Source organism: Camelus bactrianus, chromosome 5 (assembly GCF_048773025.1).
Source record: "Camelus bactrianus isolate YW-2024 breed Bactrian camel chromosome 5, ASM4877302v1, whole genome shotgun sequence".
Lineage (NCBI taxonomy): Eukaryota > Metazoa > Chordata > Mammalia > Artiodactyla > Camelidae > Camelus > Camelus bactrianus.
In genome coordinates, this window is record NC_133543.1 from 38,013,977 (window position 1) to 39,137,886 (window position 1,123,910).

The following is a 1,123,910-nucleotide window of genomic DNA, read 5'->3' on the forward strand; positions in this document are numbered from 1 at the left end:
GACCCTATGGAGGCTTTAGAAAAATGCATGCATTGTGGACTTTTAGAAATGAGAGTCTTTTCCCACAGACATTTGTGCATTGTATAAAAGGGTCAATTTCAATAATTTCTTGGATCATAGGGAATCTAAGGCTTTCTTGATCATATAAGACATAAGGTCACTGATTCTATAATTATAGCCTCTGGAGAGACTGTGAGACGTCTAGGGAAAGAGGAGTGTTCATTAGAAATAAGGCAGTTCAATCTTCAAATTCTTTATAATCCTCTGCAATAAAAATGTTAGAATTTTAGTGAACAAATCGATTCCGAATCTATGAGTTTACTTTTTTACTGCAAGCTTTTAAATTCATCATCTGTTGTCACAACTTTTCGATGAATCATTGTGTAGAAATACAGCTTTCAATATCAAAATTCAGTGTGTCTGTGTAAAACAAAAAATCCTTGATAATCATAGCATGATTACAGAGAATTTGGTGAAGGGCTAGAACATTCAGATATTCAAAGACAGAGACTGAGGGAAGCAATGGAAAGAGATTCAGTTGTGCTGGTGGGTAACACTGACCCCGTGTTTGTGGTAAGTGGGGTGGATGCAATCCCACCTGGAGATGTTCAGCCTCACACTCAGGAGGACCTGTGCCCATCCTCACCGCCTGACTGCAGATTCCTGGATGTATGTAGTTGTGCTCAGATTGATTAAAGGGGAAACAACACCCCATTTTCCATCTCACATAACCAGCTGTGATTGGGCCTCTCTTTAATATTCTCTCTCACTGCTAAAGAAATTGAGTTGTTTTTTGGTGTTTTTTTTTGCCAACTTCAAACAAGCTAACAGTTATGACTAAACAAAAAGCAAAACACTTTGAATACAACAGCTGTGCCAGGAAAGAAAGAAAAATATTAAAATCTGAGGAGACGGTATAATTTCTGCATTAATTTGAGATTTTTTGGCACTATCAATACATTTGGTAAGTTTGAAAAGCCATTGTGGCAACGTTAACATATATTAAAATGTTTATACATTCCAACTTTAAGTGTAAATTTAACTTCCAGCAAATAAATATCATAGCTGGTTTTGGCTTCTGTTGGTATTTTGATTTTCTTATTAATTGGTTTCTTTTTTTTTCTGATTTTTTAGTTGATTGCAACATGCTCAAGTAGACTTTCTAGTCGATTGCCCAAATTCCAACAGGAATTGGTTTATAAATTGGTTCCAACTGGAACTGGTCATTTGGAATTTCCAGCACGGGAAATTATTTTATATGTGCCTTGATAAGTACCCTAAATTACAAATTGATGTGTCTAAATCTAATGAAGAAAACAAAAGGTACTGTTATGTAAATGTTGCACTTAAAAATATCTATATGATTGGGCATCTAATATCCATCTAGACTTAAGGGCATAATGTACATTTTTTTTTTTGCCCCTTTTTGGCATCAATAACAGCAGCCCATAAACACAGTGAATACTGTGCTGTACTTGCCAAGTTAAGATGACTGGTTGTATCCTAGCAGTGCTATGGCAAATTATCAACAGATGAATTTTTTGTTTGTTTCTGTAGACTCAAAGCCTATGTCGAGAGTCATGGCTATATCCCCCAGGCGATCCTCGGTTCCTGTGAGGTTTGTAAGTGTCCTGGTAGGAGTCAGGATAATCTTCTTCCACAAGAGGGTAATGATCTCGGCTATGCTGGGAACTGGAAGACAAGCGGTTCCTACTCTTCCGAGCCCTTTCATTGTGGTAATTTTCATCAGAGGTCATTAGACTTCGTCTTTCAATTGGAGAGTTCTCTGTGGAGTGGTTGCTGTGCCTCATACGCTGACTCTAAAAATATCAGATGGTTCACTGGTTAAATCACATCAGCTTCCTTCAACTAGAACATGTACATGTATGCACAACATGTAGACTCTGTACCATAAGATGCTTTACATCCGACTTAATAAACAGTTTGATACACAAACAGTCTGCTCGAAATATCTGGTCTTATGTATTTGGGATACAACATGCAAAGATGCCAAAGTGCTGATAGTTTATGAATTTAATTACATAATGCTGCATAATTATGCTTCTTATTAAACATATAGAATTAAGAGTTAACTGCTGAATGGAACTTAGTGTATTTAGGAAGGCTTAATAATTCCACTTCTATTGCAAAAATGAGGATTATTTTACCACTGGGAAACAAGTTAAAGTTCAGAATAGCATCTGTTATTTTATTCCTCTCTTGAACTGATAAAATCTTTCTCCTCCTAAAGTCACACACTTCATCTTTATCTAGCTGAACGTTCCTTGTATCTTTTAAAAATATTATAATGAAACGATGATTTGTGCTGCCCATAAAATAATGTGTTTCTGCATCCTACATAAATGTAAGACTCAGCAAAGTTCTCTCCAAAGAAGTACACAGTAATTATGGAGCCAGCCAATTGATACATTTCCAATTCTTGCCTCCTCAACTGAAATGTGCTGCAAAAATAATCCTCAGATAGAAACTAAATTCCCCTATAACCATTAATTGAAATTAGTATCTTCAGACACTTAGCTGAGCACTCAGGAAACGCTATCAACATTTTTCTTCAAATGATGGGAAAACACGTGTCACAGCTGTGTCTGCTTAGGTAGGTCTCCGCAGTTCAGAAACAGGATCCTGATGACACCACAGACCCAGATACATTTCCTGTCAAGGACACTCCCCTTCACGCAGCAGGAAATTCAGTCAACAGCCATAGCTTGAGTCTTTAACTCCCACCAGGAGTCTAACAACTAAATGCCCATGGTTACCAGGAGAATTAGGCCGCAGGATAAAGGGTACCAAATTAACTCAAGTGACACGGGGAGAACAAGTCGAGGTGGATGTCTTAGAGGTGATCAGTCAAGAGTGTTATTTTCATAAACAGATTGGAACATTTCATTCCCACCTACATTACAGAAGCATATTGCTAAATCCATTTCTCATTCCACAGTGTACAATTTGGAGCCAACCCGAACTAGTCAGTGGAAAAGCCACACTCAGATCAGCATGCAGCCTGTGAAGCCAGATGAGTCCTGGTGACCACACATGTATTGCGTATTACAATAGCAAGTTCAATTCCAGACTCAAAAGCCATTCACTTATATGGCAGTTTTTTACTCACCAAGATGCAATTTTGTAAAAGAGTAATATAATTGTAATCACATTTCACAGTGCTATTTATTGCAGAGCGAACGCGACATGATCTACAATCATGACTATCATTATCACTCATTAATACAAAACTAGGCGCGATGCAAGAGGGCTCGAATGACTACGCGTTACTCAGTCAGCTGGGGGTTTGGCCACATTCCAGCAGCTGCTTGGTAAATGGTAATTATAATTGATGGAGGAAGGCGAGATTCACGTGGTATCGTAGTGCCTCTGGCTCCCCACATCCAGCTCTGAGGGCAGCACTAGCACAGCAGGAGAGAGGGCCTCAGCCTCCTGCACTCACCTCAGCTTCCCTAGAGCACACCTGAAGTAGCCGCTGACCAAGGTGGGCCCCCACCCAGCCCTGAAAACTCAGGGATCTGAACACAGTTTCCAAACAGGGTGACTCAACTCGTGTGCACATTCTGTTTGGGAAAGCTAGGGGGCCGGCCCAGCAGCCTGTGGGGCAGGATGAGGTAAGGCAGCCAGTGGGTCATCTGTCCCACCTGTCTTACGTAGCTGGCCATGCGCCTGACAGTGCCACCGTTGTGTAATCCTTAAGAAGTGATGTGAGCGGTAACAGATAATTGCATAGTAGGTAGTAAATTTCTTAGCAGGGTTTAAACATAGGAGGGATAGATTTATCTAAGTAAAAGCCATTATAAATTAACAGAGAGCAAAGTTCTAAGGAAAAGGCCACTCTCTGGGTCACCTCGTCTAGGGTAGATCACAATTAGGTAATACTTCAGATTTTTAGTAATGCACATGTTTCTGTCTTCAGATTAAGGACAATCCCAGTCTCCATCTCAGTCAAGTCTCCTATACAATCATACATGTAACGTTGTAAAAGCATGAGTGAAAAGTGACGCTACCTGTAACCCAGAAATCGCTGTGGGGTACGGTGAGAGTGCTGTGGAGCCCAGGTTCCTTCCAAGCAGCGGGGTCATGGGGGTGCTGCTGGTCGTGTGGGTGGCACGCCAGTACGCCTCCAGGTACTCCCCCAGATGCTCACACGCATCCTCCAGCTGATTTTCATCCAAGATAACATCAAACATTTCCTGCAGATGACAAGAAAAACCCATGTCATTCATACATTACGTTTTAGGCAATGAAACCTAAAATTCCACTTCATGCAGATAATATCGTTTCTAATTTCTAGTAGCAAATATTAAATTTGAGGGGCTGTAATGGCAGTTCCTAAAGTTAAAGTCAAGTGAAGAGCTGCACAGTTAACCATGTACAAATCTGGACATTGACATAAAAATGGGAAAGCTCATTAAATATTTGGATTTTTAGAAAAGAAAGATGAGGTACATGTGAAAGTGTCCTAAGCAGAATATAGTGAAAATATACATGTATTCATATCTTTACCCATATATTCCTATGGAATAACACTTACTGAATACACCCTTTTATATATTATATAAAAGTTCTGAATTATACTTACTTCAGAATATGAGAGAAGCAAGTTAATGGCACTGAAAGAGGAGTTACAAAAATGTTTTGGGCAATGACTGTATCATTGGAATAAATATTTCATTTCCCAAAGTAACTGTGTTAGAAGAAATAACATTTACTTAGATAATTTTTAGAATGTTTGTGAAAATGATGTTATCTGTCTCATGATAAAACAATACAGAAAGTTTAGGATTAGTAGTAGAAAACCAAATTACAGAGATTTCTGCTACCAGAAGATCATCGTGTGAAATGGTTAAAAAAGAACAAGGACTAGGAGTATTTGATAGCACTTGTGGTGGGAGGTGGGGGTGGAGGGTTCACACAAGAAGTATCTGGTGTCCATGTTTCTGTCAGTAAGAACTTTCTCCAACACCTATCCTATAATCAGGAGTTGTTCTTTTGCCCCAAAGGAGCAGAGTGGCCCCTCTGTCAATGCAGTGTGGTCGGGAACACAGACAGAATAATATACCTGGGACACAGATTCCCTGGAGGGACAGTCAGAAGATTGTGGCACCTCATAAAGAGAAAAGCCATTTCACAGGTAAGTGAAAGCACACCCCCGACTTCCAGCAGCTGAATCCACATCTTCCCTCTTGCACCACTTCTGCTGTCACCCACCTGCTCTTACAAGCTCACTTTACCAAAATAAGGAGCTTCCACTAATGAATCAAATACAGGGTTACCGCCATCAGCACTGATGCTGCAGGTGGATTGTAGGTTTATAGCAACTAGATGACTCCGAGTCGGTGGAGGGTCAGCTGACTCACTCTCATCAGTGTGAGGGCTCCCTGAAGCAGGAGTCACCATGGAAACCATCTCTCTCCCAACGTTTAGTTTTTGAATGTTTTCATTACATTGATCTTTACTGAACATTTTGACCCTAATTTGCGAAGCAGTTTGCAAGTCCCTGAAGCAGTGAGAAATGTTTAGGAACTAGGAAAAGAATAAGGTGGTTTCAGTCTAAACCGACTGGTGCTTGAGAAGACTCAGCCAGTTCCACTCACGGGGAAACCTTTCCCCAACAGGAACATTTATTCATAGATTTCAGATGGGTTTTTGCATATTTTATTCATTCATAAAATATTTACTTGGTATCTATTCTGTGCTGGGCGTTGCAGGTATACTGTGGCAAAGAAAACGGACATGATCCCTATGCTCAAGAAGCATGCAGTCCGGTGGGAGAGACGAGTATTACAATCCATAACACTCTATGTCACACCGGCACTTGAATTCAGAACAACAGAGACTGAGCCAGTTAACATTCAGAGCTGCAGCTTAAAGTTCTGGATTTAGAAGGAGGCCCAGAGAGACATGTGAAAGTTGAACTTAGGAGTGAGGGGAAATTATGAGTAAGTCAAACAATTCTATCTGTAGAGGGAAGAGAATGAAACAGAAAAAGAGAAGCACAGAGACCACATGGCCCAGGAGAGAATGGGAAAACAGCTAGTTCCTACATATATCCTTACAATAAAATCCTCTTTTCCACTAACGCAAATCAAGGGAGTGTCTGTCTCTGGCAATCAAAAGCCCCTGCCCCCATCAATGTAAACCACTGATGGTTATAAATATAGAATCTGAGAAATGTCCCTAGTGCTCTGATGTAAACATTGTATTCTCTGATTTCTCAAGTTAACATTGCAGTACTAACATGAGCAGAACAAGAACAGCCCCATCCCAAAGTGCGCACACAACTCAGACAGAGGACACTGAAAGAAGAAAGAGAAAACTGGGTAACAAAGGATCACTCTGTGTCACTCCAGGCTAAACTCGTTCATAAACCCTAGGCTCTATTTGACCTAGAGTCTGCTGTTTACATAATGCTGTTTATGTTAACTATGTTATTCAGTCACATGGGTCTCATTCTATAATGTGGGATCTCAACAATGTATAGTCTCAACAAGTCATTTTCTTGCTTTCGTGAAGCCTCAAGTTAATGAACCCTCCGGGGGAACTTGGAGTGAGAGTTCTGGCTATCACAGCCAGGACTGTAAAGCCCAGAGAGGGCAAAACCAGGTAAGCAGCCCCCATTGCAAAATGTTATTTGAATGAGATTTCTATCTATGTGGCTGTTCCAAATGTCACATTGTCACGGCTGCAGGCACAAACATATACTTGATTACAAGTAAGGTTAATAAAGTACTTCTTTTTGTCAATGAATAGAATTTGTATATATCGGTACATGGCTGTTTGCTAAAGCCCCAATCATTTCTAGAAAACTATGCTTCTGTGTTGCAAAAAAGACAGCTATATGATGGAAGATGATTTGAAATTGCTTTTAGGCTTTCAAAAGCACAGAGCAAAGCAAATTTCAGCTTCTGAATGAATACTGACATATGCGGCTTATTTCCAAGTAAGAAGAATCTAACAGCCTAGATATCTGTGACAATTTTTCTTTTCAACTGTTCAGGAAATAACACCGCTGATTAGACCACAGTGTTAGAAAGTGAGAATAGGGAGGAAAAATAATTTTTTTTAATTATACAAAAAGAAATTAAAAGAAAAGCAGGACGATGAATTATGCAAGCCAGATTTGCCAATTTTTCATAAATTTAAAGGTTCAAGCACAGTTAGCTGCTTACTGTGCAATACATGAGGTCTACAGCGTGGGATATGAGATTCAAAGAGCTATCTAATCAGCAGAAGAGGGTGTGGGTAATGGGACAGTCACAGGCGGTGAGCAGTTACCCACTCAAAGATACCATGCCCTTGGGACAGCCGGAGGTAAGGGTAACACTGAGCTGTTTCCAAAGCACCAACACTGCACACGCCTCTGACATTCTGCAGTGCGATATTTTCTTCATCCGAGGTGGGCAGAAATAATGTGGCTGCCAAAGTAAATAAGTAGTGAACAGAGGAGTCAAAACAAACCACCAGAAAGCCAGGCACTGTAGGTCCCCTTTCTGGATAAGCTCTTGCAGGAGAATGTAAAACTAAAGTGTTAGAAATAACAAGAGTGAAAAACATGCGTCTAGCTTATCCCGTGGTGCAGAGAATGAAAATGACAGAGAAGAAAGGAAAAGATTGAAGCTGAATAAAATGGTAATGAAGAAAATCTGCAAAAGCTTTTTAAAAAATTTTAACTGTTTAAAGACCTCTCTGTTTCTTAATTTGTAGAATATCACAAACTTTCCAAAGGAAGGCACTTGAATCAGAGCAACCAACCATTCTGGTCCACCCGGGACTGAGTGGTTCTGGGTACCTGGGACTATGCGTGCCAAAATCTGGGTAACTGGGGAGAATGGGAGCGTTTGGTCACGCTGGTTTTTAGAAAGATGGAGCACTTTTCAGTTCCTACATTGACAATTGGAATGGGTCCCATTTACTTCTTTTACAGTCTTTTGGAAGGGAAGATAGAGAGAGGAAGTGGGTAAGTCTTTTTTCTTTATGACTGTGCAATACATACTTTCTAGCATAGAAGGAGAATCTCATTAAACAAACATGATTTCTAATATGTTTTATCTAGAATTGGCTATTGAACATTCAGAAAAAACTTTTTGATTAGTTTTTTTTGGGGGTAATTAAGTTTGTTTGTTTGTTTGGTTAAATGGAGGTACTGGGGACTGAACCCAGGACCTCATGCATGCTAAGCATGTACTCTGCCACTGAGCTTTACCCTCCCCTCCTTTTTTCAATTAGTTTTTTTTTTTGCTATTGAAAATTTTTAACAAAAAGTTGATAAAACTTAGAAATTAATTTAGCAGTTTAATCTTAACTTTTTTTTTTTAAGTTGGTGCATTACTGAGTATTAGCTAGCCAGGAGATTAAATATATACAACTCTCCCATGGTATATGCATTACTTTACATTTATTCATTGTGCAGAGATAAAACCTTATGTAGTTCATCTTTCTTATTTCTAAGTGGAAAAAAGAGAATCGGGTTGGACATACTTTTACTTCTTTGTTAACAGAATAAAGAGATCCTAAATCTGCCACCATCAAAAAAAATGACTGGCAAGTACCGTTCAGTAAAATAAAATGGCTGAATGGCAAATACACAATGCTAATTATACAATGACCAGCCAATGTTTCTTTCATATCAGAATTGCATTCTTTATATTATTAAAGCTTTTGAATTCCTGAGTACTCAACTTACTGGTCAACTAGTGATAGGAAAGTCTAAGTTAAAGGGATTCTGAAAGATGTATGAGGTCTTACGAGGCTAAAGGAAAGCCTACCAATAACACGGGGCTCTAGCAGTTAGTCTCAGGCACAGTTTCCACTTTAATGAGCCCAAAGGGGAAGACAATCAGAATTCCTGCCACTGATCGGTGGGGAAAACATGAAGGCAAAGAATACAGTGATTGTGATCCCTTCTAGTTCCTCTTCTTTAATGATCTGTGACTCTCATCATGAACCCAACCACATTTTCCTCCCCACACTCATCCATCAGGTCCATTCTTATTCTTCAAAGAGTATAAAAACATCTACCAGTGTTACTGTCTGTAGAAAAGGCATCCAGTGTTTTCGTTAAGTCCAAATTAATCCAATGCTTTACACCATAGTATTGGAGAGAGAACTATCCCTGACTCCGTACATCCAAGTTGGGTGGCTGAAATTCCTGCAACAAGAGTAGTCTCCTTGGGACTGAGAGAAACTAGATCCCATATGGCCTCGTTTCATGAAGGAATCATCTGAAATTGATCAGTATCTTTTTCAAAAGTAATGTTATGAATTAAACCACGAACATCCAGAGTCTCTGTAATAATGAATGCACCAGTAGGGATGGCACTTCAGAAAGGTGGGTGAATCCACATGATTCTAAATAATTTAAATAAAATTACTGGAAAGGGGCAGTGGAAAATTACTACTGTGACAGTAGTACTACTGTGATAGGACATTGGGCACGATCTTTCACTTCAGAGTTCCTGTGTTTAATAGAATAAATCTGAGCCCATTCAGCAACAGAAAATGAAGACAAATCATAGAAGAGATAGAAGAGAAGGATTACGGTTACTGTAATGTTAGAGGTTTGCAAGACTCTGGAGGAGATGTGTTCCCCTCTTGCCGAGAGAGTGATCAATGTCGTTTTACACGCACAGAAAAATTACAAAGAGCCAGGGTTAGCTTTTGGTAACACAAGTCAGCTTGTAACTAAGTAGGATTAAAGGATTACATTTCATTTATACATTCAATTGTCTTCCTATCTGCTCTTCTCGCCATGCATTATGTAGCTCTCATTGCTTTAGAACTGGGGCAATTTGAACTTTGTGCTTCTTAAAATGTACTATTTTCAACTTCTCTGAAAAGGAAAAGGGTACCAATACCTGGTAGAAGCAAAATGAAATCCAATTCTATAGTGTACAGATGTATATTCCAAATGCAAATTCAGGCAATTCATATAAAAATACATATATGAAATGAGCTTGTGGGTCCTAGTCTCACAGGCCCCTTTTCTGTCTGCATCCCACCTTTTCTTCTGTGAATCCAGAGCAGGCCCAATGCCCAATGAAGGAAAGCCCTCCCTCTTCCAGAGTAGAACTGTTCCATAGCCCATCCTCCCAGCTCATCCTTCTGTCTGTAGCTGATTAAAAATGGCCACAGGTTCTTTACCACTCCCTGCATCCATACAGATGGAGGGTTTATGTCCCCTCTCCTTGAATCTGAGCCTCTGTGACTCCTCTGACTAGCAGAATGCTATGGAAGTGCTGTTGTGCCAATATCTAAGCCCAGTTTAAGGGATTGAAATACTTGCTCTTGGAGCTCTGGGTGCTGCCATGTAGGAAACCTGTATTCCTTTTGGAGAGATCGTGTGGAAAGGCCCTGAGACCACGAGGAGAGGGAGAGAAATTGGCTGAGCCAAGGTTTCTGGCCATCCCTGCTAAGGAACCAGTTCAGCCACCAGCTGAATACCACCAAGTGCTGGTTGCTTAAAGTCACTAGTTTGGGGTAGTCTGTTGCGCAGGAATAGATAACCGGAAATTTGTCCTAGAACAAAGATGACAACTTCGGTGAGCTGGCTACATTGGGACTGCCCCCTGCTTCTATAAACAAAGTCTGGCTGGAACGCTTGCATTCATTTACATACTGCGTACGGCTGCTTTCCTGCTACCAAGGCAGAGTTGAGTAGTTTTGTGAGTAAGAACACATGGCCCACAAAGCCTAAAATATTTACTGTCTCGCCCTTCACTGAAAAAGTTTGCCGACCCCAATCTTAGAAGAAGCCTTACCCATGAACCCATGATTCTCTCTACAGGAGGAAACAGAATAACCTGTCTGTTGCCATTCACTCTCTAAAGTCTTGCTAGACAAGAAGACAGAGATCTTTGTCTGACTCCGGCGAAGGCGTATGATTGTTGGAAAGCCAGTTCACCTCTCTTGGTCTCAGTTCCCTCATTTGTAAAATGATCAGTCTTTCCTTAGAATTGTTCCATGGAACACTAGATCCATAGGATGCTCTGTGGAAAATGGTTCTATAGTCAAAATACAGGGGAAGCACTGTACACTACCCATCCTAATGGAGATATAAAATGCTCATTAGCATACTAAGGCCTTTGTGGTCAAGAAACCAGTCTACATATGTTTACTTAGGTGTTTTCTCAAACATTTGTGGTATCAGAGTGCATTCCCCATAACACTTGCTGATGTCACATACTGGGAAGAATACATAGGGTGGTATTTGAGGTCCCTTTTTGCTTCAACAGTCCCTGAGTTCATTTTTTCGCCTACAGAGAGTTTACTTTTTTCAATACTCTTTTAGACTTCCCTTTCTAAAGACTGCTGCCTTTAATTTCTTAGCAACGTGAGACTCCGCCAGTGTAATTTGCTGACTTTTCAGATTGGAGATGCGGTGGCTAATTAAGCAGGTTGCCAACTCTCCTAGAGGAGCTAGGAGTGATCACCTATCTTTGGATGACAAAGATAATTATGGTCTTGAAGTAAAAGTAGGGACAAATGCAGATACATTTGGAGATTACTACTAGTTTGTATAATTCGAAGATTTTTTCATGTATGCCAAAATAGAGTGCACAATTCCTCCTTAGCATTACAAATGATATTCAAGTAATATCAGATGAACATGTTGAATAATGTAAAGACCGTCTACAAAATACTAAATACAAGGTAACCTTACTTATCCAGACAGCTTGTTTAGAATTCCAAGTTTTCGGACCAATTACACAAAACCAGGGAGTGTTTATCCTGCTGAAATAATGACAGGGCAAGGCTGCCTTCCCCGTATATGAGGCTGTTGGAGATTCCTGACCTGAGGACACATCCTAAGGCAGCTCATAGTATTATCTGTATTTAAGTAGGCACATATTTTTCTTGGCTCCAGCTATTTCAGATGTAACATGTTGTACTATACATATAACTACTCAATTATCAACCATCTCAGCAGCTAAAATATATCCATTTTAGTAAGACACAAGTCATTTTCTCTAGTAATTATTAGGAATAAATGTTAATAAACTCATTCTTATAAAAAGATCAAATTAAAAAGAAACAAATTCAACTCACCTGAAACACATCTCAAGGAATTACTTACTGAGACTCCTTATAACATTATTAACCAAAACTTGTGAAGATATTAATCTAAACCAGTGGTTCTCAACCGGGAGTAATGTCTTTCCCTAAGGGACATCTGGCAATGTCTGGAGACATTTTTGATTGCTACAACTTGGGGGTTGTTACTGGCAAGGGAAACTGCTAAACATCCCACAATGCACAGGGCTGGTGCCTAAAACAAAAAATTTACCAACCTGCAATGTCAATTGTGGAGAATCCCTGACCTAAAACACTCTTACCTAAACAAGATTTACCAAGTAGTATCTGTAAGGACATTTATAATCTAACAAATTGTTTGCCAAGAGTTGACTTAAGCAACTAGAATCTTATTAGACTAAGCACTCCTTGAAGACAGGACAGTGCCTTTGTCTCCCCAGCACCTAGCAAGATAACAGGCCTAATGTTTAAATATTTGCTGAATGTATTTTAGTTCTCACCAAGAGATCTGATTGCAAATGAGCTACACAGAATTGAGATAACTAAATATTTGAGTTTGTCTGATTTAACCATGCATATCACATCCTCAGACATGCCCACATGTCATTCTGTAGAAGTATTTGATTTTAATGATGTCTTGAAACCATAAGGCTATTAGGTGACTTGATATATCTTCTGCTAATTTGGGGGGAAGTAATTAGGTTTGTTTATTTATTTATTTATTTTTGGATAGACTATTTTTTAGAGCAGTTTCAGGTTTACAGCAGAATTAAGCAGAAAATACAGAGTTCCCACATAGCCCTCCCCACCCACACATATATACTCCCCTATCCTCAACATCCCTTATCAGTGTGGCATATTTGGTACAATCGATGAAACAACAGGGGCACATTATTATCAACCAAAGTCCATAGTTTACATTAGAGTTCACCCTTGATGTTGTACATTCTATGGGTTTTGACAAATACATAATGACATGTAGCCATCTCTATAGTATATAGTACAGAATAATTTCATTGCCCTAAAAATGCCTTGTGCTCCATCTGTTCATTCCTCCCTCCCACCCTCTCCCCAAACCCCTGGAAATCACAATATTTTTATTGTTTCTGTAGCTGTGCCTTTTCCAAAAAGTCATTTGGTTGGAATCGTACAGTTTGTAGCCTTTTCAGACTGGCTTCTTTCACTTAGTAATATGTCTTTTTAAGTTTCTTCTATGTCTTTCATGGCTTGATAGATCATTTTTTTTACTGCACATATATTTTTTAATTTACATATATGTACTGTTCATTGTTTCTAAGAATGTTTAGAGCTTTAGCTTTTTAAACTTACATAGTTATCAAAGAAATAAAGCCAAACACAAAATAAGAGCTCAAAAAGATACATACACTCTGCTATTTACAGCAGCATTATTTATAATTGCCAAGATATGGAAGCATCCTAAGTGCACATCAATAGTTGAATAGACAATGGAGATGCAGCATATATATATATTAGACATAATATATATATGTAGTAGAATACAACTCACCCATTAAAAAGAAGGCTATTTTGCCCTTGGTGGCCCTTCATTCACTTTTTTTTTTCACTTCAAAAACCAGAATTTTATAACTGGCAGAGACATTTCCATTACATCAAAAACAACAAAATACCTAGAAATAAACTTAACCAAGGAGGTTACCTATACTCTGAAAACTGAAATGACACAAAGAAACGGAAAGATTTCTTCTGCTCTTGGATTGGAAGAATCAAAACTATCAAAATGGCCACACTACCCAAAGCAATCCACAGATCCAATGCAACCCCTGTCAAAATACTCGAGACATTCCTCACAGAACTAGAACAATTCCAAAATTTATAAGGAACCACAAAAGACCCCGAACAGCCAAAGCAATCTTTTGTAGGTCTCTTTTTTTTTCTCTCTCTCTCTTCTTTTTGTTCTCTTTTCTTTTGCTTTGATGACTAGAGACGGTCCTTTAACATTTGTTGTAAGCTGGTTTGGTGATGCTGAGATCTTTTAGCTTTTGTTTATCTGTGAAGCTTTTGATTTCTCCATCAAGTCTGAATGAGAGTCTTGCTGGATAGAGTATTCTTGGTTGTAAGTTTCCCCCTTGCATCACTTTAAATATATCGTGCCACTCCCTTCTGGCCTGTAGAGTTTCTGCTAAAAAATCAGCTGATAACCTGATGGGAGTTCCCTTGTTATGTTATTTGTTGCTTTTCTCTTGCTAATTTTAATATTTTCTCCTTATCCTTAATTGTTGTTAATTTGATGACTGTGTGCCTTGGTGTGTTCCTCTTTGGGTTGATTCTGTGCGGAACTCTCTGCGCTTCGAGGACTTGGGTGACTGTTTCCTTTCCCAAGTTGGGGACGTTTTCAGTTATTATCTCTCCAAAAATTTTCTCAGGTCCTTTCTCTCTCTCTTCTCTTTCTGGGACCCCTATAATGTGAATATTAGAGTGCTTCATGTTGTCCCAGAGTTCTCTTAAACTATCCTCATTCCTTTTTATTTTTTTTTTTTTTTTCTGTTCTGAAGTAGTGATTTCCACTAATTTGTTTTTTAGCTCACTGATCTGTTCTTCTGCCTCATTTAGTCTATTCTTGGTTCCTTCTAGTGTATTGTTCATTTCAGTGATTTTATTCTTCAACTCTGTTTGGGTAGTCTTTATATTTTCCAACTCTTTGCTAAAAACTTCACTCTGTGCATCTGTACTCCTCTTGAGTTCTCTGAACATCTTGGCCATCATTACTTTAAACTCTTTTTCAGATAAATTACCTATCTCCTCATCACTTATTTCTTCTTCTGGGATTTTATCTTGTGCCTTGGCCTGGGAGATATTCCTTTGCCACCTCATATTGTCTATCTTTCTATGTGTTTGTGGATTCCTTCCACAGGCTTTGGGATCATTGTTCTCTTATTTCTAGTATCTGCTCCTGGTGGATGAGACTGGACTAGAGGCTTATGCAGGTTTCCTGGCAGGAGGAGCCAATGCCTGCCCACTGCTGGGTGAAGCTAGATCCTGGACCTCTGGTGGGTAGGGCTGTGTCTAGAGGCCTTTGTGGCTTAGGAAGTCTGCTAATGGGTGGGGCTGTGTTCCCACCCTGTACGATGTTAGGCCTGAGGCTTCCCTACAGGCTGCTGGGTGGGGCTAGGTCTTGGTGCTATGATCCAATCAAGTTGTCAGCCTCCAGGAAAGCTCATGTAGATGAACACTCCCAGAATGTCCTCCACCAGCTTTTATGTCCCCTGGGTGAGCCACAGCCACCCCCCACATCCCCAGGAGACCCTCGAAATCCAGCAGGCAGGTCTGGCCCAGGTTCCTATGAAATCACTGCCTCTGCCCTTGGACCTGGTGCACATGAATTTCTGTGTATGCTTCCCAAGCAAATGGAGTCTCCATTTCCCCCAGTCCCGTGGGGCTGCCAGAGCCAAGCCCCCCTGCCCTTCAAAACCAGATGTTCTGGGGTCTCCTTCTCTTCCCAATACCAGGACCCGAGCTGGGGAGCCTGACATGGGGCTTAGAGCTCTCACTCCTGTGGGAGGGCCCCTGCAACTTAACAAATCTTCAGCTTGTGGGTCGCCCACCTGGGGGGTATGGGTCCCAATTATATCATGAACACGCCCCTCCTACCATCCTGCTGTGGTTCCCTCTTTATGTTTCCAGTTGCAGAAGATCTTTTTGCTAGGTTCCAGTCTTTTTTTGATGGTTATTTAGCATTCAGTTATGGTTTCGTTGTAGTCACAAGGAGAGGTAAGCTCCGCCATCTTGACCAGAACTCCTCTATTTTTATTTTTTAATGGAGGTACTGGGGATTGAACCCAAGACGTTGTGCATGCTGGGCATGCACTCTACCAGAGTTACACCCTCCCTGTCTTCTGCTTATTTTTATACTCTCCTCTTCCCTGGGCTCTACCACACTCATGATTTCAATAACATCTCTAAGCTGATCACTTCCAAAATCTAGATAGAATCAGAGTGTTGGAGCTGAGAAGGGATGTTAGATACCACATCCTTTAACCTTCACCAGAGGAGATTCCTTCCACAACACTGCGGACGTTGGCTCATGGAGCCCACTCCTCCCCCGCCGCTGCCTCCAGCTGAAGGCAGTCAGAGACAAGCTCTTTACTTGGAAAGCCCTTCCATTCTTGTCAACATGTGCCTTTGAGCAAACTTGTGAAACGCCTTAACCCTGGTGGGTGAGTCTGATCATTGTGTCAAATGAAATTAGATGGGCCTAACTGCTCTCAAGTCCACCCAGATCTGCTCCCAGAACTCCCGCAGATCTTAGTGCCATGCCTGGGACCTCACAGTGCCGGTGCTGCCCTCCCAGTGCATGTCTCTACATTGAACTCAGACCTGGCCAGTGAAACCTGAGATAATAATCCGTGCCTTTTCTTTTTGTCTTTTCCCTCTTTATTTTTCCACCACTCAAGCAGGTGGCAGCGTCCGTGCTTCCTTGTCTGGTTGGGGAGGGAGGTGTCTGTGGCAGGAAATTGCCAGCTCTCCATTTCCCCTTCTGAATTTTGTGTTCCCAAAGCCTAAATTGGTTGGAAACATTTTGTGCTAATTGCTTCTGGAAACAAAAGAAGGTGGGGATGCTTTTAGGTACAACAAAAGCAGAGAGGAAGTCCCTTTAATAGCAACAAGAGGGGATAAAAGGGAGATACCTCCCTTCCCTCAGACAGAGAAGAGAAGGGAGCTCTCTTGCCAAAGCCCCAGAGAGCAGGGGCTATGTGTCTCCCTGCCTTGCCAAAGACCCCTGTTGCGGATGAGGTCTGACGCAGCCGAGCATCCATCCTTAGGGACTACGTGGATTTGGTCAATGGTTGTCTGAATTGGAACTCTTCCCCTCACTCCCTCAACTTCCTCGACAACACCACCCTTACCACTTGGAGTCTTTGTTCTGTCCTGGGTTAGAGTAAAGGCAGCTGCAAGCATGGCTAAACCTCCTGCCTGCCCCCTGGGCTAGGGGTCAAAGTAGAAAATGAGCTATTTCTTGTACAGCAAAGCTGGGGACCAGAGATCCATCTACACTACATGGCGATGTGGAGACGTGGAGACTGGGAGCGGTACAGTGGACAGAGCTTTGTTGGAGTCAAAGCTCTAGGGCTGACTCTTGGGGCTCACTTATTCAGTCACCTCCAACACATTTCTTAGCAGGGACTTAGATTTCTCCTGGAGAAAGTAAGGATAGGGTTATCTACTCTGGGGGTCACAGAGGTGCGTGCAGATTTCCCCTGGACTGAGAGCTGGCTGTGACCAGTGCAATCAGCAGCCTCGCGCCGCTGCGCCCTCAGGATCCACTGTGGCATTCAAGCAAAGCCATGCTCTCTCCGGGCTGCTCCCTGCCACCGCCTGAACACAGCACAGGACTAGAGCCCGAACATTTCTGCCTGACACGAGGCTCTCCATGGGGCAACCTTTGCTTTGGGGATCCCCAGCTCCATGTTGGAGATTTTCTCCAGGCTGCATCGCAGTCTGAAGCTCCTCCCACCCATTTCTCCTCCTGTCCCCCTTTCCTTTCACAGGGTCAGAAGTGCATCAGGTCTGAAGGCTCTCCCTGTGGTTCTGTCCCTTTTCCCTTTCCCTCTCATAGGCATTTCCTCTCATAAGTCTGCACCTCGAATTCCAGGTGTCTACTTCCCAGAAGATCCAAACTGATATAACTACCCTTGTAAGACTGCTCTAAAAAATGGGAAACAATAGCATAGTTCCTGGCTTTTGGGAGCTACTCAATAAAGGTTAGCCTCCTTCAATTGGGACACGTTACAGAGTCAGGGAGTGGGAAATAAATTCTTCTACATTTGCTCAGTGCTTTAATCATACATTCCATCGTGTAAGTGGGCTTCATTAGTCGGCAATGTGCAGTTAGACTTCTTAACATAGCACTCCAGACTCTGAGCTATCCAAATCATCTGCAGGTAGGCAACCACTAGGGGTGTGTGTGTGAATAGGTGAGTTGGATTGTGAGGGGAGGAAATTGGCTTTGCAACCAGATAGATCTAAATCTAATCATAATTTGCTGTGTGACCTTACAAAAATCCTTTAACATCTTGGTCTTCAGTTACCTCAACTATATGATGGGGATAATACTACCCAGCTTACTAAATGACTGTGAGGATTAGAGAGAATCTATGTAAAGGATCTAGCACAGCGTCTGGCCCATTGTAAGCATCTAATGAGAGGATGCACTGCCTGTACATCCTTATTCTTACCTGGTCCTCTTCCTGCCTGTACATCCTTTCATTCATTCAATATTTCTCATGGACCTGATATGACAGGAACTTGAGATACAACAGTGAACCAGACCAGCTCAGATCTTTACAGAACCTGACAGATAGGCATGGCATAGTGCAAAGTACATCCAGTAATTACAACAGAAACACTTAGGTGCTTATTGTGTGCTGGGCACTGTTCCAAGAGCTTTACCACACAGTCACTCAACCAGTCTTTACACCAATCCAGTGAGGGAGGTATTTGCTCAAGACTACATAACTCGGGATGTAATCCCTAGTGTGGATGCGTGGAGGATGTGAACCCAGGCAGTCTGGCTCCAGAGTCTACACGTTTAACAGCTGTGCTATGTTGCCTCTCTAAATATCTGGATTGGATTTTATGCTTCCACAGAGCATTAATGATCCTTACACACACATATGACAAAACCTAGTGAATCGAATCAGTTGGAAAAGCAGTTATTTCCTTTAGAGAAACACAGGCACAGAAATAGTAAGTCAGCCGAGCAGGTGTAGACAGTGATCAGCCTCTGCGGACCCACATGACAGCAGTCACCTCCCTGCCCCCACCTCCTCGCCATTTCCTTGGCTTCCTGCTCAGCAGCTGTTTGCTGGCAACGGCACTAGAAGAAAAGTTGCTATAATATGGTTTGTCACCTGACTTAACCCTGACCTTTTTACCTGCTATAACCACAGTGCTCTTCTAGTGCTAAGAAGTTCTTAACTTTCAGTGTCATAATCTTCTACACCTAGCGGAACTTTCTGGCAGAAAAGTTAAAGGAAAATCAAATCAGTATGTTTTATTGGTTCTTTCCTTTTCATAAAAGTGTCCACAGGACTGGGTTAAGTAGTTTGCTGAGTGTTTGCAGGGCAATCAAGGTAGCAGTAAGGACATTGGACCCTGGACACTAAGTTCATGTCTTGTGACGTGGCAGACGCCACCCAGTCCTGGATGCCTGAGCAGCCAACACGAGAGCAGCAGTTTGCTTCAAGAAACCCTCTAGGTTTATGACAACATACCATCACCACGACATACCATCTATAATAAGAATGACAATGTTAATATATGTTCAAACAAAACAAAACCACCAACCTCTCCTAACCAGTCAAGAATGAGCATGACAAAAAAATGATTGTACTTACTGGGGGGCATTGTGCAAGTTTATCAGCTGCCACCAGTTGAACATTTAAGTGTTTACTTTGGGACTTTCCTCTAGATTTAATCAACCGCTGTAAAACCTGATAGAAGAAGACATGAATCTGTGATACTTTCAACGAGTTGAAAGAAAATCAAATAAACTAAGACCTTTTTTCATAGTCTGTGTAGCCCTGAGTATTAAAAGAAAGAAAACATAATGTGACAAGTCATATATATATTTATATATAAATATATATATATATATAAATTCTGTAATGACATCATCCATTTATACTGGCTTTCAGTTATAGTGGATTTGATATGTTCATCCTATTCTCACTCCATGGGAGGTCTTGGGATCTTGTGTTCTCGCCCTACATTTTACCCAGAGATTTCAAAGAAAGCCAGCTCGTAAAAGTGGAGGAACTGATCTGTACCAGGTCGTTTATGTCCAAATTCAGTTGAGTTCTATTTTGGTTCACTATCTCAATGTCAGATAAATATCAGAGTCATTTATATATTTGACCCTTTTTGTCATTGATAATTATTAAGGCATTCCAGTCTAATCTTACATGAACAGAACGACGTCATAATAGAAATCTAAGCAAAACATTTGCACTGGCGTACTGCTACATATAAACCAGTGATACACCTATGCCTTTTGGGCACTGCTGTAACTGCATTTTTCCATATACTCCCTTTGCTCTTTTTTTTTTTTTTTTTTTTTTTTTTTAGCTGAAATAGGACCCTTCCCCCAAAACAGTACTAATCTATGAGGCTTTATGCTACCTTAGCACATATGTCCCCAGGAGTCCCAATTCCTGTACTTATGGACCCCATGGTGACAGGGACAGGGGTGAGAGGGGTTGAAATCTATTCCACTGCAGGGAAGGGAGCCTGAATCCCCTTCAGTTCTGGGTGAAAGAGACTCCAAGTAATTAAGACAACTTCAATCCATTCTAATGATTCCCAAAAGCCCTGGTTTGGTCAGGATTCCCAAGCTCATCCTGCACAGAACCAGTGTGTGGAGAGATGGAAGGCTAAGGAGGTCAGAAGGGTTGGGAGGGGCACATTCTCCACCTGGGAGAGGAAACCACTGTTCTGGATGGAAGTCGAATTGGCATTGAAGCATGAAAATGCACTCTTGGAGGCATTGGAAAGAAACTGATTGTTAAGGTAGTACCTCCCAGGGGTATCCATTTCATATTAACTTTTTAGGACATCATCATATTTTAAAGTTAAATAACAACCAAGTCTAAAGAGACCAATATGAGGCTGTCCACTTTTATTTTTATCTCCCCTGTTAGCAGAAAGATACACGGCAGATATCCCATTGTGCTCAATCACAGAATACCTCTATTCCTTGAAGAACCCAACCTAAGCGCAAATGTAAGGATCTATAATGTTTCCATAAGAGATTTTATATGGTGATATTTGACTTTATATATGATAAATATAGCTCTTTCTTGAACTATGTACCCTCTCAACTGAGGAGAGAATATAGGTGATAAAAGAATCAATACTACCCAAGAAATTTACCAAGATAGACCCTAAAGTCTCTGAAAAGCCAGGCTTGACTTTTCCTCACCTTTCTTAGTTTTTTGTTTCTACTATACTCTTGCATAACCACCTGGTTTGGGAACTGCAATAGACAGTGAGCTTCTTGATGGAATAGGCTACTATTTATTTGCTGTCTCAAAATTTCTAGAACCTGTACAGAATAGGTGAATTAAAAACTGTGCTCATCAAAAAGGGTCTCAACATGACATCCTCCTTGCCCACTAACAAAAATGCACAGAGCAAAGAAAATTTCAAAAGAAGCAAGCTTCTCATTCTTAAGACAGAAATGAACTCATTACCTTTGGAGATGAGACTTTCACATGAACAATAATTGGTGCTAAAGAAGTCTTTATAAGTTGTGCTGGGTGATTGATGGTGTCTGCATCAAGAACAACCAGTTGCAAAGATCTTGCCAACTCAAAGATTCTTTCAATTTCACTTTGCACTTCCGCTAAAAGGAGAAACAATAAATAATAGGTCATGGTTATTTTTTTATTAAATAGTTCCTATATTTAAAAAGCAGTACCCCCTTTCAGATGTTTGTCTATGTTGCAAAACAAAACACATTGAATTTTCATAGTCCTATCTAACTTAAGGTCTTTTCTAAAGAGAGATGGGCTGAGCGTGGCATAAAACCAAACGGTGGGAAAAATTGAGATGGCTCTCTTGATTTGCATCTTACACTCATTCTAGTATTTAGCTATTTATATAGCTATGTTGTTTTGGACTCTGGTTTTGTTCTAAAGAACTTTTATTTTAGCTATAGAAGTTGAAACCACATTTTAGGAAACAACCGAAATACATGTGCAGAGCAACATCACATGAGAAGAAAGTTACACTGAAATATGTCTTCTGATCAACAACTTATATATTCATATTTCATGAATATGTTTTTAAAAGCCTCACAACTCATCGGTTTGGACCAATATGCACATTTCTGTATCCCTGTTAAATGTTCTGGATCTTCTCTTATAACTAGCATATTGCTAAGTCTTCATTCAGCTGTTAGAGCCAATGGACTTGTTCTAAGGCATAATTATTTTCAATATTAAAAAAAAAAACTATAGGCAATTATATTAAAGTGCCACAGTGCACTTAGATGCAAATCTTTTTAGCCAGCTGTAATAGTCAACTGACCTGAATCTGTGTGTGAACCTGGTCAAATGAAAAATCTAGTTATATTCACCGTCCAAAGCAATTCAGATTTTTTAAAGCAAATGTTTAAGCTAATTATCTACAAAAACATAATATGGCTTTCTGAAATATAAAAAGCTTTTAATATATACTTTATAAATCACCTGATTTATTGGTCAAGTCCAAAGACTGAGTTAGAATATTTAATTTTCAGAGGGATGATCTTGTTTTGTTTTTTCACTTATTTTTATTTTTATACAAAGCTACCTAATTTAAATGATTTCAAAGATGACCTAGGAAAAAAGCTGATGTTGCTCTAAATGTCCTCATTGAAAAGAGTTTGTACCAGAATCCCATGATTTGTTTTGCTTATCCAGGATAAATTCAAGTTAATGTCACCCACCAAAACGTTCTCCTTCCATAACCAAACAGATTGACAGGGTGTGTGGGATCACAAATACTCAAGACTATCCTGTAACTCCACTTTCTAGGGCTTTGCATAATAGCATAAAATTCTTCCCACAAAATCACCGATGTTTAATGCATGATCTATACTAGAAGTATGAATTTAAAGAGTCAACATATTGCTCAGCAGAACCCAGTAGAGGCTGCTCAATTCAACTTCTGACTCACAACATGTTCTATGATTTCCCTCCTGTTATAGGTTGAATTGTATTTCCCCAAATTCATATGTTGAAGTCTTAACCCCTAGTCCTCAGAATGTAACCTTATTTTTGAGATAGGGTCTTTACAGAGATAATCAGGTCAAAATGAGGTCATTAGGGTGGGTGTTAATCCAATATGACTGGTGTCTTTATAAAAAGGGGAAATGTGGAGACAGGCACGCACACAGGAGAATGCCATGTGAAGATGGAGGCAGAGCCTGGGGTGACACTTCTACAAGACAGGAAAGCCAAAGATGGCCAGCAAACCACCAGAAGCTAGGGGAGAGGTGTGAAACAGATTCTCCCTCGCATCCTTTAGAAGGAAGCGACCCTGCAGATCCCTTGATCTTGGACTTCTAGCCTCCAGAAATGCAAGACAATAGATTTCTGTTGTTCAAGCCAACAACAACAACAACAAAAAGGCAACATATCTATCATTTTGCATCATATCCAATACCAATGGCTGAAAGATTTCCTGGTGCTCTGAAAGATGACTAGATTTCAGAATATCACTGTAAAGGATCTGGACAATTTGGCTTATTTGCAAAATTCTGAAATTATAGTCTACATTTGTTAGTAATAACAACATACTTGTCCCTTTTCTCTCGAATGTCAGAGCAGTTAAAAAAGAATTTTTTTATGAGAGAAGTTTGGAAAATAAAGTTTATTTTTATTCTAGCTTCAGTCTCAGGATGTTGGGGTACGTTTTTCTTTCTTTTTTTTTCCATTAAACTGCTGTGGTTTAATATAACTCCTGCCTAGGACTGCACTAGAATAAGTTTATATTGCTTTAAGCTTCAAATCTGAATATAGTATTTTCTGAAGTAGCAAAAAGGCAGTGAAGGAAAGAGACTGCCCTGGTACAAAGAACCCTTGAGGCACTTTGAGTCTCTGTGTCAGTAATACAGAAATACCTGGGCCTTATTTACTTTACACCAGCAATGAGGTGAGTGTGGTGTTTGACCAGCACAGAGGGCAGGCACACCTACTGCTTAACCAACACAAAACTTAGGCAGTGGGCATAAGAAAAGAGGTGCTCAGGCAGAGCAGGCCAGGAGGCTGCAGAGGGCTACACTATATACTGGAGTCATACCAGTATTTGGACTATGTATATGGACTGCAATAAATAAATTACATGTGTGAGGAAGAGATAGACATATTTATCTACACAGCTCATTTTCTTAAACCCAGCAATCTTGATGATCCTGGCTGATTCATCATGATCTTATTCCAGGCAAACAGAGCTCTGAGAAATCATAGACTGTGGTCCTGCAGGGACTTCAATGACCACTGCTATAACCTGACCACAACTGGTCTGGACCAACCTCGCTCCGGTATCTCTGTCACCTGTGATCTTTCTTATATCCAAATGCTTAAACTATTTCAGTGGCTCTCTATAGCCCAAAGTAATATTTCCCAACATGAGTAGCCTGGAACACTAATCCCATAAGATATCCTATGGGAAGAAGGGAGTTTTCTGCAAGAGAAATATCACATACCATAATGGTTTGTCTTAGAATTTCAAATGTGCATTACCCTTTGTATCTTAATGCCTCCAACATGTCTTGCAGTGAAGAAACCTGAAACTAATCCATAATTTCCAAATTTATTCAAAAATGGAAAACATACTATCAGTATTTTTTTAAATTAACATTTCATGAAATCTATTTTGGAGGTCTCTTTAGCAAGGCACACTAGAGCCCTAACATACTGGCCTCAGTCTACTTTTTCAGTCTTTCCCGTTGCTCTCAAATCATGCCCCCCACTTCCTTTTTTCTAAGCGTGCTCTTCACAAAACTACTGGCTTCTCAACCACACAATGTTTCTCTCTCAATGCCTGTGTACATTCTTGACTTCCCTGAAGAATCAGCTCAGAGACAGCTTCTGTGACATCTTCTGAGATACCTCCTACTCCCTACCTTTCTTTACACCTTTAGTACTTTGCTCATAATTCCATTATCACAGAATATTTTAACCCACTCTCCCTTCTTTCTGTTTGCCGATGGGTAAGATACTTTGTCCTGGTTATGCTTATACTTCCTAAGTGACAAGTGTTTGACAAACATTTGACAAACATTTGATGAAAGAATCTACAAACGTGCACTAACAAACAGACAAATGGGTGTAAGGGGCTCACACAGTGGTGATCATAATAGGTTACCATTCAATTAACTCCAGTGATGGGTATATGACTTCACTGAGTAAAAAAGGAAACCTGTGAACGGATTATCTTGTTTCTTCCTCAATATTTAAACTAACCCCACCCCAACCACTCCACTGACTCTGGAAACATAGATTATATGGAATGACTTCAAAGGAAAATCCATGAAACCTTAGGCTGGTGCAAGATGTTGAAAAAGTTGGGCAACCTCGCTTATTCTTTGAAGTGTCCTCTAACCCCTCATTATACATCAGAGGAAGGACTGGTTAAAAGTCAAAGGCACCGAGAGGAATGGAAAGGAGGGTGGAAAACAGGAGAGCAGAGAACAGATGCTTATTTGAGAAGTCTTCGATCTGATTTGGCATCCTTGTCACCTGTGATATATTACTTTAGTCAGTTACCTAATTTGATTCATCATCATCAACTCTGCCATGATTACTCCTGAAATTCAAAATACTGTGCCTTTAAGATGGTTTCACTCTGTACATGGAAGGCTCTAAATACAGGACTAAAGAAGGAACCACCGGTGCCTGGGATCTTGCCCTCACAAACGCTAGCAACTGCCCCACTTGGTATGTTTAGCATTCTTTCACAAAGCAACCATCTAACGAACATTTATTGAGCAATAACCGTGTGCCAATCCCGGGCCAGGAATAGAGACAACACTAGTCTCTTTCCATCTGCACAATTCTTGGCTCAGGGTCAAGGCAGAACCTTCAGTGGACTCTTGATGTGGTATTTGGCGTGCAATCTATCTTGGAAATCCTAACTGAAAAAAAAAAAAAGTTTTCTATCATCTATAGAACTCCTTTCAGCAGTTTTAAAAAAATACAGTGGCATAGACGAACCCTGTCTTTCCTACTCTGCCCATGAGGAAAAGGGCAGTAAAACAAGTTGCTCTCAGAATGTGAATGCAAAAGAAAGTTATGAGTGGACTATACCACTCTGGGCAATCTCAGAAGCCACCAACAGGCTTCTGAGATGAGTGTTGTGATTCTCTGCAGCATGGACTCACTTTTGTGGACGGTGAATCCATCTGCCACAGCCCTGCTCATACATGTTTGTTGGGGCTAATCAGAGTGTTCTTTTCTTCTCCATCATGGTGAATTTCAGGATGCCTTCTGACTGGGGTTCCAGGAAAGATACGCTTAAACTCCCTGAATGGCATGAATGGTGGCTGCTACTTCCACTTACAGATGTGACTATATACTGGGTACTACCAGCTAGCAGCAGAATCAACACTAAAAACACCATCATCCGACTTTCTTCTAAGAATCTGAGAAAGCCGAACATCTCATTTCCTTTCATGTCAGCTGTGACTCAGTTATGACAGATATGACAGAGAAGCTTGGGTGAGTGGAGATGAGTGGTTTCACGGGATTAGGCAGTAACAGACCAGGAGAGCCTAAGAGGATTCTCCCTACCTGACTACTAATTAGCTAATTAATCAGAGCTGAGAGAAAGGAGGCCCAGGCTCCTGCAGGACTCTGCTCCCTAACTGTGGCTGGCCTTCTTGTCAGTTAACCAGTCCTTCCCCATTCAGAATGGGGAGCAAGTTGGAAAAGACATTCACAAGTGCAATGTGTGTCATCCCTGTCTGAAAGCACAGCTTGAAGAAGTACCACATTTGAGCATCTTACCTAAGCTGGACCGAGTGTTCGAACGTTCAATTATTGCTCTCTTGCTGGGATTATTTAGGACAGACCTCTTAGCAAGAGAAATGTCAGCCGTCACTCTTGTTATTGATATCCTATGATAGGAACACAGAACAGAACAAGCCAGTGAAAATGTTATGGGGCTCTCCAAGTGATTTATAACCGCAGTACTTAATAGCCCCTTTACACACTACGGTGCAACCACAGTATAATAAACATTGGCCACAAGTATTTTAAACAGGCTTTGGCTAGTATTAAATTACAAGCAAAGCAGAACGGAGGAAAGTTTTTGGCTGTTTAACAACAACAAAAAAAGACTCCAGGAAAAACGCATTCTTTCTCCAGCACTGTCTGCCTTGCCGTTCTCTTTATAATGAGCACCATGCCAGGAGGGAATCGAAACATATGAATAAACCACTCTCTTTCCAGGAAGCAGCAATACAATTTCCCCACAATTCACAGTTGATTTGCTCTTGAACAAGACCTTCAGGAACTACAAACGATCTGCCCTGTTGTGTCCGTGCTGCTGGTCAAAGGGGGAAATACTGTTCATTTTGATCATCAAAGACAATCAACCAGTTGATAGCTATGTTGCATTCCTAGTGCTCAACAGTTAACTCACGACACATGAAAGTGTTCTGCCACAGGCCCAAAGGAATGTTTCATTTCTAATAATATGAAAAATATGACTTCTTTTCTGCAGGCACAAGTTTTTTCAGCATATTTGCATATTGCTTTGAATGCATATGGTGGGCAGTAATGACGCTAATTGCTGAGGGCAATGTAAGGATTGTGCCAGGATTTCCACGAGTTACAAAGTACCCTGCAGTCACGCAAGACAAGAATAAATCAGAGACAATGCAAATGAATGGAGAGAGGAGTCTATTTGTATATGATTTAGCAAACGAGAATCTCTGGGACTTAATAGCTTTTAAATTCTTTATCTTAAGCTGGGATTGCTCCACCTCAGATAATGATCTACTTGCAGAATGCAAAGAATGCCTTTTTAAGCCAACTATTACCATCGTGGGCCTTTCTCTGTTCCTCAGAGCTTGGCAGAGTTCCAGGAGTAGACAAGGAGGATACTGCCCCTTCCCTTTTACACTCCCGGCACTCAATCCCCACACTTTCAAACTCCTTTCGAGGCTGGAGCAGGGAAGAGGGCAGAGTCATTAACAATTACTGAGTCATATGTTGTCTCACACCTATTTGGGGACAACACTGTCAGCACGCTCTGGAGACTCTTCACTTGACTTCAGTGACCTGAATCCTTGGGGAGAATTTAAAATAGTCCTTTTCATAAGTGGTTGTAAATCATTTCTTTAAAGCAAAAGGCTGTGCAAAAGTTCTGGTGCCATTTTAAAGCAAAACACTCCTTTTTTGTGTCGTATTTATTACTAAGCTATAGATGGTCCAGAAGTTTAAAATTTTTTAATTCTTTAGAATTTTTTAGGCCCTAATCAATTATTTGAGGCATCTTCAAATTGTCTTCGGCAGAAACCAAGAATTTTGCAAAATACCCCTGGGGCCAGTGAGAACATCAAATGGAGGCTGAGCCAGCCGGCAGGGCTCCAGCTTTCCCACCCTCCATGCCAGGCAAAGCTCAGCATCTCTGTTTTCTACATTGGGGCCTTATCTGATTTCTTTGTAAGAACTTGTTCAACTGCTTATAGACATTGGGAAACACTGGTCTAGTACAACTTCTTCATTTTATCAGGAAGAAAAGTGAGATGCAGAGAGGAAGTTCCACATGGTTAGTTTGAGTCGTTAAAAGCACAGGCCCCCAAGCATCAGGCCAGTGCTTCATGAACTGACTCAAAATTCTCTTCAGTTTTCTTCTCCAGCAGTCTTGAATCTCCAGATACAAGCCAAATCATCAAGCGCAGATCTTGACCACACACTGATTTGGTCAGGACTTAAATCAGGTTAAAGTCAGCGAGCCCACATCTGAGTCTCCATCACTCAGATGGCTGCCGCACTTGAGACATGAAATCTCATAGGTGGTCTGTGTGGTCATAGCTCCTATCACCTACAGAATAGGATGTGCTTGTTTATTTTTGTGTTTCTGGTTTTATTGTTTGTTGTTTAAAGAATGGAGTTGCTGGTTAGAAACAGTCAAGTGCCAGAGCAATTCAAATATATGACTGGAAACAAGTGACTTGGTTGACGGACAGAATTCCACCTTCTAGAACAATGATTTTGGGAGAGTTCAGAGATTCTATTCTGCTTACATGAAAATCAAATTTTCTAGTTCTATACTAGCCAAATAGTAACTCTTGGTTCTTAAAACTTGAAAGGATTATCAACAGATGTGTACTCTTATTTTTTCCGGGTTATAAACATGCTTTTATCAAGTCATTTTCAAACACATCCAAAGTTTTACCAGAAAACAAAACATACATACACAAAAAAAGAAAAAAAAACCTGCTTCATATATTCCAAAAATAGAAAAAGGTATGGACAATAAAGAGTTCTTTTTCTTCTATTTGTCAGTAAAATACCAGCTAATTTGGTAATACAAGTTGTTTCTTAATAAAAATACACATGTATGAAAGAGCTCAGGGGAAGACAGAAAGCTCCAGAAACACAGCTTCAGTAGACAAAACAGGAGTTTTTATCTTCTATGCAAAAATGCTTACTATCATCAAAATCAGACACCAATTCCAAACTTCTTTTTTTGGTTTAAAAGGCTCCCGAGCAATGTAATTACATTCATCATCGATGCTATCTAGTTTCTATACTTTTTTTTTTTACTTAAAGTGATATCCTTTCTATGTCTGTTCTTGCTATATTCAGATCTTCTACTGTCTTTCAGCACTTCTGTGTATCTTGTTTGATATTCGTCTCTGAGAAGTTCCCTTGGAAACTTTTATGTGACATAGTGTCAGTAATTACTAGCCAGGGGATAAAAGACTAACAGAAATTCAGTTTCCCTGCAGACTGAGTATGTATCTCTAGATCTAGTAAATCTGAACCCTCATTGTTGCTTATTTTTGGTTTGGAATGCATCATAATTTCTGCAATCCATCATGTGCTATGAGTATTAGTTTTCTGTGATTTTTCTAGTACTCTCAGTTGAGATGCATTCATTAAAAAATAATTAGTATTTCCATGATGGTAATGGAACAGCTAAAGATCCTTCTACACTCCATCCTTACTACATCTAATATGCAACCCTGGTAGTATATTGTTTGTTTGTTTGTTTGTTTGTTTGTTTGTTTGTTTGTTTCAACTCAGTATTCACAAAGGAAAAACATTCCAAAGAACAGAACAGCACACTGTCAGGAGAAAAGGAATGAAAGGTATATGTAGATCTGAGTACTCTTCCTGGATCTTCCTCTTGCTGTCTGAGTGACCATGGACAGGTCATGCCATCTTCTGAGCATCCGTATCATAATCAACTATCTCACAGGATTGTCATTAGGAGCAAACCAGGTAATATATAAAAGTGCTTTCTTAAATAATCATTCATAGAATCCTATGTTGATAGGCACATATATAATGTATACAAGGCAATTATTGGAGATTTGAGACTTGAAGGAGACAGCTTCTTTATACCCTATTCTCAAAAGTTAGCAGTCTACCATGAACTCTCCCATTCCCAGAGTCCATGAAATGTATATGTATTTCGGGGCTGGGAGAATAAGGTCAGATAAGTTGTAATCAAAACCTGTTAATATAAATATTCATGTTTGGCATTAACATGCTCAGTTAATCATCTCTAGTGCTTGAGTGTCCCCAGTGAGATTGCATTTAAATAGAGAGCAGCAGGAAGAGATGATAAGAGGATGATACTGGTTACGAAACAGAAGGCATGTCTTGTTCTTGTCCATTTGTTGACTGCAATTACAAGTTGTTTACATTCTTCCACTTCTTGGCTGCTTTGTGACAGCATCAACTGTTGCTATTTCCTTTTATAGATAAATACTACTTCTTTGAGTCTCCTGAAATTATATTCTTAGTCTTCTTTCTTCAAATTCTTTCTCAAACCCTTTTTCTTTTTCTTTTTCTTTTCTTTTTTAAAGTGTTCCTTGGCTAATAGCTCAGATCCCATTTGTATGTTCATTGAGGATCTGGGGCCATGATCACATCACTTACAAAGTGTCCTATAAGTGCCAGAGAGCTGATCTGATCCAGTTGTCAAAAAGCCTAAAATTACAACTTTATCAGGATTTGAAATGATTAGCATAGGTCAACAAACTGCAATTGGTTTGACTGCTTGCTGTTCAGCCTATGAATGGTAGATTCAACCAGCTGAACAAACCTCATCTGAAAGGATGATCCCCGATGAATGTTTGTGGCGTGAAATGAAGAGAGAAAAGCTCCACGTCATTGTGCATCCACTGTGTCTCTGCCCGGCTGGTACCACTGTGGCAGCTTGTGAGGCTCACTAAGCTTATGATCTGTGCACGGGACCTGTCACTACGTGTGGCTATCCACGTGTACAGGGGTTCCCTTGGGAAGCATTTGGTATTCTGCTTTTCATTTTTCTTACACAGATTCTTGTTAGGCCTTACAATTAATAATAATAAAATTGTAAAAGTAAGTAGCTTTAAACTGACTCAAATCATTTCTTTTTCTTTTTCTTTTTTTTAATGGAGGTACTGGGGATTGAACCCAGGACCTCGTGCATGCTAAGCATGTGCTCTACCACTGAGCTATATCCCTCCCCCCTGACTCAAATTATTTCCAAAGTATCATTAAAAGGTATGCATATGATTCTGTAATAGTCAATGCTGGAGTTTTAATCCAATTTGTTAAATTATTTTTTAATCAAGATCTGAAAAACAGTATTGAAGAAGAAAGCATTTTAGCCAATTTTTTTCTGGCATTTTTTGCTCTTTCTGAAAAAGAGGAGACTTTATCCTGACTATTTTGTCTAACCTACTGCATTCATAGCCAATGAAACATTGAGTAGGTTTCCTTTAGAACATATTGTTTATGCTGTTTTGCTGTGCAAAAGCCTGCTGTGTAATTGTTCTCTTGGCTGGTTTCAATTAAAGACTATGTGTTGTTTTCTCTCCTTTTATTAATTGTTAAAACACAGCACAGCAGACAGTCATGGCTCAAAATGTAAGAATATTCCCCACACCACAGACATGTCAGAGTCAATGTAAAGCTACAAGTAAATTTCTTCTTCCTTATCAAAGTCTCCATTTATGCTCAACCAATGAATTCATTATTGTTTTTCTGCTGCACTGGCCTCTTATAATTTGAAAGCAGGTCCACTCTCCTTCCACCTTTAATGTCTAGCTTTCTCCAACTCTGCCACACGTCAGATCTCTCTGGGGCTGAGTCTCTTTCTCCAGCTATTTCTTTGGCAGCTGCTGTATTCTTCCACACATCTCCAGCCCCTCTGCTGTGCCATCAGACCCCAAGGGACACTTGGCACTGAAATTTTAATTCTACTTCTATTAAAACCATCTTCTATAGTGTATATAAGTGCTTGGTGAATCAGGTAATTGTACCTGATTCAAGAAAATCTCTGCTGTTACAATGAAAAGCATTTCCCCTTTCTGGGTCTAAGATTGAGGAAGAATCTCAGATTCCTCATACTTGAAGGCACTAATTAAGTTACTCACTTTCTCTTTGCTAAATTATAATAATTCCTTTCTTCTTTTCCATAGGTCCTACCTTCCAAACCTTAAATAACACTGTGGCTTTATAAGGAAGTTATGTTACAATCTAACACAAACTTAAGACGTGTATGGAGTGGCATCTGTTTGGCTCAAGGGCTGTTAAGGAGCCACAGAATAAGGCACTGCTCAGAACTTCCTCAAATAAAGGCACCACAGGTTAAAACCATGTGACTCCAAGCATAACTGAAGGAAGTGTGCGTGACTGAGCCAGGCACATTAGCTGCCGCCAACCCAGGGAGAGCGGCATGAGGGTAGGGGTTATAGCCCATGTCATCAGGAGGAAGGACCAAGACCAATATTATCAAGTTAGAGTCAGAGTTCAGCTGTTTCTTTGTAATGTTTTTTTTTAAGAACTGAATTCCCAAGAGCCAAAATTTTTCAAAGAGTAGTAGTAGTAGTAAGAGATTAGAATAAAAGGACTTTTATATTTCCTGCCAACTCCAACATTCTAGTCTTCAGTGCTTTTCACTTGTTTTCTTTGAAATCACTTCATTCTCTGACTAGCTTTTTTTTTTTTTTTAAGAATAGGATACAGGTATGGCTTTCTTATTAAGCCCTTTGTGTCTACTAGATCAATGGAGTAGACTGTTATTTGTTCAACAAAAATCTGTTTCCTCTTTCTCCTGGGCACATAGCTAGACTGTGCTTCCCAGCCTCTTCTGCAATTAGGTATGGCCACGGGACCACGTTCTAACCAATGAAATGTGAGGATCACTGTGAGTCACTTCCTGGCCCCTACCTACCAGTTCATTGGAGAGACCACCCCCAGGCCAAGGGTCCCAAGTGATGGCAGAACAAACTCTGCCCAGTCCTTCCTTCCCCTGCACTACCCACTCCCAGCTGAGGAACGTCTGCCTTACACTGTCATGTGAGCAATAATAAGCATCCATCACATTTGATTCATTACACATTTTGGGCTCTATTTATGAAGGCAGCCTGGCCTGTATTAAGCTATGTAGCAATTCACATAATGGCAGGGAAGCATTCTGATTTCTTAAACTAACATCTCAATTACTGGAGCTAAAAAATCTCAGTTTATTTTCTTTGTATACAGTTCCAGAAACTAACAAATATTTTTAACATAATTATCCAGACAGTTTTCCTTTTTTTTTTTTTTTTTTTTTGGTGGGGGGAGGAGGTAGTTAGGTTTATTTATTTATTTTTAGAGGAGGTACTGGGGATTGAACCCAGGACCTTGTGCTTGCCAGGCATGCACTCTACCACTTGAGCTGTACCCTTCCCCCCAGACAGCTTTCCTTTTGACACGTATATACAACTTGTACTTAAAGCATTATCATGTTTGCTTTTTTCTTAAAATACCATATTTAAAAAAATCTATTTGTGGATGCTTTTAAAATATCTTCAAATACTTAAATATTTGGTAAGCTGGATGCATTTATCCATACTTCTCAGCACACACTATTTAAGTTTTCTTCATTTCTCATGCATCTTCAGGTATCTGCATGTGGCTATTTTTACATGGAGTGCTGAGCTTAGTACTTAGTATTGACTCAACATGGACTTTTTACCACTTCTCTGCAAAATACAGAAACTCTTTCTAGATATCTTTAAATGTCTTAAAACAATGTCTTAACAAAACTTAAATGACAAAATTATCTGATAGTTAAAGACTGAGCCATGTTGATAAAGACTGAACCATGTTGATAATGGTTAAAGATTGAGCCATAGTAGGATACATACAAAATAAACCAATAAAATAACAAGGTAATTTCTAATAAAACAAGCCCCAAACTAATCATCCAAAGAATTCTGAATTCCCTACAAAATAGCCATTTTGGGAGGTTTATGGTGAAAACAGTCCCTGCACTCCTCTTTCAAGGACATTCCGCACTTCACACCTTCACACGATACACATGCATTCACGCACGCGCACGCACGAGTCCCAAGTGACACTCCCCAGCTTGACCAGCGAGCCACCATGTTTGTCAGAAATGCTCTATATGTTCATTTTTTTTTCATAAAAATAAGTTTGATATGAATTCACTAAGAAGTGAGAAAATAAAGACTAGCACATATATGTAAATAAAACAAATGGATTAATTTCCTTCTCAAGGTCCTTTTTCTTTAAGGGGTTGAATGCTATTCATCATAACTTCACATTTTTCAGAATGCTTTCATTGAATTCTCCTCTGAATACTGACTTAACTTGTAATTAGAAAACATCTGCAATCACTGGAAACATAGATCCACAAACCATCACACATGTTTGGTTAAAGGCAAATAAAAAGTACAAAAACATCTGTATGTCTCACCTCCCATCAAACCTGTGCTTCAGGAAATCAAACAGGGCTTTCTGCATCATGTCTGTTACCTTTGCAGAGGTGAGGGAAAAAAAAGAATGAGGCAAACACAGAGAGAGAGAGAGATAAGCCAAAAGTGAGAGAGCCGGAAGGGAAGGACACCCTGACTGAGCAAAGACCTTATCACAGCCTGTCCTCTGGTGGGGGCAGGACATGGCAGGTGACCATGGGAAGGGTTTGTCAAATTTAACCATTTGCACTTCCTAAATTCCCCTCTCCTCGGTTCTTCTCCAGGGTGTTGAGGAATGAACCAGCAGTGTCCACTAGACCCAAGGCAACTAGACCCTCATCTCTTTTTATGGCATAGAGCTGCCATCAGGAGACCATGGTGGGCTGGTTTTGTGTGCAGGTGCAAGCTGTCCTTGGCCTGCCTGAGTGGTGCCTGCCTCCAGTGGGGAGTAGCTAGAGCTCCTCAGGCCATCCCTGGGCTCTGCCTCCTGCTGGTCTGTGCACGCTGGTGGAAATTCTCCATGTTCAGGGCTGGATTTCTATGGCCCACTCTCCTGTTCTTCCTCTGACAGTCCCCACTGAGAGGGGGAGGGGAGGAGAGGTGGAGAAAGGAGGGGGGAGGAGATGGATTCTTAAATCAGCCCCGAAGACATTCATTAATTCACCCAACAAATGTGCAGTGAATGCCTCCTATGTGCCAGCCATCTTGCTCACCCAGTGGGAATGGGGCCTTGGAGGCTGCCCACCTTCAGATTTTAATGTCCAACCCCACTCACTCTTATCCATGCTGGCATCAAGTCAAAATGGCAACATCTGAAATGCAGTACATCTAAGCCTTTACTCTTTTCCTTCTTACCTGGTATTGCTCTATTAATCTCTGAAGGAGTTCATTAATGTCTTTAGTGGAGTGTTTTTTTTCCTTTAAAATAAATAAGCAGAGAAATGTTTGGTGGAACACGCCATCGTCCTGAGCACCTAGTAAGGTGAGATATGTTGCTGCTTTGAGGGTTTAGGTTTGCTGGCATGTTCCCTGGTACTGTTCATACTCTTGTTTTTAATAGCAATGGGAACATTAAGACAGATAAAGTCTTTTTCTTTTAATTTAATGCAGAGCAAACCTTTGACCAGAGCCTCCCACTATAAATATTTTGAGGGAGCTATTTTTTTATTTTATTTATTTTTAGGGGGTTACTTATTTATTTTAATGGAGGTACTGGGGATTGAACCCAAGACCTCGTACATGCTAAGCACACACTCTGCCACTGAGCTATATCCTCCCCCTTGAGGGAGCTATTTTTAAACAATGTAATAAGTGAAAGAAGTGTGCAGAGAGGGAAGAAAGAGCAAAGGGCCACGTAAGCCCCGCACTGCACCCCCGTCCTCACATGCTGAGGGTTGCCTTCCGTTGGGACCCATGTGTAAGCAGACCCCGGGGAAGCACATGCCAACCGGCTGTCCCCTACGTTCTTGATCAAGACCTGAAGTGGAACAGACTCGTCTTTGTACCTCATAACCCTTCAGTGACGGCCCCACTAACACCACCGGACGCATGGATGGCACCACGTCGTAGGGAGGAATATGCTCCGTCTGAAAAAAACGATCGGACGCGCGTGACATGGTGACGAGAAACACACCTCCTCCACAGCCACAACACTCACAATCCTCAGGTCAAACAAGACATGATGACCGTAGGTCCCGCTAGGGAGACTCCTCCCTTATTTTATAGCCATATGGGTCACTGAAATGGAGCATCGCAGGCATGTGTGGATAGAAACCTTAGCAGTAGACATAGAAAGGAAACGCCACTTACCACTTTTTGCTTCTGTTTTGCTAAAAGACAACAACGAGAACCGCATCAACATATGCAATCTGTCAATGGTAGCACACGAATTTAAAAGATGGGAGAATGTACTGATTTGTCCCCAGAATTCTCGTCATCTCACTATCACCCACTCTGCAGAGCACTCCTTTCCTATTTCATTCTGGACAGGCCAATTTTGAAGACAAATGCAAAAACAGACAACTTCCTCCCCATACGAATGACCTTAGATCCTGATTTCATGTTGGGTGGGGAGGGTGGACTTCATAACAACACTGGCTGGGTCATGGGTTGTTCCCCTGCTGGACACAGCATGCAGTGTGGCTGAGAGCAACTTGGACAAATAAAGTCTGACAAAAAGAAACTTGGAATAACAATTTGGGTGATCATGATCATTGCCTCATTCACCAGTTATTTTTAGATTTGTAATTTTGGTGAGGCAAAAGGAAACTTTGCAGTTCTTTATGTGTTCTTAAGTATTTCTGCCCACTTTCCGGAATACTGACACATTTTTTTCCTACCATGTTGCTCTTAACTTTAAGTTTATAATCAGTTATTCCTTTTCTTTCTTGTTTGTAATAGTGAAAAGCAGCAATGATCTAGATGTCCAACAAATGGGGATGAGTCAAAATATACTCAATATCTGATTAAGGGTGGTTTGTGGTCATCCATGCAGGTCCAGTCCAGCTGGGGGCAACCCAGAGACCTAGTCTGGTTCAGAACCTTGGAAATCAGGATTCACATGAACAAGAACCTGGATACTCAGATCTGTTCTGGCACCAATCCAGTTTCCTGCAGTTACAGTAGGCCAGGATAGATCTCGGACTTATCATTCTGAATGGGTAATTCTAGATGCCCTAATGTGGCATCAACTCTGGCCAGAATAAAATTATCCTATAGGAGTCAGGGAATGTGGTGGAAGAAAAAAAAGCCTGCTTGAATACCTCCACACTTTCTAAATGCACAACAACTCCTGACTGGGCCCCCACTGTCCCTTCATTACCATTAATTCCACGGCTCAGTTGTCTGCTGTCCAAACAGAAATGAGATCAACTGGCCCCACCCTCATTCTCTGCTTCAACCCTCCCAATCTCCACAGCCCAGGCTGTACCAATATATCATAAAGTTTCACATGGAGACTGGAACAGAGCACTTTCTTAAGCGTTTACAACTGTTTTTTTTTTTTAACTTTTTAATTGGCCTTTGCCATCTTAAAGTCTGCTGGGTTCTTGGGTGGCATAATGAACCTGCTGCAGAATGATTTATACAATAGAGGGCAAGAAGATTTTACAGAATTATATTACAATGATCTGAATTTTTAGCATCACAAGTACCCTTAAAATCCAGTCAAATTACTATGGAAAGCAATTGTGCCGTGAAATGTTAAGTAGAAGAATCCTTAAATCAAGCCTTAGATTGTTCCCAAATTAGTAAAAATACCTGTATGTATGTTCAAATATTAAGAAAAGAATACATTCCATTAAAAAAAAAAAGTCCAACTAAAACCCTCACCTGTTGATGTGGGGGTTGCTCGAAATGTCCCTGATACCATTTCTCCAAGACTTGAGGAAGAATTTCCACTGGATTTCCTAAGATACAGAAAAGGAACTTAAGACTCATTCCCCAGATTCCTTGAAAATAGAACTTGTGAGTACAAAGCTTTCTTTGGCCTTAATCCTGCTAAATAATTCAAAACACACCAAGTCCTGCTATAGAGAAGAACTTCAAGGATCTGTCCAAATGTTTTCTTTGACCTCATTTCTCAGAGAAAGTGGGAAACTAACTAGGACCTGGAAATATTTTGCAAAAGTATCTCTCCTAATTATTCAAGGCATAAATTCGGCAAAGGAATCACTAACAGGAATGTTCTTGTGAACTGCTTGCTTAACCAACACTGGTCACCAATGCACTAGCTGGATGTCGGACACAGCTCAATATGAGCCACAAGACCTGGAAGAAGCACTTCTTAAAAGTAATTATAAGGGCATCAGAATTAAGAAGTGGCAAAGATTTAGTCACAAAGAATATTACGGATCAGAAGGGAAATTCATTGGCAGTGGTTTCCTTACATGGCTTTGGAAGCTTCCCTGGAGCCCACCCCGGCCGTTGGGAGCCCCCCCTCTACTTCTCCAGTGTCCCTCCCTTTTGATGCTTAAGTAGGTCCCCAGAGTCAAGACCATCAGATTTCTCATCTGGGCTTTGCCAATTACTAGTTGTGGGACCTTGGGCTTTCTGTGGCCTCTGCCATCTCCTGGGTGGAGATGGTACTCCTAGTCCCGGGATGGTATCGCATGTACCATGCTGTTCCACGCCCACTTGAAAGAGAGTTTCTGAAAGTTAACCAAGAAGAGCCCTAATGCCGGGGCAGGCCAGGCTCCCACTAATGTACTGAGAAAGGATACCCTCCGTGACTCTCATGGAAGGAAACTTGGGTTCCCAGGAGGGTTTGTTGAGGCCACAGAACAGTCTCCACTGCGGAATTCGTGTTGATTCCCAGGGTGTCAGGCTTCTGTACACACTGGGGAGAGTGAACCATCTGAAACCCCTTTGTGTCAATTTCAGAAATACTCTGCACACAGAAAAGTATCTTCTACTTTAAAAGCATACATTTTTAACCTAATAGGCAAACTTGAAAAAAATCACCTAATTTTCTTACTCTTCATCCCCCAAAAAATTTAGAGAAGGGAAGGAACCTTACCCTCCGTGAAAACGTCCTCTTTTTTGCTCTTGCTGAATCCGTATGTTCTCCAATCTAAGTGGACTTGGGATGAAGCCAATCTCACAGCCTTCCTTCACGAGCCTTCCTATCCACCAATCATTGTTATATTTCTGGAATGCAGAAATAAAACTGCTATCAACAGTGATTCACTTACCTTCACATTTATTAATTAATTTCAGGGGACCAGAAGAATGAAACCCTATTTATATTGTATAATATTACATTCTATTGTATACACAAGCACTGTTTATAGCCTATTAAACTATAGTAGATACATCTGGGGGGTCCACAGAACAAAATGTACTTTTTATCTAAAGTCCCAGGTAGCAAATAATTTAGGGTTTGCAGGTCATATGGCTTCTGTTGTAGCTATTACAATCTGCTATCGTAGCATGGAAGGCACCACTGACAATAAGTAAACAAGTAAGCATGGCTGTACTTCAATAAACCTTTTTTTTTTTTTAAATGCAGCAGACTGGATTCGGCCTGTGGGCCACAGTTTGCCAATGCCTGGGCTAAAGTCAGGTCCTAACCTTTGGATTCCTTTGGTCCTTGTCAAGACACCCTAGTCAATTCTTATGAAATACATTTTACAAGGATAAATATGCATCCATGTACTTAGAACTCTGGAAGACAAGATAGACAAGTCTGAGATGAAATACACTGAATAGTCTGATATTTGTCAAAAGCTTTGAGGTAAAAATTCCACCAGACTATCTGTAGTCTACTGTCTCTGGGGAAGAATTATAATCTTCCAATTAAAAATGTGCAAATCAAGGTCCATCTTACTACCTGAGGAAACAAAGCCTACTCTTAAAAACGCTATTATACATATCTGGAATTTTGGAAATAACCTCCAAATGGCCTGAAGTCCAACAGGAATGTGTGGATTTCCACTTAAATAAAATTCCATGACATGTAATCGTTGGAAACAAACCCACGCAAAGGCTTCAGCCAATATGGGGTGAACATGGTCCTATTTGATGGGCCAGCAAAACTGCATTTGCAATTTTGGATTTCCTGAATCCTAAGGCAAAAGGCATATTTAATCCAAGCTGCCTGCCTCAAGGGAAGTTTTCAGGTAGGTAATTGCTAGAAAGCAGATATTCATCCTACTGTTTACATCCTCCAGAGTTAATTCCAAAAATTTCCTTTATTGTCTTTATCAGTGTTGGGCAAGGTAACTCCCTCTCTTTGATCCAGAAAGTATCTATTGTTTTCAAAATGTAACTATACATGTATACTGTGCTTAGCTCAGAGAAAAGTAGAATTTATATGTATATGACATTGACACATTGTGAAGGAGGAATGGGTGATTTCGTTGAATCATTGCAGCATGTAATTCCACGTAACCTTGAGTAATTCTGAGTAACAGCCTCATACTCAAAAGCAAAAAGATGAGATTTAGGGATTTGGCCTTTGTTACGCACACAGCTCCTACACAAGGCACATACGGCAAGCAGTCTGAGCTTGCACTGAAGAAACATGAGTTGACTTAATATAAAATCATCACCTATCTAGGTCTTTGTTTCTCTCATCGTCCCACCTTTTATTTCAGGATACCAAATCTGTGTATTTTGGAATTAACAAAAGGCAACGGGACCCTTTTAGAATCTTTGGTGCATAGATCTGGAATTTAAATTTTACTGCAGTGGGGACAAAGCAGACAATGAGTCATAGTTTCCTATGGCTTAAGTTATTCCTGAAATCAAGTCAGCCCACTGGAACACTAATTTACTAAGTGGTACCCGGAAGACCTTAAAGGGGTTCCTGAAATAGTTAATGCAACTTCCCAAGATGTTTTACCTTACTTCTAGGAAACGGCCAAAGCACAGTGAGAATGTGACTCATCACGAATGAAAGTTCTTTGAGCTACTTGAGGGAAAGCTGCGATGTCCCTCCAAGAGCTTAAACGGTCCGTCATTTAGTGTACGTTATAAGGAGAACTGCAGCTTTTCTCTGCGGTTAAGCTTTTCATTACTGAGAAAAAGGCTTAAAACAGAGCACACGAGATGGCCTTCTAGGTGATGGATGAGAGGAAAGACTGCAACTCGATTACAGAAATATGTTCATTTGTGTTGCTGTTCTGGGAGCATGTGCCAGCTTTCTGGCAAGGTCACCTTATGTTGTTTCAATCCTTCTCATTCTGAGTTCCCCCAAATGATTAGCATTTTCTCTTTCTAAAATGTTTCCTTATCTGATATTCCAAGATCTGACAACAAGTAACTCTAATCCACATGGGATTATCGGCTCAATACCATAACTCAAACTGCCAGACAGGAGAAAGTCACTGATCAAGGAGCACATAGATCAAAAAGCAACCAACAGGACAAATGGAGAACACTGATGGAATGGAGGAAAGCGATACAACACAGCAAGCTGGGGATGCTGGTGTGAGTAGTGCACACGGAACACATGAGAACTTCTTGTACCTTTTAAGTGCTGTTTCTCCTTGGAAACAATGGGTATGAGCAACTAATGAATATGGTTTGGTCATTTTTTTTCTTTTTTCTTTTTTGTATTTAGGTACTGGGGATTGAACCCAGGACCTCATGCATGCTAAGCACATACTAAGTTATACTCTCACCCCCTGTTTGTTCATTTTTGATGGGAATGGTGAGACCAAGTCAACTTAACCAATCAGATGCCAGGGCACATGTCTGAGGTTGAGTCCTTGTCTTCTAGGCAAATATGGGTATCCCCACTTCACACAAAGTGGACAAAGCAGAAGTCATCAATTCGATGCTGCCTCAGCTTCTAGTAACCAAGGCTCTGAGCTGTCTGTGCCTGCACTCACCTTTTTCCTGCATAAATGAATAAATGTTCCGCTTCCTATCAAAGGTCTGTCCCCTCCACTTGGGGTCTAGATCCCACGCTTCCTGACTATCAAAAGCTTCACTCCTGTGCCTCTCTGTCCTTTCATATCAATCTCTCTCTCTCTCTCTCTCTCTCTCTCTCTCTCTCTCTCTCTCTCTCTCTCTCTCTCTCCTGTCCCTGACTTCCAGAAAGAGAGATTCTGGGTTAATATCAGCATGAACAGATAGGTGCTCTGATAGCTCCCATCTTGAAAGAAAACCTCTTTTGACTTCATATCCTCCTTGGTCTACTGCCTGGTCAGTGTCAACTCCCTTGAAAGCATGGTCTATGCTTGCTAAATATACTTCCTAACGCCCCTTCTCTCCTCATCACACTTCATTTGGCTTCCATTGCCACAATTCCAGACAATGATCCCAGTGACTTCCATGCTGCTGACCACCATGTTTCCAACTCAACGTCCACTGCTTACTCCTCATCTTAGGTGACATGTCACAACATTGGCCACAGCTGGCTGCTTCCTCCTTTTGGGCACTCTTCCCTGTTGATGTCCATGCACTGCTCTGTCCTAGCTTTCTCCTATATCTTGGGCTTCTCCTTTTCCTTGTCTGTTGAATCTTTTCACGTACCCCACTTTAGCAGGATAGAATCCTTTGGGTTTAATCCAGAACTGTCTTCTCTCCTTCCTCTACTCTTTCTTTAGGTGACTTCATTCATTACCACAGCTTTAAATGCCACCCAGATAAACTAATGATCCAAATTTATGTCTTTGGCCCAACCCCTTCCTTTGAGCTCCAAATTCTTATATCTAACTTCCTACCTCCTATCTCCTTTGAGATGTCCACTTCCCAACCTCCTTTCCCACCTGTCCTCACCCAGTCCTAGTCATCTCTCTCCTAGTTGCTCAATTCATAAACCTTGATTTCCTTGATCATCTTTGATTTCTTCTTCAATCTTAGCTCCTACAAGTGGTCCATCTAGCACCCTTCACTGAATTTCCACAACATACCTCAAATCTGTCTGCTTCTCTCCATTTCACTGACACCAGGCTGGCTCAATTCCATTAGCTCACCTAGAATGGTTCTAATGGTCTCCTTGATTTCATACGTATCCCACTCCAATCCACTGTCTCTACAACAATCAGAGTAGCCTTAAAAAAAAATTCAGTCCACTCCTCTACTTTTAAAGCCTTTAGTGGCTTCTCATTATATTTATAATAAAGGCTGAAGTCTCACCATCATCTTAAGGTCCTGCTTGACCTGTGCCCTGCTTACTTCCACAACTCTGTTTCCTGTTACTAGATCCGTGGCTCACTGCATTCCAGCCATGACATTCTTTCAGTTAATTGATTGTGCCAAGCAATTCTCCTACCTCAAGGCCTTTGCACATGCTGTTTCCTCTCTCTAGAAGTCTTCTTGCTCATTTTAAAGTTAGCTCTTCTTCATCCTGCAGGTCTCTGCTTAAAGCTCACATTCTCAGAAGGGCCTTTTCTGATCACCCCTATATTTAAAAGTATATAGCCCCCGCCATCCCTATCTTTTAAGATTCCCAGCACCTGGTTCATTTTTTGCCCACAAAGCATTCACAATTTGAAATGATTTATTTATTCATTATCCCACTGGAATTTAAGCCCATGAGGGAAGGGATTCTGTCTGCTTTGTTTATAGCTGTCAGACAACATCAGTCAGCCAGTATCTGCCAACATTAGCACATACTAAACGCTCAAGAACTATATCTTGAATGAGTGACTAAATAAAGGAACAAATTGTAGGACTCATCTGGGTCACACAGGCACAGTGCAAAGACACTGAGATATCTGTAGGCATCCCAATATTTGACCTACTTGCTATCAAAGAGGTAAAATGTTAAAAATGTATATGTCTTGGTGTCACTAATGCAATTGTAGAATGCAGAGGTTTAAAAGTCAATGATTTTCAAATTGTTCTATATTTCTGTGCACATCTCGTTTGGGACCAGAGGGTATGTGCAGGTATCTTAGTGACATTAAGTGAGATGTTTCTATTGCTCACATTCCTCAGGCTCCTCCATTCTCTCTTTTCATTTTATTGTTCCACCTTTGCACTCTCCTTTTTCTAAGATCCAATTTCCAACAGCTCCTTCCTAGCAGAGCTAATGGAGACTACCAAGTAGGAATGTTCTCCAATATATGCCTCCAATCCCCTTGGAAAATCCTGTGCAGAACAGGGAAGTTCAAGGAAGGCAAGACTTTCCTCCTGCCTCAGCTAAATTCTTGGGCACATCTTCCCGATGCCATCTCCTCCCCTCTACTCCAGACCCTCACTATCAGCTATGTCTTTTCCTTTCAATATATTTCACTAGCTCCAGCATCTCAGCATGAGGAACATGCTTAAATTTTTCCCATCCTAAGAAAACAAAAAAAGCAAAAACAAAGGTAAAAATGCTCCCACAATTCTATGCTACCTTCTCCTGGCTAAAACCTGTTCTCCTTTTCACCTCAAAGCATTTTGGAAGAGCAAATTGCAATTCCTCTCATCTGGCCTCCAGATTGTGTGGAGAAAGGCCTACTGAGTATCTTCATGGGAAGTTCACAGCGCCCCAGACACCATGTACCTAAAAGCAAATTTGTAACCACATCACCCCTGTCACAAATCTTCCCCACTCTCTGACTTTTTAATTTTGATAGCTAACACCACCCTCTGCCCTTTCAAGTAAGCTAGAAAAACTGTCCTCCAGCCTTCATTTCTCTTTCTCTCGTTTTCTCCACTATCTCCCTCCCCCATGTGAAATTTCCCAATCTGGTCTATTTACCTCTTAACTCTCCCTCCAAGCTGCACCCCCTCTTTTTATCCTCTCTGCTTCAGCCACTGTCCAGCCTTATCATGTCTCCCAACCTCTGCAATACTGCCTCAACCATCAGATTTTTCATGCTAAGATATAAAGCTGGTCACAGCTGTCCTTTGTTTAAAATTCCTCTCCAGCCCACTCCCTGGTGATAAAGTTCAGCCTCCTTGCCACACCCTAAGAGGTCCTTTCTCATGCGGCCCCTGCCTGTCTGACATGGTCCATCCCCGGTCCCACTCCCCACTTCCCGCCCTCCAGCCATGCTGCATTCCTTTCTCCTTGCTATCCTTCCACCTGATGCCACCGCCACCCCTCACCCCAGCCTGAACTCACTCGGGCTTCACCACTTTCGAAGAGCTTTCCAGCCCCAGGTCCTACTCCTCCCCAGCTGGATGGTCCCTCCGGCTCTTTCTCTGGTCTCCTACAACACCCATTCAATGAGACTGTAACAGAACTTCTCAACCTGTGCAGAAATTATGCATTTGTCTGTCTCCTCCAGACTCAGAGCTCCCTGGATGCGTGGACAATGGGCCTTCATCTCTGGTCCCCGAATGTCCAGCACAATGTCTGACATGAAGCAGGGTTTCAATATACCTAGGCTGAGTAAGTGAAAGTTTTTGATGTCATGGCTCCAGATCTTTCAAGGTGCAAGGCCTCAAGTCCTTAATCCCTCATGCTTTCTGTTTCCCAAAGTCCCCCTCCCTTCTCTTAGTTTTAACACTAATTATCATACTCTCTAGTGTTGGTTCCAAGGTCAAGGTCCACAGGACTACAACCCAGATGTTTACAATCACAACATCCCTTGTAAATGGTCCCTCCTGGGTAGGAGTCAGACCACCAAACTCATGTTTCCCTAAGTTGGATCCACTGACCTCTGCTCTGCGGTCATGGGAGGTAGTTAAAAGGTGACTAGAGAGAGGACCACAGGTCTATCCTAAATCCATCCTATGATGACTGTGATTCAATGTTTTCAGTGTGTGAGAATGCAAGTGATGATCTCAGGCTTCAAAATCTTGGTGAGAAGGCATGGATTTGGGAGGCCCAGCAAATTAAATGAGGTAAGACATTGGCAGTTCCTCAGGGCTCCTCTCCATTAGTTTGGCTCAGAGCGGATTCCGGGCCTTGGCTTTGTAGCAAGTTAAGGGAGGCAGAATGTCCTACATTTACCTCTTTAATGTGTAGAAAGTCCTTGGCGTCGAAGGAGATGGCTGTGCTTGGAACTGGCACATCCTCATCCAAGGCACCACAGTAGCTCACATTTGTCTTCACAGCAAATGCTACAGGTTTGGACTGGGAACAGAACCATGGAGTAAGGATGGAGGAGGAAGACAGAGGAAGATTTTTCACATTGAAGTGAAGACTAAGATAATGGATAGGACCAGGTAGTAAGGGAAATCACTTTCCAAAGAGGGATCTCAACTGGGTTTCACATTCCTGGCAGCAATGAAAAATCAGCAGAAACAACTCTGAAAGCATCAGTCCTACCAGACCCACCATGCACACCCTCCTGCTGTACTTTTCAACATCCCAAATGAAGAATCGTGCCCTAATGTCTCGGAGAGGGATGGAAAAGCAGGCAACCTTCTTTGTCCTCTAGTCGTAACTCTGCTACTTTAAATGATAAGAGCCTCCCCCACCTTGGGATATAGGAAATGTATGCTTGGTCTTAAATAAAAAGGTGGTGGAGGGGTAAAATAAATATTATTGAAATAGCCTTGGATCTGAAAACCTGTGGGATCCCACTGGGTGGAATACCTTGTGCTGCCAGGGAAAAGAAAGGCTGGACAGGGAAGGGTGGAGCTGCTCAGACATCATCTCTCCCTCGCCAACAAAAGCTGGGTCCGAAACCCTCTTCAGACGAATTCCTCCACAGCAACGTGCTCCTGGGCTAGCACAGCCTGGCAGAGGCTAAGCACAGCGCCAGCCTAAGTCAGCAGTGCTGCTGCTGACTTCTGGGTGACCACGAAGGCCACAAAACAAACTGTGAGAAAAAAACTAAAACAAAAATTCGCCACAAATGAGAGCACGAGGCTCCGGTAGTCCCAGACTGCTCTGTTACTGGCTCGGTTATTTGTGCTGGGAACACAACTGGGGAGCAGGAGCTGAGTTAGAGTCTCCCCGTAGTCCTTGCCTAGTCACTGTCCCAAAACCCCTTCCACCAACTGAGCACAGACATCATAGGCATCGAAGCGAAGGAACCTGAATCATTCTCCTCTCCCACTCTTTAAAATATTTTAGTGTAAAAACAGAAAAGGAAAGCAGCTCACTTTATTTGAGCTTCCATTTTTTTTTCCTCCTAAAAATTAGAATATGCCTTAGGAGTCTGTTGTGAAAGTGAAGGAGGAGAGGCTGACCATGAACCTGTTGTACCCGCTACTGTGCATAAAACTTCATTTGACAAAAGGGATCTGTGCTAAAAAAAAAGAAGTTTGAAAGACACAGCATGGGAGATCTCTAGTAACTCATCCGGTTCTAACATTCAAAAATGCAATTTGTTCTTTTTTGCCTCCTGTCAGGGCAGGGATTCCTACGGGGGCCCTCCCTGGAGAATATCTGAAGGTCTTTTTCAGCCAAGCTTTTTATTGCTCATCTTTGCTGAAATGCTAATAGTTGTTCAAAGTTCTGAACTTCATGGTGAACTGGAGGTGGGAGGCTGAAGCCAAGAGGGAGGAACAGAGACACCAACAGGGAGACCTAGACTAGTTGTGCACGTGTGGCCTGTGATGCAGGCTGGTGTCATGGAGAGCAGGTCGGCATGCTGGTTCCTTGGGTAAGGCTCTCTGCCAACACTGGTAGTGGCAAGCTGGATACTGGCTATAATCGCTAAGTTGGAAGATGACCAACAATTTTCACCACCAAATCAAACACAAAAAGAAGTTGAAAAGGTCTGTGTCTACAGATAGGTTACTATCAGAGGCGAACGAATCAGGGAGCCTTGCCATTTGGTGCCTGATCAGGACAATCACAAAATAATTATTGTGGAGAAATCTGAGGCAGGGGAAAAGCAGCTGATACCTGCTGAACAACATGCCACTTTGGAAACCAAGAGGGGCAAGAATGTCACCTTTGCTCTCTCAAGCTGGATGGCCGCCTGCTGCTCTCTCTCCTGCCGAATTGCTTCCCGATCCTCTTCCAAAGAGACATCGGAGTCAGACGGCCTGCTTGTGTAGGAATCCGCTGAACCCTGGAAAGGAAAACCCGGAGTAGCTTGAATGAGGTGATGTGGAGCTTCTTAAGAGTGTCACATCCACAACAACATCCTGGGGTGAGTTCTCCTCCTCTGCACAGAATCTGATGCATTACATTCTGTGCCTTATCGCGGGCATAAATTTAGACGGCATAATATAGTTAAGCATCTGAGTAATTTGGGAGTAGCAATGTTGCAGAGGGAAATATTTTGACTCGATTAAGTGCTGGAAGGTAAGCTGCAATGAAAGTCATGTGATATTCAGCCCCAGTTGTTCTTGTTTTGCGCTATCTTAAAATTAAGCCCATACTGACTAATGCAACTGAAGTTTCATTCCATTGTCTCTCTTAGATATACACTTAAAGGAAAAAGAGACTCAGCCAAATCCTTCCCATATCCTGGGTTATAGATTACAGATGATCAATTTGTCTAAGATTTCAAAACAACAAAGCAGGAACCTGCATTAGTAAAATGACTTTCCAGTTCCAAAGTCAACGCCATTGAACAAGAATGCCCTCAACTGAAGCCCATGCCCAGACAGGCTATTTGAACAGCACTGAGATCCAGCCTGACTGATGTGGCCAAGGAACTGGGGGGACCAGACATCACTTGGTGCTCGTGCCATAAGAAGAGACAAAAACCACAGCAGCTAAAACTTAGAAATAAACAAACAAAACACCCCAGAAGTTTGCCTTCTCTTTGCTAAAAGAACATCATTCTTACAATTTCCTTAGGCTGGCATTAGAAGCTGATACTTGCATAGATGACAACATTTACACAGCGGAGGTATTGATAGGACTGGTGTATTTGGCATGTTACATGATTTTGAAAAGTGTATGCTTATCCACCTAGCTGAGAATTTGCTACCCACTGCAAAAAAAAAAAAAAAAAAAAAAAAAAAAAAAAAGAACCCTAGGAATAGCTGAATGCTGAAATGGGCCATTTGAAAGTTTTTTTCTAAACTTAGAAATGTTAAGGCTTGTTTGTTTATACATTGTGAATTTGCTGCTTTGTAAGGGCAGCTTTGTCTCAGTAGAGGGTGTCATTTTAGCTGGGGTTGTCTTTCCCACCACACAGAATCCCAGCACAGATTTTCCTGGCAGCCTAGAACAGTAACTCCTGGTTAGAGGTTTTCTCATAGTGCCCAGTAGAACCCTGGCTCTAAAATCTAACTCTGCAACCCACTTCCGAAAACTTTATGCAACTTACTAGACCACTCCAAGACTCAGTCTCCTCGTCTGTCAAATGCGGATGTTGCCTGCTTCGCAGGAAAAAATGGAATAAGATACAACAAACACCTGACCATTGAGCCCTAGCTCTCACACCAGTGTGAGCTGGTGGGGGGCTAGATGCTTTGCACACCTTATCTCCCTGAATCCCTACAGCAGTGGGGAAGCTGGGACTCAAACTTGGGTAGTCTCACCATAGAGCCAGAAGTTTCTAACCCTACACTGATCTGGAATTGATATTAAAATACTTACTCCAGGACCTGACACATAGTAGGCACACAATAAATAGACATTCTCATTCCTTTTTCCTAGTGCTGATATTTCTACTTGATTTAAAAAAAAATTATGAGATTCTAATTATTTTTCAACTGACTTATAATACATATACACAATAGACCATCTTGAAATGCATCCATTTTTAGTGTATTTACTGCATAGAAAACACTGCAGGGTTTTTTTTTTTTTTTCCGGCTTTACTGAAATAAAATTGACATGTAACATTGTGTAAGTTTTAAGGTGTACAGTGTTGATTTGATACATTTATATATTGCAAAATGATTACACTGTAAGTTTGATAACTTCAGTGTGTCCAAATCCATGCACTTTATGCAGTGTTTTTGAAAGTGCCCTTTACAGAGGAAATGTATTTGCTAACCAATTCCAACCAAATTCCCCTGTGAAAATCTACTGGGGGAAAATTTGGATTTACAAAATAAATAAATACAGGGTGACTATTTCATAGATACATTCATTGCTTAAAAAAGAGCTACCTTGAAATCCTTTAAAACAAGAGAGTTCCATCAGAACAAATCTTTCGTCCAAATTTAGGTATACCAGCATAAAATCCAGAGTAAGAGAGAAAGGAAACCATATTTCTAAAAAAACATATGAAAACAGTTTGTGTTAGTTCCAGGCAAGGCTTTGCTGAAGTGTGATGTGTGCAGTTGATCATTTTAACGTGCTAGGTGTCTGTGAAGGTGTCTGGCCTATAAAGTGATTACGACGCAGGAAGTCAGGAAGGAAGCACTTGCCTTGTTTTGAAAACATGTGCTGGGGAAGGCAAATGACGACAGTTCACAAGAAAGCAGGCTGCCCACTGAAGCAGGGAGTCAAACAGCTAAAATACACAGTCTACTGTCGACACTAGGAGATGGCTAATTTCCTGAAACCACTTCAACGACTTTTCAAATCCCGGCATTTAATCATCTCTGCACACACAAGAAGTGACTCAAGGACTCCTGCAAATGAACTCTATTTGGAAATGTGACCAAGAGTGTTAAGAACTTCAAAATTACTTAACAAGTTCTACCATTGCCAAATATGTAAAAGCACACAATACTCTAAGAATATTGGTAGAGGGAAAAATAAAGCACTATGGTATATATTTTCATAATTACAGTATTATATCATCACAGTATTTATTCTGCTTTTTTAAAAAATGACATCTGCATTTCTTTGAATATGAAAATCATTGCTGCTGTCTCTCAAGGTCCTAGGGATAGCAGAGGTCCAATATCAGGAGCCTGTATTTGGTCCATGGATATGTTCTGCTGGTGAGGCACAGAACTGGTTTCTTGTTTTTACCTACTTTTATTTTGTTTTGTTTCACCTGGTTGATAGAGAGTATAGACAGTAGGAAGAAAGGAAAAGAAAAAGGACCAAGGTTGTTTACAAAGGCACAGAGAGAAGAAGAGAGCCACCAAGAGGCAAGGGAGACGGCCTGGGACAGACTAGAGGAGGGATGGGGAGAGAAGGGGGCTCCGGCAGGCTCTCAGGACTGGTGGGTTAGAGGCAGACTGCCCAGGGGGCTGGTTAAACCTTTATGATTAGGAGCAGGGAAACTGCAAAAAGGAAATAATGCTACATGCTAAGTGGACAGAACTAAAGTTACAAAGGTTACTAGCTCTGGCCAAAGCTAGAAATCGCAGTCCCATCAGGTTTTCATTTTTCAGAACGCCACTTCACAAAATGGATGAAGAGCAAGCTACCCAACTTATCAAGTGACGCCATTGTAGGTCACATCTTGATCTCCAAGTCTCCAAAGAACCAATTAAATTGGTGGGGAAGAATGGAAACAACTGTTGCAAGTCTCTTCATGTATGTAACATTTCATATATATATGTATACATATATATATACACACACATATATATATAATAGTAATACATGTATACTTCGATATCGAAAACAGATCCCAGTCTCATATCTTTCATAAATCTTGAGTACAAAATACAAACATTCATAAAAACATTGAAAAATCAGTTTACTGTTGTCTTGGAAGAAAGAAAGTGATCTCAAGTCAAACAATGGAAGGGCTCCTTTTCCTGCCCGGAGACAATGGACTTTGGGTCCAGGCAGATATCGGGTTTGACACCATTGCCAGTTCTTATTGGCTGTGGGTCTCAGGCAACTTATTTTAACTTTCTGAATCTCAATTTCCTCTCCTGTGAAATGAGGATAATAACACATACCTTGTAGAGTTTCTGGTATTTGATTTGCACTGGAACATCATTTCTTTTACCATAATGAGGAAAATTCAGGAAATGCTAGCAAATAATATCTGACTCACTAATTAAAGTTTTTGGCAGCTTTTCAACATTCAATTTTTGGCTGCCCTAGAGTTTCAGCATTCATAGCTTGTTCTTTTTTTTTTTTTTAAACAGCTTTACTGAAGTATAATTTACATATCATAAAACTGACATGGTTTAAATGTATGATTCAATACATTTTTAATAAATTCACAGGACACATTTCACATGACAATCTAATATTAGAATATTTCTGGGGGGAGGGAACTAGCTCAGTGGTAGAGTGCATGCTTACCATACTGGGCTGTGCACTCGTAGATACTCCAGATGTCAGTTTCCCTTCCAGATCAGACACGGGGATGTTAAACTTGATATAAATTTGACATTTTAATAGTTGCATTAAGTGGACTAAGTGACAGTGGAATATCCAGACAAACATATCACTTCCAGTGGATTTGAGCTTGTTTCTTTCCACTGAGTTTGCAATGACACAGTGATGCACTTTTCCACACTGCAGAAGGAACAAAGCTCTTCCTTGATTACTTTCTCAGATGTCCCACAGTGGATATGTAAGGAACCCCCTTACAAGGCTGCTGCCCTAAGCAAAAAGGTCATTTAGGCAATCTTTGTCTTTACAGGCCAGTCTCTCACTTTCTTGCTTTCATACGGAAAGCTGGACAGCCGCATGTCAATCAATGAAGTTAAAACACAACCTCACACCATACAAAAAATAAATCCAAAATGGCTTGAAGACTTAAATACAAGACATGAGACCATAAAACTCCTAGAAGAGAACAGAGGCAAAACATTCTCTGACATAAACAGTACCAATGTTTTCTTAGATGGGTCTCCCAAGGCAATAGAAATAAAAGCAACAATAAACAAATTAGACTTAATCAAACTTACATACTTTTGCACACCAAAGGAAACCATAAACAAAACAAAAAGACAACCTACTGAATGCGAGAAAATACTTAAAAACAATGCAGCTGACAAGGGCTTGATTCCCAAAATATATAAACAGGTGACACAACTCAGTAACAAAAGAACAAACAACCCCATCCAAAAAATGGACAGAAGACCTAAATAGTTATTTTTCCAAAGAAGATATACAGATAGCCAATAGGCACATGAAAAAATGCTCAATACCACTAATTATTAGAGGAACGCAAATCAAAATTACAATGAGGTATCATTTCACTCCAATCAGAATGGCCATCATTTAAAAAAAATCTACAAATAAAATGTTGGAGAGGGTTTGGAAAAAAGGGAATCTTCCTACACTGTTGGTGGGAATGTAAATTGATGCAGTCACTGTGGAAAACAGTATGGAGGTCCCTCAAAAAACTAAAAATAGAGTTATCATATGATTCAGCAATCCCACTCCAGGGCATATATCTGGAGGAAACTAATTCAAAAAGATACATGCAACCCAACATTCATAGCAGCACTATTTACAATAGCCAAGATAAGGAAGCAACCTAAATGTCCATCAACAGATGACTGGAGATAGACACACACACACACACACACACACACACACTGGAATACTACTCGGCCATAAAAAAGAATAAAATAATGAGGTTTGCCAGCAACATGGATGCAGATTATCATACTGAGTGAAGTAAAGTGAAAGACAAATATGATACCACTTATACATGGAATATAAAATATGACACAAATGAACTCATTTTCAAAACAGAAACAGACTCACAGACATAGAAAACAAACTATGGTTAGCAAAGGGGAAGGAGGAGAGGGATAAATTAGGAGTTTGGGATTAACAGATACAAACTAATATATATAGAATAGATAAACAACAAGGTCCTACTGTACAGCACAGGGAACTATATTTAATTTCTTGTAATAACATATAATGGACAGGAATCTGAAAATAAATGTATGTATGTATATGTATAACTGAATCACTTTGCTGTACTCCTGAAACTAACATTGTAAATCAACTATACCTCAATTTAAAAAAAATAAATAAAAAAAAAAAACACTATTTACTGAATGAAAAAGTGAATGAGGAGGTTTCAGGGAGAGGGAGAGAAATGTAAATGGAGCACCCAGTAATGCCCAGACTTCACCCAAAGGGAGCACACACGTCCTGCCTCCAGATATTGCTGGAAACCACGTTGGAAAGAAGAGTGGAAAACACTAACGTTAACTTGACAAAACAATATGAAAGTTGATTTGGAAAAACTGATATTCAAAAATCTCTCAGAAAAAAATGTTTAAAAAAATAAATGAGAATTAACCTTTTTGATAGATATTAAACATTATAAAGCTGCGGAAATTAAAAGTGTTTGGCACTGGCACAGATTAAATAAATAACAGAGTCCACAGATCAATCTCTATATATTGATAATTAATATATGATACAGAAAGCATTTCAAATCAGCGGGAAAAGTGATTATTCAAAAAACAATGTTGGAAATCTTAGCTGGCTAAGTGGGAAAAAAATGTAGATCTCTTTTGATTTCCTTTACAAAAATAAATTGCAGATGAAGAGATTTAAAGTCAAAATTATATATATAATTATATATTTGTTACATATATACATATATGTATACTAGCACTAGCAGAAACCATGGCTAAAGTTTTAACATAGCATGCCAAAAGGTTCAGAAGCCATTAGGAAAAAAGATTGATTAATTTGACAACATAAAAAGTTTAGATATTTATCTGGGAAAAAAATACATAAATCAGTCAAAACACAAACAACAAAAAAAGGAAAAACTGTCACATCAATGTCCTGGGCTTTTTTTGCTTGTTTGTTTTTTAACTTTTGTTGAGATATAAAGGATGGGTTGTGAAATATCTATGCAAGTTCTGCCCCACCATGGAAACGTCTGGGTGTAATGTCTTAATGTTCAAAGAGCTCTAACAAAGTAATAAGAAACAGATGAACATCCTACCTCTTCATCCACCAACATGGCAAAGTAATAAAAATAGTTAGGAAACAGAAAAAGGAACAAGAATGTACACTGAATATATGAAAAGGGGGTCAGCCTCTTTCCTATGTGAAGAAATAAAAACTAAAACATGATCCTACTTGTGATCCTAAACAGGATTAGATCAAAACATTTGATAATACCCAGCATTAGTGAGGGTGCAGTAAAACTAACACATATGTTGGTAAGAATGTAAATTGGTATAATACATTTGGAGGTAACTAGGCAAAACAATCAAAATTAAAATAGATACAAATTTTAGCTAAACCATTCTACCTGAATAAATATACCACATATCAGAGATGTATGTATAAAAGTATATACAAGAGTATTCACTGCAATATTGCATATGATGGCAAAAAAATTAGGAAGAACCTAAATGTTAGCCATAGAAGACATGTTTTTTTTTAAAGTATGGTGCAGTCACAAAATAGAATAGTATGTAGACATTTAAAAGCATGATACAGACCTCTAAGTAATTATACGTAAAATTGTTAAGTCACAAGATCAAATTGTAAAACAATATAGCACACTGTTTTAAAACTGTGTTAAAATAAATACACTGGGAGTCTATTATGTGTTCCTATATGCATATATACTGGAGGAGGAAAAGAAATTTACATTTATTTGACTTTATACCTTTCTGTATAGTTCGAACTTTTACCTTGAGAAATTTTTCTAAAAACTAGTATTTTCTATATAGATATTCCCATTTGTATATTTAATATAAATAAATACATACTTTTTTTACGAAGAGTTCTGTAGCTTGAAATTATCCGATGATATTAACCTCAAATGATGATTTTGATAGGCAACATTAAATACTAATAATCATTATAATATCAAAACCAATAATAACCATTATTTATTGAGCACTTAGTATGTCCTATGGTTAGTGTTAAGTGCTTTTACTAATTGTGATCTTTAGAAAAGAATATCTCTGGTGAAAGGGCTGGGGGCCCCAACAAAGGCTAGGTTAGTGTGAGTTTCTCTTTGGTCACCAGTCTTCTAAACTTGTGAGCCTGTGGCTCTTAAGTTAAAAACAAGATGGTGTAACTTAGAGTGGTAGTTTAAATTTAGGTACAAATGCTATTTTTGAATTATGAGACATGACTGATTTGAGAGTATCTGAGGTGTGCTGGGTCCATTATGCACATGGAGAAGACTTGCTGCTCCACATAAGAGCCACGCCTACCCCTAGTGACCTCCACAGAAGAAGGTATCCTTGGCATCTTAACGTCACAGGACCTGTACGTACTCCAGGCTGCTGTATTCCCTTACACACTTGCTACCTACTCTTTGCTCTTTGGGGCCTTGACAGAGACTGCACAGTGTCCAGCCTTCCCCATCAGCATCCATCAACTTCATTTGGAGTCTGGAGTGGTGAGAGCCATAACCTTCCCTTGGGTCGTGCCCTTCCTCTCCAGTGGGTTCAGAAGTGGGGTGGTGAAAGCAAGGCTTGTTTTTTGACTCTCATCTGATAATTCTGTATTAGGGCTCATTAGGTTGGAGGAAATTCTTAGTTCAACCTTTGGAACTTGGAAATGAGGCTTTCATCAGAATAAAACAGCACTTTACAGACGTTATCTAATTAGTCACCATAAAAACTTTAAGATATGGAGCTCATTATCCACATTCAAGTAATCAAGATTTAGGAGAAACTAGTAATATAGCCAAGATCGTGCAGCTGGCGAGCTGTAGTGAACTCTGACCTGACTGACTCAAAAGCCCTTGCTAATATTTAAGCCCAGTAGCAGGCAGTGCTGGATGAGCAAATCACCAAGGCTGGAGGTTTAAAAAAAAAAAAAAGTAGAATCTCTCTCTCTCTCCCTCTCTGCTTATAGAATAACTAACAATTACTAAGTATGCTATGTTCTCTCCTGCACATGATTTTGATTTTTCTCCAAAGCTCTTTGAGCCCTCACACACAGACAGGTCAAGCTGCATGCCCTATTGTCACCCAACCATCAGCCTGTGAAGCCAAGAATTGCATTTCAGGTCAGAGCAGCTCTTGAGTGACCTCTGAGATTCCTCTGAGATCTGTTCTTAAAGATGTCTTCAGAGAGCCAGGAATTAGGTCTTCAAGTACTTGGTGCTAGAGCATTCACTTGAATTGATGTCAAATTACATGCAATCAACTATTTCTAAGGACGGGACTATCAAATTTTCAGGTTTTCTCTCCCCTTCCTTCAGGCTTTTCCATTAGCTCATTATTATATCCAAAGTAGTCTGAGAGGAAATCCAGACCTGCTCATTTGTTGTTGTTGTTAGAAACCTTTGGACCAAACCAAAAAAAAAAAAAAAAAAATTGAGATAAAATTATTGATTACAATGAGTCTGGAAGAGATACTATGATTTAGTTTACTCAGATCACCTTTATTTTTCTTAGGAAATATAAGGAGAGGAGTGATTATTTGGAGGGGAGCGGGAATAGACTACACAGTTGAGAGCTGGGCTTTGAAAGAGGACTTAGGTTGGAATCCTAAGACTGCCATTTACTAGGTATTTGCTTTTGCACAAGATACTTAATCTTTCTATGCCCAGTCTCTTTTCTGAAGAGGAGCATATTAACGTAACTCATGGAACTGCAGTGAAGATTATGCAGTCAGAACAGGGTGACAGGCACTCAGCAGAGGAATCCCTCGGTACTAGCTAGCAAGTACACTTCCGTTGATGGGTTTTTCCAGGCCCTTTGTTTCTTGGAGGAGTTCAAATTTGCTATTTTTAACCCCCCTCTAAAAAAATGGTAAAGATGTAAAGTTCAAATTAATCAAGGTGAGGAAGAATTAAATGCTCTAATAAGAACTTTGGGACAATTAAAGGTATTGGCTAAAATGAAATTTAGGCCTCAGGTTGGCTTTATCCCTCCATATTTTTTCTGCCTGCAAAAACTTTGTTCACTCAGGAGGCATCCCCTCTTCAAGAATAACTGGAGGACGATCAGTTTTGGTTTTTGGTCAGAGAACAGCATGAGTAAGACTGCTGTCCTTTGCATGTGGGGATAATGGCCATGACCCACTCTCCACTCTGAACTTCCTGGCATGCCCATTAGCCAAGACTCATGTGGTACCCTCCTCTTTAAGATTCCAGCACCTCCAGCAAGACGGCCAAGGCTAGGGACAGTCACAGAGCACAGGCACATCCTCTACTAAGCCACCCACACACTCAGGGTTTCACAGCCAGCCCTGTCAACAAAACGAGCCAACCCATCAGAAACTTTTAGAATCCTAAACAGGTTCCAAGAGACAAGACACTCTTTTCCCTTCCAAGAGCAGAATATGGGCTCTCTGGTCAGAGTGTGCCCTTCTGTCATTTCAGTGAGGAAAATAAGGCAGAAGTTGCTTTATTTAGCTATATTTGGGTTTTCCCCCCTATTTTCTCACTTTTTTTGCTTCTTCGAAATACATTGCTTAAAAATCAAAATATTCCCATTTTAAAGCTCAGGTGAATTTATTAAAAATAGGTCTTCTGTTTTCACTTTCACTCTGCATCTTGACAGAGGAATAAAAAAATTCATGAACCGTATACATATATAATTCAAATGGCTGGGTTTGAAATAAACAAATATTTGAGTACCATAAGTCCCAGAGTCTCTGTTGGAAGGTGTGATGATGGTGACAAAGCAAAACCCCAGTCCACGTGAAGGTGAGAGCCTGCAAAGCGGGGGGTTCACATCAGAACACAAGAGACACGATGTCCACGCAGAGGGAAAGCTTTTTCCTCATCGGGTGCATCCTGAAAGCTCTTTCTCCCCCAATATTTCAGGGCATATAGAAATCCTTCCATTCTGCCACAGCAAAGCTCAGAGAGACCCACAGCACAGAAGAGGCCCACCCTGAGAACCACAGGCACACCGGGCAGGCTGACGAGGAGGAGAGAGGAGCTCCCGTCTTCCCGGGGCTGTGTGACCCTGTGCACTAGGCAAGAAATTCAGTTCAGGGAGACTCGGTGCTTCAACAGAGAACCTAGGACAAGTGCAGGCACAACACTAAGAATGCGCTGCCTAAAAACAGGAAGGGAACAAAAAGGCTTTGGATGAGGAAGGAACATTCCAGTGGAGGTGGCCTGAGAAACAGAACAGTACCAGGCCAATGAACAGAGCTGCACGAAGGCCCTGGAAAGAAGGGGGTCAGAGACATTTTACTGATGCTCCCCAGGGGGAGGGCACTACCAGCACCCGTGACAAGGGACCAGAGTCAGTACTCAACAGCCTTGCAGAGTCTGTGTGGCTTGCTGCATGCACAGTAGTGAAATTATGCCCAACCGCTTGGTTCTAACCCCACAGTTTAGTTTTAGTCATTCACACTAAGCATTTTACTGTCTTTACTAAATTCCAAATAAAAGAATCCCTTCAAGTGTTTAAATATATATATATGTAATTTTATTTAAGTATATATTTATATATACTTTTAATTTAAATACATATTTATATATACTTTTTATTTAAATATATGTATATATAATTTTTATTTAAATATATACATTTGAACACTTGAAAAGATAGAGATGTATTTATTTGAACCAGGTGACTCTAACTGATAACTGTTCTCAGGGTCCAGGTATCCCAAGCAGACGGAGCAGGTCAGTGGCTCTCCACATGCAAACCACACTTGTCAGTGCCTAACAACAAACACTAGTTCATGTTTGGTTGTCTACCATTCAGTATGGGATTCAAACATTTGTTGAAAAATTAGCATGTATGAGACTGTGCTAAGTGCAATGGTAACACGAAGATGAATGAGAAGTGGTCCTTGCATAACAGGGGCTCACACTCTGATAGGGCAGACAGCCCTGCAAACAACCACATTACGACGGAGAGCATGAGAAGTGCCGTCACAGAAATACACGAACAGGACAGAACAGATGAATTCTGTCTGGGGCAACAGAAGACCTTTGGGAGGAGGTGAGGGGTGTTAGATTAGCAGGGCTGTCGGGAACAGGCTGTACGGCAAGTCATCAGGACAGGGCATTCCAGACAGGGAGGAGAGCAAAGCCAAAGGGCAGGAAAACAAAGGGAATGCTTGGAGAATGATAAATTTTGACAAGTCTGTGGTCAGTATGGGGGTGGGAGTTGTGGTGGATACTAAAGATGTAAAAGGCATGTTTCATGTTTTTAAACAGTTTACAATCAAGTTGAGGAGATGTGTCCGTGAAACAAAGCAATTCAGTGCTAGAACGACATCATTTTAAAAAAGCAGTGAAAAGGCTACTGGCTTTGGGGTTGCAAGGAGGCAGAGGTCAGTCTGAGGTGGCCCAGCCAGGTAAGCTGAGTGGAGAAAGCAGCGCTTCAGCTGCATCTTAAGGACCAGTGCAGCTTTGAAAAACGTAGCCGTGGCATTTCAAAGAAAGGCAAAGGCAGTGTAAATAAAGGCACAGAAGCAGTGCCTTGAGGAGGTCATGTTGAGGAGTGGCTGGAAATAAAACTGTAGAGTGGAGTAAATGCAGAGTGTGGCAAACCAGGAAGCCAGGAGGCGGGGCTGGCAGGGGGGTCAATGGCTGACGCTGCACCTGAGTAGGAGAGTTTCTGATGGAGAGGATGCCCAGGGAGGCTGGGTCTGGAAGAGGGAGAGTGTCTCAGAGAGATGGATAGGGAGAGTGATAGGAAAACAGCAGCAGGAAGGGGGAGGAGGCAAAGGTAAACCCCAAACACATTTCAAGGAACATATGCTAAAAATGGTTGACAGAATATAGGGGATATATACACTTCACCGACTGTTTAGTGTCTGCTCAGCACTGAATGGGATGTGTTGGCTAGAGGTGATCAGAGGTGGGGAAAAAAACCCCACATCTTTTAATTTAGTCATTTCAGTTTGAAGGCCAGTAGTTTTCATGGTTGGTTTGGTTTCTTAAAAAGCTGTGCTAAATCCATCAACAAACTATCAGCATTTACTCTGTCTTCTGTTTAGCAGAGACAAGGAGAAACAAAAATCAGAACTGATAAGAGAGAAAATGGTGGGAATGTTTTAAAATATGTCCTTTATCTCACAAATCCAATAAATCCTCATTATTTACTTTGTATTTTGTGAAAACACTCTTCACCCACTTAAGCTACAGGTTCAAGGCAATACTGTCTACAATACTACAAAATTAAAATTAGTATATAATCCTTCCTCCAAGAAAAGATCACAGAGGATTTAAAAAGGAATGTGGATTGAGTTTTGAACATTGTTATTGAAATGTAGTCTGGTACTTGTTCCAGAAGTTATTTATAACCAAAGAGAGCATAAAAACTGGCAACGAAGGACAAGCAAAATGGGTGGAGGCTGAGGTTTATACTGATTTTGAGAATAAGAATTTGAGAAACAAGCCTTTCTCATTTTAAGCTATCACTGCTTTACTGACCGAATTCCAGGGCAACTTGGGTTTACTGCAGATTCTATGACCCCCTTACACAACGGGAACTGCAACAGAACCTATCAGCATGTAGCATGAAACGCTGTAGACATGCTGAATATGAAGGAAAAGTGAAGCTCACACTGGCAGAGCACCCCAACTTTACCAGAAGATACATCACTATGCATATTGTCAAAGGCAGTCCTCGTGCAGCTGAAGTTGGCAACGTTCTTCTGAGTGGATAACACTACCCTCTGTCTGTTAACGAAATGCCATTTTACATTCACATGAAAACTCTGTTGGAAGCTGGCTGGCATTCTCTGGAGTCCTAAACCCCCCAGCCCTGGGTGTTCCATGTGCCTGGAGATTACTGACACCTTACTCCCACTCCTCACTGCAGGACCCTTCACATAACAGCATTTCTGTAGAATAAAAACATCTCCTGTTGTGTGTTTACCTTAACAAAGTTAAACCGCCCCAAGAAATAGCCCATCTCAACAATACCCTAGGGGACCTTATCAAAGTCATGAAACCTACTGCTCAGAGAGTCCATGGCAGATCTTACAACCAATCAGGTACCTGTGCACAAACTGATTATGCAGCCCCTACTCCTTGTGTGCACAGCCCCCTCCCCACAATAAAAGACCCTGCATGCTGCTCGCGCAGGCACCTCTTGCCTGTATGGCCCACTGTTGCCCGTAGCAGTGTAGCTATTAAACCCTCCTAAACTATTTTCAGTTTCTGGTAATTCTTTACCAGGCTGCGCGTCACCGTGACCGTGCTGTGAGCCCACAAAACTGCAGCAAAAATGCCCCCTGAGTGCCCTGGCAGAGTCCCCCCATGAAAACACTCCTCAAAACAGGGAAGGCTGCCTACAGTCGCCTCCGACCTGAGATGACTAAATGAAGAAGGGCTCTTCACAAATATTAGAACGTTGTGCTCTAGATAATAAAAAAAGAAGTCCTCATCTGCCTCAAGATATGCTCTCCACAGGCAATGAGAAGCCAATAATTGAGTGTATTTTGGGTTTTGCTTCTGCCACCAGGAAGCTCAACACAAAAATTCTAACTTTCCTTTTGGGGTACGTCTCCTGTCTTAATTTATATTTTCCGTGACCCTAATCGTTTGCTTGTTAATAATTTGGGGGGCTTTATAAAGCCTTTTAAGTCACCTCAAAATCTCTGCTAGATGAGGTGCAACTAGAAATTTTTTAAAAACAACAACAATTTTTACTGAATTTTAAACTTCTGCGGTGACTGAAACTTTCTTCCCTTTATAGAAGTATACAGACGGTGCTTTTGAGCTCTTGTTACTGCTATCCACTGACGACGACTAAAGTTAAGTGTTAATAGTCTCTCTTTCCAGGCAGGGTTTTCAGTCCCTCTCTTGCAGTCTCTCCAGGTTCCTGCTCACCATTTAAAAGTTTCCAAATAAGAAATGTTTACTGTGCCATGGGGCTTGGCTCTGCTCTTGGATGCTGAGTTTGTGCTTCATTCATTATGTTTCTGTGTATATTTACTAAGATTGGATATACCCATGTACTGAGCGAACTCAAAATCTTTGTCCCACTATTATTTCATCATCAACAAGCTACAACAAAAATAAGAAAATGTCTGTCCATTTACTTTGAAGAGAAGAACAAAATTAGGAGCATCATTATTAAAATGACATATTAAATCAACCCTGCCAATATCCAGGCTCACCTCTCGTCTTTCTCCTCCGACACCCTGGCCATCATATGCTTCTTGTGTTTCTACCAAACCTGCTTCCTTCACAGCATGTGGCCCACAGAAGGCATTCAAAAAGTACTTGTTGAATAAGGAGGGGGCATGCTCTGATGCCTTCCCGTCCTTGTACAGGCTGTTAACTCTTATTTGAAAAGCTCCTTTTCCCCTTGTCCATCTGGCAAACTCCATTTCATCCATCCACTGAGTTATAACTGTTTGTATGTGTAGCTGTTTTTCTCTCTGACAGTAACTACTCAAGGCAGGTACTGCATTTTTCTCACGTCTGTGCCTCCACCATGGGCTTGGCACGTAGTAGGTACATAATATTTGTAGGAAGGAAGGGAGGGAGGGAGAAACATTTCTTTGCACTGCTCTTAAAAAAAACAGAATACATGGCATACTACTAGACACTCAGAGTTGCACTGAATGGAAAAAAAACGCTTGCCTCCAATTTTTCAAAACCACCCCTGCAAAAGCAGATTGAATTTTGTGTTTCACTGAATCCATCCATTCATGATTAATTGGGTCATTAAGCACTTCCAGTTACATGTGCAGCTGGGAATTCCTACAGCTGTCATTAATTTTACTAAAGCTTCAAATCCTCAGTATTTATCTGCTGAAATGGAGCCACTGTTGCTTCTCAGCCAATCAAAATCGAGTAACAAACTATCTGTTATTGACAAACAACTGAGTCATTTACAAAAGCGGTTAAGTATGCAAACTCCCGTTGCTCCTTTGGTTATTGTCATAATAAATGTGATCCCATTCAATCTCCCATTTTCTTCTGCTAACGAGGTAAAAAAAAATCCAAATATAGCCCATCCATCAGTGAACCCTGAGACATTCCACATAAAGACAGTAACAATGAGCAACAGCTTAATGACTAAAATTGAAGTAAATATCTCTCTTTGGTTTCCAGGTTTACTAGCTGGGTGGAAGAGAGGAACTACACTTGAAATCTGTGCAGTATCTGGCCATGGAACATTCTGAAAGGTAGTGCAGACTTTTAGAAAAAGAAGAACTAGAATGCTCTCATTTCCCCTCAGAGCCTGCAATCAAATAATGAAGTACGAACATGATCTGGCTCATCTTGGCTGTCAGCCTCTCAGCATGGTTCGAGCGCGTGCAGGATACTATGCAATTAAATGTAACAGAGGCTTGCAGATGAACCTAAAATATCCGACCCATCCTCCAAAGGAAGACACGAAATGCTCAGCCTCCATGCCTCGTCTGTCCTTCTCCCAAACAGGAGTTCTTGCCAGCCAGTGGTTTGTCACCCATTGTCACTCCATTTGCTAAAATAGTGTGTTATCAATTTACAGTTTCTCACATGCTGCAGATAATTCAAAACGCATCTGACTCCCACCTAAAACACACCTTCCACATGTGCACTTGTCTTTCAACCTAATTGGGAGTTCAAGATTTGCAGATACTGACTGGTATATATAAAACAGATAAACAAGTTTATACCGTATAGGACAGGAAACTATAGTCAATATCTTGTAGTAGCTTACAGCAAAAAAGAATATGAAAACAAATATATGTATATTCATGTATGACTGAAGCATTGTGTCATACACCAGAAATTGCAAACTGACTATACTTCAATTAAAAAAAAAAGATTAAAAAAAAAAGTCCAACTTTAAGAAGTGAGTAATTTGATTGTGAAGGCCAAGTGTCTTGGGTAGATCTTGGGTAGATGACCTGCTCTCTTGAATTCAGGGCCCTAAAGAAAGTGATAATCTGACAGATCGGCCACAAATATGTATGCTATACCTTGTAATATAGAGTGGGGATCAGACTCAGCTCACTCCTTCAAGCATCAGTTGCCTTACATCAGGGAAGGATCTTTAGCTGAAGAATGATTGTTCTTCACATCTCAGGGGAACATCACTGACAGAAGTCTCGCCAAGGGAAAGAGGACCAAGGGGACTGGGATCTGAAGAAGCTAACCAGAAACGCCGGTGCAGCCGGGGCTAGGCATCAAGCATTCACTGATCAGAAATGGGAATAGATCACTTACTGTCTGAAGTAATTTCCTAATGAAACTGTTCACAAATGAAAGAATACTCAACTTCTTACACCAAGTTCATATTGAGCGCAATGGGAGTAAACCCTGATATCCCACATCCCCTTTAAGTGAAAAGGGTGTTTAGTCAAAACCCTACCTTGGTTTCTTTCTGGCTTTGCATAAGCACCTACCTCATTCTGTCATTCTGTCACACACCTACACCACACACCATGCTATCATCTACCTCCCTACTCAATAGCCTTCTAGGAATTGCAGCAGATCCAGAATATAAAAACTGGCTTTTTTTTCTTAGCAGATAGTTTAGGGACATTGTATTTAAAAAGAGGTACTCAGCTGCCTTAAGCAACTTATCTGCCTCTTTAAGAACTTCTATTTCATCACATGAGTTTTTTTTATATAAGTTTTTAAAACTTTTTTGGGGGGGAGGTAATTAGGTTTACTTATTTGTTTATTTTTAGAGGAGGTGCTGGGGATTGAACCCACGACCTTGTGTGTGCTAAGCATACACTCTACACTCGAACTATATCCTCTGCCACATGAGTTCTTTTAATTCACCCTTTTATTTTATCTTTTATAACCATTTTTTATTGAAGCATAGTTAATTTACAATGCTGTGTTAGTTTCAGGTGTACAGCAAAGTGATTTAGTATACATAAATATTCTCTTTCAAATTCTTTTCCATTATAGATTATTATAAGATATTAAATATAGTTCCCTGTGCTATACAGTAGGTTCTTGCTTTTTATCTATTTTATATATAGTAGTATGTATCTGTTAATTCCAAACTCCTAATTTATCCCTCCCTCTCCACTGCTTTCCCTTTGGCAACCGTTAAGTTTGTTTTCTATATCTGCATCACATGTGTTCTTAAAATGAGAAGTAACTGAAGACACTGAGTGAAATATGAATCAAACCATGAATAAAAGCAAAAGATTTACTTTCACTCTTTTGCAGGGGTAAAAATAATCGATACACTATTGTTTGTTTAAGTAGCAATCATTATTGAACATTAGTGTCTATATAAACATTACAAATAAACCACTGTTTCTAGCTACTAGGGCAGAGGGTAAGAGTCCAAGAGTAATCACTGCACCTATAAAACCACCAACTGCTTTCACAGAAAGAACGGCTCCTTCAGGTAAGCCTTACTTTCAGGAAATACCTGAGCCATTGTCATGGATGGGGAATAAAGGGAAGAAGAAATTCTCTGGTCTCTATCTTTTGCTGTCTTACGATTTTCATCTGATTATTATTTAAAGGGTCAAAACTGCAGTCTCGTCCAGCAACAGAAGGACCACTCAGTGTTGACAGCCCTAAGACAGGTTCCAGTGTACTTCCCCAGATTCATCTCTCACTATTCCCTGTGATCTTCCTCGTGCTATGCTGAAACCTTGAAGCTCCCTAGTTCCCTGAATGCATCATGTAGACTCCTACCTTGATGTGTCTCTTCAACACTTTCATCCTCATTGTGCTCATCCTGGAAGAAGAGGTGTGTGCCCTTCAGGATGCTTTTGGGGATAACCTTGTTTAGTTCCCATTAAAACTGCTGTATACGTTTGTTATTACTGCACTTACATTAATCCTTATCCCTCTGCATGTTTCTTTCCCACCAGCTTGTGCATTCCTTATAGGTGGGAACCATGCCTCATTCATCTCTTTTTCCCCCCCATCAGGGTTAAATTCAGTATCTGGTTTTACAAATGTTTATTGAATGAGGGAACATGGAAATAAGTAAATAATTTATAAATAAGCACAGAACAGAAGGTAGGAAAAACAGCACAAGCAAGGGCATTAATATGTGATCAGGTATTTTCATTACAAATACGGATGCACTATAGGCTTAACAATTCTTTACTGCATGCTAAATCTGCACTGTATGTTAATATTTTTTCCTTAAATCGGGTCCTTAATATACTGACCATCAAAGACACAGAGGTAAGCAACCCAAATTATCCTAGAGAAAAATATGCTATCTTTTAAAGTAAACTTTTTATACTCATCCTCCATTTCTTTATTTTCAATTTATGGGGAGCCTCAAAAAATAGAAGTGGCCTTGGCAAGGAAGGACTGCCCAGAGGCCCAGGGAAACTGTTGAGATTCCAAGCACAGTGTGCAGATTCTCCTGCCTGGTTTACCCAACTCCATCCAGTGAGTATGAAACTGTCTATGTGGCTGTGAAGGGGTCTTGGGTTGAGCTGTGGCCCTCTAAAATGAATTTTTTATTTTGGAATAATTCTAGGTTCACAGAAAAGTTACAAAGATGGTACAGAGAGTTCCCACAAAACCTTCAAGTTTCCCCTAATGTTAACATCTTACACAGCGCTGGTCATTTGTCAAAACTAAGAAACTAGCATTGGTACATTACCATTTATGAAACTCCAGATATGATCAGATTTTACCAGTTTCCCATGAATGTCCTTTTTTTTTTTTCCTGTTTCAGCATTCAAGTCAGGTTATCATATTGCATGCAGTATATGCTTTCCTAAGTCAAATATTGACTTGATTTCGAATAAGAAAAACTGAAACATGGATTAAATGTCTCAACCACTCTTGCCATCTCCTCTCTCTCATGTGTGATGGACAGGCCAGCAGCCTCCTTTCCTGGTCTCAGCCAGGATGGGCACAGCAGGTGCTGTCCTGCTTCAATTGCCAGGCCCAGCTGTTTGCTCATCTGGGCTAAGGATGTTTCAATTAGGTCAGCACACGGTTTCTATATAAAAGAAACTGAGGTAGAGTAGAGACGACAGCAAGGAAGACAGCCGGTAATACAGAGCATCCTGAGTTGGTTTTTCAAAGGGATCACATGTGGATCAAAAGTTCCCAAATATTCTTCAAGAGGCTTTTGTCCGGAAGCTTAGCTTGGCACGGTGGGTTAGAAAAAAGAGCTGTGGGAGGAGAATATGTGGATGGGATGGGCCTTTGCTGCTGCCAGAACCCAGGCAGGGAGGCTGGAGAGGAAGGGCACAGTGGGAGAAGGAACAAAGGCACGAGAGAGAGGCTGTTTCAGCAAAGGGGCCTTTCAAGATGCATAGAGCATTAACAGCAGACAATCAGGAGCTCATTTGCTGCTAATTTCCATGTTCCCAGGCCTTATAAGCTAGAGAGCAGTATATTTAGATAGAGGTGGTGAACCTGAGCACTTTGGAAAGTTTGAAAGCAGACACCATGCAGGGACTATTTTTAAGGTAAAAGGAAGCTGAACTTTTGCTTGATGACAAAGAATTGAGGATTCTATTCTAGTTAGAACAGTAGCATGAGGCCAGTCAGGATACCTGAACAGGCCCTCCATGGTACCCTCCTGACATTCTCAGTCCTGTCTGATTTCAGAGATCTGCAGGCAAAGGAAAGTGAAGATCCTGAAAAAAAGCAGGTAGAGGGTCGCAGGTGATGATGACAGATCATGGCAAAGAAATCTGGATCAACCAATCTGGAGTCGGAAAGCCAAGGGAAGATTTTAAGTTAACATGCTTTGAGAATCTGAATGGTTCAACTCAAGGGCTGCAGGAAGAAAGTGTTTTTTGCAGGGATGGCAGAGTAAAAGTAACATGCCTCCTTGCAGCATGAGAGATGTAAGTCAGGCATAATACACTTTTTTGACAAAGACAGGAAGAATTATTAGGTACAACAGGACTAGGTTTCTGATACAGATTATGAAATCTCATGCCCTATTTTCTCAAGTTCCCTTATAATTCTGAAAGATTACTTAAATAAGTTGGTGTTTTACCTAAAAGAGTACAAATTAGTTAGTAAACCTACAAGTTCATACTAAGTTGGTTAGTGTAAGTCAGTGTTAAGATATTTTCCCATTTTCAGTAAAAAGCAAAAATGCCACCATAAATAAATTATGAATTTTGTTAAGTATAATTTTTTAAGAAGGGAACACGTACCATCCCTGAAAAATGATAACTGGATAAATTTGTGAAGAAAGAAAACTTTAGGTAAGTTTCCACCCTTGACTTATTTATTCCTGGGTCCTTTTTTAAGGTTTTTCAGTCTCTTACTATGATTATGTTTTCTTATCTACTTTTTAAAGCAGAGAAAGCCCCCTTCTAAATGATTTCCTGATATAACCCCTATCTATTTGTTACAGAGAAAAACAAATAGTTAGAAAAACATAAGAGATCAAGATAGGTATAAATTGAACCATTTTATTCTATATTTATATGAACACTTGGAAGAACAAAAGCACTTTAAGCATAAAATTATTCACACCTATTTTAAAAGCTTTCCACTTATTAAAAAAAAGACGTATTGTGGAATAAAACATTCAACATGAGAATCAATCATTGGTTTAAAATAGTCAATTAAGACATCTTAAATTTTACCTTGATTATACATTGTCAAAGGGAAGGAATTATTTAAGGACTATAAAGTACTTAATGGTTGTTCATACCTAAGAAAGCCAAAATATTGAAACTGCACACAACTTGCCTGCAGAGCCACAAGATGAAACAGCAGATTTCTATTCTGGTGCAAAGTCAAGCTTTTTAAACTATGGGCTTAGAATAATGGTTCCCAACTGGGTAATTTTGCCACCCCAGAGGACGAATAGCAATGTCCAGAGATAACCTTGATTGTCACATTGATGGGGGAAGGGAACGCTACTGACATCTAGTGGGTGGAGGCCAAGGATGCTGGAAAACATCTTAGGATGCATAGGACAAGCTCCCACAAAAAGAATTATCTGGCCCCAAATGTCGATAGTGCTGAGGTTCAGAAACTCTATGGAAACCAGTATGACTCTTCCTCAAAAAATTAAAACTAGAACTCCTATATCATTTAACAATCCCACGTATGAGTATACATCCAAAAGAATTAAAATTGGGATCTCAAACAGATAGCCCATGTTCATTAAAGCACTATTCATAATAGTCAAATATGGAAACAACTCCAAAAGCAGCAGAACACATTCTTTTCAAGTGCACATGGAACATTATCCTAGATCACACACTAGGCCACAAAACAAGCTTCAAATCATATCAAGCATCTTTTTCAGTCTCAATACTATGAGGCTAAAAATCAACTAGATGAAAAATAAAAATAAAACAAACTAACAAACATGCAGAGAATATACAATATATTACTGAACAACCAATCCTGAAGGAATCAAAGAGGAAATCAAAAATTACCTGGAGATAAAAATGAAAACACAATGATCCAAAATCTATGGGATGCAGCAAAAGCAGTATTAAGGAGGAAGTTTACAGCAATATAGCTTACTTCAGGAAACAAGAAAAATCTCAAACAAACAAGCTAAACTTACACCTAAAGGAGCTAGAAAAAGAAGAACAACAAAATCCAAAGTTGGTAGAAGGAAAGAAATCATAAAGATCAGAGCAGAAATAAATGAAATAGAGACTCAAAAAACAATGGAAAAGACCAATGAAACTAAGAGCTGGTTCTTTGAAAAGACGAACAAAATTTATAAACCTTTAGCCAAACTCATCAAGAAAAAAAAGAGAAAGGACCCAAATCAATAAAATTAGAAATGAAAAAAAAGGACTTATAATTGACACCACAGAAATACAAAGAATCATAAGAGACTAGTATGAATAACTATACGACAATAAAATGGACAACCTAGAAGAAAGGGACAAATTACTAGAAATGTACTATCTCTCAAGATTGAACCAGGAAGAAATAGAAAATATGAACAGACCAATTATCAGTAATGAATTGAATCAGTAATTTAAAAAAGCTCCCAACAAATAAAAGTCCAGATGGCTTCATAGGTAATTTCTACCAAACATTTATAGAAGAGTTAACACCTATCCTTCTCAAACTTCTCCAAAAAACTGCAGAGGAGGGAATGCTTCCAAACTCATTACATAAGGCCAGCATCATCCTGATACCAAAACCAAAGATATCACACACAAAAAAAGAAAATTATTGGCCAGTATCATTGATGAACATAGATACCAAAATCCTCAATGAAATACTAGCAAACCAAATCCAACAAAACATCAGAAAGATCATACACTGTGATCAAGTGGGATTTATCCTAAGGATGCAAGGATTTTTCAATATCCTCAAATCAATCAATGTGATACATCACATGAACAAAAGAAAGGACAAAAATCACATGATCATCTCAATCGATGCAGAAAAAGCATTTGATAAAATTCAACACCCATTTATGATAAAAACTCTTACCAAAATGGGTATAGAGGGAACATATCCTTACATAATAAAGTTATTTATGACAAATCCACAGCCAACATAATACTCAACAGTGGAAAGTTGAAAGCTTTCCCACTAAAATCTGGAACATGAAAAGGATGCTCACTCTTACCACTTCTATTCAACATAGTATTGGAAGTCCTAGCCATAGCAATCAGGCAAGAAAAAATAAGAGGAATCCAAAATGAAAGAGAAGAGGTAAAACAGTCATTATATGCAGGTGACATGATATGATATATAGAAAACTTTAAAGACTCCACATAAAAACTGCTAGAGCTAATAACAAATTCAGCAAGGTAGCAGGATACAAGATTAACATATAGAAATCAGTTGCATTTCTTTGCACTAACAATGAAATATCAGAAAAGGAAAGTAAAAAAAAAAAAATTCCTTTTAAAATCACATCAAAAAAAAAAAAAAAAAACTTAGGAATAAACTTGACCAAGGAGGTGAAAGATTTATATGTGGAGAATTATAAAACATTGATTAAGGAAATTAAAGATGATTTAAAGAAACAGAAAGATATCCCATGCTCTTGAATTGGAAGAATATTGTTAAAATGGCCATACTACTCAAAGCAATCTACAGATTTAATGTGATCTCTATCAAATTACCCAGAACACTTTTCACAGAACTAGAATAAATAATCCTAAAACTTATACGGAATCACAGAAGACCCAGAATTGCTAAAACAATACTGAATAAAAAGAACAAAGCTGGAGGAATAACCCTCCCAGACTTCAGACAATACTACAGACCTACAATAATCAAAACAGTGTGGTATTAGCATAAAAACAGACATGGATCAATGGAACAGAATAGAGGGCCCAGAAATAAACCCACAGACTTACAGTCAGTTAATCTTTGACAAAAGAGGCAAGAATATACAATGGAGAAAAGACAGTCTCTTCAGTAAATGGTGTTGGGAAAACTGGGCAGCCACATGTAAACCAGAGAAATTAGAACACTCACACTACACACAAAAATAAATTCAAATTTCAAAAATGGCTTAAAGACTTAAACATAAGACAAGACACTATAAACCTCCTAAGAGAAAACATAGGCAAAACATTCTCTAACATAGATCTCAGCAATGTTCTCCTAGGGTAGTCTATCAAGGCAATAGAAATAAAAGCAAAAAAACCCAAATGGGACCTAATTAAACTTACAAGCTTTTGCACAGCAAATGAAATCATCAAAAAAACAAAAACAAAAACAAAACACAAAAAGACAACCTACTGAACATAGGAGAAGATATCTGTGGATGATATGACTGATAAGGAGTTAATATCCAAAGTATATAAAAAGCTCATACAACTCAACATCAAAAAAGCAAACTCAATTGAAAAATGGGTAGAAGACCTGAACAGACATTTTTCCAAAGAAGACATATGGCAAACAGCATATGAAAAGATACTCAACATAGCTAATCACCAGATATATGCAAATTAAAACCACAATGAGATACCACCTCACACCTGTCAGAATGGATATCATCAAAAAGACCACAAATAACAAATGTTGGTGAGGAAGTGGAGAAAAGAGAACCTTCATACATTGTTGATGAGAATGTAAATTGGTGCAGCCACTGGGGAAAACATTATGAGCTTCTCAAAAAACTAAAAACAGAACTACCATATAACCTGGCAATGACACTCCTGAGTGTATAGCTGAAAGAAAACGCTAATTTGAAAAAATACATGTACCTCAATGTTCATAGAAGCATTCTTTATAATTTCTAAGATATGTAAGCAACCTAAGTGTCCATCAACAGATGATGAATAAAGAAGATACACACAATAGAATGAAATACTACTCAGCCATAAAACAGAAATTTTGGATTTCATTCTGGATGGACAACATGGATGGACTTGGAGGGTATTATGCTTAGTGAAATAGGTCAAACAGAAAGACAGATACCGTATGATATCACTTATATGTGGAATCTAAAAAAATAAAATGAACTAATGAATATAACAAAAAGAAACAGACTCACAGACATAGAAAACAAACTAGTGGTTACCAGTTGGGAGAGGGGAGAAGGGAGGGCCAAGGTAGGGGTAGGGGATTAATAGGTACAAATTACTATGTATAAAACAAATAAGCTACAAGGATATATTGTACAACACAGAAATTTAGCCAATATTTTATAATAAATATAAATGGAATATAACCTTTAAAAACTGAATTACTATGTTGGACACTTGAAACATATAATATTGTACATCAACTATACCTCAATTGAAAAAAAAAAAGATATAAAACAACCCCAAGTGTCTACCAACAGATTAACGGATAAAGAAAATGTGGTGTATGCATATAGTGCAATATTATTCCTTTAAAAAGAAGGAAATTCTGCTATTTGCAACAACATGGATAAACCCAGAGGACATTTGCTAAGTGACATAAGCTAGTCACAGAAGGGCAAATGCTACATGATTCCACTTATATGTGGTATCTAAAATAAGCTCACAGAAGTAGGGTGTTGGGGCTCGTGAGGAGGGGTTAACGGGAGTTGTTCAGTTATGTGAGAAGAATAAGTTATAAAGATCTGCTGAATTACACAGTGCCTATAATTAAAAATAATACTTTACTGTGCACTTAAAAATTTGTTAGCAAGGTAGATCTTGTGTTGAGTGTTTTTACCACGGGGCGGGGAGGGGAACTACGAAGGGACACAGGAAACTTTTGGAGGTGATGGACATGTCTATTGCCTTGATTGTGGAAATTGTCTCATGGGTATATGCTGATGTCCAAACTCCACAAACTGCATACATTAGGGGAGAAAAAGAAAGAAAAAAGAAACTCTGACTTAGAATCATCAGCTTTTTTAAATGACCAGTATATATTTTTTAATTAAGTGATATATTTAGAAATATGTTTGGTTATTTTCCATGATTAACAGGAAAACTACCAGTCAAGCATAGCTTCACTTTAAATATTTCAGTAAGAAGATAGCTAGGATGTAGGGGCACTAATACAATGTCACCAATATTTATTAAGCTGGAGTTTTGATCACACATCCCTTAAATAACCAGAATAGGTTGTAGCTCTCTGCTGGAAAACCATCAGGGATGAAAAGACAACTGCCAACTTGGAAGGCTTTGGGAAGACCCAGCAAAACCTGCTTGCCTGGATCTCAGTGGGCTCCCCATCTATGACAGCTGCTGGTGTATGAGGAATGTAGCTGTAAAACAAACACCTGGAAGGACTCCCAGGTGAACTCAGGTCTGGGAACAGGCTGGTAACGTGTTTAATAAAGCGTGACTGCCACACAGGGTTGAGGACTATGTGGCTTAATGAGCTCAGTGCACTGCAGGGCACAGAGCAAATGTTCAAAATGACATAAGCTAGAAACAGGAGAATGAGGATGACTGTCATTCTTATTATGAACACCAAGTCTACAAAAATAAGCACTATTGTTTACCCAAACTTCTCCCCTCCATATAATTTGTCTGTGCACGACTTGAAAGGCATTAAAGAGAAAGCTGGCTAGAAACCTCCGTGCACGGACAACTAAAGGACGTCTTTTGTCGTAACTCTTCCTCTCAATAGGACAGAGACAGATGTTTTGAAACAGAAGTGAAAAGCACTGGGGGAGAAAGGGCACTACCAATTTCCACAGTGAGAACATACAACAGCCACCCTCAACCACATGCACCAGTCTGTTTCCTGCCAAAATGTGTGGTTTGCCATTACAGAGGCATAGCCCCTGTTTTCAAGTTGCCACAAAAAGTATATACTTATTTTGTTTAATACAGCATTCATTCAGCATCAATTGAAGGCTATGATTTCATTCATTCAATCAACAAGTCTGTATTAAGCACTCAACCACAGGCAGGGCACCACAGGAGGTGCAAAGATCCATGTGATTTTGTCTTTCTTCTCCCACAGCTCCCAATCAGACAAAAACAGTAAACCGGTGGTTAGCAAGACACACTATGGGCGGCTCCGGATACTCATCTCCTTCCCTCTTTTGCCAGCTGAGTAGAAAGCTGGCTCAGCTCAACGGAAAATAAGCTCATACCAACCACTGGGCTCTGGAGGCTTTCCCTTTCTAATAAGGCCACTTCCCCGACCAAGGAGCTTCCACAATCACATAGACATGCCCTGGCCACTGACCCTACAAATGCATCAAGCATTCTCTACCGGAGCTGTGGCTATAGTGCACGCAGAACTCTAAGGCTGGCCTAAGTTGTGGGAGGAGAGTTCAAAGGATTGTTGCATGCTGCTACGTGCCTGCTTACTAATTGTTCTCCTAACAAAACCCATTTTATAACTGCACTGTGTAGCACTGGCATTCCATGCAAGTGATCCCTTGCATAAAAGGCAGATTTGGCAATGAGAGCATGTCCAGAGATGGAAATATTCTGTTAACTACATCCATTGTTTACCATTCCAACTTTGTACAGATGTTATAAAATTTTTAATGTTTCTATTTGTACAAAATAGATTCAAATAATCATTGACTAAAAGGAGTTTCATGAGATCAAAAGGCATATAGGAGTTGCATGAATCCGTTCCCTGAAGTTGGGTAACACATGGAAGGTGTGTTCTAGACCAGAGCCACCTGTGGGGTCAAGTTCTCTCGAGGGGTGAGTGTTGAACCTTGACAAGGGTAGCCTCAGGAGGTATGGTTCAAAGGAGGGACTGTGCTCAATTCTGGACTGATCTGGGCCCGTACTAAGATAGGTCTTCTGTGAATTCTCCTTATTGGTACAGGGTTTGCCAAAGAGGGTGGTCTGGAAAGCATGAGGATTCCCAGGACAAAATCTGACTTCTAAGCTAGAGACAGGCTTAATATCTATCATTACAGCCATCATCAACCATGCCCTCACCATTAGAGCAAGACTACTGAGCAAGTTAGGTGCCTTGGGTGCAAAATGCAAGAAGATACCAGTCAGGATGGTGGTAAGGATCTCCACACCTGCATGACCCTGAGAGTGAGTGCCTCCTTATGTCGGTACCCGGGCACCTCTCTCTTAAGGAGGCACCACCCTCAGGGTCATGCAAGTGCAGACTGGCATGTGCATATTCCAGAGACTGAGCGCCTCCTTAAATTTTGTGCTCTAGGCTCCTCACTCGCTCACCTGTCCCAATCTTCCTTCCTCTCATTTAGTGCCCGTTACTCTGTACGTCAGTCCTCTACACACGCTTTGAAGAACCAGGATCTAGCAATGCCTAAAGAAAACATTAAGACCAGAGCCACCATCAAAGAGGCACACCTTAAGTGAAAGTTTAAAAAACAGAACAAACACCCAAGTTGAATTTTTTTCCTCATACAACTAAAAACCAGGATATACATTGGGAAGTTCAGACAAGACAGGACTGAATTACTAACTGACTCATTTTTCCTCCTGCCATGACAAACACCCAAAAAATCAAGCTAGAAAGCCATTTTGCAATGGTTGTGATTTCCAAATTAATTGCCTCAAAATTAGCCCCTCCCAAATGTTTGGTAATCCTATTATGCAACCCACTAAGCATCATACCAATTTAGAAATTATTAGGTGTCAGAATGTATCTTTCCTTTGAGAATATTAATTAATAGAAATAGAACAATTGTAAAGAGACTTTGTTTTATATTCCTTTTTGACTTTATCAGTCTAGAGTTTCAGTAGTAACCTCATTTATTGGTCTAATGTGATTTATAATTTGGTTCTCAACTTACCAAAAAAGAATTTCCATCTAAACATGCAACTATATTTTATGATCACAACTGAACAAGTGAAACAGCGCTAAGTGGCTAGTTATAATGGGTCTTCAAGATTTTTGAGAGCTGGGCTTAGAATCCTTAGCTTTTGCCATTTAAAACTCACTTGATTGGTTTAGGAAGTTCAAAGAGCTTCACAAATACCCTTTGGGAACAAGTCACAGTTTCATCATAAAAAAATGATTGTTGTTTCAAATGCCGAATTATAAATATCAGATGGTGAATCTTGGTTTAAAACAACATGAATGATAGTAGAGGAGCCACACTGATCTAGCCATGCCTCAGTCACACTTTCCTCATCTCGGAGTGTACTAGTTTCATAATCCTGCTGTAACAAATGACTACAGACGCAGTGGCTGAAGCCAACACAAACTGATTGTCTTACAGATGTAGAGGTCAGAATTACAAAATGGATCTTACTGGTCTAAAACCAAGGTACTGGCAGGGGTGCATTCTTTCTGGAGGCGCTAGGGGAGAATCTATTTCCTCCCCTTTTCCAGCTTCTATAGACCACCTGTATTCCTTGGCTCACAGACTCCCTCCATATTCAAAGCAAGCAATGTCTGGTTGAGTCCTTACACTGTCAACTCTGGTTTTCTTTCTTCTGCCTCCCTCTTCCACTTATAAGGACCTTAGTGATTACACTGAGCCTGCATGGATAATCCAGGATAATCTCATCTCCAAGTTAGCTGATAAGCACCCTTAATTCTTCTTTGCTATGTACCCTAACATATTCACGTTTTCTGGGGATTAGACTGTGGGCATCTTTGGGAGGCCATTATTCTGCCTACCATAAGGAGTTTATATAAAACTGTGTGAGGCAGGGGTTTATAAGATTCATGACATTTCAAGTGTTAGATCTTTGGCATGTACAATCTGGAGTTTCCTGATAACCAAAACTTTCAAAGAAAGATATTTTACAAGGAAGTTGTAAATCACAAATGCTATTTTCATGCCATTGTTGTAAAACTTATAAGCTTCATAAGTGAGTTTCACAAAATATTAAGTTGATTCCTAAGGACCAGGTCTAGTCAATACCTAAGATTTGTTGAGTTTGCCTACTGTGAAATAAGTCCCGGTGGGAATTCATCCACATTCATATTTGTGAGCCTCTGAGGGTTGTCAGATTGTTAAGGAATGGGGCTTGCCTCCCAATCAGCTGTGCAACACCTGGAACCCTAAAGGAACAGCTGGAGCTCATTAAGTACCTGTCTGAGTGGGTGTGAGACAACAGATGAGACTGGTGAAATGGAGAGCATGTGACCTGCCTAAAGTATTTAAAGTCAATTTAAAAATTGACAACTGTTCTCAATCAAACACAACTGCAGGTCAGTTTGGCCCTCAGGCCGTAAGTCGGCTACCCCTGCCAGATAGAGGCTGTTTCCATTCCGAACCTTGATCCAACTCTTCGAGCTCCGGAGGACCCGCTATTCCTACCCTGTCGTTAGAGCTTCACCTCACTTTGCCCTCTCCATTCCTTTCTGGCCTTACAGACTCTGACATCCGCATCTTGCTCTTCTGTTTAGATACCAGATCTCTCACCCACTATCCTGGTTTTCAACGCGTTGCTGCCCAGACCCTGAACCTCTCCTGTGCTTTGCTCCCACACTGGCATCAGGCCCATGAATCAGGGTAGCCCCTTGCTTGTGGGCGGCTACAGCTAGTCAGGCGGCTTTCTGTTGCAGCCACTAGGTGAGAGGGAGCCTGGTCAGAGGCCAATGGATGGCATCTAGCTAATATTCCATTCTTAGAGTAGAATTTATTTATTCTTGCCTAAATAAGCTCAGCTTGGCCTACAGAATCCTGATGGGGAAAGTTTCTGTGTGCCAGCCAGTGAAATCACAGAAAGAAAGTGGAAGGAGCAGCACAGGACAGAGGCAGGAAACTTGGGTTCTGTTCCCAATGCTCTTACAGATCAGAGGAAATTTCCTCATCCCCAAATCGGTTTCAGCTTTCTCTTAAATATTATGAAAAGAACTGGGAGATTACTTCCTGGCTCCATGCACCCTATTATGAGGAAAGTAAGATGGGAACATTGATACTTTAACATACTCAAGCAGTCTCTCATAATCCTGAAATTTCTAATAATTTTCCATGGGTTTCCATCTCATCTCCCCACAAGAGGGCTGGCTTTTAAATATGATTCTCTGATATACTTATATATATTTATATGAATATATTTAAAATATATTACATAGAGATCTCTTTATATACGTGTGTATATTTTATATGTATATATTTATATGAACATATATATATAAATATATATATATATATATATATATATATATATATATATATATATATATATATAAATCTTTTCTAAAGCCTTCTAAAGTATGTGTATTCTGGAAAATGTTTTAGAAGGTTTCAGAACAGATCCCACTTTCTCAAACATTTCAGACTGGCATTTTTCCAACTTAAGAGTGTTTACAATACCTACAATATTTGTTTTCCATCCTTCAGAATTCCAAGCCCTGGAACAGAGTTGAGATATGGTAGGGACAGGGACGCTTTATACATGATGACCGAGACCATATCATTTTTCAAGGAATCCCAGACATCGCCTCAGGGTTGAAACGTCCAAATTAATTTAGACAGAGCTGAGAATTCCATCCTTTGTGCTACTGTTGTATTTCATACGTACCACTTCTAGTACATGCCAGACTGCACTGTATGTAACTGTTTACTCCTCTGCTTCCCCCATTTGTCTGTGATCTCTTTGAGGATATTCACTGGATTGTATTCATCTTTGTATCCCCAGCACCTAGTCGAGTGCCTGGCACATAAAAGCCTTTCAAAGTGTTTACTGAATGAATGACTTAATTAATTGCTAAGAAAGGTTAACAGCCCTCTAAGCTACTTGAGGTATTTCTGTTCTTTTCTGATTCCATAGCAGAGAATGAACAGTAGCAGAATGCGGCTATTAGCTTTTTTTTAAATTTGTCAGTCACACGACAGTAATAACAATATTTTAGGTACCTAGGTCATAATTTCACTTGAACATTTGAAACAATTTCTGAGCATCCTTTAAAAATAAGCTCTTAAAGTCGAGGTACCAAGCTTTTCAAACTGTCGTAATATGGGTATCAAACCTGCAGAGCTACATTTAAAATCCTATCAGGTTAATGATGTTGCTGCTGAATGAATTCACTCATGGGAAAATATCCATCATTTTGGAACTGTGTAGAGTAGCAATAAATATCGGCACTTAGAAGAATTTGAATGTAGTTAGGCAACTGCTTATATTTCTTCTGAATTCAGAGGAGCAGAGTGGATGGGTTGCTTATATTTATGAACTTCCAAATTTAAGGACAGAAAGAAGGAGTGGGGGAGTGAGGAGGAGGCTACAGTATTCCAAGGGAAAGACCTGGGAGGCTTGTGTCAGGGTGGCAACAGTAAGGTGGTGGAAAATGGTAACACCAGGATACTTTGAAGCTAGACCTGACAGGATTGGCTGATGGACTGGATGCTGGATGTGGGAGAAAGAAGTTAAACCTGGCTGCAAGGTGTTTGACTGAAGCAACAGGAATATTTATACAATGTAATACTACTCAGCCATAAAAAAGAATAAAATAATGCCATTTGCAGCAACATGGATAGCCCTAGAGATCATCATTCTAAGTGAAGTAGCCAGAAAGAGAAAGAAAAATACCATATGATACCACTCGTATGTGGAATTTAAATAAGAAAAAAGAAGACACTAATGAACTCGTCTACAAAACAGAAACAGACTCACAGACGTAGTAAACAATCTTATGGTTACTGGGGAAAGGAGGTGGGAAAGGATAAATTTGGGAGTTCAAGATTTGTAAATATTAACTACTATATATAAAAATAGATAAAAACAAATGTCTTCCGTAGAGCACAGTAAACTATAGTCAATATCTTGTAATAACCTTTAATGAAAAAGAATATGAAAACGAATATATGTATGTATATGCATGACTGGTAAACTGTGCTGTACAACAGAAATTGACACATTGTAACTGACTGTACAAAAAAAAAAAAGAACAGAACTGCCACTTGCTGAGATGAGAAAGACAGCAAGAAAAGCAGGTTTGGGGAGAACATCAGGACCTTGGATTTGGACACAATGAATTTGTTTGCCTATTAGGCAACCAGGTGGAGATACTAAGTTGGCAGCTGTATACAGTAGGGTGGAATTCAGCCAATACGTCACAACTGGAGTTCTAATTATCAGGTGGGAACATCAGACTACAATGAGCATTTAAGTCCTCAAGGCTGGACAAGATGAATAAGAGAATGCACAGACAGAAATAAAAGATGCCTAAGGATGAATGTCCTGGGTCACTGCAAGATTTAGCCCACAGGAGAAGAGGTTTAGGAACTAGTGGCCAGAAAGGCAGGAGGAAAACCAAGAGAGTATATTTACTTGAAGCCAAGGGAAGAAAAGTACATCAAGAAGAAAGAATAATCAAATATCAAATACTGCTGATAAGGCAAGCAAAGTCATCAGCTATAACAATATGGAAGTCATTGGTGACCTTAATCAAAACAATCTCAGTAGATTATGGGGGCAAAACCTTGACTGGAGTGGACTCTAACAGAGAAAGGGAAAGAGAAGTAGAAAGCAAAGGCTGTAACAACTCCCAAAAGGAATTTTGCTATCAAAACCACAGCCTCTTAAATTAGGGTCCCCAGAGAATCTGTGGATAGAATTCAGAGAGCTCATGAGTTTAGATGGGAAAAGGATTACAAAACTCTAACTTATCTAGCATTTTCTTCAATTATTAATGTAAAATCAGCAGTGTCTGTTTCTGTTGCCAAATTAAGAAATTGTGGATATTTTCACATCACATTATAGTTGTTAGAGGTATCTCATAACATCATGACCATCGCTATTCAAATGTATAGTAACTACTGGATCCATCACTAGATCTCATGGGGCTGGGATCTGCTGTACAAGTCCTGGTACAAACATGGCGGCCAACTCTCGGCAAATGTGCCCAGAAGTCATTCAGCTCCTTGGCAGTGACAGTACATATTCTCATGTTGGTAACCCAGACATCTTTGTTGCTCTTCAGTATTCCCTTTCAATCCACAATTGCTTGTTGGTCAATATGTGAAAGGAGATAAGTGATTTTCATTGCTTTCATTGCTTCACTGGTTAAATTTTACAAAACTTGACAGATCAAATGAGAATTCTTAACTCTCATAGGACAGCACAACCTTTTGTAACACAGGTACAAGACAAAAGAGCTATGACTGGAGGGAAACTTTGCAGGACTACATATTTAAACAATAAAATCTAACTTTAGCTTGCCTATATATAAATGAATTATCTAACATGTTAATGATGAATAACATGTTACCACATCACAGCAGTTGAAAGTGATTTTGATAACTATATTCCAATATAATTTGTTTCTTTTGCAATCCTTTATTTTATTTTCAGTACTTGAAAATATTCTGAGGAATCCATAGACTTCACCAGACCATTAAAGGTATCCATTATACAAAGAAGTTATTAAGAGTGCCTGCTGAAAATGGAATGCAGAAACGGATCCTAGGAGGAGGAGGAAGCATCAACAGAGGATGCTCTAATGTGGGAGAAATAAAAAGATATTTGTACTGCAGGTGAAAATGATTTACTACAGAGGGAGGAAATGATGATGTAGGAGTAGGGAGAATTGCTAAAGCAATGCTCTTGAGCAAGCGAGAGGTGAGGAAGCCTTAGATCCTTCTAATGGATGGACAAGTGGAGGGGTTGGCCTAAGATCAGAACATGGGTCATTTGTGCACTTACATAAGAAAAGGCAGAGAGTATGGACAGTAGCAGGTGGCGGGGAAGAGATGCTGATGAGACCCTATGGGAGGTCTCTTCTGATTGCTCCTATCTTCTCATAAAATTTAGAAGCAAAGTCATCAGTGGAGAGGGAGGATGGGGGGGCAGGTGCTAGAGGTCTAAGGAGAGAGCAGAAGGTATGAATGAAAAGGTCGTCCAGAAGAGCAGGAGAGTGAAGGGAATAGTGAAATGCAGAGTGACTGGAGAACAGTACTGGGGGACTCACTTGAGGTTCACAATCACAAATTTCAAGTGAGTCAGTATGACTGTGTATTTTACTCTAGTCTCATCCAGCTGCAGTTCTGAGTAGGTGGAGAGTTGGATGCAACCAGGGTTGTGCAAGTGAAAACAAAGCAAGAGAATGGCAAGATTGCTGAGAGTGGCCAGCAGCTGGAAAATAAAGAGCATAGAGACCGAAGAGGTGAGTGTGACCAATCAGATTCATTTTCTCTGTCTTTCCCTGTCTCTTGCTTTCCTGGGAGTCAAACACAAGAATATAGGAAAACCATTAGGCTGGTAGCAGCAGGAAAAGGCTGTAATGTGGAGAGGCACAGGCGGGCTGTGAGTAAGCATCAGTCCTAAGTAAGCAGAAACTGGAGCTGAGTATGAGGTAGCAGAAGACTTGGTCAGGTGAATGGTTGACCATCGAAGTAAAGATCTATCAGCTTCTGCTGCTCAAGGCATTACCTGCTCAGAACTGGTCTCTGGAGCTGCTCTGGACTTTGAGTACATACAGCTATCTGAATCAAAGGGTATAAAAGCAAATGAGAGCCATTTATTGCCTAATTAAAAAAAATCTTTCTATTATTGAATGACTTTCAATTTACAAATGACCAGCTTAATGCCCCCTTTTACAGTGCTTTCTACATTTTGTGTTGAATTGCAGGTATACAAATGTCAGTATTTGAGTAACTATATAATGTAACAGAACCACAAGCAGCCTTGTGAAGACTAGGACCACACGTGGTCCATTCCTGTGTCTCTTAGGACATCCCGTTGCACTTGGGAGGCAGTCCACAAATATGTAGGCGTGATGACTCTTAAGGGATTATGCCCTGATTATATCTCTCCAATTTCTGCCTCCTTGAGAAATTGAGTTGCCTATTGAGAAAGGTAGCTGAAAAATCAAGTGTCTATTTGCAATCCCTATCTTTATTTGGCAAATAATTCAAAATTAAGCAAAAAAGATAACACAGATGGATTCACTATTCTACCTAAATTCAACAAATAGTGCCTTCACGTTTTGCCTTTTTAAAAGAAAAAAAAAGCAACCTGGCACATCTCCATCTCCTGGATATTCTGCTGAAGGTATCACCTTCCAACCCAGAGCTTCTGAACCCACTATCATTCCACCGAGAGGCTGTCAAGTCACCCTAGTGCTCATGTAATTCCACTCAGTGCTCCTGATGGGGAGGCAAGGGGAGGTGGAGTCAAGGGAATCCTCTAAGTGCCAGAGGAAAAGGAATAGTATTTGTAAGTTCCAGAAATGAGATCACTTATGTGAGCATATGTAAAGATTTTCTTTACCACAGCCTACAGGAAGACACTAATTTTACCTTGTGACCCAGTAAACACTCACACACACACACACACACACACACACACAACTGAAACCTCAGATTCATACCTTTTACTATATGAAATGCTTTCTGATAGTTTACTATTCTATTTATATTCTAATTTTTTTCAGGTTTTTAAATGCTGGTCATAATTTACTAAATGGATTTAATAACTCACAAATGGGTTGTGACCTACAGTTTGAAAATATTAACCTATGTGAATTAGAAAACAAAAGATACAACTTTTGATACAACTGAGAAGAATGGGGTGGATCTAGAATTCCTGACAAGGAAACACGTTGAAGGTATATTATTTAGTGAAAGGGAAAGTTCCAGAACATTCTATACATATATACATATACCATAAACACACATATACACACTTGTGTCTTTACATATAGTATATGTTATTATTTACATTACAGTTTACTGTGTAACATGTGTAGAAAAATATTATATACAATATTCTGTAATTTGCCTTTTTCACTTACTAATACATCTTATAAACATACATATTATATAAGAAAATATTAGCAGCTACTTCAAGAGATTAGAACTTTGGGACCCCAGATTTTTTTTAATGGAGGTACTGGGGATTGAACCCAGGACCTCGTGCATGCTAAGCATGCATTCTACCATGGAGCTATTTCCCACCCCTCCAGGACCCCAGAATTTTTACTTGGCATTTTATACCCCTCTGTACTATTTGAAGTTTGTTTTATCATGAGCTTTTAAAAAGTAGAAAATGAAAACATGCCAGTACGACATCCAAATGTGCCACACACCTCCCCACCCCACCCCCATTTTATCCATGCTCTGCTCCTCTTCTGTTGAAATATATAAACCTATAAACTCAGTTCCTGCAGTGAACTCTCAGGTTATCCCAGGTCACCGCAGTATGCTAGTTGGCTACTGACCAGAAATTGCTAAGGAACCTGTATACCGTGCTTGGTTTGAAAACAGAACCAGTTTATGACTGATGCTAGCTACTCACTATAACTTCATGCCTGGGAGCCTGTTACTGATATTTTTATGAACAAACTAAGCCTTGAAATGGCCCTAAAGTGAAGGATGATATCAGCTTAAGCTCACCTATAAAATCCTGGTTATGTTTAGTGTGTTCTCATTTTTTCCGCTGAAGAGCCTGCTGGTCCAGTCTAGCTGGCAATGACATACATAGTACATATGAAGGCTTATGAAGGCTTATTTTCAGGCTCACAAAAGCAATATGGCAACAGCAAATTAGAGAAACAGGCATCATTAAATGATGAAGCTTAAAGATGCTTCCAAACCACGCTTCACACTCCCCCTTGGCCCCAGGCACTCCCTTTGTCATTTTCCCAAATGAAGGCATAGGGTAACAAAGCGGCAAGGGCTTCATCCCTCTGTGAAACACTTCTGGACATTCCTACATTGATTAGATCTGAGATTTGGAGGGTTTTCTTTTAAAATAATCAATTCAAGTTGCACAGTAGGAAGACAAATGGATGATTTCCACCCCTCCTCAACACTTCCTACAGCTCAAATGGGAAAATGGAAATCTAAAGGTCCATCTGTAAGTTTTAATAATGAATAGAAAAAAATTGTAGTACACCCACATATCATGCGACTATTAAAAAGTGATAGCTCTCTACCTATGGCATAGATGCAAGCAAAATAATGAGTATGGCACAATCCCATTTTCTGTAAAAATAAGTAAACCAGAAAAATGACAAGGTTCACTTGCACATGATTGAACATCAATAAATAATGGAAAGACAAACAATAGGCTTACTAATACTGACTTTCCTATTGGAGAATATGAAAATGAAAGACAGCTAGTGAGAGATGGCTAACTGTTGCTTTTATATGTCATTGAGTTGTTACAATAAGTGTATTTGCTTTTATTTATTTATTTTTAAACTTTAGAACTTTTTAAAATTGAAGTATAGTCAGTTTACAATGTTGTGTCAATTTCTTGAGTACAGCATAATATTTCAGTCATACAGATACATACATATATTTGTTTTCATATTCTCTTTCATTATAGGTTGCTACCAGATATTGAATATAGTTCCCTGTGCTATACAGAAGAAACCTGTTCAGTAGTTGGCATTTGCAAATCTCGAATTCCCAATTTATCCCTTTCCACCCTTCTTTCCCCGTTAACTATAGTTTATTTTCTATGTCTGAGTCTGTTTCTGTTTTGTAAATAAGTTCATTTGTGTCTTTTTTAAGACACATATATTGCTTTTATAATTTTAAAATTATAATGGGGAAAAACATTTTAAAACAAAGTACAATAGGTCACTGACCAAGTATACCTCCTGAAAAAATCTATGCAAGAATGACAGATTTCTACCATACCTAAGGCTGCAGATGAGATGAAACAGCCACTGCATGGCAGTCGATAAACACAAGTGAGGGACCGTTGCCAGTGGAGTTCAGGGTTATGGACAACACTAGAGAATACATATCTGATCTGGGTTGAATTGTGCCCTTCCAAAGAGAAATGTCAAGCTCCCTTACTCCCTGCAGATCAGAATGTGATCTTTTTCAGCAATATGGTCTTTACAGAGGTAATCAAGTTAAACTGAGGTCATTTTGTAAGAGAAAAAATATACACCTTGTCTTTTTCTGGTGGCTACTAGGACCTAGATATTACAAATCTCGCAAATGTTGGCACAAAAGTTCCACCGATTTCAGACTACAAATATAATAGAATTCTGTTGTTCTAAGCCATCCAGGTTGTGGTACTTTGCTATGGCGGCCCCAGGAAACTAATATCGTATCCAACAAGGTTAAGTGAAAGTGTCAGTATCTCAGTGCTAGCCCTGGCATGTAGTTCACACAATTCAGTAAGCTGTCAACAGGATTATGTTCTCTAGTGGCTCCGTGGACACATGCCGTCTCTTGAACAAGACAGGAAAGTACCTTGACCATATCTTACAGTGATCCTAGTACTCTTAGTTACTTTTTAAATATTAAGTGTCATGCTTTGCATACATTATTTTATATAAACCCCACCACAACCCTTGAGGTTGTTAGTTGTATTGTTACTACCATTCCCTTTTTTACAGATAAGGAAACCAGCCCAAAAAGGCTGTGTAAGCAAGATCACAAAGTCAGAAGCCGGGCCTCACATCTGGGTCTGAGCACCTCCAAATCCATTCTTTGAACTGCTAAACCTCTCTGCCTCCACTCAGACTCCCCAACAGTGCATGGTACTGTGCTGAGTAAAGGACAGGCTTGTAACATCTGGGCTCTTTAATTAAGTTGCAGTGACACCTAAAATCCAATTCTACGTATTTTGATTTTTTTTTTTTTAAAAACTATAGGGTTACCATTAAAATAACTATACTGAGGATTTTTTTTTTTAATTTATGGAGAAGATCACTTAAGATAGTTAACCCTAATAGGAATATGTACCAAAATATGAAATTTCAGTTATTAGGCTTGATAAAGTAGGAACTGATTTGGAATATGAGACCCACAGGCTCAGGGCTACAGAATGCGATGCCAGGCCCTGTACCCTGAGGAGGGCAATATTCTGTGCAGATTTTCCCAGCCCCACTCTAAATAGGGGTATAAGGTGACTGAGAAGGAAGGGACAGCTAAACTATGTGAATTCTGTAAGATGCAGAGAGAGAAAAAAGTGTTCTCCCCTTTAGGGAAAGAGAAAGAGCAGCTGTTCTGTGGGTTGAACAACTGGAACTTGTGGTCATTGTCCCCAGCCAGTGCATTCATAGGGACACAAGGACAAATAATGTTTTCCACGTGGAACCAGCATCCATCTGCTCTCTTCCTCTGTCATGTCAACTTTGTAAATTTGAGAAACGTAAAAGTGGCCAAGAAAGTGAGTGTGGCCACTTGGTTAGATTTGGAGGCCAGACAGAGTTCAGGAGAGGCCATGTGTAAGCCCAGATACACACGCACTTGGATGCACAGGTTTTTGGAAGGGTGACGTGAGAAAAGTGTGGCAGAGTGCTTTATTTTTCAGTCAACCACGTACCAGATACTGTGCTAGGTGCTTAACAGCCATTGTCTCAATTCACATGATATGCAGGGATTACCACTCCCACTTTACAAAGGTTCAAAGACATAAGTAACTTAGAATGGTAGATCTCTCAATCGAAACCTATTTACTCTTTCTAAGATACTACATTACATATAGCTATTTGATAATATTCCCCGATTGAGTGTTGAATAAAATATGCTACAACTAAACATACACATCCACTATGAATATACCAAACATACCCATATTTGCTCCGTGTTTTCAAAGTAAAGATACTAGTGATCCTCTCCTTTGTGTAGTTAATAGCCATCTCTGTACCTTCCCAGAACTCACCTGGAACATCGTAGGTGGGTGAAAAATAAATATTTGTTGGTTGGCTGATTAATTAAGATAGAACTCTCAGAACCACTATTCGAACTTCAAAATATTGTCTTCATTTGCAGAGTATTGTACAGTTTGAAACAAGACTTTCTTGTGGAAGGAAAGCTCTTAAACCACAGGTTGAGAGTTTTTAGAATCAGAGATCCTGATTTAAATCTTGGGCTCTGCTACTTACGCTGTGCCTTTGGAGGGGTGACTAATTTTCTAAGCCTCCATTTCTTCATTTGCAATGAGGCAACTACTATTACATATACCACAAAGGGGTTCTGGAGTAAAAGTGAGACAAGGTACCAAAGCACTTAGCCTGGGGCTGAATCAGTGGAAACTATCACATGGTCGAAAGCAACAACTCTGAACATCTGAAACTTATGCTTTGGTTTTAGTTTGTGCAGACTTTCCTATTTTAACATCAGAATGCCTTAAGAAAGAGCTGGTTATCAGAACCTAGTGAAGCAAGCTGTGCTTGTATTAATAAACTTTTGGAAACAACCATGATAGTAGTTGTAGCACATCCCCACAGACGAATCCATCTGTGGATATACATCCACTTTAATTGAATGCCGATGCTGAACTCAAGAAAATTCAAATTATTTTGCATTCATTGCATTTCATTACAAATTACAAAAATATGTGATGTCAATATGGACATGAAAATTGTTACAAGAGTTGAAGTAGTATTAGGCTATTAGACAGGTTTTTATTCAACTAAAATAACAACTTTTCAGAAAGGTTTCCCTTAAAAGAATATGAAGTGTCTAGAAAAGGGAGATCTGGATTGCTTTCTGAAAGATGACTAGCCTTCATTATAGTTTTTTGTATAAGTGAATCTACTCATTTTTCAAATTCCCAAACTTTTATTGGGTCAACTTTACAGGTATAAATGCATGGAGGAACTCAAGCCAACTCTGAAAAGAAAAACAAACAAAACTATATTAATCTTATTTTAAGATTCCCAAGACTTGGTCAATTAAATAATCTGGTCCCTAACAAACTGAAGTTGTGGAGAAAAGTGCAGTTCATGAATTTGTGCTATTTGAAACAGAAACGTAAACAGCTTTTGCTGAGTGCCAGAAAGCCCACATGAATTTTCAAAGGAGTAGAAGTTCAGACAGCATGTGGTTAGTAATCCTTGACTAAAGCATTCTGGGGAGTAGCCAACTCTATTACACAGAGGACTGTGGCTTTCTTACAATGAAAAGCCACATTTTGGTTCTAATGGACAGTTATTGACCATAATGTGCTTTGGTCCTGCCCACTTCTTCCAGGAATCTTAGCCAAAGACCTCAGCCAAAGAAGCATGAAATGGTAGTCAGAACTCCAAAGAAATGCCGTGGAAATAACTTTGCCTAAGTGGTTCCCATTCTACAAAGAATAGTAAAAGGCTCTGGGTCCTGTTGTGAAAATGAATCACGTTGTTTCAGATCTGTGAATTCAAGTGTTTCATGCCTGCTGTGTCCTATGGTATTTGATCCCTTGGTCATTCGTGTATCAACTGCCTCCTTCAGGGATGAAGAGCAGCCTTCCTGGGAGCAGATCTGACACTTGAAAGTGGAAGCCTCCACCCCTTTTCATCTTTCTCTCCCAGTTATACATAGTTGGGAAAACCCTGGAGCCTGGACCACCTCTCATGAGGGAAACAAGGTGTCTATTACATCATTAGGTATAAACTCAATTCTCTTCCTGCAGACTAATATGCCTTCGTCTAATATGCACCAGAAGAACTCCCACTAAAAACCTCTAAAGCCTTTCTATGTTCAAGATTATAAATGTTCTCTGGCCTCTCAAAGCATAAATCACGGGAGATGCTTCAGTTGATTTATGGAGGTCATTTCATGAGAGTGCATTTGGTGTCTTTATATGTCTCATTGAATAAGGTTTTCTTTTGGGGGATCAGAGAAGGCCTTGTCAGAGGAGACATGTGGCAATCATGGAAAAGGCACAAATTACCTTTCAACCCAGTTTCAGCAAGGAATAAATTCTATTCTACTTCATAGAGTTTCCTATTTGGAAACCACGAAGACTAACACTTCACAGTGAGTTCCTATCAGAGCAGGCCTTGTAAGTGAGCAGGTTGGATAAGGATCCAAACGCCAGGAAGGCCCTTCTTCCTTCCAGTCCTCCAACCCAGAAATCTCTTTCTGCCAGTCCCAGAATCAATTTCTACCGTTAGTGAGTTATTCTTTTAAGGGCTAGAGTTTTGCTTCATTTTGCCTTTATCATCCAGAACTCCCTGTGAAAAGGAACAGACCTCTTGAGGGGGCTACATTAAGTCTTTTTCTGCTCTCAACTCACTTTCCAGCTACCCAAGAGTTAGTTAAGAGCCTAGAGGTGAAAGAGGAGAATAAAGAGAACCATCTGAGATGCCAGGGCCCCTCAAAAGGAAGGAAAACTTTCTTAGCTGATTTCTATTTGCGATGTGCTTTTGTATACTATGGAGAAGATAAACAGAATATTCTGGAATGGTACTAGCTTAGAAATCAGAGAAAAAGCTTGAAGGTCTTTGAAGGACCAAGGGAGCGTTATGCCTGGGTCATTCATGGTCCCCTTTGCTGTAGACAATGGATATATGGTGACTCGCAGAATTTGCAATGAACAATGGAATCTTATGTCATGGTGCCCTATTTGATGGCTGCAAAATGGTCACTGATGCAATGGTCAAAGCCGGCATCTAACTTCTGACTGACACACAGGATCACCTCATTTCAAAGCTGGAGGACATCTTTCAAGAGCATCTAGTTCATTTCCCCATTTAAGGGTCAAATTCCATCTAAACCACGACGAAAGGAAAATGGGTGGGCCCGGACAAGGGTAAAACTCACCCTGCTATGATGAGAAGTTTTTTTAGAAAAGCAAAAATATACTACACAAATGTAAGGACTTATGAAGCGAAGAAGGAAAAAAATCATTTCATTCATATCATTTCTTAAAGTAAAAAAGCCTAGCCTCTTAGATAAGATTGGCTGTGAATTTTATCAAATTTTATCAAATAATCTGTCCTACTCCTAAATTATACTCTTGTTAGTTCGAAAATCAATCCAGAAAAAAATTGTTCCAGCCTAATAAAATTTGCCCAAATAACAATTCCTAGCTTATCTACATGATTAGCAGTGTTAACATGTATATATATGCCCAAGAAAAAGGCAAATCAGTAAGCAGTGGAATCCAGTTTTTTTTTCCCTAAGAGAATGTCTCTCTCTAGTTAACATGATATTTATAAACAGTGTTCTGAGTCCTTACTGTACACACTGGAGAAGCGATGCACACAGTGCTGACCTAGAACCACACAGCACAACACAAGGCCTTCTAGAACCTCAACAATGTTCCTACAGAGAAGCCTCTGAATTTGAGGAGGATTTAGACAGAAAATGTATAAGTGGTACCAGAAGAGAGAAAAGGAAAGAACCATGGTAAAAAAGCAGGAAACGGATAAATGTTGAGGGAATGGAAATCTTCAGCTAAACTGCTTCTCCAAGACAGGATTCTAGAGTGGAAGGCCAGATTTCCGACCACTGACTCCTTGTAACCTGGGGCAAATCCGAGTGCTGCATGTGTCCTGGGGGCCTCCAAAGGCTTGGGAGGTACAGGCTGGAATTTAAGTCTCAGGTTCAGCATTTACTAACTGTTGGGCTTTGGGCAAGATATTGGTCATATCTGAGCTTCAATTTCTCTTTTTTTTTTTCTCTTTTCTTTCAATTTCTTCATCTATAAATGGGCACAATCCTACCACCACCAGGCTCACTGGCTCCTGAAGACCGAAACCCTTTGCCAACTACCAAGCATCAAAGAAGACAAGGGAGAGTTACGTGGTATGAACTGTTTAAAGTGGGATAAAATGCCTTTGCCAGATGCTGTGTTTCTAACAGCGGTGTGATTCTAAAGGATCTTAGGAGATGTGTGGAGGTATGGTTTCATCGTGGTCCCCATAGCTGTGGCATTCTTCTTCTGGCCCAGAACCATACAGAAATCCTAAAATAGGCATTTGCTAACAATAACCTGGTGTAATAATCTATCGGTTTCCTCCATCAGCGTGCTGTGACTAATGACTAATTACCCAGATCCTTTGAAATGAATCTATAAGCATAGCCAGTGTTTTATTTTTGGAAACTCTAAGTTGTGGACTAAAGGAAGCCTTTTTCTGCAAGTATTAGACTCTCCCATGCTATTATTTCAGAGACAAAGAATTCTGGATAAGCAAGGAGCACTTAGACAGTAGATTTCCATTCACTACCTCCATAGAAAGAGATCAAATGAACCAAGCCAGACCAGGACTCATTAGGGAAGAAGGACTCCTTCAGCTGCCTCTCTACTGCATTTTGACTGCCCCAAAGAAACACTGAATTGTTTGCTTTAAAATGATTACTTTCATGTTACGTGAATTTCTCCAGAGTAATATAAAAATAGAAAAAAATTGTTAAGACTAGCACCTCCCATCAAGAGTTTATGGTTATGGTCTTAGCAAGATGACAAGACCAACCTTTGTTCATCCAACAAATATTTCCTGAATGTATGTTTCATTCTGGGCATAAATGTAATACCAAACAATGTAAATACAATGCACAGCCCTTAAGAGCAAGGGCTAAACTGTAGCAAAATTGAATACCTGGAATTAATGGGGAGGAGATGAGTGCTGGCTTCTTGGCCATTAAAGAGAGTATTATGAATATAAATAAAAGGTGGGAAAGGGGAGCTTTTAAGCAGAAAGAGTTGGGGGGAAAAGGCCCCAAAGTGACAGTGAACATGGCGTGGATGTTGGATAACAAGGAAGTCATCCTGATTTCCATGCTCTTCTTTTCTGATATGGCTATAAGAAATGCTATTTGGAATTCATCAAGCCACAGAACGGAGTCAATCGGATGATGGAGAAATACAGATTGTGGGCTAGATGGATGTGCAGGTGCCTGAACACAGGATGCCCATCATGTGTCAAGCTGTGCTGCTGGTTCCAAACTGTGTCCTGCCCAAAATGTCATTATCAGAAACTTGGCTGAAGATACAAATAGCATTGATGATCAAATTCATGGTTGACCATAACATTGGGAGAGAACATTCATACACAGGGTGACAGATAGAAAATTCAAAAAGAATTCTTCTGGCTGAAGTGATGGCCAGACTGGACAAGATGAAATTTAATACAGATAAAGGTATTTATTTCTGGGAGGAAAAAAATCTACCCACGTACAGTTATGAGAGGCCTGACTTAAAAGTAGTACAAATAATAATTAGAAGGGTGTGTGGTTTTAGTTGACTATAAAGTTAATATTATCCATGTTAGCCTCTCCCTCCACCAAAGCTAATATAGGTTCAGTGTGAGGTGTCTCATGTTCGGATAAACAGTGTCAACCAGGAGAGCCTCCAGAAGAGGACCAGAAGGGTAAGGGATTTTTGAGGATCATCTGAAGACACTGGTTGCACATCCTTTGGGGAAGACAACACATGGTAACTGTGTATAAATACCAGCAGATGGGAAAAGGGCAGAACTAAGGCCAACAGACAATTATTAGAGAGACTTCGAATCTACCTGTATTGGAGAAAGACTTTTCTGACAATTACAGTGTGTGAGGGAATGTGCTTCCCTACGTCACCTGTGACTAGAGCTGTAGGAGCTGCTCGTGAGTCATAGTCTGTGAGGGTAATGGATCACCACACAGATACAGGATTAGACTGGTAAGGTCCCTTTCAGCACTGAGCTCCTATGATTCAAAGAGATGAGGAATGCAGTAGACATCAAAATTAGAGTTCCTCGGGTCTCATCTGGAGGATAAAAGAGAGTAAAGTATTAAGCAGGGGAGAAACATGATAAAAACTGTATCTGAAGACAGTTCTGCAGGAGCATATGGGATGGAAAGGAGAGAGACTGGGAGCCAGGAGGCCAGAAATGGAGCTGTGGCAGTGGTCCAGTTAGGAGGGAGCAGGGTCTGCACCCAGTCAATATTCAAAGGAGTGAGAAGGAAATGACATAAAAAAAGAAAAGCCATCAGGATTTAGTCATTAGCAACTTATGGGAGATGGGGTAAAGGCATCAGCTTATCTGAGGCACTGGAACTGAAGTGATGACAAGATACTCAAGTGGAAGTGGCTGGTAGGCAATCGGAGTTATGGTCTTAGAGACAGGATGATACATCAGAGATGAAGACTCAAGATTTACTGCAATAAAGATGATGGCTAAAGCAGAGAAACAGAGGAGCTCTTCAAGGAAGAAACTAAGAAAAGAGAAAAAGATCAAGGTCTAAATTAAATCTTAGGAAAGAGCAAGTATAAGGGACTACAAGGTGGAAGAGATGACCGTAAAGGTGATACAGGAGGAGTCAGAGGAGTACAAGACCCTGAACAATATGTGTCTGAAAACCAGTAAAGGAAAGATACCATGAAGGGGGAGCCGCTGTGCCAAACACAGCTGTCCTCAGGTCCAAGGTCTGGTGCTCCAAGATCACCAAGAGTGGAAGAAACAGTTTATGGTGGAAGAGGCACCCATTCAGTCACTCTACATTAGCTCTGCTCCCCAGGGAATTTTCCTCTGCTATAATCACTTTATGTTATACAGCTATAAGTTCCAGTTAGATACACACACACACACACACAACAGCCCATAGTCTTGAGCTATGGACTTGGGAAACCCAAGCATAAGCAAGCTGTGCCCAAGTGAGACTATACCACATTTTCCATGGAATGGAACCACTGTCTCAGGCTCCTGTACAGAACTACTAATTTAAGAAGGTTTAGAAGCACTCATGAGGCAAACCAGCGAGCGACAGAACCAAGCCCTGAAGTCAGAAGCTCTGCCTTCCAGATTGTTACGGACTGAATTGTGTCCCTCAGAATTCATACATTGAAGCCCTAACCCCTAATGTAGTTGGTTAATAATGAGGCAATTAAGGTTAACCGAGGTCATAAGGAGTCCTAATGCCATAGGACTGGTGTCCTTAGAAGAAGAGAAAGAGACACCAGGGATGCACAGAGGAAGTCATGTAAAGACACAGTGAGACGGTGCCACATACAACCCAGGAGGAGAGGCCTACCCAGAAACCAGTCCTGCTGGCAGCGGGATCCTGGACTTTCCGCCTATGGAACTTTCTTTTATTTAAGTGGTATTTTGCTATTGCAGGCCAGGCAGACGAACACAGAGATCATAGGCCAGCTGTAGATCTTTTCCTGCTCCATGATCAATAACCTGGGCAGTGTTTAATACCTTCACCTGGTGTCTCACTCACTCACTGGGACTAAGTTTAGTATTTACTGGGGGTTCTAGTAACAGAGAAGCCCAGACTGAGAGTACCAAGTAAGTTTCTGCAGGTGTCTCAATGAATATGTTGGTTAAAACAATTTCTCACCTTTTCCACGAAACTGAAAGTTCATCGAAAGGAAAGCCACATGGCATGAGGAAAAACATTCAGGTTTTTAAGACTATTTTATCCCAGGACTACCTCTTGCAGGGTGGCCTTACACAGAAAACAGGCATACATGTGGCTGATAACTTAAGAAATTTCAGGAAGCCTCTTTTCCCCATGAACTTGGGCACATGTGTCTGTACCTCAGTTTCCCCATTCACAAGATGGGGATAATGACAGTACAAAGCCATAGGGTTGCTGAGAGGAATAAATGAGTTAATATGTGTAAAGAAGTTGGAACAGTGCCTGGCACAAAGCACCATACAAATATTAGTTGTCAAGGCCATTGTTATTATTATCAAATAGCTCCTCAATGAGACATTAGAGACCAATCGTCCTCATTTGCCTGGGATGGAGGTGTTTCCCAAGTTGGCAAACGGGGATGGGGTCGCCCTAAGGAGCCTCAAATTCCTCTATTGCTCATTTCACTGAGGTTGTTACTGAGATGCAAATGTTGTCAGAGAGTAGTTGGGTTGTTTTGAACAACTAGCATTCCTTAATACTTTACAATTAGATCATCAACGTAGGTAGCAAACTTCAGATAACACGAGCCACATGACAAATCAGTTCTGATGGGTAATCAGCAGTCAGAGGAGATCAGAGCTTCAGGGTGTGTCCTGACCAGCCAAGTGCTCCTGCTGAGCATTTGGCATCCGGCAGAATGAGGTGGAAAGAGGGCAACTTGCCCAATAAGGAGGAGGGAAAAAGGAAGGAAACAACAGTCCCTGAGAGATGTTGCTTCTCCCTCTTCATGTTAGCGGAAACCATCCTCAGGTGGAGGGTTCTTTACTACAGTTGTGAAGGTCTCTTCTATAGATCCTTATAGAAGTAAGATGAGGACTCTGAAGGACTGTGGTGATTCTCAGTCCTTTAGAAAACAAAATCTGAGTAAATCCTGGTGCCCGGTGCCACCGATCCTGGTGTGACATGTGCTCACAGCCTGAGATTTGATTTCAGTCCAATCCCCCAAGGAGAGATACCGGATGAAAAACATTCTGTATGTGGCCAATGAGAAGAAAAGAGCAGTCATCAGAAAAAGCAACCCAGCTGAAAAGAATGGATTAAATCAGATTTCCAAAAGTGCCCTCTACAGCCAGCAGTAGGTGTACAGCCAGCAGCAGGTGCTGTGCGTTTGGTCACATCATTCTGAACCAGGGGGGTCATCCAGGCGAGATACAGGGAAGGAACTCCACAGGTGTGTAAACAGGCGACGCCTGGGGCTTGCCTTTCAAATTTGCTGCTCTGTAAACCTGTGGTTCTGGCATCCAGCATGCAAAGAATCACTTGCGGTGCTTTTATTTTTTGTTATTATTTTTTAATCATTTCACTTTTTGGGTTTTTGTGGGTTTTTTTTTTTTTTTTGGTTCTTTTCTTTGGGAGGGAGGAGGTAATTAGGTTTATTAATTTAATGGAATTACTGGGGATTGAACCCAGGACCTCATGTACGCTAAGCCTTCTACCACTAGGCTATACCCTCCTTGCTCCTGAGATGCTTTTAAAGGTGGTGCTCCTCGCTGTCCCTAGTGGATCCTGAAGGGGGTCCCAGAAACTGCCTTCCTAATCAGCTTCCCCGGGGATTCTACTGCAGTGCGGGTCTGTGGACCACGCTTTGAGAATCGCTGCTGCAAGGGCTCTGGATCACACAGAGACTAAACAACTTTAGAAACAGCTCCTGAGTGGCCTGAAAATGTCTACGCACTTCCCAGAGGTGCTTCAGGAAACATTGACTTCACGGCTCCCTTTGTAAGGAGAAGGTTCTTTGATCTACAGAAAGCCATGAGGTCTTTGGCTTCTGCCAGCAGAAGATTCTAATTGGGAGTGAGTGCTGCCAACTGCCCCCTCCATCCCTGAGCACACCCAGCCCTTTCTGCAGGCACCTGTCCCAACACAGAGCCCAGCAGAGAGACCCACGGGATCAGATTTTAATCACTGTGATGAGAATGTCAATTTGCTGGCTGACTAGTCCTTGGTTTACAGAAACAAGTAGCAGTAGCCTTAAAACAGGGGAGTAAAAGGCCAGCGAAAGAGTGCAGAAGTGGTATACTGAGGAGTCTCCTGGGCCGGGGCTGCAGGAGGGAGGTGAGGGCATTTTCGTGCTCCATGTAGCTCGGGCCCCTAGGAGACCAGTGACTGGCTCAGGCCTTCTTGGGCCTCCCCTCTTTGGCATGCATAAAGCAATATGGATAGGGATGCGAGTGTCACCAGCACATTTATCGCATTTGGATTAGCTGCTTAAAAATCCCTTACGAGAAACTAAGAAGGAACCTGGTGTTATTTTCTCTGTAGAGACCAGAATTTAAAAAGCCATCCTAACCCCATGCCAGCATTTCCTAAGTGAGCTTCTCCTGTTTAGCTGCAGAGCCAGAAGGTAGCGGCATCACCTAGCAGCTGCTGGCAAAGTGCAGATTATATAACGTTTGCTGTGTAAGCAGTGCAGGAGACAGCCTCTCCTGCTTTGATCTCGAATGCCTCTTTATGTGCTCTAACCCAGAGGTCCCCAAAACAGACTAAAAAGATGATGAGACTAAAGGAAGCAGCTATTCCTGTCAAGTGTCTTAGACCCTCAGAGATTTGGAAAATACGAGTTCTCCCAGCCCTGGTCACGTGCAGAATGGACATGGAATGGGGTGAGATCAGAGTGGGGTGGGGGGGCATTCATTCCCAGACTTGAAGCACCCTATCCCTCTAATACGCAAGCATGTGCTTTAATGTAACAAGTTTGAAATTTGTAGAATAAACGGATACATTTTTTGGAAGCTTGGCATTGTTGGCCAATCTACTCCCTGCCTTCCCTAGTTTCATTCATTCCACCATTTTTATCCTCTCTCTTTTTTATCTTTTTGTCTTCTCTTTGCCTCTCCTGCCTTCTTCTTCCCTCTTTTCCTTCTCTCTCTTCCCTCTGTCTTCCTCCCTCCCACCCTTGCTCACCCCTTCCTCTCCCCTCCACCCTGTCTTTCATTCAACTAACATTGATTTGATACCTACGACCTATCAGAGAGTGAGAAAACAAAATGAAAAATGCCATCTTGACCTCATTCAGTCAGTAGCTATTTTGAGAGCTCCTTTGTGCCAGGCACTGTTGCAGGTGTCTGAGATACACAACGAACCAGACAAAGTCACGGTCCCTACTCTCATGGATCCTAGTAAAAGATTTAAAGAAGCCATGGAAATACAGTGGGGAGTACCAAAGTTCAGACCAGGCAGCCATGAGAATCTTCTGGCAGGATGTGGTGTTTGAGTGGAGCCTGGAAGGAGATGAAAGCGTTAGCCCAATGGGCAGAGGAGGGAACATGTGCAGAGGCAAGAAGATGTAAGAGCATGAGCCGCTGGGGATCTACAGGTAGGTGGTGTGGTCCAGGTGTGATGATGCCTGTGGAAGAGGCAGACGCTGAAGCTAAAGACTCCAGCAAGGACCAAGGTGTAAAGGTCCCGATGTGCGGAGGAGAGGGATCTGCAATGTAGTCTGAAGGCCGTGGGGAACCAGTTAAGGATTTTATATAGGTGAGTAACAAGATGAGATTTGTGTTTCAAAAAGATAATTCTGAGTGCAAACCACTCCAAGGGAAGGATTGGAAAGGGACAATGGCAGAGAGAGAGAGTGACCAGCAAAGAGGTTATCTCAATAATCCCAGTGGATGATGGACTGGGGGAGACATAAGAAAATCTCTGCTCCCATGCATACATATATAGCTATATATATTTTATTGCTCAGTATTGGTCTCTAGAAGACATCCTACTGTACATTTTTGGTCTTATTCCAAGATGTGTAGACTTTCTGTAAAGACAGTCACATGTCCTTTCTTGTCCCCAAAGTTCTCTAACAAAACTAATGATCCACACATCAGCCCCTGTGGAAAACAGTTTGGCAGTTCCTCAAAAAGTTAAACACAGAATAACCATATTACCCAGCAATTCCACTCCTAGGTATATACCCACAAAGAACTGAAAACAGGTACTTAAACAAATACTTATATAAAAATGTTTTTAGCAGCAAAAGGCTGAAAACAGCCCAAATGTCCATCAATGGATGAAGATGGCATATTCATGTAATGGAATATTCTTCAGCCATAAAAACAAATGAAGTCCTCATATATACAATAGGGATGAAACATTCTGCTAAGTGAGAGAAGCCAGACACAAAAGGCCACATGTTGTATGACTCCATTTGTATGAAATATCCAAAAAAGTAAATCCACAGAGACAGAAAGCAGGATTGGTGGATGCCCAGAGTGGGAAGAAGGTGGGGGGAGTGCTGAGTAACTGTTTCATGGGTACCGGGTTTTATTTTGGAGTGATGAAATGCTTTGAACTAGATGGAGGTGGGGGTCACACAACATTATGAATGTACTATGGTGAATTTTTATGGTACATAAATTTTGCCACAATAAAAAATTTTTTTAAAAAACTTAATGATGCAATTTTACTCTCCTCATTCTCCAAGTCTCTTCCAGGACGTAATGTCCTGATCACTGAAGTGTTACAAGGATAGAGCTGACCAGAGAGAGCCCTCCAGAGGTAGCACACAGCCATTGATGACCACACTCTCCAACTTCCCTTAAGGAAGCTGAGAGTTTGGAGGAGCCAGCAGAGCCAGGGAGATTAGCGAGAACAGGCTTCAGTTTGCTCCTCTCAGTGGTGGAACCTGAGAGTTTAGGAGAATACGACAGAACAGCAATCAGGGCAACAAGATGAAGTCCATGCATAGGAAGAAAGCTCAGGGCCCATTGCAGAAACACGCACAGCAGGGAAAGTAGCTCGAGGGATGCTTGCAGACTGCAGTGTCTGGCTTCTGCTGTGGCTGCACCTCTGTTTCTTCCTAATAGAAAAGACTAATGAGGAGGCTGGAGTGCTGAGCACAAGGAAGCTAACTAAACCTCCCTCCTCCAGTCTCTGAAAAGGCGGCATTCTGAAAGCCTGCATCTAGTAAACAAAGCAGCAAGACCCTACTTAGGTGCACTAAGAACTGAAAAGGGGCTTTCTAGGGCTTGGAAAGTAGCATTGAACACCAGAAAGGCCTGGAGGCTCTGGATACCCCCTCGGGCTAACTGTGTGGCTACGGGAAATTACCTACCCTCTCTAGACTTCAGTTTTCTCATCTGTAAAATAGGGATAATTACACCTACCTTGTACCTCATCTGCTCACGTGAGAATTAAATGATACATGTCATGCAGAGTATCCAGAAAGTGCAGAGCAATATTCAGGTTGTTGGATAACTTGTGTGATACCCATACCCACTAATCACAATAAACACGAAAATAAGCAATGCAATCAAGATGGACACCAGCCATGTCCTGCCTGTGTGCTGCACCAGTAACATACAGATCAGCCCCCAAATAATCCATGGTTCATAGTAGGTCTTCAATGGAGAGTAACTATTATTTGAAAGAGGCAGCTAGAATTAGGACTCGGAGGGGTGGGAGTATTGTTTCTATAAAACATAGAAATTCTGGATAGCTCTGTGTGTAACACAGACCATCAAGCACAGGCTGGAAAAGCTCTCTGAGAGTCCCCCTTGCCCAGGAGCCTCCCTCTTTCTCCTGTCCCCTCACCACACCCCGCTTCTGTAGACAGATGATCTCCAGGGAGGGTGGCAAAGTGGATCCTGTACCCCAGACACTTAAAAAGAAAGCACACAGGAAGTGTAAATAGGCAGAGGGTACATTTAAAACTGGATAATAACTTGCCATAGGAGTCTAGAGGCCCCGAACAAAAGGACCGCAGAAGGAGCTGGTCCAGGACCTAAAGGGCCGCTCACCCCACCCCTCCCTCCAAAGAGAGGGGCATCACCAGAATGCAGATCAGTGCCCTGATTCCTTCAACAGAAAAGACTGCTTATAGGGGAGGTGGAGGGTTGGAGGGTAGGGACATCAGCAAAGCTAACAGCATGTCGATTCACATTCTGGCATTGTTCTCAAAAATATTTCAAACATTTATATTCCCAGGAATAGGGGTTACATTTCAGAGAACTGTGTGAGAAGGATGAAAAACAGTTCCTGGCTTTGCTCATCACTTTGCCAGCACAGTCTTCAAGTGTTCAGACCTGGCTGAATGAATAGATGGATGAGTGCACAAATGGCTGGTAGAGAAGAGAGAACAGGGTGTGTTCTGAGAAGAAACTGCATAGCAGGTGGGGTACTGGAATGCAATTCCTGCCCTAAACTTAAGAAAATTAAGGAACAACTCAGAAGAGATGAAAGATTCTGTCCTGACACAGGAAATGTACAATGAAGTGGCTCAGTCATTATCAGTAGAACTCACAAATGGAGCAGATGTGGTCAGGTGAGACCACCACCTTCTCAGGATTCCTCCACATGCAAAGAAGTGGCTCCCTTGTGTCTACAAACCCATCCAAACACTTGGGTCCCACAGCCAGGCCTCATCACCAACCAGCATGTCTCCACCTTTATTGGTTGGCCAATACCTTGCCTTGCCTTTCTCCAGTTGTTCTGTTTCTTCATTTGATCTGCCATCTCCGCCTTTCTAGCCACCTTAACCCCTCGCTTCCCTGTTGTAGGAAGCGACTCTGAGTCAGACACTTGGATTCAAACTCTGGACCCATCATTTACCAGCTGTGTGACCTTGGACAAATCATTTAACCTTTTCTATGCCTAGGAAATTGATGATAAAAGTATCTCCATCATAAGATAACTGAAAATTAAGGGGAAGAAATTCACATAGAGAACTTAATAATTTTGGCCCATAACACAGAGTGACTACTACCATAGTTACAGTGGTCTGGCTTAGATATTATCACTTTTATGAAATTATAATGTTTATAAATATAATTTTTATATATAATTTATATTTTTATAAATTATATATAATAAATTTATATATAAATTTTTATAAATTTTATAAAATTTCAGACTAATTTCATGCCTCCAAAATCTTTTTATGATTCCCAATTTCTTTTGTGCCTATGTTTACACTCTATACCAAACCTCCAGAACCTGACTTCAGTCACCCTAAGCTGTCTTCCAATTCATCATAGTATCCAAATTTTATTAAACTACTATGTGCCAGGAACTTTATTTAGCTCTTTATGTGTGCTATCTAAATTGATTTCATCACCACAATAACACTTAAAGGCTATTATTATCCTCACTTTACTGATTAGAAAACAGAGTCAGGGAGGCAAATAACTTGTCCAAAATACAAACAGTTAGTAAATGGCAAGCACTATGGTGAATCCAATTCTTTTGGCAAAAATAAAGCCCATTCTGCTATTCTGTGGTCCCTCCTGGTTGTTTCATGTGCATGGTTCCGGTCTACTTGACTTTAAGCATTTTCATATTGGGAGCATCTACTTCTACTGCTCTTATAAGAACTACAACCCCTAGTACAGTGTTAGCCATGCCATTGGTAACTCACTAACTGTCCGTTTGGATGCTCAGGAAAAAAAAAAAAAAAACACATCTGTCAACAATTCTTTGGTAACGTTCTGATTTAATAACTGGCCCTGTACAAAAGCCACCAATAAATAGGTCTAGGATTAATTTATAAAGCTCAAGCCTTCACAACAAATTCCATCTGTTTGTTGAACAAACATGTCAACGTATTTGTAAAGCGGGAACTCAAGGAAGTCACCCAAATGACCCCTGTCTTTACATGAATGACGCCAGGGATCCAAAGACACATTCCTTCTGAAGGGACCTACCATTGTTCTGCCTATCACAGCTGTGACCAAGCGAATTAGAGTGGCCCTGACCTAATAAGAAACAGCCACAGCATCACTATAATGTACAGTCTGCCTCCACAATTCTCAGCCAGCCCCTCGCTCTAAACCAGGGTGGCAGTGACCAACAGCTACTGTCCTAGACCATAGTTCTTCTCAATACCACACAAGAATTAAGGCTATGCAATAGTCATTTTATTTAGGCAGAATTACTTCCTCAAAACTTTTCATAACGAGCTCGTAAAGAAAGAACTGGGATGGCTTGTTTAATACTCTCATCCACAGAGAAATATCTGAAGAGAAGGTTTTATAGGAAAATGGCTGAAATTTTCATTGCCGTGTGCCACAAAAACTAAAATGTCTTTGTTTCATTTCAAATTACACTTTTCTAATTTTTTAACAATTTTTTTTTCCTTTTTGGTTTCCATTTGGCTCTGGAGATTAACATGAGAAAGTCCGTTTACGTGGGGCTCATTCAAAGAACTGACCTTGTTTGCGAAGTCACGGAAATGACGGTCTATGGCCATCGCAGACATAATGTCTCTGATAATGATAGAGCTGCTAAATTATGATCTGAGCCGGGAAATAAAAGAGAGGAAGTTGCAAGAATCCTATTTTCAAGACAATGTCCCTGAACATGTCCTTGCAAATGAGAACAAGTAAGAAGAAATGAAGAGAATATACGATGTTCAGACAAGATTTTTTCTAAACAGAACGCCTTTCAGCATTTTCTGTGACAAGTCAGCAACTCTTTAAATGAGCCTCTCGCAATTTCGAAGCTGCACCTGGTTTAATTGATGACTCTCATCTTTCCTCACTAGTTGGTGCAAACCAGTTTCATTTGACTATGCACAGAGAACACTGATATTATAGAAGCTGTGAGCTATAGCATCCATTCACTCTCTCATATTAATTTCTCTTTTATGCAGTTGAGGTTGGGGGAAGGGAGGCACGAAAGAGTGACAGAATTTGATCCTTGCCCTCCACATCTTGTATCTGCAGAGAGATGACACAGACACAAGAAACAGTGACAAAGCCATATGAGGCTGCAGGTGGTCAACCCCCAGGTGAATGGGGTAGAAGCTGCCACGGGAATTCAAAAGAGTTTGGAAATGCTGGCAATAGCCTCACAGAAGGAGTGGAGTAAGAGTTGAACCTTGTGCGACATGAAAGCTGTAAAAGTGGGTGGAACTTCTCCCATGAAATGAACAGTGTCCACAACTTTGTACTTAAGATTGAGCACCGTCTACACATGCAACTGTGAGGGGACCACACTGCCTAGAGCAGGGTTGCTTGGAAATAGCTGAGAAAGGGGCCACAGAGATCAGTGGAGCAGGAGTCAAAAATATCTTGAATCTTCAACATATCTTTAGTATATCTCAAATTATTAAAAATGGCTTACATTTCATAATGACTGGTCAAGAAACTGTTAAGTTCCATATACACACACAAATTTGTTCAACAACATTATTCTTAACAGCCAAAAAGTGAAAGAACTCAAATGTCCACCCACGGATAAACAGATAAATAAAATGTTTATAGCCACACAAGGGAATATTATTTGGCAATAAAAAGAAATGAAATGCTGATATACACCATGGATAAAGCCTGAAAACATTATGTTCAGTGAAAGAAGCCAGTCACAAAAGGCTACATATTGCATGATTGATTCTATACACATGAATGTCCAGAAAAGGCAAATCCACAGAGACAGCCTAAAGCTGGGGAAGTTGTGGGGGAGTGGGGAGTGACTGCTAATGGGTATGAGTTTCTTTCTAGGGGGATGTGATGGTTTACACAAATCTGAGAATACTAAAACCACTGAACTATATACTTTAAATGGGTACATTGTATTGACATATCTCAATAAAGCTGCTATTAAAAAACAACCTGTTAGGAGAGTGGGGCTCCAGGGAGTAGGGTCTAGGAGTCTAGCCTGGGAGGGAAACTTAAATTGTCACCCATTGGTTTACAATCAATACAGCCCAGTTGGAAATACGAGGAAAGAAGATTGAGTTTCCCTTATCACACTCTAGCTCTTTTAATTTCCTAGACCTGCTAACCTCTATTTTAAAATTTACTTCGATTTTTTTCAAAGAAAAAAATAACTGCATGGCTGGTCAAGGATATATGTATACATGTCCCTTGGCAATCCCTGACACATACATCATGTTCAGTCATTTCCGACCATTCCCGAGGTCCCTCCTGATTTCTGGAGGAATTAGGGTTACTGAAATTCAATTCATTCCAGCAACCATTTATTGAGTGTCTGTCTTGGGGCAAGCACACAGACAAGCAAGGCTAGGGGGAGGAATAAGAAAGACACTCCTACTTCAAAGGGCCTACCACCCAGAGGGAGATAGTACACATTTCTTTTAGGACAAAGACCTAAAAAAAGGGAAACTCGAAGTACTGTGCCCTGTCACAAACACTGGCTGATCAGGACAATGATTTAACCCAGTACTTCTCAAGTACTTACATCACAATCACCTTGTGTATGTTGCGGGTAGTCAACAATGCAAATCCTAAGCCCTGCCCCAAACTAGGGAACCAAAGTCTGAGGGGAAGGCCCAGGAATATATACATCTATCTAATGTTAGCTGCATCCCACCCTGCAAAATGCTGAGACTGTTCCCAGCAAATATGAGACGTGGTGTAAATGATTAGACAAGCCGTTCCCCAGCAGCATTCTGCAGAATACCAGTTCTTTAAGTAGTTAACAGGCATTTCTCGGGTGAAAAATGGGTTCTGAGGTCAAATAACAATAGGATATCTTTGAGTTAGATAAAATTTAACTGGTTTACTGATTACAGAATGCTAAGAGACTTTACTGGCCTACTGTGTGCTGCAAATCTTTAAGAAAGGGACACTGAATGTGGTCATTACCCAACTTACTTGACTGGGGACCCTTTTTTTTTTTTTTTTTTTTTTTGACATTTGTCGATGGACATACTAAGTTGACAGCTAGAAACGCCTAACAAAATTAAGAGATAGGAGATATTCTGGGAAAATATTAAGATCTACTTCTTAATAGAAAAAGAAGCATATATAAGGGAATATTTTTTAAAATAGTTTTTCCTTCTGGTTACTCTCTAAGCAATATCTCAAATGTCCTTTTTTGGTAGTCTGGTTGTCACTTGGAATAATACTCATTTATGAAGGAGGGAGATATTTAAAAATTAATTTGAAGATTTCTTTGCTGAGAAGTTCCTCAAGACGGAGGTTAGGGGGAACATAGCATGTTTCCTCTCTGGTTTCCAGATATAACATAAAAGGGTGTACCAGGAAGAGTACAGGGTCCAGAATGGAGAGAGCTAGAACATAATTATTCTGCAGCCAGCTCTGGGTCACTGGGGGTCCTCACTCTCCAGAACAAAACTATTTCACAACCTTGGGATGAAGCCAGAAATTTTCTGAGCCAGGAACCAAGATCAACAGCTAGAAGACTGAAGCCTTCAAAACATGGACACAGCTTCTAACCAGAGCTCCCCTGGGTTAACTCAAAAGGCATCAGAAGCAATGGCCTAGTTTCCCAATCTCAGCAGCACACAACCAGTCACCCAAGCTGAGTGGAGGGGTTCATACCAGACTCCTCTCCCTTCCTAAGCTAATTAGGTATTAAACCTGCTGCATTTATGACTTAAATATTTCTCAGTTCGCTTCCTCCTCTATTCCCACTGCTACTGCCCTAGTTGGGGCCTCCATCATCTCACACCTGTACTATTTCGAGAGCTTTCTAATTGGACTCCCTGCCTGAATCCTCCCTCTCCTCAAATCCACCCTCCACCCTGACCAATGCACACCTGATCATACCACTTTCTGTTTTAAAAATCCTTCAATAGCTCCCAGTTACCTCCTGCAAATAAATTTCCCCAAAACATGTTCTGCAGAACAGTCAGACAATGCTTGATCCACAATAAGGGCTCCTTTGAAACCAGAGGCCGAGTGTTACTATGTCGGTACAATAAAGAGGACAACCCGTCAGTGTCTCATCTGTCCCCCAGTGTTGCAGAAAGATCCAGTAATTTTTTGGAGAGCCATGACTCAGAGGAAGCCCCGGTCAGTAAATTGGGAAACACTTGCAGAGTCTATCAATATCCTTGGCTGGGGGATCCTGGAAGTTATTTTAACATAAATGATTACGGGATAAAGAGTGCTTTTTACACTTCTAAAGAAAGGGTATAGTTTACAGCCAGAGCCTGATGAATATCCCCAAGTTTTCTCCAGGAAGTCAGTCTCAAACTTCAAAATTATCCATTTTCAATTAAGTATGTGGAGTTGAGGTTTTATGTCCACAACATCTTTGCAAGTCCTAAAATAAGACGTGAAAATCAAATACCCTAAGAATCAGATAGATCACATCTGACACAATTCTGGCTGAGTTTCCAGAGTAAGGTATCTGATGTGTGCTCTCCCCACAAAGTCCTCAAGATATCTTTCTACTAAACTAGTCACTGAGTTAGACAAATCTTCAGTATCCAAGTTGGCTGCCGGCTAGCATTTTGAAAGCCAGCTTCTGTAAATGCAATGTAAATGCAATGTAAATGCAACACTCAAATGAAAAGTCTAACAGCTAGTTGCACATCTTACAGTCAGAACATATTTTACTTAAAAGGGATATGAATCAAAACATTCACAGAAACTAGGTTATGCATTTCCTTGTTATTTTTCTATCTTTTTTTGTATTCTCTCATTTCCTTTCTCTTGAAATTTTTTTTGGGAAATTCACCCCCACTAAGTTTGGAATGTGGCATGAAGAACTCTTTTTTTTTTAAGCTATCTTTATACCAGTGTATGTTTCAAAACCAGGGCAAAATTCATATTTATCAACATACCACTCAGTCCTAATAAAATCCTAATAGTTATAATATCTTGCATAGTTTGCATAGTTCTTTATATTATAGCTTTGCTCCAAGGAGTTTAATACACACACACACACACACACACACACACACACACACACACACACAGAGCATTCGAAATACCACAGCTGATGAAAACATCTAAATAACAAATGGTAACAGTGTACTTCAATTATAAAATCTACCTCACCATTCCTACAAACTGCACTCTGCACTAGCAATAATTAAAGACTTAAAGCTATAAAAATAATATAAGGAAAAAATATCTAAAAATAATGTATGTTATTTTATAAGTACATAAATTTTGAAAATGAAAACACTCAAGCAGTGTTCCCATAATATGTATGCCAGCTTAGCTTTAAGGCAGCTCCTTACACAAATTAAAAGACTTAGGCAGCACCTTTCTGCTGAGTATGACCAGGTACCAAGCACACACCCTTCCAAGAGTAAACATCTGAACCTTAGAACTTAATTCAAGCAAACTTCAACATAAACTCATGGCAATCATCATTTTATTGTTTATCACCTGAACTGGCTCTCTGCTGATGCACTGGCACAATCCTGTAAGCATAAGGACCAGCTCTCACCACTGAAAACAGCCTGGCTCTGACCCTGCAGACAATACAGGAGGCAGAGAGAAAGTCTACTCCCCAGAGTCCTCCTTACCTTAAGAATCGTCATTTTCAGAGAGGCGAGGCATCTGCTGTAAATGGCACGTAACCACCACTATAATAATCTGTCCTAGGGAGGGCGATGAAGCAAAAGGCCAAGATGAGCGTCAACCAATGAGAGAACCTTCTGCTCCAGACCCTGTAAGGGCATGGTCTTCCCATCTCCCAGTGACGAATCATGTGTCCCATCCTTGGCCAAGGCATCAGTCGAGGCTTAGTGCTTTTCTGAACTCAGGACCTCCAGCACAGTCATGTGAGAATCTACCCCCTCTCCATTTCACAAGCTGTAACAGTGGGAAGCAAGGGTCTTCATTACGTCCATCCTAATCCAAAACCCTATTCCAGGTTCCAGATTCTTAATAGTTTTACTTATTTCCCCCCAAAAGACTTCCAAAACTTCTAACTGAAGTATAATGTACATAGAGAAACATGCCATATATACGTGCAACTCAATGTATTTTCACAAATTTTACACTGCATAACCAGCAAGCAGTCAAGTTGACTTTTCCATGGAGACACACAAGGTCTGTTAGTTTTACTAAAAGTGGCAAAGCCTGGCCTCCATGCTAGTCTTTTCTATGTGCTTCCTATAACCTTGCAAAACAAGCTCTGCTTTAACACTGTAAAGGACATGCTCCTCTTAGCATTCCTGCCCCCACCCAGTCAATACATTTCTTAATAAGGAGTCTGTCATCAGAACTGTAAAAATCTCACAATGCTAATCCTTATTCCCACCAACCCTCTCACCGTTTTATGTGCTGGGAATCACAAAGTAATGACATTAAAAGGGTTCCTAAGAATTATTCAGGTCTGGCCATAACAGCGGAGCAGAACTGAGCCACAAGTTGGTCTCATTCGTGCTTTTCTGTATCTGCTTATTATCTGCAGAGATCTTAGTGTATCATCGTGGAAGCATGCACAGCTTAGCTTCTCAAGCTTTCTCCACAAAAGTAGTACTTTTTTTGGTTTGCTTTCTCCCAATGACAGACCTTGTCGAAATACTCCAAATCTTAATAAAAAAACAAAAACAGTATTAAAATCCAGGTCACCATTTTCAGTAGAACTATTCTCATACACGAAAGCCAGCACACATCTCCAATGGAAAATGACTGACAGCAGCACCTTTAGAGTTTCACTAGCATCTTCAGAGTAGTGTTTTAGGAATATCTCAGATTGCATGCTTTATCTATTGACATGAATATACTCAGACAAGGCCTATGAGTACTGTGGATGAAACCAGCGTCAGGTGGTTCCAGGTCAGCCTCTGCTCCTCCCCACTCTGCTCTTGCACTGCAGGGCTGACCTGTAAGCTCTACTCTTCGGCTTCTGCTTGGGTTTGGCCAATCGGAGCCCCGGGGAAGATCAGAATGAGGGAGGAGAATGAGACTAGGGTATTTATCCCCTAGCTTCCTCCCCACGAGATGCCCTCAGGCTGGCTATACCCCCAACAGGGAAAGCTGCATCCCTCTCGAGGTAGCCTTCTTGCCAGGACTCAGCCTTCCTAGGTTCCCATAACAATGCTCTTTTCTGGTCCCACTGGGCCTAAGGGTGGTAACAGCTCTGCAGTTAGTTACCAGCCCTGGGGGGATTATACTCTCCCCTGTGGTTTCCTTACATTCCACCAACACCTTTTTGGATTACTAAACCCTCTCAAATTGTCCTAGTTCGAGAACACTATGTTTTTTGTAGAGATTCTGAATGATACACAAAACATCCCCCCTACTCAGAACATGTCATCTCCTTTTTACCTTTTATAAATATTGCTGCCCTTTTTACCTTTTAAAAATATCACTACTGAACATCATCAAGCAAATGTTTTCCTGGGTTGGAAGCTCATAGAGTTGAACTGAACATGAGAAAGAATAAAAATGGAACTTTGGTTCTTGGCTAGGGCCAGATGTAGCATCAACAGGCCAGTGTCGTCAAGACCTGTATACAAATGCTGAGAACTCTGACGTTTTCCTAAAACACAAAATCTCTTCCTGACATTCTCTAGCACTGAGTTTTTAATGTTCGTCTATGTTTTATGGATGCATTATCATTTTAATCCATCAATGACTGGGGATTTCAAACCATAGTGGAAAGCAATAGCAAACAAAAAAGCTTGAAAGAAACTGAGACTTTACCCTGGACTCCAAATTAGACAAAGGTCTCACCCTTTTGGTCAGTGAGTGATCTGTTCTGTTTTGGAGATTCTCCCAACTCCCAACTGCTCTGTTAACTGTCCAGAGAGCACCGTACAAAATGCTATGCTCATAGTAACTTCCGTGGTTTATTCCAGTTTTTTTTACATTATTAACCTCAGGATTTGGCATTGTAAAAAGAACACTGCTCCAGAAAGAGATCTGAGGAGGTTCTAGGGCCAATTCCACCACAAACTGTCTGGGTCATTATGCACAAGTTGCCTAACCGATTTGAACCTCAGTTTTTCATGTATGAAATGAAGCGGGGTGGGGGAGGGGGTGGATGCAACTCCACAAGGTTTTGTGGGTTTTTAAAAACCAAATTATTACAACAGAGAGCAAATAATTTCTTCTTATGGAACTTGGAGGCCACAGCCTAAAGCTGCTTTCCTTGATCACGAAAGTTCTTTGAAAGTCTTACACTTCACATTAAAACTCTGAGCTAATTTGGTTTATTCTCAATTAAAGAAGAATGTTTATATTTATTTGAATATAAAAATGGTTTACAATACTCACCAAAATCTATAAATCTTGCAAAGTACTCATGTGAACTAGGAAGCTATTTTGGGGAAATGCTCCATGCAAACCCAAAGATTCATGTGTAAGAATATTAACTCTAACATTGATCTGCAGTATTAAAAGATGGGAAATATTCTAAATCTATCAGTGGGGTAAACTCAGTACAGTAATTCCACATTATCCAGTCATTATGTCATTCAGTCATTTAAAAGAATAAATTGATCAGGAAAAACATCCATGTATAGTTTTAGGTGAAGAAAGCAAGTCACAGAATAAGATTTATTATAACCTCATTTATGTTTTTTAAAATTACAAATAGGATATGTATGCTTATATGTTTTTCTAAATATTCATGTTTGTCAATATATAGGAAAAAGGTGTGAATGGATTCCCATTGAATTGTTCAGAACAGCTACCTTTGGGGAGGATACTAGGTCGGGGGATGGTCAAGGAAGACAAATTTTTCACACTCTATGGTTTTGTATTGTTTAAATATTTTTTTCTAAATGTTTCCTAAATCTTCATTTCACTGAATTTAGGACACCAATGAATTCAAGACTCAACATTAGATTATGTATCACTCAGGGAGAAAACTGCTGATAAAATTATGAGATACCATTAATTTTAAGATGTAGCCCCACTTCAGATGTATCAAAACGTGGGGGGTGGGGGAGTATGCCTTATAATCAATAAAATACAGTATATGACTTTAGAAATTTTTATAGTATAGAAGAAAACTAACATTGGTACTCTAGGAAGATACATCATGTTTCAAGTACCAAATTTTTGGCTTTCGGTTAACCAATAATTAAATGTGACCATTCAGTGATCTTTTCTTTTTAAAATCAAGTACCCCCTAGTCTTTTGTGACCCGTGTGGTTCTACTTCTTACTTTACTCCACAGGATTCTCATACTTCACAACGGGCCCTGCACATCATGATAATTAAGAAACGTTCTGTGCTTCCCTACTTTACCAATTTCACCCATAATAATATAAATATATAATCCCACCCCTATATTCTAAGCAACAACAATACAGTCAAATATGAGATGATTTGAAAATCTAATAAATAAGTCCTTAATCCCACCCCTTTGATCAACAGAGCCATTGAATCAAATAAATCCAAGACATTCATCTCTGGGATAGCATTTGAAATTAGACTCTTTGGAAATGAACTAATTTATTTACTCATTAACTATTTGAGCATGATAGTCACCATATTTTTCTAGCCTGATGATGAACATTTGCCTCCAACTCTTACTTCATTCAAACAATATTTAAGGGGATATTTGATTTGGGGCTAAAGTAAATATTCTTGACTCTTTCATCTTTGTAGCCTTTTACTTTATCTTAGAGGAAAATTAAACAGATCAGGCATGGTCGCCTCTCTTAAAAGTAACGAATGACTTTTTAAAAAATCATGAATATCTCCTAGAATGTATTCTATTCCTGCAGTTTTCCTATTGACTAATCGTTGTTTTTAGCACACCCCCAAATAATGATGAGCCGGAGAAAAGTTTATAAAGCAAGAAAACATCTAACAATCAACATTAATGATGATTAAACATCACAACAATCACCAAACAATTACTTAAAGATTTTTTTGTCAACACTGTCCTAGTGTACAACTAAGGAAAGGTAGAGATAAATTAAAGAAAAATTCTCTCTCCTGGATCATCAGTCAGAGTTAGGAGAAGCTTACGTCTCAGAAAGCTTCTGCCTTTGATTTTTTTTTTTTTTTTTTTTTTTTGCTTAGAGATGAGACTCAAGTATTTCACTATGGGCTAGAAGTACACCATGGGTACTGGCAAGCAAATGAGCAATAGAAAAAGCACCCATTTTTGGCTTCTAGAGTTAGAAATCTAAAATTTTAAAAATCTCCCTTTTCAAACATCTAGTCCTTTCAAAGTCCACTCAAAGGTGCCACACACACCTTCCTCCTTCAAAGATTCTGAAAAGGCTAGACATCGAGACTCAAGGTCCAGATCCTGACCCATTAGTCAGTATGCACAAAACACCCCAGTAACTGATCATGTCAAAAAGCAAATGGCATACAGTGGCATCTGTATCCCAAAGAAAGAAACTGCCTATCAGAAAATGCAACAGAATTTTGCATGTGAATAAACCTTTAGAAATTATCTAGTCAAACCTCTTTGCTTTGCAAGAAAGAAAATTGAGGATTAGGATGATTAAATGACTTGCCCAAGGTCACTGCTAAAAAGTAGCAAAGAATCTCCAACTTACAGCGTTTTTTCAGTTATACTCTACCATCCCCTCTTCTGAATCAAAATACAACAAACTAGTCATAAGGCCCTAGGAGATGAGTGCATTCTTTTATTCGTCAACCACTATATTTTTGGAAATCACTATCAAAAACCATGAGAGTACTCCGAAAATAAACCACAGGATTTGGTGGGAATATCAAAACCTGCAGAGGAAGGGATACATTTAGCTCCCAAAAGTATAAGCATATTCATTATACGTATTATAACAATAATAACAGCAGAAAACACTTACATGCTTTAAGAGCTTTACACCTGTTAACTAATTTAGTCTTCAAAACCACCCAGGACGCAGGTTCCATTATTATTGATGCTTCAGGGATGCGGAAACTGAGGCCCAGAAAATTTAAGAGATGTACCCAGGGCCACAAGATAGGAAGTGGGGAGCCAAGACTTAATCCTTGATGATCTTGACTGAGTGTTTGTTCTCAAATCACAACACTAGTACACCACAGATACATGTTTCAGAATACAAAGTACAAAAAATAAACTCAACATTTTCCTGGCTCAGAGACATGCTCAGTAGAAGATAAAGTTTTTTTCCGTTTTATGGAGGCTAAAAAAGATTGAGATACACTTTTAACTATAACCTTATCACTCACTGACCTTTTCAACAAATCTGCTAATAGAGTCATAACATTGAAAGTCAGAATCTTTCCTATATGATGCTCAAGCTAAAAAGAAGAGAGGGATTCCAGAATAATAGGGAAAAAAGGCAAAATAAGAGAACTAGTTATTCACAAACTACACAATCAAGCTCCTGAATAATTGACAGCTGCCAAATACTCATGTTAAGATGTCTTATCTTAGATCAATTTCCTTGAATGAAAAGGGAATGAAAGCAAATTCAAAACATCCTGTTTTAAATGTAAGACTTTTCAATATTTCTAAGAATAGATGCAAAAGGAAAAAACATAGGATAGGCTACTGTGGCATCATTTAAGAGAGAAAAATATTTATTACTAAAACCACACATTTGTGCTATAAAAGAATATACAAATGCAGAGCAAGAACAAGGATGGGTCTATTTAGATCTCAAAAATTGCCCTGTGAGCTATCTGGGCCACCTTCCTTCTGTCTGGGCCACACGGTTTTATCTTTGACTCTTCAAAGTCCTGAAAATTTCAAAGTCCAACGTATAAAACTCTACAGCTCCCAACCCCCTTGCCATTATTTTATATGAACTGTAAACTCCCTTGAGTTTACACACTCCAAGTGCCCCGTCCTCAGTAAGGGGGCTCCCATGCACCTGCTCCATGTGGCCTTGCCTTGTGCAGCTGCTTTTACAGTCCTCCTGGCCTGATGCAAACACATCACAGGCACCTAAGTCAGCCTGATATAGATCAGCATATAGAGTCCATATCTACACAGCTTTCTTGGTATAATTTTAAACTGAGCTTTATGGAAATTGGAGCTCATGACTTGATTATTGTAGTGGGAAAAGGAAAAACAAAAAAACAAAAAATGACAAGTTCAGTTCTGTTTTCTTGTCCTCCCTGGGTAGCTTAGTTTACCTGGGCAAGAGATGTGTAAGGGAGATGGTGAACTGAATGAGAACAGTCCACACAGAACGAAGACTCAGGCTGAACTCTGATGGAAAGGGAAGAGCTAAGGCAATGTGATGCCGCTCCACCTTCACCCTAAAAGCATGCTTTCTTCATCATTATTGCAGACCTCCCTACGGAGCACCTTGCACTGCAGAATAATGTCATGTTCACTATGCACACATGGAGTCACAAGACCATATTGTAAAGTCCTGACTGACTCATCACAATCTAACAGGAAGTAGAACACCAGCAGGAAAGCAGACACAGAAGCCCCTGAGGAGGGGAAGGGATAGATCCTAACGCTTCCCAATGTCACCAGAAAATGGAAACTACCAAGAAAGTGGCAAGACTGACCCTGGAGAGGTAAACTCACGGGTTCATATCAGGTTTAAGGAACTTCTCTCTTTAGCTCCATGACAATTACAACTAGAAATTGTTTCAATATATATTTTAGAAAGCCATCATTGCTAAGGATTGATTGATTGATTGAAGAGAAGGTTCTGGTCATCATTTACACCAAACACCAAAATCGCTCAGCTGAATAAAACAAGTTGATTTTCTTAGTCAAATTTATTACACAGACCCTAAGCAGCATTTGGTTTTCCTCTCTGGCCAGTGGTGGATTCTTTTATAGAACAGGCCTCATTCTCTACAAATAGGCCAGAAAAATTTTCTGACCCCAGAAAGGATCTCCTGATCTATCAAACCATAAAGACTTCTGGTTTAAACATTTCCAAAAGCAATCTAATCCTTAGTATCCCTGGAGTGTTTTTCCAAAGGTCCCTAAACACACGAAGCCTTCTGCGTGAAGTTCATCCTCCTCTCTAACAAGCACAAGGACATATCTTCATATTTAATAACTTTATTATATCTTTGAAAGTGGCAATCCTTTATTCTCTCAGGGTTGTGTTGCCTTTCACCCTTCTTGGGTATCTTTATGTCAAAAGCAGTCAATTTGCCTTCTCCAAAAGCTCTATGGCAGAAATCTCCCACTTAGCATTAACCATCAATTGGCAAAGCATGGAGCATCTATATATGACTGTATGTGAATGGACAAGGGTGTACAGTGTGTGTACACCTGAGGGTATGCAGACATTTAGACAAACATACATAGGTATACAGCTTATAGAAAATGAATAGTTTAAATAATTAACATCTAGTTCTCCTTATAATATAGAGGTACATATAATTTACAAATGCACTTTAATATATACACACAGATATTACATACACACTAGATTTTGTGAAAATCTATCTACCTTCACTTTAAGATTTCTAATAGTATTAATGAGTATACTATGGCTTCTTTCTATGATTGCAAACACTTAAAAGAATGTATTTTCCTCCCTAGCAAATGCCCTGAATTATGATCTGATCATCTTTTTTATTGAAAAAGATCAGGTCTCTCCCTCTACATACTTTCAGATTTAAGCATTTGGAAATGGAACAAATTATGTCAGAGAATCAGCTATTAATTTTATGAGCAGTTAAGTCTTGCTTCACTTTACAAAATACTCTTAACAATCTGTATTTCATTTAAAATGCTCAAAATTCCAGAAGGTCCACGTAGGAGCTTTAAATTTCGCAAAGCATCTCCTGCACAGGCCAGTCTAGTCCTAGTGCACTCAATATTCTATTGAGTGAGAACACGATTTCACAGAATACAATACACAGTAGCAGGTTTAGAAGGACATACTTACATACATACACAACAACAGTCTGAAAGGAGACACAGTAGCATGTTAACAGCAATTACCTCTGGGTGGATTTTAGGCAACTTTTCCTACTTATCCACTCCTTCCATTTATCCCTACAAGAATATCCCTCCTATTGTTTGTCTCTGCTGAATGAAAAAAATCTTCTCTTTTAAAAAAAAAAATTGGGGGGAGGGAGGAGATAATTAGGTTTATTTATTTATTTATTTTTAGAGGAGGTACTGGGGATTGAACCCAGCACTTTGTGCATGCTAAGCATGCACCCTACCACTTGAGCTATATCCTCCCCGCTTAAAAAAAATTGCTCTTATAATGATTTCACAAACATCAAAAGACACAATGAATCTATTTACAAAAACATGTATACCAAAGAGCAGATCTACCAAAATCAATTGTGCATCAGATAAAAAATACATAGTCTATACTGGGGGCCCAGCCAGTGAAAAGTATCTTAGCCACCAAGACCTGAATGAAGACCCAGTGGGAGCGGGAAGGGGGGGAGGGAGCACCCCTCCCATAGAAGACAGCTTTGTGAGAGTCTGTGCGTGATTGATGCAACTGATCTGGGCTGGGTATGGACCCGTTCAGGAGTCACACACTCCATCATCCATGTCAAGGCAACAAAAGGAGTGATGTGACATTCTGCGAGGAGCCTTGCTGTGGGGCACCGAAAGGTCTTTTGCACTTCCTTTAATCCTAAATGATGCTGACACTTAACTACCCTCCCAGAAACCAGAGCAGAAGTTAACAGATTTGTCCAAAAAGGCTCCAAAGGAATCAAGAATCTAAAATGCCCAGACTTAAGTGTGTTCCAGCGCGACCCCTGTTCCTCTCTCTTTATATACGCGGTACCTGAAATACACAGGTTAGGCAAAAATCTAGGGTACCAGCAGTATACTATCTACCGCTGGACCAGGTTCTTAAGAAAAATCTCACATCACAGTACCAGAATCTCTCCCACACTGCGGGGAGGTGAGGTGCTTCCAGTGTACAATAACGCTTTATTCTTATTCAGAATAAAATATCAGTCCCCAGGCAAGATGATTTTATGACAGGCTGACTGTGTGAACGCACTCAGGATAATCACTTATCAGGGGTTAAACCCCGCAGTCCCCACAAAGACATTTCCAACCGCACAGAGTGGTGGGACATATGTGGGTGGCTTCCCCAACCCCCGCCCCCGCCCCAAGGAAATGCCGTACTCAGCTTTTAGTGCCTGTGTACTCTCGGACTACAGCTGGCCGTCTGGGAAAAGCCTCGCCACACCTATCCACCAGACCTGCTCCGAGAGCTCTGCTTCGATCTGGGCAGACCCCACACTTACAGCCATAAATGCATTGGCATTGGGAAAGACGGCTGAGGATGTGGCTCTCCAGGTGTGGCTTTATGTTTCACTTCACCAGGTCAGCTATTTAGGCCTAGTCTTCTCCACTGGCTTGAAGCTTTGTTCACACCATCTTGGGTAATACATCACATTATTCTTCCTTATAAAAACAAATAAACTCAAATGAGCATTCAGAGACAGTTCACCCCTCGGAACACCTCTGCCTTCCCCCTCTGATTTATGGGATACGTCTCCGAGCCCACCCATTAGAAAGCCTCCCCTACTTGCAACTGAGGGTGGGCCAGGTGCCTTTCCTCCTTCCTCGGGTTTCCCACCTTCCTTGATTCTGCAGATGTGCTAAGTCTCTCAGCCTGCCGGCCACCACTGAGTCACCAAGAGCACAGCACTGCAGTACCTAGCACTACCCACCATCCACCACCACCACTGGCTCAAATCACTGCCCTCGGCACCTCCCCCCGAAAAGCTTGGCCGTCCTGTTAGGCTGGACTGAAAGGGGGAAAAAAAACTGTTTTCATACTTATAATGGCTCCCCTCTGAACCAGTGCATCCAAAATTTACACAGTTCTGGAGAACCAGGTGCTGGCTACATCAGTTCCTAGCCGACTCTGGTCAGAGCAGCCGGTTTCTCACATACCCTGTTTATGCTGCAATTAGTCCAATCCACTTTAGTTGAAAACCAATGGTCGAAAATAAAAGTTACAATTCAATAAGGCATCACATGTTTCATAACTGAGTGTGGAGCAAAGGGGCCAGAGAAATCATCAGCTCCCCTGAAGGACCCAGCCAGGGAGGTCTAGTTTACTCAATTCCCATAGTTGCAGTCTCCATCCTCCCATCCCACCAGTCAATGTGGACCTCCTCTATTTCAGCCACCGATGTCTCAGACTACAGTCTCTTGCAGTGCACTGACAGTCTGATCATTTAGGAGCAGCACGTTGGGCAACACAGAGACTTTGCGGAAACAGAGTTGGAGTTAGAAGCTGACACACAGACAGGAAGGAAAAATGGAATGCCTTATCAGAACAGAGGTTTCTATCTTTCACAGACAGCACATCATTTGATACATACGTCTGCACTGACGTACAGCATAGGTTTTTTTCTTTCCTGTTATAATCTGTTTATTTGGTGGTTTAGCCAGAGAACCTTATATAACACATTCCCGTTTCAAGTGTAGCAACATGTATGGCAGTGCATCCATATAAAATTCAGGCTCTGCACAGCAGGTCCCATTAGGCACCCCAAATCATTCTTCCATGCAAGGATTCTGTATAATTGATGAAAAATCAAGAACTACCACTAGCACTAATAAAAGAAAGATTCAGTAATCAGCTTTACCCTGTATTCAAAAGCTAGCAATCAGATGATTTTAGGGATTTCTGAAAACCGTTTTCATCCTGATTTTCATAGATTACACGAGCCTGACCTATGGAGGGAAAGGAGTCCAGTTTTGTAAGCCAAAACACACGTGAGCCTACTCCGGTGCTCCAGGGTAGAGTACAGGGACATACTCTCTGCCTCTGCACTGGGGTGTTATATGACCACAACCTTCACATCTGATTTCCTTAACAAAGAAGCAGGAGATCTGCACCACTTGTCTGGCCAGAAAGCACATAATACAGCTACAGCTGAGGAACTTCCATTCATGCTAGCTCAATAAACAATGTGTATTACATAATGAATGAGCCTCTTCTGTGAACCCTGCTACTGGAAAACATAGGCACTTTCTGCATAGTTTAAGCCAGTCTACAAGGAGCAGTTCACCCCGTGAGCTCAAATGTGAACCAAGTAATGTATAAATCCAGACAGCTTACACTCTCAGATGCCTCTGTTATCATCCTAATTTCTTCTTCCCTTGACGAGAAATTATATAATAAAGAATTATTTCAGTTAACTCTAAACTACACAGAGAACATTCATACAGCAGCCAGCAAGTACCCGAATGATGCTGGCTTTCAGCTCCATGTTCCCTGCGTTGCCTAAGAAATAAGGGTGGGGGGGGGTAGTGGGAGGAGGAAGAGGAGGGGAGAGGGAATCAGCTATCTATGAAAATACTTACAGCCTCCGAGTCTTCAATTCCATGCAGGTACAAATTGTCATACATGGAGGTCTGATAATCCAGAGCACCTCTTTCAAGGCAAAAACAAAATTGCTACAGAAGCCACAGCTAGAGGTAAAGATAGAAAAGGCCTATTTGGGAGGACTGCACCTGCCTTATCAATTCCTGTGGATTTACCAGGCAAGATGCTATTCATTCACATCACACAGGGTGAGGTTATCCCCAGAGGCAGTCCAGACCTGGCATTTTATCTGCCTTCCCAATACAGAGCATAAAAAAAGCAAAACCCTTCCTCGACCACAGACTGGTGACTGAGCGAGGAAAGCGGCCTCTGATTGGCTCAGCTCCCCTGATTCAGTCAGCTGAAGATCGCTCCCTCGGAGAGCGGAGGGCCACTCGGAGCACCCTACCAGGCAAAGAGCTGCTTCCTATTTCGCCTGTATCGTAGAGTTCAGCAATAAACACTTATCAGTCTCTAAAAGGCTGCTTGGTATGTAGGGAAAGGCAGGCTAGTGAATACGCTAAACACAACTGCTCATCTCTTAATTAAATTCACAATTGGAGGGGGATGCAGGAGCAGCAGAGAGATTTTATTTTCAGAGAATATCATGTAAAGACAGGTGAACAGATACTAATCTCTAGCCAACATCTGTACTTAACAGATTGCAATTTAAGTCAAGCAGGCAATAAGTCATTTAAAAAAATTTTTTTAAACCAAGATAAAAGAAAAATAAAATAAACAGATGGTAGAACTTCTTGTGCGAATTTCTACTGTAAAAGTTTTCAGTATTCTCACTGAAATCTCTCTGCCTCACTGGCAAGAAAGAACCTCTGTGACCCAACTAGTGAAGTTTGAAAATGAAGCCAAAAGCTCTCAGAAGCCTTTATTTAGATGCAAAATGTTTAATGTCTTTTTGGTTTGATTTTTTTTAATCGCCTTTAAGCTACAGCCAGTGGTTTAGCTTAAATCCTTTCCCCTCCAATGCTTAGACCTTTAATATTCCTAAAACAGCACTGATCTTTCCCCAAAAACCCAAACAGAAATTTCGGACTCCCTCCTCTGTTCCCACCACACCACAACTCAATTTGACCTAGGACAGGTCCCACACTAGAGATTACCTAGGTACTTTCAGCTTTCTGGTCAACCAAGGAGGTACTGCAGCTTTGAAACATGAGAGCTCTATAGCTCACTGTAAAAGAAGCCAGCTAAATTTGGAAAAAAGAAGTTGGTGAGGGGGCAAAGAACATAATCCAGAGAAGCTGCATGACTCACGGGGGTGAAGCAATGACCCAGAAACTCACAGGCTGTGTCCCGCATCAGCTTCCCCACTAATTGGTTGGATGACTCTGGACCAGTCACCGCTTCTATGGGCTTTAGTTTCTTCACCTGTCAAACTGGGGTAAGAAAGAACTCAGAGAAAGAACTCTGCAAATCTAAAGTGCAACATAAACACTTACCAATGACAACCCTGCTTTGTCAGCTGGAAGGCATTGGCTACAGTTCATGGGAACTCAGCACAGGAGTAACTGGCTGGCCCTGGACCTAGGAAATGAGGCCTGTCCTTCCAGCCAGTATCTCTGAAAAGAGTAACTCTTAAAGGAACAAACCTGACTCACAAAGAGCAACACAAGAGCTGCAACTGCTGAACAAAGCACAGGTCTTCCAGGTCTGCACTGACCCACTAAGTTCTTTGAATCACAGCTGCATACCTGTGGAACAGCAGCAATCCTTTCAAAGATAAAAGATGCCAAGGGGGCTCACCTGTCCTTCAGAACCCGAAAATGGTAGGGTTCATACAGAATGTCATCTGGGCCTGCACCAGGGGAGAATGGCAGAAGAGGATGGGTACAATTGGCAGGATTCCATAGGAGACCCAGTGCCAACCCTACATGTTGACAACTGTGTGTCCTGGAGCAAGTCACCTCCGAGGCAAGACTCAGCTCTCCCTTCCATCAAGCAAGAGGACTGGGTCCAAGGATTTGTAAGCTCAAATTTACTTTAATTTATAATTATAGCCATGTGATACTTCAGCCAGAATCGAGGCAAGAGGGTCTTTTTTTCTCCTTAGATTTTCCAGATTATTTCCTTATTTTACCATTTCAATTGAGAGTATAGATATTTCCTGAATATCTTTAAAAAGGAAACTAAATTAGGGGGGCAGGGAGATGGGGGGAGAAGCAGTTCACTTCCATAATTCACCAAGATGCGAGAAACTGCTCCCTGCTGGCAAAACTGTGCATGGCTCAATTCCTCTCCTGCATTTCCCTACAGCCAATGGAAGGGTCTAAAGAAAGTCTTTAAAGAACAGGCTCATTTTGTGATATACCAACGTATGCAGTAAGGAAGTCTGACACAGGGTGAGAGGTCAGGAGGGAGCCCCAGACCAAGCAAAGCAGCCTGTGGTTACTCCCAGCAACCCTACACCCAAACCCTCAAGGACTAAGAACAGATGCCTGCTTACCAAGCGGTTAGAAAAATACTGAACAAACTATGAGAGGTGGGAGAACCCCAAAGGTCACCTAATCCAGCCCTCATTTTAATGCCCAGAAAGGTTAAATTGTTATATTCAAAGCCATCATTTTCTATACTTAAGTGTTCCTTTCCCACTCACATCTTGAGGGTGTTTGCAAGATAAGGAAGGAGGAGCAGTGGGTGTGTTCCCAGGAGGAATTTGGCAAAAATAAGAAGAGGCCACTTTGATAGGAGAACCCTATTTTTCCCACTCTTCTCATTTTAAAAATTCTCTAAACACAAGTCATTTGGTCATCCACAAGCTGACAACTGAAAAATCAATTAATAGAATGGGGAGTCTGCCCCTAGCATTTGGATCTACATAGAATAAGCAGTGCACCTACAAGTCACTAAAGGTTTCAACCCAATATGCAGGCTGATTCCAGAGGAAGCCGGCAGGAGACTCAGCCTGGACTTCCCCAAAGGAACTCTGAGAAGCTCCCAGAAAAGTGAACTTGGAACTCCAAGAGGATCTTGGAACTGACTATTTCTGTCCCAAGATTCTCTGAAGTGAGAGTGGGCTGAGAAGTAGCGAGAGGTCCCTGGGAGCTTCCTAGGCCTGTTCCAGACCATCTCAAGCCCCTAGCTTTGGGTGAAAGGGCCTGGGGATTCCATCAGGTCTCTGTTCTGAGGGCCAGATCTCAAGGGTGTCATATTTCACTGCAGCAAGAAGGATAGTCACCCTTTTGGTCTTGATATGAAGAGTCCTCCAGTCCAGTCATTGGTTGAGAGGATGAAAGAGAAACCATCCCTTCCCCGAGTCTACTTCTCTCCCACTCCAGGCTACAGTGAGGACCAGTCTGCAAAGCTAGAGACTTATCTTGTGTCAGTGTTTCCCAGTAACTCACCTACTTCTCATTCCTTTGGAGTAGCCTCCAAAACTATACAGCCCCCAAAAGGCTGCCTCCCATTTTGAGGTTGCTCTGCTGACTGTGTTTCTGACCCATTTCCTTTCAACTCATCTCTCATTACGATCAACAGTTCAAAGTTCAAAGACCTTATGAAAAGGCATTGCCTGTGTGATTCTATTTTCTAAATTCCACATGATTTATTCCACCCTCCAATTCCAACCTCTTGGTGCAGAGGTTGTTCTTGCAATTTGACAAATGTCTCAACTGAGCTCAGTTCAGTGGAGGAAATGGTATGGTCCTCAACAAATCAGGGAAGCTCTTTTGCATCTCAAGGCAACATTCAGTTAGTTTTTATTGGCTTCAGACTTAGGGACATGGAGTTGCTTTTCCTTACCTGGGCTGGGCTTTGTGGTACAGCAAACCTAACGAATTGACCATGGAACACAAAGTACAAGCATTTTGGAAAGGGAGGAGAAGAGGGAGGGAAAAGCCAAGAACCAGATGATTAGCTCTGAGTTTTAGATAGCCACGGTCAAGACAACTGGTACAGATTTGGAAACAAACGGAAATTTTGCCATCCAATTTTCCACCCAGATTTCTCCAGAATTTAACTTTCCTAAGCCAGTGTAGTTATGTGTTCTGCAGCAGGACTCTGTGAGGTCAGGGAAAAGACAAAGGACCAGTATTTGGACTCTCATTGGCTCCATGGGCTAGAACAGAAGCCCAAGGCCTTTGCCTGCCAGTTCAGCCTTGGGGATTATTTTGCTCTTCGTCTTTAAGTTTTGCTAAGTGGCCATAGCGACCTAGATGATTTTCTCCCTCTTCTACTCTGCAAGTGCGTATCCACTCGTTTGCGTCTGGAAACCTGTATGGTATTGTGAGCGTTAATATTGTAACCCCCATTTCCTCCCTGATGTGCTTCAGACAGGTGGTTTCAGCAGGGCAGACAAAGGAGTGAAAGCAAAACCAAACCAAACAGTGTGATCAATTCCCTTTTCAGTAGTCCCCCGAGTTTCAAGTTAGACCTTTCTACCTAGGCGCGCATGTTCTTAAGTCTCTCTGGGCCTCATTGGTAACATGGAGATAATAAGAGTTCTGAAATAATGCCACTTCCAGCAACATGGATGGACCTAGAGATTATCATACTGAGTGAAGTAAGTCCGACAGAGAAAGATAAATATCATAGGATATCACTTACAAGTGGAATCTTAAAAAAATGATACAAATTCTATTTACAAACCAAAATCAGACTCATGGACATAGAAAATAAACTATGGTTACCAAAGGAGAAATGGTGGGGAAGGATAAATTAGAGAGTAGGGGATTTCAAAAAAAAGTAATGTAAAACAGACATGGAACATTTGGACATTTTATTAAAGCATAAAAACATTTAAACTAGTGTACCAGAAACTGACTCAACATTGTAAACTGATTGTACTACCATTAAAAAAAACCAATTTAAACTACTGTAAAAAAAAAATCAGGGGGTGGGGATTCACAGACACACATTACTATATCTAAACATACATAGTATATATATAAAATAGATAAACAAGGACCTACTGTATCACACAAGGAACTATATTCAATTTCTTGTAATAACATATAATGGATCTGAAAAGAAAAAAACATGTATGTATGTATGTACATGTATAATTGAATCACTTTGCTGTACACCTGAAAGTAACATGGTAACTCAACTACACTTCAATGAAAAAAATTAAAAATTAATTGATTAATTAAATTTTTTAAAAAATAGAGTTTTGGACTGAAGGAGTTAATGTATGAAAGGAACAGAGAAAGTGCCTGGCACATGAGAAGGCAGAGGGAAGAATCAATCCTTTTTGTAAGGAAGTAGTATGGAATCAGGGCCGCCTACGTCGCCCAGCTCCAAGCCGCTCCGCCCTGCCCTGCCACACACACACACACACACACACACACACACACACACAAAGGAAGCAGTATGGATTCAGGGCCGCCTACATCGCCCAGCTCCAAGCCCCACCCCTGCCCCACCACACACACACACACACACACACACACACACACGCAAGGAAGCAGTATGGGATCAGGGCCGCCTACATCGCCCAACTCCCAGGGCACCCCTCTCCCAGCACTCCCCTCTCCGCCCCACACACACACTGCAATTTGTGAGAATGGTACTCCCAGGCATGGTGTGACAGGGATACCTTGGAGCGGGGCAGTTACCAGGAGGGGCTCTGGGGCCAGGCAGCCCACATATCCAGTGCCTCTTCCCAGCTAGATGACACACAGTGAGCTACTCTGACTTTCTGTGCCTCCACCTCCTCATTTGTAAAATGAGGATTACCCCAAGATTATTGTGCAGGTTAAAAGCCTTGATAGAACAAAGTGCTCAACCAATGTCTGTACAAACTCAATGCTGTACAAGCATCAGCTGCTTCTTCTCGTCTCTGGGTTCTGGCCTGAAGCCCTGGTGCCCTTTGCCTCTAGGGTGGGATTCCTCATCCCTGCCCCTTATGCTGGCCTGGTCCTCTCAGTCCCCACCTGGGTCCCTTGGCTCAGCCAGCAGAGCAGAGACCAGCATCCTGCCTCCTGTTGCCCTATTTAACTTCCTGCCAGCCTCCTCCCAGCTGCCTACCTGCTTCATCTGGCCGGGCTGACTGCTCCTTATGCTGAAGCTGGCATGTCCTCCCAGGTCTCCTCAGCCTGACAACACATCCACCCTTCAGCCCCCTCGCTGAGCTCTGCATCTTTCCTGTGTGTCCTGGGATACTCAGCACTTGCCCATCGACCTCCCCAGGGGCCTGGCCCCTCACCAAACTAGAGTTCTGACCTCCATCACCCCCACCAGCCACTCCTAGACTGCCCCAGCCCATCACAAACCATTGCAAAGAGAGCACCCCGGTGAAAATCCTATAGCACATGCTACAAAGGGTTCTTATCAAGCAGCTAGGAGGAGAGTGAGGAAGACAGAAACAGAGAGAGACAGGGATAAAAAGGCAGAGACCGAAAACCCTAGAGACACTCAAAGGAAGAATGAATATATGGACGAGTTTCCTCCTCCCTGCCATTCTTGATGGCTCCAGGAAAAAATAATACTTCATAATTCATAAAAGAGTGAGTGTAGGCAAGGTAAAAAATTCCCATGGCCTATTCACTTGCCAGAAAATGACAGATCCCTCCCTGTGATTGACATATTACTCAGAAATCTCTCGCTTTCTGAAATTTCTGTTAAAAAAACTGCCAATCTCTTGGCAAAAACATTCCCCATAGCCACAAGTTTCATTAACACTACACAACTTCAGTTTCCACTCTTCTTCTGCCAAAACGAGCTGAGGAGACTCGTCCAGCTGGTCTCCTCCCTGTTGCCGATACATAGTCTAGCTAATATTATCAGTGCTAATTTAATCATCGCACTTGCCATTGCTGACGGCTCTGCACTATTTTAAAGGCTGGGAACTCGAAGATCAGCAAGACCTGACTGCGTCCTCCTGGAATGGGCTGGAGATCCTTAAGACAGAAGCTGTACCAAGGAGATGGCTGCAATCGAAGCTCTCACACTTCGAGAAGCTCTAATGAGAGCTGAAGAGTAATTTGATTCCTTTATCTGCAAAGCTTCAGCAGGGGAAGCAGGAAAGGGGTAAGGAAGAAATCAATTTCACTCATGGAACGGGGCAGTAGTGAATCAGCCACCAAATTACTATATGGCCTCGGGCAAACCACTTCTCAATGACTCCTAATTTGCTATAAAGAGTAAACAGTTTTATTTTTTGAAATGTAAAATTTATGAAATGTTGTTTTCTACTTTCTGACTGCTTTTAGGTAGAAATTTATGTTCTTCCCTCCCAGGGGGAGTTTTTCTCTGATTTTAATAACACGGTGTTTTTACAGATCCATTCGGTCATCCAACAAACATACATGAATTCTTATCAACTACCTAATATGTCCCCCAAACAAAAATCCCATCTTGTCAGCTCCTATTTGAAATCTTTTGAGGTTTCCTGTTGCCGTTCAGGTGAAGGCTCAAGTCTTTAATATGGTCTAGCATGCCCCAAGCATTTCTCTCCTCACAGCCCTAACTTTGTACCTCTGACTCCAGTCTCTCTTCTACAGCCAGCCTTCTTGAACATATCACACCCACTCCCATGGCTGGGTTTTGTCTATTCTGAGCCCTTTGCCTAAACCCCACCCCTCCTCCACCCCACCCACATGAACACGCATTAGCAAAGTTGATGAGTTAATATCCGTCTCCAGAATGTGAGTTCTGTGGGAAAAAGAATGAGGCAGCTTCTCACCATCATATGCCCACTGCCTAGCACAGTGCCTTGCACACACGCAGCTTTAAATAAAGATGTGAATAATTCACAATGGCCCTGAACTCTTGACTACTTCTGCACTTTGGCCGCCAAAACAGTGCAGGGACTAACAACAAAAAAAAGTTCACAAAATGAAAGTGAATTTTTTTTAACATTTTTTGTTGATTTATAATCATTTTACAATGTTGTATCAAATTCCAGAAAGTGGATATTTTTTACAGCTAAGAATACCCAGAACACAAACATCCCTAGAGGGTTCTCAAGAAATTGTCTTCATGCCCTGACTGGTCCTGTTCAGATTTTGATTCTTACAAAATGCTGACAAAACCAAGATGGTGGTGGGTTAGAGCAAAATCCCTCCTCACTCCCTCCACCCACATTAAAAACGGAACACTGTTATGTAAATGTTTAGCCACAATAAGTCTGTTTATTTTCTAAAACTAAAGATTAGGAACAGAAACAAAATGTTGGTAAGCTAAAAACACTTATAAATTGCCAACTTTATACTGCTTTTTCAGAGCCCAAATGAATTCAAAGAAAATCTTCAACGCTACTGGCTTTTTAAATTGAAGTAGACCACTACAAAGAGAAAAATATTCACCATCTTTTAGCGAAGTCCATAAGGATTTCCTCATGAAGATTTTCAATATAACTTCTCTTAGTTCCTAATCTGTTTGGTCATTTCCTTTGCAGTACTAGATGGAAAATTAGTTGGAGCACTAAGTCCAAAGCCTTTCCCCAAGAGGCACAAATGGAAACAAGCTGAGTTACTTGATCTAAATTCCAATTTTCAGAAGTGATTCCTGCATTAAATATTCAAGGAAAATAACAATCATCTCTACAGAAAATAGTGTAAATCTGGGGACAAATAATAAAAATAACATAATTTATATTGATAGAAAACAGACTGAAAAAATTATCAATCATCCTCTATATCTGTAGGCATGTTTCATAAACCCAAAAGGATTATTAACAAACTAAGCAAAAATAGACTGGTCACACACACACGCAGACACGAAAGAACACTGGGCTTTGCAAAGTTGTTTAGCAATGCATTTTTCTTAATAACAGGAAGTGATTTCTCAAATGTTCAAGAAAGATAGGTTGAAAATTAAAAATTGCAATATCCAAATAAATATTTAGGTGCCATGTATCTTACAGCAGCTCCAAACTCACTGCATTTCTGAATCTTGTGTGGTAAGTTAAGCCATAAAAACTACATGACCTTCTGGTCTTGTATATCTTAGAAATCTATTTTCTTTTAAACTGGGAAAGGCAATAATATCACAATTTTCAAAAACAGTAGTCCAAAATAAATTATTTCTCATAGTCCATCTAAATTAATCTTTCAACCAGCAAGTTAAATAAATATAAAACACTACAAGATAGTAAACAACTAGTTAGTTTGGAAACAATATCAAATCACAATATTCCATAGGTTTCCTGGACTCTACTAACCACCCATTTAAACCTACAGATCACATGAGCATGGACCAGCTGTTTTAATACAATTTGAATATTCAGACATGCAGTGAAAGAGATCCTAACAGACACTAATATTTCACTCCAGAAGGCAAGGGGGGAATTCATAAACACGTTGTTATGGATCTCAGAATACTATCAGCCAGCATTAGGAAAAGAACATTATTAGTAGGTGTTCAGATTTACCTAGTTTAAGGAAGAAATTAAGAACTTTTCCCTGCCAGGTAACTTGAAAGCTTTCCATTAAAGAACTGAACTAAAAGACAGGAAAATGACCTATGGGCCTCAACTAATGCAGGCTCACTTTTGATAAAGGAAGAAATTAAGAACTTTTCCCTGCCAGGTAACTTGAAAGCTTTCCATTAAAGAACTGAACTAAAAGACAGGAAAATGACCTATGGGCCTCAACTAATGCAGGCTCACTTTTGATAAAGATATCTACTGAAATAGTAAGATGTTAACCAAAATGGCAACTTTGGAAATCATCATCCTACCTTCAACCCAGCAAAACTACTAAAACTTAGGGGAAAAGAATAAAAGGTCCAGGAAGAGGAGGGATGACCAAGCTAGATCATAGCGAGTCCAGTCCTTGTCATTTCCTTTCACATTTAGCTGTTGGTGGTTGTGTTTATTTCATTTAACCTTATACTTGATGAACATAAAACAGAGAGAGTTGAAGGCTTAAAAATCATGGGAAAGTTTCTTAACATCACACAACTCTGAAACCACAAAAGAAGAGAATAAAATATATTTTTCATTGTATTTGTCCTTCTGCCACCTCTGCTTTACAGCATCTTTCTCACTATATTCTTATTTCATCCACTCGTTACACTTTCCCCCAAACACGTGCTTATGATCCAGCTTCCTGCTGCTTCTGATGCTTGAAAACAACCTAAGCATTTTTATAGTCTACTGAAAGTTTCCACAAATCTTCCCTTCGAAAAATCAACTCTCTACGAGATCTTCCACTGCCAATTCTTCCACAAAATTTTTGTTTTTTAAAGCATTTCCTATACTTACTTTTCTGATGACAAAAGTAAAATAAGTTTTTTTTTAAAAAAAATGGTATTGTAGAAAACTTGCAAAATTCGGAAAAGTATAAAGACTACAATAAAAATCTGGAGTCTTAGTACTGAAACATGATTACTATTAATACTTTGGTATCTTTCCCTGTATGCATTTTGTTTCACATTTAGAACATGCTATATGTCGACCTTTGTATTTCTTAACAGTAACAGTGCAGGCATTTTCTTACATTACTAAAAACTTCTCATAAACATAATTTATTACAATTGTATAATATTGTATCATATGAATATACTACATAGTTCCCACTATTTTGCTCTTATAAATGATGCTCAAATTATATTAGTCTATAATTCAGATTATTTTCTTGGGCTAGAATGTAGATATTCTTAGGTCAAAGCGTAGGAATGTTGTAAGTCTCTTGATCACACTGCCAAATGCTGTAGAGAGAGATTGTACCAATATACATACTCACTAGTTCACTGTGAACTGCTAACTCTTAGCCCAATCATCAGCAATGGGGCAATGGGGCAATGGGAGACCTCAGGGTCCAATTTTTTTTTTAATCTGTTAATTTGATTTGCAAAAAGTGGCATTTCACTACTGCTTTAATTTGCACTTTTGGCCAATAGACATACATATGTGAATATATATAATACTGCACTTTTTCATAAGCATGTCAAATTTACTGTCTCTGAGTGAGGAACTTTCATATCTAAGTAACAGAGATTGTGATGCTCTTGTCTACAGTCTGTTTTTGGAAAGTCTTATGAAAATGGCATCTGAGGCAATGGCTCTCAACAATGGCAGAAACCAGAATCACTTGTGGAGTTTTTTACAATCCATCTACTCCCTAGAAATTTAGACTCAATAGAGGTTCTGTCATCTATCTTTTCTGAAACTTCCACTGCCATCTTAGTAGGCAACTGAATGAGAAGAGCACCGGGTGAGACTGAAACAGTCAGGTGAATGAGCTACTGAATGCGATTCCTTAGGCATATGATGAGGAACATTATGCCCTAGACTATCATTTTATTCCATGGTGCTGACCTTACATCCATAAAGCAACTTATGACCCTGGGAGATCTACTTTTATCAAGTGACATAACGTTGCCCATATCTCTTAGTCTCATTTCTAAGGATGACCTCATTTCACATGAAAAGGAAGTATTCTAAATACTGGTCTACCTTTTGTTGATACACCCAGTACTTAGCAGAGGTATTTACACAGTAGACAGGATAAGCATCTGGTGTGAATTTCCAAAATGGCACCTCTTCCAACTCAAGGAGAGCCTCTCCCTGTATTCTGTGGGCCAGGGATAGGGTTGATATTATTTACTGGTTATGTTGATGTTTAACAAAACATGAAATCCAGCTAACCCTTGGACACACCTACAGTCCCACTTCCATCTCTAAACAACTAACTACTCCCCTTCACACTAGGAAGCATCAGTCTATGGCTGTTGACACTGGTGTCACATGGCTTAGCATACTTGTTAACTTGACATAACCTGGGCTTAGGAAGTGCCTTCTTCTCATTCTCAGAGCTAGGTTAGCTAACATAATAATGGGGGGAAATACGAGGGGGGAAAAAAGAAGTTCTGATGTTAGAGAGAAAACTTTCCTCCATATCAACTCTGGTAAACCCTAGTTGGCTGAAATATACGAGCAGTAGAAGCTGGGGCCCAATCAGACTCTCCTCGCATTGCTTGGATCCTAGGGCCACTGAGAGCCTAGTCCCCTACTGGGGGTCACAAACTGAACAGCACAAGAATCTCTGCAAGAGTTGTTCCAGAGATTTCCTTCCCTCTCAGGTGCTAAAGGTGGTCATCCCCCCTCCCCACCACCATAGAGAGACCATTCTGGAAAGGAGATGGCAGGACAGTACCAAGTTAAGTGCCGAGAACCAGTGACTTACACTGTTGGGTCAGGATGGAGGAGTAAACTCGAGTCCTTGACAAATGCATAAGTGGAAAAGTCACTTCAATTTCCCAACAAGAAAAGTAAGGGACAGATTTTCAAAACTAGATAAAATATGAGTCCAAATGAATTATTTTCTCTATTCTGCAGATAAAGTCCCCAAAGTATCGGTAATATCATGCCAACCACCTTGGGCTCTTGGTACAAATTAATTGACAATGATGAATAGGTTATTTGAACTTCAAAAATTAAGTCTTTATGCGGCCATGAATTTTCTTTATGGTTTACAACTGCAGCTCAAGGGGGTGCTTCAGTCTCTGGGCACGGCTAAGTTCAGAGAAGCAAAGTGAACACTCTGTTTCGTTCTGTTCATCTCTCTCCAGGGGCCACTTTGCCTGCCTTTGGATTGTTTCTGCCCTGGACATCATCCCCAAAAAAGCCTCAGGACAGAAAAGCTTGGAGGCCACCGGGGATAATAAACTGTGATGATGCATCCAAAAGAAAGGGACTTTACTGATGTTCTGAACTAAGTAAAGAAAAAAAGTATTAACAAGTGCACCAAACTGGAATTAGCAAACCAGGACCTGTTGATGTAAGTGTAACCACAAGGTCACACGCTCACACCTAGGCACTCAGCTGTGTGTCCCTGTAAATCACCCACCAGCACTTTCCCTTCCCTTCATTTTTTTTTCTAAATTTAGTGCCATTACAAATGCTGTTAACTCATATAACTTATAGTACCTATGTACAAGGAGAATGAATCACAGTTTCGATGAGATCCACCAATTTAAATGTCTTCCTTTTTGTACACTTCCATTTCCAATGACAATGTCTCAGTACTACGCATCATTTTCTGGTGTTCATTCTTGAGGATTTATACATCTGTGTAAATCTGCATGAAAAATGTCTTCACATACATTCATTAAAGATTGTACCCCTCCTTTTGAAAATCTGACTCCATGAACTAATTTCTACATTTTCTTTTAACTACCAAATGAAACACAATTTTGTTTTTTTTTTAAAGATCTTCAGTTTGAGATTAAGATCCCCTGTTCGAATAATCTAGAAATCAAACTAAAGTAAAATCTTACTGGGAAGTTGTTACAGTGATCAGCTGTAAATTAATGTTACTATTTTTTCCCAAAAAGTCAACGTGGACAACAATAGCAGAAGGATGGACAAACCAGTCTCCCTCCCTAACACAAGTTCCCCGATTTATTCCTCTAAACGTGTCTCTTAAATACTCACATTCACTTGTTCTCTGGCCCTGCTGAACTCTCCAGACCCTAAACACCTCTAATTTTATCTAATAAAATAAATGTTCCTTTCCTACACTCACTTCACGCACACCCTGGTGGAATCTAAAAACCCCTACACTATACCAGAGTAGGTTAACAGATTGATTTTTTTTAAAAAACCAAAATTATGCAGATGCAGCCTCATGACCTCCACTGGTCTCTCATTACTACTGTTTTAGTCAGCTCAGGCTGCTATAACGAAATACCACACACTGGGTAGCTTAAATAGCAAACATTCATTTCTCTTAGTTCTGGAGGTTGAGACGTCCAAGATCGGGGTGCCAGCAGATCTGGTGTCTGGTGGGAGCCCTCCTTCTGGTTCACATACAGCTGCCCTCCTGCCGCGTCCTCATGTGGCAGGCTCCACCCTCATGGTCTCATCTAAATCTAATTACCTCCCAAAGGCCTTACCTCCAAATACTGTCACATTGGGAATTAGGGCTTCAACGTACGAACTTGGGGTGGGGGTGGGGTAGACACTGAATTCAGCCCATAACAACTGCCCAGCACCCTTTCTGTATCTATCATCAGTTTTCTCTTCATTCCACACAAATCTTCATCAGTCTGGAACTCCTACCTCATCCCTCTTCTCTTACCATGAGCAGATTCTCTCACGCCCCTGCTCCCCAGGAGGCAAACAAATCAACATCTCCTGAATTTCCTGTTCCATCCCACAAATTAGACCTCCTTCCATTCCATTTCAGTAGAAGAGGTATCCCTGCTCCTCCTAAGGTTGATTTCTTCACCTGAGTTCAAAAATCCCAGTTTCTGTGGCCTTTGTATGAACCTGATCCCATTTGCTCCCTTGACTATAACTTCAACCCGTACCTCTCTGCTGGTTGTTACCCTTAACACATACACATGCGAAGTCACCCTCACTTTCAAGAACAACAGCCCTGGAGTTCCAGAACTACCTATTCAACTGCCTACCGGATATCTCAACTCAGACAAACCACAGGCCAAACATGTTTGACTCAACATATCCAACAATGAGCTCATCTTCCTCTCCTAGGAAGCCAAGTCTCTGTACCACACAACAGAATGGAACTTCCACCCAGCTGTCCGATTTGGAAATGCAGGGACCATCCTTGATGCTTCCCTCCCCTCTCTCCACTGAATCCCATGTTATGTTATTGTTCCCCCAACTGCTTTTGAACTTTTTCTCTTCTCTTAATCCCTAGGTATCTAGGCTCTCCTCACTTTTTCCCTGCATCATTGCAATGGCCTCCTTATTGTTCTTTCTGCCTCCACCTGTGCCTGTCTTTCAAGTCCCACAAATCTTTCCATCTTAATACCAAAATATTCTTCAAGTTTTATGACTCTCTGCTTAAACGACATCAGAGGCACCTTCCTTCCTTTGGGATAAAATTCAAATTCTTTTATGGATAAAGGACAACCACTTCCTGATGTGACCAGCCTCTCCCTCACACGACTTCCTCAGACCCTATGCTCCAGCCATACCACATTGTAGTTCCTCCAGTACTTGTACTCACTGGCCTGTGTTTCTGAACACTGGCCCCTCTTCCTCAAAAAAGGTTTTGCTATCACATTCCCTTTACCTTAGTTTCTCTATTAGTCATTCAAAAGTCACCCTTCGCATCTCTTCACTTGGAAGACTTGCGAAAAGCACACCCCTCTCTGGTCAAATGTTGCGTGTCCCTGTCACAGGGTCTCCCAGGCCCAGGTGCCACCACATCATAGCACTTAACGCAATGTGCCCTCCGCACTCAGGTGAGAATGGGAGCTCCAGGAGGGACAGGGTCTAGACCTTGCTACACAGTTGATTCCTTAACAACCACTGCAGTGCCTGTTACATAGAAGGTGCTCCTCAATATTTTTAATACATGAAAGAGTTCTACAAATTCTGGAACTAACCTCATCATTGGTAAAGGAGTTTCCACGAAACACGCTTTCACTCTCTGATTACACCTAACACATCAATGTCACGACATTGATGCCAATGAAGCTACAATTTCAACTGAGCAAGCAAAGAGAACAAGGAAGTGGTCAGTCATCTACATCAGAAAGAGATTACCATGTATAGAGACACGTTAACAAGATATGTGAGGAGAATGTTCAAAAATCAGTTTAATAAAAAAAATCTATTTACAATCTTGCTAATACTTGTTTAAAGTGTCATTTTAGAATATTATTTTCCAATTGGTGAACTGTGTAGCGATAGAGAATGGCATCGTGTGGGGCAGTACATTTGCAATGAATCGTATATGGAACGCAAATGATACTAAAGTTCTACCCAAAACTGCATATCTAAGTCCTATTTATCTTTAGATTTTTAGTTACATCAGAAAATATCTGAAAGAAGCCTGTTCATGATGAAACTCAAATTATCTCGAACATGCTCCCATCGAAGTAACATTTACTGCATCTCTTTAGAAAGAGGGCTTGGATGTTGTCCTGAGCAATGGAGTGAATTACCATTACCTTGCAACTAACTCAGGGTTCCGCTCCAGAGTAGCTCTAAGACTCTGAGCACAGAAGTTCCATTTTGGAGACCCAAGTTGACTTTTACTCAATAATGTTTAAGATCAAAATTCCAGACTGGATGGAGCCCAACCTAGGGAACTATCTTCCCAGAAGGTGGTCTTCATAGTTGTCAAGCTCACCGTGGAACATCTTTTCATGTTGCTACAAGACAACTGGGTATAACTCCTGTCCTTGAAGGCTGGGAGGTAGACCAGATGACTTTTCCTTGTCTCACCTTATAATTCTACCTGTGTGGTTCTGAGTTGAAAGTAGCCATTAGGTGCCAAACTCTGAACATGTGCCAAGTGGCATGCCAATAATTGAAAATGGGGTGTGAAGAATGTACTTCCAACTTTCTGAAGCCATAACCATCTGAAACCAGGGCTTCAGACAATCCTTTTTGACTTGACCACAAGAAACAAATAACCCTTTTCTTCATCTTTCCATTTTTTTCTTTAATCTGGAAATACTATCTTTAGCTACAGGAAGCTAAAAGGAGATGCTGAAAGAGCTGCTTTGAATGATTTCTTTATCATTCCATGATGGCAGTTGTTTTAACTTGGATTCCCCCAAGGCAGAACCTAAGACAGAGGACATTAAAAGGTGACCTCAGGAAGTGGGAATGAGGGAGACAGGAGAGTGAATTAGGGAATAAGGAAAAGCCAGTGAAGACTGCATTACTGACTTGCCTTTTTGGGTAACTGGGGCTCAATTCCACTGAGGAATTCTGAGCAACAGAGTGAAATGTTCTTTGAATTGCCCCCTTTGAAGGATGACAGGTTAGGGTATGTGATCATTAACTCTCCTGACCCACCGGCTGAGACGGCATTAACTCCCCTGCATTTGAGGAGAGGCTTCAGCAAGGACTGAGTAAACTCCAGAGGGTTGGGGGTTGGGGGGGAACGCAGGCAAAGAAAGCAAGCAAGCAAGTTTCAAGACCAGTAACTGTCCACTACGCTGCAACTGAAATCCAAGGCGGGCTGGCGAGATGTGGCCTGGGGCCCCAAAAGTGCCAGCGAGAGCACTTTGAGGGTATAAGATTCTCTATGCAGTGTGGCAAGCTACACTTAACTATTTTTAAAAAGCATTTTTCCATTTGTCCCCTTTCCTGGGGATCTTAATTAATAACAGTGTGCATTTACTTCCTGCATTATTAGTTTATCTTTCAAGTAATTAAGAATAAAATGTAAGGGCAACAATGGCTTAAACTACAAAGAGAAAGACATGTGATAATCACTGGCAGGAACCACTAAGTGGATCCCTACTCTGGAGGGTTTTCACTTACCAACACAAAGTTCTAGCTTTTTCTGTAAGCGGCATGGCTGTTTCATGTGTCAACATGACAGTTCCTGACAGATGTGAATGCAAGCCGGCACCTTGGGGAGTATATTTAAGTTTCCAGGAAAGCTGCAATCAGACCCTCGCTACTGTGTCAATCAAGGATGCAACTTTTGGGCGCATTTCTTCCCTTATTCCAAGTGGGTCTCATTCTGTCACCCCTAGAAAAAGGTGATTATGAGCACGAGGCAAGCTGAGCATTTTGCACCCTTTAACTGACTTTCACTCCTCCAAAATCAAGGTCAAGCCATGTCACTAAAGAGGCTTTGGAAAGATTCCACTTTCTAAATTGCAAACAGTTTTGCAAGCAATGCAAACAGAAAACCTCAGTTCTCGGTACTGTCAAAATGACACCTCATAGGTTTCCAAATTCAGTGATTATTGTTTTCCTCACACCCACTGACAGGCCCGAAATTGAGGCCTGCTCTCACAAGGTTCTCAACTCTGGTACCTTTTCTTGGTAGGTGTGAGAAGAAAGGACAAGAAAACATCTTGGGTCAGCTCAGGGTCAGAGACGTTGAATCATGTTTTCTTAGCATTTTTTTTTTTAACTATTGAGGCTTTATCTGTAAGTTTTCCTCTTGTTAGGAAAGACAATTTTGATCACTCACTATATCTAGAAACACTCTTTGAGAAAAAGCAATTTACAGATACCATTTTTGTTTGACCCAGGAAGCCCAGACCTACTTTTAGAGACAGTAACTAGGAGCCTGGGGCCCAGGAGAGATGATGTTCACAGGAACCAATGAAAGTTGAGTCAGACCAGAAGGAGCATAGGGCAGAAGTGGGGAAGCAAGGGTGAAACAACACAGCAGCAAAACATCTGCAGGCCATGGGGGGCAAACAAACTGCATGGGCTGCCAGGTAAGTAATTAGAAAAGTAGGCTAGTTCCAGATGATACGTCTCTGAGCAAAGGGGCATGGGCCAGGGACCACTTGTAAAGTTGAAATGGATAAACCCGAAGAAACGTATTTAGAGAAAATGAGTCTCATGTGCCAAACATCCTCATCCTGAGGTTTAAATTTTACTGTCTACAACTGGAAGAGTCTCTTTGCTATAGGATGTCCCGTGGCCTCTTGAAGCAAGCGATACCGCATGCCCAGCCTTCATTAGTGGGTACATCATTTAAGCCAGGTCCCTTTTAAAGCCCTCTGACTTTTACTAGCCTTGCAAATTCTTGCAAAGACTTCTGTGCCCAAGCAAAGATAGAAAACACACTTAGCCTTGAGGTCCATGTGCTGATCAAAGCAGGAATGAGATAAATTTGCAAAAACCTTGACTTTCAGGTTTTCCAGAAGTTTATACTCAATAAGACATATTCCAAATTATTACTGGCCCGCTGAGTAACTCAAAAAGGTTGGCAAGCACAAATGCTAACAAAACTACCTACATGACTAGGCCCTCAAATACACACTGGGAGCGTTCTTGTCCTTTAGATGACGTGAGACAAAAGGGACCTTGAAAACTACCGCAGGCATAACAGTAAAAGGTCAAATGAAGAAACCTCACATGTGAACTTTTTGAGTGTAAGATTTGTGGCTTGTGGTTGTTCAGTCACATGTTTACCACACACACAAAAAAAGGTACTTTAGATTCGATAAGCATTAGCACACACACACAAACAAACAAGCACTAAATTTATAGTGATTCAAAGTATAATACCCCTAACAGAGATGCTTCATTAAAGTCTGTTTGTCACTCAGAAGACTGCAGAGCCCAGCAATCCTGCCTGGCACTCAGGCCTCATGTTGGAACACGGCCCACCAGTACCTGTTAGAACTATCAGTTGCTCCCAAGATGAAGCAACGTTTTCCTTGGCCCTGTTTACTTAAACATTTACTCCAGCTCCCCAAATAGCTTTCGTTCTACTGGATCATTTGAACATGAAAACAAGTTCAAAGCACTTCAAAGCCTGCAAAGGAAAAATCTACTTTTAGATGAATGTTTGGAGCAATTCTGTGATGAGAAGAAAGGCTGTCTTCTGTTTCGTTGTTTTTCTCAGGTGACCATGCAAACAGTGACTCCAGCCGTAATCACCCTACAATTTATTCGGATTCAAGGAAGGCATTGCCAATGGTAGTTATTAGGATGGAATTTTTGAAAATCCATGTGCCTGCAGACGCCATACCACTAGCCAGTGTACAGAGAGCCTGAACAGTACAGAGCATTTGTTTTTTCACTTGTTTGTTGAATGGGGCTCAAACACAACAAATTCAAGGCTTAACTTCCCCTGTGTGTCGGTTTGACTGTGAGTGTCAAGACCCTCATCTACCGCCCAGACAACCCAAGGTTAATGGAGTAAGGACTCCTCGAGACATAATACTATTTGGGGGACTAGAGTAGAGGACTGCAAAGCTCCTAATGTTGACGCTAGGGCAGCCTACAACTTGCCAAGTGACCTTATATAATCCTTCTGGCTTTCAGTTTTTTCCATCTGCAAACTAAAGAATGTGAGCAACTCAGAAATAAAGAGCCCAGTAACCACACCCTTCCCAAGGATTTTACCTTTCTTTCCAACCAGAAGCTGAATAAACCTGCCATTCCTCTCCACTACTAAAGAATACAGAAACCACAGGACAGTTTCTTATTTTCTTTTGTTTGATTGCCTCTCTTCTGAATAGCAGTTTCCAAGACTGAAAATCCAAATATCTTGCCCAGGAAGCTAAAGAAAAGGAGGGAGTGATGAAGTGACAGGAAATGTCATCACACACAGGCATGGGAAAGGCTCAAGAAAAGCTCTGATTTCCAAACTGGCAGCTGTTACCTGTTGGTGTTTAAGGAAAAAGGACAAGGATCTAGTTCCTAGAGATGAGGTGTGCTGATGGCTGTATCAACATACATCACACGGTATAAGGGCCAAGGGATGTTTTAATTTCACTATGAAAAAAATAAAATATTTACACTCTGTAGTGGGTTGAATAGTGTCCCCCTCAAAGATATGTCCACATCCAAATTTCTATGCCTTCCAATTGAGACCTCACTTGGAACAAGGGTCTTGGCAAATGCAATTAAGTTAAGGATGTGGATGTGAGATCACCCTGGATTATCGAGGCAGGCCCTAAATCCAATGACCAGAGTCCTTATAAGAGACAGACCAGGGAAGACACAGAGACACAGATGAGAAGGTGATGTGAAGATGGAGGCAGAGATGGGAGTGATTTGGTCACAAATCAAGAAGTCAAGGAATGCCAACAGCCACCAGAAGCTGGAAGAGGCAAGGAATGAAATCTCCCCTAGAGCTTTTAGAGGGAGGTGACCCTGCTGACAGCTGACGTGGGACTTCTGGCCTCCAGAACTGTGAGAAAATAAGTCTGCTGGTTTATGTCACCGAGTCTGTGGTAATTTGTTACAGTGGCTTCAAGAAACTAATACACATTCCATCCACCTACAATGAAGTCCATAAACTAATGCCTTATTAACATATTAAGCTGTCCTTTTCACTACTGCCAATTGGCTAACATAGGAGAACACTTCTCCATATTTTGCAACTATTACATTGGCACACATAACAAATGCTACCTGAAGATCCCCAAGTCCATTCCAGAAATGAATGTTAATCAAGTCACTGAAATTAAGTAAATTGGAACCTATGTGACAAGTGGAAGGAGAACATAACCCGATATCCCCAAACCTAGTTTTGTATCCTAACGCTGTCACTATTATCCATATGAATTTTAACAAGTCTCTTGTTTTCTCTAACCCTCAGCTGTCTTATTTGTAAAATGGGAATAAAAGTACCAATGCCTCACAGAGTTACTATAAGGCTCAGATGTGAAAATGACTGGGGGCTGTACAGAAATCAACAGTGCTTCTTATCCTTACTCTCACGGTTTCATCTCCCCTCTGCAAACAGGCCCATAGGCCCTGGGGAATCCGCCTAGGAGAACCAACCATGGCTATGGCTAAAAGCTGGCCACTCATGCCAAATCTGGACCAGAATGTTGTTTTATTCAGCATGCACCCCAGAAGGTCTATTTGTACAGCTGGCCTCTCCCCTGAATTCCAGTGCCATCTAGTCAAGTTGTGAGAATCGGCTTGTAAGTGGGCAGACAGGCCCTCAGCCAGGCTTCACACTGGTGCATGAGCAGGGCAGCAAGCAAGTGACCAGCCCCTCTACCAAGTGGGACAAGCATGGGAGGTCTCACGCCTCCCAGAGTCCAGTCACCTCTGCTTCTTTGTCGCCTCAATGCCAATGCTCTCACCCCAAGACAGAGCCCAAATTTTACTTAGAGAACTGTTGTCACAGCCCCAGCCTGGGGACACATGCTGCCACCAGCTGTTGAGCCTGAGGAAGCAGGTGGAAACAGGGTGTCTTTTAATTAATTACCCTGATAATCAATCACTCCGAGGTCTACTCCCAACCTCCACTAGATGGCGCCATGGCGTCCCTTCCCAGCTGCAGGGCCAAAAACAGCACTCATCTCAAGCAGCTGGTTATGTCAGATGCTTCTGAGTTTTCTACTCCGTTATCTTTTAAAATCCAATCTCATCTGCTGGTATCTTCTCGAAAAGCCTCAAATTTTCTAATCAGGTGATTTTACCCTTTCCTGTTTGCCAGCTCTGTTATGGTTTTTTTTTCTTTTAAATTTTAGGGGGAAATGATTTCAATGAGATTGTGGGTAAAAAGAAAACAAATTCTGTATTATTCCATCATCTTGACAAAAGTACACCTATTTTAAAAATGCATTAGTCAAAAAAAAAAAAAAAAAAGCACTCGTCTGCCCATCTACTCCCTCCCTAATTTACTGAACCAAAACTCGCAGGGGTGGAGCCTAAGTGTGCAGTTCCTTATAGCTCCTCTGGTGAATGTGATTCTGATGCACAGCCAGAGCTGTGAGCATTAACCTCTTGGTACAATTAAGGCAGTGTGCACAGTACAAAATAAATCATTAGCAACCACTTCATTTTGTTTAGGTACCAGGCTACACCACCCTAAAAGTTAATTGAAAATTACTAACCCAACTCCAGGACACAACTAATACTTTGCAACCTAAACCCTCTTTGCGGTAGGTGCTTTGTTCAATAAAATGCTTGGCAGGACTGTCTAGCTAGAATTCTGTTCCCATATTCATTTCTTCCTAGGTGCCCTCAATAATAACACTTACCACCTACTTACCTCTAAAAAGCGTTAATTTATGGAATTTAAAAGTAATTTAAACAAACCTTGCTGACTGAAATGGGTGACTCGGTGTTGTATCAGATCACTGTGTCATCAAGCCTGTAACCTCTTCTTGGAGATTTAAGAAGAGTATTGTCTTAGTCTACTCGGGTTGCTGTAACAAAATAACAGACTGGTGGCTTAAACAGCAAACATTTATTTCTCAGAGTTCTGGCAGCGGGGAGTCCGAGATCAACAGTCCAGCACGGTCGGGTTCTGGTGATGCCCTCCTCCTGGCTTGCACACAGCCGCCACATGGTGGGGAGATGGGGGGAGCTTTCTCTCTCACATCTCTTCTCCTAAAGGCACTTATCCCATCATTAGGGCTCCATCCTCATGACCTAATTACCTGCCAAAGGTTCCACCTCCAATTGCCTTCACATTGGGGGTTAGGGCTTCAGTACAGATTTTCAGGGGACAAAAACATTCAGTTCACAGCAAATATTATCCTCTTCTTTGACCTTTCCTCCTGGTCATAAGTTATATTGAACCTGTATCTTTCACGATGATATTCATGATGCCAGCAAATGGGTTTCTTTCAGCCATTACCCACCCGACTCTGCAGTCTCCCCTTGAGCAGTATCATCACTACCATGGCTACATCATGTCCACATGCCTGGACCTGCTTCCCTCTGAAACCACAGATACAGACGCTGTGTAGAGTGGTGGCTAAACCTGGGAGCTCTCAATACATCTGCCATCCCTTATTAGCAGTGTGACTTAACTTCTCTGCACCTAGTTTTCTCATCTGTAAAATGGGAATAACAATGAGTATCTCCTTCACAGGGTGGCTGTGAGACTAAGTGGATTAGTACCAGTGAAGGACTTGGGACAGTGACTGAAACAAGACATTCTTCCATACACGTTATCTGTTGTTACTGCTGCTACTGGGTGGCCCCAAAAGGAAGCATCCCAGACATGGCAAACTCCACACGTCAATAGCTGAACTCATTACTCTCCCCAGAGCCTGTTCCACTCTTGGAGCCCTCTCTCAGTTAACAGCATCACTGGTGACCTCGTCGTCCAAGCTGGAAGATACCCTTAACTCCCTATGCACTTCCCCGCAGCCACTCCCGCAGGACCAGCTCCTGTCCACTCTACCTGAGCCTTCTCGCTCTGCGACAGCACCCTGCTCCGCTCTCCACTGCTGGCCACATGCACCTCCAACAGATGCAGGGGCCTAAGTGGGCCTGGGGATTGGTGCCTGTGGCCTGGCAGGGAGTGGGGAAGGTGCACAGGGCCCTGATTCAGCTCTTCCACTCTCTCCTGTCTCTCACCTGCAGATTCTTACTGTAGCTAAGGCTTCTGGATTGACTGTGCACCAGGTACTGTTTTAAGTACTTTGCACACCATATCTCACTGAATCTTCATAACAACCCTATGAGGTAGGGACCATTATGATTTCCACTTGACAGATTAAGAGGCTGAGTTGCTCATGGAAGCAACCTAAATGTCTATCAACAGATGACTGGATAAAAATATATGTATATATACACAATGGAATACTACTCAGCCATAAAAAAGGATGAAATAATGCCATTTGCAGGAACATAGATGGACCTAGAGACTGTCATACTAAGTGAAGTAAGCCAGGAAGAGAAAGAAAAATACCAAATGATATCACTTATACCTGGAATCTTAAAAATGATACAAACTTACTTACAAAACCAAGAGATTCACAGACGTAAAAAAAAAATTATGGTTACCAAAGGGGAAAGTTGAGGGGAGGGATAAATTAGGAGTTTGAGATTTCCAGATACACACTACTGTACATAATACAGATAAATTATAAGGTCCTACTATATAACACAGGGAGCTACATTCAATATCTTGTAATAACCCGTAATGAAAAACAACCTGACAAAGAACATATGTATGTGTAACTGAATCACTATGCTGTACACCTGAAACTAACACAACATTGTAAATCAACTATACTTCAATTTTAAAAAAAAAAAAGAAGCTGAGTTGCCAAAGGTCACAGTCAGTAAATAGCAGTTAGGATTCAAATCCTGGAAATCAGGCCCAGAGTCCACAGCCTTGATCACCACAGCCTCTGCCTCTGAGCTCCCTGGGCCCGGCCCCTGGCTGAGTGCCGAGGGGAGATGGAAGGATGGGTAGCAAGAACGGGGCCTAGACCCACTTCCTGCCCTCCTGAAGTTTTTGTTTTTTTAAAAAAAAAAAATTTACTTTTATACAATTTGTAAAAGTTACTTTGCATTTACAGTTATTACAAAATACTGTACAATACATCCTTGAGCCTATCTTACACCCAACAGTTTGAACCTCTGACTCCCCAGACCCGATTTTACCCATCCCCCTCCCCATTGGTCACCACTAGCTTCTCTATATCTGTGAGTCTGCTTCTTTTAGGTTATATTCACTAGTTTGCTGTATTTTTTGGATTCCACATATAAGCAATATGATACACTATTTATCTTTCTCTATCTGATTTATTTCACCAAGCACAATGCCCTCCAAGTCCATCCACGTTGCAGCAAGTCCTGCCCTCCGGAAGTTTACATAAGTCACGAAGATGCAAGATGTACGTTCCTGAATGAAACCACCATCAGGTAAGACAGTGTCTGCTCAGCAAAAAAAAGAAAAAAAGAAAGAGCCCTTCTGGTGTAAACGCGTTTGGAGGATGAAGTTTACATCAGGCCAAGATTTCAGAGGAGTGTGGAGAATGTGGTTCCACCGGGTTTTCGAGTAGAAGGTAAGTCGACATGAAGGGTCAGTGGCAGCTCTTCAAATCAGGCGGAAGACAATGCAAAAGATATCAGGGAGATGTGTGACAGGTGGTTTTTGAAAATCGGCTTCTGCCATCCTGCCTGGCAGAGACCTAAAGATGCAGACGATGACCAGATCTCCGGGGAGTGGTCCACGGCACAGCAAAGCCTTCACAGACCACGCACCACTGCAGGAGGGCTGCCGCCACCTTCCTTTATGTGCTTCCGACATGGTTACAGATGTGCCTGCATCTTCACTACCTACAAGTACCAAGAATCTCTTTCAACAAAACTGTTTCAAAGTCTCACAAGTGGTTGACTTGCAATGCAGTAGTATTTTTAAAGTGAAGAGTTTTTTGGTTTCTCCCTCCCTGCCCCTCCTCTTTGCTTAAACAAAGAAACAAACATGATGGCACTTCTTAATTCAACAAATTAGGACTATGATTTTTTTTAGGAAGATAATTTTTTAAATACCAAATAAGGCGGAGCTAGTAGAAATCAAAGCTGCATTTGCTCGGCTTTTTCTCTGCACATTTATACAGCAAATACTACCAAGGTGACACAGTGACTATGGTCTAAATACACATCTGCAGTGGAAGATTTTGCAGATGCTTCCCCAAAGCAAAATGTTTATTAACGGGATCTATTCATTTTAATAAGAACTCTTCGCGATCAACAGATACAGTAATTAGTTGTGGCCTTGGGCAAGTTAATTAACCTCTCTGAGCCTTGGTGTATCTGTCATCTATCAAATATAATTAACAATGTCCACCTTACACCACACTGGGCTGACAGAAGGATTAAATGTAATCACACAATAAAGGGGGCTTCCAGTGTGTGGTAGGGCCATTATTCTTCTTACCAAATAAATACAGCAGCCTCAGAACGAGGTTGCTGCCGTTCTATGTGGAGCTGGTGATGACTCAGGACTCAAATGGAGGAAACGTTTGCAGTTACACACAGTAAAAAGGGAAGGTTAATGACGACGACAGTATTCCTCTTTGAAATAAATCAGCATTTGTATTTTACGTGTTTAGCAGAAAAGTCTCCATTTGAATTCATAAAAGTGGGAAGTTTCTTGAGAGTGCCAGTTACTATGTTCCACGTTTTTAAAACACATCCCATCAATGAACATAACACAAAGCATGCTTTCCACTTCTGGCAAATGAATTTCCATCTCCAGGGCCCACGTGAAATATGAAGTTCTGCCCGACACCGAGATTTTCCTCCTATAATTTAAAGACATTCAGCTGGACTAGTTTGCTTTATTACCTGGATTTTTAAAAAAGAGCTCTGCAGCTGTTCTCATAATTTAGCCCCATTTTTCAAAACAGTGCCTGATGTGTCTATTATATTTTGACCCAAAAGAAAGGAGACACGTTTCAGTAAAAAACTTTACATTTTTTTCCCAGCGGTTCTTCCCCCTTCTCTGCTCCACTTCTGTATGATCGCCATGTTTTAAGAGAAGCATCTCTTCATATTCCTGCCTCAAGTGAACTGGGATAAAAATGTCATTCACCAATCTATTGGCTGTATTTAGATATAAATACAGAAGTCTTGAGAAGGTTACAGTAGAGAAGGAAGGTTTCAAAGTTAGTTGGAGGATGATGCTGGGATCAAGGAAGGATTTTTTTTAAAAAAAGATACCTTTGATTTGCTCATTCTTGGCACATCTTTGTATGCACTTGTAGGAGAACATGTATGTTCGTTGCTATATCCTAAGTCAGTGGTGGTCGGTACCATGTGAGGAAGCACAGTGCCCTTGCTCCGTCCCTTTACTTCCCTCCCAATGAGCCCCTGGTACATTCCCACATGTCCTCCATCACCCACTGCCCCTGAGAGGCCCCGGACCCTCCCCATGCCCCTTCCAGATCCTCCTCTCATTCACTGGTGCCCTGAGCATAAGCCCCACTCCTGCCCATCTGGGCGATATCACAGTAGATGTTAGTCGCACGTCTACCCTGGGCAAGCACCATGCTGGAAGAGATTGTGGTTTAAGGCACCAGTGCAATTTGCAAGAACATATACCAGGTTATTCAAAACTGGAAAAAACAAAGTTCAGACTGCCACTGTCTCTCCGTCTGCCTGTCTCTCTCTCTCTCAAACACACACACACCAACAACAATCACCAACCCCCGACCCCAGCCAATCCTGCCCCTCTGCCATCGGTGGAGCCAGCAGTCAATGCAGGAGGAAACCCACTTACGAAATGACAGTAACCTGTTTCCTATCATTACAAAGCAGAGTGGGTGGGTCTGACACCACCCCACTAGCGGGCTGGACCAAGGGCGGGAAGGAGGGATACAGGGGTGCTGTGGCCACCAGGTCGTGTCATCACTCTCCAACAGGAAGACATAAATACCAGTGAGTGTGGTTTATTTTTTTCTTTGAGGTGGACTCACGGGGTTCCCAGCTCTTTTTTAGGGAGCACGGACGACCGACATCTAGTGGCCCCTATTTAAATTACTCTTGGGTTATGGTGCCATGAAAAAAGAAATGACATGTGGCTTTCAGGAAACTCAAGAGTTAATTATAAATGCAGCAGAGGCAACCATCACATCCTCCATTTCTGCCACAATCACCTGGGGTATGTGACTTCCCCTCTCCACACCTCCATCTCCTCATCTGTAAATAGGGGTAATATTGGTAATAAGCACTGGGCTGTGAGGAGGGCTGGAGGAGAGAATATATGCAATGTGCTCAGAATAACACCAAAAAGAAAAAAGAAAAGAAAAAGAATAATGCCTGACACATAGTGAGTGTTCAATTAGTATTAGCTTTGCATTACTTTAATTGATAGAACGTATTTTAAAATTTTGTAAGGTAATAATTGGTGCTCATAATTGGTTAGCTTCATTAGCATTCTACTCCATTTGTCTCTGTCATAACATAAAAATACTACTTTTAAGCACTTAGTGAAACTGCATTAACATTTACCCACAGTCTTCTAGTACTGTTGACACAGCCGAGAAGATCTGCCTCATGTATCATGTGGTCTGACACGCCTTCGACATCACTCTGTGTACCTTCAGGGATGCGGGGACCTCACCTTGAGAAGTCCAGTATTATCTAATGCCTGCCTGAAAACCCAAAAGCGGCCCACACTGCTCCGGGTTTATGTACGAGATTGGAATGTCTTAGGTAGGATGTGCTCTATTCACTTTGTCACAGTCCACACCACTCCCTGTCGCTCTGCACTAAGCCACATCTCCATTTCTCCCATTCATGTTGCCTGCTGACTCTGAAAACACTTGAGTTTGATACTTCTTGTTTAGATGCTAAAATATAAAGTCCATATCTCTTATTCTGGAACTGAAGGTTTTTCATGGTCTGCCCTTTTGGTCATGCTTTATTCACATTAACCCTGCATGCTGGGCACAATCATGCCAGCTGACCAGCTGTTCCCTTCCAGTCTCTGTATCTTTCCTTTGCCAGTTCCTGCTTTCTGTCTAGAACACCTCTCAATGTCTTTCCACTGAAATTCCATCCCTTCTCCACGACCACCCTTAAATTCCACTGACACCTTGGCTGCTTCCCCCTGACTGTTACAGCCTGCGTAATCTTTCCCCTTTCTTGGCTTTGTCATCAATTAACAGGGCTAGTAAGCTCCACAGGGCAGTGGTTGGAGGCTAAGTGAGTTCATAAGCACTTTGTGCCTGACATGTCACGCGTGGTCCATAAACGAGGCTTTACTATTACCATCTTATCCGTCTCACCTGACAACTCTAACACCTATTGTAATTTTTGAGCATGTGTATTTTTAACCAGTTTTAAATTATAGTAAAATAGTCGGAAGATTTATTATTTTAACCATTTTTAAGTGTATGGTTCAATGGCATTAATTACATTCACACTGTTGTGCAATCATGACCACCATCCATCTCCAGAAATTCACCTTCCAAAACGGAGACTCTATCCCCCCCCATTCAACACTAGCTCCCTATCCCCTCCTCCCCGCAGGCCTTGGCCACCACCCTCTTACTTTGTCTCTGAATTTGACTACTCCAGGTACCTCATGTGAATAGAATCATACAATATTCATCCATTTGTGATTGGCTTATTTCACTTAGCCTAATGTTCTCTAGGTTGTAGCATGTGTCAGAATGTATAAGGCTGAATAGTATTCCATTTTAGGTAAAGAGCACATTTTGTTTATCCATTCATCCATTGATGAACACTTGAGTTGCTTCCAACTTTTGCAAATAATGTGGATGTGAATTGTGAATAATGCTGCAATGAATTTGGGTGTGTAAATATCTGTTCAAGTCCTTGCTTTCAGTTCTTTTGGGTATATGCCCAGAAGTGGAGTTGCTGGATCATATGATAATTCTATGTTTAATTTCTGGAAGACCCACTCTATCATTTTCCACAGAAGATGCATCACTGTCCATTCCCCCCAGCAATGTGCAAACCTTCCAATTTCTCCACATCATCTCCAGTACTTGTTATTTTCTGCTTTAAAATAAAAAAAAAAAAAGCCATCTTAACAGTGTGAAGTGTCTGCCTTCTACTGTCTTCATCTCCATTTTGCACTTTACTTTTTACCCCTTTCTGTTCAGTATTTTTTCTTTCTAATAGACTCATAAACTCCTTGATGACAGAAATAATCATGGACAATTTATGTATCTTTCCCTCACCCTCCATCCTAGACCTTCAGCTCCCACTGGCACCTAATACAGAGCTCTTACAAGTTTGGGGTCTCAATCCCAAAGTGTGGGCACATCTGAGAGCTTGTTAAAAACGCAGACTCTCAGGCCCTGCCCTGGAACTAGTGAACCAGAATTTGCCTTTTAACAAGCTCTCCAGGGTGTCTGCAAGCACATTACAGGTTGAGTGACACCAGGATGTGGAAAGGCAACCTACCTGCCTTCTGTCAATAGGTCCCATTACCTCATGTTGTAGGTGCTCTATAGTGTTTGCTGAATGAAGGCTTAATAAGGAAAATTAACAGCCCTGTTAACACCCACCATATCAGGCATTTATCAAAAATGTGAAAAAGCATCTCTTGAAAAGCAGCTCAAAGCAGGTTGAAAAAATAGGGCACAGAAAACTGCCACAGCCAAGAGGCGCCTAAGGAGATGTAACTAAATGGCATGTGGTGTCCTGGATGGGACCCAGGGACAGAGAAATGGCATTCGAAACACTAAAAAATCTGGACAAAGTATGGACTTTTGTTTATAACCATGTATGAACACTGGCTCATTAATTGTGACAAATGTACCCTACTAATGCAAGATGCTAATAACAGAGGAAGGTGGGAACTCTCTGCACTACCTTCACAATTTTTCTGTAAATCTAAAACTCCTCCAATACAAAAAGTTTATTTAAAAAGAGGAGGCAGAGAATAGGCAGAACGTCAAAATGACAATCAGCTGCAGATGTGTGGGAAGTCACATTTTTGTCTTCAATTTCCTGCTGCGGAATAGGCTGGTACCTCTGGGACCTTGCATAATCACAAGGGCACCTCTGCAGCCCTGGGGAAAGATGGCCAGCAGCTGGTTGGCCCTGAACCTGACACCAGTTCAGCCTCCCTCTGCTGGGCCTGGGACAGGCCCCTGCTACCTATGTAGTCACTGGGTTCCACTATCAGAAATTAAAATGTTTAATTTAATTTAATTACCCAAAGTAACATTAATCAAAAGGACAAAAACAAATGGAAGAGAAAGCACTTTAACCCAAGGCTGGATGCTCTGCTATCCTGTACAAAGAGCTCATTTGTCAAAACCATAAGACCAAGTCTCCTAATTCTAGAGAGAATAGAAGGCTAGATGTGCCGATGGCTACAGGGATTTTAGTTAGTCATAAACCTTCATGGACCATTTCACCAAGCTCAAAAATTCTGTAACTTTACCATTACTCCCCACCACCAACATCCTCCCCCACCCCCAAAAATCTGTCATCTCCAAACTCTGCTGTCCTTGCTGTGGTAGACCTTATTACCACAAGGAGGATCCTGTTAAGTGCTTTGCAGAGGGATTATACCCACCAACCTGTGGATTCAAGCCCAGAAATGAGATTTGCTATGAACGATGCATTGGGAGCAGAAATGTGTGTCACTTCTGTATAGAAGTTTTAATGTCAGTAATCGCTTCACCACAATCTCTGCTGGCTCTACCACAGGACCAGGAATGTTCCAGATAAGACCCGTCCTGTCAACCCAGGTCCCCAGACGAAAGTGGTGGGGAGAGGAGCTATAGCAAACCTGCAATGGGCAGGAAGCACAACTGAGGAATGGACTTTTGTTGTCATGAGACACTGAGACTTTGGGGTGTTTGTTACCATAGAAAGCCTAGCCTATCCTCACCACTAAACTTGCCATCACCAAATCAGTTAGTCAGTATCTGCAAAAGATTTGGTCTTCGTGACCACAAGCTCCAAATTTGGAATTTTTTCAGACAGATATGTGCTAAAATGAGTCTTTTCCAAAAATTAGGCACTTACTCAAATGCTTTTCCTTAAAGCTGCCACTAGAAATAGGTTGACTTGCTAACCTGGGAATTCTGCAGCAGTTTCTCTGCCTCTTTAACTAATTACTACAGTATTAGTCAGAAAAGTCAAAAATATATAGTGCATCTGTTATGAGCAACAAAGTGAAACATTAGCTATTCATAGCAAAATGAGCACTTCAGGAGGCTTGAGATTCTCATTCAGAGATACAGGAAAAAATGTAGGAATGTAGTACTACAACAACATTAAAATTATTAATGGCAAGATAAGTAAAAAGACAAAAGTTCCATTTAGAAAATGCTTTGCATAAACTATATATTCCATAATAGAGGCGGAATGAAACTTGCTTTTCCTACTCCAAAGAGGCTTCTAAGAGCTTATTTTGAATTCAGGTTGCCATAGAAACCAGTAGAGTTCTGGATGGGATTCCATCATAATTGCTGCATAAATCAAACACACGGAAGAACCCCAGCTCACTGTCTCAACTTGAAACAAAGCCACGACTCCAGTTTGAAACACTGATGAGTCTTCGAATTGAAGGCTTAAACATCTATATTAAAAAAAATTAAGGCTCTTGACAGTGATACTGCTTCAAACTTAGATCTTTTGCTTTCAAAGAGGTAGAAGTAACTGTAGGCATGACCAGGACCTACAGTGGTGCCATCTGAAGCCAGGTCATGCTCTGTCATTCATGGTACCAGGCATGCATGTCTGTGTAGGTGTGCTCAGGCACAAGGGTGGACGGGGAAGATATTTTTATCATATTGCAGCAATCACAGTGCTTTGGGTAAAACACAAGAGCCACTACACAAAAATATGATTGCGTGGTGGGGGTGGGTTGCTCAATGGTAGAATGCATGCTTAGCATGCACAAGTTCCTGAGTTCAATCCCCAGTACCTCTGTTAAAAGTTTGTTTAAATGATTGCAATAATAGCCAGAATTTATTGCATGCTTACTGTTTTTAATTGTTTCTGTATTAATGTAACAACCTTATGAGGTAGGTACTATTATCATCTCCATTTTATAGACAGGGAGATGAGTTTACACAAGTTGCCCAATATCATACAGTAGTTAAAGGCAGAACCTGGATTTGAACCCAGTAAGTCTGACTCCAGAGTCTGCACTTTTAACCACTAGGCTTTTCTGCCTCCTTGAGCAGAAATTTGCAGCTACTAATATAAGACAAATTTAGCTTAGATTAAGAACACAGGTGTAGCACCCACCCCAACAGTCCTCAAGCTCTAGGGCATACAAGCAGCTGGGGCTGCTTAGTGAAAAATGCATATTCTTAGGCCGTCCACCCAGAAATTCCAATTCAACATGTTGGGAGTGACATCCATGCACTTGCATCTTCCCAGCATCCCGAGGGATTCTGAAGCAGCTATTCTGCACGCCATACTTTGAAATATACTGACCTATCCAAATTCAGCTGATGAACAGTTGCAGACAGATGAAGCAACTTCCCCTATGCAGAGGAAAGCTGAGAAACAGAGAGTAGCCTTTACAAAAAGCTCTGAGGACAGAAAAGCAGAAAATAAAAGCCTTAAAACAATAAAACTCTTATAGTTTATTCTTTAGAACTCTCCTCAGATCTTTGATCAGAGTCTATTCTCCTAATTTTGCACACAACTCTAAGGAATACAGTTATCCAGTTTTCAAGATCACAGAAGAGTAGAAGCAAAAATAAAAGAGGAAAGAAGGCAGAAATATTGACAGCAACAGATGAAGGCTGATAGAAAGTGAGGAAGAAGGGAGGAGAAAGGAGAATTTAAAAATACAGACATTCAGCAAAGCACTGTGGCCTGGGAGCATCAGCGCTGAGACCCTGAGCTCCCCATGCATCTGGAGGAAGGACAAGGTGAAAAATAAGATTCCTCTTTCTCTTCCAGTCCCGGGTGATTATGGATCTCCCAGCTCCGGTGCAGACACGGCCAAGTTGAAGAACCACACCATACACAACCAGTCCCGAAAATGGCACAGAAACGGCATCAAAAAACCCCGATCGCAACGATACAAATCTCTGAAGGGGGTGGACCCCAAGTTCCTGAGGAACACGCACTTTGCCAAGAAGCACAACAAGAAGGGCCTGAAGAAGATGCAGGCCAACAGCACCAAGGCCACGAGTGCACGTGCCGAGGCTGCCAGTGCTCTCGGAAAGCCCAAGGAGGTCAAGCCCAAGATCCCAGAGGGCAGCAGCCACGAGTTCAGTCGACTTGCCTAAATCGCTCGCCCCAAGCTCAGGAAACGTGCTCATGTCCGCGTCGCCAAGGGTCTCAGGCTCTGCCAGCCAAAGGACAAGGACAAGGCTCAACCAAGGCCGCAGCTGCAGCTGCAGCTCTGGCTCCGGCTCCCAAAGGCGCCCAGGCCCCAACAAAGGCTCCAGAGTAGAGGCCTTCATCTATTGATGTGAGGATAGAAGGACTGGTGTGACCCCTGGGCTGCTGTCTGCATGGGGCTAATGTCCTCCTGTGCTGTTTGTACAAATAATCCTGAGGCACGAAAATACATAAATAAATAAGATTCCTGATGTTGGGCCACCAAAAACAAAAAGGAGGAGGAGTGAATGATTTATTATATTTTGTCCACTATTTTCAAATGACAATGATGTCAAATATTTGTGGAGACTTTCCATTTCAAACAGTTGAAACTATTAATACGTGGGTACTTAAAAGCCCGTGTGTGACCATTCTCTCTCAGGCTCAAGAGGTGAAGGCAATTTACTGGTGGAAGTGGGTGAAGTCAAGGGGGAAACGGGGAATTAGTGGTTAGGACCCAGGTTTTGGGGAGGAGAATACACACACCATAATGTGTTTTGTCTTCTGCTGCCAGAAAAATGTATGTTGCACTGACAACAACAAAATGACAGAATTTTATACTGAACAAAGTGCTTGCCCTCGGAGTATTTCTCACTAGAATGCAGGCTTTTCAGAACACTTACCCAGATGGTAATTTTTCAGCCAGACTCCTTTTCCTTCAGTAAAACTGGGTGATGAAGTTATTTCAGGTCATTTCTGGTTACCTCTTTGCCTTGGGAATACCTTTACATACAAGCTTCTTTTCAATCCCACTTTTACTCCTGATGGTCAATTAGAATTGATTCAAAAAGTTAGATGTATATGTGTATAAGACAAAAGAGATGGTAAAATGGAAAGAAATTCTTATTCTCAGATTTTGAGTTTCCTGTATTTAATGGTAATGGTGCAACACAGCCCCTCAGTCTGTGTTTAATGGGTGAATGGATGGATAGGTAAATGAGTAGGTGGGTAACTGGAGGGATAAATGGATGACTAGACAAATTAATTAAAAGTTCTTCTGATAACACAGAAGATGGTATCTCCCTAGCAAAAGAATATCAGGAATAACACTTAAAAGAAGTCAAAATGACAAGCAGACTGCATGTAGTCAGATGACCACCAAATACATATCTGTGTGCACCGGCATATGTACCTGTGCAAAGGACCAAGAATAGTGGTGATAGTGTTCAATAGTGTTAGTTTTCTCCTCTTTTCTCTCACGATTCCGGCATGCCACACAGCTCCCGCAGCTGCGGTTAGACAGGCAGGAGGACCCTGCCACAGAAATACAGGCCAAGGCAGCAGTACATGTGACTGGTCAACAGAGCAAGAGGGATCTCCAGACTGAGAGGCAGTCAGGATGGGAGCTGAGAGGGCAAAGAGGTGTATGAAGCCCTTAAAAACTCAGAAAAAAATTCACTATGCTTCTATTGTTTCCAACTCAAGGTTTTTAATCCTGGAGCCTATTGTGCTGACTCATGTCCAACCCCAGACAAAGTGTCTAGAGCTTAGAGGTCCTGGCCCTGTTTATCATGAGCCTTACATGTCTGAGAAAAGAAGAGCCTCCTCCGACCGAGAGGTTCCCACGTGAGATGCCAGGGCCATGACACTTTACCTGACAGAGAAAGTCAGGAATTTCTATGTCCACTTGGGTTCTGGGGGGATGAAGATGGTAGGTGGCATTCTCCTTACCGTCCTAGGGGATCTCCTATTTGGGGCTCCCAGGTAAGATTTGGTCAGGACACACTAGCTTCCTACTTCTTCAACAAGTTAATAGAAGTAGAAGCTACAAATGGCCCCAGAAACGGTCCTTGTGACTGCAACCTTCCAACATCACACGTATTCTGGTTGCCTCTGGTGGATGTTCCTTTCAGTTCCAACAGCAAGGAGAAAACAGAGTGCCTTCTTTTATATAGAACTGTGAAGAAAAGGTTAAGCTGCAATACTCACACTGTACTACAGAAAACAGAGGCTTGTACAACAGGTCTAACCAAGTAGCAATTATGAAACAGCTATTAAAGAAGTCATTATGCAAATGGGATTCCAATCTCCATCTAGAAATAAGTAAAGGAAAATAAGCATATCAGTTAAACTTTAAAAAAATATTTGGACGTGACACGAAAAAAGAAGCAAGGGAAAAAGGTGAACTCTGGTGAATGAAGCATCCTAGCTACACCCAGGGATGTCTACCATATACTGAGAAAATTTCAACATCATACATTGCCACCTATTGAACAAGAACCTTTTCTTTTCTTTTCTTTTTGAACAAGAATCTTTTCAAAGAGGGGAATGGTCTTGTTTAGAAGGCATTTTGAAGTGAGCACTGAACTATGCGTACTTGGGTGGTGGAATCAACAGACCATTTTGTCTTTGGCCTCTCAAAAACAGTCTGGGGAAAGTAAAATTATTTGGGAGTATTCAGCATATAAATGGATAAGTTCGTCCAAAGAAATGAAGGATGAAAATGTGATCAGGTCAGAACTCTGGAGAGCTCTAACCGTTAACAGTCAAGTAGTTACAGAAGAGCCAGCTAAGGAAAGAGAACATGCAGATGCAATCCAGTCAAGACAGAGGAATGCCTCCCAAGTCAGGGGTGAGGACAGTGTCCAGGAAGACGAAATGCTCCAAAGGGAATAAGAAGCATTCTATGAAGGCTTAGAAATTGGCAGTGAATTCATGATGACTTTTCAGAGAGCATTTCAGTACAGGGTGATGGAGGCAAGAAGCCAAATGCTCCTGTCTGAGAAGTAAGTTGGACATGAGGAAATAAAGGCCACGAATAGAAGACTGCTCTTCCAAGACTGTGAAGAAAGGAGAGAGATTCAGTGGGGGCTTGGGGAAGCTGCAGGAAGGTGTACTTTTGACTCTTGCTTTTATTTCAGAATTGAGTCTGCTTAAGTACAACTGCAGCCAAAGGAGAAGTTCTCAGGGGGAAGGGGGAGACTGAAGTTCCAGAGCAAAACTGACAGTTATAATGAGCCGACGACACAGGCAATGGGGTTAGAGGGTCAAGAACGCACCTGGAGGAAGAAGCCCAGGAAAGGAAGTCACAAGGCATTTCCCCCACTGAAACAATGCTGGAAGGAGGCGAAACTGGGCACCTAAACTGGCACCTAAAATGTGTTCTATATAAATGCATATATTTAATCTGCCACCTGCATCTGTGGCTTGCCCTCAAAATGCACAAAATAACTCTGAGACATTAAAACAATTTTTTTTCAAAGTATGTTCAGTACCTTCTATTGGAGTATGTGGAAAAAACATGTAATCCATTCTAGAATGATTTTATGTTAAATAAAGTGTAGCGTGGCACTTAGAGGCTTAAAACTTCAAGTGAGGAAAAAAATATTACCCTTCAGACAACCAAAGTCTCACTTAATGAAAACAGGGGTATTCATTGCAGCAACCCATTCTCTCTTAAGATTTGATTCACCCAGAAATGTCAGCAGACTATCAGTAAAATCGAGGTGAAAAGTCTCTTAACTGGAAAATGTTTTCTTTTTGAAAATATTGTCAAAACCTAGGAGAATATCTGACATCCTTTCTAAATATTAAGACAGGGCCTGTGTTCCCTTCTTGTACGTTTATTTGTGAGCTGGTGATGTTTTATCAAGTGTAAAATATCAAGTGTAAAAAGGAGATGTTTTATCCTCTTACTACCTGAACTCTCCTTGATATTTGAAATGAGGAGTCCAATAAATCTTCATAGGAAGGAAATCCATGTAGGTGAATGTTACATTTTTCCCTCAGTCTTCAATCTCAATATTTTATTCTAAATGTTTTGTACTTCATTATTAATAAACTTCATAAAGTATTTTAAGTATATGTTTTATCAAGTATAACAATATCAATCAATTTGAAGCCTTCACAGAATTTGAGGCAATGCCCATGGATCCAGGCTCTGAGCCTTGAAAGGAAGAAAACTAAAAACCTGAAAGTAACCTGAGGTTTCTCTTTCACTTTTTCTCTTCAGTTCTCACTTCTTACTCTTAAGAAGGGATATGGCTTAGTCTCTTATCTGATGGAACACTGGCTTTTTACAACGTGTCCTCTTTCTAAAAAGATCTTCTGTAGTAGGATGTGTATGTAAAGGCAAGGCTATGGACATTCCAAAAGTGTCAGCCCCTCATCTTCACACATGTCCTCTCGACCCAGAGTCACAGACAAGTTCCCTCATAACCGTAGTGTCTGCAATGAGCCCATCACATGAACTCGAGGGAGACAAAAGGGCTCCTCTCTGCAGCAATCGGCTTATTACTCGCACCTCTCCCCTCCAACCACCTCTGCATCACCTCTATCCAGACAGATGCCACTCAAACCACTACTCTCATTTTAACTCCTACAAATAAGCCCAGTTTGTTTTGTTTTCACCATTTATTACACTGAGTGAAGGGCAGAGATGAATCACACGGTCTATAGCTGTTAAAGAAAAGCAGTGGAGGAAATGTGAAACTAGTAAGTATTCTACAAAGGACACAATCAACGGCTCAGGTCGTACAAAAGCACGGTGCTTCAGAGAGCTCTGCAAGAAGTAGTTGATTCAGTCCAAGCACAATATAAAAACATGAAGAGCGATCCAGAATTATATCCATTGCTACAATTTTTCTGAAACCTCCCGGTTTTACTAAGTTGGACAAGAGTGCAATGTTTCTTTCTAAAGAAAGGCCAGCATGTCATAGATCTCCGTTTCTTTAATATGATTGATTTGTGTGTACGGAAGCATGGACTTTGATGATCTTCAATCTCTACATTTGTTTCAGCCCTTCTTGCAGAATCATATAATAAGATGTTTGGTATGATTCTTCCTTAATGAAATAATATGAAACCAAAGAATTATAGAAAGCTTACTATTCTTCTGGAATCCACAGCACCCCGTGACCCACAATATCTTTGCCACGACTCACCTGTTAGATCAGGTACAGGCCTCACAACTGTCATCATTTGGACCCAGGTGATGAGGGCAAAGGAATTTAGGGCTGTTTTGAGGTTGCCTGAATTTTTATTTCCTGATAATGTCTGCACTTGGAAAAGTTGAGGAGGTCCAAGAAAAGCGGAACTGAAATAATTTGGGACAAAAGAAAATGAAAAGAGAAGAAACTCTGGGTAAAGGTCACTATGGGGATGGGGTGGGTACTGACATTCAATATGAACTCCTGGGATTAGCTTTTAAACAGCTTTCCCCCACCAAAGTAACTGGCTGTCTGTTTTGGAAAACAACTTAAGTGTACAACTCAGAGAATTAAAAGCATCTCTGTGATCACAGAGCCAAAAAGACAACTTCTAAAGGCACAGGTAGGTTAGAACTGTGCCCGAGAGACACATACACCTGTTTACCATGGTGACAACTGATATTTAAGATGAGGAAGCACAATGAATGGGTCATGAAAGGAGGACATGAAACCTCAGGAACACCCTAACATGTCTGTGGACCAACTGTTTACCAGTTCAAGTTGAACTGATAAAAACTCAAAGCAGCTAAAAACGAGGATTTGTAGACACCGGTTTTGTAATTATTTAGTTATGATAGCTACTCTTCACCATTTTTGCTTGTCTCTTTTACATTTAAGCAGCTTCCATAAGGTCTTTACATATGGGACACTGTAATTTTCCTATTGGATAGTACTAAAAGTGGCATTAAAAGATTATACGGTATTTTAGCTTTGCACTGTGAAACAAAGAGGTGAGGAATACTTGCCTCAATCAGTGCTCATTAATTTAGCACCAAAACTTTTACTTTCTAGAAGATAAAGTAAAAGATAAGTCCAAACCCATGCTTCAAATATGCCAGTAAATGTTTTTACTTTCTATAGTATTTCATAATGATAGAAATATTCTTAGAATGCATTTTCTTTGCTCATATAATTGTACCTTCCTTGGTGTAAATGTCCCAGATGAATGTCTATTATTCTATAGAACCAGTTCAATCCTAAGAAATAAGGATGTTTATATGAAGAAAAGAATAATTTATTAAGGTTACATTAACTTCATATCACAATACATATCTTCACCAGAAATTACTAACAGGTATATGAAGAAGCCAAAATTTTGCAAACACAACTCCTTAGAGGGAGTCATGCAGACAGTGTGAGTTTATATAAGTATATGTTTAGTGGCTACCATGTTTCAGCCCAGGTTTAGGGGATACAGCAGTGAACAAAGCAAATCTAACGTGACAGTTAAAAGGAGCTTTTGATGCTAATAGTAGAGCATAGACATAATAGTGGCTGCAACAGAGCAATCTTAGTTTCAAAATAAATTTGTGAAATATGAAAAAAATACTTTAGCATCAAAAACCTTTACTTTCACTTGTATAAATTAGGCAATGATGACTTTACTGAAGACAGGAAGTGGCTCAAAAGAATTTTCTTTTTCATATCATAAAAAGTGCAAGCTTTAGAGCTGAGAGCCTGGGGAACCCAGGTGGCAACCAAGAAAGACAAGGACATTTTCTCCAAAGTTTCCCAAATTGTCTCCTTCAGTCTGTCATATTCCAGATAGGAGTGCCAACTAGATTCATTGCTAGCCCTCAGCCTGTATCGTAAGCAAATAAAAAAAGTAGAAATGAGAAAAATATGCACTGGGCCTTAAGTACAAAGGAAGTGGCTGTAAAAGGATGATTGCTTGAGGGCTAGATGAAATAAAAATCCAGGTCTCTAGAACACTTCAAATGCTCTAGAAGGTGCAGAAGATATTTTGTTATTATGACAGAGGAGCTGCTCATGTCATAGGAAAATAAACTTCAGGAAATTGAACTTCAAAGAAGCTGTTGCTTCAGTCGTCACAATGGGATTCTGCAGATTTAAAGGAATGGTGCCCCCGTGTGGTTTTTTAAAATAAGGTTTCAGAAATTGTTCAGCGTTGTCTCACAAGTCACACTTGTTATACCATGAAACCGTGCATTTTTCTGGTGTGCATCTTTTGTTTACATTTGTTTTCAAATGTGACTATAGTTGTGCCCAGGGCATTGTAAAAAAAAATGTAAGTACACGCAATGAGCTGTTTACAGCAGGAAGTGTTGCTCCATCCATCTCCATGGTCAGTGAAGCGGACAGCACAGGGGAACAGGCGCTGACACAGATGCAGTTGGCGCCCCGGGAGGGCGCAGGGCCAGGGCTGCCATGGTTCTCTGCTCTAGCGCCCAGGGAGACTCCTGGGAACTCTCAGAAGCCAACTTCCACATCTACCCTCCTCCCTGCAATGGATCCAAGAGCTCTGCCTTTTCTCCTGCTGTTGTGAGCAAACTGCCCAACCTCCCTGTGAGACCATCCGCTCAGTGATGCACTGGGTGTGACTCAAGGACTGGGTTCAGCAATTCTCTCTTATTTCGTACTTTTCCCCATTCCACTTTTTCCTTTCCTGTTTCCCCACCAGCATCAACATATAAATATGCTATCATTAAAAAAAACCCCTTTCTTGGCCCCACTTCTTCCTCCAGTTAGCTCCCCATTTCTCCACTCCCTCCTTGAAAGGGTTGCCGGCATTAACTGACTCCAATTTCGATCTTCCCATTCACTCTTGAACCTATTCCAATAGAACTTCTTCTGCCCACTGCTCCGCCAGAACTGGTCATACTGAGGTCATCAGTGTCTCCATAGTTAAATCCATCGGTGAATCTCAGATACCTCTAACTTGACCGTTGACAGCATTAGACCGAATCATCATTTCTTTTTCCTTGGACCCCTTTCTTTCATTGGCTTTCAGGCATCTTCTTCTACTTTTCTGGCCACTCCTTAGTCTCTTCTGTTGATCCTCATCTCCCCAACCTCTAAACCAGTGGCCCTCAACCCTAGCTTCACCCTGGAAGTTTTTTTTTTAAAGGGACAGGTGCCAGAGCATATTTCAGTGACTGATTTAACTCAGTCAGGGAGGATCCCTGGCAAGGGTGGGCTATTAGATGGCCCCAAGTGAGTCTGATGTTTATCCAGGATTGAGAATCCCTGCTCTAAATGCTGGAACGCCCCATGGCTCAGTTCCCAGCCCTCTTCTCTTTCTGTCTAACTCTCTCAGAGATGTCATCATCCAGTCTTGTGGCTTTAAAAACCTCTTACAAGATGATGTCTTAGTTTGTGTTTATCTGACAGCAGAGCCTGAATCAAGGACTTGGGTGCAAGGAGTTATTTTGAAAGTGATTTCATTAAATAGAGGGAAGGGACTGGAGAGAATAAGAGAGAGGATGAAGAAAAACAGTGAAATGTGTGTTTTCAGGGTCACCGTTATGGGCAACAGGGGCTTGATTCTGCTGGCTCTCCTGAGAAGGGTACAGAACCTTCCTCCCCAGGATACCAAAGCATTTACCTGCTTGCTTCACTTCCCATTGGTGGAGGACTTCCCTAGAGGCATTAACTCCCTTGCACTTCTGAGCTGCAGTGAGCTTCAGAGATGGCCAGGCACAGAAAGGGAAAGACACAGTTTGTACTTGAGGTGAGTCTGAGCTCACAGCCCCCTGCCTAGTGCAGCTGTGGTAGATATCAAAAGTGGACCAACTGATACCACCCAAGGCAGGTGTTACAGCTGATGCCTCCAAACTGTATATATCTGGCCCTAACCTTCCTGCTAAACTCCAGACTCACATACTGACTTGGATTTTTAATAGATATCTCAAAGTAACATGTCCAAAACAAAGTCCCTGATCTGCTCCCTTCCCACACCATTCTTCCAGCAGCTCAGGCCCAAGACCTTCAGTCATCCTTGGCAACGTTTTTACACTCCTTACATTCAATCCGTCAGCAAATTCTATTGACTCTACCTTCAAAACATAGTGGAAAGGAGAATCACTACCTTGGTACAAGCCATCATCATCTCTTGCCCAAGTTTTTTGCTATAACCTCCTGACTGTGTCTCTGCTTCCAGCCTCTCTTTTCCTTTAAACCTACTCTCAGCTCAGCAGCCAAAATGTAAGAAAGACTATATAACTCCCCTGCTCCAAACCACCCAATGGCTTCCCTTCTCACTTGGAGTAAAAGTCAAGGCATGACATGACTTGGCCCCCTATGACCTCTTAGATCACATCTACTGCTGATCCTTTTTGCTCCTCAAACATTCCAGGCATGATTCTGCCTCAGGAACTTTGCACTTGCTGTAGGAACACTCTTTTCCCACTTAGCCACTAGCCTCCCTCTCTCATCCCCTTCAGGTCTCTACTTAAATGTCATCTTCTTACTGAGGTCTTTTCCTGTCAACCCTATTTAAAATTGCAACTCTTTTCTGATCTTACTTCATTTTTTTCTTCTTGACACATATCATATTCTAACATAGTATGTGTTTTTCTTATTTATCTTGTTTGTTTTCAGTCTCTCCTATTAGAACTTAAACTCCATGAGGACAGGAATTTTGCTCCATTTTGCTCACTCACTGCTGGTCTCCAGTAGGTACTCAATAAACAGAAGTTCAATGCATGAATGAGAAGACTGATCATTATAATTATTAATGTTTATTGTGCATTTTCCATATGCCAGGCACTCTAATGCACTTTCATGCATTACCTCATTTAAGCCTCACACCCTAAGAGCTACGTTCTGTTATTACCTCCATGTATGCAGACTGTTGATTAAATTGCCAACGTTATACAATTACTAAACAGCTCAGATATAAACCCACATATATCTCTTCCCAAAATGTAGACTCTTAACCACTAGAAAATACTGAGGCTAACTGCTAATCTCCAAGATTAACCACTTCTCCAGAACTTTAGGGGGACAAATGCCACTCTGGCTATGATGCCAGGGTAGATGAACTCACAGCAGGAAAGGAGAGTCTAATCAGTGACTTGGGAGCCACAGAAGGAATAGAGTAGACTATCACAAGGGGGAGGGCAGAGATGAGGCCAGTCCTCAGGAAGGCGACTCCATCCATGCCCCAGCATTCTTTCGGCAAATATCCACTAAGAGCCTCCCGCTGCTCGGCACAGTTCCTGACCTGGAAATTGGGTGGTGAACAAATTAGACCTTATCATGTAGTCGGGGGAACTGCAATGTGATGAATACATTTTAATACAAAATCTGGTACCACCACGTGGTGGTCAGAGAGAAGGGCTGCAATAAAGGGCTGTCTCCATCTCTCTTTAATTTTTATTAATTCTGAGCTCAGATCAAGCATAGAAACCTTTATAGTATAAAGGTCAGTTCCATCATTGCTCAACACTGATTAGCCTTTCATACACACACACCCCAGCCCACTCTCATTCACCCACCAACAGGTCCTGTTATCCACTGTCACCTTTACACACACACGCACACAGGCACACACCTTTGCCCCAGACACAACCCCTTATTATTTTAAGTCAGTCTGCTTCTCAGACTACAGAGATCATGCATCAGGGAAACTAGAAGGTCATCTGATGTTCAGACCTGGCTATTTTCATCAATAATCCACTTCAGGAGGAGCAGATCTCAGAGAATGCCTCCTTTTTTGATGCTGGACCCCAGACAGGTCTCAAGCCCTACCCCTCCCTCCCCCACTCCTGACTCACGTCAGGTAAGGCTGGGAGGAAAGCTGTGTGCTACCTCCTTCGGCTCTGGTAGGTCCTTCTTCAACTCTGGTAGGAAGCTCAAATGATGCACAGCCTAGCCCAGCCCAAACCCCTCCCCACCATAGAACCAGCTGCCTCTCCTGCTCTTGAAGGCGCTTCAGCCCTGCTTGGGATCCTGTCCTAATCTTGCAGACAGCCTCAATTCATGGGTAATAAATCTCCTCACACTTTCTTCCTGCACATGTGGCTACATCCATCTCAACATCAGAACTAAATTTTAGATCCTCCCTGCCCAACAGGCGCAACCACAAGACCTGGGTCATCTGAGCCAGGACCTCAATGAGGTGACAGAATGAGGGAAGCACAGAGGAAGGTGTCACCTGTAACCCCCTCCAAATGGAAAAAAATCATTCAGGACCCGGAATTCCAGGGATTCCAAAGGTGGATGTTAAACCAGAGGGTTACTGATTTGTTGGCTATTATTGTAACCTCCAGACCAGCAAAGGGTACAATGGAGAAAAGCTGTGTTACAAAGGTAAAGCTACCCAAGACACAAATGCAACACGAACAAGCATTTCACTGTGGCCCAGACTCCCAGGGGCCCTGCACGAGTCAGTGCACATTCTCCTGACACCCAGTGACACCTCCTGCTTTACAACACAGACCAGCCCAGATCTCATCACTGCTCTCAGTCACCTAACTAGTTCTAGTGCAGCCCTCAGACAAACCACTCTTGAACCACACCTTTGAATAGTTAACTATGCAATTTCCAGATAATGATGCGATCTTTTCATCATCATTATGCAATATGTATAACCATATCATTTTTATCTGTCTTTCTGAGAAAGAAGCAGAAGAGAGTATTATTTGAATGTGTTCTCCTTGGCATCTGATCAAGCCTGAGACCAAACGAGCAATCTGTTGGTCAAAAATATTTCATGTGTAACCACGTGGTGAACAGCTTGCAGTGAGCATTGGGGGAGTCACAGGAAAAGCAGCAGTAGACATGTATTTGGTGCTTAAAATCTAATAAGCAACAGGAAACTCATACAAATGGATATCAGTAAGAAGAGGACAAATATATCAACAAACATCAAGTGCTAGGGATGGAAAACAAAGGAGAGGTTTGTTCCAGAAGACTTCGTAGAGGATGGCACAACGCAGCTTTGAGAAGAAGAACCCATGTCGTTTGGGACAGGGCATCCCATCCAGGAAAAACAGACCAGGGCTGAGAAGATGGACTGTACTGGTCACATGGACACCAAAGCAAGTATCGTGATGATGAGTAAAGAGGAAATCACAGAAAAGGGCTCACTAAGTAGAGAACCTTGAAGCCCAAGTTCAAGATGCCTCATTTTCATCAGTGTCCTCTTTTTTTCTTTTTTTTTAGACACAGTACACAATCTTACGGTTACTGGGGGAAAGGGGGTGGGAAGGGATAAATTTGGGAGTTTGAGATTCGCAAATGTTAGACATTATATATAAAAATAGATTTAAAAAATTTCTTCTGTATAGCACAGGGAACTATATTCAATATTTTGTAATAATGAAAAAGAATATGAAAACGAATATATGTATGTATATGCATGACTGAGACACTGTGCTGTACACCAGAAATTGACACATTGTAACTGACTGTACGTCAATTGAAAAAAAAAAACAAACCTCATTTTCTTTCAGCGGCGACTCTGAGAACTCTCACCTCCTGAGACTGAAGCTGCCTGCCATCAAATGAGGTCAAGAGGAAGGTTTACTCATGGTGCAGCCTCAGGTCTGGGAGGAAAACAAGGGAGCAACAAGGGCAGATAGAGTGACGCAGTCCCAGGGAAAGGGCGTAGAGGGGGATGAACAAAAGTTACCACCATGAACTAACGGGATATTTAAAGATGAAGAAGTAACAATTTATTGAGAAACTCCCCAGCAGACAGAGAGGACCATAATGAAGGGAGACTGTCTGGAACTGTCTTGGTTTTAGCACCTAATATGCTACCCTCGTCCTGGGACACCCCTCAGCCCCCAGGGTGACTGCTGGTCAGCCCACAAAGGACACTTCACTTTACTGGATCTGAGTGAGGATAAGGTATTACGATAATGAAGGGAGGACAGAGTAAGAGTTTGAGAGTGAATCATGACTTAACTTGCAGTCAGTCACGTGTTACACAGGATGTGCAGCTTGAGTCCGGAGGAGGACATCCCAGAAACTGGAAACACAGGACGCTGAGGCTTCGAGACAGCATGCAGGAGACTGATTTCTTTTCCTCTGGAGCTCCTGCTGTTGACAGGTGCTGTCATCTGTACTGCAGACCCCACAGCGGCCTCCCAACCTGGGTTTGCCCATGGCCGTGGGACTGGCCAGGGGATGTTTCAGACGCCCAGGTCTGCTCATCTTTATCTTGCTTTCTTACCTCCCTGTCTGCCCCTCCCGGTGGCTCTTCATCCTCAGGTTTGAGTACTGAGAGCGTCCAGGATGTGGGAAGAGAGTCAGTGGAGACTCTGGGTAACCTTGAAGGGAGGCCTGGGGTTGATGACAGAGAACTAGGTCACAGGCAAAAAAAAAAAAAAAAAGGAAAATGCTTTCATAACCATCCACCTTTGAAAATGGGTATTTCCCTTGATTACTAAAAGTCTGCCCTTCTCTGTCAGCATCCAGCTCCTTAAAATGTAAACATCATGAAGATGATCTTGCAAAACCCAGGGGATTAAAGCTTTGCTTTAACTAAGGTTCAAAATTAGGGGAAAGTAAACTTTCATATTCAGGCAAGAACAGAGTGCACCCTAGCCTAGATGACTCAAGTGTCTGACATTCAAGGTGGGGGAAGTGTGGCACAGAAGGGAGAAGAAAAAAAGGAACGAAGGCACACAACCAAGTCTGATTTCTGACCTTCTGTTAAAACTGCCCAGCAGATGGTTTCAAAATATAGATCCAAAGACTGATAAAGCCAGAAGGAATCCTCTTCTCACTGGTCCAGTACCTTTGTTCCACAGATAAAAATGGGCTGAGGGAGGGAGAGGACATCCCAGGCCCCACAGCCAGCAAGGGGCAGAAGTCAGATCTCACATCTTCAGTTTAACCTTCTTCCCCTTAAAGCACATTGGACCAAATATATTTTGCAGCCCACAAAAGTCAACAACTGACTTGATAACTTGCAACTAATTTAATCCATCAACTATTGAAGGTGGCACATCTAACTAGTGGGTATGATTTTTAAGGATGCTGCTATGAATTACAAATTCCTTAAGCACAGCAAATAAACACTATGGTTTAACCATATATTACTGAGATGCTTTAATAAAACTTAGTTATTACTAGGGAATTCAAAAATCTAAATGCTTTTTCACTTAATGCATTTCCTCTTGCCAAAGATCTCAGCTTACTTTTTATCTTGCTTTATATCTTTCTACCTTAAAAAAGTTTTTGGTATTTCTGCTGAGAGGTTAATAAGCAGGTAAAATAACAGTACTGGACTCATTGGCTTACCTGTATTAACTTGTTTAATCCCCATAACACTGTGAGCAGGGCCACTATTACCCCCCTTTACAGATGAAAAAACTGAAGCAACAAAATGTGGACAAGGCACACAGCTAGTTGGCAGCACCAAAATATGAACACCAGCAGTGTAATTCCAGAGTGTTACACTGGACAACTTCTCTAAGTCCCATTACAACAAGCTCTAAGGGCCTGGTCTACCCTTTTGGTCATACTGGAATCTTCCCAAATAAACCACTCTTTGGACAAAATAAGTTTAGACATCTTCTAGGTATCTGTCAATTTTTCTTCCCTGGAATCAGTCCTATAGTCTCATTTCTTACGTGAAGTGAGAGCACTGACTACTGTGAGTAAATACCAGTGTTGCTAAAACGAGTTGCATGACCTTTGTTAATATAATCTCCCTAGAAAAATAAATAAATATAATGTAGTTTTTTAATAGTCCCTTTGCATACACAGACTTAATTTATATCCACATATATATTAATTTAATCTCTAAATGGCCTCAAGTCTTTCCCACATATTATCTAACACAGCTCTGGATTGCTTGAAGGAAGGGCTGTGTCTCCAGTTTATTTTATGTTTGACCTTCTTCATCCCTCCTTCTTCTCACTTACCCCTCTCTCCCCGCTCACCATAGCACAGTCTACAGTTCAATAAATGCTACAGACCAAAACTGTAGCCACATAAATCCCTATAACTCCTGCTAAATATCAAGAGGAGTTTTGAGCCAAAAAGCATTTTAAAATAAGGATTGATTCAATGCATTTAGTAAATAGTCCAATTGCCACTGCCATTAAGTAAATGATACCAAGAGACATTCAAAAGACTAAAAAACCAATGATCCTCCAAAAATATGTAATCTGGCTAATTTTAAAGGAAGAAAGGGCATGGAATTCTACACTGCATGATACATTTATTAGGTTGTAAAATGTACTTTGAAACTGACTGATTTCAGTTTTAAAAGAGATATATTCAGTAAGTTTATTAACATTAGGAAATATTACATTCCCTCAGAAAGAATTATGCTCCTAGTGTTATAAGCAACCTTGTATTTCTTAACAGATGGATTTATGTTAAGACTCAAAGAGAAATGTCCAGCTAAAAGCATACCTTTAGCTTTATTTTATTTTTTTCCAGGTTCGCAGGCAAAGTCTGCCTAAATAAAAAAGGTTGATTAATATCTTGAAAAACTTAGGTAATTTGGGAAACATTTTTTACTAAACCGAAAACTAGCAAACTTAAAACTCATCAGGCTGATAAAACTAGAGTTTATTTAAAGAGGTTTCAAATTATTCTCATGTTTTACATATGATTGAATCTATTAAAATTCATTCAACAATCAATCAATAACTGATTTTGAACTTTTGATAATATAAAACCTGACACATGCAATGAATGTTTGTTGATCTGAACTTTATTATGGAATAGTATTTTCTGGTTGTCTGACAGCAAGTTTTAAAAATGAAGGATAGACACATAGATAGAGAAACAGAGAGAAGTAAATAAATAAGGTGCCTCTATGGAGCAGGCATTGTTCTATAAGATGGAGTCCCTACCCCCAGGGAACATGCATTCTAATAGAGACAAAGTTAGCAAGACATGGGTCAAAACCACACAATAATAATTATATTTGTATGACTGTATAATCACAATTAAAACTGCAATAACAATAATAATTAAAAGAGCAAATGCTTACATAGTACTTACTGTGTGCCAGGCACCTTGCGAAGTAAGCATTTCTCATGTATTAACTCATTAATCCTATGTCAACTCTATGAAGCGTGTTCTAGTATAATGTGCACTTCACAGATGCGGCAACTGAGGCACAAAGAGGTTAATTAACTACCTCAGGTTCAAACAGCTAGTAAGTTACACGCCTCTGGGAAAATAAAGAGCAGTCTCAAACCGAGTGATCTGAGGAGAGTTTAATAAATGTTCTTTTTTTACAGTGTTCAGGGAAACCAACAAGGGGTAGGGCAGAGCGCCAGGCACGAACAGAGAGGGCCGTGTCCACTGCAGCGCGAAGAAGCGGGTGCAGAAACCGGAGAGGGTGGTTCAGCGGGCCCAGAGGTGTGGCCGCCCCTCAAGGGGTGCAGGTGCCTGGACGGGCAGAAGCCCGGGATCTGCACCGACCTCCGCGCTCCCCCCCGCCCCTCCCCGCGCGCCTCTCCCCACTGGCTGAGCCCAACCGGAAGCAGTAAGGAAAGCGAGAAGTAAGATGACCAAAGCTGTGGTCCCTCCAGCACAGAACAAGAGAGGACCCGGCTGTGGAGCAGCGAACAGAAGACATCCAGCACCTAGGCAGTGGAGCTGAGATACACGTAAGGGATCGCCCACCACAGCCTGTTCCTTTAACGGACATCTAAGGCCATTTCTGGAATTGAAAATGCTATGAAGATAGAAAACAGAAAAATGACTGACTAGATGGTGGGGAAGGCCCCCTCGCCCCCCCTGCAATGGTCATATTTCAGTTAAGGCCTGAATGAGGAGGCGGGAGCCGGACAAAGACCTAGAGATTCCCCAGCCTAGATGGGGATGAGCTCGGCATATCTGAGGGCCAGAAAGAAGGCTCTTGTGGCTGGTAAAATAACCATCCAGAATGGAGGGAAATGAGGATGAAGAGCCTTGCTGACAAGTGTTCTGGCAAGAGGGGAGATTTCTACTTGCCAATGCAAATTAAACTCTTTGGTTAAGTCCTCCCCTGAGTGTTGTGAATGGGCTGCCACCCCGTTAAAGTTACTATAGACAACACAGAGGAAACTGAGGGGTTAAGCTCAGCATCCTGGAAGAGCAGCGGTCTGTCTCTCTGCAGTTGCTTGGATACCCCTGTTCAGGTCACCTGAGGTCTCAGCACTGTCTCCAGCTGCCTTTCTAGCACGTGAAGATTTCACCCTATCAGCGTCTGCCATTTAGGAAGAGAGGCAGATTTCGTGTGGTCTGGGTAAATACCATTTCCAAAAGTAATAGGAACCCAAACCTCCCATCTCTTTATAAATTCTCCTTCACAGATGGTATCTTCTCAAAAGACAGTGGAGCCAAACTTGGAAGAGGTTTTTGTTTTGTTTTCTCCCCTATATAGAAAGTTCTAAATAATCCAACGTAACATTTAGCAGGGTGGGAGGAAGTGGGGAAGAGGGCAAAAGTCACATGAAATAGAGAAAAATGATAAATGTTAAGATTCTGCTCTTTTTCAGGAACTCCTCTAATTCCTCCTGTATTTCAGATTTCTCTGAATAGAATTACTTACTCCTTCGGTTTTTTGGGAACAGACCTTTCTCTTCCTTATTAACAAGATTCACATAATCGGCAACATGATAAAAGCAAGAACTTCTTATTGCAGTGTGTCTAGGTCACATACTATTTTTAATTCCTGCTTCCTAACACCTGGTGGAAAAAATAAAGTGCAACAGATCTTCAGGCAGGGGGAAAAAAGCATTTCTTCCTCACTAACAGGCAACTCTTCCAAATAAAACCTGTCAGGCTTAAGAGCAAGCTGGACTCAGAGCAACTTTCTCCTCATTACTTGTCTTCCAACAGGGCTGTTAAATTATCAGAATGCATTTAAGTTTCACTTCAAATTAACATCCCAACAGAAGTCATGTCTTGCAAAGTATGTGTGAATACTTTGTGCCCAGCAGAGTTCTGCAGGGGAAGTGAAAGCAGAGATTGAGATGCAGACGGCAACCCTTTACGGACTGAATGCTCCTGAAGTCTCCATTAGGATGGTCACTCAGGGCTCCAGTGATGGGCAATGACAGTGAAGGGGCGAGGCCACACTGCAGGGGAATTAAGAGCGAGGACAGCGCGTACCATGCAAGGAGAGTAAGCTGACCTCGCTGCCTGCTCTGGCCTTCCCTCTTCTTTATTTTAAGTTCTGTTACCACAAAATGGAAATAAAAAGCATCGTGTAAATGTCAATTTTTATGTAATGCTTCGCATATGAATTAGGAGGATGTGGCTTTTTTGCTCTCTAGGTGTTTGCCATCTGGCTTTAAAAGACCAGAGGCTGGCATCATATACAGAATTGCTGCTTTCTGCAATGGCACCCCTCACAAAAATACCCTTCTAAACACAGCTCACCTTTGTGATAAGACAAGGAAGTTGCCCTGGCCCTTTATCCTTTCCCAAGCACTGAGTGGTGCTGCTCAAATGGAACTACAGGTTTTTCTATTCTCACTGGGCTCAATGCAGGGTTGAGGCAAGGAAGTTAACAAAAGGAGCCACTCAGGCAGCTGGAAGTCCAGGGAATGCAGTGGCAAAAGCATGGTCAGTGGTTGATAAGTGGCACCTACTGTTAAATGAACACATTTCCAATGTCCTGTCTTGACCATCAGTTGGCTAGGCTACTTTATAAACCCATGCCCTTCAAAAGTCCCAGAGGTCTGGGAAGGAGAAGAAAAGTCTGACATTCCTACGAGAGAGAAACATCTGACATCGTCTCAACCACATTACAAGCAATGTCCAAACGCCTCACAGGAGGCAAGAACTTTCTTAAGTGGACTTTTTCATTTTGTATATTTATTCCCTTCCTTGCTCCAAAAATTACATAAGACAGTTTTCAAAAATATTAAAATGCACCCAATATGGATTAAGACTGTCTTTGCTGACAAACCACAAGATTACTTTAATCTCTACAAGCAAAGTTTCCAGTGCATGGGAAGTGATACTGTTCAGACTAGATTTAGAGTATTCTGTCTTACTATGCACCCAGGGGCCTATGGGCTACGGCTGAAAGACATAATATCAAAGTCTTGGCGATGCCTTCCAGTATAACATACAACAGGTGTCTTCTGCCACAACGTGACATCTGTTCATTTGACAAATATTAACAGAGTATGCCAGGAACTACACTAGACCCTAGAAAGCAGCTACCATGAACTCCAGCTTCAAAAAGGCAATGAACCTGGGCAAAGTCCTTGTTTGGGTGTTTCTATCGCAAAACATTCGAAGGCCTTGGCCACAAGATGGCGCTCGTGGACCAGGCTGCACACCTCTGACCCTGCCACAGTTTCTTTGGGGGGCAAGTAGGTTCCCAAGTGCTTACTTAAAGTCTTCTCCCCCAGGCTTCTGTTTTGTTACCTTTTGAATGAGTCATATCTGAGAATCTTGGTTTGGGCAGAAATAGTAATACTCCACTCATCCCCTTTGAAGAGTGCTCTAATAGGGTAGATACTATAAAAACCCACGATACCAATAATGTAACGAGGCTCTCTCCTTTGAGTATGAATCTGAGAAGGCACTTGTGTAGCATTCTGAATCCCACTGATTTACAACATGAGTCATTCCAAGAAAAATAAGTCCTGCTTGGACCCAAAGCTCAATCTTTGCCAAAGAAATATATCTACAGACATTACAGAGGAATCGCGCTGTTCTCCAGTCTACATAAACCCTACCACCACAGATGCTTACATATTTGACTTCTTGTTTTAGGCATTTCAAAGCAAAAAAAAAAAAAAAAGGAAGGAAGAAAAAGTAGAAGAAAGAAAACCGTGCTAAGGCAAGAAACACATGCTAACACATTTTGAAGTATTCTGTGACTCCTGGTGGATCTACATTTTTCTCACTCTCCTTGCTTTGACCAAAAGCACCTGAACCCTCTCAGGGCACAGCGTTTAGGATGACACTCTTCTGTTTCTAGGAGTGCGGGGGAGAGAAGGAATTGCTGTAGGGCAGCCAGAGCTTCCCTCTGAAACCTGAAAGGAGGAGGTGCTTTGCCAGAGAGATTTTACTTTTCCCAGTTGGTTGGAAGTGAGCCAGGGCGACCATCCTGCAGCCAAAGCCATCAGCAGGCCTGTGGTCCCGCTGCAGGCCCCTCAGCCTCGGCACCGCCTGCCAAATGCTACAGCTGGCGGCACCCCAGCCCACAGGACAGATGGAGCCTGGCTTCAGCAGCTGGATGCAACGGCCCCCAAAGAGGGGGTGACAAAATGCAGGGCCCAGGGAACTTGCTCAGTGTTCGGGCTGGTACGGGAGATCGGGGAGGATCAGAGGAGTCCGCAAAGAAATGTGTGTCAAGAGCCTACTGTGATTTACCACGCTGTGTTTGGGGACGGGAGGTAGCGGTGTTGGTTGCTTTCATAAATCCTGCTGATGGCAAAGTTTCTGAATTCTTTAAAGCATCGAGGATGCTCGCCTGCAATGAAAACACATAGAACAAATAGCCCTGTGAGGCAAGAGGGTGGTGAGCTTGTAATTCTAGGGTTTGCTAATTCTCATGCCAGATCCTGTGCACGTTGCTGGGTGGGAACATCAGGACAGCCCTCTTGAGGCCCTTTTCAGTTCTGCTGTCTGCCTTTGGCCTAATGGGCCGAATTCAGACCATGTAGCCCTGTTCCAGCTTCTACTGAAGACAACAGGGGTTTGGCTGATGGCTGGGCACAGCCGGAGGGTAGCCTGATTGCAGATAATAAGCGTGCTCAGCACAGGTGATGAGCACTTAGGACCGCCACCGCAGGCCCTACATCCGACACAGAGATGTACGCAGATGGTGTGAGGGACAGCTGGGGGCTCAGAAGAGGACAGGGTGTCCTTGCCTCAGACCAGCTCTTTGTTGTAGCCCGGCCTCTCCTCCAGCTCTTTAACAGCAGAGACTGAGGATTCCATTTCTTATTGAATCTCTCTCCACAAAAGATGCGGGGAATAAAAGGAAAGAGCAGCTGCAAACTCAGCCATTTTCAAAGACTCAGAGAATGTTCTGTTAGGGGGGAGGGAGAGGCTGCTGCCACACAGATGGGCACAGAGGCCCTGATAGGTGCTGTGACTTAGCTGAGGTCACACAGCATGTTAGCGGTGGGGAGGGAGCCCAGGCCTCCTGCTTCCCGGCCCAGGACTCTCTCTGGACAGAGAAAAAATTCCCACTCTCCTTCCAGGCCTGTACATGCCCACCACAAGATCCATGATCCAGGCTCGGCTGAATTCATGGATGCAGAACTGCAGATATGGAGGAACCGTGGGTAAGGAGAGGGCGGACTATAAATTACACACAGATTTTCAACTGCAGGGAGGGTTGGCAGTGCCACTAACCCCAGCATCCTTCAAGAGTCAACTGTAATGTAGAACTCAGGTCCCTTGTTTAGTTTATATAGCAGAAATTAAATGGCAGATGTTAAAGATTTAGCTCTATAAGCTGTTTCCTTGTATTAAAAAACAAATCAAGACATATACCTTTCCCATCTCTACCTATCTAAAAGTCTTATTATCCCCCAATGTTGAACCCAGACCTTTCCTTGACCAGCTGTTTGCAGAAAGCCTACACTTGCCTACTCTATTCACATGCCAACAGCATGTGGAGCCCTGGAACATTCTTCACTATTTTCACATAGCCTCTGCCTTACCCTTCCAACTATGTTGTTTGCTCTTTGAGGATAGAGCCTTGTATGCTTCTTTCTAACTGAAAACATCTGATGGAGCCAGGGCAGGCACACAGGGCAAGGGAGCAGTGTGGGACCAGTGCTGCTCACAGAAATGCAGAACGAACGTCTCTCCTGATCCTGGACAAGCAGAGCAAAGCTCTGCAAAAACAAAGTAAGTCCTCAGAAGCATAGTTGTGTACGTGAAGGAAGCACTGCACCTGAACACAGATAGGACAACGCCTGTTTTTCAACAGAATCTAAACTAAAGTCTAGGGAACAAAATTAAGATATTCATGACAACACGTATCTTGTGCACACTGGGCATAATTTGTTGGCAAAGATTAAAGCCCCTTTATTGTAAGAGGGAAATGAATGTACTTATATGTAGGCAGAATATGAATTCTAATTCCACATTCTATTTCTACAAAAATTACACTGGCTGATAAATGATGGCCCCTGTTTTCAGATAAATGGAAATGTCTCATTTACGGGTATGCTGAATAAATTAGCCAGGAGATTTTTTTAAGTATCAAAAATACCAAGAGGTCTAGCCCATATACTAGTTAAAAAGCAGAATTTTATGTATCTGGTATATCAGAAAGTTCATGATTCTCCTATTTCATGGTATTTAACTCTTGCACTTAAAGAAGAATTTTTTTAAAAAGAACTCAATAAATTTAGAACCTTCAAATTTATAAATTCCTATTATCAAACCTGGCTCAGATCAGAAATGAACCATGTCTAGCCAAGGTTTCATTGTTCACTGATACTATATTTCCTTCAGTGAATTCATTTCAGTAATAATTTTTCAAGATTAGAGAAATATTTATTAGACCTTTCCGAAAAATCTGGCCCTTTGTTCACACCCAAATGTGCATGTTGCCAGTGCCAAATGATGGTAATTAACCCCCAGTTGATATTTTCTATGAAACAAAGTGGTATTTTCAGGACAATTTCCTAGTGAGAAAATGTCCAGACATGCAGAGCTGCATTATTATCAAATCTCCATGTTGGTCATCTCTGCAAAGCCCTAAACGCCCATGGCTGAGGGGCAACGGTTGTGACCACCCCCAGCTCAGCCTCTCAGGACAGCCACTCTCTGCACAGCCAGAGCAGAAACTGTGAACTCCAGGGAAGAAACATGACATGGATTTCGACCTCAGATAAAGCCCTTCTTTACCTCTCAACAAACTTGGCCTTTAATATAATGATTAATCATTAATATATAATATAATAATCACGACTATATAACGTTATGTATTATATATAATTATATATTAATATATTAATATAGTATAATGATATATTAATACATTGTATATAATATATATTATGTATAACATAATTATTATATATTATATTTACATATTTATATAATATAATGATTGATGATTACTCATTTAATATAAGGATTCTGAGACATGAAAGATAGGTGACTTTTCCCATTCCCATTAACTAGTCCCAAAGTACTATTTTTTCCCTCTGGAATTTTTCACTGCAGAATCCTTTGTGCATGATAAGTCTGTGTTTTGAGGCTCAAGAATCTGTTTAATAAACCATGAATTTACAAGGCATCATCATTTTTTAGTTGCATAAACTGAGTACTCACGAGAAACATTTCTGGAATAAGGTAAAGGGCAGTCTGTAATGGGGACTATACATTTCTGTTTAAATTTGCCACCAAGTAACTAAATCCAGTAAAAAGAAAAATTAATATAATAGTGGGAAGAAACACAGGAAGCAGGCAATTGTTTGGAGAAACATGGTTGCCAGTTGTGAAAGAGTGTACTAAAATCACCACCATGAAAGGTCTGAGTTTTGACAGGAGGCCAGAGCATGGAGACTTTGCAGGAAGAAAGAATAATCTGGATAAATCAGCCCATGACCAAGAGACTTGGAGATTACATCGCTGGAAACACTTTCCTTCAATAATCCTCTGATTTTCTGAAAAAGACTAAATCTTTCCAGAAACAGCTGTGGTTATGACTTCTCTCTGTTCCTCCAAAACTATCAAAACGGGAGATATTTTCCAAGTAATTAAAAGATAGTGTTTTGCCCAGCACTACTAGAAGGATACTCACCTGGGAGTCAAGACCAAACTTTAGCACTAAATTCTATTAATTCCATCAGAAAGATGAGTAAGTTCTGGGGATCTAAAATACAGCATGGTGACTATAATTAACAATACAATATTATATGCTAAAAGTTACTAAAAGAATAAATCTAAAATGTTCTCACCACAAAAAAAAAAAAAAAGTTGTAAGTATGTGAAGTGATGGATGTGTTGACTAACCTTATTGTGGTAATCATTTCACAATAGGTATGTGTATCAAATTTTAAAAATCCATCAGAACATAAACTCCATGCAGGGCCTTTGTCTTGCTGATCCCACCAGTGCTGACACTTGGAAAAATGCCTGGCACATAGTAGGTGCTCAATAAATGTTAGCTGAATGTGTGAATAAACGAATAAATAAACTGTGTGATCTTCTAGCCTAACTGCACCCCAGATGCAGGGCTGGAACAGACTAACTCATGCTTCAGATGCAACAGTCTGTCTCCCCACCATCCACAGCCAGGGCAGGTCAATCAATGATTCTGTGATGGACAAGCTCCCAGAAGCTACCAAACCACTTGCTACTAGGACGGTGAGAAGGCTAGGATGCTTTTTTGGGTCCCCTAGTACCTAATCTGGGATCACCGGCAGATCTCAAGCAGCATCCTGCTCCTGGTGCTTCCTTCTAACCCTGGGCATGCTGTCCAGTTCCACTCCCATCCCTCCATCTGTCCCCTCCCCGGGCCCGGTTCTCATATCCTTGTTTCTCAGGGCATTGGACTGCCTTTTTCAGGCTCCTGCTGAAGAAAAATCCCGGCCCTCTCAGGCCTCTGAGATTTCCTGAGTGCTACAGACCAGGAGACTCAGTCTTTGAAGCCAGGCTGAGGTCCAAGGAGCTAGACTGGCAGTACTATTGACCAGAAACACCAGCTAAATTTACTACAGCATTTACTACTCATACTGTGTGGCCATCTGCTGAAAGCAGATAATTATTAGAAGATGATCAAGAGGAAGGAAAATGGTATTCTACATCTTAAGGCATTCCTTCTGGCTGAAAGTATTGCTGATTTTTTTACCTTCACACTTAGAATTAAAAGTGTGTGTATGTGTGCGTGTATGTGTGCATATATACATATATATACATACATTCATACAGATACATAGATATATAGATATACACACACATACTTGGGGGTTTTTTACGTATTTTTGAGGAAACATCTAGAATTCGGTTGTTTCTTTTGTAAGACAAATCAATAGAAATGTCTTCATTCTTCAAATATTAAACTGTTCAATTGAGAAGTCTTTTTTTAACCAGGCTTCGCTAACATTTTGATTCAATCAGATTTATTTAATTTTTTAAAAACTGATAGAATTATACGAAAAAATCAAAATAAATTACTGGTGTAAAATATATTAAGGAAAAAAAACCTAGCTCCTCTCTTTGAACCATGGAGAACGTCTGTTGAGATTACCTCAAACAAAAACGCACCTCTTTTAAAACAAATTCTTAAAGAGAAATGTCCTATGTAAAATCTGCGCTACAGGGCTTAGAAAGAAATCACTATTGCACATCATAATCATGGAAAACATTTAAAAGCCACCTTCAAATAAAATCAACTTGAAATGACACATCCCCAACATTTCCCATCCCACATTCTTTGCTCTGGCGGTTTTCTCTGGCTGAAACCCATTCACCCTCATCCCTACCATCCCTTGGAAAGCCTGGCTGCCACCGCAGATACTAGCCTGGCACACACAACTAGTGTCAGGTCTTGTGTCCAACAAGAGGTCATGAACAGCCTAAGGACAGTGTCATTCTTCAAAATTCCCAGAGCACCTTGGACCCAAAAGTGTCTCTGTAAAGAGTTTGCTAAATTGAGCTAAACTAGGAGAAACAAGAGATGGGAAAGACATGACGGTGGAGGGAGAAAGATGGAGGGAGAGAGACTGATACAGTACAGAGAAGGTGGGATATGAAACAAGTGTATGAAAATAATATTGTTCTGGCTTAGGATTTCAGGCCAGAAAAATTATTTTCCACCATGTAACTATCCCCAGAGCACATAACTAGATAAGTACAGAAATATATGTACATAGGCATGGATATGGGAAAGTATCACTTGTAACTTCTTTTTGGTGCTTTAAAAAAGCAGGTGAGGTTTTTAATATGCTTTAAAAGAAAAAGATCAAGAGTACACCAATGTTCACAGCAGCATTATTCACAACAGCCAAAAGGTGGAAACAACCCAAATGTCCACCCACAGATGAATGGATAAACAGCATATGGTATATACATACAATGGAATATTACTCAGCCTTGAAAAGGAGTGAAATTTGATAGCTGCTACAACGTAGATGAAGCTTGAAAACATTATGCTAAGTAACAGAAGCCAGACACAAAAGGACAAATACTGTATGATTTCACTTATATCAAGTACCCAGTAGTTAAATTCACAAAAGTGGATAATAAATCTGTCTCAGTCTGGCACGGTTTCAGTTTGGGATGATGGAAGAGTTCTGGAGATGGACAGTCGTGACGGCTGTGCAACAGCTTGACTGTACTTAATGCCACTTTACTGTACACTTAAAAATGGTTAAGATGGTAAATTTTATCACAATAAAGAGATAAGGATTAGGAAAGAGGGTCCAGAGTACAGCTTCACAGACTTATGAGTAACCTCACGTCCCCGCTTCACACATCCCACTTCAAACACAGAGTACAGGGAACTCACAGTCCTGTGAATTCCCTCTCCTGGTTCCGAGAGAGTTAAGATGGTGCCTTATCCATGACTGTAGACCCCGCAGCTCTAAATACAGTGACTTGCCACTAGCAGGGATCATTAAACATTTGCAGATTCACTGAAAAGGTAAAAAGCACAGGTAATGAACAGTTAGAAGGATTTTTTTTTCTTTTTTAGAACAGAAAAAAGGGGGGTAAAACGTTCTGATGAATTAACTAGACGGTAGGTAGATGAGAAATCAACAAGTCTTGCTCTTCAGAGTAACTGAGAATCAATGAACGGATGGGAAACTTTTCTTTAATAACAACTTCTATGATAATAGGGGGGAAAGAATCAAGTCATTTAAATAAGATCAATTTGAGTTAGCACCTTTAATAAAGTAGAAAGGAAAATAAGTGACCAGGAGGGAAATGGCAACAGTTTACCTGGACACTCTGATTACATAAGGGTGTATTTTTATATCTCATGGACTTTGCATTCAGGGGAGACAAGAACTTCCAGAACACAAGCACCCATTTTCTCAGATGTGACCACAGGCAGAAACAACTGCACTCAGTGGCTCAACAAAGTAAAAAGGGGTTAAATTATAAAAATGTTAAAGCAAACACCTCTGGCCTAGAGCAATTTTATAACATAACTTCTAAGAAGATTATCTTCCGTCCATAATTTCCTCCCTACATCTGTGGCCGGTTTCAACTTGACTGCGGCAAACAGAACAATCTATTTTGCCCTTTAAAATATCTACCTGTCACCCCTCAGTCTCATACTCACTTCTTTCCTGTTTAATTCTCCATAACTGGCAATGAAATCTATTCAGCACCACATGTTGACTGCTGGAAGCCTACATCATAGAGAGCCCTTATTTCTGCCTTTTAAAGATGTCACCCTGGGCAGAGGCCCCTGATGAGAAGGGTTAAGATACGCCTGCTGGGCTGCAGGCATCTCAAAAGGAGATGAGAATTCTGCCTGCTTTTCATCAAACTTCCACTTTTTTAATTAAGTTAATTAACCCAGAAATTCTAGTCAGCTCATCATCTCAGGCAGCGTGCCCCAGCCCCGGGTATCTGGACTAAACTGTCCCCAGGTGCTTCTACCCTGTTAGGAAAAAGGATCCCTGTCTGTCCTGGGCCTCGGGTACTGGTCAGTCGGGGTTTCTCAACCTCAGCACGAATGACACATTGTGGGCCAGATAACTCTTTGTTGTGGGGGCTGTCTGTGCCACGGAGAATATTTAGCAACACTCCTGGCCTCTCCCCACTAGATGCCAGTAGCACTGCTTAACATCCTCATGGGGGCAAAATCGCCCCGGCTGGGAGCCACTGGGCAAAAATGAGATTCCCACTCCGCTGCTCACCACCATCAGCAACTTCAGCCTGGATGCTCCTCCCCCACTCAGCCCCACCCCCATTTGCCACTCCTGAGAAGGTGTGTTAGATCCAGGAGGGCCCATCAGCAAGCAGCCAAGCAGAACCCAGGTGGGAGAGGGTGAGAATTTATCCAACTGGCCTCCACTTCAGTCTCTAAGCTAAATGAAGAAAAGGAGAGAATAAGAAGTACCTAAAACTCCCCCATCTCCCAGCTATGAAGGAAGTGGACAAAGCTAGCACTCCACAGGCCGACCTTCTCTTCCACCCTCCCTTTTGCCAATGAGGAGATCTATCCAAGGACCGGAGCAGCAGGGAGACAGCTCTTTACTGGCAGAGCCGGGCCCATCTGGATTCCATGTGCGCACTGGACAGGGGCTTTGCATTCTGGTCCAGCTGTGCAAACCGCTGGCCACAGGACCTTGGGCAAGTCATTTAATTTTGCCGGCTATCTTTTTCTTCAGTGTGAAGTGAAAGCAGAATCTCTTACCTCTTCTCTGAGGTTACTATTTTAGGAGCCAAGTGCTTGGGGGACCTTGCAGGAAAGGAGCAGGGAGAAGATGGAGGTAGAGGAACCAAGGAAACCACCGAATAGTCTCAGGTGACTTCATGGCACACACGGGACAGGGCATGAGCTAGGTTTTTAAGAAAAGTCAGGGACGCTTAAGGCCAACAACAATCAAGCACCATGTCTAGGACATAAAGAAGGAAGAATTAATAAGAAGTAGCTGTTCATATTGTTCAGCATTCCCTGCATCTCTGCCCATCCTAACTTGTCCTGTCCAGACCCAGACACTGACATTCCTCTCCAATTGCATTCTCTTTCCTTCTTATTTTACAAGCCTGTTTCCTCTTCTTTCTCCCTGTTCTGTACTCGGATCCCGTCACTGCTTCTCGTTCTCTATGAGGATTCCTTCTCTGTGGCTCTCTCTCTGGAGCATGCTCTCTCGTTCCCTCTTTCTCCCTCTCTCTCCCTGACCTTCTTCATCATCGGAGGAAGTAGGTTACCAGCCACAGCCCTAGATTCTATCTCCTCAAGAGTCAAATCTGTAGAAAGAAAGTCAGACTCTGTCCTGAAGGATGATGCTCCAACACACTAATTCCTGCTTTATCACATGAATGGATGATGCCTTTTATAGGACTCGAGTCATGACTATGTTTGCAAATGACCATCATTAACCTCAGGGGAACAGCTCCCCAAAGGCCAAACGTACTGACTGGTTTGCAAGGCAATGGTGTCTGAAGCAACCAGGCCACAGTACAGAGGTGGGGTGCCCAGGGGCCTTAATGTTGCCTGCAGAACCTCAGTGTCAGCCTGCCCATGCTGTGGGGATGTGTCTGGACCAAGGCGGTGCTGTTCTAGGACACAGCAGACTGGGTGAGGGCCATGGGTTCCTTGGTGAAATACAGCTGATCACCGCTGAGCCAAGAGAATGACTTCCCTGTGCTGAGCCTTCTGCCTGTCATTTAGAGCCCAGGAAAGAAAGCTGCAGGGCTCTCCCACACTCAGTTCCAACCCTCACCTTCTCCTTAGTTTTCATTGCACCCTGACTGATCAGAAGGACCACTTGCTATTTATGAAGAGAACACATTTCTAAAGGAGAGCTGTTCAGAATGCTGCCTGTTGGGAGGAGGGCAAATCACCAACTAGATTTACTCTAAGTGAGCCAAATCAGCACAAATGGAACATGAACAAAACCTCTAATCAGTCACAATCAAATAAAAAGAGACTTCCTGGAGAGTAACAGACAGATGGGAAGTTAATATAGTTCAGACCATTAACATTCCACCAATGCTCACAGTTTTTTTTAACAAGCAAACAGGGCCAGGTCTAGCAGAGCAAGAAAAGAAAAATGTAGGCATATCCATTTTTTCTAAAAACAACACAGGACGACATGATGTAAAGACAGGTGACCACTGAGGAAGTTTACCTAATAAAGTCCTTTTCCCTGACCATCCCCCATCTGGCTTCCTGCTAGCAACTTCTTTTTTTTTTTTTTAAAGAACAGCTTTATTGAGATATAATTCACATAACCATCCAAGTCACCCATTTCAAGTGTACAATTCAGTGGTTTTAGTACAATCATGGAGTTGTGCTACCATCACCACAATTTTACAATACTTCCATCACCCCAAAAGGAAACCCTGTCCCTATAGCAGTCACTCCCCAAGTCCCCCACCCTTCCTACCCTTGGACAACCACTAATCTGCTTTCTGTCTCTGCAGATTTGCCTGTTGTGGACTTCTCATGTACATGGAATCATATCATATATGGGAAGTGTCTGGTTTCTTTCACTTACAATAATGTTTTCAAGGTTCACTTACATGGTTGCATGTATCAATACTTAATTCCTTCTTATTTCCAAATAATATTCCACTGTATATATAGAGATACCACCTTTTGTTTATCCATTCATCATGGATCATGTCATATCAGTTGGTGGACATTTCGGGTTGTTTCCCTTTTTTGGCTATTACAAATAATGCTGCAATAAACATCCCTGTATACATAGATTTTTAGGTGAATGTATGCTTTCATTTCTCTTGGGTATACATGTAGGAATGGAATTGCTAGGTTATGAGGTAACTATATTTAACCTTTTGAAGAATTACCAAACTATTTTCTGAGATGGCTGCGTCATTTAACATTCCTACCACAGTCTCCACATTACCTTATTCTCCGCATTACATTTTCCACATTCTTGCCAAATATTATCTTTTTATTATAGTCATCCTAGTGGGTACAAAGTGGTATCTCATTGTGGTTTTGATTTGTGTTTCCCTGATGACTAATAATGTTGAGCATCTTTTCATGTGATTATCGGCCAACGGTATATCTTCTTTACATAAATGTCTATTCAGATCCTTTGCCCATTTTTCACTTGGGTTATTTGTCTTTTTATTATTGAGTTGTAAGAGTTATTTACATATTCCAGATACAAGTCTCTTATCAGATGTATGATTTGCAAATGTTTCCCCCCATTTTGTGAGCTGTCTTCTCACCTTCTTGATAGTGTCCTTTGAAACACAAAAGGTTTTAACTTTGATGAAGTTCAAATTATCTGTTTTTCCTTTAGTTACTTGTGCTCTTTTGCCATATCTTAACAGCAACTTCTTCTTAAAACAAGATTTTTTTAGCTTGTGTTTCTCAGCATCAGGCATGGATTCTTTTCCATTTTAGCAGCAGGGCCTCTCCTTGGCCTGACTCACTCATACGTGCACAGCAGACCACACAGCCCAAAGGGAATGCGGGACATGAATGGATTTCCACCCCACACTGAGTCCCGCTCCTCTCTGATTATGACTGTGATGATTACTGGACACTCACACAGCTATATAAGGCTTTTAAGCTTCTGGAGGCTTTCAGAATTATTAATTAATGCTTAAAATAGCTGTGAAGGATAGGAAGGAAGGTGATTCCCCTACCACCACCCCATTCTGAGATAAGAAGACAATTAGGAAGTTGTTACAAAAACAAATAACTTTCATCAGAGGAACTCTAGCCTCTGAAATTCTCTAACTTTGACTAGGAAAAAGGAAAGAAATGGAAATTGGGCAAAGCAAGACACGGAGAAGGCAATACACTCAGGAAGTTAGGGGCAACTGAAGCTTAATATTCTCATTTCATTACTCACTCTAATCACCACCCCCTCTGACTGCCCACCACACCACAGCCAGAGGGGACCTAGTCAAAAATCTGGTTATATCAACTAGCTCATTAACACATGAAAGATGTTCCAGAAGTCAGAAATATTCAGAAATCAGAAATTTCAGGTCCCCAAATGCTTCTCCAATTCATTTGCTACAATTATCTCCCATGTTTCCTACACTCAGGCATTACCAAATCCCTCTCAGTTTACCAAAACCACTGAACCCCTAAAACTTCCTTTGCTCTCAAATGTAATTTGCTTCTTCTCCACAGAGCAGACTCCTACTCATGCGTGAAGACCCAGACAGTGCTGCCTCCCTGGTGAAGTCTTCCCAACTTTGCCAGGCAATTAATAGAGTCTACTTTGGTGATATCCTCAGCATTTTCTTCACAGTTCTATCATTATTATAACCCAGATGGCAACTGGAATCACCCTGCCCTCTATGCTACAGTCACTATTGGCTCACAACACAATTCCACCCTGTGGAAAATTCAATACTCATCAAAAATTTCTAAAATTCCTAGAGGATGAAGAGAGAGTAGTGTTCCATCCTTGTGGATACCATTATGTCTGACTTTCTACCTCTGCTGAGCTCCTATTCTCTGCTCTGTGTCTTTGCTTCCACAAATATAGACCTCAATTCATTATGCTGACTTCCATGGAAAACTGGAACAAGCAGCCCCTAAGGTGGCCCTGAATGACCCCCACCTCCTGGTATTCCTGCCTGGTCTTGTACAATCCCCTCCCCATGAGTACCTTGCTTCTAACCAACAGAATCTGGCAACGTTGAGGGATGTTACTTTTGTGATCAGACAAAAGATAATGACTTTTGACTTGCTAACAGACTCTCTTTCACTGACTGGGGAGGTCTACGTGGCAAGGAACTGAGGGTAGTCTCCAGTCAACAGCCAGCAAAGCACTGAAATCCTCAGCCCAATAAATCTTAAGGAACTGAATCCTGCCACCATCCATGTAAGTGAGCTTAGAAACAGATCCTTTCCCACACAAGTCCTCAGATGAGACCCCCACCTGGGCTGACACCTTGACTGCAGCCTTGTGATTGCAGGTGAAGCAAAAGCCCCAGCTAAGCTATGCTCAGATTCCACAGAAATCATGAGATAATAAATGTGTGCTGTTCATGCAGCAATAGATAACTAATACAAAACCTAACAAATAAACAAGCAGCCCCATTCACTTGGGATGATTGTGTATAGAGAAGGCTTTACTTATGGTTTAGGAGACAGGGAGGCTGCATCACAGAAACCCTAAAAGCGTAAAGCTGCACCTTGGACATTTAGTTTGTAAGAATCCTTTGTGTTATTTAGCCTCTCTCTCCCTTCTCTCTCCCTCTTCTTCTATGACATCTTCTATCTCAGGCTAAACAAAATTATTTTAATATATAGAGAGACACACACAAAGACAGAGACAGACAGAGAGATTGATTTTGAAATTATCAACCCTTGATAAGTTCTAACAAGGTACACTGACAAAGCACTATCTTTCTGCCTAATCTCTGCCTAGGGCAGGCAGTGGGGAGAGGGATTTTATTTTTCCAAGGACATAGTATAATATAATAAACGTAATACAATTTACCCTGATGTTTTATAATTATTTGCTCACATGTCTTTTTCCCCCAGTAGTCTGAGTTTTTCAAGAAAAGTGACAGATTTTATTCATCTTTATATCCCCAACGCATGGTACAAAGTTGATTAAACAGTCAGGACTCAGTAAATGTTTGCTGAATGTGTATTCATTAAATATCATTACATTTAAAGATCTACATTCAAAATTAATTATTAATGCTTATTAATGCACAGGAAAACCACTGTGCTGGGCTACTAGTAAAACTACATGATAATAAGGTCTTCAGATATTCCAAATAACTTTAACTCCCTTCAATTTCAAGAAAAGCTATTGCTCTGATAAACCCAGTAATATAGCATGCTGTGAGGTTCAAAATATATTAATTAAATACTCTTTTAAAAAGCATATGTTCTACATTACTAGATATTCTATAACACATGATGGGAATATGTTAGATTTTCCGCTTAGAAAACAATTGTTCAGGAATGCCAGTTCTAGGAATTTACCGTAAGAGAATAAAATATCAGCATTATTTTTAAAAGTAAAAAATTGAGGAAGCCAATACAAAGCAACAGGGGCAAGTAAATCATGGTATATCCACATATTGGGTTAAAAGTAAGGAATTAGATCTTACTTATTAACAGAGAAAGATGTCTGCAATAGAGCCTTACAAGAAAAAACCAAGTAATAAAATGATATACAAATGTTTGTAAAAATGTATTTCCCAATATCTCTATACATATGCATAGAAAAGAATGAAAGGATATACACCAAAATATTAATAGATAGCAGTTATCACATTATAGGTGATCTTTATACTTTTCTATATTTCTCAGATGTTTTGCAATGAGTATGTACTTCTTTTTAATCAAAAACTTTTAATACTGTTTAAAAACAGAGAAAAGAATAAATGGCTTATCCTAATTAGGCAAACATGGACTACCAGTTGAATATTTACTAAATTAATATTCTAAAGTGTAAAAACAGTTAATATAACTGATCATATTTTCAATTTAAAAGGCAACTTTAAATAAGTATATTCAAGACTCCCAAAACTTTATGAAGTATGAAAAGCTTATTAAGTGCATTTTACAGATATTAAATGACTTGCTCAAGTCATACACCGAGCAAATAAAGCCAGATGTAGAAGCTATGGTATCTGAGTCCCCGAGCAGGGAAGAAAAATACTATGAACGATTCCAGATGCAGCTGGCCATCTCAAATAGCAAAATAAGGAACGATCGCAAAAATAACGATTAAGACTATTTCATGGGTATTCTGATATCCTGAGTAATTCTTTTTCAACAAATACCAAAGACTACTAGATAAATTCATTTTCCATGTCATCTTATTTGAAAATTTCAATTAACTATTCTTTTCATTGGTCCTACAAATTAAGCACAGGCCAATATGTGGAACTCATAATGTATCAAGACACGTAGAAAGAAAAAACTAGGCAGAGAGTTTAAGAGAAACAGGATTCAGGCAGCTGAGATGCTGTGAAGAGCATACAATGGCCCCACCCCCCGAGCCAGAGGTCCTGACAACAACGCAGAGTTGAGTCCCATCCTGACCAACATGTCACTGACCACTCTTCCAAGTCATCTTACTTTCACTTTGATCCAGTCCCTTTACGTCTGTGTCAATCATATAGGGGACCTTGCTTTAAACCACCACAACAAAGAAATACTCAGAAAGACAGCATTTCTGCCAGATGCATGCATCCTAAAGCAGGCAAAGGTGGTACCCACCCAGAATGGGCATGACATTTAAAGGGTAAGACCCGTCGTGGCCCAGCCAGTCTGGAAATGCTGTAGAATCAGTCATTTCCTCGTCTCTGAGCAGTAAAGGACGCTCTTCAGGAAGCCCTGAGGCTGAAGCAGTATGGGGAGGCAAACCGTGGGCCTGAGGCTGAGGACACAGGGGAGGGGAGGGAAATTCCTTAAAGTCTGGCTTTGCTCAGACCTGTGTAACGACAATTAGGAAGGGAACAGAGCAGAAGGCAGGAAGTGATGTGTGAACTGAGAGCAATTTTAGATAGAAAGGCTGGCACATTTCTGAAATTAGCATATCTGCTTTGGGACCAGGAAGTGCCCCTTTGGGCTCAGATCAGCATTAGCCTGCCATGCAGGGGAGGATCAGCAGGTGAGTTGAGAAGCGTCCAGATGGACCAGGACAGAGACAGTGCCCGAAGCTGCTCCACACTAAGGAATTCACTCATCTTTCCGTGAAAAGGGATTGGATTTAACATCAGGTACACCAGAATGCTACTGGGAATTCATTGCACACATACTTATGATTAGTTAACTGTTCAGTAAACTGTGTATAGATCATTGCACACTGTGGGTCCAATTATTCTCAACCAGTTTAAATATAGTCAGTTACAAACCTCTTCGTTGTCATTATCAAATACTTAATTAAAGGAATTCGTAAACTAAAGATAATACAACAGCCAACACATACTTACTACATGCTAAATTAAGCCATGTTATTAGCCAGGTACTTTAAATCCATTCATTGGTTATTATCTTCATTTTACAGATGAGGAAACTAAGGCAAGAAATGGTTAAGTAAAGTGCCTGAGGTCCCAGTTAGGAAACGGCAGAACCTGCACCCAAACCCAGGCAATCTCATTCCAGAGACGTGCTGTAATCACTAGACTATAAACTACACTGTGCCAAGCCAACTCTAACCAGTGCACCTAATCGAGATTATTCCTGGACTCTGAGTGAATAAGCCAGATAAACAGCACTCATTGCAGAATGAGCCTTGTATAGGTTTTCTGCACGTTATATAATTTCAAGAAATCTTCTTTGTTAACATTAACCATTCACAAAATCTAGATCAAAGGAAACAACTTAAATTCCACAGAAGACACACAGGTAGAATCCCTAGGTGAAGCATGCAGGGTGTGAGACAATGGGAGTGGGGGGATGGGAGTTGGTGAGCACCAAGAAAGTAAATGCCCACCTAAAGGAGTCTCTCCAGACAACTGCCCCGTAGAAGACAGCAGAACTAGTTTTGCCAGTTCTCACATTTTTTAAAAGGTTGAAAGTTCAGATTCTTGCACAAAATCCCCATGATTTGAAAATCTTGGCACTCATTCAAGATTATTCTCTGAATGATGAGCCAAACAAAACCTATCTGCAAACACAGGCTGCCCCTCTGTTCTAGATGCATCACAGTTCTCGGCAGGAAGTGCAATAATGGCCTTCTAAATGGCAGAGTACTGGAAAGTAGTGGAAATTCTTAAATGTTAAGACGACCGTCATCAATATACAACCACAGAGCGTCCCTGACTTAACGATGCTTACAATTTATGATGGTGAGAAAGCAATATACATCCAATAGAAACTGTACTTTGAATTTTGATCTTTTCCTCGGCTAACAACATGCAGTACAATATTCTACAGCAGCCGCGGCTCCCAGTTGGCCACGCAATCACTAGGGTAAACGTAGACTTACAATCACTCTGCAGCCACATGACCATTCTGTTCTCCACTTTTAGTACAGTATTCAATAATTACATGAGATAATCAACACTTCACTAGAAAGCAGGCTTTGTGTCAGATGATTTTGCCCAACTGTAGGCAACATCAAGAGTTCTGAGCTAGTTTCAGGTAGGCTGGGCTCAGCTATAAAGTTCAGTAGGTTAGGTGTATTTTCGGCTTACAATTATTTTCAACTTATGACAGGTTTATCCAGTCGTAACCCCACTGTAAGTCGAAGAACAGCTATATACAAAGAGGTTGGTTTTGGTCTGGTTATATCTGGCAAGTACACGAATCCACACTTCTCTCAAAGAAGAGAAGAATATGAATGCAGCCAGGGACGTCTGAGTCAAGGGTCTCCAAAGCAGACTTCAGGCACTCCAAGTGGTATGAAGAATTCCACTGGGGTGCAGAAAGAAAATATTCCAATTTCTATTTCTATTTTTTTATTCTTTTAAAATTTCATTTTTTACCTTTGCATAATGTTCATATTATATTTTAAAGTAGTACTTACATATATTTTTCAAATAATAGATACATATTAAAAATAGACTTCATGGGAGGAGGGTATAGTTCAAGTGGTAGAGTGCATGCTTTAGCATGCATGAGCTCCTGAGTTCAATCCCCAGTACCTCCTCCAAGAATAAATAAATAAACCTAATTACCTCCCCCGACAAAAAAGAGCTAAATTTAATTTAAAAAAAAAACAGACTTCATAATAATGGCTATGACAGTTACACCAACACCAATGTAATATACTCAGGCAAAGAAACCAGACCATAAAACCTAAAAAATTCTATCTATAGAGTCAGGAAATTGAAGAAATCCTCACAAGTGGGAATTCACCAACAAACTCAATATTAAATCAAAAAGCCTGACCCTTCAGTCCCCCATCAACTGCTACATGGCTGTTCTCCTATGAAATCAGGATCAGCAGAAGGAACTGCCCTTGAGGGCAAGGGCTGATCTTTATTTACCTTTCTCCTTTCTGTGCCAGATGTCTAGCACAGAGTAGGCACTTAATGTGTACTTTTGCTTGAGTAGTAAATTTCCTTTACTTGCATATCTGTCCTCCTACCCTGATCCACAAAACAGTGCCAATATACTTTCTTTCCATGGAATTTCACTTCTGACAAGTTCCACTTTGAAAGCTTGGTTAGATCAGTTAAAACACACGGACAATACTTCTAAGCACGAAGGAAGGGAAGAGTATTAGAAAGAGGAGTTCTTAGCAATGAGCTGTTCTGACCAGGTCTTCAAGGACTTCACACAGTGCAAACTCCGACTCTTTGCTATAAGGTTGAGCTTCCCTACTTTCCACTTGGAAAGTGACAGCAAGCAACAATTTAATTACACAATTTATTCTCTTTTCTGTGCTCTCCACTTGTCCTTTACCTCCCAGGCAGTCCTACATATCTTCACTTTAAGACTACAGTATTTATTTTTTTAATAAAGGGAGTAGTATTTTTAATAACATTATTCTTGATTATAAAAGTTAAATATATTCATATTAGAAAAAATAGAAAATAAAGAGAAAATGGGTACTGCTAATGAGCATAAAAATTGAATCAATTTAATCAATGGATCAGTGGGCTGAAACCTGTATCAGAGATCCCTTGCTCACCAGTTCACAACCTCTCAGCCCCATATCTTACTCCAGCCCCTGCTGAGGTGACCGGGTCCACACAAGCTTCAACCAGATTCAAGCTCCAAAGCTTTCCAACGCCAACCAAGGCTTCAGGGGCCATGGATATCCACACCACACTCATTCATTTGCAACCCAGAAGACAGGGGAGTCATCACCTATGGTCTATTCTTGATCAATAGGGTCAAGAGTCAATGGATACATGCTTCTTCATTTCAACCCCCAGGCAGGCAGTTCTGAGATGCATTTTATAAGGCTCCTAAAAAGTGATGGGGAATCAAGATCCACTGCAGTGGTCAATTTGATAATAAAAACTTATTTTGGCTTTCCCTCCTTCCTTCTTCTCTTCCTAGGTCCTATACCCCAATGGGGGTCACATCCCAAATAAACTACCTGCATGCAAGCATCTACCTCAGGCTCTGCTTTCTTGGGGATCCACGCTAAGCATGGTGGCCAGAAAGTGGACGTGGAAATCAGACCCTCTGGATTAGGGAGCTGGACTGCTCACTCCACGGCTGGTGGGAAGCAGGATATGACAATCCCTGGCACACGGTAGCATCCCATTTACTGATGTTCTTATCTGTGCTGGATTAGGATGAGATGAAGATGGAATGAATGGAATTAGCTGGCAGCTATGGTACTTGAATGATACAGGGTCAGTGGTAATGATAAGAATCAGAGAGTGGTCTGGTTCGTGTTAACTTCTCTGGAAGCCTTGAAGAGGTAAAATTAAAATTCCATATCCAGGTCAGTCAACCATTGACACCAGGCACACTGTGAAATGCTTCTTTGACAGCATTAGGTTGGCCCGCATTCATCTCCTGCAGTCACAAGGCAGACATGGCTGGAAATCTGGCTCGCAAAGGAGACCGAATGCAGTCTTGGTATATCTCCCATGTCAACCTCTGGGTCCTGATTGGAAAATTGGTGACCCGGTGACCAGGAATCTGGACCTTTGGGTGGATGAGCCTAAGAATCTTAAATCCCTGACACCTCTAGGCCATTAATAGTAGCTCACTCCTTCTTGCTAAAGGAGAGCAGCCTCCCCGTCCTAGAGACCTCACAGGCAGGTAGGTGCCTAACAAGGTAACTGTTGGCCTTTTTAAGATCTGCTCCCACCTCATCTCATTGCCTCTGAACCAATAACTAGTGTCAAATCTCAGCACGGCCCAAACAGGGAAATAGAGTTCCTGCTGAAGAAATCAACTGCTTATTCATCAAAAGAATATGTTTCAGCAGGAACCAGAGGAAGATTATTTAGAGTAGATCTGAAGGGCTTTAGACTAGGGGGTGCAAAATATAAAGCTGGACAAACAATAACTTATTAAGATGGGTGCACTCTTCTGTGACTCTGGTTTTGAAGTCCTGGCAGAGATGCCTGAAACTGGTCCTAACACCCAGCTGCAATGGTTCCCTTAAGTTTGGACTGGATGATGGAGTCACCTTCAATGAGGTGGAGAGTGCCAGACTGAAGACCAGAGGGTCAGGCAGGTGAGACTGTAAGTATGAATTTATCCTATGAGACTGATGAACCCACCACCACACCTAGGTTTCCTGGAAGGGTGCAGAGAAGAATCCTCCCTTCACCAAGGCGATAAGAAATGCACCAATAAGGGAGGCAGTGGGGTCTTTGCGATGCATGCTTGTAACCTTTAGGGACCACTTCACATCGTGAGGCCCCACCCCTCACTCCCCGTCACTGCTGCAGCTATCAGCTCCACAAGGCCTCGAGCAGCTTCGCACTAGTGTGATCTGACAGTGCCTGACCTCGCCCCTTCCATGGGCCTTTGGCTTCCTGGCCCTGGGCTTCCCTGACAGGGTGGTGCAGGACACCTGGCACTCATGCATGTGCAACCTGGTAGTGTGAGGAAACCAACCCCAAGGGGGCCACGCTTGGTCAGAGTGGGACAGAGCCCAATAGAAAAATGCTTGCTACTTTTGTTGTCCAGGGTGGACAGTTCTGCATGCCTCTCATGCGGCTCCTCAGGAAGGTCTGGTATCGTCAGCAGTCACTAGTCGCTCCCAGCACTGGCCGGCCTGGTAACACATGCTGGTATTGGCTTTCACTCTCCCCATTCCCTCTGCCTAAATAAACCATCTGCACAAAAGCTTTCAGAGGAACTTTTTAAAACAAAGCCCAACAGTTTAAGGGAAATAGGGGAGAAAGTGCTTTAATATGGATCAAGACCTCAGCCTCCTAGGAAATTGGTCCCACAGCAGATGTTACAGTGATGACTAGGGCCTCATCAGATACCCGCCCCTAACCACCCTCCCACGAAATCTCTATCCCAAGCATAGAAGCAACCATCTTCTTTTCTTTTCCAGTAAAATCAGATGCTGCTCTCCCATATACCCTCCACACTGGGTCTTTTACAGCTCAACCTGGTCAGCTAACAGCACTGAAAGTAAACACAGGAACACAACACTGGAAAGCAAGGAGGCAGAAGATTTAGTAGATATTTAAATGAAACTCTCAGACAATCTCGTAATAGGATTTTAGCACCAATGACACAAAGAGCCCGTCACAGGGCCAGGCACTCTAGTTATGCTTAATAAATGTCTGTGTTTTAGAGAAAAATTTATCCTTTATTCTAAATCTTTTAACAGAATAACAATCTATGTCAATATTTACAGCTAAACAAGCAAGAATATGTCATGACTTCCCCAAAATGAACATTTATTAGTAGACCCAACAATAAGGATCAGTTTTTCTATGTGAGGCTCAACCATGCTGTATCAAAAATAAGGCAGTTCTTAGGGAAAAAGCCAGAATTTCAGCAAGCCAAATACACCCCTCTTTTAAAAATAGCTTTCCATGCTTTGCTAGTGTACTAGCTCTAGAGAAGAATTTATGCACGAGCTGGGTTTGGGGCTGAAGTACTTTATAATGTGTCAATCAAAGATTCCAGAACCCAATCAAGTTAACATGGGCCGCAAGAAATCATCCATGCTTTTTCTACATTTAGCACGAACACCACACTCATGTTTAATAAAAAAATCGGTGTCCACAGAAACTACACAGCCATAAAAGAGCCTTGGTTTTGTCTTCCACAAAGATGTTAAAATAATGTAATGCAGTATTACTTTGCTGTTGAATCCTAAGTGGAGGACAGTACATAATCTGATTTGGCTAGCAAAAAGGAAGTTGGGAAGTAGGGGCTAATTTAAACTGGTTGTCCAACAGTTAATCATTTCAGCAAACCAACTGCCACAACCTAATCTGTATGAATATTAAAATTTATTCATATATGCTTAATCACAATTGCTATACATCATGAATGATTCTGAATCAAGAAACAAGTAATCAAAACCTGCATATTTAAAAACTGTTGTTCACACTGAAATTTCTTATGCTATTAATATCTAACTTCCCTTCTGTGACTTTAGGCTATTTTAAAAAGGGGGGAAAAATACAGAAACCTTGTTACCATGGAGACTGTAAGCCGGTCAGCCCATCTGCTGAAGAGGATATAACATTTTGTAAGTAGAATTTTAAAAACCTTACTATGAGAAAGACTTCCTCAAACACAGTAGGGGGGAGAGAGCTACAGAAAGTCTGGCAAATGGCCATTTGCAAAAATGTGGGCTATCATTATTTCCATACTAACCATAAATTTGCAATAATTCTTACTAAGAGGAAACTATTAATATCTATACATTAGGATACTAAAGATGTAAAACATATTTTGGTATGTTCTATGCTAATGATGTTTATAACATCTTTTAGGGAAAAAATTAAGGGAGGTTTTATATTAAAAAACTGTCCAGAGAAACCTATGATTTGGTTTGTTCGGTTTAAAAACTGCTCCAGATGTTGATCATGGGTTTGTACTAAAATAGCAAGTGGGCCTATGGTAACCTAAAAAGAAAATAAAAAGCATGCATTTTAAGTGATTACAGTGCAGAGTACAAAGACATTGTTAAGACCTTATAATATTTAGCCTTTCTTGTCTGTTTCTTTAGATCTGCAAGTCCTAAATCCAGAAATTTATTCATTCAACAAACATGTAAACTTAATAGGTGCCAAGCCCTGACCAAGATGAAGGCACAAGAAACATCAGTCAATAGAAACCAGTTCACACCCTTAAGAAATTGAAGGAGGTGACTTCTCTTCATTCACTGCCCATTCATTCATTCAGTAAAGGTTCACTGGGCACCCACTATGTGCCAGGCCCGTCCCTAGGCCCTGAGCACCCCTGCCCTCCTGGAGCTTACATTCACTGGTACTTACAATTAGATGATAAGAACCGAGAGGAGCAGTTTGGAGAAAGGAACAAGGAGCTGTACAAGGACAGAAATGACTCCTTCTGCCGGGAGGAATTAAACATTCCAGAAGAGGACTTTGGAGCTGGGGCCCCAGAGGTGAGCAGGAGCACACCAGGCAGGAGGGAGGACAGTCACTGCAGACCCAGAGTGCACAGTGTGCAGGCAGAGATCTGGAGAATGTCTGTCACTGAGCTGGCTTTTACTCCCCAGCTCCAAGACAACTTGAGAAACTCAACTAGAGTGGCTTCATGAATATTACATTTTAGGGAAATTTTTGCATGGAAAGTGACTTAGAAGTATAATTATTTTTGCAAATACCTGTGATATTTGTATTAGTCTTTCTAAACAGCAAAATTCCTAGTTAAACAGCATTCGTGCTCAGGGTATCATAAGTCCAATATAAAAATAGCAATAGAAATTTTTTTAATGTTCTAAACCTTTTTCACAGATAATCTCTCAGTCAAGGCTTACAAAAACCTTATGATGAGGCACAGCAGTTACCTCTGCTTTACAGAGGTGGAAACTAAAAGTCAAAGAAATTCAGTGACTTATGTACTCCAGGTCTACTAAATGGCTAAGCTAGACTCTGAGCTTGGGCTTTTGCTGTAAATACTGTCCTCTTTCTACTAGATCCGAATTTAGTGCCAATTTAAGGGTTGTTTTTTTTAAATAAAATAACAGGGCAGTGTTCTCACAGAACAATTTATCATAAATGCTATTGGTCTTTGGAAGAAATCTATACACATCTACTTTGTGCACTTGGCAGAGAAAGAGTAAGACCCAGGAGAACTGAGGATAGTCAGCTATCAGCAAACACAAATGTCACGTCAGCATCATGATTTCCTTAACAAAGTGACCTCCTTCTTTGTCATCAAAGGTCCAAAAAATTCATCCATCCCACCCGCCACCCCTGCACCAAATTCAACATACCTGGAAGTGTCCTCCCCACTGAGGTGGCTGTGCGAGCTCAATGCTGTTTCCCCTGTGTAGTAAGCTGGCAATCCTGCTTTCACTATGTTTACCCAAAAATTTAGCCACCACCCCCAGATTCTAGTGCCATCATCATGTCTGGCATAAATTAGCAGAAGAATGGAATTATTATGAATTTTGAACAAGCGGAGACAGAAATGTAAACAAATGAATTGCTAAATATTACAGGCTAAATAATGTTAAGAGACTGGAACACAGGGCAGGATAATAAAAACTGTGAAAATAAAGATACATTTTGAGAACAGAATAAAAGAGAAAACTGAGGGCAGATTTGTCAATCTGCTGTCATTGCTTAAAAGAAAGTCCATTCTCCACTGTCAAGTGTGTTCTTCAGGAGGGGGGCTCTCAGAACTTGGGGCATTCCCTTTACTAAGAAATGTGTTCCTCCAGCATTAAAATCTCTCACTTAACGAGCAATTCGAAGGACTAGTGTTTTAGGGGCCATGTCCCTGGCTCCAGGATAAAGGGCAGGGATCTAAGACCAGAAGAGGCAAGACTATATAGGGCAGAGGATGGGGCAAGCAGGACAGGATGCTATGCTTGATCCAGGAATCAGCCACCAAAGCTAGTGTCCGAAAAGTCAAGGGCTGGAACCAGGTGAAGAGCCCCAGGTAAGCCCATGCTGAGGGGACTGAGTTCAGAATAAGGGAGGTGGGCAGGCAAAGGACAACAGAAAATAGAGCTGTGTGCTTATCACTCTAGGAGCTGGAGGCCACAAATCCCAACTAGCAGGCTGAGCAACAGAGGTGAGGAACCCAGAGTAAGTACCAGAAATTAGCTTGTTCCCAAAACCTTCAGAGTCACCAATACTACCTTCATCAGCTCCACCACAACTGTCATCACCAACCTCCATCCTTACCATCACCATCGCCATTACCAACACCGCTACCACCACCACCAATCCCTCCATCACTACCATCATCTCCAACCCCACCCAACCCTTACCTCCAACACCATCACCACCCTACAATCATCACCATCACCACCCCAACCCTTACCCCCACTCCCACTGTCACCAACCCCACCATCATTACCACTAATACCCACCACCCCCACCATCACCACCACCACCATTACCATCAGCCATATCACCAGTATGACCATCATCCCATGGCCATCATCCCTTTAGGACATCCCCCTCGCAAGCCCAGAGGAACTGGCATAGGCTTTGAAACCTCAGGCTTCCACACCTGTCTCTAAAAATGGAAGGCACTCGTACTGAAAAAAAATGATGGCTACAAAACAGAAGAGAGACAGTAGGTTGTGGTTTTAAATAAAATAATTTTCACCCAGGATACACATATTATCTCACTTCTCAAGATTCTCACAACACCCTATGAGGTAGGCATAGCTCTCCCCATTTTTGGAGTGAGGAAAATGAACTCAGGGACAGAATTACTCACCCAAGTTCACACAGGCAGAAAGTGATGGAGGTGGCCTCACGCTCCAGCCCATCTGACTCCACAGCTGATTTTATGAACAGCTCCGCTGTGTGGCCTCTCTATAGAAGACTAAGACACAGCCAAGTCCTTGAGGGGTTCACTGGCAGTGGGAGAGGCCTGTAAACGTATCATTTCAAAACAATCTGAGAAGTGCTCTGACTGTCCTAAGGGAGAGAAAAACTAATTCTGCCCAGAGAAGACTTTACAGTAGATGTGACATTCATGCCGTCAGGGGGAAAAGGAGTAGGAGTTCACCAGGAAAGCAGCAGAAGGGAGACTGTTAACCAGGGGGAGCCCCAGCAGACATGAAGGTCACATGCTGCTGCTGTTGTCCCTCTGGCTCTGCTGATTTCCCCACATTTGACCTCTGGCCTGACTGAGAGCCTCCTCTCAGGTCTGGTCAAACTGCCAGCTGGTCTCTCTACACCCACTGAGCCATACACACAGACATCTGTCTCAGCCCTTCCCAACTCTGGCTAAGAATCCAGCATCCAGTACATCCTGCTGCCCCCGAGGACGTCTGGGACGGAAGGATCAGGTCTGCAGGAACTCAGGCACCCAAAACAGGCACCAGACCAATTCATCAGCCACAAGGAGATTAAGGGCTGAGGCCCAGTGCTGGTCTGTCCGTACTGACCAAGAGGCTTCTTTAGATGCCCTCTATTCAGCAGAAACAGTCCTGAAGCAAATCCAGGATGCAGTGCCCAAATGAAACAAGTAAGACAGAAAAGCAACTGCTCACCTGCATGTCACCAAACTGCAGCTAACATCCCTGACACCAAACCACACAATTCAGTGTTTGGGGTACACACTCTGTCATGAGATCTTTTGGGAAAGCAGATTAGGAAGGGAATTGCTCAAAGCTAGGTGCGCCCTGGTAGGGGCCGAGGTAGCATGTGACCACAACTGCTTTAACTTTTCCTAGCCAAAAACACTGCGACTATGTCTTTGGGCTTGGAACTGTGCATCCATAAACATCCACTGGCGTGTGCTTGAGTAGATTCCAAACTACTCTCTAAGAAGACCCTCGGCCCGTGGACCACCTCTACGCCTTCTTTTCAGGAACATGTTCTTCTTAGAGACCTCAATTCTGAAAAAGAAAGCATCAAATCCATCCTCAGCACAATTTCTCTCTTAACTGACAATGAAGACTAGGTCCTACCCAGATCCTTACCCAATCTCAAAGTCACTGTCATTCTAATTCACTTACCAATCAATATGTGTTAACACTTATTATGTGCTTGATCCTGTCCTGTTCAGGGGAACAGGCGGGTGACAAGGACATGCCAGTTCCTGCATTTCTGAAGCTCACATTCCAGTGAGGAGTGATAGGAACAAAAAAGGAAAAAGAAAACTGCATAAATAAGGTGATTTCTGAAAGTAAAGGGATAGGGCAGCAAGTCAGAGTGGAAGGAGGGGTGGGGGTCGGCCTCAGATGGGCATCTGGATGGGGTCTGTCTAAGAAGGTGCTGTTCGGGCTGAGCCGAGAAGAAGGGGAGGAAGCTAGTCATAGAAAGAGCTGGAGAAAGAGCTCGAGGACAAGACAGCAGAAGGGCAAAGGCCCAGAGACAGGATTCATCTTGGCTTTTTCCGAGTACACAAAGCAGGCCAGGGACGGGCAAAAGAGGCGGGAGGGGCAGAGCAGCAAGCAGGAGTGGTGAAGATGAAATAATGATCTCAGGAGTGAGATCATTACAGAGCCTTGCATACCACAGTTAGAATTCAGATTATATTTTAACAATTGAAATCCACTGGAGGGTTCACAATGGGAATGGCATGATCTGATTTCCTTTTTTAAATGTTAACTCCAGAAGTTGTGTGGAGAATGGATCTGGTGATGAGTGGAAGCGGGGAGGTTCAATAAACCCGGGAAGAGGTGATGGTGGCTTAAACTAGGAACTAGAGTGGTGGCAGGTGAGATGCAACAAAGTAGGTGGATTTGTGAGGGCTTCTGAGACAGAACTGACTGGAAGAATTATGCAGGTCTGTTATTTCTGTATCACTCCAGCATTCTTCTTTGAAGAATATTTGGGAAGGATGGTCTATAGCACATGCTTCGGTTCATCTACGTCAGTGATTTTTATGGATCCTCTTAGGTGCTTCTAGAATTGCTGCAGAGAACATGAGGAGTATAACGGGAAAGTGGTCCAGATATAGCAACCCTCCATCAATCAAAGCATCTCTAAATATGTTGACTGCCAAGAATGACATCTGCAGTTTCACTTGGAGAAAGGGTATTTATGGTAAAAACCAAATTTGAAAAACCACTACTGTGATAAGGCAGAGTCTCCCTAACTGGCCCCAATATCCTTCCTCTCTATCCTTCCAGATATAGAGCTGTTGCAATTTTTAGCCCTCACATGGCTACTCAGCTGGAGATCATACTTTTCAGCCTCCTTTGAAGCTAGATGTAGCCTCTAGGCAAGGTTCAGGCCAATGGGTTGTGAGCAGAAGAAATAAGTTTAACTTCTGGGTCATTCCCTTAAAAATGAAGCTACTCATCCCCTTCTTTCCTGTTTGAGCTGCCTAGGAAATGGTGACAAACTGTAGCAGCTACATTGGACCCAAAGACAGAATCTACATGTTGAGAATGGCAGAGCCGACCCACCAGCCTGGGTCCTCGGACCACCGATCTCTTAGAATAGAGCCAGCCACCCATTCTGAACTGCCCACTGACCTCTGGACTGTTAAGTGACAGAGAAATCTACATTACATCTTTTGTCTTCAGTGTTACAGCAGCTTAGCGTACACCCAGGCAAAGCTTCAACAGCCAATGTACAATCCACCATGTGTCTCATTTCCTCTTCTGCAGCAAAAAGAAATGTTCCAGATAGTGGCTGATCAACTGGAGTGAGAAAACAGTGAGCAAACCCTCAGCTAACCCAGAAGATACATGGAGTGTGAGTGCAGAGTAAGCCCTTGTTGCTATAGATGTTGTTGTTTGGGGGAAGTTTTATTACTGCAGCATTACCTAACCTATCCTGACTAATACACCTTGAAAACAGCTTCTTTAAAATCATATCCTGGATTACCTGAGACCAGAGAACCACATCCATCACCTGGGGAGACCTGAAAAATACTGATGCCTGAGTCCCACCCTCAAAAATTCTGATCTAATGAGGCTGGAGTGTGGGTTGGCGTGGGTATTTTTAGATACTTCCCTGGTGATTCTAATATGCAGCCAAGGTTGAGAATCACAGACATCCGTGGATGATACAGCAATGGCTCCTACATAATTGGTTTTATTGAACCGTACTCCAGCACAGTGAGGGACATTATCTATATACTGAAGAATGTTATTAAAAAAAAAATCCAGAATCATGATAAAGTGTCACATCAGTGTTTAATTTACTGTTTTACACAGTTTCAAAGAGAACACAAGAGAAATTTCTCTCTAGTCTCAGAGTGGGAAGTATTTGTGCTTCATCTAAACAACAAGTTTCATTTACCCTTGGACATCATAAATCCTGTTAAGTAACCTTGCTGTCCTTTCTGGGTCAGTCCTAGGAAGTTCAGGGTCAAACTGGAGGCCCCCAACTAGCAAGTGACTCGGATTTCATCAGCACACATTGTGTGTACTCAGCACGCCGTCTTAGCCTTATGAACTCCTTAGTTCATTTCCTTCAACTTGCGATATTACACAAGCTAATTTAAGTCATTTTCAGAACGAGCCAGGATAGAAATATATTTTTTAAATAAGAAATAAGGAGCATGTGCTACTGACTGGAAGAGGGATGAAAAGGAAAGTAATCAAGTCCACCAGTGTAACCAGGCAACATGAACACATGAAGTTCTATAAAACTATCACCAGAGCCTACTTATTAAATAGTTAATGCCACTTAAAAACAGAAATTCCTGACTCGTTTATTGGAATACGGGGAGCCATGCTGGGCTGCAAATGCTAAGTATCATGCCCCTGAGAAACTAGGGTTAAATAGGAAAGTCAGCATTGAAAGCGCCTAATGCAGTGTTTTCAAATAAGAATCGATCTTGCGGTTCCACTCACCTTCAGCAAAGTTTCGATATGGTAACTTTTGTCATTCTTTATTATAGATTTAAAGCCCCATTAGCTACCTGCTCTTCCTGGTGACTGTAACGATAACGGCGGAGCTACACTACTCCTTGACCGACTTCCTCTTAATAGCCTCCAGGATGCACATCCGAGAACCATCTCGCATTTCACAAATACTTCATTCTTGACAACTCACTCTATTCTTTGTCTGTCCTTTCAGGCTGTATGCCTATGCCTGAAAGAGTTATAAATTCCAGCTCCGACCAAAATTATCTCTTCTCTTGTAAAGCTTTCTACATCATCTCTTTGCTATATTCTAAAAAGAATGTCTTCATCTAATCCTTCCAATAATATTTGATATTGAATGACCCTGTGTTTTATGAGTCCATCTCAGCAGTTAAGCATCATAGACTTGAGCAAAAACTATAGAATACAGTGTTTTCTACCAAGATGTATGAATTGACCACATACATCCATAACACAAGAGCATGAAGGAACCTCAGAGTGACCTAGTCCACCCTACTCAAACCCCCATTTTGCTGACAGGAGAACAGAGGCCTTGAGAAATACTAATTCAGGTAGATATTAGTATCTGGGTGGTGTACCATAAATCCATTGTTTAGTCAGTTATTTGAAATTCAGTACATATATTCTCATTAAGAAACAGTGTTACAACAGAACCTTCGACTTCCTACGAAATGATAATGATGGTGGTGATGATAGCAACACAATGTGAATGGATTTAACATCACTGAAATGTAAAATGCACTGTTTGCTGAAAAGTGGTTACAAAGGTAAATTTTGTTATGTATATTTAGCACAATTTTTTAAAAATTCTTAATAACCCATGAAGTGGATGAAACATGTGGTAGAACAAGAAGGAAGACATTCCCACCATCTTTCCTGAGGCTCCTTCCTTGAGTAAACATCTGACTCATTGCTTCTGCCACATTCATTTTCCCCTCCATCTACCACTAGCTCTCAAATTCCCTTAGGTAACTGGTCTTCCCCATTCCTAGCCATAGTGGGGCTGACCCAAACCTCATCTTTAGGTGTGGCCAACCACTGGCTTCAGGCAGTCCCCTGGCCATAGTTCATGAACCATTTCAAGCCAATAAAATTCAAGAAATGTGTGTGTGTGTGTTGTGTTGTGTTGTTTCAGAGGGACGGTGGTACTTCTGAAAACAAACAAACAAACAAAACCTCCTTTTCCTTTCTGCTGGAGCTACCATAAGAGAGGCCAGCTCTTCCTCTAAACAGGGCATGGGTGAATGGGAGACCCTGAACCACTGCCACCACCATGACAGATGTCAAACTGAGGCCACAGCCCGCACACAGAACTGAGCACAGAAGAACCTGCAGTGTTGCCAGAACTACAGAGAAAGGAAGCAGAAGCCCTGATGAAGTCATTAACTTCTGGAACAAACCATACCTGAAGCCAGCCAGACCTACCCCTAGAGTTTTCACTGGCATAAGCCAATAATTCTGTATTTTGCCTTAGCCAATTTATGTTGAGTTTCTGTTTATTTACAACTCAAAGATTCCTAGCAGATGCAGTTCCAGAACAAAGTTTGAAACTGACCAAGTGTGATCCTTGTTCACTTCCCTTTCTGAAACCATCTTCCACCCCAGCCACTGTCTTTTCTCTCCAGGCACCCAGTGCCTTCCTTCTGTACCGAGATCTCTGTTCTGACACCCCACCAAGGCCTGCACTAACTTCCAAAGTGCTTCAGGCCCCAATATTACCTTTTTCATTCCTCTTATTTTTTCTATCCCATGCCCCTATTCAAATTAATAAAACAAAAATAGAGAAAAATACATAAATTATCATGAGTGTATTACAGATAAGACTAATAGGGGATTCAAAATTTGTCTGTGTCTACCTTGGTTTGTGCAGGTCAACATGCCTGCACGGATGGGAGAGTCGCTGCTAGAAGCAAGTTGTGTGCACAGTTCTGGGGCAGAGGCAGAATGATGTGTGTTTCCCAGTGCAACCTGACAGAGATGCAGGCCAAAAGCACAGAAGCTGGCTTTACAAGGGACTGTGAGATGCTGGGCACAGGAAGTGCCACTCAAGGGCCCAGGATTCAGAATGTGACCGAGAGTTGAGGAAGTCTGTAACACAGCCTGTCCAGAGAGGCTAAAGAGTATAGTGCTGTTTGCTATCTTCAAGATTTTGCCTGAGATGCAGCATCTTACTTAGAAGGAAGCAGTGTCCTCACAGATGAAGGCACTCCTTCAAAGGCTGGTGGCAGCAGATGTCAATAAGAGGGCAGTGAGAACCCCCTGGACTCAGAAATAATGAGCAAGCTATAAAGAAGCGAGGTGTTGTGGTCCTGTGTCTACAGGTAAGAAAGGTAAACAAGCAAAATGGAAATTATTAATGTCTCTACAACCTCCTATCCGAGCTGCTCCTCCTTCCTCTTGTCCCATGTGGTACGTCAGTGACAATGTCCAGATAGACCCACAGGCTGTGGGGCCCGGGAACCTCCAGGTTACACGAAGGAGAATTGAATAGGTTAACAGTCAAAACAGAATGTCAGGGAGTGCCGGACAAGGAGACATATCACAGAGCTTCATGGAGGAGAGGATTCTGGAGGTGTTTGACAGATGGAAGGATCATCATCAAGTGGAAAGGGTAAGACCTTCAAGGAGAAGGAACAGAAAAGGGGTTGGGGGAGAAAACAGGGGGTGAGTCCACGTCTGGGTATGGGCACCTGCAGCAGGGGAGAGGCGGGAAAATAAGGGGGGACACAGGTGTGAAAGGACAAACAGACACGGGGAGACTGGGGTCTCTCTTGGGAGCACATCTGCTCTGTCGAGGTGGGTGCGTGTGGGTAAGAGGTGATGAGTTTATCTGCAAGCAGTAAGTGAAACCACCATCACGTATGAATGACCAGGTCCCTTAAGACTCCTGGGAATGTTCATGGTTTTAAAATAGGCTGCTCATTAACCCAAATCACCTGGAAACTGTTGGGCTCTCAGACAGTGGAGGAAGAAAACAGGTCTTCTGGGGCAGGGCCCCATCCTTGTCCGGCCCCAACTTCCCACGCCCAGCCTGGGGGTCTGCTGAGTTTCGACAGCATGTCCTGGTTCACACGGCTGGTTACACAACCCAGGGTCTGTTTCCTGTTGCTGTTGTTGCTTTAAACAAGGCCACAGTTGTGTTTGGAGGCCTGGATAATGGTGGATGTTTTTAGCGCATTTCTAAGAAGGATATATTTAAGTTTTGCCTGGTCTGCATTTTTTAAATAACTTGCCACACTCATTTTAAAAATGACACAAGTGGATGACTGGATAAAGAAACTGTGGTATATTTATAGGATGGAGTACTACTCAGCCATTAAAAAGAATAAAACAGTGCCATTTGTAGCAACATGGATGGACCTGAATATGGTCATTCTAAGTAAAGCCAGAAAGAGAAAGAAAAATATGATATCACTTATACATGGAATCTTAAAAAAAGACAAATGAACTTATTTACGAAACAGAAACAGACTCACAGACATAGAAAACAAACTTATGGTTACCAAGGGGGAAGGGGGTGGGAAGGGATAAACTAGGGGTTTGAGATTTGCAGATACTAACCACTATATATAAAACAGATAAGCAAGTTTATACTGTACAGCACAGGGAACTATATTCAGTATCTTATAGTAACCTATAATCAAAAAGAATATGAAAATGAATATATGTATGTATATAAAAGACTGAACTATTATGCTGTATACCAGAAATTGACACAATCTTGTAAACTGACTATACTTCAATAAAAAAGACACCAGTGAATGTATTTAATGTCACTGAATTATGCATTTAAAAATGGTTAAAATAGTAAAGTTTATGTTATGTATACTTTTCTACAATAAAAAAAATTTTTTTTAAAAACACCAATGTCCTTTTTTGTTTTTAACAATGAACACTTTTTACTCTTCCTCTGTAGAAATATTAAACAAAATACTTGGAAATATGAAATGTGCAATTTACCAGGTAAATTTAAACCCTGAGCATCTTTACTAATGTAGCAGAAATAGTAACATTAATAGTAATAATACCCAGAGTACACATTACTCTTACAATGTAGACTTGACATAGTTTTTAAAAAGATATTATTTGGTTTAATTTTCATTTTACATGATCAAGAGAAATATTTTATAGTAAAGTAACTGAATAAGACAACCAAATGAGAAACTGAGCCCTCGCTATCAGAAGGTCTCCCTACAACACTGAGACCAAAAGAATAAAAGAAAAATCCCCCAAACTAAATCACCCCTCAAGCTTTCTGAAATTAGCAGAGAATGTTTGCAGCTGACCTATTTCTCTCCCACACGACTGTGTTGATAATTGACTTTTGTCCCCCAGGGAAGTGCTCAAATATAATTGAGCAGCACCTGCCACACAGAAAGTACAGTTTTATAAACCCAATAATTCCCATAATATTGTACTTAGTTTGGGACTCGAGCACTCTGCCTTCTCCTTAACTGTATCTCCCAAGGAAGAAATATAATTATCAAAGCTGAGTTATTATGAACATCTAGATAAAATAAAAGAAGTATTTTGAATGGTAAGTATCCAAGACATTTCTATTACTAAAAACTATTACTAAAAATTATTGAAAATGATGGCAAGGACCACTTATATTGCTCACTTCTCCTTAATCCTGTCGCTCTCATCCTAGTACATACATCCCTTCTATAGATGAGAGTCACTCAGTTTTATTCAATCCTGATGACAAGGAGGCCAAGGTCAGGGATTTAATTTCCATGCAGGGCAAACAGTTATGCCCCTCCCCGCAAAATTCAGCTTTATGACCTGAGGGTGCAGCTCCAAAGTGAAGACAAATATGGTCCATCCCATTCAACCACAGCTTGCAATGCTGTCCAAGACTAGGCTTAAGAAAAGGCAAGTCCCTTTCCACGCCCAGGCCCAAGTTTACACATTTAGACCAGGAGCAACAATTGGAAACCTTCAGGCTGGTGCAGGGAATATGTTAAAGAAAAAATATGAAACCAGTCACAAAAGATCACATATTATTGTATGATTCCAGTTCCATGAATGTAATCTGGAATGAAATGTCCAGAATAGGCCAATCTATAGACAAAGACAGTAGGTTAGTGGTTGCCTAGGGCTGGGGGTGGGATGGAGGATGGGGAATGACAGCTAATGGGTACAAGGTCTCTTTCTGGGGTGATGAAAATGTTCTAAAATTAGATTATACTGATAACAGAATACAGCCTCTGAATTCCTGAAAGAATGACTCCCTCCTCCCTGCTCCACACACACACACACACACAACGAGGCCAAATGAGAAAGCCATGACTATAAAACAGCCCAACCTTAACAAGTGAAGATTTTACCCACCTGTTTGATTTGGAAACATAACCTTTGAGTTGTTAACCCTAGTACTGGGCCTTTGAAGAAGGAAGTGGGAGAGTACGATAAATTGATCTACACGAGTTACTATGCATTTCCATTACTGCTGGTCTTCCTTCCCTTAAAAAAGAAATTGCAGAAAACAATTTTTTTCCTAAGGAGTTAAAAAATAATATAAATTCAGACACAGTGAACACTACAAAAGTTTACCGTTGTTTGTGATTCTGACAACCTGAGAAAAAATGCAGATCCTTTTCAAGTTTGTTTATAAAATATTTTCTCTCAAAACAAAGACTACTGCTCCAGCATTTTTTAAAAATTTGTTTATTTATTTTTAACAGAGGTACTAGGGATTGAACTCAGGACCTCATGCATGTTAAGCATGCACTGTACCACTGAGCTATACCCTCTTCCCTCCTTTTTTTTTTTTAATTTTATGCTCCAGCATTTAAATTGCAACCCCGGAGAAAGATACCTCCACCAAAAGAAAAGAACATAAAATGAGAAATAAAATAGGCACAGTTTCTCATCCAAAGATTACAGTGAAATGATCAGAAAGATTCAGTAGACGTCTCTCATGTTTCACAGCCCCTAACTCACACTGTCAGTACATAAAATACAATGCTGAATGCCATCCCTTCAGAGTCAAGTAATTATCTCGGCTCTGTTTATGTGTATAATAAGAAAGGATATAGGAAAGTGTACAGAGGGGCATATTCTTCTAGTTAAAATAAGAACCATCGTCAAGGAATTTCAAAGCTCTGTGTAGATTTAAGCCAGGTGTGGGTAATTCATCAGCCTTCTCCATTTCTGAACGCAGGCTGCTGGAGCACACAGCTACTCATTACCGTTACTTGAAAGCAATAAAACTATTCCCTTAAAATTGAATCTGTAATTTAGCCTCTTCATTAATTCAGGCATCTAGTTCTAGTGCTACCCCATCTCCCTACCCCAGCTCACATGGTTAAATCGGTGTAAAACTTCTGACGTGTTGCTCTATAGTCAGGTTCATCACTTACACTGTTCTGGAAGGAAGGGTGCTATATTCTCTATCTCCACGTTTTCCTGGCTCAGGAAGGACGAGGGCATGTAACTGTGTGAAGGTGGGACCCAATCAGTTGCTTCAATCAGAATGTGGTTTTATGGGGGTTCTTTGGGGATAATAGCCTACCTCCTCTGAGAATTATCAATTTGATGGATTCTCATCTGGAGAGATAATATACCAAGAGGCTGCGTGACTGGGGGCAGTCAAGGAGGTGCTCTCCACCCCACATAGGGGAATACTGGTGCAACAGCCTGGGCTCAAAGGAAGTGAACAGCGTCTGGTGCTCTGTCTACACAGGGCACGGGCTCAGAAGATCGATGTGTCTCACATACACACTCCTGCTGGGAGCAAGCAGACGGAGTAGCCCTATTCTAGAAGGCACCCCTCTCCAAAGTGTTGCAGAGGCCAAATATGGCATGAGGCCTGCACGCCCCGCTCCCCACAATCTGTGGATATTTCCTGGGGTCTTCAGTGAATCCAAGCGAGAAGTAAGGACACTCAGCCTGCTTTAAGGCTACTGCTTTCTTCTGAGTCTGAGACTGAGAAAGAGTCAAACTCAGGGGACAATGATGAGCTTGGGCGATGCCACAACCTCAGCCAGAAGAGATGGGTCAGAACGAGATTTGCTGGGCCCAGCTGACCCCACTGAGTTAGCAGACTCTCCAGGAGTGAAGGGACTGGTTTCTGCAACTAGCTATGCCACACAGTTTGATGACACCCCATTCTCTTTAGCTCGGCCCTTGCTTTTTCCCGTGATGGAGAAACAGTCTCTACTCAGGGACGACACTGTCTGGAGCAGCATGTGGAGTAATTAAAGGGAGAGGGCCACAGCATCGTCAAGGTCATTTGCAGCTTAAGTTTCCATGCAGTGTCCTATAAGTTTCTAAGAGGATTAAAATTGGAATCAGAATCTATGTAAGCTTCAATAAAATCTTATCAACCTAAACTGAAGGATAAATAGTGCTTTATCCTATACCAATGAGATTTAGGGAACTCTGTGGGCCAAGAACAGAAACTCAACGAAAAGCAAAACTGACTGGTTAACTGGTTAGCTGCCCAGTAATTAGACTCTCAGTCGGAAGCTTCATAAATTCAATTCCATTTATTCAAGCCCGAGAGCAAGAAACACAGTTTGCCACAAGAGGCAGAGTTCTTTTCAGCTCTAGCAGATCTCGATTTGGGAAGATGCATTCCGGATAAAATTCACAAGGGAAATAGGTGTAAACTTTTCCTTAAAGTTCACTGTAACTGGATTTTACCAGTTAGCAAGGACGTTCTACTTAGCAGGTAAAAACTTCCAGTTTTGCTGATGAAAAGGATCCATTATTATCTTCAATGCAGCTAAAATATAAAAATGGTTGTGCCAGTCCTGGCCTGTTTTCCTCAGATCCATCTTCTCCTTTCTCTGCTCTACTTTCTGTCTCAGGGGCCAAGGCCTGCAGGCCATTTCCCAGGCTCCCGTGTCAGCAGGCGTCCAGCTCAGCCAGCGGAGACTGGGTAGGGGTGGGGGTGGGGAGCCGGAGGAAGGAAGAAGCCAGAGTTTTTCTCCTCATTCTCTCCACCCCAATTGGCTTCTTGAGCAGAGGCTGCATCTCCTCCATGTCCCTTGCTTCTACAAACAGTTTCCCAGTGGTTCCAGCATCTTCCTGGTGATTCTGGTCGCTGGACTCCAGCAGCACTGTCCTCCCCTTGTCCTTCTAGCCTAGGGCGATGGCGGCTTCCTGCTGTTGCTGACCTCTAGGTTGAGCTTCTAAGCTCTCCCATCACCTGTGTAATCGAGGCTCTCCATTCAAGTCCCTCAACTATAAAAATTCAAGCAGTTCTGTTTACCAGTTAGACTGTTCAACACAATCACTAGTACATTAGTAAGTAAACAAACAAACCTCCATGAATCATGAAACATGCAAACAAAAATTCCATCCCAAGATAAAACTGGGAAACAAATAGTCTCCAGATTCTCCAGCGGTGGCTTTGCTCTTCACAGTAACCATATAAATAAGGAATATTTCTAGCATTTAAGAGGAATAAATTCCACATGTCCTTTTGTGTCCATATCTCTGTATGTCTGTGTGCCCATCGGGATTATTCAGGGATGAAGTGTGTAGTGGTGGAAAAACTGTAGAATCTGAGTTGGGGTCTCCTGTTCCAGTTCTACACTCTGTATTGGTGTGACGTTGGTAAGGCCTCTCTGTCCTTGGGTCTGTGTTTCATTCATCTGAAAATAGGGAATTAAAGTACTTTCCCTCCACAAACTCTTCCTGTTCTAAAATTCTGTGATTCTAAGCTTATGGGTAAATTTTGCATATATGCATGACTCTAAGTGAATGATTATTCTTAGAGCTATGCACAAGGCATATACCTTCTGTTGATGAATCTGCATTTCATCAGAGAAATGTGTCTATAACCAGTGCTCAAATTAGAACCTGAAGAATATTTTTACCAACTTGTTTTATTATAGTATCAACTTAGTATCTGAATGTGTTTTAGATCTCTAAATATAGTGTGGGTTCACTGAATTATTGTAATGATCTTGTGATTAGCATACCTTAAAAAAATGAGGAACCTTGCTCTAAGGGAGCTGATTCCAAAGATGGCTGCAACAACATCTTCCATTCTACATGCTCTTTTGTAAGGTGACCTTGTTGCATCCATCAAAAGAGTCTATTTCCCCACCCTTTGAAACTGGGCTGTCCCTTTGATTCTGTTTTAAATGAGAAACTGCAACAGAAGTGACGTCATGTAGTTTTTGACACCAGGTCTTATTAAATCAGTAGCTTTAGCCTTTACCTCCTGGGATGCTCCTGCTTGGAACCTAGCCACCATGTTGTGAGGAAGCTCAAGCAACCATGCCGAGAGGCCCAGGTGGAGGAAACGTAAGCCCCCTGCCAAAAACCCTACTGGAGTTCTCACCCACCAGCCAGCACCAACTGCCAACCACATGTGTGAGGCTATTTTAGACCTTTAAGCCATCCCAGTACGCAGATAACATCACACAAAGACCTGTGTCTGGTCAGTACACAGAAAAAAAAAAAAAACTGTTGTTACTTTAATTCACTAAATTTTGGGGAGGTTTGTTAGGAGGCACTTTCTTCCCATTAAACAAAGAGCATAATATTGGAGCAAAACCTCATGCCTAAAATGTATCAAGCTGGTCCTCCACCCATCTGCTCTTCATTCATTCAAACGAATATTTATAGAACATCTACCATGCTAAATGCTGAGGACAAAAGGGAGACCAAATGCAGACATATCCTTTCCCTAGTGGAACTTATTATTTGGATGGAGAGACAGACATTAACAAAAAAATATAATTACATGTTAAATAGTTAATACTTAAATGTCAGTGTTAAATAAATTGTAATGATGCGATTGAGAACTAGCACAATGTGCTCTGGGATGAGGTGCATGGTTAAGGAACTGACCTTATCAGGGAAGTTAGAAAAAGGAGTGAAGACTAAATTTAGGTCTCAAGAAAGATTAAAAAGTCTGCAAGGCAGAGAAGAGAGCAAGAGCCCTCCACACAGAGAACTCAGCATGTGCAAAGGGCCAGTGGCAGGAGGCACAGTGGCATGTTCAGATCTGTGTCCAAGGCTAAGAAACCATGGCTTAAGATGAGGCTGGAAGCTGGCAGGAGCCAGGCCTTGTAAGATTCTGCAGCCCTCCCAAGGGCCGACTTAACAAGGAAAGGTCAACAAACTTATACTACTCTGATCAGATTTTCTTTTGAACCTCAGTGGTGAGAAAACTGGGAGTAACCCCAGTAAGAGTAACCAAGAGCATTCCACCACACAAGCTGTATGTGCAGTGACATCCATGGTATTTCAAATACTCGGCACACGTGGGCATTCTGCAATGCACATACCCTCCATCTTTGCTCTGTTTCACTGTATGATTTATGCACATCTATATCTCCATAACTAGATCATAAAATCCTTTGGGTACTAGATCATAAAATCCTTTGAGCTATGTCTCATTTATCTTTTCATTCCTCTTCCATGGTACCTAGTGCAGTGGTTGGCACATAGCAAATGTTCAATAAGTGTTTCCTAAAAATTTTAAATATGAATATATAATCCAGTCATAAATAGCCTGTCAAAAGTGACCTCCTGGGAGAAAATTCTACAGCCTTACTTGGAAAGCCATTTGAAGGGTATCAACACCCTTATAAAAATGTCTTGCTGTAAAGCATCATTCCTTTCTGATTGTAACCAGTTCCTGAGTTCTATCCTCAATGAAGACTGAGAACAGTCCACCATGTTTCCAAAGAACACCTTCTTTGTGTACATTTTGAAGATCATTACTGTGTACTGTGTCACTCCGAGCTCTCTCTCCTTTCAGGGCAAAATACTTGATCTTTTCACCTTTCCTCAAAGAAATCATTTAGTTGCTCCCTGGATTAATTTCAAAACCTCCATAACTCCTAAATGGTGGAGGGCAGCAATCTAGCAGACCAGGAAACAAGGTCAAAGATGCCTCAGGGATTTTACAAGCAGTTCTCAGGGGAGAGGCAGGCTCTCTGTATCAGTCTGTTCGTTTTCAGGCCAACTCACACATGTGCATGGGTATGTGTGTGCACACACTTACATGCGTGCATGTACACACATAGACACTAAAATTTTTACCAGCTCAAAGAATAAACACTGTTTTATTAGATGAGTTTGCCAACTGTCCTCTGTTTTTCACCACTAGCCCTGAACTACCCCACCCATCTGATTCAACATTCAACATATCTTTTTTTTTGGTGAAACTTTTCCTTCAGTATTTTTGTAAATGATATGGCAAAGAAATGAGCAGTACTATTTTTATTGGTATCCCCACTATTTTCTTCATGAGCAAAGGCATCACAAGATTGTGAAATGTATCAAGAATTCAAAAACAGTAAATCACAGGTCATTCTACAAAAAATGAGTCTCTAGTAACATAAACAGCTGTTGTGCTTTTTAAAAAATATTTTGTTAGCATTTGGATGAAAACTGTTCAATTTAATTTCAAAACATATCTGTTAAAATTCCATTTGGAATAATTTTTCATCTCTTGTCAAAGAAATAAAAATTCCTGTTATTTTACTGTAGCCATTATAGAAGTCTGTATTATGCCATTTAAACAAGATCATATATATAGTACACTTACTGAACTGTAACTGCTCACGAAAAATTATGTATTACTTTTGTGCAGAAAAATTAGGAAGATTGTGCATATAATATAATTAAAACTCACTTCTTAATTTAAATTAGACCATCTTATTAAACCAACAAATCCTAGTTCCAAAAAGACTTACGAAATACATGTTCTAAAAATCTGCATCAGTTTAAATTATTTCCCAAATTATTCAGTGTGCAGTCCTTTTTACATTTTTAAGCCAACACATAGCACCACACTTAACAAGAACTTACACATGCATCATCTCACTTAATCATTTAAACTGAGAAAAGAATAGAAATATTAGACTATTGATTGCTTTGTTTGTGCTTGGAAGAACAAAACATTAATGAAGTGATGGTGTAGATGAACTCAAAAGTTTTTGTCAAACAGCTCATGAAATACACTGCTATATAGCTAGTATTTGTAAGAATTTGCAATAATAAAATACTACCAAAAATAGGCACCTACAGAATAAACATAAACAAGATCTCAGTCAAATAACTCAATTTTTTGAAGATGAAGAATATGTTTACTTCATCAAATACATAAATAACCTTAGCACTTCAAAAAGGATAGAATACATTTTTAGAATGAACTCAGAATCCAAAATGTATTTAGTTTAATAATGTACATGCTTAGTATTCACCAAATTGAACAGTAGCACTAATTTCTGTTTCTGCAGAAAATATCTGCATAATAAATATTATGTAAATACGCTTTATAGACTTTTGGGGAGAGGTCTGAGTCCAATTTTGAGTCTAATGTCCATTTGTCATGGATAATCTGTTTAGATTGAGGATAATCACTGAAGAAACACTGTAGCTGCCATCATAGGTTAAAACACATTACACAATGCTCTGAGTGACCTAAAGGGAAAAGAACTTCCCAAGGTCACTCCAGGAGCCTTCAGCAGAGACCTGCGATAAAAGCGTCTTGGTGCGATGACCAAAGTCATCCCAGGTCACCCCAAATTCACAAACCTCGACAGTTTCTGTTCCAAAGAGAGATCAAGGTGATTCCCTTTTGCATGATCTCTCTAGTACCCAGCAGCTACGTAGGAGTGGTTTCTTTGCAGTACATGGACGGTAAGAAAATAATGGACCAATTTCCTGTGTCAAGGTGAAAGGCACCTCAGCATTCAGCAAAACCGGCGATCTTTAGCGCATTAACGGCGTACTAGAACCACGCAGATGAAAACCACCACTAAGAAAACAAACACTTAAGTTTAGTACCACCCGGACCCCAGAAAGGGAGTACCGGCCTTAGCTTATTTCGATTTAAACCAGATCCAGCTGTCTCTCCCTAAGAGAACCAAAGAATAGGTCCCAAAGTGAGACCAAACTTTCTGTTCAAAGTGTCTTTCTTTTGACCACAACTTGGAGATTTCTCTCAAAATCTAGACAAGTAAGAGTATTCAAACAGGGCAAAACATGAGACCCCTAACTCTCAGCCGAATCCAATACAGGTGTCCGGCCCCATTGGCTCTGGTCACTCAAGTTACACGACTTAAAGGCGTTTTCCCCACGCATCGAAGGTGCAGAGAGAAATACTTCCAGTCTTAAATTCAACGTCCCCGACCTAAACCAGGACCTCACCTACTTGTGTCCACTGCACAAACCAACTTTCCAGGACCCGAAGACTTGGGAGCGGGGGGCGGAGGAAGAAAGACCGCCTGTGCGGGCTGGAAAGAGGTGCGCGGAGACGCGACCGGCCGCTGCCGCACGTGGGGACGACGCTCGGCTCCCCGACCCTGCGCCGCGCGCTCGGCCTTCGGCCCAACCTGCTCCGCGCCCGCCTCCTACCTGTCTAAGGATGAAGCTGGTCGAAGTAGTGCTGCCATCGGATCTTTTCAACCTGCTCCTCCGGGTCGTGGTGCCTCGGGCCACCTGGACTCGACACACGGGGCCAGAGAGAAGCCGGTAAGGACGGTAGCGTGGAGTCGGACGACCACCCCTGACTAGAGTCCGCTTCCGGACCAGCTCCCCGAGGTTCCCCAGAGCCCGCACCCAAGTCTCCTCAGCGCTCCCCAGATACAGCCCCTACACCCACCCACCCACTCCAAGCCTCGACGGCTGAAAAGATGCCTGAGGAGAGCAGCCCACGAGCACCCACCACATCCATTAACAAAGACTCTCAGGGTGCGGGGTCCGAGTCCCCGGCATGGGCTGGGGAAGGCTGCGGGCTCTGGAGCGGGAGCTCAGAGACTGGACGAGGTGAGGAGGAGGAGGAAGAGGAGGAGCGGGAGGAGAAACGAACGCGGAGGAGGGTGGGGGAGCCGGGCCGCGGACTCCCAGGACTGGGGGCCCGGCGCGCCGGGCCCGAAGGCGGGGCGCGCTCGGGCAGCGGGGGGGGAGGCGGGGGCGGTACCTGCGAGGTGGGAGAGTGCGGCCCGTCAGCCGTCCCGTTCTTGGCGTAGGAGGACATGGTTCACCGCCGCATGGCTCGCCCGTGCGCGGTGGGCGGAGGGCGGCCGGGCCCCCGGAGGGTCGGAAGCGGGAAGAAGGGCGGGCGGCAGGACTTCCCCACCCGCTCCGGGACCCGCGCCGGCTCCCGGGCTCCCTGCCCGCACTTCTGAGTGCGCGACACCTTAAAGGGACCGAGGCGCTCCCCCCGCGGCCGCAGAGGGGTCCCGGGCAGCGGCCCCGGAGGGCGGAGGTCTGGCGAAGGGGGCTTTTTGGGATCTCGCCTACCCGAGCGGATCGAGCGAAGCGCTCTTCCACCCAGCAAGCGCCTTACATCAGAGCTTTCCAGAGGAGGACGGGAGGGGGAAAATCTGGGATGGGGGTGGGAGGATTAAAATAGTCTGCACAGTTTAAAATGAGACAAAGGTGGCACGGTTCACGAATCAGGACTTGGGAAGGGACGCTGGTGCAGTGTGGCAGGGAGTGGGAAGAGCCGACCCGGGTGTGTGTGAGTGTGTGTGTGTGCGCGCGTGTGTGCATTTGCTGCACTGGAATTTTAAAAGGGCAAGAGCCAAGTCTTCCTTCCGCGACTTAACTCATCAGACCACTGTGGTAAGCCATGGGGTTTTGTGGTTTGCTCTTCGTCGATGTTTTTGTATTGTTTTGTCAACTCGAGCTTCAGAACCCCGAGCCATATACATCCAGGCAGCCATATACATCCAGGCAGCCGCGGGAGACTGCCAGCCTGAGTCTGACGGAAGATGCAGCCCCGTAGGAGACCAGCATGTCCTAAGGAGTTTTGAAGGTCATGTTAGATCTGCTAAAAAGCAAGAATTGGCCACGTGCCTCCTATTTCTGCGCGGATAGCTGTTTTCAAGGGAGGAAACTCATCTTTGAAATCATACACAATCTTGGCTGTTGCAACCCTTGGTTTCCTCCTGCAAATACATACTGGAGATTGAGATCAAATTAAAAGTGAACTGTGGAGAGGAGGAATTTGAAGTAATAAAAAGAAGGAAGAGAAATATATGCAAATTCAAAAATAAAGAGACCCCATTTAATTATAGTTACTGCAGGAGAAATCCATCAAAATTGCTAAGTCAGCCCATGTCACCTTACATTCTAGTATTTTTTTGACGGAAATTGTTGTAACAATTGGTTGGCCTTATTGAGGGCTTGGTTATGTTTTACCATCCACCAGAGATTTCCGTTCCATTCCTATCCCCTTCACTTAATACAGAGCTTCATTTGTTTGTAACACTCTAATAACTAGCCTTGCCTCCAGGCTGCTGACTCTGCGTGCATGCACAAACACACACAAACACACACACACACACACACACACACACACACACACACACACACTCCATTCTGTCTACATACTACAGACAAACTATTTTTCTCAAATGTCTTTGCCCAAGTCACTCTATGCTAAAAAGCAATCATTGCTCTCAGCAGCCCACAACACAGAGTCCAAATTCCATGGCCCAACAACTAAGCCCCTCTTCTCTCCCCTGCTTTTCTGGTCACCACCTCATTTCTCCAACTTGATCTCTCTAACCAGATCTTCCAGCAAGCAGGCAGGTCTACTCATTATTGCATAAACATACCAAATGCAGTCCCACTTCAGACTTCTGCCTTGGAATGTGCCCAGTCCACACACCCTGCTGAATCTTAACCTTCCTCCAAGCCTGGCTCAGTGTACTCTCCCTCCATGGAAATCCTCCCTGACCACTCCAAGTCTGGGGAGTTTCTTGTGCCCCTGAAAAACTGGAACATTGATTCTCTGGGCACTTAGTACAGGCTGACTTGGCTTCTTTGTTCTCTGTGAAAATCTCCTAATTTCTAAAATAGGTTTTTAGCTTTCTATCATCTATTCTTATACCTCACCTACAGTAGATATTCCATAAAGGATGTGGGTGATGGTATGTCTGCCACTGCAGTAAAGGTAACTGTTTTAGTTACCTTTACAGTCAACTCAACCTGTTTTTAGCTCTCAGCCATTTTCCTAGCTGATATTTAATCAATACTGATAGAATGAATTATTATATGGGCCCTGGGATTTGAGTTTTCTGGCTTTCCACTGCCCACAGTCTTACTAACTTTGAATCATCAAAAAAGAATCTACAGCAGCATGACAGTGAGGAGTTCTCTGCACCTACCTCACAGCAAAACTGGTGAAAATTGTTTTTAAAAAATTCTTTAATCTATGGAAATGGTTCTAAGGGTACTCAGCAAATGGAGAAACGTTTATTCACGAAAATTTTTCAAAACTCAGTAAGAAAAGTTAGAGTCTGTGGTATTTGAACCAAGACCTGCTCATCCCCTCCCTCCTTCTATCCAGTTCATCACTGGTGCAGCTGAGAACACAGGGCTACCTCTCTCCTCAGCTCCCAGCTAGAGGGTCATCTTCCTGTGAGGGACAGGACACAAGCATTTATCATCCTGCGGCAGCTATCTGTTGCTGAGGCTAAGTTCCTATCAAATACAGCAGAGAGGTGGGGGCTCCCTTCTTTAGCCCAGCCCCCATTTGTGGGATGGGGGCATTGATCATAGTGCTACTGAGAATACTGGGACCCTGACTGCACATGGAGAGACAAGCCAGGGAACCTGGGATGGCTGCCTCTACCTATGAAGCACTCAGCTCCTACAGTGGTGATGTCACTCAGAGATACACCATTGTCCCTCCTCCCAGAACCAAAGCTGAAAGAATGAAGTTGGACCCCTGCCTCACACCACATACAAAAATTAACTCAAAATGGACCAAAGATCTAAATGAATGAGTTTTATATAAAAATGTAAAACTATTAGAAGAAAACGTAAATTTTCATAACCTTGGATTTGGCAATGGATCCTTAGCTATGACACCAAAAGCACAAGCAACAAAAGAAAAAAATTAATTGGACTTCACTTAATCCTTATCCAAAAGAAATGAAAATGCAGACTTATACATGAATGGTCATAGCAGGTTCTCTCATAATAGTCCCAAATCAGAAATAATCCAATGTTCAGCAACACTTGAATGAATAAACAAATAGTAGACTATTAATCAGTAATAAAAAGGAATGAACTACTAATACACACAACAATATGAATAAATCTCAAAAGCTATTATGCTGAGTGAAGCCAGACACACCCGAGTACGTACAGTATACTTCCATTTATATGAAATTCTAGGAAATACAGACTCACCTACAGTGATAGAAAACCTATCAGTGGTTGCTTGGGAGCCAAAGTAGGGGAAGAGATTGACTGCAAGTCAGAGGGAGGAAACTGTTGGAGGGTTTTGAAATGTTCTCTATCATTAACTGTGGTGGTGGTTTCACAGGTGTGCACATCTGTCAAAACACATCAAATTTCAACTATAAATGGGTGCAAATTATTGTACGTAAGTTACACCTCAATAAAGTTGATTAAAAAAGAGAAGGAAAAAAACCTGATCTAAGCAAGTAAAAATTGATATGTTTGGCTTTATTATGTGGGCACTGTTTGGCTTTATTAAAATTAAAAATATCTGCTCTGTGAAAGACAAGAGAATAAATGACAAGCACAGACTAGGAGAATATATTTGCAATACAGAAAGCTGATAAAGAACTTGTCAATAAAATGTACAAACAACTCTCAAAACTCAACTCTAAGAAAACAACCCAATTAATAAATGGACAAAAGATTTGAACACCTTGCCAAAGACGTATGAATTGCAAATAAGCGTATGAAAAGACGTCCAACATCATTTGTCGTTAGGGAAATGTAGATTGAAATGGCTATACAATACCAGTACATATCTATCAGATTGGCTAAAAATTTTTTTAAACTGACAATACCAATTGTTAGTGAAGATTAGGAGCAAAAGGAATTCTCATTGATTGACAATGGGTATGCTAAATGGCACAGCCACTTTGGAAGACAGTTTGTCCTTTTCTTAATAAGCTAAACATAATCTTAGCATACAATCCAGCAGTTGTGCTCCTGTGTATTTACACAATTGATTTGAAAACTTAAATCCACACAAAAACCAGCATGCAAATGTCTATGGCAGTTTTACTCATGATTGCCACAAACGGGAAGCAACCAAAATGTCCTTCAATAGGTGAATGGATTAAAAAAAGGAAAAAAAAAACATGGTAAATCATACAATGGACTACTACTCAGTTTTTAAAAAAAGAAGAATGAACTAACAAGCCATAAAAAGACATGGATAAACCCTAAATGCATTTTGCTAAATAAAAGAAGCCAGCCTGAGGCCACATTGGTAGCCTCATAAATGATTACATTTATATGAAATTCTAGAAAAAGTCAAGCTGTAAAGGTCAGTGGTTCAAGAGGGGGAAGGTTGACGAGATGAAGGAGGAGGTTTCCTAGGGTTATGAATATACTCTGTATGATAATGTAATGGTGGATATTTGACACTATTCATCTGTCAAAACCTATAGAACTTTATAGCACAAAGAGTGAAACTTATTGTGTCCAAATTTTAAAAAATCACTTAGGAAGTTGGAAGATTCCAAGATGGAATGCACAATGTGACAAAAGGATATTATTATTAATTATTATTATTATTATTACAAATATGTGAAACAACCTGACTGAAGGGCATGAGGGAAAAGGCTGCTGGCCCAAGTACCTCCAGAAATGAGTAGAGTCCATAAGACTGAAGGGAAAGGAACTGTGCGTAAGCAAGATGAAGTTGTTTCCAGAGCGGGGTAGGTTAACAACTCTGAAATCACTCCATCACATACATACTGGAATTAAACAATTAGGTAAATGGATGGCAGATGTCAGGAGGCAGGTTTTCTATGGTTGGAATGGAAGGTTACATATGAGCAGGGGAAGGTTTGGATGATCTGTGTGGTAATGGATTAGAGTCAGAGACATTGGTATAAACTCAAGTGTAGTTTGATACAGATTCAGATGGCTATATATAGAAATATTTATAGACAGGTATATATACACAGGTTAGTATACACACACGTATTTTCTTGCCCTCAACCGAGAGCCTAGAAATAACTACATCTCAGTAGCAACAAATGCATCTAGGATCCAGGTCTCGTTTCTAATACTGTCCTCTGATAAAAGGGCACCTTGAAGAAACGGCTGGTTCTAGGAGTGGGGCAGGAAATACATAAGCCTTGAGCATCTTAAAGTGCCAGGAAGTAAAGCAGCGCTTTAAAAAAAAAGATTGAAGGTATGTCAAAGGGATGCAGGAGCAAACAAAGAGCTCCCAATGGGCAAACTTGGAAAAATTTGAGCAATAAAATTAATTAGTATTAGAGTATATCCTAGAGTATAAAATAAATATCCATTAGCTCATAGTGATGAAAATAAATGATTGAATAAATAAGCAAAAGAGAAGAGAAAAACCTCCCATGCAGAAGAACTCCAAATATTCTATTAGATACTTCAGCCTTCAAGGAGGGAAGCACAGTTCCCTCTCCTTAAGTGTAGGCTTCACATAGTGACTTCCTTCCAAAGAGTGTAGCTTGGGAAGGGGAAGTGGAGAAACCTGACAACACCGCAGACGAAAAGTGTTCCAGACCAACACTGACAGCGATCAGGCTGATAGGTTATACCCTAGATACGACATGAGGAGGCAGGCACTTCACCTTGGGGGCCTTTTTTCCCCAGACCCATAACCCTTTTCTAATCATGAGGAAAACATCATTCAAATCCCGACTGAAGGACAGTCTACCTAATATATAGACTGGCACGCCTTAAAACTCTCAAGGTCATCAGAAACAAGGAAAGTCCAAGAGCCTGTCACAGCCAAAAAAAAGCGTACAGGGACATGATGACTAAACAGCCTGTGGGATCCTGGAACAGAAAAAGAACATTAGGTAAAAGCTAAGGAAATCTGAATCAAGCACGGACTTTGGTTAATAATAAGGTGTCAATTTGGGTTCATTAGTTCTAACAAATGGACCACAGTAATGTATGGTATTAATAACAGGGGAAACTAGGTGTAGAACTCTCTCTGTACTATCTTCACAATATTTCTGCACATCTAAAATGATCCCCAAATAACTTTTTTTTTAATTCTAAAATTTTATAGCTGGAGGGGTACTTAATAACCATCTAGAACAAACTCCACATTTAGCAAATTAGGACTCTGATCTCAAGAGAATGACTTGCTTAAGATCAGGTGCCATGATTAAACTCTGCTTTCCTTCCTAAAACACTGAACGCTGCCGAATCACTTTGTCAGCTGCAAATACTCTTAATAAACCTTATTCTGTCCCTTAATAAATACATCTTGCAAAGTGCTCCTATAGTCAAAATCTTGTCTGAGATGTTAAAAAAAATAACATGATTTGCAGAACTCACAGAGCTCAGAATCATGACAGTGGTTTCATATTTAAAAATCAAATCACAATACACTTTGTGTAGGGTCCACACATCCAGGAGAACATTTTGTATTTTTAAGCTAGGAGCATGCAAAATCACCATAGTGGCACATGGGCTCAATTGCATTTATATATAGGTTTGTATAATTAACCTTTTACACTTATTTCATAACAACCCCAGTGGAAATTTTCTGAGTTTTTATCTCAGAAATATCTACTTTGCCTTGTTGTAAAGAATTTCTCCAGAATTACCTCTTCTCTTTCCCCTCTGCCTCAATGCTCTGCTTCAGACATTGAAAATCTGTTCAAAAGACACATAAGCCATGGACCTTCAGTATATTAAAGATTATTATATTCTCAGAATTTGGAAAAAAAAGTCCATTTTCTTAACCCTAATAAAACGTATATACTACAAAACCCAGTGAAAATGCTTTTCTCTGGGTACAAATGATTCAGATGGTAATGGAAGTAAATTTTTAAAATTTAAGTTTGAAATCTAATTACTGTGAAGATGACTCACACATATCTTGCAAGTGGGGAATTATATTGAGATGCTACCAATTAGCTAATTTAAATTTTTTACTCTGTATTTCTTTTACCAGGTGTATTTGTCATCTTTGCTTTGATAACAAACAACCCTAAAATCTTAGTGGATTATAACCCCATGGAGCCCGTGGTTCTGGTCCAGGCAGGGGTTCTCTTGCTCTTATCTTCCTATTCCCAGGCCCAGGCTGAAGAAGCAACCCCAGTCTGAGACATACTACCTCTGAAGAGGGTAGAAACCAGGGAGCTACAGGAATTTCATGATGCCTCTTTAAGCTTCTGCTTAGATGTGGGCATTTTTTGCATCTGCTCAAATCCATCTGGCCAATGTATGACATGCAACCAATACCAGAATCACTGAATGGAGACACACTACTCCAGAAGTCAAGTGCTTCGCAGATATGTACAATCCTCTCCCAGGAAAGGGGGAGAGTGTAAAACTACAAACAATACAACCCCCCATCTGAAGGATAACTTACTGAACTGGAGAGTTATAAAATCTGGTCACCTCTATCCTTCATCATCCTCATCCTGCCATTTTTGAGTGGTTGCCATAAATTACACTAATTCGTTCTGTAACATTAAAGGAAGTAGTCTTCTGAAAGTTCAAATTAAGGTACTGAATGATTTAATTAACTTCCAAATAATATTCAAATACTAGTTTCCCTACTTTTCTGTCTCCAGTGAAGAACATAGGCTTAGAGATTCAAAGTTGGAAGAGAACTTGAATGAATCTATACCAGTGCTTCACATCCAGTATAAACATGTAAGTGTGGGACATGGAAGTGGAGATATCTAGTAATGTCAGGACCATTTCGTAGAATTTGCTTTTTCCTTAATCCTCATATCCTCTTGCACTGTCTCTTGGTAATGTCACCTGCCAAAATTATCTCACTGTGACCTTTCAACCTTCTAGTTGACTCCTTTACTGAGTGGTTTTCATAACCACTCACTCCTCCTCCAGCCCATAGCAAGGGTCTGTGATGTGCCATTTCCTGCCATGAGTCAGAAAGAAATGTTCACTGTGCTTCTGCCTCTGCTGCAATCCCTAGGCTTGGCGTGGAGAAATGAGCATACTGGTCTGGAAAGCACCCTTGACTATTATTTGATAAGCACTGGAGACATTTAAGATTTTTTTTTTAAGAGCTATTGGCCTTCTTGCCAATTAGACAGGAACCCAGCCCTCTTTGTCTCTTGATAGTTAAAATAATGCGATATTCCCTGGATCCTAAACGACTTGGAGTTTAAGATGCATCACTGATTAAACAGCTTTAAGAGAATAAAATGAAATTCTGAAATACTGGCTCAGTCACTGTAAAATATATCCTGATTTCAAATGTGCTCTAATGGAATGATGATGATAAACAACAAGCACAAGGGTAAGAAAAGCTCAAAGAAAACTCAAAGTGATTGGATGCCAGGCACTCTGAGGGGCTGTGCAGCTCTCTGCTAAATCGATTTGTATTCTTCATTCCACAAATATTTCATGTGCCTATGCTAGGCCCTGGGAATACACCAATGCTCTAAGTTCATAGCTCCAAGTTCTGAAGGATTTTACAGACCTAGTGTGGGTAGGAATGCTTTCAGAGACAAACAGCAGAAACCCTATCAGTGGGAGTCTAGACAAATAGGGGTAACAACAGATAAAGTTTTTTTTTTTTCCCTTCACATACAAAGAAGTCCAGAGGAAGACAATTTAGAACTGGTACAGTTCTCAAAAGTGTCATCAAAGAGCCAGTTACCTTTAATCTTCCAGAGCCATCGTAACTTTCTTCTTCATGGTCACAATATGATTGCTTTATTTCCTGACATTACACTTGTCTTCTAAGCCAGAAGGGGAAAGAGCCAAAAGCCTATTCTTTCAAAGTTGTTTCTTTCATGGTAGAAAGCCCTCCCCAGGAACTCTGACCTATGTCTCATTGACTAAAACCGTGCCATTGGGTCACCTGTGGCTGCCATGGAGTCTGCGAAGGCAAGCACAATTATCTTGTTCACTGATTTCCATATAGAAGAGTATTATTAATAAGACGGTTGGAAGTGCATGTTGAATGAGTCAAACTATAGTATATGACAGAGACAGATCCAGATAACCTACAGATCATTCCAGTGCAACATGGCAACTACTATAGCAGTTCAAGATGCTACTTACAGAGTGCAGCAAGGTCTGCGAGCCAGATCAGTGAAATCTGGGCTGACACTTAAAAAAAGACAATTTATTAGATGATTGAAAACATTTCAGGCAGAGAAAAACAACAGGGCCAAACATAGGCACAAGAAAAGCAAAATTAGCACGTGAGGAATTTAGGGCTTGGGAGTTGGAACCCAGCATGTGAGAAAAGTGGGAGAGGTCAGAAAGGCTACCAAGGGTGAGATTATGAAGATCCTACCTAATATGTGACTCAGAAGACACAATTCTGATCAAGAACATGTAGATGAAAACCTCTGGCGGGGGGAGGGTGGTTTCCCAGGAAAGAAATAACAATAAAGATTATTTCTGTATGGGGTTCTGTGTCCCATTTTTTAAATTTAGACAATGCACTTTCCACAACACCTGTAATGAAGTTACTTGGAGGGAAAAAAATCTATGTGACAGCTAAAAGCCATCTGTACACGGACACCCAACATATCTATTCATGGGCTACCTATTCACCACTGGGACCTATATCCTGACAAGATAGCACTGACTCCCCTTTAGGTATGTGACAGAGGTGATCAGATGAGGACAAGGCTGTCGCCTCTTAGAATGGCATTCGGCTATGGGGTTGATGCATCACAGCTGGAGGACTTAAGAATATGTTCTAGCAGTGTCAACAAATAGCTGGTGAAAGAACAGTCTCTTCAACAAATGGTGCTGGGACAATTGAATATCCATACACAAAAGAATGAGGTTGGAATCCTACCTCACACCACGTACAAAAATTAAATGAGAATGGATCAATGACTTAATTATAAGCACTAAAGCCATAAAACTCTCAGAAGAAAACAGGAGAAAATCTTCCTGACCTTGGATTTGGCAATGGACTCTTAGATATGACACCAAAAGTACAAGCAACGAAAGAAATAACATAAAATGAACTTCATCAAAATTAAAAACTTCTGTGCATCAAAGAACATCCCCAAGAAAGTGAAGATACTGTACAGCACAGGGAACTATATTCAATAGCTTGTAATAACCTATAATGAAAAAGAATATGAAAAACTTTATATATAAATAACTGAATTACTATGCACACCAGAAACACAACATTGTAAATCAACTATACTTCAATTTAAAAAAAAGGGAAAAGACAACCTACAAAATGGAAGAAAATATATGTGTCATGTATCTAGTAAGAGTCTAGTTTCCAGAATATATACAGAACTCTTGCAATTCAGTAACAAACAAAAAAGACAAACAACCCAACTTAAAAATGGGCATAGGGCTTACATAGACATTTTTTCCAAACAAGATATACATGAAAAGATGCTCAACATCATTAGTCATGAGGGAAACACAAACAGAAACTACAATGAAGTATGACTTCACATCCACCAGGATAGCTGTAATTTTTGAAAATAGGAGATAACTGTTGGTGAGAACTTGGAACCCTCATGCATTGTTAGTGGGGATCTGGAAGTTTGGCAGTTCCTCGAAAAATTAAACATAGAATTACCACATGACCCAATAGTTCCACTCTTAGGTATAGGTCCAAAAGAATTGAAAATTGGTACTCAAATAACATGTGCATAAATGTCCATAGCAACACTATTCACAATGGCAAAAAGGTGGAGCCCAAGTATCCATCAACAGATGAATGGATAAACAAACTGGTATATGAACCTCATATACTGTATGAGGAGATGCACCTCAAAAATTGTATGCTAAGTGGAAGTAGACAGACGCAAAAGGTCTAATTTTGGGAGATGGTTGCACAACATTGTGAACATACTACATGCCACTGTTCATTTTAAAACAGCAAATTTTATGTTACATGATTTCACCTCAATTTTTTAAAAAAGGTAGTGAGCTCCCTAGACCAAATGTAATCAGTAGAGGTGAACTGACTTGCTATAAAGATATTGGAAAGTCTTTATTTTCCTCATTAGTGTATTAAATGGTGTAAAATAAGAACAAAACAAAACTATTCTTCAGGAGCCTCTGTGGGGACCATCCATCCAGTTTTGTAGCTGCTTCTTCTGTTCCTCTGCTTGCCTTCGAACATTTCTCCTTTCTTTCAGTACCCACTACTCAAGATGGGGAGAAGAGTGAATAGTAAGTGCACACACTATAATCCTGTTAACACCTCTGGCATAAAGAAATCAATCATTGAAACGTAGATGTAATGTTTTTAAAAATTGCTAAGAAGATTTTGTGAATGTGATAATGATATATATGTTCATGTATAACTGAAAAATTGTGCTGTACACTGGAATTTGACACAACATTGTAAAATTATTATAAATCAATAAAAAATGTTTAAAAAAAATAAAGAACCCCCCCAAAAAAAGAAGATTTTGTGTGGGATTATCAGGGGTCATAGCTTCATTTATCCAAGCAATTCCATCATAGTTTAAAAAAAATAATAGAAGACTGCTACTGGACTACAAACATTTGTCTCAGAACTCTCATGACAATTTTAACCAATCCTGTAAAAGTTCAGAGTGCTTGGTACTTAGACTTCACTGCACATCACAAAGTACCTCAGACAGAGTGGCTTAAAGCATTAATTCCTTCTGCATTTCAGAGGCTAGAAACTTGAAATCAAGGTGTTTGCAGGGCCATGTTCCCTCTGAAGTCTCTAGAGAAGAATCCTTCCTTGTTTCCTCCAGTTTCTGGTGGCCCCAGACAGTCCTTGACTTATGACAGAATAATTCCAATTGATTTCTGCCTCCATCTTCACATGCCTCGTGCGCTTGTCTGTCTGTGTGTCTTCTCTTCTTATAAGGACACTAGTCACTGGATTTAGAGCCCATCCTAAATTTAGAGCCCATCCAGATCACCTCTGGATCCTTAACTAACTACACCTGTGAAGACTCTTTTCCAAATAAGGTCACATTCTGACATTCTGGGTAAACATGAATTTTGGGAGTATACTATTTATCACACTACACTGTATAAATAGCAACATAACTTCTGTTTTTGACACAGTAAGTTTTTTAAAAACACATTCAAATTTGGTATGGTAAAAGTAGAATAATTCCTCTAGGGAAAACTTTATTAAAAAATAAATCTTTAATCTTCAAAAGAAACTAAATCAAATTAACAACAAAAAATCAAATCCCTAGAATTGAGTCCTCCCTTTACTTACTGACTAAAACTGATTTAAGTAAATAAAAATGCCTTTTGATGGAAACAAAGCATGATAGATTGGTGCCATATTATTTATAATTTATTACTTACAAAATAACTTCAGCTTTCTCATCATAATGACAATTCAATAAATCCTCTCCTAGAAGTCAGGGGCCTTGACACATACTTTTTACTAAGAAAAACTTTCTTTTTAAACCCCTAAGCCATAATTTTTTTTAACATCTAAAATCAATTTTTTAAAAATCTGGATGGTGAAACTTTATAACTATCTTCAAAATACACAGTGAAATTTTTTAGGTCATCAAGTATCAACTCCTAATTGATAAATATTATAATTACTTAATATTCAGGTAATTTTATAAACAAATTACCGAATTATGAGACAATGTTGGTAAACCATACATTTTCCAAATTGTAAGAACATATCCCACTTCGTATATTTTAACACCGAGGGGAAATTTGTCCCACATTAATGAAAATTAATTTTATTATAAATTTTTAGAAATTCTTTCTAATGTACCAAGATTTCATATGAAAAAGCAGAAGTTATTTTATTTTTTATATAAAACAGTATGTATGAACCTAATGTAGAAATCTGATGTTAGACCATTCCTTTGGCAGAAAACATTTAATTATAAACAGGTCTTAAAATAAATAAATCCATTAAGATCATGAAAAAGAAAGAAAAATAACAACCCTGTGTTTCTTATTAACAGCAAAAATATCTCAGTACACAGATTTAATAACACTTTTATACTATCAACCTGCAACACAAAATTCCTTACAGTATGGCAAAAATAAAATTACTTTTAATTTAAAAGGGAGAAGAAACTTCTGGATGTATAAAATTTCACAGATAAATGCCAATATACACTATATACATGTTGCATGTTATATCATTCCAAAACTACATTAGGTGAACTTAATTGGCTGATCCCAATTCAGTGGGTGTGCAGTATTTATTCTAGTTCAAAGACTTATGCAGAATGAAGTTTTTACAACTCAGATCACAATTATACATTAACTACTTACACAAACATTAAAATAATTGTTTAGTAAATATTATTTGGGGAAAATATAAGATTTTCCATATGTATGCAAACTTAACTATTATTAAGAGCAGCTTTGTGAATTTTTTTATGTTTTGTTTTCTTTAGAGAATGGAAGCTTCATTTCCAAAAAAGCAAGGTGCCAGTTTAGAATTTTTTATAAGTATATAATTGAATTCACGTGGAAGGAAAATACTGGATGAAAAACAGAACAGAGGCATGAAAGGTTAAAACTTTCCTGTTACTTGTATCTGAAATAAGACAATGACAGAAATTGGGCTTTCAAATACTGCTTGTTTTTCCCTTTGAATGTAGACCAAGTAGCATATATAAGACTATTTTGTTCTAGAATACAGTTTCTTTGAAAAAGGTACATACTTATAATCAAATTTCTGTAAATAGATAAGTGACAAAAATTTCCAGAGCATTCTCTTCAAATATATTTGTAGTAGAAAGATGAAGGGCTTTCTTTAAAAAACAATAAAGAAATCTTGCTTCCATGCAAGTTAACTTTTAAAAAACTAAACTTATATCCATTGTCTTTCCCAATCTAAATATCATGTTATCTGTAAGCAATGTATTTGCATTCTGTGTTAACCTAAAAGTCGGTAGATGATGCAGTAGTGTGCAAATTTTGAGGAGACAAAACAATCCCTATTGGTTTACTAACTCCTACAGTATATGGACTCTATTAGCATTATAAACTAATTTAAAATATAGGCTTCAGGAAAACTGTCTCCATGGCTTCCCTATAAATCCATTGCCTGCTATTATTCCTCAGGCTTAGGATTTCTTCTTAAAGGAATGGCCAGAATTTTCAACAACCTGGCTTAGCAATGGTACTCAAATCACCTCTTTAAAAGAACACTTCAATAAAAACGCACACCACCCATGCTTGATATACATCACATCAAATTACTGGGAATGTCTCATAGCTCAAATTCACATATAAGCTCAAATTCACATATAATCCTTAAAAAAGAAACACAGCATCTCTGCACACCACACTATAGGAGAAAAGTAAATAGGATCATATCTTCATTAGAGAATGGCCAAAATCACTTGAAAAGGCCATTAGTGGCAATTCTAAATGTGAGGGGCCCTTGTAGGAAAAGAAATGTGTTTTTCCAGGAAATGGTAATGTTTTGTGGGGAATTCCTCAGCCCACCGTTGGCATGACTGGGGGACTAGCTAAACACTTGATCACACACCTGCATTTACATAGTCTTCACTGATAATAACAGAAAACATTTCTGTTCCTTCCAAAGTGCTCTTGCTTCTGTAGATAATTAATTATATGCTAATTATTACTCAACACATCACCAAGAACAAAACTGACCAGTACTGCAAACACAATTGCAATTTAAGGAGCCAAAGGAAATGCACTAGGAAGCTAAATGCTTGCACAAAACCATGTTCGCCTTTTAAAAGAGTGGTGTGTGGGAAACTCTGAAAAAATGCAGATAAAAATGTATAAAAGTTTCAACACGCTCCCAATTATCACAACATTTTAGGGATAAACAGTGGTTTCTTTATAATGCTCCTATCTCATGTTGTTTAGTGTCATAAGGCTATTTATTGGGTGCCCAGATTCATGAAGAGATTTGAAAGTAAGATAAAACTAACTGGAAGCAACTTGTAGCTGCCTGTGATCAAAAGTTTGACTTCAGACAAGTTGGACTGAAAAAACCCTTTATGGCCTATTAGGGCAAGATAAGTTTTTGTGCTTTATTTATTCATGGGCCTTTTGAGTTGAGAAAAAACATTTTTCTTCTTTTAATATTTTCAGATTAGAACCACAACAGTCGAGTCATACACTTACGAAGGCTTTCAAGAAAATGCCTGGTTTGTTCTTAAAGGAGAGGCTGCTGCTGATGGTAATTTGTTTGCTGCTGTGCAACGGAATGAGCAGGAGCTGCCACTGGAAAGCCTGCCAGTTGTGGCAAACTGGAAGTAGTGTTCTGGTAAGATGACACATCCACCGACAGCCCCATCTGCTGTGTGTACGCAGTGGGACCAGGAGCTGACTGAAGGCTAGAGTTCTGGTTCATATAAGCAGGGTTGGAAACAGTGTCTTGTCCAGTGCTGCAAACAAAATTTTAAAGAGAAAACCATACTTACATTGCATTATCAAGGTTGTGGTCAGAGATCAAGCATCATTAGAAAATAAAAACGCATTTTCCAGAAATTTTCTCAGTTTATACAGCTCTACTATTCCAATTATGATTTAACCACTCCAGCTATCCAAAACTGCTAATGAGATTTTTATACTTGGGGAGAAGAAAGTACTCAAAAAGAAAATATAAGATTATAAGGCCTATCTCATTTTGTTTTCTCCAAAATATCTCACAGAAAACATTTTAAAATCTTTTGAGGAGATGCAGATTGTTTCTGGCAGTGGGGTCCCTGGCCAGCTGCAGTGCAAACAGAATCCAAGCTCCAGTGCACCCTCGGCCCATTTCCTTCCCTCCCCCTTCTCTCACTCAGCACAGAGGAGACCACTCTTCCTCACACACTCTGTACACTTTCCTTTGGCAGGGCACTTTCAAAGCTGCCCTGATAGCTTAACGAATCCCTACATAAAAATAATAAAGGCAGGGAGAACTGTGTAATCTGAATAGGGCCCTAAATCTACCCTCAAGATAGCCCTGACCTATAGTTTACTATTAACACTACACACACACACACACACACACAACGTTGAAAAATCACACCAAATTGCAGGACTTCTGTTTGTTTCTGTAATTAGTATAGCATATCTTTTAAAATATATATAACTTAAAAAAATTTTTTTAATATATTTACTATTATATTATTTAATTATTTTATTTTGGCAGGGGGGAGGTAATTAGGTTTATTTATTTTCAGAGGAGGTACTGGGGATGAAACCCAGGACTTCATGCATGCTAAGCACGCACTCTACCACTTGCACTATACTCTCCCCCTAAAAGATACATAATTTCTAATTGCACCAATTACACTACTTCAACATAGGAGGATTATTGTCCTCCAGTTTTTTCTCTGTAATTCCTAGTGTCACCCAGGATAACAACATTTTTACATTTCAGTTGAACTAAACATCAATACAAACAGATTTATTTAATTTCCAGATAATATCTAAAATTTACACTCATGGAATTTAAGAGTGGGAAGAGACCGTACAGATCGTTACACATGACAATAGTGAATAAACATTTTGTGTGGTTAAGCAAAGTTAATTGGCAAGATTTAAACATGTTTTTCAGAATCAAAGTGTTAGTATAAAAAAATTAGACTACAGATTCCACAGCTCAAACACCCTTCTTTTTAAGAGTCAAAGTAACAAAAGTTTTCTGATTTTCAGGAGTGCATGCTCTTAAAAATATGTCTGGGACTGCTTTACTAGGCTGATTACAGCTCTGTGCTAACTATATCACTGGCTTGGTTCCTAGGGGACAGTTAGCTTTACTTTGTCCCAGGGACCCAGACTGTACGTAAGCCAGGTCTGAGCACCATCTCAGTATACACAGCAAAGCTAAGAGCAGCACCATTCCAATTTCATGGGATCATGAATGGGCAGTTCTTTAAGTTCACCTCAATAGCAAAAGAGGACACTACTTTATAAAGAGGAGGATCTAATTATTCTCATTTGGAAAGTCTGTGAAAATTTAATGTATATAATTACAAAATTAAGACAGCTTCCAAAAACGTACCTTAAATACGGAGTCTGAGCAGGCTGTGTTGTCACTGAGGAATTCACGTTTGGTGGCAGAGATCTCAGTGGACCGATTTGATCTAGTCCTAGGCTGTAGCTTGGGGCAACAGTGACTTGGTGAATACTTTGACCCATATAGTTTCCACCATGTGGTTGAACTGGATATGTCTATTAACCAAAGAGAAAAAACTCACTCACTGATCTCCCAAACAGCTGCCTAGCAATACATTTAAAACTTTAAAAGAATTAGATGAAATGAAATGTTATAGTTCTTTGGGGGAGCAATCTGATCCCACCAATCTATCCACCCTAGTATAAAAAGTGGAGAGCTTCCAAATCACAATGCCAAATCAACAGAAATGTATGATTCACTTGCTTGTTCTTTTATTTTGCAAGGGATTAAAAGGAAGGGAGGTGGTGGGTTTTTAAGTAGAGGGTTGGAATCTAAGTAACACATCTTGCTGTAGAAAATTATATTATACTCCCTTGAAGGGCAGCCCAATATCACTTCAAATCACCATCAGAGAGATGACCTTCTTCACCCCCATCCCAGGATGACATTCTTTTAAGTTTCTTTCTTAAGAAGGAATTGAATAAGTTGAAGAATAAATGGGAGCAAGGCAAGGTGAAGCCCTCTCTGGCAATGCCTCCTTTATCCTGCCTGCAGGACAGACAGGACAAAAATAAAGAACTGTGGGTAAAGGAGATGTATCCTCAGGAAATAGCAAAATGGTCTAAGTCTCTTCAGATATTTATACGTGCCCTACCTAATTTTCAGAGTAACATCTCCTTAAGGACAAGATGGACCATCTGACTACCAAATATAGCATTCAAAACAATGCACATTTAATGCACATATGGTAACTATCATCACTCCAGTTTTAAACCGTTTTTATAGGAAACACCAATGACATGAAAATTTAGAATGCCAGAAATGCCAAATCAACTACTACATTAATAAGCACAATCATATCACCTCCTTAGCAGGCATGTAACAGCCCACTGACAACAGGCTGAGACCATGGGCGTAGACCTCTTCTGCAGTTTAGGGTTCCTGAGTGGCCTTCACAGATACAACTAATGGTGTATTACTCCAACTTTTTCTCGTACAAGCTTTTTTTTTTTCAGATTAGAATAGAAACTTTGACTATTTCAAATACTATTATGCATGAACAGTGTAGACAGAGGTTGTATAAAGAATCAAACTAGACAGAAAGCTAATTTTTAAAAAAATGAGTTGTGCTTAGCGAAATACAGATTGTAACTCGTATGCAACTGAACACAAAAATCTGACATAGGAATGACAACCTTTTACAGACACACAAGGAAGTAAATACAACATACAGTCCTGTATGTAGCACAATGGCACAGACATTTCTATTTTGTTCATTTTCACAGCAACAGCAAATAACTCTTCTGAAAACAGTAACTGAATAAACTCCAGCTGTCTTATGCACCCAGAAATCCTTTCTACCCTCCTATGTAATGACTCTTTCATCATTTTCAAAAGTTCAGAGCATGGCATATTTGATAAATGCATCTTGTCTGATGTGACAGTTACCATAGTAACCATTCTTTTTTAACTTAACAATTATGTTGTGTGAAGTCATCTAGATTGTGCACCCACATTCTATCTTTTCTCATTGGTGTCTCCTTCACACACTCTTACATACCAGTTTTCATATAATTAACATGGAATTTGTTCATCTAAGCTCATTCTGAACTCAACTGCTAACTGGCTGAAATATAAAAAAGGCTTCAGAATACTAGATTCTGATAAAATGTAAATATTCACTTCAGCTGGGAAGCAGATAAAAAGTGAAAGTCCTGGAAAAGATGCTGTTCATGAATGCTCATGGGGCCTGCACCATATCCTCATCACGCATGGATTTTTAACAAGTCACACATCTAAGAAAACATAAAGCAGGATCTGAGAGCAAAATAAGTCCATTAACTAAGCCTTTTAATAATCACGTTAAGTTAAAGAAATTGTTTTTAAGTGTTAAATTTTGTTGGCTGAGCAACAGGAACAGCATCAGTTCCTCATCTGGAGGACTTCCGACACACCAGGCACTGTCCTAAATCACAGGATTCATACTTTATACTTACAAAAGGATTTATACTTACATAAAGGATTTATGCTTTGTATTTACAAAAATTTATGAAGAACAGAACTCTTCTCATATATTTAATGGTCTCTTCATTATGTTAAAAATGAATTAAAATATATTTGTGAAACATCAGTATCTAATTGTCCCAGTGAACACTAATTATTGAGCCAACTTTTTTTCTTAACAAAAATGAATTGTATGATTTTGTTCATGGACCACAGAAATTTTAATACTATGCTTTAAAGCATTTTTTAAAATTTACAACTTTTTTTAAATTTTGAAAAATTTTCTCAAAAAACATGCTCACCTGCATTGGAACCCCAGCTGAGGAAGGTGGGTAATGTGCTGGATGATGGAGCTTTGAGTAGACTGAATATACTGGTGCTTCATTCACCAACTTGTTGTATAGTTCCAGAGCTTCTAGGACTTTTACATTCAATTCAGACAATTCAGAATGCTTCCTGATATAGAAGAAAAGCACTTTAATACTCTTGAAAGTTTTTAAGCATGTATTTAGCAACATAAATTATTATTTTTTTAATTTGGCACATTTTCTATTCATATTTTAAAAGGTTCTTTATATACTATGAAAGAGCATTCAAAAAGGGAAAATGGGAGGAGGAATTATTGAATTCATGTAATGGCTAGGCTGATACAACATCATAATATTAGGGAAAGTCCTTTCCACACCTCATAAAAAATGCAATCAAATCATAATTTTGGTGCTAGGAGAATTTTGTTTCTTATGTCATAGGTTTCTGTTGAAAATTCAGTTACAAAGATAAGTAATTTCTAAATTAGGAAGAGTTCAAGCCTTAATTAAAATCTTAGTAGAAGAAAGTACTCAGGCAAGGCCCAGAGCCTGCTATGACGTACAACATTATTGAAATAAAAGTACATTCACAAGTACATCACACATATTTTCATTTGCTTATATTCATGAAAGGATCAACTAAAAAAAATACATAATTATTCCTTGAAAATGCAAAGGAAAACAATGTATGTATTAATAAGTCTCTACTGCTTGTTCATTGGTTTCTTTTGAAAAAGTGAGTGAAGCCAGGTCCAAATAAGAACATTTTCAAATCTGCATCTTCAAATCTGCCCAAGGAACTTCAACGCAAATCCTTTTGACTTGGTACAGTTTTGCCTGTTCCCTTAGGAGTAATAAAGAACTCCCTTTGTAACTGACAAGTTCATAAAAGTTAAATGGCCACTTTATCTGGCCTAAGCACTCATAAGTTATTTACTGAATGTAGTTCTTTTTATATAAACACAGAGAGACTCAAGAGGTAAGAGACAACAGCAGGCATCCAGACACAGGGTTACCAAATGTATGACCTGGACTGAGTCCTATCAGGACTTGTCACCTTTCCTCTATCAGTCTGTTAGGTCTGAGACAAACAAAAAGTGCTGTTGCCGCTTTCCCATGTGTGACTGTATAAAGGAGGTCAAACTGTTTTCAGACATATCAGCTGTAAATCACATAGGAAGCTTCAGAAATGAGTGTGCATGCTAACAAATGTGTGACTAAGAATTAACTGGCCCACATAACCCAGTATACTGAGGAAACGCCAGGATAACACAAAAGGGCAGGACCACTGCACACATTTGAGATCACTTTCAAGAATTTGACACATAATCCCAAAGCAATAACAAATTTTTACTGAACTATGCCCAACACTATCCTGGGACAGAGTAATTAGGCAGAAGGTATGGTTCACTCCTTCAGAAAGACTGAAATCTATTAAGAAGACAAAGCTAAGAACTTGAAAAGTAACAAATGATAACTGAATGCAAAATGAAATAGGCAAGAACAGAAGACTTTAGAAGAGATTAATTTGACCAAGAGGTTTTATAGAGAAGCTGGGACTTAAACTGGCAGCTGAGGAAGGATGGATAGGCCAAGTGTAAAATTAAGCCTATGTCAGGTTAGTGGGACAGTGTGAATTAAGGCAGGCAAAAAGGAACAAGAAGGGTATATGAGGGAAGAACGAAAAGGGCAATCTGATCAAGGCAGCAGAAAATGATGTTAAGAAGGTGGTAGGAAAGAAGGTTGGAACAGCCTGGAACATAGTTAACTTCAGACTATGAGTCTCTCTTCAATAACTCTATCTACACTTTTTGGGAGTCAACACACATGTTTACCAATTATAATTTCCTAGTGTGATAAATGCTACCAAATTTCATTGTATACAATGACAGACAGAAATGAAATGTAAAATTTAATACTCTGGCAGTAAAGTTGTTTTTCTTATTAGATAGAAAAACAAACTGATGATGAACCATTCAAGGGAAGAAATACTATTTTATTCATCTCTGAATGGTTGATAAGGGTAAATAGTCAATAAACACTTTATGAAGAACAGCAAGCATTTTCTGGAACAGGAGCTGCATCTGCAGTCAGTGACCATGGAACAGAAAATGCCGGATGCCCTATTCAGAAACTGAAATTGAAGAGAGAACTGGTTACTCACTCAAAAAATTAACTCAAGCAGAAATAATCCCTCTGATTTTTAATTGTTCTAGACCTTTTCCTCTGAAGATACTCATTTTTATCAACAAACATAAAATTAATTGTCATATCTTCTGCTTTTTTACCATATAGCGTAACATCTTTCAGGTCAATAGAGATTTATCAATGACAATACTTTTTATTGTAGAATGTCAGAATGTTTGGATGTGTAATTTTTTAAAAACCAATCCCACGCTGAAAGACATTTTACTCTCGTTTGTTTTTATAAGTAACACTGTGAAGAATAATCTAAGAGCTAAATCTTTGCATGTATCCCTGTGTATTTAGTATGGGTCTGAAATCGCTGGGTTAAATGATATGGAATATTTTTAGGTTCATGCACCCCTAGCCACACTTAAGATAATATTGACCATTTTTCTTTTTAATCTTTTTCCATTTGATTGTACACTAGCCATTAACATGCCTGCACTGAAACCAAAGTAATAGATGTACAAAAGGATAGTCAATGCTCTCCAAAATAAGACCCAAAAAACAGGATGAAACTACCACCATCATTTCATTTGTTGTGACAGGGATTTATTTTCATCTCTGTAGAAAATGTCCTATGAAACAAAGATTATAATCTTCAATGCCCAGAAAAAAATCTTACAGCTACTACTCCTGTATGCTAAAAGCAGATAAGTAAAGTAGTTTCTGTTCTTCTTGTGCTCTTCTGTACAGAAGCTCAATGAACAGAATCTAGAAGGGGATGATGATGGAACACTAAAGCCGTATCCCTTGACGGCTATTCACTATGGCTGCTCCCTCTGACCTCATACAGAAAGCTCTGAGGAATAAGAAAAGGGGGCAAAACTAAGTTAAAAGCTCAAAACCCTAGACAATCTATTCCTCAGTGCTGCTATTTCTAAGGAAGAGTAGGATAGATGAGATAATAAAATTAAAAGGATAACAGAAATACAAGGAAGAAAAATGAGAAGAGAAGGTGTGTACACTGGATTTAGCTCCATTTGAAAGTTTTACAAATACTAAGGGGTAGAGTATAGTTCAGAGGCAGAGCACATGCTTAGCATGCACGAGGTCCTGGGTTCAGTCCCCACCCAGTACATTTATCAATCAATAAACCTAATTATCCCCCCCCAAAAATCCAAAATACCGTTAAGAAAAAAAAGTTTTACAAATACTACTTCTTATTATGTAACAAGACAATGCTTGCCTAAGATCCCTAATCTCATTTTGTGCTCTATTCAACTTTATTCTTCATTACTCATTATTCCTCAGCTCTAGGCCAAGTAAGAAAATGAAGACTGGCACCATAAGCACATGGGTCCAGCATTCTACTGTACTGCCATAAAAAAAAATTGCCACCGAAACTGAAAGTACCATTCTGCTATTAGTTTGTAAGATTTTTAGAAAGTGGGAAACAATTTCAAAAGAGTGAACAGTTCCACAAAAACTCCCTAGCTTAAAGTTCTGACAAAAACAAGTAAACAAAAGAAAACTATACTTGTTATTTCCTGCACAAAGAATCTCACCTATCAATCTCTTCAAGTTTTTCATCTATCATTGGACCCATCTGTTGGCAGATATCTGTAAACACAAAAATATTTTAAAATCTTGAAACAAAAAATCATTTGAAGTCAGTTTCAAACATTTTTAACAATAGAGCACCAATATGTAACACCATGCAAAATACAAAGAAAATTAAGCTAATGCTAAAGAAAGGACTATAAAAGACCTAACTTTAATACTATTCAGCACCAATATTAATACCATGTGACCAAGGCAAAGTCAAAATCAGAACAGAAATCTCACCATGTTCTCTGGGAGTACTAAGCTAACAGACTGTGAAATTTGGAGTTATCTCAAAAATCTTAAAAATACCTAGAAAACTATTATTAGCTAAAGTAAAATGAACTTGAGTCACAGTATATAAAATATGTAATTATGTATAGATTGAATATGAACACTTTTCATTTATTTAAGCCATTTCAAAATTAAACATTTTGTATTTCTCCAAATGTAAACAATGATACAATGAATAGCACAATATTCTGTATCCTTTCTTCTATAAAAAAAAATTTAACAGCATTTATTCATTTATCACAGAGATTTTTCTTCCAATGGATTTTTTAAAAATCATAAAAACATTTGCCTTAATTCCTTCAAATTTCTTGAAGACTAAAAAGACACATCAGCTTGCATCAAATGCCTACATTACAAAGTTAACAAAGATCATGTATAATTCTGACCTTTAAAATTATGATACAAGAGAATTAATAGAGGAATAAGAATTCCTAACATTTTGACTCAATTAATTTAATATGCTGTTATTTCTTATTTTGTCCTTTTGGGGACTGCAAATTTCTCTAGTGTGCTTACACTAAAAAGCAAAGACTTCCTCGGTGAACAGGATAGGCAGATTTAATAGCAACACCTTCCAAGTAATATGTTTACTATTTTACTGTACTAGTCTATTCCCACCAGAGATTCTAATCTCTGTAAGCAACCCAAGGTGGAAGAAATTTAAGACATTATAAAATAGCTAAAACATTGAATGACATTAAAGTAATCCCTGATATTCACTTAGTACCTTCTAAGTCCAAGAGGTCTTGGGAGTCTGGTTTTGAATCTGTTGGATCTATACTCTGCAGTACCTGCAGAGCTCTATCCATCTTATCCTAAAAAAGTAACAGGACACTTTACAAAGAGTTTTCATTTCAGTGAATATAAAAATTACTCTTTCCAAACATTCTCAAGAATAATACATTTTAAAAGTCTTGACAGTGTAACTATTAAACAAAAGAAGGACTCTACCTCATCTATATAAACAGCCTCAGGCTCTGATTTCTTAATTTCCTCCTCCTCCTCCTCCTCGTCAATTATATTCAATTTGTCCACAGCTGCTATGGAAACAAAGTAAACTTTTAAGTTCCTCAGCATTTACTTTGGTATTTTAGTCATTAATTTATAAGTAGTCTGTGATTATACATAAGAAAAAAATGGAAATCCTTTAAATAATTATCACATTTCATAAGCAGTATATATTATTACATGTGTTCATTTATTCACGCCACAACTATCTATTTAGCCCTTACTTGCGCCAGGCATTGTTTCAGGCATTGGAAATACACCAGTGAATAAAACGAACAAGAATCTTCACCCTGATGGAACTTACATTCTAGTGGAACAAGTAAGCAATATTAATGGGAACTGTCATTACAGGCACTTTCCTGAAAACCGAGTTATCCACTAGGATGAATAAATATATAAGAGAGTAGACAGCGTATTATCTAGTTAGCTAATTTCAGAGTTTAATCTATGAACTCCTTCTACACTCTTTCCTTACAATATAAAAATTATTTTCTATATGTACAAAAAAAGAAAAAAAAACCACTTGATTTCAACCCAACTTTGGTAACAGTTAACCAAACACAAAATAAAAAAGCTTTTCATAAAGAGAAGGCTGAAAAATAACTTACAAACATACATATCCAGAAAACTATTTAAATGCTCACTGGAGCACTACTATAATGTACTATATTTTAATAAAGTAAGTTTTAATACAAATCAAATTATAATAAAAATCTATACAACCAAATAATTTTTAAGTCCCAACAGTGAGCCACTTATTTCAAATATTTGGCTAACTCTCAAATATGCCCTAAAGAACAGAGCTCAGCATAACATGTGGATTTACTGAAAACCCAGAATATTTTTCACTTTTAAAACTGCAGTTCAGTCTTTCCAGCCTATGCCAAGGGGAAACTGCTATAGAATAGGATTCCCTGAGCATGGTCTATCATGTTACTAAAACTAGTGTCTCCAATTTTCATACCTACTTAAAGAGTCAGACTAGAGGAATAAAAAGTATACACAGTGGCAGAGTACTCAGTATTCATCTCTCTCAACTTCATTTTAACTGAATGCATCACTCTACCCAAATGAAGATGATGTTACACACAATGCATAGAGCTATCAGTTGAAGTTCTTTCTCTAGAACAGTAAGGGTTATTAGCAGCAATGTCCAGCAGTGAGTCAGTACAAGTACATTCTAATGGCAGACTGGCTAACTTTAGAATCCTGGCTCTGTCACCTACTAGCCACATAACCTCAGCCTCAATTTCCTTATCTGTAAAATGGGGTAACTAAAGTACCTATTTCATACACTTGTGAGGCTTAAATGACATAGTGCAAGCAAAGGATTTTGCACAACATCTGATAAATGAGTGCTTAAACACCACTGAGTTTTTTTATCCTCACCATAATTAGTATTATTATCAGTTGTTCTTTACACTCAGCTTGCCTCACCTCCCCACCTGCCTAGCAAATGGAAGCTTTCTCTGTATGGCTGGCAGCTGCTGAGGGGAACTGTTTATGGCTGCAAAACTGAGTGAAGTTCAGAAGATCTGAACTAGGAACCTAGTGTCTTGATTACATTATTTTGTTATTGTCCCAAGTTCCATAGAATCGAATCAAGGTGAGGAAAAGTCTAAAATTTAGGAGTACTCTTAATCTCTGTAATCACACTCAGCACTTGTCAACAGGCCCCCCCAACCCTCATTCTGCCATCTATCCACTTTAATACTATGCTTCAGTGACAAATAAAACAAATATTATTTGTACTGAACAGACATAAACTGCCCCTTAAACCATAATTAAGTTGATTTAAATATTTACATGGTCATCACAGCTTATTTTATACTGTATATATATGTATGTGCATTAACTCAAAGAATTTAAAATATAATGATGAGAAAATAACTCTTCGAATTGACCTGGCATAAATTAATCCCTTAATTTGGTAAGAGGTAGGCTAAATTGTATTTACCTACAAATAAATGATTTAAAACAAGACTTAAATGCCAATCTACTTTATACTCCAAACTGAACCATAATATTCAAGTTTAACATATTTTAATAGATTTAACCTTCCCTAAGATTTAACTTACCTGCCTCAGATTCCATGTTTAAATTAGTTGTTACAAAATTAGATGGGAAGAGTCCTACTCCTCTGTGATTTTCTCCTTTCCACCAATTGGCATCACTGAAAATACAGTACAAAAATGTCATTCATTACTCTACATTTCAGTACATTAGTGTCAAGAGTAATTAAGATAAAAATTTAATTTAGCTTACTTTGAAAATACTAGTTCAAATCCCACGGTATTTAAAAGAAGCTCTTCTTAAACTTAGTAAGAGATATAAAAAAGCACAAATAAAACAAACATCCATACTTAAATTTCAAACCAATCAGCAACTGGTCAATTTGATTCTGGGATTTAAAAAATAGTTATAGATAACACTGAAGTTTCCTTTACCAACATCCCCAAGTCCCAGACTCACATCCATCCTTCATACCACCACAACCGAGTACGTATGTTGCTGTCCTTCAAGTGTATTTTTTATTTGTTTACATACATCTACAGCCAACTCTATAGATATGAATGTTAATCATTATAGATCTTTAAATTTCGTGTGTTAATACTTTCAGATCATTTACTCCTTTTAATTAAAGACCCATCACACTAACATGGCGTATTTGATTTATCCATCCCCATACAGGTAGACATTTAGGTTATTTCCAGTCCTACAAAGATTGGGGTAATAATCATTCTAAATTTTAGGGCATACATGACAACAATTCTTCTAGGCTTAGTCACAGATATGGACTTCCTGGGCTATAGAACAAGCATTTTCCATTTTATTAGTATTGCCAAATATTCCCTAAAGTGGTTGTGGCAATTTACCATCCTCCTTTCCCTCACCAGCATGTCAGAATGTCATCTTTGCTCACACATGTGAACTGTCCAAGCAACACCTGGTATCACACAGGAGAAATCATCTCTCACTGCTGTGCTTATTTGCAATTCCGAGCACCCACATTGTTTGCTGGCCACCCAGATTGCCTCTTCTGTAAACTTCTTCATATAGTCTGTCCATTTTTCTTTTTCCACTGGGCCATTTGTCTCTTTTCATGGAAAAGTAGGAGTTCTTTACATATTCTGAACAGCATTTGTCTACATTATGCAAATACCTTCTCTAGAACTGTCACTGTCTTTTAACATGTGTTTATGATTTCTTTTACTGTATGTTGTTTTCTGTTCCTGTAATTAAATTTAGCAACCTTTTATGGTTTACACTTAAAAAAAAATTCTCCATCCTTTAACTCCTAAATCTATTCTCCAATATATCTGTTTAATAGTTTCAAGTTTTCTTTTTTATCCCTCTCCCATGTTTAGCTCCTTAATTTATTTGGAATGAAATTTCATGTACTGTGTGAAACCGAATCAAATTTTACTTATACTGCTAAAAAAGTCACTTATCCCAGAAAATTTATTTAACAGAACAACATTTTTCTACTGATTCCTGATAGCCTGTCTTTCTAACAGCAAGCTGCTATCTGTTCATGAGCTTATTTCTGGATTCCATCCTGCTGCAATAGTCTATATATTTATTTACTACAGCTTGTTAATATGCCTTGATAATCTGGCAGGGAAAGTACCCTCTCTATGTTATCGTATACCTTCACATTTCCATATTAATATTAAAATTAAAATATTTTCAAGTTCTCTGAAAAAAAAGTCCTATTGGGCTTTTAATTGGAAATACACTGAATTTATGCATTATTAATGGAAAAATTAAATCTTTACAATGTAAAGTTCCTTCACCATAAACCTGGTATCTCTCTCCACTTATATTTGTATAAATATGTATTATAACCCTTTATATCTTTCAAAGAATTTATTATTTTTTCCATACTCCTTATATATCTTTGTTAGGTTTATTTATTCCTAGATTATTTTTAATTTTTGTAACTATTAAAAATGACTTTTCTATTACACTTTCTAAATAGTTGTGATTAAAGCATACCACTTATTTTTGTATACTGAGCTTGTATCCAACAACCTTGATCGACTCTTACCATTTTTAATAGTTTGATCATTGATTTTCTTGGACTTTGTAAATGGACAATCATAGAATCTGGAAATAATTTTGCCCATTCCTTTCTAAGAATATGACTTATTGAGCAGACATTCTTTTTTTAACTTTATTTTTTATACAATTTTAAAAGGTTACACTCTATTTACAGTTATCACAAAATATTGGCTCTGTTCTCTGTGTGGTACATCCCTGCAGCCTATCTTATACCCAATAGTTAGTACTTTCCACTCCCCCATCCCGATGTTGCCCCTGTCTCCTTCCCTGACGGTAACCACTAGTCTGTTCTCTTTATCTGTGAGTCTGAGTAGGCATTCTTTTTTTTGTTTAACTGAAGTATAGTTGATTCACAATGTTGTGTTAATTTCTGGTGTACGACAAAGTGATTCAGTTATACACACGTATACATATTCTTTTTCAGATTTTTTTCCATTATAGTTTATTACAAGATATTGAATATAGTTCGCTGTGCTATATAGTATGACCTAATTGTTTATCTGTTTTATATAAAGTAGTGTGTATGTGTCAATCCCAAACTCCTAATTTATCCCTCTCCCACCCCTCTGGTAATCATAAATTTGTTTTCTGTGTCTATGAGTCGTTTCTATTTTGTAAATGAGTTTATTCCTATCGTTCAAAAAAATTTTACATATAAGTGATATACATTTGCCTTTCTCTTTCTGACCTGTTTCACTTAGTATGATAATCTCTAGGTCCATCCATGTTGTTGTAAATGACATTATTTCATTCTTTCTTATGGCTGAGTAGTATTCCAGTGTGTGTGTGTGTGTATACACACACATACATACCACACTTTCTTTATTCAATCATCTGTCAACGGGGAACCCTCCTACACTGCTGGTGGGAATGCAGTTTGGTGCAGCCACTATGGAAAACAGTGTGGAGATTCCTCAAAAGACTAGGAATAGATTTACCGTATGACCCAGGAATCCCACTCCTGGGCTTGTATCCAGAAGGAACCCTACTTCAGGATGACACCTGCACCCCAATGTTCATAGCAGCACTATTTACAATAGCCAAAACACGGAAACAGCCTAAATGTCCGTCAACAGGTGACTGGATAAAGAAGATGTGGTATATTTATACAATGGAATACTACTCAGCCATAAAAACCGACAACATAATGCCATTTGCAGCAACATGGATGCTCCTGGAGAATGTCATTCTAAGTGAAGTAAGCCAGAAAGAGAAAGAAAAATACCATATGAGATCGCTCATATGTGGAATCTAAACAAACAAAAACAAAAACAAACAAACAAAAACAAAGCATAAATACAGGACAGAAATAGACTCATAGACAGAGAATACAGACTTGTGGTTGCCGGGGGGCAGAGGGTGGGAAGGGACAGACTGGGATTTCAAAATTGTAGAATAGATAAACAAGATTATACTGTATAGCACAGGGAAATATACACAAAATGTTATGGTAGCTCACAGAGAAAAAAATGTGACAATGAGTGTGTATATGTCCATGTATGACTGAAAAATTGTGCTGAACACTGGAATTTGACACCACATTGTAAAATGACTGTAAATCAATTAAAAAATGTTAAAAAAAAAAAAGAATCATCTGTCAATGAAAATTTCGGTTGCTTTCATGCCTTGGCTACTGTAAATAGTGCTGCTATGAACACTGGAGTGTATGTATCTTTTTGAATTAGAGTCTTCTCTTGATATAGGCCCAGGAGTAGAACTGCTGGATCATATGGTAAGTCTATTTTTAGTTTTTTAAGGAACGTCTATACTGTTCTCCATAGTGGCTGCACCAATTCACATTTCCATCAACAGTGTAGGAGGGTTCCTTTTTCCCCATGCTCTCTCTAGCATTTATTATTTGTAGACTTGTTGATGATGGCCAGTCTGACCAGTGTGAGGTGATACCTCACTGTATTTTTAATTTGCATGTCTCTAATGATTAGGGATGTTGAGCATCTTTTCATGTGCCTGTTGGCCATCTGTGTATCTTCTTTGGAGAAATGTCTGTTTAGGTTTTCTGCCCATTTTTTGATTGGGCTGTTTGCTGTTTTGATATTGAGGTGTATGAGGTGCCTGTGTATTTTGGAAATTAAGCCCTTGTCAGTTGCATCATGTACAAATATTTTCTCCCATTCCGTAAGTTGTCTTTTCATTTTGTTTATGGTTTCCTTCGCTGTGCAAAGCTCTTAAGTCTAATTAGGTCCCATTTGTTTATTTTTTGCTTTTATTTCCATTATTCTAGGAGACAGATCTAAAAAAAATCACTGTGATTCATTTCAAAGACTGTTCTGTCTATGCTTTCCTCTAGGAATTTTATAGTATTTGATTTCACATTTAGGTCTTTAATCTGTTTGGAGTTTATTCTTCTACATGGTGTTAGAGAATGTTTTAATTTCATTCTTTTATATGTAGCTGTCAGGTTCTCCCATGAGCAGGCATTCTTTAAAGATGAAACTTCAGGATGATTTAACTTCTATGAATCCGAACCATCATTTCATTTAAAAAGTACTAAAAAGAAATAAAAGAGCTAAATAGCACCCAAATTCTTAAAATGAGAAAATAACTGATGTATTGACATGGCATGTTTTAAGTTGAACTTTCTATTTTAAAAAGGAAAATTGAACTTTAAGGAATTTTTTTAGGGTAACATTTAATTAATGTATTTTTTTTATTTATTTATTTTCTTTTGTTGATGTAAAATATTATACAAGTTTCTGGTGTTCAATAGTGATTCATAGTTTTAAAGGTTATATTCCATTTATAGTTATAAAATATTGGCTATATTCCATGTTGTACTATATATCCTTTATTTTATACATAGTAGCTTGTACCTATTAATCCTCTGCCCCTATTTTGCCCCTCCCCCACTCCCTCTCCTCACTGGTAACCACTAGTTTGTTCGGAGGTTAGAGGAATTTTTATATAAAGGCAGAGAACCCAAGTCTGTGAAATGGTGAAACGGATACATAGATTTTATTTGAATCTATCAATAATTTTATGCATAGCTTTCCTTAGTGGTCCCACTAATTAATGTAGGATAATCTCTCTCCCAACCACTACTGCAAACTCTTTGATGAAGCATAAAAGTAGGCAAAACCACCAAATGCCATGTTGAAGCACGATGACTCCTTCTCAGCCCTAACCCAGCTTTAACATTCTCCACTGACAACCAGTTGATTCCACGGAATGTTAATGGCACAAAATATTGTTCAATTTAAAATTCCTAAATTAAGGTAATTCAGCATTGTAATTTTACATAAACTGATAATTAAGGAAAAAATTAAATGCTACCTTTATATGTAGAGCTTTTTCTATTAAAAGAATAAATAACGGCTGAATGAAAAATGATGTAAGTGCAAGAGACATAAACTTTACCTTCAACAAATTGATTATTTAGCTAACATTTATGAAAGCCAACCAAAGAGAGGACAGGGACAACAGGCTAAGCACTGAAGTTACAATTAAGATAATTAAGACACAGATTCTTCCTTCAAGAAATTTAAAATCTAGTGCACTATTTTTCAATCCTCCCCTAGCACCTAAGAACACGCTACGTTGCATTACCTTCTAAGATTTGTTTTCTCCTACCACCCAGGGATGTGCTGACCCCCTTCAGAATCAACTCATCTAACAGGAGAGTTATGTAAAGAAGTACTTAGGATCCAGTATAAGAACCACTATCCCTTATGTTCAGGGAGAGATAGCAACATAGAGAAGGAAACTCTTTACTCTATGGGGAACTAAAGGCAGAGGAGGGTTGAAAGGCTTCTCAGAGGATAGAAAATCTGCCATGGGTTTTCATGGTTAAGTAGACACTTGCCAGGAGGGAAAGGAAATTTGAGCTGTGGAAATAAAGATTACATTTGCCCTGCTGCCATTACGGACAAGCAAGAAAATGAAAGTACCAAGAAACAAAAAACTTTACACATTCAGATAACAAAAACACAAAGCTATCCTGTCTCATTTTAAGTCTCAAAATAAATGAAAACCAGAACCTCTTCTTTAAGCTACTGACTTAACTAAAACAACTTATTTGCTGACTTTTGCAATGACAATGGCTAAGGATAACTGATGCCCTTTATAGACATGATAATGTGAGCAAAGTACTATTTCTACCACACACATATAGATAGTAAACCTGAAAACCTTGGTAATCTTGTGGGGATCTTTTCCTCAAAATACCTGTTTTATTTTTAAATTTAGGAAGCTAATCCTCTTAAAGCCTGGACTCCCTTGCAAACTTTCCTGCAAGTCAAGTTCCTTTTCTTTTCTAAATGTGTTTGCCTCTTTTGACAGGGCTTTCTGGGCAGAAAGAACCAAATGTACAATGCCACAGAGGAATGGCATTCTGGAACTTCAAGAATTTCACTTGATTATTCTAAATAGTACATACAGGAACAAACAAGAAGTGGTGAAATAAAGCTAAAAACGTAGAAAGTGAAAAAAATTTTTGGTATACTCTGTTAATAAGAAATATGTGCCTTTTCTATCAGCTCTGTGTTTCTTAAATTGAAGAACTTCAAGTTCCATATGTCAAATTTTAAATTTTGTACTTTCATTGCCACAACAATATAAAAACAATGGATACAGTCATGTTCTGGATCATTTAGATGACTTTCTTTTAACCTAAGACTGCCATTTAAATTTAGTACGCACGTTTGCATTTGTGTTTAAAATCTTGCCAGTGATAACCAATCACCTGCAATGACAACCTTTAACCTATATGTGTTGATGAGCACATTTATGGCAATTTTAAGACCAGGGTCTCCTAACATCAAAATGACAGCAATCAACCTACATATTCCATCATATTCATGTTAGATTCTCTTAGCAGTTACACAGAAAAAAAGTTCTCTTTTGCAGTGGTAAATCTCAGCTGAAAATAAGTTTTGTATGAGTAAGTTATTTAATGAATTTGTGCTTTAAATAGACATCAGTGAAAAAGACACGTGCACCCTTTACTCACTACAAGCCTACAGACCATAACAGACATATAATAACACATGAACACCAAATGACATCAAGGTATATGGTTATGTATGAAGAATTTACAACAATCACAAAAGAAAAAAATCAGAGAACTGAGTTACCACAGCACCAAGTAGTACAGACCTGCTGAAGATAAACGATGAAGTACCTGCACCATTGGTCAGGGCAGTATTGACCCTGAGAGCAGCAATTTACTTTGGAAAATTTTCTTATTATATAAAAGTAACACTCAAAATTTGACTCTTAGAACAAAAACTACTCATTTTGTAGTTTGTTTCTATTTATTTTATAAAAATCCTTAATTTTATAGTTATACAAGAGTTATCAGAAGTGTAAACCTAAGTTCTTTTATAAATATTCTAACTAAAACTGCACTCAGAAGCCTGACATTTCAGACAGTCAGTGTTCAGACCTCACACTACCTCTTCATCTTCCTATCTATTTACTCTCCTTCAGGAATTATGTATCCCACACCAAATGATTATTTAAAGAAAAAAATCTCTTAAAGAAAAAAATGATCATTTTCTAAGTGAACATAGTGTTACTGTGTTATCTTGACTGTGTTAGAGACCTTCAATTTCTTGCTCTCAATTTCTTGCAAAAATGTTCCTGGTTCTGTCAAAATCAATCAAAGTTCACCTGAAATGGACCCCCTGGATAAGTCTTCTTTCCTAGATGCCTGTACCAGGTGTCACTGCTCTCTTCTGGACCCCCAACATTGCCTCTTTCATGGCATTCACAATCTGCATCCCACATAATTACCTGTAAAGTAATTTTAACTTCCTTACTTTATTCTAAGTTTTATGAAGAAAACTGTATCCTCATTCATTTTTTTATTATAAACATAGCATATTACATAACATTTTCTCAATAAATACTTACTGTAGCGAAGTAAAATCATTTTGTGTATCTACCCATTTAAAAATATGCTAGGCTAATGTATCCTTACTAAGTTATTTATCATGGATACCAAATACACTTGCAATCTCTGTCCATAGCAACAAGCTGTTAGGTCTCACTCTTTCTAAATTTCATCGATTTCTTTTAAAAGCAAAGTAAAATAGAATTAGGCCCAATATAGACAGATCTATTCTTTATTACAACTTTAAATGATAGAGAATTTGTGAGGGAGAGGCGTTAGCAGATTAAGGATTGGGGAGGAGCCGAGCATAGTTTCTGGTTGCTTTGATCAAAGGTAATACAGTTATATCTCTTCCTAAAGTTTTTTTTTGCCAGTAATTTTGGTAAATACAACTCCCAATGTAAATGCATTCAGAAGACTGAATATTTCTGTATTTCCCAATTGTGATAATAAATCATATTATTTAATACATTTTTAATCCAAGGTATAGAGAATATTTTACTACCAAATTTAACAAAAGAATAAGAAACTCACATTACCCAGTCTAACAAATTTTAGAAAAAAATAACTAAGGCAGAAAAAGTTCTATTATGATGTAAATACACCAAAGTCAAAAACTGAATATCCAGCATTCTAAATTAAGGATATTATACTTAATAAATTAAAAATATTCCAGAAATAAAGATTTAAAACATACCTGTCATCCAAAACAATAATAATTTCACCATGTTTAAAGGTGAGTTCATTGTCCTCCACGGCTTCAAAATCATATAAAGCTCTCACTTTCCTTGCAACTTTATTATTTAACTGAATTTCTGAAGATGGATATAAGGATTTTGTTTCTGTGTGCTGCTGCTTCTGCTCTTGTAATGATAATTCAATAGCTAGTTTGAAAAGTTAAAATGCAAAAAAACAAGACAGCCAGAATTAATGCTGATTTTTTAAAAAGTTAAAAAGAAATGTTATATAATGTAATATTTAATAAGAATAAATCAAGTGAATATTTTATTTTTCCAGGTAAATTCTAAACAGCTTTCTTGGGGGGGAAGAAGGGGCAGGGCAGAGAATCATTTCATTTTTTAAAATAAAGTTTTTGCTCATTCCCTATTATCACAGTCTGTCATATACAGCAGCTATTATTTTTATAGCAAACAGATTGTGACATTATAATATGGGTAGCTTTCCATATAGGACAAGCCATGAACATATTTCTGTGCTTGACTCATAACTCTGGCATTAAAGAAAAGTGAAATGTAATCTCTCTAAAGGTAGGGCATTAAATACATATTACTGACAAGGATTATGCACTCAATTAATCTTATGTCAACTGTTTCCCTTACTTTTCAGACCCTACTAGTTTTTAGATTTATGGTAAAATACTATAAGTAAACCCAGTTTTATTATAATTTTTATTTCAATAAATTGTTCTGGCAAGGATGTTTTAAGCAACACTAAATTACCCATGCTTGATCCTTTCTTTACCTTTAGCTATGTCCTCATCTTCTTTGTTTTTGTTTGATGATGTACCATTCTTGGCAGCAGCTGAGACAGTCTGTAAATGTATGAATAAAGTGAACACAACTACCCTTTCAAAGCAAACACAAGCTTTGTAATTAATTGCACATGCTAATTAAAAAGAAATTGATATAACTAATGAGTTTCACTTAAAAGTAAAGGTCTTTATGATAATTTTAAGTAACTGTTTTCAAATACTAAAATAAAACATCAGAATTTTCAAGAAAACATTATAAACTCACAAAGGGCACAAACTGGCTTACATTTTGCATAAATCTTAGTATCTGACATAGAACTTAGCATACAGAAAGTACTTAAATATGAATCTTTCCTGACTGCACTTCCTGATCTCAGTGGTCCAAGGTTTCTTATTCAGTGAGAGGTGCTATACTGCTTCGGGTGGAGACTCCCCAAGAAATAGCAGCAAGAAGCCATGATAATTACTGAAGAGAAGAGGAGGGAGGACGCAGACAACGGGTGCAGCTCTAGGAATACACATTAAGCCCCCTTCTGCTACTCTTTGTGTCTGAATGGTGGTGGCTCTTCAGGCACAGCAGAGGACTAAGGAAGGTCATGTTTAAATTTAAAGGCATGGAAGACAGAGGTGTCCAGGATTCTGAACCATCAACCATTTCTTTAACACAGATTTTTGAGAATGACCTGCAGAAAGGACAGAGCAGGAAAATGCTAGCTTTTTATTACTTATAAGATTTTCATCTCAAAATTCTACTTTGAACCCTGAGGCCTAGTAAGCTATAAAGGTTCTTTTTGTTTCTTCAGTCTATAGTCTAAATAAATAAATATATATATATATATATATATATATATATATATATATATACACACACACACACACACACACATATATACACATGTAGTATTCCTCTTAGTCTCTTCCCTTAGTCCATATCCTAACGTTAATTGGAAAACATGAGGCACTGAGAGCAAAACCCAAGACACAGTGTTTTTCTCCCACAGACTTAAACAACTTACTCTGTGACTCATTATCCCTGCCTCCACACTGTCCTACTAAAGCAATCCCCTCTGTCCCCAAAGAAATTTTATGTCTTATAGTTTCACTGTAAGTGGAATTGGTTCATGTCATTCTTCCCTTGATGACCTCTTACTCCTCTCTACGTACTGAAACACATTCCAGTCTAAAACTTCTACTCTTCATCATCCTGGTCTGTAGTTACCTCTCCCTCCTGGTTTCTAGGCTTTGTACCCCTCATCCATATTTGTCACTTATAATTTAGTTATTTTCACACATATTTAGCTACCTTTCAAATTGACTATAAATTTCTTGAACATAAGGGCTCTCTCACACATCTATGCCTTTTGCATGACTCTAGACTTACAGTAACATTAAACAGAGTATTTATGGCTGATTCACTTTTCAAAGTTCTCATTTGTAGAAGTAATTCACTCAACAATTACAATGTCTCCTAAATATAAGGCACTATGCTAGACAGACACTTGTAGAGTAGAGGTAGGTAATGATTATTAAGATAGACCATGCCCAACTTTTGCATAAGGTATATACCTTCAAAATACTATAAGGTCAACCATGAGTCTGAATGAATCTCTCACCTGAGAACTTGATGAAGGAAAAGTAATTCCTTCTTCTTTCATAGATTTAATAGTTGCAGATATTAGACTAAACTGAGGGTCCTTCTGAAATTCTTCTGACCACTCCACCATTAAAGATTTCAGTTTTTCACATACTTTAGGATGAGCCTTTTACAGAAAAGGCAAAGAAAAAAAAATGGTCAAAATAAGTACCTGAATTATTTAACAAAGAGAATTATCACCAAAATTCTCTTTAATTATATGAACATCAACAAAAGTCCACCAATCCTTAGCCTAGATGAGCAGTTGATAAATGCCTATTTACATTTTAAAATATAGTTGTTTCTTGGAAAATTATCTCTTTTAAACATCAATTTTTACATCTTATGTAATGATAAATCTTTTACATTCAGAGGTTATTTCTTTTATGTTTTCTTAATATTCTCAATATTAGATTAAGCTTGTTATATCAACCAAACTAAAATTCCGAGATTTTGCCACTAATAGCATAAGAATAGTGCTTCAGAGCTTCTATCACAAACAAATCAATAACCACAACCCTATCATGAAGACCCTCCCCACCCTGCTCTAAAATAAAGGCCCTCTTTGCTCATCATCTCTAATGGGAGTCAGGACAGAATGGTGGTCAGTTTGGACTCTGGAGTCACAGAAATCTGGATCTGAACCTCAGCTATGCCACTTGTAGTAGCTGTGTAACCTTGGACAAGTTATGTAACTTCTCTCTAAGCCTCAGTTTCTGCATCTATAAAATAGGAATGACAAGTCGATCTACTTCTAAGGGTTGTTAAGAGCATTAGACAAGATAGCATATATAAAATGCTTAAAGCAGTGACTGCTTATTAACCCTCAGTAAAGATTAGCTATTATCACTTATATATGCTATGTATAATTAAAATAACACAGTATATGTATTTTTTAATGACTTAAATTTCTTCTCTTTTAAAAATTTACCTTATTTTTTATCACAGCACGTACTTCTGTTGCAAAATCACGGGAACATACTTCTAAATGAAATACCTTTCCACAGTTTGCCACACAAGCTCCAAGAAGCTATTAATTAAAATAAAAATCAATATACAAATGTTGAGATATTATCTTACTTTACTGAAACAAATACACATTTAAAATTTGAACCAAATAATAATGGGACTTTCACTTACAGTTAACGCCTGTAGAGCAACATGAGGAACCTTATGATTTACCCTTTTCATTATGGCTTTAAGGCAATCTTTTGCTCTAAAGAAAAAAATGAAGAAGGTTAAATATTTATTCAGAATTTCAAGTCAAGCCTTAAAAAGATAAGGTATTCTACTACTGAATACTTTAAATTTAAGAGTAAAATCCTGCAAACTTCACTTCATTAGGGGAATAAATCTATAAAATGATCTTACACAGTCTTTTGCTCACAGACATGTAGAACTTTAAAAAAGCAAACAAAATAACAACAACAGCAACAAAAAAAAAACTTGTTGTAAAGGTTGTAAATTCCCAAATCAAGAGCCAAACAATTTCAAAAAAGATCAGTCAACCCAAGAGAACAGTATCATATAAATTACCTTTTCATTTCTTCAAGCTAGACTTAGCTTTCAGACAGCAAATTCTTATCTTGGGGAAAAAGAAACTAGCAAGATATATACTCTTAAAACATTTAAGTATAAAAATGCATGAATGCACTTTGAAAGGCTGTTATGTTAAAACAAATGCTTTCATCAGCCTTCTAAACTTCTGGAGTATAATTAATTTAGCTTGATTGTCCCATTCTATCCCCAAAGCACCCTATTTATATTCACTTTCTTCGTTATGATGTTATTACATTTACCTATTCATTATTGAAAGGTCTTTTCAGTATATTATGTATTATATTATTATATTTATCTACTTCATTATTAAACATGTCTAAGTCATAAGGGAATTCCCTAAATAATTAAGTCTATTCATTGTTAACACATGTCCCTATTATAGCAAAGCTTTAAGTATGCATGTTAACATTTCAAGTTTTCAGTTAATTTTTTTCCATTTGTTTTTTAGGATAGGGTTATTTACATAAATCTAGCCACCAGCATATCTTCACTCCAAAAGGAAATAGTAAAAATCCCATTTTTCTTTCAAAGTTACATCAGGAAAAGAGCCACAGATTATTAGGCTCCTAGACATTCACTGGGCATGACTGGGCATCTTACCCATTAGGAGTGCTTCCAACTTTGTCACATATGTCCATAATGAGACTCCAGTCTTCTGTAGTGTTGTACTCATTTGTGGCCTTTTCTGTAAGAGACAATCATACACAAAAATTAGCATGTCTTACATAAGAATAAATACCAAGAAAGACATAAAACCAGCAAAAGAAATGCAACCAGTTACACACAGGAGAACTCCTATAAGACTTAGCTGACTTCTTGGCAGAAACTCTGCAGGCCAGAAGAATGTGGTACAATATTTTCAAAGTGATGAAAGGAAAAAAACCTGCAAACAAGAATAATCTACCCAGCAAAGGTATCACTCAGATTTGAAGGAAAAAATACTTTCACAAACAAGCAAAAATAAAAGAGCTCTGCACCACTAAAGTAGCTTTATAAGAAATGTTAAAGGGACTTCTCTAAGCAGAAAAGGCCACAACTAGAAATATGAAAATTATGAAAGGAGAAACCTTACTGGTAAAGGCAGACATACAAAATAGATAGAAGATTAACTACTTATAAAGGCAGTAGGAAGGTTAAAAGACAAAAGTAGTAAATTCATCTATACCTACAAGAGTAACTAAGGGATACAAAAAAAAAACCATTGTAAAATATGACATAAAAAATTAAACGTGTGTAGGGAAGTGCAGAGTGGTTAGAATGTTTTCGAACTTGAGAAATCATCAGCTTAAAATAACCGTGTGTGTGTGTGTGTGTGTGTGTGTATATATATATGTGCTGTTTTTTATAAACCTCATTCTAACCACAAACCAGAAACCTACAATAGATACACATACCAAAAAGAGAAAGGAATCCAAATATAACACTAAAGATGGTCATCAAATCATAAAGGAAGAGAGCAAGAGAAAAAGGAACAAAAAACTACAGTAACAACCAGAAACAATTCACAAAATAGCAGTAAGTACATACCTATCAATAATTAAACATAAAGGGACTAAATGCCCCAATCAAAAGACATAGGGTGGCAGAATAAAAAAATAAGACTCATTTATATGCTGCATACAAGCAACTCACTTCAGGTCCAAAGAGACACACAGACTGAAAGTGAGGGGTGGAAAAAGGTATTCCGTGCAAATAGAGACAAAAAGAAAACTAGGATAGTGATACTCAGACAAAATAGACTTTAAAACAAAGACTGTAACGAGACAAAAAAGGACATTGCTTAATGATAGAGGGATCAATCCAACAAGAAGATACAACAATTGTTAAAGTATACACACAACATACAAGCACTTAAATACATAAAGCAAATATTAACAAACACAAAGGGAGAAACTGACAGTAATATAATAATAGTAAAGAACTTTATCACCCCACTTACATCAATGGACAGATCATCCAGACAGAAAATCAATAAAGGAACTGGCCTAAATGACATAGTAGAGCAGATGGAATAGATATATAGAGAACATTTCATCCAAAAACAGCAGAATACACATTCTTTTCAAGTGCACATGGAACATTCTCCAGGAGAGATCACATGCTAGGGCATCGAACAACTCTCAGTCAGTTTAAGAAGAATGAAATCATACAAGTATCTTCTGTGACCACAATGGCATGAGACTAAAAATTAAGTACAAGACAAAAAAAAAAAAAAAAGCAAAGAACACAAATTCAAAATCCATTTGCAATAAAAAGGCTCAATAAAGTGGGTATAGAGGAGACATACCTCAATGTAATAAAGGCCATATGTGACAAACCCAGAGCAAACATTATACTCAAAGATGCCCACTCTTGTCACTTTCATTGAACACAGTACTGGAAGTCCTACCCACAGCAATCAGACAAGAAAAAGAAATAAAAGGAATCCAAACTGGAAAGGAAGAAGTAAGACTGTCACTTTTTGCACACAGCATATTATTTGTTATATTTCTATACACTAACAGCAAACTATCAGGAAGAGAAATTAAGAAAAGAATGCCATTTACAACTGCATCAAAAGGAATAAAAATCCTAGGAATAAATTAGGCCAAGGAGGTAGAAGATTTGTATTGAGAAAATTGTAAGACACTGATGAGAGAAACTGAAGATAACACAAATAGAAAGATATCCCATGCTCTTGGGTTAGAAAAATTAATATTGTTAATTTAAAAATTTAAAAGGTAAATTTTTAAAAAGCATGATCAAACTATAATGACTTAATTATGTAACATTCTTACTCTAACTTTTACAATTTCAGTATCAAGAGAGAAAATACAATTTTTCTTTACTAGTATAGATGGGTAACGATATAAAAATGATTACTTTAAAAACATTTTATGTCTTTTCCCCTTTTAATAAATATATCCTATAATTTCAAATACAGCCGAACCTAAGTACTAAATACATATAAGCTTATCACTGTGATACACAGGAAGAATGGTAGGAATCTAAAGTAGTGTTTGTTTGTTTTTTTAAGGCAAGGAATAATAAAAAGCCAAAAAATAAACAGGCTTTTGCAAACATACTTTGCAAGTAGAAAAAGAAAAATACCAAATCTAGTTGACCTCAATTAAATGCTGTAATACACTTTCAAAAACCATGCAAATTGCCTAACACAATTTAAAGATAAAAGGCAATTATTATGAAATGTGTGATGAAATGACAAGTCAGAGTTTTTAGAAAAGTAATGTATTTTTGCCTATCATAAGTTCTAAACTCAAGCACTAAGCTATGTAGGTGGAAACATATCCACTCAGTCCAGCTTCTTCCCTTGTACAAAAATGACTAATTCTTCTATAGGGAAACTCAGACTAGGCTGTATTTTTCAGAGATTTAAAATGTATAACTATTTCTCAATTACATAGCTAATAATTCCAGTGAATTCAAAAGTACAGAAATAAAAAAAAAAGAGAAAAAAATCTTCTAATTCTACAAACCTCTTGGAAAACTATGATGCATATTTTTCCAGACTTTCTTCTATACATGTATATGAAAAAAAACCTTGTTTTATTTAGTTTTAAACATATTTTTATTAAGATTATAAGTATGAGGTGTCCAAAGAAAGCACCGCAAAAATGATAACCACTTCCCTGCCAAGTTATGAACAAGTTGAGAATACAAAGAGTAAAATATACTGTCTTTACTAATAGAAGCTCTAGATGTGCTGGACAAATGGGCTTGCAAATAGTTAACCCCAGAGGTGGACCTGCATTAGCATTAAGACCTCTCCCTGCAGGGGCTCACCCCTGCACAACGTATTCCATGGAGAAGTAGATAAGAAATCACTCAATGGTGTGGAAAGACTAGCTAGCTCCTACATTGACAAAAGGCATCAGTAGGGCCAATTACTTCCAAATTTATCAATCAGATAAGTCCTTACACCAGGGATAGAATGAATAAAGATGCAGGCACAGACTTGGGTGACACTAATAGAACTCCCTGCTCAGGAAAGAAATCTCAGAGGTAGAGAAAAAGTACTTTCCAATAATACTATGATCATACTAAGTGTATTCTTTCCTAACCTGTATTTCCATTTATCCTAATGTGGAAATAAATATATGCTCCAGGTTCATAAATATGTATCTATACCAACTTTTTAAGTAGTTGCATGATATACCACTATATACAGAGTGGCCACAAAGTGCCTATATGAGCTCGTGAGATGTTATCAGCAAATTGTAGTTTTACATCCATCAAGTACTCAGCCTCTCTTCTTTGTTACACTTACTGGTATCATTCATATTGACGTCCCACAAAGAATAAATACAAAATAATTAGAAGAGGTCAGGATTTCATGCATAGGCCTTTCTGTTAGATGTGTCACAGTATAAGCACTTAATTTTGTCTATTCTCTGTCTCTGCCAATGCTACCCTCCTTTCCCCCAACCCTCAGAAGGAACTTAGGCTCCTTATGGCAGAAATTTGGGGGGGGGGGGTTATTTTGTTCACTATTATTTCCAGTATAGAAGTCAGTTTTAGGTATACATAACAGATGCTGAGTAAATATTTGTTCAATGAATGAATGAATGATGTTGGTTGCTACTTCATACCCTGTTACCCTAGTACAATGGCTGTAAGATGGGAAACAATAGCAGAGCTTCTGAGTATTAGAACTCTAACAGCTTTTATGATGCTTAATATGGCCCTAAGAAGTCTGTGCAAACTTTTGGAGCAGCCAAAAACTTCACCGCTGAGCGGATGAATATCCAAGGGGCTGCAGAGGATCAAACTTCAATAGCAACACCATGTGGCAACAAAAGGCAATAGCACTCAGGAGCTTAAGAGGGAGGTTCTAGTTCTCTGCTTGTTTACTAAAGAGGAATGACAATACCTCTGGGAGTCTCAACAGTGAGGCAGGGTAAGTGGGGAAGGGACTGCCTCAAGAGGGAAGCAAAGGTCTTCCTGTACAGTGATACGTAGATGACTAACTTTATACCTTGAGTCTGAAGAGCAAATCACACATATTACATATGACTTGCCAGTTTCATGCTCAACTTTTCTCTCTGCTTATGATGGGGTTTTGTTTTTGTTGTATAGGCTGATCACTCTTTTTTTAATATCATTTTGCACTGTTTTAACTACCTGAGATTAAATATTCACCCATATATTTTTCTACATATAGTTTTTATTTTATAGGTATATCTTTAGTGTTTTTGGAATTTCATTTGGCACATGGTGTGAGTGAGGGATAGAAAAGTATTTTTACAGATTATCTGCAGTAGTTCCAATATCTAAGAATCTATCCTTTCCTCTTTGATCTGAGAAGCCAGTATCATCAATTACCAAATTTTGTCAGTACACATGTGTATGAGTACGAACACATACACCCAAAATCACTCACCTCTGCCCCTGTAAGGTGCAACTGAGTCTGATTTTGGACCATCTGATAACCTACCTATTCCTACTAGAACTCAACTTTTAACGGTTATTTTTTCAATTTTGGCCATGTGTTACATAATTAAATGTGAAGCCTATTCAATATTCCTGAAAACCCTTCCAACCATTTCAAAAGTATCTAGACAGAATTTTTTTACCTGATCTAATTTTCACAGAAAATGGAAAAGTCCTGATTTAAGTACTCTATCCAGCATAGTTTACTTTCTACAAATAAAGCACTCACAATTACTCTTTTTAAAAAGTGTAAAATCTAAAGACTTTATAATGGCCTGCCAAAAAGGATTTCATTTTTCAGGAGAACTATATAACAGTTAAATTATGTACTTGAGTGTTTTAAACTCCTGGAAAATTTTTAAATATTATAATTAAGGAACTACTCTTTTATAGCATGTCACTTTGCCCAGTGTTGGGGCCATATCTCACATTATCCTGTGTCAAATGCATAGAGGGGGAGAGAGTTAAAAGAGCCACCTGGGGCCTAAGTGCTAAATTTCCAGGGTTTTGGTGGGTGTAAGTCATAACATTTCATCACCAGGTTTTGATTACTGTATATAGAGACCCTCAAATATACAATGAAATACTTCAGAAAGATTCTAACAATATCATAAAGAATCAGTCCATAAATACCTATAAGGAACAAAAAGACTCACCCTCTACATAGTCCATTATGTTCAACACATAGCACTAAAAAGAATTCAAGTCTACCCATAAAACTTTTAATAAAATAGGCTCCATCAGTAATTTTTAAAAATTATATAAAACAAGAATGCCAAAAAGAGATCTTTAAAGTTCCTCCTACTCCATTTGGAAATAAAAACTCATGACTGGTCAGTTTTCAACCATGACAGAGTATCTGGTACCAAATTTGCTAACCTATCAAAAACAAGTATAAAACAAGCCAAAATATACAAGGCAACTGTGATCAGGAAATAACAAGCAGTGCACACTTCATGATGCCCCAGTATTCTGCCTGGAAAATTTCCTGTCCCAACACAAGGGGGACTAGCCCAAATAAAGAAGCTGGGCAACAGAGATCAGATTTCTGAGCACAAGGATTTACCGTGGGTCCTTGCTGGTCAAGGGCTGTGCTATACACACCCCTCACCTCCACCTACAAACATATATACACAGAGGGTGAAGCTCTATGAGGTCTAACAGATCACCTAGGATGATAAGGACAGAGCCCTGATCCAATAGGATTAGCTTCCTTATAAGCAGAGACATCTGAGAGCTTGCTATCTTTCCTCACACGCACAAAAATGAAGTCATGTGAGGACACAGTAAGAAGGCAGCCATCCGCAACCCAAGGGGAGAGCCCTCACCAGACACCAACACTGCTAGGACCTTTATCTTGGACTTCCAGTCGCCAGATCTGTGCAAAAACAAATTTCTGCTGCTTAGCTACCTAATCTATGGTATTGTTCTACAGCAGACCAGGCAGACTAATACTCCACCCAACTAGAGTGAAGAGAACATTTAGACATTCAGTTGAAACCCCACAAAAGGCTACTACACATAGGAGTAAAGGCACTGTACAACTTAGTACAATATTAAAATAGGCCTACCTCACAAAGAAAATTAACACTGACAAAAAACTAAAAGATCCTCCAATAATAAAATTACCTGACAGGACAAAACCAAACACTCTTTAAAGGAAGACAACATAATCTAGCCTCTAAAAATAATAACTACAATGACCAGTATTATATAAAAAAATCACTAACTGTGCAAAAAAGTGTCCCACATTCAAGATAAAAGTAATCAATAAAAGACAGCATAATCCAAATATGAGAATTAGCCAAAAAAAAAAGTACTTGAAAGCAGGTATCAGATATTTTTCAAGAACTTAAAGCAAAAGATGGTCATAATAAGTAAGTAGATGGTGAGTCCTCAGCAGAGAAATGGAAACCATAAAAATGGAATATCCAGAACTGAAACATACAACATCTCAACTAAAGCACTTCACTAGATGGGATTAAAGGAGATTGAAGATTACAGTAAAAGAATTAGTGAACATAACAAAAAGTCAATAAAAGTTATCAACTTTGAAGAAAGGAGGAAAAAAGATTTAAGAAAACTGAACAGAGTCTCAATATATTAGTTTTTTAAAACTTGCTATGAAACAAATTACTGCAAACTGGTGGTTCAAAACACCATCCATTATTAGCTTACAGTTCTACAGTTCAAAATCTAAGCATGCTTAAAAAAAAATTTAAGCATGCTTGGCTGGGTTCTATGCTCAGGGTATCACAGGCTTGTTCGGGGGGAACTGGTGTTATTTAACACATGGTAACTAAATTCATGCATACTGGAATTATGTAAAGTGAATACTGTACGTTAAAGTAGAGTTTAAATATTTCCTCAGATGTGTACAAAACTACCAAAAACTAGAAATAATTTAGGACACTATACTCAGAGTGCTCTCTGAATACAATGTATTTGTATTAGACCAAATGTAATGCCTAATCACATGGAAATAACAATCACAATACATATATAATTAGGACTATAACAGAAGGCAATATAAAATATTATTATATTTAGGATACTATATAATCTCTTGGGACATGACTAAAGTAATGCTTAGATCTTAAAATAAAAACTGCTTTCTATGTATTAATTTAAAAAAAACAATTACTTATATACCTTAAAATTATAGAGGAAAACTGGCAAAAAAAATTTTTAAAGCAGAAATAAACTAGAAAATGGAAAGCAAATAAGTAAGAAGAATTCATTTTGATATCTAACAGAAAATCACAGGTGACAGCTTTTACTGAAGTTATAAAAATGTTGTTTCTTTGTACCGGTTCATTATAAACTAAATAATTATTTGAAAACACAGAACAACAATTTTTCTAGTTTATAAATCATACATGTTTACACTATTAAAATAATAGATATTTGCTATTAAATTCTAGACCACAGAATTCTTGTGTAATTAAATTTAGATTAAAATATTTAAATGCCCAATACCTCAAATTGCTTCTCTGACTCCAATGACAACAACCATACTTAACATTTTAGAGTACTTGGGTTTAACATACATTTTCTTTTAATCCTCCTCCTCATTTAATTTTTCAATTTGTTTGGGTAAAATTCTTATTGATGTAAATCTTCAGTTTACTCTGGGGAAAGCAGTAATATGAATTCTACTTTAATATACTGCTTGTTATCTCCTAAAATGAAAAGCTACTTAGAGCTCTCAGTAATGAATGATGGATAATAATTCAATTAAAAAAGACAATAATAAGAGTCTCAAAGCATTTTATATATGCTAAACTACCTCCACTGAATCCAATGAAGATTCCTTATTTTATAGATGAAGTAACTGAGACACAGAAAAGTGAAGAGCACAAGATCATATAGCTAGGAAGTAGTAAAATCCTAGGGATTTCAATTTAGGCAGTCTGGCTCAGGGTGTATTTTCTATTAAATTGTCTCTTGATGCAATTTTTGTTCAAAACTGCTAAGTTAACTCTTCCCAACAAATGAGTTTTCAGTTTCTCTATGTATGAACATTTTTAAACATACTGAATAGGACAAATGCAAGATCAACTCTTGTTTGTTTATAAGGTAAGAATCAGAAAGAAAGCGATGTTTAACTCCATTTACTACATCATCTAATAATGCAATACACATATTTAAGAGTTTTTTGCTCTGGTGGAATACAGAAGAGTGACTGCCACTTTTTTTTCATTTCACATGTCTCCACTAACATTTGTGGGGGGACTAGGAAGAGCTGAGAGTTGGGCAGATAGGAAGAAGGAAAAACAAACAAATCAAAGAATCAAAGTCATCTTTTGCTGCCTTTTAGTATTGTAAATCATCCATTAAAAAGGTAAAAGGTCTAAGGCCAGCCTTCAAACTCCCAGAAGTTCATTTTCTTCTTGGCTTAAGATGCCCTCTATATTCCTGTTAGTTGAGAGCCACATCCGCTCCCAACTTCAAAAAAAAGGGCATGCTCATTTCTACAAACATCCTTACATTAATGAACAGGGCAGAAGTATAAACGTAGTAAGTAGTTTCTATTTTAATATCCCTACCTGGAAGCTTCACGGGCAAGACACTTACTAATACTGGGGAAAAGGAAAAGGAAAAATGAGTCTCCAAAGTAGCCACTAACATGCCAAAATATCACAGATGAAGAATCAAAATCAGTCAGGTTGGGCAGGTGATCACACGACCCCTGCAGACTGAGGAAATCATTATGCACATGTGGAGTACACCCATCACCCATTAAACACTGAAGAACCACCTTCTCTACTCTCAACTCTGAAATGTACATACTAGCTTAAGGTCGCTAGGTAGCCCACTTCAGCTCTGACTCAAATCTGAATCCATGTTCTTTTTCTCATCTGTAAAATGGAGATTAAAATGGCTGTCATACTTGAGTGAGGAGTTGTGAAAATTAATATGAAAGAAAAGAAATCAAGCTAATACAAAAGAAAATTATCAAGCCACAAAAAAGGAAAAATGAAAAAGGAACAAAGGAGAAATACAAGATCAACTGGAAAACAAAGTTTAAGATGGCAATAAATCCACATCTCTCAATAATTACAATAAATGTCAATGGACTGAATGCTCCAATCAAAAGACACAGAGTGGCAGACTGGACAGTAAAACAAGAGCCTACAATGTGATGCCTACAAGAGACCTACTTTAGGGTGAAGGCCATACATAGACTGAAAGTAAGAGGATGGAAAAACTGCCATCTATCAGTAAAGTTTTGGGCAAGTCAAAAGTTATATGTGGATTTTCAACCGCGCAGGGGGTGGGCACTTCAACCCCCAAGTTGTTCAAGAATCAACTATATAACCTAAGTAAGCTTAGAGCTAAATGTTATTATGAGGAAATAAAAAAGTCTATTATTATCTATCAACATCATGTTTATATGAAGAAAAAATATAAACTATGTCTTTTCTCAAATCCTAAAAGAAATTCCCTTTTATGATTTTACTAATCTGATAATAAACCTACATGAAAGAACAAAGACCCAAAACAGCTAAAACTATCAAAATGGAGAAAAACAAGACAGGGGAGCTCGCCCTACCGCCTATAAGATAGGCCACTGACGTCAAGAGTGTGGTGTGCAGGACAGATGAAGAGAACAGGGCAGAAGAACAGAAAACACAGACACAGGCCTTGTACAAGGAAAGGTATTTACCACATGAAGGAGAAAGTGCTGCAAACTAGTGGCGGAAGGATAGACAATTCAATAAATGGTGATTAGACAATTGACTATCCAATCAAATCCCTCCTTAGACCCACACAAAGACCAGAGCCAGGTGGATTAAAGACCTAACTGTGAAAATCAACACTTTAATAAAACTTTCAGAAGACATGACAAGATCCTTATCGACTCAGAGTAGAGAGAAGGCTTTTCTTGAACAAGAAAAATAAAATCAAGGGAGAAAGACAATATTACTAAATCAAACTTCAATTTTCTTAACAATAAAAGGCATCAGAAACAAAAAGAAGCAATGAACTGGCATATATTTTGCAATTCACATAAGCCATGAAAGATTAGTAGAGAATGTATATGGAACTCTAAAAGTCAATAAGAAAATAAAATCCAACAGAACAGCAGTAAGTACATAAGCGTAATGAGCAGGCAATTTATAGAAACAGAAGCCAAACTGATCAAAAGAACATGAAAAAATGCTCAACTGCAATGAAGCTGAAATGAAATGAAAACAATGTTCTATTTTACACCCATCAAATTGGCATACATTTTAAAATCTAACAATACCCAGTGTTAGAATGTGGAATAATAGGGATTTCACTTCCACTGCTGGTAGGAGTAAAATCTCCCACAAACGCGTGGAAGGACAATTATGTATTATCTAGTATTCTGCAACGCTGTACTGCTATACACTTTTAATAAAGAATTCCTCTTCAAGATAAAATCCCTGGAAAATCTCCTGCTCTTGTGAACAAGAAAATATAGATAAGAATTTTCGCTGCAATGTTGTCTGTAACAGCAAAAAAACTGGAAAAAACTTAATGTCCATTAATAGGAGAATGGATTTTTTTTAAGTGGGGTATATTCATACAGTGGAATACCACATAGCTCTTAAAATTAATAAACTAGAGCTACAAACATCAATATGAATAACTCTCACAGAAAATGCTGAGTACAAGTTGCAAATGACTGCAAAGAATGATATTATTTTTATGAAGTTAAAAAACATTCAAGACAAGGTGGGAGGGTATAGCTCAGTGGTAGAGCACATGGTTAGCATGCATCAGGTCCTGGATTCAATCCCCAGTACCTCCATTTAAAAATAAATAAATAAATATAAATAAATAAACCTAACTCCCCTCCCCAATTTTTTTAAAACATGCAAGACAATACATATATTTGTATGTACAGTATATATTACAAGATTTTATATCTTTTTAGATATAAAATAGATATACTTAAGAGTTTATATTTTTTTAGAGAGTATTTAACTCTTGAGAAGAGGGGGAAAAGAACAATATGAGGTAGCCACCAAATACAGGTAATAATTTCAACTGTATCTTGAATGTTTTCTTAAAAAAAAGAAAGTGTGGCAAAATGTTAGGACTTGACAGAGCTGACAGGAAATGAGTATGTCATATTCTGTACTTTATGCTAAAAATATTTCATAGTTTAAAAAATTATGAAGTAATTAAAATTTGTAACTATTTTAATTAGGACTAGGTATTAGTATTCTGTAAACAAAAGAAAAGTATAGGAAAAAACTGACAGTCATTTTCATCTATAACCAAATTTTTTTTAATTTTAATTTTTTTGAAAAGATTATAACAACCTCATATGTTCAGGAATTGCCTTAATAAGTACGTACATGTTATAAATTTAAGTGCATAAAGTAAATTTTTATTATCAAAGTGCTATCAATATCTATTTTTATATTAGGGTTTCTTGTAAAATTTCACTGGAGAAAAGATTCCATGACCAAAACCCCCGCACATGACAAGGCAAAGACTCAGCAATACATGTATTCAAATTTCACTTGGAAAAGACTCCTTCTAAGATAAAAGTTCATACTTCAATCCACTTTGTCAGAAAAGTTTTGTAGAGGTAGAACCTGAGCTCAGCTTTGTAGGACACAAGCATGTTTATTTTTAGAGAAGCAGATACCAAGGGTTGTTGAAAAAAGCAAAAATCTATCAGTGAATAGTAAATGGCACAGAGGCAGAAACTGGAAGAAAGACTGCCTAGCTTGAGTAAGGAGGAAAAAGATATGCAAGTAAGAACTGGAGTTAGAGAGCAGAACAAACATGTCATGACTTGGGAACCAATGTCATGAGACTGGAAAAACTGATACAGAATATAAGGAAATGACTTGCCCTTTTAATACTATCACTAAATCTTCCTATTGGGTTCTGCCCCCATGTTTCACTTTCTCCTTGGAATCTCCTTTAAAAAGGTTGCCCCAACCAGGCTCCACCTCATGAAACTCACACTTAAAAGATAAGACTCAGGACTGGGGTGAGGAGGGGTGTGTGTGGATTTTTTTTTTTTTTCTCAGCACAGCTTCAAAGGAATTTTATTCAACAAAGCAAACAATGAACCCAGATTAGAAGAAATCCACTAAATATTTAAAGAGCTCTAAGGCTCCCATACCTAGCATACACTTCAGGATTTGTAGGTTCTGACTCCGAGAAAAAAAAGGAACTTGCCAGAGTTCCTTACCTCCTAGCCTTTGGCCCGCTTCCATCTAACAAGTCATACACCATTATCAAATCACGAGGGCCTTCCCAGACATCCTGACTCACTACAGCCTTTTCTCAAGGTCTCAGGGTCCAAGACAAGGATTTCTTCCCCACATGAATGATGTCAGGAAGACTGTTCACCCTCTGGTGAGACCCTGTACTGACCAATGAATGTAGTTTCAACTTTAAAGTTAATTATGAAATGACCATACCATACATACAGTAAGAGGTGATTACTTCCTGCAGGTAAAAATGCCCTCAAGAAAGTGGAGAGGGAGGGAGAGAGGGAGAGAGGGGGAGAGAGAGAGAGGAAGAGAGGGAGAGAGAGAGGATCATGTCAACACCTTTACAGATAAAGTGTCTGCCTGAAGGTCCTTGTCTTCTCATTATGGAAGATATTTTAAATAAAGGAGAATAAAAAGTATCTCATGTATTTCTAGTCTTGTATTAATCACCCTATATTACAGTTATCTTTTTATGCGTTATGTGTCCTTCAGGGAACTCGGTCTACTTACTAAATTTGGGTTCCCAGAATTTAACACGATGTCTGATGCACAGTAATCACTCAATGCCTGTTTGCTGAGTGAACGGTAAACAAAGCTATGATCAAAAAAAAAAAAACAAGGTAATAAAAATCTGACTGAATCAAAGAGTAGGTGAAAGGGGCAGTGACATCGCACAGGAACATTCCTGCAGACATCTCAAGTTAAATAATGACTTGCTTGTCATATTACTTAACTACTGTATTTCAAATTAAAAGAGGCTTTAGGTTTTGAAAAATGCAATATATAATTTTTCTTCTATGATAGAAGTTTAAGGCCAATCTGAACTCCTTAGGATTTCACACGACTTTTTCTATTAATTCTAACCACTTGTCTAAAAGAAGTTATAATCAAACTCTGTTTCACCTTTAAACTGCCTTTTGGATACTGATTTGTGATACCTGAATTAACAAATAAGCACTTGAAGTTTTGGTTGGTGGCACTGCCCATGAAATAACCTATACACAGTTGGTTTTTTGTTTTGCTTTGCTTTTTGTCTGAACAGCAGTGCCTCTTTTCCTACAGTGGTATCAGACTGTGCTCCACTAAACCATGCAGGGACCTCAGGATCCACTGAGGGTGAGGTTTAGAAAAGCAAAACAGGCAGAGCAACTTGGCTTTTCTACCGGGAAAGTTTTCAATAAGAAAACAATGGGCTTGCAGGCAAGATCTCCCTTGAAGAGTCCCACAGTTTTTAAGTTTGAAAATCATTTGTCTTACTCTATTTTCTCTTTTGCTTTTTTCCCCCCACTATGACAAACTGAAAGTCTTCACAACAGCAAAGAAAGGTGCAAGTCTCACTGCAACAAAAGAAGACATCATTATGTGTTCCAAAAGCGGAGGCTGTGAGCCTCATCGTGATGCTTCCCAGATTTACACTAGTCACCTATGTTAAATTACCAAGAGAAAAGTTGAATGAAATTACAGACACACATATTTGAAGGCTATCTTTAAGATATAAAACTTTTTACATTTTGGGGGTGGAAGGGACTTATACATCATATTAGACTTTTGAACACACTCTTGGGATCACATAATATACCAAAACAGGGCGCTTCCAGACTTTCCTCATAATTAGAAAACTGTAACTATGAAACAGGTGGCTCACCGCTATGATGTGCAGTATTCTGTATGACTCTGGCAATTTTCAGCCATGTGTTTTTTCATTCTACTAAAATCCTAAAACTCTAACTACCTAGTAAGGTACTTACCGCTATAAAAATGTTTATTAAACCAGCTCGTTTTCACTGTTTTTCTAATGCCCCAAACCATAGTCACTGAGGCATCAGCAGTCTTAAACGACTCCCAGCAAATAAAATATCAGTTGTTCTGTACTGTTTTGAGACTCTAGGGTTTTCCTTTCATTGCCTAAGATCACCTCGTAGCATCTGCGCCATCCTTGGATAGACCAACACTTCCAACTACCGTAAATAAATCTTGAAGCCGTGCTATCGGGGCTTGGATGCATTTGTATTTAAGCGAGGTGAAATGGGTTCTTCCTATTGAATTGGGGGAGGGGGAGTCAAGGTGAAGTCTTGAGTTGCCTTAGACAGCAGGGTCTCCACTGCTGCATCATCTCCTAAGCGCCGGTGGGGAAGGACGATGGAAGGGGAGGGGACACAAGAATAGCCCAGCTCTAGAGGAAGGTAGAAGTTTGTGTCATCTACTCCGCAATTGCTTAATTAGTGCAGTCTCCAGTGAGCCCCAGGCTCCTCCCTATTCCTGAGCCTGGCGAGGGTAACGGCCCTCTTCCGGGGTCCCCAACCTCAGGTGGGCTGGAGCCACCCCCTTCGCTGCTAGCGACGCGCAGAGATTGCCCCCTAAAAACTCCCGGCTGCCAGGCAGCGGCGCCGCCCCCTTCTCTATCTTTGCTAGTCTTTCCAGTCCCCGGAATCGCCACCGCCCACTTTCTAGCACGACAAACAGCAGTCTGTGGCCTGGGCCCAGGACCCAGCACTTACCCACGTCTTGCTCGAAGGGGTTGGCAGTGAACAGAGGCATCTCGCCGGCGCCCGAGCCCTAGTCGCCGCGGTCAGGCTGAGGCTCGGCAGTTGCTCGGGGATGGTGAACCCGCGACAGAGGCTTCCTAGACGGCTCAGCTCCGATCGCGTCCCCGCACTTCCGCCACCGCACCTGCCCCACTCCCGCCTGACGGACCAGCTCCGGGTCCGCGCTCCGCCCCCAATTCCTGTCCCCGGGCGAGATCCCGCCAGCCGCGGGCATCTTCTCAGCGTCCCTGTCGCCTCCGCCTGCCTGAAGGAGGCGGTAGCCCTGGTCTGAAAACTTCTGTAGAGGTCAGGCGGCCGCCGCGGCCACCTTCCCATCGCTAGGACCCCGGCAAGCCTTGGAGCGGGGGACCTTCAGGGCCGGAAGTCGTCGCGCCTAGAACCAGGCGACGGAAGGCCCGGAAGCTGCTGTACAGGCGGCCGCTCGGCAGAGGGAGCGGTTGTCTGGGATTCTCTCCTTAGGGCTGCGGGTTCCGACTACCAAATTATCGCTCATTTAGTTCGTTCCTAAACTGTGGGCTAGTCCCTGGCGGCCGTGGGGTCGCGGCTGCGTTCGCGTCACAGTCCCATTGCCCTGGAAACGGATGGAGCCTCAGTGGCTTTGAGAGGCCGAGAAGGCTTTGGCTCGACTCTTGGAGTTTAGGGGGTTGCACTCTCTTCGGAGCCTATACCCGATGGAAATAACCGCCCGGAAAACGGTGGTCGAAGTAACTGAGGACTCCTCACTTTTCGCTTTTCGTCGTGCTCTCGCCCTGAAAACACTGCTCCACCCTGGGAATCCAAAGATGAACCGGGCACACTCCTTGCCTTCAAGTTGCTGACAGTTTTATGGGGACAGTGTATGGCATATAAGTGACAGTACGTGACGATCCGCTATACAATTTGGGTCACAAATTCAAATTCCCATAGGATGGCTCCAGGTATTTAAATGAATGTGAAAGTGCAAGCACCCTTCCCACCTACACACTCCCAAACCCTCTTAACTGATTTTTCTATAGCATTTATCACTTCCTAGTATATAATTTACTTATGTTTTCTGTCTCCTCTCTTTAGAATATAAACTCCATGATCATTTTTGTTCCCTACCGTATCCCCAGCATCTAAAACTGGCCAGCAAGTAATAGGTACTCCACAGATACCTTTCAAACCCAACCGAACAGCGCGTATCTAATGATGGCACCTACCAGTCAACTTAAACCATTTGTCGAAGTGTGGGCCCTCCTAGAGCTTCCAGTGTTTCAATAATTTACTAGTAAAAATTACTTAACAATGGGCCAAACAAAACCATTTTACAATCTCTGGTATAAAGACTTGACCTATAAAAGAGAGAACCCTTACACGCGGAATAGTTCAGAAAGGTGGTTTACCGTAAAGATAGGTACACAAGACGGAAACACTTGTAAGGGGAGGGAGCTGATTTTTTTTTTTTTTTTGAACCTAGGATGTTCAATAAGTGTTTGGAGACTTTCTGGATGGATTTGTCTAGGATTAAGGTTTAGCGTTGGAATGGAAAACAAGGCTAGACAGAGAAAAGAGAAAACAGATTGGGAAGAACGTTAAAGAGCAAGGTAAGAAATTTTAATTTTAGCATATAAGGCATTAGACAATCATTCAAAGATTTTGACCAGCAGAGTAGTACATGAAGAAGAGTGTCCCAGATACTAATCCGACATCAGTGTGCATGATATAAAGAAGCAGACCAGGCAGCAGAATACTTTAGGAGGCTATTGCAGTACTTGAAAGCTATAAGAAGAGATTTTGCAGAGAAGATTGTATTGAGATATGAGTAAAGGGCTGAGGATTCACCTTTGGATTTATTCACATTTTAAACAGACTTCCTTTAGCTCCTCCCCATCTTTGATAGCAAGCATACTCTAGAATCTATAGGTATTTCCTTTTCTGTGTGTGTCCTCAGTTTCTTGGTGAGTTCCTCCAATTAACAAAAAATTTAATAGTCACTAAGAGCCAGACCCTGTGTTAGAAACAAGAGGATACAAAGATTGTTCATTGCTACTTCACCTAATGAAGTTATTGAAGAATTAAAATATGTCAGTGGCAGCACACAAATTCTGGTGTGCAAAAAATGCAACTTTTTCTTTTTAAACATTTCTTTTTCTTTTTAAACACCATTCAACTCCATCTCAAAAGAAATTTTTTTTTAATTTACTTATTTTTTAATTGAAGTGTAGTTGCTTTACAATGTTAGTTTCAGGTGTACAGCAAAGCAATTCAGATATACATATACATACATACATATATATATATAAATTTTCAGATTCTTTTCCAGTACAACTCATTACAAGAAATTGAATATAGATCCCTGTGCTATACAGTAAGTCCTTGTTGTTTATCTGTTTTATATGTAGTAATGTCTATCTGTTAACGAGTTTGGGGTTTGGGGGAACAAGCCACCTGTTCTCTTTGGTTGGCCCTGCAGTAAACCTTTCTCTGCTCCAGACTCCAATATTTCAGTTTGTTTGGCTTCACTGTGTGACGGGCATATGAACTTGTGTTCAGTAGCAATGACCCCGTAAGTCTTTATTTCTCCCAGTAAGGGAGCCTTTTTTCTCTAAAGACATCATATGGGCTACCCTAGCCCTGCACACAAAAGCAACCTAGTTATCCTGAAATACCACCTTTCTGGGTTTTTTTCCCTCACTTGAGAACCTACTGGATTTTGCCTGCCACAAAAAGTTCAATCTGGGCTGTCATTGTCTCTGGTAAATAACTTATTTTTGCCTACCCAGTAACCTTATTTTCCATGGCTTAAAGCATCAGTTTTTGAAGTCAGATGAAATTTCAAATCATGGGCCTGCCACTGACTATGTGACTTTGGGAAAATACTTAAGTTCTAGGAACTTCAGTTTTCTTATAAGTATATACTTCATAAGTTTGCTATGAAGATTAAATGGGATCATGAGAGAGTTTATATAGTAAGTGCTCAGTCGCACTTATTATAGCTTTTACAAAAGAACTTTTTGCAATTATAGATGTGTTTCATATTTGCACGGTTCAGTATGGTAGCCACCGGCCATCTTTGGATGTCAATCACGGGAAAAGTAGCTAGTGCAACTGAAGAACTGAATTTTAAATTTCATTTCATTTTAATTCATTTAAACTTTAATAGCCACACATAGCTAGTGACTGGCAGTTAAGAAAAAGTAGCACTAGTCAATATTGTGAAAATCAGTTGAAGGAAATAGAAGTCTCTTTTGTCTGTATTACTTGTGCCTCATGAAAGTTCACTTTCCAAAAATGCATGCTTTCTTCTTTCACCTATCTTCGTCTTTTGCCTCTTTTCATTTTTCATATCAGGAAATTTAAGATCCAATTCAAGACCCATCTTCTACAGAAGGATTCCTCAGTTGGTCCCAATTCACATCTTCCTCTTCTCTAAGACTTTTATTGAACAGATGGGTCACCATTGCACTACTCAGCACTTAATACTCATCTAACCTATCTTGTATGACAGTTTTAACTCCCCAGGAGCACAATATCTATGTGGTTTTTAATTCTGTGCCCCTCCAAAGCAATTAGCCCATTATTTGTAAACACTGCATTATGGACCAAATGTTTGTGGCCTCCCCCTAAATTCATACGTTGAACTCTAGCCCCTAATGTGATGAGATTTGGAGGTGGGGACATTGGGAAATAATTAGGTCATGAGAGTGCAGCCCTCACTAATGAGATTAGTGCCCTTATAAGAAGAGGCTAGAGAGTCTAAACCACTCTCTTTCTGCCACTTGAGGATATAGTGAAAAGTTAGCAATCTGTAATCCAGAAGACCCTCTTCAGAACCTGACCATGCTATACTGGCTCTCTGATTCCAGACTTCCAGCCTCCAGAACTGTGAGAGATATGCTTCTGTGATTTGTAAGCCTGGACCCAGTCTCTGGTACTTTGTAATAGCAACCTGAACTAAGACGCACTATGTTTGATGATCTTTTGTCCTTTATCTCTGTGATTCACTCCTCTCACTTTCCAATCCTCACCACCAAGTTGGCTGAAAGAACAAAGAAGTACCCAAATATCCAATAAAACACCCTTTTTTCCACCTTTGTGTTACTTTATCTTCCCCACTTCTACACAATTAAAGCATTTTTCAGGTACATTACACTTTTCCCATTTCGTTTAGTAAACATTGGGTGCCTACTAGTTGCAAAATACTAGTGGTAGGGGCAAGAGTTGATGATGGGGACCATGAAAATTATATAACTGCCCTCAAATGAGTTATATTTGGAAGAGGAGAGTAATTTTTGAAAATGATTGATTAATGGAAGAGAATACATAAAAAAAAAAAAGGGAAATACCAAGTATTGTCAGAATATAGACCCATGATATTTTGGTATGTAGCTATTTAAAATGTTTTAGTTGACTAATTGATGGTAATTAGCCCAACAAATTTGGTGTTTGGAGTGCTTCTGAGTATAACTGAGAAATTTTATCTTGAACTAAGCTCCACAAATTGGATAGATTGAATCCTTAGCAAAATAAAAAGAGAACCTATGTCTGGACAATATAGAAAAAAATCATTTTGGAAATCAGCTTATAAAAAAATAACATGGATCAACTGTACTTCAATATAAATAAGTAAATAATAAGCAAACAAATAAATTTTAAAAATGAAAATGTGTCACTAGAAAAAAAATTTAAGCCAAGAAAAGAAAAAGATAATATGGAAAAGTAAAGGATAAACAAATGATAATGACATTAGAAGATAATTTTAAAAGGATTGGAGAAGAAAAAGTTGTACAAATTCAGGAAATTATATGCACACGTGTGTATGTTTTTTAAAGAAAAATACTGAGAGCAGGTTTATCCTAAAAGCCCATGGTTACAAAGGCTTAGCTTCAAGGACTCCTAGCAGAATTGGTTGATTCTATTCAGCAACACTGTTTACTCAAAATACAACTGAAGAGTGTTACAATGTTGCTACACCGAAAATTAGTTTAATTTTTACTTCATAATTCACTTAAAACTGGAAAATTATATATTTTTCCCTTTATCAGCTTCATTACTACGCTCTGCACAGTAGGTGGCGGCATTGCTTCATGCCCTTAACTACAAAATATATAGGCAAACGAAACAAACTTCAGGGACCCAATTTGGCCAAATTTAAAGAATCACCCTTTCTATCTACCTTAAAAAGTCATATGAATAATACTTCATTATAATATACCAAATTTTTATATGTTATACATTAATAATATAAAAAATTTATTTGTTGGCTAATTCATTCTGCCAGTAAATGTCAATAAACCAGAATGTGCTGTTTTAAAAATTAATACTTACTCCTCATCTAAAGAATGTAATTAATTATCTCCTTTTTCAGTTTTAATGTAAAAATAATATTTATTTATACTTAATTTCACGTGTGCTGGTCATTTGACAACGTTCAGCATGCCTACAATGACAGAACTCCATGAATCTCTGCAGAGGTACAGTCAGAAGGCAGTTATCTGGGCTGGGCACTAAAGACAGGTAAAACCTCAACACACATTTGAGATTTAAAACACCACTTTTAGCAAAAATAAACAAGTGGGTCCTAATCAAACTTATAAGCTTTTGCAGAGCAAAGGAAACCATAAACAAAATGAAAAGACAACCTACAGACTGGGAGAAAATATTTGCAAATAATGTGACAGACAAGGGCTTAATTTCCAAAACTTACAAACAGCTCACACTGTTCAATATCAAAAACAACAACAACAACAACAACAACAACAACCTCAATCAAAAAATGGGCAGAAGATTTAAATAGACATTTCTCCAAAGAAGACATACAGATGACCAACAGGCACATGAAAATATGCTCAACTTCACTAATTATTAGAGACATGCAGATCAAAACTACAATGTGGTATCACCTCTCAGCAGTCAAACTAGCCATCAAGAAGTCTACAAATAATAAATGCTGGAGAGGATGTGGAGAAAAGAGAACCCTCCTACACTGTTGGTGGGAATGTAATTTGGTGCAGCCACTATGGAAAACAGTATAGAAGTTCCTTAAAACACTAAAAATAGACTTACCATATGATCTAGCAATTCTGCTCCTGAGCATATGTCCAGAGAAACATCTAATTCAAAAAGATACATGCACCCCAATATTCATAGTAGCACTTTTTACAATAGCCAAGACATGGAAGCAACCTAAATGTTCATCAACAGATGAATGGATAAAGAAGATGTGGTATATATATAGAAATACTACTCAGCCATAAGAAAGAATGAAATAATGTCATATGCAGCAACATGGATGGACCTAGAGATTATCATACTAAGTAAGTCATTAAGAGAAAGACAAATATATGACATCACTTATATATGAATTCTAAAATATGATACAAATGAACTTATTTAGAAAATAGAAACAGACTCACAGACAGAAAACAAATTTAAAGTTACCAATGGGGAGGGATAAATTAGTTTAGGATTAGCAGATGAAAGCTATTTTATAGAAAATATCTATAAAACAACAAAGTCTTACTTTATAGCACAGGGAACTATATTCAATATCGTGTAATAAACCATAATGGAAAAGAGTATGAGAAAGTATATATATATATATGTGCACACATACATATATGTATATATGTGTGTATATATATATCTGAATCACTGTGCTGTACACCAGAAACTAACACAACATTGTAAATCAGCTGTACTTCAATTTTTAAAAATTTAGAAAATAAATAAATAAAATATCACTTTCAGGCAATATACAACCACAATTTACATATATGGAGTACTTGTTTTTATTCTAAAATTTACCTTTTTTAGCTTTAAAGGGTGCAGCCTAATTTTAGTATTCAAAGTTTATTCAGTATTTGTACTCAGCTTTATCTTACTGAGATCCTATATTTTTAAATTTTTATTTTTCTAAAATATATATATTTTTTAAAAAAACTGTCTTTGTCTCCTGTCCAGTTTGGGTTCCCTTTTTTGATCCTTTCCATAATCACTCTAGTCTTACTTGAAGTGAAACATTCCAAGAAGAGATGTACCAGGTAGGATTATATTTTCATTTTTGGTTTCCAATAATTTCTTGAGGATATTGAGCATGAACCAATAGCTTTAGGAAACCAACTTCAAAATTCTAAGATCCCTTGCTTGGGCATAATTAATACTTGCCTTCTAACCTAGCATGTTTGTAGCTTAGGTTACTTTTCCAAATGTCTTATCTTGTTCTCACCTGAGTTGAAGTTTGTTCTTTCTAGTCAAGGGCAATTGTCAATTCAAGGACATTTCAAAGATTTATATAAAGAACAAGAAACCACATTTATTGCAAGGACTTACTGTATTTTCCAAAAGTATATTCACATTTTTAATAAGATATTTTATAGATTTCAGATTAAGCGTAGAGACAAGATGTCCAAAAACTTTTGTTTTGTTTGCACAAAAAAGTTATATGTAGTATCATATAATACCTCTCTAATGTGCCAAGAGCTACAACTTAGTATTCATTGTATTACCTGCACCTGGCTCAGCAGAGGTGCAAGCCACTGTTAGCTGAACAAATGCATCTGAACAGTCTCAGTGTCCTGAACCATTCCACATGCAGGCAGGGCCTCCGATGCCCTACTGGCAGCCCTGTGGTTATCCTCAAGCCCTGTGAGGAGTCTTTCTTGGTGTCTCCCTTTTGTTTCCTCTGTGAACCTGCTTGTTGCTCTCAGTGTCTTTTTCTTTAGCTAGTCTCTAAATGTCTTCCAAATTTTTTTGGTTTATTGACTACATACAGTTTATTAGTAAGTGTAAATCAGGTTGTGATATTGAGTCAGAGCTAAAGAAAGGAAAATATAGTTCCTAAATACTCCACCATAACTTTGTAGTTGACATTGTTTATAGTTATCTGACACCCATGAGGTGTTAATATTTGTTTCATAATACTCATTCTAATTAGAGTCATTTAGCCAAATAAAAGGTTGAAATGGCTTTCCAGCTGCATATACAAGATCATGAAAACAAAGTGTTTAGATATTTTTCATGAATTATCTTTAAGTTCTTAAGACACAAGAAGGGGAACACAGAAGAGGCTCTTTAAATTGTTGTTTTGATGACACAAATCATGTATAAAAGATTTCAAATCACTGAAAACAGTATGAATCTAAAGGCTTCAAAGTCATAATCCCACGCACATCTGTACAAGGTCTACAGTAAGCCAAGCCTTGTGTTTCTTTCACCCTTTCTACAATTCAAAGAAAAGTTGAAGGAAAATCCCAGGAGATGTAGAGAACCAGTATGACTACAAGCAAATGTGATCTGAGAAACAAGTGCAGACTAGCTGAGAGGTAGAGGCAAGGGCAGTACCAAAGGAGCAATACAGACATCCAACCAGTCCAAAGGGAAGGACCGTGGAAAGGAGACTGGCCAAGAAGTCAGGGGCAGAGAAGATGAGGAGACGCTGGCAAGCCAGTATGAGATGGGACAGAGCAAGGATGCTAGAGGCTCATTTCTGGATGGTGGCTGCAGAAAGTAAAGGTAGACACTCTGTAAGATATGAACAATATTAAAGAGTATAAAAAGAGATAGCTAATCTCAGGAAATTGACAATCTAGGTGGAGATATTGAGTTTATAGGTATGGAAAGTTAAATAACAAAATAGGACAATTTTTCAAGTGGTGCAGCAAAGGAATGTACGATTGAGTAAATACTGAATTATGAGTCAGGGAAGCCTTCAAAGTGGGGAGGAGCTTTGAGCTCAGTCTTAATGGATGAGAAGAGTATAAACAGGTTAAAAAAATGGGGATTAACAGAATAAAAAAGATGCGATCAGAAATATATCTAGTGTATTATGGGAAAGTAAGTAAACCAAACTGAGGGGTGTATTAATCTTTTTTATTTTATTTTTTATATTTCATGATGCTTTGACATCTTGGGACCTTACCGATCCAAGGAGGGACTGCCCCTCTAAGGGGTAGCAAATTCCTAGAGTTAGCAAACAACTTGCCTGCGAGCACAAGCACAACATCGATATTCAAACCAATCCATCCCTATCCCATACCCCCTTAAGCCTCCTTTTATCAGATTCCTGCAGGACAGGACACCATCCCCCAACCCTAAATCATCCGAGGGCCGGGTACTGGGTACCAGACAACAAGAGACTACACCTGCAGAGCAGAGCCCACAGACATTATTCAAAATATCCAATCGTAAATTTGCTCAGCTCCTTACTCTGTCTTATCCATTCGTCCCCATGAAAACCACAATGAAGACTTTTGCCCATGCTTTCCCATCACTGACTGACCCTGGTGCTTCCTGAGGCCCTGCATGGCACAGCGGCTTGTCCCCTCCTCTTGGGAACTGTAAGTAACAAACCATCTTTTCAATGGCAGTTGTCTCCTGACCTGTTGGCTTCATTATACCAGAATAAATACAAAATCTTAGGTACATTTTAAAAACAAGAGATGCAGATGCAAAGAGTTTTATTTAGATGTTGGTTTTGGAGTGCAGTCAGGAATTCTGGGGTGTCTGAGACCCTTCAGGGAGTCTTAGAGATCAAAATCATATGCAAGTAAAAGATTTCTCCCAGTGCACGAGCCCAGTGGATTGTAATGTAAGGGAGTATGAGAAGACCATTGGTCTGGTTTCAGGTTCCTCATTGTAGCTAATCTTTGAGAAGCTACGACTGGTTGAGTATTAGTACTGTGTCACAGAAGAATATCTACGGTTATCTGTAAAGCTTCTAAAATACTTCTCCCTTAACTGTATATCTGCATGAGGCCAAATTTTGTTCATATACTTGAACCAAAGCAACATATTGAATGCAGAAACATACCAGAATACAGCTGTCTTCTGTTAAATCAGATTTTAGAGATTTGCAGCAATGAAAAAGTGATATTCTTTTCACTAAATCTGTTTAATTTGTAAAATACGTTTATTTTTCATAAAACTGTTATTAGTAACATGTAATGTGCTTATTATTGTTATTTTTTAATGAATCATTCAATAAATCTTTTCAACATTCCTCAGTTTTAATATCAAATGTGACAAATATAGATAGATGTAACCTACTGTTAAGAAGGAAAAGGGGTCATGAGATCAAAATTTTGAGAACTGCGGTGTAATACTGGATAACACTGGAAAAGCAATGAGAAGCCAAGCTGTGAAACAGTTTGAATTGCAGGCTAACATGGGGATTTTTACCATGGAGGGAATGGAGTTTTGAGCAGAGAGATAATATGATGAAAGGAACTTTTCAAGAAGAGAACATATGTGCTTATGTGTGTGTGTAGGACAGTTCGGAAAAGGTATATGTCTGTTTCATGTTTTTTGGTGGAGGGGGAGGCAGTATCTGAGGCAGAGATATCCAGCAGGAAGCTGAAGGAAAATCCTAGACACAAGGTAATCAAGTTCTTAAGGAGGCATATAAGGAGGGAATGAAAATAATAGCTAGTATTGCTAATAGGTATCGAGAGTTTACCATATGCCAGAAACTGTGCGAAATACTTGGTGCAGGTTACCTCGTTATCTCCTCACAGGCTTCTAACAGTTAACTATAAACTACATTGTAAAGAATAGAACACTGAGGTACAAAGAGGCTAATGTAAGATGGCAAGTAAGAGATGAAGCTGAGGTCTGAACCCAGGCAGTCTGATGGCAGAACCTGAATAGTCAATGCAGCATAAAGGAAGAGTCATTTCAGGCATTGGGTGAGTGTGACAGACGTCTTCAGTGTCCTCCCTGACCCCTTACTGGGCAGCATCCCCATCCCCAGCCATTGCGATTAGTGGCCGCTCCTGGCTCACATTTGCACCCTTTAGGGGTGGGTGATTGCTCTTGGCTGACAGGAGGTGATTAGGAGGCCTGCGAGGCTGTGGGCAGTGCTCATGGCCAATCAGTCGCTGTGCAGGTATGCAGGAAGGCTTCTGGCACATGCTCCACTCTCACACAAGTGCTTTGTGTTGGGTCTGGCAAGACTGAGACTAGACCATTCCTGAAAGTACGGATTTGTCTGACTTCTTCCCCTGCCCTCTCTTGCTACCATCACTCCCTTCTAGTGTCTCAGGAAAGCATTCTTTCAATAAACCAACTGAGTAAATCTGTCTCAGCCTCTGCTTCTAGGAACCTGGCTGAGACACTGGAGAAATTTGTTTCGAAACTATAATGGAAAATAAGATGAAAAAAAATGTCTAAACCTTTAAAAAATAAATAGCCTAGGTTTTTAAAATTTTATTTTTATTTATTTATTTTTGGGGGTGGTACTTAGGTTTATTTATTTAACGAAGGGACTGGGGATTGAACCGAGGACCTTGTGCATGCTAAGTTGCACTCTACCCACTGAACTATACCCTTCCCCATAAACCAGCTTTTGAATTTAAAAAAATACCTTTTGGAATTCCATTCTTTTTGTGGGCCTCAGACTTTATAGCAGTCTCTGTGATGGATCTATAATGTGGTCCCTCATTAACTTGACTTTTTAAAAATATATATCTGGACAACTTGAGAAACTCATTAAAACCTGAGACACATGCATTCCAAATCACAACTCCAATGAGAATGTTCAGTGCTTTTTTCTAATCAAGCTATTCTGGGTGCCCTGCTCTTCCCTCAGCAGAACAGGAACCTCCATGCTCTATTCATCTTTATATCCCACCAGCACCTAGCATAGTGTTTTATGCTTAGGAGATACACAGTAAATGTATTAAATGAAAAGGAAAAATCTCAGAGTTTATTTAATCATCTTACTGGCATCTTTATGCTGAAGGATATCCTTCTGAGAACCTAATGTATTTGTTCTCTCACATGCGTGAGACTCACCTAGGGGCACTTGACAAAAATGCCATTTGAAGGGTCTCATCTCTCCTACACTCTCTACTTGTGATTTTGATTCTCTATGGCTAAAATAAAGTTAGGAATTTGCATTTTTAGCAATGCCACATTATTGGATCACATTTGGAGAAACACTGCTTTAAAATACTTCAACATGACATGAAGCTACCTATTAAAAAAAACAAGAAGATTTGAGATCTAAAGGGCATGAACTTCTCTTACAATCATGAACATTATCTCTCACCCATAACTATCATTACAAGATGTACAGGCCAATTTGAAGATCTTAGAACATTTTCAGACTTGCCAAGTTTTACTGCGATGATTTCGTTAGTAAACATGGGAACAATGAAAAAATGTATCTGACAAGTTTGGTATTTAAATGTATGTCCAATGTATGTTAGATGCCTTCTAATGTGCTATTAGTACTCCTGGGTCCTTGGTTGTCCCACCACACATTAACTACAGTGCTTTGTACAGCCTTCAGGCAATTCGCCCTTCCATCCTTCAAAACAAAAAAAAATAAATGAATACTTTTGAAGCATCTCTGAGGTAAGCGACCTCTGCCACCTAGAAAGGGCAATTCAAGTGATGTCTGCTCTGGGAAATTGTACTGCAAAATGATAAATCTGTCAGTGACAGTGATGACCATGAAAAAGTCAGAGTTTCTGGGCTGTCTCAGAGGAGTTCATTGTCCATACTGAAAGTCAGTGATTTACAATAAACCATGCTGGGAGGGACAGCTGAAAGGCTTGTGACAGAATCATTCTCAGTTTATTCACAGTCATTCTTGTCTTTAGGAGAGACTCTAAAAAACTGTGAGTAGGTTGGCTAGCCATGGCATTGCTACAATGGAGGGCAAAAACACTTTTACCCTCTCATCAATGAACACGTCATGGTGTGCCAGGGCATATTTCAGTTCTGTCAATTATCAATAAATTTTGTGTCTATTTAGCTAACATTTCTTAAAACATGATGTCATAACTTAAGGTATGGAAAAATTCCTCTCCCAGCACAGAAGAGTAAACTGCTAAGGGACTGAAACCCCAACCAAATAACAAAATACAAAAATGAACTGCCTGAGAGGCAGTAAATTCTGGAGAGAAATTAAAATTTGGAAAACGTGACCAGCATGGGGTGAATTTGCTGCTTTTTTATAGCTTGGCTTCAGGGGTAGACCGCATATGAAGCATATGAGCAGCTGGAACTCTCATAGAAAGTCAGTTATCCTTCTGTCCTGAGCAGCCAGGGGACAGAGCCTGGGGTTAACAGGGCTTCCAGAAAGTGAGACAAAACCCAGGAAAGAGAGAGCCTAAGAAGGGGAACCCCAAATACCTAAGTATAAACTCTGCCCAAGGCTGACCTCTGAACAGCACATACATATATGGCCAACTGCAAGCAGTTCCCTGAAAATTAAAGATCTGAAGTGAAATTTGAGCTTCCATCCACTACAGACAAGAAAGTAATAGGTTAGACTTAAACTGCAAACTCTTCCTTGCAGTTTAAGTCTTACCCATTAGTATTCTGCTAAAACAAGACCTCAGTACTCTTTGGAGAATTATGAAAGAATTCAGAGTCCAGAATCCTACAAAATAATAACATTGACAATATCTAGGATAGAATCCAAATTTTCTTGACATTCCAAGAATTAAAGAAATGTAAAAGATAATCAGCAGAGGATAATGCTAGATGACTTAGATGTTGGAACATCAAAGATGTTGGAAATATCAGTAGTTGAAGCAGCTATTGTAACTCTGCTCCATGAGGTAAAGGGAAATATTGTTGGAATGAAATGATTGGAAATCTCACAGAGAAATAGAAACTATAAAAATAAAGTGGAAATTCTAGAACTGAAGAATTCAGTATGTGAAGTAAAAATTTCACTGGATCAACTTAATAGCAAAGTGGAGATGACAGAGAGGAAAGAGTTAGAGAACTTGGAGATAGATCAATGGAAATTATTCAGTCTGAAGAACAGAGAGAAAAAGGGGTGAAAAATAAAAAGAACAAAATGACAGAGATCTGTGGAATAATACCTAGTGGTCTAACATAAGTATAATTCATAAATAAAAGTTGAAAAAATTAAAGGGAGAAATAGACGATTCCACAGTTGTAGTTGGAGATTTTATCACAATTACAGTTAGAGAGATCTCTAGAAACTGAGAAAACAACTGGGAAAAAAATCAACAAAGACAAACTGATTATGAACATTGTTAACCACTTTGACCTGATTGATAGTGTTGGATACTTATATTTGAAAAGAAGAAAAGTCTGAAATCAATGACCTAAGTTTTACCTCAGAAGCTAGGGGAAAAAGAGCAAATTAAGCAGAAGGAAAGGAAAACTTAAAAGACAATGTGAGAAAGAAAATTTACAGTTTAATATCATTCATGAATTGAAATATAAAAACCCTAAGCAAACTATTAAATCAAATCCAGCTTTAAAAAAATGCATCCTCACAAAGTTGGTTTTAACTTCAGAAATACAAAGTTTAATTGCCCACTTTAATAATTTAAAGAAGAAAAACCATATGATTATCTTCATAAATGCAGAAAATGCATTTGATAAAACATCATTTTTTGTGATAAAAATATTAAAAAACTAGAAATAAAACTTTCTAAATTTGACAGATTTTTATTTGTGAAACAATGAAAGCTTACTCTTGATATCAGGCAAATGGCATGGATAGCCACAATAACTATGTCTATTCAGTAGTGTACTGGATATCCTAGGCAACACAGAAAGGCATAAAGAAAAAGAATAGAAATGAAAAGGAAGAAACAAAAAGTTCATTATTTTGCAGGTAATATGATTGTCCCAAAGTATTAAACCCGTAGTAACCTATGGATTAATTATTAGAATTAATTTAAAAAATTTAGCATGTTGCTAGATACATCAATAACAATACATGGCATTTCTATAAACCATCATTTTAAAAATGAAAATTTTAAGATAATATTTATAACAGCATGTCAAATATTAAATACCTAGCAATAAATATTAAAGTTATAAAATCTGTAAGATAAGTTTATAAAATTTTTTAAAGACATTTTTTAAAAACCTAAACTGTTAGATATTCATTGAGTACAGACCCAATATTGTAATGATGCCATGTCTATGAAAACTACTCTGTAGGTTTAATGAAATTCCCATCAGTATCTCAAGGTACTTTAGTTTTTGAGCAAACTAATCTAAAATTTAAATGAAAGAGCAAAGATCAGTAATAGCCAAGATCCTCTTGAAGAAGATGAATAAAGTGGAACAATTTGACCTTCCAGTTATAAAATTAATTTATAAAGTTACAATATTTTAAATGGTGTGGTATATACCCAGTAATAGGCAAAAAGACCAGTGGGCAGAATTGAGCGTCCAAATATGGATATTTGATACTTGACTGAGATGATCAAATCTCGCAATTGAAGAAAATTTGGCCTTGCAATAAATGGTGCTGGGACATTTGAATAACTATAGAGGGAGAGGGAGTGAAATTATACCCCCTGTCTCCCACTATACACACAAAAAGGACAGATTACAGACCTCATGGAAAAGCAATGCAATCAAACTTTTAGAAGACAGTGTTGGATAATAGTATCTTTATAGTTTTATAGTGAGGAAAGATTTCTTAAAATGGAAGTATAGAAAATAATGAACCAACTACGTTCAAATTTAGAAATTTTGTTCCTCAAAAGATACGACTAGCAGAGTGAAAGACAAACCGTAAACTGGGAGAAGATAATTACAACACATATAACCAACAAAAGGTTAGTCCAAAATGTTTAAAGAATTCCTGTGACTAAGAAAAACACAAATGCTCCAACAGAAAGATGGCCAAAAGAAATAACCAGAAATTTCACCAAGATGGATAAAAAATGGCTCATAAGCATAGGAAAAGATGTTCAAACTTTTTTGGTAATCACAAACATTCAAAATAAAACCAGAGTGTGAAACCATTTCACACACCAGATTGGAAAACAACAGGTCACTAACCTAATTTATTTTCTCCCTGTATCCATTCCTTGTGATTCAACTTATTTGATTTTCATGAAAAATTCAACATTGTCTTCAATTCCCTACCTAATAAGTAAGTGAAAAGAAACTCACTTCACATCATGCTACTTTCCCTTTTATAAAACCTTGTTCTTGATGGCTAAGTGGAAAATGTTGGCAATGTACCACGATCACTTTTTTCTTTCTACTTTAGCCATATCACTGTGCTATCTTTATTTCTAGGCTGACAGTATTTTATTTAATCATTTAACAGCTATATCAAAATAAACATTTAATAGCTAGATTTATTGCTTAGTTGTGATTCTTTTACTATGTTGAGTGATGGACTAATAAATTTCTTAAGTAGAACTTAAATGCTGAGTTTTTACCTGAAATATATTTCCCATCTAAGTCTGAAGTTACATATTTTTTTTCCTATAGAAGGAGACTGCCCTTTTTAAAATACAAAGATTTCTGGACAGACAACTTCAGGTCACTGGCCTCTTTGTTGATACATTTATCGGAAGTTCTCCTCCCGAACAGAGAGCATGAGGTCTAAAATGGATGTGGGGTAAAGGAGGCACAGGAAATAGGAGGGAAAAGGAGTCAGAAAGTAAGTGTAGGAACTACTGCAGATCATGAAGCTAACAATTTGCTTAGCCCTACTGTCAAATTCTACTTTTAGGTGCCACTTTGTCTCTCCTAACAATTGCCATAAAAATATTCCAGATGAAATCAGTTAAAAGACATTTAAATGGTAACTTTACTTGGGAAAATAGAGGTGCGTTGTCAGGATTTAGGGATTTCCAGGCATTATTGTTTTGCAAAATTTTGGATAATATTTTATGTTTAATCATGTAGCACACCAGTGTTCTCAATGAAAACAATTCCTGGTCTTCATTAGCCAAAAATTATCCGAATTCTATTCTATGGAGAAACCTCTTCCTGATATAAAGTACTCAATATGAGACAGTAAACAATTATGAACACTGGATAATGATTGTAATGACATGTGCACATGATGATACACTAAGACCTTAAAAAAAAAAAACCTTCAGGTTCAGGTCCCTCAAAAGAGACTGGTCCCTGCTAAATCACGGAGTCTGGATTATAGACTCCAAGTTCCTGCACAGCCTGGTCTTCTGATTCCTAAAGAAAGTTACTTTCTTCAAGTATACTTATACTCCCCAGGTGATAGGTGAATTGATTTTCATTTTACAATTTTACTTAAAAATAACAAACCTGCATCACACAGCTGGATGTGAAAAAATCAGACCAGGATCTTACATTATAAAAAGTACTCCTGAAGTTCCATATTTATTTTATAATATAAACCAATGAATCGAAGTTAAACCGCCTATCATTTTCAAAGAAGCATTCAAGTCTATTTTTACATTGCATTCAAAACAAAAAATACAAGGCTTATGATTGCAATTGACTTTTTTATATTGATCTTGTATGTCACAACCTTGCTAAACTTACTACATCAGATGTAGGTTTTTTAGTGGATTATTTAGGACTTAAAATATCTTGTTATCTGCAAATAGAATTTGTTTTACTTCTTTTCTAATCTTCCCTGACTAGAACCTTTAGTACAGTGTTAAATACAAGTAGCAAAAAGTAAATATCCTTGTCTTGTTGCTGATCATATGTGGAAAGCATCTAGTCTTTCTCCATTAAATATGTCATTGCTGTGGGGTTTTTTGTAGATGCTCTTTGTGAGGTTAAGGAAGTACTCTTCTAATCCTAGTTTGTTGGTTTTCTTTTTTTATCTAAAGCTGTTCTGGATTTTGTCCAATGCTTTTTCTGTGTTTATTGAAGTGATCATATTTCTTCCTTTATTCTATTCCTATGATGTATTGCATTGATTAATTTTCATATGTTTAACCAATTTTGCACTCCTGGGATAAATTCTAATTGGTCATGGTATACAATCTTTTTTATATGCTGCTGGATTCAGTTTTATAGTATTTCACTGAGGAGAATCTTTACTCAGTATTCGTAAGGTATGTTGGCAAATATTTCTATACATTATAGGTATATGTATATGCACATGCAATTATATGTAATATTTGTATGTCATTATTATATATAATTATATAATATTTAAAAGCAATGATGTATTTTTTTAATTGAAGTAAGTTGATTTACAGTATTGCATTAGTTTCAGGTTTTTGTGGGGGTTTTTGCAGATTATATTCCATTATAGGTTATTACAAGACATTGGGTATAATTCCTATGCTATACAGTAAATCCTTATTGCTAATCTATTTAATGTAGTTTGTATCTGTTAATCTCATACTCCTAATTTGTCCTTCCCTTCTCCCTTTCCCCTTTGGTAACTGTAAGTTTGTTTTCTATGTCTGTGAGTCTGTTTCTGTTTTGTGTATAGATTCATTTGGATTATTTGTTAGATTCCACATATAACTGATATAGTATTTGTCTTTCTCTGATTTATTTCACTAAGCATAATATTCTCTACATTCATCCATGTTGTTTCAAATGGCACTATTTCAGTCTTTTTATGGCTGAATAATATTCCATAGTGTATATATATCACATCTTCTTAAGCCAGTCATCTGCTGATGATCACTTGGGTTGTTTCCATGTACATAGTGCTGCTGTGAACATTGGGGTGCGTGTATCTTTTTGAATTAGAGTTTACATTTTTTCTGGATATATACCCAGAAGTAGGATTGCTGGATCATATGATAGCTCTATTTGTTGTTTTTTTTTTTTTAACAAATCTCCATTCTGTTTTCCATAATGGCTGCACCAATTTACATTCTCACTATAGTGTAAGAGAGTTCCTTTTTCACCACACCCTCTCCAGCATTTGTAATTTGTAGGCTTTTTGATGATAGCCATTCTGACTGGTGTGAGGTGATACCTCATTATGGTTTTGATTCGCATTTCTCTAGTAATTAACAGTGTTGAGCACCTTTTTGTATGCCTGTTGACCACCTGTATGTCTTCTTTGGGAAAATGTCCATTTAGTTCTTCTGCCCATTTTTTGATTGGGTTGTTTGTTTTTACATTATTGAGTTGTATGGTAATGATATATTTTATATGTGTGTGTGTGTGTGTGTATGTATGTATGTATGTATTTTAAAGAAGAAAGAAGAAAATACATTTAATGGTATTTTCTTTGAATTTCCTATTAAGAGTTTAGGAAAATATTTAGACCAATTTTCTTTTAGAATATTGTGATTTATTTACAGTATTATTCTGAATAGTCCTCAGAATTCATTTTGGTGTTTGGTCAGAAGCAATGACATTGTTTTTTCAATTTACTCAGCAATAATCCCAGATAATTCATTGTATAATTCTTCCTTTCCCCACTTTCATTGTATAATAAAGTATTACATGAAAAAAATCCCATTTCTTTACCATATTATTTATGTTTGTGTGCTGTTCTCTTTCTTTTTTTTTTTTTTTTTTTTTTCTTTTATTTTCAGAAACTGCTCCTCCACTTTCCAAGTTCTGGTATAGCTGCCAAACAGTCACTGGCTGTAGAGGTGCACATGTGACAGTCAGTCACCAATTATAGTACTTCAATCCTTTGCTCCAATAAGTTGGTCCAAGTGGTAGATATAAAACTCAAGCATGGCCAGAACACCTCCCTGAAATTAAATATATGATTTTTCAGAGAAGGAAGTTCTCTCTGAAATTGCTAACTTGGAGAGTGTCTTTTGTATTTACTGTAAATCAGTAGTTTGGTCTGGAGGCTTGATCAGACTCAGGTTCAATTTTTCTTTTCAATCTAGGCTTCTTCATGGGTGGCATTGTATTCTTCTAATCAGGAGACAACCAATGACCAATGTCTGATTGATTCTCCTTTTGTGATATAAGCAGTCATTGGTACTCAGTGCCTAGATCTGTTAGTTCATGAGGAATGTTGATGGTGATATACTAATTGTGTCATTCTTTTGTCATATATTACCTTGAATATTTCTTTAAAGAAAAACTTACCTTCATCTGTCATTAATAATTACACTTATTTTCAAGCCATAATTAATTGTATGAGACCTATACAGGAGCAAGACAAGGATGCCTACTCTCACCACTTCTTAGTCTTAGCCACAGCAAGCAGAAAAAAAAAAGAAAAAAAAGAAAACTAAATTAGAAAGGAGGAAGTACAACTGTCATTGTTAGAAATGACATGGTACTATATAGAGAAAATTCTAAAGATGCTGTCAAAAAACTATTAGATTTTAAAAATAAATTCAGTGAAGTGGCAGTATACAAAATTAACACACAGAAATCTGTTGTGTTTCTATTCACTAACAATTAACTGTCAGGAAGAGAATAAGAAAGGAATGCCATTCACTACTGCACCAAAAAGAGTAAAGTACCTAAGAATAAATCTAACTAAGGAGGTAAAAGACTTGTACTCAGAAACTATAAGACATTGATGAAAGAAATTGAAGAAGACACAAGCAAATGAAAAGACATTGTGCTCATGATTTGAAAGAATTAATTTTGTTAAAATGATCATACCCCATAAGACAATCTACAGATTCAATACAATTCCTATAAAAATATCAATGGTATTTTTTTTTACAGAAGTAGAACAAATAATTCTAAAATTTGTATGAAAACACAAAAGATCCCAAATAGCCAAAACAATCTTGAGAAAGAAGAACAAAGCTGATGTCATCACATTCCCTGATTTAAAACTATTCTTAAAGCTAGAGTAATCAAAATTGTACGGTACTGGCACAAATATACACATGATTCAATGGAACAGAATTGAGAGCCCAGAAATAAACTCACACTTATATGGTCAATTAAGCTATGACAAATGAGATAAGAATATACAATGGAAAAAAGACAGCCTCTTCAATAAAATGTATTGGGAAAACCGGACAGCTACATGGAAAAGAATCAAACTAGACTATATATTTCTCATACCATATACTAGAATAAACTCAAAATGGATTAAAAACTTAAATGTAAGATCTGAAATCATAAAACTCCTAGTAGAAAATACAGGCAGTATACTCTAACATCAATTGTAGCAATATATTTTTGGATATGTCTCTTCAGACAAGGGAAACAAAAGCAAAAATAAACAAATGGGACTTTGTCAAACTAAAACATTTTTGCGCGGTGAAGGAAATTATCAACAAAATGGAAAAGCAGCCTACTTGAGGGAGAAGATATTTGCAAATGATATATCTGACAAGGGGTTAGTATCTAAAATATAGAAAGAACACATATAACCCAAATTTTTAAAAAATAACCAACTTAAACAGTGGGCAGAGGACATGACAGACATTTTTCCAAAGAATATATACAGATGACCAACAGACACCTGAAAAGATGCTCAACATCACTAATCATCAGGAAAATGCAAATCAAAACTAAAATGATATGCCACCTCACATCTGTCAAAAGACAACAAATGACAAGTTTTGTTGAGGATGTGGAAAAAGGAAAAACTTGTGCACTGTCAATGGGGTTGTAAACTAGCGCAACTTCTACGGAAAACAGTATGGAGTTCCTCAAAAAGTTAAAAATAGAACTGCCATATAACCCAGCCATTTCACTTATGGGTATTTAGCAAAAGAAACCAAAAACACTAATTAGCAAAGATACATACACTCTAGTCTTTATTGCAGCATTATTTACAATAGCCTTGATACGGAGGCAAATGTAAGAGTCCAGTGACAGATGAATGGATAAAGGAGATGAAAAATTAAAAATTAAATGAAAACAGTGCTAACTTTGGCAGCACATATACTAAAATTGGGACGATACAGAGAAGATTAGCATGGCCCCTGCGCAAGGATGACATGCAAACTGGTGAAGCATTCCATATTTAAAATAATAATAATAAGAAGAAGAAGAATAAAACTTCATAAAACTAAAAAAAAAAATTAAATGAAAACAGTCTCATTGATACACAGAACAAATGGGTGGTTGTCAGAAGGGAGGAGGGCTGGGGGGTGAGAAAAACACGTGTAGGAATTAAGATACATATCTCCAATTTTATAATAAGTCATAGGAATGTAATATACAGCATAAGAAATATGATCAATAATATTGTAATAACTTTCTATGAGGACAGATAATTACTAGACTTACTGTGGTGATCATTTCAAAATGTTTGTGAATATCAAATCATTACATAGTACACTTGAAACTAACAAAATATTATACCTCAACTATATTTCCATTAAAAAATATAGAGGGAATGATTTTATAAAACATTTGAAAATTTTTTTGAAAATATGATAGATGTTACTATATTAGAAAAAAAAATGATCTGAGAGGATATGGCCCAAACTGTTACAGTAATTCTCTCTTCATCTTGGTTATTTAAGGTGGAGGGAAGGGGGAATGTTTGGAATACAAGGAACTTTCACTTTAAAAATTTACCCTCTTGTTTATTATCATCTAATATATTTTCATTGTTATCAGAGAATATGATTGCCATGATAAATATTCTTTGGTATCTGTTATTTAGTTTAGTTTGCAGGTTAATGATCAATCTTTAAACATATATATACTTGAAAAGACTGTATATTATGTGTTTGATGGATATAATGGTATATATACATCCAGTAGAGAAAGACTATTAATTGTGCTTTCATATCTTTATATTTTACTAACTTCTTGTCTGTATAATATCTCAAATATGAAGAGAAATATGTTAATATCTCTTCTATTTTAATGTATTTATCTTTCTCTCCTTGTAATTGTCTCCATTTTTGCTTTTTTATAATAATATAATTAGATACACACAGGTTAATAATGTTTATACCTTTTTAATGGGTTGTTCCTTTCATCAAGATGTAGTGATCATATGATGCCTAATAATTTTTTTATCTTATAGTTCATTTTGCCTGGTCTTAATGTTGTGGCACCAGTTTTCTTTGGGTTGTATTTCTTGGGCATCTTTTTTTCTGTCTTTTTACTTTCAAAATTTCTGTGTCTTTATATTTCTGGTGTATTTCTAATATATAGCATATAGCTGGATTTTTTAAAATACAATTTGCCAATATGAAAATAAATTCACCATGCAATATGATAATAATATTGTAGGCATCAAATTATTTCAACAAGAATTTTCTTTTTTAATAGAGATTTAGTTGATTTACAATATTATGTTAGTTTCAGTGTATAACAGTGATTCAGTATTTTTATAAATTATACTTCATTTAAAGTTATAATAAAATATTGGCTATATTTCTTGTGCTGTAAAATCCTTGTAGCTTATTTATTTTATACTTAGTAATTTGTATCTCTTAATCAACACTTCCCCTATCTTGCCTCTCCCCTCTTCCGTCTCCCCATTGGCAACCACTAGTCCATTCTCTTTGTGAATCTGCTTCTGTTTTGTTATATTTATTCTATTATACTTTAGATTCCACGTGTAAATGATGACACAGAGTATTTGTCTTCCTCTGACTGACTTATTTCACTAGACATAATGCCCTCCAGGTTTATCTATGTTGTTGCAAATGGCAAAATTCCTTTTGAGGGGACCTGAGTAATATTCCATTTTATTTATATATATATATATATGTAATATATATATATATTTATATAATACATACACACACACACACACACATATATATATATACCACTCTTTTTATCCACTTGTTTGTTGATGGACCCTTAGTTTGCTTTCATGTATCTTGGCTATTGTAAATATTGCTGCTATGAGCATTGGAGTGAACATGTCTTTTCAAATTTGTGTTTTCTTTTTCTTCATATATATACCCAGGAATAGAATTGCTGGGTCATATGGTAGTTTTATTTTTAATTTTTTGAGGAATCTCTGTGCTGTTTTCCCTAGTGGATGCACATATTTACATTCCCATCAACAGTGTAGTAGGTTTCCCTTTTCTCCAGATCCTTCCAACATTTGTTACTTGTGGTCTTTTTGATGATAGCCATTCTGACAGGTGTGGAGTGATACCTCGTTGTGGTTTTGATTTGCATTTCTGTGATGATTAGAAAGCATCTTTTCATCTACCTGTTGGCTATTAGTATGTCTTCTTTGGAAAATGTCTATTCAGATCTTTTGCGTATTTTTGAATCAGGTTTTTTTTTTTTTTTTTTTGGTGTTGGGTTGTGTGAACTGTTTATATATTTTGGATATTAACTCCTTATCAGTCATATCATTTGCAAATATTTTCTTCCATTCACTGTCTTTTTATTTTGTCGGTTTCCTCTGCTGTGCAAAAGCCTTTAAGTTTAATTAGATCCCATTTGCTTATTTTTGCTTTTGTTTCCCTTGCCTTAGGAGATAGATCAAAAAAAAATATTCCTGCAATTTATGTCAAAGAGTGTTCTGCCTATGTTTTCTTCTAAGAGTTTTATACTATCCAGTCTTACATTTAGGTCTTTAATCCATTTAGAGTTTATTTTTGTATATGGTGTGAGGAGATGTTCTAATTTCATTCTTTTACAGGTAGCTGTCCAGTTTTCCTAGCACCACCTATTGAAGAGACTGTATTTCCCCAATTGTATAGTCTTGTCTCCTTTGTCATAGACTAACTGACCATAGATGCATGGATTTATTTCTGGGCTCTCTACTCTGTTCCATTGGTCTACTTGTCTGTTTTTTCTGCAATACCATAGTGTTTTGATTACTGTAGCTTTATAGTATGGTCTGGAGTCAGGACGCATGATACCTTCAGCTTTGTTCTTTCTTCTCAAGATTGGTTTGGCTGTTCAGGGTCTTTTGTGGTTCCATATAAATTTTAGGATTATTTGTGCTAGTCCTGTGAAAAATGTCATGGGTATTTTGATAGAGATTGCATTAAATCTGTAGATTGCTTTGGGTCCTTTGGACATTTTAACAATATTAATTATTCCAATTTATAAATAGGGGATATCTTTCCATTTCTTTGTATCATCTTCAGTTTCCTTTATCAATGTCTTATCATTTTCAGAGTATACATAATTCACCTCCTTGGTTAAATTTATTCCTAGTTATTCTTTTTGATACAATTTAAAACAGAATTGTTTTCTTGCTTTCCCTGTCTAATAGTTTGTCATTAATGTATAGAAAAGCAAAAGATTTCTGTATATTAATTTTATATCCTGCAACTTTACTAAATTCACTTATTTTAATAGTTTTTGTTGGAGGCTTTGGGGCTTCCTATCTATAGTATCATGTCATCTGCAAACATTGTCGCCTGTTTAAACACCAGTAATGGCCACCCTTCCTGGTTCAAATGCCATTGTTCAGAGTCTGAGCAAACTCTGTCCCTGCCAACTGTGCACTCTCCTTGGCAACAGCAACCTTCTTCCTATTGTGGAGCTGCTCTGGAATTAGAGGTGCTGGAGGGGGTGTTGTAGAGCCTAGGACATTTGTTGGGGCAGTCATGGGGAAACTGCACAAGTCCCAGGCTGTTTCAATCTGCTTCATTCACCTTGCTGCTGGGAGTAAGCATGTGTGTGTGGACTCTTCATGAGGAGAGCCTGGGTTTCTTATAGCTCTCCTGTTAAACCTACTGGTTTTCAAACCAGTTAAGGGGACTCATCTTCCTAGTGTAACATCCTAGGGCTGGGGTGCCCAATATGTAGTTCAAACTGCTCATTCCCCAGGGAGGATCTTTGAACCTGTATAATCTTCCTCCTCTTTGTGTCCCCTTCCAGGGGCATAGGTCCCAGCCTGATTCCTTCTCTTTCCTTCCTACCCAGCTCTGTGGATCTTTCCTACAGCCTTGGTTGTTTCAGTCTTTATACAAGCCTCCAGTTTGTTTTCAGTGAGAATTGCTTCACATAGATGTATTTTTGATGTGTTCATAGGGACAGGTGAGCTCAACATTCTCCTATTCTGCCATTTCAGTCACCACCCCTCTATAACATTGTCAAGTACAATGTCTAGTACACAATAAAAAATAACTAGGTACCCAAGGAAACATGACAACATAATTGAAAACCAGCAGAAACAACAGAGAACAGAAACATCCCATAGGGTCCAGTAGAGTTATCAGAAATAGACTCTAAAATAAGTATGTTTACCATGCTCAAGAAGGTAAAAGACAATACCAAAATTTTTGGAGATACAGAATAAAAAATACTTGAAATGTTACCAAATAGAAATGAAAAACGAATAGTTGGAATTAAAACTCAGAATAGACACATTTGAAGAAAAGAGAATATTGAGAATAAAGCACAGAGTTAAAAGGATGAAAATTGTGGGGGAAAGGGTAAGAATCATAAAGGTTGAAGTGTGAAAAAACCCTATATATATAATTGAATCCCAAGAAGAGATACATTGGAAGAGGTAATAGCTGAGAATTATCCAAAAACTGATGAAAGATAAGTTAAAAATGCAAAAATTCCTACAAACTGTAAGCAGAATAAACCAAAAGAAATGCTCATCGAGGTCCATCATAGAAAACTTTATAAAAAGGAAAAAAAAAAGAGAAAAAAAATAAAAAATCACTCAATGGTGGGGGAAGCATTGAGAGGAAAAGAAGATTGATTGCTCTCAAAGGAGCAGTAACTAGACTAAGAGCCAACATTTAACTTCTAAACAGAAACAATGGAAGGCAGAAGACAATGGTATAATAACTTCAAGGCACTGAAAGAAAATAGCAACCAATTAAAATTTCATATTCAGTGAATGCATTCTTTAATAATGAAGGGGAAATAAAGACATTTTTAAAGAAACAAATTGAGAGAATTCATCACAAGGACATCTACACTAAAGGGAAGACTATAGGATATTCTTTGGGTAGGAAAAAAATGATCCCAATTAGAGATGTAGATAGCAGTGAAAGCAAGGAGATTTAATCATTTGAGTAAATCTAAATGAGTATTTACTGCATAAACAGTAATAATAAAGACTTTGGTCTTTATAATATGGAGAAAGATACACAACAATAGTATACTAGAAGAGATAAAATGTTGTTAAAGTGTTCTAAGATTCTAGCATTCTGGAAAAGATAAAAGTAACAATAAACATCAGATTTTGATAAATCACAAATGCAATAATTATGGTAACCTCCAAAAGTCTAATAAAATAGTAAATAATTTCCCAGTGAATCATGGGTCAAGGATAGTGATTGTGTTCATCTATTAATTAGAAATTTGACTAAGCAAGATAAATTTAATGAAATATATACTTCAGAAGACATGGCTCATTTTAGATAATCAATATTTAAATAACTGGAACTTGTTTAGGGTTTTATCTTTCATTTATGGCCATTTTACCTTCTCATTATAATTTTTAAGATTCCAATTTTTTCCCAAAGGATTGGTTTAAAATGTTAAATTTCATGCATTTTAGTCTTAACCAAAAATAAAATGAAATTAAGCATATGCAAGATAACTGAATGTCAAGTAATCAGTTTTACAGCCAGCTCATTTACACTGAATTAGTAATTTGCTCAGTCTGCTATTTATGTTAATTAAAGATTATCTTATGTTATACATTTACATAGTGACATAAATGTCCCATTTTCTTCTCTGTAAATGTTATTATTATCTTAAATTTCAGTTCTTTCCCGCTACTAGCCTCTTAGAGTAATTTCATGTAACGTCATTTTTATTATACTTTTGCTGGCACTGTCATTGAGAGAATATTTAGCCTAAAAGTTAAATAATTATTAAAAACACATATTTTGGAGCACATACTGGCAAACTATGGCACATGGGCCAAAACTGGCCTGCTGTCTGTTTTTTATATATCCTGCAGCTAAGAATGGTTTCTGCATTTTTAAATAGTTGGGGAAAGAAATCAAAGACCAGTATTTTACGGCATGTGGAAATCATGTGAAATTCAAATATCAGTATCCATAAATAAAGCTTTATTAGAACACAGCTGTACTCATCTGTTTACATATTATTTATGGCTGCTTTGAGTGTTTGCAACAAAGATTGTAAGGCCTGTAGAGCCTAAAATATTTACTACCTGGTACTTTTCAGAAGAAGTTTGCCAACCGTTGCTTTAGAACGTGGGAAAATTTGAAGGTCTTCAGAGATTCTTGAGTTAGTATATCTAACTGAAATGGGAACTTTATGTTTTGGCTTTGGTATTGGTTTGTAATGTTGACTTAATAAAGTTATAGATCATAGTATAGATTATTTAAAAAAAAGACATAGGATTCTGTTGGCTTCAACAAACTATAATACTCTGCATAAAATGATATGACAAGCACTCTGATATATTTATTTTTTAAGTATCAATAGACTATTATGCTTTATAAACTTTTATATCTTTTAAATGTATTATGCTTTTATGAAATCTTTAATAAAATCTTAATAGCAAAATATTTGTGAAATATGTTAGATTCTTTTTTCCATATTGTAGAGATTAAACAGTAGCTTGGTTGAGTGTATTTGTTCTGAATCTCTGTCTAGCCAACTAATTTTATATGTATAGTTTAAGGTCCCAATCACTGGTCAGGATGATCTGGGAGAAAGGGGACATTTTAGTGGTGCCTACACTTTATATTCACCAGATAATTGTCAAATCTCTGAAATAAGTAAAGACCTAACTTTTAGTTCCATCTTGGCCACTGACTTGCTTTGTCAACTCTATGTACTTCTCTAGCTCCTCAGTTTTCCTCTTAGTAACCTGTCCTTGTCTGTAATGTCTAGTAGAGTATTTTGATCTCTTGGTAGAAAAGAGTTTCTGCAAATCCAGAGTGTTTTGGTTATCCTTCATTGGAATACTCACATCTAAAGTATTCAATTTTAAAAAATTCAGGAGTTTTTCTGAGCATATTGACAGCCTCACTACAAATCTAGGCTAAGCACAGAGCATGTGCAGAACCCAGCAGCCTCTGTAAGCACAGTGAGTCTGTGGTGTTTGCTATCTTATTGTTCATTGTTTCCTGAACTTGTTGCCTATAAGAGGCTGCTTTTCCAGTATTCCCCACTAACATTTGTTTCTGCTGTCATGGCATCTTTCTACCCAACATTTTCTTGTTTTTTTGTAAGTCTCAAAAGTATCTGCAAAAGAGAACTTAGCTTTATCCCACTAGAGATTTCAGACTCAGCTGAAGTACCAAGGAAATTCTAGAGCAAAATCTAGACATGAATAGCTGCTAAGAGAGATCAAGGCCCAAAGTCTTAGGTGACTGCTTCCTGAGCAATGAGAAGGTCTGGCTCTGGGAAAGAACTGAATTTGCAGAAATAGGAGGTAAACTAAATGTTAAAAATCGATCAGTTCATATCATATCACTAAATTGAGTAAATGTAAATCATTAAAATGTGAGTTTTACAGCACTCAAAAGAATCTTTAACAGTAAAAACTGAATTTTTCTCAATAAAGAGAGAGGATGTTGGAGGGTCAGATCAATAAAGAAAGTGATAGAAACAGGACTATAAATGATGCAAATAAAGAAAAAACAAGCATAGGCATTAGACCTAGGAAAAGGTCAGATTTGTGCTCAGTGAGTATTTATGACATGAAAAAAAAATCCTGAAAATGAGATTTTAACTTTGATCTTGATATTTAAGGTCAGAAAATGGCAGGATAAGAAATACCATATGTACAGTTAAGGGATTGGGCCTGGAAAAGTATTCTAATAATGAGAATAGAGAGGAAAAGAGGGCTTGGGGAACAGAAAATGGAATCAATGGACCTTATTTTAAAAAAGAGAAATAAAGATATCAAAAGAGGAAAGAATAAAGACAGAGAATTAAGAGAATTAAACATACATAAGTATACTGACAAGAAATTGTGCATTCATCTTAGTGATTATGCAGTGTTATTGCTGCTGTGATTTACAAGATGCTTTGAACAAGGATCAAGTCATAGAATTTCACCTTCTGTAATGTCTGTTTATGGAAGGAGTTTGCAGAGTTGGCTTGCAGCAAACTACGAAAGATATCATGATTTTTCCAAGTTAAGAGTCCTCACAAGATTAAGCCATAGCCCGGAGACACTTCTGTCTGAGAGAAACAAAGCTGATGGGTTTCGCTGCTGGGGTTTCTATCCTAATGATCAGAGAACCATTGTTTCTTTCTGCTCCTGGGCATCAAGTATGCTGACTGCCTCAACTTCAAATAACCTCCCACCAGCACTGAGAGCATTCTCTGGTTCGTGCTCGCCTTCTGTAAAACCAAAGGCACTTGGCTGTGAGCCAGTTGTTAATATTACAGTCCTGGGCACATTTCCATCTGCAGTGAACTTTATCAGACAGACACACGCGCGCACACACACATACACAGACACATCTTAACACAATTTACAAGCTCGGTTCACCTTTTTTTAAGCATCTTTTTAAAAAAAAAAGAAAATTTCTAGTATTCCTTTTGTTTATTGATGTTTTGTTCCACTCTTGCTGAATTAGTTTAGTAGCTAGAATAGTTTTTAGTTGATCTTCTTTCTTTCTTTTTTGCAGGGGGTAGGTAATTAGGTTTATTTATTTATTTGATTTTTCAGTGGAGGTACTAGGGACTGAACCCAGTACTTCAGGCATGCCAGGCATGTGCTCTACCACTTGAGCTATACCCTCCCCCCTAGTATTCCTTTTAATGATAACTTCCACCTCTTGTTACTGAACTATCTTATAGGAAAAGCCTTCTTACACTGACTTTCAAAAAATTCTTTAAGGATAAGGAATCAAAAAAGAACTCACCATCAAGCAAATTGCATTATTACAAAATATGAGAGTATAAATACTAATCTTAGCCAGATTTCCCTGAAATAGACCTTTATCTTAAATTCTATCAAATTTCAAATTATTTTATAAATCTGTTATAAGGTATACATGTATTTTTTTTCCTTGGTTTTTGAGTGGGACCTACCTCCATCTTTCTCCTTTCAAGCAATATTAACCTCTGTTATGAAAAAGAAATACAATTCTAGGTATTTGCCTCCTGGGAATAGAATTGCATCCACCATTGGGATATTTGCATTTTATAGTTTTGATAATTTATTTACCACCCACTTTGTTTTTCCTCTTCTTAGTACAGCTGTGTTCCCTCCACACTCAAATATGGCCTGAGTCCTGATCCACAGAGTAAACTAACTTCATCACAACTGTTGTCTGGCCAACTCTGTCCTCCTCCACCAGGCTCCACCCTTCTCAGGGATCTTGGGTCATGGCTAAAGCAGTGAGGAGTAGCAAAGTGAGAACTAGAAGTTTGGAGCCTCAGATACTAGTCATGAGACTAACTGGTGTGCTATCTAATTAAAGCCAGTCACATCTGTAGACCCCAGAAAGTAACCAGGTTAGACTATCTATCATCTAATATTTCTTCTTCTAAATTCTATGATTTTAATGCGATTTTCTGGTTCCACTATTTCTAGAAGGGAGGAAAAATCTAAAAATCTGAAAGATGTCATTCTGAAAACAGACCATGCAGCAAGAGAATTACAATCTTTCTACTCATTCGTTGCTCAGTGAATGTTTATGGAACACCTACTATTGGCCAGGCTTTCTGCCCAACTAGGCATTGAGTGTTAATTACACTTAACTTTTGTTCATTCTCAAACTGTTTTTATAGAGGTGAAAGTCACATAACATAAAATTAACCACTTTAGAGTGAACAATTTAGTGTACTTAGTGTATTCACAATGTTGTACAACCACTGCCTCTTAGTTATAAAATATTCTCACCACTCCAGAAAGAAACCCCATACTTGTTAAGCCATCAGTCCGAATTGTCTCCTCTCCCTACACCTATTAACCACTAATCTGCTTTCTGTGTCTATGGATTTACCTATTTCATATCATTTCATATTTCATTCACATTTCATATCAATGGAATCATATAATAGGTGACTTTTTTTGTCTAGCTTCTTTCACTTATGATACTTGTGAGGCTTATCCACATTGTAGCATGTATCATTATATCACTCCTTTTTCTGACAGAATAATATTCCACTGTATGTATATACCACAATTTGTTTATTCATTCAGCTATTGATGGACATTTGGGCTGTTTCTGCCTTTTGGCTATTGTGAATAGTGCTGCTATTCACTGAACATGCTTGCACATCAGACAGTTTTTAATATCTAGTAAATATGGCTCAAATACATAGTTTATGGCCAGGACTCTTAAATACTTTTGGAATCAGTTAACTGTCTTCCTGAACTGAATTCAGTCAAAGTCGCTACATTGTCATCTAATCTCTGACTTCTCTCATTTCTTTGTTCCTGGCTTCACTACCCAATAAATTGAGAAAATATATAGACTATCTCCTAATCTTTGCTGTGTTCCTATAAATGTGTAAATATAAAACTAGAATCCAACAAATGTCTTTATAATCAATGCCACATACAGTCATATAAACAAGGAGCTGTTAACATCAGAAAAAGAAAAGACCATGTTTTACAAAATGTATCCAACTGATCAGTTACTTACTGGGAGGAGGAGATGAAAGCCAGGCTATTGCTATTCAGATCAGTTGGGGCAGCAAAGATGTACTGTATACATTTTTCTTCTTTGAATTATAACTTGTGAGAATCCTTTTTTTTTTTTACACAGTAATTTAATAAGACTGGGTTTATTTTTTACTTTTATTTTTGTTTTTCTGTCCAGAGGCCAAATTGCAAAATCACTCAAAATGTTTTAATTTTTAAACATAGCTTAATAAATACTTCATGCCAACTCCTGGTCCTTGATATCCAAGACGTCTGTGGTTTTATTCCAGTTTCTCTGCTTACCAGTCTTAGTGACCCATGTACTGTTTCTACTGATTTATTGGTTCAATGTAAGTTTGTAAGAACTGCAGTGGTTGGCAAAAGCCATTCCTCACATTAACACAAACACACATCCAGTGCTCTCTTTCTTATTTTCTTTATCACCCTGGATTTTGGCTTTATATGAGTCACCAATTTTGAACTGTCTGTTTTTAATATCTCACCATAAGTCTGGCTTGAACTCAGTATAGGCTTAAAAACAATATAAAGAAATTTTGCAAACTAACACAGATATTGCCTTGGCCAGTCATTAAAATCTTTCTATTTTTCTAAAATAGAAGTTATTATTTATTCCTAGTGTGGTACATTAACTGCTCTGGCCAGTGTTAATTCTTTGAGTCCAATAATAAATGCATACTCTCTTTACATACACCAAATGCTGCAGCTGCTATTCATTCCCTCGGGAATGAACAGTCGGGAAAACACAGTCAAATTAGTTCTTTGAACTGGGTTCTATTAAGACCTTAGATCAAATGGACAGAAAATTGAATGATCATCTAGGTATTGAATAGAATCTGACTGGAGATATCACTTAAGTTTATGGTAAGTTATTGGCATACAGCTTTATGAAATATTTGTGCTCATGAGAAGCCATGAATTAAATGTAATTTTAAAATTTTGAATCGCCTTAAATACATTAGTGGACTCAATAACTCAGAAAATATCATCTTGACATTGCTTCTAACGCAAAGAATCATTAAGAAAAGTAAATTATTTCTTGATTATTGATCCATTTTGCAGTTAGATTTTCAAATTGGGTGTGTTATAAAAGCAAGGTGCTAATATCTTAAGTAATAAAACTTCCCATTTACTTGGTTCTTCACTTTCCAAACACTTTCCCACCTATTATTTCACTCATGCAGTTGTACTGTGTAATAAGTAGAACTACATTTATCTACACACCTGAATTAGGTACCTTAAGGCCTTGCTGCTCTAAGTGTGGTTTGAGAACTAACATCATCATCAAATGAGTTTGTTATAAATGCAGAATCACAGGCCCCACCCTAGACCTACTGAATTAGAATCTGATTAAGAAATATCTGGTGGTTTGCCCTGGGATTTTTTTTTCTTAATTGTAAATTTGGGGCTGGAACTCAGATATTCCACTGATCTGCAGCTCAGAAGTCTGTCATCTGACTACCCAGAGTTATAATGAACAAGTAACATGAGTGTAAGAGAATACCTCTCCAGTAACAATCAACCTGATATTTCTATTGTGTCCAAGATATAAATTGTCAGTTACATCAAACAATAAAACATGTAGGATACAGGAAACAAGACTGGGCTGTAGGCAGAGAGGTCTGATGGGTCTTTGGAGGACCATCTGTTTTCTTTGTCAGATTTTCACCATCAGTTTTATTAGCACTGAGAGTGATATAACCAACTTTCTTTAATGTACAAATGAAAGTAACAGGAATTAACAATAAAACATAATTTAAAAAGGAAAAAAATGCACTCCAAGTTTAACAAGCTGCTCTCAGTATACACAACATATTAGAATTTTCCATGGACAGATTAATGCTTTTTACAAAGATAAGGCTTTCTTTCCTTAGTTTCTCATTGCCATGAGTAAAATATTAATGAGACCCACCTTTCTGAACAAAAATCATCTTCCACTTTGGCTTACCAAGTGCTTTTATGATAAGATCTTATCTCAAGAAAGTGGTTTTTTTTAATTGCAGATGTAAGAGTGGGATATATCAATATGATAATAAATGGTAATTGACTTTGCTAGGGTTTGTCCATCCTATTGAGATAGAACTAAGACTCTCTACAAGTAGTCCAGTTTGTGAATGTATATCAGGTAGTTGCCATAGGGAGGAAAAGTGAAAGGTCGGGGCTATACCTGGGGATAGTACAAACAAGACATTAAAATTCTGTAATGCTTTACACTTGCAGGGTGTTTTATTTTCTTTCTTTCTTTTTTATGGTAATGAGATTTCTGGGTTCATAGTGAAGAGAGGGCAGACCAAAAGAGACAGGAAAAGCCTGACAGGGCAGGTACTTGAGCCCAGCCAAGGAAGACGCTGCAAATTTGGGATTCTGGCTAGTAAAGCTCTTTGGGATGACTGCCTGGTTCTTGGACACCTGTGAGACCAAGTTTGCATTCAACAAATCGAATTACCTCCCCACTACCAAAATAAAATAATAAAATAATACAATTACAAATAAATTTAAAAAAAAATAGAGGAATTAATATTTTAAAGTTCTTTTAGTCCTCTTTTACTGTTTCCTCCTAATTTACCATAGAGAAAGGCTTTCTGAGAAAAAAAAAACCCTTTAATTAAAGGAGTGGATTACAGGGGAGGTTGTAAAATCATCATGACTGAGACATTTAAAAATAAAATAGCATTGGGATAATTAGCTTGATACTGCCTAAAGGCAAGACTATGGATGAGAAATTTCTTTAGTATTTCAACTCAGCAACTCACAGACATATGCAAGGCTTATGTCTAAAATTAGGTTTTAGTGTTAACTTTCTAAACATTTCAGAATTTCACAAATGTTTGAGATTTTATGCTTGAAATAGTAGTTTGACTTGCAAGGACTACAGTGTAAGGATATCTAACAAAACAGTTATATTTATGTATTCAAGATGATTCTTAGGTATTACATGTTATCAGAAATCAATATTTTCTTTTGTGTCTTTCTAAAAAATCTGTTACTCTTTGTGTGTGTTTCTGTGGTGCTTCATACATTATAAATTATATTTATATTCAAAGTATAAACATCATATGATAAAGGATGGAGTCTTAAGAATTACACAGGAATGAGAAAAAGAAAATTTTTTAACTTCTCTGTCATTGAGGTCCTTTCTTACTTCCTTTTTGTTTCATGTGGTAGCTGCTTTAACTACAGAGTGTGACTCAAGTTAGTAAGTTACTCTTAAATTACAAGTATGTAAATTTATCAGACTTTAGTCAAGGCTGTTAAAACATTTTGTAAATGATCCATTTATGATAATAAACGTAGCTTATGGAAAATATTTTTTATGTATTTAGAATGCCTTTCTAGCATTTTAAGAATGTTCTTTAATTCATTCACCCTGATTTTTGAATTATATTAATTAAAACAGTAAATAACAATATACCATTAGTGACTTATTCCTTTTTATCAAAATTAAGGTGTTTAAATGTTTAAAGAAACCCCTTAAAATATCTTGTATGTCATATCTGCCTAAATGTTGTAATACGTATTTGATATATTTGGAAAATGGTATGAATTTTAGTGACTAAAAAATTAAAATGGATGAGATGATTCCATTTTTATATGAATAAGTAAATATTGAGAATTCTGTTTGGGAATAATGTATGAACGAATCAATTATAGTTCCATATACAACTATGTAGATGTATGTATGTAAAGATTTTTTAAAAACAGTCACAGTTTGCATATGATATCTGCATACTGTAGCCCCCAATAGGGAAGAATAAACATTATTTTTATAGTACTGTAGTATGCATTTATTGAAAAAAATTCACGTGTAAGTAGACTTGTGCAGTTCTAACTCATGTTGTTCAAGGGTCAACTTTATATACACAATATAAATAGATATATAATGTACATTTGTATGTGTATTCATCCCCCCAAAACACACAGAGATACACACACCATACACATGATAAAGAAAAGGAAAATGAATAAGACCATGAATCTTGGACTATTCTTCATCATTACTTCCTTTAAAATAGAATCTATTCATTAATTTTAAAAGTAAACTGAACAAAACTATTTAATCCAGGGAAGTGCTTCCTGAGCATAGATCTCTGATAAGTTTGTACAAAATATGTGAATCCACATTAGATAAAGAAGCATTTATTAAGAAAGGCTACCACTAGCATTTGACTTAAAATCATGAAATAATTGTTTTCTACTTCAAAAGAGGTTCCAGTTAGTGAATGTGGCAGTTGAACTTTCTTGGCCTAGGAGACATTAACCATTTGCCTGACATCCTTCTGGAAACAGTTTTATAGATTCAGCTTTCGTATTGGTTTAAGTCTTTATAAAATATCTTATATATACTTATCACAAAGTATAAGGGAGATTTAGCACATGATCAATTTTTAAAAAAAATTTGAGATACACAAAAAAGTATCTATTATCCCACCCTTTAAGTTTCATGCCATCCTTACCCTTCTGCTCCCACCGTTTATTAGCCCTCCAAGAAGAGCCCACTGTTTACAGTTTGGTGCTACAAATTCTTTTCAGCTTTCCCTCTCATATAGCTATATTAATCAATCTATCTACACAGATTTTACAAGAATGGATCAAGCTAGCCATACTGATCTGTAACTTGGGTTTTCCCCTTACTTATACATCTGGACGTCTTCCCATATCATCATACCTAGATCTCCTGACTTTCGATAACTTTGTATCACAATCTAGGTAGGTATTTTCTATTGACATATAAATTGTTTTTAGGTAGATGTTTTTCTTTCATGCTACTGAAAACACTATTTCAGGGAGTATCAGGTAGCTTTATGTGGTTATATAGCATGTGTGTAAGATAGATTTCTCCATAGACTAGTTCTTGCTAGGGTCACAACAACCATGGTGTTAGAGTTAATGAGACATTTCTTTTCCTTACTACACTCTTGACCATCATCTCTGTTCCTTGGAAGGTTCTCTGCTTTTTCTCCTACCTCTGTTTTTGCTCCTTCTCAGTCTACTTCACCACCGCCTCTTCCTCAGTGCAACCTCCTCAAGCTCAGTCTAGGCACTCTGCTCTTTACATATTATATTTTACCTCTAGACAACCTCATCAATGACCAAGAATTTAATTACATATATGTATTTGTGTATGTATACAGGAATGGCATGTCTACAGGAATGACACCTATATTTATATCTTTACCCTTGATCTCTCTGGATTCCAGAACCATGTATATTACAACATGTTTATTACTTTTTAAGTTACTTTTGATTTATTTTTCTACTACATATCTCTCCTCATGACCCTAGAGCCATGAATCCTACTGCCACAAACTCATTTTATCTAAAACCAAACTCATAATGCTGTCAAACCCAGTCCTCCCCAGTAATTTCTATCTTATTGAATGGTACTGCCATCCAAAAAGTTGCACAATAGAAGTAACTACCCATATATAATTCATCATTATGGTTTTACTTGTAAGTATTTCTTCAATCCATCCATTTCTCCTTATCGCCACTGCTACTCAACTAATTCATGCTACTACCATCTCTTGCCATTATAATATCTTTCTAATTGAATTTTATCACCTACTTGTGCTCCACTCTAGTCAAGTTTCCATCTATAGCCAGATTGACCTTCCCTCCTCACTTTCTGCCTTTCAGCCACACTAGCCTACTTTCAGTTCCTCCAGTGTTCTCCCAGGTCCCCTCCATCTGTGAAACATCTTCACTTGTTTACTTCAAGACAGGCAAGATTTCTGCTTCTCATCAAGGTTACCTTCTAGAGGGGTAGAGTGGGAAAAGATACACCAAAAAAAAAATATATATATATATATATGCACAAGACAATTTATCAGATAGCAATATTTCTATGCTGAATAATTGAAGCTGATATAAGAGAGAACGACTAACTGGATCCTCCTTACTGGGTAGGCAAGGAAAGCCTCTCTAAAGAGGTCTCTCTTAAGGTTGGGATTTGAATTAAAAGATAGCCAACCATGCAGAGATTATGGGGAAGAACATTCCAGGTGAAAGGAACAGAGACTGAAAGATCCTAACACAGAATGAGCTTGGCTTGTTGCATCAGGGTGGTAGCGGTGGCATGGTGAAAAAATAACAGATTGAAGAAATTATTCTACATGCTGTTCTGTCTAGAATATTTTCCCTCCTTTTTACCTAGTTAACTCCCACTGTCCTCTCTTTTACCGCGTGTACTCCTACTCATTCTTTGATCTCACTCTCTCAGGGATGTGATCAGTTCCCCCATACACATGCATCATGTGCCCTTCCTTCAAAACATACATCACAGTTGTGGTTCAGTAACATTAATCTGCTTGGTGATGTGATTAATTTGTCTCCTTTGTGAATATGAGAGTCAGGACTTCTCTGTTTTGCTCAATATGGTTTTCCTTTTTCCTAACACAGATGAGACACTCAATGAATATTTGTTAAGGTAAGATTGTTGAGTCAAAGGTATGTACCTTTTAGATTTTAATAGATATTGCCAAATTGCTTTCCCCCAAATGCATACTGCTTCACATTTCCATAAATCATACACAGAAGCACTCATTTCCCCTCATCCTCATCAGTCCTGCATGTTAGCATTCTGCTGAATTTCATTACTCTAATAAATAGCCATTTGTGTTTGTCTTCTTGAGCATCTACATTTGAGACAAATTTAATTATACTAAGCTCAGATTAGACTTTTTAGGCTGAAATTAATTTTTTTTGAGGATACCTTCCTCCCATCTAGTTCTCCAGTATACATGTGACACACTTATGTCTCAGACTCTTGTTTGGAAATTTCAGCACTTATATCTGCTATTTTAAGTCACACTCTACACAGCCAGGAGAGATTGGGTGCCAGTGAAAGACAGTTGGGTTCTGGGCCTCCAAATGAGAAAGAGATAACAAATTAAGAGGAGAATCAGAGAAATGGATGAGTCAGAGTTAGAATAGAGCAGAGTCTTATAAGAAGACTGGAGACAAGGTAGGATCTGAAGGGGTAAAATATCATGGGTAAAGTGTACCCAAGGTCTTGATGGGACCTTAAGAACTTGGTAAACCACTATTTCTTCAGTGGTCAGGTAAGCAAAAACATAAAGTGAACTTAGGAGAAGAAGACAGATTTTTTGGGTAGTAAAGCAGAACAGGGCCTAAATGGGTAAAGGCTTGGGCAAATACATCTAAAACCAAGGATCACTAAGAACCACATTGTAGGGTTAGACCTAGATGTTTGTAATTGTACTCTACCTTGTAGTAAGATGATGTTCTTGAAAAGAAATGTTACATTGTCTTTTAAGAAGGGCCCTTGGGGACACTGGAGGAAGGGCTTAGCACCTTAGCCCATAAGTTCAGGGCCCTGGGGCCCTGGATAATGACAGCAGGAAGTGCCAGCAAAAGTAGCTGTTGTCATTTGGGACTTGGGCAAAAGGCATGTATGATCATGGTTGTCCACTCATGGTGATAAGGAATAGTGAGCAAGAATGCAAGATTGTGGACCCTGAAGCCCCAGGTGCAGCAGAAGTCACTGAGTCTCTAGAGCCCTAGCATAACAATGCACTTAATGTTAAGTCCCATCAGGCTGGGGGCAGGGGGAGGAGTGAGAGGACAGGATGTTTGAATTAGCCTAGGGACTGAGACAAGGCTGAGAGGAAATGTGGGCCAAGCTACAGCAAGCTGGGGAAGAAGACCGATGGAAGTGAAGTGGAGTCTAACAGTGGCAAAGCCCAGTGATTCACTATGGGCTACCTACTGAGCCTAAATTACTTAGGTGTTTCTGTCACCTCCACCTTCATTATGTACCCTAGCAATTTTACAATTAGTTTCTGAAGATTTTGAATTAAGTGTTTTCCTGTGCTGTTGTGTGAATGGGAAGAAATGATTTCTTTAGAACATTATGTCCTGAAATGCTGAAATGGGGTAAATGTGATGGAGCACTGAGGGTTAGTCCATATATTTTCCCTTTGGGAAGACTTCACTCTACATTTTCTAGTGCATTTACCAGGCTTTTTTTTTTTTTAATTGAAATATAGTTGACTTATTTACAATGTTGTGTTAGTTTCTGTACAGCGTAGGGATTCAGTTATACATATGTATGTATATTCTTTTTCATATTCTTTTTCATTATAGGTTATTAAAAGATACTGACTGTAGTTCCCTGTGCTATACAGTAGGACCTTGTTGTTTATTTTAGATATGGTAGTTTGTATCTGCTAATCCCAAACTCCTAATTTATCCCTCCCCAACCTTTCCCCTTTGGTAACCATAAATTTGTTTTCTGTGTCTGTGAGTCTGTTTCCATTTTGTAAATAAGTTCATTTGCATCATATTTTAGATTTCACATATAAGTGATGTCATGTGATATTTGTCTTTCTCTGTCTGACGTACTTCACTTAGTATGATAATCTCTAGGTCTATCCATGTTGCTGCAACTGACATTATTTCATTCTTTCCAGGCTGGTTTTTAATGCTTCATTTGACATGGATTCTTTTTTTCCTAAGCAGAACATACCTCCCTATTGAATAAGTCTCACTGCTAGGAAGTCAGATAGACTCCCTACCTTTCCCCTTTTGTTTCACCTCATTATTTGTAACTCGTGGTAGTAAATCATTCCTCTCCCAGCATGGCACTTTGAAGCAAACACCACTGTGTTTTCACAAAGCTCTGTAAGATCTTCTACCTCATTCCAGTCCAATATTTTACCTGCAAGCTCTCCTGGTTCCAATTACTGTGACCAATTTGAGTCAGCACAAGGCACTTGAGTGCTCCCTGTCTGTTCCACCTGGATGAATGTTTGTAAATGGAGCACCTTTAGAATAGGATAAAAAGCCTTTTGAATATCTTTGGAGTTATTGGTGCTGTAAACGAGGAGAAACATCTGCATTTCATGAGATAGCTCCAGGGAATTTTGATCCTTTAAAAATGCTAGCAACAACAACAACAGACCTTAACAATAATAAATCACCAACAGCATCATTGTCCTGCTCTTATTCATGAAGACAAATATAATCTTTTTATCCTATCTTCTACTGAAATGAAGCCAGTGTAATTTTCAGAGTATTTTGGTAGCAACAAAACTATTTCACATATAACAACTAATTTTTAAAGAAGCAATTAAGAGACGGTATCTTCCTATGGGGGGAAAAGTCAGATTCTTAAAAAAAGATAATTCTTTGTTGAGGCACAAAAACTGGCCAATTGCTGAACAAAAGCTTGCTGCTGTCTAGGCAATGTAGCTGGCAAGGCAATGTAGCCGGCAATCCTATCACTACCTGCTGTGTGTGTTTGTGTCCAGATGGCAAAAATGCTGAGCAAATCCTTGAATCACAGGTGGTGCTGAGATGCTGATTCTGCATGGGAAGTTGTGGGTGGGCACCCACCTGCCCTAGCATGTAGTCTAAGTGAGCTCTGGCAAGCCATGGAATCCTTGCCATTCATGTATAGGTGGTGATTGATGATGCTGATTTAGGGGAGTCCCAGATATGGAACAAGGCAGCTGAGTGAATGGGTGTTTTCTTTCCTTGATCTGAGATGATGTTTCTCAGGGTGTGGTTTGAGGACAACCTGAACTGGGATCATTTGGGTATTTGTTAAAAATGCTTAACACATCCCACTCCTGGCTTATTCAATAAATCTCTGGAGATAGAATTCAGGAGTCTGAATTTTTTAACAAGATACTTTTTTTATTTTAATTTTTTAAATTGAAGTGTAGTTGATTTACAATGTTAGTTTCAGGTGTACAGCAAAGCAATTCAGTTATATGTATACATATATACATAATGTTTGTATATACGAAAATATATACACATATATTTTCAGATTCTCTTCCATTATAGCTTATTACAAGAAATTGAATATAGTTCCCTGTGCTATACAGTAGGTCCTTCTTGTTATCTATTTTATATATAATAGTGTGTATCTGTTAATTCCGAATTCCTAATTTATCCCCTCCCCACTTTCCCCTTTGGTAATCATAGTTTGTTTTCTGTGTCTGTGAGTTTATTTCTGATTTGTAAATAAATTTTTTTTTTAGATTCCACATATAAGTGATATCATATGATATTTGTCTTTCTCTGTCTGACTTACTTCACTTAATATGATAATCTCTAGGTCCATCCATGTTGCTGCAAATGTTAGCATTTCATTCTTTTTTGTGGCTGAATAATATCCCATTGTGTGTGTGTGTGTGTGTGTGTGTGTGTGTGTGTGTGTGTGTGTGTATCACATCACATCTTCTTTATCCATTCATCTAAATGTCGATGGACATTTAGGTTGTTTCCATGTCTTGGCTATTGTAAATAGTGTTGCTATGAATATTGGGGTGCATGTGTCTTTTCAAATTAGAATTTTCTTTGGATATATGCCCAGGAGTGAGATTGCTGGATCATATGTAACTCTATTTTTAGTGTTTTAAGAAACTTCCATACTGTTCTCCATAGTGTCTGCACCAATTTACATTCCCATCAATAGTGTAGGAGGATTCCCTTTTCTCCACATCTTCTCCAGCTTTTATTATTTGTAGGATTTTTAATGATGGCCATTCTGACTGCTGTGAGGTGATACCTCATTGTAGTTTTGATTTACATTTCTCTAATAATTAGCAATATTGAGCATCTCTTCATGTGCCTGTTGGCCATCAAACAAGATACATTCTAAAATAAGCTTTCTGTGTATAACTGAATCACTATGCTGTATACCAGAAATTAACATAACATAGTAAACTGCCTATACTTCAGTAAATAAATTAAATAAGTAAATAAATAAATATGCAAAAAATAAGCTCTCTGGGTGATTTTTCTGAGCACTAAATTTGAGAACTATTGATTCAGTCAGTATTAGTGAGATGACACTTAACATATGCAAATGCATTGTTTCATGGAATTTAAAGAGACCATAAAGTCCCATCTGTCCACTGGCACAGCTACAAGCTGGTGGTAACCAAGTGGCTAACCACACAGCTTTCCCTGACCCCTGGTGGTCTTTCCCAAACAAACAGTGAATTCCCTCAATATTCACATATGGACAATGAAACTTATGGCAACCATGCAATTGCTATTTTCCAGGACAATTCCAACAGTATGGATAGTTCCATACTATGTCATTCTTTTTAAATAAATGTCGCCTATCTAAATGAATTAATCTTTTGTGATTTTGCAATAGAAGAATATTTTGATATTAAATCACCTATTTAAACCAAAAAAAAAACCTCTCATTTACCCCTGCCCTTTCCCCATAATTCAAGCAACACCAAGAACATTCTATATTCATTCTCCTCCAGATGGGGGTGACACACAGAGAGAGGAATTAGTGAAATTCCCGCCGTTAAGCTTTTAAGAAGACTTTAAAAACTTGGAACAGAGGTAATAGTCTGAAATTAAAGCACTTTTGAGTTGTGTGAAACAGAATCAGATAGAAGTGTTGTCTTTCTGGGCTGTTTCTAGTTCTAAAAACTTGACTTTGAAGATCAGGAGGCAGGTTTGAGAGAGAATATTCTATACGAAAAACCAGAGTGGCGAAGAAGGCATTATGATGGCAAGAATAACCTCTTCACAGATGGAACAGGAAGTACTTTTTTTTCCTTCTTGTGATGGGAAAACAGCTGAGTGAACATGACTAAGGCTTGCCATGGATTGTCTTTGAGAAAGGGCTTAAAGCCCTGGGCCAAGTTCTGAAGTGTGGAGTGGGGGTGGTTGGCTGAAGAGAGAAACTCTGAATAAATTGACAAGAGTTGAAACTTGGAGCAGAAGGATTATTGCATGGCTTCCTGGGATATAGCCTGGGAATTTGCAAACCTCACAGCAAAACTCCCTGTGCCACATGAATGGCAGAATAACTACCTAAGTAGGGGGGTGTCAACTGACTTGGAGAGGCTTGGTCTTGGGAGGAGGACACAGAGTGACCTTGCTGGACTGAGAAACCAAGAGAAAAGGGGCACTAGAGCCCTTTAGCCACTGAGGCCAATGAACAGACATGTGAAATGAACAACTCAAGGAAGGCCCACAAAGACAAGCACATCCCCCTCCTCCATGCCAAGATATTACAGATGTGATATGTATCTTGAGGTTTTAGGTCACCCTCAAGGAGATGGAAATGGAATGAAAGAATCTCAAATTTGCCTGAGTGTTTTCAGACCAAAGATATGAAGTTTTAAACTGGAAGTCACTGCATCATGTGGTCAGTGAAACGTCAAACTCAATACACCTTCATGAGACCTCGTATGAACAAATCCACAAATTAAGAAAAAAAAATTTGTTAGATCATGAGTTCTAATTTTTTTCAGCCTAGAATATATATGGCCATCCTATTTATACCAGGCTATTCCATCTTATATTTTCCTAGAATTGTTCTCCGGATACTCTAGGCTACGTAACTTTCAGCTCTCCAACTTATTCAAGAGCAACATGTTCTCTATTCTCTTTCTTATACCTTCTATACTTCTGAACATAGGAAGGTATGGAATGAATGAATAAATGAATGAATGATGGTCGACTCAAATATGTATGAAGTCCCAATTCTAATAAACTAGTTGCTGAGGGGACATGCTAATGAATAAAATAAGAAGAAAAATATACTTGGGATTTTTTCCCTTAAAAACTTAGGTCGCCCTTCCATTTTGATAGTACTGATTCTTTCAGTCCAAGAGCACAAGAAATCTTTCCATTTCTTTGTGTCATTTTGGTTTTCAGAGTATAGGTAGCCTCCTTGGTTAAATTTATTTCTAGGTATTTTGTTGCTTTTGATGTACTGAAAATGTCTCTGCCAGTTATAAAATTCTGGGTTTTGAAGTGAAAAAAAAAAGTGAATGAAGGGCTACAAATGGCAAAATATCCTTCTTTTTTATGAATGAGTTGTATTCCATTATATATATATATATATATATATATATATATATATATATATACACACACACATACTGCATCTCCGTTATCTATTCAACGATTGATGTGCACTTAGGATGCTTCCATATCTTGACAATTATAAATAATGTTGCTGTTAATAGCAGGGTGTATGTATCTTTTTGAGTTAATTCTTATTTTGTGGTTGGCTTTATTCCTTTGATAACTATGTAAGTTTAAAAAGCTAAAGCTCTAAACATTCTTAGAAACAACGAACAGTACATGTATGTGAAGTAAAGAATATATGTGCAGTAAAAAAAAGATCTATCAAGCCATGAAAGACATAGAAGAAACTTAAAAGATACTACTAAATGAAGGAAACCAGTCTGAAAAGGCTACAAACTGTATGATTCGAAACAAATGACATTCTGGAAAAGGCAAAGCTGTAGAAACAATAAAACGATCATGGTTTCCAGGGGTTTGGGGAGAGGGTGGGAGGGAGGAATGAACAGATGGAGCACAAGGCATTTTTAGGGTAATGAAATTATTCGGTAACGATACTGTAGTGGTGGCTACATATCATTATGCATTTGTCAAAGCCCATAGAATGTACAACATCAAGCGTGAACCCTAATGTAAACTATGGACTTTGGTTGATAATAATGTGCCCATGTTGGTTCATCAATTGTACCAAATATGTCACACTGGTAAGGGATGTTGAGGGTGGGGAGTAAATATGTGTGGGAGGGGAGGGCTATGTGGGAACTCTGTATTTTCTGCTCAATTCTGTTGTGAACCTGAAACTGCTCTAAAAGAATAGTCTATTAAAAAAAATTTGGTGGCCCTTAACTTGGGTATTTATACAATGTATTAGGACACCTGTACAGATATAAATCTTGTTAAAACAACTATCTGTTAAAAGTGTCCCTTGTCCCTTTTTTCCTCCTCTGGCCACCAGAATCTTGATAATGATAGTCAGCTCAGGACTACAAATATAAATTTTGATCTAGAGGGTTATTTACATTGGAAATAAAAAGATTGGGTTTAGTAGAAAGTGGTTGAACACCCACCAGGGGATAAATATATATATATATACATTTTGCCATAGAATGTGTTTTCCTTTTTTTGTTGTTCATATCAGCTATTTGTCATTTTGGTTCTTTACTTTATGAGACAGAGACTGCTATCTAATTACCAAATGTTCTGGGTTCTCTGCTTACCTTCTATTCCAGTGTGGTCTATACTAGGATATTTTTTTCGTTAAGTCAGAGCCTTACTACTTTTTACAAGTTTTTTTTTTTTTTTTTCGGTTTCCATCTGCAATTGTGCCAAATTCATTTTATGTATTGGATTTAAACATTTATATTTCTTTTTTTTTTAAAGTTTAAACTGTCAGAGATTCCATGCAAATACCTCCCACAAGTCACATGCTTTCCTAGAAATTGCTCTATTTGCTGGTCTGTAATGAAAACCCTTTGTTTTCTGATGGGAAGAGTGGGTTTTTTGGTTTGTTTGTTTTTGCTCCTTTTGGAGGAAAGAGTAACCTCATGCTTGGAACCCAGACTGAAAGTAAAAATGTGGATGCCACTTTATTACAATCCCATCTGGCTGTAGGAGCTCAGGAATGTTACTACACACAATTTCATACCCCATGTTATGAAGGCTATTCCAGTTATCTGTCTGCTGCTGTAGATGACTGCCCAAACAATTGATGATTTTTAAAATAACTTATTCTTATCCCTCCTAATTCTGTGGGTTTACTGGGCTCAGCTGGGTGATTTGAATTTTGGGTCTCTATATTGAAGTTAGATATTGGCTGGAACTGAGGACTCAACAGGATGTCCAAGGGAATTTTTCCCTCACATCTGGGCTGAGATGGCTTGAATAGCTGAGTGCTTCCTGAGAATATCAATCCATGTGGCCCCTCCCCTAGCTTGGGCTTCATGATAATATAAAGTCTCAGGGAAGATGATAACTATCTTTCCCTAGAGTGAACCTTCCAAGAGACTCTAGTGAAAGTTGCAAGGCTTCTTCTGACCCAGCTTTGGAAGCCATGCAGCATCATTTTTTTTTTTTTTGCTCTATAAAATTTTTTTTTAACATTTTTTATTGATTTATATCATTTTACAATGTTGTGTCAAATTCCAGTGTAGAGCACAATTTTTCAGTTATACATGAACATATATATATTCATTGTCACATTTTTTTCTCTGTGAGCTGCCATAAGATCTTGTATATTATTTCCCTGTGCTATACAGTATATATATATATATATATATATATATATATATATATATATATATAATCTTGTTTATCTATTCTACAGTTTTGAAATCCCAGTTTATCTCTTCCCACCCCCCACCCCCTTGGTAACCACAAGTTTATATTCTATGTCTGTGAGTCTATTTCTGTTTTGTATTTATGCTTTGTTTGTTTTTTTAGATTCCACATATGAGTGATCTCATATGGTATTTTTCTTTCTCTTTCTGGCTTACTTCACTTAGAATGACATTCTCCAGGAGCATCCATGTTGCTGCAAATGGTGTTATGTTGTCGGTTTTTATGGCTGAGTAGTATTCCATTGTATAAATAAACCACATCTTCTTTATCCAGTCATCTGTTGATGGACATTTAGGCTGTTTCCATGTCTTGGCTATTGTAAAAAATGCATGCAGCATCATTTTTAGCATCTGTTGATTCTGTGATAACTGGTAGAAATCAATAGTAGGAAGTACACCCAGGCATGAGTACTGGGAGGCATAGTTCATTGGGAGATCTCTGATTTATTTGGGATAGTCTGTCTGTTCGTCTTTCTCTTTCTTTCTTTCTTTCTTTCCTTCTTTCTTTCCTCCTTCCTTCCTTCCTTCCTTCCTTCCTTCCTTCCTTCCTTTCTGTAGTATGGTTTTTGATTAGATCCCCCAAAGTGTAGTTTAGTTCCCTCAAAATCCTTCAAATCCTTCCATCTCTGTATTTTGGTCAATTTCCTCCAGGTCAAAGGGAATTTGGGTGACATTATTCAGAGACACACTAAAAAATATCTCTAATCCACACCATGAATCAGGGGCCTTCTGTTTCCTGGGATTCCTCTATTGGTTCTATGTTCCCTTTACTGCTTAACCCAACAGCTCTTTGATCAGAGGTGCTATGTGATGAAATTATTGGGGGGAGGTGTGAAGGAGGCAGCAAATATACAACTTTCATGATCCTAACTCATCATTTGGCAGTGGTGGGCCTTTTAGGGGTCCAAGCTGAGATGGCTAAGTTCAAACTACGTGAGAACGAAGACACAGAGATAAACAGATGAAGATGAAAATGTCAGCTTTATAACTAAATGTCAACTTTATTACTGATTTGCAGCTCTGCTTTAGATCTGTAGCCAAAGCAATTGCCAACAGTCCCACGCCCTACCTTCCCTAGAGATTGAACTTTCCCTCTGCAGAAACCTGCCTGTTAAGGTTATCACATCATGGAGAACATACTGGAATGCGAGAGTCACGGGGCCAGGCTGGCTCCTCAAGAAATCCCAAAAGTCCAGTCCAGCCAAAAGTTACCAATCAGACAAGTCATTTCTCTTAGAAAGTAGAGTTGGTAAGGAAGTGGGCAGAGGCTGAAAGTCTCCCCTTCTACTCATCTCTTTGTAGGAAACATGAGAACAGGGCATGTGTGTTTTCCCTTATTGGGTCCTTGGACACATTCTGTCCCCCAGGGATGTGGGGAAGCAAGCACAGAGCCCTTGGAAATTCCCAACATTCACACCTCTCATTGCAAGGAGGGCTGTCAGTAGCCTGCAGGGGCATGCCAGACTTCCTGAATTAGACACGTATATAAGTGCCACACCCACCTCCAAACCTTTTATACCGCCTCAAAAATACCATTGTAATTACCAAACAAAACCACATGTGCACAAGTGAGGTAGGAAGATAAGGATACACACATGGTAGAATTTAGGTTTATGATCCAGTATCTGATTATTCTCTTCAACTATAACCTAGTAATTCCACAACTTTTTCTGTGCTGTTTCATTTGAAGGACTATTTGTCATTGTCTGGTATGAATGAAGCAGAAGTAAGTATCAGATGCTTCATATGTAGATATATGAATATGTGTGTGTGTGAATGTATGTGTAAATTGCCTGTTCGTGATAGAATATACAGATGTAAATGTGATGTCTCTGCCTTCCTAATATAACTATTTCATTGGTTTCTGTTAGGAGCTTTGAAACTGGAGGTTTGGACCCTTGTGTGTTGCCTTGAACTCCCTCTCATGTCTAATTTACCCATTAAACATGTATGTGGGCTTCTTTATAGCTCTATAATTGTCACATCTACATAATATACATGCTAAGTAGACAGAGGGCTTATTTGCCTTTTAAATTAAAATTTCAAAAATACGAATCCATCTTTAGAAGGAAGAGGCTGATCAAAGGACGCAATGATGCTCATTAACACCAGGCGATGAAAGTCTGTCGTAATTATGGTGAGCTATGGGTTCTGGCGGTGGGCACAGGGAACTATGCAGTGGGATTTACAAGTCACAGCTCCACCACAGCGCTGCCCGACAAGCAGCCAGACCCTACCCTGGGTCTGCAGTCGTTACCCAACATCCCATGAATGTTGTGCAAATTTGTTTCTAAGAAATATTTTTTTAAGATCATGTAAGTAGATGAGCAAAACAGAGGGTCTTTACCGTCCCATTGCATTTTATGTTTAATAAATATGTACACAGCACATACAAATATTGTTCTGGGTACTTGACACACATTAGCTCATCCAGTACTCATAGCAAACCTCTAAGTGAGAAACTCCAGTTAGCACTGTTTTAGAAGAAATGGAGGCATAGAGAAGTTAAGCAGATTGCCTAAGGTCAGCCAGCTGAGACTTGAGCCCAGGCAAGGCTGTTATGAAAACTCATGTACTCAGTTACTCCACTTTGCTCTCTCTGGCCTGAGCACAGAGTGCTCAATAGTTTTCTATTCCGAGCCATCTTACTGCTCAACTGCCCTAAAATAAATTACATCATCTTTCGGGGCCTTAAAGTCACCTTCCTTAAAAGATGATTGATTTATACCTATTCTTTATTTAACATCCTATTGAAAATAAATGAAACAAACTGAGCTTATCAAAGTTTTTACCTGATTCAATATAGAATTTTAAATGTCTGTAAGTCTTTTTGAGTATTTTAAACTTACCAATTGTAGAAAATTTGTAAACAAATGTCTGGCCTTGTTATACTATTCTAATTGTAACAAATAAGATTTGAGGCAAATTGAATGAGTTAATCGATGTAACAATGAAGAGGGACTTTGATAAAGAAAGTTTCCAAACTTGAAGCTCTAACTCTTCCAGGCTATTTCTGAGCTTTGTAAATTGCTCCCTCCATGTTCTATCAGTTGCCTCTTAGTGGTCTAGCTCCTGAAATGAATCCATCTACTCAGTTGTGTTCCCCATGTCCAGACCTTAGACTCTGGCCATGATTATTAACACTAATTGGTAGGCTCAGCAGAGAGGCTGAGGGCTGAATGAGCACAGGAAACAAAAGTAGGTTCTCTCCTTAGAACTGTATGAATGAAAAGGGTGGGAAAGATCAGCTTGCGGCTGCTTGCCCTGAATCCACTGTGGAGGAAAGGACTTCATCTGGCGTACCTCCCAGCAAAAACAATTTAAAAGAAATCCCATGAGGCAAAATTGCCTCTGGATTTTATCAGATTATATAGATCCTGGTTATAGAGAAACATGCAAAAAAGAAACCAATCTGTTCCATACCCTCTGGGTCAAAATGAAATTATGTTTAGACAATGGCTTTATAAGCTATGAACTTTGCCTGTGGAGCCCTGGCCTCGTGGCTTAGCTCTGCTCAGAGCTTCCATTACTGTTGAACTCAGCCAGTGACTCACTCCAGGATCCTAGGGAGGTCTGGCGGTCCCGGTTTTGTACCCATGGTGCCAAAGGACAAGAAGGACAGAAGCAGGAGGACCTCCAGATTTGAATAAACAGAGGAGAGACTCTCAGCAGCTGCAATGGGATAAAACATCGGACACAAGTTTACTTTTATTGTGGCAATGAAATTGTGAGGTGGATAGGTTTTTATTGCAGCACAAAGATGGGAGAAATTTCTCTGGGGATTTCTGCTCAAGTTTTTGGCTAATAGGAACGCATGCTTTGAATTTAGGTAGAAGTAGAAAAGTAAATACCTAATGGATTCCAAGACTATTCCTTTAGCTGGTCATCATTAGCTTCAAAATCTAGATAATCTGATTTCTGAAATTTTTCTTTTTTCTTTTTGAAGTATACTTAGTTTACAATGTTGTGTTAGTTTCTGGTGTACAGTGTAGTGATTCAGTTATACATATGTATCTATTCCTTTATATTCTTTTTCATTATAGGAAAGGTATATTATATATACGGTATTGAATATAGTTCCCTGTGATATATAGTAGGACCTTGTTTTTTATCTAGTTTATATATAGTAATTTGTATCTGTTAATCCCAAGTTCCCAGTTTATCCCTCCATCCCTTCCCCATTCCCCTCTGGTAACCATAAGTTTGTTTCCTATGTCTGTGAACCTGTTTCTGTTTTGTAAATAAGTTCATTTGTATAGCACAGGGAACTATATTCAATTTCTTGTAATAACGTATAATAGAAAAGAATCTGAAAAGAAAAAATATATACATATGCATATGTATAACTGAATCACTTTGCTATACACCTGAAACTAACACTGTAAATCAACTACACTTTAATAAAAAAAAGTTTTTTTAAACTTCATTTGTGTCATTTTTTTAGATTCCACATATAAATGATACCATATGGTATTTTTCTTTCTCTTTCTGGCTTATTTCACTTAGTCTGGTAATTTCTAGGTCCATTCACGTTTCTGCAAATGGCATTATTTTATACTTTTTATCCCTGAGTAGTATTCCTATATATATATACACCATATCTTCTGTATCTATTCATGGACATTTAGGTTGTTTCCATGTCTTGGTTATTGTAAATAGTGATGCTATGAACATTGGGGTGCATGTATGTTTTGAAATTAGAGTGTCCTCCGGATATATGCCCAGGAGTGGAATTGCTGGATCATATGTTAAGTCTATTTTTAGTTTTTTAAGGAATCTCTATACTGTTTTTCATAATGGCTGCACCAAACTACATTCCCACCAGTAGTATAGGAGGGTTTCCTTTTCTCCACAATCTCTCCAGCATTAATTGTTTGTGGACTTTTTAATGATGGCCATTCCGACTGGTGTGAAATGATACCTTAATTGTAGTTTTGATTTGTATTTCTCTGATAATTAGTGATACTGAGCATTTTTTCATATGCCTATTGGCCATTTGTATATCTTCATTACAGAAATGTTTGCTTAGATCTTCTACCCATTTTTGGATTGGGTTGTTTGCTTTTTTGTGAGTTGTATGAGCTGTTTGTATATTCTAGAAATTAAGCCTTTGTCAGTCACATCATTTGCAAATATTTTCTCCCATTTTGTAGGTTGTCTTTTCATTTTGTTTATAGTTTCCTTTGCTGTGCAAAAGCTTATAAGTTTGATTAGGTCCCATTTGTTTATTTTTGCTTCTGTTTCTATTGCCTTGGTAGACTGACCTAGGAGAACATTACTAAGATTTATGTCAGAGAATGTTTTGCCTATGTTTTCTTCTAGGAGGTTCATAGTGTTTTGTTTTATGTTTAAGTCTTTAAGCCATTTTGAGTTATTTTTGTATAAGGTGTGAGGGAGTATTCTAACTTCACTGACTTACATGGGGCTGTCCAGCTTTCCCAACACCACTTGCTGAAGAGACTGTTTTTTCTCCATTGTATATTCTTGCCTACTTTGTCAAAGATTAATTGACTGTAGGTGTGTGGGTTTATTTCTGGGCTTTCTATTCTGTTCCATTGATCCATATGTCTGTTGCAGATTTTCAAATGAAAGCCATAAATGGTTCTTCCCTCTGCCCAGAAGAGATCTAGGTGTAAGAATTTGGATAATATGTAGCTCATGGCACAATACGTTAATACATTCCAAAACCTTTCATTAAATGACCTGATCATATTTAGTACAGGGTCATTTAACTCAATCATAATGTTTAAATACACAGAAAACACTTTGAAGACACATCTCATATCAATGATCAAAAACTCTCCAGTTTGCAAGTTTTAAAAATTTTTAAAATCAAGCTCATCAAACTCTTGCAAAGATAAACTTGTTTTAAAGGCTCTTTATGTGTTGAAGCAAACTTGAATAACACCCTAAACTCAATGAACCATTTTTTGATGATGAAAATGGAATTCTTCAGAGCTAATGATATAAACACCAATTTTTTTTTCTGAACCTAGATTCCCATATTCTAAACCTTTTCTCCTATTCCTTTATAATTTACTTAGCTAATCATTCTTGATGCTTGGATGAGTTTATCAGCCCCTTCTCCATGCAGATTTCCTCCACCCCTACAACCACTGAGAAACTCAAGAAAGAGTTGTGCCTTGATTTACAGCTTCTAATGCCCTGACAGGTTGACTCACTGCTGCTGATGAACATAGAAAGACTCAGGCAAACTAAGATCTGTGTGAATGTTACAGCTTTGGGATTATTTTAAAACATCTTTGTGCCATGTTGTATAAGAATCATTTAATTAACCTATGTGAATATATGTAAAGGGTGACATAATTACAATACAAGGGATATACTTTTTTACTTTAGCCTCTCCTTTAGTTCCTGGATAAAAATGTTACGAATATACAGCACAATGGGGTTTTCTGGAAGTTTTGGCAGCTATGCAGCCAGACCAGTGTTTTTTGCCTCCAGAACTACCTTGTCATAGAAGAATTTCATAGCATGTCATAGGCATTGCCAGAAACTTTGTTCAGCAAACTGACATCAGAACTCTAATAAATTAATTTAATGTTAAAGACACAAGATGTACTTGTAAAGAACATGTGTGGTGAAACTAACTTCCTAAAGAATTGTTGATTGTAACAGATGTGCTTCACCTGTCAAAATGATAAAATCTAGAAAGCTTTAACTTTTCCTGAAGATCACAACAATTTGCTTTTCTGACATATCATGGAGAGTGTATTCACTAAAGGCGCAAAAATCAACATTAACCTCATAAGTGCTGGTAGCTTTTTTTAAGGTATACCAGCAGTGCTTTCCTTTTCTAGGGGAACAGCCTGAACCACTTACTTGTTCCTACTATCTCAGTGGAACTCTTGCTTCTCCTAAGGTCCTGATGTAATAACTTTTTAATCGTTATCCGAGACTCCTTACTACACTACAATAGTACTGGCTGGGACAACAGAGAAGACAAATGAGCAGGAGTCCTGGCCACCTGACTACATTTGTGCTGTCGCAAGTCCCACCAATGTTTCATCCTTTCTGTAGATGAGCACATCAAGAATAACAACAGAGAGGATGGATGACTCCAAGGGCCGCTATGTGAGATTCATTCCTCAGAGACATTCCACCCTGCTGACCTTGCTGAGGACTGACTCAAACATTAGGCCCTGTACAAGCCCCCAGAGTGGGTTCACAAGTACTGATAGGAATCCGTTATTGCAGTCAGCAGGGTAACTAGGAGGCTGCTCAGAGTGCATGACCCCGAGTACCAGGAGGACATTAAAGATCTAGATCCGTATTGATCAATAGAAATATAATAGGAACCATATATGTAATTTAAATTTTTCTAGTAATCACATTAAAAAAGTAAAAAGAAACAGGTAAAACTAATTTTAATAACAAACTTTAATTCAGCATATCCAAGATCATCTATAGATCTTATTCAAACTTTGTCCCATTAAATGAAGCTTTTCTGGCCCAAGATTCAGTCTAGAGTCTCCTTTAATCTAAAAAAGCTCCATAATCTTTGGCTTTCCTGATTTTGACATTTATTTTGCAGATATCCTTTAATTTTGGTCTGCATGATGTTTTCTTACAATTAGATTTAGGTTATGTATTTTGGACCAAGTGCTACAGAAGTGGTGTGGTGTCCCTGGTGCATCATGTCAGAGGCACATGATGTTGATTTGCCCCATTACTGGTGATTTTAGTTTTTTTAAAAAATTGAGGTACAGTTGACAGATAACATTATATAGTTTCAGGTGTACAATGTAATGACTTTATATATGTATATATTGTGACATGGTCACCACAACAAGCCTAGTTAACATCCATCACCACGCATGTTTATAATTTTTTTTCTTGTGATGAGAACTTTCAACATCTACTCTCTTAGCAACTGTCAAATATACAATACAGTGCTGTTAACTATAGTCACCATGCTGCATGTTACAGCCCTAGGACTTATCAGTGGAAATTTTAATTTTTTGACCCTTTTACTCATTTAACTTACCACCACCCCCATTTTCTGCCTTGATAATTTTAACTTTATTTAATTTGGGTGGTATCTGCTAGGTTTCTCCACTCTAAAGTTATTTATATATACTGAATTAATAACTTTTGGGGAGATAGATATTTTGAAACAATGTAAGCAAAAGGTTTTATTATAGTTTTGTCCTTTAATTTTAGCATTGATGATTCTAGCCTAAAACCATTATTACTGTAGTGTTTGCCAAATGGTGATTTTCTATTTTCACCATTCCTTCTACATTGATTAGTTGGAATTCTGCTATTTGTTTCTTTTCTTCTTCCTTTCTTTATTCATATTAGTATGCCCTCGATTTCTTTCTTTATTCAATGGGCTATAATTCATTGCTAAAGTTATTTATTTTGTTGCTCAAATTGTCACCGATTGGCCATTTGGTACACCTTAATGTTGGTTCTTATGTCTCTTCAGGATGCTCTCACCCATTTTTTGAGTGCTTCTTTACTTTGGGGTACTACAGGACACCCCAGGCTCATCTTGTACTTTGCTTGCCTAGGCTCATAATCTGCTATCAGTAAGGAACCCTGGTTCCTCTTAGTGGAGAAGTATTTGGAAGATAACATCTAAGCATTAGATTTGTTCTTTGCCATGTGGTATTACTGTTCCCAGGCCCCTCCATGAAGAGTTAGGCTCTATCTGTGTGTGTACACACACACACACACACACACACACATTTCATCTATATTTATATCTGTATATAAATTGAAAAACATGAATTCATAATAATACCTCCAATTCCAATCCAAATACCATTGGGTTCACTAGTTTTCTCATTTTCTGTAATTCCCTTCTCTGACAGTGAGAAACCTGACCCTAATTATTTGTAATATATTACTTCTTTGATCAATTCCTCTGAATGTAACCAACCTCCCATAAGTTATCACCACCTATCCTTACATGGATGCCACCCTTACTTCACTTGGTCTGTGACAAACTGTCAGTGTTGTTCTGTGAACAGGATGCCTTCCTCATTCTACTTAGACTCTGACACTGTGTGCCTCTTCAGCCTCTCAACTCTTTGCCCCTTACCTGAACCCACATCCATATGAAGGGGAGTAAATACCTAAACATAATGAATGGGTTCAGTTAGCAGGAAAGACAGGGAAAGTGGATTTTAGATAGGCAACCAATACTACCTGCTATAGCACCCATTCCCATCTTGGTATTAGTAACCCAATTTTCCCTTGGGGAACCATGCATCTTCTCAAACTATCTTTGTGATTTGAATTGGGTGGGACTCACTCTTGGCTCCAGTGAGAGCAGGTTAAACACTTTGCAAGCCCTTGACCAATGTGATTGGTTCAAGAATGGGCATGTGACCTAAGTCAGGCCAATGAGAGCCTTGCCTAAAATTGCTGAAAGAATTATATAGAAATAGAATATCTTTCTACTGGTGTTGCTAAGCCTTGGACTGCTAATATCTTGCCACTGTGTCTGAAAATGAAGCCAACATAAAGAAAAGCAGATTTATGACTTGGAGAAAGACAAAGATTCCAAATGTCGTTGTTTAAGCATCAGGATCCAGCCATGCCTGAAGCTAGTATGCTCCTAGGCTTATCAGTTAAATGAGCCAATAAATTCTTCTTTTTGCTTAAGTCAAAATTATGAATTATGAAGGTTTCTGTCACTTGCAACCAAAAGTGTTGTAACCGATACAGCTGGATATTAGATGATGTTTATATTCTCCCAACAGCTGAGAAAGGCTTAAGTACCATAATTCTTAGCATAATATGGTGGGATAAAGCAAAGACAATAACTTAAGACTTTAAGTGAAAATTCTATGGAAGAATTGAAGGGTCAACAATCGTTTAAAAATTTTTTCTGTGGTCCCTAACATGTATTTTAATTTCATGCCAGACTTACTTAACCAGTCTGTTTCCTTTTGACATGTGAAAAATGGTGACAACAATACTAAGACTTTCAAATCACTCCTCCTAAAGACCAGGCAAGGAATTATAAGCACACATTTTAAAACAGCTTTAATTCCTTAAGAGATGCAGCTAAGTGTGTTCTTTATCTTCTTTTCCTATCCTGGACTTTTATTTAGCCTCCAGAAGCAGCCCATAACAAGGACTGTTATTAGACTCTCAAACACAGTACTTATATCACTTTTTAAGAAAATAAACCCATACAAGGAAACTTTGAAGGCCACATCTGGGCATCCCAAGAGCGTGGTTCCAAAAGAAACTTGGAATCCTGAAATGAACCAAATGGGTGTTTCAGTCCAAAGACAGCGATTTGGTTTTCCATGTTTATTTTGGTCATCCGCTTGCAATTGGGACCGAGGTCACTTTCCCAGTCACGCTGCAGCATATCGCCTGGGGTTTGCAGAGAAAAGTCAGACAAGGAGAAGCCGAGTCGGCAGGACTCAACTAGCAACTGTGACCAGAAACGTGTGACAGGAAGCAGCTCTTCTCACAGCTGTACATCTCACGTTGTCTCTCTTGAAACTTGAAAGTTGGAATTGAGCAAGTTTTCATTCTTTTTTTCTTTAAGATGACAGATTTCTCTTTTCCTTCCTCTTGCCTGTGATTCCTGGCCCCTGGCTGCGTCAGCTCCACCCTGGGGTTGAGGCAGTGGTGGTGTGACTCGGCCAACCACGTGGTCACTACCAAACTGCCACTCAGTTTCCCCTGCGGAAAAGTCTTCACAGCTCTAATCCTGTAATCTCTTCTTCAAACAATGACTCCATTGCACTTGGAGAGGTTGAAATAAATGGCTCTTGTCACTTGGAATCTGAGCACATATGGATGAATTTTTAGTTAAAAAAAAAATCAAACCATACTAATGTCAACAACATTCTGAGGACAAATGTGATTTCATCATATCAAACATGTATGAGAAAGCTCTGCTCACTCTTACTTTTTCATCCTGCTGAAGCTGACAAAGATAGCTAAACTGTTACTCTGCCTACTGTTCATCAGATAAAGAAGGTAGTAGGGTGTTCAGATATGGGTGGGCTCACTCTGGCCACAGAATTTTAAAGATCTGACAAACAGAAGGCAAACAAAGCTAGGAAGGATGGCTGGCAATTTATTTTTTAATTATCAAAAATAGAACAACTTTAACAAATACATTTAGACTTTTTTTAAAAGACAGTCTGCCTAAACTTTCCTCCAGAGACTACTAACCCAAAGCCCAGACCCAGGGAAACACACCCTTCCCTGGATAAAAAAGAAGCTTTGGGACCTAACTTTTTACTTGAATCTCACAATTCTAGAGGGAGATGTCTAAAGAACAAATGGGGCTTTGTACTCCAGTGAGATTATTGGAAGACAGAAGACATCACTTAGTACCTTTTCTCCATTGGTTCTTATATAATCATCACTAAGCCTAATGGACTTTCCTTCCTAAACGATTGTCGTATTGATTTGCTCCTCTCCATCCCCATTGATTCAAGGCCCTATCGTTTCTCACCTGAAGGACTGCACAAGTCTCGCAAAGAATTTCCTTGCCCCAATCTTCTACCTTGCCACAAGAATGGGCTTTCTACCTTATATTCTATAATGTCCTTCCTTTGCTTAAATTTGATCAATGGCTCCAAGCTGCCTCCACTGCAGAACACATGTGGTCTTTTAAACCTGGTCCTGCTAATCTCTCCTGCTTCCATTCCCTCTCAGTCCCCTACTTGATGCACCAAGATACTAAATGACTCAGGAGCTCTCCTAACTCCTTTACTTGACCCTATGCATTTGGAACTTCCTCCACTAGGAACCTACTCAACTGCTTTGTAGCTGCTTAAATAATTGCCACTGAAATTTTTAAACTTAGTTCAGATGCCAGTGCTTCTCAGACATCTTTCCTGCCTTCCTATCTGCTTCCAGGTATGGGAGCTTTTCCTATTTGCTCCTGTATTCACCACCATCATAGCCCTTATTAATTTCTTTTTACTTGCTTATCTTACCCACTAGCCTGGGAAGGGCTGTTTCTTAATCCTACATCCCCATAACCTACCATGCTTCTCGGCTTATAGTTGGTGCTCAGATGTTGAGTGAATAAATGAATGATGTGGAACATAGGGAATTGGTTTTGTTATAAACAATTTAATCATTTGTGTTTGGTTGTTTGTAATTGGCAATGGCAATCACCACCATCTCTAGGTCACTGTGTAAATCTATTCAGTTGGACATTTTTGGTAAAGTTTTTAGAAGCTTTGAAATATATACTGAATCTCTGCTTCAGTCAACTGCAGCTACACTAAATTATTCAGCACAGAACACTGTAAGGGAAACACAAAAAATCACCATATGGAGCCAATAAAAGGTGTTAAAAACGGGAAGAAAAGTTACTGATAAAATGTGATAAAGTTTTCAAACAGAGGCAATGTTGTCCATTTAAATTGCAAAGATGTGATTCACACTCACTGCAAACAAAGGAATAAAGCCTACAGACTTGTTTTAGAATATCTGGAAGATGGAAATAGTCCTTGTACTCCCTGTACCTGAGTCATTATCTTGCAATGCTTATTATCAAAATTTATGCCCTACCAACTCTCCAGTCTAAACTTCATATCCTAGTAAAGCTGGTTTCCTGACTATTTCCTAAAGCTGTTATCCTTTTTAGCTCAAGCTTTGCGCCTTTGCTCAGATATGCCCCTTAATTTGAAATATGCTACTTCTACCCTTTGTCTAATCAACCTGAGTTCTTCTTTGTCCTTTATTCTCAGTCTGAATCCTACCACCTTCAAAGAACCCCTTAACTATTCTGGCCCATATGAATTGTACCTTTTCGGATATTCCATAACACTTGTGTCTGCAGGCCTCGTGTTGCCCCTCTCATACCTGGATTCCAGCGATCCCCTTGGCCACTGGAATCTACAAACCATTGACACCTTTTCACTGTCCTCACATCTCTCATGTCTTCCCTCTATATCCGGTATTAAGTGACCTCCATGATCAATCATTATAATCATTCCCTTGAATATATTTCAGCTCTTACTTAAGATACTTGCTGAGCAAAATTCCAAGCCAGGTAGAATTCTAACTCTCTGTCTGTGGAGCAGATACACTCACATCACATAGCTGGGCATGGCTAGAAAATGTCACCTTGCTGACTGGTCTCATTTTGAATAGATATGCACTGAACTTGAATGAGTTCTTAGTGCTGCCTGGCAATTTTTTAATATTTCCCTACTCCACTCACTCTCCCATTCTCCTAGACAACTATATCATATTGTCCCTCAATTGGTTTGTTCTCCAGTTATTTGAGGAAACCTGTGTTTGCAAGGTTGCATATAACTTGAGGGCAGGAGCCCACTGTCCCAGGCCCCTTTTATAGCCTCATACTGCAAAGCACATGAGCGGTGCCCTGTGAATGGGCCAAGGTCCCATCCTCAGGCTGTGGCAAGGAGTTCTGAGAGGCTAGGGATTTCACCTAAGTGTAGAAGGCCCAAAGCCACTTGAAATTGCCTCTTACAGAGAATATTAACAGTGAGGGTGACAGGAGAAAGAAAAATCAGAGTCCTTTATCTTCACTGAAGGCAGCCCATCAAGGAGGCAAAAAAGCCAATGTTCAGGAGGACCCACCATAGAGACAGAATGCCTGGGTTTGAATCTCAGTTCCATTACTAACCAGCTGAAGGCATGCGAATATTCATTGATCGTCACATGTATTTCCTCTTAGCCAATGAGACTAAAAGTGGTACCTAACACATAGTTTAGAGAGTGTCAATGATGTATGTCAAGTACTAGCCCATATATCTAAATGTCCAATAACTACTAGCTATTATTTTCAGGAATCAGGGTGAGGTTAAACAGGTTTGCTTGAGCTTCTCCAGCTTAAAAGGCAGCATCAGTCCTCTAATTCTGGTTAAAATATCTTTAGAATATTATATAGCATTAAGTTTTTGATCCTGAGACCCTAAATGCTTTGTTAACCTCTCCAATGCCAGCTTTCTCACCCTCACCCTATTTATGGACCTTTCAATTAAAAAGGTTGCTGGGCTGTATTTGAGCTGACTTCACTCTTCATGCCCTGGGTCTTTCAGTTGATACCACTGGCAATTGGCCCAGGTGATATTAAAATCTGTTGAAAAGAATCAGATTCTGAAAAAGAATATAGGCAGTTGGCCCTACTCTGGCAGTAATGGAAATTTATAGAATTACCTTCACTTTACACTATGGTAATTTGTGTTACAAATATAAATACAGCATATGAGGAGCAGGGAGATTTCTCCAATGGGCCAGTCAAAACCCTGCAAAGGCGATGTAGGTGGTAACCTGAGCCAAGCAGGACTTTGGTGTTGTCTGGATTCAGCATAAGACACTCACCTCTGTGCATTTGATATGTCCCCACTAGCACCTAGCAATCTCTTGTTGAGGTTTCTGCTAGGCACAAAAGAGGATATAAATCAAGTGTAAGATGTGGTCCTGCCTTCCAAATGCTTATGATCTGGGTACACAAGAGACCCATAAGCACATGCACTCAAAGTTGGGGTTACAGTGCATAGTCAGGTGTTAGGCTATGGGATAGTAAGGGCTCAGAGAAGAAATTAGTCAGAAGAGGCAGGAGAAGCCCAGAAAGCTGGCCTGGATTGTTGATAGGACCATTCCACCATTCGGTTTTCTGTGTTCTCTGAGTACTGCCAGAGAGCCCACGAGTTAACGCTTGTGTGTGCCCGTAAGTGTGGCAGGGTGCATTATGGGCAGAGCCTACTCTGTGACGTTGCTGTGCCTCTCTTTTGAAGTTTAGGTGTGAAAGTCTGCAAAATTTAATCTAAGTATTGGATCTAGAGATCTAATCTTCTGATAAACGCTTGCTAAAATATCTTCCTGCTTTAAAAAAGTAACACAGGATCTCAAGGATCCATCAGTTTCACATGTATACAAAGTTCTTACCATTTTCCTCAATGCCAGACACAAATACAAAGTCTCAACTATATCCCATTACATGCCCCAGGGATAGCATATGTGGATAATGTTGTCATACCTTTAAAGATGAACCCTAGCTCAGACTCTATGAGAAGGTGTACAGAAAGCACATTTGACTGTCCTTTATGATTGGATTACCACATTCTGTTGATTCTTATTTTGTGGTTGGCTTTATGCCTTATGTAAGTTTAAAAAGCTAAAGCTCTAAAGTGTCCTTAGAAACAATGGTCAATACATATATGTAAACTAAAAAAAAAAATGCAGTATATTCTAAGTATGTATTTACATGCAATATATTGTATATGTGCAGTCAAATTATAACAATTTTACCATATAAAAGTGAAAAATTAAAATAAGTGTACAGAGAACTATTGAGTAAGATGAGAAAAAAGTCAGGTGAGATTGCTGACCCAGGACACACCTTCCAACATACATATTTCCTTTGACGGCTATTCTGCTATGGACCTTAGGGTTGGCTTGAATGGAGGTGAATAGTATTCCAATATGGCAGAGTCCCCAAAATCCTGCCCCTGAGGAAAGTGATGGACTAAGTTGTAGCTCAGGGGATAACCAGGTTTAGAAATCTATTTATTTAACTCATTCATTTTTTCTTCTATTGAGTCAATGACTCGTTAGCCTCTGTAACATTTAAATGTTGTATTTGTTTGTGCAGAGAGGAAAGGAAAGAATGACATCAGTAATTAAAAATGGACTATAGGGAGAGGCAGTAATGTGACACATTGTCCTTATAACAGCATTCTTACGAAAACATGCTTGGGCTGTAGCTTCTAACTGAAGTCACTTATTTCAGGAGGTTTTTTTCCCGCCCTATTAACTCTGCCGGGATCTGATATAAACCAGTCCACACTAGATTTTATGAGATTTCCTTAAAAAAACAAAAAAGCCTTCCTGTGTTCGATCAATGCTTTCCTAGACTTTAATAGTGGAGGAGGGAAAAAGTCAATGACCTAATTATCATCATTATATTTTGGCAAGAATCTGAGATCTGCATCCGGTTTGAATTAATTTGGGGTGATTAATAATTATCATTTGACACTCATGTGTCAAAAGTCAAATCCCAGCACTTATTAGTCCTAGTTTACATCATACGCAGATAGTAATAATACTTGCTGATGTTTTGAGTTCTTATTATATGTCACACACTTGCTGAGCAAGGAACTCTAATTTGCATTGCTGTTGATCTAAGTGAATGGCAGCTTTCGACTACAGTTAAGTTGGAACTGGTTGTGAATCAACTAATCAAAGAGAGTTGAGGAAAGTGGAGAATCACCAAAATAGATGCATATATACCTTAAAACCTTTTGTTTTAACTTACAACATAGAAAAATGTATATTCATTGGCCAATCTTTTGATATTTAGTCAATATCTTTTCTTTTAGTATAGGTCTGCTGAATGAAGTTTGGTGGGGAAGGGTTTGTTTTTTTGTGTCTTTTTTGGTTTGCCTTTCATAAACACCACTCATAATTAATGATCTACAATTTCCATGTTATTTTCTTTAGAGAGCAGCAGGAACTTCAATTCACTTGGGAACCATCTTAAATGCAGAACCTCCCTAGATTTTCAAGATAATCCCCCCAATCTTTTATAGTCATTGAATATAAAGGTATTCATAAAGATATTTGTTTTTGATTATTATCATGACAGGGACAAGATGTGGCTAAGATGTCCTCTTACTGCTTCCAAGTAAACCAGGAGTTTGACTTTGCTTTCAGTTTTAGTATTGCCAAATTTAGTAGTGTTCTGGCCCACAAATTAGTTGAGCAGGAAAGAATTTCCAAAAGCAATCCAAGAGCCATCATGTGTCAAACATCCTTGTGTTTAATTCCAAGGGACATCTGGATGTATGAATCAGGATTGTTCCCCCTAGAAGTTCTTCATTCAGCCAACATGTACTTAAGTATCTTCTATGTGACAGGCACATACGGAGCCCACAAGATTTGTAAAATGCTTCTTAGGTGAATTTATGGAATTTCAAATTTTGCACATCAGAACCAAAGATACAGATGGGTACCATTAATGACGCTTGGTTGGCAGAGTGTGCTTAAATAACCAAGTTCCCAAGTTAATTGCCACAGGGAGAATATGAATTTGTCCCACAGTCATCTTGGTTTAGTGTTTTGTAAACATAATCCTTAGACTTTTTATTATTTTCTAAAACTAGCTTCAGTACCTGGGCTGTTCACGAAGCTAGAAACTGACTTTCTAAAATACCCTCTGAAAAGCAGTGTTGGGTATCAGGTCTACAAAACAACATTGAATTGTTTCCTAAACAATTACTGAAATATTGTGGGTTTTATGTTCTTTGGATCTTATGAGTTAGACTAGTGCTGCCCTAAAACATTCAGCACTTATGGGAATGTTTATTCTGAGCTGTCTGTACAATAGCCACTAGCTACTATTAAGCACTTGAAATATGGCTAGAGTGACTAAGGAAGTTAATTTTAATTTTTATTTAAATTTAATTGTTTTTACTTTAATTTTAAATAGCCACATATGACTAGTGACTACCATATTGGATAGCACAGCCCAGGGTGTTAGTAATTATCCATCTCAGGAGTCCCCAGCCATCTTACCAACAACACAGCTCAGTGTTGAGTAAATATTTTGGGCAGAGAATGCTGAGCTTTTGTATTAACTGTTTTGCTGAAGTTTCTCAAGAACTTGGTGTGAGTAATAAGAACTTCTGTGGAGTTAATTTGATTGGACTCCACAGCATGCTAGTAAAATTGTCTTGTTTTGAGTAAGCCTACAGACTAACTTGAGAGAAACAAATAAGCAGGTAATGTCAGTTCAATGTGGAGAATAGTAGAGGGAGAAGAGGGGAAGAGCACTTCATCAGGGACTTCCTAGTTAATCCTGAACTTGAAGGCTTGGCATGAGTAAGTAAGGCAAAGGGGTAAGGGGTAAAGATGGAAGAAGAAGGATATTGAAAGCAAGGTTTGCAGCATGAACAAAGCCAAAGGGCTGAGAACTACACATTTTGTTGCTTGAAGGAAAAGTAGAAGGGAAGGAATGGCAAGAGATGAGGCTGGAAATGTAGGTGAGTGCCCAGATCAAAATGGCTGATTCAACAAATATTCATGGAGGACCTACTATGTATCAGACACTATTTGACACAAAGTTCTGAGAACATAGAGATGAACACATGACTTGTCCTTATGGAGTTTAATATCCATTGAGGAATACAAAAACATGAACAGACAACTCCATGAAATTGTGATAGAAAGCTATGAGAGTAAGAACAAGATGCTTTGGGAACACATAAAAGGGATATGTATTCAACGTTGGTGTCGGGAAAACCTTACCTAAGCATTTCCAACAGTTAAAAAGAAGACAGAGGTTGTAACTCTCATTTGGAAGAGAATTGGGCAGCTGTTCTCAATGGCCAGATTGTGCAGTACAGAACAGACAGGTACACCCCATACAGCTCCTCACTTAATATTCACTCAGATATATGATGTATGAAAATTGTACTGCCCACTTATTCTTCTGGAATTTTGAATATCTCTGTGATAGACCCTGGAAGTAGAATGGGGTCTGGCAACTCATAGGCAATTGGGACTTTTGAAATAAGTTTCCTTTTAGAAATTCTCTCTATTTTCCCCCAAAAATGCTCTGTGACTAAGATTATGTTTAAACCACTAGGTGCTCTTTCATTTGCATGTTGCTTCAACTAGCATTCATGGAGGGTTCCTTTTGAATGTGAGATCCGTGAGGGCAGAAACCACATGTTTCATCTCTTTCCCCCCAAGCATGGACTCCAGCATACAAAGGGGTTCAAATAATATTTGTTGAAAAAATAAATGACTGAGGGAAAGAATGCCAGGCAGGTGATGGATGTTACAAATATGAGTTCAGTATGGTGGCTTCCATTGACAAGCTTATAGTCCAAGTAGAGAATCAGACACAGTCTGTCTACCTAATAGAAAGTTGCATTTCCCAGAGTGTGTTCCATGGAACTCTGGTCTTGAGATCTTATTAAAGATAAGTCCATGGTCAAATAAGTATGTGGAAAGTCATGTATGACATATCCCTTCTCTTATAAATTTGCAATTCGCTCTAGGATATTAAAACCCCTGAGAAGCCTGGCAGTAAAGAAATGTATTTAGCTTTTCATTTGCCAAACTAATGTGATCTGTTCTTTTTGCATGACTTCCATTAACATGCCACAGAACTAATGTTCTGAAAAGCACATTTTGGACATTTCAGATACAACATGATAAACACTTTTCTACCTTAGAGATATCATAAATGTATTATGATTATAATAAATAATTATTAAAATTACGAATGCAATTCATATTTAACATTCAAAATACAATCAGTGTTATTTACTGTAGTAACAAACCAAAAAAGTAAAACCATATGATCATCTCATATGTACAGAATGAGCATTTGATGGGGACATTCACACTCAGGCATGGTAGACACAAACTGCTGAAAACTAAAGAGAAAACAAAAACCAAAATCTTATCCCAGATAAGATAAAATGTTATCTGATGGGGTATAGGACTACAAGAGAATTTTCATATTCTTCTAACCTGGAACAAAAAATATAAAAGCACAATGCTTTGGGAATCTTTACATAAATTTCCATATTTTATTTCCAAGTTTTTGCTATGGTATCCAGGCATGTAATAAACATTGATCAGTGTTTATCATGACAAGCAGAACTGTTCATCATGGGTGAACATTTGTTTAGAAGTAGAAGGCTGTCTAAATGGAGCAAATTCTCAGTCTCTTTTAATAGTCTGTGCTTACCAGGGAAGGGATCAAAGATTATACCACATCTTCTGTATCTATTCATCTGTTCATAGACATTTAGGTTGCTTCTGTGTCTTGGTTATTGTAAACAGTGCTGCTATGAACATTGGGGTGCATGTATGTTTTGAAATTAGAGTGTCCTCCGGATATATGCCCAGGAGTAGGATTGCTGGATCATACAATAAGTCTATTTTTAGTTTTTTAAGGAATCTCCATAGTATTTTCTATAATGGTTGCACCAAATTACATTCCTACCAGTAGTGTAGGAGGGTTCCCTTTTCTCCACACCCTCTCCAGCATTTATCGTTTGTGGACTTCTGAGTGATGGCCATTCTGACTGGTGTGAGGTGATACCTCACTGTAGTTTTGGTTTGCATTTCTCTGATAATTAGCAATGTTGAGCATCCTTTCATGTGCCTGTTGGCGATCTGTATGTCTTCAGTGGAGAAATGTCTGTTTAGATCTTCTGCCCATTTTTTGACTGTTTTTTTTTTTGTTGTTGTTGTTATTGAGTTCTATGAGCTATTTGTATATTCTGGAAATTAAGCCCTTGTCAGTTGCATCGTCTGCAAATATTTTTTCCCATTCTGTAGGTTGTCTTTTCATTTTGTTTATAGTTTCCTTTGCTGTGCAAAAGCTTATACGTTTGATTAGGTCTCACCTGTTTATTTTTGCTTTTATTTCTATTGCTTTGGTAGACTGACCTAGGAGAACATTGCTCTGATTTATGTCAAAGAATGTTTTGCCTATGTTCTCTTCTTGGAGATTTATGGTGTCATGTCTTATGTTTAAGTCTTCAAGCCATTTTGAGTTTGTTTTAGTGTATGGTGTAAGAGAGTATTCTAACTTCACTGATTTACATGTGGCTGTCCAGGTTTCCCAATACCACTTGCCAAAGTTTGGGTTTTTATTGTCCAATTTTTCCATCTTCATCATAAATGCCTAACACTTGGGAGAATACTCAACACACAGCAAAAACCAATACCAATTCTGTTTACTTCTGCCAGTGTTTCTCAAACTGTAGCCACTCCTATGCAACTTTCACATTTTTGGCATATTTATATACTATCAGAACTACTATTTATTTCAGAGTTTTCTTTAAATCACTTCACTTTTTGATTTAAATAAAGTTTATTTAAATGGTAAATTGTATATACCTACCATAAATAGAACCTTTTAAATCAACTGTTATAAATAGAAAGTAACCATAAAACATAATGCCCTGAAGTAAATGTTTGTGTCCCCTGCCCCCTAAATATTTTTCAAAGCCCTAATCCTCAATGTGATGATACTTAGAGGTAGGGCCTTTGATGAGGTCATGAAGGTGGAGCCCCGATGATAAAAGATCGGTGTTCTTATAAAAAGAGGAAGAGACCAGAGCTTGTACTCTCTTGCTCTCTCTTTTTCTTCCTCTCTCTGTCTCTCTCCCTCCCTCCTTGCCATGTGAGGATACATCTAGAAGAAGGTACCCATCTGCAAGCCAGGAAGAAGGCTCTCACCAAGAACTAAATCTGCTGGCAGCTTGATCTTGGACTTCCCAGCCTCCTGAACTGTGAGAAATAAATCCTTGTTGTTTAAGCCACTCCATCTATGATATTTTGTTATAGAAGTCTGATCAGATTAAAACACATATGTATAACTAAAAACAAGTCATTAATTAAGTACTAGCTTGATATATACCTGATAAATGCCTTGAGTGTGATGCCTGTTCTTTTTCTTAAAAAAAAAAAAAGGATTAAAAATGTAGATTAGAAAGTGTTTGAAAAGTTTTTAAAACTATGAAAGATTTTTCTCCTGACCTAATCAGAAAAATTAAAGTAGTATTCAAAAGGGAGTGACTTCTTCACTATGGTTGTCTATGCTTTTTAAAGTTGTATCTGTATACTCCCCCAAATCATCTGCATATATGTCATAGACTTTGGGAAACACTGACATACATTCTTGCTGTCCATAGGGTAGGCATTTGAGAAGCCACTGCTTAGTTTTTATGTGTTGGGGCTCATTTGCAAGAGAACTTCCGACTTTAGGTTTCATTCTCCCGTTTCCCTTAATGTCTGTGACCTATTGTTTGATTATCTGTTTGAGGGTTGGAGAGGTCCTTTGGTAAACCACAAAGAGTACAGGGATAGGAGGAGGTTCCTGGCTTTCCTTCAGGCTGCATAAATTGGGCAGAGCCCTGAATATTCCTAGGTTTAGTTGCTTTGTCTATAAATGAGGTGTCACAATCTGTGGGAGAAAATGAGGTGAAATGACAGGTAGTAGATGTAGATATTGGAGCCTAACTCATGTCTTGCCTGGCCTTTGTCAAAGCCTTTAAAATCACTACTTATAACCGTGGGAAAGTGCTATGTTATAGACACCATCTATCAGTAGTATTGCAGCAGAAAAACTGCGAGGAATGCTGAATGAACTAAATCATTATTCTCAAACAGTGACAGGCATACTTCCATGGATTGATTTGAAGTGGTAGACATGTATAGACTTCTTTTTTTTTTAATTGAAGTATAATCAGTTACAATGTGTCAATTTCTGGTATACAGCACAATCAGACTTATTCTTAATTGCAATAGTTCTGCAACAATTTTTGAAATTGCCTTCCTAATTATGAAATAGAGTTTCTATTTAAAATGAATGTATTTCTTCTTAGAAAATAATTTTAAAATTCTTATAATACAATAGATTTTGATTTCCTGAATCACACTAATATTGCTTTTCTCCTGTTCTCCAAGGAAGTTAGATTACATTTTCAAGAAAAAGTTGTTAATAGGTGAGAACTAAAACATAGAATTCCCTGAAAAATACATTGAAGGGTTAAAAACTAACAAGTCACTACTAATTAATAACTTAACTCCAATAATATAATTTTGAAAGAAGATAATTTGGAATTTTAGCTTCTCTCTTTAGTTGCATTTATTGTGTTATGATTTATGTGCAGTAAACTGTACATATTTAAAGTATATAATTCATAAGATGGGAATATGAGATTTGCAGATACTAACTACTATATATAAAATAGATAAACAACAGATTTATACTGTATAGCACAGGGAACTATATTCAATATCTTGTAGTAACCTATAATGAAAAAGAATATGAAAATGAATATATGTATGTGTATGTATGACTGAAACATTATGCAGAAATTGATGCAACATTTATAAACTGACTATACTTCAATTAAAAATAAAAATTTAAAAAATTTTTAAATTTAAAATAAAATTAAAAAAATTTAAAGTGTATAACTTGATGAGTTTTCTTAATGAATGCATTTCAGTTAAAAAGTGAGTAGGCTTAAAGAAAAACACTATACTGATAAAGTAGGCATGAAATGTGAGTATCACTGAATCTGTGAGATGGAACTTGAATGGCTGAGGCTAAGAAACACCAACTTGATCTTTAAAATACCTTAGTCTAAAGCAGTAAAATTCATTGCCATGATTTCTCAAAAAATGGTATACAGATTAAGAGGCTCATCGATTTTCTAAGGATGCTATGAAAAATAATTTAAAAAGAATAGCATGTGTTGGGGCAAGGGATATATGAGAACTCTGTGCTTTCTGCTCAATTTTTCTATAAACCTAACACTACTCTAAAAAATAAAGTTTATTTACATAGAAGACAAACTTATGGTCACAAAGGAGAAAGGGGAGATAAATAAGGAGCTTGGGATTAGCAGATACAAACTACTATAAACAAAGTAAGTGAACAACACGGACTGTATAGCACAGGGAACTATATTCAATACTTTATAATAAGCTATAATAAAAAAGAATCTGAAAAAGAAAAAAGAATATATGTGTACATATACAACTGAATCACTTTGCTATACACCAGAAACTAATACAACCTTGTAAATCAACTATACTTCAATAAAATAAAAAATTTTTTAAAAGTCTATTTAAAAAGAAACCAAGGGAGGAAGGTATAGCTCAGTGGTAGAGCACGTGCTTAGCATGCATGAAGTCCTGGGTTCAATCCCCAGCACCTCCATTAAAAAAAATTTTTTTTTTAAACACACCTAATTACCCTCTGAAATTTTTTTTTAAAAAAAGGAACCAAAAAAGCAAACCAAAGCAAAAAAACAAAAAATGAATAGTAAAGCATTTCATGTTACAGATACAGAAAATGTACAACACTCTCTACTGCAGATACACGAATAACCCTTCGTGTGTAAACAAGATATGTGTTTGACCTCTAAATAATGCAATCTTAATGACTTGTTCTTGACTGTACAATTGAACATTTATCCCTCTGAGACTACATAAAGTAAGTAATTTATTAATGAGGGATTTTGTTCAGTCCACTGTTCCTTCACACCCCATTTGCCTCTGGCATTCCCAATGCCCCAGGAGCACAGAATTCTGGTGAACTCACAGCAAGACTCAAAATAAGCAAGAGTACGTGTAACATCCTCGACTGAGTAATTGGATGTGCCAGCAGCCCATGAGGCCATGGTTCCCATTCAAACCTGAATTTCTTTCAAATGCATGAAAACCAAGGAGCCCTATCACATTCTTTCTCACTCATGTTACATTCCTACACTGAAAATGATGGCATTGAAGGAAAGGGAGGGCCAAGGCAACCCATAGATCCTTTTCCTTTCTATCTTCCTAACCCACCAGTAAGCCAAAGTGGAGTGTTGGGAGAACATGGACATATTATGAAGTGAAACAAAAACAGTTGAGTTCATCTTGAGTAGATTTTCTAGTGTTCTGGTAAGAATGAAATGCATTTGCATGTCTGCACTATGAAATAAAAATTATGTGATTTCAGAGATCCCACATACGAGTTAATGCTCTCATTTTTGAAACTGGCATTGAAAACCATAAAGATGAGTTGCAAAATTCATGCTAATAATTTAAAAAACTTTTTTTTTTACTTAGAAAGATATTAAATAGCGAATAAAAAATATCACAAGCCAAGAGAGAGATCTGAGAAGAAAGGAAAAATCTTTCTATTTTAGTGCCTTTAAAACCATTTTTTTTTGAACAAGGGGTTCCACACATTGTGTAGCCTTCTCTGTTTGCAGAGAATGGTTTATAAATACAGTCTCAACTAAATGTAGAAAGGTAGACTAGTGTGGTTTCTAAAGATCCTTTTCAGCCCCAGTATTCTCTGATTCCATGTACCTTAAATAAATCTCATACATCCTTGGAAGATCTCGTAGGCCTGCACTCCTGAGTGAGAGATCAGACACCTTCCCTGCACATCTCTGCCCCAAGAGGAAGATCATCACTGTTTCTCTGTGCTACTACTATGCCCTCTGTCAATTTTCCTGTTAAATGTGCTTTGAACAAGATGTTATACTCTGTTTGTTTATAGGTGTGTCTCCCTTTTTAGGCTGTGGGTTTCCTAGAGGAGAGAGACTTAATTACTTAACTTTATAGTCCCAGAAATCTGGCTTAGAGTAGCTAGTCAATCAATGTTTGTTAATAAATCATTCAAATTATTTTTTAATTACTTGTGTATAGAACAGATTCAACAATGTCTCTAGAACAGATTATTCTCCCCTGAATTATCTGTCCATTTGGGTCAGAAGGCTCTGGACAGGCACAATACCAAAAGAAGTGTTAAAGTTTGGATTTTGGTGGTGTTTCTGAAACCTGTACTCTTCTCACTGTATGGTGCTGTTTGCAATCTGAGGAGAGTGGAGTTGAAAAGCAGGAGCTTGTGGATCATGGTTCTACACAACTGCAAGGAGCTTTAGATGTGGCTCAGGGGCTCATAGGTAAAGGAGAGCCTAGGGCCCGGCAGCCTCACCTGTTTTAAAAGTTACACTTCATTAAAAACAGAGGGTCAATTAGAGATCTTGAAACTTCATGCAATATTGAATTGAGAGCCAAACATATTTCAACCAAATGCTTTGCATTTGGAATAGATGGTCACTTATCAAAGATTCATTTACTACCAAAGACTTGAGTGGATCATGCACATAGTAGCTCTTCCATCTCTCTTTCCTTTTCTTGTTCCCTTCCATCTCACACTCTTAGCCTGAATATCTTTGGATAGATGTTATAACCCAGGTTCATGTTTGTGAAGCAGTTGTATATATTCCTTTAAGGACAAAATATCTGGTTTTGACCATCATAAAAAGGAACGTCATTGGACTTGGTAAATAATAAAACATCCATTGCACCAACAGTAGTTTTGATTCTCTTTTATGCTCCTTTCAAGGTAACAGCCTTGGGCATACTAATAGGCGCAAGTCAAGCAAAGCCAAGAAAGTTCCATCGATGCAGCAGATAATTATCCTCCTGGCAAAATCCCAGACCTGAGACCAGTGTTGACTTGGCAAATCAGCCTGTATTTTTCAAGTGCTCATTAACTGTAATTTAAAAAAAAAAATTGCTTGCCTCATGTATTTCAGCTCATAAACTCCAGGTATAGGTTTAAAGGTAAAGCAAGAAAGATGGTGGCCATCATTAATGATAACAGTTGGATCATCTTAATACCCAAGGTGTGTGTTGGTGGAGGAGGGAGGAAGACTGTAGGAGGGGGAAGAGAGAGGCAGTCAACATTCCATTGTTCACAAAGGGACCAGCTGCCCTCCCAGCAGCAGTGCCACAAGGAGAAAACACCAGACTTGCTCTCAGGAGACTAGGGCTCTAGTTCTATCTCTGCCACAAGATGTCAGTGACCCTGTTAAGTCCTACCACCTCTCTGGAACTCTGTCTGATGTAATGAAGAGTTTGAATATAATGGGGTTTGAGTTTCTGCCGGCATATAATATCCTAATATCTAATTCAAGGAGTATCAAAGTGACTTAGAATTTCTTTCTTTCTTTCCCTGGTTCATCCCACTCCAATAGGAGGTTCAGATTTGCAAAAGATTTCCCCTTCATCATTATTCCTCCTGCCTGTGTGAGCTCCTGCATCTCAAACTGGATCTTTTAATTTCTTATATAGGCAGACTGTGCATAATCTGGTTAATTTCTGAGCCAAGAAGCACGTTTCTAAGACTGCTCTTCTCCTATTCAGCCAATCTTAGTGTAGTATGAAGTTCTTCTAGGAACCAGGATGTGGTGTCCCCGTGCTACCCCCTGGGTGCTTTCACTGTACTCCGAGTTCCAAGTCCCCTAGCATTCTCAGGATCTGATAATAGACCCCTGAGTTCCTTCTTCTAACTCCTCCTTTCTACCCTGGCCCATGCCACTGGGTTTCAGGATTTTCCTTGCTTATTGTTCCAATTTCTTATTATAAAAGTTCTATGTGATTACCAAAAGAAATTTGAAAAATTAGAGGAGAATTAGAGGAGAAACCATAAACTATAATCCCACTACCCAGACAACCACCCTCAACTTATTGGCATACATCTGTAGTAAATTGTTGCAACAGGGACCTCAAATTTATTCATACCTTCCTGTAGCCACACCCTTGGATATTCCTCTCTCCCACTGACTCTGGGCTTGGCCAATAGGAAAATAGCAAATGGATCACAAGTGGAGACTTGGAAAATGCTTATGATTGTGCTTGCCCCCTTTTGCTACTCTTGGAATGTACTGCCACCTTGTAAACAAGCCTATGCTAGCCTTCTGAATGACAACAGATGCGTGCCCAGTAGCCCCTGTCATGTCAAACAACGCTCAGTAAATCCCCAGAAGTAGAGCTGCCCAGCTGGGTGGCAGCCAAACACAGACGTGTTAGTGCATCCAACTGTGGCCAGTGGAAGAACCACCAGCTAAGCCCAGCCCAGAGTGCAAACCCACTGAATCCCCAGCTAAATGGTTGCTGTTTACAGCAAAACACTAAGTTTCATAGTCTGTTATGCAGCCAAAGCTAACCAATAAAATAATCCTTACATCTTTTTATATATAACAAAGTTGAGATTATGCCATGTATACTATTTCCATAAACAGCTTTTTTTGCATGATATTTTCCCAAGTCATTAATATCATTTCCCTCCTCATTATAAATTCCACCAGGGTAAGGGTTTATAGCTATTTTGTTCAGTGTTATATTTTCAGCAAATATTACACTGCTGTAAACATAGTTGGATCTCAAGAAACATTTGTTGAATGAGTGATTGGAGGACATGATTTTTTCTTTTTTGGATGGCTGAACAGTTCTATATCATGTGAAGTTACTATCTTTGCCCCTTTCTGAGTTCTTGTTTATCTAACAGGTTTGGTATCTCAGCTTCCCACTAGAATTAGATTTCAGGTGAGCTTCTCCCACTACCTGGGAACTAGATCTCTAACCCTTAGTTTTAACCAGGAGAAGAGCTCTGCTAAGCAGCTTTCAAAATTCAGTTCAAATAGCATGTCCTGTGGGGGTATGCTTGTCCCTTGTCAGGGTTTGTGTACTGTGTTATATAGACCTCTGTCATGGCAAGTACACAATGCTGTAGTACTTAACTTACAAGTTTATTTCTTCTACTGCTTTGTGAATTTCTGAGAATAAGGGTTCAGCTCCCAGAGTGCCTGGGACATAGTAAGCGATCAATCAGTGCCTGTGGAATAAAGGAAGAAATTAACTGACACTGCAAAGGACTCCCCTGACAGCAGCACATATATGATCTTACTCTTTTATTTTTTTTAAAGAAATTCACTCATTACAAACAATAAAAACATTAGTGATTTCAAAAAATAAATAAATAACTTTGTGAGAAAGCGTATTTATTACCACCAACCCAAAAATCTTAATTAGGAAATACCACCGAAGAGACTATTTCTTGAATGGATTTAATTCCCTTTGGATCTTTTTAATGCATGAGGAAATGAAGAAACTAGGAAAGTGGAAAACAGAAGTGGGACACAGGGAGACAGCATAATTCTCTAGTTTATAGTTTTCAATGGTCCATTATCCAACTTGGATAAGATGGAGACAAGATTGGTTTACATGTTGGTTTAAACATATTTAAAACTTAGAGGTTAAAGCCTGAACTTAGGCTAGAGTTGAATAAAGAGGGGATATTAGGTCTGCCATTGATTAAAGTTCTCTTTGGGATTCTTTGCTGAAGAGAAAACAAGGTGCTATTGTGAAAACTGCCATTTTGTGAAAGTGCTCCCTACAAAGAGGACTTTGCTAAGGAATGTCAAGATGTGCATTATTCGTGCACACATATACACATGAAATTCCAACACATTACTCTGATTGCTGTAATAAACTTAAAAGATTTTGGTTTAAACAAGCAGCCAGGCTTTGTTATAATAAAGGTACAAACATAAACTCTAATTAATTAATGTGTAACAGTTCTTTCCTTTTAAAGGAGATTGGTTTAAGTTCTGACTTCAGCTGAACATAATTCACACACACAAACATTTCAATATAATCACCTCTGTAAGTGTATTCCAACAACATGGCTGGCTGTTCTCTAACTATCAGAGGGCAGAGATAACATCCTTTTTAACTCTCTCAGGCCATGGGGGCAGCATTTAAAAGTCAGCTCTGCCTCCCCTCGCCCCACCGCCCGAAATGAAAAGTCAGCTCTGGTGGGCCATTGGTGCCAGCCAGGGGTTTTAACTGTTCTAGAAGAGTTTAGGGGAGTTACACCATCCCTCATTCTAGGTTCAGGCAAGCAGCTCTGATGGTATCTGATTAATTCAAACAAAGATTAAAAACAGGTTTTTATGCCCCAGTGATATGAAGAACAAAATCTTCTGTTGAATTCCCTGACCCACAACTCTGATCATGGCTGCTGTCCCACAATCACAGGCTGCAATTGGAATCCTCGCTGTCCATCTTGTAAACAAGAGTTTAGCAGACTTGACTCACACAAGAGTGAAGCAGAGAGGGAATGGTCAAGTAGGTGGCAGGGAGCCCAGGTGGAGTCCCTGGCTCTCCTTTCAGTACCAGGATTGGGAATCATGGGGAGGCACCTGATTGGTAGACACTGTTAGTTCCATAACACACATCCAGTTAATACAACAGGGATTACAATGACATTGTAAGGAAGCATATTTATATCTGGAAAAGTAATCTCAACTGGGAATACTGTCAAGGAGGAAATTTTTTCACTTCTTCCTTACTAAGAAATCTTCAATTTAATTCAGGGCATCAGTGTTCCCAGTCCCAGGCAAATAATAATAATTGGTCTAAGCCAATAATGATAATCCTATTTCCTCCTTCCTCTGCCTTAAAAAAAAAAGTTTTGTTTTTAAAGACAGTTTTAGATTCATAGCAAAATTGAGCAGAAGGTACAGAGACTTGACATGCACCCCTTGTCCCCCACACCCGTAGCCTCTCCAGCTGTTGACATCCTGTTTCATTTGTTACAATTCAGAACCTTCGTTGATACACCATTATCACTCAATTCCACAGTTTACAATAGGGTTCGGGAGGGTATGGCTCAAATGGTAGAGTGCATGCATGCACAAGGTCCTGGGTTCAATCCCCAGTACCTCCATTAAAAAAAGTCTAATAATAAATAAATAGACCTAATGACCTCCCCCCAAAATAAAATAAAATAAAATTAAGCTGAAATTCACATAACATAAAATCAAGCATTTGGGGAGAGGGTATATAGCTTAGTAGTAGAGCACATGCTCAGCATGCATGAGGTGCTGGGTTCAATCCCCAGTACCTCCATTAAAAACTAAATAAATAAACTAACCTCATTACCCCCCCCAAATAGATAAATAAAAATAAATTATACAATAGGGTTCATACTTGGTGTGATACATTCTATGAGTCCTGACAAATGTATGACATGTATTCACCACTGTAGTATCAGACAGAGTGGTTTCACTACTCTAAAAATCCTCTGTGCTCTGCCTATTCATCTCTCTTCCCCCACCCTCATCCCTGGCAACCACTGACCATTGTTACTGTCTCCATAGTTTCACCTTTTCTGGAATAGTTAGAATCATACAGTATGTATGATTATATATCATACAGTTAGAATCATACAATATGTAACCTTTTCAGATAAGCTTATTTCACTTAATAATATGCATTTAAATTTCTTCCATGTCTTTTCATGGCTTGATAGTTCATTTCTTTTGATTGCTGAATAATATTCCATTGCCTGGATGTACCACAGTTTGCTCACACATTCACTTACTGACATCTTGATTGCTTCTAAGTTTTGGCAGTTATTAATAAAGCTATTGTAAATATTTGTTCGGTTTTTGTGTGAATATAATTTTTCAATTCATTTTGGGTAGATACCAAGGAGCATAATTGCTGGATTGCATGGTAAGATTAAGTTTAGTTTTGTAGGAAATTGCCAACTGTCTTCTAAAGTGGTTGGACCATTTTGCCTTCCCAACAGCAGTGAATGAAAGTTCCTGTTGTTCCACATCCTTGTCAGCACTTGGGGTTGTCAGTGTTCTGGGTTTTGACCATTCTAATAGGTTATAGTAGTATCTCAATGTTGTTTTAATTTGTAATTCTCTAGTGGCATATGGTATTGAACATGTTTTCATAAGCTTATTGGCCATCTGTATATCTTATTTGGTGAGGTGTCTGCTAGGGTCTTTTCCCCATTTTGTAATCAGGTAGTTTGTTTTCTTATTTTTAAGTTTTAAGAATTCTTTGTATATTTTGGAATATAGTCCTTTATCAGATGTGTCTTTTGCAAGTATTTTCATACAATCTTTGGATTGTCCTCTCATTCTCTTGACAGTGTTTTTTGCGGAGCAAAAGTTTTTAATTCCATGTAGTCCAGTTTATCAATTATTTCTTTCATAGATTATGCCTTTGGTGTTGTTGCTATAAAGCTGTCATCATACTCAAGGTCATCAAGGGTTTCTCCTATGTTATTTTCTAGGAATTTTATATTTTTGCATTTTACATTTAAGTCTATAATTTATTGTGAGTAAATTTTGTGAAGGGTGTAAGTCTAGATTCCTTTTTTTTTCACATGAAAGTGTCCAGTTGTTCCAACAGCATTTTTTTTAAAGACTATTTTTGTTTCATTGAAATGCAGTTGCTTTATTGTCAAAGATCAGTTGACTATATTTACATGGATCTATTTCTGGGCTCTCTATTCTGTTCCATTGATCTATTTATCTGTTCTTTCACCAGTATCACATTGTCTTGATCATTGTAGCTTTATAGTGAATCTTGAAGTTGGGTAGTGTCAGTTGTCCAACTTTGTTCTTTTTCTTCAATATTGTGGTGGCTACTCTGACTTTTTGCCTCTTTATGTAAATGTTAGAATCAGTTTGTGGGTATCCACAAAATAACTTTCTGAGATTTTGATTGGGATTGCATTGAATTCATAGATCAAGTTGGGAAAAACTGACATCTTAACAATATTGGGTCTTCCTATCCATGAACATAGAATAGCTCTTCATTTATTTAGTTCTTTGATTTTGTTCATCTGAGTTTTATAGTTTTCCTTACATAGATCTTGTACGTATTTTGATAGACTTATGCCTAAATATTTCAGTATTTATCCCTAAATATTTCACTGGGGGTGCTAATGTAAATCATACTTGGTTTTTACGCTCAAATTTCAATGTTCATTGTTTGTATATAGGAATGCAATTGACTTTTGTATATTAATCTACTCTGTTGAAATTTTACTATAATCCTTTATTAGTTTCAGGAGACTTTTTTGTTGATTCTTTCAGATTTTCCACATAGATAATCATGTCATCTGCAGAAAAAGACAGCTTTATTTCTTTCTTTACAATCTGTATACCTTTTATTCCTTTTTTTTTTTTTTTTTTTTTTTGGTCATATTGCATTAACTAGGACTTTTAGTATGATGTTGAAAAGGAGTGGTAAGGGGACATCTTTGTCTTGTTCCTGATCTTAACAGGAAAGCTTCTAGTTTCTCATTATTAAGTATGATGTTAGCTATAGATTTTTTGTAGATGACGGTCTTTATCCAGTTGAAGAAGTTTCCCTCTATTCCTAGTTTGTTGCAAGTTTTTAATCATGAATGAGTGTTGGATGTTGTCAAATGCTATTTCTGTGCCTATTGATATGATGATGTGATTTTTCTTCTTTAACCTGTTGATGTGTTAAATTACATTAATTGATTTTCAAGCACTTTCTCTGCCTTTTTAATAGCTGGTGGTGGGGGAGGTGGGAGCTTGTGACCCATTCTATTCAACATGGTCTTAGGTGAAGTCTTCTGGGGTGTGTGTAGGGGGATGTGCCCTGGGAAAGATTTCACTTGGTAAACAAGGAGGAATACAATACTGCTCCTCTCTCTTTCATTTGGTTCTGAATGTGGATATGATCCAGCTGTCTCGCCATCACAAGGGAAAGGCCGGTAGAATTGTAGAGAAAATACCTCTGATCATTACAGCATCTTATGAAAATACCTACCTCTGGACTTCTTGTTATATGAGAAAGATAAACCACTTTTTGTTTAGCCGCTATAGTTGGGTATTATGTTATATGCAGCCAAATCTGCATTCAACTGATCTCATAATAAGACACTTGGAAATCATCAAAGAAGACGACATCATTACTTTAATTCTGCAAGTGGTGCTCTGATGCCTGAGCTTAGGAAAGACTGGCATGAAGGGTAAGCTGACAAGGTGGAAAGGAGAGTGGCTGAGTGACAGGGAATCAATGGAGCATCTGATTGCCAGGGAAATCCTGGGTGATACTAGGTCACAGTAGAGAGATCAACATACAGCCAAGGGCAAGACCCACATCCCAAGGGGAGGGCAGAAAGCTACTCAAGAAGTGGCAAAATAAAGTGAGGAAGCAACATGGTATAGTAGAGAGTAGATGAGCCAAGGGACCAAAGAAATGGGAAATTGAGTCCTGGCTCTGTGACTTTTTTGCTATATGACTGGTCCAGTTATATAACCACCATTAGCCTCAACTATCTCTTTTATAATATGGGAAGAAAATTGTCTTCCTAACAAGACCACTGTAAAGATTAAAAGCAGTAGCATATTTACAGCTCACAGTTGTATCACCTTTGCTCCATTTTCTGCTACATATGTTCAGAGTCAAAGTAAGATTAGTAAAGAGATCAAGGCAATTTCTGTTAGAAAGACATAGACTGGATGGAAGTTTGGTTATTAATGAGTTACGCTGATAGAAGCTCTGTGAATTAGAGGTCTCTTAAAGTCAGCAATCCAAAGTGTCTACCTACAGTCCCCCATCCTTAAACAGGCTGCCGCTAGGGAGCAAAAAAGACTTCCAAACCTAAATGATTAAAGACAAAATATTAATACTCCCAGGGAGCAACAGAAAGTCACGGGTGTCCTTGTATGTACTGCTTGTGATAATCTGAATGTTTAAGTACAGTAAATATTTATTGAGTTTATGATATGTTAGAGCATTAAAACCTTTTTGATAGTCCCAATAACAGTATTTACCTGGCCTATGAAATCATTTTGGTATTTTCTTCCAGTTATAATTGGAGGAAACTGCTAGCTTCTACCCCGGAGGAGGTCTAAACTGAATTAAAGAACACCTTGAAAGTTCTGAACCAATTTGGTATGATATTTCATCACAACCAAAGTAAATTAAAATTACATTATTTTAGGAAGAAGCAAAATCCAAAGGCGATTTAAGCAGTTTAACTCGAGAAGGAATGAGGATTAAACTAAATGAAGTTGGTATTATGGGCACGTTTAGTGAAAATTGCAAATATTTCCTTAGAGTAGGGAAGATTTCCCGTGACTGGATTTCCTAAAATTAGATGTGTTCATTCCTTAATCCAACAGGCAATTAGTGAGAATCTTCCAGGTGCTAATAAGCACAGAACTGGAAATATCTGCAGTATTAAAAAAAAAGTATATGATTATATTTAGGACCCATTGCTCTTCCAATACAATGGGTCCCAAGCTTTGTATGCATAAGAATCGCCTGGGTAGCTTGTTAAAAATGCATACTTCTTGGGCATACCATAGAAATTCTGATTCATGACAATGGGGCTAAAAATTTTCATTTTCATAAATCATTCCAGATGATTCAAGTGCAGATGGACTGAGAATCACACTGTGAAGCACATTGTTCTCCAGCTAGAACCTAAAGCTTGTTGGAAAAAAAATTTTTTCAGGAAGTCAAGGATACGGGATGACAGATCAGGATGAAGGGTGCCAAGGCAGAGGCAGGAAATCAGAACATGCTGGTTTAGGACACAGATGGACCTGACATTTTCTGGGAAGCTGTGATCGTGGGTAACTACAGCTAGACAAATAAACAGTCCCAGTTAGAACGTGTAATAATCCCACAAATCAGGGCAAAGCAAAAATTGAGATTAAGCCAAAGGCCACAGGAACCAAGGGCAGTCAAGAAATACAGGCTAAAACAAAAACAAACAAACAAAAAACCTCCAAAAAACTAGAAATAAAGAGATTTGGATGGTAATTCAGTCTTATCCAAAAGTTTCTTATAGGCTTCCCATTGGGAAAGAAAGCAATTCCAGAGTGACACTTGCGAGTGGAAGCAAGGGAGTGCTGCCCAGAGGAGAGCGGAGGGCTGACATGGAAACATGGAGTGAGCCCACACTCCTGGGAAAGTGAAATATATATGCTTATTAATCCCCCTAGTGAAGGAATGGCTATTTTACTGACTTTGCAACTGACTCATAACCAAGGCAGCTGATGGATACCGGTGACAGTGAAAAGTGAGAAATAGCCTTGTCTTTTTTTTTTTTTTTCAAGTACAATCAGTTACAATGTGTCAACTTCTGGTGTACAGCACAATGTCCCAGTCCTGCATGTAGATACATACATTCATTTTCATATTCTTTTTTATTAAAGGTTATTATAAGATATTGAACATAGGTCCCTGTGCTATAGAGAAGAAACTTTTTTAAAATCTATTTTTATATATAGTGGCTAACATTTACAAATCTCAAACTCCCTAATTTATCCCTTCTCACCCCCTTTCCCTGGTAACCATAAGATTGTTTACTATGTCTGCAAGTCTGTTTCTGTTTTGTAGATGAGTTTAGAAAGAGAAAGAAAAATACCATATGATATCACTCATATGTGGGAATCTAAAAAAAAAAGAAAAAAAGGCCAAGTCTTTTAAATACCCTGCCCAATCACCCTCAAGGCACTAGGAATGCCAGGCTCTTGGTGACTAGTCTCCTTGAAGGCATAGTTCAACATTATGCAGCAGTGTCCTCATCTGTAAAATAACAATAAGGATAAAACCTAAGCCATTTAGTGTAGTATTCAGAATATTGGATGTAAACCACTTAGCTTCCTGCCTAGCCCCCAGTTAGCACTCAGGGCAAATTATTTATTTATTCTTATTATCATTATTAACCCTGCTCTGGGGTTTCCTTTAGGCCCTGAGCAATCATAGGCCACTTTTTGCCATGCTTGAGGTTTTTTCCAGCAATTTTGTTGAAATTTTAGTCAGCTGCCAAATTTAATGTGGGGATGTTTTTCTAATAAACGGTATCTGAAATCTTATACATCACGTCCTTTGAACATGGTTCCCACTCTTGCAGCTTATCATTTCTTAGCCTCATGCCTAGGGGTGCTTAGTGGTGGATGTTTATTGAGCTCTTTTCCTATGTTGGGTCCAGGATTCAGTGATTTATATAAATTATCACAATTATTCCTTACCAAAACTACTTGAAGTAAATACTATTATTGCCCTTATTTTGCAGACAAGGAAACTGAGACTTCGAGAGTTTAAAAAACTGTGTCCAACTTACCAACTGCCTTGTTCTTGTATGAGTAGGATTTCTGGGAAGAACTTTCTTTCCATTTCCTATCTCTGCACCTCATTTTTCATCTGCTTCTTTTCTCTGATTGTCAGTCACCATTGCCATCAACCACATTTCAACTTCAGAGCTTAGAGCTTTAGCCACATTGAGAAAATGTAACCTGATACTTTTAGTTCAAAATCAAAAAGCAGAGGGGAGACAGAAGGATTATTGCCAAGCCCGAAAGTGTGGGGTTAAAACAGGTCAACTGTGGCCAGGAGAACCAAGGAAATATGGCAGCTCCTTTGTTAATAACAGGATGGAGTGGAGGGAAAAGCAGTTCCTAGAAGGTGAGGGTGCTCTTCCAAGATGAAGGGATGATGAACAGGTGAAAAAGTAGGTGTCCGCCACATCTGTCTGGGTTATGAATTCCCCACAGCTTCATTACATTTTTAATATTTTGAACTCCCATTTTTAATCATTGTTAATGCAATAGAGATTTAGGGAAAAAAATATTTTGCTTTTGGGGCTTGCTTCTTTTGCAAAGATTTTAATTTAATAGTTTGGATTGTTTCTTTAAGAATTTAAACAAACATGTCCCACTCCCTAAAACTGACAAAACAAAGCAAGCAGGCAATGAGAACTGGACCTGAGACAGGCCTGCCTGGCCCCTGTGGTAAGCACTATTCTAGTACAGTTGGATAAGGTTAGCAGAGTTCAGTTCTCTTGAGAGAGGTGAGCTCTGCAGGTGTTCGTAACTAGTGATTACAGAGCAGGCAAAGGGCTTGATCCTTTGAGGGAGATCTTTTTTCCCCCCCCTAATTAGCTGCCCAGCCCTCTCCCTCTTCCTTCCATCAGTGAACTTTTCTTTGATCTTAATTGTGTATGGAAAATGATTGGAGCTAAAATGATATAATACAATAAACATTTGTTTGTTAAATTAATCTGGTGAAAATTAAATGGTGTAGGTAGCATTCAGTAGCTCTGGACAATTTTATTTCTTCAATGAGTACTGTAATGTTTGGCATGTTCTATTTTTGCACATAAATGTGAGTTAGGGGACAGGAAGAAACCTGCCTTAACTAAAATTCCACCCCAAAATTGAACACCTGACACTTGCCCCTCAATCTGTCGAGGACAGTTTATACAATAGAACCAATGATGCTTTCTTCCCCTTCAAAACCTAAAAAATGTGAATTCAAATATGAAGAACTGCTGATATATTTTAAAGTAAAACAAATTGTACCTGTATTTTAAAAGGAACAATCCCTCTGATTGAAATAATAGCTAATTCAATATTTAGAGCAGGGTATATGTTATAATTATCCAATGGCTTTAAAATAACTTGGCATTGTTCCTTAAGTGGAGGCATTATTGCTTAATTGCAGATGAGTCATTTCCCCAGTCCCAAGCAATTAATAAGTGTTTCCTAAACTTGCCTAAAATAGGAACCACTTGGGATTTTTGTTAAGCATAGGAATTCCTGGGCCCACCCCAGACCAAGTGAAGTAGAATTTCTAGGGAAGGCATGTGGGAATCTGTATGTTCAGTGAGCATCCCAGGTGGATCTTATTATCAGGTAGATTTGGGAAATACTGTTTGGATTTCTTTGACAGTGGCATTAATTTTTGAATTACTAGTATACAGAGTGACCAGAATGGAGCTTTATCATTGGAAGAACTGGGACATTAGAAAGCCCTCATGGACTAGAAAGCAATTCATGTTTTGCTTTATGTAAATATATCTTCCTGCTATCTGAAACCATGTATTTACATATTTTCCCATTACTCATTCAGGTACTGCAGAAATTTTTATTCCTTCAATAATAAGCCCAAGATGAAATTCATTATCACCTTGAAAAGAAAACACAAGGAGGAAAATACCTCCTTTTGAACATCTGTCTCATCATACATCAAGCACGATCCTGATGGTTTATGTAAGTTATTTCCCTTAATCTTGACAGTTAACTGGTGGGGTAAGTATTAATTTCTATGTTGTAAATGCAGAAATTGAGGCTTGAAAATGGGAATGAATTTTCCCATGATCATTTAGTAAGCAAGAGAGATGGGTTAAATCCACGAAGCACATGTTCTTACCACATACTAGCCTTTAGTGTTTAAATTGCAAGGCAAAGGATTCAAATTCACTAGGTAGAATAATCATGATTTTGTGAAAATTTCTTCTCTGAAGGCCAAAAAAGGGGCATTTATTCATATTTGGGCTGAGCCAAAGAGGGAAGAAAGGACAGATTTCAGAAAATCTGATTGCCTCTTATAGGATGAGAAGTCTCTTGTAATCAGAAAGATATCTGTGGCTGTGAGTCTCTGTTTTGCAAAGAGGAAAGGGGGAAGAGAGGGATAAATTAGGAGTTTAGGATTAGCAGATACAAACTACTATACATAAAATAGATGAACAGCAAGGTCCTGATGTACAGCACAGGGAACTATATTCAGTATCTTGTAATAACCTATAATGAAGAAGAAGATATATATATATATTAATGTATAACTAAATCACTATGCTGTACGTCAGAAACTAACACAATATAGTAAATCTACTATACTTCAACTTAAAAAATTTTTTTAAAAGAGAGGTTCTCCAGTTCTCCCCTAAAAATTAACTCTCCGAAGAACAAATGAAGAAAGTAAATAAAATTGTAAATCGAGATACGTAATGTGTGTAATATATAACCATGGAACTGGATTTTATTCCCACTCTTTCTCTTTCTCATTCTGCAGTGCTGTTTATTCTAGTTGAAGTAGTTGCAGCTAGAAAGAAAAATGTCCCAACTGGGCTTTCTTGTTTAAAAAAACACTTTTGTTTTTTAAAAGGGTTTGTTTTCTTAGACTTGGAAGCTGTTGAAAGGTGCCGGATGGGTACACTTGGAGGCTGTGAGGGCTGTGTCTATCTGCAGAGGAGGCAGGTGTGGACGGGGCAACCAGGGCTTCCCACACAGCCCAGCTTAGGAACCTTCGCCCTCCTGGATGACAGTTAATATTAAGCTGGGAAGTTAAGAGGACTCCCTGGAATAAAAGCAGACACAACAAGTCAGCAGCACATTCCTTTGTTGTTGTCATGTTGTTGATATCACAAGCTAAGACCCTCCCAACCTGTCATTTTTAAAGCAGGTTATTAAGGAGGCTTTTGGAGGAGGTGACAGTATGGGAATACAGGATGGAGGGAGAAAGTAGGTGACGGGGGGGGGGAATGGTGAATAATAGTCTGAACTTGAACTTGACTTTTCATACAATGCTATCTGCGTTTTGTGATAGTTTTTGTCATTCACAAACTCATATGGAAAGAAACACTAAAAAATATACTTACGGAAAATGAAAAACTAATCTGGAAGAAAAAAGCAGCATGCCAAAAGCAAATGAATTGGTAAGCACATCGGTAAACAGAAATAAAGATCGTCTATGCTAGTATTACTACTACTCCTACTAATGGCTAACGTGATTAAATAAAGAGGGATTAAAATAATAGACAACATTAGCATGAAAGTAGGAGGGAAGAAATTTGAGTGAAAGTGTTCTAAATTTCTTGATGAAAAAGGAGAGAGGAAATGATTGACTTGACTTTTTTTTTTGTAACAGCTTTATTAAGATATAATTAACCAACAATAAACTGTACATATTTACAGTTTACAATTCGATGCCTTTAACATATGTATACACCCCTAAAACCAGCATGTAATCAAGTTAATAAACATAACCACTACCCTCAAAAGTGTCCTCGGGACCTGTAGAAAATTCCCTGTGCTCCCTCTCCCCAAACATTAGTCTGCTTTCTGTTCCTATAGATTAGTTTGAATTCTCTAGAATTTTATATAAATGGAATCATTTAGTACATACAGTTTTTTGGTCTGGCTTTTTTCAGTCAGCATAAGTATTTTGAGATTCAACACGTTGCTCGTATCAATAGTTTATAATTTTATTGCCAATTTGTATTCCATTCTGTGGCTATACCACCGTTTGCTTACTCCTTTATCAGTTGATGGGCACTTGAATCGATTCCAGTTTTGGGTCGTTACAAATAAAGCTGCTATGAATATTATGTAAAAGTTTTTGTTTGGACATATGCTTTCATATTTCTTGGGTAAATACCCGCGGGTGGAATGGCTGGATCATATGGTAGGTGTATGTTTAAATTTTTAAGAAACATCCAGTTGTTTTCCAGCGAGGTTATATCACAATCCCATTAGCAGTGAATGACAGTACTAGATACTCTAAATTCTTGCCAACACTTGGGGTGGTCTTTTTAATTTTTGCCATTCTAATAGGTGTATGATGGAATCTCATTTTGGTTTTATTTGCATTTCCCTGATGAAGCATGATATTGAGCATCTTTTTTCTAAAATAAGGTTTTTATTGAAACTTTATTTTTTGAGGGGTGGAGGTAATTAGGTTTATTAATTTAATTATTTTTTAATAGAAGTACTGGGGATTGAACCCAGAACCTCCTGCACACTAAGCATACACTCCCCCTCCTTGTTGAGCATCTTTTTATGTGTTTGCTAGCTATGGATATATTTGTTTGTATGAAGTGTTTGTTCATATCTTTGGTCATTGTTTTCTTTTTATTGAAGTTTGAGAATTCTTAATTCTGGGTACAAGTCTTTTATTAGCTATATCATTTGCTCATATTTTCTCTTAGTCTGCAGGTCTTTTGATTCTGTCAGTGGTGCTTTTCAAAGAGCAGATGTTGCAAATTTGATAAAGTCCAGTTTATCCATTTTTTCCTTGCTGGTATATCTAAGAAATCTTTGCCTTACCCAAGGTAGCAAAGAGTTTTGTCTATATTTTCTTCTAGAAGTTGTATAGTTTTAGGTTTTGCACTTAGGTCTCTGATCCATTTTGAGTTGTTCTGTATATGGTGTTGAGTATGTATTGAAGTTTGTTTTTCATGTGTGAATATTGAATTCCTCCACAATCACTATTTCAACCATATGTTGAAAAGACTCTCCTTTCTCTACTGAGTTGCCATTTGCACCTCTGTCAAAAATCCATTGTCCATATATATGTGGGCCTTTTTCTGAGCACTCAATTCTATTCCATTGATCTATCTGCCTATCTTGATACTAGTATCATACTCTCTTGATTACTGTAGCTTTATGGTATCTTGAAATCAGGTAGAGTGAGTCCTCCCATTTTGTTATTTTTCCGAAGTTGTTCTGGCTACTCTAGGTCCTTTGCATTTCCACATGAATTTTTAGAAGTCGCTTGTCAATTTTTACAAAAAAGTCTGCTGGGATTTTGTTTCTGAATGCATGAAATCTATAGATCCATTTGGGGAGAATTGCATCTTAAAAACATTGAGTCCGCTGACCTATGTACACAGTATACTGCAGTTTTCAGTGTACCGGTCTTTTACATCTTTTGTAAGATTTATCCCTGGGAAAAGGAAAATTTTAATGTTTTTATATTTTTTTATGTTCCTTTAAATGGTATTTTAAATTTAAATCTTCGAAAGTTTATTTCTACTACATAGTAATATATTTAAATTTTGTATATCAATCTTGTACCTTGAAACCTTGCCAAACTCACATATGAGTTCTACTATTTTATAGATTCCATAAGAGTTTCTACATAGAAGATCAAGTCATTTGTGAATAAAGATGGTTTACTTCATCTTTTCCAAACTGGATGCCTTTTTGGTTGGTTGTTTTTCCACCTTATTACACTGGTTAAATTCTCCAATGAGATTTTAGTAAAAATTCCTACAGAAATTGTATAGTATAATGAGTGTTTTGTTTATTTTTGCACTCAATAATAGTCATAGATAATAACGAAATGTTAGAAATTGCAAACCTTGAAATGGCAGATAAGTTCTTTTGGTACCTGGATTTGTATGCTTTGCCCTTGGCTCCTCTCAAAGTGTGAGATTGTGAGAGATACTAAATGTGATAAGGGGAGGGTATAGCTCAAGTGGTAGAGCACAGGCTTAGTGTGCATGAGGTCCTGGGTTCAATCCCCAGTACCTCTTCTAAGAATAAATAAATAAACCTAATTACCTCCCCCTACCAAAAAATAAAACTTGGAACACATTAAAAAAAAAGAGAGAGAAATACAAATTATGAGCTATAGAAGCATGAAGGGAGAAATTATATAAGTGCTGTTTAAATGTGATAAGACTTAAGGGGAGGAAAAGGTTCTGGTTACTGGGAGGAATATGGCTGGAAGAAGTCATAAATGTAATAAAAAAAAGGATTTCTCAACTGCAGAAAAGAATTCCAGCTTTTCCATCTAGGCGGACAACCCTGTGGGTGGTTTTGTGAGTCAATCAGATCCAAAGTATATGTCTAGAGATTACAGAGAAAATAAATACATTTGTGGGTCAGAAATGTCTCACTTGGTCTGAACTAACTGCTTTTCTTTCTTACTCATTTTCACTAGTTGGGGTGTGTGTATCCCTGTTTTTCTTTCTTTGATTGCTAACACATTTACTATTAACTCTGAAAAAGTGTAATTTTAGATATATAGATTGCATTTATTCAGATTTTTAAGTTGAATTTATTTGTACTGGCTCCCTTCTTTAAAAATAATTATAAGTGGTTTACTTACGAGACTATACACACCCAATGTATTTGCGTGTATATCTGCTCTGTAGGCTTTTGGTAAAAGTCACTTGTCAGTTCAACAAATAGTCACTGAACAACGACTATGCTCAAGGCATCTTGGGATTTATAATGCTGAATGAAACATAGTCCTTGATGCTTGAGTTGAGTGTGTTACCTCATCCAGAAGCAGTTGCTTTTAAATGAGAGTAACAATCCTGGTTTCTTATCAGAACTACCTGGGGAGCTTGTTAAAAATACACCTGCCTAGGCCCCAGCTCTCAGCTTAGGGAAATTCTGATAATAGTCAGGGCCCATGGTGCGTGCAGTTTTAACAAGCAGCTCCCCAAGTGAATCTGATACACCAACCAGGATTAAGAAACATTGCTTTAAGCTAAAAAAAGGACTGATTGCAGGAGGTCAGCCACAAGCCAACCAGGTGAGTGTCCTTGAAATCTACAACATGAGCAGCTGGCTCGAGTTGTTTATAAGGCTGTTTCTCTCTATTTCTATTGCTTCGGAATGGGTAGCTATAGTCTGAAAAGCACCTGGAACAAGATTGTTCTAGAGGAATAAGATAGCTACAGCCAAAGACCATCTCCAAAGCCTCCCCAAGCACTCTGTCCTTATTTCTGTCTCACACAAAACATGGTTATTTATGTAAATTTTCTCCTTCACTAGATTGGAAAGTATTCCAGAGCAGGAGCAATCCTCTTTCTCTAGCTAAGGAACACAGTAACATACATAATAGCTACTTGACAGGTGTTTGCTTTGAATTGAATTGAATCCTTCTCATTCCAACTCTTCGGGTCTGACTGTATATTTATCTATCCATAGTGCATATTTATAAATATCCATAAAAGTATATGTTTGTTTATAAAAATATTTCAATATATGTGATTGAAACATACATAGGTAGAACATTAAAACAAGCACCCCTGGACCCACATCCCAGTTTATGAAATAGGATGTTCCCAATATACCCTTGAGGTCTCCTGTTGAACTAGATCCTATTGCAGTATCAGGGTCCTTAATTTAAATCACAACGCGTGCATTCAATCATTGATTATTCATTCATTTGCCAAATGTGCCTACTAAGTGTCAGAATAACGTAGACGAGGTAGTTCTTCTGTTGGAGTGAGGGGATGGTCAAAAGTGACAAACTCTTTGCAGATGTGTGCACACTACCTGTTTCAAGCGGGTCCTAACCCCGCCTGGCCCTCCAGAGCGGGCGTGGTTTCTGCGCGCGGACACTTTGGGCCGAGACTACGCGTCCCGGCAATCCGCGGGGCGAGTGGGCGGAGCCGGGCCGGGGGCGGGGGCCGGGCGAGAGGGGGCATTGTGTCGGGAGCGCGGAGCCGCATTTGTCTGCTCGAGGTGCTGGCCGAGCAAGCGTCGTGTTCGCCGGCGTTGAGCTGAAGTGTCAGCGGCGGCCACGGCCCGGGCGGGAGACCAAGTCGGATCAACCACGCGCCCGCTGGCCGCAATCGCTGGCAGGGGGCGGCGTTCCAGCGGAGCAACATGCAGATAGGCGCTCGGCGCTCTGACGACCCTTCCCGAGGAAAAGAGGCCAGGGCGGTGCTGGGGCGGAGGGGAGCATGAGGGAGGCCGGGGGGTGGCTCGGCTTCGAGCGCTGCTAGGGAGCGGCGCACTCTGCACACTCGCCGGGGCGCAGCAGAGGGCGGGGAACCCGGCAGGTCGCGCCAGCGGGCGGGAGCCGACCGCCGGGAGCTGTTCTGATTTCCGACGCGGACGCCAGGGGCCCGGAGCAGCCCCCAGCCCCGCCGTGCAGCCAACATGGGCAACGCGGGGAGCATGGATTCGCAGCAGACTGATTTTAGGGCGCACAGCGTGCCTTTGAAGCTGCCGATGCCCGAGCCAGGTGAACTGGAGGAGCGATTTGCCATCGTGCTGGTGAGTGCGCGGCGGCGGCCGGGAGCAGGGCCCCGGGGCCCCCGGCCGGGCGGTGCAGCTGACCCCCGCCCCTTCCCCTTCTCCCTGCGTCTGGAGCAAGCCTCCAGTCCCAAGGGGGAGGCTCCCACCTTCCTCATTGTGGCCTCCACTGCCTCCTCTCCTCCCTCTTTCGACCTCCCTGCGCTCAGCCTTCTCAGGGTCCCGGGATGGGGCCGGTGACTCGGGGTTGGCCGCTTGGCCGGCCCCGAACCCATTGTCTGGCAGGAGAGGCATCTCGCCGCGCGTGTGCCCGGGAGGTGCGGCGTGGGCGTGAAGGGAAGGTGGCGCGGACTGGGGAGGAGGGGGCGACGAGCTGCTAAGGCTTTTTGTTTAAGAAAAAAAAAATCCTTGCAAACCCTGGGTCCTCGCGGACCATACCGCGAGCGCCCAGGCCGGGGCCTGCGGGGTCCGGGGCAGATGGGCGCATGTGGCGGGCCAGGGGCGCCGCGCCGGGCTGTGCGCTAAGGCGAACTTGGAGGCGGACGTATTGGCTTGGCGGAGGGGAGCTCCCCGAAAAGGGAGAGAAGGAAACCCTCGGCAGTGCGGCGGCCCCATCCCTAAGCAAGGAGGGAGACATCTGAAACCCAGACGAGAAAGAAGCCTCGCCTCAGCGCGTTCCTTTTGGTCCTAAATCTTAAACCACAAAAATGTGCAGTTTTGCGGGGACGTGTTGCGAGCTGTCCTGACTCCAAGGGCGACCCCTTCCCTCCCCCAGCTCACCCAGTCAGGTCCCTGGCTCCCTCCCGAAGTTCGCTTCTCCTAGTTTTCCAGCTTCTCAAATGTGAGACACTGAAGACTCCCTTCTTTCTCCTTTTCCTCTGGGACTAAGTTTCTGGGCCCCTCCCAGCCAGAGGCTGTCAGTGCTGTGAGCTCAGGAGGGTGTGGCGGCCTCCCCTCACCCCAGCCAGAGTCTGTACTGCACTTGGTTCCCAAACTTCGAGTTTTAGTGCCCCAGCCTCTTGTAAGGGATGCTGGAAGGGATCAGGCAAGATCGGACGCGTTCCTTATTACTTACACTTGCATATTTCCCTTTCCCTAGCTAGTTACCCCTGAACTCCACAGTGTTAGGCAGCAGGAGAAACTTGGGCTCGAGGCAACTGAATTTTGCGTCTGCGTGCGCGTTTTTGGCATGTAACCTCAGAACTTTGGGAAAGGACCCGAGTCTAATCACTGGGACGTTTAAATTGCCTTTCTTCAGGCCTTATAAAGGAGCTGGTTTGATATAGGGAATAGCGTTTGGAGATGGCAGGTTAGCTTTGTGCTCTCTGGAAGCTTTTTCATGCCACCTGGAAACTGCTGTGGCAGTCGGGAGATAGATGAGGCTGCTTGCCTTGCTTTGCATCGTCTGTGATCTCCCACAGCTGCTCCCACTGTTGTGCAGAATGAGACACTCTGAAATGAAACAGCATAGGCTTAATTAGTTTTCAAGGCAGCCTGGGTGCACACTTGACCTGTCTTTCCAGGGACAAACCTTTTAAATTCTAAATTTGTTGTCTTCCTGCCAGACAACATGGTTCTTCCCTCCTAGCTCTGGATTTTCTGTTTTTCCATCCATGCTGTGCTGGAGTGTGTGTATGTACACACTTGAAGTAGAAGGGCCAGTGACACAGAAAAGTCAGATAATAACAATGCAATTAAGTTTTCAACTGGGATATCATGTTTTGTGTGAGCTTTCAGTTACCTTGCTGATTAATAACACATGGAATGAATTGATCTTTAGAAAAATAATGCCTCTTTGCTAACATGGTGGATTTGTGTTACTATTAAGTCTAGCAGTCACAAATTTAGTATGTAGAAACTCATGATTCTACATCACAAGCTCCTTGGGGCATTGGTTGGTTTTGTGACTACTTTTACTCTATTGTGTGTCACATACCATTACTGGATGTGGTTCCTTTCTTAATTGTTTACAATATTTTAAGCCTTTCGAAACAGACAAATAACAAAACCAAACAATACTAGGCTAACCTTTTTTGGACTGAGACAAAGCTTTTGGGAAAGTCTCAGCTTGGGGCTCTCTTGTTAGGGATACGCTTGAACCATTGATGTAGTGGTTAATGTAAGTCTCCCTCGTCAGCCCCAGCTGCTCTTTGAAAAACCTGTAAGGAGTTAAATGGAATCTTCTTTTTGGGCTGATAGAAGTACAGAGTTAATGGTGACTTCTCTTGTCAGTTTTTTTCTGAAGTGGTGCATGTGATGCTCTCAACTGTACTTTTCTTCATGAATTGCTTAAGAAATCAGCTCAAACCATTTAATTCAAGCTCGAAGGACAAATTGTAGTTGGTAATGTTTAAAGTATATATATGGAGGAATTCGCTGCCCTGAGACAGTAGGAATCATGTTGGCATTATTGATATTAGTTTTATTTTCCTATATGATAAAGATCATCTGAGTGGGAGGAAAACAGGGTAGTAATACTGTACAGAAAAATATACAAGCATCTCATTGTAAGTATGGCTTACATCAATAATTAATGAGCCATTTCAGGCATGGAAAACATTCCTTTTAGCCTACCCCTCCCAACTCTAGAATATTTAAAACATTGGGGAAGAGTAAATAAAAATGTAAATGACAGCAGTCCATCTATTTCTGGAAAATCTTAAGAGACCAAACCCACTCAATGAATCTTCATCGGTCCATACGACTTAAATTGTATGTATCTAAAAAATTGGTATGAATGGGAAGATGAGAGAGTAAAAGATAGCTGAGTTAAGATTAGTGGAGGGATAAACTTTAAAAAATAAGTTTTTTATGGGGAAGAATGGGATTTGTGAATAGAGATTTGAGTTACTGAACTTCCTGTAATTAGTGACTAGTAAAAACTGGATCCACATCTTAGGAGCTTAATCCTCCTACGGCATCTCCTCCCACTCTGAACTTGTCTTCAGCATTATTACAATAATAGTTATAAAACTAATATTTAAAAAGATTACTGACTCCTTGTGCATTTAACTATTTGCATCCTTGGACCTTCCTATCAGGTAGAGCTGTAAGTTGATACGCCTTTGTGTACCATGTTTGTTACAATCTCTAGAAGTGTTTCATAAATTATAAATTCAATCATCTACTTAAATCTTGTTCCTTTAAGGTGTATATATTATGTGTATTTTACAGGTAACATTGGCCTATATTTTGGGGGTCCCATATGTTTATTATCCATATGGCTCTCCATTGTATTTGTTAAACATTGTCTAATTGTTGGGAATACATACACACACTTCCATGTCCTTTATTTTCAAAGATGGTGCGATGAAGGTGATTTTTGGGTGTTGTGAGCAATTGATGGTCTTTATCCAAGAATACTGCTTTGGACATTAGATTCTCCTTTTATTGTTCACTAATTTTTGACTTACAGTCCCTGTTGACGACTTAAAATCTAAGCCCCTCAATTCCTTTGTTGAGCTATCCTAAGGATCCTTTTTGAGTTTCAGAGGAAAAGATAATTGTAAGCCCTCCATCCTGGCTGCCATATCTGTGAGATAGCAGATGTCAGGCTTCTCTGCAAACAGATTTAAAAAGACAGGTTAGGAAGTGTTGGTTTAGGGCAGTATTATGTTTAGTACCAGGAACCGCTTTGGTGTGTGATTAATTTGAGTCATTGTCCTTTTCAGTTTGTTTCTTGGCCTGAGGTTGAATGTAGTCATTGTACTGATGAAGAAGTGGGAACGTTTTCTGAACATCTACTATGAATGTACCCTATGCTTACATTGAATCCTCTCAGTAACGCCAGCGATCAGCAACATTACAGATGAGGAAATTAAGATTACCTAAATTGCCTGAAGCCATACAGTTATTGAATAACCAATCTAGGATTTTAACTCAGAGTTGGATTTCTGCTCCCCATCACTACCTCCCCCTCCATTATATTATGCTTCCTTAGACCTAGAACTGGAAAGAAAGGAAGAAAGAAAGCAGGGCTGGAACCAGCAATAAAGCTGTTAAAATCCTCAATCTGCTAAGTGCAAGTTTCAAACTATAAAATTGGCAGAAATTTCTTAGAAGTGACCCAAGTGCAGTGTATTTGATATTTCTCTTTAGATGTCATCCATTTTGGCATCTTCACTGTGCTGTTCTATTTTCAGGCATGAAGTTAAATATTGATTTGGTTCAAAAGTATACTCTTCAGTTTTTCCTTTCAAGGCAGTTGGGAAGTTTAGGTCTCCGGAATCAGCAGGGAAAGACAGTCCATCCATGCAATGCATACACTCCAAATGTAATTACTTGTGAAAGGGACAAGGAAGGTCAAGTTTTAACATTTAAGTTTCTTTCCCTCTGCAAGGTGTTATTCCCTTTCAATCACTTCCAAGGAGAGCTTTTGCCATGAAGTGTGCTGAGCAGATGGATGGGTGGGAGTGTAGTCAGGCTATTATCGGATGCAGGCTGGTTTGTTTTCTCACTTGCTTTCTCCTGTTGAGAGGGAAAGGAGATAGAAAAGAGGGTTGGGTGGAGTGTTGTCACTTTGAGCCCATACAATCTCATCTAGGCAGTAACCCCCTGAGCTGTTTTACTCTCCAGGGACTGTATGCTTAGGGATGGTGCTTTTCATCATTCTCAGGGTGCATTTCCGCCCCCAATAATACCAATAAAAACTGTGAAGATATGTTTGGGTATCAAGGATAGGAGTTGATCAAAGGCTGTCCTCTGAATTGCAAATGTTTGGCTCCAGTGAGAAACTGGCAGCAAGGTAAACTGATGAAACCTGGGGGAGAGAAGGTACACGTGCCCTTAAACCCTTAAGTGATAAGAATTACTTTCACTTGTGGCCTTTGATTTAGCAAACAGCATCAGCCCGAGAGCGGGAAACCTAATTCCTAAATCATACCTGCTGCACCGGCTTGGGCAAGTCAACTCTTTCCTCCAGCCTGTGGTTTTCCTCCTCTGTAAATAGGAATACAATTTGACAAAACTGTTAGGGTGGTCATGAGACTTTTGAAATCATAGCACTTGGAAGTGTAAAATTTCTGGAGCATGATTATGGTGATCCATTAGCTGACTTTTCATTGTGAAGATCTTTTGTGTAGAAAAAGAGTGTAGCTTTATTCTGTGTGATCTAGAGAGATTTTCCAGGGTCATTGACTGAAAGTCACATAAGCATAAGGAAAAGTGTTCTAACATTTAGAGCTGTCAAAAAATGGGGAGTGAGCCTCCCATTAGAGTTGCTCAGACAGGAGCTGTATGAAAAATATTGATAATTGAAAGGTCTTTCCAAACCCAGGATCTAGCCAGTGCATTGTTGGCTTCGGGTGGTGCCGTGCTTGGGGTGAGCCTGCTACCTGCAGGTTTCAGGCATAGCATTAGAGCACCTGAGAGTGGGGAGGGGTCTCCTTGGAGGTTTTTCCTGGGCTTAAAGAAGAAAAAAAAGTAGTATAGGCTCATGCTTATTCTGGAAATTCACTTGACTTTATGAAAACCATTGCCTGAAGGATCTGGTTTTCATGAACTGTGCTTCTGGTCATTCTTAGGGCTGGGGGTAAGGCCAAGGTGAAGTGGGCTGCCTGGCCCTTGTACCTGATGTGAAAAGTGGCCGGTGAAAGAGGCACTGATTCCAGATGATTGTCTCTTCTTTGCAAGAGAGCACTGGTACCTGGAATCCTCCTAGAAAGAAATCAGTGAATCCTTATAAAAGAACAGACTGGAACTGCTTAGGAGGGAGAGTGGGTTTCAAGCTGTGCAGCTGTTTGGCAGGTCCCCCATCTCAGAGTGGCTTTTGCACTCCACAGTGGGGATACCTTTCCACCTTCCTCCATTGCAAGAAGTGCATCCCTAGACTTCTGGGTCCTGGTTTCTGTAGAGGCTTCGTTCTTGGTTCTCACCTACTTGAACTCTGCAGGCAGAGGTAACTCATCTCCTGTTTTCTTCTTTAAGATGGTGTCTGCTCATACTGCAGGGTGATCTTCAAACCCTCCCTGCTTTCAACATATCACCAAGGACTACTCAGTTGCCAGCGGCTAGGATACGATTTGGAAGCAATGTCTAGGGAAGAGCTGGTAGGCCAGAGTGCTGCCTCATGAGCTCTGATTCAGCTGAGGCCCACACATGTGGACCAGGAAGGCTGGGAATCCCTCAGTTGGGAAACACCAAGTTCCTCCTTGGTGGTATCGAATGTATTTGATGTAGACAGACAGAAATGAACTTTCTTTTCACATTCTTAAAAAAACTGACAAAGGAAACATGACCAGTGGTATCAGAACTCTTGGGTGGGCACCTTATCACAGACTTTTTATAGTTTCTAGGGCACACCAAAGCTGTTCCCCTGACCACATCTTCAGCATTCTTGTGCAGCCTGGAACTGACTTTAGTGACTCTTATTTCACATGTAACCTTAGTCCACTTTCTTCTTTGCTGAAGAAGCTTTGTTGCGTTGATAAGTCGCTATATCCATTGCCACAGAAGCTGAAAGCTTTGAGGTGTTTAGACTTTACTGTCATCTCCCTTGACAGACTTCTGTGTGGTAGATGATGCTCCTGGCCTGGTTTATCCCCAAAGCTTGGGAAAGGTGTCAGGTCGTTCACACATGGGTCCTGTGCCTGGAGCTAGTCACTCTCACCTGCTTCAAGTTCTGCCTTGAGTTGACAGTTTGCTCAGGAACTTGCTTTCTCTTCCTTGTTTTTCTTTTTTTCCAGTGGAAGTTTGGCTGAGCACTTTATGTAAGGGAGGGTGACAAAGGGGTTGACAAGCTAAAGCAATGCTTCTAGAACTTGGCTACGTATAGACCTCACCTGAGACCCTCAAAAAAGACAGATGCTTGGGTCCCACTCCCTGAGATTCTGGTAAGTTTGTCTGGAGTGTGACCTGGGCATCAGGAATTTTAAAAGCCTCTTGGGATAGTTAAATGTGTAGCCCTGGTTGGAAGTCATGTGCTTGAGCCATGAGTGGTTTTCCTTCTTTTCCTATCTGCCCCAAAGGCCAAGCATAAGAGTCTAAACCACAGTGAAAATATAGAGGAATTAGGCAAAGTTGAGAAGGATTTAAAGAAGAAAAAAAAAAGGCTCCTAAAGATATTTGAGTCAACAAAAAACACCAAGATGAAACATAGAGAAGAGATGGAGTGAAGCCTGTTGAATATTACTTATTTAACTGTGCATTTAAGAAATGACCATCAAATGATCATAATGACAATTTGTAGAGGAAGTTCTGTATATTATAGCTGAAGAGTGAACAGTGACCCTGAGGTGTACTTCTGGGGTAGAACAATCATTACATCAATTGGATTTTTGCTTAGGCCTCTATTCTCAAGCCTAATTGTTTGTTGGTTCAGTGCAGGCCTTTTGCTTTGATCTCTGGTTTTACCACTTACAAAGACTTGATGAGCTTGGCTTCCCGGAGTGAAATTCAAATACACTTGTGAAATGTAAACAACATTCATTTATTAAGAATCCTATAATCAAGGCAAATTGGCATGCTTATATGAGCAATTAGCTTTGAGAATAGAAAGATAAATAGGATGCTAGGTCAAGAATGAGCTGATTGTTTTCAGTGCAAGACTCCAGTTATTTCTTTAATAGTTATAACATAAGCAAATAGACATTCCCCTCATTCATAATCTTTAGCATTTGTGATTTGGGGTTAGAGGGACAGTGTATGTAGTTTTCTGAACTGAGAGGGTAGAAGCAATTATTGTCTCATTTTCTAGAAATGTAAATCTTTCCGGGAAATGTTGGTAGTTGGTTTATGAGCAGATGAAACTTTCTTGTCCTTGGGAACAGGGCAAAAGAAGGTAGGGATTTCAATGAGAATATTAGAGAACAATGGAATTTTCTTTTGGTCAGAAGATTAAAACTATGGCTGTTTGACAGAGGCAGAAAGATTGAGAATAATCTCATCTGCCTTCAGTGAATAATGTTTTTCTTTGTGTGTGTGTGTGTGTATGTGTGTGCAGAAGGAAATATTAGAGTAACTAATAGAAGGAGAAGTTAGAACGTGATTGGATCTGCACCATGACAACATTGCTCTGTGAATTCAGTACCATCAAATGTCTCATTTGTGAAAGCTGGGGAACCAGTGTGCAAAGGTGAAGAATCCCGTGAATACGTTTGCAGGTCACTTTCAATTCTGTCCCTTCAAGTCCCCAATATGGTCAGCCTTGTGGTTCTTCCAAGGAAACTTTTCGTTTTTAGTGATAATCTTGATGACTTGGGATTCTTTATGCCCAAGGACTTCTGCCTAATGAACCTAGGAAGCCAATTCATTCAGTTTTACACGATGCTGCAAACTTGGCATTGGTGATTCCCCTTATCACAAAATCATGATTCTGTTGCCAACTAATCAGGCCACCTAGACGTGAACCTTGGAGAGGCTTTTTAGAACTGTGGCCTCCTGGGTTTGTGGAACCAGTCAGGTTGCCAATGACCAGCCTCTCTAATGTCCTTTCACTGTAAAAGTTTTGAGTCTCAGGGTAGGCTTTTTGGAAAGGACTTATTTGGTTTAGAAATCTCCACATCATCTGTGAATGTACCAGGTCTCAGTCTTCGTTTAATGGAGTAATTCTTTAATATTAGACATCTATATTTTGTTTCCCCAATAATCATTAGAAATTCCATTTATTTTTCTATTAATCATGGAGAAATTGAAAAATTGCTTTTTTGGTGGTGGTTCTTTGTGATAATCTCTCCTAATCATCCTGAAAAAAATCTTTTTATTGACGGATAATATACAAACAGAAACAGACCTGTATCATAAATGCACAGCTGATGGATTTTCCCAAACTGTACACACTGTTGTAACCAGCCCTGAAATCAGGAATCATAATTTCAGTCTCCTTGTTTCCCTTCAAACATACTCTGACTTGACTTCTTGCCTCCCCAGCCACAGTCGCTCACCAGAACTTACTTTCCCAGTGGCCAGACTTACTTGGAAGAAAATAGGCCACAAGATCGTGCCTCGTGGTCTAATTGTAAATGACTCTAACCGTGAGGTTTCCACCACTTCCTTTGAGAGGTTTCCTCAGTCCAAGTAGACCTAGCCATTAGGAAATATTGCCACTACAGCATCATCTGCTGCTTTGGTTATTATCACCATTGGTAACACAACGCTGGGGTTTTCGTTTTTTGGGGGTTTTTTTGTATTTGTATAGTATCTCTGTTTTTTGTAATACTGAGAAGAACATATTTTGACTTGTGTTTCTAGAATAAAGCATGAGTCGGGGAGGGATTTCTAGAGTGGAAATGAGCATTTGCCCCTTTGGGTTTCAATACTTGGAATTAGGTACTTGCAAATATAGGTTTTGTGTATTGACTTTCAAGCCTAAGTTTCAGCCTTTAGCTGTTGTCATCTTGATGGTTCTTCTGAAATATTAAAAAGTATAAGCTTGCGAATTTCATCTTCCAGTTCAATTTTCCATCAAAACCCTGTTAGATTATTCCAGACGTTGACTAGTTTGAGAGGCTCTTTGGCCTCTGATCTTCTGTAACCCCTTCCCCCTGCCCGCTTTCTCACTGAAGACGCCCACAGTCTAGCCAGACCCACCTTCTCTCTTTTCCTTATAAGACCCTGACGTGAAGTTTGCTTTATCTCTGTCCACAGAACAGGCTTGTACTTTCCCTTCACTATGTCTTTTCTCACGTGAAGCTCCTGCATATTATGTACCCCTTTGCTTCTCTGCTTGTTAAAATTATAGCTAGCCGTCAAGGCTCTTCTGAAGTCCCACCTCTTCTCCCTGTCCTTGCAGACCCACACCAGCTTGAGGGAGGTGGGAAAAACAACTCTCCTTTCTTTGATCTCTTTAGAGTGTGAATCATTTCTCTTACTTATGAGGCCCTGGATTAAATATCATCTTGTGTGAGGTGTGATTAAAATAAGAGGATCCTTTTATGTGTAGCTTTATAGTCACTTATGACACTCTCAGCCATCTGTTGATGTTCTTGTTTTATTTGCTGGTTCACACTGTGGGCTACTGGAAGACAAGGATCCCATCTAACAGATCCTGGAAGCTTCTTCTCCAACACAGTGCTTGGCCCAGGGAAGGGTCTTAGCAGGTAATTACTGACTTGATCAGAGAACGGCACCCACTGAAACAGGCCCGAGGATTGAGTAACTGCTCCAGGGGCCTATTTAACTGACTCTACTGGGCTGACTATAAATTGCACATAACTTGCCTTTGTGTTGAAACGACACTTTGTCACCGATTCTCACTCATCTTGGTATCCCCCATATCACTTGACTGTAGTAGGTGCCCAAGAACACTAAGCGTTCAGTGATGATAAGCTGGCATCATCATGCTTTGCCTGACTCCTTATGGAAAGCTGGTGAATTAAGAGAAGAGGAAGAGGGCAGTGGAAATGGCCAAAGGAAATCCATGGTTTTTCACGGTCACTGAAGCAGACGGGTGTGTCATGATGCCCTGTCATCAAGTGAGGAGTAGCACAGTAGCCTAGGGGTGTCTTAAAGTAAAAAAGTCCTTCATGGTATTCCCTCTGCTATTGGGAGTGAGTCAGGTTTCAGTGAGCAGCATTCCTTATTGGCATTTTAGGGCTCTGCTCTTGGCAAAGTGCTTTCAAATGATCTTCTGTGATTCTAAGAGTTCTTAGCAAATGAGGCAAATAGGACCCGAGGATATGTGGCTTGGAATTACCTAAGAAAGTGGTGAGGTTGGTGAGCCAATCCTAGGTCCTAGGTCACTAAAACTCCAGGGGCATTCCTGTGTCAAATAAGATGCTGTTGATGTCTTCTCTGCTTTATGACCATTATCTCTGATGCTCTTGGCAACCCTCGGAGGGAGATAGTATCTTTTTTTTTTACTACTGAGGTAGTGGGGCTCAGAGTGATAAGGTGACCGCTCCCAAGGATGGAGGCAGGATTGGAATCCAGGCCTGTCTGATGAGAGAACTTACTTGTTTCTGCTGTCCTCCACTATTACATTTTCAAGTTAATTATAAGGTGTCAGATGTTAGCTTCATCTTTTTCTTCCTATACCCTCTAGATGAAATACATTAATTCATGCAGTAGCTATCCTTTGATGTGAGACACACACAGACACAATAGAGTTAGAGAGACTAAGTTCTAGGGGTTCAGAAGGAAAGTCATTTGAGTATTTTGAGGGTTCAGAAACAGTTTCCTCGGAATAGGAAGTAGAATGATGCCTGCCTGCTCCCAACCACTGCTAGGTAACACTTTTTATTCTATATTGTGCCATTTTGCTCATTTGTCACTGCTCATTTGTCACTACTTTAATGAGATAGTCCATATGAGAATTTTCTATACAGGTTTGAATCAGAGGTTAAAAATAAGATAAAAGTAGGTATGGTTAAAATTATCCCTTAAAGTCCCTTCAGTTGCCCATAAAGGTTACAGTACACACAATTCTAGATAAACAACCCTAGAAAGTAATTCTTATGCGTGTTTAAGTTTGAGAACCTCTTAGCTTGACTAAAGGAGAAGCCACAGAAGAAAAGTCTATGTGCAGATGTCAGGGTATCCCGTCCATTCTCCCTGTAGCTCTCAAACCTTTAGCAGTGACTGGAAAATTGGTGGGAACCCTCACATTTTCTTGACTATTGAGGTACTCCTTTAGTAGCACATTAAACCTTTAAATATATATTGGTGTATTTATTTCTTGTGAGGATTTTAAGACAGCCCTCAAGATAAATGTAGGTTGGATGCATGGACAGCAGTAATAACGGTCTCGGTCACTTATTGCACATTTCTTTAATTATTTCCCTAAACTTGAAAGGTGACTCAGGATACCTGAAAGGTAGGGATCATCCCTGTTTCATCTGGTAGGGATCATCCCTGTTTCATCTGGAAGAAACTCAGGATTCGAGATGTAAAATAACTTGCCTGAGGATACACATTTCTGGGAGATACTGGAGCTGAAAATCAAACTTTGACTCTAAAGCTATCCTCCTAACATACTGTTTTGACTCTTAGTTACAGAAATGTAATACAAATAAGATACAGGTAAAGGTAGTGGTTCAGAGTAAACTGAAAGCCCTGTGAGGAGAAGTTGAGTAACTTTTCAGGCTGTATTAATTTTGTTAGTATATACCCAGAACCAACAGTAACTATATGTCCTTCAAAAAAAAAAAAAAATTGAAGATAAAATAAGAGCCGGATGAATAAGCCACTGTCCACTGTTGAAATAGTAAAGGCCAAGTAAGCTTGTGATCAAATTGGCTTTTTTCTGGTGACAGTTGTCCTCTGAAGGCTTTCTGAAGGCTCTCTTTCAGACAACTGTCTCTGAACCTTTGTTTTTTTTTTTGTTTTTTGTTTTTTTAATGTCCCTAGTAAAATGGCTGTGTTGTTACAGTTTGAAGGCTATGTAATAAGCCTTTTGATCAGCCCTCAGTGATAACCCACAGGCTTGGACTTCCTTGTGAGGGGACACCGTTATTATCTTGTATTAGTAGGCTTTATATTGGGGGGTTGCTTATTTTAATAAAGCCCATGCAATCCCATTCATTTGTTCAACAAATGTTTTGTCTGGGTGTTAGCTCCCAGCCAGGCACTGTTAAGATGCTGGGACATGAAGGTGCATCCAAACATCATCTCTACCTTGGAGGAGTTAATTGCTCAGTGGAAGAGTTAGGCAAAAAAGTGAAAACAATAGCATTTTTAAAGGCATATATCATATATGTATGTGCTGTGTATGTAGTGGGCTATTGAAGAGCATGTTAAGATTCAAGTCTTGTAACTATTTAGGTTAAGCTGGTGAATCTTGACAAGTTAATTAATTTGGCCGAAAGTTGTAATTCATATAATACAGACTAAAGTAATTCTGCTCTATACCCAAATTCAGGTGTGTGTAAGTGTGCCTGTGCCAACCACCTAGAAGAATCTGGTAAAAGGTACTAATTCCCAGGGATGACCTTGCAGGTGGTAGAGGAGTCTCCTCTGAAGAGTAGTAGGCTATGAGGCTTAATCCTCCAGGCTGCACGCATCAGAAACCGAGGACGTATCTGCTATGCTCACTTTCCTAGAAAGTTTACAGCCTTTGCTACAAAGCTTATCTTAGGAAGTGATAGCATTGGACCATCAGGACCCAGAATGGGCATTTAACTGAATTGCTTAAAAAAAAAAAAAGAAAAAGGCTTACTTTGAAAAATGTTTGTTGCTGAGCACAGGCTTTGGGATGAGACCAGAGTTGGAATCAGGATTTTGCTGCTCACTGGTTGGGTGATCTTTCTAAGCCCGGGTAACCACAGATGTCACATAAACTGAAGAGCTACCTCTTTGGATTGTTGTGAATATTAAGTGACATTGCTTAGTGCAGCCAAGTTGGGGCACTCAAGGAAGCACTTCACGAAAAGTGGTGATGCTAATTATTTTGCACCCTTTTAATTTGCCTTTATTAAAGCACTGACTTTAGGGGCTAGGCTGTGGACTGTCACGAGGCTCCAGTGTGTCTCACGAATAACTAGTGAAGCTGTTATCAGCCACAAATGTGAAGAGCACTGGAACCGAACTGATGGTGGCTGGGTTTGTGCTTCTGCTTTAGGGTTGTACTTACTGACCTCCTTTCATGGATGAATGTTTCCAAAGGTCTGGTCCATTGTATGTGGCCTCTCCTTGGATATTTTATCCTAACTTCTGTGTATTTTGTCCTACCTAGGGGAAAAAAAGCCTGTTTCAGGGCATTGGACTATTCCATTTCAGTGCCAGTGGAAGTGTTAGCATTTTTGTAATTAGAGCAGACAGCTCCCATGCAGCGTACAACAGTGTGACCACCAGGCAGCTAGTTCAGATGAGAAAATACACTCAAGGTCGTGACCATCTGGGGCTGTGAAGAAACTGTGGTTGAAATTTTGTGTTGTTCTAGCTCCAATGTGGGATGGATGGAGTCATTTGGACTTTATTCTGAATTCCAGTAGTGGCAAAAAAAAAAAAAAAAGAATTTGTGTAACTTGTGTATAGATGGCCTTCTGTTTGAGATCAGAGCATTGTCCAATAAAAGCTTTGTCCTTGTTTCAAATGAAGAATACAATGCCACCTGACTGGATCTAGGAAACAAAGTAGCAAGTCATTACAGGTAGGATTCTCCCAGTAACCCCTTGCTTTTTTCCCCCCTCAGAATGTTCTTTATTATGTATTTGATTATCTATTACCTACACAGTAAATCTTGCTGAATGAGATGGAGCTTATGAAATCAAGGCCCATCCCAGTCAAATCAGTACACTACCACCATCCTGAAATGAGAGCTTAGAATTTTCTGAAGATGCTTTTATACACTTTTCTTTCTTCCTCACTTTCCAGTGAGGAAAATTGCTCTTTTTCTCTCAGCTGATGTCACTTTTGCCCTAAATTTTATAGTGGCATTCTACTTTTTAAAGTTACTGAGATAAAAGAATATTTGCTAGAACTGTCAGACTAGTATGATAGCATTCTCTCTGTTCTCAGACCCTTGAGGGTTCTTAAGTTGTCTTGGTGGGCTGAAGCTATGTGCATGTTTTTCTTGGTGCTCTATTTCCATATCAAATAGCTTTAATTTTTGGATTTCAGTAATGAAGTTATGAACCCAATCTGTCAGGCTTCTTTTACCATTTATTGTAGCCCTTAGCTTAGAATTGCATGAAAGGAAGTAATAAGCCAACTCTAAGAAGGTCCAGATGAAAAGGATTATAACATGGTACAAAAATATTAGCATGCCCAGCCCAGCCGTGTGACTCATTCGTTCTGGAGTATCCCTTTTGACAGCTTTTTTGAATCACACATCAATCACGATGTTGGTATTTTTGGCGGGTTGCTAGACTTTACCCTAACGTTCACGATGGTAACTGCCAAAAGTGAACAAAGGAGAGAATTATAAATGAAACATAATAGCATCAAAAACATTTATTTTTCTTGAGCAGAAACAAAATTGGAAGTTAGATGATGTCTTTCCCATCACCCCCAAGAAAACCACTGCCTTATCCCAGTGAAAATAAGACCTGATGTGTCACCTCCAGTCTTTGGCTGTTGGACCTATGCTTCTCAGGCTAGTTTCCATTCAAAAGTTTTCTTCCCAAACCCTCTTCCCCACGCTAGGAATCATTCTTTCAGGGCTTAAGGTTTTTCTCCTTACTTCCCAATGACTAAGCTTGCTTTGGGATTGTTCCATCCTGGAATGCATGTCGTCCTTCTGGGAAGAAACTCCTGTGCACTTCAAAGAGCTGCAGGTACACAGTGTGTATCCAGAAATAAAACTTTGACCCTTTGTCTTTCTCCATTTCATCTCTCTTACAGGCTTCCTTTCCTTCTGTGCAGACCCTTGTAATCACTGTAGTCTCTCATGCTGTTAAATGGGTTGCATCACTGCTCCAAATATGTGCTGCAGTTTCTTGCAGAAGTCTCTTTCCGTGCAGTTTAATGCAGCACACAGTACATGTGTACTTTGCAGCATGTGTACTTCACTGTGAGAAATTGTTCTAATGGATATGTTCTTAATGAAATAGCCTGGTTATTACGGAGTAGGGGGTAAAATATTCACAGATCTAAAGGAATACAGTCCAAGCTTCTCTGTCCTCATCTTTGTTCCCTCTCCAGAGGAACCCTACGCTGCACTGGGATTTGTCATTCCTATACACATTTGGCAAAAATAAATTCCAGTTGTTTGAATTTATAGTGATGGCATCATAACCCATGTATCCTTTTGAATCTTGATGCATTTGGTTGGAAAGGTGTTCATGTAGATGCATGTAGCTCTAGGTCATTTCACTTTTGAATCATATTCATTGAGTGAATGTACCATAAATTATTTACAGTTGGTCCTCATTATTCATGGATTTTAGATTTGCAAATTTGCTATTCGGTAACATGTATTTGTAATCCCCAAATCAATTCTTGGCAGCACTTTTGTGGTCATTGATGGATCACAGGGTGGTGAAAAATGGAAGTCACTTGAGCAGTTTCCCAGCCAAGGTAGGACAGATGATGCCCTGCTTCTTGTTTCTGCTGTATGTCAACAAGTGTCCTTTCTCATTCTAGTTAGTGCCTTGTTTTCCACATTTTTTGTGCTTTTTGTTGGTGATTTGGCTGTGTAAAATGGCCTCCAAGCATAGTGCTGAAGTGCTGTCTAGTGTTCCCAAGTGCAAGCAGACTGAAATGTGCTTATGGAGAAAATATGTGTATTAGATAAGCTCTGTTCAGACATGGCTTAAAGAGATTTTGGATTGAGTTCAGTGGAAATGAATCAACAATATATATTAAGGTAAGATATATTTAAACAGAAATATACATAACAGAGTTTCATATATTGACGTGACACTAGAGGCTCACAGAAACCTAACCAGTGGTGAGGCAAGACATACAAGGGACCGTCTTGGCTTCGGTACTGATTATACAATCCATTCTTGATTTTGGTGGGAAGACTTCTTAATATCCAGCTATTTTTATCACCATTTATAAAGCCATTGAGTAGTTTTGGAAGAAGGAAATTTTGTGGATTCTGTCTGACCTTGTTTATTTGCTCAAGTGAAGATTTTGCTCCTTCTACAAGAGTTGGATCAAATAATCTTTAGCACTTTTTGAGAGCTTTCTATGGGCTAAACACTCTTGAGTGCTCTGTGTGTATTTCTCAGATTAATCCTTTGGTATTTTTAACAGTTTACTTAATAAATGGTTGAGCACGATTTGAATCAGGCACTCTGACTCGAGAGGACACATTCAGCTACTCTGGTCTGTACTTCTTGGTGAAGATGGAGGTTGAGGGTGGATGTGGGGGTAGGAGTAAGGGTGAGGGTGGGGCAAGCCTGGAATAGGTATTACTTAGGAAGGTGACATCCCTCAAGAAGCTGCAGGCTGTAAACCCTAAGGACTGCTTATTGAAAAGGAGTGGCACTATTTGTGTTAATTTCTTGTGATCAGAAAGGAGAAGTTTCACCAAAGCTTAATAAAGGGAGTTCTGTAAGCTACTAACAGCATCATTGTTCTTTGGAGAGAGCTCACTTGTTCTTCCGAAGACTGTATGAGATTCAGTTCACAGTAAGGTGAATGAGAATAGTTGGTGACATTTCTTAGAATCAGTGACTTTTTTCTTGTTAATAAGTGATCTATACTTTATCTTCTGAAAGTAAATTTTCATGGCCGATTCTGAAAGAATTAAGATTATTCTTTGACTCATTGTCTAACTCTTGACTGCAACTTAAGCTACAATATACTTTACATTCATGGCCTAATATGTACAAGTTCTAGAAATCCAAATAAAAAACAAGTTTCATAAAACAATACTTATCTTTACTAAGTGGATTATACTCCATTTTCTATACCAGTCTATTCTTTTAAAACATGGTTCTCTTATTTTAGATGGAAAAGATCCACTATGATAATTAAATTCCAGAAATTGTTTGTAATACAGTATTAAAGCAACCTGGTCAGATATTACTTAAACTCCTTACTTCATTAAAGCTCACAATGAAGAAATTGTTTACTCTTTAGATTTGATCTTCAGACTACTCCTTAGGTCTTTGATGAGTTGCCAATTTCTATTCCTTGTGGTTATGCTGAGATTGGAAACATTTGCTTTCTAAAATTTTAGACTGCATAATAAATAGTGGAGAAGAATTAAAACTCAAGAGGGTATTGAGAAGAGGTCTTACTTGTAGCAAGTATATTAGTATCTTTGGATCTATAGCCTCACTTTTTTTTTTTTCTAGGAAAACATTTATCTGGAAAATACTTCACTTCTTTTATTTACAAAGTAAAAGAAACATTTTTTATTCTTTAATAACTTCTGATTTATGTCTCCTGAGTTTTGCACATGTGGTGGGAATCTGTATGACAATAAGTTTTGCAAGTTTTTGTTTGAAATTTAGCTTGGTATCTTCAACTTTAACTCAGTGAAATACTTTAACTAAGATAAAAATGAAAAAATACACTAAAATCATAGGACAGCCTTATGGGGAGTATCTGTGCCAAATTGTTTGAAGGTGATTTCTGGGGCTGTATTTTTGCTTTCTTTCAAGTATACTTTTTAACTTTCTGATAACTTTATAGATGATTGTCTTCATTTATTATGTCTGTGTTTCTATTCATGTCTGCTCTCCCTGATTTTAATAGTAAAATATCACAATGGAAGGTGGTTTGATATTTTGTTTCTGTGTGCCTAAATTTTACATCTGTAGACCTCACAAGGTAGTACTGTTCTTAAAAAAAATCATCCCTTTTCCTTGGTTTATGTTTCTGATTTACGGTTTAACTATGAGGGCTGGCATGACTTAAACCCAGGGATTTTAATCCCAACTGTGCCCCCCACATCCCGAAAATCTCCTGTATTTTAACTTCACCATCTGCAAACAGGAATAAATACTACTCAACATCTCAGAGAGCCTTGATGTGGAATAAATCCTGCAGAGAGCTTTGGTAGAGGGAAATTCTTTTGTACATAATAATGTGGAAAGAGGAATTATACTCAATTTCAAAGTCTTGTTACTGTAACATTATCAAATAGAATATAACAGTTCACACTCATGTGAATGCTGAACACATTTAAAAGTAATTTTTTTCGACTAATGCAAATAATATATCATCATCGTGGAAGATTAGGAAATGCAGTTTAGAAAAAATATAAACATTTCTAACTCCATTGCCCAGAGATAAGCACTGTTAACTCTTTTGGTGTGTGTTTTTCTTGTATGGTTTTCTTTTCTTGGGTGCATTACACCATGAACGTCTTTTCTTTAATTAGAATTTCTGAGGGCTTGCACATTGTTACAATGATGGGCATTTCACAGTTCATTTAGCTAGTTGCTTATTGCTTGAGTTTCAGGATGGTCATCTCTTCCTCTCAAGTTTCATCAAGATTATCCACGTAGCTGAGTCTGGGCACACCTTCTAAATCATTTCTTTAGGATGATGTTGAATACAGTTTAAAGAAGCAGTTTAGAGTGTTAAAAAGAAAATGGGATTTAGGAGAATTAGATTTGACTTTTAACTTTGCCGATAATTGTTGCCGTAACCTTTAAATCACTTTCTTTCCTGGGCTTCATTTTCTTTCTCAGTACCAGGTAAAACAAGCTAACTCCTGAAGGGAATTTAATTCTGACTGCAGTCATTGGGGATATTTTACAGCTAAGGAAGCTAGGACTAAAGTGTCTTCTAATGAATTCTGTGTTTGGTGGTTTAATCTTTTTTATTTTTTTGGGGATGCGAGAGGTACCAATGCTGTAAGAGATTTATAATCATCTATAATCATTGATTATGATTAATTGTGTCTGAAGCTGAGCCTATTCTGACTTCGGGAAACCCCTTCATTGACCAAATTTCACTTACCTAGTTATTGACTTTAATACTGTTTTCTCTAAAAGTCAGAATCTCATCTACTGATGAATAGATGAACCAAATGTGGGAATATCCATACAGTGGAATACTATTTGGCGGTAAAAAGGATTGACGTGCTATCATGCTACAACATGGATGAACCTAGAAAACATTATGCTGAGAGTCTTAAGCAACCAGCCACAAAAGACCATATATTATAGAATTCCATTTATAGGAAGTACTGGTAACAGACAAGTCTATAGAAACATAGTGAATTAGTGGTTGCTGGGGGAGGGGTCAGCCTGGGGAGGCAGGCTCTTGTGGTGAGTGACAGCTACAGGGTACAGGGTTTCTTGTTGAGGTGATAAAAATATTCCAAGACTGATTGTGGTGATGGTTGTACAACTCTTTTTTTTTTTTTTTTCCAGTGGAGGTATTGGGGATTGAACCCAGGACCTTGTGCATGCTAGGCATGCATTCTAACACTGAGCTATACCCTCCCCCCAACAACTCTTGAATATACTAAAAACTGTTGAATTGTATACTTTAACGGGTGAATTGTGTAGTATATGACTTATCTCAATAAAGCTATTACCAAAAAAGCAAAAAAAATCAGATTCTGAAAACCTTCTGTTTCAAATTTCTAGATAGATGTTTGAATTATATAGCTCAATGGGAGTTGATACTAACATTCTTATGCGTTGTTCATTTCCTGAGAACCTGTTTAAATGTCAATGTTGGAGGATGACTGAATTATAAGACTCTGCCATTCCCCTTTGGAGTTTCTTTGGGTGCTTTTTACTAAGCATACTTGCTAATCTCAACAGTTGCTGAACTAACACTCTTGTTCCTAAGGGTTTCTAAAATGCTTTCTAGGATACTCATTCCGGATGCTTCAGAAAAGCCTGCATTTTGATAGCCTCAGTGGTGGGCTGAGTTTTACATTTGGTATCTGATACCTGATAAACAACTGTTCATGAATTTTGCCATAGCAGACACCAGATTGCTTGAAGTTAGTTCTTGATCTTTGTTGTTCTTAATTCTGTTCCATTGGAATTCCTAACTTTGGGTTTCCTTGGTTCTTTGCCTGAGTGTATTAAGTATTAATGAGTTGCTCCTGAGGGAGTTGTCTGAGGAGCCTCAGGTGCCACTCCTCTCTTTAGATACTTTTTCCCTTTGGGTCTGTTAATTATGGGAAAGTGAGTTTAGCCAGGGAAGGCAAAAGGAGGGGAAAAATGGGCTTCCTTGAATGTTTAGACCATGTTGGGTCATTTTCAGTGAAAAATTTCACATCCTTTGGGAGTTTCTACCAGATCAGTAAACATCAAGGTTAAAATTCAGTTGACAAACTTTGCTTTTCCTTATGAAGGCCTACAGGATATACATGGAGTTATTAAACAGAAGATTTACCTAAGGGGTGAGTGAAAGGAAATGTTGGCAGTTTTGTCCAAAGCCTCTCTTGTTCTGCCATTGCCTGTTGTCATATCGGCCAGAGAGCCCGGCTTTGAAACCAAAACATTAGTAAACACAAAACATATCTTGGGACAATTGAATGCAGCAAGAACAAATTTGCAGTATTTCTGAAGCAATTCCATGATGAGTATTTTCAATAAATTAATCTATTGAGATATGTTTTGGGTACTTTTCCTAGCAAAATGGTAAATTGTGCAACTCTCAGAGACTAACTCAGATCTGGGAATTAGCCTGTGACCTTGATCTTACATAAATGAGTTTCTTCATTGATGCTTTTGTTTAGTATCTGAAATAAATCCAGCTTGATTCAAGAAAATTTTTAGCTGGACTATTTTGTGTTCTCACTTAGGGTTCAGAATCGTCTCTTCTGATGAGTAACCTTTGTTAACAGATTCTTGAGAGATTGAGAGGTTTTTCCTTCCATCTAGGACATCCCTCCTGGAACCCTAAATATTTTATTTAAGCTGTTAGGATTCAGAAAATTGAGATATAAAATAAAGTACAAGTATTTTTGAAAACTTTTCGATTCACATGTGGGATTGCACACCTGTGTGCCCAGCACATACTGTGTGATTGATTCATTCAGTGAGGATTTACTGGGTGACCATGGTATGCTGAGCACTATATTGGAGTATACAGAGATGAAAGGACAATGTACTTACACATAGTAAATACTGTAATAAAAGTATGTATTAATGGCAGTCCGCAGGGGGTGTATGTTCTTTGGGGACAGAGATTGACAAGGAATTAGCAAAGAAACTGAAGAAAATTGACTCCTGAATTGTAGAGTGGAAGGTGAATGGGATGGCTTGGGCTTAGGGAGAGTTGGAGAGCAGTTTTGGAGGAAGACACTCTAGGGAAAGGCAGGGAGGTATGGTGTTTTGAGGGACTGCATGTCATTGGTATGGCTAGAACTAGAGTGTTGAAATGACAAGAGGAGTTGTTATACAAGTTATGTTTTAGGAATGTTATCTGTGAGCAATCTTATGAAGGCTTACAGTGGACAAAGTCAGAGTTGGAAAGCCCAGTCACAAGTCTGCTGCCATAGGCAGTGAAGGACTGTGGAGACAGACAAGACAGGACAAGACCAGAGTCTGTAAGAATGAAGAAGGGGAGGCCTGAGAGTGGTGCCTGGGAAGAAGGGACTTGGATTCAAATTGGTTCTTATTTGGATCAAGGACTCTCTTGACATTCCTAGGAAAGCCGTGAATGCTTAGCCCAAGAGAATTCTGTAGATGGATCTACATATACAGATTACAAGCAGTTCCGGAAATGCACTCATAGACAGTTGACCGTTCATGGATCCCAGGTTCAGAACCCTTGATTGATAGAATGGTGGAAAGAAAAGAATAACTCTGTTTCTTTGAGCCTGGGAATTTGGAAGATTATTGGTGCAGCCAGCAGACTTGGCCTATTGGGTAGAGTATCTTGTGTCCTAGAGGGCAAGGATATGTTGAGATTTCCCCTTTAGGATAAGAATAGTGCATTTGCCTCTGTTAAAGTGTTTATTGAACATATACTCTGTGCCTCATGCTAGATTAAGCCTAAGAACATACTTTCTAGATGCAGAGTCTAGACAGATATTACTCCTAGTAGGGCTGCAGCTTCAAGTGTAGAGTGCCCCTGTTTAAAATGCTCTGAGCAATGGTTTTATTTTGCTTCTTTAGGAGGCTACACTCTAACTGTATTGTCAGTTTTGACTTGAGGCATTTAGTAGGCATTCATGTTCTTCATCTTTGAAAATGTGGCTAATTGCTGGAAACTGCTCAGAGGGAGGCTGGGAAAAAACGTGGATTATCGCATCTAAGCAGGTCCTATTTCTACACATTTAATGCCTTTGCACTTGGATGTGCCATATTTTAGTTGACAAAGTTCTTAAGCAATAATTTCCACCTCCAAGGCGTCACTGGAGAATTTCTTGGAGCCCCAGGAGTGCTGAGAATTTGTAAAACAGGTTGGAATGGGATTGTGAAATCAGTTTGTCTTCCAAGTGTGTGAGATCATCTCATCTTGCTTCCTCTCAACCAGGTTGTTAATAACCACACCTCGAGGCTCCAGGAAGCTGACTATGCACTTGGTTCAAAGATATTTTGTAGTCCAGTTATTGGACAGTTACTTTTCGATGTTCTTTGTGATTTCCATCTTAAAGCTCATTGCTGGGGGAAGTTTACAGGATCTTTTCCCTTTGGTCTGGCTTCCTGATTCATCCTAGTGGCTGTAGCGCATGTGGTCTTGTGGTGACCCTATTCAACTGAATTGACAGCTGGAGTGGACTGTCACACTGCTCTGGTCTGGCTCCTTGCTTCTGAGTATGGTGCCAGGATTAGAAGTATCAGCTGCACCTGGGGACTTGTTAGAAATCAGTGCAGATTCTCAGTTCCTGCTCCTTAATTATTGAATCAACTTGTATTTTAATAAGACTCCACAAGTGATTCGTATGCATGTTAAAGTTTGAGACTTCCTGAACTAGGTTACCTACTGTACAGGAACCAGGACTCTTAGGGCCCATTTGCTGAGGTTCAAGGCTTTGCCCATTTATTTTCTGCTCGGAAGTGATGGGAACATCTAGTTGCCATCTTTCGTATATAAATTTTTGTGGAATTAAAGATGATTTAGGTGCCTTTTAGCCTTCTCTTTTTAAGCTTTAATAAGTAAAGTTTGTATAATCTTTTTCCTCATAGAGAAGATTATCTTTTAGCCTTTCATCCTATAGTGCTTCTGGCCTCTGTTTCCTAGATGATTAAAAAAAATTTTTTTTTTCCTGAAATGGGCAAAATACTCTTATCAGGGTCTGGTTGCTACAGAGTCAGCAAAATAACTCCTGATCCAAGACTTTATGTTCCTACAGTTAAAATCTAGGGACATTGGCCACATTTTTGGTTTCATTTTGAAAGCTTATTTTTTAAGCAGTAGAAAATAGCATCTAGTTCTTCCTTAAGGGAATGTCAAACCCACACAAGTCTTGGCTTCTCCTGTTTCTTAAGGATGGAATAGGTTGACATGTGGTCTTTGGGCTGCCTTTGGGTTGTTTCTTAAGGCTTATTTGAAAAGAAAGAAATTAATAAAATTAATAAAGGGGAGGCAAGAAATGAGAGAAGGAAACTGGATTAATAATTCAAAGCAGAAGAACTATCGAAAGCCAGTCAGTCACATGGGAAGTGAGAAGTTTGCTGTTGATGGTTTTATAAGTGTTTTGGTTTTGAGTTTCAAAGGAGAATTCCTTGGAGAATTAACATTTTTCTACTGATTTTTGAATATTAGAGCTTTATCCACCTCTTGTTTATATAAAAAGTTCAATTTTGGTGGGAAAAAAGTCATAAAATTGCATCTGCTGTGGTTTTTTTTTCCCCTTTTGCTCCAGAGATATATCTAAGCCTTTTCGTTTTGTGTGTTTTCAGTCTGGGCGTCTTTGAATTTAGTTGTAGCTCTAAATGGGATGCTTCTTAGTTTTCTGAAATAAAGTATCCAGTTGAGAAAGGGACGGTATTCTAGTATCTTAAAGTGGTTCTTCAAATCATGCCTCTTTTTTTTTTTTTTTTAAGGATTTTATTTGTGTAGTTTCAAAACACAGTAAGGACTGGAGAAAGCTTGGCATATTCAGGACTTATTTCACCATCTTGTCACAAAGGGAGAAGACAATAGTGGTTAATTCATTAATTGCTTCCTATTACATTTCCATAGGGTGGTAGGTTCAACATTACTTGGTTATAATTTACTGAACCTGAAAAGTCTCCCTGTCTAAAGTCCAGGTCAGTACTTAAAAAAACCACGTGCCTGATTGGCAAAGAAGACAAGGACAAGTTTTTGCTATACAGTTAAATCACAGTCTACTCACCTTACGTGTGGCTTTCATTATACAGTAATGTCTACTTCCCAATGTACTGGCTTTGATATTTCATTTTATTCAGTTTGTTTGCATCCCGTGTTAATCCTCAAAATTTGTAGGTTAGGAAGGCTCATAGGTAGGTAGGTAGAGGAGGTAGAGGTTCGTTTGTGCAAACACTGAATGCTGGTGGTCTAAACCACTGAGACATGTAATTTAGCCTTCCATGACTGAACATGTACGTAGTTAACATGAAAGCATTTCTCTTTCCCTAGGGGGGCACATGTCGTCAGAATTAGTGTGAAAGAATGCAAGGATGTGGAATGTCAAGGTTCTTAATGCTTCTGTGTTCCTTTGAAAACAGCCATTGCCTTTTTTTTTTTTTAAATATAAGGGAAGCTTATTTTTTAGGGGCACTATAAAAATCAATAATAAATACTTCATGATGATAAAGCACTTATAACAAATGTTGGACTGTTATTTATATGCATCTTCTTGGGTCTTTTTTTTTTCCATGTTGGGAGCAATAGAATTTTTTTTTCTTATTGAAGTATAGTCACTATAATGTGTCAATTTCTGGTGTACAGCCTAATGTTTTAGTCATACATATATACACATATATTGATTTTCATATTTTTCATTATAGTTTACTGCAAGATATTGAATATAGTTCCCTGTGTTATACAGTAGAAACTTGTTTATCTATTTTATATAGAGTAGCTAGTATCTGCAAATCTTGAGCTCTCCTGGGTCTTTTCGATTTTGTAGTTTTGCTCGTTTCTTTTCTCTGTATTATGAGTGAGGAGTAGACGATGAAGACTGTGGAGAAGGATGGGTGGAGAGGCATTAGGAGTACAGGGATTTGATTGAACTTAGTTAACAAAAGTTCAGGTAACTGCAGGTTATTGGTGAACACACAATTATGGCCTCATATCTCTTCAAATAATATGAGCTTTTATTAGCATTAGGATGGACTGTATGTTGATTGAAGTGGACTTTCAGAAGTAACTTCAGCATCTATTGATACTGTAAAGAGGATAGCTAGTAAATGATAGCACCTGTGGTGGCCACTTAGGGACGCTGTGTTCTTTGCAGAGAAGAGTTGATCAAGAACAGATAGAGGTCATTTGGACTATTGGAAAGGACAAACTTAAAAATCATTTAAAAATAGAAGATGCTGTGTTTTCATTTCCTGAGGGTTGAGTTAATCAGGAAAAGTATATTAGTAATCTGTTGCTATGTGAGAAATTACTTCAAAGCCTAGAGGCTGAAAACAACACTAAATATTTATTATCTCAGTTTTGATGGGTCAGGAATTTGGGTAGTTCTGCTTCAGGGCCTCTCATAAGGTGGTCATCCTTGAAGAGGCTTCTGGCGTAGGAAGGCTTGACTGGGGCTGGGAGATTCACTCCAAAGGTGTCTCGTTGACATGGTGGGTAAGTTGCTGCTGGATATTGCCAGGAGGCCTTGGTGCTTCTCAGTGGACTGCTCTTGTGTCCCTACAACGTGGTAGTTGGATTTACCCAGGGTAAGCAAGCAATCTGAGGGACAGTAAGATGGAAACTGCCATGTCCTTTATTCCCTTGCCTTGAAAATCCTACGCTATCACTTTTGTGACACCCCTTTGGTAACACAGGTCAGTCCTATGCATTGTGGGTGGTCACTGTACCAAGAGACTAGGACCATTGGGGACTATCTTGGAGACTGGCTACCGCAGAAGAATACTTGATTTTTTTCTTTATCTTAGATGACTTTTTCCTTCTAGTGGTAAGTCAGATAGCACTAATTTACTGCTTCTCTAAGCTCACACATGGAGTGGACTATATGGGAGGAAAGAATTCTCAATTCAGTGGGGAGAAATCATATACATCTTAGTGTAAGGGTTTTCCTGTGGCTGATGAAAGTATTTCTGTTAATACAAAAGCATGTACTTATTAGCACATATTACTGGCCTACTCTGTAGGGATGAAATATAGTTAGAGGTCTACCAACAAATACTAATTTAGTATTTGAGGCAGACTTATGGTTTATAATGAGTTCATTATATGGAAGATTCTTTTGAAAATTTGATCAGTTGCCTGCCCTCAGCTTAAATTCTTACAGCATCCATTGTGAATTGATAGTTATTCTCTTTATAGTTATTTGGAGCTTTTGGCTTATTCTTAGATTTCTAGTTTGATGTAGGATTCTATGGGAGGAAGTTCATTACCACATCTGACAAAGGACCCATGTTGGTGATGAATGAATTTCATCTCACCAATTTATTTCTGGAGTGCCTTCCACATGTTAGTGGAGAATTTTCTTTGAAATTTGCTCACTCACTTGATAAAGACCTTGAATTCCCCCATCGTGCTCTAAACTTGTCAAGGTCTTTATGACTGACCTTGCACTTTAGAGAACTTTGCAGTTTCCTCTGGACAGCCTGAACTCTGGCGGTTTAATACCAATTAAAGACAAGGGCTGTTCCTCTCAATGGATTGAGATTAATTACAGCTCAAATTCCAGTCATCTGAGATGGAGCTGCTTCCTCTAGTTTCACTGAAGACAGTTTAGCTCCTATTTTGGTGGTGGTTGTTGGCTGATAAAATCTGAGAAAGAGGCAGATGCTGATTTGATAGGAAGAGTATTTTGACCTCAAGGAGAGGTGTCTGGTAATCAGACATGAGCTGTTTTACTTTACCATGAGTGTCTTTGGGCTTAGTTGGATATACCCAGGAATATGGCGAAGTCAAATAGCCCTGGACCTGAGTCAAGGGTTGGGGTTCTAATTACCTGGACGCTTACTTGTTGTATGACTTAGTAGAGTGAATCATTTCATCTTTCTGCACTGGTTTTCTGTTCCATAAAATACCTTAAACAAGTTATTTTTGTTGCTCCCCTGCCTCTAAAATTCTGTTAAAAGTTGGCTGATCTCCTTATGGGTGACATGAAATGTTATAAGACTAATCAAATTTAATTCTTCAACTTGAGGTTTTTGAGAATTAGTCTTTTAAAAGAAGTTCTTTGGCCATTTAATGGTGATGGGAGAAGGCTTCTTCCTCATAACAGGTATAATTAGTGGAAGATTTTCTCCATGAACAGTTTGGGAGTTTGATTATGTACCAGAGTGCAGATAGAAGAGTAGAGTTGGGTTTGGTATTTCCGAAGCACTTTAGCCCAGTGGAATTTTAAAGGAAATCTTTAGATGGAGATAATTGTTTTTAATTCTTAGAAATCTGGGATATGAGAGTCCAGTCTAATTTATGAAGCATAATTAATCTCTGTAGTATTTTTTGCACTAAAAGTCAGGGCAACATGATTGGATGAGGGTTTTCTGGGTTTGAGAAGTAGGCTAGGAAATGTTCTTTGCATACAAAATAATAGAATTTCCTAGAGGTTGTGATTGGTTATGTGGACAGTGGGAACAAATATTTGAAACAATGGTTAATCTATATGATTCTGGATATACAGAGGCTTTGCTTCTAGGTGCTTTTTCCCTTTGGGGTGATGTTCAGTGTAGAAAACATCTCAATTATGTGTGTAATAGTCATGAAATGAATAGTTTTTGAATGAAGACACTTAGGAACTGGTTTAGCATTTAAAGAGAGAGGCTGCAAAGGGGAATCTTTCACCCTGCTCTTCAGAATTTACGGTGAAGGGCTAACCACTTTGAGGCTGAGGCATTGTATTTTCTGAGTACTAAAAGGGAGATTGACTATCCTGTTTGGGATATGAGTGAGGGTCTTGGTCATCAGGACCAGGTAATATTTTTGTAACAAATGTGTGGATGAAAATTATTTATTGTGATTTTTAGCCCTCAAACATTCCTGCTCAGATAAGTATCTTGACGGTTCCAGAAAGCTGCGTACTGATCTTGTGTCAGTTGTAAATATGTGAGTTTAGAAGACTGTTGTTTTAGTGGGTTATTTCAACCAAGGATTTTGAAAAAGAGGTAGATAACTGGAATGAAAATGAAGTAGTTAGCTGCAAAGTCTTAACTGTAATGATCTTACATTTATTCAGGCGTAATTCAGGTTATTTAATAACTACAGACAGATCAGTGGGGAAGGACTGTGAGAATTTGCTTTACAGTTGATTTTCTACGGGAACCCATCACTGCCTTTTATTGAAATCCACTTTCCTTCCATTTGAATATGGATTTAGGTAAGGTAGTTGGCTGCCACATAATCTTCTAGTGTGCTTATGATCCCATGTGCTAATTATTTTCCTTTGCCCCTAGATTCATTCTCCATTCATTCTGTTCTATGCACCCCCCTCCCCCACCTTTATAGACTATATCATAAGGCCCTTGCTCTTACGTCCAGTTGGGTTTAGCCATTGGAAATCAGAGAGCAGGAGTGAGTTGCCAGCATTTGTTCTGTCCCCACTTCCTGTCTTTAGGCCTTGAGGTGGTCACCACTCTTCACTGTTGCTATTGAACTGGAGCTACCATTGGTGAATGTGAGAATGTTATTTTTATATATATAAATAAATATATATATATATTTATATATATATATATAACATATATGTGTGTATTGTTTCTACAATAAGTTAAGTCCCTGGAGAATTGAGTTTTATTTTCTAGTGCCCAAGAATAGTATTACCTATTGCTGTTATAGAATCTTTTCATGGAGGAAGAGCTTTGAGATCTTACCTGTTTGCAGTTAGTGAAGAAGCAGTAGATTAAGTCTAGGGCACTGACCAGATGTTGGAGGCCTGACATTTCAAGTCCTGCCCACCATTCACTGCTGACTAGCAGTATCTCTTCAGACAGTGGTGGAATGGATGGAGGTACTGGAGCAGGACCCCATGCTCATGCCTGAAGATAGGGAGTTATGAGGATTAAGTTCTATAAGACAGTGTGTGTGCTTCGAATGGGACTTGGCACGTGGCAAGTATTCAGTGACTGAGTATGACCTAGTCTAATCCATTCATATTTAGGGTGAAAAATGGCATCTGGGAATGTCATATTTAGTTCTGACAAGAAGACTTACTATAATGTCTTTCTGACATCCCTACTCTTTTTTTTTTTTTTTAATATTCCACTGTGCATGGGTCATCTAAAGTCATGTGTTCCTAGGGCTTAGTTTCTTTATCTATCAGTTAGAGATAATCTTTGCTCTTCCTTGACTTTGTGTTTTTAAGGTTTCAATGAAAGACAGTTTGTGAAGTCTTAAGCTAAATCTAGGGGAGACTTCTTGAAACTGTCACCATTTGGCTTTCTCATTTTAATTAAGTTTAAACATAGCTGGGCTGGGTTATATCCCACCTGGGTTCCTGCCATTGCTTTGTTACGATTACCTTAGGAGTTTTTTTTTTTTTTTTTAATAGCTTTTTTGAGATAATCCACATCCCATTAAAATTCACTCTTTTAAAATATACAATTCAGTGTTTTTTAATACATTCAGAGTTGTGCATCCATCACCAGTGTTGAGTGGGAGAGCATTTTTTTTTTTTTTTTAAGGTTTATTTATTTTTAGAGAAGGTACTGGGGATTGAACCCAGGAGCTATACCCTCCCCCCCGGGAGAGCATTTTTATTACTCCATTAAGGATCCCCTTACCAGTTAGTAGTCACTCCCCAGTTCCCCCTCCCCCTAGCCACTACTCTTCTACTCTCTACTGTATCGATTTACTTACTTTGGATATTTCATGTAAATCAAATCATAGTTTGTAGCCTTTTGAGACTTAGCTTATTCCAGGACATTTTCAGGGTTCGTCTGTTGTAGCATATTATCAATACGCCATTCCCTTTTAATGTCTGAATAATAATCCACTATATAGCTGTACCCCATTTTCTTTATCCATTAATCAGTTGATGGGCACTTGACTTGTTTCTACTTTTTGGCTGTTATGAGTACTGCTGCTTTGAACATTCATGCACATGTTTTTGTGTGGGCATAAACTTTCTTGGGAGTTATTCTCACTTCGTTTCTAGCTGAGGCTTCCAGGGTTGGGATCTTTTGAGCTCTGCAGGCATCTCTGGTACTGTCAGAGGAGAGGGGAGGGTTCCTTTGAAGTCAAAGGGATCTGCCCTTGGGAATTCCACTAGAGATCAGATGGGAGTTGAGGAAGGAGATTTGAGCCAGGGTGTCTGAGGAATGGGGAGATCAGGCACAGCGTGCAGTGTGGCCTTGGGTGATCAACTGCCAGTTGCCTTATCTGTAGGGGCAAAGGGAAATTACTGCTGAAAGCAGTGACCTCCTCCAGACACTGGTGAGGATGAATGAGTAGATATTGGCTGTGTTAAGCTTTCTTTGATGGCTCTCCATCTCAGAGGCAGCCCTACTGTAGAGCTGAAGGTAGTAAGATCTGTAAAAGGCTGGACATAGGCTTTCTTGGGAATGGGGGTTATCTTATACTTGGTTGGGTAGGACACCAATTAATATGTCTAGCATTCTAGGTGGAGAGTATCAAATGTTGGAAACTTGGAAGGCATGTGATCAACCATTTTAATGAAAGTCTGAGGATAAGAGGACTGATAGAGATCTTGAGAAGGAGAGAGTGTAGTGCTGTGGAAATACATGCCCTCGGAAATTGCGTAGATCTGAGCTGGAATCCTGCTTTTGCTGATCTCTCTAGAGTTACTTAATAGAAGTGGTGATGACTCCTTGTTAGAGTTGTGGTGAGGAGGAAATAGGACAGCAGTTGTAAAGAACTATCACAGTGGCTGGTATGTAATAGACTATTTGTAAATACTAATTGTCTTTTTCATCTGGTTCATGGCTGGAGTTTTTAGGCAAGCTGTGATCTTGGAGAGAGATTGAAATGTTGGGCCATACTAGTTTGTAACTGTTAGACTTTATTTGACCTTGGACAAGACTTGCTTTTGCTAGATCTTGAAGGTCTGTGTCAATATTAAAATTCTTAGATAAGTTTCTGATATTATTTTTAGACATGTAGGAGTGAATCTATCCTTTTTTTTTTTTTTAAAGAGTTCTTGTTGGAATTTGATGCATTTCCTTTCCATCTTCACTGTTTTCTCGAATATAGTAGCCACCAATACCACATGTGGCTATTTAAATGTAAATAAATTAAACTTAAAACTGAAAATTCAGCTTCTCAACTACACTAACCATATTTTAAGTACACAAGAGATACATGAGGCTGGTGGCTACAGTATTGCCAGTGCAGATATAGAGCATGTCTGTCTTCACAGAAAGTTCTGTTGCCCAGGTCTGGTCTTACTCTGTAGAAGAAGCAGCTGGCACTTCAATAAAAGCTCATTCTTGCATTCGTTTGTATAAATCTGTCTTGAGAACTCCCTCAATCCCTCACTTTGGATTGCCAAAATGATTGATACCTGCAGTAATGACCCACAATGCTATCCTTGTTCAGACACATGTTTCTCAGGTCTCCTCAAAGTTTCAAACTGAAAGATGCAAGATACACTTAGCCCCTATTTACCCTATAAACAATCTCACCAGCTCTCCAGACCTCCACCAAGTCTGGATAGGGATTGATTTGCTTTGGGGTGAAAGTTTATATGCAAGCATCTTTTTAAGTAGGATCATTTAAAAAGAATGTTTGAATTGAGTCTGCTGTGTATAGTATTTAACACTTTAGTATCTTTTTCCATTTGTGGAAACATCTGAAGTAACAGGATACATCATTTTCAGGATTCCTGTGTTTTTCTTAGGTCTGGAATAACTATATATCCTTATCCCAATTTGAACTTATAAATCTGTCAGGCTGGTCACATTTGGATGTAACTAGATATTTGTAATATGTATTTGATTTCATGTTTAACCTACTCTGTTTTTCTTTTGTATTTTCAGCTTTGGGTTAGCAATTAGAAGACATAATGTTTGTTCTGTTCCACCACCCCAAATCTCTTTCTTGCTTTCTTATTTATTAAGCATTGTCTGTGTGAATTGCTGAGGATACATAAATGATTCCAGTGTGGTTTTTGTTCTGGACGGGCTCCCAGGCCCCTCATGTGTGAAGTGGGGATGGTAATGATGGCCTGTCTGCCTTACTGTTTTGTTAGTGGATTCACTGAGAACTTAACTGTGAGATGCTGTCGACTGTTTATGGTTATACAAACGTCATGTGTTATCAGCATCCTTTTTAACGGGCTAGTTGGAAGTGAGGACTATTAATGAGAGTTTTCATGGAATGGATTTTTAGAGAGATTTTTAAGAGTGAGAAGAGGTGTGCCTTGGAGCAGGTGAGATAGGACGAGACCTATTCCAGGTGTTGGGAGGGATGACTAGGGAGGGACTGAATGGAACAGCCAGGAAACAAGCCTAGACAGAGGAAAGGAGGTGAAACCCAGCTGCCTGTCCTGCTGTGTCTGTTCTCAGGCTCTCGTTTAGGAGAAATGGAAACAGATCAGCAGAATGATGTTGAGCTCTGCTGATGAGGAAGGGAAATTTGTTTAGAGACCAATGATGCTATTTTAAAGGTCTATGCAGTATGTCCATGCATAGGCACAAGACATTTAAGACAGAAGCTAGTCTCCTGCTTCAGAGCAGGTGCTGGGATGTGGGAGCTCAGACAGTTACTGGGTTATGCTGATTTATCTGTCAGACCATTATCAGTGCCACTATGAAGTGCAATAACTTTATTTAAACTAAGAATGTTTGTGGTGCAGCATATGTATTACCAAATTGTGTTACTTTGTTTTACTGATCTCAGAGTCAGATACCTGGGCCATCTTGATAAATAGATCAGTGCTTAACTAAATGAAGTGTCATATCTGGATATGGTTGATATCCCATTATTACTTCTTTTAATTTTGCTTTTAAACTTGTATCTAGTATTTTTAAGGGTGTTTAACATATCGTTTTTACTTAGTTTTCCTTTTATTTGGGGGGGGATGGTAATTAGGTTTGTTTGTTTAAATGGAGGTACTGGGGATTGAACCCAGGACCTTTTGCATGCTAAGCACGCACTCTACCACTGAGCTATGCCCTTCCCCTAGTTTTCCTTTTAAAACCCAAATATTTTGACAACATGCTGAAGATGTAGTAGTGCTAGAAGGGAGGTTTAAGAAATAATTCTCTGTTCCCAGGACCAGTGAGCTGCCATGTTTCTACTTTTGCAGTGGTAGATGGAATGCTAGGAAAACTTGCTGAAAAGAGAAGTTTTAAGTATTTGGGAGGATGGTGACTTTATTGTGTGTTCCGAGTTGACAATTTTTAGTTGACTCTCTTAGATAAAGGGCATATAAATGTGGGGAGTGATACAGAACTGATAGAAAGGCATTTGTTTGAAGGACTTTCGCTTACCCTGATTTAGTTGATTCTTTCTCTCAGGTGTTGTGGTCGTAGAAAAAAGTATAAAATTGGTAAAAATGGAGAGATGGACAAGAATGCAGTAGCTTTATGAAAGTGTCTGCAAAGACATAAATTAGAAATAGATGCATCCATATGAGAGATAAGCGTTGATGCGGGCAAAAGGAGGATTTAAAAAAATGTTTCTGCTGTTCCTCTTTGAACATGGACCTAGTTAATTGGCACTAGTCACTCCCTATTTGCTATTTTGATGGCACTCATCGTCTTTTATTTATTGTGGTCATCTCCTCCTGAGCAGCCAAGAATAAAGTCAGTTCATCTTTGTATTCCTAGCATCTAGCATGGTGCCTGGCACCTAGAAGGCATTCAGTAACCATGGATTGAATGAACAAAGCATTTGTACGTGCAAAATCGGATCCCTGTGTTTGTGCCAAAGGAGCCCGTTGTCAACCTTGGCAGCTGGCTGCTGGGAAAGCTTTTTGCTTGTGCAGCCATCTAACAGCTGAGGTCTTTTGTCAAAAGTGAAAACACCTTCAAATGAGTTCTCTCTATCTGATCTTTATTAAGATGACAATATTGTATCCACACTCTCCTAATTGTATGCAGTGTCTTCTCAGAAGTTTATGAGGCACTTTTAACCCTAAAAGGTTTCACAGTCCTGGTGTGGAGAAGTCAGAGTGAGGTTGAAAGAATGGCTCATTCTTCTTCCACGTCCTGGGCTCTCCCACCTCCACACCTTTGCTCAGGTCTCCCCTCTTACCTGGAATTATGCACATCCTCTCTCCCCTTCCCTTTGGTTGTCTCCTAATAGGTTACTCTAGAGGTTATATCCATTCTAGGCTGAGCTATATCTAACTGTATAAAAAAGACTGACTATTTATTTTTTAATTTTTATTGAAATACAGTTGATTTACAATATTGTATTTCAGGTGGACTGCAGATTCATTATACATATATATATATTCTTTTTGATTCTCCATTATAGGTTATTACAAGATACTGAATATGTAGTTCCCTGTGCTATATACTAAATCCTTAGTTATCTATTTTATATATAGTAGTGTGTATCTGTTAACTCCATACTCCTAATTTACCTTCCTTGCTTTCCCCTTTGGTAACTGTGAGTTTTCTATGTCTATGAGTCTGTTTCTATTTTGTAAAGTAAGTTCATTTGTATTATTTTTAGATTCCACATATAAGTGATATATGATATTTGTCTTTCTCTGTCTGACTTATTTCACTTAATATCATAGTCTCTAGGTCTATCCATGTTGCTGCAAATGACAATATTTCATTCTTTTTTTATGGTTGGGTAGTATTCCATTGTATACATACCTCACATCTTTATCCATTCATCTGTTGATGGACACTTAAATTGTTTCCATGTCTTGGCTATTGTGATTAGTGCTGCTAAGAACATTGGAGTGCATGTATCTTTTTGAATTAGAGTTTTCATCTTTTCCAGATATAAGTCCAGGAGTGGGATTGCTGGATCATAGGATAACTATTTTTAGTTTCTTAAGGAACCTCCATACTGTTTTCTGTAGTGGCTGCACCAGTTTACATTCACACCAAAAGTGTAAGAGGATTCCTTTTTCTCCACACCCTCTTCAGCATTTATTATTTGTAGACTTCTTGATGATGGCCAGTCTGACCAGTGTGAGGTGATACCTCATTGTGGTTTAGATTTGCATTTCTCTAGTAAGTAGGAATGTTGAGCATCTTTTCATGTGCCTGTTGGTCAAATGGATGTCTTCTTTGGTTAAATGTCTGTTTAGGTCTTTTGCCCATTTTTTGGTTGGGTTGTTTGTTTTTTTGATACTGTGCAGTATGCTGTTTGTATATTTTGGAAATTAAGCCCTTGTTGGTTGCATTGTTAGTCTTTTCTGGGAGAAAATTTTGCTATTTTTTAAATCACTGAGGGGAAAATTTTTTTCCTGCCCCATGTACTCAATATAGTTGGCTTATAGATGAATATGTAGGTTAGTTTACTTGAGGTTTATTGCACTACAGCTACTTTACAGGATCTGTGAAAGCACGCCCATGTGAGAGCGCGAAGGGTAGTAACAATGAAATGATATTGGCATCATCAGTTACTGACGGTGTGGTTTATGGCACATTATTTAAACTGAGCCTCAGTTTTCTCACAAGCAAAGTGGGAACTTAGCCTGACTGAGTGGGAGAATGGGTATGATGCTTAGGGATGGTTCTTTGTAGGTGCCTGGTAAGTAGAGGTTCCATCCCTTCCCTTTGTTTTAAATGGTGTAAAAGAAGCCTTGCTTTGAAACCAAGAGTCGCTAATCTCACCACGTCTTGTCAGTGGATATTGAGTGCTCCATGCTGTTGTCACAGTTGGGTAACACCTGACTCATTTTCTGAATTGCTGTGGGATTTCCCTAAGTACCTGGGATTGATATGACTTAAGATTATAGTTCACAAAAGACTGGTAGCCTGAGAAGCAAAAATGATTATGAGAGCAGGGAACTTTGCAGTTTCAGCCATGGTGTTTTTCCTGTCTTAGGTCGGTGTCCAGGGCTTCCCAGGGCAGGAGTTTCATGATATGTTAGCTCACATGCATCCTTTGTCCTGTGCCTCTTCCAGAAGGGGAAGCCAGATCTCCAGGGATGCTCGTGGCTGGGGCAGCACTGAGAGGAGCTTGTTTGAATATCTTTGTTCACAGCAGAGATCTTATTTGAAGTTCTTTTCTTCAGCAAAAACAGCAGAATGGAAAATGGTTTAATATTACTGCCCTTGAGGTTCCCACTCTGCATGCGGTCACCAGAGTCACGACCTTTATTCTGGATTCTGAAATAACAGTTGTTTTATTTTTGAAAGTGCATCTCATGGTTTTGGGAAAGTGAGAACAGTTTCTGTGAACTTCCTGGCGGCTGTACTCAACACAGTTGCTGTGTTGGTTTAAAAAAAAAAAAAAGAAAAGAAATTAAAGTACTGTTTTAAATGGGTCACTTCAAGAAACTATGTAACTCCCTATGAGTTAGCAAAATAGATCTTTGCATAGCAGTTTTAATGATTTTGTTCTACTCTTTGAAACACTTTAATAGGAGATAAATGTGCTCGGAGATGGCATAGTTAATGGAAACCCAAGCACATGAAGGTTCCTAAACAGTTGACTCACCTTGAGGATTGTGCTCCATTCTTTTTGTTTTTTTTTAGTGGAGGTACTGGGGATTGAACCCAGGACCTCGTGCATGCTAAGCACACACTCTACCACTGAGCTAGACCCTTCCCTCTATGCTCCATTTTTGTATGGAGGTTTTGTGCCAGCCAACTGCAGCAGATGGGTCTTAGGATGCAAGGGGAGACTGCCATTAAGGATAGTGTGTGTGCCTTTACTTTTTCACTGCCTCTGGGCATCCTGCAGTGAATTAGCCTGGATTCTCCAGTAGGAGATGCTCAGGCGCTTCTGTTAATAAAGTGTGAGAGGTCTCCTCTGACCCTCTTCAGTGCTTTCAGGGTCCTAGCGTGAGAAGCAGGACATAGCAGGGGCTGGAAGGGAGTCCACCTATCTGCACAGAGCACTTGGAGCCAACAGAGGCCGGACAAGGGTCACTAGAGGTTTCAGCTCTGACTGCATTCTTAGGGCTCTTAAGGATAGGAATATGGTGAGAAAGGACCAGGAGGGCAGAGAAAGGGGAGAGTCTTAATTTCTGGGAGGAGAGATGCTGCTGAGTTTGTGTCCCTTAGGAACCTTGACAAAGAGTAAAGAAAGTGGGCTCCAGAATTCTAGGGGAAACTTGTTAGGTATAGACTCATGAGAGGTAGTATTTTCTCTCTCCCTTTCTGGTAGTTTGGGAACCAATACTGTGTTAGTCTCTAAATTTGGATTTTGCAGCTTCCATTCCTGAAATAAATTTTATTTTCCCTTCGTAATTTGTTTCTTGCAGTGATAATCATTTATTTGCTCTTCATGCAGAGTGTTACAAGCTTACCCATATAAAGCTCTGAATATAGTAAATATAAGAGCTGCTCTTAATAACAGTATAATTATAAAAGTGTTATTATATTTCCAGAATGGTTATAGCAGACTTGGTGCTCTTTTCCTTCTGAAAATTACCATAACGGTTAACTTTGGAAACCCAAGAAGGTCACTGACAAGCTCCTTGCCATCCTCAAACGTAGAGAAAGTAAATTAGAACATTTATGTCATCTTTGAGATCTTGATTATTTATGGTGAAGAAATGAGCAGAAGTCATCATGCAGTTTGATCATTAGCATCTGTTTTGTTTAGAGAATTTTGACATCATAAACTAGGAATTTGTAAAACTGTTGTGTATGGTTTTTTTCTACATCAGGATAGCAACCATATGTTATACAAATCTCAACCCTTTACATTTCTAGAGCTGTATTGTCAGAATGGTGTCTAGTGAATTCTCAGTCTTGGCTGGTGTGCATCTGGAATTGCCCTTTGATATAATGGGAATATTAATTACCACTTACTGAATGCCTACTTTGTATGCCCTTATTTGTTTTTCATAGCAGCTTGGCAAAGTAGGGATTTTAATCTCTTACAGATGAGGAAGCTGAGATTCTGAGGAGTGACATAATTTGCTCAAAGTCTTGTGACCGATTAATAACAGCACCCAGGTTGGAATCAAGGATTCCAAAGCCATTTTCTCTTGACTACAGTGGTTGAGCTTACACATTTCCTGTATTTCTTTTTGTCATGCCTTGTCCTTACTGTGGAGTCTGGGTTACCAGTCCTCATGGAGTCCAGTAGAAGTTGGGGATGTTGGGGTAGAATTTGGGTAATGGGGTGTAATATCAGTATTACTGGCCAGGCTCTAGGGCCAGACCAGGGAATGATTAAGTAGAAGTAGCAGGTGGGAGGTGTAGTCTGGTAGATGGCTGACATTAACAAGAGAGCAGCAGAATCCTCTTGACCAGTGGCTGGTCCCTTAGTACTGAAGCAGAGCTTCCCCTCAGGCTTAACAAGTGGTTTGAGCATCCTTCAGGCATCATCAGGTTTAAAGAAGGGTGCCTCTCTCCCTGGCTCAGTGGAGTTAGCCTTTCTGGGTCCCTCAGATTCTCCTTCAGCTTGGAGTGTCTCAGTTCTTAGGAAGCTTGTACCTGGACTTTGGACAGTGAAGACTCCTGGTGCAGGGGCATCATACCTTCAGCTAAAGTTGGCTTGTCCTGCTGCACCCACCAAAGAAAGAGAAATAAAGCTTCACCCCAAGTTTGTTTTGTTGTTTCTTCAATGACGCTCCTTTATCTCTTGGTCCTAAAATAGTAGTCAGCTGACCTAATAAACGAATCCATTTTAATATGACTAATAGAAGTGTGTTAGAGGAAGAATTCTTAGCGGGAAACTCCAAAGTTCATGCTGTAACCCCTTGGTGACTCTAGTGATGGAGAATTTTAATCCAGAGGCTCCAGAAAGACACCCCTTCCCACAGAGCCTGGGTTTGCTCCTGTGTTCTGCTAATACGTTTGTGCTGGAAGAGTTAACAGTGACCCTTGAACAATGAAGCATTTGCTTTTGGTGCTAGAAGCACACAAGTGTGCAAGAAGCAGCATCTACATCGGGAGTGAAGTGATTTGCCTTTGCCATTAGTTGACAGGTACATTCTCTCTTAGGGAGGAAAGATGAAATAGAATCCTGACCATAGAAGGCAGGAGGGAGGGGGTCTGGGGGTGGGAAAATGAGCTGGGTGGGTTTGTGAAATGCTTGCAGCTTTGAAGCTCAAGCTGAGGCCTTTTACTTCTTAGTGTTCTCACAAATATGCTTCCAATAAAAACAAATTGAAAGGCAAACTGTACAGTTCTTCCTTTTAGCAGCACCTTGCTGGGATCTAGGGTAGCTGTTTAAACTGCTGTGATTAGAACCATGCTCTGGGGATGTGTAAGATGTTATCAGAGCAGATAGTCATAGAATGTTCACTGTCCTGGTGAGTTTGAATTAAGGAGGACCCCTTCCTGACCTCCATTGGGAGAGGAGGCACCCTGGCTGGGAAAAGTTAGGGTAAGACAAAATAGATCTGTCTGTTTGAAGGACAGAGTTACATTCAACTGATTTGATCTCTGTAAAAGTTCACTGTAGCAGTTTGTCAGCATTATTTGCTTTTTAGTATTAATTGGAGTTTTAGTCATGTGCTTTACAGTTTGTTCATGAAGTTTTTTATTCAAATGACTTATGGGAACTATCAAAATGATCGCTCCAAAGGCCTAAAAGATGCACTTGTGTTGTGGATTTGCTTCCAATGACCAACTTAGAGCTATCTGAAAATGTCTCAGCTCCTGTGAGATGAGGATGGCTGCAGAATTGTAAGGAAAGGCTGTCAGTAGTGTCTTATCTTTCTTTCACCCTTCCTGGATATGCTATTTTCTCACTAAGTCTGAGTGGCATATGCTCAGTGCTGCAGGCAGCAGTCTGTCAGCATCTCACAGAAGTCTGGTCAGGCCCGCTCCTTCTCTTGGGAGGAAAGGTGCTCGGTAATAGATCAGAAGAAATTAGAAATAAGGGTATCAGGAAAAGTTCCACAGTTGGTGACAAGCAAAGGCAGCACAATTTTAGGGAAGCAAGGACATGAGATGAGCTTGCTGAGATGTATTGTGAACACCATCATGGGTGGTTACCTTGGAATTTATTCACCAGGGGTCTCAACAGAAGGCAAGAAGTAATGCCCGGAGTCGTCCCCCTGCACTGTGATCCTGCTGCAAGCTTTCCTCCCTGATGTGCAAGTGGGAGTGTGGGTGGGATGGGCCTGATTGGATGTAAGGCTCTTCTGAGGACCTGAATGTGATCTCCTGAAAACCTACCTTAGCTCACTTGTGTGATACTTCCTTATTCAAAGATCTCTGCTATTGCTACTCGAGTCTTCACCTTCTCTCTGAGAATGTTACACCTTAGTAGCCGATAAGCTGTGTGATTTTTTAAATACCTCTTAACTTGGTAGAATCTGTGCAGGTGGTAAGTAGTTGGGCTATCCGTGCATTAACTCATTCAACAAAATTTAGGTTTCAATTTATCACTTTTTAGTTATCAGTTTCCTTTACTAATTATTTTACTTTGATTTTCATGCCCTTGACTTTAAATATGCCTATTCTTCTTCCCTCTGGACTTTGATGATCCTACCCTTTCTGCAGTTTATCTGATTTAATATTATTGCTTTGAGGCCTGGGGACTGCTCACAGAGAGTTGTTTTCCATTAACATGGACAAACTCAGAAGCAAATTTCCATAAATCGTCGACTTTGGACATCCTCCCTGCCCCATTTCTGTATTAGAGATTCATTGTAGTCTAATTAAAGACAGTAAGTAGTAATACCGTATGAAGTGGTTCTGGTTTCAGAGTGTATTTAATTGCTCTCAACAGTAGGTAGAGATACACTTTGTTGCTTCAGAAGGCTGGAGGACTCTCGTGGATGAAGTTTGCTGTTCTTTCTCCCTGAATTGTCTTCCCTCTTCACCATTTGTCCAGGAAGCTTAAGGGATGATAGGTTAAAAGAAAAACGTTATGAAGAAGGACTGGTTCCCAGATATTCAGGAAAAAGTGTGGCTTATCTTGGAGTGAAACCCTTTCCTGGGAAATAGGAATGAGCTCTTTATTGCTTTGTTGGTGAACACACCACATAAATGCCTTCCAAGGTCTGGGTCAAATACTCAAGGCCAAGTGGTTATCTGTAAAGTCTGTGCCGTTGCCAAGCGCCCAGACCACGCTGCTGTTGAAAACGATGCTTTTGTTTTATCCGTATTGGATGAGTTTGTACCCAGATGCTTTTCTCAGTGACAGGCACCAGCCTAGGGCCTTGGTTTGTAGCAGGACTTTGATAAATGTTCGTTAAATTTAATTGCTTGCCAGTTGGTTGAGTGCTGAGGTATGATTAAGTTGAAGCCTACTAGGTTGTAACTAAGAGCTGTCATTCAGTCACAAAATAGAAAATTCTTTAATTTATTCTAAAAATGTATGAAGTAGAAAACAAAATTATAAAATAATCCTAATGGAGGAAGATGATGACTTACCAGGGGGAACCTAGGTGTCCTGTTGATACTGCATTCAAAAGCTGAGGTCGAGTTCATGTTCATGGTTGAGTCTGAACTCCATGCATAGTTGTCTTTAAAATTTTTTTTAACGGAACCTGTGAGTGGAGGTCTGATTAACTGGGCAGAAAGCACCAGGTGAAGTGTTTGTCCTGAACTTAGTGCAAGGAATATAACATCGAGGGGTACATTGGAAAACTCCTTGCTGGCCATTCTACCCCCATGGAATGAGTGAGAACTGTCCTCTGGTAGCAGTCTTGCTCTGTGCTTGGGGGCTTTGTCCTTCTAAAGCAGATCTCTTGGGTTGGGCCTATTGGAAACTCAATTACTCTCCTGAAGGCCACCTTCCCCCAGGCTCTCTTGCTCTTCTGATGCCCATGGAGAGCACTGTCTGCTAGGAAGTTTGAACTTTGTCTTGTAGGTGGGCTGTGGACTGGATTTGATTCCAACAGTTGCCCAATACAATCAAAATCATTGACTGCCAAACAAGCAATTGTAACAGATGACTTAAATCATTGTACTTCTTTTAAGATTACTTAAAAATTATGTTTGTTCCTCATGTCTGCCTGTTGAGCTAGGTACTGTTACCCCCATCCTGATAAACCCAGAGAGCCATGACCCCATGATAAGCTTTGCAAATATTACTGTTTGTAGAGCCAAGAGCTATGTTAGGATTCTAGAATCTCTACCATCACACCTAATTGAGGACTCTCAAGGTAATGATCTCTGTGTTTTAAAAATAAAACCGTCATCCTCAACCTTCCCTTCAAAGTCATTACTGGTGTTGACCATCAAGGAATCCTTCCTCCTATCTGCCTGGAATGCCTGTGACTTTGCATATTTAAAACAAACAAATAATTTTTTTTTTTTTGCTCTTCCTTATTGAAAAGCTTCACTGTCCTGATGTCCTGATAATTAGGCTAATATTTTAAGAATGTGAGGAAGCCTCTACTTGATCATCTTTACTTAGATGATGAAGATTCATAAGGATTCTAGTGGAGTTCATTTTGTGCTTCCTGGTCCTGTGGTTTAGAGCTGAAAAGCCATGGTTGGGATTAGTGCTCACAGAGAAGGAAGATGCTGGTGGGCTAGGGATCAATTTAAATGTCTCAAGATAAAGGACGAAAGGAATGTTATGGTTACTTTGATTCTGCATGAATTAGAAGGCTATTGATAATATAGCTGAATAATGCAAGGGCCTAAGGTCACCACAGGTGCTTTTTTTAATTTCTGACTTTCTAATGCCGTTGAAGGACCTTGTGAATGATAGTTTGTGCACAAGTGTTCAAAATAAAAAGTTAGTGTCACTTTTTAAAAAAAGATTTGTAAATTAAAGTGCCATTAGAGCCAGTGAACCAGATATTGAAAATTACTGAGGTGGTCACTTCGTGGATGTCTGTGACTGTCCTTTGCATTTAGAGGGCTCCTGGCTGTTTTTTAAATGAAAATAATAACTTCAGTCCTCACCAAAACCAATAATTGTTAAAAATACCAAATTAAGGTGGCCAGCAATATGAGGCAATGAACACAAAAGAAACTGAACCATGAGTAAAGGACAAGTGTTAATGGACATGACGTCTTGGGTTAGTCTAAATGCTGTTTCCCAATTCAGACTGAACTGGGAGTTAGTATTAATGGAGTGTTTTTTGTTTTGTTTTTGTTTTGTTTTGTTTTTTATTTGTTTTCTCCCCAAAGATTCACAGGGCATGAGGGAGATACTTACCTTGTCTTAAGTCACTCAGGTTTTTAACTCTGGATTCTTACATACCTCTTGGAAAGTAAAACAGATTTATTTTCTCCTTTGTGATGCCAAATTATAATGATTAAGTTAATTAAGTATTTACCTACGGCAAGAAAATATGTGACGTTGGGGACAAAAGCATATAGGATATTGGTGACTTTCACACCCTGATTTTGAAAGGGTTGTTACTTCCCTTTCTTGGCTAAGCTGAGGCATGAATAAATACTGTAGCAATGGTAACCACATTCTTCCTGTTTTATTTCTTCAGTTACCATCTGTTCTTGGAGCTCTAATGCACGAACTTCCAATCTGATTTACAGTGCTATGTCTTTTTTTAAAAGAATGTTTTATATATGTATGTATATATATATATATTTTAATTGAAGTATAGTTGATTTACAGTGCTGTGTTAGTTTTTGGTGTATAACATAGTGATTCAGATATATATATATTTATATTTATATATATTCCTTTTCCTATTCTTTTTCATTACAGGCTGTTGTTACAAGATATTGTATAATTCCCTGTGCTACACTGTAGGACATTGTTGTTTATCTGTTTTATATATAGTACTTAGTATCTGCATACCCTGAACTCCCAAGTTATCCCTCCCCACACTGTTCCCCCCTGGTAACCATAGGTTTGTTTTCTATGTCTGTGGGTCTGTCTCTGTTTTGTAAGTAAGTTCATTTGTGTCCTTTTTTTTTTTTTTTTTTAGATTCCACATAGAGTGATATCATGTGGTTTGTCTTTCTCTTTCTGACTTACTTCACTTAGTATTGTCGCCAATAGGTGCAACTGGTGTTCCAGGTTCTTGTCCTGTCCCAGAAAGTATTCAGAGACAAGACTTAGAGGTTAAAAAGGTAAAGTGAGGATTTATTAAAGGACGGATAGCACACTCTCAGGGGAGAGCGGGCAGGCTCAGGTGAGCAGCTGCCCTGAGTTTCTTTGGCAAGTTAGTTACATAGGGTGTAAAAATGAATGGGCAGAATATTCACTGGGGAGGGAAGGTTTTGGGGTCGTATTCCCTGATTATCATCCCAACTCCACCTTCCCAAAGGGAGGAGGGATTTTTGTCCTTATTTAGTCTGGATCAGAAGTGTCATGGCGTCGGTGCATGATGGGTACTTCTGATCTGCAAGGCTAATTTTATTGAAATGAGGGCATAATGAGTAAAAGGTTACATTCGGACACTGAAAATTCCTGCCTTTTCTGACCTTTCTTTGTTGGTCTCCAAGCCAAAAGGTGTGGTCCCTTGTCAGCCCAAAGATTCCAGCTTTTCTTCCTCTGCCCAAGGATCCTGCTGCTCACATGATGTGTGGTTTCCTGCATTTGGCCTGTGCCCCTCCTTTCTGCCCAATTCCTGCCATTTGATCTGTGTCCCCCTTTCTCTGCTCATATCTAGCTATCTGCCTGCTCTAACAGTATGATAATCTCTATGTCCATGTTGCTGTAAATGGCATTATTTCATTCTTTTTTGTAGCTGAGTAGTATTCCATTGTGTGTGTATATGTACTACAACTTTATCCAGTCATCTGTTGATGGACATTTAGGTTGTACAGCACTATGTCTTGTGATTTGTTCCTCAAGGTGGAAGTTTTAGAGTTGATTAAGCCATTTGTGCCTTTTGGGCCAGTTCACTATGAACCCTCAAAGTGTGACTTAGAGAATGCCAAATAAACACTCTGGAAACTGGTCATGAATTTCTGGGAGATTCTGATAGATTGAGGGTTCACAACAAACACATATAAAAAGTTGGGAGAATAATTGATATGGTTATTCCTTTTTTCCTTCCTCAAATCTATTCTCTGTCCTCCTTGGGTGGGCAGTGGTACTAACTGTATCCTCCAGGCTTTTAATTGGATTGGCCAGTGGGAAGACTTGAAGACTTGGGGGTGGGAGAGGAGAGATGCCAGGTGTCAGGACCCTGAGCCCTCCCTGCTTCTCTGCTGCGTTTCGGCGGTGGCTGTGTCCCACCAAGGAACCGATCTGCCAGGTCGTCAGCAGCATGCTTTCCTTCCCTTGTGTCTTCAGGTTACTTTCTGCCCCAACATCCCGTGTTGGTTCCCTTCACCCTTCCTACATCTTTGTAAGTCAGTCTGTCAGTGAAGTCTTTTCTTTGGAACTCTATGAGTTGCCTCTTTGTAGTAATCAAGCATACATAAGACACCATTGATTAAAAGACATACCATGATTTTAATATCAGGAAATAAATACTTCATTGAATGTATATGATTATAAGATCTACCTTGATTTCAGATATAATAAAATTTGAAGAAAAACTCAGAACTGAGGGATATTTTTTAACTTGTTAACTGGTTTTTCATTGTGTTAGTGATAGTGTAATAAATATCTTTGTCCATGTTCCAGGTTATGTCCCTTGATACATGAGAAGCCATTTATGGACATTTTTTGAGACTTGTTTCTTTTTGCCTCATGGCTTTCCAAGAGGTTGGAACCTTTTTAGAGTGCCACCAGCAGTGAGTTAGCCCTTGTTTCACTGTACTCATGACAGCATCGTGGGTTGACGTTTCCAGAAATCTTTCCTCATTTGATAGGCCAAAGAGATTCTTTTAATTTGACTGCTGAAGTGAACATTTTCTATGTTATTAACCAATTAAAATTTTCTTTTTAAAAATCTCCCTTTGCCTACTTATTTATTGGGCCTCGTTGTTTTTCTTGTGCATAAGATGTTTGTATAATAGATGAGAGGTTAGCTGGCTTTTTCTGCAAAAGGCCAGATAGTAAATACTTCAGGTTTTGCAGACCCTGTAGATTTAGTCCCAGCTACTCAGCCCTGCCGTTTTAGAATGAAAGCAGCCTCAGACAATAGGCCAAGGAGTAGCATGGCTGTGCTCCACTGTGGACACTGAAATGTGAATTTCATGTAGTTTTTACATGTCCTGAAATAATCTTCCTCTTGATTCATTCCCCACCACTTAAAATTGTATAAAGCATTCTTATTAGCTCAAGGGCTGTGCAAAACAGGCCACGGGCTGGATTTGGTCTGCAGGCTATGTAGTTTGCCACCACCTGTAACGAATAACTCATATAGTTTCTCTTTTTCCCAGTTCCCTTTTTAGGGTCTGCATTTTAGACCTACAGAAATTTAAGCTTTTTACATTATCAAACTTTTAAGCTTCTGATTACTTTTGTTGTTATTTTGAAAATTAGTGTCCTTGCTAAAGACTGAATGTAAAATACATGACTTATTTTAGCTTTAGAAACTAATGTTTTTTTAAAGAATTAACTTTTATTCATCTGGAATTAATTTTAGTGTATAGTGCGATTCAGAGGTTTAAACTGATGTAATTTTTCCAAGTAGCAAACCAATTGTGGATTATTTCTGACTACTCACAGTTAGTATTGGGTTCCCCAGCAATGCTTTGGGTGCTTTTGATCTCAGCCTTCAACTGTGATGTCCCCACTTCTCATTTATGTGCTGGAAGTGTGGCACCAACTTGTGACATACACTCCACTTAGTTCTTGGCAGCTCTGTTTTCCATTTGAGCTGGCATTTTTAGGATAGTCCGTTGGAACCCCTGTAGGCATAGTAGATTGATGTGGAAATAGTTATTCTTGAAAAAAATTTTGTTTTTATACAGATATATATTTCTATGAAGAATGACAACTTGATCTCCTACACTAAGAAATAAATGTGCAGTTAATAGTTTATTTTACAGAACATTATCAGTTAAGTTTTTTTTTTTCCTTGCCTTTGGAATATACTGTACTTAAATTTGTAAGTAAAAATAACTTCTCACAGGATACCCTGGAAGGTTTGGTAGGAATTGTCTTTTATTTGGCCATTATAGATGTGCTGAAATGACGCAAAATACATTTTGAGGGTAAGCAAACACCTGTTTGCTGAAAATGGCAAAACTCAATTTTCAGGAATGGTTTTCTTACTCTTGAGACTGACAAACTTACCTGCTTTCAATTCGTTTGACTATGAAGAACAGACCTAATGGTTTTATTTTCTGATAGCACCAAAAGTTATTCTGGCTGAACCAAAATGTTATTAGTGCCAGCGATGGGTTTGTCTTATTTTCTCCCAAAGTTGTAATTTTTATGAAATCTGTCAAAATTCCTTTCTTATTCTTTGGTTCACAGAAGAAAAACCCTGCTGCAGAAGCCCTCCTCTGCTCAGTCTGTACTAGCAGTCTGAGTGTTCTTTCAGACTCAGGAATGTCTGTATGTTCACGCTGAGTTGCCATGGTGCTGTGTGACATGAGGTGGCAAACCCCACACAAGACTTAGAGAGATGAGTAGTGCTTGGGATACAGAAGACCAAGAGTACGAGGGCCAACAAGTTCTAGGCGAGTGGTTGAACGAAATGTCTTAATCCAGAGAGGAAGAGCTCCATTCCAAGGCACCTTGGGTTTAAATGAGATTCATTGCTTGATTATGCCCCAGATGGTATGTTAGCTTCACTTAGAAAACTAGTTCCAATTTTGTGTTTCCACAATGGTCCTCAACTACCATCTGGATTGCTCTCTTAAAATTAAAAGTAAAATTAGATGTGATCTTTGGTTTGAAATTTGAAACCTGTGTTTGTGTTCAGCTGGACTACAATAATCTACTTAGAATTTTTGTTCAATGTCCCCCACCTTATGCGAATTTGGAGGAAAGTAGGGAGGAGTGAAAAATCACCAGGCTACATGAAATGAGAGGACAATGTGGAAATCTCCTTGAATTCCTGTTTGTAAGCCAAATTTATTTTTATAGGCCTTTAACGGAAGACAGCTTGTTCTTCTCTGGATAATTGGCCCAGGCTTCACCCTCCTCTTTCAAATATGCTTCAACCAAAGACCCAACTGTGCAATGACTAGGAAAAATGAATTTGGGAAGTAAAAGAAAAAAAAATTTTTTTTCTTAATGTGAAAGCAAAACAGTCATGTGGAATCTTTTTTTTTTTTTTTTAAATAATTCTTATGAGCTGCTTTGGAGTCAGAAAGTCGTTGCTTAGGCATATTCATCGTTACAGAGAGTAAATGGGATTCTGAAGTCTTTCATGTGGTTGTGTAAACGTGAGCCTTGCTGTCGAATCATGGCATTTCTGCAAAAATGAACTCCCGCTCTTGCATCTCTCCCTCGCTCTCATTTCTTTTAGTGTCTTAGATCTAGACTAAGCGTTTGAACAGCCATCACTAAGTATTTCCACATTGGAAAAATGAGAGGAACTTGGCTGGATACAGTTCTGGTTTTCATGGGAGGGAATGATTTTCCTCTTTTGCTTTAGAAGTCATATGCTATATACTTGCTATTTGAGTTGAGCTGGCTTAAAAAGTCAACCAAGAATGAGTCTAGCTACTAAATTTGGAGAACTGATTCATAATTTCTTGATCTTAGACAGTGGACAGTATTGTCATTGACCATTTCATTGTTTTAATGCTTGCCAAGTAAGAATGAAATCCAAGTCTGCTGCTTAAGCTTCTGTGGCTCTGGTAAGTCATTTCTACGTATCCTGCTCAGTTCTGAAGTTAAAGTGTAACCGAATGCCCATAGGTCCTGGCATATACATAGATCCTGGTGGGGCACATTTTGGTGCCTCTGTAAGTATTTCAGAATTCAGACATTGTCCTATTTCTTTATTCCCCCAATTAACAAGTATGTTTTTATTGAGGTCAAAATTTAACTCCTATCTCATTGACATTTTCCAAGCCCCTTTTCAAGTACAGTTAAAGTGAGATTTAAAATAACTGGAAAATGACTTTTTGTGTAGACGTTATGTCTTAAATTCAACCTCAGGTGACATTTCTACTCGCCATTTGGAGTAACAGTTATTCAAAGAGCATTACCTACATTGCATTGTTCTAAAACACTAGTGGCCCCCTCTGCATATCCCCCCCATCCTTACTTCTGAAGCTGTCTAAATGCCTGTCTCACTTAAGGAATCCATCGTAACACTGTGGAGGTCAAGTGCACTTGGCATATTCAGTATTCCACGAATTTCTAGACTAAATATATTTTTCTTTCTGAGGCTCATCCTGAAGATGTTGTTCATTCTTTAAAATAGCAATTAGCACTGTTCTAAAATTGGCTGATGAAAGGTGATATGCTAAGGTTATGTATGCTTTGGATTTAACACTGCTCTACTTAAGGATGTTAGATTTGACCGAATCCTGCTTCACCTGGGATGTTCAGGAAAACTGAGAATTTTTTTTTAAAAACAAAAATTACAAATGGAAGAACTTGGTAACTGGGTTTGAGGAATTAAAAAAAAAAAATCACAAGCACAGATGGCTCACCTGGACAATTTGCATGGAAACCAGATGGGCGGAATGGCGGGGGAAATTAAGGGAAATTATGTGAATAATTCATCTTTCTCTTTAACTCTCTGAGCCACTTGGAATAAATTGAGCTTTTGGATGTCAGAATTACCTGCCAGAATTGTATATGAACTTTCCAGAATAAACGTCAAAAGGGAGAAGTTTAATTTTCCAGCACGATATAAGACAGTAAATAAACTGAGATGTGCTGGGGGAGGTGAGAGCACTTGCAGGCTGTGTGTGAGCCTCAGATCACCTCCTGGCCAAGACACGCAGCTTACTGTCCCCCCCAACCCCTCCCCTCCCCCTTTCTCCCCCTCTTCTTTCTATTAGTCCTTCCAGCTATCAAGGTAAGGTCTCTGGAGAAAAGTGGCCACCATACAGCATCTCTAAGCTTCTGGTTCCCTCGTTATTCCTGCCCAAGAGCTGTCATTGGTAAGAAGCCTCAGCCTGTTTGTCCTGTGGCCTGAGAACTTGCCAGTGGGGAGCCTGGTACTTAATCACTGTCTCCTTGGACTACGTAAATGTGTGGCCTATGAGTAGGGAAGATTCCACATTATAGAGGCAGTGGTCTGAGTGGAATGAACGTAGCATTTGCAGTCAGACTAGTTATATGACTTGAGGCAAATGCTTAATTTCTCTGATCCCTGTCTGTAAACTAGGAATAATATCTAGTTCAAAGAGATGTGAGAGCTGTAAGTTACATAGGAAGTGAGGTGCTTTATATGTTGCAGGGTACACATAGTAGATCCTCAAGAAATACTAGTTTCTTTCCTGCTAGGCTTTAATTGTAATCTGGATGATTAAATTCACATTCAAGTGCTATTTTTTTAAGCAATTACAGTCTAAGCCCTTTGAAAGATAAAACATGAATGATATCTAGCATTTGTGAGCATAGACACTATTTTAAGCTACATGCGTATTTTATCCAGTTTAATCTTCTCTGCATGACTGTGAGACATGTATCATTTCCAGTTTCTAGATGAAGAAAGAATGTAGAGAATTAATTTATCTGGTGTCACACAGCTGGTAAGTGGTGGAGTTGGCTGAAAGGTAAAAAGAACTTGATGAGTGTAATACAAGGTACAACGTGGTACTTTAAGAAAGAGTGAACCATCAACAAAATGAAAGGTATCCTATTGAATGGGAGAAAATATTTGCAAAGCATGTATCTGGCAAGGGGTTAACATCCAAAATACATAAAGAATTCTTATAGCTCAATAGCAAAAAAATGCAATCTGATTAAAAAATGGGCAGAGGACCTGAACAGACATTTTTCCAAAGAAGACATACAGATGGCCAACAGGTACATGAAATGATGCTCAACATTGCTAATCATCAGGGAAATGCAAATCATCAAGGAAATGCAAATCAAATCCAGAATGAAATATCACCTCTCACCTGTCAGAATGGCTGTTATCAAGAAGACAACAAATAACAAGTGTTGGCAACAGTGTGGAGAAAAGGGAACCCTTGTGCACTGTTGGTGAGAATGTAAACTGGTGCAGCTACTATGGAAAACAGTGTGGAGGTTCCTCAAAAAATTAAAAGTAGAACTACCATATGCCCCAGTGATCTTACTTGTGGGTATTTATCCGAAGAAAACAACGTGAATTAAAAAAGATACACACACCCCTATGTGTTCATTGTAGCCTTATTTACAATAGACAAGATATGGAAGCAGCCTAAGTGTCCATCGATAGATGAATGAATAAAGAAGATGTAGGGGATGTGTGTGTGTGCGTGTGTGTGTATGCCTGTGTATGTATATACACATACATACATACAGTGGAATATTTGCCATACAAAAAAGGAAATCTTGCCATTAGCAACAAAATGGGTGGACCTTAAAGCATTAAACTAAATAAAATGTGAGAGAAAGACAGATATCATGTGATCTCACTTACAGGTGAAATTTAAAAACAAAACAGCATAAAACCGAGCTCATAGAACAGATTGGTGGTTGACAGAGGCGGGAGGTGGGCAAGCTGGATGAAGAGGGTCAAAATGTACAAACTTCTAGTTGTAAAATAAATAAGTCCTCGGATGTAATGTATAGCATGGTGACTTTAGTTACACTGTTGTATATTTGAACGTTGCTAAGAAAATAGATCTTAAAAGTTCTCATCACAGGAAAAATTTTGTAACTGCGTGGTGATGGATGTTAACTAACTAGACTTTGGATGGTTATTTCAAAATACAGTTGACCCTTGAACAGTGCGGGTTTGAGTTGTGTGGGTCCACTTACTTTTTTTCAATAGCTAATACTACAGTATTACACAGTCTGTAGTTGGTTGAATCTGTGGACATGAAACTGTGGATATGGAGGGCCAACTCTAAGTTATGTGTGGTTTTCAACTGTGTTGACAGTCGGTATCCCTAATCCCAGCATTTTTCCAGGGTCAACTGTATATACAAACATCAGATCACATGTTGTACACCTGAAACTAATGTTACATGTCATTCTATCCCAATTTTTAAAACAGTAAGAAGTGACCAGATGACTTAGAAGAGCAAATAATTCTGTTTGGTTTGAGCAGGAGAATTAGGAGAGGCTTCAGGGAGCCATGTCACTAAGATGAGTATAGAAGAAATAAGTGTGCTATGGAGAGGCAGAGGTGGAGCCAAGAGAGAAGGTACCAGTCACAGAGGTAGGAAAGCATGGTGGTGCCCAGGGCAGCAGATGGCTTAGCTGGCTTTATGAGGCATCCCCTGGGTGCTGGTACTGGTATCCCAGACCTGACATGGGGCAGTGGTGGAAGCTGAATACTGACAGATATCAAACCGGAAGCCAAGTGATTATGCCAAAGAAAAGTTGTGGATCTGATGGGTAGAGGAGTGGAAAGGGGCAAAACAGGACATGAGTGAGTATGTTTGAAGTGCTGGTTGTAAGGGGAGCCTGGAGAGTTCTGAGCCAAGAATGGTCTCTATTGTGTCTTTTTTAGAGATGCTGGTGATTCTGGACATGGGTGAGGGTCATTGATTCAATGTTCTCTTCATGGTCTTAGTGACAAGTAGGAGAGTAAGGTGCTGGTGTTGGACACATGGAATCCTGAATGCCAGTGTCAAGTTTAGACTGGAAGAATCTTATAGGCAGTTGAAAGATTTTGGGACGATTGGGGAGGGAATGTCGTAACAAAAGGGGATTATGCTTGAGGAAGGTGGAGCTGGTATTTGTGTGAGGATGGATGACGTTGTTATAATTTTTCAGGCAGGCATTTGTGTTGGTGCTTCTACACCTGGAGGTGGAATCCATAACGTTTGACAGCTGACTTGGTTTGGAGGGTAGGAAATGAGGAAGGAGTTAAAGAAAAAAATGACGTTCATGTTTCTAATACTGGGTTTATTCATTTAATAGTTGTTTGCATGAGTTCTATGTGGCAGACAAAGTGCTAGGTATTGGATATGCAGTGCTGAGCAAAAACGGTGTGCCTGGACAGACTGGGAGGAATTTCCCCTGTGCTGGGGAAAGTGGTGAGACATTTACTGAAATAGGGCAGGGAGCAAAGAGTTGGCCCAGAGGCCCTGGTGATGAAACTTCTGATGAGTTGAGTTTGAGGTCAATCATGGCATGTAAACAATGATAAAATAAGACATCATGGGCTGAGGTTGGAGATGGAAGTCAATGAAAGTGGGTCAGAAAACAAGTCAGGTAGAGTCTCAAGGGAAGAGGACAGAAGACAGGACCTGGTGGGCAGAGCTAATGTTTTAGGGGGCCAGAAGGAAAATGCTGCAAAGAGGAGTAAGGAAGAGTCAGTGAAACTTACTTAAGATGCCTTCTTAGGCAATCTTCTTTTTAAGGCTTTAGAGCAAGAGCTTCTTAACCTCAGCACTAGGGTGGTGTCTGGGGATAAGTGACTGTTGTGCTGTGGGGGCTGCCTGTGCATTGTAGGTGGAATGTTTAACAGCAACCTAGGCCTCTATACACTAGATAGATGCCATTGGGTGGTCCTCCCAGTGATGATAATCAGAAGTGTCTGATAATTAAAAATGTCTGCCAAAATGGGCCTGGGATGGGGGGCAAAATCACCCATCCTTGAGAACGACTTTACAGGTTTTGTCATTTTCTTTTCTCTTTTTCTTGTATATCCCTGCCAAACCACAGCCAGGGAGAAATGATGGGGCAGACAATGCCAACAAAAGGCTTAAACCTTTATTGGGCTGCAAGTGTTCTGTGACTCAGTTCCCAATAAAGTGACCAAGAGGAAAACATTGGAAATTATACTGTGAAGTGGTTTCCTGTACCACAAGAGGCGTGGGCTTGCAAGACTATGTCATTTCAGCTCTCAGCAGGTCTGGGCTTGTGACGCTACTGCACTTGTGGACATCAGTGTGGGGTGGAGTGGGGGAACTTCAGCTCTGGAAGTTTGGGGAATTTATCAGTTTCAAAAAGTGTATTACTTTACAGAAACCCCTGCACAGTTCATTGGTGCTTTTAGGAAAATCCATTCATTTAAATGTATCATATCAAGGAAAATAAATGTGTATCCTAGTAAAGTTCCCTAAAAGTTCATGTTGAATACCTCATCTCACCAAGTTCATTGGCACAAGAGGTGTGCTTGGTTCCAGTGGTTTCTGTGCACGCAGCCCACTACCTTTCACCTGTAGATGAGTTATCAAAGTTGAGGTGAGATCCCGGCTGTCCTTTTATGTTTGAGTTCTTCCTTTTTGATCTTGAAAGAGGAAGAGCTGGGAGGTAAGAGTGTTAGCTTAAATCAGTGCAGGATATCAAAGGTCAAGTACATGACGATGTCAGGAGTGTCCACGTTTTCATGTGAAACCTGCCTTTTCAGGTTGGCTGTGGATTCGGGTGTGCTTGTCAGGTCGGCAGAGGGGGGAGGACGCCGATTCAGGCTGGGACTTTCCTCCGCTCCCTGCAGCTCTGCAGGTGCCCCCCTCTTGCCTTTGAATCTCAAATTGACTTCTGACAGGTGTTTGATGGAGTGGTTACTAGGATCAGTTTGACCTGCTAAGCTATTCACGAGGCTAGGGAAACTGTCAGAAAAGAGAAGTGCACAGGGAAAAAGAACTGTTTTTAAGTTTCACTTGTTGTGTCGATCCTTTAAAAGCCCACAAATGCCAAGAGTAGTTCTTATTTATACATAATGGTGAAAAAAGCAAAGAGATGTCAACAGGCAGGCTCTCGGGGGGGAGAGGGTGTGGAGGTGGACCTCAGCGTCCAGGCAGGTCCCCTTATTCCAAGTGGGGTTTTGGGAAGTAGGCTCTGGGGTTCCTTTCTCTCTTTGAAAAGAATAAGCAGTGCCTTCACACCTCTGGCCACCAAATAAAATCTGGAGTACCCTCTGTGGTCCAGCTCTCAGAAGAAGCAGATTTGGACCCCAGCAGGGTTCTGTCTTCAGGACCGTCGCTGGTGTTCTCTTGTTCTTGAACATACGAGAGTGAAGGGCAGAACCGGGCAACGATGGCTGGTTGCTGCCAAAGTGGGCTGGCCCAGCCCCACCTGTCCTCCCTGCACACCTCTCTCTCATTCCCTCCTCTTGAAGTTTTCTCTTTTGAAATAAAGTTCTTAGTGTAAAACAGTTTTAGATTTAAGGAAAAATTGAGATGATAATACAGAGTTCCTCCTAAACCCTGTACCCCATTTCCCTATTATGAACATCTTGCCTTAATGTGGTGCACTTGTCACAACTAATGAGCTAGTATTGATACATTATTAACTGAAGTCCATACGTTTATTCCTTAGTCTTTACCTCACGTCCTTTTTCTGTCCCTGGATCCATCCAGGATGCCATGTGACATCTAGTCGTCATGTCTCCCTAAGGCTCCTTTTGGTTGTGAGTTTCTCAGACTTTCCTGGTTTTCAATTACCTTGACAGTTTTGGGAAGGACTCATCAGGTGTTTTGTAGGCTGCCCCTCACTTGCGATTTGTTTCCTGTTTTTCTCTGACGATTAGACTAGGGTTATGGCTTTTTGGGAGGAAGAGGGCAGAGATAAAGTGCCATTTTCATCACCTGTCAAGACATCACTGTTGATGTTGACCTTGATCACCTGGCAGAGGTGGTGTTGGCCAGGTTTTTCCACTGTGAACTGGAACACACACACCCACACCCGTCCATGCCCCCTGTGCACACTTGGGCGGGAAGTCACTATGGGTAGCCCACGCCTGAGGAGTGGGGAGTTGCGCTCCACTGCCTTGGGAGTGGAGACTCTATGTCAGCTACCTGGAATGCTGCATGGGAGATGCATCTCTCCTGCCCCTCCACCCTTGACTTCTTCAGTAGTTTGTTTATATCAGTATGGACTCGTGCATATTTTTTTTAAAACACCTTTATTATGGTATAAATTCCTGTACAGTAAACTATACATATTCCTAATGTGGATATTTGTTTTATTCTTTGGGTTATATTCTTCATTATTTTGTTGTTCAGATCATTCCAGCTTTGTCTGATGGAAACTTCCCAGTTGGCTCCTGTGTCCCTTTAGCATACTCTCATGTTTTGTTTTTTGGAAGCTCTTTTTGCAACTTCAGGTTTCTTTCTGACTTGTGAGGTACTCTTGGGATGCTTTCTGCCCAGGGTGGAGTTGTGACACCTCATGTACTGGATGGCCTGGAAGCTCAGGTTGGCTTCAGCTCAGTTCTCCTCACACATGTGGCTCTGTTGTCTCTAAAATAAATTGCACAAGTCTCTAGCTAACAGGGTTGTAAAAACCAAATGAACGTAAAGGGATTTTACCATATTGACGAGTTATCAATCCATGCCCACTTATTTTTGGACATTGAAGCATGTCTTCGACTTCTATTTCTGTATCTTCCCATGGCTCCAGGACGTGCTCATTGAATGAACCAATACTCATTCAATAAATGCAACTCCTGCACTGCATTTTGTCAGTTGTTCGACCAATTTAATGGATATTAATTGACAAGCTTTTCCTTTCCTATGTAAACATTGTGCCTTTTGGGTTAATTAACTTGTATCTCGTCACCACACATAGTGCAGCATTGGGTCACAGGTACTTAGATCTGATGACTGAGAAGAAAATGATGGAGAAAGTGGACACCAAATTGAATTTAACTAGAAGAAACAAAGAGTGTACATAAGCTTTGGGGATAGTGTCATTTCCTCTTCTTATGACGTCAACCCTTAAAATGATCTCCATTGCTTGTGTCATTAGCTTGACAGCGATGGGTGAATGAATGAGTGAATGCCTGTTGGGAACTACATAGAATTCTGATTGAGGTAAGGGGTTCAGAAGAACTAACTTTTGGTAGGTCATCTGTGAGTTTTCCTAGACTATACACAGCAGCCTGGTGATGGCATTAAGCATGGGAAAGGTGGGACAAAGGCCCTATTATCTACACTGTTAAACCCAGTGGGGAGTTAGGGTGCCATCAGCCACTGTCCTACAGGAGGCACAGGAGAACATATGTATTGATAAACATATAAATAGAAATGTATATTTTATATACAGATTAAAATTTTTTTGAGAAAAGGAGGACGAGGTGGTCAGATGTGGTATTTTCTAACATAGGCTCCAAAATAACATGAGGTGGAGGACAGTCGGTATTGATGACTCTTGAAGGGCTGAGTTTGGGAGGGCCAGGTACACGGGGCTGAGTGCTGAGTACTGCAGCTGTGGCTCCTCCTCGCCCGCCCCTCCTTTTTAAAAGCCTGTCAGGGGTTCTTACTGGTCTTTGTTCATTCCTGCCCCTGAAGAGAGTGTTTGGTAAAGGCACGTTTCTGTTCTGACTCTATTCTGACGTGCTGGGGAGAAAGGGTAGGGGCGTGGGAACAGAGTGAGGAGCAAGTTGCTGGCGGCCTTGTTGGTACTGGGAAGCTGCGCGTCCGCCGTGGAGCATCTCGTTGCTCGTTGTTTGGGCTCTGGGGTTCCGGAAGTAAGTTCATTCACTTTTTGGTGAAATGAGGGCATTCCTATTAAATGGTGAGCTGGATTAGGAAAGTCTCGGGAAGCAAAGGTGCTTCTGATGTTCAAAGCTTTTTTTTTTTTCCCAGAGCAAGTTTTTCTTCTGTCCTCTCTAGGAAGCCGATCTGGTTCCTGTCCTCTCACTGACCAGTACCTAGAATGTCAACAGAATGACTCATGTTCCCAACATCCTGTCCTCATTCCGGAGAAAGGGAACTGTTTGCCTTTGGAAAACACAGAGCTTACCTCTGTGGAAAAACCCCAAAGCAAGCATTGCTTTGACACAGTTTTCCTTAAATGATGCCTGTGACTTCACGGGGGTGTGTGTGTGACTTAAAAAAAAAAAAAAAGACATTGTTGAGTTTTCCTGGGTCTACTGTATATGCCAGGAGATTGAGAATTTGAGAGCTTCAGATGTGGGAAGCACCTTGCAGACCAGCTGGCCCAACTCCTTCCTTTTAATAGTTCTGGAAGCAAAGGCCCAGTTGAAGCAAAGTGATTTGAGATCTGAAAACTGGTGACTAACTAGTACTTGAGTCCCCTGATTCCTGGTTCTCTGGCCTTAACTTTGTGGCTTGTGGTAGGATTTTGAACAGTTCATTTGGCTGTCTAATTAGACATCCTGTTTATGTAGAATGCTGCTGATATTGGTGGATGTTTAAAATTACATATAACAGTAAAATCTTTAAGAATACATGGTACCATATGTTAAGTTGTTACTCAGAAGGTGGAAGGATGGAGGGGGATAAGGATTGTCCTGAGAATCAGAACACTGAGTCACAATTTAGCCTCAGAACAGATGTTGGGCAAGTCTTACCTCTTGGGACTTAACTCAGAAAGGGGCTGGAGTGGACTATTTCTTGGCTGTTTCAAGCTCTGAAATTTTGTGATTTTGTATTTCTATGAAGGCATGTTATCCATCTGTCCCACAGTGCTCCAGAATGTCTGCAACGTGAGTAAATCCTTTTCCTTCAGTTCCAGTGTTACAGAATATGGGCTTAGGTTGTTGACCTGCATGTTGTTTTTGGCCCAGAGGGGACCTCACTTTTCAAAATTACCTCCCGTTTTGGGGAGCATCTGAGCGAGAGGCATAGAGTAAGCTTGCCCCTGGCCAACGTGAGACCTCTGTTGGTTTGAGGTGGTGTGACAGCAGGAGCAAGGGGAAGAAAGTCATTCATGTGAGGTACAGACTCACCATTTCATTTCTTACTGCAGGTGTCTTAAATGCTGTGGTTGAAGACACTTGGAAAGCTCTGTTAATGAAGATACTTTGAATTCCTTCCCTAGCCCACACCCGCTCCTTTTAGATTCTGACTTTTATGATGGTAATATAATTTTGATCTGAATGGTGTTAGAGAGTGAATCACTGCTTTTGCCATCATTGCTTCCATTTGACGGTTGAGAAATGTGAATCTTAGAGAGCTGGGGTAACTTGCCCCGCATTATACCGCTGTCGTAGGTGGGTCCCCAGACCCAAGCCTTTGTGACATCAGAGTTCATGCTTTTAACCGTAGTAGCTTCCAGGTACCACAGACTGCCCCATCTTGAGTGTATGTTTCATTGACCTTATTTTCTTATTAATTTGAAGTTCATCATTCTCTTTTTTTCCCATTACTGTTTAGTGCCTGATTGTAATAGAAACATTTTTATTAATGATTTAAAGGTAGTGAATGGGGAGCGGAAAGGGAAAAAGAAAGGCAGAGGCTTCTGAGTCATTCACTTGTTTATACTTTGTCACTTTGTAGCCTTGGGCAAAAAAAATTCTCTAAGCTTCAGTTTCTTCACCTGAAAAAGTAGGTAAACTGCTATTTGCTGCACTGGGCTGCTGTGACGTTAGAAACAGTGCATTAAACTCACTGCATAGCGCTCAGCACATAATAGGTAATTAATGAGTGGTGGCTAAGGACAGAGCAGGTCACTTCCCCTAAATGCCTGCTACCCTCGGGGAGTTCTCAGTAATAGGATGAACATATCATCTGTGGAATATGAGGGCTTAATGTTACCAGATACCATTTCTTTTTATGCTCTTTTCCCCCCAGTCATTTGGGGGAAAAACTCATGTAGCCTGAGGCACTGCGGAGTGTTAGCACAGCTTTGCCTGCTGACATGGGCAGGGCCTCTCTGGGAGTTGGATGGAGTCTGCATGGTAATTAGTCTCTTTTCTTCATGCTTTCCTTCCCTCCTCACGCCTCGGTTCCCTGGAAAAGTCCCCAGAGCTTTTCTTCTGCTGAATTGTGGCCCAGTGGTCAGATAGTGGCTTGTGCATTAAATGGAGAAGAGCCTGTGTTTCTCCCCATGTTTGTCAGCATTTTGACATTTGAATTTTGATCTGCCACATTGAGTCTGTTGGCTCCTTCTGCTGCTGTCACCAGCCATCTCTTCCCTGTGTTCAGAAGCCACTCAGGTACACTTTTCATGAGTTGGGTTAGCCTCATTGGTCTGTTTCATCCATCTTAGAAACACACCCCTTGATCTTAACCTTCCCTTCAACTTCCTGGGAGAAATGAATTTTCCAGGCAGAGAAAATTTATCACAGGGATGATTTAATTAAAAAACAGTCACCAGTGCACTACCTGGCACATAATAGGTGCTCAGTCGATGAAAGCAACTATGGATGACTGTAGTCCCTGTTCAGTTTTAGGGGTGCCTGAGGGATGTGTTTATATAGGATGAGAGATTCAGTAACCTGGGTTGGAAAATTACTTTTCATCTCTGAGTGACGCACAAGGATGGGAGGGTGGCAGGGGCTGGGGAGGGATTTGGAGAGTTTCTCTGGGTAAGTGGACTAATGTAGCTTTCAATTCAGAGTAAGGTACATATTTGAAAATTACTTAACGGAGAGCCTTGGATTAGCTTGTTCTTGTAGAATAATTGACAGATATTGAATAGTTGTGATGGGTTATAGTGCATACCACTTAGGTCTTCTTATCTTCAAAGAATTTTATTTTTTTTCCCCAAACACTTTAAACAGTGAGTCTACTTCATATTCTTCATCACAGCCTAACGTTCTCTTCCGTGTCTTTCTTGTATTATATTTCTTAGGATGAGTGAGGAAGCTTTGCCAATTGGTTTATAAAACATTTATGAATTTAAAGTCTTTTGGGGAGTGCGAATTGAAATGACATTATTTGCAGCTTCACGTTTGATGGTTAACTGCCGGCTTAGCATTCCTTTCCTGTTGGTTTTTGCCAAGATGTAGACTCTTACCAATCAGGAGTCAAATGAAATTCGGGAATTATATATGAGTTTTGTGTTTTTTCCTTGAAATAGTTCTGACTGCCAGACCTGAGACAAATGCTAGCTGTGTACTGATTTCTAAAGTCAATCCTTAGCAGATACTTTTTAAAAAGTTAGAAGTTGACTAGTTAAGAACTTCATCAAGTTATTCTCAGGCTTTTCAAGTTGTGAGTCAAGAAGCAGTTTTGATGGAACCCTAGGAGGTACATGTTATCCTTTCCCACCCTTAGCTTCACTTATATAACGAGACACTAAGGTGCTCCAAGGAAATCAAAATATTATTCCAAATGATTAGCTGCTTTCTGCCCAAATCTAACTGCCATGTACAAGGCCTAAAAATTTACTCCCTGTAGAGGATTAGGAATATGGCAACTGGCAAAACCAACTTTAGTATAAAGATGCTATAGTACCACTTGTTAATTTCTATATATAGCAATGTTTTTTATTTGTTTTGTTTGAGTAAGGAGGTAGAGAAAGGAGGTGAAATCATGGCCCCTGCCCTGGACCAAACTGTGATCTGAGATCATTTTCTAGAAGCTTAAAAAGGAGATCAAGAGCTAGGACTAAGTTTTCCTGACTGTGGAGGAAGTTAGGGAAAGGAGTGGATGGAGGTCATGGGAAAGGCAATTGGTGATGGTTTTACAGCCTGTGGTATAAACTTCCTGTTTAATGTGTATGTAATTGAGAGAGTTAACTGAAGTTGGCATCCACAGGGCTGCTAGCAGGGACTCTGGGTGCTGGAAGGCCTATGGGTATGGTTCATTTAAGCAGAGATCAAGACCTGGTTTATGACAATGCTGCTGATCTTGATGCTTTATTGAGGACTTAGTGTGTGCCAAACACTTTATGTGCTTTCTCTCTTTAATGACCATTTTCAGGTGGTAGCTTAGAGGAGTAAATAATTTGCCCAGGGTTATACAGTCGGGGGGTGGATTTGAAACCATCATGCCGTGCTGCCCCTGCAGATGAATGCAAGGTTATCAAAATCAAGAAGAACTGAGCCAGAGAAATATTTCAGAGACAGAAGCCACAATGTTCAGTAACAGACTAGGTGTGTGAACTTAAGGCAAAATGAGGAGAAAGATGATTTTAAAGTTACGCTTTTAGAGAGAAAACAAGATGACAGCACTGGTGATGGGGGTAGAAGGAATAAGCTAAGGCTCTGTCTCAGCCGTGTTTATGGACTCTGCTTCCTAGTTAATTTCATCTTTTGGCTTTCAGAAAAGATCTATCACTCCCAAGTTATTGCTGTCAACATGGAACACAGGTTGTGAGCACCATGCTTTTGTGCCAAACTCCTGTCACACATGGGCGTTGATTCTAGCTGCAATTCCCCCTTCCCAGTGGAGCCCAAGTTTCACACATCACACCGTCCTCTCATTGAGCTAACATTGGCATCTCATTGTGGCAGTACAGCTGTAGTCACTGACGGACCAGACTGTCCCTGGGGAGGACTACATTTATTCTAATGTCTCTAGATCAGCCCTTTAGGACCCTGAGGAGAGTCAGCTCTTGGTCCGGATTCTTACTGAGTGGATGTAGCATTCTGAGAGCCATTGTGCTAGGGCCCCAGGATTCTCAGGCCTGACTGAGCAACATGTGGCTGATCAGATTTCTCACTGACTGAGGAAGAATGCTGGCTCAATCTTGACTTTGGCCTTGTGGCTTCAGCAGTGGGTCAAGGGCCCAAGCCTGGTTGACCACCCTCCCTCCCCCCATGTCCATCCACACATGGCTCTTTGGATTCACTGTGAATCATTAAATGTTTTTATTCCTGTTATGCAAGCTTCTTGTTTACTTATTTTTCTGGGTGAAAATATCAGTCTTCCCCAGTGAAGTACGTCCTTGACTAAGTTAAGCCTCCCCTTAGGAGAGAGTACTAATGTAAACAGTGTGGCCTTAAGGGCAGCTGGGAGGCTGCCTAGAGATGCACTTGTGTCCTTGCTCAAAATTATTTCTTCTACCTGTTTGCTGCAAAGTCACCCAGGGTACTGGTAGTTATTAATTACCTCTAGTTAAAGAAGAGCAAGCCACCTGCCCCCCAGGTGGGTCTGGATTACTTAAAGCAACACTCATTAAAGGAAACATTTTCCTTTCCCTCCCACCTCATCCCCAGCAAATCTCTCCTCTTAGGAGAAACATTTGAAGCCATTGGTTAATCTGCAATTCCTTTCCTGAGGGATTGTCAGCCAAATATGCTGTCCAGAGAGAATTAGATGCAGACAGATAAGTTTTCAGTAAGAGTGGAGAAATAGAGGAATTCTGAGAAGGGAAATTGGCATTGTGCTTCTTAATAAAAGCCTGAGTAAATAGCAGACATATTGGTTGTGTATTTGGTTGTATGTGTCTGTAAAGTGGTAGGTATTTTACATACCACCAGTGGGAAGAAGAGTGTTGAAAGAGAAATAGATGTTTGCTCAGGACAAGAAATACACTCTTCCCTTAGGAATCTGCCCATTGCTCACCTTTGCTCGTAATGCCCATTCATTTCATTGACAGTATTATTCTGGAGAGAGAAATAATGTATGAATGAAGGCAGTCTTAAATCCACTCCTTCCCTCTTCCTAAGAGGCTCTCTTTAAGGTTAACCCACTTAGAGCTAGGCCAGGGGCCAGCCAACTACTTTTCTCTGTAATCTTAAATATGATTATGTCTTCATTCGTGCACTGGGGCCTGATCATTTGTTCTGTCTACCAGCTGGGGCCTGGTGTTGTCTGTGCCTTCAGTTCCACCTCCATTTACCCACATTAAATCTTAGCCAAATCCTAGCACTCTGAACAGTCTATTTTACTGGAATGACATCTCTGTGACCAAGCTTCCAGTGAGCCGAGCACATGGTGGTATTCTGTTGATGTCACACTTTGTACCCTTTGGAGTTCGAGCTTTCAGTTGAGCTTACAGCTAATTCCCCGATGAACATTTTAGGTGAGCAGGGATGTGTGTTAGCCCTAATGTGTAGCTTTTGTGGTCAGGGGCAGTGACCCCATTATAGTGGCCCCACAGCTGAGATCATAAATGCATCCCAAGTGTCATTTGGAAGTCAAACGTTCGGTTAGATTGTCTTTTGGGGAGGTAATCTCTTCCTTTTTAAAATTTTGTACCCAGTGATTCTTTATCAGTTTGAATGCTAACTGTAAATTTCCATTTCCTTTCCGGTGTCAGCACTCGTTAATTTCTTTTCTCTTTGTTTATCCTGTATAAATGAGACTGGTGCTTGCGCTTTTGTATTGTCTCTCAGCTCCGGGTGGGTGGCATTGGGAACCCCGTGAAGGCCATCCTTATGTATTGTTTTCATAGCTAAATAAGGCACAGAAGGAAAACCGAAAGATAGACTTTCTCCCCAGGCTAGAAGGGTGAGGGAGGACAGATAGTTTCCATATGAATCTTTGAGTTTGAGTGTCCTTCAGAAGAGAATATTTTCTGATTCTGTCCTCTTGTCTTAGATTTCTTCTTTTTTTCCTTTCCTCCATGCATGTTATGTATACACTAGCTTTTTTAGAAAATTAGGAACAGAATTTACGCCAGTCTTCTATTACATTTTATTTTAATTTTAACTTTTTCCTGGATTGACTTCTTTTTAGAGCCCTTATTAAGAGAAATAAGTCTTTCTAATGACAAGAAAATTCATATAGGACAGGAGAAAGGAAAGACTTTTCAGTTCTAGTCTAATATATATTAATTCTGTGGCTAAATGATTAGGTATTCAGAGAGACTCTCTATTTCATATTAAGAAGCAGCAGTTTTAGAACAGGCATTTCTAACAGATTCAGTATTGGCAAATAGCAAAATAAAGACTGATGGAAAATTTTATTCATTTCCTTCTGTCACTCTTCCTTCTTCCATATCTACTTCCTGTATCAACCTTTTATCTTTTCTTCATTTTCATAACTTCTCCACGCTAACTCAGGTATTGATGTGTTCTGTTCTTTTTTTTTTCCCCCTCCTTATTCCTTTTTGTGCAAAAGGCGAGACAGCCCTGGACTGGTCTTGGTAATGATACTGAGGTTGTTTTCATCTTCAGGGAAGAGGTGGGGAATAGTCTTCCTGGTATTACTTCATCCATCAGTGGAGTCCCTTTGTACCTACATAAAACAAAAAACAAAACAAAACTCCTACTGCCTCCAACAAAGAACTAGAGGGATCTTTTGATAGAGAAAGTTGGAAAAATTTGGATTGACCAGAGCATAAAGTTACCAGAATACTTCTAGCTAGTAGCCATGTTTTAAAGGTGAAGAAATTTGTCCCTTGAGAAGATGGTCAGAGAGCTAAACTGAAATGGGAACTTATTTCCATGTTTTCTTAAACAAGCAATCAAATGTTTCTAATGCCATCAGTTTGAATCCTGTGAATTTGCTGCTGTTATAGGTCAAAAATAGTTGAATGACAGCAGCCTTCTATGAATTAACCTGGTGAGCCTCATGAGGAATTGGAGACCCAGGAATGCTAATCAGCTAATCCCCTGGTCCTGTCCTTGAACCCAGGAGGCAGAAGGCTGAGACAAAGCTCTTTTACTGGATTCTTTCTCCCTTTCTTCCTTCATCTTTCCTTTCTTTTCCTTTTCCTTCTCTTTCCTCTGTCTTTCTGTTTTTATACCTATCTTGAAGAGTTTATAGATATAAAGGAATAAAGGGTAACTTTGTAGGAGAGGCTTTTAGGAAGTCAAGGTGGGTGATAATGTTTGGGAGTGAGCAGGCAGCAACAGAAACTACCTCTCAACACTAGGACAGTAACTATACTCAGGATTTAAGACAAGCATGCAGTAGAGCTAACCTCCATTAGAAATGCGTGCATTTAGTCACTGGTCATTTTGATGGTCTGAGCCACAACGTGTTGTCCTTCAGGAGCACAGACAGTTTGTGCAGTTTTTCGTTCCATTCCTGACAAGCTTAAGAAAAGGCCACCACCATCTACTGCAGTTGATTGATGCCAGGAAAGTTCGCTGCACCTAACAGTAGCCCTTCTCCATGAAGCACTGCATTGATGCTTTCAGAACTCATTACTGCTAACCAAACAGTAGTGGTTCTATTACTGTACTAATGGAGCCTGGTACTTGGAGGCTGGGGCTTGAGGGAGGGGGAGAGGGTGGGGCAAGGAATGTGGGCAGGAGAAAAGAATCCCTTTCCATGATGAGTGTGGTGTCCCCCAGAAAAGTTGTTAGGCAGTTTCCAATCAAACAATGTGATGGTCTAGATACAATGCAGGGTTTAATATGCATATGCAAGGATGCACTAAATGAATTATTCCTAGCAGGGAGGAACAAGGGCTTTCTCAATAAAGAATCAGCAAGACAGCAGAGTTTTCTATGGCTTTTTCCAATGAAGTGATTTGCTTTCCTAACAGTGCGTGGAGGCGAACAAATGAGTTGTGAAAGATACGGATGCTGATGCACACAAGACTGGGCTGGAAAGCTTGGCAGGCTCTTTACTGAGGGCAGCGTGACAGACCCAAGTGATGGCGACTACCCTCTTCTGTGTATTTTGAAATGTACTTGGATCCTTCCTTTCTTCCCAACCTTTGTTTCTGTATATTATTTTAATTGGGTAGCTTTCCATTTACCTTTCATGTAGTTACTGGTGTATTTGAGATTTTATCTACCGTATTACAATTTGCTTTCTGTTTGACTTACCTATTTTTTTTTTTTCCTTCTTGACTTCTTTTGGGTTCAGCAAGAATCAATTCCTTTTTCCTGTTTGTTGACTTGTTAATTCTTTTACTCTTCTTTTAGTAATTATCCCAGAGATGACAGGGTTGCATCCTTGACTTACTATGGTCTAATAGAGACTCTTCCTTGTTTTGATCCACTGCTTTCATTTGGAAAAGTTCATGATGCTTAATGAATCCCACTGACAGTGGAATGATTTTGTCCTTACTTCCTGGTTGAATCCCTCCCATAGTAGCTTTTATTTGATGAAATAGCCTATAGCTTTCATCAAAGCTCCTGCCCAGTGTCATCTGCCCTTGGAGACACGTTCCAGGTGGAAGTGGACTGCCCCACTGCTAGGTTGTTCTCTAGGTCTGGAAACTTTCTAGTATCCCCATGAAGCTATCAGCTCTCCCATAGCAAGAACTTTCCTGTCCCTTGCACCGTGATATCTGGCACAAAGTAGCCTGTTGTGCAGAGGTGAATGACTGGGCTCTCCCAAACCAGATGCCAGGGCCCACCTCAAAGTCAGAATGTGAGCTGAAGGGTCTTAGCCCAATTTAGGTAAGCTCTAATCTTGAAAACTCTACCAGCTTCTACCAGTCCCTTTTAGCTGTTTCAGTTGTCAAGGTGAGTCTTTACTTTTTATCCCTGTCACTCCGGTTCATAAACACTCACATTAACTTTGAGCCATACTCACTCACTGGTTGTTAGCTGTAATGCTATTATTACAAAAAAATTTAATAAAGTGATAGAGCTCCCTGAGTGTCTTGTAACCACCATTGTTTTCAGGGAAACATGAACCATATGCATGGAAGTATTCTGTGGAAAGATCCCTGAATTCCTCTGGGACTTATTAAACTTTGTGCCTAAAGCATATAAAATATTATAAAATCCCAGTACATAATGTCTTAACCCAGAGTCAGCTTTGCTGTAGGTCAGTAATATTTAGGTTATTTTAAGCTTTGATAAGGAAAGCCTACAGCAGAGATGTGAACTTTGCCTCCCAGTGACAGCTTTATGTCAGTTCCTTTATGTTACTGTTTTTTCTTTTTCTTTTTAAAGTATAATTAGTTTACAACGTTGTATCAATTTCTGGTGTACAGCATAATGTTTCAGTCATATGTATACATATATATATGTATATATATATATATATATATATATATACATATATATATAGGTTACTACAGAATATTGAATATAGTTCCCTGTGCTATACAGAAGAAACTTGTTGTTAATCTGTTTTATATATAATAATTAGTATCTGCAAATCTCAAACTCCCAATTTATCTCTTCCCACCCGCTTTCCCTTCAGTAACTGTAAGTTTGTTCTCTATATCTGTGAGTCTGTTTTGTAAATAAGTTTTTTTTTTTTTTTTGGATTCCACATATAAGTGATGTCATACGGTATTTTTCTTTCTCTTTCTGGGTTACTTCACTTAGAATGATGATCTCCAGGTCCATCCATGTTGCTGCAGATGGCATTATTTTATTTTTTATGGCTGAGTAGTATTTCATTGTATATATATATATACCACCACAACTTCTTTATCCAGTCGTCTGTCAGTGGACATTTAGGTTGTTTCCATGTCTTGGCTATTGTAATTTTTCTTTTGTTACTGGATTTTAAAATAACCCCAGAGACTGATCATGTTAAAGTGAACACCCACTTCTCATTGATGGAAGACTTTTTGGATCATGCAGGTTCTTTGCTTGAGGACGACGTAGTCTGTGCAGAAGCAGCTTGAATTTGTCAAGACCTAAGTTCACTATCCAGCTCTGCCAGGCTTTGAAGACATCAAGTTACATCACCTCTTTGAGTCTTACCTGTGCAGTAGAGATAATGAAACTCAGCTCACTTCACAGGCTTGTCATAAGGCTAAAGTTGTATATTGGTTCCTAAAAGTATATTTGAAAACTGTGAGTCACTCTACAAATGTGATATATGCATGCTATTTTCTCCCACTGGGTGTTTTCTATTTGGGCAACTTAGAATATGATCACCCCACAGGTGGAGCTTGCTAGCATTGTTTTATTTTTGAGGTAGGTGGTGGAAGATTGAAACCACTAACTAATATACTGGGTTCAAGAGAATCTTTTCTCCACTCTTAACTATTCTAAACTTGATACCTACTCCAAGGATATTGTTTATTCCAAATGAGCCAGTTTTGGGCTCTGAGATATGTAGTAGAAGTCAGAGGGGAGAGAGAGAGTGCTGCCTTTAAGCATTGTAAACTTCCAGAGGAGACTTTTCTCAAGATAAATTACCAAGAAGTTGTTTCTTGAAACAAAGGCACCTGGTTGGGTTGTGAATTGACTCTCCAGAGAAATACTTACCACCACCGCTTCTGCCAAAATGAATGTGGTCACCAGGGGCAACAATAGAGCAGTCTTTATGCAGACAAGTGCAAGCCCTGAATTCAGATGCCTCTTCCTAGGGCTGCCAGCCTGTCTGAAGTTGGGAGTGTGGAAAATGGATGTTCAGTTTCAGCTTCCTTGGGTTTTGGAAGAACCCTGTTTATTGGAGCATCTGCCAAACATGGACAGAGGAGGGATTTTCAGGTCTGTAAAACTACAAGAGACTGGTAAGTGGAGGGATAGCTGTGTAGATGTCCTGTTCACATCTCAGAGGCACTGCTGAAACTGTTAGGTAACTGGAAGAGAAGAGGCAGGGCTGTTCTCCTATCAGGGTATCTATGAAAGCAGGAGAAAGATGGCGGAGGATGCCCCCTGGGACAGGGCAGGGGGTTTGATGTACTTACACTTTCCTGGAGCTGACTTTGAGAAGTGATGTTCACTTCACTTTTCAAAGCAAGATTAGTACACAGTGACAGTAACCAGTAACTAGTATTTTGTCTTCTTCTTTGATGAAGAATGAACTGATTTTCTAATTTCTGTAAGAAACTCCACCTTATCTAGCTTCGCTGTAGAGGGCTGGCTAAATATTTGGCAGAACTTCCATGGGAATCTGTTTTTCAAGCAGTTGAAGTGAAAGACCAAAGCTATCATCGAATGTGTTGGGTGTGGACTGCTCATTTGTCAGCTACAGACTTTGCAAATGCATCGCATTTGGAAATGCTTGAATCCAGAGGTGTCTATGCTGACTTTAGCCAAACCAACACAGTGGCACTTCTATGATTTTAGTTGCTATATTTAACTTTTAATTATACTCTATTGGGATAAGTTCTAATTTTCCAAGTATTACAGCCAAGGCATGAAAATGTGGGTCAAGTAAGCTAACAAAATTAAAAAAAGAAAACACAACACTATAACAAACCCTGAAATCTACCAGTGTGTCTCAGGCAACTAATTAGAGCAACCAGTGGTTACTAACGTGTGAATGTTTCACGGGTCTAGAAAAATAGACCCAGTGTCTCCCAGATTGGCTGTCTGTTTTCAAGAGGACATGAATTAACAGGATTTGACTTGGATCTGTGGATCTGAGTAGTCAAGCTTTAATGATTCAGGTATAGGTTGTTTTCTGTGGGTATCTGCAGTGAATTCCAATTCTGTGCTGACTTCTACATTGCCTTTTATCATCCCAGTCTCCTTAGGGAACTCTAGGTCACCTGAGCAAACGTGAGATAGCATTGACTCACAAATTTGGCAGGAGTGTGGTTCCTGAAGTTTAGTAGAAAAGACGTGAGTTTATCTGTTAATCCGGATGATTTGTGCCCCTCTTCTGCCCCTCAGAGGCCAGTGATGGAGAGGTGACTAAGATTTGTGTTGAACTTGGGCTTGAAGTCTCCAGATACGAAAGTTCAAGGTTCTGGCTGAACAGGAAGGGGTTGAAAGTTCTTGGAATGACATTGACACACACAGAAAATTCCTGGGCTTTCTAGCAGCTGAATCTGCTGGCTGGTTAGAGTGTTGGGGCAGAGGGAAGCCTGACTGCTGGTCGGTGTGGTGTGCTCATGGTGGGGCCGAGAGGGTGTTAGGCAGTCTAGGGCACAGAGACTGTTGGATATGAAGACACAGCAGTGTCCTGTAGTCTGTGCATGTACAGCCAAGATGACCAGGACCTTGAGCCTTAGGACTGAGAAGCTAGCTTTCAAGGCAAAAGATGAGAAGAAAGAAAATGTGGCAGCACATGTTACGTCTCCTCCTTTGCTCGGCTCCCATCGACGTTTGCCGCTATTTTATGTCCAACCTCACCTTCCATGTGTCTCACTGAGTCAGTGCTAGAATCTCACTGAACCTAAACTGGTACTTTGACCTGCCTCATCTGTTTCTTTGTGCACCATTGAGTGTGTGAGTCAATGCACTGATTATTAAAATTACAGCAGCTCTTGGAACAGTTGGAACCTAGGAAAGTCACCCATTAGTTTTCCACTGCCTTTCATCTGGTCATTTCCTTTTCCTCTTCATTTATGTACATAACATTGCATTGGGCCATATTTATTTTTTATTGTGGTAAAATACATATAAGACAGATTTTACCATTTTAACTATTTATAAGTGTACAATTCAGTGGCATTTAGTATATTCACATTGTGCAGCTGTCACCACGGTGCATCTCCAGAACTGTCATCTCAGCCTGAAAATCTCTGCCCAGTAAGTGTTAACTCCCCATTCCTTCCTCCCTTCCTCCCCTGGCTCTGGTAACCTCTATTCTACTTCTTAGTCCCTGAGAATTTTCCTCTTACTGGGCACCTCATTTGAATGAAATTATACAATATTTGTCCTTTGTATCTGGTGTACTTCACATAGCATGATGTCTTCAAGATTCATCCCCGTTGTAGCCTGTGTCAGAATTTCTGTCCTTTTTAGGGCTGAATAGTGTTCCATAGTATGTCTGTGTCACATTTTGTTAATTCACCTCTTGATAGACATTTGGGTTGTTTCTGCCTTTTAGCTGTTGTGAATAGTACTGCTCTGACCAGTGCTGTGCACGTGTTTGTTTCTGCTTTCATTACTTCTGGGTATATAACTGGAAGCGGAATTGCTGGATCACATGGTAGTTCTGTCTTTAACTTTTTGAGGTAATTCTGTGTTTAGCTTTCCACAGTATTTGCACCATTTTATATTCCCATCAGCAACACACAAGGGTTCCAGTTTCTTCAAAACCTTACTGACACTTAGTTTTCTTTTCTTTTCTTTTCTTTTCTTTCCTTCTTTCTTTCCTTCTTTCCTTCTTTCTTTCCTTCTTTCTTTCCTTCCTTCCTTCCTTCCTTCCTTCCTTCCTTCTTTCCTTCCTTCTTTCCTTCCTTCTTTCTTTCCTTCTTTCTTTCCTTCCTTCCTTCCTTTCTTTTTTTTGATAATAGTCATCCTCACAGGTGTGAAGTGGTATCTCACACAAAATCTTGTGATGTTGATTTGCATGCTAAATTGTTTCAACAGAATGTATATGTCATCTTGTATCCTTGCTTGTTAGTGAATAATCCTGTTTTGCCTTCAAACAACTATTTTTAATCGCATCTTTCTGGATCCATCTTGAAGTTACCAGTTCTCTGAAGAGTTAGAATTTGAACAACAGAAAGGAAAAAGGCAGAGTAAAAGGTTGTGTAGCCGCCCCCTGAGGACACCTCAGGAGGAAACCAAGGGGCTTCCTATACCTGTTACGGGTCTCTGAGCAACTTCACCAGCAAATATACACGCTAGATGCTGCAAGATACCAGAGGGAGTCTGCTTGTAAGAAGTAAATTTCTGGTGAGACAAAAATGGTTTAGACCAATGCCATGCCAAACAACAGAGACAGAGCAAAATCATCTAATTTATCGTCCTTCCCCTAAGGCTAAGAGGCTTTTAAGTAGTTTCGGAAAACTTTGAAGGGGTAGGGAAAGCTTGAGACTAATTAAAAAATTTGTCCCCTACAGGCTAGTTTGTTAAAAGACCAATTTTACCAAGAGGCTAAGGTGGTGATTTAGCAAAGCCTTTGAAAAAGAATCTTAAAATACCCCATTAGGAGAGATGACAGAGTATGGTTTCTAAACACCAGAGTATTTAAAAGAGAATAAGAAGAAAAATGAGTGCTTTGTTTGAAGACTGATTTGGTCACCAAAAATTATAGAAACTTTCAGAAGATACAGAGAATGCTTCTAAGGGAAATGAAGCTCTTTATAGAACTGATTTTTTTTAAAAGCTTAACTTATGGAGCTTCATTTATAAGCATGATTTCTAAGACCAAAGCTAAATATTACTTAAAATACCAGTAGGAAGACACCCATATCTGTTTCCTACTGACTCCCTTTTGACCTACTAACTCCCTTTTTCTTTTTGGAAAGAAGCATCTATTTCTGAGTCTTACCTGAAAGAACCAGCTCTTAATCAGGCCCCTCCCAGAGACTGGATACTTGTCCTACAAGGCAGAGGTGATGAGGATTACACTTGACACTGGGCCTTTGGGCATCAGTGGTGAGTTCATCTGTGTTTCAGGAAGTAGCTGACCAATCATGCCTGAGTCCAAAAATTGCCAGTCAGCTCAGCTGCATAGTCATTCCAGTTGATTACGCAGAGATTTGCAGACTAGAGCAAAGAGAAGAATGAATTGAATGGGCCGAGGGACTTTATCCATGTCTGTGTAATTCAGCTCCACGGTGGTGGTTGCCGGGGTTTACTTCCATGACAGCAGTGCTTCTGTAAAGATACTTAGAAACCCACTGGTGGAAAGAACTTGACCAGGTTCCTCTCTGTTTCTCAGTTGTAGAGGCAGCATGAGATTGAGCTCAAGACTAAGCATAGGATACCTGGGTTTCTGACTCAGGTTTGCCTGTTTTTAGCCTGAGATGTCTGGCATTGGTTGCTTAATCTTTCTGCAAGGTTTGCTGACAACTTTCAGGTGCATCACGGATGTGGATCATTTTGAAATTGCAGAATACTGTATGCATTGTTATTAGTAAGTCAGATAGTAAAACTGAAATGAAAGAGTAGCTGCCCTGCCCCACCCTGCCCTCACCAACTCATTTCCTCTTTTGGCGTTGCTTGGAGTTCTCTTGTCATTGGGTGCAAAGCTCTCATTAAAGTCTTTGGTTCTAAAGACATTGGAGTTGAATGAATGGCCTTTGAGTTTGAAAAATAAATTATCGGCTTATTATGGACCTTCTTATGGTTTCCCTAATCCCAAAGCCAACAACAGGAGTTAGATGACCAGCCATGAATTAATTCTCTTCATTTGTCTGTGACAGTGTTAAGCCCCATAGCCTTGTTGTGCTGTTTCTGGGCAGTTAATAACTGTCCGGCCACGCTGGGGCAACAAATCAGTGCTATTATGTCTGGGAAACTTGGGTGCGATTGTGAAATATTAGTGTCCACTCACAGGGCCGGCAAAGTGGGGCTGGAGGAGTGGCTGCTTACTTTGTGAAATCTACAAACATGGACAAGAGTACACAGTCGGGATGTTCAGACTCCCTAAACTCATCCTCATAGGAATTCATTTTGAAACTTCTAGAAATGTAAGAGGACTCAAGTCTGTCAGCTTGCCTACCTGCTACTGAACCTCAGCTACCGTGGAGCTGATTACCTTTTGGACGGAGTTAGTGGAGTACAGGAGATTACTTGGGAATAAAGTTATAGGAATAGTGTAATCGTGGGTAAGTGGAGGAAAGGTTGAAATGCCTTGTTATTTTGTATGATGAGACTGCCTTCATGTTCATTTTCTTATGTTTGAATGTAATTGTTATTACTCTGCCATGCTGAGTGCCTTCCACATGCTATACGTGAGTTGCCAGACGTTTATTGTCTCTGATCCTTAGTAACACCTACAAGATAGGTGATTTTGTTGATGAGGAAACTAGATTGAATAGGTCAAAATAAACTGTTCTAGGCCAAGCAGGCTGAGTCTGAAATCGCCTTTACAAATCTCAGGAGGCCTGAACGTAGGTCAGACTGTTGCCTCCTACGTTTAGGGGAATAAGCCTAAATTCAGGGAAAGTACTTTCCTGTTGAGGCATGTGTTCTTAGTCATCAGGCGCTGAAATTGTTTTGTGCTTGTGTGAAACATTCTTCCCAGAAGCTGAAGGCTTCCGAGCGATTCTCTTGTTCCCGGGTTTGGCCAATTATCAGAGTCATGGATACCCGATGTGGGGAGGTCCCACGTGTTGGTGCTGTCCTGTGCCCAGGAAGAGCATTTTACATCCTGGATTCAGACCCCAGCTGACTTTAGAATTTTGGTTTCCATTATTTTGACTAAGCAGTTGATTTAGTTAGATTGATAGGTCGTTGTCTCACTTTTTTTTTTTTTTACTGCTTTATTGAGGTATAATTTACATGCCATAAAGTTCACTCATTTTCAAGTGTGTAAATGATTTTCAGTAATTTGCAGAATTGTGCCACCATCACCACAGTCTAATTTTAGAGCATTTCCATTGTTCCTAAAAGAGACTTTGCTCTAGTTGTCTCAATTTTTAACTTCTCTATATTTCCCTCCTCTAACTAGGAAAACCTGACTGATCAGGTTTTCAAAAAGCTGGCTGTGATGAGGAAGAAACCACTTTTTTAAATTATCTTTCATTTTTGACAAATATCATATGTCACTTGTATGTGGGATCTAAAAAAAAAAAAAGATACAAATTTTATTTACAAACCAGAAATACACTCAGGGCATAGAAAACAAACTGGTTACTGGGGCAGTGGGTGGCAAGCGGTGGGGAGGGATAGATTAGGAGTTTGGGATTAACAGATACATATTATTCTATATAAAATAGATAAACAACAAGACCTACTCTACAAAACAGAGAACTATTTTCAATTTCCTGTAATAAACTAATGAAAAAGAATCTGAAAATACTTATGTATGTATACGTATAACTGAATCACTTGGCTGTACACCTGAAACTAATACTAATCGACTACACTTCAATTAAAAAAAAAGAATTAAAAAAATTATCTTCCAGTTTTATCATACATTTAAAATATACCATTCACCACGTCAGGTGCTATTCTGAGTGCTTAGTGAAGGTCAACTTATTTAATTTATTGATTCCTTGTAACACCCTTTGAGACAGGTACTCTTATTATTTACATTTTATAGATGAGGAAACAGAAAGACAGAAGAATTATGTATCTTGACCAGTGTCACAGTGCTAGTAACGGTGGAGTCAGAATCAGAACATTTTGTTCTAAATATTCTCAAGCATCTGATGAGACCAGAAAGAGTAGAGGAAGCAGTAGTTAGCCAATGGGTGGAAAGATCAGAAAGAGTAAGCCTGTGCCCTCTAGGAAAGAGTCAAGGCTGTTAGCCAGGCTCTTAGATGCCTTAGTAAGGTATTCAGTAGCTCCAGTAAATCCATCCTAGTGGTCTGTGTGGCACTGCCATCTAAGATTCATCCCTCATTCACTCTCCCTTTTGACTTAGTGTCACAGGGAGTAAAACACCTTTTTGTGGACTTACTTTGGTCTATATGCTGGGACACCCAAGAGTTAGAGTCTGATGCTAGAGGTCCCTTACCTGAGAAGGGTGTAGGTTTGGGGGCTGGAGGTGGTGGGGGTGTCCTGTGTTCTGGTCAGAGGTCCTTGGGTGAGGGTCTGGGAGACCTGGCTTCGCATGATCTGGGGAAGGAACTAGACCCAGTCCCTGGCCCTGTGTCCTGTCCTTGGCCTGGTCCTGTTACTTTTCTCTTGCAAATGGATATATTAAGACTGTCGGGGGACTGCCTATTAACCTTGCTTCCTTTGAAGCCTGAGACCCCTTCTCTATTTAGGGGGTGGTCTCTTGATCTCTTAGGGTATTAGAATTCTGGGGGGGCAAGCGCGTAAGGATGGTACAGTGATTGAGTTCAGCTGCCCACCAAAAGCAGTCTCTCTTTGGAAATGGGGGAAACTGGAACATGCCAACCATGATACTAATTCCATTTTAGCCTCAAAGGGGAAGTTACCACTCTAGTTTTCGCTTAGCGTTTCCCTCTGTCCTTTGGGCACAGAAAGGTTGTGAAAGTATTGGGTAGTATAAATGAGGAGACCCCATGCTGGGTGTATGTTCACATTTATATTTAATAAATACTACTTGGTATATTCTGGTGGGAGGAAAAATTGTCTCTTTGTACTTAGTCTGCAATGTACTTGGGATTTAATAATTGATGCTTGCTCATTTTAAATACACTGGCTTCTTGCAGGGAGGATATAGCTCAAGTGGTAAAGTACATGCCTAGCGTGCATGAGATTCTGGGTTCAAACCCCGCTACTTCCTCTAAGAATAAATAAATAAATGAACCTAATCACCCCCCCAAAAAAAGATGGAAAAAAATATATATACTGGTTTCTTGGTTTTTTTGGTGTAGGGGCTACCATCTTATTATTCTACTAGGTATGGCCCTCATCTGGCAGATTTTCATCCAACTGAAGGCATCTTAACTTATTAAAGATCATAAGAACATGCCCCAGAAGGAATTGTATAGTATATGTATGCAGGGTAATCTGTCAGAATGATTTGAATGTATTAAAAATGGGGAAACTGCTTAACTTGAAACTCCACTGCTTTTTCTTTCCTTGCCCCAGCTCATATGTGTTTGCTTTGGATTATAGACTTGAAAAGCAAAATTCGGGTTAGGAACCTACGTTGACTGTGACTCAGATGAGAACGTGGTAGGCCTTTAGTAATTTATGTTGATTAGTTTTAGAAATTCAGCAAGAGCATTTGGGCACCTCTGAGTGCTAGGCACCCAGAATACCTGAAATGTACAAAAACCTTTGTTCCTGATCAGTGAGTTTTTAGTGTGGCTTCTTTGCCTTGCTTTAATCAGCTTCTTGCTGTCACTCATGAACTCGGTGTCAAGCTTAGTCACATTTTGCTCTTAGAGACTGAGTAGCATTGGTGATGACGTGACACCGTGGGGGAGGCCTTTCCTCTTGCTTAGGCAGCCTCTGCTCTGAGGCCATGGGAGTCCATGGTGTTCGCTCAGTGGCATTGTGTCTTCGGAGTCAGAATTGTCAACCCCTCTGAACTGTCCTTATCTGAGAAAATGCAGATAATTGGCCCTCTGCTGTCTTTGTGGCTCTCAGAGGGTTAGAACCACATTTTGGTCTGATATTTACTAGATCCTTCAAGTCCTAGGTGTTAAGTCTTGGCCTGAGCTGCAGAGCTGAACTTAAGGAGCCAGAAGAGGGAGGATTCAGGAGTGTGAAAGACACCTCTTTTTAGGGGATGGTGTGGATTGGGCAGTGGGAAGCTTTGTGGGGACTCAGGGCTGAAGCTCTAACCTTTACCCTTCTGAGTTTGCACATGAATGAAACAGTTCTTTCAGAGCTTGTGCCTAATTTATTTAGGGACATTTCTTTGGCAAGTAGAATGGGTCAGGTACCCAGTTTAAGAGACTTTCTTGGCATTTGCCTCTATGCAGATGCAATTTCCAGTAATGGAGAAAGCCATATGTAGGATTGAGTTCAACGCCCCCTTCCTTGGGGTAGGCCTTCTTTATCAGTGTGGTGTGGTGCCTCAGGCTTGCTATTAACATGAAGAGCTGTTATAACGTTCTTGTGCAGTGGTGCTAGCCACCTCATGGATTGCCGTGTGGTTCAAATTAGATGAAACTGAAGCACTAATTACAGTTTCTGGTACTTGGTAGTTCCCTAAATATTTCCTCCTGCCACATTTCCACCCCAGACTACTTGCTGCCCTGTATCTTGACTCGCACTGACCTTGCTTTTGGTCGGTGCAGCTCACTGTGTCACGTAGTCTCCTACCACCTTGCTCCAGAACTTAATTGCTTTGTATGTGTGTGTGTAAATAGTTGCATTTATAAAATACCTTCCCAGATTTGTAGAGGTCAGGAATCTGTTCCTTCTGTTTTACATGGTGTCTGGTGTAACATGCACTCATCAGATACTCACAGGAAACGTTGATCAAAGACAGCATTGGTGAGAGTGCCGAGTCTGTGATGTTGGTTTGATTTTAACCTTACAGATGTCATTTTTTTTCCCTAGTTCTAAGTTAGAAAAGATTTTTTTCTTGTATAACCAAAATTTAAGCTCCTTGTTTTATTTTTTAATTTTCTATTATAGGTTATTACAAGATATTGAATATGGTTCCCTGTGCTATGGGACCTTGTAGGACCTTGTAGGTCCTGTAGGACCTTGCTGTTTATTTTATACACAGTAGCTTGTATCTGCTAATCCCAAACTCTTCATTTATCCCCCCACCCCAACACTTTCCTCTTTGGTAACAATAAGTTTATTTTCTATGTCTGTGTCTATTTCTGTTTTGTAAGTAAGTTCATTTGTATCATTTTAGATTCTCATATATAGGTGATATCATAGGATATCTGTCTGTCTCTGATTTACTCCACTTAGTATGATTATCTCTAGGTCCATCCATGTTGCTGCAAATGGCATTATTTCATTATTTTTTATGGCTGAGTGATGTTCCATTTTATATATATATATATATATATATATATATATATATATATATATATATATATATATATCCCACAAGTTCTTTATCCATTGATCTGTTGGTGGACATTTAGGTTGCTTCCATGTCTTGGCTATTGTAAATAGTGTTGCTCTGAACATTGGGGTGCATATATCTTTTCGAATTAGAGTTTAGTTGGGAGACATTTTCGAAGCTGAAAGGAACTTTAGCAAACTTTAATGCACAGCCTGCCTGTTTGACATATGTAGACACTGGGGCCTAGAATGGTTCAATCAGTTTTCCAAAGTTCTGTAAGGAGTTAGATGAAATACCAGTAGTTTTCTGACTTAATTTTCTAGGGCTTCTTCATCCAAAAAGTCCAATATGGAGCTTTATTTAAAAATATAGGCCTGTGATATCTTACTTTCTAGGTAAGACCACCACGTGCTACTGCAGTAATGGGACTGGAAACAGAACCATTTGAGATCAAGTAACTGCAAATAGTTTTACAGTTTTGTTCCATTCTGTGCTGTTGATTAATGCTAATAAATGAGGCTTAGTAAGGATTTCCAGTGCATGTATCATAAATGTTGGTAGGATTGCTATAAATTACAGTTATGAAACATTTTTATTTATTACACAATACTTTTCTGACAATTCTTCTTAAATTGATTGGGGTTTTTAAAAAGCTCCCAAGATGATTCTCACGGGCAGCTGAAGTTGAGATGTATTTTTCTTAGAAAACACAGAGGTATATGAAGCACTGATATATTTCACACATGCTCACTACTGGATAGTTTCAGAAAAGCTATTATTTACATTTTATAGATGAGGAAACAGAAGGACAGAATTTTTTTTTAAATCCCTCTAGAATTGGAGAAGTATTCAAGCAAGGTCCCTGGGATTGGAGATGTGGATTACATTTGGGTTACACCAGGAAGGATTCTCCCAGAGTTGTGCACGGTACACTCTCGGGCTGGATGTGGTTGCCTCATGTGCAGAGTTTAAGTATGCACTACCTTTAAAACAAAACGATATAGGATTACACTCCATGTCTTTTCCACTTAACAGCATATATAATGGAAACTTTGCCATTGTTTTTAAATGATATTGCTGTTTTGCCATATTTCCAAACTACTCTTTAAAAGGTACTACTGATTTACATTACCAATGGTGTGTGAGAGTACATGTTTCCCCCCATTTTTGCCAACTTTGCATTTTATGAAATTTAAATAATGTTTGCATTTGTTTGGTAAAATATTTATCTAAAGATGTTTTAAGTGACTCCTGTCAGTAAAGGACAACAGTAAAGACAAGAATAAATCAGAGGCATGGTTCCTGCTGTTAGATAAGTTTATGGTTTAGTGAGAGGGAGGGACAAAAAAGTAAGTAAATGACAATTTACAATTACTTTATGCATAAATTTCTCCTGGAAACAAAGGAGCAATTGTAGTAATGTGTATAGTTTAATTTAAAGCTTAAAATGCCATTGAAGTATGCCTCATTGCTGCTTATGTTGCTGCAGTGTTTTTCTTGTCATGTGTTTTCCATTTGTTTTCTTCTTGTGTCTTCTAAGTAATCTCATCTCTGTAATTCAAGAGCCTTTTCCTTTCACTCCAGATACATCAAGTATACAGTGCCAAGTCTTCAGAGACTTGTCTCGAAACTTTTCTGAGATGATACCATTTTAATTCTTTTTTAGGGGGCTGCTATACTGTGTGTAGTGAAGGTGAGGAAATTCTAGTAATTTGAAACAAGACCACCCTGTGTTTTAATTAAATTGTGTTTTATAATTCTGTAACATGACTTGGTCTTAAATCATTAATGACTGGTTGGAAATCAGTTTGTTGGGGTAGAAAGTGTTCCTGTTTATTACAGTATGTCACATACATCCTAACCTAATGTCTGATGCTGCTTTTCTGGTCTCTCTAGAGATTTACCTAACACTATTGCATGAAAATGGTTAAAGCCCAAGGCAGTGTGTTGTATCCATCCAGATGTGACCATGCGGAGTTGTCCCCTCCTGAGCCGATGCCCCTGCCTTATGTTGCGTTTAAACTCCTGCTCCCTTAGCAGAGACCGGTGAAGGGCCTACTGGGAGGACTGGAGCACAAATTGGTAATAAGGTCCCTGCCTCCAGCCATTCATTTTTCTTCTCTATACCCTTTCAGAGATAGAGGCTTTATTGAAATTTAAAGGGAAAAAAGGGATAATAGCATAGTATTTGAATTTGCCAACTATTGTGGACTTACAGCAAAGAACCATTGCCAAATGAGTGTGGTTGGTGTTTATTGACAGATCTCTTAGATGACCCAGTTCTTATTTCTTTACCTTCTAGGATTTTTTGTGGTACCTGTCTTCAACTTGCCTTCAGTTCGGGTGGAGTTTTCTTTCATTTTTAATTCCTAGGTTTTTAGAAGTTGATTCTCTCAGATTTGTGACTGAATTGACACCATGTGATAGGATTCCAAGATCAGATTTTGCTCCCCCAGGGCCATGAATGTTATGTTAATCTGGTTGAAATGTCTATTTTTCTTCTACTTTCTAAAAGGAAGGTGTTGAACTCAATGATCTCCATCTTTTTCATTCAGCTCAACAATTCCATGTGTGTATTGCATCTATATATCAGTCTTGAGTCATTAAAAAAATATGTGGCAGCAGATGTGTTCTCTGAACAGTTGGCTATTTGGGGATTTTTTAAATAGTGGTTTTATCAAACAATGACTAATTAGCCTCTCACTCATGAAGTATGGTGGTATTCATTTTCCTTGTGGAACTTGAGAGATTATCACCTGCCTGAGTTGAGGAAACGTGTTCTCATGTTAGCTCTCTTTGGAGCATGCGATTCTTTGTCTCTTCCTCTGCAAAAGGAGTAGACACCTTCCTTCACCACCATGCACCTGTGTGTGCGCTCAGTCCTTTACTTTGCTAATGTTCTGTTCTGGGCTAAATGAACATTGTGCTGAATGTGTTTTACTCAAGTCAGTTAGTTGAGATGAAAGTGAAATATCATTTCCTAATGGCCCTCGGGATGGCTTAGAGCCCAGGTCTACAGGGTAGGTTGAAGACTCGAACATTGTAGGGCAAGTTAATGTTTATATACCTGCTTTCAGCTCCATTCATCCCTTATCTTTCTGTATAGGTTTGATTGAGGATTTATTTCAGAAAATCCAAGCATTACAAAACTCTTGACTTTTTTTGCTCATTGATGGTTGAGTAGACCTTAAAACTGCATTTCCCAGACTGCCTTGCATCTGTTTTGAATGATTGTGTTTTGTGTTTTGCTTTACAAAGGGCCTAGTGACTTTTGAGGCTGAAAGCTCAGCTGAATTTTTTCTGCTTTCTGCAGGGATCTGGAAAATAATGGTCCTTTTTAGGTCAATTATTGTTTTCTTTACCACACAATAGAAAAGAGATCACCTTTAGGAACTACTGCTTTAAATTATCTTCCTTGAATATTAGTTTTCTGTTGTTTCTTCCAAAAATGGAGGAAATTAATTTTCACCCTCATGGGCTCATTGTAAAGTTCAATTGAGATAATGGTGTGAAAATTAGACTTAGGAAGGGGAGGGTATGGCTCAAGTGGCAGAGTGCATGCTTAGCATGCAGGAGGTCCTGGGTTCAATCCCCAGTACCTCCTCTACAAATAAACAAACCTAAAAAAAAAAAAAAAGAAAATTAGACTTAAGAGAAATTGAGTTAATCTAGGATTACTTATCAGAGTCCCAGTAACCTAAAGTTTAAAATGTGTTTTGTCTACCAACTTGTTGCCTCTGCACAGTTAATCCAAGAGACTCTGCTTTTCAGGAAGTGGAAAAAGGTTAATTTTTTTTATGGATCATATCATGAAATGAAACACAGTCTATTCTAGCTGCCACAGTAAATGAGCAACATGTTTTGAAACTAATGTGGTTTTGAATTAGTCACTTAAGCATAAAATGTGCCATTGTTAGGTTTAGTAGTATAATTTGTATGGTTATTAGGTAAAACTTGAGATACCTTGATTAAATAGGGAAATTAATGTGCCTGTTTTAAAGATTAATTTCTGAAAATTTTAAATCTGGAAAGTGTTTTGAATATTTTTGAGAAGAGTCCCCCTCCTCCTCTGTTTGTATATGAAATGTTATGAAATAGGCTTTGTGCTTTCGTTTGTTATCAGTATTTGGCTAATATTTGTATAAAAGGAAGTGGGGTCCTCGTGTGCTGGGTATGTGTTTTCTTCTCATAAATAGGGATCAGTGGTTGCATTTTTTAAAGAGCCTCTGAGTTTTCATCTTCACTTTACTTTCATTCTGGTGTTGCCTGTGTTGATTGAGCATGTGGAAGCTTGACCCCATGATTCAATCATTTCCTGATTTTGCAAGAATTCAAAGTGGAGTGGAAGCGTTGTGAGAGAATCACTCCAGTTTTCTTAAGGTTCCACACACCCATCTTAACTCACAGTGTTGTTCTAAAGATGCACCAAGAAATACACACACACATACAGCCCAGTGAGACATCTAAAGGAACTTGGCTGCCTCCTGTTCTTTTCCTGTCTCCTCCCTTTGTTTTCCAGATGCATCAGCAGAAGACTGTCCAAAACTCTCAGTTTGTACCTTGCACGACCTTTAAGCCTGAAGAAAGGCAAATCTCTTCTGGGAGTAGACTTCCAGGCCATCGCCAGTAGATCTTTTGTGAGTTGTCATAAATAAATTCAAGTCTTTGGTTGTTCTTTCTGAGGTTTACATAGCATAGGCTTTCTTGGGACTCTTAACAGATTTAAAGAGGAGTGGGACAGAACTGGAGAAGGCTCCATGGAAATTCCTGAGTCCTGTGGTATAAGAATACAGAGGAAGCCTCAGTCTACTGCTGCTGAGGGCTGGCTTCCATGGGAGGTTTTCAGATGGCAGACAAGGCATTGTCTCTGGAGTTAGGCAAATCTGAGTTTGAGTTCTATGCTAGCAGACACTGTGTAGAGCTGTTAGCATTGAGTAAGGCTCTGTGTATCCTCAGCCCAGAGTTGATCTTGGACCTAACAAGTTCTCAGTAGGTGGTAGGTCACTTAATGTCCTCTCCTAAGGGCTCATTCTCAAATCTCTGTATTCAAAAACAGGAGGCTCTAGAACGAATGAAGGAAAGGGAAGTTGTGTGCTACCAAGCAGAGAGTCAGAAAAAGAATCATGAGAATAATTTTATTAACTCCTTTATCATCTGTTGTGTAATTCACTGCCTTAGACGCTTTTCGGTTATTGTAACCCAACCAACAGAGTGCAGGTTGTCTTAAAGAAGTGCCATACCCCAGTTTGTAAGAACTCATTTTACTAGGAGAAGCCACTTAGGATACATATGTCCTTGGGCCAAAAGATCAAAAGGTGGGTGAAGGAAATTGATGTGCTCATTCTGGAGGAAAGAAAAATAAACCCAGCCTCCTCCCTTCCACCACCAGACTGTGGGGTTGGCTGAAAATGGGAAGAAGTCTTGTCCGGTGGAGGGATTGACTCTTACTGTGGTTGAATAAGGATATCAAGGTTGGCCTGACCATGAAGTTAAATGCTTCTGGGTGTGATGTTGGGCTCAGAGATGACAGGAAGAGTGGGAAAAAGTAAATGGGGCTGTTGAGGAAGTAATGGCCTTGGGGGTCCTTGAGGAAAACATGTCCCTGTATTAGGTTTGCTGTGGCTACTTGACTGAGCCTGTGATCAGAGGGGTATGGATAAAGCAGGGTCAGCATTTCCCTTCCTCTGATTACTGGATTATTCTGCTCCTTCCCACTGTTGGCCCCACCCTTCTTAAAAAAAAAAAAAAAAAAAAAAGCTCTGTAGATGGCAGTGGGAGTAAATTAGTCTGATGTAGTCTGGAGAAAATTTGTGTCCCACCCTCCTTTCCCCTAACTTTGAAAATCTCAAATGCAAGGCCAAACAATGAATTATTACTAACATGATAGAGGAAACTGGTTCTATTAATGTCATGTAAGGAGAAAGCCCATTTTGAGTAGAAACAGAAGGATGTTTATGAGGGAAAAGTTGGCTGGTGATAGCAAAACTGAGCAGTAGAAATTTAACTGTAATTATTCCATTGAATTTTTTAGAAGGACTCCTCAAGCTGTTGGAAGTTGGCTCGTAATTACCATCGTAGCTATTAACAAAAACCCACCCTGACCTAGAGCAACAAGGAAGGGAAAGGGTCGGAAATACAAATCTTGTGCAGACTGTGTTGTATAGCAGGAAAGTGTGTACAGTGAGTTCCCCCATCAGATCAACCGCCTTTAAAATTTACAAGTGCCAGGGGCTGTAGGTGGATGAAGGCATTAGGATTGTATACGATCTGGCGGCTCTTTGAAAACTGCATGTTTAGGGTTCGTGTTTCTCATGGCAGCGAAATCTGATTTTGAGGTTTTAATCCTTTTGAATCAAGCTGAGTATGTTACAGGAATTAGACATTTGATCTCATGCATCTTATCGGATACACAGGAGCTCTGGTGCTCCCTCAGCTTCAGCGTCATCTGGATCCTTGCTGGCCTTTGATTTTAGTTTGTGTGCAGTGATTAGGTGGCCCCTTGGTGATGGCGGGAAGTTCCCAGACAACTGACGGGCCCCTGCACAGCACAGCAGCGACTTTATTAACCAGCCCAGGTCCTGCTTGCCCCAGTGGGCTGGAAGTCGGCTTTAGGTGGCCATCTGGTTTGTGATTGGCTGTAATTAGGCAGGTAGGCTTAGCTCCCTTAATTATTCATGCCCCTTTCGGAAAGCATAAGCTGCCTATTCAGAGTTCCGGGGCCTGGATTTGGGTGGAATTCTTTGGCCAGGCCAGCTGCAGGATTAGCATGAATGTGATACTAATCCCTGGGATGGTCCCTCCAAGCAGCACGCCCACATGCTTGTTTTTCATGCCCAGAGTCCACAAGCACATGCTCAGCAGTGCTGAACAGGCTCTAGCATTTAGTATCTAGACTGCATGGTCACGGCCTAGGAGGGCGGAAGCATTGGTCAGTCTCGAAGAGAGACGAGATCAGAGGTACAGTCTAGAAGGTGTTCTTATACTTCATGTCTCTGTGAAGGCACTGCAATTATGTGGCTTTGATTTCTTTGATACCTGTACATGCATACCCTTTTACAATTTTTTTATTTTATTTTTTGTTGGGGTGAGGTGGGAATTAGGTTTGATTATTTAATAATTTACTTCTTAATAGAAGTACTGGAGATTGAACCCAGGACCTCGTGCATGCTAAGCATGCACTCTACCACTGAGCTATAACCTCCCCAGCACCATACCTATACACATAAACCCTTGATTGTACTCTCCTCACACACTTGTTTAAAGGGAAGTGGGTGGGTTATGTAAAAATCTTTTGGGATTAAGTTCAAGTTCTGTGTATATCCGAGGTAAATATATTGAGATACCCCACATTGATTACACCTGGGTATCTTCTTCTAGTCCATCATTTGTGCTTAGGATTTGTCGTTAAACATGGTAAATTCCTGAGTACTATCACCGAAAAGATACTTTTACGTGCTAGTTAGTGATATGTAAACTGATATTAGGTAAATGGTTAAAAAAAGAAAAAGAAACCAAACAAGTGATAGTGCATTGTGTGTCTGAAAGGTGGTAAAAAGAGGTGGAGAGAAGGGTTCTAGACTGTCCCTCTTGAATATACATCTTAAAGCATTTTAATTTTCTTCATTATGGGACTGAGAGATATAGTTTATTGAATCATCAGGGACTGAGAGAAAAGAAGAATAATTTAACAAATTAAGTTGGTCGTTATGTCCTCAGCCGAATCACTGTGATATTCTAGTATTTTATTGTGTGATGTACTTGATTGGCATTACAGGGAGCCTGACTTTTCCCTTCTTAGAAGTAAGTCTGGGTGCAGAGACTTGAAGAGGCTGCCACCCACCACATGCTTCCTGGACCCACCTGAGCCCCGAGATCGTTCCCTACCAGTTCCCTTCCCTCCACTCGCTCACTATATGAACATGTACAAAAAATGGCCCTGCCCCCAGAAGACCTGTTTGCTTTTTCCCTCTTACCTCTTTCAGTGAAGATATCTCAAATGGAAAACACACTGCAGTATTGCAATCCCGTGCTTGATAACTCAGATCTTTCCCCACTGCCTCACCCCGTGACAAACCTAATGTCAGATTAGGAACTAAATGCTATCTGCTGTAGTGTATCTCAGAATTTCACTGGCCTATTGTTAGTTTGCACAAGTTCCAGCTTGGTGTAGATGTTCTTGTTAGGTGTGGGGGTTGCCAGACTTCTTTCTTCTTGTGTCTTACTCTCTCTTCAGCTTTCAGCTCCTTTGTGTTTAGCTAGCAGAAGGGAAAGAGAGGGTGAAGACACTCCACTTCTTTGCCCAGAAGAGATGTACATCAATTCCGCTTTGTGTCTCTGGTCCTGAGAAGTAGTCCCAATATCCCACCTAGATTCAAAGGGCCTGGGAAATAAAGTCCTGGACAGAAACCCACTTCCCAGTGACAGACAAGCTGACAGTATGAAGGGGAAGTAGGAATCTTGGTGGACAGGTCATCCCCTCTGCCTACATTTATATATTCCAAGAATCTAGATTGGACAGTATTTGGATATGATGGGGCTAGGCATTAGATTGGTCGCTATGTATCTGAGATGAAATCAAGCCAGCAACTTCCTGGGGTGTATTTTACTACTTACCATGCCTGTTTGTGTAGGTTGTTGTAAAGATCAAATGAAAGAGAATGAGAGTAAGTTGAGAAGAGAAACTGACTCTAGCTGCCAAGCCCTGGAATGATGACAGTGAGCCGTCTTTGTGGTGGAGAAGATGCTCCAGCCCAGCAGAAGTGATCCTGACTTCATGAGGCCTTTCCTGACGTGTAGCAGATTGCTGTAATGTGGCTTTTTTTGAAAACTGATAAATCCTGATTATGCTTTTTTATAGTATGTTTGTCTGAAACTCTCTGTAACTCCACTGACAATGAGAAGAGCTAGGATACCATGGTCCATTAGTAAAAATCCCAATCAACAGAAACAAAAATGACATAGTAGTCCCCTCTGTGCCGTTTGTCATCACATCTACAAGAATTGTATAGTTGGGCCTTGAATATCAATACCTTGTGGTTGTTTCTTGGATTTATCTCTTAAAAGAGGCCAATTTGAGATCATTTACTCAGTTCTGTATCTCAGACATCCATTGCAAAAGACATATTAGAATGTATAAAAATCCAGAGCCTTTATGAAATGTATACTTGAAACAAGAGGGATGTTTGCCTTAAATTTGGCCATGACAAATGAGAGTTATGTGGAAATTTTGGAAGATGTTTTTAGTGAAATTTGCCCTTGAAGTCTGTCTTCTCTTCCTTCCAAAATGAGAAGGCAGAATGCCCGTGTGCTAGCATTTGACACATTAAAAGGGAAATTGGGATAGAAAGTGGGAAATTTGTTCAAATAAGACCACACAGACATTGAAGAGAGTAAGATGTCCTGTTCAACACTGGATTTCAGTAGAGAGTAAATAGGAAATGGTGTCATGTGTCATTGAATCATCCCCCTTCTGGACACAGTCATTCAGAAATCAAAAGCAGTTGGCCATCTTCCTCTTGTATCTAGAATCAGGAGAGTCACAAACTCAGATGTGTGCAAGGGCCATGCAGTTAACCTGAGTGGGTGATGCAGACTTGAGTCTGAGGGTCTAGTGGAGAGATCAAGTCTCTGGAAAAAGCGGGGAGAAAGCAGGTATTGAAGCTTTATACAGAACTGCAGGACCAGTGTTGAGAGAGCTTCAGATTTTTTTAAGAGAAGCTGAGAATTTAGGTTTTTTGGGGGAGGACATGTAGTATATAGATTAGTGAAAATTGATCTGCATGTCTTCGTTGCCCTGAGAGCCTTGGCTGTGGCTTCTATTTTACTGGCAAGGGAAGCCGTATTTGTTTCTGGGCTTAGTATGGACAGGAAGGGCTCCGTGGTTTAGCCACATATTCTCCGAGTAAACAGTCAGGCTCAGGTTTTGCCGGCCTCAGGGGGCTAATGTTATTTTGAATCTATAAGGTTATAGGGCTGTATGGAGAACCTGCTGTTATTTGGTACTCTTTTATAAACTGAAATTTTATTTATTTTATGGAAATGCCATAATCATTTGTTGCCCACACTTAAGTTTCTAGTACTCGGGATTGGAAAATCAATAAAGAAGGTTTATTTGGGATTGAAAGCATAACCCAGTTTAAAAATCTCTTCAGTTACTGAAAACCAAATGAAATAAAAGCATTTAAGTTCTTGGCTACTCTATAAAATAGATGGAATTTAATTTAATTTTGTGTGTGTGAGTTGCCATAGCTAATTTAAGTGTTCTAGATTTAATACCCCTGTCTTTTTAGGAGGTTTGGCATTTAGGGGAAAAAAGTTTCATAGTGCAGAAGAAAAGGAAATTATCATGTAAAATGTGGGAATTGACAAAAATGAGATATAATCAGAGAGAAACTATGTTAAGACTGCTGTGTGTCTTTTAAAAACTGCTAGTTTGATAATTGGAAATCTAACTACTTCATTAACACCCCCCCCCCCCCCCCGAAAATAGCTCAGGTCAGGAACTGAATGCTTTGTTAGGTTAGGTTCAAGATTTATTTTTCCTAAGAGAAGACAAGTCTTTGTTGGGTGTGTGTATTTTGCTTTTTAGTCAAGCCAAACTTCATTTTATTTTATATTATGGGTGTTGCAATTAAATAAGAAAACAGTTTTTAAAACAAGCACTTTTACTTGATAAGGTGTTTTGTTGAAATATATGAAAGTGACCTTTGGAAGTCATAGTCTCTGAACCTTCATCTGTAAGTTGGGATTCTTTTCCTCTAGCTTGCAGGTTGTTCTTTAGCACTAAATGAGTAACTATATGATGTGCCTGTTGCAGTACCTGGCACAGAATAAGGACTCGGTCCTTTCTTCAATGTCTTTGGGGTTAAAGATATCAGGGCACTGGCTGCTAAGGAGGCTCTCATACTGATCCTAGCTGAGGAAAGAATATCGCTTGGACCCTTTTATTTTGGGGAGATGGGGAGAAGGTTTATGTTTGACTTAGTTTGCTCTAGTGTGCCATGACTATAATTCTTGTGCAGCGTTTACCTCTTTTCCTAAACTCCCTGAAAGTTACGGGTGTATGATATAGTGGGTACTTAAGAGTCATTTTACCATAAATAAATTTTTATCACATGCTTTGTAGAATTGGACAGAAGAGTCAGCATCCTAACCACTAGTAGAAAGCAGATAATCAACTTGTAATACTCCCAAGTGGACCTCTCTACTGAGAACGTCTAAGGAAGAGCCACAAAGTGAGAAGTGGGCTTGTAAGACCCTTGGGTCAGCATGCCTTCGCAGATGGAAGAGTTGGGGCTTTACTGGATATTAATGTGGCGTTTAATACCAAGCTCAGCCGTGAAGTTGCTTGCTTGTTGGAAGACATGGAAAAGAGAAAAGTTGGATAAAAGTGCTGTCTGTGACTTTATGCTTGCAAAGAACCAGCATCTTCCGCTTGTTGGTATGTAAATAGTTAGCTGTAAATAGTAACATGTCCTCCTTGACAAACACCCTGCTGATAAGGACAAGGGAAATAAGGCATCACAGGCTGTGTTTGGGGTCAGGAATGCTTCCTTTTGCCTTAGAATAAAAACTGTTTTCTTGGAAGGTGAACTTGAAACTGTCTTCACAGGATTTGATTCCTGTGACATCAGTTTCAGAAGCCCTCCTTAATATGTATCTGTAGTTCACAACAGTGACTAACTTTATGGTTAAAAAACAAACCAAAAAACTAATTTGTTAAAGATGGAGTCATGTGGAGAACACATTCTTGTTCAGCTGTATGTCCTTAGGGGAGAATCTGCATGTAGAAGACACTGACAAGAGTTCATTCTTTCTCTTCGAAGCATTTTCTCTAGTCTTCCCCCACCAGAAATGGGAGACTATTTCTATGGGAACAGTAAGAACGCTATCACGGAGAGATGATTAAAATCCTGTTTACTTAAATCTGAAATATGGCAAAATCTTACTGGCCTACAATGTGGCTGAAATGTAAACTTCTAAAAAGGTGGGAATCAAAGAAGAACTGCTTTACTTTGCCTTTTTCAAAGAGGGAGATATGGGTAAGGCAAGGTCCTCTGTGACCCAGCAGTGTGTTTTCTGGAGTCTTAACACTGTTTACAGACTATCTGATACACGCAGAGCACTGAACGTGATTTTTAGGTAATAAAATTTTAGAGTTGGAATTGACCTTAGTTATTTTATTCATCTTCTTTGAAAATGAGGCATTTGAGAAGAGGAACAATTTTGCACTTGAGGAAGTCCAACTATTGTACAGATACGTGTGTCTTTATCAGTATTCTTGAGTTTTATGATATAGCAAGTGATTGATATTTATTTGAACACCTACATATAACACATTTAAATACCGAGGATCTGTGGAGTGATAAGAGTTTGCCTGATTGTAGTATATATTTTCTAGGAGGAGCTGTGATTTGAACCAGTTTTAGCAAAAGGTGATAGACTTGGGGCACTGCAGTTAAAGTAGATGCAGGACTGTGATGGGAAATGAGTAATTGTGAGAACCTTAAAGGTCAATTGGAAGTTTGTGTATAATTTACAGGATCAGATATTGAGAGTGTAAGTTCTTACCATTTAGGGTTTTTAAGCAGGAAATAGTGGCTAGGGAGTTTTGTATGTTAAATCTGTGTTGTGGCAGAGTTTTTGGTTGGTGAAGGGGAACAGGATGACTGGATGAGGAACAGATAAAATAAAATTTTGACACCTGAGAAAGGAAGACAAGAAAGTATCATTTGCCACCATGTGTTTAGATAACTTACCTTCACCGTCTTATCTCTTGATCATTGTGAATGTTACCAGTTTCCTCCGTGTGCCATTTTCTCTCATTAGTCATTTTCATATGCTATTCCTTTTGCCAGTTACACCTTTTTCACACCTTTACCTGCAGCCTGACCCATTATCTGTTCATTTGTCTGTTTAGTCCCTATTCACCCCTCAGTTCTCACATTGAGGGTAGTTGTTTCTACAATAAATGATTTGGAAGAATTTGATCTTTATTGTAGGGACAATGTCAAGCCACTGAAGGCTTTCAATCAGGAAAGTGATGTGAGCAGATTTATATATTAAAGCAGTGGTTCTCAAACTTAATCGTGCATCACAGTTACCTGGAGGGCTTGTTAAAACACGCATTGCTGGGCTCCACCCCCAGGGTTTCTGATTAAATAGGTCTGGAGTGGTGCCTGAGAATTTGCATTTCTAGCAAATGCCCAGATGTACACAATGTCATACCAGCATTCTGAAATGTTGCCAACTCCTTGGGCCCTCGTAGATGGTAGGCAGCATTTCAGTCCTCTTTTTGACTTCTCCGGTTTATCTCTGAGGGTATCACAAATGGTTCAGACGGTCCTGTCACATTCTTCTCTGGCAAAGCCACTGGAGGGAGGTTTCTCACCTCCCCTGCTGCTGTGGGGGCCTCCCTGGAGGAGGGAGAAACCTCCCAGGAGTCTCATTGAATCCCAGTCTGCAAAACTTAAAGCTAGTTTATACAGATATCTTCAGTCCTGGTGCATCAGAGCCTCATCTCTTTAAAGAGATGGAGAGATTTACCTGTTCCCATTTGTGTTTTACAAAGTCCCTGGTGAAGACAGTGGCTTCAGCATCTGCGTGTAGCCACGTCTGTTTTCTGTGGACCAGACCGGGCCTATGTGGCCAAGTTGGGCAGCAGTCACCATGCTTTCCTCTTTACCCCAATTCCCTGATGTTTCCCACTATGGAATCTAGTTATGCAGTAGACACCTGGAGACTACAGGCTCTTGAGATCCAGCCAGAGTCAGAATTTCACGTTCGGGTCTGCCGGAATTATAGATGCATTGTGTTCTATGGATTGTAAGATTAAAGTTCTGTTTAAATACTCTAGACCATTGCTGCTCATTGGTACTTTCTGCGGTGGTAGAAATGTTCTATAATTTGTGTTGACCAATGCAGTAGCCACTAGCTAACTGAATTTTAAATTTTGTTTAATTTTAATTATTTTAAATTACAAGTTAGATAGTGATGTGGTTAGTGGCTACCATGTTAGACCAGTGATTCTGAAATTTTTGGTGAATGGCAGAATCATTGGGGGGGCTTGATAAAGAATAGATTGCTGGGTCCTACTCCCAAAGTTTCTGATTCCATAGGTCTGGATTAGGGCTTGAAAGTCTGCCTTTCTACCAAGTTCCCAGGTGCTGCTGCTGGTCTGAGGAAGACCACACTTGGAGAACCACCACTGTAGACCTATTCCTAGCACTTAGTTTCCATGTAATTACCACATCCACCATCCTCAGGGCCCCTAGTCAGCTGGTTGACAAACAGCCTAGTACCACCCTCTCCCTCCCAACACACACACACACACACACACACACACACACACACACACACACACACACACACAATGATCCTTTTTCCAAATCAGCACAGCTGATCTTTAAAACTGACTCATGACACTTTCTGAGTGACCAGAGTAGCTGAAACAATGGCCTTCTGGGGAAGTTCCAGCCTTGAACAGATTTTGGTATTCATTCCAGCTTTACTAATTTATTTTCCAACCTTACAAGAAATTAGACCATGTGTGTGGTGTATGTAATGTGTGAGTAATTTTATTTTTGCCAAGTTCATACTTGGCATTATAGTGAATGATTTCTGCATTCATTCTGTCTGACTGGACTGGACTCATATGGACTGTCCCTGAAATCCTGTTTTAACTAGTAGCCTTTATTTTTAAGCAAATAATAAAGTCATTTTTTAATACTCAGGAATGCCATAGGAAAAAAAATCGTTTCCATAGTAACTAAGCATTCTCTTGAGGGTGATGGCTTATAAAAAGGTCCTTCTCAGAATGCATGTTGAAGCATTTACAGATGAAATGACATGCTGTCTGAAGTTCTCTTTAAAGTACTGGATTGGGGGAGGGTAGATGAAACAAGATTGAAAAATGTTGATTATACAAAGTCCACAGAGGTGCGGTATACTTGCTGCTTTACTTTTGTGATTGTTTGAAATTTTACATAATTTTAAGAAATGCTCTTAGAGAAACTAAATATAGCATCTTTGTGAAGTACCAGGTGGAGAATTGAAGCTGAAAATGAAAAGTAGTTGGTTGGTTTTACTCTAGGAAATTCAACTGGACTAAGGATTTTAATTGAAAGGATGCTTTTAGAGGGTGGGGGGATATAGTTCAGTGGTACAGCATGTGCTTGGCGTGCACAAGGTTCTGGGTTCAATCCCCTGTGCCTCCATTAAGGAGGGAAAAGTTTAAAATATTAAGAAAGAATAAAAGATGCTCTGAAGTAAATGGAAGAGATTAGCAGTGGTTTCAGTGTAGTGGATTACAGACCATCATTAACAAAGAAACTGCAGATAAGTAAGGTACGTCATATATGTGTATGGTATTTAAGGAGGGGGGAAATACACTCTTGCTGATTTTTCTACACACCTTTACAGATATCTCTTCTTATAAACATACATCCCCAGCACAATGGTGCTTCATTTGGACAACGGTAAACTGTTGAAAAAGGTTGATGTATCCTTCATTTGCACAAAGGTAAACTGTTGAAGATGTTTTTAAAAGAAGCAAGGTGAGGAGGAGAGGTGGTGAATCGAATCACAGGAGTTTGTAGGCAGCTAAGCTTTCCTGGATGGCTGAGTTTACATTTTCCCAGTATAGTGATGATCTTCTTCCTGAAGAAGAGGAGAGTCTTTAAAAAAAAAAGAGTTTTCTTGATCTTCAAAAGGCTGTATGAATAAATTCAACTTATTTTTGGTTAAAGAAATGGTCTTAGATTTTCTTTAGATGATAGTAGAAATTGAATGTTTAAATTTTTCTTGTTAATTATAAGAAATAGAAAAGTGGATTATTAAATAGCAATGAGTGTCACACCAATCTGTAGTATATAACCGAGGCCCACTCTTTCCCTTTGTTACAGCCAGTGTGTCATCTGTCTTTCCCTACTTGAAATGTCCCTTTAATGCATTTCCATCCCATTTATATTCTCCATCACCCACCTCTTAATTCAGTCTATATCACCCTCTGCCTCAATGACTGCTCCTAAGTAGTGCCCTTTCCCCTTCTCTCCCTCACCTCCAGTGATTTCCCTATTCTATACTTGGACCACATGATTCAGCATCCATTTGTTTATGACATGTGCGCCATCTTTGTTTGCCAGTTACACAGATAGTATGCCAGTGTGTAACGGTGGGATATCTCTTGAATTACCTGACACTGCTGGCATTCAGTTGACAACACCTGTGAAATCTAACAAGGTTTCCATACTCTAATTGGTTTTATTACTTACCTGTAATTCTATAGAGAATAGATTTTTCAAAGGTGATATCTTCATCACTATGAAACATTATTGCATCCAAGCCTACAGGTTGTACTCATGGTAGTAAATGTGTCTAGACCTTTTCTCCTTCACCTATTGAACTTGTTAAAACAACACCCAGCTGCATCTGTAAGTGAGTTGCTGAAAATAAATATTTTGCAGCAGAGATTTTTGCACGTAGCATTTGGGACTTGGGGGAAAAATGTAAATAACAAAAGGCTGTTGTGTATTTGTTTCAGCAGTCTTTAGTGTTTAGGTATTTTGTTGCTTGATTTCAATTTTTTTGGATAATACCATTGGTTTGTATTGCCCTTTTATGGAATTCCTTCAAAGGGTTTGTGGAAAGCATTAGTCAAGCAAGTGTTTATACTTGCTTGGGCCTGATATGCATGCGTGTGTGTGTTTTAAAGGACATGGCACCTTTGTCTCTTGCATGGAGTTTTAGCGACGTTCATACAGGAGTAACAAAAAAGAATCCTCTGGGGACACAAAATGTGAATTGTTGGGACAAGCCTAGATTGCCCGTCGGTCACACCAGTGAGACTAGGAGCTTACTCAGAAACCTCTCCTTTTTTGACTGACCCTGGAAGGACAGGTGAAACGTGGAGTACAATTCTTGGGGGTTTTCTCTCTTGGGGAATTTTTAGTACGGTGTTCTAAACTGAGCATGCTCTCTGAACCTGGATGTGGTCATCAAAGCATCTGTTGAACACCTAGACATTAGGCTCTGCAGTTCTCTTGAAGCCTTGCACCTTTTTCAGTGATGAATTTAACAGTAGGTCCATGACCACTTAGGTAAGAAAAAAAATTTTGAAAAAAGAAAATCCTTGGGGAGTGCTGCTTTGATCCGATCTATAAGCTTGTCCCCAGATAAATGATTCAGTGCATGTGCTTAGATTTTCTTTCTCTCATACTCTTGTCCCTTGAAGAGTCTCTGAAATACAGAATGGTTTAGTGCTTTTAAGCCTTGCACTATGGCTTTGTGAAGAAAAAGGTGGAATACCTGTGCCCTCCAAAGGCACACTGAAACCTCAGTATCATTGGGTCAGATGGCACTCAGTAGTCAAGTTCAACACTGTCCTCACCAGGCAAGAGCACCAGAGAGAGGCTGTCAAGTGTCTCTTGTTATAAATGCCTTATTGCCTCTTAGTTGCTAGAAAGGCCTAGATGCCCTCCACTTATAGGTACACTTCTTCCTTTCCTTTTTCTTTACTTTTTTCTTCCACTCTTTGGTTTCTCCCTCCTGAACGATGGGATGTTGACTACAGGAGGCCTCTGAGATGTGACCTTTAAGCTTAATCCATGATTGTAGGCAGAGAGCAGACTGTCTGGGACTACCTCCACCCACCTGCCCCCTTTTTTTCTCGCTCCACTCACAGGCTTTGGGATATAAGATCCTTTTTCAGGATTTCCCCACCATCTTACAGATTTCTGTAAAATTAATTAACAGTGTAAGATTTCTCAGTTCTTTTCTTGACCCCTTCCCCTCAAAATAATCTGTAGTTTTATGGTGGGACTGTGGGGCTCCCAAGCCTGCAGGGAAGGACCAGTCAAGGTTTTCCCAGTAAATGTCTCTTTCAGACATTTGAAATTACCTGCCGTTAGCTTCTAGAGAGGAGGGAAAATGCTCCATTGAGGTCCAGACCTTTTGAGCGGGTCTGTGGGGTTGCGCAGAGTAAATGTTTCTACTTCAGTCATGTTTTCATTGCCCAGTCACTTAGTGCAAGTGGATTTATGTAAGAGTTGTGGCTTTTTAGAATAGAGAGCGCTATTTAAAAATCCAAAAGTTTTCAAAATGAAATTTGCTTATAGAAGAAGCTACTCTGATATGGTGTCAAATCTATTTGCTAAAGCATATTTGACAGACCACATAAAATCCCTACCTTTTCCTACAGTGGTCTAAAGAATGATCACTACTGTCAGACATTGCACCCCAGGTATAAACTTATCTCATGCAGACATACTTCAAGGCTGAGTGATGACCCTATTCTACATCTACCCATTGTCACTTCTGTACTCTTTTAACGTCTCTGTCTATAGCGCCTTCTCAGTTAACCATGTGGAAATCAACTAATTCTTGAAAAATGCCCCACAAGGAGTTTCAATCACTGAGTGCTCAGGGAGTAAAAAACTAATTTTAATATTTGCTTTAGGAGAAAAATGAGACAAATACACTACGGATAATTATCTCCATTTCAAACCTGTATTAATCAGAACTTGCAGTTAAAGTCATATATTCCTCTTTGCTTTATGTTAATGGGAAAGAAAAGACACAAGAAAAGCTGAAAGAAAGGATTTAATTAGAACACAGGCTTACTTTAAAATGACAATGTGAGGACGCAACCAGCTTACATTTTTCCTTCTGTAGTGTTTATTCTACAGTGAGGAGTGATAGAACAGTACCTTCAAGGACTACCTGCTTTTCATATATTGTACTTAGAATAGCTTGAAACTTTAGTAATATGCTTTGGTGTTATATTTAAGAATGAAAACCAAAAATCTGCCTGTAACTAGACTGATGATTCAAAAAAACCATTCCCCCCAAACTCTGCTGTTATAAAGCGATTGAGTTGGGGAGGGTATAGCTCAAGCGATAGAGCACATGCTTAGCATGCATTGAGGTCCTAGATTCAATTCCTAGCACTTCCTCTAGAAGTAAACAAACCTAATCTCGAAACCCCCCCATAAATAACATTAAAAAAAAGTGATTGGTCAGTCTTCGTATCCATAACACCCCATACCAAATACATACATATACTTAGGCCAAGGGGTAGTCATCTTCAACTCCCCCCAACCCCCCGCCCCACCCTGTCCCCTTTCTCCCACCTCCCTCCTCCACCCTCCTCCCACTTCTGAATAAGTCAGCCCTGCATCCTCTCCTGCCTGTCACTCACCGAAATCTCACAACCAGCTTTGTCTTCAGCCTCTCACCTCTTTACTTCAGAATCAATCAATGTTGTCATCTGGAAAAACAGGACAAACTCATGATATTGGCTCCCTGCTTTGGGTGTCCTGTTGCTCATGGTGATGGGTGTTTCTCGGATATGGCTATGTCACTGGGTCCCTAGGTTGTCGTTCCCCCACCCCTACCCCTACCCTTACAGCCTCAGTTGGAGCAGCTCCACTTTTGTTCTGCTGTCTGAACTTGGAGTAGGATTTTGCTGAACAGATGTTCCAGGACTTAAAAAAAAAAAAGTTTGAAAACCATGGCATCAGATAACTACTAAAATGCTATGTCTTCCCCCATATTATGCTGGAGGTGCTAACTTTGAACTTTTGGCATTGTTTTTTTTCTTTCCTCCCAGTTTTTATATTGTTCCAAAATACATTGAATGTGTGTTTATGTTCAGGTCTTTCACAGTTCTCCAGTTCATGGGCTCATGTTTATTGTGAGTGGGATTTTTATGCATATTAGTTTGTTCAATCTGTACTTAATTGATGTTAGGGCTGTTATTCAGCATCATTTACGGGTGGGGAGACTGAGGCACAGAGGTGAACTATCTTGCCCAGGGTGTTACTATTCGGAAGTGCAGAGCCAGAATCTGACCTCAGTGATTTGCTCTTAAATACTCAGTGTGCTAACATAATAAGGTGGCTTTAGAGACCTGACGGAAAGAAGCACAGCCATCAGACACTTCTGTCTACAGGCTGCACTTCAGTTTGGTGGGGAGGGGATGTGCCCTTCTATTATTATTGAGTCCAGGCCTATGTGGGGCAAGTCGGGAGTGGGTGGAGGGAAAAGAATGGAGGTGGGAAAACAGAGGCCACAGGCCATCTCCCTGCAAACCCAAGAGGACTCTTCCCAGTGGACTCCCCAGCCTTGATCTGAAGTCTCTGGACCATTCATTTGTGCATTCATTTGATTTCTGATGTCAGGACAGTACCCATGGTCACCCAACCTGTTATAGGGCTCCCCTGCCCACTTCATTTCGTTCACTCCTAAGTGAGGAGGTTTGCAGCTTTGGTTACTCAAAGTATTAGAATCTCCTTTCCTCTCCACTCCTGAGAGATGGTTAAGGGACTTGCAGACTCTGAAGGAAAGTCTCTGATCATTGAAACCAGATTCTCAGGAGCATGGCTCATTGAACCATCAAAGGCATCACCGGAAATGCTGGCAGAAGGCAGCCTCTCTGCCCAGCACCCCACCTTGGTTGCATTTCAGAACAGCAAACTGGTCTTTGTCTTTCATTCTCTCTCGCACACGCACACGCACACACACACACACACACACACACACACACACACACACACACACACACTTTGCTCCTGGGGTCACCACTGGAGGGTGAGGCTGGGCTGCCACTTTTGTGGGAAGAAACCACTACACAGTGGGTTGATGGAGAAAAACTTCTTTACAAAGTAAAATGTGGGCTGGTAGGAATTTGTGCAAAATAGAAAAAAAAAAAAAGCGTTCTTGAAAACACTTTTGTAATGGGGCAAATGTGACCCTGAGATGGTTCCCACGTGGACCCTTCAGAATATATTTTCTCTCTCTGTCTCTCTGAGGTGAAGAGGCAGTGTGAGGATGTGGGGGAAGTAACTGAACACTTACTTTAACTGCGGAGGAGGGTCTGCCTTGGGTCCAGAGCTGCCTTTGCAGACTCTGGTCAGGACCAGATGGGAGGGGAGTTGTGCCAGGTGAGATGCAATTAGTGGTTGATCGCACCCAGGGAAGCAGCAGGGCTGGAATTAGCTTCTCTGTCCAAGTGTAAACCAGAGCTTAGCCTCAGTGTGGGGCAGGATTAGAAAGAATATACGGCGGAATGAAAGGTCAGGAGTGGATTCTGGGGCCTGGCTGACCCTGTGTGATTATGAACAAGACTTCTTAATTGGGAGCGGTCTGCTATGAAGTACCCTTTATGTGTATATACACACATATTTAAAAAGAGCTTTCTGCATTGCACTTGAAATGTGAATTACTGGACATTATTAACACTTGGTGGAGAGAAGGGTGTTTCTAGAATCGTCTTAGAGAGGGGACAGTCCAGTTTGTGGATTGCAGGATGCTTGTTTTGTTCTTTTCCCCTTCTGCAGCCCAGCCTTCTGGCTGTTTTACTGCTTATTAGCCTCTTTGTTAGAGGAAGAAACAAACAAAAGGAGTTAAAGTTCAGCTTCTGGTTTTGCTTCTGGTTTAGTCGCTTTTATTGAAGGGTTAGGAGTGTGGAAGGTGCCGATCTCAGTGATCTGTTTGAGCTGTGGATTAGCTCAGACTGCTGTGCCCTTCTGTCCCTCGCATGCTGTCTCTTTGAGGGTAGAGCCATTATGAGTGGAAAGTGAAAAAAGAGACATTCTTTGTAACAAAAAGGCGTTGGAGCCGAATTGGAAAGTAAGCACATCCAAAATGTGCTCTTACGGAGCCAAGAAAATGGTTTCAAAAACTTGAACAATTGGATAATGCAGCAAAAAATACTTGAGAAAGCTTAAATGGCTCAGATACCATAGTGCAGGAAATTAACAAGTTAATAATATCAGAGTAGGTTTTTTTCCTTTGTAGTTGGGAAAAGGATATGCAATAAACTGATAAAGACGGCTCGTTTTCAGTATTTTCGCAATCTTTTTTGGTCTTGTATTAAATTTAAGACCTGAGACTTATCACTAGTTCTTGGAGAAACCTAGGTGAAAATCCTCACACATTGAGTTGAAAATATCTCTCTTGGGGTAGGTGTAATGTTTCACTCGAAAAAGAACAGTTCAGATCCTGTAGGATCACAGGTAACAAAAAGGCACAGAGGAAGCTCGCTTTTGGCTTCAGATGCTTTCTGAGCCTATGTCAGATGACGTCTTGTTTCTGCTGCCATCTGTACAGATTTGCTCATTGCTGGCTAGCTGTGAAGGAATGTGGACATTAAGGAGATCCCAGGAGCTTTTCATTAAGCTCAAGCTTGATGTCTTCAAGGGCCACTGAATGATTGGAACTTTAATCAGCATGCCTGAGGAAGGGACCTAAGGTGGCTGTTAATGCCACTGAATTAATCAGAGGAAAGACCAAGGAAGGGGCAGTGACCCCTGGGGGAAGCACTCACCACCTGTAGCTGTTTCTTCTCAGATGTAAAAAGCAGTGTCCCTGGAGGACCCCCACACCCTGAGTAGAAGCTTACATCTCATGCATCTGAAAGGACAGGAAGACCCTATCCAGATACCTTCCTTGGAAGCAGATGATTGAGGATCTCCAGGCTTCTGTGGGGAGTCTCTAGCTATAGGGGGTAGAAGCTGTTGCACACAGAGGGCCTGTTCATATTCAAAGCCTACCTCAAAGGTTTTCTCTTCTGATGAGATTCCCCAGAGGGGACCCTTGGAGTGGGGAGGCAACCCTTCTGTTATATGGGCGGCCAGAAGGTAGGGTGAGGGGAAGCCCAGCACCAGAAGGCAGACAGAAGAAAACAATGAAGCAGAGAGGAAAGTGCCATTTAGAGGATTGGGAATGGGGGTTGGCTACCTTGTAAAGGTAAGAGGAGCATGGCCTCAGGGAGAGAAAACAAGGAAAAGGAATCAAATCAGATAAGCCCTTTGGAGGAAAGGATGGTGTTAACAAAACAAATTTATAGACAGAAAATGAGGACAAGCACACTGGTGGAGGTGCCAGAGGACAATGCCAGCTAGGTTATAAGGGAGAGGGAAGCTCCTGTTTGCAAATGAGGCTGTAGCTCTGAAAGATTGGGCCTTGGAGGGTGGGACATCATTGGGGGCGTAGGGGGGTGCACCCATGTGTACTTCATGTCACAGCTTTCTTCGCTGGGTAATGCCCTGTAAGTTCCATGTGTCTTGGTGCATCATGTGTTTTGAATGGTGTATTTGTTTTTTGTTTTTGGCATTCAGTAAATATTGAGTGAAGTGATGATGGCTATCCACCTTGATCTTACTATTTCTTTTTTTTTTTTTTAATTTTATTTATTTATTTTTTGGTGGGAGAGGTAATTAGCTTTTTGTTTGTTTGTTTGTTTGTTTATCTGATGAAGGTACTGAGGATTGAACCCAGGACCTTGTGCATGCTAGGCAGGCACTGAGCTATACCCTCCCCCCTTACTGTTTCTTTCCTATGTTAAGAAAGTAAAAATGTTTTCAGATGATGTCTGCTAGTAACCATCTTTATCATCCAATTATAATGGCCTGTTAGCTACCACCCTTTTTTCTCCTTCCCTTTAGAGCATAATTCTTCAGAAGAATTGTCTGGTCTTACAGTCTCAACCTCTATCCTTGCCTTTTTCCTATAATTGATGCATCTGAATGTAAAGACAGGACATTAAATAAATACAGGAAGAGAAGGTTTGGGGATGAGGAACATATAGAGCCAGAAACTTTGTTTTTCTTTATCTAAGTTCTCTGTAGATCTATGTTTCTTTGATAAATTCCTATATTAATCATTTTTTCAGCTATCCTGTAAATAGGAAGAGGGAGACGTCATTAACCTCATTTCTTAGAATCATAGATTTAGTAAATGAGGTTTGAAGAAATCAGATGAATGAGTGCCTCTATCTCTTACTTTACCCTTCAGTAAGTCAGAAGTCAGAAAAATGTTGCATTTAATACATTGTCTATAAACTGGAGAATGTGCCGTTTGAATCAAGACCCAGTTGTGTATAGTCTGCCCTTCAGCTTACTTGTGCCACAAAGGATTGAGAGTCAGGCGGTGTATTTTGAAAGTGCTTGCCAGTAGGGAATATCATTTGATGGTGTTTTCATTATTAAAATATTTTTGAGAGACACTGTATACTTGCTACCATATTTTGGTTATAATTATAGGTGGCTTTTAGTGCCTGAAGAATGGAATCTGCTATTAATCAGAGTCTGATAAATATCTGAAATAAATTGGAAGGGTTGTGAGCAAAAAATGAAAGTGTCAAAGTTGGACAGGGTAGGAGGTAACTTTGAGAACATTAAAACTTGTCTATTTATTAAGCAAATACTATAGCCTAGGCCCTGTGCTAGGATCTAGCAAAATAAAGGAGAATTATTTGTGGAGCTCATGATAAAAAGGGGTGACAAACAGAAACAGATGCTTTTATTTTGTATTTATTTATTTTATTGAAGTATAGTTGATTTACAATGTTGTGTTAGTTTCAAGTGTACAGCAAAGCAATTCAGTTATGTATATACATATATATACATGTTCTTTTTTCAGATTGCATTATAGGTTATTACAAGCTACTGAATATAGTTCCCTGTGCTGTAAAATAGGTCCTTGTTGTTTATCTATTTTATACAGAGTATTTTGTATCTGTTAATCCCAAAGTCCTAATTTACCCATTCCCCCCACCACTTTCCCTTTGGTAATCATAAGTTTGTTTTCTGTGTCTGAGTCTGTTTATGTTTTGTAAGTAAGTTCATTTGTATCATTTTTTTAGATTCCACACATAAGTGATATCATGATATTTGTCTTGGTCTGACTTATTTCACTTAGTATGATCTTCTCTAGGTCCATACGTGTTGCTGCAAATGCCATTATTTCATTATTTTTATGGCTGAATAATATTCCAGTGTATATACGTACCACATCTTTATCCAGTTCAACACAGATGCTTTTAAATATTAACTTAATTGCAATGATAAGGATGTGCTCTAAGGTTTCCTGTTGTTTTTGGAAATCAGTGATACAAGGGAAGAGGTCTTAAAAAGCTGTTATTAGGTGAAGATGAGCTAACCAGACTGGTGCCTAACTACCCCTTCTTCTTACCTATGACTTAAATCTCTAAAGCTAGTGACAGTTACAGAGTTGGGACTCTGTATTCACCTCCAGAGATCTCTCCATAACTCTTTGTGGTAGGTGGATGTAGGTCTGAGAGGGTAGTATATAGTGAAGGCCTTGGTAAGGAAAAAGGATCAGGAGAGGTAGTTTTCTGTGGTGCTATAACAAATTGCCACAGACTTCCTGGCTTAAAACAACACACATTTATTATCTTACAGCTCTGGAGGTCAGAGTCAGACATGGATGTCACTGGGTGAAAATCAAGGTGTTGCCAGGGCTGCATTCCTTCTGGAGGCTTTAAGGAGAGCTTGTTTCCTCACCTCTCCCAGTTGCCCACATTTCTTGGCTCATGACCTGGTTCCTCCGTGTTCAAAAGCAAGTAATGTGAGACTGAGTCCTTCTCATGCTGCCATGTCTGTTCGTCTGGCCATGGCCTTAAAAGGTTGTCTAGCTCTGAGCACTCAGATGGAGACTGGGCCCTCACAGATAAGCCAGGATAATCTATCTCCCTGTCTCAGGGTCCTCAATTTTAGTCATATCTTCGTATCTTCAAAGCCCCTTTCACTCTGTAAGGTAGCATATTCACAGGTTCTGGGGATTAGGCTGTGGACATCTTTATCTACCAGAAAAGGAGGGCTGGCTTCTCTCTCCTGTGCCTGTGGTTCTCTAACCCAGTTGAATGGGCCTCCAGATTATTTTCCCTTCCAACTTTTATATCACTGCCATAATTGCTAGACAGTTCTCTTTGATAAATCATTCCTTGGCTCAAAATACTCCTTGGCGAGCCACTGAGGTCACTCTGCAGGAGGTCCTTAATCACCCCTTCTCATCCTGGTCTTGAACAAGAACTCTATGTTCTGGTTAGATGTGTTTATTGCCATTGCCCTCTGTCCCCTGTTCCGTTCTGCACATTCCTGACTCAACACCTTTGCCTGAGTTGTCCCTGCCAAAGCAGAACACCCTCTTGTATTTCTGCCCATCCTTCCTGTAAAATCCTGTGACACTGACCATCTTTATTCCACATTTGGAATTTCTCATAATTACTGTTGTTTAACTTTTATGTGAGTGCATTTGATCTTCCCGTCTAGACGAGTCATCCTAGGGTGCTTGTTAGAAAGACAGAGTCCTGGGGTTCATCCTCAGAGAGATTGATTGAATGGCCTGGGATGGGGCCCAGGAGTTTGGCTTTTTAACGACCTTGTGGGTGATGCTGATAGGAGCAACCCATGCACAGCATGTGCTGGAAGCTCCTTGAGAGCAGGGGTGAATGATCTGTCTTCTCCTAGTGAGAGACATTAGGGGGAAATGATGTTTTTGAGAAACGAATGCCAGTTTTCTGCAGGTAAGTTTACATCTAGAGAGAAAGAGCGGTTCTTGTGGGAAGTGTGTAATACAAGTAAGGGCACCCAACTGGGCATCATCTTTTTGGAAAGTTCAAAGATGGACAAAGAGTCTGTGCACCCAGGAGGAAGTGGGAAAATCACAATATAATACAATAATTGGAAATAATCTGTTAAGAGGGCAAAATTGCTCTGTTTCTAGATTTACTTTATTTAACTTTTCTGTGTTTCAGGGACCTAATCTGAAGTATCAAATCACAAATTCTGCTGTGGAAAAGATTTAAAAGAGGGAAGATGACTAATTCTTGGGAACATGCAGAGGGAACTCTGTGCTTTCAGTGCTAGTCCTGATCACTAGTCCTTCTTGATGACTGGAATCCAAAGAGTACCTGAAAATCTGAATTCCCACTGAACTAAGCATTTTTGGAATGAGGCCCTTCATGAATACGCCATGATTTTAATTTCTGCTTTTGTTAAGATTGAAATGGAGTCTCTGTTATTTTACGTTACTTCCTAGACCCCCTGGAGAGTTTAAGTCCAAATGATTGGATTTATGTTACGAAATTGATTTTTGCCTTTTCCCATTTTGGGGGATTATCTTATAGCATAAACTGAAACTACTGGCAAGCTAACGAGGCAAAATATTTTTTGATTCTTTCAGTGTTCTACTTCTCATTAATTTTCTATCAACTTTATGGCAGAAAGGGAAGATGTCAATTTTTATTGAGAGTACAGCTTTATATAACTGGCTATTTTAGAGTTCCTATTATGATAGGACTCTACTTGTTGTAAGTAATTCAATGAACTTAACCTGGACCAGAAGAGGCAGTATTAAAAATAACAGATGTTTCTGTGAGCTGGAAGGTGTCACAGCAGTGATGCGCTTGAGTTGGAAATTACCAAAATTTCCTTCTGATTCTAGTCACCAAATGAAACAGAAGCATTTATTTTTGTATTACTATCTTTTGTTTTAAGAACTGTAAGATGAATTATGCTAGGCACTTTAATAATAGTCTTTTTTTCAAAAAAATTTTTCATTGAGGCATAATTGATATATAACATTGGTTTCAGGTATACAGTATAATGATTCAATATTTGTATACATTGCAAAATGATCTATACAGTGCCTACTTACAATCTGTCACCATTACAAAGCTAACTTTTAGGATTTACTCTCTTGGCAACTTTCAAGAGTGCTCTACAGTCTTGTTGACCATAGTCACCATGCTAATAATAGTCTCTGATTCAGTTTAAGTCAGTTCTCTACGTGCTGCCTAAATTTCAAAAATATTCCATACATTGAGTAAGGTGTGAAAATTCTTTCTTTTTTTCAGTGGGCTTATTTGCATATCTGATGGTCACGTGCTCTTCAGTTGGTTCTGGGATGATAATAACTGATTCTGATTGAGCTAACCAAGGGAGACCAACAGGGGCAAAGAGTAGCATATGCTATGTATATAGAGCTAAATTAAAACATTGACAATTAATGTAATTATTTGGTTTCAAATGCTTCAATCTTTTTAAGCTGCCATTATGTCCAAGGCTGAAGGAAGTTACTACTAAGTTGTTCCTGCAGACATTATTTCTTCTGGATGGAAATCTGCACTTTCTCACAAATATTAACCAAATATGGTTAATATTCACTCCAGTATAACCAGACTTAGGCATGATCAAGGTATTTCGGTCTAGTACTGAATTAAATTGAGTCAATATTTGTCTAATATCTTTTCTGCACTCCATGGCATTCTCTGTAGAGAACAGGAGCAATACAATCCTTGGCTTCAAAGAATTGATACACTAAAAATATTATGTGAACTACATAATTTTAAATTTCCCAGTAGCCCCATTAAAAGATAGACACAAGTGAAATTACTTTTAATAATGGTAAAAAGTCCAGATTTTTGGTATTTTAATTGTTAATATATGAAAACAACCCACGGTATCAAAAATAGTATCATTTCAACATGCACTTGGTATGAAAATGATTGAGATTTTATATTCTTTTAAAAATACCATGTTTTCAAAATCTGGTGTGTGCTTTACTCTTAAAGCACATCTCAATTTGGATGCTAAATTTTCATTGGAAATATATAATCTTTATTTAGATTATAAAATGTGGAGTCAAAAAAGTAGAGCACTAAAGTTGCCCAGTAACTGAAGTCAACATCTGTTTTTAAATATGAATTAAAAATTGATGTTAAAAGTTCAGTTCATCAGTCCCTCTAACCTCATTTCAAGTGTCAGTAGCCCCAGGTGGCTGTGGCTACTGTATTGGACAGCCCAGATTTAGAGACAAGACTTTTTGCTCCTTCAATACTTAAATAATTGAAGGTGGTACGTAATTATGAAATGAATTCCTGTGTATTTGTGTTGGGTAATTAAGAGAAGTATGGGCTAGAGCAGTGCTGTCTCATAGTACTTTCTATGATAAAAATGCTCTGTATTGGTACAGCCCATAGCCACTAGCCCTGTATGGCTTTTGAACACTTGAAATGTGGCAGGTGCAACTAGAAACTATATTTTATTTTAATTAATTCAAAATTAGATAACCACGTGGGACTGTTGGCTACCATATTGCATAGCGCTGCACTAGTCTTATAAAGGAGCCACAGCATAAATTAGTGTAGGCAGTGAGAAAGGGATAAGATAATGCTGAGTGGGGAATAGCCCAGATCATTGGTCCCAAAAATTAGTGTATGTTGGAATCACAGGGAGATCTTGAAAAAAAAGACGTGTATCCAGCTACCACCTCCAGACATGCTGATTTAATTGGTGTAGGTGACCTAGTTACCTTCCAAAGCTCCCCAGGAACAGATCCATGCTTGTCGTATACATTTATTTTCTCTTCATTTCATATATAAGTTTGCTTGGAACAAGCACAAATAAAGGAACCAAAACAGTACTTGTTAATTTCTGGGTTCCTAAAACTATATACTGTTATTTGATCATACAAAGCCCTGTGCGTTAGATGGAGCAGCAATGATTCCCATTTGGCTAATAAAGAGACTCTGAGGTTAGTTCACTTGTGGAGGGTCACAGAGCTGTGGGGCGAATGTTGTGTCTTGAACCTGGATCTTGTGTTTCTGCCACCACATAAACAGAGCAATATTGAGTATCCAGCTTCCTCCAGTTCTTGGCTTGTTTTCTCTCTCTTCATAATAGAGCCCTTGTGCTTAGATTTATAAAGAATGTTTCTTTTGAAATTTAGGGGAAAAAAATCTCATTAACAATTGGATGTTTGTAGTCCGACAGATTCATGGTCCTCTAAAGAGCACTGTGCTGGGTGTTGGGAGATCGCTGCTCTTTTCCTGGTACAACATCTGAGCTTGGTGACCTTGAGCCAGCTGGTTAGTTGGTGCATCAGATTTCTAGTTGTTAGAACAGGAATGATCAAACCTGCCTGTTTTATAACATAAAGGGTTGCTGTGAAAACAAAAGAGAGTCATCGCTCTGGGTGAAAGACTGTATGTCTGCAACTTGCACTTGAAATACTTACGGAAGTAAACATTTTTTTCTTTCTTGACTTTCTTTAAATAATAAAGAGCACCTTTCGTATGCCAAGCATGAATTAACTCAGCCCTCACAATACAGCCTTGGGAGATAGGGCTCATTACCCCATCTTACTGTTGATGAAATCGATGTTCAGGGACTTGCCCAAGGTCACACATTTTAGGAGAGGCGGAGCGGGGATTAAGATCCAAGGTGCTTTTGCTCCAAAGCAAACAAAGTACCATCTGCTCCAGAGAACTAAGTCATACACTTGTGGCCTGAGTACAGTTTGCCTTCAATAGAGTGCCTACCATGTTCTGCATAAGTGGTACCAGGAGGTGGCAAGACTCATTAGTGACTTTGACGTTCCTCTGCTTAGGCTTAAAATAGATGGTGGATGTTTCCTCCATCTTGGGTGAAATGTGAATAAAAGCATCTTTAGAATTTATTGCTATTCTTATGGCTCGGACTTGAAGAGCAGTGAGCTTGCAAAGACAGCTTTCAGACTGTCTGCTTCCCTCTGTCTTTTTCTAATAGGGATCCTGGAGATACCAGTACCATTCATCCAGAATTTTAACTTGAATTGAATTAGTTAATAACTAATTGAATATTGTTTTCTATTCTCTCTGGCTCCTTCCCCCTTGGAGAAGAGTATTTTAAATTCGAATTAGGTATTTGCCCTATGGTGGTTAAAATTCAAATACTGTATCTATTTTTTCCCCTCTTTTGCTTTTCTGTTTGGCAAAAAATAGAAAGGCAGGTCCTTTTGTTATTTTCTCTGGCCAGCCTGAAACATGTTCTTTTAGCTTTATTATTTTTCTAAAAACTCAATGCAGACATTTCTTGTTTGGCTCCCATTCGCTGGGAATGATCATTTTCAAGGTTTCTCTAGCTCCTTGGAAATGGCATCTTTATGAACTGAACTTTGTCCATTCCACTGAAATTATTTGGGGGAAAAGGGAGCAGGATACACTTTCTAGAAGGTTTCTCCTGGCATTTGTCTGTTGATGAGCTTTTATTATTTCCATTTCACTGTCCTTGCCCCAAGAGGATAACCTTGAATCTTAACGTAGACTTGATTGAGTGTAAAATGAGTTAGCGCAAATGAAGTGGAAACAGATTGGTCCGTGAGGAGGAGGTTCAGATGCTAAATCCTCTAGTTTGGTGAGGTTGAAAGCATTTCACTCAGAGCCTCTCTGGGTATTGCGTGTCCTATTTTGTAGAGAAATAAGCTACCGTGTGCATGTAGTTGCTGTTTATTCCTTTGACATTTGTTCTCAGTTCTGTGGGGGGGTGTACAAAAAATGCTCTTATCTCTGGCCTCAGGAAGCTTATAGAATTGGGAAGGTGACCTTACTTGTTAGACACTCATCTAGCTCCTCTCTGCTAGGCACCAGATGTACAAGGATGAAAAAAGAGCCATACGTGCTACCCTCTTTCATTTTACGGCTTAGTTGAGAACTCTGCCAAGACTTGTGTATCAGTGTGATCAGTACCACCACAGAGGTATGAACAAGAAGCATAGGGCTCATGGCCCAGAGCGAGTGATAAAGTCTGGCAGGGAGGTCAGGGGGGCTTCACAGAGACGGAGTTGAACAGAGTTTTAAAAAGGTTTCCCCTCTGACTTGTGGGATAGGGCATTTTTGGAGGCGAGAACATCATGTGCAGAGGCACTGAGATATGAAACAGCCTGGTGTGTTGGAGACTGTATCACAAGAGTAGAGGGAAAGTTTGCATGTTATTTGTTATTGAGTGTGTAGTAGGCAGTGCAGAGGAGCCCAAGAGCAGAGCTCACCAGATTTGTAAGTACGCTGCTAGGATGTTCCAGATCAGCAGGCTACATGGATGGAGTGGTTCAAGTGGGATAAAGGCCAAGGATAGGAAGGAATCCATGGAAATGAGGGGAGACAGTTGATCCTTTTAGTATCCTGAACGTGACTTTTAGATATGAGTCCAAATACGGTGGTATATTTTGATGGGTTTTGCTCCTCTTTCTTTAAGGACATATTTCACTTCAACGCTAGTAATTATTCCAGATTCTGACAATGTATCTATCCTCCTCTGCTCAAATTAAACAGTTGGCATGCATCGGGAGCAGAAGGCTCAGCATTGTTGACTGGAAGTCCTTGCTGTTCTTTAGAGAGGTCATGTTTGTCCCATGGAAGAATGATGTCAACACATTTACCTTAGTGCCCGGACCCCAGGACACCAGTGGCCTTGTACCCAGAGTGAAGAAAAGGGGTTCCCTAGAATTTCCTTTCAGCTCCAGGAACATACCAGTATGCTGGGGAGACTGTCCTTGATTAAAATACCAGTTTAGGATGGAGATGAGAGGTTGTGACAGGAACCAGAATGATTACTCAGAAGGTTGTTAAATAGAGTTACGGTTTGTTGTTTTCAAGAAGCAACTTGGGGTTGTGGGGAAAAAAAGCACCAGACAAGAATTTGGGAACCTTGGGATCTAATCCTCGTTTTATTCTAACTTGTCCCATGACCTAGGTCTTTCTGAGCCTGAGTTCCTAATGGATAAATGAGGAGAATAATGTTGGGTGAGCCTAGAAGAGCCATATGCAAGCCCGGAAAACAATACAGCACTTTACAGTTTGTGAGCTCTGACTGAGTCCTGCCCTTTGGCCCCTCCGTCTGGCCGCCCTGTGTGTCCTCCCTGCTGCAGTGAGGGAGGAGGTCCTCCTGATGGGCCAGGCTGGACTAGCCTTTCAGTGACTCCCTGTAGTTCTGCAAACCACCTTATCTTGGAAGAAAACTTTTCACTATCAGTAAAATTTGATTTCTTTAGTTGATTTTCTCTTAAAAATTTTCTTAAATTGAGATGATTCAAAGAAGAGTCTAAAATTCTCTTTTTTTCCCTTAAACCTTTATCCCAGTCACCACTTTAGTTCTGATTAATGGTAGATGTAATCTGGGCCACTTTGGATTTGAGTCATCAAAACTGAGCATCTGGCCAGTAACTGGGTTTGAAGACGTGTTGCGCTAAAGTCACCTCATGAAACAAAGATGGCCCCAGGCCATTCTGTTAACAGCTTGCCCTCTTTGTCTTTCTCCCTCATTGAAGACCCCTCAAGTTTTCCTTAGCATTGAGGGCAGTGGGGAAAGAAGGTGGTGGTGTTGACGGCCGATAACTGTGATATTCCTCAGCTAGTGATATCTAAAGCATTATAAATTCTTCCAGATTTCCTCCTTTGTACTTGATAGAAGAGATCTTCTGCTCTCATCTTGATCCAGAGAAACAGAGCAACATCTGCTGTCCCCTCGAGGTGCTGTGAGCAGAACGCCAGCAGTAATTCTTACATCTTTCTATGGGGTTGGGTTGGTGCCACTGAATGTGTTGCTTCTCTTCCTGAGTCTCAGGCCGCTCAGACTGTGTCTCTGAAGTTGCCGGCGCTGCGGAGCATTACTCCTTCTTCCTTTCTTCCTGCCACCCCCCTCCCCCAGCCTGGGAAGCCTCACTTACAGCCAGAGGGGCCATGTGAGGCAGGGCTGCTCTTGCAGTGAGGGGAGCCCTAGTGTTCCTGGCCTTGCCCCTAGTCTTATTTCTTCCCTGGGCTGACACAACTATACCTTAACCCTTGAGTAAGCTGATGCCTGGGCCAAATCTCACTTCTCCTTTCTTTCTGGTAATGTGGCTCTTTTTTTTCCCAGCAAGAGGTGGAATCATGGACCTTGTCAATTCACTCCACCATCTCACTTTTTTTTTTTCCCTGAATGTGCCAACACATTTCTCTCCGTGCTGAACCTGCTCATCAGCAGCTCTTGATGGATTGTCATTCCTTTTGGCACACTGAAATTGAAAAAACACAAAAATCTCAAAATAGATGTAACCAGACTCCTCAAACTTAATAAAGACCACATGTGCTTACACTTGGACTATCGTTTGTTCTATTTGGTAAGTGGTCCTTCTCCCGCTCTCCTGCCTCTTCCCCTCCTCTGTTTTCTGCAGATGGAAGGCTGACGGAGCTTGTCCAGTGGCTCATGCCTGTGTAGTTATGTTGCATCTTTTTTGATCCTGTGAACTCTTTTTTTAATAGTATGCACTGTGTAAGGAACTGTCTGTACATACATTATTTTGTTTGTGGAGGTTATTAACAGTATAGAGTCTATTCTGCTTGACATTTTCATAGCAGAAGAATTGTGGTCTTTTTCCAGTGTGTGCTAGTGCATGCAGCGGGGTTTTGCCATGTAGCACGTTACTTCTGAGAGCACTTTTTCTTGTGAGAGGTGGTGCTCGCCAATAGCATTCTTTTATTGAGCTCTTAATGTGTGCTAAGCACTGTGCTCAGCTTTGTGTTTTAGCTCATTTAATCCTCAGTCACCTTATTTAGTAGCTACTATCATCACCACCACCATCATCATCTCATTTTCCCAGTGAAGAACCCAAGGCACAGAGAGGTGGAGCTCTGTGCCCAGAGTCCCATGGCTGGTGGTCTAGGTTTTAAGCCCAGACAATTGGGCTCCAGAGCCTAAGCTCCCACCCACATCTGTACTATGGCTCTTAAATTGCTAACCCAAGTTATCATGTAAGGAATTGATTTAGCCCCTGAGTGAGAAAACACAATGTAATCATGGCTTGAATTGAACAGTGATATCCTTATTTGAGGGATTCTGCAGAATTCTGACTTCATGACTTCCCTTGAGGCCTTTCACTAAGAAACAACCTCTCCTGGTACGTAATGAGATTCCTGCGTGGTTTCCTCAAGAGTAAATTTGTATGGATCTAGAGCTGTGTGTCCAGTTCAGGAACCACTAGCCTCTTGCGGCTATGGAGCATTAAAATGTGACTGGTAGAACTCAGGAGTAAACATTTTCACTTTATTTCATCTTCATTAATTTAAACCTAAAAGCAGATACTCAGTTCAGTTAATGGAAAACGTTCATGTATGTTTGGAGCAGGTTGGATATGTGAATTTACTTTTTCCAACTGTATGTTTTATGAGCTCTAAACATAAATCAAGTATATGTGATGAAAATTTAGCATCTGGATTGGAATGGAATGATAAAATATGCTCAGGATTTGAAAACAAGTTTTGCATTCTTTTTTCATATTATCTGATTAATAGCTTTATATTGATTACATGTTGAAATGATATGCCTTACTTAAACCAACACATCTAAAATATTAAAATCAATTTCACTTCCTTTTTACTTTTTAAAAAATTAAAATATAGTTGATTTACAATGTTGTTAGTTTCTGCCATTTTACTTTTTTAACTAGAGATTTTAATTCCGTAAATGGCTCACACTATAATTCTGTTCGACAGTGCTCTTTTGAAGAATCGATGTGAATACTCCTCTAGAATAATATTTGGCTAAAAGAAGTACTCAAAAGAAAATTAGTGAATGGGTGATGTGTTGGTGGGAGCTGCCTAAAGAGAACTCATCCAGTGGGAAGTGCTAATGTAACTTGATGACTTTGGTTGAAATTGGTATCTTATTTTAGACTATCAATGAAATAATAATGATACATAATATATTAGGCATCATATGCACAATGGTTTATGGCCTTTTGAATAAATGACCACTTATAATAGCATGTGAAAAAATGAAGGTGGAGAAAATTAACAAGAGTCAGTTACTTTCTTGGTCAAGAGGAGTTTCCTGTTTGTGCTGTGAGCTGGATTTCACTGTAGCACCTGATTTTTCTTTCCCTTTGACCAGATTTGGCAATTAAATGTATGAAGCTCTCATGGCTGGCCTCCTTCTGGCCTCTTCTGCCTTGTCCTGCCTTCTCCCCTACTGTTCACCCTGTGATCTGAGAATCCCTCCACACACCTGCTATTTCAGGCCTCCTTGCTATCATGTGTGACACCTAGGAGGCAAGCAGTGTCTTTTGAATCAAAATGGAATGTGTTGCCTTGGGAAGCTACATGCCCTAAGTGATGACACAGAATGCTTTCCCCAGCTCTCCTTGGTATCCCTACACTTCTGACTACTCTTCTCCAGCCTTCTTGGTCAATATTTCTTTTTCTCCGTGCCCTCTAAATGTTTGTGTGCCCTGGGTCTACGGTCTTTCCCATTTCATTTCTCTTTCATTCTACACCCTTCCTGTGCTTTCCCATGCACTCTCATGGCCTCCGTAACTCTTGCCTGGGCTCCTAGTGGTTGGTCAAACTGGGAGGCTTGCGGAGCAGTGCTGAACTTCATGTGTCCTTGTACTCCTTTCGGAAGGACCACCAGTTTTAAATTCTGTGCTTAATTGATCATATAATTAAGAGGCAGAAGGTACATGTTCTAATCTTTCCTGTTACTCTTTTTTCTGGCCATAATCTTTTTTGCTGTGAATCTTTTAGTCCTTGAGCTTCCTCCATTGTAAGATGGGAGCAGTGTTTGCATCCAGAGGACATCCTAGAGAAGCATTGCACCATCATAGAGAAGGAACCATGGTCAATCTGATAGACTCCATTTGGCTCTGTGCCAAATTTCAGATGCGCTACCTGCTGTTGGATTTGACATGGTACTTTAAACTGAGACACCAGACTTGCCAATGAGGAGAATTTATTCCTCTTAAAGCTTTTTGAAAGTGAATGTCTCAATTTGTCTATTTCTTTTCCCTTTCCTCCCCCTGCCCTTACTTTGTGTCTGCACTATTGCTTTAAAAGTTTCACATGGATTTGAATAGCTCTTAGGTTTAGAGATTGCCTTTTCCCCTCTCTCTTGTAGGGGATGATGGTGGCTGTGTTACAGGTGGGTGATATCTGAAGCAGAATAATGCAGTGTAGGGGGCATGTGCCTGGTAAGTGGAGAGACCTGGGTTCTATTTCCATTTTTGCGTATTCAGTCATAGTGTGAATTGAGTGTGTTCCTTAATCTCAGATGATATACATCTTTCTTAGAACAGGTCTGTTACGTAGTAATCAGTTAATGAATATTAACTATTATTTTTCTTTTTAAAAACACATTGTTGAAAGAAATTTTTAATTTTTTTTTAGTTTTTTTTTTTTTTGTTTTTGGAGGGAATGGGAAGTAATTAGTTTTACTTATTTATTTTTAGAGCAAGTACTGGGAATTGAACCCGGGACCTTCTGCATGCTAAGCATACACTCTACCACTTGAGCTATACCCTCCCCTTGAAAGAAATTTTTTAATGGAGGTACTGGGGATTGAGCCCAGGACCTCGTGCGTGCTAAGTGCACACTCTACCATTGAGCTAGACCGTCCCTCGCTTAGCCATTATTATTGGTGGTTCTCTTAGAACATCACTTCAGGCTTTAGATGAAAGTCTTTAAAAGGTTGCTATCTATGAACTGTCAACCATGGTTGACAACCAAGACATTGTCCTTAGGTCTTAAGAAAGCAGAGGAAAAGCCAGTAAAGGTGGAAATATATCTATAGAGGAGATGGAAAGTTTCTTCTAGATTGGAAACTGACTGTAGAGATAATAGTTTGTAAGGAAAAACATGATTATCAACCTGTTTTCCTCCTATGGCCATAATGAGTACGTAGTCCTGCCAATAAAGGTTTATATGTATGATATGGTCTTCTCACAGTGAGGCTTCTAGATTCTCTGTGCAGGCTTAATTCCAGCTTCATATGCAGGATTTGGATTGTATTCTCTGATTGCAATGGTCCTATACAGTTCCAGGGAGGAGTGAATCATATATTCTGGTTATTGCATGAATGGGAGACCCAGGAGTTGAGTTAGCTATTTTGCCATCTGGTCAGGGAAACTGTAACAAACACAGTTCTCATTTGAAAGTGGGAACTGGAGCAGGAACTTTAGAGCTGCATGTTCTTTTAATGAAGGCTGTTCATGTAACTTTAAAAAAAAAAAAAAAAAAAAGAGTATTGGCTTCCTGCTAACAGTTAACTGGCCTTGCCCTTGATGTCTCATGGTAGGACCAAACCCTGTTCTGTAGAAGTGTCAGAGAATGTTTGGCTTCACATTAGAGACCTCCCTTTCATGTCTAAAGAGGCAAGGAATGTAACTTTAGGTTGTTTGGAAGAATTAATTTCCCAAGCTGTGCCATTAGAAAAAAAGGGAAAAAGCGAGGGAGCGTGTAGAGAAGTCCTGGAGGCTGTTGTGGTCTTAGTTTTATCCGAGCCAGCCTTTCATTTTTGCCCTTTGTACCATTTGAGCATCCAAGGGTTAGGAGTTTAACTCCCTTGACAGTTTGGAACCACATTCTGTCTTGGGGAAAATGCAGCTACAAAGCACGTTTTTCACTCAACAAAGTGAGGCTGTTTCGCCCCTCATTCTGATCCTCTGAGGAGTGAGAGGCTGTTTACATTGAGCAAGTAAGATCTATTTATTCTTCTTGACAAAGAAAGCCAAATTATTTACCAGAAAGCTCTTTAGTTTCCTGTACCTAGCACTTGACTGCAGGGTGCCTTAAAAAAGCAAGGGACCAAAAATAAGCAAAAGAATGAGCTCTCAGTACAATCTCCGTTGGGGGTGGAGGGTCGGCGCCTGGGTCTGGTTCTGTAGCGGCCCCCACTCCCGAGCTGGAGCCAACATTTGTTTCCTTGCAGTTAGATTTAGAAACTTTTAACCCTGCCTTCTCACACTCCCTGAAATTTATAAATAGGAACTTTTCCTTACGTGGGATCACTTGGAGGCCTGTTAGAGTAGTTTGTTTGGGGTTCTGAATAATGCTGATATATATTGGGAAGTAGGGCTCTTCGCTTCTGACATAGCCAGGCCATTTCTTTGAGACAAGGAGCCCACCTTGGTGTGTATTTCAACCCAGCTACTCTCAAACTTAGCTGTGTAATAGAAGTGCTCAGGGAGCTCTTGAAATTTCCCAATACCAGGCAGTTGCCTGTACTGGGCCCATACTGACTCAGTCACAGTCTCAGGCATGGGCCGCAGGCGGCAGGGATCCCAGAGCATAGCCAATACTGAGAATAGTCGATGGAATCTGCTCTCATTTGAGAATTGGGTTGTGCATCACCCACAAGAAGGATAAGTTTCCTTTCAAATACAAAGTGATGGTAGAATAGCGACATTCTTATGATAATACAGTCAAAAAGAGTGATTTCATTGCTATGATTAATCTAACCTTTCTGCAGAACGGTAGCGGAGGCTTTCTGAATCAGATGTATCATAATCTTTATTGAAATAGAAACCTCACAGTGGTGTCCTGAAGTGTCTTCAGGTACCCTGATGTAGTACCTTCTGATTCCTGGTAGTGAAAGGTCAGCAGGCTCTAGATGTCCCATTAGTGCGTGTGAAAAAGCACTTTGGCCACCTGTAGCTCGATTTGTGCTTTTTTTGTGCAGGCCCACAACCCTGCATTGGTACGTATTTCTGATTAAAAGCTTCAAAAAAGAATTTTTCTTTCACAGTTATTCACTGGTTGGCAGAGCTTGGCCAAACCTCAGCTCACCTGGCTGTCACCATCACCCTGACCTCAGCTAAAGGGAAGCTGCTCACAGTCTTGGTTTATCCCACTTAGTCTGAACGTTTCTTCTGCTGCTGTTTTGACTATGGAGAGCTGCCCCAGACACGGCTGTAAGGGTTAAAGAGGACATGGCGCCATGTTTATTATTCTTCTAAATTCCTAAAGAATTGTGAGTTCAGAATTACATTTGACTCAGACGAGGGCTCATGGATCTATGCTGTGTGATCACCATGCCAGTGCTCACGTTCCCTTTGCAGTCACATGGGTTGCCTGTGCATTCCAGCTCTGTTACTGATGACGGAACTGGGCAAATTACTTGACCTTTCTGAGCCTCAGTTTCCCATCCATAAAGTGGTGCAAATGATGGTATCTGCTTCAAGGGCTATGAGAGGATTAAGAGGAATGATATATGTAGTGTTTTAAAAATAGAAGTTTAAGGAAGTTGCGAATACTACAAGTTCCTCCTTTGGAAACTATAATGGCACATGACAGAGCCTCAAATATAGGTTCCTTCTAGGTGGGGGTCCACTGTGTATTATAATGAGACCCAGTGAAGTTTTTTTTTTTTCTTCTTCTTCTCAAACTAAGTCAAGATTGGAATCTATGTAGTAGGTTGTGATCTTGTGACCACTTTAGGTAGGAAAGAATACAGTAATAGAATAAAAGAACTTGTGCCTTGTGTAAAGTCCAGGGAAGTTTTTGGTGTGAACTGTTTTCTTAGTATGCATGCATTTGTATGTGTGTGTTTTGAGTCACCATCCTTGCATTGTGGGAACAGCAAACAGGATCAAGGAGTCTCCAAACTGTTGTTTGTGGTGTGCTTATTGTTACTGTGAGATGGTCTAATACACATATAATACATGGTGATTCTGAGAACCGAGAAAATTGTGGGGATGACATGAGTCAAAGTTACCTTTGCTTGTAATATCCAAAAAATCAGGGCCAAAGATTTCATTTTTGTTCTGACTGCCTGAACAAGCATTTGCTCCTCATTTCATGTTGCATATGCAGACCTAGCATTGAAAGGTCTCCATAGAAAATATTGACATTATTCTTCTGTGAGGAAACTCTTAGTGTGTGAAAGGCACATGCTGAATTTCTTGGACCATGAATATTTGTGTATTTCAGCACATTTGGGATTTTCTGCCCTTCAGGAGTTTGTTTAATCATAGGCTATACTTACTTAAAACCAAACCAAGGAACTGTCATTGCTTTTGTCCCGTCTTGCTTTCCCAGCCAGCATGTTACCTAGTGGTTGTGTCCCTATGTCACTCTGCTCCGACATCAGGAAAGGCCACTAGCTCTGTGATTCACAGTTGTGTTTTGTCTGAATATGGACTAAAGAGAAGTTCTACCTCTGAATGCAAAGCATTGTAATTAAATGGAAAATGAACTTAAGTAACTTTATATATTTAAGGTGCAGTCAGAACTTACTTCACATACATGTTTAGACTGAGCTTTGTTGACGGACTAAAAATCACTAGTTGGGTCAGAGTAAACCATGGAGCTTTTATATAACAGTTCTTCATCTGAAGGCTGGGAAGCAGAGGTAAACAGTCACACAGCTATTTGAAGGGGTGTCACTGTTGTCTTAGGTGTATCCCTAAGTTGATGGCAGGGATTTTGGTCTTTTTTGGAGGCTACCTAACTGAGTGGGTAGAATAAAAACTTGGAGCTTCACCTCTACAGCTTACTCTCTATGGGCAAGTCATTTAATCTTTTGAAGCCTGTTTGCTTTTCTATAAAATGAAGAAAACCGTATGTACATGACTCACCTTGAATACTTATGTGAAAATGAGTGAAATGTGTGAAATCATCATCAAAAATTGGTAACTGAATCAAATGTAAAATGCATGGTAAGAGAATGCTGGAAAATTTTCATGATTGGATCTATATCTGGTTTATCTTCACACCCGTATAAAAACACAGCTAACATAATGCCTTAGAGCTGTTGTGTAAATTTTGGGATATTAGTTTGCCTCTAAACAACTCTGAAAGCTGTTGGTTTTCTTTTTCTTTTTAATTTTTAGATGTGAATATTGAGAAGATGAGGGTAGACATTCAACCTCTTGGACTGAGGTTTTGACACTGAAAATGAACTCAATTTTAGATTAAGCATCTTGACTGATTATACATTTCTAGTAAGGCCAGCTGTCCTTTGAGTAGGGACCTGCCATGCCATGGTCTTGGTGGGTGGGGTAATCCCTTCTCCTCTTTATGAACAAAACAACAGTTCACTTCGAGGTTCCTGCCTTAAATGGTATCCTAAGGAGCCTGTGAGTGATGTCAACAACGTGACTTCCGTTCAAGGAGTCTTTGGTGGCAGCTGACTGAAATGCCCCAAGCTTGCAATTCTAGGAATGGTTGTACTTAAAGGACCAGCTATCTTTACTATTTGGTGATATATTTTTATTAGCCATTTGTGATTGTTTTCTATTTATTGTCTTACAAAGGAAAAGTATTCCCACCATTTTATAGATGAGAGATGGCATTTGACTTGCTCAAAGGTCATACAGTTACTAAATAGCAGGCTCCACAAGAACTCTCTAATCTAGGCTGAAAACCCTGCCTGAAGTTAGTGTCTGACAGGTGTTAATGGGGTTTTAAAAAAATAATTATGCTGACCATGGAATCCTCACCTCTAAGAACTAACTCATGGGAGGGGTTCTGGGCTGAGAGACGAGCCCACTGTCTAATTTGAGGGCAGAATTTCCTGTTTGAGAAGTTCCACTGATCATTTGTGTAACATCCTCTTTACCGTCTTAATCTTCTAACACCAGGATTTTAAACACCATTCAGTTCCAAAAGCATGAAAATGCCCCTGGTTAGAAACAAAAAGTATGAGAATGCTTTATTTTGTGGAAAAGATAGGTCAAAAATTGATCATATTGATCTAAGACAATCAAGGAAATACTTGGTTGCCTTAGTTAACAGGGATTATAGGCTGATAGCTAGCACCTTAAATTCCTTATTAGAGAAAAGCATAATCATCATTAGTTTTCACTTTTGGAACTGAAATTTTCCGTAGTGAATTTTGGGATGGGTGGGAGCTAAAGGAATACCCATATGAACTAGGAAAGTTTCTTAACCATCTATAAAATGAGAAGTTAGGATTTGATGACCTTTGGAAAGTCTCCCACTCCCAGAAAAACCAAACCATGGTGTCCAGGTTCTGATGCTAGGCTACCCACTCCACCTCAAACTTGTGTTTTCATTCTTTGATTTCTTTCAGCTTTGCTCACTGTAGGTCAGAGATCATGACAAGTTAGGGTCTCAAAAAAAAAAAAAAACCAAAACAAAACAGTAAACAAGACTGGATCTTGAGCAAATTGTCTGGTGATTGCTTAACAGATAGGTTTTTGGCCTATTTGGAGCTTCTCAGGTCCTGGCCAATCCAAATAGGTGTTTCTTACATAATTTTATACTGACAAAAAAAGGCAGAGGGAAGCAGAAGATGGACGTTGAGTATAGGTTGGGCAATAACAATATAAAAATGACTTGGATCCTTTATAATTTTGGTCTGACATGGTTCCAGTAAAGGTGTCTTTAGTTAAAAGAAGTAGTGCATGGTGTATATATACACACAAACTGTGTATGTAAACATAGCAGGTTCTAAATTTAATGCCCCGTTGTTCCTTCACGCCACGTGTAATCCTTACTGAGTCAGCACAGTCTGCTAAATGAAATCTCAGGAAGGATGAGCCCTTGCTTTAAACCAGTTTAAGCACCATTGATAATTCACAATTGGTGGTTTAAAGATTAAAATAGCAGAACCTTTGTTTCCCAAATTAAAACTTACACAGAACCACAGTATATAAGCTAGTTAAAGGCAAAACAGTTCTACTTTTTTAGGCTCCTTTGGGGTCTTCGGGGGACCTTGGGGACTGAGGTTACATTGTCTGAAATATGTGATGAAAGTATCTCTCAGTATAAGGAGGTAAAATACAGCAAATTAATAAATTACAAAGCATCATTGAAATATTATGGTGGTAGAGTGTTTTTGTTTTTAGTATAGTAAGAACTAGTTCTCTGCATTGAAATTCATTAGTGTTTAATGTTGAGTTGTTGGAACAAATATCCATTATTTAAAGACAGGCGCAGCATGAAAGCTAAATTTCAGGAAGGTATCGTGAAGACAAAGATGAATTTTACTAAGAAGTTTATATGGACCAAGTTAAGTAGAGAGACCAGATAAAAATTTGTGGCCTCGTGAATTTTCAAGCAAATATAGTAAATAAAAACTGTGCAAATCCAAAAATAAGGCAACTCCCAAATAAGGCAATATCCTATTTTCTCAAGAAGGAGATTCCAAACAGAAGTTTTAAATGTATAAACTTCTCCGAATGTAGATAAAATAATGGAAAGTATGTTAAGAATTAGTCATAAACAAAGTATTACACAAAACACATTAATTTAAAAAAATGTTTTCCATTCTATTTTCATAAACCTGTTTTATTTACACTGTTTTACATATGCTTCAACAACTTCTTTGTCACCAGAACCACTTTTTGTCTCCTCCTATAGTTCCAGAGCACATCATCTTCATTTCCACCTAACTTTAAAAAATATGGCAATTTTAGTCTGTATGATGTTATCAATTTTGCACTAACCCTCCATTTTTTGGTTTGTTTTTTAACTGGTAGATGAGTGGATCATGGATGCTGTAAATTAGATGATTATTTTCATGTCTCAGTTCCCTCCTCTGCCATGTGACTTATATTTAATGAGAGTATTTTTCCTGTTCCTTTGGGCTTGGGCTATAACCTGTTTGACCAGTGGAATATAACTGGATGTGACGCAAGCAGATACTTTAAACGGGACACCTTAAGTATTGTTGGGCTGTTTTGCCCCTGTGATTGTTGTGAGAAATATATGCCCCAGCCTCTTCAGCCTGGATCCCACAGAGTGAGTCAGGTGGTGTAGCTGACCCTGAGCAGACAGACCCAAATCTTCAGGATGCATCAAGCAGGGAGGGTACAGCTCAGTGATAGAGTGCATGCTTATCATGCATGAGGTCCGGGGTTCAATACTCATTACCTCTGTCAAAATAAATAAACAAACAGAATTACCCACCCCCCCCCAAAAAAAAGTGGAAAAAAAAAAAGGATACATCAGACTACACTGCCTGTTGACCTAGTAGATCTTATCTGACTACTACAACTTACAAATCTAATAATACTCTTGTTGTTCTTTGTCCAAATTAGAATCAGGAATTGCACCCAAGATAATTTACTTAGATCATTTCTGTATCAAAAGTAACTTTGGGATGATGACCTTCTACCAAGGGCTAACTGGTCTGTGCAGTGACCGAGGACTCATGACAGTAGGCATTTTCAGTATACACCATACACCAAATCCAGATGCACACAGTTAAAAAAGTACTGCCAGACTTGAGTGCACAGCTCACTTTTCCACTGAGACCTCCAGAGGGCCTGTGAACAGGAGCCTGGTGTTTTCCTGTTAGATGACTCACTTTTGAGTATAGTAGGAACAAAATGTTAGCCTTTGTGTTAGGCACAGTTTTGAAGTCTCTCTATGCACATTCATCGAAGTTTGCTAAATACATGCATGTATACGTAGGAACATCTCCCATATTTGTTGGCAGGTTTTAAGCATATGTATGTGTTTCTGCATAGCCAGCTTGACTCTGTGTGGGTGTTTAAATAAATTTATTGCACGTACTCTTTTATTGCTTTGTAAAGAAAAGTAAACACTACCTGTACGAAAAGTTCAGATTTATGTATTTAAAATTATCTTTTCTGTAGAATAGTTCTAGGTAAAATACCTCTGTTTGCATTTACCTACTGCTTACCCAGTTGACTTGAGATTTAGATCCCCCAGGAGATAATTTAATTGAAAATAGCTAGTTTGTGCTGTGTTGTCTTAAAATATTTAATTGACTAAATTTTGACACACACACCCCACCCTTCATAATCATCCATTTTCTTTCAAATGATTAACTGGATCATGCCTCTGACTGATGTAGCACTTTCAACACCCAAAAAGCACAATATCGGCCCTTCTTAATTACTTTACCCTGGTTTCATGTAAGTTACAAGTGGGGAGCTTTAAAAATCAAAGTAGTGATGGACTCAGGCACTGGTATTTTCTAAAATCTTCTCAGGCGATTCTGACATGTAGTCCGAGTTGACAACCACTGGCATAGATACAGCCTTCCTGCAAACTGTATTATCTAAACTAAGCAATTCAGGTTAGAAATCTGTTTTACACTTAAGGTTGTCCAGTTAGACCATCTCCATTGCTCAAATCAACCTGATGACATCAGATCTGCTAGGAAATCAGCATCATGTCGAAGCAGCTTTATTTAGATACTGTTTTCAATCTACTGCATTTGGATCATTCTTGGTAGATTGTTGGAGGAAAATTAGTTGCATTTAAAAAAAAAAAAAAACCTTAATGCTAGCCTGGGGAATTGCTGCCTGCCTTCATGACTCCATTCAGCCATTTGGGTAATTCTCAAAGTTGCCTCTTAAATCAAACTGCCTCAACCAACTTTATACAAACTGATTTCAATTGTGAACTTGCCTTCACCATGGAGAGGAGCCCAGTGGGTTTGCTCAGGTGACCTCGCTTACACTGAGCACAGGAGAGCCTTGTTAAGGACCCAGGAGGCAGCATCTTACTTTCCCTGCCAGATGCCTATGTAAATAGTCAATGACAGGTCGCTGTAAAAGTTTCAAATACCTAAATGAATACTCAGCTTCAAGAGGAAGAAATACAAAGCCTTAGCATGTGTGCCTTTTTCAAAATACTTAAATCCACAGAACTGGAACTGTGTATTTTCTTTTACCATATAAATCTTCTTAAGGAGAGGATATGATTTTTCCTTCCAGCTAGTATTTGTCTTCTGTCTTTGTCGTAGGACACAGCCTGACTGCATGTGCATGGATTCCTTTCCATTCGTGTCTCAGGCAGCATGTTTGTTCCCAAGTCAGCAGGACTCATACCATACAGTAATTAGTGGTAATGTGATGCAAGACATTCATTCTTACTCTTCTCTGAGGACACTTGTCAGCCTGTGGGGGAAGTTGATGATCATTTATTCTTAACACTAGCTCTGATGGGTTTTGAGTGTGAAACCATGTGATTAAGAGTATAGATTTTCAACCTAGACATTTCGGATTTGATTTGGGCTTTTCCCTCTAATAGCTGAGTGACTTGGGTAGGGTTTTTTTTTTTTGTTTTTTTTTTTTGTAAACTTCTCTAAAGCTTATTTTCTTCATCAACAGAATGGGAATAATCCTTGATACCAATTTCATAGAGTACTAGTGATGATTAAATGAATCAAGCCTTTAAAACAGTTTCTGGCATTTTACACACGTTGTCTGCCGCTGCAACCCGCTGCTGTTGTGACCAGTGTAACTACTGCTGCTTCTCCTGGTACTGTCCCCGTCATTACTCTTTTATGGTATTATAAAACATTGGGTAAAATGAGGTTATTGATGAATTATTAAGAAAAAGAAGCAGCCGTCTTTCTCTAGGCCTTACAGGAGCTCTCTCATATGGTCTTCTCTTTCATGAGTCGGAAGCTTACCTCTGTGGTTACAGGCTCACTGTGGGTAGGAATCTTTTCTCCTATTTGGGAAAAAAAGAAAGAAAGAAAGAAAAAGAAATCCATCTCTCCCTGCCAGGGATGCAAAATTTCTGTGTGTCAGCTGTATTTAGGCTATTAATAGGAATCTTATGGTATAATCTTATAGCAATAGAAATTCCATAAAGATTGGGCAATGTTTCTTCACAATACGTTAACTTAAAAAAAAAAAAACTTAACATCTTGGAGTGGTTGAAAATTGGAAGCTTCGTTCTCCAAGTTCACGTCTGTGTCATTGTAGTCACTGCCTGGAAAGTCATCGTTCCTTTAACCAGCGGAATGTGCTGAAACAGTAGTAGGTGTTGGTTAAAATTAGAATCAACTGTTTCCACAACCAGAACTACAGACATGTTAAAAAAACAAAAAAGTGACAGAGCTCTACTAGCTTTTGCTTGTGGGTTCAAGAGGTTTTCAGTCCAGTTCAGCTCACTACAATTGGATTCTGTCCCTGCATTTGTCACATGACATGCATGGCAGACTTCCTAAACCTAGTCTTGGACACTCAGAGCTTTTCCCAGGGATGGGCCCTTACGAGTTGTCATCAGGAACTGAAAAGCAAATGGCCAGGCAGACTGCTGTCCTCTCCAGTTGTCTCGCTTGCCCTCCCTCCCCAACGCTGGGCCCCAGGGAAGGATTCAGCATCGACGTTATTTGCATTTAATAGCTCATTACTGTATCCTCGCTCTCCAACCCTCCTTTACTAGCAGAAAGCTTGCCAAGACTCCAGCACTGTTACTGTACGCATGTGTTTCTGGACGACTATAGGGATGGTTCGTCTCTTGAAGCTATTTATTTGTAGTTTAATAGCTACAAAAATGTGATGTCTCTTGAGAAATGCATACACAGTTTCCGTGCAGAGGGGAGAACTACCCAGGATCCAGGCTTCTGTTTTTGTGTAAGGAGGATGCAGGACTCTAATGATGCATTTGTAGAGGATGCAGGTGTGAGTCACTGGTGCTTAATGTATCTGCAGAGCTGGGGCCAGAGAATGGATCCCCGACACTGGGCAGTTGTTTTGAATCAAACTATTACCAGAACCTCCCAAGTAAGCAATTTCTAATGTAATGGCTCCAGTCACTTCACATGTGGTTTACTTTGGCCTTCTTCCCCCTCACATGCTGAATTTAACAGTGCCACTGGTGTGCATGTCCAGAGTTTCTCAGTTTTTCCATCAGATACCTAACATTTACAAAAGGACTTTAAAAATATTTGCCTCAGTCCGAGATCTTGGCACCCAGCACCTTTTTTTTTTTTGCTTACATAATTTTGAGAGTTCATGTTGCCATTTTCTCAATGAGCAAGCTGAATTACAGAGAGAGAGTTCAGTGGCTTTAGGGTTCGGGCTGTAAGCCGTGATGCAGAAGAGATTTACTTTACTGAAAGAAAACAAGGTGTTCTCAGGGAATTGGGAGTCTCTGGTGCATTAAAGCTTCATGCCTTGAAAAAAAGCTGGTTGTGGCAGTGTCTTGGGGTTTTCTTAGTAGTTCCTGAATATGAGTGATGGTCACGTTCAAGGTTGCTCACCAGTGGTAGAAGAACAGATGGCATTTGATGTTTGCTCTTTGTTATTTTAATTTTTAAAGTAAACTTATTCTAGAATTTAAAATACTGTGATATGGGCAGTTTTCAACTTAAAAATGATAGTGTATTTTGAAAAGTTATCTAATGGTTGTTTGAAAATGGAAAATGTTTCCTCCAAACAAATATTATAAATTTAAAACATCAAGCATGTTTAATGTAAGTATGGTAAGAGTATTCCATGAAGGGAAATCCAGTGACTCTTTGAATAAGGATATTGTTCTTTATTTGGGGCTACAGGGTTAGGGTGAGACGGGAGTTCCATTTGCCTAGCAATCTTACTGCCTAGCAAGAGACTCTCCCCTCCCCCCCATCCTAAAGGGAAAGAACAGTTTGAGAGGAAGCTTAGTGAATTCACTGCAAAGAGAAAGCTTTAAAAAGATACTTATTTGTTTGTTAAACAACATCCCAGTCTGTTCAGAGACATGGGAGGAACATGCAATTTTTGAGAGTATTCAAAGGTAAGATTTTTATTGTATAATTGGTAAACTTCTCATCTTTAGAAATAACTGATTTCATGGAAAAGGCCAAACACAGATATCTTAAGACTTAAGATGAATGGATCACCATGGACCTTGCTTTTCCCATGGTTACCATGAGCCCGTTGGATTGATGTCCTTAGTGTGCCTGTGTTAGGATCTGCCTCTGTGACCACCTTTTAGCTATTTAGTATTTGCTCTCCTTCTGGAATTAGCAAATCTCTGCAAGACTGATTTACAGGATGTTTCCTGCCACATGGCAAGCTTGTGTGTGTCACAAGACATGAGCTTCCTGCCATCCTCTATTAAAGGAAAATTTTGTACTTAACAACATTTAATTCTTTCTTTACATAGTTGGGGACTGGGTTCTAAGCATTTTAACTCAAAAATCACCTCTCAGGGTTATTATGAACTGCCCTAAACAATAGAACCTCAATTAGCTGGGATTACTCCAAAAAAGGACAGTTTCTGGTCAATTGAATTTTCTTTTGAATTGAAGGTTAAATACTTTATCTCAGCTCTTTACTATTAACTTACTTTATTTGGCTTTTGGAATTAAGACATCAGGATTTTGAAAATAATTTAATGTTTCTTTGAGTTCGTCTTTGGAACATCCTTATGGGTTACAAATCTTAATATTCTGGCTTTACTTTCTACAGGGGTTTAAGAGGCACAGGGTGTGGCTTCTGAGTTCTGTAAGTTTGCGGGGGAAGAATACATCCTTTTTTGTGTTGTTTTGTTTTCTTGTAACTTTTTCAGATTCTGAATGAAAAAGCTTTCTCACCATGCGCAGCATCAGTAGGCCTTGTTATTTATATAATCTTGTTTTTGGAGAGTTTACAGGTCCTCTAGCAAAATATAATAGAAATGAGTTGTCAGTAAACTTCTGAAGATACTGATTTTTCTTCAATGTGAGTTAGTCAAGTTGTATTTACTTTAATAGGCTGTTGAGTGTTTCTTCTGTATAATCCAAGCAATAAATATATCTGAGTATTTATTGAGCCCCTGCCCTGTGCTCTTTATATACCATGTTAGGCAGTTTTAATGTCAGTAATGATGTCAGAGCATAAATGTATCAACCTCTGATAACCTTTGAATAAATCTAGTTTTTCAAAAGCAGGGGAAACTTGTCCTTGAGGGACTTTGTGGTTATAGCAGTTCTGATATCCTTGTTTGAAATACTGTTAAACTTGCCTGCTTTCTTCTTTTGCACTCAGTACTTAAAAATAAAGCAGCTTAATTCTAAAAGTTGAAATATGGCCATTTTTCATTAATCATAAATTACAGATATTTAAGAACATAGACATTTTTCTGAAACATAGGTAGGGAACTTAGGTGAAAGAATTGATTTAATTTTGTCTAAAACCTAATACTGATTTTCAAATAAGTCATTCAGTTTAGTGTCTCCAAATAAATATAGAGTTTACATCATCTTCTGTTAGTGATAATGGTGTGAGCTAAGAATATTAGGAAGTAAGCGAAGGATAATAGTTTCTGTTCCAGATTTTAGCTTAAGTAAAAAATAGAAGCTTTTCCTAATGGTTTCTCCCCTTAGTTCTTGATCTAGTCATACTATGACTATCAGAAAATAATCTTTAAAACATATCTGAGAAAAATCTGAAGAAGATGTAGCAAAGGTTAAGATTTGACAAGAGGTGGGTCTGGGTTCTTGGGGGAATGCATTGAATTCTCTATACTTATGTGTGTTTGAACCATAATGAAAAACACTTTTAGATGAGTCATTCCTTCTAGAAATTTATTTTTCACATATCTGCAAAAGTGTTTCATTTTAGTACTGTGAAAGGGTTGGACCTTATGCTGGGTCTTGTTGGGGTTTGTGATTTATAGATGTTAAAGTAAATTTCACACTTTAAGATGAAGCAGTCTACCTCTACTGGGTCCTTGTAAAAGAGCTTGCCGGTGGGTGGTAGCAGCAAATGTCATCTCATTACATGACAATTGAGGGCAAGAGAGAGGTTAGGCTGATGGTGGAACCCATAGAGCTAGCAAGTCAGCAAATAAGCTTTTTAGCTGCTTAAGGCTAGTTGTATTATTGGCATTGCAGCCTTGGTCACACCAGGAACACTCAATCAAAAGTGTTATTTTTCCAGGATATACACTGGTCATACAAGAAAAATGAGTGATACTGAGATAACGATCAAAGAGTTTGCTCATGTATATTTACTTTGGATCCAGAATGCATTTTTATACACACACACACACACACATCACACATATGTAGAGAGATGCATATATATGTTTAATTACAGTACTTTCTTGTAATTTATGTAATTTGTCTCTACAACTAGTTTATTAATGCCTGTGAGTTAAGTTAGATTGGTTTAAAACAGTCTGCAGAATCTTAGCACATGGTATTGGTGTCAATTGGAGAGAGATAGGGGCTTGTGGATATTGTGGAACTATCTAGAGGGTAGACGTACTTATAATGCATACTTACATGGGTTATCTCTCTTCCCATCAAAATGACACAAGAATAAATCCATAGGAAATAGGAAAGGAATCCTTAGGGGGCAAGAAGTATTAAGAAATTTCTGGAAGATAGTTGGCAACTGGGGTCAGAAAAACACTCTTATGATATTCCTTCCCATAAGGAGAAGATGGGGCCACTGGAGAAGCAGGAAGCAGTTTGCAGGTGAGGAGTCCCCTGGACAGGGAGTAGGAGTGGCTGCACCCTGGAATGGAGGAAGTGAAGGATGCTGTGGGTTGGTGACTCAGAGAATCTGGTGGGCACTTGCCCCTGCCCTTCAGTATAGAAGTTGTTATTTGATTCTTGCTCACAGGCTAAAGCCACGAGAACATCTCTCTAACCCAAAAGGAGTTTTGAGGGATGAGGAGGAGGAATAGCAGGTGTTTTCCCATAGTGGGGAAGAATTGAAGGGAAAGGAGCAACAGCAGCACAATGATTCCTGGCTGTCAAAACAGAAAGGGGAAAACAGACGGAAAAGCAGCACCCCAAAGGCAGGAAATAATACACCTGGAGTTCAGCTTTTCTTATTTGGCAGTTCTGGGGCCCCAGCTTGTCTGTCCTCCTGCTCTTCATCCCTTCTGAATGCCACTGTGCAGGAGTCTGCTTTTCAGCCTTCCCCTTGTGGGGAGGAGCCAGCTGTAGAAATGCCTTACATAACAGTGGAGGAAGCCCTCACCAGCTACCCAAACCAATAGAGCATGTAATGTTTAAGGAAAATGACCAGCGTGAAAGAATGACCAGGATGAACACGACAGCTGACCCCAGAGCTGACAGGATAGTTGTGGATCCTCTGTGCTTACAGTGCATGTGTGTTAAATGATGCTTGCAAAGGCTTCTAGAACCGAAGGGCTTGGAGAAGGTTGCTTGCCGCACTCCTTTGAGGAGGTGGATGTACCAAGTAGAAACTAAACTTATCCCTATACATTGATGGTATTTCATTGATTATAGTGAGCATTCTAAACTTCAACAAGTTTTTAAAAAATGCATAGTTTACATCTTGAGCTTAGGAGATCATGATGTGAAGATGACCTGCCAAATATTCCATTGTCAGAAGTTCGATAGTTTTAATTAAAAAAAAACAACCTTGTCATATACTGAGAGTTTGAGTCAAATTAACTGAAGTGAAAACTGAAAGTGTTGCCACTAGGGGATATAAACAACATTACCTGTATTTTAGTGATAAACCACAACAAATAGAATGGGGTTTTGACTAGCATCTTGTACTACTCAGAAATTAGCAAAGAGGATGTGCAACAGACCCTTTTAGTTGTCCCTAATTTAGAAAATCAGATGCCATGTCTCTAGTTTTGCCCGTTAGCGGGGGAGATAGAAAACTTGTACAAGAAAAGTCTTAAAGTGTTAATTTTGCCACAATAAAGGTGATGAGGAAACTTACAAAAAAGCAAGGAGGTAGGGAGGAATGGGTGCAGTGGAATTAAACATAAAGCATCAGTAGGGAATGAGTTTAAAATGAGGGGTCAGGTCAAGGAGGAGGTTAGGGTTTGGGAGGATAAGAGGAAGTAAAATGCAGGTCTGTGTTATTTCTGTTCGTTTCTTCTTTGAAAATTAAAAACTTAATACCACCCTGCTCGGACAGATTCTGTGAGCACTTTACTGCCACAGTTTATGATGTTCTCAAACATAAACTTTCCTGGAAGTCTTTGGCCTCTGAACTGACTTTTTTGTGAGCCAAGAATCTAAGGGCTCCGTTGCATGCACAGGTCACAGATGCGTTTCTTCAGCTTCTGAGGTCCAGATTTATGCGTGTCTGTGCGTGTGTGGGGGGTGTAATTTAGAAAACCCATGGATTCCACATCGTGGCGATGAGCCACAGCCTGAACTTGGGAATCGCACTTAGCCTTGCCTTACATGTTAGAGAAGACTATTTTCAGGAGACAGTTTATAGACTTGAAAATAAATAACCAAAAGGAAAATTATCAGGCTGTAAGCAAGTTGCTGATGGACCAGTATGTGAGCAGAACATTGGATTAAAAAAAAAAACAAAAACACTGATGGGTGCGGCTGGAAAGGCCAATGTGTTATGTAGCTGGCCAAGTAGTATCTGGCTGTGTCCAAAAATGGAAGAAATCATTTTAAATGTGTTACATTATTTTTATTCCTTCCATCTTGCTTGCTACTTGCTTCAATTCATGCTGCTGTTTCTTGAGCCCTCTGTGTTACTTTCCTGTGCTGTTAGGTGGGGGTGGGGGAAGTGGGTGATATTTGTGCTTGCCTCCTGCTTGCTGTTGCTGTTGCTGTTGGGAAGTCACTGGTGCAGTGAGTGTGTTTTCATCTTCTCCCCACCCCCACCTCCCATTGTTATGTGAAAAAAGCCAGTGAAAATGAGCATCTGGCAAAGAAGCCGTCCTGATTTAAGGAGGAAGTTCCTGGGATTTATGAGCTCCCTTTTCTGCTCAAGTATAAACTGAAGAGAGAATTTGCTGCACAGTTATTCCGGGGTCAGGGGGCCGGGGTGGGGTGAGTAGGGGCACTGGGGTTGCTGCTTAGGCCGGAAAAACATTTTACATCAGCTGAGTGGCTGCTGGCCTGCCATGATGCTGCTGTTTTCTATCCTGATTCAGTTTTGTGAAAGGACAGTGGATGTGAGTTAAAAGCTCTTGTCCTCTTGATCACTCACCAGAGTTAACCCACATGGGCCGCAAGAAATTTCAGTCGTGTAAATCCCACTTGCTAATCTCTCAAATTTTGTGTTACTTACTGTCTTCCCTTGAAGTATTTTATCTTCATGATGACTATTAAGGATGGTTTTAAAAGTGAACTTGGAGGGGGAGGATATAGCTCAAGTGGTAGAGGGCATGCTTAGCATGCACAGGGACCTGGGTTCAGTCCCCAGTACCTCCTCTAAAATTTAATAAATAAGTAAGCCTAATTACTTCCCCCACCAAAAAAAAAATTTAAAAAAAAAGTGAACTCTGTAGCACAACAGAATGACACCAATCTAAAGTATGTATTTCTACTTAATCACTTAAATACTGTGGAAACGATATATTGATTTTTTTTTTAATTAGTAACATGGAATAGGAACTTAACATTGATCCTGTTGAAGGGGCTTTGAGGATCAGAGGCATTTAATAAATCCTGCCTGTTCAACTCGTGGTCATTGCATAACACATCTATTCATTCCACCCTCGGATCATTTTCCTTGTTTTAAATAATTTCTTGTTAGAATGAGCTCTACCTTCAAAAGCAACTGGGATAGATTAAATTCAAGCTTATGGATTTAACTTCATTTCAGGAAAGATTTTTGTACAATCACTTGCTAAAATAGCAGAGTATCAGAAATATTTCAGTAATGCTTTTTAGTGAGGAAATTAGTTCAGTGTTTTTGGCTTTGTCGTCCCAGTGATAGATATGCACTGTTGTCATTACAGTTTGGCTTTTATCAACTGGAGAATGATTTTAGTTTAAGTGCTTTGAAATTACCATTTTTTTCTTCCATCTTTATCTAATGTTCTGTAAGTGGGATGCTCATGGTCAGAGTAGAATCTGGAAAATCCTCTATCTTTCATCATTTTCCATATTTGTGTTGAATTCATTAACTTTGATTCAGACAAGAATCTGGTATTTTAAAAGCTCTGGTGTTTTAGCATTTGGGGAGTTAATCATCCTTTGTTCCTTCTGACACTACATTTTTCTCAGGACCTAAGCAGATCAGATATTGTTCCTTGACTTGATTTCATTGAACTTCCTAATTGAAATTTGTTTTAACCAAGAAGCAGTTTTCATGGGTTGGTGATAAAAAGAAAATAGCTGAGATGTTAGTGATCTGTTTTTTTTTTTTTTTTTTTTTTCTTCACTGTCACTATGTTGAGCAAGATTATTTCATTGTTTCTCTAACAGTTTTCATGAAAACTGAGTACAACAAGAATTACGTACCTACTACTGCTGTACTCAGTATGATACCAGCCATAGTCATGGGTAGGATAGTAGATGTTTCCTGGCTGTAAAGAATGGATAATGTCATTACACTAACAAGAGGTACATGGTGAAACAATGATTAGATGATTAGAAACAATTAATGATTAAAGTAGGCATTGTAAGAATAAGTTATAGACAGTCTGGTGCAACCTGTGAGAGCTACAAGAATTTAAAGAAGCATGAGATTGTTGAGCAATTTCAGAAGATGTTCTGAGGAAGAGGAAGTTGAGAGTGGGAACTATTTTCTCATCAAACTTGTCCTCATTTTAAATTCCGCGTTTGATAGACTTCCAGTTCAATATCCTTTTCCCCTTGACAGAATGCCTCAGGATTCTGCAAATGTTTTTAATAAGGAAGGGTATCAGAGCCTTTAAAAACTCAGCTGTCCTAACTTTCTAGAAGAATATGTACTGTGGAAAGAAGAGAAATTAAGGTGCTGATAAAATGAATAGTCTCAGCCACTTAAAATTTATTTATTTTTAGTTTTTTTGAGGGGGAAGTAATTACGTTTGTTTATTTATTTATTTAATGGAGGTACTGGGGACTGAACCCATGGCCTAGTGCATGTGCACTCTACCACTGAGCTGTACCCTCCCTCCAAGTCACTTTTAACTTGGGCTTGTAGGATAGTCAGTGGTTAGGATTTTGCAGTTTTTTTTAGAAAACCATAAATACCCGTTGCAGGTAGTACCAAATCATTTGGCTTACATGTGTTTTTTGCTTGGTGAGGACACAGGCTTAGTAAAAAACAAAAGAAAATACACACTGTTGATTTATAAGAAGAGAAAGCCAACTGCAGTTCCTGGTGAATCCTTTTGATGATCTACCCTAGGAACGGATGCAGCACTGGGTAAGTCAGACTGAGGCCTCTGGAAGATTCAACAGTGAATAAACAAGGGCCAGCCAGTGTGAGGCAGGGGGAAGGGGGCCATCTTCAGGACGCTGTGAGCTTTTCTGTTTGTAGGGTGTTTTGTTGGACCAAAATTATAAAGGGCCTTTCGCCTCTGTGTTATTGTACTTCCTAGTTCACTCTTAAGATCTGACCCCAAATAACAAGAATCTATTTAGGAACTAGGGGCAAAGCTGGCAAAAAGCAATCAAATATAGAAGGAGCTTGGTTGTAAAATAAGGTTTATAAACTGCATGAAGTGAGATGGGAGGCAAGTTTATAGGGAAACTACCACCATGATTATAATGCTGTGGTGTTTTCAGAGCTGATGTGTAATTGTATTTTTCGTGTTTCAGGAGCTCTTGAATTTGGCTTATGAAACACATGGTATTAAATAAAATCTTAAATTGCTGCTAGCTTCTCTCCTTCCACAGAGAGATATTCATTTGATCTAAGAATTATCATTTGATATTCATTTGATCTAAGAATTATCATTTGGGTTTAATTAACAGTTGTTTTAAAGATGTTAACCTCATTGTGGCGAATGAATTTTTGCCCAAACAACTGCAAGATGATTTCAGGTTGCTCTTTAAATTTGATTCAAAATGAAAAGCTTTATGATATGCCCTTTCCCATGTCCCTTGGCTCTTGTCAAAGGAAGCCCTAGGTTATCAGCTGTTAGAAAAGCGACATGGGACTCTTGGCTCTGAAAGCACACGATCAGGACCATGCAGATTTTATTTATTTGACAAGTACTTACTGTACACCTATTGTGGTGTAGATAGTGTGTGTGGAACACGAGTCACTCCTACAAAGTCAGCTTTTTTGTTTTAGCTCAATTTGATTAATAGAAGGGAAAAAAATGTGCTCTCAGAAGTACAAAGCACCTAGAAGTTCTTTGTTGGAACACCTTATTTGGCTGTGCTGTCTGCCCACGACTTCTATCATTCCATACTTGACAAAGTCTCTTCGTGTTAAGGGGAGTTCCAAGTTCTTTTAGGAAAAGCTTTTATTAAAAACAACACCAAGAGGTGTGGAGAGTCTTTGAGTTCCACTGTTATTCTAGGTAACTCCTTTAATGTAATAGGCACATGTCATCTTTAAGTTTTATCATGTTCCTATTCTATGAAGATCACATTACCAGGCATAGGGACTATGAAGATTGAGAAGATGTTTATGCCCTAACAACCTTCAGCTCCTAGTTAAGGTGACAGGACAGACACATCCTCCCTCCCCCTCCACACCTGTGCGTGCACAAACATGCCTTTAGGTAGCATATACTAAATGCCAGTTGACCTGGGTGCTTTGTTTAGTGTTTTAAACTAGACATGGGTAGCTGTTCTGAAGCTATGTTACTTTTGCTCATCAATTTTAGCATGCATTAATTCCCTTCTGAAACAGTTATTTCTGTGGTGTTTGCCAAATAGTGATTTTTTAAAAATTTCCATATTCCTCCTTCATGTATTAGTTGGAATTCTACTGGGAGGAAGAGCTGTTGCTTCTCCCTTCATTATTTAATTCAATTATTTATACCAGTACAGACTTACGGATATTTTTCTATGAATTATAATCTGTTACTACCACTTTTTTTGTGTTGCTTAGATTGTTCCAAATTTGGCCATTGGGAGCCCTTAAGTTTAGCTCCTGTGTCTTTTGACATGTACCCATTGTTTTTTAGGAGCCATTTTTAACTTTTTGACAGCATAAAATGCTCCATGCTCATCCTGAATTATTCCTGCTCCAGCCCTGGGATCAGCCATTTCTCTAAGAAGCTCTAATAAAGCTCCAGTAAAGCTCCTTTATTGGAGAAAAGTATATAGAAACCACATATGGGTGCTAGGTGTGCCCACTGCTGCTGACACATTACTGCTAGGCCCCCTCAGTAGGTAGAGTTAGGAAATACATATGTTTACTTACACATGTGTATCTATATATCATAAACGGCAGGATTCATTGTAGCTTTCCCCCTTACTTCTAACTCCTTGGAAAGTGAGGAACTTGGCTTTCATTAACCCCCATATATTTACTAATTTGTGCAATCTTAAACTACATATAAAATAGTTTCAGAATGCTAACACATATCCCTGTGAGAAACAAATTTACTAACTAGGATGTGACATTTGTGGACAATTCTTTTGTTTTCAGCATTAAAATATTTAGTCAAACTATGGTGTCTCCAAAGTTTCTTGGGCTAGTTCTCTATTCCACTTGGTGGGCTTCTGTTAGTCATTTGTAATACAGTTAGGCTGACTTACTTATTGCTGTCTTATTTTGATTCCTACCACATCCTGGTAGATTTTAATTATTTATTTTTAGGCTGTGTGAAATGTTGCCATAGTTCTAGAAGCTGCACTTACAAAAAGTGTCATTTCCTCCTCATCCCTTCTTCCTCTTCCCCATTCCCCCATTCTTTCCACCCCATTCCCTCCCACTGTCTGTAGGTAAATAGTCTCATTACTTGTTGACTTATCCTTCTTGTATGTATACACACACATACACACACACACACATTTTGCACAAATCAGTAGACACGCAAGTATTTTCTTATCTCTTCCTTTCTTCTATGAAAGGTGGTATATTTCCTAGTTTTCTGTTGCTGCACAAAAATAACCACAGACTTTGTGGCTTAAGACAACACATTTATTATCTCACAGTTTTCTTGGGTCAAGCGGTTGGGCATAGCTTGGCTGGGTCCTCTGTTCAGGGTCTTATTAGGCTGAAATCCGGGTACGGGCCAGGGCCATGATCTCATCTGAGGCTCAAGGGTCCTCTTCCAAGCTCACTGTGTGTTGGCATAATTCACTTTGTTGTGATTGTGTGAAGGAAGCCCTCATCTCTTAGAAGCTGCCCACCATCCCCTACCACGTGGCCCTCTTCACAACATACTGTTGGCCTCTTCCAGACCAACAGGAGAGGGTCTCTGCTGCTTTGATTTTTTCTGACTACTTTATTCTGACTCTAGGCTCTAAAAATCTTCCCTGATTAGATCAGACCCACCTACAATAATCACTCCACCTTTGCCATAAAATGTAACCTAATCACAGAGTGAATTTCATATTTATAATTCCTGCCCACACTCTGGAGGAGGAAATGACACCAGACATGTGCATCAGAGAGCAGACATCTTGGGGGCTATCTTAGAATTCTGCTTTACCAGGTAGCATACACTAGATACTCTTTTGCATGTCACATAATATAATGAGATATTATGAAAAAAGAATGGTTATATTTCTGTGCTTCTCTATAGCATGTATTGTCTTTGTTCTTTAATTTATTAAAAGATTAGTTTTGGTACTTAGGAAGGTCTGCATTTCTGTTCTAGTGATTGATTTTTTTTTTTTTTAGAAAGCTCAATAATCAATGAGCTAATTCTGTTTTCCTCTTTCACTCTCCTATCTTCTGGGTTTTTTTAGTTGTATTATTTCTAAGTTGCCACAGCATATAGCATTATTACGTTAGTCTTCCAGGTCTGCATTTCATTCTTTGTCTTCAAATTTTGCTGCTGGCATGGTTTTTGTGTGATTTATTTTTTCATTCTGTTCTGCATAATTTTTGGAAAATATATTGTGATTCTTACAGTAGGAGTGTTTTTCCAAACCCTCTTTTTCTTGAAAATTTTGAGAATACTGAGTTTTGGGGATCATTAAAGGAACTAAAATTGAAAACAGATAGGTAAACCTACCTGAATGTTCAAAGACCTTACCATTGATGTGCATTATTGAAAACATGGCAAATGGTCCCTACTTCAGAAAGAGAAGGAATGGGCCCTTAATCAACTTAGTGAGGAAATTCGGCATCTTTATAAACATGAAGGGCCTATATGAGGAATATATGGCTCTTGTAAGGCAATAAGCCTGAGGGAAGAGGAGCCTTTGGCTGTTTATACCCTGTGCAGGATGGGAAGAGCCAGTGGCATTCTTTCAATAGAAAAACCAGGAGTTAATAAACGACTTTTCTTCTCTGGGAGCTTGGTGAGCTCTGTTTCCCATGAAGCCTGTTGAGGGAGTGAAAGTCTGCCTGTTGAAAGAGTGTTAGTGATGCGAGTACAGATCGCACAGGATCAGTATTCAGGATGTCTCTTCAAGCTCACTGGAATTCACAGCTGAAAAGCTGGTGAAGCTCCAGAAAAATGAAGTGAACAATTGAATGGTGAGAATTTGCATCGACGTCTGTTTCTAAATGAGTGTCAGGAGTCCTGAGGATGACTGCTTTGAACCTGGCCTCCCTGTCTGCAGGGCTTTGACTTGCTGTTTTGGAGGACAGCAGAGTGTTTGGGGGGTGTTGGGGGTCCTGATGTCTAGGACTTCGTATAATACAACTCTTGAATGTTTCATAACCATGACTTAGTTAATAACTAGGGCCACCTAAAATCTACATCCAAGAAATTACTAGAAGGAAAGAAGTGAGAAAGTACCTAATTCGTGAAAGGATTTCCTGACTTGGTTGTAGGTTGCTCCGGACCTGGTACAGGCTCTTGCAAGATGTGTGTCTTAAACCTGAGTGGGTTCTAACCTGTGGGAGGAAGCTTGAGTGCGAGTAGGTTTCTACTGGCAGCAGATGGTGGGCAGACTCAGCTGTCATCTTCCAAGACTGTGACTCTAACAAGAATCTCATCTGTGGCACAAGCCTAGAAAATGTGTGATTTATGAGACATACTGGTGTAAGCATGTATCAGCTAGCAGCATATGGAGTTTTTTGTCTTTTTTTTGTATCATAGTCAACTGTTTTGAAAGTTGTATGTTCTCTTTAATTTTTTATTGAAGTATAGTCAGTTTACAATGTTAATTTCTAGTGTACAGCATTGTGATTCAGTTATTCCTTTTCATATCTTTTCATTATAGGCCAGTACAAGGTATTGAATGTGGTTCCCTGCACTATATAGTAAGACCTTGTTGTTTATCTGTTTTCTATGTGGTAGTTGGTATCTGCTAATCCTGAACTCCCAGTTTATCCCTCCACCCACCCCCACCTTTCCCTTCTGGTAACTGTAAGTTGTTTTCTATGTCTATGAGTCTGTTTTTATTTTGTAAGTAAGTCAATTTGTGTCTTTTTTTTTTTTTTTTAAGATTCCATATATAAGTGACATCATGTGGTATTTTTCTTTCTCTTTCTGACTTATTTAGTATGACGATCTCCGGGTCCAGTTTGGTGCTTTTGGTTCTCTTGATACTGGTTACTGGAGAATTAAGTTGTACTGTGTTACCCAAAACCCAACTCTAGATTCACTAAAGAATTCATCTGAGTTTCCTTCCAGCTGGAGGAAGTCTGCTTTCTCTTTTGCACAGTCAGGGGGTTAGAGCTGTGACCTGTGTAGCAATGTCCAATGTTATTAGAGCTCACTCGATGTTAATAAAAGCAGAACAGTAAATCAGACAGTGCTGACTGAGTGCAGGATCACTTGGGTGGGGGAATGTCTGAAGATAACATGTTGTTATAGGCAACACCCAGAGGAAAATTGACAAACTGTGATAAAGATCGCTGGATTATTTCTGGCCCACCCAGAAAGCCAGAGAGAGAGTGAGAACTAAATTGTCCTCTCAATTAAAGTTAGATGAAGAAATCAGTCTGATTCCCTTTCTACAACATGACTTTTATCAAAAAGGGAAACAAGATTGGCCCTGGGCAAAACTGACTTGGGGGGTGAAATGTGTTGTTCTTGTTTTTCCCCTCCTTGGTTCTGCTTAGGTCCAGAGCACCTGGTTAATTAAACCCTCCCATCCACCCACTCAAAACCTTTCCTCAGAAGCCACTTGAGGTTTGTTCTGCTGGAGAATCAACAGCTGCTGAATGCGTAAAACCCATCCCCTACCCTCTGCTGTACCCTAGGGCCCTAACAGTGTCTTAAAACGGGCATCAAAACTCAGCTGTATATAGGGGTAAGGTAGGTCCTTAAGTTAGTAAAACTGCCTGGATTTTTGGCAGAAGGGAGGGTTGGGTCCTTGGCAAGCCAGAGAGGAAATGCCCTGACCAAGAGGGCTGCTCCGAGGAGGCCAGAGTTGCAGGACCTTTCAGATTTTTATGAGAAAGTGGAAATTAGGATTCTTACATGAAATCTTCCATATCTCATAACATTTTCACAGTGTTAAGAGTTTTCTGGGTGATACAAACATCTCATCAGGTCTGTGGTGCCCCTGTAATCAAACCATGTACGTGGGTAGTTTCTTACTAGTGTAGTTCATGGTGTAATATGCTTTAATAAAGCTAAATTTATTTAATTTAGGGACTTTTTTTATTCTGAGATTTTTGTAAGAATATAATTGCTTTCATAAAATGACTGGGCAGGGAAGAAGGCAGCTGTTCCCTACATTCAGTGAGACTTGAAGGATGGCCTTCCTAACAGGTAGCTTAAAAAATGTATCTCTAGCTTTTCTAAAAGACATGGCTTATAACTTAAAAACAGAATTCTATATGAGCTGATATTGAGAGCTCTAGATGGGTTGATGGACATGGTAACCAAGTCTCTGTGCATTTTTAAAAATTATCTTGAACAAGCAGCAGGAAGAGGCTCCAACCCCGACCAGTGAGCTTATTACTCAGGTGCCTGAGAAGTGGAATCCGCAGGCTGTCCAGGTTTTGAGTGAGAGGGTTTTAGGAATATTTACATAGACATGAGCAAAGAGCCTGATAGTGTCTCTGGCTTTAACAAGTTGAATATTCTGTTTCACTCTGTATATATTTGTCTAGGTTTTTTTTTGTTTTTTGGGTTTTTTTTAATTAATTGCCAAGACTCCTTCACCTAGAAGGAAGATGACTATATGGGTCTTGTGAATTTGTGTGCTGTACTGTTTCTCTATTGGCTTCCTGTGTACCCTGTGATTTAGATATTGGCAGCAAAGTACAGTATATACTTTAAATGTGACCCAGATATTCTGGTTCATTTAAATTTCATAAGTTAGTTTCCTAAGAGAGAAACCAGTAACTGAGTGTGTGATAGCAAGGATGGAGAGAAATGTACAGAATTAGTTTTCACTGTTGTACTCCACCATTTCAAAGTAGTCCTGAGTAATTCTAAAATCAGCAAGGCAAGAAAATACCGGTGCCTTAACTTTTTACCTTTCAGTTCTCATGCTAGGCTACAAAGTAAGATTTCCTTTGGAGATGAGTCTGGGTTATTTCCCAGGATTAGGGGAAGGTGGTAGCCGTGAGAATTTTGTTTGTAGTATATGCTTATCTGATTTTCTCTTCCTAGTCACATGTGGGATGCTTTCATTCTTGGAGCTACGGCTTGAACACAGCTCCATCAGAAACCGTTTTAGTGGAAATGGTTACAATTTATTGAATAATTTTTAATGTGCCACTTGTGCTTTGCAATTCACGGATCTAACCTTCATTTTTCACAGTGGCCCTATGAGTGGGGAATACAGGAGGGGATGGTCTCCAAAGATTGGAAAAAGTACTTCAGTTATTTTCTGGTGAGGGGAGAGAAGAGGAGGGTGCAGATGTGTGGTAGGTTTATACAGTCCATCACAGGAAGTGGAGAGAGTCCTGGTGGAAGGACGTTCATTTCATTTGTGAGGTATAGATTGAAGAGGGAGTGAGGAGAGGGGACAGAGGTTTGAAGAGACAGAAAAAGGTTGATGGAGTGTGTATGCAGAGTGAATTGGCCAGAGAAATGAAGACCATTGGATGGGCCGTGTTGAGGGCCATTTGAGATTGGTGATTGTCACTCTGTAGTAGACCAGTTAACCTGTTGGTGGTATTCTGTAGCAATGCTATGCTGCTTCCGTACCCAGATGGGCAGATTTGGTAACTAAGTTTGTCTAGATTTGGGGGTTTGTCAGATGGTTGTGCTGAAAAGACAGCTAGTGGAGCAAAATACTTTTGTGTGTCATCAAGAATATTATTTACCTGGACCGTAGATTCTAAGCTGGCTGAAGAGGGGACTGCAGATAGGAATGAACTGATGTGAGTTCTTTACTAAGAATCTGCAAATTTGGGGAAAATATAGTCTAGAAGGAAAAATCCATAAAATTAAGAGCCAAGATGCTCCCTTGCAACTGAGATTCTACCCTCACTTCTGGTAGGTGACTTCACTTTCACAGTGAGGTGCAGTTGGTCCATTTCTGAGTTGTACTTTTTCCCATGATTCCTCCTGTCCATGTGCAGGGAGACTTCTGAAAAACCTGTCCAGCCAATCTCCCCCATTGCTGTTTCTCACTTTATGTTTTTTAGAAAATGTATATGCATTGTGCTCAAAACTGTGAGAAAAGAGTAAATGGGCTATTTGCTGAATCTCAGCCTCTCATGCACGAAGGCACTTTTTAAAAATCGTATCTTCAAACCTGTTGTATATGAGGATTCCCCTCGAGATGTGTAAGAGATGTGGATTCCTGGGCCCAGACTCCAGGGCTTCTGAGTCAGTGCTTCCTCAGGGCTGGGACATAGGAGTGTGCATCTTTGCATGCTGGTGCTCTGAGGACACTCAGAGAAATGCCCTTTCATTCACCTTCATCTTAGGCCCCACGTTGTAGAAAGTACTAAGGTGTGAGGAAAAGCAAGAATGAAACCAGTGAATTAACTCTGTCTTGAAATACCATCACATTTGAAGCCCAGTTCTGCAGAAATGGAGTGAAGATATCTCATGATATTTCTGTCTCTTGAGCTGAAATTATTTGTAGTATTTTTGGCCTGAATGTCGTGGACAGTAAGACATGAATATGCTTCATCTTTAAGAGTCTCTATTTTACTAAGTCAAAGATCTTATTTTTGTTTTACCCTGAGGCATGAGAGGTTTTGTGAGGAAGAAAAAAAATCCTTACGTCTTTCATGTTTAGAGAAAAGGAGATGTGAAAATTCTCTAGTCAGTGAATTTCTTGGGAAGCAAATAAAGGTTGGTGTATTAAGTGTGTTTTTGTATGAAAAAAGCAATTAGAATTTACTTAAGGGCAAGTTGGAGAGTTACAAGAAAAAAAATTGGTGGAATTAGTGAAAAGATCCAATTGTAGCTATTTAAAAAATGAAATATGAAAAACTTTTGAACGGATGAGAATTTAGAATAACTGAATTGTGGGAGGAGGGTGTAGCTCAGTGGTATTGTACGTGCTTAGCATGTACAAGGTCCTGGGTTCAATCCCCAGTACCTCCATTAAAATAAAAAATAAATAAAAATCTAATAAACCCCCAAACAAACACAAAAATTTTTAAGAAGAAAGAGTAACTGAATTGCTTTTCTTACAGTATTTTCTTCATTTAAATAGGTAAAGCCAAGTTATTACTAGTTACTAGTTATTACAAATTACTAATTATTATTAACAATTTATTAAAACATGCATACAGTATGCAAAGCGCAGAGCCTAATTCATCATTAGTTTCGGCCACCAGAAGTACTGATTCACTCTCCACCCTCCCCACTCCCTGCTGTGACTTCAAAGTCGCAGGACCTCAGGATTGGAAGGAGCATATTAGGGGTCATCTGGTCCCAGTCTGGTCTTTGTCTGCTATTGAATTTGTTTTTTTTTTAAACTAAAATCCAGTATTACAATTTTCATTCTTGCTTAGCTCCAAATAAACAATCCTATCTTACCTTCTTCAGCATGTAATTGTTTTTGAAGTTAAGGTGATCATAAAATTAATCTTTCAAATTGGAGTACTTTTAAGGGTGAAAAGCACTATTAATCACTTTGCCAGGACAGTGGGCCTTTCAGAATAATACTCTATGTCAAAACTAAGTTCTGTGCTTTTGAAGCAGTGTTGAGCCTGAAAGATTTCGTTAGGAATTACATGTGGAAAAAAAAATTGTCTGAAATGAAGTTTATTGACCAGGGTGATTCGGGTGTTACATATTGTGTAACAGTTTAAGTGGAACTCCCAAAGAAATCTCTTTTTATGACCAAATTTTATTTATTTAGTTGAAAAACATGTATGTATCCTTTTCTCAAGTCAGTTTCATCTAATTCTTTTAATAATTTCTCATAGATGGCTTAAGATGAAAGTTTAAAATTCTTTAGAGGGGTTCCTTTTATTTTAGGATACTTCCAGAAAGCTGTCATCAAGTGTTATCAGGGAGAGGGTGGATGTCATTGAGACCAAAGATTTTCACAGTTGTTCAATTCTCAGTGACCCTAGTGTCTCAGTAATTTTTAATGGTGCCCTGGGCCAAAGGGAATACCTAAGATGCTCCTTTTGCTAAGTATTTATGTCCTAAAAGTCACTGTTAAAAAAAAATTACATGTAAATTGAAAGAAAAACACTTGCATTGTATTCTTTAAAAAAAATTAGTTACATATAAATATAATGTACCTCTTGGGCACTGCACAGCTTCCCTAACCTTAAACTCAGATTTGATACTATCATCCTCATTTCTTGTTGAATTTTTATTTTTCTTCCCATGACATCAACTGCTTAAAAAAAAAATCAACTTGGCAAGGGTACACCATTAGGGAAAGGAATGTAGTGCAATTAAAATACAAACTGTGAACTACTTCAGGGTAGTAGTTTGTGTGGTATTAGTAGATTGTGAGTTTTGTTGCCTACTTCAAAAATTTTAAATAATCCTGCAACTCCCCTGTGGGTTTTGCCTGTGTGTGTTGGCATGCCCTGGCACTCAGTTTGGGAACCACAAATACTGACATTTCTCTTAAGTTCATCATTTGGACTATTAGCTGAAATACATTGTATTTATAGCACCAGAAATTCTTACACATGTGTTGAGCAACTCTGAGACAGTATGTTAAGAAGGTAAGATGTTCCCATCTTCCACTCTTCCCCTTTCTTGAATTTGGTTATACTGGATTCTGGTACTCAGATCTACAAGTTTATTGAACCCTTATTATGTCAGGCACTAAATTTAATGCCACATTTGATGTTGTTCACTCTTAAATTTTCAGTTTTTGTGGCAACCCTACTGCATAAAGCCTCTTCTGGAAACCCACCTTGGAGTAGTTAGCATCCTCATTTTATAGATGAGGGAACTAAAGTTAAAAAAAGTTAAGTGACCTGCTAGTGAACATATAGCAAGTAGTTTCAGTTCAAGGATATAAACTCAAGTTTTGTGGGGTGTTTTTGTTTTACACTGAGGGCCAGAATCTTTGTCCCTGGACACTGGCTTTTCTGTAAACACCACACTGCTGTCCATGTGTCTCTGCTGTGAGAGGTACATGCTTCATGGTGACCCTAATATGGAAGCTCTTGTCCTCATTTTCAGAAAAAGATGCTGATACTTGGAGAAATTGAGTTACTTGACAAAATGAACTGCTCGGAACTGGAATTAACCAGGCCTTGGTAATTCCAACCACAAAGCTATAGGGATGACCAGAAGACATTGTAAAATCCTGGAGTGTATTCAGAGTCATTAAAGATTAAGTTATGATAATATGGCTTTTGTGTTAATATATTTTGATAAATGCTATTCATTATAAAATCATGCATGGTATGCATGGCACCTCTCTGTTAAACAGAGTCTTTATTGGCCAACCATGTGGAAGAACAGAGGGTATATTGTGCTTACCATTTATAAATATATGTATAGAAGAGAAAGGGAGGATGAATGGCCATATTTGTCAGTGGGCCCGCTGGATAGCATGAACACAGCAGCGGCACCAGCCCACAGACCCCTGAGATAGGAACGTGTGTGGAGGGCTGCATGTCAGGACCAGTTTTTAAAGATTCACTTAAGAGGTAAGGTAAGTACCAGGTAGTTGTTTAAGTCACAAATTGCAAGTTCTCTTGACCTTGTCACTTCTTAAAGCTTCATATCCAACGGTGGTTCATTCACACTTGGAGTTCACTTGAAGTTGAATTTCTCTCTGGAAGAAGACAGATCCAAATCAGGCGCACTTCGAGTTGCCAATCTCTTTGGGTGGAGGTTACTAGATAAATTATATTGCATTATCACTGGGATCCTTAGGACTTGAACTTGAGGTTTAATTTGCAATAGGATAAATTGGTTATCTCAAGTGAGGAGAATGGAGTTGTTACAGAATGTAAGAATGCAGAGATTAAGAGGCCACTGTCGTGTTTTGGCATTTTGCCAAATACTTATAGCTCTCTTGGAGAAGCATAACACTGCTTTGTAGGAAATAGAAAAGTGTTTCCATCCAGAACATATTGAGTGGGTGTGCTGAGTTTAGCAGCCAGGGTCACGTCCCCCAGGCCTACTGTTGTGGTTTACCCAGCTGAGAAGCGCAGGGAATCAATACCGGTCAGATCCTCCCCACACCTGCCCCCTACTTTTTAAATCTCTGTTGTTTGTGTGCTTTCTCGTTCCTTTTTCTTGCCCACAGCCAAATCTAGCACTTAAAATTGCACACCCTGGGGCCTGTTTCCCAGAAATTCATTGTCAGTAAACGTAGGTGTTTGCTTTCCCTGGAAGGTGTTTTGTTCTTGCCGCTTTGCTTGGTGCATGCAGTGCACATGTGACCATTCTTCCTCATTTTAGATCAGATCATTCTCTTAGGTAGCACTTTGCCTAGAACGCATCACTGTATTGTGAGCGTATAAAACCAGGAATAACTCCAATGACGTGGATTTTATTTCACATGAACCTAATGCTCTCCTAGATAGAAACAGTAAAGATTGAAAACCTCCACCTTAAACAAGAGATACCTCCTACCCAAGTATCTTTGAGAGTTCATGTTTGTAATATATGAAGTCTAAAGTACCATATACCAAACATCAGAAGGTTTTGGTTTGCCCAGTACTTGGGGAGTGTTTACTTAACTCATGAACGTTTATGAAAGATTTTATGTGTCTGCCCATGTCCTAAGTACTGTAGAAGATACCAAAGTATGCCAGGAAACTTTCCTTCTCATTAGAGAAGAAGCCTACATACGTGAAATGGCAAAACAACATACATGATCGAGTTTGGTCTCCAAATCAAGTACAGCTGACCCTTGGACAATACGAGTTTGAGCTGTGCAGGTTTACTTATATGCGGAATTTTTTTCGTATTTGATACTACAGAATGACGTGATCTGCAGTTGGTCGAATCCACTGATGCAGAACCATGAATGTGGAACCATGAATTTGGAGGGCTGACTATAAGATATATATGAGTTTTTGACTGCAGAAAAATTCCGCCTGCCGCCGGCCATTGCAGTTCAAGGGTGAACTGTAGTACTGGAGATAATATGTAGAAAAGGCGACTCTTAAGCATGATTTATGGAAGACCCAGGACCTAGATGGAGGCATAGATTTTGGTGGAGGAGGAGGATGGAGTGGGAGCTATAAGATGGGCAGGTCAGGAACCAGCTGGAGGATGAGAGGAGAAGTTACATTCTAGACCTTTTGAATATACATGTATACATACATACACCCATATGCATATTCATATATATTTTTTTACGTTACAGGACTGAAATAGATATTGTTAATATTCTATAGTGTTTAATAACCACCTGCAAATAGATTATGACTGCCTGACACTTCTCTTGTGGCCCTAATCTTTTATTTGTTAAAAAGAATATAAAAGATCTTGGAGGGCTGATGTTTTTAGTTATTGAAATGTAGCTTGTGTGGCTGATCAGAATTTGGCTTGCAATTATTATGTACCACCTGGGTGTTAGGCTCTTTGCTGGAAGCTGGGACTATAAAGAGGACATCTGTCCAAGGATGATGTTGAAGGGACAGAAAGATAAATCAATAAAATGGAATGTGACCAGTGGTCCCTTCAGAAAGATTTTGAAGTTGTTGAATCATTTTGTTCTTAATGTCAGTTATTTTGGGAATTACTCAGTTTTTATGACATCTTAAGTGCTTTTAAAAATTTAAATATAAAAGTGTCCCATTAGACATTATATGTGAATTAACTTGCTGCTGGTTGATATTGACTTATAAAAATCGTGCTTTTTGTTAACTTTAAAATCAGAACAGTATTTTAATAAATAAGGGCATTCAAATATAATGCAAAACAGTAAAATAGAGTATTTTGCACACGTATTATTTTACTTAGTAAAGTCTTCAAGTTGTTTATCAAGGTTTTATGTTTTCTTTTTAAATTTATTTTTTAATTGCTTTTTTGAATTAACTGATGTATAATAAACTGTATTTGAAGTAGTGCTTTTAATACCAGGAAGTCATTCACATAGATACAAAAGTTTACTTGATGGTCTTTTCCGCAACTATGAGGTAAGGACCAAAAAGCTTAGTAGCAGGTTAATGGAGGAGAAAATCAGGGGCAGAACAGTGAGGACTTGTCACATGGCAGGCCTACTGTGCAAGACTTGGTTTTTCTGCTTGTGTTGACTGGGCTTGTTTTTCGAGACACTATAAATCTCTTGAAACAGAGGCTTATTAAGACTGGTAAACATAATGTTGCAGTGAAACCTACCTTGTGCCAGTGTTTGTGTGTTTGTATAGATAGTATAGGGTTTTATTTGATAATATGTCATCTTCATGAGCTGGTAGTTTTATTTTTAGATATGTCAGTAATTTAGAACATCGTTTAGTCCCCCAAGATTTCCATTTCCTACTGTGATTAAGTACTACCTTTTATCGATTTGAACCTACAGCGTCTAAGGTGGAAACGATGCATCTGATCATTGGCAGTGAGACGTGGATGTGAAAATTTTTGCGTTTGGTGTTGTGAAAAGAGAAGCCATGCATTGGGCTCGGGGGGTGCAAAGTATTGTCAGCTTAGAGGATTAATTTTCTATTGCTTGTGTAGCAAATTACCATGAACTTAGTGGCCTAACACAAGTCAGGGTAATTATCTTACACTTCTTGAGGTTAGAAGTCTGACAGGGGCATTACTAGGTGAAAGTCAAGCCCTTCAATCCAGCAGGGCCCCATTTCTAGAAGCTCTAGGGGAGAGTCCATTTCTTGGCACTTTTCAGCATCTTGAGGCACCCACACTCCTTGGCTTGTGGCCCTTTCATCTTCAAAGCCTGCATTGTTTGGTGACCTCCTCACATTGTATCACTCTGGCTTCTATCCTCTGACTCTTCCACCACTTTCTGCTTTTAAAAAAAAATTTTTTTTTATTGTGGTAAAGTATTTCTAACATGAAGTTTACCATTTTAACTATTTTAAGTGTACAATTTAGTGACATTAAGTAATTGATGTCATACAACTATCACCACTACCTATTTCCAACATTCTTGATCACTCCAAACAGAAACTCTGTACTCACTAAACAATCATCCCTGTTCTGCACTCCCTCCAGGAGAATTGGGCAGGGTAAAAAAACACACTTGTTTCAGATCAGCAGGTGATAGAGACCACGCTCCTGTAGCTGGATTGTGGTGGAATCCAGTTGTCTAATATCTTGTAATTTGAGTTTGATATCTTCAATTATCCAAATGTTTTACTCTTAAAGAATTTTATGTCGTAGAATGTCGATATTTATCAGTAGATGAAGAACCCTGTCTCTGGATTTGGACGCACTTTGCTCTGTGCCTGCAAGCCTAGCAGTCAGTATGTTTGCTCTTATATTGCCAGGTGGTTGCCCACGAAGTGGTGCTCGAGCATGTTAAATGTGGCTCCTTGTGTCACTCTCCATCCCTGTACACAAGTGTGTGCAGGTAGACACTGTTCTTGGCACAGCAGTTGGCCGACAAGTGGTAAAGCACTGTTTGAGTTCCAGAACATGTCAAGACATCAGGCATCAGGTTTCTAATGAAAATCAGATAGGAGGTTGAAAGAGATTGAATGACTGTTTCTTTCCACTTAATCCTTTTGTGTTTGAATATGGTATGAATCTGTATTTCAAGAGTTGGCAATGATGGCTAGAGGAGGGGTGTATGGCTTTGGCATCTATTGGGCGTTGAATCCCTTAAGCTAGTGATACAGCGAGTAGCAGAAAGATGGGCTGCAGGAGAACTTGGCCTAGACTATTAGAGCTGTGCCCTTCTGTCCTGTAGATAATATGGGCTCCCACCCACCTCACCCCATATTGATGATACTCTGGCCTGGCAATTAAATATAAATGATACGGACATAAATATGTGTACAATCAATGCTTGTTCATTCCCATTTGTAAAAGGTAGTAAAAGTGTGACTAATTTAAAACAGCAGATAATTTACAGGTGACTTTGGGAAGTTTTTGTTTCATTTGTGTTTGCTGGTAAAAAAACAAACCTGTAAGTTGCTAGATGTTTATAATTTTACAAATAAAATTAATTGTTCTATGAGTACAAAGCCCCAAGTCCAGGAGGAATGATAGAGACAGTGCCAAGTGCAGGTACTTAGTATTATGTAGTAAGAAAACCTGTAGTTAGTAAGGGTGGACGCTTGCTAAAGTAGAAGCAGAGCATAATAGTAATTCCATGTGTTCCTTACAATGATAAAAACAAGAGTAATGATGTCTAACATGTATCGAGGGCTCACTGTGTGTAGGACTTTGTGCTAACTACTCAACATGCATTATCTGATTGGATTTTATACATACATGTACACATACACATGATAGATGTAAGTGGGCTTTCTTTCATGATAATGGAAAAAGAATAGAAGACATGTTGGCCAAGATTCTTTTTCTGTCTCTGGTAATAACCAGTTAAATGAACTTGAACATTGTCTTCATTTTTTTTTTTTTTTGAGTCTGTTTGGTCACCTCTGAAAAACAGAAGAGGACTAAAATATCACAAGGTTCTCTCCCAGCTCTGTACTTTTTAGATTATAAAAAAGTTACAGAGGAGTCATTCGTGTTTAGTTCAATCCTTAAAGCCTCCCAGGAAATCAGGCTGTAACTGAAATTGTGAGTGGGAGACTAGAAAGATGTCTCATTCTCACAGGTTCCCCTGAAAGGATAGCTTTCCAGTCTGATTCTATTTTGAAGACATAACTAGATCAGGGAGCAGGCTGATTCTCCTGTTCTGGCTGTCACTGGCAAATGAATGATGCTAATGCTCTCAATGATTAAATAAAAATAACAGTGACAATGAAAGATGACTGAATGATGGTTTGCTGTGGGGAACTCTTTGGCTGGCTGCCGGAGTCCTGTGCCAGGAGAGAAGCTGACTGTATTTCCGAAGCATCCTCTAGGAGGATATGACAATTTAGAATGGCAGGTAGTTGCCTGGAAAAAGAACATAGGTCATGGAGGGAATGGCTTTGAGTTTAGTTGAAGAGAGGGGCAGGACATGCGTTGAATTTGCAACCACCCTCCTGCTGCCTCAGATGTTGCAGTTTTAAGTGAACTCACAGGAGAATTGGTACATAATTCAGTATCAACTGACTCAACCTGATGTCTCAATAATGGTATAAAGAAAAATGGCAATCTGGGAGGAATTCACAGATTTCTAGTGTGATTTGAGGACCCCAGGCCTGGCTTTTTCTAGACATTTCCTTGGCTGATGGCTTACCACTGCATGTCAAGTAAGTCTGAAGTCTGTGCTCTGGTGTCCAAAACCCCGCTTTTCTAACTTGGTCTCACACTGCCCACTCCTTACCCGCTGGTTTATTCTGTGTGTTTCACAGTCCTCTGCTTTCTCCTGTATTCATACCTCTGTTTACGCTTTCCTTCACCTGAAATAGACTAATAAGATCTAACATACTGAGTGCTTTCCGTGTGCTTATTGCTAACTACGTGCAATATCCAGTTTAATTTTTCTCAAACTCTGTGAGGCAGGTACTATCATTACCATCATCATCCTCATCACTATTGCCACTGTCATCTCCATTTTTACAAGTGAGGAAACTGGGGTTTAGTTTAAACAATGTACCTAAGATTACACTGTTAATGAGTGGTGGGGGTAGGACTGCACCCCATGTTACTCATCTCCAGAGCCCGAATATTAAAAACCATATTGTGCCAGTAAATGCCATTCTTTGTTCTCTCTCTGCAAATCCAGGCCTGGTCCATAGCATTTCCTGCTTGCCCTAAGAAAAAGTGATGGCTTTTTCCTTGTGGCTCAGTTATATTACATACATGTTCAGTTGTGTATGGGTGTATTTATCTTCTCTCCTCTGTGTCATTGAAGCCTCAGTTTACCTCCTATTTTGTAGATCTGCCTTCATTTGATATTTATCAGGACTTATTAAGTGTTGAATTGACACAGTACCTGTAACTTTTGCAGGGGATTGGGGAGTCTAGTTTATAATTTTAAAGAAATTGAAGAATTCTGTTAAAATGCCAGTATTTTGTCTAAAAATGTTAATAACTTATTAAAAATATTAATACATTGGTACATTTTCACCTTACCCTTACATGCTAGTGACTGTCTCTGGTTATTCAAGTAGAATTGTTGGATTGCTTCACTCAGGTCATATTTCAGAAACATCATAGCTTAAATGTCACGGAAAGAGGGTGGCTACACAGACCTCCCTTTTGAGCCTCGGAATTTGCCACCTATCTTGTGCATAGAAGAGCTACTTAACTTCCCTGTCCTTTAGTTTCCTTCTGTGTTAAATGGAGAAGATAATACCTGCTTGTCAGGATTATAAAGCAGATTAAATTGAATAATGAATGCAAAGAGCCTAAGTGCCTGAGATGTATCAGACCACCAGGAAGTGGTACATCTTGTTGTTTTTCATCCTTAGTCTTTGATTCCGACTGGATTCTGACCTTCAGTTTTGAATTACATTTACTGGGTTTTTCAACTCTGGATTTGCTTTTTTGATCTGAGTTGTGTGGCCCAAGATCACCAATAATGGTGGTAAAGTCAGGGTTGGAATCCAGTTGGTCGAACTGCAGAGCCCTACTGAATCCCTGCCGCACGCTGCCTCGTTAAATGCAGTTCGTTACTGTGCTGCCCAGTCATCCAGTTGGAATCCATCACTTTTCCTTGCTTTTTTGTAGCAAAAAATACTGGTTCTGGGGAGTAGGGGGAAGGGGAGTTACTGTTTAGTGGGTATAGAGTTTCATTTTTGCAAGATGAAAGAGATGTAGAAATCTGTTACACTGTGACTATAGTTAACACAAGCTGAGTTGTATGCTTAAACATGGTTAAAAGGGCACATTTTTATATTTGTGTGCTTCTTACCACACATTAAAAAAAATAATAATGGCTTCTTGTTTTGAGTTTCTGTAAAGCATTTATACCTTTATTGTTCAAGAACTGTCAAGGATTACCTAAGCTCTTTCTCATTACATCTTTCCTTCCATAAGCAACACTGCTTGTAAAATCCGTGTTCTTTCTTCTTTCTATGCAGGTGGTTATGTAATACAGGAGTTTCTGTTGTAGAATCTGGGGCCTTAATACCTGAAAGCTTTAATTTAGAGATTATAAGAACAAAGGTATATTACATAAGGTGTTATTTGATACGATTCACTTTCAAACTCCTGTGTCTGTGTATTGCTGTGGGTTTCTCAACAGAGGCCTTGAGAATATCAGAGGAAAACAGGGATATTTTGCAAGTTTTTGTTGTCAGGATTAAAAGCGCTGAGGCCAGAAAACTCTATTCTTAGGGCATAGGTTTGTTTGCTTCTGAACGATTTGGGTAACTTCACCCCAACTGTGTTGTATGTGGTAATCCCTAAGTATCACTTCTGAAGTGTTGACTCTGAGGCTCTTTGTAACCATTAGTTTCTCCATGAAGTACCCCCAAAACTTGCATATTCCATTGTTATTTAGCCATTAAACCTTCTGTTTTTAAGATTCTGAGATGGAAAGCACATTTAAAAACAATGTGAATTAGCACAGGTAAGGATAAAACCAGTATATTGACCATAAATGTAACGATTCCTTGGGTTAGATTATTATTACATTTAATACTGATTTGAATTTACTGGCAACAGAAACAAAACAAAGTTCAGGCTCCATGAACTGTATTATATGTAGCAGAAGAATGCCTGAAATATTTCTCTCTTCAAGGAAATGTTGCTAAATTGAACCTGATCCCTCCCTCCCCCCCACGAATTCTTGTTCGGAAGCTAGTTACTGATAACTAATAGACGTTATTGTTGACTGAGATTTTGTAAGAAACAGAAATGCTCTGTGGTATACAGACTTTGCTAGTAGCTGAAGTGTAAATGCTAAATCAGCGAGGATATTTTCAGATTGAACAGTATGACTGAGTTGATTTGTTTCTCACTTTCTCAGCGACCTGCTTAGTGCCTACTGATTGCCATATACTCGTCAGACCTTAGGGATTAATGGAAGAAATCCTTGTCCTTGAAGTACTTAGTGCAGTGGGGAGTTGAGTTAGGCAGATGGTTAGGGTACAGTGTGTGAAGTGCTGTAAAGGAGAGATGTATGCAGTGCTGTCAGAGCCAGCGAGAGAGTGTGTCTTCTTGAGTAGTTGGGAGAAGGTTCTAATGATAAATGATATTTAAGCTGATTCTTAAAGTTTGCCAGGTTGAAAGGAGAGAAAGGGACATTCCTTACAGGAAAAAATGGTTTTGGATGATCTCTTTTTTGAACTAGGAACTTGTACAACCTAGAAAATAAGTAACCTCCACTATACTTCCCCACTCAAATGTCTTAAGTCTTCAGTGGACCTTTGGCGTGTTCCTGAGTGCAGCAACTTCATGATTAAGTTCTCTCCTGTGCCTGCACTGCAAGTATCCTGACACCAGTACATGATGGATGGATTGATGGAGGAAAGGAAGGGAAGGAGGGCCTTATGTGAAGATATCACTAAGTCTAGATAAGGTAGAATCGTCACTGTGTTAGGACAACTTGGAGGCGGTACATTTTCAGTCAAACAGAAGGGCAGTCCATTTTTTTCCAGGCAGTAAAGGGGCCTGGAGAGAGCCAATATTTTCCTGAGAAAATAGCTTGGACTCTTGGGAATTACCTGCACAAACATTGAGCGTGCACTCCAGAGTCCTGCCCTATACAGCACAAAAAGAATGAGTTTGCTCTAAAAGTCTAAGGGCAGTTATTGCCAGCTAATCCCAACATCCCTGAACTTGAGCCAGGTCTCTGTGGAGGGTCTGATTTTAAATGGAGCTGCTTCCTCAAGGTCTCTGTAGAATTATAAGCTGAGGAATGTCTGCCTGAACAGCTCAGAGGCTTGACTTGTGGAAGGGGTTATTGCAGATGCTTGGTGAATGATTACCAAGTGCAGTTTTCGTTTTGATGTATTGATGCTGAACAACTCTGACAGTAACTAGTCATGAGGCTCAGAAAGAATCCCTTGTTAAGAGACTCTTCTCCTTCAGAAAGATGCAGACCTTTCTTCTGACCTGCCTACTTGACTGTTCTCTTGGATGTCCCATCACTATCATAGGCCTAAACAGGGCCATTTAAAAATCTTGTTCTTCACCGCCTTCTCCAGATCTGCACCGCCTTTGCAGTGTGCCCCTCTCATTAATAACAGAACACCATTCACCTAGTGACTCAAGGTAGAAGCGAGGTATTAATTCTTGACATCCTCCCTCAGCCCTTAAGGTACCCAGTCAGTTTCACATGTTTCTGACATCTGTCCACCTGACTTCGGGTGGTGTGTCATTAGCCTCGTCCAAGTCACCTCCATTCATTCCAACTGCTGCCCTGGCCTCCTAACTGGCTTCCCTGTTTCCACACCTGCTGTCCCTCATCAGTTCTCCGCAGAGCACCCACAGTGATCTTTGTAAAACATAACCTGATTATGTCATCTCCTGCTTACAAACCTTCACTGCTTTCCCGTTGCACTTGAGATGAAAGGAAAAGCATTGGCCCCGACCACCGTGGCTGGGCATGAATAGCCTGCTCCCCCTCCAGCTTCGTCTTCCCCTCATGCCCCACTTTCACTCTCTCTCCAGCCACGCTGCTCGCTTTCAGCTCGTTGATGTGCCCGCCAGTTCCCTGCCTTAGCTCTTTTCCCTGTTTTCTCTGCCCAGAATGTTGCCACCCACTCTTCTCCTGGTGTGCCCCTTCTCATTTCTAGAACTCATCTTAATTGTTACTTTTTCCTTGAGAGGTATTTCCAGATCATCTGATCTAAAGTTGTTCTCTAATAATCTCTCAAGATTTATCAGAGTTTGAAAAGTAGAATCTGTTTCATCTTTCTCTCACTGTATATAATATGAAGCTCTGTGGGGACTGTATCTGTTTGGTTCCCGCTGTGCTGTGGAACACAGTGCTTGTACAAGAGCGGTGCTTCATAAACATTGGTTGAATGAAAGACTGTTTTATCAAAATGAAAGTTGATCTGGAAAGGAGCATCTTGGCTTTCTCTTTACAGTAACAACCAGGCCTGCATCTAATTTCTGTAGCAATGTTTGCAAACTGCTTCTGCCTAAGTGTCTTGCAGAGGACTAACAGAAGATCAGTTATGTGCCATTTTGCTTTGCTGCAAAAAGAAAAGCTTGGAGGCATTTTCAGTGTTTGTCTTGGAGTCCAACAGGCTAAGTTTAGGTCCTATTTTCTTTTGTCAAGCTGTCCACCCTTGAGCAAGCACTTCTAGGTCTGCTTTCCCATATGTAAAATGGGGAAAACTGTATCTATCCCATGGGCTTGTTATGAAGATTAGAGGAAATTTTATATGCAGAGTGCCTCATACAGTGCTTGGCCGGCACCATGTAGGAGTTCAGGAGTTCTTTGTCTTATCCCCTTTCTATCATGGGAGATTGAAAAGAACTGGTAGAAAAACTCATTTAACCCACCTCATTATCTTTTTGTCCTTATTTTATGCATAATCACACCCAGGAGCACTAACGTGAGGGTCAAAATCAGTTTAAGAAGAAATAATCCATCCCTGGGGTGCAAATAAGCAATGATGGACTGCTTTTAATGGTCTGTGATGTTGGGCTCCCTCAGAAGGACACACGTGGAATTCTGCTTTGCCCTATCCCAGGGGTGATTGTTGAATGTTGTAAAATTGTAATTACAAATAAATATAAGTAGCTCTTTTCTATTCTAGTTCAAGTAGATATTCCATGGAGATAGGCTATATAAAAATATTGTTCCCATTTAGATACGTCTTTGGAGAAGCCTTGGCAGTATGATTGAAAACTCTGAAGTCCAAAGCTCTTCTAATTATGTTGTTGGCTTTGGGGGTTATTAAGAAATTAATATTCTGAAGACAGGTTATTAGATTCAAATGGGTTAGATTCAAATTAGTAAGTGGTATACAGCTACTACCCACTTAGGAATACCAATCTGGATGCTAGACTGAGCTTTGAGGAAAATGCTTGAGTTGTATCTTTCAGAATCATCAAAGGTTAATTCTGGGCTATTAAAACAGAATAACTCACCCACCCTTTCCCCTGTTAAATTTGTTTCATTGGATGACATGAGACAGGAATGGTGGCAAGGGGAGCTTTCGCCCTGTAAGCCAAGTCCTGTTTGTTATGAGACAGGGATGATTTAGAGGACTTGAGTGTCGATACAAGGGGTTAGACGGGACAGTTAATAGATGTAAGATACTAACAGACTACTTAGTTAGCTCAGTTGTTTAGAGCGTAGGAGCTTTGGGAGACAAAAGAACAGACAGGAATTTCCTCTGGGTTCTCTCAGTCTGCCATGTGCTGTGCCCAAAGATCTCACCCAGACCCAACCCAAGTATCTTGAAAATGTGTATGATTGGTTACTTGGAACACTTGACTAGTAACGTGTGAATGTACTTAGGGAAAATCCATGAGTACCAGTTCAGAAGATGTGCTGTATTGACTGAGGACAGTTCTATGAGGACTGGTGTTTAGACATCTCTTTTATTAGCTCATGGTCAATTTCTCACTGCAAACTCAACTTCATAAACCAATATAGCTGAACTGAGAATTGCAGTTGCTGATGTTAACATATGTCCTGAAGGAGTGCTGTCATCTTACGGAGGGAATAAAAACCAGTTATATTGTTTCCTTCTTCCTTTTTTCCATTGGTTCTTTTATGCATAGTTGTCTATCAAAGTGAGTAAAAGTTAATGTTATCTATCAATGGTTCTGTTCATTGAGTTTTCTTTTGATGTTTTCTGTGTCTGGTGGGGCTGCAGTGCTTTAAAAAGAAATTGGGGGTACAAACCTCCAGTTATATAATAAGTCATGGAGATATAATATGCAGCATAAGGAATATGGTCAATAATATTGTAATAACTTCATAGGGACAGATGGTTATTAGACTTACTGTGGTGATCATTTCATAATAAATGCAAATGTCAAATCATTATGTACTGCACCTGAAACTAACACAATATTGTATGTCAACTATATTTCAATTTTTAAAAAAAAGAAGTACAAGAAAGATTGCCAAAGAGAGCATCTATACTCTCAGTTTGGGGTAGCCAGGGAAGCAAGGGGCAATAAAATAGGTGCCTGGTGGCAGGAAACTGGACACATGGTCTTCTGAGTTCTTTTCTGGTACTGGTTTGTGATTTCTAAGCCAGTTTTGGGAAGGATAACAAAATCAAGTTGCCGCTGTCCAAGTGAAAGATTTTTGTGCCTGGGGAAAAAAATTGAGACAAAACCTTCTCAACAATAACCTCTGACCTTTTGCTAAGTAGACTGGGAACCTGCTATTAAATGAAGAAATAATGCATTACCTTTGCTGAAATGCACACCTGTAGTTCGGAGCAGACCACTTCGATGTCCTAGCCTAGGACTTCAGAGTCTATTCCCTCTCATTCAACCGATTTAGTGCTAAAATGACTTCTGTAGGATGTTTCTGTTTAATCAGATGCTAGGAGTTAAAGTCTTAGAAGAACCATAGTAGTATTCTTTGGTCTGCCCTGTGAATTTCCCACTTAGCAGTCTGTTGTGGAATGTGACATAACTCTTCTTTTTTTTTTTTTTTTTTAACAGAATGCTATGAACTTACCCCCAGACAAAGCCAGGTTACTGCGGCAGTATGACAATGAGAAAAAGTGGGAACTTATTTGTGATCAGGTAAGAAACATTGAAGCTTCCAGCAAGAAATAATGAGGGAGGAGAACTAGATTTCCTCCCTAAATATGTCAGACTTTTTCCAGGAGATGCATGGATTTCTGTCTTGTGAATCTTTGCCTTCCTATTTCTTATGACTGAAGGAAAAGTTAGAAGATGACTTCTTTATTCTTGCACTATTTTAAGTCTCTCCCTTATTTTCAGATGTTTTGTAGTTAAATTTTCTGGTAAATCTGGTGAAGTGGGCAAACCAAGTTCAGCTGATCTTTTTCTGTTTACCTTACATGGCAGTTTATTCTTCTTGAATTAGATTCGAGAATGTCCTCTAATAATAATTAGCAGGTCCTCTAATTTAGCTGGCTTCCCTATTTGTGTGTATTGATGTATATTCATGCCAGAAGGTGAATTGTTTATAAAGAAACATTGCTTATGCTGATTAAAAAATTATTTCATATTTTAGCAACTTTTCAGGTTTTTTTATTTTATCGTTAACTCATAACAAATTCAGACTCTTCAGAGAGACATAAGATAAAAAGTGGAATTCTCCATTTTCTTTCTCCCTACCCTCCAAATTCTATACTTTAGAGGTCCACTGGTAAGACTTTGAAGTACCTCCATCCAGCTTTTTGTATGTTTTCAGTTTTTAAAAAATGTGTGAATACCCACATGTATTCTTTATTTTTGTCAATATGTGTCTCTACTTCATTCTTTTTAAATGGTATATGGTATTTTGTTGTAATTGATAGTAATTTGGGGGGAACTTTACTCTGGGGCTAGTACAGGCCAGTTGTTTTAAGCTTAGAAGGCTTACCCTCTAAAGTAAAGATAGGCTCTGTATATTATATATCAGCTCTTTTATTTTGTGCCGTGGGTGTCTTCAGGGTGATTGTGTTCCCCACACCCCTTGCACACTGAAAATTTCTGGGGACTGTTATAATTCCTCCTGAGACAGCTCCCTTGGTTCTCTGTGCGTGATGGTTGCGTGGCCTTGTGAATATACTAATAAAATTGTACACTTTATAAGTGAATTTTATGATATGTGAATTATATCTCAAAAGATGGGGTAGTTGCTTCCACAGCAATCGGAGATAGGGAGAAAAGAGGGTCAGAGATCTTAAGAGAAATAACTAAATGTGTGAATTTCCTTTGGATCCTAATCTGAACAAACTAACTATAAAAAGACTTCTTGAGATAATTGGAGATATTTGACTAGTGACTCCAAAGAAATTATTAGATGATTGCAAGAAATTATCATTAACTTTGTTGGTTTGTTTTTGGCATTGCCATTATGAAAGAATCTGTGCTTATTTTTTACAAAATGTATACTAATGTAGGGGTAAAATGATGTGACTGGAGTTTGCTGTAAAATATGTCATCAAAAAAAAGCAATAGATAAAGGAAATGTGGGAAAATCTTTAATTGTTGAATTTTGGTAGGATAGGTTGGGGGTCTATTATAGCATACTCTCAAGTTACGTGGACTTTTGAAAATTTATAACATAAAATTAAAAAATAAAGATATTTGCTACTTAACAATCTACATTTTTCCTTATCTGTAAAATTTATAGAAAATTTAACATCCTTAAATTATTTTGAAGATAGGAAGCGATATGTGTAAAGAACAGAGACTGACACTTGGCATATCATAAGTGCTTCATAACTGGTATGACTGCTTCTCCTGATGAGGAGTCTAGATATTAAATATTGGAACCATGATTATTTGTATTGCCAAGTTTTCAAAGATTCAGAGAACTTTATTGTGTTGAATCAGTCATCATATACTACCCAGACATACTAAAGTTTGAATACATGTGGCATGACGCTATCAGGAAAATCCACAGCAGTAGATTTTTCAGTGCAAGAAAACGTCAAGGCAAACCTCTTGTCTTCCTTATGAAGACTTAAAACAAGGCTGTGGCGCGCTGTGACCGCTTCCTGACACACACTACCTTCCCTGGCCCCTGGTGCTTTGTGCACAAACGGTCTGCCAAATACAAATATTAATTTTATTTCTTTTAAAGCAAATAATACAGATATATTTTCTGTTATTTAAAATACATATTACAGGCAAGGTGTGCAAAGTGAAATAGGATATTACAGAAATTTAATTCTGAAAGTATGTGAACAAGAGTTAAGGGTTTTGGCGGACCCAGAAAGAGACTACTTCAGGTTTCAGTTCCATGAAAAATTATCATGTGGACACTATGAATCATGGAACTAGTCATGTTTCTCCTTTTTTCCCTCAGCTGCTGGAATGCCATAAGCCAAATTTGTGGTCTGCCCTTACTGAATACACAGTATCTTAGTGGCATATGTTTCGTTTACCAGCCTCATCCCTGGCTTCATTGAATTTTTTTCCTGCCCACATTTTCCTTCCACACTGATTTCCTCACTTACAAAAGCTTTACAAGATTTTTTTTCTTTTTAAGTCTTCTTTTTGAACAAGGTGAGCATAAATTATGTCAGCATTCTGGATGAACAGAAATTACGTTTGCACTGAGAATAGCACTTAAATTTTCTGTCTGCTATGGACAGTATGCAAGTCAGTGCATCACATCTGTTATTTTTCTTTAAGGAAGCATATGTGGAGGGTGGGAATAAATGCTTTATCATGATCCAGCTTTCAATTCAGTTGAATATAATTCACCATTTCATTGGGAGCATCAGCTTTTCCACACTTGGATGTGGCTGCATTAGTTTGTAATTTTGTTCTGTAATTATTTAAATATGTCTCTTCGACCAAGAATGAGTTAAGGCCATGGGCCATGTTGATATTTGTGTACCTCCAATACCTTGTTTAGTGCCTGAAACATAGTAGGTGCTTATTGAAAGTGTGTTGAATGAGGGAGAGAATAGCTCAGTCATGTTTCGGAGACAGTGGGCAAGGAGGAGAAGGCAGAAGGGAGAAGGAGGTGGGTGGGAAAGGTAGCCTGGAGGTAGAGGTTTACTGTTTGTTGATCCTTTTCACCTTCCTCTACCTGTTGATGTAACTTGCTTGTGATAAGTGAAACTAAACATCTATTGCTCAGTTCTGGAAAATTCTTTAAAGAGGGAAGGGTGCCTGATGTAGACAAGAAGGAGTTTATAGAGGCAGAGCTGCTATGAAGCTCTGTCTCCACCTCCCTGTGGTCTACTGAAAATCTAGTTCTGTGGCTAATTTCAGGAGCAGAATAAAAGTTTTGAAGGGATTGAGTCCCATCCCCAAGAGCTTTCTAGAGTAGCAGTGTTCTGGCTGTGTCTTTTAGCCCTTCTAGATTACTGCATAAGTAGAAAGATGACCTGAGCTCCCAATGGGTCTCAAAGCTTACACACGGGAAAATGGTATAACTCTGAGTGGGACAGTAGAAGCCAAAGAAGGCTTCCCTGCTGGGTTTTGGGTGGTGTAAGGTGCATCCCAGAAAAATTTCTGTGCTGTACTAAGTAGGAGATTCCTATGTGGACATCAATTTGAGGACTCTGTTTTATAGGGTAGTTTTATAATAGCATGAGATGACTGTATGAGAGTAAAAAGCTGGAAATAGAGTTCTTTTAACAACTGCAGATGAAAATCCCCAAGCTGCATGGCAGTCAGAGGGCTCTTTCAGAGGTCTTTCTACCTATGCAGAGAGAGAAAGCCCTCACTCTCACCCCTGCCTCAATTTTCCCAGCTTCCTAAACACGGTCCCTGTGCTGCACTGTTTGGCTTGGGGTCTTAACTATTTCCCACCAGTTAAGGGTAAAGGGTGCATATAGGGAGCTTCAGAGATCCTGGATGAACTTAAGACTTTCAGATCATTATATCTGAAAGGGTTCCTAGAGGCCATTTATTTCAATCCACTCTTGAAATTTTTTCTATAGGAAAAGTTAACACATACTTATCAAAAAAAAAAAAAAAAAGATTAACTGTGTTGGAGCATGTGTAATAAAGAAGAAATCCTTTTGCCTCCCCTACCTGTTCACTAAACACCTTATTCTATAGATGATGAAACTGAGGTTCAAGAACATAAATGACTAGGCCCATGCTAAGGCCACCTCGGCTAGTGAGACAAGAACACCAATTCCAAACTCCAGTCACAAGCCCTTTCAATTATTATGGGCCTGGAAACAATCCATTGAAACAAAAATTGTAGTAGGTAAGGGTCTGTCATCAAGACTTCATTCAGTGACTTCTCAGGTGATTTTGGTATGTTGGGGTGGGGAGGGTCTATAGAACTTATGATGGTGATGGTTCGGAACTGTGCCATCGGCTGAATAAGTAAGTGGAAGTGGTTAGTCAGAAATTCGGGACGTTTAGATGACTAATACTGAATGAGTGTAGACTCCATGATATATATAATCCAGTCTCAAAAACGTTAGTAGTGCCACACCTGAGCTGGGTTAGAAGGCTTCCCTGTGGCTTTGCTGGTGATAACACTTTGTTATTTTTGGGGGGTGGTTTGGCCTGGCTTGACCTTGCTTTCTAGTGGCTGGCTGTTGCTTTGTATGGTACCCTAGTGAGAGATGGGGGTCTTCCCCTCCTTCACTTGTATGGAAAGAAATGGGAGAAGGAGATTAAAAACAATAAAAACAAAGAAGGGGAGAGTGAAGAGGTGGCAGGAAATCATACCCACTTAGACTCAGCTTCCTGTGTTAAGCACTTCAGGGAGATCAGATTGCAGCCCTCAAGGCTTGGCACGTGTCCTGGTTGGGAAAGGCCCTTGCTGCCAACTCAGCCAGTGCTGGGTCAGGCCAGTGGCACTAAAATACTCCAGTCCCCTAAGATACTCCATTACTCTATTAAAGTGAGACTTGCCCTCTCATCTTTTTCGACTCAACTGCCCCGTATCATTTGAATGTATTTAATCATTAATATAATTAGTTTTAAACCCTTTACTTATTTTCTAATACTATTTCTTTTAAAAGACAAGGAAGTTCCTTATTGGGTAACATATTATTAAGCCAATTTGCCACTGGAATCAAATTTCCTAAAATATTGAAGAGCACACATCTCTCTCTCTCTCTCTTTTTAAAACTGTTTATGTTTTTGTGAGCCAGTTAGAGTTCTTGTCTGCCAGGTAAGCAAGTATTATTGGATACTGATAAATTATTTCCTGTAGACTTTCAGATTCCAGGTAGTGAGGGAGGGCTTGTCCTTGGAGCCCCAGGGGAAATAAATGGTGGGGAGGGTGGGCTGTACCCTACCTGAGTGTTGGCTGTAGCCTGCTTGAGTGATGGCTGCCATGTTAGTCACTGGAGTGAGCACATGGGCAACATATTTGGAAGAAGCTGAAGGAAAAGGCAGTGATGCAACAGTAGCCTTCCCCTTACTCTACCCTGACTCCTCTTGCTCCCAGACTCCAGACTTAATCTGCGTTCAGCCTCTATGCCCAAGTTCCAGGCTTTGATTCTACATTTAGCCACACTCACTTCATTGGGGCTTTTCCAGCTGTTGGGTCAGCAGACAGCCTATCTCCCCTTCCCCCTTACTCAGTCCTCTGGCTAGCTGACGTTATTACTATATTTAATACTGTTTGATGTTAAATTGTTTGAATTTTTACTCTCTTTCCATAACTCTGTGATATGTTGAATTGGTATTTATTTTTAAATCATTACTAGGTTTGGGGATCTTTTGAATTCCTTTTAAAGTCTGTCTTTCAAACCCCTAGTTTTTTAAAAATCATTTTGCTATTTGGTCTTTCTCTTCTGTGTAATCCTCCTTTTGACTATGTATTAGTTGGATTTTTTGTTTGACATTTTGTTTTCTAGTTTATCATTTAAAAAATTCACTATGCATCTTCCAAAAATGACAATTTTCTTTTGTATCCAGATGAAGTCATCACAATTAAAGCGAGTTATTTCTTAATATCATCCATTGCCCAGTTCACATTTCACAATTTCCTTCACGTTCTTCCCACCTAATGTTGTTCAAATGATAATCTAGCCCAGAATTAGTCACATATTGGATCTGGCTATTATGTTCTTTAATTTTCTTTTAACCTAGAACAGGCTTTTGTTCATGGTGTTCATGAGACCAAGCAAGCCATTTTATAGAAGGTTTTATTTCCTGCATTTACCTGATAGTTTCCTAGATGAGTCTGAGCTCCTGAATTTCCGTTAACCAGAAGTTAGGTGTCAAGACATGATAGATTGATGGTGAACATCTTTGGAATATCATAAGAGACAAATAATATCTGATGTCTCGCCATAAGATAGTATAGATCAAAGGATCAGATAACAACCTAATTCCTCTGTTGTATAATGTTTTTCCTTTATGCAGAATGGAATCTGAGGAGTGTTACTGTGGCATCATATATACATCTAATTACCTATCAGCCTTGTACCTAGTGAGTTTTAAAACCAATCGGTAGTTTTTTGCTGAATCAGTTTCATTAGGAGTTGTAGGGAAAAAGAAAAGATTTTATAATTTTATTTCCCTTCAACATTAAGCCAGCCAATAGAGCTTTTACCTGGTATTGGTTTACCCTGGAATATATTTATTCTTGTAATTCTTTCCCTCAGTTGTCATTTTTCAAAGAAATGGTTTAGCTTCACAAATACCTCAAAAGGTGGCAAATGAGTTTTCTTTGACTTCCTTTTGTAAATATCATTTAGAATCCATGGGTTTTCAGAGTCAATGTGTTTCAATGAATAGGTTTTTTGTTTGTTTGTTTGTTTGTTTTTGAGGCTCACATTATCGGCACTTTGACACTTGGGAACTCTTTTGTGCTGGCTCCTCTGTGTTTTTGAGATGACCCTATTAATCTTTACAAGCTTGTTTTATGGTGCAAAATAGTTTGGGTTTTTGTTTTGGCTTAGCTTGTACTCTCCTTGCCCCTGACCTAGAATATTACATTTCTCCAAGGAGCCCTATTCCTTTTAGTGGGGGATGGTATTGGAGATTGTCATATTATTAGGTTGTTACAGCTGCTGGATGAATTTGCTTCTCAGTTTAAGTGTCTAGACCTTGAAAATGTATGTCCAAAAAATTATGGTTCATATTGATATTTCCAAATCAATTTTTAATATTAATTTACTTATTTTTTATTTTGTAGTGACTGCTTTTTTCATTGAAATATTTGATTCGTAACATAAATTATTTGTCTTTTCCTATAATATTACAAGTTTCAAAATAACAATTACCAGCATCATTACTAACTAAAATATTACTGACTTAAATTACTGGATGAAGGATAAATCTTTTTGTGCTTTTGTGTCTTCAGAATGCCTCCTATTAAAGATGTGCAAAGTACTGTGATTTAAAGTCACTTGGTGTAGATACATTATCTGTTAGGAACTTCTAGGATCAGTTAGAGTAATGTTAGATACCAGATGCTGTATTAGATTTCTAGGGTGACCATAACAAATTACAGCAAACTTGGTGGCTTAAAACAACAAAGTATTTTGTCACAGTTCTGGAGTCAGAAGTCTGAGACCAAGCTGTCTGCTGGGCTGTGTTCCCTGCAAAGGCTCTAGGGGAGAATCCTTCCTGTCTTCTCCAGCTTCTGGTGGCTCTAGGCATTCCTTGGCTGTGGCTACATGACTCCAGTCTCTGCCTCCGTCTTCACATGGCCTTTCCAAACCCTTCTTGTATCTGTTTCTTCTCTTCTTTCTCTTTCCAGAAAACTTATTACTGGATTTGAGCCTACCTGGATAGTCCAGGATGATCTCATCTGAAGATCCTTCACTTCATCATATCCACAAAGACTCTTTTTCTAAAAGGAAGAAGGTCACATTCCCTGGTTCGGGGGTTAGGATGAGGACATATCTTTTGGGGGTAGGGGACACCATTTAACCCTCTACAGATGCCAAGATGCTTAGTGATTTACATAACAAGCTTGTCATTCACATAACAGTCCAAGTTGGTGGTGTTGATAATTGGGGGTTAAATTCTACAGAATTAATCAAGGACCCAGTTGAGGTTGTTTTTAACATAAAGCTTCAACTTTGCCGCAGGGAAGAAAGAATATGTGGGTGCGCACCAGGAGGGTTTTTTGGGCCAGGCTTGAGAGTGGCACGTATTACTTGCAGTCTTACTCCTTTGGCTAGACCTGCCAAGGAGGATGAGAAATGCAGGCTACCTGAAGACCCAGGAAAAAGAAGAAAGAGTTTAGTAAACAGCTACTCTCTGCTACAATTGCCAATTTTGATAGTCTGATAGTTTCGTTTTAGATTGTATTCAGTATTAAAACTTGCTTTTGTTCGTATATTCATTACTTTATTCACTGAATAAGCACTTAGTTGTATAGGTGAGGGAAAGCAAGGAGTAAAGTGAGAGGGTCTGGGTCTGAGTTTTCCCTAAACAGACAGCTTGTGTGATACTTGGAGTTGGGAAAAGACTCTTTTAGGTGGTTGATAGTACCAGTTTTTTCTGAGTTACGGCAGTGGACCAGGCCCGGCATGAATTGGCTTTGGGGCATAAATTTTTGCCAAATTGAAAAACAACAATAACAACAAAACTGTCTCTGGGTTATCTTCTGCTTGAGATTTTAAAGGGACTGTCTTCCTTTTCTTAGTCTCCAAACGTGAGGAAGGGTATTAAGGTTAGTTGTTAAAAAGAAGGCAAGTTTCTTTCAGTTTTCCTCCTGAAAGCAATTTCTCTTCCATTAAGACCGACTCCAGGTCTCTGATTTCTTGATTCTAAAACACTAGAGAAGCAGTTAGAGGAGCAGATGCCAACTCTGTGTATGTTGAGCTTTCTAGAGTTAAGTATCTCTGGAGTTGTGGAGGGTTGAGTCTGAATCCAAAAGTGAGTTAACATCTTTCCTCTTCCAGAGGTTCCCTTTGTCATCCATTTCTTACAGTGAGGAGAAAAGATGCTGGCCTCTCCCACAGGGATTGAGAGGGGGGCAAAAAACGGGGAGAAGGCTAGCTAAAGGGGTGAGGGGAATGATTCCTTTTTCAACAAGTCCTTTTTGGCGGCTTGATGCGAATGCTGTCTAGAAGTACTATTTGACATCAACAACCAGAGCAAGAAGCTTGGGGTTCAGCATGATTTGAAGAGTTTAGGTTATCTTTTGCCAAAATGAATGTCATGTTGCCTGCCTTCCTGCCTGGTAATACAAATACAATTGTATATCCCCAACCCCCTTAAAAGAACTAATTGCCCGAGCTGGCTTGGATAGCTCGGGTATGTTGTTTGAAAGAACCTTTATTCTATGAGCATCTCTTGTAAACTTGGGAATGCTGTTACAAGAAATGAAGAATCATATAGCCAATTTAATGCATATGGGCTAGACTGAGGTTGACCTTTGACACTGTCTGTTAGAAAATAATTTAAGTGATTTATTAAGGTGTGTTAGCCAAGAATTTCAACTAATACAAACACTGCATTGTTTTAACACTTGGATATTTAACTCATGATCTTTGCTGTGGAAGGCTGTTTTTGTTTAACTTGCATGAAAAAGAAAAGTCAAATGCTTTCTGGAAATTATCCAGCAAGTGGTTGAGTTGATACTAAAAAATTCTGAAAATTTTTATATTCTGAAAAATGCCATAATGGTTTGGAAACATTTTTTGAAAAAAAATCACTAGTGAATGACCCCGATCACTATGTGATTGTGGCTCTTTTCATCAATCCATTTGTTAATTAAATAATTTATTGAGGACACACTGGGAAGAGTCATGTGCTGTATGCTGTGACCATCGTGCTTTAGAAAACGTAGTGCTGAATCTTTCAAAAGAAGAGACTGAAGGAAGAGTAAGACATCGTCTTAAATGTAAATTCTGGAAAGATTGAGTTGCTTTCAGCCCCCATATTCTCTCCTACTTATCTGTAGCATTCCCTGGAGATCTTGATGAACTTTCAAGTAATATGTTTTAAGAAGTTATCTTCTGAAGTCATTGAGGAAAGCAAGGTGTCTGTTGTCTTCATCCCTGCTGTAGTAGCAAAATAGTGTTTTGATGATTTCACTGAAATAGCAGAAATAGGAATTGGTTTTGATTTTTAGTTAGACTGTAGCTATTGGGGGTGGAGGGGACAGAAGGAAAGTAAATTAGAAATATGGTTAGGATTTGTAAGAAATGGGACAGCAGCATGTAGGGGCAGAGACTGTGTCCACCTAGTGGTACTAGCTGTGCACAAGACCATCATGGCTTGCAGCATCTTCAGGTACTAGAGATAACATTATATGCAGATGTTTGTTACCTCTTCATAAGAATGTTGACACAACCACTCAGCTGTTGACCTGTGCTTGTGTTGTCAGATACAATGTTCTAAGTCCGTGTAAAATCCTATAAAATGTGCAGGCATAGTTGATGGGGCGTTGTGTGTGTATATCTCTGTCACAGCTAGCACATGTCCTCAGCAACAACCATTTTCAAAGGAACTTCCTCCACCTCCCTTCTCAGCCCATCCTTGTCGGGCATTGTCTGAGAGCCTGATTGAGTAACTCGCTTTGACCATGTGGATCGCATCTTGAAACTATCTTAATCTTGTGATCAGAAGATGAAAGAGACACTGATTAGAAAGGAGGGAGTATGTGTGTATGTTTATTATGTTAAATTTGAAATTATGGAAGATCTAAGGAGAAACCATAAAAAGATCCGATAAGAACGTGGATTTAAGATTTAGGTTTTCAGGTTGTTAGCACACACTGTTTTTGTGCTTATGTTTTAGAAGGTGAGTATCTGGGAAATGAAGATGTGTGTTGAGTCAGGGGAGGTAGGGTAGATTGGACGAAGATAGTGGTTAAGCATATCTCATGACAGTGAAGCTGCAGTAATAATTTGAGGTATGGAGGTACATTTAGACCTTGATGAAAAATGGATACAATTCCCAGATTTTAAGGTCTTTAAATAGAGTTACAAGTGACTTATGATGTAAATGCTTGGGAAACTGAAACTAAGTGGTTTATTGGGCCCCCTTGGAGTGCTTTATTTCTTTGCAAAAGTATTAATTGACAAAGTTGACTATTTGGCTTGTGGATTTCTTTTTAATTATAACAAATGAAACCAATGAATTATCAAGAAAAGCTTTTAAAATAACTGTGCTCAGTAACAAACTAAATAAGTAAAATTACTAAAGAAATTACTTTGAGATACTGTTTTTTAATCATCTTTACTGAGGTATACTTTACATACGATGGAATTCACCAGTTACTGGACCACTTTGCATTCCCATTCGGCAATGTCATAGAATCCCGGTTGTTCCAAATCCTTACCAACCCTTGAGTATTGTCTGTCTCTTTAATGCTAGCCATTTTTATGGACATGGAGTTGTATCTTACTGTGGTTTTAATTTGCATCTCTTATGGTGTTGAGCATCTTTTTATGTGCTTGTTTGCTATTTGGGTATCTTCTTCAGTGAAGGATCTGTTCAGATCTTCTGCCTATTTTTAAAAATTGCGTGGTTTGTCTTATTGAACTATAGAAGTTTTTTAAAAAGGTATTCTGGATACAAGTCTATCAGACTAGATTTTGCAAATATTTTCTTCTAATTGGTGTCTTGCCTTTTCATATTCATAACAGTGTCTTTCAGAGAACAAATGCTTTTCTGATAGAATTCAGTTTCTTTTATTTTATAAGTGGTTCGTGAATTTCTGTGGCCTAAGAAATCTGCACAATTTAAGTCACAAAGATTATCTCCTATGTTTTCTTCTAGAATTTTATGTGTTTTGTTTTTACATTTAGTCTGTGATCTGTTTTGAGTTAATTTTTGTACGTGGGTGAGGTAAGGCTGGAGATTCACTGTTTTTCTTCCCATATGTATATTCAACTGTTTCAGCCATTTGTTGAATAGACTGTTCCTTTTTTTTTATGAGCTCCCTTGGTATCTTTGACAGACCAATTTGCCATACATGTGTGGGCCTATTTTTGTACTCTGTATTTTGCTCTCTTGATCTATATTTCTGTCCTTTTATCCCTACAACACTCTTTTGATTACTGTCTTGAAATCGAGTAGTGTGAATTCTCCAAATTTGTTCTTTTGTAAAATTATTTTGGCTATTTTAATTTTTTTGCAGTTTTATATAAATTTTAGAATCAGCTTGTCAGTTTCTAGGGAAAAGCCTAAAGGCTTTTGATGGAGGTTGCTTCGACTCTGTAGATCAATTTCAGGAGAACTGATACCTTAAGTCTTCTGATCTGTGAATGTGACATCTCTGTTTATTTAGGTCTTTAGTGTCTTGCAGGAATGTTTTGAAGTTTCTAGTGTACAGGTCTTGCAAATATTTTGTTAAATTTCTCCCTAAGTATTTCATGATTTTTAGTGTTACATGATAACATTTTAAAAATAAAAGTTTCTTATAGTTTTCAGAGAAATACTATCTTTGAACAGCCTCCCACCACTTCCTTGATCCCCTAGGATGGAGAAGGTGGTTTGTACTATCTATATGATGCATTTAATCAAAATCAAGGTCTACAGTTGAACAGTATCTTAATGGTTTCTGTATTGTAAACAACAGCAATGGAAAAATGTTGATGTTTAGAATTTTGAGGTTGGTGTTTATGTTTAAGTGTTTGCGTAAAGTAAACAAAAGGAAGTAGTAAGGGAATGATTAAGATCTGATAGCTTTTCACTTATTTCACTCCTTGTGTTATGTTCATAAGGATGCTTTTTTTTTAACATTTTTATTAAGTTATAGTCATTTTACAATGTTGTGTCAAATTCCAGTGTAGAGCACAATTTTTCAGTTATACATGAACATACATATATTCATTGTCACATTTTTTTCACTGTGAGCTACCACAAAACCTTGTATATATTTCCCTGCTATACAGTATAATCTTGTTTATCTATTCTACATATGCCTGTCAGTATCTACAAATTTATAAGGATGCTTTCTTTGCTGTGTCAGACACTTGTTGACTTTAGGCAGCTTCCTTCTCTCTTTTCATGCTTTCTGTTTTGAAGGTTCACTTACATAAACTATGCCCTTCATAAATACCACATTTCTTTAAGTTCAGGAAGCACCTATTGAAATTCTGTGAATTTTACCCATGTATTTGCCCTGTTTGAATTAGGGCAAATGAAGTCTCAGGGAATCCAGTTGATGTAACTGCAGTCAAGAAAGCAACCCTTAAAGTAAGAGCTTGCCATCCTTTCAAATTCTTGAGTGATTGAAAAATATTAGTGCTGTTATCTAAGTCTTGAAATATATAATTGCTTTTATGAAAAATCTAAGGCTTATTCTTTCTTCTTTTTTATCCTGCCCTGATCAAGCTCAGAACTGCTATTTCTTTTTTCCCTCTGTTTTATTTGTATGAGATCTTCAGTATGTTGTTCTTATTTGGAAGGCGTCATTAACAAGGGTTTTTTGAGATATGTGGTAATGGGGGAGAAAGGGTTTCATACTCCCATTTTTCAGATGAAGAAACAATGAGTCATTTTTATACTTCTTGCATTCTTATAGGAAGAGTACTCCCCAGGGATCTTGCAAAATTTTCATGAAAGCATAGACTGTAACTATAGTTTATAATGTAAGTCTGTGTCTTTAAACCTAATTAAAAATATTCCTAAGTCTTTGCTTACCAAGGATATGCATCTTCTCTTTGTGGATTGAATAAAGAGAGAGATCGAGGTATCCAAAGTAGGAAGTATAATCTAAAGCAATGATGAATAAGCTTTAGTGACTGAAGACCTACTTGGGGAATTTAAGAAAATGCAGATTCCTGAGTACTTGTGATTGGATCAGAGAATTTTTGCAATATAACAAACATCCTCAATCTCTTTAGATGCAGGTCTTAGGTAGTATGTATTTTAAGAAACGCCAGTTTAAGAGAAAGGAAAGCTATGGCTCTTGAAGGGACAGAGCAAAGGATTTAAAGATTATCTTAAAGGTTTTCCGGTATATATCTGACCTTCCATCACTCTGCCAGTTCTTACATCTTCAGTAACAATAACAATGACCTTAGTACTTACTGAATGTTGCTACGTGGCACGCAATGGCTGTGGTTCAGTCTTTGCTTAGGATAACGTCTAAGATAAACTTTATTAGTATGGCCTCCTTCCTTACAAACTCAACAGATTCAATTAAAATACTTTAAATTGGAGAAAATGATAAACTACTAGTAGGATTAAAGAAGCCCAATTAATATTACGTATGAGAGAATGAATTATAGGATGTTTTGATTAGGAAAGACCTGGTGAACTAGAAGAGGCTTTCACTAGTCTAAATAAAGGAAATCATTTGGAAAAGTCTCATCAAAAGTTATTTCCAGTCTGAGAGCTGTAATGGAACACTTGGAAAGTTGTCCTCTCCTCTCAGACTAGGAAAATGATTTCATATTCAGAGCTGAAGAATGCTTCACAGCTCTCCAAGAAACTGTGGCTGTGGAATGAATCTGACATGCAGATTTTTCGTCTGGTCTAGTGCAGAAATGGCCAACTTTTCAAGTTGGGAATGGAGAAAGGGGAGTTATATGATATTAACTGTATGTTCTACCTATTCAAAACTCCTTGTTGACTCCCTGTTGTCTGTTCTATACGCATTAGCCTATTATTTGACACCTGCCATTGTCCTTTCCAACTCACCGTTTAGATTCTTTGTGCCACTGCCTTTCATAAACTGTGTTCCTGGAACCCGGCTAAACCCCTTGAAGTTGCAAGCACATGTGCTTCTCTGCCTTTGTTCCCATGTTCCCCCATCTGGAGAACCCCTCTGTCTCCTGCCTCTCACACTGTCCCAGGATATCTATGTGCTGCCTGTCCTTCAAAAGGCAATTCAAAAGCCACTTTCTTCAAGGAAGTTCCTTTGATCGTCTCGGTTGGAAAGAGCCTTACCTTTCTTTGAACTTCCAGAGGATCACATATGGCTCTTATCATATTCTACTTTGTATTACAGAAATGTCTGTTGTAGCTCAGAGATGAGATTTAACGCTTTGGAACTGAATTTGTTTCGTTGTGTGCTTTTTTACACGCTGTGTTGCATAATGTGTTCTTGATGAATGAAAGGATGAAATGATCACCAAAAATAAAGTCTGCTTTTTTTCCCCACTTTGGTATTTTTCACGTTAGTGCCTGGAAACAGGAGAGCTAAATGTGATAGCAAAATTTAAGATGTTCAGAGGCAGGGACTTGTCTTGCAAAATGTTTTCATCCAATAATAACCACAGGGATCCTTCTAAATGGTGGCACAGCTGGCCTTAGCTGCCTCTGGTAGTTGTTAGACAAAATTGGAATCCCAAATTAGAATCCTGTCTGAATGCGATTTCTTGGCCATCTATTGTTGTAAGTAGGTAGAGTCTTAATTTTTTCCCCCTCATTTTCTCTCAGTGGTCCTCTTCTTTCATACACATAGTTTCTGTTGGTGGGATAGTTGTCTGGCAGCCTTTCTGAAGTTTCGGAATTGGTTTTTCTCTTTTTTGGGAAACATGAATTTGCATTCCCTCTGGGACTTTGGTACTCGCCATTCCTTAGGAAATCTATGTCTCTTTGTGTAAATTTTTTTCCTATTTGTATAAATTGTTACCCCTGGGAGGGCTGAAATGTTATAGCTTACCTCAGTCCCTCCTGCTTAGGAACCTGGATTCTGGTCTTGTGAGCCCCCTTTTCTCCAGCACTTGTGCTAGTTTTTGGTGTCTTATTCTGTGTAAATCATTTATGTCTATATGCAATATTAATGCAATCTCTTATTTTTGTCTTTTCCTCTCATCTACTCATGTCTGCATTACCTGTTTTAGAGGGTAAACCTTTGAAGGACATAGGTTATTTCTGTCAACGTAGCTCTGAAGAACATTTAGCACCAAGATAAGTCCTGCAAATTAGTACTCAGTGATGGCAATGATGCTAGTTGTAATTATAGCTCATTTAGAGACTACAGTTCGCTTACTCAGCCTTGGGACAGGAAGGCCAACTACTTTCAGCTTCTAGGAAGAAAAATCCTTCAAAGGTAGTGAGCTAATGCGCTTATGTGCACAAAAACAAAGCCCTTTGGATTTTCACTATCTGAATTTATTACAGGAACAGAATAATGAAACATTAGTAATGGCATAATGATGGCAATGTCTAATTCATCCCTAAGGGTGTTTAAGTAGTTTATATATCTCTGCTTAATCCACTGCTGAAATAGAACCAGTGATCTTGTGACTATCCCAAACAGGGAGAGAAACTCAACACTACATGTGTCCCCCTCCAGCCATTCATTTTCCAAAGACTCAATATAATTTCTCTCCTTAAACTTCAGAATATTAAGGTATAAGATAAACTTGAATGACATTCTTTTTGATTTTGGGGTTGCTTATCCAAATAGAATTTATGGAGTGGAAATGCGTATAACATTCTTGTTGTAAGTCCAGCCAATGCCAAATTAACCTCAATTAAGTCATTTCTTGTGTAATTATACACTTGGATAGAGAGGATGCAAAGGATCAGAAATGTTTTGCTAGATGAGTGGAATGTCCAATTCCAAACCTTTGTGCAGAAAGGCTTTCAGTCACAAACTTTATTAGATTTAGGTGGGGAAAGGGGGCATGGAGGGAGGCCCCAGAGAAATAGTTCAGCTGTTTCGGAAGAACCCAAGGCTGCCCGCCTGTGTCTAGTAGAGAAGGCCGTGTTGTAGCACAGCTGATTATGTTTTCTTCTCTGACTTACCCAAGGAACCTGGCGCATCTCTGTCACAGCCCCTCCATTTAGCTCCTTTGAGATTGGCCTGGTTTTCTAGTTTGGGTTGCAGTAGACTTGAATCTTGGTCATTGAGTGGAATCCAGTCAGTGCTTTGGTTTTTCCTTATCTGCAGGGCTGGCCTGTGTGTAGGCAGAGTAACACCTTCCTGGTGGCTGGTGGGGAGAGGGGAGGCTAATGTAAGCTTTAGTGGACTGAGTTAATGAGAAATGTATAATTGTGGAAGGCACTAGGCAGTTTCAGAGCCATGAGAGGATACAAGCTTATCAGCAGATGTCCTTTAGCTGTGATGTGAGTTTGGCTGAGATATCTAGCATGGAACCCACAGGGTGTCTGTCCTGTGCAGGGTGATTACAATCTCTTTGTGTACTTTTAAGCTTTAAACACTCACCTGTAATTTATAAAAGATGTGACTTTTGTATGACATTTAAGAGAAATTTAATTCTTTGAACATTATTAAGGACTGTGTGCCAAGTATTTTATATACTGGGACTCAAAGAAAAGTAGAATATGTTTCTTGTCTTTTAAAAACTTAAACTATCAAAAGCAAGATGAGCACACTTAGTACAGCGTAGTGAAAAGAACAAGTGTCAAAGAGTTTGCATCTTTGATTTGGTGTGTGTGATTAAGGCAAGTCCCTTCATCTCTGAGCCTCAGTTTCCTTATCTATAAAATGGATTGAATATCCTCTTGGCAGATAGGGAGGCTTGAGTAAGTTAAGAGGTCTAAAGAGTATGGTAAATTGTTAAGTGTTATGACGAGATAAGTTAATTATCTTTGAGAAACAAGAATTACAACCCCAGATGAAAGGGTAATTATGCTCCTGGGCTTGTATAAATGAAGTTACTTTTAGCAGTGAGAAGAAAATTTCTGGTTATTACCAGAAAATTGAATTTCTAACACTCTAATTTATTAAAGTAAAATATTTGCAAATGACATAGAAGCTTAATGAAGATTCTAAGGTTTATTTTCCCCTCTCTTTCCTCCCATAGTACTTTTTTTTTAAGCTTAAGTATTTTTTTTCTTCCTTCCTTCCTTCCTTTCTTCCTTTCTTTCTTCCTTCCTTTCTTTCTTTCTTTCCTTCTTTCATGAAGGTACTAGGGAATTGAACTCAAGGCCTTGTGTGTGCTAAGCATGCACTCTACCACTGAGCTATATCCACCTCCCAAACTTTTGATGCAGTTTGTTGGCATAGTGTCCTGGATGTTAAGAAATGGCTTTAGGCTCTGTTCTTTGAATATTTATGGAGAATAATTAACCGCCCCCAGACCCATTGTTACATATCAGTGATGTTGAACAAGCAGGTAACTAGTTACTGAAAATAGCTTGTAGGATGTGAAACAGTTCTGTTAGTGAGGATGATGGAAAACTGCCAGTCAAGGCAATTTTGGGTTTCAGTGCAAAATCTAAAATTCTAATACTTAGAAGAAAAAAATATTAATTTAATACATATGATGCCAATAATCCATCCAAAGTCCTTCAACATAAATGTGTTTTGACAAGGTGCTGAAATCTCCAGTGTATTCCTCCAAATGTTTCTACTGTCCACGTGGCCATGTTGAAGGCAGACAGACAGACAGAAAAGGCTCGTTGAGCCAGGTGCTGAATTTATAACTGAAACAGTAGCTCCTTTTGAGATTAGACAAACAACCTTCAGTTTTAGGAAAATAACTGGGGCTTTGTATTTTCCCTCCATTATAGTTTCACTTGAATTCCTGGAGGCAGGCTGAGTTCTTTGAGAAGTAGCTGTGATGTAGACCTATTGTGTTTTAAAGCATCAGTTTTCTTCATTTTCTGTTTCTTGGAAATTAGTTTAGTAAGTTTCTCAAACGAGTGGGAAAAAAAAGTGCCTAAAACATAAAAGCACATGCTAAGCACATTTGAAAAGTATGAGTTTATTAAATTTAGACCTTGTCCATGATTTCAAGCAACTAATTATGAGGATAGATGATCAAGTCAGCAGGACCAGCAAATGTGTCTATTTGAGAAAGTCCCACTGGGGACCACAATCTTAAGTAAGAAACAGAGAAAGCTACATTTATTGACTGTCAAAAATGAATTAACTGAGTAAATATCAGTATGTTATATGTGCTGCTGAGCCAGATTTTCTTACTTTAAAGGAATAAATATGGCTCTTATGGTATGAAGACATTCTCTAAAAGAATAAACAGTAGAAATCACTCGACAGCTGCCTACAGATTTCAAATTTCTCATCCTCAACCAAGTAATTCTACATTAGCCAGAGTTATAATTCATTGAATTTCATGTGCTAGAAACTTTATATTTAGAGGTAGGTAGTATTTGCTATAGTAGAATAGAGCAGTTTGAGTTATCACTGGTCATGGGACTTTTAAGAATTTGGGTGGTGGGTTTGTATTATTAAAAACCATTGATTTATTTATATCCTAATATATCTCTGGCATCAGCTGTTGCATACACAAGGTTAGAAGAAATAACTGGTTTCCAGATAGCTTATCAGTTCATTTTGGGGGAGCTTTTTGTGATTATTTTAGCCCTCAGCTGGGCTGTTGCTAAAACCCTGTGGCAGTTGTAGCCTATCTGATTCCTCAGTGAAGTGACAGTGTTAAAGGAAAAAAAAATGGAACCTGTTACATAGACATGGCACTAGAGATAATCATGACTATCTGAGATAGTCATGAATTGTTACTTAGAAATTGCTTGTGGGATAGAAAATTGGGGAGAATTACTGGGAATAATAAGCTGACTCTTTTTCAACAGCTTTGTTGAGAGTTTGTTTACTATGAAATTTACCATGATCGTTTTTAAATAAAAGGGAGATATTGTTAGGTGTCTCACTATAGGCCACTTTCCTCTATTTTAAAGTAGTATTAAACAGTAATAAGACATATATTTTCACCAATAAGATGATCTTTTTGATAATAGTAAGAGGATCTGTAACATTTCTAAATCTGTAAGCAAGCAAGGCTTGAAAGGACCAGGAAGAATGTTGTGGTTCCGTGTGTTGAAGAAGTACAAATTTATATGGGATAAACAAGTTGCTTAAACATGCCGGCCAGTTGTCAGGGTTGTGAAATACTAAAAAATTCTATTTTGGCGTAAGCAATGATTAGGTTAAAAAGAATTATTAGCAAAACATCTTTTGAGTTCTATGTAGAAAAGAACCTAATAAGAATTGTTTTGACTTCCTGATGCATCTTTTTTTTTTCCTTTTAGAGCTGATTTAGGTAAACCTTGTGTGTGAAATATAGCATATATACAGATAAGGTTGTGAAACTGAAGAAGAGCATAAGTAAGATAATGCCAGCAGCAGAGTAACTATCACTGGGATCAGGAAGTAGAACGTTGCCAGCCTCTCAGGATCAGTCTGTATTTTCTTCCCCCACCTTGGTCCTCAGACTATCATTTTTATGCAAATTCCTTACCTCTCCCCAACCTCGCGCGCGCGCGCGCGCGCGCGCGCGTGTGTGTGTGTGTGTGTGTGTGTGTGTGTGTGTGTGTGTCCGTGTGTGTGTCCCTAACCATTAATATTTAATTATGTCTGTTGTGTAAAAAGAATCATGCTTCTTTGTCTCAACATCAGGTTTATAAGATCCATCCATGTAGGACGATGCAGTACAGTTTGTTCTTTTTCTTCAGAATGTTGTATCTCATTATATGAACATAACACAGTACTTACCATTTTATAGTGTGGGCCTTTGGGTTTTACCCAACTTCCTACAGCGTATTCTACTATAGTCTCTAAAACCTGATACACGTGAGCATGAGTTTCTTAAAGTGTGGACCCTCCATCCACAGCATCAGCATGAAACTTGGTAGAAATGCAGACTCTCAGGGTCCCATCCCAGATCTACCTTTGGATATCACCTTGAGAAGTATATGTATTATATATATATAATATACTATGCTTATTTTGATATTTCAGTATATTTTTGTGTCTTCTGATTGGGGACCTGTCTTAGGAGCTCCTAATGGTCACACACGTGCACGTGCCCACACACAAATATACGCATGCTCACTGCAGTCTCTTAGCATTGGACCCATTACTCACTTTTGAAACAAGTTAGTTTTATCTAGTTTGAGTTGAATTTTGGTATTTTCAAAGATAAAATACTCAGAAGAAAAAGATTTACCAACGCTGAAGATTCTCAAAAGAATATGCATAGACTGAAGACCTGCTAGAAGAGGACCCTGAGTGCACGTTGGGCAGAACACTATTCCCAGAAAAATTGCTGCAGAGCCTTACAGAGAAAGCGAGTCAGACTCTAGAGTTAGGCAGACATGGGTTCAAATCCACCTGTACTACTGATCAGCTGTGTCATCTTAGGGAAGGGCTGAATTTCTCAGTTTCTTCTCCTGGGAAAGAGGGGATAAATAACACCTACTATAAAGATTGAAAACCAATGACTATTTGAAGGGCCGCAGTGTGGATACCATGGATGCGTTTTTGGCTTGGGATCAGCGGGATGAATCTGTTTGAATGTGGCTGACTGTCATGCCTTCATACTTCATTGCTTTCATGCTTTTTACTGTGCTTTTGTGCTTCCTGCAGGAACGATTCCAGGTGAAGAACCCTCCCCATACTTACATTCAAAAGCTCAAAGGCTATCTGGATCCAGCTGTAACCAGGAAGGTAAGATGTGTGTGTTTCCACATGGTGGTTTTGCTTCCTTATGAGAAGGCAGAGTAGGATCCTCCTGCACTGGAGGGAGACCTTCCTTCCTCTGCATTGTAGCCTCTGCCAGAGCCTCCAGGAAAACAACCTTTGGAGCCCGACAGCACGAGAAGGCAAAGAAAAAAGCCATCCTCGCTTGGGAGTGTGTTTAAAAGTACTTTCCTGAGATGGGAGTCATGTCCTTCTGATGGTTATTACACAAGGCAATAAGTTCTGTCCGGAGGTGTTCAGGCCCTGAGAAGAGCATGCCGAGTAAAGGGAATACTTGTCTTTCATGTCTTGGTGCATTTCCAGAGACCTTGAAAAACATCACTGGGGCTTTGTCATCCCAGCTGTGCACTCACATCCTGTGTTGATGCTTTTAGTGGCTTCCCTGGCCCCAGCCGTGCCCCTGGCCCCAAGGAGGTGAGGAGAGAAGAGCTGATTCCATTCTCAGTGGACTCTCTCCTTTTACAAACAAGCCTTGCTTTGTGCAGCCACACAATTGGTCTAAACTGATGCCTCGTGATAAAGCATGCAGCCTGGCACAGCCCTGCGGGCCTGGATCAGTCCTGGGCTGACTCAGGGCAGAGCTGCCCTTGCTCATGATGGGTAAAGGGCTCGGCACCAGACAGCACTTGTTTTTCAGTTGACCTTCCACAGCTCCTGCTTTCAAGGCTGCAGAGAAAATATCTGGAGCTGAATTCTCTCTGTTGTTTGAGTGTGTGACTCATGAGAGCAGAAAGGCACACTTTTCCTAGTTAGCCACTGTTTCCAGGGCTTTTGGCTCTTATATATTTTTGTTAACCTTTTCTTGTTGTTGTTGTTAATCTTTTATTTTTTTCATCTTCTGCTTCCATTGTAAACTCCACCCTCCCCTCTGCCAAAAGAAATCAAGGGAAGGAGAACAGCTATTATTTCCTTTTGGACGGCTCCTGGCCCAGTGTCCTATGGATACTATGCAGACAAGTGGAAATAAAATCTAGGAGTGATGATGTGAATGGGCTGTGGACCTTTGCTGTCACACAGATGCCATGTGTGACTTGAATATGACATAGCCTCCTCTTCTAAGCATGTGCCTGTCAAGGGATCCTCGTATGTCCCCTCCTCACCAATATATCACACACGTGTCTCTCTCTCTCTCTCTTTTTTTAAAGAGCTGCTGTCAGGCCCCCTCCTGAGACAGCTGCTTAATTCTTAGTTCCTTTCTGCTCCCCTTCCCCAAGGATATAGCAACCTTCCATTCCATCAGATTGGAGAGAGTTAAAGGAAGGTGCACCCGTATACACAAAATACAAGCCCCTAGAAAAACCCAGGTGGTTTTCTGGGCTGTTCCTTCGCACAGGGCAGCAAGATTCTATTTGAGAAATATTTTCAGAAATCCCCCAACTTGGAAACCTTCTGGCTGGCTGGCTCCGACCCCAGCCATAGGCACACTCACCCCAAGCTGAGTGGGCAGAAAAGCCGGTGTTTGTGTACAAGACTGAGAGCTTCCCTCACACAGAGTATGGCCTGTCTCCCAACAGTTACCTCAACATTTGTCAGATTCTTTAAAAAGAAAACTAAAAATGGAAACTTCTCTCAAGTGCTTTGTAGACTGCAGCTCCAAAGCCCCTGAGGAGGAAGATGGTTGGAGGGAAGCAGTGGGTTCTTCCTGGCCCGGTCCCAGCCCTCCTTTGGAACAGTTATGCCTGGGTTAAGGCAAAGAATGTAAAATGAAAAAACAGCAGCAAATCAGCTGCTCCCTCTGTTTTACTTCCTTGCAAATAACTTTATGAAGAGGCCCAAGACAAAGGATGTCTGTCTGGGCTGCCTTCATTCCTGAAATCTCTGCCCTTACCGTGTATATTCACCTGAATGGCCTTGTTTGGCTTGTGCCTCATCTTTTAAGATCTGTCATTCAGCTCAGAAAAAAATAAACTGGATGTCAGATCAATCGTCCCCTGTTTTAGTAAGAGTTCTGTTGGCAGCTGGCGGTAGGAAGTGATCGGTTCCACTCGGTGTAATTGTCGTGTTTAAAGCCTGGAAAAAAAGGAGATTTTGCTTGGAATAAGACATGGCTAGCAGTTAAAATGAATTTACTACGAGTCTCAGCTATATGATGGTGGGGGAAAAAGAGATTTCAAATCAAGCTTTCAATATTAGCCAGGTAGTCTAGGCTGAGCAGTCTTCCCTTAATGTTATCTGGAGTCTTCAGGCACTTCATTCATTAATCTTTTGTTCACCTTGAATAGAAGATACTTAATTTGCTGTCTTCTTTAAAAAAAAAAAATCCTTAAGCATATTCTGTTTAGATTTTCTTCCAAGTAGTTTTAAATGAAACCCTGTAGGGCAGGGAAGGAAGAGCCTAAATTAGATATCTCTGTGACCAGAACTCTCCAAATCAGCCTCCTTGTTTAATACCAGGCAGTTCTCAGTCTGTCCTGGGGTGGGGAAGTGCTCATGACTGACCTGGAGAAAGGCTACAGGCCATGAAGGAAGGAGTCTGGTCCCCTTTGAGCTCTGCAGTCATAAAATTAAACCTATTAGACAGGTCTCCAGGGCTCAGCTGTCTCCATGGGCTCCTCCCTGGGCCGGCCTTTTGCAGAAAGGACCAGGGAAAAGGTGGATGCTCCTAATCAGTGGTGCCCAGCTCTTTTTTGCTGGTTCCCACAGGCATGTGATTTCCCTTTGAAGTGTTTCAGAGCATGCTGGTTCCATTGTAGAAGTTGGGGTGGGGGTGAGGGGAGGGTGTAGTAGCTCAGTGCACGAGGTCCTGGGTTCAATCCCCAGTACTCCATTAAATAAACAAATAAATAAACTTAATTACTTCCCTTTGCCAAAAAAAAAAAATGTGCAGAGTGTCGCCACTCACTGTTTATGTTTGAGGGAAGTGGATGCCAAGGCTTCTGTGTGGTTCAGAGTCCAGCTGAAAGTTGAACAGTCCCCAAGAGAATAGAATGCAGGGCAAAGTCAGTTTAGTTCTACCTCAATTATCCTGCAGTTTCCAAAGTGTAGTGCCTCCCACAGTAAATGCCTAATAAATGTTACCTGCTATTGTTGTCATCCCTGTTACCTCAGCGTTTTGATTAAATTGTTTTGTTTTGATATATCTCTTAGTCCTTCAGCCGATCCTCTTTTTTTTGTTTTGTTTTTTCCTAAGCTTTTTTAATTTTTATTTTTTTAAAGTAGGTACTAGGGACTGAACCCAGGACCTCGTGCATGCTAAGCATGCACTCTACCACTACTGAGCTGTACCCTCCACCCAATTAGATGCTCTTTTGTACTCTGTTAGGTCCTCAGTGCTATGCTGGGTACCATGTGGTTCACGATGTAGGTGAGGGAGGACCTTGCCTTAAGGAAGCATAAGGCAGAATTAAGGGACCAGCACAAGCTCCAGGGAATGAGTCAGGACTCTGCATAATGCATGGCTAGGAATGCCGAGTCATCTTCTAAAGGCCGCATGTGCAGACAGCCCAAGACTTGTGACTCTGATGTGGCCCTTTTGGAGCAGCCAGCATACCTGGAAATGGTTTCCTCAACTGTGTGGCCAAAGACCCACCTCATCAGTGGTCTTCATTGCTGGAAAGCTCTTCAGGAAGCCCTGGGCTTGGAAGTCCCTCCAAACTACAGATGACTCTGCTGTTTCTTAAGCTTTTCTTGACAAAAGAGGGGGTGCCTTTTTTTTTTTTTTCCCTTTCTCGTTGCATCAAGGATGCTTTTATTTCCTATATCCTGGATGCTACAAACCTGAGAAGGTCTTTAGGGTACCTCCAGAGGGAAATTGAGGCTATTTTCCCTAGTGCAAAGCAACTGTCGGAGAAATGAAGGGCCTTCAGAAGAGGAGAAGAGGGTGACTGGAGCCACCCAGTATGAGCAGGTATCCTCCCTGGGGTAGCAGGTCCCACCTGGGGCAGGGCAGTGCTCTCCCCTCTCCACATCTTAGACTCCTCCTGGCCAGCTTTCCCCTCTCCTTCCTGTCCATGGATGCCTTTCCTTGGAGTTGGATGATCCTGATTCAACTGCAGTCATGGCCAGAATTCTCAAAGGCTTTTCCTGAAAACGCTGTAACCTAAAGGTGGTTTGGGTCTGGAGCACAGAGAGCAAAGAACTCTTCTTAGAAGGCATTGCACACCAAATGACATTCTTCCAGACCAGCCTGAGGCTTCAGTTACTGGAAATAAATGTCTCATAGGAAACTATGTTCCAGAGAACTCATGTGCAGTGCAACCTAGTGATACCTTGAGGATTATTTGGAGTCGAGAGGATAGAGAGGTGAGGACATTGACTATCAGAGGAGGATTCATTGGAGAAAGGAAGACCTGAGGGAGTTCTGGAAGGACAGGTGGGATTTTGATAGACAAGGGAATGAGAAAGGACATTCCAGAAGTAAAAAGGAAGTGTCTAGAGGAGGGACCTTCCAAGTGAGGTCCTGCAGAAAAGAATGAACATAGTAAATTGGAGATTGCTACCTTAAAAAGGCCTACTTGCAAGGTTGGCCTTTGGTTTGCAACTGGGAACTTGGTTCCCACCATACCCTGTTCATAATGGCCCACTGTGCCACCCTGTTTATGCCAACCGCATGGTTTATGCTGAATGCCTGTTTTCTTTCTGGGAGGCTGCACTTTGGGTATGTGCTGGGCAGAGAGTGCTAAGTGATCAGCCCCAGGTACTAAGTCTCTAATGAGCTTCCCTGGTAGACAGCATTTCACAAGTATTGTCATTTGTGACTTCTCTGGGTAAAGACTCCTGGAAGCTTGTACCTGGTTTCCTCTGGACTTCACCTTGTGCACCTTTTCCCTTAGCTAATTGTGCCTAGTCTCTCTTTGCTGTAGTAAATCCTCGCCATGAGGATAACTACACGCTGAGTCCTGTGAGCCCTAGAGAATCATTGAAATGGGTAGTTTCAGGGGCCCCAACACATAGATGTGTCAGTGACTGCTGTATTATGGGACAGGGAAAAACAGTCTACTTACTTAAGGACACTTAGTACGTGAAATAAGTAATTTCCCCCAGTCCTTTTGCATAAGCTGATTTTTATGATGAGAAACTTGTGTGCTTTGCAGAAAGAAATGTGAGAGAAGCCCACTTTAGAAGCAGATATTTTCATATTCTGTTAAACTTACTACAAGTAAGCTGCAGTTCTAGCAGTTACTAAAATGTTTTTAAGAATATGTGTTCTTGAATTATAGAAATTCAGACGGCGTGTTCAAGAATCCACACAAGTGCTAAGAGAACTGGAAATTTCTTTAAGAACCAACCATATTGGGTAAGTGTGCCCATTTCACATTTTAGCTCTATGGGCTTTTGGACACTTTACAAAGTGACTGAATCATATCCAGAGAATTAAGCTTCCTTTCTGTTCATTGTAAGTTAAGAGACTGAGGTTTAGATGGGTGGAAGCTTTGTTTTCATTCTCGAATTGCTCACTGTACAAGAATCAGTCAGAGCAGGACAGACAGTCCTTGACTTGGGATGCTTATAACAATTCTAAAATCCTTTGCTTGGATGCAGTGGTAGTGTGTGCATAGTAATTCCCTGGGAAATCAGGAACCCCCGATAAGTAATGTAGACTGAGATCCTGGGAGTTCTAGAAGCCTTCACTGGAGTTCTTCAAGCTGGTTAGTCAAAGCTGCTTCATTATTTTTTTAATTCCCTGGCCAGAAGGGGACAGAAGCTGGAGTGATGTCACTTGACACACCTCCTTGCACTTAAATACTTTGTTCTGAGTCTCTTCTTCCTTCAAGCCAGAATTTCGGGACCATGAAGTATAAATCCACACTGGGTAAAGTGTGGGGAATCTCTGCACTAAGCATTTCTAAGAGGTTTTTGTGCAACAGCATGGTTGCTTTGCCTCAAGCAAGTACAAGTTCATTACACACACCCTTCCTTCTGAGATGGCAGAATTGTACAGCACATTCAAGTAAGATGGTTTATCTCTAAAGCAGAATGATATTGGTATTTTATAGCTTCAATTCTTCTTAAAGTGCCTGTTTAACATTTGACAATTACTTAACCCCTCTGGATTTTAATTCTTTAAAGTTTACGAGGAAAAGAGTATAGACTTTATATCTCTCAGAATTTTCCCCTGTGACAGGTATTCGTAATGAAGTTTTCCATGTACATTACCTTTTTGTTTTATAGAGTATCTGTAGGATAAATATATTACCTAAATAACAGTTAACTTCTACTTTGGACTGTGTTTGGTATAAGCCATTTAGGTGGTTATTTTTTTTCAGAATAAGCTTTTTTAGGTCATAGAAATGAAAGGTTAATTTGTAGTTCCAGAGCTTGGGTGAGAATTTTCACTTCCTTAAGGATAATTTCACACGTTTGTCACCTCAAAAATGAAGTATTCAGAAAATGAACTGATCTAACCTAGAGTTGATAATCACCTTTGTCCTGGAAAATGGGCTGTAGAACAATGGATCACAGTGTCATGAAAGTGAACTGTAACAAAGAAATTAACAGTTACCTGGTCCCTCATTTTATAGATTAAAAGAATTAAGGACTGGAAAAGGTGAGTGACTTTCACAGAGTCTACAGCTGTAGAACCAGGTGATTTGTTCAAAATGCTGTGTTCTTTTACTTCTGTAGTCTAATCTGGCAGCTCTTCCCCTGAAAGGAAATAAGATAATCAGGGCTCAGGGATCAAAGCAATGAGGCTTGTCTATTGGGGGTGAGAGAGGTGGTGATTTAATACAGTTCGGCATCTGAAGCTTAGGAAATTCAAATGCTTTCCAATGTTTGTGGATAAGGAACTAGATTCCATTTGGTAAGGTTCAACCCTATACTGCTGGCACTTCTTCTTGAATGAAAATGGTAAAATGAGCTGCAGCCCAGATTTCTACAAATTGTCAAAAGGCATCTCTTCAAGCATTGCTGAAGTAATGTGAAATTGACCATCAAATACCAAAGCAAGATGATCATTTCCAATACAAAGTTGGATGAAGAGAAGAGCTCTGGTTGGGTGGAAGCCAGTGCAAATCTGCAAGCAATTGGTGTGGTTTGTTGTTTAGGATACTCTAAGCATGTTGAAAGAGTCTTACATTTCTTTCATCTTCACCAGCTGCAGTGTTCCCTTGTCTACTACCTACATGAGACACTCTGAAAGCTTTGGTTTTAGCAGCAGAGAAATTCAAGGAAATGCATTGTCTGGTTGTATGAAATCATCAGTTATTGGCATAACCTTATATGGAATGAAACCACACACCAGGATTTTGACCTATCTTGCCTGTCCTGAAAACCCAAACCTGAACTGGACTCTTTATGGAAATTAATTGGCTTGACCATATTTGATGGGGAAAACCTCTGAAGAGTTACTCAATAGTGTGAAAATCATCAGTTACTACAACGAGGAGTTCTGGGAATGCAGGGTGCTGTAGAGGGGATCTCTAGATTTTTATTGCACTCTTTGGGGTACCAGACTAAAAATATAATTGGGTGCCCATTTGCCTTAGAGATCATGGCTCATACTTTTGCCGTGCCCCCCTCTTTGACTTAAATAAGTTACATAAACCCTCTCTATTTACCATGTGACCCAGTTACCTTCTCACCTATAAAATGAGAATAATACTATTTAATAGGAATGTTGTAATAATGTGATAACTTAGGAAAGACCTAATATAGGGTTTAATATAAAGTAATAACTCAACATATGATAGATGTTATTTGTTGTTATTCTTGTTGAAAATAATATTGTATCAAATAATAACTCAACAGTATTGTGTGATGTGTCCCTAAGGAAATCCATGCAGAGAATGTTACCTTCTCTGTCTAAAGTGACCCTGACACCTAGGAATTGGTGATTCCCAGAAATTAAAAGAATTACATTTAAAATCTACTTGTCCTGAAAAAAAATTATTTTTGGCACATGCTTGCATGTCAAGGTTAAAATCTGGGGCTTTCCTCAGATAACATTCCAAACTACAGCTTTTGTCAAGCAAAGGGCCTATTCTGAGTTTTGATATCAGCCTAAAACTATAAATGGAGCAGTCATCTAAGAAAGAAAATTAATTTTTTGAGCCAAATTGAAATAAGAATTGGACTAGAAATAATCTCATTCACTTACTCTTAGGAACTATAATAATAGAGAGAAATTGGATTATGGCTTATCCACGCCCTTGAAATGACTTGAAATATCCTTGAAAGGAGCCAAGCGCTGTTAGAACACATTGGCTGTGTAGTGCGAGGAGGCAGATGTCAGGATGCCTTGGATGTCAGGGTGATCAGATTCAAGTGGTGCTGATGGTTGGGGGCCCAGTAGATTGACGGGTTTTAGTCCATGAAACTGAGGTGTAGGCTCTCTCTCTCTCCTTGCAGGTAATTAATTTTAGTAAAACTGCCTATTATGATAGAAAATTACTTTTCATCCTGAGTGCGAGGTCATAGAGGTTCTGAAAGCTGCTCTTTTCAGTGTATCTCAATGGTAGGGTGGGTAAGAGTGGGCAGGAGGTTGCAGGCAGAATGTGCAGGTTAGCAAGGAGAGGGGAGACGTGTAGAGAAAGGAAGGAGCTGAGGAGTGTTGTGTGCGTGTCTTTTCTCCTGGACGGCCTGGCCACTTTGTGAAACGGTGCTGGCTGGGCCAGGCTGACAGGAAACAGAAGAATAGCTAAGGCTAGGTTTGTGCCACATCATGTGTGGTGTGAGTGTGTGTGTCAAGCTACCCTGTGATTAATTGATTCTTAGATGGTGCTTTTTTGGACATCCTCAAGAGTGTAATCATTTTATCATGTAGTTAAGCACTCTATTGGGCAAGTTAAATGTGTTATTTCTCACAGAAATATTTTTATTATTACCCTTTACCTCTGAACCTCTGTTTTTCAGATGAGGAAACAGAGTCAGCAATTAAATACCTTGGTTAAGTCCATGTAATTCAGAAGCACTGAGATTTGACCCTGGAGATGTACAAATCTAAAGCCTGTTATCTAACCGAGCAGTTATTAAATTTTTTGATTCCTTGACTGTCTTAAATTTATTTGAACTCCAATCAATTTTTATTTATGTGGGTTTTATTTATTAGTGTTACTGTATTGGAAATTTAAACTGATAAATTTTAGATGTGCTTATTTAATAACATTTAATATTTATTTAACAATGAATATTTAATAAATGTAAATATGTAAATATAAAATTATGAACATAATATAGCACAAATAACATATTTCATGAAAATAACTATTTTCCAAAGCAAAAAAAAAAATTAGTGACAAGAATGGCATTAATTTACATGTTTACAAATCTCTTTAATGTCTCACTGATAGAAGGCAGTTGGACTCTCATATCTTTGTATGTATTCAGTTTATTGTAATGTGTTTTAGTTGATATATATGAAGAAGACCTGGCTTTACACAGATATGCACTTGACAAAAGAAAGAGCTTTTAAGTAATCTTTTCAGATAATTGTAGATATTCTTTGATACTACACCAAAATTCAAGAAGTGGTAATTTTTTAAAAATTTTATTTACTTATTTTTTGTGGGGGAGTGGTAATTTTTAGTGGAGGTACCAGTGATTGAACCCAGGACCTTGTGCATGCTAAGCATGCACTCTACCACTGAGCTACCCCTTCCTCCCCAAGAAGTGGTAATTTCTTAAAGTTACTTGTCATGTGGAATCAGAAGCCATAATCAGTGAGCTTTTGTACCCTATTATACTTCAATCCATTGTGTTGTCTTGCACTTTGAATGGGTGTTTATACCCATGGTAATTTTGTAGCATCATGAATTAGTCATTTGGAAAAGCTTGTTTCCCTGAGTCATCCTGATCTATCAAATGTCAATACATTTTATTCTATACTATAAAAACAGTCACATTTGTTAATCATCAGTCTCATCAGAATATACTTTAAATACTGGGAAGCTGTCCAACTCACGGTGGTGAATACAAGTGTTCCAAAATTCTCATTTTTCTCCTTGTAAGCTCAAATTTTCTCATTGAGAGCAAGTGTTGTCAGTTGTATTCCTCAGAATGGTAGGCTCACTTCATTCACTTCTGAGAATATCTGCCTAACACCTGAGACAGAATAACCATAATTTGTCCGTCATTTTATATTCCATGTAAAAAAGTGGCTGGTTCGGTTACCAGCTCCAGCAGCTGCACTAGTGCTTTTCCTTAAGACGTCGTCGTTCCTGGGCAGACAGCAGAAGTGCTTTATGTGGGTTTCCCATTTTTATCACGCGGAAAATTAAAAAGGTGTATACTCAGGGAGGAAGCATTACTAAAATTAGTGATTTTTAGTGCTTCACTGAGGACAGTTTAAGTGAAGCTGATTTCTTTTTTCCTCCTAAATGCTTAGGGTGAACATACAATAAACAGGGCGTATTTTTGATGGTAGCAGTTTTATTCACATTTCTTTTGTACCATCAGTGCGAGTGTCAGTGACAAAAGTAACTACTTTCGTAATTGTATGAAAATGGTTTTAATTTCACAGACTCCTGAGAGGACCTCAGGGACCCCAGGTGGTACATGGGCTATACTCTGAGAACTAGTCTGTGATGTTGTTGGTGGAAGAGATTGGTAGCCCACAGTGAATCTGGGTGATGCTTACTTTCTTTCTCTTGATTCTTGTGTGTGTGTTTTTTTTTTTTTTCATGATTTGTCAGCAACTGCGATTCCTACTGGATGCCTGTAGCATCTCTCTGAAGGAGACTGACCGAGAGAATTCACCATTTATCCCTTTATCTTGTGTGTCTTGGGTCTGCTTTCTTCGATCTTAGAAATTTAAGCCAGAAATGTCCTTTGAGGCTTAATTTTCTAGATGAGAACAATGAGGTTCTAAGATTTAGGGGGGCAGAGAGAAAACAACAGCAATCTGGAAACAAAGCTTTGACCTGTCTATAGTGAAACAGTAACTATTGGCATCTTCATTTACAGCCCTTCCTTGAAGCTTTTTTCCAGAGCTATTTCTCATTATCACTGTGTCTTCTAGCGCCTAAGCAGCTGATTTGGAATTTGCCTAAATTGAAATTGACAATATATGGTAATAACATCAAATCTGTAAGGTAGTCAGTAAATGGTGCATGCTGTCAGCGTCAGAAATAATTCTACTTTCCAAAACCTGTAATCACTCAGTTTGAAACTGTTTGCATATTGGCAATATATTAAAGTGTGTGTAGCCTGCACAGAGGTGAAAATGGAAATTTTCTACAGGAACCCTAGATTTATGATATGTCATTAATGTACATAAATCTGCAGAATGGGGCATCCATTTTTTTATGCCTTTAGATGAAAGGTACTGCTTTGAAAGTTGCCCCTTTTTCGTCTCTCCTGATTTTATTTCCATATTCTTTCGTTTCCACAGAAGCCCACCCTCACCTCTGTTCTCTCCCATACAGAATATCCCAGGTAGGGTAGGGATAGGGAGTGAGCAGACAGGGGAAAAAGTGAAGGCTGCTTTTTCCTTATAATCCATAGCCTTTTTTGCTGATGTGACTTTACTAACCTCATCTCGCTTGACAAAGTGGGGTACAGTAGTCAGCTGTGGTGGATTTATAGCTTACTCTTCCCTAAATCACCTATAGGGGTCTGGGCCAGATCAGAGATTCAGGGAAGATCTCACAGCATGGAAAAAGAGGTTAAAAGTGAAATGAAGTCTCGCAGAGGCAGGACATGTTACATGCTTGGCTGACTTCTTAGGAACTGAGCAGCTAGCTGGCTTCTGCCTTTCACTTTGAAATTTATTTTTAAGGCGCTTTGACTCAAAGTGAGCCAGTCAGGGGAGGGGCATTGAATTGAAATAAAAGCCAATTAATGGACTTTATCTCTGCATCAAAATATATGCTTATCAGCACTTTGAGTCAAGAAAATTGTAGCTCTCGCTGTACTGGCTATTTCCTACCATTTCTTTCTTCCTCCTTGTTATTTTTGGTTAAATATCTGTGAGTCATTTGCTTCCTATCCAGTTTGTGTCTGAACTTTGTAAGTAAGTTAGAGGTGTTAGCAGGTCCTTAAGGTGTCCTGGACCGTTTTTGATTTTTAGAGGTAGTGTCTGGGAAATCAACCAGAAGCAACTACAGAGGCTGTTCTTCTCAACTCCTAAATTAATGCTCTTATGAGTTACTGAGACAGACTATATGAAACCAAGATTGCTTTGAAAAATCTGGACCCTGTGGTTACTTTTCCTATTAGAAAGACAGCCCCCACGCCCAGCTCTGGGGACTCCTACTGTGCACCTGCCACTGAGGGCCGGTTTAAATCTTGCAGTCAGAGCCCATAGACCCGACCAATGAATGGAGAAACCTCAGGGAAGCTAAGGGGGCTTGAATTTCAAGAGCACACAGCTAGTCATTCAATTCAGTAGTGAGTTCCAGCTTTATTTTAGTCTCCTACCAGTTGTAAAAAGAAAAAAAAAAAATTAAATACTTCTAAGCTTTTCATTATCAGCACTTAAAAATGTCCAGTGTCTCCTGAGACCTAGCCACATAGGGAGTAATTTAAAATAAATCCAGTGAAAATAAGTGTCTAGAAGCAGATGCTGTGAGATCATGTGTGGAGTGGTTGTGAAATCAAACTTCAGCCTCTACTAGGAGCCAGTCCCCTTAGTTCTGCTCGCCTAACAAAGCCACTTTGTGAGACCCAGCAGGTAGTGTTTCCACTCCAAGTCTCTTTCAGATGAGGTGTTTCATGCTTCCTCGTGGCTGTGTTATGTCGTACATTTTGTGGTAGCCTATCTGAGGCACTTGGGGGAAGGTATGAGGTAAGCTGTCTACTTTTCCTACCTTACTGTCTTCTGAAACTACCTGCTGAAGCTGAGTTTCCATTGTGGAGATGTTAGGACTAGAAAGAGGATGAGCTTGAGGATAAAACAAAAAAAACCCCAAAACATCCCCTTAAAAACAAAACTTTAAAAATAGGCTTTCTGAGTCCACCAGATTTGTTTCTTCCTTTAAGACAAAAACCTCAATGCACAGCTCATCCTTAAAGACACACAATAGAATGATCCCACTGTTACTCTAATAGCTCTCAAAACTAATTTCCATACTAGCCATCATGTCCGTAGCCAGTGGGCCTTGTTGACTTGGTGTTCATGGAGGAAGGCAAACATTTTGGAATGCTGTTGGCTGATGGACCCCAAGATTCATTTCTGTAATAGCAGATTTTTTAATTATTGGTTGGAGTTTCAAACCTTATGGAGACTGAATGGGGTATCCCATGTTCTTTGAAGATGGATGACCTGAGAGAAATCTGTAACATGGGGTAAGAGGTGTTTATCCTCAGCACCTGAAGATTGTGTTTGACCACTCTGCTTCATCTTCTAGGAGTTACTCTGAAGGACAAATAAAAATGTGTAAAAATTCTCAGTGAACTACATTCAAATCCACTGTTCAAACACAAAGTAGTATTATTTTAAATGAATTTTTTAAAAACCATGATATTTGTCATGTCTTGGCATTGATGGTGTGTGGTGCCTGGGACTTTTCTTTTTTTTTAAGGTTTTAACAGTCATGGAAAAAAATTAAGCAAATCATTATCCCTACTGAATTTCCAGAAGCCCATAAACACTGGTCTCTCATTGGCTAGTTTAGTGTTTTCTACAGCTTAGTGTGCCAGCAAGGAGTTGAATGTGCATTTGGAATCATGCCTGGATTTCAGTGGTTATGTCGTCATGTCCTCAGTCTGCCTGGTTCCCCGTGCAGTCTTGGCTCCTTAAACAGGCAGGCAGTGGATCAGCTATGGTGGAAAAAGTACATTTAGCAAGTTCGTTTTTTAGAAAGTTTATTACAGGTTATCTTAAGTCTCCTAAGCAGTAGAATACAAGCAAGGCACATGGATACTTTTTGCCCCCCTTTTCTGCACATTGAAATGTTGTGGTTTTCTTGGTTGCCGTATCTAAAAGCTCCTACCTCATGTGATAGAGTCTAGGCCTTATTCCACAGTTCCTTTCAGGTGGTGAGTGTCTGGTGGAAAAATAAGTTTTCACTGTGTCCTTTTCACGCTAGAGCATGTGATGAACCTTGCCAATGATTTTTTTTTTTCCCCACAACAGGTGGGTCAGAGAGTTTCTGAATGAAGAAAACAAAGGTCTTGATGTTCTGGTAGAATATCTATCATTTGCGCAGTATGCAGTAACGTAAGTAAAACTTGGCTTCTTTGCTTTAAAATCTTTATGTGGTCACAGAAGATGCAACTCAGTGGTAAAATTAGATACCACGCTGAGGGGAGACTCCCAGAAGCACATGTGGTAAGGTTTAAGGCGGTTTGTTTCTATTCAAGTAACTAAAAGCAAATCACATAATTGTTATTAGAAATGCTTTTAAGGCAGAAGTAAAACAGGAGAGTAAAATCACCCTTAAAGGACTCTTTATTTCAAAAAGAAATGCTTTCTTTAGTGCTCAAGTTACATATATCCATATGGTAGAATGCTCTAGCAATTACTGAAAGAGGTATGTGGTATATTATTGAGTGAATAAAGGAAGATACAGAAGAGTGACTCCCTTTTTATTTAGGAAAAAACTTCATATATGTGTATATTTGTATGTACTAGCAAATATGGAAAAAATGATTGCAGAAATAGATACCAAACAGTGGGAATGAAGGAAGAGGGGAGTAAGCAAGAGGCTTTCCTTTTTACTTTACATGTATTTGTATTGTATTTTTTTTAATTGAAGTATAGTCACTTTACCGTGTTATGTCAATTTCTGGTGTACAGCATAGTGTTTCAGTCATACATGTACATACATATATTCATTTTCATATTCTTTTTCATTATAGGTTATTACAAGATACTGATTATAGTTCCTTGTGCTATACAGAAGAAACTTGTTGTTTATCTATTTTATGTATAGTAGTTAGTTATATTGTATTTGTTTTGACTTCCCCTTCCTAAGGGGAAGGATACAAAACTGGAGCAGAGCAGAAAAAAAGATTTAGTTATTTCACCTTGCTTTTGTTGATTCATAAAATTTTCCCATTTACTAGGCTTTTGGAAAGATTTACAACAGGAACAAAACCTGTACATTTGAATGAGACTTTCTCTTCTCCCCATTCCCTCCTTTAATCCAAAAATATTCTAGGATGCACAGATAATTCACACACACACATTGAGGAAATAATACTGTATTTTTAATTTGACTAGAAGACAGTTCGGTCTAGGTGGTATTTTTTTTTCCCCTCAACTCTTGTTTTCAGAGCAGTAGCTTGTTTTTTATGTTGCCCCACTTTTTAAGACGTTCTAAGACCTAACCATATGTGATCTTATAATCCTCATCACTTCCTTGAGAATGTATGAAATGAAAGCTATAATTATTCCTACCTTGTAGATGCTGAAATGAAAGTATTAACAGAAACTGGCTTGATTAGTTTCAGTTTTGATAATTCTTGTATATTATATGAAATATAATAAGAAAAAGCAACAGACACGTTCTTATCTTCCTGAGAAATTGTCCTCTGAAATATAATTCTAGTTTTTATGGCATGCTCTTCCAAAGGCTGTTTCTTGTCTACCTCCATTACATCAAAAACTGCTAATCTCCCTTATATTTCATATTATACGACAAAACAGAATAACACTACCCTATTGCATATTTTAAAATCTGGAGGAATATTTATGGAATTGAGGAAAGGCTAAGAAACTTGAGGAATAATGGGAAAGAAAGGCATGCTATTTGTTATATGTTTGCTGTAATTAAGCCTTTACCTCCATCACAACAGAACTTGTGAACCAGCTTTCCCAAGTGTACCCTCACATAAGACTAGTGGGAGAATGTAGTGCTATTACAAGGAGATTCTCCTAGTTTGCAGCCTAAGAGCGAAGACGACAAAAGATCAGAACTCAGAGCATTTGGTTCCTAATTACTTTTTTTTTCTTTTGACATTAGCTGTACATTCTTTGCTTATTGGTTTAAGTTTTGTTTTGCTTTAATTAGATGAAAAATTATATATAGATACATAATTTATTTTCTTTCTTGAAACTAAATGGGCTGAAAAAACTTGTTACCCTTCCTTGGCATGTGACAATTTCTTAGCCCATGTCATGTGAAACAACAGACTCACACACCACCCCTAAAACAGAAGCTTTCACCAAAGTGTGTGTTTCTTCTACTCAGTGAGAGCAGTGGGTGAGCTGAGCAGAATGTAAGGATGCTGAGCAGCTGAACATATGGGGGCTGCAGAGTGACTCGGCGAGAGTGTTAATGACATGAGTGATCTTGGGATGCCCCTAGGCTTACCTTCTCCAATGTCAATGATAGGCTTCTATTTTTGGTGCTTAAGAATCTGTTTGATTACTCAATAAATTCCACCTCTTATCTGTTTTCCATCTGCTTCCTGTATCCTAAGGTATGACAAAATTTTTAGACTAATTCGATGACTTTATACATCAACTCTGTCCTCTTGGTTAGTATTTAACTGGGGAGAGCATCACCTAGTTTACAGATGGTTGTTGGAACCAAATATTTTGGCAGTGAAACTTTTATAAAAAGTCATACTTGTTATTTCCAGTATGTTTTATTGATATTTCTTCCATGATAGCCTCCAGAATCCTCCAGATGATATTAATTATAGCAGCATTTTGTCTATTCCCTGATCAGGTGTTACTTGGTGGAACTATGGGTAGAACCAATTGATAAGTTTTTTTTTTCCTGAGAAAATAAAGGTACTGACTTTAGAAGGGGAAAAAAGCATTAGAACACAAAGGCCTGTATATTTAAAAATCTGTTCCTAAAATTGTACAAGAATGAGCACCTTAACTTGCCATTTATTCTAACATGGTTAGCATGAGTTGTAACCTCAAAAAATGTCAGAGAAACAACAGTCCTACTTTAAAGAGGACCACATTGGGAAGAGATTCCAAAATCAAAGCAAATTCATAACTTTGCAAGTAATGTATCACATATGGTTGGAAAAGTACACTTGCCAACACACTAGGAGAAAATGCTCAGTGAAAATTGGTGGGTAAGAATAAATTAGTATAAGCCTAACATCTTGACTTGTTAAAGCAAAATGAAGACAGCTCTAAGATCTTTCTTCCCCTCCCACCATAGCTGTGTCAGTAATTGGTAAGTTAGCAAGCCTTAAGGTAAAATACAAATAACACGTCACTATTTGTCGTTCTGTATTTTTGAAGCGAGCACTGAGTCCATGGAAATTCTTTTGTATTTCCTTTTTAGTTTTCTTTGTTTGCCAAACTTATTCATACTAAGGTGCAGATGTATAAGAGGAAGGAGCAAGTTATGCACATCCATGTCTTCATGTGAATTGTTCAGTCTTCAATGGCATTTCTCTTTTGTTTCAGTTTTGACTTTGAAAGCATGGAAAGCACTGTGGAGAGCTCGGTGGACAAATCAAAGCCCTGGAGCAGGTCTATTGAGGACCTGCACAGAGGGAGCAACCTGCCCTCCCCTGTGGGCAGCAGTGTATCCCGCTCGGGAAGACATTCTGCACTGAGGTGAGTGTCTTTATTCAGAAGGAAGGCAGATGTAGTAGGACAGTCTGGGACAGCAGGGTCCCTGGCTTCTGTTGAGGATCCTGGGCCATGTATCACTATGTCTTGCCACACAGCACTTGGGTTGTCCATGATTCCGTGATTCTTTGGGAGTTCATGGGATCATCACTTGGGGAATACTCTATAGCTTTAAATAGCTTTCTGCAAATACCATGCCTTCATTAAGCACAGAAAGAAAATTCTGCTGCCAAATGATACAACAGAGTCTTCTCCATAGGCAGATAAGTTTCTGAAACCAGGGAGATGCTGATAACATGATTCAGGCTCTGTTTCCTGACTGGAGGTAGCACATTGAGATCTGAGCATCTCAAGGACTCCTTGTTGCTACTCTCAAGCCTGACTCCTTTCATCCAGTGGTAGCTCAGGTGTGTGTTCTGTAGGATGCATTCTTAGTCATAGGTGCTGTAGTGATCATTTTTATTAGTGAGATGCTTAAGCAGTATTCCTTTGGTTGGGTGTGCTCTCAATGGTCAACCTTCTGTTTCTCCCTAAGGATTCCTTCTCTGGTCTTTCCTGGCTGAATTACCACCACGTTAAGGGAGAAGGTGTGATGACCACATGTGTTACTAATGGGCGTAATAGCATTGAGGTTGTTCCTTCACTCATAGCAACAATCATTCACTGAAAAATATTTTTGTGTTTCTATAATTTAGAGTTAATGTACGTGGGTGGAGAAATCAAAACTGCCTGTCAAGACAGAGATACCATCTAGAGCAAGTTCATAAAGGTTTCTATATTCTAGGAGTTTAATAAAATTTTTTATTAATAAGCCCCTCATTCCCAAATGTTACTTACTCTTTTTAGCTTGGCAATTTTATCTCACTTACTTCAGGCTTGATCTGGCGTGTGGTCGTTGTTTGGCTCAGTGTTTAGGATCACTGAGTGTGTTGGGTCATTGTAGCAGAGTCCACGTGTCAGGTTGTGATCAGTGAATATGTGGCTTTCAGACCTTTCAGATTTGGTAGTCCTTTAATTGCCTCTTGTCCCTTTGACTTAGGTTTTGGTCATAAAAAGTTGAAGTGTTAATAATGAAGTTCAGCTCTGCTGAGGGATTTGATATTTGAATTTGATACTTACTATCAACCATTCAGATTTTTCTTGTTTGGAAATGCCAAAAAATATTGATGGGTTTGGAATAATTGATTCAGTAATAACGAAGAGCTGTATTTCAGTTCATCTCATGATGTTTGCAATAGGTTGAAGGCTATATAACCTGCTATATGCACCAACTTTACATGTGGACAGGGGAGTATGGGGGCTGATTTGGAAGTTGAAGGAAGGCCAGCTGTGCCTGAAGAATTTCTTAATCACCTTATTCCTTGAATGGAAATTCTTACCATTAGTATAGCTATAATTACATGTAAGGCATTTAAATTTGCTTTTCCATCATTTCTTAACCTAGAAAGCGTCAAATGTTGGCCAACCACCACTTTAACAAGAATTCATTTTTCTGATTAATGATCCATTATGCCTATTTTCACATAATTGAAGACTATTCATTGAGAGTACATTGTTTCTGGTAGAGTGGAAGGGTCAGGAAATCATGGGAAACATCCCAGGTCCAAGGAGAGTTGTGATCCTGGACCCTGGACACATGGTACACAGACATCAGTGTCCAGCTGGATTTGCTTTACGTTGGCTCAAAGTAGATCCTGCCTGAATTCATTTTAAATTGGAAAAATAGACCCAAAGTGTGGAGAGAGACATGATGGAAATACTGTTTTGAGAAACTCTGGGACTATACGACATTTCGGGTTGGCAGGTATGTTTGAAGATGATCAACTAAGAAACCAACGTCACATTCTTTTTTGTATTTAAACACTCCAGCTCAGGAGTGGAGCATGTAAATTCCTTCATTCATGGGCTCTAGTAACTCAAGAAAACCAGCATGGCAGTAACTTTCATGCCACTTGTTGACCTGAAGCTTAGGTTTTTGTTTCTCTTTTTAAACAATGTGTATCTGTGAGATTCCAGCTCTTGTGTGCCTAGATTCTAATTCTGTCTTTGGTCACTTGATAACATCTCTGACTTTAAAAAAAAAAAAAAAACAACAATCAGAAGTACAGGCATATGGTACACGTAGCGTTTTGTGTACCCAAAGGTTGTTGACATTTTTTTCTCTTCCTTCTCCTTCCTCTCTGCCCTTTGTTTCCCTGCTGCCCACACTTCCTTCACTTCCTGGCTTTGTTTTTGTTGACCTTCTTTTTCATTCTGCCATCTCATTTCTTTTCTTTTTTTTTAAGTGGGGGAGGTAATTAGGTTTATTTATTTATTTTTAGAGGAGGTACTGGGGATTGAACCCAGTACCTTGTGCATGCTAAGCATGCACTCTACCTCTTGAGCTATACCTCTCCCCCACCGCCATCTCATTTCTGATCGTCCTCTCCTTCTCTCCACTGTCCTTTCTTGTCCTACTGTCTCCTCCTCCTCTGGTTCCATTCATCTCCTGCCTCACCACCAGACTGGTTTCTCTGCCTGAGTATCCTCAGTTCAAATGCCTCCAGAGCTGCTTTTCTCTGTCCTCTGGAGCAGCTTCAGTTTACACACTGATAATGAGGCTTCAAACCAGAAAATCTCATAAGTCATAGGTGAAAATGACACCCAAGAGAGCTTGCAGTGCTTGGTGGCAGAGTGTGGCAACTTCTCTCCATATTGTAACGTGATAACCACATGGCTTCGTGTTGTTGCCTATACTGGGGTAAAGCCCTGTGCCTTATAAACTTTGATACACTGTTACCATATTATGATTCTTCATTTTAAGATTTTGAACCTTTAGGGTATATTGCATTTATTAATATTAGTTTCCTTTGTTTCATTTTTTTGGAAAGGAAAAAAGGATAATAAGTTGCATTCTATAGAGATGATTTATTCTAGTGGCTTGGTTTGATTAGAATGTGTCTTCTGTATCCAAATGCAGCTTGAGTTCCCTCATCTTTATCTCCAGATAATAATGTAGACTCAGTCATCTTACCATATATCACTTGGCAAAAAGGATTGGTTAAACTTGGAGGATGAAATGAAATTTTGAAAAATCTGAAACACTTTATGAATGGGGCTTGATTAAAGATAAAAAGGGAAAGTGCTCTTTTTTTAAACAATATTCTAATAATGCACTCTTCTCTTTGTATTTAGACTTTATTTTTTAACTATTTAAAATAGATCTTTAAGCATTTTATGACATGATATTCACCTGGAGTTATATCAGCAATTAGATTCTGTATTATCATAAATTTGTCAGCCTGACTGGTGGTAAGAATGTTGATATTGATGCGGTAGAAACCTGGATTGTGCTGCCTCATAATCTTGGAGTCTGGTGTGCCTTCAGTTAAGATAGCTGTCTGTTAACCTGGCTATAGATCTAGCTAAATTAAATGATGCTGTACATGCATATATGTGCATACTAGATTTCTGAAGGCAAAGGTTGCTTTAACTCAGATGCAAGAGAAAGTAATTTTTAAGAATGTCATAGTTAATGCTGTTAAACTTAAATAAGCAGTGGCAAAAAAATCAATGTTCTAAGTTTTTAAGGAAAGGGGTGGAGCACTGGAAGCCTAGAGGGAGGGGTCAGATTTAAAGTGGGACTTTGGGTGATGGCCAGAGTTGATCCTCAGGGTGAGAAGAGGCTGTTCCAGGTAGAGGTAAAGGGCAGAGAGTGAGATGAGCAAAATCTTAGATCAAAGATCAGGCATGTTTGGGAAAGAGGAAAGAACCTGTCCTTTCTGGGACAGAGGCTTTGTGATCTTCGTGATAGGGTGGAGGGCTGTCTAAGGAGAGACTGGGTCAGAGACATACAAAGCTGGGAAGGCCTTGCAGGTCATCCGAACTGACCTTCCCACTGTGGTGAGGACACTAAGATCCACATTTCCTTTAATATTTTAATTCCTATTTCTATTTCTTTCTAAGATCTCTCAGAACAGATTTCACTGCTCTTCTTGAAATGATTATCTGAATGGAATGGCATTTCGTAACTAGTCATCATCTACTATTTACCATCTATATACCCAGTGGATTTACATGAAGAGTTCAAATTTAGATCCTTGTTTGCCCATTTTAATGCAGTAATCCCATTCCTGGCAATGCTTTTCATAGGAGTAATTTTAAAAATAATTTTTAAGTGGGCACAAAGAGATTGATAGCATTCATATAATTTTATTGGGGAAAAAGCTTTTGTCGAGTGTCCACTGTGTGCCAGGCACTGTTTGTGAGTCTTCTGTGCTTATTCACTGCTCACAATGGCTCTGTGAGATAGATACTGCTACTGCTCTCTCCCCCAGTAAACTTGAGGCCTCTAGGGTTTAAGCCACTTGTCTGGGATCAAACAGGGAGTGATAGAGATAGGATTTGAAGTGAGGTGGCCTGACCCCTACTTCCACACCATGTTATCCTGCCTGCATGTTCACAGGATAATTTTTTTGCCCCCAGTAAATACACTGAGTATCGGGATGTCCATGTGGAGTTATGTAAGTTGTACCTTGTAGGGGAAGATTTGCTAATCCTTCCCCAAAGATGTGCTAGTAGAGACCCAGATCAGTGTGCTGGAATGTTTTATACCTATTAGAAAATAAAATCGTGTAGAAATGTGAAAAATGTTTCCTAAACGAATGACGAGAGTAAAACAAAAAGTTTTCTATTAATACAGTTTTACTTTCACCTATTTGCAAATGGGCAGACTTGAAAGTAAAGTGGAATGAATGAGAATAGTGACTATTTGAAGGGAGATGATGAGTGAACTTTTTTCAAGTTTTTGTTTTTATGATGTTTTGTAGAACTGACATAAAACACAGATAATATATACTCATGGATCGGAGAGTGCAAGGCCACGTAATAAAGAACCTTGAATTTTGGAACTGGCTTTTATCTGGGAGACAGTGGAATGGGCAATCACGTGAGGTGGTCTGTCTTTTTGGACATGTAGGGTCTGGGGAATGTCCTGGATGTTGATTGAAGGAAAAGACTGCTGAGGCAGCTAGTGCTTGGACCTACGTATGAGGTACCTGAAGCTTAGAACAAAAGCCAAATACAAGGACGTTCCAGAATTGACTTGGTGGTCAGAGTGCTAAAACAAAGTTTTATGTCTGATTAATTAGAAGAGGAATAGGCCTGTTAGTAGAAACAGAAAAGTTGGAATCTGGAAGGAATCTCAGATGTCCTTTAGTTCAGCCCTTTTTGTTGGTGAGACCTGTGAGGCCCTGCTCTTAGACATTACTCTCTAAGGAGTTACCTTGTTCCTGCAGGCCCATTTCCTTGTACAGGCTCATGTCCCGTGCGGTTCATTGGCCTTCATTGCAACGGGTACTTGTGTTCATAGCAGTTTTCCTGATGTCTTTGTAACAGTGATCCTATTTGAAGGTTTGGGAACACCAACTCTGCACCAGTTTGCTCATAAAGTAAGTGGTATCTTAAAAGAGTTGAGCTCTTTCAAGTTCTTACAAGTTTTTATTTCAACAGTAGCATTTTACCTTGACTTTAAGTTGCTGGGGGATGAAGATCACCTAACCTTTTAACTTAAACCATTATAGTATCACATAAAAAACTTTGAATTCTATAGTTAGAAGCTAAGGCACTTTTTATCTTGATTCATAATAAGGAGGCTGAACTCAGCTTTGTTTATTTTCTAACTTCTATAAATTAGGAATGTAATTTCTGAAATGATCTCTATTTTGTTTTCCTTCTTCTACCCCCCAGATTATACAAAATCAACTCAGATATTTTATAGTTTTCATAATTGAGTGTTGTAATCTGTATTTTATTCTACATGGATTCTTTTCCCTTAACTTGAGTCAAAATTTTCTCTCTGGAAGGATATTGAAGAATTTACCCTAGCTGCCAGCTTAAAGGAGGAAGACTACAAAGAAAAATCCATTTTAAAAGTTACTCTGATGAGGTGGCAGATGCTGCTTAAAATTTTCATTAACACTTCATTTAGAAGGAGAGAAAACACTGTAAAGGAGCGGGAGAAAAATGAATAATGAGAGGATGATCATTGTAGCCAACACCTGAGTTTTATTTTTGAGGGAGAGCTGTTGAAGACACTCCTTAACCTGCTAGCCTGAAGATCTGAGGCTGCAGAAAATGCAGTAACCATCTATACAATAAAGATTTTCTGTATTTCTAGGCTTTTCAAAAATAATCTATACTGGTAAATTTTCCCTTTATCTTTTCAGCACTTTTTTAAAAAGCAGAAACAAGCAAAAGTGTTACATTGTTGTGTTACAGATTTTTGCATTTCTCTTCTATCTGGCGTTGTAAAAAGTGGAACATGTACTTGGGTTGAGAATGTTTCAAATTCTCAGCTCAGAGCTTGTTTTAATGGCCTTGCCAGTGAAAATGGTGATAGCTTTCACTATTGCTTGTGGATGCACCAAACCAGCAGATTTGTCAACCATTTCCCACTCTGAGAAACACTGACTTCACTTGTTCACCTCTTTATTGAGTCTTTTCTCCAACAGAAAACTGACTGAAAGAGGCTATGTGGAAACATAGAGACAAGTCACCTCACAAGTGCATGGTTGGAGGTCTGTCTCACGGGTTCCCGGATCACCGGAGGTTATAGGATCTGGGACCTGCTTCACGTGATGTGAAGTTAAATTAACAAGTTTTAATAAAGGACCTGGCACAATAGTGAGTAGTCAATAAATGTTAACTATCTAGGATTGAAGGAAATACTGAAAATGACTCAGCAAATTTCTACAGCTCTGATCTAGTATCTTCATCTGCAAGATTTATTGCACACTTACCATGTGGAGGAAGTTTTACCAAGTGCCGAGGATACAGAAAGATACCTTAAATAATATATTTGTACATGATTCATGACTTATTATTATAAAGGGATTTTTTTATACTTATCATTCTATCTTCATGAAATCTTGGGGAGGTGTTCAAGAATTATTTGCCCCATTATGCAAATGAAGAGGCCGAGGCTCAGAGAATTTATCCATAGGTAGTCAGTGACCGAGGCAGGATTTATAATCAAAGTCTTCTGACTTCTTTCCATTGTGTCACAGTGTCTTTTTGGATGATTTGATTGAGAAAAAGTGTGTGTGTGTTTATGCACATAAACACTGACACATATTAAGTATCACATGCGTATAACCAGAACTAATGATATGGGACCTTACAGGGTAGAGTGAACAAATCAGACCGAGGGAAGAGTCAGGAGACATGGTCTGCATGTGGGACAACCATTAGTAAGACTGGGAGGAGTGGTTAAGAAAGGGGAGAGGCAGGGAGAGTGGTATGAGCAGCAGGTCAGTGGGGAGACTGCATGGTTTGTTTAGGAAACAGTGAGTAGATGAATCTGGCTGGAAGTTTAGAGCCAGTTTAGGTACTATCTTGAAGGCCAGGTTATGGAATTGTCATTTTAGCTCATTGACAATGATTTGTTGAAGGTTTATGAAAAAAGGGGCCAAATTCGGGTGAACATAGAAATATTTCTATTGATGGGAGAGGATATAGCTCAAGTAGTAGAGCACATGCTTAGCATGCACAAGGTCTGGGTTCAATCCCCAGTACCACCTCTAAAAATAAAGAAATAAACCTAATTATCCACCCCACCAAAAAACAAACAAAACAAAACAAATATTTCTATTGAAAGGTTGTAAGAGTTAGATGGTTTCCTTGGATCCTTTTCACATAGGGGTATATACTGATTAATTAGCCTCTCCATGGCAAATGCCTTTGACAAAGGGAATATAATTGAGAATCAGAAAATTCACACTAATAATGGCCCGCCATTCATATGATCACTTGGCAGCCTGTTGATTCATTTATTCCATTCAAAAAGCATGTATTGAGACCTTTTGATTTACAGGTTCTGTTCTAGCTGTTACCTGGTCTTCTAATAGGAAATAGAGACGAACACAAAATTTCAATGGCTGATTTTAAAAAAGGTTCATTAGGGGTTTTGTGTATCCCTCACCCTGTGTCTCTGTTTCTGTCTTTGTCTCTGTTTCCCCCTCCCCCTTTATCCCCACTTTGAACTGTCTGGATTCAACTCTGCCAGCTCTGTTTCTTTTGGCTGTAGAGACAGAAGAGTGCTTGGCTCATTTTTTTTAAATTCATGTATTTTATGAGTTTAATTGATAGAAAAAATATGCCCAGGTGATGTCATGTCTGAAGGGTAAAGGAGAGGAAACCTAAAACCCCAAATTTTGGTTAAGTGCTATTAGCCTGGACCTTGGAACCATAAAAGACTGGTACAATTATGCCAAATGATGTAACATACTCAGTTGGCATTGCATTCTGATTAGGTTGAACCCTTACATTAGCTTCCAGGGGAGCTCTAGTTACTAGTCTTTATTTATAGACAGATACTAGTTTAATAATTGAATAGTTACTGTTTGAAGATAGTTTTTGTAAGGGGGAAAATAAGCCCTTTTTCCTGTTGCCATTAGAATCTAGATACTACAAATCTCACAAATGTTGGCATGGAAAGTCCGCAGAATACCTTTTTGCTGGACTCTGGGAAAACCTGGTTAGGGCAGTTGAGGAAACATTCATTCAAGGCTCTGCAGTAATACACAGTTATATAAAGTGTAAGCTTAAGATGTACAGCGTGTTGATTTGATCCATTTATACTCTGCAGTGATTACAACCATAGCATCAGCTAATGCCTCTATCACACCACATCATTATTTTTTTAAACCGTATTTTATCCCTGTTTATCCATTCATCCGTTGATTGACATTTAGGTTGTTTTTACCTCTTGGCTATTGTGATTCAGGCTGCAAGGAATAGGTTAGTGGAGGTGCCTCCTCAAGATCCTGATTTCAGTACTTTTGGATAAATACCCAGAAGTGGGATTGCTGGATCATTACATAGAGAAGTTCTGTTGTTTGACGAACCTCCATACTGTTTTGCGTAGTGGCTGTACACTTTACATTCCCACCAACAGTGTACACGGGTTCTAATTTATACACATTCTTGTAGACAGGTGTTTTTCTTGGTTTTTTTGGGGGGGATTTTTTTTTTTTTTTTTTTTTTTTTTTTGATAATGGCCATCCTGACAGGTATGAGATGCTATCTCGTTTGGGTTTTGTTTACATTTCCCTGATGATTAGTGAGCATTTTTTATACATCTGTTGGCTATTTGTGTGTATTCTTTGGAGAAATGTCTATTCAAGTCCTTTGCCCATTCTTTAATTGGATTATTTGGGGGTTTTTTGGTTTGTTTATGCTGTTGAGTGGTAGAAGTTTCTTATGTATTTTGGATATTAACCATTTATCAGATACATGGTTTGCAAATACTTTTCTCATTCCATAGAATTACCTTTTCACTCTGTTTCCTTGACTGTGCAGAAGCTTTTTAGTTTGATGTAGTCCCACTTGTCTAGTATATTCCTAAACATAAGGAGCTAGTTCAAAATTGTTGTAGCTTTCTTTTTAAACTTTCTTACAATGAGTGGTGGTTTAAGGACAGCAAAACATGGCTCTAACCAGAACTCTGATGAACGCTGAATGTATTTCAGGCTGTGAACACGTACCTGGAAAGAGAACCTTCTGAGTCTCTGACCTGTAGTCAGGCAGACCCAAGAGAGCCGCTCCCCCTGGTTTCCCAAAGAGTTGACCTTGTTCTTTTTGCCTTCTGCAGTCAGAAATCCAGCTTTTACCTGCCTTCACGTTTCTTAGAATATGTCAACAGGCTGGATCACTAATCAGTCATTCTGATGGGCTTTCAAAACTGAAATACTCTTTTTCTTCTCAGCACCTGTTGCCAGTGCTATGTAGGTTCAGGTACTCACTGCCTGCTCCTGGCAGATTGTTGCCATGAATGAGAGTAGGTGACAGAGTTGTGACTCTAGTACTAAACAAGACATGTCTTATGTAGATTTCTTAGAAGATATTTGCAGAAATTGCTTGGTTTTTCATGCTTCTTACTCCCTCTAGCATTGACTATAACTTCTTCATTTATTATTATTTCGTGTAACTTGTAACCACTGGTGCATAAAATTAATACAAGTGGTTAGTCATTTCTCATTGGTTTTGATCTGACGTCAACTTTGGCATCTGTTTTTTTCCACATGCTCAGACCTTGGTAAGTTTTACCGGGCATCGCTTCTAAGATAGTGTCTTATCTTTGAATGTGAGGTTAAGATTTTGTTTTCATTCCGTGCTTGACAAGGTAGCAGGCAGTTCTCATAGTTGGTAGAAGAGAGGACCTGAAAAGTTTGGTGATGTTTCTGTCAAAATGACCTCTCAAAAAAAGAGTTTCCTGGAAACTCTTGAGACCTCAAAAAACAGTCCTAAATATCCATCCGCCCCCCCCATTATCTTTACCACAAATGGCAGGAGCTCCAAAAATTAGACTCAGGACTGTTTTCTGCCTCTGGGAAACCCCTCTTCTGTGTCCAAGCGTCCAGAGCTTCAGAGCTCTGCTTGCCTGTCTGGTAGAACAAAGGTTCTCGGGATGGCACGTAGTCCACCCCAGTGGTCCAGGTTTTGAGTCATACTCCCTCTGTAAATATTGTGTTCTCTTGTTTTCCCTTTGTAATCTGAGGTAGTTCTCTGATTCTAATGTCTCATGGATCCAGCCCCAAGTCACCAGAGAACTGTAATTGTTCCACCACCTTTTTGACGGTTCCCTTTAACGTGAAAGGGTTGTTACATGTATTCAGGGTGAATGTGTCAGGCAGGAAATGTCCATTAGAGGATGTCAGTGAAAAATGCCCTCATCCATAGAAACAATGGAAAGATGGGCAAAATATGCCAGAATCAACTTTTTGGAACTCTAGAGATTAAAGTCTTCTAACAACCTGGGGGTCATCTATTTAGGAAAAATGGCTGAATCTCAGTAAGAACAGCTAGCTAGGTGACATTTGAACTTGTGCTGCTTTTCCTCCCTCAAGAGTTCCATAATCAAACCATCAGCCTGGTAGGTGGCGGAGAAGGGGCAGAATGGAGCTGAAGGTCTTTCTAAGCCTCTCTTCCTCCTTCTAGACAAAGCTGTGATGTACCCTGAAATTTGAAAACCATTAGCAAAGAAGCCAACTTCAAGCCTCAGTTGAGGAGACATACACCATTAGCTGCTGACAGAATCCAGGATCATTCGAGACATATTAGCTGGGGCAAGACTAGAGCTTACCTGCCTCAGTAATCATAGGAGACCACAAGGAAGCTAGTGCTGCCTCCCACGGGGGCCTTCTAAATGTATCACAGTGAACTGGGGACAGTCTCCAATCTGGCTCTGTTTTCTGTGACCTTTCATAGTAACTTCAGGAAGAAAATACTACAGTAATTGGTTTCACTGTGTATAGTCTGTAATGGAACACATGCCAAGGATATTAGTTTTCCACAGAAGCACCCTTACCTCCTACTGAGTCACCGACGTAATCCCTGTAAAGCTCAGGTCTTTGTGGAAAGTTTATTCAAATAGCTAAAGTGGGATGGCCAGCGCTTGCGAAAGGTGGAGAGAGCTTAGCCTAAAGGGCTGTAGCAGGGAACTGGATTCAGGCCTTTATCTACCATTTTAAAGCTAGTACATTGCATCATATTTACCTGTGTTAACACGATTGTACATGCAGTATTTGGCTGGGGTGGCTAGTTTCATTTGAGCTGTTTGAGTTTTAAATTGGTGATGGATCATTGCTGTGATTTTCCAGCCCTACCTAAGTGAATCAGTGTGACTCGTATACTTGGCAGAGATCACTAATCACTTACCCTTATCTTTTTTCTATGGAAACTGTTAGTCATTTTATTCAGGTTTATTGGCATCCAAGTGGATGTGTGTGGCACCAGGGAGTAAAATTTTCTAAGCTTAGTTGTTCTGATGATACTTTGTTCTTTTGCTACATGTGTTGTGGTGGAATTTGACCTCTTCGCAGAAACTCTAAACATGGTTCTCCACTTAAGAACCAGCTTTCCACATAAGAAGCCTTCTAGGAGACCTTCTTCTGTGGGGCGATTAAAGTGGGGAGAGCATTATCACATGTTCTAGTTAGCTTTCTGTCCTTAGATGGATGTAAACCTAGACCATCTGCAGGAGTTGGTTTCTTGTGCACTTGTTTTTTCTTTATTTGGAAGGTAATATACATCCATTATACAAAGTTTAAAGTACAGATAAAATAATGGATGGAAGTATTTTGTAATTCCACTGTTCAAAGAATTACAAGATAGTGTGTTTTAAATGTGTTAGTTACAGTTCATGTTCAGTTACGTTCACTGTATGTCACCTTTATGATACTTATCCCAAATGTGTCCAGTCCTTTTATACCTACTCGCTGAATTAGAGCTTCATTTAAAAACAACTTTCATATGCCTAAAGACATTTACCAAAAGTAGATATATACTAACTCGATCAAATATGGCTTCATTGAGAAAAGGTCATATGAGGATTTTAAGTATGATCCTTTGCAAAAAAGTGTTCTCCTTTGGGGTGTGACTGTTACCACTCCACCATATTGTGCTGTGTAGGTGTGTGTACTATTACTAAATTCGTTTTAAACATTAGAATGTGCATGCAGCAGAAGGGGTGGGCTAGCTGTAGACAGAGCACCTCTTAATACAGGGGATAGTGATATCATCTCTTGCTTCCTAAACTAGATGGTGGCAGAAGCAACACTTGATTTTTTATTTTCCCTTAGTACTTCATAGACATTTAAGATAAACAGTAGATGCGTAATAAAACTAACTTTGGGGCTTAAACACGAGATTTAGTTTGATTTCCTATGGTTGGTAGAGAGTACCAGGGGCCAGTTCTTGTGGATTGCTCACCTTGTCCAGGTGTCCTTATTGTGGAAAATGTTTGCAATAAGGTTGTTAGCCATAATTCTGTTGGAATTTTAGATTCAGCTTGGAGAATCTATTAAACAGGTCCATGGGGACATGTTCTTTGGATAGTATCAACACTGTGCCTAGGAGCTGAATTTAAAACATGTCCCAGAAGGAAAAAGGTAATAAGGTACTCAGATGATAATTAAAGCAAATAAACCAAATCTCTAATCACATAAATTGTCAAACTCTACAAAATGTGCATGCTGAAGAGTAGATTAGTATCCGTGCTGACCCGTGGCACAGTCTCTGAAATCTAGCCTTGGACATTTAAGGTGATCCTAAGTTAAGCTGTTTGCAAACACTTTGTTTTTGCCGAAGTAAAGAGTTGTGACATTTATTATCAGGAATGCATTTACTTAGTGGGGGAAATTTTTTTAGAATGAGAATTTCAAAATATAGAGCAAAGTTTCCTATTAAGTTAAAAAAAAATGCTCACTTGCCTGATAAGTGATATAGGATAGAGTTAAAGAGAAAACTTTGCTTGCCAAGTGGATCAGCCGCTGTATCCTGAAGAAGATGCTCAGATGCCGCTGTTCTTGCAAACTAAGCCTTAATCCTGTATGGTGAAATCATTATTGGAAGGGAGGGGGAATAACACCTATATAGGACCCAGGCAGAAAAATGCTGTCGGGAAGACAGGGTACGGACATTTGACAAGGAACTCATCAGCACATATGGCTGTAGGCAGTAGATTTTTTACATGATAACCTGATAGGTAGATGATGAATCAAGCTGAGAAGCAGTTTGTAGAGAGTGACTGTCCTGATTCCTAGTGAGGAGACCTGGGGTCTGGTCTCAGCTCTTACTTGTACTTGGCTCTGTGGATGTCATGTCTTTGGGCATCAGTTTCCTCATCTGTGTCAGGAAAGGTTGATGTAAATATCACAGATCTTCAGCTGTCAGTGCTATGGTTTTCTTGCTGTCACTGCTTATAGGTGGTGTTTTTTAATTTATTGTAATGCTGTGAATTTAAACACAATTTCATATGTTTCCTTTAATTCTCACTCTTTTTATATAAACCAGAAATCAGGGAAAAATGGATTTTTTTCCAGATATCATTCACTTCAGGAAAAAAGCTAGCTCTATTGTTCTGAAGGATAGAATATCATTAATAAATAAAATACACATTGTTTTTATTTATTGATGTCTTATGTATTATGTACTTTATAAACTCCTTAAATATTGACAAGTGTGCATGTGCTGTTTCGTATTAAATACATTCCAAAAGTTGATCCAGAAAATATATTTGAGATTAACCACCTACTACAACAAATACAAGCCCTTTGTGTTAGTATTCACTAAGTAGGTTATTATAGTCAAGTTTTACTGGTTTCTCCAAATAATATAAGTATTTTGCCTTCTTAGAGTCTTTTTACAGTATAGCTGAAGAACTGAATTAATAAATAAAAGGCAGGAACCTGTTTTGTTACTTTACACCTCTTAGGAAGCACCATTAGATGTGTAAGTTTGGTCTCCTTTCTGAAATCAGGAACATTTATTTGGAAGTGAAGCGGAATGACCTGGCCCAGCTTCCTTAAATAGTGGTTTGTTTGTGTAGGTACATCTTCTGTGGTCACTGCTACCGCATGTAAATATAATTCAGCAAATGACGATTGATTCCCTTGATGACACTTTTTTTTTTTTAACCTTAGATGACTTTTTTACACTAATAGCCATTGCTTTTAGTTAGAAATGACAACTGTCTCTAATCAACTATTACAAAGCCAACAAGTGATCCCACTAATGACATACAAACCTGAGGTTAACATAAGTGAAGACTGGCAGAGGAAGGGAAGAAACTTCAGGTGTGGACTGCGAAGACGACATTCTGGGTCGGACTAGTGGTGTGGTGGTTGTATGCGGAGGCACCAGTCTCGGCGAGACTTCTGTCCAGGTGTTAGCAGTCATGCTTGGGCTGTGGCAAAGTGGCACCTTTTAAGGTTGTATTTCAGACACTGACATTGGGCTTCCTAACACCAGAATCTGAATGTGTTTCCTTACCTGTTCCTGCATTCAGAACTGAATTAGGCCAACTTCCATTACTAAAATGTCATTTTCCAGTGTGAGTAAAGCAGGAAGTCCTCAAAGCATTCTTCCTTAAAACCAGGGTAAGCAAACCAGGTTTTTACACAGTCAGGTGTATTGAGACAAATGACTTGATGAACTACTTTTCAAAAATTTATTTGGTTCCTTAATAGGCTTACATGAAAGAATCATCTTTCTTCTGTTTGGTAATTTTTGAATAGAAAATAAAATGTAAAAGGGTTGTTCAGCTGAACAGTTGCAGACATACCTGTCAATTCAGTTTTCCGCTCTTAACCTGCACCTGTGAGACTTTTGAAAGCAGTTAGTATTAATTAGGCTTCCTTAAACTTTAAAAATCAGCTTAATTCAAGGAGAAGGAAGGCCTGTAGCTTATTTCCTGGAACATTTGTGTCATTGACTCTGTGGGAAGTGAGTTGACAACTTTTGAAACGTGCTTGCACTTCAGCTTGGAGCTGTGGAGAAAACTTTCCCGGGTTTCCCCTCTGAGGCAGTCATTTTAATCTCACACTGAAGCCCTCAGTGTTACCATCTTCTGACTTGTACCATCTTACATAGTCACTGCTTTATAACTTGCAGACTCTCATAAATCTGCAGAAAGGAGAACTAAGGCTTAGCAATATAGGGTCTCCAGAATGAACCCTCATTTGAAACATCATAACCCTTTGAAATGTTGGCAGATTTCCGTCTCAGTTTCAGCTGCCTTAAAGGGCTTTAGGTGAGGGATCAGGCTGCGGAGGTATTTGCATACTATTTAAGTTTTGCATACTATTAAGGTTCAGTATCACAGGCTGATATCACAGTAGCTAATATATGACCTGGCCTAGGCTTAAAATCTGAAGCAGGGACTCCTGAGAGCAACGATGGGAAGGGAAGGTACCATTAAAATTGGGTCAGATAATAAAAATGGGATAGATGATAGAAGGTCTGCAAATAAGCTAAGCTTTCCCCCTTCACTTGTTTACAACTGCAGTCTACATGCATGTTGTCTCAGATCACCTCTGCAAATCTAGCTTGGCCTGTTGACGAGAGCCTGGATTATTGATGAGTTTCACGTAGAATCCGATTTGTTACATGCTGTGAGGAGAGTTGAGGTGCGCTGTCCGTGGGTATCTGGCCTGATGTGATAATTACCAGTACACAGAATCATGCAGGCCTCACGGTCTATGGAAACAGCTTGGTGGTGATGGGTTAGTTGGTGGTGGTTTGACCTGCCATCCACATTTAGGTATAGGCAAAGGTAGAGAAAACAATGTCCTTTTTTTTCTTTAAGTGCATTTGCCTACACATAGAAAGTAGTCTATAGTTTTATAGAAGTTTCCTTTTTTTATTTGTAGGTATAATACTTTGCCAAGCAGAAGAACCCTGAAAAATTCAAGATTAGTGAGTAAAAAAGATGACGTGCATGTCTGTATCATGTGTTTACGTGCCATCATGAATTATCAGGTAGGTTTGTCTTTCTGATCTTTTTTAAAAAAAATTTGAATTCATTAGACTGAGATCTTGTTCTCTTTGGTTTCTTTGTATTATTTCTATTTGAGATAAATGTCAGGATTTAATGAGATTCTATTGAAAAAAAAGGTCTGGATCATATTTGTGCTCATAATTTATGGCCCTTATATTTTTAATTAGCATTTATAACTTATAATGTACTTAAAGGGAAGAAATTTTCCTCCCACATTGACAAACTTGTCTAGATGACTTGGTAAATGTTTGTGACTATTAAAGACTGAGTAAGCCACTGGTTGTGGGCAATAATGGAACAACTTTAGAACCTTAGGAATGAACAGACTTACACACTGTGTAGGTCATTGTTTCTCAAAGGCTTATATGATGAACAGGCAAGGAGTTGCAATTACTGTTGGTTGGACTCATTGGTTCCTAATCTTCATAAGAAGCACTTGGAGGGTTCTTGTTAGAAAGGCAGAGTCCTCCTTCAGATGATGGATGCAGATTATCCCTACTCTGAGAAACACCGGGAGCGGCTACAGTGTGTAGGATTCATGCTAACCACAAAGCGGGAGTTAGAGCCTGGAGTATCTAGGGTGAACTCATAGCGTCGAAAGTCTAGTTGGGGAGGGAGGGGAGGGTATAGCTCCCTGTGATAGAGTGCTTGGCATGCATGAGGTCCTGGGTACAATTCCTAGTACCTTCATTAATCAGTCAATAAATACATATATACATACATACCTACATAAAACTAATTCCGCCCCCCCCCCCAAAAAAAAACCTAGGAAAAGCAAACTGGGGTGAGAATTAGACAAACAGTTCAAATTAGAAATTCGGATTTGATTTCCATTGATAGAGATGCTACAGATGGGTCCAAGTTGAAATGGACAGTAAATACATAGGATGTATTAGAGTTTAAACCCAACATAAGTGTGCCAGATTGAGTTTAAGAAGGGAAACGCGTGTTTATTCTTTCAATCTATTAATATTTTTTGAGCCTTGTTAGACAGACCCTGTTCTAGGCACAAGTACTATAGCATCAAATAAATAAGTGCCCCATGGAACTCACTTTATATTGAGGGGGGACATGATAAACAATTAAATTGGTAAACTGTATAGAATTTCAGATAATAACAGTGATGAAATGAAAGCAAACACATAGTGCTTCCTACAGTCTAGTACTTTACTATAGTCTATTACTTGATTTAAGCCTCATAACAGTCCTTTGAGATTGGTAATATTACTCTCCCCATTTTATTGATGAGGAAACTGAAACATAGAGAAGCCCAGAGTCATATGGCTAATGAGTGGTGAAATCAGATTTGTAACAACTGGAATGAGAGAACAAGGTAAGGGATATTTAAGAAAGAAGATTCGGGGCAGAGAGGAGGCAGGTGCAAAGACCCTGAGGCACTATAGGTCTAATGTGCTCAAGGCCCAGGAAGGAGGTCAGGTTGGCTGGGCCAGAATGAATAAGAAGGAGAAAGAAGAAGATGAAATCTGAAGTTAAAATGGGGTCCTAATTATGTAGGGTTTTCTAAGCTGGTAGAAGAACATTGGCTTTACTATAAGTGGAAAGCTATTGAAGTGTTCTAAGGAAAAGTATGACTTGATCTGACACTTGAATTTAAGATGATCACTCTGGCTTCTGTGTTAGGATTGATCTTGGGGGGCAAAGACAAAGGGAGGTAGACCTTTTAGGAGGTTGTTGCTTTAATTTAGGTGAGTGTTGATGGAAGTACGGATCAGCATAATAGAAGCAGAGGTGATGAGAAGTGGCCAGATCCTGGTTTTGTTCGGTGGTAAAGACAGTAACTTTGGGTTTGTGGTGAGGAGTGGAGGGCTGCTCCAAGGTGTTTGTCCTGGGCACCTGTAAGATGGAGTTGCCATCTACTAAGATAGGGAAGGCTACAGGATGAGTAGATTTGGGAGACCTGATTGGAAGTTCAGTTTGGGGAATGTTAACTTTGAGATGTCCATAGGCATCCAAATAGAGATCTTAAATAGGTGGTCGGATATGCCGGTCTGGAGTTCTGGGCTGGAAGTACAAACTTGGGAGTTAATATGTGACATATAAAGGCAGGAGAGTCAAGGAAATCAGCAGGGGTAGACAGAGAAGCAAAGAGGTCCCAAATAACTCTAGAGTATTCTGTTCATATGTCAGAGAGATGAAGAAAAATTTGCTACAGAGACTGAGAAATAGCCAGAGAGATAGGAGCCAAGTACAGGAAATGTTTCAAGGAGCAGAGAGTACTTAGCTATGTCCAGTGCTGCTGCTAAGTCATGAGAGTTTTCCAGGGGCTCTAGCCAAGTGCAGGTCATGGGTAATCTCGGTAGCAGTTCATCAGAGTGGATGAAATGCCTGATTGAAGTAGTGTTGAGAGAGAACAGGAAGAGAGGAATTGGAGACCATAAGTGGTTGGAGTTTTGCTGCAAAAGAATAGCAGAGAATTGAGGCAGTAACTGGACACAGGTTGTAGGATTAAGAGAGATTTTGTTGTTGTTGTTGCTGTTGTTTAAGATGAGACAATTTGCAAGGGAGGGTAATAGCACAGTGGTAGAGTGAGTGCTTAGCATGCACAAGGTCCTGGGTTCAATCCTCAGTACCTCCATTAAAAAAAAAAGGTAAGAATTTGCATCATGTTTTTATGCTAATGGTATTGAATCAGAGAGGGGAAAAAATAATGATGGAGTGGGAGAATTGCTGGAGCATATAATGTTCTCAAGTTGGTGAGAGGGAATGGGATCAAGAGCTCAAGTGCAGGAATGGCCTTAGTTGGGCTCATGGGAGAGTTCACCTCCAGGAAGAAGTGAGAAGGGAAGCCACATATCTATGTGGGTGAGTTGATTTGGTGGGAGCTTTTGGAAGTTTTTTTTCTGATTGCTTATTTTTTCTCAGCATAACTGGAAATAAGATCGTGAGCTGAGAGTGAGTTTGGAGGAGAAAGAACAAATCCTCAACTCAGAAGAATCAAGAATGATTCTTGGTCCTGTTTATTGAACTTACTTCATTTTATAGAAGGATGAAGTAACTTGCCTCAGAGCAAGGCAGATTTTCCCAGGCTTTTGGTCCTGATAGCCACTGCCCAGGGAAGGGACTAGAGGTGATGTCCACTCTCATTGCGCAGTGAAGTCAGCTTAAAAGAATTCAGATGCTAGGGCTCTGTCCTTGAGATTCAAAAGAAATTGACCTGGAGTGTGTCCTGGGTAATGGGTGTTTTATTTTGTTTACTTTCCCAGGTAATTTTGCCAAGCAGCCGGGTTGGAGAATCAGTGGGCTGGAGACTTTTCATCCTTTTTAACAAAGAGAAGCATGTAGTTTATTCGTAGAGAATGGGAATATGGTGCCTTGATAATAGCATCATTCCTGAAATTTTTCATAGAGAAATATGTTCAGACACTGATGTGCTAGAGACATAAGTACATTTATGATGGTATAAAATTACATTAGGTAGAAACTTTAGGTTTTTGTTTTTTCATCAACATCAACAGTCCCCTCAATTGACTCTTAATGCTTTGTTTTTTCCATATCAATTTCAGTATGGTTTCAACATGGTCATGTCTCATCCACATGCTGTCAATGAGATTGCACTAAGCTTGAACAACAAGAATCCAAGGTAAGCTGGCTTTGTAAAATACAGATCTAACTCTAATTAGGAAAGCAGAGAGCTCATTGACCCTTAACCAAATAAGAGTTTGGAAACTTTCAAGTACAACTTTTTAAATTAAGATTGCCAACAGACTCCTTGGCTACGTAGAATTTTATTTACAGCTTTGTTAGATTTTCACGTGTGGCAGAGTTTGAGCAACTGGTGATAGCTATGGCCCTTCACTGTTTACTTCAAGCTTTCATTCCCCTTGAGGCCTGGTTCTCAGCATCCTTGCAAATGTAGCAAAATTGAGTGAAGAGCGTGGAGCTGCCAGGTTGTTGGGACTGTGGCCAGGAGAGTCTTGGTACAGACTTAGCCACACCACTTACTGCTGAAAGCAAACTAAAACCACTACCCCTTCTCCACACATCATTTGCAACCTTTACACATGTAGCTTTTATTACCAAACAAACAAAAAAAACCCCACAAAATAAAAATAACTGTGCATGCAGATTTCTTTCCGTATTCACTTTCCTATAAAGGCCAGTGCCATGTATTATTCACATCACAGATGACGTCTAGAAGCCTGTCTTCATCAATTTATTTTAGTGTCATGTGTTTTCCATTTTAGTGCATTTCTGCATTTCACACGTGTTACTCCCTCTTATCAGATCTCTCTATATAGACTGTGTATCTGAAAACTTAATTCAATTAAAATATGATTATAAATTAGATCCTTTCTGATTCAGAGTGCAATGCAAACTGTATATCCTATTTAAATGTTGAATATTATTATTTTAGACTTCCCCTGATTAAAAGCTTTCGCACTTTTGTGATTGCTTCCTTAGTTTACCAGAACCCCAAGTAGTCACACATCTTTGTTCCTGCTTTTACTACGGGGAGGTCATTATTCATTTTTCTTAAGACAGCTGATATTGTGAATTATCAGAACATTCTTCGTTTAGAGGTTGGCAATAGCTTTTATTCCAGAAAAAAGATGAAATACTGAAGTAATCTTACTGTGAAGAAACAGCGCTGTCCTTGACGTTGTATTTGAAAACTTAGATAGTATCCCTAAGGTTCTCCTTCTAAAAATATTTCAGATGGAGTTTTGTTTTCTTCAGTCAGAGAAAATACCCTTGTATTAGCACAGCTGTAATCCAGCTCCTTTCAAATCTCCTGCACAGGAGGAAAAATGATTAAAATTTGCATGTTGTAGGGGATTTTTATGGAGCCATCACAAATTAGCAGATTTGAAATGTAGGACATTGATTTCAGTTGATTTTGAACTTTGGCAAATGTTATACCTCTGACTCTAGGACCAGAGAAAATATTTTTTTTAATTCTTATTTTTATTGAAGTGTAGTTGACTTACAATGTTAGTTTCAGGTGTACAGCAAAGAGATTAAGCTATCCATATACATACATATACTTTTTCAGATTTGTTTCCATTTTAAGTTATTACAAGATAATGAATATAGTTCACTGTGCTAAATAGTAGGTCCTTGTTGTTTATCTGTGTTATATTAGTAGTGTGTATCTGTTAATCCCAAACTCCTAATCTGTCCCTTACCCCTCACCTCTCTTCCCTGCCTTGTAACCACAGTTTATTTTCTACATCCATGAGTCTATTAAAACCAGAGAAAATATTTAACCAGTGGGTGGTTTCCCTGAATAGTCTTGTGTTTCCTATTGTCTTTAGCTAGTAAAAACCCTTTTCCAACCATAGTACACTGAGCATACACTGAGTCATCTGATGATAGAACTAAAGACTTAATCTTCCCAGAATTAATTTTCATTTGTGAGTAATTTGTAGTCTTGGGAGAGGGAAACATGCCTTCCAAATTTGCTACCCTCGGTAAGTCACGTACGTGGAAGTTGGTGAAGATTTGAAAATGCACGTGGCTTTAATGTAACTATGCCTCAGTTGGTAAAAGTTTGAAAAAACATACATGGACAAATATTTTATTATCATATTCATCTTAGAAGAATCAGCCAATTCGTTCACTTTCACTGATTTGTGTATTTTTTTTCTTCTTGTTTTGACAGAACAAAAGCCCTTGTCTTAGAATTGTTGGCAGCTGTTTGTCTTGTCAGAGGCGGGCATGAAATCATTTTATCAGCATTTGACAACTTTAAGGAGGTAGGATACTCTATAGTTTTAAAAAGAAGGCTCACACAAACATCTTCTATTTGGACATCTTTGAACAGAATGGTTTACCGTGTGTGTGCTATTATTGAGATATAATTGACATATAACATTATATTAGTTTCAGGTGTACAGCATAACAAATCGATATTTGTATATATTGCAAAATGATCACCACAGTAAGTCTAGTTAACATCCATCACCATGATTTACCTTTTCATTTATTCTAGGGCCTAAAGGGTATAATAGTAAATTATCTAAGATGTCACTGAGGGAGAAGTAATGAACTCAGTCTAAATATTGTAAGTGGATGCATTAAGCTTCCCTTGGTGTCTCATTTCCAAGGAGAGTTAAAAACTATTTGCAGGACTCGCTTTCCTTTGGAGAACACGGAATAGCCAAGTTTGAAAGCAGATATTGTTGAATGTATGAAGTTTTCATTATGGTTGTTACTTGAGCATCCACCTTGTAAATTTCACCAACTCCTTCATTGTAGTTATTTTCCTCAGATCAGATGTATGATCATTGCTTTGCTGGATGCGATGAGAAACATATCAAATACAGACACTGATTTTAGCAGTTAGTCATCTTAATCTGGTGATCTGGTCACAGGAAAACAACAGCCACTGGGCATGCTTGATTGAAATGGAAACTAAATTGACTACAAAAGAAGAAACAGTTACACGAAGATAATATGACACCAAGGATTTTGAACCAGAGTATCAGGGTATCACTACGGAAATCGTAGCCAGTTTCCCTTGGTGGTGGTGTGCAGCTTTACATAGTCTAGAAGGCTGCCTCCCCTAGTAATGTGTCTAACATCTGAGGCTACATTGAGGTGGGATGTTACCAGAGTAATTGAAGACATTGGAGCCCCAGCTTACAGTGGGACCATCAGCCAGGTTGTGCCTTATCCTGGCAATCCCATTTGATTCCAGATGCTTCTGGATTAAGACCCAAACTGGGGGTGGAGGTGGAGGATATAGCTCAGTGGTAGAGTGCATGCTTAGCACATGCTTAACATGCACAAGGTCCTGGGTTCAAACCCCAATACCTCTATTAGAAAAAAAATTAAATAAATAAACCTAATCCCCCTCAATTCCCCCCACCCCCCACCAGCACACACAAAAAACCCAACCTGGATTAAAAGTCAGATCTCAGAAGGACTTCCAGACACTTATCTTTCCTGGGAGCCTCTGGAGTAGAACTGAGCTGGCATTTATTGAAGTCCTACTGTGTGCCAAGGGCTGTGCCAGGTACACACATTAAATCATTTGGTTCTACAGGAACCAAATAAGACAAATATTAATACTGCCATATTACAGAAGAATAAACTAAAATGTCAAATATATTATTGGCCCGTGGTCCTGTGGTCAGAATAGTGGTAGAGCCAGGGTCAAGATTTGGTGCTCCTGATTTTGAATTTCCATTTTTGGTGATGTTTGGGCCCAGTTGTGTGTGAATCTGCTGAGGGATAAACTGTATTAGGCAGGATCTGGGAGCCCCTCCCCACCCTGTACCCCCTTAATTAGACTCACCACCCCCACTGACAGATGTACCAGTGAGCCACCCATAATCCTGTACATGGGCTGTCAGGCTTCAAAGACGCTGCAGTCCATAGAGAAAACAGCCCTCCTGCCCCTTTATTTGCATTGCCTTCCTCTCCCCAGTGCCTTAAGATTTTGATATTATCCATTTTGCTAATGCAACCGTGGACAGAACCGAATATATTCAACCGTAGAGAAAAGATTTGGGTTCCAGGAAAATGATGAAAAATGGTAGGGAACCTTTAAATTCATGTTCTGGCTTCCAAAACAAATGGAGAATGTAGAGATAAGACTTGTCAGAGAATGTTTTTATATTATCATACATCAGTACATAAAACTTATGTTTATAAATAAGGAGATATGTGTTTGGGTAGATGGGTCAAATATGAAAGTAAAACAGCATATAAAGCTAATATCACTCTCAAATCTTTTATCATTAGATCATATTTTGAATGTATCACGTGCAAAATCTTCTCCACGCTGGAAGCACTTACTATACAGTTATCAGTGATCCTTGTTATAATAAAAGCCACATTATAACAAGCAACTGATTACTACTGCAGGTCAAATTATGTCCTAAAATTATAATTGCATAGAATCAGTATGCGTTAAAGCCAGTAATTCATGAGATGAATGTTAAATTTATTTTCTCTTAAATAAGGTAGAGTGCCTTTCCTATGCATAATTTGCACATAAATACTGGCAGAATTGAGTTTTAACTGTCTGGTGTCAGAATTGTATGGGATTTAGCCATTTAGGGCATAGTGTGTGCTTAGTTGGAAAAAAAAATGTACTCCTGCTAAATCTAATAGCTGGCTAGTAGTAAAGAGAAGCTAAATTTTGACCTTGAATTTGTAGAGCTTTAACCACATTTCTGTAATTTCTTAGGAATTATGGTGGGTGTTTAAGTTCTGATTTCTCCTTGGACAGGCATTTGCATCTTAGAGAAAACAAACCATGCCAGCAGGAGAAGGGACAAGGACAGAGCTGGTTCTGTGGGTGCTCCTGGCTTGCATTCACCTCAAGCCGTGGTGTCCATGTAGGCAGCCCAAGAAGAGGACTGTCCTAATAGCCATGTGTGTGGGGACAGAGTAGGAGCATGCTCCTTAGAAACTTTATTCTTAGGGACAGGTCAAAAGATCATCCAGATCATCGCCTTATTTACCTGTTGAGTCTGAGGATGAAAGAAGCATTAGTTTGTTTTGATCTTGTTTTAAAACAAAAACAAAAACATAAAGCTACCCGCAGGCCAGAGTTTTTTAAATCTTTTCCTTTTCTTCTTTTTGCCTATCTTTATGTGAGTTGATTTTTTTTTTTTTTGATATATCATAGTGAAAAGTGTATTCTTTAATTATTTGAGCAAAAATGTCAGTGGAATCTTCTGGATTTAGGGAAGTTTGGGAGCCAGCTGTTGCTGATTAAGAAAAGTTGTCCTTATGATCTCAGATGCCTGTGCAGATAGGGTCTTGTGAGAAATGCCTGTTGAATTGCCCGTGGCAGAGAGAGCACCATCCCAGGTACCTTGGTACTAGGGAGTCGGGCCAAAGAAGTCTTTGCCCTCCGTAAGATGGTTTTTAAAGCTTTTATTGCTTTGGGACATTGGGATTCCATTCATCTTCTTAAGAAGGATACAGGGATTATCCCTGCTTTCACGGCTGGGAGTGGCGTAGGGTGGTGGTGTGGTTGACATCAGACATCAGTTATCTATTTTTGCAGATAAAGTAACATGCGTTAGCTTGCCAGACCCTTTGGTCTTGGATCATTGGCAGAGCGTAACTGAGCATACTGCTGCAGTGTGGTAGCAGACGCTAACAGCATATTTAAAGACCACACATCTTAAGTATGTAGCACGATTTTTTCTCCCTCTACTTCTTGATCCAACAAATCCATTCTGTCTTATTTGACCACCTCTAATTAATTCAACTGTAAATTAAAGGAAAGTATTTTTTAGCTTTTGATAGATTTTAATGTATGATTACATTGATTTCTCATATTTCAATTAATATTCAGAATCCCAGCAAGTGTGGTTTTCTATGTTTTTGCAAAGACTTCTTATGCTACGTGTCTCATAATGTCTGAAGTACATGTTTTAGGAAAATAGCATTTCCAATTTAATGGTAGCTGATGGCGGGAAGAATTAACATTCCCGCTTTTGGTGGGTTTTGGGGGCTTGGGCCTAAGCCTGCCCTACGTCACTGAGCAAGCACATAAATCACCTCAATGTATAAGATGATTAATGAGTTTTAGTTACATAAATTCAGATAGTAAACTTGTACCAAGCATAGTTTGTGACATGCCTGAAAATGTTGAGTCTAGTTTGTAGATGAAGACTAAATCCATTATGCTCCTTGAATTCTTTTCCCTTAAACATTTTTTTTTAATAAAGGGAATTAACACATCTGGTTTTGGTGTTGAAACATCTCCTCATGAAAATTTATGGTCCCAAATTGAGGACCAGGGTGAGAACAAGGATTCATCTGTTTTTCCTTATTGGCTAATTTAACCACGTGGAAGGACAGATTACCATCTTCCCTAAATTGGTGCTTTCTTAGTTACCTGGCAATAGCTATTTTGGAGCATTTGTTCTACCAGACAGAAAAAAAAAATACATTTGGAAGTAAAGGTCACTCTGTTGGTATTTGCATTAGTTTCAGAGTCTTGTTTGCAAGAAGCTGAAACTGACTATAACATACAGAAGAAAGGGTTGATGGGAAAGATGTCAAGACATGCACAGAGTCGACAAAGTAAACTGGAAAACGGGCAGACATTCCTAAAATGTGGCTAGACGCTCAGGCTGTGCCCTTGAAGCCTGGCCACCACAAACACGATTTCTTCTCTCCCAAATGACATGGACCGTGGCTATCAAACCTCTGGGTCAGAAAATTACACGTACTGGTTAAGGACGTCAGCTGGCCCCCAGTTTGGAGTTAGGAACACTCCTTTTAGTCCAATTTCCCTTAGGAACTTTGAGGTCTTCTACCTAGTCCTTGCTCTCCTCAACTTGTCTTAGTCTTCCTACTGTTTTCCATTATATTTTTTGACATATCTGAGAAATTGCCTTTAAGAAACTGTCCCCAAAAGTCTGGCAAAAAAAACAAAAAACAAAAAAAACTCCTGTTTGAAATCAAAGGGAAAAGGCACTGAGGCTGCATAGAGTGCAGCAGACTAGCTTTCTCTGACACTACTAATAAAACCCTCTGAGGGCTTTGTGCACCAGCTCCCCCAGGCTCCTGGGAGATGCACGTGGCATTCATCAGGATTTCAGATTGATTATAACTGTGTTCTCATCTGCTTCCAAAATGACAGTATCTGGCTTTAATAAATAAGCCTGAGGCTTCAGTTTGGTTCTTAAAAGGCCCAAATCCTTCCCACGTCTGACCTTCCAGCACTGACAGACGGAGCCTTGTAAAATGAGTCCCTCAAGGCCACCAGCTCTCTCGTGCACAGCACTCTTGGCAGTCGCCGTTCTTCTCTTCACCTTTTGCTAGAAGGCTTCCTAAGTGAGCTGACGTGGTTTAGCTACTGGACGTCTGAGAGCGCAGGCGCTCCACATTATTAAGTTGATTTAAGAAAGCCTGTCAAGTTTTATTTACAGTGGGTCCGATGGCGCAGGAAGGAGAGCAGACACTCTGGTGTGCTTCCAGCATCCCTCTGAGTTTAATCCCATCTAATCTAACCTCTCAAATATTTGAAGGGTGTAGCATTATAAATCGAGCACAAGACCATCCAGATAACTCGTTCAGTGGTAAAAAAATTTCAGCATAGAAGAAAGGGTACTTCTGTTTTCAGTCTCTTATTGAACTATAAAAAATGTGTTCTCTCAAATCTCAAACTCTGGAAGTGACAGTTCTAGAACATCTGTGACTTTCACCATATTGGCCCAGAATTAGATTGCTCTAATTCACCTGGACTGTGACCAGTCCGTCTCTCGAGGATCAGGAAGCAAAGTCACCATAATTATCCTTTGGATGGTGTATTCACTGTTGTAGTTATGGCTTGTTCATCGTAAATTACTCTGAACTTAGTTTTATTAGGCTCATGGATTCTGTAGGTTAGGAGGTCAGGCTGGGCACGGCAGGGATGATTGCCTTTGCGCCGTCACATCTGGGGTCTCATCAGGAAAGATGTGACGGACTGGGGCAGGGGTTCCCTTGAAGGCTTCTTCACTGGTGTATCTAGTTTCTGGGCGGTGATGACTCGAAGACTGAGCTCAGTGGAGCCTGTCAACCAGAGTGCCTCCCTCTGTGTAGAGCTCTATGTGGCTGGAGCATCTCGTAGCATGACAGCTGGCTTCCAAGAGGGAGTGCCCAGGAGGGAGCATGGAGAGCAGACATTCAAAGAGACAGAAGTCACAATGTGTCTTCTGAACTAGTCTTGGAATTCATCAGTGTTGCTTCTGCTGGTTGGTTACAAGTGAGTCGCTAAGACCAACCGAGATGCAAAGGGGAAAGCAGTGACTTCACTTCTTGATGGTGCAGTGGGAGGGTCACAGTGCACAAGGACATGTGGAGTGGGAGAGACTGCTGTGGGCATCTTGGGAAAATACAGTTCACCTCAATAACTTTTGGAGAATAATCTGTTCATCTCTGGCTGTTCCTCTTCTGTTTTCTCTCTCTCTTCACTCAACCCAATTCTTGGTTTCTCCACAGGACTGAAAACTGTATCAACTTTTTCATTGGAGGTAGAAAGAGTGGTTACTACTTTGAAGCCAGTGTACTATGGGCAAATAATATTTTCATATCCTTTTTAGAGGAGAAAGAAGCATTTATATAGGATTTCTGAGCTTCCGGTAATGAACCAGTTACTTCTTAATCATCTGTGTCTTTATCATGTAGTAAGGAAGTGAAGGCAGTATCCTGCTGGTCATTTAGGGTTGAGTCATGCTAACTTACTGGAAAAAATTGTCATGAGTATTTGAGTGCCCGTAGATGTCAGGAACATTGACACTGAAATAAGAAGATGAATAAGACAGAGGTTCCGCCCTTAAGAGGGAACATCCCAATCTAGTTAAGGAAACAGATGACTATTTCTGGTTATCCTACTAGGCTGTATAAAGGCAAATGCTAGGTGCTTTGTGAAGAGGAGGAACAGCGGGGCAAAAGGAGGAGGGGGAAGGAGGGCAGATGATGGGGTACGAGCTTTCAGGGGAGGCTTCCTGTAGGAAAGGGTGCCTGGGCTGACTTTAGGATAAATAAGAATTAACACAGTGTATTTGTTTCTTACCACTGCTGGAACAAATATGCCATAAACTTTAGCAGCTCAAAACAACACAGATTTATTATCTTACAGTTCTTTTGGTCAGATGAATAAAATAAGTCTACAGGATGGTGTTCTCTGAGGAATCAGTTTCCTTGCCCTTTCAGTTTCTAGAACTTGCTTGCACTCCTTGGCTCCTGGGCCTTCTCAGCCTCTCATCCTCTGGCCTCCTTCCTTTACTGACCTTTGTGATCCCATTGGGCCTGCCCCCCAGATGATCCAGAATAATCTCCCCCGTCTAGATCCTTAACGTAGGCACAGTGCCTTTGACGTGTAAGGTAAATGTTCACAGGTAACCGGGATGAGGATGTAGACATCTTTGGGAGGTGGCTTTATTCAGCCTGTCACACCAGGTCAAGATGTCATTTTATACAAAGAAGATGACATTGTCATAACGCTTCAGTTTACCTTATATCTCCAATCTTAACGAAGGCAGGCTGTGAGAAGAGAAAAGGTGAAATAGGACATTAGGAGCAGATCACCAAACACCTCATTGCTTATTCCAGAGTCGTCCTAGTGCCCTGGGAACTAAAGGTAGCAAGGAACAGTAGTAGAAAATGGATTCCTCAGTCTCCTCCAAGCATCAGCTATTTAGATCGACTCAATAAAGAAATGGCTGTTAAGTTTTGTACCACAAGCCAGTTGGGTGGTCTCAGCATGAAGTCACTTTGACAGATGGGTGTGGTTGGGGTCTGAGATGTGTTTCAGATATTTTGCCATTCATATTTCCAATTCCTTGGGCCTCTTCCTCCATTGACAGTCGTCTGCTCGCTCTGCTGCTGTGTTCATTCACTTCTAACATCTTCAGGACTTGACTTTAATGGGGCCCAGGAAACTTAAAAAAAAAAAAAAAAAAAAAAAAAGGAAGTACAGGAAGGTAATGAGATTATCATGGTGTCTGATGAGCCTTGGTAGAGATGCTTTGCTTCTCAAGCTGACTGTCATTCGACCCTCCTCTCTCTCCACAAGCCTGAGTGCAATTTTGTACAATAGGCAGCTTTATCTTCGATTTCATTGTAGCAGCCACTTTTTTAAAATCAGGGTGTTGACTCCTTGTTTTTATTTATTAAAAATGCCATTTCTAAAACTTGTGCCCTCTGCCAGCTGTAAAACAACTGGCCTGTGTGCCCCGATACCATATTCTGGGAAGAAAACCATGGATGCCCTGAGGACGAAGCAGTGAGAGCTGTGTGCTACTTGAAGACCCCGGAGAGGCCGAAGCAGAGGCTGGCACAGTCCCGAAGGCAGAGCTTTCACTTGGGAAGGGTTTCTTTGTTGTTTAGAAGAGGTTCTGGCCGCGGGCTTGTAAGGATGGTGTGATGCACTCTGTTGTGGATTGATAAGAGAATTGGAATCAAAATTCTTCTAGCTTTGATGGTGTCACCGACAGCCATTGTTAGAATGGGAGTTTTCAGTTCCCTGTCAGGATTTGGGTGCCATTTTGTGGCAGTTTATTTCTGCAGAGAAAGGTGAAAGGTCTGCTTTAGGATCAGCTTGGTTTCTTTTTCTGTGTGAAAGAACAGCCTACGTATTCTTTCTCTCTCTCGCTCTACCCTGACTCACATAGTAAGGATATGTATTTTTTTAAAGTCTGTATCGTAAGACTTAAGTACACTTCACTATTCTACATTTGTTCTAGCTATTTTTTAAGTAGTTTTACATTAAGTGGAAATATAAGTAATTGTTTTTAGATGTCAAATAATTCTGAATTATAGGTTATTGTAGTTGTTACTAAACCTAGTGCTAAGTAGTAGCTAAGCCCCAGAGACAGGGCCATGTTAACCGTCTTAACTAAACTTCTAAGTTCAAAAAGAGCCATTAAATTAATTACCAAAATTCTTGTGCTAGATCTGTTAACTAGAAAAAGGATAAGATAAATCATATATGTGTCATATGTGTGGATCTGTGTGTATGTAAATTGTGTGTGCGCATGTATTGTGAGTAAGAGTAGAAAGATCTATTTATGCATAATAACCTGTAAAGGGAAACCAGTGAAAGGATTTGAAGTGGCTGTGTTTCTTCTAATTTGTGTGTGTATTTATTTCTACTGCTTTGGGAGTCATATTTTGCCTCATGTGGCCAAATGTCTCTATGATACAGGGTGAGATTTTCTCTTTGAGGAACATTTCATTTGACTTGCTTTCTCTTGTCCTTTCTAAAGATGCTCAGTTATTTTTTGTGTAACATCTCTCCAAAAATAAAGGCATTGATCATTACCACTTTTCTTTAGAACTAATAAACAAAATCAGAATTCTTTGGAAGTTCTAGGGAATTGTTGAGCAAATATATTTCTTACCAGGGAAGAAGCACTCTTATAGGATCAGGAGAATTTGACAGAAAATGAAAGGCATGATTTTTGTCCCACAAAATTTCCATTGCCTTGAGAAAGACAGAGCTGACTTCAATAGGTATTTAGTTAAGAAAGGACCAAATGTATACTACACTTAACAATTCAAAACTTTTAGAAGTGTGTTTCCATTTACATGTTTATATTTCCCTCTTATAACTTAAACTGATGTTCGAGTTGTTTTTGCCAGTGAATATGCTTATTGAGCTTGACTCCCTGTATGAATCAAGTTCAAATTTCATTTGAAATTTGAATACTTTAAAAATATAAACAAGTTATTTATTTGGGCTCCATAGTCAATACAGAAGGGTGTTGTTTGGTTGGTTTCTTTTCAACTGGGGAACAATCATTCAGAAAGTAAACATGAACTGAGTTCATGAAACTGTTGCATTTTATTCCAGTTGGTGTGTTTGTTATGTGTATAGAAAGACATGTGCTTACATAGAAATAGTAAGGCCCACCATTTTTGGTTTGCTGAGTGCCAGCAGGCTAGCATATATTACTTCAATTCTAAAATCTACCCTGTGAAGTAGGAATAAGGAAAGAGAGGGCAGAGTATACAGGCCTGCTGATGTACTTTAGTAAGTGGCACGCTTGGAGGTCCTACCTAGATCCATTTAACTCCAAGGCTCATGGTCAGTGTTATGTAACACATTGTCACATACTAAACATCTTCTACACATATTCATACACACCCTCAGCTTCCTGCCAAAAAATGAACCTAATCAAAACAGTTATTGATTGGGTAGAGTATTGGAGTGTTCGAAGTTATTTATAAAATCTAGGACAAACTGGGCTGTCTTTATGGGGCTTAGAGAGAGAGGCTGGGTCTTAGCACAGTTATAAAGGAAGAGACTTGATTTGGTCGGTCAAGGCAATTCTGGGAAGAGAGATTCGCATGAAATTTGTGTTTGGGGCAGTGCATGTCAGAATAAATGGGCTAGTTGACAAGAGAAAATATCTGACTGGGGCCCATGTTACGGAATAAAGCAGGACCGGAGGCAGGCATGATTAAGGTTCTGATGAATAGTGGAGATTCTGAAAATCTTCACTGTGAATAGAAAAGAATCTCAACTAGAAGACAGATAAAAGTAGGAGGGAAATGAAAAACAGAGAGGGAAGCAACTGATACTTATGTAGTAGTTTACAGTTTATAAAGTGCATTTGTATCTGCTCCATTGATCCTGTGAAAATCTGAAAAGGGCATTTTTGTAGTTCTGAAAAATCTTAAAAAGTATCAACACTATGCATAAAAAATATTACAGAGGAGAGAGAGATGCTGGAGTTTGGAAGATAGGTAGTTCAGGCATTAAAAAACTGGGCCCTGGACTAAGTTGGTGGCTGTGGCCATGGATATGAAGCCATGAAGTTGAAGAAAAGTCAACAAGAGACCGAGTGATTCACTGAATATGGGAGGTGGACATAACTGGACAACATGAATCTATTCAGATAGTTTACATTTAATTAAGAAGGTGGCAACACAATGAACAGATGAGATCTGGGATTTTTTTTTTTTAGGTGAAGAAAGTTAACTTTGTTTTTTTCATTAAATTCAACTTTTTACTGATGGGAAAATGCCCAAGGTCAGATTCTTAGTTTTGAACTGAAGGTAATAAATGAGAGAGCAGACTCAAACAGAGGGGTGGATACAAGTTTTCTAAAATTCTCATTTTTGATTGAAAGCTCAATTTTTATCATTGGAAACAAATATTGTCAATTGTTTTCTTTAAAATAAAAGGCTCATTTCATTCATTTTCAAGAAAAGAACTGCCAAGTGTATGAGTCTAAATAACTTGCTTGTCAGTCATCCTTTCAAACAAAAACAAAAAAGGGGCTAGTTCATCTTGTAGCTAGACTAATCACAGAAGTGCTTTTCCTTAAGACAACCGTATTTTAATGTGCAGCAAAAGTGCTTTATGCAGGTTTCTCATTTCATCACACAATGTTACAAAGGTGTGTATTCAGGGATTGCAATTTAATAAAATTAATACTTTTTAATGTGTTATTAAGGGTATTCTTTTTTTAAATAATTTTTTTTAACTTTTTTGGGGAGGATGTTAATTAGGTTTATTTATTTATTAATTTTTTTTTTTTAATGGAAGTACTGGGGATTGAACCCAGGACCTCGTGCCTGCTAAGCACACACTCTATCACTGAGCTACACCCTCCCCCTGTCAAGGGTATTCTCAAGTGTAACTGCTGTTTAAAAAAAAAAAAACCTTGAGAATGCATGGCTGTGATAAATACAGTGGTAACTGGTACAATTTGGTGCCATTGCCTTGAATTGTGCAAAGGCACCAGCAGTTTTATTCAGCTACCATTGCTTTTGCACCACCAGTGCAAGTGTTAACTCTATGAAAAAGTCAGGTAACATCTTAGTATTATTATAAAAACAGTTCTGATCTCATAGACCCTGTCATAGGGTCTGGGGGCCCTCAGTGTTTGAAGACCCCCCTTTAAGAACTGCTGCCCAAGTCTGTTGTCTGCTGTCATCTTGGGCTGGGTGGAAGTAGTTATGGGAAGCTAAGATCAGGGTCTTCCTAAGGAAGACACAGAACTGAGGCAGAGCACGGAAGAAACTAGAGGAGATGTGAAATGAGAGTTTGGAGTGGGCAGCGGACAAACTCGGGCATTTGCCTATTTATGGACTGAGTTCTTTGATCTAGCAAACAAAGAGTCGTCTTCCAGGGGTCTGAATTCTTAGCACATGTTTGATTTAATTTGATTTGTTGTGATTTATGCAGGAGGAGAGCACGGGTTGACGTGTGCCCCCTAAGCAGGTCCCAAGGTCTGTGGTGAGACCACCATGTGCTGGTGCGATGGTTTAGGGAACATGTGGTGACCACTAGAAATGGGTCGTTGTGTTCCCTCCCTTGCCTGGCTCAAGCAAATTGGGTGTGTGTGCACAGGATGATGTTGAGAGGAGATATGAATGAAATGAAGGGTAGTGTTAGGCCTTCTGCTGTCGAGGGATCTGACTGGCAGATTGTCCCAGAGATGACTGAAGGCCTTCATCATTTAGCTATTTAAATACGAATCTCTTTAAGTAGCAGAACTAGAAAGTATTTTGGTCTTCCTGTAGGAATAGAAGCCTTAAAAGACTCCGTATGTCTCCCTCCTGATGGCCAAGAGGTGTGAGTCTTGCCTTGAAGCCAGAGAGGTTCAAGTCAGACATGAGGGGTATTTCCAAAAGATTTCATTGAGGAGGAGTTGTGTTGTGGAGCCTTACTCTCTAGAATTTAATGAAGATCATCTTTTTTTAGGAAAGTGATAAAAGTGCATTTCTCATTTAAGGTGCAGGATGTCAGCAAGTCCTTCTCTGGGGATTTTACTAGCCCTTGGCTTCTTTGTCAGGATTCTTTATTCAGTACAGCAAAATACATGCATGGAAAGTAAAACAGTCGTCTGGATGCTTTGTGTGCCTTGTGCCAAACATCTGGATATTTGGAAACATCTGGAAAAGTGACTGAAGTTTTCACAAGGGTGTTTAGCAGTATGTGGGTGAAACCTCAGTTCATAATCAGATGTCTGTCAGTCCCAGGTTGATACAAATGTTTCATTAATTTATAAGGAAGGAGGGTTGGATAGATTGTAGAATCCATTTAGTTGTTTAGCTTTCATTAGTTTTTATTTCAGTGGGGCAAGACCAGGTGGTTTCGTTTCAGAATGCTTCAGCCTAATGAAGATTTCCGCTTTTTAAATCCCAAGAAGACAGGAGAGCCAGCGGCAGGTCTGAGTGATCTGCCTCTGTCACAGCAGCCATTCGGGGGTCCATGTTTGAAATGTCTAGTCACCTCAGGGGAAAAAGATAATAGACCCCCACTACCACAGAACATTCTAGAAAAGTGGTTTTGTTGGGACATGATGGCGTCAGGAATCCTTAGACAGCCAGTGCTCTTGGTGGAAGGTAAAAGATGCTATTCACCTAGGACTAACGATGTAATAACTGTTGACTTCATGCGGCCCTGAAAAGAAAACGGAACTTTTGTTCCCAGGCAGGCCCAAGAAGGCTAGTCTAATCAGTCGTCATAGACTGTGCCTTTAAAACGGCGCCTTCTGCAGGGAGCCCTGCAGATCACAGGGGCCTATTGTGAGAGGAGAAAAAGAACGCATTGAGGCCGTCGCCGGGCACCGGGGCAAGAAGGAAACACTTTAGTGAGGGGCCTTTAGTTTTTATATAACTAATCCAGAAACGTATTTTATAGCCACTTCATAAGTCAGGCCTCAGTCTGGCTGCAGACTTTGTGTGGTGCCCTGGGAGCTGTTGCTGGACGAAGCCAAAGACAGTCACTGACCTTGCAGGGGACCAAGAGGTGACTGAAGGCCGGCGATCTGTTGTTTATTTCAGCATCTGGCTAGCAAGATAATACTCTTTATTACAAGGCTTTTGTGAAACCATCTTCTCTGCTACTAGTTTTTAGGGAAATCGTTCCCTAAGCTCTATCCACCCTTAGAGACACTTTAAGCCACTGCTTCTTCTGCATTTAGGGCCCCCAGCTTATCCAGATGGTTTGGGACATTGTTCAGAAATGTCTTTCACAGATGTTGGAGAAAAGAGTTGAGTTGTTTTTTGGCAGAAGCCCTGCTTTTGCTTCAGTCCTCCTTGAGGTGAAAATGTATCTTGCTTGTCATGGGTGTAGTCTGTTTTATCTGGGCAGGGCAGGATTCAGAGTGAGCCAGATGACGTGGGATAGCACTTCGGCCCTCAAGCTTGGTACTCAGGGCCTGCAGAGCCAAGTGCATCTCTCTAAATTTGCTTTATGTAGAGCTTCCTAGCCGCTCAGTTTGGGAATATCATGTTATATTGCCAGACCTGGATAAGAATTTTAGAGCTTCAAGATAACGAGTGAGAGGATTTTTTCAAACTTTTGTTAGTAATGAAAACTTTCAGTGAAACTTTTTTTCCCCACCCCTCCAAAAAATCTTACCAGTCATTTCAGTATAATAAAGCGGAGTTAGATAAATGAGGATAGAAGTCTCAAGAACCTTACTTATTTGTGCTTTTTCTGTCCTTGCCAGGCCCCCCTCCCATCCTTTGAGCCCCCAAAACTTTCCTCTGTAACCCTTACAGCTTCCCAGAAAAGGGTTTGAAAATTGACAATATAATCTAAGGCTTAGAAATCAATAGATGTGAAAAGCAAATTCTAGGGAGGTTCACTGAATTGCCCAAGCTCACAGCAGGTTAGTGGTGGTGCTATGACTTGTAACCTAGGTTTTATGGTCCTCTATTTAATACTCTACATAAACCCATTTCTGCCCTCAAATCCCTTCACACTCACCAGTGTTACAGCATACAGGTACAGAGGGCTGCCTGTGTTAGGCAGGACTCCAGAGGGACAGGTGGATGGGTACCTGTGTTTGCAGACAACTTTGTGGTCCATGATTGATCCCAGCCTGAGTGTTTTCACTTCACACGGTGTTAATCAGGGTGAGTGAATTTATTTGCATGAGACTGGTTTATAAATGATTTATAAATGAAGATACCTCTCAGTTGTACAGTGGAGAGCATGCTTTTCCAGAGCATATACTCTTTTCTTTTTTTTTTTTTTTTTCTTTTTGCCTAGTGGACCTAATTTCTGGTAGCCCTGGCTGCTAGCAGTGGGACATCTTATTCTCAATGGAGTGGGCTCCTCTCCAGTTTCTCTGCTCAGCCTTCCTGTAGCTGTGTCTCTTCAATTCACCCCCTATGCTACCTTCTCCAGTGGCTATTTGTTATGATACAGGAAATCGATGTCAAAGCTAATGGGGGGATGAGAAATACCAGTGACTAGAAAAGTCGAGAAATAATAGATTTCAGTTGCAATAGTACAGTGGTTTTACTTGAAAGTTTTTGGATCATACAATGTCTGGTCTTTGTTGGCAGGTGGAAGTTATATGCAACAATACATAATGTACAATAATACACACATGCAAAAGTGCTCCTGGCCCCTCTGTACGTTTTGATGAAGCCCTTGAGAGCATCCCCACAAAGGCCACTGTGTAGGTTCTGAAAATAACTGGGAATCAGTGTCTTGCTCCCTTTATCCCCATCAGTTTTCTAAATGAGGCCAGTTTCAAAGGGGAGAAGAGGCGTGTTCAGCCATGGTGGTATTATTTGAACCAAGTGTGTGGAGGTGGTCCAGATGTGAGCTGTAAGAGCTAAGACAACGTTCCTTTGATGTGGGACATAACTTTTACCAGCCTTTCCCAAACATATCTTCCCATTTCCTGTGGGATTGTAGTATACACTGGTTTAATGATTGCTAAAGTCACATAGAAACAAATGTGAATCTGGTTTGCATGCTTCCTTTTTTTTTTTTTTTTTTTTTTAAGCAGAAATGAAGCAGGGCTCAGGAACCCCACTGGAGCAATGTCAGAAAGTCCCACCCTGAATTCATTGGTTGAGACTCACAGCAGCGCAGTCTAACTCAGCCTTTCCAGAGAGGGGCTTGGTGGAGCTGGTGGGAGGGGCCCTTCTTGTTCTCACGGTGGATGAGGGGAGTGATCAGTCTCTCACGGTTCCCCAAGCTGGCATCTGTGTTGGCACCTTGTTGTGTATGTTTGGATCCTTTTCACCAACTTCATAGGAGCTGTAAATCAGGAGATATTTAAGTCTATTATTGTTAAAGATTGAAAATATTTAATACTATGTTTCATAACACATATGTTCTCAGCATGGATTAGTTAACAGAATGAGGGATTTTTTTTTTTTAAAGAACGGCATCTATTCAAGGCTCCTCTTAATGTCTGTTTCAGTCCTATCTACCAGGCTAGCACACGGATTTGGGGGATCTTTATTCAACTTGAAAAAAATTTGTTTTAATTGAAGTATAGTTGATTTACAATGTTGTGTTTGTTTCTAGTGTACAGCATAGTGGTTCAATTTTATATATATATATATATATACACATACACACATATTCTTTTTCATATTCTTTTTCCTTATAAGTTATTACAATATTCAACTTGAGATTAATCTAATATTGCTTGTTCAGGGGTTGATGCCATCCTTTTTATTAACAATCTGTGTAGTTTTGTTGCTGCCTACATGTGCTTTCCTCAGCCATATAGAATCCATTTTCTTTAATGCCCTGGGCACAATCCCTGATTATTTGGAAGTTACTTTATTATTCATTGTACCTATGCAGGAACAGTGGGCCAATCCCTGCTACATTCCTGTGATACTCAGTTATAGTAACTGTGTGACTTTATTTGAGTAGTTAAATTGGCAATTGAAAAAGTTGGAGAGTTAATGATCTTGCTCTCCAGTTTATAATTGGTAGTCAAAAAGGCTGAAGGTTTAATCAGCTAGTCTCCTCTTGTATAAACCACTGTGTAACAAGCATGAGTACTTTTTAAAAGCACAGATTCCTAGTTCTGTCCATGGAGATTCTCATTCAGTGTATCATGACTTAGACCCCAGGAATCAGCCATTTTTTTCTAAATGGATTTTCCATGGAAGATTCTGGTGCATGCACATCAAGTGCATGACCCATGTAATGATTGTGGTTTTTAATAACAGCATTTTTCACCTCTGTTGGCGTCTCAGATAATTCTGGAATGCTTTTACTATCGTCTTAAATGGAATATGTGTATCAGAACATTCTGGGCTGTGTGGGAGAAGGAACATCAGGCTGGCAGTTGGGGACCTGGTTCTAGCCTCTGTTGACATTTTATCAAGTGGGAGATATTTGATCTGTCTGGGTGTCAGTCTTATTCATAAACTGAGGGTACCAGAGGTGCTTTCCAGGTTTCTGACATTCTTTGATTTGAGAGGTCTTGCCCTGCTAGGAATTGTGTCTATCATCACTGTTCCCTCAGGGCATTGCCTTTTCTCGTTCAGTGAGTGCCAGGCTGCTCAGCAGAACATTCATCACAGCCTGCTTCTCAAGAGAGCTGGTAGCTGTCCCCAGATCCAGGACCACTTCTCTTCCTTTCTCCTGCCACCACCCACCTCACAAAACAGATTATAGTAAACCACCCTTCTGGGAAACAGGCTCTTAGGTTGAAGTTTCTCTCAAGGAAAATTCAGGTTGTAATTCTGAGCTTTTCTATAACCAAGCTTTGGCAGTTGTCACCCACTGGGCATTTTTTTTTTTTTTTTTTTTTTCAGCAGGCTAGGAACACTTGTGCCTTTGGTTGGGCGTAAGATGTGACTAATGTCACGGTCTAGGGAACTGGTCCTGCACTGCCCTACCCCATTCAGCAAGCCTTTTTTCCCGAGAACTTGCAGCATATTCTTTAGAGGGGCTGGTGGGGGCCAGGGGGGCAGAACATGGCATCCTTTAACTCTCTGGTTCTCAGCATCAAAATGGTCCACAGTGCTTTTCTAATTGTATGCGCTCATGCCATCCCAGCCTCTCCTGGGCCCCCTGAATTGGGCTGTCTAGGGTGGAACTGGACACACATGGTTTTTTAAAGGCTTTACTTGAAATTCTCCCTTCTGGAGCCTCCTTCATTTTCTCCAGACTGGGCCCATGCACTGTCCTGTTTTCTGTAATTATTTTTTTTGTTAAGGCGGGTATGGCTCAATAGGTAGTTGTCATCAGAATGTGGTAAATGTGGTCTGAATTTGTTGAGAAAATTAAGTTGCTTTAAGACTAGAAGACCTTCGGAGGTCAAAGGCTACTACTCACCAGCACACAGTTTCGGCTCAGAAACCAGCACTAAAGATTCACTCCTAGTCCCTGACTACAGTGGTCTGATGGTTCTTGTTTCACTCTAAAATGTGATGGAGAGTGCAAGTCACTCACCCTTTTGTTAAGGGTATTTTCACATAATTACTTGTTTATCCTCTCTTCAGTGCAATTCAGCAAATATTGAGAATTTACAACATGCTAAGCACTGTTCTAGATGCTGAGGATAGAGTAGTGAACAAAACATAAAAGTTCTGCCTTCATTGAATAGTCTCTTCACAAAAATGTGTGTGAGTATAAGAACTTGTTTGTTGATTTCTCTTGTATTTCATATAATATACAAGAGTTATCACAGAATTTAATATGACAGAATTAAATGGCTGCATTGTAGCATTATGAAACATCATTTTAGGAGAAATCTTTAGGATTTAGGATTGGTTGGAGTATTCCTAAGATCACAAAGAGAATCACAAAATGTAGTTAAGCATGTGGGACCTGGATTACATTCACAAAATGTTAAGACCAGAGGCTGTGTCTTACTTATACAACACGTAATCCATGGGTGTTTGGGTAAATATTTTCTGAAGGTGGAATGAATAAACCAGTGGATGTGGGACTTTGCTCCAAAAAAGGTAGACAAGGATGTAGACAAGGATGCTGACAGAATTAAATTAAAAAGTTTATTCTTTGATTTTGGGAGTAAGTCTTCAGAGAGTTATTATTTGGTAGGTTACAAAGTAATCTTTTTTTGACTCTATGTTTTTAAATCCATGTATTTAATTCCACACATATGCAGAATGCTGTGGGGCCCTGGAGTTCACAATATTTTATCTGCTTATTTTACCTGTTCAGTGAAAGCATTAATTTGAGCTACATGCGTATATTTTAGGCCTCTAGAGTGCTACATCACAAATTACTGCAAATTTCTGTACTCACCCTGAGCGGGTTAGATAGCTTCCCAAAGTTTTTGTGTTGTATTTTATGCTTAAAATTACTTGATTTGGTTAGACTTGATATGAACATTTTAAGGAATTTAAAAGGAATTTAATTTTCAGGGAATTTAAATAGAAAATTATTAAAATCTTTTTGCATGTCTGTTTCAAAAGTACATCTGTAAAAAGGAAAACTGCATCCATTTTTTTAAACCATAAGCAATATTCTGGGATTCTCAGTGTCATCTGAAAATAATGGTGAGACAAACAGAGATAACAAAATGAAAGAAGAGCATGTTTATGGATTTCAAAATATTGAGAGAGCATGTAAGAGAAACCAAGAGTCAGCTTTGGTCCTTGCTCACATTTCTACTTGTGCATTAACTAGTTTAGAAGAGAAGAAAATAGTGTACAAGAGAGGGAAAAAATAGATTTTCTGGAAATAATTATTAATGCTAAAATTTCTGCATCTAATTTTAGAGTGCTTATGTTTGGAATTTCACATGCATGATGATAATGTGTGTTTCAGGTTTGTGGAGAAAAACAGCGCTTTGAGAAGTTGATGGAACATTTCAGGAATGAGGACAATAACATAGATTTTATGGTGAGTTATTTCAGTACTGCATTCAATAAAGCGAACTCAGTTTTAGCCGTTATTTCCTAAATCCATTTATATTTATATAGTATGCATACATATGTGTGTGTGTGTGTTGCAAAGGACAGGAAACTGAGTGTGATATGCTACAGTTCCAATCTAGATGGCTCTCTTAATCTGTATTTTACCTTTATGGCATTTATTTCCAATTATTGTCTTCTCTCTCTCTCTTTTTTTTTTTTCATTTTTAAAACATTTATTATTTTCCTTTATTTGATTATTTTTTGAATAGAGGTGCTGGGGATTGAACCCAGGACCTTGTGCATGCTAGGCACACACTCTACCACTGAGCTTTACCCTCCCTCCCCTCCAGTTTTATCCTTTAATACACACTATAGTAAAGTCTGAAAGTACCAGTCACAGTTCTTTTGTTAACCCTTGAACAATGCAGGGGGTTAGGGGCACCTCCCTCGCCACAGTGGGAAACCCACCCGTTACCTTACACTTGGCTCTCTGGTTACGCAGTTCTGCACCCACACATTCAGCCAATCACGGATCGTGTAGTACCTAGTATTTACTATTGAAAAAAATTCAAGTGTAAGTGGACCTGCACAGTTCAAACCCATGTTGTTCAAGGGTCAACTGTATAGCTAATAAAGAGTGAAGCCATGCATTGGGGGAAAAGGAAGTTAACATGGTATAAATGCCATAGCAGCCAGCTTTAGCTGTCAGGAGTGCTGCATCAGAACCCTTAAAATAGAAATCAAGAATGTTGACCGTTTGGCCTTTTGCATGCCCCAGCCAGTGGCCTTCTACAGGCTATAGTCTCAAAGATTAATGTGCTTTGGTTTGTAGACTTGACTGTACGTATCCCCCAAATTAATATACAACGGTGATTTTTTTCCTCCCTTGATTTCCTGCTCTAGTAATTCTGTGAGGCCATGATCATACCACAGGTCTCCTTAGCAGGGTAAATCACATGCAAGAACATGTGTTTCAGTGGCAGGACAGTCATCTTCAGGTGCAAAAAGCAGTTCTGAATTCATGGACCTAAATCTTTATCCTGGACTGAAGGTGGAATCTACTGTCAAGGAATTCCAGAGCCAGATAACTCTTGAGTGCACCCAGCTCTGCTTTCTTTGACCTGATCCAGTTGACTGAGAGAACTTCTGAAGCTGTGAGATTCTTTACTTGGGCTTGATTCCCCAGATCACTTCTAGCCTGGAGCAGATATCCCATTCAGTCCTTCCATTGTCAGGTCTTCTAAAACCCATGCTCAGGATGCCAAGCAGTTTTCATTTGAATTGCTTCAGTGACTATAAAACACGGAACATAGCTTTGCAGATTTCTAACCCTTTTATATGAAAAAATATTTTCTGGGTCCTCAAATTTTATGTTCATCCTAGTCCTCAGCCCTTTCCAAAATCAGTATCAGTTGAAATCTTTTATAGAGATTTTCTGTTCCATAAAGCATATGTATACATGCTTTTTAAAAAGATAAAAAATAAATTTGAAACAAGGAATATTTTGACATTGAATTTTTAATTCTTGTTATTTGGATTTTTTTTTTTTTTTTTTGGAGTGTTTAAGGCTAACACTGGCATTGGTGACAGATACATAAAGAAGTCATGCCCTGGCCCACCCAACCAGTTTCTATCCTCTGATTTCACAAGGGGAACCTATTTGTTCCTTTAGAGCTGAGGTTGCAAACTGGAGGCTGCCAGGCTGAAGCCAACATACAGGCTTGTCAGTGTAGTCTGCAAGTGATGTCCAAACAGTTTTGAAATTGTGCCTAAAAATACAAATTTCTGATTCTCTTGAAAACTAAAAATTTCTGTTGGGGGAGGGTAAGCTCAGTGGTTAGAATACATGCTTAGCATGCAGGAGGTCCTGGGTTCAATCCCCAGTACCTCCATTAAAATAACTAGCTAAATAAATACAGCTAATTACCTCCCCTTTGCTCCCCCCCCCCCAAAAGCCCTAAAAATTTCTGATAACACTAGGCCCCTGTTCTTACAGACTATCAGCTGCTGGAGCCACATATTCCCTATTCCTTAAGTCTGAAGATATCCTTTCCAGTTTGTCATAGTCCACACTATTCCCTATTGTATTACACATGGCCCACTTTACTCATTATCATACCTACCAGAGCTTTCTGCCATTTGAGTTTCTACTGAAATTATAATGATTTCAGGCCTTTTAAAACATTTGCCTTGTTGCCAAATGTGAACATACTGCCTGCCAGTTTATCTATTCTTCTGTACCCGCATTGGGGAACCTCATTTAGAGGTGCTAGTATATGGGTCCTGTGCGCTTGGCTCCTGTGCCATCAGGCAAATAGTTGCCTCTCAGGCGTGTTATAAAACTCAACAGATCATTTATACTTGCTTTCAGAAGAGAGATGGAAAGATGCCAAAATCCAACCATATTTTTTTTCCCCAGAAAATGAGGCTTTTCATAATGTGTCTTGGGAATGCAATTAAGTTGTACAACCTACCAAACATCATATTCTTTATGAAACATAATATGAATTCTTCGAATGTAGCACAAGACCTTTTTATGTATGCAAAAGAAAACACAACAGTGACAAAATCTTTTTTGCTTATTTAACCATAGCACCTGAAGTAATTTTTTAGTAAATTGCTACGGAGTCCCCATGTAACCTAGACAGTCTACATGTCTTCTGAAGATACCCAGTGTGTAACATATACTCAAAGAAGAATCTAACTTGATAAAAACAATTTAAACAAGATAAAGGAAGTGAGGTTTGGGAGACAGAGAAAGAAAAGGGCAGTTTTTAGAGTAAGTGTGAGTCTAGATCTCCTTACGAGAGTCTCTGTGTAACCATAGAGGGAAAGCATTAATAAGATATTTTTACTGTAAATAAACTGACTGTCACTCTTGGAAATAAAATAAGTATGTTAAATTCTATTCTGTTATTTACTGAACCGGGGACCAGTTTTTCTGTGACAGTTCAGAGCCACTGATGCAGTTGTGGGAAGAAAGTGGTAAATCCAGGGCTTTTGTGGGATGGAAACTGGTTGGTTATTTGCAATGGGAAGATGGATCAAAAGTTCTGTTATCATCCTGTTGGTCTGGTGGGGCCTGTAATGAAATTCTAGAAGTGATTACCTTGTGATATGCTTATAGGTGATTTAAATGTTCTTAATGATAATCACTTTCAGATTTTCTACAATGTACCTGTAATAAATCTTTTAAAAAATAGCTGTACTGAGATAAAATTAATATACCATCTAACTTAGACATCTAAAGTGTACAGTTCAATGTACTTTTAGTGTATTTGTAGGTTGTGCAGTCATCATTACAATCTAACTTAGAACACGTTATTGCCCCCTAAATGACTAGCAGTCATTTTCCATTTTCCCACCCCTAGTCCTAGGCAACTCCTAACCTACTGTCTGTCTCTATGGATGTTCCCATCGTGGGTATTTCACATGAAAAGAATCATAATATATGTGGTCTTTGGTGACTGACTTTTTTCACTTACCGTAATGTTTTCAACTTCATCCGTGTTGTGGCATGTGTCATTCCTTTTCACCGTTGCATAATATTCCATTCTATGGATATATCACATTTTTTAAATTCATTGGTTCACGGACATTGGTGTCCCCCTCCTTTTGGTTATTATTATTAATGCTACTATGAACATTTGTGTACAAATTTCTATATGGATGTATGTTTTCATTTCTCTTGGGTATATACCTACAAGGGGGATTGCTCGGTCATATGGTAACTCTGAATAGTATTTTGAGGAACTGTCAAGCTTTTCAAAGTGGCTGCACTGTTTTATATCCCCACCAGCAGTGGATGAGGGTTCTAGTTTTTCCATATCCTTGCCAACTCTTGTTACTGTCTTTCTTTTTGATGGCTACATCTTAGTAGATGTGAAGTGGTATCTTATTGTGGTACCTCTATGACTTCTGAATTTTTAAAAATTGTAAAATATTTTTAAAGACCCAATAAACAAAGGAAAAGGAAATTGGTGAGTGAGCTTAGATCTATGAAATTGAAAGTATGTGCCTGTGATTAAACTGAGAAAACAAGTTTGGAGCCCATCTAACCTATTGACAATTTCATTTCAGGTGGCCTCTATGCAGTTTATTAATATTGTAGTCCATTCAGTAGAAGACATGAATTTCAGAGTTCACCTCCAGTATGAATTTACCAAGTTAGGCCTGGACGAATACTTGGATGTGAGTATAACTGTAGCCTTTGGTTTCAATATGAGGCTTGATTTATTGCTTACCCTCAAAGATACATTTCCAGTGGCCAAAGAATGCTTAAAGCTCTATGCAGTCAACTGCTCTAGTGCTAGTTGAAAGAACTAATCTGAGTGATGTGATCTGCCAGAGAAGCTGGATTCTTGCCGACCTTCTGGGACGTCACACTGTCTTCTGCCAGCAGCCCTGTAGTACCAGAGTCAGATAACCTTTTAGGGCCTTGTTGCAGCTTTCCTCTGCCTCTTTTTTTTTTGGGAGGGGGGAATTTTTTTTAAATGGAGGTACTGGGGATTGAACCCAGGACCATGTGCATGCTAAGCATGTGCTCTACCACTGAGCTATACTCCCAGCCCCTGCTTTCCTCTGCTTTTGAGCTCTGTCTGGGTCAAGTCTCACTGCACTCTTCATCCAGACTGTTGGGTAATGTGCATTCTTGGTTACTCTTGGGACTCCGTCTGGGCAGGGAAAGTCAAACCAAGACTGCCATAGAGTAATGAATAAATGCTTAGAGCATCAAAAAATAATGAGGAAATGGACACTTGAGACTTCCTCATGTAACTGTTAAATTCTGCTTAAAGTGTTTGTGGCTTTAGAAATTCTATTTTCAGTTCTTAGGAGAAGGGAGGGTCTAAAGTTTCTTTTCCTCATGTTCCCTTATAGAAGTGCTCAGCCAGTTCCCTGAAATTGTTCAGCTAAGAAACAGAAAGTTGATGTGAAAATCGTAAATGGACCTAGGTAGCTGTGCATGCACAGGACATACTCTTGTCCTTTGACTTGTGGGCAGTTTTGGTTTCCTTTGGTCCATAAGGAATGGACCAATTGAATTTGAAAGACCAGTCGTGATAGGACAAGAATTGTTGACCTCAATTCGAAGGCTGTTTCTAGCTACAAAGGAAATAGAAGTATTTCCCTTGAACGGCTCTAGAGTTCACCAGCCCATCTTTGTTAAGGGTGAAGCCAGGGAATTACACAGACCGTACCCTCAGTTTATTTCAGAGTGGGCTTGCAGAGTTGGTTACTCTTGAGCACATGGCCTTGAGGATCAGACCAGCTGGGCAGCTCTGGGTTGACTGGCCTGATGTTGCCTAAAGACTACTCAGGTAGAGCCATGATAGATTTCCATTGAAAAGTTTGTTTGAATGGCTTTCCTTTTTAAAGACCCACTAATATCTCTGACAGAATATTGTATCCAATGGTGTTTTCCTGCTTTGAAATCAAGGTTTGTCCATCTTCTTTCTCTACTTGCTGTGAGAGTAGCAGTATTTGAATAAAAATGGGGTGTATTCCTAATGATATTTTGGGTCCAGTTTTGTGATGGCGGCACAGAGCTCATCTCAGGCTCCAGGGTACAATGACAGGCAGTCGCATCAGCACTTGTTATTCGCCGTGAATCTTGTGAAAAATCCCCCTCAGCTGCTGCTTCGTTTTCTTTTCTAGACTTTGCCCTTATTCAGAAATCTTTTTCAGTTCTGACTCCTAAACTAAGATGGAACATACTTTCTTTAGAACAAGCTAAGTTGCAGAATTCTAGATTAGACCTAGGAGAAAATCTGTTTTCCTGAGAATTTATTTGTATAGTGGAATTCCTTTAAAAATTTAAATTTTTTTCCCAAAACCGTATTTCTCTAACTTCCTGGCCTATTGGTTCTGGACTTTGATAGATAGAAGTGGTTAGAAGAATCATAGAATCAGCAGATAATATATAAATGCTTCATTAGTTGACAAAGACCCCGCCTTGTAAATCACCGTTGTGTTTTTTTTTTTTTTCTGACTTGTTCAGTAAATGTTTATTGGCATCATCCACATGCCAGATGCTATTCTAGCCTCTGATCTGTTCCCCAGGGAAAGCCATGACTTACAGTACTTGTAAGAAAGATTGACTGATTTACTTGACCTCTAATTTTATCTTAGAGCTGGTCAGCTTCCTTTGGGATGCCTGCCCTAGAATGCAGTAAATAGGGGAAAGATTCCTGATTTTGCTCTGGAAGCCCAGAGCGCCTCATGTTGGGGCAGTGTCTTAGCTAAGTAATTATGGAGGGTGGGTTCTAGAAGTTAGTGCTAAAATAAGCCCCAAGGCTGATATACTCTATCTGCCCCACCTCCTACATACCCCTCACCCCCAACTGGAACTACCACCCCACCCAGGCAAGATACCACCCACTCCAGTCTCTTCAAGCACACAGATACCCCTCAAGTTTTATGTTACTTGTGACTACTGTTTCCTATTGAAGCTGCTTTTAATTTTTCTGTTGTCTTGAATTCACCAGTATCAAAAATGTTTTAGGTTGGGATATATCTGCATGGGGAATATATCTACAGGAAGGATTAGGGAGGAAATGTGTGTACATTTGAGAGAGGGTAATCACCAGAAAGGAGTCTGATGGTACCCTCTTAGATGGTTACTCCAGATTTCTCTCACAGAACATGAGATAGAAAACCCTCTCCTGGAAAAGACTGGACTGTTGGGAACAAATCAAAATATGTAGGCTATTGGGTAATACTGTTCTGTTTCCGCAGATATGCTAACACTGCCTTCTCCTGCATTTTGATTTTTAGAAGCTGAAACACACCGAGAGTGACAAGCTGCAGGTACAGATTCAGGCTTACCTGGACAACGTGTTTGACGTGGGGGCTCTGCTGGAAGATGCCGAAACCAAGAATGCAGCCTTGGAGAGGGTGGAGGAACTGGAAGAAAACATCTCTCATGTAACTACATCTCATAAAAGGGAAAATTGCTAACGTTTCAACTAGGTGCAAAACAGAATAAACATTAGCTTTTATGGCAGTAAACGGAAGGATTGGGAACAGAGGAATGAGCTGCAACTTGAGACAGTTAGAGAGCAGAAGCCAGTCTGGGTTCTTTCAAAGAAGGCAGACGTGTTACTTAAAACTAGGTGGAACCTGCTGCCTTGCCTTCATCCACTGCTCAGTTTCTGCTGCATCCAGATCTCCTTCCTGGCCATCTTAGTTGTAAGCACAGGACAGTTGGAAGATTGGCAATACCTGGAGGGAAATACAACTCAAATATGTCAGTTTGGTGAAGAAATACCTTCTTCTGAATATGAGTCACCTTCTGCCAAATGTGCCCACATAAGCCTTGGACAGGCTGACCTGGTGTCCTCATGACGCAGGTCTGCATTTCCCTGCCTTGTGATTACTCTGGTCCTAAATAGGTTCATCTCAACCGTAAGATTTTTCAAGGAAGTCAGCAAGGTTTTCCCATATATCCTCTTTCAAGAAGAGTGTCCTCTGAGTATAGTGAACAGGAGGAATATGGTGCTGCTTAAAAACCCAAACATTGTGAGGACCACATTCTTTTCCTGAATTCTGATTGAAAGTGTCCTTGATTGTGAAATGAGTTGCCTCTTTTTGGAGGGATGTGATTTTTCTTTTTGAATGGTCCGTTGATTTTTCTCCACATTTTCTTAGTTAAGAGAATGACTTATACTTAATGTCCTTCCCCTTTTCTCATCATTCTGAAAATGAGCCTCTTCATGGCTTGTGGTTAAGCCAAGTTGCTAAAACCCCTCCCTTTGTAAGTGCTGTGGTGCCTTAGTTGGCACCTGCTTAGGAAGAACATTTATAAGCTCTTCCCTTTTTTCTTTTGGTCTCTTCCCTTAAAATATTTGTATTATATTCTGAACCTGATCAGCATGCATCTCCACTCTTCCTCACCTCGCCTCCCTGATTTTCTTTACATGTGATCATTCTCAGCGAGATGTAAAAGATCCAAAATTGCCCAGTTTTAGTGCCTTTGGTAAAAGTAACTGTTTCGCTGGTGGCTCACCGCATCTTCTGAAGCCTCAGCCGCACTGCGTGACTATACTTACAGAACCTGCTGTTGTGGCAGCCAGCTGTTTATTTGAACTGCCCCTCCAAGATGACTTTTTATTACTTGGATAGTGTGGGTCAAAACAAGCAGTGGTATTTTTTCAGCTGGTGACCTGTAACAAGAGAACCACGTTTTCTGGGTCATCAGTGTTCAAAAGCTTTTGCCCAATGGCCCTTAGGGAGGGAAAGGTGACTCATCCTCCTCCCTCACCTACTATTCTGTATGCTTGCGAGCCCCTGCAGAAAGGGAGAAAGACACACTGTATATGTTGAAGTGCTAAGGAGCTGACGTATGGGCTTTATTAAGGATCCCTTATATGCGAATTCCTGTTAGAAAGGAGTGTGTGTTCAGAACCACCTTGTAAATATTAACATTTCCAGAAAACAACCTGGGGAACACATGCAGGACTCCGTTGGGCCCCTAAGTGGTCTTTGAGCTACACTTTCTGAGAACCAAGGATATGATCAGAATGATCCTGTGTCGTGATACATCTTCCCTTTCAAAACTTGACAGTTGTCTGAAAAACTGCAAGACACGGAGAATGAAGCCATGTCCAAGATCGTGGAACTGGAAAAGCAGCTCATGCAGAGGAACAAGGAGCTGGATGTTGTTCGAGTAAGTGTGATGATGACAACCGCCCCAGAGGGGCAATGCAGGGAACATGCTTCAGCGTCAGCCTGGTAGCTAGAACCCGGGACGTGCTCATGGCAGAGGAATGTGTGCAAGCAGCGTATTTACTGGAACCAGTTCCAAGGTGAAACTCAGATGAAAAGTGCACGTAGTGAGAGTATGTCTTCACATGTGTGTGCGGTCACGAGCTGTGGGCTCCGTACTTCCTATCATGGGTTTTGGGAGTAACAGTGTTGTCCCATCTGGATAAGTCCGAGTGGATTCTGTGCATCATCCATTTGGTTGGAAATAAAAACAGCGTGGATTTAATTCTTGCCACTTATTTATTTTTATTAGGACTTGGGCTTCTTTGTATTTCTTTGCTTTGCCTCTGTTTGAAACCAGATTTGGTGGTTGCCATGGAAACAGTGGAATCACAACACAGGCAAGACCTAATGGCATTCACCAAAAAAGAGAGAGAGAGAGAGTGAGAGAGAGCGCTTGATAAGACAAAGCAAAAAGCAAAACCAATCCATTTTACTATCAGATAATCCCAGCTATTTTGTTTGGCTTCGGCATTGTTTTACCTTACGGGTCAGATATTTATGGAGTGCCATCCATAAATGGATGTTGGAATTGTCTGGAACATAAAAACACTGAAATGCCTGGAGGGGCTTTCATGCAAATGGCTGGCTTTGACACCACTGGTAATGACATGGCACATTTTACACGATGGTTATCATGTCTGTGTGTATTGCTTGATATTCTGACATGTCCTACAGTTAACTCTAGGAAATTTATTTTCTGGCACTCCGGCGAGACAAAGTTGTAGCATATGGACTCAATTCAAGTTCAGACTCTGAGATTATTAATGATAGACAGGGTATGAATAATGTTTCCCTGCCTGCTGGAGGCTTGTGGTGAGAGATCACGTGTACAAGGCCCAGCAAGTAAGTTCCATAAAACCCTTTCACTAGAACCTCTGTGGGTCCCTTATAAAAGGAACCAGGATGGCCTTTGAATTGAAAATTGTAACTTCTTTGTTTTCTGCTAAGAACCTAGACAGAAATAAGCAATTAGTGGAGGGAGGCATTGGCCTGTTTTGTTAACTGCATTACCAAAGGGAAAATGTTACAGTTGCTGTCCTGAGCTTGGTCAAGTGGGCATTGTGAAGGCCAGAGAAATGCATTCAAAACAGTGAGCCCCTGGTTACTCAGGAGTGGATTATTCCATGATTTGCAGATTTTTAAATCCCAGTCTGATTTCTATCCAAGTCTGATCTAGGGGCCTTTTGTCTACGGTTAGCTGATACGTATCTCAGAGTTACAAATGAATTTTAAAAGAAGTGAAAGGAAATGAAAACATGCGGCACCAGAATCCCCTCAGGATATTCCAAAGCCAGCTATAAGGTTATTGTGGGTCATCTCTGCCCTGTTCCTCTTCACCTGCAGGGAAAACTTACTTAGCTGCATTTATTCATGGAAGGAACTACATTAACAGGAACAGTTACTAGAATGTATTGCACGGATTACCAGTGAACAGTTGATAACAAGTGGGACTTCATAGGTTCCGGCTGAGTTCCACAGAATTGTTAGATAGATGAGTATCTTTCTTTCTTCCTTTCTTCCTTTCTTCCTTTCTTCCTTTCTTCCTTCCTTCCTTCCTTCCTTCCTTCCTTCCTTCCTTCCTTCCTTCCTTTCTTCCTTTCTTTCTTCCTTCCTTCCTTTCTTCCTTTCTTTCTTTCTTTCTCTCTCTCTCTCTCTTTCTCTCTTTCTTTCCTTTCTTTCTTTCTTTTCTTTCTTTCTTGTCATTTTCTTTATCTGCAGTTTGACAATCTAATGGTAAGAGGTATGAAATTCATGTGAAGACAAACTCTTGACCATGGGCTCTTTTGCAGGAAATCTACAAAGATGCAAATACCCAGGTTCACACATTAAGGAAAATGGTCAAAGAGAAAGAAGAAGCCATTCAAAGACAGTCTACCCTGGAAAAAAAGATTCATGAGCTGGAGAAACAAGGGACCATTAAAATTCAGAAGAAAGGGGATGGGGACATTGCCATACTGCCGGTCGTGGCTTCTGGCACATTGCCCACGGGGTCCGAAGTGGCCGCGGGTAACTTTGTGGGACCAATAATGGGGCCTGCCTCCTCAGGACCCTTGCCCCCTCCCCCACCACCACTACCTCCATCGTCAGATGCACCTGAAGCAGGTAAGAAGCCTTGGCAGGAAAACTGAGATGGTATTTGGATATTTGTATTTCTTCTTTTACCCACTGTACATTTACTTACTGATTTTAAGCACTTTTTACATTTTGAGATTAAGGTTCATTTTACGTACGTTGCAGAATAATCCCCATTTGTCAGTGAGGAAATTTTGTAGTGTTTGGAAAAAAAACCCTTTGTCGTTTTCAGTGTTTTGTTTTCAGATACTTTATGTACACATGACATATTACAGGAAAAACCATTCCCCTATTTTCAAAGTCAATTTGTCTCTTTTCTTTTGCTAGTGCAAAATGGTCCAGTCACACCACCTATGCCACCGCCCCCTCCCCCACCTCCCCCACCTCCCCCACCCCCTCCGCCCCCTCCTCCTCTCCCGGGTCCTGCAGCGGAGACTGTGCCAGCTCCTCCTTTACCACCACCCCCTCCCCCCTCTGCACCCCCACTGCCCGGGACGTCTTCACCCACGGTGGTTTTCAACTCAGGATTAGCAGGTGAGAGCACAGATACTTAATTAAGATCCAGATACTTAACACAAGTACTCATTTCCCTTACCTTCAGAGGGTTAAAGCCATTTTCTCAAAGTCTAGGTCTCTTGCAAAATCACATGTATCTCCTCTTAGCAAAAGAACGTTCCTGCTAGGGAACTATATCTACCACTGAGTTATACCCACCCTTAGCATGCATGAGGTCCTAGGGTCAATCCCCAGTACCTCCATTAAAAAAAAAAAAAAAAAAAAGGATGTTCCTGCTAATGTAGCCAGAAAAAGGGAAATTGTCATGCACAAGAGGCATTTTTCTCTCAGTAGCCCTTGTCACTCTGTAGCAGGAAGCTCTGATCTCAGACATCTTCCCACCTAGAAAAGGGAAGAGAGACAGGTTACCTTCTTAGGGATCAGTACATTTTCATGGGTTCAGCAAACACGATAGTTCAAGCTCTGACACAGCGTGTTTCTGATGTTTATGGCTCTTTTCTTTGAAGGTATTTTCAGTGGCATCTATAAAAGGGAAAATGCCTTTCTGGGTAACTGCCTGATGTAGGCTTCCAGGCATTTCTTCTGAGCATTTGGGGCATCACAATTCACTATAGTGGGGTTAAGCTTGCAGGAGAAGTGTTGCCAACAGCAGTATCTCTTGCCTTGACACGCATCCAAATAATGCATGTGGTCCTCCTGCTGCCCAGGATGGCATGTGGCATACCTCCCTCACCAGAAATAAAACAGGGTGGGTGTGGGTGAGAGGAGGAGAGTTGCTCAAATGCTTTGAAGTGTAAGTTCTTATTTTTGACTTATGGAAATGAATTTTTACTCTTTTTCTAAAATACTGCAAGCCATTTTCCCAGTAGTGGAGTGTCTTCCTAGCATTCAGAATTGCTCAGAGCTTGCCAGAACTATTGCTGTGACGTTGGATAACTCTGCTTCCTCATCCTCTTCCGTGCCTTTGTGAGGTCTCTTATTTCTGATGAACTACCACTCTAATGGTCTCCATTTCCAAGGCTGCAGTAGTTTTCAGACGCTTTTGCCCAAAGTCTAAGCTGAAGTCTTAGCTGTAAAAGATATCCCAGTCTCTATTTTTTAGCGTGTCCATCCCATCAGCAGTTTTATCAGCCAGTCATTAGGACTGATTCCCTCTAGTGACTGAAGCCCTTTTCGATACCAGTAAACCACCCACAACAAACTTGTTCCACAGCAGGTCCGTGGTGTTGACTCCCATCCTAGTGCCTGTAAAACTGTCAAACAAGATGCCTGTTCAAAGCCATGTTGGCCATAAGCCAGTGACTTATTTCTACCTTTCAAGGTCTCCCTTGTCTACCACTTTCTTCTAGAGCTTTTATTGCTTCTGAAGGACAAAAATGAAAGGAGTGTCCTCATGGGACTGCCTGTTTGGGAGATGTAAAAAAACAGAAAACCTCTCAATGAGCCCCAGGAAGCTGTCCCACCAGCAGGCTGTTTTCAGTGACCGAGGATGAAAACTCGTCACTGTCAGGTGCACCTGGGCTCCTTGGTTAGCCCTTCCCTGTAGCCCCCGGGCACGCTCAGCACGAGCTGTGTCTGCTCTGGAGGCTCTTCTCTCCTTTAGTACTGATTCCTTTCTCTCTGGCAAAACCTCTTGTGCGATACAGCCTCAGCTCACCTTCGCCTGAGCTCTGACTTGGAACTCAGAACTGAGCAGGAGAGCCAGGAGGCTGAGAGGTGCGGGTCCAGGGCTCCCTTCCAAATGAGTCTCGTCATCTCTGGTTAAATTTTTTGCCTGGGTTCTTCCCAAGACATAATCTTTCAAGGTTGTTGGCTCTGTGGGTTGCCTCCATTTTCTGGTGAGGAACTCTGTGTTCAGTGGATCACTCGCCACTACCTTCAGGGTTGCTGCTTTTGGAAGTCGTCCCCTTGGTGTCGTAGGAAATTTGAAGGACTGTATGTGGGATGGAAGAAACTCCTCTTGAGTGCCGTAAGCGCCCATTAAACAATTACACAATGTTCTGTTTTACAAGATGTAAGAATTATAAGATCCTTCTGAGTCTTCGATAGCTTGAGATCAGGCAGTTTCTACAAGGCTTTTAATCTCTTCTCATTACTTATCTTTAATCTGGCCATTAATACTTGGTGGTTGTAGCCCATTTTGTGAGCTGTTTTGCCAGTGTGTTCAGTAACACTCTCTGTAACCAAGAGGGCAGACAGAATCAGGATGTCCTCATACAGCCAAGAGACAGCTGAGATGATGTGCCAAGGGCTCCCGGGAAGCCAGAAACCTGTGACATCGCTGGGCCCCTGGGTTTGTAGGCACCAGGATGTCTTATCTTGTCAGCAGGCAATGCGCACGTGTGTTCTTGGTGGCCAAGCCAAGGGGCCAGGGGGAGGTCCTCTAAGTTTATCTGGTCAACTTTTCTTTGCATTTTATAGAGAAAATATCAGTAGTGGGACACGTGCATTTGAGAGCGATCTGACTCCCATTTCCCAGTCAGGTCATCAGTGACAGAGCCCTGGGGAGTCTGCAGCCTTTGCTGTCTCTTTGGTAGAATGTGCTTTGGAACTTCAGCTGATTATTTTTCATTAAAAAAAAATTGTTTCTATCTTATGGAATACCTACCACAGTTCCACATGGCTATTTGGGAGCTCTATAATGAAATCCTATTTTCCCCCTTCTCCTAAAAAATTATTTAAAAAATAATAATAAGGGAGTCTTTAAGGCAGGCCTGAATGAAATGAATTTTCAGTTCCACACTGCCTTGTGAAATGTGTCCAAGAAGCACAGAATTCTGTACTACGTGTGTGAACTGCTGAGCCACTGGACCTGGACGCTAACTGAATCTAATTTTTTTCGTGTTTTCTTTGTTCTTTCTGCTTCCACAAAAGATGGGCCAATCAAGCTTTTCTGTAGGTTGCTCCTCTCTGAGTGTGTTGAGTGTTCGCCATGTGTTTCTGTGGGTCACACTGTGCTTTGACATCTTCCACTCCATCGCCCATCCAGCCATTGCATTTGCTTTGTGTCTGTGGGGAGGCTTGGTGCGGACTGACTGCCCCTCCAGGGTTGCCCACACGTTTTAGTTGAACCCGTAGAAGAGATGATGGCCCTTTAAGCAGACATCCTGATTTTAGGAGCCATGTGCCTCTCTTCCCAAGAAAAATAGAGTTTTTTCTTTTAATTTTTGTAGTGGGATCTAAGGCCTCAACTCTAGAAGGATTTTAGGTTAATCTGAGGGAAAATGCAAAGCTCCCTCCCAGGACAAGGGGGAGCTGCATTTCCAGTCCCCTCCCACTGGTGTCCCACTCTCTCCATGGAACCCCCCCCCCCCAAATCATGTAGAGCCACATCCTGTGGCCTCAACCCTGGAAACACCGTGTGTATTGTGGTCACCTGTAGACCCCTCCTCCGCTAACCCACCCCCCAGCTCCCCAGTCAGAGTCAGGACAGCCTTTCTGAAGGGAGCTGTTCTGCCTGTGTTCTGATCTCAGGCTTATTCCTCATCTTGCTAAAGAGTTAGAAGTAGGGTGGCTGCGGGCGGAATGACGTAGTGAGTGTCCTGAGGCCTGCGTTGTCTGTGGAGGGACGATGCAATGAGATGGCACTGACCTGTCACCTCCGATAACAAAAAGAGGGTGCACCCCCCTCCCCCCCAAACTTCTCTCTCAACTTGGCTGAAGTGCCAGACTAGAAAAGGTCTGTTCCTTTGTCCCACGGAGGACGTGGGCAGCAGAGACAAAATGGAGCGCAGCACTGGGTAGTGGGGACTAAGGTCACGTTTGGTGGTGAAAGGTCTGGTTTGGCAAAAGCTGTGTCTCTGTGTTCCTGCATGCCTTTGTGTGGATTTGTCAGACGACATTCCTGCTGTTTATGTGGCCTTCGTAACGCTGGAGGAACGAGAGGCACCGTCTGTCTTGGTTTTTTCAGTAAGGCGGGCGGCCGGGTAAAAGCCCAGTTGGGTGTTGGTTTATTGTGTTCTGCACTGAAGTTCTCCCCTGTTTTCCTAGTAGTGTGGTGGGCATCCCAGGACAGACTTAAGAAGGTGACTATTTACAGCTAATTGGTTTGGGAAGACTTCTCTATGGTGTGTGATTAATTAATGGAACTTTCAGTGGATCACCTTTTTTAGCTCATGTCCCCAAAGTAAGAGGAATTGGCTCTCCCCCACTCTCGTCCCCTCAAAGGTGGAGCCCTTCCTCTTTAAGAGGTTTTCAGTATTTTTAATGGGTTCCTTAATACCTTTTAGTTGCACATAGCTGACTCCGGGGGAGAAGTGGCTCTTCAGAGAGAGGGGGCAGGGACTGTGGCCCGTCTCAGAACAGCACTACAGATCCAGATTCTAAGTACCCCTCGTGTCTTCTTAATCATTTTTTACTTTGGGCCATTTGTGGCCCTTAGTCTGTTTGGAATAACTCAGCAGTCAGCATAATCCCCATCATCGAAACCATCCACTGGAATATATTGCTCTGGCTGAATGTCAGCCTTCTCAATGTTACATTCCTGGTGGTCTGGGCAGACACTATCTGCAGTCTCTGATCATCTTAAGATTTGTTTGGAAATGTGTGTTCTAGAACCAAGAATTTAGGATGTCAAACTTGGACTCAGTTCACCAATGTCAAACTAAGTCACACAGAGTATGTGCCCTCTCTGCTGTCTAATAACATGAATAATAGTCTTTGCTCCCCTGCGCTTTGTCTGTCCTAAACATTGTCCTGACACTGTGACTGCGTCAGCAATCTGGTTGCCTGCATTAAAAAAAAAAAAGCAAAAACCCTGGCTTTGAGGCCTGTGTATTTAGCACAATGTGGTGTCAGTCAACCAAATGATGACTCAGGTTGCTCTGGGTAAAGCCTTGCGTGATGTTTTCTGTATTTAAAAACACTTGGGCGCCTCTTCCTCCAGTGTTAAAGTGTCATCTGCAAGGGTTGTTGTCTGGTTGTTCTTGAGGGTCATGGGATTCTTGGTGGAATCATAATTTCATTCTCTCTGACCTCTGTAGCTGTGAAAATTAAGAAGCCAATCAAGACAAAATTCAGAATGCCAGTTTTTAACTGGGTTGCCCTGAAGCCAAATCAGATCAACGGCACAGTCTTCAACGAAATTGATGACGAGCGAATTCTGGAGGTATCTTTCCCATTGGTCAGAAACAGGAGGCCCTCTCTGCAGCAAAGCCAAAATTGGTGCTCTGTTAATCTGGAAGTTTCAGAATAAAAGCTAGTGTTTTAAGTGCCTTGATGTAAAGAAGAGAATAAAATTGGATGCTATTTTGTAAGGTGGTTCTAAAACGATGTTTAAAAAGTTTTATTAAAGTGGAATAGTTTTGAACATCTTCACTGTGTGTCATGAAATATTTATCTGATGCAATCCCTGTCCTTTAATTATTAAAGGGCATAAAAACCCTTTACTGAACTGTAAGTGAAAAAGGAGTCAATAATCACACTCACTAGCGGGTTTCATGGGTAGTGTCAGTCCCTCGTGGTCATCCCTACAAGCCAGTTACTGAAAGGCAGTTGAAGTGGCTGGTTGGTTGGAACCAGTTGTCTACTGTAGACATTGTTGTCTGTATACATGGCATAAGTTACACAACTCTAACATAAAAAAGGAAATAGAGCAAGGTACTCAGTAGAAAAAATAACTTTTCTGATGCTTAAGAAACTCTAAATGGTGGCTTCCTGACTTCATTCTTAAGTATAATCTAATTTGCCTATTTCATTCCTCTCTGCCCCAGGATTTAAATGTAGATGAATTTGAGGAAATATTTAAGACAAAAGCCCAAGGTCCTGCCATTGATCTTTCTTCAAGCAAACAGAAGATCACACAGAAGGGATCAAACAAAGTGACATTACTCGAAGCCAACAGGGCCAAAAATCTTGCCATAACTTTAAGGAAAGCCGGAAAGACCGCCGATGAGATATGTAAAGCTATTCATGTGTAAGTTTGGGTCATTCTAGAAAATTATATCCTGGTAAATTTAGGATACAAATGGAAATTAAATTATGAATTTATAGATAACAAATATTTCAATAGTGAGGCAAGATCTAAGATAAAAGACAGAGAAGTTCTCAATATCCACACAAAAGAGATGCCCTTTGTTACGTACATGCAACCTCAAATGTGAATAAAATGCTAACACTGAAGGGGTGGGCCAGAAAGGACCCTCAGGGGTGCTGTGTTAGAATGAGTGGTTAATGGTTTTAGAGGAAAAACAGCTAGATTGTGGCATCATTTATTATCTTGGTCTGCACTCTTCTATATGCCCACAGCAATGCTTACATAAAAGGAAAGTTGAGCAAAGTACTGCAGATACTAAGAAAAGGGTGAAAGTGTCAGTCTTCTGTGGAGAATGTGAATTTTACCCAGATTTGTGGAGTACAACTTCGGTGGCATTTGTGGAATGGTACAATTCACTGCCAGATGCAAATATGATACAGACTCGTATTTTAATTCATAACAACAGGAATGTGATTCCTGTTGCTCTTTAGCACTTTCAGGACACTTTAAACCAAGCTGAGGTCTTTTTTTATCCTTGAACTGTAAAGAAGGCTTTAGTTTTATTTACTCCCCTGTCCAAAGCATCTTTCCTCTCTTCTTATGGTCATCATGGTGACTTTCAAATATGATAAGGATGTCATTAGATGTTTTAGGAACTAACTCATCATTAATTGGTATTTCATAGTTTGATTAGAGACTCTTAGAGGAGTAAATGACCCTGAGAAACCATTTGTTCCAATTTCACGTCCTCGGCCGGGATCATGATCTAATAGTTCAGTGCATTCTATAGTTTGTTCAGATTTCTGATGTTGCAACCTGATATGCATTCTGATTTTTAATCTTTATATATCTTGTTTGTCATGATGATCAAACGTAATTCTATTTTGCTGTACAAAGATTTTCCAGAGAATAAAATAGAGATTGTATTAAATACCTCTTTAGTTCAAACTGAGCATACATCCACAAGAACCTGGCATTCCTTCAAGGGGTGTATGCATTTAAGCCAAAATATCCATAATGTATAGGCATTTGGATGTATTTTTTCTAAAGAAGAAAAAATATCCCAGGCTTATTGGTTTAACTGAAATATTTTACAGAGATCACCAGATATTCTGTAATTGTGTATATAATATTTTATCTCCTTAATTAGCAGTACTTCACATACCTAAAAAGTCTGCACCACTTCACCACAAGATGCTTCAGCCTTCCTTCTGCTTCTTCCTACTATCTTTCACTGTTGATTTCTAGAGGCTTAGAGCTATCCTGATAGCCTAAAACCTGAGCCTGGCAGGTGTGGTTAAAGTCCAGGTTTCCAGGAAGGACCAGTGAAGGTGCTTGACACACAGTCAGGAGCCAGCACCAAGGGGCATCTTCACATCTGTAGACATCGTTTAGCTGTGGACATCAACTCATCAACTTAGTGGTTCATGAGCTGGACCAGATGGAGGTGTGGTTGAAAGGGGAGGAGGTTTCCTCTCTAACACTGACATGTCCACCTCTGTCTTCAGGTTCGACTTGAAGACGTTGCCTGTGGACTTCGTGGAATGTTTGATGAGGTTCTTGCCAACGGAGAACGAGGTGAAGGTGCTTCGGCTCTACGAGCGGGAAAGGAAGCCCCTGGAACACCTGTCGGATGAAGACCGGTTCATGATGCAGTTCAGTAAAATCGAGAGGCTCATGCAGAAGATGACCATCATGGCCTTCATTGGGAACTTTGCTGAAAGCATTCAGATGCTGACTCCTGTGAGTGGACCAACTCTGGCACAGGAGCGGGTCCAAAGTGATAGAATTGTTGTTGTGGTTGCTGTTTTAAGTCTCTCCCAGAATTGTACTTAATATCATGGGCTCTAAAGACTCCTTCCCAGGACTTTCAAGGTTGCATTTTTATTTTCACCACCATTTTCACGTTGTGTACGCCAACTAAATTTGAAAATGATAAATTTCCATAGTTCACGTTACTCTTCTCCCTAGAGGATGCCATTTTCTGTGTCTACAGATGTCCTCTGGCTTTCAAAGGACACTTTGATATAGAGGACAAGGAAAATCAATTTCTCAAATTTGGTACCCTCGGCTCCCCCTTAAGGTACCAATCCTCTGGCTAGGTTGGCAAGACTGAAAATGTGACTTCATTTCTAAAAACGAACCCATGTCTTGAGTGAACAGGTTTAAATGACTTTCGTTGGGAGCATTCAGTTTGCCATGGGAGTCTTCTTCCTTAGGAGTGTCTGGCAGTACGCTGTGGTCATGTAGAAGTAAGAGCCAGCCATTTCTTGTGTCTTCATGTTACTCTGGTAGAGACTTATGAGTATCATAAAAGGTTCTTTCCCAGTTCTACTTCTAAGTAAATATTTGTTAATTACTGATGATAGTAGCATGCCTGTCCAAAACATGTTCTGAGAACTGCTGCGTGGTGGTTATATTTCTTTGCTGTTTTGTTTTGTTTTCATTCTTGACTAGCTCCATTGATTTAAAAATATGAATTGTGTTACATGATTAGAGTTGGTGGGCAGGGCATTGAGTTCTGCTACAAGACGCTGTTGACTCCTAACTTTTGAGTCTCACTGCTTACAGATTTTATGATAAGCTAGTTCCGATAATACTTCTTGTTTCAAGTACTTTTAAAGAAGAGCTTGCATGTAATGCCAAAGTTACCTAAGACCTAACAGAACAACTTGAATTTGTTACGTTTAAAAAAAACAGAATCTCATCTATGAGGGTTTAAGGTCTACATGCAGGCCTGTTTTCTTCTGTGTTAATTTTTAGTTGTCATTTAGAGTTTCCCATTTTTAACATGTCTTTTTTTCCTCCTCCTTCTTTCCTTTGACTGGAATCTAGCAACTGCACTCAATTATAGCAGCATCTGTCTCTATAAAGTCGTCCCAAAAACTCAAGAAAATTCTGGAGGCAAGTGAAGTTTTCCTCATATACGTGAGTGGAAGAGCTGGCTTGCCAGCTGCGCTCCTTGGCTTGGGATGTGTGCCAATGGGCTTTTTCTCTGTTTCTTTGCAGATCATCTTGGCCCTTGGGAACTACATGAATAGCAGTAAACGAGGAGCAGTTTATGGATTTAAACTTCAGAGTTTAGATCTGGTGAGTGGACTAAATGAAAGACCAGAGCTCTATGTCAGACAAAACAGCTGGCAAAGGTGATGTCCCAGAGCAGAGAGAGTCTGCTCTTGGAAGTGGGGGGAGATATTTTGATGAAGATTCCCTGCTAGTGGGAGGATCAGTTGGTGCAAATTTTCTGGAACACCATTTGGCACCAAGCACTTAGAGCCTTAAAAATACTCATACCCTTTGACCCAGTATTTCCATTTCTAGGAATCTTTCCTCAAGAGTCTGAATTATGGATGCTCTATTTTATTTCTAATTGCAAATAATTAGCAACAATGCAAAGATTCGACATTTGGGGAAATGGTCATATATACTGTAATAATAGTTAACATGGTGAACTGTTCTTCAACTGTTAGGATATCTGTGAAGAATTTTTGAATAGATAAATTTGTGTTTAGGAAAGAAAGCATAAATTTATGCACAGTTTGATTTTTAAGTAAAATATGTAGGAAAAACTGAATGGAAGTAGGTTAAGATATTAATAGAGGTTGAATGGAATTAGGTATTATTTTCAAGCTGCTGCTTTATACTTTTCTGTATTTTCCAAAACTTTTATTTTTTTTCCTGGATGGAGAAGGGTGCTCTGTTTTTCAGAGTCCCCTGACGTAGATGAACAGGACTAGAGAGAATACTCCATGGAGCCCTGTCCCCGGGCGGTACCGCGCTAACGCGGCTTCCACAGGAGCAGTGGGGCAGTGGGGGAATCCCCAGCCTGGGGGACAACATGGTAATTTGCTACGGAGTGTCTAGTTAGTCACACGTCCAGCCCCTGGAAGGTTGTGGTCCATCAAGCACATCTGCTTCAGGCTGGGGAGCGAGAGTGCGGCCGTGAAGAGTGAAGAGTGCGGCGTAGGAGCCCCACTGGACGGGGAGCACCCGTGCCCACCCACTGGCCCCACACTTGCTTCTGCTCTGCCTTCACTTGGGAGAGCTCTGAGACTGGGGTCTTCTGCTTGGAAGCTGGGGGAGGTGTTGTTGCAGATGTGGAGAGGAGGAGTCCATGTGAGTAGAGATGTGTGAACAGTCCAAGGTGCTCAGAGTCATCCCTGAAGTTGAGCATGTCCCTTGGTCAGGAAGTCCTCTTGTCACTTAATAATCAATGGGCTGGTTCACCCAAGAACAAATCCAGTGTTGACTCTCTTGTGGGAATGTTTCTGGGGCACCTGTGCTCAGGTATTCCTTCTGTGTGGGAGAGCAGCATGTGGCGGGGACTGCTCCCATCATATTTTACTCTAACCCTTGTCCCCTTTGGTTTTCAGCTCTTAGATACCAAGTCAACAGACCGAAAGCAAACACTGTTGCACTATATCTCCAATGTGGTCAAAGAAAAATATCACCAGGTGTCCCTGTTTTATAATGAGCTTCATTATGTGGAGAAAGCTGCTGCAGGTACTTGATTTCAGGTGTTAATATTACTCTTGGGTGGGAATGCCTTTAATCGTGGAGGAACCATTCCCTGCTTAAACAACACTCTTCAGAACCCCTCGGTAAAGGCAAGGCTAGGACATCGGAGGCTCTGACTGCAAACACATCAGCTGTAGTGTTGCCCGCTCCTGAAAGCAATGGCAGACGTGGATGTGAAGGTGATGGCAGTGTCCTCTTTGTAAAGATCCAGGTCTTTGGGCCTCGTGCGCCTTCCCTCTTCCATCCATCGCCCTTTTTATTCTGTTGCTGTCATTTGAAATAAGAGAATGAGAATCTGAGACTCACCCCCCAGCAAACACTTGAATTAAGTTCTGCTCTGTCCCAACTGGCTCAGGTGTGAAAGTTCTAAACATTCCGTGTTTAGCCTGAGCACAGGTCCAGTTACCGCTGCCTCTTGGTGGTTGCTTTGCTGTGACAGTTATGCCTTTCCTTATTAAGTCATCATTGATTCTGAGATAGCTGGGCTGTCCTCATGTTACAGATGAGAAAACTGACATTTTTATAGGGTAAATGTCTTGCCAAGGTCACATGGGTAGAAAGTGATAGAAGCGGGAGTCAAACCCAGGTCATCTTCACATACGGTGTTGTGTTGTCCAGTGTACCACGTCCTCTCAAAAGAGTATTAGGCTAGAAAAAGGAGCAAGATGCAGAGTGACCCCAGGGTTGGTTACGTGCCGTGATTCTCAAATTCTGATTTTGAACCGTGAGCAGCCTAAGTATTCGTTATAAATACGTATTCCTAAGACCCACTCCAGACTTACTGAATTGAATCTTTGAGGGCAAGACTTTCTCCAGCTTCCTCAGAGCCCATGGCTGTGGCTTCTGTATTCTTACTAAAGAGCACTCCATACAGCCCTCTCATACAAGATTTAATACATTTTATTCTAACAATATGCATGTCCACTGGCACCTGCACACTTATGGGAATAATCAAGTTTTATTTGTCTTTCTAATTTCCTTAGCCCCTGGCAAATTGATGGTTGGGAACAAATGAGAGAATGAATGAGAGAATGAACAGATGAATGAGTGAGTGAGATGATGCCCTGTTACTGGGATAGACGCTGTTGAAGCCCCAGAGGAGAGTGAGAGGCAGGTGGAACTGACATTCTGACCAGGAAGGACTGTGCAGTGCCGGGTGTGACAGACCTACCGCCGGCTCAGGGCTCACTGAGGCAGCTGTCAGGGTTTCTCCTCTAGTGGGGTGATTTTCCTCCTTTCAGGTTTCCCTTTGTCTAAATTAGGGGTTCTTTAGCATCACAATTCTAAGTAAGAAAAAAAGTTTAAAAATTTCCTGTAGCAGTTTTTTGGCCCAAATGAGATTCCCCCAGAGTGTCATTTCAAAAAAAAAAAAAAAAAAAACAGTGGCAGGGGGAGGGTGTGGCTCAGCGGTAGATCACATGCTTAGCATGCACAAGGTCCTGGGTTCAATGCCCAGTACCTCCATAAATATAAATATTTAAATAAATGAGCCTATTTATCCCCCCCCAAAAAAAAACCAAAAAGAAAAAAACATTAAAAAAAAAAAAACAGTAGGGGAGAATGGGGAGATGGAGGTACCCTCTGGCTGGATTGATTTCTGTGTTCTCTCTCTGGGGCCCAGGTGAGCTGACATGGATTCCTTATCCCTTCACTCATTGATTGACTCACTCCTTGGTTTATCCAGTGAATCTTTTTCAGTTCCTGCTGTGTACCTGGCACTGTCCTGAGCATTGAGGGGTCAAAGATGAAAGACGATAGTGTGAATGTAGTGAGGGAAAACATGCCACGTTGTTCTGTAATTCACCCATGTGCAGGGCTTAGGCAGGCAGTGGGGAGCCAGAGATGGGGCCCACACCACCTGCAGGAGTGAACCTGCTCTGGGACAGTGGCCACACTGCAGGTGGAAAGGTTCACACTAATAAACCCTTCTGAAGCCCTGAAGGGTTGTTTAGCAAAAAGAAGCTGTTCAAGGTTGCTTTGGGTCCTGGTGGGTGATACAACTACAGTTCATTAGGTAAAATGCTGCTCCCTGCTGGAGAGCCACAGAACTGCAGGATAATTCAAAATGGTAGAGAAAGGATAATCTCTTGGGCCTGTCACAGTAAAGGAAGTTCTGAGCCTAGAGACCAACTAATAGGTCATCATCTCCTGTAAGAGAAATGGAAAAGTTGTGTACAAGCACAGGACTTGGAGTCCACAGTTGTTACCCGAACTCCTTCAGTGCCACCTCCTACCTGTGTGACCCAGGACAGGCCACGGAACCTCTTTGTGCTGCTTTCCTTCCTTGGCAACATGGGCTGATGGTGCACATGGATTAGTGCATATTAATGATTTAATGCAGTGCTTGATGGTGAGCACTTGGTAAATTATTGCTGTGAAAGGATCTCTGCACCGAAGGCCAGAGACTAGATCTCAGGCCCTCGTGTAACCCTCGGAATCCACTGTGAGCTTGGCTTACCGGCCAGACTCACTGGGGCTTTGACTTTCCTAGTCGAAGTCATGGGAACATTACATTCTCTACTTCAGTCTCCCTTGAGAATGTTTTACTGGACGTCAAGGAGCTGCAGAGGGGCATGGACTTGACCAAAAGGGAGTACACCATGCACGACCACAACACGCTGCTGAAGGAGTTCATCCTCAGCAACGAGGGGAAACTCAAGAAGCTGCAGGACGACGCCAAGATCGCACAGGTGAGGGTCTGCACCCCTGCCACCCACGGAGAAGAAGGGGTTGGACCCCTTAAAGCCACCTGGGGCGCTGGCCCTGGCTTTGGGAGAAAATTGCCCTCTGTCCGCTGAGGATAGATTTCTTAGGTAGCTGATGTTTCTAAGGGGGTTGGGGATCTTTTGGAATGTTGTACCTGGAGATGCCCCCTTCCTGCCTTTTTGGTTTTTTTTAAAACCAGTCACACAAATCATCAGCATTTATTTCCTGGGTCCTAGGTGTTCACTTTTTCCTGGGTTCTAGGTCCTAGGTAGAAGGGGCAAAGAATTAATCAGATAGTTTGGAGCCTGAAATCCCTTCCTTAAAAATGAATCAGTGAGGCTCCGCAAGGGAACCTCAGAGTTGCATAGATGGTCAAAGAGTTTAATTTATAATAGCTTTCCCCTCAAAAAAGAAAAGTGAATTGTCAGTGTCTTCCCTTTTTGCTGAGAAAAGGTTTAAAGTTTTTAAAAAGTTTAAAAGTGCTTTTTTAAAAAGGGATAAGAAGGTCTTGAGACAGAAGGTCAGGGTTGGAGAACTGGGGACAGACCTGGGGCATTGTCCCTGCCCAGGCTGCTCACCCAGGGGGCAGGACCCAGCCCCTGAGTCCCGGTGCCCAGTGAATAAATAATTCATTGTCCTCTTCTAATTTGGGGTCTTTACCTTCTTCTCTAGAGGCGCCCCCAACACCTCCCATTCCCCTCCTAGTCTCCCTCCATGTGGGTCCTGTATTCACTTCAGCCAACGTGTGTCGGCCTGTGCTCGGCAAAGCAGTGTTCTCAGTGTGCTGGATTTCCATAGGCCTTGACCTCGATGTCTCATACTACACGGGGGGTCAAGTTTATACACTTTGAAAAGCAGCCAAAATCATCATAGAAGGGAAGGGAGAGCATTGTGGGAACTCAGAAAGCAGACGTGGTAGAGTGGCTGTCATGTGAGGCTGGCTGTCATGTGAGGCTGGCTGTCCTGTGTCGCGGGAGGGTTCAGGTGGGGACTTGAGCATCCCTGGTGTGGAGCTAGTGCTGAAGCAGTGAGCTGGAATCAGGCATCTGAGTGCCTTGTGTAAGATGCCCTCTGACCTCGCTGGCCTTAAGGAGTCCAGCCATGGCTTTAAGAGGCTCCTGAAAGGAGTCGTTCCTCACTTGTGTTGGGGGGGGGTGGGTGTGTAGAAGTGGCAGGAGGTCCCAGAGATGAATTCCTGGGCAGCACTCTTGCCTTTGACTACTGGGTTTCAGAGGAAGCCGAGGCTGTAGAGTCATGGGAAGGAGAGGGAGGCGGAGGCAAGAGGGCTGTGGGAGCCGCTGCAGCTCTTTTCCCAGAGCGTCAAGTTCAGATTCCAGAACTCGTGACATTGAAGAGAAATGTGCTTCTTCACAGGACGCCTTCGATGATGTGGTGAAGTACTTTGGAGAAAACCCCAAGACAACGCCACCCTCCGTCTTCTTTCCCGTCTTTGTCCGGTTTGTGAAAGCCTATAAGGTAACCAGGAGCCTGGGTCCTTTCAAGCCTTCCTGGGCTTCATTCCTCATAGGGGGCCCTCCCCGCGCTGGGTCTGAGTCTCGGCGGCCCTGCAGAGGCCTCCCCTGTGCCTTTGGGCAGCAGAGCGGCGCAGTCAGGACGAGACAGCATCTCTGGCCCCACAGAGGCTGAGCGCCCGCGATGCTCCCGTCTCCACCCTGCCAGCCGAGGGCTCGGCCCTGAAACAAAAGCTCTTGGCTGCCCCCTGGGGCAAATGAGATGCTCCAGGACCGTTGCTGCCCTGTTGACCGTTCACCCTCGCAGGCAGGTTGAAGGACTGAAGGACCTGGCCTGCGGTGGAGTTGTTTGAAGATGGAGGGTTAAAGGAGTAAGCCCCGGCCCGTGGCAGGGGTGCCGTAGCTGAGGTCAGGGAGAGCCTGCTTGTGTTGGTCCTGTCCAGGGCCGTGGGCTTCTGGACTAGTGATTTCTCCAGTGTGAACTGAAAGAAGGCACTTGGAGGGACAGTTGCTCCCTGTATCTTTGTCTGGATTTCTTTGTCTTCCTTTAAATGGGAGGCCCTCTTTGACATAATCCAGGACCATGGTCTCAAAAAAACAAGTGATCCAGGAAAAAGCCTGTCTCAGAAGAATTTGTCCCTTGAGGAAGAATGACAGAGGACGTGAGGGGATTTCAGTGCACTCAGGAGACATTTCGGTCTGTATTCTCCAGGCTTGCCTACATACAACCTTGGTGATGTGGGTGGAGCAAGGCGGAGAGTGATGGCAGAGGTGGGTGGATGTGGCAGGGGTACAGACATTTTTGAGAAACATCTGATTGGAGCCAGTGGGTCCTTTCACCACCACAAGAGGCTGATGGGTGGAGAACCATCCTTGGGCCTTTGACTGAAACTGAAAAGCCATCTTCTCTCAGTGTGGCTTAGTGTAGTGGTGACATCATAGGCAGATAGCAGAAGGAGAGCATCTGGGCTGAGGATGAACACAAATACAGCACCAGGTCCCTGTGCAGGATACTGGGGGCTGTGAGCAATGAGGAGGCCACTGGTCTCCAAAGTGTGGTCTCTGGGGCTCCTGGGATGCTGATGTGCGTGTGCTGCAGGGTGGCTCCAGGTGGCTCTTGTTAGGGGTTGGGACCATGTTTCTTCACATACAAAGTTGTAAGTCTAAGATCTAAAGAGAAAATACGTGCTATTTTTAGATTGTATAATACCAGTTGGGAAGTGGCTCTGGTTGGCCTCAAAGTCTGGCACTTGAGCAGGGACATGCGTGGAGCAGAGGAGAAAGAGAAGCTGTCTTTGGTGACCTGTGGGTGTCACAGGCCAGAGCCTGTCAGTGTGCTTCCTCCATGTTACCATTTCTTCCTGGGGTCCCGTTCACTGGCTCCGTGAGGCGCTTGCCAGGCAGTGATGTTCCAGGATGTTCTGCTTGCCCTCACATGGTCCACAGTGACTAACTGCCCAGCCTGACACTAACGTAGGGGCTTGGTGGGCAGATGTTAGGGTTTTAGGATGTCACCTCTCCTTTTCCTTTCCTATATTTGAACCAAAATGAAACTTGACACAAAAGCAGCAGAGATCAAAGTGTAAACTTTATTGTGGATGAGAGCTGGACTGAGAGACATGGTGTGTCTCTGGGAGCTGATACTTCAGCCCTCAATTAGCTGACTTAGCAATACACAGCTGGGCTATTAGAAGTTGCTTTTGGGGGGCTGGCTTCCAAAGAGAATGCCCAGGAGGGCTGAGCTAAAAATCCAAGTCCTGTTGGATTTCTTGTTCCTAATATATCAAGCTTGTCACTCTGTCTCCCTTGGGAAGGAGTGAGCTGTGGGGAGAGAACCCAAGAGATCACTCGGTGAGGCCCCTGAGGAAACCAGGGGCAAGAGAATGGAGGATTTCCCCTAACAGTGGGCAAAAGGAAAGGAATCTGAGACCCTCCTTTCAGGGACGCTGTAGACAGGGAGACAGATTCCAGAAAAAAACTGTCTCACATGAAGATCACTGAGCAGAGCTGCCAGGAGCAGAGGTCCCCACCCCGTTTGGGGGACTGAGGCTGAGAAGCAGCGTTCATGGGGAGAGGAGTATCAGGAAAGGACTCCTGGAAGAGGTGAATTTCAACAAGTAGATTTTAAAGAGTTGTGCTACAGACAGACAGCGAAACCTCAGAGTCACCTGCAGCATAAAGTGTAAATCTTCTAAACCTGCCCTTTGCTCTCATTCCTGGCTCGCCTAGGATTCTCTAAGAGTGACTTGTAAAAGTGTTGACTGCTGGCATTTCTATTGACACAGTCTTTTGCTTCTTTTGATCTATCCAGCAAGCTGAGGAGGAAAACGAGCTGAGGAAGAAGCAGGAACAAGCACTAATGGAGAAACTCCTGGAGCAGGAAGCCCTGCTGGAGCAGCAGGATCCAAAGGTGAGGTGTGCCAGGCCCCTGGGCCGGCCACAGGGGAGGTCCTGACGGCTGCTCCGAGGCAAGCTGGCCAGAGGGGCAGAAAGCCGGATTTGCACGGATGCTTACCACGTCCCTCTAGGGCTTGGACACTTGGCACATGGGCTGTGTTCATTCATTACTTTGTTCAGCAACCAGGGAGATGAGGCTAAGAGCACGTTTGTATAGAGTCTCCAAGTTTATAGAGATGGGGAACTTGAATCTCCATTGGGTGTAACCCGATGACTGGACTGCTTAGTGTCCAGGGACGGGGAGGCTTCATGGGGCCCCACTGGTGCTGCCCTTGACGGCTCGAGGGCCGGGAGGGAGCACTCCGTGGAGGGAAACAGCACGGGTGAAGACCGTGAAGGCTGTCAGGTCAGTCTCCTTCATCGTGACCGCCAGCACCACTGTGAGGAGTCTCTGGCTGTTACCAGCTGCCTCTTGCTGGCGTGGGGTCCAGCCTTCTCACTGCTGCCGGCTGCGGCTTTGTGCGTCCTCAGTGACAAGGTTCTTCCTCTCAGAAGCTTTCTGAGTTGTCCTCTGTTCATGCTGGTGCTGCGTGTGTTTTGGACTGAGGCTGCTTATTGGGAACAAGACCCTCAGACCCAGTTTGGATTTTCTCAAACCTCCAGTGGGTGCTGGTCCCACTTATCTCTGTCATTCTTCTTTCTTCTCAGTCTCCTTCCCACAAATCGAAGAGGCAGCAGCAAGAATTAATTGCAGAATTAAGAAGGCGACAAGTTAAAGATAATAGACACGTATACGAAGGAAAAGATGGTGCCATTGAAGATATTATCACAGGTAAAAGCTGTTTCCTCATCGAGACCCATGGAGATCCCACTGGCCTCACCCTTACTGGGCCACTTCCAGATTTTGCTACTGCTTTTGTCCAGGGTTTACACGTCCTTCAGTTGACTTTATTCAGATCCAGAATTGTACAGAGAAACTCCGTGCCAGTATTTGAGGTACATTTATAGTGGCCTAATACTGCCTGTCCCAGAACCCCAGCATGCTCTCTCTGAAAAATCTCTTTATTTCTCAGAACTCTGAGATTCCACTAAGGGCTCCTTCTCCTAATGGTGTTCCGTTGTCTTAGGTTTGTCACCACACTCCACTGCTCCCTCATGGCCACTCCTGTCCACCTGCCATTAGTAATACTATGGCCAGGACCTGACTGTACTAACCACAGTCAACACATGTTTTACCAACATGCTCTTTAAAAACCGTTTTACTCATTCAAATTAACCGAAGACCGTAGGAAATCAGGAGCTGGGGCTTACATGCAAATGGACCAACAGTCCAGAAGCCCAGGGTTGGGGAATGGCCATTCTCTCAGCCAGGAATGGTGCCTAACCCAGCTTGGTTCTTGTCTGTTTGAGTTGTAGCCTAATGCTTTCTGCTCAAACCAGTTCTTCAGAGTTGCTACATTTCCTGTTAAAGATGAGGACAATAATTTGGGGCAGTGGCTACTAGTGACTTTTCTTTCATGTTTGTTGCATAGGAATATTGTTTAGCAGCTTCCAAGATACTTAAAACTTTATTGTAGGAAATTTTATGCAGAAATATAGAGAACAGTATGAGTTCCTGTGTACCCTTCACCTGTCAACAGTTTTCAACTAATGGCCAATCTTGTTACATATCTGCTTCTACCTACACCCTGGTCCCCAACCTCGGATTATTTTGAAGCATATCCAGTTTCCTATGGAAATATTTTCATATGTATCTTCAAAAGATAAGGACTCTAATAAAGCAAAGAAACACACCCACAGTACCATTATCACACGTTTCCCTAATAGTTCCTGAATATCAAATAGCCAGTCATCATTCACACTTCCCCATCCTCATTTTTTTAAAAAAATATGACTCTTAGACTTTTTGACTTCTCATTTCTTATTAATAGCTTAGTCAGCGTTGCAAATACAGATCCCAAATTGCCCAAATCAGTTTTTTCCATCACCTCAGACCCAAGAAAATAAAACAGGTGAATAACTCACTAAAAAGGATGTCAGTAGAGAGTTGCCCAGAGTCAGCCAGCAGGATGGGTAAGTGGCCGATGAAAGCGCCGGTCTCTGCATAGGGTGCACACGTGCTCTGCCTGCTTGTGCCCGCCGTTGTCTGCGTTCAACCTGCAGTGACTTGCAGATGCTCCCAGATAAAGCTTCCTTGTTTAGCATGTCTCCTTGCCTCCCCCACATGGAGGGAGAAGCTCTGCCCTCAGCAAGACCAGGAACAGATCTCCTTGGGTAAGCAGCTCTTAGCCTCACTGTCATAGTAGGAATGACTTGGAGGAAGAGAAGCATCCAGCCTAGGCACACTAATAACTTAGAGTTCCTTTTTCCTCAGTCTGTTCTCCATCTTAGTGACACCCGGCTTGTGAAATGTATACTTTCTATTTGTCTGACCTGATCTACCATAGGAGGTGAATGAATATTTGCTCGTGGAGCAGGTTTTTTTCTCCTTGGAGTATTTTCCATTTTCTACCCACAGCCTTGCCCCAGATTGAGTAAAGATTGAGTAACTCTTTTAGGCTTTATGAACTCAACTTGGATATATATATATATTGCCTTCCCCTTTGCCCTGCTCGCCCCACCCCCACCCCAGGTATGATTAACAAAGCACTAACCGTGTACTAATGCAGTAGATCTTGGCTTCTTACTCTCTCCTGTTTGTCTTGTTTGGCTGTCATTTTCGATGCAGTGCTGAAGACTGTGCCCTTTACTGCTCGCACCGCCAAGCGTGGCTCTCGATTTTTCTGCGAACCTGTTCTCACTGAGGAATACCATTACTAAACTATTACTCTTTCTCACCTGATGCTCTTAAAAGGTTGCTATAGATTTTTTGACCTGTAATGACCCTCTGTATGTGTGTCAGGGCCACCCCATATGCTAGAAGCTAGCATGGAATTGCTGTCTTCACCGTGTTGTGTTTTATGTTGTCTTCATGCTGCGTGGTTTCGCATTTCATTCATTACTGCTTACTCACTAGACTTTCAGTGCATCTATGAATCCACATGGCTGTGATGGTGTGTGCAAGTTGAGCTAATAGAATTGCTTGCAGTTGTTTTCAGAAAATGAAAACTTCTTTGAGAATCAGGATTGGGACCAACTAGGTTGCTTGTAAGATTTTTGGGCTGATATCTTTGAACACAAGATGATAGTCAGTAATAACAATAATTACTATACCTAATGTGTATTGAGCACTTACTGTGTTCAAGCAGATTTACAGATATTAAACTGGCCTTTTTGTGCTCAGCAGGCTTTGACAGTAAAATGAGCGGCTATACAAGCACTCAGGAATACAGCGTGCTCTAAAGTTGCAAAACAGTTTGCAAAAGGAGCTGTGAACTGCACACAGCTGTAAATTGGGTCTTCCTTAGCTGCGTTATACTCACCTCTTCCTTCTGAGTATCATGCCCAGATTTCGGCCATCTGCAGTTCCACATTGGAGCAAGGTTGTGAGGCAGGAGATGAAAACAAAGGCTTAGGAGCTCCCACTGTCTTATCTCATTCATGCTTTGTCACTGGTGGCTCTGTTCCATGTCAAACCCAGGGTATTTCTCCTGTGATGAGATCACATCTGGATCTGCTTCTTTGGTCAGGATGGTGGCCCCAGAAATACTAATAGCAAACACATTCTATCGGAAAATGCCGTTGTTCTTAGAATTTAAAAAAAAAAAAAAAAGATCAAATTTTCCCAAGAAGTTAACTGCCTGGGCTAGATCAGGAACAGACTTCTCTGCAGTGCCCAGGCTATTAGAACAGTGACCAGGGAAGTACACCCTCTGACTGGAGTATGTGAATTAGCCGTTGTTCGACTCCCATGCTGAGACTGACATGGAACAGGGTCCTTGCTTATGTTGTGGCGTTCACTCTTCTGTGCATTGCACTTGTTATGTATGTTCCTGTCTCTGAAGATATCAAAGGATGTGGTGTGCTGTTGCCTGCTCTGCAGTGTGCTTACCTGCCAGTGCTTATTAACAAGGCTAGAAACTCTTGTCCACTTGGCTAATGTTTACTGTCAGTTTTGCTACTGGACTGTTGTTCTGGAGCCAAACTTCAAAGCAGCTTGGATGTGGGTGGTCAGAGGGCTGGGTGGGAAGACACGCCCCTCCTTCCCTGGTTTTCTCTAACACCTCTTGTAGTAATGGCCTCCTGCTTTCTTCTGTTGCCTAACATGCCCGGGAATGTTATTCACTAAGTTAAAGTGCTTTCCGTTTTCATCCCATTTTTACTTAACCATCATTTTGTGTTTTTGTTTTTTTCTGTTTAGCTTTAAAGAAGAATAATATCACTAAATTTCCAAATGTTCACTCGAGGGTAAGGATTTCTTCTAGCACACCGGTGGTGGAGGATACACAGAGCTGGCAAGCATCACTTTTTACTTAGCTTCCTCCTCTCTCTGTATGCAGATCAATGGTTTCAATCTATGGCTGAGGGTAATACTGGTGAGAGTCTGACCGGGGAGACGTCTTTGTACCTCACATCCCAGTGATGTGAGGCTGAGCCTCTCTCTTGGACTCTTTTTGGTCTGCTTCCATGTTCTCAAGTGTGATGGCTTGGGCAGGGGTATTTGCTGATGATTCTACTTGCTTTGGGTGCTAGGCTGTCTTTCCCTTAACCCTTTCTTGGCCTTCTAGTTATTTGGTTAACCTCATTTTTATCTGGAGAAATTGAGAGCAAGTCCTGGCCAGGGAACATGGTGTATAGTCTTTGAAGAAGGATTAGGGTTTTTTTTTTTTTTTAGAACTAATTGCTCAGAGGACTCAGGAATCACCGAACTGCAGGTCACTGCATATCTTTAGCCAAAAATGGAATTCTGACCTTCCATTACCACTCTGGGAGAGGAAGCAGAGGCTCGAGAGAATTAGGGCATGCAAAACTATTCTTTGCTTGAATTTAGGACTAGGGCAGGGCCACAGATTCCAATGAGTCAAGAGCTGGTGGGGACTGTGCTGAACTGAGCACTTCTCAGCTCCAGCTCATTTTTGCCATTGTAGGAATTTGGACTCAGTATTGGAGATCCTCCAGATTTCCAAGAGAAGTCAGAAACCCTGGTATTTATGTTAATTACCAACTTAAGTATCAGGAAACCATATTTAAAAATTTAAGTCCTGGAGGAGGGTGGTAGCAAACATTCTAGGAGCCAGGAAAATGACCCATCCATTTTCAATCTTCTGAATAAAAAGGGATAAAAAGATTGGCTATTTCAATTCTGTTTGTTTGTTTGTGTTTCCCTTTCTAAAGGTAGAATGTTTCCAAGCAGAAGCCAGTAATACTAAGTTAATGAAAGGGAAATGTAACTAATTAAGACAAGGGGGAAAAGTACAAAGCCAGCTTCAATTTTCTTTTCACTATGTCCTGACTCCATTAAAAGGAGGCTATCCCTGTCGGCTAGACTGCCTGCCTTATTCATCAAGAAAGCATGCTTTCCTGCTGAGAGTGCCTGCATAAGATAAAATTCCCCTTGTTCATCGCACTTCATCCCTCTGCAGCAATGCCTGCTTGAATGGACGTGCCGTGATCGATTCACTCACTCAACAAGGCACTTTTTTATGACTAGGCGTTCTGTGGTGCCTTGGCAGTGCAAATTGGAGAATGCAGAAGGGCCTATGCAACCTTTCCCGTCTAATGAAAACCAAACAGTTTGGGTGGCAGGAAAGAATGTTCAGGAATGGAGTATTATTTTGAGTTAATGATTACTTTTATTCAGTGCTTGAGTATTACATTTCTAATTTACAAAATAAAAAACTGAACTCGGCTAATTTTAATGGCATAAAAATAACGGAAGCCGTGTCTGCAAACTAAGCGTAAGTTCCTTATATGATTAAAACTTCGGATAAGATAGGACAGGATAGCCTGTTTTATTAATTTTGCAGTTTAAAATTCATTGCAATTGTTGTTGGTAGTCAGGTTTCTAGAAAGAAAAACAACTAAGCAACAGCTATTTCCAGTGGAAGAAATGTTTCAAAATAAGACTTCAGCTAGACTCTGGCCAGTGACAGAAACAATCTCCACTCATGTGTTTTTCTAAAAGATCCAGAATCACACCAGTATTACATCCTGTTCTGACTGTAAATATTGAAGGCTGTGTACATGTCTTTGGCTCAAATACTTAGTGAGTTTGAAGGGCCCATTAGCTGACTCTTCTGCACAAGCTGCTTTGATTGGCTGCCAGCTGGCCTTTGTCTTGCTAAGACACATGATACTAGAGGTCGCAGTTCTCTCATTGATGCTCTCCTCTCCACAGATCTTAGAAACCAACCATACAGACGAGCCGATGCGGTGAGGAGAAGTGTCAGGCGGCGCTTTGATGATCAGAACTTGCGTTCTGTTAATGGTGCCGAAATAACCATGTGAACCTGAGACCTGCCTGTATGAATAGAGGGTGTGCATGAATGAAACTGTCCACGTGAATTTTATGTGCTACCATTTAACTGCAGCCTTGAACATAGATAAAATATTCTAAGGGCTCAGATTTAGCAAACACATAGGAATTTAAAAATGATGGGCTCTCTCAACCTTTGTTAACAAGTGCCTATAAAGTGGAAGTACCTGCTCAGATTAATCAAAGCAATAGGGTTTGATTTGATTACGTATCTTTTTACACCAGTATGTTATTCAATTTTTTTAACCAAAATAGAAATTTCATATTATATTCATTACCTGCCATTGTGATTGTCCCATGATGGCCCACCCTGGTTTCCTGATAAGTTGTAAATAACATGGATGCATCTGCTGTGGGCATCCTTTGCTGAGATGTCTTTTAAGTACTTAATTTTGTGTTTCAACCATACCCATCAACTTTCTCTATTTTTAAGGGCTTGCAACATAGAAGAAGGAAAAAGTCACGCCATAAACTCTTTCTGTCTATAACCAAGCCCCAGCAAAGTACAAACAGGATGCTGTTGCAGAGGTACAGAAGTCAGTCAGCTCTCGTTTCATGTCCTACTTCTGTGCTGGGGTACGATGCCCTGGGGGAGACATTCATTGGTATGAATGAATGCAAGGATACAATGGCACACGGATGTTGTACAAGACTTATTGGCAGTACTGTGTTCTTCAGCTAGAGGCAGCTTTTTAAAAATACTGCAGATGTGTTTATTAGCACTAAAATTAACATCTCAGTAATCAGTATTAGGATTTCTGAGGACCATTATGGGTCAATCCTGAGAACAGAAATCAGTGCCTTGCTAGCCAGGGAGAAGTTCACTAGCTCTATCAACAAGCATTCCAGATTACTTCTGCTAGCGTAGTGTTAGTAACCTGGCCTTAATTCTCCTCTGACAATCGCAGGTTTTTGTTTTTTTCCTTTTTGTAGATTGGAGAAGATATATTTGGCATCACTTATCAAAGCTAAGAAATTCTCGTTATTTCCCAGGTTACTTTATGGGAAATTGCAGTTAAATTGCTGAAATACTCACCTCGGGATTAAGCTTATATGGTATGTAACGGGACTAAACGGCCAACAAAGCCACTGCTGTTTTTCCTTCCTCTCTGGCAGGGCACTCGATCCATTCCAAAGTCGAAAACTGGACTGAAGCTAATTTGTACTTTTCATAATATACATTCTGCTTCTGGCTTACCTTCTTGGTACATTACATCAATATATTAATTGTAAAGATTATTGTATAGTATTTAACCACTGAATTTCTTATTTTATGTTGTGCTCATGTGAACTCCTTGGTGAAGGTCCCATTTTCCTTGGATAATGTGTAGTTATATATCTCTTTTTAAATGTACAGATATTTTGCTATAAAATTGGTGCAGTTTTTTTATGGTTTTTACACTTCTCTTTAATTCCCACCTAAGCCTCTGGGTAATATTGTAAATATTGTTTAAAAATGCATCAGCCTATGCTATACAATCTGAATGTTATTTTAACTTATAGTTTTTTTTAATATATATATTTAACTACAAGGACAGTTTAGGGATCAGTTACCACATTTCACTTTAGCGTATCTATTTACAGAAAAATTAAACTGCCACCTGCTAGCACATTTTCATAAATGTGTACTCTAAAAAGAACATGCCAAGATTTTGTCTGTTGACTTAACATTCATTTTGATGAAAAAACCAATTTGACCATGAGATGTAACACAAATAGCTGGTCCTTTACCACAAGCAGCTGTTTTCCAAAGCTCAGTGCTGATGGACATACATGTTAAAATTATTGCCTATTTATTAATTGACAAATAGACAGTAATGTTGGCATGTTCTTTTCTGTTTTGTCTCTTAATGGGTCTGCTTCTTAGCAATATTAGAAATGTTTTATAAAAGCAGTTCATGTTACTTTTCTGGTCTTTTCATGGCATTTGAGCAAATAAACTATTTACACTACTATTCTGTAATATGTTGTAGTCTTTCAATGGTATATTTTAGGGGGGTTTGCCAGTTTTATGTCCACCCTCATCATCTAGAAGCAGGTGTCTTGTGCTTAAATCCATAACTAAATATATTCAGCACATTTTAAGAAAAGCCCTTCCCTCTACACACATTTGCTCACTTGTCGTATGGAAAGTAGGAACCAAATAGATTTTTAGTATTGAGTGATACATCTCCAGAGTCATAGTTGACTTTCTTCCTTCCAGAAAAACAGCACTCTTGTTTGGTGAGATACTGCCATTTGTTGTTAATGAGAATGTTTCGTATACACAGGCAGGCCTCACGTGGACTGCACGGAGGCACCCTGCACCTAACCGCCATGTTGGTTGGCAGGGTATGTACAAGCAGTTTGACCCCCTCTGCACACACACAGTAATATTTGTAATAATTCCAAATCATTGGAAAAGTTTAGTATATTCTTCTTAGTACATTCATTTAACATTCTTTAAGGGAAGCAAGAAAATTTGTAATTCACTTAAAAATCTCTTAGGGGGCTTGAAAACAAGTTAGAAGGGTATAAGAAAGTCTTTTAAGTAATTATTGTTGCATTAGGTCCTTGTTCCGGTTCTGAGCTCTTTCTGCTGCACCAGTTACACAGTGTACAGGCGTACCTCCTTTTATAGCACTTTGCAGATTGTTTTTTTTTTTTTAGTAAATTGAAGGTTTGTGGCAACCCTGCATTGTCACGTTAGCATTTTTCAAGGAATAAATCATTTAGTTGAGGCATGCACTTTGTTCTTTTTAAAGACATAATGCGATTCCACACTTCACAAACTATAGTATAGTGTAAATATGCACTGGGAACCAAAAAATTCACTTTTATTTCAATAATCTGGAACCAAATTTGCAGTATCTCCAAAACAGATCTTAGTTGAAGCTTTATTTTATCAAGTGGGAGGGAAAAGTTAAATTCTGCAGACTCTCTGTTTTGTACCACGACAAGTGCCTCATGGTAAAGGAAAGAAGGTCTTTCTGAATTGATAGAATATTAACATTTTCAAACCTAAACTACAGTAGTAAGTTCAATGAGACGGAGTATGGTTAGGTTTAGGACACTATAAAACAGTAACACTTATTTTTAAAGAGATTTACTAATGACCTAAGTCCCTTTGTTTCCCACTCCCAATCTTTGTGACCACAGATCTAGCCCTCACTCCACTGAGATTCACTGCAATGACACTGCAGTGATCGCCCAGTGACGCTGCTGACACAGCACTGCTCAGAAGATAAAAAGGGACGTAATACCAATCACTGATTCTGCAGGTTCAACATACTGCATTGTGTAGAATGGTCTAGTTTTACACTGTAAAATACACTTTTGTAGTAGTAGCTTTATAACTCACATCTCAATTTTAAATTTGATAAAACAAAATGCTTCTTAGCCCTAATGTACTTGTTTTTATGTGCAGAGGTGAATTATCAGCCCACTTCATAAAAAGGGATTGATCTTACATTTCTTTGAAAACTAATACCCCATCTATTTCTAGGAAGAAATTTGAAGCAAGAAATAAATGCATGAACAAGTAAGTATTGACAAACTTTTTGAACTAACTTTTTATAGAGAAAAGCACGTATTACACTGAGAAAACAATGTGGGTGGGCATCTCATTTCATAGCACAGAACTGCTGCACGACAGTGCTCAAAGGAAAAAGTTGACACAAATCCAGTTACTTAGTAAAAGATGCCATTTTTTCTAATAAATTGTATTTATTTACAAAAGGTCTTTTATATAACTGAGGTTTTTTTTTTTTTTTTTTTACATCAGAACAATATATAAACAGAAGAGAAAATCTGGCAATTACAAACACAGAAAGTAGAAACATCCCCCCTATTACTCACCTTTCAGAACAAGTCTTTAGTTGTAGAGGTAGGCAAAAGATCAACACCTACCAAAAAGTTTGCAGGCAGGAACAAAAAATAAAGATGTATATAAATAGCACATTTAGATACCGCAAGAAGGATAAAAAACAGCATCAAGAAATGGCTTAGTTTGAGTCTGTGACTAGGCAGCCACTCTACAGTTGGACTGAAAACTGGAGTGAGGAGTGAGCCAGTTCCCTTGAAATGCAAACATCAACCTTAAACTGAGGGCCATTACCATCAGATGAACAGTTACCAATCACTAACAATGATGAGATGGCCTTGTTATTAGATCATATTGAGTCACGAAAGCAGCATTGATGTAGCAAGTTTAAAAAGCACAGAAAATCTGCTGCAGGTGAGGAACTTAAGCCAGGTAGACAGACCAAGTGAAATGGAAGGCAAAGGGGAAGTGTGTGGGTAATTGGAGCAAAATCATCTCATTTCCCATCGCACCTTTTAAGTCCGCTCCAGTAACCTTTAAGTTTCTAGCTCACCATTATTCACCCCTTTGTCAAAAATAGCCTGAAATGATTAGTTTTCAGCTTAGAATTTAGATAGGAATTTTGCTCTTTTGTTCATTAGGACCTTTAAAGGTCAACCCTGATCTAGCCAAATGTTAGCTCTTCAAATAAAAGCTACTAACCTACTATGGTAATATATGATATGAAAGAAGTTATGCTTCAAACCTCACAAGGGATTTCCTTTCCTGTTCAAAAACCACATGGAAGTTGTATGTTCTCATGTAACAAGCTTTTGGACGTTTATGAAGTAACAAGATTGAGGTACAGTCACTAGAATTTCTCTTCGGTGCACTTCAATTATGCATGTGGCTTTAGTTTTGAGTTATATGGTTTATTGCAGCAATTCTTTTTTAAGCCCTTTAATACAGATGATGGGTACCATGGATGCTGGATGAGTACATCTGTCAACTAACGTTTTACATTCACTCAGTAAATGCCTACTATGTGCCAGGCACTATTCTATTCACAGGATACAGCAGTGAGTGAAACGCAAATCCTCGCCCCCAAGGAATCTGACCACCATTTAAGTCAAAACAATTGAAAAACTTAAGAGCAAGGTAAGAATAAGGAAGGTAAGAATTATTAGACTGGTACATGCCATTACCAGAACTATAGAATGAGACCATAAACCTATTAGAACTCAGTTCAGTGAAAATTACTGTTATTTTGCTTTTCTTTTATGTAAAATGAGTCCAGTTTTACATAGAGAATGTAGAAGAAAATTCTACTTGGTACTAAGAGATACAAGGGAAAAGAAAAATTCTAATTTAAGACATAAGGAATTAATGTGCTTTGCCTTATTTTGCTTTTAGAAATGTTTATTTAGCTCTTTAGTTTTGTAATTTACATTTAAATTACATAATATACTTTAATACCCTATAAACTCATAAAAAAGCATTCATTACTCCTCTCTGGGTCCTATTTGTTTAAAAACAGTTCTCTCTTAAATAGCATCCAAGTCTTAAATAAAAATCCTAATCTAAAAGGGCTACCCCTTTCTGGATGCAAAAATAAAAGTGGCTGCCCAGTCAGCACTCAGTTGACCGTTAACACTGGAGGGAAACTAGGATCATCTAGGAAAATGCTGAACACAGGATGCAGACCCCTTTGGTAAATGAATGAAAACTATGGACCTTCTTTCCAGAAAAATGTACACAGATGTTTGAAGAAGTTTTACCACTGTAAATTAAGATCGCCTTATTCTAGGCTAATCCTTTTCATTTGATAGTTCTATAAAATGAGGCCCAATTAGCAAGTCAAAAGATAAAACAGCTGTGATACTTCGGTAATTTTCAAATTTACTGGGAGGGATAAAGTATTTTTATTATTGAAAGACATGAATACTCTACATGCTGAAGATACTTTGGATAATTATGATGAGATGCTGTCACTACTTTAAAAAAAATGTGGGACCACTGCTTTTATTTAAAAGTATTAAGCTGCTTAAATACACGTGGGAAAGGTGCAAAGAATTCATACTTAACTTTCAAATATTTGAGGTTTTGATTTTGACTATTAAGTATGATATTAAATGTAGTAGTGAATTTAATCCAAGAGTTCATTAATATTAATGATAGTGAGGGAAGATAAGCCCTCAACATTTACCTAAGAGACTGAGGCTTAACTGTGTGTATCTGAAAATAAGCACGCTTTCTTATTTGAACACATTTTGAACCTATCTGTTCAACTCTTAATAGAACCAACATTCCAAGACATTTCAACTTTTACCAGACTGAAGGTTTAGAAACCTAATCAAATGGATTAAAATACTCACTCAGAACTCTTGCTTTAATAAAATCTTCCCATCACTTGTACCTTCAGACAATAGTATCTTTCTGGCAACTAAATGCCAATGGATGAGTTTATTACAAGTAGACATGGATTACAGTTACTTCTGTTACATCTTTCATAACAAGGATGTTGTATTTTGAGTTGCAATATTTTCACTGGCTTTTAGGTCAGATAACTTTCATGGGTGAACTATAAGGAAACTTGAATTTGTATTGTCTTGTAGGGATTTAAGGTTGTGGTAAGACAGTGTCTCTATAAGAAATACAGAAATCTAATTTGAGGACATGCTAAAACACATCAATAACTTTTTATTTAAATAGAAGAATCAAAACTTTAAAGTTACTTAAAAAATCATTCATGGAAGTAATTAAAACAAAGTTTTACAGATTCTAAATTCTCTTGTGAAATATCACTAGTATTTTTGCCAATATCATATGCATATTTTAAAGGTTTTACTGACTTCCATGTCAAGTGTTTGACATGATTAGCAATATTAACTATGATTATGATGAGACCTCTGAAAATTAAGTCTAGGCAACTTCCCTGTTGCCAAAGTTGTTATAATGTTTTGGTTCTAATACAATAGGAGACTAACCTGAAGCAAGCGATTGATTATTTCACATTTTCTAAAGATAGGGATTTCACTTTCCACAAAGTCCTGTCATATTTCACAGCAGAAAAATGACTTAGCAGAGGGAAGTTCAGAAACAACCTCCCCTCTCACTCATCCACAGCGGATGCTAGATTTGATTCAAATACAGGAGGCAGGGATGGGAAAGAGTCATCCTGGTCAGTCCCACTTTCAAATTAATTAGGATGGTGAAAGAAAAATAAAATGAAGTTTTTATTCTTCTAAATCCTAACTTAAAATAGGATTGCCCAAAATGTCTAAAATTAAAAAAAAAAAAACACCTAAGATAATACCAAAGACTATGTGCTAAAATTTACTTATTTACTTTAAAAAGAAAATCTCCTGCACTGAAGGAAAATAGTATAAAGTACATTACCAACCTTCAAAAGTTAGCATGTAAAGAGTATTCTAGCTTCAAACCATTGCCTTTCTTAAAGTATTCTATAGGAAATTCATGGATCAAAAACAAATACAGGGGCCTCAAATGCACTGATTAATAATCTTAAATATCAAAAAAGAAAAGTAACTTAGCTCTGTGGGTAAGAAGAAGCAAAATTTCAGGGACTTAGTATCTTAATCTTTAAGTGATCATACAATTTTTTTTTTAGAGTTGAGCAGTTTAAGTAGAAATAAATACTAGTACACGCTAGAAGAGAAGGTTTAATAATTGATAAAAAATGTACAAAAATATTCAAATCAGAAATGCTTTAGAATGTGTACCATGAAGTCAATACTTCTCAGTGAATAGGGAAGGTAAAAACTTCCTCAATGAAAAAAAGCAAGAGAAAAGATCGGATTAAAAAAAAAAAAGACAACTGTTAAATTGTTTACGTCAACAATGATTTTTGTTTTAGACAAGGATATTGCAACCATCACCTAAAGTTTGGTGGCACATTCTTTAGTAGGTCCTTAAGGCAAGATATTTAAACTAATTTACAATTTGATTTGATGTTAACTTTTTAAACATCACCTCAAAATAATGCCCTCACAATAGCCTTTTTAAAATGTATTCAGATGTTTCATAAAAAATAATGGTGGCTTTATTATAGTAGTGCTCATTAGCACCACTACAGTTAAGGGTCTACCAGGTTTCCATTAAGAACACCCATTTCTGAGTTCACCATAAAAGATCACGTCGGCTTTTACCAGTCGGGTAGTGCACAAAAAAGCAGTTTTATCAGTTGCTGGTGCTTTTTTTTGTACTACTAGATATCAAAAATTTTTTATTATATCTTCAAAATCCAACTTCTATAAAGTAAATCAAATCACCTCATGACTTAGACTTTAGAACAAAGTAGAGACATCTGCAGTTATCAGAAAATTGCCACCTTTAATCCATCCTGCAGTGCCCTATGAAAGGGTCACAGAAAGACAGTTATGACCGTAGGAAAATATGATTCTTGATACAGAATCAAAAGTTATTTTCAATTTCCTTTGCTTTTATAAAGTCCACAATAACAATACTTAAATGCACTTTTTTTTTTTCTGTGATATAATTAAAACCCAGTGTTATTTCAACTGAACTTAAAATAGAGTCCCTGGTCTGAATTAGACTTTAAATCATACTGTAAACATATTTGGTATAATTTATTGATCATCATCCAGTTGCTCCAAAAGGGTCCTTCTGCGCTTTTCCAATTCCCCTTCACTCAGTTCACTGCCAGAAGTATCCCAATTACCCTGAAAATAAAATTACATTTGAAGTCAGTACTCAAAACGTTAAATAGTGATGAAACTTTGAAAAAAGAACCCAAAACCTATATAGATTCTCTTCTACAGAAACAAACACACCACAGGATTTAAAGACTGACCTCTTTCCTAAAAGCCTGTTAATGGATTAACTAAGTACTCTTTGCTTATATTATGGGATATACTTGGAATTCTGAGACTTCTGTTTACTTCTTGGTTTACATTAATATGTAGACCAGGGAGAATAGTTCATACCAGTTTATAAATGTAAAACATCTTGTTTCCATTCAATGGAAGCTGGGTGTTCTATTCCTAGGTATTATATCCTTGTTAATTTTTCAGATTCTAGGTTGTCCTATAAGTGTTTTATATTACAGAAAAGTAGTATGCTGTAATCATACTATTGTGCCCAGATAAGCATTCAAGATTTATGAGCAGGACAACACTTAGGCTGGAAAAAAATTTAAAAAATAAAAATACTGCATTATCTGTGAGAAAATTATCTTTGAAAAGTAGACAGTTCACCTCTCTTCCTTTCTCCTTTACAGATTTCACTTAACCTACTGTCAGGAAGAAACTATTAAGCTGCTAAGTAAGCATAGAGGAAAACATTCATTCCTCGCCACGGATGTGCATCAGACTCACCAGTGCAGCTTTAAAAAAAAACAAAAACCTCCACCCTATTCCCACTGAGTCAATATCCAGAGGGAGGACCAGGGTTTATCTATACAGTTTAAACTCTCAATTGGTGATTCAGCGGTATTACACTTGCTAAGCCCACAGCATTGGTAGAAGGAATGGCAAGGTGAAAAAGGCATGTTACTGCGCTCTGGCATACACAAACATACACACACACATATGGGAAACTAAGGATTAATTTTGTAATTTGATATTAAAATAGTAGCTTTCGCTTATATGATCCTCCTATCCATTTGCCCTCACCTCTCCTCTCTAATGATTAGTTACTGGGGAGCTACAGAATTTTTTTTTTTTTTTAAGGAATATAAAATTTAGGATGCTTAAATTGGGTCATTCATGATCACTTAGGTTAGAAAACTATTTTGTGTGAAAGGCAGTTAAATGACACTTTTGTATTTTGAAAATACAGGTATGAAAGAATTCCAAATAAATACTTACAGAATCCTTTCCAGTCTTTTTCTTAGGTGATTTGTGTTTTGATTCTGATCTTTGTCTAGTTCTATCTTTTTCGCTTTCCCGGTCTTTTTCTTTTTTATCCTTCTCTCGTTCAGCATCTGACTCTGGAGAGTCCTGTGTAAAAAAAAAAAAAAAAGCATCTTGATGAAGAAACCATTCTAATTTTTAAAAAATCCTTATGTAGGTAATATTTACATATTATAACAGGGTATGTGTTCCTAGAGTGGTGAAATTTGAATTGTGAACCTCAAGGATTCTGCTACACTCCCAGGATTCACAGAAGGATGATGGTCTTTCCTATGGGAAGGATGACTGACATTCTGATAAGAGTAAAATACCACTATGAGCTTCACTAAATTAGACATGAAGGTACATTTAAATCTTAGGTACACATCAAGATACACGAATCTTGAGAACTGAGAGTAGAGGAAGAAGCTGTGTAGACATTTAAACTGTGGTTCTCAACAACAGCTGCAATACATCAGTATAAAACACACACACGCTAGGGGCATTCTCTAAGATTAATGCAAAAAACCAGAGTGGGAATCTTAACACTGTTTATTTTTTTCCCCAAAGCTCACCAGAAGATTTCACTGGTAGATTAAGGTGAACAGACTATACGACTCTTGCGTTTAGGTGCCCTGGCCTGCACTGACTACAAAGGACTAGATAGAAAATCAGGCTCTAAGCCACTGAGGAAGTTTAAGGGCAGAAGCCGAGATGCAGGATGAAAATTAAGAGGTTGCTTACAGATTTATGTCTTCTCTTCTTGCTTTTCTTCTTATGTTTTTTTGACTTCTTATAACTTCTCTCTAAAGCAGGATGAAAAGAAAAAAAAGTCAGAATTTGAGGACATCCAAGTGTCAATGATTTTAATCAAGTTAAAAGATACATTTACCAGATTCAGCGCTAGAAGAATGTTCTGAAGCAGAACGAGACTCTGATCGCTGTCTTTTTTTCTTTGAGTGGCTGTCATCATCATCTGAATCTGACCCCTAAATAATACAAATAAAGTTTAATTTGTAATGATACTAACAAATATTTCAATTTTCAATACACATGTGGTGCACTTTTAAATAAACTTCCTTACCGATCGAGAACGGGAACGTTTCCTGTGATGCTTTTTAGATTTTTTAGAATGTTTCTTATTCTTTGAATGATGATGTTGACATTCATGCTACAGGAGAAAAGAAAAAAATTTCAGAAGTTTATACTTGACAGAGCAGATCATAAAAGAATAACTAGCTTTACAAATAAGTTCTCAGAGTAAAACCGCTTTCATTTTGCATATCTGGGACGTATTCCCCTCTTGAAACTGAAAAGAATTATCACTTAAAATGTTCTCTTCTGTTCCTTAACTATCCTGTACTCACTCATTTAGACCTCTAAACACAACAATGTTTAAAAATATTAATAAATACTTTTTGTAGCAGTGAGATAGTGTGGGTTCAGCAGAGACAACTGATACCCTTCTTTATAAAGGCACAATCTCTAGAAAAGTCCACTGCTTTCAGAAATAATGAAATACAATTACATTCACACATGATTTGGTGAATGTGGCTTTGGTTAGCACACTGGGCTCAGCACTGAGATAAACAACTACCTCAGAACTATCTTTTAAGATACAGGAGGTTGGTCTCAGAAATTAAATGCAAAATCTATTCTTTGATTAAACCCATGTGGCATTCCCTTCCTAGTCAAACTTAAGACATCCAAAGGCAATCTAGTAACTAATCCAAATGAAATCAGAAAGAGAAATGTTACCTCTTTTAACTCTTTTACTAACTCAGTTACCAGGCTAGTAACAAATAGGAAATGCTGCAGCAAAAGCTCCTCGTCTCCAAACATATCTAAGGCTTTGAAAACTGTTTTACTTTACAAGTAAGTGGAAATGAAAAATCTAGTAAAGGGACTCTGATTTTTTTTTTTTTTTATGTCACTGAATGCCAATTCTTCTCCCTTTCTTCCTCAAGGCCCAGATTACTGGGATCCAAAACATATTCCAGTATGTTCAGCCCTTCCCTATGCTACATCATTAGCTCCATTTATGACCTCACCACTTGACTCTCAGCACAGGTCATGAATCTTATTGAAGATTCTTGAATTGGGGGAAAATGTTAAGACACTACCTAGAACAGAGCTTTTCAAAATTAAATGTACATTTTAGTGCCTGAAAATCTTGTTAAAATGATTCTGATGCAGGATTTCTGCCGAAGGGGCCTTAAGTCCTGCACTTCTAAAGAGCTTCCAGGTAATGCAGATGCTGATATGAAACATATTTTGAGTAGGAAAGATCTAGAGACCAACAGAAGTAGACGGAGAGGCAGCTGGGAAACTATAAACAATACATGTGGGTACATGTTAACTGTTGTCAACATCGATATTCAAGAAAAATAAATCCAATGAAATAGTCAACAGTGTATTAAGTGACCTGCAATACCCCATGACCATGCAACACTCTATTATTAAGTACGTGCTAGCTTTCAGCTTTTCTGTAAAGTATCAATTTCTTTATAACTGACAGCATATCTGTTAAAAGCACTGGCCCTTGAGTCAAACCACCTGGGTTGGAATCCCTTCCCTGCAAATTGCTCTCTCTCTGCCTCAGTTTGCTCATCTATAACTTCATAGGGTCGTTGTCAGCATTAAGTTCATATATGTAACATGTGTAAAACAATTAGAACAGCTCTTGGCCCACATAGGCACCAAATACTATTATTCGGTAACTACTGGTCAATTAACCATACTTACTATCTACAAGTGCCTACCTGAAATCTTCATCAAAATACCCTTAATTCAGCTAACAGAGCAACTGGCAATTTTATCATTACTTTAACAAAAACTTACTACCTTATTCCACTTAAAGAACACCCCTGTCTAACGTAGTATAGTATTTGAAATGTGCTTAGAAGTTGTTTTCTATCTGCTTTTATAAGATTTTAAGTTCTCTTCAGGTTTACTAGCCATTCCATGTGACTGCTAAATTGCTGAATTTCTATAACATTGTAAAAATATGAAAAAGTAGGAATAGTCTCCATAAACAAATCTCTATTTCCATGCAAGCTTAGTTTCTTTCACTTAAAAGCAGTTTCTATAGAATGCCATCCCAGGTAGTAAATACTTTTGTATAAAAGCAGTGTAATTTAAGAAACACACTTTGATCATTCTAAATTCTTCAATTTTTGTTTGTTTTTATATATTTTGTAATATTTCAGCCACTTAGGAGAATAATAAAATTACCTCAAGCACATGCATAAAATCTTTAAATATTCGTTTCCTTTCAGACTCTAGAGTTATGTCCTCGAATGCTGGCTCTTTTACAAATCTCTCCCGGATCTGAAAAATTTAGATAGGAAACAAATGTGTGAATACATAGAAAAGTATACCAACACGACTAAAAGGTATCATAGCAAGCAAAAACTGTGACAGCCCAGTTCCTCTCAAAGCCTTTATTTCCTTCCCTGTAGTATTCCTAAGTGTAGTCAAGCTGACTTTATACTCTTCAAATAATTTCAGCTTATCTTTGTGGCTACAGGCTATAAAATGGGAAAGAAATTACTTAAATCTTCAGTTGTAAAGGAAGCAGTTTATTAGAAAAATTTTAGTAGTATACATACATCTTCCCAGACAGCATCCAATTCTATTGGAGGAGTAGCTTGTTTCAACATACTCTTAAATGCAGATTCTTTTCGTTTCATCTTCCGAGCCTCCTCTTTTTCTCTTTCACGTTCACGGGCTTCTGCCTTTTCTAGTAACTTTTTAAAAATCATATTTAATTAGTTATAATAGTACAATTGTAATTTGTGAATTAACTGAAATAATTCATTATTCTGTAAGTATTCTCCCATCATCTGTAAGTTAAGGGCCAACTTATAACACCAGTTAATTTTAGCAAAGGAAGCATAACATCAGCATCACCGAAATACACTTTCTTTTACACTTTACCCTGGAAGACTGTCCACTAGTCTGTAAAGCCCTATTCTTATTCCCTTGTTTGAATGGCCTACATACATTATTAAAAACTGTACTAATAATCTGTTTACAGCAATAAAGATGATAACTTACACTATTGAAAGCCAACTTAATATTTCCAGCATCTAATGTGGTTGATCTCTTAGTTGAGCTGATTATTGCCACAAAGTCTTCAAAAGTAGTATTTACTTCAACTACAAATCCTTTATCCTAAAAAATAGAAATCTTGTTAATATTAATAACATAAATCAAAGGAATACAGTATTTTTAAAAATAAACTCCAGAGGAACACTTAATAGCAAGTATACTGTTTACCTTTAGAATGTCTTTTATTATCTTCTTCTCATCATGGTAACGTGCTTTAAGATCCTCAACATAAAACTTGAAAAGGTCAAGTGCAGTTGATCCTAATGAAAAAACTAAAGAAGTCAAAAGCTAGCTCTAATCAAAGAGCTGCAATTACTTTTTTTGTTTATAAAACAAAAGAAAGCACTCCCCCTCCCCCCAACACAACCACCTTTCCCTCTGTCCCATTTCAACTTTCGTAACTACAAATTAGGAAAGAAAAGAATCTCACCCGGCTGACCAAGCATATTAGTGAATCTAATGTCAGAACTAATTGTTGGATACAACTCCATCCAAGACGACATAGAATGCAGTTGTCCATGTTCATGCAGTTCATCTAAAAATATCTGGGGGAAGGGGACAACAGTAACAAAATAAACCCATTATATACTGAAAAGCCATCTTCAAGGACATTAGAAAAACAGTTTAACATAGATGAAAATACACATTAAAAACATCGGAACATTTAAAACTCTTCTAAAGAATACTTGCTCTTAGATGAAAGTAAAATCTGCTATTTGGCAAAAAATTATTTTGTACTTTTAGAGAAAAAAACCCTTGAAAAAGTAATTACCTTTCCAAGTTTTGGTTTACTGACCTTTAAGGTAGATCATCATTTCCATTTTAAAAATTTATGTGCAAATAAAGTCAAAACATTGGATATTATCTCAAATGAAAAAGCTAAAGAATATGTAATCATGTTTAAAGTTTTAAAATATAATACCTAATGTGTTCTGGGCATTTTCTTTTTAATTTGATTTTATTTTCTAAGAGGAAGATACAAAATTTTACCAAAGTGATACATTTAATAGTTTGGGGAGTAGGACTCAACCCCCATATCTAATTTCAAAACCTATTTCCTTTCTTTCACAGTACTACTATAACTTAAATTTTTATATTCTCACTCCAATTTCTTCTCCTCTTTGCCCTTTTTTACTATTTGCTGACCTTCAGGGCAACATACTGGGATTTTAGTCCTCAGCAAGTTCCACATTTCCTGCTTCCCCAAATCCTTAGGGAGTTAATCCTATAAACAAATGTCTATAAAAAATTACGGTACAAATTCTGCTCCTAAAATTCCTGTACCTGCACTGCTCAGTATGGTAGCCACTAGTCAAATGTAGCTTCTGTAAGTATTATGAAGCATGGCTAATCTGAACTGAGATGTGCCAGCCATATATAACACACAATGTTATATTCTGAATATTTATTTTGAATATTACCAAAAAAATAAAATTTTAAAAATATTGATTGATTTAATATCTCTTATGAAGAATTTGCAATGGTTTAAAATAAGGAGAACTATATGATAAAATACAATAAAAATAAGGAAATCTGGGCCACAGAAAATATAACAAAAAGTTCAATACTACTAGGACTAAAGAAATGTGAAGAAGAAATCCTAATGTAAAGGCCACAAAGGTCTTTTAGCTAAGCCTTAAATATGGCTTTATATCCAATTAGCATGTGTCTGGCATGGTTTCTGATCACTATTGATATAGGCGGTGTTACCATGTTAAATTGGTTGTGCTGCAGATATTCAGCTCAGTAATTTTTCTCTGCTACTATCCTTCCTGTCAAAAGGCATATTCAGAACATCAGTAAAATGAATTAAAAGAGACCCGAATCAAATTCTGGGTGCGGTAACAATCCCTGGTTTTAATAATACTCTGAATTGATCCCTCGGGAAACCACTAAGATAATAAAAGGAACCCATCAACAGTAGTAAATGTTAAGCTTTTACACAGAATTAGGACTGAAATAATGCTATTGGCTGTGACGTTTAAGATGATTAATGATCTTTGGCACAGTGGGGAGTTTTCTAAAAGCACTTTAAAGTGATCTAAAGCAAGCTAAGTTTTGAGAACCACTGCTTTAGGGGATGACAAGGTATTCTACCCTACACCAAACAACTGTTCTTTCAAGAAATAAAACTTATTTAAGCCACTGTAACTTAGTGCTTAGCCTAATACAATGTTTAATGAAAGAGACCCTATAATTAAAAGATGCCACAGATTCAAATTCTGGCTCCACTACTCAGTAGTTGAATTTGGGCAAGTACTTCACCTCTCTGAGCCCATTTCCTTAACTATTTAAATGGACATGACAAAAACAGTACTTACTTTCATAAGATAAGGCTGTCATAAAAATTAAGAGGTTATAAATTTTAAATGTAAGCAATCAGCTAATTCCAACTACTATATTATTATTGAAATGGGAATCTGGTGAAATATAAAATGTAAAAATTCACTGCTCCATGATAGTCTCCATTACTGAGAGTATAAAAGTGATACCTGGAGGTAAAAATAAGCCACTGGCCTATATAAAGTATATGTAATTTTAGATCCTCTGTATAGTATTTAAGAAATTATGGCCCATCCTCATAACTATACCACACCCTTCCCTATGGTTTTCTAGAGCCAAAAATAACCAATTAGTATCAATGACGCATCCCACATTTTACTTTCAGTCTTCCCTCATATTATTCCTCTTTCCCAAGTGAAGCATTATCTATCAGGACTCACTCTGAATACCAAGTCTGCTACAGTTTATGTTCCCCTAATCTGAAATGGCTACTCTCCTTGAGTGTATTCATAACTAACTGTAGAACTTAAGAGCTAAATGTGTATGGATCCTGTGCAAAGCCCAAGTTAATGATCTGTGAGATCAGCATTCTCCAAATTGTTTCTATCACTGTTAAAGCTCACTAGCCACATTATAAAATAAAGCTAGAAAGCAGTTTTTTTTAATTACCTGAAAAGATTCTCTATTTTTACGCTGTCGTCTCCTTTCCCTCAACAAACTCTTCTGTTTTTCTTCTTCTTCTTCCTTTTCTAAAGCCCGAATGTGTTCTTCAAAGCAAATTAATGCATCTTCTTTATCCATGTCTAGAATTTTTCAGTTAAAAAAAAATTTAAATGTCAAGTAACAGTGAACAGTTTAATTTTTTGAAGTAACTTCCTACAAAATTCAAATTCATTTTACCAGAATACTTCTATTTAAGCTCAAATATGACTTTTAATTATCTAAATAGGAAATGTTTAAGGAAAAATTTCAAAATGACCTCATTAAAATAAGATACTCTGAATCCAAGGATGAAACAAAGACAATGCATATGACACAATAAAAATAAAATTATTATGACACAATTTGTCAGCAGTATCAGAATTACCCAAGGAGCTTTTCAAAGTATAGAATGCTAGGCCTTATCTCAAATCTACTGCAGCATGGTATTCAGAGGGGTAATCAAGAAGGTTATAATTTAAAAACCAACCAGGTAGGTCAGAAAAAGACAGAACCTACTGAAGCTTACTGTAAAATGATGCTAATGCATTTTTTTTGCCTTTTGTAAATTTCTAAAGCCATTAACCTCGAGAGAACAGCATGAGTAAAATGTGGTCATTAATTTGGTTCCCAGTAAGTCACATATAATGGCAAAGGACAGTTTCAGGCTTAACCTAATAAACATATTTCAAGGATTATCTGATAAAGCTAACTTCAGATTTTGAGAAAAATATTTTGTCCTGAATCACAAAACTCAATTAGAAAGAAATATCCTATTTGGAAGCACATGAAACACTATTTCAGGAATGGACAATTATATAAAATTCAGTTTCTGATCTCATTAAAAAAAGAGCATTTTTCACGGCTGGACTACTTTTTGTACTATCTCCCACTTAGTCATCATTCTTACTCTGTAATTCCTCGTCTTCTGCAAATGTTGGATTATCCATCAGATACTGCTGGGCTTCAGACCAAGTAGTAGAGTATGTTACGTTAGCCATGTTGTCAAGTATGTTTTTCAAGGCTTCCCAATTCCTTTTTCGCAACTGCTTTGCTTGCTCCTAAATTTTAAGTATGAAAGTATATTTTAAAGTTCAAAGAAAGTATTATATCTGAACAGCAATTAGTGAATGTTTCTCCACATTCTAACTGATTACCAAATTTGAAACGTTACCCAATTACTTTAAATACCAACACTATTGACATTTCCAGTGCTCTTCCCTAACTTCTTGGCTTGGTACTTAAGTTCTATTTTTTTTTTACCTCTATTCTAAAGCCAGAATCTGGAATTCTCCCTCTCCCCAGCTCCCTTACAAAATCTCTTTCCACAATGCATTATAGACACAGTCTAAACTAAAGTTACTGCAGATAAATCACATAATGGGTAAATGCTAATGTATTCAATAACTTTCAGTTATTGTCAAATTTTTGTTAATAATACTGACATTTCTATAAGTCTCCTGGAAAGACTGCATAATACACAACTTAGTGCATAACAAAACAGACATGAGCAAAAGAGGTGCTTTAAAATACTGTCCTACAAATACATTTCATGGTAACAATTACACTTTACTGCCATTCTGATAAAAGAATCAAATAAATGCATAGTAAGTAAAAATACTGAGTATATTTTAAACCTAATGAGCTAAGAAAAAAGGGTATTCTTCAAAGTGGGCATAAAACAGCCAATTAATGACAATTTAAGTATTAGTTGCATAAACCTCTACCTACTTTGTTCACATCAATACTTAACTATATAGGTGCTATTTTTAAGCCTAACTTCTAATAAACAGCTCTGCTGCACCATATAAACTAGTCGATAAAACAACAAAAATGGATCATGTAATAAAGTAACTCAATTAGAAAAAAGAAACATCTTGTTTTATATAAAAATACCAATAAGAGTGAAGAATACCTTTTCTTTTTTTGAAAGAAAGAATAAAACATCTTCGTAGATTTCAAGACGATCACGTTCTGATATTGCATTCCAGACTTCCATCTCTCCAAACATTTGCTCTGCTTTTCTATTCATTAAAAAGAGTAAATGTTACCCGACATTATACAATAAAAATTAATTTTAAACGACTTTAATTTTATACTAAACTTAAAACCACTATTCTTTTCCACTCTTTAGTTCATAACTATATTATAAAAGAAAACTTTTGGATAATTAAGAAAAATAACAGCTTAGGCCTTGATTTCTCCTTAGATATAGAGGGGTAATTCCAACTGAGTAAGGTGTTTTGTTAAGACTATCTCTACTTCTCAGGTTAGCTACAGACTATCAAACTGCCCATGGAACTAAATTATAGACTTCAAAAAACTGTTAGAAATTTAGTTAACAGATAAAATATGGCTATTTAAAGAAATGAAGAGTTCTTCACTAAGGCTTTTCTGTAAAACTGAGGAAAATAAGAAAACACAAAGGGAAAATGAACATAATAGCCTATTCTAAAAATGTTAATACTGAGTTATCAACAATTTTAAATAAAGCACTCCAAAATAAAGAGTGCTATATAAAAGTGAATTTTCAAAATGCTATACATAATGAAAGTAGCCTATTTCTATTCCAGAAATACAAAAACTTTTGATTGTTATATTAAGGAGAAATGAGTCAAACTTTGATTATTAAGTGAAATCTTTTCCCCCATTTTGTTCTAGTCAAGAACTCAAAGTCTACAGATTCCACATTTAATTACTGACTTATCTTTTACCTTATGAAACTGCCACATTCACAATCATAGCTCTATTTAATAAGCATTAACTCTGGATTAGTTACTAGACTTGGCAAAAAGTATGACACAGAAAAAGTGTAGCAATCATACATTATCATCACTAAAAATCTTACTTGTATCTAGTTGTAGAAGTCATTTTTTCATGATTTTCAAGAAAACGCTGAAAGGATTCCTTAGCCTCTTTGTATTTAGATCTTGCTTCTTCTTTTTCTTCTTTCTCTGTCTGGACTTTATAAGCATTAAAGGCCTGCTTTTTTTCACTCAACTTTGCTAAAGCACTAAATAGAAAAATATGTAAGAATAAATGAAGGCAAGATGATCAACTGTTAGTACTTTGAAAAAACAACAGATTTCATTCAGAAATTCAGAAAACTTCAGTAGGTTATTAAAGATAAATGATTACAGAGAAAAATTTCTACTTTACAAGTAATTCTACTAACATTTGTACTATCAGACATAAAACAACTTTATTACTGGTATCCAAAATAACAGAAGAAAATGGGAGTGAAAATTTATATTATTTTACACAATTTGAATTTTCCAGGCTTACTAAGCTCAAGGTGAAAAGTAAATTTGAAAAAAAATTTAAAGTATTACCTGTATCGTGGATCATTAATGATCATTTTCATAGCTTGCTCCCATGAAGCATTAGATGGTACCCGCTGAAAACCATTTAATGAAAAATTAAAATTTCGCACAAATACAGTAAAAGTCACACAACAGGGAACAAAGTATAATACTCACTGCAAACATCAAGCACTTCCCTTTGCAAGAGTTTGAGAAGGGTCTAAAAAAATAATTTATTGAAGCAAGGCAAATCTGTGTAATATACATAGACTAAAAAAGAAAACTTAAACTGAAACTTAAACAGCACGAGTATTTTTTCTTAAGACTACTGATTAGAGGATAAAACAATTGTTATGAATAAAAAACCTGTGCTATGTAAGTACCTTGTACTTTTTTTTTTTTTTTGGTTAAAAGTCAGTTTCACAAAAGAAATTCAATAGAAACAAGACAAATTTAGCTCATTTTCGGTGACAACAGTTTATAAGATTAGTATTTTTAATAAAAGCATCAAAGCACTAATTGCATTAAAGGGTAATTTCCGCTATTAGATATGTATTATATGTCATATGAAAAATCTATAATATAAATACCTTTTCTTTCAATAATTCTTTAAATGCTTGCTTTGCCTCCTCCTTTGTATTCCAAGTGTATGTTTTTTTTGCTGGTTGGCTTTCTTCCTCTTCTTTTTTTGGAGTAAAACTAGAGAGAAATTCATATGTTATATTTGTAATTTAAATAAACAACTGCTTCATTTAGGAAAATAATGTTCTAATTATTATTTATGTATTTGATGTTGAGATAAAATTGGACAATTTTAGAATAAAGTCTCCCATATAAGTCACATTTACTGGAACATAAAAAATAAAGGTAAAACAGTTTTTTTTCTGTAACATTCAGTTATTAAGACCTTGTAAAAAAGCCAAAATAAACATTTACACTGGAACACTAGTTCCACTAGTCCGTAACTTAATACTTTCAAAAGGCTGATAAATCTTATTCAATGTCCTTATATTAGTGCCTTAATAAATGAGGATTTGGATAAGTGTTCATAAAATATAAAAAATACGTAGAGATCAATTTAAATTGGGGTTGGCAAACTATGACCCAAGGCCAAATCCACCTGGCTGCCAATTTCCATAAATATAGCTTTACTGAAACATGGCCCTGCTCATGAGCTTACATATTGATCATGGCTGACTGTTTACTACCACAAAGGAATGAGTCATTGTGACAGACTATATGACCCACAAAATCAAACTATTTACTATTTGAAGAATACACACAAGAATTATCAGCTATACTTTTTTAGGGGCTCTATATGAAAATGTTGTATAATCTTTAACATTTCTTTCTATATAAAAAGAATGCAGAAAAATCCAAAAACAAACAACCCCTCCACCCCCTTTAAGTTGAATGCTTAGGGGAAGATACTGGAGTGCATACTAACAACAACAACAACAAATACCAACATATTCACACCATCTGAACTGAATCAAGTAACCTTACTTTGTGAAATGTATTTAAAATTATCAAAAATACTGTAAAGAGCACAGTCAAAAATTGCCAGCTGTAAATGATCTATATGGAAGTAATTTTTAAAACCAAAGCTTATTATGATGACTTAGGCACTATAATAAGGAAACAGGAAGCAGGAAGCAGGAAGCAGGAAACAATTGTTTGTTTTTAAAACTGTGAAAAACAAGTTATTGTGAAAAAATATAATAAGCATAAAAAGAGTAAACGATTATTATTCCAAAACGCCTAAATGTCAATCAGTAGAACACTTAAATTTATGTATATGTTAATACTAAAATAACATGCCACCATTCAACATGATGTGGGATGTATCTGTACTCATGTCTGCAGTATATTTATAAGTTTAAAATATGCATACATTTTAAGTGCAGAGAAAAAAGGCAGAAAGATATAATCAAAATAACTATCACTCCTTTATGCCTTTCAAATATACCATATAGACAGATCTTTAAATTTCCAAACATCAGAAAAAACTATAAAGCTATTTTCACTTTGGAAATGTATATAAAAAATAAACAAGTTTATAAAAGGAGGTAGGGAGATGAAAGCAGTACGCTTAAATATTAAGATGAGTGATCATGTTTGGATCTTGACATCGTAGTTATTAACATTTTTAAAAATATATGTGGACATCTTTAAAATCAAGATGCATAGTTCAAGGTTATATTTTACAGTTGTATAAAGCAGTCACATGAATATCACCAGATCATACAAGTACATGCAAACTGTAAACTCAGGGATGCAGCTATTTTACCTTCAACTTAATCTCACTAACAGTTATCTTGATTTTTGATTGCTGAATATCAAACTATAGCACTTCCCTGCAGTGCTAGGCCATATTTGAGACTGAAACAGAAAATCAGTAATTCTGATCCTGTCTTAACTTAGTTTTATTAATCATTGAGTTTTTGCATTGATTTTGATTTAAAATACTGCATCACAATATGATACATTTTGATTACCAAGGTTTTTGGCATCCCTTTAAAATCAAGTTTCATGGAATCCCCAAGCCTGCTTCCTAAACCTGTGGATTAGTTCTGTAACAGTTTGATAGCATAATTCCACAAAACTCAATCTCAAAAATTATCCATTATCTAAAGGTTTATGTTTTGATTCTCAAAGAATTTAAACATTTAACGGCTACAGACTGAAGTGGCAATTTCTTGTATTCATAAAGTCTGGTACTGATTTGCAAGTTACTAAAACAAAGTTACTTAACTTACTCAGCTACAGTTTCCTGCTTAGACGTTTCTTCTCCAGTATTACTGGACGCTTCAACACTCTGATCCTGAACAGCAGGGGTACTAGTAAGTTGTGCTTGTTCTTCAGTTGAAATTGTTACTGTGTTTTCATTATCTACAACAGTAGCAACAATCGAAGTAACCTCAGGCTCAGGAACGACTGGAACAGTTCCACTGACAGTACTAGAAGCAGAGGTGGAAGCACCAGCATTGGCCGCAGCAGCAGCCGCCGCCGCTGCCGCCGCCGCCGCAACGACGGCAGCCGCCGCTTCTGCGGCCGCCATGGTGCTCATCGTGGTGGGGATCTCTGTTGTAGGAACGGGGGCTGCTGATGTTGTGGTGCACTCTTCTTGCTTACTATGTATTTAAAAAAGAGAAAACTAGTCATTTCATTATGAATAACCAAGCCAAATAAAGCTAGTTTTTCATTATCATAAAATCTAATGAATAAGAGAAACTATTAAAAGGGGAAAGAAGCAGTGCTGCCAAACTATTAAGCAATTCAAAAAAAAAGAAAGAAAACCACAGAATAAAACTGGATTACTTTAATTCAGCAAACATTTGTGATAATGTATGGCAGGCACTCACACAACACTCTGCATTTCCACAAGCCCATTAACTGCCCTTCCCAAATTAACTCAAATTTTGGACTTTTCTCTAAACAGTCTTAATTTGTTTGGATGCAGTCCAAATTCAAATAATCACTGTTTAGTAAAGCATCATGTGTGTACCTTGAGAAAATATTCCTCTCCTTGCCCCTAATCCCCTAAAGACATCAAACCACTAGGCCTACCCCATGTTAAATATTATTTATATAGACAGTTAAAACAAGGATGTTGTTATAGCAGACACTAAATTTGTAAGTAAGTATTGATGTCCAAAATTGCTTACCTGCTTTCTTCAGCTTTGATCATTGCTATTAAAGAGGAAAAAAGAAAAGTTACGTACTACATAGTTTTTAAATACAATCACTGAAAACAAACTTTAAAAGGAGATAAAAGTTCCATATAGCAAGATAAAATTTAGCAGCCTTAAAAAAAAATTATACCACCACCACCACTACTTTTACAGAGCAAATGCCTGCTCCAAAGCTCCAGGGCAGCAATTAAAGAATAAAAAACTTAAGTAACAGCAGTTTTTAGGAAAGCTTCTTCCCATAATGCTACTTTCTCAAAGGCAGTTGGCTACTACAAAAACTCCCTAAAAGTATCTGCTTTAATTCTGGAATAGTATTTTCCCCAGGGATTAAACTATGATTGTTCTTAAAAGATACTAAATTCAAAATGGGATTAATTTATGTTATAAAATTCCAAAACATATATACTAGCATTGACAAGTAGATAGATAGTTACACACACCAACTATCTGTAATAGGGTTATATCAGAAATGAGCTTGATATTACTTACATGAATGAACTGGGAATCTACCTATCTACAATATTATTATTAGCCAATGCTAGTATAGAAACCAAAGCTAGTATAGAAATTTAAGTTGAACTTAAAAGATTTGCACTCAATATTTCAGCTCTCATTCTAAAGTAAATTTTTCTTTAGAGTTAACAAAACTCTCATTTATTTACCATTATTAGGGAATGAGGTGCTCTAGGTAACTGATAATATAAGCTTTAACTCTATGAAAGTATTTTTAAAACTTAGCCCTTTTTAAAGGAAATCACTTCCGAAAATCTGTTTAGGGTTGTTGGCTGACAAAACATACTAAAGGGGTAATTGTTACTAATAGAAATTAATTTTTTTGGATACAATGACCATCTAAGCTAATGAGGATGACACAGGAAAAAAGGTAAAACAGACAAGACCACAATGCCTTCAAAAATTTTTTATTCTCTCTTTTCTGTTAGATGTCATTACACATGGCAGACTACTTTATGAAGTCCCATTCTCCTACAGTCTGTTGTGTCTAACTTGATAGTTTATGACACCAGATTCTATTACAAGTGAGAGTAAAAGGACTAAATTCTCACTTACTCATAATCTCTGCTATTTTTAAGTCCTTGGTTTTATATTAGGTAGTATTTCTAGATTTTTCAGGGGTATTCTGAACAGTTTGAGGATGCTGGAAAATCATCCCTTTGTAAGTGAGGCATGATATTTTATTTACTTTAATTCTCCCATAACAAACATAAACACTATTTTGCAATATTGTGCAAAAATAAAATCAGCATTAAACGTATAGTCTGACAAAATATTAACAAAATTTAAACTAATAAGAGTTCAAAGAGTTCAAGGTTCAAGGTCATCTGCTCAATGACTTAAGTCACATATTCCATGTATGCACAAACACTTATAGTTGTCCTTAGAAATATTGTATATGATGCCCCTGGTTCAATTTTCCAATGGTAAATAATGTTTTTTGTTTAAAAAAAGTCAAAGTATAACATTAAAAGCTTCAAGCTCATTTATAATATAACCCTAATTCCTTGAATTAGAGATTTCTCACTGCAGATTTATCCAATTATTGTTAGTGAACATTAGTGACATACTCTAAAAATGTTAAATAATGACAGAAAATGAATTATCAAAGCAGCTCACCATGCAGGTTTGATTTTGTAATAAGACTTCCAGCAACAATGGTATTCTGGTATCCTAGTTTCAATGGAATCAAATCAAATAAAAATCTATTTAAAATCTATAGAACTGAGATCTAGAGCAACAAAAAAAATAAGAGCCCATAAAACTGTTACACCATTTAAAACGTTCTCATCACTTAATTAAAAAAAAAAAATAAGGCCTTTGTTTGAACAATCCTAATTATGAAGGATTGTTTCAATGTGAATGACACAGGTATGTAAAAAAGTAACATTAAAAATTATTTTTTTCCTGTTTTACCTTCAAGATCCTCAAGTTCTTTAGGTTTGGCCCAGCGGGATTCTTTTGTTTGAGAATTGTAATAGTAAGGCTTTCCAGAGTCAGATTTGTACTCCTTCCAAGGGCATTTAGATAAAAGTTGCTAAAATCAAATAAAAATCTTCAATTAACAGTAATAGATTTAGTAATTTTCATCATTCACATCATTGTTTTTACTAGATACTATCAACCTACACAATTCTAAAGCTTGCGAGACGGTGATAATATAAGCTATCAATTATAAGATACTTACTAAGTGATGTTAAATTATTTGAGTATATTATACTTGTCTAGGATAATATATCCATTAAAGCACAGAGACAAGATTCAAAACCAGGTAACCACCAGGTCCATCCGAATTTCAAATCCTACGTGTTCTTGCCATTTACATCCCATCATAGGTAAAAACTACCACCTGTATTTCACAAACACTAACACAATTAGGAAAAATATAAATTTGGGAGAAAGCAAAGCTGATTTAGATTTCATGCTTAGATCTAATTTTCATAAGCAACTTATTATAAACCTTTATGAACTACTTTATGTAAGGATGCAATACATGTATGATATACTAAAAACCTAATATACAAAACCCATTAGGGTGGTATCAGAATGCTACTGAAAACTCAAAACTAGTCAGTGTCTTGGGCAAATATCTATGTCAATATTGGGATAAATAAAAAAATTATAGTATGTACCAACTTCCTCTCAAATATTGCTGTTCTATATTAGTGTGGTGGCCTGAAAAATATTTTTCCCTCTTCAAATACTTAATTAAAAGGAGGAAAAAAAGGTATGTTGCCAACTAGGAAAAACCTTCAAATACACCTTGAAATGCCAGAACAACTCTCACTTAGGACTCCAGAGTTCCTAATTAAACCACATGCAATATTCTGTACTCAGTTTATCCCTTCAGTCTTACTTTGATATTCATATATTTTGAACGGTAAAGTTTACAACATAAAATGAAATATAATACTTTTTTTAGGGGGAGGCATTTTCCAAAGACAGAATTTCCCATTCTAAAAGATGGAAGTATTTTGTATTTCTAATTTAATTTCATATCCATTACCCCAACCTCATTGGAAAATTTTAAGAACCCAGTATAAGACATTCGAAATCACTCAGGTTTGCTATAAAAAGGAAAACAGTTTGAAATGTGAATTTAAAAAATAAAGGGCAAGAAGAAATAAAGTACTTTGTCCTTTCAATTTACTTTTTCAATGACCATTCTTAAATTGATGCCACCTGACAAGGGTTCCTGAGCAGGTGCAAAGTCAGTAAATAAAATTGGTCTGTCCATAGAAGGGAATGAATTTTGTGTTTTGCTGATTGGTGTGTCTGTATAAAACGCTCTTCTCCTCTCAAGGCCTTTGTAGCATCCTTTTCTGATAAAGGCAGTACTATTCTTTGGGAAGTCAAATAACCAATAAAAACCTTAAGAAAAGAAAGAAAAAAAGGCCCAATCTATTTAAACTCATAATTTCCAGCCCTCAAAATTTTACCTCAGCAGGAGTTTTAAGATCATCTGGTTTCTCCCAAGTAGACTGTTTAGTCTCAGTATTGTAGTAGTAGGTCCGTCCATCAGGTGATTTATGTTCAGTCCACATTGATTTCTAAAGAAAAACAATTATAAAAAGATGTAAACTATTTAAGTACCACTGACAGCAAATATCAGTATCATTAGTTTGAAAGCAATAAAGAAATTAAAAGGATAAAATGGGCATACTTTTGACAGTTTAAATCATTTAGAATAATTCATCAATGCAAGTAAGAATGTAACTGAAAAATAAAATACGTTTAAGGTTCCTCAAAAGCAGTATGGATCCATTCAGGTTTTAGGATCTCTCTTCATTCTATAGTCTCAGAATTATAAGGATATGACTGCTTGTAACTCCTGCACATAAAACAATCTTTCAAGCAACACAAATCTATGCCTTGTGGATAAAAGAGAATATATGAATGAGATGCTAATGTAGTACAGGTGAACTGATCATAAGCTCAACAACACCAACCCAAAGAATATTTATGTCAAGTTGGACAAAATTCTAAATTGACATGCCATAAAGATGCAGCTGTCAAAATTAGAAAAGATGGCTTCTGGATGACAATCAGAACTTAATAATCAACAAGATGAAATTTAACAGAGATAAAACATGAATTCAAATGCCTCAGCACAAGATAGGTGAGTCACTTTTGCTAAAGGGCATCAAGCAAAGAGGAAGTTCACCAGAAATAAACGAATGAGATAATGAAATAAAAAAGGGACTATGCACACTTGACCAAAAATGGGAAGAAAGAGGGGAAGTATGTCAACTAGTAAAACAACAGTAAGCAATTTAATATTCACTATCTGTTACTTTATTTGAATCTTAGAACTATAGTACAAAGCAGGTATAATCACTAACCTCATTTTACAAATAAGAAGACCAAGACTTAGAAGGGTTACTAACTTGCTCACAGTGATTCAGGAAATAAATAATAAAACTAGAACAATTCAGTAATTTCTGCCTTTAAAAACCACATTTTACCCACTTTGAAATACTATTTCAAGTTTACTGTATTCAGGCACAGTCTAATTAGCAATAAGGACAGAAAAATTCCTGGCCAACCACTGAATATTGAGCCCTGTACTAACTGCTTTGCATCCATTCTTAGTTACTTTCTTTAATAACGTATGAGAGAAGTACCATCTATTATTTCCACTTTATAGAAGAGAATATGGTGCACAAGAAAGTAACACGCCCAAGGTAAGCTAGCTTAAGTTCACTACAACACTGTCCCAGCCCAAAGGTCCTACTAAGGGTCAAGGCTCAAGGCTCCAACTCTTTGCAGCAATAGAAACTGAATCATTTCAGACAGGAATGTAAATTTTGTAGTAATGTTTTAACCAATATATCAAATTCCTTTACAGAAGTCAATTTTGAAGTGACAAAAGTAATTTACCAGATAATTTTTTTTACTCTTTTTCTTCAAAAATATCTAATCTGAAACTTAATGTAAAACTATAATTTTTATCTTGTTCTGGCCAAAGCTAATAATATTTTAAAAAGAAAAATTTAAAACAAGTGTACCTCAATGCTGAGTATAAGATGAAAAGTGGAATAAAACATTAATAAATACCTCAACTAAATTTATCTTCATAGGACAAAGTATGACTTATGTAAGTAGTTATTAAGTATTGATAGTTATATTAGCATAGTCTATTCATAAACTCATTTTCCTACAAAATTAATACTTCTTTTTAAACGTAAGACCTCTCCAGAGCAGTAAGTAAATGCTGCCTATCAGAGACTTAGACTGACCTTGCAGAATTGGGGAAAACTTAAGAAAGACTTAAAGGTAAATTCTAAATGACCCAAAGCCAGGAAATTACTTTTAACCTTAAGGTTAGCTGCTTTGGGGTGGTGCAGGAATTATTAAGATATTCCGTCCACTGGAGCCTTAGCATGACTCTGCACTTTTGTCACATAACACCATTCCCAAAATTATTTTTCTTACTGACACAATTATTCTACTAATAAAAAATTAATGACACAAATGGCAGTTCTGAGAAATTAATCAAAAGTTAACAATTTTACAAATGATAAACTGTGCGTATATATTTGCAAAATAAGTGATTAAAAAATCATTACCTATAATATACAAAAATCTATTACAATCAGTAAGAAATGACAATCTAATGGAAATATAGACATGGCCATCAACAGAACTCAATACAGGTAATATAACTGGATGTCCATTTCATTAGTAAATCAAGGAAGCACACATTAAAATGACACCTTTTTACTTATCAAATGAACGACAAAGACTATTTGTGTACAGTGTTAAAAGGGTGTGATGAAAAGGGCAGTCTCATGCTACTGCTGGGAATGAAATTAGTATTAATTCTCTACATGAAGGCCATTCCCAATACCTTGGGCACTGAATGAAACTGGAAGGGAAAAAACGACTAAATCTAAACACTAAGCGGGCAAAAAAAATCGCCTCACGACTCTAAATAAGGAAAATAAGAAAAGTCAAAATAAAATCAGAATCGAGGAAGAGCACAACCAAAGACATATAACAGATTCACAATCAATTTCAAAATCTAGAGGAAATGATTTCCTCGTAAACTACTTTACCAAAATTTACCAAGAAGAAACACATCACAATGAACATTCCAATTATCACAGACACAACTGAAAGATACCCAACCAGATGATTTTACAGCAGAACCCTCTACATTAACCTTTAAAGAACAGAGAATTACAGCATCATTAATTCAGATCATAGAAAGAGATGAAAAGCTCTTTATTAATAACAGAACACAACAGAAAAGGTACCCCAAAAAGAGGCTGACATTGTTACTTATGAATATAAATGTAAGAATTTAAACAAAGTATTAGCCAGGAGAATACTACAACGTAGACACTCTGACAAAGTAGAATTTACTGTAGAAATGCAATGGTGGCTCAATTTTGGGAAATCTATAAAAAAGAAATTATTTCTACGAATAAACTGAAAGAGAACACCACATTACACTAATAGATCACACTAACAGACTTTATGATCAAATTACCTCCTGAAAATCATAATTCAGAAGTATTCAAAAAATAAAAATTAAAACAAAAATCCTGAAATAATACAGTAAGAAAAACACCTAAACAATAAAGGACAATTTATCAAAGACCAATAAGAATCATTCAAAAGCCACTTCCACTAAAACCATAACCAAAACATGAGTCTGCAACCACTGATTCAACAAATACTGCATGGCAATAAAATGAAATAATTGGTATAAATACTGGGAAAGAGATAAATTCTCTTGCCTTTAGTGCTAAAGACTCAAATGAAATCTAGTTAAACAACAACAACAAAAACTATTCTAATTATCCACGGACTCTGGTAATACAGCTGGCTACAGAAGAAATACACAAAAATCTCTGAATTGACAATAACTAGCTAGTAATAAAAATGGAAAAAATAGTCTATTCACAGCATAACAAATTGTTACAAGGTAAAAAGAAATAAAAATAGCTATGATTGCTATATGTCTCACCTATACAGAATTTAAAGCAAAACCGTAACGGTAAAAGTGGGCCTTCTATACTGATAAAGAGTTAAACACTTCAAAAACTTATCCTCAACATATATGCATTTATTCACAAATTAGCCTTGAAATACACAGAACAACAACAGAAAAATACGGAGAAAAAGATGACTAATCTTTTCAGTTAAAGATTTCAGTACACCCCTCTCCTTAGGTAGATTAAGCAGATGAAAGATACGCCAAATACAGAAATAACAAAGTAACTTTAAATTATCAGCACATAAAATACCCCTAAATTGGTCTTGAAATAGAATGTAAATGAAGCTTTAATAAAATGAAAAGACTCAACATCTAATAGACTGTGCTTTCTGATCATAATGCAAAAAGGTATGCCTTACAAAAAATAACTCACTCAAGGGCATGATCCATGAAAGAAATAATTGATAGGCTGAACTTAATTAAAATTAAAAACTGCTCTGCCAAACACAGTCAAAAGAATAAGAAAAGTCACAGAGAGAAATTATGTGCTAAAGATACATCTGATTAAGGGCTGTTAACCAAAATATACAAAAAACTCTAAGCTAACAATTAAGAAAATGAACAACCCAATTAAAAAATGAGTAAAATATCTTAACAGACACCTCACCAAAAAAGACAAACAGGTGCAAAAATACATATATGAAAAGATGTTCAACATCTTTATTACAGAGTTGTAAATTAAAGTAAGATACACTACACATCTATTAAAATGCTAAAAAGCTAAAACACCAACACCACCAAATGTTAGTAAGGATGTGAAGCAACAAGAACGCTCATTCACTGCTGGTGGGAAGTTAAAATGAACTTTGCCACTTTAGAAGACAATCTGGTAATTTCTTATAAAACTAAACATATTCTTATCATATGATTAAGCAATCATCTTCCTTGGCATTTAACCAATTGAGTTTAAAACTTATGCCCACACAAAAACCTGTACACCAATGTTTTTAGCAGTTTTGTTCATAATTGCTAAAACCTGGAAGCAACCAAGATGTCCTTTAGTAGGTGCATGGATAAATAAACTGGCGCATTCAGAAAAAAAATATTATTCACCACTATTATAATTATTTTGTTACTCAGTGCTAAAAAGAAATGAGCTATCAAGCCATGAAAAAAAATGGAGGAAACTTAAATGTGTATTACTAAGTGAATGAAGCCAATTGGAAAAGTTTATATACTATTATTACAAAAGGTTACATATGATTCTAACTATATGACATCAGAAAAAGATAAAACTATGGAAGACAGTAAAAAGACCACTGGTTGCAGGGGATGAGGGTGGAGGTGGGGACAGGGATGAAGAGGCTGAGCAAAGAGGATTTTTAGGGCAGTGAAACTATTCTGTATAACACTATCATGAGGGATATATGTAATTATACATTTGTCAAAATTTATAGAATGCACAACACCAAGAATGAACTGTAGTGCAAACTGAACTTTGGGTAATAATGATGTGTCAATGCATGTTCACAGATGGTAGTAAATGTACCACTCTGGTGAGAGAGGTTGACAGTAGGGGAAGCTGAATGTATGCGGAATAAGGGGGTATCTGCGAACTCTTCACCTTGCATATCAATCTAAAATTTCTCTAAAAAGTAAAGTCAATTTGAAAAAAAATCCCACATCTGGAAACCAAGAAAAACAAACATTTAATGACCTTTAAAAAAAAAAAAACAAATGAAGGAAAAAGAAACCAAGGTATTGAGAGCTAAATGACAATGAAAACCTTGTACGTCAAAACTTAAGCAACACAGTTAAGGATGTCTGGAAACCAGTGAGCAAAGAAGCTAGAAAATTAGTAAGAGAGTACGTAACCAAGAAGGAAGTAAAGACAGCAGAAATCAACTGAATAGCTACCCTCTCCCTGCATCAAAAACAAACAAACACCAAAGGAAAAAGAAACAAGGACAATGATAGCTATTATGATTTTTAAATTTAAGCTAAATAATTATTAAACCTAAAGAAAATAGATAAATATCTGGGAAAAAAATCAAAAGAAATTTAAAACTGGAAAAGTACAAAAACAGTAAAAAATATTATGTCCCTTAAATTTTTAGTTGTGTTCTATTAAGCATTAAGAAGTAAATTACTTGTTATTTATACAAGTTATTCTAGGGACCAGAAAAGAGAGGTTATTGCCCATACACAAGTAACCTAAAAAAGATACTAGCAAATCAAATTCAGAAGGAATTAAACACACGTGTGCACATATACATACCCTAAGCACACATAATGAATAACTAGGGTTCATGTTAGTAATGCAAAAATGGCAGTTTCAGAAAATCCACCTGTGTACTTTCACATTAACAGACTAGAGAAGAAATATGATACGATCATCTTAGTTGACACAGAAAAAAAACACTGAAGAATTTAAGAATAAGTACATATTGAATTCTATCAGCAAACCAGAAATAGAAGAAAACTTCAGCTTAATATAGATTATATACCAAAAAGCTATAATAAAAACATCATATTTAATGGAGAAATTTTATACATACTCCCTTTAGGAGAGGAAAAGAAGACAAGATGCCAGCTGATCACTGCTACTTCTCACCACAGTACTAGAGGTTCTGGCTGACACAATAATAGTGGACACAGAAATGAGGATCAAGAGAGAAGGAGCCAAAACTGTCATTTGAGGGTAATAGTATAACATACACAGAAAATCCACTAAGCAACAAGAGTTCAGCAAACCTGCTGGATAAGCACACAGAAAAATGATCATATAAAGTACTATAGAAAGATTCAAAATAGCACCAAATTTCATACAATATCTATAACCTAACAGAATGAAGGATGCACAAAGCTGTAACAGAGAATATTTAACACTATCATAGAACAGAGACATAAAAGACCTGACTAGAGCAGCTGGCCCTCTGTATCTGTAGATTAAACCAACCATGGACTGAAAATATTTTAAAAACTCCAGAAAGTTCCAAAAAGCAAACCTTGAATTTGCCGCACACTGGCAACTTTACACAGTATTTACATTGTATTTACAACTATTTACATGGTATTATAAAAAATCCAATGTCTGCAGCAACACTCCATCGAGCAAGTCTATTGGTGCCATTTTTCCAAAATCATGTGCTCACTTTGTGTCTCTGTACTATATTCTGGTTATTGTTTCAATACTTCAAACTTTTTTATTTTTACTTTGTTATGGTGATCTGTGATCAGTGATCTTTCAGTTATGATTCACTTAAGGCTCAAAAAAAGGTTAGCATTTTTCAGCAATAAAGTATTTTAATTAAGGTATGAACATTGCTTTCTTAGACATAATGCTACTGCACACTTAAAAGACTACAGTGTAGTGGAAACATAACTTTTATATGCACTGGGAAAACAAAAATTTCATGTGATTTGTTTTATTGTAGTATTCACTTTATTGCGGTGGTCTGGAACTGAACCAGCAGCTCTGAGGTAGGCCTACAGTGAGTACCTCAATCTGCTTAACACTGGCAGCAGGTGCTAGGTGGAAAAAAGTTATTTCTGTTTTGATAGCCTATCAGAATGACTGATTAGTGAGATCCAACCAGTTGACTAACTCTAATAAATGTGAAGAGAAGTAAAACCTGGATTTCTGACTGCAGAAGGCAAAAAGAATGGCAAGGTCAGCAAAGGAAACCAGGGGCAGCAGCTCTCTTGGGTCTGCTTGACTGCAGATCAGAGATTCAGGAATTTCTCTTGCCAGGTACGTGTTCACACCCTGAATTACATTCGATGTTCATCAGAGTTCTGGTTAGAGCCATGTTTTGCTGTCTTTAACCCAATGCTTATTTTAAGAGTTTAAAAGGAAGCTAATTTTGAACTAGTTCTTCATGTTTAGGAATACACAGCAAGTGGGACTACAGCAAACCAAAAAGCTTTTACAGAGTAAAGGAAACAGACTGAAAAGATAACCTTTGGAATAGGAGAAAATATTTATAAACCATTTATCTGGAAAGGGGTTAACATCCAAAATATGTAAGGAATGCCTACAAATCAAGGGCAAAAATCCAAAAATAATCCAATTACAGAAAGGGCAAAAAAGAAACAAAAATTGCTATCCGGTATATGAAAAGATGCTCAACATCACTAATCATCAGAGAAATGCAAATTAAAATCACAATGAGATAGTACTTCACACCTCTCAGTATGGCCATTATAAAAAAGAAAGAAAAAAAGGAAGGAAGGAAGGAAGAAAGGAAGAAAGGAGGAAAGAAAGAAAGAACAAAAGAACAAGCGTTAGCGAGGATGCATAGAAACTGGAACCCTTGTACACTGGTGGGGGATGGTAAACTGCACAGCTACTATGGAAAACAGTATGGAGGTTCCAAAAACAAAAAACAACAAAAACCCAAGCCAAAAACAAACAAACAAACAAAAACAAAACAAAACAAAACAAAAAACCCCACAACAAAACAAAACAAAAAAAAACCCCCACCAAGCTCATAAAAACAGATAACAGATCTGTAGTTGCCATGAAGAAGGGTGGTTTGCAGGAGTGGGAGAAATGGGTGAAGGTAGAGGAGTATAAAGTACAAACTTCTAGCTATAAAATAAAAAAGTCAAGAGGGATAAAATGTATAGCATAGTGACTACAGGTGACAGTACTAAATAGCATCTTTGAAAGTTGCCAAGAGTAAAACTTGAAAATCCTCCTGCGAAAAAAAAAGTTATAACTATGTATGGTTGAGGGGTTAACTAGACTTTGTTAGTTAGATAATCATTTTGCAATGTATACAAATATCAAACCATTATGCTGTACATCTGAAATTAACAATGTTCTATGTCAATTATACCTTAATAAAAAATAAAATATAAATGAAGAATGTGAAAAAAGAAAGAAAAACACACAAAAAGCTACACACAAAAATTCACAAGCCTTTCCCACAAGACATAAGATAAATGTCTTATGACGTATATCAAAGTGAGCACCTACTGGGGAGGGTGGACTGGAGTAAAGATGAAAAATAAAGAGAAAAAATATGAGAGACTCTCCATGGATCAGTAATAATGACCATAATCTGAAAAGCACAAGTAAACTTAATTTGTGTACCTGAAGTCTGAAAAGAATAATAAATTTTTTAAAAAAAAGCAAGTTTTCAAAAAAAAAAAAACCCCAATGTTTTTGGATAGGGAATTTAAAAGGTATAAAAATGTGCCACTCTAATCATAAAAAATATATTTGATCAGGAATAGAGAAACAGAAGAGATGGAAAAGAAAATTCAGAAATAGATGCCAGAATATGTGAGATTTTAATATATGACAAAAAAGATACTTTCATTAAGTGAGGAAGAAAAGGTTTTACAGACAACTGATACAACCAAAATACTAACTATGGCAGTTCTCTCATAGTAGGAAAACTTAGGGTGAAATTTGCTTTCTTCTTTTTAACTTATGTCTGCCTCATTCTCTCCTAGTGAGTCCATGTATTTAAATAAGCAGCAAAAACATGAAGCTATCATTAGTCAAAAATATAAACAGATACTTATAACGGAAGAATACCAAATGGATATTTTATAACCATTCAGCTTTTAAAGTAAAAGATAAAAGAAAATTTAAAATATTCAAATACAATTCTTTGAATTCAAAAGTTCACAATTCTTTCCCCCAAAATTTAAAATATTAACATACTTACAACTAATTTAGTTTTCTGCATTTTCTCAACCATAACATGGGAGTAACAGCTACCTCTCAGGACTGTTGTTGTGATTAAATGAGAGTGCACACATAAACTCTTCACTGATCCTTAAGGAATTTAAAAAAACTCTGGAGGCTAAAGAATAGCGCTATTATCCACAAACATAAAATAGCCATATTTAAGTGACACTTCAGGCTTCCATTATTTTCCCAAATACTATAAAAATGTATGAGTAAAGAGTATATAAAGCATTAACAAGAACTAGAAGACTACAACCTTAAAATCAACTATTGAGGGAAAAAAGGCTGTACAATGGTATCATTCTCTCCGTTCCTAACAAAAACCAAGCAATTCTGAATATTCTTTTTGTCATACTGATGCTGTGTTAAGGAAGGTATAAGCAAAAAAGTATTTTAAACTACTATATATTAGGAAAAGTCTACACTAGGTTTACAGTAATGAACAAGGGTATGTACACTTTTGTAATATAAAGGAGTACTTTCCAAAGTAATGCAGAACTGAAAACTATCAATTACTGTGTGCCTACAAGTCATTTCCCTTCTAATTGCGATAAGGAGAATTCAAATCCTTGTAAAAACTGATAATATATCTGATTCCCATACCTCTCATTAAGTCCTACAAAAGTAAGATTTAAAAATAAACTATTAAAAAGTTCTTCAACCTTTGACATAGGAAAGAAAGGAAAAGGGTTCAACTTAGTAGATAATCTCTAAAACAGAAACAAGGATCAATATAGTACGCTAAAGAAGGACAATGAAATAAACATATTCCAAAGATACTTACTGCGCCTGATGTTGCACCTAAAAAAAAATATCGGGAGAGAACAATATTATAATGTGATAAATCACGCTTTCATTTAACAGTTTTGTAATATTTATTCATATTATTTTCACCCCCCTATCCTGTCACATTAAATATCCTAAGACTGCTTTCTCCTTCCCACAAAATAAACAGCTATAGTGCAAAGCATTTTCAGAATTAAGTTGGCACTTTACTTTGAACTTTCAGTCTGTAAACTCACTTGGAGCCATGAGAAGTATTCACACCTTTACCTTCTGTTTCTCCTCTCCTTGCTATTATAGGTGTCTATCTTGACTAATTCCTGTTTTTGTGCTATATTACTTAGGTACAGTACTGTCTCAGACCTCTGATTCTATGTTCTAGACTTCTGGCAACTTCGACTATCTAGTTTCCAGACTTGTGCTGTACAACACAGTATCCTTTAGCCATTACATACTCCTGTTTAAACTAAAATTTAAATAATCAAGATTAAATAAAATTTTAAAATTCAGTTCCTCCTCTGCACTACCCACATTTCCAGTAGTCAATAGCTACATGTGGCTGTGGGTACTGTACACAACAGTGCAGATTACAGAATATTTCCACCACAGCAGAAAGTTCTACTGGATGGTACTATCCTAAACCATTACCAAAACCCCTTTAAGACATAAGGGGAAATTCACATTAGTCACAAAGATCATATGAATAATCTTTAACTTTAGAAACTAGTAGCTTAAAACCACACGCAATAAAGAAAACAAAAGACTGTGTAAAAAGGAAACAAAACTAAGTAATACATATACCCGGAGAGCAGTCAAAAGAAGCTAGTATGGAACATCAATAACAGAATCAAAGCATTTAAAAACTAATTAAAAAAGAAATCTGAAGTAATTTCCCAGGGTTATTTAGGGTAATAGTAACAAGCTGCAGATGGCTAGAAAGGTTAACATACTATTCTAAGGTATTTCAGAACATCATTATAGCTTAAATAATGAAATCTGGGAAACATCTTAAAAAGATCAATTATGGCTCACATAAATCTGCAGAAAAGCACAGAGTGCATTTTAAACATGTTTCAACCCATAATATTAAAACAAAAAATGTTTTGACATAAACATAGAGAATAGGTCAACATGTGGAATATTAACTTTTGTGGAATATTACTTACTCAAGTATAATTGAAGCATTATTATTACATGTTAAAGTTACACTAATCTTAATAAACACTAATAGGTAACTGGCTGGAAAAAAAAAATTACCTGCACTGTTTACAAGGACCACCTAGGTACTAGAAAAATGACAGTGAAGTAGTCCAGAAGTTTGAGAGTACACAATCTGTATCTGAAGTATGGAGTTGTTATCCCATCCTACAATGTTTGTGGAGTATATACATGGACTTAACCAGAATTTTCATTCAAATGTTCTGTGAGTACCTACTGTGTTGAGAGATCACTGTAATAGATAACGAAAATTCAGATCATCCAGCTTTTCAAGATAAGGTCAATCTTTGTGTAAAAGGAAAAATTCAATCTCTATGTAAGCCTGCAGACTGTAAACATTAGCAACTAAGCATAAAGTTTAAAAACATTGTGTGGGCCAAAGTATATCTGTAGACCAAATTTGGCCCCAGAACTCTTCATCTAAAATTGTGATAATTTCTTATGGATTTAATTATGAACACTATTCTTATTTTTCATTGCGAAAAAAAAAAAAAAATCAAGAGCTGACTACAGAGCCTGAGAAACACAGCCTTGTTCCTCACTATAATACAGTTGCTACTGTCCAAATGAAGTTAATATATACTCCCATATATGGTATACATACCTGCTGCTACATCCATATTATTTACTCCTGGCTGTAAGAAGAAAAATGAAATTAGTTAACAACATTCACCTTGCTTAAACTATATTTTATATAAGAGCCTCATTAAACTTAGTCAATCAGTTCCCCCTATGTAGTAATTCTCAAGCCTGTGGCTCAAAGATTCTTAGTTAAGTTTTAGTTGTCTCAGTTCCCTAAGCTTGCTATAAATTGTAAAAAATCTCAGTAACCTGGAGCTACTGAAGCACTCTTAAGTATTATTTTTACATGATCATCAGTTATATAAAGATACACAACCCTTTACCCACAATTCTAAGATCCAAAAAGCTCTGAGAATCAAGTTGTTTTTTTTTTTTTTTTTGGTTCTGCACCAAAACTCATTATAGTGGCACAATCTATACTGAATGACATGAGCTCTTTATAGCCTGATTTATCCCACATCAGTGTATCTGTTAAGTTTTGTTTTAGAAATATTGTGTTAGAAATTAAAGAGCACTGCTCAAGACCCCATGGAAAATGTATGCATATTATATATCACAGGCAATGTATTATTTTACAACATTAAAAAAATTTTGAAATGTATCTGGCCCTAGGGGCTTTGGGTAAGATTCTGCAAACTTACTATCCCACTGGAGTATGCCATATCTGTTCAAAACAACCAGTAGGCTATCAGGTAATAAAGAAGTAAGTCATGCTAATCTGAATTATCATAATGATTTTTATATTGCTGTACTATCCAATAAGGGTGATAAAACTATTCAAGGATTTTTCTAAGTAATGTGCCACAGTTGAAATCTCATGAAATGTAGATTTCAAATGAAATCTTTGATTTCTAAATCTAAGATCTAGTATTAAATCACATCATACCAATTTTTAATTAGTACTCAAGTAAAGCAAAATGTCTACTCTTTAAGATTAGAATGTTATAAAACCAATGAAAAGCTTCTGGCTGACAAGTTATGCTTTTTAGAATTCTAGTCTTATTTAATGTAGAATTAACTTACTAACTAAGGATGTACATCTATTACAATATAAATATAGGGGAAAATGTAACTGCCTATCATTCAAGAAACTAAAAATAGAAGTACATGTAATTCTCACCTTACATTATAGTTCTCAGGAAGCACTTAAAAAGTAACAAAACTGCCTATAAAATACACATTATTTCATATATAAAAGTAATTAAAATATCACAGAAAACAGTTATTTTCACAAGATTACCGGTAAGGCAGGCTGCATGGAAGCCTGAGACATATGAGACATCATCATTCCAGGCATTACTGAAGACATCATTCCAGGCATCTAGAACAAAAGTAAAAAAAGGTTACTATAAGACCAAAGCACTTAATATGATTTTAAGACTCTATCTGGTTATTAAAGCTAACATGTACAACTTAAGATTAAAACCCAGTAAACACTATCCTATGTGGATAGTATGCTTAGTAAGTGCTTGTTGAATGAATGAAGTATTTTATCTGTCAACAATCTATTTTAATACTTACATCATAATCTACATGTATAGTCAAAATTATTTTACAATTTAAAAGTTCAGATTATTATGTCATTTCTAACCTAAATTTAAGAATAATAATCTTTTAATTTTAACTCAACACATATTTTTCTCCCTTCTTTGGCAAGGCAAAGATTTCTTTTCAATATTTCTCATCTTTGATTTTTAATATCTATATTAAATAAATTTACAGCCATCTGGTCTTTTAAAAAATTCTAGATCAAAAGTGATTGTAATTCAGTGACTTTAAACAAATACATTAAAAAACTTTCAAACTCAAATTACATCTATGCTTTCTCTTGTAAAGAAAAAATAAAGCACATACATGCATATCTAAAGAAAGCAAGCTTGGGAGCTTAATCTCATCTACCAATGATTGCCATTGAAATCTATGAGTTAATCTTTGCTACCATGTATGAATAAAAATCATGAAGATTAACATAAAGTTCCAAAGGATTCTGACCCAATGTTTGTGTATGTTAGTACAATCTCACATAGTAATTTTGATTTTAATACGTGAGAAAAACATGAAGGGAGATAAAAATTATTTACAACAATCACAGGTACTAGAACAAAGTAACCAGTTTATTCAACAGTTTCAAATTAGATGAGCGATTTGAGAAATCAGAACAAAAAAAAGAAGCCTATTGGTCAATATGAATATATAAATCCTACTACTAAAAGTAAAAGGGAACACTCCAACACTGACATTTATTACTTGTGAAAGTCAACTCATAAAGCAAAACTAGGCTAAATTACCACTAAAATGAAGTAGCATAGTATTAATGGATGAAAGAAACAAATACACAGAAGTCTTTTTGTTCCTCAAAATGGTAAATTGTTTCAACATCAGTAAATAAGAACCTGAAAGAAGACCGTGCCTAGAACTTGAAACACAAGGGCAAATAATAAGTTTTGTTTTGTTTTGTTTTTTAAGTACAGAATTTGAAAACAAAGCACTTGAAAAGCCTCTAAAACCCAGACTAAAAGAATTAGAGCTAGGCTTTTTCTCCTTCTTGCCCTAGTAGATATACCCTCACAATTAATTCTGCTTTAGGCTAAGAGCAAAGTCTATTTGAATTCTTTAAGTACTAAGTAACTAATTACGGGGAAAGCTTGGTGGGCAACAAAGACAAAAAAGGCCTGCTATTTAAAATGGCCTGGGAGGGAGAGTACAGCTCACTAGCAGATCGCGTGCTTAGCATGCACAAGGTCCTTAGCATTCCCAATACCTCCAATAAATAAAAAGGACTGTAGGTAAAACCAAATGCTAGTAACGTATGCAAAAACTAGAATTCAAAGCTAAATGGAAAAACTGAAATTGGAAAACTTAAGAGAAAAATGAATAAGTATTTTCTCACAGGAATTAAAGACATTTAAAAAGTGGGGTAAAAAAAAAAGTGGGGTAAAATCTCCATCATACAACAGAACATTTCCACATTGACAGCAGTACAAATGATTACAAATGAATGTAATTTCAAACTGAAATACTACTTCATAAGATACACAGCAATCAAATCCCACTTAAAAACAAAGCACAAACAAGCTTACATATAACAAGTTTACTAGACCAGGTTAATGACACTGCAAACAACACATGAAAAGTCATTAAAGTAGAGAATTTGACAGTTCTCTCAATTGTTCTTCCCACACTTCAAACTTTAAAACATCTAAAAAATTTGCCTTTAGACTAGAACTCATGGTATTGGTTATAAAATGAGATTTAACATCAAATTAAAAGCTAAAATTTCCCTCTGCATCTCTGTTAACTAGTTAAGCTTGTTCAACCCGACAAACATTAGCAAGTTTCTTAAACTACGTACATGAATATTCTAAAAGTAAATAGATCATTAATGTAATTCTAAAGCAAAACTGTGATATTACCACAAAACCAAAGGACAAAAAAATAAATATGCAAAATATTGTTTCTTATGAAAAGTTATTACAAGAATCTGATAAAATTAAGAGTTCTTCCAGAGGCTTGAGCATCATAAAAAAAGCTTGTTTCCCAAAGCCTGAAGAAAATATTTGATAAAAATATTATGATTTCTATTATTCATTAATTCTAAGGTACACCTAACATAGAGATGCATATGACAACCCATCTGACTGAAACTGAATTTTTTTCAGAGGATTTTTCTTGACTCAGGCCAGTCACTTGGCAGTACCATCAATCTGAGAACATTAAAAATGTCTAAGTTATATTTATTTATTGTTTTAACACCACACTGATAATGGGAATCCAGGCTGCAAGCTTGAGAGAACTGGCTTATGGTTCAAATTCCCAGAAGTGATTTTCCCCTCCCTTTGCCCAATAACCAAAGTTGAGATATTCAAGTTACTTTGTTGTCCCTTTTTGCTTTTGCTTCACATAGAGGGAATAGCCTTTGGTGTCCCAGCTTTATTTGTAGACTTCTCATTTTAGGGTTTTTGTTCCTCACTTATGGAACATAATATAACGGAGTGTCTCATTAATGATGAGCTCTTAAGTTCAACGGTAAGATGTTGATTCAAAATGGTCAAAGGGAAAAATTCTTAACACAGTTGCTACAATATTGTCACAGTAAACTTCATAAGCCAGACCATTCTTAAGGTTACAAAATGGTAATTCAAACTAAGCTTAATGTGAAGCACACTATAAAATTCACTAATCTTATACAGCTTCACAAATTTCCATTTAAGCTACTTTAACAAATATATTAAATGCTATAATTAAGAATTTTTAGCTGTTAGGAGACAGAGAAAGAATGGCCAGGGTGAAAAACATGTCTGCGAGACATAAGCTAAATTGCCTAAAATATTAAACATCTAAATGTAATAAACACTTTGGCACCTTTAAAAAATAATTCAGATGTACTATTTGATATACTTTATTCAAAGTAGCCAATGATTTGTGTGTGATATGTTTCTACTTCTCTTCTTGTAATAATAAAAGTTAAATCAATTATCAACATGCTTTCAGAAGAATCACCCATTTGAAGAAAAGTTTAAAATGGGTAAAAACTACAGAGCACCATACAATCTGCTCAGTCATCCTTAGCATCCCAGTTTAGAAAATTCCTGCTAGATAAAAAGCATGATTCACAATATGATTCTAAATATTTTAATTAAGATATGATTCTAGATATTTTAATTATTTAAAAAAGGTATAGTAATAGAAGCAATCCTATCGATGCTATAGCAAATTAGCTATACAAAATGTAAAGTAAATCAGCTCAATTTTATTATGATATGAAAATAAAGGTGTACATCTTCACATGGGCACCTCAAAATTCTTTTTCTTTATAATTATTTACTGAAGTTTTTTCCTGCTGACATAACGTATCTTTTGTCTAAATATTAACTCTTAAATTTGGTTGATTTTTAAAAAGTAAACTTGCTGCAAAACTATGGCTGCAAACTGTAATAAGTTTGATTCTTTTGCCTTTCCAATGTGCTAAAGTCAAATCCTGCAAGCACACTCTATAGAGGCTATCAATATTAAGTAGAGTATATAAAAATAACTATTTCCTATACCACTAACTTATCTTATAAGCAAATACATGAGTGAATGCAAAAAATTAAGTTTTGAATAAACACAAAAATACATCTTTGAATCAAAGTATTCATTCAATTGGAAATAAATATAAATACCTGTTTAAAGCATGTCTTTAACAAGTAAGTGCATGGGTTTTGGGGCAATCATTTAACCTTACATCCTCTTTATCTACATTTACATACAAATTCAAGAAACTTGTCATTTTCTGACATAAGAAACATTTAGATAAGCAAAAAGTTGGCAATATTTGCATAAACTGTTACCACATTGACTAAAATCTTACTATTTAATAAGTGAAATGTCAGTATTCAAAATTACTTAGTTTGGTAAATTCTCTCAACTTGGACAGTTTAGACTTACTGAAGTATACACTATTCCTTCAGATTCTAAGGAGGTTAGTTTACTGATATAATCTCATGGCTCAATGGTATAATCTCATACTGCAATACAGGGAAGCAGCCTAGTACAATTATTAAGTACACTCTGGAATCAGACTGCCAGAATTCCTATCCCAGCTTGGCCACTCACCAGCTGTGTGATCCTGGACTAATTTACTTAACCTCTCTGGGCTTCAATTTCGTCACCTCCAACAAAGGGGAAAAACAGCACTCATCTGATAGGACTACTGTAGAGAATTTAAATGGGATAAACATGAATATAGGAAGGCACTTAGAACAGTGTTCAATAAATGAAAACTGTTTTATTACCACTGCTCTCCTTCAACTCATATAATGAAAGTCTCATGTTGCCCCTTATCTTATTTCCTAGCTATCTGTTATACAGGCACTTCAGTTCTTTAAAGGCATCTAATAAATACTGTAAAACCAACACCTTCAACAGAATTCAACACATGTAACAAGAAGTCAATTCCAGATTAAGCATTACATTTAGTGCTGCCTCTTCAACGTCACTTTACAATTCACTTAAGTTTCTAGGCCTTACTATTCCTATCCATAAATTGGACATCCAACTAGCCAAGCCACTTTTCAGAGTCAGGAGTATCAAATTCAATAGGGTGTTATGAATCTCTCAACTGATACACAAACATGGTGATAAAATATAATTCTAACACAGATTTAGGATCACAATTCTAGTCCCTGAAAACTTAAAAAAAAGAAAAACCAAAAAACTATGTGAAAAAGGACCAAGTTGTTTAAATTAGTTACTGATACTTAGCCTACTTAGGCCACTGTCTCTTACTAAACCCCAAACTAACTTCTTAAATGAGGGTACAGAAAATATAAAGAGATATCCACTGGGTGTGGATATGTGACACAAAAACTTAGAAAAGGAGCTGAATGAAAATGAACTGTATCATTTGATTTTTTAAAAGCTCTAAACATACTGGGATACACAAACAAATTGTAGTGTCTCAATTTAGTCACACAGAATTAAAGACTTTATAAAACTTACTCTAAAAAGTCATCTAAGCCTCCTTTTGGACACAAGCTAAGACACAAGTATAGAGGGACACAAGACTATTACTATCTCCTTCCCCAATTCCTTTAAACTAGATTCAGTTGTTTATTTAGCTAAGTCATTATATATTTCTCTACATAAAACTTTTAGTTTCCTCTCAATTGTGGGCACCTTTAGGACAAAGAGCATGTTTAATTTATTTATGTACTACTACTAGAGGACAGTTATACAGACGTAACAGAAACTCAAACACTGTAGTAGACTTTATGACCAGTCCTTATATCTATATGAGAGAAAGTAATCTTCTATTGTATTTATCAAATATATGGTCGTAAATATGTAATGATCTTGCTATTACTTAAAAAAAAAACACCTTTCAAAGAAGTAATAACTTTCTCGATACCTGATGCTCAAAGAAACATATACCAAGATCATATACCACGTAAGAAACATACCAAGTAAGAAAGAAGCAGATAGAAGTAGGTTTTCTCTCAAGCCCATCATGCAAAATACTACATCAGTATTAACCACTAATTACAAGTAACTTTCTTTAGTAAGCAAAAGAAACATGATTATTTGACATGTCTAGAAGTATCATGACAGTCAAATCAGCAGTTAAAAGATGAGTAAACATTTCAGCTAGGCATCTAAGTAATACATGTAAGTTCGTTGTGTGCAGGGTATATACATCATTCAACTTTATACTAATATCACAGCCAAGAAGAATTTCTACTAACTAAAATGGATACTGTCTACTGACAACTGACAATGGAAATATGAAGGTATGAAAATAGGAAATAAGAATGAAAGACTAATGACAACTTTATATGAGACAGTATATACCTATTCATTCCTACTTAAAAATCTTTACAACTTAGACCTGTTACTTCTCTAGGTAAAAAACAAAAACTAGTACACAGCTATGGATTCATACATATTTGCCAAATCTTTATTATCTTACTGATATACTACTTCATGATGATTGGAAGTCACGTCATCAGCACATCTAACAAACTCATTTAACCAATAGGTTAACCTGTTGAGATTTGTTCTTTTTCCTTTTTGATTCCACTACTTAATGAATACACTTGTCGCACACTACAAGCTGCTTAATTTATGTGCATTAATAATACTAACTTATTTCGATGTGGCCTTTTTCTCCTGAAGAGCAGACCAAATGGATAAGTGGCCCCAATTTACCATTTCTCACAAAATGCTAATTTCATGGAACGTTAATTCCATGCAATGTGCTAGACAAAGCAAAACAAACAACAAGGGGGTAAGGTAGTGTGGAAGTGGGGGAGGGGAAGATGGCTAAATAAAACCAAGAAACATTGAGTAAAAAGTTTTAAAAGGCTTCTGCAGGACCTCTTAGCATCTTTAGAAAATACTGTGCCCTTTGAATTGCAAAGGGGGAAGGGGTATAGTTTATTTTTATAAAGTTACAGTCTTCTTAGATCCCTCCAAGTAATCCCCATATACGCAGAAACACTAATCAAGCTGAAGTTTTTGAATAGATGAGTTCATATTTAAACGATTTGCTATCTAAAGATAAGCAAAATAAACTTATCTTCTAGTATTATTAGTGAAACCTATCAAAATTTAAGTATAAACACAGCCCAAAAGTTACACTAACACAGTAGGTATGGGTCAATCTATTTTTTAAAATGTACTCACCTGGGTAATGTAAACACATACAGAAAGTTACATAGATTCAATAATCTATGAGCAGATAACCTTAGGAAAAAAGTCTCTGTTACTGGCTAATGTCCAACTCAATGGAAAGGATTCAAAAGTGAGGGTAATTCAAAAGCAACAGCAACAAATCAATTTATCAAAGTAGCCAGATAAACCTAAGATACCAATATGTTAGATTTCTCTGGAATGCCTTTACTCCAAATCATTATTTTTCCCTAGGGTATGGAAAAATTTGTGGTAAAAATTAAAGAGATGATCACCAATGAAGCCACAGAGACAGAAATACATTTGCCTATAATTTAAAGTGGATGTAAGCAATTGTTTTATTCACCAAACAAAACAATGTATTTCATCCTATTTATCATCCATTTCTGACAAATGAAAAAGCAACAGTAGAGGCATACACTGAAAACAGTAAATGGTAACAATGTAAAGTCATAAGTAAGTACTGAAAACAGTCATGTGCAACACTAACTTCCTTGCTTATATTGTAGAAAACAAGTATATGTGTTTATTTCATTCATTCAACAAGTATTTTACTGAGCACCTATGATGTGCCAAGAACTGTGCTCAGCACATACAGACTTCTTAAACATAAAGAATATAGGCCCTGCCCTCTACGAGCTTACAATCTATTACCTATTGGGAAGCCACAGCAAACAAGCCATGAAACAAATCAGTAACTAAGTGCCAAAATAAGTGAAATAGTAAGAGTTATGGGCAGAACACATATGATTTTATTTTAATAATCTGGAGGGTAAGTGTATACTGGGCAAATTTATTACTAAGGACCTCCTGGAGAAGGCAGGACTTGAAATGGCAGAACTTAGATAAGTAAAGGGAAGTTCATCATGGTCGTGAGCTGGGGGCAGGATGGCGGAGGGCAAGAAAAACAGCATAAGCTCTGTTGTTAACTAATATAATCACTCAAGATAACATGAAAAGACAAGTCTGGGTTCAAAATAGGGAATGTTAAGACCAGCAGCTCAGAATCATGCCTTGGATTATACTAAGGGAGATCACTGAAAGTTAAGTTGTGGAATGTAGACATTATGCTATAGGCACAGAACAACACCAGAAGTTTCTAGGCAAGGAATAACCTTCTGAAATCTAAGAGAATTGTTTTAGGGGGAGCAGGCTTGGAGCAAGAAAAACAGCTCAAAAGTTATGAAGAATATCCTAGGCATAGGAGTGTAACGACTTAAGCTCAGATGGCAGCAGGAATAGAAATAAGATGTATAAAAACCTGCCTTACTCAATATGAGAACAAGAAAATCCAATTTGTCTGTAAAGAACAATTATTCATTTATCAGTTTATTGAACAAAGAAAAGTGTTGAATAATTAGAATTAAGGAGGCATTACTAACAATTTTCTGTTCTTTTATTTCAATATTAACCCATAAAATCTTATATAGATATCCCCTATTCTTATCAAATGACCTAAACTGAATCATAGGCTGTTAGAGCTGAAAGGGACCACAAGTCTTTTACTCTACTCTTCTCATTAAAAAAAGAAAATTAAGAATGAAAAAAGGAGCCAGGTAAACTTATCGGGGCTTAAGAGAAGGCAAAATCATCTGTAATAAGGATGGTTTATATGATAGAAAAGACAACGAGAAAGAAGTGAAAATATTTTAAAGGCAAAACATTATTTACTATACACACGGAGAAAGATGACAGCTTCACACATAATTATGTCTTAATACAAATCTCTACTAGAAATTTGACTACTGCTACCACGCAGGAAAATTATTTTACTACTATGGTTTTTCAACCAATGATAAACTATTGTTTAGCTCATATATTAACATTTATACAACTTGTAAGGTCCCTTTCCCAGCTGTAAGATCCTATAATTCTGTAAAAGCAGAAGCACAACTTTCCTACATGAAATTAACATAAAATAAGAAATAGGCAAGTTTAACTTAAAGGATAGATAATTGAGATAAACTTGAAAGAATATTATTAAGCTCTACTTGATAATTTCTAAATATTTATTACTACCAACAGATTCAGCCTGAATTCTATAAAGGGCATTCTAGGTTATCTCCTGAATTAAAACAAAAGAAAACACACTACTTTAATATAAATAATTTGCTGCATGTCAGAAAGTGCAAGCTCTGGCTTCTGTAGATTGTTATTATATCCAGTCTGCATATCATTTTACAAACAAGTTTTAATGTCATGTTCAGTAACATTCCAAAGACTATAATCATTTTGCAAGTAAGACCGCCACCAATTTTCATCCTCAGCTGGTCCCAGAATGCAATCGTAATGTGAACTAGGCAATTTACATGAAGGTACTCATAACCTTCAGTCCCAAAGTCTAAAGCATTTGTGAATTAACTTTTTAAACTGGATGGCAGAACTCTATCAACTCTGTGTCACCATAGCAAGCTGTAAAGGCACCCTGCTTCTTCTCATTATCTCTGACCACTTACTACTCATTAATACCTCTGACGGTGGGTAGACAGAAGAAATGATGCAGAAAAAACAATTAATTTTGCTAATTATCAACTTTTATTTTAAGGTAGCTGTTTATAGTACTTTAAATTAATTTCTGGATTACATGATAATTTATATTATCTATGCTCCCACAGCCTGTTATCAAAGCTAAAATAAGAATTTGTTTTACCAAGATTTGGGCCCCATATTTGTTAGATATCAAGAGGGAAAAAAAGGAATAAGCTAAGGGAAAAAACAGGGATTCTCCTGAGTCTCTCAGAGCTGGACTGTTAAATCATTCATTCATTATTCTAACAGGAGCCAACAGAAAGAGACAGATTCCTAAACATCTAAATAGCCAGGTACACTTAAAAGCACATAGCATATACTGGCCTAGGAAAAAAGCAGAAGAAAACCACAAGGTAAAATTCAGAGTATTTGAATGGATGTATACTAAGTAGTAAGTAACCTTACTAGGAAGATGGTCACTATATAGTTAAAGAGAAAGGGCCATAAAGCAAACTGTGACCAGCTTATGTCAATGAGATACGTGTGAGTGCCTAAAAAAAAAATAAAATCTGCATTTTACTAGAAATGACTAGCTGGTATCTTGGTTTTGGTAGTGCAACAGCACCAATTCAGCAAGGGTAAGCAGGTCAATCCCTTGCAAAACTTACCTTGATTGGCCCAATGGAAACAGAAGGCCCCAGAAAAGAGAGAAGCATCTGGCAGTAGCAAATTGTTTTATTTTATCTTTCTGTGGAAAGAAACTAATTTTAAATAAGAACCAGAGCATTTAAAGAATAAATATTTTTTAAAGCTCATTATCTAGTTAGAGCAGCTCTACTAAGAAAACAAGAAGAGCTCCTTGCTGCTTAGAGATGGAAAGAAACAGAAGAGGAATCGGAGTGGTTTCTCCATCACCTAGGGAGTTCTAAAACTTGTGTTATTCTTGAGTAACAAAATAAATGGTCCTTTTATTTAAAGAATTCCTATAGGTAGAATCTTTTGGGCCTAGTGCCTCTGAATAAAGATCTTTATACAAAATTCAGGGCTATATTCCAAATACAAAAGAAGAAAATCATTTGACATTAAGCCCTTGTACTCTTAAGGTTAAGTAAAAACAGAGACACAGAGCAAGCTCCTTCCTCTACTACAATTTCACCAATAACTCAATCCATCAAGGCTTAAACAACTATCAAAATAAGCAATACTCCAATTAGCAGAAAGATCATACCTAACTGACTGGCTTTCCAAAGTATCCTGTTAGCCTAAATATTTGATGATTTATTGTGATACTTAAATGGAAAGAACCCAACCACCAAAGGATATGTGTATTATAGAACCTAACAGGGGGCATAAAATTATTCATGGTAACTGAACCTGTTACCTTTCTTGGATGCTTCTCTGGGAATTCAATTCTATTTAATTCACTGAGTCAGCAATAAAACCTTTTGGTTCAAATCACTCCCACAAAATGTTTGTTTACAATTTATGCTGGAGATGGAAGGGACAGCTCAGAAGCAGGAGTGCAGAAGCAACAAGCATTTAAGAAAACAAACAAAAAAAAACAGTGTAAGTGAAAAATGAACTACTTATTTGGCACTGTCGTAAGAAGAATCAAATTAAGAGTAGAATCGTCCCACCTCTACCCCCACCAAACACAGCAGGAAGCTATTTCAGGAATAAAATTCATTCTAAGCCAAACACCTAAACAATTACTATTTTCAGACTCTATGCATGTACAAGGTCCACTGACATAAATTACACTGACATAACAGACGTTTACTCTTAGAATGTTAACTTCAATTGACACACTTAGGGAAAAAAGTCATTAAACTAAAAGGCCTAGATATACATTGCTACTTTTAAATTAAACAAACAAACAACTCAGTTTTGTTGCTGTAGAAAGCAAATCTCTTACACAGAAGACTTTTCATTACAACCAAAATTTGGTTAGTGTAATTCAACATCTCACTTATTTGAAACCATTATTTTGACAAACTAAAACTTAAAACAGTTTGCAAGTATTGACCCAGATTTTGAAATTCTTTGACACAGAATACCACAGGCAAAAGTAAACAAATAAATACAAAATAATACAAAACATTCTTACTTGTCCCATTGGTGGCCCTCCCATAGGGGGCATCATTTGTGGCATCATTCCATGAGGTACAGGCGGCATATTCGCTCTCTGACCCATAGGGTGCATGCCCATTGGGGCATAATGCATGCCAGGATGCCCCATCTGAAAAAGAGGGACAATTTAAAAATTAGCAAGTAACAAATGCTTTTCAAAAATCTGACTTCAACAAATCAGTTATGTGAATGGCATGATACTCGGCTAATGTGCGATTCAATTATTGGGTTAGTTATACCTTACTGTCTTAAATAAAATGCATTGCACCAGTATTTATAACAAGCCTGCAAATGACCAATTTCCTGAACAAAATGGAGAAAGTAAAAATCTAGCGGACAGCTACTTTACAGTTTTGGCTTTTAAGAAGCATGCCAACTTACTCAGTTACTAATTGGCTTGCTAAACTGGGAAGAAATGCACGTAAAAGCCAACTTAAAAACTGTTATGTTGAAACCACAACTCTGTCCTACTTCACACATAGTCAGCTCTTCTTATTTTACAACGCTACTCATTCTTAAATGCATTTCTAACTGATTTTAAGCTTTAAAACACTGAATTTACAAATTAACTCAGATGAGGGCTGGCCTTAAAAAGCAGTCTAGGTACCAAGGGACAACACACCTCTAACAAATAAACGTATTATTTCCTAATAGAACCTCTCATACAGAGAAAGTTACTTCTACCAAAATATTTTTTTCAAAGACTGAGGTCTGTCATTCCCGGACCCTAAATGAAAAACGACAAATCCACGCATTTTAACGCGTTTTTATAAGACAACTATTTTCTTTACTTGTGTGTCCATTGTTCCTGGTCTTAAAGCCAGATAATTCTCCCTGCCAATTCTCCCAACTGTTTTCCTGCTGCAGACAACAACTACTGGTAAGAGATTCTGGCAGCCTCTTTTAAAGTCTACAGAATCAAGTCTCTGCCTCTCTCAACCTGCTAAATCAGGCCTACCTCTCAAAAACGCTCACCCCGCCCGGGGCCCAGCACCTCCACCGCGCATCTGCCTAGGCCAAACCCACTGGGAACTTCCAGGGTCCCACTTCCTTTCCTTTGTGCATCTCCGCCCTCCATTTCTCTCCCTCGGAACATATCCCACCATCTCGAGCTCTTCCTTCGTCCACTCTCATCTTCTCCTTTTGGAGAAAGCTTCCTGTCTCTGACTCCGTTTTTCATTGTGCCGCCTTCCCCCTGCCCCACTGATCCCTTACCGAGGGCCGTCTCCTCAGGAAGCCGTCAGCAGAGACCCAAGAGCTGGAGCAGAGGCTTGAGCCGGACAATCTCCGCTCCCCGTCCCCGGGACCCCGCGAGGGAGGATGGCTCTCCATTTCACTCACCATGAGGCCTCCACGCTCAGCTCCCGTCCCCGGCCTCATCGTCGGGCTCAGACTGCTCCGCCGGCGGCCGCTGCCGCTACACATACCAACAAGAAGCGATCTGAGTGGCTGGCGCCCACTGGGGCCAAAGGTTAAAGGCTGCCCTGCGCTACGGGGCGGGATCAGCGGGGCCAATAAGCTGACAGGCTTCCCCGCCGTCCAATCAGGCTGCGCTGCCGACACGCAGCTCTTCGGCGATTCGCCCCCAGCCTCAGCCTCACTCGGCGTCGCCTGCATGGAGGGGGGGAGGGGGACGGAGGAAGTTTCTGCGCCGAGTCCTCAGCCGGGAAAACTCCACCAACTTCCCCCAGGGAAGGGAAGACGACAGTGTTCCAGCTTCCCGAGCTTAGATCGCCTCACCCCGCAGTGGGTGGGGCAGTGGGGGCCCACCACCTTCACCCCCCCGCCCGAGTTACGGACGCCCCACAAACCTGAGGCCGCCAGGGGTGGGGTGCGGCGGGGTAGGGCGGGGTAGGGTGGGGTGGGGGTGGGGTAAGCAGCTTCTAGCGTTAGCGGTGGCTGGGGCCAGGTGCACGCGCGCAGGGCTCGAGGCGGAGGGAGGGGGCGGGGAAGGCGAGAGGAGGGGTCGTGAGGAGCGGGTTCGAGCTCTGTACGCACCAGCTGGTGAGCGCGCGCCGGGGCGGAGGGGAGGGAGGAGGCGTGCCGAGCGGCGTGGAGGGAAGTTGTGCTAGGGGCGGGGAGAACAATGCGAAGGGGGAAGCGGAATGCGCAGTTAAGGGAGGCGAGAGTGCTGGGCAGTAAGCTGCCGTTATTGAGGGAAGCGGGGGAAGCGTGCAGGCGTAGAGGGAAAGAAGGGAGAAAGCAAATAGGTTCGGAAATGTGAATTAGAGGGGTATGGGCGGGCACTAGGACCAGGCGTTGGGGAGGTGTGGCTTTCGGGCTGCTCAAGCGCGCACTTGCCTGGAGGTGACGCGGTAACGGCGGAGGTCTCCGGCAGGGACAAAACACCGCAAGGGGAGGAGACTCCGTTGCTTTTGGCCTCGGCTCACCTCTCCCCGCGCGCTTTCCCGCTCCCTCTTCCTCTTACTGTTTGGAGGCGCCAAAAGCCTCCTCCAGCTCTGGTCCAGGGCCACCAGACTTTCCTGGGGCCTCACAGCACCTTCCCCGTTTCACCGCGTACCCTTGCTCACCGGGGTCGGATGGTGGAGGCCTTGGGGGACGCGGCCGCTGGTTGGCTTCTGCGAGCGCGGGGCGGGGCTCGTGGGCGACGCTTGACCTCGGCGGGCCTCACTATCTTTCCCGCCATGTCGTTCGTGGAGAGCGGGAGGCTTCGCCGTCTTGGCACCCCTGTCCCTTTCGGTCGGCCGTCGTTTTCCACTTTCAGTCAGGGAGACAGTTGGGGTGAGGGTGAAGTCGACGAAGAGGAGGGATGTGACCGAGTGGCCCGTGACTTACGGGCGGAGTTCTCGGCTGGGGCGTCGTCAGAACCTAGAAAGATCTCGCTACTCCCGCCAGGTGGGGACGGGTCTCCGGTCCTCCCGGATAAGCGGAATGGCATCTTCTCGGCGGACGCGGGCTGCCGAACCCAGGCTCGGCGGTGGCCTGTCCAGGTCCTCTCTATTTTATGTTCGCTGCTGTTCGCCGTCCTCCTCGCCATCCTGCTCGCCATCACCTACCTGATCGTAAAAGGTACTAAATCCCAAGCCTTAAAAGTCTGTCCAGCGTTTACTTTAGTTACTTTAGTTAAGTCTGAACGTGGCTCTCGCCTTCATCTCCTCCTCCCCATCAAACCCCCGCAAGCTGGTAGCCGCCTTCCATCCAGAGACCTTACCTGCGTCTTTCTTTGGTTTTCCCTTGTCTTCCCTTAACCGTTAAACGGATCTTGGTCCCCGATCAGGGGACTATTTTAAGAATGGGTCTTTATTAAGTGGGTAGTCTTGAAGAAGCAATATCTTAAAGTCGGTGAATACTTAAGGTAAAATATTGACAAAATGAAGCAAAATGTAAAACCATCATTAAAGGAAGATGGCGAAAGGTGTGTATAATTAAAATAGGCTATCCACGTTCAAAGACTTTAATCCACAAATAGTCAAAAGATGTGCAATCCACCGATTTCTCTGTACACTTAACAGAATTCCTAAAGGGCAAAGATTTCCCTCCCACAGCCCAACTTTATACTTTTATAGGTAACATAATTAGTCCCTCGGTTTTGTATTAGGTTTACCACCCAGTGTAGTGGTAAGGTTCTGTTGCAGGAGCTAGACAGTTGTTTTTCAGAAGGTTAATGGTTTTATTTTCTGATGTCTGAAGTTGAAATATTGTCCAGGTTAGAATAGAAAGAGATGTGCCTTGAAAGGCTTTCCAAAGCTTATACGGATGTATTATGTGGTTGGATTTTTTATATCGCAGTGGAAAGAATCAGACCTGAGTTTAAAATCTCAGTTCTCGCTGGTGTGTAAGTTTTAGGCTAAATTATTAAAAAAGAAAAATGTAAACAGAAAAGACTACCTAGTTTGTTGTATGAAAGCACTCGACACATTGTCACTGTAGCATTAGTTTTACCTCACTATATAGAATTAAACCAATTTTAATTTTTCCTCATTGCTTCCAAGCCCTTAGTGGGCTGCAGATAACATCTAACAGCTTACCATGCTTGATTTTCATACAGAAGACAGATTGACAAGTTAATGTGAGAGTTTTACCTCTTCATACAATGGTATTGGGTGTAAACTATCAGTGTTAAATATTTAGGTGCCAGTGTTTCATTCTTATAACTCTCCTCCATTTTTTTGCTGCAATTTGGAGTTTTTGTCTTGTGGGTAATTTCTTTTTTGCTCTGAGAGATTGCTTTTGTTTGTAAAGTCACAAAACCTGGTAAGTGGAAGTCCATTGCAGACGATGTTGGTCTGTGCTTAGTTTGGAGAATTGAGAAAGCTACTGAACTCAGAACCTAGTAATTTGCATTACATAAAATGTCTTTACAACAGCCTAAGGAATAAAACTTCTCATTTTATATACATGGCATTGGACTCATAGAGACATCTATTATTTATTTACCTAGGGTCACATAGCTAGTAAGTGGGATCAGAATTTGAACCCAGTTGTTTCAGACTCCAGAGCACTTCCCGCAACTCCACAATGCCTTTCCAGCCTTTGAGCTGCTGTTCGAATTATAAAATCATCCATTTTACCCAAGCCCTTTTTGTATTTACAGAGTTACATGCTGAGAATTTGAAGAATGAAGATGATGTACACACTGGGCTGTTAGGTATGGACTTAATTGTCACTTGATTTGATTTTGAGCTCACTTTTGTTTTTCTAGGTCATGTTAAAACTATACAAAATTTTGGATTAAATATTTAATATATTCCCTGTGAAACTGATTGTCAGTCTTTTTCACTTGTATATGTGTGTGGTAAGTTTTATGAGATTTTCTCTTCATATATGTATGGGGGGGGTGTGTGTGTGTGTGTGTGTGTACACCAGGCACAGGTATAGAACAGGAATACATTTTGAACACAACTGTATATGATGAAGACCCAGTGTTTTAATATTTTTTTAGTTACCTTTTGAAAGAGTCTACATTTCTTCCTAGGAATAAAAAACAAACAGGAAAAAAAATTTTTTTTTCTCACAAACTTATTAAAGATAACATCTTAAACAGACCTCAGGAGAAATTTAAGTTCAAATCTCTTATAAGCCACTTGGTTTCTAAAACAAGAAAATCATTGGACATACTTGAATGGGTTAATCATGACTAGGGAAGAGTCAGAGCTGAGTTTCTGTAGTATGTAGAATGCTATAGTTGACAGGTTTGTAGTGAAAAATTCAAGGATTACTTATCTTTATTTCTCTCTGCCGAAATGATTTTGAAGTGTTCAGAACTTTACCTGTTTGGCATATTTTCCTCCTGTTTGCCATAATTTATTTGACCAATCACTCTGAATTGGGCAGGGAGGGGGATGAGGTGCTGCTCTCATGTTACTTCCTCCCTCTAGTCTTAGCTAAACTAATCTACCTCTTTAAGGCTAATGTCCTCATGGTGATACAAGGTATATCCACCTGATTTTGCAGAAGGGGAAACCTTTATCTTCAAATTATAAGCAAATTAGCTTGCTGCATGTCCCAGGAAATGTCAATGCTTGTCTCAACTTCTTGCATGAAAAAAACATGTATTTTTTAGTTACTCGTGTATGTTGTTATACTGTTTCATCTGGAAAAAACAACTGAGATTATAAGGCTTTTCTTAGCATTTATGGATCTGTCAACTCTTCATGTCGTAGAAACAGAATCTTAAGAACTAGGCATGAATTCTAACTTGCTATTTAATTGTTGACAAGGTTTCACATTTATGAAAAGGATGGGTGGCACTTATCTGAAGGAATGGCTTGTTTAATACCAAAAAAAAAAAACATAATAGGGCTTTGTCATTGCTCTGCTTCCTTTTTTACTTGTTAAATAGTCTTATTTTTAGGTATGCCTGATAGATACCTATGACAGCAAATAGGAAGATTACTATGTAAGTCTTTGCCAATGATGTGAATTCACTTTCAAGATTCAGGAACAATCAGGAGTGGCATAGGAGTCACACTGCAGAGTTCTTAGGGCTTTCCTTTTATAGTTGTCCTGCAAACCATCCACTACTGTAAGCCTATTTTTTAGGAAGATTAATAAAATAAAAATTTATTTCAGTTTATTTAAAGTCACATTCCAGTCATTCCTCCTTAAGGTTATTCTCCAACCAAATTGATTGCACTATCATATATGACTTTGAGTTGTTTCATTTTTGCATATTGGGTTTTGTATCTGTCACATTTTTCCTAATTTTACTACATTTCACACAATCTTATTTCTAATTTTTGCATTTTTTCCCTAGTCTCAATATAAGGTATGATAAAATGACCTTTTGCTTGAGGCAAGCCTGAAATAAATACCTAAGGAAAATCCTTTACCAGAAAATACTTAATCTAAGACTATTGATACCAACTTAAATGTAGGGCTAGTACTTTTATAAACATTGTAAATAATCAATGCCATACAGAAATTATAATCAGAGTTTACAGCATTCCTTCAGTGTCTTAAAAAGCTTTTAAACTTGATCTTTGATGCCTCATTCCTTGACATCTAGTTAATAGTTAACCATTTAAGTCCCTTTTGTAGCTTAGAGCAGATTTCTTGCATCTTGCAATGTCAAGGGCTTGTCTCATTTTTTAGCTGCCCATTTACTTTGATGATGGAGATGTTTCCAGGCTTTTGCACATATACTGAGTTCAAAGATGAAGCCAGCTAATTTTAAAGAGATCATGTTTTATTTCTTTTCTTCTGCAAAGTGATCAGTGAGACTCTGTACCATCATAATTTCATGATCTAGAACATTAGCAACACAGTAAAAATTTCCAAGAGAAAGGGTGTGTTGGGAAGTGACTCATTTTCTTACAAAGACACAAGTTGAGAGCAACTCATTCAATTTCTTCCTTGCAATGAAAGATGATTGAAATCATGGACTTGAACTTCGTAGTGAATGTATGAACTTTGTAATTTGAGCCCACAGCTTATTATGGAAATAATACATTTCCTTTTAATGTAACTCTAATGTTGCATTTAAAATTTCACAAATTGTTAATGAATTTTTAACAATAAGTCTAATATTTCATTTAAATGAAATAATGAACTCTAATATTTTATTTAAAAATTCCCAAATATGTTACCCTATTCTGTAGCACAGTCTTTGTAAAACTGTGTATACTACTTACTCATATTAATAAAAGAACAATGACTAAGGCAAAAAAGAAGAGAAAAATAAAAGCCCAAAAAGCCTGGAAGGATACAACCAAAATGTCAGTTATCTGGGTTTTGGAATTACAGGTTTTTGGTTTTGTTTTTTTACTCTCTATTGTTTATAATGAATGACTGTAACTCCCAATGAGGAAAACTTTGTTTTTTTAAAAAAAAGCACAAATTTAAGCTTATGGAAGTGTTAAGTAACATGTTCAACAATTAACAATACTATTGAACTTTTGTAGTATGCAAAAAACTGTTAATCTTTTACATATGTTATTTCACCTGGTATTCCCAACTGTCCTGCATCCATCACTGTAAACTATTTGCTTTTAATGCAAAACTCTATAGTATGTATTAGAATTTTTATGCCATGAGATAGTTTAGGCATGGTAATTAGGCAGAAACAGTATATAGGTTATTAGCAAGAATTATTAGTGTGCAACTAAACTATTAGTCATTAAATCATTACAGGTCTCCTCTTAACACATAAAAGCAGTAATGAGAACAAGACTTTGGGACCTCGAAATATCAAGAAAATGGTTTATTATTGCAAGTGTGGTACTGCCTGGCCCAACTTTGGTCATCGGGAGGGATGTTTCTTAGGCTAATGAAGTCAGTCTTTAGCTGAAAGCAGAATTTTGTGGAAACCTTGTTAAAATTCATTTTACTAGGCTTCACCTGCTTTAGAGTTTCTTATTCAGTAGGTATGGGATGGAGACCGAAATTTTGCATTTCTTTTTAAGTTTCAGAGTGATGCTGATGCCGCTATTTCCCAACCCAGGCATATCAACAACAACAACAACAACAAAAAAAAACCCTTAAGGTTTTCTTTTTTTAAGTTTGTAAAATTTCAGACCTTCCCTTATCTACCAAATCAACGGTCACTTATTTGGCTGCATGCTTTAATGCTCAGTCTGTGATCAGGGCCCACTGGACCCATTTTTTAGTTTTTAGTTTTGAGTAGTTCCATTTGTAAGGATTGATATTTCATGACTTTTATTCTTGTTTAGGGAACCTTCCAGAGAATAAAGAGAAAATTGATATTTTTGATAGAATACAGTTTATTTAATTTTGAAATTACCATATTGGTCCATTGGCCCCTTTTGTAAATCCAAGATACATTTTAAGATTTTAATGATCTTATTTTCTTGTAGCTTGAAACATTCTGCTATTTCATTACATTAGGAATTATTTTAATATTACGCATCAGTTATTCTCAACTATGGTAAAAAGAAAATAATTACGGAATTTTCCAGAGCAGAGGTCAGCAAACTATGGCCCTCAAGCCAAATCTGACCTGCTACCTGTTTTTGTAAATTAAATTTTATTGTAGCATAGCCTTGCCCATTGCTTTATATATTGTCTATGGCTACTTTCTTTTTTTTTAATTGAAATATAGTTGATTTACAGTGTTATGTTGGTTTCAGGTGTACAGCAAAGTGATTCAGTTATACAAGTGTATGTTTTTTAGATTCTTTTCCATAATAGGTTATTACAAGATATTAAATATAGTTCCCTGTGCTATACAGTAGGTCCTTGTTGTTTATCTCTTATATATAGTGGTGTGTATCTGTTAATCCCAAACTCCTAATTTATCCTTCCCCTCACTTCGCCTTTGGTAACTATAGTTTGTTTTCTATATCTGAGTCTATTTCTGGTTTGTAAATAAGTTCATTCATATAACTTTATTTCGATTCCACATATAAGTGATACCATGTGATATTCTTTTTTCATTCTTTTTTATGGTTGAGTAATATTCTATTGTGTATATATGCCACAACTTCTTTATCCATTCATCTTTTGATGGACATTTAGGTTGTTTCCATGTCTTGGCTATTGTAAATAGCACTGCTGTGAACATTGCGGGTGCGTGTATTTATTCAAATTAGAGTTTTCTCCAGATATATGCCCAGGAGTGGAATTGCTGGATTATATGGTAACTCTTTGTTTTTAGTTTTTTAAGGAACCTCCACACAGTCTTCCATAGTGGCTGCACCAGTTTACATTCCCACCAGCAGTGTAATAGGCTTCCCTTTTCTCCACAGACTTTCCAGCATTAATTGTTTGTAGACTGTAATGATGGCCATTCTGACTGGTGTGGGTTGATACCTCATTGTAGTTTTGATTTGCATTTCTCTAATAATTAGCAATATTGAGTATCTTTTCATTTGTCTGTTGGCCATGTGAATGCCTTCTTTGGAGAAATGTCTGTTTAGATCTGCCCACTTTTTGATTGGGTTGTTTTTTTTGTTTTGTTTTGTTTTTTTTAAATATGTTAAGCTGTATGAGCTGTTTGTATATTTTGGAAATAAGTCCTTTATCAGGGTTGAGTCATTTACAAATATTTCCTCCCAGGTTGTCTTTTCATTTTGTTTATGGTTTCCTTTGCTATGCAGAGGCTTTTAAGTTCATTTAGGTCCCATTTCTTTATTTTTGCTTTTTCCAGTGCTCTAGCAGATGGATCCAAAATAACATTGCTGTGATTTATGTCCAAGAGTATTCTGCCTGTGTTTTCCTCTAGGAGTTTTAGAGTATCCAGTCTATCCTAAAGACATTTAAGTCTTTAATCCATTTTGAGTTTACTTTTGTATATGGTGTTAGAGAATGTTCTTATTTCATTCTTTTACTTGTAGCTGCCCAGTTTTCCCAGCACCACTTACTGAAGAGACTGTCTTTTCTCCATTGTATGTTCTTACCTTCTTTGTCATAGATTAATTGACCATAAGTGTATACGTTTATTTCTGGGCTTTCTGTTTCTGGGCTGTTCCATTGATCTATGTGTCTGATTTTGTGCTAGTACCATACTGTTTTGATTACTATAGCTTTGTAGTACATTCTGAAGTCAGGGAACATGATTCCTCCAGCTCATCTTCTTTTTCAGGATTGTTTTGGCTATTGGGAGGTTTTGTGTTTTCATACAAATTTTAAAATATTTTGTTCCAGTTCTGTGAAAAATGCTGTTGGTAATTTGATAGTGATTGCACTGAAACTGTATATTGCCTTGAGTTGTAGGGTCATTTTAGCAATACTGATTCTTCCAATCCAAGAACATGGTCTGTCTCTCCATCTGTTTGTATTCTCTTCAGCTGTCTTCAGTTTCTTTCATCAGTGGCTTATAGTTTTTGGAGTACAGGTCCCTTGCCTCCTTATGTAGGTTTATCCCTAGGTATTTTGTTCTTTTTGATGCTATGGTAAATGGAGTTGTGTCCTTAATTTCTTTTCCTGTTGTTAGAAATGCCAGAGATTTATGTATATTAATTTTGTATCCTGTAACTTTTACCAATTCACTGATGGGCCATAGTTGTTTTCTGGTAATGTCTTTAGGATTTTCTGTGTATAGTATGTCATCTGCAAACATGACAGTTTTACTTCTTTTCCAATTTGGATTTCTTTTGTTTCTTTTTCTTCTCTGATTGCTGTGGCTAGGACTTCCAAAACTATGTTGAATAAAGTGAAGAGTGGGCATCCTTGTCTTGTTCCTGATCTTAGAGGAAATGTTTTCAGCTTTTCACTGTTGAGTATGTTGTTAGCTGTGGGTTTGTCACATATGGCCTTTATTATGTCAAAGTATGTTCTCTCTCTGTGTCTATGGATGGCTACTTTCATGCCACAACAGCAGAGTCGTGTAGTTGTGAAAGAGACCTGACGGCAAACACAGCTGTAGATACTTAATATTTAGCTCTTTTTTTGGAAAACTGTAGTATTTTCATCCAATCAGTCATTCAACAGAAGGACTTCATGCAAAAACACGAACCATTCCCTTTTGCTGAAAGAATGTATGACAGTCTTTTTCATCTTTTATAAATCTGTTCCTTTAATATGTTTGACACTGTAAGTGGACAAATGCTGGTGATTGGAAAGGAATGAAACAAAAATCATTGGATTGATCATTCAAATTGTGTTTATAAATATAAAAATGAAAATATTTTGCAAATTATGGAGCAAAGATAGTTGTCTACCATGTCTTCTGAGCTGTGAAAGATTTTTAAAATTGCTTCAAGCATTGTGTTTTGTTGATGCAAATGCAAAAGAAAAAGCAAAACTAATGATAAGCTAAAATCAATTAGAGATGTATCTGAAGCTTGGAATCAGTATTTACAAGACGGTTATGTTCCAGATTCATGCATAAAGCTGGTAAGTAGTTATTTGCACTTAGAGGACATGCTCATTTCTAGTATTTTTTTTTTTAACCAGGGAAATTGAGAATGAAAATTTGGGTTTGCTATATTTATATCACAATTATTAAAATTTCTAACAGTTATTTTCACTGGTTATTTATTCTTTTGTAAATTGTTCATCAGATGATTAAAAATAAGGGCACGTTGGAACCAGATGATAGTGATAACTATTTTCATTAGTATACTGAAGGTTATAAGCTTCAGGGGAGACTATAGCTATAACAACATTTGCCATGAATTAATTTTTGAAAGATGAGTGATGATTAAATGGGGTTTCACTGTATTCCTTCTACTTCTGTGTGTGTTTGAAACTGTCCATAATAAAAAAAGTTTTTTTTTTTCAAGTTTCCCATGTGAATATGGTGATTTAACATGGTTAGAAACTAGAGATGTTCCTAATTTTTCAAGTTTAGGTACTCATCTGTCAGAATGTCCCCTTCCATTCCTTGCCCTTTTCAGAAGGAAGAGGAGTGAAATTGCTGCAGACTGAGTTGCAGGTGGATAGGCAGTTGGGTGGAGACCCAACTGTGTTCAGGTGGCACTGACACATGGGAAGAAAGACCCCATTCCTCTGCTCCGCACTTGGAAATAATTAAGTTTGAAGATCCCAGGGCTGTCTGGCATTCTGCTTTGACATTGCTCAAGGGATTTAAAAACTTGAGCTATCATAAGAATGTGGTTTACTTTAGAGAGAATACTACATCATTTAAAATACCTGTCATCCTCCTAAGTTAGAAAACTGAAATCTGTTGAAGTTGCAAAAATTTGCTTATATAAGCATTTAAAAATTATTAATTTTAATGCATGAGTACATCTGGGCTTTTATTAGTAGCCAGTTTTTACACTTTTAAAGTTACCTAAATGTTAAATTAATTTTCATTTTTAATTTCATAAGTTAATTGTATAAGTAATACAGTCTTACTGGGAAAAGAATTCTAACAATTAAAGTAAAGGTAGCCACTAATCTGCTTGTGTGTATTTTCAGATCTTTTTCTATTCATTTATATATATTTAATGTATCATATATATGATGATTTAAAATGTGGTTTTGTCACTGTTGAAGAAAACATAATTGGAACCATGCATGGGCTGCAGCTTTATTAAAATATCTTGGAGTTCGTTCTATATCAGTATATGTACATCTACTACATTCTTTTCTATTATTGCATTGTATTTCATACTGTAACAGTTTATTTACACATTTCAAGTATCAGAAGCTCTAAAATGGGACTCTGAAATTATCAGTGAGCTGTCACATTTAGTCCTATTATTACTTATGGCAGGAATACATATTATGAAGAATGTGTAATTGATTTCTTAACATTGTTTTAATAAGAAACCTTTTTCACAGTGGCAACAGGGGAGGTTTTTGTTTTGTTTTTCTGGCTTTTTCTGCTGACGTAATATGTGCAGATAACTCCAAATCTCTGAGTTCATAAAACTTACCGAAGTCATCTCATCCCTGTGAACCTGAAATGCTAAATATAATTAAAATATTTAGAACATACAATTTTTCTTTGCTGGAAGCTTTTATAGAAATACATAAAGCTGCCAGCATGATTTTAGAAAAGTAACTATACTTTGAAACTGAAATCATGTATTTTGATAAATCATCTCCCCCAAAAATATGCTGTTAGATAAGTGAATATAAAACTCCAGCCAAGGGATTAGAATAGGGATTTTCCATACACGCTTTGCTTTGCTTTAGGTGAAAACGTTGAGTCCAAGAGGTTACAGTTGATACAAGAAATGAATTTGCATCATTTCATCAACTGATGAAAATTGAACTATAGAGAAGAAAGAAGGGTGTATGTATTTATTTAAAGGCCTCTGTACTTTGATACAGCAGTAACAGATACCTTTCTATAACTGTATTGTTTAGTACGAGAATATTACTCACAGCATTGTTTTTAATAGTGAAAAACTGGAATAATAAAAATATACAATGGAATTGTACCTACATGTACTGATATGAAAGGTCTTCCAACAATGTGTGGGGAAAAAAGTGCAGGACAGTTTTTCTGGTGAGAATCCCACTTTTGGAAGATAAACAGAAAATATATACATATTGTACATTTCATGTTTATAACTAGCTCCTAGATACCTAAACTTTTATAGAAGATGAAAAGTACTCTCAGCTGATTGCTTCTAGAAGTAGAATTGGTAAATTAGGGAGGGAAGACTTTAACTTAATTTTTATATGCCTTTGTGCCTTTTAAAAATTATTTTAATTCTTAAACGAAATTTATTTTTTAACTCTTGGTAAAATGAGTTTACAAAATATTAGTTGTCAAATTTTTGCTTCAGGATTCTGGAGGTAGGAACTTGTTAAAAATTGAGTTGGAAGTTGCCGATTTATGTGGCTTTTCTGATTGTTCACACATGAATTGAGTAATTTCAGAAGCACGAGCACTTCTAGACCACAGTGTTGCAACATACTATCATTGTGACCTGACTTTTGTCAGGGATGTAACTGTTGATTACTTCAGAATGAATATAAAATAATTAAAATGCCCAAGGTGAGGTAGGCACTTAGATCATGGATTAGTCATTTCTGAAAACTCAAGGATATTTTAGTATTAAATTTGATGGGCATTCTGTTAGAGTAAAAAAGCTTGATGGGCTTTAGAGAGCCTCACATTTTGTTATTTTGTGTCTTTCTCACTTTTTAAAATATTTACAAATTTCCATCATTCCACAGTAGTCCCAAGTCTCCAGGTTGACAGGAAGTTTGTGCCTCAGTCTTTACTAAGGTTTTGTTCACTCAGCCCCAGGTTTGGTTGAGATTCTAGAGGCTGATTGTGCAAGGATATTGGGATGGGAGTGCAATCTGGTCCTCAAGACGTTTGCTCAAATGAGTTACTGCTGAATCATTTTGCATTCTCGTCAGGATGCCCTTTCAGAGGTTCCACCTTCCAGCCATGTGACCGCCTGCTATTTTTATGCCCCATTTAGGGTAGAAGCACCTGCAAGCTTGGCTCTGGCCCACCTGCCAAGATACTGTACACAGCTCCAATCTGGTATTGTGTGGCTCCACCAGGAAGCCCCAGCAGCACTACTCCCTCCCCACATACACACACAACACACTTCTTCAAAATGGGAATTTTTCCCACCCATAGATAAAACCTTCACTCTTTTCTCCCTGTTCTACACATTTTGTTCTATACCCCAGTCATTATATTTGCTGTCTAAGACATTCTGTCTTTATCTACCCTCCTCGTGCTTATATCTATCATCGTTCCCTTTATTATTTTGCAACATAAAAATCAAAGAGACACTGGGGCTGTTTGTCTTTTCTTTGCCACATCCTTCTGGGGCAGTGAACGCAAAGTCCATTATCTTTTTAAAAGAAGGTAAAGGAAAGGGGACTATCAAGAGAAAAAAAAAAGTTTATCTTTCAAAAATACTTTGCTATAGTTTTTTTGTTTTTCTAATACTTCATTGCTCTGAGTTTAACTTACCAGTTTGATCAGTCTGTTACTGGGTTTCAGATGGCTTACAACCAGTTAAATGCACACATTTCTTCCTGCTTCTTGCTAAAATAAAGATACCTTTGCAGCTAGGAAATTTTGTAATTCATAAGTCATTCTCTACTGTAGTCTTCTCAACCTTTCCTTCCTCTCTGTGCTGCTGAGGCCAGAGATACACACACTTATCAGTAGTGGTGGCTTAGTAAACTGTCTGAAATCCTTTAATTTATTCCCTCTATTTTAACCTTGTTTATTCCCCACATTCTTCCATTTCTCAACTCTTTTCTCTTTCCTTGCAGCCCATATAGTATTGTGCTTTTGACTTATTTTTCAAAATAAAGCTTCAGTCTGACTGAAAATAAAATCTAGGTTCCCAACCCATTTAGAACTTGGAAATTGTTGTTTATATACTGAGCAAGGTTAAAGAATCAAATTAAGTTTATAATGTTAACAAAAAAGCTGTAAAGAGTAAACACTCTAAAGTTGATTCATGTCAAAAGTGCATGGTGTGGAAAGAAAGGAATCACTTTGTACTAAGTAATAGGAGGCAGCAAGTTGTGATTCACAAAGTTAAATGAAGAACGTCAGGACATTTACCAGTGAAGAGTTTGAACCATTTTTTCCTATAGTTGAATTTTGTGAATCAAAGTTACATCCTTAAGCTGAATTTGTACTCTTTTTTTCACATAGGAAATTAAAACTGAATTAAAATATTTGATATGACTTCTAGTTGTTCTTAGTATTTTACACTTCCACATGGGTTCACTTCTACTAAACTCACATACCTTATATCAGTTATGTATAATTTAGAATATCAGAAATACATACGATCTTCTGAAGGTGATCTCCTGGTTTAATTTAAATTGATTTAGAGTTAATAATTCAGATTTCCCCTCTCTTTTCCCATTAAGGATTCTGGACTCTACTCATAATATCCTTAACTGCCGGATTCTCCTGCTGCAGCTTTTCTTGGACAGTGACTTATTTTGATTCTTTTGAACCAGGAATGTTTCCTCCTACTCCTCTTTCACCTGCTAGGTTCAAGTAAGTATTCCTGTTCTTGTTTCTTTTTCAACCCATTCCAACTCTGTTGAAAATACTAAAATAGAAACAAGAGGCTGCTTATTTGTAGGATAATATGTTGAGGCCCCAGTCTTTAATCTATACAATACAGATGACTCAAGGTTTTCAGCTTGTCTCAGCCATTAGATAAGTAGAGAAGAGTATTTTAATCTCCCATACATAGATAATGGAGTGGGTTTTTAAAAAAATTAAATTCCAGAAATGATCTAAAAAGAAATTTTAATGGCTATTTGTCCTTTTGGGATGGGATTTTATTTAAAATAGTTTATGAAGGCTCATTTAATACTAGTAATGTGAAAGTTTTACAAGATTCATGCATAAGTAGTCAGATTTATAATAACCTAATAATTGGATTAAACTTTTCCTCAGATTTAAACTATGTGTAGTAATTAGCAACGATGTATGGCATCCAATTTATATGTCTAGACCAGATTACATACATTTCATAGTGGAACAGTATTAAATTCCTTTGGTCTGTATTTTCTGTTTCATAGAATTCTAGAAAATTCAGTAGTCCGTATTCTAATCTAGTCTATTTATGTTGGGAAGGCTCCGGTTTTAAATATAAATTTCCGAATAACAGCATCTAAGACCTCTAGTGTATTCTACAATCTGAGGGTGGAGGGAGGGGGGAAAAGACGAAGAGTAGAAAATAAATTCTGTTAATGATATGTGTGTTATCAGAGTATTATAATTGTTATTGTTGTTACTACTGCCAGCTCCAGCCCTCCCCATGGACAACTTGTAGGTATCAAGTAAGAAAATCCATTTGAGGGACTCTGTAAATAAGTTTAATACTGATGATAGTTATTAATAATCATTGTTACTCCTGGCCTTCATCATTAGTAAACTGATTTTTCTGTCTTATAAAGATATCTTTAAAAATTTTGGCTTCACTTCAGATGAAATGTGTATATGTATTTTAAATGTCTTAATCCCTATCTGTATATGTAGTGTAAATCATGTACTTGCCAATAAATGTTTTGTGTATGTATTTGAGTAGATAATGATTAATTAATAATCTAAATTGACTAAGTTATACCTAATAGTGCTGTACCATCCCATAGTTTACATGGGTACTGTTCAGTTGGAAAGTTAATTTTGCTAAGTGTTCAGATACATATTTTATTGCTGCTCATTGACATCAGTTACTTTAACAAGGCGTGTGAGTCTAATATAGATGATACAATGAGAGAGACTCCTTTTGTAAGTCACAAACTTTACTTTTTTTCTTATTTATGTCCCTCTTTTCCTCAAATTCTAGTCCCGCATTTACAGGTATTCAGTAGATCTTGCAACTTGGATTTCAGAGAGTACCTGGCACTTAAAATTATTAAAACTCCAGTCTTTCTTAAAGACATAAGTATCTACCCACTTATCAAGACTTGAAACCCCTTTTCACTGTATAGTTCAGCCTTTCACCAAGTCCAGTCATTCTTGCCTTTTGAAACATTATTGGAATACTTAGTCTTAGCACCCACAGTGTTTTTGCCCTATTTAAGTCAGTGTACTTGACTAATTAGTCTCTACTCCAAGGTCTCGCTCTTCTAATTCATCCTGTATATTATTACCTTTCTAAAAGCAGATGTTAGTCACACCCCTCCCTTGTTTAAAAGTCTTCAGTGGCTTTCCCATTGCCTTCAAAATAAAGTCTGACTTCCAAATACAGCATAATAATTCTTCCCCAAGGGACTGTACTTTACTTTTCCAACTTTATATTCAGCTTATTTCTCCAGTGCACCCTCTCTTGTAGCTATGTAGCAAATTACCCTGACATCCCCCAAGTAAACTGTACTTTTGAGATGCCATGACTTTACTCTTGGTGTTCTCTCTTCCTGGAATGTCATTTTCCCTCTCAGCTTCTCTTCCACCAGAATTCATAAACCTCATACATTAGAAGCTTTTGGAGTTAGAGAAAAGCATTTCTTTGTTTCCTTAAAGATCTGGAATTCTGAGGGCATTTAGCTAATTTCTCAAAAAATATCATTGCATTTTTTTATTAAACTAGAACGAGTAGTGATGGACCTCATTTTTCAATGTCTTTATTAGTCATTCAATTTTAATATGAGTTGGTGTCATATCAGAGACTTCGATTACATATTTGTTAATACAGCCCTAAAAATAAGTTTTGAAATATGTATATTGTATGTGTGTATGTGTTTGAATTCCTTTCAGTATGTAAGTGGGGATAAATTAATTTTATGTATGATAAATCAGCTATTAAATAGCTCATGGGAGTCAGACTGTTACTAAAAATTATCATATGTTTAACAGAAGCACAGTCCAAAAAATACATGTAATAAATATAGTGATATTTGATCACATTATGAACAGACCCCCAAAAAACATACACTGTAATGATAATTGTGGAATTGTTTTATGTTGAGAACCCTGCCCTCTAGTGCTTGTAGAAAATAATGCAGTTACTTCAGAAATGGCAGAATAAGTAGATTCTCTGTATCACCAGTAGAGTGAGTGCTTGTACAGGGAAACAACTTTGCTACCTTTTGAGAAAGTTGAAATCTTCAGACGTTATCTTCTTAGAAATCAGATTGATATATTTTATTATTTTGCAGCATCATACTTTTATAAAAGTATCTTTGTAACTAACGTGTTCTTTTATTACCTAAAATAGTGATGTTAATGTAAATATTTTCTCTGACTATATAAAAATGATACAGGTTCTTTGCTGAAAATTTAAAAAGCAAAAAGAAAATAATGGAAAAAACTCATGATTAGAGAAGGTGACTGCCAACATTTTAATGTATGTCTTCCCATTCTTTGCATATTTTGAAAAAATGAAAATTTTTGTCACAGTATACTTTATTTAACATTTTTATTGGAACATTTTCTATTTAGTATTTCTTTGAAATTTTCAATGTTTTAAGTGCACTTTAAAGAGTAGTCATGATATACGTCAATTTAATTTTTAAAGGAAATCTAATATAAATAATAGCTAGGGTCTAAGATAATTTATTAAACAGAGGTCTCCTTAACTAATTAGAAACTAAAGAAAGGTAAGCTAATTAAGACATCATAAAATGAAGAGACTTTTCTCTTTATTTTTTCTTAGATTAAGATTATTATTAAAAATACTCTCCAACTCCATGAATATCATGTGTGAAGAAAGTAATCAAGTCTAATTGGTTTATTAAAAAGCAGTCTTTTGCTCTCCTTTGCAGATTTTAAACATATAGGCTTTTTGTTTGTTTGTTTTTAAACTAGTAGAATTGGAAAAAAATTGAGATGACTGTGTTTACTATGGCTGTAAATTAGTTGTACTCCCCTAGAAACATGAACTCCTCAAGGGAAGAAAATAATAATCCTTATTGATATGTAGTAAATACTAGATGAGACATTTAATGAAATCAGCAATTTGGATCAAGAATTCATGAGAGGAGTTAAGAAATAAAACCCTTATATTCATTAAAATTTTTTTCAGAATTACTCTTCCATGTTTGTTAGATATTATCTTAGTTCAGGCTGCTGTAACAAATTACCATAAACTGGGTGGCTTATAAACAACAAATTTATTTCTCACAGTTCTGGAGACTGGAAGTCTGAAATTAGGGTGCCAACATGGTCAGTTTCTGGTGAGGCCCATCTTCTGGGTTGCAGATGGCCTCCTCGTTATATCCTCACAAGACAGAGAGCAGAGAGGGGAAGCAAGCTCTTTGTGACTCTTACAAGAGCACTAATCCCATTCATGAGGGCTTCACTCTCATGACTTCATCTAATCCTAATTACCTCCTAAAGACCCTACCTCATAATACCATCACATTGGGAGGGTAAGGTTTTGACATGAATTTGGGGGTAAGGAGATGGACGCAAACATAATCCAGAAAGATATAGCTTAGAAACTTTCACTTTTACATACACACAAGCCCTTTATGAAATACAAGATAGTTAAAGAACTTTATGATATATTTTCAGTCAGATACTTAATGGGCTTCAAAAGACATGTTTTTAAGAAAGATGGTTGTCATGCTGACTTTGCAAACTTTGCTGAGTTAAAAGGTATATGCAATGTCACACACGCAAACCTGTATTAGGAGTATTAGGAAGCAGACTCTGTGGAAAAGAAAATTTGGATCAATAGTACTTTTAAATTATCTTCTTAGTTGTTTCTGAAAATCTGTGAAAGTGTTAGAGAACAAGAGGCAGATGCAGTTAACTTTAGATTCCTTAGGGTAGTATCTATGTAGGTATTGGCCACTTCTTGCTACTTTATAATTCATTATCCTGCTCTTCTCCACTACCTAATCAACATTTTTAGTTCCCTCCTCATTACTTTCCTCTGTTCATACATTGGGTTTTGTCAGTGATTTCCAAGTAGGCAAATATAACAGTGTGTATGTAATCAATATTTAACATTATGGTGATCTGCTTCAATTATAGTTTCTAGGAGTTAATGCGTCTAACTGTGTGACCTACCCATGCAGAGATACTGCATTCAGAGAGAACTCAAAGCTTGAAAGAATCTTCAGATTCTTTGTAGGCTGGACTGATGGCAGCACCAGAACTTTTATCTAAGTCCTCCTGATTGGGGAGGAAGTTAGATTTGGATAGGAGACGTGCCTGGAAGTTGTGTTTTTCCTAACAAGTACACCTTTTTAATGAATATTCTAGGGTTACTGGAAATGTCTTAGATGTTCCTAGTAAAGATTATAGGAGAACTAAGTCTGCTAAGTCACCCTTGGGGTTTTCATTAGTCTAGGTCCAACATTTTTTTTTTAACAAATGAAGAAACTGGGTCCCAAGGAATTTAAGTACCTTGCACAAAGTCAAATAATTTGCACTTAGCATACCTAGTGCCTGGCCTTTTGTTTTTGTTTGTCATACTAGCTAGCTCATCTCCTTTTCATTATGAAATGAATCAACAGGAAAAATTTCTCTGATTGAAACAGCATCATTTTATTGACAGAGGCACTCACTGTGAGCTTTTGCTGTCTGGCATTTTTGCCCATGCAGTATTGCTAAATCCAATTAAAATCTGTTCTTAAAATTTTACTCTTTGTTCCCTCGTTCATCGTTTTCTCCCAGAAACAATTCTCCACTTTAGAATGACCTCTACATTTCACATTACGTGTGCACAACCCCCATCTAGTGGTGCAGTGATGTAGCTGCAGGTTTAGAGGTAGCATGCTAAAAACAAAAACCATTCAATGATTATAATAGGTCTCAGCGAGGATAAAATTGTTACTTTAATGTCTAAAAATAAACTTAGTGGGGAAATGATAATGTATGTGATGGATCTCACAAGAAGCAGGGTGTAGACAGCTCATTTGTAATAAAGAGTCAAAATATTCAGTAACAATGGTATGAAAATGAGTGAAACAAGTGATTAAATTTGTCTACCTAATAGTGCTTTTACATAGAGGCAAAGGTCACGGGCAAATATATTTCTTTTAAGGGCCAGTAGTCTTAAAGAAGTTAAGGGTATTCATTACAATTGCTAGTGATAATTACAAAAGTCTTACTCCTGGTGTGATTTTATTTGATCTTATTTAGATCAAAGTTCAGATTTAACAGCATGTACTCCTATAACATTCAAGCCAAGAAGTTAACTTTGTAGAGATAGGAAATTGTGCTGGAAATACCCACAGAGACTTTATTTCCAAGGAGGAAAAAAACCAATGCTTGTAGCTAAAGTTATTAAGGATATAACAAGCAGTATTTATTAAAAGAAAAAATAGACATCATTTTAAGTTTCCATAGATAGTTTTTAAACAAGACCTAAACCCTCAGAATTATTCAGCAGGTACCATTTTGAATTGTCAGAAATCAAGCAAAATAATAATACTTTTATTATAACTCTACTCAGTCAGAGTTAGTATTTGTACTTCAGGTGCCTCTCAAATGGTCACATCTGTGCATTTCCTAAGATGAGGCAGATTGGAAGGCACAATTGGGTGCTCATTTTATAGATATAAGGGCATATATTTACTATTTTATATTGTTAGAAACGTTTGAAGTTTAGTATTTGCTTTTAAATGTATTATTGGTTGTATTTATGGCTTATTTGATGTGGGGCTCGTGGTCAAAATGCAGGACAACTTTATAATTATTGGTGTTATGTCATGATTTTTAGGAATGTGCCAAGGTAAAGAGGAACTTCTTCTTTTCACTAAAGCCTGCCTAAACTATAATCCATAGAATTTGGGTGGCAATCTGTAGTATTTCATAGTTAATATACAAACCAGGGACTCTGCTACCTTCCTGATGCTGTTGGTCTTTTTGTTTGGATCATTCTGAGTTATTCATCTTCCTATTTCTTCTTCCAACCACAGATGGTATTTGATAAATATCAGGACACACTGTGTCAACAAATACATGCTTTTAGTTCAATTTAAATTTATTTCTACACAGCTTTTTAAAAAATTATATTGCCTTAAAGTGCCATTTGGTATTTGCAAAATAAATTAGACGTAAAAAAGAAAAGGGAACAGTTGATTTTCATTTGAATTGCTTTCTGGTAAATTGGATTTAGTAACTATTTTACAAACTAAAAATTAACACATGTGATCTAATACTCTGCATGTGTTATTTCCTGTGTAAAATTGTGAATGTGTAATTGGATGCTGACATATCTAAATCTCCATTACATTTGTGTGTGAATGTGTGTTTGTTGTTACTATTACTGTAGGAGGGAGGCATACAGTGAATAGAATACTTAATCCTGGAAGATTCCCGATTTTGAATTGGCATTGCTGTAATATAATATTCTTTTTCTATTCCACATTAAGTTTATTTTTCTTTGTTATTGAAGGGTTTTCTCTAAGTTCTTGTTCTTATTGACGTTCAAGGCTTTAGCTCTTGGGGTTTAAGAAGATACTGTGCAAACAGAATAGTAAAATTACAATAGAAAAGAAGTTACGAGGTTTTTTTTTTTTTTAATTTTTTTGAGGGGGAGGTGATTAGGTTGGTTGGTTGGTTGGTTTATTTATTTACTTACTTATTTATTAATGGAGGTGCTGGGGATTGAACCCAGGACCTGTACATGCCAGGCACGCACTCTACCACTGAGCTATATGAGTTGTTAACTTGGACAGTAATAGAAGTCTGGAAGGTCAAGACCTTCTTGGGTGATTTAGTATTTGAATTAGAAGTTTCTTTTCCAAGCATGCTAGATTTAACATTGAACACAATAAATTGATACTATGACTCTTTCATACAGATTTTGGAGAGCTGCCTCTTTGTCAAATCACATTCTTTATTGCCATGGACTGATGAAACAGATGTCAGATGGCTAATTGCAGTAGGAAAGAAAAGCTACTGACAAAAGAGATCAAGAACTTGGCCTTTATATTTGAGTATCATAAAGTTTCATTATCTAGGGACTTTTGGGAGCTATCATTTGTAATGCTGTCACTATTAATGGCACTGCACTGTGGCTGTGAAGTAAAGGGTTAAAATATATGCATGTCTTACTAAATATATTCCATTACAGATCTGAATGGAGACTTAGATGTAACAAAATCCTGTAAGAGATCATATTAAATATTCTTGATTTTTGTTACTTTCATAAAGTAATATAGCTAGTGAGTGTTTGCTTTGCACTTGTTTACCATGGCCTTTGCTTCTGCTATTTACAATGTGTTATGTATGGGCTGCTGAAAAGACAAAGGTATCCGTATGCACAGAACAGCACTGATAAGAAAATACCTAAGAGGTAGCAGTTGGCAGTGTTTAACTTGGAACCCTTTCTGTGTGTTCAACAGTCTTCATAAATTATGAATCAGCCTGCTATATTAAAAAAAGGGCTTATAAATCAGAAGAGGTGGCTTCCAAATCTGGACTTCACCGTATGCTAGCAGAACCTTTGAGCAGGTCATTCACTTAGTGTTTCTGAGCCTTAATTTCCTCCTCTCCAAAATGAGGTAAAAACAGTATCTACCCTCAGGTAGTAAGTTTACTAGTTAAAGCAACACATATATCAGATGATAAAGCAGATATAGTAGTCCCAGAACTTTCCTTTCCTTAATTGAGATGTTTTTTAAGCTGGATGTCTGACTATGGCCTACCACTGCTTGCCAACTGTCTTTTCTTGAGTAATTATTAATTTATCATGAGATTTTTATCCTTTCTATTTTTTCCCCCTTTCTATCCTTTAAATGTTAAGATGCTCTTTTATGAAATAATGCTGACAGTAGATGGTAGTGGTTTTCAAACTTTGTTCTTGGTAAAACAAAAGTTTGGCAACTTTGGTGTCAGTTACTCTCTTTAAAAAAAAAAAAAAAAAAAAGATTGTTTTTTTTACCAACTCATGAAGTCTAAAGGCTTGGGAATCCCATTTTTCTTGCACTTTTTTTTTTTTTTTTTACTTTTTGGCCTAACTTTCTAATGAATAAGGACTTTGTCTTTGTCTAATAACCAAGAGAGTGCCCAGGACAGATGTCCTCAGGCATTTTTCTGCCTTGATATAATGGTGAATAAAGTTAACATGTCTTCAATTTGCAGCCAAGTAGATTGCTATATATAAGTAGATTATAGGTTAATAAGCAGTTTTGTCCAGCCAGATACATCTTTATTTCTCTCTGACTGTACAATAAGATATCTTAAATGTATTCATTTGTAAATCCATGTTAAAGAACTTCGCTTATTTTTAGGATCTTTCAGGGCCTGTAGGTCATTATGTTAGTTAATATCACACCAGCAAAGCATGGGGTTGTGAAAACTTCTAGTTGGTATAATTTTAGATGAAGGACATTAGTGCATATATGAAGGCATAATTATTACTGAATTAAGATCCAGAAGGGATTAAAGAGATCATAAAGACTATACTTAAGTTTTGGAAGCAGAAGTTGGACCAGAGAAGTTGGCAGTATAGCTACGAAACTAAATATAGTGCTAAGGAGAATAAGTCTTGTCAAAAAAAGAGGAAACCCTTTAAGTTAAATCTTTGTATTCTATTGTAGCATGGTTTATTTACTATTGTGTAGATTAATAAATCAACTTGCTTCGTTAAGATGATGGATACTTCATAATTGATACTTACTCATGTACATCATTAGACTCATTACGGGGCTAATGAAGCAGTGGAGCAAATGCTCAAAATGTTCACCACAGCTTCTGTGTTTTTTTTTAAAGAATGATACATTACAGCTCAATGTTATGTATATACGTTTTACTTTTTTCCTTACCTTTTACATCTTTTAAGTAAATGTTTATCCAGATCTTTACCTCAGATTTATCATGAAACCTTGAAGTCAGTACAATCATTTCTAATGACTTTATATTTTAATAGCATTTTCTATTTTTAATAATAATTGAGAAATGTATTTGCTAGGACAGTGACTGATTTAAAATTTCCCCTTATTGATTTTTTTATGATTATAGAATTAATACATACAGCACAGAATTATATAACTTAGAAAGTTAAAAGTTGCAAAACTTTATTTTAAATAACCCCACCCAAATATATCTATACCTTAAAATCTGGTAAACTAGCTAATATGATGGTTTTAGTCTTACTCTCTGGCATTTCACTCTAAAAATATTTTGCTGTATTTTATCCTAATAGGCTACTTTGAAATACAAATGTATATATACATACACACTTACACAATACATCCAATGCGTAACCACTATCCTAGCAAGGTAAATATATACACAAAGAAGGCAGAGAGAAAAATGGGAGAATTTTTTTTCTCCTATATATTCTTTTATCTGATTACTTATTTGAGTTATCTGTCATAAAAATTTTTAAAGAAGTTGTAAAATCTGTTTAGGAACTTGATGATACAGTGAAACGAGTTTTATAAGTGTTCATTAAACCTATACATTTTTTTCTTTGAAACTACAGTAACTTTGAAGCTTTCACATAGAAAGCAACTGGGATCGATTTCTGAAGTAATGATCTCCTGGGAAATCTCATTGCTAATTTGTATATTTCCAAATAGTGAACATCAGTACTTATTTGAGGCTTTTGGAATCACCAGAAGACCTAGCTGAAGATGGAGATTCTAATTCAGTATGTCTAGGGTGGGGTCTGAGATTCTGAATTTCTAAGAAATTCCTAGGCAACGCCAATATATTGCTGATGTATGGATTACACTTAGTATAGGAAGGCTTCAGTATAAAAGTTGGCAACATTTTATGTGAAGGGCCAAGTGGTAGATGTTTTTGACTTTCTGGGCCGTATAGTCCATGTTACAACTCTTCAGCTCTGCCACGTAGCACCAAAGCACCCATAGACAATATGTAGAGGAATGAGTGAGGCAATGCTCGAGTAAAAAGAAATAGGTAGCAGGACCGATGTACCCTAGTTTGCCAACCCCTTCTTTAGGAGACCACTCTGAACTTAGATACTGCTTACAAAAGATTTCTAATTTTTGGTAAAAAAAAAAAACAGATACATGTGTGTGTGATTTTATATATATATAATATAATACGTATTTTTTATATGGAGTGGGCTTGTCTATTCAGATAGTTGCATTCTAATTGGTTAGTATTATGGTCTTAAGGATATGACACACATTTCTAAAAATTGCATTTTACACTAATATACTAATTTATAATAATTACTTCACATCTAAATGATAAACATTAACTTTTACCAAATATCTGAGTTTTAATGGATGAATGGTGATGAGAAAGTAGTAATGAAAGGTGAGCTAAAGATTATTTGAACAAGCAGGAAAGCTTACAACTTAAGCTGTAAGATGTTTAAAATTATAACAAAGTAAGTTATAAAACCCATTGTGTTTATTTTACTCACTTCTTCTTTTAGATTCTGAGTCTTCAGGCTACTTCCTTGCCAAGTATGGGAAGTGTTTTTCAGGGTTAAGAAATAGACTAGGAGATATAAGGTAGTGGTAAGAAAAATAATTTTAATTGAAATGTAAAAATAGGAAAGCCAGAGTAATAAGTAAATCAAACTTTGTTAGAAGTGATTGAAACCCTGAGGAAAACTAGCTTCTTTTTAACCAGGACTTGTACAGAGAAGTATGAAGTGCCTGTCCTGTAAAATTGTTAAGTTACAGGGGTCAAAGAAAGATCAAATAGAGAATCTGGAGCAAAGCTAGTGAAATGTCAAACTGGCAGAAGACCTTAAATTCATTCCAAAATAGACCAAGGGCTGCGCTGTGGTATTCCATATAAAAAGATAGTGAGGCAGAGGCGAATCATCCAAACTAAGATTTGAATAACTAGAGTTCACGACTTTCATAGTCTAAACTAGACTCTTATTAGCTAGCACTATCCGTCTGTCCATCCGTTCATTCATCTTGCATCCCTTTCCCTTTTTTTTCTGTAGTTATTCCAGATCTTCACATACACTTTAGTTTTCAGTGGACCACTTACAGTTTCGTGAAGTTATTATGAGGGAACTTCCTGCTTCTTCCAAACTTAATTTACATCCACATTCATCATTCCACTCCACTCATTCCTATTCCCTCAAAGGATGAAGTGTTGTTCTCCCTGCCCAAATCTAATTTTACTTCCTGTGCTTTAGATCCCCCACCCCCAGTTCCCTTTTTTATATATCTTCAATCTTTCCCTTTATATCCAGCATTCTTGTTAGGGTATTTGTTAAACATTCAAGTTTCTCCTGTGTTGGAGAAAAAATCCTCATGCCAGAATCTTTCCAAAGGTAAGTATCTTGGAAGACTAGAGAAGAGATAGTCCCAGTATCCATGGTGACTGTAGTTGCTATCACAGGTGTCATATAGTCACTCCTGCACTAAAATTTTTCTCCTTGAGTTGACTGCAAACCTCTTAATTATAGCATATAACATTCATTTTTAATCCATTATTTGAAATGGCTTTCATTCCTTTTTTTTTTTTTTTTTACATTGAAGTATAGTTGATTTACGGTGTTGTGTGTTTCTGGTGTACAGCAAAGTGACTCAGTTATATATTCTTTTTCATTACAGGTTATTAAAAGATACTGAAAATAGTTCCCTGTGCAATACAGTAGGACCTTGTTGTTTATCTATTTTATATATAGTAATTAGTATCTGCTAACCCCAAATTCCTGATTTATCCCCCACTTTCCCTTTTAGTAACTATTAGTTTCTCTTCTAAGTATGTGAGTCTGTTTCTGTATTGTAAATAAGTTCATTTGTGTCGTTTTTTTAGATTCCACATGTAAGTGATATCAGTGATACTTGCCTTTCTCTTTCTGACATCACTTAGTATGATCATCTCTAGATCCATTGATGTTGCTGCAAATGGCATTATTTCATTCTTTAATGCCTGAGTAGTAGTCCGTTATATATATATACCACAACTTCTTTATCCATTCATCTGTTGATGGACATTTAGGTCGCTTCCATGTCTTGGCTGTTGTAAATAGTGCTGCTGTGAACATTGAGAGGGCATGTATCTTTTTGAATTAGTTTCCTCTGGATATATGCCCAGGAGTGGGATTGCTGGATCATATGGTAAGTCTGTTTTTATTTTTTTAAGGAACCTCTATACTGTTTTCCTTAGTGGCTGCACCAAATTAACATTCTCACTAACAGTGCCCTTTTCTCTATACCCTCTCTAGCATTTATCATTTGTGGATTCTTATCATTCCTTTTCAAAATGCTTTTCTTTTTTAATTTCAGTGACACCATTCCCTCCTGGTTTTTTTGTTTTTTTCTTTCCTAGCTTTCTCATTACTGCTTCCCATTTGTAGAATCCCTTTTCTTCAGCTACTACTCTGAGAAGTAGAGGTCTGGCTAAAGACTTCTGAGTCCATCTAACCTATCTTGAGCCTCTCTCTTGAGAACCTCACTTTTGGTTTTTCTTATTGCTTGCTGGGAGTTTTACTTTAGTGTTCTACAGGTGTTTCTAGTTTGGCATATGTAAAATTGACTTCATTGTTTCCCCCTTCCCACCAACCCGTGTGTTCTCTGGGGTTCCCTGTCATGGTGAATGATATTTCATCCAGCCAGTAACTCAGGTGAGAAACCTGGCATCATCTTCAGTTCTTCCTCCTCCCTCAGTGACTAGCTGGTCAAGGACAAAATGGCTGACATTTGTTGTGTTTTTGATTGTGTGCTCAGTAAATGCGAGGCACTGCAACAAGTGCTTGTTAATATTATCTCATTTAGTCTTCACAGGAATGCTAAAGAGAGGAATTATTATTATTTTAAAAATGGAGAATTAGATTTTAAAGTAGTCCTGTAAATAGTGGAGCCATGTTTAAACCCCAGGAGAAGGAAAGTTAGCTTTCCAGGCTGCTCAGTCTCACCATACCACACTATTAACCACTTCCTGCATTATTCTCCGTATGTGTTCCTTCTGCACATATTGTTATTTGTTTAGAACTCTAAATTCCTCCGACTCAATTTTAGCTCAAATATTGATTCTTCTTTAAAATCTCTCCTTCTACAAGCCAAATGGCTCCTTTGTCTTCCAGGTAATGCTATCAAAAGAATTTTTAAAAATCTTTAACACTTAGCATACTATATCACTGGACACATCTTCAAAGGCAATACTGTTTCTTGCTTCTCTGTCCCCATATATAATGTCTGATATAGAGAATTCATTCTGTAAATTTTGGTGAAGTAAAATAATGGAAAGAGAATTGAAAAAATGATAAAATAAAGGACTTCAGAGTATAAAGTAAGGGGTGATGTAATGTATGTTTTTTTCCCTTAATGAGAGACATGGCATTTCCTCAGGGAGGAAAGCTTACTTTTTGAAATTCTAACCCTTTGTTGTTAAATAATACTGGTAAAGTTGATGGAAATACACACAATTTCATCCTCTAGCAATTTCTAATAAGTAATTTTTAGGACAAAAGAATATAAAAGCATCATTTATGTTTCTGAAAGAAACATAAAAGAAATGCTTTGTAAGTGATTGCAATATGGTATTTAGTATTTTCTTTCAGATTTTGGGTTTGGGTTAAGAACTTCTGATTCCAGATAAAGAACTGATAGTTACTCCAACCAATCTTCACACAACTTAATGTTCTTTAGGCATTAGAGATTTCTTGGCTAGGGATGGAATGATAAATAAAAGGTAGCTCAGATTTGTGAAGAGAGAATAGATTAGTACAAATTAGTTCATCCTGTCTCCTACTGAGCCAGTCAGACACAGGAACAAATAGCCAATTGGTTTTTATTGTAGACCCTTAATATAATTTCTTACTCTGGCAAGCAGAGAGCTTTCTGCTTAAAGCAAAGTCAGTTGGCAATGGTGTTACTGTATTAAATTGCAAGAAATCTGTCATAAAAGCATATCTGAAATGTGGGAATATATGTGAGGAAAAGGTGGTGTAGGAGTTAATATGGTATGGAAATAAATATTTCAAGAAAGAGTCTATGGTGTAGAGATTCAATTCAGAGTTAGCCTAGGACAGAGTAAAAACAATAAACAACATGAAACATAAAGAGAAATTTGCCTGAAACAGTCTCAAAAAAAGCAAAGATAGTTTAGTTGAAACTTTTGGCAGTGGCTTATTCAGTGCTTTAATTGTGGTTCAGAGTTAAGAGTATAGTCAACTTAACTTGCTAGAATCACTGAATTCATTGGAATCTTAAATTTCAAATGTATTCCATTCCTGGAAAATGAAAATAATTAAGGTATCATTCTTTTATGACTTATTCACTTAAAAGTTACAGTTAAATACCAATATAGATATATTGCTAGAAAGTATATTTGCAGGCTACAAAATCTAGATATAAATACTGGAAGTCTTAAGTTCACTAGTGAATTATAAAGGGAGAGGTGATTATAAACTTGTAGGAAGAGGGTAATACCAAGCAGAAACACACACATACATACACAGACCTATAATTTGTCAGTCTCTTTCTTCCATCCACCTCCTGGGTCTGCTTGTAAAATGTTATTGTTTTCCCCTCTGTTTTGGTTTTGGAATGGGTCTATGTTGAGGTGTTTTACTTAGAAGGAAGGGAGAAATAAAGTAGAACATCAAAAGAATTTTAAAAAATCCCATCTGTAGCTAAGCTTTTTTTTTTTTATACTAGATAGTGGCTAACATTTATTGATCATTTGTTATGTGCCAGACACCTGTGTCTCCTAACAGCTTTATAGGGGTAGGTTTTATTTTATTTTTATTTCCATTTTGGAAAATTGAGGCTCAGAGAGGTCAAACAATTCACATGCTGCCTGAGTCACATGTACATCTGATTCCTGCTTAAGTTTTGTAAGCTCCTTGAGGGCAGATACTGTATCTTATACTTCTCTTATATTCTCCATGGCACCTGGTACAGTGCTGAGCACAGAGTAGGTGCTCAATAAAAACTTGCTGAACGAAAAAAAATTTTTATTCCATTGATCTGTATATCTGTCTTTATGCCAGTAGCACACTGTTTGATTACTGTAGCTTTGTATTACATTTTGAAATTGGGAAGTGTGAGTGCTAATTTTGTTCTTTTTCATGATTGTTTTGGCTGTTTGAGGTCCCTTGTATTTCCATATGAATTGTAGGACCAGTTGGTTCATATCTGCAAAAAAAAAGCAGTTATAATTTTGAGGAATTGCGTTGAATCTATTAATCGATTCAGGGAATACTGCCACCTTAACAATAATTTTTTCAATTCCATGAATACAGGATGTCTGTTTACATCTCCAGTAAAGTTTTACGGTTATTTTCATGTGAGTCTTGCACATTATTATTAGTTGCATTTCTAAGATCTTGTAGTTTTCCTCTGATTTTACAAGGGGCCTTTTAGCATAAACTTCTTTTTTAATTGGCAAATGCTGCTATATAGAAAAGTTGTTGCTTTAATCAGGGATAAACAAACAGAACAAAAGAATAGACTAGAAAGCCCCAAAACAGACCCACACAAACATGCTTAAGTGATTTAGGACAAAAGCACCACAGTAATTCAGTAAGGGGGAAAAGATGGTCTTCTCAATAAATTGTGCTGAAACAAGTAGATATTCATAAGGAATAAAATGAGCCTAGGCCTCTACCTTACACCATATACAAAAATTAATTTGAGATGAGTTACAGACCTATATGTCAAAGGAAGAACGTTAAAACTTCTCTAGAAAATAGAATATCTTCATAACCTTGGAGTAGTCAAAGCCCACAAAAAAAGTACTATTTTTAAAAATTAACAAATTAGACTTTATTTAAATTAAGAACTTGTGTTCATCAAAAAATATCTTATTAAAAGAGTGAAAAGGAAAAGCCATAAACAGGAGAGATGATTATGACATGTTTCTGGCAAAGGATTTGTATATAGGGTGTGTAAGGAACTCTATAAACCAATAGAAAAATGAGCAAAAGACAAACAAAAACTTCAAAAAAGAGGACATCTGAATGAGTAGTAAATACATTAGTCATGAGAAAAATAAATGTTAAAACAACAACATAATCTGCAGGCCCATTAAAATTAAAAAGACATACTAAATGTTGGTGACAGTGTGGAGCAACTGAAACTCATACATTGCTGGTATAAGTGTAAAGCAGGCAGCTATTTAGGGAAATGTTTGGTGCTTTCTGCTAAAGCCACATTTACATCTAGCTTATAATCTAGCAATTTCACCCCTAGGGTTTTCCAAGAGAAATGAGTCCAGATGCCTACGACCCACCAGAGATGTGTACGTAGTATCATGTTTCTAGTATCTCTATTTATATGAGCACCAAGTTGGAAACAACCAAAATGCCCAATAGTGGAATGGATGAATAAATTTGTGTTTTTATACAACGAAGTACTAAACTGCAATATAGAAGAGCACACTGGTGCTACATACAACAACAGGGATGAATTTCACAGATACTACTGAGTGAAAGAATACAGGCACAGAAGAATATATGCTGTGTTATGCCATGTAGGTGTAGTTTCTACAGCAAGTGAAACCAGTCCTCATGATAGCAGACAGTATGGTGATTATCTAAGGATTTGGGGGAGGGAAGGTACATATTGACAGGGAAGAGGAACAAAGGAGCTTTGTGCAGTGCTAGAAATGTTCTATTTATGACCTGGATGGTAGCAGGTACATTAAGGGTGTGTACCATGATAAAGATTCATTGATCTGTATACTATGTTAAGCATTTACACTTTACTGTTTATACTTTAAAAAGTAAAATGCATACATTTAAAGAGAGATTGAGTAAAATAGGCACCATAGTCATTATTTTTCAATTCAAAACATGTTTTCTACAAGAAACAAAAAGTTTGACAAAGGGGAATCAAGATAACCCTCAGTTTTTTATAGCGCTTCAGAGATCACAAGTTAAGAGTCTTAGGAAGGAAAATCTGCCAGGGGTTCTCCGTATCTTTCTTAGGGAGGAAAATCATAGTGGGTATTTAAAAAGGAGCTTTAAGGCAAGTGATTCCACAAGGATTTTTAGTCCCTTGCCTGGCAGTACATGTGTGACAACCGCTGCAGTGTTCCTAGTGGGAGTATAGTGCATTTGAGATTGTAGAAAGACCAAGCATTTCTTCATTGCCACTAAAATTCTTTGTTTTGCCTGATTTGTAAGGGTCACTGAGCAGTTTGAGCTTGTATATCTCAGTAAAATTCAATCTTACCAACATTGTAGTTATTATAATTTTTTAAAGTTTAGTAAGTTGTACTTTGGGTTTTTTTCTGTTTTATGGGAGTGTGGGGTCACAAACTAGTAAAAGAGAGCACTTAACTCCTGTCCGTGATTAGCTATATTAGTATGAATTTAAATATTCTTGAGTCAGTAGTTTTTTGGTTTTGTTTTGTTTTTTTTTACAAGGGATGATAATGCTGATAAATTTAAAAATAAATTCCTGTTCACTAATAAATAAATTTGGGGGGAAATTAAAGGGTCAAAGCATTTAGTGTATCTATTTCACCGTATAGTTGGTAATACAGCTAGGTAGATTAACCCTCAATGGCACATGAGAATCACCTTTTTTCTTTTCTTCCTTTGGCTATGTGAATTTTATTCAGGAGCTCATAATCAAGTAGAAAATTGTCCAGAATCCCCATATTTTTTTTAAGCCTTGTAAGTAGTCATGGAGGTAACTCTTAACAGTGGCGGTTAACAGGAAAAGCTAGTTGTTTTGGGGGATAAGGACTTAGGCCAAAGTGGGCGGTTGACAATGATTAACATTAGGGGACATGGAGCACAGAGCTTTTGCTACCCTCCATCCCCCAGAATGCTTCTCATTTTCATTGGTTCTTGGGAGGCAGCGGGCACTAGGGGCAAACGAGAAGGTTTTATCATCATAAATACTTGGGCTTGAATCTTCATACTGCTTCTTGTTTGATGTGAGTTTTGGAGAAATTACTTTTCTTATAAGCCACAGTAAGATTATGTGTAAAGTGGAACTGATAGAATCTACTTCCTGTGTTTGTGTGGCAATTAACTAAAATCATGCGTATAAAGCACTAGCACAGAACAGGCATCAGAGGCATTATACTTCCTAGACCAGCACCCTGTTTTCCTGTATCAATTCTAGGTCTTATCTGAGCAAACATGATTTCACAGATTTTCTTAACTAATATGTCTCTTTAAAAAATGTGTTTTTGAAAATAATTATGACAGAGACATTGTGCTGTACACCAGAAATTGACACATTGTAACTATCTGTACTTCAATGTATAAAAATTTTTTAAATAAATAAAAATTTAAAAATAAAATAATTATTTTCTTTTCAGTATAAGGGAATATGCTGAACACATCACTAAGGTTGATTTATGTATTACACTGTTGTGTCTTTTATTGATAAGTTAACAAACTAGAAAAATTCATTATTTTCACTTTTCGTTGAGACAATAAAGAGAAGCATCTTAAACTAGTCCCAGGTGAGTAAGATTGGAGAGAATAAATAACTCCCATGGAACAGAACACAGGGCCAGCAGGAAGCATCAGGGTCTTCTGTAGTCTCGGGTGAATGTAGAGGGGTTGTATCTTCTTTACCCTCTGCCACTGATCTTACAGGAATAGAAGCATTATAATGAAGTGCTCTTCAAATGTAAATTCTGATCTCAGGACTTCCCTAGCTTTGATCTGTGCTTAGGAAAGAAGACAGGAGCCTGATGACCCTCTCAATCCAGGGCATAGACTTTGGGCTCTCACTGCTGCCAGCATGGTGCCTTTCTCTGTGTCCTCTGTTTGGATTGCTCCAGTGATAAGATTCTATTCTGCTGCTCACACCAGTTGGACACTACTCTCTTCTTTTTAGCATGACTCATCCTTATCAACATAAGCCAAGAGTATTACTGCAATATAGTTAGTAAAGAAAATGTAGTAAAGTAAAATTGCTGCAAGATAGAGGGAACAAATGTCAGGGAAAATCTGTACACATAAGCTAGTTGGCACTAATCATATGACAATGTCTGTGCTGATATTTAGGAACTCACTGAAAGCCACTTCGGTTAAGTAACCAGTTAGGTTGAGATCTGAAATACTTATGAAAGACATAATCTGATTTTATGTAAGACATGACTCTCATATGGAGAAGTGCTGTTTTTAGTGCCCAAAGGAAAAGTAGAATTCCTTTATGTAATCTAAACAATGGTACAAACAGGACAGTGACTTGAAATAATATGTATTTTAAGTAAATAAGAATAAGAAAGTAAGGAAACACAATGCTAATTAATGAAAGAACATGCTTGTTAATGTAATAAGATTTTAAACCTTAGAATTAGGTTGTGGTACACATATGTGACTGAAGCACAGTGAAGAAGTTAATAGGGATCCAACTGAGCACTTTGCTCTAAGTAATGACACTGAAAAATTATATTTGATAAACAGGACAGTTTTTGACTGAGAGCTTAGGATCTATTACTAGTCCTGCAGATAGATTTCCAGTATTCCTTTTTAACTTGTGTATTAATGTGTGAAAAACATTTGGGAAACATGTTTCCAAATTGTTAGCATTTTCAATAAAAACTGATGTTTTTGTTTTACCAAATTAACGTTTTTGCTTTTTCATTTGTTTCTTTTTCCCCTCTAGAAAAATGACCGGACATTCTTTCCACATGGGCTATAGCATGGCAATTTTGAACGGCATTGTAGCTGCTCTTACTGTAGCTTGGTGCCTCATGTAAACCCACACTGAAGCAATATTCTTGACAAAACTTAGTCTTGATTGCTTTGTAGTAACAGGGAAGATCATTGCCTACTCAGAAGACCAAGAAACCTGCTGTTCATTATATGGTTCAGATACCTGTCATGATGATGATGATGATGATGATGATGATGATGATGATTCATTATGGAGGACTTTTTGAGCATCATTGTAGAGCCTAGGCATTGGGAATATCTGAATATTAAGATTCAAGTAATTCTTAAAAGTGTAAGATGTTTACCTCATCTTTTTACTTTTGTGTGTGTTGTCCTTTTTGAGTTGTAGAAAACATTTTAGTAGAACTCAAACTCTAAAACTTGAATACAGGACAATGCTTGCCTTCCCATGTATATGTATATACTACATTTTTGCTGAGAAATACTGAAAGTATTGTTTAATTGAGATAGAAATATTTGTTATTTATTCATTGTATTAGGAAAGCAAACAATGCCTATTTGACATTTTATAGAAACTCCTTTTAAATCAGAATATTTAGTTTTTGATATAGAATCAATAGAAGGTGAATTTATATTTTTAATGGGGCATAATTCCTTATGTGTTTTTTTACATATTTTCCTACTATATGTTGAATTTGTATGTTTTTAAAATTGTTACATCTAGACAAATGTAAATGTTATTTTTTAGCTGGTACAAACAGTATCATTTTTAGTTAAGTATTTTGTCTTTTAAGAAAAGCACATTGGCCCGAGTTTAAAACTAAGTAAACTTATTTTTAATAAAAAATGACTGAAAAAAGTTTAATTATTTAAGCTATGAAAATATTGAGAAATTTGAAGATGTTCACTTTCCATTTTCACAATTCCAAGTATTTATCTTGGTGTATATATGGTTAATTCAACAGACTAATATTTTGCTTTTAATTAATATAAACCTTAAATTTCTATATTCAGAAATGCTTGAACTAGTTTGTTTTTATCTCCAAAATTTAGTCACCAAAATAGAAAAGGTATTTTGATACAATATGTGTACATGCATAATTTTTTCATATACAGTTCTGTAATTTTCCTGTTTAAATTTTCTGTAACTGCTGTTTTGTTATTATTTTCATTGTAATTAAGCCTTAATTGTTCCCATTTCCCTTCTAAATACCTGTTTAGAATAGTCACTTCAATTTTAGAAAGATGGACTATTTAAAATACTTTTTCCTGGTGATAGAAAAACCTACATTATGTTAGCATTGTGTAGCAAAACTGCTTATTCAGGCCAAATGAGAAATGAATATGTGCAGTGTGTTCCTGTTACCTACTAAGTGTTGTTACTGAGTAAATGATTTAATGATGTTTCTAAAGGTCTTAATTTTTTTTACTGTTCAAAAGCCTTTCCTCGGAAATACCAAATGCTGCTCCAGTTTAAATTATCTGAAGTGTTGAGATTAATATAGGAGGGGTTGTGTATGTAAGATATATACATATATATATACAAATCCCGTAGCTTAAGTATTCCTTCTAGAGTAGTTGTAATGAATCTGTTTTCACTCCCTGCCTTCCTCCTCTCCACCTCCTCCTTTCCCCCTAACCTTGACTATCAAGGGTGCTTCTATTGCAAAGGAATGTACAAGTATCAAAATCAGTTTTTCTTCTCTGTACCCCCACCAAGCCCCACCTACCTACCCGGTGTCAAATTTGGATAGTTTCTTCCAGATCTTTGTGTTTTATGACTAAGAAAAATATAGTAGACCCTTCGCATGTAAATATCTATAAGATATTATGAATACATAATATACATATAAATATATAATACTTCTGAAACTGTTTCTTTTGGTCTAGTACTTTTCTTTCTTGGGAAATAACTCTCCTCTCTCCAGTCTAACATAGGGTCCAAATATAAACTATCCTACTTCTTAGCAGAGTGATTGACAAAGGATAGGTACCTAACCAAAGATGGGCTCATCTTAGTTCCTCATCTTACCTGACCACAGTGACTGCAGCAGGAAGAGACATGACTTAAATTAGGCTAGTGTCTTCCCAAGATTTTTCAAGTTGAAATTAAGATAAATGAAGCTGGGAAGATACAAGCCCAGGAATTGCTGGCAGCCAGGGTTTAGACAACTCAGTAGAAAGGAGTAAGGCTGACATGGATACTGCTAATGACATTCCTCTAGTCCCTGAAGCCCAGAGGTGACCCTGTCATTCTTGAAATTTGGTTATATGGACCAATAAATCCTCCTTTGGCTTTGGTGTTCATATTGATTTTTGTTATTTCCAATAAAAGGAGTCAAGATGAGTTTGCCTAGCAGCTGGAATCCATCTCTTTATTATGATACTGACTCAGATTATCTCATCTATGTGTAGCTTAACAACAAACACATTTTTCAGAGTTTTGAAAGTTCAAGAACAGGGTGCCAGCATGGTTGGGTTCTAGTGAAGACCCTTTTCCTGGTTTACAGATAGCTGTCCTCTCATTGTATCCTCGGTGGGGAGAGATCTTAGAGGGATACTAATCCCAGCATGGGGGGCTTCACCCCCATGACCTAATTACCTTCCAAAGGCCCCATCTCTTCAAATACTATTACATTAGGGGTTAGAATTTCAACAAATTAATTTGGTGGGGCCTGGGGGCACAGACATGCAGACAGTAACAATATCTAATACCCAAAATGAGTTCTTTGAAAAGATAGACTTCTGGTAAAACAGATCTTAAAAGAGATTTTCCATTTCTGCCCATTTTCTTGATTATATCAGGGCCCTGTGTTGTAAGCAACAGCTACCATCTGACTACAGGAAAAGGAATTTATTGGAAGGATATACAGTGACTCTCTGAAGTGCTAGGCAGGAATCAAGAAAGCACTAGAAGGTCAAGGACGAAGAAGCAAAGGAGCAAAGGGACCGTGGGCTAGCAGGAACAGCCTGGTCAGGATGATATCACTAATCCTTCCTGTCGTTCTTGCAAGATCAGGTAAAGGTGTAGAGTCCTTGGAGAGATTGCCCAGCTGGCCAAGATTTAGTCATGTGCCTGCTCCTTTTGGCTTCTGTAATTGAAAGCAGCATCTGCAGTTCGGGCTGGGTGACTGGATATCAAGCAACCAAAAAATATATTCACTACAGTTCACTCTTGGCTGTTCGGTTTTACACATATACTGTTTCTTTCATACTGAGACTTCCAAGAGTAATTCATGCCTAACGATGCAGCTGTTGTTTACTACGTCCAAGGCCAGGACTTGGTTATATTCTTTCTTCTAGTTTTACCACATTCTCTAATTGATACTCTACAAAATTACACTAAATAGTCATTTTAATAAAAACAACAGGAAAGAGATGGAAATTTGTTAAAATATATGTTATAGATGACAGCAAGAACATACAGGTAGAAATTACTATCTTATTTAAGCTCCTGGTCATGAGCCCTTCCTTCCTTTTCATCTGTTCTTTCATCTTTGTTTTGGCTATTGCCTTGGCAAAGTAGGTTTCTTCCCTTATAGAGTGACCAAATTTATTTCTGACAGGTCTAAACTCTTGTTGGTTCTCTGCTACCATGTGTGGTAGTGCAAGAACACACTCCAGAGAATCTTCAGGTTTCCCTCTATAGTCTTCCCTGCTCGTATTGTGTGGCAGCAATTGTATTATAAGGGTAAAACAGCCCAACTAACTTAGAAACCTTTTGTGTGTGTGTAGCATAAAGAACCTAAAAATCATGTGACGGTTTGAACCTCCAATTCTGAACTAACTTTTTTTTGAGCTCCTTCCTTAAGTATGAAAATCTTTAAAAAACAGCAGAATCCAGCATTAGAGGAACAAAAGGCAAAAGATTTTTGAGTGTATAATTGGGTGTAATAGTGAAAGACCTCAGTTCTTGGACCTGTGTAATGTAGGAATAGGAGAAACAGCATCAAAAGTCAGTTGTTTGATAAAAATACAGAGTACATCCTGAAAAAAATCCCATTTTAAATCTCAGCTGGCTTCATTCATAACTAAGTCCTCAGTAGATTATTCCAGTGTTCTGGATATAGCAGCTGATACGAGATAGGTTAACAAAACAAGAATTAAGTACATTGACCTCTTCGGTGTAGTAAATTTTTTGGCCAGAGCAGTGTTGTATGGGAATTCACGATAATGTGCAAACTATTCAGTAAATCCATAACTGGTGGTGCTGCCAGAGGTATAGACCAGAAACGCAAATCTAAAACCATGATATGTCTACCAATGAGGACAAAACTGCTGAAATGCAACCCCTTCTAATGCAATTAGTTGGCTACCAGATACGATAACCTTAAGAGAGACTCTTGGTGAAAGGGGGATAGAGGGTGAACATGGGGAGGAATTACAGGAAAGTCTCTGAAAGCTCAGTTCTACCTGTGGACTCCATCCTGGCCATCCTGGCACCTTGTTTATCCTCCCATTAAGCTGGCTTGACAGAAGGAGACTAACATTTACAGGATACATTATCTTGTCTACCTGATTATTCAGAGCCCCTTTCACAATGAAGGCTTTGCTGTGATCATTAAGATAGCTCAGCAATATCCTCACATGCTGGATCCATTTTAAGAGATCCACCTACATACCCCTTCCCAACCATTCTTAAGTTGGCACTAATCTTTTCTAAGTCCCTGGCAATCTATGCAAACTGCGAGTTCGGTCTCCATGAATATGCATAACACGACATGGGGTGTGCCTCCACGCCCAGGCCTCGGTCCGGAGGGGCACCCCATCTCTTAGACACAAGACACGGGGTGCGCCTCCACCCCCAGGCCTGGGCCTGGGGGGGCACCCCATCTCAGAGTTACCCCCAGGCCTTGTCATTGATTGATTGATTGATTGATTGACTCAGTTTCCCTGCGCGCTGGTTGATTGAAAGCTCAGGTTTCTTATGTTCTGGGTTTTTCCTTTCCCCTTCCTCTCCCTTTGCCCAATGATCATTTCTATTTAAGCTACCTAAGATTCCCCCTTCTAGTCATAGGACCTCAAATCTTGGGGACGTAGGGAGCGCAGACCACTCTAGCTACTTCCTGCTGATCTGGGGCAATGATGGAGCTCACTGGGGTCCCAGACTATCTGGCTATCCTTGGGCAGGATGTGAGCGAAGGTCAGTTTCAGAAAGCAGATACTGGAGTATTAGTCCAGTGAAATAAAGGATGAGTAAAAAGAGGGACCCTAATATCAAGAGACATTTTAAATTAGTATTGAAACAGTTTGGTGGGAGCCCTAAAAGAGAAAAGATTTTAACCAGGAGACATTTAAGGAAGAGGTTTGTCTAACAGGGGTCCATAGTCCCCTAGGGTGATGGAAGAGTCTCACCAGAGTGTTGCTTGGAAAGAAGTTCACAAGAATATGTGGCTCCCATCAGTGAACCAGATCTCATCAGGGTTTTCCAGGGGTTGGTGAAATCTGTTCTAGCTCCTAGAGAAATGAATCGGTCTCATGACATAGGTGATGGTAATAGTGTAGCAGGATTGAGTGTCCCACAAACGGAGACAGGGATGTCTGGGTTACCTAGTAATAATGCCTGATATTTAAGAAGCTGAGCATCTGAGAGCCAGAAATGTCCCTTGCCTTTTAAAAGGTTAGAAACTTGATGGTTAGCGTATGCTTGTATAGGGGTTCCCAGAGTTAGCTTAGAAGCTTAGAAGCTCCCAACACTCAGGCAGGAAGGCCAGCCTCAAGCAGTGGGATCTAGCTGCTTAGAGAGGTATCCTATAGGCTGTTGGGTAGGACCCAGCCGTTGGATGAGGACCCCCAAGGCTATTCCTCCTCTCTCATGAACATATAACTGGAAGGGCCTTGTGGGATCTGGAAGCCCCAAGGCTGGGGATCTTACTAGGAGATTTTTTAATTCTTCCATTGCTTCCTTTTGGGAAGGACCCCACTGGAGAGGTACTGAGTCATCCTTACCCTGTAAGCTGTCATTTAGAGGTTGGGCTATGGACCCATAGTTAGGGATCCAAAGCCTACAGGAACCTGTTAGTCAGAAATGCCCTGAGCTGTTTTCCAGTAGTGGGATTAGGGAGTGGTAAGATTCCCTAAATTTGTTCAGGGGAAAGGCTTACAGTTTCCAGGAGTCAGAACAACTCCTAGATAAGTGACCTCTTGTTTGACCACTCTGGCCTTGGACCTGGAAACTTGATATCCCCGCTTGGCCAAGAAGTGAAGACTTTGGATTGTATGTTGGATGGCCCGTTCTCGAGTAAGGGAGCAGATAAATAAGTCGTATATTGTTTTTGATTAGGGAACCAGGTAGGATCTTTGAGGGAGATGACAACCAGAGCAGCTGTCTTTGCTCACCCTGGGATACCTTGATCCCAGACAACAGGATTAATTTTATTCTCCCAGGCCTCTGGGTCCAGAGGTTTTTCTCCTTCCCCAGAGAGCAACAAGAGTTGTAAAGAGGTGAAAGTTTGGGGACTTTCTCCCAGGATAACTCAGGTTCCCAACTTGTAAAGAAGATCTCAGCCTAAAGCCGGGCTAGGACATGCTGGCATGCATAAGAAAGAATGTGCAAATGCACATTCATCCCATAAACAGCAAAGGGGATGAGTAAAGAATCTTAAGGTCAGTTTACCTGTGACTCCCATGACGGTACAGAATCTAGAAGAAAAGAGTCTGGAGAAGGAAGTTAGGACAGAGTAGGTGGTCCCAGTATCCAAAACAGAGTGATTGTCCTACCTGCCACATCCATTTGTACCTGTGGCTCCAACCCAGTGATGAAGATCTCTTGCATCATGGCTGACTGGAGGGGGCTTCTTTAGTCCCGGACAACCATTTGCAGGTTGGAGGCCAGTTATCCCCCATGGGCCATTTGGCTCGAAGGACAGAGGGCCACCCAATGACCTTGCTTGTTAAACTAAAAACAGGCAGATCTTGAAAGTTTGTCCTTACAGGGACATTTCTTGGCCCACTGACCAGGTCAGCGGCAGATGGTGTACTGACCATCAGGCTTGTCTTAGGCCACTAGGAGCCAAGGACATAAGGATGGTGGCTGCCCTTGAAGGGCTATAATCACCTGGGCCTGCCTGGCCTCTTTCCTTCTTTCCTTCTCCTGAGCTTGGCCTCTTGTACCTGATCTCAATTAAAAACAAACAAACAAACAAAAACCTGTGGCAGCAATGGTTAGCATTTACCAAGAGTTACTCTGGGTTCCTGGATTGCCTTTTGGAGTTTTTGTCTAATATCGGGGGCAGATTGGGTGAGAAATTTATCCTTTAAGATGATTTGTGGCCACTGCCCCCTCTCTCCTCCTCTTTGGAGACGGCCCGCACTCTGTCTATGGACTGTGTACCTACTTGTACTCTAATCTGAACACCCAACCCCCACACCTCCGTGGCCTTTCTCTTGCTTTTTCAATGTATCGCTAAATAAATCTACTTTTACTCAAACAAAAAAAACCCAAAAAACAAAAAAAGATGGTTTGTCCCTCATATGAGCTGAGGACTAAGTTAGACAGGCCTGAGGGTACATGTACACCTGTATAATATACATATTTTATATTGTGAGCAAAAAATACTGCAAACCATATCAGTAACCAAAGAATGCTGAAGCCATCAAGTCATCAGTGGCTGCTGCCACCCCCCAGTGAAGAGAAGCCTGCAGCCCAGCCTCTGCAGCCACTCACAGTGGTGCACTCTGAGCAGACTCAGAATAAGAAAGGACAAGATACTGGCCCTAGATAGCTAGAAGCTGGTCAAAGGAATGAATTCAATGAGCCCAAATGTTTGCTTCCTCCCATACATAGAAAAGCACTAAATTTTTTAACTTGAGATGCCTGGTTTTCTTTAGAAAACAAGTAATCTTTTATTGTTCCATCTACCTGGTCTATGCTGTAAAGCTCCTACATATCCTAGCTCCTCCCCTACCTCTTCGGAGCAGTCCCTCAGAGCAATCTGAGAGGCAGTCATCCCGGCTGAAGTCCTTTCACCAAATAAAACATAACTCTCAACTTTTAGGCCGTGCTTTAATTTCAGTCGACAATATGTATCTATATCATATTATATAGGTATATTTTATATATTAAGTATGTATATACAGTATATTATATGTGTATACAAAATATATATGTATATATACACACATTAATATACATATATACATATCCATAGACAGACATGAGTACATACAATACATATATATATATCCATACACGTCAGTGTATATACATATTATATACATAATATACATATTAAATATGTATATATATTATAAATTGGTACATACACATATATATTATATAATATACATATTATACACACACACACACACACACATACATACCCAAATGCAGACCTGTGTATTTAAGAGCAATTGGAAAATAGACAAATGATACAGGTGCACATCCAAACCCAGACCAGTGTATGGATGTTCCCCCGATTAACAGACACATGATATGGGTGCACTTCACCTCCACCTCAGGCCTGTGTATGGAGAAGCACTCGTTCCCATAGACACATGATAAGTGTGCACACGACACATGCCTGGGTCTGGGTAGAGACACAACCAGGGGTGCACCTCCACCCCCAGGCCTGGGTCTGGAGGGGCACCCTGTCTTGTAGGGACATGACATGGGGTGCGCCTCTACCCCCAGGCATGGGACTGGAGGCACACCCTGTCTCCTAGACACGTGACATGGGGTGTGCCTTCAGAGGCCTGTATATTGATATGTGTATATGTAATATGTATATTACATTATATATTTATATATACATTTATAACAGTATATATACATACATAATATGTATATTATATATTTCTATTCATACACATTACAGTGTATAGATATGTATATATTACATATACACATCTGTATATGGATATGTATATATAATATGTATATTATATAATAGTGTATATATACATATAATAGAATATATACATAAATAATATAATATATATACATATATAATATGTATATTATATGGATGTACATTCATACACAGGTCTGGGTATGGGTATGGATGTGCACCTGTATAATTTGTCTATACCGAGGCTTGGATGTGGAGATGCACCCCGTATCATGTGTCTATTATATGGGTGCACATCCTTACACGTGTCTGTGTATGGATTTCTATATATATAATATATATATATATACATGTACAATATAATATATACATATATAACATGTATTTTATTTATATATATATCTCCATACAGATTTCAGTGTATAGATAAGTATATATAATATGTATATTATATATATATATGTATATTATATATACACCTCTGTGTATGGTTATGTATATATACATATATAATATGTATATTATATAGGCACACATCTCTACACAGACCTAAGCATGAATATGTACCCGTATAATGTGTCTATTTTATGGGTGCACATCCCTGTATTATGTTTCTATTATACAGGTGCACATCCATACACAGGTCTGTGTTTGTATTTGTGTGTATATATATATATGTATATTATACACACACACACACATATACACACACATATATAATTATATACATATTAATGTATTGATATGTATATATATGTATATTATATATACACATATCTGTATGGATTTGTATATACTTAATATGCATATTATATAATACATACACATAAGAAAAATATATACATATATAATATACATAAATATATAATATGTATAGTATATATGTGTACATATCCATACACATATCTGTGTATGGATTTGCATATACTTAATATGCATATTATATAATATGTACACATAAAATATATACATATATACATATATATACATACATAATAGAACAGAACTGTGTATGGATATGTAGCCATATAATGTGTATATTATACAGTTGTGTGTGGATGTGTACCTATCATGTACATTATATAGGTATATATCCAATATACATATTATATGTATGTATATCCATACAGAGGTCTGTGTGGATATGTATATATTTACTATGTATATTACATAATATGTATATATACTTATATATTATATTTATATATATCACATGTATATTATATGGGTGTATATCCATACACAGGCCTGTGTATGGATGGGCTCATGTGTAATGTGTGCCATGCTGTGTGACCAACATAGGAATGGAATATGCTGTCTTATGATCTTTAATATAATGTGGTCTTTGCAGTCAAAAAATCCCCTGGGATATCCTTCTTTACATTGTTTTCTCACAATGTATAGACTGATGGTTTTCCTTTTTGTATTTGGTTACACAGTCTGTTTTTTGCTGTGTGACCCTTCAGTAAACTTGTGTCCCAGCCTATTAATTTCCTACGGCTGCTGTAACAATTACCACAATTTTATAGATTAATGTAACAGAAATTTCTTTTCTCATAGTTCTGGGGGCCTGAAGTCCAAAATCAAGGTCCTGGCATGGCCACAATCTCTGTAGTCTCATGGGGAGAACTGTTCCTTGACTCCAGCTTCTTATGATTCCTGGCATTCCTTGGCTTGTAAATGCATCATCACTCCAGTATCTTCTCCTCTATGTGTCCTTTATTGTTTCTTGTGAGGACATTTTCATTGGATTTAGGGCCCACCCTAACCCAGTATGATCTCATCTCAATCCTTACCACCCGCAAAGACACTACTTCCAAATAAGGTGACATTCAGAGGTTCCAGGTGGCCCTGAATTTGGAGCAAGGTGGCATTATTTAACCCACTATACTTGGCTTCAGTAGGACTGAGATATCTCACATGTATTTTGGTCGTTTGCATTTTGGAGAAGTATATCTGTGTGACAGAGAGAGGACCTGAAACTGTGCCCAGGTGTTCTGGATGTGCCTAATGTCCTTTGCTTTCTTGCTCCTGCCTCTGTGTTTGCTTTGCCTGTTACAAATATTTTGCAAACATACCTGGTTAGAGGGTCTCGTGAGTGCTTTCAGTGTTCTTACCAAGTATAAATTGTTGTAATTTTGTGTTTATCACTTTTGGTTCTTTATTTTCCAAAGAAGTCACCTTTATTTTGAATCTTTCCTACTTTGTTAGAAAAAGCTTTTGATTGTGGATTGTGAAATTTATCACTAATCCTGGTCTACCACATAGGAGCCTTGTGGCATTCAGCAAATCATTTGAACCTCAGATTCCTGAGCTAAGAAGTAATTTATATGTGCCTAGATTATCTTTGAGGCCCCATCCTGTGTCAGTTTGGGTCCTCTGAGACGCAGATACCAAGAAAGTATTAGGAGTGCAAGAAATTTATTGGAGGAAATGCCTGTGAAAGATGAAGGGGTGAAGGAGTGGGAAGAAGCAGAGTGATACAGTCTGAGCCCTATGATAGAAAAGAGGGGAAAGGGAGGAGGATTGGGCTGTAAAAACCTCAGACTTCAGCACAGCTCTCACAAACCCTCAGGGAGTCCCAGAATAAAGGTTGTCCATTAGAAGAGTCCTGCCATGGGCTGGCTTTGTTACCTCTGCTGTGTCTTTAGCTGGGAGCAGCCCAGGAAAAGCAGTGTCTCAGCGTGACCACTTCTGTGAATCCCAAAGTTAACTGGTGGGAATGAGCGAACTACAACTCTTAACAGCAGTTGCTTTCTTGAAGGAAGATCTGAATGGCATACCTCCAGGGCTGTCACAATGGCAGCTTCTAAAATTGTGAGCTTATGACTAGTATGGACTGCGTGTTTGTGTCCGTCCCCCTCCCCAGTCATATGTTGAAGCTCTGACCACCATTATGATGGTACTAGGAGGTCAGGTCTTTGGGAGGCGATTCGGTTTATATGAGGTCATGGGGGTGTGGCCCCCATGATGGGCTCAGTGTGCCTTTTTAAGAAGAGAAAGAGACCAGAGCTTGTTCTCTCAGTCATGTGAGAATACAAGAAGGTGGCTGTCTGCAAGAGGAAGAGGGCCCTCACTGGACACTGAAGTGTCTGGCACCCCGATTGATCTTGGGCTTCCCAGTCTCCAGAACTGTTAAGAAATAAATTTCCATTGTTTAAGCCTCCCAGTCAATGGTATGTTGTTATAGCAACTTGAACTAAGACAGTGAGGATTTCTCATTTTCATGAGGGAGAGAGACAGAGACAAGGAAAGAAAATTTCCTCAATTTCAGATCAGTTGGGGGCCACAGGCCAGGTTTACTGGGAAGCCGTGTTGTGAGTGTGCCTGCTTGTTTCAACCTGCTCCTCACCATGTTATGTAGACTTATTTGTCTTCTCCCTTATGTTCCGTCTGTCCTCTCACCCTGAAATTCTGTCCACCTTCTCCCTTCCTTTCCTTCCACTAGCAATGGGACAGTCCTGTGAGGGCTGGTGGCCGTACTCTAGCTTCTCCTTTTGTAAAGGAGTGTTTCTCAAACTTGGCTATACATTGGAGTCACCTGGGGACCTTCAAAAAATGTCCAGGGCTCAAGGCATGCCCCAGGTCAAGTAAATCAATCTCTGGGGGTAGAATCAGACATAAACGTGTTTTAAGGCTCTTCAGGTGATCCAGTGGGCAGGCAAGGTTGCAAGCACTGCAGCAGAGGATCCTCGCTTCAGGGACAGCAGCAGCACAGGCTACACTAGTAAAAACACAATAGTGGCAGTATTGCCTTTACAAAAAGAGGTTGGGTCTTTTAATATGGAAATGGTTAACCAATTTATGGAATATCCTTACAATGGATATGACTCCAACTCTCAAAGAGTAAACTGGATATATACTTACATACCTGGGGAGATTATTTATGATAAGGCTGTTAGGTGTTTGTAGTTTTTTCAATTTAAACGTATTTATTTAACAAATGGTATGTGTGTGTATAAGCATATTAAAAATTTTAAAGAATTCATACAAAAACTGGTTATCAGTGGAGAGTGAGGAGAAGAAGGAGTCTTTCATAGTTTTATATAACTTTTTTTTTCAAACAACAGTAGGATTTAAAGTGACTGGAGGCATGGGGTTTTCTGGTATTTTTGACATTTAAAAGATATCTATAAAAGAAAGAAGTCTGTTTCTTCAAGGAATTGAGAAATAATTTCAAGATGTTTTAAGAGGACTGCCAATAAATCAAAGATGTTTTCCTGGCTCCCCAGTAATAAAATAAGCTGGAAAATATATATATATAATTTAATAGCCCTTATCCTTTCCAGGTAGCCCTGCTTTGTTTTGAAACAGCAAAAGTCTCTTGAAAAGACACTGTAATGTACAGAGCTACAGTAATCAAAACAGTGTGTGGTGCCTACGGCTTGGCTTCACTCTATCACTTTTGCCTAAAATTCTTGACTGATGTGAACTTTGATGTTTGTGGATTAAATAATGACTCAATGCTATCACTCTAAATTTTACACTTCATGGTACAGTTATATTACTATAAAACCATAAGAGACTGAACTCAATCTTAACTGACTCCAGTGTGTATTCTAAAAATGTGCATTGAAAAGCTATTTGCTTAATGGTGCTTATAAAGAATATAAGCCCTAAAGAATAAAGGATAGTCCTAAAATAATTAAATTACCTGCTTGAAGAAATTAATTACATAGAATTTAACGCTTAATTCTTTACAGACGTTTTCATATTTGTGAATTTTTTCTTCCCAGCTAAACTGTAAAAGCTTGTATACGTATAAAGCTTAACTTTAAGGGCCATGTTTTATACACCTTTGTATCCTTCATAATTCTAAGAGCTGTGTTGGATAGACAACATAACATACAAGTGCTTTTGACTGATTTTCGCATATCACCTTACCATCTACGTCTTTACTAATGAATGAATGTGGAGGAAAATTTAGTTTATCAAGGATTCCAGTTAGTTAAGTTCTAATAATTGATTAACTTTCTTTTGAAATTGTTGCCTAGCTTTATATTTGATCGTCTGACTTTTTATCATTTTGACTTAATGACTAGCTTAGGCTGCTCATAAAAGTAATGACCCATTTGTTTACTTAATCCATCTCAATAATTGATACAGTTCATTGAATCCAGTGGTGCAGATGGTGGGGTTGATACTGAAAGTAAATGTGTAGGGCACAGGGAACTATATTCAGTACTATATAGCCTGTAAAGAAAAAGAATATGAAAATGAATATATATATGTTTATGTATGACTGAAACATCATGCTGTGCACCAGAAATTAACACAATGCTGTAAACTGGCAATACTTTAATAAAAAAAGAAAAAGAAAAAATAAAAAGAAGAAAGTAAATGTAGCTGAAATATGTACGACAGTTATTTAAGAGACTTGTTTGTCTGCTGCAGTGTTGTGACCCCCAGAATAAAAGTCTTCTGGGAGCCCTCTCAGTGGCCGGAGATACCCAAACAGGAATGGCCTGGGTACTCTATGCTCATTTCAACCATAGTTGTTCATCTCTTTCACTTACTGAGATTCCCTCCTAAGTGTTGTCTGAACAAAAGCCTTTTAGATTAAAAATGAATTTTGAAATGAATTTATGCAATTTTATCAACTGCAAAAATATGACCAAAATCTTCCTAGTTTTCAATTACATCATCATTTCACTCATTAACCTATTTATTTGTTCATTTATTGAGCACATACATGTGCTAAATACTAATTTAGACTCTGAAGAGAAGCCCCTGTCCTCAAGAGCACTGACAGCTAGCTATTCAGGATGCAATCATTTGTGTCTAGTGAAAGAAAATAAAAAGACAGTTTGCAAAGTTTCTGTCTCATGCTGTTTTCCCAGCTTATATAGTTTTCTTTTCCCTTGTTCTCAAGATAACCAAATAAGTGAGAATAATTAATTTTGGACAAGTTTGCAGTCATAATAAACTGCAAAATATGACTGCTATTCAGAATTTGGCTAAGAGGTCAAAGAATGTCACTCTGTGAAACTGAAGTTGACCTCTGACTCTGTCTTCCCCAATTACCCTAAACCTAGCAGCTCCTGAGACAGGGCACGTAGGTTCCAGAAGGTGCCCGCTGGAGATTGTTACAGGGCTTTCTCCCCTCTGGATCCAGTGAGAGCCTTGAGACCAGCACAACACATTCCATGTTGAGATCTTGGGGAGAGCTGGCCTTAAGGATCCTTGACCTCCCAGGAGAGGGTCAGCTGGTCATGGTCCAGGAAATGGAGGAGGAACGGAGTGGTGGGATCGTCCTCTCCACCTGGAGGTGGAAGAGTGAACAGCAGAGCGGTTTCATCCTGATGCCCTGACAGAGGACTGACAATATTCTTGTGGCTACACTACCAGCCCACAGGAACTTCAACCTCTCGTAACCATCCTCACTTAAGGTATCAGCCACAACAAAGTCCCAAGGGCAGATGAAAAAAAATGGCTGCACATCTAACCAGGCTTAACAGTAGAGAGAGATAAACAAATGGAACAGTTTGAAAAGGCCTCTAAAGAAATAGAGATGCTAGAAGAGATTGAGAACAACTTGAACAAAACAGTGATTGGAGTAAGAAGTCAAATAAAGCACATATTAGACTAGGAAAAAAAAATCTGTAACTTCCAAATAAAAAATTCAATATAGGACTTGTAAGGAGAGGACGGCTATTTATATAATTAGGAAAGACTAATATGGCTATATTTTTATTTGAAAAATACTATGTGCCTGGCTCAATGCTAAGTGCTGAAGATAAGTGGCAATAAGAAAATCATGGCTTCTTAGCATATGAAATTACCCAGCCCATCAAAACTACCCACCCCCACACCTCGTGGCCGCTCTCCCTTCTGAGTGAGATGGATTGCACTCTGTCTATTGAGTGTGTATCTCTCTAATGAACTTGCTTTTACTTAAAAAAAAAAAAAAAAAGGAAGAAAGAAAGAAAAAAAAAAGAAAATCATGGCTTTGCCTTCCTGAAGCCAAGAGACTTGAGAACGACAAAAGGGAAGGCCATTCTGAAAAAGTGACATGATAATGAGGGTGATTAAAATTTTAAATAGAATAAAGCTCATAACAACAAAAAAAGGAGATGGATAAGATTGTTCATCTCTCTGAAGTTACCTGGCTGAGATGAACTATAAATATACCACTTATGTTGCCTCATGCTCATTAAAGAACTAGGGAGTCTTCAAAATTCTACTAAGGAGAGTAAAGTGTAAATGATATAATACAGGCCACGATGCAATTAATTTTATTATAACCAAGGATATGTCATAATAGGAGTGTGGTAGATCCACAGCAGCTAACATTTTTTGAACGTATGTACCTTGCACTGTACGAAACACTACACTTATTGTCTCATTCAGTCCCTATAAAGCGGCTTCTATGCCTTCCCCATTTGATGCACTGATAAACCAAAGAGGTAGAGTGGTTATTTATTTGCTCATTCACAAAGCCAGTAAGCAGCTGAGTCAGGATTCAAACACAGGTTTTACCTACCTGCAGTAAATTCTTCTCTGCTACCCTATTCTCCTCTTACCTGGAGTCTTGAGAGTCAAAGATGTGTCCATTCTGTGTCTCTGCTACCATTCTGGGAGAAGGGTGATCTTCTGATGACCAGTCCCGTTTCTGGAGAAAGAAGTATTTCTTGAGCCTACAAAGCAGTTCAATAAGCAGACTGATATACTTTGCTGAAATATCCCCTTTGCTTATTCGATTCTCTTCTCTTTAATTCTTGCCTCTCAATCAATACACTGATTTCTGACTTATAATGTGTTTTGCTGAGTGATCTTAGGCTTTGTGACAGACTTTTCTTTTTTTTTAACATTTTTTATTGATTTATAATCATTTTACAATGTTGTGTCAAATTCCAGTGTTCAGCACAATTTTTCAGTCATTCATCGTCATACACACACTCATTGTGTGACAGACTTTTCTGACATACCTCCCTTTATCAGCCCTTGAATTGGCCTCCTATGAATTTGGTTAATATGATTTTCTCAGACCCAATCATGACTTTCAAAATGCAATTTGTTTATATTTTATTTTTTACCTTCACAGCAATAATAGACACCCTGTGAAACTCAGTCCCAGTGGTTATCTCTTGATTTATCTTCAATAAAGAAGTTATCTTCCACAAGTGGGTACTTTCAGAAAAATAGGGCCTATACATTCAGCACTGATACTATAAATGTTCTTTTATAAACAAACATAATAAAGTTAGCATGCACAAGATCATCAGTGAATTATATGAACTCTGCTGAAAATTGCACAGTGGAGACAGATAAGGTTTATTTGCTATCCTCTCAGCTAATAAGTTTAAAATTTGCCTTCCAAATTTGTTCTCTCAAGCCTCATCGAAGTTCAAGAAGAGGAAAGTTTATAGTAAAGGGGGGTGTATACAGTACTTATTAAGGACTTTGTAAATTTGACTCTATTAGATGAATACTATTATTATTCTCATTTTACAGATAAGGAAACTGAAGCACAGAAAGGGTAAGTAGCTTGCCCAAGATCACACAGCTAAAGGAGGCAAAGCTGAGCTTTAAACCCAGACTGCTAGAAGTTCACCACCGTGGTCTTATCTGCTTTCCATTCAGTCAAGAGCAGTCAAACCCTCTAGCTTCTGTCTCCCTCCAGGGAATTCCCTGAATTGTTTCTAGGGAACTTCCCTTTCTCTCTCCAGTTATGCGCAGGAATCTCCTAACTTCCTAAGCATGCACCGTAAAATCTCACTAAATTTTTCTGTGAGTAAACTATTCTACATTCTGTTCCTCAAGTAAAATGAATACAAAAGAAGGTCTCTGTTGCAGAGGAGGGGTTGTGAAAGGTACCAGAATATGCCACCCAAAATATGCCTCTTTGGCATATGGATTATTTTGAGCTAAAGGCCATTGAGAACCAGCAGACTTGGAGAAAGTTCTAAAAACAGGGCACAAAGTTTCTTTTGTAAAGGAAATATACATTTATAAATAAGACATCCATTTGTAGAGATGTCTCTCTCTTTCTTACTCTTACGAATGGAGAAGGGCATATTGAAATCTGCACAACAGACCTTACTAAACAACCCTTGCTTACCATACTTTTCTTGGTCACATTCCTCAAATATGCCTTCACCACCCAGAAGCCCCAAGCGCCTTTTCTTTTGTTGGTATGTAAATTCAAGCTCCAGCTCCCACTTTGGGTCACTCACAGAATTTGCCATGTACACCTGGGCAATGCACATGTTAATTAACATCTATTGTTTTTCTCTTATTAATCTATGTTTGGCTAGTCTAATTTACAGGGTCCCAGCTAGTTAAAATTGGTAGAAGAAGAGATTTTTTTTTATCCCTAAAGATGAGAGAACAGATATCTGGAGAAGCAAGACATCCTCAGGATCACATAACTAGGCAAGTGCCTGAAGCAGGACTAGAACTGATGACTCATCCATAATTCCACATGCCTAATGGAGTCCACCACTGTGACTTAAGGTTTGGAGCTTTGGGGCTTTTCAGCTTTGGGGCTCCCTACCCCAAGAGGTAGAAGTTGTATCTGCAGTTGAAGGGTAGCAGAATACTCACCCCAAAATATGACTTTAGAAGTTCAGGATATTCCACCCCAAAATATACTGCTTTGGTATTTTGATTATTTTGAGCCACAGGCACTTGAAAAACAGCAGCTACAAGGAGAGGCTTTCTTTAACTCCCCTTGTCTATCTAAAGACAAATCCTCCAAAAGGAACTCAGTGGCCGTGAATCCTCTCCCAAGGAAGTGGTTTCATCAACCAGGTAAGATTAATTTATCACAGGACAGGAGACTAAAAGTTGACACCACATGCAGACCAACTTTGTCACAAACTATCACACCTCCTATGTATCCTTATAAGGGTCCATTTATCTTTCTATCTTTTATAAAAATCATTTACTGTCCTCAAAGAGGTCTATATCCTTCATCCCCTTTCCTTATCAAGATGGTACTTAATCCTGAATTCTAAAGGCACCTAGGGGAGTGACTCATTTTTCCTGGGTATCTCTTATGTATACATGTTAATAAGCTTCTGTTAGTTTTTCTCTGGCTAATCTCTTACTCCAGGGGTTTCAGCTAAGAATTCAGCTTAGAAGGGTAGAGGGAAAATTATTTTTCCTCATACATAATCGAGCTCTTCGGAAAATGTCCAATTTCTAATATGATAATGAATGGGAAGCAGCTGTCATTTCTCTTTTATTTAAAAAGTTGAATTTATGGGCACAATATGGGGATTAATATTTATAAAGTACTTTTTGAAAGGAAGAAGCACTATGACCATTCAATAGAGTGTAGATTTATTGGAGAATGAGATTAATCTATCTCTTGTAAATCTCTTTAAGTAGGCAAAATGAATATGACAAAGGATCTGATCCAAAACCCCCAAAAGGTGCTCAGCAGTGCACACTGTCAACCTTATCAGTATTTCAGAAAAGTCTGCAGAGTATCACTCTTTCTGCATGTTCCCTCCCAGTGTAACTTATCACTAATATATAACCTTGGTAAGGCTCACGGGCAGCTACTGCCCAAACCCACTTAACTGTGCTTTTTAGCAAGATGTCACACTTAAAAAATAGCTCTCCCCCTGCCAAATAATGTCGGTTTTTACTGAAGATTTAATGGGAAATGGAGAAGAGTGTTTAGATTGCATATACCACCGTGATACTTAGTAAAATCTCTGTATTACATCTTTGATCTATTCCCAAATGTTCTTTCTGGCTGACAGTATCCTTATGTCCATATTTTAATCTATTCCTCAGCCTCCAAAACCTTATCTGTTTTCTAAAGCCCTTTAGTTCTGTCCATAATTCACTTTGCAAAACAAAGCATGTGCCTAGCCAGCTTTTTCCCCTAAGAAATCAACTCAAGTTCAGGGATTATCTATTGTTAAGTCTGTCCCCGAAGTTTTAGTCCAGTATTCCAGGATGCAAGTCCAGTAATCCAAGAAGCAAAGTATTAACACTCAAATGGATATGTGGGTGAGGGTGGAGAAGGAAGGAGAGGCAATTGTGCTTTAAAAGAAGCAAGATTGTCTTTTTATCCATGTACTAAACTCTGGATTTGTCCTCCCATCTTTAGACTTACCTGGTACCCAAAGTCAATCAATTAAACATAAGCTCCCATTTGAGATGAATGATAACATGAGAAAATATAAAATCACCATGCCTAAATTTCTTCACCTTTCAATTGGTCCCAATAGATACTTTTAATCTACAATAGTTTGTGAACAGAATTAAGTTCAAGAAATTGCAATTGAGTAATAAATACTTTCTAAAGTGATTTTAAAAAATTGTGTGGGTGGTAAAATATTATAAATATATTCAAGAAATTAGACTACACAATAATAATACAGAACATTAACACTGGCCTAAGAATTGTTTTTTAAAAAATTCAACTGAGTAAATTTGAAGATCTAATTGGCTTTATTCAATGATTCATGAATCAGGGAGCATCCAATCTAGCAGATAGGAAGGAAGGAACTCTGAGGAGCTGTACAAAATGGAAAGCTTTTATAGGCAGAAGAGGGGAAAGAGTGGATTGTTTCAGGCAAGGTCATTTTCCTTTGGGGGATTTCAGGGAGCTATCAGGTGGTTTCCCAAACTAGTGCTAACCAGGAAATTCCAGGCTGACTGGTGAAGATTACATTCCGGGCAGAGGTTGAAACTGTCATTAGGTTAGGTATTAAGTCTTGGTTTGGTGATGTGGGCTTAGCACATATTGAAGGAGGATTAATAAAATGGCAACGTTTAGGCTAACAAATTGTTTATTCTTACGCTTACCCTTAAAATAGTCAATTGACCTGACTGACCGGTTGCTACTCACAGTTCCAGGCCCACTGTTAAAACTAAAGCTATTGCTCTTACTGTTTCTACTTCATTCCAGTAATTGAAAGTAATAATCAAGCTTGATCTCTGAGTCCTTCTCCAAGGAGAAGGTCACAGGACTGTAACCTTACAAAACAGCCTGAATTACCAAGAAGACCACACCTTGGGTGCTTACAAAATAAAGAGATCTAACCGCTGGCCTCTATAGAGTTATTCACCTGGAGGCATCATGTCGCCATACTAAGTCTTCAGATGAGAAAATGATTCTATTGCTTGTTATCAATGCTGTATTGTTTGAGCTATGGCTATATAACCACCCCACCCCATTCCCAAGGTGGGCTCACAGTTTTGAAGGCACTAGCCTGCTGTGAGTCCCCTTTGCCCAGCAAAGCAATAAAATTGCCTCTTTTCTTCTAAGCTCCAAGACCTTGTCTCTGGGTTATTTGGCTCGTCAGGGATAGGGGCCAATCTTTCGGCAACAATATGACTCTGTTTTGGATCTGTTGTCTCTTTTTTTTAACAATTCCCTCATTTTGATGAGACTCTCAGCTTATCTGAGAGATGTGACCAAAATGTAAGACATTACTGCTATGATGTTCTCACAGATTTTGTTGATCCTTCACATGGTATTTACAGGTCATGCTGTTTTTGGCTCAATCTCTCTAATATTCACAGGCCACAACTTTATGTTCACAATTTTTAAGTCAGTCATTGTCTTTGTTCCTTTTCTGACATTCCCGTCTTAGGACGATCATTTGCTTGGTGGCTAGTGGTGACAAGCATGCATTTAAAGGTTTTGAGAGAATACAGTATGTCAGGAAGACTATTATTATTATAAGCAGGATAACTCCCAATGTTGGGAGTGCACTTTGGAGCCATGGTCCCCAAGCCCAAACCAATGAAAATCAAGTAAGTCAAAGAAAGACCCCACTGAAGGAGTCAACTTTATAAGTCAGGTAGCTTGTTCAATAACTTTATGTGACTAAGTATCAATTTCTCCAGAAGAGTTAATCTAGGTGCAGCAGGATGCTGTTGGCCACAGCACAGACACCTTGCTCAGCTGAAAGTTAATCAAGGGCTATCCTATTATCAAGAACAATTTTGGCTGGAATGTCTAAGGATTTCTGTTGGGCAGCTATTGCTTTAACAGCAGATTCCACAGTACTTTCAATTGTTAAGAAGAGTCTCTCATGTGATGACATCATTTATATTTATTCCTAATCAAGGAAGTAAGGTCCTGCCAAAGGATGAATCCTGAATCCTGAATGCCTCCAGGTAATTCCCATTTGAATCTATGGCTGATAGCCATGGAGGCCAGTAACATTTTAGGGATCTGCAGACCACACAGGCAGTTTTATTCTGGTTACCTTTGCCTTGTGTCCCTTTCTTTGCACTAGAGCCTGGATGCAAATTCCCTAAGTTTGGGGTTGTTAATCAGAGACAGGGAAGTGGACGGGGTGGGGGTGGGAGGGACACGCCAGCATCATAAACAGATCAGAGTTTTTGATGACAAATCCAACAGTCTGAAAATGTATCACCCTTAGCAATGGCCTGGGAGACATGGGTGATGGCATTATCTTTCCAGGCAAATGCCAGAATAAAGGAAAGAAATAGAAGAAGACAGGGTTTCATGTTTAGTTATAGCATGAAGTCTTGATCTGGTGTCTTGGGAGGAAGCAATCTAATTCAATGCTGGCTACTTCTCTTCCCAGTCATTTTGATTTAGAGGTCTCCAACATTTGCTTAGGACTAGATGTCAGGAGGAGCCTTCTTCCAATGTCCAAGTCCCTGAAGTCTGCTGCCATCTGAGTAGTGAGGAGAACTTGGTATCCCTTGCAAAAAAATTCAAGGGCAGACTTTGTTCTTAGGGATTCCAAGAAGGACGGGAGAAAATTAGAAATATTAGTTTACAGAGTCATAGCCAGATATTTGAGAATACTAGAAGAATGCAGGATCCAGTCCAATTTACAGGTATATAATAAAACATCAAAGACAGCTGTTAACAGGATTAGAATACAATATCTACAAAGGTGCAAACATAATTTTTCTCTCTACAATTATCTCCCTTTCTTTTTTCCAAGGATAATCACAGTAAAACTAATTTGTTTGCATTATCCTTGGCCTGATTATTTACATAAGTGCAGCAAAAATAGTGATTAACCATATAAACTTTAAGACTGCTCTGTTGGAACCTGGTAGGCAAGGTACCAAGTAGATTTTTTTCAAGGGGCTTTACTGTCTCTGTAAAGTCAACTATACTTTCTTAAAACTGTCATCTGTGAGTCTATGCACATCTCTCTCAAATACCACAATCCAGTCGAAGTCTTGGGACTGTGGCCAATGGTTTTGTGTTCTGTTACAAAGAGAACAGATTCTTGTTAAACTAATGCAAATAACTAACTCTACTGCCATGAAAAGAATACTTAAGAGTTTCCAAATCCTGGAGGGATCAAGTAGGGAGAGAAGGTAAATGCTTCATCTTTGTTTACAAAGGTACATTCTACCAAATTGCTGCATGTCATAGATGGCTTAAGAATAAAAGTTGCTTTAAATCTGGAAAAGCAAAACATTAAGAAACCAGCAATGTTACAAATAAAAAGTCTTAAAAATATAGTCATCTTCTTCAGTTCATTCAGTCCCATATAATTAATACTTATTTTGAATCCAGTTTTCCAATTAGTTCTGGAAATTCTTACTCTGTTCCATTTTGTGGCCTTAAAGTTACCAGAAACTTGCACTTGTCAGTCCTTTCCATGATTCTCCTTGAAGAAGACATAATTTTGCAGAACACTTTGCAAAGCATCAGAGTAAAACAATAATCAAATGGAGCAGGACCCTGTGGTACAGGAAAAAGTGTGGGGGGGGGGTGCAAGAGGATGGCCATGTCCCAGGTCTCAGTTGAGTCCCTGGGATGCGCCCCACCAAGTGAGGGTCCTTGGCTTCACACAGGAAAGAATTCAAGAGTGAGCCATAGTTGAGTAAAAGCAGATTTATTCAGAGAGTGCAAGCCATCTCAGAAGGCAAAGAAAGGCCAAGAGGTGTGAGGTTGCTAGTTTTTACATGCTAACACGTGAGAGGATTATTCTGACTGCTTTGGGGAAGGGGTGAGGATTCCCAGGAATTGGGCCACCAGCCTCTCTTTGACCTTTCATGGTTAGCTTCAGAACTGTCATCGTGCCTGTGGGTCTGTCATGCTAATATATCACTATGTGTATAATGAAGCTCAAGGTCCACTGGAGGTCGAATCTCCTGCCATCTTGAGCCGCAAGGTCTACTGGGAGTTGAATCTTCCACCACCTTGGTGCTAATTGCTGTGTCATTTTTTTAATGGTTGTGCCCTGCCTCCTTCTCTCCTGTCTCACTCCCTGGTGCAAATCCTTTCCTTCTCTCTTGTTTCTTGTGTGTAGGAAATAGGTTTCATTCAGCCTCTGTGATCTTCCCTGAGTTTCAAAGAGCAGATTCAAACAGCTGCGAATCAGGAAAGGGAGGGAATGCAGAGACAAGGGAGGAAGAGTCAAAAGGTAGTGCAGCCCTGGGGTGGGGTCCTGGTTCCACCTCAAGGAATATACACAACAACATCTTTAACAATATCTCTGAGTTCTACAGGAACTAAGGCTTCCACCTACGTGGAAGATGGCAACTTCAGGCTGAGCACAAGACTCCTGGAATACCACGCTGTTACCAATCAGAAGAAAGTCACACACCTTGTACTCCTGACCTCAACTTTTGCTTATAGACATCCCCCACCCCCACCTGCTGCTGAAAGCCATTGAGTAGTTTAGGATTTTCAGGCATGAGCCACCCATTCTCCATGCTTGGCCCTGCAGTAAACATTTCTCTGCTCCAAACTCGCTTTGTTTGGCCTCACTGTGTTTCAGTCATACAAACTTTTGTTGGGTAACAATTTCTCTCTGTAAATGACAAAAGGCTTAAAGATGCCCAATATCAAAGATTTGATGACAGTTCATTACAATGGAATGGATAAGGAAATTTGGTTATTTCTGTGACATTTTAAGATGATATATGGAATTATGATGATAACATTATAGCAGGACATATCAGATTTCCAAGAATTTCTGGAACACATACAACATATACCAATTGTTGGGGCCACTGACATCCTTCAAATTCCAATGACCCCCATTTCTGGGCTCTCATGTCTGCCTGTGTTCCCTCAACAGATAAAGTACGTTCTTTACTGGGCATGTTTCCCCTAACAAACTAATAGCCCTAGGTAATGCTGGCTTGTTTCAGCCCACTTTATCAGAGTCATAAACCCTACCACCCTTCACAGACCCTAAACTTATTACCTCACCTGCAACCAATCAGAGCCTTGTGCATAAGCCACTCAGGCATCTTGTGACCTGACCTTATAAAACAGCCCAATAACCAGCCCTCGGTGCTCACACAGACACCCCTTGCCTGTGTGGCTCTCTGTTGTCTATGACAGTGTACCCCTAATAAACTCCTTTCTGTTCTTATACTTAATCTCTGGTAAATTCTTATACCAACCCACGTGTGTCACCATGTCATGGCCAGCCCCATTGTGTCACACACCACCAACATAAATACAATATAAAGAAAGCTTGGCATTACTTCTTTTGGACAATGCTTTCTGTGTAACTTAACATGTCAAATAAGCCTAATTAGTTTAACATCTCCCTTTTTATAAAGAGAGAGAATAAATCTTTTGAGATGTTCCAGGGGCCCTGTGGAAAATCCCAAAGTTAGTTCAAGGTCAAATTTATTTAGAATTTGATTTGGAGGAAGTTTGCCCAAAATATCAAAAAGGCTTTAAAGCACTTAGTCAATTAGGATCATAGGTCATTGTGAAATATTTAATTATATATTTAACCATAGTGACAAAGACTTTTCAGGCAAATACTGAAAATTAAATATTTGTCAAAAAAACAAACCTTAGCTTTTTTTTTAATAGAGAAGATTTATCTTTCTTAAGTAATCAAAGACCTGGTAAAGAAAACATAGGAAATTATTTTGGGCATAACACAGAATCTTTGTTTCTAGGCAGATTATTTTAAAAGGTAAAGAAAAATCTTACAATCTCTTATCAAGAGCAGAAAATATATTTTACATTTTTTATAAACATATGGTTTCTCACAGTAAATTTTGTAAAGCCAACTGGCACTCTCTGAAGCTGCTCTAAAGTTCGTGAAACCCCCACTCCTGGCCTCTCCATGTGCCTGGAGCTAATTGACACCTTAACACCCACTCCTCACTGCAGTGACCCTTCGCAGACCAGCATTTCTGCAAGATAAAAACATCTTCTCTTGATTTTACCCTAACAAAAGTAACCGCCCCAGGAAATAGCCTGTCTCATAGGTCTTACAGCACATCCCTATCCTTATCAGAGGGGTAAATCCTATTCCCTTCACAGATCTTACAACCAGTCAGGTACCTGTGAACAAACTGATCATGCAGCCCCCTACTCTTTGTGTGCATGGCCGCCTCCCCCCAATAAAAGACCCTGCACGTTCACCCTCGGGGCTCACACGGGCACCTCTCATCTGTGTGGCCCGCTGTTGCCTGTTGCAGCGTGTCTATTAAACCTCCCCTTTCTTCTTAAATCCTCATAGTCTTCGGTAAATCCTTTTACTGCCTGCACACTGACCTGCCTTGTGTCCCCTACAAATTTCTTAGTGTGGCACGAAATATGTTTACTATTATACCCAAATATATTTAGTTTCTCTGTAAAATTAAGCCAACATTTGATAAACTTATGTTCAGTGACTAATGTTTCAGTATTTTATCTTATTTGGAAATGATTTAGATATTTAATAATTATCCATCATGTAATTTAACTGAGCAAAACTTTAAGGTTTCAAGTTACCAAAAGATTTGGGGAAATGGTGGGGCAAACTGACAACCATCAAAGTCCAGTAACCTCCCCCCTCGCCCCATCCTTGGGCTGTCAGATATCTGCCTGTCATTCCTCAAAAGATAAGGTACGTTCTTTACTGGGTGTGTCTGCCCTAACAAACTAATAGCCCTAGGTAATGCTTAATCTCACAATAGCTCAGGCTGGCATGTTTCAGCCCAATTTATCGGAGTCAAACCCTACAACCATTCCCAGACCCTAAACTTCTTACCTCACCTACAACCAATCAAAAGCTTATGCACGAGCTAATCACACAGCCCTGAAGCCACTGTGTTCACAACTCCTCCTCCCTATAAAGACCCTGCACTTCCTTCCTGGTGCTCACACAGTCACCTCGTCTGTGTGTCCTGCTATTGCCTGTGGCAATGTGACCTAATAAACTCCTTTTTTGTCCCTCTGTCTCTGCTATGTGAATTTTCTCACAGCTAGCAGCAAGGACCCGCACTTTAGTGGGCTTCCTAATTTAGGGGTCCCTCTATCCATTAACAATAAGAGTTACTCCCCTGAAGTTTGTAGAATATGTAGAACTCAAAGGCAGAAGCAAAGAATCTAAGTTGCTCCAGAAGGACTTTGGTTTTCTAAGGCCAGGAGTTTTACAATACTTACAAGCCTTTTGAGATGAATAGGGGAGGTTTTGGGATTGGCAAAAAAAGGAATAGGTGGACTTTGAGCTGCCTCTAGAGTTGCATTTTTAGTTTTGCAAAGAGTTATAAGATAAGACAGTTGCCCTCAATTCCTCAAAGAATTGGGTTGCAGCCTAAATTACAAGTGGGTTGATCCACCCATGCAACTACATTATCCTTAATTTGCTTTTTTGTATTAGGGAGAAGATTTCTAACTAAGATGAAAATTTTTAAAAATTATATATTTTGGATTTAGAACTGTTTACCTTTAGAATGTTTTAATAAATCTTTTTATAAAGACTTTAGAAGGTTTTTTCTTTCTTTCTGGGTATGTCGATTCATTTTAGCTTAACGGATAAGACCAAAAAATCCTACCAGGCTCTGAATATCAGCTTCCAATTTCTGACCAAATTCTGACCACAGAGCTACTTTAAAAAATCCTTTAAAATATCTTGTCAGGTTTCAGCTGGGATAAACTAAGTATTCCTAGCAGTAACGAACAACCTCTTGGACTCAAGAGACATCCCTAAAGAGGATTCAGAAGACACTTCATTTTCCTATTCCTGGGGGAGTACTACACATCTGAGAGCTGACTCTGGTAAGAATTCTCACCTCAGCCAGCTTCTGCCAGTTTTCCCAGGATCGCTTCTGCAGCTCCGGTATCTACCAAAAATTGGCAAGGTTCTTCATTAATTTTAATTTGAGTTTTCTCTTGTTGGTTGCAGTTTACCATAACATCCCTCAGAGTCTCATCAAATTTGGGAGGCACCCTCCATCGAGGGTAGATATGGGGGTGTCTGTAAGGTCATTAACATGGTGGACTTTCGTGTAAAGGCAATTCAGACAGGGTCTTACTAGAATAAATACTCAAATAAAGGAGGATAGAGGGAGGTAGTAGGAGTTGTGTCAGTCTTACTGTTTTTGCTTTTAGGTACATCTTGCATCTTTAATTTTTCATTAGCCTTTTGCAGTGAGTCTTTTAATGAAGCCATTTTGGAATTCTCAAACCTTTTGGAGGCTTCTGCATACCAATTAAAATAGGTACCCTATTCTGCTTGCTTAATTTGAGAACTCTTACTTTCAAGTGCACTTCTTAAATGATCTTATCTAATTGTAATATTCCTCATCATGGCTGTGGTAATTTCCCTGAGGGCTGGCAGCAGTTTGGTGGGACCCTTAGCTATAAATGGAGTTTAACCCATATGTCTGTCCAGCCATATCTAACTGCAAGTGAGATGCAACCCATCTTTCTGTCTCACAATTTTTGGGCGCCCCCAAACTGATGGTTACCAAGTTAAGTTCTCAGGTTTAATTCGAGGTGGCTTTTAGTAAGATTTTGCCATTTTTTAATTTATAACTTTCAGGACGCTAGTTCTTAGCCATAAAATAAGCAGGTGTGCCAGAAGGTGGCGTGCTTAACTCTTTAGAATTTAAGGATTCCATCTCTTTTAGCTAAGACTTTGGGTCTCTCAGAGCCAAACTAACACCTAAAAGCCACTGGCTTGGGGATTGTGCATGATTTCACAGTATACCTTGCTACACAGAAATTTTCTTAAATTTGGCAGGTGACCGAGTGTCAATCTAACCCATTCTGTGACCTACTTACCCTAACATGAGAATATTAGAGTGAGGTGGCAAACACTCTAACAGCTTATAAATGCTCAACCCATGCCCACCAATTTTGCTGCCTTTTTTTTTTTTCTTTCCCCTTTTGGCTTCCAAGGTCCCCGTTAGCAATAGCCTTTACTGGATCCACTCAAGCTCAAGTCAGACCTAGTCCAACACCAGACCCAGTCCAGTTCTGAACCCAATCCAGTTTTTAAGTTAGATCAGGTCCAACTCTGGCCAGTTACAACTAACAGTTCCCAATGTGGAAGCTGGGGACTGGGAAAAGAACGGAACCAGCAGAACCCAAGGAATGGGGACTGTGGACTGATTCCAAACAAACGTGGAACTTGAGCTGCCACCAGCAATTCCCACTGTGGAATCTAGGACAGAACCAAGGGCTCAGGTTTCCAGTGAAATGGGGAACTGTGAAAGTCCAGTTATATTGGGATTTAAGCTCAGAACTGAGAGGAACTTACCACAGGGCCTCAGAAAAAGCAAGAAAGAGAACCTAAAAATGTTTGTAGGTACCATGCCTGTGTTTTGTGTGACCTCAAAACTGGCATAAGTCTCCTTTGATCTCACTGTTGCCACCAAATCTGTTAAAAAAAAATTCAACTGTGTAAATTTGAAGATCTAATAGGCTTTATTCAATGATTCAAGAATCAGGCAGCATCGTATATAGCAAAAAGAAATGAGCTTGGAGGACTTAAACAAAATGGAAGGCTTTTATAGGCAGAAGGAGAAAAAGAGTGGATTATTTCAGACAAGGTCACCATCCTTTAGGAGATGAAAGAATTCTATCAGGTGGATTACTTCACAAGTGCTGACCAGGACATTCTAGACTGACTGATTAAGATTATATTCCTGAGGGATGTTGAAACTGCAGTTAGGTTAAGTATTAAATCTTGGTTTGATGACTTGGGCTTACCACAAGTGACTCCATTTGGGGCCTGTTGTCTCTTTCTTAACATAAAAAAAAAAGCATAAAAATTGAATGAAACATGACATTCTAAGGTTGTTTAAAATAAGTAAGTAGATAAACTTACCTTTGGGAGGATTTAATTTAAAATTCAAAATTTTCAGAGAGATAATGAAGCAGGTTTACATTTTACAATAAACCTGGTTTGAAACAAATATAGGTAAAATGTAAAATGCAGAGGAAGTGTAATACTTGTTAAAAGATAAACTGAGGTATTAGACTTTTTAAGAGTTTATTTGAGCAAAAATCAATTCAAATTGGGTTGCACCAAAATGGTAGTGGTTAGGAGTGTTCCTCCAACAGGAGCCAGGGGGAAGTGTTGTATACAGAAGGTGAAGCAAAGATAGGAAGTTATTTGCCTGGCTATGGCTTAAAACCTAGTTGGCTATTTGTGATTGGTTGTCCTTTGGTTTCAATCTCTCAACCCTGAGGCATTTACAGGCTTCAGTTTTGGTTTGCTTACACAAGCCACCAAAGCATTAGAGTCACCTCAGTCTAATGGCCTCCCTCTTTAATTAGTTTAACATACTGAACACTTACAAAAACTCTAAAGTTAAAGTAAGCAAATGTTTATAAAGATGACTCACCAAGTGATAAAATTTTCAATATTCAAGATGAACACAATAGAATGTTTTTTTATAAAGTTTTCAAGAGTTATTATCAGGAGATAATTACAACAGAGGATAGATCACTGAACTCTCTGGGAAGAGAGAATTATCATCTTGGTAGGAATTATTCTAAGGGTGAACACACTCAGTGTGGCCCACCTCTATGCAGCTCAGACGTGTGAAGGCCAAACTGCCACCAATGATAGATTGCTTTGGATGAGTCTTCTAATTTTTGCAGACTTATAATGTTGGCAGTTCTGTTCAAACAATGCTTAAATGCCTTAAGAATAATAAACGGACATGCTTTGTGTATATTTTCTAAATCTTTGAAGGAGATCTCTAAATATTGAGCACATCTTCCCAGGTTATCTGATATCAAATCTACAGGAGCTATTTCACAGCTCCAAAATTTGTAGATAATTGATACAATGCAAAATAATTCTTGTCTATAGACATACAAGCTCTGTCCTGTAGAGGTTCAATTGACTTTCTTCTCCTCACTGAGGAATTAAGTTAGTTTTGCCTCCATTAGCACATTCATTTCAATATTCCTTATCTATAAATGTGCCTGTTCTTTGAATTCTCCTTTGAAGAGATTATAACATCTTACCAATTAAAGAATTAAGAAAAGCTTTAGCATGTATTCACATTCATTTCTATATGAGAGTTACAACCTACTTTTTTTTTTATATTGATCTTTAACATCACTTAAAAACAAGCTTCCATTTACACCCAATTAGTTGAAATGAGTGACCAGAACACCTATTTCAACGGCATGCTGTATCTTTCCACACTCATTAAACATATTCTCTGCTTAGTGAATATGGTAAAGAAATTTCTGCTCGAATTAGTTTCTCACTAATCAATCATTTTCAGTCTGTTGTCTTCTCTGTAGGGGATGTGGGGAAGTAGGTCTCACCCAAGTGTAATCTCTGTTTCTGCGTGCTATGGGTTCTTTCTGCGTTGGGGAATGTTTTTCCTTTCTTATAGGGCTGATACTATTCTGTAAAGTATAGAACTGAGTTTCCTGTTAATCTCACAGCTGCTGACTATTCAATTACACTTCATATAGAATTATGAAAGCCTCTAAAAGAAAACCTCCTTCGTTTTCTCTACTCTCACCAACACTTCTGACACCAAATATGTGAGGGTTTTACCCGCATCAACCAATTCTCCAATTTTGTGTGGACACCTACTGGGTGTCCTATAGTTGAATTCATTTCTGACACCTACTGCCTGGAGTTAGCACAGACCCCACATGTTAAAGACTTAGTTCCATGAAACTGCCTCCCCACCCACAACTTCAGACACCAATTCCAAGTCCAAGCTGTCAAAGGAGCTGCTGACCTACTGGCTGTAAATTGGAAATTCCCATGCCCCCCTCCTCGGGTTTGATAATTTGCTACAGTGGCTCAGACAACTCAAAAAAAAAAAATAGTTTACTCACTGGATTACTGGTTTATTATAAAGACTAATAACTCAGGAACAGCCAGGATGAAGAGATGGGCAGGGCAAGGTAAGGGGGAAGGGGTGTGGAACTTTCATGCCCTCTCTGAGAACACTACCCTCTTGGCACCTTGATGTGTTCAGCAACCTGAAAGCTCTCTGAATCCCTTTGTCTAGGCTTTCTATGAGATCCCATTACTCAGGCGTAATTAATTAAATCATTGACTATTGGGGATTAAGTCCATCTCCAGCCCATCTCCCCTCCTCAGAGACCAGCGGGTGAGGCTGAAAGTTCCAACTCTCAAATCACAAAGTTAGTTCCTCTGGCAAATAGCGTCCTCCATTCTTAGGGGCTTTCCAAAAGTCATTTCATTAACATAAACTCAGGTGTGGTTGAAAGGGGGCTTGTTAAGAATAATAACCAAAGGTGCTCCTTTAGCTCTTATCACTTAGGAAATTACACGTGTTGTAGGAGCTTTGGCCAGGAGCCTGAATGACCAAATATATTTTTCTTACTATACTAAAGTAGAGAATAACCTTTGTTTTGTTGGAGGTTTACAGGGACACCATGACGTAGCCCAAGGGGACAGATGCAAGAACAAAGTGCTTGCAGCAAGAAGATTACAACAATCAACCACACCCCCTCCCTTATTTTTTTGTATAAAAGGAGCTGTATTCTGACTAGAGCAGGATGGTTCTCCAAGACATTAGTCTGCCATCCTGTCAGTCTGCCAGTTTTCTGAATAAAGTCACTATTCCTTGCCCCAGCACCTCGTCTCCTGATTTACTGGCCTGTAGTGCAGTGAGCAGAATGCACTTGGACTCGGCAACAATTTCACAATATTACAGCCCTTTCTTTCCTAAACGATGGAAGAATTATGGTGTGTATTAGGAAACTGTGTATCAAGGAAGGAAATAAGTCATCATGCAATAAATATTTGTTTAGCACCTAGTATATGCTGAGGTATCGGCTAGTTGCTGTAATATAAGACAAGGCACTTTTCCTCAATGACTTTATGATCCAGTTGGCAAGAAGAAAGTAAGAAGGAAGAAAATAGAAATCAATAAAAGACTAAGTTGGTGGATACTAACTAATGCAGTAGAAGTTCAGAGAAAGGAATAATCAGCTTGGGCTGGAGTGTCAGGGGAGGACTTCCTGCAAGAGGTGATACTTAAGCTGACATTGAAGATAAACTGAAATTAGAAATTAGAAATGTGTAGGGCGTGGGGTTTAACATTTTGAGTACGGATTTTTAGCCTGAGATCCATCCTTCATCTTCAGAAAACCCTTGAAATTATTTCCCATATTTTGGGCATATTTATGCTTATGCATTTTTCTCATGAGTGGGTCCATAATGTTTATCAGCTACTCAAGGGGGTCTGAGATCACTCAAGAGCAAAGAACCAGCACTTAAAACTGTAATATTCAGGAACAAGGAAATGTCAATCCTGATCTTGTCCCAGGAAGTGGGAAAACAGTACAGTTAATGTCATCTCAACACTAACAGCAGTGAAATATCAGAGAGCAGTCTCTAACATGCAGTGTGATTAGGCACTGAGAGTTGGAATAAAGGTGCTAAACACATTCCTGCCAGCAGTAGCAGGGCAGAAACCACTTCCTCCAACTTTCTTTACTATCTAGTCAGCCTTTTAGACATGTGTCTTTTATTTGGATTTTCTAACTTGAATACAGTATATACATGTAGTTTCTGCTCTTACGTTGGAAAAGTGTAATGTTCTAGAAAATAGATAAATCTAATAAATTAAAACATGTTAGGTTTTTCTCTTCCCAAACTTGAACGTGCTTATACTTTACTCCTATGCAACCCCTACCCCCACTCCCTACCGACCCCACATTGAACACAGAGCAAAGGCAGGGCGTGTGTGCATGTTGCAGAAAGCCAAACTATGATGCAGGTTTGCAGCAAAGTAAGGGTTTATTGCAGGGCACCAAGCAAGGAGAACAGGCAGCTCATCCTCAAAAGATGTGAATTCCCCAATGGCTTTCAGGTGAGAGCTTTTAAAGACAGTGTTAGCGGAGAGGGTTGTAGGATGCATGATTAGCTCATGGACCTTCTTCTGATTGGTTGGTGGTGAGGCAACAGGCTGATGTTTTGGGAATGTCAGCCATCAACCTTCTGGTTCCAAGCAGTCTGGGGTCTACATACTTGTGGTTAGCTTATAGTCACCATCTTCTACTGGGTTGGGGTCTTAGTTTCTCCAGAACAACTCAAAGATATGCATCAGATTGTTATCTATACCCCTTCAAGAGTCCTGTGACTGTTGTTCTAATCATTAACTGCTTGAGCCTGCTCTTTGGAATTCAGGGAAAACCAAGGGGCTTTTGTACCTGGGAAGTCCTCGCAGGGTCCTGCTTGGTTTCAAAGGGATGTAAAGGTAAGCAGTCCTGGGTAATCTGTACGAACTGTTTCTCTTTAGTTCCCATATCTGTCTTAAAGTTAGCAAAAACATCTTTCCTTTTCCTTTTTCCTTAGAATTTCGGGTCTAACTTAAAAACATGCTCAATAAGCATAGAAATCTTAACTAAGATGCAAATTTCTATTTAAAAAAGGGTATGAAAAAATAGAATCCAATGCTTAGTACTCTTTACCCAATTACTTTCATGCTATCATATTTTCTGAGGGTGCCAGCTGTGTTTTCCTTGTAGTAAAGGGAGGCAATTTGAGTAAATTAAAGAATGTTTGCAATTGATGTGTACAGAGTTATCCTTGGAAGTGTACATCGTATTTAAAAGATGATAGACTCTAATAAGTGTTTTATCTTTTCAATATTAGTGCTGGTAGGATGCTGTCCCTTTTTCTTCTCAGTTATGATGAGAAAACCAACATGGTATGAAATTTTATATAATCGTATCTGTACTCGTTTCCTAGGGCTGCTATTGCAAAGTATCACAATCTAGTGGCTTAAAATGCCAGCAATTTATCATCTCACAGTTCTGGAGGTAGAAGTCTGGCAGGGCTACTTCTTCTTGACAGCTATGAAGGAGAATCTAGTCCACGCCTCTCTCTCACCTAGTGGTTGGCTGGCAATACTTGGCGTTCCTTAGCTTGTGAACACATCACCCCAGTCTCCGCCTTCATCTTCACATGCTGTTCTCCTTATACGCATGTTTGTGTCCACATTTCTCCTTTTTGTAAAGACAGTGGTCGTATTGGTCTAATATGACCTCACACTAACTTAAGTAATTACATCTGTGATGACCCTAGTTCCAAATCACGTCACTTTCTGGGGGGTTAGGAGTTTAACACGTGAATTTTGGGGGAACATAATTCAGCCCAGGTCAATATCACTATTGGCCACTTCTGCATGGCTTGGTCAAAGCCCAAGCACATGGTAACTGGAAGATGTTTTTAAAAAGTTACTTAAGAAAAAGTTTTCACAAGATTGAACCCGTGGAAGATGTTTTTAAAAAGTTATTTAAGAAAAAGTTTTCACAGGATTGAACCAATTATAAAAGCTGACAATTTACTGAGCTCATTACTCAATGTCAGAAAGAGCCTTCCATTTTTGTTGTTTATCGAATACAAATGATTTCTGATTTCCTATGTGGATTACTGATTGTGAATTATCTGCACATATTCCAAGACTATTATTCCCTGATATCACAGAAGTTTTCCTGGGTAACCATAATGAGAGCCTGTTTCTCCAAACTTCTTGTGACAGTGCTGAGGAGCAGTGGATTGCCCTGCAGCCAGGCACTTACTGTGCCCTATAGATTATGTCCATAAGAAGAACTATGTTGGTACCACTGGGACAGCTCCCACCATGTCAGTCTGGGGACGTCAGAGTCAAGGCTTCCTCTGGGACAAGGTCAGAAGGCAAGATGTTGGGTACAGCTTCTAGGTTTCCTTCTTTTCTCCCTCCATCTTCCTTCTTCCCTAGGTCAAGTGGAATAGGGAGGGATAGTCTCCATTCTTGATGGTAGCCATGTTTAGAATCAGACCTGGGCAGAGACAGCACTTTGTCTCTGCTACAGATAGTCTGACTTTTCCAGGTTGCTATCTGACAATGATGATATATGGAGAACTATATCCAGAGTGTAAAGCTAAACTAATATGTATAGGCAAGTTTGTGAGATAAATTTCACTTTTATTCATTTATTCCTTCATGTATCCATTCAAGAGCCACTGAGAGCCTCTGTAAACTAAGGGTTAAGGCCAGGGGCTTGGGAGTCAGATGTATATGCATTATACTGTTGATTCTAGTATTAACTAATTATGTGCTCTTGGAAAGCTTTATATTTGTTTGATATTTTTGAAACTCAGTTTCCTTATCTGTGTATATTTGAAATAATAATACTGTCAGGATAGATTACATTGTACATTTGGGGGTAAAACCCCCCAAATCTCAATAGCCTGAAATGACAAAAGTTTGCTTCCTGCTTGTGCTACACATTCGTCACTGCTGGCTAAGTTCTCTATACCACATGGGCCACACTCCAAAATGACAGAGCAACCAATATTTGGAACATTTCTCATCACTAAGGGAGAGGGAAAAAGAACTTTGGAGGGCATTTTTATCTGCAGTTCAATGCTCTGGCTTGGAAACACTTCTGCTCATAAATCGGCCAGAACCACTGACTGCAGCCACCCACAAGGGGCCAGGAATTGCAGTACTACCATGGAGAGCTGGAAAGACCTGGTGAACAACACAAGGGCTGTCACAAATACCCTTCTACAGGGTATAAAGAAGGATTTCATGAGATTGTGTGTGTAAATATATAAAGTGCCTGGTGCAGTGACTGGCAGGGACACGGTCATTTCTCAATCATAGTAATTATTATTATTCTAGTACATTATTACTATTAAGCATTTACTATATGCCAAGCACTGAGCTTGGTACAAGGAAGCATAGGCTTTCAAAGAAACTCCAGCCCGGGGCAAGGAGTGAGAAAGCTGTGACGGAGGAGGGCTATTGACAATTACCTTGAATGAACACAAATTAATAAATCTACTTTGTTAATTGGTCCTAAAGCAAGTGGGCTAGGGCAGTGTCCAAATATTGTCTTACCCTCATACCATCCTATAAATGAAGGATTCTTTATACCAGTTCACAAATGAGGGAATTAAAGCCCTGGAGGATTATGTGTCCTGAGAAAGGTCACACTGCTGGCAAAGGTCAGACTGGGGTCCTGGAGACAATACAAGAGAACGCTCTGAGGACTGGTATGCTGCTACTTGTTGGGTGATATTAGGGGCCTGGGCTTGGGGTGGAATTTAGTAGATTTGACAAATGTGAATAAATTGTTATAACTGTGGATTTCGGCTGGTATTGGTATGTTTTTTTGTTGTTATTCAATTTTCTAAATGTAAAAATGGGATAATAATAACCATTTTATAGGATCTTTTTGAGAGATAATGTGATAATAGTTCTAAGCTTTAAAAATAATACTGTCCATACAGTAAACACTCAGAGTGTTCGCTATCATTAGTTTTCTTTCATATGCACTGAATTCAATTGGTAATTAGAAAGTACAAATGAAGTAGTAAAAATAACTGGTTTCCTCTGTAATCTCTGGGCCTGGGTGCTACTTTGTTCCTTCAAGGAAGTGAAGGCTTTCCCATAAACCCAGAGGGATTCATTTTAGCAGGTGTATGTAGACCTCTCCTCTGCTTAAAGTTGAAGCCATCTGTCCCAACCCCTGAGCCTTGGGCTTCTTTCAGGGTGCAGGGACAGAAACACATCACTCTTCAGAGGGAGCAGGCTAACCAAGAGATTGTTGTAAAGTTGCCCTTCCTGTTCCTCCTGCCCAGTCTAGAGTTAGGATGAAATCCAGGCATGGTAGCAGTGATCATGTGTGAGTATAACCATCTTAGGAGGCAGCAGTATAAAATATGGATACAGATTTGCCTCGTTAGTTCTTTTTTGCTTTCTACTTTGATACTAGCCCTGGACACTGGTTTCTTCAGCAGTAACAGAGTGTTTACAGCCCTTAAGAATACTGTCTGGCACATAACAAGCACTTGAGGCTGCTGCTCTCCTAACACAGCTGGAATTCTAACCCAGGTGCTTACTGAGCATCCGCTGTGTGAATGAGGCCAGTGTGGTTGCTGCTCCCACACAATCCCATTCACAAACGGGCTCCAAGTCCAAGGTGTTTCACTATACCTCAGTTGTTATGCAGGAGAAAGGGAATACGTGATAACTAAAGTCACATATGTAATTTTAACTAATTTTTCTTACATGTTATTAATTTTCTTCATTGTAAAAGTGTCAAACAATAAAGAAGCATTTAGGATGTAATGTCAAAGCTCTTCTCTATTCACTTTGCTCTCAATACACATTCACATCTATGTTGTAAAAAAAAGAAACCATATATATATGTAAAACCATATATATGTATATACATATGTACACACACATCTATACTGCAAAAGAAAGAAACTATACTGCATACAACACATTGTGCATTGTTTACTTCATTTTCACTTAAGTATATAATCAGAGATTTATCCCTGTTGATACATGTACATTTTGTGACCATAGCATAATTTTTTTCAAAACTCCCTATGAACATTTAATTTTTTTCCCTCAAAAATTTTTTTTTTGTGTGTACTTACAAGTAGTGCTGCAGTGGAGATTTTTTAGTACATATGAAAATATTTAGATTAGACTCATAGAAGCAGAATTGCTGGCTCTCGGGGTATGTTCATTTATAGTTTTGCAGATACTAATAATTACCTTTTCAAAAGGCTTTACCAGTTTTTACTCCCATCAACAGTATGTAATAGTGCATATTTCCTTGCATCCTCTCCACAACTTCCTGTTATCAATCTTTTAAATGTTTGTTAACCTTAGGAAAATACATAAGATTGTTATGGCTGCTTTATTATGTATTTCCCTGGTTACTCAAGAAGTAGAGAATAATTTGTTATGTTCACTGACTATTTGTACATTATTTTTGCATACTGATTATTCATATCTTTTGCCCATTTTCCTATTGGGTTGTTGAAATTTTTCTTATTGATTTGCAAGAGCCCTTTATGTATTGTAGTAACAATTATTTGTTATATATGTTGCAAGTATTTTCTCCAAGTCATTTGATTCTTTTTAATATTACATATGGTATCTTTTACTAATACAGAATTTAAAATTTTATGTATTCAAATTGGTCAGTCTTTTTTCATGGCTTCTGGATTTTGTATGTCAATTCAGAATATCTTCCTTTTCAAAATAAAAATAATTCTATATATTTTGCTCTATTAATTGTTAAGTTTCTTTTCCTGGTTCATTTTTCAGACTAGGTAGAATTAACTTCTGTGTGGGATCTGAGGTAGGGAACTACTTATATCTTTGCCTAAAGGAGTAGTCACTTGCTCCAAATTCAATTATTGATTTGGAAATTTCACCTTAGTTACACACACACACAAGTAATTTTCTAGACTATTTTTTCCCCTTATTGGCTAGTTTCCTCATTACACTGTTTAACAACTGTAGCTTTATTGTATGCCTTAGTAGCAATTAGGACTGACCCTCCCTCTTTGCTCTTTCCAAATGTTTTTGACAATCTTAGGCTTTTTCACTATGAACTTCTAAGTCTGATTTTTTAAGGCCCACAAACTATTCTATTGGGCTTGCCATGAATGTATTGATTAACTGGGGAAGAACTGACAACTCTGTACTACTGAAGTTTCACATTCAGGACATAATATACCTTTTATTTATTTAGGTCTACTTTTCTGGCCTGCAGTAAAGTTCGATAGTTTGCTTTATGTAGGTCTTACCTATTTCTTTTTAGTGTTAGTCCCAGGTATTGGTGAGTTAATTACTATGATTTTGAATGGAATAAACGTCTCCATTATATTTTCTGATTTAATATTGCTAATATATACATTTTTTATTTTTGTTGTTGAGCTTGTATCACTGGCTTATTAAATTTCCATGGTTGGTTTTAACAAATTTTTCAAAAATTCGACCTCAAACAACATCTGGAACCAATGTTTCTGTCCCTACAAGAGCCAAAGGACCAGAACATGATCTGAATGCAGGAATGCTTTCAGAAGCAAAGGGTCCCTTGCCCAGGAAGACCGGGGCCAAAGCGGCTTTACCACACCTCACCATAAAGGGCCAAGTTCCAGAGCCCTCCAATGGAAACCTGCCTGGCCAAGGTTTCTGCAAACCAGCCTTCCTCCCCTAACTCAGAAAAGTGTGACTGAGGTCCAGATAAGAGAGACAGATTTGAGCTGTGACTCCTGTTTCCTTGCTGGTTGACCTTGCAATAAAGGTTTTCTTTTCTCAAAACCTGGTGCCATCCTACTGGCTTTTATGTGTGTTAGGCAGCCAGCCCTCTGCTGGGAACACTTTTACTTGTGTTCTTCACCAACGTTGGGAAAAAGACTTACTAGTTTTCTCACACTCCTCCCTGTAAAGCAAGAAACCTGGGCATGTTTTCATTTTTAAAGTAACTATAGATTATGAAATATATTATCTAACTCAAATTCAAAGCCAACATGGGACATTATGAGGCATGTATAGAGAGTAACAGGTTTCTTCAAACCACCGATCCTATTTTGATACAGGAGACATTAGGTTAAAACTAGCAGCCAGGCCAGCCTTAAGAGAAGAAAGTACATTTCTGTGTCAGCCTGTGGTTATATTTATGTAAGCATGGCCATTGGGAAGGTTAGTTTTGTCCTGATGGGAAGGGTTTTGGGTTGATTGTATGTGTGAACTCCCACCCTCCTTCACCATCACATAAGCCACTGCATTCTTTCTGTGCTCTACAACTTTTACTTCACTGCATATTAACCATATGTCTGGTTTCCACCTGCACTCCCTCTCATTCTTTCCCCTACCCCACGTGGGATGGCAGAACAATTCTCCTGGTAAACCATTTTAGGAGGAATGAAGTAAGAAATAGCTACTTTTTTCAAGCACTGTGCTACGTGTTTTCCATATGTTAAATGAGGCAATTGCCCCTAACAATGGTTCTCAAACTTAGCCTAGATGAATCATGTGGCTTAGTATTTTCAATTTGATCTTGGTATGGAAATTTGAGGTCTGCTGACTTAGCTACAAGAGGTCAGGTTCTCTAGTTAGGCAAACTTTTATTAAATACATCTTTGCTACTTACTATGTATGTGGCATTGACAAGTGTATTAACCTTTTAAGATTAGTTTTTTCATCTGAAAATGAGTATATTAATACAATATTAAGAATAAATGAGATTAAATGTGTGTATTGAGGGCTTAGCACAATGCATGGAACTGTCAACAATTAATCAATGTCAGTTATCATTACTCAAGTCTGAAGACCTAGATTATTTCCCTAAGTAGTGTGTTACTTTGGACAATTTTTATGATTCCTTTGTGCCAGTATTTAATCATCTGCAGAGTACATTTATGGTTTATTTTGTTTTGTTTTTACAGTTTTGTGATAAGTTTTTACACCTCAATCTTCAAATAATTTTGTATGGTAATTATTATTATTCATTGCTAAGAGGAGAATGTAATATGATAAAAATTATTAAAGTAAATTATTTCTACCATATTCTCAATATTCTAATCTTTCTTTCTTGATTTTTAATGCTTTTATCAATACAAAGATGCCATAATTCATATTACGGAAAATGTAACTTTTTGTGGAATAAAGTCAATATGTTAATATATAGAAAAAAAAGAGGAGAAACTCTTAACAGTAAGTTAATAAATGGTAGATGGAGATTTGAACACAAGTTCTCTGACACTAGATCCTCATTCTTCAGTCTCTGTTACCACAATGTTCTTCAACTAAAGAAGCTGAATACATGATCTCTATGGTCCCTTTTGTTACTAAAATTTTTGCATCAAATGTTTCACTCTTAAGGACAACTCTAAGTGAACTGGGTGCCCAGGGTGAAAATCCATATCTGAAATGGTCAAAACAACAACCATAACAAATGAAGAACTACAATACTTGGCTAATTGTGCAAAAAATGCTGGCTCTGTCAGGAAAACTGAGGTACATTATGACGGCCCCAGTTACCTTCAAATATGAGCTTAATGCCCAAATTCCAGCCACCTATGTGAAGCTGCCCCCGACTACTTCCACTTCCATTGCCACCATTCCCTCACAGGTAAGATATTCAAAGGAAGAGAGCTGGGGTACCCAATCACAGTGGTGGGACCAAGAGTGGATTCAAAACTGCTTTTTGAACAGTGTTTTTAAGAGGTACGACCTCTTAGTTACTCCAGGGTGCCTTCCTCCCTGTACAGTTGCCAGAAACCTGGGAATAAAATGAGCATTCCGTCTACAAAGTTGAAATGTCTTCACTTGAATTTTGGAGGTCATGGATCTATGCAAGTGTGTCAAGATGTTTGTGTGTGTGCATGTGGGAGGGAGTGTTCCTGTTTTCTCAGATCCTTCTGCATGCAAATTTTATTTTCTAGCATTCTTGAAGGATACCACAGAAGATGTGACAGCCCAGAATTTAGAGAAAGAGCAGGAGCTGTGGAACTGCTGGCTAAAAATTAGAATGTCTGAAGCTGATGACCAAAGATGGGAAGTATTGCATATTCCCAAAGAGTGCCAGCAATTAGGGCCATCTCCTGCCTTCAGAGCTTAAAACCCGGGGACAGTGTATAACCAACCAGCAGTAACACCAACCATCTGCCTTGCCCAGGTCTTCCAATTCGAACTAGGAAGGGAACAGGGGAGACAGAGGGTAAGACCTATTAGAAAATGTGGTTAGAGTGGTTTACTTTCACTTCCTTCTTATGGGGTAATGATCTCTCCAAAGCCAAGGGATGGGGTCTCCTACAGAGTTCCTCATATCTGTTGGGGGTATTCTCCAAACAGGGCAGGCTAGCATTTTCTTACCCACAGAATGCTACATGTGCTACAGAACCTGCAGGCACAACTTGAATGTCTTCAGAGTTGTATGGAGAAAGAGTTCTCAGAAAATGTACCGTGAAACTAGGAATACCTTTGTAGGGTGATTACGTAGTTTTTGCCCAACCTAAGACACTTTTGAAAATTAAAGGGGACACTATAATTATCTCTGTAAAACAGCTGTAAAATTGGACTGTAAAATAGGTCAACCAGGATGTCTGATTCCTCTATCTAAATTTACTTCAATGTACTTCATTACAGAGAGTGTGATATATGCATATTAATTAGTTTTAATCTGCTAACCCTATGGGTGATTAGTTAGTATTTGAAGTCTCCTAATTGGGCATGCACACTCCCAAAGTTGTTAGTTAACATTTGAATGACTGCCTATCAGGAACCCACTCTTAGAAGGTACATTGGCTTTACTTATCTTTGTTAATTAGCATAATGAATATTAGAAAATTTTCATTAGTGAAATCAATAGTGCTCAGGATGTGTGGATAGACCAGTAATATTGTACAGCCACTTTCTCCCTTGTATCAACAGCATATAAAGTACTCAGGAAATTCAAGAGCTTAAGCTATTTGGAATCATCCCCTAGGTTTAGGATTCCAAGGAAATCGAGAGACTGTTGTCAGTTTCCTAATGGAAGATTTTGTTACTTGACTCTGACCAGAAGGCTAAGTGAATACCATAGCATCTGCTTCAAGAGAACCTTTCAATGCATGGTTGACAAGAAAGCTTGAAACCTACAGTACAGGTTGTAAACCTGTTTCCCTGTCTTCTATAACAGTTGCATGTATCAGTAGCAAGTTTATTATAGCGTGCCACATGGTAGCAAGGTTGAGGAGAAGGAAGTATTCAGTCCTTACCTACCTCTAACTGCAGAAGACTACAGATTTCTTCTAAGAAGATCCAAACTGGCTTAGGCCTGTGTGCAACACGTCATTTTCAGCTTCCTCCCCACTACGGAAAAGAGAAGATGCTTTACGTTAGTCCTCTGAGATTTTGGGGGTATGTTTGAACCGAGGGACAGATATACTCATTGGGGTTTGGACATGTCTAATACAGGGAGGCCATGGAGTAACATATGCTTCCTGAAGTGACTGTGATATAATGCATCTAGGAAGTGGAGGAGGAGCACAATTACTAAGACCTCCAATTATCTAAGATCCTTGGACAGTGTGGAAGAGAATTCCAAATGAAGGAACCCAGATGATTACAGGAGGGGCAGGAGCTCTGGGCTGTGGGCTAGAGAAGGGGTTGGGCATTGTGTCACTGGAAGGTCCATGAGGGACACAGCTGTCATTTCTAAAAGGGGCCTTCTTGATAGAGGGGCTAGAGTGAAGTTTTACATCATTCCAAGAAAACCACACACAATGATTATGCGGCAACCGCCGTGTTAGCAGAGGCTTTCAGCACTAGCTGGCAGAACCAGAGCAAAGTGGGGGGAACCACAAAGGCGGTCTCCCCATGACACCGCCTCCCCACCCCTCTTCCCAGTTCCCACATCATGGGTCCTAGAAGAGGAAGAGGGAATATACTCTCAGAGCCTATTTCTTCCTCCCCAATTCTAGCTTTCAGAAACAGAGAAATGGATATTTTACTGAAGATTTTGTAGGCTAACTAGTGGTTTTATGATGTGCCAAGAGAAGAAATTGATCAAATTCCAATTGTTTATGTCTATTCTTTCTCCAAATTCTTCCCTCATTTGTCCTAGAAAAATTCTCTCTTAACTTTCCCTTTATGTATGGTTTAAATTAGTAGTTTCATTGAGACTGCTACCATTAATTAGGGGAAACCTGTGAGAGTGTTTTTAGACAGTTTCCACAGAGGGAGGATACTATTGGTTTAATGAGCTGGAGCCAGAGAAGCTAAATGTCCTATAATGGGTGGCAAAGTTTCACATGGCAAAGAATTACACAATATCTTCCTTGACTATTGAATGTCCTGCTGGATGTTCACGTAAGTGAGAAATTCTGTAATTATCTGAGCCTAGAACTTATCTAAAGTGTGTGTGTGCATATGTGTGTTTGTGTGTATGTTGTGTGTCATGATTTCAATATACACCAGGTTTTTGAGAAATGCAATATTACGCAAACCAAAAGAAGTTGGTGGCTTGTTTGGTCTTAAAATTTCTTAAGAGAGTATTGTCATTTCAGAAAATCAAATCATTAATGGCCATACAACTCATGGCATTTGAGAGGCAAATGAAACCTACCCATATCAGTTGGCATTTATAGCTACTACAATCTGGTGATTCCAACATCGGCACAAGCATCTGACTACCTCATTGTTATAGTGTAGTCAAGGCTGAGCAGATACACATTCAAACGCTACTCAAATATTATGTTCTTCTCTATAATTAGGGTTGCCAGGTTTAACAATTAAAAATATAGGAAACCCAGTTAAATTTCAGATAAGCAACAAATAAATTTTTAGTATAAGGCATGTCCTAAATATTGTCACTCTATTTGGCAACTATTTGTACTATTTATAGTACATCTAGGAAATTTTATTGAATTGCTTGAAATGTGTGTGGATAGGAAATATTATCTAATAATTTAATTTCTGGAGGTTAGAGGGATATTATCCAGTATTTATCATTAGAAGGGATCAGTAGAGCTAGACAGAATTTACAACCACTGGTTTAGTGCAAAGCAGATATAGCAAAGGAGGAATTGCCAGTTGTCTACAACATGCTCCTTGGGTAAGGTGTCTCACACTTACTATCCCCATCCCTACCCACTTAAATAGTTAAACAAATATTCTTTCAGTTAAAAAAAAAATCTTCCTTACAAAGAATTGTGCTGCTGAGAAGCAGGTTTTCTTCATTTTGTTGCATCTAAATCCAGATTTAATCAAAGTACATGTTTTCTGTATGGAGACGAGGGGGTATACAGCACTGATGACCTAAAACACCTAGAATTTTATAACAATTTCAGGTTTCGATGTTTATAAGTAAAATTTCTCTCCTCAAATTTAATGGTCATTTGTATGGTTTCCCAGACACTAAGATACTTTTCTGCCTTTTGAAATACAGTTTAATTTTAATTTTTGCAACTTTAATATTTAATTAAAATATTTTTTACCAAATGGGCAATTTTAAGGTAGTATGCCCTACTGAAAACAATTGATTGATTGAATTATGGATTTTTGATTAGATTTGGGGGAGATCTGAAGGCCATAAATATCAGAACACCTCTAGCTAAGCATTACAAGGTTCAGAATAAATCACCAAGTAATTTACAAAGAACAGAGCTATTTTATGGTTCAGAAAACTTCAGAGGAATAAATAACCAAATAAAAATGAAATAATAATCATTAGGAGAAGCAAAGGCTTATCTGGTTTATTCTGATATAATTATCATTACCGGAGCCAGGAAGATCTTCCAGCATTGCCATTAGAACACATTATACCCCGGCTTAAAACTACTTAGGGACTTTGTTTTGAACTCAAAGTCAAGTTCAAAATTCTCTACAAGTTCCTGCATGACCTGTTTCCTGTTTCTTTCTCCAGCTTCATCTTACACAGTTGCTACAGCCCCACTGTACTCTGTTCACCCAGGTCTTCTTCCTTAGGCTCCTGACATAATGTCTTGGAAGATGCTGTTCCCTCTGCCTGAAATCTCTATACCTTTCACCCTTTGCCTGGATCAACTATTGTTCAGGTCTCAGTTCAAATGTATTTCCCTAGAGAAACTTCCCACTTCCCCTATGCTAGCCTTAGGACCCCCATTGTATGCTTCATATGCTCTGTTTAATCCATTCCAAATGGTTAGATTTAATGCACATAAGTAATTATATGAATTGGCTTAGATCAGTGTCTGACACTTGTCATTTTCAGCCTCCTCCCCACTATGGAAAAGAAGAGGATGCATGACATTCGTCTGCTGAGAATTGCTTGAACCCTAAACCCTTGAATGTCTGTATTCCCTACAAGACTACAAGCTTTGTTACGTCAGGGGTCCAGTCTATCTTTTTTACCATCATCTACTGACCAACAAAATGGGTGCTTAATATTTGATTTTCGATGACTATACTAGTAATGTTGTTAACAGTATCAGATTGAGATTAAATAATAAGAATATATCTCCTATATATAGTTTAGAAATGCAGGAATCTCATTTCTTTAGTTTACTTGGCATTACACTGGCAAACTTAGATATATATTTACAAAGTCTGATTTATTTACTTGATAAATAAATATTGGTTCAGTTCTTATCATGTGCAGGGCACAGTGCTAGGCACTGGGGATACAGCAACGAACAAAGTCGGCAGGCATGATTCTGGCTATAAGGGAAATCTGAGAAGACAAACCGAGATCTACACATTTTATTTAACTGGAATGTTGATGAGTGTCACGAGGTACAGATTAAGGTACTGAGAGAGACTATGATGAAGAGGCAGCTATAGACTGAGTGTTTGTGTTCCCTCATAGTTCATATGTTAATGCCGAATGCCCAGTGTGCTGGTGCTGGAAGTGGGGCCTTTGGGCTCAGCCTCACGACTGGGACTAGTGCTCCTGTATGAGAGGCTGACAGCTCTCTCACCGCCTCCAGCACGCGAGGTTGCAGGGAAGTGGGCTCTCACCAGATAGCGAACCTGCTGGCACCTAGACCTTGGACTTCCTGGCCTCCATGGCTGTGAGCAGTGTTATTTCTGTGGTTTGTAAGCTGCTTAGTTTGTGGTATTTTCGTTATAGCAGCCCAAAGGCAGTGTGACACAGGTCTTATCCAAGCTGAGAGCTCTGAGGAAGAGACATTTAAGCTGGTTTGAAAGAGTGGGGTGGGTGTGTTGGGTGGAGTGACTTACAGGAGAAGGAAGTCTGCAAGAGGGGGTGTTCGGAGGCGAAGGGGATGGCCTCACTGTAGGCATCAGCTGGCTTACAGGCTCCCCAAGTGATTCTGATGGGACTCAGGTGTGTGAATCACTGGGCTGGAGCCTCTCTGTTGAGACTGTGGTCCCTGTTCCTGCCGCATCAGCACCACCAGGAGTCCATGCTGGTGCCTTCCTTAAGTCTCAGGTAAAATCTGAGTAACAAAATCCCTAGGTGATTCATATGCACGCTACAGTTTCAGAAGCACTGGGTTACAAGAACCTAAAAAAAACAAAGCAAAACAAAACAAACAAAAAAAAAACCCTGCCAATACGCACTAAAAACAGTGCACAGAGAATGAGGATAAGAGTGATTGAATGAGGATGGTAGATCATTAGGGCTAAGAATAGCGTCTCCAAAAAGGAGGTGATTTAACCCAGTGAGTGTGAGGGGCAGCTCAACAAACTGTTAGTATTCCTAGCTGTCTATTTTTCTATCTTCTATTATCTGTCTGTCTATCATCTATCTATCTATCTATCTAATCTATATTTATCTATAATCTATCTATTATCTGTCTACCTCTATTTTTTAACCCCAAAATATGAGAAAATTATATCCACCATCTTTTTGAATGTTCCATAGAGGGAGGATACTATCGGCTTTACTAAGCTAGAACCAGAGAAGCTAAATGTCCTACAATGTGTGATGTGTGTCAAAGCCTCACATAACAAAGAATTTTACCATTTTCTCCGTAACTCTTATTTTTTATTATAAAGGTGGATACATATCATAATACATTTGTCTAAACCCACTGCATGTACAACACCAAGAGTTAACTCTAATGTAAACTATGGACTTTAGCTGATTGTGATGTGTTACTGTAGCTTTATTAATTGTAACAAATGTACTACTCTTGTGGGAGAGGCTGAAAATGGAGGAGGCTATGCATGTGTGGGAGGAGAAAGTATATGGGAAATCCCTGTACCTTCCTCTCAATTTTGCTGTGAACCTAAAACTGCTCTAAAAAACGTCTATTAAAACATAAGAAAATATAGTATTTAATATGCAAATAACACAATCCTTCCTCAGTCCAGACCATGCATCAAATGTTCCCAAGTTGTGTATAGTACATAAGTTATTTGAATGTTAGCATCCCCAAGGCAGGGATAACAAAGGCAACAAACTTGTTTGTTGGCTTTTGGAAAACTGCAGTTTGATGTGTGCCATGTGTATTCAGTTAAGTGAATTTAAAGATTGTATCTTCTGATTTTACCTAAACTAACTGCTGCAAAAATAGGTATCCACAATGGTGTGAATAAGTTTAGTAAAGCTTTTCTCCTTCTGCATAAGAACTTGCCCTTCTGTTAGCTTTCCAGCTTCTCAGAGTCCTGATAAAGGTAGTAAGTCAGATAGGTTGCTAGGCAACATTGCTTACTGGTAAAAATGACTAAGTAAAAGGCTGCAACTGGACTTGAGGAACTATAATTTCCTAATGGGGACACCATAGCTTTTGGTTGAGAATGGTGATCTTAGAGCTACATATGTCCTTGTGAAAACCCCAGATGCTATGCCTATGGAGTTACTTCAAGAGACTCTGGCTACCAGGGTAGATTCTGAAACAAGTCAACTTGGAGGATCTCATAGTTTTCAACCTGAACTATCAGATCATAGGGAGAGCAGAGGCCATTCCCCTGAACTGTGGCAAGGACTGTCGAAGGACTCTCACAGAAGAGGAATGCTTAGCTGTGACCAGGTTGTATTCCTAGCCTATATCCTTCTGAATCAATCTGAAGGCAACGGTGGCCTATAATGATCCAAGCATATGGATATTCATAGAGCTTTAAGACCCCCTAGTAGGCATTGCAGTAGTCTTAAAAAATTCCTGAAGAAAACCTTGTTGATTGGAAGTAGTACTAATCACACAAACACTAGCAGACAGGAAGAAAATATTAGCCTGAATACTTCTCTGACTCCTAGTACAAGGACTTCATCAGCCACACGGCAAGATAGAAACAGTGGCACCTAACCAGATCCAGTAAGTCTAGTAAGCAGTCAGCGACAAAGATTAGAATTCTCAAGAAGGCGCTCTGAAATAGGAATTTAAATCTGCTATCACTTACGATGTATGTCTTTCAGATAAATGGTTATATATCGAGTGACTATTGTGCCTTCAGCTATTCTGAGATGTAAAAAGTGTATATTTTGCCATGAAATCATAGCTAGTGGTATGATGAAGCCATCTATCATAGTTAGCAAACATTTAAGAGCCAATGTTCTGGAATCTTATTAAAAATAATTTTTTAACTGATGGCAAAAGAGTCTTGATGCCATTAGTAAATAAAAACAAAGTTTAAAATATTTTTCTTTTATCTTATTTTTAAAATTTCCACTTCTGTATATTTTTAAAGTATATAATACAGAGTGCAGTAAAACTGGCTTATATTTCATATACTACAGACATACGATGAATTTTTTTCCACTGTGGACATGGAGAAAAATATTTGGAGATTACTGCTGTGAAGTAATGATTCTCCATTCCGGTTAGTATTGGAATCATTTTTTCAAAACTTTCAGAATGCCTAGGCTTCTTGTCAGAGATTCAGTGCTAGAATTTCGGGGAATGAAGCTCAAGGATTAATAGTTTGAAAAGCTCCACAGGTAATTCTCCTGTCGAGCTGTTACCTACCTTCTGGAGTCGGTCCCCAGCAAGGGGCCTTCTGCCGGGTGTCATTCAAGACAGTAGAACACGACTGAGTTTGGCTCAGGAGCAGAGGAAAGCGTCCTCCTTCGATCAAAGAATGGCGAGGTCCCAGCTTGCGCCGTGGTGTCGGAGCTCTCCCTCAAGGGCTGCGCGGCGCTGCCTTCTAGAGCTCTCGTCAGTGGGGAGGGGGCGGAGCTCTCGCTGGCCGCCTGCGGGAGCAGGTGCGCGGTCCCGCTCCAGATTGCAGCGCCCGGGGCAGCGCCTCTGCACACGGCCTGCCGCCGCCATCTTGATTGCTGTGGCCCGCGTAGCTCTTTGCTCCCGGCCGAGCCAAGAGGCAAGTGTCTGGCACTGCAGTTCTCACTAGGACTCTGGTCTAAAGGGCAAGACCTCCGCACGAGACACCCTATGAGCAAGTGAAACTACACTAAACACAAAGGAGAAGAAAAAGGTTAGACTTTATTACCCAGGTTCTATTTTTACTTCTCGGGAATTTTTAATGGGTTTTGCCGTGACAGAGCCTGGCCGAGTGGTTAGTCTAGAGACAAGGGAAGAATTTCTCAAAATACAGTCAGTTCCCAGACTACTTGCAACAGGATGCCGGGGGGACGGGGCTCCTTGAGTCAAAATCTTGGGACTGTATAGGCGCTTTTTGTTTGATACCGTGCTGACTTTTGCTTCTACTTTATTTTAAATTCTCAAATACTTTTAATGTAGATGTTATTCCCATTTTATGCAAGAGAATACTGAGGGTTAGAGAGGATAAGAGACACTTAGGACTGGGGGCATTGACGTGCCCAACGGGAATCTGAATCATTACCGAGTTTTACAGAGGATCCTATGCACACCAGAATCTGGGAAGCACAAGTACAGAGCAGAGAAGCTTCTCTCCCCACTGGTTATTTTCGTGTTAAGAAGTTCCAAAGCAGTCAGCAGGAGTAATTACGCCAGAGAAAAATTACCTTTCCTCCCTTAAACATGCACAGCAATTACAGGAGTTCATCAGTATGAAATATATTCACATTAAATAGTCTCTGGGTTAGCATTTTTATAATTTTGATAATTCCTTTTATTACAGTATAGTAGTTATTCACTGGAAAAGCTCAGAACAATAGCTGTCCTCTGTTATTTCACATTATTCATGCAAGCAGAATAAATATAAATAAAGTGTAATTTGAAAAATTTGAGTATAATCAAGGTTGACAGAAGCTAATTAAGCAGAACATATGCAGAAAGGCTCTTAATAAGCCTTTAAAAAATTGTCACTTCTCTTGTTATTTCAACTCTTAAGAAGAAAGGAGCCAGATGAAAAATGGCAAAGTACGTGTGTGTGGAAGAGGGCCATGCCCAAGACACCTGGGCACAAAGGCAGTTGTTAAAAACACAGGAGAGTGGCTGAGGTGGAATGACTGACCTTGTGTTTAAGAGTTATCTAATTAAATGGAGGAGAAACTTAATATAATAATTCCCCCTGCTGGGATTAGCTAACTTCATGTCATCATGTTGGAAAATAATCAGAAGAGAAATACCTGAGGCAGGTGGTTTCTGACAATACATCGCAAGAACCATGTGTGTGCCACAAAATGTGTGTGTGCACACATCGATATGAAATGTATTTGCTTATGCATACTAAATTCAGGTCGTCTGGCAGATGTTAGCATTCTTTGTCCTTGTAGATATGTAAAGGTAGCAAATTTATGACCTATTGGATGGCAGAGAACAGCAGACAGATTTTGTTTGACTTCAATATTTGTGAATACAGTGTTTTATAATTTTGACCTCACTTTCAACGTTTAAAGGTGGAGAAATTCCACATGAAGTTCCAGATTTCTGTTTTACTTTTTTTTTTACGGTCTACCTTTTCTCACTTTTTTTTGTTTATTTTATTTATTTTTTATTACTTTTTTTTTACTGAGTTATAGTCATTTTACAATGTTGTGTCAAATTCTTCTGTTCTACTTTCATGATGGGAAGACATGGCAATATTTGCTCTCTGTTTTTACATGGTACACGTAATGTCTCGTATGCTTAGGCCTTTTTATTCTTTTACCTGTATTTAATTTGTGATGCCTAATCCGCAGGGATAAAACGAAGAAGTGATACATGGAAAGGATGAATTTATTGTGTCTTTTATGCTTGGTACTATAAACATAAGCTTTTATGTATAAAGCTAAGACTTTTATACTATTTATATTTAATTAAAACTGTCAAACCAAGTTTCCTGGATGAGTCACGCAGTTCATGTAAGAGGCAGGAGAAAATCAAGATCTGTTTCAGCTCTTTTTGCTGTGGTGTGATTGGAGTTAAAATAGTGCTTTCAAACTATTGCGCTCACGTATTTTCCTTCCCGTTCTAACTACTATTGGTAGTGAGTTTTGTTTTCAGATATCTTTCTGCTGAATCAGACCTATAAGTATCAGAGGAAACATATCAATAAACATTTATTAGCAGCTGTTACATGAAAGATAATGAACTAGATTATATGTCTTAGACGTGGCCCCAGTTTATACTGGAGTAGAAGCATTAAGAGAAATGCACAGATAACTACAGTACTAAATGCAGTGTACGGAATGTAGCATGAGTGTGGTAGAAAGAAATTGCTATAGAAGATGAGATGAGGAAGAAGGCTTTTAGGATGTGTGGCAAGAACTCCTGGGTGAACTGTGTGGTCATTGGCTATCACCTTTTATCTTGCCGCCTTCCTGTGTTTTCAGGTCTTTGGCTGATATATATTGTCCAAACGTGCATGTGTATATAGAAATAGATTGCAATATAATTGTTTATACATACCTAAGTGCAGCTAATGGGCCAGGAGAGTAATCTAGAACTCTTCTCAGAAGTACACAAGTCAGATTCTAGATCCTTACTTTTAATAGGTGTCAAATGCTGATATGATCAACACTGAGAGGTGATGTAGAATAGTGGTTAAGGGTTCAGATTTTGGGTCACACTATCTGAGTTTAAATCCCAGCTATGCTATTTATTGGTTTTATAACCTTGGGCAAGTTACTTAATCTTTCTGTGCCTCAATTTGCTTGTTTGTAGAATGGGTATAAGAAGAATGAACCTGCCTTCTGTACTTACTGTGAGAATTAACATGAGTTAGTAGACATAAATTACCTAGAATAGTGACTTCCTCATAATAAGAACCATATTAGAGTTAGCTATTTTATTATTAATTTATAGCAATGCAATACACTGATCTTTTAAACATTCAAATAAAACCATGTTTAGTGATATCCGTTTTTTGGTGTCTCTTCATTTAGTAACATAAATAATCATCTCTGCAGAAGGCGCTGTTCTTAAGTCATTGCACACTTCTCTCTCACTTCTGGATTTGATGTGAGTGAGGCCAGCTTGCTTTCTGGTGAGCACCGCTAGGAAAATTCTAAGAAAGTGGAAGAAGACGGAGTAGATTTTAAGTAGTATTGGTAGTCTGTGATGCATGAACCTAGTGAAAAACCACCCTCCCTGCCATCCCTTCCATTTCTCTAGTATCTAAAGTACAGCAGTGTCCTGGGAAGACACCAAATGTGTTTCATGGCTCTATGTAGAAAGTTATTCTTTCTCCCCAGATCCTTATTTAGGTCATGTGCCCAATTTTTTATGTACAGCAATAATCGAGGATATATAAAAACACAGTTAAAGTTTTTAATTTGTAGATAATTATTTTCTGTTTCACTTTATGGGAAAATATAGCTCTTGTACTAAGGAAAAATACCTTAGATATTTGAAGCTTTATTCATATGTAGTATATGCTATGTGTTAACATTGTAATAGTTCATTAGGTTTTAAAAGCTAAGTATCAAATCCCTAAATTTATCTTTTAAACTACTTTAATGATGTAAACATTCAAATAACTTTATTGAGGTAAACTTAACAAAAATACAACATAACAATAGAACAATAGAGCATAAAGTGTATAATTATTTTCATTTAAGATATAAAAAGTGTTCAAACTGAAATAGCTAACTCATATCACTTGGCAGTCAACTGCCTTTGCAACTCCTGACCTCAGGGAACAACTCTTCTGTTTTCTGAAATTATAGATTAGTTTTGTCTGTTATAGAATGTCATATAATGAATAATATGACTACTTTTTATAAGCATGTTTTCATATGCTTATTGGTCATTTGTATATCCTATTTTATGTAGTGTCTGTTCAAATCTTTTGCCCATTTTTAGATTGAATTGTCTTCTTATTGAGTTCTAAGAGTTCTCTAAATATTTTGAATACAAATCCTTTGTCAAATGTTATGTATTGTGAATCTTTTTTCCCAGTTTGTGGCTTGTCTTTATTTTATGAATACTACGTTTCAAAGAACAGAACGTTAATATTTTGATGCAGTCAGGTTGAAGCTGTATTTATCTTTTATGACCTAGCTTCTGATGTTACATAGTGCCACTTCTGTGGTATTCTGCTAGTAAAAGCAGTTGCAAAGGTCTTCGAAGTTTCAGGATTATGAGACAGACTCCATCTCTTGATGGCAGACAGGAAAGTTCTGAAAGAGCATGTGGGTTGAGAATTATTGTTGTACCAATTTTGTAAAATACAGCCTTCCAATGTCTTTAAAAAATCTGTCATTTCATCTAAATAGCCAAATTTATTAGTGTGGATTATTCATGATAATCTTGGTACCCTTTTAATATTAATAACACTTGTAATACTGTCCCTTCTTTCATTCTTACTACTGTTGATTTGTGTCTTCACTTTTTTTCTGGATTAGACTAGCTAGAGTTTTTTGAAATTTATTGATATTTTTTCCAAAGAACTAGTTTATGATCACATTGATTTTTTTCTATTTTTTTAATTTTTAACTTTATTGATTTCTATTCTTATTTTTATTGTTTTCCTTATTCTCTTTACTATGAATTTAATATGTTCCTCTTATTCCAGTTTATTAAGCTAGAAGCTTTCATCATTGGTTTAGACTTTTATACATTTTTAATACAAACATTTAAAATTAAAAGTGTTATTCTAAGCACTTCTAGATATGCATCTCAAATTCTGATACGCTGCGTTTTTATTATCACTCAGTTAAAGTAAAAAGTAAAGTAAATTTTTCTAATTTTCCTTTGAGTTATTCTTTGGCTCAGAGTTATTTAAAGGTGTTATTTTAAATTTCCAAATAATGGAAGATTTTCCATTTTTGCTATTGTTTTGTTTTATTATTGAAGTAAAATTCATACAGCATAAAATCAATCATTTTAAAGCATACAATTCACTGACATTTAATACATTCAGAATTTTGTGCAACCATCACTTCTAGTTTCAAAATATTTTGATCATCCTGAAAGGAAGCCCTGTCCCCTTAAAGCAGTCACTCCCCATTCTCCCTTCACCTAGCAACCCCTAATCTTTTCTGTCTCTATGGATTTATCTATTCTAATTACTTCAAATGAAACTTGAATCATACAATATGCAACCTCTTATGCCTGACTTCTTTCACTTAGCACAATGGCTTGGTGGTTCATCCATGTTGTAGTATGTATCAGTACTTCACTTATTATCACTGAATAATATTTCACTATGTGAATACAGTTTTGTTTATCCATTTATCAGCTGTAGGACATTTGGGTTGTTTCCAACTTTCGGCTCTTTGTGGGTGAATTTTTTTTTTTTAATATCTGTTTTCAATGCTTATGGACATATACCTAGGGTGAAATTGCTGGGTCTTATGGTAATTCTATATTTAACTGTATGAGGATTCATAAAACTTTTCCACAGTGGCTGCACCATTTTACATTTCTGCCAGCAGTGTACGAGGGTTCAAATTTTTGTCACGTCTTGTCAACACATTTTCTGTTTTTTTGATTATAGTCGTCATAGTGGATGTGTAGTGGTGTCTCATTACAGTTTTGATTTGCAATTTCCTAATGACTAATAATATTGAGCTTCTTTTCATGTGCTTGTTGGCTGCTTATATAACTCCTTAGGAAAAATATCTATTCAAGACTTTAGCTCATTTTTTAAATTGGGTTTTTTGTCTTTTTGTTGTTGAGTTGTAAGTGTCCTTTATATATTCCAGGTACTAAACTCTTATGAGATATGTAAGTTGTAATTATTTTCTCCCATTTTGTGGATTATTTTTTCACTTTTTTTGATAGTGTCCTTGGATGCACAAAAGTTTTAAATTCCGTTGAAGTCTAATTTATCTGTTTTTTCTTTTGTTGTTTGTGTTTTTAGTGTCATTTATAATAATCCATTGCTAAATCTATGGTTATGAAGACTTACCGTATATTCTTCTGGTTGACTATTCTTTCCCCACGGTATGGTCTTGGCACCCCTATTGAAAGTCAGTTGGCCATAGGTGTATGGCTTTATTTCTGGACTCTCAATTCTATTCTGTTGGTTTATATGTCTATCCTTATGCCAGTATTGTTCTCTTTTGATTACTGTAGCTTTGTAGTAAGTTTTGAAATCCAGAAGTGTGAGTGCTACAACTTTATTACTCTTTTTCAAGATTGTTTTTGACCATATGGGGTCTCTTGAAATCCCATATGGATTTTAGGATCTGCTTTTACACCTGCCAAAAAATGTCACTGATATTTCAAAAGGGATTGCATTGAATCTGTAGATTGTTTTGGGGAGTATTGCTATCTTAACAATATTGCCTTCCAGTCTATGAACATAGACATCTTTCCATTTAATTAGGTCTTCTTTCATGTCCTTAATCAATGTTACGTAGTTTCCAGTGTACAAGTCTCGCAGCTTATTGGTTAGATTTCTCCTAAATCATTTTCATATTTTTGATGGTATTGTAAATGAAATTATTTTCTTAATTCTTTTTGGATTGTTTATTGATGTAGAAATACGACAGATTTTCACATGTTGATCTGTATCCTGCAACTGTGATGAATTTGTTTATTAACTCTGATAGACTTTTGCAGATTCTTTAAGATTTTCTACATGTAAAATCATGTCATCTATATAGAGATAATTTTATTTATTAATTTCCATATTGGATGACTTTAATTTTTATTTTTGTTCTGTTTTTGGGAAAATTGCTCTGGTTAAAACTGCCAGTGCAATGTTGAATAGAATTGACGGAAGTGGGAATCCTTGTCTTGTTTCTGATCTTAGGAAACAAAGCTTTCTGTCTTTCATTATTAAGTATAATGTCAGTTGTGTTTCTTTTTCATAAATACTCTTACCATGTTGAGGAAGTTCCCTTCTAGTCCTAGTTTTTTTTTTTTTTTTGGTGTTTTTATGTAATGTTTTATGTAATTTAAAAAATATTTAATTCTTCTATGTCAAAAATACTTTTATTACCTTTTAAGTTTATTGAAATTTGTTTTATGACCTATCTGTGGCTATTTTGGAGAGTTTTTATATGCACTTTAAGTGAATGTCTGTTCTGCAGATTTTGGGTTCAGTGTTCTATAACTGTCAATTAAGAAAAATTGATTGATAGTATTTTTTAAGTCTTTTGTATTTTTGCTAATTTTCTGTCTACTTGTTTTATCAACTATGAGACAGGAGTGTTGAGATTTTCAACTGTAATTATGGATTTGTCTATTCCTACTTTCAGTTCTGTCAGTTTTATTCTACGTATTTTAAAGTTCTGTAATTATGTACAGACATATTTAGGATTACTATGTCTTCTTTGACAAATTAACCTTTTAATCATTCTTAAAGAACTCTCTTTACCTCTGATAACATTTTGTATTCTAAAGCCTACTTTGCTGATGCTAATGGAGAACTCTAATTTTCTCCTGATTGTGGTAAAATAGTATATCATTTATGATCCTTTTACTTTTAACCTGCATCTTTATATTTAAAATGAGTTTATTATAGACAATGTAAAATTGAATATTGCTTAAAAAAATCCTGGAACGGGTGGGTATAGCTCAGTGGTAGAACACAAGCTTAGCATGCACAAGGTCCTGGGTTCAATCCCTAGAACTGCAAAAAAAAAAAAAACAAAAAACAAAAAAACAAGGAAAGGAAAAAAAAGAAAAAAAAATCCTGCCAGAAAATCTTCTGCTTTTAATGGAGTACTTAACCATTTATATTTATTATACTTATCAATATAAGTCTGTAGCCTTGTTACTATTTATATGACTGCTATGATCTGCTTCAGTTTTTCCTTTTTGTCATGTTCAAATAAGTACTCACGGGCAGATGGCCAGGGTGATCTTAGGGCTCATCTCATTTGGCTTCTTTTTCTAAAAAATCTCAGTCTCGTGCTGCCTGTTTCCAGAATTTGAAAACATCTGTTTCTTCTGTTTCTGCTAGTTCTTTACAGTGGAAGGACAACACAAGTAGCAGTTATTCCAATATAAACAGAAGTAAATTAAATTTTGATAATTAAGCCTGATATTAATAAAGCAAGTTTATGGAGAGGGTGCATGTTAGAAAATTTTTTTTTTCAGTACCACTTATAGCATTGTTTGGAACACAGTTACATGCCTTCTGCAGGATTTAATTGCATGGGGTGGAGCAGTTAGGAAGAGTCTCAAAACTAGAACCAGACCTAGTGAGTGGCAGGTTGGCCACAGGCAGGGGAACAATCCTAGCTCTAGGACTGAAAGAAATTTAGTCTGGAGCCACAGGTATTGCATGGTATCCAATAACATCAGGAAGTTTCATAGGTGGAGGATAAGACTGACGATATGAATTAAGTCCTTACTATACCTAATCACTGTGCTAAGTGTTTTACAAATTGTAATGGAAGTCCTTTTTTTGTTGTTTTTGTGCACCCTTTCCTTTCCCTTTTCTGGTAACTTTCCTCTGGGGACGTGTTCCTCTCACATCCATGTGGTTTTTCCTTACTCTTATCAGCCACAGAAAGAGGCATATTAATCCAGAATGAGAGGATCTCATTTTGTTATTGATTACTGTGCATCAAAACGTGATCCAAGGAGGGCCAATTAAATTTATTCCCTGGGATTGATACAGAAATTCTTGAAGAAAGATAACCTCTGTTTTTACTGGGTTGCTAAATTGGAATAATTCAGGTGTGTACCTGCCTGTGGCTATATTCCATAGGTAGATGAAGGAGACTCCTCTATAGTAAGAGAGGTTTGAGCTTAGAAAATCAGAGTCAAAAGGTGAAGAGAGAGCCTGCGGGCATCTTTGAACATCTAGATCCATCTGTGTCTAAAATCAGCAATTTTGGGGGCCCCCTTTTTATTTCCTGAATTAGATTTCAGAGAGTTCTAACACCCATATTATTTCATGTATTATCATATTAGCTTTGTTACTATGGTTATCTTTGTATTTTAGAAAAGGAAACTAAGACGTAGGTTGAATAATACTTCAATTTAAAAAAAAGCAGTGGGCAGGGTATAGCTCAGTGGTAGAGTGCAGGCTTAGCATGCGTGAGGTCCTGGGTTTAATCCCGAGTACTTCCATTTAAAAATTAAAAAATTAATAAATAGCAGCTGACACTTGATAAATGTTAATTCAAATAAAAAAAAAAGAAATTACACATACCCAGTTAGGATAAAGTCTGGATTTGAAACAGACAGTGTGACCTCAGAGCCTGATTTCTTTCTTGATAAATTACACTACCTCTGAATAGTGTAATAGTGTACCTTCAGGATAAATAAAAGAAATTCAATAATGGGGAACTTAGGACTGAAGAATTCAATACTTCATCATGCTGTCATTCTTTGGGATAATCTGTCAGTTGGTTACAAGGCCCAGTCCCAGCCTGAGTTTCAAATATTAAATGCTTTGAAGTGGAAGTGATGCATGACAGGCATTTTCTATCTTCTTCTGTCATCTGCCATCTCTTCTCATCCCAATCATGCATTGATACCCTACTTTGTACTCAGGGCCAATTACTTTAGCATTTAGTTCCTTAAATACCTTTTGCCAGTTTAAACTTGCAGAGCTTTGTAGGCCATATTTCTGATCATAATCAATAAAATAAAAGTAAACAAAAAGACAAAGAAGAATCTCGGTCTTGACAATTAAGTTAAACAAGCTTCTGATTATAGGCTGCAGACTACAGTGTAAACAATAAAAGGGAGAACAGTGAATCCGAAAGTCTTGGGAATACAGCCAACACTGGACTCAGAAAATATGTACAATCTCAATCATGCTTACAGTTAAAGAAGATAGACTGAAAAACAAGGAATTCGGGACCTATCTTAAGAAATTAGAGAAGAAGGACAATAATAAAATAGAGAATGTGGGAAGAGAGAGTTTATTATCATGCGACTGGACCATTCTGACTATTTGATCAGGCCTCTCTTAGTCCCACAGTCCTGCCCTCTCCCCTCAGTGTGACTGAGCTTCAGCTTACTCGTGAGAAATATGCCCAAGCCAGAAAAGTTCCCTGTTAAAACTTTTACCCTTGCCTCCATATGATGTGAAAACTGGAAGAATGCCTTTTGCTGATGCAGATGGTTAATGGCCTTTGAGGAAAAATGGTTGTGAGAACCCTGAGGGGGGAAAACTAGGTGTGAAAGTGATTCTTCCTTAGTACTCAGATTCTGTTTTTAGCCTTGACCCTTTAAGTCTCCCTGTACCCCGTTTAGGGTGTAGCTGCGAATCCCTCTGGGTTGTTGTTGGCCCTATCCTGCCTGTAGGTGAGTTACCCAGAATAAACTTCATAATTGCACTTTGGGGAATTGCCAGCTTCAGTTTTTGGTCTTAAAGTTCCTCCTTGGTTCAGAGGATATTGTTCAACATCCCCCTGTCATTCAACAATAATGTTAAAAGCTTTTTAATAAAATGATAAATAAATAAATCCATAATCTGGTTATTTGAGTAGTCCAATTAGATAGATAATTCCTTTATGAGCCTGATTAAGAAATAAAAGAGGAAAATAAAAACATACAAGATGACTACTGAAGTTGGTGACATAATTATTACACAAAACTATGCTTCACTCTATGGGAGAAAAATCTGAAAACTTAGGAAATCTAGATGAATTCCCAGCAGAATACAAGAGACCTAAACATACCACAATGATGGAAAGCTTGGACAAATCAAATGCTGTCAAGAGAGTGGAAATCTTATTAAAAATCCACCTAAGAAGAGTCATCAGGACCAGATTTATCAGCTAGGTTCCAACTAACCTTTAAAGAACAGATAATTCTAATATTATTAAAATTATTCTAGAGTTCAGAATAATTATGGGAAGCACCCCAATTCCTTTTATGAAGCCAGCACAATTTTAATACTGTAAAAACCTGATAAAAAATTTTTCAACAGCAGTAGCTACAATAACAAAAGTAACAACCCCAAACTAAAGCCCAATCTTACTTATTTACTCAAATATAAACTTTTAAAAGAAATTAGCCATTATAAGCCCAGCAGTCCATCAAAAGAATAATACATTATGACAAAAATGGTTTATTTCAGGAATAAAAGAACAGCTTGTTATAAGGAAATTTATCACTGTAATTCATTACATTGGCTGAAGAAAGCATATACTTTATAAAATTATATTCGTGGATGCTAAGAAGGTATTTAATGCAATATAGAAGTCATTACTAATAAAACACTAAGTAAAGTAGGAATAAAAGAAACTAAAATTTCACACAGATTATTGTAGTGGGCATTGTGGTTTTCTTTAGTATCCCTTCACTCCTGCCTCCACTGTGTCAAGTCACTGACTTGGGATATTAGCACTCCCTCATACATGAATAAATTAAAGCCAGTCGTGGTAATCCTTTCTTCCTTGTTGGAGATTGGCTCAGGAGCCCAGGACTAAACTCACTGGACCATGGCATTCTTCTGGGCACTTTTGGCAAGTTTCCAAAGTCTTAGAGAGTTACAGAGGAAGATGATCTTTCTCTTACTCTGATGTTGTCATGCACAAGTTACTGCTCCAGTGGCCTAGCACATACACTGGTTTTACCTGTGAATTTATTTAGGTCCTTAGATATAAATTTGATAAGAACACAAGTCAAAAGACCAAAAATGTATTAATTTGACATTAAACACTTTTATTTATTGGAGACCATGGAGAAAGCTTACAGGTGACAGAATGAGAGAAGATATTTCTAATGTCTAAAACTGATGAGGGATTAATGCTTTGAGTAGCAAGAAACTCCTGAAAATTAACAAGATGACAGCCACCTCAAGAGAAAAATAGATTATATATAATAGGGATAGTTTACAAAATAGGAAGTCCCCAAGCTAATAAGTATACAAAGAAACACTCAAAATTATTTTTAATGAGAGAAATGCAAATTAAAAGAACAATTAGGTATCACTTAATATTTCTTAGAATGGTTAAAATTAGAAAGCTGGAAAATGCTAAGTGGGATGTGAATTTGAATATCTCATGCCCAGACAGCTGGTAGAGCTCTTGTTGAACCCCAGCTGGCCTATTCATTTGGAAGAAAATAAAGTTAGTCTTAATTTGGTTTCCTGTGGAAGTGGATTCTGAGCCAGGATTCCAAGTAGTAGGTTAATTTGGTAGGAATAAAACACTGATAGGAGAATGGGGAAGTGAGGCAAAGGAAAGGCAGCCAAAAAACGTGCACTGTTAAGCCAGCTAGACTGGGCACCTGGAACTTAGTCAGGAAGTACGGTAAAACAGGTAACTCAGACTTATCCCAGCTGAGGGTCAAGGGCAAGGGGGCTGCATGAGCCTGTGTCCAGTGCAGTGGGGTTTAATGTTCTATGTAGCCCCTAGGCATTCTTAATTCTTTCTCTGTGAATTTATGTTTTATAGGTAAAGGTTGATGAGACAGTAGAGCATTCCCAGAACTGGCTGTCTCAGATCATGCCAGACCCTGCCTCCTGCTGCTTCTCTGCCTCCCCAGGATCTGCCTGCAGCAGCTGCCACCTTTGGTCAATGGCAGTGACCTGACTTGTGATATAGGTGAGGGTGTGATGGCTGGGTCTGGATGCACAAATCTCTGCCTTGGGCTGACAGTGCATGGCACTTTTGTGGTCAGTTTGGTAGGGCATTTCACCCATTCTTGATCCTTGATCCAGACTGCCTCTTGGTATGGAGGTTGCAATCCCTTGAGGGATAGTTGTTACTCAGGCTGGGGCAGCCAGTGCATGGGAACCAAAGACTGACTTCCGCGCTTGCACCCCTGGGCCTTGAATTTTCATCTTGCACTGAGTCCTGTGAATTATGTAGTTGGCTCTGGTCAAGGGGTCTGGGTATTTCTACACCAACTCTGGAGAGTCCTTGGAGGAGTGTTGCTGGATGGAGGTGGTAATGGTGTTAATTCCCCAGCACTGTGGACCTGGACAGCATGGATCTAATGGCCTTTTGAAAGTCTGACAAAAAGCTTTTAGGCACAGAGATTCAGACCCTGGCAGTTGAAAATCTTTTGGGGCACAAGGAAATTTCCTAGAGTTAGGAGGGGAAGGGAGGAGGTCCTGAGAGCATCTGCTGGACATCTCTTACTTTATATAATACATAAAAATAATTACAAGTTATGCCAAATACTGAGTTTTAAGTCATAAAAAATCTTAGATGAAAATTAATAAAATCCAGATTAAGGAGACCCTTTTAACCAAGACAAGGACATCAAACACTATAAAATAAGACAGACATATATGATTACCTTACAAAATTGTAGGACAAAATTTTCATAAATGAAATTAAAAGGCAAATGAGGCACTGTAAAAAAATGCATTGTATAAGATGGACTAAAGAGAAATACCTTTTAATAAGTGAAGAACTGTTAAAACAACTGGCAAACCCTCCAACAGAAAAACTTTCAAAAGTTGTGAATAGGAATTCACACAAGAGCAAATTCAAAATGACTTATGAACATCTGAAAGAGTTTTTAAACCTCAGTAGTAATAAGAGAAAAGCGAATTAACCAACGAGTTACCATTTTTCAGCCATTGATTAAATTGCCATAAATTAAAAAGCCCGATAACACCCACTGCTTGTGAGGATGTGGGAAAGAGCACTGTCGTGCATTGCTCCTAGACATGTGAGTTGTACAGCATTTTTGGAAAATAATCTGGCATTATGTGTAGTAAGCAAAAATATACATCTAATCTGACCCAGCAGTCTTACTCCAGAAACACTATTCTATAGAAACAGAGCTCCAGTGTGTAAGGATATATGTGTGTACCTCCCCTGCCCCTTGTTAATTGCAACATTTTTTTTCTAGAAATAAGTTAATGCCTGTTAATGCATTGTTAATGTAATTCTTAGGATGCAATAGTATATAACCAATAAAAAGAATGTATTAGTTCTATATAGCACTATACTAGTTGCTTGGAGGGAAATTATATGATGTATTTTTGAGTTGGAACTTGATATGTATATACATCATATTAAAAATAACAATGGGAGGAAAAACCCCTATGTATGTTTGTATTTGCATATGGTTATGCAAACATGGCAAAAGAATTAAGATCACACTAGCTTGTGAACGATAGTTTCCTGGCTGAGGCAGAGGGAAGAAGTAAAACGTTAAGGATGAAGTGAGAGAAAAAGGGAGACTAGGGGAGATCTCTGCACTAATAAAAACATGTATTAAAGAATTTCATTTATATAGAATTTTATATGTGTATACATTTGTATATGTGTGTAGAAAGAAATGTATTAAGGTTGGCCATAAACATTAAATTAGTGGTTATCTCAAGGTAGTGGGATTTCACGTGATTTTTACTATTAGTAGCTAGACAAATGTCACACAGCCCTTAAGTGGAAGAGTTGGGATTCAGTGTATTTGACCAGCTGTATTTGACCCCAAAGTCAGCACACTTCTTCCCATGGGACTGTAGTACTGGTCAGATTACCAAGACAGAGATATTAGCAGAAGCCACTTAACCACAACAGGGGAACAAGATGGGGCCTGGGCAGTGGAAGGAGACATGAGTCCAGTTACCAGAACTGGGACATCAAAAGCCTGTCTGTAAGGACTGTGTGGGGCTGGGTCCCAGAGTGTAGGGAAGTGCTGCTTAGCTACATCCTGCTGGAGGTCAGGCCTTGTCCAGACAGTGGCTTTCCACCATGGCTGTGCGTGGGAATCCCTGGGGAAGAGAAAAAAATTATGGATGCCTGTTTCTTCCCCCTCATTTGTATTTATTTGGTCTCATTCTTATCCTGGGCATAGGGATTTTAAATTGCTCCACAGGTGTTTCTAATATGTAGTCAGAGTGAAAGAATGATAATCCTGTGGTCTGAATGTGTCCCCACCAAATTATACTTCTGAAACCCCAAGGTGATGATATTAGAAGGTGGGGCTTTTGGAAGATGATTAGGTCATGAGGGCCACCCACAGGAATTGGATTAATGCCCTTCTAAAGGAGGCCGGAGAAAGCCCCTTTGCCCCTTCCACCTTGTGAGGCACACAGTGAGAAGCTGTCAGTCTGCAACCTGGAAGAAGGCCCTCCCAGAACCCAACCATGTTGGTGCCCTGATCTTGAACTTACAGCCTCCAGAATGAGGGATACATTTCTATTGTTAATAAGCTACCCAGGCTGTGGTATTTTGTTCTAGCAGCCTGCATGGGCTAAGATGGATGATAAGCAAGTAAGCAAACCAAGAGATGAGACAGCTGAATTGTGAGAACTTATGAATAAGATGATGTGGTCGAGCAGCAGTCCACATGCATCTGAATCGCCTAGAGAGCTTGTTAAAACCCTGATTGCTGGGTCCCACACAAAAGTTTGATTCTGGGGTGGGGCATAAGCATGGGCATTTCTAACAAATTCCTAGGTGTGGCTGAGGCTCCTGATTGGGGCCACACTTTGAGACCCCTGGACCTTGTGGCTGGAGAGAGAAGGGACCTGATGCTGAAGGTCAGGTGGCTGCGGCTGTGAGGAGAGCAGGCTGCAGAGACTGGGAATCACTAATGGCACAATTTACCTTTTCAAATTCGCCTCACTATCAATCCATCTGCCTGCCAACTCTTTCTAAAGCAAGACAACCTCACCTACTTCAAAAGAGATTTAAGCATCATTAGTTGTAATGAGATTTTATACTAATAAGACTTTATTGCTACCCACAAAATATATACTCAGCTGGTATGTACCAAGCAGTCTGTCCTAAATGAGAGGAACCCAACTTTGCCTGGCAGAATAAACGGATGCAGTACATTTTTTTTAAGTGATATCTTTCATTTTTATGTTGCATGTTGACATTCTCATTTTCTGAATTCAACGGCACATCATTAGTGTGGTTTCTGGGTACTTTTCATGATGTAGCAAGAGTATAGGACTTTCCGAAACCACTGGATTAATTGATTCAGATTTATCTTCTCAGCATCCCTGATAAGTAAGTAGCTGTATCAGTTCTACTGATAGGACCCCACTGACTTGAAAGGAGAAAGAAGTTTGTGACTCAACATATGCAAGTAGTTAGGGACTTTGGACTGATAGAATATTTCTTCTGGAGTCAGTTTCTTTTTCTTTCTTTTTTAATTTTAATTTTTTTGTCATTCTACTTTAACCCCAATGGACAAATAAGTGTGATTCAAAGATGCAAAAATTACTGGCTGTGAATATTTCTCACCAACCTGCTACAGTTTCTTAATTCCTACTATGTTGGGTATTCTCTTAGGTTATCTTAGATAATGGAGGTTTAACATAAGGTTAAGCAGTAAGGAAATAAAGTCTTTTTAACTCTAGTTTAAAAAATTCATCTTTAGTAAAGATTATAGTCAAATCACAGGAAACAATTGTCAGTGGTATCCAGTAAGAAATTTTGACTAAAGAATTTGAGTAAAGATTTACCCTCGGGGAGGGAGGTACGGTATAGCTGAGTGGTAGAATGCACGCTTAGCACGCACAAGGTCCTGGGTTCAATCCCCAGTATCTCCATTAAAATAAATAAATAAATCTAATTACCCCCTCCACCACCAGAAAACAACAACAACAATAACAACAACAACAACAACAACAACAAGATGAAATATATGAGACAATGGTTTTCAAGTTTTCATTCAGGCAGTAAAGAAAAGTGATCCCTGAGAGATGAAAAACAAAAAAATCGTCCTGGCTTACTGCATTGGGAAGGTTCCCAGGCTGCAGCACAGAGAGGGTGAACCCACGTAGAGCCCAGCAGATACCCCAAGTTGAGGAAACAGAGCTGAAAGTCCAGGGAAATCAAGGCAATGGGGGTTCCAGGTGAAGGTATCAGAAAAGAGAGCCACACAGGGATCAACAGATCAGCACCTGTGTATGAGGAAACTATCTGAGACACCAGAAAGAACCACTGAAAGGATTGTGGGAACAGTGCTAGGACCTGTGTCTGTGCTAGTTAAGACCTATTCTTATATGTCTATGTCCCCACCCCCACTCCCAACATACACCTGGGGAGAGTGTTCTTGGGTAGATGTGGTCTTTCCTCTGTATCGTCTCATTCCAGGATCTCTGCCTTCTTTGAGGAGATGGTGCAGACTTGGAAATTAAGCCTGTTTACTTGTAGGGTTAGGATAGAATGTCTCTGCTGCCCTGCTTCTGTGTTCTGATCTTTCCCAGGCAAAATTTACTTAGCTGAATGTTGTGTTCTGAGCGTTTCTGTCTCCCCCAAAGTCATTTGTTGAAGTCTGTTAAAAAACTGATAAACAGAAACCTCAACTGAATAGAGTTGGGAGACCAGAAGGGGGAGCTCTTACATCCCATGTTGATAACCGACCAAGAAGAAAACTGTTCTTTCTTGGCAAGGTCTCAGCCAATGAAAAGACATGGACCCTCTGTTTTCTATAGCCTTCCCAGTTTCCTTTCCCTCTCTATGAAAGCATTCTCCTTTCCTTGCCATGGGGGCATTTGTGCATGGCTCTCTGTGGTTGCAGATCCCAAGTTGTAATTCTCTGCTGGTCCTTAATAAGTCCATCTTTGCTGGAGAAATATCTGGTAGCCTGTTTATTTCAGGTCAACAAGTCCTCACCCCTAATGTGATGATATTTAGAGATGGGGCCTTTGGGAAGTAATGAGGTTGAAATGAGGTCATGAGGATGGGGCCTTCATGATGGAATTAGTGTCCTTATAAGTTGAGGAAGAAACCAGAGCTCTCTCTCTACCATGTGAGGACACAGTGATAAGGAGGCCATATGCAAGCCAGGAAGCAAGCTCCTATCAGGAGCTGAATCTGCGAGCACCTTGAAATAATTTTATATTATCTTAGAAATAATCTTGGCCTCCAGAACTGTGAGAAATAAATGTTTATTGTTTAAGCCACTCAGTCTATGGCATTTTATTAGAACAATCTGAGATGACTAATATTCTGAATTGCTAGCGTTAAGTATAGTTTGCAATGTGTACAGCCATATTAAATAAGTAGGCAGTTTTACTTCTCTGGGCTCCAAATGCCTGCGCCTGCTGAAGTTGGGGAGTGGGCACTAGCAGAGTGATGAAAAGTACGGGGTCTGGAGAAGGAGGCAGGGAACCCTCTTACTCCGCCTGTCAATAGCTTTGTGATTCTGGGCAGTCTAAGGACCTTTCTAAGCCTCTGTTTCTTCAAGGTATGAAATGGAAGTTACAATTGTAGAGTCTTCCTTATAGGATGAACTTAGATGATTGCATGATAATATGTGAAGCATAGTGCCTGTCACATGGCTGAAGGTTTCTCCCAGATCTGAATTCCTGGCAGTCCTTGGATCTGTCCAATAGAGACCATAGTTTGCTAGGTTTCAGGGGGCAGTTTAAAGCTTCATCATAGCTACTGCATTTGTGGCCTTTGCCCTGCAGATGTAGCAAATTGGTGGCCATAGTTGACACCAGGATGCAAGCTTGTTTGTTCCCATTCCCAGGGCTTGAGTGTGAGGAGCTCTGTCTCAGGCAGCCAGTGTGACTAAGTGTTGGTTTCTTCACCATAGTCTCCCATTAGTGTTGCCAGTGGGGAGAATTTGGAAGTGTTCTTAAGAGCATTTAGCCAGTTTAAGTGTTTCCAGTGTAAATAGCCCCAATAACTTATTCTGGTTCCACCCGTTTGACTGACTGTTCTGGATTATAATTATGCACCTTTCTGCATTGCTTTTTCTAATGTCTCTCTAATCACATAACCATTTTTTTAATAGACTTTTATTTTTAGAGAAGTTTCAGGTTTACAGCAGAATTGAGCAGAAAATACAGAGTTCCCACATAGCCCTCCCCACCCACATATACTCCCTTACCCTCAACATCCCTCATCAATGTAGCATATTTGGCACAATCAATGAAACAACAGGGGCACATTATTATCAACCAAAGTCCATAGGTTACATTAGGGTTTACTCTTGATGTTGTACATTCTATGGGTTTTGACAAATGCATAATGACATGTAGCCACCACTATAGTATCATACAGAATAATTTCATTGCCCTAAAAATCCCTTGTGCTCCATCTATTCATTCCTCCCTCCCTCTCCCCAAACCCCTGGAAACCATGATCTTTTTATTGTTTCTGTAGCTGTGCCTTTTCCAGAATGTCATTTGATTGGAATCATACAGTTTGTAGCCTTTTCAGACTGGCTTCTTTCATTTAGTAATATGTCTTTTAAGTTTCTTCTATGTCTTTCATGGCTTGATCATTGTTTTTTCACTGCACATATATTTTTTAAATTTACATATATATATACTGTTCATTGTTTCTAAGAATGTTTAGAGCTTTAGCTTTTTGAACTTACATAGTTATCAAAGGAATAGAGCCAACCACAAAATAAGAATTAACTCAAAAAGATACATACACCCTGCTATTAACAGCAACATTATTTATAATTTCCAAGATATGGAAGCATCCTAAGTGCACATCAATATTTGAATAGGTAATAGAGATGCAGTACGTGTGTGTGTGTGTGTGTGTGTGTGTGTGTGTGTGTGTGTATAATGGAATACAACTCACCCATGAAAAAGGACATTTTGCCATTTGCAGCCCTTCATTCACTCTTTTTTTCACTTCAAAAACCAGAATTTTATAACTGGCAGAGACATTTCCATTACATCAAAAACAACAAAATACCTAGAAATAAACTTAACCAAGGAGGTTACCTATACTCTGAAAACCAAAATGACACAAAGAAATGGAAAGATTTCTTGTGCTCTTGAATTGGAAGAATCAGCACCATCAGAATGGCCACAATACTACCCAAAGCAATCCACAGATCCAACGCAACCCCCATCAAAATACTCATGACATTCCTCACAGAACTAGAACAATTCCAAAATTTATAAGGAACCACAAAAGACCCCGAACAGCCAAAGCAATCTTTTGTAGGTCTTTTTTTTTTTCCCTCTTTCTTCTTTTTGTTCTCTTTTTTTATGGTTTGATGACTAGGGAAGGTCCTTAACATTTGTTGTTAAGCTAGTTTGGTGGTGCTGAAATATTTTAGCTTTTGTTCATCTGTGAAGCTTTTGATTTCTCCATCAAGTCTGAATGAGAGCCTTGCTGGATAGAGTATTCTTGGTTATAAGTTTCCCCCTTGCATTGCTTTAAATATATCATGCCACTCCCTTCTGGCCTGTAGAGTTGCTGCTGAAAAATCAGCTGATAACCTAATGGGAGTTCCCTTGTATGTTATTCATTGCTTTTCTCTTGCTAATTTTAATATTTTCTCCTTATCCTTAATTGTTGTCAATTTGATGACTATATGTGTCGGTGTCACAATACCATGTACACATACACACCGTATGTGGAGACAGCTGATGGCTACTCTGAAGTTTTACTAAGTTGCACAGTCTTATATAGCAAAGAAGAATGACAAGGGAAATGGTTAACAGGCAGCATCTGGCTCAAGGTCAGAAGACCCTTTATGTTTTGGTAAATCATGTTCATGTTGGCACCAGCGAGCCTTACAGCTTATCAGGGCAGAATGTATGAGAAACGGCTGCTTCACAATATTCTTCTTGGACTCAGGCGGCTGTGCCTGTCTTAGGTTGCCCCCTCTGGGGATCTTACCCGTCCTTGGCTAACCAGCCTTCTCACCTCTGAGTCTGCAGCTTTTTATAACTTGTTTACCATTCCGGCCCAAGGCTTGTTCCTTTGTTCCCACAGTTGGGGGCCAACAATATGCCTTGATGTGTTCCTCTTTGGGTTGATTTTGTGTGGAACTCTCTGTGCTTCCAGGACTTGGGTGACTATTTCGTTTTCCAGGTTGGGGAAGTTTTTGGTTATTATCTCTCCCCAAATCTTCTCAGGTCCTTTCTCTCTGCCTTCTCTTTCTGGGACTCCTATAATGCAAATATTAGAGTGCTTCATGTTGTCCCAGAGTTCTCTTAAACTATCCTCATTCCTTTTTATTCTTTTTTCTTTTTTCTGTTCTGAAGTAGTGATTTCCACTTATCTATCTTTTAGCTCACTGATTGATTCAGCCTCATTTAGTCTATTCTTTGTTCCTTCTAGTGTATTGTTCATTTCAGTGATTTTGTTCTTCAACTTTGTTTGGGTATTCTTTATATTTTCCAGCTCTTTGCTAAAAACTTCACTCTGTGCATCTGTACTCCTCTTGAGTTCTCTGAACATCTTGGCCATCATTACTTTAAACTCTTTCTCACACAAATTTCCTATCTCCTCATCACTTATTCCTTCTTCTGGGATTTTATCTGGTGCCTTGGCCTGGGAGATACTCCTTTGCTGCCTCATATTGTCTATCTTTCTGTGTGTTTGTGGATTCCTTCCACATGCTTTGGGATTATTGTTCTCTTATTTCTGGTATCTTCCCCTGGTGGATGAAGGTGAACTAGAGGCTTATGCTGATTTCCTGGCTGGAGGAGTCAGTGCCTCCTCACTGCTAGGGGAAGCTTGGTCCTGGACCTCTGGTGGGTAGGGCTGTGTCTAGAGGCCTTTGTGGCTTAGGAAGCCTGCTGATGCGTGGGTCTGTGTTCCCACCCTGTATGTTGTTTGGCCTGAGGCTTCCCTACAGGCTATTGGGTGGGGCTAGGTCTTGGTGCTAATGATCCATTCAAGATGTCAGCCTCCGGGAAAGCTCATGAAGATTAACACTCCTGGAATGTCCGCCACCACCTTTTATGTCCCCTCAGTGAGCTGCAGCCACCCCCCACATCCCCAGGAGATCCTCCAAAGCCAAGCAGGCAGGCCTGGCCCAGGTTCCTATGAAGTCACTGACTCTGCCTTTGGACCTGGTGCACGTGAATTTCTGTGTATGCTTCTCAAGCAAATGAAATCTCTGTTTCCCCCAGTCCTGTGAGGCTCCCAGAGCCAAGCCCCTCTGACCTTCAAAACCAGATGTCCTGGGGTCTCCTTCTCTTCCCAATACCAGGACCTGAGCTGGGGAGCCTGACATGGGGCTTAGAGCTCTCACTCGTGTGGGAGGGCCTCTGCGACTTAACAAATGTTCAGCTTGTGGGTCGCCCACCTAGGGGGTACGGGGCCCAGTTACATCGCAGGCACGCCCCTCCTACCATCCTGCTGTGGTTCCCTCTTTATGTTTCCAGTTGCAGAAGGTCTTTTCTGCTAGGTTCCAGTCTTTTTTCAATGGTTGTTTAGCATTCAGTTGTGGTTTTGTTGTAGTCGTGAGAAGAGATGAGCTTGTGGTCCTACCACTCTGCCATCTGGACCAGAACTCTGATAACCATTTTTTTTTTAATGTCTCAGATCCCTTTGATAGTCTGGAGAAGCCTGTTGATTCCACAGAATTATGCTATAAGTGCATAAAATAAAATACCCACAGTTACAAAAGAAACTAATTACACTGCAATAGTTATCAAAATAAAAAAACTACATTTATGTCCTTTATTAACACATTAAATAACAAGATGTAGCAGAAAATCTAATAACAACACTAATTTTAAAGTAACAATGAATATAAACAGTGTTTCTGGAAGTCTGCAATCACTAATATACTGTGAAAATATCCATGATTTTATTGTTGACAAAATTACAGATTCTCTTAATTTTATCGTGGTTTGTTGCCTACATTTATAATAGAAGTAAGTGCTAAATAATCAATAAAATATTCGTGAAAATAAAGAGGTAAGTTTTTCCCCCATTCCAGTTCATGGATCTCTGAATTCCTGAGGGATTGAGGACCTCTGCTCTGCTCAAAGTCCATGTATGAACTTTTCTTCTTCATATAGGTACATGGTGAGAAATCAGACAAACTTTAGAAGTCCAGCTATTGCCTCAGTACCAAATATGCTATTAGGCATTTTGAATAGGAGGTGTTTGTACAAGGGCACTGAGTGTTAAGATGGGTGTTAGATACATAGTGTGTACTTGAAAGTATCTGAAGTGTTAGTTGCATTATGGGGAGTGTTTGGTGCCTACAGAAAACTTCTCCTTCCTCCCTCTTCTCCTCCCCCTTCCTCTTTTCCTCTTCCTCCTCCTCTCCCTCCCCTTACTCCCCCCGCCTCCTCCTTCACTCCACCCTTTCTTCCACTCCACTCCCTCCTCCTCTTTCCCTGTCCACTCTTCTCCCAACCCTCTCTCCACCCCTCCTTCTTTTAGTGGAAATGCCTGAAGTATGGAGAACCAGGTAGGTCTTCTAATGAGCTGGTCACTGGCCTTCCATCCACTGTGCCTTGTAGGGTGTGCAGCCCACAAGGGACTTTCAGTCTGCTTGTGGATGTGCTATATGTGAGAATCGTGAAGATGAAATCCAGACCCTGATATCTGTGTGGTGGTAAAGGAGTGAGTGTTAGTAGTTCCTCCTGATTGATTTTGAGTAGTGGCTTTTAATTTTTTTTTTATCAAGACCCCGACTAATAAACACATTTTACGTTGTTAACTAATGTACACATACATACTCACAGATTATATACATACATAGATGTATACTTATAGCTGGAACAATGTTCCAAGATGAGACCTTACTGGGATGCATTCTGATATTTTTATTCTATTCTATCCTGCTCTCTCCCATAACTTAATTATAACGTGCTAAATCGATTTCATGATCCACTAATAGAGTCTCATCTTCAGTTTGAAAAGAATAGATTCTTAGGATCTGAAACTAAATGTATTGCATTGCAAAAACACTATAATGCTCTTTTCACACAGTGAAAATTATTGGTTCCATGTGGGAAAAGGGAGCTGGGTGAAGCCAGTGTTTCTCCTTTTCTGTTGACTTCAGGCTCGTGTCTTTACAGCCTTTCTCTGTCTTAGCTAAACTTTTAGACGTTTACCATGACTTCCTCCATGAAGAATCTGTGCTTTTTCTAACACTGCATTTAATTAAATAACTAGATCTTTGATATCTCTTGGTAAGGAGTGGCTCTTCAGATGTTCATACTTATTTTGGCGTCAGTATGGACTCCTTAAGCCTTTTGTTCCCTTGCTGTTTTATGCCAGTCTCCCCATGCCACAGTTCACAAAATGGAAGAGCCGCCTGTCTGAGGATGCCGTGACTTTATCCTTTGTGGACTGGGGTACGGCTCCTTTTTAGTCACTTGCCTAGATAGTCAAGTCCCATCATCCTCACCAACCATTTGGATTGTGACTAAAAAGGAGGTTCTCTGTCTTGGGGACAAGTGGATGATAGAGGCCCTCAAATGAAGGAGTGATGACAGTCTCAAGGCATTGTCCCCATTCATGTCAGTGAGCTAGTTGCCATTGGGATGTCCCTAGCTGGACACTGAGGCTGTCTACCCCTGCAAGTTGTGGAGAAAAACTGTTTATTGTTTTTTTACTCATAGAATATTTAACACTGTAGTTAACTTTATAAGGTTTTCCAAAAACCTACCAGTGTCAGTTCAGAAGTTCCTGGACAGGCAAAGCTGTTATTAGTACCTTATACAGAGCACAAAATAGGAAGGAGGCCTGAGAAGGCACAATGTTTTTTTCACAAATACTTTGGACTCTTTTTCTTTTCCTTTTATGTCTACTGTGAGAAATTTGTTTGGACTTCTGTGATTCATTCAAATTCGTTCTCAATTCAGTGAGAAGAGAATAGCCATAATATGCCATGTAACCAATTTATCTGTAAAGTCATCACCCATATGATTTGATTTTAATTAAAAAGTGCCTTCTGCACTTTCCTTGCTAGCTTAATACCTAGTGAAACATATTTTATAATCTGTCTCCTTGAATGAAGAAAACCTTATTTCTTTAAATGATATTTTTGTACCTTAAGAGATTCATAAATAGGCCTTTAAGTCTTTTACTCCTAGGTCATTGGATTGAATCTGGCAGAAATTCATACTGAATGTAAATTGCACTTACCAATGATTGGTTAGTAATTTGCTTCCCAGCCCAGTGTAGCTAGTTGGGTATAGGACATGTGCAACCACAGTTTAACAGCCTGGTGCCTAAGGTGGCATTATTAATGGGTGGGATCCACTAGGAAGCCAAGGATTAGTTGCTGTAATTATTCTTATCAATTCTCTATTGTTTATTTAGAGAGTCCTGAAGCCAGACTCTGAGCTCTGTTAGCTATAAACTCATGGAGGTGACTTTGAGGATTGTAACCTAGAGACAGACATTGCGAATAAAACCAAATGCTTTCATATTGAGTGTGGCAGCTGGGAAGGAAGATAAATAGCAGCAAGGCGAAGATCTCTTATTTCACTGTGGTAGAAGGAAAGCTTTGATGAGAGTCCCCACATGGCAGGATCCTTGGGGCCTGCTGAGACTTCATCTCTGGAGTCTGTGCTACACTGAATGATTCTTAGGTCCTGTCCACACAGATCTGCAGAAGTGTGTAGAGGCCCTGAGAGGTACAAGCTGATTCTGAGCTGGCTGTTAAGAACATGTCAGGGCCTCCTTGAGGAATCTGGGGAAGAAGGAAGCTGAAGAAAGTTAGAATCCTAATGGATGTCATGGGTTGGATTCTGGAGGACTTAGCTGGTGTTGCAGGTTGGTTCTCTGGAAGCAGATGCTGAGATGGAATTTGATATGGAGGACATTTGTTAATGATTAACACCCTAGGAAGGGAGGAGGCCTGCGGGGAAGTAGGATTGTTTGGGCCCAGGAAGAAGAGCGTCATGGGATACAGGCACCGCTAAGCTGTGGCCAACACCAGGGAGAGCTCTGGAGCGCATTCTAGCCGTCAGAGTAATATCTTGTGTTGGGATGAAATTGCTGAGCTGTATACAGGATATTGGCTGCCTTTTCAAGATGTATCCTTGAGTAAGGTGACTTTCTGCAGCTGAGGCAAACCCTAAGGAGCTGACAGCTAGAACAACATGTCGCCCCCTGAAGGGGACCTGGGTGGCGCACCTCCATGTCTACCACAGCTTGGGTTCTGCTAATTTAAAGCTGATGGTATTCCTTCCCACTTTCACTCAATTAATAAATGTTTATCAAAGACTTTCATAGTGCCAGGCACTTTTTAAGGTGCTGTGGGTTCAGCATTGAAGGAAAATAAAAAGAAGGGGAAAAATCCTTGCCTTTTGGGAATTACCTTTTAGTTGAGGTAAACTGAAGCAAAGAAATAAAGTGCATAGTATATTGGATAATGATAAGTGCTGTGGTGAAAATAGAACAGAAAGGGTGGTGAAGATTCTGTATGTGTATGAAGCAGGGATAGGATAGAGGGTATTGCTATGAAAAAACAGAATAGTTAGAGAAGAATTCACAGGGAAGACGACAACTTGAGCAGTGACCAAAGAAAAGAACTGGTGTGTCTTGTGGATGTGTGAGAAACCATTCCAAGCAGAGGAAACAGCCAGTGCAAAGGTCTGAGACGGGAGCATGCCCCGTGTACTCTTGTCGTAGCATTTCCCTGCAAGATTTTGTGTGTAGTATAACATCCAGCATAAATGTGCACAGAAGGCAGTGTTTTCAAACTTCCTTCGTTTGTGTACCACTGTGATAGTTTTTGTAATATTCATATACCATCTGTACTATTATTTAATTAGATTTTTACTTACTTAACTTCCCTTTTCACATTTAAGTACATTTATTTTAGAAGGAGACTTGTTTTGTGGAAATGAATGAAGATCACTTAAATGAGAACAAGCAAAAGTTGTTTATTCAGAGTTTACTATAGCAGGAGAGTCAGCTACCATCACTTATGTTTGGCAGAGACTCAAAGTCAGACAGTGAAATGGAAAAGTGGAAAAAAAAAATCAGGAGTACCTTGATTAGAGGCTGTTGGTGTGGGGAAGTTGTAGGTGGGCTGACTAGAATTGGGGCAATCTATGTGATTGATTAGGGGTGCATATTTAGCTCTCTTTGGTTGGTCCTAAGTTGGAAATGGGGGCAAAAATTAGGGAAGCTGTCAGCTGTTAATCAGGTCCTGGCCAATTTGGACACAACTGTTTGCAGGGGTTATTGTTTGGCTTCCTGGACTGGTTGATGCAGATAGTGATCTGATTTCCTACAAGTTTTATTTGTGGATAGTAAGTTGGCTTCCTGGACTGGTTACTGTAGATAATAGGTAGGATTCTTAAGCTGGTTGGTATAGACTAGGGGTCAGAGTTTTATTTTTAATATATGATCTGGCCTTAAAACACAAAGCTAACATTGTTTAGTGTGTTACTTTTATTTTTAATGTAATTACATATAAGTAACAGCAGAAACATGTACACATATACACATATACATACCTGTTAAAATAAAAATATTTTCCACGTGACACCTGAAATAATTTTATGCACCATCAGGGTTATAGCAGAAGGGATGTGTATCACACTTTGGGAAAAACTGAATTGTAGGCATTCAACATATATTTTATTTTAACCTGTCAGCCTGTAGGGTAACCAGTACTTCCTGAACTTTGAGTGTATTTCCATTGATTTAAAATTTTTTTCTACCTTAATACTTCTTCATCTCCTGGGAGGATTAACATGCCACATCACTAATTTATTCCTTGGTGAGAATTGGCCTAAGAAGTTTCATTCTACTTGATTGATGTTAGTTTCCCTAGATCATGGAGGTTTTTAATGTAAAAGAGAAATTGAATGGGTTAGTGCTTTGGGAATCCAGAGAGATTTCTTCAGGGCATTGGTGTTGAGTATGAAGGAGAAAAGGGTGACAATGAAGACTGAAGACGTAGGTGACAAACAGATTTTTCGCAAGTGGCAAGGACCTCAGAGCCAGTTCCATGGACCATAATCTTAAAACTAGGGAAGAAACGATCAATTTTTCCAGCCCTATTTTTCCTGATCTTCACAAACACATACCTTGTGTATGCACATCTAATGTGCTTATTCATTTAGTTTAATGCATTTTGTGTTTATCTTCCCCAATTGACTGTGATAACCTTGAGAGTAGCTGGAATTATTCTTCCACCTGCTTGAGCTCCCACCTATTTGTCCTGAGTTTGCCAAGTAGCAACTGCTCAATAAATGTCAATGAAATAAATCAGCAAACAAGGGCCTTTGCCTATTGTGATTGTCTTATTGAGTCTGGGGAAAGTAATGGCCAGCAGGGTCTGTGTCATTCTCCCCATGGAATTTCACAAACAAATAGGCTCCTATCAAGTGCTTGATGATCAGGTAAAAAGGGAGCTTGGAGGAAGACCAGCTGTCTGATTCTTTGGTGCCTAAGCTCATGATTTAATATTATGCTTTGTGACATTTGGCCAACGGAAACACATTCTGTGCTGTCTGCCTGATGAATAACCCCAGACTTCAACTGTGGAGGTTTGCTTCTGTAAAGATAAGAAATGAGGTGTTTGATGGAGAGTTTTGGTGAAATCTGCCAGTACCCACTATATAGCTTGGCACTTCTTTGCCTGTCTTCTTTTCACATTCGGGAACAAAAAGGATACTCCCATACTTCTTTACTTTTCTCCAGATACTCCTATCGCTGATGGCTGAAGGTTGTCACACTAACTTTGTGTTTGGACTAAATATATATATATATATTTATATATATATTTATATATATATATAAAATATATATATATATTTCCCTAAGAATGTGAAATGGATCTAATTTGATAAATATACTTTCAGTGGTTTATATATTCCCTCGTGAAACTTATTATTTTAAGTGATTCTTTCAAAGAGTGCAAATTTAAATTTTCACAGACTTTAAAAATGATATAAGAAAAACTCCACCAAAGTGACAGTCTGAACTTGTTCAAAGGGAGAGAGTTGTGTCGTCCTTGCTTATCTCAGCCTATCAAGGTCCAGAAGTAGGAATTTTCCTTGTTTTGGGGAAATAATTAGATGTAGACAGGCTTACTCATACATGCTAGCTTGCTGGCTAGTAATGGGTTTTACAACCTGAAGACACCAAAAGCAGCACAGTATCTTAGGGGAAACCTGAGTTCCCTTTTAGATATTTGTTCAAAATACTTGTTACGGTGTCTACAGTTTACTCCAGAATACTTCATCATAGCAATGTTGTTTTGGGTTTAATGTTAGTTTAGGCTATGTTCTAGCAGTAGGGTGGTGAGTTAGCATTTAATCAGAATGGCTGCTCTCCACAGGTGGCTACTGCAAGCACTTGGAACTACCTCTGGTCAACATTAAACATTTTGCTAATCAGCATTATAAAGATTAGAAATCAATGTTAACAGATGAAATTAGTGTTTAATTAATTAGCATAAAGGATTTGACAATTAGTCTCTCATTAGTGAAATTAGTAGTATTTAAGATTATGTGGCTTGGCTAGAGACAATCGCCATTATTGCATAAAGAAAGTATAAGAAAGCTACCAAATGTTACAGCTTTGGGCATGGCAGCTGCTATCCATGGCAGTCCCACTCTCATGGTTTTAAATCAGCCCCACTTAGATTATCCAGGTGAATATCTTTTGTTTAAAGTCAACTGATTGTGGACTTTAATCACATCTACAGAATACTTTCACAGCAACACCTAGACTAGAGTTTGATTAAAAAACTGGAGACTGTAGCCTAGCCAAGTTGACGTATCAAAAAGATCACCGTCTCCCTTCTTAGTTTTGTAAGTAGCTAAGGTAGGTTCGGCCCTCTGCGTGGTCTAGTTATAAAAGATCACTCATTGTGCCTAGTCTTACAGGAACCTCTTTGGTCTCTCTCATTATTCTTTTGTTCATATTCATGAAAATAAAAAAAAGTTTCTAAATAGTTTATGTTAAATAGCTTAACATCAGTGCATTTTCCTCCTTGAAAACCTGTTTGGACTTTCAAAATGGGCTTCTCCAGCCCAATTTTCTTTTTTCCTTCTTTTTTTTTAAATTGAAGTACAGTCCAGCCCAATATTCTGATGGAAATAGGCTTTCTCTTCAAACACATTTTGCTTAGCAGCTGACATGCTCTTCTGTATTTTATTCAGAGCGGTGGCAGCATCCCAGAGGGAGTGGTGGTGGGACAGGTGTGCGACTTAGAGTCTCATGGAGTCCCATGGAGTTCCACGGAGTCCAAGCTCCAAGTCCTTTCTTGTGAACTCTGGAACCACAGGCAAATTACTTAACCTGTTTGAATCTTTGATTCCTCATCTATATACAGAGGCACTGATTGTACTGTCCTTTAAGAACTGTTGTAAAGATCAGAAATAGTATTAAGAAAGTGACTGGAACATGGTAGATTCTTAATAGATGACTAGAATCATCACTTAACCAACAGCTGTACCATCTGCTATGCTAAATGCTCTAATCTACCAAAAAAAAAAAAAAAAAAAAATTCAAACTACCGGAGCACTAAGACGAAGAAAAGCCGTCCAACATATCCACATAAAAATGACAAATTATAATATTGATAAAGACCAAATGAGATTTATTATCCAATTTGTAGTAATAAATTCTTCATGGCATTGAATTTCCTTTCCACCTTCTTTTGAGTTGAGGAACGTGTATTTATGACATTTTTTATAGCCTTTATTATTGGTCTCAAAAATGTCATTCTTAAACAATGTCTCAGACCCTAGATTTTGTCAGGACAAGTTGCTTTATCATACTGTTATAAGTTTATTGTCTTTTATTTACTCAGTATAACCAGATTTCTGCTGATATTATCCACATTACATTTTAATATTAGACATTACAAACTGGAGATAGTAAAACAAGCTGGGCCTTTCATAATAGGCAAAATATAATCCCTCTTCCCCTAGAACCAGAGATGTAAGCATTTTTAATTTCTGATTTTCTTTAAATCTAGTATATTTTTTGCTTCCAGCCCCAAGAACTATGTACTTAAGTGAGTTATTTGATTAGTGGCAGTAAGAAAAACCAATTGAGAAGACTATATCACATTCTTTGCAGCAGGCATGATTTTGTATTTCAAAATAGTTTTACTTGAAAAGAAACATACAAAACAATAAATTTAATGATTTCAGAAGTATTGCCATACTGTTAGGTTTGGAGGTGAATCTTCCTGATAGGGCAGCTTGAGATAAAGTTGTATATAAAAATTTATCTTGCTGTCCCTTGCCTTCCCTGATTTTACTTCCTTAATCAGTGTTATTATCACATAGTCCTTGAGTTAGTCATGTCAAGCAGTGTTGCAGACCATCACAACTTTCTTTCGCATCCCTGACTTAAAGAGCAAATGCATTCACTACATAACTGCTCCCATAGGTTCCTCTCATCAACAAATTAAGAGTCATTCCTCCCTCCCTTCCTCCTTTCCTTCCTTCTTTCTTATGTTGAACAAATATTGATTTCTGTAGGCTTACCAAACACTCTTGTAAGTCCTAGGGACATAGAGATGAAAAGGCATGGTCCTGCCTTTAGCAAGCTCACAAAACAGTGAGGGAACAGACAGTGAAAACACCAATATAACATTTCCATGGTGGACCTCTGTGTGAGGTGCAGAAAGCACTGAGTTCTCAGGAAACTCGTGAATGGAGTTCATTCCAAGGAGATGCTGCTGGAACTGACTCTTGAAGGAGGGCGGCTAAGTCAGTTTGGGCAGTTATAACAAAGTGCTATGGAGCTGGTGGCTCACAAACAGCAGACATTTACTTCTCACAGTTCTGGGGACTGGAGTCTGGGACCAGGGGGCAGCATGGTCGGGTTCTGAGAGGGTACCTCTTCTGGGTGGCAGACGGCCCACTTCTTCACAGAGAGCAGAAAGGAAGCAAGCTCTCTTGTGATCCTTGTAAGGGCACAAGATCCCATTTACCAGGGCTCCATTCTCATACTCTCATCTGATCTGAGTTACCTCCCAGACACCCCACTTCCTAATACCCATCACACTGGGGTTGTTTGGGAAGAGCTTCAACATAAGAATATGGAGGTGGGGAGCACAAACATTCAGTTCATAAGAGGGGTATAGGGGTTTGCCAGGCAAATAAGGCAAGGGAGGAGTGTGCTTATGTGGTGGCAGGAGACTGGGACTTTCCTGGTGGAGGAAATTGCATGCACAAAAGCTCAAAGATCTGTATTAGGGAAGCTGTCAGTAATTCATACTTCGATAATAATTCAGCAAAGGGGCAATATATAGGTTGTACGGTATGAGCTGGAGGAGGAAGAGATAAAACTCTTAGATAAGAGAAGAAAAACTTGTACTTTATCCTTCTAATGGGGCGCTATTGAGCAATTTAAAAATAATAGTGTCACTTTTGTTTCAACGGAGCTGAGTTCAGTCTCGACCCCCTATTGCAATAGTCTTGAATAAAATCTTCCTTGCTGTTCTTTTTTTTTTTTTTAAATAATGGTGTCAAATTAATCATGTTTTGCTGTGGAATCTCAGTTAGAGGAGATCTCAAGAATAGAGATGAAAAGGTCATTTTAGAGGTTTTGGCAGTAATTCAGGCTCAGAAAAAAGAAGAAAAGTGGGCATTAATTAAAACATTTAGCCATCTTTCAGAAATGCTTATTGAGTATTTCCAATGTGCCAGGCATGGGGGCTACAGAAGTAACTATGAATGATCCCTTCACTCACGTTGCTTATAGGTCAGTGGGAAATTGGATAAGTAAATAGACTCTTTTCATTTTGTGTTTCAGATTTTCTCCTTTGGGGATACATTACAATGTGTTGTATATGAAAGAACCTTTGGATAAGGCTACCTGGGATTCAAATTCTGCCTCTGTAGCTCTCTACTTCAGAGATCTTGGGCAAGCTACTTGTTCTCATCAGTAATATAGCTGGATTTTGTGAAGATGAGAGGAGAAAATGCACACAAAGGGCTGAGAACAGTGCTGGTACATCTTTCAGCTTCCAGTTTAGAGCTAAAGGAAGAAAGAGAAGACAGGGTAGTAGCCAGGCAGGTGATGGGATATGCAGGGACCCTCTAGTATGTCTAGGATTTACAACTTGCTAGGGAGGTCAACACAAAAACAGGGTTAGATTAAGAAAGATTCTGTCGTTTCCTCCTGATTTCTTTCTGGCTTCTGAAACAGTAGCAGTCTGGGAGGAAGAGCTAGGTACATCCAACACAGACATTGCTGTAATTTGGATTTTGTGACAAAGATTGTCCCCTCTTCTTGATTTCTCCACTCTCAAAGTTGGTGACCTTTCACCTCAGCTGGATATAGTTCCCCTGCTATAAATATAGTCATGCCTAACATGGGAGCCAATGGACTGTTCTTCAGTTCAGGTCAGAGAGTGAGTTCACAGAGACTGGAGTCTAGTGTTAAGAAAATATAAAGTGGAAAAAAGAGAACAGAAAAGGCCAATGGTCAGAGAAAAGGAAATGATGAGAGAATAACAGCCATTTAGAGAGAGGGTTTCGACTGATCACTCTTTCTGAGAATTTTACCTAGTAAAGGCTCAAGCACTGGTAATTGTCAAAACTCATGATTCTGAGGCAGTATAATAGTCCTGGCATTAGCAGAATGAGAACAACTGAGCACAAAATGGTCTGCAGGTGAATAGTGCCCATCTGACACACATCTCTGGGCTGGGGACAATCAATCCATAATAGTCCTTCCAACATGGGTCTCACATTAAAGAGAGAAATTCTATATAAAACAATGTCAGGACTCCCACCTGAGGATAGATAGTTATATCTATCCAGCTGAAAGACAGTTCTTTTTGGAGATTGCAGTGCAGGAAGTCAAGACTGTCTCTTCCAGAGTTGCCATGGCAACATGTCCCTCTTATGACAGGAAGGAATATAAGAGGTCATGTTGATGGGCTGTTTAAATGTTGCTCTGATCATGTTCTTTTATTTCCATGGGGGAAAAGAGAAAAAGGCAATAGTCAGAAAAAAAAAAAAAAAGAATGGAAAATAAAAGAGATAAAGGGATTCCTGTGAGTGACTTTCCAAATAGATTTTGTTATTGAAGGATTCATATTAATTCAATTGGATTTAAAGTCTAATATGAGAATCCAAAATGAAATCTTTGACACTTCAAGGTGTAATGAGTGCTCAAGTATAAGATGATGCAATGGCCAATTTTATGTTGTGGAGACGTGCTTTACACTAGATTTCTAGGAAGAGAGGAGGCTACAAAAGCCATCACCTGCAATGTAGACCAAGTGAAAAAATAGGTTTTCTTTAAATTAATATAACTTCTTTTGGTGATTTCTACTCAATATTTAAACACACACTTCAGAATTATATGAAAGCTCTGTTAAATTAGAAAATGGGGTGATATCCAGCCAGGACAATAAAAACACAGAGATAGTTTAACAGAATTCAATACAGGAAATTGGTTTTCAGATACAAGGGTACTGGAAAAGCTAAGGAGTAAAGCAGACACTATGTTCTGTATATTTTGCCCCCTGATGCCCCCACACACTCAGAGGAGACAGAGAGGCAACCCAGAGATGACCAGAAACAGGAACTGTATCCTGGTCACCCCACTACTGGAGGGACAAAGGGAGAAAGTAGTGGTCAGGACTCCAAGGGCCAGGCAGCCTGATGGGAGCAGTAACCATGGTAAGGGCAACTGGCAGGAGCTAGGACCATAGAAGAGCCAAGTTGCTGCTGGAAATACCATCCAAATCAGAGAGAGTTGGAGGGACGGAGTTGGGGAGGGAGAAGTGGGGAGAGAGAGAGAGACTTTCTTCTTACCCCGTCTTCCACCCTCCAATCTTTTGTTTTCCAGTTTCTCACCAGTGCTTCCCATTGGCCAAACCAAAGTTGTCAAGGGAGCCTGGGAAGTACAATTGCATGAATCAGCCTCCAGTGATGCAGAGCGGAGGAAGGGTGCAGAATGAATCTGAGACACAGGCAAATAAATCAGCAAAGGGAGTGTGGGAACATGAGAGAAGGCTAGCATTATGAACTAGTAAAACACCTGAATTATAAAGTACTTGAAATGCTAATTAATTATTTCAAAATGCGTATTATATTAGATGCGTTGTTTATGGTCTGAGATTGTCCTAAAAAGGCCAAGTCCTTGGATTTGAAGTTCAGAGATCCTGGGTGCTACTTTCTGAAGTATATAATCTGGAATCAAAACCAATATCATTTAATTTAGAGCAACTCATTTTCAGTATCAGAATGAGATTCACCAGGATAATAAATTTGGAGAACAGAATGAATTTCTTTCTTGAATAACTAATTGTACTTCTAAATTATTGCAAACAAATATACACAGTCTCCAATTCAATTTGAAGAACTGATCAGAAAAGTGATTGCAGTTAAGCTGCAAGAACTAGTAGAGTGTTGATGCTAGCTCTGTGCTAGAATTGCAGACTGTCAGGGTCAGGAGATCATCTTTGAATCTCGAGCAGCGTCTCTGGACAACCTCTAGGATTGCCACCTTTTCACAGCCTCTCCTTGAACTATTCTAGAGGTGGATGTCTTCTTTAGGCAACTCACGCCATTTCCAGACTGATCTGTGTCAGAGAAAACCAGAGTTGTGCAGAGGTTAAAACGGTGAAGGCAAATATTACTCAGGGACTGCTGTGATAGGGGAAGACAGACCTCAGTGTAGGGTTGTGCTCCATTCCAAGTACAACAAGGACAAGTGGTTGTTACAGGCAAGGAGCAGATGGGGGTTAGTGGACAGAAAGTTACTAACAGGAAACATCAAAGATAAGAGAGTCTGACTAATCTGACTTGATAGCATTCTTGCTAAAGGCAGGGCAGGGTGATAAAGTATCAGGGGCACAGGGAAGCAGAATGTGCCACTCCAAAATATGCCATTTTTTGGCATATTGATCATTTTTTTCATTAAAATTTTTTTTTATTGAAGTGTAGTCGCTTTACAGTGTTGTGTTAATTTCTGGTGTACAGCACACTGATTCAGTTTTACATATGTATATTCCTTTTCATAGTATTTTTTCTTTTTTTAATTGAAGTATAGTCAGTTTACAGTATTGTGTCAGTTTGTGGTGTACAGCATAATAGATTCATATATACATACATATATTTGTTTTCATATTCTTTTTCATTATAGCTTGCTACAAGATATTGAATATAGTTCTCTGTGCTATGTGGTATAAACTTGTTGTTTACATATAGTAGTTAGTATCTACAAACCTGAAACTCCCAATTTATCCCTTCCCACCCTCTTCCCCTCACTGGTAACCAAAGGTTCCTATTCTGTGTCTGTGAGTCTGTTCCTGTTTTGTAAATAGGTTCATCTGTCTTTTTTTAGATTCCACATGTGAGTAATGTCGTGTGGTATTTTTCTTTCTCTTTCTGGTTTACTTCACTTTGAATTAAAGTTACTTGAGAAACAAGCAGTGCAGGAAACACACTCTGACCCTTCTTTGTCCCTTTGAAGGTAGGAAATAAATATCCCATGTGAAAGGTACCCTTCCTGTACCAGCAGGGTAAAGGCATCCCTGTCACCAGAGAGAGGACATTAAGGGCTGAGAAGCCTATATAAGCACACCTTGTTACTTCTTCACTAATTTATTACCCCAAGCCCAAACTTCTTTGTCTTTTCAGTTCCCCACAGATTTATTGCTTCTTTGTCTAAAAGGTATAAGAAAGCCATCTGCTTTGGTCCCGTCTTTGAGCCTCATATTTTTATAGGGCTTTTGTCTGTACAAAATTGAATTTGTTTTTCTCCTGTTAATCTATTTCATGTTAAATTTATTATTAGACCATCTATTCCTCTAGGTTGCAGCTGCCATAGGTTACTTGTCTCTCCCATGGACTGCTTATCTCTATGAAGGCAGAAAGTTTGGTCTTTCCTGCTCTTATAGCCCTAGTGCCTTGCACAATGCCTAGTAGAGGCTTTATACATATTGAATCATTGGAAAAAAAAAAAAAAGGTCAGAAAGAGAAAGTTAGTAGTATGGGCTTTGGAGTAAAAAAAAAATCCCTGGGTTTAAATCCCACCTTTGCTACTACTAGTCGTATGACTATGGCCACTGTAGTTCTATGATCTAAGTTGACCTCCTGAAGCCTCAGTTTTGTCATCTGTAATATGGGAATGATAGTGAAGCCAATTCACAGGTTTGTTTTCAGGTTTCTGTGAGATAAAGCATGCAAAACAATTAGCTCAGTGACTGGAATATGGTCAGTGCTCAGTTAATGTTACTATTAGTACTACTGTCCTTGCAAGGTACACGCAGTCTAGAACCAGACTGCCTGGATTCAAATCTTGGCTTTAAAAGCAGGGAACAGACTCATAGATACAGAGAACAAACTAGTGGTTGCCAGAGGGGAGAGGAGTGGGTGGAATGGGTGAAATAGTTGAAGGGGATTAAGAGGTACACACTACCAGTTATAAAATAAATCACAGGGGTGTAATGTAGAGCACAGAGAATATAGTCCATAATTATGTAATAACTTAATATGGTGCATAATCTATAGAAATATCAAATCACTATGTTGCATACCTGAAACCAATATAATACTGTAGTTCAACTATATTTCAATTTAAAAAATCCTGGCTTTACCTCCTACTAACCATTAGACCTTGGGCAAGTCGTTAACCTCTCTGTGCCTCAGTGTCACATCTTTAAAATGGGAAGGTAACAGAATATGCTATAAAGTATTATTGTGAGGGTTAAATAAGTGCCTGTGACAAAGGTTCTCTCCTTGACCAAGCTTTATAGTCAGGCTCTTCTGAGCCCTCTGCTCCACTAAACCTGACCCTTAGGCTTCTGTCTCCGTCCTTGTAGAGTCTAGTTTTAGCAAGAATTCTGTTTAGTCAGTTTAGCCAGAATAGTCCACTCTTGATATCTGATCAAATCCCTCCACGTCCCCCACCTCCCCAGTGATGTCTGATCATCCTGACCTGCCTTCAGCAAGATCCTGTTAGATTGGTGTACCAAGAACTATGCAACCCTCTGAGTTAATTTTCCATTCACTGACCCCTCCTCCACCCTTCTCCTGGGCTGTATACTTCCCATTTTTAACTTGTATTCAGAACTGAGCCCAGTTCTATACTGAGATCTTTTTTTCTCCTATTGCAATAGTTCTGAATAAAAATCTGTTTTTACTGCTTTAGCTACTGTCAGAGTCTGGTTTTACTCTGACACCTGGCATACTATGTCAAACTAGGGGAACAGTGACCGTTATTATTGCCTGTATAAAAAGGAAACTGCCCTTGCCTAAAGGAAAGAATAAAGTTTAATTTTTATTCTTAGCCTCTCTGGAAGGGTAAGAAAGATAACAAAAGTTGAGAGTGTTATTCCAAATGAAAAGTAAAACTCTGTTAATCTTCTAGACATTAGGCCCGTTTAGTGTTTAGCAGTAGATGATCATAAAAACCCAGATGTTTTTCACAAAGCAGATTAAATATGGATTTGTGACAAAACCTTCATGTTCTTAGGGATTTTCTGGTATTCTGCAGTGAAAATGCTATGATTTGCAAAATTCATGGTATCATATGGGTAAATTATCTTACAGGTAAGTTCAGCTGCTTTGGAATCATTTTAAATGTTTTATATGATCATAGAAGATGCTGGTATGCTGCTTTTAATATGTGATTTTTCAAATTTATGATAATGCTTTTCTTTTTCTGGATTTCAACCGTCCATAGTCTTTCACTTCATGAAGAAATGCGTAACTCAGTTCTAGTCTTTTATCTCAACTCTCAGATAAACAGAATTTCCGTGTCAGTTTGGAAGTTCCCAAGAAATATGTTTCTTAAGAGAGTCTAAGAGCTGGCAGTAATTTAATACACAGATGAGAAGATAGCAGAAGGGAGTAATATAACAAAGCCAGAATTCTGTAAGTAGCAAGGAGCTTCTCTGTAATTGTTAAGTGGCATGCTTTATGATGATAGTCACTGAATGAATAAACAGGGAGCCTGAGAAACACTGTGTCTAACAGGTGAGGATGAGTGTGGGAGCAAAGGAGGGGGAAATCTGAATAAGCCCCGAGCCCTAACCTACTACCTTAGAGAAAAAAAAATCCCTAGGAGAAGGAATTGTCATTGAAATGAGGTTAAACTGTGTAAATATAGTGACTCTATTTTTAATCTCCTTGCATTAATTGAACTCTCTTTATTGTCTGATAATACTTCTTTTTGATCTTTTTTTAATAGATACTCGTTAGGAGACAACTCTCCATCGGTCTCTTGCATTCCTGCATGTCTTGTGAGTAGAGGCACTGGCAGCCTTTGTTCTAGACCATATTTTCAAGGATATTTGTATAGCAGACAGCCTTGGAAGATAGAGATAGTGTCTCCCTTCAGAACAAAGGTCAGGCATGTTCACTGCCCATTATAAAAGGTTCAGGTTCTCAAAGCTCAGGGTTCCTCTTCTGTATTTTCAACCCACTGACCGTGCAGTTGTTGCCCTATTCATATCCCCATGAGGGAACTGGATGTCCTGAAATGACTCAAGAAAATAATACTCTGGCTACCACTATTGCTATAAAACTATCTATATATCTGTATAATCTCTCTCTGTGTATCTATCTGTATAGACATAAAGGAATCTTGTTTCTTCTGACAGTACCCTTAAGCTGTGTGTAGCAGGCTCATTTGCTACTTGCAAGTAGAGTTAAATCTCAGAATCCTTCAAAATTCTTGACAATACTTTTCTCACATTCTACTTCCAGGGAGACTGTTTATATACTCTTTGCTCTCCATTAATAATTTCTTGTTTTGAAGTTCCTTTATATCATTTTTCTCTTATTCCTTGTCTCAGTCACCTACAAACAACATATATACATTCTCCTACCATTCTTTTTTTTTTAATTGAAGTATAGTCAGTTTACAATGTTGTGTCAATTCCTGGTGTACAGTGTAATGTTTCAGTCATATATATATATATATGACTGAAAATGTATATATATATATATACATTTTCATATTCTTTTTCATTATAGGTTACTATAAGATATTGAATATAGTTCCCTGTGCTATACAGTATAAACTTGTTGTTTATGTATTTTATGTGTAGTAGTTAGTATCTTCTCCTACCATTCTTAATGATTTAATGCATCACCTGTCTCTCTGTCTTTCTCATTACCTGACCTGAAGTACCTCCCTTGGTAATACCTTTATACTCCCGTTCCAGATTCTCAGATGCTTCCGTTCCAGTGGCCTCCATTTTAAAAAAGTGCTTACTTACCTGATTTGAACTTAGGCTTCATCAGTCCAAACTGCTTTGCCTGTAAAATCTCAGATTTTGAAATTTCCTTCTTTAACCACAGCCTCATCTTTTTGCTCTTTTACTCCATCATTCATCCTTAACTAGCTCCTGGACTCATCTTTTACTTTTAGTCCTTTGATATACTTCTCTTAATTCTCCCTTCACTTAATTTTGATTATAATGTTGAGTGCTAAATAGTGTGTTGTTCAAACATTCATTTCCCACAGCAAATTATGGGGGTAGGCACTATTATCTTGATTCTTCAGACTAAAAATTTGAGGCTTAGAGATGAAATACAATTCCCAGCAGAAGTGGCAGGATATAGAGCCAGGGTTTGATTTGAGACTGGATAAAATCTAGATCCATACCCAATGTCTGTCTTCATCACCTGTTTTGTAATGATGAACCTTTTAACTCCGATAGGCTGTCCTAGAATATTAGACTATTGTATATTGCAAAATAAAGTTAAAAATCTGGATAAGAGTACCATAAAATCCATGCTGTTTTCATATTCATTGTGCCATTTAACAACTTTTTGATTGCATGTTGCTGACTTTCTATAATATTTCTCACAGTGAGTATTTAAAATCTTCTCCAAATTCCTCAAGCTTCCAACCCTATACCAGCCACTCTTGTTTGAAGCCATCACTAGAACTCTCAATTCCTTCCATTGAGGTTCATTCTCTCTTTCTCTTTTACTCCTTTCTCTAAAGATGCAATATCTTCTATGCCTAGATCTTCCATCTATGATCATGACCTCATCTGTTCCAGGACATCATTTTATTAATTGTGTGCCCTCTCTTAGTTCTTCTACCATAAATAATCCTTTCTTTAATACCACATTAAAGAATTTAAAAATTACTCTTATTCATATAGCTGCTAAGAGTTTATTTGCATTTTAATTTCTTACATTTGGGCTTCACTTCCTTTACTCACTGAAACGCTGGTCTCAGAAATGCTGCTCTTGAAAATCAGTGAATATTTTGTAAACAGTCAATCTAATTGCCTTCTGTTAGTTACCATTTTCACTACTTCTGTGTAGCTTTTTGTTCCTTGTTTCCAAGTAAAAGCAAATGGCCAGAAAGCAGAGTCTCTGAATTTGGAACTGGCTTTGAACTTGGACTCTTCAACTAAACTAGCTGTGAAATCTTATATTTTGACATCTATGAGCCTCAGTTTCCACATCTCCAAACAAGAAGTTTTATGTTACTTAGGAAGATACAATTATTACTATAATGTTCTTAGCATGTTTCTGATGAATAATGAATCTTCAAAAATGGGAACTGTCTCTGTTGTGTCACTAACACAATGTCTGACACATAGTAATTTGTTTCTGTTTCCCTCTCCCAACTTCTCTTTTGTTTTATGTGATGTTTCATATTATTGGTTTTTCATTTACATTTTGAACAGATATTTTCTTCTTTCCTTGGTCTTGTCTTCTTCTCACTCTCTAAGACTATGTTTCCAAACTTAATCCTTGGACCACTTATTTTATCTTTTTTAGTTGTGTCTTTCTCCAACTGTACCCTCTCTTGCATCTTCTACTGTCATTTTTTGCCAGTGATATCTCAATCTATGTCTCTAGTACCAAATATTTTAAATCAAGAATTTAAAAATTACATAATACTTGAGCACATAATCATTATAAAAATTCAAATAATATAAATATATTAAGAGTTATCATACAGCCCTTTCTATGCGTTTGTATTCAGCCAATAAGCAACAACATACAGGATTTGATTTTTTTTTAATAATATAATTCTGAATTCTTAATCTGCATTTCCATTTTCCTGTTATAAACTTTTATCTGGGTATCCAAGAGGAAAGTTAAAGAGCAAGCTGTGCAAAACTATACTCATGTCCCTTCCTGAACAGCATCTACTCTTGACTTCTCTGTCTGCCACAAGCACTGCCATTACCCTGGTCCTTGTGGATAAACTGTTAGTCACTTTGCCCTCTCTCTCTCCTTCATCCCCCACCACATCAAGTTGTTTGCCAAGTAGTGTAAGTTCCAACTCTACAGTGTCTCCTTTGCCCTTTCTCTTAAATATGTCTGAGGCTTTTTTGGATCACACTGATAGTGTGATTCAGACTACCAATTTATATAAAAATTGCTTTGTAGTTCAGTTTTTAAGGAAAGATTTGTGTTCCTTCCTAGACCAGTGCTAAGTTTTAGACTATTGTTTGTTCTTCCATTCTGTGTTTCCCCCATCACACTTTAATTCTTCATCACACCCTCTGCTTTTGCTACTATAGTAGCAAGGGCAGAGACCTCAAGGGCAGAGACCACATTGCTCACTTTTAGTCTCTTAATAGATTCTCCATCTTGGACACTTACTTTTCCTTTTCAATGCTGAATCAAACAATGGTGCTTCTGGTTTGATGAAGTGTGGAAATTTTCTCACTTCCAGTGTCTTCCTGCCTTAATCTGTTCTGCACACGATGAGAGAAAATATTCATAAAAACCAGCTCCAATCACATCACTCTTTTGCTCAAACTGTTCCCTATTGGCTACAGAATATGTATATGGTTCTCTTGATGTGACTCCAAAATATCTTTCTGGTTTATCTACTCCCAGTTGTCATTCCCTAAGCTCTAGACAAACTAGATTGTTCATATTCCCCACAGTCCTTGCCATTCAAGTTTTCATAGTTCTCATTTCCTAGCTTTGTTTTCTTCCTAAGATTCTGTCTACCTTTAGGACCCCCACCATCTCCATTCTGCTCACTTTTCAAAGCTTCATTTCAAATGACACCACCCATAAACCTGGTGGAATTAATCATATTTTACTCTTTTTTTCCCCAGCTACTTGGGACTTTGTTTGAAGTAACTGACTGGATCATAAGCTCCTGGTCAGCAGGGACTCTGTCTTGGTCATTCATGTACCTCTTGCAATGTCTTGCACGGTGCATGGGTATTTGGAAAATTAACTCAGGAGTTGTTGGTGGAGGCAAACAAATGACTTCTGGAGAAGGTTAACATGATTTTGGAGGGAAAAAGTAGAGAAGAAGAGCAATTAATTAATTAATTTTTAATTTATTCAATGCATATTTATTAGATAGGTAATCTGTGTTGGGCACTGTGCTAGGCACTGAAGTATGATGGAAAATGGGCAACATTATCTCTGTCCTGAAGGAGTTTAAAATGAACAGTGAAAGCAACTGTAATAAACAATTGAAATAAAGAGTGATAGAGGAAGGACAAGGTACAGTGGGGACACATAGCTGAGGAGCCTGACTTGTCTCCTGGGGATGGGTGAAGTGACAATCTGAAGGAACCACAGGATCCAGCCAGGGGACAATGGCGTAGGTGTGGCAGATTGTTTCTTGTGAAAAAAGAGTAAGTCTGATGGCCTTGTGGTTAGAATGCACAGGAAACATAAACAAGTTTGGCACAGCTGATGTATAGGGTAAGCAGAGTGGCAGGAGACATACTGAAGAGGTCCAATCACAGAAGGTTTTGTAAACCATGGTAAGGAATTTGAATTTTTCCACGAAGGATAATAAGCCTTTAAAAGATTTTGAAACGGGGAATGAATTGATTAGGTTTATGGTTTTGTTGTTGTTGTTGTTGTTTGTGAAGTACAGTCAGTTACAGTGTGTCAATTTCTGGTGTACAGCACAATGTCCCGGTCATGCATATACATACCTATATTTATTTTCATATTGTTTTCCATTAAAGGTTATTACAAGATATTGAACATAGTTCCCTGTGCTAGGTTTATGTTTTGAAAGATTCCTTTTGATGTGGAAATAGAGATAGAATAGATTGATAGAGATACATTAAAAATATGTTTTAGGAATCCAAACAAGGTGAAGAGAGAGAGAGAGAATATGAATGAATGGTGATAATGACTTATCTTAGGAATGTAGCTGTGCAGATTCGAAAAGTGTTTAGGAGACTGTGCAACATAATAGTTAAAAAATCTGGCTTTCTGTATCCTGGCTTCATATTTTTTAGTTGAACAACTTGGCAAGTTAGCTAACATCTCTAAGCTTTAGTTTCCTCATCTCTAAAAATGAGAATAGTACAGAATTCAGTTATATAATGTGTGTAAAAGCTTTTTGCACAGCACTTGGTACATAGTAATCACTCAATAAGAAATTACTTGTTATTTTTAGAATGAGCACAATTTGAGTGACTGGGAAGGATGAAGCAGTAGAAGGAGACAATGAAATCATTCAAAATATGGTTTACTTACTGAGTGGATAGAGATGCCATTCATTGAAAAATTTGGAAGCAAATATTGAGGAGAGATGGGAAGATAATGAGTTTGAGTGAAGATGCAGGGATTAGATTTATAGGTCTAGCTTCAAGAGAGAGATTTGAAAGGTACCTACATAAGGGTATTTCTTGAAAAGATTGGCAATATTCTGTTTTCTCATATCCCTATCACCTCACAATCTGTGTTGCATTTGTCCCTGCTACTCTGTGGAAAGTCAAGTGCTGTAGTTGTTAATTGAATTTATATGAGTGGATGGGAATGTCTAGGGAGTAGGTATGATGTGAGAATAGAAGAAGGTGCAGGGAACCCTGGGAACACGAGCTTCTAAGGAGTGGGTAGAGGAACAGGAGGCTGCAAAGGAAAAGGGAGTGTATAAACCAGAAGGAAAATCAGGAGATAATCATGCTGCAAAGCCAGGCAGACCAGGTACTTCTGGAAGGAGGGACTGGTCAATGGTTCCACTGAGAGTAAAGTAATGTAAGTTCTAAAAATTATTAATTGAATTTAGCAACACGAATGTTAATGATGAGCATTGCCATAGAGTGGAACTTTCCATAGAGTGATGGGGACAGAGGAAGATCTGAGTGGATTGAGAGCTGATTAGGATGTGAGAAAATAGAATCATGGCAACCTTTTCAAGAAATTTGGCTATGGAAGGGTGAGGCACAAAAGGGACTGAAGAGGAGGGTGAGGGTAGAGAATTTGTTTTGTTTTGAAAAATGGGTTTTATATTAGCCCATATATTTAAGTGAAGATAAGAAGGAAAAAGTAGAAAGGAGGAAGTGTGGAGGGCCAGGAAATTAGAAAGAAGCAGGTGAGGATAGAGTAGAGCAAAGAGACCCGTGCAAACACAACCCTGGAATTAAAAGATGAAAAATTAGGGATTCCATCATGATGAACCAAAATAAGCCTATCATGGTATTTTGGTACACAATCTTTCCAAAGATAAAAGGGCTTTGGACTAAAGAAAAGCAATTTCTGTGGCTGTTCTATAGTAGGTGCTTTCACAACATTCTTGAGGTGAGACTCACCTTTATAAGAGAAGATGGAAAGAACAAGCTTTCAGAGAGGTTGTGTTTGTACTTACAGAAGCAAAGAGTTTCTTCAGAAATGGAAATAGAGAGTGAAGAGACATCAAACATCTGAAGAACTGTGTTGCTTGATCATCTAGGAGAATGCTCTTGGACACCATTTTTGGCAAAAAATGTTGGACATGAAAGACTGTCCAGATGTAATCAACACTCAAACTTTGAGGAAGTAGTGTCATAAAGAAACTTCTCTGGAAGAGTAGTAATTGAAGCTGAATCAGACTGATATACATATATTTCTTGTATATGACATATGCCAGGGGAAAGCAAATTATTTTGTAAGAATTTTAGAGAAATGCAGTGTCTGTGTACTCTTAAATTAGTGTGAGGTAGCACAGACATATCTATGCTAATTTCAGGGAATGTTTTATTTATCTGTCACTTTCTTAGACCCTTCTATCTCCCAACCATGTAGATTCTATGTTTTTGACAAATGGGCCTTTGTGCACAACCTTCATAATCAAATTGGTTCAAGAATAAGTTGCTGAAAGTGGAACTTTCTTGCATTAGCCCTTGTGGCAGCTAATGAAGACGGATGGGATAAAGCAGGACTTGACTTTGTGAAGGAGGAGCTCTGATTCCCCATAGTGCTGTCTAAAGGCAAATTTGTTTGCAAAGGGAAAAAACAGAATCACCTAATTGCTTAATTCTCATGGAAAACTGTTTCAGCCAGGCTGCTGAAATACACAGACTTTTGGTAAAGAAGCAAGTGTAACACATCCAATAGAATCCTCATTTTTTTCCCTTCCATTGGACATTTGATGCTATCAGAAAATGTTTATATTTGATCTGAAATAAAAAAGAATTTTCTACATTTCACTGATGTTCAGATTAACTAACTGAACAAACACTTCTGGTTGCTTTAATTCTGGAAAATAAAGACTGTAATTGGATTTGGAGAATGACTAGAACTTTAGCGGTCACAAGCAAATTTGAGAAAGGTTCTTGCTCTCAGCTGATTTTAAGATCAATATACCAGTAAAGTATATGAAGCAAATGGAACTCTCATACACCGCTAGTAGGCGTCAAATTGGTACAATTACTTTGGAAGACTGTTTGACAATATCTATGAAAGGCTAATATCTACCTACATTGCGGCCCAGCAATTTCAGTCCTGGGCATTACCCAACAGAAATTATTTGTATGAGAATGTTCATATTGCCAGTAGCCAGAGAGGCACCAAGCTAGAAACAACTTAAATATCCTTCTACAGAAAAGAATAGAATACCTGCATAACAATAAAAAACAATGAGCTATTGATTCAAGCAACAACATAGCTGAATCTTAAAAACAATGTTGAGTAAAAGAAGTCAGATGGAAAGAATGCATACTATATCTGTTTGATTCTATATTTTTAAAAGTTCAAAGACAAGCAAGATGGATGCATGAAAATACAGGTTAGAACAGTGGTTATCCTTGGTAGGGGGTCTTGACCTTGACGGGACACAGGGGAACCTTCTGTGGTGCTGGAGACATCCTAGATCCCAGCATGATTATAAGAGTAGCGATTAAAAGGGCGTTATACATAAGTAACGATCCACAAATCTGTATATTTCAGATTTGTGCACTTTATAGTTTGTTATACTTCAGTTTAAAGAATGGACCATTTCTCCACATCACTGATTTTTTTTAAAGTCTTTTTATCTACAGAGAGGGCAAAAGAAGGCAATTAGGGCTTGTCTCCTTGACCATGACTTTGCTGGCCCTGCGTGTTTACAGGTAGATCAGGCCAAGTGACAAAACCTCACTAAACTGAGTAATTTATTTTCAGTTAGGAGGCAACAACTGTAACAATTTAATATTTATTGGATTTAAAGTAGTTATTAAAGATAAATTTGACATACAGAGCACAGAGACTTTGAGAGCATTCTATAAACAACTCTTTTTGAATTTGTTCTATCCATGAAACTATGACCTTGACCATCTCCATGTCCCTTGGTTTGCTTTTGTGGGGCCTGTGGCCTCATATTCCCTTACCTAGGCCTGCTATAGGTCCTTCATAGGCTCTGTCAATGGCCAGATTTCACCTTCCTTACAGTTTGACCCATGAACTTTGGAAATACACAAGGAGAAAGCGCTGCCCTTTAGAAAGCACAAGAAAAAATTAAAATGTCTGGAATTTTAGAAAATATTGCAGAGGCAGGGGGGCAGCTAATTTTCACACCAGCAGTTTATTATGTCAGTAGATGATGAAGCCTGCGTGAAGCAGGATGATGGCTCTCTGATTCTGATGTAGTTGAAGAAATTAACTTGGTTACAGGAAACCCACTTGGGATGAAAGTCAGGAAGAATTGGAGAACTGGAAAGGACCTTAGAGATCATCTTAATCTCATGTTTCCATGAGCGTGAATAACATGCAGTTGTGTAAGGATACTGTTTCTGGATCTCTTTATCTATTATACTTGTTCATATTTAATCCACTGAGGAGAGGAAAGCACATGCCCTGACATCATTAGAAGGAAACTAATACTTTTCACCCATTAGATTTTAATGTTTATCTGTTCCACGCAGTCATGTATTATGACAGCGAGGAAGACAGACTTTGGAGTTGGAGCAGGGAGTTCAGGGTTTGTTGTTCACTGACAATGTGATCCCTGACAAGTTGTTTCATTTCTTGATGTTACATCTTCTCTATCTTTAAGGTAGCTCTTACAGTAGTGAGTTGACATACATAGCACTTAGCACCTACTGGAACAAAGCCTGATACATCTTAGCAGCTGAATAAGCATTATTTATCATCATCATCATCATCAAATAATAATACTAATATAATAACAATAATAATAACAAATACTTTTTATTAGCTTATATTTGTGCAGTGCATCTGGTGAAAACTTCTCTATGTAAGACTCTATGTGTGTTAGTGCCAAGCTCTTCCTGTCCTTTTTTATCCCTCAGCTCACTAACTGTGTTCATCCTCCATGTAGAATTGAACCAATTTATACAATGGTTTTAGAAGTGAGGTAAATAGGATGAGATTCATTAGCGTCGGACTGATTTGTGCCTAGCAACCCCATGGGAAATTTCTTGACAGCTAAGTCACCTAGTCCCCATGGCACCAGTTAATAGAGAATGCTTAATCTATAGTGAATTCATCTATTATTGTAGCTGGGAACATTTAATTTCCTAATCTTTTTATTTGCAGCTGCACTAGGCTCAGAGTTTTCCAATATTTTTATTTTAAAGGTATAGTTTACCTTTGAAATTACTATTCAGAGAAGCAAATTCTCTTTCTACTTATGAGGCAATATACAGAGTAACAACTTTGTAGCCCCCTTAGAATCTGATAATGACACAGCCGTGGGAGTTGGTGGCGTTTAAAGCTCCTGTTGAGTTAGAACAGCGTGCTATGTACCTGAACTTTTGTATATTAATTAGATAGAAATATTCATCTGTATTAAATTTGAACATTATAACTGACTCAAATTATTTAGTGATGTTAAGTGAAGGAACAAAAGTACCAACTATAACCACTGCCCGTATCTGTCACTGTGATTATAGCTGTATGACACCTACCTAAATGATAACTTTAACTAAAAAATTAAAATATATTTTCATATCCCGTGGTTCCTTGTAGGCCAGAATACCCATGAATATCCTGGTTCAGATGCGTATGGCTTAATTAGTAATTTTGTTATTATGGAAAAACTATCTAAATGTGAATTCCAGTTAAAGCATAGTTCTGATTTTACATATCTAGAATAGAGAGAATTCTTTTCTCTGGAGAACCATTCTTTGAAATTTGAAGCTTGGATTAGGAAAAAAGGGGAAATTTTGAATTTTATGGTGTATGTAAAGTAATAATCCTAGAGACTAAAATTTACTATCATTTTTTTTTTTTGCCAATAGTAGACATAAGACTCTATGGCTATGGAAACACTCTGAATGTGGATATTAAGATCGTTCAATCAGTTATCTATTATCTATTCTGAAACAAATGTTTCTACTAGAACATACTGTACTCAAGTTGTTTGAGTCACTGAGGCATCCATTGACTCCACTTGTTTTTATACTATCGTCTTTAAATGATACAGATTTTTAAAAAACATCAAAGCTAACAGGGAAGACAGCTGAAGAAGTCTCCATAAGAAGACACAGAAAACAGAAGAACTTGAAAGTATGGTATAAGCAATATGCATTGAGAGCCAATCTGATGGTGAGCGCAAGAGCATAGGAGACAACAAAACAAATTGACTAGATTCAACTATTTAAGGGTTATTTTAAGTGACCAGGGGAAAAATCTCTTAATTTGTCAATTTGTATTTTTTCTTTTATTACATCATGAAGTCAAGAAATATTTTTGCAGTTTACCAGTGAACAAGCAGGGGTGAAGTGTGGCCTGAGATGAAGTTAGGGCACTGGTTGTTCCTCTTAAATTTTCAGTAATGGCTAGGGCTGTGATGAGAAGCTGTTAGAGGAAGCAGGATGAAATGAGACTAGGAACATAGGTAGGTAGACTGTGGATTCTATGGGTTGGGGCCTTTTCACTGTGCCCATTCCTCCAGCTGTGAGCACCCTGGTGTCTGGCTTCATCTCTCTATTCAAAAAGGCAAATATGGTCCAGGCTTTCATGGGTCTGAGTGGCCACAAACAAAAATCAGCAAATGATACGTATTAGGAAGGCAATGAAAAAGAGGTATGTGATAGAACAGAAGCTTGGGAGGGGATAGCCTTAGGTGATCAGAAAAGATTTCTCTGAGAGGGTAGCATTTGAGCTGAAACTTGATTAAAAAGAAAGAGGATATCTACAAAAGCCCTAAGTTGGGCATGATTTTTCTAGAAATAGAAAAAAAGTCTGAGTGAATGCAGATGGAAGTGTTGGAGGATACTGAAGTCGTTTAAACCATAACAGAGCTAATTGATCAACTCCTAACCCTTCTCCCCCCTCAGCATCCTTGCAGTTAGAGAAACAACATAACAACAGCCCATATAATCAAAACATACTATGCATTCATTCTTTTAAGAGAGTAATTTATAACTGCAGGAGTTCTTCTTAGAACGTGAAATTTATGTTCCTGGAAAACCTCCTATTCTGAAAAATTGTGTGCTAAAAATAACAAGGCTTATGGGAAAATGGTATCGGGGCATACCACTAAACACCATGCAACTTTGTAACCAGAACTCTAACCAAAACAGTAATGGTGTCTGAAGGCAAAACAGCTGAGGGTTGCCTCAGGGAATATTAAAAATACACAAGTAAATAGAGTGAAAATGCTGGCTTGCTAACACAGAGACAGTGCAACTGGAATTGGAGCTCTCAGCAAAGGAAGAAGACCATTTAAAGGCCCTTTGAGGATGGAATCCTGGGTGCAGGCACTCATTTGAAATAATATAGAAAGAGCTCCTGTCTGTGCAGCTGCCAAACTAAGACCATTCTCCTTTCCTGCTGAAGGGTTTGCTTTTCCTCCACTATTCTGGCTCCTCTTACCTGGAAAAAATTGCATTTCAATCACAACTTCTGCATTCTACCCTGATAGAATCTCTTTACTTATGAGTTGCTTATGTATTAATTGGTTTATAGCACACACTGTGGACAGAAGACTGTAGCTTGTTTGCTTTTAGGTTTTGTCCAATAAGCATACTGTGATTCATTTCATCCTTCAGTTCTATAATCAAGTAAGTCTGGGAACACTGGTTAAACAGAGTGAAGCACGTATCTTTACTGTGTGCTTCTAAGAGTTGTCTAATATTTTAATGTGAATCTCTAAGAAGGGGACGTGCTGTGTACATTTAGCAAAGTCGTTTGTCCACTGAACTCTTCATGGAATATCTTGTGACACTGATGTTTTAACAACATAGTTTGGGAAATTCTAAGCTATTTTGCATGACTTGTAAGTAAATAAACAATCCCTGTCTTCCTACTTTCCTACCTTGACCTTATAAGAACAAGCAGAAATCAGGCTAGATACTGATATCCTAACTTCAACATGTTGTCATCGAAAAAGTCTTGACACCAACCTGCAAGGAATTTTATGATGAGCCAAGCAAGTATTAGTAGCCAATCTTCATAAAAAATAGTGTGGATATGACTGAGTTTGGAATGTGCTGTACAAAATTTGGGGGACAGTAATGCCAGAACATAGATGAAGTTTAGCAGTTTTGTATTTAATATCATAGTCTTTGAGGAATGGTAACTTAGATGTAATTTTCTACATTTCCGTTTCTATCAGTGGTAAGTCAACATTTGTGTTCATGCCAAAGCTCTTTTTGACTTGCTTATTTACTAGTTTGAATTTTATGTGTACATGTTTTAGCCGGTGGCGCACTCAGTGATGAGAATTTTTTTTTTTTTTTTGGTTTCATGTGACATTTTATGCATTTTCGAGTCAGATTATATGGGATACTTGAATCCCAGTCTTAGCATAAAATCACCTATTTCAGAAGATCTAAAAATGAGTTTATTTTTATTTTTTTAAGAGTGTCTTTTTGGGGGGGTTTGCTGGGTAGTTAGGTTTATTTATTTTTAGAGGAGGTACTGGGGATTGAACCCAGGACCTCATGCATGCTAAGCATGCACTCTACCACATGAGCTATACTTTCCCCCAAAATGAGTTTCTTTTAAATTTAAATGAATACAGTTTATTTTATCTTGTTAGAGTCTGCTCTACTGTCAACATCCTCTGGGAAAACACCTAAAACAAATTTAATAAAGGGCCAAGATGACATCACATAAGGCCAGTAAATTTGTGTGGCCAAAAGAACCCTAGAAAATTCTATAGCTTGCTTACAATACATAATATACATATTTTTTGGTCTGTAACCCTGCATACTAATTCTTAATTTCCTAAACATTGAGAGGCACTGAGCTATATTATAGGAAAAAAATATGACAGTCTACATGCAAATGTCTGGGAATTAAAACCATTTGTGTTTGAGGTAACTCTCATCCCTGGAAGGACAATGGAAGCTAGATGGAGAATTTTAAAGTACCAATTTATCTTTAGGTTTTTTCCCCTTCTTCATATTACTATTAAGCCTCTGTAAATTTTGTAAAAATTAACATATTCATTTGTTGTAGTACTACCTCATTTTTACAGATGGTAGTGTCCATAATTCAACAGATAAATTAAATATTAAAACCCTATTATATCTCCTTTCTCTGTGTTCCATAGTACCTTCCACATATCTATATTGTAGCAGTTCTCATACTGTGTTATAATTATGTGATTATATCCTCACTCCACTAGAGAGGACCTAGGTCTCACTTATTTTATACTCCTATACTCGTAGTACCTTGGACAGTACTTGCTATCTGGTAGGTTTTTTGGTTGTTTGTTTTTTTTTTTTCTTTTTGGTTGTTGATTTAATAAATCTGTATGCTAGTCTCTTTGGAGGATGTGTGCTTGCCCAATAAATTTTAATTGTCTTTGCATTATTATTCATTTTTTAATTAATAAACTTTATTTTACAGCAGTTTTCAGATCACAGCAAAATTGAATGGCAACTGCAGAGGCTTCCTATATACTCCCTATCCCCACACATGCACAACCTCCCTGTACAACATGGTGCATTTGTTTTAATCTGTGAACCTACAGTGATATATCATTATCACCCAAAGTACATAGTTTACTTTAGGGTTTACTTTTGGTGCTATACATTCTATGGATTTTGACAAATGTATAATGACATATATCCATTGTTACAGTTTGTATAGAATAGTTTCATTGCCCTAAAAATCCTCTGTGGTTTGCCCACTCATCTCTCTCTCCTCTCTAACCCCTGGAAACCACTGATATTTCTAATGTCTCTAAAGTTTTGCCTTTTTCAGAATATCATATAGTTGGAATCAGACAGTATGTAGCCTTTGCAGTTTGGCTTCTTTCACTTAATTTAACATGAATTTAGGCTTCCTCCATATCTCCTCATGGCTTATTAGCTCATTTCTGTTCAGTGTTGAATAATAATATCTCTTTGTCTAGATGTACCACAGTTTATTCATCTATTCACCTACTAAGGAGATCTTGAATGCTTCCAAGTTTTAGCAATTATGAATGAAGCTTCCATAAACATCTGTGTGCAAGTTTTTGTGTGGATAGTTTTCAACTCCCATGGGTAAATGCCAAGGAGTATGATTGCTGGATTGTATGGTAGGATTATGTTTAGTTTAGTAAGAAACTGTCAAACTGTCTTTCAGAGTGGATGTACCGTTTTTCACTCTCATCAGCAGTGTCGTTCTTCATCCTCACCAGTATTTGGTGGTGTCAGTGTTTTGGATTTGGATTTGGGCCCTTGTAATAAGGATGTATTGGTATCTAGTTGTTTTAATTTACATTGATGACATATGATGTTGAACATCTTTTCATTTTCTGACTTGCTATCTGTAGATCTTTTTTGTTGAAGTGTCTGTTCAGATCTTTTGTCCATTTTTAAATTGAGTTGTTTTTTGTTGTTGTTGATGAGATGTAAAGGTTCTGTTTATTTTGGATAATAATCCTTTATCAGGTGTGTTCTTTGCAAATATTTTCTCCCAGGCTGTGGCTTATCTTCTCATTCTCTTGGCAGTGTCTCTCACAGAACCGAAGTTTTTAATTTAATGAAATTCAGCCTAACAGGTATTTCCTTCTTGGACTGTGCCTTTGGTGTTGTACCTAAAATATCATCACCACATCCAAGGTCATCTAGATTTCCTCCTCCGTTGTCTTCAAGGAGTTTTATAGTTTTGTGTTTTATGTGCTTTATATGTAGGTTTATGATCCATTGCTTTTGCTGCATCCCACAAATTTTGGTAAGTTGTGTTTTCATTTTCGTTTAGTTAAAAATATTGTTAAACTTCTCTTGAGATTTCTTCTTTGATTCATGTATTATTTAGAAGTGTGTTGGTTAATATTCACATATTCTGGGATTTCCTAGTTATCATTCTGTTACTGATTCCTAGTTTAATTTTACTGTGGTTTGAGAGCAGCGTTTGTATGAGTTCTATTCTTTTAAATTTGTTAAGGTGTGTCTTATTGCACAGAAAAATGTGATACATGTTGGTGAATGTTTCACGTAAGCTTGAGGAGAATGTGTATTGTGCTGGTGTTGGATGAAGTGACCTATAAATGTCAATTATGTCCAGTGATTGATGGTGCTCTTGAGTTCAAATATGTCCTTACTGATTTTTTCTGCCTGCTAAATCTGTCCAACTTCTAACTGATGGGTTTAAAGTCTCTAATATAATAGGGATTCATCTATTTCTCCTTGTAGTTCTAACAGTTTTGCCTCACATATGTGGATGCTCTTTTATTAGGTGCATACACATTAAGAATTGTGTCTTCTTGGAGAATTGACTTCTTTATCATTATGTAATGCCCATCTGTGTCCCTGATAATTTTCCTTGCTCTGAAGTCAACTGTTTCTGAAATTAATATAGCTACTCCTTTCTTTTGGTTAGTATTAGCATAGTATATTTTCTCCATCCTTTTACTTTTTAAATGATTTTTTAGCTTTTTATTGAAAAATATTTTTAAATAATTATATTTAAACTAAAATTTTTTAACTCATTTCTCACCCTCACACTTTTAATCTATATGTGTCTTTATATTTAAAGTAGATTTCTTGTAGATAACATACAGTTGGGCCTCATTTTTGATTCACCGTGGCTCTCCCTGTCTTTCAATTGGTATATTTATACCATTGACTTTTAAAGTGATTGTTGATATTGTTGGACTAATATCCAACTATTTTCTATTTTTATGTTACTATTTTCTATTTTCAGGCCCTGTTTTTTGTTTCTATATTTGTTTTCCACACTTTTTCTGCCTTTTTTGTTTTAATTGATCATTTTTTTATACTTCCACTTTCTCTCCTTTCTTAAGATATCAATTTTATTTTTTTTTCAGTGGTTGTCCTAGAGTTTGCAATATACATTTACAACTAATCCAAGTCTACTTTCAAATAACACTATACTGCTTCATGCATAGTGCCAGTAACTTATAACAAAATATTCTTAATTTCTCCCTTTTATTTCTTGTATCATTGCTGTCATTCACTTCACTTATACATTGGCATAAATATAAATATATATACACATACATAAGCATACATAATCTAATACGTTGTTGCTATAATTTGGTTCCTGGAGGTATAAAACTCATAAAAGCTTTACCCCATTGACTGAGTCCCCCTGGAGTTTTAAACTCACAGACTCTGGTCCACACTGAGCCTTTGACAGTTTATTAATTACCATTCATGTTTTCCTGCCTTGGCACTGGTTCCCACAGCAGTTTCTGCTGGTGGATTTTTGCTATAGTAAATTATGATTCTCTGTATTCTTCTTCAGTCTCTCCCATTTTCAGGGCAAATAGATCTAAGAAGAGTTGTTGATTTTTCTTTTTTTTTTTTCTGGCTTTTTACTTGGTGTTAAGGTGGAGTGGTGACTTCACATTCCTTACATGCCAGCCCGAAATGATTTCTCTTTTTCTTATTCATTTTTAAAGTCACGCATGACTTCTGGTTTCAATTCCTCTTAAGTTTCTCATTGTTGCTATACAATGACTGTTGAAAAATTGTGGAAGAATTCATACATGATGTCTTGTAATCCACAGGTTTTCCTGAAGTTTCTTTCTTTCTTTTTTTTTTTTTTTAACATTTTTTATTGTGAAGTTTATTTCTGTATTTTCACAATGTTAAGCATAAGCTATAAAATTTCAGATGACTTGAGCTTCCTTTATATTAGATTTTATTTGCCTGTAATAAGGAGAAAAACAGATATCTGATAAGATTCAAATCTGACCTTTTAAAGCCAAAGTCAGAAAATGAACTGACCAGAATGTTTATCACTGCTATTTGTACTTTCCAAAGTCTGAAACTCACATTTCTTTCTAATGTCTTTTTTCCCATACCTCAAGGAATCATATTTTTCTTTACATTGTAAAGGTAGCTGGATTGCCTCTAACAATGTCAGTTTTTTGACAAAGGACATTTTTTTTTCTCCTTAAAAGAAGGTAACCTTTTAAAGAAAGGCAAAGTAGGATGGTAGGATATAGAGACAGTCAAGTTTCTGTGAGCACATTGTGGTTCTAGTCTTAACATGGACTAGGAAGTTGAGCATGGAATTATGAACAAAAATTCTCATATAAGTTCTTTGGGAAAAGGACTCTGAAAAACCACTTTATAACCATACCCTTGTGGAATACTTAGATGTTTCTGTTTTCCAGAGCTCTATAATCACATATCCAAGTTTTCTGGAACAATTCTGTTCTTGTATAATTTTGTCCTTTCTTAATAGAAGTGATGCATTAAGTATTAACAAAAATGATCTAATATTTATACCCCTGCATAATTTAAATATAAATTAATAAGTCAAGATAAAATATATTGGCAGTCTGATTTTTCCCTTTAGAAAGTAAAAGTGGTAATTTTTTTACATAAAATGTGAGGAATATTGAATTTATTATTTTTTCGCTTTTGCCTTCCCTCCTTCCTTTCCCCTCTTCTTCTTTCTTTTTATTTTTCCCATCAAAGGCTATTTATTAAATATATATGTCATACATCTACAAAGTGTAGATGTTCTTTTATTGTTAAGATTTACCTTTTGTTGTATAACAAGGGGGAGGTGGGAGGATTAAGAGGCGAAGATAATGAATAACAAAGAAGGCAACAAATTCACTCATAAACCAGGTAAGTAGACCATCTCTGGTTGCTTTTCTCGAGGCCTTCCTCAAAGAGTGAAATCCGAACACTTTGTGACTGCAGCCCCCTACAGATCTTTCTGGTATTCCCTGGGAAGACTTTGAACCATAGGTCATTGTGAGGGCTCAGTTAATCTTTACCGAATTAAAATCTGAGTTCTGTAATTAGCCCTTTTAAACATCTGATCTAGTTCTGGTTAGATTTCCTGTTCTTTAATTTTTTTTTTCCATTTGCTTTTCTTTTCTTTCTTTCTTTCTTTCTTTCTTTCTTTCTTTCTTTCTTTCTTTCTTTCTTTCTTTCTTTCTTTCTTTCTTTCTTTTCTTTCTTTCTTTTCTTTCTTTCTTTTCTTTCTTTCTTTTCTTTTCTTTTCTTTTTTTTTTTAACATTTTTTAATTGAGTTATAGTCATTTTACAATGTTGTGTCAAATTCCAGTGTAGAGCACAATTTTTCAGTTATACATGAACATACATATATTCATTGTCACATTTTCTTTCACTGTGAGCTACAAGATCTGTATATATTTCCCTGTGCTATACAGTTTTAATTTTTATTTTCATAGAATCTCCATTTCTAATTGCATTAAAATATATTACTTCTTAGTTACCAAAGATTTGCTGCATGAGTCTTGCTTGCCAAGTCTTCTTGGTGAAATCTGATAAGTCACTGTGGATGAGACATGAAATAACTAAGTAACTTGGTAGCATACATTTCATTAGAACGTTGTCAAGTAGAGAATGAGCGCTCTAGGAAGCTGTTTCTAGCTTATTTCAGTACATTGGAGGGAAAAGAAAGTAAACAGATCTCTAATTTCTGCAGCTTATCTGCCACCTTTTGTCAAAAGAATAATGTGCTTTTTAGCTGAGAGCTTCTTTAGTTTTTGGGTTTTCATTCTTTTTTTTTTTTTTTTTTTTTTTTTTGACTTTAATATGCTTGGAGCAGGAGTTGTGCCTCTGTGCTCTGCACAGTGACCGCCTAGACTAAGTAGAAGTTCCCATTCCTACTATTCCTTATCTAGTGCTGTGCTGCTAGCTTTCCACTCATCTCATATGACTTACGGGTGAGCTACATTCCTATGCTTTCTATAGTGTATTTGATCCATGCTACACAGGTTATGTAGGATGCTCTAAGGTGTACTTGTCCTTTGATTCTGAGCCTTATTTTCCTTTCTTGATGAGCTTTAAGGCCAAAACATTCAAAGGCATGAGGTAATGCAACTACATTGGGGAAATTGGTGATGTCCACTTTGGTGCTTTGTAACTACGTCAAAAGTTGGGTAAAGGGAATGAGATAGAGAGATTTAGAAATAAAGATGATAATCTGGTCTGGGGCTGTGGACCCAAACAGAAAAAAAATATATTCAAGACTAAAAATAATGAAAAAGGACAAAATAATGAATAAAAAAGGTCTTTATTGGGGAAAACGCAATCTGGCACTTCTGGTGGTAAATTAGTGATGCCTCATATAGTTAATGAATGAGATACTTTAGAAAGCAATCAGAGCCATTAAGTGTTTCATGGTGAGACAAGAAACCCGGGAAGATCCTATAATCAAAATATTTTAACTCAAAAAGACACCTTTTGTGCACAGCAGGGAGCCAGTTTGCTATCTGCCAGTGCTTAGCAGAGATCCTGGCTTGGGTCTCAGTTGGCATTCGTAAGTGTCTGGGAAAGTGTAGTTATCTGGTAAGAGAATGGAGGGCAGATCTGTTTGAGTAAACTTGCTTCAAGAGTTTTGGTTGATGAAGGAAGGGGAAAGTTTTTCTTAAGAGCTTAGGGTAGGAGGGAGGATGGGGTGACATTTGCCTAAGCTATGGTCCTCCTGTAGCTTTAAGGACTTGACTTTGAACCTTGTGGAGAGAGGGGCTTTAGGTGACAGGGAACCTGAAGGGCTGTTTTCCAGAGGTGCTGATAGGACCTGAGACTCTCCCATCACTGCATTAATGGGGACAGGGATATGCACTGAGACTCCAGGGACAGCGTGGGTCTTTGCTGCAAATTTGGGAAATCCAAGAGACAGTTTCCTAGGTCCTGACAGTTGGAGTATCACAGCCAATATTCACAGGCCAGTGAGATCTGGGTCACTTGCCTTCAACCCTTTGCCTTTGTTGGTACATAGAAAGATGCTAGGGGTAGAAGCCAAGGTGTGACAAGAATTGTATAGAATGAAAAGGAAGCACAGGCCATCTAGTGACTTCACCATGAGAACACAAACATCTGAGGAATTCACAGTAATCCTTGGGTAGGATTTGGGCTTCTTACAATTTGAGGCACAGAGCTTGAAGTCTCTCTTCTTTTAGGTCTCAAGGCAACATTTTGGTCACTCTTTCCTGCCTTCCCTTCCTTTTCCTTCCTCCATCCCTTATTCCCTCCCTGCCTCCATCTTTTCCTCCCATGCTATTAAAAATGAAGCAGACTATAATTATTTTCCCTTTACTACACTCTTAATTTATTTTTTGCCACTTCTTGGTGTTACTGAATAGGCCTCTGGGGCTGACTAGACATTGCCTGAGAACTCTTAGTGTCAGCTGCATCCTTAAATCATCCATCCTGGAACTGGGCATGTATTGATTTGTTTTGCTTGTGTATCCATTCCCTGCATTCATTCCCTGATTTTCCTTTGTACACTTACCACTTCTTCACTGTCAGCCCCACTGGTATGGGCAAGGCTTGAAGGGAGCCATATGAGGAGTCAAGACTCTGATCCTCATATGGCTGAGGGTTTGGGCATAAGGAACACGTTTCCTTGTAGTTTTGTTGGAGCTGTTGGGAAAGAGGTGTGCTCTCTTATGCTGGGACTTCTAACCTGGCAGAGTGGAGCTGGAGCTGCTAGTAGCTAATTTTGTTCCATACTGGAAGAAGAGCCCGCCTGAGAATGAAGCCAAGAAGAGGAGAGCAGATTCCAAGAGGAGCGAAGCCAGTTTTCTGAATACATTGTTGCACCTTTGGATTCAGTCATGCCAGATGCACTTGCAGGTTTGTGAGTCAGAATGGACTTTTTCTGCCTAAACAGTCTGAACTGGATTTCTGCCACCTGAAGTTTCCAGAATTCAGCCAAACACAGCACCTAAACCACTCCTGCTGGCGCTGTGTGGAGATGATTAGTTGAAAAGAGATGATACCATGGGACTAATACCTCTAAAGTAGGCATCTGAAAAGTAACCTGAGGACTCAAGTGATCTGGCTTTATTAGGGGTGGAGATAGGGGGATGCCAGGAAGTGCCAGTATTCCTCTAGTGATGATGTGCCCTCTTGCATAAAGTCCTCTTTCTCTTTCAAGTTGACACACAGGCTTAGGACAGGGTTTGGGGGTTTAACACTTTGAGCCTGAGAGAGAGCCATTTCGAGGTGTTCTGGCACACCATGACTATCTGACTGCTTGTTAGCAGGTCCTGTGCTAACAAACCTTGGCTCATCCAGACTGTCTTATTGTCTATATGCTGGTGAAAAAGTAGAAGGGGGTGAGACAGTAGCTCTCACGATTCGAAAATGAAAGCCTTTCCACATTTTTTTCTGCCTCATCTAAGAGACTTATTTTTAGAAGTGTGAAATTGGCAGGTATGTGCTGTCTTCCATTCTGTGTACCTGACTGCTTCAAGGATCCAGGCCAAACTCAAAAGTGTTTGGAGAAGAAAAACGCAAATCCACATCTCAAAAAATGAATCACACAGAGGAGAGATTTGGAGATTCAAATGTGTACTCGTCTCATTAAAGATAAAGGTGAAATGATTACTGGACATAACCAATTAGAAAAGGGTGGCCTCTTGGAGGTTCAAGAGGCAACTCATGGCCACCATTCGGGAAAATGAGATATGAGTGTTACTTAACTGATCCATCACCCAGTAACCACTGCTTAGCATTAGAAATTGGCACTTGAAAGTAAACTAATTTAAATTGCTACCCCAAATCAGCCTCCTTCACTGCAGCCCTGTCAAGGGGACCAACATTGTGACTCAGAGTTTTCCGTGCTGAAGACAATCCTTCTTGCATTGTCACATTGTTTTCTTTAAATCTGATAGAAGTGTCTTTAAAATTATCAGCATGGTCTTGCTTTAGTGCTGCAGTCTAGGAGACAGAATTTTAAAGGTAATGTTGCAGGTATGTAATCCAGGTCATTACTTATCTTGGAGACTGTGTATGTGCCACTGTGGCTCCCACAGAACAGTGTAGTATGACAAGGTGTTAAAGTGTGTATATATATGTGTGTGTGTGTGTATATATATATAAAGTGTGTGTGTATATGTGTGTGTGTATTTACTTCAGGTGCCTAGAACTGGATTAATTGTAACTTTTGGTTTATGACACATTTTCATTATTAATCCCATGAATGGACCATTTTTATTACTTTTCTTGTCCCTTTGAGCATATAGTTGGACTGCAGTTCCTATAACCTCTAAAATTTGGTATGGTTATGTGCCTTACTTTGGCCAACAAAACACGACCAACAAACGTAATGTGTAGTATTTCTGAGCAGAAGCATTAAAAGCAAGTGTATGATTCCACTTTTCCCACTGTTCAGGTGATTGTGGAAACTTCTGTAAGTATGGGTCTTTGAGCAGCCCTGCTGATCTGCACTGGACGTGGAGAACGGGCAGCGAATACACTTTTGTTGTGTTAGAGATTTCAGGTTGTCAGGACAGCGTAACCTAGCCTACCTATCTGTTGCAGGTGTGCAGTCTAGCTGCAGTTACTAAGCTATTGTTTCTCAGTGCCAAACCCAGTCTTCTGTATCTTGTTTCTGGGCCTGAGATTTTGCTAACCGTATTCCATCTTGACCAGCTGGCTTCCTAGAGGGGCTGCAGAGATAGACTGGAAGGCAGCAGGAGGTGAAGGGACTTCAACAATGACCTCCTGCCCTGACAAAGTCAGTTGATTCCAGTTTCCAACTACTTCTTGCATTTTCAGGACTAGCTTAATTGTGCCCCCTACCAGCGACTAGCACAAGTCAGGTAGAAGCCCTTCCTCAGACTCCATGAGGCCCCTCTTCTGAGCTTCTGGGATTTGATAATCCTGACCTCTTCTGTTTGTTCTTCCAACCCTAAAGATGACAGCTTATTCCTGCAGTTACTGTATCTGCAACTTTCACATTCTCTTTTAGCTTTTTAATTTCTCAAATACTTATTTAACCAATTCTCCTTATTGAATTCTCTTTGTTAAAATAGTTTGTATGATTTCTGTTTTCCTGAATGGATCCTGGCTGATACACAGGCTGATATAGTTATTTTTAATAATGTGATAAGCACCCATGAATTTGCAACCCAAAGCAAAAGCAAGGACCTTGATGATAACCATCATCTAATTGTGCAAAGTCTACTCTAGCCTTCTCTCTCATCTCCAGCCCATCTCCAACCTTTTCCCAAAAGTGGTAATCAGTGGCTTTGATCCTGTGTTCATCACTCCCTTTCTGTCCCCTTTATGTCGTTTTAGTGCATCTATATGTATACCTAAGCCCTAAAAGTTATAAATTGTAATTATAGTTGTTTTAGCTTTATAAAAAGGGGTAATATATGGCATGTAATTTTCAGGATTTACTGTTTAACTTATATTGCTAGGATTTATCCATATTGTTGTTTATTGCTTCACTTGTTTTTTACTGCTGTGTAATGTGCTATTGGGTAAATAGCCTGAAGTATATAGTTTGAAGTAAATTAGGAAAAGCAAAGTCTAGGTTTTATGTGATTTGGAAACAAAGGTTTGATACTGAAAAGTGGTCCTACTGGTCTGTCTGACATAGTTTCTGGGCACACACTCTGGGCTCATAGATCAGGGAGCAAGTAAACAAAGTGCATATCTCACTAACCATTTATATTTACTAAACATGCAGAGGGCAGTCTCAGGAGCTTGGGGTGAAGTGTGGAATGGGGTTTTTGTCTTTCTATAACTTAACTTTTTAATTAAGCAGTGAATCCCAGGGTGGAAAGAGAGTCAACATAGAAGCAAGATTACTTGAACCATATAATCAGATGCCTTACTTTTTAAAGTTGTCTCTATAAATCAGTGTTGTTCTTAAAAGAAAGGTCATTTTCAGTGAAGTTTGATGGCATTTCCTAGGGGCTAAAAATGGGTGGAGAAGATACAAGGAGCAGATAAACTGTGATGCTCTGTCAGGTACTTTTAATTATAATTAACAGCAATTACAAAAACAAAGAATTGAAAGGTGGTCATTCTCAGAACAGTTCTAAGGCTTCCTAGTTTGTCTGAAGGCATTTCTGTGGCAGAGCTTCCTTGCTAAGTACCAGCCAGTGATTCCAGTGTTCTGAGAGAAACCACCCCAGAGATACCTAACACATATTGGATAATGAAAATAATAGAAGTTAACATTTACAGAACATTTGCTGGGAACTTGAACCTGCTAAATTATTCACATGCATCGCTTCATTCCATCCACACAGGAGGGAGGTGCTAGCACTGTCTCCATTTTTATGGATGAGAAAATTAAGATCTAGAGAGAATAAGCTGCTTGTTCAAAGTCACACAGCTATTAAATGGTGACACTGGAACTTAAACCCAGGTCTGTTTCTCTGCAACCTGAGTTTCTGATCTCACTATTCTTCACAATTTCAGCCAAACACAGCCTCTCTATTTGTGTTGTATTTGATCTTTATTTTTATAGTCGTTTCAACTTCAAATTGTCTCTCTTAAGTGCTAGAGGGGCAGGGAGTACACCTTATATAGATGGGACCACAAAAAGCACAGCTGCCTGAATATTAACCTTATTTCTATGTCTGTTTGTTTCTTTGCAAAATTATCCATTAAACATTCAGTGCTGTGCCAGAAACTGTACAGCGCCAAAGATAATATAGTCTCTGCTCTGAAGGAGCAAATAGTGGAGTTACACCTTTTCTGACTCTTTAAGGATACGTTTCCTCATTTGAACATGTGCTGTACTTCACTTTATTTTGAGTTATCCATGTCAGGAGAGGGAGAAAGTGTAGTCAAGGATGGCTCTTAGATTCCTGACTTAGATAAATGGATAAACTGCAGTGTTAATTACTGAGATAGAGAATCTGGAGAAAAAGAGCAGATTATAAGGAGAGAAAGAAGTAAATGAGCTGAGTTGGGATGCATTGAGTCTGAGGTGCCTACAGCCCACCCAGGTAATGTGTCCATCAGGCAACTGGTTATATTATCTGACAGATCTCTATATTCTATTTATCTGTCTGCTGGGTAGAGGTCTTTTTTTTGGAGGTAAAACTTTGAAACCCATCAGCAGAACTTTAAAAAACTTTTGAAGAGGATGTGACTGCAAAGGAGAGCATGTAGAAAGAGAAGGCCAGAATTCCAAGGGAGAAATCTTGGGGGGAACCAGGTTTCAAGGGTGCTTTCTCCAACAGTGGGTCAATAACTGATTCTTTAACTGGATCCAGTCTAAAGTGTATCTTTTCTGAATTCTTTCCTTTATATATGTTTTTCCATTTCTAGTACGTGTAATTGACTTTTTGTCATATCAGCCTGTTTTTATTTCATATTCCCTGTTTTTGGTAATTGAAGCAGTTTCTTCTTTGATCAGTTTCAGGATATTAAAATGCTTATTTGAAAAACTTCATGTTGTTTCTATTTCTTTGAGAATCAGTTCTCCTTTTCGTTGAGTTTGTGGGCTTTGATTTAAAGGGTTGACTTTCTTTGTCAGGTTTTAAATTTTACCTTTCGGTTCATCTTAAGTGAGAGAGTCTCTTCTCTCTCCTGACACAATCCTTGTACTTGGTGATTTGTCAGCTGCTTCCCTTTGAATTCTCAGAATTCCCGGTTCAAAACGATGTCTTGTATTGGCTTGGGGATATTATACATCCAGTCCTAGAAGTCTTCATTCTTTCTCTGATCCAAGGCTAACAGCTTTTCATTTCAGCCTCTGTTCACAGATAGGAATAACCTTTTTCCAGCACGTATTTTCAACGTTGAGCCTGAGTGTAGACTCTGACAGGTATGGAGTGTTTTTCCTTATGCCTGTTGTAGTGGACCTTCGAGAGACCAACACTTGTTTTTTAATCCTGGTGCGTAGAATGCTTGGAGTTGCAACTCATTTTCATTTTTATAGGTTTCTTTCTATATCTAAACCATGAAGAGTTTTGTATTCTTTTAAATTGCACTGATGTCTCTTAAAAACATTGAAAATATTTAAGCTGTTATTCTTAAGTGTTGGGCGTAAAGGAGGAATGGAATTTGCAAGGAAACTCACTCTATCAGCTTAATAAGCTTTGTTTTGCTTTTGTTTTTTCAGGGTAGCATGAGAAGACTTATGCATAATTTTATCCACACAGATATTCTGGCTAGTGAAAGGCAGGTATATGAAAGTACAGACAGATGTGGAGATGAGATAATTTTAATAGGAAAAAACTACAAACTTTTGTGTATGTATTTGTTCTCTAACTGGCTTTCTAAAAACTTGGTTGATGAGTGTAGTTTTGGCAAGAAGGACCATCTTGAGTAGGAGTCACCAAGAAATCTTGTGTTTATTTAGAACTTTTGTTTCCCACTTCTCAAAGAGTGGCTGTCTTGCGGAAGCTGAGGTAACAGAACAGTGATGATAATGTTGCTGATATAGTTGTTGAGGGGAGGGTAGGATTGGAGAGAGAGCAGAGGAAAGAGGACGATTGATGATGGCTGTAAGATCACGGCTTTTTTATCTGTAATGAATTTGTTGTATTTCTTCTTTGGGCAAGATTTTCTTCCAATAGAAAAATTACTTTGATACTCTTATTTTCTGTATCAAAACTTACTTCCTCTGAACTTAAAAAAATCTTTCTCTGCGCTCTCTTTGTGGTATTGTGATATCTTAATCTGAATGCAATCTTCTAGTATACTTTCGTTAATCTTTAGAGAGATGTTCTAGTCCCCTTGACTATAACAGAATGCCTTTCCTATGCGGCCTAAAACAGTGGTGTTCTTTTTGTGAATGCTAAATAATGTAGGCCTGTTCTTAATGTCTCTTGCTAATAGGAGTTAATCTTTCTTTAATGTCAGACTTTCTGCGATCACATTTATTTTTTACTTTTTTCTAAAAATTAGGTTTATTTATTTATTTTTTAATGGAAATACTGGAGATTGAATGCAGGAACTCGTGCATGCTAAACACACAGTCTACTACTGAGCTATACCCTGCCCCCCTCATTTTTTACTTTTTAAACTGTTTATTGAAGTATAACACACACGAGGAAAAGTCCACAAATCCTAGACTTGATAATTTTTTAGAAGATAGACTGGTGTAACTACCACCCAGATTATGAAGTAGAAAATTACCAGTGCTAGAAAACTTTTTTGTGCTTTCGCCCAGTTATTACTCTTCTTGTAATATCCTGGTGCTTACATAACCATCTCTAAGTTCTATCTGTTTTAAACTTTATATAAAAGGAATCATACAATACGTACTCCTTTTTGTCTAATTTATTTTACTCAACATTATATGTGTAAAACTCTCCCAACATTGTTGTTGTGGCAGTAATTTTTTTCACTGCTGCTTAATATTCTATTATATGAATATAACACAATTTGTTGTATTTGTTTATTATGAACATTTGGATTGTTTCCAATTTTTGACTACAACGAATAGTACTGCTATGAATACTCGTGTATGTTCATAGAAGGCATTCTTGTTTCTCTTTTGCTATATAATATATAGGGGTGGAATTTCTAAGTCATAGGGAATGCATATGTTTGATTGTTATACGTATGTATCACTGAATGGTTTTCCAAAACGGTTATATCAATATACTCCATCACATTAGTGTACTAGAGTTCCAGGCGCTTCCCGTTCTTGCCAGAACTTGATATTGTTAGTCATTAAATGTTAGCTATTCTGGTCTTGTGTAACGAAATCTTACTGTGGTTTTAAGTTACATATCCCTGAAGACTAATGAAGTCCAACAACTTTTCATATGTTCATCAGCTATTTGGAGAATCTCTTCTGTGCAGTGTCCACTATCCTAATAGGTTGTTCTTTCATATTGACTTGCAGTTCTTTTAAATTCTGCATCTGAATTGTTTGACAGATATATAATTGTAAATTTCCCTTTCACTTCTTTGCGTGATCGTCTATTGTTGTAACAGTATCTTTGGATGCATAGAATTTCACTATTTTAATATAGTAATTTATTAATCTTTCACCTTGTCCTATTTGAGAAATCTTTGCTTACCACAGATCTTAAGAACATTTTCTTTGTTCATCTTCTAAATGTTTTATTGTTTGATATTTCACATTTAGATCTACATTCTTTCTAGAATTGGTACTTGTATCAATAGATGTAGATGGAGTCAAAATTTATTTAATTTTTGTGCAAGTATATAATTAACAGAACACCCTTTACTGAAAAAATATTTTTTCTCCCTACATCACAGCATTTCTTTCACCATAAAGAGTGGATCTCTTTATGGAATCACTTCTATTCTATCGGTCTGTGTTCCAAATACAGTATCTTAATTACTGGAGCTTTATATCTTGAGTCTTGATAGCAGTGTAATAAGTTCTGCAGCTCTGTTTTTCTTCAATACTTTTGAAATAAGGACTGTACCTGGTTCTTTGAGTTTATATGCAAATAAAAAAATTGGCTTGTTCCCCACCTCCTCCTTAAAACCTTCTGGGATTTTGATTAAGGCTGCATTTAATATATGCACTGATATTGGGAAAACTGACATTTTAACAATACTGAGTCTTCAAATGTGAGAGCATGATATTTCTATTTACTATATAGGCCTTTAAAAATATCTGTGTTTTTGTATTCAACTCTTAAACATCTATTATTGGATTTATACTTAAATATTAGATGCTTTATACAATGGTATCTTTAAAATTTTATTTATTTATTTTTTATTGAAATACAGTTGATTTACAATATTGTGTTAGTTTCCGGCATACAGCAATGTGGTTCAGTTATATATATTCTTTTTCAGATTCTTTTCCATTATATTATAAGATATTGAATATAGTTCCCTGTGTTATACAGTAGGAACTTGTTTATCTATTTTATATATAGTAGTTTTTAATCTGCTAATCCCAAACTCCTAGTTTATCCCTCCCTCACCCCCTTTCCACTTTGGTAACCATAAGTTTATTTTATATGTCTGTGAATCTCTTTCTGTTTGTAAATAAGTTCATTTATGTCATTTTTTAAGAGTCCACATATAAGTGATATCATATAATATATGTCTTTGTGTGACTTCACTTGTTATGATTATCTCTAGGTCTATCCATATTGTTGTAAATGGCAAAATTTTGCTTTTTTTTATGGTTGAACAGTATTCCATTGTGCATGTGTGTGTATATATGGATGTTTGTATCTATCTATCTTTGTATCTATGTATCTCTTACATCTTTATCCAGTTGTCTGTCTGATGCCTAAGTAATAAATAGGCTGTTCTTTTAAGATCTCTCTCACTTTAGTTTCTTCATTATTATTAAAAAGAAAGTTAAGATGGTCTTATGAGAATTAGACAATAGTACATAATTCCTAAGATGAATATAATTAAATGCTAGTCTTGAAAATTTCCATTTTTGTTGCTGTGCTCATGTTCTTACCTGGAATATGTTCTGTTTTCCTTTTTGTATTTTACTTTGGGAGCTGGCTCAGATTTCACCATCTTAAGGAAGCCCTCCCTGGTTTCCACACGCAGTCTTACTATGTGTTTACTCATATTTACTAATACTTGTCATGCATCCAGTATTGAATGAGCACTTTAATTGAATTGACAATCTAATTTATTTTATTTTAATAATAAAAATTTAAATGAGAGATGTCACCATTTTAGAAAAATGGAGAATAAGTGTCAGAGAAGTTAAGAAATTTGCTTAGTAAAATGAATAAATGATACATTTTTTACCTTCATATTTCGAATTTGTACTATGTTGATATTAAATCTTATATTTTGTTATTGCTCATCTATAAATTTTTATACTGTCTTTATTTTTTATTCATAAATCATCAAGTTTTATTTATTTAACAAGCACTATTTGCCCTGCATATTAGTGTATGAAAAAGTAATCTCTAGACTTTTACAAAATATGTTTACATATATTCACAAAAACTATCACAGTTGCTAAAATAAAAAAGAAAGCACGCAGGTGAGAGAAAAAGAAATTTTATTAATTAAAATTATTAATCACACAGAAGACAATTTGAACAGTCTACAAACATGTCTACAGATCACTTACCATGGACAAGGTGCATGTTCAAGTTTTACAGTCTTTATATAGTCAATTATTCTCCAATCATTGTATCTAGTAGAAGACTCTATAGAGGTAAGTGCTTGCTAATGTCCCCTGAATTAACTGAAGTAAAAAGAATCATCATTGTGATGGAAAGGTCATTACAAGCACAGTTCTGGTTCACATATGGATGATGAAGAGATACCAAGATTTTTTGTCATACAGAAAACACTAGGGATGTACAATTTTAAAATATGATTCAGTACTGGATATTTGAGGTGAAAGTAAAATTGAGCAAGCCCTTGACAATCATGAGAAATACTTCTGGAGATTTCTACAATCTTTTAAATTAACAAATACATGTATATTATGCTTTACATCAGAATTTGACACATTGTAACTGACTATACTTCAATTTAAAAAAGGGCAAAAAAAGAATTATTGCATAGCAAAAAGTAAATAAATAAGATAAATTAATGAATTCCATCAGTTCCTTAGAACCCCCATTTTCTCTTTATCTTTTTAATAAACAGTGATAATTTTCCTTTGGAGGGCAATAAAAAATAAAAACCAAAGCTACAAAAATAACTTCTTGAGAATTATTGGTTATGTAGTGATGAGTTGAGGATGATAAAAATAAATTGAGATGTAGATGTTGAAATGTTTGCCAGAGTCCTTCACTAAAAAGCAGCATATTCTTATACTCCCAAGCAAGTGTCCAATTCAAATTCATGTTTCACTTGATTCAGAAATTATTATAGCCTTAGATCTTGAGAATTGTTTTCAAAATAGTGGAAAATGCACATGTCATTTCCTGAGAGAAAAGTGAATACTCCTGCATGCAATAATAATTTTTTTTGGAGAAGTATTAATTTATTGGACTAAGGCATCTTTATTTTTGAAGACAAAGATATATTACATCTGAAGTTTTAAAAATATTATATTTTGAGTACTAAATTAATAACCATAAAGAATTAAACTTAGGAAACATTTTATTCACTATTGCAACATTCATAATTAAATTTAGATTTCTTTCAGAGAAAAAGTTATTAAAAAATGGCATATTTGTCAATTAAAGTTTTCTTCCTCTTGGATATAAATGTGTGCTCTTTCTTGCCTCTTTGTACATAAAAGTTTATTCTTTCACTCTGTTTCAATTTATTAAGATTTCACTGCATTTTGATGCTGTCTTTTATTCCATCCAGGAGTACCCTTTATTCTATCCAGGACATTGTCATTTTTAGATGCCAGTTCCTTAGAATGCAGCCAGTTCAATTATTCTTGTTAAAATTAATCTCTGCCATAACCATCCATGGAGTCCAGCCTAGCCAACTGTCAACTCTGAGTGGCTATTGGCTCTAGGGCAAAATCGGAAAAGATATGGTATAGTACTGATGTTCAGTTACAATCTCCACAACAAACGTTGCCCCTGAATGATGACACTCCAACCTGCTGGGCCTCTCAGTGTGCTGCTGTAGGTTATCACCACCAATTGATAGACTTTGTCAAACCCGGTGAAGCCTCTCTGCCAAATTGGGTCTTCTATCTTAGTTGAGGGAATAGTATGTTATGCTAAATGGAATTAAAAAAATACCACCAACACCAAAATTTACTACAGCTAGTACATTTTTAGGTATGAAAAAGATTTTAAGTCTTCACACTCTCAAGAAAAAGCTGACATGATAACCAGGAAACACCAGTACTGGTTTTAAACCTATCTGGCTGACTAATGACAATTTGCTTCTGTGAACTTGCCTCTGAAAGCCAACCAGTCAGTGACAGCCTCATGCTTTGAAAGCCAGCCAATCAGCAGTGGTCTCACTCCAGTGAACCTGAGTCTAAGTCCGACATCAGTCAACTCTTGTTTATGTAACCAAACACGAGTCCTTTTTTTATCCAACAGTAAGTCACCTTTTAAGACTGATGTAATCCCACTCTTGCCCTCGTAACTAATACAATCTCCTTCTCCCCAACCTCTCTATTTTAAAACCCTATGTAATATCAGCAGTTTGCTTAATTAGAGTGAGACTGTAGCTAACCAGCATAGCTCTCTCTCCCTTACCTAGGAGAGCAATCAGTTAAGCTTTGCAGCCTTTGGTTTTTGCTTCGGAGTTTGAATGGTGGTCTCATCCTTTGACAGATGACAGTATGTGTCAGCACTTCCCCTCGCCTCCCCTTTTTTTAGTTAAGGTAACACGTTTACTCAACTTCTCAAATGAATCCTTTGTTGGGAATAAATTCACATACTGAAGTGTGGGTTGGCTACATGACTGAACTCTACCTACCAAAAAAAGATTTCATTGGGCTATTACATTAATAGGCATTGAGAAATTCAAATCTTTTTTCCCCCCATTTTAACTCCATGGAATGTATTTCATTGATGTATAGCATCACTATATATAACTTGCATGTTACATCAGCCTCTTGAAGTAGACCTTTAGCAAATCTGACATGCTTGAAGTGTGAATAGTTGGGGGCTTAAGGAGAGAAAATTCTGGGAAGTCCCTGGGAGTAAGCTAAGAATTGATGAGAGATAGCAAATAAGTTCATTTGGAGTTCTCCAAGATGGGACTGCACTGCACCATTTCTGCATCTTTTCTAGGCATTCTAATCAGCCTAGAAACAGAGAAAATAGAGGTGAAGGGCTTGTATATGTGGGGAGATAATTTGGAGATAAGCTTGCCAGCAGGTGCCAGGGTGAGGCTTTTGATGGTGGTGATGGGACTGGGAGGGAAGTGACTCAGGAGCAGTCCAGGACTGAGTAGGGATTATGTTGCCAATGGAGAGATCAATGATGGACTAGAGGAGGTGTAAAAGGCTTGGTTATTAAGTTAAAAAAAAAAAAGCAAAATGAAGATGTGACTGGAAAGGGGGAGGAAGGCAGATGGCAGGATTGTGATCAGGGAGGAGAGAATGCTGTGGTAAGGGTCTCAGATACATTGCATTCAAACCAAAAAGATTTTCAAGCCTCAGTGGTGTATTATGTGCTGATCGTTTTCCCAAATGCTGTGGGAACTGCAACAATTAGCACACTCTAACTTCTTCTCTCATGGAACTCAGTTTCTTAGGGCCAGAGCTTTATGACGAGGTTGTTCAGAGATATTTGTGGCTGACTTGGGAAGGAGGCTATCAACGCCACTGAAAAATACAGGTTGTGAAGTCCAGATGGTCATGTGCTAAGTGCTAAAGGCTGAGGAAAAAGTCAAGGAATGAAACTGAGGAGAGATGAAAATGCTGTACAACCCGAAGGTATAACAGAATAGTTGTTACTGCTTCTTCCTTTTATTTTCTTCCTTTTGGATTATTAGTAAGGGATAGGAAGCTGAGGACTCCATGGGAACCCACAGCAGATACAAATTTACAGAGATGTCAGATATACATTTGTGAGTAGAGGTGGGCCTGGCTAATTATGAAATAATTACATTGTTACTTGAGATATTAAATGCTACATAAATTGCCTGAAAACATGAATTCATACCTGAAGATTTAGAACTTCCTTTTACAGGAAATTTATACATCTGGGAAAATTGCTAGTAGCTGCATAATTCCTTTTGATCGTTCTTCAGTCTCTAACGTCAAGCCTTCAAGATGTTTGAAGGATAATGCAGCTTTAACTGATGATTATTTGGTGTTTACATCGATTTTAGGAGAGAAGATAATTTTGTAAGGTTAGTTGATAATATTAAAGATGAATTAATAAACTCAATAGCAGAGGCTGAATCAAGGACTGAATTTGTGGTGACATTGTAAAATTCAAGGTTTCTTGTTGTACTTAGTCCTCTTAAGCCAAACTGTTACACTTTGTACCCAGCATGACCAGCAATTTATCCACAGTGTCCTCATGTTTATAATTTATATTGCAAACCTTGTTTGCAGCACTTGGTTTGTTTGCTTCCATTTTTTAAAGCCTTCTTTCAGTGTGTGATGGTTGGGTTTAAATGGTTATTAGAGAGAAGCTCGTTAGCAGTCAGGGAGTGCAGAGATGAAAGCAAGTGTTCTCAGATAGCCTGTCTGTTATGAATGTGGTTTGCTGAGAGGTAGCAGTTATCAAAGGAAACATTGGCTGCCGCTGGCAAGTCTGAGCGGTTTGAGAAGTTTTCAGAAAACAGGCTGATGGACATGAGGTGAATAATTACCGGTGGGTTTAATCCTGGCTTGTTGTCAACTCAGTGCCAGGGAGGCTCACAATAGGAAATGACAGGTGTGTTACAGCATGAGGCCAGTGTGTGACATGGTTTTGGACGGAGGCCACAGAGTGCTGGTTACCTTGGGTGTTTCTGTCTTTTTTTTTTTTTTTTTTTTTTTACCTTAACACCTGTTTTTCTTCACAAAGTAACTAACCTTATGGGCATCCAGTCCTTAATGAAAAAAAATTTTAAGGGGCATATTTACATCTTTCCTTCATACTTACATGAATCATGTGTGGTGGCATCTGTTGACTGCATTTGTGACGGGGCCAAGCGGGAGACAATATACCCTCAGTTTTCTCATTTAATTATAAGGGAAAGAGCAGATCACCCTTGTGTCACATGCTTTGGTATCATGGCATTTCTAGCATCTGGCACTGCATGTGCTGCAGTTAGGCTGATATGGATTTGTGGCAGGAGGAAGATGCCCAAGGCAGATAGAAATTGAAAACAAGATTACAGGCAGCACCAAACAAGAAGTGCTTCATTTTTGGAAACACTGAAATATTGAACAGAACCTTAACTTGGGCAGCAGATAGGCTGCACATGATCTTTTCTGATGCTGGTTGTTAATGTAGCATTTAAAAAAAAAAGAAGAAGAAGAAGAAAACATATTGAGCAAACGCCCTGAAAAAAGAGGGCAAAAATTAGCCAAAAAAAAAAAAAAAGGAGGTAGCATTGCTCAAATATCTCTTTAATTGTATAAGAGTATTTGGAAGCACATCTTGCTTCCTGTGGGAACACTGATACCATCGTTTAAAGCTTAGATTGTCTATGCCAAATATGAGGGCTGCAGGAGCATTCTTTTCCTTTTATGTAGGCAGCGATACAAGAAATGGTGACAGTGTACCTAGAGGAGGTGTAAAACCAAAAGAAGAGAAATGACTTGAGTATATACAGACAATATATGTTGCATATTCTTGGAAATTCTGTCTGTAGGGGAACATCACAGGGAGGAGGGGATTTGAAAAAAAGAGTGGTTTTCCTTCATTAAATGGTACTCTTCAAATCCTACCTGGGCCAGGAAGGAGGCAAGTCCCTTTTGATTTCTTTTCCTGTAAAGTGTTGACATTATGAAGGTACAGTTTCCCAACAATGTAGCTTGCTTCCTATTTTCACCCACTGTCCTTCGGCTAGAGAAACATCAGTAGAAACACAAATGGTTTTGTATTTTGTCCTTAGAATAATCTGTAGCAACCAGCACTATTTCCTTTTTTCTCCCCTTGGCTTCTCTTATTTTATATACCGTCTAGCTAATACCAAATGTTTATTAGCAAGGAAACATCATTAATATCAAAAACATCATTTTTTTGACTTCCTGAGGAACAGGTGAGATATTGCATATTTACTTTTCAAGCCACAAAAGGTGAAAGAGTGGCCACATCTTGGAATTAGGACTTTCAGAAAACAGTAGAGTTCTCATTAAATACTGACATAGCACAATGTAGTCTATGCTGTCTGAAGTTTCCATAGTTAGGCTTGTGAAGCATGAAAGTGTGTATCTGTCTTGTACCATAATGAGATTTTTTTTAAAATTTGTGATATTTATTTTATCTTTTATTGAAAGAGAAACTAGAGATGTGCAGTGATTTTTCTATCTGTAAATAACAAATCAGACATAAAATTAGTAATTAAAAATATCAGATGCAATAATATTTATTCCTTTAAACATTTTCTCTCTCACACAAGATAGTTGTTATGCAGTCTGATAGTCTATATGTATCCATTTTGGCAGTCCTCCAAGTCTTACATAGAGAAATAAGGAGAAAAGGAAAGGAGGGGAAGGAGACTTACATTTGTTGAACACTGCATTAAGCAAGACTTAGTTGCAGTTACCAGAACTCATCTCAAAGTAAGTGTATCTATATATATATAAAATGCAATTTGTTGACTTAATCAGGATATTCGGGAGGATTATCTAGCTTCAAACATGCTCTATCCTATAGAAGTATAACAGGTTATCAGTAATCTGAGTCTTTTACTCCATCTCTTGACTCTCCTTTCCTCTGGATCAGCTTCATTCTAGGTAGGGGCTTTCAGTGGGGAGGTGAAGATGGCCACTAGCATCTCTAGACAAACATTATCATTACAGCTAGTTCCTCTTTTTTTGTAGCTCTAGCCAGTTTTGTCAATGACCTTGATTGGCCTGACTTGGATCACATGGCCATTTCTGATCCAATTACTGTGGCCAGGCTTGAGTTAGATGCTCACTCCTAGAGCTATCAGGACCAAGGACAGCAGTGGTACTTCCCCAAAGAGATTCTGCTTCTTGTCAGAAGGAAACACATGTCCACTACAAGTTCCTATTAATGTACCAGGTAGACTACAATGACTTTACAGAGACCATAAATGAGGCATTAATCATAACTATTTTTTTTCAATCTTATATGTAGGTTGAATCATGGAGCTAATATTTTCAAACTGTAATGATTCCAGCAAATCTTTGCAGGGCTAATGCTTTATTTTGCTCTTCATTTAGAAGTCTAATGAAATCCCAAAGGATTAAAATCCCCCAAATTATACGAGGAAGTAGAGAAGAAGACACAAGAAAGTTTATGATTTTTTTTTTCTGAGCTCTCTCCTGAGACAATGTTTTTTTTCTTTAAACACCTTTATTGTGGTATGGTTCCTGTACAGTAAATTACACATATTTCAAATGTACAACTTGATGAAATTTGATAGATGTATACACCAATGAAACCACTGTCACAATCAAGATAGTTAACATTTACATCACTCCCCAAGAGGTGCCATTTTTGAATTCCCAATTTATCCTTTCCCACCCTCTTTACCCTCTGGTAAACATAAGTTTGTTCCCTATACTAAGACAATGTTTTGACATACCATTTCAAATAGGCATTTGCATGGCCACCTAGGAAATTAACATCCCATTAGATTGAGAATAGACATGGTAAGATAGCATAAACTACTTATCTGACAATTATTAATAGATATTAACTCACTTATAGAATTTAGTTATATAAGTATATTCAAAGTTGTGATTGGACATTGTGCCAGGTTCCAGTTTGTGGGTTACCTATAAGAAACTTCTTCTTTTATTCAAAGCTCTCATATATTTGACGATAAATTGAGGCATATTTGTTCTTTCCTCTTCTATGCTTTGTTTGTGCTTCTTATGTTGTGCTTATGCCACAGGTGTTGTAACTTGGTGACCTAAATTCTATTTGACAAAGTAAGAGTCTAAATATATAATATATTACAACATTATTATTATTTCCTAATGGATTTGTCTCAGCCATCAGATTTCAAGAGGACAGATAATGGGATTTTCTCATCTTTTCTCCCCTGTTAGTCATTAGAACAGTTGGCGCATAGCGGGGAATCAACAAATGCTGGTTGAATTACTGATATGAAAGCCCTTAAGGAATTTGCTACTAAAAGAAACTGGGAAATCTTTCAGTGAGTCTTTGAATATTATTCTCCAAGTTATCCATTTTATAAACTTGGATACTTATTAACTGGGTTCCTTTAAAGTAAGGTTTATCACACACACACTCCCCCAGTCAGAAACCTGATAAAGCCTCCTTATGGATTGTCTATATACAAAGTTGTTTGGATTCTAACATATGTTTAGAAATTACCTCTGTATGTAGGAAGAGTCATGCATATGATGTGTATATATGAACAAAACTTAACTTTATGAAATCTCATTAAAAGTGAATGGTATCAGACATTGTAATAAAAATTGCATGTGTAAGCTGCTTAGATGGAATCCCCCCACCCCTTACTTATTAAAACCAAAAGCCGAAAAGAATTCCCTCACTCTTTGGTGAAAAGTATAGTTTCAGAAAGCAATAGACAGGCTGCAAGTCATAATAAGCTTTTTCAAAAAGCAGAAATAATTTGGTGAAATTTAAAACAAGGATCAGATGTGTTCCTTTGGCAGAGTAAGAAACTGATACACTCATTTATGTAAAAAAAGATTTTGGATGTCTTTAAAACAGAAACCTTACTACTCAATAAAGGCATTCTAAATGATAGTAGCTAACTTTTAATTTCCCAACTGAGATAATCTAAATATTTTCTTATATATAAAAGATACATAATTATACCTCTTAAATAAGATATGGATATTTGGAAGTAAGGTTTCACTCCCACTTTATATACTAATTCTGTGTCTTCAAAAATTAAAATTTACTGTATTTTATAGTTCTTTGGAAGTTGAAATGTTGAAATGGTTCCATTTTGACTTTCAGCGAACTATAAAATAGAGTAAATTTTAATGTTAAAATTGTAGAATTAGTATATAAAGTGGAATGGAGATTTATTTCCAAATATATGTATCTAATTCAAGTGGTAGTTTTAATTCTCCAAGAAGTATAATAAAGCACATGGAGAATCTCACTTAAAGGTGGATTGCAGCTGCCTCAGACCCAGGCCTTGAAAGGCTAAATCTTTACAGCACAAAGTATAGTAAAAATGCCACTTTATATGTTATCCATAAGAAGGAACTGGCAAAAGTGGGTGATATATTAGGTTGTGGATAGTGGGACAGTTAAAAAACATTCAAGAAGAGTAAATATTTAGTTGTTACCAATCCTATATTTTGTTATTAACACATAGATTCCTAAGATTTTTGCCAATCCATCACTCTGTTTTGGTCAGTAGTCTCTGAGTTTCATGGAAGCTTATTATGCCTTTAGCTTGGACAACAAAAAGAGGTAGGTTATTTCTTTGTGTTAATGGCTTTTTAAAAAATGCGTCTACCTTTTCCCTTTGTTTATGTCAATTCCAACAGGTAAGTAGCCTATACCTTGACTGCTACATGATGATGGATTATTCGTTTGTTTCATTTGCCAGTTTGGAGTGCAGCAGCATCTTCATACCAAAAAATGCGATTTGCTTAGATGGTGTGCCTTCTGTGAAGGAGTGAGCCTGACTCTTTAGCAGCTCTGTGTGCTCAGATTCTCTACATGCCAAGGGATTTGTACTTTGACAGATGTTAAGCTCCTTGACTTTGATCAGTACTCCTTTAGAAACGTTGTTGTTAAAGTTTCTTTAGAATAAAGAAGCAGAAACAAATTGCCATGCTTTATGATCCAGAGTCGATAAAAATCCTTTGAAATAGAAGGCATTTCCTCTTGATTTGTCATTCTCCCAGGAGAGCTTGAAGAAGGGTACCAATTATTTCTGACTGGTGGCAAGGGAATTATAGGCAATTCTCTATTAACATGTTTTTGGTCATTTTTCAGCTTATCTGTATGCTCTGCTAACGCTCAGCACTAATTAACAAAACTCTAAAGAAAGTGAAAAAAGGAATTGCCAAGGTTCAGTCAAACTAGCATGACACTGAAAACAGCTGAGAAAAGTCTTGCTTTTCTGGAAACAGATTCTTGAACGAAAATTCTGGAGACTGGAGTTATTTGCAAAATTACAAAAAATACTTGGGTTCTTTCACTTTTTATGCATTCTGGCCTGATTATGCTATAGATTGAATGATAGGATGAATTTGAAGTAATGTTAATGAAATGCATTTAATGTGTTTATTTCAGTGCCTGAACTATGACACTCCATATATTCAGCTTCTTATCATCTTATCAAATATTGATTTTTTGCCTTCTTTCTCCTATTGTTTTCTTTCCCTAATTTTGGCCACAGCTTCTTTAGTACCTGTCCAGATCCCTTGTCTAAGAACCAGCTTTGTTGTAAGTTTTGACAGAAATTTTGACACAGTAATTTGCTGTGTGTGTGTGTGTGTGTGTGGTGTGGTGTGTGTGTGGTGTGTGTGTGTGTTGGGGGGGGCCTTATTTATCTTCAAGTAGTATCCAAATAGCTGAATAAGATTTTACTAATATACAGTCTCCTTGCATTAAGCACCTGGTTAAGATGTATCATGCTGAAAGGGAATTTTTGTCACTATCATTATATATAACAGAATTCCAGGAGGTCATAATGAGGCTGTCTCCTCAATCTGAGTTATCTCATTATGGCTCCTATGCTAGGATCTTCTTTAGCTGGGATTTGTTTTTTATCAAAGCAAAGTGTGATGCTGTATTTAATTGGCTCAGTTCTTGTTCAATGCAGTGATTCATTTTTAGTGCTGCAGTGTGATGTCTGATATTTATAAAGGCTAATTTAAAGGTGTAATGAATGATACAGATTAGCTATACAAATTAAACAGTCTGCTTTCACGTCTGATAAGGGATAAAATAAGGATATATAAAGAGAAATCAGCTTGGAAAGCAAGTATACTTTCAGCACTCACAGTTTTGGGGTCTGGCTCACCAGTGGCCAGCCTGGTTCACTAGATAAGAGGCCTATGTCTTGGTGGATAGTAAAAACATTTCCCCTGAATGTTCTCCGTGCAGAAGATAAGCACTGGGGAGGCCCAGGGACAGCAGGTGATTGGCCAAGGGTCATGGGTTTAGGACCTATTCTGTCAGAGATGTGGCTGACACATAGGTCTCTGGGTCTAAGTAAAGCTGCTTTCTGATGGTATAAGGAGAGCTAACGAAGTTAGTTAAAATGTCTCTAATCATAGCCCCTATGTAATTTGTACATGTTTTGAGTGTTTCTTCACTTGAATCCCCATATTTTGTTCAACATCTACTTCTGAACTTCTTTGTAGAATAACTTGTTATGAATTCTGATTTGGGGGATAGTAGGAGATTTGTACTATGAAACTTTTTACTGTGCTTCCTGTAATAATGTTGAGAATATTGTCTTCTGTCCATGGTCTGTAGAAATAACCTGGGCTTCTTCTGAGAAGCTGCTATAATTTCTTTTTATGTTACCATGTAACAAACTGTGCTTTCCTCTTGAGCTGACTCCTGTAAATCTGAATTTGTGGCGCATCCGTAAAAATGTGTGACCTCATGGGTTGTGTTTTCGTGTGAACTCACTCCAGTATTACCTATTTTTTTCTTATTTGTATTTATCCTTTGCCCAAAAACACCACCTATCTATTTTAATTTAATAATGTTAATTTGAATATGTCTCTGAAAACCTCCTTAAACCTCATTTTTAGAAAAGGGTGTTTATTTTAAAAAGTCAAATTTTAAAGACTATTTTAATCCTTGATACTCATTGGTAATTTTTCCCTGTTTCCTAAAGTTCAATTTGTTAAGAGGATAACAGAAACATCCTCCCATAACAGAGTCAACTTTGTGAATATGTGGGAAGGAGAAAGACTGGGCGAGGTAGAGACTTCTGATTTCTCTTCTGTGTGCTCTCTTGTGAATGTCTGAGGAAAGACAACTGCATTCCTTCCTGTGGAAAGATAGAGGTTCTGAGAGTGGGGAGAAGGAGAGGAAGGGAGAGCACTGGGGAGGGGAGAAAGTGTAGTAATTCAGAAGGGAGCTGGAAAGCAGAGGCTGAGGAGTGTAGAGGACCAGGACTGCTGGTGTTCTCGGTGCTGCCACAACATGTCCAGATGCCGCTCTGACAGCTGCTTCAGGCGTCACTGGACAGTCATGAAAGTGGATGGATTAATATTTCCCAATTTGTGATAATAGCCTTCCAAGCTGTTTTTGTAGCTCCACTGTTACCATCCCATGTCATGCTTGCCATAGCTGGAGCAGGGGAGTTGTGTAAGGCGTGCCTTTCTTCACGCTGATTATGGTAGGCTCGTGTTTTCCTCTTTGAATTCCATAATCACTATTAGGTATTGTTGTCTTCCGTGCTTATACGCTAACGGGACATGTCTGAGGGGCATCAGAACTAACTTACACACGTTCTTAAATTGTTTCTACAAAAACGTAACTGTAGCAGTGGCAGAATTTATGAAGATGAACTACTACTCACGTTGATACATAACCTTAAGATCAATTTTTAGCCATTTTTTTTGTTTGTTTGTTATAAGTAATAAGCTTCTGAGCTTGGGAGGGAAGTATTGTTTTAAGGTTTTAAGCCAACATTTAATTTAGTTGTAATAGGATGTCCTTCTGGCCTAACAGGCACTTGAAATAAATCCTCCAGCATGCTTCTGCCTTCATGTAAACACTGTGAACAGCTTGCCAGATCCTCCTTGGCCTGAGCGGTCTGAGGCTCTGTGTGTCACAGCTTACCATGGAGCAAGTTACTTCGGGCCCCCAAAGCTTTCAGAACCTGTTGCCTGAACTTGCTCTCCATTGCTCACATTCCTGCTCAAGGAGTATTCCTCCTTGTTTAAGCCCTTGAACTTCTCTGACTTGCACTGGCAAGAAAATTCCTGCCATACTTAGCAGGCTTTAAGCTGAGTTACAGGTTCCAGGAGAACACAACTGACCGCTATGTCCCAGCTGAGTGGCGGCAGCAGCAGCAGAACAGGGACCTGGGCCCTGAGCCTGCTGGCTGCGTTCAGGTACCAGCTTTGCCTCTTATGAGGTATTTTAAATGCCTCACTTTCCTTTTATGTAAACGAGAACAGAATACTACCATCCTCAAAGGATTTTTAGGAGGATAAGTGAGTTAAGATGTGTAAACTGCTGGGACAGTGCCTCATGCCAGATAAATGCTATACATGTATTTTTAATTTTTTTAATTAAAATATTTTATTTTAAAAGCTTATAAATAAATTTAATTGAATCACTTACAGTGAAGGTGAGCTTGTCACAAATTAAACATTTATGATATCATATTCAGATTATCTTTCATCTTTAAAAGCAAAACTATTTATTGCTGGGCCTTTAAAGATACAATACATATACACATTCATATTACTAAAGAAATGGTTTAGCTGGGTGACTTTGCTGTGCACTTGTAGGAAACCAATAATTACACTGTGGGCTCTTTTCAGCTTTGATGAGGTATAATTGACAAATAAAATTGTAGGATATTTAAAGTGTACAACATGATGATTTGATATATGTATACTTGGTGAAAGGATTCCCACAACATAGTTAATTATCATATCCATCACCTCATAAATTTATTGAAGATGTATTTTTTTATATGAATTAGGAAAGGATGTTTAGGTGCTGCTTATTCATCCTCTTTCATCTTAAAGTTCTGAAGCTGTTTTTAAATCTGAAATCCCTGCCACAGCCTTTTAAGAGATTAATAAGGAATCACTGTTTTTAAAATCTCCCAACCTCAAATGAATTATTATTTTTCTGTTTCAGTAGTGAAATCTCGGAAATAAAACTTGCACTATAATCAAACATTTATTTTAGGATCTTAATCTCTCTCATAGTTTAGAGCAGTTGTTGGCAAACTATGGCCTAGGGGCCAAACCCAGCTGCCATGTATTTTTTAAGATAAAGTTCTATTGGACACAGCCAAGTTCATTCACTTACATATTATCTATGGCAGAGTTGTTGTGAATTGTTGTGACAAAGACTGCATGTTCTGCAAAGCCCAAAATATTAACTACCTGGCTCTTTACAGAAAAAGTTTGCAGACCTCTGATTTAGAGTATTAGGATTGTAGTCTTTTCCAAACTAAATCTTTCAAGGACACTTCTTGATTTTTGCCACATCTGCTTATCACCTGTTATTTACTTAATATTTTTTTAAATAGATCTATCATTTTTAAGTTAAAGTTACTTTCTACAAAGCTTTATATTATTTAAATGAAAACATTAGCAAAACAGTAGAAATGAAAGATATTTATGAAAACAAATATGCTTAAAAAATAATTTATCAAATTCTAGTTGAGTACTATTCCCTGCCAGTCTGAAACCTGCTCTCTTCGGTAGATTTTTCTCTCTCATAGGAGATTTTTCAGTTTTTGGAGAGATAATAAAGACATTCTTGGCACCAAAATTGAATCTTTAATCTTGTTCTAATCAGAAGAATTAAGTGAAAATTGAAAAAGGAAGGCATAATTTTCTCATTACATCTGATTTGTACCATTTAATGACACCTCTACGTCCCCCCTACAATAACTGAGTATCACCCCTGATCTTGTATATATACAATGTACACATTGTACACTTTCAGAAGCACGGGATAAACAACAGCGACAATGATGGAAGCTAACACTAGCCAAGGTGTATTTGGAGCTTGCTCTTTGCCATGCACTTTTTGAAAAGCTCTGCATAAAAAAAAATTTACCCACCTTTCACAAGAACCTCTGAAATAGGTTCTGTTTTCTTTCCCACTGTACGGATGTGACAGCTAAGGCAAACTTGCTCAAGGTCCATTGGACTAATAAATGGCAAAGCTGGCAATGAGGTGTAGAGGTTAGGAATGTAGGCATGAACACCAGTTCTTCTTCTAGAAAACTTGAGATCAATTATGAGTTTTCACTTTTTTCTCTGCTATAAATATTAAAATATTGTAGGATTTGGGGAGAAGTTTTCCCTAGAAACTGCTATCTTATTAAGGAAATACTTTTATTATTTTTTGTATTTTTCTAAAATTGTACTATCTCCTTTCCAGTTTGAAGTTGCTGAGAAAGGATATTAATGAATAAAATAAATGATAATAAAATGACTTTTTTCCTGCTATATTAATAAAATATTTTTTAAATTGTAGAATGTCTAATTCTACAAAGATGCAACAAAACTCTTGAGATTATATATTGTATTTATAAATTTGTGGTGGGAATCTAATTTGGTAGAATTGTTTTGGGAAACAAGCTTAAACTGTTTTAAGGACCATAAAAAGGTTTTTTTTCCTTAAACTCAAAATTCAACTTTGGGGAATCTATTGTGAAAAATGTTAGTAATATTGACAATAAAGGTGATTTGGAAACAACCAAAAAGCAATACAACCCTTGGAATCAAATAGACTCCAGAGTGTGAGTCGATTGCTTGCTCGATAGTGAAATGGTGAAGGGGTTCAAGACACACTACCCTAAAACGTGGCACGCTGCCATACTATTTTAAGCTGAAGGAGTTAGAGAAAACAGCAGAAGCAAGAAAGTCACTTTGACCTCAACCCTTCTCCCCTGAAACAGTCAAGAAACCATTATGTGAGACGTGCCCTCCCTAAACCAGGAAGGAAGGAGCATCCTTAAGTCTAAAGACAAAGGGACACCGAAAAGAATCCCAACAAATAGGCTTTGTTGTTTCCCTCAGTTTACTACACTTATATCATATTCCTTGGCCTATCATATTTCTCCATGACTGTCTGCTCTTCATTAAACCTAGTTCTTAAATGATGAGAAGCACAGGATTCCACTCTGCTGTCTTTAGTTCTTCCTTTTCTTGAAGTACATAATATGTTACCTTGTTGTCAAGGTAACAGGATTCAAGAAGGTTTTGTAAAATGAGAATGGGAGTCATTAAAAAAAATGGCACCAGGAAATCCTTTAGAAAGGGAGATGGCTTAATAACAGACTTTTATTGAAGCGAAAGTGTCTAAATCTCATTGAAGGCAGAGAATCGATTGCTCTGCAGTTCAGCTACCTTACTGAAAATAGCCTGTATTTTCAAACAAGAGCTTGGCATTTAATATTGCCACAATAATGGCGCAGAACTTTTGAGAGTGAGAATATGAGGAGTTGGTAAAGATTTTTTCCCCTTGAAAAAAAGACATAAAATAGCAGTAGATGTCATTGACTTATGATTGGGGGAGAATATGTGAAGGGATTTGACAAAATGAGTCTTAACATTATGAAGGGTATATCAATATTACCATTTCACTTTGCTTCTCTATCCAAGTCCTGGAAACAATTCACTTATGTGCTAAGCCAAAGGTTAATAATGATAAAACAAATCTAGGAAAATCTAATTTGGGAACACACAACCTCATTTACATATCACCTAATTTAAATTGTTGAAAAGAAGGACTTTTGCTATTTTGGCTTTTTACTATGCATCTATTCGTTATAAAAACAAACTATGTTTGTTCTCTTTTTGAGATGTCAAGAAAAGAGGAGTGTATGAGGAAAAAAGAACAAGGTATATGAGATGTTTTACAGCTTCACTGTTAATTGTGTTTTTATTTTAATTTAATGCATACTGTTTAGTTACTCTGATAACCGTATATTAAAAACAAAGAAAAAATATTGGAGATCCTAACTGTGGGTCTTGATTGCAAGTGATAGACATTGACTCTGGTTTTTCTAGTAGTAAAAGAGTCAGCCTGCTTGAGACTAGTACTGGACTCCCTGCTGATGGCTGATGCCACCACAAGTAATTCTAGCCAGTCCCTTTTCTTTGCATCACTTTCTCCAGATTCAAAGTCCTTGGCATAGAGCCAGCTGGCTGAGCCGGGACCACATGCCTGTGCCCTGGCTGCAGGGGTAGGGAGCTGAACCATCTGCTTCCCCTTAGATGCCATAGTGGGTGGGTAGGAATTTGCTTCCTACCAAGTCTCACACAATGTGCTTCCCCCAAGTTAGGAAGGAAGTTTAGATACAACAAATACCAACAAATACCCCAGAGTATAATTTTTAAAAGACTGGGGGGTGAAGGAAAGGGATATAATCAAGCCATTTTATATATGTGCTCTGTGTATGGTAAGCCATACCTGTATGAGAACTCAAGAACTTGGGTTGCAATTAATATCTTATTATACATATGCACTCTCCTGGATGTCCTAGAAGTGCAGTTCCATCCCACTCACGGTCATTCTGGCTGGCAAACTATCCCTCTTCCCTGACCCGTGGGAAGAAAAGCAGCAGAAGTAGCTTTTCTTCCTGAACACTAGACTCTCCTAAAGTTAATGGCTTGTCTCCCTAGTCTGGCTCTTAGATTGACTAGCTGCTGATAGCAGGGCTGGTCCTGCTAAACAGTCCTCTCAAAGAACTCCACAGGGAGATGTCTTGTACCAGCGGTTGGTTGTTATGGTTGTTATCAGAGCTTAATGTGGATGTACAGCATCTTTTATTGTCAATGTGGTCCTAGGTCTTAGTCCTCATTTTCTCAGGCAATGGAAGAAATTCCCATTGCTACCCAGTAACTAACAGTTGGTGCTCCTGAAGAGAAAAGAATAAATGAATCAGATAAATGTCATTCAAAGGCAGAGTAGAAGAAATGTCTTAAAATAAAGGAAACTGCAGCTAGAAGGGCTGTGCTAGGAAAAAAGATGGTAGAGTAGGACCAATAGCAAGCTTTATTCTAGAGAAGTTACTGAATTTCAAGGATCTAGAAACCATTCTTAAGGCAAAAGGAAGAAGTTAACACATTTAGATTGCATCAGACACAGTGACTTTCAATGATAGAGTGTATGAAACAACATCAGGTATCTAAGAGGAACAAGTCTCGACTCAATTTTTTATTTTATTAAAGATCAAAGACAGATATTGTCAACTGTGCAAAAAAGAATGTAGCACAAATTAGCCCTTAAAAAAAATTACCTGATGAAAATCAGACATTAAAGAAGCGAGTCATGCTAAGGATCTCAGAAATAAGGAAACTGGTATTAGAAGACTGCCAGTGAGTATTAATATGTCTCAATTAGAATTAGGGCTCAACAATTATTGGAATTGTGGTTATAGGGCAGTATCTAAGTTTAATAAATGTAGACAATATAAAAATAATAATCTAAAAAGCAAAAGAATGGGAGATGAGAAAAAGTGTGAGGTAGAAGGAAATATAGGTGCACTTTTTTAGCAGAAAGTCAGAAAATATATTCCAAAGTGGATAGATAGTTCAAGAAACATACTTTAAGTATACCACTCAAACTTTTCTTAAAAAAAGAAGAGATCAGAGACAACTTCATAAACAATAGGAAAAAAGGAAATACTAAAATCAGAAAATATTAATAAAATATTAGGAATAAGAACAAAGCATATCTCTTTAGAAAATAGAGGTAAATGAGATAAATTACCTATAACAAGAGAAAGACTCAAATTAGTTTCCATGATAATAGGGATTTTGCCTGTTTTATTTGCTGCTGTTTCTTTAATGTTTAGAACAGTGACAAAGTCAAATCAGCTTGAAAATGAAGAAAGTATTTGGCTCATGTGTTAAACAAAATTTAACTTGAGTAAATTGTAAAGATTTTATTGGCTTTATTCAAGGATTCATGAATTGAGCAGTGTCCAATCTAGCAGACAGAATGGTACTCTGAGGAGCTGAACAAAATGAAATACTTATAGGCAGAAGGGAGCAGGAATAAAGAAGTTACACTAGGCCAAAAATGGATTGGTTATTTTTAGGGGATGGCAAGGGTTTCTCAGGCAATTACCTAACTAGTGTGGATCAGTATCCTGATTGACTGGTTTAAGATTCCACCTCTGGGAGAGCTGAAATTATAAGTCTCAGTTTGATTATGTGGGACTTCACATATGTAATTCCATTTTGGGCCTGTTGTTTTTAAAACGTGTAACCGAAAGTTTAGTGTAGTAGTAGGTGCCACGGGGTCTCTGCCCTTGGTTTTCTGTGAAGGTCCTCACTGTATATCCTACTTTGTATGGCTTGTTCTCAGGTTTGCTTTCCTCATGGTCTTAAGAAGGCTGCCCATTGCAAGTGTGGAAATATGATTCCTCAATCACAGTCATCACTCTCCTTCTTAGCCTGTCCCCCCAGATTCCCAACCACTCTAAACCAATCACAGTGGAAAGAAAGATAGGATTACCTATTGGTTCATTTAGACCAGACTTCTTAAAGTATGAACCACAGATCTCTAGAGGTTGCCAAATCTCTTTCAAGAAATCTACGAAGTTAAAACTATTTTTACAATAATACTAAGAAGTGATTTGCCCTTTTCCCTGTATTGACATTTGGCATGATGATTCAAAAGCTGATGGGTTAAATTGCTGATACTTCAGCATAATTCAAGGCAATAGCACTAAACTGCAATAATGATCATTGTATTCTTTCCTGCTAGTCACTCACAGCCAAAACGGCCAGTTTCACTTTAAATGTCATTGATAAAGCAGTAAAAACTATTAATTTTATTAAATCTCAACCCTTGAATGCAAGTCTTTTTAATATTTTTTCCGAAGAAATGAGAAGTAAGTGTAAAGCAGTATCTTAAAGCACAATGGGTGTCTCTGGTTGCCTCAAGGAAAGTATTTTGAGATTGTCTGAGGTGCACCTGAACTAGCTGCTTTTTTTTCATGTAATACCATTTTATTTCAAAAAGCCACTGACAAACTATTGTTATTCAGACTCGGTATTTGACAGACATTTTCTTGAAAACAAATGAAGTGAATCTGTCACTTTGAGAAAACCACTGGTAGTATTTTTTTTTTTTTTTAAACTAAAGATAGCATTCAAGCTTTCAGGCAAAAATTTGAATTTTGGAAAACGTGTGTCTTTCACCATGAGCTGAACAACTGCCCAATATTAAAAGACTTTTCTGGTTATACTGATGATGGTATTACCAAATGTGATTTTTTTTGGTATTATGTAATGAAATGTGTCAGCATTTAGAAGATTCACGTGACTTAGAGAACCAATAATTTCCAGATGTTCAATGTATGCTATGACAAAATCACGCTTCATAAAAGATCCATTCACACTGCAAAATAGACCAATAAATTTTAGTGTAACAAAATGTGTAGAGTACAAAATATTTGCTTACAACGTTTCAGATTCTGCTTGCAATTAACATTTAAGATACTTACCAAGTATGGCCAAGATGGCACAGTAGGAAGACTCTGAACTCCCCTGCTCCCACAAGCACACCAAATTACAACTACATACAGAGCAACTAGCTGTACCTGCTATAACCTATTTTGTCAGTACAGAAGGGTGAAAAGTAAAAAAAGTACTTCTGTTTCTATCCTTACTCTTTTTCTCACTCCCCTGAGGTTTTAACATTTTTTTTCTAGCTCTGTGGATACAATTATATGATACTTGTAGTAAGGATTTCTTCTTAAGCAATCATATATTACTTTTGTAATTTGAATATGCAAAGAGAGAAGGGAGAGAAAAATAATTAAATACCTTTTTTTTAAGGAAACCATCTATTTCACATGTATCATGAAAGTTATGAGGAAATCTCTATAATTTTATGTGCTGCTACCTTCTTTTGACTCACTTTTGTGTTTTGCTTTCAAATGCTGACCACTTTCTTTTAGTTTGTGCCAAAGGTAGAGTCACCTGAAACAGGACCGGGTGTGATGAATCAGACACTGTGTTTGGTGAAGTTCCCATCATGGCATCGTGGGAAAGATTTGCTTATTTGCTGAAACCTGAGGCTTTCCAACTTTTGAAAGTGCCTGTCTCATAGTGACTCCTAAGTATGTTGTTTGTTCCTTGCGTAGTAAAATTCAGTAGGCTGTATATTCTTCACTAACATTTCTACTTTAAAAAGAATGTGTAACAGTTGTCTTTCCACTTTCCATCCTTTAAGCCTATTTCAGAAGTGCCAGATCATATTGTCCAACCTAGCTAGGAACACCAATCCCACAAAATGCACCATGAGAGAAAGATTCCGTGAATAAAAAGATTTTGGAACATGCTGCATTCAATATCTCTGCTTTGAGTAGTCCCTGCATATTAACATATTAAAGGTTTGATTTAGTACTTCTTTAAAAACCTGAACATTTAAGATGCTCTCCTATCCCCCAAATTTCCTATTAGCATCTCAAAGACTCCCTTCCATTCATCAAAGTTCATAGGAAGCAGACCACAAGTAGGAAAGGAAACTGATTCTTTCATGGAATAGTTCATGGAATAGTTCATGGAGAATTTAGGCTGGCAAGGCAGTATTCCATAGCAGGTTCTGTAACCAGACAGATCTGGGTTTGGATTTTAACCCCTTTCCCCTGTATTTAATAACTGTTAGTCTGGATATATTTTTCAATATTTCATGGTTCTTACTTTGAAAACTAGTTTCTTGAGTTGTAGGGAGGATTAAACGAGATGAGGCATCTAAAGTAGGTGCTCAAAAAGTACTAACTTCCTATTTTCCTTTAGGGAAGTTTTCAACTAATCATGCTTTTCTTCCTCAAAATCCTATTTTATTAACTTTAAGGCAACCACTTCTGTCTCTTCAAAAAACCTGGAAACTTTCTTTTCTCTTTTTTCCCCTGAAATTTTGTATTTCTGTCTTGGCCCTTAGTGTCTCTTGTTTGGTATGATTAATCGAGACAACCAAATGATACAAACAGAACTTTAAGCATGAAGAAGATAAACTATTTTGATTTAGCATTTAGCTACATGGAAAAATTTAGCCTTAAAAAAGTTTAAGTATGCATAAGATACTATTATCTAGGTGCTTCAAAGAGGAGCTACAACAGAGGGTATGGGGGAGGGGCCTATCCTGGGAAGGCCCCCTAGGGTCCTACTCTATTACAAAGACAGTTTGGGGGAAGAACCATGTAATTTGCTGTTGTATTACTTTAAAAGAGAAAAAGACCGTAGGGAATGCTTGAACTTTTGATTTAGCTCCTGGCAATCAGTATCTAGACTTGAAACGCTCTTGCCTATTTAATCACACTGCCAATATCCAATCCATGTTCAAATTCTATTGATTTCTACCTTACAGTGCATCATAAACTTACAATTTTACTTCTACTTCCATCTACAGCTATAGATCAAATTTCATCATCCCTGGTCTGGAACACTGTAAATGTCTTCTTTTTTTTTTTTTTTTTCCTTTTGGTTTTGTTTTTTTGGGGGGGGTAATTAGATTTGGTTTTTTAGTTATTAATTTTTTTTAAAATTTAACAGAGGTACCGGGTATTGAAGCCATGACCTCATGCTTGCTAAGCACACACTCTACCACTGAGCTATACCCTCGCCCCTGTAAATGTCTTCTAACTCTTCTTACTGTCATAAGTTTCTTTATCCCAAAATCCACACTCCATGATGCATCCTGAATGACATTCCTTCAGCAGTCTTACATTATGTATTTTTCTGCTCACAGAAATGCCAAAGAAATTTCAAATTTTCATGTCCCATCTGGTCCCTACCTATTCTTTCTCTAAAATGTCTTTCCAATGCACAGCCTTTGGTCTAGTCATACAGATTTTCTTGCTGTTCTTTGACTTAATCTACAATTTTTTGCCTCCATTTTAATTGTCATTTTATTATCTCTACTTGAAATGACCTATCTTTCATCCCTACCCATTGAAATCATTTCCATTCTCTAAGAACCAGCACTTCCATTAGCTATTAAAAAAAAAAAAACTAGTGACTTTCTGAATACGTATGAATTGCTCTTGTTTTTTAGTACATTTGTTTTCAACAAACATTGTTTATCATAATCTCACTCTCCTAAATCAGTAGCAGAAACTTGTCTTACTCATTTTTATTTACCCCATAGCATCTAGAACAGAGAGTACTTCTTTTTACTTCTATTATTGTTATAAAGATTACCTAAAAATGACAGGAGCTACCCTGGATTACTTTAAACTCTCCTTTTGCCTCAGTTTTTAGAATGATTAATCACATAGTCTGTTGTGAACAGGATTCTCATGTTTGATCAAAATTGGTTTCTTTTATTAGAGTTAGCAGATTTTCCTTACATTCTCAAGTCATGATAAGATCATGTGATGTTAGTAATCTATCAAGTTGGAAAACTGTTTTCCAATTCTTTCATATGAGTTGTGACATTTCAGGGGGTTTAAAGTTTTTGGGCAGTGACTAGTTTTAAATACTTCTTGAATTGATGATATCCATTAAGCTGGTTTGCCATTGTTCTTGTATTACTGGTGTATTGTTTTGTGTTATCTTGTTCAGTGGTAGTATTTTATGTCAAATTGGCAAGAAATTAATTTTTCTAAAATATTCATGTGAGCCACTTTTCTTTGTTAATTAACTTATCAATCACACCATGAATGTATTTGAAAATCAATTTAAAGTTTATCTCTTCTTTTTAATGAATTATTGCTTTTGGCAGAACCTGAAATTTTTCATTATAGTTCTTAATTTCCAAATAATTTCTATTAATTTAATTAGTCATTTGTATAACTTTTATTTAATGTTCTTTTAATTTTTAATCTAAGTTGTCTCATTTATTTTATTAATAATTTTTTTTTACTTTTATATATATATATATATATATTAATTGATGAATGAATTTAACTATAACAAGAAGAGGCATGCTTCAGATCCATCCATATTAGGAGTGGTGCCTTCCTAACTCAGTATTCTCTTAGCCAGATTTAAAAATGTCCACTGATGCCTGAAACAAACATGCCATAGGGAAGTTAGAGTGGGAAGAGACAGTGGTCTTAACTAATTTCAGCTAAAGTAATTTACTTCTAAAAAGTTCACAGGAACATATGGTAATATAAACATTGCTGGGGGTTGTCTCTGGGTCTTGGAAGTGGCCCGTGCAAATGAAGCAGGAGCTTGAGCTTCCTTGACTGCATGGTAAACCTGGTCTTAGGTGACACTGTGGGACCTTGGTTACAATCATGTGAGCTGCTTGCAGTTTCCTCATCTAGAAAATAAAGGTAATCTCTAAAGTTCCTTTCAGGGTTAGTTCTAGGATAATAGTTAAACTGGAGGAGTAGGTGCTTGTGGCAGTCGTGTTGCCCCATTAAGCAAGATGAGGCTGTTCAAAGGGCTGGGAGACTTAGTAGGAATGTTCGATACCTCAACTATTATTTTTGGTTACCGGAGAAACGTTTAGTTGGCTGTTGAGTTGGAGAGGGCCCTGGAGACAAATTGGCAATGAGAAGGAAAAGCAAACCCAATTCTATTCATCGCAACAGTTTAAAGACTGGAAACAACCTCATATTCTGTGGTATTTCCACACAGTGGAGTAATGTGAAGCTGTAAAAGAGTTACATATCTACCTATAGCTATGTGGAATGAACCTGATAGGGAGCTGTTAAATAAACAAAAGTAATGTTAGAACAATCGTTTAAGAAAATACCTTTTACCCACAATAGAGGAAATATAAACATGTATGTGTAATGTATGTTTGTTGCTTATGTTTAAAAAAACCCCACAAACATACCAAAAAATGAAGAAAAATTTTACCTATATGGGGAAGTTAGAGGCATCTGGCAAAGATAATGTTGGGCTGGGAATGTATTGGTCCTGGTGTGAATGTATGTAAAGGATGCCTTGTTTGTCACATCTAAATTTATTTATTAACTGAATAAGAGACCATTTCAATTAAAAATTAAGGGAATATGAAATAACACTGATACAAATGAGTGATGATATCAATACATTTGACTTTGGAATTCTGTAAATATTTTGTTATAATTAGAATGCAAAATTAAAAAAATTTAAAACTAAAAATATAAAGCAAAATGGAACAGTTGAATCTGAAACTGTGTATTGAATGGATAGTTTAACCACTGAGAGAAGAATTACTTCAAGTACTTTTAAAACATAGTAATATATCTGTACATCCCTAGTGGAATATATACCAAGAGTAAAAATAACTGCAATACAGTTACCTGTTTTAATTTATCATAGTTTTAGTAAAAATGTTATTAATGTAATTTTGAAGTTATTGTAGTAGGTTAAAGTAAATAAGTAATCTAAGTTATCAGGAACCAAGATTTTCAATGAAAAAGAAGAGATATAAATATAAGATCAAGTAAAAAAAAATTGTAAATTTGCTGTAGAATTACAAGGGTGAAATCAAGATGTATTTTCACTTAAGATGCAGATTCATATAGCTCTAGTTGCTGAAGAAACTTAGAAACAGTAACCATGAGCATTCTGAGGTCACATCGTAGTCTCTAAACACCAGTTCCCACTGAAAGAAACTATGGATCCTGGGAGAAATATCTAATTCCAGATCTGGATTATGACATATACAAGATGAGCTCTGAAAATCTTAAGAAAGCATGCAAGAAACTTTTTAAAAGCTGCTAGGATTGAGTGAAAAGGATCAGAGTCTAACATCGTGGGCCTTTCCTGGGCCAAAGAATCTTACCTTCAGAAAGGGAAAAAACTTCAGTGGATTGAAATATATCAAATATGTTAAAATCCATGAATACTTTGGAGGATACTGGGGAACCAATTAATTATTCTGAAAACCAGAAAATTCTCTGAACAAAATACACATGGGAAAATTCTTTACAAAATAATTCCAGCTAATAAATGTAGGAGTGGCAGACTTGAGTATTACCGTTTCCCCACTACTGATGGACTAGTGGATCTAGGCAATAGTTATCAATGGATAATAAAACTATTAGATGAGAAGGTGATGGAAAACTTTATCATGTTTATAAATGGGTCAGGCTAACAATACTTGAATTCTATAAATAATGTAAATTTCACAAAATGAGACACAATCAGATGTAATTGCTTCCGGTTATGGTGGTACACAACACAACCTGTGAAACTCTGTATTAAAAAAAGTTCAGCCTTAATCTGAACAGAAAAGCAGGTTAGATTAAAGTATGAGGGTGCAACCAGTAAAACCCAGAAAGTGGGAACATATATAGGTCAAATGATCTGGTTGAGGATCTGGATTTTGTTTTCTCTTTAAAAAAGTGGTGACTTTTGTTTTAGCAGGCAGTTAAGTAACCTTAAGATCAGCTTGATCATATTGAAGCTTATTTTTAAGTCTTAATAGTGCATATCTGGAGGAGTTTTATTCTAGTTGAGTTTTGCTCTGAATTAAAGGGTGAGTCTCTGAGGTCTTTAGTCCCCGTTCATCAAGGTCTCTGCTCTAGCTAGTCATATTTCAAATCCTTCCCAGCCCTATCCACACTCTGGGTATTGTTCAACTTACAGCTCCTTAGTTGTTCTTTGCCTAGCCTAGTGAAGTTTTTACCCTATGCATGTGCCCCATTAGTGTTTAGCAAAAGAGTCAAAGGGGCTCCCATGTAGATTTTTGGAGTCTTTTAAATCTCTCTCTCTCTCTGGTTTCTGCCTCATCCATTTTATCTGTCTTAAACCTCCCTGAACTCTGATCTATATTTCCTTAATTTGCAATATTCTTGTTCTCCACTTGTGTTTTCCCTCTATGTAGTATAGTCCTCAATGTGTATCCAGTCAGAAAATGAGATGATCATAGCTCCATCTTGTTTGCATCCCTTCCCATAGGTACCGTGGTCCTCCTTTGCCTACTACCCAGGCCTGAAAATAATTACTGCATATATTCTGTCAAGCTTTCTAGTTACTGCTGGAAGACAAGTCTGCTACCAGGTACCCCATTAAGGCTCAAAGTTGAAGTCTATGACGGTCTCTTTTAAATTGTACTTGACTATCCCTTTTAAGTTGTACTTTATACTTAGAAGGAATTTATACTTAAAATTTGTCTGACAGATTGGTAATGCATTCCAGTGTACATCCTGGTCCTCCGTACTAGTTAGCCTTATTGAAAACCACCACCAATCTCCATGGGGTGGTAAAACTTGATTACTTGCTGTTTCCTGAGTTTACCTTCCTTTGCCACGTCTCTATTTCTGTACATGGTTTTCTCCCTACAATTGGGGGTACTCAGAAGATTACACAATTTTTCTTTTCAAGCATCTGGTGAACTGTACCTTACAAAGTGCTGCAGCACAAAGTCAAATAAGGAAAGCATAGAGAGAAGCATGGAGCTGAAGATGTTTTAAATGGGTCTGTAAGACAAGAATAGAATGATCAGGCTTGGTTGTTGGTAGCCAAAAATATTTACTTATTATTTGTCCCAATTATATGCCACACACCATTTCAAGAATAAAACAAGGTAATTTTAAGTGATCTGTTAAAAACAAGCCTTCTTAATGAATATACTTTTATTTTAATGATATAAATCAGAGTTTCGCAAATTACAGCCTGTGGGCCAAATTTCTCCTGCTCTTTGTTTTTATACAGCGTGAAAGCCAACATGGTCTTTACTTTTACAATGGTTACATATTAAGTGGTTATATTAGGACTAATATAATATTCCCAATTTTGTCTCTTGGCCTGTAAAGTCTAAAACATTTACTATCTGGCACTTTAAGGAGCAGCTTGTCAATGTCAGTCTTAAACAATTTGTCCATTCATTCATTCCTTTATGTCATTCATTTAAGAAGTATTATATTGTGCAAGGTACTTGGCTAAGATTAAAAACTTGAATTAGCCAGGAAACCTTCTTTAAAGGAGTTCATAATTTATCAGGGAAGCTAGAACATGAACATAAATAGCAATAACACAGAGCTAAGTAAAAGAGGAGTCATGGGAGGCAGGTAACAGGTTAAGGACCATTATGTTTCAGAAAAGAATAGCCAACAGGGAGCTGGGGAAATTAGAGGAATCCTTTTGGATGGGGTGGGATTGGAGCTGTGCTGGGAAAGATGGGTAGGATTTGAATAACACAACCAAGCCCATTCTAGCAGGGCAACTTGGTTAAAATTCAGTCATAGTTGCAAGTTCACTCTTTGAGTCTGAGTCCTACACTCAGAAAGGGGCAATTAATTGCCATTCTGGGTTTTGGAGAAAAACATTTTTTTCCCTTTGATATAAAATTTCCTCTCGCCATTCTGCTTTTCTTTCCTCTAGTCAATATTTAACCTGAATGTTCTGACTGAAATTCTACAAGATTAAGTAACAGGCTTTGAGAAGTAGTTTCTATCTGCTTCTTCAGATTTGAGATTCCAGGATGTTTAGGAGGGAGCCAGTATTCTGTACTCTCATCCCGGATTAGAAGCGTTTTGGCTAAAGGACGCCACATGTCACTCTGCCTGTATGTCTGTGTTCAGCAGGAACAGCTCTACCAAAATTTCCTTCTACAACTGCACTCTTTCTCTTCATGGAGATCTGGGGCCAGCAGCAGCATTTCTCTAGTTACTGTGGCTTTGCCAGCCTCGTATCTTTGCTAATGGTGAAGAGGCAGGAAAATCATATTCAACATTTGTAATGTTTAGAAAATAGCTTTCTGTCATCTAAATAAGCCTCTTAATGTTAGGACCAAAGAAACTGATCTGCACAAAAAGTGAATCTCGACTTCTCTGTTTAATAGAGATCTGAATACAGAATGAGGAACTAAAATAAATACTGTCATTCATCCTAAATGAAATAAACATGACCTGAAAATAATTTTCTTCTAAAGTAAAGTTGGAATATAAAAAGATTATCTAAAGAACTGAAATTCATGATATTGAGCTTTCCTATAAAAATAATCTTTAATACAATTTGGGATGATAGCATGGGTCGTGATTGATGAGTTAAAGGTGAAAAAATAGTTTTTTGGAGAATATGAATACAATCATTTTCAGAAAAGGAGCTTTTGAATAATAATACTATTCTTTGAGGTAGAAGCATTTTTTGCTATAGACTAGTCATCTTTGAATTTGAGTACTGATGAGCATAAATTGCTAAAATCAAACTCTATTCATGGACATACACAGCAGCACCTATTAGTCAAAATAACTGAATAATTTTCATAATGAATTTAATGCATTGGCATTTGGCAGTCAGAATAGTGTTCCTCCATGTCACAAGTATACTGCATTCATATCACCCTTTCATTTCTTCCATCGCCTTTGCAGGTGTTCGAAAAATTCTATGTTGTTTTCATTAAAATTTTATTTCAAACTTGTATAATGGTCATATTGGTTTATCCAACATACAGGTAGTGACAGATGAGTTGAAAGTTGTATTAAAGAATGATGGAATCATTAGACTTGAATAGATCAAATAGAATATTTGGGGGAAAGTTCTTGCATTTATTTGGCAACAATAAAAATTCCTTAACATTTGTATACCACTTTAAAATTTTCTCAGTGCTTTACGATAGCCTTGTAGTCCACCCTTGGCAGCAAGTGGCAGAAACTTAACTCAGAAGAGCTTAATCTCAAAAAGAGAATGTATTGCCTCATACTGCTGAAAAGTCTACAGGTTTCAATCTTCAGGAATAGCCTGTTATGTGTTTTCAACTATATAATTAAAATTTTATTTCTGTCTGTACTTTGGTTCTGATTTCCTCTGTGTTAGCTTCATTCTCAGAGTCTCTTTCTACAAAGTGGCTACTGACGACTATAGGCTTGTGTGGTCCTTTTAGCTTAATATGCAAAAGGAAGAGGGAGCTTCTTTACCCTCAGATCTAACAGTCTTCCCAGAGTGGACTCTGGCATGGGTCATGCATTTTATATATGGTTAGGGAATAGGATACTGATTGACTGAGCCTGCCTAATATGCACACATCTGAGGCGGGTGCATGAATGTACTTTCGGAGCAGGATCAATTCACTAAAAGTTAGTTAGCCAAAAGACTAATGAGCAGTTTATTGAACTCATTTTCTTCTAAGAATTTTTTTTTTCTTCTAAGAATTTTTTAGAATCAGATTTCATTTTGCATTCATGACAACACTTTAAGGGATAATCACTTTATCTTTGCTTTATTCCCTACTTCTGTAGCTACAGACAGAGGGCCAGAGAAGGGGGGAATCAGGAGCAGAGAGAAGCAAGACACCCGCCTCTATTCTGTCATTGCTCTATCAGTAGTGTCACTTCATTAGGGCTTTTATTTGACAGATCTAAGATCTAAGTCCTAAATGACTTCATTTGTTAGCATTGAGGGGTTCTGTGTAAGTGAAACTTGACTCATCAGTGGGCAAATTCCGCTGATAGATTTGGAACTGAAACACCCGGCCCTAGCACCACAAAGCACTCACAGGGGACAAGTTGGGACTTGGCCACCAACATAGTATAAAAGCATTGTTCACCTGTCATATATTGTAAGATGTGGACTTTTGTGATATACCATTAAACGATTTATATGAAATGAAAAAATATTTTATCAAGCATTTTCTAAAAGTCCTGGAGATAGGGGTGAAAGAAACCTAATGATTCCCTGTACACTCAGCCATGGACACAGTTCACATGCAACACCCTTCAAGGGTTTCAGGCTTTGAGAACAGAGAGAAGGTTATAGTTTTGAGAGAGGAGGATGATGGTTTAGGGTACTTTGTACTCAGAGTCACAATGGTATAACGTAAAGAACATTTAATTAGGAGTCAAAACATTGAGATTTCAATCCTGTTTTTGCCCTGTACTAGCCTTTTGACTTTAGTTAAGTTTGACTTACTAACCTTTGAGTTCCCCAGTGGTATAGTAGATTGATAAGGATTCTTTTAAAATGGATACCCCTAATAGCATTGTGAGTGTTGGAATGACAGAACAAGATAAGGTGAAGCAATTGATTTACTATTCAGAAGAGATGAGTACAATTTTCTCAATATTTCCAGTGTTCTTGTCAACTGCCTAGAGTAAAAGAATTTGTTTTTCACTCCCCTACAAGGACATTTCAAATAAAATGCATTTTAGAAGGATAGGTGAATATCTCTGTCATGGGTTATTTAGTAGTGATAGTGGAACATGTAGCTGACTGTTTCCAAAAGCTCTTCCTTTAATATTGTGGAGTACTTTAAGCTTGCTTTATACCAAATAACCATCACCATCTCTTGCAGAAATAGCATTGCAGTACATAGTCACAGTTTGAAATATCAGTGGCTATCCGTTGAAACACCTGGGATGTCTTGAAACATTATTGCTGTGTAGGGGCAAAAACCCATTTTGATCAGGGAATTATACCTTGAGGAACTACTTTTTTATTATAGACATTTCTTAAAACCAAATTACACTTTATGGTGCAGACTGGGTTAAAAAAATGCCAACTATCAGTATGATCTAATATGTGATGCTCTAGGGTTTATCTTTCCTGAGTTTTCAAAATTATATTTCTGTGCTTGGCATCCATTCTTTACTCTGTGCTCTGGGTCACTTTATGTCTGTGTATTTCACAGATCTTTGTGGAAATGCAGTGATTAATGGGAACAATAATCAATTAAGAACTCATTTATTACACTGCATTAAACCAGTGATCTATTGACACTCTCAAGACATGAACATAAAGTACAATTTAATGATTAAAATAGTAGAGTGAATTAAATTTATCATGGAACGTTAGCTCATTGGAAGAGTTGACAAAGATGATTATTTTTGTGCAACACAAGAGGACTGTCTTTATATGAACTTCAGCTAAAGGAGATATGTGACTTAAAAACAGTGGAACACCAACAACTTAATAAAGGAAGCTACATTTTAGAACCGTTATACTGCTTAGCAAAACTGAAAGGCAGGAGAGAAAGAAAACCTATTAAGGGTATGCTGGTAGGAAACAGTAACATAATTCATTTAATTAGTATTTGTGACACACTTACTATGTGCACTGTGCTAAGTGCTAAAGATCCAAGATGATCAAAGCACTGAAGAGATTTTTAAAAATCTATTTTTTCTTTTGATTACTGAAGAGTATTCTGCTTTATTTTTATATTATTACAGCAAAAACACATTTGTTAAGCTAAATTGCACCCAGGGCTGTTAGCACAAACATTATCTTCCCTTCTCCTTTTAAAAAAGTGTAGATTTAATAACCATTGCTAATTATGGGAGTTTTTGTTTTGTAAATAGTTGAGGAGGGAGTTTTGGGTTTGGTTTAGTGGTGACAGCCCAGATGAGGAGGGAAATTGTAGTGTTGACTGGTGGTTCCTAAAAGATATGATACCACTCCTGATGGAGTGTTTAGAAATTTGTGAGAGCATTTTGGAAATTTGTGAGGCATTTTTATGTTCTTACAATGATGGAGGAGGGGGAATACCACAGGTAGCTACCAAAGATCCTAGATTATTTGCAATGGAGACATTCCCACACAATGAAGAATTGTCATGTGACTCCTATAAATATTGATTGTCCAACCACACATTCATGTATATATTAAAAACCTGTCTAGACTGGGATTTCAAAATGTAGAATAGATAAACAAGATTATACTGTATAGCACAGGGAAATATATACAAGATATTGTGGTAGCTCACAGGGAAAGAAATGTGACAATGAATATAAGTATGTTCATGTAGAACTGAAAAATTGTGCTCTACACTGGAATTTGACGCAACATTGTAAAATGACTGTAACTCGATAAAAAATGTAAAAAAAAAAACAACCTATCTAAACTATCTAAGGCTAGATGCAAAAAAAATTTACACATGTAAACACAATTTTTTTAAATAGACCAAATTTATTTATTTTGGTAAGAACACCTAACATGAGATCTAGCCTCTCAATGAAGTAACAGAGCATTGTTAATATAGGCACTTAATGTGGTATAGGAGAAATTTAGAACTTTCTCATCCTGCAAAACTGAAATGTTGTACCCGTTGAACAGCAACTCCCCATTTCTCTCTCTCCCCAGTGCCTGGCATCTAACATTCTGTTTCTACAAGTTTGACTGCTTAGATACAATAAGCAAGAATTTTTTTGCAAGTTGTTGTATACACTGAATTTTCCCAGAATGCAATTACTGAGTAAATCATGGGAAGATTACATTACACTTTGTTTGGTTCATCACCTTACCAAGAATTGTTCATTATTTTGGAAAATCACATCACTGAAGGACATGCTAATACAAAACACCAGTAATAGACTTTCGTGGAGTAGTCTCATTCATTGTGATTGTATAAATAGAGATAAGTATCAGCTTACTTCATCATATTTTTTTTAGTATAAATTTGTCCAAGCATTTTCATATTGAAATACAAAACTTTTTAATTATAAACTGATTTCCATTTATTTTTCTTTTAAAATATAGTTAAAGCTTTCATATATTATAATTTGAATGTAGTATGTAATTTAAAATTCTATATATAGGTAGGTTATTTTATCTATAGATTTTATTTCATACATAAAAAGAAGGCATTGAGAATAACAGATGGCAATGATATGGTAACTGTCCCTCTTTGGAAAATCTATTTTGAATTCTTATGCATAAATAAATAAAAGACAGAATTTATAGACTTTTTTTTTTTAATGAGGACATCATGGGATTCTCTGTTGATAAGAACAACTCAAGAAAGACACCAAAAGACTGAGGAAAAAGGAGATTTGACTCAGTGTCCAAATGACAAGGTTTGTCACTGAAGTTGAGGAGGAGGACATTTGTTTTTTGAGTCTATCCTAGTCCCAACATTGTCCAAATTTGGAATAATCTGGAGAGAAGACACTTGACATTCTATGATGTAATATTTAGTGATTAAAATTTTACAAAGTCGCCTTGAGGGGTATTGGCTTGGGCACAAGAACTGAAGAATAGGAGAGAAAAACCAGGTGGTCATTGTGAGATAACAGCAGCAAATTAATTGATTTATTAATTGGTTTATAGGACTTCCAAAAATAATGATGAGACACATTGATGGGGTCAGATTTCCATGCTCCATCCTGGCTGAGGCTATCATTATTTGGTCATTGAAACTAAGTATAAGTATTCACTTGAATGAAAACAAAGTTAGATTTATCCACATACCATGTACTAAAATATTAGTTAGATTAAACATTTAAATGTTTAAAAAGTTATAAAATATTGGAAGAGAATTTAGGAGAATATTTGCATTGTTCTGACATGAAGCAGGTCTTCAACTCCACTAATAAAACATGCAATTTGAAACAATCATTAAATCCAAATTTTTCACAAGTCTGATTGTAAAAATTTAGAGATTGGTAACATCAAATTTTGGTGATCAGGTAGGGAAAAGTCACTTTAAGATAAGATACATACATTTGGAAGGGTAACTTGGCTATATTTTGAAACATTAGAAATCTGTGTAACGAAAACGTAGACAAAACATTTTCTGACATAAATCTTAGCAATGTTCTCCTAGCACAGTCTATCCAAGCCATAGAATTAAAAGCAAAAATAAACAATGGGACCTAATTAAACCTGCAAGCTTTTGCACAACAAAGGAAACCATAAGCAAAACAAAACGATAATCTACGGAATGGGAGAAAATATTTGCAAAAGATGAGACTGACAAGACCTTAATTTCCAGAATATAAACAGCTCATACAACTTAATAAGAAAAAAAAAAAACCCAGACAACTCAATCCAAAAATGGGCAGAAGACTTAAATAAGCAATTGTCCAATGAAGACATACAAATAGCCAATAGGCACATGAAAAAATGCTCAATATCACTCATTCTCAGAGAAATGGAAATCAGAACAATCAAAACTACAATGAGGTATCACTGTATACCAGAATGGCCATCATTAAAAAGTCCACAAATGATAAATGCTGGAGAGGGTGTGGAGAAAAGGGGGCCCTTCTACACCGTTGGTGGGTATGTAATTTGGTGAATCCACAATGGAAGATAGTATGAAGATTCCTTAAAAAACTAAAAACAGAGTTACTGTATGATCCAGCAATCCCACTCCTGGACATATATCCAGAGAAACGTGAATTTTAAAAGATATATGCATCCTAATATTCATAGCAAAACTGTAATAGCCAAGACATAGAAGCAACCTAAATGTCCATGGACAGATGATTCAATAAAGAAAATGTGGTATATATGCAAAGGAATACTACTCAGTCATAAAAAAGAATGAAATAATGACATTTGCAGCAACATGGATGGACCTAGAGATTATCATACTAAATGAAGTAAGTCAAAGACAAGTATCTTATGATATCGCTTATATGTGGAATCTAAAAAATGACACAAATAAACTTATTCATAAAACAGGAAGAGACTCACAGACATAGAAAACAAATTTATGATTACAGAGAGGGAAAAGGTAGGGGGAAGTATAAATTATGAGTTTAGGATTAGCAGGTATAAATCACTATATATAAAATAAATAAACAATAAGTTTCTACTGTATAGCACAGGGAACTATATTCAATATCTTATAATAACCTATAATGAACAAGAATATGAAAAAGAATATATATCTGTGGAACTCAGTCACTATGCTGTACACCAGAAACTAACACAGCATTGTAAATCAACTATACCTCAATAAAAATTGAATAAATGACGATTAATACTGTCTTTATGTATATCAGTGTGAATATATATGTATTCACACACATGTGAATCTAGATATAATTTTCCAGGAAGATGTGTATAATCTTTTAAATGATAACAAATTTCAGAATGATGTGTTTATCGTCACCTCCTATTAAACAAAACAAAACAAAGTGTCTATTGTGGGACTGGACTGGATTATAATGGTATTTGGTGGCATTATGTCTGGGAACTCAGACATACACTAATCATTGCTCTGTTCTGCCAATCACTGTCTTCCCAGGGCTGCCACACTGCACACCTCAAGGGGGCAGCATAAACACTTGAATTCTTCAGTGCATAGTATAGCCTTTTTCTTTCATGGAGTTCTAGAGGCTATTGAATATTAAAGGAGGGATTCAGAAATGACCAAGTAGTCAACCTTTAATGCAGAATTCTCATAAGTCTGCGTTGGCTCTTGTAGCTTAGGCCAGAAACCCAAATGATATTTTTATCTTCTTTAAAATTCTAAACCCAAATCTTAGGGTTTTATCATCCTCTGGCTCACATTATAGAAGAATAAAGTGTTAAAGTGCTGATGAGGAAGAGGTTAAAGGGTGTGAAAGAAAGAGTGAATGATAACCAGACAGAGGAAGGGAATTAGAGGAAAATGATTTAGAAACCTCACATTCTTAGAAGCCTGGTTGTATTTAGCTGAGTGGAAGAAAAGATGTAGACAGGAGAACAGAATATTCATAGGTGTGCACAGCCTTTAAAATGTAGTAGCCCAGCGCACTAGTAAATGTGGCTCAATCAATGTCTGAGGATCTTGTCAATCAAACTCATACTCATTTTTCTTAGGAAGAGGAGGAAGGGGAATCATGGAGAGGTAAACAAGGAAAGATATATACATATACATATGTGTATTATATCTGTGTAATCTGGAAGGATATGCACCAAGTATTAACACTGATTACCTCATTGGGGGAGGCGGTGGAGAACGGAAGTAGGGAAAGAGTAGACTGAGAGTGTTTGTTTCCTAAGGGGAGAAAAGTAAACATGATTTATTTTGTTGTCATATTTTGCAAAATTTGTTGAGATAAAAACTGGTTGGATGCTCACCCATTCTAGTTCCTTTTCCAGGACATATATTTCCTAACCTTCTTTGTAGTTAGGTTCTGGCCAATGAAATGTTTCCAAAAGTGACGCTTCTAGGCCTGCACCCTAAAATCTCCAGTAAGATTCTTGGTTCACTTTCTCTCCCTAATCTGCAGCTAAAGTGATACTCTGCTGTGGCAATACCACAAAATGAAAGGAAGCTGGGTTCCTGAATCACTGGTCAGAGAACAGTCCAGGGGAACTGCCCAGTTGCATCAAATTATGATGGGGGAAGCACAAACTTTTGTTGTGTTTGTTAGCTGCTGAGATTTCGGTATTCGATACCAAAGCATAACGTAGTGTATCCTGACAAATAAAGAATTTGTACTAGAAATTGGGTACTGTGCTGAAACAAAAGTGTAAAACATGTAGTTTTGACTTACTAGTTGGTCTGTATATGACAAATAAAGATACACCAGGCTGGACAACCAGAGGTCCATTTTATGTCCTGACAAAATACTTGATTAAACTGTTATCAGCTATACCTTGGAAGACAGACCCTATGCCAACTAAGTGGGCAGTTATGGGAAAGAAGTTGGCAAATTAAATTTGAATAGCTTATATTGGTTATTAATATCCATTTTTGGTAAGGCATTATAAGAAAGAAATGGAATATGGAGAAAATCGGCAGTTTCAAGCAGAAGTGAAAGAAAACAGAATTCAGATATCTAGGACCCAGCAGGATTGAAAAAAATAATCATGGCTTCTATACCTACAGTGTAAGAGTTGATATTAAAAAGTAATGAAAACTTTGAGTGATGAAGGTGCTAAAAATTCTCAGCTGAATAAAGAGAATCAGGAAAAGATTTCATTAAGGGTGAAACTTCTCATCTGTTGTTCCAGAGAGCCTCACAATAGCCAGTATTTAATTGAGAACGTGAGGCATTGGGGCAAAGAGGCAAAGAACAAAGACAATTTTGAGATCTATGAAAAGACTGAGAATGGCACATGGAAATATTAAAAGTAAAAATACTAAGTACTTCTTATGTTTCTGAGGAGGCTTTATGGCCCAAGAAGCCATGGACCCAGAATCAAATCACTTTGACTATTTGAAACTTAAAATAATTCTTGTCCTTTGACTTACCGTAAGCAGGAGGCAGCTTTGAGGTCTTGGTATAGACCTCAAGTAGAATCTTCTCCCTAACACTTTATATGTGGCTTAGTTGAATAATAAACAGGAGGAATCTCCCTAAAGATCTAATTATTTATTTTAGAAAGCAAAAAACTATGGAAATCTTCTCAAAGAGCAGAATCGAGGTCTACTCAAGGATCTACCCCTAGATGGAGGGAGGGACTCTTATGATGTCTGTCTAACAGGATTTCAGGATTGCTATAGACATATGTCTGTTGTGTGTCTCCATTCCCCACCCACCCCCTTTCTGAATGGGAGTGTTCACTGTGTAACCATTGTGTCCCTGTTCAACCACTGTACGTGGGATGTAGGGAAATAGGTGTCCTTCTAGTTTAATAGGATCCTGGCCCATGAGGAGCCACATCTAGACCTGATGGAGAAGACTGTATCTCACTCAGCAATCCTGGACTTGGGCTTCAAGCAGTGACTGGATGGGACATTGAATTACCATTGCTAGGGGAAGATAAAGTGTGTTTTTACATGTGTGGGGAAGACTGAAATAGATAACGATTAAGAGGAGATAAGAAGATCCAGCTTTGGTAGAGAATGGCTGGATTCCCATGAATACCATTTTCTCTTCTTTAGCAAAGTCTAAAGCCTCCTTGCTGGAAAGATGTTAGAGTTTAGACCGTATAAAATATGGTTCTATATCTGGAGCACTCTAGTATAGAACATTCTGTTTCTCTGAGGTTTGTGTTCAGGACTGGATAGAGTGAATAATTTCATGCTGTCTAGAATGTCTGTACCAGTTTACATTCCTAGTATTAGCAACGGGTGTTCACATTTTCTTATATCCTCGCTAGCACTTGATATTATTCAAACTCCAATTTGTTACGATTCTAATGACTATAAAACAATATTTCAAATTAGTTTTTTTTTCTTTTTATCCTTGAGGAGGTTGAGCATCTCTTCATATTCTTATTACTCCTTTGGCCTTTCCCATTAGTGAATTTCCTATTCATAGTCTTGGACCATTTTTCTATTGTGTTTCCTGTTTTTTGTTTCTAAGTATGATTTATAGTATTTCATTATAGTAGTAATTTATTCTTTGTCAAATTTAGTTATTTCAGATATTTTGTTTTCAATGCTCTGTGGTGGTCTTGTGGGTAGGATTGGTTGCTTTCAAACAATTTCTTTTAGTATGGAACCATTCTTTAACTTTGACTGTAGTTACTTCTGTTGAAAGATGTCTTTAGTTTTTATATAGAATATACATCCATTAATTTTTTCTTGTGATTTGTGTAGTAGAGACATACTTTATTAAAAAATCCATCCCCATGTTCTACTTAGCTCTTTATGTTTACTTTCATATTTAAGTCTGTTACCAGTTTGGAGTTCATCTACATATATGGTATAGGAAGTATCCAGATGTATTTTTCTCCATGTAATAAGCCAGTTTTCTCAATACTATCTACTAATTTGTTAGTCCATTTCCTACTGACTTGTGATTGTATACTTTTACTTTCATATGTTAACTTTGCATTAATTCTGGGCTCTCTGCTGTATTTCATTGGTCTCTTCCTGTTTGTGCACCAATATCATGCTGGTTTCATGATTTTAACGTATGTTGTAAAGTCTGTAAAGGTAAATACTCCAGAGTGTTTTTTAATTTTCATAATTATTCACAGATCTTTATTCTTTGATGTACATTTAAGAATCACTATGCCTTATTCTAAAATTATTTTTTCTAGAATTTTAATATGAATTTTATTGAATATATAGATAGATTTTGGGAAAATTGGCACCTTAAGAATATTTCATCATCTTATTTATAAGCATGTTATCTTACTCCATCTCTCCAGATCTTTTTTTACTGGTCTTTTGACATGATTTTGAAATTTTCTCCAAAAACGTTTCATGAATAGTTTGCTAAGTTTATCCCTAGGTACCCTATAGTGTTCCTTGAGTTATATTATAAATTGATTTTTACTTCTATTATACATTCTATTTAGTTACTGCTACTCTAAAAGAACATGATTACTTTTCAGTTGAATTTTAAATACAGTAAACTCACTTTCTTTTCTTATTGATTTTAATAGTTTAGTAGTTTGTTGATTTTCTTCCAGTTAGTTGTTAATCAACTAAGCTTTTTTCTTTTAAATTCTTATATGTATTTTAATAAATAACTAGTTTATTTATTGACAAGGACATTCTGTACTATATTGAATAATAGCTGTAATAGTGGGTATCCTTGCCTTGTTTCAGAAATTGAAGGGCATACATGTAAAATTTTCTCCCATTAAGTGTAATGTGTATTTATTTTCCCATGTTTAGGTAGTTTTATTTTATTCCTAACACTTCGTAGTTTGTTTTAAAATAATAAATCACTACTGGAGTTTATCAAGTAATTTTTGGCACTATTGAGAACATCTCATGAGCCTGTATTTAGGACTTTTGGGTATAAATAATGCAGGGCTCTGCAGTCAGACAACAAAAACAATGTCTTAATCAGCTTGGACATTTAATTAAGGTTAATAGAGGTTGTTGCTAATTTGCTACCCACTTTTGTTCTCAAGCATGCTTGTTTAAAGACTAATTTTTGACATGGCTGCATAGCTGGGTCATTGTAATCAAATGAAGCTAACATGAAAATTTAATAGTAAACATTAATTCTTCTTGGGCTAAAACTGTTCACAGTTGTTACTGATAAAAATAATTTTAATACTGCTATCAATGTCTTTGTTAAATTTTGGCAGAAAAAGTGACACTTTTAAGTCAACTTTTGATTGTGCCAGATTTATACTTAAGGGAAAAGCTGAGTATCAAGGGTATAAAGTGTACACAAGTTTGAGTGACAGGAAGATAAACTCACATTTAAATTACAGTATCATGTTTCTGTTTTAGTTTGATTTACTGTGGTTTTATAATTAAAAATGCTTCATCAGTTGCAATCATTGCTTTGGAAAATGTGAGCTAACAGAATAATGGAGAATTTTTTACATTTTATATTTGAAGAAGAGGAAAAGAAACAAAACTATTCTGTGTACAATTTCGTTTATAATCTAGAGTCAGTGAATGATGTTGTGAATGACCATAAGCATAACAAGAAGGACTTAAAACTTTAAAACATGGTAGGTACTACAGAATTTGAAATAACAAGTAAAAGTGAGCATTAAGCATTATATGTATCTCAGAAAAAGAGAATCTTTTTAAAAATTTCTTTTCACTCAGGATCATTGACTCTGATATCTGAAGCATGAAAAACAGGAATTCTTTATAAAAAACTCTGATGGCATTTTTTTTAACTGTAAAAATCGAATATGTGTTTCTGGACCCAAGTATAAATAACTTCCTTGGGGAATTCAGTATCAATTGTGGGGAATTTTTTGTTCAGTCACCTGTTCCTTATTTTTTCACTTAGTGCAGCTACACTTAAAAAAATTCTGAGGTTTTCTGCTTTCTGCCCTCTTTTTTTTTTGGTGTTGTTATATTAAACGTAGGAATGGTTCAGATGTGAGAAATGGAAAATATTTACTGAGTTCAAAAATAGGGCCAGCATACTTCTCTCTTTTTCTTTTTTATAATTGACATGGCTCAGCTGTCTGCTACTCAACAAAATTAAAGGGTGTTGTACTCTTCTTCTCCATTATCTGCTTCTAATAATAGACCACCAGGATAAAAATCCCAGTCTGGCATGAATGATGGAGTAGCAATGAGAATATCATAAACATTACAGTAGCTTCTCAGGTTTCTTGCTTACTTTTGTATTTCGCACTGGGTTTGAGTTGCCATTTTTGTCGTAAAAGTAGTGGTAAATATCAAAAGTTATTATAAAGGTACATTGGAGATCCTGTAAGCTAAGAGTTTAAAGAGAAGGTAACTGTGAGACTGTAATAGAGTTTCATCAATTTTGCAGTGCTTGTCCTACTTTAAAACTTAGTAAGTAAAAGCAACAATTGTTTCCATTCCTAAATCACTCAGTCTACATCAAATAATAGGGTATTAACTTAAGAATATCTGTAACAAAAATGGATGCTCAAGGGGAAGGGTATAGCTCAGTAGTAGAGGGCCTGCTTAGCATGCAAGAGGTCCTGGGTTCAATCCCCAGTACCTCCACTAAAAAAAAAAAAAATAAGGAAATTAACCTAATTAAACATTAAAACCTAAAAACATTAAAAAATTTTAAAAAAGAACGGTTGCTCAGGATTAAGATACGCAATTTGGTAAAGTGGGGCCTTGCGCAGACAGTATCTGGTGAGTCTTCCTCAGCAAGCACAGTGGTGGAGCTTTGCTGCAGTGCTCCCCAGTGGTAACACTCGGCTGGCCGCTGTCACCACTGCTCTCTCAGCTGAAATGTGCTGCTTTTACAGTGTTTCTTCTTAATATCCTCCACCACCCCTGTTTTCTTCCTCATAACTTGATCTGGCCCGTGGTGTCCTCTCCTTCACCTCATGACTTCTATTTGAGCAATCTTTTACTTTAATTTCCCACTGCTGACACCGTATTTCCTCTCACTGTATTTCTCTGTCCCTGGAGTGAGATTTTAATGAACTCAATTAAGGTTTTCATAATAAGCCAACTTAAGGGCCACTGGACAGCTGAAAGGTGGCCTTACCTTTGGTCAGACACCCCCCCATTTTCCAATCAGCTGTGGCCCCAGGGAGATAGAGGGTTATATGATTCATAATATGGCCTTCTCTGCAGTAGGAAAACCCGTGGTTCATTTCTTCAGTAGCAACTGTGGAAAGGCAGTTTCTTTGGAAGGGCTGGTAGGCAGATGATGGGTGGCAGCAAACCAGACTCTTACAATTTGTAAGGATCCAGGCCATCACTCTGAATGTCATGGAAGCAGTAGTCTCAGGGGACCCTCACACAACAATATGAACATCCTCAGAGCTTTGCTGCTGTAACGTGATACCCAAAGAAGACAAAAGCTTTCAAGCAATCTGTAGCTGTTAACAGTTAGTGGAGGTTCTCACGCAGTGATCCATACCGAAGGGCTGATTTTATTGTATCATGAGGTTATCTATTTTCACAGACTGCATGAGAACATTGATTAGTTTTACCACAGAAGCAAAGGAATAGATGCCTTGCAACGTTTTCTGTACTCCTTGGTTACCATATCCTGTGTGATTTTCTTTCTCATCAGCAGGCATTTGAAGGCTGATCTATGATAATTAAATATAGATTAAAATGTCACAAGATTTAATATAGACCTCTGTGCTTCCAAGGAAACTACAATTAGTGAAGCTTACATTCCAGACTCTCTTTAAAAAGCTATGAACTGTCATTTTTTTCATCAATTAACTTTCAGCTTTGAATTTACTTATAGTTTTAGAAATACAGAGTTTTTCTCAGTCCACTGGAAATGTTGTCATGTTTATGCATGGAATAAACAATAAAAATTGCTAAAGGAAATCTGCTTCAATTAAAATTATGCTGTTACAATGCTAAAATTGTAAATAATTCATTTTCTTTCACAAATTTGACTTGGAGTTTTGCAAAATCTAGAAATCATTAGATGAGTTAACAGCCTTCCTTCAATTTGGGATGTTATAACTATTTGAAAGATTTAAAAAATTAGTTAAGATGAAGGTAAGGAATAATCAATGTAAAATATTTGGTTCACTAAACTTCCATCATCTTTTAAAATAATGTGCCTTTTTAAAGATTCATTTGCTTAAACTTGTTTAAGTTGTAAGAACTTGATATGAAGTCTTCTGAAGTGTTTTCTTTTTAAATAAACTTTCTCTACTGTCCATGAAATTGAAATAAAATAAAAATTAGTGGTAAGTCAGTAATGGATCCAAAACCCTCTTTCCTCTCCATGAAATAGAAATTACATTTACCCAAAATAAGTCAATAATAAAGTGGAAAGCTAGTTTTCTAGCTTGCCTATTGGCAACATTATACTAAGTTTGCATATAGATTATGCCATTTAATGTTTAAAGTTTTTAAACTGTACCTAGACAATGTTGTAATATATTTAATATTCTCTAACTTGCCTTTCACTCAATGTTAGTTTTTCAAGATGAGTCTAGATGATATAGGTAGATATAATTCATTCATTTTTTTATTGCTCTCTGGCATTATATTACATAAAACTCTATGATTTATCTGATTTTAGATTGCTTTCAGTCTTTTGCTACTATAAACATTTTTGTACATGTTTTCTTGGGCATATGCAAGAGAGTTTCTCTAGAAATTCCTCTAGAATTCCCTAGTATCTTATATACTCTTGGGAGGGGAATTGCTAGATGGTGAGCTAATAAGCACATTTTAAAATATTCTAGATATTGGTAAATTTCACTCCAGAGAGATCGTACCAATTTGTACTCCCGCAGATACTATAATGAAAATTCCTGTTTTCCTGTATTTACAAAACACTTGATCTTAATTAAGACTTACAAATTTGATTGATATGAAAAATCAATTTCTTTTAATTTTTATTTCCTTAATTACTAGTTAGAACAAAGAGCCTTTCATATGGTTGTTAAACATTTGGATATTTTAGTCTATAAATTGTTCATATCCTTTGCCATTTTATTGGTGTATGGTTTTGTCTCATTCTTAATTGGTCTGTAAAAATTCTTTCTGGATTCTGAATAGTAATCCTTTATATATATATATAAATACTATAAATTATAGATAATATATTATTTATAATATACATATTAAATAAATATTATATTGCATATTCAACACAATGCTGTAATTTAATATATTTTACTAATATAATTATTCCAGTATAGATTGTATATAATTATATATTATAAATATGCATTATTACATATATGTGTATAAAAATACACACATATACATGAAATATCTTCTCCTAGACTGATTTGTTTTATTACTTAAAAAACAAGTTCTTTATTTGGCAGAATATTTAACTTAAATTAGTCAGATGTGCCCATTTTTAAAATAGTTTGTGCTTATGCATCTTGTTTAGAAAATTATCCCTCACACTGAATTCATTAAAAGATCTCCTATATTTATTTCAAAAAGTTTAAAGTTTGCTTTTCACATTTAGGTTTCTAGTCTACTTGGAAAATTTTTAAAATGTAGTATAAGTTAAGGATTTGATTTTGTTTTTGTTCATGTGGAGAACATATTGCCCCAGTGTCATTTAGTGTATATTCTCTCATTTACCCACTGACTTGAAATGCTGCCTCCGTCATACACCACATGTGTCAAAGTATACACGGGTCTGTTTTTGGGTTCTCTGTTCTGTCCATTGGTCTGTTTGTCTTTCTCTACATGAATACTACACAATTTCAATTATTCTAACTTTACAATGCTCTGATATCTTGTAGGACCAGGCACTGATCTACGTCTTCAAAAATTTTTTGGCTATTCTTGGCCCTTTGTTTTTCCACTTAACTTTTAGCATCCCCTTGTCAAGGGTCATGAAAACCTGTGTTCATACTGGGATGATGTATGTGCCCATTTATTTAGGTCTGTTTTTTTTTTTTTCCCCGTTTTTGGAAAGATACTGGTTTATCTTTCTAATTATGCCATGTAGTTTAATGAGTTACCTCTGGAAATCTGCATTGGCTTGTTATGATGTATTGACTTTAAAATTAACTGGATACATTTATATTGCTCCGTAAGTTAACAGCTGACCCCTGTTGGTGAGCTGCAGCTTGTGTTGAGACAGAACCCTGGCTGGGCCAGAAAGAGATGTTTGGGTTTTGCCCCTTGTGTCCATCCTGCTTTTTCTGATTCTCTACAGTCAACCTGCAATCAAGTGCGACACCTGGAAGCTGGTACTTGCCTGGATCTGCATAAAAGAAAGAGGAGACTCATTCTTGTCGAGTTAATTGAGGGCATGTGTCCAGGAAGGTGTTGGGCAGGCAGTGCACCTTCAGGTGTTACATGTGGGATAGTGGAGAGCAGTGTTCAGATTGTTCAGTAGGAACCCTCATCTCCTAAGGAAGAGATGTTAATCTTTTTAAAGGCCTCTTTTGGGAGGCTGTTAGTTCATCCTTGTTCTTAGGAGTAGGAGCTCTGGAACCAGATTACCTGGCTTTACATGCTGTTGCAACCTGTATTAGCTGTGCAGCCTTGAGCAACTGACTTCACCTCTCTGTGCCTTAGGTGAAATGAGGTAGTAATAGGTCTCACCCTATAAGAGAATTTTAAGGACTAAATGATTTAATACTTGTGCATAGTTAAACTGGCCCTAGTAAAATGTGACTCAGTGTGCCTAAATCCATTCTAATGAAATTATATTTTACCTTTTCTGTATTTAGATCTGTTTTATTTCTTTCACGGTGTTTTGAAATTGCCTTCATGGGTCTTGAACATCTTTTGTTAAGTTTATTACTAGGCTCTTTAAAATTTTTATGGCTAATGAAAATGGGAACTTTTGAAAATCACATTGTAATAGTTTGTTGCTGATATGAAAACATTGATTTTCATATATCTTTTCGCTCCCCCTTTTTTGGTTTTCTTATATTGATCTTATTTTTAACAAGTTTGCTAAATCCTCTTATTACTAGTAGTTTGTAGATTTTCTAGATGAGTAATTATAAAGTAATCTTGTTTTTCCTTTTTTTTTTGTCCTTATATCTTTTGTTTTTCTTTTTTTACTTTCTTTTTCTGGGTAAGTATCTGGTACAACATTGAATATAAAATTATTCTCTTAATCTTGCCTTTAGAAACTGTAGCCTAGATCATTTTCTTAAACATCGCCATCATTCTCGGGTTGTTGGATCTGTTCAAAAATCAAGTAAAACTGGGAATAAATATTGATGATGCCCTCTCCATCTCCCTACTCAGCAATCTCAATCTTAATAAAATATGAGATGAACATTAGATACAAAAGACTGGCAAAAATGTTGCAGTTTCAAATGTCACCAAGAGAACAAAAGCTGACTTTTCCTTGTTCAGGAGCCAAAGGTGAAACAATGCGATAAGCAGAGAGGGTGGGGCTATTTGAATCAACTTAGATTAGAATTTCTATGCAAGTGAGAGAAATGACAAGCTTGCCTAAGACCCAAGGAGTTCTTAAACATGGAGATATTATTTTTTATTGTATATGTATTTAATGCTTATTTAGAGTTACCAAAATATTTTTTAGTAATTTTTGCTAATTATTGCTTCTTGCACTTTTTTGTTTCTTCTGTGGTTAATTTTCTCCTTCCTGAGACATATCCTTTAATAATTTTTTCAACAATGATCTCTGGATGGTAAACTAGCTCACTCTTTGTTTTTCTAAAAATGTATTTATTTTCACTTTACTCTTTTTTTTTTTTAATTGAAGTACAGTCAGTTTATAATGTTGTGTCAATTTCTGGTTTACAGCATAATGCTTTAGTCATACATAAATATACATATATTCTTTTTCATTATAGATTACTATCAGATATTGATTATAGTTCCCTATGCTATACAGTATGAACTTGTTGTTTATCTATTTTATATATATTAGTTGGTATTGGCAGATCTTGAACTCTCAATTTATCCCTCCCCAACCTCTTTCCCCTGGGTATGAATGGAAAATATATATAGTGGATCATCTTGACATTGGGAAACATGACAAAGACAAATCATTTGAAAGTGTGTGATAGAATGAGAGCTCTGGGCCCTGTAAACATACTGTGTTTGGAGAACCTCATCCTTTTGTTCCAGAATCATATTAGAGAAGGCAGAGTTGGAGGTGAGTATAGGAGCTGGATTCTGCTGACAAGCAAGGGAGGAGCTCAAAAGGCCCATCAGTGATGTATGAAGCTCTAATATTGGAATATATTAGTATAGAGGGGACAAATAATCCCCTTCCAAGAGCATAACTCAAAAATTGGTCGAGTGGCCACTACTTCCTCCTTTCTGTCCATCAAAGCCTTACCTCTTCAAAAACCCAGATCTTCTGGTAAGTACAAGTAGTGGTTATTCATTTTGTAATTCATCCCCTGCCTAGTATTCTCTCCCACCTGAATGAGGTGCTGAGGAGGGCCCCTAAAAGTTTGAATGTTTTCCCTCTGCTCTAACGATATATATATGTCAGCTCTGATGGAATACAAATCCATGCCAATGGCATCTATAGGTTATAGATTTGTGAATAGCATTGGCCTATCAAATATCAACAAATTAAATATTCAGAGGCTGCAAATGAAGCAAGTATTCAAGGATTCCTGAGCTGAACACTTTAAGTTCCCAGTAATGTTTATACCATGATTTGGGAGTTATAGATGGTTGGATATTGAAATGGGAGTGGGTAGTGCAAGCAAACATTTAAAAATACACTCTTTTTCATAGTGTCTACTTCATTGGAATAAATCTGCCCTTTGACTTTATGTACCTAAGATGCCTCTGCAATTGATTAAATTTCTCAGGTTTTGGATGAAGATTCTGGCAATGATGTATCTTGGATGTAGTGTTGGACAAGTTAATCTAGAGGACATGACCACCTGTTGACCTGTGAGTCAGACCAGGGCAATTGGAATCTCCTCATCTGCCTCCCCTGGGTTTAGAATGTACCCTCTTCCCTTGGTTCCTGCAGTGGTTGTCGTTTTCAAGGATGCAGCCTTGAGAGAAAAATGTGTTGCTGAGACTATTGGTATACGTGACTGAACGCCATTAAAATCTCTGTAAAAGCTTTTAAGGTTCTGGTGGGTGGGTGTAGAGATTTACTAGTCTTGTAGCTGTCCAAGGCAAGTCTTGTAAGTTCCCTTGCTTATTAAGCCTGTCACCTACCAGTCTGTAGTGCTCTGCCTTTCTTTGATTTCTCCCTGCCCCTGGTTTCTGGGGCCAGTTTGAAAACCAACACATAGTGGGGTCTTAATATTTTTGGATTGACTGAAAGAAGATAATTTATTTGAATGAAATAGACCTGTGCATTGCTAAATGGACAGATAAATGAGGGATTTATAAAATTTCTTCCTCTACAGGCATTTAAACTGAGATAGATTGTGTACTAATCTAGGGTGATTTAGTGGTAGGACTTGACTGAAGACAGGAAGATGACCAGATGGATATCCAAGTCCCTCCTGGTCCCATGATTGTGAATACCATCTACTAATCTGTAGTATTCAATTATAGTTCAGGACTAACTTAGTTTCACTTGAATATTTTCCCTAATGAAATCTAACACTTTTTATTCTAGTGTCCAAATGTGTGATGTGATTTTTTAAAAAAAATTCTTTTTATACTAGTGGGTAGTTCAACCTGTTCCCATAATGACATTTCTGGGATATTTTCCAATCTTTTCTTCCTCTTAAAATAGACTGAGACCTTATGTTCCATCTTGGAAAGCATTACATTTATCTGCTATTTGGTATCTGAAATATGCATTTTCAATGCTGCTGAAAGGCGTTTTTCTGAAAGACATATAGTTGTTTTCCAGGTTTTATCTGGCTTGAATTCTACATAAGCTTGCAAGTTTATGTTTGTAATGTCCTCTGTTACTATGTGTAAAGAAATACGACTTACAGGAGCAATGGAAAGGATTAGACAAGATGTAGTTAGTAAGTATCATTGGGGGAAATTCCCAAGGAAATTTCGGGAAGTCCTTCCTTTTGTACATAAAGATCCTAAAGGTATAAGAGACTTGGTAATTTGGGGTGCTTCAGAGTGAATATTTTTATAGGCAAAGGAAAATGTAAAAGTATTGCTATTATACTATCAAGTGATAATTTAAACAACTGTCAAAGCCTCTAGTGATATAAATATATGAATCATATGGACCTTTATCATGAAAAATATTGTAGAACTAACATTTCAAACTCTGTGTAAAATATATTCATAAGATGTAACACTCAAAGTGAACAAAAATTCAAATTAAGGGAGGACTTTTTCTTTTTTTTCTGGAAGTGAACCAAGTATGGTCTGTGTACAAAAGTAAATGTAAGTTTCTTTGGATTTTTTACATGATAAAAATTAATAATTTTTCTAAAGGGAGTGTGCATTGTGTCTAGGTTCCAAGTGCTTCTCAAAATGAGCATTAAGCGTTAATCTGCATTAATATTACCTGGAATGTTGGTGAAAAATGCATATTTTTGGTGTTAGACCTAAAGAATCAGGTGTTCTGGGGTCAAGGCCTCAGAACTTTAATTATTAAAATGCACCCGAGGTGATTCTTGTGTACTAGAAGTATGAAAACTTGGTGCAGCATGGTGGAATGTCAAATAACTCAGATAACAAATAAGTATAAAACCCCACTGGAAATCCAAAAACCCATTTTTTTGGTTTGTTTCAGATAAAAGCATTTTCACCAAATTGTATCCTCATGATTAGTTTACCAATGACAAATTTAAAACATAAACATAACAAGTAGATAGTGGTATTTTAGAAGACTTTTTTTTTTTTTAATTCTGGAAATACCGTCTTCTAGGTAGAAATAAATCTCAATGAAATTGGTTTGATACTTTACACTTTTAGAGGTCCTAAGACCAACTTGAATAAAAACATAGCCTGGATATAGTGGTTAGTCCACTGACTCAAGAATGATATATAACCAAGGTGGGGAGGGTATAGCTTAGTGGTAGAGTGCATGTTTAGCATGCACAAGGTCTTAGGTTCAATCCCCAGTACTTGCATTAAACAAACAAACAAACAAACCTAATTATACCCCCTCCAAATGTGATAAAAGTTTAAAAAAAATTGCATATACCCAGAACAATTTTCAATGCTCAAAATGCCTGAAAGAATTTAGAAAATAATAGTCCAATGTTAATACTTTTTTCCCCTAATTTTTTTCTCTCAGTTTTATTGGGATATAATTAACATACAGCACTGTATAAGTTTAAGAGGCACAGTATAACGACTTGCCTTACATATACTGTAAAATGATTACCGCAACAAGTTTAGTTAACATCCGTCATCTCATAGAGGTACAAGTTTTCTTTTCCTTGTGATGAGAGCTTTTAAGATTTACTCTCTTAGCAACTTTCAAATATACCATACTGCTGTGTTAACTATAGTTATCATGTTGCACATCACATCCCCAGACTTATTTATCTTACAGCTGGAAGTTTGTACCTTCTGACCATCTTCACCCAACTCCCCCACGCCCATGCCCTGCTTTTGGTAACCACAGATCTGATCTCTTTTTCTATGAGTTTGATTTTTTCTTTTATTCCACAGATAAATGAGAACACACAGTATTTGTCTTTCTCTGTCTGACTTATTTCATTCGGCATATTGCCCTCAGGGTCCATTCACAATGTCCCAAGTGGCAGAGATTCCTTTTTTTAAAAAAAAATAAATGATATTTTATTGTGTGTGTGTGTATATATACGTATATATGTATACGTATATACACACACACACACACACATATATACACTACATTTTTATCCATTCATCTGTTGGTGAACACTGAAGTCGTTTCCATGTCTTGGTGATTATAAATAATACTGCTGTGTCATAGGGGTGCTGATATCTCTTTCACATAGTGATTTAGTTTCCTTTGGATATATATAAATATATATATATATATATATATTTTTTTTTTTTTAATAAGGCTTGTGCTTTTGTTCTCATATCCAAAAAATCATTGCCTAGGAAAATATAGTCATAGTTTTGTAATAAATTTAAATGAAATATAGCCTGTAAAAATATTGAATCACTCTGTTGTATACCTGAAACTAATATAATACTGTAAATCAATTATACTCCAAGAAGAAAAAAAAGTCATTGCCAAGACCCACGTCAAGGAGCTGTTTTCCTGTTTTTTTTTTCCCCCTAGGAGTTTTATGGTATCAGGTCTTACAATTAAGTCTTTAATCATCCTTTTCAAGTTAATTTTTATAAGTGGTGTGGGATTGGGATCTAGTTTCATTCTCTTACAGCTGAATATCCAGTTTTCCCAGTACCATTTATTAAAGAGACAGTCTTTTCTCTATTGAGTATTCTTGGCACTCTTGTCAAATATTGGTTGACCGCATATGCATGGGTTTATTTATAGCTCTCAAAAACCATAATCTTTTGATTACAAGAGCTTTGTAATATAGTTTTAAATCAGGAAGTTGAATTCCTCTGGCTTTACTGTTCTTTCTCAAGATTGCTTTTGCTATTTGGAGTCTTTTGTGGTTCCAGTATGAATTTTAGAATTTTTTTCTGTTTCTGTAAAAAATGCCGTTGGAATCTTGATAGGGATTTCAGTAAATCTATAAATGGTTTTGGGTAGTATATACATTTAAAAATACTAATTTTCCCAATCCATGAACACAGGATAACTTTCTATTTTTTTGTATCTTCTTTGATTTCTTTCATCGATGTAGTTTTCAGTATAAAGATTTTTCACCTACTTGGTGAAATTTATTCCTAAGTTTTTTAATTGTGATGCTTTTGTAAATGAGATCCTTTTAAAATTTCTTTTTCATGTAATTTCTTGTTAGTGTATAGAACACTACTGATTTTTGTATGTTAATTTTGTATCTTGCCTAGTATTAAGACTTTAACAAGGAAAAAACTCTCAGGTGACTATTGACCTAAAAATAAAAGACCCTACAGCTTAGTAAAGCTTAAGAATCCTGAAAGCTATGAAAGCAGCAAAGAAACAAATATTTTAAAAAGAATCTAATATGTATAAGAGCCTTACACACATAATCTCATTTAATCCTTTCTATAACCTTGTATTATAGGTATTACTATCCCCATTTTACCATCAAAGGAACTCAGGTTCAAAGGAGTTAAGCATATTGTAAAAGAAATCCCACATCTAATAATTGGCAGAGGCAAGGCTCAGAACAAAACTTGTCTCTCTGAAATGTGCTTTAATGCTTCCCAGCAACCTGTGTTATACTGGAGTATCATTCTTCCATTTGTTATAAAAATGATTTCATATCTTCTCTGTTTAAAACTCTCACTGAAGATGTTGCCTCATATTTCTGTGACTCAGCTACGACAAGAATTCTTTCAGTCATCATATTTTTGACCCCAGGACCTGTGGCTCAGTCCCTCCAGTCCTGGTAACCCACATTGTCTGGCCTAGAGTAATCCACTAGAGTGAACCAATGCTGGTCACTCCCCTAAATACTTCCTGTCTCCCTTGTTTACTCTAGATCAAACATGGACCAGAAGAATCTCAGAAAAGCCATATCATGTTGGAGGAACAAAAATTATTTTATCTGACTTAGTAAAGGGTCTTATACACTCAGATCTTCTAAGAGCAGCTGTCTCAAGTGGGTGTTGTCTCTCCCCAGGTATCTCTCTCTCCTCAGTTCCCGTTACTCCCTACTTCTCTATTTTTTGTAACCCTCTCTCAAATCCTATTCAGGTCCACACACTCTGTTCCAGAAAACTCTACCGTAGAGGAGGCAATATCAGTCCACCTCTTTCCTACCCCTTTGCCTTATGAAACAAGACTGTTTCAGGCTTTGATGTTGGTGAAACTCCTAGTCTACCCAGTTGTGCTGACTTATGCAATGGAGGGTGTCCCTGAGTGCAGACCAGTGTGGGTATTCCAACTCCAGGTTAGTCTTCTCACTAGCCATGGTGGCTGATTTTCTTACTGTTTATTCAAGAAACGAGTATATACCTTACCAAGGCAAGCTTTTAAATAGCTCAGAGAAAATACAGTCTAATTCATATGAACAGACATTTCTTTTGTTAGCATGATCTCTGAAAGCCATAAATTCTGATTTAATTGTTCTCTTGACGTGGTTCAAATCACAAGGGCTACCACAGTAAAAGCCATTTTCTTTGCATGCCAAAAAGTGGCACCATTTTTACTAGATTTCAGAATTTTATTTTATCTCTTTTTACCTTTGTTCTGTACATACTCCCAAAGGAGATTTCTGTTCATCTAAGGGATGGCTTATACCTTCCCACTAGGGTGCCTGCAAATATTCTTTTCTTTATACCCATCTTCTGCTGTAATGGAGAAATTTCCTTCCTATCAAAGAGCAAGGCTTCTACATATATTCTGGATTCCATCTTTTCATACCATCTTGATATCCTTCATAATTTACCATCTCCCTCTCTCCTGCATTTTAGACTTCTTTTTATTTTATTGGACCAATCTCACCAATATTCAAATTATCTAGTGCTCACATGTTATAAACATGCTTGTTTGGTGCTACATCTCTATAACTGCTAGCCTGTATCTTCTCTTTCTTGATTGTCCCCACCATCGTTCTGTCTTGGGTCCCTATCTATTTCCTTTGTATCACTTATTGTAATCTAATTATGTTTATTTCTTTATTATCTTACTCCTTTATTAGACTCTAAGCTGCATGTGGGAAATGGCTATTTATATTTTATTTTCAAGATGCCAAGCACAGTACTAGCCAAATAGTAGGTTTTCAGTAAATATTTGTTATCTAAATAGTAGGTCCTAAATCTTGTATTCTTCCCATTGAAGAGCGATAAGAATAAGGAAATTGTGATGCGTACCATTTGTTGACTCTTGGTCATCATCTGTTTTATTGTTTTTACTTTAAATATTAACAGAATTTATTTTTTATAGTGTTTTTAGCTTCACAGCAAAATTGAACAGAAAGTACAAAGATTTCCTACACAGCCCCTCCCCCTACAAGCAAAGCCTTTCCTATCATTAACATCCCACACCAGAGCATCAGTCTGACACTTTTGTTATAATCGATGAGCCATCAGTGACACACCATTATCGATCAAAGTACATGGTCAATATTGGGGTTTACTCTTTGTGTTGTATACGCTATGAGTTTTGACAAGTGTATGATGATGTGTGTATCATGATGACCATTATAGTACATTACCAAACAGTTTCACTGCCCTAAATATTCTCTATGCTCCACCTATTTATCTCTCTCTCCATCCAAGCCCTTTTCGACCAGTGGTCCTTTTACTGTCTCCATAGTTTTGCTTTTTCCAGTATGTCATGTAATTGGTATTTAGCCTTTCCAGACTGGCTTCTTTGACTTAGCAATATGCATTTATGGTTTCTTCATATCTTTTCATGGTTTGATAGTTTGTTCCTTTTAATACTGAATAATATTTCATTGTCTGGATGTACCGCAGTTATTTATCCATTTACCTACTGAAGGACATCTTGATTGCTTCCAAGTTTTGGCAATTATGAATAAGGCTGCTATAAACATTCATGTGTAGATTTTTGTGTGGAATAAGTTGCCTACCCATTTGAGTGAATGTCAAGGGGTGTGATTGATGGTTTGCATGGTAAGCGTATGTTTAATTTTGTAAGAAACTGCCAAACTATCTTTCAGCATGGCTGTACCATTTTTTATTCCCACTAGCAATGAATGAGAGTTCCGGTTGTTCCATATCCTCACCAGCAATTGGTATTATCAGTGTTTTGGACTTTAGCCATTCTTATAGACATGTAGTGCTATCTCATTTTAATTTGCAATTCCATAATGATGTATGACATTGAACTTCTTTTCATATGCTTATTTGATATCTATGTATCTTTTGCCTATATTTTAATAAGGTTATTTGGCTTTTTACTGGTACACTTTAAGAGTTCTTTGTATATTTTGGATAAAACTTATTTATCAGATATGCCTTTTGCAAATATTTTCTCTCAGTGGCTTTTCTTCTCATTCTCTTGATCCTTTTACATTTTACCTTCTTTTTGTAACTTTTTGGCACCTACTTTTTTCCTGTCATGGAGAAAAATTATCTGAGTAATTCATACTAAAATTTAAGTGCCTCAGTGTTATTTATTTCTCAAAAGAGGACTCAGGGAAGTGGAAAGGTTTAACATAACGAAATAAACCTCTGCTGATAGAATTTAAAGCCTCATAATAGTGAAGTAAGGTAGTTTTTGGAAGAGATTTTTTTTTCCATTATCTTTCTCCCCAGCTATTGTTGACTGTAATGTATAGATACAGCCATGAGTGTGTTTACTCACAGAATTCCAATTTGCTACCAGTACTGGACACTTGAGATACTTCAAAGACAAATAAAAGGAAATATGACTTTATGCAGTTGGTAGTAATCTTAAAGAGCTCATCTTTAAATCCCTGGCTCCTCCTCAGTAACTGATTAATATAATCAACACCTGATTTTAAAAGTGAACATTTCTTAGATTGCAAGTTTGACTATATACACAGAAGAATGCAGGATTTTCAATAGAGGAAAAGTTTTGAGTCATTAACTCAAAAAATTCTTTAACTTCTATTTTGACTTTTAAACGATCATACAGTAAAGTTGATTTTTGTGGTGTAAAAAATATAAATCCCAGGTTTATAAATATAACTATATTCAAGAGGAAATTAAGTCACTCCATGGTTGAGAGAATTGTGTCCATCAATTTTTTTGCTTGCAAATGAAACTCAGATCAGATTAGCGTAGGCAACAAGGAAGCTTGTTGGCTCACGTAACTGTAAAGGCCAAGGGAAGAGCTGGCTCCGCATGTTGCCATTCTGTCACTCAGCTCTGCTTCTTCAGTTTATTGATTTTATTCTCAAAGAAGATTTCCCCAAATGGTGGGCAATATACCTATTGTAACCACAAGTCTGTATCCTTACAGGTCACAATCCAGAGGACAGACACCAAAGCTCTATTACTGAATATAAAGTAATTTCACTGAAAAGTATGATTAGGCTTCTTGGATGATGTCCCCATTTGCTGCAGCCAAAGAGATGAACTTTGTTCAGTTAGGAGACTTGTGCCCACCTCTGTGATCTGGGATGTCTTCAGTTCTGCTTGAACTATAAGAAGTGAACTCCCCCAGGTAAGATGGGTTTTGTTACTAGAAGAAAGGTGTGAGGAGCTCTGGACAGCAAAAACAACAGGTGATCACCTTATATGCACTCTACCACTTGAGCTATATCCCCCCTCCATATGTTCCTTATCTTGACTGTATGTTAGTCATTTCTTATTTCCATAGTGCTTATCAAAAAGCACTATGACCAGCAACAGAATAGTTTAGATGACTCACTGGTCATATGCTATAAGATATTTTTCTCACTGACACTAAAGATGAATTCATTACTTTTATACCTAGGAAGTTAGAAGATTTAACAAAGAATGAAGAAAGCATTAGTTTATATATTATATGGCTGTTTTTAGGCATATAGCTTTATTTGCTCTATTTTGTAATTCAGTACTTGAGTAGAACAGAGAAATAAGAAATATTAATTATTTTTAGTATAGTTGTGATAATTCTTATGTGGTTGGTTTTCTCTACCTTATGGTAACCAGGCAACAGGAATTGCCACAAGAATGAACTGTGAAGACTAAATTTTTATTAAATCTTAAAAAATTACTTTCCTTTAATTAATATTTTCTACCTCATTCAAATGATTTTTTAATCTAAGTCTTCAAACATGAACTAAATGTCAAGATAGAATGAAGAAATACATTTTTTTCAGTTTTTACTTTATTTAGCTGTTATTTAGAAATTTTCAGACATAACTTTTTTTTTCTTTACCTATCCTGTTTTTGCACTTTTTTTTTCCTGAAAAGTTTGGGGAACAATTTCTTATAGTACTAATTCAATGTAACAATAAGACGGTGGATTTTGCAGCCCAAATTCTGGGTTTGGATATTATTTTGTCAATTCCTAGTTTTGTGACCTTAGGTAGAGTACTTAACCTACCTAAATAATATAAAATGGAAATAATAAGAATACCAACCTCATGAGATTATTCGGAGGGTTCAGTGATATAACACCCATGAACCACTTGGCATATGCCTTGGGACTCCATCAGTGTTTATTCAATGTTAATTTTTATTAGCTATATTAATACCTGTCTGTTAAGAGGTACAGAAGATTTCTGACTTCAGTAGTTATTAGTGTTACATTTCTACATAAAGGGATCAGAGACCTGGATCCATTCTTTAGGGCATCTGAATCCAGAGTGAGGGTGGATATTTGACACCGCTCTTCTTTAGGAGTGCAAGGTGTGAAATGAAATGAGTAATATTGGTTAGATGCTTCAAAAGTCATTAGTGGAAATAATTCAGAATCATTTCATATTTTGAAGTATATATTAAAGTTGGGTAAATGTATACTTTAGAATAAAATTATGTGAAAATTTGATATGTTGCAACAAAACCCATTATAGTTTTATCTTTTTTCAATAGTTTTAATTTATTCTTTTTTCCTTTGTTCATCTGTGAATAAATTTATATTTTATACCGATTGATCATGTAAAGTATATCGCAGTTCTTGTTTTAGTTTATAACTGATAGTTCAAAGGAGAGATTCTGCCCATTAATTTGCTGATGGATGTATAATATACATCATGGACTAGAAATAAACAAATTTAGAAATTTTTGTAATACATTTTGTGTTTTGTTCACACAACTTTGTATCACACTAAGCTAAACAAATCAGCAGTGTAAACAAGATTTCAACATGTATACTTACTTTGAATAGGAGAATATGTTGTTTTCAAATATTTCAGAGCATATATATTTTACACAAATCAGTATATATGATGTACAAGTATAATTTTATGTTGTCCTCATAAATGCAAACATTTGTTAAGTATGTAATAAATTGGGCAGCACCTTGTGATACTAAGAACTAAAGAACAAAACAGTTGATGTTGAGTAACATACTAGGCAATGGCCTCTGTAGTATTTTTTATATGTTAAAAGAAGGTTGTACATCTGTATATTTTAATGAACCTTGATTTCAACAAAAATCACAATATTAAGGGACAATTCAGTGATAATGAAGCTATGAGGGACAAAACTTCTGTTTTTAAGAAGGTGGTCATCCAAAGGTTTAACTTGATTCAAAACTTCTTTTAAGTAGTCTTCCCACCATATCATTTCTTTTATCTGGGACTTATTTTCCAACTGAACTTTGCTGGGAACAAACTGAATTTATAATCTAACAAAGTCAAGAACACTGAAACTTTATATTTTGAATTTCTTTCAAATCTTAATATATTATAAATTTATTCTTCTGATTTTTAGCTACTTTAGACCAGTCTTATGCACGATTAGTCTGAATTTGTGAAGGTTTATGATACAGTGTAAATTTTTTCAGGTAGCTTTATGGAAAGTAAATATCTTTGAAAACATGAGCTGTGATATCAAGACATATGAAATCTGACATTTACCACTAACTGCTTCTGACATTACTTTCATCATTGATTTTCTTTCCTCTCTTCCACTTGCTCTGGTTGTACTTTCTTCATTACAGATGCACAGAAGATAAATATTCTGTTTATCTTTTATGACACATTATGAACAATGGTGCTGCCAAGATTGGACTTCAAATGTAGGTAGAAGCATGCATCAGATGACAACCAATTCTTGATTTGAAACTAGAAATCATACCTCAGATACAGCAAGGGTTGAGATTTTGATCTGATACTATGGAGGGCAATTCTCTGTCTTTTTTCTGGGGAAATTAATTAATTATGATTTTTATTGAGATGTAATCGACAGATAACTGTGAAGGTTTAAGGTACGTAATGTGCTGACTTGATACATTTATATATTGCAATATGATTAACAGTATGATTAGCTAACACCTATATCATGTTACATAATTACTGTTTGTTTTATGTGCTTGGAAAAATTAAGATTTAGTTTCTTAGCAACTTTGAAATTTATAATGCAGTGTTGTCTATAATTACTACACAGTGCATTAAGTTCCCAGGACTTACTTATCTACTAGTTATAAATTTGTACCCTTAAACAGTATCTCCCCAATTCCCTCACCCTCAGCCCCTAGAGTGTGGTATACATACACAACAGAATATTACTCAGTGATAAGAAAGCGGGAAATCCAGCCATTTGTGACAAAATGGGTGAACTCTGAGGGCATTAGCTGAGTGAGATAAGTCACACAGAGAAAGATAAATACTGTGTAATATCACATATATGTGGAATCTAAAAATGCGAACCCATAAAAACAGAGACTAGAATGATGGCAATTCTCTTCTCCATTCTTCACAAAAAGGTCTCTGGATGTTACAGAATGTTGATGAGGAGGGACTGTGGACTTGGTCCTGTTTGGCATTTCTGTGTACCAGGATCTCTAGGGGATAGAAACCCCACCAAACACAAACCACACCAAACCACAAACGAACAAACAGCAAACAAGCACCATTTAACCATCATGGATATTACCAGTTAAATTATTGTAGAATTTCTTAATTTCTTCTCTTTGACCAAGTACCTTCAGAAATTTCACTTATTAATGTAATTTAGTCATGCTGTCACATTATTTGAAGCCCTTCTGAAAGATTCCTAATGCTTTGTTGTCCCTCCACATTTTTGCTTCTTTAAAAACTTCTTTTTTTTAAATTCTAAAGTTAATACTTTTTCTTCGTAAAAAATTTGAAGAGCTTCAAATTGTATAAAGTAAAAAGTACAAGTTTTCTTTTTCCAGGTCCTCTCTTTCTCCCACTCCCACTTTCTAAGTTTAATTGGATCGTCTGCTTCACATCATTTTAGTCTTATCTGTCAGACTCTATTGTGTTTGTACACACACAAACACATACTCAGTTTTAGGAGCATAATTGCATCCTTTGCCACTGTACCTCCTCTTAATATATCAATAAATAACATGTTATAAAAACGTTTTATTTCATTGCATATATATTTACCTCTTTCTTTTTAAAGATTGTACAGAATTATATTGAATGAATATACTGTCATTTACTAATCAATCATTGTTTTCTGTTGTTGACTGTTTTTGAAGTTTTCCAAAGCTACATTATATTTTCATGTGTGTATGTGTGTGTGTGTGTGTGTACACTTGAGTAACTGGTAGGTAATGTACACCTTACGTTTGGATAGTTATTGCCTGGAAGGTTTTGTCTATTGAGATTCTCCTCTAACACCATAGGGAGTCCCCATTTTTTCATGTTGTTGCTAATAATTGCGTATTACCAGTATTTTTCACTTTTTGCCTATCTAGTGAGATGAGAAATTGTATATCCTTGTTGTTCTAGTTTGTATCTCCTAATAAGTGAAATTAAGCATCTTTTCAAATTTTGGTTGGCCATTTGAATTTCTTTTTCTCACTCCAGCTGTTTTATAATAGTCCCTTTTTGATTTCCACTGCAACTATCCTAACCTAGTTTAGGCCTGAAAAGCCATTTACTATGATATTTCTTCTTTTACCAAATCCTCCCAACCTTTCCAAAGATAAAGACCTTACGTTAATCTGTTCAGAATTTATCTATGGCCCTCTATTCAGCCAACTGAAATGTACATGGCTTACCATGATACTCAGATCCCTTAATAATCTGGTGGTCCTGATCTAGCTTTCCAGACTTATCTTCTACTCCTTCCTTTCTCTTCCTTCTACACTTTTAGTTCCTATCAAGTAGAAGAAATCACCTTTCCCTAGTGTGCCCTGCACCTCCCTGTCTTTCTGCTGTTCATCAAGCTGTCCCCTCAGCCTGGAATGGCCTTTCCTTTCTCTCTGTATCAAGCCTATCCAGTCTTCCAAATCTGACTCAAAGGGAAGCTTCTTTAGGGCATTTTCCCTGAATTACTCCTTTCTTCCCGCTTGCCAAATGGAATTTATTTGTCCTTCCCTTATGTCTCCTTTGCTTGCTGAAATATAGTTCTACATCTTTCCTCATTTAGAGGTTTCGAATTTATTAAAAGGCTGACCTTGGCTGGTTTTTGTTTATATTCTGTCCCCTAATGTTCCAGTGTTCTTAGTATGGTGTCTTGAACAGAATAGTGCTCAAAATCACTTCAACTTGGACAGATACGGAATCACTATTTTAAACTACTAGTTACTTTGACTACCTGACAGCCATAAGAGGATGCTGCGAATATTTTTGACTGTTCATACCACATGGCAAAGGAAAACATCCCATGGCTTGGGGATAGTAGAAACTATGTATAAATTTCACAGTCATATGTCTAAGTACTAAATGATTGCTACTGTGTGAAATTTCAAAGATAGTTTTAAGAGTATAGTTAGTATAGAATTTTATTTCTGCCAACTTTTTGAAAGAAGGTAGAGTTTGTTTCAAGCAACTGCCTATGTTTTATTGAAGGAGGGCATGTGCATATGGAGTTTATAGAAGACAAACTGAGTTCTCTGTTTCTGTAGGGATAAATTTCATAGATTATTGCTAAACTGGCAGTGTATTCTTCACTGCAGATGGACATGTTCAATGAGAGATATTCAGTTCTTTGTGTTTTGAAGTTTGTGTAAGAATTCATTTTCTTTAGGCTTGCTTTCTTAGTGAATCTATTCATTTTTGTTAGCAAAAATTCATTTCCTATGCAATGTCTCTCTTAGTTATATTCGCAACAAGCAATTACCTGTTTGCATTTTTTTATTCTATTTAGAAGGATATACATATTCTTGAGGGAAATTAAGATGGTTTCCATTAAAATTGGAAATATTTCTGCAAGCAGAAAAGTAGTTATGTTTTCAGAGTAAAGGTTTAAAGTTTTTATACAAATTCTCAAACCCCTCTAGAACTGAGAATGACATATTCAGCAGGGGGAATATCTGCTACGTCTCTGGAATCTTGTGAATGGATGTTTTTCTAGAAACATATTAAACACCTTAATCATCTTATAGTGGAAAGAGAGCAGGTCTTGGACTTGGAAAGAGGAAGACCACCCTCCAACACTGGGCTGTCAAGGTGATCCTTTCTAATTGTCTCTATTTTCCACTAAATGTTGTAAATGTAGTATTTTGATATTAGCAACATTTGAAATATGATGCTATGCTATTATTATTATTGAAATACTTACTTCTTGCATAGATTTAAGTTTTTTCCCTCAAGATACTTTTTTTTTTTTAAATAACCTCATTCTTTCAACATTTTGCTAACTATCACCTAACTATCAAAGGTAAAAAAAGAGATACTCATTTATTACTCATCCATAGTTGAGCCCCTCAGGCTATCTTAGTCTCCTTTCTTTAGGGAACTTTTCACTTGTGCTTAAAAAAATTTTAAAGTGTATGTAAATACACAATTTCTGTCATGAACCCGGAAAGTTTCACTAAGTTAGTTTTTCTGCAATGAACAGAAGACATCCTAGGGGAGCTGAAACATCCCATTATTTAAACAATATGTTAGAATGTCCCAGAGAAACAGTTACTTCAGCCCTCTTCTCTCTTCTAGAGTCTGGGAAACTCACTCAGTTGTGTAGCCAAACTGAAAAGAGGTCATACAACATTGACCTCTGAGAGCTAGGTCGGGGGTTACCAGTTACAGAAGGTCTCCCACTGTCACTTCCTTCTGTTTAGTGTCTTGGGCTATGATTAAGTTGGAGTCCAAGGACTACTCATTGTGAGGAGAAGCAAGCCCTGGAATAATTCTCCATGAGTGTGTGTCTATGCACATCTTTGTGTATGTAGTGGGAGGTCTCTGGAGAATGAATCTTGAACTGTAGAAGTTAGGAAAGTGCCATTTTGGAGTGTTGTAAGCAGTTTCTCTCAACTATGATAGAAAGTGTGCCCTGTATCTATGGAAAACTTCCTTTTTATGAGTTGGGTCTATTTTATTTGTTTGTTTGGTTTTTGTTGGTGGGGGGGATTATGTTTATTTGTTTATTTTGAGGGTGGTACTGGGGATTGAACCCAGGACCTTGTGAGTGCTAAGCAGTCACTCTACCACTGAGCTATACCTGCCCCAAATTGTGTCCATTTTATACATGTAGATACTACATGAATTCTCAGATGAGGCTAGATATGTGGTCCAAATGCTGATGCTTGAATCTATTTAGTAATATTAATTCAGATTATCATTAGCAGAATTAGGGTGCTATAGAATTAGATAATTTGTTTTTTCTACATGGGGATTTAGGCTGCCCTTTGGCGAAAAATGCTGTTTGTCCTCGGGAGATTTTTTGAAGGAGATCATGAGGCTTTATCAATCCTGGAAGGAAGACTGTACAATGAATTGAGTCAGGACTAGTGGTATTTCATCTAGAATAATAGTTAGGGCTGAACAATCTATGCTTTGAGAAAGTTCTACAAAATACTGTCACGGCATCTCTAGACCTTGAAGTTCAGGCCACACCTTATGGATGAGAAAAGAGTTTCCTAGTTTTCTCCAAATAATTGGATGTCTCTACCAAGCAGACCTGATCTGGGGTGAGTGGAGACCTTCTGTTTTCTCTGGGATGAAAAGAGAGATAGGGTCCTGTGCTCCAGGTGTGAGGATGAGTGAAGATTCTCTATTATGTGGGTTTTTAGGACTCCCCACCTCCACTAGGAGGAATCCTGAAATAGACTGTGGTTAGTCATTCAAAAAATATATACCAGGCACTATTCTAGGTGTAAATGAAACGTATGGGCATAAGAACCCAAAGCCAAAGAAAAAGATGAGAAAGGGGGAGCAGGGGAGGAGGACAAAATAGACACAGCTTCTCTATTAATCAAGTCATATTATTAAAATGTAAATTTGTAACTGTAGTCAAGTGCTATAACAGAAAGAGACATGATACTATGAGCATGTAAAATATGGCTAGTTTAGCAAGCCAGTAGCCTTGAGGATCCTTCTCTGAGAAAATGATAAACTGAGAAATAAAACATAAGAAAGAATTAACTAGGTGAAACACTGGGGCAAGGGCATTGGAGGAAGAGAATTAAATGGGAATGCAAAGGCTCTGTGGCAGGAAGGAGCATGAAGAATATGAAAGACTGAGAGACGACCCAGGTGGCTGAAATGTAAAGAGAGGATGGTATGTGTTGAGGCTGTGTAGGCACGAAGGAGCTATACCAGGCAAGACTTTAGGAGTTTGTAGGCTTCTTAAAGAATTTTACCTTTGCTTTTAGAGTAATGGCAAGCCGTGAGTTTTAAGAGAAATGGGGATGATCAGGTTTGGGTTTTAAAGATCACTCTTCAGATTTCTATAGATTTTGCACTTGACCTAGTTGTATTGGAAGAGGGGAGGAGCCTGCATGCCTGTTATACTTGGGCATGGACCCACCTTTCTTACTCTGGACCACTTGTTGATTTGTGGAGGAAGTAAGGGTTCCTTAGATATTCCTGAATGGGAAACATGATAGAAGCATGGACTTCTGCAGAATAAGTGCTCACATACATTGTCATGTGGCTATTAAAGATAATGTGACTTTATTTGGCAGTCACAGACAGATTAGATCTGGGTAATTATAGATATAGCTAGCTATATCTATCTATCTATCTATCTATCTATCTATCTATAAAAAACTAAGTTGAGATCATTCTGGATATCAATGAAATACTAAGTAGATCACTCCCTTTTGTTAATTAATATAGAGAACTTTTCAATTTTATTCATGTTATTAATGTTTCTCTACATTATAAAGTTGCTTTATATTGTACTGTTGCATGGATTTACTGTAATTTCTTTAATCATGGCTTGCTTGTGCATATTTGTATTATTTCTAAGTTTTTAATTGTTATAAGCCATGTTGTGTTGTACGTTAACACAGTTATATCATTGCATTTATGCTGCGTATGTCCTTGAAATTAGTTAATTTGGGAGTGGGAGAGGGGGAGTCTTGAGAGTATGCACATGAGAATGTGTTTTTCTGTACGATGGCAAATGTTCACCTTTCGTTTCTTACTAATTTGACCTCACATCTGCAATGTAAAAGGCCTTGCCAACAGTGAATAGTAGTATTCTTTTCATTTTTGCTAATTTGATAAGTAAAGTTTGTATCTCATTTTAATTAGCATGTCTTGAAATTTAAAAAATAAGAATTAAATCTGGAAGAAACCCTAGAGAGTATCTAATTTAACCAACTCATCTGAGAAAGCTTACAGAGGCTGTATCTGGGTTGTGCCCAAGGTCTCACAACTAGTGAGCTGCAGAACAGGGATTACAATCGGTTCTCTTGGACCTCCTCCCAGAGCTCTTCCCACTAGAACAGCTTAGCAGGGGTCCTTGCTGCAGTTCTCCTTCTGGAGGTACTGGAGTACCAGACTCTGGGGGGAGAGTTGGTTTTTGTCCAATGAAAGACTATTAGCTGCTGATTGCAGCCTACAGAAGCAATGTGGACCAGGTTCCTGGAGATGCTTCTGCTCAAGGAGGAGAATGTGAGGATGCCATAGCCTCCAGGAGGATCTGGTTTTCCTCATACCAAAAGCTCCTCAGGAGAGGATGTTAAAGTAAGGAGAATTTACCGGGATGACATTGTGCTTTGGCCAGCCCAGCCTGAGTCTTGCTGGGGTCAGCCCTTCTTGTCAATGGGTCTTAAGATGGGAATAGAAGGTATTTAACCACTTGTGGGTAGTAAGAGTAACAATGGCTTATCAGGATATCAACACGCAAGGGACCTTAAAATATGGGAAGAAATTTAAATCATAGCCAAAGGCTCCAAGCTATAGTCTAACCTTCAGTTTTAGTTTGTGAGGAAGGCTGCTGGGAGAAATGGTTATGTCTTCAGCTTCCTCTTGCCCCTTTTATTCCCTTTTGTGCACTGTTATCAGGATCCTCGTCTTAAAGTCCCATTTATATCTCATGCCCCACCTACATGCCTACACCAAGTCCAAAACCAATTCTTTTTCTATACAATATGTTTCATTGTAGCCAACATATGGTGTTAATATAAGGATAGAGAATCATTTCATAGAGTAGAATAGAGAGAAATAAAGGTGGAAACCAGGTCAAAAATAAAAAACAAAAAACTAATAGCAGTGAATCAGATAGAGGAAATCCTAACAAGCAGTTACTGGAGTGGGACTACAAACAAAAATAAAACAGGATTGCAGGTTAGTCCACATGAAGAAAAACTAACAACTGGCAAGGACAGAGTTTCACAAACTTTCTCAGTTCCTGTAGTTTTAATAATTTTTTACAGTGCCTCTGGGCTCAAGGAAATACTTAACAGTTTTTCTTATTAAGTAATTAGGTCCAACCAACTTAAAGAGTATTTATGTGCTAAAAACTTGGTGCTATTTGGACACTGCACATCTTCTCCAATTTTGAGTCAAATTTGACACCTCTACCTAATTTCTGTACCATGTGAGACTTCCTTTTTATCACAGCTACTGTGAAAATCCAGCTTCACAAAGGACATTTTGGAAAGAAATGCAGTTATCTAATGTTGAAACTCTAAACTCCCTCAAGGTAGTAGTTTGTGTGGTGTATGATAGATGTTGCTAAGCTTCCTTTGACAACTGAAAATATCTCATGGTGGCCCTGTGAGTTTGCTAAGGCATTCTGGGGCACCTTGCACATAAACTGCAAGACTTGGGGCTAGGACTTTAAAAGAGTAATGGAAGGAGTTATGGGGAAAAAGGGACACTTAAAGGATATTTTAAAAAGAAATGAAAATGAAGACTCAGAAACAATGTATATTTTGAAATTCATTCATTTATTTATTCATTCAACAGATACTTACTGAGTACCCACCTTATGCCAGAGATAGGTGTTATGCTAGGTATATGGTATACAGTGTGCAAGGTGAACACAGTCTGCCCTCGAGGAGCTTTTAGTCTAGCACAGACAACAGGTGTTAGAAAAAGGTGGAAATTATGATAGAAGGTGAAGATGGAGCTACAAAGGTGTACAGGAGTAAACTTCAGTGGAGTCTAAAGGCCAGGTCAGGATGCCTCAGTAAAGTGTGTTTTGACTTGAGACATGAAGGACACCTAGACCTAGTGGATGAAACAGTAGGAAGAGTGTTCCCAGATGAAGAATCAACAACCACAAAGGACCAGAGACTAGGAAAGACATGGCATGGAAGGCACAGAAAGGGTTTCAGGATGCCTGAACTATTAAAATTCAAGAAGATGGATTGTAGGCCAAAGCTGGAGAGACTGACACCAGAACTTGAAAAGCCTGTAAGACAGTTTAAAGGTTGGATAGCATGTAAGTGGTGAAGGGAAGACTTTTACAGATTCTAAGAAATAGAATGACACAAACAAATTTATGACCCAAAAGGATCACAGTGGCTGCAGGGTGGAGAACTAATTGCAGGAGAACAAGACTGAAGTAGAGAGATGGGTTAGGAGGCCGCTGAGACAGCCAGGCGTTAGATGAGGTGGTGGCAGGTGGGCAAAGTTTAGTGCTACTTCTCCAGCCTTCTGAAAATATGATATTGGGAGGGGTCCGGACCAGCCTAAGATAGTTGTTCTCAAACAAGCATGCACCAGAATCACTTGGAAGGCTTGTTAAAACACAGATTACTGGATTCCATCTCCAGAATTTCTGATTCAGTAGGTCTGAAGTGGGGCCAGAGAATTTGCATTTCTAACAAGTTCCTTGATGTTGCTTATTTGGGAACTAAACTGAGAATTACTGTCCTAAAACATGTAGTAACAAGAGGTAGGAGAGAAGAAGGGAAAAGTGAAAAGATAAAATAGGGTCACAGACTGGACACTAAAGGAGCTTCATTCTGTTTGGCTTTTCTTATTTTCCTGAAGTTGGAGGAGACGTCATCTGTTGAAAGAAAGTGGGGAAGCAACCTGTCTGAGGCAGTGAATATTTAAAATAGTAATAGTGCTAAACAGGGCAGATCCTTAAGAAAGTATAATGGTATTTTGGGATGATGCTGACCTTCCAGATGAGATAGATAATGTTAAATTTATATGACACAAATCTACCAATTTTTGTGATTTTGATACAACAAAACTCAGTTGTCCAAGTACAAATGCAGAGAAGGTAGACATTTGGGTTACCCAAGGTCGGTGTTTTCCTGGGCTAGAATTTCAGAAGAATGGTGAGGTAAGAGATGATGGAGCCATTGAAATGTTGGGCCTCAAATATAAGCTAGAGTGGGAGGAAAAGGAAGAGAGGAGATCCTGGCAAAGAAAAAGTTGAGAACCAGAGATCCTAATGAATTGGGAAAACTGGTGTATTGGGGCTAAATGAACCAGCAAGCTAGAAGAGTAAGATACTTTCGTTAAAGAATCAAAGGTTGAAAATTATGTTAGGGTTAGGACAGTTCCAGGTGATGATGAATTCCAAGCTTGCCATGGGAATAGATGGCTGAAGTGAGTGAAGGAGAGTGAGATGAAGAGCCAGAGTCCTGAGATTTCAGAGAATTGTTCTCTCTATGGATATTGAAGATAGCTAGAATGGTGGAAGAAGTTAAGATGATGTGCCAAAGTCTTCAGTGAATGAGGGAGGCTGACTAGGAGCTTGCTGTCCCCATTGATAAACAGGAGTGTAGGACAATACAGTCAATGGCATGTGTGAGCCTCAAAGGAGAAGAGGCTTACAAAAGAGAGTTAGGAGTTGTGTGGTGCTGGAGCAACAGTGAGGAGCTGGGGGTACCCTGATTCAGACCCTGAAATGGATGAGGTATTGGAGAATAAACAGTCTTCCCTTGAAAGACCTACAAGGAGAGCTGGTTTTCTCTTAAGGAAACAAGGCAACGTTTAGTAAAAAAAAAAAAGTTGAGGTTGTGGGGAAGTTTGTTAATTAAATATGAATTTTAGAGGACACAGTGGAAACATTTTAATTTATGGAATAGAAGCAGCATATTAGAGAAAATTGTTGGCAAGGAATCAATAAGCTTGTCATAGCCCCACTTCTTAATTTATAGTTTGCTGAAGATCAGTGAAATTGATTTGTACATTTGCTGAGATTGTCAATTAGCTAAGGAGTGTCATTCACATGCTCCTTGAATTCTAGCAGGTTTGGTCATGTTAATGGCACAGAGGAAAAGTCAGGAAATATATATGTAATTAGAATATTGGCAATGTAAAAGCACGAACTGAGTCTGTATTATCTTATTCACTTTAAGAATTACATTTATAAACCATATAAAAATCAATCCAGAAATCTGGAGACTAAAGTCACCTACATATGACTCACTAAAAGGTTAATGTGATTAAAATTTATTATGCTCATTGTTCCTGCTGCCATTTAATACCAAGTGGTAGATGGTTTTTATTCAAAAGGAAGCAATTATACTGAATTTATTATATTGCTAGACTAGATATCTAAAACTACATTTTAGAACATTTTAGGACTGAGTCTTATAGGATAAAATAACCTTATATATGAGTAAAAAAAGATTTAAAATCTTTCTCACATTTATTTTTAAGATTATATTCTTGTGTAGATGAGATTTGCAGCTCCAGCTTCCAGAAAATGGTCTTCTGAGATTATATGTAATGATTCCTCATGGAAGGGACTGAATGCAAATTTTATTTGTTATGCACATAGCTCAGCTATTGACTGGAGGTGGGGTGGTTTCCCTATCCAAAGAGAAGGGGGGGGGGGAGGTAATGCTGTGCTGCTTTGAAAAAAAAAAAAAGGGAGATTTCTTTTTTCCTTCTTGTCCCTCCTCCAGCTTGGCTCTCTCTCTCTATATTTGGTAGGAGATCCCTCCCCCCACCTCCCATTGCCTTTCCTGGGCATCTGTCCTGGGGTAAGACTATGGGAAGCACTAGCAGGAGATTGGAGCCCTGGAGGAAGGGAGATGCCTGAGTATTTCTCCCCTTCTTTCTCTACTGTGGTGGCATTTCTGGCACTGCTTGTTTCTTCTGCCACTCTGCAACTCCTGGGGAGCCCTGCCGTGAGTCTGGCATCTGCTGGTGTTACCCAAGAATAGGTTCTTGTCTTGTGCAGGGAGGAATTTCAAGTGTGAGGCATAGTAAAGTAAAAGCAAGTTTATTCAGGGAGATACACAGTCCCAGGCTATCTCAGATAGCAAGAGAGGCAGCCCTAAGAGATACACATTCCATAGACAGAATACTGTCCATTTTACAGAAGGGAGAGTGGCCACAATTTGTGGCGGTGGTTAGTTCTTATGGGCCGGTAATTTCACATGCTAACAAAAGTGGGAGGATTATTCCAACCATGCCGGGGCAGGAATTTCCAGGAATTGGGCCCCTGCCCACTTTTTGGCCTGTTCAGTTCAGCCTGGGAACTGTCATGGCACCAGTGGGTGTATCATTTACCATGTAATACATTAGTATTATAATGAGGCTCAAGATCTACTGGAAATGAAATCTACTGCCATCTGTGGCCAAGTTGGTTCTAACCAGTTTATACCTTATCCTCGATTGCTGTGTCATTCCTTCAGTGGTTGTGCCCTGTCCTCTTCCCCTGTCTTTCACCAGGACAGCTCAGACCCTAGGTTTCAGGAATCCATACCTCTCCCCTATTTCCTCTAGCTCCTGTGTGGACAGTTCCTGCTGTTTGTAACCTCTGACTGCCTCTCTAATCCTTCTTTCCATCCTTATTCTGTATTACCTTTGTTTTAAATACTTAGAAAGGTTTTTGTTTTCCTGGTTGGACCTTGACTGACATAAATGTCTAACTTATGAAGTAGTGGTAAAGACTCTTAAGTATAAATCAAGGAAATAGGGCAGTGACTGATAGGTTCTTAACAGATTTTTGAGTGGGAAAAGCAACTTTACAAAGCTGTTATGCATCATTCTTCTAAATGGTACAAAAAGTCACAGTCATCTTAAAAACAATGTGTAGTTAACGTTAAATAGCTGCAATCACTTTCCCAACTCCTGATAAGTCATGTTGGCAGGAAAGAATTTTGAAAAGAATGGAGCCACAGATAAGGTGATTTGAATCATTTTGATACTAGTTTGAGGAAAATAACCATCATCAGAATAATTCCAAACTCTGAAGTATGCATTACCACAGTTATAAGGAGCTCAAGTACTAGGCATTTGCATTTTATGCAAAGGATGCTTTTCTGAAGGCTACCTATTATTCAAAATGCATATAATTCAAGACTAAATTTTCCATAAGCCTGAATAAATCTACAATATGGTTTTATCAGTACAGGGTGTCATGGCAATTAATTATCTTCCTTTGTGGTTTTTATCACATCTTCTTTTCATTGTTTTTGATCTTGGCTTATTCCTGCACTATCACTAGCCCCACCACTTGATCAATAATATATGGCATATTTTACATACAAGGACAAAATTAAAGTATAATAATAGTGAAGAAAAACTTCTTGTGCAATTCTGATGAAGAAAACAAGACATAACTAAACTGTGGAAGAAAAAGATTGGTTACTTACAGTTTACATGAAAAGGTCATCTATTTGGCAATATCATATACATGATTTACAATAAAGTTGGCCTGACAGCTCTTAAATTATCCTTTTTTGTGTGTGAGCTTTTACAAATTGGGGAGTTTAAACAATTATTTTTTCAAATTTTATACCCAAGGTGAGAATTTAGTGTTACATTATTTTGCATCATACCAAATTTGCAGTTTAACATAAAATGAGAAACCAAGTCATAGCAAGAAGTTTCAGTGCTTCACTAATCTGAAGCCAAAGGGAATATATGTACTCAGAGAGTTTTTTAAAAATTATTATGTCATTGTTCAAGGAAAGTTTAAAAGAATTCTTCCATTCAAGTTTTGAATATGAGAATGTGGTAACTGTGAGAGTATCATACAAATACACACAGATCTTTGAATGTTGCATTAACTTACTATCTTTTTAAATTTAATAATTAGGAATAGTGTTGAAATATTACTTGAAATAGTACTCATATCTGGTCATTCCTCTTTACCTCCCAGCATGTTTCCTATAGAGCTAAAACTCAGGTATCCGTTGCCTGAGGGAAAGGTTATTATAGCAGAAGAATAGAAAAATCAGTCAATTCTTGGCTTTTAGTTTTAAAAGGTTTGTAAATCCAGGGGAAAAACAATAATTTTGAGAGAAAAAATGCTTTTGAATTGGAAGAACCCAGGCATTTGTATTGGCATAAAAAGCCAGATCATTGAAGAACTTGGGCATGCAGTTATGTCACGAACAATGGGTGTGAAAAATACTGACAAAGACAATTTTTCTTCTCTCAGACTAGATAAAAATCTCAAGAACTGAGAGGAGAGAGGAGTCTAAGGGAAGGAGGGAAGTGAGTTCTAAGTATGTCTTCCTGATAAGTGGGCCTGTACTCTGGTCCCTGAGGTTGGAAGGGAGGGAGTAGAAATTCAGTCCCTAAAATGGGTTTGGGTACTCAATGCCAGTGGCAGTTGATGCCGTACTTCAAGGGTGAAGCCCAGAGAGAGCCAGCTATGAAGGGAAGCACTCCTGAATTCCTAAGAACTCAAGGCATGTGGAGTAGAAATAACTGTGTGGCGTGTCTAGGCAGACAGGACGTTAGACAGCCTTAGAAAGCTCTCTGCTGTCCTCTCATGGTGTGGGGGAGTGGCCACATCTTTTTGTGCATCCCAGAATGAGGCCTGGGAGTAACTGAGAAAAAGTCTGGCACTGAAGAGACCTCGTGGATAGTTTAAGGAGGATGTAGGCCGTGTTGGGACCTCATCTGGAGACGCAGTAGTCACATCGATGTCTTATGCAGTGTTTTTAAAAAATTTAGGCTCACAACCTACAATAAGAAAGATATTTTACGTTATGGCTCGGGACCACAAAACGTTCATAAAAAACAATATTTATGATGTCGGCTTATGTTTTCTTTTCTTTCCGATTTTATTCTTTCTTGTAAAAGTGTCTGGTGTGATCTACTAAATTGATGTCATAGATTGAAACCCACAGTTTGAAAAACATTCTTTAGTGTATGCCATTGGATGCTCTGCCTGGCACTGTCTAACCTCCTCCCCACGCATGAGACATAAACAAAGGGGAGAGAGACCTCCATTACTGACTGAGGTTGGGGCCAATGAAAGTAGGTAAAGGCCTGTTTTATGCACTCTTGAATACATGGAAGAAACATTTGTATTCTTTATAATACTCGGTGCTTATATGTAATAAAGAAATACATTTGAAAATCAAAATTAAGTGGAAAAGAATGATAATATGTTGCTTCTTATAAATTGTTCAAGAGGTTTTTGAACTATTTGGTAAAATTAGTGCCCACCTAATGATAGCTTCCTGAATCCTCGGGAAAATACATGGTTGAAAATAACCTGTTGGAGTATTAATCATGCCAGCTCAAAGCTATCACAGAGTGATAAGCATTCCTCCAGGAAAGAGTAGGTAATGTTTTAAAATTCTTTCAAATCAGAGGGGTTTATTTTTTCTTATACGTGTTGAAGGTAAGGGTAGAACCAGAACATTTTGCCGGTATTGGAATAAGGGCTTAGAATAGATTCACCTGTACTGTAGACCATGGAATTCTATATCATGTTAATCATGCTTTCACCTTAATGTATTCCCACTTTTCCCTTATATTTATAACATTCTTTTCTGTCACTCTTAATAATAATAATCCCTTGGCAGAAACTGAGTCAAATTCTGCCAACAAAATTAGATTGTTGGCATCCTATAACGTTAAATAATTTCATCTTGTTGGCCTATAACTTTAAAAAATATTGGTGGGCGTGGAAACAAGTGTCTTAAGGACCCAGAAATATTGATCTAGGACAATAAGGCAAAGGGGAAGAAAATTCTTAATTTCTGTCTTGGTCCATTCAGGCTGCTATAACAAAAGTACCATAGACTGTGTGGCATATAGACAATAGAAATTTTATTCCTCAACTTCTGAAGGCTGGGAAGTCCAAGATCAAGGTGCTGGCAGGTTCGGTGCCTGGTGAGAACCTGCTTTCTGATTTATAGATGGCTATCTTTTGCTGTGTTTTCACATGGCAGTGAGGGGAAGGGAGCTCTGAAGTTTCTCCTATTAGGGCACTAATCTCATTCCTGAGGGCTCCACTCTCATGACCTAATCACGACCTCCAGCTCCAGATACCATTGTACCGGTGTTAGGATTTAACGTATAAGTTTAGGGGCAACACAAACGTTGAGTCTGTAGCAACTTGCTAGTCAATGAATACTGTCGGGTTTATACACCATCGGGAACAGTGTGACTAACCTGCAATGGCAAGAAAGTGATAGAGACAAGACTGATGGCAAGGTTTCATTTGAACCCAAACCTCAGGCATCCCATGAGGTCTAGGACAAAGGCCTTTTGTTCTCTTACATTAATTATCTAGATGACTCAAACTCACTCTGCACCTCTTGAGTCTCGCTGTAGATGTGGAAGGAGTTGATGAAAAAACAATGAAATAGAATAACTACACGTCCTGAGAAAACTTCTATTCTGTCTTGGTATTCCTTGCCATGTAGTTTTGGTTAGAAAACCTTTGCTTTTTAAAGTAAAGTATGTTATGTCTTTATAAAGTATCTTGTTTTAACCAGGAAGTCACACACTAAATCCCTTTAGGGACCAAATAGAAAACAAATAAATGGAGAAACCTGGTGTAAGAGAGTACAGGTGATTATCGAAAACTAGAAAAATCTATGCTCTATCTAAAGACAACTAAACATACATTTAAAAATTCAATGTGTAGGCCTAAACAGACTATCATTGAATTTATTTTTAGTCTACCAGTTTGCCTTTAATCAAGAAACAAAGAATTCAGTTCATCTCAGAAGAGTACAATGTGAATATGAATATGGGTCTGAATGAATACAGGTCCAACCACTCCAACCAAAATGCAACTTAAACCTACTAGGAGTCCCAGGTCTCAGATCAACTTCTGATGGACCAGACTTAAAGCAGACACTAACTCAGGGCAAAGGTGGGGGAAATCATTTATGGAAGAGGTAGGGTGGTGGTGGAAAGTTCTATCAGCTTCACCTGGAAGCTTTTTCAAAATACATTCACTCATTTCCCCTCCGACCCCTAGATTATGATATGAACCACTCCAACCAAAGCCAGATCCTCCAAATAAGAATTATTACTATAAGGAGCTATTGTTACTGCTGATAATAGTATTTGGTATTACTTTGATGTGAGGGGGATGTAAACAAGATTGAAAATCATTCCCTTTGAAGGTCATCTACTCAAAAAGATTTTGACTGTTTCACATTAATTCTTTTTCTAACTACAATATCCTGTTTCAATGAAGAATCAGAAGGAAATCTGATCTCTTCTTGTAAAAACACTGTTTCCTTTCCCTTGAGTCAGTGTTTTCTCATTAGTTCAGGTATAGTTCTTGAGAAACCTCTTCAAAACATAAGTCTTTAAAAATTTCTCTACAGTAGGAACCCTTCCATGCCTTCCTGTCCTCATGAGGCAAAGAGAAACGCTTTTATTATTTTCTCAGGGTGCTACAGATCTGCATCATATATGTACAAGTGAGGCATGTGGTTTTTTTATGTGTACTATTTTAAAGCAAATAAATCTGTCAGAAACTAAAGAAAGGGTTCTAAATAAGCTTGTATAGCTCAAGTGGTAGAACACATGCTTAGCATGCAGGAAGTCCTGGGTTCAATCCCTGGTACCTCATAGAATGAATTAAAATTAATTACCTCCTACCACACACAAAAAATAGGCTTGTACTAGTTATACCCAGGGAATAGAAATATAGGTATATGTGTAATAAAATGTAGAAAATACTATTCTCCAGAATTCCAGGGACTGGAAAAGGTGGACTGGCTTACTGGGCTGCTTACCAAGAAATAAATACATGAGACAGGGGAGACAGCATTAGCATCTACATCTTGCAGAGGTGTGTGTGGTGCGGGGAGAAGCTTCTGGAGGAGCAGGGGGTGGGGAGGCAGTGAGACAGAGACCCATAACTCTTTACGCCTCGGTAAAGCTACAAAGCTCCTAAAGTATCACAAGTATGACTGAATTTTTAAAATGGAAAACAGGAATGTCCATGTTATGATTCTTGAAGTCTGCTTCACAGTGCAGGCTCTTTCTGTCTCTCACTTAGATTAACTGCAGTTCAGTGGTGTCTTAAGAAGTTGGTATCCTTGATTCAGACAAGCTTTTCTCTCTCAAACATTTCTGCTCAACTGCCAAACTGACGCTTCTAAAGCATTTAAAAAATTGTGCCCTATTTAAAGAATAATACTTGGTGACTCTTGGTTGCCTGACAAGAGAATGCTAACTTCTTACCACAGCATATTCATGACACTTCATGACTTTGTCCTAATGTAGTTTTCTAGGTTTATCTCCCAACTTTCTCTCCTCCAACCTTTGTCCCAGTAACAAGGGCTTGCTGACATTTTCTGAAGGGGCCATGCTCGGTCACTCTTTTGTTTCTCTTTGTTCATACTGACAAACCCAGTGTTTAAGGACTCTAGGATCAGAAATAATCTGTAGTGAAAACTTGAGTTACATTAAGGAGGAGGAAGCAATATTGTATTAGGAAACAAAGACAGAGTCAAATGCAGGTGACATTGATATCACTAATTTTTTTAATAATTTAGTTATAAATGTTCACATATTCTTTATTTTAAAAAATTATAAAAAGAAGTATTTGCCCCTGTTTCCTTGGGTAAGAGCTGGGTGATGAATTGTCTTCATTAATTCATATGATCAAAAATCTAGTGTCATAAATCCAGGTTGCAACTTGGACTTTTCTACATTCCTCATAGCAATTGTGTCTTACATTTTCTGTATAGCCATGGCAACTGGTTCTCTGCAAGTTATTTGTGTATGGTTCACATAGGGTCTCTTTTGTAGAAAAGCTTCAAGCAACTCGTTTTTCTTAAAAAGTGAACTGAGTGAAATGAGATTATACAATATGAGACTATCAAATTGTATTATGTAAATGCAAGTAAAATAAAATATATTCTCTCTAAAGTGCCATAGGGTATTAAGAAGAGCCTAATAGGATTTACGTGGATTCTCATAAATAAACGTCCTCAGGTTACCCAAGTTCTCAGATAGGAGGCAAAGGAGGGTGAACCGCTGAATTGGACATGTTATGAGGTTGTGTTTTTTGGGTTTTTGTTTTTGTTTTTGTTTTTTTCCTATTTTATACAGACATCACTTAATATCACTCTTCATGAAATGATAGAAAATTTTAAAATATTGTTACCTCAGTCATCAGAATTCAGCATACAAATTTTATTTGACCCAATTGGATTTCACTGGTTTGTAGATAAGAGGGGTGGGATCATTCTGAGGACAACATTATATAGTCAAATTCATGCCAGGTTATTGTCATTGAAAAATGATAGTAATATTGTCTCTCATTTAGTGGGAAACTATGGGTAAATTATAATCCCACTCAAATTAGAGGTTCCATATGGTAAAAAATTGCAGTGTGTAGCATTCTGAATTTTATTAAGCAATCAAGGTAAGAAGGTCATTCAGGCATTTGAATACTGAAATTTGAAAACTGAAAACTGAAGTAATCTTTTTTCTCCTGAATAATTCAGATAATAGAAATCTTGTATAAATATATATATATACACACACACAATATATATATATGTGTATTTGAAAGCTTTTTAATTTGTTTTAAGGTCAATGTTTAGATTTTTTATTTTTGTCTTTAGCTTCCTGCCTCTTATTCTTTCCATGATCGACTGCTTTCATTTGTATACATGTAAATCAATGTGTAATATGTAGCTGGTATATCCATTTTGGAGCCAAACTTTTTATTGCTTTTTGTTATTGTATGCAGTGCTATGCTAGTAAATGTTTAAAAATAGACTTTCTGGGGATGGGGAATGCCTGATTTGTAATAATTACCAATTTCTATGTTGTAAATATTCCCACCATGGCTGATTTCAAGCTATGAAGGGCCTCACTGAACGCAGAACTGGAAAGAGTCGTGCAATGGCTCACTACTATTTAGTATTTCTGCTCTAAGGACATATTGGACGTAGTCTTCAGAGCACAGATAACAGTAAAAGGTAGTGAAGTAATTAGGAGGTGATACTTTCTGAATATTTATTACCTTAACTTTTCATATAATCTATTTAATTTCAAGTTAGCATAATTTAATTTTTGATAGTTGGCTGTAACAAGTGGCTCACAAGAGTCTTGACAATTTAATAGCCTGCTTATATATCCTGCTCTGAGCCTGGCTCCAGCACATCACTGATTATAGGTAATATAACATGATGTGGAGTTTAAGTCTCACTTACTACTGCTAGTTATTGACTAGTTAAGCTTTGCATATGTTTATAAACTCCTCAGTTTCTTTCAGAAATCAGAATGCAGAAAAATAACCAATTGATTGAGCACTGAATGTGGCTGAAACACCTGACCTCTGCATAGATTCTCAGATACACTCCCCTCCCTGCCATCTTTGAACACCTCTGAAATTGGTATGCATCTTATAATTGAGATATGCACCTTCTCGTCATTTACTTTGCAGTGTTTTTTTACAGTACATAAAATGATGATGCATCTTAACAGGTTATGGCATCTTAGAGTTGATGAAATATGGCACTTTAAAGTATGAGAAATGCTGATTTAGCTAAGACATTGTTAGATTATTTTTTATTATTGGAAAATGCAAAAAAGTACCTCATGTTCCAGGAGTTCAGTATCTTAACATTAATTCAAAATATCTCAGTACTGGTGTTAGAACAAAAAAGGCCTAATCTATCAAATGAAGAGAGTTGACATTAAAATGTTCTGGCTCTTAAATTTAAGTCAAAATTATCATGATCTGAGAAGAAAACATCATTATCTTTCTCCTCATAGATTCATTGTGTTATCCATTGTGTGAAGAATGAAGCATGTGCTAAACTATTTCTTGTGGTGATTGCTTATATCCATTATGTGTTTTAGCAATGGCAGATAAGCAGTTGTTAATGCAGAAAGAGCCTGGAGCTGACATCTGAAATGTAACTGAGTATTAAGACCCAAAGAGAGAGACAATTACCTTCAGTTCTTCTGCTGCCAAGTCATTCCATTTTCTGATTTTAGAGAAAAACTATGTTGATTTCATGTCAGGGCAGAGAAACCTACAGGGAGTTCTACTTTCTCTCTGCTCATGGCCTGCTGTGGCAAATTAGTTCACCCATATATATCATCCCTGTACACATTAGTGGATGGAAAGTAGGAAAAACACAAGGGCGGTGCTTTTTCTGTGGAGTTTAATTGTTGATTCATGACTTATCTTTTAAAACAGGAAATAACTTTCATTTTGTTTTTCTGCTTATCATGGCTGTACATCTTTAGTGAAAATATTTGAAAACTACAGGAAAGAATAAAATGAAAATAAAAATCATGCATAATAATCCCATCACTTAGAAATAACACTTTTTGCAGAACTTTTTGTAAATATCTCTGGGTTTTTTCAGAGGAAAATTCTTTTGCCTGATATCACCATGTTAAAAGAATGATCATTTAAGGCTTTGTAAGGCTTTTTAAAATGTCTTCAGGAATTTGGATCAGTTTACACTCCTAACAATAAAATATGAGAGTGCCTTCTCTGCTGCACTTATGATAACATTGGATATGATCATTTAATTTGCCACTTTAATAGCAAACAATGGCATCTCACTGTTTTAATTTATTTTTGTCTATTTGGTTAATAATGCTTTGATTAAGGTTGAACTTCCTTGCACACGTTCATTAGCATCTATTTCTACTGTGATTAGGTTGTTCATGTTCTTTGTCCACTTTTAGATTGTTTGCATTTTACATGGTGACATAGAAAAACATCTACATGTAAAGAATTAAATACTCTTACAATGTGTATGTTAAATATTCTCCCCAATTTTTTTAAGAAGTTTTTTTAAATTGTAAAAGCAATACTGTTTATGATGGAAAATTTAGGAGCTATGAAAAGTAGAGAGACAAAAATAAAAATCATAATAATCCTTCCTAGATGTAATTATTGTTTACATTTTGGGGATTTTCCCTTTTGGCTTTTCTTTGCTTTCACACATTCATATACACTCTCTATTTACAAATTCAAATCTGTATGTTACGTTTGTATCCAGATTTTTAAAGACCATATTGTGACCAGTTATAAGAGTGCTATTTGCTTATCTTGGTTTCAGTTCCTTCAAATGCAGACCCTAAGAGGAGGACTTGGGGGTGGGTGTCCAGCTCACATATACAACAGAGGGCAAAGCCAAGGCCTGATGAGTCAAATGGTAGAGATACAATGAGCCACTTTTAGATCAGACAGTTGATTACTTATATGAAACAGTGAAGTGAAGAATAAGCCAAGGAGTCAACTCCTCTGGGTCCTTGTCCAAACGCACTGAAGCAACAGGACCCAGAAGACTATAATGCAAGTTGTGGTCCAAGCTTGGGCTGCTACTAGTGATTTTTATATTCTTCAGCTCTCTTCTGATGCCACCAGAGCAGAAGGTCCATTGCCTCATCAGAACGCGGAAAGTAGTGGGAAATCATCCTACTATAGGGAGGTGAGTGCAAGATAGCCCATAGGAAGGTGAGTGCGAGATAAGTCTCGTATCAGCTCCTGACAGACCTCCCACCCTCTCTTGCTCTAGATGCAATACTAATGCTCCACTGAGAATGCTAAGTTGTAGTTCAAGTCCTTACCTATAGGAATACCTGCAAGGTCACCACGTGCCACAGCTGAGCTGTTTTCCTACAGCAGATGGTATATAGAAAGTGATCCAAGGTAGCAAAAGTAATGAAATGGGGAAAAGCAAACATGGAAGAGTGAAAAAAGAAAAGCATGCATAAATGGTTGGGTTACTGCTGTGGGCAGCTGTAGCTCACTCCCAGTGTGGGGTGGGGACTGTGGGGAACTATATAATTGTGCCTCAGACGTGCTATGGGACAAGGAAGCTGAGGTCTTTATTCTCCAGTTCTTATCCCATCTATTTGTAACTCCAAGCCACACATGGGTAATTTCTTAAAATTTGTCTAGTTCATGAATTCTGCTGTTTAAACCATTCACTGTGTTTTTGATTTAAATAATAAAAGTTAAAACCAGTTTCTAAAAATTTACTGGGTTCTTTTCCAAATCTGCCGGGTCACTTTTGGCAACATTGATAGCTCATTTTTGTGATTACATCTTTAATTTTAAAACATTTTATGCTTATTATTTTATAATTTTTATTCTAATGACATAAGTATATAAAGTTTCTGGGGATTGCTTCTTATTTTGACCGACACTTGCTCATATGATCTGATTTCTTGTTGGTTTGATTAACTTTGTGAGTTCATATTTGTTTGGAAATGATTCTGTGAGCATCCTGGGGCTTAACTTGGGAACGTTTTCCCAAAGAGAGGATGTGTGTTCCTTTCTGCTGGGATACAGGGCGACTTCAGTCTCCTTCGTGTGCCCCTGGATAGTCTCAGATTGAGCTCCCCATCACTGACACTGGTCTAATAATAGTCTTTAGGGTTTTAAGGTTGGAGGGTAATTTTACTCTTTTATACAGTTTATAATAGTTTATTATTATGTGTACTTTCTTTTGTAGGTAAACTGTGTTTTTGCCCAGGTTACTTACAAGCATTTCTCTTTTTTGTTGATATTCTGCAGTTCCTTTATGATGTGTCTGGATGTGACTTTCTTTTCTCCTTCTGCATGGTTCTTGAAACACAATTTTGAATGGAATACTCTTTGATTCTGGTAATATCTCCTTTTATTCTCTCTTTGAATATTGCTTCCCCACCCACAGCTTCCATTGTCTTCTCCTGAAACCTATTTTGGAGCCTCTCTTGGTACCTCTTGAGGACTCTTTCATGCTCACTTCAGTCTTCTCATTCTCTTGATGTCTGTTTCATCTCTCACTGGGCCCTCTTAACTTCATCACTGACCATTTTTTCTTTTCAAAAATATCTTTTCATTTCCTTCCATATTTGCTTTGTTTTCCCCTATTTTTTTTTATTGAAGTATAGTCAGTGACAATGTGTCAACCTCTATTGTACAGCAGTGTCCTATGCATATACATACATGTATTTGTTTTCATAGTCTTTTTCATTAAAGGTTATTACAAGATATTGAATATAGTCTGTGTGCTATACCGAACAAATTTGTTTTTTATCTATTTTTATATATAGTAGCTAATATTTGCAGATCTCACACTCCCAAATTTATCCCTTCCCATCCCCTTTCCCCTGGTAACCATAAGATGGTTTACTGTGTCTGCAAATCTGTTTCCTTTGTAGCTGAGTTCATTAGTATCCTCTTTTTTCTTTTTTTTTTTTCTTTTTCTATTTTTTAGATTCCACGTATGAGTGATATCATATGGTTTTTTTCTTTCTCTTTCTGGCTTACTTCACTTAGAATGATGATCTCTAAGTCCACCCATGTTGCTGCAGATGGCATTATTTTATTCCTTTTTATGGCTGAGTAGTATTTCATTGTATAAATATATCACAACTTCTTTATCCAGTCATCTGTCGATGGACATTTGGATTGCTTCCATGTCTTGGCTATTGTATACAGTGCTGTTATGAACATTGAGGTGCATGCATCTTTCCAAATTAGAGTTCCTTCCTGTTTTCCCCTATTTTATTATAATTTCTTTTTTTCTTAACTAGGAGTTATTCCTTTATTTATCTTTTCGAGCATCCTAAATATATCAAGTCCACAGCCTTTGTCAGACTGTTTCATAAAATTGTGTAGTGATTTCCTGTTCCTCTGTGTTAATGTCGTGTATGGGTTAGCTCTGAGTGGGAATTTTTTTCCTACCACTTCTCACTTTTTCTTATTCCCTGGGTCGCTAGCTTAGAATCACATTTTTATTGTCACTTCAGCCCTCTTTGTCACACATGATAGGATATTTCAGAGAGAGTCACAGAGTTAGTGGGTGGCTTGATTCATTCCCTGCCCTTTAGATTCTGTGTGTATCTTCTTACCTTCCTCATCCCACAGCTGGCTCAAAACTATAGCCACAGGTGGTGGTTGGTAACAGTTTTCATTGAGCTCCCTTTCTGAAGACTGTGTTTTTTATCGCACCTCCAACTCTTGTCCTCAAACAATGAGCTGGGCTGCAGTTCCCTTTTTCACAAGGAGTACTTTTGACCCTGTTAAATGATAGGGGCTGAATCGCAGGTAGTCACCGTCTGCCAGAACTCCGTGAAGTCCGAGGCCTCAGTTCTGTTTACTGCCTTTTGTTTTTGTTCTATTTCCACTAGAAAGAAATGTTTATCTAGGTTTTGTGTCTGACTATGTCTTTTCATCTCTTTATTTTAATGCTCTATTTCTCTGTGTCTGGAATACAGACAACTTATTCAAGTGTGAATTAATACCATTTTGACTATAACTCTTAACTTTATTAGAAGCTGTTTGTAGACTATCAGTGTTTACCTTTTTTTTTTTTTTTTTTGGTTTGGTTATACATTCATTTGAGAATAAAGTTATAACTGTTTGGTGCAGGTGTATACCAAATACCGTATCACCCTAGTGTGCTTGGTTCCTGTTGGGCTTTCTCCTGGATTTGTTAAGGCTTTGATTTTTTGGTTCCCTTTGAAGTATCACAAATCAAGACTCCAAAGATAAATCTTCCTTTTAGTCTAGAAGTGAATTTTTTTTTTTTCAGGAGAGAGTAGTTCTAAACAGCTTGCTATTCCTCTGTTGTCATATGTTAGTAACACTTCCTACCCTTCCCTAAGAAATAAGCTAAATGAAAGGAATTAATTTGGTTTAGTTAATGTGACTATTTTGGATTATCTGAGTCAATCTAAGGGATAGTTGTGCTTTCAACAGTTGTCTCTGTTAAGACAGAGCAGTGCACTTCTATGGCTAAAGTGATGGGAAGAAACCAGTTTTAATCAGATTTCAGCATTCAGCCAGGTTCCCCGCCCCCCCCCCCCCCCTTTTCTTGCTGCTGTGAAACTGTCCTGTAGGAGACACTTAGGTCATGCTACTTTGCCCTTCAGCCACGAGGAAGTGTGTTCTGCCTTTCTGACTGGTCTGCTTTCTTGGAAGCCTAGTAGTTCACCCCTGGTCTACACATTGCAACCAGAGCAATTTCCCTTTCAGAAAAGTTTTGACACTTTCTTTTCTGCATAACTTACTGTCCTTTCTTATGATGCTAATTGACTTTCTGGTTCACAGAGTCTTTTGTTTCCCTACTTAAACAGTTTCCTTTAGGATGTTCTCTCTGATGCCATCTTACCTGGGATAAGTGCCAGAAGTTAGAAGACAGGTTGGGGTGGGGAGTTGATCATTATTATTAGTAACATTATTATTACAACAGTAACAGAGTAAACATTTAGAGGTTTGTTAGTATTGGCCCTGCATCACCTTTATCTCCTCAGTTCGTCTCCAACTCCTTTGACGCTCACAATAGTTCTCAATCCGGAGGGGCAGCAGTGTTTCCTCCATGCTACAGATGAAGGTAGCTCAAAGAGGAAAGGTGAGTCGTTGAAATCAGAGCTAGTAAGGGTCAGGACAGGAACTAGTGTCCTGTGCTTGTTCTAGCAATATTTATTGAGATCTAAGCTGCACAACGTGGAACTCCTTTATGTAAGAGTGGGGATTCTGCAGTGACACAGGCATAACTGAAAATGGGTTACTTTCCTACGTCCTGAGCTTCTTTGTACCTATTTGCAAATGGACAGGTCTCTGAAAATAGGCACATTTATATCCTTCCTGTCTCTCTGCTCTAGTGGTACTTGAATTTGATCATTACCTGGAGTGAAAGACCATGTGTATTAGCTATGCTTCTGCCATTTTTCATTATTTTGGGGATGCTATTATATTTGGAATTTCTTTCTAACAAAATTGTGTAGCGACTTCTTGTATGAAGAACCTGTATAAACAACTTCTGGCAAATAAATATTTACCCTGCTGGTAAATTCATCTATTCACCTAGAATTATTTTATATCCCTCAATAAATGTCTTTTGGTTTAATTTTCTGAGAATTACTCTTTCTGTCTTAAAAAAAGAGGTAGTAATAAAAAGAAATGACCTATCAAGCCATGAAAAGAAGTGAGAAAACTTAAATGTGTATTGCTAAGTGAAGGAAGCTAGTCTGAAAAGGCTACACACTGTCTGATTCCAACTATACAGCATTATGGAAAAAGCAAAAGTATAGAGACAGTAAAAAGGCCAGTGGTTGCCAGGGATTCATGGGGAGGAGGTAGGGGAAGAGAATAGGTGAAGTCCAGGGCATTTTTAGGGCAGTGAAACTATTCTGTATGATATGGTAATGGTGGATTCAGGACACTATGTATTTCTCAGAACACACAGAACTATACAACACAAAGAGTGGGCCCTAATGTAAACTGAATTTCAGTTAATAATTATATACCAATATTTATCAGTTGTAACAAATGTCCCACACTAATGCAAGCTATTAATAATAGGGGAAACTGCATTTTGTGGGGAGAAGAGGAAGTATATGGGAATTCTCAATATTTCTCAATTTTTCTTTAAACAAAAGCTGCTCTAAAAATAAGTATACTAATTAAAAAAAAGTGGTGTTCCTTGTGCCCTATAAGACACATGGAGACACTTGAGGTTCTAAGGGACTCTTCTCTGAAAAGGGTGTTTATCCCTTTGATAAATTACACGCATGCATCTCTATGTATATATTTATTAAGGTTACAAAAGCTCTCTGTTAGAACTCGCTTTTGTTCATTCCTCTGAATCTTTGAACAGTTTCCTTTTCTTCAGTCTGAAATTTCTCTAGTCTTGGTCTTGGCTCAAGGGTAAATTTTAAAGGAAATGTGAGATTCAGTTTCTTCAAATATGAGTTATGGGGCTGAGAGAATAATAAAAACACTGAAATTATTTTCTTGTATTTAGCCCATAGGCATTTTAACACTTATAAATCATAAATAACTGCAGTTAAACATTCCAATTTTGCAGGGTGCAAGTCCCTTAGAAAGACTGTAGTTGTAAAAAAAAATTACCCCCTCTGGGACATATTTGGCTTGGTTCTTTGGTATCAAAAACTTCTTTTAGATGCAGTAACCATACTTGTGCAGGAAGAAAGACTACTTTTAAAATTTATGTGAATGAAAATATAAGAAATTGCGTGTTTTATATCCAGCTTGACATAAAACAGTTTTACCTGTACTAAAGACAGTGTTGGCAGAAGAAAATAATACTATAAAGTTTATGCCTTTCTGCATCTTCATTTCTTACGTGGTATTTAGTCTCTTTACTTTTAATTTGAACCAGCAGGCACACTAATATTCTCTAGCAGCACACTGCCACATAAGGTGATGGTCACCATTAGTCAGCAATGAGAAAGGTGAGGCTTTCCTTGTGCAGCATTGCATACATGCAAGCCTCCAAATTACTGGTTTTGTTGTTCAATGACCATTGTGGTTGTAGGAGTGTGTGTGTGTGTGTGTGTGTGTGTGTGTGTGTGTTATGTACAGAGGCTTTAAAAGCAACATCTAAGAAACTGCTTCTATTATTAAGCAAAGGCCAGAGCCCTCGAGTGGTTTTAACTAAGCAATTTCATTGACACATATTGGCTAATCTTTGTTTGCTGGAATTTATTTTATAATTTTTGCAAGGACATAATCCCTTGTTCAAAGAATTGCCCTTTGACAGTGGTTGGACAAACTATAGCTTATGGGCTAAATCTGGCCCACAGTCTGTTTTGTGTATAGCCCATGATCTTTCTTTGTACATCCCAATAATAGTTTTTACATTTTTAAGGGGTTAAAAAGATGGCACAAAAACCATTATATGGCCCAGAAAGCCTAAAATATTTTTATCTGGCCCTTTAACTGAAAAAGTTTGCCAGCTTCTGCCTTAGAAAATAGGAAATTGTAGGTCCAGTCCTTTATTCCTGTGACTAGATTAATTTAATTAGCTCTTATCTCTGCTTCTGCCACAAAAACGGCTGGGATAATTTACTTGAAGCTTTTAAAATCTCCTCTGTTGAAGGACCTTTTAGTGTGTTCCTACTGCTTGATTATTAATGAAGTCTTTGAGTTGGGCCAATAATTAGCATCCTCTTCTCAATCCAAGTCCTGAACAAAATCGTAGCTAAGACAAAGGCGTGGCAGATGAAGGCCCAATACCATCCCATCACTGCTGAAGGCTAACTTTGGGGGTGCAGCAGTAAGCAGTGTGGGACCAGGGCCAGCCTCTCTCCATGTGAAGAGCACTAGATGGTGTGGGTCCCAGCAGGGCTCCCTTCTTGAACGGAGTAGGGGGTAAACAGGGACAGAGCTGCACTGAGCATTCCCAATTAATTCTTAAATTTACCGACCACATAGGTCAGTATTTCTCCAAAAAGAAGAAATGAGTAAATAGAAAACAGGGGTCAAATGCTATACATGTTTGATTCACATTGTAAAACTCAGGGATAGGGAAGAAGTACTTCTTCCTAAAACAGTGATCTACAAATCTTGAACACAGTCTACAAGGCATGCCATTCTTCCCTTTTTTTCCCCAGTCTACCTCTTCAATTTACCTCTTACTACTTTCCTTTCCTTCTGTATATAACTGCATTAAATGACTTGCTTTGGCTGCTCTCAGTATCTTGACTCTTGTAATATCCCAGTTAGTGATACAGTCTGCATCCATCCTTTGCATAAAACCCCAGTTCATAATTTACTTTTTCCAGGAACTCTTTGCTGTTTAAACAGCACAACAATTTGCTTTAACCTTTGTCTTCCAGTGTAGACAAATTTCCTAAATTTTCATCTTAAAATGTTAGCATGTTTTAGTAACAAGACCTGTGGATTAAGGATTGGTAGTTTTATAGCTACCGTTTATCCAGCACTTATATGCCAGGCATAATGCTAAGCATTTTTCTTAGATTCTCATTTAATCTTCACAATGGTCCTAATGAAGTAGATCATAAGTATGTCACATATTTTGAAAAACAATGTACTGTGAAAAAGTACTGGGATTTAATAAGGTCATAGATCAGATGTTTATATACTAAAATTCTCAAGGACGGGGTAGTGACTCCTCCAGTTTTGTTTTTTCCATTGCATTTAGTGCATTGTTCTGAAGAAAAATAGATGTTCACTATATTTTTATCTCCAGTACAGTAAAATTAATAATAGAAGGAATAAAAATAAAACATATTTCAAATATGTTCTACAAACCAGCTGGGAGTTAATGGTGTAGCGGAGGAAAGGAATAAATCTTGAAAGTAAAATCAGTGAAGCCTGTGTAGATTTTTCTTCTTCTTTAGGTTGTTAATATGCAAAATGTTCAACTTACGCAAGTGTAGAAAGGATAATAAAATGATCCCTCATAACCTGTCATTAAGCTTCAACTCTTATCAGCTCATGGTCAATTTTATTTCATCTATGCCCCATCCATCCTAGATCAATTTGAAGAAAATTTCAGTCATCATAATCAGTTTCTGTCAATATTTCAGTGTGTCTTTGTAAAATTATTTTTTAATTTTCATTTTTTTAATTGATGCATATTTGATTTACAGTATTGAATTAGTTTCAGGTGCACAACAAAGTGATTCAGTTATTTTTTTTTATTATATTCTATTATAGGTTATTATAAGATATTGAATATAGTTCCCTGTGCTATACAGTAAATCCCTGTTACTCATCTACTTATGTAAAATAGTTTGTGTCTGTTAATCCTGTACTCCTAAGTTGTCCCTGCCTTTGTCCCTCTCCCCTTTGGTAATTATAAGTTTGTTTTCTGTGTCAGTGAGTCTGTTTCCATTTTGTACATAAATTCATTTGTATTATTTTTAGATTCCACGTTTAAATGATATCATATGGTATTTGTCTTCCTCTAACTTATTTCACTAGGTATAATATTCTCTAGGTCCATCCATGTTGCTGCCAATGTTAATGTTTCATTCTTTTTTATGGCTGAGTAATATTCCATTGTGTATATATCCTCTTAAGCCAATCATCTGTTGATAGGCGCTTGGTTGTTTCTATGTCTTGGCTATTGTAAATATTGCTGCTATGAACATTGGGGTGCATGTATCTTTTTGAATTAGCATTTTTAGTTTTTCCAGATATATATCCAGGAGTAGAATTGCTGGATCATATAGTAGTTCTATTTTTAGTTTCTTAAATAAACCTCCATACTGGTTTCCTTCGTGGTTGCACCAATTTACATTCTCGCCAACAGTGTAGGAGGGTTCCTTTTTCTCCACACCCAGATCAGGGCTCATTTTTAAAACACAATGACAACTGCATTATTGTCCAAAAAATTAAGAATTCTTTGATATCATCAATTAATCCAGTTAATGATTGAGTTTCTTTAGTTGTGCACAATTTATTTTAAGTTTACTTCAGGATCTGAGTAAGATCATAACAACATAATTGGCTGACATGTTATTTAAATCTAAATCTCTTTTAATTCATAAATTGTGTGCTGTCTCTCTTTCTCTCCCTCCTTCTGTCCCTCCCTCCTTGTAATTTTTTATTTTTTAAGAAGCTGGGTCATTTGACTTTGGATTCTTATACTGTGGGCTTTGCTGATTTCACCCTGTAATGTCCTTTACCAAGTTTCTTTGTTCCTTGTAGTTTTGCAAATTGATGGTTATATCAAGAGCCTTGATCAGATTCAGGATCAAACATTTGATCAAGAATATATAAGTGGTATTTAGTACTTCTGTCAGGATTTTTTTCTCTTCTATGGTGTTAGCAGCCATTGGTAATCACTGCTGAAATCCATTAACTCATTAGAGATTATAAAGTGGTGGTATTCTAATTTACCATTCCTTCTTTATTTGCTGAATACTTCTGTAAAGGCAAATAACATTACATTAACTATAAGGCTACTCTGAAATACATTTATCTTCTCTGAGTTAAATACTTAATGCATTCTTTTGACTTACTACTTTTCAAAATAATGAATTATTTCCCTACCATGCTTTGAGGGTGAACAACAAGATCTTTTTTTTTTTTTTTTTTTTTGAGATTCTTATGAACTTGTGAATTTAAACATATTGGTGTTTCAATTTGTTTCAGTATTCTTACTGATGCTCAAAGTTTCCTATCTTTGGCTAATGGGAGCTTCATCAAATTGGTTCCTGAATCCTTTTAGTAATATTGATAATTTTCTTGCTGTCTAGTATGACAAGATTTTCCAGACTAATCTTGAACATTTTCTTGCCAAGACCTGAAGTCATTTTTTTTTTCTCCAAAGAGCCCTGGTTTCTTTTGGTGGAAAATATTGAGACCATAATATGGGTGATGGGGTGTTGATTATTAGAGGGTTGGTCACTGGTCATTGTGTAAAGGCTTATTCAGATAGTCAAGTGAGGAAATACATTTTTAAAAAATAATCTGTAACCCTTTTGCCATGTCAAAAACCTCATTCTGTAAAGCAGTAGCCTAATCATTTTCTTTACAACTCAGACAACAGTCTTAGAATAATATCAACAGTACCACCTCTACTATGATTATTAGAAATAGTTTAAGGTTTTAAAATTTCTTTTTACAGTTCTTTCTGGCCTTAAAGCAAATATCTCTAGGAATGTACAACTAAGTAATTCCTTTCTGTGTAGTTATACCATCAACTTGAGTTAGGTTCATTTATTTCTAATTAAGGAATTGTCTTATTATAAAATTGATTTAGCTTTATAATTATATATAATATTTACATAGTTCCAAGGTCAACAAGATTTAAAAACAAGATTTAAACAAGGAAGATATAGCTTCTATCCTTTTGTTCCCACCCTGTTTTATCTCTCCCTTATAAGTAACCACAATTTTTGTGGTTTATCCTTCCATTTTAAATTTTTTTTCCATTTTTAAGTAAGTGTGTGTGTGTGTTTGTGTATGTTTGTGTATTGCTCCTTCACTTAGATCAATAGATTAATTTATATAATTTTCTCTACATTGCTTTTTCTACTGTACAGTATAAACTGAGAGTCACTGCATAGGGATATGAAGAGAGGTTACTAATTCCTTTTCACAGCTGCATAATGCTCCACTGGTGAATATTCCAGTGTATTCAATTAGCCTGTTATTGATGGATGTGTTCACTTTTTTTTTTATTATACAAACAATACTTTGTAAAAAGTTTTGTTTTTGCCAGGGCATCTTTGGGGTAGATTCCTGGAAAAGGGTGCTGGTTCAGAGGCTAAATGCAAATGTTTTTTGATTAATATTGTCGAATTCATCTCCAGGGGGATCATTATATTTTTCAGCCCTATCAGCAATATGTGAAAAGTATCTATTTCTCCAGAATCTTGCCAACTTTAGGTTTTTGCTGAATTTGTGTCTCATTTAGTTTTAAATTCCTACTACCTTATTATGAGAGATATTGATCATCTTTTGAAAAGAGTAAGGGCCATGTAAATTGCTTTTCGGGTGAACTGTCTTCCCATATCTCTGGTCCATATGTTTTTTGTTTTTTCTGTCTAGGGTTGATTTCTTTTTCTTTCTATATTAAGTTTTCTCTACATTTAAAAGACTAAACTTTTAGGATATAATTTGCTAATATATTTTCCCAGTGTATCTCTCTTTTTTACCTGGCTTAGATTATTGAATGGTTTATATCATAAAAATATTATCATGAAATCTATCAATCCTTTAATAAGATTACTGGATTTTGTGTCATAGAGAAAAATTTTCCAGTTCAGATAATAAAGCTCTTCATGCATGCTTCCTTGAATACCTTTATCATATAATTTTTTACATTCTAAGTCTCTGATGAAATTTGTATTGTTTTATAGTTGAGGAATGGATCGAATTTTTATACCTGTGTCTCTAATTATCACAACAGACTTATTTAAAAGTCCATTTCATTACTGATTTCTTAGCCACTTTTCCTTATACCCTAAAATTCCATAAGCAGTTAAACCTGTGTCTGGATTTTCTGTTTTATTTCATTGGTTTATATATATGTTCAAACATGAGTAATACACCAACTTAAGTTTATTGAAGCTTTATAGCATGTTTTAATGTCTGGTTGTACTCAGTCTCCTTCATTCTTTTTTGTGGTTATTCTGACTAATCTTGCTTCTTTTTATTTCTTCTAATGCACTTTAAAAAGAACTATCTAGCTCTAGGAAAAAAAATGGTATTTTTTTGATGAAATTGTGTTCTATTTAGGAATTAAGGAGAACTTATACCTTTCTGATGTTGAGCCTTCCTATTCAAGAATGTGGTGTATATGTGTGTGTGTATATACGTGTATATATATATATATATATATTTCTTCATTTGTTCAAGTCTAGTTTTGCATTTTTCAGAAATGTTTCATAGTTTTTTTCATAAGTTTTAGACTTGCTAAATTTATGCCTAGGCCTACTCTTTGTCCTCCTCCTTGCCACACCCTCCTTTTGTAAATGAAGCCTTTTTTTTTTTGTTAAATTTTCCAAGTTGTGGGTGTGTAAATGAATGCTATTGATTTTTTGAATGTTGATTTTTATCACCTGCTATTTTCTAAATTCTCTTATGTTTGCAGTAATTTTCCATCAGTTTTGTAGGTTTGCCAGATGTATAATTGTATCATCTCCAAATAAAGAGGTGTTACTTCTTCCTTTTCAGTTCTTATGCTTCTAACTGCTTTCTCCTGTCTCTTCATATTAATTTATACCTCCAACAAAGTTAAATAATCATGAAGAATGAGGAGTTTTTGCTTGTTTCTAGTTTCAGTAGGAAAGCCTCTAATGTTTCACCTTTGAAAATTAGGTATTGCCTTATCATGTTAAGGAAGCAGCCATCAGTTCTCATTTTGTTGAGTACTAGTATAATGCATAAGTGTTGAAATCTTTAAAATGATTTTTCTGAACTTATGGAGTTGATTATATACTATTAATATAATGGATTATATTATAGATATCCTAGAATCTTAGAATAAACTTGTTTAGACATGTTATTTTTGCATTGTTTTTATCTTGGTTAATGTATTTCAATATTTTTGCATTGATAACCATAGTAAGACTGGTCTGTAATTTTCTTTTTTGGTGCCATCTTCATGTTTTTGGATCAATGTCAAACTCACTTTATAAAATTTGGGAGTTCCCTTCTTTTACTATGTTCTAGGGCCATCTAATTGGTATTATCTAGTTTTGATGGAACTCTCCTGTGAAAGTATCTGGATCTAATGGTTTTTGTTTTGGTGAAGTGTGGAGAGGGTGCTCTTCCACTATTTCCTCTGTTTTTTATATGGAGATGAGACTGGTCAGATTTTCTCTCCTAGGTCAACTTGGTGTTTTAACATACGGGCTTTATTATTAAGACTGAAGTATTATTTTTTATTATTACCATTGGAAAATAATTTATTATACCCACAAATCCCAAAAGCAAGGGATACCATGCAGGGATAGACAGGGAAGTGCCAGGGCTGGTCAGGAGGCAGGGGGAGGGGACCCTATGGCAAGAGCCTTTACTGTGGCTTTCACAGGAAGGGCTGGGCAAGACAGAGTGAGCAGGTTTAGGACTGACTAGATTAAATAATTTCACAGGCTCTGGGGCAAGAGGACTATCCCTAGTTTTCTGGTATGTGGCCCTGGGGGGACGTGGACAGGTGGATAGTGGTCCTGAGTGTGAGAACCTTGTAGAGGAGGTGATTGGGGTGTAGGCTCTGGATTGGTTGGTTTGCATTTGAAAGGCACACTGTGCTCAAAGGCAAGATGTTGACTATCTCTAGAAATTGGCTAACCCTGGGAGGAGAGTCCCTCCAGGCCTGGATGTCAAAGCCTCAGAATGTAGAAAATAAAGCAGTGCAAACTACTAGGTATAAAATAAGTAAGATACAAGGATATAATGTACAGCATGGGGAATATAACCAATATTTTATACTGATGTTAAATCTATAAAAATATGGAATCACTATGTTGTACACCTGAAACTAATACAACATTGTAAATCAACTATACTTCAATTTAAAAAAAATGCAAAAAAGAAAGACAAAAAGACATGGTTAATACGTATGGTAAATTGTATTCTTTGAAAATAACAATTTAACCTGGGTTTTCAAACTTATTTACAGTGTTGTGCATAGTATTATTTATTCTGATGATCATTTCCCATTGTCATTTTCATTTTGATCTTCCTTCCGCCTCCCTCCACTTTATAAATTAGGTTTGCTTTGGTTTGTTTTGTAATTTTTTAAAGAACTTGCTTTTATATTCATTTATTATTTCTACCTTTTCCCTGAAAAATGAATTTCAGGTTGTATCTTACTCCTCTTTTCTGTTTTGGAGGCAGGGAGTTGTAATTCATTTGTCCTTTTGTAGCTATTTGAATTATATGTTTAATTTATTTTTAGTTTTACTGATATATATATGTGTGTGTGTATGTGTGTGTGTGTATATATATATATATATATATATATATATATATATATATATATATATATATATATATATATATATATATATATTTCTGCTATAAATTTTCCTCTGATAATTGCTTTAACTTTATATTATAGTTTCAGATATGTTGTGTATTCATTGTTATTAGTAGGAAATTCTGTAATTTGGTTTTATATTTCTCTTTTAATCTGAGTAGTTTAATAGCATGTTTTTAATTTTCAGGGAGAAAACTCTTGTTTTTGTTAACATTTTGGTCATAGAAGACCATATTATTATTTTGGTATTAACTGATCATTTCTTGTTGGCTAAGATGTAATCTTCATAAATGTTCTGTTCATCCTTGAAAAGAAGATCTATTCTGTTATTATTGGGGTGTGGAGTTTGCTATGTATCTGTAAGATCCCCCTGTTTTTGTTGTATAGGTCTTCTACTTCCCTACAAGTGTTTTCAGTCTACTTGATCTTAGTTTGAGCGAGCTATGTTAAATTCTGACTTTTGGAGGAAATGTTTTTACCTATTCTTTTTCAATATCCTGTAGTTTCTACTTTGTGAAAAGTTTTGCTGTGTTACTGGGGACAAAAATTTTAATCAATACTATGTGAATCTTGATACTTTAAAATGCTAACAGTTCTTTTTCTCCTTTAATGCTTTTGTTCTGAACTCTTCCTTTTTAAATATGAACACTGCATTTTGTTTATTTGCATTTTCCTGGTATTTATTGGCCATCCTTTTATTTTTAACCTCTCTGAGATCGCCTCCATTTGAAATTTAAATGTGTTTCATATATACAGCATAGTGTTGTGTTTTGCTGTTTCAAGTGGTCTGAGATGTATTTGATTTCAATTTCATATTGTTTTACATACACACATATATAAAATATTCTACTAAATGGTTTATTTTCTTTTGTTTTCTTCCTTTAGTATTTATTGGTAATTTCTCTCCTTTCTCTTGCATTTTTGGTTATATAGAAAGGTTTAAATTGTTCAATTAGGGGCATATAAATTTTACTTCCAGCTAATTTCTATCAGATTATCAATGAGTTTATTCTGCTTTTCACATAATCTCCTCATTCTTTCCGAACTTTTGTTAGTTGTACTCGCTCTACATTGTTAGACTATTTAGCCATTATTTAACATACAGTCTCCTTTATAACCATCATTTAGTTTTAGTTCTTAGTTCTTCAAGTATGTTCATTCTCCCCACCATTCCTTATATCGTTATTTGTCTGGTCAATTTGATTTTTTGAAGTTTATTCTCTAATAGCTTCTTTGTGAAGAACTCTTAGCAATAATAGTGTGCCCTGAACTTGCTTGTTCATAACAACGTGTGGCCTTTATACATGAAGACCAGCTTAACTGGATATGAAATTTTTGGCTCACAGCTTGAGTTTCAATAAAGGAAATACCTGTTTCTAATTATAAACTTTCTCCTCTAAAATTAATCACTATCATATGATTGTGATAACTTTTTCTGCGTTATCCTTATAGTTTTATCACTTAAGTATACATTGCTATATATAATATTTTAGTTTTGCCTTTGTAAAACTTTATAGAAATGAAATCATGTAGTATGTATTCTTTACTGGCTTTTTAAAGCTTAATATCACATTTGTGAATTTTATCCATATTGCTATGCATGTTTGTAATTCATTTTCATCCCTTAGAGTAGTCTACAGAATGAATATGCGGCAACTTACCCATTATATTGTTGATGAATATTTGGATATTTTAAACTATGCTGTTTTAAACATTTCTGCACATGTTTCTTGGGGTGGAAATGGCTGGAGTGGATTTCTAGAGTCATAAAGTATGTGTAACTTCTACTTGAATAGATAAAATAAAACATTTTCCAGATAGGTTACAGCAATTTACATTTTTGCTAGCAGTCTGTGAGATAGGCTCTTAGAGTTGGAAGAAGGTTTAGAAAGCATCTTTTTCAATTCCTTTATTGTACATATGGTAAAAATGCATTTCTGGTAGGTTGAGAGTGATGGATTTGGAATCCCACTGCTGGTTAGCGATCAAGTTGGGCGTGGATTCCTATCTTTTTTTTTTTTTTTTTTCATCTTGTATGGGCATGGTTCATGGAGTCCCGAAATAATTGCAATAGTAACATCAAAGATCACTGATCATCTGTCAGCATAACTAATATAATAATAATGAAAAGGTTTGAAATATTGTGAGAATTACTCAAACGTGACAGAGACAAGAAGTGAGCAAATGTTGTTGGAAAAATAGTGCCAGTAGACTTGCTCAGTGCAGGCTGTAATGAGCCTTCAACTTGTAGAAAATGCAGTATCAACAAAGTGCAAAAAAGGAAGTGCAATAAAACAAGGTATACCTAGACACGGTTCTGTCAGCTGCCTGCAGAAATGAGTTTCTACTTAGTGCCATGCAGAGAAGCCTGTTGTGTTAATTTGGGGACTTTCATTTATTTACTTATTAAAATTTTTTTTTTTAGTTTAAAACAACAAATTTATTCTCTCACAGTTCTGGAAATTCAAAATCAAGGTGTCAGTAGGGCCATGTTCCCTCCAGAGGCTCCAGGGCAGAGTCCTTCCTTGCCTCTCCCAGCTCCTTGTGGCTGCTGGCAATCTTTGCATTTCTTAACTTGTATGTGGGCATGTCACTTCATCCTCACATGGCCTTCTTCCTGCTGAAGAAAGTAGCTCTGTGTGTCTTCTCCTCTACTTAGGACGGCAGCAGTCACAGGATTTAGGGTACAGCCTAATCCAGTGTGATACCATCTTGTCAATTACACCTAAGACTGTATTTCCAATTAAGGTCACATCCTGTAGTCCCAGGTAGATGTGGATTTTGCGGGGGGACATTATTCAAACTGTGGGGACTTTTAAACAGTCATACTTGGGGAAAATTTTTTTGGTAGAAAACAAAGGATTACTTTATTTAAATGTGACCCTTGTGGTTTGTGGCTCCTGTAGGATTATCAGTCTCATTAATTCAATGTACCACTGAAAATGAGTATCTTTTGCTCACCTTCGTTCTATTTGACCTTAAATATTTAAGTATATAAATGTTTTTCTTCACTAAAAAAAGTGAAGGACAGCACATGCATCTCAACTGGCTTATAAATAATAACTAATAACCTGTGTATGTTTATAGTTCATGTTATATATATTTATAATATAACATGTCTGTATATTTATGTAAAATATATAATGTAAATGTTCACATTTTTTTCCATCAACAACTCATTGTAGTATATGAAGAAGCATTTTGATTACCCAGTGGTGTATTATTAAATGTTTAACAATAGGTTTTTGGAGAATAATAAAACCCTGATTTTGGGCACTTACTTCCATGATGTAAATGCTCTAACCATGGCCTAATTCAAGCTACAAACATTCTTTGCTACTGAACATGTAGTAAACAAAAGATGTTGGTTTCAGGACACCTTGGTTTCAGATAAGAAAACTGAAACATAATGAAGTGATTTTGTGAAAAGAAAAAGTCATATGTTAAAGAACTTGAACCCAAGTTATTTTACTTCCCCAAGTATCTTTTTCTCCGTTAACCTGTGATTCTTTCATACAGTAAATTCCTCTGGTAGAAGGATAGCACCTTTATCTTCCTTGTATACTCAGTCTTTTAGGGTAAGTCTGCCTCATGCAATATTATAAGCAATGCAAAAATTAGGACATTCTTATACTAAAAATTTTGTCCTTTATTTGAAATTCAAATTTAACTGAGTGTCCTGCATTTTATATGGCAACCCTAAAGGCATAGATAGATAACTGAATACTTAGTGGTCATGAAACCCCAAAGTCACGAGGCAGAAGAAAACTCTCTGTCAAAGCTCTCTGAGAATAGGAACTGTGTCTTACTCACCCCAGGTCCCACCCCAGTGCTTGATTACAACAGAGTGGATGGTCAATATGTACTGTTCAATGTTTAGATGTACAGTTGCTCTGTGGTAAAGAGAAATAAGGCTGAGTCTGTGGAATGAGGGCAGACTGTGGAGGGCTGCGAGAGCTGGGGAGTACAGGTTTGGAGGAGGCTGGGCTGAGGATCAGGTCTGCGTGGGATTGGTCAGAATCTCAAATAACCGATTTACCCAGTTCAAATAGAACCCTCACATGCATTCACACTTTCACATCTAGAAAACACAAAATATTTCTAGTACTTCTGTTGTCTTTGCTCATGTTGCCAGAGGAATAAGCAGGGAAAAAAAGTGAAGTCCTTAGGATAACAAAACGACATGAAAAGTTTTAAGAACATCTTCACTTAAAATCATAGGATCATTTCAGTGTTTCCTTCCCAAAGTGACTAATAGACAAGATGGATAAGTTTCCTTACGTCTGAGGTTTTGTATGTGTCTGAAAGAGTGGTGAGACATTCCAAAGAAGAGAAATATGATGGCTATATCCTGATTCTGAGGCCAGCTCTGTGTCTGTCAAACTATTCTCCAGCCCACCCCAGACCCTCACTGATGTGGGCAGGGATGAGAGAAGACATGGCCGAGGTCCTGAGTGCTGAGGGCCCTGTTGGGTACCAGTGATGGGTGGAGGCATTGCCGCGGTTTTGCAGTGGCTGGCAGTCATGTCCTTGGTGCACCTGATACTCAGCATTCTTGATACGACAGTCCTGACTGTCATCAGCTGAAGCAGGTTCCTAGTTCGGTGGCAGCAGCAACACCATTTCAAGGCAGTGTAACTACTTGTTCAGATATCAGCAGGTATGGAAGCATCACTACAGTTTGCTGGAGCTGAAAATGAGGAAGATTGAAAACTCTTAGCAGCTAGGGCATCAGCTAAAGGGACTGGTTCATGAGGCTCAGAGGAGTCTGAGAATGACACACGCAAGAATTTGAGATTAGCTTGTGCTTTTGCAGAGAAGGTGAGAGAAGGAGAGAAAAAAATCTGATTTGTGTCACTCTGACCCTGTTCTCTCTCAGTCCTGCCTCACCTTAGTGGGCTGTTGTGTCCTGGACACAGTGGGCAGTAGGGATGGTTTAGCTTATGTTGCTTTTTGTATATATTCTAAACTAGATGCATCCAAATAAATATATCAGCTGAGGTCCACAGTGTACTTATTTTGCATGACAGTCATAGTTCCTGTTACTTCTAAAAAAAATGCTGTTTAAATAAATATGAGGATTCATGAGTTTAACAAAATAGTTTTCTCAACTGTAAGACTTCTCAGAACTTTAAAATGCTGAGATATTATAAGTATCCGAGAGGCAGATTTAGAATTAGCATATCCCAAACTTAATTGACCACTGCAGTTTTGTTTCCTGCTGTGGTACATCTTCTAAGACCAGTATTCCAAGGAAGACAGTCTAGGAAAATGTTCTTTTTTCTACTCATGATGATATGCAAGTTATGGGTCTTTTGGAAAATCACTCCAGGGACACAGTCACTTTGTTGTTTGTGTGAATCTTGTATTGGTGAATTATTTTAGTGGTCCGAGAAGAACATTACTTAACTGCATTCTCACGCATTCTCCAGCGTATCTAGTCTATCCTAGGCCATTGTCTCAGCAGTGAAAAGAGCATCAGTGTGTTTGCCATTGGAAAACACACTGTGTTGGTGCACATTGTATCCGTGGTTCCTCTTTTTATGGGCTTGGCAGGAGTAGAAAGGACCTTCAAGGTTGACCATATCCAGGGAACATCAGAGCCTTCCCTGGTTGTTTATCACCTGTCACGGTTTTACTGCTTCAGAAGGGATCTGTTTTTCTGCGCTTTTTAGATATCATTCCCCTCATCCTCCAATATCTCAAATGTAACGTACTGCATTCTGCTTTTTTTTTTTAAGTCTTGAAGACTTTGGGGATCAACAATGAAGATAGTTTGTGAAATTTAACAGCCGGTTACTGTCACTTAATAAATTTTTGAAAATTGACCTATCTAGCTACTTTTCTCTATCATTTGAGATATAAAAAATAAACAAAGAAGACTTACAAAAATTATCTTCATTTAGAATTATAACTATTAATATCTTCTCATATTTTCATATATATGGAGTAAAAGAAATATAGTTTACCTCAACCCCACCCTCAATCCCTCAATCTCATTCTCCTTTTCCAATATCAGAGGTAACTATGATCAGGAATCTAGTGAGTACCCTTCCCTTGTATACTTTTCCATACATATGGGTTTTCATAACAGCTATACCTATACATTATACATATACGTACATATAAATGTTATATATACATAAATGCCATCATACTTTATTTTTATGCATTTTTTACTACTTTGTATGAATACATAATATACTAAATTTGATTTGTTTTAATAGCTGTATAACAATTTTATCTTGTATATTTATATATCCGGACATAAAGTTTGTTTATAGTTTGTTTTCCCCAATTACAAGTATTGCTTCAATAAACATTTTTTATGTGTGCACTTACGTGGGAGTTCCTCGAGATCACACCTCCAGGATTGCTGTCACTGGGATATAATATATGGACTATATTTGCATTTTTTTCCTAAATACTGCTGAATGTACCCCAAGAAGACTCTGACAATTTTTGTTCCCTTTGGCCAAATCTTTTTTTTTTTTTTACTGTATGCATATTTTTATTGAAGTATAGTCAGTTTATAATGTGTCAATTTCTGGTGTACAGCATAATGCTTCAGTCATACATGAAGATACATATATTCATTTTCATATTTTTTCACCATAAGTTACAACAAGATATTGACTATAGTTCCCTGTGCTATACAAAGTATGAACTTGTTGTTAATTTATTTTATATATAGTAGTTAGTATCGGCAAATCTCGAACTCCCAATTTATCCTTACCCACCCCCTTCCCCCCTGGTAACCGTAAGTTTGTTTTTGTGTCTGTGAGTCCGTTTCTGTTTTGTAAATAAGTTCATTTTTCTTTTTCTTTTTTTAGATTCCACATATAAGTGATATCATGGTATTTTTCTTTCTCTTTCTGGCTTTCTTAACTTAGAATGACAATCTCCAGGTCCATCCATGTTACTGCAAATGGCATTATTTTAGTCTTTTTAATGGCTAAGTGCTATTCCATTATATAAATATATCACAACTTCTTTATCCAGCCATTTGTTGATGAACATTTAGGTTGTTTCTATGTCTTGGCTATTGTAAATAGTGCTGCTGTGAACATTGGGGTACATGTATCTTTTTGAATTAAGGTTCCCTCTGGATATATGCTCAGGAGTGTGATTACTGGATCATATGAGAAGTCTATTTTTAGTGTTTTGAGGAATTTCCATACTGTTTTCCACAATGGCTGCACCAAACTACATTCCTACCAGCAGTGTAGGAGGGTTCCCTTTTCTCCATACCCTCTCCAGCATTTATCGTTTGTGGACTTTTGAATGATGGCCATTCTGACTGGTGTGAGGTGATACCTCATTGTAATTTTGATTTGCATTTCTGTGATAATTAGCAATACTGAGCCTTTTTCCATGTTGCCTATTGGCGATTTGTATGTCTTCATTGGAGAACTGCTTGTTTAGGTCTTCTGCCCATTTTTGGATTGAGTCGTTTCTGTTGTTGTTGTTATTAAGTTGTAGGAGCTGTTTATATATTCTGGAAATTAAGCCCTTGTCAGTCTCATATGTTGCAAATATTTTCTCACATTTCGTAAGTTGTCTTTTTGTTTTGTTTATGGTTTCCTTATGGTTTTCTTTACTGGGCAAAAGTTTATAACTTTAATTAGGTCCCATTTGTTTATTATTTATTAAAAAGATTTTTTTTAAATGGAGGTACTGGGGATCAAACGCAGAACCTTATGCATGCTAAGTATGCACTCTACCATACTACCATATCCCTTCCTCCACTTTGGCCAAATCTTGAAAATACCATTTCCCCTGAATTCTTGCAAACATTTTATTAGATTAAAAAACTTTGCTAGTGTGGTGGAAGAAAGATACCAGTTAATTTGTATGTCTCTGATACCAAGAGAGATTAGCATATTTTCACGTATGTCTTTTGAGTTACAGTCCTGGAAGTTGCTTGTTCTTACATTTTGCCAATTTTATCGATGTGATTTTTGTCTTTCTCATTGATTAACTGAAGTTTCTTATATATTCAGGATATTACTTCTTTGTTACATATTACATTGTAAAAGTTTTCTATTCTCTGGCTAGTATTTTAACTTTATAATTATAATTAAATATTTATTTAAAACTTAACATTAAATGTTCTTGATGTGTATTACTTAATTCTGTCATAAACATATTTTCCAACATTTTAGAAGTTTCTCACATTTAGAAATTTAATATACCTGGGACTGATTTTGTTTGCTATAAAATAGTAAATTTAATTTTCTTAGTAATATTACTTATGCTAATATAATTTATTATAAACTCTGTATTTTCTTCACTGATTCATATATCACATTTTTTTTGCACCATGTTCTTCTATATTTATGGGTCATTTTCTAGGCTCTCTCTTCTACTCCACTGATTTTTCTGAGAACTGTGGTACCAACATTGCATCAGCTGAATTAATATAGCCCTACCTTTGGTAGGCAAGAACACTCGCTTTAAGATTGTTTTAGGTGTTTTGTTGTTTTACTTGACAGATGAAGTTCAGATTCAGTTTAAGTTCTATGAAAATATCATTCCAGTTTTACTGGAAGTTTCATGAAATTTTAGATCAGTTTTGGGAGAAGGTATTTTTACTATGCTGAGACCTTCCAGTCACTCAGGTCTTTATGACTTTCAAAGTTTCACCATTTTGTCCAAAATGGACTTATATATATTTTTATTTGAATTTTTCATAGACTGAAAAATGCTCCTACTGTATATGGAATCTTTTTTCTTTTTTTTTTTTTTTTCCTAACTAGCCCTTACTAGTATATGCAAAACATGATTGATTTTTGAATGTTCATCTTGTATCTAGAAACCTTGGTAAACTCTCACTTGTTTTCATAGTTTTTTCTTTTGTGAATTTCTTCAAAGAAGAGTCCAGATAATCGTAATATTTAAAGTCTGTGACAGAGACCATATTTGTCATCTAATATCCTTTTTTCCCTTTGAAGATAGCCCTGCATTTTAACTGGACAGATGGCTGTCAGGATAAAGCCAGCATTTCCCAGACTCTCTTATAGTTACGTGTGGCCATGATTAAGTTTTAATCATGGGGATGCAACCAAAAGGAAAGTATACAACTTCAGGGAACTGTATTTAAAGGGAAATTATACTCTCGTATTACCTCTCCCTTGTAAGGAATGTAGAAGTGATGGCTGGTGCTGGAGCATTCATCTTGGATCATGCAGTGAAAACTGCATATTGGGGATGGCAGAACAAGAAAGAGAGATCCTGAATTCCTGATGATTGTTAGTCTTTACAATCAACCCAGGTCACTGAAGTTTACAAGAGGGAAAAAAAAATACTCTAACAAAACTCCTATCCTGATTCTTTGGGTTTTCTGTTACTTGTAATAGAATCTACTGTTTCCAATCTTTATGTCTGTTTTCCCTTGATTTGGTCTTGGTTTTGTCTTCACCCTTCAGGACAGTGTTTTATAGTTGGGCCAGCCTTAACATGCTCCTGAATTTAATGGGAATATATCTAAATACTACCATATGGATGATGTTTGTTATATGGCTTTAGTAGATAGTCTCCATTAAGTTTAGGAAATGCCATTGTATTCCTAGCTTCCTAGGAATTTTAAGAAATCTTATATAGAGGTTAAATTTTCCGAATGATTTTTTTCTTTCATCATCTGTTGAAATAACCCATGTGCTTTTTTTCTCCTTTAATCTGTTAATAAAGTATGTTGACAAGTGAACATGAAAGGATCCTGTCAGTTTTATTAAAATTATTTTGAATTCCAAATTTCTAACATTTCATTTAAGACATCATGGACCTATATTCATTTCCTATTTTTTCTTTTTCCTTCTAGTTATCAAGATTATGCTTGATGTATAGTATGAGCTATATAATTCTTCTTCAGGAACAGTTATACATGATAGAGATCCTCTATTCCTTGGAAATTTGGTGAAACTGAACTGTAAAGTTCTTTTGTCTGGTATAGGAGATTTTTGAATACCATGTTAATGTCCTTAACAGTTATTCATATACTTAGGCATTCACTTCATCTTGGATCAGTTCTCTGTCTCTTTCCCTGTCTCTCTGTGTCTCTCTCTGTCTCTGTCTCTGTCTGGCTCTGTGCCTCTCTCTCTCTCTCTGTCTAGATAGATTTGTAATATACCCCTAAAAAAGTCTTTTAATTTCTTCTCAACTTTTCAGATTTATTGGCTTTATTATATATCTTACGAATTTTTTAAATCTCAGAAGTATCTTTGTAATCACTTGTGTCTATATTTGAAGTTAAATTATTCTGTTGAGTGATTATTACCCATTGGGGAAGAAATATTTGCTATATTGGGTTCTCTAATTTTCAGTTTAAAAGTTAAATGTTTATTTCCTTGGAGGCAAATGTAACCACCATTACAAAAAGAACATAGTGGAAATTTGGCTGCGGTGTGATGTGAATTGCTATGCACTTTAGGCAACATTATTTTAGTTAATAAAAAAGAAACCCAGAGTTTATAGTATAGGTAGAGGTGACAAATAATACCCTCTAAATCTTGTTCTTTCTCCAAACTGTTCCCCCGAACAGCTAGTTCTTTTGATTCCATATATTATGATTTCCAATCAAACGCAAACATTCCCCCACATTTAGTTAATTTAAAGATCCATACAATGAAAATACAGGTATTATATTTATTGAAAAGAATCTGCATATAAGTGGACCCACGCAGTTCAAACCCATGTTGTTCAAGGGTCAGCTATGTTCTTTGTTCCTAAAATCTAAGCTCAAGTAATTCCGAGGAGTGTCTTATGCAGAAGGAACAGCGAAATGTAAATTCTCCCTTTTTGAAACTTTATACTCACCCTGTAATGACCTCATATTTTCCCTGTGTGCTTACTATGTCTGTTAACATCCTATCCTCTGCACTAGAGAGTAAACTTCTAGGGGACAGGGATGATGTCCTTCTCATCTCTATATCCTTTACAGCACTAAGCACAATGCTTGTACAGCTTTACTATTAAGTGTGTTAATTTATCAAATTAAAGTGGTCCTAATTTTCTATTAATTTATGCTCTTAAATGTTGAATTGTGAATTTTTGAGTTGTATACACTTTATGTTAAATGAAAGTAACAGTTTTTCCTTTTGAAAACATAATTGTTTCTGATCTGGCCTCATTCCTTGTATTTTCTTTGCCCAGACGTGCTCCACTTAGAAATTGCAAACTGGCAGCTCATAGTCTAAATGCAGGCTGCAGAAATGTTTTATTTGGCTCTCACAATGTTTTTAAAATTTTGAGTTAGCTGCTACCATGTAAAAATTAGGTTTCACCATTGTTTGGACTTTGGGCTTTCCAGAAAAATAGGATAGTTTGGCAGCCCTGGGTCTATGTACTCTCATGACAACAAATCCTGAAAATGCACGTGAGCTCTGGTTCACCATAGTCCTCTCTCATCTTGCTTCATTCATTTGTAGTACATGTTTAGGCTCTTTATATATTGGAGTTTGAGAATCTGGCTTTATTCCATTTCTACAATGTATATGTAATTTTAGTAATGAGCCAATAGTAACTAAAAATACCTGCAGTTTAACCCAGTCCTGTTTGACTTCGAAGTCTGACCTGTTTAGTCATCTAGCATATTTGACTAGGTATAGAAGCATGTAAGGCTTTGAAAGAAAAGAAGAATTATACAACTATCCCACAGAAACTTCCATTTGCTTAGAAGCCGTGAGAAGGGGTGGAACCCCATATAGAGGTTAGAACACTGGGGTTCTGTTGTCAGTTTTTCACAAATTTCCTTTGTGATCATTTCACCGCTTTGGGCTGCAGTTCCTCCTCTACAAAGTAGGAATGATGTATGTTGTTTGGGTTTATCTTGTTTGGGACCCTCTGTTCTTCTTGTACCTGGATATCTGTTTCCTTCTTTAGATTTGGGAAGTTTTCAGCCATAGTGTCTTCAAATACAGTTTTGATCTTCTTCTCCCTCTCTTTTCCTTCTGGAGCCCTTATTATGCATAGGTTGGCCTGTTTTATATTATCCCCTAGCTCTTGTGTTTTCATTTTCATCCTCTTTTTTAAAATGTATTTTTCTGTCTTCTGTTCTAGTTGAGTGATTTCCATTATTCTATCTTCCAGATCACTTTCATTTTCTGTGTCATTTAGTCGGCTGGTCATTGCTTCTAGATTGCTTTTTATCTCGCAAATTGAATGCCCTATTTTTGATTGTTTCTGGTTCCTTGTTATAGTGATCTGTGTGTCTATTGATTACCTTTCTTACTTCAGGTATGCATTTTTATTACCACCTTTTTGAATTTGGGGTCTGGTAGACTGGTGATCTGTCTTTTTTTTTTTTTTAATTGAGTTATCATCAGTTTACAGTGTTGTGTGATCTCTCTTTCATTATTTGTTCTTCCAGGGTATTTCTCTTGCTCTTTTAATTGGGGGTAGTTCCTCTGCCTTTACATTTTGCTTAACTTTATGAATTTAGGAGAAACAGTAATCTTTTGTGGTCTTGAGGGGTGTTTTTATGGGCACATCCTTGTGTAGAGTGTGCACGCCCACTGTCTTTGGTGGGAGGGTTGGTTTTGAAATGGATGCCAGCCATGTCTTCACTGAGGGTGTGCTGGCCATTATCACCTTGACAGGGGATGTAGTTGGTGTAGTATCTAAAGCCTGTGCAGGGTGTGAGGCGGGACTTTCTCTCTGCTTGGTGGCTGTTGCTACCCTTTCAGGAGTAGGGTGTGTTCCTCTGCTCCGTGGTTGTTTGAGCAGAAGCCCTGTGGGTCAGGCTCAGTCAGGCTCCTTCCTCTTAAGTGCGTGTCCTGCCCCAAAGGAGGGAAGTACTGAAATAAGTGAGGCCCATATGCCCGTATTGTCTGATGCATTGCCTCTGTAGGTATCCACAACTCTGCCATGTCCGTCTCCCTGTTGTGGTCATCCTCAGACCTAGTGCAAGGGTGTGGTGTGGAGTGGCCAAGGCTGAGCATTAGATCTGCTGTGGCTGGAGGTTGGGATGCTGTGTCTGCAGAAACTGTTGTGGCCTCCCTGCTGCCTAAGATCTGGGCTGTCTCTGTGGCAGTCTTCTCTCAAGACTTGTCTGCTCCAGATCCAGCGCGAGGCTGTGGTGGGGAGAGGGCGGGGCTGGAGTGTTAGCTCAGCTGAGAGCAGAGACCCAGGCATGCTTGTTCCTGGCACTGCTTGAGTGAGCACTGACAATGGCTACCACCACCCTACCCAGACCACACCCCACTGCCCCTGGACTGTCTCTGCATAGTGAGACCCTGTCTTTTCCGAGGAACTGACTGGCCCAGATCCTGTACCAATTTGTGGTGTGGAATGAGTGGAGCCAGAATGTTTGCCCTGCTTGAATTGGGGAGTGCTGCAAGGCAGTGTCTGCCAGTGCAGAGCTCTCTTCGCCTTGATTATTGGCAAGCCAGCACCCGCACACTCTGTACAAGTAGAGTCTAGGTTTCTCTGACCCTTCTGTCTGTCCCAGCAGTTCTCCCAGGAGCCAAGGGCACCTGTCTCCTCCTTGTAGGACCTCAGGGATGCCCATTCTGTTCATTCCTCAGGGTGAAGGTTCACCCATGTGGACCTTCTCTTCCTTTCATATCCCTCCCAGGGGTGGAGGTCCTGACCCTGTGCCTTTTTTTCTGCCCTGACAGGTTTCATGAAGATCTTTCTTGCAGCTTTGGTTTTATAGGAGTCCTTCTGCCAGTTTTGTTAGTTTTCCATGAGAATTCTTCCACATGTAGATGTACTTTTGATGTGTTTGTGGATGGAGGTGAGCTTCACATCCTCCTACTCTTCTGTCTTGATCACATCTCCTCATGATTTTTTTGAAAAAAATTTTGATCTCTTCATTATATGTTGATTTCAGTTGTTAACTTTGACATACATAGAGCTGACAAGCCTCTGTTGTCCTGACATTTGTTCAAAAGGCAGCGTCTTTTCTGTGTTGTGAATACCTGTTTGATGTTTTCTAATTCCATGGATATTCAGAAGTGTTATTTAAGTTGAATACTCTTATTCGTATATCTCCCTCAAAGATTGCATTTGACAAGGTTGAGCTGTGTGGTTACATTTCCCTTGACATACACTTATATTTCCAAATGAAAGGGGAAAGTTCATGGCAACATGTATTTTGGCTTTCAAAATAATGATGATGAATTATGCATCGTTTGTGCACTGTGTAGTTGGCATATCTTAGAACATGCATCACTTGGCCTGTGCTCAAGGGGACTGTGGCCTTTCACTGAACTTAACCTGTCTGAACTCCTTTTTAAAGCATTTGCTCAAGCCCACCCTCTCCCCATGTGAATCCATGTGAGATATGAGTAAGTGAGTAGTGTGCTTTATATTACGACTTTATAGAAGCAGAGAGAAGCTAAATCACGGCACAGCAAGCACATGACGTCCTTGCTTCTTAGGCAGGTCCTTCCTTTAACAAGAAGTAAAAATGAGGCACTCCAGGCTAAGCGTGAACGGAAATCCAAGACAGCCTCACACTTACTTTTTAAATAATGAGATGGTCAGAGATGTTGTTTTCTAGACAGTGTCAGTGTGAAGTGATGTGCACCCAAATATACTGGACACCAGAAAATGTAGATCTGAGTATGTAGTATTAGGAGTCAGGATGAAGGATTTTTTTATGACCTGCAAATGGTTGTTAGAAGAAATATTTCTTCCACTCATGTGAGGCATGGAAATTAGTAATCACCTACTATTTACAGAAAACTCCTTTTGTTAAAAGCTCTGGGGCTTGTTTTCTCTAAAAGAGGGAGATTTGGAACTATAATTAAGAAATCTGTTTAAATTGTGCTGATAATTATCCTAATTGTTATGAAATTCTGATTAAATACTTAGAGGAGTAAATTGCCCCAGCTGAGTTTGATAAGTAACACACTTGTAAAAGAGAAGCTGAAGTAGGTAAATAGGTTTTCAAAAATAAAGACGCAGCTAACTTTAAATAGGTCACATTTAGAAGTGCTCTTTGTATGTCTGTTTATCTTTGTTTGGGCAACTTGGTGGCCTTGCAGTATTTATATCCAGGACTGAAATAATGTCCAAAATAAAGTGCAGTTGAATTGCTTACATGCTTTGAGACGAAAGGTCCTCACTGCTAATATTCTGACACCAAAAGCTGTCTGAGCAGAGGGCTAAGACAACAACCAACCAAGTGAACAATCAGATGTAGGGACTCAAGTACGGGTCCATCCTGATATGCATGAGACCAGTAGTTTTCCATGTATGTCAAAGAAATAACTGCAGTGACCCTTAAAATGTGTATTTCTAGTGATTAGTGGATCTAAGAAAAGGACCTGAGAATCTCGATTTTTAAAACATAGTCCTTTGATAACTTCAGTTCATTTCAGATTTGAGATCATCGTTGCACTGATTTGACCAAACAGTACTGATTGCAAGTGGCAGAAAAGAAGCCATACTAAAGGAAAGGGCATTTGAACCAAAGAATAAAGTAGATTATGGTCCTGGAGAGGAACAGAGAAGTGAGTGAAAATGGATGACCTCAAATCATTTATATTTGCCTTTGGAAGATGTCCTGACTGTGTTTTGGCAGCACATTTACTGTCATAACTTAATTTTGCTTAGGATAATAATAAATAGGTTTTCATTTCCAAAATACACACCCAAGAATGTGTGTGGGTGGAGAGAAACATCTCCCCACATTGTAGGGCAATGACAAAGGAAAGCCAATTTGGGATTTAGTTTGCCCGAGAAAACCCACAAAGTGAACAATCCAAATACAGATAATTAAGGGGTAACTTTATAGGTTAAACACCCTCTATAACACATATCATTACTAAAAAAAAGCATATTGTCTTATAGGAGGCTCATAGCAATGTTCCTTTTGTACAGTTGTTAAAAATGGAGCATAATAAATCTATAAAGAACAAGTATTTTTTCATGTAGTAGTCACTTTATAACAATAAACCCTGAATTATATCCTGCGCACATTGCAGCTGGGGGTGGTGGTGGTGCTGTGAACATTGTAGGCAATTTGTGTTTTTTTATGGCAATTATTCTTCAAGTCTTTATCTGTCTTCCCATCTCAAATATTGCAATCACTTAAACTACACCCATTTACCAAAGCAAAATCAAAACAACATACAGGTGTTTGGAAAGGAAAAGAGTGAAAATATTGGCTCAATTTTTCTTCTGTTAATAATTAATTCTATAAAGAGCATTACAATATTCATTTTCACACACTATCTGATGTTAGTGATTCTAGCCTAACTGCGAGTGGGCAGGGATGACCTCATTACCTGAAGATACTCTTAATGTATGAGGAGCCTGAACCTCAGAGAGATTACAGAAGCTTCGAAGGTAAAAAGCAGTCCTAGAATCCAGCATCTTTCAACTCTAAAACCAGTGCTCTCTGTAGTGCTTAACAATCAAGATTTCTATTAACTTGCTAATTGATTATGGGGATATTGTATGTTTTCCCTCTGTTTCATCTCTGGATGCTCTAGGTGGGAAATAAGATTTCTAGCTGTGTGTCCATATAAAGGCATTTCATTGAATAAACTGCTATATATGAGAGCTGTGATTTGGGATAAATTATAAATGCAAATTCAAAGATATTGAAAATATATCTGTAGTCTCACCTGAAGCAAGTATAGGTTGGGAGGTTCTGACTAGGGTAAAATAATAACATGGTTATAGCGTTGGGACTTCATATCCAAGAGATACTATGGATTTCTAGATTGATATAGTGTGGATTATGCCTTAATAGATGTCTTTTCCTGTTTTATGCCCCTATATATCATGAAATTCTGACAATTCATGCATATCATAGATTGAGGGAATCATTATAAAGATGAGAAAATTGTGATACTCAGAATGTTCACATGAATAATAGAATAGTCAAACTAAGGCTTGAAAGCAGGTCCTCTGACTCTTTGCCCAATGTTTTGGAAGAAACTTTAAAGTAATGTTTAGTCACAGTTATCACAATTGACAAGCATTTAGTGGGCTCCAAGCATTTGCTGGACACAGTGGAAGCAAAGCAAAATAAAATCTGGCCCTGCTTTGAAGGAATGTATGGGTTGTTTCCCTAAATACTGATAGTTCTATCCGCTCTTGCAGGAAGACCTTTCATTGTTTTATGATAAATAGGAAGCAACCCAGTGCCTCTTGCTCCAACTGAGCTAGTGTAAAGTAGCTGGAAACCTTCAGACTGGAAGTTGTACCACGCCTGCATTACTGATCTGTCTTACGAAGGCCAGTGAATCTCCTCTTCTGCCAGTTCTACTTTCTTCTCTAGACCCTTCTGTTCACTGTCATGGCAGGACAAAAATCTGACATTTTCAGTAAGCCCAAATCAGTTCTGATTCTTTTAATGTGTTAAAAATAAGGGCTCAGTGCTGAAGTGCGTGCTCAGAAAGCAGGGTGACTTGAGCTGTATTGGGTTTGAAAGTTAAAACAGTTTTGTTTATAGACTTTTGTTCTACGTGAAATATTAAACTATAAAAGCACAAGGTAAACAGATTTATTTTTAATTTGTATATATGCCATCCTAGACATCTTATCCAGCTTTAGAATAGGCTGAATGATTTTGTGGTTTGGGGTTGAATGTGCATCTGTTTTATTTCTGTGTTGAGAAGAAACTAATAAAAATGCATTTTCAACAGATGGTTGTAAATGAAGACAGAACTACCTTATTTGGATTAATACACATTCATGAAGAACATGATACTTTCTGATGAAACCAAGTCATCCTATAAATCCTATCAATAAACTGATCTGGGATTTCTTTAGACGGTACCAGAACATGAGTAACAAGTAGTTGGAATGTAGCCTTCCACCTCCTATTCCTGTCCCTTTGCCCCACATTTCCCACTTTTGATCATTGATAACTTTGTAGTGGAGATAGAATTTTGTTCTAAAAGATTTAAGTATAGATCTGTTTGAATGAGGCTGGGAAAACTGAATCATACTATGGACATTTTCAGGTATCTAACAACCATATCAAATGTAAATTTTAAATACTTGGTAAGGGACTCTTTTTGGAAAAGCTCTTAGTAGAGTTTAAGGCATAACAATTTACTATTTTTTCCTTGTGCTACTCTTTAAGCTTCAGCTCCTGCCCTAGGTTTGATAAAGAAAGGGGCATTGGACTTGGGTCAGGAACTCTTGTTCCTAGCTTGGTCTCTGTCTCTCACAGGATGCGTGACTTCAGGCAGGAGAACTAAGGTCTAGGACCTTACCTTTCACCCCTTTCAGAAGAGGGGCCAGACTGATCACTGCCATTACAGTCTTGATATTCTAGGATCACTTACGGGATTATAGTTGAGGAGGTGGGGCAAGATTATTATTGCTTTCTTTCTACCTTTGAGCTATTTCTAGGAAGAGAAGGTGAGACTATCACACACACTGAATCTTGTGTAGGATCATTTGGAGTCTTAGAGGAAATCACCTGTTTTATTTTATTTCCTACACAAGAGTCTTCCATGGAGTATAAGGGAAGACAAAGCAGATTAAATTGCTTATGAATGCAAGTGACTTTGAGGTTGAAATGACCCCATAGTTGTTTGTAAAATGACTACCATAGCATACCATTCCTTGTCCATCCTCACCTCATCGATTCTAGCCCTCTCCATAGTTAAGTCACTGATTGCGAAGAGGAATGGATTAATACGAATCTGCTTTGTAAATAGCACAAATTATTTAGTTGTCACAATGCAATAGATGTTTCCAAAATTGTATTTATCATTGTTAAAACCATGCCTATTATATCATGGATTTAAAAGAATCTGTCCTTTGGAAGATAATGATAGTATTTCTTACTAAATCCATTAAGGGATGTTAAACAATAAGAACTTAGTAGTTCCTTTAAACATCTTTGACAACCCAAAACAAATCTGAAATACTGGAATGACAGTCAGAAACAAAACTTGTTTCTATTAAACACCTTTAATAGTACTGAGAACACTTTGACTGGAGATTCCATATGATCTTATTCTGGACAAAGTCTTGTAGTTCAGTTTTATAGCTATATTTATAGGCGAGTAAGGGGATGTGACTAATTTAAATCTAAATGATTTTAAAATAGAGAAATTCACTCAGTGTGAGAGGAGCAATTTGGAGAGCTAACAGGATGGAAAAATGTGATTTTTAAAACAACATCACTAGACATGAAAATAGTTTGCTACCCAGATTGCCAACATGAATAATTCTCTGCTTGATGTGGGTGTTGTTTAGGTAAACTTTCTTACAACTCATATGGGTATCAAGGGAAAAAGAAAGTAATTCTAGCAGGCTTTCCTAAGAGCTTCTTTATCATAATCATACTAATACTATCCGTTTCCCTGAAATTTGACCTGTCTCTCCTTCTCTCCCTCCTGCCTATCAGGTCTGTAGCTAAAATAGATAGTTGTAAAGTTCTGCCCAAACATAAATGCCCCTTTATCTATCTCTAGGAGTTGACTATTGCATTGTGAGAAATCTAATAAGATCTGAAGTGATAATTTACATGCGACATTTTCCTAATACCTTTTTAAAGATTATAATAGTCACTGGGTATGTAAATTTGCTCCCCACCCTGCCCTCCCCAAACCAAGTCATTGTCACTGTCTGTACAGTATTAGGAGTGATACTTCGTCTCGATTGCTCTGTTTCCTTCCATATGGAGGGGCAGAGTGTAACATTCCTAGCCTCTCTCTGCCTCTTTGCTCACCTCTTCCCAGGGGAACTGAGTGCTGATTGGTGAGTTTCACTAGAGTAAACTGGGCACGCTTGGATCTACTGTTTCCTTTATTCTTCTTGAGAGCCAACAATCTACAGGGAGTATGTGCTCTACTTCTCTCCAGTGAAGGCTGAGTGAGGAGGGAGAGCCCTGTCCTGCCCAGCGGTGCCTATGATTGAGTGGATTACTCTGTCTAATGCCGGGTGCAGTACTAGGAAACACTCTCTTCCACTGATATAAGCCACTTCCACCTACTTAGCTATTTTAGTAATAAATGACATTTTTTTTGCCCCCATCTCATTTATTTCTCAATTCCATAAAGTAGGAAAAAATATATTAGTTAGCCTCTGTCAAATACCAAAAATATGTATGTAAATTATGACCATGTTGTTCCAGGATAATGGAACATCCAGGCTAATGTTTTGTTAGAATAAATAAGTACTGAGATTTCAGAAATTAAAGAGGGTGTTGAATTAGGCTTACATTTATGTGCTTAATTATAAGACACATTCCTACACCCCCATTTGAGATGTTAACTTCCCCTCTTAAAAACAGCTTTTATTTTTCAATGAGTTGTAAGCAGACTAGTTATCACCACCAAGTTTTAAAATGTACTGTTCACTGTTAAGATGTTTGTAGCTGTGGTATAGCTTTAATCTATATAAGAAAGCATGGAGAAAAATATACACAGAGAACAACATGTCAAAATCTAAGAGCCTGTTCTCTCTCTTGTTCCAATCAGATAATCTGCAGTTAGAAAGAAGAGACAGGAATGAGATAATTCAATAAGATATAGGTTCATTCAGATCAAAGTCCATTGAAGAAATTCCAGAGTGGAAAGAGAGATGTGTGAGAATCAGGTTGGTATGTATGTCCTCACTTTGATTCAATCCAATTATGAATTTTTAAAAAATGCATTTTTTCATATTTACACATATTGAAAGACTATCTGTTGAGGAAGTTAGTGTGCCATTCTTTTCTGACAAGAATTTTGGATACTTGGTTCATACAGCTTTGACTTTACCCTCCACTATTTTGTGAGAAGATACAGGACAGGGATTCAGAATATCTTCTGTCCATCTAGGCGGGAAGATAATTTCTAACTCTCTGTGTCTAGAAGTGTTTACTTGGATGTTTCTGTCCCTTCAACTGGATTCCACATTGCAAGCATCAATAGTATTGCAAAACCCTAGCAAAAGGAACTAATTTTTTTTTTTTTTGCTTTTCCTGTAAGCAGTGAGTTGTTAAAATTTTACAGCTCAAATCCATCAAGTAAGAGCATTCCTTAATCTTATATTCAAGGAATACTTTTATTCTTACAACTTTTTATGGAAGCACATGTGAAATATCAGTGTTTGTGTGTGTGTATGTATGTGTGTGAATTTCGCTAGTTATTGTTCTTGTTTCAGGGGGAGGGGTTAATTAGGTTTATTTATTTACCGGAGGTACTGGGAATTTAACCCAGGACCTTGTGCATGCTAGGCACGCACTCTACCACTGAGCCATACCCTCCCCCCTGAAATATCAATGTTTTTATAGGCAAAACTGAGTCCTGTGAACATAGGGCACTGACAGTAGTCCACAGACACTGATGGAATTTTGAAGATAGATTTTTGTACTGTCTTTAGGTCAGTTAATATTTAGCATTGTCCTTAGAAAATCAGCCTTCTTCTAAAAGACATTTATGTTGTATACATACAAATATGTTGTATACATGTCCAGCCTTATGTACCATTCAAAGAAAAGCAAAGAAAAACCCCATAGGTCTTGAAAAGATCTAGGAGATCATTAAAGGCATCTCTTTTTATTATTTATTTACTTGCCCAAATTGGTTAGTGGTCAATCCAGGGTTAGAAACCTAGAATTCTGAACCAATCATATGTACTTTTCACTATATTGCATTAAATAGAAAGGAAAGGCACAGCTAATTAGTTGTGGTTTTGGTTCAGGATAAGAGGTTTTTTCCCAAAGTTTGCATATACTACCTTTTGTACATATCTCAAGACAAGACAGCACTGGATAAGCATGAAGTGAATAGTGAAATCGTGTTTGTGTGTGGACAAAAATTGAAATAGACAGCCCTTCTCTTACTACTTCTCTTACCTTTGTGACTTTTCCTAACACTTTGCCCCTGTGAGTCATTTTGTAGATGTGATTTCAGTGATTAAGCATGTAAAATAATGGACTAGACTTTCTGGATTACTTCCTGGTTCTGCTAGTGATGATGTAAGCAACAATCAAGAATAAATTGCTTAACGTCTCTAAATCTCAATTTTCCCTTTTATAAGTGAAGATGGTAATTGTAATTGTCAAGAATTAAGTGAACTAACTCATAGATCTATTTCAAGGGAGTAGGGTTGACCTAGGTCAAGATTTGTGCCAATGAGGATACTCCTGGAGTTTTCAAATGTATTGATTCTTCATTATGTGGGACTGTTTAGATCCTTGCACATACTTACTAAATGCCAATACTGACCCAGTTATTTTTACAGCTCAAAATTCTCCCATAAATTCCAAAGTGGACCCATCAAACTCATCTGTGTATAGTTCTTAGCATAGTTCTTGGTATGTATTAAACAGTTACTCCTAGATATCAACATTGTCATCATCATCATCATCATCATCCCAGAAATTGCCAGAAGAAAATGCTTGGGATCTTTCCAGAACTTCAGCATTTTCTCCAAGTTGGGACTCTGCTATGGACTCATGTGAGCTCGTCTTGATCTATGAACTGTTTCAAAGGGCCCAGATCAGATTTGGGGCCCCATTTAAGCCTACTGTCCAAATAGTTTGGTTTGTTTAGTGATGAGAACTGGTGATCTGGTTTCCTGACTCTAGATTCACCCATTGACCAGAATAGGATAAGATAAGGATTCTGTAATTGCTGGAGAGACTTTCTTGGAGAGACTTTCTTGGAGAGTCTGGGTCACCTGCTTGTCTTAATCTCCTTTTAATCTCTTCTCTGTCATTTGACACAGCCCGTTATCTCAGCCGTCTAGTTTGAGGCTGTATTTCTAGGCTTTCCTTAAGGCTACACTGCTGCTCTGTCTCCCTTCCCCTGTATCCAACTACCATGTAGGGTAACGCTATGGACAGGACCTGATACATTGCCCCTTCTGAACTTGGAGATGATGCTTGTCTTGCCCTACCAGAAAGCCCAAGATTTCCTTAAATTGGATTATAGTTCCACATTCTTGTTTGATCTTCTCTTCCCTGGATCTGTGACTTCATCACTTTTTCTCTCCCTTGTGGAGGTTCTTTTCCTCTCATGCTGTGCAACCAGCCCCATGGTTTCCCTCTCCTGACCCCAGCTCTTGCACTGTGGCCTTATACCTTGGCTGGAAAAGAAATCAGTCAATTCTACTTGTTGTCATCAGTCTTATAAAAAGATTGAAGAGTTTGGTGTAGAAACTATTGACTAAAATTATTATCATGCTCATTCTCAAACAATTTGAAGTCTACTCCAAAGAGATAGTAATAGCTTTGGATCCCAGTTTGTAGAAAACTGTGAACATATCTGAGAACTGCCACCAGTGAGGACTTGATATTAAAACTGCTTTTGACAACTCAATATGGAAAAGAGATAACAACTGAAATGACTAGCTAATGGGAACCCACTACCTACCTGGTGTTTAAAGTTGTATTTCTTCTTAGTTTTATCTAGGAGAGAGATCAAACATGAATAACTATTTCTCTACTATCTTTTGGCTGTAATTGGTTTGGCAATGAGTTTAACTAGAATGGTAAAAAATGATTTACCAATTAATTTCAACGATGATCACTAGTAACATTTCTTCTCCCCCTCTTCCTTCACTTACTCCTCATTCTCCTTCTTCTTGTTAGAAAGCAGTATAGCATAGTAGTTAAGAATTGGGCTTTAGAATTGGATGGACCTGAGTTTAAATCTGATTTCAGACAAATATAAGCTGTGTGACTTTGGGCAAATTATTTCATTTCTTTGGGCCTTAGTTTCTCTATCTGCAAAATAAGGACAATAATACCTATCTTTTTTGGGGGGTTGTGATAGTTGAGTGGAATAATATATGTAAAGTGCTAAGCAGGATGCTTTCTTCATAGTGAGTGCTCAAAAAAACAACCCCCCTCCAAAAAAACTCTGTTGTATATCTAAGGGTTTGTATTTCCAAGTGGCTGCTCAAATGCTTTATTAAACTTCTATTAAAAAATTAAGTGGTAGTCCTTATACCTTAGAATATACCTCTGTCATCCTTCTCTGCCCTTTACTTTTGTCTGTTCCACATTTTAAATAAATATGGAAATTTTCCATAGGCAGCTTACCCAGGAAAGGAGGAGTAAATCAGTGAAGGTAACAGTGAAGTACAAGATGAAGAACATCTGTTTATGATCCTGAAATGCAATGAAACAATGCTACTCAGAAGAAATGTGCTAATAAGACCCACCAGCACATACTGCCAATTAAGCTAGCACGTTTTTAATAAGTCAAGAACATTTAAGGTTTTTCTCACAGTCACTTGATTTTTATGATCATATTCAAAGCTTTCATCAAAATGAAATGTATGTGACCTTTAATCATTGTCAGTGTTCCTTTTAGTTATGTAGGATCAGAAATTACTGATTATGCATCCTGAGACACGACTCAGGAAGGGTAAGGATTGCACCTGTCTCTTGTTTTCCACTATGTCTATACCACATAGCATCATGCCTGCTACATAGTAGGTACTAAAAAACCAAATTGCTTACTTGTATATAATTATTAATATGCTTAAACATTGGCCTATAATGATGTATTTATGAAAGTAGTTGTTGAAAAATCTAAAGATAAAATGACATTCAGCCAAAGGTTTCTGTCAGAATTGTCTAATAAGATTCCTTTTTATATGAACCAATTAAACTTAGGTCATTGCTCTGCCCTAAGGGAACAGCATTCAGTCATGATCAATCTGTGTGACTCTTTTCCACAGGGCATTTTGTTTTAAATAAAAAATTGGCCAGTGGTATTTTTTAGAGTTCTTCATTAACATTTCAGCTGTATTATCTAAAACGTTGATCTATGGTTAAATTAAGGGCTGTGGCTTTAGGGGATAAACTAAAAAATACTGGAGTATTCCATTATATATAAAGGACAAAGAGATTTAAATTAGTAATAAGCCAATCTGTATTGTGTTATCTTGAAAACCTTAATGATGATTGTGCAAAGGACCAATGATAAACATATTTTTAAAAAGCTTCAGCATCATTAAAATTTGTCTGAAATTAATTTCCTTGGGAGGTCTTGTTGAAGTTTTTTATTGAAAAAAATCTAGCAGAGTAGTAAATACTAAGAGTTTATAACAAAGTAATGACATTGATTTTTTTTCCTTTTAATGAACAGATTGGAACATACAATTTAATGTGTATTTCCTTCAAAATGGTCATTTATTCCAAGAATATAGCCATGTTTAGATTTTGTGTTTGGGATTTGCCTATAGCTCTAGGAAAACAGAAGAAAGCTATCATCATTATTTTATGATTATGTTTCACTCTTGAACTCTTGTTTACCTTAATCACTTGGCTGTAAATGATGATTAGTTGGTCATAAAAATCAAATCCAACCTTAAAGAAAAAGAATGTGCTGTCATTGAATATATTAAAATAAGAGTGGCAGGCTTTGACGATTATTTTTAAAGAATTTTAAAGCTGTTTTGAGATGCTGAGAGATGGCAGCATCATTGTAAAAAAAGTCTAGCTTCCTAAATGACCGCTGCATTGAAGGTGGAAGCACTTGGAGATATGTGTGCTGTTTTCTGTTTTAATGAAAAATCACTCTCCTTATTTTAGCGTTCTAGTGGAGGAGCACAGTTATAGATAGGATCCTTGCTTGAAACACAGGTCTCCTTTATCTTGAAAAGTCTTTGTCAATTGTACAATCTTGGAATAAGTACATATACAGTAACAAGGGAGAAAGAGCCAACCACGCTGTGCAATCAGTCTCAGAAATCAAATGATTACTGACAGATTAACCTCGAAAAACTGCATAATAACTATGGCTCATATAATTTGAATCAAGGTTTAACTTTCCCTGTCAGTTTTACAGTAGATGTATTGGAACAGCATCATAGAATAAAATGGCCACCGAACTTTATTGGAAACATGAAAGAGAAAGTGTTACTTAGTGATTTCTGAATAAGATTTAGCCATTGAAAAGCTGGGAATAAGAGATGATATTTAGCTTAGCAGATACACCCAACTCATATGTTTATTTTGGTGTGACTGAGGCACCAGAATGTCATCTAATTTTCTTCCAAATGCCATATAATTTCTAGGTGATCATCTACTTACATACTCACATGTTGATGTCTCCCAAATCCCAGATACCCCAATAGACACCTTTGCCTGGATGTCCTGTAGTTTCCTCAGACTTGACTGTCATTATCCAACCACATCATGGTCCCCTTACCCCTGCCTCAAAACCTGGTGTCTCTGTACCCCTTATGCCTACTAAGTTGTGGCCAGCCAGGTTTAAAGACCTGGAACTCAGAGTATCCTTCTTAACCTCTCCTCCCTCTTTTCTGTCTAGACCCATCCAATTAGGTCACCACCAACAGAAGTTTCCTTCAACCTGCCGTTGCTTTTGTCCCCACCGCCACTTGCCTTCTCTCTGACTTGGACTGTAGCCACAGTAGACTCTTTGTGCTTCTTTGATTTCAGTCAATCCTTCACATTAACGACTGAATTCTCTTTCTAAGAAGCAAATCTGAGATTTCACTTTCTGCAACAACAAAACAAAGCAAAACAAAAACACCACTTCTGATAGCCCTTTCTTTCCAGGAGAGAAGCCAGTACTCTTCACCTGGTGAGCAAAGACCTTTACCCTCTAGTCCTAACCTCACACTTCTTCTCATACCACGCTCTGAATTTCAGTCAAACTTTAATTTCTCACCACTCCTCTAACACACTGTGGCATTTCGCAAGTGCTCTTCCTTCCAGGGGCTAATCTCCCTTCCCAGATCATCTGCTGCCCCTCCCCATCTTGCAGTGCCAGCTTTCCCTCCAGCATCTGCTGTAAGGGCAGACTTGTCCCAGCTTCACCTGGGTGGTTGGTTGCTCCCTGTTTTGTGCTTTAATGGTCCTATTAATTGTGATGCATTTCTCTGTTTTAGTTTTCCCATCTACTATTGTAGTTAATATGTTTACTAAACTGTTAAATTCCTCGAGGGTTGTCATGTGTCTTGTTGATAGGTATAGCTATAGGATCAAGAAGAGCCTGTCGCACAGAGTATAGGCTCCTTAAATGATAGTTGAGTGAAAAAATAAAGAAATAACAACTAGCACTTATATGAGGTTCATTATAAGCTAGGTACTTTTCTAGGTTATTTATATTAACTCATGAAAATTTCACCACAGCACCATGAAGTGGGTAAAATTATTATATTCATGTTATAGATGAGGCTATTGAAGCACAGAGAGGTTAAGTAACTTGCTTAAGGTGCACAGCCAGTGTCTGAAGACGGTATTGAACCCAGGCTTCAGACATGAGGATTCTTAACAACTATACCTTATCACCTCTTATTAGTGTAGTCCAAAACTAGAAACTCAAGTTAGTGTTTGTGAAATCCTTCTTTTTGGGGAAAAAAAGCAATTATAAGGAAATTAAATAGTTTATTTATCAAAAGGCAGTTTCTAGCATGTATTTGAGAGTAGGAAACAAAATTTATCTACTGTGACCACAACATATCATGGTATTAAATGCAATGTACATTTAAAAATGATAAAAATGACACTGTCATATTTCCAGAGTTTCTCTAAGGGAGTAAGCTTCTGTTGCCTAAGCTTCTGTGGTAGGTGTCTTAATAATGGCTTTATTTTCTGACTTCCCTTCCCTATATCATTTTTTCCCTCTGTTTTTAAGTGTTATACTTCTATTTCCTATTTGTTTCTTATAAATCACAAATTATTTTCCTTGAAATACTTTTCTCAGAGTCTGCTTCTGGGAGAACTCAGCTAAGACAATGATGTTTATAATTATTACCTTGGTTGCAAAATGTTGAATAAAAAATGCTTCAAGTGTATTAATATGTTAAGAAGGAAGAGTTAAAGCACACGGGGAACATTTTTCATAATCATTGGTTATAAACTCACCTCAGAGCTCTGATCTGGGCCTCTGGCACTCTGCCCAGTTTACCTAAATCTACTTAAACCAAGAAGACCAACAACTTCCACAGAAGTCAGGACTCTGCCCAGCCCTCCTCTTCATGTGATAGATTCTTTCCTGTATAAAGGAAAACAAATCTTCCCTTCAGAAACCAAATGATGGACTTAGCAATGAGAGGAACTGGCTTTTATTTACAAAAGGTTGAAGTGACTACAACTAGAAAACAATTTATTTGAGCATTTCAAATTTCTCTTTGTGTAGATCGCAGGGTCTTGAGTGAGATTTGTCTTTAGGGAAAATTTTTTCTACTTGGGATCCTTAGGGATCGGGGGCAAAGTAGTGGAAATACAACAGTTATTTTTAAAATTACAAGAATCCTAATGGAAATCATATATTTACCCATAAAAATCATTGTTCAGGATAACCAAAGGGTCAAATGTACTTGCTCTCAGTTGGAATTTTACTGTCTCATATTTGTCTAAAATTCTGACTGGAAGTTAGTTTTTATCTTTAATAAAAAGAGAGAGTAGTTATTTAATAAGAGCAATTTTAAAAGTAAACATCTTAGAAACTTGGGAGTTAGGGCTGGGAGCGGAGTGGGAGTGAGAGAGTCCTTGATGGTCATAAAGTTGGAAGTAGAAACCTTCCCTTGGCTTCACCAAGCTCACAGCACAGGACAGAGAGAGAGCTGCCTGTCAGGGTGAGTGAAGGCAAAAGCAATATACCTGGGAAAAATAAGTCAAACTCTAGTTATTGTGTGATATGCTCCAAAGGGTCAGTTACAGTTAGGAAGAGGAATCTTAGAGTTGTTTAAAGCATTTCAGTTCTATCCTAGAGACATAAACTGAGTGCCTGATGTCAGTTTAGATGCTGCCCTGGTTAGAAAGGCCAGCAAAATACTGGGCCCCTTCAGGAAGGTATCTGTGGGGAGGGAAGCATAATGGTGTGTTGGATACAATCCCAGTGCATCTGGCCTTGGAAGAGATTCATTTGGGCTGCATGCCCCAAGGGAGACTTCGTAAACTTGTAGAATGCCAGATCTACCTGACATTTGCAGATTTACTATCTGTCAGGCACTGTAACCAGATAGTATGCCACTAACTTAAAAAAAGTGTTGTTTTCTTTTCTTTTCCCTGATTTAGAAAGCAATCCCTCTGTAGAAAAAAGAAACCAAATAACAAATAGATAAAGAAATTAATGCTTCCAACCAGTTTATACCCCCCACCAAAAAAAAAAGATTAATAATGCTATCTCATTGTCTTAATCACTATTTCATTTTTCATTTTGCTCGGTTTTAGTCCATTTTTTCTCTACAAAATATTGTTCTGTTTTTATGTATTTGTAATCATGGTGTACATGCAATTTGATACCCTAATTTTTATTTCACATTAAAAACATTTTTCCAGATTACTACATAGACTTGTTCCATGCCTGCATAGTGTTTCATTCAGTGGATAAAAATTTTTTCTGTTGTCAGATATTTATTGTTTCTATTATTTTATTAATGCTGCCGTGAATAGTTTTATGTTTATGGTTTCTTTTAATATTTTAGAATATTTCCTTAAATTATAGTTCCTCCAGAATGTGAAGTCTGGACTATATTTATTGTTCACAGTTGCATCCCCAATGCCAAGCTCAATGTCTGGCATATGGTGTGAACTTCATAAATTTTTGTTAAATAAATGATGAATGAAGAGGAATTACTAGATTAAATGGCATGAATATATTTTTATTGCCATTTTTCAATCCTAATAGTGTAATATTATTTTGAACTGGCTAGATACTTTTGCAAATACTATTTCATTTGATTCTAAGAGAAACTCAGTGGTGTAGTTGAAGAAACAAAGGTTCAGGGATTGAATTACAGTCATATGGCTAGTGTGGAGTCAGTATTAAGACTTAACATCCTTTGATGCTAACCTTAGTGCTTTACTCATTTTGCCACACTGTCCCTCATCTAAATATTCTCATCAGGAGAATCCTGAAGACAAAGCCTGGCAGCTTTTAAACGGTTACTTGTCTAACAACAGTTAGTGGAAAAACAGTTGTCTTCAGCAGAGTTTGCCAAAGTATTGTCTGTGCACCATTTCCAGAGGACATACTTACATAGCCTGTCAAACCAGATCCTTAAACCCCTTCCAAGACCTATAGAATCAAAATCCCTAGGGGTGGGAGGTTCTTGTAAGGTGGGATCCTACATCTTTACCAAAAAGTCTGTTGTGTGTTGAGTTGTGTTCCTCCCAAATGATGTGTTGAAATCCTATCTCCTGGTACCTCTGAATGTTACCTTACTTGGAAATAAGGTCTTTGCAGATACAGATATAGTCAAGTTAAGATGAGTTCCTATGGGATTAGGGTAAGCCCCAATCCAGTCATTGGACTGATACCCTAATAAGACGAGGCAAGCTTGGATACAGAGGTCACACAGAAAGAGCACCTTGTGAAAATATAGAAGACAGAGCAGAAAACCCCATTTGCACACAGAGGCAGAGATTGGAGTGATGTATCTACAAGCCAAAGAATGGTGGGCATTAATGGCAACCACCAGAAGTTGGGAAGAGGCAAGGAAAGATCCTCAACTAGAGCCCAAGAGAGATCATGGCCCTTCCAGCACCCTGATTTCAGACTTCTAGACTCCAGAACTGTGAGAGAATAAATTTCTGTTTTAAGCCATTTGGTTTGTGATATTTATTGTGGCAGCCCTAGGGAGCTAATACATATCCCAAGATAAATTTTCTGCATGCTTAAATTTGAGAGCCACTAGTTAAATTTGACTGTATTTGATTCCTAAGTTGACTGATTATTAACCCAAAATAGTAATTTAAAACCAGAAACAAGTAAAAGGAGGGAGTAAGGGTGTTTATATCATTGGTGGAAATCAGGGCTAATAAAGCATAAATTTAGATCAATAAAAAAGATATTTTGGCATGTCTAAGTTGTGACTCTACCTTTTGAAAAACAAATAAACCAAATTTCTAGCTGCACATTTCACACTAAAAAAGAAGCATATATATTTGAGATCTTTAGGAAGAAGAAAGCCATCTCTGTGGGATATACTTACAATAATGATTCAATTTCATTTTGACTCAAAGCCTTATGTTTTTAATATTGGACAACAGTTTCTTAATAGCCAAATACAGAGGCTCCATTTTAACTAATTATAAATTATATTTAACTAAGTATAGCTGTTCAATAATTTTTCCAGAAAAATTATTTTAAAAGTATGTTATGTGATACCTAAAATGATCCCCACTTCCTGGTATTCTCATTTCATATTGTTGACCTAAAATAAATAGACTGCCATTTAATTCTCTGGCAAAAAATGGGTTTATTCAGGACCAGCAAATAATTGACAGTTTGGGGTCTGCAACCATGGTGAGCCACCTGCAAGTCCCCTGCATGTTAAGGAAACGAGAACTCTTTTACAGAGAGGAAGAGTAAGTTAGGAGGGCTATAGTAAACAGAGAATCCCTGGCTTTTTGTTGGCCAAGTCCTTTCTGGGGAAAAAAGAGGAGTCTTTTTGCTATTGAGCTGTGCTGTCATCATAGGATATGAGAGCTCCTCTTTCTGGTCTCCTGACTATTTAATTGCGGTTTCTGTTTAATTTTTTTTTTTTTTTAACAATATGATCCTCTCCCCTTGATTGTGGGCTGAACCTACTCTTAACAAACAGAATATGGTAAATGTGATGGCATATTACTTCTGAGATTAGGTTATAAAAGACTGGCATTTCTTGCTTGCTCTCTCTTTGGCTTTTCTTGCTTGCTTGCTTTGATGAAGCAAGTTGCTGTGTTGTGAGCCACCCTATGGGGAGGCCCATGTGGCAAGGAATTGAGGGCAACCTCCAGCCAATAGCCAGCAAGGAACTGGGGCCCTCTGTCCAATAACATGCAATGAATCCTTCAAAAATAGATGCATAAGTTTGGAAGTGTATCCTGCTTTATCCAACCCTTTAGATGGCTATGTCTCAGCTAAAACTTTCACTGTGGTCTTGCGAGATAGTGAACCAGAGGACCTAGTTAAGCTGTTCATGGATTTCTGACTCACAGAAATGTGACATAATAAATGTTGTTTGGAGCCATCAAGTTTTGGGGTAATTTATTATGTAGCAATAGATAGCAAATACAAAAGTTATTAAAAATGCCTGTGCTTTCTTTTTCTCCATATTGGAAATTTATAGAGATATTGTATCCATCTCCATTACTAGGCTTAGCTAGCTTGGTTTTAAATGGGAGTGATTTTATGAATCTCTGCTTAATAATTAGGGAAAACAAATGTGGTAAGTTTTGCCTCTTGCTTATCTATGAACTTAATATTTTTGTGATATCTTGGAGGTCATTCTGTCCAACCCTTGTACTTCTTAAATGATGAAGCCATCATTAGCTTGCCCAAATAGGATTGCCAGATGTGGCAAATAAAAATACAGGATGCCTAAATTGGAAATTCAGATAACCAATGAATAATTTTTTTTAATCATAAGTATGTCCCATGTAATATCTGGGACATGCTTACACTAAAACATAATTTGTTATTTAATTGAAATTGAAATTAAACTGGGTGTACTGTATTTTTACGGCAATCCTATGCCTAATGGCACCAGCTAGTAACTGAGTCTACACTAGCATCCAGATGTCTGATTCCCAGGCCAACATTATTCCTTCCATATGACCCTGCGATGCTGATGGAAGTGGTGCTTTAGAAACTCATCTTAAGGTTGTGCGTGTTTGAAGTTTTAATGTAGTAACTATTACCAAACTGCTTTTGAAAGGAGCTCATGGGTCATTAGAGGACAAAACTGATGTCCTTTGACACAATCAATGGGTCTCATTCTGCAAATGAAAGTCCAGTCTGATAGAGTTAATGAAGGCAGCTGCAGATCCTGATATTCCCGTAATAGCAAGCGGGACTAAATGATGTTAGTTTCTGACTGGACTGCATTAATGTAATGATTTAAATATGCAGACGTATTTTAAAGAGGGGCAATTTGTTGGGGAAAAACCTGAATCGATTTTAAGGAGCTTTTATATTTAACATATGCAGATCTATAAGCATTAAAGTAGGTAAGAAAAAGCGCCTTGCTAACTGCTACTAGGAGACCTTAAACCTGTGTGTGATTGCTCTTTAGCTGGAATTAGTGTTTCTTTGCTTTTGTTCTTTAATTTTGAATATCTATGTGGCTTTAATTGTTTAAGTACATTTACATGGATAATTTACATAATCTACTCTTGTTAATAATGGGTTTATGTAGAGTATGGTCTTTTGAGGATAACAAGTGCAATGAGAAAATAAGAGACTGGTGAAGCAAAAAAAAAAAAAAAAAAAAGAATGCCCAGCGATTAAGGAATATGAATAAATGCCACTCAGATTTTGTGTCTCATTCCAGCATATTTATTCCAATGAATCCCAAGACCTAGAAATGCTTTGTATTTTATGGCTAAAATAAAACCGATTGCTATTTTTCAGAAGTTCCATTGATAAGCCATCAATAATTTTATCTTCTTTGGGGACAAATAGCCAAGTAAAATATGAGTAGTAACTTAGAACTCAGCTAAATGTTAGGGGTCTTTTTATGGTGCAGGATTGTATTTATAGTTTTGTAATCCAGTGCTAGGGTAAACACAGTATTGATTATACATATTTATTTGTAATGATGATCTTAAGGAAAACACTGATATTAAAGTAAAATAAAGTTCTTATATTTAATAATAATCCATGAATGGATAATGCTTTACTCCCCCCCCCCTTTTTTTTAGTTGAAGTATAGTCAGTTTACAATGTTGTGTCAATTTCTGGTGTACAGCATAATTTTTCAGTCATACATATACATACATATATTCATTTTCATATTCTTTTTCATTGTAAGTTACTATCAGATATTGAGCATAGTTCCCTGTGCTATACAGTGGAAACTTGTTTATCTATTTTATATATAGTAGTTAGTGTCTGCAAATTTCAAACTCTCAATTATCCCTTCCCATCCCCTTTCCCCCCAGCAACCGTAAGTTTGTTTTCTATGCCTGTGAGTCTGTTTCTGTTTTGTAAATAAGTTCATTTGTATCTTTTTTTTTTTTCCTAAGATTCCAATATAAGCAATTTCGTATGGTATTTTTCTTTCTCTTTCTGGCTTACTTCACTAATAATGATGATCTCTAGGTCCATCCATGCTGCTGCAAATGGCATTATTTTATTAATTTTTTATGGCTAAGTCGTATCCCATTGTGTGTGTATATATATATATATATTACAACTTCTTTATCCAGTCCTCTGTCGATGAATATTTAGGTTGCGTCCATGTGTTGGCTATTGTATACAGTGCTGCTATGAACATTGGGGTGCATGTATCTTTTTGAATTAAGAATTCCCTCCAGATATATGCCCAGGAGTGGGATTGCTGGATCATACAGAAAGTTTCTTATTAGTGTTTTAAGGAACCTCCATATTGTCCTCCATAGTGGCTGCACCAATTTACATTCTCACCAACAGTGTAGGAGGGTTCCTTTTTCTCTACACCCTCTCCAGCATTTAGATGATCTCTACTTTTAATAAAATATTTTTACTTACATTATCTCCCCAAATATCTAAAATCATCCTGAAAAGAGTCTTAAAGAAAAATAATTTGCCTAAGGTCATACTGATAGAATGTGGCACAGTCTGATTTCAACACACATTTTCTGACTCCAAGCCCAAGAAGCTTTCCACTGTGCCACACAGCCTCTAGATTTCTGATACTGTTCTGCTGAAGACTGTATTCACACTGCAAAAATAGAACCAGTGCTGTAATAAAACCAGGATTTATCAGATACTTGAGAGCCTTGTTTCCTGGAATTTAGCATTTGAACCTCTTGAAGACTAAAAGTGACTTATTTAGAAATACTAAAGAAGGAGGAATGGAAATTCACTTTTTCCATTTAGAATTCTCATGGCTGATCTCATCTCCATTCAGCGTGGTGTGTCTGAATATTTTATTAGAATTCTATTGCAGCTGGGTTAAAGTTGTGCCCTCCCCCACTGCCCTGAGTCTGTGCATGGGATGTATCCCATAATTTTTTGCTGACTGGCTGACTGACCCAAGGCCTTCAGGGCAGATGTGAAGAGTGCTAAGGCAGCTGAGAGATGAACACCTCAGCAGCCAGGAACTGAACCAGAAATTAAAAGAAATATAAAATCTAATCTCTGAAGAAAGCTACACAAGAATCTTTGAATTGTCTGTGTCAAAGTTTGATTTTGTTGGTGTAAATACTAGAGAGCTGAGTCCTTTTATTACATTTTTTGTCTTTAGTGGTAATCCAGTACATTATAAATCAATATGTCTATACATTTATCCTTCATTCTAATATAGCCATTAGACTTTATAATAGAGGCCCTGGACCCTAGGAATAGATTTCTCCCTTCAGCATACTGAGCTGAGGAATTCTAAGCATTTGAGTATCAGATTTATTTGAATTAACTGCTTTAAAATAGTTGTATAGCCTCCTGTATCCATATACTCCTGATAAGTAAAGTTCTCACATAAAGGTGAAGTTACAGAAGAAGAACATGACTCCAGTATTCCTCCCCTAATTCATCTCTTTATCAGTATCCTCCCCTAAGCTGCCCCCATCCCCACCATACACAAAACATTCAGACATCTCTATACCATTCTTGTTACTTGTTCTAGTCTCCAGAAGAACTTGGAGATCATAATCTTCGTGACATCCAAACTCCAGTCTTACTAGTCCTTTTGATTTGTCTTTTTACTTGTACTTTTAATTTTCTTCTAGTTATTTTTTAAAACATTTTTTATTGAGTTATAGTCATTTTACAATGTTGTGTCAAATTCCAGTGTAGAGCACAATTTTTCAGTTACGCATGAACATACGTATATTCATTGTCACATTTTTTTTTTTCGCTGTGAGCTACCACAAGATCTTGTATATATTTCCCTGTGCTCTACAGTATAATCTCATTTATGTATTCTACATTTTGAAATCCCAGTCTGTCCCTTCCCACCTGCCTCCCCCTTGGCAACCACAAGTTTGTATTCTCTGTCTATGAGTCTGTTTCTGTTCTGTATTTATGTTTTGTTTTGTTTTGGTTTTTTTTTGGATTCCACATATGAGCAATCTCATATGGTATTTTTCTTTCTCTTTCTGGCTTACTTCACTTAGAATGACATTCTCCAGGGACATCCATGTTGCCGCAAATGGTATTATGTTGTCAGTTTTTATGGCTGAATAGTATTCCATTGTATAAATATATCACATCTTCTTTATCCAGTCATCTGTTGATGGACATTTAGGCTATTTCCATGTCTTGGCTATTGTAAATAGTGCTGCTATGAACATTGGGGTGCAGGTGTCATTTTGAAGTAGGGTTCCTTCTGGATATATGCCCAGGAGTGAGATTCCTGGGTCATGTGGTAAATCTATTCCTACTCTTTTGAGGAATCTATTTCCTTCTAGTTATTTTTGACTCCCAGACTCACAATATAGCCCCCAAATATGTCTTGTGGGCTGTCTTTGGGTCTTTATTCTATTCTAAGCTTTACCACCTTCTTGATATATGCTCTTATTTTACCTCATGGCTGTTTTTCGTAGATCTTTGGTAGTTTTGCATACTTTTTGAATGTAATGCAGTATATCTCTACCTGACCAAAGGACTAATGGAGAAGTTGAAGTTCCTTTGACCATTTAATGATAACGTATTTGCTGAGTATTTACTGTGTGGCAAGTGCCATACTCTGTGTTTAATACCCATTTTATGATTATCAAACAGTCTTAAGAGTGAAGTATGCATATTATCATTTATGGTTGAGGGGAGCAAGGCTTTTATAGCATTAAATAACTTACTCAAAGTCAACATAAAGGTAGAAGGTAGAGCCAAGTTTTGGATACGTGTCTCTCTGACTCAAAGATCACAATCTTTATTTTTGTAGTGCCTCTTCTCTGTCATATTATCTCTCATTGGGTATTGGATTCCTATTCCTTTTCGTATTCTTACGGAGTATTGGATTTCTATTCACAAGCTGGGGCTGTGTCTTCCTAACACTGCAAAGAATATGTCCTTGTTATAATCAGAAAATGGCATTCTATTTATATGTGAATTCTATGCTATCATTTTCTCTCCTGTGTATGTGAGAGTTTATGCAGAGAGAGTGTCTATGGGGATTTCTTAGATAAGGATATGCTTTCAGCACCTACATAAGAAATCCACCAATACTGCCTCTGATTCCCTCTGGACATTGTTTAGCCTGCGCAGACATTTATTCTGTGCCTGCATCTCACTAGGGTAAAGACCAAATTTTCAAATCAAAGTTCTACTTACTTATGAGGGAAATGCAATCTGGTCTTTCTTCAGGGTTTGATTTTGGGAAGAAAGTCTACAAGAGGTTAATCAAAGTCCTTTCATTCATTATTTCCTAGTGTCCCTTGCACAAGGTGTTTTCTCTGGCCAAATGGAAGTCCTGACCCAAGGCAAACCAGGTGACTTTTGGAAATGATTCATTCCTTTTCACAGATTCAAGCCTGAAATGTTTACATGGTGTTTTAGCTCCTATAGTAGGCAATGGGGGGTGAATTGGAATGGAGGAATGTGTGGAGAGTAACCATTTACTACAAATCATTTTAAAGTTTGAATAGCAACTAAAAAAATAGGCTCCGGAAAGAGTGTGAGGACCAGGTATATTAACAGCCCTAAATATATATTTGTAGAGTGAATAAATTAATAAATAGTCAAAGACAAATGCTCAGTTTTAGAGTCTAGAGTGGGTTTATAGAAAGGAGATTAGAAGAAACTTTTAAAAATAGTCATTTGCTTTATTCATGCCTTCAGAGGACATATCCTGTAATAATAAAAGCATCAGAAGGTAAGGATAAATGTATAGCTCTTTTCAGTGTCTCTGGAGGCGAATACCCCAAAAGTGTTTATTAAGAGTTAAAATAATTGAATACTATTTTGGAAATACTGCCGTATTTCCATTCTATAAAATATTACACAGCTATTTAAAAATGTCTCTGTATTTATTTCCTGGGAGAGAGATACATGACGTGCTAAGTGAGGAAATAAGTTGTAATGTGATTTTATATATGTGTATATGTATATACACACACATACATATACTTTATATATACATAAATGCACAAATATACATGAGATCATCCACACTTTTTGTAAAAACTCAGTCACATATATGTGTATGTGTGTATGCCTAAGCATTCGTGTGAGTACAGTGAAAGTCATTTCAGAGTAGGAGTGGATGAAGTAAGGAAATCACTGACTTGCTCTGTCTGCAGTGTTGTGTTGTTTCACTGATTATGATGATATGCGTTATTTTTAATAAGGTAGTAAAATAAAATTTTAAGGGAAGAGTACACCTGTCATTAAAAGGTCATTGATGCTTGAAGTTTGAATGGAAGAGCTTGAGTTTTGTTGCAATATATAAAGCCCCTCTCATCTGACATAGCATTGGATACTTGAGTGAGAATCTCAGCCTCTCCAAGTCTCATTGTCCTTTTCTGGAATCTTAGAAATATGAAACAGATGCTTTCTGAGATCTCTTCTATCACAGATATTCTATTTTGTGGTTTAAAAATAATAAATAAAAAGATATGTGTTTAAGAAGTGATGGTACCAGTGGGTGGCCTGGAGTTTTAATCCCCTCCCTCCTTCCCTTCCACCTATCCTCCAATCCATCAGTCACCTGCAGAAGCCTTTCCAAAGCAGAAATTCTAGGTCTGCTACTCTTAGAACTTGCTCCAGAGAATAAATCAATATACATGGTTAGGATCAGAAGAAGTCTTGATTCATGAAGTTTAAAAGGTGCATTATTCACATACAACTATGCCTTTAAAATGCAAATATCCTTTGGGAAAAGTACACTTTAAGCCTTACTACTCTTTTATATCTCAGCAGATAACATTTTTAAGATCTCTTCGACAAGCAAGATTTTGAGAAGGAAACATAGGGGAGAAGGGGAGGGACATGGAGAGAATGGAATGACCATAGACTGGAGAAGCTTCAGAAGGTAAGTGCAAATATGATGGGCGCTTCTGGAGCTCCTCAGAGGAAAAAATGTACTTGGGCCAGCAAATAGCCTTTAAATCCTACTTGACATCTGTTTTTCTGTCCTACCTCACATCAGATGTATCCAAAAATCCCATTAGTATTCTCTTTAAATATATCTGGAATCCAAACACTTTTCACACCACTACTGTTCCACGCTGGACCAAGCCACCATCATTGAGATTATTGCAGAGGCATTCTAAAACTAGTTCTGGTTTCTGTCCCCTAAGGATCTATTCTCAACACGGTAACCAGGAGACCTTTTGAAAACCTAAGCAAGATCAGACACTCTTGGCTCAAAAACCCTGTGAGTGGTTTCTCATTTACTCAGTCGGAGTCAAGTCACCTACAAGATCCTAAAAGAGATTCTTCACCTTGGCTCACATTAGACACAACTTGGTGAGCTTTAAAGAAATACTCATGTTGGAGTCTGGTGCCTGAAATATTGCTTTTGTTGGTTTCATGGTTGAGGCATTGATATTTGCTGGAAGGTCCCCAAGTGCTCTAATGGGCATCCGGGCTGAGAATTATTGTCCTCCATGATCTACCCTCGCCTGCCTTCTTTCTTTTCTCACCTTCTCCCCGCCTTAAAAAACCCCAGACACACATGCTTCCTGGCAATTTCTCAGACACACCAGGTACTCTGATATTTGTGCTGGCTGCTACTCCCAGCAATGAGCCTCCTTCAGGTTCTTAAAATGTCAAGTATCCTGCACAAGGATCCCTAGAAAATTTTGAGTGAAAGGACCTTGATTGGCCTCTTGTAATTTTTTCCTCTGAATCAAATTCCTCAAGCTATACCAGGCTACATTTCCCTCATATATAAATATACCTATCATTTGATAATTTAGCCTTCACCCTGGTGAGCTGAGAGTGCAAGGTAAGTGGTTATGTGGTGCAAACAACTGCCAAAAGGAATCAGAGCTAGTGTTGGTGAATTTTCTGCATACATGCTCAAAGCACATTCTTATCTAACAGAATTCCCTGTACACACATGCATGTAACTGCATGTACACAGGAAAGATATGTACAGAGAGACTTTGACCAGAGTTTCTAAGCTCTTCTAGCACAGATATTCTGTGATTCTGTTGTTAAAAATTAATACTAACACACAGTTATAAATATTAATGATGTGAAAACAGAATCAAGGAATAGTTTAAAGGGATTAGCCCCTCTGTTCCCTGTAATCCATCAGGCCAACCTCAAATGACCCCAAATCATCACTCAATTTAAAGGCAGTGGTCTTGTTGCACATTTAACATTCAAAGACCCCTTGCTTCACTCTTCAGAGCATGTTGCTGCCTCTGGAGCATCCCCCATGTAGAAGCCTCATGCTGTGCCTTCTTGATAAGCTTTTGAGACTCTATTGAGTAAAACCATCTCTGCTATTAGGGTCATGTGATTTATTCATGTGGTTTAAAATGTTTTTTAAAATGCTAATACCCCCTTGGAAAAGGTTCACTTTAAGCCTGATTACTCGTTTATATTTAAGCATATAATGTTTTTAGGAGTGCTTGGTACCTAATGGGAGCTCAATAAGCATTTGAATTAGGAGTAAATCGATGGGTTGAGTATTTTTTATGGGACAGATGTAGGCCCCTGCTCTGAGAGAGACCTGGTCTGAGGTTATCTTAAATTATGTCCAAAAAGATCCTTGGAGAAGTGACCTGAGCACCACAGAGGAACTTGAAGGGATTACCACGTGTCCAGAGATGAGGAAGGAGCATTAGCTGATGATAGGAAGAATTCATCTCATGTATTAAGGCACTGCAGCTGACTGCTCTCCAGCTTTTGTTGGGGGGGTCCATTTCACAAGAACCCACAAAATAACTCACCTTTGAATGTTCAACAAACCTGGTGAGGACCAGCACCAGCTCACACAAGTATCAGTCAAGTGAGGTGTTTTTTGAACCTCCTGTCTTCCAGGTTTTCCAGTGTAAGCTGGGGGTGGACAAGTAGAAGCACAAAGTAGGAGAAGAGAGAAGCCCATTTGCTCTTCTCCTACTGTATGTTTTCTCCTGCAGGCTTCAGTGGTGGGGAGGCAGAATCTCCAGCTTTAATTCAAGTGTAGACTTTTGATTTATTGGTGATATAAAATGTTTTGCGATTTAAAGTGACTCTAAGACTTTTTATTACTTAAAAGTACCCCAAAAAAGTAATGGGGACTGCCGAAATTTTCATCTGGAGACAGTGGAAATACCAACCCAAGAGAATAAATTTGAAGAGACAGTGGAAGATAAAAATGAAGTTGTTTATAATTCTATCGCATGAGTCATGCTTGTTTTGTATGTCTCCTTCACAGCTCTGCCTTGATTAGTATGATATCGATTCTCATGTCAGTCTGAAAATATTTCTGTAGCAAGTCAAGCACATTTTCAGTTGGTGCTGAAATTTCACACAGACTTTATTTTAAAAATCAGTACAGAATTATTAAAGGGGATTAATTTTTTCAGTCTTTAAAAAGAGAAACTGTCAAGAAAGTCTTTGCTCTGGATGGTGAAAGGATTGGCGTAAATCCAGTTCCAGTTAGTAGGGCAGTCCACCCATAGCAGGCTCAAAGCTCACTTTCTAAATCTCTCTGTCACACAAAGAATATCTCATGCTGATTTAATCTATGGTGATTACCAGTTGAAAGACACTAAGGAATTGTTTTTAATGGGCTATATATATTTTAACTACATCAGATAATAGACAAAACTGAGACTTTATGAACAAAAGCAAGAATCACAGTCTCTTGAAATTAATTGTTCTCTTTAAATTTAGGCAATACAACTTTACATTTGTCTGTAACAGAGATACAGTTTCAGTCTTTAACAATTGTCATCAGTCGTGACAAAATGGCCTCTTCTTGTGGGGATGGCATCCCAAAGTGTCTTGGTCTACTGAGACCTGCAGCCATGTAAACTGGAAGATAAGGGCTGTCCTGTGTCTCTTTTCTTTCTTCAGACAGTAGCCAGGCATGGTGCTCTGCATACAATAGGTGTCAAAAAATGCTGTTGACCAAATGTCTGGGTGTTTCAGTCATTTGGAATGCATATCGCTGCCTATGCATTGTTCATGTTTGAAACACAAACAGCATTAATACTAATGTTCTGTGGCTTCTGAATTCCTTTCACAGCTCTCTCCTCATTTCGACTAATTACTATAATGGGCAGAGCACCTCTTGCATTTTGACGATTAAGATGGAGGAAATTGAAAATTCGAAAAGACCGTAAAGGACAGAGTCTTTTAGAAAAGAATCCATTAGTCAGTTAAAAGTTATCTCAAATCCTCAGCATCCAATGTCTCTAACTTACAATTTCCTATTTTGTTAAAGCATGAATGAAGTGGCTCTTTTTTCCCTACTGAATATCACAAAAACCATTGCACTTTGGAGATGAGTCTTCTACCTTTGTGTGTAAGTGTACTTAAAATTGTATATAGGTGTGCATAAGAATAGGCAATCTTTTCCTTTGTCATTTCTGAAAGTGAATTTTCTCCTTTCGTTCTTTAAGGGGATGAATAGAGAAGGGCATATGAAGAGCTGCAAGTGGGGCTGTTTATCCATCTGTTGTAAGATTAATAACACTCTCAGGAAGAGCCTTAGGCCAAACCAAGAAAGATGCTACCAACGTATCTTTATTTTCTTTATCTCCTTTGTTAATCTTCTTCCCAAGCTTCTAAAACTTAGTGCCTAACCTTTCTGCTGCCCCTTAGAAACCCAAGCCCCAACCTGCCCCTTGGCATATGCTTCAGTATTGCTCCCATAGAAGCTTTGCACCTGATTTTTCTTTACCCTTTTCTCTTTGTTCTAACTGGCTCTCATGTATTCCATCCTTCCAGGCTTTTGCTTGACAACTGGCTAACAAATTTGATCATCTCCTCCATTCACGGTAACGATAACCAATTATAATTCCGTGTGTTACAGAAGGGTTGCATCGCATGCACAGTTAACTTAAGTAAATCAAGCTTGAGCACAGAGTTTAGGGATTGAGGAAGAAGAGACAGAGAGTGTGAGCTATAATATGTTCCCCATTGCCATAGTCAGCTCAGGCTGCTGTAACAAACTACCATAGACTGGGAGGATCAAACAGCAGACATTTCTCACAGTTCTGGAAGCTGGAAGTTTGAAATCGGTGCCAGCATGGTTGGGTTTTGACGAAAACTCTCTTTTTAGATTGCTGATGGCCACTGTCTGCATCCTCACTTGGCTTATAGAGCTGTTTCTCTCTCCTTCTCTTCTTGTAAAGCTATTACTTCAAAAAGGGCGGGGAAATACCTCTTATCTTGTCTGAAAGAGAAGAATACAGATGGGAGACGTAAGCATTGTATAGTAAAAGATTTTAAAGATTTAATTAGAGCAAAAGTACACCAAGAATGGGAGGCCAGCTGATCCAAGTGTGGATAGTGGTGGTCTTTGTTTGCCTCCTCTCTTACACCCTTGCTTAGAGGTGGTCTCTTGATTGATTGACGGCTCTTGCTCCTGGAGTGCTTAGTCATGCTCGTTGCCTTTTGCACATGTCTTTACCCATGATGCACACAGATTAACCCACAGGGAGGGGTGCCTAAATCACAGTGCTAATTGTATTACAATGAGCATTGGGTCATGTCTGGTTAGGGCCTTGTTGCTACTGCATAGTTGTGGCCATCGGGTTCCAATCAATTTCTTGCTGACACTCATTTAGAGGTAGTAAAACCCCTTTATACTGAAGACAGGCATACTGCCATCTTTTGGACCATCCTTCCTCTCCTCCACCTTATCTGCCTAGTGCCCCCACTTATCTAACTACCTAACAAGGCCACCAATCCTATTGGATTATGACCTTCCTTATGACCACATTTAACCTTAATTTCCTTTTAAAGGCTCTGTCTCCAAATACAGTCATACTAGGGGTTAGAGCTTCAACATATGAATTTGGGGGTGGGGCACAATTTAACCCATAGCATCCATTCTACTCTATCTATGGATGATTGGAAATGAACAAGACAGTGTACATTTATATATCTGTTTTTTTTTGGTCAGTCTCAATTTCTTTTTTCAATGTGTGAATGTTTTGTTGGGCTGAATTTGATTCTAAAATTTAAATATATGTGAATTTCCTATGATATGGCCACATACTTCATCTGATGATCAGTTGAAGAAATAGTTCTCTGTTCCAGTAATATTGGGGCAGGGAAAAAAAGTGACTGTATTTGATTTGCTGAGAAATGGCATCTGTGCATGCTATATACTTCACGGGTGATTTAAGGGAGTTTTAAGGGTAATTTTGTCTGTGTGTGATTTTTCACCTTAGGAATTGCCTTTAGAACTGAACAGGACTTCATTTTACATTTGAATTTTAAGAGGCTTGAGTAGCATAACCTAAAGTTATGGTAGTCTGGTACTTATTAGGATATATTTGGGTCAGGAGGCCTAGGGATACTTTGAAAACATGCATGGGTAGTGTCCTCCTCTGACCATAGATAATAATTTAAAAATACCCTAATTTTTATATATGACATTGTGATATATAAAATGCTCTTATAAGGGGGAGGACATAGCTCAAGTGGTAGAGTGCATGCTTAACATACACAAAATCCTAGGTTCAATCCCCAGTACCTCCTCTAAAAATAAATAAGTAAACATAATTACCTCCCCTCAAAAAAACAAACAAACAAAACCACACAACATAAATGCTCTTATAGCCCTCACATAAAAAATAATATGAAATAAAGTACAAACTCCATGTGACTTTATTGATTAATTCAGGAAGATATTTATTAATGGGACTCAGGAATGGTCAGTAAGTTCAGTGTGGTGGGACTGATGTTTTCAGATGTTCTTCCATGAAAACTTGTTCTCTTCTTATTAAAAACTTAGTTCAGAGAGAAATAACTTCCATGTAGGAGGCAGTTGCAGGAGGATGCTTTATTTAACATTTTCTTACTCAGGAAATATTTGAGTACTGACAAAATGCCAACAGTGTTCTGGGTTCTAGGGAGCACTTGAGAACAAGACCGACAACCCTTTGTTCTGATAGAGCTCACATGGGGGGGTGGGTCATAAAGGCAATAAACAAATACAATAAACACAATACCAGCTGGCAATAAATTGGGCTGACGTGACAGGGTACCTGGATTGCTGCTTCAGATTGAGTGGTTAAGAAAAAGCATTCAGATCTAAGGCAAGTTATGAATGACAAGGAGTCAGTCATGCAAAGAAAAGGGAGAGCACATTGCTGCCGAAGGGCATAGCTAGGACAAAGTGCTACGGTGTGAACAAACTGCTGCGTTTGTGGATCAGGCACAAAGCAGCATGTCCATCTGCAGCCATATGAAAAAGGGGGAGGGTGGCTAGAGTGCTGATCTTCCTTAAGAAGATCTGCAGGAATCTGTTCAGGAGCAAATTAGAGATGGCAGTAGATTAAGCTCCACAAAAATAGTTGATAAAGACTCTATATTTAAACTGTGTATATTTTATATGTGTATAAAAACTCTATATTTATACTCTGAGCTGGTGCAAGGGAACTGAGGATTCGCTGAAATTAATGTTAAGTGCCCTGATACAAGGAAGTGATCACTTTGAGGTAGAAAGACTTGGAGATTGAGAAAATGAGGAGCACAAAAAACGATCAATAGAAACACAGAATTACAGGAGTTACGGTTAGGATAAGTCTTTTCCATTAGCAACATGCCATACGTGGTGATCCAGTGTGCAAAACCAAATTACCATCTATTTTGTGTGTCATAACAGTGGAAACACAGGTACATAGGACCAAGGATTTCACCATTACCTCAGTGACACTTAGCTTTAGCACTACCATCACACTGTTTATCATCTGTAATGTGGGAATGCTCTGTGCGTCTTTATGTATACATATATACAATGCATATGTAATGCCTTATATGTAGCATATGTACTTATGTATTATATATGTGCATTATATATAAAAAATAAATTCATTCCATTTTGCGTATTTGGCCATTTACAAGTAAACCATATATTTTCACCATTTAAGTTAAGAAAAGTCCTTCAGAAACTGCAAACGATAGAAACCTGAATTGGTTGGCCCACCCAAAGAGAATTACTCCATAAAATAAAAACAAACAAAAAACCCAAACAGCAGAAAATTCATTGCCTTTATACAGTATCTTGGTTTAGAGGTGATGCTCATTTACACTTTCACAAACATCACTTCACATAGGCAGTCATCATAAGCCTCATTTTTAAAATAGGGACTTGTGGGTAGAAAAGTGCTTATTGTCAAAGATGAAACTACCAACAGAGTGCCCTCTGTGTTTCTTATTTGAAAATCCTGAGAGAATCTGCTTGGCTAGTGTATATACTGCCTTGTGTCTGGTCGTCCTCCAGATTTAGTCAGCTGTGACTGGGGAACGGGAGGGGAGTAGAAACATGACTGAGAGTGTGGGCTGCAGCTATTCCTAGAAAAGAGGCGTGAGCAGTTACTGCAAAACATCACCCATCCGCTACCAGCAAGGCAGGGTGTAGAAATATTTTTCAGCTACTCAGCTAAAATAAGTAAAACCTGTACTTTAAAAAGTAGATTTTGCAGTAGCAAGTGAGTTTTTTTTTTTAACATTTTTTTATTGATTTATAATCATTTTACAATGTTGTGTCAAATTCCAGTGTAGAGCACAATTTTTCAGTTATACATGAACATATATATATTCATTGTCACATTTTTTTCTCTGTGAGCTGCCATAAGATCTTGTGTATATTTCCCTGTGCTATACAGTATAATCTTGTTTATCTATTCTACACGTTTGAAATCCCAGTCTGTCCCTTCCCATCCCCCGCCCCCTTGGCAACCGCAAGTTTGCACTCTATGTCTGTGAATCTGCTCCTGCTTTGTATCCATGTTTTGTTTTGTTTTGTTTTGTTTTTTTAGATTCCACACATGAGCGATCTCACATGGTATTTCTCCTTCTCCCTCTGGTTCACCTCACTTAGAATGACATTCTCCAGGAACATCCATGTTGCTGCAAATGGCGTTATGTTGTCGGTTTTTATGGCTGAGTAGTATTCCATTGTGTAAATATACCACTTCTTCTTTATCCAGTCACCTGTTGATGGACATTTAGGCTGTTTCCATGTTTTGGCTATTGTAAATAGTGCTGCTATGAACATTGGGGTGCAGGTGTCATCCTGAAGTAGATTTCCTTCTGGATACAAGCCCAGGAGTGGGATTCCTGGGTCATATGGTAAGTCTATTCCTAGTCTTTTGAGGAATCTCCACACTGTTTTCCATAGTGGCTGCACCAAACTGCATTCCCACCAGCAGTGTAGGAGGGTTCCCCTTTCTCCACAGCCTCTCCAGCATTTGTCATTTGTGGATTTTTGAATGACGGCCATTCTGACTGGTGTGAGGTGATACCTCATTGTAGTTTTGATTTGCATTTCTCTGATAATTAGTGATATTGAGCATTTTTTCATGTGCTTTTTGATCATTTGTATGTCTTCATTGGAGAATTGCTTGTTTAGGTCTTCTGCCCATTTTTGGATTGGGTTGTTTATTTTTTTCTTATTGAGTCATATGAGCTGCTTATATATTCTGGAAATCAAGCCTTTGTCGGTTTCACTTGCAAAAATTTTCTCCCATTCCGTAGGTTTTCTTCTTGTTTTACTTCTGGTTTCCTTTGCTGTGCAGAAGCTTGTAAGTTTCATTAGGTCCCATTTGTTTATTCTTGCTTTTATTTCTTCTAGGAGAAAATTTTTGAAATGTATGTCAGATAATGTTTTGCCTATGTTTTCCTCTAGGAGGTTTATTGTATCTTGTCTTATGTTTAAGTCTTTTATCCATTTTGGGCTGATTTTTGTATATGGTGTAAGGGAGTGTTCTAGCTTCATTGTTTTACATGCTGCTGTCCAGTTTTCCCAACACCATTTGCTGAAGAGACTGTCTTTATTCCATTGTATATTCTTGCCTCCTTTGTCGAAGATGAGTTGACCAAAAGTTTGTGGGTTCATTTCTGGGCTCTCTATTCTGTTCCATTGGTCTGTATGTTTGTTTTGGTACCAATACCATGCTGTCTTGATGACTGTAGCTCTATAGTATTGTCTGAAGTCTGGGAGAGTTATTCCTCCAGCCTCTTTCTTTCTCTTCAGTAGTGCTTTGGCAATTCTAGGTCTTTGATGGTTCCATATAAATTTTACTATGATTTGTTCTAGTTCTGTGAAATATGTCCTGGGTAATTTGATAGGGATTGCATTAAATCTGTAGATTGCCTTGGGCAGTGTGACCATTTTAACAATATTGATTCTTCCAATCCAAGAGCATGGGATATCTTTCTATTTTTTAAAGTCTTCTTTAATTTCTTTCATCAATGGTTTATAGTTTTCTGTGTATAATTCTATCACCTCCTTGGTGCAAGTGAGTTTTTAATTAACATCGGAGTTATTATTAAAAAATTCCATAACTAAGACTACCCTTCATCATTTTTTGTCCTCTTTTGCATGGAAAGATGAAGGTGATACAATAGGTGTTCTTGGCTATTTCAAATCAGAGCAGATTCCCAAAATAGAGTGTGTGGTCTATTTTGTTGGTATTGTTTTACTCCTTGTTCAAACTATGGCATTCACATCATCCACACACTTATGTCTGTGGTCTAGAACAGAGAGGAACAATCAGAGTGGCTTCAGTGGCTTCAAAAAACAGAGGCAGAGCTACACCTGCCTGTTCTGAGTATATTGTCAAGTGAGACCCTCTCCCAGATACATAATTTTCCCACTGCTAATGTGTTGTAAAATGGAAGAGTCCTAAAAAATGCCAGGAGATGAAGTTTTAGAGAAAATAAATTTAAATGGATCTGGCTGTGCTTATTTTATTCCAGTTATATTAGCAAAATAATAGGAATGAAGGAAAAAGATGAGAAGGGTGGGTAAATTTTAAAAATTGATGCTAAAAATGTGGCTGGATTTTTGAAACAGAATAATTGGTAAAGAGTGAAGAAAAAGTGGTGAGCAATAGAAGAACTTACTCTCATGCTTTTTATTAAGTTTCAAGAAAATATCAAGAGTTTGACTTCTTATTTTCTGTATGTCCATCTGTGCGGTTGACAGGTGGCCTTATGAAAGTCCCCCAGGAAATCATGTACTATCTGGAAAGTCAGGGACAATGTGGGCAGACTAACAGCCTTTGAGCTTTAAGGTTCTGTCCTGACAGACTCATTACTCCAGATCTGTCCTCAAGAGGACCTGAACTGCCTGGGGCACTCTTTTCTAGAGGAGGCTATCTTATCTTATAATCTCTACACAATGTAGAACAAAACATTTAAAACCACAGATTTGAATTCAGGCAGATTTGAGATCCAGCTCTAATTATTCTTCTTAAAGCTGTGTGTCTTTGGGAAAATGACTTCATTGTTCTATATCTGAGTTTTCTTTTCCAAATAGTGAAAATAAAATTATCTTACTTGCAGAGTTGTTGGGAAGACTAAATGAGGTAATACATGTTATATACTGAGTAGTACATGATAGAACTTTAAAAAAAATGGTATGTATAACATTTACCTACTTGAGTGCATTTTGGGTGACCAGTCATCCAGGTTTGCACTGAAAGTCCGTCTTTCTCTGTTTTAGCATTGAAAGGCCCATCCTGGGCAAATTGGGATGGTGGCAACACTGTCGTTCACTCGCTTAAGCAAATGACTTTCTAGTCAAACTTTCTTGATTCCAACATGCATTTCTTGTGGTTTTTATTCTCTTTGGTGTTTAAAAACTATGTGGTTTTGTTTAACAGACCCTTACATAGTACTTAGTGTGTGCCAGACACTATTTTAAGCTTTTCCAAATATTTATTTAATCATCATAAAAACTCGCTGAGGTGGGTACTATTATTATCCCTGTTTACAGCTGAGGAAGGTGAGGCAGAGAGAGGTTAAGTAAATTGCAGAAGGTAATGCAGCTGTTAACTGAAGGAGTCTGGATTCAAACTTTCAAATTTGTATTCTGGAATCCACACTATTAACTACTACCCTTATGCTGCCTATGAGTGGTGTATATATTCTAAGTAGTAGTAGCACCTGGAATCAAGATGAGATTTCCATTTTAAACTCTGTCACTGATTTAAAACTTGGCTTCGCTCTGTAAGTCTGAGTTTGTTGAGATGTAACCTGAGATGCATAATTAAATCAGGTGGTTAAGGGCTTTGAATATCATATGGAAAAGGATCCTGTGTAAAGAAGGACAGTAATACTATTAAATGATATCCAGGGCTGAATTTTTCATTGTGTGAACCTTTGGGATCCCTGTTTCATACTTTCTTTCTCTTACCAATTTGTCATATCACATATGGAAGATATTTCTCTTCAGAATGAGCCAGCTGCTTTGAAAGAAGGAAAAAGGAGGAGATTTGATAGAAGAAAATACTGAAAATACTTAATCAAATCAACTGTTGTGACTATCTGTGGATTTGAGTAGTCACATAATTGTCAGATTAACCTAGATTCTAAACATTATCTATATTGTATTTTGAATTAAGTTAATTCTTTTTTAATCAAAATCTATCTTCTCTTTGCCTCCACCCTGACACTCCCTACCCCAAGGACACACTCACACAGCTTTGTCAGTCTCTTAACTCCTGGGAAGTGGCTCTGCTACAGACCTGGATTAATAGTGGCATGGTTTTACCATCATAACCTAAATATGATTAGTTGTGCAGATGGGTTAAGGTATATGCATAAAGCTTCCTCAATCTTCTCTCTGCATATCCAATTTACCACTTTTCCTGGAAGTATTTGAGAATATGAAAATCTCCTGTCTGTCTCCTTTGTACTGATTTATTTAGAATTCACAAATGTTTTATTCCAAGTACTTCTTCCTTTAACTTAAGTCACAAATTTAAATTCAACAGAAGGCACACTATCTTCATTTCATGTTATTTCATATATTTATTTCATCTTATTTCATATAATTTGGCAGCCAACTTGAGATTTCTGAAGGGTAAGGTACTATTTTGAACCCTTTCTGGGATGAAATGGTGGTGCTTCAAGATTTTTCTAGAGCCATTTCACACAGCGCATTCTGTTAACTCCTAGAATAGAAACCAAAATTTGCTGTCACAGACATGCTACCAAGAATGTCTTCATGGCTAGCTTTTATATTCATTTCAGGAATTTTTGAGCACTGAGTACATGCAAGTCATGGTGCTTACCTGTCCTTTTTTGAATGATTAGTTTCGGAAGGTGAAGTCCCTGATTTCAAGAAGTTATGCCCAGAATGGCTACAAGTAGAATCCTATTAGGTTTACAATGGAAGTGCAAGGGACTAGTGAGAGGTGAAAAAAAAAAAAAAGAGATTGTTTGTAATGGAATAGGAGGAGAGGGAAAAGATTAGGAGAGGCATCTTAGAAGAGGTGGTCTTTGAGCACACCCTTGAGAGACAAAGAGGATACGACCAGATAGAGATGGGCAGGAAGAACAGTTCAAACTCAGAGAACAACAAAAGCAAAGGCACATTAGGCAGATGACAAAGTGGAAAGGGGCAAGTCTTCTGAGAGCACGGCCCGTCACCCCATGCATCTGGCACAGGGCAATATGAGTGCTGTGCTGAAAGAGATGAGAAGGTATTCAAGAGTAATGGTGAAAGGTCTCGGCATGCTTTCAGTGTGGACTTTGGTTTGTGGGCAAAAGGAGCAGTTGCTTAATTGAATGCTGTATGTGAGCTCATCGTATGCAATGCAGAGCATAGAACACTTGTTTAACAGATGGCTGTAATTATTATCCCTGCTTTTGGAGGTTTCTAGTAAATAGGGGTGATGAGATCATGTTTAGAAGAGATTCTTCACTATTTATTTGCCCCCATGTACAGTTGTTCTTTATTTTCCATCAACCCTTTTAAGAGCAACAGAGGGGAAATGTCAGCAGAGAGGACATCAGATATGGCATTCAAAGATGCCGCAATCCTGCTAGTGATTTCCTCAAAGAGATTTGTTATGCCAGCTTTGACGTGAACACTCACTGAAAGGAGAACTATTTATCATTGAAGGAAGTAACATTAATCAATAACATTATAGCTAACATTTTTAAAGCACATAGTATAACTCGAGCCCAATTTTTGGTGCTTTACACATGTTATTACATTTCCAACTTCCACAAGAACCCTGTAAGATAACTAATCTGGGAGGCTGAGTTAGGGGAGACTCCGGTCCTGAGACAGGTCCTGAGATGACCGTGGAGAAAGAAGAGATCCAAAGACTGGGTTCAGAAGAACAAGGTATCCTGATAGAAACAATGTGAGCAAATGTAGTCATATAAATGTATTTTCATAAAAGGTAAAGAAATTGAAGCTGAGAGAGGCTCATAACTCACATAACTGTTAAGTGTTAGAGCCAGGATTCAAATCCAGGTCTAACATTAAAGTTTTTATCTTTAATCCAAGGATTTGAATCCAGGTTTTAGGGTTCCAGAATCTGTGCTGTTAATCCTTATTTTATAGTGTTCTCTTAGTTGTAAAACTCATAATTTTATAAACATTAATACATATAATGTGTGCCTTTATATGAAATACAGTCATCCCAGAGTATCTGAGGAGGCTTTTTATTATAGAGTTGTAAGATTTCTTTATATGTTGTAATCACTTAGATATATCATTTGCAAATATTTTCTCCCCTGTGGATTTTCTTTTCTCTTTCTTAACAATGCCCTTTGAAGCACAAATGTTTTAAATTTTAATAAAGGCCAACTTATCAACTTTTCTTGCGTCATTTGTGCTTTTGGTGTTGTATCTAAAATAACGTTGTCTAACTCAGTCAGGAAAATTTGCTCCTATATTTTCTTCTAAGAGTTCTGTAGTTTAAGCTTTATATTTAGGTCTATGACCTATTTTAGTTTATTGTGTGTGGTATAAGGAAGAGGTCCAAATTCATTTTTTTTTTTCATATGGATATCCAGTTCCCCTCAGCACCATTATTTGGAAAAACTATTCTTTCACCATTGAATTGTCTTGGCAGTCTTGTTGAAAATCAACTTACCATTAATGTGAGGATTTATTTCTAAACTCTCAATTCTGTTTCATTGATCTATGTGTCTATCCTTACACCAGTACCAGACTGTCTTGATTACTGTAGCCATGTTGTAAGTTTTGAAATTAGGAAGTATGAAACCTCCAACCTTGTTCCTCTTTTTCAAGATTGTTTTGTATTTCCTGAATTCCTTGAACTTCCATATGAAATTGAGGATCAGCTTGTCAATTTCTGAAAGAAATCCAGTTGGGATTTTAATAGCGATTTTGGTTACATTGACTCTATAGGTCGGTTTGTGGAGTATTGCAGTCTTAACAATATTGAATCTTCCAATCCATACACATGGGTTTTCTTTCAATTTACTTAGATGCTCTTTAATTTTTTTCACTAATGTTTTATAGTTTTCAGAGTATAAATTTTGTACCTCTTTTGTTAAATTTATTCCTTGGTATTTTGTTCTTTTTGTTGATACTGTAAATTGTTTTCATAATTTTATCTTCAGATTGTTCATTGCTAACATACAGAAATACAATTAGTTTTTGTATATTGATCTTGTACCCTGCAGTCTTACTAAACTTATTTATTCTAATAATTTTTAGTTGATTTCTAAAGATGTTCTATATATAATATCAGTTATCTTCAAATAGAGATAGTTTTACTTCTTCCTTTCAAAGTTGGGTTCCTTTCAAATCTCATTGCCTTAGCTAGAACCTCTGGTACAATGTTGAATAGAAGTGGGTAGAGAGGATACATTCATCTTGCTCCTGATCTTAGTGAGAAAGCATTGAGTCTTTCACCATTACACATAATGTTAGCTGTGTATTTCTTGTAGATGCCTTCTGTAGATGAGGTTAAGGAAGTTTTTGTCCATTCCTAGTTGGTTGTGTAATTTTTAATTTTTCATTAATCATGAAGGGGTACTGGATTTGGTTAAAAATTTTTTTTCTTCATCTATTAAGATCACTTGGCTTTTGTACTTCATCATATTGATATTGTGTATTATATCAATTGATTTTTGGATATTGCATTAACCTTGTTATTCTTGTAATAATTCCATTTGGTGTAGCGTGTAATCGTATTTATATGTGTTAAATTTGGTTTGATAGTAATGTCATGAGGATTTTTGCATCCATAATCATAGTGGTCTTTTGCTTTATATTTCTTTTGGTGATTATATTAGTCTTCTTGGGTTACCAGAACAAAATACCACAGACAGTGTGGCTTAAACAGAAATTTATTTCCCAGAGTTCTGTAGGCTGAGTAATCCAAGATCGAGGTGCTAGACAGATTCATTTTCTGATGAGAGCTCTCTTCCTGGCTTGCAGATGTCCACTTTGTCTTCATATGGCCTTTCCTCTGAGTGTGTGGAGTGGAGAGAGGACAAGGGATGGAGGGGGAGAGAGAGAGAGAGAAAGAAAGAAAGAGAGAAAGAGAGCTAGAGCAAGAGGGAGAATTTCCTCTTCTTTTAAGATCACCTATTTGATTGAGGCACCACCCTCATGACTTCATTTAACCTTAAATACCTCCTAAGAGCTCAGTTTCCAAATATGGTCACATTTGTGGGGGTAGAGAATTTTGGGAGGACACAGTTTGGTTTATAGCAGTGATACCTTTCTCTGGTTTTGGTATCAGGATAATAGTGGCCTCATAATAATTTGGGCAGGGTTCCTTACTATTCTAGTTTTTGGGAAAAGATTGCGAAGTTTGGTATTAATTCTACTTCAAATGTTTGGTCATACTTTTCTTGATGCTTTAAAGATTTCATCTTTGTAATTTGTCTTTCAGCATTTTTACTATGTTGTGTTTGGGTGTGGATTGCTTTGTATTTATCTAACTTGGAGTTCATTGAGCTCTTGGGTGTATTGATTAATATTTTTCATCAAATTTGGAATGTTTCAATCATTATTTCTTTCATAAATTTTATGCTTCCTTCTTTCCTCTCCTCTCTTCTTTTCCCTTCTACTCTCTTATTTTCTCTCCTATTTTGTATATGTTGGTGCACTTAATGGTGTCCCACAATTCCCTGAGTTTTTTAAAATCTTTTTTATCTCTCTATTCTTTAGAGTGCATAATCTTTATTGATAAATATTGAAGTTCATTAATTTTTTTCTTCTTCCAGTTCAAATCTATTATTGAACCCCTCCAGGGAAATTTTTATCTTAGTAATTGTATTTTTCAACTCCAGAATTTCCATTTTTTAAAAAAATAATTTTTCTGTTTATTGATGATATTTTCTGTTTGATAAGACATTGTCATCACATTTTCCTTTACATCTTTAAGCAAGGATTCTTTTAGTTCATTGAACTTATTTATAATGGCTAATTTGAAGTCTTTGTCTACTATGTCTAACATGTAGATCATTCAAAGGTAATTTCTGTTGCCTGCTTTTTCCCCCCTGGGTCATAGTTCTCTGTGGTTTTTTTTTTTTTTTTTATACATATATTCTATGTTTTTATTGAATATTGGGTGTTTAAAATAATACAGCAATTTCCCCTTACTTTCTTCCAAATAAAATTGGTTTCCTTGGGAAAATACTCAGTTACCTCTGTTTTATGTCTTCCTTTCACTCTGAGGAAAACCGCTGTACACTACTCCAGAGCTGGGTATGGAGAGAGTATTTTTTGCCTCACTTTTCTTGGAGTGACACCCTGGCTTCACTGTGCTGGAGCAGCTGGTCTATTTAGCTAGTCTCTCTTATTATGGAACCACTGCTCTATGAACTAAGGTGAGGGTGATCTACGCCCCTGTATTAAAGGCATTTAATTCTAGAGTAGAGCTTCCACCCTATGAGTGGGGACTAGTTAGATCAAGTGATTCCCTCCTCTCCGAGACCTCACAACTTTCCTTGCCTGAAATAGAACCCCTGAAGTGTATTGATAAGAGTGAGTGGGTGGGAGAGTAGTGGGAAATACTGGCAGCCTGCCCATCCTGAAGAAATACTGTAGTCCTCATTTGGGAGCTGGGAGGAAAGGGAGCCCTGTGTTCTTGACTACACCCATCCAGACTGGAGCTTCCATCATGTTGAGCTGGGATGGAGGAGGATTGTGACTCTAATGCCACAGATTCTTCTTGTTCTTATGAAAATTTGGTAAAATTTCTTCAGTAAATATTTTATTTGTTGCATTCCCTTATGTCCATTTCCAGAGTTTTGTTTGTTTGTTTTTAAAAAATTTCTAACCTGTTACAAATTTTTTCACTAGGATGGGGATCATAGAGCTCCTCATGCTGCCATTCCAGAAGTCATCTCCTTATATACTTAATTTCTACACCTATTATCTCTGTTAATCCTTAGAACAACTTAAGAGTAAGGTAGTAAATATCAGAGCCAGGATTTGAATCTAGAGACTAGACATGGTATCTTGTTTTGTAACAAGTACTTAATAATATTTGATGAATAAGTTAATGAACCAAAAAATCAAGCAGTACAATTTTGGAAAAAAATAGCTTTTCAAATAAAGGGTGTTGAAATAAAGGCTATTGTGTTTGGGTTGAGAGAGATATTATGAAGCATTTTTATTTGATATATAGAAAAAAGGCAGTTTCTTACAAATTGCAGAATTCTCAAACTTTGTGCCTAAACTGTTGTTCTTCACGACCAAGATATGCTGTACAGACAGTTTATCAGACCCTTACATTTTACATACTATGTCCCAGTTTTACAGTATGTGAAGCAGTAGCTCAGAAAGAGGTAATTTCTGAAGAAGAACATGGTGCCAGTTGACGAACATGGGGAAAGATAGAAAGCAATGAAGAGGTGCTTCAAGGGTGTGAATGGAAAGGTAACTGCAGCAGTGATAAAAGGAAACTTTAGTGGCTAAAGAAGAACCCAAGTGGGTGATCCCAGAACCACACCAGCAAATAAGGGACCTAGAGAGGTGACATTTTCAATTATTTCTAGTGGATGCTCCCCGCGTTGATGGTACCTTAAGCATAGGACAAGTCAAGTATATTTTTCTGATGATACTCTTTTCTGAAAAAAATGGCTAAAGTGAGGAAAGGAAAGAAATGGAAACATTTTGCACTCCGATGATTTCTTTGTTTCTTTTTCATGCCTCTTTCTATCTATTCTTTTGCAAGAACTCTCTATCTCATGCCTGTTAACATCTGAAGTCAGATCCCAGGACTTATGATTATAATTTTGTCTTGTCTAGTTCTTCCAGAGTAGTTAATCTTTGTCTTTGGGCTATAATAACTGAGGTACTGTAGTCTCAGAGCAATAAAACCAAATTGGACCTGGACATGAGAATGCTGCCTACATTGAATTAAAGCTTTGAAAAGCAGCCATGGTTGTTTTAGCTCCATTCATCTCCCAAAGCAAGTAGCAATGTCTGCCAGATGGAAATAGTTTAATTTCGTGGATAGAAACATTCTAAGTTGTGGACTGTATTACAAATGCTGCTAGTTGAAGTTTCTCATACAACTCAGAATTGTATTCTCCTATACTGTATCATTTAGAAAGCTCAAAAGAACACTAAAAAAAAAAAAAAAAAAAAAAAAAAAAGAAACAGAAAATCTGCCCTAGACATCTTGCAAAGTTTGCTGATGTCATTTAGAAATCAAACACTTTGTTACCTACCTCTAGTGTGTTACAGGCATTTCAAAGATTTTTTTCCCCCCTACCCTCAGCATATCTTTAAATGACAGGCACAGATGTTTGCTTTCACTTCCTAGCATCCTCACCATGGGCATTCATTGTCTAAGCACTGGAGTTTCAGTCATCGCATGAATGATTACAAAATACACGTTCACATCCACTGTCCTTAGCCACCTCTAGCTCTCCTAAGGGTCATTGGATAATTAGATATTTGAAAAGCACCTTGAAATAAGAGCTATAAATAATTCCTTTCTCCAAATTTAGAAAGCTCCATGGAAAGAAGGGTTATTGGAAAAATCCTTGGATCACCCTGTATAAAAGACTGGTATTTGTTTGTCTTGGAGTAATTCAAGGAGAGGAAAGATGGCATAATGAAATAGGTCCTGATAGAGAGGAGAATGGGTATCTAGTCTTGGCTCTGTCACTAATTACCTGTGTATGTTGAGCAAAGTCACTTCTTCTCATGAGCCCATATCTGCAGAATAAGGATTGAATTTGATGATATTTAGGATGATTTTTGAATATTTTGTGAACACTTGTTTTACCTTTGTGCCACTTTTAAAATTCTCCTTGGACTATCTACATAGTGATTCCTAGGTAAGTGGCTCCTTTGACTACAGAACTCAGGAAGCCTGTTCTGAACACTTTAATATTTGAGATTCCAAGCTTTCCATTAATGGAAAGAAGTTGGTGTGGTGTACCAAGATAGGAAAGAGAGAAGAATTGGTGTCCCAGGAATTAGCTGACAGCATATACAATTTAAGATGTTAGCTTGCTGTCTAGAATTATTTTTTTTAATTGAAATATATTTGGTATTCAAACTATGTTAGTTTCAGGGATACTACAAAGTGATTTGACATTTGTATAAACATTATGAAATAATTACCATGGTAAGTTTAATAACCATCTGTCTCCATACAAAGTTATTACAATATTATTGACCATATTTCTTACATTATATATTACAGCTCTATACCTTATTTGTTGTATAATTGGAGGTTTGTAGCTCTCAGTCTCCTTCACATGTTGCACACCACTCACCCATATCATCTGGTAACCACCTTTGTATTCTGTATATTTTGAGTCTCTTTTCATTTTGTTTTTCTTTTTAGATTCTAAATATAAGTGAGATCATTTGGTGTTTGCCTTGCTCTCTCTGATGTATTTCACTTAGCATAATATCCTCCAGATCCATCCATGTTGTCATAAATGGCAAGATTTCACTTTCTATGGCTGAGTAGTATTTCATTATATATATACCATATCTTCTTTATCCATTCATATATCAGTTGACACTTAGGTTTCTTCCATTATCTTGGCTATTGTAAATAATGGAATGAACATGGAGATGCATATAAAGTTTTGAATTCATGTTTTTGTTTTCTTCGAGTAAATGCCCAGGGGTGAAATTGTCTGATTGCTGTGGCTAGGACTTCCAATATAATGTTGAATAAAAGTGGTAGGTGTGAGCATTCTTGCCTTGTTCCTCATCTTAGAGGAAATGCTTTTTGTTTTTCACTGTTAAATATGATGTTGACTGTAGGTGTGTCATATATGGCCTTTATTATGTTGAGGTATATTCCCTGTACACCCAATTTGTTGAGAGTTTTTATCATTAGATGGATGTCGAATTTTGTCAAAAACTTTTTTTGCTTTATTGAGATGATTGTATGATTTTCATTCTTCAATTTGTTAAAGTAGTGTATCACATGGATTCATTTGCGGATACTGAACTACCCTTGCATCCTCAGTTTAGAGCCCACTTGATCATGGTTATGACCTATTTAATATATTGTTGAATTTGATTTACTAATATTTTGTTGAGGGTTTTTACATACATGTTCATCATAGATATTGCCCTGTAATTTTCTGATTTTGTGATTTCTTCATCTGGTTTTGGTATTGGGGTGATGTTGGCCTCATAGAAGATACTGGAATAGTTCTTTCTTCTTTTTTTTTTTTTTCAAATAGTTTGAGAAGAATAGGTGTTAACTCTTCAGTAAGTATTTTGTAGAATGCAACTGTTAAACTGTCTGGTCCTGGAGTTTGGTTTCTTGGGAACTTTTTTTGTTACTGATTCAATTTCATTACTGGTATTTATATGTTCTTATTTTCTATTTCTTCCTGATTCAGTCTTGAAGATTGTACATTTCTAGGAACTTACCCGTTTCTTCTAGGTTGTTCATTTTATTGAGGGTATAATCGCTCTTAGTAATTTCTTACGACATTTTGCATTTCTCTGGTGTCAATTGTAACTTCCCTTCTTTCATTTCAGATTTTATCTTTTTGGGCCTTCATTTCCTTAATGAGTATGGCTAAACGTTTATCAGTTTTGTTTAAAGCTCGTATTAATCATGAAAAAAGTATGGCTAGATACTTTTCTATTACATTAACAGAGTTACCAAACAAACCGTGGTGAGGAATGCTCTATTTTAAAAAGTGTATTCAATTGGATTTCATTTCAAAGATTGTTGATTATGTAATAATAATAACTGTTAAAGTTTAAGTCTTAGAAAAATTAAGCTCACTTCTAAAAATATTTCTTAATTGGATAATTTTGAAACTTTAGTTTTTGATTCGCATACAATTTTGGCATTGGGGTTTACAGTGTGTGTGACTATCAGGCACCTGGCAGAGATGGATTAGGTCCAAATCCAACCAGATGCTTAGTGGCAGATGGCTTCCAGTGTACTTACTCCAAACTTGGAATGTGTAAGAAGTTAAATGCTCAGAGGCTGAAACCTAATCCATTATGAACATATGTGCACTGAGTTTGGGGGGATCTGTGGCCACCAAGAGCAATGTTGTGTACCTAATCCTAAAGGAGGATCTGTGGACTAGCATGACCTCAAACTATCAAAATCTTGGTCTCCTATAGGCCTCTAGGTGATTTCCCAAGACAGTGAAACATTATTCTTGGGTGCTCTGAGGACACAGTTCAGTTTATTCCCATTCAGTTTATTTATTTGCCAAGTTCCTTAACATACAGCTTTAATCTGTTTCTTTCAATCCCAGTGGGCCAGATTATCCTTTTATTCTGGTTTGGAGAAACTCTTCCTAAGAACCTCAAAGTCAGGGAGAAAAACATTGTCCTCCAGAACAAAAAAAATTTTAATTGACCATTTCAGCCAGCCCTTGCACTCAATGGTAGGCACAGGTTCTCTGACATTTCTCTGACTGTAGGGCACATCACAGAAATGTGCTCACTGAACCTAAATCTAGCATCTTATCCTGTTGCCCTCCAAGATTCAATTCAGCCTGTCTCCCTGAATCAGAGAGGCTTGACTCAGGGGTTTCCTTCAGTTAGAAGTTCCCAAAGCACTGAGATTCTGGTAGAAAAGACAGTATGGATGCTAGAAGGGATCCTTTAGCCTAGATAGTCAACAAATATTCAGAGTGTTTATTATATAATAGGAGTAGTGCCGTGTCCTGATAATTTGACTGTTTGCTCATGGCATTTATAGTCTAGTGAAGAAGGTCAGGTCCTTTCCCTAAGTATAGATCAGTTAAGGCAGACTTTCTCAATAGTGGCACTGTTGATATTTTGGACTCTATATAATTTTCTGTTATGGGGAACTGTCTTTTGAATTGTCTGATGTTTACCAGCATTTACCATCTAAACGCTAGTACCAACCATAGTTACAACAGTATTCAGACATTACCAAATGTCCCTTGCAGTCAAAGTCATCTCCAAGTGACAACCACTACTATAAGACCATGTATCCTACTCTTTGGGGTCCTCTAGTCATCTGGGAAGGGGTAATTTCTCAGTTTCCATTCAGGGATCAGGGTCCAAAGCCATGTTTAGAACTGCTAGAACATGTTGACATGGCTCTAGACCAGCTTTCCCCCAGCTGGTGTTCCACAAATGCTATTCTCTAGAATGTTAACTGATGCATGGTTAAAAACAGAGTCGTATTGTCAAGTACGCTTGACAAATTCTGGGTTAAACAAAGTTAAATAAATTTCTTTACTGCATGACTTTTCATCCCTTTGAAATGCTCATATGAATTGGAACTCTCCATAAGAGAATATAGTACTTAGCATTCCCAGACTTATTTCAACAAATATCCCTTTTTCATAGCATGTTAATTGATGCTTGAGAGTAGAATTCTGAAGAATCCTATTTGGAAAATGGTACCCAAGGACATCCAGTATTAACTCCACTTTTCAATGGATTTTTTTTTTTTTTTTTTTTTTTGGCCGAAGAAGAGGTCCCCTGTAAGTCAGCTGGAGGAAACTTAGCAGCAGGTATAATCAGTGGGAGGTAGAGCTGCCAGGGGGTGAAGCTCAGGAGTCAGTCTAGCTCTTTTCAAATCACAGCTCCACTGCTTACTAGATCTGCGGTTTGGGGCAAGTTATTGAAGCTCTCTGTGCCTCAGTTTTGTCTGGAAGATGCAGTTGTGAGTGATACTACTCCAACAATCTTTAATGAGGATGAAATGAGTAAGTAGATGTAAAGCATTTAGAATGTCATTTAGCATACAAGAGCTCCACAAATGCTAACTGGTGTTCTTATTACTGGGCCGTAGAGCCAGTGTGTGGGTCCAGGACTCAGCTGTGAGTTCTGTGAGGCTGTCTTGGTTACGGACAGAAGAACTGTTCTAGCACATTGGGCTTCTGCTTGTTTGCCTGAGGCTCTGGAACGTGGAACTGTTTCCCACATGAGTGAGAAAACTAAAGATCAATCCTGGCTGAAAACCCTGAACTATTTCAGATACAGAAAGATTCAAAGGGTGATTTACCTTTCTGTTCCTCATTCTGGTATGTTCAGGGCATTGGTTTTAAATATTAGCTTGGATTCTTCACAATTGACCACTTGCTATGAAAGGATAAGTCCACAACTGAGATGGGCTTTGACCTCTCAGTGTGATTTTCAGAAACCTCACTCAGAAATCCTTATAGAATCACAGAAGGTGATGAGGTATTCATTGAAAGGAGTAGGTGAAAATACTCAGTGACATAGGGAGCTACTATGTCTTCTCAAATAGAGGAAGCCTTAGGTTCACCTAAGGTGACAGAGTTACCTATTTAACGTCCTGCATTTGAGATACTCTGTCACAGCTGGGGCCACTGAACCACCACATACACATGTAAGCCTCACTCAGATTTCTGAATCAGTTGTGTCCTTGAACGATCTTGCATTTAGGAACCTTGGACCAGTGGATCGAAGGCTGTCTCTCTGGAGGTCCCGTTCTTCTCTGTCAATAGTATCTGGAACTTTCTCGTTTATCTTTGTGATCCAGTCCATCCTGTTACATCCAGTTTTCTGATAACTGATCCTGTCTCCTCTCCCCACCAAACTCACTTCCCTATCTTTGCCTGATTAGGAGCTACCATTTCCTCTGGGCCATTTCCTGCCTCCTCCCCTGTACAGCCTTCTGGAACCTGTTTGTGAGTTCTGAAAGGAGTTGTCCAAGACATGCAACTAAATAGACCCCTTTCCTTTCTGGTCCATAAAAAAGTAGCTGCTACATGGTGAGGGTAGCCCCTGCCTATGTTTTTTATCTTGGGTTCCAGGATCTGATCCTAATGGAATGCTATTTACAGGCAAATGACAAGGCCAATTAGAGTGTGGTCAGAATTGGCTCCAAACTTTCCATGCTCAGAGGAGCCAGGGGCGGCTGGCATTATAAAATCTACTCAGGACTTAAATTTATTCTGAGTGCTTTCTTAGCAACTAACACATAGCGAAGTTAAAGGATTCCTAATCTATCTTGTTTCTTTCTTATTGTTCAGAGGAGTATAAAGAAGCTGTAGAGGAGGGAAACAGTAGAGAGGAGAAGATTCAATAGTTTCTGGAGATCTGTCACCTCACACTCCCTTCACAGGGAGTTCAGGAATCATGAGAGGGCTTTTTTCCCACTTTGCTTGACATTTTGAGATCAGTTATGATAACTAGGAGCAGCTCCTGGAGACGTTTATAGGGATCCAAGAGAGTTACCTTATTAAGGCAAAATTTAAGGTGCAAGATGATTTTAGGAATTGGAGACACTAAAGACAATGGATTGATAGGAAAATCTGGGTATAATTTCATTACCCTTGCTTCACTGAAAACCAGGTCCTTGAGTTATTTTTGATGGCTTCACTGCCTGGTGCATTAGGCATTTGTCAGTGGTTTGTAGAGTATTTTGAACTTTTCTTCCTGGGTGTGTGTATGGGGAGAGGAAGGGGGTGAGGAAAGGGAGGCATGGGTTTGCAATAGCTGGGATCTCACTGCCCTACTAAGTACTAGAGGCCACCCAGATGTATTGTGGAAGTCGAACACGCTTGAGTCAGAATTTTCAGAGTTATGACAAGACAGTACTAACTAAATGTAGGGAAAGAATTATGTCTGGTGGATAGATTCCTATTTCCTAAGATAATATTTCAATAGTCTCGTCCTGACTGTGGTTGATGTATGCACAAGCACATTTTCAGGAACCCTAATAGAAGAAAAGCTGCTGCTTCGTTTTAAAAAATTCATTAAGAAACAGCAAAGATAATCCAGAAGCAGTCAGGATGCTTCATATTTCATTTTAAATAACTCCTTTGCAGATGTTGAATGCTTCTTCACAGTACCTCTGGTACTACCAGCCATGATTTGTAACAAAGCACGGGAAAGAAAGTATCCATCTTGAGTTAATCCAAGCTCTGCAGGATGGCACACACTTCAGGAGTAATATCCGTTTCCTGGCTAGGCGGCAGCTGCTGTCCCTCTTGCCACCTGAATGATTGTGTTGACAGATCTTTATAGTGTGAATCAAATCTTAAAGGCATAAATGAGAAAAAGCAATGCCAGAGCTCTCATCCACTTTTTTTGGGTAAGACTCTTATTTAGTTGTTTCAGAATAGAGAGTTAGAAGATGAAAGATAAATGTGTCTTTTCTGCATTCGGGTCCAGCAATGCTTAGTGCAGAAGGTATATTCATTTACTGCTCTTTAATGAGGGAAGGCAAAGTTAGAAAGGGAAGGGATGAGATGCTGTTGCTTAGGTCCCATTTTTTATTAAGACATTCAAGGGTTCTGAATTTTTTTTTTCAACCGAGTTTCTGAAAACATAGTAAACCTTCAGTAAGAAGGAGGCATTTTATTAACAAAATGTTATCTTTAATACTTTCAATTTATTGTTCCAAAAAAAAAAGTAAAAGAAAAAGACACAAACAAGGGAATAAAACAAATACCAGAACTCCAGAGGCTAACAATCAGGTTAAAATCCTCAGAAATTTTGCAATTGAAACATTCATTAAAAAGCAGGGAAGACAGAGCTGTAGTAAAGGAAAGGTAAATGTTTGTGTGTGAAGAGTTCAATCTGGTGAAGTAAGCTTGAAACTGCACAAGCTCAGATCCACACAGGATGATTTCAAAGCCCAGAACAGTCTTATGATCTGGCAGCACTGCATTTGAAATCTGCTTTAGTCTTAGGGCCAGTTATAAAAACCTTGAGCTCTTTAAATAGTAGTTAACAATGATTGCCAGAGATTGAACTTTAATTAAATTAGATAATCTATGCAGATAGTTGATTCAATCATCACAAGGTATTTTGCTATTTTTATTTTATTGACCGTGAAGCTAAGGTGAGGAGGAAGTTAGGCAACTTGCCTCAAGTGCCTAGGAATCAGTCCCTCAGCTGTTTGACTCCAAAGCCCATGTCTCCTGTGGTGGAGACAGTGATTTGTGTTTACCTGCTCTTTATTCTAGGCATTAGGAAGACTGTGTTTCCCAGCCTTCCTGCTATTAGAGTATGTTCTAGCCAATGCACTGAGAGCAGAGGCCACTTGTGTGACTTCTGGGCTGAGTCAATTAAGAGTTTATGTTCCTCATCCTTGTTTTCTCTTCCCTTTCCATTGAAAGTGGAAAGTTCATGTGTTTTGAAAATGTCAGTGCCTCAAAATGGAAGAATTCTGAGTCACAATAAATGAATATCACCAAAGAGATCCTTTTAACACAAATGTCTGTGATGTGGACAACAAATGAAACTTTATTCTGTTAGGCTACTTATGTTTTAGGGTGTATTTGTTACCACAGCATAGCCTACCCTGTCCTGACTAATACACTTCACTATCTGCACTTTAAGTCCTGTAAATTTTAGCTGCTAATACACTATACTTCAAAGTGAAGAGTTAGTAGATAATAAAATAATCAAATTGAACAAAATATCATCTCAAAGCAGTGTCATCTAGAATAAGAGAATAACTTACCAAAAAATTAAGAATGGCAGGTTTTGCCTGAAAGTAGTGCCTTAGAACTATGATCAAATTTGGTGGTTCAGCGGCCTGCTCATCTAGTTTATGAAAAACCCATGGTTTGAGATCTCCTTTGTCTTTGTTTGGCCCATGATCTCTTGTCAACTTTACTCTATAATCAGCCTATCTATGAAGATAGACCAAACTGTGAATTAAATTAGTTATTTTCCTCTTCAAATAACTTTAAAGGAAAAGTCTGAAATACTGTGTTCCTTTGATTATTTAATTCCTCAAAACCTTTGATTTCAAGAGATAGACTTAAGAGAAGAGAAAAATTGTGACACATTGGTTCCATCTGTAAGTGCATATGGGTCTGGTCAGCTGTTGTATCCTGAGTGTGGTTGGTCTAACTTCACCTTCGTTTTACAGAGCAGACATATGAGGTCAACTCTGTTTTCTTGAGGACAGCTATTATTAAACCATGGTATCTTGCCCATGATATTTTGCCCTTGTTAGGTATTCTGAAGCCTGTAACTATGAACTTTCCAACATTTTCCTTATAAGGAATGACCTTTGATTTCTTTGTAAATTGATGACTGTCCTTTTGATTAAAAAATGCTGATTGTGCAAATGACTGATGCAGGGGAACTTCTCCCCAGGGAAACATCGTAAATGGTATGTGACAGTGATAGCTGACTTGGAGATGGTCAGATAAAACTTTGAGTTCAACTGATACTATCAGGGTTCTTTTGGGAAAGTTTTAATTAAGGAAGATCTTTATTCCTCAGCACCTTCTTCTATTAATTCTGTCTGTTACTTAATGACCTCTAGAGTGTGAACACATAGAGCTGGACCTTTGGTTTGAGATATTCTCTACTCCAGCTTTCTCTCTAATGTAGTCACTTACGTATTTTAAATACATCCTCCCTCAGCACATGTGTCTCCAGGAAAAGTAAACTTCGATTATAAATTCTTTCAACACTGGAAGAAGTTAAATGAAGATACATATAACTGATACATTCAAGAGATAGGGGAACTGGTGTTTTGGGAGTATAATGAAAGGGTTAGATTTTTCATTTTTCCCTCTACATGATTGCTGCCATCAGAAAACTCAGTGTTTCCAACTCTGCTAATAGCTTAGTTATATGTCAGTTTTCCCTTCTTTTAGACTTATATAGCTAACTTAGCATTGACATGTCAATACCAGCCTAACAACATTATCCAAATCCCTTAAAATTTTATTTATTTAGTAATAACCAGTCCTGATGACACCACTATTTTAGAAGCTGATCCTGGGTAGGGGCTCAGGGCTTGAGGCAGCTGCATTAGAGGATGAGGACCTAAAGATGCTTCTCTCCTTTCTCTTTGTATAGAAGTAAAGACTTTTCTGGTTTTGATAGAAAGTAAAAGTTATGTTACATTGACAGTACAGATGAGGCAAGGCATGGCATTAGCTGTTCCATCTGGTATTTCTTAAATAGGACAAACTATTCTTGGACTCTGTGAAGTGCCTACTTCATCTCACAAGAGTTGGAAATGACTGGGCTTCTCAGTGAACTCCATAGGTGGAAGATGTGACTTGTAAAGCTAAATGAGAAGAAACTGGAGACATATGGCATGTGGAGAAAAAATGTCCAGCAAATGATTCTGTTTCTACAAAAGCTCAGCAAATGGGAGTTTTTTTTTGGATAAACACAATTCTGTTCCCAATCCATAAACCTTACTTTTAGTAAAAGTCATCTATTTATCTCTTTAATAATCCTCTTGGGGTTATACTTGCAGTTTATCATTTGCAACAATAACCTTTCCAGTCCACAGGTGTTTCACATAGGATTTGGGGAGGTGAGTAAAATTGAAATTTCAGACACTATCTCTGCATGTGCCTCATAAAATTTTTGGCAGCTGTTGCTGGAAATAAGCTTCACTTGCATCCTTTTTCCTTGGCTCTGAAAGCTAGTGCATCGCAATGGACTCTGTGTAATTGGGTATTCTGTGAAGTTATCTCAGGTTCTTTCTCATTTTTCTGTCTTACAACTGCTTATTTAGAGATAAATATAAACATTATTAGATTGCACCTATGTTTCTGATCAGGAAGTCCTTGGGTACTTTCTTGGGATCATCATCTTCTAATGCAGTTAAAAAGACAGGCTTGAAAAACTACTCTTGGGTTGTGACTTGACCTGATGAGTCACATTGACAATCAGGTCTAAGAACATTAGAGTTCAAATGTAATTTTTTTTGGTTTTCTATATCTCTATGTATTTGCAGAAAAAGCCCATTCACTATAACACCAAAAACTTAAAAATACCCTTGAATATATTCAACAAAAAATGTTCATGTTACACATTTTCCAAAGAATATAAACCTGTACTGAAGGATACGGAAAATACTGAGAAACAGAGAAGTATAACTTGTACGTGGTGTAGATTATTCAATATTGTAAAAATGTCAAATAGTTCTAAGTGAATTTACAAATTCAAAGTAATAATTGTAATAAAAATTCCCAACAGAACTCTTTATGCACCTTGATTCTAAAGTTTACCTGGAAGAGAAAGTTCATAAGAGTGGTTAAGAAAATGTCAAGGAAGGAAAAATCAGAGGAAAATGCCCAATAGTCTCCTATTTATATGGTTGTTGATATTGGCAATAATTTTCTGGACAGTTCAGTCTGTTTTAATAGCAACTCTTAACTCATTTTTAAAATTAGTCCACACAGTACTTTTTCCTAGCTCATGGTATTCATGTCACATTTCAATATTTTCTTCCTGGTTGATTTAATTCTAAGTCAAATTGCCCTTAAAGTTGTCTTCATAGGATTTTGTGAGAACAGAGCTCTGGTATGTTTGCTACGAAATAATGCTTTGAGGGTTTTATTATTTTTTTCATTATTTTACTACAAAAATCTCTAAGGCTGTGTTTCATTTCAATAATAAGCTAAATGATGAAATTGAAAGTAAAATTATTTTTCTGGTTTTACATAGTCTCTGAGTAAGTCTATGAACAGAAGAAATATTTCATTATAACTAAAAATAATGAATCAGTGAAAAAAATAGTCATCCAAAGTTGTATTTGACTAGAAGAAAATTAGTCTATCCTTGGCTTCTTACCTCTGTGTCAATAACATCTTACAAAAAGATTCAAGCTGAGAAACAGATGCAAATTTGTCATCTAATTCACATCTAATGGGATGATGGGAATGAAAATGAATCCACTTTGCTGCTTCTATGACCTATAACTTGACAGAAGGTGTCCTGAGGAAAGCTCATGATTTAAGAACATGTTATATTCATGAAAATGCTCTGTTGTATGGAATCTTAAGTTTCATCCTACATGGCTTCAATTAACTGTCTAAAATCAGGCCAGTGTGGTATTTGAAATAATGGATGTTTTACTAAAGATTCTATGTCAGAATCAAATTAAATCAAACTGAGACAGCCTGATGTTCTTCTGTATTAACTGAGTTTCTTGTGATCACTGTGCATTAAGAAACAGTCTTGGGATATGGAAAGAACATAGTCATCTCGTGAAGCTAGCCTTGTGAGTTAAATACAGCCAATGAGGTAGGATATAGAATTGGAGTTGAGGCTAGATTTATAGGTAAGAGGAATTGCCATGACATGATTTCAGTCATTCATTTATTCAGAACTATTTATTGAGCATCTGTTATGAGCCAGGCATCTTAGACGTAGGGATACAGTGATGAGCAAGATAAGCATGGTCACTTATTCAAGGAGCTTATAATCTCATTAACTGATAGGGTAAAACATACTCCATTTCTTGTGAAAATTTCTTGTAAAGTTGAGATAAGGGGACATCTGCAAATTATCTAACACACTGTATTTGCTCAAGAGACATTAGTCTTCCCCTTTGCTTTATGTCTTTGTGTACAGGATGCCTCTATGTGCTCAGTCACCAAGAAGCATTCAAGCTATACTGTTTTTTTTTTTTAAATTGAAATGTAGTCATTTTACAATGTGTCAGTTTCTGGTGTACAGCATAATGCTTCAGTCATATATGAATATACATATATTCATTTTCATATTCTTTTTCACCATAAGCTACAAGATATCAAATATAGTTCCCTGTACTATACAGTATAAACTTATTTATCTGTTTTGTATATACCAGTCAGTATCTGCAAATGTCGAACTCCCAGTTTATCCCTTCCCACCTCCTTCCCCTAGTAACCATAAGTTTGTTTCTATGTCTGTTGGTCTGTTTCTGTTTTATAAATAAGCTCATTTTTTTTTTTTAAGATTCCACCTATGAGTGATATCATATGGTATTTTTCTTTCTCTTTCTGGCTTACTTCATTTAGAATGGTGATCTCCAGGTCCATCCATGTTGCTGTAAAATGGCATTATTTCATTCTTCTTTATGGCTGAGGAGTATTCCATTGTATATATATTATCCAGTCATCTGTTGGTAGACATTTAGGTTGTTTCCATGTCTTGGCTATTGTAAATAGTGCTGCTATGAACATTGGGGTGCAGGTATCTTTTTGAATTAAGGTTCCCTCTGGATATATGCCCAGGATTGGGATTGCTGGATCATATGGTAAGTCTGTTTTTAGTCTTTTGAGGAATCTCCATACTGTTTTCCACAATGGCTGCACCAAACTGTATTCCCACCAGCAGTATAGAAGGGTTCCCTTTTCTCCATACCCTTTCCAGCGTTTATCATTCATGGACTTTTTAATGATGGTCATTCTGACTGGTGTGAGGTGATATCTCATTGTAGTTTAACAATACTGTTTTTGATAAACAGTTGAATGTGAGTCATAAACCTATAAGTGATGCAGGGAAAAGGTGACAACACAAATGTATTCTGTAACTTGTGTGCAAATAAGAGAGGGAGGCATGTATCCATAGCAGAAAAGCAGTCATTGCAAAGGTAGAATTTCTAGATATGTATACAGAATAATTCTGAGAGAGTGAAAGAAAGTGTTTAAGACTCTCTTCCTACCTGATTAACTGAATATAAATAATGTTGGTCCCCTTGCTAATAGAGAGTAGTGTCCTCCAAGGTTGGAAGTGCTCATGAGGATGAATGGGACCAACTTTCAAGTTAGTGGGTTATTTAGATTTACCCTCAGGGTCCTCTATCCTTTCGGAGAAGGCATTATTACTTCATGAAGAAATGGAATGTGAAGGATTATGAGCAGAGAATGACTGAAAGCTCTTTAAGCCAGAGGCAATTTTTGTGTAGGACACAGTGACTAGACTAGAAGGTAGGTTAGAGATATTCTATATTAAAAAGCAGTAAAATCCTTCAGGCAGCAGTAGACAAGCAATGCATTTCCTAGACTTATTCTAGAAAATTTTAGCGAAGACTACAGCAAGTTCTACATTAACTTTTTGACCCTGTGCATTTTTGCCATTCTGTATATTCTGTGTGCACCACTTGGCAGCTCTGGACCCAGGGCTGTGTCTCTTTTACCGGGACTTGCTTTTATGCTGCACAATGAAAGAATCAATCTGCTGAACAATGTTAATGTCTTCATTCATTCTTTTAACATCACTGAATTTATCGAGTAGTTATCATGTGTCAGACACTAGACACTGAAGATACATCAGTGAAGAAAACAGATGAAATTCTTGCCCTTGTGGAGATTAAATTATAATGTGTGTTGGAGGGGATTAGGGGATGTGATAGGAATCCATAAACACAGCAATTAAATTATATAGTATCTAAGAAGCTGGTAAGTAAAAGATTAAGATAAGGGGGTCAGGAGTGCTGGAGGAGGAGATGGTGATGTTAAGGTAATATCTGAGCCAGATTTGAAAGAAGAGAAGGACTAGACATGAGGATATCTGAAAAGGGCATTCCAAGCAGAGAAAAAAAGTGAAGATGCTTGAGGCAGGCATGTGCCTGGAGTGCGAGAAGATAAGCAAGAAGGTGAGCTTGGCTGGAGCAGAGCAAGAGAGGAGAAACTAACAAGAATGAGGTCGGAGAGGGACTGGGTTTAGATTTCGTAGTTTCATAGTAAGTCATAGTAAGACTTTCCATTTCCCATGCTTGCCTTGGTTATGGATGGTGACCCTGACACTATGCAACCAGTGGTCAGTTGAACTTATTTCAATGTCTGATAAGGGTCACTTAAATGTTTTTTTACTTTCTAAGTAGATGGAAAGAATTGTGGGAAGAAAGAGTGTTTGTATTTTCCGTAAGTTAATGATTGGTTTGAAGAATCCTGAGGTTGACTGTTGCTGTTTGCTTATTGGTTTGCAGTTGGTTGTGCCGTCTGAATGTATGAATGTACCCCTTTTGCTGTAGGCATGAACCTTTGGCATGAGGTGAAGGGTGACTATAAAGAGGCTCCCAACCCAGGAGCTCCCTAAGAGACTCTGTCAATCAGAATATCTTATATTCACAATGCAGACAAATGCTAGTCACTTTTTGGCTATTTAAATACAGCAAAGAGCCATTTTTCGGTCAAGAGTTTGTTTTTTTTTTTAATTGTCTAACCATGTGTAACTTTAATTTTAGCTGTTGGTTTTCAGAATTTTATACATTTTTAAGAATATTATCTTTTGGTCTATTTTATGATTTTTAAAAAAGTCATAACTATCCAGACAAATTAAAAAAAATTGCTAAGATCAGTGTCAAAGTGCTTACTGTCTATGCTTTCTTCTAGGAATTTTATGGTTTTAGGTCTTGCAATTAAGTCTTTAATCCATTTTGAGCTTATTTTTGTAACTGGTGTAAAAAAGTAGTCTAGTTTTCCTTTTGCATGTAGCTGTCCAATTTTCCCAATACCATTTATTGAAGAAGTTGTATTTTCCCCATTGTATATTCTTGTCTCCTTCACCATAAATTAATTGACCATGTAAGTGTGGGTTTATTTCTGGGCTCTCCATTTTATTCCATTGATCTATGTGTCTGTTTTTGTGCCAATACCATATTTCTTTGATTACTACAACTTTATAGTATAGTTGGAAATCAGGGAGCATGACACCTCCAGTTTTGTTCTTCTTTTTCCAGATTGTTTTGACTATTCAGGGTCTTTTGTGGTTCCATACAAACTTTGGAATTATTTGTTCTAGTTCTGTGAACAGTGCCATTGGTATTTTGACAAGAATTACACTGAATTTGTAGATTGCCTTTAGTTGTATGGTCATTTTAACAGTATTAGTTCTTCTAATCTACGAGCATGGTATATCTTTCCATGTAGTTGTGTTGTCTTCAGTTTCTTCTATCAATGTCTTATAGTTTTTAGATTACAGGTCTTTGACCTCCTTGGTTACATTTATTCCTAGGTATTGTATTCTTTGGTCTTCTCATGGAAGGACAACAAAAGAGAAAATAAACAAATGGGGCCATATCAAACTAAGAAAGCATCTGTATAGCAAAAGAAAACATCAACAAAATAAAAAGGCAGCCTACTGAATAGAAGAAAATATTTGCAAACCATATATCTGATTAGGAACTAATATCCAAAATACACAAAGAACTCCTACAGTTCAATAGAAAAAAAATCTGATTAAAAAATGGGCAAAAAATGTGAACTTAACATCTGTTAGAATGGCTATTACCAAAAAGAAATGAGATTACAAGTGTTTGTGAGGATGTGGAGAAAAGGGAACCCTTGTGTACTGTTGGTGGGAATCTAAACAGGCAGCCAATCTGGAAAACAGTATAAAGTTTCCTGAGAATATTAAAAATAGAACTAACATATGATCTAGCAATTCTGTTTCTGAGTATTTATCTGAAAGAAATGAAAACACTAATTTGAAAAGATACATGCACTCCAGTGTTCATTGCAGCATTATTTACAATAGCCAAGATACTGAATCAACCTAAGTGTCCATCAGTAGATGAATGGATAAAGAAAATGTGGTATATGTATACAGTGGAAAATTACTCGGCCACAAAAAAATCAATCTTGTCATTTGCAACAACATGGACTTAGAGTGTATTATGCTAAATGAAATAAGTCAGACAGAGACAGACAAATATTGTGTGATTTCACTTATATGTGGAATCTAAGAAAACAAAACAAATGAGCAGACAAAACAGAAACATACTCATAGATACAGAGAACAAACTGGTTGTCAGAGGAGAAGAGGGTGGGGAGATGGGCAAAATAGGTGAAGGAGATTAAGAGAAACAGAATTGCTGTTATGAAATAAATAAGTTACCAGGATATAATGTACAGTGTAATTAATATAGTCAATAATACTGTAATGACTTTGTATAGTGACAGATGGTAACTAGGCTTATTTTGGTGATCATTTCATAGTGTATAAAAACATCGAATCACTATGTTGTACACCGGAAGCTAATTATATTGTAAGCCAATAGTACTTCAATCAAAAGAGAAAAAAATTACAACTACAATTTAATTTTTTCTTTTAAAATGAGGACAGAGAAGCACCAGGATAAGGGAGGAAGTTTTGAGGAGCTTATTTTAAATCTTGGAAATATGGGAGACCCCTCCTCCACCTCCTAACTCTGGAGGGATTTTCCAATGATAGCAAAACATATTTCTCACTCCAGCATCAGATAAGAAAAGGCAATTTCAAGAAGTCAGCCCTTTAGGGAGTGTCACGAGTTCACTAAAACTAAATAAAGCAGGACAAACAGTTGAGCTCTTAGAAGCATCTGCAAACAGATCTACTTCTTCATCTTTCTATTAACACATGCTACTTAGCCCATAGATATTTTGATATTTATATAAAGACACCATGTAGTCCGGGAACGATGTTCAGACACCAATGCTTATACTAGCACTAAATTCAGAAGACATCAAATCTAGTGAGAAAAATATAAGTGGGTTGGTTCTGACCACAAGATTCAAATTCTTCCTAAGGGTATTAAGTAATTTAGAAGATGAGGCAGCACTTATGTATCTTTGGCAACTTAGAGTACCCCAAGGTGTCATGTTATCAACCCACATAAGTACAAATTAGGGCCAATAAATCAGCTGCTGCTCAGAGAGGCTGGGACGTACAGCACAGAGTAGAATAAAAATTGTGGCATCTCAAAAGGGAATGAGACCAGAAGAAAAGGCCTTTGTAAAGCAAGGAAATATTTTTAAAACATTTTACCAAAAAATATAAACATTTCTTACCAATTATTGTCTTCTCCATCTCAGTCTTCACTCACACTGCCATACTAGGGATTTTCTTCCTTGCTTGGTGGGAAATTGTATTATGTTTTTCATTTCTAGGAAGTTTGTCTTCATGGTAAATCATTAGTCCCATTTGTCTGAATCAAGGACCACAGTGAGGCAGAGAGGTATGTCTCTTCTAAAGTTAACCACCAGGGGGTAGTCTGAATCTGATTTAAGAGTAAGCAAATAGACCAAACTAAGGTGGGTTTAAGAATTTCAGGGGTTATTTTTGATCCATTCTTGGTCTTCAGATACTGGGAATCCAATTTTAGGACTGTATTATACTTTGGGCATAAAGAAACTTCTCAAAGCAGTTTTGCCTAATCACTTTTTTTTTCTTGACTCCTTCCTCCACGAGTGACTTTGACTCTCTTTAGTGATGTGGTCCAGGGGTTGGGTCCATCCCAGACTATGCTCTCCGTCTCCTTCAGAGGAGGACCCTGAACCTAACAAGATGAATTTCTTTGAGGTCACACTAGCCTGGAATAAGTCTCTGAAGCATAAATACCACTCAGAATGCTAGAGAAAGGAATTTGTGTTCTGAGTGGCAACTGTCCTGTCATTCATTTTGCCTCTTAAGGACATTTAAAATATGAGCAAGCCAAGAAGCCAAAATATAACTTCATAATTTTAATTAGAAATGACTTTCAATATACCTGATTCATTCAGATGAAGAAATTTTCATTTTCTTTATTTGTCATTGAAAAAAATGAAATGGAAAAAAATTTCAGCAGTACTAGAAGCTATACAATAAAAAGTGACATATAAGTTCTACTCCATAATTCATCTCCCTTTGCTAAAGATGACCACTATTAACAGGTTCTTGTTTTTCCGTTCAGGAAAAAATACACATGCAAACATACATATGTCTTCCCTGCGACTTTCTTTAAATGAGTGGAACCATGTTATTTACACACATTTGTGCTTTTTTTTTTCCCTATGCAATATTTTTTGCAGGTTGTTCTTGAGAAAATGTCTTTATGTTGGTATGTGAGCATAAATCTGGGCAGAACAGGATCCTAGGTCAATGCTTGTGTGTATTGTAATTTTTTGATGGATGTTACCACTTTGCCTGCCAAGGAGGATGCCCCAATTTCTAGTTTCATTAGCCAGATAATGATAATATCTTTTTCTACACCATGGCCCGTGCAGGACTTTCAAACACTTTCATATTTGATACAGTATTAGATGAAAAGTTGTATCTCGCTCTTAGAGTTAGTCCTTAGTTACGAGTCAAGTTGAGTATATTCTGACCTGCTTAGAAGCCCAGTTTTTGCTTGGATTGTCATGCTACCTTCTAGTGTCTTTGACAAGAATGACATGCACCATTTAGGGTCAGGAATTATAATGTCATTGCTTTACTGATGACATCCAGCAGCTATGTGTAAACGTAGTATTATTTTATTATGAAACTCTGTTAAAAGACAAGGGTACTTTTATTATTATAGTGTGAGAGGAACATTATACTTCTCATCTAACAAGCATTTGATTAGTACTACAGTACAGCACAATCTATGCTCTGTAAAATGTTTGCATTTCCCTTTGAAATGGCTTTTGGTCAAAATATTCCTCATAATACATATATACATATACCATAAACTGCTACAAATGGGCAAATTTATTGTTGCCAACTTACACTTGAAAGCCTTTTGCAGAATTATTTTAGTCTTAGGAAAAAGCAACTTGGTCATAATTAACATTTAGAAATTTCTTTTTCGGTAAGCAAACATTTTCATTCAGTATGTTCTCTGGCATTGCCTTTTATTTGAGCTACTTGGCTTGTAAACACATAATATACACTAATTGTGGAAACCAGGAGCCTGGCATTCTCCCTTATTTTGATAGAAGCTGCTTTGCATAGGTTGTATTTGTTAGCTATTCTAGTGACACACATCATCTGTGACTAATGTAGAAATGCAAATTGAAAGTTCACAGGGAGCAAATGAAAAAGACCTTAGGATGTGACTATGTTTAGTGTCAGTACATATTAAAAGAAATACAGTCCTCTTCCAGAAAGCAAGATAAAGGTAAAAAAGGAAAGATGGTTTTCATTCATATCATGACCAGGTATTTTCTTAAATGGCTTTCCTGGTAAACTAGAAATAGCAGCCTCAGGGCAAGGGAGATATGATGGGATTAAAATAAAACTGGTGCTATAATCTCAATGTCTAAATAAAGCACTCTTACATGTACAGGTATGTTTTTGGTAATACTTGGGGTATTCTTGGCCATGTTTTTGAAGTATACGTTAATAGCATACTCTATTCTCTAGAGAGAGTCTTAAGGCTCCCCCCTCATTTCTCACCCTACCACCTGTGGTGGACAGACTTTAAGCTGGTCCCCATCATCTCCATCTCTTGGTATCAAACCTTTGTACAGTCCACTTGCCTAAGTGTGCGTTGAATGGGTGGCTTACTTCTAACCAGTAGAAGATGGCAGAGATGATGGTATATCACTCCCATGATTACATTGTGCTCTACAGGACTGTCTTCCTTGCTGAATTGCTCTAGAGACTCCCTTGCTGGCTTTCAAGAAGCAAGCTGCCAACTGTGGGCTGCTTCTATGGGGAGGCCCACCTGGCAAGGAACTGAGGGTGGCCTGGGGAAGCTAAAGGCCTCAGACCTACAGCTACAAGAAACTGAGTTCTACCAACAACCATGTGAGCTTGGGTTAGAACCCGAGGCTCTGAAGAGAGCAAAGTTCTTGTTTTCAGCCTATGAAGCCCTGAAGCAGAAAATCCAGATGAGTTGTGCCCAGACTCCTGACCCACATAAACTGAGTTAAGGTGCTAAATTTGTAGTAATTTGTTTTGCAGCATAGAAAATAATATACCAGTAGACAAAAACACAACCTGTGGCATATTGTAATTTTGTTCAAGATATTCACTGCCTTCCTCTGGGGGCAAATTACACTTCCCTATTGCATTGGCATTGTGTGGTATGGAGTACCCATCCCAACAGAAGGATTATGCACTCTTGCCCTTTGAACTCAAGAGTGAACGTCTGGTTTTCTTTGGCCTGTGGAATGTGGATGGAAGCAGAAACTTTGAGAGCCAGCTTGAGGTTGGCTATGTTTCTTTTGTCTTTCTTTACCTGACTTGTGTGTGACCTATCTTGGGTATATAGTGGCAACAACAAAAATGCACATTTCTTCTTATAAGTCACTGAGATTTTAGGTTACAACAGCATAGTCTCATCTTTCTGAGGAGAATGATTCTGTCAGACACAACTGGGTCAAATTACTGTGCAGAGTTTTAAAATTTTTGTTTTTCAAGTGACAAACTCTCTTAGATGGTTTCCCTCATTGTATTATCTTCCTTTGCTGATCGTTTCACCTATCATTGTGCTTCTGTGTCTTCCAGAAACACAGTCTGGAGTGGGACAATGTTCTGAGGCTGGGTATTCTTGGGTCTCCAATCTGGGAAATCTCTGGGGATTAGTACAGAGTTCAAGGGGAAGGAAGGATGAAGTGTACCACTCAAGCTCTTAGGAAAAGGCTCTTTCTGTGAGCTAGTTTTTGTATTCTTCTACTGACTTTTGTAGTGGAAGGATTTCAAAGAGCAAGGTCAGGGGGAAAGGACCAAAGAGGACATTTGGTCTGTCAGTTGAAAAATGGAATTCCCAAGGTCATAAATGGTACAGCCAGTTTCACCAGTGGGGGAAACCAAGTTCTAACTGGTAATAGTGTTTTTTCTCAGAATGTCCACCATGTTTGACCCTTCAAGATTTAAAGATTTAGCCATGTTAAGGGGCTGGTCAATTCCTGGATTTAGGAATTTTTAGACTCCTATCATCTCTCTCTTTGGAGACCCAATGACTGCTGATGGTACTTTAATACTTAAGGATACAGTAGTAGAATAAGATAAGAGGATACGTTTCACTCAACTGCTGCCTTAAGGTGATCATTTAATGAAGGACAAGAAATTTCCAGAATTTGTGTTTTTATCCAGACACAAAATGGAGACTATTCCTAAATTCCTTTGAAAATATTTTAATGTGAAACAAGGTACATAGAACTTGTGCATTCATTTCTACATGGTACTTAACTTTGACTTCTGTTAACTTAAGATCATCCTGAAATTAGACTGCCTGGGCTTGACTTCTTACTCTGCCATTTGATTGCCTGTGAGACCTTGGGTAAGATTCTTATGCCATCTGTGACTCAGCTTCCTCATCTATAAAAAATACCTATCTCCTATGATTCTGTAAGAAGTGTGTTACGAGGATTAACTAGCACATGTCAAGTGCCTGCTTAATAAACCTAACTCTTATTATTACCACGAGTGCTTCACAGTGAAGAAACTTCTGACCATATTATTGCAGAGGAGACCTCAGTACATTCAAAGTAGCATTCCATTCACTTCCAGTTCTTTTCCTGTGCTTCCACATTGACTGTATCACACATTTATTAGAAGAACTGTAAAAATCACAGCTTCCTTTAAGCCTCCTTTCTTGTTATAGTCCCCCTACCAGCTGTTTGCTCTCTAGCAACAAAGTTGGAACTACAGTTAAAAAAATCCAGTTATGCTAATAAAGGGGGAAAAAGGGTTTTTGCTTTAGATACAGTCACTTGCTTTCTTTGTACCAGCTCATCGGCTAAATACAAATCTTCTGATATGCACTTTATCCCTTTGTCATTGGCAGCTGTGCCTAGCTGCATGGCATAATGCAGTTTCCTTCTAGGGCAATGGGCTTGACCTGAGGACAGGACAGAGTTAGTAATTAATTGGTGGAAGCTGAGGAGAACTGGCCATTAGTGAAAGGCAAACAGTCTAAAATATAGTCTGAAGCAGAGTGTCAAAGTCAGGTTAGGTCTAAGTGAGATTGAAGTTTGAGAGGGCAGGATTTGGGTCAGTGGGATGCTTGAGGAGGGCCATGATTCTTGTTGGTGTTTGGTATCCAGAGTGTGAGGATGGAAGACCTGACTAAAATGAGGCGAAGGATCTGGAAATATGGTCCAGCCCTGGAAAAACACTATCTGTAGGAATTAGGAGAAAGGGTCAGGACCATAACTGTCCAGGGTAGAAGGCTAAGCCAAAGCAGGCTCTGTCTGGGGTTCTCCATGTGTGATGGGGGTAGCTTAGGAAGGGCTGTAGCTCCCTGACCACTTGAGGACCAAGGACGCTGTTCCCAGGGGTGCTTCCATGTACTAGAGTGGGTCTCAGAGGACTGCTCAGACTGCTTGCACTGCACCAGGGCCTGGCTGGGGCTGAGCTCCCTAGAGGGGAGAGGGAGACACTAGTACCGGCAGGCTGGGGGAGCCTGAAACAGGCACAGAGTTTAAATCTTAATGCATTATTTTCTTTGCCTTCTCAGTGTATAGCCTTTTTCACTTTTGAAGGGGTCAGAAGCACAATCTACTATTGTTAGCATCCAGCTGTTTTCGCTGACATGTGTGGAAAGAGAAATTTGGAAAGATCTGTCCTTGACCTCATCAGCATGTATGTTTTCACTTTTTCGTACCTAGAAAAGAATTTATGTAAATACCCTCATCCAAAATTAGACTTGAATAACATATTTATTTCCAACCAATTGTAATGTTTATTTAAGTAAATCCAATTTAATTAGCTAGAAAAGATAATTATCTGTTATCTAATTTGTAAAATCCTATCAAATTTACTTTGTAGACTTGAGGAAAATGATGGTTAAATCCTTAGATCTCAAGAGAGTGCATTTTTAGAAGACTACATCATTATAACAAGGCTAAATTAGCATCTTTTTAGTAAAAAAACAGAAATGGTAGAATAAACCTAATATTTCTTTAAATTTTCACATCTAACCTTTTTCTTTTTTTAAATCATGAAGACATTTGCTTTGGTTGATAAAATAGTGTATCAAAAGTTTTTTTAAGTTAATTCTTTTTTAAAATGGAAAAACTGTCAAAAGAAAATCATACTTTGTTGGAATTTGAGAAATCGTATTGTTTATCATGGGAATGAGGAAGATTGAATCTCTAACTTAAAGGGTTTTATCTTTCTTTGAACTTCTCATAGTTATAAAAAGAAATGTATATATGGCTATGCAAACATATGTCTTATGGCCAAAGTCTGGAATTTTTGATAATCAATAGGAAAATGTATAATTAACTTAAACAGCTGTCTAAGAACCAAAGTGTCATACAGGGAAAAAAACAACTCTCATTGTAAGGCAGATAGTACTGCTACCAGCCAAATGTTGCATTAGGTAACTAAACATAGACTTGTTGACTTCCAAATATATATTGGTCATTAGCCAACTGAAACAACAACTGAAGTCAACAATATCTAACAAATATTCATTTGAAATTCAGACTATAGCACATAACATTTTGGTGACAGACTGATTTTTAAGTCAGTAGGGAAAATGTGTTTGAAACACATTAACTTTTCTTCTCTTTTGCATTTTCATGTGCATGATCTTTTGACTAGTTACTCTGATTCATTCGTTTGCCTAATATAGCAGTCATTTAGCTTTGGCTTAACAAAATAAGGTTTTGAGTAGAGAAAATAATTATGAAAGCTAAAATTTATCAAGAGGTAAAATGATTTTAATAATTCCTTTAGCATTTTTAGTGTGCACTTTTGTTTGCCTATTTAGTAACCAGTAAATTTCCCTTCTCCTTTCTAACAGAACCTGATTTGGTTTAGCAACCCCATTGGGCCATGAGTCTTAGGGAGGATATGTCCCTGCACCAGCCCAGGGCAGAAATATGACTGGTCTGAGCCAATCATGCTGTTTTCCTTTCCTTTGCCAAAGATTGTTTTAGGTATGAGCCATGATTCACTTCTGGGAAGTGAGATGCTGAGAATATTTCTGATCAAGGTTTTCCTTGCTATAAAAAAATCCCAGTAATGTTGTTTTGGAAACTGAATGAATGAATTGACTAGATGTTTATATCATTTGGTTGTTAGTGAGAGTGAGTTTAAATAGGCATGTAGTATATAAAATAATTATAGAGGAAGCACTGAGCATGAAATTAGCATTAAATAACTAATTATTATTCAGAATGCCAAAAACCCACAAACCCACATTGAGGTACTCACTAGAATGGATAATAAAAACTAAGTGACAAGTGTTGACAAGAATGGGGGCAACAGTAACTCTTCAGTGCTGTGGATGTATGTTATACTTCAATTTTTTTTTTTAAGTTTACAAAAGACAAAAAAAAAAAAGAATCTGAAAGAGGGAAAAGCAGCTATCTTCAGCTGCTAGATAATATTGTACTTTTCTATGGCACCTAAATGGTGGCTGTCAGCTGGCTAAGGATGGCAGTGCAGAAAGATGTAGGGAGTCTGTCTTTGATGACACAGTCGAGCACTGAATTAACCAACCTGGAACGGCCCTACCTTGGGAATAATCATATCAGGTAATGTCACTTCTTTACTGTCTAAGCCAAATTGAGTTGACATTGCCTGTTAACTGCAGTTGAAGGCATTTTACCTGATAATTGTTTATTAATATATCAAGAGCCAGGGCTGACTGTCTAGATGATAGAGTTCCTTCCATAATATAGACAGTATAGCCCTTCCATCATTAAGGAGACATGGGAATGGTTCACACAGGAATAAGGAGGGTATAACAAGAGAGGAGATCATCTGAGAAAGGAGGGGGAAACACACTGCTCTAGTGCAAGGAATTATGGGAATAGAGAGGCAAGGATGAGGTATGGACTACTCCTGATTGACTGAAGTCCTGGACAGATGAAGTCAAAATAGAAAAACATGTAAAGCAGAGCATCTTTTGAGCATTTATACTGGGTATTCCAGGCTAAGATTATATTGTGAAGAGCCTCGACCGACATGCGGGAGATTGCTTCCGTGTTAGAGGAATGGTGCTGGCGGAGGGCAGGCCTCAGCGTAGCTCCTCTGAGCCACCTTTGTTTTCCATGTAGTAGAAACAGGGATCCCAAATATCAGGGCTCCTCTGAGGTACAAAGACAGAAAGTGAGCCAAGAGTTCAGGCGGGGAGCTTGCCAGAAAAATTCGTGACTGCAAACACAAAAAGGTAGTGACTGCAGTATCCAAGGACTTTTCGGCAAACTACCTAGGATTCACAGACAGCCTAAAGTGGGCTTGCAACAGCATTGAGAGCTGCGTTCAGGCCAGTAGAGAGAACCCCTGGGACCTAAGCAGGCTGAAGGAGAGCAGGCCATGAGTTTGTTCTCTAGCGTAGGTATCAGCAATGGGTGCCCGTAAGGTCCTTAGTAATCAGGCAGACAAGGAAATATGAGTTAATTAAGATCAAAGAGAGCTGCACAGGGCACTTAGTACAAATAAGAGACTGCTAGCAAAGGATTCAGTGAGCCGTTCTCAGATGACACTTAGAAAAGAGTAGGAAGACGCTGAGATCTGAGAGACAAAGCATCCTTAAGAGGCTATCCAAATCAAGCAATATATATTTCCTTCGTGCTTCTCTGAGCTTGTTATAGGCAGTCCCGTTTTGAATCTTGGTCCCATGGTTTGCTAACTGCATGACAGGGCAGGTTATTTAAGCCTCATGAGCTTTCGTTGTCTCCTGTAGTGAACGAGAATAGTACGTTGTACAGAAGGGCTCTTGTGAGCATTACAAGTTACATCTATAAAGTACCAAACACAAACCAGACTTGGTAGCTTACTTTGACATGAACCATGTGACCATGCTTTTCTTCTCTGAAGACCAGAGTAGATGGGGCACACTGGATGCTTTAGTCCCAGCAGGAGACTAGTTACCCTGGGGTGATCTGGAGTTAGAGATCAGAGCAATGGTCACCCCTGGGAATGCATTATCCTGGTTGAGCCTGGAAATAAGAAAATGTTCTTCAACTTTCCTGACGTTTCAGACCCAAATGTTCAGACTTCACCTGTATTAATAAAAACACCTGCCTAACACCCCTAAATATTTACCAGTAGAAAATGCCTCACTGTAAGAGCTGAGTGGAAAAGGAGACAGTGTTCACAGGGAGGCAGCTGAGATGATCTCTTTGCTTCCGCTTACTAGAGATGGAAATCTGGCCTAGATGGGGTGGACTTAGACATCAGAGTATTTTTTGTCTAGTTAAATCAGTCTCTGATTTTGAGCCAGTTTTCTATTTTGTAAATTCAGTACATGATTTTGACCTGGGTGGGCAAACAGCTCCGTTGGGATAGATTGTTAATTTGAGTGTTGCACCAGTGTGTTAGGACTGCTGTAACAAACTGCCATAAGGTAGGTGGCTTAAAACAACAAAAAATTGTTGTCTTATAGTTATGGAAGCTATAAAACTGAAATTAAGGTCTTGGTAGGGCCCTGCTCCCTCTGAGACTCTGCACAGAACCCTTGCTTGCTTCTTCCTAGTTCCTGGTTGCTGCTGGCAATCCATAACACTCTGTGCCTTGCAACTGCATCAGTTTAATCTCTGCCTCTCTCAGCCCATGGCTGTCTTCATATCATGCCTGTCTCTGTGTCCACATTTTCTCTTTTCATAAGAACAGCAATTATGTTGGATTAGAGCCCACCCAAATGGCTGCATTTTAACTTATTACCTCTGTAAGACTGTTTCCAGAAAAACCCAGCACCTATTCAGAAGTCCTGCAGAGTATGTGCCTCTTCTTACAGAGGTGCAGTTGAGCCTGTAACACTTCCAAAATTCATGTCCTTCCCACATGCAGATACATTCACCCCATCCCAACACTCCGAAAAGTCTTAGTCACTCCCGCATCAACCCTAAGTTCAAAATCTCATCTAATCATCATCAACTAAAAGTTCCAAATATCGTCATCTAAATCATCTGAATCAGTTAGGTGAAACTCAGGGTTATGATTCACACTAAGGAAAGATGCTTTCCATCAGTGAAACTGTAAAGCCAGACAAGTTATGTGCTTCCAAAATACAATGGACTGGGGCCAGAACAAGATAAGTATTTCCATTTCTAAAGCAAGAAATCAGAAGAAAAAAAGAATCACAGGTCCCACGTGAGTCTTAAACCTAGTAGGGCAAATTCTATTATATTTTAAGGCTTGAGAATAATTGTTATGGGCTTGATGCTCTGTCCTCTAGGCACACCAGAATGTCACCTCCAACTTCTGAGTCCTGGGTGGCAGCCCTGCCCTCTGAAACACAAGAAGCCCATGCCCATGGTTTTTCACATAATATTTACATATTAATTATATAAAATACAATCTGTGTATTAAAAAATAAAATATACTTTACATAAGTATATAAAAATATAGTATATCTGTATAGGGATATATACACACACACATAGACATATACACACACATAGAGAGAGAGAGAAGGGGAGAGAGAGAGATTTATTTTAAGGGTTTGGCCCACACAATTGTGGGGGGCTGGCAAAATCCTAAATTTGCAAGGCAGGGAAACAGGTGAAGACCTAGGGAAAAGTTAATGTTGCAGTCTTAAATCCAAAAGCAGTCTGGAGGCAGAATTCCTTCCTCTTCTGGGGACCTCAGTTTTTTTTCCTAAGTCTTTGAACTGATTCCTCTCCACATTATAAAAAGTAATCTGCTTTAGCCAAATCTACCAATTAAAATGACAATCACAATGAAAAAATATGTTACAGCAACATCAAACTGATATTTGACCAAAACAAACAAACAAAACTGGGCATAGCCTAGCCAAGTTGAAAAATAAAATTAACCATCACAACTGTATAAAAATATTTCCCTTCTGATATTATAACTATTAGGGGTTGAGTCTAGCAAGGCAAGAGTGATCTAAATTTAGCTATGTTTCCACTTAATTCTAAAGATGCCCTCTCTATTCATTTATTACAAAGATAGTACAACGAAGCAAGTAGCAAAATCAGGCTCTTGATCTATCATCTCTTTCATTTAAACTCTGTAGTCACATTAAGATACACTTTGTCTCTGTATATGTATGTAGCAGAGTTGTTAAGAGAGGCTGATTAAGTAGATGGAGAGGAAGGGAGAGATGGGGAGGGAGAGAGAGAATAATTTTCAAGCTCTTAAAATGTGTACATTTTCATTTCTTTTCAAAATTCAAGTTTAGGGCTAAGTAGGGACAGAGTGGTGGAAATCCATGGATGGGTGAGGGCAGAAGACTAAGTGCTGGTTCAGGTTCTTCTTTCTTACTATCTCGCAAGCAGATTATTGCTAATAATTCAATTAATCATTTACCTTCTATGTATTAGAGAAACACTGATACAAGCAGTGTCATTGCTGTTTCAAACCAGAAAGTAATTTGTGTGCTTTTGCATTCAGGTGGGATCAGTAGGTAGCAGCAGAACAATGCTCCTTATTCAACAGCTAGGAAAAAATATGGTAGAAATCATAATTTTAAATATAGTGGATAGTTGTGGGAGTAATGAGAACTAGAGGAACTATAATTCTAAAATTCTAGATAGATGAGCTGTATATTACAGGCTTTTTGTCTTTGCAAGCATTTAGTAATTCAGGATATAATAAGGTAAAGATTGAGCTTTTGACTTCAGTGGAGGGATTCTCCTGGGAGGAATAGAACTCAGTATAAGTGAGAAGGAGGCTGGGCTGGAAGAGAGTGAAATCTCTGCCGATGTCAGTGTCTCAGGAGTCAGTGTCCTTCTGGGGAGAGAGGGCTGTGTCAAACACATAACTGGTCTTCCCTCAAGTAATCTGCAAGAGTCCAAAAAGTAAGCCAACATCTCTTAAGGGAAGAACTGAATGCTTTGGAATATTCCTGGGAAGGGAAAACAGACCTGACAAATTTTGTATTATAAGCTCGGAAGGGTGATTCACCTGGGGAACAGGGATAAATAAAAGATGAATTAGCTGCAATTAATTTTCCAGCCCAGTTCTAACACAAAATTTTTATTAGATTTTGGTAATTAGGCCCTTAACTTATCTGCCAAACAGAGGAAAAGATCAGCCTTCTCTGAGAGAAGGTACTATCATCTAAGTTCTCTAAGGGTCTTTTATACACAGTGTATACTATACAATAAAAATTGAAAGAACATGTGCATAGACAATAAAGGCAGAGGCACAATGATACAGTTGTTATATGCTTATTAGAAGAGAATTATAAACTACAAAGTATGTGAACTATAAAGTAATATGATTAATATGCTAAAGAGAATAGAAGGTAAGATGGACAAAATCAAATATATCAGCAGAGAGTTTCTACCAATAAAATAATCTAATGCACATTCCTATAATAATGTTATATAATATTATATATAATAATATATAATGAGAATATAATACCTGAAATTAAGAACTCATTGGACTTGGCACAGAAAAAGAGAACTAGTAACCTCAAAAACATGTCAAGTTTTTGTTAATGTAAGTCTATATATCTACATAAGTATCTCTATATATTTATCCAGCCATTTATAATATACACAATTATATCCTCAGAAGAGGAGCAAAAGAAGGAACAGTTGAAGGTGACCAACTGATAATGTTCCAAAAATGATGTAAGATCTCAATCCACAAATTCAAGGAACACAGAAAATTCTATGGAGAATAGATACAAAACCCCTACAACCTATCTAGGAAATTATGTCATAAGTAAAATGGAAACCAAAGAGAAAAAAAGAAACAAACCCTTGATAGTCACCAGAGGAATAAATGAGACACATTACTCTTAAGATAGTAAGACTGAATAAGCCAGAATTTTCAACAGTAACTATTGACAACAGTCAAAGAATAAAAAAATGACATTTTTAAACAGTAAAAGAAAGCAATTACCAGCATAGATTTCTATAACCTTTGAAATATCTTTCAGAAAGGAAGGTGAAATAAAGATGTTTCAGGCAATAAAAGTTGAGAGAGTTCGTCACCAGCAGACCCACTCTATGTGAATAAAGGAAGTTCTTTAGTCAGAAAAGAAATGATCACAGATTGAAGCACAGAAGTCCGAGAAGGAGTGAATACTAGGAAGGGTAGTTATGTAGGTAAATACAAATAAATTGATTGTTTAAAACAGCAATAATAAAAATGTATTTGAGGCTTACTAAAAATGCAGGAGTAAAATGTATAACAATAATAGAAAAAAGGGCAGGAAGGATTATAACTATAAGTCGTTAAAAAGTTAACTAGTGTAAAGTTCTTGCATTTTGGGAGAAGTGATAGAAGTACTGATTTAGCTTTGCTTGTGACAGATCAAATATGTTTATTGTAATCTCTATGATAATCACTAAAATTATACAAAATGCATAACTGAAAGCCAATAGAAGACTTAAAATAGTATAATTAAAAAAAAAAACACTTGATTCTCAAAGAAGGAAGAAAAGGAGAAATACAGGAGTGAAGAACCACTAGAATAAACAGAAAACTAAATGCTGTTATGTTATACTTAAATGCAACTATATAAAGGCAAATGGATAAAATGCTTCAATTAAAGAAATATGTCATATTAATACCAAAATTCATACTATTTATAAGGTAAATACTTGAATTATAAGGACACAAGTAAATTAAAAATGAAAGCATGGGAAAAGATATACCATGTGATCACTAGCTAAAAAAAACCTTGGTGGATGGACTTTAAGATAAAATCTTTGTAGAGGTAAAAAGGTAAGATTCGTAAAGCTAAAATGGTCAATTGTCTAGAAAGACACAACAATTTTAATTTTGTATAAACTTTTTAAGATAGTTCAAAACATATACACAAAAACTGACAGAACTGAAAGAAGTAATAGACACATCCACACCATAGTTCAGTGTGTGGGAATAAACCTCTCTAAGTAAAGATAGAGTAATGAGGTGAAGAATCAACAAAGATACAGAAGACTTGAGGAAAATAATACCGACTTGATCTAAATGACATTCATAATGATGCATCTGTACAATTCTTTGCAAGTGCACTTGGAACATATGCCAAAATAGACCTTATGCTAAACAGCAGAGCAGGTGTCAGCAAATTTCAAAGGATTGCAGTCATACAGAATATAGCGTCTAACTACAGAAGAATTAATCAAGAAACCAATAATAGAATAATAACTTGAACATTTATAAATGTTTAAAAATTAGGTGTTACATTTCTAAATAATCCATGGAAAAGAAATAACAACTAAAATTAGAAAAAAACTTGAACTGGTTAATGAGGAACATATGACATGTTAAAACCTGTGGGATGCTGCTAAAGCAGAACTTAGGGAAGTTTATAGCTTTAAAAATATAAATAGAAAAGAAGAAAAATTAACAATCACTTAGCTAAGCTTCTATCTCCAGGAACTAGAAAAAGACAAACAAATAAAATACAATGGAAGAAGAAGGGAGGAAATGATAAAGAGAAGTCAATGAAACAGAAAAATTGTAAATGCTGGAAAAAAGTTCTTTGAAAATATTAATAAAATTGACAAACTTCTATAAACATGAATTAAGAAAATATAAGATACAACTTGAAAATACAAGAAAACAGCTGTTCAGTAGCAAGAAAGAAAAAGAAACTATTACTTTAGATCCTACAGAGATGTAAAAATAAGTTGCTATTATGACAATGTTTATGACAATAAATTGGATAATTTAGATGGAATAGAGAAACATAGATTTTCAAGATTGTCAGAAGAATAAATGGGGAAAAAGGAAAAAATGAGCTATAGTGAATGGTGCTCTATCTGTTGAATAAATTGAATCCAAATTTAAACAACATTCCTACAAAGAAAAATTCCTGATTTATATGGCTTTACTGCTGAGTTCTTTCAGGTTTTTAAAAAGGAAAAAGTAATAGCAATCTCACACAAATATTTGAAAATAGAGAAAAAGAGAACACTCCCCTATTACTTTTTAGGAAGAAATATCCTAATCCCAAAACTCTACATAGACATTAAAATAAAAGAAATTATAAGCCAGTATTCCTAAACTTAGATACAAGAGTGGTAACCAAAATGTTAACAGATCAAATTCAGCAATATATAAAGAAAGGATAAAATATTGTGACCAAATGGGGTTTATTTCAGAAATGAAAGATTGGTTTAATATTTGCAAATTAATCAGTGTAATAGTGTAATTCACCATACTCATATGATCAATAGGTGCATAAAAAGCATTTGCTAAATTCACAGTCATTCATGATTTTTAAAACTTAGCAAAAAAATCCAAAATAATAATAAAACTCGATTTAATAAAGAATATCTACAAAAAATCTACTTCTAAAATCATTCTTAGTGGTGGACTAGTAAAATTTCCTTTCTGAGATTGGGAAGAAAATTATCTCCACCATGACCACTTGTAATCACAGTGTCGTAGACGTTTTAGTCTTTGTGGTAAAAGAAAAACTGGAAAGAATAAAAATTGGAGAGAAGGAAGTAAAACTGTCACAAAATATGTGATACAATTGTAAATGTAGAAAATCTAAAAGAATCTGCAACAAACTGGAATAATTAGAAATAGAATTTAGCAAGTATGTTGAATAGAAATCAACATTCAAATGTCAATTATTTCTATATAATAACAACAAGCAATAAAAAGAAATTTAAAAATACTACTAACCACAAGATCAGAAAATAAAATTCTTAGGAAAAAAATAAAACAAGAGATATGTAAGATCTACATGAAAAACTACAGAACATTGTTCAAAGAAACCACAGACTTAAATGAAAGGAATGAAATATTTTGCTCATCATTTGTAAGACTCAGCAGTGCTAAGTACAAGTTTTCCTCAGATCGTTCTATTGATTCGACACAATCTCAAAGTTCCATTTTGTAGAAGTAAGCTAATTTTCATGTAAATTTTAAATCACTCATGTTAAACTCACTAACTTTTTTAGTTTGTGGATACTTTTTGAATATTCTATATCCACAACTTCTCTCTTATTTGATAGATTTTTTTAAAAGTGTACCAGTTTTTTTCATTTTCAATGGATCAGAGGTGAAATTTATTGTATCTTTTGGGACAGTAACTCAGTCTATATTGCATAGATGAATAAAAAGGATAAGGATTACCAGAAATGTAGCCAGAAGGGTTTGGAGTACATGTTCTTTTTCTTTTTTTCTTTTTTTTACTATTTATTTATTTATTTACTTATTTTTATTCAAGTATAGTCAGATTATGTATTGTCAATTTCTGGTGTACAGCATAATGCTTCAGTCATACATGAACATACATATATTCATTTTCATATTCTTTTCACCATAAGTTAATATGGTGAAAGTTAATATAAGATATTGAATATAGTTCCCTGTGCTATACAGTATGAATTTGTTGTTTATCTATTTTATATATATTAGTTAGGATCTGCAGATCTCAAACTCCCAGTTTATCCTTTCCCAGCCCTTTCCCCTCCAGTAAGCATAAATTTGTTTTCTATGTCTGTGAGTCTGTTTCTGTTTTGTAGATAACGTCATTTGTCTTTTTTTTTTTAAGATTCCACATACATGTGATATCATATGGTATTTTTCTTTCTCTTTCTGGCTTACTTCACTTAGAATGACAATCTCCAGGTCCATCTATGTTGCTGCAAATGGCATTATTTCATTCTTTTTTTAAGGCTGAGTAGTATTCCATTGTGTAAATATACCACAGCTTCTTTATCCAGTATCTGTCGATGGACATTTAGGTTGTTTCCATGTCTTGGCTATTGTAAATAGTGCTGCTATGAACATTGGGGTACATGTGTCTTTTCAAATTAATGTTTCCCCTGGATATATGTTCAGGAGTGGAATTGCTGGATCATATTGTAAGTCTGTTTTTAGTTTTTTGAGGAATCTCCATACTGTTTTCCATAATGGCTGCACCAAACTACCTTCCCACAAACAGTGTAAGAGGGTTCCCTTTTCTCCCCACCGTCTCCAGCATTTACCATTTGTGGACTTTTGAATGATGGCCATTCTGACTGGTGTGAGGGGAAACCTCTTTGTAGTTTTGATTTGCATTTCTCTGATAATTAGTGATATTGAGCACTTTTTTCATGTGCCTGTTGACCATTTGTATGTCTTCATTGGAGAATTGCTTGCTTAGAGCTTCTGCCCATTTTTGGATTGGGTTATTTGTTTTTTTTTATTATTAAGTTGTATGAGCTGTTTATATATTCTGGAAATTAACTCCTTGTCAATCTCATCTTTATACTGCCTACAAGAGACCCACTTCAGGGTGAAGGACACATGTAAGTTATAAGTGAGAGGATGGAAAAAGATATTTCATGCAAATGGAAGTGATAAGAAAGCAAGAGTAGCAATACTCATATCAAACAAAATAGACTTTAAAACAAAGGCTATGAAGAAAGATAAAGAAGGACACTATATAATGATTAAAGGAGCAATACAAGATGAGGATATTACACTTGTTAACATATATACACCCAATATAGGAGCACCTGAATATATAAAACAAATACTAACAGACAGAAATGAAGAAATTGATGGGAATAAAATAATAGTAGGAGACTTTAACACCCCACTAACATCACTAGACAGGTCTTCCAGACAGAAAATCAATAAGGCAGTGGAGATACTAAATGATACAATAGAACAGTTGGACTTGCTTGATACTTCTAGGACATTACATAAAGCCACAAAACCAGAATATACATTCTTTTCAAGTGTTCATGGAACATTCTCTAAGATAGACCACATACTCAGGCACAAAAGAAGCCTGAAGAAATTTAAGAGGATAGAAATTATTTCAAGCATCTTTTCTGACCACAATGGCATGAAACTAGAAATCAACCATAGAAAAACAAATGAGAAAAAAAAAATGACTGCATGGAGACTAAACAACACTACTAAAAAACCTAATGGGTCAACGATGAAATCAAAGAAGTTAAAAAATACTTTGAGACAAATGACAGTGAAGAAACAACCACACAAAAGCTGTGGGATGCAACAAAAGAATCCTAAGAGGGACGTTCATAGCAATACAGGCCTTCCTCAAAAAAAAAAAAAACAAAAAACAATATCAAATAAACAACCTAACCTACCACTTAAAGGAATTAGGAAAAAAAGAACAAACGAAACTTAGAGTCAGTAGAAGGAAAGAAATAATAAAGATCAGGGAGGAAATAAAATAGAGGCATACTAGTTTTAAAGTTAGGACCTCTATCCAATTTCTGTCACGGACCTCCTAGGGAGAACAAGTCAGGAAATCTTCCAGACCCTCAGTTTTCCCATGGACAGAGTGGAGACTGGGCTGTATGATCTTTAAGATCTTATGCAGGTATATATTTCATAAGCCTGTCAAGAATAGACAGAAAATGTGATATCCATCTCAGTGTCTAAACGTCATAATATCTAAGATAAATCTTGAAACTTGTTGAAATCGCGATTACTGAAAAGCAGAAAAACTACAGGAAAATTGCTGTTTCCTCACATATTAATTTTATGATTTTCTTGTTGTTTTGAGCTACAAAATGCTAATTTCTCCATACTGAACTAAAATGTCAATTTAATGTATGGTATTTTAATTTTAGATTTTGAGGAAATCTAATTTTACCTCCTCTTGGAGGCATTTGAATCATCTTTTATGATATAAAGTGATAGGATTATTAGGTAGTCTGTTATAGAACTTTAAATACACTTTAAAACATTTAAAATTGATAAATAATAATGGCATTAAAGTAATTTTAAGGGCAAATTGGGTATAATTCTAAAATGAGTTAAAATTTAACTTTAGTGTAATAACAGAGAACAAGAAAGAAAAAGCAATTTTCAAAATGTAATTCTCTTTCTGTGGAAGATTTATAGATGATGAATGCTTGTCCGGTAACAACTACTTAAAGTAGATATGTCCAGCTTTGTCGAACTCCAGGCCCTTTTCCTTTGGTACAACTGAAACATAATGTCTGTTCAAGGCAGGAATACCTATATATCTAAAATTAACTTTCAAAGTAATAATTTTAAAATAATAATTTGCTTGGAAGGTGGAGAGGAGCTTGAACAGTGAAAAAAATGACTGGATTATGGGAGAAATGTCTTTTCTAGTGCAATATTTGTTCTCTCTAGCACGATTATTATTTATTGATCTCTTCCGTTTCCATTATTTCTTTGTAGATTCATAGCTCTTGATCAAGTTCCCATTACCTCGCTCCTTTTTTTTTTTTTTTTTTTTTTTTGCCTTCCCTCACTTTTTAGTCCCGTAGGCCTGTTTTTCTTGCCAGATCAAGAGTAATAAAGCAAGGTTATAGTCACTGTAGATTTTACCTTCCTCAGAAAGCTTGGGATGATAAAGTAAATAATTAAGAATTTTATTAGCATGCTCTGATCCCATTTAGCAGTACTGGTTTTTAGGCAATCATGGCCTCTATCCCTGGGGCATAGAGAAGGGACCCTGGACTTTGGGTAGAGCCTTTATAAAAGTTTTCTAAGTTCTCTTTCAAAGCCTGGGACGAAATAGGGCTGTCAGTGAGCATCTTCGAAATGAGGTGCCTGGAAATTTTTGTAAGTCCTGGTCCCTGTTTTTCCTCTCTGGGACACTATCAGTCCATCTACACAGTAAGGTTAGGTAGACCAGATGCCCAGAAATATTCAAGGATTTGATATTAATGGAGTTATCCCAGGGTCTTCTGATCTGGAACTGGTTCCTAAGGGACAGCCTGGCAAGCAGATTGCTCCTGCTGGCTGATGTGGTGTTTCTTTCATGCGAATGCCTGATACTAGGCCACCAGAATGCACATGGCATGTTGATTTGGGGAGACTCTCACTTATGTGAGGCAAGCAGAGTTTATGGCTCTTGGTTACCAATGGTCCACCATCTGTGCTTTTACTTGAGCCATTTGTGTGAGCCTGTGCATTAGCTCTAACTCATCCTTGTTCTGACCACTGTGCTGCCTGTAATTAACAGTACCCGAGGGTTGGGGCCACCCTGAAGACGTTGAACCTTCTCTTGCCTCTGATTAACTCTGTGTCATCAAGTACTACTGGGCTGATCTTAAGCCATGCTGAGCAAAGAACATTCTTTGAGCAAATGGGGCTTTCTTGTACTATTCCCAGGCCTCTTGTCTATCCTGCCACTGGCAGTGATATGTGGAAGGCGGGAGTGTGGTGTGGTCAACGGTGAAAGTGATTACTTTCTAGGAATGACATGGATACTGTATGTAGAATTCAAGAGAAGAGATATTTGGAAGCTATGTCACCCTGCTTTTATGCTTTTAAATTCAGAACAGTAAAACTATCATTTCCAGAAAATCAATTATCATTCACATTTTTCTGCATAATACGGGCAAGGTTTGCATTTATGGTTATCATCAAGGAAGCACAGTAACAACTTTTGAGACAGTCATTAAAAGCCAGTGTTTTGGGGAGGCCTGAAGGAGGCTGCAGTCCTGTGAGTAACAATGTAACCAGAATTAAACAAGCAGTATCAGTGAACAGTACTGGCGACAAGATCTATGTTGTGTCCATGCAGATATGTTCTGAATGGCCCTGGCGTTGTGGGTAGTAACAGCACTATTACCTTTTCCCCACAGAAATTAGACGAGAATGACACATTTGACAGTAAAGAACATGGCAAGATGGTTCCCTGACCTGAACAGGAATAGATGTTGCCTAAACATTATGAAGAATCTTCTCTGATTGGGCAATCAACAAGTATTTAAGGACTTGTTCTCTACCCATGTTTCTAAATCTGTATTGATAAATAACCATACTTCACATGGACTCAAGGATTTTATAATCCTTTTAAAATAAAATTGGTTACATAAACAGGGGACTTCCTATACCCTAGAGGCAGTCCTGACTGCGAGAAACAAATAAAGAGGACTTTGGAGTTGATAGTTAATTTCCTGGTCTCTGGGCTGCATCCTTGAGGTTGAAGTCAGGCATATGAGAGTTCTGGGAATAAACCGTGCTAGGAAGGGCGAACCTAAGACAAGCTAAGACTGTGGTGAAAAGGTAGAAGACAGTTATTGTCACTGAGAAAAGGAAGATGGTGATCATAGCAGTTTGCTTCAAAGACCTAACGGAGATAGGGCTGGAAAGGCAAGAACTAGTGATAAAGGTGGTGGTCAGGAGAGTTGGAAACAGGCTGGAGCAATGTGATGATGAGCAGTTCATTTGCACAGTTCAAAATAGACCATTAATGGCTAGTAGGCTCTGTGGAAAGCCTTTTATGTATGGAGCCAGCACAGTGGAGCAGAAGTGGTACCTTAGAGGGACCATTGTCAACCATCTGGATGTGGAAATTAAGACGGGGTGCTCTTTGAAGGCAGAGACTGACTCTTATTTATCTTTGGAATTGGAGAATCTATTTCCTAACCTAAAATGCAGCAAAAACTCTGGAAATGCTTGTTGGATGACTGAATAAAAACACTCAAAAGAACAAAGTTTTATGACTGAAGGATTGGAGACATGCAGAAGCCATGTTTACCAAAGCTGCCTTAGGTTTTCATGAGAATGTTTCCTTCCACTTAACTTGGGGGGAAACGTGTTAGTTGATGTGGTCATATTGGATTTCAGGGTCATAGAAGAGACAGATCAGAACAAGGAGCAGTCTTGCAGGAGAGTTTTAGGATCAGGTTTTGTTTATTCTGAGAGCACCCATTCCCACAAAAACAGAGTTGTATCCCAAGGCTTCCTCAGAGGTGATAATACTATTAGTGGAACAACAATTTTTTTTGTGTGGCTCAAGACACAAGAGTTAACTACAACCTTCCATTATGGTCTTCCTTCTGTTCCTGCCAGAGTGGACAGATCTTTTTCCATTAGTAATTTCCCCTGAAATTCTCCTGTTTTCCTGATCTTTGTTGATAAGACAGAATCACACAACCCCATCTGGTCCTGCATCTGCTTGTCCCCATCTGCGTGTCCCTGAAGTGGGAACGGTCTTGCTCTCTGCAGAGCTGTCTATGCCTGGCCCTGTGGATGTGGCACAGGAGACCTCACCTTGGATTGTGCTGCTTGGTGGGTCTGCTGTAATGTTGAATTATGTTAAGCGCTTGTTTCCTGTATGATGGAGGTGGACAGAGTGGCTACTTACCTATTCTGACAGTGTGTCTGAAGGAGAGAACTACAGAGGAAGGAAAGCTAAAAAATACATTTACCTGTATCCAGATTCCCTTCCTCCACACACAACTGTTTCTTTACTGGTGTTAATTATGGGTTGGCATTATATTGGTTATGCCTTTAAATTGATTTATGTCGTCAGCTAGTTAGTAGAGGTTTCTAAGCCAAGATTTCTCTGAGGGCACATGTTTCCCCCAAAGCTACTTTACATGGCCTGTAGGGAACACACTGACCTCTGCAGTCCTTTGTCTTGCACCAACTCTTTTCTCATTCATCTATAACCATTCAACTTATTGCAAAACACAAAGCATGAGATGATATTCTAACTTACAATGTGAAACGTAGGTCATTATTTGAATATGATTTTACACAATAGTGTGCTCTGCACACGGTGGGCACTGGTCACTGTCTTGCTTTTGCCCTGGTAAGGCTGTTGTGATGGGAGCCATTTACTGAATGATACTTCCCTCTGGGATCCAGTTCATCGCTCCCAAGATAGAAGAAGCTGAAGCACCAGACCTGAGTCTCCATTTTCCTCATGTCACCCAAAACCGATAAATCATTACAAATATTGGGATCCCATGGGGTGACCCTTTTCTCTACCCACTTTAGGAAGATCCTGACTGGGCCTTCCGTCCACGTGCACTATTTCCCCTGCTTTCTTCATCCATCATCCTTCCATACTGTCGCTCACCACCCTCACCCCTGCCCAAACTCTCCAGGCTTTATTTATAAATATGCAAGCATGTCCTAGAATTCACAGAAATTTATAAGCATTGCAGAGACTAAAATGCTTAACATCGCTAAGCACCGTAAAAATGCCAATCAGAACCACAATGAGATAACATCTCACACCTATCTGAATGACCGTTTTTTTCAAAAACAAACAAACAAACAAAACCCCTAAAAATGACATACGTTGCTGTGGATGTGGAGAAAAGGGAACCCTTGTATGCTGTTGGTGGGAATGTAAATTGGTAGAGCCACTGTATGGAGGTTCCAAAAAATGAAAGATAGAGCTATATGATCTAGCAATCCCACTTCAGGGTGTCTAGTTGACCCCTGAACAGCACAGGTTTGAACTGTTCATGTCCACGTACATGTGGATTATGTGAATTTTTTTAAACTAAATATATACTAACATATAACACCATCTGCAGTTGGTTGAATCTGCAGACACAGAACTATGGATATGGAGGACTGGCTATAAAATTAAATGTAGATTTTGACTTGGTGAGTGGTTGGCACCCCAACCCCTGAGTTGTTCAAGGGTCAACTGCACATCCAAAGGTATCAAAATCAGGATTTCAAAGATTATATCTGCACTTCCCCATGTTCACTGCAGCGTTATTCACAATAGTCGGCATATGGGAACAACCTATGTATCCCTTGATAGATTAATGGATTTTAAAAATGTAGTAAATACATACAGTGGAATATTATTCAGCCTTAAAAACTGGAGGAAACCCTGAATACTCAGACTGACACACATAAAAGCCAGGGCGTGACTGGTAGAGTCTTGCCACAATCCTTGCTAGCCTCTGGTCAGTATGGACACTGGACCCCAGTCCTGATAGTCTGTGTTGAGAATGAGGGCAATTTGGCTATGCTGTCTGTCACTCAGAAATAATGCAAAAACCTATGTAACTGTAGTGTTTCAGTAATGTTATCATAAAGCACCTAACAACGAGAAAAAGCTGTCTTTACCCTCATCTGGAATGTAAATTAAGATCTCCAAAAGAGTGTGCTGGATTATTCTAACCAGAGTAGAGGGGAATGGTAAGATTTTGATTCTTTTGAAAACATACATTTTATTATTTTTTATTGTCTAATAGTTCATTGAAAATTTTAAAATACGTATTCTTGAGACTTCTATTTAATAATTTACCATAAGGAAATTCTAAGGCACATATATTATACCTTTCTCTGCTTATTTTATCTCACAGTGAAGAATTTTGTTTTCGGTCGCTCTCATTGTGTGGGCCAGCATTGATATCCCTCTACTCTTACCTCCCAGTTTCTTCCCGAGTTCTCCAGGATCTGACCCACTGTGCCTTCTGGCACATCCCTAAGGCCATCTTCTGGGTCTGATGCAAAAGTCAGGAAGTATGTCATATGTCTGCTTTCAGGAAGGTGGGGTCATGTATTCATTTTTAGAAAGTTTAAGATTCATAGTGTAGATTACTATAGTTGTTACTTTGAAGAACCTCAAACAGTCCTAGTTGCTTTCATTCTCTGCCCAAACAGAGAGATTTCTTTTTTCCTGGTGGGATAAGGTCCATTCGTCTTGTACAATTTCTAGGAACAGAAACTTTAGATAGAATACATTCCCTCTCATTTTCTGATGTTATAAATTAAGAGGGATAGAGTGTAAAGCAACATCTTGAAAATCGGTATACAAATTTGGTAGGCAATATAGTTAACATTTCCCAAACATTTTATATGAACCAGGAACTAGATTAAAGGCATTCCATGGATTAACTAATTTATCCTTTACAGTGACCTTATGTGTAGATACTCTTATACTAACCTTACAGATGGACAAGTTGAGGTTTAGAGGAGTGATTTTGTCGACGGGAAGTAGATAGCAGGTGACAGGGCAAGGATTCCAGGGCGGACAGTGTGACTCCACAAGCCACACTCTTAATCCCTGTGCTGTATAGTTGCCTTGAAGGTTGCCGAAGCCTGATTTCCATAGTGGCTTATTTAACTAACCATTTAAACCGTGAGAAATCACTTAACCTGGCTGTGTCTCAGATTCGTCATTTATTACAAGAGAGGATTAGTCAAGGAGGTGATTTTTATCTCTTCCAGTTGTATAACTGTGTGAGGAATCATAAATTAGAATCCTTGGAGATTACACCGCCTCTTGTAGAAACCTTCCGTGACACGCGGCATCGCTGGGCTGCTGGGTGTACCGCTACGTGTGCTTTAGACCCAGGATGCAGCTTAGACCCTGGTGACATCTCACTTACAGGTGTGTTGTTCTCACCGTTTCTTTTATTTCCATTTCAACTATTTCACAAAACATTTACTTAAAACTAGGAAAATAGAACCAGAGTACGTAGCACACATGTGTGTATGCTTGTGTGTACATGAGAGTGTGTGTGAGAGTGAAAAAGTATGAGAAAGCAAAAGATTGTATGTGAGAATGTGAGAGTTGGGTTAAGTATATAAGAGAGGGTGAGGATGGGTGTGAGAGAGTGTGAGCCCATGACCGTGTGAGAGTGTGAGGGTGCACACCAGAGAAAGTGTACATGAGAAAGAGTGCCAAGAGGTGAGAGTTCAGTTGAGAGTACATGGGTGAGAGAAAGCGTGAATTCACCAGAATGTGGACAAGGGAGAGAGAGGGCAAGAGCCTGTGTACAAGGTGTTTGACGGACTGTGAATGTGAGAGGGTGAGAGAAAGACTGAGAACAAGTGTGAATGCAAGAGAGTATGTAAGTGTGTCTGCGAATGAATCTTTGTGTGAGTGTGTATGTACATGATGTTCCCTAATTAGGCGTGACTTTCCATAAGTGCCAGAGACCAGCCCTGTGCCCTGCCTGTGCACACACCCACATGCCATCTCTGACTCACTGTTCTGAACTAGGTCATGTGGTCACTGCTCACTGCAAAGGGTGCCGGGGAAGCGAGTAACACAGGAAAAAGGACTGCCTTGCGTGTCTGAGATGAATCATGATTGCACCCTGGGTTTGGCAGTATTGTTGCTCTGGACCAAAGGAGTTGTTGTTGTTGCTGTTGTTGTTATAGTTTTGTAGAGGTAGGGGGTGGCTTTTGGGTTGGCAATGAACAGAATGTGCTCCAAAGTCCAACTGCAAATCTAAAGTTTCTGTAATGAAAGTTACCAGGAAAGTACATAGAGTCAGGAGGACTGGTGCCCAATGCTGGTAAGAGGAATTGACAGGACCTAAGTGAAATGCCAGCAGGGTTTGCTGCAGCCTGCAACATTTCTGTTTCCTTACTTTAGAATTACAAGTTCACTTAAAAACAATTAAACTAAATAACTTTTAACATGTTTAATGATATCCTTACTCATATGAGTAGTCTTCCCAGTAACTTTGAAAATCTAAATTAGTTCTGTTTGACCAAACCTGCATTAAAGGAAAAATGAGGTGTAGAATCTGTAAAAACCTCTTTAAATGTGATAAAACAAGGCTACATTCTCCTAATTGGGAGAAAAGGCTGTCTGTTTTAGTGATAAGCTGACTTAGAACATTAATTTTAAAATGCAGTTTTATTTAAGTGTCTCTAGTCACATTGCTGACAGGGACAGGAAAGGGGAAAGTAGGCTATGTCTTAAAAGTCAAATAAATGTATTATTTGGTAATTATCTTATTCACGTTTAGCAGTTTTTACCCATAACTTGGTTTTATAATTATCTGAAAAGAATTTCTTGGCCTTTAACCTCAGCCAGGCTTAATCACTTTTGATAGTTTCCTTATCAGCTATGTTTTGGATGGAGTGAAAGGAAATTTTAGCTGGTACGAGTTACAATTAGCCAGATTTCTTAATGAGTATAGAGGGAATGAATTAGTCTTTTTTTTTTCTTTAGTTTAGACAATAAATTCATTAGGAAAAGCTTTGAAGCTTATTTATGCCTATGTACTGTCCCGTGAATAACCCTGTACCTGTACTCTATAAACTTGCCTATTCACCCTCCTGTAAATATTTCTTACTCTATCTGACATTCGTGCTTTCTTGGATGCAGGATTGGGGAAGTCAGATACAAGGATTAATTCTAGATTGAGGTTTTGCCAGATGGGGAGATTGAAAGAAACACGGGGCAAAAGAGTTTAGGATACTGAAAGAGAATTTGAAATTCTGGATTGGTCCTACCTTTGAGGTTATAGATAAATTGTGAGAGGAGTTAAGAAAACTTACTGGGAGATCCGGTGATTGGGATAAATGACTGGGACATCTGAATTAGCAATTTTATTTTCTGGTGATGACATTTTTCAACTGTATTGTATGTCTATGGAAATATGGGAAGTAATGAAGCCAGTGGAGTAGAATTGATGGTCATTGAAGATGACATGGTCACAGAGGTGAGAGCCCAGAATATTGGCTGAATTGTCCTCGTATTGGGCATTGGATTCAGCCAGATAATGGCAGACTTGGATTGGAAAGGAAGACTATAAGTCTGGTAATCAAATTTTTCATAAATGGAGGAGAGACCATGAGACCTAAGGCAATAGCAATAGAGAGATGGATGGCGTGTTAGGAGTGGGACTTTGTAGACAGTTGGGAGTGTAATTGTTTGGAAGAGACAGGACAATGAAATAGGTATGGCTACGTTGTCTGCCTCTGTGGTACGTGGGATGTGGTATGATTAGCAGCTTCTGCTGAAAGGCTGCCCTTGGGGAGATTAGGTTTTACATATGCTGCCAACACTCAGTGAAGATAGATGACACCGAGGTGTGTGTCAATCACCATTCCAGTCCTCATCTAAGCAACGTGTGGGTGGGCAAGGAGGGGCAGGAAGATGGGCCAGGGGAAAGGAAGTCAGGGTGGTCTCAGTGTGATGACAGTACTGTGAGTAGATGGAAGACAGGAAAGTTTTTAAATTTAGTAATATGCCCAGGGGAAAAGGAATGAGGTGGGGGGCTTGTGGACCTGACAGTTTCTTGGACAGAGGGGACACTTGGGTCTCACTGAATTCAGCTGCAACTTGGGAGGGAGCCCTGTAAAGCTGGTGCTGGCCTTCCCGGAGGGGTGGGCGGCATCAGGAAGCTGTGGCAACAGACGGCAGTGTAAAGGGAGCCCTGAGGCATGCACAGGAGAGGCAGGCCATGGCAGGCAGACTTATCCCTCCTCTGTTCTTCGGCTGGGTTCTCTCTTCTGGAGGGGGGACGGCGCTAGGTCAGTGCTTGCTCTGCTCGTGGCATTTGGCCTGCCGCAGGTGTCCTGGTCCTGCCTCCACTGAATGTCACCAACAGGCGATTTTCCTTCTTTCCAATTTTCTACAAAGGCCTCCAATGAACATGTATTACTTTTTGAAGGAGGGAAGATATTTAAAACAAAGTGAATTCATTAATAAATGCTAACTAATGGCTCCCACATGTCAGGTGTGGCCAGGTGTGGGCGTATAAAGACAAATAAGACCGTTTCTGCCCTTAAGGGGTGGGCATTTCAGGAGAGAAAAGAGCCAAGTTCTATGAGTCTGTGACCTTGGCTCTTTCTGTCTCCAGAGAGAACAGCAGAGAATAGCAGTTACTTGAGAAATTCAGGCTACAAAACAAACAAAAATCACTTTTTAAAATAAGCATCTTTACATAGAATACAAACTTGTGGTTGCCAAGGGGGTGGAGGGTGGGAAGGGATAGACGGGATTTCAAAATTGTAGAACAGATAAACAAAATTATACTGTACAGCACAGGAAAATATACACAAGATCTTATGGTAGCTCACAGAGAAAGAAATGTGACAATGAATATATATATGTTCATGTATAACTGAAAAATTGTGCTCTACACTGGAATTTGACACAACATTGTAAAATGATTATAAATCAATAAAAAATGTTAAAAAAATAAAATAAGCTTCTTAATACTCAAAGAATGACAGCAGTTTGAAATACCCAGATATTACCTCTGTCCTCCACTTCACTGCGGAGGCTCAGAGGACCTTCATCAGTTTGCACTTTGTGTTTCTTTATATGATATTATTATAAAAACAACCGGAGATTTAGGAAAGATATTAAACACTGCATTGGTGTAACATTTTCTAATAAGGGCTTTTTAAAATTTAAAAATATCTTGCGCTTGTTTACATGAAAATAGCTTTTTAAAATCATGTTTTACCTTTGAATGAAGAGAGCCTGCTGCTCATGATTAGATCTGGACTCAGTTCTGGACTCAAATATCTCCTTTTTGTAATGCCTCCGTTGGTGATTCTGTTTTAAAATGGAAAACCCATTACCTTCTCTGACTTACGTTTCTCATTAGCAATTATCATTATCCAGAACATACATACCATACTTATTCATTGTTTTTTTTTTGTTTTATTTATTTATTTATTTATTTATTTATTTATTTATTTATTTATTTATTTAAATTGAGGTAGTCAGTTACAATGTATCAATTTCTGGTCTTCAGCACAATGTCCCAGTTATGCATATACATACACACATTTGTTTTCATATTCTTTTTCATTAAAGGCTATTACAAGGCATTGAATATAGTTCCGTGTGTTATAGAGAAGACATCTGGGTTTTTTAAATCTATTTTTGTATATGGTTGCTAACATTTGCAAATCTCAAATTCCCAAATTTATCCCTTCCTACCCTCTTTCCCCTGGTGACCATAAAATTGCTTAATATGTCTGCAAGTCTGTTTCTGTTTTGTAGATAACTTCATTAGTGTCCTCTTTTTTCTATTTTTTTGGATTCCACGTGAGTAATATCATATGGTATTTTTCATTCTCTTTCTGGCTTACTTCACTTAGAATGACAATCTCTAGGTCCATCCATGTTCCTGCAAATGGCATTATTTTATTACTTTTTATGGCTGAGTTATATTCCATTGTATAAATATACCACAGCTTCTTTATCCAGTCATCTGTCGATGGACATTTGTTTCCATGTCTTGGCTATTGTAAATAGTGCTGCTATGAACATTGGGGTGCATGTATCTTTTTGAATTACAGTTCCCTCTGAATATATGCCCAGGATTGGGATTGCTGCATCATATGGTAAGTCTATTTTTAGTTTTTTGAGGAATCTCCATGCTGTTTTCCATAATGGCTGCACCAAACTAGCATTCCCACCAACAACGTAGGAGGGTTCCCTTTTCTTCACACCCTCTCCAGTGTTTATTGTTTGTGGACTTTTGAATTATGGCCATTCTGAATGGTGTAAGGTGATACTTCATTGTGGTTTTGACTTGCATTTCCGTGAAAATTAGCGATATTGAGCATTTTTTTTCATGTGCCTGTTGGCCATTTGTATGTCTTTATTGGAGAATTTCTTGTTTAGATCTTCTGTCCATTTTTGAATTGGGTTGTTTGGTTTTTTGTTATTAAGTTGTAAGGGCTGTTTATATATTCTGGAAATTAAGCCTTTGTCAATCTCATCTTTTGCAAATATTTTCTCCCATTTCATAGGTTGTCTTTTTGTTTTGCTTATGGTTTCCTTTGCTGTTCAAAAGCCTGTAAGTTTAATTAGGTCCCATTTGTTTATTTTTACTTTTATTTCTGTTGCCTGGGTAGACTGCCTTAGGAGAACATGGCTAAGATTTATGTCAGAATGTTTTGCCTATGTTTTCTTCTAAGAGGTTTGTAACGTCTTGTCTTATGTTTAAGTCTTTAAGCCATTAGAGTTTATTTTTGTGTGTGGTGTGAGGGAGTATTCTATTCATTGATTCACATGCAGCTGTCCAATTTTCCCAACACCATTTGCTGAAGAGACTACCTTTACTCCATTGTATGTTCTTGCCTCCTTTGTCAAAGATTAATTGACTGTAGGTTTGTGAGTTTATTTCTGGGCTGTCTATTCTGTTCCATTGATCCATATGTCTGTTTTTGTACTAACACCATACTGTTTTGATTACTGTAGCTCTGTAGTATTTTCTGCAGCCTGGGAGGGTTATTCCTCCAGCTTTGTTCTTTTTCTTCAGTATTGCTTTGGCAATTCTGGGTCTTTTGTGATTCCATATAAATTTTAGGATTATTTGTTCTAGTTCTGTGAAAAATGTCCTGGGTAATTGATAGGGATTGCATTAAATCTGTAGATTGCCTTGGACACTATGGCCATTTTAACAATATTGATTCTTGCAATCCAAGAGCATGGGATATCTTTCTATTTCTTTAAGTTATCTTTAGTTTACTTGATCAGTGTTTTGTAGTTCTCCATGTATAAGTCTTTCACCTCCTTGGTCAGATTTATTCTTAAGTATTTTATTGTTTTGGATGCAATTTTGAAAGAGATTGTTTCTTTACTTTCTTTTCCTGCTATTTAATTGTTAGTGTAAAGAAATGCAACTGATTCCTGTATGTTCATTTTGTGTCCTGCTTCATTGCCAAATTCTTTTATCAGCTCTAGTAGTTTTTATGTGGAGCTTTTAGGGTTTCTATATAAAGTATCATGTCATCTGCATATAGTGACAATTTTACCTCTTCTCTTCCAGTTTGGATCCCTTTTATTTCTTTTTCTTGCCTGGTTGCTGTAGCTAGAACTTCCAAGAGTATGCTGAACAGAAGTGGTGAGAGTGAGTATCCTTGTCTTATTCCACATTTTAATGGGAAGGCTTTGAGTTTTTCACCATTGAGTATTATGCTGGTTGTTGGTTTGTCATAAATAGCTTTTATTATATTGAGATATGTTCCCTCTATACCCATTTTGGTGAGAATTTTTATCATAAATGGATGCTGAATTTTGTCAAATGCTTTTTCTGCATCTATTGAGATGATCATGTGATTTTTGTCCTTTCTTTTGTTGATACGATGTATCACATTGATTGATTTGCATATGTTGAACCATTCTTATGTCTCTGGGATAAATCCAGCTTAATCATGGTGTATGATCTTCTTTTTTTATGTGCTGTTGGATTCTGTTTGCTAACATTTTGCTGAGGATTTTTTCATCTATGTTCATCAGTGATACTGGCCTGTAATTTTCTTTTTTAGTAGTGTCTTTGGTTTAATATCAGGGTGATGGTGGCTTCACAGAGTGAGTTTGGGAGTATTCCCTCCTTTTCAGTCTTTTGGAAGAGTTTGAGAAGGACCAGTATGAGTTCTTTTTTGTATGTTTGGTAGAATTCCCCAGTGAAGCCATCTGGTCCTGGACTTTAGTTTGCAGGGAGGTTTTTTATTGCTAATTCTATTTCATTTCTAGTGATCTGTCTGTTCAAGTGGTCTATTTCTTCTTGATTCAGTCTTGGTGGACTATATGTTTCCAAAAACTTGTTCATTTCTTCTAGGTTGGCCAATTTGTTTCTATATAGTTGTTCATAGTAGTCTCATGTTTTTTTTTTAATTTCTATTGTCTTGGTTGTAATTTCTCCATTTTCCCTTCTTATTTTGTTTATTTGTGTGCTCTCTTTTTATTTTTTTGTGAGCCTGGCCAGAGGTTTTTCAATTTTGTTTACTTTTTCAAAAAAATGGCTCTTGGTTTGATTGATTTTTCCTGTTTTTTTAATCTCTATTTTATTTATTTCCTCCCTGATCTTTATTATTTGTTTCCTTCTGCTGACTTTAGGTTTCATTTGCTCTTCTTTTTCTAATTCTTTTAGATGATAGGTTAGGTTGTTTACTTGTGATTTGTCTTCTTTTCGGGGGAAGGTCTGTATCACTGTGAACTTCCCTCTTAGCACTGCTTTTACTGCATGCCATAGATTTTATGTGGTTGTGTTTTCATTGTTTGTCTCAAAGTATTTTTTAATTTCTTCTCTGATTTCATCTTTGACCCATTTGTTTTTTTAACTAGTGTGTTGTTTAATCTCCATGCTGTCATTTTTTTCTCCCTTGTTTTTCTGTGGTTGATTTCTAGTTTCATGGCATTGTGGTCAGAAAAGGTGCTTGAAATAATTTCTATTATCTTAAATTTGTTGAGGCTTCTTTTGTGCCCAAGTATATGATCTATCCTAGAGAATGTTCCATGCACACTTGAAAAGAATGTATATTCTGCTTTGGAGGGAGGTAATGTCCTAAAAATATCAACCAAGTTCAGTTGTTCTATTGTATCATTTAGTATCTCAGTTGCGTTAATGATTTGCTGCCTGGAAGATCTGTCCAATGATGTTAATGGAGTGTTAATGTCTCTTTCTATAATTGTGTTCCTAACAGTTACTCCCTTTATGTCTGTTAGTATTTGCTTTATGTATTTAGGTGCTCCTATATTGGGTGCATATATGTTAATGAGTGTAATATTCTCATCTTGTTTTTCTCCTTTAATCATTATATAGTGTCCTTCTTTATCTTTCTTTATGGGCTTTATTTTAAGTCTGTTTTGTCTGAAATCAGTATTGCTACTCCTGCTTTCTTGCCATTTCCATTTGCATGAAATATCTTTTTCCATCATATCACTTTCAATCTATGTGTGTCCTTCACTCTAAAGTGGATCTCTTTTAGGCAGCTCTTTTAGGCATATTGTAGGATCTTGGTTCATTATCCAATTTGTCATTCTCTGTCTCTTTTGATTGGAGCACTTGATTGACATTTATGGTAATTGTTGATGTGTGTTTATTGCCATTTTGAACTTAGTTTTCCAGTTGATTTGGCATTTCCTCTTTGTTCCTTTCTTTTTCTTTTTGTGGTTTGGTAATTTTCTTTTGTTTTATCTTGGTTCCTTTTGGTTTTTGTGACTGTGTCATATCCTTTTGATTTGTGGATACCCTGTTTTTCAAGTATATTAACGCATTACTATGTCTGTTTGCTTTAAACTGATCTTCATATAAGCTCAAATGCACCCTAAAAAGTACAAAAAAGAAAAAAAAATCTATATATCCTTGCTCCGCTCTTCCACCTTTAATGATTTTAATGTCCACTTTTATATCTTCATGTTTATTCTATTGCAGCTCATTGTATTTATCACATTTTCAGTTGTTGTTTTCTCCTATGGCGTTCTGCTTCTTTTCTATTTAGAGGAGACCTTTCAATATATTTTTTTTAGCATAGGTTTAGTACTGTTGAATTCTTATAGCTTTTGCTTGTCTGTGAAATTCTTTATCTCTTCTATTCTAAAGGATAGCCTTGCTGTATAGGGTATCTTAGGTTGCAGCTTTTTCTCATTCAGGACTTTGAATATATCTTTCCACGCCCTTCTGGCTTGCAATGTTTGTGTTGAGAAATCAGCAGACAGCCTTATGGGGGTTCTCTTGTAATTAATTCTGTTTTTCTCTTGCTGGCTTTAGAATCATTTCTTTATCTTTAACCTTGGCCATCTTAATTACAATATGTCTTGGTTTCGGTCTTTTTGGGCTGGCTCATGTCTAGGGCTGGAGGTTGCAGGGATGCCTTTGTGCCAGTATCTCTCAGTTCTGTTGGCCAAGAGGCTGCTTGCACTACTCCGAGCTTCAAAGGTTCCCCCTCCATCCCCGCTGACCTCTCTGTTGGAGAGGGGGTGTCCCAGCCTATGAGCACTATTTCTCCTTTGCCTCTCCCTCCTCATTGGACAATTCCTGCACTAATTTCCTTTTTCTTCTTTTTTTTTTCCTCCTACCAGAATTTTTGAGGAATTTTGTCTTTGGAAGAAGGTAATGTCTGTCAAAGTTCAGCAGGTGTTGTGAGTTAATGGGTGGGTCTGTGGATGTCTCTCTTGGTGTATTCATGGGAGAGGGTGAGCTAAGAGAATCCCTCTACTCCACCATCTTGGCTGCTCCCTTGTTCATTGTTGACCTATTCTAAGAAGACATAAACGTTTGTCTCTTTTCTTCACTACTGAATCCCTATCACCCAAAGTAGTACTTGGTGTATAGTATATAATAAATATGTGTTGAGTAAAGCAGTTAAATTTCCCCTATCATCTAAACTGTTCCAACAGACAGTGATAAAATTTTTTCACAACTATGCAAGAATGTGCAAGATTTGAAATTATTTTTAAACAAAAGTTACAGCTCTTTCTTTTATTAGCAAGGGAAATATGGAAATTTCTTGGGATAACGTGAGCAGATTGTGAATGCAGTAGAATTTTTCATATTAGGCATTTCAAAGTATTGATGGTATTCTCACTTATAGAATGTGCACACATGATTGGGGCAGTTACCCTGCCACTGACTTGAATATCACTAGTAAAGGTCACATCAGCCACAGCAGTATTCCATACATGTGAAGGGAGACACCATGCTATTTGCGTATAGCTGCACTTACCAGACTGAGGTCCTACCCGGCATCCTCAATCTTCACCTCACCATGAACTCCCCTAAGCCTTGCTCCAGGCTTTCTTCTGGGTTCTTAGAATACATTTCCAGTAGATCCACAGTACTGTGGCTCTCACCTGGCCAGGTGATAGAGTACCTCCTTTGCTACAAGCAGTGAACTATCCTGGTGCAGCCACAGATGAAGGTGTTTGTCTCTTCCAGGGGTGGAGCATAGGGATTTGGCTGCCCACAGCTCTGTCTACCCTGAGAGATGAAGGAATCAGGATCTTGTGGTACAACTGCAATTCAATCATCACTTATTCACCTCATTGGCAGTGTCATTGACGATTAGGTTCTTGTCTCATTGCAGAAAAATTCAGAGATGAGACCCAGAGGTTAAGAAAGTAAAGTGAGGATTTATTAAGGGATAGATAGTACACTCTCAAAGAGAGAACAGGCAGGCTCAGCTGAGCCCCTGCCCTGAGTTTCTTTGGCAAGTTGTTTACATAGGATGTAAAAATGAATGGGTGGAATATTCATTAGGTAGGGAAGGGTTTGGGGTCATTTCCCCTATTTTTTCATCCCAGCTCCACTTTCCCAAGGGAGGAGGGATTTTTGCCCTTATTTTGTCCTGATCAGAAGTGTCATGGTGTTGGTACATGATGGGTACTTATTTGCAAGGCTAATTTTATTGTAATGAGGCCATAATGAGCAAAAAGTTACATTTGGGCACTGGAAATTCCTGCCTTTTCCCACCTTTCTTTGTTGGCCTCCAGGCCACTTGTCATCCCAAAATATGTGACCTATAATCAGTCCAGAGGTTCCTGCTTTTCTTTGTCTGCCGAAGTACCCCTGTTGTTTCTTTCATTTGGCCTGTGCCCCTCTTTTTTGCCCAATTCCTGCCATTTGGCCTGGGTCCCCCTTTCTCTGCTCATACCGAGCTGTCTGCATGCTCTAATAGTAGCTCTGTGTTAATTAATCAGAATCTTGCTGTTTTGATAGTCCCTAATACCAGTATGCATAACTGTAGGCCCTCAGATTTCTGTTGGAGCTTTCCTTCCCTTGCTGTAACTTTGAGAAACTCCCAAGATTATCTAGCAAATGCTTGAAGCTCCCTGCAAATGCCATTGGCTTTATTATCCTTTCACCTTGAACTATTGCTTGATGCCTCATTTGGTTGCCATATTTTCTGTCTTGCCTCTATAGGGGTGACTATCTTTACCAGTATTATAAGGTCTAGGAAATAGGTTCCCTCTACTGTTTCTAAGGAGCAACATTGAGCACCAAGGTATTGCAGAATTTACCCAAACACCTCTTTTAGTCCTGCTTGCTGACTTTTCTAAGACATACACCCCAGGATGGCTGGTTTTGAGTCAAGTTCAGTAACAACTACCAGGCTATGCTATAAACTATAAATGTCTTCAGACATACTTCTGTCCAGCTCACTAGGCCTACGGCCTTTTTCTTCCAAAATGAATTGTCTCCCAGGAATCCTAGAGTACTCCTTGTTCGGGTCTCTTAGATCTTTCTTCTTTATGCTTTCACTACAAGTACAAACTATTTGGTGTTCTTTTCTCAGAAAGCTTCAATCCCCTTTGCAAAGTAATGGATGCAAACAGGAGTGGAGTCTGAAGGAGGAGGATCAACTACCTAGATATTCTGGGCTGTGGTCCATTTGGGAACTTACTACACTGTTAAAAAATGTTCTGTATTGAATAATTCTGCTTCTTGGCCAGAAAAGAAAAAAAATTTGGTGGTCTATGTTATTTTCTAAGTGTTGACACTTGTGGTAAAGGATGACTTAAGTGTAAAATATTTACCAAGCAAACTAACTGCAAGGCTACTTTAATATTAATACATCAGAACTTGACTATAATATTTTTTGGTATAAAACAAAGGGAGTCAAGTTACTGAAATCCTGTTAGTCTGCTTTTCTCTGCTTGATCAGACCCTTAGGATTTTAGGCCTGGAGGAACTCAATGACATTCTTGTTGACCTCTGTCACTTCAGCCTATTCCTCTTCAGGTTCATCCTAAAAGAGCCACTGAAGATAATTTTTCTTACCCAGAATTATAAAGTTAATAGTGCCTGCTAGAATGTGTTCAATAAATATTTAATTTAAATTTATATCAAAGTTTTAATTTTGTGAACCATGGCTTAAGAATGCATAGCTCTTTTCAATGATCCAACCAGGCAAACTCAAGCTTCTTGTTCTGGCTGTCCCATATCTACCCATCCTTTTATTCTCATTATTTCCCAGAAAAGCCTCTTCCCTTTTTAAAATTAAATTCAATCAATTCAACTCCAGCAGCCTACTCAATCCAATTGATCCAATCCAATGATGTCCTTTCCATTCTATTCCATTTCAGTAAGCCTTTTCCAGTACTTTTGCACAGCAAGAGCTGCTTCATGCATTTTATTGATCTCCATGTTTTCATCTAGTACTGTTTCAGTTTGCCCCAAAAGCTGTTCTGATTCATCTTCTCCATCAGTTCAAATCACTTAATTTTAAAACCTTGTGTGAAACTGGCTTTTTTTCAAAAGTTGTCCAGAATCTCTAGAACTCACTAAATTTACCTATATTTCAGACTAAGTTGTTATTAGCTTACTAATCTTCCCTCATTTAAAAAATATTTTTCTTTTCCTTTGCATCCTCTCCTCAGAGTCCTCAACAGGTCCTGAATACTTATTGAGTAAAGAGTGGAAGAAAATATGTATTCTTATGGCAATGCTATTGACTAAGAAATGGGGGGAAAAGAAAGAACATTAGGCTCCTCATTCATAAAACTAGTATTGCTTTCAGTGAGTAGAGCAAGGGGTGCAGCATATGCTGCCGTAATAAGAAGACACCATTTGGAATTTATAAAGGAATTTGAAGGGTTGTTGTGATATTTAGACACTACAGAGTTCATTTTTCAAAGTGGACATTTTTACAACTAATTGTATAAGACTGTTTAGTTTCAGATACCAGCAGTGCCAGAGTAGAGCTGAGGAGTAAGTTGGTGATGATAAAAGGGCATTTTGAAGGGTCATACTGAACTTTGGTTTTAAAATATTGAATGATAAGTATAACTGAAGAGCTCATTAGTTACAAGATTAGAAAGGGCAAAGGAAATTTATATCTGAAAGGAAAAAAATAATAAAGGTCAAGCCTCTTTATACCTTCAAGTGTTGACTGTATCAAGGTTTGAAATTGTGATGTGATTGTTAAAGTCAGCTAAAATAAGCTCAAGAATTTTTTTTGTGTGTGTGCATTCTATATCTCCTGAAGTTCTTTTTTATTATGGAAAGTTATAGGCACTTAAAAAAATGATCAGAAATTGTACCCATTTCCCAGATTCAACAGTTACAAACTCATGGCCAATCCTATTTTATCTACGCTCCCAGCTCTTAACTCTTTCATTCACTTCTTACATATTTTGATATGTGTGTCTAGAAGAGAAGGACTCTTTTCTAATCATAAAGTCAATACAATTGTTGGGCATTATTAAGAATTCTTAATATTACCCACTGTTTACCTTATTATCTCACAGATGTCATGTTTCATTTATAATTCGTTTGACTCATGATTTAGACAAGGACCACACATTGTAAATGGCTGATATGTTTCTTAAGGCTTTTTCCATCTGTAGATTACTGCTCCTCCCTTTTTCATCTTATAACTAATTTAGAATATCTTTCTCTTGAAAATTGTTTCCTACAACCTGGATTTGTGCTGATTTCCTTCTCATGTTGTGTTTTACATATTCCTCAGTCCCTTGAAGTCACCAAAGCATCCGAATCATGTTCAGATTGTGTGTATGTATTTATTTTTAATATATATTTTCTTTCTTCCTTCAGAACACACATAATGTCTGGTTGTCTCTCTTTTTTTGTGATGTTAACAGCTATCAATGATGAATCTCTAAATGTATAACCTGTTGCTAAATGGTGATACTTTTAATTCTTTCATATCTTCTTCATTTATCAGCTGCAGTACTTCTATTATGAAAAACTTCCTCTCATCTACCTTTAAATTATCCGGTGGTACTCTTCATATAAGAAACAGAATAGGTTATGAATCTTTTTATTTATTTAACCATTTCAAAATGATAATTTGGTTTACAGGTATCCTCCCATGGTGACTATTTGTATTATAAGCTCTTTTTTAAAATGTTTGAAGTGTGCCAGTTCATTAGTATTATTATCCTTATTGATGCTCAAATAAAATATGTTTTGAATGTTGCTTTTATTATCGTTTGATGTATCATTCAGGTATATGGCAGCAACAAATATGAAACAGCTGTTAAACAAGGGTTGTGTACAACTTGTATAACTTAGGTAAAAAGAGGGGCAACCTTCCCCTCCAAAAAATTCATGCTCCTTCTAGACCCTTGGAGAATGTTTTGTTTGTATCAAAGGATTAAAACATCTAAGCAAGCACACACTCTCAATGAAGGAATATCTACAATTTTTCCTAAAATCTAAAGGCTGTAGGCAAAAAAGGAAAACTGTTTATAATTACTCTTTAAAAACACTCCCATGTTAATAGCAGCATTATTTACAATAGCCAAGATATGTAAACAACCTCAGTGTCCATTGATGAATGAATGGATAAAGAAATTGTGATACACACACACACACACACACACACAATGGAATATCATTCAACTATAAAAAAGGATAAAATGTCCCCACTTGTGACAACATGGATGGACCTTGAGGGCTTTATGCTAAGTGAAATGAATCAGAGAAAGGCAAATACCATATGGTCTCTTTCATATGTGAAATCTAAAAAATGAACAAACAAGCCAAACTCATAAATACAGAGAACAGATTGGTGATTGCCAGAGGTGGAGAGTTGGAGGGAGAGGGTAGTGAAACAAATGGGTAAAGGGCAGCAAAAGGTATAAAGAAAAAAAGATGAAAAAAATTACAATTCTTGTCCTTTCCGCTTACTTCAGCTAGCCTCTCACTGAGGCTCACTGTGTTGGCTATTGGTACAACTGTAAAAGAAATTGATAACTGAAAGTGGGTTTGCAAATCACAGACCCTCAGGGGAACTGTGGAACTGGCTGGTATGGATTGAGACTGACTGAGAAGTTATCAGAGAGAAAGCCAAACCAGGAGAGCAGGTAAAGTTCTGGGGCTCTGGTAGCAAAATGGGAGGATAGCATTTTGATGATTCTTTAGAGCTTTAGGAAAAGTGCAATCCCACATGAGATCATTTTGTTCCAGGTTTCTCAGATGAAACGGCATAGGGAAAAAAACAGTGTAGCTATGTAACCCTGTTAGGGAAAACTCTCCCTGCAATGTGAAAATACTTAAGCCTAGGTTGAAGAAAATTAACCCTTCCCTTGTCAAATTTTAAGCCATACTAAATCTTTGCCATACTAGATTTTTGGGACTGAAGTTAATGCTCTGTTTGGCTATGACTAGGCTCTTGACAGTTGAAATGTAGATTTCTGGGGGGACCAGAGGAGATGCCGGAAACCTCTAACATCTGGTCTGCTCAAAAACACTTCTCAATACAACAATCCCCCACAGAAGAAAAAATAATTAAAATGTAAAATGTTATATTTAGTGCACATTTTAATGTAAATATCAGTGACTTTTAATAATTGTACAGAGTTGCATAATAAACACATCAGAAACAAAATATAAAATATTTCCCTTGCTCCAATAAGTTTTTCCATACTCACTTACAATCAGTCACTCGCCCACATTCCCAGTCCCTGGCAACCATTGATCTGATTTCTGTGCCTCCAGTTTCACCTTTTCCAAAAGGTCATATTATTATATAAGTGGACACATAGGGTATTTTTGTTGCCTTTTGTGTCTGGATTTTTTTAAGATTCATCAAGGATGTTGTATGTATCAGTAGACTGTTACTTTTTACTGCTAAGATTCTATTGCATGGCTACAACATACTTTTCTTTATCCAATTAATGAGCATTTTACCTGATACCAGTTTTTGGCAATTATGAATAAAACTGCTATAAACAATTGAATGTGAATCTTTGTGTGAGTATTCACTTTCGTTTCTTTTGAGCACATTTCTAGGAGTTAGGTTAGTGGGTTATTAAATGTATATTTAATTGTATAGATAACTATCAAACTATGTTCCAAAGCATCTGTACTATCCTTGCACTTCCATCAGCAACATATGAGGTTCTGGTTGCTTTGCCTCCTCACCAGCACTTGTTATTGTCCCTCTACCGAGTGAAAACACACTGTGTTGTCATAGAAAAAGGCACAGGTTACTTGTAGCATGTAACACACTCAAGAACACCTTCCCTCTTCTTCTTTCCCAGCTTGTGCGATCTGCAGAAAGTGACCCTGGGGAAAAAAACATGCTTTATATAGAGAGTAGAGAAATTTGTTTCAAAACCAGATATTCAGGAATCTAGGTGCTGAGCCTCTTCTGCACTTCTAACAGATAGCACAGCCAACTGTCGAATGCCCATGGAACAGTGGAAAACTTGCCAATGTTTACTAGTCCTAATTCTTTTCCTTCTAGGCACACGTCCTTCTCCAGTCCTCTTCAAATTACTAGTCTAGTAGAATGTACAAACATGTTAATAGCTCAGACTTGTTGGCAAAACCTACCTTTGCTCCACAGGGAAACCTAACCTAGAAAGGAAAAGCTGAACCATACTAAAATCCTCTAATGTCAGTTTCTTGATTTTATTTTTTTCCTTCTGCTCAAACCCCATTTTAATTTACCTTAGTGTTGTCTAATTTTTTTTATTACTCTGCATTGTCTTCTAAAGAACAGTGTGTTCATCCTATTATGCACATTGCATCGTCATGCTCATAAATTAAGTCAAAGGAGTTTAAAGATCAGAAGCCTCTAATTTAGGAAGATAATCTGAGAGCAAAAGAAATAGAGGATGATTAATTCTTGCTGGTATTTGCAGTTTAAATTGCCTAAAAACAATGTTAGGTAACTTGTGACTCAGCTGATGTGAGAATCTTCACTAGGCAAATAATACATTTGAGATGATGTTAGAAAAAACATTTTTTTAGAGTGAAATATTATATATTGTCTTTTCATAATTAAACAAAATAGAATCTCAAACCTAATCTTATTGACTTTGGACAGCGGGAATCAAGGATTCGTTTTATTTATTATTATAATCATTACTCTGTTAACTCTAATTAGATTACACTGTAGTCTGGCTGCTCAGAATAGAAAATGGACGGACTTACTTACTTTATTTGTTTATTCTTATAGCAATTACTCCTTAGTTTTATAAAAGAGATAATACATTTGTGTGACTGCTCAGTTGGTTTTATCAAGTTCTGTTACTATATATCAGAAAATAAATTGTCTAAGCACAGTATTCTTTTTAAAACTTTTTTGTATATATATATTTTATTGAAATATAGTCAGTTTACAATGTTTACAATGTGTCAGTTTCTAGTGTACAGCATAATGCTTCAGTCATACATGAACATACATATGTATATTCATTTTCATATTCTATTTCACCATAATTTACTATAAGTTATTGAATATAGTTCCCTGTGCTATACAGTATGAACTTGTTGTTTATCTCTTTTATACATATATTAGTATCTGCAAATCTCGAACTCTCAATTTATCTCCTCCCATCCCTTTCCCCCGTAATCATAAATTTGTTTACTATGTCTATGAGTCTATTTATGTTTCGTAAATAAGTTTGTCTTTTTTTTTTTTTAAGATTCCACATATAAGTAAAATCAGGTGGTATTTTTCTTTCTCTTTCTAGCTTACTTCACTTAGCATGACCATCTCCAGGTCCATCCATGATGCTGCAAATGGCGTTATTTTATTCTTTTTTGTGGCTGAATAGTATTCCATTGTATAAATATACCACAGCTTCTTTATCCAGTCATCTGTCGGTGGACATTTAGGTCGTATCCATATCTTGGCTATTGAAAATAGTGCTGCTATGAACATTGGGGTGCATGTATCTTTTTGAATTAAGGGTCCCTCTGAATATATGCCCAGGAGTGGGATTGCTGAGTCACATGGTAAGTCTATTTTTAGTTTTTGAGGAATCTCCATACTGGTTTCCATAACGGCTGCACCAAACTGTATTCCCACAAACAGTGTAAGAGGGTTCCCTTTTCTCCACAGCGTCTCCAGCATTTATCATTTGTGGACTTTTGAATAATGGCCATTCTGACTGGTGGGAGGTGATAGCTCATTGTAGTTTTGGTTGACATTTCTGTGATAATTAGTGATATTGAACAGTTTTTCATGTGCCTCTTGGCTAACCATAGTATTCTTTAGTGAAGTATTACTCATAGCAGAGTTTTTATACATCCATGATTCACTAAATTGAAAAATGTTTGAATACTACCTTATGTACTTCAAAAAGTGAACAGTTATAGATAGACTACCTGCTATTGCCAAGAACTATGAGGGATCTGTGGTTCTGCCTGGCTTGTAAGCCTGCAAGTTAGCCAGCCATATAAGACCACTGGGACTTCATTATTCAGCATTGCAGGAAGCATGAACTTCTATCACTGATTTGTTTCCATAGGTTATGTTTTCATTGGTTCAGTTCTGCCCTACCCTACAAGTCCAATAGGGATGTGAGGAGAGGCCCGAGTGGGTGAAGCACACACAGTGGGTTTGTGTCACAGCTCAGGACACTGAGCTTTGAAAGCCCACTGCCCTCATTCTTCTAAAGAGACCTGTTAGCAAAACCTACATTTGCTCCACAGGGAGATATGATCTTTATTATTCTGGACAGGAAACAAATCTTCCTCTACCCCAAATGGAGACGCTATCTCTATCATCCAAGGCTGTTTACTATATAAACATCATTAGATAGATAGTCCGAGGATGTGCAGAAATGCCATGAAGAATTGTCTCTCAACATTTTAAATTTAGTACAGCAGGTGCTGTAAGGAATATAAAAGAAGGGAGAAGGTAGAACTAATGTGTGTTGGTCTTGAGGGGAGGAAACATAATATTTTTGAAAGAGCTTTTTGGAGAATCACATATATGGACTTTCCAATCCAATTTCTGTTATTGACAGCTGTATTATTTTGGTCAAATTTCTTTAGTTGTCTGAGCCTCAGTTCCCTCAGCTGCAAAATGGACACAATATCTATCTTCCAGGATTTCTTTGAGGATGAAATGAAATAAATATACAGTAAACTGTGGAGCATTTATTGGCTGATAGTGGAATTATTGATATGTTAAAGAGAACTAGTATTCATTAAAAGCAGTAGTGCTTTTATAAATAAAAACAGAGAAGAAGCTAAGACCCTATGCTAGATATAACTCAGTTTATCTTTGAAGGAAGTAAACCTCAGAGTCATGAAGCAACACTGATGTCTGACAAGAATAAATGTGTTCCTTTCTAGAGAAGGTCTCTATAATTATGTGCACTAAAAATATTTGTTATTGGTTTAATTTAATGTTTTCTCTCTTTTCCACCAAGTGTTGAATGGATAAAGTGTTTTAAAAGTGGTTTGTTCAGTACTATGTACAGGGTAGATAAACAATAAGGTCCTATTGTATAACACAGAGAACTATATTCAATGGCTTGTAGTAACATATAATGAAAAAGAATATGGAAAAGAGTATATATGTAAAAAAATGAAAGTGCTAAGGTGATTCTCAAAAACAAAAACAAAAAAAAAAACAGTAGTTTATCCTAAATAGTGCTTAAGAATCCTGTAAAATCTTGAACAGGACCCTGGAAAATGGAATGCCACACATTATAGTCATGAATGGTAGACTCCTGGCTAAGAGCAGACTTCAATGATGAATTTTATATTGACAAAGCTAAACCAGGAAAACATCTGCCTTGTTAGGACAGCTGACAGTAGCTGATGAATGACAGCATCCTCTACAGCCCTTCTGTGTGGGAGCACTTTTATGGTGACTCAATGACAACTTGTAATGAAAAAAGGAGAGTTTGCCAGGAGGTAATAGGAAACTAAATATTCCATCATCATAACTCCTATTGCATAAATTTGCCCCCTTTTTGTGAAATCCAACTGTTATGAAAAGCATATTGCATACGGCGGACACATGGAAGCACGTCATCCCAAGGAATTACAGCAGTCCACGTTAAACTGCCATGTGCTGTGTTATGTGACAGCCATCACGCTGGAATGTTCTCTTTTAATAGCTACTGTATAAAGTTAGGTTTTTCTTTGTAAGTAAATGGAACTTCAAACTTTTGCTCAAAACTTTAAATAGCAAGGCCAGTATTTTAATATTTAGAGTAACACAGTTTGATCACTGAAGAATAAGACTTAGAAGTCGATGTGTGAAAGACATTTTATTAAAGTAGATCATCTGCCTGCTAGATTTGAAAAATGAGGTACTAGAAAAATGAAGGTGTCTGATTATCAGGACGTTCTGTTGGGGAAGTCTTGATTTGTAAATATCTTTGAAAATTACTTAAAGGATATTGAGCCCCCTAAAAGCATCCACCAATGAGACCGTGCTTATCTTTTTGGAAGCATTTTCATGTTAGAATGAACACCATCCTCTTGATTCCTTTCTTGGCCAGCTTTAGTATGGCAATGCCTTCTGCCAGCACCCCTACCCCCGGAATGGCTCATCAATGCCTTCTGAGAGCCGAGTCCTGGATGGGTTCTTTATATCTTACCTATTTAATTTTTTAATTTGTATTTTGGATAATTAATTCATTCACACGATTTATTACCAAACATTTTCTGAAAAGTCTCCCTCCTGCTCTTTGCTTCTTTTCACCAAATTCCCATTGTTCACAGTTCCACAGAAATAGTCACTGTAATTAGTTTCTTCTTATCCATCAGAGATTTTTTAATATGCAGTCAAATATAGAAGGTGCCTCTTTCCACACAGCCTCACCAAATACAGTGCGTTATTAAGCTTAAAACAATTTACACGTTAGTGTTTTTATTGCCTTTTTATAGATGAAACTGTTACTCCATAAAGTTTAATAACTTGCCCAACATCATACAACATAAACTGAAAGTGAGAGGATTTGAAATGAGGCCTGTTTGTCTAAAAGAAAAATCCATGTCATTCCCCTACAAAGTAGTAACATCTTATTTTACCAGGGATGAAACTGAGAAGGTCGAGTAATCATTCAGGACATGTAGGAAGATGCTGCAGGTTCAGAATTAAGACAATACTCTGCTGCTTTCTCTAAAGTTCTTTCTTTCTTTATTATTATTATTATTATTGTTGTTGTTTGCTATACAAATGCATGATTTATTACTGTGATAACGAGACTGCAAGTACCGTGGAAGCATGAAACATGCATGGCTTGCAGTTGCTGTGGGCTGCCAGTCCTGAACAAGATTTCTTTTTCATTGAAGTATAATCTCTAATGTTATTTCTATTACATCATGCAGTCTATTTGGATATTTAATTTTTTGTTGGTATGTGTTAATTTCTATAAGTCCCTTTTTCTTCTATTAGATTGAAAATTCATAAGTAATCTTTCTAGCATTTTTTTCTGCCCCATGGGCCTTTAAAAAGTGCTGTATCTACTTTGATTTCAGTATAGTTTTAAATTTTATTATTAAGAGAAATTTAAGTAACAGTAAAACTCACACTTCGTGTTGTACAGTTCTACAGATTTTGACAAATACTTCGAGTACTGTATTTATGTCATAATCATGATACAGAACACTTCCATCAACCCCTAAATTTTCTTCAGGCTTTTCTTTCGAAGTAAGCACTTCCCTCCACCTCACCCCCTGGCAACCACTGATATTTTCCATCCATTATGTTCTGTCTTTTCCAGAGTGTTGTATAAATGAGGTTGCACACTGTGTATTTTGGTTGGCCTTCTTACAATTAGCAAATTGCATTGAGAGTCACCCATATTGTTTTATGTGTCAGTATTCCTTCCTTTTTAATTGATGAGTAATATTCCATTGTATCAATATCCTTAGTTTGTTACTCTGTTCACCAGTCATATCAGTTTTTAGTGATTATATAGATAAAGCTGCTGTAAACATCTCTATACAGGTTTTTGTGAGAGTATGTTTTTTATTTCTCGTGGGTAAATATCTAGGAATGAGATTGCTGGGTCATAGAGTAGGTATATATTTTCCTTGGTAAGAAACTTCCAAACTGTTTGCCAAAGCAGCTGTACCATATAATATCCCTACTAGCAGTACATAGCACCTACAGTAGCTCTGCATCCTCAGTGTGTGGCATTGTCTTTTTTTTTTTTTTTAAACTGTAGTACTGGGAATTGAAGCCAGGACTTTGTGTAAGCTAAGCATGTGCTCTACCACTGAGCTATTACCTTTCTCCCCTTTAGCTTTTTTTTTTTTTTTTTTTTTTTTTAGGGATGCCATTTATTGTTCAAGCCAGTTCCTCACCACCCCCACCCCCAGGGCAGGAAATGGGGTGAGGGCTGCAGGTGTCTAGAGAGATTGGGCCAATGGCGTTCTTTGCAGGTGGGGTCACCAGGCATGTCACTCTTGGGACAGGAAGGAGGTTGTGGACCAGGTGGGGCTGGCAAGCGTTGAAGACGGGGGGGTGTGTTTGGGGGGCTGGAATTCAGGTGAAGCTAAGGATAAGGACTGGGCTGGCCTGAGGTAGATGGGGAAAGAGGATGAGGGAGCTGGGAAGGAGGGAGGCTGGGGTGGAGTCGGGATAAGAACAGGACAGGAATGACTGTGTTGGGGAGCATGGTACTGAGAGTGGGCATGGATGGGATGGGACCCGTAGAGCAGGCAGGAATGCCTTCTAGGTTAGGAATGGGGTTGAGGATGGGCTGGAGGAGCCCTGGGTGTTGAGAGTGAGGTGAGGGTTGTCGCTGTAGTTGGGGACGGTGTCAGGATTGAGAAGAGGCTTCAGTACAGGTATGAGGTCCAGGGTTTTTGTTTTTGTTTTTGTTTTTTGTTTTTTGTTTTTGGCTGCTTTGGGATCCTAAGTCAGGTCCGAGTTTCACCAGTGACTCAGAGGACCCACTTCTGAGGCTGTGGTTTTGGGGGGAGAGGGATGGGAGTAAGATGTTTCTTGGGTTATCTCTGGCAGGGCTAAGGTCACCCTCCTGGAGACCCTCAAGGGGCCCTTCCGGAGTCAGGGGTGTACAGGACCCTCAGGCCCCTAGTACTCTGCCTCCCAGTCTTCTGCAGGTGGCGTCTCCAAGGGAGGCTCCAGACCTTGAGTTTCCTTCCCATCCTGGGCAGGTGGTGTTGATGACGGCGGTGTTGCTGGTGGATTCTTGGGGCCAGCCCTAGAGCCCTCCATCCAACCCCTCTCTGCCTGCTCAGCCCTCCCAAGTCCCCATCGTCGCTGTCCCTGGCCCCGGCCTGGCCTGCATCGGACCTCCCAGCCCCCTCGACCTCTGTACAGCCTTCTGGCAGTGCCTTGCGGCGGTGGGGAAGTGCAGGGGCAGGAGGGCAAGGACTGTTGATAGCTGTAGGCCCCCATGAGGGCGCTGTGCAGGAGGTAGGAAAGGGCATCCAGGCGGATGGGGACGGTGACAGAGGCCAGGCTCTCGGGGAGCCCCAGGTGGGCTGGATCTGGGGTGCCCAGGAGAGAAGGGTGCAGGGCTGGAAAAGGTGCAGGCGGCCATGACTCGGTCCCAGGTGATGGCAGGAACAGGTTGTTCCTCTCTGGCATGGTCCCTTCCTTTTGTTGTTCCATCTTCACAAGTCTTTTCTAGCACCTTTGACTGGATTTCTCCAGGGCCCAGAGAGTGGGGCGGGGTCTCCCCTTTAGCTTTTTAATTTAAAATTTTACCCATTCTAACAGGTGTGTAGTAGTATCTCGTTGTGTTTTAAATTTACATTTCCCTAATTACTAGTGAACTTAAGCATTTTTGTTCATGTGCTTATTTACCATCTGTATAGTGTCTTCATTGAAATGTCCAAATTGTTTGACCATTTTTATATGGGGTTGTTTTCTAATTGTTGTGCTATAGAGTTCTTTATGTATTCTGGATACAAATCTCTAGACAGGTTTGTGATTTGTAAATTTTTTTACTAGTCTGTGATTTATTTTTTCATTCTCTTAATAGTGTCTTTCACAGAGCAAAAAGTTTTTGTTTTAATAAAGTTCAATTTTGTTCTTCTATGGGTCATACTTTGATAAAATATCCAAGAAAATTTTGCCGGATCCACGGTTACAATGATTTTTCTGCTATGTTTTCTTATAGACATAGTTTTAGGCTTTACATTTAGATCTAAAATTTGAGTTCATTTTTGTAAATGGAGTGAGGAAAGGATCAAATTTTCTTTTCTTTCTTTCTTTCTTTTGCATATGAATATCCAGTTGTTCCACATCATTTGTTGAAAAGACTGTCTTTATCCATTCAATTGCCTTTTCTATTTTTGACCCAAATCCGTTGCCCTTGTATGTGTGGATATATTCTGGAATCTATTTTGTTTCATTTATCCATTTGTTAATCTTTTTTTCCCAGATTCTAATTCAATAGATTTATTTTATTATTTTCTTCCCCAGCTTTATTGAGCTGTTACATTATTGACATATAATATATGTAAGTTTATACAACATGATAGTTTGATACATGTATATGTTGTAAAATGATTACCACTATAAAGCTAGTTAACAGCTCCATTCCCTCACATAATTATCTTCTGTGTGTCTGTGGTAACAACATTCAAGACCTACTCTCTTAACACCTTTTGCTTTTTTCCTTCCCCAGGCAGAAAGAGCTTTCACTAGTGTGCTAAATGCAACAATATTTGTCCTCTTCCCACCAGAAGACTTTCGTTCCTTCGGGGTGATAATGAAAATAGGGAAGAAGGGTCTGAGTACGGCTTCTTTCTCTTCCCACAGTGGCTGATGTTCTCTGCAAGGCCTGTACCACGGGGGTTCCCTCTTTTGAATCATCCTGGGTTTTTTTTCTTTCTTTCTTCTTTTTTTTTGTGTGAGGTCTATGGAGAAAAGCTTATAAGTATTTTTGAGATTCTATATCTCCTGTCCCCAGGGACTCCACACTTTCTCTAGCCCACACCTGACCTCTACCAATTTGTTAACAAGTCTGACTAAATTCTTTTACCTGTCCTCTGGCAGCATCTGCTTCTGGTAAGAAAGCTCATGTTCTGTATTTTATCTCAGATTTTGGGCTATTTGGTTGCTTTTTGACCTTAACTCTGATAAGTTAAAAAAGTAAAATATGTGTAGTTTCTTTGGCTTTTGTTTCTGTTGCTGTTGTAAGGGGAAGGGAGTGACACTATTATAGCCCTTGACATGCCAAGCAAAAACTGGAAATATGCCTTCCCTTCAGTTTATGTGTACGTACAACAGAACAGTTGCACTTTCAATCAGATTTAATCTCAGAGTCCCTCTCTGGGGTGGCCACCTAATAGGTTAACTAGTAGACTGTGTCCTAAAGCCTCCAATCCCATAACGGATTTATCCTTTACCCACTAAGTCATTGCCTCTGAATTTTCTTCAGGAAACTAGCAGGAAGTGGGGGCTCTGAGATGAGAGTAATTGTTATTAATGAGCACAAATGGAAACTTTTAAAGTAACTTTTGAAGAAAGTATTTTTGGTAATCTCCTTGTGAGTTTGAATATGCTCTTGTTCCTTAGCAGAAAATAGGCAACTTCCACTTGAAGTCCAGACCACTTTGCTCACTCACTTCATGGCAGATCTATAAGCCATTTCTTTGCTGGATATAGGGAATTACGGTCCGCAATACAGAGAAACCGACCAGTGATTTAATCCATTATTTCTCAGCAGAACAGCTGTCTCAGAGATTTTAGAACTGCCTTTTCTGCACTGTGGGTGATTTAAGTGCTGAGGTGAGTTAGTACCAGTTTTCCAATTTTATTCCCACTTCAGACTGTTTTGGTATTTTGACTCCTATGAGATCAAGTTGCCCATTCATTTTACAGTATACATTCTAGTCTCCACTTTAGGTATAATTCAGTTTAGAATTGGAAAAAATATACTAGAACAACTAGTTATTGCAATATGATCATTTCTCAATTGAAACTTTTTAACTGATGTGGAAAGCTCTAGATGACAAATCTGTTTCAAAACTTGTCATTGATATGGAAAAAATTTCACCTTTTTCTGCTTGGAAGTGCTATAAGCTGAGTGACTGATGAATCTGAGAGAAAAAACACAGAAAGTGTCATTTCTTTTATCTAGGAGTAAATATATTTAGTCTGGCATAATTGATAGGGGCTGTCATGATAGTGACTCAAGTGATTGTGTAATATTATCTAGGACACCCTAATAGATGAATATGAGCATAGAGCAGATGAATTATAGGATTGACCTCTGGCTGGGAAGTTTTAGGGCCAGTGTAGTAGAAGGAGAGAGGGTAAGGAAGTTGAAATTGCTTATGAGAAAATCTTTTAGAGAATCAGCCGTGGTGCGCTTGGAGTGGGAAGGAAGACCATTAGAATTAATGACGTAAAGGAACCATAAAGGCCTGGATAAGTAGATCACATGGTTGCTGCAATCGACCAGGGTGATGTCAGGAGCTGGCAAAGAATTACGTTAATGTGGGTGAGAGCTGATATGTTTTAATTCCATTGCTATTTTTTTAATTGGTTTAAATTTCTCCAACACCACTTAAATACAGTAACTAAATCTATATTTCAAAGTCTTCAATTTCTCTTATGCTTTAATATATGCTTGGCTGCATCTTTATTTATTTATTTTTTTGGCTGCATCTTTAGATGACATATTTATATTCTAGTTTTTCTAGGAATCCAGTAGAATTCAAAGGCTTTGATAAAAGATAGTCCTGACTTTGTTGGGATTTTAGCTAAAACAAGATAATGAAAAATTGCTGGGTGATCCATTTTCCTACATAATATGCTTTGACAGAATTATTAGTGAATCTTAGAGTAAATGTGCACATTCTGTTGGCTCATGTAGAACAAATTCAGAATCTGAGAAATTTAAAATTCATTATTTCTATTCATGGCCTAAGTATAATCATGACCAGTTACAGGAATGACAGAATTTCAACAAAGACTCAAGTTGTTCTATTTCTTACTACTTGGATGTAGATTGGTATAATGTCTAACAAAGCTCTCATACAGTTAGTAATGTAAGGTGGAATACTGAGCTTTAAGATGCAGTACCTAGAGTTGTTGAAAGATACAAAGCAAAAAGAAAACCCAAGCACGTGTGTGGTAGATGGATAGCTAGGAGAGGAATCATGAATTCTGAATTCTGCACTCTGGTTATTAAAATCCTGCCTGGTCCTAAGTAAGTGACATTGTATTGCTGTAGTTCTATGAGTCATAAAATGAGGGGATCAAAAAGGTATCTTAGATCCTTTCTAACTTTGAAATTCTATTACTCTCCTATGTCAAAGGCATAGATCAGTTTTTTTTTCTTTTTAATATTGAAAATGCCTGCATTCAATTATTTTGGGTACCTCTATGAATAGAGATTACACCAGGATATGGGCAAACCAGCGTTACAATTGCACTCATCTTTATTGGCTTTCAATTCCAGCCTAGATTTGCACTTATTTTATTCCATCTCTAAGTTCCAGTGTTTAGGTAAACAAATTAAATTCATTGATCAATGGTACGAATTTCCGAGTAAGAGATGGTTAAGTATGTAGAAATGACTGGTAATTGATTACCTTGTATACAAATCAAGGTACTTGCGGCAGAAAACTGCTTTAACCAACTTTGTTTTCACTAAACAACAGGGAACTGAGGTCTGAAGGCTCTTTAAGATAGTTAAAGGTAAGAATTGACATTTTCTTTCTTTCCTTTTTTTTTTATTCTACCCAGTACGTTCTCCGAGTGGGTCCACTGTACAAGGCTATATTCTGTTCATGCTTTTTGCATCAGATCCAGGTTTCAGTTGTGAGTGGTGCACGCACTTTAAAGCATAGCTTTCCTCCTTCTTCTAACCCTCCATGAAAGGGAGCTTGAATTTGAGAGTTCTCCAGCTTTGTATCAGAAATGTCATCAATCTCTCACCTTTCTTCTTCAAGACTTTAATCTTTCAAGTAAATAAGCAATCTTGTTCTAATATTGAAGCCTGTGGCATTTGGCTGGTCACTCGTTTCTAGGCTAACCTTCTTCTTTACTCTGTGTATCTTAGCCAGACTGCCTCCCCTCCTATCATGCCAAAAGATCTTATTCTTGAGTCTGTATTTATTAACCTTTTGGGTAAGTTCTTTACATAGTGTTTAATCAGCAGCCTTTTGTAAAGTGCAGGGAAATTACAGACCACTTATCTGGAGCAATCATCTGTCATTTTTCAGGTGAAACCAATTCTGTTTCCTGAAAATGATCATTGGTTGAATGTGTCCAAAAGGATACACTTAATTTTATCACCATTTTTGCATTGTTCCTTTTATTACAAGTATGAATAGTATTTCTAGATGGGTATATATACTTTTTTTTTTCTGGTGATGACTTGATTGCAGTCTGAAAAGCATTCATTTAGTAATGGTCAGTCAGGAAATAGTACCTCCAAATTTCTATCTGCCCAGAAAGCCTTGGCAGTTAAATTCCTTGGAAAGTCTTTAGATCTCTCCTCCATTTCCCAAGTTGCCATGACATTTGACAGAGGAATGCATTATAGCAGTTTAACAGCATGGCAGAGGGAGAAGCCAGAGAACAATGGCTGAAGTCTTTTCTTAATGGAGTTTCATTACTATATATTCACTCAGCACTTTGGTACCAAGATGCCCAGTAAAATCACCGTGTTCCAGGAGTCAGATGATGTTAGAAAGTTCTGGACTCTCTGCTATAAGAAATTTGATAGAGGCATTAAATACTTGATTAGATGAATTCATATGTTACTCCTCTTCAGAAGTCTCTGAGCGCATGCTGGGTGGTTATGAGGAAGTGGGGGTTGAGAGGGATTGGCTTAAGCAATAAACCGTCAAGCCTGCTCATTTATTTCTATGTGCTGAAGATTAATGTAATTTTGAGAATCAAGGACTCTGATGGAATTTGGGGGAGAGTTGCTCTTATTATTATTCTTTTAAAGATTTCCTTGTAAGTAGATAAAGAACCTTGAATACGACTCTCTTTTTGAGTTAATCAATCTGACAAGCTCAGAAACATAGAAGTACTATGATTTAGAGAACATTTTTACTTTCAGTCCAACAGTGGTGAATATTTTCTGCACTCCACAACCATCCTTAAGCAGCTTCTCTTGTGACAAAGATGTATTTTGCTGCCTTAAATCAGCCTCTGACTGATGCTGACTTCATAATGGCACAAAGCCACAATCTTATTAGCTGTGATATGGAGGAGCCCCAACTGATTCATTGTGATGTTATGACTAATTTCTTTTATGTTGCTCACAATGGCTGATAGAGGACAGCCAGATACTTGGAACTGCAGTAAAACAATCTTCTGGAATGGTTACAGCTCATGATTTAAACAGATATATATATACTAGAAATAGTTTTGAAAATTAAGAACCCGTGTCCTTCTTCCCTCTAGCAAGTTTGCAGGCAACTCCCATGTCCTCTTTATTTTCCTTTTCAATTTACCCTTTGGATTCTAGACTTACAAAGGAAGAACGTAGGCTTTCAGTCTTCAGGAATTGAATTTGGAGGGTTTTCCCACATACGCATTGCTATGAAATCTACCAGACAAGCTATAGACCTTATTCAGTTATCTAAGGAAAGCCCCTGGTTTTAAAATCTTTTTGCCTGATTCCCTTTAGTCACACCCAAATTTCTTTTAGATCTGGACATGGAAGCTTAGGATGCTTTTTTTGACTGTCCTAACCTGCAGCTGGCTGGAGAGACTGATTGATGTTCCTGCACTGTTTTGCGTGTTGAGCATTTTCTTTCTTCTCCCATCCTTCTTTGGTTTAAACTGCACTTTAGCTTTCTCACCTCCAGCTAATGGAGATACTCCCAGGAATGTAGGCTGATGATCCAGAGGCTGGAAGGATGCCAGCAGACACATTAGGTTTCTTCTCCCACCCCAAACCAATTGTATGAAGTTTTTAAATGAGAATTTTGAAATTCGAACTCAGTTGTAAAAAAAAAAAAAAATAAAGTAGAGGCAAATTAGCTCTAGGGCATAGAGAGAGTTCACATCTTCCTTGGTTTTTCACATCTGTTCTTTTCAGGGAAGAGTTTACAGATGGCAAAGTGATGTGATAGTGCTGTTGGCATGAAATAGGGTTCTCATTTGGTCATGATAAACTGATTTTCTCTTAAGATTCTGTATTGCATTTGCATTTTACTCATGAAAGGAAACCAAACAGTTTAATGATAGAATTTATAGAAAGTATTTTTAAAAATAGGTATCAGTGGGGGAGGGTATAGCTCAAGTGGTAGAGTGCATGGCTAGCATGCACAAGGTCCTGAGCTCAATTCCCAGGAACTTCTCTAAAAATAAATAAGTAAACCTAATCCACCCCCCCCCAACAAAAAAAAGGAAAGAAAAAAAAAATAGATATCAGAGTAGACTGTTAGGATTCTAGCCTAAACATACACACTAACACCAGGGTAGATATTCTTCAATTGCCCAAGTAGGGTTCCTTTAGGTTATCTTGTGAAAGGAATGACACAAACTCATAAATTATTAGCTATCACCTCTATTATTCTCCCCTTTCAGAATTTTTCTCTTATGAAAGGAATCACAAAGAAATAGTGCATAATTAGGATTATTTAGAGATACATACATAGCAAATTTTATTTCTGGCTATTATCATCAGGAACTTCAAAACAAGGCATATTTTTCCTAGATGAGGAAGAAAGGACAATTTACCTCTTCTTTATGCAGAGGTCCCACAAGCAAGGGAATGTTTAATTTAGGGTTAAATTTGATTGATTTCAGCAGCTGTACTTGTGATCCTTGGTGACCTGACTCCTAGAAAAAAGATCTCCTACCCTGGTCGCATATGCCCTGCTGTTTCCCGTGGTGCTGCGTGGTGGTTTTCAACTGCTGGAAAAAGAAATGCCCAAACACACATTGACCCTGTTAATACTCAGGACGGATGTCAGAGTAACATTAAACTTTAATTCCAGCTTCAGCATCTGTTTTTTTTTTTTCTTTCTCTAAATCAATTTCAATGCATGCTTTGATATGTTCTGGAAATAATAGATTTTAGTAAAATAATCTGTGATAAAGACATGGGAAGTGGTATTTCATTTATAGTACAGAATATATGTTGCAAGGTCACAAACCTAATCCTTAAATTTGGAGCTGAACAAAGCAAGCTATTTTAAAACCACAGATTTTCTGTTTAAAAACCTCAGAGGCTGCCTAGAGAGTGTTTAATTGCCGTTGGTCACATGGTACCTTCTAGGTGAGAGTGTTTCGTTTCTGTTACTACCTTGGTAGAAATTCTAATAAAGTGAATTTGCTTGCTTTATATAGAGCCCTCTTCTCTTGGGCCACATCCACCAAAATGAGAGTCTGTATCATTTAAGGCTTCTCCGTAATTCCAGAGAATCTTATTCTACTTGTTTTCTCATTTTAAAAGATTCATCCTTCTCCACAGTGAGTCAAATATTAGAAAAATGGCAAAGCTCACAGCCTTCAACTATCGACTTCAACATATCATTCTGAGATGCTGGAGGTAGGTCTGGGAGCAGCATGTGAGAAGGTTGGCTGTCAGATCCTCAATACTTGGATTGTGGTTCCCCTACCCAACCCTCTTACCTGATACTCCCAAGAGCAGATTGTCTTTCCTGGCAGCACTGGCCAGCTACTTCTGCCCAAGAGGCTCACTCTGCTTTTAAAAGCCTTTCCTTTATGACTCCCGTGGGGTCACCTTTGTTCATTGACCTGCAGAATAGTTTGAAGAGCTCCCAATCAGCACTAATAGGATTAGAAACTGTGGCTCTTAGGGCACATCTGGCCTACAAATATTAATTTGTTTGGCCCCCAGAGTGTTTCACATTTAAAAATTACTTCATAAGATTTGAAAGTTAAAAGGTTTCTTGTAAAAATCTTGATTTCTATTTCTCCTTGTTTGAAAAATTAAAATCCATGCAAAATTAGAACATGGCATGGTTCTTACATGGCCACCATATTCTGGTGGTGAGTGGCAGTTTCTTCTTTAGGCACGTCATAGTCTCTCCAGTTTGCCATAGATCACACACCCCTTAGGATTACATCTGAGCTAATTCTACTTGTGTTTGTATTTTTGATTCATGTAAATATTCAGATCTATGTATGACCCTTACCAAAACTATCTCTAAAGGGACATTCGCAGGATCTCAAATGGGAGTCTGTGGACCCATTCAGGCCCTTGGACTTATTCTCAGTGGCATATGAATTGATGATGGGAGCTGTCTTAGTATGTTTGGAATGAGTCTTTGGTATTGTAGAATACCATCTATAAGACAACAAAAATCTATTTCTCTCAGTTCTGGAGTCTGGGAAATCCAAGATCAAGGCACTGATAAGTTCACTGTGTCCTCCTGACAGCCATTGTCTCACTGTGTCCTCACAAGTGGCAACGATCATTCTTGGGAGATTTTTACAAGGACACTAAGCCCATTCACAAGGGTTCTGTACTCATGACCCAACCACCTCCCAAAGGCCCCACTTCCTAATATCATCATATTGATGGTTGGGTTTCAACATATGTGTTTTGGAAGATACAAACATTCAGCCTGTGGCAGGAGCTTAATTTTTTTCTTTTAGTTCAGTGATTATCGACTAATTAATCTATCTATCAATCAATCTGTCTGTCTATCTATCTATGAAATTATCTGGACGATGCCTTTAACACTAATGTACTATTCCAAAACTACTTTAAATGCTGTGAGTTAACATAAGAAGAATATAGGCAGAGTTTTAGGTAAATGATATATTTGTATGAAATGAAGGCCAAATGTCATATGATGCTTGATGCATAAGATTTCATGGTAACTTAATCTGAGAGAGGGGATGGCAAAATTGAATCATCACACAACACTAGAATTATGGAAAGTCCCAAGAGAACCTGCCTTGAAGCAGTCAATGTTACATTCACATCAAAAGCAAAAGTTTATTTTCAGTGAAACAACATTAACTGACACATTATATTAATTCTATTAATGTAAATTGTATTTTTTGTAGTTTCTATTTAATTTAGTTTTATAGATGCTTAAGAATAGTTAACAAAAAAGTTTAAAGAAGTGTATACCTAGTTTCATGTCTGTACTTTTTAAAGTCACATCCTATTTAAAAATGATTTAAGTCACGATTCAGGAAAATAAACACCTTCCTTTACTAGGGTCCATTTAATGCTCAAATTTTAAAAATACTGCTTTGCAAAATTTTCTTTTTAAGTAGGCTTTGATTTGCTTGCCTTGAGAGAGGATTTCATTCCATGAATTTGGGTCTCTACCCTGCAGCACAGCCCTGGAGAGAGAGGGGCTGCATGCAGGGGAAGCTCCAGGGGCATAAAGAGAGTATGGATGAGTGCTAAATCGAAGGGGTTGGGTAGAAGTGATGATCAATCAGAGCTGAGTTTAGGATCTAGGTCATGTGAAAGTCTTCCAGTGAGGGTGGTACTGCAACATCCTGGGCAACTGTTCTGAACACTAGCTGGTATTTGAGGGTCCACCTTTATGTTATAAGAGTGGTACGTGGCTGGAGTAGTCTGGCTAAATAACATGAGATGGGTAAACAGCAACAGTGATGCTAACAAGTTCATCAGGAGTCATTCAAAGGGACTGATTTAAAGCTCTAAGAATTATATTAGTAAGCATCCCAATGTTACTACCATAGTGACATCTACACAAGGGATTTTTAATCTGTCCTCAACTGGAGCATGGATCTAGTGAGCCTCCTTTATGGAATGTGCTTTCATGCTTCCTAAGGGCTCCTACCTGGGTTTGTTTTGCTTTTCTTTTTTTTTTAACATTTTTTATTGATTTATAATCATTTTACAATGTTGTATCAAATTCCAGTGTAAAGCACAATTTTTCAGTTATACATGAACATATATATATTCATTGTCACATTTTTTTCTCTGTGAGCCACCGTAAGATCTTGTATATATTTCCCTGTGCTATACAGTATAATCTTGTTTATCTATTCTACATTTTGAAATCCCAGTCTATCTCTTCCCACCCCCCACTCCCTTGGCAACCACAAGTTTGTATTCTGTGTCTGTGAGTCTATTTCTGTTTTGTATTTATGCTTTGTTTGTTTTGTTAGATTCCACATATGAGCGATCTCACATGGTGTTTTTCTTTCTCTTTCTGGCTTACTTCACTTAGAATGACATTCTCCAGGAGCATCCATGTTGCTGCAGATGGCATTATGTTGTTGGTTTTTATGGCTGAGTAGTATTCCATTGTATAAATATACCACTTCTTCTTTATCCAGTCATCTGTTGATGGACATTTAGGCTGTTTCCATGTCTTGGCTGTTGTAAATAATGCTACTATGAACATTGGGGTGCAGGTGTCATCCTGAAGTAGGGTTCCTTCTGGATATATGCCCAGGAGCGGGATTTCTGGGTCATATGGTAAGTCTATTCCTAGTCTTTTGAGGAGTCTCCATACTGTTTTCCACAGTGGCTGCACCAAACTGCATTCCCACCAGCAGTGAAGGAGGGTTCCCTTTTCCCCACAGCCTCTCCAGCATTTGTCATTTGTGGATCTTTGAATGATGGCCATTCTGACTGGTGTGAGTTGATACCTCATTGTGGTTTTGATTTGCATTTCTCTGATAATTAGTGATATTGAGCATTTTTTCATATGTCTATTGATCATTTGTATGTCTTCCTTGGAGAATTGCTTGTTTAGGTCTTCTGCCCATTTTTGGATTGGGTTGTTTATTTTTTTTCTTATTGAGTCGTATGAGCTGCTTATATATTTTGGAGATCAAGCCTTTGTTGGTTTCATTTGCAGAAATTTTTTCCCATTCTGTAGGTTGTCTTTTTGTTTTACTTATGGTTTCCTTTGCTGTGCAGAAGCTTGTAAGTTTCATTAGGTCCCATTTGTTTATTCTTGCTTTTATTTCTTCTAGGAGAAAATTTTTGAGATGTATGTCAGATAATATTTTGCATATATTTTCCTCTAGGAGGTTTATTGTATCTTGTCTTATATTTCAGTCTTTGATCCATTTTGAGTTTATTTTTGTGTGTGGTGTAGGGGATTACCTGGGTTTTCAGAGGAGAGCACAGCACACTGTCCTGAGGTTGGGCATTCTTCTTCACGTCTACTTTTGAAAGCTCACTGGGACCCAAAATAATCTTGACTATCTCATAATGGCCCAAGCCAGGCATATAAGGCTAAATTTCAATTATATGAAATACTAAAATCTATGACTTTAATATCATTGCCTGATACCTATCTGAGAGCAAAGAACAGTGGTGCATTGATGAATTGTACATGAAGATCTCACCTGGATGTTGATTTGAGATATTTGACTAAGTTAGGAAAAGGCACTTCTCTATGCCACTGATCAAGTTCTTTCCCTTACTCAATCTTATAATCTCAAGATACAACTTTGAATTACAGGGACAGGATGCTTTAGAATAAGGCTTGAAAGAATTAAACTAGAATGTGGGTCTCCAGGGACGGAAAACCTTATTTATTCACGTGATTGTTTCAAAAGACCCAGTTTTTGAGATGTGGAATTCGGTTTTGAAAGCTGATTTTCAACTCTTGATGTAAGTAAACTGTAGTCCACGTGTAGTAATCTGCACATGTAGTGTAGTAAACTGGGTTTCCATGGAAACATTCCAACATGTGATATACTTTCTGGATACCTGCTCTGTGTCAGACATGTTAGTTATTGGAAGGATCATGCTGAGCAATGTAATCTTTTATATTTCTTTTTATTTTGTTTGTTTGTTTGTTTGTTTGTTTGTTTGTTTGTTTATTTATTTATTTATTTATTTATTTATTTATTTTTTTGGGCTATGCAGAAACTTCTGAGTTTTATATAGTCCCACTTGCTTTTGTTGCTTTTACTTTTGGAGTCAAATTCAAAAAAATATTGTTAAGACCTATGTCAGTGAGCTTACTGCTTAGGTTTTTCTCTGAGAAGTTTTATTGTTTCAGGACTTACATTCAAGTCTTTAACACATCTTGAGTTAATTTTTGTGTAGGGTGTAAGATAGTGGTCTGGCTTCTTTCTCTTGCATGTGGTATCTAGGTTTCCCAACATCATTTATTGATGAGACTGTCCTATCCCCATTGTATGTTTCTGGCTCCTTTGTTGAAAATTAATTGGGCAAATGTGCATGGGTTTATTTCTGGCTCTCTGTTCTGTTCCATTGATTTATGTGTCTGTTTTATGCTTATACCATACTGATTTAATTACTATAGCTTTGAAATAGAACTTGAAATCAGGAAGCATGATGTCTCCAGCTTTGTTCTTCTTTCTCAAGATTTCTTTGGATTATGGGGGGTCTTTTAAAGTTCCATACAAATTTTAGGATTGTTTATTCTATTTCTGAGAAAAATGCCTTTGGAATTTTGATAGGGATTGAATTGAATCTGTACATTACTTTGGGTAGTATGGACATTTTAATATATAAATTCTTCAAATCTACAAATATGGGCTATCTTTCCATTGATTGGTATCTTATTAAATTTATTCCTTAATGTCTTGTAGTTTATAGGATACAGATCTCTCACCTTAATGGTTGAATTTATTCCTAGGTATTTTATTTATTTATTTATTTATTTGTTTGTTTATTTATTTGTTTATTTATTTATGTATAATTGATTTACAATGTTGTGTTAGTTTCTGGCATACAGCATAGTGATTCAGTTATACATATATATGTATTTTCTTTTTCAGTCTTTTCCATTATAGGTTATTACATGCTATTGAATATAGTTCCCTACACTAAATAGTAGGAGCTTATTGTTTATCTATTTTGTATGTAGTAGTTTGTATCTGCTAATCCCAAACTCCTAATTTATCCGTCCCCCTCTCCCTTTCCCCTTGGTAACTGTAAGTTTGATTTATGTCTGTGAGTTTCTTTCTTTTTTGTAAATAAGCTCATTTGTGTCATTTTCTTTTAGATTCCACATATAAGTGATATCATATATTTGTCTTTCTCTGTTTGACTTACTTCATTTAGTATGATAATCTGTAGGTCCATCCATGTTGCTGCAAATGGCATTATTTTATTTGTTATGGTTGAGTAGTATTTCATTGTATATGTATATACAAACTCTCTCTATATATATACCACAACTTCTTTATCCAATTATCTATTGATGGACATTTAGGTTGCTTCCATGACTTGGCTTATTTATAATAATAAATAGTGCTGCTATGAACATTGGGGTGCAAGTGTCTTTTCGAATTAGAATTTCCTCTGGATATATGCCTAGGAGTGGGATTGCTGGATCATATGTTAAGTCTATTTTTAGTTTTTTGAAGAATCTCCATATTCTTTCCTATAATGGCTGTACCAAACTCAATTCCCACCAACAGTATAGGAGGGTTCCCTTTTCTCCATGCTCTCCAGCATTTATCATTTGTGGACTTTTTAAGATGGCCATTCTGACTGGTGTGAGGTGATACCTCTTTGTAGTTTTGACTTGCATTTCTCTGATAATTTAAAATTTATAACGTTTACCATACGCCAGGCATAATTCTAAGTGTTTTACTTGCTTTATTTCTCCATAATACTCACAATAACATTATGAAAACATGCAAGACTTATAGCTGTTGTATAGATGAGGAATCAGAGGCACAGGGAATTTAAATAACTTTCTCGTGTTCACACAGCTAATAGTAACCCAGGGAACCTAAGTGTGCCATATTGTTTCCCAAGATTATCAGTCAGTCTTTCTTTGTATTCAACAAAATTCATTGGCTAAGATTAGCTAAGAAAACTTCATGAAAGAGGAGTAACAGAAACAATTAAATTTATTTGATATATTTAAAGTTAGCATATATAGGTCCAAAAGTACAAAGGCAAACTGATGAAATAGAATAGAGTTTGAAAATATACACTGCATATGAGACTTTGGAATATGAACAATTTCAAATAAATGGGGAAGTCCTCAATAATTTGTGCTATGAAGGCTATATATCAAGTGGGAAAAAATTAAACTACATTTCTATATCATTATATGCACCCAAATGGAATCACAGGTGGAGTTCATGTGTATATGTAAACACTGAAACAAAGGCATGAAAATAAATTGTTTATGTGAATATATAAATAATCTTGAGTGGGAAAGGCCTTTATGCAAAGGAACCAGTATCCAAAACTCATGAATGAAATGATGGAAATTTGTTTCAAAATATTTTAAAATTATTAAGGAAAAAATAACCCTTATAAACACAATCAAAAGATGAAGAACAAGATAAAAAAATATTACAATGCTTTAAAAGGTTAATTTTAATTTGTTAGCCAGGCTTTAAAAAGGCTACTTTCTTTATATACAAAATCTCTCACAAATTAAAAAGTGTATAAAAATGAGCTAGTGGTGGGTCACAGAAATAGATTTACAAAGGCAAAAAAAATATTTTCAACCTCAAATAATTAAGGCAATGCAGTGATATTATATTTTTCTCTCTTTTTAAATGGTCAAAAGTTAAACAGTATTGGAGAGATTGTGACTAAATAGGCATTTATACACCATTGAGAGGATAAACCACTTTTTGGAGCAGAGTTGGTAAAACCTATCACAATTTAGAAAGACATGTCTGAGACTTACTTCTAAAATGTATTGTAGAGATAGAACTTCAGACATGGGAAAAAATTTACGTTTGTCAATAATAGCTCAAATGGTTTAAAGATGGCAGAACATTCTGAATAATGGAGTAGTACACAGATGTTATAAAGAATGTACTATATTTAATATAAATATGTGCATATATGTGCATGTCTCTATATACATGTAAGTGTGGGTATGTTTATATAAAAGTATAATCTGTTTTTTGTAAATAGCTACACATAAATACTAATATCCCTATGTTTATGTTTTAAAAATGCTTAGAAAGAATAAGAGTATAGATGTTACTGGCAGTTACATCATTTCTGGGCTGTTGTTGGAGTTTTGAGTCAGATGACTTATATTTTATTACTATTAATCTTTGGATTTCATTTTGCCATAAGGATATATTCATTTTTATAATTAAAAATCTAGTTAAACATTGATTCTCTTTTCATTTAGCCCAAGAATATATTGATCTTACTCTTCAATTTTAATTAAGCTTCTAATCTGTATTCAGGGTGGTGAGTAGGCTCATAGCCTGGAGAGCAAGCAAAAGGGATCTTTATTACCTTATCTACTGACCTCATTTCTTTATATATTTTAACTTAGTCCCCAGTCATTAACAACAGAAAAAATTTTTATTGAGAATCTGTTAGATGATACACATTCTGTTGGAGTGTTTATCTGTGTAATCTAATCTAAGCCCCAGCACACCCGGTGGGGAAGATAATGCAAACTCCATTTTATCGATGATAATACTGAGGCTCAGATCATTTTAGAAACTTGCCCCAAAGTAGTCAAATGAGAATCTATGTCAGACCTGGTGCTGTTTCCACTGTTTTACATGTGCTCCGTGGTGAGCGATTTAAATTTTCTATGCTCCAGCTCACTCTTACCTTACGGGAATAGCACTGCATCTCCTGTTAATCTTTTGGTTTATTCTGAGTAGCAAGTACTAATAGGAGAAGATACTTTGAAAATAATTTGAAATTCAGACTACACTGTCTTAGAGGTTGCAATTCAAATACCTTCAGACCCAGAGATGAGTGAGGTGGGAAAGGGGTAAACTGCCAGCCAAATGGAACGTATCTCGGGACCAACTTGGCACCATGAGCCACCAGGTGGAACCTCTTTACTAAGCGAATGCAATGAAATATTATCAAAGCGTATTATTTCAGCTTATTTCCTTATATTCGGAGGCTATACAGCCTGATGGTTAGGAGCATGGAAATGGAGTCAGACAGACATGGATCAAAATCCTGGCTGCCATCGTTTCCTAACTCTGTGATTAAAGGCAGATTCCTTACTTCTGTGAAGCTCAGTTTTCAGAGCTGAACAATAGTAAGCAATTGATTTATTTTGAAATAAACGTCTGTTTTTGTATTTTTATTATCCCCGTCTTAACTTCAAAATCATCTTGCATCTTGTTATTATCTATTAAAAATCCAGATCAGATAATTATTAAATACATACATAAATGCAGTCAGACATTGAAACGGAGACCTGGTCTTTTAGATTTCTAATTGCTTGTTTGCCCTAAAATTGTTAGCTAGTTGTAGCTAAGAATTTTAGCAAAAATAGGCTAGCCTTGAACTTAATCTAAGCAGGGATGTTTGAAGTATCAAAGGGATTTGATAGCTTGGCTGTTTCACACAGAAAGCATTACTTAAAATGAAAGTTTGGAAACCATTTATTTCCTATATGCTTCTTCATGGCTATTATATTTTTATAAAAGTGATTTACTTCCTTAAAAATTATTGAAGAATTTTGGTGGCACTGGTTACAAAAATGCTGTTAGTGTTAAAGAAGTTACCTCTGAGAAAGATTAACTTTGTTATACATCATTACCAAACTGTTATATTAAGTACCTGCTGTGTTAACAGGGCCCAGTGCACCACACCAGTCTCCTCATCTAATTTCTGTTGCATTTCTGTGACTTTATGTGGTGGAACTTTTTTTTCATGTCCAGTACCCTCTGTAGAATAACTGAGGCCAAGACCAAGACATGAGTTTTCAAATTCCTACGTATTACTCTTCTCTGTCCCTTAAAAGCCTTATCTTGCACTCTGCACAGAGGAGTTTCTTGATAGTTTCCTTAGAAAAACTGATGATATGCTTTAGTGCTACGACTTTATCTACAAGAAAAAATGCGGTATTAGGTCCATTGAGTATTATCCACTTGTGAAAATATAACCTGACGTTGCAATTATTTATTATATAGCTATGTAAACAGGACAGAATAAATATCATTTTCTAAATAATCTGAAATTTAGATTTTGTAAATCTAGATGCTGTTTTACATTTTCCCTGCCTTTTTCACTTGTTTATTAGACATTCTTTAAACGTCTTAGCCACAAAAACCATATTGTTTTCTTAAAAAATAAACAAAATTGATCCCTAGGGATTGTTTTGACAGAGGTTCAAGGATCCATTAATGCTGACTGTGGCCACCCGTCCCAGTCATGACTGCTAACTGGGCAGTATTGATAGAAATACTGAAATTAAGATAGAAGATATATCAGTTGGGTTGTAATTACAGAACGATATAGTGTCTGAATCATTTCAGGAAAGAACTCTGCTGCTATTTTTTATTATTGCAATACTTATGTAATATGCTGCATCTTGAATTTTAGGCTGAAAAAGAAAAGGTATCAACATCTGTGCTGTGAAGAGAGATAGTGCTCAAAATATCATCTGTCTTCCTCACTAACTCACTAGAATTGGGGGTTGTGATTTATCCGCTGTTTTACTCATAACCTAGGGTCACATAGTGGCACACACAAAAAGGGAACATTTTCTAATGATTTCATATGTGAACATTTCCTTTATTTTTACTCTGGTCAGCATCCGAGCTCTGTCTCCCTAAACCACCATCCCTGACACCATGCTGGCTTCGAGGTTACCCAAAACTATAAGGCGACTTCTGCTTCTTGAGCCGAAACACAAGGCATTATTACCCCTCCTCTTGCTCCGGGGTTTCTGGCAAATGGTCTAGTTTGTGGAATAAAAAACGTGTCCGTGGACTAGTTATTGGATTTATTGAATTTGCTATTAGGCTGTTTATCTTCAGAAAGGAAAACATCTATTTTTGTGGACCAGCAAATAAAGTATCAAATTGTTGCATGAAGTAACTGTCTGGAGACACATAGGAAAAACATCTGTTGTTTGACTGATTTGAACTGTGTGTGGCTGTGTGTGTGTATGTGTGTTTGTAATGCTCTGTCTAGCTAGTTCACTGTAAATTCAGCAAGCACTTTCTCTGAGAGGAGGTGCATGAACCAAATTAAAAAGCATTTTAAGAATAGCTCACTACCCATAATCCCACAACAGTAACAAAGCTGTCTTAGATTTTCTGTAGATGCTTCTGGTGCTGTCAGCCCACTATCCATGTTTCATATCACTGTGATCAGAGTTTATGTAAAATTAGTAATTTCTATACTGCCTTAAAGATTAACTTTCTGGGGCATATCACTGTTGGCCAAGGGATATAGACCAGTGACTACTGGGCTCTCATCACCAAGGTTCTCTCTTAGAAAGAGTAGTTGGCAAGGAAATGCTGGCAAGGGCAGAGGCACCCTCTATATTCTTATCTGAGAATAGAGTTAAAGTATCTTATCTGTGTTTTATTTTGAAAGTGGTACATTAATTATTAAACATATTTGCTAAGAATTATATGCTGGGCATCATGTCAAATCCTGGGTATAACAATCCCTGCTTTTAAGGAGACAGAGTCTAGTGAGAAATCAAGACAGGATGAAATGGTAGGGGAGGTATTCAGGGTTCTAGGGGAGAACACAGCAGGTGGTCTGGCTTCAAGGACCATCAAGGAGTTCAGTGTGGCTGAAGGAGAGAATGTAAGAAAAGCTGGCAAAAAGCTGAGGTTGGGGAAGCAGTAGGGGCTAAGGTGTCAGGTACAAAGCTTACAATTATATTTTTGTATGATGCTTGGAAGGAGATATTAAAGAAGCAAACTTGAAAATGAAGAGACAATTTTAGAGGCTAGTATAGTAATCCCAGGAGAAGAGATGTAACCTGGACTGGTGGAGTGCACAGCTGGAGCAGAGAATATTTAGAAGGTGGAATCAAGAGAAATTACAGGAAAGCAGAAGAAAAAATTAACCATATGACACCACCAATAAACAACCAGTATAGTTCCCATAAAATATGTGTGTGTGTGTGTGTGTGTGTGTGTGTGTATATATACACACACACACATATATGTGTAGTACAGTCATGAGTATGTTTGTGGTTACCATCTACATATTTTTCATTTTGTAGCAGAGCCTAAGTAAAACCATGAAGTAGGTAAAATTTGCCTTCATCACTGCTTACCTTTTTTGTTAGGGCTTTCCTCCCTAATTTGGGAATAACAACTGTTTCCACGGTGCTCAATATCTTTACTTTGGTGTCCCACCCATTCTTATCCAGGTATTGTCTCCTAACTCCTTTGCTTCCTATGCTGCATTATCAAAATCATCCTCTTTCTAGGGTAGTTCTCTAGATCTAGTGATAAGCAGAATAACAGACCCCCAAAGAAGTTCATGGCTAGATCCCTGAAACCTGTGAATATGTAACTTGTTATGGAAAAATAGATTTTGCAGATGTGATTAAGGACCTTGAGATAAGGAGAGTATCCTGGGTTATCTGGATTAGCTCAGTGTAATCACAAGGATCCTTAAAAGATGGAAGAGAGAGGCAGAAGAACCAGTCTTCTAGGGAAGATACGCGGGGCTTGGGTGCAGACAGATGAGTGGTGAGCATTTATGATGGGAAGGACTCTCCCAGAGATTTCCCAGTACTCAGACTCCCAGAAGTCATCCTTCCTTCTGCAGGTCTCATATAGAGACTTACTCACCAACTCAACTAAGCTCAGTGCAAGCTTTGCATGTGAAATTCTTTTGAGTTACAAAGGTTTGAAAAAAATGTGTGTGTGTGTGTGTATTTATCCATATTTTGGCATGAATGTGGATTCAGATATTATGTAGTGCATTTTTACATTTTTAATTTCACTTTTATTTTTAAAATCAATACCTTGGATTTTACATTGGCTCAGTAATTATTTCCAAGGGATTGTGCATTCACGTGTCTTTGAATTACGATCTCTCTCAAAAGGGAATTTCCTGCATCTTTAATAAACAACAGATGTCGAATGTGAGGGAGCTGAAGGTGGAAGGGGATGCACTTGGAAAGATGAGAGGATATTTCTGTTGGCTGACGGGACTATGAGACTGAATAGGTGTTCAATGAAATGGAAGAAATAGAAGAGCTAGCGTATCACTTGACACTTGCATTGTTTTCAATTTATCAAAAACATCATCATCTCGTTGGCCTCAGAGTTGTGTCTGATGCAAACAACAAAGGTCACTGAAGCTCTTTTTTTACTCATCAGGGAGAAAAAAAAATGTTTCATCACTGTGTCATACAGGTCTCTGAACCAAAGCCTTAAGCTCCAAGATCAAAAAAATCAAAGATATTATTGAAGCATGAAGAGAAAAGTGATCTGTTAGGAAACTGGAGCTTTATAGATTCAAATTTGCCTCTGCAATTTTTCCTGACCTGAATAATAGCCAAATCTAACAGGCACAGGAGGAGTCCTCTCTGACTGATTCTCCTAGGAAATGCTCTGCTGCGTTTCTCAGCATCTGAGGCTTACTGGTGACGTTCCAGGACTCCCTCAGAGCATTTTACTGCGATCCTCTCTGAATATTTCAAAGGATGGAAAAGTGGGGCTGGCACCACATCTTGGTATCAGATGACTCTGAGTATGATTACAGAGGGTTACGAGGTAACTTATATTTGTACAGCTTATGAACATACATGATACCGTTGGAACTTCACAGCAATGCCAGAATGCCAATGGAGCACATGCTACAAACCCATTTTAAAGCCTTGGGAACTATGCCTAAGAGATGTTACTTACCTCAGATGACAGACCTAGTAGGTTGTAAAGCCAAGATTGGCATCTTGGTCTGATGTCTTGTCCAGAGTTGAATACAGCTCATCCTGAACTTATCTTTCCTAAGGGTGGTCTGCTGATGGCCCGAAGCCTAAGCATCAGGACTACTTTGTAAAAAACTGACGCCTGAACTCCACCTGAGATCCTCTGGGCCTGGAGTTTGGGACTCTGCATTTTAAGTGAGTGCCCCAGGGAATTCCTTTGCATACCAACAATTGAGAATTTCTAAGCTTCTGGAGTCTCTTGTTTCTAAAAGTGATCTGTGGACCAGCATCAGCATTACCTGGGAGGTTGTTAGAAACACAAAATCCTGTGCCAAATCCCAGACCTACTGGATCAGAATCTGCAGCATAAGATTTTCAAAGAGTCACTCACATTTAAGTATGAGAAGTACCGATATAAACCTTGGCATTAAAGGCGAATGTCTTGTCAAATGGAGGTAAATACAGTTGGGATTTAATACATTTGACTTTTGGTTTTCCCTGAGTGAAGCCCAAATTAGCTGGTTCTCACTTCTTTGTCTGACGTAGGAAGAGTAAAGGTCTGCATTAGAGGACTTACTCATTCTTTGACTCTGCTTATCAGACAAGCTTATGGAAAATGTTCCACTATCCAGACTGCTGAAATGGTGAGGCTCATCAGATATGAAAACTCTAGCTATCTTGTTATCTCTGCATACAGTCTGTTACACAGAACTAAACCCTGAGATAATCCTGATCAGCACTGAGAACTGAAACTTGAGGAAGGAGAATTTGAGCAAGTGGAAAATTCTGGAAAGGGGACTCCAGATAAGAATTGAAGTTAGCACCAATACAAGTGCCTGTACCTCCTATTCCTGGAAAACTTCAGTTCTCAAAACTATCATGGTAGATGGAGGTCTACCCACTGAGGTTGGAATCCCCAAGGAAAGACTTCTGATAATTGGCACCCCCATGCAAAATTGACAACTTCTTATCGTTTGGGGATTTAATATTTGTTCCAGGAAATCCAAATGTTTTCCATCTCAGGAAACCCCCTGTTTTAATGCCATCTTAGTACTTAGAAGTTCATGATGGAGAGAGAAAACACAGCAAGTTTCCTGAAATACTTCCATTTTGTGATTCATATATGAGAGGTCACCTGTGAAAAATTATATAAAACCACCATCAGACTTATCTGGCAGGATATATTCTGAGATGATGCGGAATGAAAGGGTAAGATTTAGGGGCCAGAGAAGCAAATTGCTTTCCTAGTAGTTCCAAGCAGAGACTGGGTGATTTTGACTTCAGCCTAAAATATTCTAATGGAAGAGAGAAATAAATGTACCCAGAAAGAAACTGGTAAAAATACATAGCAGAAAGTGATTATGAAAAAAAATTAAGGACAAATACTGATTTAAATACCTGTGTTCTGTTTTGAATTTAAAAAAAATAATTACCTTAACTATTGGAGCTCCCCAAATCCCAGGAGGACCAAGTGATCATGTTTCCCAAAGGATTACATGCTTAATATTTAATTTCAAAGAACTTGGTGGTTTAAAGTTGCTTTAAATTTAATCTTAAAAGATAAATATAAAAAATGGGATGGAAGCAAAAGTGTTAAATCTATTTTGAGGAAAAAAATTCCTAACAAAGCAGACTCCAGGACAGCATTAGCACTCCCTTGAAAAGTGAAAGCAGACAATATTAAACTTTCAAAAGCTTACTTTGAAGGAATGTACAATTGTTTAATATGATTTTAGTGAGGAGGAAAGGAAGACACTGTGTTACATTATTTATCCCAGGATCTTTGAAGGCACTGTGTTTTTTTTCTCTCTCTCTCAGCTGGTTCATTTTAGTGTTAATGAGCATTAAGCTCATATATCACAGAGAGAATAATAAACCTTTAAATGTCAACCCAAAGGAGGTCTTTATTTTTCTACTTGCAACTGTGAAGCAGGGAAGATAATTTAAGATATGACAACCAGAAAAATTACATGAAAATGTATAAAGGGGAAACTGGAAGAGGCATGAAATTACAGTGTTTGAACAAGAAAGGATTTTACCTGCACATTCAGTCCATGATAGTGAGGGGAAAGAATACTCCGTTAAGGAATTGACAACGTGGAATTAGAACCTTGCAGTAAAAATTTGGAAATGTAGTCCCTTATATTTGTCTTTGAAATGGAAAATGTGAACATTTAGATGCTAACTTTATCATAATCTGTAAGGATGATCTGATTGATGGTTTAGAAAGCAAGATTTCTGTCTTGTACATGTAAATTAGAAAAAAAAAACAAACACCCCAGTAAATAATGAAGGGCCATTCAGGGAGCTGCTAAAGGACCTAAATCATTGTAGTGCCATTGCTGAGCCAACAAGAATAAATGTGCTTAGAGTTTAGGGCAGAGTAAAATATTCCTTTTGATGACAGCAAGAACAGGTTTCCCAGAGAGTGTCACCATGTGCCAAGTGGAAAGAAGTTTGAGTTACAAAAAACTTTAAAACTGAGTGATTCAACGAATTCAACAGAGAGAGAAAATTATGATTCAAGAATAGAGCATACCCCTGGGAATAAAGGAGTTCTCAAAGAGGCCTGCATGCTGCTAAACCAGACTCATCTGAGCGTTTAGGAGAAAGTTGGAACACATTCAGACAAATGAGCAGGTTATCTCAGGGAATTAAAGGACGTGCCTTCTTTCTCCCCAGCACCAGGATTTTGTTGTGGCTGCTTCTGATGCTGTTGCTATTGTGGTTATTCTTAGCATATCTCTACTATAGTTCCTAAATCAGATTACTTTTTAACTTTCTTAATACCTAGGTGGTCTACGACTTTAAGCCACGGAAGGTAGAAAAGCTGGAAGTGTACAACCAGGGTGGAACTTTGCAGAGGAGCCATGCAGATAGTCACTGATGCCCAGGTTGAGGCTGACTTACATATCTGCAGGCTTTCTGAGCACTCTATGATGGGACTGAGGACCACCTGAGGCTTCCTGAAGTTAAAACCATCTGTCATTGGGACTGATATTTCACTGTTAGAGATTCAGTCCTTGAAGCCTTTTTTGGGTCTTGCAGTTACCGATGTGCAGGTAAAAGCTTTTGGGAATGATGTTCTACGTCCTTGTGAGCTCAGTCTTTACCAAGAGGTCAATTTGTTACATGACAAGTAGGTGGTTGGGGAGCCAGAAAATATTTCATAATTTAGTTTAGGCAGCGAGCTCATGGATTACTACATGAATTTAATGGAAAGTTTCAAAATTGCTACCTCCTTTTCTTTTTTTTCTTTTCCTCTTTATTCTTTTCTTCCTTCTCTGTCTTCTTCTTTTGAAGGACTTTACTGAGAAATGTGTGCTTCCCACCTATTGAAATGTAAATATTGAAGTACATCAATTATGAAGCACCTAAAGCATCTCCATGCTGCACTTTCATTCTCCGTGTTTTAGTCCAGCTTCTCACGTTTACCAAAGCCCTGTTCTCTTAGGCAGCTCCAGGGCTTTACTCTTGCTAACAAGAGAAGATCTGATAGAAAATTCAGTCTAAGCTGTTAATGACTTACTGTGTGGCTCCTGTCACAAAGATAAACATTTCTGCAAAGAAGAGGATAGAGGATAGAGAGAAGAGGACAATGCTTAACCAAACCCAAGAAAAAACTAATGGAAACCTTGCAAGCATTTTAACACTTGCAAGAGGGAGATGATTGGGGTTACTAGAGGCTTCTCTAATGATTATTCTGTATCTGTGTGAGGCTAACACAGCTTGCATTTAGGAGGAAGATAATATGCACATTACAAGGAAGTAAGGTCAATATTTATTAAAATTACTATCATATTTTCATTGCAGAATAGATCTACAAATTAGCAGTCTTCCAAGGTGCCCATCTGTCTCATTCTCAACCCTCAAAAGCAAGGGGCACAAACACAAGACATCTTTGAAGACAAATGTATTCCCCATCCCATATCAAAAATTATAAAGCAAAATAATGTAATTTTTAATAAAAATTTTTTTTGTATTTTATATGATAGAATTTTTTCCTTTAGCTTGGACATATCACACTATACAAATATTGATGGGAGAAAATTGTAGGAAGTTGCTGTGTGATAAAAGACAAAAGATAATTTTGTTGGGAAATTATTTACAATATTGTTTCAGAGCATGTTAAACTTTTTGTTCTTGTAAGACTTCTGAATTAGGGTGCTGTCCGGAGACAGACAGCACACTTGAACTCAGTAATCGAGGGGAATTTGATAAAGAAACCATTTGTAGAAGAGTGGGTGGGGTTGACAAGGGGATACGACAGTACCACAGGACAAGCATGAAAGGGCAAGGAAGAAACAGAAATGAGGAATTGCAGAGGAAGGGCTATCTGATAAGCCTATGGCCCACTGTACTGGAAGGTCAAATCATGGTACCTGGTAGGAGAGAGACGGAAAAATAAAAACCTTAGCCGGCCTCACTCTCTTCCCATCAAACTAGATCCTGCCCCTCCTTCTTCTTGGCAAAACCAAAGGAAAGCCAAATTTGTATCAAATTTAACTTAACCCTTTTCAATTTTTATACCTGAATTTTTCATTTCCCCATCTTTAAGATCAGCTTCATTGAAGCATTTCAGTTATCTGCACAGAGGTGCTCTCCCTATGTTTTCAGACTATTTCTTCTATTCTCATTTTGTTCTGAATAATTTCGCAAGGTTTTTATTGCCTTCCCTCCCACTAATGTCATACCATGGTGCTGGATACAGTCATGGCTGGCACTGGTAGATCTCAAATTGGAGCAATATTCTAACAGCTATTCTTGGGTTCCACAACTGTTCTAGAAATTGGGAGGGCTAAATTCCATGAAATACGTAATGTTTTCTCAAATTATTGAGTTTTTATACCAAGAAGAGAAAATTGGTTGGATTCCAAGGCACAGGTTAGTAGAAAAACATTACTTTCAACTGTACTTTAGTTTGGCCTCCCCTAGCGATGCAACAAGAATTAACACCGGGAGGTTCACAGCTTTCTCTTCTCCAGAATCCTATGATAGGGGGTTAAATTTTGATTCCTCTCTCCCTTCCTTTGGAATTGAGAAGGCAGATGTTAGGTCAAGTTACATCATACAGTGATGGAGTTGCAGGAAAGAAGAAAGGAAGCGAATACTTGGATGGGGGCTGGGTATGAAGAGAAAGCCGAGGTTAATACAATGCGATTGTTTAAAATATCTGTAGTGTAAAGAAAGCAGGTAAACGGGATTCCTGAGGATCATGCATTTAGAGTCTTACCATTTTTCATGAAAGCAAATACTTTGAGTTTTTGTTAATATTATTTTGTTAATATTGTTAATATTCCTTTTAGTTGCCACTCATATTTCCTCAAACTATGCCACTACTTTGAGTCAGAACTATGTTGACACCAAATTTATAGAAATTACTCTTTTGGAGAATTCAGTCAGGATTCTAGATCTTACATAGGCACATGACCACACTTGGAGAGATTATTTACCATAATTGCCAAACTGTTGGAACAGCTGTGGAAATATGAGGGGAGGGTGTTGGCAGAAAGGGGTATCATACCTGAATTGATGGTTATTGGAATAATCAAAAAAAATCATAAAAGCCACACTGATATTCATTATAAAATTTAAAAAAATTTAATTATAAAATTTTGAAACAATCAAACCTGTGAGAATGCACTAAATTAAGAAAGACGTGGTTCAGGAATTGGCCATTTTGGAGTCAGAGAATGGCCACTACTCTTGGAAGAGACTGCCAGGTCTAGCACTAAGATATTATGTGGACTCAACATGACAAAGAATGAGGTTTCTGGGGAGACTGACTCACTGCCCAGAATGACTGTGTGGCAGGTTGGACTGTTACTCATAATCAGGTGGCACAACTATTAGTGAATATTTGTGAACAAGGGAATATTGTACTGCCTTTGTGTCCAGACTAGAAGAATTACTATGGTAAGCCGTCTGCCAAGAAACTGTATGAGAAGTATATACTCAAAAGCACCTAAAACAACTTCATATGAGGACAATTTGCACATAGTAAGAATTGGAGTGCTTCTTTGTTAAGCCTGCAAATCCCACTATAGGTGAATCAACAGAACTAAGGCAGAAAAGGTGTCAAATTCATTGATCATCAGGGAACAGGATGAAATTCAAACCTGAGGTGCTAGGGCAAGTGTGAGAAGCCAAAAGTCACTCAAGTATTCCCCCGTTCCTTGAAAGTTGACACTTGAACTAAAATCCCATTGTGTGGGTGTAAGGATGTTCACTAGTCTTACTTATAGGATGCCCCACAGCCAGGCTCATGGAAACTAGACCCACTAATATGCTGTCAGTGAGGTATAAGCAGAATTACCATGACTTGTGACACAAGTGGGTTGTCTAGCAGCTAAATACACCCATACACTCATTCCTCCTTTTAATGAAGGCAGAGCCTTGGGGAAAGAGGTATTAAATGCTAGAGCCTCGTGTTTGTTTCAGTCACACATTTCCCAGTTGAACAAAAGTGTGGCTGAACATAAATTTTAAAAATGGGCATGGTCACAGATGTTACCTCTCCTCCATCCCACCAATAGTAATCCTATGATTTCCAAATCAAATTCCCCTCTCTCCTTTCTTCTCCTAGAGAGGAAGGATTGTTTCTTAGTGCAGCTGGTAACAAGAGGATTTGTAGGAACTGGGCTGGAGGTAAAAAGCACATTGAAAGGATTGTGGAGAAAGTTCTAAGTGGAGTAGCTGAGAGTTGAGAGACGTGGGCAGGACAGAAACAAAAGATTTTAAATTAGAATTTCTGAGAATTATGTAATCTCATATACAGTTTTGGGAAAATGCCAATTTAATATTTTTAGGTAATTTAATATTTTACTTTGATTCAGTCTTTCAAAAATATGTTGTTAGGAACTAGTCAGGGACAGTAGGAAAGCAAAAGCTAACCAAAAAAGCTCATGGAATGCAACTTGCGAGTGCTGTGTGTACTGTGGTCTCTTGTGGCTTGCGGAGTGTCCATCCACATCAGTGGTCTGTGGTGGGCAATACAGCTTCTGGGTCTGTAACATTCAATAGGAACAAAAAATATACAGGCAAAAATTGCCTTTGGGGACCTCAACCTCATTTTTCTACACGTTCCTCCTAGGTTTTAGAACTCTTCATCACACCTCTTCTGATTACTATACTTCGTATTCTGCTCCTTCTTTCTGATCTTAAAATCTGCATACTGCTTTTTGGGAGCGGTTTCTTAATTTCTTAGGACTTCAAAGTTTTTGATTTGTAAAGTAAGGATACTAGTCTCTCAACTCGAATTCATTGTGTTACAAATGAAGATCAAATTAAATAACAAATGAGCATGTGATCTGGAAACTGTAAAGTGCTGTAAAAATGTGAGTAATTAGGAGCAGAATTGTTTACAGCCTGGCTGTAAAACCTAGCTAGACCTCCGAGCGTGGGGGAACTTTCAAAAGTGCCGTTTACCAGGCTCCTCCCCTGGAGATTCTGATCCAGTTGATTTATTCGGTGTCTTGGCTTCAGAATGTCTGAGAAGCTTCCCAGTGATCCTCCTGGACAGCCAGTGTTGACCACTAGGCTACTCCCGAAAGAGCTCACTACTTCCCCGACAGATTTTTTTTTTTCTTTTTTTCTTTTTTACATTTTCGACCTCATTGATGAATTGTAAAAGAAGGGTCTTTTTCTTCTTTTAAAGAAATTCAGCTTCCAGGAAGACATTTGCTAGAGTGTCTTTGTGGAACCTTTGATACCTCTCATAGAATTTGCCTTCTTCTTCCACCTTTAAAGACCAACCTTAGAATAGTCATAGAAGTCATAATAAGAAAATGAAATGAGCAGATTACCACATCGGACACACAGGGGCTTCTGTGGGGTACTTGGAGTCTTAGAATCATAAACTGCAGTAGAAACTGTGATGAAGGCTGTCCTTATGACTCACAGCTTTTAGAATATTCTGGTTATGCATTTTCCTTCCAGACTCCCCTTTTCTATCTTGCTCATTCTCCCCAGCAAATAGTCAGATTGTCCCCTGCCTCCTTTGGTACGTGAAGATAAAACACTTTAGACACTAAAACAACTTGGTTGTAATTTCATCATTGCCATCAATGAAAAGAGATTAATTAGCTTAAGTTTATTTTCCCTCTGCCAGGATATATTTAGTGTAAATTACTCAGGTATAATAAAATATTTGAGAAATTTATATATAGCCATATATACAGATTTAGAGTTTGAGTTTTAATTTTAATCACATGACAACTGGCATCAAGTTTCCAGTGACTTTTGCTAACTGCACACTTTATTTACCAGCCCATTTATATTTACATTGTCCTTCAATAAAAATCTATTTCCATCTTTAAAACTGAATTTTAAAATGATAGTCACTTGTTTGTCTGCCTGATGCTGAAGACAAATCTGAAAATTTCCAATGGAATTCAAAGCAGTCATTCTAATCTCTGCCAGCTATCACCATCCCTGCAATTGTTGTGCTGTTATTTTTTGTTTAATAATATAGTGATTCTTTTGAGGAATGAAAATAGGAACAATTACACTTGCAGTTCATGCTTTACTCTCATAGAGAGCAGTAGAAAGGTAATTTATTCTTTATGTCAGTGAGATTGATTGTATATCGGATAGCTTTCATTTAAAACATTCATGTATGCCTTGACTTAAGATCGTCTGAAATATAAAATATGAACTAACACATCTGATAGACCAGGAACAAGTGTTTGCATTATGAAAATGATTTCCCATAGAGGTCTTTAAAAGTTAACTGTGAACCTGTCAAGCTCATACATTTCTGCTAACAATGTAAATTGAAATTAATGATTCATTTGAGGAAAATCACCTTAAGGAAAATATTTTAAAACCTTACAATTATGTACACAAATTTGTTCATCATTGTATTATGTAGGCTCTGACAAAAAAAACAAAGCGGCCGAAATATCTAACAGTTGAGCAATAATGAGGTAAATGACGTTACATTTACTGGATAAACAATTGTAAAGTTTCAAAATTGAGCATTTAAAAAAATCTTGCAAAGTGCATACTTTAAAATGATTATGATAGTAAATTTTATATTATGTATATTTTACCACTAGAAAAACAATCATAAAATGTGGAAGCAATGCTTATTAGCATATAATATTGGATAAAAAATAGAATAAATTATTGATACAGAATTTTAAAATCATGACAAATATATGCACAGTTGGGAAAAGACCATATTCAAAAATCAAAATTGTATTATTTCAAGTGGTAATATAGATAATTTTTCTTCTATTTAACATTCAATGTTTTAAACATTGTTTTACAAGTAAACAAATGTTAACGCTTTGAAAATAATACAAAATAGATTGGATCTGTGTATGAAAGCTCAGGGATCCATTTTAATTTATTTCCGTTAGTCCTATCATCTAATCAGATGTGTGAAGGGACTCAGTAATTTAGTTTTATTTTTGTAGTGCATGTTTCATGCATATAAACAGATTTTCAGATACAAACAAGGAAAAAACTAGATATATTAGCATTTGTGTGGGTGAGAGACAGAGGTAGTTACTCAATATCTCATTTGAAAACCAAGACAAAAATAATCAGAAAAAGATGCTGCTGCTGCTGAAACCAGAGGGGTTATTTTTATTTTCTTTGGTGCAGGAATGCCTCATCACTCTAACACTGCTGAGTACTGAGGACTTCTTAATAAAACTTTTCTTTTAAGCATTAAAAGCAAAGAGCAAGTAAACACTAACAAATACTGTGATGGGAATCTCTGGAGTGTATTTCACACTTTGCTGCCTTCCTAAATAGTTTCTACTGGATGTCCTCTGACCTTCTTTGGTTTGACTTACATTAATGGTTCTGCACTGCTGAGCTTGTACAATTATTCTGTTTTTGTAGCTGCTCTGTCTCTTCCCTTGCTACCAAATATCACTTCTTTAACAGATGACATGAGTCTGCCTCAATAGAACCACCTACTACTTCCATTAGAATTTTCTGTGTCCAATTTTCACTAATCAGGTAAACTCTGTAAGAAGCTTTTTTGAGCTTTGCTTATTCCGTGGTTAATAATGTAAATCATTTGGCATTCCGAGGAGTAAAGGACTGAATTTTTGGAAAGTTCCTTTGATAGGCCAGAGGGTGTGCTCTTAATTCTGAATGTATAACTATATTCTGTAATGGTCAGACTTCCGTAAGTATAGAGCACAGATCTCCGATAATACAGAAGCAGTAGAAAACAGGAAAAAATGCTGATAAGCAAATTACGTTTTTTGAATGTTGTGTTAATGGGTAGAATGAAAGAAATCATTCAAAAATAAGCCAGGAACTGGAAAACTTCCAAATGGGCAGAAGTTGGCACGTGGAATAATGAAATGCAGAGGAGAAAGGGAAGAAGAGTCTTTTTTATCATGACACATTTCAGTGTTCAATATGTATGAGGGTTTTCCTATAGCAGCCGTATGTAGGTCCTTCTGAATGCCCAGCAATCTGAACTGAAGGAAAGAGGTAGGAGACACAAAGATTCCCCGGAAATGGGAGGAAGGGGCTAAAAAATTATAAGACCTTCAAATATAACTGATTTTTTTTCTTTTCTTTTCTTTTTTTTTTTGTGGGGTAAGTAATTAGGTTTATTTATTTTTAAAGGAGGCCCTGGGGATTGAACCCAGGTCCTTGTGCATGCTAAGCATGCCCTCTACCCCTTGAGCTACACCTTCCCCCATAACTGATAGTCCTAATTGTTATATTCTGAAGCCAATATCAGAGATTTGATAGAAGATCTGTCTAAACTTATGAGGTGTATTAACTCACTCTGATGAGAACAAAACTCTTATGTTCTAAGACTGGGTAGGAAGTCAAAGAACTCAGTTCTGTGTCCAGAATGACTTTTCTATAGCATTGGTACAAGTTCTCTCCCCTTTCTGGTCCTGTTTCTTCCCTCTTCCTTCCTTCCTTCCTTCCTTCCTTCTTTCTTCCCACCCTCCCTCCCTCCATTTCTCCCTCTCCCCTTTCCATCTTTCCTTTAAATACCAGTTGTAAAGTGAAGGTGTGGAATAGAACATTGCTAAGTCTCCTCTTAGAGCTGAAAGAGAAAGTCATCATCTTTCACAACTTTCCCATAACATTAGGAGAAGTTAACTAATATCTCCTTGAAACACTTTTTTTTTAACTTCTATGACACATCATCCTCCTAGATTTTTGATTCCTCCTCTCATTGCTTTTTATTTGCATCACCAGCAATTTGTTTCTCTGCCAATCTTCAACTGTTAATTAGAGTCTCTTACAGTTAAGTTCTAGTACCTCTTTTCTTCACACTCTAAATTCTATTCCTAGGGAAATTCATTCATTACCATTTTTTGAATTAAATTTTTTTGAAATATAGCATAAGAAAAGTACATAAAGCTTAAATGTGTTGTGTTATAGATTAAAGAATAATTAGAAGGTATATATCCAGATAAACAACACCTAAATCAAGAAATAAAATATTGGCAGTAAAACCATATGTCTCTGGTCATAAGCCACAGAGATTTGAGAGTCATTTTTTTTTTTTTTGCAGCAAATCTGACTAATACAACCTACCTTAAAGTCCTATTGATAAGTTTCATGGCTAGCTTGACAATCATGGCTCTAGTGAGAAGTATTTCATCACTTCCCAACAATTCATTTTCTGTTATCATGGAATTTTGGGGAAAATGTGTTTTTTTAAATCATGCATGGAAGTCAAATTTTATTACATAATTTTTGTCCATCTATTAGCCTATAATCTGTTAATATAGTAAAGTACATTGTTCAATTTTTAAATGTTGAACCAACCTTGCATATAAGCGTACTTTTGTCATGTTGAGTTATTCTTTTAAAAAAAATTCTGAATCAATATTGTTAATATTTTGTTTAAGAATGTTGCATTATAAATTAGTGATGCAAGGATAGCTGCATCTCTGTAGAAGCTCTGATCCACTTGGTTTCTCATTCTAGAGCCCAGAGAGAAAGAGTGGTCCCTATACGGGATACCACATTGTGTGACGGAAGAGTGCTGGAGGACACTTGTGATGCCTTGTAAAGCTTCACAGACAATGAATCATATGTGGTGGTCATTAAAACCATCCACATGCCCTGGCCCAAAACAAGATCACGTATAAAAAGCAAGACCATATTTTCAGGTAATAAAATATACAACAGTATGAAAAAAAAGCAATGTAATTTTTAGAAGCAAACATAGAAAAGGATTATGAACAATACCTATAGCCTTAGGAATTCATATACAGTGAAAGTTTTGATAATAAATAGAAACAATTTACATTTTAATACAAAGCAGTAAAAAAAATCTTAAGAATTTGGTGTTTTGGATGCCATCTAGATTTGGAAGAGCATGTCTTGTCCTTGGGACATGCAAAAGGAAGGAGGTACTTTACTCAAAACAAATATCCAAATATGAAGAAAGGTGTGTCAGAACAACAGGTTAAAAAAGTGCATTAGATTTCTATTGCTGTGTAACAAATTCTCCAAACCATAGCAGCTTGAAACAACAAATATTTATTATCTCCTAGTTTCTAGATCAAGAATCTGGGAGCAGTTTAACATGGACATCAATGCTCAGGGTCTCTTGAGGATGCAGTTGAGGTGTTGGCCAGGGCTGCAGCTATCTCAGGCTTGACTAGGAGAGGAGCCACTTCCAAGCTCACTCACATGGCCATTGGCAGACCTCTGCAGATCTGCTTCGAAACTCACTCACATGTCCCTCTCCACAGGGCTGCCTCATTATCATGGCACCTGGCTTCCTCGAGAGCAAGTCAGCTAAGAGAGAATGAGACTGCACCCAAGAAGGAAGTAACAGTCTTTTTTAACCTAATCTCAGAAGGGGATCATTGAGGGCCATTTCAGAAGCTGCTTGACACAAAAAGCATATACATTTCTATGGAAATCCATAATTGAAAATGAATAAGGTAAGATTCTAAATGACAATGAATTGATAAAGGACAACTGTCACATTTTGTTTTATACACATTTGTATTTTTGAAATTTTTAAATGATAATATTCTAACTAAAACCAAGAATAAATTTTTTGTTTTAATTATCAAGGTGATTTTTAAATTCTTCTCTTAGAGTAGGCAAATATTCAGTTTTATCTCATAATTAAACTATTTATCACTAAGGGTTTAATAAGAATGTGAAAGACTTGGCATTGGCCCAAGATTCTGGGCCAGACCTGATGGAGTTATCCTGGTAGAGGGTAAGTGATAATTTAGGTAATAATGTAGATTGAACTACAAAGTTAGCTCTGTGGGATTAATTTAAGGCTTCCTTGTCATGCAGATATTGCTGTTAGGTAAAAATGCTTGCCAGAACCTTAATCTGAAGTGGGAGGCTTTTTCAAAATAGGTAATTATGGTAAGAGTAAATAATTTGGGAGTGTTTTGTTTGAAAGTGAAAGAAAATCCAAATTGAATTGGGTTTTCAAAAGAGGAAATGTGTTGTCTCAAATAAGTAAAAAATTCAGAGGCTGAGCTGATACTAGGAGCTATTTGTCAGTCATAGAAGGAAATGTGAAAAATTCACCAATATGTGGAGATTAAACAACATACCCTTAAATAACTGTTGGGACAAAGAAGAAACCACAAGAAAAATAGATAATACCTTGAGATGAACAAAACCAAAAACACAACATACCAAAATTTGGATGCAACTAAGAATGCTTTGAAGGAAATTTATGTCTTTAAGTGCCTATATTAAAAAAGAAGAAAGATCTCAAATTAATAATCAAGTCTTCCACCTGAATAAATTAGGAAGAGAAAGCAAACTACATCCAAAGCAAATAGAAGGAAAAAAAAAATGAAGATTAAAGTGGAGAGAAATGAAATAGAGAGTAGAAAAATAGAGAAAATTGACAAAACCCAAATTAGTGATTTGAAAAGCAAAACTGACAAACCTTTGTATAGACTGACCAACAACAAAACAGGAGAGAGGACTCATTTTACTAGAATCAGAAATTAATGAGAAAACATTACTACCAACCGTAGAGAAGTATAAAGGAGTATAATAGAACACCATGAGCAATTATGTAACAACAAAGTAGATTACCTAAATGAGATGGAAAAATTCCTAGAAACTCACAAACTATCAAAACTTAATGAGAAATAGGATATCTGAAAACACCTATAGAAAGTAAAGAAAAACAGTCAGTCAAAAAAAAAACCTCCCAAAAAAAAAATGTCTCAAACTCTTCCAAAATTCTGAGGCCACCATTATCCAGATAGCAAAACTAGGCAATGATATCACAAGAAAAGAAAACTACAGACCGATATCCTGTATGAATATACATGCGGAAATTCTCAACAAGGTACTAGCAATCTGAATGTGGCAGCATATTAAAGAGATAAAATATCATGACCAAGTAGAATTTATTGAAGACTACAAGGTGATTCAACATCCAAAATCAATCAGTGCGAAGTGTTTTGTAGTAAACGTTGCACTGAAAGACCTAGACTGGGAGATGAGACATGAGAAAGAAATAAAAAGCATTTAGATTGGAAAGGAGGAGGTAAATCTATCTTTATTCTCAGATGGCATGATCATATGTATAGAAAACACTTAGAGAACCCACAAAAATGTGAATGCTGATAAGTTCAGCAAAGTTTCAGAATAAAGATCAATAAACAGAAAATTAGTTTTCTTTCTGCACACTGGCAATGAACAATCTGAAAATGACATGAAGAAAATTGTTTCATTTACAATAGCATAAACAAGAGTAAAATAGCTTAAAATGTATCAAAATGTGCAAGACATATATACTGGAAATGCTAAAATATTGTTGAAAGAAATTAAAGAAAATCTAAATCAATGGAAAAATATTTTGTATTCATGAACTGGAAATCTTTATATTTGTAGTTCCAGAGAAGAGGTGGGAGAGACTGGTGTATAAGAAACATTTGAAGAAGTAGTGTCTAAATAGTTTGTAAATTTAGTGAAAAATATAAATCCACATTTCCTTAAAACTCAAAGAATCTCAAGCAGAATAAACACAACTACATCTAAGCATATCATAGTTCAATTGCTGAAAACCAAAAATTAAAAACAGACTTAAGAGCAACTAGAAGAATGAGAAGAATTTCTATAGATGTCTTATGAGAACCCATAAGCCATAATACAATGCAATGGCATCTTTAGGATGCTGTATGAAAAAAAAAAATCCTGTCAGTCTAGTAGTCCATACAGTGAAAATACCATTCAAAAGTGGAGGGAGATGGGGGGTGGGAAGGGACTGGGATTTCAAAATGTAGAATAGATAAACAAGATTGTACTGTGTAGCACAGGGAAATATATACAGGATCTTGTGGTGGCTCATAGCAAAAGAGAATGTGAAAATAAATGTATGTATGTTCATGTATAACTGAAAAATTGTGCTCTACACTGGAATTTGACACAACATTGTAAAATGACTATAACTCAATAAAAAAATGTTTATATAAAAAAGAAAAAAAATGGAGGGAAATTTTTCAGATTGACAAAACAGAGAATGTGTTTTCAGCAGACCTATACCATAAGAAATATTAAAAGAAGTGCTTTAAGCTGAATAAAAATGATACTAGACAGACACTCAGGTCTACATGAAGAAGCACAAAACCAGAAAGGGTAAATATGTGAATGAAAATTAAAAATTTTCTCTTATTTTTAGATTTCTTTAAAAGACAATGGAGAATTTAAACAAAAATAATGAGAAAATGTTATGTTGGTGCCTTTATAAAATGCATAGAAGTAAAATTCATGGCAACAATAGCACAAAGAATGGAAACTGTAAATGTAGATATATTATTAAGAGGTTGTTACATCATATGGAAATTGATGTGATATTAATTCAAAACAAATTAGGGATGCATACTTTCACCCCAATAAAATTACTATTAGATAAAATTAAAAGACAGTGGAGGATATGCAATGGAGTAGTTAGAAATACTCAATCCATAAGAAGGCAATAATGGAAGATAAAAAGGAATAAAAAAACATATGGGACACATAGAAAACAAGTAGCGAGACAGTATAACTAAACATTAATATACAAATAACTATACTGAAATGGAATAAACACTTTAATGAAAATAAGAGACCAGATGGGAAATAAAAAATACAACCACTAGATTGTCTTTCCAAAGCAAACACTTTGAATATAAATATGCAGATTAGTTAATAGTAAAATATATGCTATGGAAATACTAATTATAAGCAAGCTGAGCAAATGTGTTAATTTCAGGCAAATAGATTTCAAGAAAAGGATTATGATGAGAAAAGAGACATTTTGTAATAATAAAAGGTCAATTTATTAGGAAGACATAGCAACCTTAAGTGAGTATGAAGCAAATAAATATGTAAAATACAGTAATCAACAATTTTCAGAACTAAAGAGAAATAAACAAGTCTATAAATATAAATATTTTAAAAGCCTTCTTTCAATTATTGATAAAATTAGTAAACAAGTGATAAAAAGAAAGGCTAGAGAAGACTTGAACATCTCTATCAATCAAGATTGGCTGACTTGACATTCATAGAACACTAAGCCCAAACACAACAAAGTAACATTCTTTGTAAGTGTATATTCACTATGATTGGCCATAAAACAAGTCTAAATAAATTCAAAGGATTAAAAATTGGACTTTATAAAAATTTAAAACTTTTCAGAAAATGAACAGGCAAACTACATATTGGGAGGAAATACTTGCATTCTTTATATGTAGGAACCTGTATCTAGACTATATAAATACTTCTAAAGTTCAGTAATAAGAAGAAAACCCCTGAAATGGAAAAAAAAAACTTGAATAGTTACTTCATAAGGAATGATACATATATGGCCAGTAGGACATGAAAAAAATGCTCACCATCATTAATCATCAGGGATATGCAAAAGAAAGCATGTAGAGTGGTGTACAGTTTGAAAAACTGACAGCACCAAGTACTGATGGAGATCTGGAGCAATTGGAACTCTCAGGTGTTGCTAGTAGGAATGTAAAATGGTGGAACCACTTTGGAAAACTGTTTGGAAATGTCTTATAAAGTCAAACTCCTACCCCAGCTCTGACCCAGTACTCCTAGTTCCAATCATTTATCCAAAAAAAAAAAAAAAATAAATAAATAAAAGTGTCCACAAAAGTACTTGTACAAGAATGTTCACAGTGTGTTTATTCATAAAATTCCCAAGCTGGAAACAATCCACATACCTACCAGCAGAACGAAGAAACATGGTATACTACTCAGCAATAAAAAGGAACAAACTAATAATTCTCATAGGACGGTGGAAGCTGGGGTGAGGGGTAGGTGGTACAGTAGGGATTGACTCAGTAGTTTTCTAGAATAAAAATTCGAGTGACATAAATATTCTGCATCTTGATACCTGTGAGTTCCACAGGTATACGTATTTGTCAAAACTAATTGAACTGCTCTCTGAAAATCTCTATAAATAATAAACAGAGAAATCCTTCTTGGGACAAGATAGGTACAAATAAATGTAAACTTCTATTTGTTTCTCCCTAAATATAGTTTTCTTTCTCTCACCTTTAAGGTTACAACAGAGATAAAAAGAAAAATTCAAAACTCTCGGTTAGGGAAATTTAGTAAGTCAGAGAACCCTTAGAGAATCAACATTAGTGTTGTGATCCTTTTGAGTTCTTACAGTTTTATGCTGCAGAGGTGGAAGTTAGGGTTTATTCAATATACTTTATGTTCTAAAAAACCTGGTTACTGAAGAGATGCTGATCTTCATTCCCTCAACACCTGCAGAGGCTCATAAAATACTCCATTTGTATCTTTAAAGTTCCTGGAGGGTAAGCAGAAATGAGAAATACTTAAAAGCTCTACGACTTCCCACCTGCTGATTTTAAGAATAAAGAGAATCTTTAATCAAATAAACTAATTCTTTGGGGAGGGAGAGTATTTTATATATATTTTTGCTAATGTTGAAGCTCTTTCCAAGGAATTATCCTATTTTTTTTTAAATTAATGCTGACATTATGAATTAATCTTCAATATTCTATGAGAAATTAATTATTGATAAAACACCCCTTATTAAAACAAAGCCTACACTTCCAGAAGCTTGTGTTCTGGCAAGAGAATCTCTTGGTAGGGACAGCCCACTGCCGTTTCCACACTGACCCCACGGATCTATTTCTGTCCCTTTTAAAGTTTTGAGTTAAGAATGGATAAAACCACCTCCTCTAGATATTTTCAGTACAACTGAGATTACCCATAATTTTCAAAAAGATTTTAGTTAATCTAATAATTAACAAAAGAAAAAAAAGAGAGAATACAAAAAACAAAAACAGGTAATATCATGCACATTTTGGAATCCTATTCTTCCTAGTTTGCCCCTATATCTTACCTCCTGAGAAAGAGATTATTTTTCCCCAAATGCCTCATAAATTTTTCTAGTATCCTTGCTGGAGTATTGACTTCTCAATTCTTGGTTGGCAAATTTATGATGGTCAGTGATAGAGTGAAAGCAGAAAAACCTGCTGTAAATAATGGCTCTACTAATTTTTTAAACTTTTTTTTTTGTTGAGATATAATTGTCATATAACATTGTGTAAGTTTAAGTTGTGCAACATGTTGATTTGATACATTTATATATTGCAATATGATTCCCACTGTAGTGTTAGCTAATAGCTTTATCACATCACATAATTATTTCTTTTTTATGGTGAGAACATTTAAGATCTGGTCTCTTAGCAACTTTGAAATATATAATACATTAATGGCCCTGCCATGTTGTCATAAACCTAAAAACTATGAGTGCTAAAGAAAACATGTGATAATAACATCTTTGCAAATGAGGGTAGGCAAAGATTTATTAGGACAGAGTTTCTTCCTTTGTAAAATGTAGACATGGAAGATATTAGCATCCATCCCCCATTCTGCATAAAAAGACCCATTCTGAAGCAAAGAATCACCATTTTTATTTGGAAATTCAGCTCCTCTTCATTCTTTACTCATGTCATCTGGGTGGAGTCTTGTTCTCAAGGGCTGGTGATCAATATGTGAAAGAGATCTAAGCCAATCAAGGTGCCCTATGTCTACATCAATTTATTCAGGAATAGGCAGTGACCGAAGCCATGACAATCAGAGTAGATCTTCATATAGAATTCCCAGAACAAGAAGTTCCGTATAAAGACGCTGCCTTTTTTTTTTTTTTTAAGTTGGGTTTAACTTGGTTTGCCAGTCGCATAATCTCCAGCAGTCATTTTGCAGCCATGAAGAAGGAGCCCTCTGGAGAGCATGAAATTAGATGTGGATGGTGTTGCTTTATCCTCTGTTTCTAGGAGGGCCCGATGTCAGATATGTCCTTGAATGATTCAGTTATTGAAACCAGTGTGTTCCATTTTTCACTTGAGGCTAATTCAGACTGGGTTTTCTGTGCAACTGAAAGAATTTGCACTGATAACAGGAAATATTATCTATGACACAAGATTAGTAAGATGTACTGCTGTGAGAACATCTAGAAAATATTCCGTGATAAGTTTATATAGTGAAATGGAAGAAAGATAGGGTTTAAATTCTTCATCACTTATTGTTTTTGTTATCTTTTATTTTAAATCATATCAAGTGTTTATTTTCTGTCAGGCATTGTTAGGGTAATTTTAGACATTTCATCAAATTTATTGCTACCAACCATCCAGTGAAGTAGTTATTATTAACCCATGTCACGAATAAGGGACTTAGGTTCAGAGAGGGTATGTAACATTCTCCAGGTAATATAACTGGTAAATAGTAGAGCCAGGATCTGAAACCATGTGTCTGACATGTGTTGTTTATTAACATTTAACTTCTTTGAGTAATTATCTATAAATCGTGAACAATAATAATATTTCCCAGCTTTAATATATTATATATAGCCTCATTGTAGAGCTAAATCATAAGACTGCTTTATAAAGTGCTAACCACTTGTCATGTTTACGTTTATTATAGCAGATTCAAATGCAGTGCAAGGTTGTTTTCATCCTTTATGTGTAGTCTGTTCATATTTGAGCTATAGGAAGATGTCTATGAAAGTCATTGTTAACATGATTTTGTAATCTTTGACATCTGCAGCACTCACATTTTATTTTTGACCCTTTGACCTGAAGATCCTCCATTCAACAAAAGTGCACAAGAGCTTAACTAGTTTAGAAAATACATTAGCTTTCATGGCCTTCGTTCCCCAACCAAGGCCTCAAGAATGAGGCAGAGTGAGAGGAGCATGGAAATTAGTACTTGGATATGAGAATAGAGGGGATTTTAGAGAAAGAGCTGAAATGTAAATGATGGAGAGTGAAAAAAAGAGTTCTGTGATGCGAAGAGTAGGCTCACTGTTGTTCTCAACCGTAGCTACACAATAGAGTTATTGATGGATCTCTTCTAAAACAGTCTTATCTGAGTCTCACTCTGAACCAATGAAATTAGATTTAATGGCTGAGGCAACTGGCATTTATCTTTAAAACTCCAATGGGCAGGTAGGATTAAAGGCCATTAGGATAAAGGAAGAAAAAATGATGCTTTTCTTTCAATTTATGTAATTATCATTGTTTTCATGTGTTCCACTTTAATAGCTCTGTTAATTCATTAACTTGCTAATTCCTGCATCTATTCATTCATTCATACTTTCATTTGTTCAGTTATTTATTTACTCATCTACACACTCAATCGCTCAGCCACCTATTTGTTCATTCATTCACTGATTTAGAGTCGGTCAGTCATGTAGTCAGTCCACAAATGTTTATCAAGTGCCTAAATCTGTGCTTCTGGAGATACAGAAGTGAACAGGATGGAATAGGTCATTGCCTTACAAAGCCACCAGTTGGTTGCGGTAGTGTTTCTTACAGTGTGTGCTTAGAAATATTAATCTCTGTCTTATTAAAAGGGATTATGAGAAATGCTGGTGTAGGGGCTAATTCTGAAGTTATGAAAACTTTCCCTTTAATGTCATTTTCATGGACTGGTAATATCTCTGCATCTCTGACACATTTAAGGATACTGGAAGTTCTAATTTTAAATTTGCTGAAGTGAGATAATGAGTGAGGAAAATAAATAAATAATGTGTAATTGCCACTTCCCTCCCACCTCACACCAAGTGAAGTTTGGTTTAATATCTTCAGCTGAAAAATGCAGAAAATGACTACAATTAACTCTGATTCAGTTCTTGGTCCCTTTTCTATTTCCAGATACTTCTAATTCCCATAAAAAGCTCATTTATGTATCTTTTAATCCATTCAATTAAAACTTCTCCAATCTCCCTCCTTATTAAAATTGAGCCAAATTTGGAGTTGTTATGCTTTGTTTTAGTTGCTGCTTATTTATTTGTACTGATTCACTCAGCCTTAATATAGATCATGTTACAGAGTCTATTGCTGTTTATTTTTGAGTGAGAACAGGATGTAAGTACTACATGTTCTTGAACATCAATACCAATTTGATCGTTCTCCCTTGCTGAATTCCAGGATTGCTAAAGAAGTTTTACTCCTAGGGTATAATGTACGTTTTGAAGTCGTATTTCTATTTGACGTTAAAAGGACTTGTCAGACTTCATCAAAAATCAAGAATCCATTGGTCCGTTCTATTAATTTTATACATTCTTTAATTGTCACAGCTCCTAGTTTTCATGTGCATTTTTTTCTAACAGGGCTTCACAAATAAGTTGATTAAAATACCCATCAGGGGTACCTTGGCTTTGGCTGTTTAGAATTCTTTTGTTTACTCTATTTTCGTGAAATTTTTTTTAATAAGTATTTTTAAAATTGTTTTTAGTGTGAGCATTATATAAACATGTACTTTTTTTCCCCCAAAAGACACAAAAGGGTATGAAAACGTGAAAATATATCATCTGTTTTCTCACTACCAGTCCTACTCCGTAGTCGCTAATCAGTGTTAATTATTTACTAAGCACCTCTTCTGGAAATTTCATATGTAGATAACACTGTAGCCTTGGTTACCCCCCGAGGGAGAAAGGAACAAAGGAAAAATTTACCCAACAGCCTCAACCTCCAGTTAATGAAAATTTTACCCAACAAACTGTAATTTCCCCAAATTTCCAGTTTGAGCATGTTGGGTGTGGGACTGTTTCTTGGGGAAGCCTCAGGGCAGGATGTTAGAGATGCTTGATGTGGATATGTAGTAGAATACTGTCAAACTAAGTCTCCTCCTCCTCCATAAAATCTTCTCATTTTGTCCCTGACCTACCATCACTGGTAAAAGAGACAGTTGAGGCTGACAGAATCTGAACTGGAGCATGAGAGTTGCTTCTTATGCTTTGTATGTGTTCATGTGTGTGTGTGATTGTGAGTGTGCTCTTAATTTCATGTACTGAAAAATCATTAATCTTTTAATTTATGGCTATGATATTATGTTCCATAACTGCTGGCAGATTTGATATTTTTCACTTTCCTGAAATTCCCAACAATATCATCCACATTGGCTGCCAGAAAATTATATACAAATTTAAGAAAGTTACTCATGGCAAATTATGTCAAAGGCAAAATTATAAAAATATTTCAAACATTTTTACAGAAAATATCATATTTATTGTGACATGTTGACTATATTTTAATGAGTTTGTTCCAGTTTGTGTGGTGCCTCTGAAAGTACAAACTTTAGTCAGGGTCAGTAAGGATCTTAAACTGGCTTTGTGTTTACAGAGTTATTTCTGAACCCTGGGCCTGATGCATATTTTCTCTAAGTCTTTGAAAATTCTCATTTCAGAGGACTCATACATAATCTTAGAAGAAGAGACCTGTTGGCTAGGAGTTAGGGGTATAGCTAACATGCACATATGCACATGTACATACATGCATGAAATACTTAGAACATGTCTTAGGGAAAATGGCAGAAACCTGGAAGATCTGATACACTCAAAACATGAATGAAAGAAGAAATGAGAAAAGTAGAACTTGGTGACCCTGGGTAAACGTATGTGGCTGGTGGAGATAATAATTTTCATTGGATCGAGCTGAAAGATGAAGTGAAACATGGAGATGCCTCAGTTTAGAAAAGCCATGATATTGGTTGGTGTAGGTTTTTGTATTAAAGATAAAGAGAATATTGTTTGGATAATGAGACTTTCTTTATTGGACTGAGAATAGAAGCTGTGCTTCCAATGAGGGTTTACATACAGTATATTAAGATTCACTATACTTGAGTTAGTAAAGATAGTTTCAACAGAAGCTTTCTGAAATTAATGAAAGCTAATTAAAGTTAAGAACTTTTCCTTACTGACTGATTCTACTCTAGCATTCCTCCTGTAGAGACAAAATTATGGATACTTTTTTTTTTGGCAAATCAACAATGTCTGAACTGAAATGAGAATCTTAGAAACAAGTCAAAACTTTAGAGTTTTTTCAGAGTTCATTTGCTTTCAAAGTATGAATTCTTTATGTTCTAGCACTTTAAATTACAGATGAAATAACGTGACGTGTTATAAAAATGTAATAGTCTATCTGAAATATTTTGATTATATATTTTTCTGAAATCTTCTTTTTCTTTTGTCTTTAAATACAGTGTTCATTTCTCATTGCCTCCCACGCTTGAGGACCATTCTCTGAGTGATTAAGCTTGCTCCTTGCATGGCAAGTATAAGAAATATGTGGATAGGAATACGAATTTGTTATTAATGCAAGGTAGGTTTCTGTGAGACACCATAATTTGCAAACAGCCTGAGAAATAGAATTTCTTTAGATTTACAGTTTACTTACAATCAGTGGGGATGTTAAGAAGCAGCACCACCACCAACGCTCACTGTAGTCACTCTTTTCAAGTCGCCTATTTTATTAAACTTTAAAAAAGAAAATTGCTTGGAGAAAAGTGAGTTCCTTTTCTTTTACTAGTAATTATAACAAATAATGTTTATTTCAAAGCAGAATATTCAGAAACAGAGAAAAAATATGTATAATTCACAACGTTCAGGAACTGTTTAAATTCAGAATGTTTAAGAATTTACAACAATCCTCATCCTACTCTCTTTATTTTTAAGCACATCCAGTGAATGTCAGTTGTGTTTCTCAGACTTAGGGATAGCAATAGCTTTGAAAATATTTATTTGACACTGGTCATGATTAAGACATATTGAGATAGCAATCAATTAATGCAATTAAGTATTTACTATCCTTAGTTAAAAAAAAATTAAATTCCTAGTACTTGAAAGAGTGCTGCTGGAATATAAACTGATCCCATCTATATGGAAAGCAGTCTGTTAGTATCAGTCAGAAGCCTCAAAAATGCCCATGCACTCTGAGTTAGTAATTGCACTTTTGGGATTCTAACCTAAGGAAATATTATAATAGTCTAAATAATGTAAAATATAGACAAACATTTATGTATAATGATATTCATAATAGCTGACCCTTATTAAAGCACTCGTTAAACAAAAGGAGCTGTGATAAATATTTTAAATGTATTTTCCCATATAATCATTCTCAAAACAATTCTATAAGATATTTACTATTATTGCCTCTAGTTTATTGTTAAGAAAATGGGCTCAGTGAGGTTAATTAACAATCATACAACTAATAAGTGGTGAAACCAGGATTAAAATCTAGTGTGTAGAAATTCAGCGTCTGTAGTTTTCTTCCCATTTTGACGATTTTATGTCTATAAAAGTGTTAAGAACTGAGTACAATGAATCATTCACCTGTTCAGTCAGATTTACCAATTGTTCAATTTTTGCTACATTTTTCTTTCTCCCTCTCTCTCTATATATACCCCAAAATACTTCTTTCAGCATGTAGTACAAAAAATAAGAACATTCTTCTGCTTAAGCACATGCCATCAATGCAGTTAGTATATTTAACATTAACTTAGAAAGAGCTAACATTCCATGTATTTTTAATAGTGCCCCGTGCCCCCATTTTTTAATGGTAAGATTCATACCTTAAGTTTCTCTGCTATACTGACTTCTTTGCTGCAACATTGTGCTTTTTACAATAGCAAAAAAAAGGGGGGATAATTAAGAATATAAAAAGTTTAAAGAAATTATAGTATAGCCATGTGATAAAATATTATACCTCAGAAAAATGAAATTTCTTAAAAAAGTTTAATAACATGGGACAATTCTTATGATACAATGATACATGAAAAATGTTGGAAATAGAATTACAGTTGAACTTAAACATTTGTTCTTTTAACAATCATGGGTTTAATGTTTATAGATGCAGAATACTTCGTTCTAGCTGCAAAGAGGAATTAGCATGATCTTTTTCATTTAGAATTCTTGGTAGAGAAGGGTGGGCAAACCTTTCAGTAAATGCCCTGAGTAAGATAGGGTAAGGAAAAGAGGGAAATATGGATTTCCTGGGAGGGGAACTGGTCTAGTCTGGGTAAAGGGAACAGAGAAGGCTCTCCAGAGGAAGTTTAAGTTCATTATTAAGAAGTATGAAAATGATATGCAAGAATAAGCTAAATATACAATAGATCAGAGAGTATTTTTAGGTGGTAGGATTATGGATTCTTTTCATTCTCAATATTTTACTTATTTTCCACGTTTTTAACAGTAAACATACAATAAACACCTTTTATAAACAAAGAAATAATTTGTTGAAGGTTTATTAAAATTTTACTAAGTAGGATTTGTCCAACATTCATGGTAAGTTGGTTAGTTGAAGAACACTGAGATAAAATGCTCCTTGATGTTAAAAAATAATAAGTACTTTTAATAATGAAAATAATAGCTATTAAGTTTTATTACCTTCTTTCGTTGTTCAATATTATTTTATTTAAGGATCTGTGTGGACAGCACCTCCATGATTACGTGTCCATTTTCATCCAGCCTGGTAGATAAATTGTAAAACAGAAATACATTAACCCACAAAATAATAAGGCTTATTAAGATGTCTTATAATCATGCTTGGCTACTGTTCCTATAATTAGAATGATAATACACATACCAGCAGCCAGTTAGGTAGTCTAACAAGACCTAAAGTCATTCATTATTCATGTTCAACAAATAATATGATGGCAAATGCTACACATCTGGTACGGAAACTTTCATGGAGTTATGAAATAGGAGATTATATAGCATGTAGATTTTTTTACTTGCCTTCAATATGTATTTTTTTTAATTTAGGTTTTCTGTCTTTTAGTTTTTCCCTTGGCATATGTGTAATGGCAATTTGCATAGCTGTTAAAATACATAGTATAATAAACTGATGTTTAAAATATTTAGTCTAAGATATGGAATGGTGTTGTGTAAATTCGAAGTAATAGAGAAACCTGGGAGTATGGTGAAGTCGAAAATCCCAAAGGCAAATTCAAACCTTGAGTACAAGCCAGGGTCAACACAAAGATGAGTCATCTGTATTGCTGTCAGCTTAGTAGCAAATAAATCAGCTGATGGAGGGAAGAGGAGGAAGAAAATTGGAAACTTTAATTGATCTCCCTTCTAGTCACTTCTTTAACACCTGCAATGAGCCTGTCTCCTTCTCCATATCATTGTAATGTGTCTATTTGATAAAGTCAAATGGCTCCTTTAAAGATAATTTAATTTCTTTTAATTAAGGAAACCTATTTTAATAGCTAGCATTTTGACACATGTGGTGCACATGGCTTCCAATATATTGAACAGCACTGCTTATTAGGAAACTCTTTAAAAAGTCATTTAGTGCAGACAGTATCTTCTGCTTAGCAAGTGTAAGCCTATAATTCAAGCTCAACATAATCACAATATTATAAACATCCAAAGAAGTACATTTTATGTGTATAAGGATACTAGATACATAGACCAAAACGTATATATTTATACACACACACACGCACACACACGTAAATGGACAATATATATAAATGGGCAATAGATAGACAATATTTGCCACTTTAATTTTTCTTGCTTTTATAAGAAATGAATGCACTGGCAAAAATCTAGCATTATGTGGAAGCTAATAATGTTTCAGTGTTTCATTGCTTCTGCCCCTGCAAGTGGCCTTAAATTTAAACATTTATTTTATTGATGAAAACAAAAGTCTGAACTCCAGAAGTCTAAATTAAATTCAATAAAATTTAAGTTCCCTTTGCTGAGCCTTTGTCTCACCCAGACAGGGTGAAGTGCAAGGGGAATGATCTGATCTCATTACCTTGCTGCTGCTGGTGGTCATCACAGATGGTGAGGGTTTTCATCACAGACTCGTGCAACCCGAGACAGAGAACAAAGGGGCCGCTCAGCCTCCAGGTGGTCATTTCTGGTAATTAATGCCTTGGGGAAAGTTCAGCTCGGTAACAGGATAATAGCCTAGTAAGCCTGCCAAGGAAGTGGCCCTTTCCAAAACAAATTCTTTTTTTTTTTTAACCATTTTCCTGTCAGTCATTTATAGCACAGTATAGAAGAGGTTTGTTTTCTAACAGAGGAGCCAATTAGAAGGCGAGTACTCAGTACAGGTTTTCCTGTTGGTCTTGCTGACAAAAGCTTTATCTAGAGCATTCTTTATTCTTTATCCAGAGCGTTCAGTTTTACTTACTGCTTCCCACTGTCTGATTTCCCTGGGAATGGCTTGTTCACTTTAAGTGCCTAATTTGTGCCATTTACAAAATCTAGTGGGGCTAGTCTCTGATACTCTGTGAAAAGGAATGTTTGCTTAGTCCTTTACTAGTACTTAGTACTTAAGCACCCAACTTAAATAGACTGTAACAGCTTTTCTAGTTGCGAGGATCTAATTGTATCGGACACTTTTTCCAAATATGAAAGCTATAATAACTATTATTTCTGAATCCCAACTTGGAATAATGTATTAGTTGCCAAAAAGTCATATGAGATATCAACAAGCGGGTTAGGCATTTGTGAAGGGCTGTAAGCTATAGCTTTCAGAACGAACCATCCTATGTCAATGACTACCATTTATTGAATGCTTATTATGTATCAGATGCCTAGCAATTATTATCTTATATAACCTTTATGATAAGCCCATAAAAGAGGAATTGTTATCCTTAATTTTGCAGAGGAAAAAAATAGATCCTTGAAGAGGTCAAATAATTTGCACAAATTTATAAAGCCAGATATGGACTGGGACTGGAACTTAGATCTTCTCTTAATTTGTTTCTTACTCTACTTTAGTGGCCCTTAAACTTTAGTGTGGGTGAGGATCACACAGAGGGTTGTTAAGACACAGAGTTCTGAACCTCACCCCAGAGTTTGTGATTCAGTAAGTCAGGGCTGGGACCCAGGAATTTGCATTCCTAACTTGTCATCCCTGAGTGATGCTGATCTTGTGCATCTGGGGACCACACTCTGAGATCCAGTGTTCTGGTGGGAGGGAAGTAGTTCAATGGTAGAGCGCATGCTTAGCACGCACAATATCTGGGTTCAATCCCCAGTACCTCCCTTAAGAAAAAATGAAAAGAAGTGTCTCCTTTGGAGATACAGTGTTCTATACCATGCTGCCTCTCCTAAGAAGTAAATTGAATTTAGGGAAATGGGCTAATGGATGTCAAAGTTCAGATAACATTAAGCTGTAAGAAAGCTTTAGTTATAATTAATACTAATCAATAACTTAAAGTGGGGTCTATTTTATTTTTAACACTGTTAACAAAGCAAAGTTTTTGCTTAGGAAATAACAGTTCAAGTAGACAAGCATTAATCTACACTGTACATGTACCAAGTATCAAACCAGAAGCTGATGGGGAAAGTACAATGATGTAGGTAAATAAAAATCTTTTTCAAGAGCTTTGTATAGAAGATGGGTGTTATTTAACAGGTGATTCCATCTTCTGAGACTATTACAGTCTAGCAATAGTGACAGTAAGCCTAGAAAGGAGTCATAGCTTTTCTTCTCATGAGTTTGGCCATTGAGTTTACCTGTAGAGAGTCCTTAAGCGGTCACTGGCCAAGAGGCAGGGAGGGCCCAGAGCTCAGAGACCAGGAAGTTACCGTTTGTTTCGTATGCCTCTGAGCTCCCTGGAGGGGCAAAGGAGTTTTGTTCTAGACACGAAATCACTCTCAGGATGAGATAGAGTGTAAAATGACTTTTGGCATTTTATGGGGTATACTCAGTCATAACACCTTAAAATCCTGCCCCCCCCCAATTATAGAAAGTGAACACTTTGCTTTTCTACATAAGAAATTAGAAAATCCCTTTTATTCTTTTTTCTTAGCCCCTTCCTCCACTGCGCATGTCCTCTATGCAAATTGTTTTTGTGTAATTATAGCTCAGGCTGCAACATTTTCCTTGAGAGTCTTCTAAAAGAATGGGGTGCTTGCTGTCACTCAGGGCTGCACTGGCTGTCCTTTGAGGCTGGACACCCTGAATCCACAGCCTTTGTACCACATGTCCTTTCTATGTGGTCCCCAGCCACAGTAGAGTGACGTTCTAGCAATTATTTCTCAATAGGTCCTTTTTCCTGATATTTTCTACATTTTATAAATTACTCTCCTTTTTAAATAAAAGACTCTCTTGTTCTTTAAATGGCATGATATCCAGTAACCCTGAAAATATGCGTTTTTATTTGATATTTTAACTTTAAGAAATTATGGGCCAAAATATTTTTAACAGAGATCATGGATTTTCTGAGATATCCTTAATTACAAGTTTGTCTTGTACTTATTCTGTTATCCACAAAAGTATATGAACTCAAAGAATGTTTTTGTTTGTTTGTTTTATAACTTTTGAAACTAATAATTAATGTTATTAGTCCCTTGACTGTGCATCAGGTTCTATGTTAAGCCTTTTACATGTATTTAGAAGATTTTCATCCCTATTACAACTCTTACGTTAGAAGTGACATTATCATTCCATTTTCTTAATGGGGAAACTGAGGCTTATAAATGTTACATGATTTGCACAAAATCATATTGTCAGTTAGGGCTGGCTATATAATTTCTGGGGTCAAGTGCAAAATGAAATGTGCTCCCCTTGTTCAGAAAGTAGGAAAAAAGTTCTTTTCTTTTACCATCTCTGTCTCAAGTTGTCATAGTGTTTTTTCTTTGCTGTTCATCGTTGTCCTCACTTGGGCATGAGGACACTCATGCGATACAAGCAGACTCTGACAGGTCCCTGGAGCCTCTCCCTGCAGCTTGTTGCACTGGGCATGCAAGCCTGCCCTGCCCAGACCCTGCCCAGACCCTGCCAGGGGCAGAAGTCATCAGTGATCACTGGGCAGGAATGGGAGTGGAGCCTGGCTGGAGTCTGGGTACCAGGGTAGAGGGAGCGGGTAGCTGAGAACCAGTACCGGAGGGCAGACCTTGTGAGAGATAATGGCACCTGTAATGACGCAGGTACCCTTGTCCATCATACTTTGCTTAAATCAGAAATTCGGAGGTAAATCTATGAAGAATTTCAGGACAACCACTACAAAATATTAAAACCCAAACATGAGACCCTCTTCTGATCCTGGCCTTCGGAGGGGGAGAGTTCATAAAATAGCCTAAAGTTCATAAAACTTTATAAAGTTTCACACCCATGAAGCCAACCCTGTTGGTACTAAGTACAAAGTTTAGAATCTAACACAGTTATGTAGGATTCCAAAGCCTAAGTCCTCCTCCTGGAAATCACATTACTCAGTAGAGGAAATGGGAGTTAACAAAACCATCCACTGAGTACTTTTACTAAATAAGAGGAATCTTTATAAAGATCTGATGTTAGGGAGGAATAACTCCTGCCTTTTAGGCAAGTGTGTCATTAAAAGCTATGATTCTTGGTTGTCTTCATGCTTTCAATTAAATGAGTTGACCTGCATATTACTATCTCTGTGAAAGCATGCAATATGAGTCATGTTAATACATCATTATTATTGCTTTAAAAATAAAGTTTTCCTGTTACAGTGACCTGCAGACTCTCCTCCCTAGCCTGTTAATTAGTTTTTCTGAAGCAATGCCTAAGCTTGGCCATGTGATTCTTGGCCTTGGACAATGAGCACTGTTGTCTGTGATGACCAACTTCCTCAAGAAGTTAGACTGGAGTCCTCTGTTTGGAGAAGAGGCTGACACCCAGCTTCAACCCACACTGCTGTTAGAATTTAATGACAAATTTCCCTGTTAAGTCCGTGTTCAAATTTCATCTGAAGAAAGAAAAGCAAATTCACCATCGGACCTGCACGTTTCCCATTACCCTTAATAAAACATATTCCACGGTGAGGATTGACATTTTGAAAGAATAGACCTTTCAGCAGACTGTCTCTGTGCTATTGTGCATAACTAAAGCCTGGCAGGTCACAAAGGGAGATGCTGAGGAAGTGGATTAATATGTAAAGCAACCTAGATGACTTAAAATGATGAATTCTGGGGCATACTTTGTGAAATTCATTTTGCGAGCAGTTGTGCCCAGAAATGAATTTGTATTCATAAGGCTTCCCCCCTTTTCTCTTTAGAAAATGACAGGCTTTGTTTTTCTTGAAAAGATTGTTTTTAACAATGTGGCAAATTAATTCTGTGGAATAAATATTTGTAACTAAAGCATGATATAGAAAATTACAGATAGAAAATAAATCTGTTTTCCAAAAACATAGGGTGGCCCAGTTCTCCTGTGGTACCTGACTTTAAAATGCAGTGGATATAGTCTATTGTGTGGTTTGGGGTTTAAGAAACATTAAAATTCATATATGTAGCCTTACTTATTTTAATACAATAGACATTAAAGCACTCTTAATTTCTAAACTGTAGCTGAAAGCATTGGGATTTAATTATGGCCCTATTCTGAGCACACAGGCCTCCTCCACATTGGATAAGAGCCAGCAGAGGAGAGTTTAGGGACTTTAGCTGGCCTTTTGAGGACAGGGATCTTCAGTAGCCTGACTTTTTCCTGGAAGTTTCTATTGTGTTTCAGTAGAATCAACATAGTTTCTTTCTAGAGAATGATGAAATATTATCTTAAAACTACAAATATTCAGGCCACCATTACAAACAGTGAAATAACTAAAATGAAGTACATTTCAAACTCCTAGGCCTTAGATCCTACCTAATGAACTGCCAGAAAGAAAGATGGAACTTGATAGGTCATGCATTTATCAGTTGGCAACCCCCTACGTCATCATCAGAATATTGTCTTCAGCGGGGAAAGTTCATAAAAAACACTAAGCTCCAGGAACCACACATTTTCTTTTTCTTTTTTTTAATGAATAATGATGCTTCTGATTCATCAGGGAGCATAAAGGATGCATTTGATTCTGTGATGGGCACACAAGCTTTGTTGGTGCAATAACTCAACTTTATCATTTCTCTATCCAATAGAGCCTGGATGTTATTAAGATGATATTTCTACATATTTCAAAATAATCCATTGACTGGAAAAATTTGCATCACTATGGCTTCAATAAAGAAAGCATTCAGGACAGTGCTTGAAATTGGTGTCATTTATCCTGCCTGCACAGAAGAGGAAGAACAACCAGAGGAAGGTGAGTCCTAAATGACAGTTCTCAAAAAATAGTGGCAGAGTTCCAGGAAGGATGGGAAGAGTCAAGCTGCATTTCTGAAAGAGCAAGCAGAGCCAAGGTGGGACCACTCCTAAATGTGCCTTAATCTGCTGGCTAAACGAGGTTTACCTGCTCCAGTGCTCCACACAAAGAAAACCCTGTATGCCGTGTGAAAGAAATATGCTGTGTTCACAGGATATCCCTCTTTTTGCCAACTTCTCTGCCTTGAATTCCACACAAATCATCTCTCTTAAACGTTGGAGATGGGTGATAAACCACAGGGTCCAATTAAACATACAGGATTTTTTTTTAAAAACCTTGTGTATCTTTCCAGATGATGGGAAATTTGGATGCAAAGTTTAACTGAAACTTGGTAGTCTTCTCAAAAATTCTTAAAGTGCTAATTATTTCATGGTGAGTACTCACCTCACATATCCGCACCTCCTTTCCACACTGTTGGTGTTGGCTTTCTCTTCCCTGTCCTGACTGGTGTACAGACACTTCCCTAGGCATGGGCCGTCCTCTCTCTTTGGTTTTTAGCACATGTAATCTGGGAGTGGTTGAATTATACGTAATTGTATTGTAATCTTTACCGACTTCCATGCAGTCTAACTTTTGTTATACCACGCATTTTTTTCCATAATCAGATAAGTTTATTTTAAAACTAAAATAATAGGCAAAATTAAGGGCTACATAAAATAAATGTTTTAAATAGTTTTCTTTGGTAGCTGTTTTTGCTTAGACCAGAACTGCCAACCTTACAGTGTACCTCCTCAGGAATAAGTGACTAAGTATTCTTTATAACCTACATGTATCAGAGGATAATCATTTATTACTTAAAGAATCATCGTTTTTTAATCCATATCACCTAATTATCACTGAGCTAGTTGAAGGAAGAAAGCATATCTAACCTCTTAGAGGGTGCACCTTTCCCCCAACCCCAGAGGAATATTTGTCTTCTTTGTTTTATTGAGGTATAATTGATTAACAATATTTTGTTAGCTTAGGTGTACCACATAGTGATTCAAAAATGTTTATAGATTATATTCCATTTATAGATATAAAATATTGGCTATATTCCCTGTGCTGTACAATATTTCTTTGTAGTGTATCTATTTTCTACATAGTAATTTGTACCTCTTAAGTCTCTACCCCTATTTTGCCCCCTGTCCCAGTTCACTCTTCCACTGGTAATCATTAGTTTGTTCTCTCTATATATGAGTCTGTTACTTTTTTGTTACGTTTATTAGTTTGCTTTTTTTTTTAGATTCCACATATAAGTGATAACATACAGTATTTGTCTTTCTGACTTATTTCACTAAGCATAATATTCTCCAGGTCCGTCCATGTCATTGCAAATGGAAAATTTCACTCTTTTTCATGACTGAGTAATATTCTGGTGTGTGTGTGTGTGTGACATCTTCTTTATCCATTCATCTGTTGAACAACGCTTAGGTTGCTTCCATATCTTGACTATTGTAGAAAATGCTGCTATAAACACTAGGGTGCATGCATCTTTTTGAATTAGTATTTTTATTTTCTTCAGATAGAAACCCAGGAGTGGGATTGCTGGATAATATAGTAGTTCTATTTTTAGTTTTTTAAAGACCCTCCATATTATTTTTCACAGTAGCTGCACCAAATTACATACCCACCAAAAATGCACAAGTGTTCCCTATTCTTCACATCCTCCCCAACATTTGTTATTTGTGTTATTTTTGATGATAGCCATTCTGACAGGTGTTAGGTGATATCTCATTGTGGTTTTGATTTGCATTTCTCTGATATCTGCAATGTTGAGCATTTCTGCATGTGCCTATTGACCATCTGTATGCCTTCTTTGGAAAAATGTCTCTTCATTTTTCCAAAGAAGACAGGTTCTGTGCCCATTTTTTAATTGGGTTTTTTTTTTATATTGAGTTGTATGAAATGTTTATATATTTGAGATATTAACCGTTTATTGTTCATATCATTTGCAAATATTTTCTCCCAGTCCATAGGTTCTCATTTTGTTTTGTCAGTGGTTTCCTTTGCTGTGCAAAAGTTTTTAGTTTAATTAGATCCCATTTGTTTATTTTTGTTTTTGTTTCCTCTGCCTTAGGAGATGATGTTTTAAAAAAATTGCTATAATTTGTGCCAAAGAGTATTCTGCTTTAGGAAATGGATTTTTTAAATATTGCTATAATTTATGGCAAAGAATGTTCTGCTTATGTTTTCTTCTAGGAGTTTTATGGTTTCTGGTCTTATATTTAGGTCTTTAATCCATTTTGAGTTTATTTTTGTATATGGTGTTAGGGAATTTCTAATATAATTCTTTTACATGTAGCTGTCCAGTTTTCCCAGCACCACTTATTGAAGAGACTGTCTTTCTCCACTGTATATTCTTGTGTTCTTTGTCATAGATTAGTTGACCATAAGTGTGTGGGTTTCCTTCTGGGCTCTGTATTCTGTTCCATTGATTTATGTGTCTATTTTTGTTCCAGTGCCAAGCTGTTTTGATTACTGTAGCTTTGTAGTATAGTCTAAAGTCAAGGAACAAGATATCTCCAGCTCTGTCTTCCTTCTCAAGAGTGTTTTGGCTATTCATGGTCTTTTTTATTTTCCTACAAATTTTAAAATTATTTGTTCTAGATCTATGAAAAATGCCATTGCTATTTTGATAGGGATTTAATTGAATCTGTAGATTACCTTGAGTAGTATATCCATTTTAACAATATTAATTCTTCCAATCCATGAACACAGTATTTCTTTCCATCTAATTGTGTTGTCTTCAGTTTTTTTCATCACTGTCTTACAGTTTTCCAAGTACAGATCTTTTACCTCCTTTGGTAGGTTTATTTTGAGGTATTGTATTCTTTTTGATGCAGTGGTAAATGAGATTATTTCCTTACTTTCACTTTCTAATAGTTTGTTGTTAGTGTGTAGAAATGCAACAGATTTCTGTATATTAATTTTGTATCCTGAAACTTCACTGAATTCATTAATGAGCTCTAACAATTTTCTAGTGACATATTGAGGATTTTCTCTGTATCAAATCATGTCATCTGCATATAGTGATAGTTTTACATCTTCCTTTCCAATTTGGATTTCTCTTATTTCTTTTTATTGTCTGATTGCTGTGTCTAGGACTTCCAATACTATGTTGAATAAAAGTGGTGAGAGTGGGCATCTGTTGTCTTGTTGCTGGTCTTTGAGGAAATGCTTTCAGCTTTTACAGTTGAATATGATGTTAGCTATGGGCTTATCATATATGGCCTTTATTATGTTGAAGTATATTCCTTCTATATCCACTTTCTGGAGAGTTTCTATCATAAATGGGTGTTGAATTTTCTCAAAAGCTTTTTCTGCATCTATTGAGATCACCATATGATTTTTAACGTGGTGTAGAACAGTCATTGGTTTGTGGACATTGAACCATTCTTGCTTGCATCACTGGGTTAAATCCCACTTGATCATGGTATATGATCCCTTTAATGTAGTATTGGATTAGGTTTGCTAATATTTTTTCAATGATTTTTGCATCTCTGTTTATCAGTTATATTGGTCTGCAACTCTCTTTTTGTGATATCTTTGGTTTTGAAATCAGGCTGATTCTGGAGTTATAAAATGAGTGCAGAAATGCTTTTTCCTTGCTGTGTTTTAATATTATCTATTTTTACTTTTTTCCATTTTAATTACAATATGCCATGGTGTGGTCCTCTTTGGGTTGATCCTTTTTGGGACTCCCTGTGATTTCTGGACTTGGTCTGTTTCACTTCCCAGATTAGAGAAGTTTTCAGCTATTATGTTTTCAAACATGTTATCTGCCTCTTTCTCCAGCTTGCCAATACAATCCTCTATATCATTTAGTCTACTGTTGATTCCTTCTAGTGTATTTTTTGCTTTAGGTATTGTATACATCATCTCTGTTTGGTTGTTCTTTTTATATTTTTAACTTTGTTAAAAACATCTAACTTCCCACTCTGTGCATTTGTTCTTCTTCAAAGTTCTTTGATCATCTTTACAATCATTACCTTGAACTCTATCTCCACTTCACTTGGTTCTTCTTCTGGGAATTTATCTTGTTCCTTTTTTGGGGAACATGTTCTTGTCTTATTTCATTTTGCCTAACTTGCTGTTTTTATTTACATGTCTGATAGGTTGATTATTTTTCCCAGCCTTGGAGAAGTGGCCTTTTGTAGGAGATGTCCTATGCATTCTAGTAGGGCAGTCCCCTCTGGTCACCTTGGCTGTATGCTTTGTGTTGCCCTCTATGTTGGCTGCATTTGTCCTTCTGTTGTGGTGGGCTGATGACTATGGGCAGTCTGGAAGGCATGACGGGTTCCTAGTCCAGTTGTTGTTAGGTCCTGCCTTGTGTATAGGCTGCCTCACTTATTGGCGGGGCCTGGTCACATGGTGCCTGGCTATAGCACCCTAGGGGCTCTTGGATATTTCTGGTCACTGGTGGGTGGAGTTGGGGTCCAGGAGATCCTCAAGCTGGTGCCCACTCACTGGAGGGTGAAGCAGCGTTCTGGGGCTATTTCAGGCCCACTGGGAGGTCCCAGAGCTTGTGTTGGACTGCTGGTGTGTGAGACTGGTTCTTAACAAAACTGGCTATGGGGTACAGGGTGTCCTGAATCTTGTGTTGGTCCACTGATGAGTGGGGCAGCTGGTTGAGGGGCCCATGGTGTCTCAGAGCTGGTGTTATCCTGTTGGTGGGGGCCCTGGGGCCGGCTGGACTTGGGGCTGGTACTGGCCTGCTGGTGTGTGGGCTGGGTCCTGCCATGGAAGTCAGGGCTGTAGTTGCCCTGGGACTTGTGTCTGTTTACTGGTAGATGAGGCTGGTCCAGAGGCTAGAGCAGGCTTACTGGTAGAAGGTAAGGGGTTCAGGGATTCTGGAGCTGGTGCCTGCCCACCAGTGGGAGGTACAGTGTCCCAGGTTCTCTGGCTGCAGGGTTCTTGGGGTTCCAGGTCTAATGCCTGTGCACTTAAATGTGGGTCCAGATCCTGGTCCCTCTGGTGGACAGGGCCATGTCCAGGGGTGGCTTTGGGCTCAGGGTTTCTTGAGGCAGCCTATCTGCTAGTGAGTAGAGCTGTGTCCCCACCCAGTTAGTTGCTTGGCCAGAGGTGTTCCAGTACAGGTGCCTACAGGCTGGTGGGTGGAGGTAGGGCTGGGTCCTGAGGCTAATAAGACAGAAGTAGGGTTCCAGAATGATCCTTGCCAGCAGAAGTGTCCATGTGGTAAAACAGGCTCCCAGAATGGCTGCTGCCAGTGTCTGTATTCCCATTATGAGCACCAGTTGCTTCCTGCCTGTGAAGGAGACTCCAGGATCAGCTGGTAGACCTGACCCAGGCTTTTGTAAAATTACTGCTTCTGCCTTGTGTTCCAGAGTGTATGAGATTCTGTTTGCTCCCTTTAAGAGTGGAGTCTCTATTTTCTACAGTCCTCTGTGTCTTCTGAAAATAAGCCCTGCTGGTCTTCAAGTCAAACGTTTTGGGAGCTTATCTTCTCAGTGCAGGACCCAGGGCTGGGGAGCCTATTGTGGGGCTCAGACCCCATGCTCCTTGGGGAGAACCTCTGTAATCATAATTACTCTGTTTGTGGGTCACCTATCTGGGGGTATAGGTCTTGAATATAGTGCAGCTTACCCCCTCCAACCCATCTTCTTGTGATTCTTTCTTTATATCTTTATTCATGGAACATCTTTTCTGGTAGGTTCCGGAGTTTTGTTTGTTTGTTTTTTCAATAGTTGTTCTGTAAATAGTTCTAATTTTGCTGTGCAGATGAGCTCAGGGTCTTCCTAGTCCACTGTCTTGGGAACTAACTCCTGGAAGGTGCAGCCTTGATGTGGATACATAACAGATTCGATGATGATAATGATGATGTCACCCAAGTTAAGAAGAAATAGCTTATTACTGGAGCTCTCGTTCCGAGTTCCTGTTTACACTCTGAGGCAGAAAGAGAAAATCTCTGATTCAGATTTCCTAATTTAAAGGAGAACACATAGTCCTATGTCTCAGGGTAAAAAGTGTTGCTCTCATCTTGCAATCTTCTAAATGCTGACAGAAAAAGAAAATTTTCAAATGATTTGTGGGTCTTGAGGAGTGATAGTTTCACCTTTTTAAGAAATATTTCTTTAGAAAAACTAAAATACCATCTAATGTTAATGTGTCTACAAGCTGGAATGAGCTAAAAGAACAAGTACTGAACGTATTTAAAATTATTAGCTGGTCTGTGTGACCTTATTAGAGCTGCTTGAACTAAGTTGCGTGGGTGTATTTTTTTCTCTCATTCTCGAGCTGATTTGTCTAAAAAACAAGTGATTTTTAACTAAATAATAAGGAAAATGCTGAAGTTGCATCTGATTAACTTTTTAAGTAGAACAAATAGGTAAAAAAAAGACCTGGACTTTAAAAAAAAAAATCTTATAGTTTGAAAGAGAATTGGATTATTTCTCCTGAAGTGCTGGAGTCTGAGTAACTACCCATGTGGAGAGCTCTCACAGGAGTGGGGGCCACTTTCTCTTTACAGCCAGCACAGCGTTCTCTCTTGAATTGTGGGCCATCTTGCCGGGAGAGTGTTAAGCTGATTAATTGGTATACCGGCAGCAAACTGGCCTTCTAACTCATGGCGAGACATTCTTCCTCGTCCCAATAACTAATTACCTGAAGGACTGAGTTTTATTTTTGGAGAGAGGAAGATATGTACACAGTAAGATAATGATGAGATGCCAAAAGGTAGAATGGCACTATGGCAAGTGTGTGAGAAACCTTACAAGGGCTGGTACATGACCATAGCAGATTCAGAAGCAACTATAAGACTTAATGGTTATGATTCACTCCTGGTAAGACTGACAGGAATAGGGTTTGTTCACGTTTTACCTGTCTCAGGTGAATTGGACAGACCCAGTGTGTTTGGGCTGGTCCCATTTATTGCCTTTCTGAAAGCCCAGTTAATCACTGAGAGTTTTATTCAAGACTTTAACTAGTTCAGTGTGTATTTTATAATGAAAGGCCTATTTTCTACCCTATAACATACTCCTTGAAGATTAACCTTGACATTTCAAGATGCCTAAGATTATTATGTTCTAATGTACGTTGATAGGAATAGCTTTTCAGTCTGACCCAACCATATACCAAGACACCGAGGTCAGTGCTCATAATAAAGGCCAGTGTTTCAATTGCTGCAACAGAAGCACAGAGGATAGTTTAGCCGGGTACCCTCTGAACTGAAATGTCCAGATATATTGGATTTCTCAATTCTCGATCCATCAAATCAACAACATCCTCTAGAGAAGAATGAACTGACAGCTTCCTTTCATCCAACACATTCCATACCAAATATCACATTGTTCAGTAGACAAAAAAAAAAAAAAAAAAATCAAAAAAACTTTATTGATTTTTTTCATAGGAAACATAAAATCAGGGTAATAATTTAACTAGACTTGTCATTTTAATCTAGACAAAGGTAATATTGCAGGAGAAATTTTCCTCTTAGAAATATTATTAAATCAGAGGAATTTGGAGCAAAAATAATACAAACATGATTAGTATATAAAATGTACTAATGTTTTATGAGGAGAAGGTGCTATGAAAAATTACCTGTTTGTATAAGACTCAGGTTATATTTCTCTGTCTCCTCATTATGGACTAGGTGCCCACCCATAATTAATCTCTGTATATGTCTGTCACAGAACATTGTGCTTTTAATATTTTTTCCTTCAATATAACATAAACTCTTCAAATGTAGGTATTTTGACTTCTTTCTGTGAACCCAACACATGGCATAGTGTCTTGTGTAAAGTTATATTTAGAGAATATATAAATACATGAACATGACATGTGTATCAAAAGCAGGATGGTTTAGTAATGTCATGCCTGATCCAGTTTCATCTAGTGGCTAACAGTTTTTACTCTGTAATCAAACAGTTTGTCAGTCTGGAGCATTCCTTACGAACTCTTGTGGCCCTGGGCTATTTACTGGGCCTCTGTAAGTATTAGTTTCTTGATGTATAACATGAGGGCAGTTATAGTGCCTGCAAGGTCTTCCTGAAGATCCTTTAAGTCCAAAAGTTTCCTTCAGAAGTTTTCAGAAGACTACCTGACTTACATGGCAAGTAGTCATTGAATGTTAGTCATTAATATGTATATTTTAAAATTAAATATCATATTATCACTCTTCTTACAAATTATAGCTTTTCCCCTTTAAAAAAACCCATAAATGTAAATTATTGAATTCCAGCTGTGACACCTCGTAGCAGCCACAAGTATCCTTAGCTTGCTTCTCGAGGTATTTTGTAGAAAGAAATATGAAAATTTAACTCACATGTTTGTTGTGAGAATTGAATGGAATAATGTTTGCAAAGTGCCTAAAGCAGTGTAGTAACACAATATACGTCACTTTCTATTTAGCTAGCTCAATGACTGGACTACTTAGCTTTGCATTGCAGAAGTTATATATCGGTTATCTCCCCCTCTAAAATTCAGAAAAAGTAGATTTGAGGATCACAGGTAATGTAAGAAAAAATTATTAAACCGAAATCTCAGTTAAATAGAGCTGGGAGACAAGAAGGGGGAGCTCTCATGCCCTGTGAGGATAGCAGGGCCCAAAAGGAGGAGGGAAGACTCCTCTTTTTTCCAGGCAGCAACTCAGCCAACAAAAAGCCATGGATTCTTTGTCTACTGCAGTCCTCTCAACTTCCTTTTCCTCCCTATAAAAGCAATCTCCTTCCCTAACAATGTGGGAATTTGCATGTGGCTCACCATGTTGCAGACTCTGAATTGCAATTCTCTGCTGAGCCAGAATTTCAGGTCACCAGTAATAATAAAGTTACATAGATGCACACTGTATTGCTGAGAGCGATAATTAAAACTTGACATTATTACAAGCCAAAGATACGCTCCCCACTTGTTCAGGTGGTTTTATCTTTCCACTAGGTCTTTGAGTGGAATAGAAAGTTCACTTTTGTGTGAGTGTTGTAAGTTCTAGGCTGTGTCTGACAAGTTTTCTTTATCTTCCAAAGTGTCTCCCTCAGTGAAAGATACATAGCAGGAGACCAGTATAACATAATTCATCAGTGATTGATTAAATTATGTTCTATTATCCAGAGCTGCTGAAGTGAGAGACTGCCCACTAATATGCCAAATGTACTAACTGGATAAAAGCAAGTAAAACCTTTAATGCTTAAAGCTCAGTCTAGTTTTCCTGTCATTAAATAATTTCAAAAATAATGTATGAATCAATTTCCTAGGTATAAATATACTGGTTGCAAATATGTTTGTTGGGTGCTCTATCATGCCCCAGACTAAATAGATGGAGGATAGAGGAACTAGGTCTACAGAGAGAAATGGAGATCTGGGAACTTTCCAATTAATTTGACCATTGTAGATAATGGATATTTATCTTCTTTTTCTGAGTAGATATATCCCTGCTGTGCTGGAATGTGATGCATGCCACAATAGGCAATAGTTTAATTGAATACTTTCCATTTCATAAATATGTCATCTTGATTCAGAATTGGGAATACACTTAATGGAAAAAATCATTCAGATTTAAGCACTGTGCCTCAGCAAGTAATTTGGGTTAAACCTGATTACTGAAGGTGTTTATTTCGACTTGATTATTCTTTATTACATTGCATTACCAATTTATACTGATTAAAATGCTAATGTTATATGCTAATAAAGGATTATAATTAATTTAAAAATTTTCCCAAATTAGTAAGAATGAAACATTTATAAGAAATTCTACTCGCCTGTGTACTAAATAACAGAAAAAGAGATTTTAAAATAAGATAAGCAGAAGCAATTTGGTGATGTAAGCTGTTCTGGTCACTTTTGTTTTCCTTGAGACTTTCATAAAGGTTGCTTGCCTAGAGACTTGTGAGGTATCACTTCTATAAAAACTGAATACAGAAATGGAAGCAGAATCTTTAACCACCTGTAGCCACTCCAAGCCTAATTCATCACCTTACTTTGCTTAGGGTCTATCACACTAGCACTT

The 1,123,910-nt window shown here is 38.2% G+C and overlaps 6 protein-coding genes and 2 non-coding genes across 23 annotated transcripts; 3 read left to right on the forward strand and 5 right to left on the reverse strand.

The window, feature by feature from the left end:
• Window positions 1-311: 311 nt before the first annotated feature.
• CACNB4 (calcium voltage-gated channel auxiliary subunit beta 4) lies at window positions 312-219,037 on the reverse strand. 3 transcript variants are annotated; one of them, XM_074363669.1, is made up of 14 exons: window positions 216,885-219,037; window positions 216,320-216,403; window positions 47,752-47,871; window positions 45,855-45,977; window positions 39,030-39,160; window positions 37,844-37,920; window positions 36,323-36,342; window positions 36,019-36,099; window positions 34,516-34,574; window positions 26,589-26,698; window positions 21,288-21,439; window positions 19,434-19,529; window positions 4,032-4,217; window positions 312-1,820 (listed from the first exon to the last, which is right to left on the reverse strand). In XM_074363669.1, exons 1-14 carry the CDS (start codon window positions 216,939-216,941, stop codon window positions 1,560-1,562), a joined length of 1,557 nt encoding a protein of 518 aa, XP_074219770.1. In that variant the 5' UTR covers window positions 216,942-219,037; the 3' UTR covers window positions 312-1,559. The 3 variants fall into 3 exon arrangements, with proteins under 3 accessions (XP_074219770.1, XP_010966169.1, XP_074219771.1); XM_010967867.3 differs by lacking the exon at window positions 216,885-219,037 and adding an exon at window positions 216,630-216,839; XM_074363670.1 differs by lacking the exons at window positions 26,589-26,698; window positions 34,516-34,574; window positions 36,019-36,099; window positions 36,323-36,342 and having other exon boundaries at window positions 216,885-219,034.
• On the reverse strand, window positions 164,694-164,772 carry LOC123612109 (small nucleolar RNA U2-19). Its single transcript, XR_006719282.1, has one exon. It is a non-coding gene; the product is annotated as a small nucleolar RNA U2-19 (small nucleolar RNA).
• An 8,066-nt stretch (window positions 219,038-227,103) lies between the features above and the next one.
• STAM2 (signal transducing adaptor molecule 2) lies at window positions 227,104-271,807 on the reverse strand. 2 transcript variants are annotated; one of them, XM_010967869.3, is made up of 14 exons: window positions 271,536-271,807; window positions 256,496-256,580; window positions 255,476-255,551; window positions 255,267-255,365; window positions 254,316-254,462; window positions 252,693-252,762; window positions 251,908-252,094; window positions 243,373-243,467; window positions 241,238-241,323; window positions 241,014-241,101; window positions 239,956-240,010; window positions 236,255-236,408; window positions 233,835-234,004; window positions 227,104-232,227 (listed from the first exon to the last, which is right to left on the reverse strand). In XM_010967869.3, the coding sequence occupies exons 1-14, from the start codon at window positions 271,573-271,575 to the stop codon at window positions 231,996-231,998; spliced, it is 1,584 nt and encodes a 527-aa protein (XP_010966171.2). In that variant the 5' UTR covers window positions 271,576-271,807; the 3' UTR covers window positions 227,104-231,995. The 2 variants fall into 2 exon arrangements, with proteins under 2 accessions (XP_010966171.2, XP_010966170.2); XM_010967868.3 differs by having other exon boundaries at window positions 241,238-241,326; window positions 271,536-271,806.
• A 174-nt stretch (window positions 271,808-271,981) lies between these two features.
• FMNL2 (formin like 2) lies at window positions 271,982-639,763 on the forward strand. Of its 4 annotated transcripts, XM_074363666.1 has the most exons (30): window positions 271,982-272,500; window positions 273,022-273,148; window positions 280,792-280,882; window positions 356,820-356,959; window positions 523,007-523,090; window positions 544,134-544,214; window positions 549,407-549,483; window positions 558,202-558,285; window positions 561,448-561,600; window positions 577,806-577,914; window positions 581,458-581,534; window positions 583,557-583,650; window positions 602,883-602,957; window positions 607,052-607,162; window positions 609,746-609,895; window positions 611,535-611,636; window positions 613,528-613,840; window positions 614,138-614,344; window positions 619,309-619,433; window positions 620,038-620,240; window positions 621,809-622,043; window positions 623,136-623,204; window positions 623,310-623,390; window positions 624,674-624,803; window positions 627,345-627,508; window positions 628,899-629,000; window positions 631,308-631,406; window positions 632,102-632,225; window positions 635,694-635,787; window positions 637,671-639,763. In XM_074363666.1, coding segments are annotated over exons 4-30 (3,153 nt in total). In that variant the 5' UTR covers window positions 271,982-272,500; window positions 273,022-273,148; window positions 280,792-280,882; window positions 356,820-356,950; the 3' UTR covers window positions 637,672-639,763. The 4 variants fall into 4 exon arrangements, with proteins under 4 accessions (XP_074219767.1, XP_045360903.2, XP_010966172.2 ...); XM_045504947.2 differs by lacking the exons at window positions 271,982-272,500; window positions 273,022-273,148; window positions 280,792-280,882; window positions 356,820-356,959 and adding an exon at window positions 362,890-363,490; XM_010967870.3 differs by lacking the exons at window positions 271,982-272,500; window positions 273,022-273,148; window positions 280,792-280,882; window positions 356,820-356,959 and adding an exon at window positions 362,890-363,490 and having other exon boundaries at window positions 635,694-635,740.
• On the forward strand, window positions 293,058-293,164 carry LOC123612108 (U6 spliceosomal RNA). The gene has a single exon (XR_006719281.1). It is a non-coding gene; the product is annotated as a U6 spliceosomal RNA (small nuclear RNA).
• A 4,506-nt stretch (window positions 639,764-644,269) lies between the features above and the next one.
• Window positions 644,270-691,678, reverse strand: PRPF40A (pre-mRNA processing factor 40 homolog A). 8 transcript variants are annotated; one of them, XM_010967871.3, is made up of 27 exons: window positions 691,569-691,678; window positions 690,912-691,181; window positions 689,548-689,679; window positions 678,043-678,123; window positions 676,825-676,855; window positions 675,004-675,020; window positions 665,007-665,117; window positions 663,484-663,604; window positions 663,187-663,240; window positions 661,528-661,552; window positions 660,619-660,993; window positions 658,450-658,558; window positions 657,890-657,954; window positions 657,406-657,570; window positions 656,473-656,581; window positions 655,468-655,618; window positions 654,528-654,661; window positions 652,006-652,120; window positions 651,744-651,847; window positions 651,522-651,638; window positions 651,074-651,211; window positions 650,697-650,792; window positions 648,547-648,633; window positions 648,355-648,451; window positions 648,207-648,268; window positions 647,439-647,570; window positions 644,270-646,292 (listed from the first exon to the last, which is right to left on the reverse strand). In XM_010967871.3, the coding sequence occupies exons 2-27, from the start codon at window positions 690,993-690,995 to the stop codon at window positions 646,200-646,202; spliced, it is 2,805 nt and encodes a 934-aa protein (XP_010966173.2). In that variant the 5' UTR covers window positions 690,996-691,181; window positions 691,569-691,678; the 3' UTR covers window positions 644,270-646,199. The 8 variants fall into 8 exon arrangements, with proteins under 8 accessions (XP_010966173.2, XP_045360907.2, XP_045360906.2 ...); XM_045504951.2 differs by having other exon boundaries at window positions 651,744-651,835; window positions 690,786-691,181; XM_045504950.2 differs by having other exon boundaries at window positions 690,786-691,181.
• Window positions 691,185-726,696, forward strand: ARL6IP6 (ARF like GTPase 6 interacting protein 6). 3 transcript variants are annotated; one of them, XM_074363671.1, is made up of 5 exons: window positions 691,185-691,411; window positions 692,427-692,600; window positions 694,126-694,179; window positions 705,252-705,384; window positions 725,274-726,696. In XM_074363671.1, the coding sequence occupies exons 1-5, from the start codon at window positions 691,186-691,188 to the stop codon at window positions 725,365-725,367; spliced, it is 681 nt and encodes a 226-aa protein (XP_074219772.1). In that variant the 5' UTR covers window position 691,185; the 3' UTR covers window positions 725,368-726,696. The 3 variants fall into 3 exon arrangements, with proteins under 3 accessions (XP_074219772.1, XP_074219773.1, XP_010966175.1); XM_074363672.1 differs by having other exon boundaries at window positions 691,185-691,396; XM_010967873.3 differs by lacking the exon at window positions 691,185-691,411 and having other exon boundaries at window positions 691,684-692,600.
• Window positions 726,697-1,059,709: 333,013 nt separating this feature from the next.
• On the reverse strand, window positions 1,059,710-1,060,781 carry LOC105079168 (piRNA-mediated silencing protein C19orf84-like). The gene has a single exon (XM_010967876.3). It carries the CDS (start codon window positions 1,060,779-1,060,781, stop codon window positions 1,060,239-1,060,241), a length of 543 nt encoding a protein of 180 aa, XP_010966178.3. The 3' UTR covers window positions 1,059,710-1,060,238.
• Window positions 1,060,782-1,123,910: the final 63,129 nt, after the last annotated feature.

Coding starts and splice junctions, on each gene's coding strand:
- ARL6IP6 (XM_010967873.3), top strand. CDS start 692,111: ATGGTGGAGGCCTTGGGGGACGCGGCCGCTGGTTGGCTTCTGCGAGCG. Junction 692,601..694,125: donor CACCTACCTGATCGTAAAAG/GTACTAAATCCC, acceptor TTGTATTTACAG/AGTTACATGCTGAGAATTTG. Junction 694,180..705,251: donor TGTACACACTGGGCTGTTAG/GTATGGACTTAA, acceptor TTTCCCATTAAG/GATTCTGGACTCTACTCATA.
- STAM2 (XM_010967868.3), bottom strand. CDS start 271,575: ATGCCTCTGTTCACTGCCAACCCCTTCGAGCAAGACGTGG. Junction 241,102..241,237: donor AGGCTGTTTATATAGATGAG/GTAGAGTCCTTC, acceptor TTACTTTTTTAG/GATAAGATGGATAGAGCTCT. Junction 236,409..239,955: donor AAACTTGAAGAGATTGATAG/GTGAGATTCTTT, acceptor CTTCTATATCAG/GAAGCATTCTGAATTGTCTG.
- CACNB4 (XM_074363669.1), bottom strand. CDS start 216,941: ATGTCCTCCTACGCCAAGAACGGGACGGCTGACGGGCCGCACTCTCCC. Junction 39,161..45,854: donor ACTTTCTACACATTAAAGAG/GTAAATGTAGGA, acceptor TCTGCATTCCAG/AAATATAACAATGATTGGTG. Junction 21,440..26,588: donor GAACACTCGGTCCAGCTTAG/GTAAGATGCTCA, acceptor TTCTCCTTTTAG/CGGAAGTGCAAAGTGAAATT.
- LOC105079168 (XM_010967876.3), bottom strand. CDS start 1,060,781: ATGGAACAACAAAAGGAAGGGACCATGCCAGAGAGGAACAACCTGTTC.
- FMNL2 (XM_074363667.1), top strand. CDS start 363,374: ATGGGCAACGCGGGGAGCATGGATTCGCAGCAGACTGATTTTAGGGCG. Junction 363,491..523,006: donor AGCGATTTGCCATCGTGCTG/GTGAGTGCGCGG, acceptor TTTTTTTAACAG/AATGCTATGAACTTACCCCC. Junction 632,226..637,670: donor CATTGAAGATATTATCACAG/GTAAAAGCTGTT, acceptor TCCTCTCCACAG/ATCTTAGAAACCAACCATAC.
- PRPF40A (XM_010967872.3), bottom strand. CDS start 691,187: ATGCAGGCGACGCCGAGTGAGGCTGAGGCTGGGGGCGAATCGCCGAAG. Junction 678,124..689,547: donor GAGGGCCACCAATGGGACAA/GTAAGAATGTTT, acceptor CTTTTGTTCTAG/ATGCCTGGAATGATGTCTTC. Junction 650,793..651,073: donor TGGATGCTGTCTGGGAAGAT/GTATGTATACTA, acceptor TAAATTTTTCAG/ATCCGGGAGAGATTTGTAAA.